The sequence below is a fragment of the Ambystoma mexicanum genome, chromosome 7q (assembly GCF_040938575.1).
Source record: "Ambystoma mexicanum isolate Mex_15411 chromosome 7q, UKY_AmexF1_1, whole genome shotgun sequence".
NCBI classification, from domain to species: Eukaryota; Metazoa; Chordata; class Amphibia; order Caudata; family Ambystomatidae; genus Ambystoma; species Ambystoma mexicanum.
Genome location: NC_090941.1, coordinates 941243912 through 942397344, shown reverse-complemented (window position 1 = coordinate 942397344; position 1153433 = coordinate 941243912). Strand labels below are relative to the sequence as shown.

At 46.0% G+C, this 1153433-nt stretch overlaps 1 protein-coding gene across 3 annotated transcripts; it reads right to left on the bottom strand.

Moving 5' to 3' along the window:
* Positions 1–250134: 250134 nt before the first annotated feature.
* Positions 250135–1053498, bottom strand: NARS2 (asparaginyl-tRNA synthetase 2, mitochondrial). Of its 3 annotated transcripts, XM_069639928.1 has the most exons (15): positions 1052968–1053492; positions 1027255–1027364; positions 1019110–1019230; positions 981278–981418; positions 810068–810148; positions 700316–700416; positions 684973–685105; positions 623442–623540; positions 576096–576133; positions 523041–523107; positions 462048–462185; positions 425819–425916; positions 356622–356648; positions 312797–312832; positions 250531–250656 (listed from the first exon to the last, which is right to left on the bottom strand). In XM_069639928.1, the coding sequence occupies exons 1-14, from the start codon at positions 1053121–1053123 to the stop codon at positions 312802–312804; spliced, it is 1341 nt and encodes a 446-aa protein (XP_069496029.1). In that variant the 5' UTR covers positions 1053124–1053492; the 3' UTR covers positions 250531–250656; positions 312797–312801. The 3 variants fall into 3 exon arrangements, with proteins under 3 accessions (XP_069496027.1, XP_069496028.1, XP_069496029.1); XM_069639926.1 differs by lacking the exon at positions 312797–312832 and having other exon boundaries at positions 250135–250656; positions 1052968–1053498; XM_069639927.1 differs by lacking the exon at positions 312797–312832 and having other exon boundaries at positions 250135–250656; positions 1052980–1053465.
* Positions 1053499–1153433: the final 99935 nt, after the last annotated feature.

Here is a 1153433-nt window from a genome sequence, read left to right as displayed (position 1 = left end):
TTTTGACCGCCCATCAAGGGGAAGTCGGGAGATTGGGATGTTCAGTTTTTTCTGTTTTGGTCCAAGTGGAAAAATTTGTCTGCTTCTCCCATCAGTGCTGGATCGACAGGTTTTCCTTGCCGGTTCCTGATGAGAGTATGGAGCGATACCCCGGGCCCCTTGGGTCTTTCTTTCTGGTCCCCGAGTGGTCCTCCTTGGTGCTTTAGGATCCATGGTTTCCAATTCTAGGATGACAAAACAGAGCATATTTGTAGACATTTCCCCACCACTGTTCATGTAGTGGGGCAGACACATATATTTGACATATAATGACAATCTTTTCTGTTTGGAATTATTACTAATTATAACAGATGGAATAGTTTTATAGTTGGAATTTCTAGGGATCTGGAATGCCCCCCTCTGGGTTTCCAGATGAGTCCTCTAGTTGCTGCAGAGTGTGCCTAGGATGCAACACTTCAGCTGGTTGATGTGGACCCACTTATCTTCCCCTTCTGCCAAACTGCCATTGGGGATACGGATTTTGTAGGCGACTGGTGAGATTTTGTCTACAATTTTAAAAGGGCCCCGCCAGCTAGGAAGAAATTTGCGCTGTTTGGCCTGGTTCCTTTGGAAATTGTACAAGTAGATCCGGTCTCCTACTTGGTATTCTTTTCTAGTAGTCTTAAGGTCATAGTGGGTCTTTATACTATCTGCAGATCTTTCTAGATTTTGCTGGGCATAGGCAAAAGCATGTTGAAGGTGGTTTCTCTGATTTTCAACATACTCATGAGTTGTGGAGGCATTGATCAAGGTCTGCTCTTGGGTTCTGTAGAGCAGATGCCGGGAAAGCACCATCCTTCATCCAGTCATCAGCTCAAATGGTAACATTTAAGTTGTAAAAGAAGGGGTAGATCTGATGGCCATCAGGACAAGAGGTAATCGGATGTCCCAACTTGGCCCAGAATCTGCCACAAACTTTTTTAATATGCTCACAATTGTCTTGTTGTATCTCTTCACTGCACCACTAGAGGCTAGCCGGTAGGCAATGTGTAGTTTCCCTTTGACCCCAAGTATCTCCCACATCTTTGTCATCACTTCGCTAGTGAAGTGGCTTCCTCGTTCTGACTCAATCCTTTGGGATAGTCCAAAACACGAGAAGATGTGGTTGATCATCAGGGCAGCTGCTGTTTCTGCCTTGCAGTTTGGGGCCGAGAGACATTCCACCCATTTAGTGAACAATCATGTCGCGGTCAACATGTACTTGCTCGCCCTAGAGGAGCGAATCACGGGCCCGATAAAATCGACTTGTAAATCTGACCAAGGCAGTGTCACCCCCCTCTCTTGGCGAGGCGCACGGTGTGTGAGGGATGTTGGCTGAAATTGTGCACGCACAAGACACCCCTTCAAGTATTGGTCGAGGTCCTGCCCCATGTGTGGCCAGTATGCAACCTCTCTTAAGATTTCCAGTGTCGTATGAAACCCCCTATGACTGGCTGTGGCCGCATCATGGGTGTGACTTAGCATCAGGCTTCGGAGTGAGGTAGGGACCACCCTCTGGTCATGGCCAGCTATGGATCTCCTTACCAACAAACGGTCTTGGATTCGGAACATTTTTAGACATTTCATCAACACTCTGAGGTCCTTTTCCCCTATGTAATCGGTATCCGTTAGGGGAAAGTTCTCTGGGTCCTCAATGTGTTGATAAAACTTACCAATTATTGGATCCCCTTTTTGAGCCGTAATCAAATCAGCATCTGGGTCTCCTTACTCCATTGTGCAGTGGAGAGTTCATTGTGAGCATTTGTCTGGGACCTAGTGATAGCAGTGACCTGGATTTACCCCAACAGGGACTCGATCTCAAGTAGATCCCCTTGGATGGCTCCGGTTTTGGCCAGCTGATCAGCTAGGTCATTCCCAGTTTTGTCTGGTCCCTCTACTTTAGAATGACCCTTGATCTTTTTCCAGTAGATGGTCATCCCATTCGAGGTGAAGAGATCATCAATATTTTGAATTCATTTTCCATGTTTCAATGGTTTATTATTAGCACATAGCATGCCTCTGGTTTTCCAGTTAACCAGGTGCTCCACGAACCCGTTCCGTACATAATCCGAATCTGTGATTATGACCAGTTCGTGGAGTTGGTGTTGAACAGCAGTGAGGATGGCTTGATGCACAGCCATCAACTCTGCCACTTGACTACTTCAGGGACCGATTTTGTACCCAGCGGAGGGTTCTGGGGCATCATTCACCCATGCATTCCCTACGCCGGCCACAAGTTCTTTTTCCCCGTTGTTGTCAACATGGTAGGAGCATCCATCCACATAGACAGTGGGCATTTCCTCACACTGGTCTTCTTCAAAGACTTTGTGTGGGGAGTTAAGGTATGCCTCCATGTTGTCCTTGATTTTAAGACTTTCGTCCTCGAGACAGTTTTCTCTGGCACCATAAAAGTCAGACAGACCTTACGAGAGGGGACTCTTCTTGTTTTGGCCATACCTGACCTCCACAGGAAATCCTTGCATTGACAGAATCCAGGAAGTAATTCGGGAATTACTCACATTTCCGGCCCGGATTCTGTCACTTTGGAGATATTGCAGAGGCTGGTGTGGAGTCTCCACTATAATGTGTTCCCCCTGGATAAACGGGCGGTAATTCTTCAATGCCCACACCATTGCCAGGAGTACCTTCTCACAATCGTTGAATTTTTCCTCCGCAGAGGATAAAGTTTTACTCGCATAGGAGATTACTTTATTGACCTTGTCATGCTTTTGATATAATACTGCAGTCAAGCATGTATTTGAGAACCCTGTCTCCAAGAAGACCTCCTTGTTTTTGACAGGGTAAGGTAGGCAGGACGCTTGTGAGAGGCTTCTTTTGAGTTGTTTTACTGCCTCAGCTTGTTCTGGACCCCACTCCCACTTGACCCCCCCTTCAAAAGATGGATCAGGGGTCTTGTGATCTCTGCGTAGTCCTCAGTGAACTTTCTGCTGTAATTAGTTAGTCCAAGGAGGCTCCTTAGTTCCTGCAGAGTTGTGGGGTCTTTTAATTTTGTGCTTCCACTTTCTTTTTCTGGGGACAGAGACCCTGAGGAGTAATCGCATGCTCCAAGAAATTGACATGGGTTCTACACCACTGTGCCTTTTGAAAGGAGAGTTTTGCTCCGGCAGCCTTCAACTGTGTCAGAACATAATGGATCACCGCTATGTGTTCCTCCACAGTTGAGCTTTTAACTGAAACATCATCTACATAGGCCAGGTTACCCCTTTCACCCAGGTCAGGCATGGCCTTGTGTAGAAAAATGTTAAATTCATTGCCGGAGTTGATGTATCTGAAGGGAGTCCGGGTCCATGTTTACTGCTACCCCCCGAAGTTGAAAGCCAGCTTGTATCAGTCCTCCCTACTGACAGGTACAGTCCAGTACCCATTGGTCAGGACAATGGCAGTGAATACCTTTGACCCCTGGATCTGGGCCAGCCCTTGGTCAATGTAGGGAAGAGGCCATCGGGACGTATGGACCCGTTTGTTGAGCTCCCTAAGGTCAGCACAGAGTCTCCACTGGCTGTTTGGCTTCAGAATCCCCAGCACCGGATTATTGAAGGTGCTGTGGACTGGACAAATTATCCCACGGGACTCAAAGTTCTTAATTATTTCAGTAAGGGACTCCATTGATGCGAGACGCAAGAGATATTGCCTCACAAACACTGCAGTCATGCCATGGTCCGTGGGAATTGTTGTTGTGTGGATGTAGGTGCGACCACAGTCATATGAGTCCACCACAAAGAGATCTTGAAAATCTAAGAAAACTTGTTTCAATTGTTGCTTTTGCTCCAGAGTCTCACAGGCATCAGCTAGGTTGACTCTCTCTTCAGCCATCTGCCTGAAGCCTAGAAAGACTTCCGGTTTTGCTATCTCAGCGGCCTCCTCCAGCTGGGTGGAGAAGTCCCTGGTCAAAGTGTTGATTTGGACTGGTGGCTTCAGATGGGGAAGGCAGCCCTCATGGACCTGGAAAATCACCTCATCCCTCCTGAAGTCACAGGTCACATCTTCGTTACCATAAGGGCAGGAAGTGTACACCAGGAAATTCCCCCCATGCCGGGTGAAGATCCTGTCGGGTGTTGCGTCATCGTCGCTATCACTGTCAAAACAGTCCTTGGGGATTGGTCCTAACAGTTCATTACCTAAATCTATGGAAAAATGTCGGTCATCAACCGCCATTCCAATAATGGTGCCTGCGGCTAGAGTCATACTCTTTAAGTCGCTGTTATCCACCTCTATTGGAATGGTGTCATGTTCTATGTTGACTAGTGGTGTTGGGTTTACCCCCAACCCTTGCTGTTGGAAATAAGCATTAAGTTGAATATAGGCGTCAGGGTTTTTTAGTTTCTGTCCTCTTTTGACTTTCACTTCCAGTGAGAATTGTCGGGTCCGTTCTGGGATGGTGACTTCCTCTCCAATCTGAATTTCAACTGCATAAGGCAGCAATTGAGCTCACCTAAATGATTTCTCTGGGTCATCAAAGCCCATGGGATTACCCGCTAATCGGGACCAAGCTTTGAAGTTTATTAGGTCCAAACTAATGGCAAAGCAATTGAGAATGTCACTGCCTAAGTAAAATGCAGCAGGGACATCTCGCACGACCCAACAATTATGGACTATGCTCTTGTTGCCTATGGTAATTCTGAGCATACACCTGCTAGGCAGGAGATGTTTGGAATTGGGTGTTTCTAGATCCATTTCCCATTTGTCTAACAGTTTAAGTATGGGAATGGCTGGATCTTTTGGGAGTTTGCGGAACATGGCTTTGCTGATGAAGCTCTTACCGTTGTTCACACACACTCGGGCGAGAACAGAGCACTTCCCTTCATTTAACTGAATAGGGATGAACAACTGCTCTCCAATTTTCTGAATATCAGCCAGGCTTTGAGCTGATTTTTCATCTTTCTGGACTATAGGAGTGGTATTTTCTGATTGTGAATTTGTAAAGAATTTCAGAGTGTTTCCTTCCAGTGCGGAATGCCACTTTAGACTGGGAAGGAAGGTTGATTTTCAGAAATAGAGAGGACCCCCCCCCCCATCACCAGTCTGTTGTCCTACTGCAATTACTGTCACGTCTGGGATTTGGTTGTTCTGGAAGTGAAATTCTGTTTGGTCAGGTTTTTGTCCAACCATGTGCCATTTAAACTAAAATGGTTGATGCTCTGTTTCAATTTTGTTGGTCGGCTAGTCTGGGTCCAGATGACCTTGTTTACACAATCTATGAGGGGAGACAACCTACGCAGGATGTCATTCCCTAGTAAACAACAGGGGCCCTCTGGAGTCACCACTATGACCGGGTGCTTCACCTTGTGTCGCCCAATTTTAATATCCAAATCCGCAGTCCTCTCGATGGGAATTTCCTTCCCATCGAAGTTCTGAAGTTGTCCAGGAAGAGGGGTGAGAGGAATTTTGTATTTCTCCCCCCTTCCTGAATTCAGTTGATCAAAGACCCTTTTCTGACAGAAGGGTAGCTTGGGATCCATTGTCCACCAGTGCCAAAACTGTACATTGCCCCTGTATTTGGACCGGGGCATAACATCTTCCCTCCTTTTCCTCAAGGGGGCAAAGATAATGTGCATTTTTGGACAACTGGTGGGTTAGTTTCTTGGATTTGGACACTAACAGGAAGGTGATTTGGGCAGGATTCTGTTTGGAGTCTTGGGAATCTGAAAGCAAAAGGTGACAGCTAGATATGGGGGAAGTTTTGGGTTCCCCTGGTTCTGATTCTGGGCCGCCCCCAAGCCCCTTTTTGGAAGCAGTCACCAGGATGGGTTTGAACCAGGGGATTTTCAGGTTGATGATTCTTGGGATTGATGATGGGCGGTGCTAGCTCAGTCCCCACATCTACCCAGTGTTGATTTGGATCCTTTGGGACCCATTTTTCTTTGGGAGGAGTTCCCCCATCTCTGAGGGAGAAGATCCTTTCCCCAGGATCCTCTGAGGATCCCTCTCCTTCAAACTGGAAGATTTGTACCTCCTCCTCAAAATGGGTCTTTTTGGGCTCTTTATTTCTCCTACGCCCCCTCTGCTCCTTGGGTGGCAGACTTTCGGGGGCAGGAGATTTTGGTTCCGGTTCCTGGCTTTCCAGGGGCTTTTTACAAGTAGGGAAGGAAGCTTCCTCCAAGGCTTTACACCCCCCTTCCCCTTATGCCTCCTCCCTGGGAACCAGTGTTTTGTCAAGGTTCTTCCCCATCATTGCTCTGGAGCACCAGGTCCTGGATTTGAGGAATTCTGCGCCGCCATGCTCATCTAAGGGTTCTGTTGAGACCTCAGCATGCAACCCAGATCCTGTGCCATGTTTTGGACCTGGCGCTCTAGTTGGGACACGCGCTCTGGCTGGTAAGTGGGGTCCTCATGTCTCCCTGGGTTGATCCCAGGAAGGGTAGCTATCCCTTCTCCCAAAATACCCCGGTTTTGGAAAGTTTGGGTACCCCTCCACTCTTGGCATCCCCTATTGGGATTGGGCTGCCTGGGCTCAGGAAATTGGGGAAAGAAGGATGGATTGTTTTGGGGGTTGAAATTTTGCGGGTACCATGGGAAGAAATTCTGTCCAGTATTTGGGGGATTACTGCCCTCCTGGGGGAAGTGAGGAGGGAAGTACCCTGGGTTAGCTGCTGTCAGGTTGGATCCCCCCCCTTGGGCCAGAGGAGTCCACACATAACCCAGGATGGGTATATTGCCCTTGTAGCATGGGCTGATGTAGTCAGGGGAGTTAGGGGTCCCATTTGTGGGACTACCTCCCTGGCTCCCTGTTTGTGATTGGCCCGTGCACCTTCTGGGTTTGGGGTTGTTTTGATTCTGTGTGGGCAGGTTTTTAGGCCCCCATCTCTACATCTAAAATGGGGGCAACCTTCACCTCTGCCACCTTAGCAGCAGCAGGGGTTTTGGCTGTTTTGGGGCTTTTGGGACTATTTTTGTTTTCCACCGGCTTTTGCACCTCATAAATGCGCATGGCTTGTTCAATGACCCAGTCTAGTGATCTTTTCTCGTGAAAGTCCCTCACTAGCTGGGTCATGATATATTTGGGGAGAGCATGGAAGAAAGTATTTACAAACTCTTTGCTGTCAGTGCGCACTCTTCTGGTGGTCTGCGCAAAGGCACATTTCAACTCTTGAACAAATTCTTGTGGGGCCTGATGTTCCCCACATTGCAAGTTATAGGCTGCCTTGCGAGCCTCCTGAGGATTCCTGTGCACAGAAAAGTGTTTCAAGATGACCGCCCTATGAGTGGACCATCCGGAATGATTCTGAACCACCAGCCCCGCAAAGAAGCTGGAGTACTCGGGAGAGAAGGTCCACTTTACATATTGAATACAGCTTTGGCTGTCCTTCAAATGGAAAGTTTCCATCATTTGTTCAAAGAGCTTAAGGTGCTCCCAAACCGAATATTTTGCATTCTTATGATAGGGCATGATGATGCTCCTAATGGCCTTTATTTGTTTTAGGGGATCCTTGAGCATGGCCTTCTTGACCTTGTTGGCTTTTTTGGTTCGGGTGACCCTGGTCCACTCATCCTCTGACTCAGAGGCACTGCTACCAGAGGTGCCTGTCTGGTCTTCTAGGCTCTCCTGGATTCTACGAGCTTGGGAATGGCTGGCAGAATATGGGGGCCTAGTTTCTTGAGTCCTGGGGTGCTCAGAGGAGTCTTCTGATTCCTCCTTGCTCCCAGGATTTGCTGAGTACCCTCCTCCCCCACCCACTGTCCTAGCTGGGCAGAGATTTTCAGGGTGCCCTTAGTGGGCTTACTCTCATGGAGTTCCCCACTAAATTTTACCATCTGGTCTCTGGGTAAATGGTATTTTTGAGGATCCGTTTCTCTGACCCTCCCCTCATTGGAGTCTCCCTGATCAGAGAATATGGCCCTAGCACTTGGGAACCCATACCCAGATGCCCGCCCATCCATTCCTGGGAGGTGCTGATCTATGCGCCCCAGATTACTCATTGGATTGAAGTCTGCCATCCCTGTGGCCCTTGGCTTATGTGTGCCAGTGGACATGGGGGCGGCAGAGTCCATGGGGTTGAAGAGATGAAGGCCTCTGGTACTGGGGTTCCTGAGGTTATGCTCAGGTGTTTCCCTTTCTCAGCGGACCTCATCTCTCTCAGCCCCTGCTCCCTGTTGCCATGCAAGAACTTGACCTTTTTGTTCTTCTATCAAAGCCTTGCTAGTCTCTATCAGTTGTTCTTGCATAGCTACCTGTCTGTGAAGCCCATCATTTTTCCCACAGAGAGCCTCATTGCCTCTCTGTGCTTCCTGTGTCATTTTGGAGTACTGGGCCAATTTTTGCTGCAGGAGGGTTACCTCCTGAGTCCCGTCCTTACTGTCCTGGTCACTCTTTGCCAGAGCATCTTCCATCCTCCTGGAGTGCTCTAAAAGTTTTGTGGAATCTTTTTTTGGAGCTCACCCAGTCCCTGGAGGGCCAGGTGATTTTCTTCCATCTTATCTTTTAAATAACTGACCTTCTGGCCTAAGGTATCCCTTTCCTGAATAAGAGTACCCTTCTGTGCAGCCAGGTCGTCCCTTTGTTTTTGGAGTGCACCAGATTTCCTGCGCTCCTCGTCGAATTCTGTCTGGGTCTCAAGGTCTTTGAGAATGAATGTATTATTTTCTTCTTTTTCTTGGTCTAGGCGGTTTTGCAGGGTGACTATCTGCTCCGCGCATGCTCTATTAAAATGTATTTGCTGTTCCAGCTTTTTCTGGCTCTGTAGTAGAGTGTCCAAACTTTCTTGGCACTCCTTCTGCAGGGCCAGCACTTTGGTATCCTGCTCTACCTTCTCCTGCTGCAGGATATCCATGTCTTCTTTTATTTTGATCAGATACTGCTTGGTTTCATTTTCGGATTCAAGGCTCTTTTGTATCCTTTGCTCTGCAGAGTCCAGATCAGTTTGGGCTTTTTCTAATGATTGTAGTTGCTTGTTCGCCAGATCTAGGTTTTCGGCATATTTGTCCTGTATTGCTCCAACGTGTAGGTACAGATATGCCGCTATTTTGGCAATCTTACTTTGCTCTTCTTTCACCTTAGGGGCCATATACAGTTCACTCAGTGCCATATGTAATGGAGCCTGATCTTGCCATATATTTAATCCTGTTGCAGTGGCCTGTTCCTTGATTTCCTGCAACCACACATTCTGATTCTGCTCTGTCCATTCACCCTGAAAAATAATTTGTGCAGTAGGTGTTTTTTTGCCATATTGATTTCTACCAAGGTCGCCATTCCGGAAATATTAATTTCCTTTCTGATTTACAGGAGTTTATTTTATTTTTGCAAAACAGACCAAATTCCTTAGAGCGTTGCTATTGAGGGGTACTTTTCACAGTGTAACACAGCGTGGTAGCCCCACAGGGTTTATGTACCCCGTCATTTAGCACGCTGTATTAGGCTGTCACAAGTGGTATGTCAAATTCAGAAATCCCAGCACGAGCCCCCAATCTTGTAAGTGATTTCAATCCGGCACTTCTCCTAAGTCAGTGCCTAGCATGGGATGCACAACTGAAACCCTTAATTATTTATTTGTGTCTAAAAGTTATTTTATTTCTGAATGATATACCACTTATATCACGCCCCTCTCTTGGAATCCCCCCCGGTCACACTGAACCAGGAAGCAGGCTGGTTTGCAAAGTTAAAATATTTATTTATGTATTTCACAATATATATTACACTATTTTTAATGGGTATACAATGATCACCAATGGGGTGATGCCACACTAAACAATCTCTTTAATCACAAGGAGTAATGATGAGCACCAACAAGGCAGAGAAAAATACTTTTGTGGGTTTGTTTAATCAAATGCGGTGTGATAACAATTTCCCCCTGCACACCCTTCAATCCCCCCAATATGCAATATGAAGAAATAGAATAGAAGGAGAGAGTACAGGTTTCAGGAATGCAGAATTCAACAAAATATATCAATTCCAATTTCCCCCCAGCAAACACAAGAGAGAAACAGGAGTGATTGGCAAACTGTCAAAAATGTTTTTAAAGTTGGCTTTGAATGAATGGGGTAAAACACTAAAATGGTTTAATTCACTGAAATTGTTGAAATTGTAATGGGAGCCGTTTTAACTGGTTTCAGACACACACTAGCAATGATTTAAGAGTAATAAGCAAGTTGAAAACTTAATTTTGATGTCGGGTGCAATGAAAAGGTATTTTACACGTTATAGATTTTGGCCAAATGAAAGATTTGTGGCAAACTTTTCCATGCGCGGTAGGCGCGATTGGGGAGAAAACTATAAGGAGTTGAGTTTTGGATTATTTGGAAAGCTTAGGATATTAGCAACAAGTAGACACTTAAATTTCGTTTCTAGCATAAAGTATGAAGAAGTTATGGACGTTTTTCGTAGAGGTCGTTTTTTTCAGAAAGAGGCAAAATTGTAAAACAAGGATGCGCTTTTAAAATACAAACAAGGTTTCTTTACACTAGGGATGGACTATGAAGAAACAAACTACACGGATGCTCAGCCACTTGATCAAGGCAACTGCCAGCTGAGACGCTTGCCTTCTTCAGATGCAACATATCAGCGCAAAGATGATTACAACAATATTATTACAGAAGGATTTCTAGCAATACAGTTCTGGATATAAGATAGATTTGATTTGTATAGGGATGACTATGGACAGTACATAGGCTAGGGACAATCCTATACTATGGATACTCACTAGCAATGTTTTGAATGGAACTGTCAGGCATCTGGTTCTGGTCAGGGATTCTTTCTGGGACAGACGGCTGGGCACACCGGACTGGTCTGGTTCAGCGATCAGCAAGGCGCTCTGGACACCGCACGGCAGGACTTGACAGCAAGGCGCTCTGGTCTACACTGCACAGCACGACTGGACTGGATCTGCAAGCAATGGCTCTCTGGTCTGCACAGCACGGCACAGCACCAGATTGGGATTTAATCTGGCCTTTTGGTTTTGAAGATAATTCTTTGGCAGGCAAGCAGTTACAGTACAGCCTGGCTGCTTCTTTGGTTTCCCCTTTAAGTTGAGGGATGGGTTCTGGAAGTTAGGCCCAGCTGAAAGTGGTTCAGCTATGCTCTGAGCCTTTCTGCTTGCAAAGTTTATGTAGTCTGGAACAAGGAGTATGAATGGATCTCCTTTTAAGTGCTTTGCCAAATTCGGGATGGTGGGTGGATCAGTGTTTTGTATTTTCAGGAACCAAGAAAAAGGGATTTAAGATCAATTTCTGGGTTTCTTTCATGAAAGCACTGCCTTTCATGCAGTTTCCATTTTTCCAGTTCTGGGACTGAGCTATGCAGGGGCATCCATGTTGCCCAAAGGCTATTGCAAGTCCCAGTTCTCAAGTTCTCTAGCTTCACATATGAGCCTGGTGCCAAAGGCACCAGGACTGACTCCAGGAGAGTCTTGGGCGGAATGATAAGGCCCTTGGGGCCATGATGGAATGCTGTGGTGTAGCCCAGATGGTTTGCCTGTTAGGGCCAGAGGCAGGGGTCATGACAGCACCTCCCCCCCCAAGACCCCTCTCAGGGTAGCTCTTCCGTCTGGCCCTGGCTTGGTGGGATGATCGTGATGGAAACGCTGTATCAAACGTGGTGCATGGATATAATCACAGGGTTCCCATGTCCTATCCTGCGGGACATATCCCTTCCAGTCTACTAAATAATATAGTTTGGCTCTGACATACTTTGAGTCCAAAATGTTCTTGACCTTGAATTCTGGTTCTCCATTGACCATTACTGGTTCGGGTGGTATAGTGACTTGAGTTCCAGGTTGGACAGGTTTCAAAAGAGACAAATGGAACACAGGATGAATGTGCATGTTGGAATGCAAGGCCAGTTTGACTGCTACTGGGTTAATAATAGATTCGATGGCGAAAGGACCTAAATATTGTGGGCAAAATGTCCGGGTTCCTTTTATAGGCACATGTTTTGATGTTAACCAGACTTTGTCTCCAACCTGGTAGTTGGGAGCCCGTTCACGGCGCTGGTCAGTGTATTTATTTTGGCGGTCTTTAGCCTGTTGTAAATGTTCAACTGCTTTTGTGAAGGCCTGAGTAATTAAGGTGTGCAAAGAATTCTTTTACCACAAAAGACCCAGATACCGGGCTATAGTCAAGCCCTAAGGAAAACTTTTTGGAACTTTCTTTTCTTTCTTTTTCCAAATTAGAAGTAATTACCAGGGAAAGATATAGGGAGTTCTTCCAAAAACACCTATACCAGGGTGTGCGAATAAGGGCGCTACATTTAAGTTTCCCTCTTGTACAACTCATTTCGAAGTTTACGTGTTGAAAACTCTAATTTTGTTTGTCATGTTGTTCAATGTTTTGTTTTTTCATTATGTACTATGAAGATTAATGGTTTATCTTTTATATGATATGTTTGTTACGGAACGGAACACAGATTTCAATGTGGATTTCTAACTGTCTCTATACAAATAACATTTTTATTATGATTAATACGAATTAAAGAATATATGTAATTACAAGATTGTTTTTTCTCTCCAACTAGCTAAATTCTGCTAAGAACTTCTATGAATAATTGAATTAGAGGATTGATGCAACTTAGAGGTCACCCGGAAAGTAATTATTGAGTGATCACTCCTAAATATATATATTTTTTCTGCCTAGTCTGTTTACATGCAGGGTAAGATACATCTATATTTATGTATGTGCAAAGTTTTAATGGCCGGCATTTCGAGAGTAGTGGGAACATCCAGTTCGGAGGTGCGTGGATGTCTGCCGTATATTGTGTAAAATGGAGTCTGTCCCGTACTGCTGTGAAAGGAATTATTATAGGCATATTCAGCTATCCACAGCAAGTCTTTCCAACTTCCTTCCACTTGATGTAGCATACAGGGCAGGTACTGTTCGAGTGTCTGGTTCGTCCTTTCAGTTTGGCCATCCATTTGGGGGTGGTGGCTAGTGGATAGTCGGATATCGATTTGTGCCATGGAACAGAAGTTGGATATGAATTGGGTACCTCCATCAGAGATTAGCACCGAAGGGAATCCGTGAAGTCGTACGATATGTTCAAGGAATACCTTGGCCAGGCTAGATGCATTCGGGAGACCTTTAAACTGCAGGAAGAGGGCCATTTTAGAGAATAAGTCCACGACCACTAGAATGGTATTGTATCCTTGACTGGGCGGTAGATCAGGGATAAAGGCAAGAGATAAAGTATGCCAGGGCACCACTGGAATTTCCAATGGTCTAAGGAGTCCAGCTGGTTTTTGTTTTGATGATTTATTTTGCGCACATACGCCGCAGGAGAGGATGAATTGAATGACGTCCTTACGCCACGTGGGCCACCAGTAGCTTCGTTTTACCTTGGCTAGAGTTTTAGCAATTCCAGCACGGCCTTCAATCAAAGAGTCATGATACCCACAGATGACCTGTTCCTGTAGTTACTTTTTGGGCAAGAATAAACAATCCCTGAAATATGGTAGTTGGTCCTTGATAGTATAGAGTTCTCTCCGTGTATTCCATTCTTGTGACAGCTCGGGATTCATCACACGTTGAATCTCTCGTTGTAGTTCGTCCTGAGTCATCGTGGTTGTGATGCCCAGGAGCTTGTCGCTTGGGATGATGGCCACTGGATCGGGGGTTGTATACACCTGTTCATCAATACCCATATGGGAAAGGGCATCGGCTTTTCCGTTTTTGACTACGGGTCAAAACGTGATCACATAATCATACTCCGCAAAGAAAAGGGCCCAACGTAGCTGTCGTGAGGATTGAGCCTTTGCTGTCTTTAGATATTGTAGATTTCAATGGTCAGTTATCACGGGGATAGTGTGCCTAGCCCCTAGAAGATAGTGTTGCCAGGCCTTAAAGGCTGATTTGATGGCTAGGAGCTCCTTGTCCGTGATAACGTAGTTGAGTTCAGGTGGTGAAAACTTGTGCAACCAGAAAGCTACAGGATGTAACTTGCCGGTTTTTCAGTCCCTTTGCGAGAAAACAGCACCCTTCGCCATGCTCGAGGCGTCTGTTTCCACCACATATGGAAGATCTGGGCGAGGATGTCGTAGGATCGGGGCGGAAGTGAACCTCACCTTGAGTTCTTGGAAGGCCTTTTCTGCCTCTTCCGTCCACTGGACCCTCTTGTTGCTCTTTCTCAATAGTGATGTGATCGGGTGCACATTTTGAGAAAATCCCGGAATGAACCGGCGGTAAAAGTTTGCAAAACACAACATGCTCTGGATTCCTTTGAACGAGCTTGGGGCTGGCTAGTTTAGAATGGCGTCGACCTTATGCACATCCATTCGGATTCCTTTTGGGGTGAGGACGAAGCTGAGGAACTGTACCTCGGTGACATGAAATGCATTTTTTTTGAGTTTGGCATAGTGGTGATGTTGACAGAGTTTCGTAAGAACGGAACGGACATGCTTGACGTGGTCCTGTTTTGAAGCCGAGTATACCAGAATATCGTCAATATAGACTAGGGCACAGACATCAATCAGTTCTCTTAAGACATCGTTCATGAAATACTGAAATGTAGCGGGGGCTTTGCAAAGTCCAAATGGCATTACCTGGTATTCGTATAGGCCATATTTGGTACGAAACGCGGTCTTCCATTCATCCCCCTTTTTTACCCGAACGAGATGGTACGCCCCTCTAAGATCCAATTTAGTGTAGATTTGGGCATCTTTGACTTGGTCTAACAATTCTGGAGTAAGTGGCAGGAGGTAGCGATTTTTAATGGTGATTTGGTTCAATGCGCGATAGTCGATGCAAGTCCTCAAATCTCCTTCCTTCTTCGGCATGAAGAATAGGGGAGATGCTGCTGGTGACTTCGAGGGGCGGATGAATCCATTAGCCAGGTATTGATCTAAGTAGGACTTCCAATGTTGGTTCTCGGGTTTTGTGAGCGCATATATCTGACCACAAGGGATTTGTGCACCAGGTACCATGTCGATCTGGCAATCATAAGGCCTGTGCGATGGCAAGGTATTAGCTTGTTCCTTCTGAAACACATCTTGAAAGTCCTGGTATTCACTTGATAAGGTACCGGTCACACCCAGAGTCATTGTTGCTGTTCCATGGGCAGATGGGCTCGTATTCGTTGGCTTTCTTCCTTTATGGTAACATGTGTGAGTACATCCTTTGGAAAAAAACAATTCTCTTGCATGCCAATCGATATGCAGATTGTGCGCGACCACCACGGCATCCCTAAAATCAACCGGAACTGAGGCGCCTTGATAAGGTCGAAAGCAATAGACACTCGGTGACCATCCTGACACAGAAGGGTTAAGACTGTTGTGCATTGGGATACTGGACCGGAAGCTATTTCCGTACCATCAACAGTGGTGACTGTTTTGGTGGTCGATTTAGGGCACAGAGGAAGCCCCATTTTTGCTGCAAGATCCTGGTCCATATAATTCCCAACTACTCCGCTGTCGATGTATGCTTCAATGGTATGCATCCTAGATGGTTGCTGGTGGTTGATTAGGATCATGGGCAACACAAAATGTGAGGTTTGTAGTTCACTTTCTTCGCTCGACAAATGAACCCCTACATTTTCCGGGCTTGGTAGTTTTCCTACTCTTCATTTGTGTTTTCCTTATCCGTGGCTCCTATCATTCTCCTCAGTGGTTTTACGGGACACTCCTTGAAGAAATGACCTGCTTTTCCACAGTATAGGTATAGTTGCTGCTCTCTTCTCTTGTCTCTTTCAGCTTTTGTTAAAGGGGGTCTTACCCGTCCTAGTTGCATTGGTTCCACTGAATTGTCTGCCACACGTGGCGCATTGTCCCTTGACCGTATGTACATGGGGCGAGTGTCCGGTCTACTCCGATCTGCCCTTCGGTCTTGCAACCTGTGATCTAGTTGAACCACAAGGTTAATAAACTCTGCACAGTCTTTTGGTGGATCAACCACTTGGGCAAGAACATCTTTTAGCTCCCGCCGTAGGCCCCGGTAGAATAGCGTAGTTCTCTTCTCCACAGGCCATACTGCTTCGACTACGAGCCTGTTGAAGTTTGCTATATATGTTAATAAGTCTTGGTTTCCTTGATGAAGGATGAAGAGACAACAGCTCATTGTCTAGTGCCTGTCCATAAGTACGACGAGCGAGGGGGCGTGGCTAACTAGCCATGGAATAGCACGTGCTTTGTGATGGGCTCCTGATGATCCGACTTCATTTTGCTAAAGTTACCTTTTGAAACTGTGGCGAGTGCCTGGAAATTAAAGGATCAAGCGTCGGAAGATGTACGCTATGAGAATCCTGAAGAAGGAGTACATCGTGCCTGTGGATTGCGAGATTTATAGACTTTATCCGGTGCGGCCGTGAGGTCACTTTGTTGCCAAGATGGCGGCGAACAAAGAGAAGGCCGGCGAATACGAGAAACGAAACTGACTCCCCAGGATTACATGGAGCGGCTGCGGACGACTGCCTGGAGAAAAAGCATTGTATTCCCCGAGGAGACCATGATATTGATTTGATACTCCCGGGCTGGAAGGCGGTAGCGGTTGGATAGTGTTGCAAGTTCACTGCAACAAGCTCTGCGAACGCGAAAGCTCGCAACAATAGATGAAAGCGGCCGGCTTCGCTGCTCAAGTGAAGCGGCATGCATGAACTGCCGGCGGGTAATATTAATAGCAACTCCTTGCTCTGCACTGACGAGACGGCGCTTCGGTAATTTATTGAGGAGACCGCTTCCGATTTATGACAACGAAATAGATCAGAAAGGTATGTGAACGTGACACTCAGCCGCATGCAGGATAAACCGTGCCAGCACATACACGACATTGGACAAGTGAAAGTGACAGTTATACTAAACAAGCCGTGAGTGCCCGCGGGCAGGGAACCCTTGACAACACTGATGGCAGTGGCTTTAACCGGTACGGGCTGGGCAGGCATCGGACGGCACCAAAGACATCAGGAACTGCGGGGCTCAGCAGTACGTGAGCCACCGCAGTCGGATACAAGCTGCATCTAAGGAGCGGGTCGGAGAGGCTCGAGAAAGGCGCCGCAAACCACGATAGCCGTAGTGCTGCTGCCAGGCGATTATACCTGCACCAGGCTCATATATATACATCAACAGGCGATCAAGCTGATAAACCCGCAGGGTGTGGGGCAATAGACTGTCACTGAAATCAGACGTGGATGCACCCGAAAAACTGCATGTAAACAGCCTGGGAGGTCTGGGATGCCAGGGGGGTGCAACATTAATGTAATCCTCAAAGTGGCACTATGTGACACTGAGAGTGAACTAAAAGGCAATAAATAAGAGTACTTGCAACAACCCTGAGGGGGCGCCCAACCTGGCTTATACTACATGCACCTAGGCAACCTGATTACAGGAGGAGGTATCAGCAGATACTTGGGCCAACAAGACCGATGGGTGGAGAGTAACACGCTGGAGGTCACAACCCACCTGAATGACAATTTCACGTGCCATAGCAAATGCGAGTTGGGAAGTAGAGATCCCAACGACTGAAGAACTGAAGGAGTCACAAAAACTGCACTGAGCCGGAGCCAGACAAAGGCGAAGGGTGGCACTATGTCGGTGAAAGGACCAAGAGCCAAGGCCAAACAACCCACAATGGAGGTCTTTGCGAAAGCGCAGAGGACCCCCACAACATCTGTGCAGGGCATGGTTGTGACCCCTGCGGAAGAAGCCCCAGAGAGAGATAAGCACCATATCCTGGAGGCTATAATGGAGCTGAGTACTAAATGGGGCTTGGCAATGGCGGACCTACGAACAGCCCTAGAGAACAAAATTGATGCAGTGGGAACAGAATTTACCCTGTTACGACAAGATGTCAGGGTGCTGGCAGAGAGAACCAGTGGTCTGGAAAGTGAGGTAAAGATTAACACAGATGTCAGCACGAACAATGCAAAGGAAGTTCACGTGCTAAAACAGCAGGTTGCTAACCTGGAAAATCGAGTGGAAGAAGCGGAGGGAAGGGCGAGAAGAAATAACATACGAGTGGTCAGCCTGCCGGAGGGGGAGGAGGGCCAGGACCCCACAAACTACGTGTAGAACATGATCCTCCAGGAGATTTGAGCAGATAAGCTTTTGCAGAGGTTCACGGTGGAGCGGGCGCATCGCGCCCTAATAAGGAAACCTCGACCTGGGGCCCCGCCGAGACTGATCATCGCGAGGATCTTGAACTATAGAGATAGAGAGAAGATCCTGGAATATTCTTGCAAGGGCGGAACGATAGAGAGAGCATCCACCAACATCACAGCATACCCGGACTACACAATGCTGGTGCAGAGGCAGAGATACAGCTACGTGGCTGTCAAAAGGAGGTTGAGGGCAGCAGGCATCAAGTACATGCTTCTGTACCCTGCACAATTGAAAGTGTTACATAAGAGCAGAGCACTTTTTTTTGATACTCCGGAGGATGTGGTGACATGGCTGGACCTGTAGGGTTGCCCGGAACAAGAAGCGGATCGTGACCAGCAGGAGCATGACGAATGAAGAACTTGTATCACGGACACTGAGGGGGTAAGTGGGAGGGTGAACCTAGTTATACTGGAAAGTGATACCGGCTGAACATTGAGTAACATTCGAGCCTTGTGCTCGGCATGGACTGGAATATAGTGGGTGAAAATGCAATCGGTAGCTGTATAGCATCAATAGAAAGCGTAATAATTTAGAAATAGGAGCAACAGGATGGAAGCAACCTACCCCGATATATTATTAGTTTAGCGGCCATTAGGGCGGCTTCACCCTACTGAGCCCTGAGCAGAAGCTTGCGCTAGACAGGGCTAGATGTGGGGGTGCCTGAGATCCAGGAATGGAGCTGGGCAACAGTTGGAGAGGGTGCTGTTGGGGGAGGGGAGGGAGGCGGGGAGTTGAGTGTGTACATAGTTATGGGGAGTTTAAGTTTTATCATGAGCCTACATGGAAGAGTCAGAGTGTTGTATTTGCATTGCATGAATAGGCGGGATCGGCTGGAAATCAGGGAGGAGAATATTATCGAGCTATGGGAGATCTTAAGATAATAACGTGGAATGTCAGGGGCCTTAACAGTTACTTGAAAATAAATAAGGTCATGCTGTATCTGAGAAGGCAAAAGATAGATATTGCACTATTACAGGAGACGCATTTGACGCGGGAGAAGATGGAGCTGGTGGGGAAAAAATGGAAGGGGACTGTGGTGGGTTCGCCATACTCCGCCTACGCTAGAGGAGTGCTAGTCTGGGTGGCGCCGCATGTCCCGTTCCAGCCAACACAGGAAGTGGTTGAGACAGATGGGAGGATGGTCATACTGAGAGGGCTGGTGGAAAACAAAGAGGTATGCATCGTAAATACGTATGCCCCCAACCAAAACACAGCGGCATACTTCAGAACTATGTGCACCAACCTTAGTATGTGTGTGGGGAGTGCAGTGATTTGGGGTGGGGACTTTAAGTGTGTGTTGAACCCTAGGGTGGACAGATCTGATGGCGGGATGGATAGGCCCACCCCAGTGGCAAAAGCGTTGCAGACACTGCTAGTAGATTTTGCCTTGACAGACGCGTGGAGAATGAAACATCCTAATGAGAAGCAATATTCGCACTACTCGGCCCCGCATCAGCTGCATACAAGGCTTGATTATGTCTTTCCCACAGCAGACGTAATGACAGAGATTACTCAAATCGAATACAAGGTGAGGGTCCTTTCGGATCACTCGCCTCTGATCCTTGGATGGCAATATTGCCCCCGAGGGCGCGGATCCCTACATGGCGTCTCCGAGCAGAGGCGCTCAAGGATCCAGTCTTTAGAGAGGATATAAGGGATGAGATTACTAACTATTTTGAGGTGAATACCGGTAGTGTTGATTCTGCGGGCACACTATGGGAAGCCTTTAAGGTGGTGATGCGGGGGGTTGCCATTGCTAAGTCAAAGGGGCTACAGGGCGGGGTGATGGCTGACCTACAGAGGGCAGAAGATGAGCTAGAAAGAGCATTAAAAAGTGGCAGTGTGGATACTGAGCTAGTACTCAAACTACAGCAGCAGTGTGCAGAACACTGGGAAAGGCTTTGTAACCTCAATTATAAAAAGTATATAGAGAGACAGCATGTGGGTGGGGATAAAACAGGCCGCCTTTTGGCTTGGCTATACAAAAACGAGACCCCTAGGCCCCCGATTAGGACAATAACCAGAGAAGATGGTGATGTAGTGACTACTCAAGAAGGAGTCAACAAGGAGTTTGCCGATTATTACAGGGTGCTATATGGAGACGAGGTGGGGGGTGGTCAAAAGAAGATAATCGAAACACTAGTTTGATGGCTGTCCTGGCAAACAGATTGCGGAAAGTAATTGGTAAATTAATACATCCTGACCAAACGGGCTATGTCCCGAATAGGAATATAACTCACAACCATAGGCGACTCCACCGGGTGGTCGAATGGGGTGGCAGGAATGAGGGTGAAATGGCGATTGTGTCTTTAGACGCAGTAAAAGCTTTCGACTCGGTTAAGTGGTCATGGCTATTGGCGGCCCTGGGAGGGTACGGTTTGGGGTCAGGTTACATCAGGTGGGCGAAGATGCTATACAGTGAGCCGCTAGCCAGAGTTTGAACAGGATCGGTGATATCTGAGGGATGGCAACTTAGTAGAGGCACCAGGCAAGGGTGCCCCTGGTCCCCGATGCTTTACATTCTAGCCCTGGAACCCCTGGCAATATACCTCAGGCAAAAACAAAGAGGTGATGGCTGGAAGGTTTAGACTTAATCTTCACCACTGGCAATGCTCTGGACAACCCTCCAGACCACCGTTCTTCGCCTGCCAAGCCATTACAGAAGGGAAAGACCATATGCAAATCAGGCTTGGCCCCACCCCAAAAGGGGCAGTCCAGCCCGAACTGCTAGGCCACATCCCTTCTGCACGAGACCACAAGCATCCCCAAACATGTTTCGCCCTTGTTGGGGCTCATCAGTGAGGAGTAGCTTGGGTCTCTAGGCCCAGCAGGCACGGGACCCACGTCTGGGCATACCCGTCCCACTCGGGGTGACATAGCAAAAACAAAGAGGTGATGGCTGGAAGGTTTAGACTTAATCTTCACCACTGGCAATGCTCTGGACAACCCTCCAGACCACCGTTCTTCGCCTGCCAAGCCATTACAGAAGGGAAAGACCATATGCAAATCAGGCTTGGCCCCACCCCAAAAGGGGCAGTCCAGCCCGAACTGCTAGGCCACATCCCTTCTGCACGAGACCACAAGCATCCCCAAACATGTTTCGCCCTTGTTGGGGCTCATCAGTGAGGAGTAGCTTGGGTCTCTAGGCCCAGCAGGCACGGGACCCACGTCTGGGCATACCCGTCCCACTCGGGGTGACATAGCAAAAACAAAGAGGTGATGGCTGGAAGGTTTAGACTTAATCTTCACCACTGGCAATGCTCTGGACAACCCTCCAGACCACCGTTCTTCGCCTGCCAAGCCATTACAGAAGGGAAAGACCATATGCAAATCAGGCTTGGCCCCACCCCAAAAGGGGCAGTCCAGCCCGAACTGCTAGGCCACATCCCTTCTGCACGAGACCACAAGCATCCCCAAACATGTTTCGCCCTTGTTGGGGCTCATCAGTGAGGAGTAGCTTGGGTCTCTAGGCCCAGCAGGCACGGGACCCACGTCTGGGCATACCCGTCCCACTCGGGGTGACATAGCAAAAACAAAGAGGTGATGGCTGGAAGGTTTAGACTTAATCTTCACCACTGGCAATGCTCTGGACAACCCTCCAGACCACCGTTCTTCGCCTGCCAAGCCATTACAGAAGGGAAAGACTTTGCCCAGAGCATTGCCAGTGGTTAAGATTAAGTCTAAACCTTCCAGCCATCACCTCTTTGTTTTTGCTATGTCACCCCGAGTGGGACGGGTATGCCCAGACGTGGGTCCCGTGCCTGCTGGGCCTAGAGATCCAAGCTACTCCTCACTGATGAGCCCCAACAAGGGCGAACCATGTTTGGGGATGCTTGTGGTCTCGTGCAGAGGGGATGTGGCCTAGCAGTTTGGGCTGGACTGCCCCTTTTGGGGTGGGGCCAAGCCTGATTTGCATATGGTCTTTCCCTTCTGTAATGGCTTGGCAGGCGAAGAACGGTGGTCTGGAGGGTTGCCCAGAGCATTGCCAGTGGTTAAGATTAAGTCTAAACCTTCCAGCCATCACCTCTTTGTTTTTGCTATGTCACCCCGAGTGGGACGGGTATGCCCAGACGTGGGTCCCGTGCCTGCTGGGCCTAGAGATCCAAGCTACTCCTCACTGATGAGCCCCAACAAGGGCGAAACATGTTTGGGGATGCTTGTGGTCTCGTGCAGAGGGGATGTGGCCTAGCAGTTTGGGCTGGACTGCCCCTTTTGGGGTGGGGCCAAGCCTGATTTGCATATGGTCTTTCCCTTCTGTAATGGCTTGGCAGGCGAAGAACGGTGGTCTGGAGGGTTGCCCAGAGCATTGCCAGTGGTTAAGATTAAGTCTAAACCTTCCAGCCATCACCTCTTTGTTTTTGCAATATACCTCAGGCAACAATATGATATGATAGGTATTGAGGTAGGGGGAGAACGACACCTGATATCCTTATATGCAGACGATTTGTTATTATACTTGCAATACCCGGAAGAAAATCTCCAATACATTCTTGAAGTGATGGAGAGGTATGCGCAGCTGTCAGGTATAGCGGTGAACCCTCAAAAATCCAGCATATTCCCGCTAGGTAGCTATAGGGGAACCCCTGTAGATAGGTTACCGGTACTACAAATACCATGGGCGATTGGCTCCTTTCGCTACCTTGGAATAGATGTGTACCACACGACGGAAGAGGAACATAGGCACAACACCGAAATAGCCATTGGGAAAATTAGGAACAGCATGAAGTTTTGGGAGAAGCTGCCCTTAGCAATGATGGGACGAGGGGCTATGCTTAAGATGGTGGCCCTACCTAGGCTCCTACCTTATTTTAGGAATATTCCACATATGATACCCAAGAAGTTTTTACTAAGTTGAACAGTATGTGTAGGGACTTCCTGTGGCATGGTACCCGGAATAGAGTGGCGTTATGGAAATTGCAGAACTTCTATGAAAAAGGAGGTATCAAACTGCCTAATTTTGAGGTTTATTATGTGGCGGGTAAACTACAATATGTGGCCAAGTGGCTCTCCGATGAAGTGACCCCTGAACTCAGGTTGTTTGGGCAGGACTGTACCCCGTTTTACTTAAGGGAAATGATTTGGTTGGCTGAGACTGAAATGAGGGAGCACCCTGGGATGATGATGCTTGGGTGGAAAATGTGGCATCGAGCATGCTGTTTGATGGAGGATCCATTCCCATGCTCCTCGCAGATACCGCTGGTTGCTTTGACAGGGGGGGATAAGCAGATGAGGGGGATTATCAGGACCTACTGGGAATCGGTGGGGTTGGTTACGCTAGGGGACATTTGGCAAGAGGGGACAATTAGGGATTTTAAAGAACTCAACGAAGAGGCGGGACTGCATACGGGCCAATATGTTACGTATCATAGGATGGTGCAGGAGATTCAGAAAATATGGCCTGAAACAGTATTGACAGAGAAACCAGATGCAGTTGTGGGGGCAATTTATGACATATCAGAAGGGGGGCATGAGATCTCTAGATTATATGAGATGGTGATGACTAAGGTTGGGAAGGAATTGACACATTTGAGACTGGATTGGGAAGCGGAGGTGGGAGCCCCGATGGAGGATGGGATGTGGGAACGTGCCCTGGGTTACCACAAGAAGGTGTTGAGAAACGCCAGACTAAAACAAATACAGCTGTATATAACGCATAGAGCATACATGACCCCTTTGAGGATATCTAAGTTCTGAAATACTGGAAGACAGGCGTGTCCTAAATGTGACCAAGAAAACGCTGACATGACACACATGTTTTGGTCATGCCCAATAATTGAGTGCTTCTGGGGAGAAGTAGTGCAGAAACTGGCAGAAAAAGGGGTTACGCTCGTCATAGATACGGCCTGGGCCTGCTTACTGGGTGGGTTCCCCAGATCACGGAAACTCAAGCATGCTGGGAAACTGAAGGATTTCGCATATGTGCTCGCAAAACAGAGGATTGCCATGGGATGGAAGAAATGCCACAAGCCACGGGTGGAGGTATGGTGGAAGGAATTGCAGAAATGGGCGGAGGCTGAAACAGTGGTATGGCAAGAAGCGAGCAGCGTGAGTGGTGAGGAAGAGGTAGGCACCTTGATGGCATGGATATTACTAATAGCAGAATTGTTCGGAGCAATATCGGATCCAACAGAATCCGAGGAAAGTGAGACCCTGCCGCATGTAGCAGATACTGAATGCGAATAACAAATAGGCTCGTGGAGGAGGGTGGGACTGGGGGAGCAGTGACTAACACTAAATGGTGTTTAATGGAATTGTTATAAATTACACTGCGTGTTTGGTTTGTATTGTTTGGTTTGCATAAAATTAATAAAATCATTTAAAAATTAAAAAAAGTACGACGAGCGAAAAACTTTTCCATATCCAGCTGAAAGCTCTCGAAGTCACGTAGTAGTGGATCATCCTGACTAACGAAAGGTACAGACCAGTCCGCAGCACTGCCACTCAGATAAAATAGTACGAAGGCAACCCGCGACTGATCATTAGGGAAGGCCCCAGGCCTGCAAAGAAAATGGCGGCGACATTGGTTCATAAATGTTGCATACTTCTTAGGATCTCCTGTGAAGCGCTCAGGTGGGGCTAAAGGAACTGCTCCTGGCAGGGTTATCTGTACCAGATTGGTTGGTGGCGCTGACATTGATGAGACGTTCCCAGGCAATGGGGCTTGTCCGGCCTGTGATTGGAGGAGTTGTCTACTCAAGTCGTCAGTGCGTTCCTGAGCTACTATTAATTCCCTCCACAGGGCGTTGGTCTCCTGTCTAGCTGAATGCACCTCAGCACGTAACTGTCCCAGCATCTGAGCTAACTGGTCGGTTTCTGACTTTCCATGATGCCCAGGAGGATTATAGTTTGTGACGCTTTACGTTCTGTAACACTCACCTGATATCCACGGAGATGCCACTCAGTCTGGTTGGACACTTCCGACCTTGAACCCCCTCCCTTGGACTCTTGTTCGGCCGACGACTGGGTCTGAAAACACAGGAATTTGGGTTTAGTTTTATTGTCTCTTCCGGCCCGAAGCCCACTTCCCTTATGGTCCCAACGATGCCCTTGATGCTCTCCTCACCTTGTTTTATTATATGGTGTGCTCTCCATCCTGCTGTTCTGTGCAGGGGCACGTTGTTGGATGGGCGCAGCTCAAACCTAGTTGCTTCACTGGTGCGGGCCCGCAGAGTCCAGACCTGCTGCAACTCCTATTTGTCCAGGTAAGACTGCTGGTTTGGCAGTTTGTTCTTTACTTTGCAATTGCCCCTATTAATGTCTCTCCTTCTTCCTTAGGTATGAATGGAGTTAAGGTGGCGCCGTGCTGCTTGGGGCTGTGCACGAGACGGTAAGTGAAAGCGCGATGCACAGCGCTATGTGCCTTATCTTGCTCTGACCTGTTTGCTCTCTCTTCCTTACAGGCCGCTGCAATGTCCCGGAATGGATGCTGCCGAGAAGATGAAGAGCGGTGAGTAAAGCATAGCACGTGCCGCCTTCTTGATCTCTTGTGTGCTAATCAGTGTTTTCTTCCCTCTTGTAGGTCGTTAAAATGGCCCGGAATGGACGTGGGCCAAGGACGAGTCAACCCCAGGTAAGCGTGCACTTATTTTGATGGTTTTTTTCTATATTGGAGAATAAACGCTTACTAATGCTGTTTTTCCGTTCTCTTTTCTTCTCAGGTGCGGCTTTCCAGATCGAAGGAGCGCTCGCCGAACTAGTGTACATTCAGTACCCAGGAGCGGAGGACAGAAGCAGGATTTGCTCGCAGGTAAACGTATTCTAACAATGTTCTTGTTCTTGCAGGTAACAGGTTCAGGAATGCAGATGAGGATCTGAGCAGAACGTGGTGAGCGTCACGCTGCGGCTAGCAGAGTAACGCGAAGTGTGTTACTCAGCTTGGGCGTGGCTTATATATCCTGCAGGTTTACCAGGTGCCCCTAGGTCTGACCACACCCAAAACACTAGACCACATAGCTCAGTTCTGGGACTGAGCTATGCGGGGGCATCCATGTTGCCCAAAGGCTATTACAAGTCCCATTTCTCAAGTTCTCTGGCTTCACATATGAGCCTGGCACCAAAGGCGCCAGGACTGACTCCAGGAGAGTCTTGGGCGGAATGCTAAGGCCCTTGGGGCCATGATGGAAGGTGTGGTGTAGCCCAGATGGCTTGACTGTTAGGGGCAGGGGTCATGACACTGGCTGCTTGTAAAGACTATTTTGAAGTTTGCACAACCTGTAGTGCCGAGAGGATAGCTCAGGGGCAACACATTTGTCATGAAGCAAGACAACGCATAGAAACACAGGTTTGAATCCTTGTCTCGCGCTTAGAAACTGGTCTCTGGTATTAAGCGCATTATAAAAGAACAATTATAAAAAGACAGTGGAAGACAGAGAAAACAGAGTCTCAAAGGCAAACACAGGTTGTTATTGTGGCAGACAGACAAGAGATGCAAAGAGGCTGCCCCTTTTTTAAGAGTGTTATTCAGAGGAAGAGTGCCTTGCCTACTTGACATTGTTAAAGTACTTTAAAGTGTATTTTGCTGGAGCCTGTTTAGAAGTTGTGAGACAGGCATGGTATCAAGAGATGGCACATACAAAAGATATAACAGTTTTGAAAACCTTTATTAAAATGTCAGGATGGATGTAATGCCTAACGTGCCCTACAGCTATGGTGGGAATAGCCCTACCTAAAAGGACTAAGGAAAGGTCTAAGTCTGTAAGTTCAACTTAAAAGTCTGTCTGTGTCAAAACATATGCTTGCCCTCACACCTAATACAGAAATGTAGTGTAGGTATATTCTAACTTAAATAGTGTTCATCATAAAGTCTGGAGCAGTCTCTATCCCCCTTCACAAGTTCAGGATGTAGTTTTAACCACAAAGTTCAAAGAGGTGCTTAGGGTTCCCTTCCCCAAGCTTAAAAGGGTAGTTCAGTCTGAAATGTTATTGGCCCAATCGATCGGGCATGTATTTTAGAGCATACAAAACCCAAAGTGGGAACCTCAACAATCACTGGCACCTTGAGGTAGAAGCATACAATGAAATACAGGGTGGTACCAGGAGAGCGGGACTAGCTAGGAGAAGGAGGGCAGAAAGCTAAACGAATCAAATCATTATTTCATTTTATTTTGATTTAAATACAAAAACATTACACATTTTAATCAATTTAGTTATAAAAGCATTCTATAAAACATGCATCCAAACATTCATTCATTCAGTCTAAATAAATCCCTAAAAAAAATGTTTTCCAATTGTTTTAAGATACAACAGAGAAATGTACGATTCATTATACAATCTCTTCACATATACATCTAACAATAGTTCATTCCAAATAAAGTATCGACTATTGGTGCCCATAAATGCGGATCTTCTTTAAAACATGGGCTTTCCAGTTGGTAAATAGTTTCGACTTGATCAGGATCGGATGAACATTAATAGATTCTAAAAGTAAAACAAATACACATATTAAAAATAATTAAAATAGCTTACTATCTCCCTTCACTCAGTAGTACTCGCAATTATATTAACAAAGAGATCAAACTAATCGATCTCTCGACCCATCAATTGTATCTGGTGTCCCATGGTTAAGGTCCAAATATTGGCTAAGTACCTCCAAGTAGGCAAATGTCTCATACACGTGCCTCAAAACTGTAGGCAACCTGTAGGCAATCCACGTGGGCCCTTTATTTATTTAAAGGTTAAAGATGCACAGAATCTAGAATTCATTTTATTCAGTGCCATATTTCAAACTTTATAATCATCCCTGTTCCAAAACTGTCGTGACTCAGTGAAAAATAGAAAAACAAAATAATAAAGAAAATTGTAAGCATACCTACAAACCCCATTGGGTTCGCATAGTAGCTTGAGTTCCAATGGCCTGGTAACTTGGGCTCCATTCACATCTAATGTTTATCAAAGTTGTTCACTCTTCGAAAAAATTGACTAATAGGAAAGCAAACGATAATTTTAGTGGTGAAAAAGCTTTACATGAAAAACAGCATAGGGTTAGTTAGAGGCTAACAAATACCTTTGTTTTGTAACCATGATCATAAACAGAGAAGAGTCTCTATTTAGTTGGGGACACCACCTCTACACACAACGGAACTGTTCATAGCGAGCGAAGAGGGAGCACTGGGCTCTTCATGAGTCGTCACGCATACACTGTGTGAACACAAGCAATAGAACAAGCTAACGTTATTACGCTATGCTTTCACTCAGAGGACGTACTAGCCCGCTTGCTCTAAACAAGGCTTACCTTTCAAACAGCGTGCATAAATCGATCTGGAACTCGATTGTGGTCGCGTCGGCGTTCAGATGGTGACGGCCAACGGATTCTGGAAAAAGGAGGCCGTCTTTTATTTCACTTACGAGAATAGTGAACACAAAGGACGGACCCTTAAACTACTCGCTTAGTTACTCAACGCTGGTCCAACAACTGTAGGATCAGCATGGTAAAAACAAACAGGGGACTAAACCACTAATAGCGGAAATGAAAGGAAGAAATAGAGAACGGGGACGTAACCCGCATTCGGTATCCCGTTATGCGAATACACCCAAAACGAAGGAAGTTTCATAAATTCAGCCATCATTTCCACTCTTCTTGCTGATTCAGTCCCTTGTTTAGACTATTAGAGTGGTATATCCACCATTGTTCCTTCTGGGACAGGCGTGCAGCCGTATTAGCTGCATCAGTGCCAAGCACTTTTTCAATCGCCCACCACTTAAGATCTTCTGGGCTATGTTTCAACTCCAAAAAATGCATGGTCAAAGGAGCATTCAACTGACTAGTCCTAATTTTTGACTTATGCTCACTTATGTGCAATTTAATCGCTCTAGATGTTTTACCAATATACGCTTTTTTACAAGGGCATATTATTGCATATATTACATTAAGGCTGAGGCAGGTGGTATGATGCCTCAGCTTCCAGTCCCTTTCGTGGATTTTAATGGTGGAAGTCGCCGTGGTACTTGCACAATTGGAGCAATTCCCACAGGGGTAATGTCCCACAATGGGGGCCATGCCCCAGGTCGCAGTTAAGGTCGGTTGATTGTCTTTCACATGGTTTCTGTCTGCCTTAGAGACCCAATTTTTAATGTTCCTGCCTCTTTTGAACGCATAAATAGGTTTATGTAGATCAACCATATTTAGCTGTAACATATGCCAATGATTAGATATAACCTTCTTAATCTTATTATGTGAAGTATTATAAGTCAGAGCACAGACCAATTGGTCATCCCACAGCTTTCTTTCTTTGGTTTCCTTTCTCAATAGGACTTCCCTATGCTGATACTGAGCTTGTTTTTTTGAGTGTTTCAGCAGTTTTCTGGGGTAACCTCTTTCAGTTAGTCTTTCTTCTATGGCCGATGCTTGCTTAATGAAATCTTCCATTTTGGTACAGTTTCTCTGGGCCCTTAGGAACTGTCCATATGGGATGTTGGATTTTAAGGATTGGGCATGAAAACTCTGGTGGTGCAATATCGTGTTCCTATCGGACTCTTTTCGATAGAGGTCCACTACCAAGGCGTTTCTGTCCACTTTGAATAACAAATCCAAAATGCAATTTCCTTATTGCAGGTCTGAATTGTAAATCGCAAATTGGGATTTAAATTGTTGATCCATAGGAAGAAAGCATTGTGATCCCCCTTGGAGCTGTCCCAAATAATGAGGATGGCGTCTATGTACCTCTTATATAGTTTGAGAGCAGGTTTGAAGGGATTAGAGTCTGCCATAATGTTAGTTTCTTCAAAATTCCACATATATAGGGTGGCGTAATTAGGAGCGAAAGAGGCCCCCATGGCCGTCCCCTTAATTTGCATATAATAAGTGTTCTTGAACCTGAAGACATTTTTTGTAAGTGCAATTTCTAATAACTCTACCAGAAAATCACTGGGAACAGAGATGGTATCTGACCTAGTTTGTAGAAATGTTTTCATAATGCCCAACGAGTCTGCCTGTGGAATGTTGGAATATAGCGACTCCACATCCAAAGTGATGAGCCGCTCCTGGTCCTTATTAAATGGAAAAGATTCAACTAACCTAATAACGTCTGAGGAATCCGAAAGATAAGTAGGAGTATTTTTAGCCAAGGGCTTCAGAAAGACGGGTAATGCCCTGGCTTGGGCCACTCCTTTGGTTAATCAACCCGATCCTGTACTACAGAATTATGATGATTTCAAGACTTTACTCCAACAGACCTTTTTGCGTACGGAAAGTACCTTCCTGGCCTCCGAAGATCTCTTGGACATCCGACAGGGCAACACAGACTTACTCTCCTATATTACCACCTTTAAGCAGATAGCTGCCGAAGCTGGCTGGCAGGAACAGGCTCAGTACGCCATTTTTCGTCGAGGACTGAGAGAGGATCTCAAGGACGAGTTGGCACAAATAGATCGCCCAACATCTTTTTGGATCTCATAACTGCCACTCTTCGGATTGATTTTCGACTGTCAGAACGGCGGTCTGAAAGAAAGAAGACCAAATTCTTCAGTCACACTCCCCCTGAGACTCAGTCACCTTCCTCTGTACCGTCTTCTCGACAAGGCAAAGAGGAACCAATGCAAATAGGAACAGCTCGAGCCCCACTCACCCCGGAGGAACGTAAGAGGAGACGAGATGGCAATATGTGTATGTACTGTGGAGCCTCTAATCACTTGCTGTGTGACTGTCCAGATGTCCCACCAAGACGTTCGGGAAACAAGCGCCCTCGGTAAGTGTTAGGACGCACTCCCAAGGGGCCATCTGAAGTCCTTATGCTACTCTATCGGTGTCTTCTTCTAGTACTCCAGAGGATTCCCGGCTTATGGTTCTTACTGTTACCTTAATGTTGGGCAAGACTGAGATTTTAACCCAGGCCTTGCTCGATTGTAGCACTGCCGGCAACTTCATCGACACCTTGTGGGCAGAACAGAAGGGTATCAACCGCCTGGCTAAACAAGAGGACCAGAAGGTAGAGGGTGTTGACAGAGAACCTTTGAGTTCCGGCCTGATCACACACACCACCGAAGAACTAAACCTACGCATTCAGCAGCATTCTGAAATGATCTCATTCGATATCATTCGAGCAGCTCATTTCCCTATCATACTGGGGATAGGGTGGCTCAGAAGACATAACCCTCACATAGACTGGACTAAGAACATACTGAGCTTTCAGTCTGCTTTCTGTAAGGCCGAATGCCTTCCAGAGCCAAGGTTCGAGACCGTCCAGACCACCAGTATCTACGACTCCAGACTCATCCACTGCCTTCCTCATCACCTCCAGGAATACGCTGAAGTAGTGACCGAGAAATCTCCTAGCGAACTACCTCCTCACAGACCTGAAGATTGCTGCTTAGACCTTGTCCCAGGAGCATTAGTCCCGTTTTGTAGGATGTTTCCTCTATCACTCAGAGAGAGACACTTCCTCCGGGAATACCTGGATAACAATTTGGCCAATGGACTCATAAGACCATCGAAATCTCCGGCAGGAGCTTCGCTGTTTTTCATCCCCAAGAAGGACTCGCAGGAATTAAGACCCTGTATCGATTACAGGGGTCTGAACAAGGTGACCATTAAAGACAGATACCCAATGCCACTCATTTCCGAAATCATTCAAGCCGTTCATGGCGCCACAGTTTTTACCAAGTTGGATCTCCGGAATGCATACCACCTTCTCCGGATTCAAAAGGGGGATGAATGGAAGACAGCGTTCAGGACTCCTTATGGGCTATACGAATACCAGGTGATGCCATTTGGATTAGTAAATGCCCCTTCAGTTTTCCAGCGCTTCATGGATAGAATATTTTCAGATTTACTGTGCCAGACCAACATTGTCTACCTCGACGATATCCTAGTGTACTCCAGGGCTACAGAAGAACATGAAGGCCATGTCAAAGAGGTTTCCCAGAGATTAAGAGACAACCGTCTCTCAGTCAAGCTAGACAAATGCGTGTTTTCTGCAGCCTCTATTCCGTATCTGGGATTCATATTGTCGAGTCAGGGTATTGCCATGGACCCTCGCAAGGTATCCGCCACCCTGGAATGGCCCTCCCCTACCTCTATCAAGGAGGTACAAAGGTTCCTAGGATTGGCAAACTTTTACTGAAAATTCATCTCCAATTTCTCCCACAGGATAATACTCATTACCTCCTTGCTCAAGAAATCTTCTAATCCGTTTTCCTGGTCCAACGAGGCTGAAGACAGCTTTCACCAACTCAAGGAAGCCTTTTGTACCGCTCCCATCCTTCAACAGCCAGATCAAGACCAACCCTTCATTGTTGAGACAGACGCCTCCTCCTCTGCCATAGGGGCGGTTCTGTTACAAGAACATCAAGGAGTAGAACACCCGATTGCCTATTTCTCTAAAACCCTCAATGCCAGCCAAAAGAACTATTCCGTCATTGAGCGTGAACTATTGGCCATGAAGTCGGCCTGTTTGGAGTGGCGACATCTACTACAGGGAGGTAAACATCCATTTTCCCTCAGAACCGATCATAAGAACTTACAAGTACTGCGACAATTTGAGTGTTACAACACACGTCAAGCTCGATGGGCCCACTTTTTTGCCCAGTTTGATTTTGATATTACCTACATTCCAGGGCGTCAGAATCTTGTCGCTGACTCTCTGTCCCGCCCAGGAGACTACATGTCAGGATCTGATTATGCTCATGATCTGATATTTCCTCTACCAAGACGGATAGGAGTACTAACCACGTTTCTGAGTCAAGTGAAAGAAGCCTCAGGAGGCAAATTTGAGTTAGAGAAACACCCTCACAACATCCAATGCGACATCAAGGAGGGTCTCTACCTTGTGGAAGGCAAGTTGTATTTGCCTACTTCCTACTTCCGGAAACTGGCTTTAAAGTGTGTCATGATTCCAAGATGGCTGGTCATAGGGGCACCACAGGCACTTTGGACTATCTTCAGAGACATTTCTACTGGCCGAATATGAAAAGAGATGCGAACCATTATGTACAATCCTGTATGACCTGTCTTCGTAGTAAGAGTACCCGTCTAAGACCAATAGGACTTTTGGAACCCAATGCCGTTCCTGATGGTCCTTGGAACTTCATTTCAACGGTCTTCATCGTAGACTTACCTCCATCCCATGGGTGCACATGCATCATGGTTGTGATCGATTATTTCACTAAGATGGCTCACTTCTCTCCTCTACCAGGTATCCCGACAGCAGCTGGCATGGCCGAAACGTTTATCAAGGATCTCTTCCATCTCCATGGGGTACCTAAGAAGATCATCTCTGATCGGGGTAGCCAGTATACTTCTCAATTCTGGAAGAAGTTATGCAACCGATTGGGAGTAGAGAGAGCCTTGACGTCCGGATTCCACCCTCAATCCAATGGACAAACAGAACGCCTCAATGGTACCTTGGAGCAATACCTGCGATGCTATGTGAACCTTCAACAGGATAATTGGGTCTCTCTACTACCCCTGGCCGAGTTCTCTTACAATAACTCTTTTCATTCTACTCTCGGTCTAACCCCTTTTTTCTGCAACTACGGTTATCACCCCCAGGCCCTACTGCCCGTCTCTAACATATCTACCAGCTTACCCACTGTAGATTCCACTATCGCCATATTGCGGGACGTTCACCTGCAGGCCAAACAAAACCTTAGTGAAGCCCAAAAGAAGTACAAAATTCAGGCCGACAAACATCGCAACCCGGTCTCTAGATGGGAGGTGGGTTCTCGTGTCATGTTATCCACGAGATACTTACCTCGATGGGCACACCCTTCCAAGCTTTCCCCTAGATATCTGGGTCCGTACGAAATTACACAAGTTATCAACCCGGTGGCCTTTAGATTAAAACTACCCAAAGGCCTGCACAGAGTCCACCCAGTGTTTCATGCTTCTCAACTGAAATGTTTTCATGAAGACACTTGGTCTCGTCAGCCCAAAAGAACCCTCTTGCCTGCAAATTCTACCCAGGAGGAATTTGAGGTTGCCCAAATCTGTGATTCCCGTTATCGTCGGGGTAGTTTGGAATACCTGGTACGTTGGAAGGTTTATCACTGGTCCAAAAATTCATGGGAACCAGCCTCTCACGTCCATGCCCCACTTTTAGTCCGCAGGTTCTATCATTTCCATCCTGGCAAACCTGGGGGAGGCCTTCCTAGGAGGGGGCATACTGTCACATCGCGGCAGAGATGGCAGGTATGGAATCGCTGGTGCGGAATCGCTGGCGAGACAGTCCGTCATTGATTTTCTTACTCAGCGATCCCTGCGCCGTCCTAGACATTGCGCGCGTACGTGGTCGGAGGTATAAATTCCACCGCTTCCGGGTTACGTGCGCGTTGCAACGTTCCGGGTTTCTTCCTGTGTTGCTGCCGCGCCTGTGGTTGTTCCCGCTAGCATTTTCTCTCGTCTATCTTGCCTTGCTAGGGTTACTCTACCTCTCCCTTGTTTCTAGTTAGCTTTTTCCCTTCTTTCCTCCCTGTTTGCTGCCTTCCTTTCCTTTCCTTTTTCCCCTCCTCCTTTCTTCTGTCCTTAGCTGCTCCAGTCCTTTTTTACCTTATTTTTTCCTCCTGGCCTGTTTTTCTTCCTTTGCCTTTGCTACTCCCTTGTACCTTGTTGGATCTGCTGGTTACTGACCCTGCCTGCTCACCGGACTGTCTTTGCTACTCCCTTGTACCTTGTTGGATCTGCTGGTTTACTGACCCTGCCTGCTCTCCGAACTGCCTTGGCTACTCCCTTGTACCTTGCTGGATCTACTGTCTACAGTCCCGTGTTTACCTACCAAACTGCCTTGGTGTTCCCCTGGTACCTCGCTGTGCTTCTGGTTCCAACCGGTGCCGGTTGGTTGGTCGACTCTTCCACCACCTACCATTCTCCAGCACTTCAGTCTGCTTCGCAATTCTACCAGAAGGAAGTCTTTAGGGGTTTTTTGTGCCTTTGGCTTTTTCCCCTGGGTGGCGCTCCCTGTGGGAACACCCCCGTTGCCCCTATCTTAGTGGCACGGTGGCATCCTATCGAGGGCATCCTTATCTTCATAAAAAAAGGAGAAGCCTTCAAGACACAAGGAAGGAAAACTTAAGAAGAAAGTGGAAGGTGAGGAGTTGGGGGAAGGGGTGAATCTGCTTTCTCATCTGAAGAAGAAGATATAACCGACGTTAGTGACATATGATGCCTCAGCTTCCAGTCCCTTTCGTGGATTTTAATGGTGGAAGTCGCCGTGGTACTTGCACAATTGGAGCAATTCCCACAGGGGTAATGTCCCACAATGGGGGCCATGCCCCAGGTCGCAGTTAAGGTCGGTTGATTGTCTAATCACATGGTTTCTGTCTGCCTTAGAGACCCAATTTATAATGTTCCTGTCTCTTTTGAACTCATAAATAGGTTTAGGTAGATCAACCATATTTAGCTGTAACAGATGCCAATTAATAGATATAACCTTTTAATCTTATTATGTGAAGTATTATAAATCAGAGCACAAACCAATTTGTCATCCCCCAGCTTTCTTTCTTTGGTTTCCTTTCTCAATAGGACTTCCCTATGCTGATGCAGAGCTCGTTTTTTTGAGTGTTTCAGCAGTTTTCTGGGGTAACCTCTTTCAGTTAGTCTTTCTTCTATGGCCAATGCTTGCTTAATGAAATCTTCCATTTTGGTACAGTTTCTCCGGGCCCTTAGGAACTGTCCATATGGGATGTTGGATTTTAAGGATTGGGCATGAAAACTCTGGTGGTGCAATATCGTGTTCCTATCGGACTCTTTTCGATAGAGGTCCACTACCAAGGCGTTTTTGTCCACCTTGATTAACAAATCCAAAAATGCAATTTCCTTATTGCTGGTCTGAATTGTATATAGCAAATTGGGATTTAAATTGTTGATCCATAGGAAGAAAGCGTTGTGATCCCCCTTGGAGCTGTCCCAAATAATGAGGATGTCGTCTATGTACCTCTTATATAGTTTGAGAGCAGGTTTGAAGGGATTAGAGTCTGTCATAATGTTAGTTTCTTCAAAATTCCACATATATAGGGTGGCGTAATTAGGAGCGAAAGAGGCCCCCAAGGCCGTCCCCTTAATTTGCATATAATAAGTGTTCTTGAACCTGAAGAAATGTTTTGTAAGTGCAATTTCTAATAACTCTACCAGAAAATCACTGGGAACAGAGATGGTAGCTGTCCTAGTTTGTAGAAATGTTTTCATAATGCCCAACGAGTCTGCCTGTGGAATGTTGGAATATAGCGACTCCACATCCAAAGTGATGAGCAGGTCCTGGTCCTTATTAAATGGAAAAGATTCAACTAACCTAATAACGTCTGAGGAATCCGAAAGATAAGTAGGAGTATTTTTAGCCAAGGGCTTCAGAAAGAAGTCCAGGTATTGGCCCACAGGTTCCAAAATGGAACCACTTAGAGACACTATAGGCCTGCCCAGAGGCATAGTTAAACTTTTGTGTATTTTGGGTAACATGTAGATTAGAGGAGTCCTGGTGTTACTAAGGACCAAGAAACTAAGTTCTTTTGAAGTGATAATTTCTTTTTCTAAAGCATGCTTCCCCCGTCTTTCAATTTCTTTCAAAATACTCTAAGTAGGGTCTCCTGCAATTTGACATACACTTCCCGATTATTAAGTTGTCTCATAACTTCAAGGTCATATTTGCAGGCATCCCACACTACCACTCCACCTCCCTTGTCCGCTTTTTTAATCACAATGGACTTGTCTGCTTGCAAGTTTTTTAGGCCTGCCCAGTCTTCTTTCGAAAAATTAAAGCAATTTTTGTCTTTGTTTTTGTTTTTACTGTCATAGATAGCATTAATGTCTCGGAGTACAGCCTTTTCAAATATAGCTGTTTCTTTTGATATCATGTTCAAAGAGGGAGTAAACTTAGACAGGGGTTTAAAAGGAGTATTGGACCTAGAGTGAACAGAGTCCTTCTCTATATTCCCAAAGAAATCCTTAAGTCTCATTTTACGGAAGAAATTTCTTAATTCTACTTCCGCCTCCATTTTGCTAGGATCCTTCATGGGTATGAATGAGAAACCCCTTTCAAGTATAGAAGTCTCCTTGGGTGTCAATACTTTTTCTGACAAATTGTAGATGGCAGAGGGGGTGCTTATCTTCTGTATGCCCTTCTCCTGGTCTCGAATACATTCCCTAATGGCGGTGGGCCTATTTGATGGGGCGGAAAAGGGAGTTCCTGTGGAGGGTAGGGTTGCATCTGTCCTGGAGGTGCAAACCCTTGAGGGTAAAAATATGGAGGATATGGAAAAACATATTTTGTCTCCCTCTTCTCCCTCCTCTTTGAGAACCTCTGTTTCTTTGCCTGTAGTTTTGTTGGTTACCTCTCTTATTTTTTTGATAACCATCACTGTCATCAGCTGTGCATTTCAGTTCTGAACTTCTTTTTTGTGAGTCGTAATATACAGTCACTGGTAATGTTTAAATAGTCACCAGTCACATTATCTAACTGTAATTTATCAAAAAAGGATGGAATATTGACAATCTCAGCTAGCTGCTCTTCCCTAAGCCCTGAGGACCGAAGGGCTGTGGATCTTACTGTTTGCTGTGGCGAGTGGAAGGAGAAGGAGAAGGAGGAGTAGAGGGTGTTGAGGTGCGTGTGCCTATACCTTTAACAGCAGCTGACCTGGTCACCTGACTTTGGTCACAATGTATATAAGGCCGCCTCTTTCACCCTTGTGGCGCTAAGCCCTGAGGACCGAAGGGCTGTGGATCTTACTGTTTGCTGTGGCGAGTGGAAGGAGAAGGAGAAGGAGGAGTAGAGGGTGTTGAGGTGCGTGTGCCTATACCTTTAACAGCAGCTGACCTGGTCACCTGACTTTGGTCACAAGGTATATAAGGCCGCCTCTTTCACCCTTGTGGCGCTAAGCCCTGAGGACTGAAGGGCTGTGGATCTTACTGTTTGCTGTTTGGCGAGCGGCGTACGGCGATATCGCACAGGTTAACTGCTACCCGGGAAATGGATCCATCAAATCTACATACGTCCAAGGTGCCACGAAGGACTAGAGCACAAGTAAGACAAACAGCGACGACTACCATGACCCAAGCAAACATCAGCAGAAGCAACAGAAAAGTGAGTGAATACTTTTCATGCGGGTCGCAATCTGGTAATACTGACTTAACTGATGGCAACGCTGCCACACAGTTGGAAGAGGTGTTTGAACCCGTGCAATGCTCGGACGAGGATGCACCCATTAAGCAGAACTCGCCATCGTCCCTAGCTCCTCCAGTGTTGGCTGAACTCAATTCACCCCCCCTATCCGCCCCATCTCTCCATGTACATCAGGCGGAGGAAGAGGGGTGCACAGTTATAACATCCGCGAACGAATCGAAGAGGGCAAAGAATAACCTTGATTTGTCGAGTCATACGAGCACATCTAACCTGGATGAGCCGACTAGCAGTGGTACCATGCCGCCAGCGTTGTGCGCGGCGGCTGCTGCCGGTGCGGCTGGAGGCGTCCCGGCTACAGAAGGGGCCGCAGCGGCCTGGTGGTCCAGTGCCGCGTCTGACTCCCCTGCCGCGGAGCTCGCTGATGACGCAGGTGGGCCGGCCGGGGGGGCGCGGCCTTCAGCGGCAGCCAAGGTCACGTATGGGGATGGTAATGTGGGCATCCCGGGGCTGGTGTTGCGCCTGGGAGATCTGGCTGCCGCGGTGACTGACGCAGCAGCGTCTGCGCGCCCCGAGTTCCATACGGGGCTGTCCAGTGGAACAGACAGTGCTAGGTCTGCCAGTAATAACGCTTTGAACGACAGCCCTTGTAAAGAGCCCAGTGAGAAGACCGTTTGGCATCAGAATTCGAGCCCGCCTACACCCCACGCTATAGAAGCTGCCCCGTTGAGCAATGACAAAAGAAACTCACTAGAGGTTGTCTCGGCCGTGTTACAGAATCTGATTAACTTAAATAAATCTAGATCGTGTAATCGGCCATCTGTATCTACCATAACAGCCGAAATATCTCCAAAAGCCCCTCAGAAAAGAACTTGTACGAATGTCACCGAATTAAATCGTGATATATGGGGATCGAGCAACTACAAAAGAAGCAAAGCATACACTGCAGAATCGCCTGAGAGCCTTTTTCAATCTCAAGATGGTAACGTTGTCGATTCCCAGAAAAGAATACCGATCCCACACACGAGCAGTCACTCTAATAACAAGAAATCCCAGTTCGCTGTAAGGGAAAGTTCAATTTGTGAAGAGACGTCTGATGATTTGGAAACGTCAGATTCCTCGATGGGAGACCGTCCCTTCCCAAAGATAATGAGGAAATGGGCCGGAGGGAGACGTTTTGCTCCTGAGACAGAGAGGAAGATAGCAGAAGATCGAACTGCTCCTTGTGTTCATGTTCCCTCTAGCGATCTCATGATGGCGCTTACTTCGGCAATGGCAATCTCGATGGCACCCTTTACTAAGTTATACGAATCCTTGAGTGACAATGTCAAGGACGTTACTACGTTACTAGCCTTATTGAATTAAAAACTGATCCATCTTGAATCAATGCAAGAGATAGAGAGACACAAACAAGAAGATGTATCGCATCAAATTTTGGCTGGCATCACAGCAGTAAAAGAGGCAAAAAAGAATGACATGATTGATAAAAAATTATTCGCTGAGGTTGCAAAGGAAGCCTTGTCCTTGTTTCATAGATCACATGTTATCAAAAAAAGCGAAGACCGGCTGGGCGACGAAAATCCAGAAGAGCCGGGAAGTAAAGCCCTGCCCCCTAATGTGGATACATTTGCAAGTTCCTCACCGTTGGCTAAGATGTCGCCTCTACGTTCAGAACCAATCCACCAATTGAAGCAAGTCCTCCAGGATGATAAGGCAGTTGATGCCGCATCAAGTGAGGTGATTAACATCTCACATGAATCACTGAAAGACAGATCATATACGCTGGAAATGGAGGCGCATAAACAAATGACTGTGAGTGAACCTCGGGATAAAAACGTTGGCCAAACAACTTCGCTTGATATTTCCTTTAACACAGCATTTCTGCAAACAAAAAATGCATTCAATCCAGCTTTAGGGGACGTGCAAATGCCCTCCGGCGCTTCTACAGTACAGAAAACTACAGAGCTGGCCCCCGAGCTGCAACTCGCAAAAGTGGCAACTCCAAAGCCTGTAGGCTTGTTTTCCATCTTCGGAAGCTTAGACAACGAAGTGCATTCGCCTGTACATGCTGGCAGAAAGTCTTGTAACGTACAATTGAAAAAGCAAAAAAACATGCCTGCCCGAAAAAAATCGCAACTAAAAGGAGCTCGCACTAAATCCAGCGATTAAAGCCGAGAAGGGCCGTCCAGTTGCAGGCCTGTTAACAATGATCAAAAGATCATCGGGCTACCGACTGCACAACTCAGTCAATTACACTGCATTCATTCAAGTCTACGAGATACGCAAAACTGCTGCTGCTGCCAATGCTTGTGACGCGATCTATATCATTAATGTATACTGGAACCATCAACGGACTGGTTCACTGCCATTCGTCGACCAAATTACTGCAATCCTTGATAAGTTGCTGGAATCAAGCAGTGGAAGCGCAGTGATAGTTTGTGGTGATCTAAATATCAATTTCTTCAAACCTCAGAATTCCTCTAAAAACCGTTTGGCAGAGATATGGAGAGAAGAGATGGAAGTGAGAGGGCTCGCGATGTTAAACGGTCACACGCAGGGTGACATTCCAGCTAAGTCCACATGGCAGCGCGATGGGCAAAGTTCCACTATCGATTACATGTTTGTATCTGATACGTTGCATAGAAAAATAAAAACTATGAAAATCCGCTCAATGCCCAACAGTGATCATGACATGCTAGAACTTAGATTCCTTGACACGAAAGGCCTGCAATGCAATAAGTGGAACTCCAAAGTATTGGTGGAATCCAATCGCCTTCGCTTAAAACTGAAAGAACAGGACGTGGTGAAGATAAGCCGCCAGTTTAAGGCAACGACGAAAGAGGTTGAATATACGCCAATTCTGTCTCAGTTCATAAGCAAGAATCTTGGTCTCAAAAACCAGTCATTTGCGAAAAAACATAGCTTTGACCTTATGATAATGCAACGGAAAAGATCCATGAGAGCAGAGATTCGAAAAAACAATCAGGGCCCCAAGTCTGAAAGAACTGCAAAAAACAAAGCGGTTAAACAAGCCTATAAAAACTGGCTTAAAAGTCATCGAGTCGTACTACAGCAAAACGACGCCGAAGCAATGATGAAGATGCTCAGGAATAAGAACAGTGGTGAGTTCTGGCGTACCATCAACTGCATGGAAACCTCACAAATGGCTCTGCAAGCGTGCCCAGTATTAGAAAAGGAGTGGGTCAAGTACTTTACAGACCTATACTCCAAAGACGTTGTTCCAATTGTGCCAATTTCCAACATAACCTCATGGAACCTACACTTTACCAAGGATGAAATCCGAGAGATAATTGTGAGAGCTAAAAACTCTCGTGCGCCCGGTCCTGACGGGTTATCTAATTGTATGATCAAACAATTTCCGGACCTATGGACTGACATATGTCATGATCTATTTACAAGAATCAACCAACAAAAGCAAGTCCCAACCTCTTGGAAGACTGGCATTATTGTGCCGATCTTCAAGAAGGGGAATAGAGCATCACCAAAAAACTATCGCCCGGTGGCCTTGCTTGATGTGTTGGGTAAGATTTTTGCATCTCTCTTGAAAGTGCAACTGACTAACTGGGCCAAAACAGCGAAAAAAATAGATGAACGACAAGCGGGCTTTGTGAAATTTGTTGGATGCTCGCTAAACCTGGCGATTCTAAATCTGCTTAAAATGGAAGCCCTAAGAACGAACACGAAAGTGTATCTTGCCTTCGTCGACTTCTCCACGGCCTTCGACATGATCGATCGTGAACTGTTGTGGGAAAAACTAGAGTTGTGGGGTTGCCCGGTTGGCCTACTAGCGGCAATTAAAGCTCTCCACACAAACACCTCAATTTCCATTCGGTTGGATCCTTCAGGAACGTTGTCCACCCAAATCAAGACACTGAAAGGAGTGAAGCAGGGTTGCCCACTAGCAGCTGCGATTTTCAGTCTATTCATCTCCGATATCGGTGAAGCGATTTAAACAGTGAGATCCTTTCCACCTAATCTCAATGGATCGAAGATAAACTGGCTGCTGTACGCAGATGATTTAGTAATCCTGGATTTAACACCTATCGGGCTCCAACGCAAACTTGATGCTGTACAGAACTACGTTTACCAGAATAATCTGAAGATCAATACATCTAAAACAGAAATATTGGTGCTCGAGAACTTGAAAACAAGTCACAATTCAAAAGGCTCAAAGTATGTATGGTCTCTAAATCAAGAGAAATTGCAGATATCAAAAACTGTAAAATACCTTGGCATGACACTTAATTCCAGTATCTGTGAGGAGCCTTTGGTGGCCGATTCAAAAAGGAAATGTGGCCAGTTGGCCTGTCAAGGTCTGGTAATTCACAAAAAATATGGGCAATTTTCAATGATACCATTACGCAACTTTTATGAACAAAACGTAGTACCAATTATGGTATATGGTGCAGAAAATGCCTTTGGTTGTCCATCAACACACTGGAGTTCACTAGAACATATGTTCTGGTCAAAGACCCTAAATCTACCACCTGGAATCGCAACTGCCTGTATACGGTATGAATTAGCATTAACCTCTTTGCATGCGAGAATATGCTGGAATCAACTTGCACTATTTCGAAAAACGTGTGTAGAAGCGGGAATATTTCAATTCCAGATATTTCACAAGGCGGCATCAGGAAGTCCAGATATCCTTTCTCAATGGATAAAACGATGTGAAGATCTTTTGGCGATCAACAACATCAGCTTGCAAATGCTCCATAGTAATCCTGCGGCCGCAAAAGTGCGACTATGGCGTGCTGACTGGATAAATACATGTCGTGAGCGATCGATGGCTAATGCGATGACAGACTCTCCGTCGGAAGCAAGAAGGTACAACATCTTGCAAAAATATTTGTCCCGCTTTCCAAACGCAAAGGCAAGAAGATTATTTTTACTGTTCCGTTTGAATGCATTAAGAACTAAAGAGCGAACCAGTTATTGGGCGTGTAATGCGGGTCAAACCTCTACTTGTCGCTTTTGTAATAAGGAGCTAGAGTCCTTAAAACACTTAGTCCTCTTCTGCTCAGCTCTAAGAGACGCTAGATCAATACATCTGGGTCAATGGGCGGATGCAAATCGTTCTGCGTGCGCAGAAGAGTGGTGGCGGAAAATGTGGAATGGACTGGACATGAAACTAATCTTGCCCTTGACTTCCTTTCTGGCTATTATCGTAGCGAAATTAAAAGAGAACGCAGGTCAATAAGGAGCCGGAGAAAAGGGTTGAGAATTCTTAAAAACCATTTTTAAGGGGTAATTTGGGTGAATATCTCTGGCCGAAGGTTTGGGGAGAATGAAATCGATCCAGTCGGGGGCATTGATAAATGATGACGGAGTCGGTAAAACTCTTGTTTGGTGTAGATGTTTGTGCAATATTTTAAAGGTTTGTTTTAAACCAATAAAATTAAAATAAAAAAAAAATAAAAAATTAAAAAAAAGAAATTGAGTCTGAGGCCGACATTCTGAAACAGGAATGAAACAAAGGCAAAAAAAGCCCAACTCAACACAATGTCAAGTGGGCTCAAAAAGAGTCGGCGGAGAGCCCTCTATTCAAAAAAGGGATATCTCAAACAGCCCTACTCCATAGAACATTAACTCCCACACAGCAGAGTGCTGCACTTAATATACAAAACCCAAAGTGGGAACCTCAACAATCACTGGCACCTTGAGGTAGAAGCATACAATGAAATACAGGGTGGTACCAGGAGAGCGGGACTAGCTAGGAGAAGGAGGGCAGAAAGCTAAACGAATCAAATCATTATTTCATTTTATTTTGATTAAATACAAAAACATTACACATTTTAATCAATTTTGTTATTAATGCATTCTATAAAACATGCATCCAAACATTCATTCATTCAGTCTAAATAAATCCCTAAAAAAATGTTTCCAATTGTTTTAAGATACAACAAAGAAATGTACAATTCATTACACAATCTCTTCACATATACATCTAACAATAGTTCATTCCAAATAAAGTATCGACTATTGGTGCCCATAAATGCGGATCTTCTTTAAAACACAAGCTTTCCAGTTGGTAAATAGTTTCGACTTGACAAAATATATAAGTCTTCATCAGGATCGGATGAACATTAATAGATTCTAAAAGTAAAACAAATACACATATTAAAAATAATTAAAATAGCTTACTATCTCCCTTCACTCAGAAGTACTCACAATTATATTAACAAAGAGATCAAACTAATCTATCTCTCTACCCATCAATTGTATCAGGTGTCCCATGGTTAAGGTCCAAATATTGGCTAAGTACCTCCCAGTAGGCAAATGTCTCATACATGTGCCTCAAAACTGTAGGCAACCTGTAGGCAATCCATGTGGGCCCTTTATTTATTTAAAGGTTAAAGATGCACAGAATCTAGAATTCATTTTATTCAGTGCCATATTTCAAACTTTATAATCATCCCTGTTCCAAAACTGTTGTGACTCAGTGAAAAATAGAAATACAAAATAATAAAGAAAATTGTAAGCATACCTACAAACCCCATTGGGTTCGCATAGTAGCTTGAGTTCCAATGGCCTGGTAACTTGGGCTCCATTCACATGTAATGTTTATCAAAGTTGTTCACTCTTCGAAAAAATGGACTAATAGGAAAGCAAACGATAATTTTAGTGGTGAAAAAGCTTTACATGAAAAACAGCATAGGGTTAGTTAGAGGCTAACAAATACCTTTGTTTGTAACCACTGATCATCAATAGAGAAGAGTCTCTATTTAGTTGGGCACACCGCCTCTACACACAACGGAACTGTTCGTACCGAGCGAGGAGGGAGCACTGGGCTCTTCATGTGTCGTCGCGCATACACTATGTGAACACAAGCAATAGAACAAGCTAACGTCAGTACGCTATGCTTTCACTCAGAGGACGTACTAGCCCGCTTGCTCTAAACAAGGCTTACCTTTCAAACAGCGTGCATAAATCGATCTGGAACTCGATCGTGGTCGCGTCGGCGTTCAGATGGTGGCGGCCAACGGATTCTGGAAAAAGGAGGCCGTCTTTTATTTCACTTACGAAAATAGTGAACACAAAGGACGGACCCTTAAACTACTCGCTTAGTTACTCAACGCTGGTCCAACAACTGTAGGATCAGCATGGTAAAAACAAACAGGAGACTAAACCACTAATAGCGGAAACGAAAGGAAGAAATAGAGAACGGGGACGAAACCCGCATTCTGTATCCCGTTATGCGAATACACCCAAAACGAAGGAAGTTTCATAAATTCAGTCATCATTTCCACTCTTCTTGCTGATTCAGTCCCTTGTTTAGACTATTAGGGCCTCATTACACGGAAGGCGGTGAGCCATGGCGCTATTAGCGCCATGGCTCATGCCGGTAAAATACCGGCACCGCCTTGGCGGAAAGGGGATTTACCGCCCCATTCCAAGGTTGGTGGGGCGGTAAATCCCCCTTCCGCCATTGCCCTTCCCCATTCCCATTTCTGCCCCATAGGGCTCTATGGAATGGGGAAGGCGCTAATTACGGCACCGCAATTTTGCGGTGCCGTAATTAGCTCAGAGGTCCCTTAGCGGGTTGGTTTTTAACGCCTGCAAAAAGCAGGCGTTAAAGCACCAACCCGCTAAGGGACCTCGTAGTAAGGCGGTACTGGTTAACGGCCACCGTTACCATTAACGATGGCCGTTAACCATTACCGCCTTCCGTGTAATGAGGCCCTTAGTGTGGTATATACACCATTGTTCCTTCTGGGACAGGCGTGCAGCCGTATTAGCTGCATCAGTGCCAAGCACTTTTTCAATCGCCCAGCACTTAAGATCTTCTGGGCTATGTTTCAACTCTAAAAAATGCATGGTCAAAGGAGCATTCAACTGACCAGTCCTAATTTTGGATTTATGCTCACTTATGTACACTGTACTCGCTCTAGATGTTTTACCAATATACGCTTTTTTACAAGGGTACATTATTGCATATATTACATTAAGGCTGAGGCAGGTGGTATGATGCCTCAGCTTCCAGTCCCTTTCGTGGATTTTAATGGTGGAAGTCGTCGTGGTACTTGCACAATTGGAGCAATTCCCACAGGGGTAATGTCCCACAATGGGGTCGCAGTTAAGGTCGGTTGATTGTCTTTCACATGGTTTCTGTCTGCCTTAGAGACCCAATTTTTAATGTTCCTGCCTCTTTTAAATGCATAAATAGGTTTAGGTAGATCAACTCATCTTGTATTTATCTTATCTGTTGATCCATCGCCCTAAGTTCAAGTGTCCTTAGGGCACTAAATCAGATTACCCGCCCCTAATGCTGACATCACTAGATGCTCATGCCTCATTTCACAACCCCAATGCACACAAGTGTAAACAAACCCTTTCTGATCACACAACGCTGGAGTTTCTTTTTCCTTTATGTCAGTGTATTTCATTTGGAGCCTCCCTGACCTGTTTCTGCTCTGTTCAGCTATCTGTCAAGTACGACACACTGAGATCCGGTACTAATACTATGTAAAATGAATTAAACCAGTAGTTATGCTATCCATTTGTTATCCATTTTAGTACTGAAGTACAGCGCAACTAACACCAAAAGGCAACAGGGCGCAAAGAGACTGAGCAAGCACTATAAAAAAAGAGGAATTTAGAAAAGTAAGGTTTTTAAGGCCCTTCTAAAATGCAGATGAGCGGCCGTAGAGCATTCCACAACATAGCAGCCCTGACAGAAAATTAACAGCTGCCAATTCTATCACATTGGAACCTTGGAACCGCAAGAAGGAATCGATCCTTAGAGCGTAACACACGGCTGGGGACATAAGGTCGAAACTTCAACTGCAGATATTCAGGGCCTACTGCGTAAAAAGCCCTGTGCACCAGACACAGAGATTTGAAATGCACACGTTTCACCACTGGCAGTCAATGCAAAGCATTGAGAACTGGAGAAATGTGCTCCCGATAAGAGGAACCGGTGGCAAGGCGAGCAGCTGAATTCTGTAAAATTTGAAGGCGACGTACCAGATAGTCAGGCTGTGCTAGATAAAGGGAAATACAATAGTCAATCCTACTAAGGACCAGGGCAGTAACCACCGGAGCCCGAAGATGCAAAGGGATAAACTGCAATACCTTTCTAATTATCTTTAGCTGGAAGTGACCAGCCTGACAAATTGAGCTGATCTAGGAAGACATAGAAAGAGAAGCAGACAGATTCTTAACACCAGAAACAGCAACAGGAAAGGAACCAAATGAAGAAGGCCACATAGACGACGTCCAAGGGGATGCCACCGCAGCAGAGCCAACAACCTTAACCTCAGACCTATCCCCATTCAATTTAAGCCAAATGTCGCTCATCCAGCACCCTGCACCCTGCAGGCAGTCTCTCAGCTGAGTGGCATCAGCCAGATGGAGAAGGTCCAGCCGGACTAACTAAGATCTGAGTATTATCAGCATACGAGTAGCATCTGACGCCATGGGAGCGGATAAGGGCGCCCAGAGGTTGAATACAAATATTGAATAGGGTAGGAGATAAGGCAGAATCCTGAGGGACTCCACACACCAGAGTGGAGACAGCAGAAAAAAAGTGCATCAGCAATAACAGCTGCGAGCGACCAGATAGAAAAGAATGAAATCATGAAAGAACAGAACCAGACAACCCAGTGGCCAAAAGAAGACTGATCAGGATGGAGTGATCAACAGTATCAAATGTGGCAGAGAGATCCAACAGGATCAATGCTGCCACTCCACCCTGTTCAGGAATTACCATTAGATCATCAAGCACCGAGACCAAAACAGTCTGCGCCTTGGTTTGAAGCCCGACTGAAAGGCATCAAACAAGGACGTGTCTTCACAGAACCCCCCAAGCTGCGGAGAGTCCAGGGATTCCAACAGCTTCACAATGACAGGCAGAAGTGATATAGGGCGAAAATATGCAGGAACCAACGGGTCAAGAAAAGGGTTTTTTTAGCAAAGGAATCACTGTGGAACATTTCAGAATAATTAACAGCACCCGTAACATTAGAAACAATCAGAGGAAGAATGGCTTTCACCATTATCAAGGGGACAGCATCAGTAGGTGAAGCTGACTTCATTCTCTCCACTGCTGAAGTAATATCATTGGCTGTAAAGGACAGGAAAGAGTCCCATAACCACCAGATGGAGGCACAAGCCCCGACAGAGAAGCAGAAGATAGACCAGGAGCCATCCCAGCAGGGATGCAAATGGAAGAGATATAGTGCCGAATATCAACTATTTTATGAACAAAGAAGTCAGCTAAAGAGTCACAAAGCTCTTGGGTCAAAGGAATAGAATCAGCAGGAGACTCCCTAGCAGACAAGGAGCGTACAACTCTAAAGAGCTCTTTAAACAGCTCTTTAGGCTGATTAATAGAGTTCTTAATTTGAGAAGTAAAGAACTTTTGTTTTGCCTGTTCAATGTCAAAATGGAGCTGGAGGTAATAGCACAAAAAACAGCCCAATCACCAGCAGAATAAGAATAGCGCCATTTTTGTTCCGCTTGTCTGCGTTGAAGCTAAGAGCTTTGAGATCATCACTAAATCAGGACTCAGAAGGCCGACCATGTACCCGAATGTTCACTGGGGGGACAGTGAGTCTGCAGCAGTAATAAATATCTCAGAGAGGGAGCACCAAGGTCCAGGCAAGGAATAGCCATACAGCACTCATTAATATGGGCTGCAAGAAGAGAATGATCAACCGCACGCCAGCTGCGCCTCCCCACTTTCTGATTACAGAAGGTCGAAGGGCAGTCAGTAAAATCGTACACAAATGGAATAACAAAGTGGTCAGACCAAATAATACTGTTGGAAGTGGAAACAACTACCGTGTCATACTTAGCGAACACCAAATCCAGGCGATTGCCAAGGATATGTGTCGGCTCAGCAATGAGTTGCACCAAAGATAAATCATCCATAGGCGAATTGAACCTGGCAGCCGCACTGTCAGAACGGTCATTGCATCTATAATTAAAATCGCCAGCGACAATCAAATTAGTGTATTGAAGCTGTACAGAAACTGTTGGGCAGGCTTTTCCAGTCATAGTACTGAACAAATAGCTAGACTTAGAGGCACCACGACATCCAACCAAACTGGGTTGTGGTCTAGATTTCTCTTATAGTAAGGGCTATTTTGTTATTAGTTTACATGCACTAAGTATGTGTCTTGATGAACGTTCTTGAACAGTCTTGAACGTAAAGAAAAGGCTAAGTGTAATCTTTTCAGCCTACACTGTAAATGTTGTATATCAATTTGTGTTTTTGTACTTCTCCTAGTTTTCTTGTTTTTTGTTAAAATTGACCTTCAGCATTTGGATTAATACAAAAAATGTGTGCCTAACAAAATGTTTAATAAACTTTGATGCATGGTGACAAATAATAAATGTCTCTATATAGCTGCATATGACTGTGACATTTCTTGTTTACAGGTTCCTGTCAGATAGACGTCAAACTCAGAGTACGCCCCAAGTTATCACACCCTTGAAAAAGTAGCAATTCAGTTCCAGATGTAAATGATTTTCCTGTTGGGACAATCTTTTTTGCGTTAAAATTTACAATGCTTCCCCAGTCCTGATCAGAGTAGGGGATGGGACTCAAGTACAAAGGTATTCCCATGTCCTACTATGGATCACGATATCATGAATCTATGCTCTGCAAAACTCTGAGTAAAGTTGTAAAATCCGATTCATAAGTCTCTGGAAGGTTGCGGGAGCACCATGGAGGCCAAAAGGTAAGACTTTGAAATGGAACAGACCTATCCGAGTGGCAAAAGCAGTCTTTTCCTTATCTGGTCCAAACAGTGGAACCTGCCAATAACATTTTGTAAGATCCAGGGTTGATAAGTATACAGCATTGTCCAATCTATCGATCAAATCGTCGATACGTGGCATTGGATAAGCAGCACCGGCCGAGATGGAATTAACTTTTCTGAAATCTGTACAAATCCTCCAACTTCTATCGGGTTTTCCCACCAACACAATGGGGTAGTACCAGGAGCTAGTTGAAGGTTTGATTATATTGGCTTTAGTCATCTGTTCCAGATCTTTTCTGATGATATTTATTTGGGATTCAGGTAACCTGTAGGGCCTTATATGTACTATCTTGCCTACAGGTATAGGGATGTGGTGATATATACCTTTCACTCTTCCCAGTTCTTAACAGAATACATCAGGAAATTGATTCACAAGATCAAACAGATCCTGTTTCTGATAGTTTATAAGATTAGAGGGACTTAATGCTACCTCTTCCACAGCTTCAGTCATCAAGCAGGATAATATGGTAGCATTAGACTCAGAGGGGTTCTCCTTCCACTCTTTTAAAAGATCTCTGTGTTAAACATGGGTCTTTTGTCAGCAGTCTGGCTGAGAAAGTGTATAATTACATGGCCCCATTTGCTCTACTACCTCATACGGAGCATGCCATTTGGAAAGTAGCATATTATCTGATGTGGGAGTACTAGCACCTTTTGCCCAATAGAGAATGATGTTAGTATCACTTTCTTATTATAGGAAGTATTTTGTTGTTCCTGACCCTTAACCATATGTGTCAGTACCAGTGATCGAACAGTCGCCATGTATTCTCTGATCTGGGTCGCTGTTTGGGAGAGTGGTATTGGGGCCTCTTCTCTTTCCTCCCATGTTTCCCTAAGAATGTCTAGGACATCCCTGAGTTCTCGCCCATATAGTAATTCAAAAGGGGAAAACCTGTGTATGCCTGGGGAGTTTTCTGATGGGAGATAATTCCAATTGAATCATTTGATCCCACTTCTTCCCACCTTGGTCTACCAGTTTCTATAGGATGGTTTCCAGTATCTTATTAAACCTCTCTACAAGACCATCCATTTGGAGATGATATACAGAGGTCCGTAGTGTGGTTATATGAAGTAACTCCTTATCTTCTCCCATAAATTTGCTCATAAAATTAGACCGTTGATCGGTTAATATTTCATTGGGGAATCCCCCCTTCCGGGAAAAGAATGGCAGCAGGTGTTTTAAGATTTGCTGCGTGGTGTTGGTTCGTAGAGAGAAAACTAACTTCGAGTGGCATAGTTACAATTACCAACACATACCTATTCCCTAGTTTGAAGTCTCAAGAGGTCCTATGATGTTGATCCCTATTCTTGAAAAAGGGATTTCAATAATGTGTAATAGAGTCAAGGGAGCTGGTGGTGATATGTGTGCACTGGTTCTTTGGCAGATATTGCATGCCTGGACAAAGTTCTTAATGTCTGCATGGATTCCTGGCCAATAGAATTTTGTGTTATGTGTGCCTCAGTTTTCGTCTGACCCAAATATCCCCCTGTTAGATGTGAGTGGGCTATTTCACGAATCATCTGTTTGTGGCTTCTTGGAACCATCAACTGGATTCTTGTTACACCTTCTGCTGTAGTATCAGCCCTATGTAGAAGACTGTATGTTAAGAAAAACAATGGTCCACCATTCTCTCGACCTTCCGATTCGGGTAAGACTTGCAAAAAGGCTTCAGTAAACAAAGGATTGAAGAGGCAAAGGCTATGTCAGGAATAATGTCAGGTCTTCCTCACTAGATTTCAGGTTACAGAAACACTAGGTTCTCCGTCTGCTTCTACAAAACTCAAAGCACCTCTCTCAGTTTCCCTCAGTATTAAAAATGTCAGGATGGATATAATGCCTAACGTGCCCTAGAGCTATGGTGGGAATAGCCCCACCTAAAGAAACTAAGGAAACGTCTAAGTCTGTAAGTTCAACTCAAAAGTCTGACTGTGTCAAAACCTATGCTTGCCCTCACACCTAATACAGAAATGCAGTAATACAGGATGCAGTTTTAACCACAAAGTTGGGTTCCCTTCCCCAGGCTTAAACACTGTTTCACCAAATCATCAAAGTTCCAGAGGAGCTCAGGGTTCCCCTCCACAAGCTTCAAGCAGGATTATCCAAAGCAACAATATTTCAAAAGAGCTCAGGGGTTCCCTTCCCCAAGCTTCAAGCAGGAATGATCAAAACACCAATATTCAAGTTACTTTCACTCAAACACTATTTCTCATTTTTAAAGCACTGATGTTCAGCTTCACCATATTTTAAAGTTGCTTTCACACTTCTTGTTGGTTCATCCTGGTCTAGGCGCAGTTAATATACTGCACGGCCCACCCATTACAAGTCACACAACCAATGGCCCTTTTCCAGCTTTTTAGCACTGTGGCGAATTACAGAGTTTCCCAGTTATTAGATTCAGGGCTTGCCTTTATTTATGCTCCTTTGGATCTCCTTTCTATAATGTGCTTGCTTGATTACATTTTTATTTTGCCCGATCTGCATTTTGCTCGCACTGCACTGGCTCCCCTCAGGTTACTCATTCATCACTTTCAGCGTGTTTCACTCTGGCACAATATTTCTGCAAGTTACACTTCAAGTACTTTATTTGCTTTGATTCGTTCCCTCAATTCACCTGGAGGCTTTTGCGAATGTGCCGACCGCACGCGACTACTCTGCTACAATGTAATCCTTTCACTTTCATACGCTCACCTGGTTTCCTTGAATTCTCTTGAAACTTACCAGCTGCAATGTACTTTTCCTCAGGTTCTTCAACCAGATGCTTTCTGGGATTTGATGCCAGGGTCTCACCGCCTGCCCCTCAGACATCCCTGGATGGTTACTGCCATTCAGGGGAACCAGCAGTTCTTGGCCACACTAAAAGGGGCTGGTATCTTCCCCAGTACCTTTCTCCCACCTTCTCCAGCTTCTTGGAGACACGGCTCCTTCGCCACGTAATGACAGCTTTCTAGCTCTGCTGTCCTTCATCGTCCCTTTCTCCTCCAGCTTCTCGTGGACTGCAATGATTCTCCTGGTGCTCTCTCCAACTCCCTCCAACTCTCTCCTTTTACTCACTGTGAAATCCACCTTTTATACACCTGTGTGTCTTTAACAGGCTTCAGATTTGAAGTCCTATGCTCATAGTTGAGGGAGGATAGCTCGCGAGCAATGCGTTTGTCTTGGAAACAAGACAACGCAGTGCAACACAGGTTTGAATCCCAATAATGTGCTTAACAAATCTCTGGTATTAAGCGTGTTATAAAAGAACAATTATAAAAGAACAATTATAATTTGCCTGACCTCAATTAGTCCAATAACAGGACATGCCTGACCTTCAATTCTAGAGCATTCAGGCTCCCTCTTCTTCGTCCCAGTACTATAGTGGTGTTACCTATGGGTAATGTTCATTACTCTTGGGGTTAGTTTCTTCTTCTCAGTACTTGGTCTGACTTCAAGGGGAAAAGTAGCGTCAGTGTAGCAATATCCTACAAAGGCTGAGGGAGGGTAAGGTAAATCAATGTCAGGAAATGGGCAATACCATGTCTCACCCTCTGGCACCCTTTCCCCAATCCCCAAGGACCTTCCACCCAGGTGATCTTCCCTCACGAGTGCACAGGTTCCAAAAGCAAAAGCCCTTCCCTGGCCACTGGAATAGAAGTTCTGGGGAGTAGATGTGAGAGTGCCTTCAGATTTCTCACAAAGCACACCTCACTGAAGCTGTGGCAGTAGTCCAAAGTACTGAAGCTGTGGTGGTATATCTGTCTGTCAGTGGATGCAACATTGTCGTAGTGGAGTACTGTGAGACAAAGGTGACTGTTCTTATATTGAGTCAAGTAGAAGTAAAGTTGTTGAAGTGTAAGCTGCAGCCCTGAGAAGTCATCCTGACAAATATACCATTGCGAAGCCTAAAACTGTAACCAGGAGAATATTAACTGTTGACCAAGGACTGTGTATCACTGGCAATCTTGGATATTGCATTTCTTTTTTAATTGTGGCAAGTCTTCTTGAAAAGGCGACAGAGCATCATGGCTGGGAGTACCATTGCTGCTATTTGGTGGAAGTGGAAAGTGGATATTTCACCAAGGAGAAGAGATTTGCTATCATTGGAACTTTGGTTAACAAACTTTTCCATCGACTTTGAAATACCAAGAACTGGTTTGAGACATTTCTTTCTTTGGTTGAACACTAACAGAACTGACCTTGAATCCTGGGGAAGGGAAATCGCTCAGGACATTAGAAAGTTATTCAGAGACGGTGAATGTTGTTCATGTTATGTTTTATTGCCAACTATTTTCTTTATGTTTTTCTTGCTTAGTGTGAGGGCCAGTTATCCTGTGTTGAAGTGTTTTCCCTTAGCTTTGGTTAGACAGGGAAATCCTCAGCAGAGTAGGGATAGTGAGGCCTGTTTGAGTACATGAAGAGAACTGCCCTCAGTGAGAACAGAGGACCGAGGTGCCATATTATTATTGTGCAACAGTGCACAGTGCAGTGCTGACTGAGTAAGGCCAACTGAATTGCCGCATAGCACGGATCACAGTGAGCTGTGCGCTCTGCAGAAAAGAGCCTTTGAGTATTCTGTGTGTGCCTGAAGATGTGGGAGCATAGTGGAGACCCTGCAGAGCAGCACTTACCACAACATTGGCTCACATTCCGTACTTCCAAGCAGGTGTGGTGTTGGTGACCAGTTGGGAGGACAAAGAATTGGCTGTGACAGTGGGGGCGCATAGCCTTCCTGGTAGGAAGGAAACTGACAACTGTGGCAATATCTGGCAACCAGTGGGCAACATGACAAAAGGAGCGGCGGAAAAGCATAGGCCAATGAATACCTTTATGAACACTCCTGTGCGGACCCCTAGGTCTGAAGACCCTGGGAATAATGGTGAACCAAGTCTGACAGATAAGACCTTTGCGTACTGACCCACTGATGATAGCCATGTAAAATGGCTTTGCATCCGTAAATGTAAAGCTGGATGACATACTGACAAATATTGGCTCTCTATGTTCCAAGCTAGACAAAGAAAGCGGCCACATCATGGAGGCCAAGATGAGGATTGGGGGAGTGGAAGACAATGTCGAGCAGCACAACCATGCAATCTCAGGGCTGAAGGCAGAGCTGGCTGCCATCCGGGGGAAATGTGATGATCTTGAGTCACGCTTCCATCAGAATAATATGTGAATTGTGCGGGTCCCTGAAAAAGCTGTGAAAGGGCCCATAGAACTGTTCGTTGAGGAGCTGTTGAAAAAACTGTTTGGTCTGGCACAGTTCTCTGCACAGTTCTTGGTGGAGCACGCCCATCATATTTTTGCCCCACTCCCGAAGCCGGGAACTCCCCCATGCACTATTATTGCTAAACTGTTGAATTATAGAGACAAGGATCACATCCTAAAATTGTCAAGGGATTATGGAACACCACACTATGATGCCAGTAATATCCACATTCATCCTGACTTTGCGGCTGGAGTCCAGGTGCAGTGACGATGCTATGACCCGGCTAAGTGCCTGCTCCCGACTCGGCAGGCCCCATATGCTCTTATGTTCCTTGACAAACTATGGATAGAGCATGGGGGAAGGGCGCATTTCTTCCAGAATCCAGCCAACGCCATCACTTACATAGAGACATCGATCCCACTGTCCCAGAGAGAGCGCCGGAGTAGTCTGAGTCCTAGTCAGACAATGGAGACCACGCCAGCTGGTGTGGGTTAGTGAAAAGGCAGTCACCTTCTTTGAACCTGGGACCATGGAGGAATTCTGCAAAGGAACAATGAGCTACTGGTAAGACTATGCTGGGGTGAATGTCCATCCTGCATTTGACGTTGATGTTCGCACTGCACCCATGGAGGTTTCCACTGATGTTATGGGGCTACATCATTGAGCTGGGGGAGATGGTGAGGGTGGGCGGGGAAGGTGGGAGAAGGTAGATGCAGAAGAGGACGTCCTGCATATTTATTAAGTTTATATTGGACCTCAAGGGAGTGTATGCTTTATTGAAGGGGCATGGGGGTGGGTGGATGGGAGGATGCGGCTGGGTGGGGTGGGGTGGGGTGGGCAGGGTATAGGATGTGGATGGGAGTTTGGAGTTATGCTATAAAAATTGGCAGATAAGGTGCTTCAGTAGAAATTGTGACTGGCGAGGGATTGCTTTATTTATGTGAATGGGTGATCCTCTTACTTTAATCACATGGAACTTCCGTGGCCTCAATAACCCTCCTAAGGCCGGGAAGATCTTGACGTATCTTGCGCGGCATCATCCCATGATTGTTATGCTGCAGGAGACACATGCATTGGGGTCCCTACATAAGGGATTCATGCCTAAATGTGGTCAGCAATGATTTTACACAGATTTCTCATCCCAGGCGAGAGGGGTGCTTACTCTTGTGCACCGAACATTGTGTCTACAGGTTGATAAGAGCTGCATTGATCCTGCGGGACGATATGTCACTGTGTGGGGGAGGATCTCTGGGGTTATGATACAGCTAGTAAATACCTATGGTCTGAAGTGGCTGACCCAGGCCTCTATGGTCAACTCTCGAATTGTTGTCAGTGTACACTGGGTCACTTAAGGAGGTTAGACGTGAAATGCAGGAGCTGGAAAAACAGCTGAGGCGGTTAGAAAATGAGTATGGGATGACCAATAACAGGGTGTTGCTGGGAGAGATTAAAGGTAATATACTGAAGTTCCAGGAACTGGCAGACTCGGAGATCCTATATATGACAAAACCTGCCATTGCCCGTAGATATGGGGAGGAGGAAAGGCCTGGTAGGTTTCTGGCAGAGGGTGGTGCGGGGTGAGACTAAGGCGCAGCCGATCACTGGGATATGGGGAAAAACAGGAGAGGTGCCGACATTAGAATACGGTATAAATGTGGAAGTTATGCACTTTTACAAGACCATATATGCCAATGCCGACAAGCGTACGGACAAGAACTAGACCGTGGAATCTGCGATGGCTGTAATGCATAATATTGCAAGTTTGTCAGAAAGCCAAGTCAGTCTCTGCATCTCTGGATGCGGAAAAAGCTTTTTATTCCATTTCTATTCAGGGTGCTGAGACAGTGTCAGTTCGGAGGGTATTTTATCGGCTGTGTACGACTACAAAATGCAGGCCCGGTTGCTAGGGCTCGCACCAATGGCACAACATAACAGGCCTTACCATTGGGCCAAGGAACACTGCAGGGTGTCCTTAATCCCCTCTCCTGTTTGCCCTTACGACTGAACCCCTTGCGCTGTTGGTGCAAATACGACACGGTCAGTGGGGTATACAGAGAACTGGGCCACCTGTAGAGGAGGCATGGTATCACAAGTATGATACTGACACAATGGGCACACTTTGTAAAACCTTTATTGAAATTGTTGCGGTTGGAGAAACTCCTACTTTGCCCTATATCTAAGATGGGAGTAGTCTGGACCATCAAATAATAAATAACGCAGTCCTAGATGCAGTCCTAGTGGAGTCAAATCAATATGGCCCATGCTAACAAAACCTAATTCCTGCACTATCTCTTGTACAAAAAGTGTAAAAGGAAAAATGTATGCAAAAGGAAAGATCAGTGTTCAAATGAATAAATGTGGTTGAACGAGGTCTCCTACCCATGTTAGACCTCACGGAGTGAGGCAGCCCATGTAGGCAGGATAACACACTTTGGCTCAGTTTCCAACACAATAAACCATTCAAAAACGTGGATCGAGACCCGCCTGGCCTTCCATGTTAAAGGCACTTTTCCTGACTTCCAAAATAATGTTTTCAACCAAAAGGATTGCAAAGGTCCCCCTCTGTCAGGCTGAGACCTCTCACGACCAAGTTCAACTCAAACTTGCATGGGGACTCCCTTTCCCAAGCTTATTATACTTTGGTCTCCCTCTGTCGGCTCGGACCACTTTCAGATGTTGAAGATTTTCAAATGTGCGTGGCTTTCTTTACAGACCACCGCAGGACAACTTTGACTCAGAGTTTACAGTTTAACTTTCACTCACCCCTTTTCTAGGAGTTAAACTTCTTTATTTCACTTTTTCTGTTCATTCGCTTTATCGTTACAAACAATGCACCTTTCACAGAGACATTCGAGTGGGCTGCTTCCTTTCGCCGGACAACTCCATTACTCAGTATTACTGATTTCACAGCCTTCTTTACTTCAAAGTTAATTCACGGGTCTGCCTTTCTTTGCGTCTCACCCACACACGTGCAGCCTCCACTTGTGATATAATGTTGCCACCTCAAACCTTCTTTAACTCACACCAGTCTCTCAGGTTGCTTGCCAACTCAACGGCAGTGTGTGTTTCTTTCTTGGTTTTACGATTTCCAATTCACGAGTCAAGGTTAGTACCACAGGCTTGGCCTTGCAAAATCAACTCTGCCTTTCACCCGGCAGGGTGACTGGCGTCCTTGAAACACAATGCAGCCTTCTGATGTGGGGTTTGCCCTTCTCCACATATCTTTCGCGGCCTGTCGGAGGCAACGGCCTCCAGTAGGGAACTCATGGGGTTTTTGACCGTTGCTCTCATCCCTTGGTCCGTCGCTCTGTTCCAGTCAGTTTGCCTTCGCCCCAGAAGGTCTGTTCGTACTCGTGTTCCGCATTGCTCAGAGTGTGTTTTTAGGTTCTGCCTTTTATCCGTGTGAGGAGAGCTAATTGGTATTAGGTGTTTGCACTTAAAGTCAAGTGCCTGACTTTGCCTGATACGATTAAGTGGACATGTCCAGTACGATGTATGAAAGTGAGTCTTGTTACTCTCTGTCACCATCTTCTTCGGCTGAGTGTTTGTCTAAAAATGGGGAGAGTTAGGATCCTAATAAATAGCATGGGGTAGGTGAACAAAAAAGGGGAGGATACCGCGTCTCACCATCGGCTGCCTCACCCCCACTCCCTGAAGACACCTCACCCAGGTGATCCTCCCGCACGGGTTCAAACCCAGGAACTGGATCCAAAAGTGAAGGCCATGTCCCAGCCACCTGGATGACAGGTCCCCGAGGACTAGTGGGCTAGACACCCTTTGATTTCTCACATACGCTTCTCCTATGCGAGGTGGATAAGTTTGTTGTTCTCCAAAGTCCTCTAGTCTGAGGACTCTGGAGAGGATTAGTTGAACCTTTATCCAGGGACTCTCGCATAGCCAAGGAGTTTCTCTTTGGCTGTGGTGGTAGGGGCTGGATGTGAACCTTAGTTCCCTGTGATGTTAAGGATTGTAATCGGGCATCACAAACCAGACCAGGACTCTTGCCACTAGCCTAGGATGCAGCACACAATTAAAACACTTTACTTTGTTTCCTAAGAATTCAGATTGAGCTGGCACCCAACCCGTCTCACACTCCCTTTTACAAATACCCCAGGCCACAATGGACCATGAACCAGGCCGGTGGGTGGTAATATAATATTTATTTATTTTAAAATTCAAATGAAATCACACAAGTTTAGTATTGGGCAGCGATCACCAGTGGGGTGAGAATAACACTGTAAAATGATAGAATACACTTAGTTTGACCTTCTAATATAACATATACAAAGCACAAATGAATGGGAGCAATATTACTTTTCGGGTAGATAGCACCCAGTTAAGATTTCCCCCTTCAAGGCTCCCTCAACCATGATTAACTGAATTCTTGGTAGATAAAAAGGAGTAGCAAGGAGTCAGGTATACTAGACAGCAAACAGAATTAAAATCCGACCTTCCCCCACGAAATGGGAGGCTAAATTTTAAAACCTTTTCAATTGCACAAAATAGCACTCAGAATTAGTAATATTTGTTTTACATGTGCGGTTGAATGAATAAGGTAGAAATGAGTATGGCTGTCAGAACACTTATAAACTACAAGGCAGTGTACAAGCAACGGGCATACGATTCAGAAAATCAACTTTGGTGGAACACAGTGCAGCAAATCACACGTGGAGAAATTACATTTGCTAATTTTCACAGGTTTAAATGTCAAAATAGCTTTAAAAACGGGTGAAACACAAAAAATCGAAATGCGGTTTTTATACTAAGTAACAGATACACATCAAAGGAATAATAAGAAAGTGAAAGGGTATCTCTAAATTATTGACAGGATGAGATTCTCAATGGAAAAGGAAATTCGGTTTTAAAAATAACAGCAGATGACAGAGAAAATCGGTTTGGAAAGGAAAGGACAAGTTTCACTTAAACTAGATTTTAGTGGCTAGAAAAGAGAAACACCACCCGTGAATAGAAAGGTTAAGCTGCAGTTTTAACCCCTTCACACGGTGTGCCTGTTTTAGGGAGGATTAATTTATTTAATCCAAATAGTACTAAGGACTTACACCAGGACAGAAATGAGTGGAAGAATAGCACTAACACTTGGCAATCAATGAACAGGATACACAGAGGTTTCTGATAGTTTTAAGGATTCCTGCTAAGGCAGTTATGGGATTTCTATGGGATTGGACCTAATACAATGTAACACAGCAAGGGATGTTGTTTGAGGTTGTTGGGGAAGGGAAATACTCACAACAAGCACTTGAATGGGGCATTTTGGACAGCGGACCGGGTTTCTGGACACCAAGGCAATATCTGGTCACTGGTCACAGTGGCGGACTCTCCTAGCAGAAAACAGCTGGGCAAGGGTCTGGTCACGGCACACCAGCACCTCAGCTGGATAAAGCAGGTAGCAGGGCAAGCAGGTAGTACTGGATAATCCCAATGAGGATTCAGCCACCTTTCCCCTTTCTCCCTGAGTTATTGGGATTTTTAGTGGGGGTTTTCTGGATCAATGGTCCTGCCTGGATAGGGTCAGCTATGCTCTGGCCTGGCAGTGGAATTTGTAGTCTTGTAGAGTGGATATGGAATATCTGGATACGAAGGTGCTGGAAATTTCAAAAGAGAGTGTCCTTGTCTCTGTGAGCCTCTACCTTTTATAAGGGGGGTGACATTACAGGATTTACTATGGGGGCAAACCTTTGTCTTGATATGCCTCTAACAAATGGATTGGTCAGGGTTTACTGTTACCACCTTAATGTCAGCAGTTGGACTTCAGGGACATGACATCCATTTTATGGGGTGTGCTTTCAAGGCCCATGTCCCTTCCACAGTTCTTTTAGCCAAAATCAGTTATGGCATACATTGCACATTTTTTTACAGTTATGGCACTTTTGAAAATCACATATGCAGATTCCAGATTTTACACTGAACTTGTCATTCCAAATCCCACATTTGTACAATATTGTTTCGCCATTCTAATAATCTTTTGCCATTTCTAGTGGGAACCGCTTCATCAAAAATTCTACAATTTTAGATATGTTTTAAATTTCAAAGTTATACCATGTATACTTTTCCCATGATTTACATTTTTCTGCCCTTTGCGTCACCCACATGCTAGGGAAAGCTACAATGTCTTGTTTTAATGCCACCAAAATTACATTTAAACTGTTAAAGTGTTGTATTACTGCGTTTTCCAGTTGCAGAAATAAAAGTCTTAAAGTTTATTGATTCAGAACAGTCTTTTGCCCCAAATGGGCCAGCATTATCTTCCAAATAAGGGCATACTTCCCAAACCCCACCTAAATGTCAGGCTTTAGCCAGCCTGAATCCAATGTTGCTCTGGAGTTGCCTTTGAAGCTCCCCAATTTGAGTTGAGGGGAGGTGCTGCTAAAATGTTACACCTATGTGTCCCAGAAATCCATTGTACCAGGCTGGAGCACTGCCACAGAGTCTGATGAGGGTTCAAGATCCACCACTGTTGCCTATTCATATACCCCGGGGGCTGGTCCACTTGAAGGGATGAAGATTCTGTTTCCAGGAAGCAAAGTCCTTTGAAGCCAGGCCAAGAAAAACCTGTTCTGTGGCTTCAGCAATTTTTTTTTCTTTCTTCAACCAGAAAGTAAAACTGTTGGAATTAAATATCCTACATATGTTTTAAAACAACAACCCCCACCCCCCCACCTTTATATGCAAGGACAGGGCCTTAATTCAACAATTTACTTTTAAACAGACATTTCCTTGATTGTAAAAAACACAATTTTACATGTGGTTAATTTTCCTTTGCTGTCACTTCACAATGCGGTTTTCTCTTTCATCTAGATTTTAAACATTATTTGTAGCCCTAGTGAATTTCTCATACACAGAAATCTGTTCAAGGCAAGGGTCCACTGAAACTGACATAAGCACAGAAAGATAAGGCTTCTTGTGAAGAGTTTAGCTGTGATATTTTGTTGCAAAAAGTCAAGTGTTTTTCCGTACGGCTTGGAGTGAAGTTCTTTGTTATTTCACAGATCTTGCCTGACACAGCCTGTGAGTAAGAAATGCCCCCTTTTGTTGGAGCACAACCTGAATTTGGATGGATATAGCTGGGTCTCACTGGAACAGAACTGTGTACTGTTAAAACGGCGGAAAAGAGCATCAGGGCGCAGTCATTTCAAATGCAAAATATTTCCTTTTTCAATGGGAAATTTTGAGCTAGCAGCACAGCAGCACTGCTTTTCAATTATTTTCTCTGGTGCACATAAGAAAAACACTGACAGCCTTTCTCGGGGTGTTCCATGTTCCATCTAGCCCCATATGTGCTTGGCAAAGACAGCTCAGCCATTATTTCGGTGACTGCGAAACGTAGTTTTGGTGCAATACAATGGTGCTCAGCAGAACCAGTGCAGCCATTCTGCTGGTACCGCCGAAAAATGCAGTTTGGTGATGTAGGGGAGTTTTGCTGGGCAGATAAAAGTACCCCACAGTGAGTAGCCCATGAACTGGGATCGAGGAGATTTGATACTAATAATGTCTCTATGAGGGTCTGTTTCCGACCATTTCCATAACGGGAAGGTCTGGGAATAGAAATCAGATTGCAACCAATGCTGTGGTGTAAATTCTCTGGGTGGAAAAGGAGGTTCCTGAAGAAGGGTGCAAAATTCTGGAAAGTCTCTCCCTATAACCACCTGTTCTGGAATTCATGGGATAATGGCTGATGATACTAGCCGGGATTCCCCTCTGATAGTAATGTACACTGGACCATTTCCATAACGGGAAGGTCTGGGAATAGAAATAAGATTGCCACCAATGCTGTAGTGTAAATTCTCTGGGTGGAAAAGGAGGTTCCTGAAGAAGGGTGCAAAATTCTGGAAAGTCTCTCCCTATAACCACCTCTTCTGGAAGTCAAGGGATAATGGCTGATGATACTAGCCGGGATTCCCCTCTGATAGTAATGTACACTGGTACTCGGGGATAGATCTCATTATCTCCGTCTACACAGGTGTCTCTAACCATGGTTGCATGTTCTAAATCTGCCTGAGTGACCAAATTGGCTCTTATGGTTGTCTGTTTAATACCAGAATCAACTAATGCTTTAACTACTCTCCCATTTACCAGAGCTCTCTCATATGTAAAATCAACTAAGGATCGGCATACACATATGCTAAAAGTATTTAGATCTTCCTTGTTCTTCCCACTTCTCTCTTCTTTGGCATCTTATTTCCATGGGCTCTTCCTTTTCATTTTTGGGACAATGTTGGGCTAAATTACCTGTTTCCCTACATGAGAAGCAGATGGGTGGTAATGGTTTCATCCCTCTGGGTTCTTCTCTCCTTAGTTCTTCCTTAAACCTAATGTTGTTTTTTTTTATTTCTACCTTCTCCTTCGGGGTCCACTCTCAGGTTTTAGAGAGTCACCCTCATTCTAATGTCAGGTTTTGAGAGCGGTAGGTTGGTTTTTGATCTTTTCAAGCCTCATTTTTATGTAAGGAATGGAAATGTTTTACTGCGTCTGAATGATTTTGGTCAGTCTCAATAGCCATGCTAAGGGTGGGCCGATTTAATTGCAATACGGTTTTCTGTAGAAAAGGAGGTAATGAGTTGATAAACTGTTCCAAGATGATCATTTCTACTAATGCCTCCAGAGTTATATTGCCGACCCACAGGAAAACAGTGGGCCTCATTACAAGTTTGGAGGTAGCCAGTCCTGTAATACAGACAGGCTACCACCAAACTTGCAGAAAAATCTGGCACCCGCGAATGGGCAATTACCGGGTCATGCTGAGTTTGGTGGACCCATAATTGCCCATTTGTGTGTGCCGCACTGCCTGCCAGGTCTGACCTGGTGGGCAGAGCGAGACCCACAAGCACAACTCGTAGTATGGTGATATGGTAGCAACGGCACCAGTAGCACTACCGGCGCCGTTGTTACTGTACCGCCATACTTATAATGAGGCCCAGTGTGTTTTTAATTTGTTATCCTACTTCCAGGTGGGTTGCACCAGGGTTTAATTTGATGGACCTTAGTTTTTGTCGGTTTGTAGCTCGCCCTTTTATCAGATGTCTCAAGTAGCATTTCTTTAAGTTTTCTCCCCCATCCCAGTTGTTCATCTAATCATTTGAAATTCAAAAAATTATTCCCCAGGTCTTCTCCTTGCTGATAGGGTTGTATATCCCTTGAGGTAATAGGGGTCTTGCTTGTAATTTGACAAATGTTCTAGAAGGCGAGCCTCAACCTGAATCTGATGGGCGGCCAATTGAGCTACGACTGCTTCAATATCAGCCATATTTTCAGGACGGGTAAGAGTTCTTCCCTCTGTGAGGTTTTTTGGATTTGGTGAAGAAAAGGGTCTCAACCTCTTCAGACAAGGTTTCGAAGTCATCTGACCCTTCCGAGCTTGATTTCGATGAAGGGGGTTTGGCACCAGAAACAAAATATTCGGAAAAGGTGGGTTTAAGGCACTAGGTTTAATAAATATATGGGAGGGTCTTATTTTTAAGACTATTCGGTCCCACTGTTGTATTTGATAATAGGCTATTGGTAGGGTGTCTAATAGCACTTGTGTTCTGGAAAACAAATCCTGTTGGCTAATTGGGATTTGAAGCTGGGAGAATAAGGTCTCCTTAATGGTGGATATTCGATCAGAATCAAGGACTTAAATTATCCTATTCTCCCCTTCTGGTGGGATGACAATTACTAGCATGGGATTTCAACTTTTATCAATTGAATCAGATACCACTCCTGTCACCATATGTAGGGGAGGCATTGTATCACAAGTATGACACTGACACAATAGGTACAATTTGTAAAACCTTTATTGAAGTTTCTGGGGTTGGAAAAAGTCCTACTTTGCCCTATAACTAAGATGGGAGTAGTCTCGACCATCAAATGATAAACAAAACAGTCCAAGTAGCGTCTGTCAGATGACATTGGCTTATGCTAACAAAACCTAATGCCTTCCCTATCTCTTGTACAAAAAGTGTATAAAGAAGAATTGTATGTAAAGGGAAAATCAGTGTTCAAAAGAATAAATGTAGCTGAATCAGCTCTCCTCTCCATGTTAGACCACATGGAGTAAGGCGGTCCCTGTAGGCAGGATGAAACACTCTGGCTCGTGTTTTCAATGCAATAAACAGTTCCAAAATGTGGACCGAGGCCCGCCTGGCCTTACAAGTGTGAGAAACCAGAAGGTGTCTCACCCACTAGTCCCCTGGAATTTGTCATTCAGGTGGCCAGGACACGCCCATCACTTTTGGATCCAGTTCCTTGGGGTGGACCAGTGCAGGAGGATCACCTGGGTAAAGGGTCTTCAAGGAGCGGAAGTAGGATGCCGGATGGCGAGACGCAGTATCCCCTTCCCTTTAACACCTTTACCCCATGCTGTCAGATAGGATGCATATCATCTCTACCCCGCCCCCTTTTCCCACACAAACACTTTGACACAGATAGCCCGCTCTGGGAGAAAACAGACTAAGAGATGAACAGTATACCAGTATAGCCAATACAATGGTCAGGCAATTACTGGCCATTGCTCACACCTGACTTCCATTAAGCTTCCCCACATGGATAAAAGGCGGAGCAGGAAAGCACACTCTAAGCGAGCAAAGCACACAGGGAAACAGCAGTTTCGAGACGGCAGTTGAACGAGAGAAGAAAGACGGCAAAACAGGAGGGAATCGCAAGGAGGGAAATTCCCTTGACCCTTCAGACAAGAAACCGTTACTTTCAATTGCCCTCGAGATTAGAAAGCGTAAGACCAGGAAATGAGGCTGAAGAATCCTGTATTGTGTGTCAGAGATACCCATGGCCCTCCCGTGTCACTAATCAAGGCGGGTAGAAGCAGCACCTGCCGTGGCACCATCCTTGGCTCCAAGAACAAAGCAGTGTCAGTACAATCGACACAGCCTGTGAGTTGAGGAGACCGATACAAGACCGGTCTGTACTGAAGCCAAGGTTGCAAGCAGCAACATTGTATGGCGAGTCCTGGAACAAACATTCTTAAAGCGCGTGTGATAAAAGACGCAAGTAAAGTTGAACTCCTGATGAGTGTTTAAACTTTGAAGAGACTTTGATATGATACCTTTGACAGAGTGGTCTTGTACCTTGTGGGTGCTCAATTGAAGGTCTCTGCAAGGGATCCAGCTGAGAAGTGGCACAAGTAAAAGTTAAAGGATTATATTAAGAAGAGAACAAAGAATTGTGAATCAAAGTGGTCCTGCGACAGGTCAAGCAAAATTCTGCGCAGTCGAAAGTCTTCGATTTTGACATAGTAGAGAACGTTTGGAAAATGAGATAAATTTGTTCCGAGTCCAGCGCAGGGAGACCAATTGAAGGCTTGTGTTAAAGTGGGTCTGATCACCAGAGAAGTTGTGCACATGAGAATCCTGAGGAGAAAGGAACTTTGAATTTTTGTTTGTTGCATCAGCCCCTTTGGAATAAGAGACTTTGAATGGCAAAGAGACTTTGGCACAGAAGGTCCTGATATTAAGATTTTGAACTGCATCCTCATGCTAAAAAAGCCAGAGTATGTGCTAAGCTCCAGTGTGCCGTCTTGTCCCATGCTGAAAATGTGGGCAAGGGAAGCTAACTGCTCAACTGTCCTGACATATCATTTCTTGAACACTTTTCTTTTGTATAGCATTGTTTCCCACACCATTTGTATTTACAAGTAAAGATTGGCAATAGGTTTATTAGTATAGGCCCTTTTATTTTGACAAGACTCTAGTAGGACTGCGTTATTATTATTTGATGGTCGTAGCTTGCTCCCATCTTTAGATTTAGGATTAGATAGGTGTTTTTCAAACCCAACTAACCATGCCTTCCTTACACACGTTAAAGTCTCTCTTTCAGACCTCCAAATAATGTTTCAACACAAAGTTCACATAGGATACCTCTGTTGGGCTCATATCCCTTCAAAACAAAGTTCATGTGAGTACCCCTCTGTCGGGCTCAGACCTCTTCAAACACAAAGTTCAACAAAACCTGTGTCCCCTCCCACACCAAGATGCATTGTGGAACCTAGGCCTCTCCCACTATGAAGAACTCAAATCTGGGAGTTTTGTCTTGTACCACTACACCTAGGTGTACTTCCCTGTGCCTAAACTGCACTGTGAAACCCGGGCCTCCCCAGCACTATATACGAAAGACAACTCTAGGTGTCCCCACCTCCATCTCATAACTTAAACCTGCCCGCCTGTGAGGGCAGATCCTCTCCCACTATCCAGGCACTCTTGTCCAGGTGTTTAATTTCTGCCTAGGTGCTCCCAGTCTAGATGTTTAATTGCTGCCGGCCACTCTGAGTGCCTTGAACCTTCCTCCCGATATCTAGGTGCCTATAAAAATTGGGCATTAATTACCACTTACCTTCCTCAAACCATTGAGGAAGCTGCTCCACTCGAGGACAGTTCCTAAAATCGGTTTTTAACCATTTTCAACTATTTTAAGTATTTGTTTAAAGTATAGTGCTATTGATTTATGTGATTTAATTATTGTTGTTCTGGCATAACAACTGTGCAGCAGTGTGTTTTAACGTGCTTGGATGGATGAAGGTATTGAATGACTGAAGGCTTCGAGTGACTGCATTTTCTTCCGGCAGTGCTGAGGGAATCCTTCAGGCTCAGACGACCCACCAGTCCTCTTTCTTTGCCCTGGGCTCTGCCTCCGCCTCCCGCCTCGTTTTCATCCCGCTCCAGGCACTTATGTGCTGGATCGGCCGCCCGCGCAGCGGGCGGGCGCAGCGGGCGCGCCGCCAGCGCGCCAAAGGCGCGCTTAAGGCAAGCCCGTCTGTGCCCGTCCGTGCGGGGACGTGCCGGAAGGGCTACTTAGATAGAAATTTTCTAATTTCTCTGGCCCACCCCAACACCAGGTGGCCTATTGGCTGGAACCGCAACACAGTCCCACCCACCCCCTCCCCTACCAGAAGTACTCATAGCAGTGAGCCCACGCTGGATACCCCTACTCTGTGCCTGCTTAACACAAGGTCCCTTCCTGCTCACTCGGGTGAAATCTGGGACCTGTTAACAAATAGGCAACCAGCTTTTTTATGCCTAACTGAAACCTGGCTGACACCGAGCTCGGCACCCACGGTAGTGCAAGCCCTCCCCCCCAACTACCGCATCACTCACTATGATCGCCCGCCCCCCAAGCGCGGTGGAGGCATTGCAGTTATTTTCAGAGACAAGTACATGGTTAGCCAGATACCTTGCCCGCATACACTTAATATGGAAGCCCTCCTTTGTCGATGTGAGTTATCGACATCATGTGCCACCCACCTCCTGCTTATTTACCGCCCCCCAGGCTCTATGGGAACTTTTGGGAAGGACTTAGCTGACCTTATTGCCGCCCTAAACCTGCAGTATACCAATCTTGTGGTATTAGGTGATTTTAATTTGCATTTTAATCCTCCGAGATCAGATGAATTAAACTTGTTTTTGGATAGCCTCTCTGATCTTCATTTCTGTCCACTGATCCAAGCACCCACCCATCTGCATGGAAATACTCTAGATATGGTATTTGCAAATGATGCTTTACTCGGCCCTGGCCTTATTGAGCCAGTGACTTGGTCTGATCATCATTTGATTTCATGCCCGTTTATTCTAGCCACCCCTGTCTGTAAAGCTCTCCCTCCCAAGACGTTACTCCGCTCTTGGCGATCAGCTGACCCTAAGGCACTTGGTGCCTGTATCGTTGCTGAGTGCGCCTCCTTGGGACCGGTATCTTTATCCACGCTCTCAACATCGCTGCTATTCGCCGCTAATGTTTTCGCCCCATCTAAACTTACCCAGAGTCGGAGATTACTCTCCCAGCCCTGGTTTACTGATCAGCTAAAAAGCGCCCGCCTGCTACTCAGAAAAGCCGAACGCAAATGGCGGGCTAGTTATGACCCTTTGCTTAAAGACTTGTACAAGCTCAGTCTTTCCACCTACCTAGCCAATGTCAAGCTGGCTAAAGCCACTTATTTCGCTCAACAAATTGAAAGTGCTCTATGTAAACCCAAAACACTATTCTCTATTGTTCAATCACTCTCCTCTTCTGAACCCCTCACCTCGATGGTTAAACCATCGCAAAAGCTATGCAATGACCTGGCATCGTTTTTTATTACGAAAATCGATGTGATACGATCTAACATTGCCAAATCTCTCGCTATGCAACCTTCCGGCACTACTAGCTTTGTGCCACTCACCCTCACTGACCCCCCTGCCAGCTGGTCCACCTTTCCTCTATTCACTGAGGCAGAGGTTCTAGCAGCGATTCTTAAAATTAAGTCCTCTTCTCCAGAGGATGCCATTCCAGCAAGTATGATGAAGTCTATTGCCCCAGACATTCTGTTTGACGTCACAGTGGCTATAAATAACTCATGCCAGTCTGGCCTGGTTCCGCCGGAACTCAAATCTGCTAGGGTTATTCCCCTGCTTAAGAAGCCGTCCCTTGACCCTACTATCCCCTCTAATTTTTGCCCCATATCCCTGCTCCCGTTCTTGTCTAAACTCTTGGAATCTCTGGTCACACCCCTTCTCTCCTCCTTTCTGGAATCCTCTAAGATCTTTAATCCTGCCCAGGCAGGTTTCAGGCCAGGAAGGGGAACGGAGAGCGTGCTTGTCTCAGTGCAAGATGACATGTCTAGACTTGCGGACGCAGGTGGAGTTGGAGCCTTGATTCTGTTGGATCTGTCCGCTGCATTTGATACAGTGGACCATCCTATTCTCCTCTCACGTCTAGCACAAATCGGGATCTCTGGATCAGTCCTGGCCTGGTTCACCTCTTTTCTTGCAGACCGCACTCAGACCCTTGCTATGCCCCCTTTCCTTTCTGTCCCTTGTGCCCTCACCTGCGGTGTTCCCCAGGGATCCTCTCTTTCCCCTATTCTATTCAATATTTACATATGGGCGCTGGTCTGCCTTATCCGCTCGTATGGACTTAACTGTTATTCCTACGCGGATGATACTCAAATCCTGATCCGTTTGGATCAGGATCACATCAAGGTCTCAGCTTCTCTTCATGACTGTTTGACATCAGTTGGTGTCTGGATGGACCAAAACTGGCTCAAGCTTACTGGCGATAAAACTGAGGTGATGTTGGTGGGTTGTCCTCCCTGCCCGTCACTATGGACCCCTGCTTTTTGGCCTACTTCACTGGGCCCTCTGCCTTGTCCAGTGGGCAAAGTAAAGAATTTAGGAGTCATTCTTTCTACCTCCCTGTCCATGACTAATCAGGTCTCTACGGTCTGTCAATCCGCCCATCACCAGATTAGGGTACTTAAGAAGGTCCTCCCTATGATCCCAGAGGCTATGCGTCCTCCTGTGGTAGCTGCATTAGTCCTCTCACGGTTGGACTATTGCAATTCCTTATACCTCGCTCAGCCGACGGGCCTTCTCCAACGCCTCCAACGTATACAGAACCTGGCAGCTAGACTGGCCACAGGTTCCCCCTATGGAGCTCATATCTCGCCAGTGCTTCGCCAACTCCACTGGCTCCCAGTGGCCCAGCGAGTTAAGTTCAAGTCACTGTGTATTGTCCATCGAGCTATCCAGGGCCTAGGTGCTGAGTTTCTTCAAACCAAATTTGTTCGGTATATCCCAGAACGCAACCTTCGTTCCCTGAACACCAATCTTTTGGTGGTCCCTAAGTATAACCGGGAAAGACTCGGTGGCAGAGCCTTTTCCATTGCTGCGGCAAGGCTGTGGAACACCCTCCCACTGCCACTCAAGTCTATCTCCAACCATTTGGCTTTTAGGAAAGCCCTCAAAACTACTCTATTCTAACTCTCTGACTATTACTGTTCCTCTTGTTTGATAGCTTCCTCACCAGCGCCATGATGCCCCCGGGCGACCGTGCGCTCTACAAGTTCAGGTAATAATAATAAACCCAGGTGTCCCCAACCTGATACTTGATCACCTCCTACCATCTGCGAAGCCAAAACCCTCTCCCAATAGCTTGATGTCCCAATCTTGTGAAGTGGGGGAATGGGACAATACCCTCCCCCCAATCTCATCCAGACCATGGCCTAGAGGACCACGACCCATACACCCCCCACGAGACGAGTTTGTCTACTTACCAGATGCCAAAATACCCTGGTTCAGAAACTTACACATAAGAGGAGTATGCCCACCAGCACGCCCGGCACCAGCCCGCCCGGCTCAAGCCGTCGCCTGCGACATGGATGAGCTCGACTAGTACAGCCACAAGTATCCACATCGTTAGAGATGCCATAACGACATAGCCAACTGCCAAGAACACACGTGCCACCATGCACACTGGTCACTCACACACCAACCTACACGAAGAACATACACAGTGCTATGACGTAGGTGACTGACACACCCACTGACGTGCATCGTTGTTAATTTTCACATAGGCCTTATTACAGCACCACAGAAACGCAAGACGCCTGAAGAGCGAGTGTATATGCTTGCTGACGCTTCTCCCACCGCCCACCCCTATGACGACACCATCATGTATATCTAATGCTGCTTGTGACACCCTGTCAACCCGCAACCTCCATACTATGGATTATGTACCGCCATCCATGAACTAGGCCCGAGTAGGCCGCAGGCAAGAGTCCCCAGGTAGGAGGCTAGCAATAAAAATCCTCCCAGAACAAGAGTACAAGTGCTGACCATGCAGAACAAGTCCCCGGCGAGAGCTCACAGCCAAGGCCACAATGTTGCAACCCACATGCCGCAAGCCCAGCACCAAGGTTATACCTGTAAAATGCCAAGCCCACAGAAACGAAATACAAATCTAATGCTCATAATTCTGCTCCAGCTACGGTCTCTCCACACGTGACTAAGCCAAACTGATAAAGTGCCAAGCTCACGAGACAGAAAGTCGCCAGGGTCCCACGTCTGGGACACAGGTTGCAACAACGAAGCGGCAAGATGGACACCTACAGCGATGGGAAAGACCCGCTCACAAGCCATGAGCAGACCTGTCCATTGCCTGCACAAACACATAGTTGCACATTGTTGCTAACGACCGGTACACCGCAAGCTGGGAACGATCATGGTCCCAGGCTTGGGGGCCCGCGGGAGAACCAATCGGAATCCAGGGGGGCTTATTACTGACACCATTACCCTTAACCAATCACCAAGGGTACCCCTGTAACAATTCTAAAGTAACAACTGCAAGGGACAACCCAAGTGTACCACCAGACCCCTCCTCATCCACTAATATTTCTTTCCATATGTTACCTATACTAACCCTACCACTCGGGGAACCAATCCAGAGTGGCGATAGGTTTTGTGCTAACTTTCCCAGGTGACGCGAGTAGCGTGTCATACTGCCGTAAAAAGGGCCTGCGAGCCCCACTAAGAGTGAGAGTCTCATCGGATGCGTACGATCCGAGACCCATCCCTGCCGTTGTTATAATAAACAGCAGAACCACCTTGCTTCTTGTGTGTGTCTCATACTCCTTTTGGGTACATAGGAGGAGTTGGGGCCTCCCCAGCCTGGAGGCCCGTGGACGGCTCTGCTGGCCCCGGGAGAATCACCCGACATGTTGGAGGCACTGCTGAGATCTGTTTGAGGTCTATCTCCTGGGAACTTCATTCCAAGGCCCTTGCAGCGATGTGACCTGGCAGCCCGGCCCCCTCTGCCGTTGCCCCCTTTTGAGGACTACAGGACCATAGCGGAACTGCGAGAAGACCAGACAGTGCAATCTGGATATTGGCCCTTGGGAGCCGATTGAGAAGTATCCCGCCCACGGTTGGCGAGTGTCCAGACGTGGTCCAGACGAGGGGAGGTGGCGAGCCGCTTGGAGGGGTGCATGCAGTCGAGCGGCCCCGCATCAAGGGAACTTGGTGAGTATGACACACCCAACAAGCAATGTGACATTGTGAGGGAGGGGGGAGGAATTGTAATACGGGCGGCAGGAGGTGTTTTTACAGTATGTTGCAAAGATTTGATTAATAAGTGTTGACAGACGAGTGAGCGGTAGCGGGACAGGCACGAGGGCCGTCTTCTACCGCGTCACAGAAGCAGGGTGGGTGGAGCCAGAAGGCACCACGTGCGGTTGCTCGAAGGCGCTGATTTGTCTAGATCATGAGCACCTGTAGGGAAGGGGTGTGGCTTTCCTATGAATTGGTGTTTTAGATCAATGAGTAGATGAGGATCCATACTAATTGAGTGTTGAAGCTCGTTAGGTAGATGACGTTTTCCCGTAGGAGGTAGCCAGATTGTTGCCAAGTGCAGAAGATAATTGGCGGTTAAGCTCCCCTGGCGAGGGGCGTATCGCACGCGAGGCGACACAGCGTGTGCAGTCCGATTATAAGAATTTTTGTTGAATACCTTGCTCCAGGTGAAGCGAGAGGACAGCTGTGGGGTTGAGGGGGACAGAGAGTAAAACATATTGCGTGCTCCACTAGTGTTATAAAGATTCTTACCGGTAGTAGGTTGAAGAAGTTGGTGACATCACCCGTAGGGCTTCCATAGGACACCGCGGCCACACCGTGTTGATAAAAGGGGTGGCCAGGTAATAAGTATCGGGGAGGGGACGGCGTAGAAGAGGTGGGGTGGCCGCGCACGGAGAACGCCGACACCCCTCGATACGGGGAGGGCAAAAAGGGGAAAGGTGGCCGTGCACAGAGAACACCGGTCACGTGAGCAAGGTGGTTGAAAAGGGGAGGGAGAGGTTTGAAAAGGGGAGAGGAAAGGTGGGGCGGCTGTACTAGCACGGCCGCAGGGGGCCATATGAGTGATATCAAAGAGGAAAAACAAATAGAGGAAAATAACTGTACATTTGCACTGCCTTACCTTTCAGCAGACGGTCGGAAGTCCCCAATTACAGGGCCAGGTAAAGAAGGTGGTTACTGAAGAAGTTGAAATATAACATAGCAATGTCTCACGGGTCAGGATCCGGAGGGTGGGGAAACACTTTAACTACCCCCCTACAACACATCTGTAAGACACTATCACCCCACGAGGAGAAACCTATCAAGTATAGTATAGATTGGACACAAGGAACAGACAACAAAATGACGACACCATGGCCGCCTAACGGCAGCTTTGACCCATACGTCCAACACTCGTTGTTGACGTACATACATAACACATACAAAGGGAAGAAATTAGCTCATCATGTAGAGATATTCAACTTGTGGAGGATGTTCCAGGGATCCAGGCCAGCAGCAACAGGGTTGTTTACTATGGAAGGGGCAACAGAGGAGAAGGGGAGCAAAGAAACAAAGGAGGGTAAGGAGGTGAAGGAAGAAGATGGGGACATGAGCACGGCGAGCAGCAATGCCCCACGTATGGAGGAGGGCCTGAAAGAGGAAGGAGGACCGGTTGCAGTACTAGAAGTAAGGATGGAGAAGGAAGGGACAGACGAGCCTCTAGCGAAGGTAGTAAAAACAGAGGAGGGAGGATTGTACCCAGTGACGGAATTAAGAGAAGCTGCTAGGCCACAATTAACAGCTGCTGAGGGGTACTCAAACCCCGCGTACAGCCCTCCACCCTACGCCCCTAAGGATAGCTACCAGAGGGGGGCGGTGGCAGCAACGGGCGTGCCAGAGTTCAACACAACACAGGCCGGTACGGGGGGGAGGAAGAAAAGTGGAGAACTAGTTGCAAGCATAGGACCAAATGAGTGGCTAGCAGCACAGGTACTCCTAAAACTCAGAGGGACACTAACAGAGGAAGAAGAGGATGCAGTGTGGAGAGCGAAAGAGGAGGGAATGGAAAACACACTGACACGGACTGAGGTGAGTAACACAGAGGAAGGATGGCTGTCACAGGTGGAGGAAGAGATGCTGGAGGAAAGGTTGGCTGAACTAAGAGAAGTACGAAGCAACCTGATTAGACAGTACGAGCAAGAAACACGGGGAGAAAGAAGGAAAGAAAGGAGTGTAGGGAGGAGCAGGAGAGCATGAGGGAGAGACTGGAGGAGAGAAAGAAAGAAGCGGAAAGAATGAAAGCAATAGCAGAGAGAGTGTCACGTATGGAGCAGCGGGAAATGAAAAGGAAGGAGGAGGAAAAGGAAAAAGAACTGGAAATGTGGAAAAAGAACATATTGTTTGAAAGCACACGGAAGTATGAAGAAGGTAAAGTAATAGAAAGCATATTGAAATAGGAGGGGCAAAATGGGGAAGACGGGAAGAAGACAAAAGGATACTGGCGAAGGTAAGTGCCGAAGTAATGGAAGAATAATGCAAAAAGAGAGAGGAAATAGGGGGTGAAATTCTGGGAAATGAGGGAAAAGAGAGGGGGGATAGGAGAACGGAAAATGAAGTGAGAACATAAACTCGCCAGGACTCAGAGGTGCCTACAACCTCGGGGGCAACCATTAAAGGAAGAGAACGCAAGGAGGCGAACTTGATAGATTTGAAGACAGTTACAGTGGGGGGAAAACTAACAGACTGGAGATTGTCTTTCCTTGATGAATTTTAGCGAGGAGGAAGGATGTTCGGGAAGGAATGGAGGAGATGACAACAGGGAAAGCTTAGACAAACTTTACATTACACGGGTAAATTGCGAATCACCCTGGGCATGCAGGAAAAGGGAGGAGAAAAAGCCGAGCGAAGAACAGGTAAGAGAAGTAGCAGGGAGAGCGCCACAACCAGTGACACCAACACCACGCCCTCAGATACCCACCCCTGCACACACTCCATATGTTGACAGACTTAGAGATCTCCCGGGGTGCAGACAGGAGGACAGGACGAGCACACCTGCGGTGAAACACGGCGGTAACATCAGACAGAGGAGGAGTGAAGGGGACAACAGAACAGATATCTGTAATGATATAATGATAGGATCACATGACACGGAGAAAGAGGACGAATACACTGACATAGCCCCTCGAGCATTAGGGGAAGTGAAGGGGGGGAACTTAATGCCACTTCTAGAAAGGGGAGGGGTCAGACCACAATACGTCCAATGGAAGCATGCCGATAAAGAAAACATAAAGTGCAGGCTCCCATCTCTAAGTGGTGGAGCTGGGAAATGGATATATGAGATGGAGAAACATACTGCAGGACAAAAACTAGCAGTAGGGGATGTGAAAGGGCTCCTAATATCAATACTAGGGGATGCTGCAGATGACATCTGGAAAAGGGCAGGCTTCCCAGGGGTCACAATAATAGACACGTCACATGACGAGGCGCCATTTGCCAACTGCAGGCACGCACTATGGCAGGCATTAAGGGTCCAGTACACAGACACGTCAGACATAGGGGCAATTACGTCACGCAAAATGCGTGAGAATGAAGATCCTGTCGATTACATCCAGAAGATTCAGGAGAAGTGGTGCTTGGAAACTAGGGACCGTGGGATAAAACATTAGCCATGTTCTACCACATACTGATACAAGGTCTCCCCGAACCAGTGCAGAGACAGCTGAAAAAAATTGTAAAGCCTTGGCCAGAAATACAACTAACTATAGTACATCACTGTAGGATGTGGCTGGAAAAGATGAAGCAAAAGGAGGAAGATAGGAAGGCAGAGGAGGCAAAATTGGTACAGAGAAAGCTATCCAAATATGCCAGGGAAGGAGCATTATTGACAGCGCCCGTGGTAGCAACACCTGCACAAGGCACGGCACAACAACATGTAGCACAACTTCAGCAGCCAGCACAAATGATAACACAGCAAATGCCCCCACCCCCACCATACACGGCAACCGCAGGGGGGGATATATGCCAATGGGAAATGGATATTATAACAGCTACAGAGGAAGGGGGGATGATGAGAGGGAGAGGGTATGGCCAGCATGCACAACAACAAGGGGAAGGGTTCCGGGGCTACTACTCAAACGGGCAACAAGGGTATCAGGATAACACGGGGAACTTTCCATGGCAGGCCAGAGAACCACTAACATGTTGGGTCTGTCGGATGGTGGGACACATGTCGCGCACATGTAGGATGAGACCCACCCCATCAGCTTGGGGGGAACAGGGGCAACAGGGTATATGGGGGAACAACAAGTATACCAGCAACAGCAAGGAACACAACAGTGCACCCCACAACAAGTGCCACTGCAACAACTGCAGCCGCAGATACAAGTGCAAACATCCTCGCCACAGCAGCAACAGATACAAACGTACGTACCACCACAGCAACAAGCGACACAGGTAGAAACATACGCACTACCACAACAAGTAATAGCAACACAACAACATCAAGTGCAACCAGTCCAGCAGCTCACGCAGATACAGGACAATGCAGTATCAACAACTGATGTACCCCTACAACAGACACAATTGGGGAGGGTGACAATATTGGGGCACAACACTTATACAGGAGGTGGCCAGTCACTGTACCCACAATAGGACAGCCCACAGATGTCCTTGTTGTGTCCCATCCTATCGGTAACACCTAATAGTGCGGAGGAACCACACATACAGGTAGCGATAGGTGACACAAAAAGTTCCTTTCTTGTTCACACCGGGGCCACTAGGTCCTGCATAAGGGAGGGTACATTTAAGATGTCAGGCGATGTAACGCTCACCTGATTCCCACGGAGGCGCTGGTCTTGGCAGGAAGGTTTATGTGACTCGAAAAGTGATGTGCAGGACTCGATTGGCTTCTGGGGTCGAACCTCTTCGCACTGTGTGTCGAACTCGTAGGGTGAGGTTTCTGCAGGTGAAAGAATATGGGGGTTAATGGTCTGGGTTGTTGAATGTCCCACTCTCTCTCTCTCTTCCTAGCTTCTCCGTAGAGCCCCCCAGGTCAACGTGCTCACCTTAGATAGGTGAATGCTGGACTCTCCATCTGCGTCTGGTGCAGGGTGCCGTTGCCAGTTCCTTCACTGGTGAAACATAGGCCTCTTGAACTCAGAGGATCGTTACCATGGTTAACTGCACGAGCGGTGTCCAGACACCTTTTTAGTCTTTATAGTCTTTAGGTGCGTGGCACGTTAATATTGAACTGGACTCAGTATAATGCTTTCCCCTTTTGTCTTGCAGGGCTCTTGGATGGAAGATGGAGTGAAGCGCCTAGAAATGCGTAAGTAAATGCAAGCGCTCTAACTGTCTTTTTCCCTTGCAGCTTAGTTCGTGCTGAAGAGACGCCGGAGTATTTGCAGGCGTTCTATTGCGACGAGCGCGATGGGCGTAAGTAAATACCTGTCTAATATTTCTTCTTTTGTCTTTCAGAAGTTGGGTTGCAGCGCCGGAGTCCGCGGAATGCCTGTAAGTAATAACAATGCTTTTGTCTTCACAGGCGGCGATGCAGCGTGAAGAAATCCGGAATTCGCGGAGTGCCGGTGAGTAATAACAATGCTTTTGTCTTCACAGGCGGAGGTGCAGCGTGAAGAAGTGGCCGCAGCCGATTGATCAGGTGAGTAAGCACTGCGAGTAAGGTTGCCTTGCTAACCTGCTGTTTCTTGTCTTTGCAGGTGCTGCTGTTGACTGGATACAGTACTGGTAAGTATAATTCTTGCAGGTTCAGGATCGAAAGAAGAAAGGCTGGAACAGACTCGGTGAGCGTTCTGCTGCAGATGCAGAATAACGCGAAGCACGCTTCATCTATCGGGTGTGGTTTAAATAGCCTTGGAGTGATGAGGCGTCTTCCTCCACGGCCCGCCTAGGTAAGAAAAGAGTTACAGTTCCAGAAGAGTTCCAGTGCTGTATCCAGGGAGTGGAGCTTGCCCCACCCAGGTAAGAAAGTAGTTCCTGTTCACAGAGGACTTCTAAGTGGCTGGTAAGTAAGCAGCATGGTCTGCTGCAGGTAAGTCCACCCAAGCACCTTCACACCTATTATGAGCCTGGCGCTTCCAGTGCCGGGACCGATGGTTTTGATGAGCCTGGTGCCACCGGCGCAAGGACAAGGTCCAAAAGGTCCCAGTGGGGACCTGCTGGTGCCTAGGATTAGGGTTAGGGGCCTGCTTCTAAGGACGTTGGGCTGGTCCTGGCTCCTTGGAAGCAGTGATCATGACTGCACCACCCCTCAAGGCCCCTCCTAAGCGTGTCTTCTCCGGGGGTTTTGGCTTGTCGGGGTGATTCAGATGGAATTTCTTGACCAGACGAGGTGCGTGGACATATTCTGAGGGTTCCCAAGACCTTTCCTGGGGGCCGTATCCTTTCCAATCACCCAGATAATATAACTTAGATTTGGAGATTTTGGAGTCTAGGATGTTCTTTACTTCGAATTCAAGTTCTCCATCTACCGAAACAGGTTCTGGGAGTTCAGTCAATCGGGTTTCTGGTTGTACTGGTTTTAATAAGGAGACATGGAATACTGGATGTATTTTCATATGCGCAGGTAACTCCAATTTGACAGCCACCGGATTAACTATGGTAGAGATGAGATAGGGTCCAAGGTATCTCGGGATGAAGGTGCGGGGTCCTTTTAGAGGCAGGTGCTTAGTGGATAACCAGACCTGATCTCCTACTGCGTAGTGAGGGGCCTCTTTACGGTGTCGATCTGCTCCTTTTTTGAACTGAGCTTTAGCTCTTTGCAGATGGGCAGTGGCTTCCTTAAAAGCACGGGTGATCTCCGAGTGCAAGTGATCCACAGCAGGTGTTTCGAATTCTTGGGGAGGATCCAGGTTAGAGGTTCTAGGATGGTGTCCGTATAATAGGAAGAAGGGAGTCTTCCCGGTTCCAGAATGAGTCGAATTGTTGTAAGCGTATTCAGCGATCCAAAGAATATCCTTCCAAGGGTTTTCAGTTTGTTGGAACATGCAACGTAGATATTGCTCTAGAGTCTGATTTGTCCTCTCGGTTTGTCCGTCAGTTTGGGGATGGTGACTGGTTGAAAGTCTTACATCTATTTGGGCTAGACGACAGCAACTTCGCCAAAAGTGGGAGATGAATTGACTTCCCCTATCGGAGACTAAAACCAAGGGAAAACCGTGTAACCGAACGACGTTTTCTAAGAATTCTCGGGCCAATACTGAAGCTGAAGGTAGGCCCTTCAGGGGAATGAAGTGAGCCATCTTGGAGAATAGATCCACGACTACTAAAATGGTATTATACCCTGAGCATGGAGGTAAGTCCGTGATGAAATCCATGGACAGGGTATGCCATGGACAGGGAGGAATGTCTAGAGGGTGTAATAGGCCGGCTGGTTTCTCCTTCTGACTTTTATTCTGGGCACACACACCGCAGGAGATTACAAAGTCTCTAATATCCTTCTTCCATGATGGCCACCAGAAATGTCTTTTGATCTTTTCCATGGTTTTGGTAATGCCAGGGTGACCCTCCATTAGAGAGTCGTGATAACAGGAGATTACTTGTTTTTGTATTTTCTCACAGGGCAAGTACAATCGTCCTCGGAAATATGGTAGGTCTTGATCCACTGAGAATTCTTTTCCCTTTAATTGCCAGTCCTGCAAATCGGCCGGAGTTAGGAGTGATTTGACTGTAGTCTTATGTCTTCAAAGGATTGAGCACTGACCAAGCCCAAAATCCTTTGTTCTGGGATTATGGGTATTGGGTCTGGATTGGTCAAATGTTCATCTACTCCCATCCGGGAGAGGGCATCTGCTTTTCCGTTTTTACTGCCTGGTCGATAAGTAATTATAAAGTCAAACTCAGCCAGAAACAGAGCCCAGCGAAGCTGTCTGGAAGACTGAGCTTTGGCCGTCTTCAGCTATTGTAAATTGCGATGATCAGTCATTACGGTGACTGTGTGTCTGGCTCCCAAAAGATAATGCCGCCAGGCTTTAAAGGCCGATCTGATAGCTAAAAGTTCCTTGTCAGTAATTGAATAGTTGATCTCGGGAGCTGAGAATTTGCGGGACCAAAAGGCTACAGGATGTAATTGGTGTGTGACCGGATCTCTTTGTGATACAACTGCCTCCATAGCAAGACTAGAAGCATCCGTTTCCACGATCTAGGGGAGTTCTGGGCGAGGATGTTTTAGAACAGGTGCAGAAATGAATTTAGCTTTTAAGTCCTGAAAAGCTTGTTCTGCTTCAGTAGACCACTCAAAACGTTTGTTCTTCTTTAACAGGGCGGTGATGGGCTGGACTATCCGAGAGAATTCAGGAATGAATCTGCGGTAAAAGTTAGCGAAGCCTAACATGCTTTGAACTCCTTTTACAGAGGTTGGTGATGGCCACTTGATGATTGCATCGACTTTCTTTGAATCCATATGGACTCCGTTAGGTGACAATATGAATCCCAGGAACTCAACCTCAGTTACGTTGAAAACGCATTTTTCAAGCTTAGCAAAAAGGTTATGTTGACGCAATCTCTCGAGAACCTTTTTAACGTGTCTCTGATGTTCCTCTTCAGATGATGAATAGACAAGGATGTCATCAATGTAGACAACAACACACACATCTATGAATTCTCTAAGGACATCGTTCATAAAATACTGGAAAGCGGCAGGAGCGTTACAAAGTCCAAAGGGCATCACTTGATATTCGAATAGCCCATACTTGGTGCGGAAGGCCGTCTTCCATTCATCGCCCTCTTTTATTCGTACCAAGTGGTAGGCTCCTCTGAGATCCAACTTTGTATATATGCATGCGTCTTTGACTTGGTCCAGGAGTTCAGGGATCAAAGGTAACGGGTATCTGTTTTTAACGGTGATTTGATTCAGGGAGCGGTAATCTATACAAGTCCTAAGGTCTCCCTCCTTTTTCGGAACGAAGAACAAAGCCGATGAAGCTGGAGATTTTGGAGGACGGATAAACCAGTTAGCTAGGTATTGGTCCAGATATTGTCTGAGGTGAAGATTCTCTGGCTCGGTGAGGGCATAAATCCTACTGCAAGGAGGAGTTGTTCCGGGTATCAGATCTATTTGACAGTCGTAAGACCTATGAGGAGGCAGGGTGTTAGCTTGATCCTTCCGAAAGACATCTTGGAATTCCTGGTACTCGGGAGGTAATTTGGGAACCTCAGAAGAGATTGCCGCCAGTGAAACATCAGGCCGAGGATAACAAGTGGTAAAACATTCTGGAAACTGAACCGTCTTTGCTTGCCAATCGATCTGAGGATTGTGCTTCTCTAACCAAGGGATTCCCAGAATGATCTGGAACTGAGGGGCCTTGATCACATCGAACACGATTTTCTCCCGGTGTCCATCTTGGCTCACTAGCGTCACTTCTTGGGTGGCATGCGTTACTGGTCCGGAGGCTATCTCCGTGCCATCCACTGTAGTAATGACGTCTTTTACTGCCTTAGGGACAAGGGGTAGATTCATCCTTGATACCATTTCACGGTCCACATAATTACCGATTGCTCCGCTGTCGATGTAAGCTTCAATTGCATGCAAACGATCCGGACGTTCAGGACTAATGAGGACCATGGGCACCACGAAATGCGAGGTCACGGGACAGATCTTAACGCTCGGCAAGAGGACCTCTACACTTGCCGGGCTAGGTCGTTTCCCTGCTCAGAACTTGTGGTACCGGTATCTGCGGCTCCTACAGCCTTCTTAGCTGGTTTCACTGGACAGTCTCGAAGAAAGTGCCCTGAGTTCCCGCAATAGAGGCATAATTGCAGCTGTCTTCTTCTTTCCTGCTCCTTTTGGGTTAAAGGACCTTTCATGCCCCCTATTTGCATGGGTTCCACAGTGTCAGCTCCCTTAGTAGAGGTCTGTGGTTTAGAAAACACTCGGGTATCAAATTTAGAACGATCAGCCTTCCTGTTCTGTAATCTGTGGTCCAATTGGACAACTAAGTCAATATAGTCTGAGCATTCTTGTGGTGGGTTCACAACTTGAGCTAACACATCCTTGAGCTCTCCACGCAGGCCTCTGTAGAAAAGCGTTATTCTCTTATCCTCGGGCCATTGAGTTTCCACTATAAGTCTGTTGAATGAGGCTATATAAGTCAAGAGGTCTTGATTACCCTGTCGTAATGAAAGAAGTTCATTGTCCAAAGCCTGCCCTTGTGCATGTCTTGCGAACAGTTTCTCCATGCTGGACTGGAAGGCCTGGAAATCATGTAAAACCGGATCATCCTGGGTGACTAAAGGGATCGACCAATCTGCGGCGCTGCCACTGAGATAAGAAAGCACGAAAGCCACCTTGGTCTGGTCTGTTGGGAATGCAGCTGGTTGACATAAGAAGTGTAGGCGGCACTGGTTGATGAACACTGCAAATTTCTTTGGGTCACCAGAAAAGCGTTCGGGCGGAGCCAAGGGCACATTACCGGGTAGATTGATTTGCACTGGATTTAAAGATGATGCAGAAGGATAACTTCCTCCTGGAGCGGGCAGAGGTGTCTGTCCTGCCTGCGTTTGTAGCAATTGCCTAGCGAGATCCTCTGTTCGCTCCTTGGAAATTATCAGTTCTCTTCTTAGAGAGTTTGTTTCCTGACGAGCTGCATGTTCCAGAAGAGTTCCAGTGCTGTATCCAGGGAGTGGAGCTTGCCCCACCCAGGTAAGAAAGTAGTTCCTGTTCACAGAGGACTTCTAAGTGGCTGGTAAGTAAGCAGCATGGTCTGCTGCAGGTAAGTCCACCCAAGCACCTTCACACCTATTATGAGCCCGGCGCTTTCAGTGCCGGGACCGATGGTTTTGATGAGCCTGGTGCCACCGGCGCCAGGACAAGGTCCAAAGGGTCCCAGTGGGGACCTGCTGGTGCCTAGGATTAGGGTTAGGGGCCTGCTTCCAAGGACGTTGGGCTGGTCCTGGCTCCTTGGAAGCAGTGATCATGACAGGCGAGGCCATGCACACTCAAGGATTCTCTGGGGCTGGAGGGTTGGTTACCTTTACTGATAACATCTCCTTATCTATAGGAGATAATGATATGTCTGTCCCGCTCCTGTACTCGAAGGAGTCGCCAGTAAACATACTTGGGAGGGACATAATGAGCAGGTTAAACATGACAATCTCCTTCACGGAGAATGGCATAATTTGCTCCACACCAGGAATAAACATGCTCACAGCATGATAAATACTGCAAGCTTACTGTGGCCAAACAGTAGCTCGGGCTGAGCCAGTAGATGGAGAGATGTTCCAATATGGAACAGACATGGCATTCGCATGGATGCCAGGGATTGAGGGCAAGATTTGGAGGAGGCCAGCAGCATATTTGTTCAGGCCAGAGACACCAGCAAATGAACCAGAGGGGAAGGTGATTTCAATGAGCATTGAGAGCATCATGGCAACTGCAGATTACATCGCAGTTCATGCCCAAGACAGGGAGGGGAGGGCATGGAGAGCAGTAATAGCACTGGTTGAGTTGTGCAGGCTGACAGAGGTATCAGATGAGGAGCTCTTCTCAGATGATAAAGAAGGAGGGGAGATGGTGTTTATGATGAGTGTTGACATCTGGTTAAGAGTGACATACAAGCAAGTGGCCCTAAAAATGGCAGTGGCACTAGAAGCACCTGCCCCTACCCCAGTACCATTTTATGAGGAAGACATGGCAAATGTTCCACCATCACTGTGGACCACCAGTCCATACGACGTGGGCTGCATAAAGAGCATTGGAGGAGTAAAAATAAAGTTGAAAAAGGGAGCAATATTACCTAGGGTGAAGCAGTACCCACTATCAAAAGAGGCAGATGACGGCATATACGAAACAATAACAGCCCTGATAAACAATGGCATATTGGTGCCATCAGAATCAACATGCAACACGGCTGTGTACCCGGTGCGCAAAGCGAAGGGAGGGTCTTGGCGTTTCATCCAGGACCTTAGGCCCTTGAACTACATTGTAGAGGCAGAGTACCCCATAGCCACAAACCCAGCCACAATACTGTGTGGAATATCAGCAGAGGCATCACAGTTTACCGTAATTGACCTCAAAAATGCATTTTTATCGATACCTCTTCACCCAGATTCACAAGACCTCACAAGCTTCACATAGAGGAACACAAAATGGAAGCACACAAGGTTGCCCCAAGGGTACTGTGAGTCACCCTCCATCTTCAACAGAGTAATACAGATGGATTTGGGAAACATTGAAATGGAGAGCACGGTGCTGCAATATGTTGATGACATAATAATTTGCAGCACCACTGAATAAACGTGCAGGGAAGACTCAGTAAAGATGCTGACAGTGTTGGCTGAGAAGGGGTACAAGGTGGACAAGGAAAAGTTACAGTACTATCAGGAACAGGTACTTTACATTGGCCAACTCATTTCCCAGCATGGAAGAAACATTGCCCCACAGAGAGCACAAGCAATAACTAACACACCACAACCACAAACAGTGCGGGAACTGCAGCAGTTCCTGGGCCTATGCAACTACTGCAGAGCATGGGTTTTTGATTACAGTTCATACATAGGACCCCTGCTCGAAGCACTAAGAGAAACACAAAAAGGGGACAAAAATTTGGGGTGGACAAGAGAAATGCAAGAGGCGTTTGATGAGTTGAAACACGCCATATCCACTGTGCCCGTGCTAGCCACTCCAAACTATGAGCACCAATTTTTCATTTTTTCACATTGTGACTCAGCAGTGATGAAGGCAGTACTGACTCAGAAAACAAGCATGGGCCGGAAGCCAATAGCTTTCTACAGCGGCCACTTGGACCCTGTAATGTTAGGTCACTTCCCTTGCAAACAGAGACTTGCAGCCGCAGCCTTTGCGGTGGAAAAATCATCATCAATAACAATGGGGTGCCCCATCACACTATTTGTGGAACATGCACTGTTCACAATTTTGAACTAGCCCAAGTCCACCCTGACCACACAGAGGGCATCAGGTTATGAGATCATCCTATCCAGACCGGAGTTGACAATCGTCAGGTGCAGTAACGTAAACCCAGCTAGGTTCATAGCTGAAGTAGTTGAGGAAGGTGATTATACCCATGATTGCACACAGGCTATTGAAATGTATTCCAGCACAAGGAAGGTTGAGGAGGATGCCCTAAAAGGGGGTGAGATAATGTCCATCAACTATTGATCAGAGTTATGGGATAAGGAGAACGGGAGCAGCAGTGGTTAGAATGATGGAGGATTTGATGTATGTCCCAGTGAAGTATGTCCAACTACCACAGCATTATTCAGCTCAGGCAGCAGAATTGGTAGTACTGATTTTGGCACTAAAAGAAAGCTTTGACAAGAGAGTGACTATATACTGTGACAGTGTATATGTAACATCAACGGTGCACTCAGGATTAATAAAATGGCAAAGAAGGGGGTTTAGAAGAGCTGATGGCACACCGGTGCAACATGCCCTTTTACTGGCTGAATTGATTGAAGTAATTAATGATCCTGAAGAAATAGCTTTGGTTAAGTGTCAGGCCCACACTAATGGAGATGACCCTATCTTGAAAGGTAATGAAACAGCAGATGCACATGCCAAGCATGCCGCATATTTTGGTGAAATTTGGATTCCCCCAGAATCCAAGAGAGGCAGAGGGAGGTCGATAGCAAGACAGATGTTGATGAAGGATGGGTACACCTATCTCCCTGCAACCCATATAATGAGTTGCATGCAGCTGCACCAATGGCAGAAAAGGAGCTATGGGTAAAAAGAGGGTGTCCAATGTCTCCCATAGATGCACTGTGGCGTCAACATAATACAGGAAAGGTGGTTATGCCACTGGCACTGTTGAACACAGCCCTGGCTCAGCTACATCATCCGGCACATACAGGAAAGGAAGTGATTGCAGCACAAATTAAAGAAGCATGGTTCTGTCCCGAGTTAAATTCCCATGTTGAAAACTTTATCAGCAATTGTCTAACGTGCCAACAGTTTACAGCCGGTCACACGCTGCAAGTGATAAAAGGTACTATAACCCGGCCGGAAGGACCATTCCCACACTTACATATTGACTACGTTGACATGATCAAAGTATGTTAAGGACAAGGATACATGATTGTAGTGGTGTGCCCATTTTCAAGGTGGATTGAGACTGGACCCTGCTCACATGCGGATGCTTTCAGAGCAGCTACATTTTTAGTGAGGGAGGTCTTCCCCAGGTGGGGTGTAAGCAAAGTGCTACGGTCAGATAATGGCCCGCACTTTGCAAACGAAATGTTTGAGCACATCACAGCTCTGCTGGGCATCAAGCACAAGTTTGCATGTGCATATCATCCACAGGCTAACAGTATCTGTGAATGCCGAAATGGCCTGCTAAAGGAGGAGATAGCCAAAATACAGCAGACAACTAAGAAAAGCTGGTTGTACTGCCTTCCCTTGGCCCTATTCGAGCTGAGGACTAGGCCAGGGTCAGATCACCACCTCACTCCCCACGAGGTGGTGACTGGACGTCAGATGCGCCTTCCAATAATGCCAACATCAAGAGCCCTCACAGATTATGAAAGTACTGCAGATGTCTTTGGTGATGAAATGTATCAATATGTGTCTTCCTTGATTACTAGTGTCGCCTTTATCTCCCAACAGCTCGAGCGCACGTGGGGCGGGTCGAAGATCACCCAACCAGAAGATACAAACGAACAACTAGAGCAGCAAAAAGAGTGGACTATTGCGGACGGAGACAACGTTCTCCTCTGCAATTTCAACAGGAAGTGGAACAGCCCCAGATTTACGGGGCCCCACTTGATAGAAGCAGTGGCTCCTAGAGCCGTTAAAATACAAGACAAACAAGTTTTCAATCACCTGCATGACGTCAAGCCCTACAAAGGTCAGACCCGCCCTAGCGTCAACGGCAGGGCCACCGTAAAAACAACAGCATCAGCAACGCCAGCGACAGACAAAGACACAGCAACTGCAAAAAAGGACAATTGTGACACTGCCCCTGACCCCTCCCTAGCCACAAACACCGCCATAGACTTTGAACAAACGCCCGTAGCTCACCCCATGGTCACGAGATCCCGAAACAAACAAACCTCCGCCCCGCTCAGCCCCATCCCTGCCATCACTGAATAACGGACATTGTATAAAAAACTTCAATGATACACACACATATAAACACTTGTATGTTCTCTTTTCTTTTTGTCTCGCACATGCAGGTACCGCATATTACTGTGTTGTTTAGAAGGTGAAGTAAGTAAGGTCGTGTTCTGTCCAGAAGTAAATGCTACCCACAGATGATAACACCCCTGAGGCCCTATCACACCAATTTGTATACCATATAAAGAGGCCAAAGTATCTGAAAAGGAGAAGGATACGCATGTACTACACCGCGTTTGTTTTAGCCATAGAACAATAATTTTCCCATCTCCACGAGCACTTGCCAGCTCTGAGGGATAGGTCACTGAGATAAGCGTGGGAACAACTTTTCGCCTGGGCATTAAATGACTATCTGATAGGCAGAGCTTGACTAAAAACACTAACCAAAATAACGCATACCTTCAGAATTTTCAGGCGGGCATCTTTATCATCGCAAGAATAAGCTGCAGGACTGCAGCAAAGGTAAGAGCAAAAATGCCAGTGAGATTAGCTACTGTAATAAAGATCATAGGTGTGTTGGTTGTCACTGGTCTATTGGCTGCCTCTGTCTGGCAGAAAAACTATGCTTTAAAGATTATGGCTGCACCCAAAACTAACTTACCTCCCCCCACAGCTGCAACAGGTATGATGTCAGGTGGTACAAGCAACCCTAGAGGTAAGGGACAAAGGGTTAAACGCAGCACATATGGAGACGAGAAGGGAATTGACACATATCTCACAGATTCAGCACACGTCTCGAACAACATGTGGTATCAGCACATGACCAAAATTGGTAAGCAGACAACTGAGGACAACTGCTCTGTGTGCTCCTTGATCCCGTACGCTATAAGCGCATCAAGAACATTTGTAGCTACCGAAGTGCCAGCAAAAACAGTGCAATGTCTGATATATTTGGCGCTATTCCAAACAAAAGGACGATTCCAAGGGACGGTGGTGACACTTCAATGGAAAACAAGGGACACATATCCATACGAAAACAATTGCCTCAAAACATATTTGAGCTACCATAAAAGAAGCCTACATGCTGAAGCTTTCAGATACATGACGGATGGCCCAGACAAAGGAGAAACGAAGAAAGTAACGCTAGAACACCTACCGTTTGATTGGTATGCAACTGAAGTTGCTGGTGAACAAGGGTGCTGGGAAAGACCGCTAATAACAATAACTGTGAAAATATATATGAACAATGAATGGGAAATAGGAGGGGTTGGGAGCAACATGATAACAAGAGAAAATATTACCACCATAAAAGAGCACAATGACAGATGCTGGACGACGTGGGGTAAATATGTACCGATGCTGATGTGGATGGAGAAGGACGAAGATCCAATAAGCATACTACCACTTACTGCACCCACACTGTGCTATCAACACTAAGGTGATGTGGATGTGGGATACAACACCAACTGTGGAAGCACGGCAGAGATACCTGAGGGGGTGCTGGCACAGCAGTTCTAATGGACCACTATTGGGCCTGCGGCGATAAGGCGTATCACACATTGCCTCCATCATGGAATGGAATATGAACTATGGTACACATCAATGTGCCATCCCTGGTTGTGCCTCAGAAACATGTCAACATAGCCAACTTCCCCAAGATGGACAAAGGGAACACGAGGAGGAAAAGATCTGTACAATCACAAGAAGGCAACAAGAATAACAACAATAACGTTTTGCCAAGAGTGAAAAGACAAGGGCAACCACTGACAGGAAACTACCTGTGGGGAAGATCAGAAACATCCTACCTGGCAGATCTTATCATCATAATAATCATTAGACAGGCATAATCCAGGAAGTCCTGCCTGTATGGACTTTCCTCTAATGCGTTTTGCTGTGCTGTTTGTTGCCTAGGAGACGGGGGCTCGTGAGCAGGAGCGAGGAGATGACAGATTCAGCTGGGCTTACTGAGGCGGTGTTACGCAACGCTGAAGAGAAGCTATTTTCCTAAGTTTTGGGCTGTTTAATTCATGACAAGAAGATACCTTAATCTATTAAGCAAAGCGATCGTTGTCGCCAAGTGAAGTCCGTGTTACAGTGCGCCGTTGCGCATATTAAGGTGAACATATCAGTTACGTGGGGACCGTTGTCCCGAAGATGTAATGAATGTGAGTACCCTACTGAAATTGCAAGAGAGATTTAAGAGAGGGAACGAGCGTCTTCATGCTGAATGACGGAATGATTGTGGGCTCACGTTTTAAGGCAGAGTCCTAACGAAAAGAAAAGAAGCCACAAACGTGTCGCCTCACGAACTTTGTGAAGTCAGGCACCGTTACGATCAGAGGCGACATTGTTTTATATGAAACTAGTGAACCTGATCACCGGCGGTGTTTAGCAGTTGGCATCGTTGCGCGTATCAGTGAAAACATATTTAAGCAGGCGCTGTGTAGTGGAGGAGTGAAAGGAAGTGTCCGGTGCCAATGCACTATATAAGGAAAAACCTTGCGCAATGAGAAGCGAGCATCGAACAGAGGGCTGCTGGGAATGAATGTGCCGCCACATTGACTTTTCTATCGCTACTGAAAAAAAAACATTTGTAAAGAAGAAAGGACAGTGAAAGGCTGGTCTGCAAAAGAGGTGAAGGAAAATAACAGACAAACCCAGAGTCTTATTACCTAGAAGAACTTTCTCACAAGGAAGTGTAGAGCTGGTCAAAGTGCATGCCACTTAAGAAACTGTACAAGAGGGAAAAGAACGAATAAGGAGAAACGTAAAGAAGGAAAAGAAGAAGAAACTGAAAGAAACAGAGGGCAAAAATAAAATAAATAAATACAAATAATGAAAGTCCTTACCTGAAAGTTTCTTCAGTGAACGCTCCCTGAACAGACCGGAGAAGACTACAAGAAGGCCATATCCTTTTTCCAAGTATTCTGAAAGAAAAGAGCATCTGTTAATAAAAGAAATGGGTTCTCGTTGAAACTCATACAAACTACTCATTTGCCTAAGTGTTTTATTTATGATACAATAAGTGAAGTGTCACAGTTGGTGTCAGAAGTGGGATTGTGAGAACGTCATGGAGGACCTTATCAAGACCCTAAGTGAGGGACAACAACTGCTACAGTAAGCCTTACAAATGCAGAGCCAACAGGCCCAAGCAGACAGACTGGCATTTCAGCAAGCGTTACAAATGCAGCAGGCCCAATTACTAGAAGTTACTAATACCAGGACCAACCCTCAAGTCCCTGCTTCAGTGTTGCAAAAATACTCGGCAGGTGAAGATCCCGCACATTTTTTTGTAAATTTCGAGAGGGTAGCTCGAAACGCTCAGTGGCCAGCCGAGAGATTGTGCCATTACATCACGCCATTGATGACCAGTGAAATGAAGTCAGCTTATCAAGCCGCAAACCCAGCGGGAGACACCATCTATGGAGATATGAAGAAAGTGGTGCTGGAGAGAATGGGACACGATGAGGAAACATACCGAATCAAGTTCATTCAGAGAAGTCAAATTGGTTGGAGAGGAAACTCCGAGACAATTATTCTACAGGGTAAAGGAGCTGGCAGATAAGTGGCTACAACCTAGTGTGTCTTCCCCAAATGAAATAACAGAAAAAGTGATCTTGGAGCAGTTCATCGAGGCGCTTCCCGGTCCCGTACAAAGATGGGTCAAGCAACATCATCGACTGTCACTACCGGAAGCAGTAGATGTAGCCTCAGCTTATCAGAAAGTGGGACAGGGCAGGATGATGTTGTATTCAGCAGGATATAAATCACATACACCTATGAATAAAGCTGTGCCTCAACCAAGATGGCTCCATTCAATGCTGAGAAAACCTGAAGGAGAAACCCTACAGTCCAGACTTAACAGTGAGGGCCCTATCAATTATCGTCCATCTACAACAACAGTTCGAGGACCACAATGTTTTGATTGCGGAGACTGGGGCCACCTTGCCAGATTTTGCCCAAAGAAACCGAAAACTGAACCAATGGATGTGGGGGTCTTCGAATCCATAAAGGAAAGTGAATTCTCTGAACAAGTGCCAGGAAGGCAGTCACAGTACCTATATACTTGCAAGGCTGAGGTAGATGGAAAACCTACCACTGCCCTAGTCGATTCAGGAAGCCTACAGACCGCGGTGACATCAGAGTTGGTAGGTGAAAGTTATCATTCCTCAGGGGAAATTCCTGTTCAGTATGTCCATGGGGATATAAAGACTTATCCATCAAAGAAAATATAGATTAAGTTGGGCGGGGAGACATTGGGTGTGAAAGCAGTGGTACCCAGTTTACCAATGCCCTAACTAATTGGTTCCGATATACCGGAATTTCCTAAATTAATCCATGAACTTGAGAAGAGCTGGTGGGAAATGGCCCCTTTCCATGAAGAAGAAATCTCTGCCCCGTCCTGTAAGAAATGAAAGAGAATCCTGAAAAAAGAATGGAAGACCAAGAATGCGTTCCCGGTAGCAGTTGACTGGAGGTTAGACGAAGATGGCGATAGTTTTAGGTCCGCTCAAGAGCTGGATCCGTTACTCCAATATGTCCGAGAGCGCGCTTTAGAAGATCCTACGGGACAAGGTCCACATTTCATAAAAGAGAATGGGTTATTATACCGAGTGAGTAAGTCTCGGAGTGGAGACGAATTGAAGCAACTCTTGGTTCCAAGAAAATATTATAAGACAGTCCTAGAAGTCGCCCACTTGCAAGTTGGGGAAGGACATCTCGGAACGGAGAAGACATCTAAAACATTTTTGGATAGATTCTGCTGGCCAGGAGAATACCAACAAGTGGTAAGGTTTTGTCAATCCTGCCAGGAGTGTGAAAAGAAGAATAGAGCCAATATAAAGAATGCCCCCGTTACAGCCTATGCCACTTGTCCTGGAGCCTTTTAGCCGAATAGGAATCAATATTGTCGGACCCATAGATCCCACAAGAAGAGGTCATAAATACATCCTAGTTGTTGTAGACTATGCCACTCGATACCCAGAAGCTTTTCCCTTAAAAGCCACAAATACTCAACAGATATGGGACGTACTAATTCCCTTTATTATGGACGAGTGGGAATTCCAACGGAAATCGTCACGGATCGTGGTTCAAACTTTATGTCCAATGTCTTGAAGCAAGTCTGTGATACCCTGAAAATTTAACATCTAAAGACAGCGGTCTACCACCCACAGACTGATGGGTTAGTGGAACGCTACAATCAAACTATCAAACAAATATTAAGGAAGACAACCTCGCCAGGAAACAGGGACTGGGACAGGGTGTTACCATGGATATTAATGACCCTAAGAAACACTCCTCAATCATCAACAGGTTTCTCGCCTTTCGAGTTACTGTTCGGAAGACCGGTAAGAACTCTATTAGATGTACTGAAAGAGAATTGGGAGGAGCAACCGGAATGAGGTGACTCTAACGGAATACGCTTCACAGTTACAGGAGCAAATCGAGAAACTACAGGCTATAGCTAGAGACAATATCCTTCAAGCTCAAATGAACCAAGAAAGATATTACAATCAAAAGGCCCAGTTACATACTTTCAAAACAGGAGATCAGGTACTAGTGTTACTGCCCACCTCAGACAATAAGATGTTGGCCACCTGGAAGGGACCTTTTGAAATTCAAGAAGTGCTGGGGCCTTTAACATATAGAGTAAAGCAACCGGGTAGTAGGCTGTCTTGTCAGGCCTCTCTTGTCAATTTACTTAAAAAGTGGATACCTCCAGTACAATCCATCGCTATGATCACTAATGAGGTGCCGCCAGAAGAACACTTTCCACAAATTAAGGAGAGAATAGGTTTAGAGAGTTTAAATATTAACAGTTGATGGCTGTGCAAAAATCTGAACTGTCTCACCTCTTACAAGATTTTGCCGAGATATTCTCTTCACTTCCAGGAAGAACTAAACTAACTTGCCATCGTATAGCTACTAAACCTGGGTCTATAGTAAGGCTCTGACCTTACCGAATACCTGAGTCAAAGATACAGGCCATCAACCAGGAGGTGCAAGAAATGTTGGATTTGGGAATCATCGAACCATCACATAGTGACTGCAGTTCACCGGTAGTCTTAGTTCCAAAGCCAGATGGCAGTGTGAGATTCTGCATGGACTTCCGGAAGTTGAATGAAATTTCTAAATTTGATGCTTACCCTATGCCATGTATAGAGGATCTGTTGAATAATCTAGGGAAGGCCAAGTTCCTGACCACTATTGACTTAACCAAGGGTTATTGGCAGATCCCATTGTTACTGGTGGATAAGGAAAAGACGGCATTTGCTACTCCTACCGGGCTGTATCAGTTTACGGTGTTGCCCTTTGGTTTACATCGGGCTCCTGCAACGTTTCAAAGGTTAATGAACTACCTTATAAAAGGTCATGAAAATTATGTCGGAGCATATCTTGATGACATCATTATTTACAGTCACACCAGGCAAGAACATCTAGTCCATCTAAGGAAGGTACTTGCAACTCTGAAAGGACCTGTATTACACATAAATCCCAAGAAGACCCATATAGCAACAGTTCACACAAAATATTTGGGATATTATGTGGGCCAGGGAATTATTAAACCCCAAGAGGAGAAAGTGAAGGCTATCAAGCAATTGAAGTTCCCGGAAACTCCAAAGCAAGTACTGGCCTTTCTAGGATGTGTAGGGTACTACAGGAGTTTTATCCCACATTTTTCTACTTTAGCCACTCCCCTAACAGATCTGCTGAAGAAGCCCACTTTACATAAGAAAGCTTGGCAAACGGTTGAAACACTAAAAGCCTTTAATGCTTTAAAAGAGGCCCTGACCAATAGGGCTGTTTTACACTGTCCAGACTTTAAGTCTCCATTTTTTCTTCAGACTGATGCCTCAGGAACAGGACTCGGAGCAGTGCTCCTCCAGAACGAGGGAGAAGGTGAAAGGCCAATACTATTCATAAGTCAAACATTTTTACCTCATGAATTAAGTTACCCGACCATCGAAAAGGAGTGTTTGGCCGTCAAGTGGGCCATTGATGCTCTTAGGTATTACCTACTTGGCCGAGAGTTTACGCTAATAACAGACCATGCTCCCTTAGTCTGGTTAGCCCGTAACAAAGACTCGAACCAGAGAGTGCTCAGGTGGTTTCTTTCCCTCCAGCCCTTCTCGTTTAAAACTGTTCATAGACCTGGGAAGCTGCTATCACAAGCTGATTATTTGTCCAGAGCAGAAACCCTTCCCGAGTGTAAGGGTTTAGTAGAGGGGGTATGATGTTGTGGATCCTACCTGGCAGATCTTATCATCATAATATCATCATCATATTATCGTTATCATCATAATAATCACCATCATGGCTGTCAGATGCGCTGAAACTAATAGTAGGATGTATAATATTAGCTGCAGCTGTGTTGATTGTAATAAAGTTCTGGAAAGCTAGGAAAGCATGCACAACGGACGAAATGATGGAGATGGTCGGCATGCATGCCTTACTGCCGGCTGATGATGGCAAGCACACCGACATGATAATACAGGAAAGAGAGCGGTTGCACAAACAGATTCTTGACAACCACATGGATCCACCATCTGTGAAGGTGGAGAACCCAAGAAACCCAAGGAGCTATATCAGAAGATGGGCATACTGCAAACCCGGCGGTGGCTGCATTTACATGTACTGGTCATTTGAAGATCATGTCAACCATTATGGGCACTTGGCTGGAATAACTAAAGTATGGAGAGTGAAAGGAGATAAGGAAAAGGATGAGTTTGTGGTTGACAAGTCGACCAGAGGGGGGACTGAAGTGGGAAAATGGGACAATACCCTCCCCCCAATCTCATCCAGACCATGGCCTAGAGGATCACGACCCAGACACCCCCCACGAGACAAGTTTGTCTACTTACCAGATGAAAAAATACCCTGGTTCAGAAACGTACACATAAGAGGAGTATGCCCACTAGCACGCCCGGCACCAGCCGCCCGGCTCAATCCAACGCCTGCGACATGGATGAACTCGACTAGAACAACAGCCTCAGGTATCCACATCGGTAGAGATGCCATAACGACATAGCCACCTGCCAAGAACACACGTGCCACCATGCACACTGCTCACTCACACACCAACCTACACGAAGAACATACACAGTGCTATGACGTAGGTGACTGACACACCCACTGACGTGCATCGTTGTTATTTTTCACATAGGCCTTTTTTACAGCACCGCAGAAACGCAAGACGCCTGAAGAGCTCGTGTATATGCTTGCTGATACTTCTCCCACCACCCACCCCTATGACAACACCATCATGTATATCTAATGCTGCTTGTGACACCCTGTCAACCCGTGACCTCCATACTATGTATTATGTACCGCCACCCATGAACTAGGCCCGAGTAGGCCGCAAGCAAGAGTTCCCAGGCAGGAGCCTAGCAATGAAAATCCTCCCAGAACAAGAGTACAAGTGCTGACCATGCAGAGCAAGTCCCCGGCGAGAGCTCACAGCCAAGGCCACAATGCTACAACCCGCATGACGCAAGCCCAGCGCCAAGGTTATACCTGTAAAATGCCAAGCCCACAGAAACGAAATACAAATCTAATGCTCATAATTCTGCTCCAGCTACAGTCTCTCCACACGTGACCAAGCCGAACTGACAAAGTGCCAAGCTCACGAGACAGAAAGTCGCCAGGGTCCCACATCTGGGACACAGGTTGCAACAACGAAGTGGCAAGATGGACACCTACAGCGATGGGAAAGACCCACTCACAAGCCATGAGCAGACCTGTCCATTGCCTGCACAAACACATAGTTGCACATTGTTGCTAATGACAGGTACACCGCGAGCTGGGAACGACGATGGTCCCAGGCTTGGGGGCTCATGCGAGAACCAATCAGAATCCAGGGGGGCTTATTACTGACGCCATTACCCTTAACCAATCACCAAGGGTCCCCCTGTAACAATTCTAAAGTAACAACTGCAAGGGACAACACAATTGTACCACCTGACCCATCCTCATCCACTAATATTTCTTTCCATATGTTACCTATACTAACCCTACCACTCGGGGAACCAATCCAGAGTGGCGATAGGTTTTGTGCTAACTTTCCCAGGTGACACGAGTAGCGCGTCATACTTTGAAAAAGGGCCTGCGAGCCCCACTAAGAGTGAGAGTCTCATCGGACGCATACGATCCGAGACCCATCCCTGCCATTGTTATAATAAACAGCAGAACCACCTTGCTTCTTGTGTGTGTCTCATACTCCTTTTGGGTACACGGGAGGAGTTGGGGCCTCCCCAGCCCAGAGGCCTGCGGACGGCTCTGCCGGCCCCGGGAGAATCACCCTGACACTTGATCACTAACTGCCTTCGCAGAACCGGACCTACCCGCTGCTGTACAAGGATCAGAAATCAAGCTGTTCAATCATCTTTGGCTCCTGCCAAAACCTACATCTCTTAGGACATCTGATACCCCACACCCAAGAATACAATCTCATTGTAAACCACCTGTATAATTCTAAGCTCTTCACCTCTTGCCTCTCAGTCGTCTGGGTATTATCTGTAGCTGCTACAATTGAACCCTAGGAACCTGACACCCAGGGCACCCAGCAAGCACCAGAGCCAGTAACTACTACCATAATCCCCTCCCCAGTTACCTGCACCCATAGCCCAAATCCCGACGCCCCACCCACCAACATACAATAACCTCATGGACAGCCCTCCCGTTGTAAGAGGAACACCCCACCCAACTGACTGAGCAAAGACACACCCGCGAAAAACATCCAGACGCAACAACTTAAGAGGATTAGAACCAACTGACAGAACAAAGTCCCACTGACCCAAGACCCAACTGACTGAATAAAGACACACCCTCGAACATCCAGATAGAAGAACTTAAGAGGATTAAAATGAACACTAGCCTGAAAAGAGGCACCACATTTGGAAAACTGCCCCTATAAACCTAACACCCAGACCAACTCCTCCCACCAAAGACCCCAAATGCCCCGACGCAGAATTGGACGCAGACGAAGAGAAAAGGAACACGGTACAAACAGTACAGATACACAAGCTCAACCACCCCCAGCAGAAGATGCCTTCAATACAGAACACGCCCACAAAATAATACTATCGACAGAACTAACATCACAAGAGAAAAATACTTATACCTTACACAGTACCTCGCACCAACCAAAGAACCTAGATACTTCAACGACACCAACATTTCTAGACGGATAAAAAAAAAACCTGAAAAACGGAACAAAAGAAGAGGAGATCCAAGAAGAGAATGGGATGAAGCCAATCCCCTTACTCCCTACATCACAAGAACAGAAGGGCACTATCGATACCCACATCAAATGACAATAGATGAGGAAACAAAAGAAGTCAGCAACCCAATTATCAATCTCACAGACTGATTCAACAATGAAGCCGCCCTCACAAAATCTCTACTGCTCAGAGGCAACATAAAAGCACCCCAACTAAACACCCACAAACCAAACTGGGAACAACAAATAAACAAAATGACACCAAAAAGATCCACTGCAATCTAATTAACGCAAGATCAATGACCAAAGATGCCACCAAAATCTGCGACCTCCTAAGTGACAGAGGCATTGACATCCTTTTCGTAACCGATACATGGATAGATGACAACTACAAGATCACCCTCAATAACTGCCTGCCCGATACCTTCAAGTGCATCCAAGTAAACAGGAAAACCAAAATAGGTGGTGGACTGGCAGTCATCCACAAGGAACACCTGGAAACTAAAGCGGAAGACCCATTAAACATCAACAAATACGAATTCCTAATCATAAGTCTATCAACAAATCCCAGAACAAACCTGAAATTCATAATGGTATTATACAGACCACCAACGTACGATGCGGCCTTCATAGGCAACTTCATAGAAGCAATCACCAACCTAGCTATCGAGTGTAACCACCTGATTATCCTCTGAGACTTCAACATATGGTTTGATGAAGAAACCACAACCTCACAGAAATCTCTTACCAGCCAACTAACAACAATGAATCTACACCACTTGGACAAAGGAGCAACCCACACGGCAGTACATAAACTGGACGCACTCTTTGCCAACAAAAGAACGAATTACCACGGTGCCACCGATTCAGATCCTCTGGCGCGACCACCGCAGCGAAGCATCCCCTTCTTAATCACACTACCCTCCCAAAAAACCAAGAAAAACTACTGATCATCATGAAAAGAAACTGTAGAACCATAAAAAACTCCAACTTAAAGGAATGACTGGAGATCACCAAACCAGAAACAACAACCATGGGCGAAGCTGACTTAGACATTAAAATAAAAATACTTCACAACTGGATCACCACAACAATCAACGAGATCGCAAAAGAAAAACATTTCAATCCATCCTGCAAAAGAGCAACATCAAAATGGTTCACACCACTACTAGGTGCCATGAAAAGGAAAAAACGAAAACTAGAACTAGAATGGAGGATCAATAAAGACTGCAGAAAAAAATTCAAACTTCAATAACATACCCGTTCGTACAAAAAGGAAATACAAAAAGTAAAAAGGAAATACTACAACAATAGAATCCTCAAAGCACCAAACAACCAAAAAGAACTATTTAAAACCATAAACGAAATAAAAAACCCACCTGGCTGCAACAACGCTCCATTACCATCGAAGAAATTATGCAGTGACCTTGCAGACCAGTTCAATAATAAAATCATGACCATCCAACAGACCATACAAAACAGACCATGCAACCACAACACTGACAATGCCCACCGTTGCCAGGAACACCAGAACAAACTCTGAAACTTCCCACGCATATCAATGGAGACTTTCATCAAACTGGTAAATCAAAGCTACAAATCAGGCTCCCCGTGAGACTCAAACCACAGCCTCAAACCACAGCACCACTCTCATACTTTTAGACCTCTCACAGCATTCAACACAGTTAAACACAACATCCTCATCATGAGACTGGAAGAATTTGGAATCACCGACAACGCCTTACTTTGGATCAGATCCTTCCTAACAAACAGAACAGAAACAATATGGATGAAACCTTACAAATCAAGTCCACGAGAATCGTCATGCAGAGTCCCACAAGGATCATCCACCTCACCACTACTATTCAACATCTACCTGTCACAGCTAATTAAAATCATCTAAAGACATGTCCTCACCTGTTACAACTACGCTGACGACACACACATAATCTACAAAATTCAAGACACACAAGAAGACAACTCAACACTAGAGAACTACCTTTGTGAAATGCGAGGTACATGTAAATGGTCAAGCAAGTATATTATACCCAAAGTGGGCTTAGTAAAAATGATAGGCCATATCCAGAATAGAATTCAAGAGTGTTGGTAACGGGGACCACACCGATAACATGACAGACATTGAATATACAGGCAGATCAGAATCATAAATCAGAAAAAAATGGGACTTCAGCAGGAAAAGCAAAATTCGAAGTGTAGGCAGAGTGGTGCAGGCTCGATACAGTGTTACAGCAGGTACAATTCATAAATGCATGCAGTTACTTGAAAAATATAAATATAGCGATATTGAGGCAACATATAGAAGTCAATTAACTAAAGACAACTATCAGATGAAGCTAAATACATATATAAAAAGCACAGTATCGAAATAACATTGCTAATACGGTAATGACGCATAAGATAAAGTGCAAGTGCGATCAGAGTTAGTTAAACTCCAGATATAAAGTGCAAGCACAGTGGTATAAATAGCAGTATGTCAGCAAATCTTGTAGTCATGACGGATGAAATAAAGTGCAAGTGCAATCAGACTTCTTGGAACTTCAAGTATCAAGTGCAAACACAGTAGCATGAATAGCAGCATATCAGCAGATCTTAGGCACATCATTCGATGAAAAGTTACAGGTACAATTCTAATTACTTAACTTCAAGTGTAGAGTAAACATATAATGACATAAATAGTGGCATATCCATAGGTTCATATACTGTCCGCACCATCCCAGAAAAAATGACTGGTTGGAATCAAGATGCTAGTAGCAAGATATTAAAGTGCTAGTGCAGTCATAATGTCAAAAAGAGGACATACCTAAGAAATCCTAAGCAATTAGATTGATGATAAAGTGCAAGTGCAGGTCATAATAGTTTGGTTATAAATTTAAAATGCATACAAAATGGCATGCATGATAACATGTTCATAATAGCATAACTAAAAGGACGATTTATAGAAAAGTAGATGCTGATAGGTATTAACAACATCATACAATTCATACAATGAAAACCACTCTATAAGAGAGAATCAACTAATGAAAGAAGAAATGCGGATAATAATTAACAGCACCATGCTAAAGTGCTAGTAAAATTGCGAACCCATTGCATGAAAAATAAAGAAGTGACCATAGCTCTACCCCCGCACTACACTAAAGAAGATATGCCCAAATCAAGCACCAATCTACAATAATGTGATGTAATGAGCAGAGAGTAGACAATAAAAGGACCAATCAAACAAGGTCAGAAAAATTCTGACCAAAAATCAATGGAGGTGTGTGTTCCCCATATAGTCTAGTCCAAAACAGCCAAGATTCAGAAAAATAGAAACAGAAATAAACGTTAAAAGCATAAGGCCAAACCAAGGACATTCCTCCTAAATACCGACATGTTGTATACAGAATTCTAGGAGGAGTATCATGACTACAACAATTTAGAGATTAAAGCAGCTAAGAGTATTTATGTTCCCAAAAATGGGTTTGAAACTATATTCCCTTGTTGTATAAGTCTGGGCTTTTTAGTTTATCTGGAATTTGGCAAGTTACATTACTTACTGATTTAGAAGTATCTTCTCCAAATCACTCAGCAATCCTTAAAAACATATCTATTTGGGGAGTTTCTCAAGCTTTGTACAATTTTCTCTAAAAGTAATGTGTTCCTTTGCCTAATAGTGGACATTCTGAATTTAAAATAAAGTTTATCATTGCAAGGAAACAATGCTGAAAATGTCTTGAACCATTAACTGGATCTAGAGCACAATTAAATCTCGACTAGGCCTTTGATGTTGTGAGGGTGTACTTTTGCTTTATTTAAAAAGTCAATTACTTCTTCCCATGCATACTCCGCCCACACCAGTGTTCTCTCGTTCTTCGCATATTTGCTAAAATGATTGTAAACCTGCATTCTAAAACTTGATCTTTAGCTTCTACTTTTAAATTAGTGTAGATGCTTGTCATTATTATATGGTTATGACATTGTGTATTAGTCGTGTTAGCATCCCCATAACATGATATTGATAATTGACTTTCATACAGTAAATGAAATGTATATTCATGATTAACTATAACTTGATCACATGCAACTTGTCCTATATTCAGAGGGAGTCTATCATGTAATCTTTCCCCATCTCCTGTGGAAAACAATTGGACAAAACCTCTTCTATTTATTTGTCTAATACAGTTTTGGTAATGTTTATAGATTTTTTCAACTAACTTCTGGTGGATTTAATGCAAATCTTGTACTTTTTGTTTGTTCACCGTTTACTTATACTAACAATGGGTTTTTAAAAGTTTGATTAACTCCTAAATATTGTACGTTTTTATGTATATTGAAAGGTAAAAATACACCTTTGCTGGGGGGCGTGACTAGGCAACACGCCACAGAGTCGTGTCTGCCATGAGCGCTGAGTTGGGGCATCTGTTCTATTGAAATTCCTGTGAACCTGAACCGGTTCTTCCTTGATACTGACACCAAAGGAGCCCCGAAACACGGGCTCGAATTGGGGGTGCAGCCTGGCCTAACGGAGCTGCGGGTGAAGGGTTCCAGGTGCTGAAACCCTTGCGGTGCGGTGGAAAGATGACGGCCCGGCCTGGGGGTGCTGTGATCCCGCATTGCAGAAGCTCGTCTGTGCGGACAAATGAGTTATGCAGGGGAATGCCTGTTTGCCCAAGCTGATCCGGGCCCAGTACTTTAAGAGGTTGGCCCGGAGTAAAGTTGAAATAACTCGGGGTGGGGGGGCGAGCCATCCTCACCTTTGCTTCCGGGCAGCATCCCACATGGATTCCGTTGTCTGCCCCTCTGGGCCCGCGCAATCAGCGCTCCTGATGTAAGCCAGCCCATACGGGCATGATTATGGGGCCACTCAACCTTTTCTCTGGAAGTGGATCACAAGTCCGAGAGGCTTCTCTGGACTAGGTGGGAGGTGGGCCCATCAGCGGCAGGCACACAGCGGCAGAGTGGCTGTGGGCCTTCTCACTACCTTTCTCTATCTCCCCCATCTCCCTCAGTGTCAACAGCACACCTCTTCCCTGCGCCGGTGCAGCCCTCACTGTGCGGTGGGATTCCTGGAGACTGCACCGTGCCCTGGTAAGGGACTTGACGGCTGGAGTGACCCCCCCCACCCTGCTTTAGGAACTCATCAGGCATTACCAGCAATGCCTAAAGCAGGATCGAAAGGGAAGTCATCGGACATCAACCCCTTCTCAACCCCTGCAAGACACTGGGAAATCGGAGATGCAGGCTGTGAGGGCGGAAGTCCATTCACCACACCGGAGCCGATCCTCTCTGATCCTGGTCTCTCCAGAAGGGACCTTGAGGACACGTTGAAAGCCTTCAAGCAGGACATCATGCAGGAGCTAAAGCATGTAACAAAAACCTCCAAGGATACCCTGGCCTGATCAACTGCGGACTCAAAATCTCACCTACTGGGCCTCGAATCTCGAGTAAACAACCTCAAAAATACAGCATAGGAACAGTTGCACGATCAAGCAGGACTGGCGAAGAGAGTGGATGGAATTGAAGAGCACCTTGAGGACATCTGGGCAAGACAAGATGGTTTAGAAAACAGGTCAAGGAGGAACAATATCCACCTATGAGGGGTGCCATGACATGTCCCAGATCAAGAATTGGCAACATATGTGAGTGCCCTTTTCAAGTCTTTGCTGGTTCTCCCAGACACAGAGGAGCTTGTCTTTGATAGGACCCACCGGGTCTACTCCTCACCCCAACAGAGACGCAACCTCCTACCGGAGGTCCTCTCCTGAGTACACTTCTACCCTCAAAAAGAGGCGATCATAGCTGCCGCCTGGAAATCTGAACCGGTGGTCTTCCAAGGGGCCTCTCTCACGTTATTTCAAGACCTCTCGCCCTACACCCTGGCTAGCCGCCGGCATCTGCAAAAGATCACTTCATGGGTACAGGTGAACAAAATCCGCTACCACTGGGGGTTCCCTTGCAAACTGGCCTTTGACTACCGCAATCGTCACTACATCATTGGCTCGGAGGACGCAGCCAAGGAACTGATGGAAGAGGCAAACAACACTAATACCTTAGAGGGTGGTGAGTCGGATGACCCACCCCTAGAGACAAGAGGAGGAAACCCAGAGGACGACATATGCCAGCCCCTCCATCAGTGCCACAGAGGGCCGAACTGGAATCTCCCTGGCTCCCAGCCTGATATTTTCTACATCTGGAACCTCTCACTGGCAGTAATTTAATTAGAAACCGGGAGGAGGGCCGTCCGAAATGGAACTACTAGGAACTCACCCAGTATGTGGGCTCTGTAGCCTTGGAAGGGGTGCCAACCGAAGAGTTCTTTTTTCTGTCAGCTATTTCACCATCACTGTAAGAGGAAGAAGCGGGACATGGCAAATGATCGGGTGTCCCGAATGGATAACGTCCGCTACTGTTAAGGACATGTCATTGTTGGAAAGGTTTTGCCAAGTTTTCAAATGCCTAACCCCATTTTACTTATATTCACATTTTGAGAATATTTATTTGCACCGTAACACTTTGCCTGGGGATATAAATTCATTGACAAGTGAGGCCGCCGGGCCTCCTCAGCTATGGGGACGAGCCACCCAATGCACTATAGGCTTACCTGAACAGAATCAAGATGCCGACTCCTGATGTTAATTGTCTCACCTTGAATGTACAGGGTCTAAATCCCCTGTTGAAGCGCAATGCACTTTTCCATAGAATGTCCACCATTAATGCCTCATTCTTGTTTCTCCAGGAGACCCACCTCTTACCCTCAGATGAATTTTGCCTCAACAACAAATTGTACCCCACTTTGTTTTGTGCCTCTTTCGGCTTGAAGAAACTTGGAGTCACCATACTGATAAGCAAAGGTACCCTGCTAAAATGCTGAAAATCTTGCGAGACGGGGAGGGAAGGTATGTCATGGTGGTGGCGCTATTATATGGGCGAAAAGTGACCCTGGCATCGATGCATGGCCCCTACGGCCAACAGGACCTCTTCTACACCACCTTTTCAAAGACATTGAGGGATTTTGCCGAAGGGGATATTATTTTGGGGGGATTTCAATGCAGTGGTTAACCCCTTCGTTGACAAATACCTGTCCCCAATGACCCACGACAAGAAAGACTTTATAGCCCTCACCACACTAGTACGCGAACTTTCATTAATCAAGGCCTTGCGCTTTTTTATCAAGAGGAATGCGAATACACCTTTTTCTCAGCACTACATAGCTGGATATGTTCTTCCTCTCCAACGCCCTAATCCCGCAGGTAGTTAATATTGAGATTCTCCCAAAAGCCTTATCAGACCACACCCCCTTAATGCTCATGATGGCCCGCCCCTCCTAGACCCCTGGACAAACCTTATGACGTTTGAACGATTCTCTGCTGGAGGATCCTCTTACACATCTCTGAAGCAATAAAGCATGATTTTTTGGAGAATGACATTGGTGGGGAGGGAATTGACACCGTATCGGTCGATGGGAAGGCGGTGATCCGGGTTTGCATCATTGCGGGGGAGAGCTAGGCAGCTGCCCCAGACCCTCTTGGAGGAGGAGCTTTGAGGAAAGGAGGTGGCGCACAGAGAGAAGGGATCCAGATGCTCGCTTCGCAACCTGCGAGTGGCGCAGAAGGCCCTGGAAGCACATCACATGGGGCAAGCAGCGTACTTCTTAATGCTTGCAAAACAACACTTTTACACTAAAGGGAATAAGGGCAATAAGCTCCTAGCAGCAACATTGAAATAGAGGGCCAGGGGCAATTATATTGAGGCTTTGGCGGATGGTGAGGGCATGCTCGAAGCTTCAGAAGAGGGTAAGCTTTGAGTTATGGAAAACTTATGATTTTATACATAATTTCCAACTCACCCAGACCCAGCGGGATCCCTTGGAGCAGCCTATTACCAACCAAGAGGCTTTGCTGGCAATCCACTCTCTCCCCCTGGGAAAAGCCCCAGGGCACGACGGCTTCACTAATACGTTTTACAAAACATTTAGTACGGAACTAGCCCTCCACTTGACTAAGTTGTTTAACTCCTTTTTCTCCTCTGGAACAGTGACACACACTATGGAGGAATCGGCCAGCACGCTACTCTTGAAAACCAGAGAAAACCCCAATAGAGTGCACATTTTACCGTCAAATAGCCCTGCTTAACTCTGATGCAAAAATCTTCAGCAAAAGCATGGCGCAGCGGCTTGGGGAAGTTCTCCCGTTACTAATCAATGGCGACCAGACCGCCTTCATACAAAATCAGTCGGCTCATGACAATATCCGCTGAGTGATCGACCTTGTAGCCCTGGCCCCTCAAATCCTGGGAAAACTATCATTGCTATCCCTTGATGCCCATAGAGCATTCGATAGTATGGCCTGGGACGACCTGGAACTGGTACTTCAGGGTACTGGCGTTGGCCCGCGCTTCACCATGTTAGTGCTGGCAAACTTTCAGAGTTAACTCCCAGTGGTGCCCCTTGATACCCCATGGTACGGGGACTAGACCAGGGACATCATTTAGGGGTCGCCAGGGGTCGCACTTGCGACCACTGAGGTCTCCCTTGCTACCCCTAAAAAAAGAATAGTAAAACCCCCTTTTTTATTTTTACAAATTGAATCTCCTCGGCTGTGGCCAATGCCATGTGGCTCTTTGTTTCTAGAGTGGCTGGCTTTCTTATTCAGGCTTCTTTATAATAAAAAAAAACAGGGGGTTCCTCACGTGTAACACTTTGAGCAGTGGCCCTAAATAAAAAAGAATAGCAATAACAAATCATTTGTCTTTCGGGAATTCTATACAATAATTTCTAGACTCATTAAAGGTTTATTTCAGGCACACTTCTTGGGGTGAGTCACTGATTTAGTCTGTTCTTAAACACTGCAAATTCACAATGCAGACAAAATCCCCCAAAAATCATTTACAGTAGAATAAGCATCCATTTCGGGCTATGTATTTTCCTTTTTGCAAGTTTCAGTTATAGCATGTTTTTTTCTGCCAATACATATGGTGATCCATTCACGTTAAAATTATATTGTAACCATATTTTTCATAGTGTACTTAGGAGCAATGCTATATGATGCCACTTCCTGTTTTGTCAAGTGGTAAAAGGTTGTGTTCCATTGCTTCCCGTGATGTCAGTTCGGGGGTGGGGTCAAATTACATCACTTCCTGTGATGTCATCAGAGGTCAAGGGTCATGTGATGTCACGTCTGCTACCCCTGGCATTTTTGTGAAATGACGTCCCTGGACTAGACAGGGATGCCCCCTCCCCTCTAGTATTCGCTCTAGCTATGGAACCCCTAGCCCAAAGAGTTCACCTTCACCCCGACATCCAGGTCTTTGCATATAGGGGGGATTGCCACAAGCTGGCATTATATGCAGACAATGTGCTATGCTTTCTAAGGGACTCTCTCACCTCACTCCCAGTTCTCATAGACCTGTTGGCCCACTTTACAGCAGTCTCAGGGTTTGCAATAAACTATGGCAAATCTATAGGTATGGGCCTGACAGAAACTCTGGCAGCCCTGGCAACCCTATGGGAAAGTTTCCCATTACGATGGTCTGAAACAGATATTTCCTACCTGGGGGTACATCTAACCCCCAGGTACTCCGGCTTGCTGAAGGCAAATATCCCAGAGCTATGGAAAGAAGACAAGGACCTGCTTCAAAGGTGGGAGTCACAGGAGATCTCGTGGCTAGGCCGTATTTACGCTGTGTAAATGACTCTCCTCCCAATATTGCTGTATATGTTTCAGGCATTACCTGTACTCATCTCAGAACGGGAACTACTCGCCTACAGAAGGCAGAGGGACAGTTCATCTGGCAGCGCAAAAAAAATGTATCCCTCGCAAGCTCCTCACAAGAGGGAAAAGGCTGGGGGGCCTAGGGTTGCCATCGATCCCACAATACTACCGGGCTGCTCAAGTGGCGCCATGCTGAGTTGGGCGGGGACAGGCGACCATCCAAAATGACATAGAACAATTTGGATCTCTTTTTCCACTGGGTCATCTACCGTTCCTCCCTATGGAGGCAATCTGTAAGCGGGACACCATGCTGGCTACCACCCCAGCTATGCTTCAGAGCTGGGATAAAGCCTGTTCTCAAAGAGAGTTCACATCGAGCCTGGGCCCGCTCTCACCCATTACCCAGCATTTACCCCGGGTCTACAAGCAAGAGCTTTACAGCTTTGGGGCTCTGGCAAGCCCCTAAGGTTGTGGGTTCTCTACAGGGACACGGGGCCCCTAACCTTTATGGAGTGTAAGGAGAAGTTCAACCTTCCCGAATCAGAGCGCTCCGCTACAGCCAATTTCGGCACTGGTTAACTAATGCCACAGCGAGGCAGGCTGGCTCCCATCCTCCAAAGAGCATAGAACTAAAAGTATTGGAAGGGCAAAAAACACATAGAATTTCGGCTTGCCCCTGGAGAGTGCCATGCCAGAGGAAAAGTTTTCCTACATGACTGCATGGGAGAGGGAATTGAGTTTGGAGATCTCAGGGGAGTCCTGGTTGAGGATGTGGACTAGAGCCCGCAAAAGATTGCGCTGTACCCTAGTGAAGGAAGGGGCGCTCAAGTTGTGCTTCCATTCGTACCTATCCCCGCAGCGCCTACACACAATGCACCCCACCTACCCCAACAGATTCTGGCATGGATGCGGGCAGCTGGGCACCTTGGCTCACAAGTGGTGGCACTGCCCGATAATACGGTCATTTTGGCTGGAGGTTCGCTCCAAAATTAAAGAGATTACTGGCACTCACCTCCCCATGGACCCAGGTGTCTTATTGCCAGGGGAGGCCCCCGAGGATGGCTCGTTGCCTATGTTGGGCGCTAGGGCTGAATTTATCTCCCAACTCTTGATGGCTGCCTGAATCTCCCGTGCACGCTTCTGGAAGGCACCTGTGGGCCCATACATCTCCTACTGGTGGGTGAAAGTGTGGGAACTACTGGGGATGGAGAAACTCACAGCGCTAGCGGCTGGACAGCTCTCTAAATTCTCACGTACATGAGGGCCTTTCTTGGAACATGTGGCTGACAAAGAGCAGATGTTTTTCCAGCCTATACTCTTGAAGCATCTGACCAAACCATGAACTAACAAAGTCTGAACTCATGGGCTGAACCCTTCAGTGGGACCAAGCTATGGCATCACGTTGAGTGCAAAGTGTTACCTCTTCCCTTCCTTTTTCCCCCTTCCTCTCTCCCTTCTTCTAGTCCTTTATTGTCATCTTCCATTCGATGTTCAAATGGCTGTGCTAAGCATAACAGCTATATAATTATAAAAACTGGAATTTCGGTGTCACGCTGTTTGTTGGTCTTCAGAATGTGATATCTCTGTATTGTGCCCATCGGAATTTCAATCAAAAATACATGTTAAAAAAATAAATACAGCTTTGCCTTTTAAAGCTTTTGTTAATTCATTGGGTGTTGCTTTTGCCAGACTTGATCTGTGCCCTTATAATTTTTTGGAAAGGATATAGTTGTGAGTGAGAATAATTACATCTACGTTTAGATCTTGTAAAATGTTCGCAATGGTTTGTGGTTTAATTGGTAGTTTTTTTCCGTCTAAATGTTTACAGTAATAAGTACACATTTTAAGTTTTTACTCTCAAAGTATTTGTTCATCAATAAATAAATACACAATAAGTCCAAGCCACATTATGTTGTTTACTTCACTGGTCTTTTCATCCAAATTCTTACAGTTCACAGGCTTTTTATAGTACATGTTTCTACAACACTCACATACAGGTAGAGCATGCTGATCAATTTCAAAGGCAAAGGTTTCTGTTTGGTATATTTACAATGCACATGCTACTTGTTTTTTTGTTCTTTCTTATGGCTAATCTTCATTTGTGTTTTGCAAAAAATCTACTAGAAATTATCGGTCTTGTGTATTATCACAAACCTTGAAATATTTTTCTATAGTTTGATTTTTCATTGTTTGTTTTAACTACAACAGTAATTCTTCACATTTTTGCATACTTTTTCCATACATAATGTCTGATGTGCACATTACATCCAAATGAGATCAAATGTACTATTACAGTGCCAAAGAGTATGTAAAGGGCGCCTGGCGAAGTCCTGATATGCCCAGGAGGGTACTTGTAGGTAAATTGATAGAAATCACGGTGAGAGATCCGAAAACAGCTGTCAAGTATTTGAAGCTATTTTATTTTGCCTTCAAAACGATTTTGCACAGATGAGTATTTTTAAACATTTACAAAACTTTCGATAAGCATGAAAGGTTAGGTGGACAGATATTTCTTTTTTTGCGAAATACAAGTGAGTATCGTCCTCTTTTCTTGCGGAGGAACAATTTTCACAGTGATGCACGAGTATACAATACAGGTAGGTGATGACAGAGGATGTCAACAGTGTGCGGCCCAGGACTGTGATAGGTCCGGGGGTACTAGAACAACAATAGTGAACACAACACTATTCTACAAACACATATACACAGAGGTTGTGCCACAGAAAAACGACACGACGGTGTTTCGGCCAAGCTGGCCTGGGATTAAGCCCGAGGTTGTGGTGGCCTTCCTCAGGATGGTCTCTTAATAAAGGTTCTGTCCGTAAAGGAAATCTGTGGGGGAAGGGAAGAGCTGTCAGGATCTCAGGTAGTTGAGGTTTTATTTACGTATTAATAAATAATGGCTGATTAGTGCCTAAATATACACTCGAAGTGTATTACCATTGAACAGTTTACCGTCTGCTGTGGTGCAGCGGGGACGCTGTGCTGGAGTCCTGTTATGGTTGCCGGACTCTTGGAGACATGAGAGGACTCGTGTGAATCAGGTCAATCAGGCTACTTATTAACGCGTATGGTCTATGGGAGCTGTAGAAACAAAGGTAAGTATACCATTATCTCCACGTGTGGGGGAGACCGTGTATTTCAAGCAAAACATAAGGCCCAAGTACATTCAGCATGGGATGTATTGGAGTGGTGAGTATTGGACCCGGAATGATGGACACCAATGGTGTGGGTGTCTTGTGAGAGTGGTGTTTGTCAACAAAGCCATCAGGTAAAGGCTATCATTTTGGTATCCTGTCGATGGCAGGAATCAAGTTTAAACGCCATGGTGAACTATGGGCTATAAACCGCAGTTTTACTGTGATTAAAATTGACACGAGCATGCGAGAGGAGATTGCAATATGATTTTGTGGTGGGTACAAAGTCCAAACCAATCCAAAAAAAATATTTATCAAATGTTTTGTGCTGTAGCAGTTTTTATGCCGTGACTTAACATTGCTAAAGGAGTGCTTGTGCTGGATCAGGGTGGAAGCTGGATGCAGCCATTGCCGTGTTTTTAGACATATAACGTTTTCCAATTTTTTACAAGAATGGTGCTGCCGTGCGCGTTTAAAAGATGTCTAAATGAGGACTAAAAGCCTCTACAGTGCACAAGTTAGACTCTAAAGGGACAGTGCATCAGGTGGGAAATGCTGGAGGTACCTAGGCTGTCTGTTCCGATTTGTCAAAATGAGGAAAAGAGCATCATTTAGCGATGTGACTTACCGAAGCTTGATGCGGAAGTGTATGCGCTCCTCGCGGTAATGGATGCTACCGAGGAGTGCAGATACCATAGGTTAAGAGCTCAGCCCAGCCGGGTTGGCCAGCCAATGGGGTGCCCAATGGAGAGTGGGGTAGGGCAAAGATAGGATTGAGTAACGGCCGTGGTTATTGGTGTTCAACCTTCGGCCAATAGTGAGGAGACATGACAAGCAACAGATATGACCCGTATGTGTGAGCTCTCGAGGGGGCACCAATGGCTCTTATCATGGATGACTTAAAATAAGTGCTGGACTATTATGGACTCGGTACAGCGGGAGTGTGGCAGGGAGTCAACTGCTGCAGATTACTGGACACTATGAAATGTTGATGGCTTGAGAAGAAATTGAGTAAATCAAACGTGAGAGACATGTTTGATGAAGGCTCGATATGCATAACTCTGTAATGTGGTCCTGGTAAAAATGTCAGACAGATTGTGTGGAGAGATCCACATATACACAAAACAGTATAATCTATATAGTTTATTATGTGGTTAATGTAAAACATCAGGATTTGGAGAAACATACAATGCTTTATATACACGGTTGTTAAATGGCATATATGTTGATGTTAAAAATTGCAAGAAAAAATGCAAACATACAGTGTCAGAGATAGGACAGCAGGATGTGAACCAGAGCTCGGAAAGGACCTGTACTGGACAAAAACCATTGGAATCTACGGGGGTCACTCAGTCCCAGAAGTGTTTCCACTCTACGGTGATATTAAGTCCAGTTCTTACTGTGTTCAGTCTGTGGACCCATTTCTGTTCTAGCCTAGTGAGCGCTAGATTGATATCACCTCCTCTTCTTTGTTGTTGTAGTTGTTGTAAGATGGTCCAGGTAAGTTGGAGTTATTAAAGGTGTGTGTTTCTGCACTGTTTTGACTCTGTCTCTCATTGGGACCTTTTTCCCTGTTTGCTGCTTTGGTAAACCTCATGAGGTAAGTACTGGGACGAGGAAGAGTGGACGTGGAGGTAATGCTCTGATTACTTACCGGTAATCTTCATTAGTCCTAGTCCTACTCTTCCTCGTCACAATACTGACGACCCTCCTCACCCTCCCTGCGGGGAAGGTCCCATGCTACGGCTTGGTAATATGAAACTAAGTGACGTGGGTGTGGGGGAGGAGTTATAGAAATAAAAAGAAATAAAAGAAGGTCCTGTGTCGGAGACAGGTGCCTCATGAGGTAAGTACTGTGACGAGGAAGAGTGGACGTGGAGGTAATGGATCTTTATTTCAAACGCAAGGAGGAATCTCCACACAAAACCGTGACCCGGGGAGCCGAGCGTAACACAGGTGTGCCATGGACTTGTTGTCGCGCCGTGGCTCTCGTGCTAATGCGCATGCGTCACAAGGGAACTTTTCCCGGAAGGGACGCTACGGGGATACAGAGAGACAGTCATGGGGAAGATATTACACCACCTCCTTTGCTTGGTTTAACAATGCTCTTCATATCTGAATTTGGCAGGTGCAAACTTTAGGGAGTGGTATATTGTCTCACGCTTCCTGAATTTTTGGGACTCCAATGAGTTCAGTTTGTTGATTTATCTTCCTGATACATCATACAATGATACAACACAATTCTGCTGAGGTTCCAGACCTCCCCTAATCCCTTGAAGTTGGAATTGTTGAATGTGTAAATTACTTTAGTGGGAACACTATATTTGAATAAGTTTTTGTGTTTCTGAGGACGTTTATTTTTGCTTCATCTCCAACCAGTAGCGGTGGCAGCTTTTGGTGCTGGGGTGTGCGAGCCTGGATAATAGGGCACCAGCGGAGGTTTAGGGGGTACACTGGGCACTAGAAGCAGAGTCGCAAGGCAGTGGTGGTCTGCTGCCCCATCCCCACCACTGACCGCAATGCTTCCAGAAGGGACATGTGTCGACTTGTTTGAATTTGATGCGGCATGTTGTTGTATGGCCTGCATGTTTCATGGCAGATTGTTGGTGTTGTGTTCATTCCAAACTGGCTTGAGTTTGGTGTGTGCTTTGCTTCATCAAATTAGTTGGAAGGGGGTCACTCCTGGGGTGGAGTTCACGGTCAGCCTATGGGTAGCCACCACTGCTTCCTGTCAATGGGTTTTGGATGCAATAGATTTCTGCATAGTGACTTGGCAAACCTGTTGGCCCGTTCTACCTGCTTGTTCCCATGGGGGTTGTATAGGATGTGTCCTTGGTGGCTGCTTGCTCCGGGGGCTCTATCAATAAACTTGATACACAATAAAGCCATCATTGCCTTACCTCATCTTTACTACAAATGGCGATGAGGATGAAGTGAGCCCCCGGGGGAAGGAATTCCTGTTAGTCTATTCGGCTGAGGTTGTTGCACAGGTCGACTGAGGCTGTCAACGGCAGTGCATAAGAGCTGGTGTGCCACACATCTGTCGTAGAAGCGGATAAAGTTGAGACACAAGCAGGAATCGGCAAGTACCCCACGAAGCTCAATTGGGGGAAAGCGCGTGAGTGTGGAGGGCCTTACAGCAGTGCACATCATACAAACAAAGCCGTTACGCACGCTGATAGATGTTACGCTCACCTGGTATCCACAGGGACGCCACCCAGCTGGGTTACTCGCTGGTATGCTTCTCAGCTTTGCCCTGATGGGGTCTGCGGGGAAGGTTCTGCCTGAAAATACAGGAGGACTGTGTTCAAAACTGACCGACTGGGGTAAGTATCCTCCCTCCACCCCCTTATGCTTTCAGTCCCTCTGGCGCCCTCTCCTCACCATGTGGTATAATTAGGCGTGCTCTCCGTCCTGCCTTCTTTGCAGGGGCGCGTTGTCTTTCATGGGCGAGTGCAGTCCAGTTACTTCACTGATGCCAGCCCGTTTGATATTGTTCAGGTAGGTCTTATTGCTGTTCTTTAGTTTTGTTGCTATCCTGCATGCATTTCTTTGTTTAAAATGTCTCTTTTTTCTCCCTTAGGTATGCAGAGCTTCAGCGCGGAGAACTGGCTTGGTTGAGCCCCGCTGGTAAATGATGGCGCATTAAGAGCGCTATGATGCGGTAAGTAAGCGCTATGCGCAGCGCTGCAAAGTCTTGCCTTTGCTAACCTGTGTTTTCCTTCCTTGTAGGTAGCAGTGTTCTTCAGCGCGAGTGGAATGTCCGGAGTGGTGCCAGCCGAGAAGCGACCAGCCAGGTAAGCCTTTTGAGCAGTTCGTAATTTGTAAATGTCTCTACAGCTTTCTTTAATGTTGCCACTATCTTCCTCTTTCAGGTCGTTCTGTCCGGGAGGCGTGCATATTCGAGGAAGCTGTTCTCAGTAGCTGCAAGTGTTTAAAGATGAAGACTGCAGGTAAGATGCTGCTGCTAATGATGTTCCTTTTGTCTCCTTGTAGGTTCTGCTTCTCCGGGGTTCGAGGGAATAGCTGACACGGTGAACGTCACGTTGCAATCTGCAAGGTAACACGAAGCATGTTCTGGAGTCAGGGTGTGGTTTATATAGCCCAGGTAAAGTAGTACCAGGGAAAGTAGTTCCAGGCCTGCACACCCAAAACACTAGACCGCATAGCTTGGTTCTTTGGAACCAAGCTATGTGGATGCCTCCATGTTGGCTGACAATACAATAAAGTAGTTCCCAAGCACATTGTTGTTCATGGTGTATGAGCCTGGCGCCATAGGCGCCGGGACTGGCCTCATGAGGGCTTTTGAAGAGGATGCCAGGCTCTAGAGGCACGAGTCCTGACTCCACCTGGCCAATGGGTTTGCCAGAGGGGGTTTTGGGCGAGGGTCGTGACAGCACTCCCCCCTAAGGCCCCTCCCATGGTGTTCCTTCTGTCTGGCCCAGGTTTGGTTGGGAAGTTCCGATGGAATTTCCTGATTAGACGTGGTGCGTGGATATTCTCACTGGGCTCCCAGGATCTATCTTGTGGTCCAAATCCTTTCCAATCGACGAGATAATATAGCTTGGTCCTAGAGTATTTAGAGTCCAAGATATCTTTGACTTCGAATTCTGGTTCTCCGTCAACAAGTATGGGCTTAGGTGGTGTCCCAATCCATGTACCGGTTGCATTGGTTTTAGGAGGGACACATGGAATACCGGGTGGATGTGTAGATTAGGTGGTAAATCCAGTTTCACGGCTGCTGGGTTGATAATTGCCTTAATGGTATAGGGTCCTAAGAATCTGGGATGAAAGGTCCGGGTTCCCTTGATGGGTACGAATTTAGCGGCTAACCAAACTTTGTCTCCTACTTGATAATCAAGGGCCTTTTTCCAGTGTTGGTCGGCGAATCTCTTTTGTTTTTCTTTGCCATGAATAAGGTGTTCCTTTGCCCTTTTGAAAGCCTGAGTAATGGTTGTGTGTAGAGTCTTTACCGCTGGCATTTCCAAGCTGGTTGGAAGGTCTAGTTCAGAGGTACGTGGATGTCTGCCATGAAGGGTATAGAAGGGCGTTTGTCCCGTGCTTGAATGCAAAGAATTGTTATATGCATATTCGGCTATCCATAGTAGGTCTTTCCAATTCCTTTGTTCGTGGTGCAGCATGCACCGTAAATATTGCTCGAGTGTCTGATTGGTTCTCTCGGTTTGGCCGTCCGTTTGGGGATGGTGACTGGTAGATAGCCGAACGTCGATCTGCGCCATTGCACAGCATTTTGTCCAGAAGTTTGAAACAAACTGGCTGCCTCAATCAGAGACCAGAACCGAAGGTAAGCCATGTAGCTTAACCACGCCCTCCAGGAACACTTTAGCTAAAGTGGCTGCGTCTGGGAGGCCTTTGAGAGGAATAAAATGGGCCATCTTCGAGAATAAGTCCACAACTACAAGGATGGTGTGGAACCCTTGGCTTGGAGGTAGATCAGTGATGAAGTCAAGGGAAAGAGTGTGCCATGGAACTGGAGGAATGTCCAATGGTTGTAGGAGACCAGATGGTTTTTGTTTCTGTGATTTATTTTGTGCGCAGACACCGCAGGACTGAATATATTGAATGATGTCCTCACGCCAGGTAGGCCACCAAAAGTTCTCTTTCACCTTAGCTGGGGCTTTGGCGATCCCAGGATGCCCTTCGATCAGTGAATCGTGATAGTTTGAAATAATATGCTGTTGTAATTCCTTCTTGGGTACATATAGGCGATCCCTAAAAAAGGGTAGGTGGTCCTTGATGGTATATTGTTCTCCTTGAGTTTGCCATGTGAGGGAGGCATCAGGATTCATTGTCCGTTGTCTTTTCGTAGCTCTGCTTGTGTTAAGGCTGTCGTGATACCCACGAGTTTGTCTTCAGGTATAATAGGTACTGGGTCTGGAGTTGTATATACTATTTCATCTATGCCCATGCGAAATAAGGCATCCGCCTTTCCGTTTCTGACTCCTGGTCGAAATGTGATTGCATAATCATATTCGGAGAAGAAAAGGGCCCACCGTAATTGGCGTGAGGAATGGGCCTTGGCTGTTTTGAGATATTGCAGGTTTCGGTGGTCTGTGATGACTGTAATGGTGTGTCTGGCCCCCAGAAGGTAGTGCCTGCAGGCTTTAAAGGCGGATTTGATAGCCAAGAGTTCCTTCCGTGTGTAACGCTCACCTTGTTGGTCCACGGGGGCATCTCTCGAATAGCTGGGATGCTCTCGGGAACCTTTCGCCTGTCCTGGAATCTGGATAATCGAGGGGCAACTCTAGAAGATAGGAGGGGAAGATGAGCTTCGGTTCTTTCCTTGTAACCCACCTCCCGAGTTCCCCTTGCAGTTCCCCAGAGAATGTCTCTCACCTTGTATTCTATAAAGGTGCGCTCTCCGTCCTGCAGCGCTGGGCAGGGGCGCATCGAAAGGTGGCACCGTTCCGCCGAGTTTCTTCACTGGCAAGGGCGGGAGTTCAGTGCGGCTGCAACTCCTTCTTTCAGGTAAGTCTTTCAGGCGAAAGCAATGTCTTTTAGATGCAATCAAAGTCTTTAGTTGAATTTGCAATAATGTCTTTCTCGCTTCTTGTTGCAGGTGCCGTGAGCTGCGGAAGAAGCCGAAGCCCAGTTCGTATACGTGAGAAGAACACCAAGCGGCGCTGGGAGCGTCCTTGCAAGAGGCTAACCTGTGGTTTTGTTTTGTTCTGTAGGTCGCGACAACCAGGAGAAGAATGTTCCCCGGGAATCCGACGGGATGAAAGATGTCTTGAAGACGTTGGCCTTCCGGGCGACCAGTGGAGCTAGTAAGGATGGCGATGATTCTTGTCTTGGATGACTTTGAAGCCGATGAATGCTGCTGAGCAGGTAAGGATGGCGATGGTTCTTGCCTTGGATGAGTCCGAAGCCGAGGGATGCAGCAGAGCAGGTAAGGGTGGTGATGGTTCTTGCCTTGGATGAGTTCGAAGCCTATGGATGCTGCAGAACAGGTAAGGATGGCAGGGCAGGATCTGATGAGCGCCACACTGCAAGGCAGAATAACGCGAAGCGCGTGCCCTTAGTCGGGCGTGGTTTAAATAGCAAGGCAGTATCCCAGGTGCCTTTGGGGCGGGCCCCACCCTGAAGGCTAGACCGCAGAATGCAGTTCTCCAGTATTCCGCATGGGTTCGGCCATGCTTGTCCTCTGTCCATAGAAACCCCGTCCCAGCAAGCGTCTCCTATGCCAACAGTGCCAGGACTGGCTCCAAGGCATCCGAGGGGACCCGAATAAGGTCCTTAAGGCCCCGTGAGCCCTTGGTGGGGATAAGGTTGTGACACCGTGATGGCATAATTAATCTCTGGAGGTGAGAACTTTTTCGACCAGAAGGCCACAGGATGTAGCTGGCCGGTTTCCGGGTCTCTCTGTGAAAGGACAGCTCCCATTGCGAGACTGGACGCATCAGTTTCAACGACATAAGGGAGGTCTGGACGAGGATGTTGCAGGATTGGAGCGGAGGTAAACCTTTGTTTAAGTTCCTGAAAGGCTTCTTCTGCTTCTTCGGTCCAAGCAAACTTTTTATTGTTTTTTCGTAATAGTACTGTGATTGGGTGCACAACCTGAGAGAAGTCTGGGATGAACCGGCGGTAGAAGTTCGCAAAGCCCAGCATGCTTTGTACCCCTTTCAGAGACGTTGGTGAAGGCCATTTCAGAATGGCATCTACCTTGTGCACGTCCATTCTGATGCCTCCTGGAGTAAGGATAAAACCACGAAATTCTACTTCGGTGACATGAAAAAGGTATTTTTCAAGCTTTGCAAACAAGCGATGTTGACGGAGCTCGGTGAGGACTGAACAAACGTGCCTGACATGATCTTGTTCCGAGGCTGAGTATACTAAGATGTCGTCTATGTACACTAAGGCGCACACATCAATTAACTCCCTTAAGACGTCATTCATGAAATATTGGAATGCCGCAGGAGCGTTGCATAACCCGAAGGGCATGACTTGATATTCAAACAAGCCGTACTTAGTACGGAAGGCGGTTTTCCATTCATCTTCTTTTCTGACTCGGACCAGGTGGTACGCTCCTTGAAGTTCCAATTTGGTATAAATCTGAGCATCTTTAACTTGGTCTAGCATCTCAGGGATAAGTGGCAAGGGGTAGCGGTTCTTCACAGTGATCTGGTTCAATGCACAGTAGTCAATTCAGGTTCTCAAGTCTCCTTCCTTTTTCGGTACGAAGAACAAAGGACTGGCTGCGCGGGAGTTCGAAGGACGGATAAATCCGTTTGCAAGGTACTGGTCTAAATAGGATTTGAAATGAAGGTTTTCTGGTCTGTGAGAGCGTAGATCCTGCCGCAAGGGATTTGTGCACCAGGAACAAGGTCGATCTGACAGTCATAGGGCCTGTGCGGCGGCAATGTATTGGCTTGGTCCTTCCAGAAAAAACATCCTGGAAATCATGGTATTCACTTGGCAAGGTATTAGTTGCTACCAGGGTTGATATTGTAGCTCCGGGAGTCATGGGGATACAGACGTCCGGTTTCTCCTCTTGGTAATAGCAGGCAGGGGAGCAGTCACCGGGGAAGGTTAATTTTCGTGCCCGCCAGTCTATCAAAGGATTGTGAGCAACCAACCATGGCATCCCTAGTATTAGCCTGAACTGAGGTGCCTTGATGAGATTGAATGAAATAGACTCCCGATGTCCGTCCTGACACAGCAAGGTTACCCTGGCTGTGCAATGGGTTACTGGTCTGGAAGCGATTTCTGTCCCATCCACAGTGGGTACCTTGTCCATAGTTGGCTTAGAACACAAAGGAAGCCCCATCTCTGCTGCCAGTTCTTGATCAATATAATTTCCAACTGCTCCGCTATCGATGTATGCTTCAACGGCATGCATTCTGGACGACTGTGGGTGGTTAATTAAGATCACTGGTATTGCAAAGTGCGAGGTCAGAAACTCTTTCTTCTCACTCGACAAACTGACCTCTACGTTTGTCGAGCTTGGTAGTTTCCCGATTCCTTAGCTTCATCCTTCTCCGTGGCCCCGACTGTTCTTCTTGGGGGTTTTACTGGACAGTCCTTCAGGAAATGTCCTGGTTTCCCACAATACAAACAAAGCTGTTGTTGTCTTCTTTTGTCCCGCTCTTGTTTTGTTAATGGAGGCCGTATTCCCCCAATCTGCATGGGTTCTACAGCATTTTCAGGTACAAGAGGGGTGTTTTCCCTTGGTCGAACATACACGGTCCGAGGGTCCATCTTAGACCGGTCTGCCTTTCGGTCCTGCAACCGGTGGTCTAGCTGCAGGACCAGATTTATGAATTCTGCACAGTTTCTGGTTGGATCAACCACCTGGGCTAAGACGTCCTTTAATTCGCCTCGTAAGCCTCGATGGGATAACGTGGTTCTTTTGTTTTCTCGCCACCTAGCTTCGGCAACCAGTCTGTTGAAGGTAGCAATGTACGTTAACAAGTCCTGATTCCCCTGTCGGAGGGACAGGAGTTCATTGTCTACTGCTTGTTCCTGGGTATGGCGATCAAAACGTTTTTCCATTTCTCTCTGGAACCCCCCAAAGTCATGTAATAGAGGATCGTCATGGGTTCCCAACGGCACTGACCAATCTGCTGCACTACCACTCAGGTATGATATGACAAAAGCTACCCGAGCTTGGTCGTTTGGAAATGCTCCAGGCCTACAAAGAAAATTAAGGCGGCACTGATTGATGAATGCCGCATACTTCCGTGGGTCGCCTGAGAACCTTTCTGGTGGTGCCAGGGGCACTGTCCAGGTAACGTGATCTGTACCGGAGTGGGTGGTATGGCAGGGTTTTGCATCGTTGGATTGCTTCCAGCAAGAGGCGTCTGTCCTGCCTTTGATTGCAAGTATTGCCTGCTAATCTCTTTAGTGCGTTCTTTGGTCACTATAGGTCTCTCTGGAGAGCATTAGTCTCTTGTCGGGCAGATTGAACCTCAGCACGAAGCTCTCCTAGTAATTGGGCTAATTGGTCCATTTCTGATGTCTCCATGGCGCCCAGGTGGATTTGTTATGGTAGTCTTCGTGTTCTGTTACGCTCACCTGGTATCCACAGGGACGCCACCCAGCTGGGTTACTCGCTGGTATGCTTCTCAGCTTTGCCCTGGTGTGGTCTGCGGGGAAGGTTCTGCCTGAAAATAAAGGAGGACTGTGTTCAAGTCTGACCGACTGGGGTAAGTATCCTCCCTCCACCCCCTTATGCTTTCAGTTCCTCTGGTGCCCTCTCCTCACCTTGTGGTAGAATTAGGTGTGCTCTCAATCCTGCCTTCTTTGCAGGGGCGCGTTGTCTTTCATGGGCGAGTGCGGTCCAGTTACTTCACTGACGCCGGCCCGTTTGATATTGTTCATGTAGGTCTTATTGCTGTTCTTTAGTTTTGTTGCTATCCTGCATGCCTTTCTTTGTTTAAAATGTCTCTTTTTTCTCCCTTAGGTATGCGGAGCTTCAGCGCGGCGAACTGGCTTGGTTGAGCCCCGCTGGTAAATGATGGCACATTAAGAGTGCTATGATGCGGTAAGTAAGCGCTATGCGCAGCGCTGCGAAGTCTTGCCTTTGCTAACCTGTGTTTTCCTTCCTTGTAGGTCGCGTGTTCTTCAGCGCGAGTGGAATGTCCGGAGTGGTGCCAGCCGAGAGGCGACCAGCCAGGTAAGCCTTTTGAGCAGCTCGTAATTTGTAAATGTCTCTACAGCTTTCTTTAATGTTGCCTCTATCGTCCCCTTTCAAGTCGTTCTGTCCGGGAGGCGTGCAGATTCGAGGAAGCTGTTCTCGGTAGCTGCGAGTGTTTAAAGATGAAGACTGCAGGTAAGATGCTGCTGCTAATGATGTTCCTTTTGTCTCATTGCAGGTTCTGCTTCTCCGAGGTTCGAGGGAATAGCTGACACGGTGAGCATCACGTTGCAAGCTGCAAAGTAACACGAAGCATGTTCTGCAGTCAGGGTGTGGTTTATATAGCCCAGGTAAAGTAGTACCAGGGAAAGTAGTTCCAGGCCTGCCACACCCAAAACACTAGACCGCATAGCTTGGTTCTTAGGAACCAAGCCATGTGGATGCCTCCATGTTGGCTGACAATACAATAAAGTAGTTCCCAAGCACATTGTTGTTCATGGTGTATGAGCCTGGCGCCATAGGGGTCAGGACTGGCCCCATGAGGGCTTTTGAAGAGGATGCCAGGCTCTAGAGGCCCGAGTCCTGACTCCACCTGGCCAATGGGTTTGCCAGAGGGGGTTTTGGGCGACGGTCGTGACAATAGATTAGAGGAAAGCACCCCTGTGCGTGCCCAAGCGTTGCGGCCATTTTAGATATTGTTTAGAGGTTACCGTGGCAACAACTGTACGGAGCTTGAAACTGTGAAGCTATACGTGGATATTCCTTTTCTGAATGGAAGCAAACACCTCTGCAATTGGAAACACACGGACAAAATAAGAGGTGCTGTACTCATTGGCTTTGCATAAATAATATAAACAGAATATACACAATATGAGCATCATTGAAGAAAGATTGATTTATTCCTAACAAATGAACCACCAGACTGTGAAATAGAGGAATTACACTGACATCATGGCTATGCAACATGTGACTGCTCCAATACAGTTTCTTCCTCAACCAGGGAACCCCATATGCCCATGGGAACAGTGGATAGACGGGTTCCAGGTGTACTTAAGGGCCATTGGAAGAGCAAAGTACAATGATGATCTAAGGTAGGCCACTCTATTAAATTGTATAGGAGCAGAGGCATTAAGAATATTTAGAGCTTTACCTGATCTGGATGGCACTGAAAGTGGTTCGGGAGATAAAAGCAGGAAATTTGAACATGCCCTAGGGAAGTTAGCCAAACACTTTGGAAATAAAGTAAATGTCGTTTTGGAGAGATATCGTTTTTTCTCAAGACGACAAATGAAGGAAGAATCAATAGACACATACATGTCAGCATTAAGGAGCCTTATGTCTATGTGTACGTTTACAGGTATCGCTGACAAGTATTTGAGAGACCAACTTGTACTGAATGTAGCTGACTCTCGCATTCAACAGCGGCTATGGAAAGCCAAAGACCCATCATTGGAACAGGCACTGGAGATTGCCACGACAATGGAGTTGGGGGAACTATGTATGAAAGAAAGACTTGAAAGAGATCATGTAAAGGAAATCAAATCCATCCATGAAGAAGAAAAAGAAGATGGTGATGGATCTTTAGTGGCATTGATAAGGAAAATGACCACCAACAATGTAAGAACTAATCCTAAAAAAGGGAAGGAGCGGAGTTACAAAGGACAGTTTCAGAATCGTTGTCCGAAATGTGGTTGGTACAAACATGTCAATATAGAAAAGGAATGTCCAGCAGCAGCAGTTGAATGTTACAAATGTAGCCAGATAGGGCATTTTGCCAAGGTGTGCAAAAATGTTTGTGGGCGAGGCAGATATGGACAAGAATTGATGAACAGACCACCACAGAATATGATCAAGATGGTTGAGGAAAGCAAGAGAAGCATGTTGTCCATTAACAGTGAGGATGCGCAACATGTTTAAATCCTTACAGTCACTGCCAAGGAAAGCAACAAAGGGCCCGGGTGTGCATGCAGATAAATGGAGTGTCCATACCTATTATGGTAGATACTGGTTCACCATACACTATGGTGGATATTAGTACATTTGTTGAGGAGTTGGCGGGCAAACTTGATGAACTTCAATGTACCAATGTAAGAGCAACGGGATACGGCAAAACACCAATAGACATTATTGGCCATACATGGGTAAAACTGTGTTTTAAGGAAAGAAAGACTTTCTGCAAGTTATATGTGGCAAAGAATGGGTCATCGGTGGTTGGATGGGGGGAACAAGCCACTCTATGGGTTAGAATTCATCCTGGTGAGGAGGTTCCGATTCTGAGTGTGTTGAAAGATAATAGAGACATTAAGGACGCTTTGGCCAAACAGTTTCCCAAAGTGTTAAACTAATCAATTGGACTTCTGAAGGGTTTTTAACACAAAATAATCCTCAAGAATGGAGTGAAACCAGTAACACACAAGGTGAGAGGTGTTCCCATTGGAACAAAAGAAGCCATACAAAAAGAATTGTCCAGGCTGTGTGAACAAGGAATAATATAACCTATAGAGAGCTCAGAGTGGTTATCTCCAATTGTTCTAGTGAAAAAACCTGATGGGGCTATAAGAATGTGTGTAGATTTTAGATATTTGAACAAATAATATCTGGGTGGACAGGCATCCTTTACCAAACATTGGGGAATTATTCACGACCATGGCCCCAGCTATTTCACCACATTAGAACTGTCTTCAGCATACCATCAAATAGAGTTGAAGAATCCAAACATTTAACATCATTTGTCACTCCTCTTGGTGCTTTTATGTTCAGGAGGATGCCTTTTGGCCTTGCCTCGGCTGCAGCAGCCTTCCAGAGACTTATGCTACACTTGTTTGGGGGTCTAAAGGGAGTCTATTGCTTCCAAGACGATATTTTAGTCCACAGAGCCAAGGTTTGCTCAGAAGTACTTTAAGACGAGATAGCTGCACCCTTGAGAGGGATGGGGGTGCAGATTCATTACTCCAACACCAATCAATAAGGACAACTCAATGGTTTGGCAAAGGGAGTCAGAGGAGATTGGGTAAACACTGTCAGGTGCACGTCTAAGCCCTTCCTTAAAAAATGATTACTGTAGACGTCACTAAAAGTACGACGTCCCATTGGTTCTACTAACTATAGGACCCTAGATTATTTGGTCCATTGTGATTGGGGTTGGCACCAACCCCATGCATACTTTTCCACTTCGCTTAGCAGCATGCAGAATGGTCGGCCAGGTGCGGGGTGCCCCTTAGTCACCCGCCCTTCCTCCGATTATGGTTACAATCAATCATCATTTTAGTAGCCATGTTTCAATTAGTTCACTGTGGTTGGCCTCGAGACTGCATCTTCTGTCTGGAAAAGTTCTGATATCTCCACCTGGTCAGGTGCCAAGCGTAGGTGTGGACACCCTTGCGTGTGAACCCTCGCTTCTTCTTGCTCGGCTGGTCACGTGATTCCTACACCGTAAATTTGTCTCTTTTCTCTCAATTTGTGTATTTGATTCTCATTTAGCCCGCCACCTGCCTTCGTCTTCTTATCTCGACCTTTCAGAGGCAGGATATTCTGTTCTCAGTTTCAATTAGATGTAACTACTGTTCACCTCTTTTATTAGTATGACCTTGGCTTTCCTACCACGAGTTGCCTCAGCCAAGTTTTGTTTCAGCCGTCTCTTCTCGTTTTGCTAAATATGAATATTTCTCATTTGACCTTTAGTAACCTCGGTTGATTCTGCTTCTTGAGCAAAGTAGAAATACACTTATAATACTGTGCTTCGTTTTGAGGTAGATTATGTATAATGGCGCATTCTGCACTATTCTTCTACTAAGCATAGCAAGCCGCACTGTGTTCTTAGCTTTCTTGCGGTTCCAAGCATATTTACAGGTGTAAACTGGTCGAATGTCTTCATCTTGTTTACATCTTTAAACTTCTTGGCATTTCGACATCGTCCTTTCACTTTAGGTTCACAATATCCATATTCATGGCGTTTTGTCTCTTTGCATCCTTCTCTGGTTGTCATTTCTTCTATCTGCAAGTCAGTCCGGGTCCTTGTGACGTCACCATTCGTCTTCCATTAAGACCTTTTTGGTTTCTTCCGGGACTGTACTTAGGTAAGAGTAGGCAGAGCCCTACTGCGGCTCTCTAGTGGTTTATTTTCTCATCATACGTCACATATTTTGGTGTGAACGTTCCTGGTACTTCAAAATGGGTGACTGGAGTGCAGGTTTTATTTGTGACCTCCTCTACACTCCCCCCCTCTGGGCGATTCATCGACCTCTTTCACTTCCGTCTTTGGATTCATCTTACTCGGTTCTTCTGTATTCATCTTCACTCCCATCACCTGGGTTCTCCGTCTTCCTCTTCTGGATCTATACATGATGGTTTGAAGAAGTGTCTCTTTGGAATCCATATCTTTATTACTCCTTTCAGGCTTCCTGCGTTCCTTACATGCTAGTCTTTATTCCATGTTTCTTGGGGTAGAGAAACTTTGTTCCCTCTGGTGCGTGAATGCTGGCCTTCACAAAGTCTCTTATTTCTTCATCAGTCAGGTCTTTAGGCTTCCATCCTGGCTTGACATCAATCATGATCTTCATCCCTATGGCTTTTTTCGCAGTCTTCTGGCATTGAGAGATTATTATCTTGATAACACAAAAGCTTAGTAATATCATCCCTAGCAGGGCTCCCAGGAACTTGAATGCATATGCCATCCATTGTGGGACCCATGAGAATAGTGATCCAAACCAGCTGTCATCATCCACTTCGTCAGTTTCATCAATCATCTGGTTCTGCAGTTTTGTCAGCATACCTATGACTTCTGTTAAAGTTCAATTTTCCTCATCGTGAGAAGGAATAAATGTGCAACATGATTCTCCGATTTTTGCACAAACTCCTCCATCCATAGCTGTGATCATGTCAAGCACATATCTTTTCTGGGGGGTCATCAGTCGGTTGGCTCTCAACTCTTCCTTAATCGCATTGAATTATTTTATTGTCGTGTTGATGGTCTGCAGTAACTCCCATCTGGTTATCTGCAACCATTTAGTATTTGCTCCAACGTGGATACTTGGCATGAAAATAGTTGCGAACATTGATGAGGTGAGGCTGAACAGCCTATGTTCATACGGAAAGGCTTCTTCTGATTTGGCAGAGAAGTAATTCTCTCTCTTCATCCGAGTTAGCAGTTCCACATATCTCCTTTTCCTCAGGTTAGCATCTGCTTTCGGGAAATTGTTAATGTTCAGGTCACATTTCGGGATCACCAATGCTGGAACGTGGATGTTCACTATTGTGCATATACCTCACCAGTGTTTCGGCAGTCTGATGTATGCTTTTGCTCCGTATGCCCAATAATGATCCATAATTACTGCAGTTCCATGCACCATTCCTGGAGCATCAAAAACTCATCCACAGTTCTGGTTCTCCCCCATTTTTCTTGTGCCATTATTCCTGAAGCAGAATTTTGGGTTTTCTAGTGGCACTATCTGCAAGGGTCCTCCTCTGTCTTCGACCCATGTCAGTAGTTTTGCAAGCTTTGGCCATAATGGCTTGCATCCATTCTGTGCGATGTCGATAGTGCCTTGGTAACGACCAGTGACCATCCAGGCTCTACATATTACTACCCCTTTCTCCCATCCGTCTGGTGAAAGCATCGTTCCCCAAATCTGCATGTGGCCTCTGTTCTTCCAACTTTGAGCCTCTTCTGGACATTTAGCTTCGGGTTCACTTCCCATCTGATTTCTGCTCCTTTAACTCCAGGCTTCTCGTACCAGATTACATGGTTCCTAGTATGAGCTCTGTTTCTTGTCTTAATGTCTTGAACATAATCATCTTCATCGGGATAGGCTGTTTCAGTTGCCCATATTAGGGAAGCATCACTGCCCATGAACTGGCCTCTAGTTTTGCACATGGCTACGTGTGAAGGACAGTGTGCTGTTTGGACATCAATTTCTACAGCTATGAAGATCTTGGACTTCCCTATGCTGTATGATAGGAGTGCACAAACAAAGCATTCCCCTTCGGAATTTCGTCTTCCAACTTCTTTCATGTGCTAGTACCAAATGTTGTTTCCCAAATGTGCTGTGCTGCCCAGATAATCATTTAATTTGTTGTCATCTCCGTGCATACTCCTCTTGATTCTTAAGGTTTTCATGTAGTTTGCTATTACTACATCTCTGAATGCATCTGTATGGCTCTTTCTTGCTGGAGAATTCTCAGGTATCCCGGTCCATGGTGCAGGCCTCCTCATTTGCGCCATTTGAGTGGAGGAAAGTCTAGCAATTCTTTCTATTTCCTCTTGCCTCTTCCTGGCTCTGGCTAATGACGGCCAGATGGATTCTGCTATCAGCTGTGCTCGTGAGATTTTCGTTGAGTTTGTCTTTGTCTCCATCAGTGTCGTCTCAGGGGTGTTCATTGCTGTCATTCCTGTTGATTTCTTCTCCATTTCCTCTTGTTTTTCCACTGTGTCTGCTTCCTTCATTTGGCTCTTCACTTTACTTGTAGTGATATTTCTCATAGTAGGTAGTCTTTTCTTTTCCCATGCTTTGGATTGTGGTCCTGCAGTCATTGATATTAGGCCTGTTGTGTGTGCATTCCGTGTGTGCATGCGTATGGTTGTCATTCATTCTTCGCCGACCCTATCTCTGGCTTTTCAATTCATCTGTTACCACAAGTGTGTGTGTGTGTTATTGCTGACCACATCCATCTCAAGTTCATTCATTCTACCATCAGATCTTCTAGGGACTGGAATGACTATGTAAGGTCTGGGTATTTTCGTGGGTTTCATGCATACATCATCAGGTGGGTGCACTGGAATTAGAATGCTTTGTGCACCAATGAAAAATGCATTTCTGTTCCTTAATGACAGTAAAACAATGATGAATATAATACACAAATACATTATGCCCCTGTATGTCAGGTGGCAGCATTTACTTCCAGAGAAATAGGGACGTCGTTCCTCCTGTGGGAGGACGAGGTTGCTGCTCTGGATCCCCATCTCGATCATTCGCCAAAATGTTAATTTTTACGATACTCCTTTAAACAATATTGTCTTTCGGAGTTTCAGGTGTTACACAATTGTCCCCCCTCTTGTGAATAATGAATTGTCTATTATGTCAGGATACAGTTCTTTTACTAAAATAGGGGAAGTGTCAAAATTAAGTGATAATTCAGCAAGTCTCTTTACTGTGCATGTTCAAAGTATGTCAGCTCCCGTCCGTGCCCCTGATCTGCTTCAGTTCCGAAGACATGTTGCCTTTGTTAATGGAAAATAAGAAAGGAAATCTCTGGCAATGCTCTCTCGATCTTTCCCTCGGCGGAGAGCTTTTAGAATCTCCTACGATAGTTCTGCTGATGGTTAGACAGTTCCACTTGCAGTACTATTCCATGCAAGAGCATGCCCATTTATGCAATATTGGCTGGGTCTCTGATGAATGTGTCGACTTCAACATTGATCGGTCTCCCCACTAGCTCTGGAAAATCAGTGACTAAACGAAAGAGAACGTTGTGGGCTAATCTACTGTCTTCTGGTGACAGGGACATCTGTCCCGTTTTGCTGATGTTCAGGACTGTATGCTTTCACTTCAATGTAAACAATGGGCCTCATTACGACCCTGCCGTCCGGAAAGAACGGTGGTGGTAAAGCCGCCTCGACTGTTCTTTCCGGACCGGCTAATTAAGAGTACTGCAGGCGGGAGGTGTCACTCCTGCCAGGTCTGACCTATGGGAGTCCTATGGGACTCCATGGGAATGGGGATTTACCGATTTCCGCCTCTGGAATTACCGGGTCACCGGGGTTGTAATGCCCCGGTGATTCCGACAATCATGGAAGCGGAATGGTAATACGAGTCTGGCAGTAACCAGCCGGAAATTCAGGCACGGTTACCGCCGGACTCGTAATGAGGCCCAATGTCTGCACTGTCCATTTGAGTGCAGTGCAACTAAGATCACAATGTTATTTAGGAGTGTGCTCAGACGTTCTGTATTCGCTGGGTCTCGGAGAAACGTGAGTGTTTCTGTCGTTCTTCCGACAAGATTTGGACAGTCTTCAATTATTCGAAAGAACAATGTATTGACAAGCTCATTTACTTCTTTCTCTGCTTGGGACATTTGGCTTCTCCTCGCTGTATTCAGGAAGTAGGAGACATTTTTTAGCAATTACAGTAAGCAATCTTCTTATTGTCTTTTCGTTTTCGGGATCTTGAAGAAAGTCAGTGACACTGGTGAGCCTCCCAACCAATGACGGGTATGATCTTAGCATTCGATTAAAATATGTTACCACATCTTTAGTGATGTCACTACTGTGGAACACCATAAGTGATTCTGAATATGGTCTCGTGGGGAATGAGTCTGGATACTGTATTTTCTTCCAATTTATGTGTCCTCAATCAAAATTTGGCATGTTATTTCCTCATCACAGTTTTAATGTGTCTTGATCCAAAGTTCAAGTTCAACAGACTATGTTGTGGATCATACGTGCAATTCTCTTCTTCACCCTGCAACTAGGATGCACAGAGTGTCCTTTGTTTATGTCCTTATCCCCTTTTTTGCTCAGAGGAAGTGTCCAATTTTAAGATACAAATTGCAAATAGTTCTTTGTCTTTGTCTGGCTGGTCATGCGTCCTTTTTCCTCATCGTGGATCTCGTCTGCACATGCTGTGGTTCTTCCCCGTCGCTCATAGTCTCCTCACATTGGGGTGCAGGCAGGGGGCCTTCTCCGATGTAGGGTTTGATATCGCCCAGAAAAATCCAAGCTCTCCTGCCTTGTAGTTTCACTGCGGAAGGAGTGCAGTCCTCCACTGGAAAACGGATGGTACACAAAGTCCTTGAGCTATGCCTGTAGTAGTATCTCCCTCTGTGTTCCGTGCTGTCCTGCACCCTTTTCGCCGTCGCTGCAGCTGGTCTGAAATTACATTAAGGCAAGATGTCATGCAATTCAGGTAATTTTGCATTGCAGACCCTAAGATTTCTCCTGTAGACTGGACATCACATCTAGCTATGTCTCGGGTGTCAGAGGAGTACGCATTCTTCTTCCTGTGGCTATCTCATGTGGTGTAAAATGATGGCCATCCCTTTCTTAGAGTAAGCTTCAACTTGGCTATCCTTTCCTTTAATAAGCCGTTGAGCTTCTCACAGATCCGGCCTTGTGGCTGATACGCCAACGACAACTTGTGCTTTATACCAAGCAGCAAGCTAATCTGTTCGAATGTCTCATTTACAAAGTATCTGATCTCATGACTTCACATACCCACCACCTGGGGAACACTTCTCTCACAAAATATGTGGCCACGTAGGTAGAGTCTGGGTGTGTACATGGACCTGCCTCTATCCATCTAGACAATGGACACACCACAACAATGAAGTATCTGTACCCGTTACATACTTGAATCATGTCGATGTAATCGACGTGCAAGTGCTGAAAAGACCCATTTAGCCTGGGGATGACTCCTCTCATTACTTTTAATGTGTGCCCAGCTGTGAATTGTTGGCAGAATATACAGTTCACTATAGAAAATGCAACATGCTCGGTTAAATTCGGTATGAACCAGTCTTCTGCAAGCGTTGCCGCAAGATTCTCTTTTGACATGTGTGCTGGATAACGTAGCTGCTCCAGCGCTAATTTTAACAGGGCTATAAGCATCACCGGTTTACCAGGGCTGTCTTGTCACCACAAACTGTCAGAGGGGTTAAAGAACACCCTCACCATTTCCATAGATTTTTCTCTTCCTGTCGTGCCTCTCCTTGGAGTTCCATCAACTGTGTTTGCCCTAGATTGTTATAGCTTTCAGGTTTAGTTTGTGCAACCGTCATTCTCTCATTGGTATGGGTGACTTCCACTTCCATGATCGTCTCATTCGTTTGGCTTCCGTGTCTGCTGCTTGGTTTAGGCGTGAGATAAAATCTGTCCCTTTCATGTGGGCGGCGCATTTCAAGACCGCTATGCCCACTGGGAGCTGTAGTGCTTTGATCAGCCTGTCCAATAAGGCTGCGTGTTGCACATGCGTGCCATCTGCTCGGAGGTAGCCCCTCCTTTTCCAGCGCGCTAAGCCTGAGTGCACTGTTGACATCACATAGACGGAGTCACTGTACACCGTTACTTCCTGGTCTGTGTGATTCTCAATGGCAAGTATCAACGCCAATAATTCTGCAGCCTGTGCTGAATAGTGAGATGGTATTCGTGCACTAAGGAGTACTTGAAATTCTCCATTTGCTGTGTTTCATTACGCCTGCATATCTTTGCCCATTATTTTGTCGATTCTTGAAGAACCGTCAAAAAAGACACTTTCTCCTTCTGCCAAAGCATTTTCTTTCACCCTGGGAATTTCATCATAGAATTCTTCATAATTCGCACAGTCATGTATTGGCTCTCCATCAGTGACTGGCTCTGCTATAAACATAGCTGGGTTCACTATCTCACATCGGACTACTTTAATCGATAGATTCAATATGATCACCTCATAGGCAGAAGCTCTCTGGGATGTCAATGTGCCCTTTGGTTTCTCTAGAATAGCAAATAGTGAGTGGTCGACGTACAAAGTCATTGAGCAAACCATCACAATGGTTGTAGCCTTCTCTATGGCGAACGCTGTGGCAGCTAAACTTTGTTTGCACGGGAAATGGCCTCTCATTACTGGGCCCAAGTTTCCACTATAGTATGCCTGGGGCTGTCAGGCAGAATCCTGTGCAGTGCCCTTAGGGACAACTACACACAATTAAGACTACAGGTGGTGATACAAGTTTTACATTTGGTACAAGCCTGTACTACTATGTCATAGTGGTAGCAGTGGCGGAGCAGCCAGGCTTATTTGAAGAGTATATAAGCAGTAGCAGAGATTACACAAAGGGACCACAATTACTGTGACTCAAGCAAACACTGACTCAAGGTTTCAGGTAGAAAAATATAAGTACATTTATTTTTAAACCATTCGTTATAAACACAACACTTCTATGAAACTTAAATAAAAACCACACGTTAAATATACTACAACTAACCAATTCACTTTGTACAGTAAGTCTCAAGGTAAGTACCCTGTGTTGGAATGAACCGGTGTTAGGCACAAAACACGTTACCGCGAATACGATTGCGATCACTTTTTGACAGTTCGGTTTACTAAACAAACGCACCTGAGATACCCAGAGGGAGTTGGAGCCACAAATCACAGGCAATATCTTAGTTAGGAGGGCAGAATCAAGAAACACTCAGAGACAGGAGTTCAAAAGTTAAAGGGCCGCAGCCAGGGTCGAAAGACGCCGGGGCCAGTTGCCAAAGATCACACGGTCAGACAGTTCACGATTCAACGCAGCCAAAAGTACTTCGATATTGTCAATGTTCGGAAGCAAAAGTTATAAGAAGGAGGAAAGACAAGGGCAAGCCTTGAAAATGAAGAAAAGGGATTCACCCAGTTTCCTCAACAGAACACAGTACCTTGTTCCAATGGTGCAGCTGGTGCCCTGGCAGTTGTTCCTGTTGGTTTCCCACAGACCCACGATTCCTGGAGCTTCGTCGAGAAGGAAGGACGTCTGAAGGGGGTCTGCACCACACAGGGATGAGGCCGGCAGCAGCGACACAGAATAAAAGGTGCGCTCCTTAAAAACAGGAGAGGCTCTTCAAGTGGCTATCCGGACCACTACAGCAGTGTGCAGCGATTTCGACCACGGAAGAGGATCCTCTGGCTGAAGAAGATGAGCTGGTTATCCCCACCAAGCTCAAGGGAAGAAGACTCCGGACTGGATCTTCTCTGAGTCGTTGAAGGGCAGATAGCTCAGGACTGCAGCAGGGCTTCACCGGGACGGGGTAGTTGCAGCAGCCTTCGTTCTCTCCGCTTCTCTTCGGTTCCTTGTAGTTCCAGTGGCGACTCTCTGACTTCTAGTCCAAGAGACCTGCCTTTTATGCGAACAACCCCCATTCACGCAGCCTGGCTGTCAATCAACCAGCAGGGGGGTTGTCCCGCCTGGACAACTACCCTGGCCAATCATGACAAAGTGCAACTTGGGTTTCCTAGGATACCCTGTGTAGGGGGTGACTACACCCCTCCCTCACATTCAGCCCACCTAGATACCCAGGCGCCTTGAGGAGGGCTCCTGAGCAGAAGCCCGCCAAAGACAGTGAACAAAGAAGGCGAACTTGGTTTGCCGCGCAAAGTAAAACACAAGAAGGACTTTAACAAAAAGAAATGGCGAATAAACCCAACCGGAGCAAAAAGAAAGACAATTTGGTCAAGCGGGTTTATGTTCGAGGCTAATATAATAGCCAAGAACAGTACCACGTTTATCTAATATAATCGTGGTAGAAAAGTTAGGGTAGATGCCACTGCCACCAGCCAACTCTAAATGTTAAAAGAGCGAAACAATGCTCTAGGAGGTACAGATAAAAAGGGATACGAGTTAACCCTTTCCAGTACTCCATGGAAGATGGGGTGTACTGGATCTGTGGTAGATTGACTAAGTAAAGTTAATGGTAACTTTACGCTTTTCTGTGGGACAGTAGTCGCCTCAGAAATGGAGTCGAGGGAAGTCTCAAAGACAACCCTGTGCCACGGCACTGACGGTGCTGTGTGACACACACAAAGAAGGGGGCTACTGAAGTGGTGTACTTTAGAGTCCACACTCACAAAAAAAGATGGAAACACATAGCAAAACACAGATAAGAGTGGGGAGAAAGCTCTCACTCTTACCAAGTGGAGAAAGATAAACTCCAGAAGTCCAGCAAAGCTGCTGGGGGACTCACTAGGTGAGGGAAATTAGCCATAATTGAGAATTCTCCCTAACACTCGCCCCCCCCCAGACTAAAGGACAGGAGGATTTAATCCACTCCTGGATGGACCTCATACCTCTAGTCGGTTACAAACATCCTAGAGAGACCATCAGCATTTTGGTGGTGACTTCCTGCTCTGTGCTCGATGGAAAAATCAAATCCTTGCAGGCAGATTGACCATCTGAGTAACTTTGTGTTTTCCCCTTCCATTTGCATCAGCCATCTCAAGGGTTGGTGGTCAGTCTGAATAGTGAAGGTAGATCCATACAAGTATGGTCTAAACCTCTTTAGTGCCCACACAATAGCAAAGCATTCTCTTTCTATTGTTGCCCACCTTGTCTCAGGATCCTTTAACTTCCTGCTGATGAAACAAATGGGGTGTTCCCTACCTTTCTCATCCAGTTGACTAAGGACTACACCTATACCTACATTAGAAGCATCAGTTTGTACAATGAAGGCATAGTGATAGTCAGGAGCTCTTAGGACTGGAGCTTGACAAAGGGCTTTCTTTAGGCCTTTAAAGGCTTGATTGCACTCCTCATTCCACCTGACCTTTTTAGGAAATTTGGGAGAGGAGATGACATTCAAGGGAGAAGCTATGGTCCCATAGTTCTCTATGAAGTTCCTATAATACCCAGTGAGACCTAGGGAGGCTCTCACTTGGGTTTGAGTAGTAGGGGTGGCCCAGTTTTGTACAGCGTGTACTTTTCTAGGCAGTGGCCTTATTTCACCTCCTCCTACCTCATGTCCAAGGTAGACCACTGAACTCTGACCAATTTGACATTTGCTTGCCTTTATGGTCAGATGGGCCTGTTCAAGAGCCTGCAATACATAACCTAGGTGTTCAACATGTTCTTTCCATGTAGGGCTGATCACTGCAATGTCATCCAAGTATGCCATGCAGAAGTCCTCCATCCCATTCAGAACTTGATTGACCATCCTCTGAAATGTAGCAGGTGCATTCTTTAATCCAAAAGGCATTACCTTGAATTGGTAGAGGCCAGCTGGGGTGGAGAATGCAATTTTCTCCTTGGCATGGTCTGGCAGGGCTATTTGCCAATAGCCTGACGTTAGGTCAAATGTGCTGAGGTACTTGGCTGCACCAAGTTTGTCCACCAGCTCATCTGTCCTAGGCAAAGGATGGGCATCAGTCGTGGTGACTGCATTTAGAGCTCTATAGTCCACGCAGAATCTCAACTCCTTGGATCCTGCCTTTGGTACAAGCACAACTGGGCTAGACCATGGGCTAGTAGAGGGTTCTATTACCCCGAGTTCAAGCATCTTGTTGACCTCATTCCTTATGTGGGATCTGACATTGTCTGACATTCCGTACCCCCTGCTTTTGACAGGCAAACAGTCACCAGTGTGTATGTCATGCTGGCCCCAAGGGGTCAAGACTGGTGAAAGTGAGAACAGGGAGGCAAACTAATTTACAGTAACTTTCACTCATCCTGCTGGTCATATGTGAGACTGGAAGATAGATTAACTCCTTCCACTTGCTCATCTAAAGGTAAGCCTCTGAGGAGGTCAGGTAGAGGTTCACTCTCCTCCTCCTCCCGAGCTGAAGCTAGGAGCAGAGCTCCTATGTCAGGTCTGGAGACATAAGCCTTCAAACGGTTGGTGTGAAAGACTCTGGGAGCCTCCTTAGGATTGCCTAAGTCCACCAGAGAGTTCACCTCTCCAAGTTTACCCACAACCTTGAAGGGTCCTATCCATTTGTCCTGCAAGGCCCTCTGCCTTGTGGGGACCATAACAAGAACAAGCTGGTCTTGAGTAAACTCAACCATGTTAGCCTTCTGGTCATGCCAATGTTTGACCAGAGCTTGACCAGCCTTCAAGTTATCACTTGCTTCTGCCATCAAGTGTGACATTCTCCTCCGGAGAACTATCACATAGTCAGTCACTCTGACTGGCTTGGGGGAAGGAGCACTCTCCAACCCCTCCTTAATCAGGGCCAATGGACCTCTGACTGGATGGCCATAAAGAAGTTCGAAGGGGCTAAATCCTACTCCCTCCTGAGGGACTTCCCTATATGCAAAGAGAAGGCATGGCAGTAGAAGGTCCCACTTTCTTCTAAGGGGTTCTTCTAAAGCACCTATCATGCTCTTCATAGTTCTGTTAAACCTCTCTACCATCCCGTTGGTTTGGGGTGGTAGGCAGTTGAGAACTTGTAGGTAACTCCACAGGTTTTCCACATGGTTTGCATGTAGTGGGACATACAATTTGATCCCCTGTCAGATATCACCTCCTTAGGAAAACCTACTCTGGTGAAAATACCAAGTAGGGCCCTGGCTACAGCCGGAGCCGTAACAGTCCTCATAGGTATAGCTTCAGGAAATCTAGTGGCATGGTCCACTACCACCAGGATAAACCTGTTGCCTGAAGTTGTGGGAGGGCCAAGAGGACCAACAATGTCAATCCCTACCCTCTCAAAAGGAATTCCCACCACTGGCAGAGGCACTAAGGGTGCCACATTATTGGTTCCACTCTTGCCAGAGGTTTGGCAAGTGTGTCAGCTTCTGAAGAACTTGTCTACTTCTGTACCCATCTTAGGCCAGTAGAAGTGCAGAGATAGCCTTTCTTTGGTCTTCTTAAAACTTAAGTGACCAGCCAAAGGTACCTCATGGGCTAACTGCAGAAACTGGAGTCGGTTCACTAGAGGTACTACAAGTCTTCTGTAGTCTCCAGGGGTTGACTCAGTTGGTACACTGTAGAAGAGGCCATCTTCCCAGTGCAACCTATACTTCCCAGGCTCAGTCCCATTGAGCTGACAAGCTGCCTGTTGGCGAAGACCTTCCAAGGTCTCTTTGTCCCTTACTGAAATCTTCTCTGTTGGGCCCACCTTCTGCCAGTAAAGATTGCAGCTCAGGATGGTCAACAGGGTCAAGATCTCCTACCAAGGTAAGATACTCTTCTAGATCTGATTCCTCAGTATCTAGTTTGACCATACAGGGTTGAACCTCACACTCAGCCTCAGCTGGTGTGGGAGTCACAGGTGTGACTTTGGACAGTCTCGGAGATGTCCTTCTGGGCACAGGAGTGCTTGCTGGTTTCTTGCTGGCAGACTTAGGTTTCCCTTTTGTCTTTTCCTCTCCTGCAATAGCAGTAAGAAGGTCTTGTGGACTTGGGGTGATAGCTTCCTCTATCATGTCCCCAGGAGAGCCTCTTAAGGTTCTCTCCCTTGCAGACCTTGTGAGCTCCTGCTTCCTTCTGCTGGGGGTCTGGGGGTGCTAGACACAACTCCAAGAGTTTTAAGGCCATTACCCAACAGGACCCTCCCAGTTACGTTATTTTGCACACTTACAGGTATTCTGACAGTCATGTCATTACACTGGATGAGAGCTGGTAACCGGGGAACCATTTGCATGGGGCCTCCAGCTAACTTGGTTAAGTGTTTGGGTGCCTTAGCAACATCCTCCACTTTGAAAAAACATTCATCAACCACAGTTATGCTGGCTCCAGTGTCTCTGATGGCAGGGGTCTCCTAACCATTCACAAGAACACTATCTTTATACTACTCTTTAGTATTATCTGGGATTGAGTTATAGACTTCTAAGTTCAAGTTGTTCCCAAAGACCCAAGGACACAAAAGAAACACTAGCTGAGACTCGCATGGGCTCATCAGCTAGTAGCTGAAAGTTTCCACTGGTCATAGGCACTTCATCCACCTGGGAGAAGCCTAAGGAGACAGTGTTGATCCCTGAAGGTTTACCCTTACACTTGGGATCTCCTTTCACATGGCCAGGCAAACCACAAACAAAGCATTTCCCAACTGCTCTCTGGAATGGGGGTTTGCTCTGCCCTCCATCTGGTGTGGAACCAGGTGGTACACTAGCCTGATTTGGTTTACCTTGTGGCTTACCCTGGTTATGTTTGGGGCCCTCTTCTGGAGTGGAATTATTGGAATTCTCTTTGTTGTCTTTCTTTGGCTGCTTCCCCTCATCTTTCTTCTGAGTAGCCCCAGAATCCTTGTGAGTAGCCCTGTTGGCAACCCACAAGTCAGCAGCCTTAGCTAGCTTCTTAGGATCTATCTCCTTTGAATCAGCCAAGTGCTGTCTAAGCCCAGGAGAGCAGACTTCAAAAATAGACTCCAACATTACAAGATTCCTCAAACCTTCATAAGTGTTCACTTTGTAACCCTTAACCCAACCATCTAAGTTTTTCAAACATTCACACACCCAGGTAGCCCAAGGGCTACCATCATGCTTTTTGAGGGTTCTAAACCTCTTAAGATACTGGGAAGGGGTCTTCCCAAACCTAGCTATTAATGCTAGTTTCACACATTCATAATCCTGTTTATCCTCCTCCCCCAACTCCATTACAGCATCACTTGCAACAGGGGGGAGCCTAGAGAAAAGCCAAGGGATCAATTGATTCCCTGAGATACCTTGAATCCCATGAGTGTACTCAACCATTGCTAACCAATTCAAAATATCAAGTTTAGTCTTGTACATACCAATCATTTCCTTTGGCATACGGGGTCTCTTAGGGCTTGAAGACCTAGAGGACTCTGCAAGAGAAGCATTTTCTAGAGACAGTTTCTTAATTTCTAGTTCATGGTTAAGCTCCATTTCTCTGAGCCTTAACTCTTGATGTTTCATGGCAGTTTGTGCATCAATACATTTCATTTCTAATTCAAGTCTCATTTTCTCAAGTGCAATAAATTCAGGAGTAAGTGTAGGACCTGTGGGGGTCCCTGCGGACAGAGGTTGTGCATTCTGAGCAGGCAAGGGAGTTGCAGGGTTTCCTAGCAAGGACTCATCTACTTCTTCACAATTAACACTCTGAGAATCAGAAACATGAAAATCCATATTTGCTGGAGTGGTAGGTCCTTCTGACCCACTCTCCAGACTTTTTCCCATTAACTTTGCAACCAGTTCAGATTTCTTTCCTTTACCAGAGATATTCTTATCCCTACACATGGTTCTCAGAACCTCAGCAGTATAGAGTAAAAGACTCTCTTCAGTGTAGTTTTCCATATTTGACATGATTTCTTAGTTAAATAGAATTAGTGGTGTTAGCCTTGTGGTTAGTTGAACCCAAGCAATAGTAGCACTCTAAGTGTAATCACTCTACTTCCAAATCCTCACCGCTGTACACCAGTGTTAGGCAGAATCCTGTGCAGTGCCCTTAGGGACCACTACACACAATTAAGACTAGAGGTGGTGATACAAGTTTTACCTTTGGTACAAGCCTGTACTACTATGTCATAATGATAGCAGTGGCAGAGCAGCCAGGCTTATCTCAACCGTATATTAGCAGTAGCAGAGATTACACAAAGGGACCGACCACAATTACTGTGACTCAGGCAAACACTGACTCAAGGTTTCAGGTAGAAAAATATAAGTACATTTATTTTTAAACCATTTGTTATAAACACAACACTTCTATGAAACTTCAATAAAAAACCCAGGTTAAATATACTAACCAATTCACTTTGTACAGTAAGTCTCAAGGCAAGTACCCTGTGTTGGAATGAACCGGTGTTAGGCACAAAACACGTTACCGCGAATACGATTGCGATCACTTTTCGACAGTTCGGTCTACTAAACAAACGCGTATCCGTGACATGAAATGCTACCGGGGCAAAAACACACTTAGCACCTGAGATACCCAGAGGGAGTTGGAGGCAAAAATCACAGGCAATATCTTGGTTAGGCAGGCAGAATCAAGAAACACTCAGAGACAGGTGTTCAAAAGTCAAAGGGCCGGAGCCAGGGTCGAAAGATGCCAGGGCCAGTTGCCGAAGATCACACGGTCAGACAGTTCACGATTCAACGCAGCCAAAAGTACTTCGATATTGTCAATGTTTGGAAGCAAAAGTTATAAGAAGGAGGTAAGACAAGGGCAAGCCTTGAAAATGAAGAAAAGGGATTCACCCAGTCTCCTCAACAGAACACAGTACCTTGTTCCAATGGAACAGCTGGTGCCCTGGAAGTTGTTCCTGTTGGTTTCCCGCAGACCCACGATTCCTGGAGCTTCGCCGAGAAGGAAGGACGTCTGAAGGGGTCTGCACCACACAGGGATGAAGCCGGCAGCAGCGACACGGAATAAAATGTGCGCTCCTTAAAAATAGGAGAGGCTCTTCAGGTGGCTATCCGGACAACTACAGCAGTGTGCACCGATTTCAACCACGGAAGAGGATCCTCTGGCTGAAGAAGATGAGCTGGTTATCCCCAAGCTCAAGGGAAGAAGACTCTGGACTGGATCTTCTCTGAGTCGTTGAAGGGGAGATAGCTCAGGACTGCAGCAGGGCTTCACCGGGATGGGGTAGTTGCAGCAGCCGTCGTTCTCTCCGCTTCTCTTCAGTTCCTTGTAGTTCCAGTGGCAACTCTCTGACTTATAGCCCAAGAGACCTGCCTTTTATGCGAAAAACTGGCATTCAAGCAGCCTTGCTGTCAATCACCCAGCAGGGGGGTTGTCCATCCCGGACAACTACCCTGGCCAAACATGACAAAGTGAGACTTGGGGTTTCCTAGGATACCCTGTGCAGGGGGTGACTACAACCCTCTGAAGTGGGAGAATGGAAAACCAGGCTCCCGTCCTTCACCTCTCGCGCTTGGCCTAGAGGGTCACGACCCAAACACCCGCCACGAGAAGAGTTTGCCCATTTACCAGACGACCAGATACCCTGGTACAGGAACATACGGATGTGTCCATCTGCTTGCCCAGCAGCCCGCACTGGCCATGCCGACACCTGCGGCGCGGATCAACTAGACTAAAATCTACACGTCGTTAGAGATGCCATGACGACCTAGACAACGGGAAGCACATCTGTACAAATATACACACTGGACATTCCCACACCAACCTACACGAAGAATATACTCAGTGCTATGACGTAGGCGACAGGCATATTCACGGACGTGCATCTTTATTATTTTTATATAGGCTTTCAGAATGCAGAAACGCAAGACGCGTCATGAACTTTTTACTAGCTTGCTCAAGCTTCTCTTTGAAACCAGTTACCACCATGAGAAATATAATAAAGACAATACTGATTATGGAATTATATGCTCCTATAACCTAAAGCACCTGTGCACCAAACGGACAACTTATGCACCGGGCCAAAGTAGGCCTCAAACAAGAGCTCCCGTGGACATCAACAAGACAAGAGTCAGTTGCTGATCCTGCAGAATGAGCTTGGCGAAGCAACCAGCCAAGGTCGCAATGTTGCAAACCCACATTCCAAGAGCAAATCATCAAAGGCACGATGTTGCAACCTCGCACTCCGCGCACCAACGTTAAAGTCACACCGACAAATTAAACCAGACGCACAGTAGAAAAACAATATTAATTGTGCAGAATTATGCCTCTTTCACGGTCCCTCCCCACGTGATCAAGCCGAACCTGACGAGATGCCAAACCCGGGAGAACAGAGGCGTCTGGATCCCTCGCTACGAGACACTGGCAGATACACTTGAAAGGCTCAATGGACATCTGCAACAGTGGGAACGGTATCCCGTCTAGCTATGAATAAGTCCTCACATTGTCTGCATGTACCCATAGTGAAACATTGTTGCAACTTACAGGTACACCGAGAGCTGGGAACGACGGTGGTCCCAGGCTGGGAAGCTCACGGGCGCACCAATCAGAACATGGGGCTCTTAACACTGACGCCAGCACATTTAGCCAATCCTCAGGAGCCTTCATGTAACAATTTTCATGTATCTAATTGTAGGGACAACCCAGATATACCACCTGACTACACCTTGTCCACTAATATCTTTCTCTATATGTGTGCTATACTAACCCTACCACTCGAACACCCAATTAAGAGTGGCGATAGGTTTTTTGTTAGCTTTCTGAAGTGACGCAAGTAGCGAGTCATAATACAGTAAAAAGGGCCTGCGAGCCCCACGATTGAGTGTGTGTCAGGACGAACGCGTGCGCTCCTTGACCCATCCCTGCCGTTTTGTCTAATAAACAGCAGAGTCACCTTGCTCCTTGTGTGCGTCTCATACTCTATCTCATCTTATCTGGGATACACACGGGAGGAGTTGGGGCCTCCCTGCCTGGAGGTCCGCGGACGGTCCAGCCGACCCCGGCAGAATTTCCCCCCCGACAAGTTGGAGGCACTGCTGAGATCTGTTTAAGATCGACTTTTTATTTTTACTTTTTCCAGGCACTCCCGTTGCGAGGAGGCCCGGCGGCGCGGCCCCCTCTGCCGTTGCCCCCTTCTGAGGACTACAGGACCATCGCGGAGCTGCGAGAAGACCGGACAGCGCAATCCGGATATTGGCCCTCGGGAGCCGGTTGAGAAGTATCCCGCCCGCGGTTGGCGAGTGTCCAGACGTGGTCCAGACGAGGGGAGGTGGCGAGCCGCTTGGAGGGGTGCACGCAGTCGAGCGGCCCTGCATCGAGAGAACTTGGTGAGCATGACACACACAACGAGCAATGCGAAATTGTGAGGGAGGGGGGAGGAATTAAATAAGGGAGGAGGGAGGTGTTGCACAGGTGCGCGGCGAAGGTTTGACAATATAGTGTTGGCAATGGAATGAAAGGGAGTGAAAAGAGTGCGAGAGCAGTCACGCGAAAGAGGGGGGCGGAGCACGAAACATCACGTGTGGCCGCTCGTAGACACTGATTGGCCTAAATCGCGACTAACGTGTAGGGGTGGGCGTGTGTGGTTTCCTACGATTTGGCATTTATTGATCAATGAGTAGATGAGGTTCCCTATTGTTCGAGCAAGAAACTCGATAGGTAGATGAGGTTTCCTATTGTTCGAGCAAGAAACTCGATAGGTAGATGAGGTTTCCTATTGGTCGAGCAAGAAACTCGATAGGTAGATGACGTTTCCCTGTAGGGGGTAGCTAGTTGCATAGTTGCCAAATACGGAAGGTAATTGGCTGGTTAAGCCCTCCTGTTGAGGGGCGTATCACACGCGAGGCGACGCAGCGTGTGCAGTCCGATTATATTATTGATGAGATTACCTTGTTCCAGGAGAGACAGGAAGACAGCTGTAGGGTTAGCGGGGGTAAATTGCAAGTGTATTTTGAAATTAATAATGAGAATGTACTAGTAGCGTAAAGACATCGGTGACGTCACCAGTAGGGATTTTATAGGATATCACGAGCACAAGGAACATTGAGTTTTGAAAGTGGTGGGGAAGAGAAAAATGATGAGGGAGCGGATACGAAAATAAACAATAAACGAGTGGATTGGAAGAGGAGAAGGGGAGAGGGGCGTGGCTGAGCACGGAGAACGCCGGCCACGGCAAATGTAAAAGGGGGAGGAGAACGAGGAATAAGGACGACTGTATAAGATCGTCGTAAGGGGTACGCAGTCACAGGGGGCTGCGTGCGCTTCGGCCGCAGGGGGCCGTAGGGGAAGGAATATACAATACAAAATTATACATATATATATTTGTGTTTTATTATTTTTTGTTTTTTTTTAATTATTATCATTGCATACTTTGTAAAGGATTGTCGTAAGTCCCCACACTTACGGGGCCAGGTAAACAATATAAGGTTGTAAATTGCAAACTGATAGCGAAGGGAGGAGTAACAAGTGGGGCACAACTATGTCATATGGGACAGGGTCGGGAGGGTGGGGGAACACCCTCACTACCCCACTACAACACATATGCACCACACTGCCACCCCATAGGGAGAAATTAATTAAGTACAGCATAGAGTGGACCCAGGGGACGGATAACAAAATGTTAACACCATGGCTGCCTAATGGTAGTTTCGATCCATATGCCCAACATTCATTGCTAAACCATCTGCACAATACATACAAGGGGAAGAAGTTGGCGAGCCATATGGAGGTGTTTAACTTATGGAAGATGTTCCAGGGATCCCGACCAGGACCAAATGGAATGTTTTCTATGGGAGAAACGCCGGAAGTAAAGGAGATTATGAAAGAGGGAACGGATGGGGAAAAGGGGTGTGAAAGGAAAAAGAATGCGGAGAATGAAGGAGAGGGAAGAGAAAAGATTGATAAATTAGAAGACATAAAAAAGGAACCGAGCAACGAGATACCCATAACACCGGGAGTGAAAACAGAGGGAGAAGGGTTGTACCCTTTAAGAGAACTAGGAGAAATAGAAGGACAGTTAAGGGCGGCTGAAGGATACTCGAACCCCGCATACAGCCCTCCACCATATGTGGCTCACAGGAAGATAGTGGGGGAGGGGAGGATTGGAGAAGAGCAGATTGTAGAGATAGGACATGATGAGTGGGTAGCTGCACAGATATTATTAAAATTACGGGGTTCACTAACGGGAGAAGAAAGGGAGGCAGTAAAGAGAACAGGCGAGGATAGTACAAGGGAGAGTGAGATGAAGGGGGAGGAGCTACTACGACAAAGAGAAGAGATTTTGGAGGAAAAATTGGCAAAGCTAAGGGATGAGCAGAATGAATTACTAACACAGCTTGAGAAGGGGGAAAAAGAGAGAGTGAGGAAAAGGAAAGAGGGTAAAAACGAATTGGACAAATTAAGGGAACGAAATGAGGAGCAAAGGATAGAAGATGGAAGGGTAAGAGCAGCAGCAGAAAGGGTGTCAAGAGTAGTGTTGAGAGAAAAAAAGAAGGAAGAAGAGGACAAGGAAAGGGAATTGGAAATATGGAGGAGGAGGGTAGTATCAGAGGCAGCTAAGAAATATGAAGAAGAGAAAGCAATAGAAAGAGAAAGGGTGAAATGGGAAAGAAAGAAAGAAGATGAAAGAATATTGGAACAGATGAGCAACGAAGTGATGGAGGAATTAAAAAGGAAAAGGGAGGAAAATAGTAGGGAAATGGAGGATAGGAGTGAAGGGGAAAGAGGAGGGAGAAATAAGGAGAGTGAAAAATGGGGGGATGTATATAGAAGTAGAGAAGTAGCAACAACATCAACACCAGGGGGAACAGTTGGTAACAAAGAAAGAGGAGAAATGGAGCTAATAGACTTAGAAACAGTAACAGTAAAAGGGAAAAAAACAGAGTGGGGGATACCATCTATGACCGATTTTTGCAGTGAGGAGGAAGAAGGAGTAGAGAGGGTAGGAAGAAAGAGTGAAAGGGAAAGCTTAGATAAGCTGTACCTCACTAGAACAAACATAGACTCGCCATGGATCCGTAAGAGAAGGGAGGAGCTGGAACAAAGTGAGGAGAGGGTGCAACAACTAGTGGAAAAACAAACCCATGAAGCCACACCATCGCCATCTCCATCACGCCCTCCCCCATCGCACCCTACATGCTCAACCACCACACGCACGCTGCGCACAATAAAGCTTGCGCCCTTCATGGACGAAGTGACTCCCTATGCATGCCGGCTTAGAGACCTTCCTAGCCGCAGGCAAGGCAGACAGATAAACATACCCATATTAAACACAGGAGATGACGAAACAAGGGGAAGGGACGGAGAGGTAGGTAAGAGGAGGGGTAGTAAGGAAGAATTTGAAGTGGTAAAGGAAACGGGGGAGGAGGAGGGGTGTGAGGACTCAATATTATGGAACATAAAGGGTGACACAAGACACAACTTAATGCCACTGTTGGAGAGAGGAGGGGTTAGACCGCAGTATGTACCATGGAAGCATACGGATAAAGAAAATATAAAATGTAGGCTCCCATCACTAAGTGGAGGTGCGGGTAAGTGGATATATGAAATGGAAAAACACACCGCAGGGCAGAAACTAGCAGTAGGAGATGTGAAAGGCCTGTTAATATCAATATTAGGGGATAGAGCGGACGACATCTGGAAGAGAGCGGGATTCCATGGGATAACAATAACGAACACATCGCATGATGGGGCGCCATTTGCAAACTGCAGACATGCGCTATGGCAGGCACTGAGAGTACAGTACCCAGACACATCAGACATAGGAGCAATTACTTCCCGTAAGATGCGTGAGAATGAGGATCCTGTTGATTATATACAGGATATTCAAGAGAAGTGGCGCATGGAAACTAGAGAACAATGGGATAAAACACCAGCCATATTTTATCATATACTAGTACAAGGGCTCCCAGAAGGAGTTCAGAAACAACTAAAGAAAGTAGTGGGAATGGAAGTAAAACCATGGCCTGAAATACAGCTGACAATAGTACATCACTGCAGGATATGGCAAGGAAAAATGAAACAAAAGGAAGAGGACAGGAAAACAGAAGAGGCCAAACTAGTACAGAAAAAACTAACTAAATACACAATGGAAGGGGCACTAATAACTGCGCCCACAACAATGGCCCAAAGCCCCACACAAGTAGTGGCTGCACAAGATCCAGCTCTAATAGCACCTCCACAAAGTATAATACAGCAAATGCCGCCACTACAATTACACGCACCAAACGTGGGAGGAGGGTACCCAATGCAAGGAGCAGGGTATTATGGTTATAACAGGGGGAGAGGAGGATTTATGAGAGGGAGAGGATACGGATATAATACCCAACAGCAGGTGGGGGGAGTTGGAAGTTCCTACCCCACAGGGCAACCGGTATACCAGGACAACACAGGGAGCTTCCCATGGCAAAACAGAGAACCACCCGTGTGTTGGAGTTGTGGACTACTAGGACACATGTCACGCACGTGTAGGGTCAGGCCAGGAACACCAGCATGGAATGAGCAGGCACAACCTAGGCCACCACAAGAACAGCAGGGCATACAACAACTGCAATTAACACAACAACAGCCACTGCAGCAACAGCAATTAACACAACAACAGCCACTGCAGCAACAGCAATTAACACAACAACAGCCACTGCAGCAACAGCAATTAACACAACAACAGCCACTGCCACAACAACAAGTAGTGATAACACAACAACTCCAAACTGAACAAACGCAATTGGGTAGGGTGACGGTATTGGGACACAACCCTTACACAGGAAATGGCCAATCATTGTACCCCCAATAGGACAGCCCACAGACGGCCTTGGTGTGTCCCATCCTGTCAGTAACACCTAATAGTGTGGAGGAGCCACGCATAGAGGTAACGATAGGTGACAAAAAGTTATCGTTCCTTGTTGACACCGGGGCAACCCGGTCTTGCATAAGGGAAGGTAAATTTAAGATGTCAGGCGAAGCCATGAACACCCAAGGATTTTCTGGGGCTAAAGGATTGGTTCATTTTACTGATAACGTTCCCTTATCTATCGGAGATTACGATCTGTCAGTTCCACTCTTGTATTATAGTGCCTCACCAGTAAATATACTGGGGAGGGACATAATGAATAGGTTAAATATGACAATCTCCTTTACAGAGGATGGTATAATTTGCTCTACTCGAGGGATTAACATGCTAGCAGCACGACAGATTATGCAAGCATACTGTGGGCAGACAGCAATTAGGGCGGAACCAGTAGATGGCGAGATATTCCAGTATGGAACAGATATGGCATTTGCATGGATGCCAGGGATAGAAGGGAAAATATGGAGGAGGCCAGCAGCTTATCTGTTCCGACCAGAAACACCTGTTAATGAACAAGAAGGAAAGGTGTTTGCAATAGACATTGAAAGCATTATTACAACAGCTGAGTATATTGCTGTGCACGCCCAAGACAAAGAAGGAAGAGCATGGAGGGCAGTGATAGCACTAGCAGAAGGATGTAGGTTGACCCAGGTGTCAGATGAGGAACTGTTTTCAGAAGAAAAAGAGGAGGGGGAAATGGTGTTCATGATGAGTGTAGAAATATGGTTACGAGTGGCTCACAAACAAATAGCGCAGAAAATTGCTATGGCACTTGAGGCACCTGCATGCACCCCAGTCCCTTTCTTTAAGGAGGATATGTCAAAGGTGCCCAAATCATTATGGACCATTAGCCCTTATGACGTAGGATGCATTAAAAGCATAGGGGGTGTACGGATAAAATTGAAAAAAGGTGCAATACTACCAAGAGTAAAACAGTACCCATTGTCAAAAGAGGCAGATGAGGGCATATATGAAACTATAACGGCCCTTATAAACAATGGCATATTGGTCCCCTCAGAATCACCATGTAACACTGCTGTGTACCCAGTGCGCAAGGCTAAAGGGGGGTCTTGGCGCTTCATACAGGACCTAAGGCCCTTGAACAACATAGTGGAAGCAGAATATCCAGTAACAGCAAACCCGGCCACAATATTGTGTGGCATTCCTGCAGAGGCATCACGATTTACAGTAATAGATCTTAAAAATGCATTTTTCTCAATACCATTACACCCCGACTCACAAGATTTAACAAGTTTCACTTACCGAAATACTAAATGGAAACATACCAGGTTACCACAAGGGTATTGTGAATCACTCTCAATTTTCAATAGAGTAATACAGATGGATTTGGGTAACGTTGAGGTGGAAAGCACAGTGTTACAATATGTGGATGACATAATAATTTGCAGTATAAACGAAAGTAAATGCAGAGAGGACTCGTTAAAAATGTTGACTATATTGGCTGAAAAGGGGTATAAGGTAGACATGGAAAAAATACAATACTGTCAGGAACAGGTACTCTACATTGGCCAACTGATATCCCAACATGGAAGAAAGATTGCACCACAAAGAGCACAGGCCATCTCAAGCACTCCCATGCCACAGACTGTGAGAGAACTGCAGCAATTTCTGGGGTTATGCAACTACTGTAGAGCATGGGTATTTGATTACAGCTCATACATAGGACCCCTGCTTGAGGGGTTGAAGGAAGCAAATAAAGGGGAGAAAAGGTTGGGGTGGACTATGGAAATGAGGGAGGCATTTGACGAATTGAAGGACGCGATATCAACAGCTCCAGTACTGGCATCCCCAGACTATGAGCGACGCTTTTTTATATTTTCACATTGCGACTCAGCAGTAATGAAAGCAGTATTGGCCCAAAAAACAAGCATGGGCTATAAACCAGTAGCATTTTATAGCGGTCACTTAGACCCCGTGATGTTAGGCCACTTCCCTTGCGAACAAGGCCTCGCTGCAGCTGCTTTTGCAGTAGAAAAGGCATCAGCAATAACCATGGGGTGTCCAACTACACTGTTTGTGGAACATGCATTATTTGCAATATTGAATAAACCCAAGTCCACACTAACGACACAAAGGGCATCAGGTTATGAGATCATTTTGTCTAGGGCTGAACTAGCGATTGTTAGATGTAGCACTGTTAACCCTGCAAGATTTCTAGCAGAAATAATTGAGGAGGGAGATTACGCCCACGACTGCACCCAACTAAATGAAATATATTCATGTACTAGAAAAGTTGAAGAGAATGCACTAGAGGGAGGTGAGCTTTTGTTTATTGATGGGTCATCAACTATTGATCAAGGAGATGGGATACGGAGAACTGGGGCAGCAGTGGTAAAAATGATGGAGGCTCCGGTGTGTGTGGCTATGAAATGTGTACAGTTACCACAGCATTACTCTGCTCAAGCCGCTGAACTAGTTGCACTAATATTGGCATTGAAAGAAAGTTTTAACAAACGTGTAACAATATATTCCGACAGTGCATATGTTACATCCACTGTCCACTCAGGGCTAACAAAATGGAGGAGAAGAGGGTTTAGGAGAGCTGACGGCACTCCCGTGCAACATGCCCTCTTGTTGGCTGAATTAATTGAAGTAATAAACGACCCCCAAGAGCTAGCCCTAGTAAAATGCACCGCACACACCAATGGTGAAGACCACGTCTCAAAAGGGAATGCAGCAGCAGACGCACATGCGAAATATGCTGCATACTTTGGTGAGATATGGGACCCCACAGACTCACAGAGAGGGAGAGGGAGGGGAATTGCTAGGGAGATGTTAATAAGAGAAGGGTATACCCATCTCCCAGCAACACAGATTATGGAATTACAAGCAGCAGCACCAATGGCCGAAAAGGAAATATGGGTAAAAAGAGGATGTACAATGTCACCAACCGACGCACTATGGCGCCAGAGTGGTACTGGGAAAGTTGTAATACCGTTGGCACTTTTAAATACCGCCCTGAGCCAATTACATCACCCAGCCCATACAGGCAAGGAAATAATTGCAGCACGAATTAGAGATGATTGGTTCTGTCCCGAGTTAAATTCTCATGTGTCAAATTTTATCAGCAATTGTCTCACATGCCAACAGTTTACGGCCGGTCATACCCTAAAAGTGATAAGAGGTACCATACCCCGGCCAGAAGGACCTTTTCGGCACCTCCACATTGACTATGTTGATATGATCAACATATGTCAAGGTAATAGATACATGATTGTAGTAGTATGCCCATTTTCTAGGTGGATTGAAGCAGGGCCCTGTTCACACCCAGATGCATTTAGAGCAGCCAAATTCATAGTAAGGGAGGTCTTCCCCAGGTGGGGAGTGTGCGAAGTATTAAGATCAGACAATGGCCCACATTTCGCAAACGAAATGTTCCAACATATCACAGCCCTGCTGAGCATAAAGCACAAATTTGCATGTGCATATCACCCACAGGCTAACGGTGTATGTGAACGCCTAAATGGCTTATTGAAGGAGGCAATTGCAAAGATACAACAAACAACAAAGAAAAGTTGGTTGTATTGCCTTCCGTTAGCCTTGTTCGAACTGAGGAACAGGCCAGGGTCCGACCACCACCTCACCCCACACGAGGTGGTTACTGGACGTCAAATGCGCCTTCCCCTAACGCCAACGTCAAGGGCATTCACTGACCACGAAAGTTCAGCGAGTATACTAGGTGATGAAATGTATCAATATGTGTCATCCTTGATTACTAGTGTTGTGTTTGTGTCTCAACAGCTCGAGCGCACGCGGGGCGGGTCCACCAGAGATAAAGAAGAAGGCGCCAGTACAGAATTAGAAAAAGAGAACTTGTGCAAACTAGCCAAAGGTGACCACGTGCTACTTCGCAATTTCAATAGAAAGTGGAACGACAAAAGGTTCACCGGCCCACATCTGGTAGAAGACGTATCAACAAGAGCAGTAAAACTAAAGGATAAGCGTGCTTGGAACCATCTACATGATGTAAAGATATACAAACTGCAGACCCGCCCCAGCGCCAACGACAGGTCCATTGGAACAACAGCAACAACATCCCTGACAGCGGAAGGAAGTTCTACCACAGACAACGACCCAATTGTTCCCTTACCTTCTCACTACCCAGACACCCCAGAGACAACAACTGACGAAGAAAGGGGTGATCACTACACTGCCCACCCCATGGTCACACGTTCAAAGAGTAAAAATAATTACGCCATCTCCCCCCCCGCCCATTGACTGCAAAAGGACAGTTGTAACTTAAACTGAAAGACATTGGCCGCACAAATACACATGTAAACACGTGAATGTTCTCTTTTTTCTCTCGCACATACAGGAACTGCGTATTATTGTATTATTAAGTAGAAAGCTAACTAACAAAGTCCACTGTCCAGGCGTAGATGGTACTCCCAGACGATAACTACCCAGAAGAATTGTCACACCAATTTGTATACGAAATAAAAAGGCCAACATACCTAAAAAGAAGAAGGGTACGTGTTTACTACACAGCCTTCCTCCTGGCCATAGAATATTACATGCCCCACCTCCGCCCATACTTGCCGGTCTTAAGAGACCAATCACTTAGAGTAGCGTGGGAGCAGCTCTTCGCCTGGGCACTTAATGACTATTTGATAGGGAGAGCTTAAACAAAACAAAACTAACATTTAAAAACGAGCATTTCTGAGAATTTTTAGGCGGGCAACTTTAACGTTGCAAGAATAAGCTGCCAGGACTGCAGCAAGGTAAGAGCAAAATGCCGGTGAGATTAGCAATTGTAGTAAAAATAATAGGGATTTTGATGATCACCGGATTTTTGGCTGCTTCTGTATGGCAGTATAGCTGTGCTATCAATTTTGTTGCTGCACCCAAACCTAATATACCCCCGTTCCTTGCTGCAACAGGTGTTACGTCAGGTGGTAGTAGTAACATTGCACCAGAGAAAAATAGAGTTAAACGCAGCACATACTCAGACAATAAAGGTATTGATAATTATGTACAAGATTCAGCACACGTCACAAACAACATATGGTACCAACACATGACCCGCATTGGTAAGCAGACAACTGAGGATAGCTGCTACGTCTGCTCATTAATACCATACGCCATGAGTGCTTCACGAACATTTGTTGCCACAGAAATAAATGAGAAGATAGCGCAGTGCATAATATACTTGGCACTGTTCCAGACGAAAGGAAGATTCCAAGGAACTGTAGTGCACATGACATGGAAAACACGAGACTCATACCCATATGAAAACAACTTCCTCAAGACCTACTTGAGTTATCACAAGACCAGTTTACATGCTGAAGCATTCAAATATATAACAAGTGGCCCTGCAAAAGGAGAAACACAGAAAGTAACACTGCAGTATCTACCATGTGATTGGTACGCCACTGAAGTTCCGGGTAAACAAGGATGCTGGGAGAGGCCGCTACTGACGATAACAGGAAAGGTGTATCTGGATAACAGCTGGGAGATAGGAGTGATTGGCAGCAACATGGTAACAAAAGAAACTATCTCAACCATTGAGACACACAATCACCGATGTTGGACGACGTGGATCAAGTATGTACCAATGCTCACGTGGGTAGAAGAAGATGAAGACCCAATAACGATACTACCGTTGACTGCGCCCAAGGTATGTTACCAGCATAAAGGAGAGGTGGACGTAGGATATAACACCAATTGCGCAAGTGTGACGGAGTTACCTGAGGGGGGAGCGGGAACAGCAGTAATAATGGACCATTATTGGGCCTGTGGAGAAAAGGCATACCATACACTGCCTCCCCTGTGGAATGGTGTGTGCACAATGGTACACGTTAATGTACCATCACTAGTGGTACCTAAGAAGCACGTCGATGTGGCAAAATTTCCTAGAATGAATGAAGGGGATAAGAGAAGAAAGAGATCTGCACCACTCCAGGAGGAGCAAGGGAACAGGACCAACAGCAATGACACTGTCCTAAATAGAAGAAAAAGACAAGGAGAGCCGCTGACAGGAAATTACCTGTGGGGAAGGTCGGAAACGGCACTAACATCAATACCGCCAGAACACAGACTATTCAGCAGAGCAGCAATGTTCTTCTCCTCAATAATACACCCGGGATTACAGGCTTACGCAAATGCAAAATGGCTCCAAATAACTAGATGGGAACTAATGATGACCATCAATTCTACAGTAAATGGGTTCAACGCAATAAAAGAGGAGCTGCGAGCTGTAAGGATGGTAGCACTACAGAACAGATATGTATTGGACCTTCTCACAGCAATGGAAGGAGGAGTTTGTGCAAAGATAGGACAATCATGCTGCACGTTCATACCTGCCAATGATGCTGACAATGGTACACTGACAGAAGCAGTTTCGCAATTAGCTCAGATGCACTCCAAAATGACGGATGAAAGCAATGGTGTGAACAAGGATGAGAGCTGGTTTTCACTATTATGGTCGTGGATGCCATCCTGGCTGTCAGATGGACTGAAAATAATAGTGGGCTGTACTATATTGGCTGGAGCTACCCTGATCATAATTAGATTTTGGAAGGCACGAAAGGCACGCACTACTGACGAGTTGCTGGAAATGGTGGGAATGCACCCCTTGATGCCAGCAGATGACGGCCAGCATACAGGTGTAATAATACAGAAAAGGGAGAAGCTGCGCACCCAAATAATTACCAACCATCTAGACCCACCATCAGTAAAGACCGAGAACCCAAGAAACCCCAGGAGCTACATAGGAAGATGGGTATACTGTACTCCTGGGGGTACCTGTGAATATATGTATTGGTCCTTTGAAGATCATGTAAACCACTATGGACATCTCGGAGGAATAACTAAGATATGGCGAGTAAGAGGAGATAACGAGAAGGATATGTTTGTGGTCGACAAGTCGACCAGAGGGGGGACTGAAGTGGGAGAATGGAAAACCAGGCTCCCGTCCTTCACCTCTCGCGCTTGGCCTAGAGGGTCACGACCCAAACACCCGCCACGAGAAGAGTTTGCCCATTTACCAGACGACCAGATACCCTGGTACAGGAACATACGGATGTGTCCATCTGCTTGCCCAGCAGCCCGCACTGGCCATGCCGACACCTGCGGCGCGGATCAACTAGACTAAAATCTACACGTCGTTAGAGATGCCATGACGACCTAGACAACGGGAAGCACATCTGTACAAATATACACACTGGACATTCCCACACCAACCTACACGAAGAATATACTCAGTGCTATGACGTAGGCGACAGGCATATTCACGGACGTGCATCTTTATTATTTTTATATAGGCTTTCAGAATGCAGAAACGCAAGACGCGTCATGAACTTTTTACTAGCTTGCTCACGCTTCTCTTTGAAACCAATTACCACCATGAGAAATATAATAAAGACAATACTGATTATGGAATTATATGCTCCTATAACCTAAAGCACCTGTGCACCAAACGGACAACTTATGCACCGGGCCAAAGTAGGCCTCAAACAAGAGCTCCCGTGGACATCAACAAGACAAGAGTCAGTTGCTGATCCTGCAGAATGAGCTTGGCGAAGCAACCAGCCAAGGTCGCAATGTTGCAAACCCACGTTCCAAGAGCAAATCATCAAAGGCACGATGTTGCAACCTCGCACTCCGCGCACCAACGTTAAAGTCACACCGACAAATTAAACCAGACGCACAGTAGAAAAACAATATTAATTGTGCAGAATTATGCCTCTTTCACGGTCCCTCCCCACGTGATCAAGCCGAACCTGACGAGATGCCAAACCCGGGAGAACAGAGGCGTCTGGATCCCTCGCTACGAGACACTGGCAGATACACTTGAAAGGCTCAATGGACATCTGCAACAGTGGGAACGGTATCCCGTCTAGCTATGAATAAGTCCTCACATTGTCTGCATGTACCCATAGTGAAACATTGTTGCAACTTACAGGTACACCGAGAGCTGGGAACGACGGTGGTCCCAGGCTGGGAAGCTCACGGGCGCACCAATCAGAACATGGGGCTCTTATCACTGACGCCAGCACATTTAGCCAATCCTCAGGAGCCTTCATGTAACAATTTTCATGTATCTAATTGTAGGGACAACCCAGATATACCACCTGACTACACCTTGTCCACTAATCTTTCTCTATATGTGTGCTATACTAACCCTACCACTCGAACACCCAATTAAGAGTGGCGATAGGTTTTTTGTTAACTTTCTGAAGTGACGCAAGTAGCGCGTCATAATACAGTAAAAAGGGCCTGCGAGCCCCACGATTGAGTGTGTGTCAGGACGAACGCGTGCGCTCCTTGACCCATCCCTGCCGTTTTGTCTAATAAACAGCAGAGTCACCTTGCTCCTTGTGTGCGTCTCATACTCTATCTCATCTTATCTGGGATACACACGGGAGGAGTTGGGCCTCCCTGCCTGGAGGTCCGCGGACGGTCCGGCCGACCCCGGCAGAATTTCCCCCCCGACACCTCCCTCACATTCAGCCCACCTAGACACACAGGCGCCTTGAGGAGGGCTTCTGAGCAGAAGCCCGTCAAAAGACAGTGAACAAAGAAGGCGAACCTGGTTTGCCGTGCAAAGTAAAAGAAGGACTTTAACAAAAAGAAATGGTGAATAAACCCAACCGGAGCACAAAGAAAGACGATTTGGTCAAGCGGGTTTATGTTCGAGGCTAATATAATAGCCAAGAACAGTACCACGTTTATCTAATATAATTGCGGTAGAAAAGTTAGGGTAGATACCACTGCCACCAGCCAAGTCTAAATGTTAAAAGAGCGAAACAATGCTCTAGGAAGTACAGATAAAAAGGGATACGAGTTAACCCTTTCCAGTACTCCATGAAAGATGGGGTGTACTGGATCTGTGGTAGATTGACAAAGTAAAGTTAATGGTAACTTTACCCTTTTCTGGGGGACAGTAGTCGCCTCAGAAATGGAGTCGAGGGAAGTCTCAAAGACAACCCTGTGCCACGGGACTGAAGGTGCTGTGTGACACACACAAAGAAGGGGGCTACCGAAGTGGTGTATTTCAGAGTCCACACTCACAAAAACAGTTGGAAACACATAGCAAAACACAGGTAAGAATGGGGGAAAAGCTCTCACTCTTACCAAGTGGAGAAAAATAAACTCCAGAAGTCCAGCAAAGCTGCTGGGGGACTCACTAGGTGAGGGAAATTAGCCATAATTCAGAATTCTCCCTAACAGGGGCTTGTACCCCAATGTGGTTCTCTGTGTGAACACTGCCGTCATAACGCTGCCATTCGTGTGTGAAAGCAGGTAAAATTCCTCTGCATAATTGGGAATCCCTAGAACTGGTGCTGTGCAAATAGCTTTTTTGAGTACAGCAAATCCTTCCTCCATGGTCTCAGACCATTCAATTTTTTCTTACGTCACTTGGGCCTTCTTTAGGGCCTGAAGTAAATGCTTAGTGTAAGAGCTATAGTTGAAGACCCAGGCCCGGACATAGTTGCACAGGCCTAAAAAGCTCTGCATCTGTTTTATCGTGTGTGGCTTAGCCGTGTTCAGTATGGCTTTAGCCGTTTCTGGGGTCACTCTTTTTCCCTCATGTGAGATCCGCTGGCCTATGTACAGCACTTCTTGTTGACAATATTGTAACATTTCCTTGTCAATCTTATATCCTTTCTCAGCCAGTATAGTCAATAGCTGAATAGAATCGTGCCTGCATTGCTCCTCTGTCGTGCTGCAGATTAAGATGTCATCCACATATTGCAGGACAACACTTTCCAGTGCTTAGGTCCATCTGTAGTAATCTGTTGAAAATAGAAGGAAACTCACAGTACCCCTGAGGAAGCCTCGTGCTTTTCAGACACATCTGTCTGAACGTGAATGACGTCAGATCTTGTGAGTCACGGTGCAACGGGATTGAGAAAAATGCATTTTTCAAATCAATCACCGTGAAATCTTTTGCCTCAACAGGTATATTACATAGAATTGTAGCCGGGTTCGGGACTAGAGGGAACTCGGCCTCAACAATATCAATATCATTTATTGGGCGTAAATCCTGAATTAGCCTCAAAGACCCTCCCTTTGATTTCTTGCTCGAATAAACCGAAGTATTGCACGAAGACTCTGACATCACTAGATGGAGCCTTGCTCCATCATAGCCGATATTGTCTTAAAAATCCCTTCATCTGCCTCTCTGGACATGGGATATTGTCGGGCTCTTGGTAGAATTGCTCCTAGTTTCAGTTTGATTTTCGCTTCTCCAACCCCTTTTAATAGCCCTACGTCATAGGGTCCTGTGGTCCACACTGAGACAGGCACCTGGGCCATGTAGTCATCAAAATATTCAGGACGGTTTTGTGCCATCATCATTCTCTGAGGCACTTCTCTTTTGATCATTCTCACCCAAATCCATCCTCTTCAAACAGATCGTCATCAGTGACGTCAGTCAATCTATATCCTTCTTCAATGGTGATTACTGCGCACCATTGTCAGCCTTCATCATCATAACCATCAATCAAGGCCATTCTCCCTCGTACTGCAGCTGTGTGTATCATCAAGTGAAATACTTGTCCCTTCTCCTCGTGCATCAGTATTCTTGGTCTAAATAGAAACTCATCTGGGGTTCTCATGATTCTGTCGGCAAGGCCTGGCAGCCCTGCCATTAGCACACATATTCCATACACAAATATTCCTGGCTCTAATGGTATAGTCCTCATGGCTGTGTTTCCTGCGTATGCTCGAATCATTTTGCAAACGTTTGAATAGTGCATTCCTGGAGTTGAACATACTATGCCCTCCTCCGTGAATGAGATTGACATATTTAACTTTGTCATTAAATCTCGACCCAAAATGTTTACTGGGGTCTGTCGTGAATATAATAAAGGCACATTCATTTCACATTCTCCTATAGAGGCTGGAAGTGTGTTTGTGATGGGAATACGACTTGTAGCTCCTGTGAAATTCTGAGTATTTATGGCCTCGCCACACAAGGAAAACTTGCTTTCAGGTATACACAAGCGTGTTGCACCGTGTCAACTAAGAAGGACTTTTCTTTATCCCCTATAACGACATCCATCCTAGGTTCCCGGTGATGGTCTGGTGTCCCTGATAGGATAGAACACATCAGGGTTCCAAGTGAGCTGTCCTAATCCATATATAGCTTGGGCCCACCGTGTGCTGATGGATTTCTCCCATTGGCAGTGTTATTTCCCATTCCAGGGTTCATGGTCTGCCCTGAGCTCATCGTTTGTGACAATTGCAGCAGTGACTGTTGGGACTGCCCTTGTGGAAAACTCACTATATTCTGAGGTTGCAAACCTTGTTGTGCTCCTGGCGCTTGTTGTTGCACCGTGTGATTTTGTGCAACACCCTGCTGTAAAAATGCAGGTGGATTCACTGTGCCTGCTCCTGTCCCTTGGCCATTCTGCACCATGCCTTGGTTTCTGCATGTGCGCATTAAATGCCCTGGCATCCCACACAACCAACATACTGGCGGTGGTCGGATCATTTGCCCATTTGACATAGCTTGCACATTTTGAAAACCTCCTTGATTATTTTGAAAACCTCCCTGATTGCTCTGTCATCCACTTCCTCTAAATCCTCTTCCCCTTGGGTAAAACCCTGTATTGCCAGGATTGTTCTGTTGTGGATTATTGACCTGCTGCATGCTCCATTCAGCTGTGCTAGTTATCATGGCTCCCTCAAGAGGATATTTTGACAATTTCTTCTGCACCAATTTTGCTTTCTCACCCTTTCGGGCAGCTTCCTTTTGCAATTCTTTTCTTGTAGTAGCCTGCAATAGTGTGCGATGGTCAGCTGTATTTCTGACAATGGCTTAGCCTCGATTCCTACCAATTTCTTGAGCTGTTTCTGTACCAGCTCTGGCAGCCCTTTTCACAATATATGGTAGAACACAGGTATAGATTTCCCCCAAGATTCATGAGTCTTGAGTACCCACGAGTCTTGAAAATTCTGTATGTAAATTAACTAATCTTCAGACTCCTTCATTTACGTGTCATTATAGCTCCCATAGCAGAAGTGTCTGGGTAAAGTACTTGTAGTGCCTTCCATACCGTGGCTCTGCAATTGTTAAATGGAGCTCCGTCATGCACGGTATTAATTGTGGTCACACCGGGGTAACCTGCCCTTGTCCACACATCGTCTGCTCTTTCACCAAGTATGGCGATTAGGAGACCCTTGATATCCCTTATAGCTAACGTGTTCCCTCCTGTCATTTTTTCTAACTCGTGTATCCATTTTCCAGCTCCCAATGTCAGCATTGGAAGCTTGTTTTTCAAATTTTCTTGATCCATGTGTGGCCGTGGAATATATTGTGGTCTCGCCCCCCGTTTCTCGAGTAATGGAAATTGGGATGAATTGCTCTCTCTCTCTTCTCTCATTGTTCTCCTATCTATTGCAGGGGTAATATTCCCGCATCGCCGCCTGCCTGGCAATGACCTAAGCCTGTTCACATAGGGCGGTGGTGACACCCCCCTCTGACCGTAAGATATTTATTTGTGTCGGTCTGACTGTGTGGCTGACTCTGATGCACTCGTTGCATACTCACTAGTGTCCGACCACATTATTCCTTTCTCCCTTGGGAGTCGTCTTTCGCTCCTTCTCTCTTCCTCCTTTTCCTCGCGCTCCTCCCTTTCTGAGTCGGACATTGTCTGTGCCCAACTCGTGCCACTTCTTGTGTTTTCTTTGTTCCTACTTATTTCTAGTCTATCCAGGGATAGTTCTCTATTCCCACTACTTCGGGAAACATCCTCAGTGTCGTACAGCTGGGTGCTCGCCAGGCGCTCGTCTTCTCCCTCCCCTTGGGGTATTTGTTCTAACCCCATTTCTTCATATATTCTATCAATCGTTTCTCCGATGCTTCTGGTGTCGAAGCCATCCTCGATATTCGCCCTAGACGTGCCTGGTATCGAATCGTACACAGGGAAGAATTCTTCTATATCTTCCCAATCTACTACTGGCTCAGGGTTTTTAACCTCTCTCCCCAGATATTCAAGATCGCGTGCTCTCTGTCTTCGCTTACGCTCTACATCGTCATTGATTTCCCTGCGCTTCCTCGCCTCTTCTCTGACCCTATCTTCTTCCTTTTTCTTTTCATTTCTACGTTCATCTGCCCTTCAGATTTCCTCATCCCTTCGTTTGTTTATTCTCTTCTCTCGTATTCTTTGCTCTTCCTCTGACCTTTGCTGCTTCTGTCTGTCTTGATCATTGGCTGCTATCATTGGCTGCTCTCTGTTTGCGATTGAGCTGTCTTTCTTGCTCTTCGCGATATAGCTGTTCTCGCCTTTGTCTATCTTTCTTTCTTATTTTTTCGTCTCTTACTTCTTTCTCTGTTCTCTGTACATCATCTAACCTCTCTCTTTGCTTCGCATCAGCAATGCCTTTGCCATCAAGTTTTAATAGAATTTGCCCTCCCATCCATTCGTTTTTTGTGAATGCTTTCTCATCAGTTCTATCTTTATTTTCTTTCCATCTTTTGCCTTCTCTCTCCTTATCGAGAGTTGCACTTGTCTGTGTCTGGTCCCTTCTTTCATCATCACATCTCTCCCTGTCCCTTGGGACTGTGGAGGTGATATCCTTATCCTTTTCTTTCTTTGATTTTCATCACTACTTTGCGTAGGTGACTCATATGCCGGGTTGCTATACCCTGTACCTGCTTTAAGTTCTCTGAGCGGGTATAACCCCTCGTCTTTATTTCTTCAATCTTCGTTTCAGCTGGGGCGGGTGGCGCGGTAGGCATCTCATCCCCCTCTGAACATACATAAGGTATCCAATCTATTGGCGGCTCCTCTTCCTTTTCCTCCTGTTCATATATTTTCCAAAGTTCTAGAACAGCTAGGCGTTTGTCTAACTTTTTGCCTGTGTATGTGGCGTGCAAGTATGCCGTCATGTGTTGCAAAACAGCTTTAGATAAGGATCCGCCCTGTGGCCATGGCATACACATTTTGTGGGCGGTCCCCTTAACCCACTCTGTACTGCATTCTTTCATCTTAGGTGCATGTTTCAGCAATTGTTTGCATAGGTGTGCCAATGGAGTTATGTCTTCCATGCTTAAATCTGTTCCCTTTCTCCTTATATAACACTTGTCAAAGCTTCACATGACTTAAACAGTTCCAACAATATGAGCAATCACCAAACACTGCAAGCTCCAATCCTGATTTTTTCACAACATTTTATATCTTCTAATTTACTCAAAAACATCAATTCGTATACTATATTATAGCAGCTATTCAATTGCGTAAAAAAGTTTAAGTCAATTTGTTAAAGAAAATGTTCAATTTATAACATCACAACAAACAACATGTAAGACAGACGTTTAACAGACTAGACGAACACCAGCTGGTCACATGTGTCTCTGCCTCTAAATTTTCCCCCGACATGGAGTTTAAACGTATCCCTTTTGCGGCGTCTTTAATCGCAGTGGTAGTCTATTTGTTCCCCTTTATTTGGGACTCTGGATACACGTTTCTTCTAGGCGCTATATTAGCGTAGGAATAAGGCGAATCCTCTCACTTCTCGGGTGTCCTCCCCGGTAACCTCTCTCTTCTCGGGTGTCCTCGCCGGTATCTTTCCTTTAGTTACTTCTCAGTTACTCTTGAGACATTATTCCCTTGCCCTTAGATATATGCATTCTTCTCTACTCCTAGCTATATTTTGTTTTCCCGCCTCCCTCCGTTACCTTTTCCCTTTACTTGTCCTAAGCATGCACTTTTGCCAAAACACTCAGTCTTTTTCACTCACCATTTGCATTTTTCCTCTCTGGACAATCAGCATCACCGCCTTCGTTACCGCCTTCTTCGGCTTTTCTCCTGCTCAGCTGCTGGTATGAATGGGAAGGGGTTACGTGGGGAAACAAATGTCCCTTCAGACCTTGTCCTGCAGGTTTTGTTTTCTTACACTACCAATGTCTACGGGGAGCTTCACGATCTACTCGGCTGAATGGCAAAGGACTCGTGATACTGCCAAAGACCTAGAGTTACTTTATGTCGACGGTCAATGGGTGTCTTATTCTAATCGATAATTGATAACCATAAATCTCTGCTACCAAGTGTACCATAGAGCCGAGGCTTGCTCAGAAGTACTTTAAGATGAGATAGCTGCACCCTTGAGTTGGATGGGGGTGCAGATTCTTTACTCCAACACCAATCAATAAGGACAAATCAATGGTTTGGCAAAGGGAGTCCATTTAATGACAAGTATAGAAAACAGGGAGTTATGGATATCAGCAGTGATGCGATCGTCCTTCTCGCTTCAACTCCAACAAACTTCATACAAGTTGTAACATTTATACCACAACATCGTCATCGTTGACGTGTAACACTCAATAGTTAACATACAATTCTATTGGTTAGGAAAAGGTAACTTTACTATAGGTACCATATCTGTATATGGTAACGGAGTGAGGGGATTGGGTAAACACTGTCAGGTGGGCATGTAAGCCCTTCTTTCAAAAATGACTACTGTAGACGTAACTAAAAGTATGACGTCCCATTGGTTCTACTAACTATAGGACCCTAGATTATTTTGTCCATTGTGATTGGGTTGGCACCAACCCCATGCATACTTGTCCCCTTCGCTTAGCAGCATACAGAATGGGCGGCGAGGTGCGGGGTGCCCCTTAGTTACCCGACCTTCCTCCGATTATGATTACAATCAATCATCTCTTTAGTAGCCATGTGTCAATTAGTTCACTGTGGTTGGCCTCGAGACTGCATCTTCTGTCTGGAAAAGTTCTGATATCTCCGCCTGGTTAGGTGCCAAGCGTAGGTGTGAACCCTTGCTTCTTCTTGCTCGTGCTGGTCACATGATTCCTAACCCATGAATTTGTCTCTTTTCTTTCAATTTGTGTATTTGATTCTCATTTAGCCCGCCACCTGCCATCGTCTTCTTATCTCGACCTTTCAGAGGCAGGATATTCTGTTCTCAGTTTCAATTAGATGTAGCTACTGTTTACCTCTTTTATTAGTATGACCTTGGCTTTCCTGGCACGAGTTGCCTCTGCCGAGTTTCGTTTCAGCTGTCTCTTCTCGTTTTGCTAAATGTGAATCTTTCTCATTTGGCCTTTAGTAACCTGGGTTGATTCTGCTTCTTGTGCAAAGTAGAAATACACTTATAATACTGTGCTTCGCTTTGAGGTAGATTATGTATAATAACGCTTGCCACACTATTCTTCTACTAAGCATAGCAAGCCGCGCTGTTTTCTTAGCTTTCTTGCGGTTCCAAGCATGTCTACAGGTGTAAACTGGTCGAATGTCTTCATCTTGCTTACAGCTTTAAACTTCTTTGCATTTCGACATCGTCCTTCACCTTAGGTTCACGATATCCTTATTTAAGGCATTTCGTCTCTTTGCATCATTCTCTGGTTGTCATTAGTTCTATATGCAAGTCAGTCTGGTTCCTTGTGACATCACCATTCGTCTTCCATTAAGACCTTTTGGGTTTCTTCCGGGACTGTACTTAGGTAATCTTCATTTCGTTTCATTTGTTGGTAGCGTTTTCTTAATGGATACCTTACTGTCCATGGTTTTCTTGGTATTGGTACTTCAATAGGTGCTGTTCTTCTGATAGGCACTGGGCAGAGCCCTACTGCGGCTCTCTGCTGGTTTATTTGCTCATCATACGTCACATATTTTGGTGTGAACGTTCCTGGTACTTCAAAATGGGCGACTGGAGTGTAGGTTTTATTTGGAACCTCCTCTACACTAGTTCCTAAAGTATTCAGTGACATAGGCACACGCCAACATTTCAAGTTTCATAAGAGGGTATTTCTTCTTGGCGTCAGCTAGTTCTCTGGGCGCGAACTACAGAACCACTATCCTTGTTCTGTTGCATAATTGTGGCTCCTATGTCGTATGAGCTGACATTGACATCGATGATGGTTCATTCATCAGATTGTAATAGCCGAGGGTCAGGGTATTATTAAAGTTGGTTTTCATTGTGTTGAACGTGGTCTGGCACAGGTCAGGGCTCTCACAGGAAACACCTTTCCTGAGCAGGGAGCAAAGAAGTTCGGTCTTGGAGGAGAATCTGTCTATGATTTTGGCACAATACCCAGTGAGGCCCATAAAAGAGCAGAGTTGTTCCTTGTGAGTGGCGAGGGTGCTTTCGAGATGCCATCGAGAACAGTAATTCTGGGCTCAATATCTACTGCCTAGATGGTATGTTCTAAATATTCAAGTATTTCGAATTTTCATTTTTCTTTTTGCAGCATGAATTTGCTGTCCTTAGATTTTTGCAGCACATGCTGTTGTCTAACAATATGATTTTTTGTTTTGGAAAAAGGTGACATTGGGTACGTTGCTTAGTAAACTCGTAGTGAGCCTATGAAATACTATGGCCACTGGTGGTAAACTGAAGGACATCCTGGTGTACTGATACACCTTCAGGCTGATGAACGCCATTTATTGCATTTGAGTGTGGGTGTAGATGCACCTGATATGTTCTTTTAAGGTCAAGTTGGGAAAGGTCTTCAGCTTCCTGGAGGCGCATCAGTAGTTGCTTAATGTTGGGAAGTGGGTATGATCCTGTGATCAACATATTGTTTAAACTACGGAGGTCTGCATATGGGTGAAGTTCTTGCACATCTTGTTTTCTGGTGTGTGCCCCAGTGCTCTAGCATTCTGTGGCTTCAATGGATTCAATGGTATTGTTGTCGAGTAGGTCATCAAACATAGTTTGAGGTCTTCTTTACCCATGAGCAGTACAGGGAGCCCTTCATGATTTACAGGGACAGAGTGTCTTTACATAAAGTGTTTTTGTGAACATACTGCTTGAGTTCACCTGTCATCTTGTGAAATATATTGGGGTGGCAAAGAAGCAAATCTGCACATGACTCTTGTTGTATGTTCAGGACTTCAGAGCAGGGATCAAGCTGAATTCCAAGTAGTCTTTTGTCATTCACAATGTTGGACAGTGTTGCGGACACATCTCCCCAAAAGGCTGCAAGATGTGGACAGTCCCACAACATATGGTAGTATCCCGCATGACTAATATTACAGCGCCGGCATGCCCCAGCATCTTCATTTGAGAGCATACATATCCTATTTGGAGTGTAATGGTACCGGTGTAAAACCTTAAGCTGTATTAGTCAAAAGCAGGAATTGAATGATACCTTCTGGGTCTGTGCGCACATATCGGCCCAGAGGTCATCAGTTATATCCAGTTGAAGATCCCTCACCCATTTAATACGTGTGTTATGATGTGCTACGCCCAAGCATGTTTGGATTACGTGGTATAGGGACGACACATGGCTTCGACTGTCGCCTGTTGTCAGTGCGAACCCCAGTAATGTGCAGTTCTAGGGCTAAATTGCGAAGCAACTCCGCCGTTTCTTACATGCTCTATGCAGGCCAGCATATTGCAACCATTGGGAGGACGTTCCCCTTGCCAGCCCTGGGATGTCAGAGGTTTGACTGAAGTTGCCTTCCGGGTATAGTGACCCCAGTGTGTGAAATGCTTGTTGTGTCCATGTCGCCCGCACACCAGGGTCAGCATGGGGCAGTTACGGGACATAATTCCATAAAGGAAAATCCTTGTGAAATGGGGCATGTACATCAATTACTCTCCAAATTCTGCACCAGGCCAGCGCTGTGATGCTAACAGGATCGAAACAGCAATCAGCAGCGGATACCTCAGGGAAAACCAGTGAGCGCAGGTCTCTGCCTCCAACTGAATGTCTCTCCAGCAGTACATGAGGGGGAGGTGAGCTATCACTAAACCACAGAGCTGCATACTGCACCTGTGCTGCCATCCAGTATAACTCGAAGTCGGGAGCAGCAAACCCATCCCTGTCAAATGGTTGTGTTAGTGTGCCCCACTTCAGTCGCACCGCCCCAGAGTGCCATATGAATTTGCTGAGCTCACTCTCCAGCTACTGAAAGAATGGTCGCCCAGAACATAGAGGTATGTTAAGGAAAAGATATAGTAGTTTACGAAGGACTGTTATCTTAAGAAGTGCAATCTCACCCGCTATTGTGATGGGGAGGTGGGCCCAGCCTGCAAGCTTAGTTCGCAATTAGGTCATATACGTGTTGTAGTTGTCGTCATGAAATGTGGGGCGGTGTCTGGCTAGCATCACGCCTTGATAGCATATCGTCGTCAGAGCCGATTGGAATACCTGTAGGTTCGTGGGAGGAGAAGTGTTATCTGTTAATGTAAAAAGTTTGGATTTACTACAGTTTACTCAGAGACCCGAAACCTCTCCAAATTTTAGACTATCTTCCATAGTGGGCCTTAAGTGTTCCTGTGGGTTCTGCATGCATATTAATACATCATCTGCGTAAAGGGAGATAATTTACGGTTCGGTTGTCAACCGGACGCCGCAGTGTTTGTGTTCGAGGCTTATTAAGTCTGCTAGGGGTTCAATTATAATGGCAAATATTAGGAGCGATAGGGGGCAGCCCTGGTGGGTGCCATATCCTATCATAAATGGTGCAGAGTAGCCCATTCGTATGAACCCTGGCTACTGGGTTAGCATAGAGGAGTTGTAGGACACTGAGAAACCCCAGACCGAAACCACACCACAACAATACAGTGTACATGAACCGCCAGCAGACCTAGTCGAATGCCTTTTGAATACCTAACGCAGCTGCTACCACGTGAGCTTTGGGGTCGATCTGCGTCAGTATATTAAAAAGGCGTCAAAGGTTGAGCACCGTGGATCTGCCGAGGATGAAACCCGATTGATCAGGATGGACAATATACAGCATGACTGGCATCAACCGGGTGGCCAATATCCTCTCAAATATTTTAACGTCAGTAATAATTAAGGATAGGGGGCGATATGAGCTGCAGGTTTACTCTGTTTCAACAGGACAGTAATGACTGCCTCTCGCATTTTGCCAGAAGTAATTGGGACTCGGGACTAGGAGGTATGGGGTGAGAGTCTCCTTGTAATGTTTATAAAATTCAGTGATTAGGCCATCCATACCCGGGGCCTTCCCAGCTTGGAGTTGTTCAATTGCCTGAGTAATATCGACTATGGAGATTGTGAGATCCAGAAGGGCCCTGGTTTCCTGTGATATTTGGCTAAGTGGTAATGTATCAAAAAACCCATCGATCTCTCCCTGCCTACATGTGTCCTTATTGGCATAGAGGTCTTGCTAGAACCTCGCAAACGCTCTGTTAGTAGCTGCAGGCGTGTGGGCTAGGTCACCCAATCCATCCCGCACGAGTGGGATACAGCCAGTACCTTCATCCTGTCGCACCATACGTGCAAGTAATCTACCAGGCCTATCTCCTTCCCTGTATTTCCTAGCAGCCTTGGGAGCATTGAAAAATATCACTTTGCGTTTGCATAGGTTCTGAAGATGTCTACATGCTCTTTAATCTGTACAAGTGTGGTTTTAGGGTGGTTGCCCGTCAGTTCCCGTTCCAACTTCCGCAATGTATCCTCCCATTGTGTTATATTGTGTAGAATTGTCTTGAGGACTCTATGGACATTGCGATTCCCCGAATGTACACCTCCAAGGCTTCCCAAAGTGTACTAGGCACGGGTACTGAGCCTATATTCTTTTAAAAAAACATGCATACATGATCATCCTTACTGCAACATCTTGCAGGTATAGTGATTTAAAGTGGCAGTTGCTTCAAGGTCTGGCGAGTGTAGGAAGGGTCAGGGAGATACTGATCGGAGAGTGGTGAGAGTAGGTGCGAGGGAGCATGGGGACATCTACGACCCCACCAAGTAGCGTATGAGAAATAACCCACATGTCAATATGAGAAAGGGAGTCGTGGACAGAGGAATAGAAAGTATATGCATGGTCGGAGGGTTGCAGTGCGCACCAAGCATCAACAAGTTCCAGAGAGTTCATACCCCCCTGAATAGTAGAGGCGGCTCGGGAAGGGGCTCTGTGAGTGCTTCTGGACCTATCTAGTTCTAAATCTAAGAAGGTATTGAAATCGCCCCTCATAAAATAGGGACCAGTGGATATCGAGCGAGTTCCTGTAAAATATCTGTATAAAATTGGGAATAATCCACATTGGCACCATATACATTCATCAATAGCATCTCCCTGCCTGCAAGGGTCCCATACACCAGTACATATCTGCCCAGTGGGACAGATCGATGTATCAATATCATAACCCCCCTAGACTGTGAGGAGTAGGATGTATAGAATAGATTCTTCCCCCAGTTTCTGCCAACCCATCACAAATTGGGGAGAGGGCATGTGTCTCCTGCAAGTACAGGATTTGGACTTTGTGTCTCTCTCGACGTACAGGTGTATTTTCTGTTGTTTAATTGGATTACCTGAGCCCCGGACGTTCCAACTCAGGCAGGTTATATCTCTCATCTGGATGCAAGAGGATTCACGTTGCCTGCTCGCATAGTATCAAAACCCGGTCCTCCCCTGACCGTTAGTTCGCCCCTCCCATTCATCTTTACATTGTGTATTGGCATCATGTACGCCAAGTGCAATTTTGTTAATTGTAACAACCCCAACCATCCATCGCCACCCACCACCCTCACCCTCCTAGGAACTTGGGGGATGCATTCCCACAAATACTGCCCCAACTTATCAATGCAACATTGCATGGGGGAAGCTGTTGCATGGACCCATCGGGTCGACTTAGGACTTAACTACAGACAGAAGGATAATTGTTCACATGCTATTCATAAAATTGACCCCAGTTGGGGTAATCAACACATTACCAGTTGAACACATAGACAATCAAAAAAGCATATACTTTCACCACCTCCAGGGACACCAACATGAAAGGAATAGGTATGTAGCTTTGCCACAAGGAGCAACCCATATAGTGTGTAATCCAAAAGGAGAGCTAGACACTCCCACAAGGGTCAGTCTGGGTATTGCCCCCAGTGTTCAGGGAGTCAGTAAGGCCTCTTCTAGGAATTTCATTGCCTCGTCAGGCAGTGTGAAATAGTAGGTCTTGTTGTTCTACTCAAGGCGCAGTTTCGCTGGGTACAGCATTGCATATTTCAGGTTGCCATCCGGGAGTCGCTTCTTGATCGCCAAGAAGGATTTCCTTTCCTGCTGGATGGCCACTGACACGTCGGGATGAATATGAATCCTGCCTAGCATCAAGTCTCCCTGCTCTCGAGCTGCGCGAAGGAGCGTGTCGCGATCACAGTAGTTACGTGGAGGCGCACCCAGTCTGGGCTTGGTTGCTCGAGATCTGTGGGTGCCGTGCCATGCAAATTGTGGTGATGTCAGGTTCCCCAGGAGTGGGAGTAGGGTAGACTCTATATGCCGCTGCAGTGGTACTTCTGTATTGGTCTCAGGGACCCCGATGATACGTATGTTGTTACGGCAGAAGCGTGACTCAAGATCATCATTCTTCTTCTCCACCTGCAGCACACGCCTGGACAGAGCAGCAAGTTGACCACTCATTGCAGACACGTGCCTCCATTAGCCGAAGGTCAGTTTTGTCCATACACGTCTTTATGGAGTCAATAGTGGTAGTCATGTCATCCAGTTTGGAGTGCACCTTGTGAACCCCTCTCGCATGCACACCATCATGCTCTGGGTTTCTGTTGGGTTCCGCTGGGAGCGCCGCGACATCCATGTATGCGGATGATTCACTGGCTATCAATGGTTTAGGGGCGGATTTGGTATATTGGTTTATGGAGGGTTGATTATTGGCACCTCCTTTGGTGATGTTGTATAAAAAGGGGTGACTTTAGGGCAGCAATCCCTGGGCCGGGAGCACTCCCCGGGTGGTGATTGACTCAGGCCGACTGTTGTCTACCTGTGCCATGAGTCCTGTCCGAGGGGTCCCATACTGCCCAGTGGCCGGTGGTTTGAAAGAGTCGTAGCAGCTGAGGGCAAGGCTTAATTATCAGTGCAAGGGTGGCCGGAGCGGGGGCAGGCAGCACCCCGGGCCCGGCAGCCAGCAATGGTGTGAGTCGCTGCGCCGCCAGCAGAGAAGTGGCCATCCAAGCTTCAGAAAAATAGTTGGGTTATGTGGTCATCGTGGTGCGCTTAAGTAAAAGAACAGTGACAGTCCAAAGGGCTTGGATACTCCGTGAGGAGCGCTTAGGCACTCCCAGAGTGCAAGGTAGCACAGTACTCATGTGGATGAGGCATTGGGCCAGTATTTTTTTGGAGGGGCCCACAAATTGTAATGGACAAAGGCTTCAGGGTGGCTCAGGTGAATCTTGGCTTGGAGCAAGGTGAAGGACCTCAATCCCGAGCTCTAACGGTATGACAGTGTGCCACCCAGTCACTGCCCCCAGAGTACAGGCGAGTATATAGCCAGCATAGTATGCAGCTCCTGACCAGCCAAGGCTAGTCCCAAAGAGTCAAGTGTGCACTGGGGCTGCACAATCAGCTTTACTGAGGCGAGAGTTGACCCAGTCAGAGGGCCGCAGTCTCCAATTTGGGGCTAAGCAATATCTCCGGAACCCCATTCCAGTGCTCCAGGTAATGGAAGGGCTGGGGGTTAATCCACAAGGTGGGGAAGACCAAGAGGTGAGAGATGCCCAGATAACGAGGAGGAGCAGGGAGTTAAGGAAATGTCTCCCGGTTGGCAAGCAGCCAGCATCGCACGGTCCACGTTGTGTAGCACCCACCTGTGTTGGACTCCAGAGGCCGCCTGTCCGGATCATGTGCGGTAGAGGTAAGCGATTATCTCACTGGCGTAGCAATGCTCCAGTGTCCCTCAATCTGCCTGCAATCACTGCAGCAGGGAAGTCCCAGTGGTTTCAAATGCTGGGCCACTGGAGACGCAAACCCGTACATGGAGGAGGAGCCACAGCGGGCAGCGTGATCCACGCCGCGGCCTGGCATACAAGACCATGCAGCAACCAGCAGGGAGCCCTTCAGTGGGCAATGCGGCTGACAGCGCTTCCCAGGGAAGGGAAAGAAAGTCAACAGTATTCTAAAGTATCGAGGCACGCCACACGTATGGAGGAATATGTTGCCCGATCCTCACAACCAGCAGGGGCGCAGACCTTGTGTAGTACGCACCAAACCTACTCTCGTCTGGGCACAGAGTCTCAGAGAGCCTCTCAAGGTATGAGGGTACGTTACAGTGGGTGGTGTTTCCCAAGGGGAGGGCAATCAGCAGTACCTCGGCGGGTCAGGGCACGCTGCACCTGTTATGTTGTTAGTGCCGGTCGATCCACACAGCTGGCCGAGGCGTGGCAATCCTGCAGCATGTGCCATCCCCCACTCGTGCTAGAACGCAGAGCCGTGGTTTTAAGCACCCTGGTCAGCGATCGGGAGCGGGAAAGGACCGGAGTGTCGGCAAAGGCGGCAGAAGCCCAGTATGTATTCCATGCTGCAGCAGGATGAATGAAAGCAGGAAAATATCTGTCCCAATCGACCACGGGCTCGGGAGCGCTAGTCTAGAGCCGCCATCTTGGCCGCGGTGCACAGCACCCCGTGACATTGGTTTCTAGCCCATCGAATTGCCTTTTGTGCTTAGGACCCAAGGAGCTAACTGCCAAAATGTCTTGCTATTATTGGTCTTAGTCACCTGAACCAAGTCTGCCCAGGCAGCCCTATCAGGTTCTTTTTTGCTTTTGTCGAAAACCTGCTTTTCAATTTGCTCTTGCTGCACCAATCACATTTTTTGTTGATCTCTGGCCTTTTTAGTAATGCGATCAGGGACTTTCTTGCCCTCTTGCATTCATCGTCAAACCAATTCGCCTGCCTTTGAATCACGACCTTGGCAACCACTTTCTGGTATTCTGTGGATGTTCTACTGCAGAAAAGGTTAAACTTGTCTTAAATACTAAGTGATGCAAACGGTGCATTTAGTTCCTCTAAAATAAAAAACGTATTACTAAATTATTTTTTTAAATCTTCTGTAAAAACTTATCTTTGTTTGTTTCTACTTGCCTCCTTACCGTACTTTTGGTGCTATTAGGGGCGTTCAAGCGAAGATGGGGCATAACACTATTGGCTCTCGCTGTGGTACAAACAAATTCTATGATCATAATACATCCTCAATTCTATAAAAATCAGAGCTCTTGTTCCAGAACCTGACCAGAAAACAACAGAAGTTGATTGTGGTGCTGCCCTGAGAGCCTCTGAAAGGCAGCCTCCGTGGTATTTAGTTCGACCATTGGCCAATCATTTTAGGTTCCATTCGTACAACCAAGATGTGATTCTGGGAACCAACTCGTGTTCATGGGTCCATCATGTCAGGCTCAGGCACACCTAACAACAGATCTTCTGTGTTGTCCAAGAGATCTGAAGTAGAATCATTCCTAAATTTTGCATTAAAGTCACCTGCTAGGAGCACGATAGATGCCCCAAGATTTAGATTACGAAGATTATCCTCAAATAATTGTTTTAGCTGGGTTAAACATTTCCCATCATGAGGTTTATGAGAACTGTTATAGAAATGTACGAAAATAAACTCAGTCTCAGCATTAACAATGACCTTCACTGCTTGTAAACAAAATATCGAATCATCAGGCTCCACTGAATGACATTCATATATGGATTTTCCAAAAATGGCCGTGCCCCAAAAAACTCTCCGGCTAGGCCTTTTTTGTGCTATAATTTGGAAAGATTGATAGCCATTGATAATTAAAGAACCTGATGCCATGTCTCTTGGAGAAAAATGAACTCAAATTGATGCTCTAAGTCTCTGATATCTTGCTGTTCCAATGTACTCCCCGCGCCTGCTATGTTCCATGACAGGAGCAACACCATGTTGCCATCTGGGCCTCGGGCTTTTGATGTTGGAACTGGCCCCCAAGTGGGCAAATCCTTTGAGTAAAGACCTGTATCCTGAATTCTCTCTTCAATCTCCAAAGCCGACTCTGCCTTTCCAATATTCAGATCTCTGCCTTATCAATATTCAGATCGGGCCTTAGACAGTCTAGCACATCCAAGGTGCATAAACAATCAAAGTGATTGGTAACAGCTATCTAACCTGGCAAAGTTAACCCCTCTTACCTTGGTCAGATGGAATTCGCGGGGTTTCAAACATTTGCTAAATAATGATGAGAGTGGCCTAGGCAAATTCCATATAATTCTGCTGCAAGAGACTTGGTTGCTAAATCCCATAGTCTGGTCAGGTTATCAAATACACTTGAATCCAGCTCGGAAGCCCGCAATAGGCAGACCCTCTGCGGGTCTACTGGTGGCGCTGAAAGACGAACCGGGATCATCATCACAGGTGTGGGCCATGCCAAATGCATACATGCTACTTGTAAGGGCGGTAATTAATGGTGACATCTATGCAATTTTGAATATATACTGGAATCCAGTAGCCATTACAACTGAGTGTTTCTTTAGGGATTTGAATACATTTTTTGACATAGTATCTGCGGATGATAAGATTTTGTACTTCATTTTAGCAGGTGACTTGAATATGAATTGCTTAGCAACAAATGGGGTACAAAAGAGTGAAAAGCTGTTACAATGGAACACAATGGTCACTCACAGGAACTTGCTAATGTTGAATGGAGCATTTAAAACAGACATCCCTCCTGCACCAACTTGGAAGAGAGGAAATTCTGTATCTACAATTGATTTCATCTATGTAAATTGTGCTTCATGGTCAGCAATGTGCTCCTTTTGTGTGTCTCCATCTGTAACAAGTGATCATAACATGTTGTGTGCCATTTGGCAAGTAATGGCAAATGCGAATGATATCAAACACAAGGTAATTGAAGGTGGTTGCTTTGTGGTAAATGGCGGCAAGAACCGACTCTGATGGTCGGAGAACGTCTTGTGGCATTTTAATCAAATTTTATATGACTCAAACACCTCAACTAACTGGCAAGCATCAGACATAGGTTTAACATATGCCAATACAATGCAATTATATAGCCATCAGAAGGCTGTGAATTCCAAAAGAGAAAGGCACATCCATGTTTTTGATAGCTCTATATTCATTAGGAAGAGAGCATAGCGTGCTGAAGTGAGAAGTTTGGCAAAGCTTCCTCTCACCATTAGATTGACTCTCATAAAAAAAGTCCGCCTGAACTACAATAACTGGGTCAAAGGACATCGAGCCAATCTATATAAAAAAGATGGTGCAATTATGTTGTCGACTTTGGCTGATAAAAATATCACAAAAATGTGGGCAATAATAAATCAAACTAATAACGCCTGCCAATTAGACCTTCCGACATCGACAGTTGAGGTACATCAGTGGTAGATTACTTCCAATCCCTATATGCTTCACCCGTAAACACGGTCTCAACATTAAATACACGAGAGGTGCTGAGGTTCTGGCTACATACTGACCAAAAGGAAATAAAACACCTAATTATGACATCAAGCAACTCGTGTGCAGCAGGGCCTGATGGGATTTCGAACTCTCTGATGAAAAAACACCCTGAAGTCTGGAGCTCAATTCTCTACAAGATATTCTCTGCAATAAACAACCATCAAAAATTACCAAAAACATGGATGGATGCAATTACAATTCCGATTTATAAAAAGGGTGACCGTCAATTACCAACAAGTTACCGACCAATTTCTTTATTGGATGCACCTGCGAAAATATTTTGTAGAATAATATTAAAGGAGCTCAATGAGTGGGTAGATCAAAATAGTCTAAGAGACCCATTCCAGTCAGGCTTTGTAAAGGGCATGGGCACAATACCGAATATCTTAGCACTCTCAATGATACAATCAGAGCAAGTTGATGGTGGACTCCCCTTATATTTGGGGTTTATTGACTTTAAATTCGCCTTCGACTACATTGATAGAGATATGCTTATAGCTAAGCTAAGGCAACATCAGTGCCCAATGTCCCTTATAAACTTAGTGATCTTACTACACTCCTCTACCTCTATGCGAGTTAAACTAAATATGGGCGGAAGATTATCACCAGCTATCCAAACATATAGAGGAGTGAAGCAGGGCTGTGCTCTTGCCTCATTCTTATTTAACTTCTTTAATTTTGATCTAGGCCCTGCACTAATGAACTGCGTAGTTGATGCGCCTCGTATAGGATCTCAAAAGGTTGCCTACTTACTATACGCAGATGATTTGCTATTACTATCCCGCACTCCCATAGGCCTACAAAACATGTTAAACCAATTAGGTTCATATGCAACATCAAATAACCTTGTGATCAACACAGCCAAATCCCACATTTTAGTGTGTAATAATAATTTTACAAAAAAAATATCATCTGGAGTGGTCCCTCCAAAATTGTGTACTAACTAAAGTTGCCAGATATAAGTATTTCGGAGTATATATTGAGCACAAGAAAACCCTAAGTACTATGACAGCTGAAATTAGGGTTAAACTTTGATTTGTTAAGCGGCTTCACTTCAACACTACAGCTAAGTCAATGCCTAGTCTGGGGTGCTGAGGGAAACCCTTATTGATATATTTTTAGGTCCAGTTCATGTACTCTGGATGACAACCCTTATATAACACCCCTCTCTTTGAATCCCCCTGTCCCCGCTGAGCGAAGAAGTAGGTCTGTTTTGCAAATTTAAAAGGTTTATTTGAGAAATATAAACAATATATATATATATATCACACTTCTATAAATAAATTGATAATGGATCTTACACTTGTGAATATGAGCAGTAATCAGCAAGAGGTAACTTATGAATAGGAACAGAAGAATAAGGTGGGAAAGAATGCTTTATATGGTTCAAGGAAACGCAATGATGAATGAAATGCAGTACAGAAAATAACTTGATATGGCTTCAACAAAAGACAATGTAATCACTTTTCCCCTGGTGGCAATTCACACCCCCCCCTATATGCAATGCAAGGAGATGGAAGTAACACACACAGTCTTCGGGAATACACGGAATTCAGTCCCCCCCCCCCCCCCAGCAAGCTTAGAGGAAACAGGCAGAAGTTTGAAACACAGGCCCAAAATGCTTTTAAATGTGATGGCAATGGATGGGAAAATGTGCTAACTGATTTTAATTCCCTCTAGAGATTTAGGGTGAGTGAGAGATGCTTGTTGGTATTAGTTCAGGCTCACTTTAGCAATGCTCTATGAGTTATTACCAGGTTGCAAACGGATTTTTAACAAAGGAAAGAATGGAGCTGCTATTTTGACAAGTGGAGAAATTGAGCCAAAATCGCAAATCGCGGTAAATTTCGCAAGTGCGTAAATCGCGATTGCGGGAAAAGTATAGGGAGTAGGAAGTCGGTTCTAGGTTCGTTGGAAAGCCTAGAATCACAGCTTTAAAATGTACATTTCGGTCCTAGCCCAAACGGTTCCAGAGATACGGACGATTTAATAAAGGTAGATTTTTGGATTTAAAGTAAAACTCAAAATGACAGGTGACAGCTTGCAGCTGCAGAATTGACAGGTGACAGTTGTGCAGCTTTAAAAATGCCCGATGACACGATTTCTAGGAGGCAGTTCTACTTAGGTTAAAATAGCTTGAATTAGATTATTTTAACTAAGAGATTGGTTCTGCACAGTTCTGCTAGGTACTCACAATATAAATTTGAACTAGGCCTCGTCACGGATCTGGTCAACACGTCCGGCGGCGGTTCTGTCTGCTCGGCGGGTCAATCAGGCACCGGTTCTGCTCACAGCGATCCGGATCTCTGGTTCTGCTCACAGCGGTCTGGGTCAGCTCTGCACTGCTGGTCTAGCCTCTCTGGATACAGCGGCCTCTGGTTCTGGATACTGCTCTGCTTTCCGGTCCGGATCAAGTGGATTCTGGATGTAACACTGCTTTCTGGGTACTGGCAAAAGTTCTTGGCAAAAGAATTCAGACAGCTCGCCCGGCTGTGGAATAGTTTGCAAATTATTTTAAGGATGCTGAGGCCTGCTGAGAAGAGTTCTCAGTTTGTGGGTTTAGGCCCTTGCTTTAAGTTCTGAAGTAAATTTCTGGTCTCTGAAGATTGATGGATGTGAAGTCTGGAGTCTCCCGGCAGAGCGTCCCGCAGAAAATGGAATTGAATGTCTCTACATGTCCCAGCAGTCTCTTTTTATGTGTTTTGGAAGTGGGTGTGTGCGTGGCATAACTGAGCCTGCCCTCTCTACTTGTCATTGGCCCAATTCTCCCCTCTCCCATGATTGGGGGAAGGAAATGGATTGTCATCATGATGAGGTCTGTTTTTGGGTCAGAGGATCCTCCCCTGGTCAATTTGCCCACAAATCTATATTTGATTCAAATACATATTTACCAGATACACAATTTGTTGAAATTACATGTACACATTATATATTTCTTATGGTCCATGCTTGTCCGCCTCTGATCTTCCTGGGGGCTTGCATTCAAAAATGACAACATTTTGCGCTTTTTGACTGGTTTACCAATATCGGACATTTACCAAAATGTACACACATGTGCGCAAGGAGTATGGACATTAATTAATGAAGTGTTAGATTTTTAACGTGCAGACATTTGGAGTAAGACCCTATTTTTCGCTAGCAACCCACCAGCATACACCACAGGGTCCTAACACCTCTTAAAACGTACACAGAAAAATCACAAGAATAATGATATTTCTTAAATAATTTTGACCAGTCCCCACTATGAGTTATCTATCTTTTTAACTTAGGCCCTGGTCAAAAAGGGGTGTGGCTTCCCACATCACATGGTGGAAGAACTGGTTTATCCACTTCCCCTAAGCTCAGCTGGCTCTCACAGGCACTTCTCCTCCCACTTCTCCCAAGAGGAAGCCACTTTACGGCCCCCCCAATATAACATTTGCCTGAGTCCATTGTTCAGTTTCCTGCAGTGCCCCTCCCCTAATCTAATCAGAGAGGTGTCAACTCCTTTTGGTGGGGAAGCAGGATGCAGCTAGGCCTGGGAAGAGTGGCTGAGCAGGTTTCTCCTGTCGGGGATAGTTGTCAGGCAGAATTCAGTTTCATTAAGCCAGGTTTCAGCTAAATGTCACTTTTTGTTCCCAGTTTTCTACATTCAAATCAAACTGACAATTTTTACCTATACATTAAATAATTACTCCCTTCAAGTCATTTCAGAATATAGTTTTACATTGTATCCACCTCTTAGCAAGTCTTTCCTTAGTCTGGTTTTGTTTCATTTGTTCAGTTTTACACAAAAGTCTGGTGGTTTTAAAACGCCGGCTTTCTGATAGTGGTGAGTACTGGTAATGCAACCATTATTGGGATTAAGAAAATTAATTCCCCACAGTTCTGGGTTGCTTTTGGCAATCAGCATTGGCATTCCCAATGGTTTCAGGCTACTGTGTGTGTAGCCCAATGGTGGTTTTAGGCAGTGCCCTCCTGTGCTCACAACATAGGCAAAAATGGGTGGCAGCCTATTCTTCATGTTTTCCCTGTGCACTCTCTGGGGAGTTCTGGCCATCATGATGTTTTCCATGCCAGTACTGCACAGTTTTATTGTAGAGCTTGGATGCATGGGTAAAAACATCCCACAGATTTCACAATCTAAAATCATGTTAAGAAGATATGGGAAGTTCACCGTGAAACATATTGTGCTCTTTTATAAGGCCAAAGTAATTCCAATTCTGCTATATGGTGTCGAGGCTTTGGTACCACAAAACCGCAAATTCTGGGATAGCTTAGAAGCTAGATTTTGTAAAAAAGTTCTATCACTCTCCCCAGGTACACCACTGGCCATGCTGCGATATGAACTGGGTCTGGTCTCCTTATATGCCCATGTATTATGGAAGCAGTGTGCGCTTCTACGGAAAATGCTGGAAATGCTGGATGGTTTAGGGAGGCCTACCTTTCTAAATGTACTAGCCCAAAATCTATTAACTGCAAAAGTTGGTATGTCAAGGAAGTGGAGAAGTCACACGCTCAATGCGGCTGCTGATGCCTCAGTATCGATTGAGCTTCTGTTGACTAATCCGGATCATGCCAAAAATAAAATTTATCAAGAAGACTGGATTTTCAACATGGAACTTTGCACAAAACTTAAAGACTTTAACCTCGAGGCTTTTGGCATCAAAAGGTATGGGGTAATAGCAGAGTATCTGCTGAAATTCCCGTCACATGCATGCCGACAGAAATATCTAAGATTCAGATTCAATCAATATGAGACAAATGAGATCCTGTCTAGAAGAAAGGTAATATCAAAGGATCAGAATTTCTGTCGTCACTGTAATGTTAATGGACAATGTGAAACATTACAACATCTCATCATTGAATGCCCCACATTACATGACATCAGAGTGAAATGCTTCGGGGGAAAGTTGTCGGTTCAGAGTGGCACCAGTTCTGTGCAAATATGGAATCGTCTGTTTTCTAATCCAAGAATGACTATACAACTTGCAATTGTGCAATTTCTTAATATAATTTTCCCTGGCTCGAATTCTGCATAAATTAATTCGAAGTGAATGGTGATTGTCAGTTCTAAGTAATTTCAAGGAGGGCTTTCACTTTCACTTTGTATCATTCTGTTTATTCTGTTTTATGTGGTTTTATTATGTTTACTTGTTTCATAATTGCCTATAATGGGGTGTAAATATTCGTTGTAAAGTATAAGATGTTTAAGTATGCTAAATGATAATGTGTATAAAAATGTGAAAAGTTGGTTTACCAGCTATAACAAATAAAAAAAATTTTTAAAAATTGGTAACAGGCACTTGTGGGCAGTGTGTCGAGGTTGCCATACAGATTGATTTTACCAGAGGTGCTTTTTCCCATTGTGGATTACAGACATCGGATGGGGTATGATTTCCTATTATATACATCTTACAGGTAGTGTCATGACACATCAGGGGCCCCATTAAGGACCCTGTGTCAAATAGACCTCCAGAGGGTACAAATATTTTAGGACTAATGTGGGCAATGAGGATTCTCACCCTAGCCCCCCTAAATTGGAATTCACGATATGACAGGCTATGTGATGATTGGCGAATGAGACAAATGGCCTCATTACAACCCAGGCGGTAAGTTCCCTACTTTACCACCATGGTGTAAACTCTGTTTACACCATGGTGGATGGCCGATTTACCGCCCCATTCCAAGGTGAGTGGGGCGGTAAATCCCCATTCCCCATTTACCCTTCCCCATTCCCATTTTTGCCCCATAGGGCATAATGGGAGTGGGGAAGGCGGGTTAGCGCCTTGCATTTTAACGCCTGCTAAAAGCAGGCGTTAAAATGGTAATCAGGCGTTAAGGGTTAACGGCGCCGATGGCGCCGTTAACCCTTAATGCCTGGGTTGTAATGAGGCCCAAACCCTATGATGAACTCCTTGGAGGACACAATATCCCAGGTTAGTTTATGGTGGTACAAAACGCTTTCTGCCCTGAAGATGGATTCGCATGAATCCGAAACGCGTCTTTGTAACACATGGAAATTTATGTTGCAACAACTTGAAACAGAATTTTTGAAATGAGTTGACACACAACATATTGTTGATCATTTGTTTGATCTATGCTGTATGTTTCATTTTTGTTGTTTGGATATTATTTCAAATTGAATACAGATTTTGATGTTATTTATGATTAGTCAAAAAAACGTATGATGCTCTCTTTTTACTCACAAACTCTCTACTCTTATTGTTGAGATGAATACGTTTTTTACACATGGATTTGCGTTTTCTATACTAATGTTTACTGAACAGAGATTAACTTGTTTTTGTGAACCATTTACTGCTGTGGTCGATAGTGTGAAGCACTTGTATAGGTATCTTCACGCATCTCTGTACCACCATAAACTAGCCTGGGATATTGTGTCCCCCAAGGAGTGCATTATAGGGTTACCGATTGGCAACAACCGGTTGTGTTTCATACTGTTTTATGGCAGGTGCAGCCAAGTCGGTGTTTATCCATTGAGCCACCTTATTTATTAGGAATATTGCTGGCTTGGCACGCTTGGTTTGGGGACTAGGCACATTGACTATTACCCCTTTCAAGGGCAATGCCGTCTGAGGTAGATTTAACACCATTTTGGAATCCACTGTCAAATCATTTGCAGATAGGCTAAGAGTCTCAGTGGTGGGTAATGGGTTACCTAAGGCACCTGAGGCACCTAAGAACGGAGGATATCACAGGTGATCCCGGATCAGCTCTTAGAAACCAAACTCAGGTACGGTATTAAGTGCGTTATAGAAACAATTAAATAAATAAGGCGCTCGAGGCTCTAGGGCAAGTGTGTATCTCAGCTCTGATGTTGGAAATTGCTGCCATCTTGGCCCCCCATGGGCCTTGCCAATGATGCCCTTGACACTCTCTTAAGGAGTTAACAGGAGGCACTTTACCAGGCTGTTCTGATGCAGAGCTAGTAATGGAGATAGTTGATATGTCCTTCCTTAGAGACCTAATAAAGTCATCCATTATTGACATGGAGTTAAAAACATTAGACTTGAAGGCGCCAATTAGACTCATCAACGAATGCACTTTGCCTTGCAGATCCACCATGTATGCCGTGATCTCTTTCATAAAGGAGCCCATACTAGTATGGAAGTTCGATTCCTGGAGGTCATTAAGGCTGGAATTAGAGCATGTGCCTGGGGGTATTAGCACCTACTGTGGATTCAAATAGAGCCTCTTTATGGCCCTCATGCTTGGCATTTGGATGATCAGTGATAAGACGGGCACAGAATCAGAGCTCACTGCCAGCTGATGACAGATCACAGGACAGCCTGACGAGACTGTCTTCGTATTCATCAATATTAAGGGAGAGGCAACATGTGAGGTCTGGGATTTCTGGACATCAATAGACACATTTCCTCACATTGCAGTTCTAGTTTCCAACAAGGCACGTTCCACTGACAACATTTGCTTATCCAATTTGCAACCTACTTGTTTTAGATAGGTATGAAGAGAGTTTTGGGCTTGGTTAACTTTTGACCTGTTGCCTTTTTTGGTTTCTTCACAGGTTTATCTTCCTGGTCCCATGGGCCTTTCGTTTAACCATATTTGTCCACAGGGTAATGCAAGATTTAAAAAATGTGAGAAGTATGTTCAAAGGTGTTCCAAGAAGGTACAGTTTCAGATATTATCCTCGCTTACGAGATGCAAACCAGAGCAACTATTCTTCCTTGCTCCACCCATTAGTGGGGGTATTACTCGAGCTATATTCTGTTACTAATTTTAACAGCATATTCCAGGTAAAGCCAAGGATCAGATACATTTGGGACAGTGGCTTGTTATAACGAAAACCACCCCCCCCAGCACCTTCCACAAATGTCATCCACGGCCCCCAGTATACGGCCCATGGCCTCGGCCTCAACCTTCACTCTTTCCCCCACTGCGCCTTTCACTCTTTGCGCCTTGTTTTGTTAATTATAAAAAGGGAATACAGCCATGGACTCTCTGGCCCGAGTGTCAAAAGCCCCGGACAATGAGCACAGCGATAATAAGTCGATAACACAATTGCTTTCCACTTACCCTGAACAGACTCACAGTTCTAGCCAGGGCCACCGAGGCTCACAGTCACAGTGCACATGCCAAGGCCATCCAGACACCATCTAGTGAGAATGACATAGTGAGATGAGAATCGCTACACAACGCCAATCAATGCTGATAGCATCCTGCGGTGTCCAACAGGTTGAGGGATGATTAAGCACCACCAGTTATTTTGATGTTATGATGAGCAAATGATGAGCAATGAGAAATTGTTAAAGAAATGATGCTGAAGAGAAAGGCTCCATCAAGGTGGCGAGCAGCAGGCCGGGCAACTTCAGGGCCACAGCCTGCCCACCAGCAGCGCTGCCGCGCTATGCTGCCGCAGTGTAATTTTAAGAACGCTCACAGCCCAGCCTCCTCGTCCTTCATGGGCAACAGCCCAGCCACTCCATCACTCCCCGAAACCTCAGACTGTTGCAGTTATATAACAAAACAGCATTTAGCTTGGTATCTAGTAATAAATTCGCCAAGGAAAATGTTGTTAGGGGCGACATTTGACTAGATTTGCAATCTCAAGAATATTAAGCACTTAGCCCATTAAAATTAGTTGGGGAAGGCTTTTTAGGGAGCAAGAAACAAGTATTGCCTCCTTGCTGACTTTTTCCCAGCAACCTTTTCACATGGAGACCTTAGATTTTAACCAAGGCCACAGTCTACAGTACTGGGTTTCACAAATTAGTTAGCCTTTCTCTCGGCCCCTGGTCCTTCATCCTCCCTTCTCTTCCTTGAAGCAGGCCTGCTTTCTGATCAGAGAAGAGTCAGTATCTCACAGTTTCTATGATATTTAGAGTTGCGTACTTCTTTGTTGGCTTTCACTGAATTTTCCTTTGTAAATGCCGGGCTAGTCAGGATGTTTTTTTCTCAAGGTTTGGTGTTTATTTTTTTTTAATTTATTTAGCTGAATTAAATCAACTTTTCAATATACATATCATTACATAAAAGAATAAGGAAACAGAACAGAGCAACGAAAAAAACCCAGCTCATTTGTTCTAAAAACAAAATCATCAAACAATTAACATCAAGTTTAAAAACAAGTAAGAAGTATAACAAAACAACTGTAGAACAACTAATTATGAGGAAGAAATGAATCTTACAGATCTAACTTCAGCAAGAACAAGAAATTCACCATATCTATTTGAATGGACACATTATTACTGCACAATAAAGTAGCCCTTCTTTGCGTGGTATCTTACATACCCAAATGGGCACAGTGATGTACACAATATTTTAAGCGTTCGCAAATCAATGATGGACACAGTGACAATAGATGTTCTAAGGTTTCGGTCATCGATCTGTTTGTGCAGAACCGACAATAATGCAATTCTTTTGATATCAATTTGCGCCTCACTAGAATCTCTGGGGTATGCCAGAGGTTAAAGCGCAATCAAAGTATTCCAGAGCGTATTTTGGGTGATGGAAATTTAAGAAGATATAGTTCTACAGACCCAACGCGTTTATGTTTAAACCTCTGGGAAGTAGCATCTTTATATCTTAGACATGCAGTTCTTGTATTGATCCAATCATTGCGATAAATCAAAACCTTGGCTTTTTCAGGATTGGTAATTAATACATAAATAGTGACCTCAGCATTTATCAAGATGGAATATATGCCTTTTGACCAACATTTAATCAACTTGTGATTAGTCATAAAGACATGATCTGACAAGTACTTTAGAATGTTATTGTCATGAGTAGACATTAAACATTTACGAAATAGTGCACAGGCTTTCCAATGATATTGCGCGTGTAAGGAAATGAATCCCATTTTATAGCGTTAACATGGCCCCGAAACACACTGGGGGAGATCTAACACTGCTTTCCAAAACTTAGCCTCCAGTTTGTCTAAGAGTTCAGTAGACCACAATGATTGTGTTTCTAAGCCATAGAGGATACACGGGACCACTTTTTGTTTCCAATATAATACATCTGGTTTAAGGGTACAATTGTCATAGCGATGTAATATGACTTTGGTTTGTGAAATTGCTGTATTCAATTTCTGGATCATAACCTCTTGGTGACCTTTAGGAATGGCAGCGCCTTCAACTATCATACCCAAGTAGGTATAGTTTGTAACTACCAATAATTTATTTTGATTAATTGTCCACACAAATTTGTTTGAACAGACTTGCTTGGCCGAGTAGATGACAATTTGGTTTTTTTGTGTGTTAATTTTTAACTCATTTCTTTCTATGTAGATATTAAATGCTTCGAGCAGGCTTTGTAGCTCACTCGGGCTTTTCGAGATGAGAACCAAATCATCGGCATACACAAGAGTCTTAATAGGAATGTTGTTTAATTTGGGAGAATCTGAAGGCACTGTTGCGAAAATCTGTCTGACATCATGCAAGAAATAGGTGAAAATTGCAGAGGCAAGCAGAGAGCCTTGCTTGGTCGTCCAAGATCCCGCCGAAGGACTCAGAAACAGCGCAGGCGCTGCTAACAATACTTTTCAAAGGAGGGGAGGCCACAGAACACACTCTCGCTGTAACAACTTTTTAGATGGGCTCAGCGTCAGCAGATGTGTGGGGCTATTCAGGGGAGCCGACTTATGAATTTCCGCGGGGGCCCAAATACAAGAAGTGACATCACTGGCAGTTATAGGACCGCAAATTTGCATGTAGTCGCCAACTTGGTACAACGGCGCGCGGAGGAGGGGTGTGGGGGTACACGCAGCGCAGCGCAGAACAGTGGAAACAGTGGCTAGCATGTACTGCATATACTAAAGTCAAGTAAGAAGGAGATTTAAGCCTTCGAGTTGCATTCCAGTAGGCCATCACTGCCCCTACGCCACCCCTCTATAATCATCCAGGTTGTAGTAGCCCTCAAAAGGCAGAGCAACACAAGTAGGATGGGAGAACAAAATGCTATCCCATCCTGTAAGTGTGTCAAACGTCAGAGCAAAGACTGTGCATGTACCTCCTACCTTGGAGCACAATCTCACTAATTTGGTGCAAATGGGAGCATGGGAATCACCTGCCTGTTTTGGGCTGCAGACCCCAGATCACATGCTCACTTCTTCAGTGTGAAAGGCTGGCCAAGGCTCTTTGGGCAAGCATTCAGGATGGCTCTCACACCTATAAACAGTGTGATATATTGAGTGGGCACCTCCCTCCTTGGAGCATAGTATCAACCGTTGCTGGTAATCTCGCAACTGAATGTACAGTTTCACTCTTGGTCATCTCAGTGACCCCATGTATATTATTGGAGTCAGTCTCCCATCTGGGAAGACAATTATATTTCTGTTAAAACACTCTGAATTGTCACTCCAGTTTTCTCGATCTATAGATCCATACCATATTCATTCAATGTGTGTGCAGGGGTGATAACTTGTGTCTGAGAGAGCTCATTCTTTCATTCAGGAGAGATAAAGGGGTAACAACCCCCTGTATGTGGGATCAGGCTCATTTTTCCCCATGGCCCCTCCAGAAGGAGTGAGCAGGTTTTAAGACCCAGCTGATTCTGCAATCAGACAGGCTCGAGTCTTCTATCCCTTGCCCCATCACGGCTCCCAACATCCTGAGCAGCAGGCTATGGACAGCAGGTAGCTCCGGACATGCCTGTTGCCAATTGAATGTAGACAGATCTACTATTTAGACACTGGGAGAGAGCCATGAATCCACATTGATGGTGAAGAAGCACTCAACATACAGAACACAATGGTATAGTGTTGCAGTCCTGCTGAGAAATGACAATTCTGAGCACGTGAGCAGTAGGCTGGATCAGTGCTGCCCCATAAAAGGTGTAGAAGCCTCTGTGAGAAGTGGCAGTACTGTCCCAACGGTGAGAAGTGTAGTATTTTCACATTAACTATGCTTAAGAACTTTGGGTTATTGAATAGTGCTGCTACATTCTGAGTAATTCCATCCCTTTAAATATATGAGCTCTTGTATAACAACGACAGTGTTGAGTTATACTGATGATGACAGACTTGCTCAATAGTTCTGGTTCTGTATCATTAAATGTATTTCAGATCTTAAGAGTATCTGAAGGATAGTTCAGGGGCAACATGCTCGGCTTGGAAGCAAGACGACACAGAGCAACACAGGTTCGTTCCCTTGGTCCGCGCAACAAAGGTTTGCTCCCTCGGTCCTCGCAACACAGGTTTGCTCCCTCGGTCCCCGTAACACAGGTTCGCTCCCTCAGTCCGCGCTTAGAAACCTCTGGGTAGTACACGCATTATAAATAACCAATTAAAATAAAAAGAAATACATCTGTTGAGAAGTGGTGGGGCCTTGTCAATAAGAGTGTAGCAGCTCAACTGAGAAGTGTTGATGTCCCATCAAAAGTATAGCAGCCCCACTAAAATGAACTAGCATTGCCTCAACAAAAGCATAGTATAACAATTATAGAAGCCCTGTTACAGCAGTACTATCCCATCAAGAGTATAGCGAGCTAACTGAGGAGTACCAGCATTGCCCCATTTCAAATATGGCAGCTCTACTAGAAAGTGCTGGCTCATACGCCTCCGCTCCCCGTCCATAGCATTCACCCTCACCACGTGCACACTCAGAGAGACATGCAAGAGGGGTGCACAGATGTACAAATACACCCAACCCAAAACGATTTTTAGAAATTGAGAGACAGACTTGTTTTGCATCTGTGCCTCCATTTCTAAAAATCGTTTTGGGTTGGGTGTACCTCTACATCTGTGCACCGGTCTTGCCAACAGGGGTGCACAGATATACAAATACACCAAACCCAAAATGATTTTTAGAAAATGAGGGACAGACTTGTTTTGCATCTGTGCAACCATTTCTAAAAATCGTTTTGGGCTGGGTATACTTCTACATCTGTGCACCACCGATGGTTGGAGTTTAATGCTTTGGAATGTGCAATAGGAAATATATTCTCCATTATTATGCATGCACCACCGGTGCACAGATGTAGAAGTATACCCAGCCCAAAACGATGTTTAGAAATTGTGGGACAGATGCAAAGCAAGAGTCTCTTGCTTTGCATCTGTCCCACAATTTCTAAACATCGTTTTCCCCCCGCTTTTACCCGGGCCGCCAGAGAGAGACACAGTATGGATGGAACAAAGGGCCATCCATACTGCATATCTTCTCTCCAGGGGCAGGCCCTGGTGCTATTTCAAAATGAATAATATTTGGAGGGCAGGGCCTCCTTCCATGCAACTCGGAAAAACCTACCTGCAAATGATAACAAAAATGCATTGATCTAGTGTTGTAAATACGTTTTTGGGTGAAGCAGTGTGAGTTGGTGCAGTTTTGTGTATCCCAGGAGCACATATCGTTTCACAAAGAGGACTTCTCGTTTGGGTGGGTAGGGGGCGACAGCTGGGTGGTGCATGCATAATAATGGAGAATATATTTCCTATTGCACATTCCAAAGCATTAAACTCCAACCATATTCGCTGCCTCACTCCAAAGGGCTAAAAGCAGGGTAACACACGTCTTTCATTATTGATCGCCTTTTGGAGAGGCGAGTCTTTGGCCACCAAATACATGATTAAAGTGGCACAATCTTTAGTTTCTAAAAATGGATGCCTTAGAGAAGATCTGCATACCATCAGCCTTACCTTGGGGATTTATTCTGTGGCAAAATCCTAGATAAAGCAATGGAGGGAGGCGGTGAGTGGCTGTAGATTACCACAGGGAAGGTTTATTGGCCTCTGCATGGCAGAATAAAGAAAAACAGCAACGGGGTGTAGACAGGAAAGATAATATTAAGCTCAGTCACCAAAGCCCCCCACACAAGGCCAGGGCTTCCATCTGAATTGCAAAAATGGAATGGCTGCATGTGATAGTGTATCCCCCTGTTCATCTTCTTCTTTCAGCAGCGTATCTAGGCAACTGCTGCTGTCCATATCAAGAGGGAGCAGGAAGGATACTGGGACCACAATAAGAAGTGTGAAAGCACACAACAGATCTTTATGATAAGGACTTCAGAAAATAAGCAATGGGCTGATTAATGTTTCCAGGGGGTTCCACATCTTAAAAGAAGGATACAGCAGCCTGTGTTCTATGAGGATCAATTCCCTAAACCTTTAGATATGGAACAGTATTATATTGAGCATTTCTCAAGTTGTGTTCCTTTCTTCCTCTCTGACAAATTCCACAAACTCCACTCACACCCTTCAAAGTCACAAATGCACACCAGTCACATAAACAAACACACAGCCCACACCAGGAGGCATATTCTATACACAGTACATTCACCACCAACTGACCCACTTCCCGAGAAACCAACTAAAACTAATCTAACACGGTTTATTAAATACACACCTATCATGCATAAACAAACTCCACACAAAAACTAAAATACACTCCAGTCTCTCGCTCACTGAACTTCCCATCCTCTACTCGGACATTAATTTAAACAGACATTACCCACGCATCCCTCTTCCTCGTTGGAGTCCATACATATGAAGTGTTCCCACCTCTCAGACAGGTTCCTTTTTGTTTCAAAAGGACACAGGAATATCACCCCTCCCCCGTGAGCTGGGCACCTCCCCCAGCTACCAGGCAGGATAAGAGAAGACCGTACCCTAAAATCGACCTGATTTTGCTCATGTTTCTGTTCTCCACTCCGACAGGTTGGGGAAGTATAGAGACACTTGTGCTCTCGGCCCTTAGGGCAGACCCTCGCTTTACCACAACAATGTGCAGTAAGATTCCTCCATTGCGGACGCAGCCCCTTTGCTTCAATATCCCGGGATCCCTCTTTCGGATCAGGAGGCACTTCCAAGTCGAGGGCACTGCACAACGCTTCTACAGGTTGTTATGTATGACCCTCCCATGTGTAGAGCCCCTTTAAGGGGATGTGTCCCTCCCACGTGTATTGCTCCTTTAAGATGGGCCATGACTGTGTCATGGCCCAAGCTAATAAAAGGAGCCCCTGCAGGCACGTGCAGCAGAACGGCTGCAGACTCCAACCATGGAACATCTGTGTCCGTCTCTCATTGTGGGCCTGCAGGCCTACACTGTGTGATCACTGTTATGGGTGACCCTCCCAATGTGCATTGCCCCTTTAAGGGGATGTGTCTCTCCCACGTGTATTTTCAACATAGATGGTAACACAATCAAGGTGGCTACGGAGGTAAAAACTCTAGGCTTTTACCTCGATTCCACCTTATCGCTTAAAAAACAAGTCAACACCCTGGCATCCTCCACAGCGTACACCTGCAAATTAATCAGGACCTGCAGACCTTAACTCTCTAAATCTAACTGCATCATGCTAGCCAATGCATTAGTAATGTCCAAATTGGACTACTGCAATGCCCTCTATGCAGGTGCCAACAAATCCGTCATAAATAAAATGCAAATTTTCCAAAATAACGCTCTTAGAGCAGCCCTTGACATACCAGTAGAGCACATATCTCTAACGTTAGGAAAGACCACCACTGGCTCAAAATCAGCGACAGAGTCCTGCTTAAGACACTATCGCTTACCCACAAAGGGCTTAACAACAGAGCACCCCCCTACATCTCAGCCAGACTGACCAGAAAATCATCCAGTCACCACACTAGGGCTACCAACCACTATCTGCTTGAAACTCCCAGATTCAGACGATCCAAAGCGGGAGGAGCAAGCTTCCCCGTCAGAGCTGCCCAGGCCTGGAACACATTGCCCATTGCACTGAGAGCTAACCTACCCTACTCTAACTTCAGATGCAAGGTAAAAAATTGGCTCTGGTCCAACGACAACTAATTCCCGTGGCACCCTATGGCCATGACACCCTTGTAACTCAGGATAAAATAATTCTGCCCTCTCACTTCTACCTGTATACTTTCCCATTACTGTAACATGCTACTTTTTTTCCCAACCGTTGTCATTGACATGTATGTACTGCATTACCGTATGTACCGCATTGACATGTTTTTATACCTTGTATGTAACCTAAGCTTAAGTAATCTTGTAACTGCTGCGCCCGGCTACCCCTGGGTTTTGTGCGCATTATCAAATAATAAACATAAACATAAACATAAACACATAAACATATTGCCCCTTTAAGAGGGGCCATGACTGTGTCATGGCCCAAGCTAATAAAAGGAGCTCCTGCAGGCACGTGAGACAGAGTGGCTGCAGACTCCCAAAGAGGAACGACTGAGTCCGTGTCTCATTATCAATGTAGGCCGCAGGCCTACACATGGAGGCACAGGCCTGCACGCCCTGATGCCGTGGGACCCGCATGCCAGGATGGCAGCCAATGTCCGCACGGTCAGAGGACTGGCAGGCTGTGACCCCACTTCATGGTGCTGATGCCCCATAGCACCAGGGGCCCTGCCGGATGTCCGGGGCAGGCCCCAACCCCCACACATAGTGGGACTGTGTTGTGCTAACAGAGATAGCACCCAGAGGTGCCTGCCGGATGACCATGCAGGCGACCCCCAACAATGGCGACGAAGACTACGAGTCCAGGTGCCCGCCCCTACTGCCAGTGAGTGGTGGGGGGGGGGAAGAAGAGCATCCGACCCCACTGCAGGTCCGGTTTGGCCTGCACCCCACTGCCGCGGCGTGAGCGATGTGGGCCCAGGCCACCCCGCGGGGAGGCGCGCACACACCCCCGCGACGTTCCACCCTAAGATCAAGGTTGGTGCGGCCCCGAGAGGGGAGGATCCAGCCTACATCCCGCCCCGCGGCATGATGCCGCACCGGAAAACTGCCGACGGAGCCCCGGCGGCATCTCACCGAGAGCCGACGGGTTGTGCTGCCTTGGCCCTGGGCAGAGTGAGACAAAGGGAAGACCTCTGGAAAGAAATTCGCAGGTGGGTCCTCCCTGGCCGCGGCCCTCTGGGAGGAGGGTGCTCGTGCGGCCAGGGAGGGAGCCATCCTGCCCCGGTGGCATCTGGCTTGCTGATGGGGAGGGAGCCAGCCCAACCGCTGCGGCGCCCGCCACCACGTAACAAAAAAAAAAAAAAAGAAAAACGGAAATGCCTGGCGGTTTCCGCCGCCGCGAGGAAGAGGGGACGTCCAAGCCCCGCCATGCTGCGGAGAGGGAGGGCCTGCAAGACACGGGCCCCGACAGTGCGATCTCCCGCGGGGGCGAAGAAGGGCCGACACGGCGGGCGGGTGAGCGGCGCTGGCAGCCCTCAACCAGGTCCCGGGATGCCGGGCAGCAGGATCGCCTGCTCTCGCCTCGGGCCAACGCCGGATGGGTCTCCGGCCTGCGGGCGGCGGTGCTGCCTCGTGTGGTGCGGCGGTGCTGCCTCGTGTGGTGCAGTCGCCGGACCCCCACAAGAATCCCGGGCCCGCCGGTCGCAATAAAAAAAAAATTAAATTTAAATTTAAAAAAAGGTGCTCCTGCCGGGAACATTGCTGCTGTGCTCCGAGTGGAAGCTGGGCTGCCATTTCACCTGCAGCCCCCCCTGGGTGAAACACCAAGTACTCCTCATCGGAGCAAGGAAAATGAGGAGGAGTTTGCCCCCACCCTCCACGCTGTGCTGGGTCACCCACAACCATTTCCACAACAAACAAAAAAAAAGGGAAAAAAAACGGGTGACTGCTGGAAAAGTGTTTGCCTCGCCTGACATGCTATCCAAGACACCAGTAAGGGTGAGAGGGGCAGGGGTGTCACATCCTGGGGCCAGCAGTATGGATACTGTTCCTGAATGTGAGAGCTGATCAACAGACATGGGGCTGCCCACACCACTCCCAGCGCCACACTACCAGCACTGCCCTATTACAAGTGACCCACTACCATGCGTGCGCACTCTTGCCTGGAGAAGAGAAGGTGCAGTGACATCACATCTTGCCCCATGTCAGAGCATCAATGACGGTGTGCAGGGCCCTCTACAAATCTTGTGCCTGGCGGTGAACTGTACGAGGGGCTCCGTTTGGGAGCAGAATCTGGGAGGTGGGTTCCCCGGCTCGCGGTGACACTGTCAGGTGACGTGACACCGCCGAAGCTCCCTGACACCACCCCGGGGCCGATAGCAGTGCAGGAGGCGAGCTCCGAGAACCAGGCTACAATCGGCACCGCAGGAAGCTCAAGAGGACCCAGGCCTGGAGGCGGTGACTCGCAGAAGCGCCCAGCGCCAGAGCCCTGGAAAACAAAAGGCCCTGTTAATGAGCCCAGCCTAGTGGAGCCAACAAAGAAGTGCTCCATGCCTCCATGCGAGAGGATCTGAACAATAAACATGTGGCTGCCCACTCCACTCTCAGCGCCTCATTACCAGCATCGCCCTGCCACGAGTGTCCCCCAGCCTCATCCAGTCAGGAGTGTTGCACTGCCACAGGTGCGTGCTCCTGCCTGAAGAAGAAATGACTCCAGTGCACCATAGGTGGCAACTGGATAGCCATGTTGTGCTCAACCGGGGACTTCCTCCCTCATGCTCATCAGAACCCGAGCAGGAACATTTCAGCATCCCACACCCTGTGCAGTGTACTCCGGGTCGTTTCACGGTCCTACGCCCTGGGCATTGTACACCGGGATAACAGTACCATCGAGTGAGAGGACAAACCAACAAGGAAGACTCTGTGCCCGCCCTGCAAGGGGCCTCGACATCTTGCCACCTAAGTCCCCACTGGACCATCTGAGGACCAAGGAGTGGAGGTTGGCCGTGACACTCCCATGAAGAAGTGGTGCCCTGGGCAGGTCGGGATGAGGCCATTCAGTCCAGAGGAATGTGAGCGATCACGTATGCCATGTCGACACTAGCGGCGGGGCAGTAGGAATCCGCCAGCACCACAGCGTTACTCCGAGCACAGGGCACTGTAACAACAAGAACAAAGGAAGGCCGACCCACAGTGAGGTGGTCATCTCCCGGCACAGTGCCAGCAGAACACAGCAGAACAGGAGCCACCCTGCCTGCCAGACTGGTGGGCCCAGATCACGAGTCACCAAGGACACCCTGCATGCTACGACATCAAAGGTTCGTGTGACTTACCAGCAAACCAGAAAGCCCTGGATCCCAACCCCAGGGGTCAGTGCATCAGGACAGAAGTGAGTCGCAGCTCAGCATGAGGGCTTGTGCGCCCGTGTGCGGTGCTGGTGGAAGAAGACACTTCGGACTGGGGAACATCGACGGAGAAGGGGCAGGTGATGACCGATCACCCCGTGCCCGATCAACAGCACCGTGACCCACCAACAGCCCGAGGAGAAGCGCGATGACTGGTGACCGGTGTCCCGCTGCTCGGCTCTGAACATCAAGGAACGAGGCCGATGTGGCCCCTGGCACCCACCAGGTGCGGCTTTGCCGGCCATGGACTGTACTATCACTGGACCTGGACCTGAGAAGTGACTCCTGAGCTGACGCCAGTAGTAGGCGAGATGATATCCTGCGGCCTTGCGATTGCTTAAAGAGGACTCTGTGATCCGGTGCATTGCCGCTGTGGACCTGTATATTAGTAACATGCTTAGAGTAGTCTCCGTAATGAACCATAAGGTGAAGCGGTGGCCCCGCAGATACGAGGCCTACCCCCTGTGGTATATATATCTCTCTTATTCCACCGGCGACGGCAGATACATCTCGCCTCATTCCTGAGCCCCACAGATGGCATTTATCTGGTCCTTACCAAATGGGGGTGTTCCGTTTCGAGTGGATTGCCCCTCGGTTGCAGCGTGGTGCGTGTCGTGGGAGGCTACGGCATGCCTTGTGCCCGTGTGCATTGGTTCCCGTGCTCAGTCCACGGGCGGGTAGAGATGTTGATGGGTGGCACGCGCAGAGAAGGGTTGCTGCGATGGAGGGCGTGGTGTGCATTTCTGGGTGTCGCCGTGTTCGGCGACACCCAGAAATTCGTGTATGATGTGACGTTGGAAGGTGTAAACAAACAAGACACGTGACGCATAATAGGAGTTCAAATGGGCATTTCGCGCTGACACTTTAAATAGTGTCACGTGATTGAACACAGAGTACAAGCGCTCCAATCATCATGCACCGATGACTTTCACTTCCTGTATGAAGGACTACGTAGGGTGGTTAGACATGCACATCCAGCCACGCCTACGCCCCGGATTGTAAGACGGCAACGCACGGAAAGAAGTTTGACTGCAGCAAGGTAAAAAACAGCCATTAGCCTTATGCGTTTTGGTTAAGGAGCTCCTGCAAGGTTTATACTTACCCGCATCTCTCCCCTTTCTCCTTTCTCATGTGCTCTTCTCTCCCTCTCTCTGCTAGTGTCTACACATGTTAGACCCTGCATTAGCAAGCATGCTGTAAGAAAAGTCGGAGACACCTGGGCTTCCCGTCTCTCTGTTCCTCGTTCTTGGATCTCGAAGGCTGAGATAACTTCACCTAAACACAAATAGAAATCTATTTTAGAAGGTAATTGTCACGCGGCCCGGATTGGAGAAGGGCAACATTTTGGTTCCCTTTTTCTCTCTCCATTTTCTTTTGAAATAGACCTATTGAGGTCTGCTTATGTTTTTGTGTTGTTTCCACTCCGTTACAGAAGAAAATAGTTGTGTCAAAAAATGTGCATTTCGGTGGAGGATACCCCATAAAGGAGATTCTCTATGCTTGGCGCATGTACTGCCTTTCGAGCTGCCCCCGTGTGAGATTAGCCTGTTGGGCCTTCCGGACCATCAGATTGATGGTAAGCATTTGTATCACAAAGTTAAATGTGGTATGCTAGTCAGGGTGCAGCAACAGAGGCATGTTTGTAAGAGCTGCCATCTAATGTGGTAGTGGGTGGTGGGGACTGGCTTTGGACTCGGACCCCGGTGTTGTACTAATGCCGCCTTGTGGTGTTGTTTTGTGAACACTGTTCATTTAGCCGAAACAATTTATTTCTTAAAAAAACTCGTAACTGGTAAATTATATACTGGTTAGTTTGGTAGGACATTTGGACCATGTTCTAATTGTCCTTCTTGTTTTCTCTTTTCCCGTAGGTAACTAATGGAATCAACAAAGGGTTGTGGCTGTGGATGTATATTCTAGAGGAAGACTAGAGTGGCACATTGTTTTTATGCCATTATTTGTATTTCTATATAGACACAGATAGGATTGAATTACGAGAAACTCATTTGAAGTGTGGGTTCTTGTGTTTTACTTAGTGCACAAATGACAGACATTGACGTGACAGTTCCCTGACAAATTTCCTTTCATTTTTGTTTATACCCCCTCTTTTTGTGTGTGTGGTTGAAGGAAAGAAACATGTTGGATGATTGTATGTTGAGAAGGGTGTGTATGAGATGTGTTGAATGAGAGAACGCTGTGTTTGTTTGAGAAAACCCTGTTTAATTTTGTGTAAATTTTTGCATATTTGCACTTGCACAAAGACACTTTAGGTGCATAATACCTCAAACTTTAAGGACAGTTATCCTGCCCTGTCCTTTACACCCTAGACTGACTGTTTTTTCTATGTTATTGCACTGATGTCCTTTTCTCCTTTTTATTGTTGTTTACACTGAAGAACAAGGAGGGTCAATTTGAAAATTAGCTAATTATACTGTTCCTCTTCCTTGAATTACTTAATGCTAATACAATCCCTTTAGATGTACTGCTGTGTTCTTCAGTGAGTGTATTATCTCTGTATAGATTTTTATGATTGACTCTTGTCTATATCAATAAAATTTGTATATTTTTCTAAAAACTGCCTATCGATTTAATGCAACAAGGGCAGATCTTTTTTTCTCTCAATCACTTTGTTGACCCAAGGTTACCAACGTGGAATTTAAACAAGATACCTGTCGGACTTTCATGTATAGTTTTAAAGGTTGTTGACCTTTTTTTGAAGGTGGTCTAGCACATGCTTTTCTTCCCTTCTTACCTCCTTTGTGTTATTGGTACATAGCGCCAGACGCAGAACATGGCGTTTTGTTGATGGTTGCAGGTTCGAACCCCAGGTTAATAAAGGGTTTTTGTAGACTGTGGGGAACTGCCTACATTGCACCGGCAGCTCACCCCGCGACTGTTTCCCCATGGAGCAGGTTTAGAAGTGCTTGGTGTGATGTTTGTTATCATTTTGAGTTATTTATGCATGTGGCCGTGTCATAGCTTAGCATTTGGTTGTTTCAGCAGGGTCTGAAGAAGTAGTTTGTCGTTCTGTAACCAGTGTGACGCAAGTATGTTCAGCCACGTTTGTCTGTTTGTTATGAAAAAGGAGGAGTGTTATGGGTGACCCTCCCAATGTGCATTGCCCCTTTAAGGGGATGTGTCCCTCCCACGTGTATTGCCCCTTTAAGAGGGGCCATGACTGTGTCATGGCCCAAGCTAATAAAAGGATCTCCTGCAGGCACATAAGACAGAGCGGCTGCAGACTCCCAAGGAGGAACGACTGAGTCTGTGTCTCATTATCGATGTAGGCAGCAGGCCTACACGTGGAGGCACGCCGTGATGCCGTGGGACCCGCATGCCAGGATGGCAGCCGATGTCCGCACGGTCAGAGGCCAGGCAGGCTGTGACCCCACTTCATGGTGCTGATGCCCCATAGCACCAGGGGCCCTGCCGGATGTCCAGGGCAGGCCCCAACCCCCACACATAGTGGGACTGTGTTGTGCTAACAGAGATAGCACCCAGGGGCGCCTGCTGGATGACCATGGCAGGCGACCCCCAACAATCACGGTCCTGCGGCCCTGGCCTGCAGGCCCCATGCTGTGTGACCACAGCCCTGCAGGTCATTGCTGGTCTGGGCCCCCCAGACCATGGTGCCCTGGGTCCAGCCCAGGCACCCACCATCCTGGATGCTCCAGGCATCCATGGTGCTCTGGCACCCAGGCTGTGCCCCACAGCCTCTCAGGGCTCTTCCCTGCACCATCTCCGTAAGACCCGGTGACCCCTGCAAACCAGCATGGTGCTGGGCCCCCCAGCACCAATGAGGCCGGCAGTGCGACAGCTGCCATCCCCACAACACAGGTGTCTTGAAGGGATGGAATAATACCAGTACTGTGCCCCCAGAACTGTGACGGCCAACAATGCCGCCTTTTTTCACCCCCTTTACACCACATATATGTGGGAGGGGGTATGGTATATAATACAAGTATGGAGGGGATAGCAGGGGTCTCCCCCCCATGTATATGTGGTATAAAAGGGGTAAAAAAAAGTCAGCATTTTCGGCAGTCGCAGTTCCAGGGGTCGCAGCAATGACATAGATTCTTGAGGGAATGCCAGGTAAGTGTCTCTGCTGATCGTTACGTGGGGTACACCCCCTTTTGGCGCGGCTGTTCCGCCGCGGGCCGGTTCGGCGCGGCCAGTTGGCCGCAGCGGCCAGTTCGCTGCGCCCATTTCGGCGCGGGAGCCTTTCTGGCGCCGCCGATTTGGCGCGAGGGACGTTTGGACGTGGCTGACATTGCAGCCACATCTAAACTCCCTCACGCCAAATTTAAAAGCATAAATATTTTCAAATGCAGCACGTTGACAGGAACTGTGCCTGACAACTTGTGGCATTTGAAAATAATTTGGGGTCAAGTGACTGGCGTGAAGTGTAGTATTTTTTATTGTGATTTTCCCAAATGCTTTATTACTATTTTTTTTTATTTGACTGTTCAATTATGCGAGTTAAATATGCAACTTTTGCTGCCTCAGGCACAAGGCCAGTTTGGTCTTGTGGTTAAGTTCCAAGCCTCACAATCTTGCGGGCCATGGTTCGTTCCCCCCTCCGACCTCCCCCGGCTCTCCTTTTCATCCCGGTGCGCCCCTCACTAGTGGCCGTGTGGCCGAGCCAGAAAGACAAATGAACAAGATTTTGATGAGCAGGGCTTTGCACACAGACTTTTCAACTTGGCAAGGCTGCTGGGTAACCGATGCCTGGTGCATGTGTATTTATGTTTCTATGTCTGTTGCCCTGCTAGGCATGTGTGAGGATCCAGTCTCATGAGATCAAGGTCAGCAAGATCTCGTGAGACTACGACTGTGAAACGCGAGTTTCAGAGTGGACCGGGAGACAGGGAGACGCTCCCCGGCGCTCCTACTGCAATAAAGCTTGCTGCCTGATCATGAAATATAGTGGGCACATCTTGCTCAATGGCATAAACCCTTTGCTGTCAACCCAACAGCAGTGGTTGCAGCCTAGACTATATTAACAAACGCTCACAGAGATAAAATCCCACAGCAGTGGAGTAACTGCATAGCCTCTGAGACTCCATACGTACTCACTGTTCTTGTGCATATAACACATGTGTCTTCCAGGTAAACAAAGCCTGCCACCACACCACCTTGTGTCCATTGCTCCTTTCAGGCCACCACAGCAGGCCTGGCTAACTGAATACTGCTGCCGAGCAATGTGAAGACGGCCGATGATTGTCTTGTGGAAAGGTCCGTGTTTTTTTTTTTTAAGTTTTTGTGCTTGGATGGATGCATGTATATATAGTGTGTGACTATGTGTGCTTGCGTGCAGGTTTTCTCATGTGTTTCCTTGTGGGCAGGAAGGCCGCAAACCCAGCATCAAAGTTATTTTTACAGTGCAGGGATGAGCAGTCCTCCATTTTCTATTATGTAGCAAATGTTGCCACGAGAGCTCGGGCCTGCACGTGCAGCCCTGATTTGTGCAGTCAGTGACATACTCCAGACCAGTCCAAGAGGGGATTCCAGCACTCCAGCATAGAGGTTCGGGTGCAGGCGATTCGGTGGGATTGAAGACGAAACAGAACATTCCTGTATTTAACAGGCAACAAAGGTAAGAGTAAGGGCATGGCTAGCCGTTTCATGGTGATGCATGGTTTATTGGATGTCTTGAAACCTAACCTGTTTATCTCCTGCTCCTGTCCATACCACTGAACACAAATACACAAAACATTACTTTAGACAGACCCCTAGCAGACCAGCACCAGCCCAACATGCTCCCAATTCCCTAGGACAGAGCCTGCCAGCCTCCCCAGAACCTGGGCAGCCCAGGTGCTACGACCCTTAGGGCAGACCCTCCCCTTACCACAACAATCTGCGGTAATATTCCCTGTGAAATTAGATGCAATGTGCCGATGGTGATTTTTCTGCATGGATTGCATGGAGCCTTTACATCATTGATATATGTACGTTTACACCTACAGTTAGACTGCATTTGGATTACATTCAATAAAGTCAGGCAAACAATTAGCAAACCATACCGTGATTTCAGTTGTGCCCTCGCATGGAGGGCAGCATGAGATACTGAGAGGGGGGGGGGAGAAAGACAGTAAAAGCACATTGGTATACTCTAGTTGAGAACTCCAGGGATAGACAGATGGATGGAGATATGTTGTAGGAGAGAAAACATGGAAATGTTGGCCAGCACAAGAAGGAAAGGAGACAGCAGATGATGGAGGAAAGAGTGCAGGAGATAGCAACATAGCAAATGGAGGGACATAAATAAGGGACGAAAGTGTAGTAGAGACAGGAGGTGAAAACTGGGAGGGACATGGAGAATAAAAGGATGAGAGAAAGTTACGGGGAGAAACTGAGAAAAAAAAGTATAAAGGAAGTGTAAAGGAGCGTCAGGGGCACTCTTAGCTGCGACTTGAATTACCAGCCAGAGGTTACTTGAGCCCCAACAAAATCCCTGCCGCAAGAAAGGAAGACTCAACCATAGGGCAAGATATACTGTCATTATTATCAAACAAAATGACAGGGATCTCACAAGAACAGCATGGCGTTTCCAAAGCTCTCGTCCTCCAAAGGTGCGTAACGCCGTTTTAAGCATACATGACGTCACAATAACAAGTTGCGTCCCCCAAATCCTATCAGGGAAGGGGATTGGTCAGTTTGGGCAATCTATATTATTAATACCTAGGGGTTAGTTTGGTTATTGGATCACCATATATGGTGGCTCCTTCTAGGACCACCTCTAAATGTAACAAATACAAAGTTGCAGGTTCACAGGGAAATGATTAGCTCCTGCAACATAAGGTTCTTAATGTGAAAGGTAGCTAAGGATTGGACAGAACATGTTTTCCTACCCTTGGGACCTAGGACAACCACCAGACTGAGTGGACCTTGTCAAGGCAATGGGAAAGAACACAAAGGTGCTGTGTGTTCCAATCATGTTGCTTCCTCTGATTGCCTAAGCCCTGAGAGGGTACATCCAGTTTTGAACCTGTGTAGTAATTGCATCTTCCCACCTCTGGTTCGATGGGAACAGCTTCCCGCCATCTACGTTGAGTGAATAAGTATTGCCCTGTTCTTCCAGGTCATGTTTGTAGGGACCATGAAATAGAGCTTTCCTGCTTGTAATTCTAAGGATTCTGAGCTGCATTCCTTGCAGGTGTCTTATCGCCGTGGTGAACTGGAAACTTTCCGTCTCTGCTCATTTTTGGCTATGGTCTGCACTGTGTCTGCTCTGGAAGCTTTGGCTGCCTGTCTTTGACTGAATCAGGCTGTCAGCCTTTCCATGTATTCAACGTCCGTCTTATTTTTCCCATTTACTTCAGTGCACCTATGGCTTCCTTCTTTGTTCTTATGGCTTTCTGTGTTAGTCGCAGTTGAGCATGTGCAAGCTGGATATATGTATTCTTTGGCATCTTGCTGTTTCCGCTTAGTAAAGGATATATATATATATATATATATATATATGTGTGTCAGTCCTCTATTTGAGTGAGTCATAAGCATTTTTTTATGTCTATCTGCAATACGCTAATGAGTGTTTGTGTAGCTTTGTGCATCGATGCCCATATTATACATGTCTATGTGCGCCTACGCCGTGATGTCAGTGACAACGTAATCAGTTTTCAGTTTTCGAGGTTGTAGTCAGTCAACTTGTTTGACTGATCACAACTCTACAGCCTCCATATTGTCAGTCAGGTATGGTTTGAATGGCTGTCTGAGTGAGTAACGTTTCTCACATCTGCGATACATCGACAATGGTGATGAAAGGCCCAAGAGTGATGTACATCTATCATTTCTCTGCCTTCAGACTGCAAGTCGGGGGGGGGTCACCAGGGCCACACTTGGACCTCCATATTCAACCCCCCCTCTGCTCGACAAGTCGACCACACTATCCTGACAACTCTCTCCTTTCACATACAGTTTCGGGAGCCATACCTTTGTTATTCCTCCAAGGTGTCCATGATACTTTTCATGGCCGTCCAAACTCCAGGTCAAATAACTGCAATCTCTACTAGGGTTACACCATACCCATTTTCCCCAATAGTCACATGTGTTAAAGGGACACTCAAACACTGTTCCTGCCGGGAACAGAGGTCACTGCATCAGCTATTATTCCAGTGCATTATGTGTCTTTGTTTCTTCGTCTTCTTCGGTCTCCAAGTCTAGTAATGCCTTTATCCCTATAGTCTTTTCATTAGTCTTCCTGCATTGTGATATTGCTACTCTGATGACACAGAAGGCGAATAATACTAGTATCTATGCTGCTAACAGTACTTTCCTTCTGTTGGCTATCCACAATGGTATCCAGGAGAAGATGTATCACAACCAGTCGTCATCCTTTACTATGGCGTTCGTCTCTGCCTCCATTTTAGTGCGCAGGTCTGATAGTCGGTCAGGGTCCCATTCTCTTCATCGTGGGTGGGTATGAATGTACAGCAAGAAGGTCCAATCTTGGCAGAAACACCTCCTTTCAATATTGTGAGAAGGTCCATAACGTATCGGTTCTGTGAGGCCATTAACCTGGTAGCTCTCAATTCCTCTTTGATGGCGTTGAACCCCTTAACAGTTGAATTTATCGTCTGTTTTAGAGTATACAGTCTTTATAATGAAACGTTTATGTAGACATGCACGTATAACGAAAGTTTTATAATGAAAAACCACAAAAATGTATGTGGGGTGAGGTGAAGGGTTAAATCTTGTGGGGAAATGGTTGGGGTGAGTTTTTAGGGGTGGTAAACGGGGTTGGGGGGTCCCCCCCCAAAAAAATGTGTTATGTTTTGTCATAAAATATTCGGTATATGTGCATTCTACATAAAGTGTGTTGTTATAAAGACATTGTGTGATCTGGATCCATTTGGCATTCATATTTGCTTGAATTGCCAGACCTATGGACCCGAAGAACATCTCAGTCCTGCTGAACAGCCTGTGTTCTGGTGGTACTGCGTCCAGTGCATCTTCAATTTTTGATGACGCTTAATTCCCCCTCTTCACTCTTGTCAGCTCTACAGATCTCTTCTTCCTTTGATGAGCATCCATATTAGGGAATCCATCTACTTGTACGTCTTTCGGGGGTACTACTAGTGCTGCTGTGTTTAGCTGTACGAGAGAACATATCCCTCCCCAATTAGGTGGCAATTGCATGTATTCCTTTGATCCGCAGGCCCAGTAGTGGCCCATTAGTACTGTGTTGCCAACATTCATGCCTGGTATCTTTGAGATTTGCTTGCATCGTTGATTCTCTCCAACCTTCACTGGACCATCGTTGTGGAAACACAATGACACACTCTCAAGTGTTAGAATTGGCATAGGACCAGCTTCATTTTCTACCAATGTGAACAACTTTGCACTTGCTTCCCATTCCTTGAGGCAGTTGTCTTTCTCCCTTTTGTACTATTTCTACTGAACTGTTAGGAGCATGTGTGCTTTGCTCCCAACCATTCCCTCTTTCCACCCTTCTGCTCTGTATATAGTCTAAATGGACGTGTTGGAAACGCGTAATTGGGTGGGGTATTGCTCCTCGCACTACGAGTAAAGTATGGCCTGCATTGAACTTTTTACAAACAGTGCAGTTTTCCATAAATGCAGGTATATGCTCTGCCATATTTGGACAGAACCACTCCTCCCCAATGTGTGCGGCAAGTACGTTACTGCCTAAATGAGTGGGATGATGCAATTGCATTAGTGCAATCTGCAACAATGCTACTGTGATCACTAGCTTGTGTAAGGAAGCCATGTTATCAATAGTAAGACAGACACAAGTGACCACAGTTCAAGGGTGTTTATTGAACCTTCACAAGGGTGACAAACACCTATCTGAACCTAAATCTACAGATGGGAGCTTGCTACAACCATCAAATAATAATAATGCAGTACTAGTGTCTTGTCAACATAAAAAGGACGTATACTAAAAAAAGAAAAACTATTGCTAATCCTTACTACTAATTTACAAATAATGTGGGGTGATGTTCATCAAAAGAAAGAAGTGTTCACAAAATGATAAGTCAGGATGTTTGGAATGTTTGCCTCCCTTCTCCGCGTTTACAGCACGGGACAAGGCGGTTCACTCGAGCAAAGCGCACACTCTGGCTTATGCGGCATGAGGATACAGTTCCGCTTTTACAGTTCAAGACTTTCTGTGCTCAAGGCTCTTTACTTCTAGCAAGTCTCTGGCCTCAGAGGGTCTAGTACACAAGAACAACAATGAAACATTCTTTTCCTTTTCCAGTATTCAATTTGGGTGTTCACCCTGGATCCCCCTCAGCCGGGTTCAGATCCCTTTTCAAAACAAGATTTTCCAAAACAAAAGCTCAATGTTGGATCCCCCTCAGTTGGGCTCAGATCCCTTTTTAAAACAAGAGTCCCCAAAACAAAAGTTCAACGTTGGATCCCCCTCAGTCAGCTCAGATCAATTTTCTTTTTTTGTTGCAAAATTAGTTTAAACATAAACTTTTTAGCAAAGATTCAGAAAGTGTATCCAATTTATCATAATCCGTAAAACAGTGTCTAAAGGTTCACAAGAATAGCCAGGGAGCAGCGTCCCTGTCACTATTAATCTAGACTAGCAGCCAGACAGTTCTTAGAGAATTTCACCAGTGCTATTATCAGGCTGGTTTGGGTTCTGTTCAGAAGGTACTGCCACCATACTTCCAGGGTCATAACTCTGTAATTTACCAGGTAGATCTCAAAATACAAGGCATAAAATAAGCAGTGTCGCATAGCAATTTGCTATGCAGTTCTGTTGATTTGATAATTAAACTGACACTTGTGTAGCACAGCTTGTTATTTCAATTTCCCTGTTCAATAAAAGCACATCTCACCCTGCATTTCTCTCTTGCCCTCAGGGGTCTCCCCAACCTTTTTTCTTTCCTGTTCACTGCACCCTCTTTTCCCTGTTCACTGCAAGTTCAAAAGGGCTAATGGCGAGAGACTGCAGCAGTAATAATCTCCTCCACTCTTAAAAGTACGAAAGGCCATAAAACAAGTTTCAGTACCACATATGATGGCTCTGAGTACCAATGGTGATAAATACCATGTTCATGGGTGTACAGCACTGTGCCTGGGTCTATCTGGTTTGGGGTGAGGTTATTAGCGGTCCTGCCCTCCCCCGAGAGAGGTATTTAACGCTATATTGAAAATCACAGGCAAGAGCCACCTTGTCCACCTGAAGTTGACAAGTACCCTGCCTGCCGCAACACCATCCTGCATACTTAGTCTCAGGCTATGACTTTCCTTTAACATTGTGAACTTTTTCATTCATGAATCATTTGAACTTCTCCTTACAGAGCAAATGATGGGCCAAACACGTGGGTCAAACAATATACACACACCACCCTGTGCAACACCGACTGGAGCAGCTGCACAGAGTCTTGCACTGAAATCCTGTTGTTTTCAGAGCCTTTTTATCATATCTATTTATTTTTATGTCTTGGGTACAAATAACTTCTGGTGACATTACAAAATATTAGTACAAAATAGCTAATCAAATATGTATGTTTGCTAATCAGGAAATGTTTAATTAGCAAACTCTGCTAATCAATTTTTGAAAACTAATTTATGCCTTGAAATACAGTGACTATTCCTGTGTTGGAGCTGTGCAGGTTGTATACAAATGGGCAAGAGTTTCACATTTGTCTTTTTTCCTGCAGAATCTGCAAGTTTTCTCAGGTTTTTCCATTTCGAACAAAGTTCTCAAGGAGGTTACTTTCCTGGTTTTGCAAAGATTAAAACGGATCTGCATAAACTGCGCTCTGATAGCTGAATCAGGAAATATTTTGAGGTAGGGTAAGATCTCAGCGTGTTTTATGAGTTCTTCAACTGCAATCTTGTGTAGCTTGTATTTACTAATGCCCTCTAAAGTGTTGATCCAATCAACTGCCCATAGCTTTTTCTTTACTATTGGGTTGTTTTGGAGTTCCCTTACCGACCTTTCCAGTGTTAGCAATAAACTTTGGCAGTTTTTTCCCCAGTTGGCTAATATGGCGTTCTCATTCCTTTCCACTTCATTTTTAATCCAGGTAAGCATTGCTGGAGCATCTTCCCGCATACATTTGCCAAATAAGCACAGTGGTTTCAATTGCGTTCATGGAAATCAGGCCCATTTCCTTCCTGAGGAGAGACATTGGGAAAGATCTTGGCATGTTGAGCACTTTTTTCCAAGAAAGACACTCAATAGTTGTCCAATGCTTGGACGGAGTTGCAAATAGGACGTCTGAGCCGTAGGTTAATGTTGGAAGCACTTTGGCCCTCTAAAACTCAATCAGCGGAAGCATTGAGAATTTGCAAAATGTCCTTTTCAAGATCATAGCTTGATTGGCTAGAGCTTTAGCTTTCTCTCGTAGGCTCTCACTTGCCTACGAATCCACTGTAATGTTCGATATCTGTATCTCCAGATACTTCAATGAGGCCACTGATTCAATTTGTTTGGTTCAGACACCAACTGAACTTCTTTTTTTAAAAACTTGGGCCTCTTTTGATGGTAATTATTTTTCTTTTGTTGATGTTGACTTTAAGATTATTCTTTGCAGCGTATTTTGCCAATCTGCCCAATTGCCTTTGCAAGCCAATTGCGGTGAAGTAATTGAAGTATTTCAATACAGCTCATGTATTTGTTCAAGTAGATCCGCTGGGCAGTTCCAATACTTGAGCTTTTTTCATAGATGTGCTCTGTTTATGCTGTCGAACGCTTTAGAAAAATTGACAAGAGCCAGGTGGATCTTCATCTTAGTTTGCAGAGTATTCATTTTTAATACAGCTAAGAGGAAGGCTGGGGGAGATGGGCCTAACCCTTTTGTAAAGCCAGCTTGGAAGTCATCTATATGGGCAGATCTAAAGGCCCATTCGTTAAGACTTTTGAGGAGAAGGGAAGCATATATTTTCCCTGTAATGTCCAGTAATGCTATCGGACGATAGTCACTCAGGTCACTTCTATTTCCTTGTTTACAAATTGGAATTACATGTGCTGTTTTCCATGATGTTGGAATTGATTTGGATGCTAGCACATTCTTCAGCAAAAGATCCAACAAGGTTGCCCACAGCTCAGGGTTCTCCTTCAATGTCATGTTCGACAGGCTGTCCGGGCCCGGGGATCGAGAGGGAATTAATGATTTTATTTTAATTAATAAATCCTCATAGTCGTATGCGAGTTTCCAGGTGGAATTAGTATTTTTTGGGAAGCTCCCGGAGGCTGAAGGGTCATTAAACAAGTTCCCAAAAAAGGACACCCATTTTGCCTTGGTCACCCCGTTTAGCTGCTGGAGTTGCTCGGGATTACCTAGAGATCTAATCATGGCCCAGATTTCTGCAGTTGATTTATTGCTTTTAACATCCTTTCCGCGTCCTGTTGGATTAGGAATGTTTGTGATTGTTAAACCATTGTCTGTAAATCCTTTTTACTTTATTGATCATGCTCTTTGCAACAGTCTCAGTACTTTTTTTAGGGATCACATGAGTTTCCTCATTTCCTGTTTTGTAAGTGCTACAGCTTGGTCAAATGTGTGACGATGGATTGTATGCTCTAATTTGGAGGACTTGCCTTTAGTTCTACATAAGGAGAGAATAGGGATGGAACGTTCAATAGATTTTATATTTAATCTTAATCTACTGCCATTGTTTGTGACTTCGAGGACCAAATATTGTTTCATATTGGGGGCGATCTGAGACTTGAGCCCAAATCAGTTTCAACAAATTGTGGTTGCTGTCATTTGTGTTCATCAATTCGAATGAGACGATGTCAATGACCAGGTTCTTCGAGACGAAGACATAGTCAGTTACTGATGAATGCAACCCTCTGTACCATGTGAGTTTTTGGATCATGTTCCTTTCAAAGTTGCCATTCAAATGTGCAGATCAAGGCTTTTTATTAGGGATTCATATACAAGGCCTTTTTGAATGCGCTTATCCCCTAGATGCCCAGTTCCAATTTCTGTAGATACGTTGTGCAGAGGGTATATTAAGTTAAAGTCTCCACATAATATGATAGATGACTTCCCCATTGCGTAGGCTTCATGAATTGCGTCCGCCAATGGGTCACATAGATCTATATTTCTTTTGATTGCTGGACTCCAGTAGATGTTAATCAGAGTCAGATAATGGGCTTCCGAAGTCAGTTACTTTGGACTTGTAAATCTACTACACAAAGTAGCCTGTTGGAGGCAAGGGTCTATAATTTTGGTAAGGATTATTTCTAAACTTGCTGCTGAGTTGATCATTGTCACTAGGCTGCCCATTGGGCATCCCACTTTCCCCAATGATGCAGGCGTACAAAGGATGGTAAAGCCATCTAAAGAAGGTGGGGATTTTAACCACATTTCTTGGAGGCAAATCAAATCTAATTCGCCCCACTCGAGAGTCCCTCCTTGCACCAGGTACTTTTCAAGTATGTTCAGATAATTCTTTCTCTGGTGACTCATGGTTCACCCAGGATCCCACTCAGCCAGGCTCAGATCCCTCTCTTTCACTTGATTAGTCTCCCTCAGCCGGGCATGGACCAATTGTGATGTACTTTACACTATCGAAGACTTCTGAATGTGCACAGGACTTCGCTTGACCCGTTGCATGACCACTTTGATCTCAATATTCCTTTTCTTAGACTCAGCATCAGTGGGATACCTAACAGAGACTGCCAGACTACTCTGTGTATGGTATCTTTTCCTGTTCTCCAAAGTTCAATTATAACTTTCCATTACTCCTTTTAGTTTTCACTCGTATCTGTGTCACTTTTTGAAAATGCCTCACACATTGTTATCTTTGTTCAATGTTGCTGCTTGCAACCTTGGTTCAAAACACAAGCTGGTTTGATCAGCATTCGTTCCTGGTCTTCGGTTTCTTATTTTCCAAGGCTCACGAAAGTAAGTATCATTAGAGGTCATGGGTATTTCTCTCCTTGCGACTCTCACTGGTCATGCTGTCCTGTCTCTTGTATTAAACTGCCATCTTGGAACTGCTGTTTCCTCATGTGGTTTGCCTCGTTCAGAGTGTGCATTCATGTTCCACCTTTTATTTGTGTGGGGAAGCGTCATGGAAGCCAGGTGTGTGTAATAATTCATAATTGCCTGACCTTGCCTATCCATGGGACATGTTAGGTATACGACTCTGGTGTTAGTCCGTTGTGAACTGTCTGTGAGAAAGAGGTTGTGTCAGAAAAGAGGAGTGGGGGTGAATTTCTAGGTAATGTAATTAGTAGGATGGGGAAAATGTGTTATTGGGAAGGGGTTCTGCGTCTCACCCTCCGGTGTCCCACTCCCCAAGGGCCCCTCATCCAGGTGATCCTCCCCCACTGGTCCACCCCCAGGAACTGGATCCAAAAGTGATGGCTGTGTCCTGGCCACCTGGATGACAGATCCCCAGGGACTAGCGGGTGAGACACCTTCTGGTTTCTCACACTTGCCTGTGCTCTCCTGTTGCTATAATGTGTCTGAAGGGGATATTAAACAACCCCTCTTCACCCATAGTTCCTTTTCCTCTACCAGTGCTTTTCATTGAAACTCCATTACATAGGAAGGAAGCCAAGTCCTGTGAGTCTTCATGGAGTGGTATAGAAAAGAAGGCATTCTTCAAATCTATTACCGTGAAATGGGTTGCTTCTGGCGGAACACCACATAAAATTGTCACTGGATTGGAAACTAATGGAAATTCTGCCTCAACAATTTGGTTCAAAGAAAGGATATAAATCTTGAATAAATTGTCATGATCCCCCTGTTGCCTTCTCCCTTGCGTACACAGCTGTGTTACACTGTGGCTCCAAAGTGACTAAAATGCTGTCTGCCTCTCTTGATAGGGGATATTGTCTTGCCCTCTGTAAAATAGCCCCTCGCTTCAGCTTCATTTTGACAGCTCCTATCCCCTTTAAAAGGCCAATGTCATATGGACTGCGAGTCCATAGGACACTGGGTACTCGCCTCATGTTTTCCGCGAGAAATGCTGGTGGTGCCTTTTGCAGTAAAACCATTCTCTGTGGTACCTCCCTTTAATGTATCCTCACCCAATGGGTAATGCTCATGAAAAACACTGTTGTGATTTGAGCAATCGTCTCAAGACAGCTGTTCATATGTCAAGTCCGTCGGCCTGTGCCATTCCCCCACTGCGATTACTGTCCTCTATGATCGTCGCATGCTGCCAGTACCACGCAATGCTACTCTCTCATCCTTTACCATAACCACTTCTAGTTTTATCGGTATCACTTGTCTTTCCTCTCATCTAGGGGAACCTCTGATCTGAACAAGAAATTGTTGGGTATATGTAATAATTTGCCTTGTATTCCTGGAAGTTATGCTACTACATATTGAAAAAGCACAAGGGAAAGTCTTGCCACCTATTGTCACCCATATATGTGGTTCTTCGTTCAGGTTGGGTGTAACGTAAAAGATTGAACACATCAGGTTTGTCTTTGGGCTGTCCTATTGTGGATATAATTACATTCCTATGCCTTTAAACAGATTGCCCTCACTACAGTCACCCCTCCCAGTTTTCCTATGAGAGTCTGCATTGTGGAGTCAGTATGTGATGTTTCTACAATGCTCTGCTGCGTCGGTGCTTGCTGTGCTGGTTGAGGTGGCTTCATGTGCCCCTGTGCTTGTGATGCATGTGTCATGGGTTGATATGGCTGTTTTGTGTATGCACCGGTTGTGGCGCGTATGCCTGCGCTTGCGTGTGATCCTAGGAATAATAGTCAGTTTGCTCTGTCTGATATGTTGGTTGATGCCGCATACCCCCTATTCTGTTGAATTCGGCCCCTGCTTCTGCACATTCGAGATATGTGGCCTATCCTTCCACATAGCCAGCATTGTATTGGACCCCCCATTGGTGTCTGCTGCCCCCCTTAAATCCATCATCACCCTGCTGCATCGGGTGTCTGTACCCTCCTCCCTGGAGCACTCCTCCCAGTTTCTTTGGCCAGTGGTTTGCATCGCCACTTCCTACGAAGCCTCGTCCTATTGCTTGTGGTCGATTTAGTATATTCTGAGTAACTACTCCCTCTCCACTCTTCAGCATCACCCCTTCTATTGTGTACTTTGATAACTTCTTCTGCACTAACTTGGCTTCTTCCTTGCATTCTCTTGCATTAACCGACAATAATGCACCATAGTTAGTTGGATTTCCCAACATGGCTTAGCCTCCATCCACACTAACCTCTTCAGCTGTTTCTGTACCAGTTCTGGCAACCCTTGACATAATATGTGAAAAAATAACCCCACTGTTTTGTCCCACAGCTCTCTCATCTTGAGACGCCAACGCTCTTCAATCTCCTGAATATATTGAAGTGGGTCTTCATCCACTTGCATTTTGCATGCCATAATCGTGCTTATGTCAGATGTGTCAGGTTACTGCACCCTTAGAGCTTGCCATACAGCTCCTCAGCAGTTATTGAATAGTGTGCCATCTTGCTCCTTGTTCTGTGCTGTCACTCAGGGGTAGCATGCTCTTTTCCAAACATCATCTGCTACCTCCCCGAGAATGGCCGAGAGTAGACTCTTCATGTTGCTCACTGCCAGTGTCCTCCCTGCTGTCAGTCTTTCTATCTTGTGAATCCATTTCCCAGCCCCTGTAGTCAACAAAGGTAGCTTGGGCCTCTAATTTTCCTTATCCATCTGTTGCCACGGTACATACTGGGGTCGTCCGCCACCCTTCTCTAGTAGCGCAAACTGTGTCAGTCTCATTCCTTTGTCATGTCTCCCTATGTCTTTAGTGGCTGTAAACACCCTTGTCAACTCTGCTCGTTTCCGTCCTGGCAGGGCTCTGAGCCTCTGCACATAAGGGTTAATTTCATCTGCACTGTGTGGTCTGTCCCTAGGAGGCTCCACTCATCCCTCGGGGTCTCCCTCTTCTCTTTCCATGTCTTCCCCTTCTCTTCACAATGTGTCTCTGTCAGAGCTTGTTTCCCTGGAGTGGCAGCGAGGGCTCTCCCCCTCGCCATCGTCGCTTTCCTATTGACCTTCATCTGACCCCATGGTCCCAATGCTATCATCACTGTCTTCTTCTCTTTCGTCCTTGTAACTAAGCCTAAGTAACATCAGTTCCTCCCATTGTTTCCCCTTCGCTTGATCTGAAAAACCATGTTCCCCCCCTCAACAAGGACCTTGTTGTACCCCTACTCGTCTTTGGGGCAACCAAACTGCTTCTGCTCCTGTAAAATTCCCCTATTCTTCTTCGTATACCTTCCCCGTCATCGTCATTCAGATGAGTCAAGTCTGTTTTAATGTCAATTGCTTTCTTAGAATGTCTCTCCCTACTTTTGTCTCTTTCCCGCTCAAGACTCCTCTTTCGCGCTCAAGTCTCCTATCTTCTTCTCTGCCATGGTGCTCTTTAACGAGTTGCTCGACTTCCAACCTTCTTTTCTCCTTCTTTATTTGCAATTGTCTCTCCTGCTCTTCCTCCTCACTGTCTACTCAAGCTCTCTCCGCTGCTTTTGCTCTCTCTCCCTTTCTTCTGCTTGCTCTCATTCTCTTCTCAAACAGTCGTATTCTTCGTTCTGTACTCTGCATTTCCTCCATCATCCCACCCATTCTTTAGATTCTTCCTCTGCATCTTTACGATTTGGTGCTTCCTCTCCCATATGTTCCATTTCGCTTGTGGTCTTCCCATCTAGTTTAAGCAATATTAATCCACCTACCCATTCATTTGTTGGGACTATTGCCTCATGATCCCCACTATGTCCTGTCCGTCCCTAATCTTTTCTCAGTTTTGCTTGCAAGACGCTGCGCTCCTTATGCTCGGCACTGTTAACCTGCACTTTTCTATTCACCTGATTTGCATCACCGAGTGTGCCATTGCTGCTGGAGGTGCAAAAATATAATTTGCTCTCCGCATCGCAAGCCTATTCTGCACTATACTTGCGTATTTTGTCTTGATATCGCGGGAGGGACTTGCACAAATGTTGAATGGGTGTTGTCCCTCATTTTAACACGTTACGTTGTAATCCTCAATACTTACTTGACCTCAAATCAGGATTCCGACACGTTCAATTTACCTTTCTCAATTTGCAATTTACATAATTAACATTACCTTTTAATCACATTTCTCCAAACCATAACAATGCAAAGAATCTTTTCAACAGCCTCTCCGGCTCACCACCATCAACAAGAACGTTCCTGTGCACTGCCCACACTGCGTTTTCCACCCGTTAGGCCCAAACTGCGACTTCACTCATGTACTCCTCGAGCTCAGCCCAATTGGCATAACACTTTTCATCAATTCAAGCACAGTTCAACAAATAAAATCCATGACCTTCTACACACCTAAAGTCCTATTCGACAACCTCACAGGAGACATCACCAACTGCCAGGAGGAAAAGTCCTTAATACTTCACTATATATGTTCACTTTCAACAACATAAACACAATAACAAACATGACATAACGCACTGCCATCTTCCTGTCTCACAGGGTATCTCAATAAATCATGTGGTCCTTCTTCTATGCCGCCGCATATAGGAATAGATCTCAAAGAGATAAATTCAGAAACCACCTTCCGTGATATAAGCAAGTGTCTCCTGCTATCACCTTTACACAGGTAACCTCACAGATGAATATTACAGTATGTGCAACTCAGAAAAAATAGTTAAGCTATTACCCCTATGTATTCTTTGATTGCAGGTAGACCCCAGAAAGTTGGTCTATGGCAGAAAACCTACAAGATTGCAATTGAGGGTACAAAATCAAATATGGAGAAATAGACGCTCTAAATAAGAATTCCAAAGATAATAAATGCAGTGATGGTTCCATGTTTTGTGTTTCCCGATGCAGGGTTGAAACAAACGATAAGAGAAAAAAGAAGAGAAAAAAACCTCCCAAAAGAAAAAGTAACAGAATCCTTGGTTGAAAGAACAATGATGTAAAAACTACAAAAGTGACCCCAACCACAGGGTTGGGCTACAGTCCTGAAGAAAGCGGTTAGACTTCAGCAATTCCCGCTAAAACCGGTTGACTAGTATTTCAGGGTGATGTCCTGAACCTCCAAGACATTCAGATGAATTGGCAGCTTGGGAGAAGGGAATCTTTTTAAGAAGCAGATTTGTTCTGCATGACAAGTTGTATTTGCTGTACACTAGAAGGAATAAAAAGAAAAAAGTAACTCCCAGAAGTGTCTTTTAGATATAGGAAAGTAGTGAGTTAGTCAAGAGATATTCTCTTCTCTATCCCCGTCTCTAGATAAGCGGCACTTCAGCGCCAACTAGGGAGAGCTATCACCACCCAGGGGCAGTTAGACTTTCCGATAGGGAGATTTAGTGAGCTGTAGACAACTATAGATGTAGAAGTAAAGAATAGACTTTCTAAGAACTTCTTGTGTTGTGTTAAAAACTGTGAGCATCAGGTAGAAGTTGCTGCTTTTAGGCCCTTGTCTATGACTTTGTGTTTTGATAGGGATCACACTAGAACAGCATGTCGTTTCCAGAGTTCTCATCCTCCAAACATGCATCATGCCGTTTTAACCATACATGACATCACAAGAACAAGTTGTGTCCCCCAAAACCTATCAGGGAAGGGGATTGGTCAGTTTAGGAAAACTATATATATAATACATTAAGGGTTAGTCTGGTTATTGCATCGCCATATCTGGTGGCTCCTTGTAGGACCAGCTCTAAATGTAAAAAACACAAAGTTACAGGTTGACAGGGAAATTATTGGCTCCTGCAACATAATTGCCTTAATGTGAAAGGTAGCTAAGGATTAGACAGAACGCGTCTTCCCAGCCTTGGGACCTTGGACAGCAACCAGGCTGAGTGGACCTTTTCAAGGCAATGGGAACAAACACAAAGGTGCTGTGTGTTCCCATCAGGTTGCCACCTCTGATCACCTAAGCCTTGAGAGAGTACATCCAGTTTTGAACCTGTGTGGCAATTGTATCTTTCCACCTCCGGTTCAATGGGAACAACTTCCCTCCATCTACCTCGAGTGAATAGGCATTGTCCCGTTCTTCCAAGTCACGTGTGTACGGACCACGAAATGGAGCTCTCCTGCTTGTAATTATGAGAATTTTGAGCTGCATTGCTTGCAGGTGTCTTATTGCCATGGTGAACTGTAAACCTTCCATCTCTACTCGTCCTTGGGTAGGATGTACACTGTGTCTGCTCTGGAAGCTCTGTCTGCTTGCCTTTAGTTGAATCAAGCTGTCAGCCTTTCCATGTATTTGAAGTCGGTCTCATCTTTCCCATTCACTTCAGTGCACCTACGGCTTCCATCTTTGTTCTTATGGCTTTCCGCCTTAGTGCCAGTTGAGCATGTGCAAGCATTTGTTTTATGTCTATCTGCAATAAACTAATGTGTTCGTGTATTTTCATACATGCATGCCTATATGCTTCATGTCTACGTGCACCTATGTCGTGATATCAGTGATGTCAGTGATGACATCACCAGTTTTCGAGGTTGTAGTCAGTCAACTTGTTCGATTGAGGACAACTCTATTTCCTTCATATCGTCAGTCGGGTATGGTGCAAATGGCTGTCTGAGCGGGTAACGTTTGTCACATCTGCGATACAGCGACAATGGTGATGAAGGGCCCAAGAGCGATGTACATTTATCATTTCTCTGCCTTCGGGCTGGGAGTTGGTGGGGGTCACGAGGGCCACACCTGGACCTCCGTCTTCAGGAGCATGAGGATAAGGAGAGAGGGGATGAAATGTGCATGAGCTCAAATAATGTTACACAGGATGCCTTTACAAACTTTTTCACACTTGCAACTCATGGCTGAATTGGGAAACTCCTAATTAATTCACGGAAAACATACATGATCTATTTAACAACTTGTTGCTTCTCTAGACCTTACCTCCTTGAGGATAAAGAAGAACAGAGCAGCGCAGCAGCTGGAGGCAAGTCAGGTGTATAAGTGCTTTATGTGTGCTCAGTCAGCGACTAGCTCACTTGAGAGAAAATAACTAAATGGACTGCTGGGTACCTCAAATAGGTTTTGGATTTTTACAAGTTTGGGATTTTAGGAAAGTCAATTTTCGGGATAAAATCGCCCTTCCCCCTCCATTCATTGATTTTGCCAAGCCCAAAATAATTTAATAAAACAGTAGAAACACTTGCAATGCATTGATACCCAACTCCTACACATCTGGGAAGGTGAGAAAGCACTGGCAATTACTGGCAGTCATGTGAGATGGCAGTGGGGGAAATCGTGTGGTGTGCTGCTTTTGTGCAGCCAACGCCCAACCTGTGTTTCAGTCCAGCACCGTAGCACACACATATGGGCAACAGTCACGTCACTTGCCTATTGCTTGGTTACAATGTTTAGTGCCTGGACTTGATGGAAATGTGAATCACAGCCCCAGGTAGCCTTCAAGCACAGTGGTCCGTCCATAGCTCCTACTCGCTGCACTCTTTAGAAGAATTTAGGCATTGTAGAGCTTTCAATACTTCAGTGAAGTTGACAGATAAAGACACTCAATTGTTCAGCAACTTCAAGTGGCACACGTTCATCCCAATGTCTACCTGGATGGCCTATTTTACTGGTGAATACAGTGCCTTACTGTGCAGGTTTCAAAACACTTTCTTCACGCAAGAGAAAGATGACCAGGGTGTGGGGGACGGAGGTAGGAGAGACTCGCCAATTCACCTTATTGTGTGCAGTTTCCAGTGAATTACCGTAATATTAAGCCCACATGCAGTTAGGTCTCCATCATTAATAGAAACCGCCCTAAGATAACTTAGTGGGCTGGTAGCATACTGCAGATCTCAACATGCAGCCATCATGTCACTGGTATGGATATGGTGAGAAAGAACTCTGCACTTCACTTTCAGTGGATGACAAAATGATTACTATTAGGTGCTATTGCATCCCCTATCTTCTCCTCATCAGGTCTGGTAACAGCAGAAATCTTTGCCTCTAGGGTTGACATTTTAAAGACAGTAGCTCCAATTAGGTTAGAGGTGTGGTCGGATAGAACTGAACTCCCTTGAGTTCAATACTGCCTCAGCCAGCTTGTGAATTTGCTAATTTTACATCAAACCCAAAATGAAGTAAAGTAGGAGGTCATTCATGAATGGCATAAACATTATTTGACACTTGAATAATCAGGTCTGAAATTCAATTTGAGAACGGGTGCAACTTTTCATATAAATAATACTCGTTCCTCTAAGGATAGTAGATAATGAAGCTGGACTGTGTGAGTACTTACTTACACTACTTCACCCGTTGTTCCTGTCTTTACCCCCACTGTTAAGAGAGGAGTGTGAGTTTCCCATTTCCATCGAAGTGTGAACCAACGAGTGTACCAAAGAAGGGTATGCGAATGCTGTCACTCTATTTCTTTCGCCCCACTTATTATTTGTCTTGTAGTTGCAACACTGAGAGCAAAGACATTTCAGGGATTTGGGGAATGGGGCACATGAAAGGGTGAACCACCCCTGAAAACCAAATAAATGGAGGAATTCAAGAATCTTAGACACCCCAACCAACTTGTCACACCCACAACCCATAGTTTGACACGCATCAATTAAAATATGCATGGGACCACCATTAAAGTCACCATACACCCGTAATCAATGCTGCAATCAAAATAAGAAAGAAGTGGCATTTCAAGAGTAAAAGCAGTTACCGATGTGGGTATGATGTGGGAAATGTTAACACCAATCCCACTGAGACAATTCCCTGAACGCCACATACAGTGCATTCTTTATAATACTGCACCCCCTCGTGATGCCCCCTACCACCCCCCCCCCCGTCACCAAAAGCTGCCAACGCCACCAGGCAGGGAGAAGGATCTCTTCATCACAATATGCATCCTTCTTCCCCAGCAGCCTCTCCTCTTCCGGCTGCCATCTCTTTGCATGTCTAGGTGATAAAAAGCCTAATTGTAGTCATGGTGGGGAGGCTATTGACAGAAGGCTGCATCCCCTCACTCCTCCTTCCCCTGCAGTAGTTGATATAGTGGGGTATCCAACTCGCGCTTCAGCTCTGGCAAACTTTATTTTGGGGGAGCCTGATGACCAGGAGGGCTGGGACACTATGGGAAAGTACCTTCAGCGGGATGGTATCGAAGAAGTGACAGCACACCGGCTTTCCAATTTGGACCTTATAGATGTCAAGAAAGCTACCCCTCTGCCTCCAGAAATTCTGGATGCCTACAGTTGGTATGTGCCCACAAAGGTGCAGGGTCTGCCCATCCTCCAGAGTGTCTGAAATATCCTCTACAGAGAGTAAAATGACCCAAAGAAGGCAGCTGTTCCCAGACATTGATCTAAAATGTACCCATTAAAGGGCTTTCAAGCTATATCACCTGATCGCCCTAAGATCGATTCTCGCCTACCTTGTGCAACCACCAAGACCTCTGTGTGATCTGAGGAGGCCTCACTTCCTAAACAAGTGAACAGAATGGTTCCTTGAAGAAGAAACATGTAGCATCAACCTTTGGGCTTCGCATATCTATATTTCGCACCATATCTGTCCCAGTCAATCTTTTCAAACACTCCTGACTACTATAGAGGCAGGGGGGAGGATGGCTTCCCTGGTTGAACCTTTGGAGAAAAAGCTTACATTTGTCTCTAACATTACTGTGGTGTTCTACATGCCATTGCCCTGGAGAAAGCCTCGATAGTAGCTGTAGAAAGACAGTTTTGGTTGAGAGGCTTCAAAGGAGAGGCCTATGAGAGGGCGATCCTGCTTCTTGGACAGAAATTGTTTGGGCAGCGGATGAGAGAACCTTTGAAGCAAGCCAAAGAGGATTAGGGCCTGGCTCTGCACATTAAGCAGAAGCCTGCTCCATCCAGGAGATCCTATAGGTACCAGCCCTCCCACCCAGCCTCTGTCACCCAGCAAGGAGGTTTCAGGGGCAGGGGAAGGGACAGTGGTTCCACCTCAGCAGCCAGGCCTCGCCAACCCACTCCCGTCACTCCTTCAATCCCTTTGGCCTGACTATGCTGAACCACCTCAAGTCTGTCTTCGCCCAGAGGTCCCATTGGGAAGGCATCTGCAGTTATTCTCACAAGTATAGGATCACCACATTTCAGATGCCTGAGTGTGAACAGAGGTACGAGACAGGCTATTTTTTGACTTCATCTTCTTTCCTTCATATTCTGGAACCTGGGTCACACTCTAGCTCAGAGACTTGACAATCACTCCTTTGCCACTGGCTCCTTCCTGCTACTCCTCAAGTACTCCCTTTGTGCCGCCTCTCCTCAAAAACCCCACTCCTACCTGTTGTGCTGCAGTGGCAAGCGAAGAACCCACTTGCACAACTCCAATCAGCGTAGACCAAGAAATCAGAGATTTCAGGAAGAGAGTGTAAATCCAAGAAATATCCAGCAAGATCTAAGTAGCAGGAGGAAACCTAACCCATGCGGCAGTCCAGTACACGTGAGCCAAGATCAAGAGGAGCCAGGAAAACCAGACAAGGGGACCAAACGTCAGACACAGAAGAGGGCAATAGCAAAATTCAGCATTTAGAAACAGAGATGCAGGGGTTGAGAGAACCAGGAAGCAAGTTCAAAGGGATCGAGCGGCGAGCAGAGATGGACTAAACAAAAACAGATCCAATAACTAGCCAGAAGGTCGAGTAACAATGGAATTTCGGATTGAAGAATCAAAAGCAACACAGAGCAACCTTTCCGGGTGAACGCAACAGTTAAGGAGCGTTGCCCGGCAGTCCTTTTATGCTTAAGTATAGTTGTTTCTGGGTAGCGCAGAGAGTGCAGAGATGTGAAGCATCACGTGAGGTTTGGGCGCTAGGGTTGATGGGAGTTGGAGTCCATCATGGAACCAATCATAAATGCTGAGGCATTCATTGTACCAGGCGCCACAGCAAACGCCAGTGCCTCCGGTTCTTGGTGTTCCAGGGGTGACAAGCCCTTGGGAGTAGGTGGTACGCAACAGTGGCACCCCCCACAAGGACCCCCGTCCCCAGGAGGAGTGCATATGGTTAATATGGAATGCACGCAGCAGCCGAGGGGCATGGATGTGGGTAGCTGGTTCCCAGGCCCTATCCTCCGGTCCATATCCTTTCCAATCGATCAAATAATAGCGGACGCCTTTCGTGACACAGGTGTCCAAAATTGCCTGTACCTCATATTCGCCCTCCCCACACATAGTAACAGGGGAAGGTTTAGCAGGAAGTCTGGTGCCAACTACGTAGGGTTTCAACAAGGAGACATTAAAAACTGGTTAGACAAGGCAATGTTATGTTATGTTATTTTGCATTTATATAGCGCCTTATATACCATTGGTATGGTCTGAAGGCGCTGGTAGGTTGAACTCCCTTGGGAACTGAAGTTCAGATCAGTAGAGAGAGTAGAGAGAGTCAACGGTGCGTGTGGGCACCGGGTATGTGTGCAGCTGGTGCGGTATTCGTGTAATAGCTGCTTCTTAGTGGTAGGTGTAGTGGTTGAGAGATCAGGAGTATGTGTTCGTTCTGGCAGGATTTATCCAAACCAAGTGTGGCTGCGTTAGGCCTGAGGAGAACGCCTGGCTGGGGGGGGGGGGGATGTAACCAGCAGTGTTTACTTAGAATGATGTGTAGTATGCGGCGGATGTTGGTATGAGAACAGTTATACCAAATGGTGTCATAGTATCTCTGTATTCTAGTTGAGTGGTGGTGTAGAGGGGAGAGTAAGCGTGGTGGTGTGATATGATGGGTTATATGCTCTTTCAAAACGTTCTTTGCATTCCAAACCATACAATATACGTCACGCAATTCTATGCACTCCAGTCCGTTCCATGCACTCCTATCCACTCCATGCATCCTAATATGCTCCAGACACTCTGGTTCGAAGGATGCAGTCATGCACTCCAGTCCGCCCCACGCACTCCAGTCTGCCCCGCGCGCTCCAGTCCGCTCCGCGTGCTCCAGTCCGCCCCATGCATGCACTCTTGTCTGTTCCACGCATGAACTCTTGTCTGCCCCACGCATGCATTCTTGTCTGCCACACGCGCTCCATTTCACTCGTTCCATCCGCTCTACGCATTCAGCTACTCTACGTACTCATCCGCTCTGCGCAACTCGTCCGCACTATCTGACATGTCCCTTCCACCCTAGGCACTCGTTCGCTCTAGGCAACCGTTTGGTCCGGTACTCGTCCTCTTTATGCCCTCACACACACAATGCTTTCACCTGTTTTGCTCACTCACCCGCTCTACGCACTCGTCCCCTCTACGCACTCGTCCCCTTTTCGCACAGGTCCCCTCTATGCAGTCGCCTCCTCTACGCACTCGGCCCTTCTACACGCTCGCCCCCTCTAGGCACTCACTCCCTCTACGCACTCAGCCCTTCTTCGCACTCAGCCCATCTACACACTCCGCCCATCTATGCACTCCGTCCATCTACGCACTGATCCCCTCTACGCACTCATCTCCTTCTATGCACCCCTTTTTTCATATGCACTCTTTCAATCATATGCACTTGTCTGCTCTATATACTTGTCGGCCCTACATACTAGTCTATTCTATGGAGTCCTCCACTCTATACGCTCAGCTCATCCATCCCGCTCCACTCATCCATCAGTTCCCCACACTCATCAATTCTACGCATTCATCTGCTATGCATGCATTCTGCACTCATCCGTTCTACATGCTTATCCGTTCTGCGCACTCACCCGGTCTATGTAACTCCTCCGCTCTAGGCATTTGTCCGCTTTAGCCCCTCATATGCACCATACCTCCATCTGCTCTATGCATTCACCCATCCTACACAATCACGTTCTCCCCGCACTCGCTCGCTCCCCGAACTCACCAGCTCTCCACGCGCATTCGCCCTCCACCCGCGTCCACCCTCCGCACTCATTCGCTCCCCACACTCATCTGCTCCCCGCACTCATCTGCTCCCCCCACTCATCCGCTCCCTGCACTCATCAGCTCAGGCACTCATCCGCTCCCGACACTCATCCGCCCCCGTGCTCATCCGCTCCCCGCGCTCATCCGGTCCCCACGCATTCAACAGCAATATGCACCCATCAGTCTTATAAAGTCATTCGCTAGTACGCAGTAATCCTGTTCTATCTATTTGTCTGCCTTCTACACTCATCTGCTCTATACCTTCATCCGTTCTGTATACTAATCCGCTCTTTACAGCCATCCGCTCTGTACACTCATCCTCTCCCCGCACTGGTCCGCTCCCCGCACTGGTCTGCTCCCCGCACTCATCAGCTCAGGCACTCATCCACTCCCGGCACTCATCTGCCCCCGTGCTCATCCGGTCCCCACGCATTCAACAGCAATATACACTCATCAGCCTTATAAAGTTATTTGCTAGTACGCAGTAATCCTGTTCTATCTAATCGTCTGCCCTCTACACTCATCTGCTCCATACCTTCATCCGTTCTGTACAGCCATCCGCTCTGTACACTCATCCGCTCTGTACACTCAGGCGCTCTGTACACTCAGGCGCTCTATACATTCATCCACTTTATGCATTCATCCGCTCTACGTACTCGTCCGCTCTACACACCCAAACCGCTCAAAGTGATCATCCATTCTATCCACTCATCCAATCTACATACTCATTCAATTTACATACTCATTTGAACTATGTAGTCATCTGTTCTTCCACTCGTGCATTCATCCACTCAGCGCATTCATCTGGTCCACACGCTTCATCCATTCTAACTATTTCATCCACATCATTCACTTCGTTCACTCCTCATGCTTTATGTCCATTTTAGGAGTTTAAGTCTCTTTACTGTTTCCGTATGATTTATTCTTATTAACCACTTCATTGCTTTGATCTTATTTTATTCGGTTAATTCTGATTGCCCTTCTAGTTTATATTAGCGGTTACTAGCTGTCAATTTCTTGCATCAGGTAGTTTGTTGGATTGGTGTCAATCAGCTGCTGTTAGTCTGTTTGGGTTAGTTTGGTATGGGTCGGTTTTAGGGGAAGAGCCAGGTTTTCAGCAGTTTGCGGAGAGACATTTAATCCTCAGTTAGGCGGATGTGGGGTGGGAGTGAGTTCCATAGCGTGGGGGCCAAGGCTGAGAATGATGAGCCGCCTAACCTGACTGAGTTTATCTTAGGTATGACTAGGAGGCCGGCTGAGCTTGATCTTAGGGTGCGTGGGGGATGATAGGGTTTTAGCTTGTCTTGAAGATATTGAGGTCCGGTTTTATGCATTGCTCGATGGGAGATGTATAAGGTTTTGAAAGTCACCCTTCGGGCTACAGGAAGCCAGTGCAGCGTCTTAAGGGCTGGGGAGATGTGGTCTCTTGGGCTGAGCGCAAGTAGCAATTTGGCTGCCGTGTTTTGTGCCCTTTGGAGTTTATTCAGTTGGTAGGCATGGATTCCGAGGTATAGGGGGTTTGCGTAGTCCAGTCTTGATATAACGATTGATTGGACCGCTGAGAGTCTGTTGGGAAAGGAGAGATATGGAAAGATGCGCCTAAGGGTTTTAAGGTGGTAGTGGCAGAACTTTGAGACGTTGTTGACTTGGCGCGAGAGCGTTAGGTCAGAGTCAAGGGTGCATCCAAGATTTTTCACTGAGTTGGAGGGGGTCGGTGAGTTGCCTATGGTATTGGACTAAAGGATTCGAACGTTGGTTGCATAGTGGTTGCAGCTGGTGGGCAGGTCGGTATGGGGGGAGTATTGCCTGGTGGATGTAAGAGGGCCAGTTTGGTGGTTAGAGTATTTGTTCTAGCGAGAGCTGTGGTGTAAAAGTGAAGGGAGAGTGAGTCACACAGTGATTGTGAGGGGGTCGGGGCGGTCGTGGTGCAAGCCGGTTTGGTGAATTCGGAGATGATTTTGTGGAGTTCTTTGCTTGGGTTTTTGCAGTTTAGGATTCAGGAGTTGTAGTGGGCTTTTTTTGCTTTCCGGATTCCCGCCTTGTACTTATAGAGGTGTCGGGCCAAGGTGGCCCTGCTTTCCTGGGTTTTGTCTTTCTGCCATTTGCGTTCTAGGTATTTATATAGTTGTTTAGTGGTCTTCAACTCAGGAGTGAATCATTTGGGGAAGATGCCACGGGAATCACCAGGCGGAAGGCCACTGGATTGACACGTTTATCAAACAAATATGGACCAACATACCGCAGGAGCAGCTTAAATTTTCCTCAAATATGTAGGTATCTGGTGGACAACCAGACATTATCCCCAGGCTGATAGGCGGGGGCCGGAGAACGATGTTTATCGGCATGTCACTTCGTATGCCATTGGGTGGTTTGCAGATGTTGTGCTACTGCTATGCGAATAGAGGTAAATCACCGGATCACAGCACTGGCGGCCGGGACAAGCACCAGGGAAGGATAGCACAGCGGCAGCGTGCGCGTCTTGGAAGCAAGACGACACAAAGCAACAACAGGTTCGATCCCCGGGTCCGCGCTTAGAAACCTCTGAGTGTTTAAGCGCGTTATAAATACATAACTAAGACAAAGAAAAACACACAATTACACAACTAATAACAATTCCTGTAACAGCTCCTCGATGCCTGCGGGCTGTGTGAGCGCTTTATAAATGTAAAATAAATAAAATAAAGGAAGGCAGAATATGAGGTAAGATTCGAGGATGTTGACCATACAAGGCATAAAAAGGAGAACACCCCACTGAGCAATGGTGAGAGTTGTTATACGCAATCTCTGCTGCCCCTAACACAGAGAGCCAGTCGGACTGATACTGAAAGCAGAAGCATCAGAGGTATTGTTCCAGAGTGGCATTTACTCTTTCTGTCTGGCCATTGGTTTGCGGATGGTACGACGAAGAGAAATGAGCATCAATACCCAAAGACCCGGTTAGGGCCAACCAGAAATGAGAGGTGAATTGCGATCCCTGGTCCGTGATGAGTATGGAGGGCAGACCAAAGAACCAACAATGTTTGCGAAAAAGAGCGTAGCAAAACCAGAAGCAGAAGGTATACCACAACAAGTGATGAAACATGCCATTTTGGTGAAAGCATCGACCACTACTAGAATAGTGGTCATACCTTGTACTTTGTGGCATCTCAACCACAAAGCCCGTAGAGACCAAGTACCAGGGTTTGTGCGAGATCGGCATAGTTTGCAGGAGACCCATCGGTTTGCCCGGACTTGTCTTGCTTGTGTACACACCGAACACTTCGAAACATAATCTGCACATTTTGTTTTTCATATGGGGCCACCAACACCATCTGTACAGTAGATCCAAGGTTTTCCATTGGGTCCGGGTATTGGGACATACAAGAGCCCTCCTACGTAAGGTAAACCAGTTATCAGTTGTGCTTTCAGTGACGTGACATCAGCGGGATGATCCCTGACCCAGTGTTGGATCCCATCCAGCAAAGGGGAAGAGGCTGTCCACACACCGAGCGCGGATCCTCTAGGCAGGAGTGGAGTGATGGGATGTGTACCGTCGAAATCTCCTATCCTAGATAATGCATCGGCTTTGCCATGAAGAGGACCTGGATGATGGGTAACAACAAAGTTAAACATGACAAAAAAACGATGCCAACAGATCTCGTGGTAATTTGTGCATTTTGCATGTGACAGAGCCTGCAGGTTACGGTGATCAGAGTAGACTGTTACCAGGTACCTGGCACCCAGAAGATGATGCCTCCATTCCTTGAATGCAGCTCTATTGGTCAAAAGTTCCCTCTCCATGATGGTGTAATTTCTTTCACATATAGACAAAGTTCTTGAAAAATAGGCCACCAGATGTAGACATTGCATGGTGAGTCACTTCTGCGAAAGAATAGCTCCAATCGCTACGGCTGAAGCATCGGCCTCAACAATGTACGACAGGGAAGGGTCTGGATGTTACAACACCGAAGCTGAGGTAAAAGTGTCTTTTAGGGACTGGAAAGCTGCCTGTGCCTCTGTATTCCAAACAAATGGGATGGAAGGGCTGGTAAGGTCGGTAAGTGGTGCCACAATAGCAGAGAACAAGGCTATTAACCATCTATAAAGGTTTTGCAAATTCGGAACCGGCCAGTCCAGCACTGCTCAGACCTTGGTGTCGCTCATGTGGACTCCTTGTGAGGACAATACTAAACCCAGGAATTCCACTGAAGAAGCATGAAAAACACACTTCTCCAACTTGGCATATAGGGCATTCTCCGACAATCTCTCCAAAACTGTACTAACATGTTGGACGTGCTAATCAAGGGATTCTGAGAAGATGAGGATATTGTCCATGTATACCAGGACAAAACAGTCGAGTATGTCCCAAAAGACATCATTGACGAAGTGTTGGAAAGTGGTGGGAACATTATATAGCCCAAAGGGCATGCCAATATATTCAAAAAGACCATACTTGGTCTTGAAGGCGGTCTTCACTTCATTGTCCTGCCTCATTCAGACCAAGTTGTAAGCCCCCCGAGATCGCGTTTGGTGAACACATTCGATGAAGTTAATCGATCGAGTAGTTCGGAGATTAGAGGTAAAGGGTACTGGTTTTTAGCAGTGATGGCATTCAGCGCTGTAAAATCCACACAGGGGCGCAACTCTCTGTCTTTCTTGGGCAAAAAAAGAGATGGGAGAGGCAGCTGGAGACCGGGAGGGCTGTATGTGACCTAAACGTAAGGACTTTTCCATGTATTTCTTGAGGAATTCTTCTTCCATATGTGTGAGGGAATAGATGCGAGCATGAGGAATCGAGGCCCTGGGTATTAGATTAATGTGACAATCATAATCCTGGTGTGGCGGAAACCGCTCTGAGTCAACCCCTTGTTGAAGACCTCTGAAAAGTCCTGATATTCCCGTGGTAAGTCAAGCACGAGATCTTGATTGGTAGCACTAACTGTGGAAATACTGCATCACAGTGCTAAACATGGAGAAGAGGTAATCTCACTCTTCGATGTCAGGCATCTTTCTTGACAATGTGGAGAGGAAAAGCACAGTTTGGTTCACCCAATCGATAACCAGGTAGTGTTGTTGTAGCCGGGGAAGGCCCAGGATGAGTCTGAACTGAGTGGCGGTTATCAGGTCGAACGTAAGCCATTCAAAATGCCCCTCTGGTGTTCTCATCAAGACAAGTTCTTTCTGCTTCGTTACTTGTCCGGAGATTAGTATACAAGCCATTCGCTGCACGCACCGTTTCTGAAACCTGTTTAGTGCAAATAGGCACCCCCTTTTTGCCAATTTGTAGTCCATATAGTTGCCTGTTGCTCCAGAATCAATCATTACAGGAAGAGTGAAGACAAAGGATTCGGGAACCGTAAAGGACATAGGCAGATATACATGCATAGACGATGGGACGTTCTCGGTGCCAGCGGACAACAGACTCATCCCAGTGGCCCTGTCTAGGAATGAGTCTTGGCGTTTCCCGAATGCTTAACAGGTCATTTGGGACAGACACAGATAAAATAGCCCGTTTGTCCACAGTAAAGGCAGAGATTATTGGCCATTCGCCTCTCCCTTTCCTACTTAGTTAAAGGTCTTTGCATAGCTCCGATTTACATTGGTTACATGTCCCCGAGTGACAGCAACAAAACCGTTTTGGTCTTGTCAGGTCGCATTTCGGGGGTCCAGCGTTCGCCTTGTCTTTGTATGAGGCGCGCGTCGACCTGAAAAACCAGATCCAAGATTTACGGAAAACCGGACGGAATGGACAGAACCACAGATAAGGCATCCTTCAAATGATCGGAGAGGCCCCTAAAGAAAACTGGGGCCTTATTCTGTTCAGGCAAGGTGGTCTCGGCTGCTAATTGCTTAAAACAGGCCAGGTAAGACAGAAGGATCTGCTTTCCTTGGGTTAAGGCCAGGAATTCTAGATCTGACGCTTGCGCTTTGTACCTAGCATCAAAGGCGAGATTCATTGCACCGAATAAGGCACCAAAATCATACAAAGCGGGGTCATTTATCGACAAAAGAGGGTTTGCCCAGGCAGCAGCAGTACCGCCTAGATGGGACAGCACAAAAGCAGCTTTAGTGGTGGAGTTAGGGAAGGCCAAAGGACGCCAGAGGAAATGCAACCTGCACTGATTGATGATGGTCCTACAGGTCTTAGGATCCACGTGAAGCGCTCTGGCGGGGCTAATGGAAACGGCCCCAGGAAAACGACAGGGGCAAGGCTCTGGTTCGGGGAAGGTGGAACTGGAGGGGGTGCCGCAGCCGCCCCATCTCCAAATTAATTATCTGAGGGTAACGGGTGTACTAGGCTCTGCATAACGCCCATGCGTTGATGAAGAGACGTATGGGCGACGGCCATATCTGTGCGAAGGGCTGAAAAGGCTTGTAGTACTACAGCCATGCGATACACCCCTGTATTCATCACAAACTGGGGCCTTTTTTATTATTTTGGGCTACTTAATCTGTCAGGAACGAGATCCACTTGGGTAACACCAGTCTCAATGGACGACTGGGGTCTCCTTTCACAGGGAGACTTTTCCCCCAAGAGCGCAGCCTCCAGAACATAGAAACCTGTCAGGCTAGGGCCTCAGGTGAACAGGCAGGACCAAACAGCAGAGCTAAAGGAGAAGCAAACAGATGTAACAGTTCAGTATCATTTTTAAGCCAACTTGGTACAACCCGCACCACCCTTAGAAAACCCCCCACTCCTACCTGTTGTGCTGCAGTGGCAAGCGAGGAACCTACTAACACAACTCCAGCCAGCGTAGACCAAGGATTCAGAGATTTCAGGAAACGCTTGTAAATCCAAGAAAGTCCTGGCAAGATCTTAGTAGGAGGAGGAAACCTAACCCGGGTGGCACTAGGGCGCAATCTAGGGGTACACACAGTCACAGTATTTCAGAAGGCAGGAAGTCCCAAAAGCAACAGTTCCCAGAGGCAAAGTCCACTAGAAAGTCCAAGTTCAGTTTCCACAGGGAAAAGGGATCCAGGAAAAAGGGGAGCCAGAGAGTCCTCAGAGGATGCAGCAGAGTATTCCAAGGGAAAAGAGTCCAAGTTCATCAGCCAGTAAGGACATAGAAGTGGGCCAGTCCAGTACACGTGAGCCAAGATCAAGGGGAGCCAGGAAATCCAGACAAGGGGACCAAACGTCAGACAAAGAGGGCAATAGCAAAACTTAGCGTTTAGAAAAGGAGATGCAGGGGTCGAGGGAACCAGGAAGTAAGTTTGAAGGGATTGAGCCCTCACAGCAGAGCAGAGAGGGACAACAGAATTCTGCATCAAAGAATCAAAAGCAACACGGAGCAGCCTTGCCGAGAGAACACAACGGTTAAGGAGCATTGCCCGGCAGTCCTTGTATGCTTAAGTATAGTTGTTTCCAGGTAGCGCGTAGAGTGCAGAGACGTGAAGCATCACGTGAGGTTCGGACGCTAGGGTTGATGGGAGTTGGAGTCCAGCGCGAATGCCGAGGCACTCGTTGTGCCAGGAGCCACTGCCTCTGGTTCTTGGTGTTCCAGGGGTGACAGTTCCTTGGGAGCAGGTGGTACGTGACACTCCTCTTCTTCCTCTCTCATTCCTGGCTGTCTGTATGCTATTCAGGCATGGTGCACTGCTAACAATCTCTGCCTTAATGCCAGTAAGATTGTGATCCTTCTCATTGGGACTCCAGCTCCCTCCTTCCCTCCTACTCTCTGGTTGCTCTCCAATGGCCCCCTACCCCTGGTGTCACCTTCAACCTCTCTCTTCACATCACGGACCTTACCAAGAAGGCCCACTTTTAGCTGCACCTCCTCAGAGGCATTCTCCCTTTCCCCACCTTCCCCCAGAAACTGAATGTCTCCACAGCTCTGGTCTTGTCCAGGCTGGACTACTGCAACAGCCTCTTCCTCAATCTGCCTAATTTCTCCGTTCGCCCCTTCAGCTAATCCAGAATAGGACTGCAAGACTTACCCTTGGCCTCAATCCCAGGGGTCCTGCTAGAGCCCTTTGGTCATCTGACACCAGCTCTCTGCAGATCAGATGCTTTTCCAACCAGAGAGTGGAGGGTGGGTCTCTCTCCTTCCTCCGCAGGTGCCTACCTCTGGAATGTCCTCTCAGACTTGAGCCGGATCTCCCTAAATTCTGGAAGCTTCTCAAGACCATTCTTTTCTCTTTCTCCTTCCGTCTCCCCCTCCCCTGCTAATGTCAACCTCTGCCTCTTCTTGACTGGCTGCCTGGTTCCTTCCGATTCTTACAGGGCACCAGGCCATCCTCAACCAGTCTACCCCTGCACTTGGTAACTCCTAACCCCCCAACCTGCACTTGCCCTTCCAGGCTCCCTCTCCCTGCACTAGCCTGGCTGTGCCTGCACCCCATTGAGCCCTTCCAGCCCACTTCCTCGCACTTAGCACGTTGACCTTCTTTCCCTTGCACTCTCTGCATTCCCCTGGCACTTGTCCAGCTGACCTCTCCTTAGCTCTTGCCTATCCCATTGGCCCTTTTTCTGCCCCGATCGGCATTTCCTCCCTCCCCTTTCCCCCATTTTTGTTTTTCTTCATCCCTGTCTCCCCATCCCCCTTTTATCTTGTTGCACCTTGAAACACCTTTTACTGTATAGGCGCATTATAAATTCCCAATAAAATAAATAAATATAGAGGTCAGCCCTCTCTTCGGGCACTGCAACACTGCAGAAGAAAAATGCCATCCAGCCTGTCCCCCTGGCAGACCCTCACAGGACATCCATCCAATCATCGATCTTCAGGGAGTTTTTCGGTCAAACAACATGGTGACCAAATGGTGCATCAACCATGAGGGGGATCACGGAGACCCTCCCTCTCTTTAATTGCAGCTCAGATCATGCTGTAAGCAGAACAACACTTCCTAACTCTGGAGGTGGTGTACTTGCTAGGGGGAAAAACAAGGTGGTTGATGCCCTCAGCAGAGATTTTCCGTCTCTGGGCTCCATGTCAGAAATTCAGTAGACCAGTGAGAGATCGGTTTGCCTCCCGGCAAGCTCTCCTTCTCCCGCTTTATTGTTCATGAGACAAGGACCCTCGGCATGGGGTTAGGATGCCCTGCCAGTTCATCCCTTGGGGCTACTGTTACACCTTTCCCCCATTCCCCTTCTCTCGAAATTACTTCTCAGAGTGAAAAGGGAGGGGGTAGCGGTTGTCCTGAAAGCTCTGGCTTGGCCTCGAAGGGCCGGGTTCCCTCTAATCCAGGAGGCATCTTAAGAACCGCCTTGTCTTTTCCTCTGGATTCCTTGCCCCCTCAGGCCTCCCTTTTCTCTCCTCCTATTCCTGAACTCCCTCCACCTAAGGATCTGGAGATTGAATTAGAGAGGCTCGTGAGAAGAGGTTTGTCTCACGATTTGGCTGTTGACAACCGGGGATGATGTCGCCCTTATAACTCTAAGTCCTATAATAAGCATTGACAGTCCTTCTCAGAGTGGTGTAGTGTTTGGAACCTCCTTCCTCTTTCCTGTCTGCCCTTGTTGGTCCGAGAGTTTCTGAAGGATGGGTTCAACTTTGTGTTGGTTCTTTCCTTTCTCAGAGTCCATCTGGCAGTGATTAGGGCATTTCCAGAACCTTGGGGGAGGGATAGAGGAGGCGGAACGGCTTTGCAGCACTTCTCCTGAAAATGATTTTTAGGTCTAGACCTCCAGTATGACCCCCATGACTTCCTGGGATCTCAACCTGGTCCTTTTCCACTTGACTCTGTATTCCTTCGAATCTTTGGGGGAGGCCTCTTTAAAATGCCTGACTTAAAACTGCTTTTCCTTTGGCTATTACCTCTGGCAGGCACCTTGCCGATGTGGGTGTGCTTTTCTGTGTGCCACCTTACCTTTGCTTCCTCCTAGAGGGGTTGGTTTTATGACCCTATCTGGATTTTCATCTAAAGGTCATTTTAACTGAACAAAAATGTGATCCTTCTTTCCCTTCATGTGGAGGATGCTTGGGACCAAGACCTCTCCCTCAATGACCTAGATGTGGGTCATACAGTCCGCAATATATGGGGGGTGGGATGTCATTCCCGGGTCCTTTTGAGCCAAAAATGAACCAGTCTGAGAGGTGGGAAAACCTCATAGGTGTGGCCTGGGACGACAAAGAAAAGAACTCTAAATAATTAAAGGCATGGTCTAGTAAAAAATGTTATTTAAAAAATATATAGGCAACATAAAAAAAAAAATACTAGCATTCTCTTTTTTTAAACTTCCTATGTAAAATTTTGAGCTATTCAAGCTCAAAATTCGCAAAAGCAAGCACATGGGCGCATCCATTTTGTGAAATGGATGCCCTCCTGTGCTGGCTTTTGCTTTTGAGGCACTAATGAAGGAAAAGCCAGCCAGCTGTAGTAAACAAAAGCTACCGCTGGGTGGCTTTCCCTTCATTAGTGCAGTACGCGGAGGACGGGGACCAGAGACCAGAGCAGGAAAGCTGCAGCTGAATCTCGGTAAGTGCTATTTCTTTAAAAAAAAAAAAAATAAGCACTAGCTCCGTTTTTTTTTCTAAGTTTTCTGGGCTGGAGGAGCCCGGGAAACTTAGAAATAAAACCGCAGCTTTAAAAATGTTGTATTTATGTTTGCGGTCGCTTTTGAAGCGACCACAAACATAAATACAACGTTATTGTGTTGGAAAACGCTGCGGTTTTTCTTTCCAAGTTTCTCAGGCTCCTCCGGCTCGGAGGAGCCTGAGAAACTCAGAAAGAAAAACCGCAGCGTTTTCCAACACAACTGCGTTTTGTGTTTCTGCCTGCTGTGGCTATCACTTTGGGTCTCCGGTGCTCCCACGGGAGCACCGGAGACCCAAAGTGAAAGCCACAGCAGGCAGAAACACAACGCGGTTGTGTTTACATGCCGCGTAGTGTTTCTGCCTACAGCTCATTTCCCATTTGGGGCTCTCAGGCTCCCCGTGGGGAGCCCGAGAGCCCCAAATGGGAAATGCTAAATGCTGCGTTGTTTCTGCCTAAATCTGCTTTCCCATTTGGGGCTCTCGGGCTCCCGGTGGGGAGCCCGAGAGCCCCAAATGGGAAAGCAGATTAAGGCAGAAACACAACGCGGTTGTGTTGGAAAACGCTGTGGTTTTTCTTTCCGAGTTTCTCAGGCTCCGAAGAGCCTGAGAAACTCGGAAAGAAAAACCGCAGCGTTTTCCAACACAATAACGTTGTATTTATGTTTGCGGTCGCTTCAAAAGCGACCGCAAACATAAATACAACGTTTTTAAAGTTGCTCCTCCAGCCCGGAAAACTTAGAAAAAAAAAACGCAGCTAGTGCTTATTTTTTAAAAATAAATAAATAGCACTTACCGAGATTCAGCTGCAGCTTTCCTGCTCTGGTCTCCGGTCCCCGTCATCCGCGTACAGCACTAATGAAGGGAAAGCCTACAGCTGATTTCCCATTTGGGGCTCTCCGGCTCCCCGTGTGCTAATTACTGTCAAATATTTTAAGAGTGCAAATATTTCATGCGGCAGCTGCTTTTGGGTGGCCAGATTTAGTGAAGAAATTCTGAAGGATAAATGTGACCTGTGGTAGGACCATTGTGAATCAGACCCAATACATTATCACAGGGCCAAGTGCTGGGGTGTTACATTGGATTTAAGATGTTGATGCTTACTTTGCAATATGTTGTGTATTGCTGCAAATGGAAAATTATATTTGAATGTTTCAAAGAGGTGATTGGCACTGTGTAAAAGCTGGCTTCTTTCAAGTTCCAATTATTGTTCCAATTGATGTTTTAGCTAGTGTCTAATGCTGTCTATTGGACTCATTGTGTATTTTCAAGTATGCATTACAATTTACATTATTGGTTTGATGTGAACATTGTGGTAAAAAGCTTATGCCCCTTCTGTGGCTATTTTCTGAGTGCAAGGGAAGCTCAGAGTGTTAGGACTCATCATGTACATGTAGAAGAGTGTGCTTGGTGCTAATGCGCACCACACTTTATCTGTTAACTGTGAGCTAGAAGTGAGATACTGCATGATAGCGATTTAAAATACAGTTTTAACTACTGCTGTGTCTCACACAATACTGATACGCCCCACGAGCACACTGGCCAAGAGAACTCTGTTTGACCCAGGACAGATCGACCGGCTATAGAGGTGGCCTTTGAGAACATTTGACTTTCCATTTCCATTTGAATTTCCATATAAATTGAGACTTTCTTTCACATGTGCCATAGTTGTGGATATCTTAGGGGGTCTATTATTATTGCTCACTTTCAATGTATTATAATAAGGCTTAGGGAGGGGAACTGGAGCTTTATGGGGATTTTCAGTAGAAAACTTTCCAGCATCCTGAAACACAGTGTTCCCAAACACAATCTCGCTATAACGGCCCACTGTTAATTTATTATCTTTATATTTCATTCTGTTAGCCTAATGCAGACGTCTCTCAAAGACGCTCATTAATCACAGACTCATTCTGCCCGGATTTGCCACCCGATGTTGCCATGCATGAAAGATGCAGGGTTTTGTGAACTCCCAATTTTGGCAGGCCATGCACGGTGGGACTTGAGTATTTGTCAAAGATCACACATTTTGATTAAGCAGCGTAGTTGGGATTCTTTCACATAAACTGATTGAAATGTTGATTTATTTGTTTAAACTGCATTTACAGTGTTTACCCATGATCCAGGTCAAACAAAACACAATATCCATTAATGTTTGAAAATAAAAATCATTTAAAAAATGTATTTGAATATCACAATGCAGTGATTGCCACTGTGTAAAAGATGTCCTATTCTGATTATATATTCTCTTTGTATTTTTTAGATACACCATGTATTCCAACAGTGGGAATGCGCAACCGGCAGACTCTGAAGAAACAGAATGTGGAGCCCAGCAACCATCAAATGCTGTATTTATTGCGTTTTCTGCATTTAATTTAACTTACCCCAGCTGTTTTGGTGCCCGAGGATGGGGGTCACATGTTTTCTCTGCCTCAGCAAAGGTCAATGGGATCAGGGGGACCGCAATGCGGTCGAGTTGTTCTTCAGATTAAGCAAGGGGCACTGTTGGGTGGTGGCCACCAGCAAGGGTGAATGGATCGGGCACCCCAAAGATGGACATTGGCTTTTCTGGTTCCTCAATGGGCCTCGGCAACCAATACCTTGGGAATGGACAGTTCTTTTACATGTCGCAGCTAAACGCAGGACTGAGTAACCGTGAAGGATCCCATTGTTTTGTCATCCCAAGGGACCATGCATCTGGGGGCACTGCCGCTATGAAGGTGCCAATCATGGAATGCTGTAGATACTGGTGTACGGGGCATGGAATAGGGCAGGCATATGCCAGATGATTCATTACAGTATTTAAAGGTATGTTGTGTGTCATACACAATGGATGGGGGTTTATACAGCCTTTACGGGGCATATTGTTGAAGAAAATATACAAAGCTGTAATATGTTTTTATTCACCGCTTCTAGGTAAGATAGAGAAGGCCATGCATTTTAATTGTAGGTTTCCATGTAGCGCTTAAATGCAGATTAAAGAAGCACAGTCACTGCAGCGTTTGCTTTAACAGCCCCAGAAGTCTGAAAGGCGACCCCACAGTGAGTTAAACCCCACCCAGAAGTTTGCCCATAGATATCTGTAGATGGTGCGTTAACCCATAAGTATCTAGCGTCATGGATACCAGACTACAACATCCGTTCCCGTGTGTACTGGGGCAGCACCTTCCAGTTGCGGCAATAGATACTTTGTCAGAAAACATCTAGAAAACACCCACACCATGATGAGCCACATCCCCAATAATACTGTCTGGTTATACAACTGCTGGCAACCTCTTTATTCACCCTTGCACCTTAATTTTGTAGAAGGTATGCCCGCCAGTCGCAACGACAATCGTTTACTGTAGCTGAGCATGGTGAATATGATCATCGTGAACGATTTGATAACAGAGGGTGGCCGGAGCGCCAAGCTAGTAAAAAACTGTACTCAATACTCCATCAGCGCCCTCTAAGCATTTGTTTTATTGGGTAGAACTTGTTCAACAATGGCAAGAGCAACAGATCTATAACGCTAAACGCTATTTATTTGGTGTTACTAGCTGATATACCCGGCATTGCCCGGGATTTTATTTTCATATAGGGACTATTTGTTAGAAATACCTTAAGGTAGCTTTATGCTTTTCGGAAAGGCTCCATAAGAAAGGTGAAAGGAAAAATTAACTATATTTTTCGATTATTTTTCATTAATAAATATTTTCTTATAAAGACTACACAACACTATTTATTGTTCTTCTTAAAAAGTGAATCTGAAACATATAACTGTACGTGAGAACAACATAGAGATTTCTGAGCAGCTTAATGGGTGACAGGATGGTGCCAACAACTATGGACCTAAAGTTCAATATTATTAAAGTACATGTTCATTGTAAGGCTTGTTTATAAACAACATTTTTTGTTTCCCTTCCCGGTGAACTCTGTTGCTTCAATTACGTTGGCCAGCAATTTTTTAACACATAGCCTTGTACCATTGCACAGCCTAGGTTGGTCGAGATAGCGAGGCAGCATGATGGGTGACACAACTTTCAGTCAAAGGTGATGTGGTGGCATTCCCGGGTGGTCGAGTGAGTTGAGTAATTGTGTTGGATAGTTTACAGCTTCGTCAGCATTCATTACTGTATCGATTGAGTTGTATTCAGTAACTGTGCCCGGAAGCATATCCTGAATCTGAGCCTAGCACCTGGACCTCGAGTTTTGTTCCTTATGTCGGGACCAGTCCTTCTACAACCACATTGATGTCTCGCCGATTTCAGGCAACCGTCTCATGAGTGAAGGTGCTGAAGTCCAGGGAAAGGGGTGGGGTGCCCCAATGTCATGAAGCCAGTAATGTCCGGAGGGTCTTAACAGGTGACTGTGCAAATTTGGTGGAGATTGGTGAAAAAGTGTGGAATTGTATAGGGAGCATACACAAACCCAGAGACTTTTGCTGAAATCCACGGAAAAGGGGTGAGGTGTCCAAATGTCATTAGCCAGTAATGTTTGGAAGGTCCTAACAGGTGGCTGTGCAAACTTCAGTGCAGATTGGTGAAACTGTGTGGAATTGTATAGGGAACATACACGAAGCCACAAACCCACAAATGCACACCCACATTTTCACTTTTGCTGAAATCCAAGGAAAGGGGTGGGGTGTCCAGATGTCATGTAGCCAGAAATGTCCAGAGGGTCCTATCAGGTGACTGTGTACATTTTGGTGAAGATTGGTGAAATGGTGTGGAATTGTATAGGGAACACACGCAAAGCCACAGACCCACGTCCACATTTGCAATTTTGCTAAAATCCAGGGAAGGGGCTGAGGGTTTCCAGATGTCATGTAGCCAGTAATGTAGCGTAACAGATGACTGTGCAAAATGTGGTGCATATTGGTGAAACAGTGTGGAATTGTATAGGGAACATACGCAAAGTCACAAACCCACACATTTTTACATTACTCACCGTAATCATATTTCTGATGCTTGTATCTGCTTAGATTCACATGCTGTGCATAGGCCGACATCTAGTGGAAGTTGCAGAGTATTACAGTTTGTTTTTCGAAACTCGAAAATGGGCGTCGACACAGGGCGTGCCAGTAATACTAGCCCTAGTGTGACATCCACTGTACCCATGATCCCTCACGCGTCTAGGACCCTCAGATTGTGTTTTTTCTTTGTGACATGAGGTAGCATGAGGAGTAGCGTGAGTACAGATAATCCACGCAGATAAATAGAAGATAAGACTACAAGCATCCATGTGCCTTCTCTCAGAGGGTAGGAAGGGTGGGTCGCATGTGAATCTAAGCAGACACAAGCATCAGAAATACGATTACGGTGAGTAATGTATCTCTTCTGAGGCTTGTGGAATCTGCTTAGATCACATGCTGTGCATAGATTAGCAAGCAGTGTTAGAATAAGGAGGTGGGATATGATGAGGCTCATGAGCAAATAAATGTCTTAGAACTGCTTGTCCCACTTGAGTATCTGTCTTGGAATGGGTGTCAATGCAGTAGTGCTGAGTAAAAATAGAGCTCCAAGTAGCTGCTTTGCAAATGGTGTCTAGGGGTACATTTGCAATGAAAGCCAGAGAGGCCCCGATGCCTCTTGTAGAGAGGGCTCTTGGCGTGAAAGGCAGAGTTTTCTCAGAAAGGGAGTAACACAGCTGGATACAGTTAACAATCCACTTAGAGATGGCACCTTTAGAGACGTAATCCCCCTCTCTGCCTGTAGCTACGGAGACAAACAGCTGGTCTGTTTTCCTTAGCGGTCTGGTCTTGTTTACATAGTAAAGGACCGCCCTACGCACATCTAGGGTGTGTAGTTTCACCTCAGCCGAGCTTTGTGGGTTTTGGAAGAAAGCCGGAAGCTCGATGGACTGGTTCACGTGGAATTTGGAAATAAACTTAGGTGAGAACCTAGGGTGTCTACGCAAAACCAGTTTATCCTTGTGGACTGTAAAGAAAGGATCCTGCACTGACAGAGCCTTAATTTCACTAACCATTCTTATGGATGTAATAGGTACTAAGAAGGCTGTCTTATAAGTCAGGTGTTTGAGACTGCTTTTATGCATGGGTTCAAATGGGGGGCCCATGAGTTTAGCTAGCACCACATTAAGGTCCCACCCTGGTGGTGGGTTTGAAATAGGAGGGTGAAGTCTCTTTACTCCTTCCATGAAGGCTTTAACCACTGGAACTTTCCACCACAACACCTTGTTATGGGAGGTGGTGTATGCTGACAGAGCTGCCATATGCACCTTTAATGAGTTAAAAACCAGTCCTGCATCCAGCAGGTGGAGCATGTATGTAACAATAGTTGAAGGAGTGCAATCAACTGGGTTGATTTGTCTATTCTAGAACCAGATAACAAATCTCTTCCACTTGCCAAAGTAGCAGTGCCTCGTGTTAGGCTTCCTAGATTCTTTTAGGATGTCCATACATCTTTGAGGTAAATTGAGATGTCCAAACAATATGACCTCAGGAGCCATGCTGCTAGGTTCATTGAGTTGGGTAGAGGATGTACGGTTTGACCTTGATGCTGGGACAGTAGGTTGTACCAGCCCGGGAGTTTGATGGGTTCGCACATCGCTAGTCTGCGTAAGAGTGGGAACCACGGTTGTCTCGCCCACATGGGAGCAACTAGGACGAGCGTCATCGATTCCCTGTTCATCTTGTTCACCACCTTCCTGATGAGAGGAGTTGGTGGAAAAGCGTATGCAAACATTCCTGACCAGTTCATCCACAGGGCATTCCCCTGGGAGCCTGGTTGTGGGAATCTGGACGCGAATCTTGGGCATTGTCTGTTTTCCCTTGTGGCGAATAGGTCTATGGTGGGGGAACCCCACTGAAAGAAGAGATTGTCTACGATTTCTCTGTGTAGACACCATTCGTGCTCCTCTGGGAGTGGACCTCTGCTTAGTGCATCTGCTAGAGAATCGAGATCCCCTGGAACATGTTGCGATGACAGGAAGATGTTCCGTTTGAGTGCCCACATCCAAATTCTCTGGGCAAGTTTGGACAGATTTGGCGAACGAGTCCCTCCCTGCTTGTTTATGTAAAACATGGCTGTAGTGCTGTCCGTCCGGATTTGCACTGACAGATTCAGCAGGTAGGGCTTGAACGCTTGAAGCGCTCTGAATACTGCTAGAAGCTCTAGCAGGTTGATGTGATTCTTGGCCACTGAGTGAGACCAGAGACCCTGAGCTGTGTGGTGGAGGAGGTGAGCTCCCCACCCTGTCAGGCATGCATCGGTTGGGACTACCGCCTGTATCTCGGGATCGTAAAAGGGTTTCCCCTTGGACAGATTTTCTCTTGTCCACGAGTGAAGGCTTTGTACCAGTGTTGGCGAAACAACCTCTAGATCGTCCCACTGACCACTTGCCTGAGACCACTGTTTCGCCAACCATTCCTGCATGGGACGCATGCGCAGGCGCGCGTGGGGGACCAGGTAAATACATGACGCCATCAAGCCTAGCAAACGCATTGCTTTGCGTACCGTTATCTGATGACCGGCCTGATATTGAGGAATTTGCAGTAGTATATTCCAAATTCTCTCCTCTGATGGAAAGGTCAACCCCTCTTGTGTGTCTAGGATAGCTCCTAGGAACTGTTTGGAGGTGCTTGGCACCAGACTTGACTTTTTCTCGTTTATTGAGAAACCCAATTCGAAGAGGAGGTTGATTGTTCTTTGAATGTTTGTTCTGCAAATCCCTGGGGTTTCCCCCGTGATGAGCCAGTCATCTAGGTAAGGGTACACCGGGATTGCCTCCCTGCGTAGGTGTGCTGCCGCCACCGCCAGTACCCTGGTGAATACCCTTGGAGCTGAAGCTATCCCGAAGGGCAGTACTTTGAACTGGTAGTGCCGACTGTCCACCTTGAACCGCAAGTACTTTCTGTGCGCTGGGAACATGGAAATATGTAAATAGGCATCTTTAATGTCCAATGTTGCCATGTAGTCCCCATCTTTTGGGAGGGGGATTACCTCTTGGAGAGTTGTCATGCGAAACTTTTGGGGCTTGACATATTTTTTTGCAGGCCGTAAGTCTAATACTGGGCGCATTGTTAAATCTGTCTTTGGTACAAGGAAGTAGGTTGAATAAATACCCTTGTTTACCTGGTGTCCCGGGACGAGTTGGATCGCGTCCTTTGATAGCAGATTGACGATTTCCTCGAGGAGGATTCTTTGGTGGTCCAAAGAATGTGTTCTTTGTCGTGGAGGGTGGTTTCGGGGACGCTCTAACAGTTCTATGCAGTATCCTGCGGACAATGTGGGCAGCACCCATCTGTCTGATGTGATCCCTTCCCAAGCTTGGGTGAAGTTGGAAACGCGTCCTCCTACTGGGGATGCGTGAGAAGGGACCCTGAGCGGAGCGTCACTGTTTTGGTGGAGGCGTGCCGCCGCCTCTACTGGGGCTGCCTCTACCTTTACCCCGTCCTCTCTTATTCCCCCTGCTATAACCTTGGGTAGACTGTTGGTTATTGTTCCACTGCGTACCCTGGCTTGACCCTCTTTGGGAATTTTGTCCACGTGTGTGCCGAAAATTGCCATTACCCCTTTGATTGGGAGGCTTAGTGGTTAGTTGACCTAGGGACTTGAGTGTTTCATACTCGTCCTTGGCATTTTTCAGCGCGTCCTCGACCGCCTTACCGAACAATAGATCTGGCTCCACCGGTTTGTCTAACAATGATGCTTGGGTTTCGGCCTTGAATCCAGACTGCCGTAACCAAGCATGTCTCTTGATAACAGTACCCTCTGCTAGCAATCTCCGGGCGTTATCTGCGGCATCAAAGGTTGCCTTTACAATGCAACCGGATACGGCTCTATCTTCCGCTGAGACTCATGCCAATTGGCTCTTTAGGAATTCTGGGGGGGAATCTATGAGTGCCGCGACTTCCTCCCATTGGTGGCAGTTATAACTCGCCAGCAGAGTGGTGGAGTTGGCGATTCTTGTTTGGTAGGCGGAAGTGGAGGCAACCTTTCTGCCGAACCCATACATTTTCTTGCTCTCCTTGTCGGGAGGATTGTTTGTAACGACTAGGGTGTTTGTAATGACTAGGGAGTCTGGTTTCAGATGCCCTCTTATATACAGTGGGTCTGATTGGGCTGCCCTGAAAAGCTTCTCAATCCTGGGGTTGACTGCCCTGGTGAGGTTGGGGTTTACCAGTGAAGGGTCTATTCTTCTTTGGATCGACCTAAGGATAGGGATGGCCTGCGCAACAGGTCTCCTTTCTCCCACCAACTCTTCGGCAAAATCTCTTTCCTCTTGTGCACCTTGGGTGTCAATGTGGATGTGGTTGGCTGCTCAAGATAGGACTTAATTTAGGAGGGCTGGTTGTCGACAGGGGAGTCGGTAACCGGTGGTTCCTTATCTACCGGGGAATCTACCCTGTATGTTTCTGGGTCATCCTCTTCCTCCTCTTGTTCCTCATCGTCCCCATAGTAGCCTGTCAGAGTCTGTTCTTCCAACATGCCCAAATCTGTATCCTCACAAAGGGAAGGATCTTCTTCTTGAGAATAAGGGTGAATGTGGAAGGGATCTGAAGACCGTGTTGTTTCGAACCAGGATTTTTTACTTGGGGGGATTGGATCTCTGGGACCTGAGGGTGCTGACCCATCGGGGCTATAAGTGAGAACATGTTCAGGGTTTTTGGAATAGAAATCTGCCAATGATGACATTCTTGACATGACTCTATCTATGTCCTCACTAGACCACTCTCTTGAACTGGGAATGACTCTGCCTGGGGGAGAGTTTCCCTGTCTCATCTATAATCGAGATGTGAGACCTGTCTGTTTGAGTGGAGTGGAATGTTTCTGCGGTGTGGAAGTAGGCTGAGACTGCTTCCTCTGTTGTTTTTCCCCCTCCCCGTGGCTGGAAGAGTGTTTACCCTGCTTCTTTGGGCCTTCTGAGCTTTTCGACGCCTGGCGTCGAGCTTCGGTAGAGGTGGTACTATCCTTTGACAGTGTAGGTTGGGATTCGGGAATAGGCGTTACTTGGGCTGTAGACACCGACTCCTGGAGTGCGGTCTGGGCATAGAGGTCGGCTTCGTCTTCCGACGTTCGAACCTCGGTTACCTTGGGGAGCGAGGCACTCTTGGCAATAGTGGATGATTGCCTGGAGTCAAGCGGCGATCTAGATCGAGAACGACGATTCGGACCGTTCCCTATGTGCCTCTTTCCGAGAGCTCGACGTGCGCGTCGGGTCTCGGTGGGACTTCATGTGTTTGGAAGTGCTGTGGGTTGCGCTTACGTCGCCGGGGGTCTTTCCCATAGCCGCCCTGCCGGACGACCTTCCGAGGTCGGGGACCTACGCCTGGCTGTCTTTCGACGCCGTGTTGCCCTCGTCGTCGGAAAGTACGGCGTCGCTGCCGTCGCTGAAGGCACCCTCTGCGGCCATGGCCTCTTGACACCTGGCGTGGTGGGCCCAACGCTTGGTGGAACGGTCTTTTAGTGTTTTAGGTTTGAACCTACTACACGCTCTGCAATTTGCCTCGGGGTGATCCCTTGGCAAGCAGAGATTGCACGTGGCGTGTCTGTCAACCCAAGGATACTTGCGGTTGCACTTTGGGCAAAATTGGAAAGGGGTACCCTCCATACGCACCTTGAGGCAGCGGGCTGGTAAGTGTAGGAATATATAAGAAAGTATGTAAGAGTGTAGAGTATGTCCACCCCCCACTCTCCCTACTTGTAGGGCCGAGGCCAGTGGCCTTCCTAGGCCCACTCCGTCGTGAAGCTCTCGACGGTCGCTTTCTTCTCCGGTTCGGCGTCGAGTGTCGAATTTCGGTGACTCGACGTTAGGGTGGAGAAAAAGGGGAAATATAACAATATTTTTCAAAGTATGGCTAATGCCAGGGAACTCCGCTGAATGCTTCCGACCAGTATGGCGGAAAAAAACAATCTGAGGGTCCTAGAAGCCTGAGGGATCATGGGTATAGTGGACATCACACTAGGGATAGTATTACTGGCACACCCTGTGTCGACGCCCATTTTCGAGTTTCGAAAAACAAACTGTAATACTCCGCAACTTCCACTAGATGTCGGCCTATGCGCAGCATGTGATCTAAGCAGATTCCACAAGCCTCAGAAATATATATATATATATATATATATATATATATATACATATATATATATATTTTAAACAACCCTGGGATAAACTAGCCTTGATAGCTCAACAGATGTATACGTCCAAAACGCATTTTTTCATGGAGGCTTTTGAAGACGTGACCAGTAAGCCCTACGGATATCTTGTGATTGGTTTAAAAACAACCATTCTAGATGATTATAGATTGTGCACTAATATACTCCTGTCAGGGCTACTCGCTGTTTATACTCTTAAAAACATATCTAAAAAACATCATTAATTGAAATACCTCATTAGTAGCCGGTCGTGCTTTCACCATGTTGACACACATACAGAGAAACATTGCGCTGCTCAAAATGCTTGTATACGCCATTGCTCAACAACGCAAAGCCATTCTTACCACATTCTCTGATGGCTGCTATTTTGGAGATTGCCCAGAACACTTTAAGAAAGTGTGCGTCATCAAGAAACTTGTCAAAGGGCGGATATCACTACATGCATAAAGTGGTCTCCTAGGCTGGCAGATTCATAGGATCTCTCATAGGCATAGCCCTAAGGCTAATCACCAGTTTGCTCGGGGTTCAGTGATGGAGCATGCCCATAAAATATATGGTGGACAAGTGGCAGGTAGAAGTCTGGCGATCCCCACAACCCCTGCGGATTGGGATATACGGAAGGTTGCCACCATGCAACTCGATTCAGAAATGGAGGATCTTTTAAACAGACCTGATTTAGCGGCGCATGACAAAGCAGCCTTATAGACGGATATTCAGCATAAATACTTAAACCACAGCGATGCAGAAAAAATACAAACCTTCTACATGCCGCCCGGATAATCTAGCGGTTTAAAGGTACTGGCGAGTGTAGACCTGGTTGTGGCAGACGTGGCGAATACCCTTAGCCAATGCTATAAACCTAACACAGAACTATTGCTACATAAAATGGAACTTGGAAAGGATGTGGCTGCATGGACCGATAGGGGGGAGTTTATCTACAGAGGGAGGGTTGTAAGGGGCTAGAAGCTGCACAATCTAGTATGGGGTGTACGAGACGACAGCCCACTCCTATAATAAATGCCCCCATTGACTGGAACACATTTGTGCAAGTGGTCGCTGCGTTAAATATGCAGAGATCCATTGTGTGTATTGTTGCCCAATGATCCCTTCTGGAGCGGCTCACAACTGGTGCCCCTGATAACCTGTGCCAACAACAAAGCCCTCTAGGTCCACCCAGAAAAATCATCCCTGTAAACAGATCGCATTTGCCCAGTCCTGAAGAGGGGTGGAATACCCAATAGTCCAAGGAGTCTTTACCAGCCATCCATTGTTTGAATGTATACATTTATTTTCTTTTTGTATTGAAATGTTTGCGGTATAACCTTTTTCCTTTCTGTATTAAATATGTATTTTTATTTCTTTATAAATAAAAAAAATGTCAATTCATAAAACTGACTGGTACTTTATAATGTCCTATGGATTATTGTGACGGCTCGAAGTCGGAGGAAGGGGCCGTGAGGAAGGAGGAGGTGGACTCCGAGGTGGAGACGTGGTGGGATGCCGACTGCGGCTTGCACGCTTCTCAGTTCGAACCAAAACCGGCTGTGGGTGACTGCACAGTTGGTTGCGAACAGAGGAGGGAGGAGACTGGAATCAAGAGCGCGGCTGTGGTCAGGATCCAGGCGAAGAAGGAGGGAGACGGACAGAGCCTGGCCTGTGCGCCGCGACAAGAGAGAGACCCGGGTTTCGTGATGTCGGCATGCAGCCCCTGTGAGGAATGTGACCACCGGCTCTGCACGCAGCAGAGAAAGGAAGGTCTGGGTGCTATCAAGACTGCACGCCGACACACAACCATGGCTCGGTAAAGGGCGGATAACCCATATGAATTGCCACAAGAAAGACATTTAAAAGTCAAGTATAACACTCCCCAAAACAAGGAACAACGAAGCCCCAATACATACCAGAATCCTTACCTCATGGCACGCGGGTGTAGTGCATCATGGCGAACGGCCTCAAGGAAGGAAGGGGGTGGGGACTGGTGGGGTTTATCAAGGCTTAGCTGGGTAAAGGACTCTGATTGGACCAGAAGTGTCCAGCCCCTATATAAACCAGCGAGAGATGTAGGACTAATGGTGAATTCTCCACTTCTTTGCAGAACCAACTGGAAAGCGAAGCAGCAGGAGCCTCTTACCGTTGGGTTTACGAGGACTAAGCCCAGATTTAGTCCATATTCCAGAAGGAAGCTTACAAGGACTGCCTCCCAGGCACTAAGAAGGAATACTTGGAAGCCTGACTGAAAAGATAATTTCTTTATTTATTTTTCTTTTACCTGCTATAACTTGAAGCTGTTCAAAAGTCAATAAAGACTAGCATTTTGGTTATATCAGCTGCCTTGTCGGAGTGATCACTTACAATTATGTACAGTAATAACACACAATGCTTGTTGATAAGTTATTTTATTGATACTGTGAGGGGTCAGAAATGTGAAGCGGATAACTCTGTGAAGGTTTTTCAAAAGATGCCATTTTATTAAAATCAAAAAGGATTTGATAAATGCCTCACTATCCCTACCCTGATGAGGATATCCCTGCCTAAAGTAAACTAAAGGAAACACTCTTAACAAAAGTCCCTCAAACTTGTACATACAACAACTAAATATTTCAACCAACAGTTCAAAAAGATATAGTTGCAATAAGTCTCTCAACTGAATTTAACCAACAGTCCAACATGTTCAACAATTCTTTGGTCTCTACATTTGAGGCAGAGTTCTATACACATTTTCTTCAAAGTATAAGGAAGTTTCCACAGTTCATCAAAACCAACAAAAAGATTTCAGTCAGGATGATTCTGTAATAGTTCACAAAATACTTGTATCAGTAACGTTGATTTGTTAGGATGTTTCCAAAATGATTCACAATGTGCTTTTGTGGACTTCTTCCACACTTTTAACCACACCACAGTACTTCAACAACTGGTGCCTGGTCCACTCACCTGTCAGGCCCATACTACAAGGTCCCTTTGTCCTGGTGTACTCCACTGCCAGGACTAGCAAAACTACTACTACTTCTACAAGTACACTTGTGGTTTGGTTTTAGCTTCATTAAACTCAATAAGTCTTATAATTGGCAACCATATTGGACTACTTCTTTGGGGGAAACATAAGACACATTGATGCTGTTTCTTCCACAATTTTGATTGCTACATGCAATGCAGGTTATGCTCCTCTCCTCCTGAACACCCTTGGTCAGAATGGCAGCCTTCCTGCCACTCTTGTTTCCCCCCTCTTGCATTAACCACATTTTCGCAATGGCATTTTCTGACTTCTGCTCCTCTTTGGCTTAGGCAATGTGAAATAATCGTGGTGACCAGGCAAGAGGGGTATAAGAGGCTTTATTGTGGAAACGGACCCCGTGGCTGCACCACCACCAACTGACACTCAATCTGAACATGGCCACAGAACACAGGCCAGTGTTCCATTACAACCCTTCTCCCCCATTAATGAATGACCACAACGATGAACAAATGCAACAAAAGAAAGTAAACTGAACAACAGTAGAACATTCTAGAATCACTGTGGATTATGAAACAATGGATTATGAAACATTTGTGGAACATACAGGAAAACTGTGAACACTGTAATGAGTAAAGTCCTACATGAAAACTGTGATGAAAACCTTCACCAACGCATTACTCATTGCCACCCTTCCAAACATAGTCTTTCATTCTAACCCCAACGGGCGACCCCCATCACCAATGTCCGATACACAAACAACACGCTCCTCATCTAAACCCGCACCATCCACACGACCACCAATCGGAGGTGCGGGCCTCTCACTGCACCCCAGTTCCAATTCACCAGCAGATTCACACAGACATGCTGCTCCACGGTAAACCTGCTCAAATGAGGTTCCAAAGAACAGCAACAGCCAAACAATGGAGGCATGGTGGTTCCACTCAACACCATAACTCTCTTCTTACTCCATCTTGTCCCATCGTCCAAAACAACATATCCCACCCCACCCCAACCTCACCACACTGTGGGTCGACATGAACGTACTCTTGCCCTTAGGCACAAACTGGAGGTTCTTTATGCATACGCAATCCCCAACCTCAATATCCAGAGCTTCCTAACACCCTGTCATGCTCCCACCTGCTCCTGAGAGGCACACACCCATTCCAGCACCTCTGACCTATTCACTTTAGTGAGAACACTCTCCCAGGGCAGCCATTCTCAATCTTAACCCTGCCTTCCTTCCCCTCATGAGCTCAAACAGGGATCGACTGGTAAACATTGAGGGTGTCCATCTATAAGCTATCAACGACTCTGAGACCACCTCTTGCCAGCACAGACAATTGGCGATAGCTAAATGAATGGCCCCCTTCACAAAACCATTCATCCTTTCAACCAAGCCGTTCGCAGATGGATAATACAAAGCTGTCCTATGATGCCTAATACCATTACACCTCAAAAATTCCTGCAAGTGAGGCAAAATAACTGCACACCATTGTCAGTGACCATACTCGCAGGCATGCCCTCCCTGTCAAACACCCTTCTCCATTGTCGCTGTCTCAAAAGCGGGAGCCCCTACGCACCGGGATGTGTAGTCCACCAACATGACCAAAAACCTCAAACCACCATCGAGACAATCCATGGGACCCGTGATGTCCAAAGCCTCCTTAGACCACACCTCATTGGGAACATCAACTGGGTAAACTGGCTGTGGGCGCAACACCATACTCTTATCACTCACATGCGACACACTCCTTTACCACCACCCACCTCTACCTCATTGTCCATACCTGGTCAACAATACGATTCATGCAACCTCCTTTTGGTCAGGGATCTGCCCAAATGCCTCATGTGCCAACTCAACTAGCCTTGCTTTTAAACTCACACGAGGCACCAGCCTATTGCCTCTCGTGACACCCCATGGACCCTCTGCCAGTTCACTTAAGACATGCATGTACACCCTCCCTTACTCCCTTGCGTTCACTGTCTCCCAACCACCACGAAGACCATTCTTAATCCACGCCAACTCTGAATCCTTAGACAATTCCCTCTCCTACTTGTTTTTGTCAAAAGTGGGAAGCACACAAGCAACCTGGACGCCTACATCACTCTCCCCTTGCTCCTCCGGCACTACCACTGGCAATCGTGACAAACCCTCTGCCACCACAGTCATGACACCAGGTATGTATTCTACCTTAAAATTTAATTCCTGCAAATCCACAATCCATCTCTCTATCCTGGTGACACCAAACTCACACCCTTTGTGGTAAACACATATGTGAGTGGCTTGTGGTCCATCCTGATGACATACGGAATTCCCCACAGACATGTCCTGAAACGTTTCAAAGCCCAGGAAGCAGCCAATGCTTCACTCTCGATAACAGCAGACCGCTTCTCAGCGGCCTAGACACAAACGCGTTCGGTCTGTATCTTCCTTCTTGTCATTGCTCCAAAACTGCCCGCAGTACGACCTCACTAGCATCAACCGTGACAATAGTTATGTTCTTTGGGTCAAACGAACTTAAAGATGGTGTCCTGTCAACATCCTCCTTCAACGGCACGAAAGAATGGAAAAGAAATAGAGTGGCAGAAATATAAGTATGAAACGTGTCAAAGTGATGTAAAGCAGAAAGATCATTCTTTTGCATACCAAGCTAATGTAAAGTGGAGTAAGTGGCAGTATAAGAGTTTGGCAAGCAAACCAGAAGACTATCATTGGGAATTTAAAGGCCAGTACAAGTACAAACAGTATAAAAGGGCAACATTGTTAGAAACAAACATAAACAACCATCACTAAAGCCAAGAGGGAACACTTAAGCGACAACTTGTTTGTAGGCCATATTGCCAGAGAAAGAGAGGGGCAATAGAGGGAACTGACCTGAACAAGAATTGTGTTGTAATGGAATGCTGACCTGAGTTCTTTCTGTGCACGTGCGCTCGTCTGGCTGCCTTCAGGTTCCTGTCTTCTTCTCCTCCAAGACGACAGGGAAAACTGCCTGACTTGGTTTATTTCCGTGGCCCGAGCTAAGCAAAACAGGAGTGTTCCGTGCTCCAAAGGGTCTCCGGTTCTCGCCTACCACCAGAGTCTAAGGCTTCATGCTTCCTGCCACGCTACCCCTGCAACCACAATCTTCAAGGGGGAAGGCTTGTACAATTAAGGCTTCCCGCTGCACGATCTCTGCACCTCAGGTCTCTGAAGGAAGAGATCCTCTCAAAGCCGGCATCCATACTCCAAGCCATTGCGGTTCCGGCATGTCTACGCTCCTTTAGCTACAACCTCTGTAATGTGGAGTATCTGCAACCACTTCACCTTCGACTGCTGCTCTTCTCTATGGCCTGCACCTTCAGCTGTGGATCATTAACCCTATTAACCAGCAACTAGCAACCTAGGGCATCTGCATCCCTTCTTCTTCGTCTCAGTGCTTTTAGCATTTTGGAACTTGATGTCCCTGGTATTCCAGTCATCATTTCCCACAATTGCAACCTTGCAATAAGCCATTAGAGGTATTGGGTCTCAGAGAAAGTTATTAAAAGGGTTTTTCCATTAGTCCTGACCTGCTCTCCCCATGTGATCCTCCCGCAGAACACCACCCATAGGTCAGGATCCGGAAGTGTCTGTCTTTCCCTGGAACAATGAGAGGGGTCCCAGGCCAGGTTTTCTGGCCAAATCATCTCGGATTCATCACAATACATGTATCACTAGATAGATAACCCACATTTACATGTTTGACACATTGTAAACATTTTGCAAGATTTATACAATTTAGGAAAGGTCTTGTTAATGAATCTGGTCACCATTTGATCGTTTTGCTTGCGATTGTTTGACTACATTGAAGCTGCAATGAGCAAAATTGAAACAACCTTGAAGGGTGAGATTCCATGATTTTCTGAAGCAGTTCATTCAATTTATCCAATTACAGGATTATTGAGCGATTCACCACAAATCTCAGACATTTAATTAATTCACCCTGATTTGAGTTGATTCATAAGTGCAACACATTTTTAATTTTCTTCATCAGCAGATGTATGATTGCCTGCATCAATTGTGTGTAATTGATTATTACTTGTATTGTCTATACATGGTTAGAACGTTCACTATTGGGAATGGTTACAATATATGAAATTTGTTTATGAGATGCATTTTGGATGTACTTTGTAAACCAATAAAATTTAAAATCCAAAAAAAGCATCCTATTTAAGCTGTCTATAAAGATTTATTTGGAAGGTACATTTCTGATGCTTGTAAATTGGATGAGGGAGCATTTCAGCTGGGGATTCAATTACATCAAAGGCATTAGGTGGTACCCTGTGGCAACTAAGGGAGGGGGCATCACTGATTATGATGCAATTACAGGATAATATATTAAACCTTACAATTGCACTTGAGATTTCTTTCTAATATCATACTTTTTAAATGTTTCAATCCTAAACCTATCAAACTAAACACACCATCATTCTTAAAAAAACCAATGTGAGTTTTTAAACCAATGCCGTCTAATTGCCATTCCACACAAAACAAACAGAATTGGGGGAAATGTCTCTCCGCCCACAGCCCATCTGTGTTTGCCCCTGCTCTCCTGCAATGCCATGCCAGTGTTCCAGTCACATACTACTCAGCTCTCAATCTCATCTTCAGCTCCGACACCCGTCAATGCTGAGGTGCAGCACTGAGAGTAGTATTGTGTAGCAAATTTCTGTTGGAACAGCAATATGTGTCAAAATGCTTTGAATGCAGTCAATATCAGTAGTCATTAAGCACATTGCTCCTCAGCCAACCAAATTCAAGCAAACACTTACCTAGGATTCCAAATGCTTAACTCAACAGTTAAAGAGCTAAAATAATACAATTAATCTGTTGCCTTTGACACTAACTACCAAAACATGGACTTACCATGAGACACATTTCAAAGTTATATATTTATTAACAGCTCTGGTCAAAGAAAGGTACATGATTTTGTTGGGGCTTTGTAGAGCTCAATTCAGCTTTACATTCAGCAGTTCCAGGGCCCATCGAGAGTTGCATTTGTTCTTCTGAAGTCCCAGTGCATTGTAATAATATTACTGTAGGTCTGCTATAGATACAAAATGGTAGCATCAAGCAGATGTCCTGTCAATCAAGGAGCCCTGGAAAATGGATGCAATTAACGATTCTTCTGGCGGTGTCCGTGCTTCGAAACTTTGTCAATTTCTATCAGTAATAGGGTTGTTGACATTGATCCACAAATCATGGCACCTCAAATTCAGGCATATCATCTACATAGCATAATCCACCAAACTATAAAGGACATGAATGTGAAAACCTAGGGAAAGGAATAACGTCTTTGATGTTGCCAACGCCTAGTATACACTGCAGGTATCGCTCAAAGCCCATTCCAAAGCCTCCATGGGGAACAGATCCAAACTGACGAAGTTCTAAATACCTGTTTTTGAAACAACAAAGAAGAAATAGTAAACTTGAAGTAATTTATGTATACAGAAAAATATGCATTTGAAAGGTTGCCGCTTACCAGCAAGTATCTTCATTATTTTCAACAATACTAAATGGGATGGAACATTAATAGGGAATTTGGGTTAATTCTAGAGTACAAATGAGCCACCGTGTCACGTGAAGTTTCTGTATATTACTTGCGGTCACATTCATTGATCTATTCATCCAGCACACCTTTCTCATGCATGCAAGGTAGAGACAAATGTGTACAACCCTTACCATTTTTTCTTTGTATAAGGCAGTTTAAGGAAACCACACAATTGTGATACAAATACAGTTTTCCACAATATTTATATTATAATAAATGACACTCTGCAATAGTCTCATATAACCTTGTAATCAATTTCCTTTTTGTAGTATAACAGTGAGATCACTACTCATCTGTAATAAGGACATGGCATCACTGCTATAAATGCAATAGATTGTTACTGTTGAGTATTGACATCACAATGTCTGCTGCTTGAGCCAGCACAGTGCAGAATTACAGCTGCCACTGGAGAAAATACTTTGTTGTGACTAGATTTTCAGCTCATTCTAAAATACATTTCTGTGACACTTTACAGTCATTAATCGACAGGTAGTATGCTTATTTTGTGGTATGCTTGAGTTTAACATAGGACAGCAAGAATATCATTTATTTTAAACCGGTCACAAAGCCGAGTGGGATCAATGGGAGACAGACACAGAAAGTTAACAAAACATACGTATTCTGGGTTGGTACAAAAAAGATGTATATACTGTATATTGAGATACATGCATTATATATTGAAATAGATATGCTGCATGCTGAGATGCATACATTATATACTAATATGTATAGTGTACTGAGATCAATACATTGTATATTAAAACATATACACTGCATACAGATACATTTATTTAGATGCATACACTGTATACTGAGCTACATATATGACATATTAATGTGTGAACAGTATGCTGAGATACATACAATATATACTGAGATGTATACACAGTATATTGAGATGCATCCATTTTATATTGTCATGCATATTGTGCAGACTGAAATTCATACTTTGCATACCAACCTATGTGCATGCTACATTCTAATAACTCCAACACACTAATTGTTAAAATGCATACCTGATATAATGAGACATTGCTAATACTATATGCTAAGAGACATATATGTTATATTGTAATGCATCTAAAACATAATAAAAAATATGTACTGTAAACTTAAACTTCTTTTACACGCCATGTCAAAAATATAAGATTATTATTAAAAATGCTTATGCTATTCACTGAAATGTATAAACCACAAGTTGAAATATATACATGATATATTGAGAATCTATGCACATTGTAGTGAAAAGCTTGCATATAGCATGGTGAAAGTAAGAACACATGACATCTTTTTCTTATACACACACTACTGAAAATGTCACATGGTTTACAATCCTGTACACTGGAAGGGGTGGCCTGTTCTTCTCTTGCTAGTTTCACTTTCCACAAGTGGTTGAGGGGAGTAGCTGGGCCTTCATAGATTGGAGACGTTTGCAAAGATATGCCCTTCCTCTGACTGCCAGTTCCTTGAAAGTGTGACTCTTAGCCAGCTAGCCTGGGCTGCTTTGTGCCGAGTGCCTGTGTATAATTTCGGTACAACGTCCTTTAATCGCCTGCATGTTCATCCCCAGGCATTTTTACGTGCACATTCCAAAGAATGTGCTCATCGAATTTTTTAGGGGGGGTGGGAAAGGGCAGATAAGGGATTGGGCGGGTAGGCAATATCCAAAAATAAGTGTGGGCAGAGGGCTTTGGGGGGGGGGGGGGGGAACCACCCCCCAAAAAAAAAAAACGAGCATTTTCAATGGAATGTGCACGTTGAAATGACAGGGGATGAAATTACAGGCGATTAAATGACACGGAACCTATAATTTCTATTGGTTTTGGGGACAGGAGAAATGATTGCCAGTACAGCAGTATATTACTGTAAATATTCAGCACTGGGCTCAGGGTTCAAACTTTGTTGGCCTGGGAGCTCGAAGTGCAGAGTATTTGTCATTATCACTGGTGTTTATCATCAGGCATTACCTTACAATGCACATATTTGAACCATAGAAATAATAGTGTTGCAGTCCCTTGCATTTATATATATATTTTTTTTTATTTAAATAAACATTGTCCTGGCAACAGTAAATGAAAGGAGACAAGGCAGACATTTGCCATAATGATGTTTTTGTATGCAACAATGTATTTTTTTCATTCACGCAAAGCTTAATTCCAAGATAAAACGAATGTAACATTCTAAATAAAAAACAAAATGTAATGTTACCAAGTATGAATAATTCTTATACACTTAACACCAGAAGCAACTGGTTGGGTCCTGCAGGATTTTAATTCAGCATATCCTGCACTCTTGGGGTGTTTTGAAACCATCACCTGGCAAAAGTACATTAAAACATGTTGCTATATATTACATTATATATGTGAGTCATTTGTATAAAAGACCTCTCCCTATTTCTGTCTAGAAATTCGTGAAACACACTGAATCATATTTATAGACCTGCACATATGATCCAAAAACAGACATTTCATACTTCCGCTGGAGAATATTGAACATAAATGAGTGACAATCAGAAGGTTCCCCTATGCTCCTGAGAATTTGAGAGTGAACTCAAATCTCTGAGGTTTAAGCCCTTACAGCTTCCATGAAGGCTTTGGTAGTTTGGAGCCAGGCTGTCAGGTGGCCCTGGCTTGTTGAAAATTAATAGACATGAAAGTGTTTATTTCAGTGCTTACAAAACAACCACCTAATAGCACAGGTTGGCCCCTAAAGCACAGCAGGTATAGCACCCTGCATGATCATTCCAGAGCACACATTTAATGTGATTCAGAAGGATGAAGTACTTAGTTGTCTCTGACTGGATTTGGACAAAGGTAGCTATCATATATGGATGTTTGTATTTGTATGTATTAAACAAGAAGGCACTAGTGAGTGCTTTGATCAGAAAAGCTATTCATAGGGACAGAAAGATGTTATCTTAATTTAGTTTCGGAAAGGCTTACAAAGTCTATTTTTGGGCCTAGAATCAGTGTGACCTGACAATACTTGCATTTGAAACGAAATCTTTGGTTTCCAATGCCTACGCAAGACTGAGCTTTAGGCTAATTGCATGGGTGTGCACCTGGTCTTTTTGGGTCTATGTTAATTTGTCGATGGTAATTTTGTTCGATTTTCTTTTGCCCAAAAATAGTTTTTATTTCTTTTTGGGGGTACCCCCAACCACCCCTTCCCCTATTGAACACTATTCCCTACCCCCATTCCTTTATTTACCCTTCCCCACTCCCCCGTATGTTTATCGAAAGAAAGAATTCAGCAAAAAACCCATTGAAAAAATTACTCTCAGTTAATGAACGTTGTACCCTCTTTTTTGATAAACGATGATTCATATTTTCACTTAAATCTGTCTTTTTCTTTGTCAGTTTTGACACATGCATTTATAAAATTGGGATGGGTGGCTGTGACTCCAATATAACCAACATAGGATACTTGCACTAACGGTGTGAGGAGTAGGTGTCTCAACTGATTCTAGCATCAAACTATGCTAATACACATATTCCCAAAGATTCCCTAACCTGTTTTTAGCAGGCTTCTTAACTTCACAGTCATCTAAGAGATCTAGCATCTAGTTCATGTCTTGGTTTTGCCTGAGGCACTTATCCCCTCCACGGGTCAAGTCCTAAAAAAAATAAGTGGGTGGACTCATTAGCATAGCCAACAGGAAGTGACATCACCGGAAGGGAGGTCTCCGGAAGTGACATAATTTGCACTGTGTGCTTGTTACAGGGTACTTCACAGATCTAGCCACAGTAGACTGCATTTTCTGTGGTGCATCCACACCAAGAGAAAACATCAGTTGACACAGACTCTGTTCTGTTTTATCAAACTCCTACTCCTCCCAACCACCAAACAAAGGCTTCATGCAGGAATTGGGACTATGGAATTTAATAAGAGTAAGCAGAAAAAATTCCCTTTTGCATTATGTGTTTTGTATTTTTATTGAATTTCTATTGCGCTTAATGCCCAAGCACTGTACAGAGTAAACAACGGTACAATTTACATGCTTGTTAATCTTTAGTTTAGGGACACATTAAACAAACATTGGCAATGCCAACAGTTTGGTCCTTTGTGTGGGAATGGGAACGGCACTTGGCAGGCACTGCCGTAGTGGTATTAAGTGGCCATTGATAGTAGCAGGTGCAAAATGGTGCGAGTACCTGGATATCTAATAGCAGTGCCTGGCAAATGTCTAATAAACAAACACAATCGAAAACTGTTGGCTTTGCCAATGCTTTGTTAGAAAAAGGACATCAGGCAAGCAAACGCAGAGTGCTTATAATTTTCGTGGTAAAGGCAGACCTGGTTAAGAAATGTTTACTTCACCAGTCGTGGGTTTACAGCTCCAATCAAGTAATTAACTCTCAGAAGACTGTTTTGAAAAAACACTGGCAGGCACTTTGAGGGTAAAATTTGATGGTAAAGCTTGATTAAAGCGAGCTCCAAGAGTTCCCAGGAGATGTATTTTGAGCGGGGAGGGGTAGGAATTGGGTGGGAGTGGCCATAGGGATTAGTATGGCCATGCACAGTAAATGGGTGGGCAAATAACAAAACAACACCTACAAGCTGTGTGTCTTTCCGCATATGTCATTTTTCCCTATCTGTCCTCTTATTCAATAGTTTCATCTTATAGGTGAAGCAGCTCAAACTAAAAAGGTTTTTATTTTTTAGGGAAATGGCTAGTGGAAGGCCTTCATGATTTTAGGACTATGATGGGGAAGAGAGAGACTAGGTGTAATGAAGATTACCAGTAAGTAATGAGGGCATTTCTCGGCCCGATCAGTACACACTTTAGCAGAATGTCTTGTTACCATCCTACACCCAGAGAATATAAAAAAAGACCAATAACAAGAGCAAGTGTGGAAGGGGGTGTTGTTCAGGCATGCAGAGCTGTGATGTTTCATATTGACAGTTAATAAAAGCAGTCAAATCTCTCATACCCATCCTCAAATCATCTCTTTTTTGAGTTAGCAGAGTCAAAGGGCCTCATTACACGGATGGCAGTAAGGATTTACCGGTACCGGTAAAATACCGGTACCGGTAAATCCTTACTGCCTTACTGCGAGGTCCCTTTGCTGGTTGGGGGATTTAACGCCTGCTTTTTGCAGGCGTTAAAAGCCAACCCGCAAAGGGACCCAGGGAGCTAATTACGGTACCGCAATTTGCGGCACCGTAATTAGAGCCGTCCCCATTCCCATTATGCCTTATGGGGCAAGAATGGGGAAGGGCAATGGTGGAAGGGGGAATTACCGCCCCGGCCGGTAATTCCCAGGCATGAACCATGGCACTAAAAGCGCCATGGTTCTCCGCCATCCGTGTAATGAGGCCAAAAGTCCCTTTCCAAGCACTGTAGACCACTGCAGGCTACCTCTATTTGCTCGGCTATAGATTTAGCCATGTAGATTTCTTTAAAACTCTGACTGGATTATTGTTCACTTATATTTGCTCTTTTGTATACTTGTTTCACAGAGATAGTAGACTCTTATCTTCCTTGACCGAATGTTGGACAATTATGCTGCTGGTTTCATGGGCTTCTCATGTTAAGGTGTGATGTGTGACCATGCATACCTCGCATATCACACAGGTGCTCCTGCAGAACTTTGGGCAATCGTCCAACCATGCACCGGCTGATGCATTGGTAATAAAGCTGACTTTCCACACGTTGGTGCCTCAGCCCCTCCAGGAGCTGTTAGGTCATTGATGGAGTGAAACCAGTGAATACAATTCGAATTTTACTTCACAGTCTGCACCTTGGTGCTTCTTTCTTTAGTTGCTCCTGGCTGAGGAAGAGGCATCTTTATAGACTTGCAAATCACCATATTTCCCCAATTAAATAATAAATAAACACAGCAGAGAACGTTTTTATTGTATTTTACCTTTCCTCTTGCCACCGTGCTTTTCAGCTTTAAATAGCTCATTGCAATTTCCACCTGTGTTAAAGTGACAGCATGATATATTTCAGTGATTGGATACATTGCTGTTCATTAAAAGTAATGTACAACCTTTCTCCCCCGCCTAATATATGTGACCATTCAATACCTGCGGAGATCCCGCCACAGATAATCAAAGAACTTCAAAACGCAGTATTTATATTCATATGGGCGAAAAAGAGACCCAGAATACAGAGACGCATACTGACCCGTCCCCCGCTCCTGGGAGGCCTAGGGACTTGGGCAGATACATCATGGCAGCCACCTGGCCCCCATACTACAGTGGGCTAACCCAGCCGACATCAAAGGATGGAGAGCCATACAACAAGCATCCACACAGATCCCGATAACAGCGCTCCTAGCACTGAATCTCAAGGTCCGCGAAACAGAAGGGAAACTACAAGGAGCTACTAAAACAGCCCTAAGTAACTGGGACAGAGCCATGCAAATGAAAAAGATCAAACGAGGGTTGGGCCCATTATCCCCAATAGCACATAACATCGATTTCACCCCAGGCCTGAAGAAGAATTTCTGGGTCGGTTGGAAAGGCGCAGACACTCTAAAATTGCAGCACATGTACCAAAACGGGGACCCAATCCCCTTCTTAGAATGCAAAAAGAAATTTGATATGGGGGAAAATGAAAGGTTCAGATACATGCAAGTACGACACTGAATCTCAAACCCATCAGTGAAAAGAGCGGGTATAAGAACCCTAACAGGATTGGAACTAACAATGCAAGAGGGGAAACCAGGGAGAGGGATATCTAGAATTTACAGACTGCTCGAAGGAGCACAACCAACGGACAACCTAAGATATAAAGAGAATTGGGAAAAAGATGTAGGAGAGCCTATGACGGATAGAGAGTGGGACCAGATATGGACAAGAGCTCACAGATCCTCCAAATGTACAGCAATTAAAGAAGCCACATCTAAATTATGCTACAGATGGTACATATCCCCCCACAGATTACACAAAATAAACTCAGAATATCCCCCAAATTGTTGGAGACCATGTGGAGGGAGAGGTGATCTGTTCCACATGTGGTGGACATGCCCCAAGGCGATTACTTATTGGAAGGAGATACTGGGACACATCAAAGACATTACTGGCAGAGAATTACCACTATCACCTAAAGTGATCCTGCTAGGAGCGGAGGCAGAGGGTATATATGCAGCATTGGGGCATATATCCACTCTAATAACACACTTATTATCAGCTGCACGAATGACATTGGCACAAAGGTGGAAAACGCTAGAGGGCCCAACGACACCATGGTGGTGGGTGAAAATATGGGTAGTAATGGCAATGGAGAAGGTAACTGCCATAAGAACAGAGACTTACCAGAGATACTTGTCCATATGGTCCCCCTTTAGAGACTTTGTCGGAGACAGGGAAGCCCACTTCTATAAACCACGGACCCTCAGAAATATATCGATCATCTAACAACCCAGAACAGAGAAAGAGTGAAAGAATCAGCACGACGTGAAAAGGAAACAAGGTGAAAAGTAAAGGGGGGGGGGGAGTTAACTGTTTAAGTGTTACACTCAAGAACCTATGTATGAAAGAAATGAACACTGCAGAGACTCTAGCCTACTGGGTCCCCCTTACGAAACTTTGTCGAAGAAAGAGAAGCCTATTTCCTCAAACCTCAGATTCTCAAAAACGTTTATACCTCCTGACAGCCAGGAACACAAAAGAACTGGGATCCTCATATGGGGTTATATTAGCGGAAAGGTCAGAAGAAAAGACTCTGGAACCTAGAGATAAAGGATCTGGGTGGGGGGTGAGGTAGAAACTTAAGAATGAATCGATAAAACTGGGAAATGTCTGTTGTATAGCAGCAGACAACGAAGTTATGACGCGGACTCATATTGGCAAAAGTTATACTCTTGTACATTTGTTGAAAGTAAAATGTCCTTACCTCTGCAAGGAAATACAATTGTTTTTAAACATTTTAAAAAAAGGGCAGTGGGGAGGGTGGTGGAATAGTAATTTATAGTTTAAAAATTGGAGGCAACTTACACAACAGGTGACATTAACCCTGAATGAAAATGTGGTTTTATGCATTGTGTTAACAACGTATAACGATTATATGCTGTTATTGATTATGCCTCTATTGAAAAATAAAAATGGTTAAAAAAAAAAAGTAATGTACAACCTGGTTAGGCAGCACGGTGGGTCCAGCATTCGCGACTTGTGTATGCACCAGAGGCTACCAAATAGCGTTGAGCACTTAACTAATCCAGAATGCAAATTAACACCATCATGGGAACGTTACCACCAGTGCCTCCTGTACTTTAACTCTTGACACTGGAATCCCCACCCATATCTGATGCATAGCATAACATGTATTGTTAATGCTTTTCAGTATCCCGGCAAGGCGAACTTTACATATAAATAGCCACCGCGACGGTCAATTATTGGCAGGTGGCTTTCTCTGTGCTCCAGTGGTCTCCGAGACCCAAAGAACACCATTTAACTGTCTAACGGTGTGTCTGAGAGGCAAGGCGTCTTTTTGGCAAATGACAGTACTTTGCCCTTTACGCTCTTCTATGGGTCTCTGTGGAAGAGCATGGAGATTTCCGGCACTTACAGTAACTCTGCCCTTTACGCTCTTCTATGGGTATCTGTGGAAGAGCATGGAGATTTCCGGCCCTTACAGTAACTCTGCCCTTTACGCTCTTCTATGGGTCTCTGTGGAAGAGCATGGAGATTTCTCGCCCTTACGGTAACTCTGCCCTTTACGCTCTTCTATGGGTCTCTGTGGAAGAGCATGGAGATTTCCGGACCTTCCGGTAACTCTGCCCTTTACGCTCTTCTATGGGTCTCTGTGGAAGAGCATGGAGATTCCCGGGCCTTCCAGTAACTCTGCCCTTTACGCTCTTCTATGGGTCTCTGTGGAAGATCATGGAGATTTCCGGTCCTTACAGTAACTCTGCCTTTTACGCTCTTCTATGGGTCTCTGTGGAAGAGCATGGAGATTTCCGGCCCTTACAGTAACTCTGCCCTTTACGCTCTTCTATGGGTCTCTGTGGAAGAGCATGGAGATTTCCGGACCTTCCGGTAACTCTGCTCACACCTTCATGTGATTGGCTACAAACAGACCGATAGTAGCCAATGACATTGAGGTATGGTCAGATAATCTTGATTGGCGTTGTTTGAAGTTGATTTTATATTTTTATTTAAATGTGGGTGGAGGCTCGGGGGAAAGGGGGACGGGGTGTCCAATGATGTCATCCTCTGGGTTTTTCTTAACAAATGTAGGCAGTATGCCGCAGGGTCCGGGCTTAAGGCGAGGAGGGGTGCAAGAAAAGGAGGGTGTGGAAAGATGACATGAGCACATCGCAGGGCCCACACTTTTAAAGGATGAAGCAGCAGGAAAAACATATTGCGTATTAAATTTGAAGTGCTTGTTCCTTGTCAGCTTGACTCCATTATAACAACTCAACATTCAAAAAGAACTGGCGGGGTCAGGAAGGGGAATAACCTGCCGTCTCACCTCAGAGATATATTCCTGACTCCGACTCGCAAGTCCACCGTACCGGTCCTGCCTTCTCCTGCCCCAGCAGCACCACTCAGGGTCCATTTACTTGCACGCCGCACGTCATGTGAGACACATGTAGCACTGAACGCGTGTGTGCTATTCGCACCCTGGCCCAGCCGGCTCAGTGGGCTAATCTTAAAGGTGTATACTACTGCTGCTTTATGCATACACAACACCACACTGGACATGAAGCAGCGCCGCAGTGCTGTGTATGCATGAGGGAAGCTATCTTTTGGGCCAGTCACCTTGCAGTCCAAAAGGACGGTGTCCACAGTCTGTGAAAAGTGGGTGGATACCATTCACCTGCGTGAACCCTCGACTTGAGCCCTGCTCCTCTCCCCCTTGCCTTTAGGCATGTACCAGGTTCAGATATTATTAATCTCTTTTCCTAGGCTGCTGTCCTGAATTGATGACAATATTGTTCACACACAGACACCTATAAGGAAGTATTTCTTCCTCCTTGCTTGTTTTTTTTAATTTTTTTAATCAAACTTTCCTATTGCAACCCAACAGGGAGTGGCGTACATTTGGGGGGCCCGCCACGTGCCATGCTGATGGAGCTCCCCAAGCTCCTCAGCAAAGCAGCACTCGCCAGACTCCGGCCCGCCACACATGCGCAATTCCCATGATGCTCATGCTGCTGCAGGGGAAAGCTGCACACTGCAGTATGTGGAAAATGTAAGTATGTCTTTAAGAAAATCTTAAATCTTTCACCAGCGTAGAAATAAGGGGGCGGTGCCTGTCCCCTTGCACCCAAAGGTAGCAGCCACCAGTGGCGGCTGCCACATTTTCTAATTGGATGGGTGTAAATATTTGCCACAAATATGCCAGAGCGACTGAGCACGCATAACGAATGTGCTTATGTGTGCGTGCGAGGCACTGGGGCCCAGGGGCAGGCGGGCCATTATTAGAATATGCCATGTATGCCCCTTGGGCCACCCAGCACCTTGCAGGCACACATATGCACATTCATTATGTGTGCTCAGTCGCTCTGGCATATTTGGGAATATTGGGGTTAGACTAGTGTGATCCTTGAATCACATTTAGTCACCTAGTCCTCACACCGTTAGTGCAAGTATCCTATGTTGTTTATATTGGAGTTACAGCCACCCATCCCATTTTAAATGGAAGTGTCAAAACAGACAAAGAAAAATACTGATTTAAGTGAAAACGGAAATCTTCTTGGAATAAAAACTAGCAGTGGTTCATCCATGCATAAGCCTGAGGCTCATAGGTATTGGAAACCAAAGAATTTGTTTCAGATGCAAGTATTGTCAGGTCACACTAAGTCAAGGCCCACAAAGAGACTTCTTTGCCCTTTCCAAAACAAAATTAAGATGCCATCTTTCTGTCCCTATGAACAGCTTTTCTGATCAAAGCACTCACTAATGCCTTCGTGTTTAATACAAATACAAACATACATATATGTATTTGTATGTATGTGTTTGGATATTTGTAACGTGCATTTTCCTTAGAAGGAGACCGGGCAAAATAAACTGCACCTGGGCGCAGGTAATGTAATGATGCAGGAAAAAGGGCCAGCGGGGACAAAGTCAGCTTTTATTAAGTAAACAAATGAGTTTCCCGTTTTTTTCTGAACTCCATCAGGGACTCATATGATAGCTAACATTTTTCAAATCCAGCCAGAAACAACTAAAAGCTTCTTCGTTCCGAACCACATTAAATATGTGTGTGCTTTACTGTAAGCTTCATTTGTTTGTGGAAAATAAGGGGGGCTAACCTGTGCTCTTAGGTGGTTATTTTGCAATTTTTCATGTCTATTAATTTCAACAAGCCAGGTCTCCCTGGCAGCCCGGCTCCAAACTACCAGGTCCGTTCATGGAAACGGTTAGAGCTTGCTTGAGGCTTACGCCTAGAGATTTGAGTCCGTTCTCAGGAGCATAGGTAAACCTTCTCATGTTCACTCATTTATGTGCAATATTCTCCAACAAAAGTATAAAATGTCTGTTTTTGGATCATATGTACAGATTTATAAATATGATCTAAAGTGTTTGAAGGATTTCGAAACAGAAATAGGGAGAAGTATATTATACAAATGACTCACATATTTTAAAATACAAAAGATTTGCAAGATGATGGTTTCAAACTGCCACATGAGTCAGGATATGCTGAATTTAAATCCTGTAGGATCCAACCAGCTGCTTCTGGTGTTAAATGCATAAGAAGTATTCAAACTTGGTCATATTTTATTTTTTATTTAAATGTTAAATGAGCTTTCTTTTGGAATGAAGCTATGCATATATGAAAAAAAGAAAATCTCTGCATCCAACAAACATTTATGGCAGATGTCTGCCTTGTCTCCTTTAATTTACAGTTACCCGGGTTAATTTTTATTTAAATAAATATATATATGTACAGGGAAGGGGCTGCAACAGTATAATTTCTATGGTTTACATATGTGCACTGTAAGGTAATGCCTGCTGCGAAACTACAGTGATAATGACAAATAAGCAAGCACTTAGAGTCCCAAGGTCAACAAAGCTTAAACCCTGTGCCCAGTGCTGAATATTTACACTACCATACTGCTGTGCTGGAAACCATTTCTCCTGTTCCCCACACCAACAGAAATTATACACAGACACTCATCAGAAAGCAGTCCAGGCTAGCTGGCTAAGAGCAACACTTTCAAGAAACTGGCAGCCAAGGGCAGGGAATCTCTTAACACATGTCTCCAGTCTCTGAAGGCCCAGGTACTCCCCTGAACAACTTGTGATAAGGTAAACTAGTAAGAGAAGAACAAGCCACCCCCTGCAGTGGACAGGGCTGTAAACCATGTCACATTTTCAGTAGTGTGTGTTTAAGAAAAAAGAGTTCATGTGTAAGCACTTTCACCATGACATATGTAAGCTTCTCACTACAGTGTATAAAGATTATCAATATATCATGTATATGTTTCAACATGTAGTATATACATTTCAATGAATAGCATACACATTTAAATAACCAATATATATGTTTTGACATGGAGTGTACAAGAAGTTTCAGTTTACAGTATATCTTTTATATTATGTTGTAGATGCATCACAAAATAACATGCATGTCTCTTAGCATATAGTATACACAATTTCTCATGATATGTATGCATTTCAGCAAGTTGCATATATGAGTTACTAGAATGTAGCATGCACACCTCACTATATAATATACATAGGTTGCTATGCAATGTATGCATTTTAATCTGCACTATATTAATTGCAATATAAAATGGACACATCTCAAAGTGCAGTGTATACATCTATGTATATTTTGTATATATCTCAGCATACAGTGTATACATTTCAATATGTTATATGTAGCTCAATATACAGTATAAGCATCTCAATGTACAATGAAGATATCTCAGTGTAGTGTTTCAATATACCATGCATACATCTCACTTTACTGTATATATATCTTACTATATAATGTATGCAATGCATCTCAGTATACAGTAAATATATTGCAATATATAATGTATTCATCTCAGAATACTGTATATACATTCCAGTATATAATGTATGTACCTCAGTGCAAAGTGCATATGCATACATACTTCAATATATCATATAGAAATTTCACTAAACAGTATATACCTCTCAGTATGCAATGAATGCAACTCAGTATGCAGTGTATCAATTTTAATATATAATTAAAGTATCTCAATATACAGCATATACTCCTCAGAGTATAGATTATAGAATGTATGTAGCTCAGTGTGTATATTTCAGTATCTAATGAATGCATCTCAATATATGATTTACACATCTCAGTATTGTGATGAATCCTGTCGAATCCTCACAGAATACCAGCCTAAAGTCTCCTCCCATGTGGCCTGGGGAAGGCAGCCGCTACCTGATCCTAACGCTGGGGGTGGTAGTAGCTGGGTAGAACACACAGAATGAGAAGGCCATCTAGGGAATGTGAGGACTCTGCAGTATTCATCATCTTCTGAGGGTTCCCTAATGCCTGAATATCTGATAGCATTTTGTCATAGTAAAGCTTCCTCTCCCAGCCTTACCCAAGATGCAAAGTATAAGGGTCCTTTTAGTAAACAGAAAAACAATATATATATATATATATATATATATATATATATATATATATATATATATATATATATATGGAACAGGGATAATGCGATAAATCTCAGACTTGCAAGAGGAGTACACATTGGGAGATGAATAGAAGATTTCCACAGGAGGCCCTCAATTTTGCTCCAGTCATAATTCCACAACAAGGGCTTTGCCTCAAGGCCATAGAGGAGGACCGGGACTGCTTTGCCTATATAAAACTTCTTGAGTGGAAGTATTGAGAACTTGCAGAATCTTCTATTCAGGTTTTTCATTTGTGCTATAATTTTTGAGGTCTTTCCAAGGATGGAAGGTATCACCTTGTTAAAAGTTGGATGAGCAAGGATTTCATATACCAGGTATATCAGTTCATCCACGCGTGGAATTACTTTACAGTCCAAGACCCAATTCCTTGAGGTCACCTTTTTTTCGGATGTTTAAAGATGTGGATCTTAGATTTTGATGGATTAATTATCAGACCGTTTAGTTTGGCATATTCATTAAGTTTGGACAAAAGTTGCTACAACCCTATCGCTGACCCATCCAGGAGCACTAGGTCATCAGCGTAAGCCAACCAATGGAGTTTTCTACCATTGATCCTAGGACAGATTAGCGATGCTGAGGCAAGAAAGTCTCCGATGTCTGATAGAAATAGGTTAAAGAATAGCGGTGCACCCAGACATCCTTGTCGTACTCCCTTGAGGACCTGGATTGTCTCTGATAGATTGCCGAGGTCATCCAACCTCACCCTGGTGGTAGTGTTCTTATGGAGCTCTATGAGCATGGCCAAAAGAGGGGCTGGAATCCCCCAGTTGTAGAGTTTCTGCCAGAGGAGGGATCTGTCCACGAGGTCCCTTATGGGTGGACAGATCGACCCATACCCCATACAACGGAGAGCCTTCTTTCTCATTTGATCTTTCACTCAGCAGGTTCAGGATGAGTCCATTAAGGCTGGTAGAAAGACCTTTCCTGAAACCTGTTTGTTGCGGGGGAAGAATCTATCTAGAGTCCACCCATAAGGTAAGTTCTTTCAGTAATATTCTCATGAAAATTTTGCTATCTATATCCAGAAGGGCGATCGGTCGATAACATGCTGGGCTTAGCCTATCGCCCCCCTTAAAAAATGGGATAATGAGTGCAGTCTTCCATGATGGTGGAAAAAAAAATGTCTTTAGAATTTCCTTATACAGATGAAAGAGTAACTTTGCCCATAGTTTTGGCTGTTTTTTTAGCACCTGTTAAGTGAGGCCCATTGGGACCTGCCGCTTTAGAGGCGGAAGAAGATATAATAAGGTCCTCAATTTCTTCTTCGGTAAATACTAGGGACCAGGAGATGTTGGGAAGAATAAAGTCTCTTGAGCCAGTTGCTTCGAAGTTTTTGGAAAGGTAGTCTACCCACTTGTGCACCGAGACTAGGTTGCAAAGAAAACTGTTTTGGCCGGTTTCAAGTTGATTTAATGCTGCCCAGAAGTTTTTGCAGTTATTTGCATTGAGGAGAAAAAGCATTCTTTCCCCGTCTTCTTGGAGTTTTTGATGTTTGTGATTCTTGGTCCAGTTCCAGTAGGCTTGTTTGACGTTTTTAATTTTTTGCGTAAAGCCGAGGGGGTCTTCTGCTGCATTCTGTTTTATAAGACGTAGTGTTTGTCGCAGAATTCTTTTCTTATTGTATGTTTCCTCATCAAAATAATGGAGATGCGTCTGTTTCCCTACGCTCTTTACTTCACTTGGTTGGCAAATAGACCAACGAATTTTCTAAATTTCTCTGGATGTGTTTTGCATTGCCTTTTGCCCCCTCTTTCAAAAGATTGTACATTTGGGCAATGTCCAGGCCTTGTTTGACTCCCTCTATTTGTGTTTCTTTTAATGTTGGAATCAGAATAGTGTTCATGATGTTATTTGTGGCAACCAATGCTGATTCATTCTTAGAAATCTCATGTGATATTTCCAAAAGCAGGCCTGCTTGATTTTGTACTTCTGTTTTTAGAAGCTCAAATATGGAGACCAGCGAATTTAGAACAAAGCTCAGGGCTGCCAATGTGCTTTCGCTAGCTGAGGATGACCCGTCTGGAGAGGAGGCTATTGGCCCTTCTTTTTGCTCTTGGTGAATAGGCAAGCTAGCCCTATTTTCTTGAATAGTGTCTGTGGTCATTGGCATAACTTGGATACTCTCTATGGTGGTGGTATTTCCCAGATTCGTATGATTATAGTCAGGTAGCTGCCAGGTGGTATCCATAATATCGTCATTAACACTCTTATTTCTTTTTCTAAGGAAATCATCATTGATTCTGCTCTGAATTATTCTTGTCGTCAGGGTGTACTCTAACCCTCGTTTCCAGGCCTTCTGAATATGGAGATTTGGAAATGCCACCTCAGGGGTTTGCTGGCTGTCTATGTGGCTGAGAGGTTGGCTGACAGTTGGAAGCAGCTGTACTGGGGCAGGGTCAGAGACATTGGAAACCTCCTGCCCAGCCTCGATCCCTGTCCCTAGGTATGAACCATCCTGGGTAGCCATCTCTTACTCAGAAGGAGAACTCCGTAATCTCATTATAAGCATAGGTTGTAAAATATTGTTACGATGGTGATCAAAAATAACTTGGATTTGTTTACCTTTTTGCCTTTTTGCTGCCTCCCCAGTGCGCCAAACAGTCGCTCAACAGTCCCTGGGCTTTACTCCTTACGGGCTTAACGCCGCAAGGGTGGTAGCCTTCCTCCTTTGAAGAGGCCCACAGTCACGTGATCGGGTCACGCGTCAATCTCACCCCGCCTCCTCCAGGAAGTGCGATGTTGCGTGGGCGAAGCCGGCAAGAGCCCAATGTAGCTTGCAATGCCGAGTACACAAAAAGCAGCCTCTGCACAATGGGGAAAGTTCGTTTTGCAGAACACGTGGCACACAGTGCGGGCGGCAGCCTTCCTCCTTTGAAGAGGCCCACAGTCACGTGATCGGGTCACGTGTCACTCTCGCCCCGCCTCCTCCAGGAAGCGCGATGTTGCGTGGGCGAAGCCGGCAAGAGCCCAATGTAGCTTGCAATGCCGAGTACACAAAAAGCAGCCTCTGCACAATGGGGAAAGTTCGTTTTGCAGAACACGTGGCACACAGTGCGGGGGGCAGCATTCCTCTTTTGAAGAGGCCCACAGTCACGTGATCGGGTCACGTGTCAATCTCGCCCCGCCTCCTCCAGGAAGCGCGATGTTGCGTGGGCGAAGCCGGCAAGAGCCCAATGTAGCTCGCGATGCCGGGTACACAAAAAGCAGCCTCTGCACAATGGGGAAAGTTCGTTTTGCAGAACACGTAGCACCTGCTGGGTACAAATACAAACTTTGACTACCGAACCATTAAATTAAAGCGAGCCAGAGAATATTGTAACCCATATTGTCAAAGCCAAGAGGGGACAATAACTAAAAGCAAATGTATTCTCCAACAAGGGAGACAGCGAGCAGGAGAATATTTTAACAAGTATTGCCAAAGCCAAGAGGGGGCAATAAATAAGCAAAGAAATAATCTTCCAAGAGGGAGATGGCGAATAAGAGAACACTATAACCGGTATTACCAAAGCCAAAAGGACACAATTAAAGAGCAAAAGGGATATCTGTTTATGACCTAGATTGCCAACAGTCAAGAGGTTTGATAAAAAGAAATCAGAAACTGCAAGACAAAGGCCCTCATTGTAGAAAGGATCAAGGGGGAGAGGAGCATAACATGCATTGCCTAAGGCAAACGGATACATATGAGACGTATTGTACTTTTGTACTGTATACCTGTAAAAGAAGTTATGACCCAATTGTGCTTTTGAAAGTTAAGAGATTGAATCAAGAAGTAGTTGCTGATTTTCTTTCCCCATTGAGGATTTAAATGTGGAAGGACTGGAACAAACCTCACCATAAAGTACAAATAGTAGTGGTAGGAGTTTTATCCTGGCAGACGAGTATACCAAGAAAGGGACAATTTGAGGTTAGTCTAGGCAGACGAGTGGACCAGGAAGAAGATGATTTAAAGTACTACAAAGTGGTATAAGGTTGTGGTGGAAAAGAAGTCACAATTTCAACAATGTGGTTTGATGAACTGTTATGTAAACCATCCTGACAAAACGATTGACCCTACTGGGGTGCTGAAGCAAGGGGCCGGGCCATAGCCTGGTCAGGCTCGCTTTGGTAGTTGACTTCTGGAAGAAGCTCCGCTTTGTTGCTCGTTTCCTATGTAAGGTTGTGCTCTACCTTTATACCCCGCCAGGGTGTTGCGGGTGCAGGCTGCCTGTTGATGATAAGAGGATTTGAAGTCACTTGAAGTCTGTGAGAACCTCACTTTACCGGAGCTAAAGGACTGGCTGCGCTGTTGCAGAGTGCCAAGGGAAAGTGCTGTCTCAGTGCCAGCCTTGATGGCCTGCAGGGTTTCGTCAACCTTTTCCCAAAAAGGTTAGTGCTGTCAAAAGGCATATGAACCACCTTTGATTGGACCTCAGGTTTGAAGTTGGTGGCTTTTAACCACCCTTGGCAGCACAGCACTGCTCCATTACCCAGTTGGCGAAACACAGTATCCGCTATGTCCATGCCAATAGAAATGGCGTGGTCTGATGCTGCCTCACCCTCGTGTAACAGCATAAACTCTACATCCCACTTGTCATCTTGGTGGTAGGTCTGCTGGCTCACTGCCACCTGGCACTAGATCGTCAAACTCACCTGTAGAGTGCGAGCCTGGAGAACTATTCGATGGGTCGGCATCCGGGAGAGCGACAGGTGCTAACAGTGGCACTGCCGCAGGAGGACTGGAGGGTGGCAGCAGAATTAAACCTTTCCTTGCTGGGAACCTATCAGGTGGTGCTGGAGAAGGCAACAGTTATGCAGGAAGCTGTTGTTGTAACCTCTGAAACTAATGTCTGCAGTGTGGAGAGTATGTCCATTGACATATTTCTGGAGCCAGACAGTGCAGGAACCTGTGTAGAAACGATGGGGCTGCTCCTTGGAACAGGGATCCCCGGAGGTGGTTTCTGAGGGCCTTTTGGTATGGGAAGGCATTGTTTTGGTGGGGCTGGCAGAGGCATATTCACCACAGAAGGCACATCCTCCTCTTTATTCTCCTCAGAGAACACCCCTTCTATTTCCATCGACATGTCTGAATCTGCACCTGGCTGTAATAATTGCTCTGGAGGAGTAATGGATGGACACAGGACTGCAGGCTGTACATATGGAGCTAGAGAAAACAGTGGCTGAGCACGAGTTGGTCTGGGGAGGTAGGCCAATGCAGACGGAATATCCCTGTCCACAGTGATTCCCTTTCGGAAAGTGGAGACCAATGGCCTATGAATAGGCGTTGTTGCCGATGTGCTTGGCAATGGTGTTGGCATGGTAACAGACTTAGTCTTTGACGGAGACAGTGACAAAGTGGTGGACATGCAGGAAGGAGTTGCCTTGGTCGTTGACAAGGGGGATTCGGTCATTGACTAGGTGGTGTAAGGCACTGTCAACTAGGATCTTGGCCGACTATGGGTCGTTGACGATGATGGCGTGGATGAAGGATTCTAGTCATCTGCGAGTGTTTGGACAATGAAACGGGTTAACGAGGTGACCATCGGTGTTGAAAAGGATGGCAACGATATCGTCAATGAGGGTGTAGCCCGAGCGTGTGGTCCGTGTCCCTTTTTTGCTTTCTTCCCCCAGGAAGATTCTTTGTGGGACCTCGACCGCTTTAAAGAGGGAGTGAGCTCTAGGGGTCTGCTGTGTCTAAGCATAACTACAGACTGAGGCTGAGTCAGAGGCCCTGGCACCCACCTCCAAACATGTCACATCACTAATATTTGGTGGTGGTCCTTGCGGGTCTTGGATGAAGAAGACTGTCAGATGGTAAAGCTGGCCAAGTCATGGCCCGGGTGAAGACAGTAAAGACACTGTTTGTGAAGGTCCTCAATATAAGTGCTCTTGAGGTTACATGTCGACCAGGCCTTGAACAGGCTCTTCCTTCTCGTGTCTGTCATCTCCACGGACTCCTGAAAGCCTCAGACAGAAGATTGAATCTCCAGAGGTAATGGGATTGTCCGAACTCACTGATGTGAAAAGGATTGAAGCAGAACCAAACCTGAAGATTTAGATTGAAAACACTTGCAAAAATAGACAAAAAAACATTGAATTTGTAGAAGAGAAAACTTGACGACTCCAAACACATAATGTGCAGTAAAACATCTAAAGAGGGCCCCCCCCAGGGAGGAGCTAAGGGAAAATGTCTAATTGGCTGTGGTCAGTATGACCCAAAATAACTAATACAGCACTAAAGTGACAAGCAGTTTCAAAGTTTAAAGGTAAACTGCTTTAATGTTACCAAGTATTCCCAGCCTGACAACAGGGAATCTTCAAGAGCATGTGAATCCATGAAAGATCCAATGCTGGAGAATTGGTATCTATATTGTGTATGGAGGGTGTTTTACTTGCATTGTAGCTAACTTGCTTCCAATGAAGAGGCATTAGAAATGGTCATCCTTGGATGACCCCATCGTTCTCTCCAACTTATCTGGCCTTCGGAATCATATTCGCCTTAAAGACCGGTTAACAGAAGTCTGTGGTCTTGGAATCATTTTCAACAAGCTCTCTGTGCAATCAAATTTATAATCCATTTAAATCCTGAAACTATCACCATAATCTGGCCCACAACACTGCACCTTAAATCATATCTTCCCATGGGGCCTCTCCCTCAGAGTCATCGGTTTCTTCAGAATTTGTTAAACTCTCTTTTTTCTGTTACTTAGTCCTTTATATTCAAACTTCAAGCTAGACATAACGAAGCACCCATACCAAGCTAAATCTTGAAATCCCAGTATCATATATCACAGATGTTGTCACAACTGTAATGAAGAGAACTGCCATGTCTCACAGAGTCTATGATCTAGAATTGAGACACATAAGTGTCAAACAAGTGTCTAAGTGTCAAACAAGTATCGTATCAGAGAAGCTAAGAAAGGGGTGACTTTAAGGGGTGAGATTCTGAAGAGGCTGTCATTGTGAGATGCAGTTTATTTTCAGAATCATTACGTGGAAGTCTAGTTGAGGAACTGCTGGAAGAGTAGGTGGAACCAGCTACCACTGGAGAGTTAGTTCATCCATGATACTCTTCAAGAAGAGGCTAACAACCTTCCTATTTAAATAAGACGGCTGGTGCATATACCTCCTGGAATCTGTAAACACTCTATATCGGTTGGATAGTTTTCATCTGCGCCCGAATGCAGTTAAGTCTGCCAGGTGCGCATAAGAAATATAAAATCAAATCAAATGAAGCTGATTAAGAGAACAGAGATATTTCATGGGAGACTGGGAAGACACTATGCCCTGACTAGGCACCTTCAGCAGGGCTTGCTCTGTTAATTAGGAAGAGGGTACTAAACATTCCTTTCAAGCAGAATATGGGGAATGACATTGGTCTGTGATTTAAGCAGGATGGGGACCAAAAGGTAACAACTTCATATTCAGCTGAAGGTTGGGCCCATACTTAAATGCATAGACCTAGATCAAGGACAATATCAGGAGTTTTGGGTTGTGAAGACAGAGTCAAATGAGGTTTACGGGCTCATAACTCCCGATAAGGACTGAAGGTGGAGTCTAAAAAGCTATTATGTTCCTGAGGCGAAGGGGGTAAAACATGAAAAAGAAAAAAGACAATCTTCTTCGCGTGGTTGCTGGGAACTATTTGGTTCCCAGCAAACACGTACAACGTGGCTGGGCAGCTTCTGCCAGGTGGGGCCCGACAAAGATGCAGCGCGCAAGCGGGCGGAGTCACATGCTTCGCCTGCCAACCTCAATAAGGTGAGGAGTGGGGGGGAGGATTTCTGGTGCCTGGGCCTTGTCTATCAGGTGAAGTGAGGAGTGGTGCTGGCGTCAGGGCTCTAAGCGCAGCGCCCTCGTGCTGTGAGGGAGCACTGCACAGAGAAACTTCCTAGATGATGCATGCTCACCGCAAGCCGCATCCAATAACATCTCAACTCCTGTTTCTCAAGTGGCACTATCCGCTCTGCACTGAAAACTGGAAAAATCTCAGCCCTCATCATAAAACCATCTCTCGACACCATGGCTTCCCTTCCCTAATATTACTGCACCATTACTATCCTGCCATACCTCCCCAAAAGCAAGGAACGCTGTATTACTACCCAAATGCAACAACACCAACACCACAAACAACCTACTCAACCCCTTTCAATCTGTCTTTTGACCTGGACACAGCACCAAGACCTCGACACTTCACATCCTCGATGACCTCCACAACATCACTGACAAAGGAAACACAGCACTACACATACTCATCGACATCTCTGCAGCCTTAACACTATCAACCACACCATTGTACTTGACATCCTAGCCACAGGATGGAAATCTCAGGCATGTCCTGAAATGGTTCACCTCCTTCCTTACCAACAGGACACACTTGTCTCCATGTACCCTTTTCGATCTGACCCTACCTCAATCAAGTACGGTGTTCGGCAAAGCTCCTCCCCATCTCCTCTTCTCTTCAACCTCTATCTTAAATCCCTTGGATAGACCCTTAAGCACAACGGCCATTTCCACCAATACGCAGGTGACATGCAAATATAGAAATCTCATCCCCATCACAAATCCACATCCTCAACAGCTGTCTCTCCACTATTACCACCTGTATGGTCACCCACTTCCTCAAGCTCAACGCTTCTAAAGCAGAATACCTCCTCAAATGACCTCCTAGACACCAACCCAAACCCACCCCTGATCAAAAAACTTGCCACTGACAACCCACATATATCCCACTCCACACCTGTCAAATCTCTTGGTTTCACCATTGACCCATCTTTTCTTCACACAGCACGCAGTCACTGTCACCAAAACATCCAACTTACAATTCTACCCCTTACGAAAGATCAGAAACATCCTTACTCCTCACGACTTCAGCAATGCAGTCTAAGCACGGGTTCTCTCCAAGCTGGACTATGGCAATACCCTCCTCACTGGACTCCCCAACACCACCCTTGCCCCCCCTGCAAGCCATACAAAACACAGCAGCCAGACTCATCTTCCACCTACCCAACCATTCACACATCACCTCAGCTCTCACCCAGTTTCACTGGCTCCCCATACACCAGAGAATTGCCTTTACAGGAATCTGCATTGTTTTTAAAGACTTCCCCACAAAACCCCATCTTACCTTCACGACAAACTCAAACCCACCACCCACACAAACACCAGACAAGCGAACTAGCATCTCCTACACATTCCACTCCGCTAACTAACATGTATACAAAAACACGCATTTGCCCAACAGGCACCCAGAGCCTGGAACAATACCTCTTCACATATGCACTGCACCCTCCATCCCCACTTCCAGAAAGAGGCTCAAAACATAATGTTATCCCCACACATATCCCTGCCCCTCCAACTCCAGAGTGCTACCATTTGTCTATCCTAATCTTCCTATACTAGCCTGAAAATATTTTGTAACTCCAGTTCCACTTGCCACCTTTTCAACCTTTGAACCTTGTAAGGCGCTCCGAGCCCCTCTGGGCACGGCCAGAGCTGAACAAAAATTCCAATAAAATAAATACGAGATTATAATGGAGATCACTGGAAAGGAAGTTGAGGGTAAGGTTCTAAAGATGTCTAAAGATGAGACATGTGCAGCTTATGCAGAACTCTTGTTCCAAGAAAATGTTTACAGAACTGTACTCGTCTCTCTGACTCCACCGTGATAAAATTCAAGATCTTTTGTCAAACCTGTAATGGCATAGAAGTTGAGGGTCTACTACATCTAATACCACATTTAGATCTATAGTACGCAAACATATCTAGGATAATCTGACACCACCCAATTCTAAACTGAAAAAAATCTTCAAGCAACGCCAGAGTTGTTTATGAGTCAAAGTCCAAGCCCTCATTTACTGGCACTTCTTTCCCCAACAAAGTTGGCCAGACGAAACCTATTACCACTTCTGTTGTCAGCAACCGCTTCTTTGCCCAACTGCACCCACTTCCATAGCATTGTTTTGCACCTTTCCTCTTCACCAGCTGCCTTCAGTCACCACCAGCTTTTAAGTGTTCACCGTACTCTGAAGCCACCAGCTGGTAATATGTGCAGGGAACAAAAAACCATTAAATTAGTAAGACGTACACTGACTGGTTGTCACTTTCTATACTGCCCAAAGGCATTCACCGTAGCAATAATTAACTATCTTACACTTGCTGCATACCTTCTCAAACCAATGCACTTCTCCTCACACCTCCACTATTTGCATCATACCCCCAAACCCTGCCAGCCTTTGTCACTGTGCTGCCATACTATACAAAGAAATAGTATGTGTGTCTTCTCACAAAGACATGCAGGGCCTAATTCATGGAAGTGTTTTATAATGGCGCAATCCCATAGGATAACGTTCCATGAATCAGGCCTGCAGTGATTTATTAAGATGATGCTTCTGTTCTCAGGCTTTGTTCACAAATGTTTAGGAATATGAGGCCCATGGTATGTCCCTATCAGCCAGGGAACAGAACTCCACCTCCACAGCACAAACATCTATGGAGATTAAGTGGTTTGGGTCTATTTGACCTAAAACATTTGACCTAATCACATTTGATCAAATTTTTTTGGTCTAAAATGCAGGGGGAGAGCCCCCGCAATCTCTCCACTCCCCCTCAACCTAACCTATACCCTTACCCGCCCCCATATATATATATTTAATTAAATGTGACCAAAGAAAGGTCAAAAGAATTTGATCAAATGTTTTAGGTAAAATGTTTTTAGGTCAATTATGCTAATACCGATTTAGCATGAGTGACAAGGTTTGTCTGGAATGGTGAAGGCATTACAGATTGAAGCAATGCAGCTACATTCTAAGAGTTGTGACACTATGCTATCCACATTATGCTATCCTAAAGAATAGTTAAACTATTACATATGTAACTTCACACAGGGGATATATTATTTAAAACATAAGTCAGTTGCAGATGAGTGTATTTGCCCGGCAGGCATGGCACAACCATAATGAAGGAGACATGTGTCATAACAAAGGTAAGCTTTGGGGAACAGACTGTTTGAATTTTTAAATTCTAGTGTGTTAATGTTGAGTCATTACAGAACTCTTCATTCATATATTTACAGGCAGTCTTTACTGACAATCAGCTAACAGACATCTCTACATACACCTATGTTTTTGAAGAACAAGTTATAAATACTCCGAACACTTGAAAAGGAATGATTAGGCATAGACTCCTTGGTCATTAATATATTTTATCTTTGGGTAATCCCTCTTCTCTCCCTCTTTTTCAGAATTGTAACAGTTACAAGAATGTATTTCTAGGTAACTAAATTCATTATAGAACATGTACATCTACAAACAGGACAGCAGGATTTAATTTAGGATCTATTCCAGACATATGGTGGATAAATAATTAATTACAACTATTTCATTAATTTGTAGGAAAATTAAATTGGCAATATTTCCCTGATGAAGAATACCATTGGATTCTAAACACATTGGATTAAGTTTGCAGTATCCATTTATATTGGTAAAAAATACACTTGAATACAGAGAAAAAAAAGACATCTATTGTTCTTAATTGTTATACACTGTAAAATATGGACATTCATAAAAAATGTCCCTTAAAATAATAGTCTGAATTCTCATTGATTGACATACAAATTTATTAAGAATATCTTAAGCTGTTTGTCTCTTGGTGAAATATTGAATTCATTCGTATACATTATTTTTTAATGCAATTTTATGGGAAGAACTTACCATCTCAATGTAGAGTGCGGGGAAACGACTCTTGGTTTTAGGAGTTGATTGTCAAAATTGTTTTGTAAGTTAGCAGGGTAGGCTAGAACCCTCTTTTTTCCAGCACTCAATTGATTTACAATATTAAATGTGATTTAAAAAAGTAAGAAATATTGAGTGCACCTTGCTACACTTGAATTTAGAGACAGCAACAGAACCAGTGAAGAACAGAATTTTCAAAGCCAAGAGAGGCAAGTGATACAAGCAATGGAGAATGGCTGACAGTGTCAAATGTTGCTGACAGATCCTGGAGTACCAACAGCAGGGAGTGTTTTGCATAGCAAGCCGATAAAAGAGTTTGTAACGGAAAGAGGAGCAGTTTCCGTTGGGTGCTGAGGAAGAAAGCCAGTTTGATGTAAAGGAAGAAGAGAGAGTTGAGACAGGTGAAGACCTGAGAATAAACAATTTGCTCCAGGAGCTTAAAAAGGCAAGGAAGGAGAGAAATAGGTAGGACATTGGAGGGACGAGAAGGATCCAAAGAAGGTTTCTTTGGTATACGAAGAATCATGGCATGGCTAAAGGATGATGGGAAGGTAGAGGATTGGAGAGAGGCATTGAAGAGAGAAGTAGGATAGGGGAGAAGGAAGTGGCAGGCCTTAGGAATTAGCAATGAAGGAAGAGGATCAGTTGGAGCAGAAGTGTTATGAACTTTTGAGAGAAAGATAGTAGTTTTCATCAGAAATAGAAAGGAAAGAGAGAGAGAAGGGTAAGCATATGGATAAGGAAAAGTAGAAAGGAAAAGAGAGGTAATAGGTGAACCCAGAAGAGCAACTTCAGTCAAAGAATAAGCCAAGTCAGAGGCAGAGAGGAGAATGAGTCAAGGAGTTCAGTGTAATATTGTTGTTTAGCATAGACTAATGCAGTGTCAAAGGTGGCATGAAGAAAGATGAGAAGGGAGAAGCTGGAGAACGTGACTTCCGCCAACAGCGCTCATCACGGCAGAGAGAGCGACATAATGAGCGGAATGACCGGGTCATCCAAGGTTGGGGAGGATTACGTGTTGGAATGAACAGAGAAGCCGGATAAAGAGAATCAAGTGTGTTAGAAATAGCAGAGATGAAAAGAGAAAAGGCGGTCACCAGATGAAGAAGCTTGTTCAGCTAAGGGAGAGATGAGGTGATGGCTGAGTTGAAAGCAAGAGTATTGAAATTATGTAGATCCAGACCAAAAAAGGTATGAGTGAAGGAAGGAGGAAGAGATGGAATTGTGGGAAAAAAAAGAAAACGATAGAAGAGCATGATCAGATGAATAAATAGGAAAAGCAGTGATGGCAAAGGTAGCGGGAAGAGAAAATTAGGTTCAAGCAGGAGCCAGAAATGTGAGAAAGTGCAGTAGGAATAGAAGAGAGGTAATGAGAGTTGAGAAGCGATATGAGGGAAACAGAGGAGTGGGTCGATGAAAGATAGAGATTAAAGTCACCAAGAAGCATCAGAGGGATATCAGAGAGGAGGAGAGAGGACCAAAGGGCATCAGGATCCTCACATAAAGCTTAGACTGAGCCCGGAGCGTGGAAAATCAAGAAAAAAGCTAGGGGATAAAGTTTAGCAAACGGAGAGTACAGATATTCAAATGTAGAAAAAAGAATACGATTAGGAGGGGATGGTATGAGAGGAGCGATAAAGAATGCCAATACCACTCTCATGACCCAAAGGGCGGGGAGTATGATAAAAGTAAATAGAGGAAGACGTCAGAGTAGCGGGGATAACAGTATTAAATTGATACAGAGAAAGTGTAGATTTAGACAAAGAAAAGTATCAAGAGTAGTGTGAGCCTTATTGCAGATTGGCCGCACATTCCAACGAGCAACCAGGTATTTGAAGCGATAAGAGTGAAGGAGCGAGAGTTAGAACAGGGAGGACAGAGTACTAGAGCAAGGTGAATAACAAGAGATGGAATTAGCCACATATGAGGGGCTAGCCCATGGATCCATTTCTAGACAAGAAGGAATTAAGACAGGAACAAAGTGCATGGATAGGTAACCCACCTTGAGGTTGTGCATAGACATGGGTGAGGGTCAGGAGAGATTGCACAGTGTTCCGGTAGCTAGATGAATAGGAAATACTGGAAAGTGGGCACCACCCTTGATTATAAGGTTAATTATTTATCTGTAGTTTAGAGTAGCTTATGTGGTCCTGTTGCCAAAAGTGGCCCCTCTTGCACAAAGGACCAAAGAACAAGATTAACAGGTTCCTTGATTTAGTGATCAAAGAGATTGGAAGGACCTCCTGTGATAATTCACAAAAAAGGTCTAAGTCTGTGGTTCTTTAGAAAGGTTCCTCTAATGGTAGATTCAAATCACAAGTAGAAATCTCACATAGGCCATTCATGTCCTGTAATTACTTTATTTTAGAGAGAAAGGCAATTGTAGTGGTCTGATAAATTTCAGACTTGAGTCCTTCTTCAGGGACCACAAACTACCTAACTTTGGACTTAATTAATCCAAAGTAATGCTGCGTGCAAGATATGTATGATAGTTCACACTAGCATGTTCAGTATAAACCCAGTAAGAAGGCCAATCTGTGTGAAACAAAGTGTCTAGTATGGGTTCTAGGAATTACTATGGATTAAGTCCATAACCGAATTATGTTTTTCTCTGGGGAATAACTTTCTACTGATGTAGAGTATGGGATGTTCCAGGCCATCATGATCTTGGGAGAGGACCGCTCCTATTCCTGTTAAAGAGGCATCCGTTTGCAGGATGAAATCTTTTGAGAAATCAGCTACTTTTAAAATGGGGCTCTGACAAAAGGGTTTCCTTCAATTTGGTATAACATTTCTGATCTTCCTTATCCCACTGATCTTTTGGGGTTCAGCATTTTTCAATTTGTCTGTGAGTCTTGTGGTTTTACTTGAGAAATTGGGGATAAACCCGCGATAGTAGCCGATCAGTCCTAAAAAGGCCTTAAGATCTTTCTTTGTTGTTGGTGTAGGGGTATCGAGGGCTGCCTTAACCTTTTTCTGTTGGGGCTGTACTGTGCCATTGCCCATGAAAAATCCTAAATATTTGACTGCAGATTGAGCCAGTTTACACTTTTTCGGATTAGCTGTTAAAGGCATGGTCTAGTAAAAAATGTTATTGTCCCTACGGGTCGGCCATGTTTTTTTAAGCCTAAGTGGCTCGATTTTAGAAAACTTTCCTATGGACCTTACCCGAGTTTTCGTCCATTGAACGCACGCGAAAACAAGCACCAGGGAGCCGCCATTTTCTGATAATCCTATCTTTTCCCCGATCGCCCTGGCTGACCTGCTTTTGCGGCACTAAATCAATTCCCCCGCCCCTGAGCCTGACATTATCAAAACATTCATATTCCCCGCCTCTCCCCGTGACGTTACTGTGCTGCGTAGGCAAACGCGCCCAGTCGTCTTCTGCGCGACTCCACACAGAACCCGGAAACCAACACAGATCAACTCACAACACAGCGCGCCACAATTCGTAATATGAAACTGTACTTTAAAATGAAACAGCAACACGGTACTTTTGGTAAAGTACATTTATTTGACATTAAATGTTTAGAGAATATTCAGCAATTGACATATGAACTCCGGAAGCCATTTATTTTCTTTTATCTGTATCCGCAATAACTGTTCCGTTTCATCTTGAGTCACGCGCTGTTCCTTTATGGTACACAGGGTGTTCATTTTCGTAAAAAGAATCACTTTGGAAGCACGGTGAACCGCAAGGCTGTTCCATCAACTAGGCACTAGTCCAGCCTAAAGGTTGATATGTTGCTTCTAGCCACTGGTACAGCGTAAGGGCATGTGGGCCCTTGGCGATCGTTCCATAATATGGTGATCGTGCTCCAGTTGTTGACACAAAGCTGCAGGTGTCTGCTGAAGAATCCATCCGCCGGTGTCTCAAACAGGTGGCAGAAAGGGATCAAATACCTGTTATGAAAACAAAAAAATGATAATTAGTCTCGCTAGCCGAACTTCATTAATATTACTCATTTTATTTATTACGGCCGATCAGAAACTATTTGCTTGCAAGGATAGTTCAATGGAGTATGTTCGTCTCTAAAATCAATGCGAAAAGTAACGAGATAAATCGAGGCCAACACACAATGATAAACGACAGTCTACATGCGTGAGGAATGATATGATATATGATATGGCATTTGTAACGCGCCTATACTCAAGTGTTTCTAGGCGTGACGAGGCAGGTGGGGAACAAGGGCAGACAGACAACGATCCTACTAGGCCAGGTGTCTTTCTGATCGCGCATGGGGAAGGGCTGTACATGGTTAGTTGAATACAAATTAAATAATAGGGCCAGCTGGTGGCAAGTGCAAGGTAAATGCCGGGAGAAGTGGCTGAAGGATACAGAGACAGTCCCGTAGTGCAGGGAAAAGTGGCTGGGCCAAGGACCGAGATCGGTGAGACCAGTGGACCTGCATGCCCATGTGCCCACTACGAACAGTTTTACTTGCTTTTCCTAGCTCTTCATTCATTCATTTATTCATGCATCCATTCATTAAATCTTCATTCCGGTATAAAAGCGTGTAAAGATTTAATTACATTATATTTGAAATTTCCATTGTGTCTCTTCGTAATGCAGTCTGTAAAACGGACCGTGCTCTTGACAATGATTTTTCGTATACTGACCTAAAACTGAAACTCGGTCTAGTTTCTGAATTTTCTGCCTTATCGTCTCTTACGTTATTGCGCACTCCCTTCAAATGTAGTTCTTTCGGCATGGTCCCTGTCTCAAGGTCAAAAAACAATAGACCCTTATACTTCCAGTGCGACTTGTGGGCCTCATCTGGGCGCTGTCCTTCACATTCTTTATTTGCAACATCACGTAGTATAGGCATCTGTGAGAACTTGAAGTTTAGAATCCGTCTATGTAGTGCGCCTCAATGTGCAAATGCAAACTGGCTTCTCTCCCAAATGCCACGGGCCGCTTGGCTGGCGCATTCTAAGTGCCCCAATTTTGTCCCCGTTGTCTGCGAGCTTTGCAGCCCAAATTGAGACATTTCATTTTTGGCGGAAGGTCAGGGAAAGTATAAAGTACCACAGGAGTTGAATTAAAAGTGAGATTTATTGTTTGTTTGTTTTATTATTTGCAATACGCAAGCCTCCACTCCGTTAACAGTGCGCAGCATTTACATATAAATGAGATGAGACATGAGAAAAATATATACATACACATAAATGAGGTGAATAGAGAGAATTCAAAGATGACACCCAGCTTGTTCGCCACCCATGATGGTGAAGGTAGGGGTTAGGGTTACAGGTACACTGTACAATAACATTTATTTACAAAAAGACAATCGTATTGCAATTATTTAAACCGGGATTTGTACTTCACAATCAGCTGTGCTTCGGGTGGGCATGGCACAGTCGCAATGTTCGGTGGCAATGGATCACTGCTCTGCACAGAAACGTCCAAAATTCCATATCTGTGCTTCTCTAACACAGCAACAATAAGGCCTTTCACAAAGTCGAACTGCATTTCATCATAGACTGGTTTGATCACCCATTGCTTACTTCGTTTTGAAAACACCTTAGTGTAGCGAGGCATCCTTACTTTACCCCTAGTCCTAGATTGTTCACGTCCGACATTGCTGTTATGGGCCAAGACCGCTAGTAGAGTGCGATGTTTCATGCCCCGAAAGCTAAAATGCAAGCGCTTTGGCCTGTACTTTAGGCACATATTGTGGAACACCTCCAAATCTCATGTGTGACAGAATTCTGTCAGTCCTCTCAAATCTCTTGATAGAGTTTTGTCGAAAACAATCTTCTCAATGGCTTTGTGTGTCGGTGAAGATGGAATTAACCACTTCTTCTTCCGTGCCTCCTCTGGGGACAAAGGGCCATGTTCACATTGGTGGAAATGTTCATTTGCTGTCCAGCAGTGAACCTTGGTACAGTGGTGCATCAGTGACCGCCATTTTTCAAGTAGTATTTCCACTGACCCCTCACAAGTTTTTGAGCTCCACCAAAGATGATTGGTGATAGAATGTGACCACTGCAAAATACTTTCAAAACCTTTTTTTTTCCCTGCAGCCGAGATTTTCTTATTGATTGATTTAGCAAGATGCCATACGTCAAATTGATGTTTAATATGTGGGAACTGCTCTCTCATTGTCTTGGCAATTGAAACGTGTCTATCCGTGGCTATGAGGTCGATGTGCATTCCCCTCGATTGTAGATATTCCACTGATTTTATAAAACCTAGTTTCTCCATGGCCACTGAGGATGTACATTGTGTTACCTGCACGACCACCGAACTCACAATTTTCTTACTATCCATGTCCTGAAAGTGGTAGGTGCAGTACTTGGCAGAAAATCCAGGGCTGTCGCACTGTCCATCGCCGGCTAGCCTGAATCGTTTGCCTTCGAATGTACTTGCTAGAGACAATTGTTCAATTTTCCAAGCATCACTAATGGCCGGAAACAGATAATCACGTTGGTATGTGTAGTACAGCGCTTTAGAAATGAAATGGAGTCCCACAAACTGAAAGAAAGCCTCTAACTTTCTAAAACTGGAGCCACTAAAAAGTGATGCAGCTGCACACAGTAGATTGCCTGCCTGCAGTTTCCCCAGCATCGGTTGTGCAGACCATGAGAACCTATGATTTAATCTACAGGCGGCATTTATTTTGACGTTACTGCCTTTTATTTGACGAGTCACATTAATCAATGGCTTCCCACATACTTTCCCTCTAATGGAATGCACACATTTCAGCATACTTATAATTTCCATCAAACAACTGTCGAATACAATGTATTTGCTCTCTTTCATTAGACTGTCATCCTGCGTCAACGTTGTTTCGGCCTTTGACGTTGTGGAGATTTCAACACATTGGTAAGTAATATCGCTGATATCAAGTTCTGATACGTCTATGGATGCTGCGGCTGGTTCATTCTCTGTCATTTCAACATCTATTACTTCGACATTGATGGGAGAACACAACAATGTCGACAGGTTTTTTGGTGGCAAATTTTTGGCGGGTGTAGATTGTGTAAATTGATCTGCAACTACTTCAGAGCTATCTTCAATACATTCAATAACATCTTCTTGTGGTGGTGCGGTCGCACTGTAGCTATGGTCCAATGCAACTTTGCTGTAGTCTCCAAATACAATTAATTCATGTTCTGGCCATTGGACATGAGCATCTCGAGCCTGAACACGCCTCGCCTCAATTAATAGTTCCTCCATAGTGTACACGGTCTGGCAAGCCACATCTCTCATTCGCTTCACTGTCTGTGTGTGTATAGTTCTGACACCCACAGGTAACTGGAGGAGAGATTGGAAAAGGGATGTTTAGTTTAAACACAAGATGGAGTGTAGTAGAATTGACTGGAAAAAAACATAAAATAGTCCCCAGCACAAACATGTTTTTAAAGTTATGAACTGTTTGTAACTAACCTTTTTTTGTTTTTATTTCTTTGCAACTTTTTTGACTGGACCTTCAACATCTGCACGCTGTAGCTCCAATTCGTTTCCGCATGTCCTCCCTTCCTCTTGCGCTGCAACGACTATATTTTCTGCATCCGCATAGACAGCACGGAATGAGGCTCCATCGTCTCCCTGAAACATAGTACTTTCATTACTATGTATCAAAATATTGTTAGCATAAAACACACGTGAGGACGAACACACAGGTACATCTCAATAGCCAAATACGATTTAAACATTGTGTGCAACAATCAAACGACAAGTATTCGACCAGTGATGATCTATTTCGATGGAACTGTCAGTATCCATACCTCTGGCTCTGCATGGACTGCCATGAATGGTTGTATTGGAGAGGAGGCATCCGCATCTCCCTGAAACACAGTACTTGCATTAGTATGCTTTTCAATATTGGAAACACAACACACACTTGGGGTCGACGGCACAGGTACATATAAAGAGATAACCGCAAATGATGCATTGTCCAAAAGAATCAAGGAAAATCCAAATATGATCACATTTCATCGACTTATTTCAACGATTCCTTTACATATGCATCATCTAAATGAGATGTTGTGATTGTGGTGGAAGCTCCGTCGTCTCCCTGAAACACAGTACTTGGATTAGTATGGTTTTCAATATTGGAAACATAACACACACTTGGGGTCGAACGCACAGGTACATATAAAGAGATAACCGCGAAAGATGCATTGTCCAAAAGAAAATCCAAATATGATCACATTTCATCGACTTATTTCAACGATTCCTTTACATCTGCATCATCTAAATGAGATGTTGTGATTGTGGTGGAAGCTTCGTCATCTCCCTGAAACACAGCACTTGCGTTAATAGGGAAGAAAGCATAGCAAATGGAATCACGTTATATGATCATGCATGATGGAGCTGTCATTATCCATACCTCATGCTGCTGAAGAATATCTATGGATGTTGCAAATGTAGTGCGCACTTCCGAAAGCTGTTGCGCCGATTCGTATACTTGAATGTCAGGCTCTGCATCAAGTGCAGGGGTTGACGCTCCATCAACTGCCTGAAACATAGTACTTGCATTAGTGAGGATTACAATTGTGAAAACATAACACACACCTGGGGTCGACAGCACAGGTACATATCAACGGCTAACCACGAATGAAACATTGTGTAGAACAATCAAACGACAAGAATTCCAGCTCTGATGATGACGCTCGATGGAGCTGTCAGTATCCATACCTCCTGATGTTGAAAAACATCTAGAAATGTTGTAGATGTGGCGGACGCTTCAGCATCTCCCTGAAAGACAGTACTTGCATTAGTATGGATAACACTAATTATAACTGAAAAAAAAAACACCAGTGGACGATAACTAAGGTGTATATCAATTGGAAAGCAGTAAACAAACATTCGGTAAAATAATTACACGATAGAATAAAACTATTACTTGACATGCATAAAACAAGTATGTAGCGGATTAGCCTAGTAAGATTACCTAATACGCGCTAGAAGTGGTTGATAACTGCGACCACGTCAAGGATGTAGAATGTTCTCGCTTCAGATTCAAGGGATAGTCAAGAAGTTGTAAAGGTCAATTAATGATTGATAATGAAATGCCAATATTAAAAATAGCCATGTAAGCCGACAGAATACTTGAAAAATGCTCAATACAGCACATTCCCTGTCCCCATATATATATATATACATTGCGTTTGTGGGTTATGAAATCTGAAATCGAAAAAGAATATATTGATAAATGTCATTATTCAAAAAACTATACACTCATATCAATATCGAAATTATTACAAGGGATAGAACACCTACAATATCTATTAATCCATTCGGCTACACACTACCGCAAGGCCGAAAGCTAAATCCGGACACTTGACTCACCGGTGGCGGAATGTGGACGAATAGAGTGGGAATAGCGTTTTCGCGCAATTTCCGTGTCGTTCGCCGTTTATTCTTCTTTGTTACCCAAGAAGTTGTGTACATGTCCAAGGAAAAGTGCCGGCTGCAGATGCGGTATCGATCACCCCTCTTGTCCTCTAAGACTTGTTGGACTCTACTTTCCAGCTCATCCAGTGGATATCCGCAATGTCTGACCCATTCTCTTATTCGATCAACAGTTTTCGGGAATACATGCGTTGTAGTTCCTTCAGATTTTGCATGGGTCTTCGAAGGGCAACCGCTAATCGAACAGGCAGGCATTGTTGATAAATCTGAAAAGTAAATATCGACATTATTATACAGTCTTCAAGAGTAAAGATTTGATACAAAAGTAAATGAATCATACAATGATCAATGCAAGGTTTGTTTTGGTCGCAGGAACTATACCAGTTCATTATGTGCTGCTTAGTATTTGCATAAGTTGCAGAAATGTATAATTGATGTGACTGAAATCTGAACATGTGACTCGTCCCTTGGATGTTCTGTCTTGCACGAGAAGGAAACATGCTAACATTATTGACTGGACCCCCCAGGGATGCAATTCAATCACAATAGTCACAGATGAAAATAAATAGATCTATTGATAGCATAGCAATGGAAACTCAAGTCAATACCAATGAGACCAATGAACATAGCACTATTGTGTACTCTACTCGAAAATAGATAGAAATTTAAAAATCTGCGAAATATGACCAGGATACATGGCCTTACCTTGACCAACAAACAGTTGGATTCAGCAAGCAGAGCAGTATGTTGCGGGAGAATAGGTGGATGGCCACAGGTAGCGCACTGATGGGTATGCTCGAAGCGGTCACAGAAGTTCACGGATAGCACGACGACAAGCAGATTACCATAGATCTCAGTGGTTCCCAGGTAGCACGTTCAAGTGTTGACTTGCAAAGCACAAAGATGTTCTCATGAGACATATCGAGTGGTTTTTAAAGTATTAGAAACTGGGGTGTGTTTGTGAATGAATGACGTATGTATGTCGTGGTATTAGGGGGGCGGCCTGCTTGAAGGGGAGGCCTGCCTGGAGACACGGGGTCTGAGGAGGCCATGTGACCGATGGCCCCTTGGCGTGGGACACCTTTTGAAGTGTACATGCAGTTTGGAACCTTTGCCTTTCGCGCCCCTGACAGCCCCCCATGCCAGCGCGCATCCACCGGCGTGAACCGCCTTTGATACAAGGGGGTGGGATGGATGGGCCTGGGGCGTGCAGATAAGGCACAGGAAGACTGCTGAATGGAGACACACTTATGTGGATTGCAGGGGGGCGGCCTGCCTCAGGGGAGGCCTGCCTGGAGACACGGGGTCTGAGGAGGCCATGTGACCGATGGCTCCTTGGCGTGGGACACCTTTTGAAGTGTACATGTAGTTTGGCACCTTGGCCGTTCGCGCCCGTCACAGCACCCCATGCCAGCGCGCATCCACCGGCGCGAACCGCCTTTGAAACAAGGGGGTGGGATGTATGGGCCTGGGGCGTGCAGATAAGGCACAGGAAGACTGCTGAATGGAGACACTTATGTGGATTGCAGGGGGGCGGCCTGCCTCAGGGGAGGCCTGCCTGGAGACATGGGGTCTGAGGAGACCATGTGAACAATGGCCCCTTGGCGTGGGACACCTTTTGAAGTGTACATGTAGTTTTGCACCTTGGCAGTTCGCGCCCGTCAAAGCCCCCCATGCCAGCGCGCATCAGTATATCTTTGCTTATCATTAACAAATGCCACATACCGGAGATTCTTGTGAGCACAGACCCACCGGTGTATTATAGTGTATTATAGTGGTCAAGACTGTATAATCCAATGGTAAATGTTAGTATAGATATATGTGTGACTTTTATAGAGACATAACCTACTGAAAGACTTTGAACAAGTGTGTTTTAGTGCATGCATTATCGAGCATATGTTATGTTAGCTTAGATAGATAGTGAGCACCCTGCTTCACAGCAACCAGACCTTCACCCATTCGGAGCACAGATGTCTGACGTCCATCCTTGAATGGAGACACACTTGATTCATTTAAAAAATCGAGACAACCGTTGTTAAAATATATGTGGTGTTTTATTTTGTATCTTATTTTCATGACACAAAAATACAAGACTTTAAAGATTATACAGGTCAGGTTGCAGCACAGCGAGAGACAATCCCCTGTACTGACCGCTGTCACTCGGGAACGTTTCTCTAATGGCACGAACGGCACAGTTGGGTATCACTCTTCGAACGCGGTGTCCAAGTCTCCCGTGAAGCCACCATGTAAAGGAACGATAGGCCACCAGCCTGTACCACCTGTGAAAAGGAATGAAACAAACTGTTTTTAAATTACCAAGATAAGTTTAATAAACGTTTGTTGTCAATGACAATTCTTGTAACTAATGGCATTTTACACGGACAAATGCTATCTAGACAATGCACACTATTCAACGACTTACATGCATTACAATGATATGTAGATGTAATTTTGGATATAGTAGAAGACCATGAAATAGGAGTGGCATGACAAGCAGAGTATACTTACTCGTTATTCGGATTACGAGGACGAACAGTTGCTCGAAGTTCGTGCATAAGCACCATCATTATTCTCAACACGGCCAGTGTGAGGCAGGCTGCCCTGAAGTCTGGCAGCTCGGTGATGCATGGCAGTCGTGGCTCGACTTCCGAAATGTAGGCCAGGCATCCCGAGTTCTCTCGGCAGCAGCAGTTCTCGTCCTCGGTTGGCATTAGCTCGCACCGATTGCATGTGCACCAGGTGGAGACGCCGTCCATTCGACTAGGCCCAGGCTCTTCATCTGTTGATTCGTCCTGCCAACTGCCGTCCGAATCCCCATCGTTTTCGCGTGCTTCCCTTTCCAGTAGTTCCTCCTCGGTATACTCGGGCTCGTACATGTAGGGCATTATTGTAGCCATTGTGTGTTAAATAAACTAAAATAATTTATAGCGGTGGTACTGGTATCTGTTCACACGGGCTACAAGCGGCGAAGGTAGCTGACCAGAGCACTGAAACGAGTCACAGAATACTCAAAGTAACACAGAGAGAGGAATGGAATCGAAAATCGGCTGCTGTGTGTTGTGAAACGGTCTGTTTATACTTATTGAGGAGAGAGGCGTCCTGCCATTTCCATGGTGACACGTCATTAGCTGAAGCGCAGCGAATGTTGACACGAGACGTGATTTGGCGTTGGGAAATGGGTGGTACGAGTCTGCTGATGACAGGCTCAGGGGAATTGATTTAATGCCACAAAAGCAGGTCAGCCAGGGCGATCGGGGAAAAGATAGGATTATCAGAAAATGGCGGCTCCCTGGTGCTGGTTTTCGCGTGCGTTCAATGGACGAAAACTCGGGTGAGGTCCATAGGAAAGTTTTCTAAAATCGAGCCACTTAGGCTTAAAAAAAACATGGCCGACCCGTAGGGACAATAACATTTTTTACTAGACCATGCCTTTAAATTGTGAACAGAACCAGTACAAACCATCATATTGTGAAAGTACTGGTAGGGGTTATTCGATTGCCCCTGGGTCTGTTTTTCAAGGGGTCACTGTCCAGTCCCCCCCTTGTCGAGATTCTGGCTGGTGGCAGTGGTTACCATGCGAAATATTCCACCAGAATATTTCCTATGGGATTTTCCCATTCATTTTAAACGCACCACTTTTTTGGTACAATGTTAAATATACTGCCAGGTTATTTATTTAATATATATTCCCCGGTTGGGTCTTTTTGCCAGGACTCAGTTTTAGAATGGCGTTTGTGTTTGCCTCTGTAACTCCAACCCAAGTCGAGCCCTTTGTTCCACTTTTGGCGGGCTTCTGCACAGAAGCCTCCAAAAGTGGTGCCACTCTGTCTGGGTCTACAGGATGTGTGGGAGGGGGGAATAGGCAACCTGGACTGAGTTGCCTTGGCAACTCAAGTCGCACTCTTGTGTGATTGGCCCAGTGGTGAGCCGCCCGGCTCACCACTTAGCATGTTTTATTGACAGCTGGGCTGATGAATGGGGGTCTTGCTGCATAAAAGCAGGGTTTTGGGGACTGGAACTTCAGAAGTCACCACAGGACCTAAAGAATCCGAAGAGGGGAGAAGCTGAGCCATCTACGACGACGACACCACCGGTGGAGCCCTGCTGTACGAAACTCACCACTTTCCCGATGACAGAGAAGATCTTCTTCCAGGAGAGTCTTCTTCCCTTTGAGCTGGTGGGACCAACCAGTTCGCCTTTTTCGCCTCCTGGATCGTCTCGTGGTCGAATCTTCCGTGCCAAGCTCCCCGGCTGCTGGATAGCCACGCTTCACCACTACCGCAAATAAAAGGGTAGTACCTTTTAACCGGGAAACTCCGCGGCTGGTTTCTTCCCTGGCAGTGCAACGATCCCCAGCTTTCCTCCACGTCGAGATCTTCTCTTCCCCTGGATGAAGCACCGATTTGCACCCGCTGCCAGGAACAACTGCCCCCGCTGGAGCTTTCTCACCATTTCAGGTACTGTGTCCCGCTTGGTCTCCCTTGCAACAGTCTGTCCAAGGTGTCCCTTAAATCCTTGACTCTCTATCCTGGGGTGATCTCGGACCTGTTAACATTACCTTTCTAACTTGATCCAACCTCTTTTTGACTTTCCTGAAAAGACTTTTAGTGCATTTCCACTGTGTGATCTTGGGCACATTCCGCCTTGCTCTCTCCAAGAGTGGGCCTGGCCTATGAACTTTTTGCTCTACAGTAGACCCTGCCTTTCTTGACTTGCTGTGGTTCTTTAAAAGTGTTGGTATTGTGTGTTTTTCCTATTTCTGCCTTATCTCTCCCTTTTTAAATAAATATTGGAGTGCCATCTATGGTTACACGCTCACCTCTGTTTTGCTAAATAAGTGGTGTATTAACCTAGACCTGTCAAACAAATAATTAGGGAGGTGTATATATTTCTAGTGACTGTGTTTGAACTTGCTTGACATATTAGTGCCAGTGTATTTTTACAAGTGTGTTTTTAAATAAATAATTATATACCAAAGTTCTGGTCAGTGTTTGCTTGTACTACTGTATTTTGAGCCCTATTGTGTATACTCTACATACTGCCTAACTCTTCTTGAGAGAAGTCTGACTGCTCAGCCACAGCTACTAGGTAAATCTGGGTGGTGCAGACTGCTACCAATTGGGTTTACTGCTAACACCTGTAGTCTTAAACTTTTTGCAGTGGTCCCTAAGGGAACTGCAAAGGTTTCTGCCCAACACCTGGCAAAGAGGTCTTCAGGGAGTGGATGTGATGCAACCGATGGTGAGACGCGGTATTCCCCCCTTTTCCATTATCATATCTCATCCTATCTTATAGGATTCTCTGATGTCCCAACTACCCCCAGCCCTTTTCTGCACAAACACTGGGCCGAGGAAGAGGGCGACAGAGTAAAGAGGCTAACCTTACATATCTCATTGGACATGTCCCGCTAATCGGGTCAGGCAAAGTCAGGTACTTAACTTTAATCACTAACATCTGATACCCAGTAGCTCTCCCCAAACGGATACAAGGTGCAACATAGAGGCAAACTATGAGCAAGGTGAAACACGAGAAAGAGCAGAACTTCCGGGGTGAAGGCGGACCTACTGGAGCAGAGCGACCGACAGAGGGACAAGAGCAAAGGGTAAAGAAACCCAGTATATCCCTGCAGGAAGTTGTTTCCTCAGAAGAACTGTGAAAGATACACAGAGAAGGCCAAATCCCAGACAAAATGACTGCATTGTTTTTCAAGGACGCTAGCAACCCTCCCGGGTGAACGACAGAGTTGGGGAGGCGAGGCCAAGCCTGCGGTATTAACCTTGACTCGTGAATTAAAGCAGAAAAGACAAGAAAGGAATGCAAACAGCCGGTGAGTTAGCGAAGGACATGAAAGGCCAGTGTGTGTAAAGGAAAGATTGAACAGTATATCTCACAATTGAAGGCTGCGCGTGTACGGATGAGACTGAAAGAAAGCTAACCAGTTATGAACTTTTGAGTGGCTGATAACTGTGAAGCCAGTGATACAGAATAGCAGAGTGGTCCGGCGAAAGGAAGTAGCCCACTTGAAAGTCTCTGTGAAATGTGAGATGTTTTGTTATAAAGCGGCAAAGGGAACAAACTCTGAAATGCATAATGGTCAAGATTAACCCTGGCAAAAGGGGAAGTGAAGAGGTGAATGCTTGAAGAGAAAGATTTCTTTGAACGTTTGTGCTGTTGGTGCTGAACTACAAAGAGACACTGGCGTAAATAACATAAGTGTGAGCTGAAGAGAAAATCAAAGTGGTCCTGCAGAGGTCTTTAGTAAAAGCCTCGCACACTCGAAGGTCTTCGGCATCAATAAAAGGTCTGAGCCCGACTGAGGGAGAACGGAAGTGTGTTAAGTTAGGGAAGGCAACCCCTAACAAATGTGAATCAAGCTTCGGAAAGGCAACCCCTACAAGTGCTGTGATCCGCGTTGAATTAGGTACTTGTTGTTTGAGAGGTCCAAGCCCGGCTGATGGAGACCTATGTGAACTATTAAAGCTTTGAGAGGTCCGGCCCGATGGAGGGAGACCTACAGGAACTTTTTGTTGAACTGTGAAAGAACTTTTGGAACGCTGGAATAAGTGACTTTAACATGGAAGGACAGGCTGGCCTCCAACCACGTTTTGAACTGCCTTTGTTTTTGAGAACCTGAGCCAGAGTGCGTCATCCTGTCTATGGGGACTGCCTTACTTCATGCTGTACAACATGGAGAGGAGAGCCATCTTGATCTTTTATGTTATAACACTGATTTTCCTTTGTATACATATTCCCCTTTACACACTTTTTGTATGAGAAATGGGGCAGGCATTAGGTTTTGTTAGTATAGACCATTTTGATTTGACAAAGACTGACTAGGACTATGTTTTCTTTATTATTTGAAGGTAAACACTACTCCCATCATAGTTATAGGGCAAAGCAGGAGTTTTTCCAAACCCCAAAAATTGAATAAAGGTTTTGAAATTGTATCTCTTGCACCAGTGTCCTACTTGTGATACCATGCCTCCCTTACAATACAGACTAGGCTGCTTTAATAGTTTACTCAAATCAGCAGTTGGGCTGTCTTCTTCAATCTACTTTGACCCTTCCCTCTGTTGTTTGATGTGTTAAGAAATAAAAGAAACAGTAATAGTCATATTTGTTAAATAATCATGCATTTCATCGCCTAAAGTCTTCGCTAAACTATGGACACCAGTTTCTGTTCTAGTAGGAGGAGCAAGGGATATTCTCATGCTATGTCCAGTCACCAACTCGTGAGGGGGTGCTCTGAACCAGGCTGGTTTCTTAATACGAACAAAGCAAGGAGTAAGCATTGTAACCACCCTATCTTTAAAGTAATTTTTATTTTAGCTATCCTTTCTTTGAGGAGTCAGTTTAAACATTCATAAATCCCATTTGCCTGTGGGTGATAGGCAGAAGATAACTTATTCTTTATACCTAACAAAAGAGTGATCTGCTCAAATAGTTCATTTACGCAATGCGGTCCAATGTCAGACCGCAGGACTTCGCGCACACACCTCATCTTGGAAACACCTCACGCATGAAAAACTTATGTGGCATTGGGGTGCATACATGGACCTGCCTCAATCCATCTGGAAAAGAGACATACTACTGCCAGCATGTACCTATAGGCATTGTGTACTTGCAACATATCCACATAATCTATATGTATGATATGATATGATAGGTTATTTATAAGGCACTTAATAACCAGAGGTTTCTAAGCACTGAGCCGGGTATCGAACCTGTGGTGCTCCGTGTTGTCTTGCTTCTAAGGAGCGCACGTTGCCCCTGATCCATCCTCCTGAGACAATGCTGTAGATGTTGAAAAGGACCATTAGGCCTTGGGATTGCTCCTCTCACTGTTCTTAAAGTGTGCCCTGCTGTGAATTACTGACACACAATGTAGTTCACAATAAACTGTGCCACGTGTTCTAATACATTTGGTGAGAACCGGTCTTCTACGATCGTGGCAGTAAGACTCTCTCTCTTGTTGTGTGCACTGGGTAGTGAAGCTGCTCCAGTGCCACCTTCAATAATGCTAGAGGCATAACCGGCTTTCCAGTGCTGTCCTGTCTCCATAAGGCCTCAGTGGGGGCTTAAGAACACCCCTTTTTTTCCAAAGATCCTGCTCTTCCTGTGGTGTTCTACTTTTTAACTCAATTAATTGTGCAATGGATAACATATTAAACCCTTCCTTCAACATCATGCATCTTCCTGACAATTGTTTAACACTCTGCACATCAAAATCAGAAATGTTTGGGAAATGTACATCAAAATCAGAAATGTTTGGGAAATACACTGCTCTTTTGGCTTCTACGCCTGTGGCTTAGTTACTGCGAGAATTCAAATCTGCCCTTTTAGAATGGACTTTGCACTTCACAAAGGCAATAGCCAATGGAAGGTTTCAAACTTTAATAAGCTTGTCCAATAGCAGAGCATGTTGCACAGGTGAGCCCATTGCGCAGAGGAAACCCCTCCTTTTCCAACGTGACAATCCTGCTTGTACAGTGGACGTCCTATAGGCGGAGTCAGAGTACACTGTCACTTCCTCATCCTCGTATCTCTGGAGTGCAGCAATAAGCCTCACTAACTCTGCAGCTTGTGCTGAACAATGCGAGGGCAGTCTCGCACTTGTCACTACCTCAAATTCGCCCTCATGGTTCAGTTTAACTGTTGCCATTCCAACATGGTTTTTGCCAGTCACCTCCCCCCCTGCGAGGGCATTTTCTCTAACATGGGGAATGTCATCATAAAATCCAGTATACATTGTACAATCATGCACATAGTCTTCTTTTCCTACAAATTCTGCTACAAATGTCGCTAGATTTACTACTCTGCATCTGACAATTTTAATAGCCGGATTAGAAATAATTACCTCATATCCTGATGCACTTTGTGTAGTTAATGTACTTTTAGGTTTCTCTAAAATAACAAATAATGTCATTGAGCACACCATCGTAATGCTTGCAGCCGTTTCAATCGCAAATGCGGCAGCAGCTAAAGCTTGTTTGCTAGGGTAATGTCCTTGTATTACTGGGTTTAAAATCCCACTGTAAAATGCTAATGGTTTGTGCCCATGTCCTAAAGTCATTTTCTGTGATAAAACTGCTGTCATCACTACCCCATTTCAATGTGAGAACAAATAAATCTCTTCATTGTAATCTGGAATTCCTAACGCAGGGCCTGTGCAAATTGCTCTTTTTAATTTTTCAAAACCCTGTAATTTCCTCAGTCCATATTATTTTCTTTTTCTTGTCCACCTGTGCTTTCTTGAGTCCCTTTAAAAGTGGTCGAATATATATACAACAATCAAAAACCAAGAACCTACAGTAGTTACATAGGCCTAGAAATTGTTGCATCTCTCTCACAGTTTCTGCTCTTTCGGGAGTCAATTTTCTCTGATCTTGAGAGATCAACCAATCAATCAGGACCTCTTCGTGACAATATTGTAGTTTCTCCTTGTCTACTTTACATCCTTTCTCTGCTACTATAGTCATTAGTTGAACTGGGTCTTGTCTGCATCTTTCTTCTGTCTCGCTACACACTAAGGAACAAGTTACTTACGTATAACTATTGTTCTCCAGCATGGGTCTGGCATGGATTCACATGTTCATGAATATTTCCCATCGTCAGGCTGGGAATCCTCGGTAAAAGAAAAAGTTTTGCCTTCACTTAGAAACTGTATTTCTCCTATAAACCAATCACCGTCCTCTGGTTCATGCTGCCCCCATCCAATGACAGTCCTCTCCCTAGGCCCCTCCTTTGGCAGCCATCTTCAGATTTGGTAAGCACGTAAAGTGGCAGTATGACCAGGAAGAGCCACAGAGGGAGGGTTCGAATTTGAATCCATGACAGACCCATGCTGGAGAACAATAGTTACAGGTAAGTAACTTGTTCCGGGTCTTACATAGATTCACATGCTCATGAATAACGAATACACAGCAGTACAACATTACACAACCACAGGAGGTGGCAAGGCTCAACAGAAGCAATTCACTGTTGCCTCTGGAAAAGTCTCACCTCAAACGAACAGATTGCGTACCACTGCTTGGCAGACTTCCCTGTCGACGCAGTTGAATTTCGTGAAGGTGTGCGTGGACCTCTACCGAGCAGCCTTGCAGATGTCCAGCAGGGGCACACCAACCAGGAACGCCGTCGTTGCAGCGATTGCTCTGGTGGAGTGGGCTCTCGGACGGCAGGGCAACGGTCGGTTTGCCATCCCATGACAGTGTACGATACAGCCGGAGCGCCACCTTCAGATGGTATCCTTGGACAAGGCCTTCAAATGGTTCACAGGACCAACGTTCACGAACAGCTGTGGAGTCTTTTGCAAACTCTTTGAGCGTGCCACTTGAGGGTACGAGAAACGTCCAGCGAGTGCAAGGTCCATTCAGCTGGTGACAAAGGTTTCAGGAAAAAAACAGCATCAAAGGTTTGTTGAGGTGGAATTCCGACGGGATATTCGGCATGAAAGAGGGGTGTGTCCACAGCACCACCCTCGATTAGTGGAAAGTCAGGTATGGCTGTTTGCAAGACAGGGCCTGCATCTCACCTACCCTCCTGGCGGAGGTGATGGCCACAAGGAAAGCCATTTTCCACGAGAGGAACATGAGAGGGTCCTTATGCAACGGCTCAAAGGGCCCCCCCATGAGCCTCATCAGAATCACATTGAGTTCCCACGCAGGGGCAGGAGCCTTCACCGGCGGGAAAGATAAAAAACGTCCTTTGAGGAACACCTTGACGAGTCGATGAAACCAAAGTGAAGACCTTCCTGGAGACCTGCGCCTTGGCTAAGGATAGTAAGTATGCAAGAATCTGCGGGGCTGTGACCCACAGAGGGGTAATCTTCTGTGATCGGCACCACATAGCGAAATGCTTCCACTTGTGCCCATAGCACTTCAAAGCCGACGACTGGCCTTGGTGAGGACCTCCCTGCAGTAAGCAACTCATATCCTCCAAACTCTAGGGCTGCAGGAGCCAAGCCCTGAGGTTGAGCGATCATGGGTCATGATGCAAGATTGTACCTCTTCTATGGTGAGAAGATCCTGGACTGCTGGCAGCTTGACCGGAGGCGACGCTGACAGGCTGAGAAGGTCCGGGTACCAAATCTGCCTCGGCCATGCCGGGGCGATGAGTCTCATCCTGCACTAACACTGTCTGAGTTAGTTGATGACTCGCAGCAAGAGAGGCAACGGAGGAAACGCGTACAGAAACATCCCTTCCCACATGAAGGAGAACGCGTCCCCCAGGCTCCTTGGTTGGTGGAATCTGCTGGAGAACTTCTGGCATTTGGAGTTTGCCGCTGTCGCAAATAGATCGATCTGGGGCCTGCCCCACTTGGTGAAGATGCGGTCCACCTGGTCCTGCTGAAGTTCACACTGGTGGCAGGAGTGCAATTCCCTGCTGAGGGAGTCCGCAATGGTGTTCTTGACTCCCACCAGGTGAAGGGGGATGAGGAACATTTCTTGTCCGACGGCCCAGCGCCACAAGTCCTCCGATTCGCTGGAGAGCGCTGGGGATCGAATGCCCCCATGTTTCCTGATGTAGAACTTCGTGGTTGTATTGTCCGTGAAGATCCTCACCACCTTGCCCTTCAGAGTCGGAAGGATGACTTGAGGGCCCAGAACACTTCCCGTAGCTGCAGGACATTGGTATGGAGATCCATTTCCTGCGGCAGCCACAGGCCTCTGGCATGCAAGCGCCTGGTGTGGGCTCCCCAGCCTTCCAGGGAGGCGTCCGTGGGTACCGTTTCCTGGAATGGAAGGTTCTGAAACCCTGTGCCCTGGGGGATGTTGGAGCGGACGCCCCACCACCTAAACGTCTGACGGAACTCGTCGTCCAGAATGATCTTGTCTGTGAAGTTTCCGGACACTTGTAACGAGCGAGCATCCATGAACTCCTGAAGAGGTTGCATCTGCAAACTGCTGTCATGGTCACCTGCCCTAGGACACAGACACCACAGCATTAGTTGATGGGGGCAATGGGTCACATAATCCATTGTCACCCCTTTGGGACGTATCAACCTAGGGGGCCCGGCTGGACTCAGTCCTGGCGCCTTTGGTGCCAGGCTCATGTAAGAATATAAAAGGGAATGCTTCATTACAGCACCAGAGCGCTTTATTGTACCAGACTTTCCATGTGCTTTTACTTCAGGAGCAGTTCCATGTGCAGGGTATTTGGGCGTGACTCCCAGGGCTGGGCTGCACCTGCAGAATTCTAGGAGTGGCAGGGTGTGGCAGGCAAGCCAGGACTAGTGGGCGTGGCCTCGGGAACTGAGCTATATAAGCTGCTCCATCCCCTAGGCCAGCGCTTCGCGTTAATTTGCACTCGCGTGCAACGTAACGCTCACCGTCGCCTGAGTTGACAGACTTCCCTCTTGGATTCAGCATCTGACCTGGGCGGGTACCGCTTGGAGACCGGCATCCATCCTGCCATCTGCAGATTCATTCTCTGGAACTCCGCAATCCTGATCTCAATACCACCGCACATCGCGCTCTTCGTTCACGAAGCCAATTCCTGTGGAAGAAACGAAAGACAAGGTTAGAACATTATTCAACATTCCATGTAAGGTCGCGCCTCAGTCAATCCTCGCGCACATCCCTAAGGACCACTTGCCTGCTGCCAGACCATCGTAGAGCTATCTTCGTTCCCAACGGATTCCACCCCGTGCTTCACAGCTGCAGCAGGCTATCGCCTATACGGGGGGAAAAAGCAAAATAGAGACATTGCTTACGGAGCAAACAACAATACTGGAACGAACAATACAAACACTACTATAGCAAGCTGAAAGCCGACAGGCGAGAAGAGACAAAGCCAGATAAACAGAACAACACTTACCTGAAGTGACGTGGACTAGTTGCAGCTGGACTGGGCTAGCACATGCGAGGGACCAGTGAAGGAACTCGGATCCCGACATTAAGTGCCAGAAGCAGCAGGAAGGAGAGCTCGCCATCAACAATCAGATGAGCCTCCCAGGAACAGTGCGTTCTCACGAAAACCACGGCTGGGGAGGAAGAGTTTGGAAAGGGGGGATAAGGGTTGCAGACTGACATACTCACGCCACCCTTATGTCCATGCAGCAGCAGCACCACCACCAATAGTCGCAGTCCACAGTATAATCGCAGAGGGAGAAGCTAGACAAGAGTGGTCTCAGTCAGGGAGGGCTGTGACTGTGCCCCAACGGCCCCGCAGAGTCCAGGTGAGCGTAACAACTGCAGAGCCGGATAATGTAGATGCAGAACAACATCATGCTGAGCAACGACTTGATGGTCTGCACCGTGGCTGCCTTCATCGACAACAGCCGCTGCACGATCCCCTGAATGGCCGCTGCCCTCTCCTCCGAGGGTGATGCCAGGCAGGACACTGTATTGAATCTGGCTCCCAGGAACAGCACGTTCTGTGATGGTGTCAAACAAGACTTAGGATAATTGATGGCGAATCCTAGATCCGTCAGCAGCTTGATGGCTGCCTCCGTGTGTCCGACGGCCAAATCTCGCGAGCCGGCCTGGATGAGACAGTCACTGGGATACAGGTATACGTGTATCCCCCGCAGACACATATGGGCCGCCACCGGTGCCAGGCACTTCGTGAACCCTCTGAGGGCCGATTTCAAGCAGAAGGGTAAGGCCTTCAACTGGTAGTGCTGTCCCTGCACCACAAAGCGCAGGTACTTTCAGCGTTTCCTGTGAATGGGGATATGGAAGTAGGCGTCCACCAGGTCCAGCAAAGTCAAGAAATTCACTCTTTCCAGTTGGCCAGACACATATTGCAACGTGACCATCCTGAATTTCTGATACGTGAGGTACTTGTTCAGACATCTTAGGTCTACAATGGGCCTCCAGCCCCCAAACTTCTTTCTGACCAAGAAGTATCTGGAATAGACTCTGGAGTCCTGGAGTTGTTGGGAACCAGCTCTATCACCCCTTTTCGTAGCATGGCCCGTACCTCCTCTAAGAGCTGAGGAATGTGCTGCTGCTGATGGGCCACCGAAGGGATCCGCGGACACCTGTGCTGAAACTCCAGGGTATGTCCTTGGGCGAGAGCCTCCAGCACCCATCTGTCAGTGGTGATCTTTTCCCACTCGCTGATGAACCTTGTTTGCCGGCTGGGGGCCGACGTCCTGGCTGGTTCAGGCTTGCTTCAGCGCCCTGCCCTGTGTTTGACGCTGACGCCCGCTGCAACGATATCGTTGTCATCGTGGTCGTATCCATCCATGTACTAGTGTCTGGGTTTGCTGGGGGTGAGGAGGCTTGACTTGGATGTTGAGGCTGAAATGGGGGCGTCGGATGACGCTTTCTCTTCTTCGCTGGCAGCCGATCAGAGGACTGGGGGACCATTGGAACAGGCCCTTATGGCATCCTCTTCTGGACGTCTGACACTAAGGTGTGGAGGGTCGATAGGATGTCCAGAGACCCATCCCTCGGCGGAGCTGTCGTGATCAGAACATTAGGCCCTGTGCCGTCGTCCACCTCCTCTACCACGTCCTTGTGGACCGTGCGTAAGGACTCCAGAACCTCGTCATCTGTGGATGAAATTTCCACAGCCTGGGACTGATCTGTGGCCTCCTTGCCCCCCACATCCACTTTTCCATGAATTTCATAGGTTTTTATCAATGCAACTTAACCACAGCGTCCCTTTAACAATGTTTTTTCACTGAATTTCATGGGTATTTACCAGTACTTGCTATTTTCCTACAATCTACTAATATCATACCCCAATAGAGCAACACGTCTGTCCAATTTACAATGTTTCACCTTAAAGCTCTGCCATTTCCCACCTTCTAGCATCATTTTTAACACTTATATAGACTTTTTGCAACTTTTTGCAACTTTTTCCACTGTTTTTGCATCTGTCGACGTCCACGAATGTCTGATGTCATCACAGAACTTCCGGACAGTGCTACGTGACCATGCACTTGAACACAGGCATATCTGCGAAGGCATCTGCACTTCGCGATCGGGTCCATGCTTTGAGGACTGTTTGGAACTGCATTTTCCGACTGATCTAGGAACTTTCAAGCTCAAAATGTACCCTTGCACAGCTTCTACACCTATACTTACTCATTATCCATTAACAATCTAGTACAAAGCACATACTTAGGAATATTAGCAAAACTGCTATTTCTGACATCAGCTATTGCCCTACAGAACAAGAAAAGCGCAGTACTTCCAAAGACAATGTAGAGGACCAAGAAGATGAGGTAGAGGAAGTGCCTACCTCTAGCACCCAGAGAGAATCATGGGTGTGGCAGTTCTTTATCAGTGTTGGGAATGTCCCAAAGGGTAAAGCTACCAAAGTGAAATGCGCTACCTGGACAGTACTCCTACGGTACAACCTCCATACGCTGCCACACCAAATCCAACCACCGCAATGCTCTCAAGAAGGTTGTTCCTTTCTCAGCAAGTAGTAGTCTGTCTTCCTCCACCTCATCTTCCTCAACCAATACCATAACCACACAGCCTACTTCTGTGGTACACAAAATCCCACCAGCTACCTTGCAAGCAATAAAAGAGGCTGTTGATCCATATCTTTGGAAGACAACAGTTGTCTGTATATACTGCAACACACCACTCTGCAGGGGGAAGCAATTTTGACATGCATTTGAAGCTGTAATCAAGGAGCATGAGAAACACTGCCCACTACCTTAGAAGTAACACACACCCACCATCTGCCCCTTTCCACCTACCCCTCCAAATTAGTGCTTGGTGCCTCTTCCCTGAGGGACGCCGTAGGAAGGAACATCCTTTTCCAAGATGGCCACCATGGAAAGAGAAGGCGGGGATCCGTACAGAGCCCCTCTTCCCTTTCCATGGCAGCCTGCAGAACCCTATGACTATATTACCGCGAGCACATTAATTTTCCCTTTCAAACCTATCCTACCTTCAAATAACTTTACCACATAGCTGGTCCCAGGTAGACATGGCCACTTAAATACCATTTTTCATCCCTCGCGGTCATGGCCAGTAGCCAGATTGTCTATGTCATGAATTTATACCATGACCCAGACAATCTGGCCACTGCCCATACCCACAGGCTATACCTCAGTCACAAAGGTAGATCACAATTTGTTGTACCTACATTATGACACTTTTGAAAAAATAAAACATGGGCAGATTTCAAGCAAACTCATGTAAGGAGCATTGGCAAGGACATTAAAGCATGTTTTGCAAATGAGCCCATGTTTTATTTTTTGACAAGTGTCAAAATGTATGTACATACAATAGTCATATAACTTAGCCCCCACTTGACAAAATCCATTCAGTCTTTACACAAACATTGAAGGTTGGGTATATAATCTTTCTCAAAACTTTTGTCCACATTCGTTAAATGGCAACAAAGTTATAAGCCGTCTAAAAATGTTGAGACCCACCTCTAATTTCGCCCCCTCTTGATAAAATCCCACCAAACTTTAGAAAAACATTTATATCTCGATCTAAAATCGTGTTTGCAAACCTTTGTGTAGATTCGTCAAATGGCAGCACATTTATAATACTTTACACAATTTTGGGACCTCCCCTCTAATTTTGCCCCCTCTCGACAGAATCCCACAAAACCTCGGAAAACCATTCGGAATTAGGTCTAGAATAAAATTCCAAAATTACATGCAGTTTCATTGAGTGGCGCCAAAGTTATAAGCCATCCACAAACTGCTTTTCACCAACCCTGTAATGCAGAAATGGGCACATATGTCCTAGGACATCTGAAGTGTCTGCGAACACCACAGGACAGCCCCAGGACATCTGGAGTGTTCGCAGACTTTCGGGGAATAAAACCATCTGTGTTAGGCTTCTTATGGCCATATCTCATCCCATCCTCATCCCCCCCACCTCCCCAAAGATTGTTTGTTAAGTTGGATAAGTACAATGTTGCGTTTTCTTTTCCTCCACCGCGGTGTCCGTGGACACCGGCAAAAGTCAGCGAATCCAACATGGCAGGAGTTTCAGGAAAACTGATGCATTTCACATTTTTCTGCATCCAATCAGCGTGCGCGCCCCATGTCCGCGGACTACATGTCGTTCGATTGGCCAATCAGATGACAGTCCGCGGACCAAACAGGGAAATGGGTCTGCAGAGCTAGATATCACTTATTGTTTTTACTTACGCTTAGCCCGTTTTAAAGAAAACTACTGGATGGATTTACACCAAATTTACGAAAGCACACGTTCGGGACCAAGCCGCCGCTGCTGTCGCAAATTTGGTGAAAATCCATCCAGCGGTTTGGGCTGTAGGCGTGAGCACATTTTTTTTCCCCATTATGTCTATGGAAAAAAAAAAAAATTGGGAACCCCCTATAACTATTCCCCCCCTTCACGAAACCTCACCAAACTTGGCAAATGAATTGAAAGCAGGCCATATACTTTGTATGCAAAGTTTGGTGTGGATTCGTAGAGGGGGAGCAAAGTTATAAGCCGCCCAAAAAGTGCTCTTCCTATGGGTTTAGCAATTTTAACCATAACTACTGGGCCGCTACCGCAGGCCCAGTAATATACATACACACACACTTATACTTTAGCCCTTCCCTTTATTTAGCACTTTCAATGCTATATACTTACATCAGTGTCAATCAACATAGATTCTTCCCCAATTGACCAGTTCGCCTTCAGTCCGTGGGGCACCTGCAGGGACTGGACAGGAATTTCTTCAAGGGGGCACCTGTCGACCAATTCTTTCCACACCTGTGTTTGTGCACACTCACAACAGAAAGCTCCACAAACTTCTGGCTAATGGTGGAAGGCGTCGATCGTCTGAAAGTTTAGAGCTGGGCCTAAGTCAACTGGACCTGAAACCATCCGCACCGCTACTAAATGTGCAATAGCACATTGAAACGTATTATGTGCCCGATGGAATTACCAATAATGATCTCAGACCCAAATAACTGGACAGACTCAAAGAATATGGTAAAGTACTACTTTATCATCAGCTCAATAAAGTAAGGCGATCTGGCAAACAACTATGTTGTGATCTGGATCTATGTCCAGCTTTGACAATCTATGTGCTTCAGGATTATTTGTATAACATATTCTTGTTTTAATCCTGCTTCATGAATTTCTCGTCTAGATTTCAATTTTAATAGGCGTTTCAGGATTGATTTTAAGATATCTCTCACATAACTTGTGGACTGTAAACATTTGTACACTACTCTTCTAGTTTTTCTTCTATTTAATGGAATATTTGATTGTTTATACACTTCACTTACCTGTGATGCCGGACTACGGTTTTACTAAGAAAGTGGTTGTCTAAGTACAAAAGAGATTTGTTTCTTTTTCTTCTTTTTATTGAGCTCACAACACTAAAATCTTAAAGGATTAAACACAAGAATAAATAAAAAATAAATAAAAAAGATATCTCTTGCTTTTGCACTTGTTCATAATATTTAGAACTCATATCATGCACAATCACCTTTCTGAACATTATTAGAGGACTTGACACAATGGATAGCCAAATTTGTTATGCATACTAAATAGAGATATGTCAATCTCGTCCAGTCAAACTATGAATTTAATGAAAAACAACATAGCAATTTAGCGGATAACCTGTTCTTATTAAATATGAGACCTAACAAAGCAATAGCACACTGCACTTTAAAAAACAACTACAATCTAATATCATAGGTCTAAATAGTTTACATAGCACAATGCACTTTAATGTATATGGCTCTGAACAATATAAATGTATTGCACTTTACTCTTAAATCACCAATAGTGGTCGACTTTTCAAGAATGTACACAAACATAAGACTCTGGCGCCCGCATAGGTTTACTGCCAGCATGTCAGCTATAGACATCAAAACATAGAAGCAAGCAAGGGTATCTAACTGCCTATAAATGGTCAATATGACCCATGTCTTGCACATTGCACTGCACTTTATTTATGAATATCTCACTTGGGTGGATTTTCAAATAATCAAATAGCTTATATCAGCACTATGCATTTAATTGCAATTCATTTATTAAGATGAATGCATATGTTTTTTGGCGTCCGCAAGGGTCGTTAATACTGCCTATCTTTTGTGCAACATATTTATTTTAGGCAATTTACATACTTTTTAATCAACTGTGCACTTTATATGCTTTTCTGCCATCAAAGTGAAGTACTTGGAAACTGTGAGACTAAAGTTTATGAGTGTATAAAGTGCCAAACAGCATGTGAAACTGTCTGCAAAATCTTTATGGCTGAGTATTATCTGTACAATACATTTCTTTACAAAATAGCGGAGACATGTGACAGTGGGATTATATGTAGCACACATTGATTAATCCTTTGTTTTTATAATGTTGACATTTTTTGCCCATTTCAAAATGGAGGCACTTGTAAACACTAGGAACCCCATCAAACACCATACTAGTGGTTCTATCTCAACAACAGAGATGACAGACTTGCAAAGTCACATGGTATCCATAAATGCACAGTCCTTTTTCTTATCTTTATACCAGACAAAGCCCGTGTAGGGTGAAACGCGTTGTTTTTGTGTGTTTTGCTGCTGCCGTCTTTGTCCACAATTATGAACCAATAAAGGACTATCTCTGTACAGCAATAATGGCTGGGATTTGGATTGGATTTTCTTTGCCACCATTTTAAACGCATTTGCTGGAGTGCCGCTATGCTTCAGACTGGATTTTCAGTCTACTATATGACGGAAAAGAGGAGAGGGGTGAACTCCAGTTCCCTGCACAGTTAACCTACTCAGCCACTGGTGTTCTCCTCCTACCGGTTTCTGTGCTCTTCACATCATCAGGGAGGCAGTCTTAGATTGCAGCTCATAGCAAGTGCAGATGTTAACAATCAATGATGATGCTGATGCAAGGACTTCTGGTAGCTGTAGTCATCATGTTTGCAAGGAACAAGCTCACACCCAACCCAATCTGGGTCACTTTGAATGGGCAGGTGACATAATCTATGCCCGCCTATGTTGAACTCAAGCAAGGGTGCAGTCATAAATCCACATCTGCTTCTTGCCCGCCTAGACTGGGATTTACTCGAACGCAGTGGCTAGGCTATGCTGACGACCTAGTGCTGTTTGACTGCACGCCTTGGACCTCCAACATCAGCTCAATTGCTTGGAACAGTACTCCAGGAGTAACAGTTTGAGTGAATTTACGTCTCTAAGACTAAAGCCATGGGGCCACATTACAAGTAGGCCGGTCTGGTAACAACGGTGCCGGTAAGCCTACCGGCACCGTTGTTACCAGACCAGCACACTACGGGTCTGCGGGCATGTGCCGTGCCGCCCGCCAGGGTCTGACCTGGTGGGCGGGACAGCACTCGCCCGCAGACTTACACGGAAGCACCGGCACTGTTGCACACGTGCCGGTGCTTCTGTGCTCCCCATTCCCAATTGAGTCCTATAGGACTCAATTGGGAAAGGGGATTTACATTTTCCAGCGCCTGACTTCACGGACCGCTGGTGCTGTAATGCTCTGGGGTTTCCATGAAGCCAGGCGCCGGAAAAATGCGCAAGTCCGGTGGCAGGCTGTCGGTGTACCGGCACGGCTACTGCCAGACTTGTAATGAGGCCCATGGTCTTTAGTCATCGTTTACGTAAAAAAAAAATGTGGAAACACATGGTGGCTTGGATTGAAGTCGTCAACAGCTGCGACTATTTGGGGGTGACCATTGAAAATAAATTATCGTGGCAATCTCAGGTGAACAAAATTGTGAGTAAAGAAGAACAAGTTACTCTCTTACCTGGTAACGTTCTTTCGATGGGATGGTCTGATGACGTATTCCATATCTATGACAGTAATCACCACAGCTGTGCTGCTTCGTAAAATCTTTTGGCGTCTGCGTCCTGCGTCGATGACGTCGATACGCCGCCTTCGAGGACCTCCTCCGACGGCCGACGTCACTGGATGTTATAAGTAGGACGCACGACGCCCGTAGCCTCAGTTGTAGTTTTTTCCCAGAACGTCTGGCACCAGTCTTCTGCCAAGCTGCAATCGCATAAGAAATTCTGTAGCGGGGAAGGCAGGGAGGGAGCGATATGGAATACGTCGTCAGACCATCCCATCGAAAAAACGTTACCAGGTAAGAGTAACTTGCCCTTCGAGGGGATTGGGTCCTCCGACATATTCCATATCTATGACAGACTCCCAAAGCAGTACCAACGTAAGGAGGTGGGAAAAAGAATTTAGAAGATAGAAATTTAGAATGCCCAATCAAATTGCGGAGTAAAGGACCGCCTTGCCAAAGGCCAGGTCCTGCCCACGGATACAATCAAGGGAGTAGTGACGTACAAAAGTATGGACCGAAGCCCAGGTGCCTGCATCACAGATGTTACAAATAGGAACACCCCTCTGCAGGGCAGTAGAGGCAGCCATACCCCTGGTAGAATGAGCCCGCAAGCCTATCGGAGGGTCCTTACCCGCCAAGCGGTAATATTCAGAAATTGCCCGGATAATCCATCAAGACAAAGTCTGCTTAGTAACAGCTAGTCCCAAACGCCTTCCAGCGTAACCAATAAAGAATTGATAGTCCACTCTGACCAGGGACATGCGTGAAATATAAAAGCTTAAAGCTCTCCTAGGATCCAGCCTATGGAGCCTCTCCTCTTCCTTACCAGGATGCGGAGGAGGATAAAACGCCGGAAGAATAACCTTCTGGGTTAAATGAAATACCGACACCACCTTCGGAGAAAGGAAGGACGAACTCTAAGGACAACTCTGTCCTTGTGAAACACAGTGAAGGGTGGCTTAACAGAAAGTGCCTGTAACTCACTCACTCAGTGAGCAGAAGTGACCGCAACTAAAAATACAGTTTTAACAGTTAACAGTATCAAAGGGCAGGAATGTAAAGGCTCAAACGGAGCACCCATTAGAAACTTGAGAACAAGGTTCAAATCCCAACCGGGCACCTGGAAAGGTGACGGAGGGAACATATTAGTGAGCCCTTTTAGAAACTGAGAAATTAAAGGAATTGTAAAATAAGAACACTCTTCAGATGAGCGCTTAAATATGGACAGCGCCGCCAGGTAACCTTTAACGGTACCCACTTGCAGGCCCTCGTGGACCAAAAAAAGCAGAAAAGACAGAACCACAGGAATGTCACATGAAAAAGGATCCACATTCTGAACCCTGCACCAGTCGCAGAACTTTCTCCAACGGCAACGGTACAGGGACTTTGTTGCCGGCCGTCTGGCTGAAAGCAACACCTGCATCACGTCTTCAGGGAGGTCCCAATCCTTATACCTCAACCTTTCAGAAGCCAAGCGTGAAGGTTCAGGGATCTGACCTCTGGATGGAGAACCTGACCCCCCTCCTGTGAGAGCAGATCGTCTCAGTAGGGAAGACGACGTGGAGGGCAGATGGACAAGTTGAAAAGGTCCGGGTACCACGTCCTTCTGGCCCATGCCGGAGCAATGAGAATCATCCAGGAACCGAACCTCCGTAACCTCCGCAGCACTTGCGGAATGACGGGGACCGGAGGAAACGCGTACAGCAGCGGGAATGACCACTCCACCACAAACACATCTCCTAAGGCTCCTCTTGGAGGAAATTCCCGTGAGCAGAACCTTTCGCACTTCCGGTTGACACTGGAGGTGAAGAGATCCACTTGAGGGGTCCCCCAAAGGGCGAAGATCTCCAGGAGAATCTCCTGAGCCAACTCCCACTCGTGAGAGATCGCGCTCTGCCTGCTCAGAGCGTCCGCCGTCTCGTTTTCTTCTCCGGCCAGATGAACTGCCGAGACCGAAATTTCCTGCTGGATTGGCCAGAACCAGAGCTGCATCGCCTCCCTGCACAGAGGAAGTGACTCTGCCCCCCCTTTTTGTTGAGGTAGAGTGCATGGCCACTGTGTTGTCCATCAGAATCAGGACATTCTTTCCTTGCACAGTCGGCAGAAAAGCCTTCAGGGCAAGCCTGACGGCCCTCAGCTCCAACAGATTGATATGGAGTCTGAACTCCGACGGAGACCAACGACCGTTGACTGTCAACTCGTTGGCATGAGCTCCCCATCCCGTGAGGGATGCGTCCGTCACGATCGTAACCTCTGGCCGGGGTAGCCAAAATGGAGGCCCCTTCATCTGATTGCCTTCGACGGCCCACCACAGCAAGTCCTGGGCGACCGAGGGCGGCACCTGAACAGGGTCCGACATCCTGCCGGAGGACTGAGACCACTGGAGCTTGAGTGCCCATTGCAAAGATCTCATCCGAACCTGGCCTCTGGCACCAGAAGAATGCAGGATGCCATGAGGCCGAGCAATCTCAAGAACTCGCACGCAGGGACACTCTGGGCATGTTGGAACTTTTGCACCATCTGCTGAATGTGATGAGCCCTCACCTGGGGAGGAAAACACTGCCCCAGGGACGTGTTGAGCACTGCTCCGATGTACTGGAGCCTCTGAGTTGGCGTCAAGTGGGACTTCTTTAAGTAGAGGGAGAAGCCAAGCTTGTGGAGGGAGTGGCAGGTGACGGACAGATGATCCAGGACTTGCTCGGGAGAGCGTGCCCTGATCAACCAATCGTCCAGGTAGGGGTAGACGTGAATCCCCCCTTTCCTGAGATGCACTGCCACCACTACCATGAGCTTGGTGAAGACCCTCGGGGCGGAGGTCAAACTGAACGGCTTGACCCGAAACTCAAAGTGCGAGTCGCCAACTGCGAACCTCAGGTACTTCTTGTGCTTTGGAAGGATCGGCACATGAAAATAAGCATCCTTGAGGTCGAGAGACACCAACCAGTAGTGAAGTTGAAGGGCCTGGAGGATTTGCACCAGTTCTATGATGCCTTTCTCCAGCAGGGATTGAATTTCCTGCGCAAGGAGCGGATCCGGACTCTTCAAAGAGAGGTTCCTTGGTGGATTGTCGTGAGCCCTCTGCCGGAAAGAAAGACAGTAGCCGTGGGCTATGATCTCCAGAACCCACACATCTGAAGTAATGGCACGCCATTCGACAAGATGCTGCGCCAGCCTTCCCCCAACCGGCGAACCATGGGACATGGCCTCATGACTGAGCTGAAGCGGCTGCGGCGTTGCCTGAGGGCAAAGAGGCAACAGCCCGAGCGGCCTTGGCACCTCGAATACCTTGTTTTCCACCTCTGGCACTCCTACGGTGGCCCCTTTGACTAGCAGATCCTTTTGCTTTACCAAAGGATAAGTAATAACAAAAGGACGAAAAGGCAGAGGTTGGCGAACTGCAGAGCCCAATGACTTTGCTGCAGCTTTTGAGGTCTGCAACCTCTCAAGGCTCTCGTCAGCCTTGCTGCCAAAAAGACGGACACCATCAAAGGGTATGTTGAGGAGCCAGGCTTGCACATCAGGAGCAAACCCGACTTCCAAAACCACGCAAACCTGCGTATTACGGTGCTCTCCGCCATGGACCGGCTGACGCAATCTGTCATGTCCAAATCCGACTGAACGGCCTCACACATGGCATCCTTGCCATCCTGGACCATAGCAAGAAAACCATCCCGTTCGTCCCCTTTGGGAATATGTTCAGCCGCTAAGGAAACACAGTTCCACAGAGTGTGTGTGAAACGTGACAAGGCACATACGGAGTTGGCAGTCTGAAGAGCCATAGCCCCTGAAGAAAACACTTTCTTCGCCCAACCATCAAAACGTTTGTCGTCCCTATCAGGAGGGATGGTAGGATACGACGCCTGCTTTGCTGGGCCGTAGCCGCCTGCACCACCAAACTCTCTGGAGTGGGGTGCTTGGTCAAGTAGCAGGGGTCGCTGCTGGGCGGTATTTTCGCGGCAAAGACTTGCCCACTGCCGGGAGACTCTCCGGAGCAGTCCAAGCCGCTGCCGCCACCCTCCTCTGTAGAGCCATATGGAACGGCAGTACGGGGTCAGTTGGTGGACCTTGGTCGAGGATATCCATGAGGTCATCCTGAAGAAAATCCCCTGGGGGATCAGACCACCCCATGTACTCAGTGACTTTTGACATGAGACGCCGGTTCGAGGATTCGGCATGGTGCCAGGCTCAGGCCTACAAAACTCCACCTCCGGAGAGGTGTCCAGACCACTGGCGTCGTGCAGTGACTGACGCATGTCCTCAATTTGACTATGTCCCGAGAGAATCTCACCTGGCACCGTATCAGGAACCATGCCATCATCAGAGCCCTCATCCACCTCCGAAATGTAATCAAGATGGTGGAAAGCGGGCACAGATTGGGGAACAAAGCCATGCTTGGCCTTGGCCAGAGCCTTTCTAGGGGGTTTCACCGTACCCTGGGGTACCCCCCGTCGAAACAGCCTCGAAAGGTGTCGAGTGAAATCGGCGTCGACGCTGTACGCAGCGCCGACAGCATCGACAGCGTCGACACAGGCCCCGAGGGCGGAGCTCCGAGCGTGTCCTTCGACAGCCTGGGCGCCGATGGCGTCGACGACTTCCTCGAAGGCAGAGCCTCGAGAGAGTCCCTCGACGACCTCGGCACCACAGGCGTCGATGTCTTCTTTGAAGACATCACAGGTGCACACGGACTCGAGCGCGTCGAGGACCAGGACCTGGAACGGGCATGACTAGAACGATCCCCCTTGTCCGAGTGGGACTTTTCCCGCGAATCGTGCCGACCACCCGAGCCCGAAGGCGTACGAGCAGTGTCTCTAGTACGGTCACGCCCGACCCCACTCGGAGGCGCGGACGGACTGGTGCCCTGCAATTCAAGAATCGCCAGCATTTTCTTACCGAAGGAAGCCCATTCCTCCGGAGTCGCATGCTTGGTGGGATAAGCGACCCGCCGACGGGCGGAGTCCTCGGACACCTTACCGACCGACAGTTTCTTCTTGCGCTCCCGCAAGGCTTTGGACGTAAGTGACTGGCAGTCGACACAATCATCCGTGTCGTGGGCCTTCCCGAGGCACCAGAGGCAGGCGTCGCGCGAGTCCGTCAGCGACATCTTAGACCCGCAGTCCCCGCATTTCTTGAAGCCCGGACACGGGGTGGAAGAAGAGGAAGACATCTTGAAAACTTCATACAAATGAACAGGTTCGAAGAACCAAAAGAACAGAAACTCCAAAGAGTCGAGGTGCGCTGAGATCTCCGAAGCGAACACGTATGCGGAAAAAACGGAACTGAGGCTACGGGCGTCGTGCGTCCTACTTATAACATCCAGTGACATCGGCCATCGGAGGAGGTCCTCGAGAGTGGCGTATCGACATCATTGACGCAGGACGCTGAAAGATTTTCCAAAGCAGCACAGCTGTGGTGATTACTGTCATGGATATGGAATACGTCGGAGGATCCAATCCCCTCGAATTGCAACATCTGGGTGCCATACACACTTTTACAAAGAAGCACAGTGGTTACTCCTTGGGCACTATTTTTCAGGCCTACAGAGCTAAAATCCCTCCTGTTCTTTTGTATGGTGCAAAGGTCTGGGGGCTAAAACACAGATCACCTAAAATAAAATGGAGGGGAAATGCCTCAAGCTTCCAGCACGCTACGACAACAGTCTTGCAGTAGAATGTATACCCTGCAAGCTAGATATTGTTATTCTTCTGGGACAATGGCAAGCACGTTGCGTGAGTCTTTACTGGAAACTGGAAAATAGTCATGAACCTTCACTGCTAAGCATCATCTCCCGTGCAAGCCTCATCATTAAGCGAGTCTGTGAGAGTATGTTATTAAGACAGTAGCAGTGGAATTGAAATTAGGTGTTTTACATATTTTAATGATGACCATAAACATTTCATACAGTTATAAAGGAGTGAGTAAATACTAAGCAAGGTGCCCATCCTTAATTATTCTGCTAATTGAAATACTTTTAATTTAGACTTGGGAGCTGCAGGGATCCAACACAGACTACTATTCACAGGTAGTCTTATCATTTTGAGTATAAAATACAATGGTTGGGTAACTCACACTTACTTTGCCCTTATAATGCATGAATGTCTAATGTAGACCCCTGTAACATGAGGTGAGGCTTTGCCATTCTGTATATCTATACTTACTTGGATCTTCTGATGCATGCATGTCTGATGTAGACCCTGACAATATGAGGTGAGACTTTGCCATTCTGTATATTCACACCTACTTTGCCCTGCTGACGTATGCATGTCTGATGTAGCCCCTGACAATATGAGATGAGACTTTGCCATTCTGTATACGTTTGCCCTCTGATGTATGCATGTCTGATGTAGCCCCTGACAATATGAGGTGAGACTATGCCATTCTGTATATTCACACCTACTTTGCCCTGCTGATATATGCATGTCTGATGTAGCCCCCGGCAACATGAGGTGAGGCTTTGACATTCTGTATACTTGCATCTTCTTTGCCCTTTTGATGTAAGCATGTCTGATGTAACCCCCTTTAACATGAGGTGAGACATACCAAGAGTATAAAACATCCAACCACCACTATGCTGTCATGCTATTGCATGTTCTTGTACCTATTAACTGTAACAGGAACTTACTGTAATTAGCACCTAGATGTCTCAGGGCTTTGTGCGCTGAAATAAATGCAAAAATAAATAAAAATTATGCTCAAAGTTTCTTACAGTTACAGAAGAGGCACATTTTGGCTTTAGAGAGTGAACAGCATGAGGTCGATCTTGCTACAAAATCACATAGTGGTGAATATCTATTGCACAGCTCCTGGCGACTTACTCCTTCTGCATATTGTTATATTAAGTTATGTTACTTGGCATTTATATAGCGCCTTATGTATCATTGGTATGATCTCAAAGCACTGGTAGGTTTAACGCCCTCGGGAACCGTAGTTTGAATCAGAGAGAGAGAGAGAGAGTCATAAGGTGCGTGGGTGCACCGGATGTGTGCAGCCGGTGTGGCAGTTGCATGATGGCTGCTTCTTAGCGGTAGGTGTGGTGGCGGGGAGGTCAGTTTTATGTGTTCATTTTGGAGGGTGGACACCCAGACTGATTTCTGGCTGCGTTAGGCCTGCGGAGATGCTTAAGCTAGCGGTGTGTGCTCAGCTAGCTGTGTTTATTTAGGATGATGAGGAGTGTGTGGCGGGTGTTAGTATGAGAACAGCTATACTGAATGTGTCATAGTATCGCTGTGTTCTAGTTGAGTGGTGGTGTATAGGCGAGAGTAAGCGTGGTAGTGTGATATGGTGGTTATCAGTAGAGCGGTTGAGATCGGGCACTCATCTATACCATCTATTCTATCCGTTTTATTAACTCTGACCGTTCATTTCGGTCAGAGAATTTATCTGTTCATCCATTACGTCTGTTACATCTATTTAATCTACTAGACTTTCTATCCATTCCATCCACTCGACCCTTCATCCACGTGATCTACTACATTCATTCCGTAGACCATTTTATCCTTTGTTTCATCAACCGTTTAAAGTGTTCTATCAGTTCCATCCTTCCTATTCATTCGATTCGCTCTGTGTGTTCTACCCACTCCATTTGTTCAATCCACTCCATCTGTTCCATCCACTTCATCTGTGCCGTACACTCCATAAGTTCCGTCTGCTCTATCTGTTCACCTGCTCTATCTGTTCCATCCACTCAATGTGTTCATCCACTCAATGTGTTCCATCCACCCCATCTGTTCCATCCACCCCATCTGTTCCATCCACTCCATCTGTTCCATCCCTTCCATCTGTTCCATCCACTCCATCTGTTCCATCCACTCCATCTGTTCCATCCACTCCATTTGTTTAATCAATTCCAGCTGTTCCATCCACTGCATCCGTTTCAGTCACTGCATCCGTTTGGTCCACTCAACCAGTTCCATCTATTCCATCCTTTTCATCTGTTCCATTCGTTAGATCTACTCATCCTTTCCATCTGTTCAATCGGCTTGTTCGTCTCTTCCGTTCCATCCACTTCATCCGTTCCATCCACTTCATCCGTTCAATCCACTTCATCCATTTCTTCCGCTCCCATCTGCTTCATCTGTTCCAACTTTCATTCATACCATCTATTCCTTTTGTTCCATCAATACCATCCGTTCCATTCATTCCAACCAGTATGTCCACTCTGTTCCATCTGTTTCATCTGCTCTATTCACTCCGTTGGTTCCATCTATTCCGGCCAGTGCATCCACTCCAGCTAGCACTCAGTTCTATCCACTTCAGCCAGAATGTCCACTCCGTTCAATCTGTTTCAACTGCTCCACCCGCTCCGTCTGCTCCATCCACTCCATCCGTTTGTTCTGACCAGTAGACTCTGTGCAACCAGCTCTCTGTTCCATCTGTTTCATTCACTCTATCCGTTCCATTCACTCAATCCGTTCCAACCGCTCTATCCGTTCGATCCACTCTATCTGTTCCATCTACTCCCCCAGCTCAATTCATTCACCCTTTCCATCCATTTCATTCCTTTATCCACTTTATCAATCCACTCCATGCTTTCCGTGCGTTCGATCTACTTTTCATTTCGTTCACCTCATCCGTTCTGAACATTTAATCCGTTCCTTACATTTCATCTGTTCAGGATACTTCTTCTATTCCCCCTTTTATTCCGTTCCATCCAATTCTTCTGTTCCATCCAATTCTTCCGTTCCATCTAATTCTTCTTCCGTTCCATCCAATTCTTCCGTTCTAACCACTTCTTCCGTTCCATTCAATTCTTCCGTTCCATCCGCTTCTCCCGTTCCATCCGCTTCTCCCGTTCCATCCGCTTCTCCCGTTCCATCCGCTTCTCCCGTTCCATCCGCTTCTCCCGTTCCATCCGCTTCTCCCATTCCATCCGCTTCTCCCATTCCATCCGCTTCTCCCATTCCATCCGCTTCTCCCGTTCCATCCGCTTCTCCCGTTCCATCCGCTTCTCCCGTTCCATCCGCTTCTCCCGTTCCATCCACTCCATCCGTTCCATCCACTCCATCCGTTCCATCCACTCCATCCGTTTCATCCACTTCATTTGTTCCATCCACTCCATCAGTTTCATCCACTCCATTTGTTCCATCCACTACTTCCGTTCCTTCCACTTCATCCGTTCCATCCACTTCATCTGTTCCATCCACTTCATCTGTTCCATCCACCTAATCTGTTTCAACCACTTCATCAGTTCCACTAATCGTGGGATGTCGTCCCTTCTCCCCTAGAGGGAGCCCCTTCTCATGTGGCCAGGGATCTGTGGCTCCAGTCCAAGAATCCCCCTGGCGGTGGTGCACATGGGGTGAATCACATGGGGAGGGACGCCCCTATGGGATTAGGGACGACAGTCAGGAGAGAATGCAGTATTTTCCATACCCACCAGACCTTAACCCCCCTGACACCCCTTATATCTGCTCCTCAATCCTCTATGTATGTCTGTCAGATAGAGAGGATGATTTCCTCAAACACTGAGATGAAGAAGAGTACTGTTTTCCCATGGTTTAATGAAGTCAGTACTGAGACGAAGAAGAGCTGCTGAATAATGAAGAACACTTGTGAGAACCGGAGTGCGTGGTCTAGTCTTTTTCATAATCTGATTGGCCGAGACCTATTTAAAAGAAAAGGGGGAAAACAGAGTGATGGACTTCCTCCCAGCATTCCAAGGAGAGCTCTGAACTTACTGTTTAATGACAGGAAAGCAGAGCAAATATTCCCCACTGGTTCGAGGGGCTGCAACGCCAGAGGAGCACCGTCCAACTACTTGAGTGAGCTGCTTGAACAATGCAAAGTCGTGAGAGTCGGAGAGAGACCCAAACGAGATCCGGGGAACCAAGAAGCAGCATTTGAGACTGGTGAGCCCACAGTGAAGGGATGGGACATCAGGGTGCTAGCTGGGATGTATGATATCCAATACCCCAGCGAGAAGAGGATCTGGGACCCACATATAATATGAAGGGAACGATTCCCTTTTGAAGGCAGTACCAAGTACAGATGGAAACAGGGTTTGCCTTAAACCAAGAGAAAGAAGAATATACTATTAAGAACTGTAGTTGATGGAACAGTAAACCTGGCAGGTTAGTGAATCAGGTGTATGTTGCACAAGCAAACAGAAAATAGAGAAGGGGAATCCGAGGGAGCACATTAAACTATAAGGTGCCTCATAAATCATCTTCCTAGTCACAGTACCTGGTATTGTTGAAAGACCAGGTGGGCTGTGAAGACTGGGAAACGTGGTCTTGTGTAAAACTAAGAAGAAACCAGGGGAAGTGACCATCCCCCTAGTGTTAGATATTGTATTCAGCCAAGAGAAGAGAGGCATTCGCTTGGTCAAGAGAAGGAAGCAGGGCAAGGGAGTTATTGCCCCTGATTGTTGTGTCACAAGAAACAGAGAATTATAAAGAGAAGGAACCGGGGCAAGGGACTCATTGCCCCTGGTTGCTATGAAGCTTGTGTTACAAAGAAATATCGAAGAACTTTATGGAACTTTGTTTTACATTTAAGAACTTTGGGGTTGGAACTTTTGTTGTTTGGAGCTCTCTTAAAAAAGGGGAACAGGACCCGAAGAAGGGAGACATTCTTACAGAACAACTTTTCCACTTCTTTGATTGGATGTACAACTTATTCTTCGGAGTCAAGAAGACCTTTTGTTCTTTGTAGTTTAGTCAACAGTGTAAGGGACGGAAATAGGCTTTGGATTTGTGACAGTGGATTATTTAATTTAGACAAAGACTTCCTGACAGTTATCTTAGTTTTCGTTGAGGCATGGAAATCCCTCGCAGATACAGGGAAAAGTAGGACATTATTTCCCTTTTTAAACTTTAATAAAGGTTTATATCTGTCAGGAATGGCACTCTGTCAAGAGTGGCACAGGGTACCCAGGTAGACTATGGGTGGCTGTGCCGAAGTAAGGTAGCAGATAAGCACACACAGCAGGGAGTTAAACAAGAAAGAAGAGTAGGAAACTGTAGCTGTGAGCCAAAAGGGGCAAAAGATACAAAGGTACAAACAAACTGGATTCCCTCTTGGGGTGTATGCTGAAATGGGAAAGAGTGTTCCACGAACCTTAGGAAACTCCAGCCTTCTGCACAGATTGCTATAACAGAGGCCCACACTGTATGCTCATGGCTGGAAACAACAGCAGTGGGTGTCTGTAACACTGAAAACGCGACAAGGGAAGGGGCAGAGGTTGCCTGCTGGAAACCAACATGCAAGCTCTGTACAAAGGGATTACATAAAACACATGAGAAGACAAGAACAGATATATCCAGCGAAAAGGAAGTCAATGAGCAATCTAGCAGAAGTAAATGAAGGAAAGGCAGTTAGACTGAAGTAGATAACCTAAGGTGGAGTACAGAGGACTCAAGGAAGAGAACAAGGGAGCAGCAGTCAGGAAAACAGAAGGGCTGCAAAGTAGGAAGCAGGTTTGCAGTCAAGAGTGGGACTAGGTGCAGGCAAACTGTAGTGGAGTGCAGAGGACTGTAGTAGGCTGCAAGGCAGGGAGTCCAGAAGAACAGGACAGAGAGAGATTAGTAGGAGGTGACAGACAGAGAGCCCAAAAGAATAGGGCCGCGAGGTAGGGAGCCCAGAGGAGCAGGGCTGTAGGCAGCTAAGTGTAAAACAGGCTGTACTGCAGAGGATTGTAGCAAGCCGCAAGGCAGGGAGTCCAGAGGACACGGGCTGTAGGCAGCGGAGGGAGCAGGCTGCAAGGAAGGAGCCCAAAGGACAAGGACTGTAGGCAGCCGGAGTGAGGCAGGCTGCAAGGCAAGGAGCCCAGAAGAGCAGGGCAGCAAGGAGTGAGCCCAGAGAAGCAGGGCCGCTGGCTGTAGAGGGCTGCAGAGGACTGTAGTAGGCTGCGAGGCAGGAAGCCCAGAGGACAAGGGCTGTAGGTAGAAGGCAGCGGAGCGTGATCGGCTGCAAGGCAGGGAGCCCGGAAAGGGCACTGGATCAAAACAGAATAATGCAGCAACAGGAACAGCATACAAAGTAGCGGCTCAAGGCGAACAGGAGCGGGGAGATCTCAAGATGCAAGACACTGTGCTCCTGCAGGCAGCTGCTTATATACAGCCTTGCCCTGTTCTGAGGCAGGCTAATTGACAGCACCTGGGGCAGCACACCTGATGACAATCTGCCTCCTCCCTCTCTGGTCCTGAGCAGGTGGAAGCAGCACTGGCCGCTAGGGCTTCTGGGGATTGTGGTCCCAATAACGATGAATGAGAATAGCCAGGAATTGAGGACTGTAGCCAGGTGCATTATGGTAAATGTAGTTAATTGAATAAAATAAGAAAGAACCAAAGTTGAGCAAATGGAAATAAAAGACCAAGGCGTGAAAAGGAGTTGTTCAAGGAGTATTAGGAGGATAAATGAGTACCAAGTAGTCCATGATGGTTGCCAATGCGTGTGCCAGCAGCGCAGGCATGCCAGTATGCCCCTCTCCAGGCCCCCTGAAGACTGACCAACAAGAAGAGCACGTCCAAGGCCTGTCACACCGCGAGAGAGTCTTATACCGAAAAGGCACATCACGAAGCACCAAAAACTGTTTAATGCTGCAAGGTGAGAGTCTTGAAGGGAGGAGATATTACCAATGTTTCGAACCTTTGAGGTGGAATTCAGAGAAGACAACTTCTTAGGGACCCAAAACCCAACAGTGCGTTCATGAACTGAGGAACTGTGGAGATGTGCTGCAGGCTCCATGGCATATATTGCTTTGAAAGAAGTGGTCTTCCTTAGGACTGGCAATGGTACAGTGCTGAAAGGTGGAACCAGAGATTCAGCTGAATTGGTTGCTCTAGGACGGTCGTCCAAATTGTCAGAAGCAGCAATGGCAACATGAAGATTTGCGACAGAGACTTTAGGAGTAACAAAAGTTGCAGGAACACCATGAGTTGCAGGAAGATCAGGAATGGCAGTAGGAAGTTCAGATGCTGTAACATCTGGAAGTATAGGTGTCACAGGAGCACCAGCCGACAGGGACGCAACTGAGACTGATGGCGTCGGGACTGGTAGTTTAGGTGCTGCAGAGGCACCAATCGGATCTACCGGAGCTGTTGTCTTAATAGGAGAACTTTTAACTGGTTTTGCAACAGGTACTGTCCTTGCAGGCAGAGAGGAAGGGGGTGCTTCGACTGCAGTGGGAGTGATCTGAGATGAGGCATCAGTAGCAGATTCAGGAGTACTAGCAGGGGGAGCAGCAGAGATTGGGCTTGCATATCTTGTAACAAGTAGCATGGTGGATGTAGGACCAGGAAAGTGTAAGCCTTCCGAAGGCTGGCCTGCAAAGTCTTGTGTGCCCAAGTTGATACATGGATCTGGGGTATTGACAGTAGGCAAAGTTGGATTCCAGACAGGTACTGGGTATGTTTCAGGATCTGACTCATGGTTAGGAGTGCCAATGTTCATAAAAGCAGAGTACATCTCAGATCTGATCACTTCAGTAGAGGCTGTAAGTGGGAGTAAAGGACTGACATCAAGGGCAAGAATGGAACAATCCTTTGACTCAGCGGAATGTCCAGTCAGATGATTACACTTGATCTTTGGTGTAATGGCCGTGTGAGCGATCTGGCCCACTGGAGGAGTCCATTCTTCACTAACTGAACGACAGCCTGTGTTACTGTGGCTAGTAAGTGAATGAGCGGTGTCAAGCTTTAACTGGTATGTATATGCCAAGTTCAGGTCTTCCAACTGCTCTGTATAAGTCTGTATCCTCTTCTGTGTTACCAGTACAGGCCTTAATCTGTTAAACTCTAAAGACAGAATGTCGGGTGTTGGACATAGTGTCAGATGGTCTGGTAGATTGTGTCCCTTAGCTAGATTCTTATAATATAGATAGACAAATTCATCATAGAGGTCTTCGGTTTGTCTTTTAAGGCTTAAGAGTTGTTCTTGTAACAGGTATGTTCCATTAGCCTGTTCCACAGCTTCAGAATCTGGTGTAGCAGAAAATTCGGGTGTTGCAATAGGCAGACTGACCTTAGAGTTATCATGGTTAGTAGTTACTGGGGAAGCATTAAGACAACCGAGGGTCAGTATTGGTCCTTTATACCCAGGACCAGCTGCTCTAACTTCAGGATACTGAATGTCTTGTCCTATTAAATGAGTGGTATCTGTAGTCTGGGGAGGTTGTGTAGCTTGCCAAACTGATCTTGAGGATGTCACTTTGGCAATAACGTACTCTGGTTGAGAGTTTGCCACAATGAGTGCAACATCTCTGGTTGAAGCAGTGTCAAAAGTAATGGCAGAAAGCGCATGAGTGTTATCCACTGGTTGGGCTAACAAAATCTGCAAGAATTTGTTGTCTTGCTGTAGTTCTTCTACAGATAGAGACTGTGGATCATAGTTGCAAATGTCATAGTAGCTATACATAGAAGGGTCAGAGAGCCAGTGAGTGTAGTACTGTGCTTGTAAACCTTTGTTTACTAGTGCGAGTCTGTCCTTTAAACTAGGGTTTTTGTTTGCTGTCCTTGGAAAAACTTTAGATTTTGTAGAGGTTTCTTGAACCGAAAAGAAGGCATCTTTGGTCTGTGTGTGCCTTTCCTGCCTATGGAACAAGAATCTTTTTGGTCTTGCATTCTGTCAGGAATGGCACTCTGTCAAGAGTGGCACAGGGTACCCAGGTAGACTTTGGGTGGCTGTGCCGAAGTAAGGTAGCAGATAAGCACACACAGCAGGGAGTTAAACAAGAAAGAAGAGTAGGAAACTGTAGCTGTGAGCCAAAAGGGGCAAAAGATACAAAGGTACAAACAAACTGGATTCCCTCTTGGGGTGTATGCTGAAATGGGAAAGAGTGTTCCACGAACCTTAGGGAACTCCAGCCTTCTGCACAGATTGCTATAACAGAGGCCCACGCTGTATGCTCATGGCTGGGAACAACAGCAGTGGGTGTCTGTAACACTGAAAACGCGACAAGGCAAGGGGCAGAGGTTGCCTGCCGGAAACCAACAGGCAAGCTCTGTACAAAGGGATTACATAAGACACATGAGAAGACAAGAACAGATATATCCAGCGAAAAGGAAGTCAATGAGCAATCTAGCAGAAGGAAATGAAGGAAAGGCAGTTAGACTGAAGTAGATAACCTAAGGTGGAGTACAGAGGACTCAAGGAAGAGAACAAGGGAGCAGCAGTCAGGAAAACAGAAGGGCTGCAAAGTAGGAAGCAGGTCTGCAGTCAAGAGTGGGACTAGGTGCAGGCAAACTGTAGTGGACTGCGGAGGACTGTAGTAGGCTGCAAGGCAGGGAGTCCAGAAGAACAGGACAGAGAGAGATTAGTAGGAGGCGACAGACAGAGAGCCCAAAAGAATAGGGCCGCGAGGTAGGGAGCCCAGAGGAGCAGGGCTGTAGGCAGCTAAGTGTAAAACAGGCTGTACTGCAGAGGAGTGTAGCAAGCCGCAAGGCAGGGAGTCCAGAGGACACGGGCTGTAGGCAGCGGAGGGAGCAGGCTGCAAGGAAGGAGCCCAGAGGACAAGGGCTGTAGGCAGCGAAGGGGTGCAGGCTGCAAGGTAGGGAGCCCAGAGGACAAGCGCTTGGAGACAGCAGAGGGTTGCAGGCTGTAGGGCAGGGAGCCCAGAGGACAAGGACTGTAGGCAGCCGGAGTGAGGCAGGCTGCAGGGCAGGAAGCCCAGAGGACAAGGGCTTGAAGACAGCAGAGGGTTGTAGGCTGTAGGGCAGGGAGCCCAGAGGACAAGGACTGTAGGCAGCCGGAGTGAGGCAGGCTGCAAGGCAAGGAGCCCAGAAGAGCAGGGCAGCAAGGAGTGAGCCCAGAGAAGCAGGGCCGCTGGCTGTAGAGGGCTGCAGAGGACTGTAGTAGGCTGCGAGGCAGGAAGTCCAGAGGACAAGGGCTGTAGGTAGAAGGCAGCGGAGCGTGATCGGCTGCAAGGCAAGGAGCCCGGAAAGGGCACTGGATCAAAACAGGATAATGCAGCAACAGGAACAGCATACAAAGTAGCGGGTCAAGGCGAACAGGAGCGGGGAGATCTCAAGATGCAAGACACTGTGCTCCTGCAGGCAGCTGCTTATATACAGCCCTGCCCTGTTCTGAGGCAGGCTAACTGACAGCACCTGGGGCAGCACACCTGATGACAATCTGCCTCCTCCCTCTCTGGTCCTGAGCAGGTGGAAGCAGCACTGGCCGCTAGGGCTTCTGGGGATTGTGGTCCCAATAACGATGAATGAGAATAGCCAGGAATTGAGGACTGTAGCCAGGTGCATTATGGTAAATGTAGTTAATTGAATAAAATAAGAAAGAACCAAAGTTGAGCAAATGGAAATAAAAGACCAAGGCGTGAAAAGGAGTTGTTCAAGGAGTATTAGGAGGATAAATGAGTACCAAGTAGTCCATGATGGTTGCCAATGCGTGTGCCAGCGGCACAGGCATGACAATATCAACCAACATGAGCTCACTGTGTCTGAGTCCTACTTCTGCACCCTTACAATATCTAACTGCATTCCCGAATAATATGATAGTCCATGAATATCTTAATTTTAAATTCTGCATGGTTAACAGTTTGCAAGCTTTGGGCTCCAGCATGAGCCTTGATAATAATGCTAAAAGCTGTTGCCTATGCGGGGGAGTGGTCCTGGAATCTAAGACACATCTGATGCTGCACTGTGAAAGCCTTGACATCTTGCGTAGGCGTACATTGAGGGTGATTGATCACTTAGCTATTTCTCCTGATTTCGAGTTTCTTTGGGTTACTTACTTTCAGGGAAATTATTGTGTGACAATGTATGACCTGACTGTGACGTGGCTCAGTATCAAACATATGCAGTATATATTGTATTATCAATATCTTGTTTTTTAATCTAGGTAAGTTTGAAACTTTTAATTTTCTGCTGAGAAATTTTATGTTTTTTCTTATTTTAAACTTCATGTGCTAACAGTGGGTTTACGTAATATTGTGTACATTTGTGTATAATTTCTTGATCTACATATTGGTTTTAGCTGTGTATAAAATGCCTTAATTGGGTGGATTATATTGAAATAAAAACAATGTAACAAATAACAAATAAAATACTGAAAGCATGTCCAAACAGGCATGTAATTCCACAGGCTACCTAGGGGCTACATATTGGCGTGAAACTGACCTAACACAAGCTTTTTTTGCCTAATCCTTGTGGTCGAACATCCTGAGTTTTTCAGTAGATGAACTTGGACAGAGATACCCTCTTGTTGAGTATTGCATTCTAGGTCTCATGCTTTGTTAGGGATGTATCTTAGTTAAATTGGGATGGCCAGCCTGATACAGGGACATCAACGAAAGTGTTGGTGAAGAATACAAATAGATCATAAACAAGCACCAACATATAGGTAAACAAGAACAGCTTAATGCAGTGCACTCATTTTATTCTCCACACATTTTGGACTACAATATCCATCTGCCTTAGCCAGCATGGTAAATAGTGAGGGATATTGGAAGCTGTAGTTCAAAACATCTAGGCAGCAGGAGGCTGCAGAGTTCTGGCCTAATGCATAGGCAAATATTGGATACTATCGCAGACCACAGTACAGACAAATAAAACTCCCCTGCAATGGACACGAGACATTTGTCGAAGCCAGCAGCACTTTGATTTATGCATGAGAGATGGATGTATACAAGCCATGGACAGAGCAAAGTGGCCGCAATAATAGCAGATAACGGGACAGCCGCAGCCATGTTAGGGGAGGTGGCGCAGAGAGAAGCTGATTGTTTAGCATACAAACGGGAACCCCCTGGGCTTTGTGTATATACATCAGGCTGTGTCCAGGGCTCAGCTGCACCCAGATTTTCAGTCAACGTCATCATTGATGGTGGGCTCTACAACCTGAGAACCACCAGAATGAGAGTCAGATGGGCACTAGGTGGTGGTTCAGGCTACATAACATACGATGGAAAGATATGCTAAAGGTGGTGGCATAGCTCTCAACTCACATGCTTTTGGCGGGTGTCAACCGCCTTGTAAACAGCTGATTCACCCGCCAAGCCTCTTGCAAGCCCATTCGTTTCAATGGGCCTCTCGCCCGCCAAAAATAAAATCGGGTGTTTTCACCCGCCTTTGCGACCCAAATGGTTGAGAGCTATGTGGTGGTTCATACCACAAAACTAAGCTGGGTAGAGTGATGCCCTGGCTCAGTTGCAGGCAGCCAACCCAACCCCCAGAGACCCGTGCACTGGGCTACTCTGCCACCACCCAGCAAGGAAAAGAAACACAGGTGAAGTTGCTGATTTTCTGCTCGCCCTAGGCCTCTCTGTGCTTTTGTTCTCCGAGTGGCCATGAGAATAAGCGAAAGAAACTACAACACAGTTTGTCCCGGACCACTGCCTATCTGAACAAGTGCGAAGAGACAGAGGCCGGCCTGTGGCACAGAGGCCCACAGTTCGGAGTTACCTGTTGCTCTCCACGCTAAGTGAGAGTGAAGAAAATACTGCCTGGCTGTGCGGGTGATTGCCTAGTGGGGATTATAAAACAGAAAAGTGCCTGGGACTCCAAGTAAGGCTTTCGCACACCGGCTGCACTGCCTTGGTTCCCCTTTGAAGTCAGGTCCTTTGCGGGCACTCAGATACTGAAGCTAGCATTAGGGAGGTGCATGCCAGAGCAGATGAGTCCCTCTCGTGGTGTTCCGACTGCCCTGCAGTTCCAGTGCGTGGTGTGTCCCCTACTAAATAGAGCCATGACTGCCTTCCTGGGCGGGCCTAGCAGAAGAGGCCCACTCCTGCATCTGTGTTGTACTTCCCCATATTGCTAAAAAGAAGAACGAGTCCTGCATCTGTGCCCATCCCATTGCGCCTTTCAAGGAGAACTAGAAAAAAAATTAAAACAAACTGCCTAGTCCAGTGACGTTCCTGTGGAGCGCATACCTGATCGCCCCCTCAGCCTCCTGGGGCTTTCCGTGCTCCTAACGTGGGAGCTGTGCACTTTGATTCGCTCCTCCAGTAGCTCCTTGAGTGGGAGTTTATAAGGGCTCAGCTTCCCCCTAATAACAACGCTCTCCCAGCCCAGGTACACCTGCAAGGGCAGGCGGGGCTCAGATACGAAGGGCTGGGGGAGTTGGGCCTACCTACTGTGGAATTTGTTGGACAAAAGGGTGAAGTAGGTGGCTGGGCAAGGAACAGTCGCTGCATGTAGCTCCTGCAAAGATATGCCACTGGAATTAAGAAGTCGGAAAGGGGGGAGCCGCGGTGGGCGGTAACCCACCATCGGCGTGGCAGTGTTTTGGCAACCAGTGACAAGACACAGACTCCGAATTAGCCATGGGAAAGCCGGAAGAATCTTTGCTCTTCTCGGACTAGAGCCTCTTGGGAGCCTAACCGGCAGGGGTGTCTGGTGGTAACAATGAGAGCCTCAACTTCCCCCGAACAAACAGCGCTCTCCCAGCCCAGGAAGACCTGCAGGGGCAGGCGGGTCTCAGGCACGAAGGGTTGGGGGAGTTGTGCCTAGTATGGACTGTGTTGGGAAAAGGGGGAAGCAAGTTTTTGGACACGGAGCAGTTGCCGCACATTTGGAGCTATTTTCACAGATGTTGGCTGTGTTTTATTATATGTGCGAAAATAAAATCTGCTGTCTTTTATGCCATAAAGGAAACATGTCTCATTCTGCACCTTACTGGTTGGGGAAACTAAGGGGCCAAGAGAAATGAACAAGAATAATGTATGTTGGCATAATAATGGACAAATGGCCGGGTTATCGGGCCTACAACCTTGCTGCCACCAAACGCTGGTCACAGTACCTCTTCATCATGCCCCTAACAAAGAGAGAAGAAATGCGAATGAGATAGCACCAGCGCACATAAAGTCTAAGCAGGGGCAATATGTCCCAGTCTATCCGGCCCCTCCCTCAGTGCCATATTATGTTATGTTACTAAGCTTTTGTACTGCCCCGAATCACTAATGTAGTAGTTTCGAAGCACCAATCCTTGTTTGCAGTGTATTGTGCCCACACCTGGGGAAGCGCGACCTCAGTCTTCTGGTAAGCAGAGAAAGAGTGAAGCAAAAGGAAGGGAAAGCGGGGAAGCAGGATGCAGATTCAGGGAGGGAGTCTGGCATGGGGGAAATGCCTTGTATTAGTGTGGATGAGTATTATTCCACTTCACATTGACCATCTTCTAGAGCGATGAGATGCAATAATGTACGCATTTGGATTTCAAGGCAGTTTTGGACCAATTATAGGTTAGAGATTGAGTAGTGTTGGTGTATGAGGGGCTAGAGAGTGTACTCAGGCAATCAAGACAGATATGCACACTTAAAATACTAGCAGTGTCTACTTATGATACTGGAGGGAAGTTCCAAAATAGTAATTCTGGCACTGCGAAGCAGACTCCATCAAGTGGCCTTTGGCAAAATTAGGAAGTGTGGGAAAGGTTCATTTTGTTTTTCCAAAAAATGCAGGCAGGTGGCATAGAGACAATTAATAACAGCGCCTCGATGCCAATGGGTTCTGCGCACCCTACAAATGTATTAATAAATAAATAAGAGATTATCCCTGAACCCTCCATGTCAAGTTAAGCGATTTGTGTGTGTGTGCCTTGTTGTTCTCAGTTGATTTATAGAGGGTCAAATGTCGGTGGGATTTGGAAAAAGTCATGCAGACTTTGGCTTGCATGCTGCTTATGATACAGTGATATGGATACAGAATAGTGAAACTTAAGGGAACCAACTCTGAGGGCATCAAATGATAACAATCTTCTGTGGGATACATCTACCGCCCAGCAGATCTCCCCTACACCACCGAACCACATCTCAGCAGTCACCGGCAGAATGGCTGCACTGGCGCTGTTGAGCATTATCGCCTTGCCTTAAAAAGAGCGTTTTCCATTCACCAAGATAATGGCTGCGCTGTCTGACCAGCCACACATGTGGTGAGATGAAACACCAAATACCCCGAGAATTGCTGCCAGTATTTTCTTCAGTGGCACCAGAGAAAAGTTCATTTTCACCAAAAAGAAAAGAATTCAAAGGCAGCGCTGCTTGGCTTCCAGTCCAAAACTTCACTGAAAAAGAAATTATGTTGCCTTTTAAAATGACTGCGCTTTGATGCTCGTTTTCATCTGTTCAACAGTACACAGTTCTGATCCAATGAGACCCAGCTATGTCCACTAATATTCAGGTTGTGCTCCAGCAAAAGGGGGCATTTCTCACTGAATGGCAGGCTGTGTCAGGAAAGATCGGTGAAATCACAAGGAACTTCATTCCAAGCCGTACGGAAAACAAATGCTTTACTTTGCAATAAAATATCATAGCTAAATTCTTTATAAAAAGCCATCTCCGTCTCCTAGCTCATGCCAGTTTCAAGGGATCTTTATTTGGAAAGGTGCCTGTGCATTAGAAACATGACTGGAAAGATTCAGGAAATGAATGTGAGAAGGCCGCATTATCAAGTGACAGCCAAGGAAAATTGAGCACGTGTCAAATGGTACGTTTACAAACAAGATAAATATCTGTTTAAAAGTGAACTGTTGAATTAAGGCCCTGTGTTTGCATAGAATATTGTGGGGGTTCTGTTTGAAAACACATAGAGGATGTTTTATTCCAACGGACTTGCTTCTCGACCAGAAAATAAATAAATAAATAAATGCATTTACTGTGAAACTAACAGGACAAGTTTTTCCAGGTCCGGGCTGAAAAGGACATTTGCTTCCTGGGAACAGGACCTGCCTCCCCACAATGGGACCAGCATCTGGAAACTATGAATGGGCCAAGGGGAAGACCTTGCACCCCATCAGACTCTGTGGCAGTGCTCCAGCCTGGCACAATAGATTCCTGGGACACATAGGTGTGACTTTTTAGCAGCATCTCCCCTCTACTCCAACTGGAGAGCTTCAAAGACAAACTCCATGGCAACACTCGGCTGAACTGACATTTGGCTGTGGCCTGGAAAGGAATGACCATATTTGGAAGACAAAAGCCAGCCCACCTGGCTCAAAAGACTATTTTATTAAATAAACTTTAAGACTTTTATTTCTGCAACCGGACCACGCAAGAATGCGAAAGTTTAACAGTTTAAATGTAATTTTTGTGTCAGTAAAACAAGACATAGTAGTTGTCGCTAGTATGTAGGGAAAGCAAATGGCAGGAAAATGTAAATTATGGGAAAAGTATACAAGGTGGAATGTTAAAAACGAATGCAAACATGCTCTGTGATAAAAGGTACACATATAAAAAATTGTAGAATTTTAGGTGAAATATTTCCCACGGAAAATCGCGAAGGATTATTAGGAGGGCTAAATGACACCGTACAAACCGGGGAGTTGGACTGCCATGCTCTGTATGAAATATGTCATTTGTCTATTTTTAAAACCAAATTTCCTTTCCCATTGAGAATCTCATCCTGTCATTAATTTAGAGTAACTTTTTCACCTGCATATTATCCCTGTGATGCGCATCTGTCATTCAGCATAAAAACCGCATTCCGATTCTGTCTATTTCACCCGTTTAACAAACCGTTTTGACATTTAAACCTGTGTACATTAGCAAATGCAATTTCTATGCGTGTGATTTGGCTGCATTGTGCTGTCACTTCAAAGTAGATTTTTTAACTGTATGCCTGTTGTTGGTACCTTGCCTTGTAGTTGCTAGTGTTCTTACATCACTGATACTGTTATAACTCATATTTACCTCATTCATTCAACCGCACATTTAAATTAAATATTTAGTAATTCCGAGTGCTATTTTATGCATTTGCAAAGGTTTTTAAATCCTTTTTCTGCCTCGCATTTCGTGGGGGAAGGTCAGATTTTTATTCTGTTTACTGCCTAGTATACCTGACTCCTTGCTGCTCCTTTCTATCCACTAAAAATTTGATTCATAGGGGTTTGAGGGAGCACTGCAGGGGAGAATCCTAACTAGGGTGCTATCTACCCGAACAGTAAAATTGCTCCCATTCATTGGTGCTTTGGATATGTTATAGTAGAAGATCAAACTAAGTGTATTTCATCAATTTACCTTGTAATTATCACCCCCATTGGTGATTGCTGCCCAATATTAGATTTGTGTGATTTTCTTTGAATTTAAAATAATTAATATTGTATTACCAACCACCGGCCTGGTCCATGGTCCATTGTGAGCCGGGGTATTTGTAAAAGGGGGTGTGAAACGGGTTGGGTGCCAGCTCAATCCAAATTCTAGGAAACTGAGTAAAAGTGTTTTAATTGTGCGCTACATCCTAGGCTAGTGGCAAGAGTCCTAGTCTGGTGTGTGAGGCCCGATTAGAATCCTTAACGGATTGGGGGCTCGTCCGGTATTGAGATTGTGTTTTCACCCGTGGCAGCTTAACACAGCAGGCTAACCTTCAAGGTAGTGATACTTTGTGGGGTAGAAAGCTGTGTTACGTTGTAGAAAGCACCTCCCCAGAACATAGACCATAAGTACCAGGCCTGTGTATAAAACTAAAGCAAAATGAACCCCAAACTAGACAAAAAGCAACATAACACAGTTACCCTTATATAAACACATTGATAAAGAACACTTTCCAAAATGACCAGAGTAGAAATCAACATGGCTAGGCAGCACCCTCTGCACAAGTTATTTGTCAGAGGAGAATGGGCACAGCAAGATGAGGCGGTCTGGCTAGAAGAAATGATGCAACAGGTAACCACCATGGACATGGATACGTGGCAGGACGTGGCCTATTAAATCAATCTTTGAGCGAGTTGTACATGACTCCGAAAATTAAAGAGGAACAGAAAAATGGTCAGAATCACAGCCTACAGGTATCTCCATATGGGAGTGATACAGGCAAAACATGAAGAAAACAGAACCCTTGCGCAAAACCAGTCCGGGCTCTTAAACCAAATCCAGACTGAATTAAAATTAGTGGAAGAAAAATTGCAAAAGAGCCAAGATTCTGAGGTTGGATTGGAAAATTATATTAAAGAGCTAAAAGAGGACTTGGCTCTACAACAACAGAATACATCTGACCAAGAGGCCCAATTAGATGGATTAAAGGTAGAGTGTCAGGAAAAGGTTGACTCTCTGCAAGAGAGTCAACAGAAGCTGAATCAACAAATAAATTATAACAGGGCCTGTTCAGAGCAGAGAATCACTTTACAAAAACAGGTTGACAAATGGGAAGAGGAGAGTAATGAATTAATGAGTAGAGCGCTTCACCTCCGGACAGACTTTGATCAAGAACACCAGAAATTAAATGCTATCAAGCATCAAAGGGATGACCTGGCTGAACAGAGGGGCGCCCTGAATCAGGAGAAAGATGCCCTATGTCAGGAAGTGAGCAACCTAAAAACAGATCTACAGGAAAGAGAGTTAGACCTCCAGAAACTAAATGAACTAAAAGTAGAATACGAAAAGTTATTGGAACACACCAGACGAGTAAAAGGTGCTCTGGAAGAGAACACCCAAACTAAAAATGTGCAAACTCAGGAGGTGAATCTCCTGCAACAGAAATTGTCTCAGTGTTCCCAAACCATATATGCAGCACAAAAAGACAATGAGGTCCTCTGTGAGGAGAACAATGGACTCCACAAGCAGGTGGCAGCCGAAGAGCGGGTCATAGAGGCCAGTCAAGCCTTGATAGCAGAGCAAAAGGCTCAGACCTTTGCCTACTATCAAGAGGTAGGGGCTGAGAAGGAGAAACGAGCGCTGGTAGAGAAAGATTGTGCTAGATTTAATCCAAACTGGAGCGACCCCGAACAAGTAGACAGGAACAGGGCAACCCCTGATCACAGTGTGATGCCCTCTGTACTAAGGGCCTTAAACCCATTTAACAAAGTAAACGCACAAGGCACTGCTGACTTCATGCCCGCCGGTTCACAAGAACTGGGTGTCATGGGGCAGCCAGACTTAAATAGGCCTAGCATGATTGAACAGGTCAGCCACCACCCATGAGAGATTGATGGAGGGGCGTCCCTGTATAGATACAAAAATAATATGATGTCTCTGACCAGGAAGCCTCCTATGAGGAGAAAGTCGTGGAATTAGACCTGTAGAAGCATTATCTCCAAAGGGACCATTTGGTTCGCTTTGCAGAAAAACAGCATGAGATGAGGCCCCAAAAAAGCATTCTGAAAACCTCCATCCAAACAGGGCAGTGGGGGGGACAACAATCCTGGAAGCAGAGAGGTGTCAGAAGACCACTCTACTGTGCGAAAGAGGAAGTCCAAGGTGAGTGACCCAGAGAGCCGTAGGTACAACAGGGGAGAAGAAACTAGGCCCCACCATTCTGCGTGCCCCTCACAAGCTCATAGAATCAGGGAGTGCCTAGAAGATCATGAGGGGACCTCAAACAGTAGCAGCTCTGAGTCTGAGTGTGAGTGGACTAAGGTGACGTGGCAACAAAAGGCAAATAAACTAAAGAGAGTTCTGGTGAAAGACTCCATTAGGCAGATCAAGGGTATTAGGAATTTCATAACACTGTACCAGAAAAACGCAAAATATTCTGTCTGGGAGCATCTGGAACTATATGAACAAATGATAGACACTTTTCACATTAAAGATAGCCATAACTGAATAGATTATGCTAAATGGATGTTCTCCCCGGAGTACTCCAGCTTCTTTGCCGGACTGGAAGACCAAAAATATTCAAGATGGTCCACCTACAAGGCGGCCATCTTGAAGCACTTTTCCACCCACAGAAACCCCCAGGAGGCTCGCAAAGCGGCCTACAATTTGCAATGCGGAGAAGATCAGGCCCCAAGAGAATTGGTGCATGAACTAAAACGCGCCTTTGCACAAACTACCAGAAGAGTGAGCACGGATAGTAGAGAGTTTACACTACCTATTTTCATGCGCTCCCAAAATACATAATGACCCAGTTGGTGAGGGATTTTCATGATAAAAGATCCCTGGACTGGGTAATAGAGCAGGCTACTCGGATCTATGAGGTCCAAAAACCTGCAGAAAATAAAAACCAGATACAAAACGTCAAACCAACCAACACCCATGCTGCTGCTAAGGTGGCGGAGGTGAAGGTTGTCCCCATTTTAGACCAAGAAATGGGGGGGGGCCTAAAAACCAACTGTCCCAAAATCAGCCAAATCAGAGGCAAAGAAGGTCATCTGATCAATCAGCAACAGGTGGCAGTTAGGGAGGTAACCCCACCAATTGGACCCTTAACTCTCCTGATTACATAAGTCCCAGATACAAGGGCAACCAACCTATCTTGGGGTATGTATGGACACCCCCAGCCCAAGGAGGGGATTCCAACCAGGTGAGTACTGCCCCAATCAACTTCCCTCCTAACTTCCCTCAGGAGGCAGTCATCCCCCAAATCCATGGTTAATTTTCCTTCCCCAGTACCTACCAAACCCCAACCTGCAGGACAACCTTTCTTTCCCTGGTTTTAGGAGTCCAGACCACCCAATCCGGGAGTGGGGAGGCCAAGGGTGGAGGGTTACCAAAATCCCCAATACCCAGTGTACTCTGGGAGAAGGGATAGTTACCCTTCCCGAGAACCACCTTGGTATGAACAAAGACCCCTGTACCAGCCGGAACGGGTGTCCCAACTGGAGCGCCAGGTCTAGAACCTCACGCAGGATCTGAGTCGCATGTTGAGGGCTCAGCAGAACCCTCAGATGAACATGGCGGCTCAGATCACCACAAACCAAGGGTCGGGCACCCCAAAACAAAGACAGGGAGAGAACCCCGACAACTCACCAGTTCCAGAGGAGGCGGCACGGGAGGAAAGGGGGTATAAAGCCCTAGAGGAAGCTTCCTTCCTCACCCGTGAAAAGCCCCTGAACACCCCAGAACCAGAAATAAAATCTCCTGCCCCCGAAAATCTGCAACCCAGGGAACAGAGGGTGGGTAGAAGAAATAGAGACATCAAAATACCCATTTTGTGGAGGAAGTTAGTGTCCTCCAGTTTGAAGGGGAAGGATCCTTAGAGGATTCTGGGAAAAAAATGTTCTCCTTCAGGGACGGGGGAATTCCTTCCAAAGAAAAATGGGTCCCAAGAGATCTGAATGAAGACTGGGTGGGTGTGGGGACTGATTCAGAGTCACCCATCCCTGAACCCCAGAATTGTCATCCTGAGGAAAAAATAGTAATGGAGGGATCCTGCCCACAAATTGGTTCTAGTGACTGCCACCAGATATGAGGGGGCAGCGCAGAGCTAAGGGAAACAGGGTATTCCAAAATCCCACCTATTTCAGGATGCCACATTTTTGTTACAGATTCCCAGACTCCAGCACCGAAAAATGTCCAAAACCCCACCGTGTCAGAGTCCAAAATAACGAAATTGATCACCCATTTTGCCCATTACCTTTGCCCGCCTGAGGAGAAGGAGGGGAGATTCTATGCCCCGTTCGAGTGCAAGGGCAATGTGCATTTTCAGCACTGGTGGATACTGGGTCCCAAGCCACTCTTCTGTCAAAAAGGGCCTTTGAGCAGCTAAATTCAGGAAGGGGGGAAGAGACACCAGATCCCTCTCACCCCTCTTCCTGGACAACTCCAGAACTTTGACGGGAATTAAATTCCTGTCAAGGAGACTGCGGATTTGGAAATAAAAAGTGGACGACATAAGGTGAAACACACGGTTATAGTAGTGACTCCAGCGAGAACCCCCTGTCTATTAGGGAATATTCTTCGCAGGTTGTCTTCCCTAATAGACGGTGTGAATAAGGTCCTCTGGACTCAGACTAACCGGCTAATAACATTAAAACAGTGTGTTAACCATGTTAGTTTAAATGGCTCATGCCACATGGTTGAACAAAAGTCTGATCATATTGACTTTCATTTCCAAAATAATCAAATACCTGACATTACAGTCATTGCTGTAGGACGACAAATTGGTGATGGGAACTCCTCTCCATTCCTGAAAATCAACCTTCCTTCCAGTTTCAAGTGCCATTCCACACTGAAAGGAAATACTTTGAAATTTTATACCAATTCACAATCTGAAAATCCAAACTCTAGAGTCAAAGGTGATGAAAAACCAGCTCAAAGTTTAGCTGTCATGCAGAAAATCAGGGAACAGCTGTTCCTCCCTATTCAGTTAAATGAGGGGAAGGAGTCTGTTCTCGCCAGAGTGTGCCTGAACAACAGAAAGAGCTTCATCAGCGAAGCTATGTTCAGAAATCTCCCAAAAGATCCAACCATTCCCACATTTAAATTGATCGTTTAGGTGGGAAATGGGCCTGGAAACTCCCAATTCCAAACATCTCCTGCTTAGCAGTTGTATGCTCAAAATGTGTATCGGTGAAAAAAGCATAGAACATAATTGTTGGGTCATGCGAGACATTCTCAATCGATTTGCAAATTAATTTGGACCTTATAAATTACAAGGCCTGGTCCCGACTAGTGGGCAATCCCATGGGCTTTGATGATTCCGAAAAAGCATTTCGGTCAGTCCAATTGCTGTCGTATGAGGTTGAAGTTCAAATTGGAGAGGAGGTCACCATCACAGGACAGACCCGACAATTCCCACTTGAATCAAAAATTAAGAGGACAGAAATTGCTAAATCCTGACAAATATGTAGATCTCAATGCCCGTCTCCAACAGCAGGGGTTGGGGTTAAACCCAACACCATTAGTTAATGCAGAACACAACACCCTTCCAATATTGATGGATAACAGCGACCCTAGGAGTATCACTCTGGGCGTGAGATACTCACGCCCAGATATTGGAATGGCAGTTGATGACCAACATTTTTCCATGGATCTAGGAAATGAACTGATAGGACCAATCCCCAATGACTGTTATGATAATGACAAGGAAGATGACATACCACCAGACAGGATCTTCACCTGGCAAGAGGGGAATTTCCGGGTGTACTCTTCCTGCCCTTATGGGAAAAAGAAGTTACCTGTGACATCAGGCAGGATGAGGTGATCTTCCAGGTCCACAATGACTGCCTCTCCTACCTGAAACCCTCTGTCCAGGTCAATACTCTAACCAGAGACCTCTCCACACAGCTGGAGAAGCAGCAGAGATAGCGAAACCCGAAGTCTTTCCAGGCTTCAGGCAAATGGTTGAAGAGTGGGTCAATGTCGCTGATGCCTGTGAGACTGAGGAGCAAAAGCAAAAGTTGAAACAGGTGTTCTTAGATTTTCAAGATCTCTTTGCTGTGGACTCGTATGACTGTGGTCGCATCGAGATTCATACTACTACCATTCCCACGGACTCTGGAATGACTCCTGTATTTGTGAAGCAATATTGCTTACCTCTCGCATTTATGGAGTCCCTGACGGAAATCATCAAAAACTTTGAGTCCATTAGGATAATTCGTATAGTCCACAGCACCTTTAATAATCCGGTGCTGAGGATTTTAAAACAAAATAGCCAATGGAGACTTTGCACAGACCTTAGGGAGCTAAATAAACAGGTCCACATGTCCCGATGGCCCATTCACAACACTGAGCAAGGGCTGGGCCAGATCCAGGGGTCCAAGGTATACACTGCTATTGACCTGACAAATACTGGACTGTGCCTGTCAGTAGAGGGGACCAAGACAAGCTGGCCTTTACTTTCGGGGGGTAGGAGTACACGTGGACCCGGACTCTCATTGGATACATAAACTCCGGCAACAAATTCAACATCTTCTTACATAAGGCCATGCCAACTTGGGTGAAAGGGGTAACCTGGCCTATGTGGATGATGCCCTGATAAAAAGCTCAACTGTGGAGGAACACATAGCGTAAATCCGTTATGTTCTGACCCAGTTGAGGGTTGCCCGGGCAAAACTGTCCTTCCAGAAGGCACATTGGTGCAGGACTCGTGTCAACATCTGGGGACATGAAATAACTCCTGAGGGTCTTGTCCCCAGGAGAAGAAAGTGGAAGCACTCCTAAAACTAAAAGACCCCACAACTCTGCGTGAGCTAAGAAGCCTCCTTGGACTGACTAATTACAGTTGGAAGTTCATTGAGGATTACGCAGCGGTCACAAGACCCCTGATCCATCTGTTGAAGGGGGGATCAAGTGGGAGTGGGGTCCAGAACAAGCTGAGGCAGTAAAGCAACTGAAAAGAAGTCTCTCATAATCGCCTTATCTAGCTTACCCTGTCAAAAACAAGGAGTTCTTCTTGGAGACAGGGTCCTTGACTACATGTCTGACAGCAGTATTATATCAAAAGCATGACAAGGTCAATAAAGTAATCTTCTATGCAAACAAGACTTTATCCTCTGTGGAGGAAAAATTCAACGATTGTGAGAAGGCACTCCTGGCAACGGTGTGGGCATTGAAAAATTACTGCCCGTTCATCGCGGGGGAGCACATCAAAGTGGAGACTCCACACCAGCCTTTGCAATACCTCCAAGGCGACAGAATCTGGCCCGGAAATGTGAGTAATTCCAGAATTACTTCCTGGATTCTGTCAATGCAAGGCTTTCCTGTGGAGGTCAGACATGGTCAAAACAAGAAGAGTTCCCTCGCGCAATGTCTGGCTGACTTGCATGATTGTGCCAGAGAAAACTGTCTCGAGGACGAAAGTCTCAAAACCCAGGACAACATGGGGGCGTACCTGAATTCCCAGCACAAAATCTATGAAGAAGACAAGTGCGAGGGAATGTCCACAGTGTATGTGGACGGGTGCTCCTACCATGTTGACAACAACGGGGAAAAGGAACTAGTGGCCCGCGTTGGCAATGCCTGGGTGAATGATGCCCTGGAGCCCTACGCTGGGTACAAAATTGGTCCCCGCAGTAGCCAGGTGGCAAAGTTGATGGCAGTTCACCAGGCCATCCTCACTGCTGTCCAACACCAACTCCACCAACTGGTCATAATCACTGATTCAGGTTATGTCCGGAACATGTTCATGTAGCACCTGGTTAATTGGAAAACCAGAGACATGCTGTGTGCTAATAACAAACTGTTTAAACGTGGAAAGCTAATACAAAATATTGATGATCTGGTCACCTCCAATGGGATGACCATCTATTGGAAGAAGATTAAGTGCCATTCCAGAATAGAGGGGCCAGACAAAACTGGGAATAACCTAGCTGATCAGCTGGCCAAAACCAGAGCCATCCAAGGGGATCTCCTTGAGATTGAGTCCCTGTTGGGGGAAATCCAGGTCACTGCTGTTACTAGGTCCCAGATAAATGCTCACAATGCACTCTCAACTGAGGAGGCCCCAGATGCTGATTTAATCACAGAACAAAGAGGGGATCCGATTATTGGGAAATTCTATCAACACATTGAGGACCCTGAGAACTTTCCTCTGACGGAAACCGATTACATTGGGAAAGAGGACCTCAGGTTGTTGATGAAGTGTCCCAAAATGTTACAAATCCAAGACGGTTTGTTGGTAAGGAGATCCATCTCTGGTTGTGACCAGTGGGTAGTACCTACCTCATTCCGAAGCCTGAGGCTAAGTCACGCCCATGACCCGGCCAAAGCCGGTCATCAGGGGTTTCATACTACTCTAGAAATCTTGCAGGAGGTTGCATACTGGCCCCACATGGGGCAGGACCTCGATCAATATTTGAAGGGGTGTCTTGTGTGTGCACAATTTCAGCCAGGTTCACTCACATACCGGGCTCCCCTCCAGAAGAGGGGGATGACACTGCCTTGGTCAGATTTAGAAGTAGATTTAATCAGGCCTCGCTCCTCTAGTGGGAACAAGTATATGTTAACAGTAACATGCTTGTTTACCAAATGGGTGGATTGTCTCCCGGCCCCAAATTGCAAGGCAAGAACAGCAGTTGCCCTGATGATCAACCACATCTTCTTGTGTTTTGGCCTACCCCAAAGGATTGAGTCAGACCGAGGAAGTCACTTCACCAGCAAAGTGATGACCAAGATGTGGGAGATACTTGGGGTAAAAAGGAAACTTCATATTGCATGCCGCCTGTCCTCTAGTGGGGGCGTTGAGAGGTACAATGAAACAATTGTGAGCATTCTAAAAATAAAACAAATGGTGCCAGATTCTGGGGCAAGTTGGGACATCCGATTACTGCTTGTCCTGATGGCCATCAGATCTACACCATCTTCTGCAACCAAAATGTCTCCATTTGAGATAATGACTGGACGAAGAGGGTGCTACCTCAGCATCTGCTCTATAGAAAACAAAAGCAGACACTGATAAACGCCTCCACAACTCATGAATATGTTGAGAATCTAAGAAAACACCTTCAGCATGCTTTTGCATACACTCAGCAGGATCTGGAAAAATCAGCAGAGGGGATGAAGACTCAATAGGACTTAAAAACAACCATAAAGGAATACCAAGTAGGAGACAGGGTCTACTTGTACAATTTTCAAAGGAACCAGACTAAGGAGCTAAAAGTTCTCCCTAGCTGGCGCGTTCCTTTTGAAATCGTAGATAAAATTTCACCTGTCGCCTACAGAATCTGCATCCCAAAGGAGAGTTGGCAGAAGAGAAATGGGTCGACATTAATCAGTTAAAAAGTTATAATCCCAGGCACACTTTACAGCTGCTTGAGGAGCCAAGGGAAAGTCAAATAGACGAGAGATCTGGAGAATGAGAACAAGCAAAAGAAGAACCAGAACGGAACAGGTAGGTCCATAGGTATATCTATCTAAAAGTGAGTACTTTTCTTCATCATCATTGTAAAAGTGCCTCACATAACCAAGGCGTAACAATAACTATCTTTGCCTTGTTAAGGAATTATTTGTTGAAATGGTTCAAGTACAGTAATAAATGTAATGTATGTGTGTCCCACTGATGTCAACCTTCCGGGAAGACAATCAATGGGAACATTTTGAGTATTGATTCCGGTCCTTCATAGACCAATGAGAACCTCTCCGGGGACCTGGAAAAGGGAAGGAAGGAAAGGGGGTGTCGCTCCACACTCCAACGAAAGACAAAGGGAGGATTGTGGCATACCGCTCCCTGATGGAAGGACTCCACCCGATGAACCCCACTTTGCCCTACTTTCCCTCAACAAGAAGTCTCGGGAAGGTCAGAGGGGATCTGTGGGATACATCTACTGCCCAGCAGAACTCCCCTACACCACCAAATCACATCTCAGCAGTGATCGGCAGAATGGCTGCGCTGGCGCTGTTGACCACTATCGCCTTGCCTTAAAAACAGCGTTTTGCAGTCACCAAGATAACGGCTGCGCTGTCTGACCAGCCACACATGGGGCGAGATGAAACACCAAATACCCCGAGAATTGCTGCCAGTATTTTCTTCAGTGGCACCAGAGAAAAGTTCATTTGCAACAAAAATAAAAGAATTCAAAGGCAGCGCTCCTAGCCCAAAACCTCACTAAAAAGGAAATGATGTTGGCTTTTAAAATGACTGCGCTCTGATGCTCATTTTCATCTGTTCAACAGTAAACAGTTCTCATCCAGTAAGACCCAGCTATGTCCACCAATATTCAGGTTGTGCTCCAGCAAAAGGGGGCATTTCTCAATGAATGACAGGCTGTGTCAGGCACGATCTGTGAAATCACAAAGAACTTAATTCCAAGCCATACAGAAACAAAACGCTTTACTTTGCAACAAAATATCATAGCTAAATTCTTAATAAAAAGCCCTCTCCCTCTCCTAGCCATGTCAGTTTCAAGGGATCTTTATTTGGACAGATGCCTGTGCATTATAAACATGACTGGGGCTTTGGAAAGATTCCAAAAATGAATGTTAGACGGCTGCATTGTCAAGTGACAGCCAATGAAAATTGATCACGTGTCAAATGGTGCTTTTACAAACAACAATAATATCTGTTTAAAAGTGAAATGTTGAATTAAGGCCCTGTCTTTGCATAGCATATTATGGGGGTTTTGTTTGAAAACACATGGAGGATGTTTTATTCCAACAGACTTGCTTCTGAAAAAACAAATAAATAAATAAATGCATTTACTGGGAAACCAGCAGGACAGGTTTTTCCAGGCCCTGGCTTCAAAGGACATTGGCTTCCTGGGAACAGGACCTGCCTCCTCCCAAGGTGACCAGCATCTGGATGAATGGGCTAAGGGGAAGACCTCGCACCCCATCAGACTCTGTGGCAGTGCTCCAGCCTGGCACAATAGATTTCTGGGAAACATAAGTGTGACTTTTTAGCAGCACCTCCCCTCCACTCCAACTGGAGAGCTTCAAAGACAAACTCCATGGCAACACTGGGCTGAACTGACATTTTGGCTGTGGCCTGGAAAGGAATGACCATATTTGGAAGACAAAAGCCAGCCCACCTGGCTCAAAAGACTATTTTATTAAATAAACATTAAGACTTTTATTTCTACAACCGGACCATGCAAGAATGTGAACGTTTAACAGTTTAAATGTAATTTTTGTGTCATTAAAACAAGACATCGGGTCTCATTACACGGTAGGCGGTAGGAATTTAACGTTACCAGTAATGGAATACCGGTAACGTTAAATCCCCATCCATATTATGACCTGGCTCACCGCTATTTGCGGCACCGCTAAGTACGGTGCCACGAATAGCAGCCAGTCCGCGGGCGCGCGACCCTCGAGTCCGTAATTTACGCCATGCCACTATTAGCACATCATCACAAGCCAGGCGGACGTGCCAATAGCGGCATGGAAAAGCACCCAAAACCCCTTACCGCCATGACGCTAATACCGCCATCGCGAACCACCCGTTAAGAGAACTGAGCAGTGTTCCCACCTGCCACAGGTGGACACAATCAGCACAGGTGGAGGCAATGGAGACTCAGACAGCACAAAAGGAGCACACCACACCCCTTCCCACACCAAGATGGTTCCAATACTACCAGCATTACATGGGCTGGAGGACATGATCGCAGCGCAGCAGCAGCAGGCAGCACAGAGGAGACGCAGGAGGAGGAGGAGGAGAGCAAGACAGGCACAGCAAGCACCACCACGGCACCTAATCATACCACAGAGGCACCCACCAATCACCAGGATCAGAGCCAATCCATTTAACCTAACCCCGGAGCAGATACACACCCTGTACCGTTTGGACCGGGATACCATAACCAGCATTGTAGACATGATACACAACGACATTGTGAGCCTCATAGACATCCAAACTGCCATCCTCCCTCTACTCAAGGTGGTGACTGTGCTCCACTTCCTGGCCACAGGCACTTACCAGCATACGGTGGGGCAGATGCATGGCATCTCACAACCAGTATTCTCACGCACGCTGACCCAGGTACTCGATGCCCTCCTGAAGCATGCACCTGAACACATATTCATGCCATGGGCTGCCCAGGAGCTTGCAAACACCAAAGTTGGCTTCTATGCACTGGGAGGCATCCCAAGTTGCATCTGGGAAATCGACTGTACCCATGTGGAATTGGTGGTCCCACATCACAATGAAGTAGTGTACCGAACCAGGAAGCAATTCCACTCCATCAATGTCCAAATGGTATGTGACGCCAACAAGATAATCACTCATTGCTGTGCCCGATTTCCTGGATCAACCCATGATGCCATGGTCCTGCGAAACTCAACTATCCCACGCTACATGGAGCGACAAGCCGGACAACGTTCGTGCCTACTTGGTGAGTAGCAGGGCAAGCACATGGCAGTATGATTGGGGGGGGGATACATACTTCGATTGGGTGTAGCTTGTTGTCCGTTGGAGAAATGCACATACAGATGTACGCCAACATCCATCTGGGTAGGCCCAAAACGTACCAGAGATGAATGGATATGCAAGTGTGAGCTACATAACATAGATGACAATCCAGGTCTAGAAAAATCAAACATCCATCCACATCCACATTGCACAACATTCCACACCTCAAAATACACAAATCTCATACATGCCACCAACATAGTCCTACAAAATGAGCGCAGCACAACAGCAATAATGCATTGTGGCCTTGAATGCATGCGAAGGGATCATCCCTAGCCATAGCATTACACCACGCACTTATAGCACAGCTCAAGTGATGCCTCTCAGCATGGCAACATTTATGTTGGAATGGCAGTACGCCAGCAGTGTGATACCCAATCTGCCTAGGACCAAGGAACCCCTAACACACGGCTTCAGCCAGGACATGTCAATTACTGTTGTAGGCATTGACGGGACATGTGTACTTGCAGGGTCGGCCTTACCTTTGCACATTCCAGTCGCACAGACAGTCTGCATGTATGCTGTTAATTGTGCACTTCAATCACAATGCAAATTAAAAAAGCCTGAAATGAACTGGCCGCACTTGAGCAGAACAGTAACAGGTCCCCATTTGTCCCCCCATACAGGTGATGCTGGCTATCCCCTGAAGAGGTGGCTACTCACTCCTTTACGGAACCCACAGAACATGCACGAGGAGGAATACAATCGTGCACATACCCGTGCACGCAACGTGATTGAGCAGACTTTTGGCATTTTGAAGACACGGTTTAGGTGCATGAGCAGGTCTGGTGGCGCTCTCCTGTATGGCCATGAGAAGGTGGCCAAGATCACCATGACATGTGTCATGCTGCACAATATGTGTATCAGACGGAATGTGCCACTGCCCCCTGACGTTGAAATGGAAGCACCTGATGAGGATTATGATGGTGATGAGGACGGAGATGAAGGGTATGCAGGACATGCAAGAGGGGATGGTCAAGAGGGACGTGCTGTGAGACAACATCTGATCACCCAAATATTCTGAGTAACGTGGTTTTTTACTGTCACATGGATATGGGTATGAATGCACTGGTGTATGTTTGGAAGCACGCAATGGACACTGTCGCCAATAAAGTACACAAACACAATGAAGATGTCCAAGCCTGTGTTTTGATCAGACACCAGTGTATTAAGCAACGGAAAGATGAAAAAGTGCATGTCCCCAAACATTCCACCACCCTTCCACCCACCCCCCACAACAGGCCCATAACACCCTTCCACCCACCCCCCACAACAGACCCATAACACCCTTCCGCCCACCCCCCACAACAGACCCATAACACCCTTTCCCCCACCCCCCACAACAGTTCCTCATGTGTCTGCCACTATGTTTGCGTCGGCCCATGCACCCAGAAGCTTCGCCATAAACTCCCTATTGGCCATTGTCTGCAGCAGCATTTGGAGGCTGGCTAGACATGCGCCTGGTGGTGCGTGTGGAGCGGCGGAGGGGGCTTGTCTGCGTTGAACCGGCGGATGACGAAGTGGCTGACTGTCCTGGTGGTGTGAAGTGGCGGTCCATTGTGTCTGCTATTCGAGTGAGGACCTCCCCAAGTCTGCCTATCTCCTCACAGAGCCTGTCTGTACAGGCCTCCATCCTCTCCCTGGAGTGCCTTGCCGTCTCCACAATCTCCTCCCTGAGATGGGCAGCCTCCTCCACATGCTGGCCAACCAGCACAGTTAGTTCCTGTTGACGCTGGCTGATGGTGGCCAGGTCGAGGGCAGTGCTGGGTGCTGGTGGAGTGGCTGCTGTGCCCTCATATGCATCCATGTCAGCAGGTGAAGCCACCATGGGGGACATTGAGCCTGGATTGTTGTCCTCGCCAGTGGCATCAGACCCAGGTGTCTGGAGTGGTGATGGCTCAGGGGTTCCAGGGGGGGTTGGGGTGTGCATCTCCATTGTGACATCTGTTGTGTCATCAACATCAGATAATGGGGCAGTGGCTGCTGCCTCTCCTGCGGAGCTTGGCGCAGCTGATGGTGGGCCCTCCGTGGCTGGGATTGGTGGTTGTGGGTTCACCTCCGGTGGTGGGGCTGTAGTTAGTGGTGTGGCTACTTCTATCCTGGCAGTGGCACTCCTCCGATGCTTGACACTCATCATGTGGAACCTTCCCCCCTTGCCCCTTGATGTCGTCCTGTGCCCTTGGTCTCTTACTTGCAGGGGGTGCCTGGGATGCATTTCCGGCATCCTCACCATCTGTATGTGAGCCTGTCAGGGACAAGAAGGGGGATGGCATTGGTTACGTTTCTATGTACTTTATGCAGAATACATCAATAATGCCGTTGTGGCCATTGGGACTTCATTGTTGGGGATGCAGGTGATGTGTCAGTTCAGTGCCTCATCCATGCATGGTTGTGTTTGGCACTTGTCTCTGGTGATGTGTGTGTGTGTTTGGGTCTGACACTGACATGGGCAAGGATGGATGCATGTGTGGATGTTTGTCCATCCATGAGATGATTCTGGGCTCACATTTGGGGGGACCAGTACATTCACATAGCACCCTGTCATGTGTACACTCACCTCCATCCGAAGTGGTTGTCACGCCATGCTCCATAGTGCCGACTCCCTCAATGCATTCCACTCCGATTAGGTTCGCACAGGTCTCCTCCCATTCCTTTAGTTTGATGGGTGAACTGGATCCACCTGCAGTGGCTATTCTGTGGTTTTCGGCAAGGATGCTCCTCACCCGCAGTCTGAGGTCGTCCCACCTTTTCCTGCACTCACGCACATTGCGGGTGGTGGTGCCCACTGCACTAACTTTCACCGCAACATCATCCCAGATTGCCTTTTTTTTTTATAAGTGTCTCCCGCCGAATGTCGTTGGCAAAGACAACGGCGGCATTGTCAGCCAGGGTCTGGGTCAGCATGATCAGCTCCTCTGAGGTGAATTTTTCTTTCCGCTGCCTGTCGGTGCTTTTTTTCAATGCCTTGGGCATGTTGAGGGTGTCCCTGATGATTTGCAACTGCAACCTACTCCAAACAGGCCCAGGGGGCAGAGGATGGCAATGGATTGTGTTTTTAAAGATGGCCACCGTGCTCTTTCCCGTTCCTGTGCGATGACGCTATTTCCGGTTCCGCAATTTAACAGCGTGAGGGCGGAGGTGCTATCTGCACTTTCGTCAAGGGCGGTAAGTGACTTTTTTGGGGTCTTTAGCGGCATGGCGGTAGGGTCATTACCGGCATGGCGCTATGCTCGTGTCTGCGTACTCGTAATGGTACACTATTAGCGCCCTCTTGCGAGGGCGGACACGTTAAGAGCGCCATGACGGTAATTGGAGATTTTTACCGCACAACGTGTAATGAGGCCCATAGTAGTTGTCCCTAGTATGTAGGGACCGCAAACAGCGGAAAAATGTACATTATGGGAAAAGTATACATGGTGGAACATTAAAAATTAATGTAAACATGCTCTGTGATAATAGGTACACATATATAAAATTGTAGAATTTTAGGTGAAATATTTCCCACTGAAAATCGCGAAAGAGTATTAGGTGGGCTAAATGACACCGTACAAATCCGGGAGTTGAGCTGCCATGCTCTGTGTGAAATATGTAATTTGTCTATGTAATTTGCAAAAGTGCCACAACTGTAAAAATGTGCAATTTATGTCATAACTGATTGTTGGCAAAAATAACTGTGGGAGGGCATGGGCTTTGTAAGCACACCCCATAAAACTGATGTCATGTCGCTGAAGTCCAACCGGTTGACAGGAAGGCGGTAACAGTAACTCCTGACCAATCCATTTGTTAGAGGCATGTCAAGTCAAAGGTCTGCCCCCATCGTAAATCCTGTGATGTTACCTGCCTTATAAAAGGTAGAGGCTCACAGAGACAGGGGACACTCTCTTCTGAATTTTCCAGCTCCTGCATATCCAGATATTCCATATTCATCCTGCAAGATTCCAGATTCCACTCCTAGGCCAGAGCATAGCTGACCCTATCCAGGCAGGAACATTGATCCAGAAAAACCCCACTAAAAAATCCCAATAACTTAGGGAGAAAGGGGAAAGGTGGCTGAACCCTTATTGGGATTATCCAGTGCTGCCGCTTGCCCTGCTACCCGATCCATCCAGCTGAGGTGCCGCTGTGCCGTGACCAGACCTCTGCCCAGCTGTTTTCTACTAGGACAATCCGCTGCTGTGACCAGATATTGCCTTGCTGTCCAGAAACTCGGTCCGCTGTTCAAAATACCCCATTCAAGTGCATGTTGTGAGTATTTCCCTTCCCCAAAAACCACAGACTGCATCCTTTGCTCTCTTATCTTGTATGAAGTCCAATCCCATAGAAATCCCATAACTGCCTTAGCAGAAATCCTTAAAACTGTCAGAATCCTCTGAGCATCCTGTCCTTTATCTCTAAGTGTTAGCGCCATTCTTCCATTCATTTCTGTCATTGTGTAGAGCCTTAGTACTGCTTTGATTAAATTAGTTAATTCTCCAGAAAAAGAGGCACACTGCGTGAAGGGTTACAACTGCAGCGTAACCTTTCTATTCACGGGTGGCGTTTCTCTTTTCTAGCCACTAAAATCTATTTTAAGTGAAACTTGCCCTTGCCCTTTCCTTTCCAAACCAATTTTCTCTGTCAACTGCTTTTATTTTTAAAATCGAATTTCCTTTCCCATTGAGAATCTCATCCTGTCATTAATTTAGAGTCACTCTTTCACTTGCATATTATCCCTGTGCATCTGTCATTCAGCATATAAACCGTATTCCGATTCTGTCTATTTCACCCGTTTTTCAAACCGTTTTGACATTTCAACCTGTGTAAAATAGCAAATGCAATTTCTATGCGTGTGATTTGGCTGCACTGTTTTGTCACTTCATTTTTGAACTGTATGCCCGTTGTTGGTACCTTGCCTTGTAGTTGCTAGTGTTCTTACATCCCTGATAATGTTATAACTCATATTTACCTCATTCATTCAACCGCACATTTAAATTAATTATTTAGTAATTCTGAGTGCTATTTTATGCAATTGCAAAGGTTGTAAAATCCGATTTTGCCTCCCATTTCGTGGGGGAACGTCAGATTTTAATTCTGTTTGCCACCTAGTGCACATGACTAGGGGTTTGAGGGAGCACTGCAGGGGAGAATCTTAACTCGGGTGCTATCTACCCGAACAGTAAAATTGCTCCCATTCATTTGTGCTTTGGATATGTTATAGTAGAAGGTCAAGCTAAGTGTATTTCATCAATTTACCTTGTAATTATCACCCCATTGGTGATTGCTGCCCAATATTAGATTTTTATGATTTTCTTTGAATTTAAAATAATTAATATTGTATTACCACCCACCGGCCTGGTTCATGGTCCATTGTGACCTGGGGTATTTGTAAAAGGGGACGTCGGGTTGGGTGAAAGCTCAATCCGAATACTAGGAAATTTAGTAAAAGTGTGTTAATTGTGCGCTACATCTTAGGCTAGTGGCAAGAGTCCTGGTCTGGTGTGTGACGCCCGATTAGAATCCTTAACAGTTCCTTATTTACAATAGTACCGGTTTCCTCACTTCCTAGAGGTGTAAGATGCTTTTCCAGGCCTAGGGGGCAAAGGAAATGTTTTTTTTCTGAACAATATAGTTCCTTGGTGTTGTGTTCATATATGTTTGGATCAGATATCATGTTAGTGTTCACACTAAACGGAAGGTCCGAATTCAGGAATGTTTTTATACTGTGCCAAATCACCACCAGAGAGCCTAAGCTTGTCCTTTTGTGCAAAATGTATAAGGACATAAGCATGGCTTTCGCTCAGCAACTGTCAGACTTTTAAGCCTTCCACTGTCACTGTCTACCCTTCTCAATTTTGGTTGCAGTTACCCTGTACTGTTAAAAGAGGGCAGCCTGGACACCCTAGATCCAACCGGGATGTGGAGTCTACTTACTAGCTTCATTTGCAGACCTACCTTGGTCATTATGGCCCTTTCCATGAACTGAGTGCAGCTCATGTGTGTCATTATTTATTTTGGTGTCTTTTGGAGACCTTCCTACCTGTCACCTTGCTTGCTTCAAATGGTGTGTTGGCAATGTACAGAGTAACATGAAAATATAACAGGACATAACACAACATAGCCAGCTTGTATAAATAAAACTGACATTATGTCCCAAAAACTAAACTAAAAGGGAATAAACAAATAGAACGAAAAAGAACAAAATTCCCTTAAAACCAAAAATGCAAATCTATTACAAGCTCTCAAGTGTGGCACAGAGTTAGGTATAGATGTAAAAAGGAGGAAGTGGAAGTTTAAACTGGTACATGGGCGGGTGGAGGGCTTTAGGGTGGAACACCTCCAAAAAGCAAAAGGAAGGTGTACTTCAAAAGGGCAATTTCAAATGAACATTTGTCGCAAAGATGGATTTGGAAATGAAGTGCATAGATCACAACAGAACAAACTTTGCACAAGTCCAAGCTTTTTAAATAGGACATGGCACAGCATAACAAAACATAGCGTGCCAAACCAAACCTAAGAATGCATAGCATTTTCAAAGCATGGCAGAGCACAATACAGGCAGCATAGGGTAGTGTAGAACAGCCACATAGCAAAAATATGACATAGCACAACATATTAGACAAATAAAAATGTAACCCAGTATAAAAGCACTGCAAAGGTAGCACACAAACACAAAAACACAAATATATGGTGAGCAGGGTTTTAGGATAGGAGAACAAAAGGGTAGGTTGAAAATAATGTGTGTGCATGTTTGTGTGCACCTGTGTGTGAATGACCTGGGGAGGAGGCAAAATGGGCAGTCCTCAGGGCAATAAGAGCGGCTTTGGTTAATGGTGGGCAGTGAGAAAGAAAAAAGAAAGGAGGATAGCATGGGCTTCTTAATAGTGACAGTAGAAGCATCGACCACGGACTTGAGGATAGCATGGGCTTCTTAATAGTGATAGTAGTAAAATCTACCACGACTCTTACTGGAAATCTGTCTCAGCCTCAGGTGTAAGTACTATTTGCCATAAAAGAAAGTAATACTCAGGGAGAAGTCAGCAAGCCCACCCCCTCCACCCAGCCCTGCAGATGTCGAGTGGGGGCACACCAGAGAGAAACACCGTCGTAGCTGCGATGGCTCTGATGGCGTGTGCTCTTGGACGTCCTGGCAAATGCTTGCTAGCCAGTCGATGACAGTGCATGAAGCGGCTGAAGAGCCACCTGGAGACGGAAGCCTTCGACAAGGCCTTTCCCTGATTAAGAGGTCCAAAGTTGACGAACAACTGAGAAGTCTTCCGAAAATCCTTTGTGTGCGCCACGTAGAATTCCAAGGCACGAGCAACGTCCACCGAATGCAAGGCCCTCTCTGCTGGCGCTGACGGATTCAGAAAGAAGACAGGCGACACCAAAGGTTTGTTGAGGTGGAATTCTGACAGCACCTTTGGCATAAAGGTGGGGTGTGTACGCAGTACCACCCTTGAAGCGTGGAAAGATAAGTAAGGCTGCTTGCAAGACAGGTCCTGAATCTCCCCGACCCGCCTGGCAGAGGTGATAGCCATGAGGAAAGCCGTCTTCCACGAGAGAAACTTGAGCGGGGCCTGATGCATCGGTTCAAAAGGCCCTCCCATGAGCTTAGTCAGCATAACATTGAGCTCCCAAGCCGGGGTAGGAGCCTTCATCGGCGGGAAAGTCCTGAAGAGCCCCTTAAGGAACTCCTTAACGAGCCTCTGAGACCACAGTGAAGGGCTGCCCGAGACCTGGTGTACATGGATTTGGCGGCGAGATGCACCTTGATAGAGGCATGAGCCAGTCCCGCTTTGGCCAAGGAAAGCCAAGTATGGCAGAAGTTGCGGAGCGGTGACCCGCATAGGGGTAATCTTCTGAGTCCGGAACCACACGGAGAAGTGTTTCCATTTATGTCTGTATCACTTCAACGTTGACAAGGCTCTGGCCCTGGTCAGGATGACCTTACATCCTGTGGGTAAGCATAACCTCAAAACTCAGGGGCTGCAGGAACCATGCCCTAGACTCTGAGTTCAGAGTCTTTGGATCGTGATGCCGAATCGCCCCGCCTTCTCTGGCGAGAAGGTTCAGGGACAGTGGTAGCCTGATGGACGGAGCCACTGACAGGTCTATTAAGTCCGGATACCAGATCTGTTTAGGCTACGCCGGGGCAACGAGTATCATTCTGCAGTGGAACTATCTAAGTGTGTTGATCACACATAGGAGGAGTGGAAAAGGGGAAAAAGCGTATAGGAACTGTCCCTCCCACGGGAACAAGAACACGTCCCCCAATCTCCTCGGTTGAGGGAACCTGCTCGCGAACCTCTGGCATTTGGAGTTCGCCACCGCCGCACGCAAAGAGATCGATCTGGGGTCATCCCCATTTGCCGAACAGCAGATCCACCTTGTCCTGGCGAAGCTCCCACTCATGGAAAGAACGCAATTCCCTGCTGAGCGAGTCCGCAATGGTGTTCTGGACTCCTGCCAGGTGAAACGGAATGAGGAACATGTCTTTACGAATGGCCCACTGCCACAAGTCCTGGGCCTCAATGGAGCGTGCCAGAGACCGGGTCCCATCTTGCTTCCAGATGTAGAACATGGTCAGGGTGTTGTCTGTGAAGATCCTCACCACCTTGTCTTTCAATGACGGCAGAAAAGACTTGAGGGCCCAGAATACGGCCCGAAGTTCCAGGACGTTGATGTGTTTGTCCTTTTCCTCCAGTTGCAAGAGGCCTCTGGTGTGCAACTGTCCAGTGTGGGTTCCCCATCCCTCTAGAGAGGCATTTGTGGTGACAGTCTCTTGGTAAGGAAGAACCTGAAACTGAGCTCCCTGGGCGAGATGCTGCCAAACACCCCACACCCGTATCACCCGACGGAACTGTTAGTTGAGAGAGATCTTGTCCATAAAGTTCCCCGATACTTGCATCCACCTCGCATCGATGAACTCCTGGAGAGGTCTCATGCGCAGTCTGCAGAGGCAAACAAGGTTTATGCAGGAGGACAACATGCCCCGAAGCGACGTAACGGATCGCACCGTTGCTACCTGGGCAGACGACAAGCGCTGCACTTTGCCTTGTATGGTTTTCACCCTCTCCTCTGAGGGAGACGCCAAGCACGTCACTGTGTTGAGCCATGCCTCCCTGGGACTTTCTCTTCCGCAGGGGAGAGTTTACCCTCTGAGGTTCTGGAGCTGCCGGCCCTGCCGGCAGCATCCTTAGTTGGATTTCGGTGACCACCATGTTCAGGGTGGATAAGATGTCCAGAGATACGTCCCTAGGTCTAGGGGTAAACTGAGCCAAAAGAGTCAGATCCGGGCTAATGAGTCTCTTCCTCTGCACCGGGGACAGAGGACCTCCCTCCAGTCCTCCCGCTCCGTGGTCGGAGGAGCATCCCTCATGAGGATTGTTGTCCTTGTCGGTATCAGAGTAGATCTTCTCCGGTCTGCTCTCAGTAGCCTGCCGGTCCACATACCGGGGAGGATCCACAGGTGGGACGGCATACCTCTCCCTCTCTGTGGATCCCCCACAGAGAGGCTGTTGGGCTGGAGCTGCCGCCTGGTCTCTCCCTGATGCTGGTTCCTTCGCCGCTGCTTCCGCAGCCGTATCTCGCCTCAGGGACAAGGACTGTTAAGGTGGATTTCTGAACTCTGACCTGGTGTGCAGAGCTTCAGAAGTCCAGCCTAGTTTCTTGGAATAGGGTAACCTTCTGGACAGGCTAGACCAATCAAGGTAGCATTTGGGGGTGGCCAAGATTAGGTCTCAGGAGGGATGAGGCTGATCGAAAGCCCACAATGAGCACACACATTAAATGACACCACAAATTACTCTCAGTCAGGTGTATATATCAAAAATACATATACATTTATCAAAAAACTTTTAAGTCAAACACAAAGTGAAACCACAGCAATATTAACAAAACCAACACAACACTATACTAGGAAACATATATACAGTAACTATTGGCCTAAAGGAATATTAACACAGGCAAATTCACAACCTGTAACAGAAGAGGGTCAGACAGAATATATACTTTAGGCAATTCTTCAAGAGTCTTAACCCTAACTAATAGGCAGTCCAAATCCCTACAAAGTGTGGATGCCTGGGCTAAAAAATAAGTTCAGCGAGGTAGCACTCGATTGTGTGTTAAAGTACACTTCAAGGGGCTGTAGTGTCGCAGGAAGGGGGGGAGGCGATGAAGAACAGAGTTCCACTATTCAAGGAGGGTCTCCACAAGAGGGCAGGGTGATTTCCAGGAATCGCGAATATGGTACCACAGGCTATCCTAACAAAGGAGAGTGGCCCTTGGGGGACACTTGTGCATAAAAGTCTATGGATGAGCCAGGGCCTACCGGTAAGTGATGCAAGTGCTCACTGACCCTCGACGCACTCCGGACCAAACTTTGCCAGTCAAGTCCAGTTTGCTTGCAGGTTCGAGTCCAGCAGTTGGGTCTCTCTCCGGCTTTCAGGGGCTGTGTTCCGGGACCTCAATCCATGGCGTCATAGTGGCGATTTCTCAGCTTCTGTTATTTTATGTTACTTGGCATTTATATAGCGCTCTATATATCATTGGTATGATCTCAAAGTGCTGGTAGGTTGAACGCCCTCGGGAACCGCAGTTCTGGGCAGTAGAGCGAGATAGTGTCATAGGATGCATGGGTGCACTAGTAATGTGTGCAGCTGATGTGATTTCTGGATGGTAGCTACATCCTATCATTAGAAGTGGTGCTGAAGATATCAGTTGGATGCGTGCAGTCTGGTGGGTGGACATCCAGACTAGGTTCTGGCTGCGTTAGGCCTGAAGGACGCTTATGTGAGCAACTAGGCCGGAATGTCATGGGATAGCTGCCTTTTATTAGGGTGATGAGGTGTTCATGGGGTAGTGTTCGTATGTGAACAGCTAGGCCGAATTTATCAGGGGTATAGCTGTGTTCTAGTTGTATGATGGTGTATAGTAGAGAGTAAGTGTAGTGATGTGATATGTTATGATGGTTCATCTTTAAAGCACCCGAGACCAGGCACATGAACAGATGGCAGGGAACACAGTGAAACACTGACACACAGTGACAGGGGGCTGGGCTTACAGCGACAGGAGTTTGGCATATGGATATATAGCAACAGCATGGGGAACGAGAAAGCAGGGTACACATTGACACACAGGCACAGTGGGCACACAATGTGACGAGAGGGTTGGGTAATACATTGGGATACATAGCGACATAGCTTCTGGTGAAGGGATCGGGCCAGTTCCACTGCAGCTCATGTTAGGGCACAGGGGGGCACAGCAGCAAGGCACCCACGAAGCTCGTCACCACATCAGGGGGGCAACACAGGTACCGCGTCTGCTTGGGTTCAGGCAGACTCTTCTAATTCCCGAACTAGGATTGCTAGGTGTACGCAACCCGGCGGGAGAGTGCCTTCTACCCTGATATTACGGTTCCCAAAGCCCCAAGTTGCAACTCGAGACGGCGGCAGTTCCAAGGCAAAGGTCCCGTACGAGCTGGTCAGTTCACAAGGCGGTCCAGGAACACTTCCGAAAAGGCTTGTTTGCAAGTTAAGCAGAAGGTGCTGAGAGCGGTTAGTCCCACTACTCCAAAGGGTCGAAGCGCCCTTGCAGGCCTTCTGTGATCGATAAGAAACGGGGGCTACGACGGGACAAAAATGGGGTCAGGGTGCCAAACCTAACAGTGGGTCACCCGCGGTTCTACGGATCTGCTTCTTCGGTTCAGGATAATTGGCTCCTTTACTAAGTTCTTTGTGAACTCAGAAGATCGACCTGGAATAGGTTTAGAGTGCCTTCTCTTATCTAGAATCTCCTTCGCGCCAAAACGCAGAGAAGCCAATAGGAGGATCTGCTCATATTCAACCATCACAGACATAGACCAATCACGTACCACAGTGGTCCAAGTCTTCCCACACATCAGACATCCTGGCACCCAGGATGTGTGTTGGAACTAGACAGCTCCAGCCCACATCCTGGCCGCACACACACAAGGCATGCAGAACCCAGCAAAAGCTTCGGTTTGTGTGGGGGTCTGCATAACCAAATAAGGAATTTCCCAGGTCTGCTCGACATGGGGAAGGCAAAGGGACAAAATGGCCAAAGGACAGAACAAAAGACCTTGTGGCATTGCCATTTTAGGCACTGGCCACTGTCCTGGGCCAAATGCGGTAAACGCGGTTTGGACCATAGAAATAATTCAAACACGCTTTAAAAGTAATTGCTACTACCAGCTCTGTCCTGGGCACACCAAAAATCCTTTGAGGGTGTCTATGCCTTAAAAATGAAAAAGAGACCCCAGCGCACTGTACTGTAAGGTACATTGTGCACTGATAAAATATAGCCAACAAATGGCAACAAAGTGAAAGTCTAAGGGAAACCAAGTCTCCCAGTACTGACAGTTTCAATGGCATGTCAGTTTCCCCATAACAAAATGATCAAAAGCCCAGGGACGTACAGCAGAAGGCTGGGCTCCACTGGCAAAAGTCAGGCTGGGATGGTCAGACAAAAGCAAAACGTTGGGGGGTTCACAACTGGAGGGAAATTTACCCATGAATGGAAATCTTTCCTAACAAGGACACCCGCTGGGTGGCCGCCACTTCCTTCCTTGTCCCACTCTCTTTCAGAGCCGCGGTGGACGTTGTTGAGTTAGATGATGAAGTGCTTGTGGCTGCCTTTGTCGATGTTGCTGTTGTCGACTCTGTTGACTTGGCTTTGTTTTAAGCCTTATCTGGCTTCGACGAGTCCTCCCATGACTTCTCCCTTGTTGGATTATCAGTGGACACACAGAGTTTGGACAGGGTTAGCGACTTTCTCTTTGAAGACACTCCTGTCGTCGGCATACCCACCGTGGAGGATGATGGTGAACGCCTCTTGCCTAACTCGGGACTCGCATCAGCGGCAAACCCAGCAGAGCTAGCGTCACAGAGCTTGGCCTTATCTTGGACCGAGCACGTGGGGCATTCTCAAAGGATCTCAAACTCCTCCCAGAGGGAAGGGAGAATGCTCCTCTGACTGGCCGGTCCTGGATGAGGCTTGACTCTGCCCTGAGGCTGTGTCGGAGGCCTTGCTCAACTTGAGCCATGCTGACATTCTGCTGTATCTATCTTGCTTGGTTTTCTTCTAAAAACCATGGCACACTAAGCATCCCTCCTCATCGTGGTCCGGATGCAGGCAGTATAAGCATTTATGGTGTCGGTCTTCTAAGAAGACGTTTTTTAACCCACAATTCGTGCAGAGTTCGAAGAGGCGGCAGCCTTCCTTCTACTTAGCCATGCTGAAAGGGCACGAAGTAGGCCCCAAGGCCGGGCCTTCTCGAAATTTCGATGATCGATGGTGGATGAAGATCTTCACCGGTAGTGGACCCCTGCTGTTGGTCTCTATCCTTCGGCGAAGACGATGAAGCAAAAGACGATGAAGCAAAAATCTGTCAAAAGCGAACTATTTTGCAGATTTTTTACAAAAAAACAGGAAATTAGCTCGGAGAGCAATTTGAGGACTCCCAACACGGAAGCGGGCAGTAATAATCTGAAGATGGCCTCCAGAGGTGGGGCTTAGGGAGAGGACTGCCACTGGATGGGAGCGGTATGCCCCACAGGACAGTGATTGGTTTAGAGGAGAAATATAGTTTTAAAGTGAAAGTTACCGAGTATTCCCAGCCTGACGACGGGGAATATTCATGAGCATGTGAATCCATGCCAGACCCCATGCTGGAGAAAGTCAATTTTTGGGAGGCTTCATCGCCCCGCCTGTCTTCACAATCATCAGTCTGCAGGTATCGGGAGCAGGTTTTCCAGAGAACACATATGCCTAGTTCTCATGTATTTTTCATTTTGGGGTAACATGATAAATTCTGTTTTGTCTTTTGGACAGTCTGTAGCTTTCATTGGCTTGATTAAACATTTTAGTAGACAGTTCTGTTCTATACAGAGGGAACTGTACATCCATTCAAGAATAAGGACCTTGTTTGAATTTTAGCTGCCAAGGAACTGTCTTAACAGGACTAGGGACAGAGAGACTGGCAACAATAATGTGTACATTTATTTGGCATTTAGAAAAAATAGAGGATCCTGGCTTTTTCTCCAAAATCCAATCCAGGTGGAGGCACATGTTTACAGGTACCTTTCGCAAAGGGCATCAGTATTGCACTATAGGTACAGCACCCTCAGGATCTTCTAGTCCTCTTGTCCTTTTTCGCATCACACAGTCTCCTCACGTGTAGCATTTTCACCTTTCTCTTACAGGTTACCATTACACCTCTCCTAAAGAGTAAACCTTAGTGGTCCATAACGCTAGGTGCCCACCTAGAATGCATTGTAGAAAACCGAGAGATGCACGCACATTTACCACTGGCTATCTACCTGGGAATCACTCGCTAACGAACTCCAAAATGAACAGGACAGATAGAGTACGACAGCTCTTGTTCAGTCACTGCTGGGGGTGGCATGAAGAAAGGAAGCATTCCAGATGGTTGACAGGGTAAGCTGCCCCGTCTGATCAGCATATGTTGGCAAACAGGCTGCATGCATGGGAAGCCTTCCATTTGTGACGAGATGAGCCAAGGAGATTTGCTGTTTGATGACCAAGTAAGAGTTGATAATGAATTATATGTTTACATCCAAATGGATGGCTCTTGATTAGCTCAACTTTTTTGTTATTTCAGTTATTTTGTAAGAGCTGCTCCATCGTCACCAGGATATATCTGTAACAGGGCAACATCTTACAACCACACTTTCCTCTATGCTACGTTACTATGTCTGTAATGTACAATCCCAAAACAAGAAAAAAAAGAGAAAGCATTGACAGTGTCATTAAATGTACCCTGTTACTCTATGGGGGTTAGACTTTGTATCTCAGACAGAAGTGTATCAATGACTGTGTTAATGACTACTTCATATGTCAATTTGAAATCAAACAAGTGAAATTGGCGAGGAAAAAAAAATACATGATCCGATTAATTAAAAAAAGCAACACCTTTGATGTATGATAAATGGATAAAATATCTTTGGTGAAGTAATGTTCAAGTGGACCCACAATGGACGAATTGATTAATAAATGGCAATACAAAAATAAAAAGTACTTTTAATTATCACATGTTCTCACCATTGATAGGCATCTTCTAGTCCTAATCTGTAAAGAAAAGAATATAAAATAAGTACTAAAAAGACCCTTGGAAAGAAAAGTTTGCCATAAAATTGAAATTTACTCTCAAAATTCATACTACTGACAAAAACCTAGATTTCATTTACTCAGGCAAATGATGATCTAAATTGCACAACAGTTTTTCCAACTCTGAGTATTAGCCTGTACGTATAAGAACATTCACAAATCATCCAAAGGCCAGATTTATGTTTGTCCGATGCAGTAATGCGCAGTAGAGACTGCCCGCTTCACCTGTTGTCACTGCTAGAGATACAACTAAATATACCACATAACGTACTGACACTGTGAGAATCTCGCTCCTCGCGCACTTTGGCCTGTGTACACAGGCTTACACACTAGTCCTTCTATATAAAGTTGGTATGGAAGATCAGATTAGATCCCTGAAGATTCTTGCAAGAATAAGGGATATACCGAACTGTAACGGTTTATTGAGATGCCACCCTTAACATAGGGAGTTCCTTCCCTCCCCAGTCTAGGTGTCACTCAATAAACGGTTTAATGTCTGTTCTTTATGGAGCCCTATTTTTGATGTATATCATACTCCTTGGATCCTTCCCCCTGAGCTATCAATAAGCCAAGAACCAGGCCGGTGTGTAGGAAATATATTTTTTATTTATTTGGATGATAGGTAATAGAAAATTGCACAAAAATGGTCACACACCACATTATCTGTGGCAGAACACAATAAGCCTCTCTCTACATAAATAACTCGCATACTTTGGTTGGGAACATTTAAAATCACAATATTTTACTTTATACAAATTTCAAAATAAATGATCATCAACACTGGTCCCTGAATAACATCACTTTCCATTTGCAATGCTATACAATTTCTATTTTCCTGCGTGATTAAAAGGCTAGCAGTAAATAACACAGGGTGATTTAGCAGTGGGGTTTTCTGACCCCCCCCTACTTTGGTCTGTGCCGGGGAAGTCGGACAGAAAATTTGGGATAATTTAAGAATTGGGGATTTCATACCCCTTCACTTGAAGGCCTGTGTTGGGGAAGCTGGATGGTAAACATTGTGATGATTAGAGAATTTGGGATTTCAGACACCCTTCCACTTAAAGGACTGTGTTGGGGAACCCGGTACTTTAGACAACCCTCTTCCTAAAAGAAATTGGGGGTAACAAAATAGGATTACCCACTTACATTACAGTCTATAGTTTTCAGCACACACTGGAAATGAGCTTTGTTAATTTTGAATTTTAACAAAAACCATCCAGCTGCATTTCAGGATCCTCTGGAAGGACAGGGCAGGGGTCTGGCCACTCCACTATCAAGGATGGTGGTCCCCAGCTCTCCACCATAGGGCACAGTCAGCTTTTAGACCTTCCCAGAATTAGACAGCTCCACCCAGATGTAATTTGAATTTTCCTTTGGTGATTCCTTGTTGCTGTCAGGTGGTACATTGCAGAAGCTCTCTCTCCTTCTCTCATAGTGCATTCACGTTATATACCAGTGATGACACCATCAAGATTTCAATTTTGGGCAGTTTCCTGCAAGAGTTCTCGCAACCAGGATTGGACAGTTACCCTCCTCTCTCCTCCTAGGTCCAGCCTCTCACTAGGGATTGGTGTAGGAGTCTCGAGCAGACATATGGCAACTTCCTTTTGAAATCCCCTTGTGTTCCCATGTCAACTTTTTGGCAAAAATGTGTTATGTGGCAAAAGCGTTGTGCTTTACTAGTTATTGCCATAATGTATATATTTTGTGATTCAGCTAATGGGGAATTAAATAAAACGACAGCCAGGTCTGCACCATGTTGCACGGCTGTTTGGTAATTTTCTGCCATTTTTACAAAAAGCATAATAGTTAGGAACATGTAATTTACTCCCCACATTCCTAATTTTACTGTCCATCCAATTGCCAAGTCTCATATTTGGAACATGTTCATAACAGACAGGAACATCTTTTAGCTGGTCATTAAAATACCCTAAATCACAGGTGGAGGAATTTTATAAACAATTGTGACAGTCCATTCAAACTATGGGGAATCTTCATATGTGCAAATATGAGCTTCCCAGCCTCTGTGCCATTTGTCACCATTGGCCAGCCTGTGACCAGGGTTTTCTTTCCTTTTTTTATCCCCTGTTTGAAGTTGGTAGCTGTTGGTCGTAAAAGCTGGGGCCTTTGCAACACAGAGATTCCCCTACCCACATTCCTGTCATGCACTGGCTAAAACATATGCCTGCTCAGAACTGCCCTCAGAGATAGCAGGTCTAGGGAAACTTGGTTTTCGGCACCCTTCGGGCCACATTTTATTGCAGGTGTAAACAGTAGGGATGCAAGCCAGGCTTTCAGTGGGAGAGTCCTTGGTGAATTTTGCCCAGAGATCCACCATTTTTCCCTGACTGAAAGGAACTCACATATTGCATTTTCTAACATCAGTCTTGATTCTTTGATATATGGTGTGTTTTACTGATCTGGGTTCACTTTTCTTTTGCGCTGAAAGTACACGGCTGCTTCTTTCAGTCATTAATAAAATACACTTTTAATTATCTGCTGTTTACTTGTCTGCTGAAAAGTGGGTCTGAATTGTCACAGTACACCGCCTTTTGATGGGTGGCAGTTTCAGTGAAAACGCTGCATTTATTTCTCAGTCAGTAATGTGATGTGCTTTTCCAATCTGCACATGGATTAGATTTCTGTTTTTAGCTTTCTCTGGATTTCCACTACACAAAGACACCCCCATAGTCTGCCTCGGGCCTGTAGGAACTTTTCTTGGAAACAAAGAAAAACAAAAAATGTCTTTATAGCTGCTTTGCTCCTCAGTTGCCCACCTTTCAATTATGTACAGGTGCTTAAAATGGAAGGAAACATTGACTCTAAACGAAATGTGGGGAGGAAATAAGAGGCCAAGCACAGAACCAAGACAGGGAAAGAACAAGTGCAGGGTGGCTGAGAGGAAATGGCGTGCTTCATGTACATCCTCTGACAAACTGGCCTGCCGCCTGCTCCAAAGGTAATACTGGCTCTCTGTCCTCACCAAGAAGAGAGCTCTCATCCAAGCTTGCATCTCTGCGGCATCTAACAACTTGGCTGAACTCTTTCAAATCTGCAAGGAACTCGCCAATCCTGCCGCAGTCTCTACCTCTCCTGTCCCTTCCCAGGCCCTCTGCAGGGCACTGGCTTCTCACTTCATCTCTAAAACTCAGGGCATTCTGTCCTCATTCTCCTCCTCTCCCCTCCCTCCCTCTACTGCCTGCTCTTCCTCTGGCCCTTCTGCAACCACCCGAGGACTGTGCCTCATATAGACCAATCGCCCTAATAAATGTTGATAATATTTTTGCCAAAATCCTAGCTAAATGACTGCTTCCATTGGTACCCAGATTGGTATTGGCAGATGAGACAGGCTTCATTCCCGGACTTGTTCGGCCTAAGCCGCTTCTTCAGAATAATAGAGGCCCTGGCCCAATTGACCCAGGCAGCCATGGTTCTTTTAGATGCAGAATAAGTTTCATCTCTGTCGAATGGCCGTACCTCTTCACAGTGCTTCGGAAATTAGGACTCTGGAGCATATTTCATCAATTTAATATCTCTCCTCGACAAGAACCCATCAGGTAACCAGGCCGCACCCTGCTTAGTTTCAAGTTGAGGAAAAGGCCAGCCTCCTCAGGCCATGGTGCCTTACAAGTGAGGCAAAGTTACAAGACCACTTAGAGCAACATGGCCTGAGGGGGCCGGCCCATTCCTCACTTTGAAGCTAAGCAGTGCTGTGCAAATATTCATGAGCGCCAACTTTTGATTTTCGCTATGGGTGCAGAAAGTACCTGGGCATGTGCTATTCTTTCAGCCGGTCATTTTTTTTCCAGTTTCCGTGCTGCTTAAATGTGGTTGGTTGGGGTTGTGCAATGCACCACAACAGTCACCAAGAGACTGGCCATAAAGCAAGGGGCTTGGAGCACGGGACTGGACATTTTGGCACGGCCAGTTAGGCGCACACTGTTATGGCGTGACCGTTTCGCCACAGGTCCTGTTTGAGCATGCCCAGTTAGACGCAGCCAGTTGGGCGAGGGACCTCTTGGCGCAATGATGTTTTGGGTGCGAGACGTTGCAATTGCCATGAACCTGCAGGCACTTTGCATTTTGTGATATGGATTAACCATGATAAACATTTATGTACTGCAACATTATAAAACAGGATGGGACATGTACTACACCGTTGATGCAGAATTGAACACGTATTAAACATGAAACACATTTATTTACTGCAACATTATAAAACAGAATGGAACATGTATTACATCGTCTATGGGCAACATTATAAAACTGAAAAAACAAAATAAAAACACATTTGTGCTGAACTATGCCATCTAGAACCCTGGCCTGCAGGAATTCAAGACGTAACACTTAACCATTATGATACAATGATATGATTGTTTGGATTCTCACAAGTTACATACTTCTCCTTTTACAATTGGACATATTAAACTGTAGGCTAAGTATGAAATGTATGCACCGTGAAGCACTAAGCCATTGTGGCATAGTGGTTGAATGCTGGTCCTTGAACTATGGCAGACCAGTTTCAAGACTTTTTAAAATTTAAAACAGTTTATTTTGGTAAACACTCTGTATTCTGAACTAAGTAGTCTTAACAGGCATGACTTTGATCCATGTGGCCTCCTTCATGGAAATGTTCACCCAATCAATGCATGATTTTAAGAAGGTCTTTTGAGCTGCACTACCAATGGGTTAATAATAGCTGTGAGTCTTCCATTGCACGTGAGCCAGCGCAAGCAAGACTTTCTTTGCATCTCAAGGGAGGGTTTTGCCACACAGTCCCATTATTCTTTTAATATACTGCGCTACTTTCAGACTTTGAAAACAGTGGGGGCAAGTATTTACCACTCCACGCCCAGCCCCTTATTCTCACTTTCCCCAGCTGAAAAAAAAAACATATTTTACTCCCCTCCCCTCCCCCCTCCTCTGATTCTGCACTACATACCTCCTCCTTCAACAAATTACAGATCCCCTACTGGCATTCAACCCAAAAAAATAGAGGTGCAGGAGAAATCATGAATATAGCCAAGTTACATGTTTTGTATATATTGGTATATGCACACGTCCCTTGTTATTTGGAAGATGATAATTCAGATTTCCTTTTCAATTTGCATTTTGGGACTTGTAGTACAGGACACTTGATGGACAAAACAAACCTACAAGTCACAAAATGCAAACTGGATGGGAATCTTCCGAATTACATGGACACGGACACGCACACGAAACTCACATTCGACATGTCACAATGTTCACACACACACACACAGTGCACACTTGTGTGTGCACACACTAACACTCTCCTTCACGGAGCAAATGTACACTAAGACTAATAAGACAATAAGACTAATTTGTTTGCAGATCCAGCTGAAGCAATAGCTTTTGTGGAGTCCTTGCCGAAAGGTTGAGGGGGTGGCGGCTAGGTAGTGGACTGCTTTCTGGAGGTGTAATGTCTGTGCAATTTCTGGTCACCAACCTATTTTGGACAGTGTAATTAAATGTTGGGGGCATGAGGGTGTGGACACTTGGTCCGGTGATGGTCACTGAGCACCCTTGTTCTTTCTTTTGGTTATGTAACGAGGTGGGTCAGTTGCTAACTATCCTGTTGTAAAATGGGCCTCCTCTTCTGGGAGGCTGTTTGCAGTGTTTTTACCAACAAAGCCACTGAGTCCGGCGTCCCCGGGTAGGCGCCCAGATGGGAGGTGTCGGGGTAGCAGGGCCAAGGGTATAGGGGGATGTCACTGCTGGCTAGGAATGGGCAGTGGGGGTGGAGGGCTCGGGGCAAGTTGCAGAGGTGGGTTGGTGTGGGATGTTTTCAAAATGGTTCACATTGTTCTGCGCCCCGCTGGGCGAGTTGGTTGTGGTTCACAAGCCATGGTATACCACAAATGGTCTACTGGTTGCGGCTCATACGGTGACCAGAGGGGCGGGCGTGAGCTGTGCACCCTCCTTACCTGGAATGTGAGGGGCCTTAACAATCATGAAAAAAATGCACAAGGTGCAGGCGTATGGGGCCAAAATCCTCATGATACAAGAGACCCACCCGGTGGGGGGGGGATGAACAAGGTGTCTGCTAAATCGTGGTTGGAATACCGTTCTTATGCTTTGGGGGTTCTAATAGTGATCCATAAGTCATTGGGGCTTAGGTCCGGAGTTCGGAATGTGATCCGGAGGGGCGGTGGGTGATTTGTTCTGGGCTCCTGTCATGGCGTAACGTCACTTTTGTCAATGTGTATGTCCAAAGATTGATGACTCTGGGTGTTACTAATCTCTCTGGCTGAAGTACATGGAGTATGTGGATACACAGCTTATTATTGCAGGTGATTTCAATACGATATTACATTCACAGTTGGACAGGTCGTTGTATAGGGCAGGGTTGCCGTCATTGTCTGCTAGGGCTATACATAGGGGGCGTGAAAACCTCGGCTTGATTGACCTGTGGAGGATAATGCACTCGGCTAAGCAGGATTTTTTCTTCTACTCCTCAGTCCTTGACATGCGATCACAAACAGATTATATCCTAGTGGGACAGGACTGGGTCCATAACACGAGCAGCTGCTCAATGCTCCTGAGAACGCTCTCTGACCGCTCCCCGATGCAGTGGCAGTTCTGGTGGTCAGACTTAGTGATTAGTAGACCACATTAGCATTTCAAGGGGCAGGCATTGTCGGATGTGGTGAACCGGGGCTAGGTGAACAAAATTATTTCTTCCTTTTTCGAGACAAATGAGAGGTCAGTGTCCTCGGTGGGCATTCGTTTGGAAACCTTTAAGGTCTTCTTGCGGGGGCCCTGTATTTTGCTAGAGAATGGTGTTCTTCACACAATTAGAAGACTGGCAAACTTAGAAGCTGAACTGAAAATCCTACAGTCGGGGGCACGGACAGTGGGACGCGGGATGGCTTGGCCATGTCACGGGAAATGCTGGATTTGTTTCGGGCTCAAGCCCAGGGGGAGGTAGGCTCTTGATGGCCCCAGAGCTAGCAGGTCATTATGGGGAGGACGGTAGGCCTGGGAGGTAGTTGGCCAGGCTGGTGTGAGTGGAAAGGGGTCAAATGGATATACATGTACTGAGGGCAAGAAACACAATGCTGGTCTCGGAAGCTAGGACGATTATGGAAGAATTCAAGGGGTTCTATGAGAATACGTGTGCCGTTTGGCTTCTGGTAGATCCAGAACTAATACAGGCTTTTGTGGTAGATGCTGGAATAGCTTGCTTAGAAGAAGGTGCTAAGGATGTATTGGGGTCCATTATGGTTGAAGAGATCTTGAAGGCAATTAGAGCGCTGCCGCTCTCTAAAGTTCCGGGCTTGGACGAGATCACGTCTGAGTTTTATAAAGAATTTGGGCCAACTGTGGCACGGTATCTTCTTCAGGTGTGGCAGGAGGCACTACAGGTCGGGGTGCCACCCTAGACGATGTGGGATGGTGTTATCACGCTGCTCTTGAATCCGGGCAAGGATCCATTGAGGTGTGCCCCCTCCTTAATTTATCCGGATACAAAAATATTGGCTAAAATCCTTGCTGACTTGCTGCTTCTGTACCTTTCGTCTATCGTGCACCTCGACCGGTCAGGGTTTATTCCCGGGCTCTGTACCACGTTTAACTTGAGGAGGTTGTTTGCTGTACTGGCGCACATAGATCCCGAGGTTCAGGCGATTGGGGCTTTACTGGACAATGAAAAGGCTTTCAACTCTGTACCGGGGTAGTACTTGCTTGCGTTATTGGGGAGGATCGGGCTTCCACCTCACTACATTAAGTGTGTTAAGGTCTTATATTTGGGAGTGACGGCGCAGATGAACAAGTTACTCTCTTAACTGGTAACGTTCTTTCGATGGGATGGTCCGACGACTTATTCCATAATAATGACATGTAATCACCACAGCTGTGCTACTTCGGAAAATCTTCGGCGTCTGCATCCTGCGTCGATGACGTCGATATGCTGTCCTCGAGGACCTCATCCGATGGCCGACGTCAATGGATGTTATAAGTAGGACGCACGACGCCCGTAGCCTCAGTTGTAGTTTTTTTCCCCGAACGTGTGGCACCAGTCTTCTGCCAATCTGACACAAAGCCTTGCGGAAACGTAAGCTGCAATCGCATAAGAAATTCTGTGGCAGGGAGGGAGCGATATGGAATACGTCATCGGACCATCCCATCGGGAGAACGTCACCAGGTAAGAGAGTAACTTGTTCTTCGAAGGGATTGGGTCCTCCATATCAATGACAGACTCCCAAAGCAGTACCAATGCAAGGAGGTGGGAAAATAATTTGGAAAACCGAAATTTAGAATGCCCAATCAAATTGCGGAGTAAAGGACCGCTTTACCAAAGGCCAGATCGTGCCCACGGATGGAATCGAGGGAGTAGTGACGTACAAAAATATGTACCGAAGCCCAGGTGGCTGCATCACAGATGTTACGAATAGGAACACCCATCTGTAGGGCAGTAGAGGCAGCCATACCCCTGGTAGAATGGGCCTGCAAGCCGACCAGTGGGTCCTTACCCGCCAAGCGGTAACACTCAGAGATAGCCAGAATAATCCAGCGAGACAAAGTCTGCTCCGTCACAGCTCGTCCCAAACGCTTTCCAGCGTAACCAATGAAGAGTTGATCGTCCACTCTGACCCGGGACATGCATGAAATATAAAAGATTAACGCTCTCCTAGGATCAAGCCTATGGAGCCTCTCCTCTTCCTTACCAGGATGTGGAGGAGGATAAAACGCCGGAAGAACAACCTAAATGAAATTCCGACACCACCTTCGGAAGAAAGGAAGGACGAACTCTAATGACAGCCGTGTCCTTATGAAACACAGTGAAGCGTGGCTTAACTGAAAGTGCCTGTAACTCACTCACTCTGCGAGCGGAAGTGACCGCAACCAAAAATACAGTTTTAAGAGTTAACAGTCTCAAAGGGCATGAATGCAAAGGCTCAAACTGAGCACCCATCAGAAACTTGAGAACAAGATTCAAATCCCAACCGGGCACCTGGAAAGGTGATGGAGGGAACACATTAGTGAGCCCTTTCAGAAACGGAGAAATTAAAGAAATTTTAAAATAGGAACACTCTTCAGACGAGCGCTTAAATATGGACAGCGCCGCCAGGTAACCTTTAACGGTACCCACTTGCAAGCCCCTGTGGGCCAAAGAAAGCAAAAAAGACAGAACCATGGGAATGTCACATTCTTAATCCTGCACCAGTCGCAGAACTTACGCCAACGGCAACGGTACAGGGACTTTGTTGCGGGCTGTCTGGCCGAGAGCAACACCTCCATCACGTCTTCAGGGAGGTCCCAATCCTTATACCTCAACCTTTCAGAAACCAAGCGTGAAGGTTGAGGGATCTGACCTCTGGATGGAGAACCTGACCCCCCTCCCGTGAGAGCAGATCGTCTCGGTAGGAAAGACGACGTGGAGGGCAGATGCACAAGTCGAGAAGGTCCGGGTACCACGTCCTGCCGGAGCAATGAGGATCATCCGGGAACTGAACCTCCGTAACCTCTGCAGTACTTGCGGGACGAAGGGGCCTGGAGGAAACGCATACAGCAGTGGGAATGACCTCTCCACCACAAACGTGTCTCCTAAGGCTCCTTTTGAGGAAATTTCAGTGAGCAGAACCTCTCGCACTTCCGGTTGACACTGGAGGCGAAGAGATCCACTTGAGGGGTCCCCCAAAGGGCGAAGATCTCCAGGAGAATCTCCTGAGCCAACTCCCACTCGTCAGAGGTCGCGTTCTGCCTGCTCAGAGTGTCCGCCGTCTCATTTTGTCTCCGGCCAGATGAACTGCCGAGATCGAAACTTCCTGCTGGATTGCCCAGAACCAGAGCTGCATCGCCTCCCTGCACAGAGGAAGTGACCCTGCCTCCCCCCTTTTTGTTGAGGTAATGCATGGCCACCGTGTTGTCCGTCAGGATCAGGAAATTCTTCCCTCGCACAGTCGGCAGAAAAGCCTTCAGGGCTAGCCTGACGGCCCTCAGCTCCAACAGATTGATATGGAGTCTGGACTCCGAAGGAGACCAACGACCGCTGACTGTCAACTCGTTGGCATGAGCTCCCCATCCCGTGAGGGATGCGTCCGTCACGATCATCACCTCGGGCCAGGGTAGCCAAAATGGAGCCCCCTTCATCAGATTGTCTTCGACGGCCTACCACAAAAGGTCCTGGGCGACCGAGGACTGCACCTGAACAGGATCCCACAACCTGCCGGAGGACTGAGACCACTGGAGCTTGAGTGCCCATTGCAAAGATCTCATCCGCGACCTGGCCTCTGGCACCAGAAGAATGCAGGATGCCATGAGGCTGAGCAATCTCAAGAACTCGAACGCTGGGAGACTCTTGGCAAGCTGAAACTTGTGCACTATCTGCTGAATGTGATGAGCCCTCACCTGGGGAGGAAAACACTGCCCCAGGAACGTGTCGAGCACAGCTCCGATGTAATGGAGCCTCTGAGTTGGTGTCAAATGGGACTTCTTTAGGTTGAGGGAGAAGACCAGATTGTGGAGGGAGTGGCAGGTGACTGACAGATGATCCAGGACTTGCTTGGGAGAGCGCGCCCTGATCAACCAATCGTCCAGGCAGGGGTAGACATGAATCCCCCCTTTCCTGAGGTGCGGTGCCACCACTACCATGAGCTTGGTGAAGACCCTCGGGCGGAGGTCAACCAAGCGGCAGGACCCGAAACTGAAAGTGCGAGTCCCCAACCGTGAACCTCAGGTACTTCTTGTGCTTTGGATGTATCGGCACATGAAAATAAGCATCCTTGAGGTCGAGAGACACCAACCAGTCCTGAAGTTGAAGGGCCTGGAGGACTTGAGAGAGAGTAACCATCTTGAACTTGTCCTTCCTGAGGATTTTGTTCAAACCGCGCAAGTCCATGATGGGTCTCAAACCCCCGTCTTTCTTGGAAATCAAAAAATAAGGGGAATACCATCCCTTGTTACTCTCCGCTACAGGCACCAGTTCCATGACGCCTTTCTCCAGCAGGGATTGAATTTCCTGCGCAAGGAGCGGATCCGGACTCTTCAAAGAGAGATTCCCCGGTGGATTGTCTTGAGGCCTCTGCCAGAAAGGAAGACAGTAGCCGTGGGTTATGATCTCCAGAACCCACACATCTGAAGTAATGGCGCGCCACTCTGCAAGATGCTGCGCCAGCCTTCCCCCAACCGAGGAACCATGGGACATGGCCTCATGACTGAGCTGAAGCGGCTGTGGCGTTGCCTGAGGGCAAAGAGGCAACAGCCCGAGCAGCCTTGCTACCTCGAGTACCTTGTTTTCCACCTCTGGCACTCCTACGGTGGCCCCTTTGACTGGCAGCTCCTCTCGCTTTACCAAAGGATGAGTAATAACGAAAGGAACCCCCCCTCCATTGCTGTCCCCTAGGACGAAAAGGCGGAGGTTGGCGAACTGCAGCGCCCAACGACTTTGCTGCAGCTTTGGAGGTCTGCAACCTCTCAAGGCTCTCGTCAGCCTTGCTGCCAAAAAGATGTTCCCCGTCAAAGGGCATGTTGAGGAGCCGGGCCTGCACATCAGGAGCAAACCCCGACTTCCGCAACCACGCAAACCTGCGTATCACAGTGCTTGCCGCCATGGACCAGCTGACGTAATCTGCCATGTCCAAACCCGACTGAACGGCCTGACACATGGCATCCTTGCCATCCTGAACCATGGCAAGGAAACCCTCCCGTTCGTCCCCTTCGGGAATATGTTCAGCCGCTAAGGAAACACAGTTCCATAGAGTGGGCGTGAAACGTGACAAGGCACATACAGAGTTGGCCGCCTGAAGCGCCATACCCCCTGAAGAAAAAACTTTCTTTGCCCAGCCGTCAAAACGCTTGTGGTCCCTATCAGGAGGGATGGTAGGATACGACGCCTGCTTTGCCGGGGCTGTAGCCGCCTGCACCATCAAACTCTCCGAAGTGGGGTGCTTGGTCAAGTAGCAGGGGTCGCTACTGGCTGGGCGGTATTTTCACGGCAAAGACTTGCCCACTGCCGGGAGACTCTCTGGAGCAGTCCAAGCCGCCGCCATCCTCCTCTCTAGAGCCATATGGAACGGCAGTACCGGGTCAGTTGGTGGACATTGGTCGAGGATATCTGTAAGGTCATCCTTTGGAAAATCCTCCGGGGGAGCAGACCATCCCAAGCGACCCTAGACATAAGGCACCCGTATGAGGAGTCGGCATGAGTGCCAGGCTCAGGCCTACAAAACTCCACCTCCGGAGAGGTGTCCAGCCCACTGGCATCGTGCAGGGACTGCCGCAGGTCCTCAATCTGGCTATGGCCCGAGAGAATCTCGTCTGGCACCGTATCAGGAACCATGCCATCATCAGAGCCCTCATCCACCTCTAAAATAAACTCAAGATGGCGGTAAGAAGGCACAGAATGTGGAACAAAGCCATGATTGACCTTGGCCAGAGCCTTTCTAGGGGGTTCCACCGAGCCCCGGGGTACCCCCGTCGAAACAGCCTCAAAAGGCGTCGAGTGAATCGGCGTCGACTCCGAACACGGCGCCGACATCATCGATGGCGTCAACACAGGCCTCGAGGCCGTAGCCCCTAGCGTGTCCCTCGACAGCCTGGGCGCCGATGGCGTTGACGACTTCTTCGGAGGCGGGGCCTCAAAAGAGTCCGTCGACGTCTTCCTCGAAGACACCACAGGTGCACACGGTCTCGAGCGCATCGTGGACCGGGACCTGGACCTGGTATGACGGGAACGATTCCCCTTGTCCGAGCGAGACCTCTCCCGCGAATCGTGCCGATCACCCGAGCTTGAAGGCGTGCGAGCTGTGTCTCTCGACCAATCACGACCGACCCCACTCGGAGGAACGGACGGACCAGTGCCCTGCGATTCGAGAATCGCTAAAATTTTCTTCCCGAAGGAAGCCCATTCCTCTGGCGTCACATGATTGGTGGGATAAGCGACCCGACGACGGGCGGAGTCCTTGGATGAGGACGGGGAAGGCAACTGATGTAGGCGCTTCCGGGAATGCCTCTAAGAGGCAGAGTGGCGGGACCGACTGTCACGATGCCTGCCCCCAGACATCCGGAACAGGTCCATCTGTCCAGGGAACAGGCACCCAAGAAGACACAGGAATTCCCAAAACTCCGCCTAGGGTCTATATGGGATCAGTCCTGGCGCCGTAGGCGCCATGCTCATATTGCCAAATTTAAACTATGCAGGTCATCCTGCAAAGAACTCATGTACAGGCCATCATGAGGCCATGAAGGGACTACTTCCTTTAGGAACTATTTTGCTGCTTGGGTGTGGTACTGGAACTTCTTACCTGGGAACTACCTTTTTGATGCTATTTAAACCACACCCGAAGAGCAGCACACGCTTCGTAACGCTCACCGTGTCTGCAGTCCAGCATCCAGTCTACAGCCACACCCGTCTTGTGTCCGGAGCCGATCCTAGAGAAAAGGAAAGAAGAAGAGAAGGTTAGAACAAGGAGATTTCCATTTGGTCATCATCTTTTCCTGGAGCAGCCGCACCGGTGGATAAAGGAAAAAGACATTAAAATAAACTGCGTCGCATTGCCAGCTGAAGCGCCGCGCCATACTCACCTGTCTTCAGAGCATCTCCACGACCCGGCGCAACACCCGTTGAATCGCCGCCCGAAACATCAGCATCTGAAAAGACAAGAACAAACAAAAGGTGAGCGGGGTTCCGCCAAAGACATTCTTTTGCTTACCGCAAGATACTTACTCGGAATTTTACTGCTCGAGGCAGCGCTGGTCACCATCCTACGTTAGACATTTTCGGCAAGGTGCCGCACCTGCAAAGAAGATAGAGAACTATTGGTTAATTACATTTGGAACAATATTACTTGCTAGTCAGTGCGTGGTACAAACTGACTCTTACCTAAGCGCTACCTTCATCCATGGAGGCGAACTTATTCCTTGGATCATGTTGCAAGGGAAAAGGTATGAAAGGAGCAAGAGTGAATTAACAGACATTTGAACTCTAAAAGAACTATACATTAGGTTTACACACTACTAACCTCAGAGTCATTGTTGTCTGGAACTCTACCAAATACCTTTGGATCAGTGAAGTAACTGAACTTCTACGCGCCCCTGCATTCCACGCAGGATGGAGAGTTCATCCTTCCAAACAATAAGGTGAGACTTTATGAAGGGGAATACTGGACGTTTTCAGGGAAAATAGTGTTAGTGTAACCTCTCTACCACGGGTGGCCAATCCCCTTTACTGCTTTTAGGAAAATATTCTTGCGGGCCAGGCAGACGAAACTGGGTGGGCAAGTGCAGTCGATCATCACTTCCCTACGAGTCACACTGGTGGAGACCACAGCAGTCCAGCTTCGTTCGACGCCCCTGTGGAATCCAGGTGAACATAACAGAACGCGAAGGGTCACTACAAATCTCCACCCGGGCGTTATGGAGACCTCAGAGACTGACCAATTAGCCCAACTACTGGGAGAACTAAGGGCTGAAGTGCATTCCGCCCGTCAAGAGACTAATGCACTCAGGAGAGAACTGATTGTGGCAAAAGAACGTACGGATGATCTCACCAGGCAATTACTTCAAGCGCAAGCTGGGCACACACCTTTACCTGGACTCGGGGGAGCTTCTGCCCAAGCTCAATCAAGTAATCCAGTGCAAGTAATTTTACCGGGGACAGTTCCCTTAGCACCGTCAGAACGCTTTGCGAGGGACCCAAAAAGGTTTGCCGTTTTTATGAACCAGTGCCGCCTGCATTTTTTATGTAGACCTGGAGCCTTTCCGAATGATCAAGCAAAGGTAGCCTTTGTATTATTGTATCTCAGCGGCAGTGCAGCCGATTGGTGTATTCCACTAGTCAACCAGGATGACCCTCTTCTTCGGGATTTTCAGGGTTTTCAACTAAGCATGGAAAGACTATTTGCCCGACATTCCCAAGGCCAAGCTTTGGATAACAAACTTTTGTCTTTGCGTTAGGGTAACCAGGATCTGCTGACCTACATCGCAACCTTCAATAGGTAGGTGGTAGAAACCGGATGGCCAGAGGTCAAGCGGATTACGCTATTTCATAGTGGGCTACGAGGTGAACTAAAAGACGTTTTGGCACAAGTAGTGAACCCACCTCAAGACTGTGCTGAATACATAGACCTGGTTGTCCAGTTGGATCACAGACTTCAGAATCGGAAGGCTGATCGGGCTAGATTCGAGAATCGAGTATTGGTAAGACCTAAGGATAACGTCACCCCCAAAGGAACTGATGTATCTGAACCCATGCAAATTGGGGGTGGAGGGGTAAAGGACCTTTGACTCAAAAAGAAAGGGACAAGAGGCGGCAGTTACAATTGTGTTTGTATTGTGGAACCTCGTGGCATTTTTTACGGGATTGCCCAGTGAAACCACCTAAGAAGGTGGTAGGAGTCGCCGACAAAATCAATATGGAATCAGAGCCAGGAGACGACCACGCCCGACAAGCGTAGAGGTCCGCTTGCCGAGCATGAAGGACACTCAGACCTCGCAACTTATTATACCAATGGTCCTTATAGATCGAAGGCAACCATCTCGTATGCACGCAGTGAGAGCATACATAGATAGCGGAGCCATAGGAAACTACATGGATCAAGGATTGGCTACAAGGATGAACCTGCCTCTTTGCAAAAAACCCACAACTGATGTAATCACCACCGTCGATGGGACCGAAATAGCTTCTGGTCCAGTAACTCATTCAACTATGGAGATGACACTGTTGGGTTAAGATGGGCATCGAGAGAGCATTGTGTTTGACTTAATCAAGGCCCCACAGTTCCAAATAATTCTGGGAATGCCATGGTTGGAAACTCATAATCCTTGTATTGACTGGCGAGAAAAGAGAGTGACCTTCTCGGATTGTGCACACACTTGTTATCCTGAAAGAACTTTGATCAAAAGACTGGCTAGGGTCACAAATCCGATAACTCAGTTACCCTAGGAATACCAGGAATTTCAGGATGTTTTCCAGAAAGACCAAGCAAACATGTTACCACCCCACAGATCTTATGATTGCCAGATCGACCTCCTACCCGGTGCTCAAATTCCATGCAGCAGAATCTACACCCTCACTGAAACCGAAAATCTTCATTTACGGCAATATTTGGATCAATACCTCTCTAATGGCTTCACTCGCCCGTCCAAGTCTCCGGCAGCATCGTCTTTATTCTTCGTCCCTAAAAAGGAAGGTGACCTTAGGACTTGTATTGACTATCGCGCATTACACCAAATAACGGTAAAAAACTGATACCCGTTGCCCCTGATCCCAGAACTACTGGACCAAGTAAAGGATGCTCGTATCTACAATAAGTTGGACCTCCGAGGGGCGTATCATCTGGTACGAGTGAAAAAAGGCGACGAATGGAAGACTGCCTTCCGTACCAAATACGGATTGTTTGAATACCAGGTGATGCCTTTCGGGCTTTGCAACGCACCGGCAGCCTTCCAGTATTTTATGAACGATGACCTTCGCAAACTCATTGACGTCTGTGTTGTTGTATACATAGACAACATCTTATTATACTCTTCGTCTGAATCAGACCATGTGAAGCACGTTCGTGCTGTACTAGAAAAACTACACCAGCATAAATTATATGCGAAATTGGAAAAGTGTGTTTTTCATACTTCGGAAGTTGAATTCCTTGGATTTATCCTGACCCCAAATGGAGTTTGAATGGATTCACGAAAGGTGGATGCAATCCTCAAGTGGCCCTCACCTACTTTGATTAAAGGGGTACAGAGTATGCTTGGATTTGCGAACTTTTACCGCAGATTCATTCCTGATTTTTCACATCTTGTACACCTCAACACAAATCTTTGGCGGAAAAATAAATGCTTCCAGTGGACAGAAGAACCTGAAAAGGCCTTCCAAGACCTAAAACATAAATTTACTTTAGCTCCTGTTTTAAAGCACCCACGTCCAGAACTTCCTTACGTGGTAGAAACTGATGCATCCAGCTTAGCGGTGGGAGCTGTCCTTTCCCAAAAGGATCCTGAGACTGGTCAACTTCACCCAGTGGCGTTCTGGTCACGGAAATTTTCAGCACCAGAGTTAAACTATGCAGTTACCGACAAGGAACTACTGGCCATCAAGTCGGCGTTCAAAGCCTGGCGGCATTATCTTCTCGGAGCTCGACACACCATCACTGTAATCACGGATCACAGGAACTTCCAATATTTAAAGACAGCCAAGGCTCAATCGTCACGCCAACTTAGATGGGCCTTATTCTTTGCGGAATATGATTTTGTGATTACTTACCGACCAGGCTGTCGAAATGGCAAAGTAGATGCCCTATCTCGTATTGGAATGGGAGAAGCATATTCAAATCCAGAACCAGTACCTATAATTTCGGAGAGAAGAATTCTTGGTATAACCACTCTACAGACTCTGGACGACATCCATAAAAAGATTCAACAGCTTTTCGACTCTGCAGCCTTACAAAGCTGGTTGAACAAAAGCAAAGATTATTCAGTCACCAATCACCTACCATACTATCAAGGACATCTTTACCTACCAAATAAAGAATTACAAGAACATGTTATCTCCAATTACCATGAGTCTTTGATAGAAGGGCATCCTGGGATTGCTAAAACCAAGGCCAAGATCAAAAGACAATTCTGGTGGCCTACTTGGCGGAAAGACATTAAGTCATTTGTACTGTCTTGCGGTATTTGCGCCCAAAATAAGACCCAGAAAAGGAAACCAGCAGACCTATTACAACCTTTGGACATTCCGCCTACGCCTTGGCATACCTTATCCCTTGACTTTATTACTGACCTTCACCCATGTAATGGGTATAACACCATCCTAGTTATAGTGGATCTTTTTTCTAAAATGGCTCATTTCATTCCATTAAAGGGTCTACCTTCAGCCTCGACCTTGGCCAAGGAATTTCTAGAAAATATCGTCCGAATACATGGATTCCCCTCCGTATTGGTTTCCGACCGGGGAAGTCGGTTCATTTCTTGAAGTAAAGAATATTTTGGACTCAAAAATAGTCAAATCGAGACTTTTTTATCTGGTTGACTGGAAAGGTTATAGTCCACAAGAAAGGTCATGGGAACCAAGTGACAATATTCATGCACCTCGATTGGTGAAAAGGTTCCACCAGAATTTCCTAGACAAACCGGGACCAGTGAGGAGAACAGCCTTAGGAGGGGCTTTGGGGGGTAGTGCTGTCACGATGCCTGCCCCCAGACATCCGGAACAGGTCCATCTGTCCAGGGAACAGGCACCCAAGAAGACACAGGAATTCCCAAAACCCCGCCTAGGGGCTATATGGGTTCAGTCCTGGCGCCGTAGGCGCCATGCTCATATTGCCAAATTTAAACTATGCAGGTCATCCTGCAAAGAACTCATGTACAGGCCATTATGAGGCCATGAAGGGACTACTTCCTTTAGGAACTATTTTGCTGCTTGGGTGTGGTACTGGAACTTCTTACCTGGGAACTACCTTTTTGATGCTATTTAAACCACACCCGAAGAGCAGCACACGCTTCGTAACGCTCACCGTGTCTGCAGTCCAGCATCCAGTCTACAGCCACACCCGTCTTGTGTCCGGAGCCGATCCTAGAGAAAAGGAAAGAAGAAGAGAAGGTTAGAACAAGGAGATTTCCATTTGGTCATCATCTTTTCCTGGAGCAGCCGCACCGGTGGATAAAGGAAAAAGACATTAAAATAAACTGCGTCGCATTGCCAGCTGAAGCGCCGCGCCATACTCACCTGTCTTCAGAGCATCTCCACGACCCGGCGCAACACCCGTTGAATCGCCGCCCGAAACATCAGCATCTGAAAAGACAAGAACAAACAAAAGGTGAGCGGGGTTCCGCCAAAGACATTCTTTTGCTTACCGCAAGATACTTACTCGGAATTTTACCGCTCGAGGCAGCGCTGGTCACCATCCTACGTTAGACATTTTCGGCAAGGTGCCGCACCTGCAAAGAAGATAGAGAACTATTGGTTAATTACATTTGGAACAATATTACTTGCTAGTCAGTGCTTGGTACAAACTGACTCTTACCTAAGTGCTACCTTCATACATCGATGCCAACTCACTCCTTGGATCACCCTGTAAGGGAAAAGGTATGAAAGGAGCAAGAGTGAATTAACAGACATTTGAACTCTAAAAGAACTATACATTCGGTTTACACACTACTTACCTCGGAGTCATTGTTGTCTGGAACTCTGCCAAATACCTTTGTATCAGTGAAGTAACTGAACTTCTACGCACCTCTGCACTCCACGCAGGATGGAGAGTTCATCCTTCCAAACAATAAGGTGAGACTTTATGAAGGGGAATACTGGAAGTTTTCAGGGAAAATAGTGTTAGTGTTACCTCTCTACCACAGGTGGCTAATCCTCTTTACTGCTTTTAGGAAAATACTCTTGCGGGCCAGGCAGACGAAACTGAGTGGGCAAGTGAAGTCGATCATCACTTCGCTACGAGTCACACTGGTGGAGACCGCAGCAGTCCAGCTTCGTTCGACGCCCCTGTGGAATCCAGGTGAGCGTAACACCGACTCCGGGACCGAGACCCACTGGACTTCCGACGACGATGCGGAGAGTCGCCCCTCGAATCGTCCGTCGAAAGCCCCGCAGACCTCGACTTCCGTGGCTTGGACACCTTACCTACCGACAACAACTTCTTGCACTCCCGCAAGGCTTTGGACGTGAGCGACTGGCAGTCGACACAGTCATCCATGTCATCGGCCTCCCCGAGGCAGGCGTCGTGCGAGTCCGTCACCGACATCTTGGACCCACAGTCCCTGCACTTCTTAAAGCCTGGACGCGGGGTGGAAGATGAGGTAGACATCTTCACGAAGAATATACTTCACAATACGAACAGGTTCGAAGAACCAAGAAAGAACAGAAACTCCAAAGAGTCGAGGCGCGCGGAGAACTCCGAAGCGAACACGTTCGCAGAAAAAATGGAACTGAGGCTACGGGCGTTGTGCGTCCTACTTATAACATCCAGTGACGTCGGCCGTCGGAGGAGGTCCTCGAGGGCGGCGCATCGACGCAGGACGCCGAAGATTTTCCGAAGCAGCACAGCTGTGGTGATTACATGTCATTGATACGGAATATGTCGGAGGACCCAATCCCCTCGAGTGGGCTTTTTGGTATGTGTTCTGAATCTTTTCCATTGCGGGGTGGGTCACGGCAGGTGTGTCCGTTGTCCCTGCTGCTGTTTGTAGTTGGTATGGAGCCACTGGCAGTTCGATTACGGTTGTTGCATAGGCATAGAGGGCTAGCGTTGGGTGGGGTCAGGGAATTGATTTCCCTGTATGCTGATGATGTGATCCTGTATGTGAAGGACCCTGAGAGGAATATGAAACACCTGTCGGAGGAGGATGAACCTTTTGGTAACATATCTGGCTTGCGGGTTAATTGGTCTAAATCTATACTGTTTCCGTTGAATGAGGCAACCAGGTTCCCCACTGGATTAGGGGGGTTCCGCTGGTAACAGCTACATGTTAATTATCTAGGGGTTGAGATTAGCAGGACGCAGTCGCAACCTTTAAGGGATAATCACGGGGCTTACCTGGAGGTTATGCGGAGGAAAATCAAGTGGTGGGCTGCCTATCTCCTTTATGGGGAAGGTGGCTATTATTATAATGTTGACCCTCCCTAAATTGTTCTATTATTATTATGTCTCAGCCGATACATATCGAATTTTCATAGTACAAAACGAAATTTGTTACAAAACCATCAATTCATTAAAACATCAGAAAACCCATTGTTTGCAGAGCTTTTCAAATTTCATTAGTAAGTAAGATGTCATGCCCAGCTGTATGTCTTTCCCAAAACTCATACATATACAACCCTTCTTCTCTGTGAACAAAACAGTTCAAAAGTTCAATTCTTAGATCCTGAGTTCCTTCACATGCATCATGATATATATTAGTGTCTTCACAATGGGGATACGGCAATAGGTGCATGAATTAACCTGTGGGGTTCCTTGGTTCCGAAAAAACCTTACTTCACCTGTGGGGAGCAGATTGAGGCGGAACCTTAGAAAGTTTATTCTCCCTCTTGGACTTGGAAATTGCCTCAGGTATTTGGCAAGGAAACTCCTCGGTTTGTCCAGAATGGACATCGGTCTTGCCACCTTTGACCTTCGTGCCTGTGTGATAGTGTTTATCCAGTCACTTCTCAGAAGGGCAACTTTAGGTTTCTCAAGATTATTCAATAGTTCATTTTCCGTGCATTTACAGATTTCCAACATTCTACATGAATCAGAGCCCAGGTTAGTAAGAAAGCTGTTGGGACACGTATTCAACATTTCATTAACATTTTCCAACAGAGACCCTGACTGGGATAACCAGATTCGACTAAACAGTGAGAGCACCTTCCAATCCACCTGCATCTTCATGGAAGAGAGACCCAGCTCATACCTCAGGCAATAAATTGGAAGGCTCATAGGTAGACCAAGCACTTTTTTCCATATCCGGCCCTCCAGCTGGGGCCAATTGAGGTTCCTAGTCATCAAATGTATTTGAACCCCATACAGCAGGGAAGGAATTACCTTTGATTTGCAGAATTTTATTAATGTAATTAAAGAAAATCGACACTAAGAGTGCATCAACTTCTTCATCTGACATTAGTTGTTCTGCCATGGCATCTAGTTCAAGCTCTAAAGCTTGTAGCGTGGGAAAGCCTGCAATTTGAAGCCTAGATATGTGACTACATTTACAATTGGCACTATCTGTTTATTCAGTGTGCACCTAAATTTCAGAGCATTCTTGTAGGGCCATTTTGGATTTGATTTTCTTGGTTTATGGACAAACCATTAATGTTAGCATACATGTTGAGGGCACTCAACATTCTCCGAAGGCCAACTGGTGCATAATCTAGCAGAACTAGATTATCTGCATATGCAACCTTATTCAATTTTTCTCCCCCCACTTTAGGACTATTGAGAGCAGATGTACTAAGCGCTTCACCCAAATCTGCCAGGTAGAGGTTGAACAGGAGGGAGGCTATGATACAACCCAGTCGAACACATCTCTCTGTGGCAATCTGATCAGTGAGATGCCCTTCCACATTTAACCGCACCGGTAGCTTGGAGTTCTCATGAAGCAATACTACAGTTGCAAGTAGCGACATGGGAATCCCCCAAGATTTAAGCGTGTTCCACAGGCGTTATTTATGGTATTGAATACTTGTGATAGGTCAACCCAAGCTCCATATAGAATGGATCCCCCTTGCTCCAGGATCTTTCACAGACTATGCTCATTAGCAATCCATTAACTGAAGTGGACAGTCCTTTTCAGAATCCTAACTGATGTTTTGACTGGATTCCACTGCTCTCTGCCTAAGATACCAACTCCCTCAAGACGAGTCCCACATAAATCTTGCTGTCCACATCTAAGAGGGGGATAATTCCCAGGAGCCGTCCGATCGCCCATCTTGTATATCGGGATAATGACCGTACCCTTCCATGAATCAGGAAAGCGTTTCAGTGTCAGTATTTCCCCTTACATTTGGTTTAATGTTGTGGACCACATTTTCACATTGGACTCCAGGAGCTGGTTAGTGAGACCATTTGGGCCAGCGGCTCAAGTAGATGAGGATCTCTTGATCAGATCTATTATTCCTTCTTTTGTGACATCCATATGCCAGGGGCAGTCTCTGTGGATTATGAATTATTCTTCTGGGGGTTTCTTGTAAAGGTTTCTGAAGAAGTGGCATCAGGCAAACTCTTAGACAGTATTATCCTGCATTAAGCCTTAAGGGTCATGCAGATTTTTAACTAATGCCCAGAAATGTCGTGAGTCACCAAGGCAAAGAGAACTCAGCATTAGCACCCCATCATTTTGGAGGCATAGCTGTGTTTGGGCCCTGGACCAGTTCCTATACTCATTCTTCAGTGACTTCATCTTGGCCGAGTGCTCCAGGTGGCTGAGGTTTTCAAATTTGAGGGCCCAAATGGATTTCCTTAAGGCCCTATTTCTTTTCCAGGTCTATTCATCAAATGCATGGTTACGCTTGTATTGCCTCTTTTTCCCACCTAATCTCGGAGGATCTAGCTCCCACAGGAAATCTGCAAAGTACCCTGGGGAACATCATTTCTGTATCTGTGACTGTGGTGCAGTGTCCCAGAGGTGTTTTGATTTTGGGTCGCACAACCCCCTCAGAAACGTTCTGATCCAATTTCCCCCCTCATTAACGGTTAGTTTACCGAAATACAGACTTTTTTCTCCCCAAATTAGAGTTTGAATTTGGCTACCAGCATGTTGTGGTCGCTGGCTGTCTGTTGCCGAATTTAGAAGCTTATACATTTTGAAAATAAAAAATCTGATAAAAACAGATCATCAATGATGGAACACTTCACACCTTGTTCCCAGGTTAAAATCGGACGCACATCACCTTCAATGTTCCCATTTGCCATTGTTAGGGCCCAGTCAGCCATGAAAGTATTCCAGCATTTACCTCGGCTGGTAATCTGACTCACTTTTTGCTTACCGCCTTGCATTTCCCCATAGATGCATTGTGAGTTAAAATCAGCTGCAATCAGAAGCGTGAAATCTTCATACATATTTTAAATGCTTAGCAACACTGACATTGGGGATTGCAGAAAGGATGTCTGGCCTGAAGCAGAGGGGTTCCAATATATGTTTATCACAGCCACCTTTCGAGGAGAGATACCTCCTCTAACCACAATACCAATAGTCAAAACACTGAGAAATTCATCGCTAATAAGAAAGGACTAAGATATGACTGAATTACGAACAGCAATCAGCAAACCACCCAAGGGTCGACCTCCCCTCTCCCTAGAGACCAATTGATCAATTATATAGAAACCATTCACACCCACATGTCTCATCAACCAGGTTTCCTGTAGGAGCATCAAATTAAAAACACCTACAACAGAACCGCAGAATCTCTAAAATGAATTGGAGTTCCACGTTTTTCAACACTCATTCCGTCTCGGGCTAGAGAGACTCATTGGCAAGCCCTAATTTCAGCAAAACCGGAGTGATTATTTCTGGTAAAAGAGGACAGATCTTTGATTTATTGGCACTGCTCTCCTCTTCCTTACCCCCTCCCCCTCTCCTCATGGGTGCATCTGTTGCTTTCTGCATGCTTGTCTTGTGCCCACTCACCCTCCCTCCTTTCTTCTGACTCTATCCCTCTTATTTTCCCACATTGCGGTTCAAGTGGGGACACTGTCACCGTAATCCCAACTCTCCTTCAGTCAGAAACTGCATCCATCAGTGCTCTAGCACCCACCCAGGATTTTAGGACGAATTCCACAATTTCGGAAATCTTTTAAAGATGGATAGTAAAGAACTACATTTTTTTAAGGCATTGTGGCCTCTTCTCTGTCCCTCTTTCCTCCGTTTATCTGAGTCTCTTGAGATCGCTCACACAAAGGTTGGTTCACTGGGATAGATGCATTAGTTTCTTTCTTGCTGATTTCAGACTGGCGTGCCTTTGGACCCCTGATGAAGATCGGAGCCAACTTTAGCGCTGAGGTTTTTTTCGTTGTGGCATTTTTGCTCATAGCATTATTCACTTAATCTAGTAATTTTAGAGATTGATTTTGATTGTCGAGCATAGTCTCATGGTGTTCTATTTGTGCATCTTGGTCTACCAAACTGCATGTTTGTTGTGCTACCTCTTCCATTGTTTCTTCGATTCTTGAGGGGTTTGATTATTTTAGGCCATTGTCTTTCCCCTCTGGTGGAGCAGGGAGATTCTACTGAAAAAGTGGGCATTTGTCACTCTTGTGATCTTTTTCTTCTTTTGTTGTTTGGAGTTTTGTGTGTTGGGTTCAAGGGGAGATGATAGAGCCACTATTTCTGGCAATTTGTTTTTAATGTTCGGGGCTCAATCGAGAGAGCCATTGCCCTTTTTCTTCTTTCTCCTTCGACTTGTTGCCTGACCCTGCTCAGATGTTAATGATACATGTGGGAGATCTTCCCTTTTCTCCTTGTTATTTAATTGAGGGATGGGTGTGGATTGACCTCCTGTAATTGTGCCCGGATCATTTCCTATCTGTGCTAGCCTCATAAACTCCTCCAAGACGGATTCTGACAGGGGCCTATCATCCAGGTCATAGTACATTACAGCTTGTATACCAAGGTCTAGGTCACTCTCTTTTGGAAGTAGTAGCTGGAATTTCTCTTCTATGGAGGTCATTTTCCCTTCTAAAAGTTCCATACGATGACTCGTTTTGAAAGTCTTGTTCATCTGCCCAATGCTAACTGTCCACTAAACTGCAGCATTTGCGGATAGGAAAGCAGTCATTGTTTTTTTCTTTTATCGTTGCAGCTGTTAGAGTGTACTCCAAGCCGAATGCAGATGCGTGATCTGGATCTTGCCTCGCATCATCTGCTTGATCAGGCACGTCTACAAACTTTTGACAGATCCATTCGCCTACTGTGATCTGCTCTTCGCTCTCCCATTTCCCTGTTGGAAAATGGACTTTTTTAACAGTCTCATTCTGTTTTGAAGGTTTGGCCAGCTTAATTAGAGTTTGATCCAAACTTCCCTCAAGAGAGGGATTTTCCATTTCGAGAGCTCTGAGGTCATCCTGAAGCAGCCACTGTGAAGATTATATGATTGAGATTCACAGCCACACCCTGTGAAGAGTAACAATATATTGCGCAAACCCAAGAGTTGTCTCAAAACATTGAACACCTGTGATCATTCGCAGTCTATTGGATGCGTATAGATATTTGTGTGGAGCTGAGAAATGCACAAAATACTCCTACTCACCAGGGGTTCAAAGGAAATTTTCCCACAGTCACTGCTGCTGAGTACCCCAATTTTTAAAAAGAGATTTTCGAGACCTATTAAGAAAATAGATTGTTTGTTTGTTTATTTTATTTCTATAGCGCTCCAGACCCGGGAGTAAAAGGGCACTTAGTACAAGTTACAAGGCACAGTACATGGTAAAAACAGTAATAGTAGGTCAACAGATATCTACAGAATATACAGACAGTGGAGGTAATAGCAACCAAATCAAGATAAAATGAGACCCAAGCAATATGTACAATTTATAGCTAAGTCTAACTTAACGGTTGACTTTTTGTCAGAAGCAACCCAATGGCAAGTTTCCTGAACGACTGGAAGGATTTGGAGGACTTAATATTCAGTGGCAGGTAGTTCCAGAGTTGGGAGGCGAGGACAGTGAAGCTCAAGCCTCCGGCTCTTTTAGAGGTAAATCTAGGTACTGTAAGACATAAGGTATTGGACAATCTCGTGGTTCTGATGGAAGATAACATGGTGAATATATCTGTAAGGTAGGGGGGCTAGATAGTTGAGAGCTTTGTAAGTGAGGCAGAGGGTTTTGAGATCAATTTTATGCTGGATAGTAAGCCATTTACATGTAGTTCTAGTGTCAGAGATGTGCTCACGCCTGGGAATGTTTAGCGCTGCCCGTAACGCATTATTTTGGAGGACTTGGAGTTTACTTATTATCGCTTGGTTGGCACCTAAGTAGAGGCTATTGCAGTAGTCTAACTTAGATTGTATAAGAGCTCTCGCTAGCGTGAGGCAACTGTTAGGGGAAAGAAATGGTCTACAGGCTCTAATTAGTTTACCTGTATAGGCGGTGGCTGAAGCAGTTGAGTTGACTTGTTTGATGAGGTTAATATTGGCATCGAGATAGAAGCCAAGTGTTTTCACATTTTTGGCGACCGGGATGGTATTGCCATCAATTATGATGTTGGAGTAGTTGGGAGTTTTTGTAAGTTGTTCGGAGAGCCAACAATGAGCAGTTCGGTCTTCTCGTCATTCAGGCAGAGGCCATGTGTGGCCATCCATGCCTGAATGAGAGAGAAGATTTAATTGATCCTAGCTACATCAGTATTGTAGTTGCCCGAGATGGTGAGGAGTATCTGGGTGTCATCCGCATAGTTTGTGTAGGTGACACCCAGATGGTCCAGTTTATCAAAGAGGGGCTTTGTAAAGATATTGTATAGGGTCGGTGAGACACAAGAGCCTTGTGGGACACCGCAGGTGACAGGGATGGGGTCTGCTGCAGCCACCGGAGAGAAGACTCTCATGGTTCTATTGGCCAGGAAGGACTGTATCCACGAGACAGCAGAGGAGGAAAAGTGGGCGGCAACTGAGATGTGGTTGCAGAGTATCTTATGGTCAACCAGGTCGAAGGCTGCTGAAAGGTCTAAGAGGAGTAGGATGGCAGCCTTACCCTTATCTTTGATTTCATCAATCTGACTTTTGAGATCAACAAGGGCAGTTTCTGTTCCATGTTGAGGTCGGAAGCCAGACTGACGCAATCCAAGTAATTGGTTGGACTCTAGGTAATGCTGAATTTGCAAGTAAGCGACTCTGTTAAGGATTTTTAACAGGAAGGGAACGGTAGTGATAGGCCTGTAATTAGGGATGGCTGGGTCCAGGGTCTGTTTTTTTAGTAGCGGGAGGACCCATGACTGTTTCAAATTATTGGGTACCGAATTGGTAGAGAATGACAAATTTATGAGCTTAGAGATGAAGGGGGCAAGGTCTCTTGCTGCATCTTTTATAATCTGTGCAGGGCAACTGTCCCCTTTGCAGTTTGACGGTTTAAGTGAAGTTATGATTTTTTGCACTTCTAGTGCAGTTACTTTTTTGAAGGTGAAGCCATAGTTAGTGTTAGAGGTGGTGGGTGGGCTAGGGATAGGGGGGCTAGAGATGAGGCTACTATTGGAAAGTTGTAGTCTTTTATTTTCAATTTTTGTTTGTAGGCCAGTGATTTTGTTCGCAAAGGCATCTTGGATGCTAGTGCACCAGAGTTGGTCTTTCACGGACAGGTCCGTAAGTGGAATGGGGTTTTCTAACTCCTTCAAGATGGTGAATAATTCTTTGGTATTGGAACTAGCATTGCTTATTCTTGTATTATAGGCCTCCTTTTTAGTGCGAGTTATTTCTCTTTTATATAGGGAGGATGCATTAGTGAGATTGATTTTATGTTCCTCTGATGCGTTCATTTTCCAAAGGGTTTCTATTTTGGACTTTTTATTTCTTAGAATTTTAAGTTCTGATGTGTACCATGAGTTAAGATGTGCTTTAGGTTTACCTTTACGTAGTTTTAGAGGGGCAACAAGATCGATAGCTTTGGTCATGGCGTTATTGTAGGTGTCTACTATCTACTAATAGGTTAAGGTCCGATGAGTTAGGGACCATATTTAGAGTGGGTAGAACCAGTGGGATGAGGGCTTCAGCGGTGATGTACCGCTTATTTCTTGTCAGACATGCTGGTGCTGGTGGGCACTGTCTATAGTGTGGGTTATTAGTGCTGATGTCAAATGAAAGTAGGAAATGGTCGGTCCATGTAAGTGGTTGTGGGTCCTTGCAGATAATGTTACAGTTGTGGGCAGCGAGCCAGTCTAAAGTTCTGCCTTTCTGATGTGTGGGTAGGGTATTAAGTTGAGTGTAGTTCTGTTCAAAAAGTGTATTAGCAAGGGAGGATGCTGGAATGTCGTGAGGATTGTTGTATCCCAGGTTAAAATCACCTAGGATAATGTTCTGTGATAAAGGTTTAGATTTGTCAGCTATGAGGGAGGTTATGCCTTCCTCAAAGGAACCTATGGGACCAGGAGGTCTGTATATTAGTTCTAGGGTGATAGTATTCTTAGGGGTGGTTTGAATTTTAATGGATAAGTGTTCACAGGAATTTAGAGGAAGGGAGGTCACAGATCTAATGTCAAGCGAGGATTTGAATATGAGTGGTACACCTCCTCCACGGGCATTAGGTGCTTCGGAAATTAGGACTCTGGAGCATATTTCATCAATTTAATATCTCTCCTCGACAAGAACCCATCAGGTAACCAGGCCGCACCCTGCTTAGTTTCAAGTTGAGGAAAAGGCCAGCCTCCTCAGGCCATGGTGCCTTACAAGTGAGGCAAAGTTACAAGACCACTTAGAGCAACATGGCCTGAGGGGGCCGGCCCATTCCTCACTTTGAAGCTAAGCAGTGCTGTGCAAATATTCATGAGCGCCAACTTTTGATTTTCGCTATGGGTGCAGAAAGTACCTGGGCATGTGCTATTCTTTCAGCCGGTCATTTTTTTTCCAGTTTCCGTGCTGCTTAAATGTGGTTGGTTGGGGTTGTGCAATGCACCACAACAGTCACCAAGAGACTGGCCATAAAGCAAGGGGCTTGGAGCACGGGACTGGACATTTTGGCACGGCCAGTTAGGCGCACACTGTTATGGCGTGACCGTTTCGCCACAGGTCCTGTTTGAGCATGCCCAGTTAGACGCAGCCAGTTGGGCGAGGGACCTCTTGGCGCAATGATGTTTTGGGTGCGAGACGTTGCAATTGCCATGAACCTGCAGGCACTTTGCATTTTGTGATATGGATTAACCATGATAAACATTTATGTACTGCAACATTATAAAACAGGATGGGACATGTACTACACCGTTGATGCAGAATTGAACACGTATTAAACATGAAACACATTTATTTACTGCAACATTATAAAACAGAATGGAACATGTATTACATCGTCTATGGGCAACATTATAAAACTGAAAAAACAAAATAAAAACACATTTGTGCTGAACTATGCCATCTAGAACCCTGGCCTGCAGGAATTCAAGACGTAACACTTAACCATTATGATACAATGATATGATTGTTTGGATTCTCACAAGTTACATACTTCTCCTTTTACAATTGGACATATTAAACTGTAGGCTAAGTATGAAATGTATGCACCGTGAAGCACTAAGCCATTGTGGCATAGTGGTTGAATGCTGGTCCTTGAACTATGGCAGACCAGTTTCAAGACTTTTTAAAATTTAAAACAGTTTATTTTGGTAAACACTCTGTATTCTGAACTAAGTAGTCTTAACAGGCATGACTTTGATCCATGTGGCCTCCTTCATGGAAATGTTCACCCAATCAATGCATGATTTTAAGAAGGTCTTTTGAGCTGCACTACCAATGGGTTAATAATAGCTGTGAGTCTTCCATTGCACGTGAGCCAGCGCAAGCAAGACTTTCTTTGCATCTCAAGGGAGGGTTTTGCCACACAGTCCCATTATTCTTTTAATATACTGCGCTACTTTCAGACTTTGAAAACAGTGGGGGCAAGTATTTACCACTCCACGCCCAGCCCCTTATTCTCACTTTCCCCAGCTGAAAAAAAAAACATATTTTACTCCCCTCCCCTCCCCCCTCCTCTGATTCTGCACTACATACCTCCTCCTTCAACAAATTACAGATCCCCTACTGGCATTCAACCCAAAAAAATAGAGGTGCAGGAGAAATCATGAATATAGCCAAGTTACATGTTTTGTATATATTGGTATATGCACACGTCCCTTGTTATTTGGAAGATGATAATTCAGATTTCCTTTTCAATTTGCATTTTGGGACTTGTAGTACAGGACACTTGATGGACAAAACAAACCTACAAGTCACAAAATGCAAACTGGATGGGAATCTTCCGAATTACATGGACACGGACACGCACACGAAACTCACATTCGACATGTCACAATGTTCACACACACACACACAGTGCACACTTGTGTGTGCACACACTAACACTCTCCTTCACGGAGCAAATGTACACTAAGACTAATAAGACAATAAGACTAATTTGTTTGCAGATCCAGCTGAAGCAATAGCTTTTGTGGAGTCCTTGCCGAAAGGTTGAGGGGGTGGCGGCTAGGTAGTGGACTGCTTTCTGGAGGTGTAATGTCTGTGCAATTTCTGGTCACCAACCTATTTTGGACAGTGTAATTAAATGTTGGGGGCATGAGGGTGTGGACACTTGGTCCGGTGATGGTCACTGAGCACCCTTGTTCTTTCTTTTGGTTATGTAACGAGGTGGGTCAGTTGCTAACTATCCTGTTGTAAAATGGGCCTCCTCTTCTGGGAGGCTGTTTGCAGTGTTTTTACCAACAAAGCCACTGAGTCCGGCGTCCCCGGGTAGGCGCCCAGATGGGAGGTGTCGGGGTAGCAGGGCCAAGGGTATAGGGGGATGTCACTGCTGGCTAGGGATGGGCAGTGGGGGTGGAGGGCTCGGGGCAAGTTGCAGAGGTGGGTTGGTGTGGGATGTTTTCAAAATGGTTCACATTGTTCTGCGCCCCGCTGGGCGAGTTGGTTGTGGTTCACAAGCCATGGTATACCACAAATGGTCTACTGGTTGCGGCTCATACGGTGACCAGAGGGGCGGGCGTGAGCTGTGCACCCTCCTTACCTGGAATGTGAGGGGCCTTAACAATCATGAAAAAAATGCACAAGGTGCAGGCGTATGGGGCCAAAATCCTCATGATACAAGAGACCCACCCGGTGGGGGGGGGATGAACAAGGTGTCTGCTAAATCGTGGTTGGAATACCGTTCTTATGCTTTGGGGGTTCTAATAGTGATCCATAAGTCATTGGGGCTTAGGTCCGGAGTTCGGAATGTGATCCGGAGGGGCGGTGGGTGATTTGTTCTGGGCTCCTGTCATGGCGTAACGTCACTTTTGTCAATGTGTATGTCCAAAGATTGATGACTCTGGGTGTTACTAATCTCTCTGGCTGAAGTACATGGAGTATGTGGATACACAGCTTATTATTGCAGGTGATTTCAATACGATATTACATTCACAGTTGGACAGGTCGTTGTATAGGGCAGGGTTGCCGTCATTGTCTGCTAGGGCTATACATAGGGGGCGTGAAAACCTCGGCTTGATTGACCTGTGGAGGATAATGCACTCGGCTAAGCAGGATTTTTTCTTCTACTCCTCAGTCCTTGACATGCGATCACAAACAGATTATATCCTAGTGGGACAGGACTGGGTCCATAACACGAGCAGCTGCTCAATGCTCCTGAGAACGCTCTCTGACCGCTCCCCGATGCAGTGGCAGTTCTGGTGGTCAGACTTAGTGATTAGTAGACCACATTAGCATTTCAAGGGGCAGGCATTGTCGGATGTGGTGAACCGGGGCTAGGTGAACAAAATTATTTCTTCCTTTTTCGAGACAAATGAGAGGTCAGTGTCCTCGGTGGGCATTCGTTTGGAAACCTTTAAGGTCTTCTTGCGGGGGCCCTGTATTTTGCTAGAGAATGGTGTTCTTCACACAATTAGAAGACTGGCAAACTTAGAAGCTGAACTGAAAATCCTACAGTCGGGGGCACGGACAGTGGGACGCGGGATGGCTTGGCCATGTCACGGGAAATGCTGGATTTGTTTCGGGCTCAAGCCCAGGGGGAGGTAGGCTCTTGATGGCCCCAGAGCTAGCAGGTCATTATGGGGAGGACGGTAGGCCTGGGAGGTAGTTGGCCAGGCTGGTGTGAGTGGAAAGGGGTCAAATGGATATACATGTACTGAGGGCAAGAAACACAATGCTGGTCTCGGAAGCTAGGACGATTATGGAAGAATTCAAGGGGTTCTATGAGAATACGTGTGCCGTTTGGCTTCTGGTAGATCCAGAACTAATACAGGCTTTTGTGGTAGATGCTGGAATAGCTTGCTTAGAAGAAGGTGCTAAGGATGTATTGGGGTCCATTATGGTTGAAGAGATCTTGAAGGCAATTAGAGCGCTGCCGCTCTCTAAAGTTCCGGGCTTGGACGAGATCACGTCTGAGTTTTATAAAGAATTTGGGCCAACTGTGGCACGGTATCTTCTTCAGGTGTGGCAGGAGGCACTACAGGTCGGGGTGCCACCCTAGACGATGTGGGATGGTGTTATCACGCTGCTCTTGAATCCGGGCAAGGATCCATTGAGGTGTGCCCCCTCCTTAATTTATCCGGATACAAAAATATTGGCTAAAATCCTTGCTGACTTGCTGCTTCTGTACCTTTCGTCTATCGTGCACCTCGACCGGTCAGGGTTTATTCCCGGGCTCTGTACCACGTTTAACTTGAGGAGGTTGTTTGCTATACTGGCGCACATAGATCCCGAGGTTCAGGCGATTGGGGCTTTACTGGACAATGAAAAGGCTTTCAACTCTGTACCGGGGTAGTACTTGCTTGCGTTATTGGGGAGGATCGGGCTTCCACCTCACTACATTAAGTGTGTTAAGGTCTTATATTTGGGAGTGACGGCGCAGATGAACAAGTTACTCTCTTAACTGGTAACGTTCTTTCGATGGGATGGTCCGACGACTTATTCCATAATAATGACATGTAATCACCACAGCTGTGCTACTTCGGAAAATCTTCGGCGTCTGCATCCTGCGTCGATGACGTCGATATGCTGTCCTCGAGGACCTCATCCGATGGCCGACGTCAATGGATGTTATAAGTAGGACGCACGACGCCCGTAGCCTCAGTTGTAGTTTTTTTCCCCGAACGTGTGGCACCAGTCTTCTGCCAATCTGACACAAAGCCTTGCGGAAACGTAAGCTGCAATCGCATAAGAAATTCTGTGGCAGGGAGGGAGCGATATGGAATACGTCATCGGACCATCCCATCGGGAGAACGTCACCAGGTAAGAGAGTAACTTGTTCTTCGAAGGGATTGGGTCCTCCATATCAATGACAGACTCCCAAAGCAGTACCAATGCAAGGAGGTGGGAAAATAATTTGGAAAACCGAAATTTAGAATGCCCAATCAAATTGCGGAGTAAAGGACCGCTTTACCAAAGGCCAGATCGTGCCCACGGATGGAATCGAGGGAGTAGTGACGTACAAAAATATGTACCGAAGCCCAGGTGGCTGCATCACAGATGTTACGAATAGGAACACCCATCTGTAGGGCAGTAGAGGCAGCCATACCCCTGGTAGAATGGGCCTGCAAGCCGACCAGTGGGTCCTTACCCGCCAAGCGGTAACACTCAGAGATAGCCAGAATAATCCAGCGAGACAAAGTCTGCTCCGTCACAGCTCGTCCCAAACGCTTTCCAGCGTAACCAATGAAGAGTTGATCGTCCACTCTGACCCGGGACATGCATGAAATATAAAAGATTAACGCTCTCCTAGGATCAAGCCTATGGAGCCTCTCCTCTTCCTTACCAGGATGTGGAGGAGGATAAAACGCCGGAAGAACAACCTAAATGAAATTCCGACACCACCTTCGGAAGAAAGGAAGGACGAACTCTAATGACAGCCGTGTCCTTATGAAACACAGTGAAGCGTGGCTTAACTGAAAGTGCCTGTAACTCACTCACTCTGCGAGCGGAAGTGACCGCAACCAAAAATACAGTTTTAAGAGTTAACAGTCTCAAAGGGCATGAATGCAAAGGCTCAAACTGAGCACCCATCAGAAACTTGAGAACAAGATTCAAATCCCAACCGGGCACCTGGAAAGGTGATGGAGGGAACACATTAGTGAGCCCTTTCAGAAACGGAGAAATTAAAGAAATTTTAAAATAGGAACACTCTTCAGACGAGCGCTTAAATATGGACAGCGCCGCCAGGTAACCTTTAACGGTACCCACTTGCAAGCCCCTGTGGGCCAAAGAAAGCAAAAAAGACAGAACCATGGGAATGTCACATTCTTAATCCTGCACCAGTCGCAGAACTTACGCCAACGGCAACGGTACAGGGACTTTGTTGCGGGCTGTCTGGCCGAGAGCAACACCTCCATCACGTCTTCAGGGAGGTCCCAATCCTTATACCTCAACCTTTCAGAAACCAAGCGTGAAGGTTGAGGGATCTGACCTCTGGATGGAGAACCTGACCCCCCTCCCGTGAGAGCAGATCGTCTCGGTAGGAAAGACGACGTGGAGGGCAGATGCACAAGTCGAGAAGGTCCGGGTACCACGTCCTGCCGGAGCAATGAGGATCATCCGGGAACTGAACCTCCGTAACCTCTGCAGTACTTGCGGGACGAAGGGGCCTGGAGGAAACGCATACAGCAGTGGGAATGACCTCTCCACCACAAACGTGTCTCCTAAGGCTCCTTTTGAGGAAATTTCAGTGAGCAGAACCTCTCGCACTTCCGGTTGACACTGGAGGCGAAGAGATCCACTTGAGGGGTCCCCCAAAGGGCGAAGATCTCCAGGAGAATCTCCTGAGCCAACTCCCACTCGTCAGAGGTCGCGTTCTGCCTGCTCAGAGTGTCCGCCGTCTCATTTTGTCTCCGGCCAGATGAACTGCCGAGATCGAAACTTCCTGCTGGATTGCCCAGAACCAGAGCTGCATCGCCTCCCTGCACAGAGGAAGTGACCCTGCCTCCCCCCTTTTTGTTGAGGTAATGCATGGCCACCGTGTTGTCCGTCAGGATCAGGAAATTCTTCCCTCGCACAGTCGGCAGAAAAGCCTTCAGGGCTAGCCTGACGGCCCTCAGCTCCAACAGATTGATATGGAGTCTGGACTCCGAAGGAGACCAACGACCGCTGACTGTCAACTCGTTGGCATGAGCTCCCCATCCCGTGAGGGATGCGTCCGTCACGATCATCACCTCGGGCCAGGGTAGCCAAAATGGAGCCCCCTTCATCAGATTGTCTTCGACGGCCTACCACAAAAGGTCCTGGGCGACCGAGGACTGCACCTGAACAGGATCCCACAACCTGCCGGAGGACTGAGACCACTGGAGCTTGAGTGCCCATTGCAAAGATCTCATCCGCGACCTGGCCTCTGGCACCAGAAGAATGCAGGATGCCATGAGGCTGAGCAATCTCAAGAACTCGAACGCTGGGAGACTCTTGGCAAGCTGAAACTTGTGCACTATCTGCTGAATGTGATGAGCCCTCACCTGGGGAGGAAAACACTGCCCCAGGAACGTGTCGAGCACAGCTCCGATGTAATGGAGCCTCTGAGTTGGTGTCAAATGGGACTTCTTTAGGTTGAGGGAGAAGACCAGATTGTGGAGGGAGTGGCAGGTGACTGACAGATGATCCAGGACTTGCTTGGGAGAGCGCGCCCTGATCAACCAATCGTCCAGGCAGGGGTAGACATGAATCCCCCCTTTCCTGAGGTGCGGTGCCACCACTACCATGAGCTTGGTGAAGACCCTCGGGCGGAGGTCAACCAAGCGGCAGGACCCGAAACTGAAAGTGCGAGTCCCCAACCGTGAACCTCAGGTACTTCTTGTGCTTTGGATGTATCGGCACATGAAAATAAGCATCCTTGAGGTCGAGAGACACCAACCAGTCCTGAAGTTGAAGGGCCTGGAGGACTTGAGAGAGAGTAACCATCTTGAACTTGTCCTTCCTGAGGATTTTGTTCAAACCGCGCAAGTCCATGATGGGTCTCAAACCCCCGTCTTTCTTGGAAATCAAAAAATAAGGGGAATACCATCCCTTGTTACTCTCCGCTACAGGCACCAGTTCCATGACGCCTTTCTCCAGCAGGGATTGAATTTCCTGCGCAAGGAGCGGATCCGGACTCTTCAAAGAGAGATTCCCCGGTGGATTGTCTTGAGGCCTCTGCCAGAAAGGAAGACAGTAGCCGTGGGTTATGATCTCCAGAACCCACACATCTGAAGTAATGGCGCGCCACTCTGCAAGATGCTGCGCCAGCCTTCCCCCAACCGAGGAACCATGGGACATGGCCTCATGACTGAGCTGAAGCGGCTGTGGCGTTGCCTGAGGGCAAAGAGGCAACAGCCCGAGCAGCCTTGCTACCTCGAGTACCTTGTTTTCCACCTCTGGCACTCCTACGGTGGCCCCTTTGACTGGCAGCTCCTCTCGCTTTACCAAAGGATGAGTAATAACGAAAGGAACCCCCCCTCCATTGCTGTCCCCTAGGACGAAAAGGCGGAGGTTGGCGAACTGCAGCGCCCAACGACTTTGCTGCAGCTTTGGAGGTCTGCAACCTCTCAAGGCTCTCGTCAGCCTTGCTGCCAAAAAGATGTTCCCCGTCAAAGGGCATGTTGAGGAGCCGGGCCTGCACATCAGGAGCAAACCCCGACTTCCGCAACCACGCAAACCTGCGTATCACAGTGCTTGCCGCCATGGACCAGCTGACGTAATCTGCCATGTCCAAACCCGACTGAACGGCCTGACACATGGCATCCTTGCCATCCTGAACCATGGCAAGGAAACCCTCCCGTTCGTCCCCTTCGGGAATATGTTCAGCCGCTAAGGAAACACAGTTCCATAGAGTGGGCGTGAAACGTGACAAGGCACATACAGAGTTGGCCGCCTGAAGCGCCATACCCCCTGAAGAAAAAACTTTCTTTGCCCAGCCGTCAAAACGCTTGTGGTCCCTATCAGGAGGGATGGTAGGATACGACGCCTGCTTTGCCGGGGCTGTAGCCGCCTGCACCATCAAACTCTCCGAAGTGGGGTGCTTGGTCAAGTAGCAGGGGTCGCTACTGGCTGGGCGGTATTTTCACGGCAAAGACTTGCCCACTGCCGGGAGACTCTCTGGAGCAGTCCAAGCCGCCGCCATCCTCCTCTCTAGAGCCATATGGAACGGCAGTACCGGGTCAGTTGGTGGACATTGGTCGAGGATATCTGTAAGGTCATCCTTTGGAAAATCCTCCGGGGGAGCAGACCATCCCAAGCGACCCTAGACATAAGGCACCCGTATGAGGAGTCGGCATGAGTGCCAGGCTCAGGCCTACAAAACTCCACCTCCGGAGAGGTGTCCAGCCCACTGGCATCGTGCAGGGACTGCCGCAGGTCCTCAATCTGGCTATGGCCCGAGAGAATCTCGTCTGGCACCGTATCAGGAACCATGCCATCATCAGAGCCCTCATCCACCTCTAAAATAAACTCAAGATGGCGGTAAGAAGGCACAGAATGTGGAACAAAGCCATGATTGACCTTGGCCAGAGCCTTTCTAGGGGGTTCCACCGAGCCCCGGGGTACCCCCGTCGAAACAGCCTCAAAAGGCGTCGAGTGAATCGGCGTCGACTCCGAACACGGCGCCGACATCATCGATGGCGTCAACACAGGCCTCGAGGCCGTAGCCCCTAGCGTGTCCCTCGACAGCCTGGGCGCCGATGGCGTTGACGACTTCTTCGGAGGCGGGGCCTCAAAAGAGTCCGTCGACGTCTTCCTCGAAGACACCACAGGTGCACACGGTCTCGAGCGCATCGTGGACCGGGACCTGGACCTGGTATGACGGGAACGATTCCCCTTGTCCGAGCGAGACCTCTCCCGCGAATCGTGCCGATCACCCGAGCTTGAAGGCGTGCGAGCTGTGTCTCTCGACCAATCACGACCGACCCCACTCGGAGGAACGGACGGACCAGTGCCCTGCGATTCGAGAATCGCTAAAATTTTCTTCCCGAAGGAAGCCCATTCCTCTGGCGTCACATGATTGGTGGGATAAGCGACCCGACGACGGGCGGAGTCCTTGGATGAGGACGGGGAAGGCAACTGATGTAGGCGCTTCCGGGAATGCCTCAAAGAGGCAGAGTGGCGGGACCGACTGTCACGATGCCTGCCCCCAGACATCCGGAACAGGTCCATCTGTCCAGGGAACAGGCACCCAAGAAGACACAGGAATTCCCAAAACTCCGCCTAGGGTCTATATGGGATCAGTCCTGGCGCCGTAGGCGCCATGCTCATATTGCCAAATTTAAACTATGCAGGTCATCCTGCAAAGAACTCATGTACAGGCCATCATGAGGCCATGAAGGGACTACTTCCTTTAGGAACTATTTTGCTGCTTGGGTGTGGTACTGGAACTTCTTACCTGGGAACTACCTTTTTGATGCTATTTAAACCACACCCGAAGAGCAGCACACGCTTCGTAACGCTCACCGTGTCTGCAGTCCAGCATCCAGTCTACAGCCACACCCGTCTTGTGTCCGGAGCCGATCCTAGAGAAAAGGAAAGAAGAAGAGAAGGTTAGAACAAGGAGATTTCCATTTGGTCATCATCTTTTCCTGGAGCAGCCGCACCGGTGGATAAAGGAAAAAGACATTAAAATAAACTGCGTCGCATTGCCAGCTGAAGCGCCGCGCCATACTCACCTGTCTTCAGAGCATCTCCACGACCCGGCGCAACACCCGTTGAATCGCCGCCCGAAACATCAGCATCTGAAAAGACAAGAACAAACAAAAGGTGAGCGGGGTTCCGCCAAAGACATTCTTTTGCTTACCGCAAGATACTTACTCGGAATTTTACTGCTCGAGGCAGCGCTGGTCACCATCCTACGTTAGACATTTTCGGCAAGGTGCCGCACCTGCAAAGAAGATAGAGAACTATTGGTTAATTACATTTGGAACAATATTACTTGCTAGTCAGTGCGTGGTACAAACTGACTCTTACCTAAGCGCTACCTTCATCCATGGAGGCGAACTTATTCCTTGGATCATGTTGCAAGGGAAAAGGTATGAAAGGAGCAAGAGTGAATTAACAGACATTTGAACTCTAAAAGAACTATACATTAGGTTTACACACTACTAACCTCAGAGTCATTGTTGTCTGGAACTCTACCAAATACCTTTGGATCAGTGAAGTAACTGAACTTCTACGCGCCCCTGCATTCCACGCAGGATGGAGAGTTCATCCTTCCAAACAATAAGGTGAGACTTTATGAAGGGGAATACTGGACGTTTTCAGGGAAAATAGTGTTAGTGTAACCTCTCTACCACGGGTGGCCAATCCCCTTTACTGCTTTTAGGAAAATATTCTTGCGGGCCAGGCAGACGAAACTGGGTGGGCAAGTGCAGTCGATCATCACTTCCCTACGAGTCACACTGGTGGAGACCACAGCAGTCCAGCTTCGTTCGACGCCCCTGTGGAATCCAGGTGAACATAACAGAACGCGAAGGGTCACTACAAATCTCCACCCGGGCGTTATGGAGACCTCAGAGACTGACCAATTAGCCCAACTACTGGGAGAACTAAGGGCTGAAGTGCATTCCGCCCGTCAAGAGACTAATGCACTCAGGAGAGAACTGATTGTGGCAAAAGAACGTACGGATGATCTCACCAGGCAATTACTTCAAGCGCAAGCTGGGCACACACCTTTACCTGGACTCGGGGGAGCTTCTGCCCAAGCTCAATCAAGTAATCCAGTGCAAGTAATTTTACCGGGGACAGTTCCCTTAGCACCGTCAGAACGCTTTGCGAGGGACCCAAAAAGGTTTGCCGTTTTTATGAACCAGTGCCGCCTGCATTTTTTATGTAGACCTGGAGCCTTTCCGAATGATCAAGCAAAGGTAGCCTTTGTATTATTGTATCTCAGCGGCAGTGCAGCCGATTGGTGTATTCCACTAGTCAACCAGGATGACCCTCTTCTTCGGGATTTTCAGGGTTTTCAACTAAGCATGGAAAGACTATTTGCCCGACATTCCCAAGGCCAAGCTTTGGATAACAAACTTTTGTCTTTGCGTTAGGGTAACCAGGATCTGCTGACCTACATCGCAACCTTCAATAGGTAGGTGGTAGAAACCGGATGGCCAGAGGTCAAGCGGATTACGCTATTTCATAGTGGGCTACGAGGTGAACTAAAAGACGTTTTGGCACAAGTAGTGAACCCACCTCAAGACTGTGCTGAATACATAGACCTGGTTGTCCAGTTGGATCACAGACTTCAGAATCGGAAGGCTGATCGGGCTAGATTCGAGAATCGAGTATTGGTAAGACCTAAGGATAACGTCACCCCCAAAGGAACTGATGTATCTGAACCCATGCAAATTGGGGGTGGAGGGGTAAAGGACCTTTGACTCAAAAAGAAAGGGACAAGAGGCGGCAGTTACAATTGTGTTTGTATTGTGGAACCTCGTGGCATTTTTTACGGGATTGCCCAGTGAAACCACCTAAGAAGGTGGTAGGAGTCGCCGACAAAATCAATATGGAATCAGAGCCAGGAGACGACCACGCCCGACAAGCGTAGAGGTCCGCTTGCCGAGCATGAAGGACACTCAGACCTCGCAACTTATTATACCAATGGTCCTTATAGATCGAAGGCAACCATCTCGTATGCACGCAGTGAGAGCATACATAGATAGCGGAGCCATAGGAAACTACATGGATCAAGGATTGGCTACAAGGATGAACCTGCCTCTTTGCAAAAAACCCACAACTGATGTAATCACCACCGTCGATGGGACCGAAATAGCTTCTGGTCCAGTAACTCATTCAACTATGGAGATGACACTGTTGGGTTAAGATGGGCATCGAGAGAGCATTGTGTTTGACTTAATCAAGGCCCCACAGTTCCAAATAATTCTGGGAATGCCATGGTTGGAAACTCATAATCCTTGTATTGACTGGCGAGAAAAGAGAGTGACCTTCTCGGATTGTGCACACACTTGTTATCCTGAAAGAACTTTGATCAAAAGACTGGCTAGGGTCACAAATCCGATAACTCAGTTACCCTAGGAATACCAGGAATTTCAGGATGTTTTCCAGAAAGACCAAGCAAACATGTTACCACCCCACAGATCTTATGATTGCCAGATCGACCTCCTACCCGGTGCTCAAATTCCATGCAGCAGAATCTACACCCTCACTGAAACCGAAAATCTTCATTTACGGCAATATTTGGATCAATACCTCTCTAATGGCTTCACTCGCCCGTCCAAGTCTCCGGCAGCATCGTCTTTATTCTTCGTCCCTAAAAAGGAAGGTGACCTTAGGACTTGTATTGACTATCGCGCATTACACCAAATAACGGTAAAAAACTGATACCCGTTGCCCCTGATCCCAGAACTACTGGACCAAGTAAAGGATGCTCGTATCTACAATAAGTTGGACCTCCGAGGGGCGTATCATCTGGTACGAGTGAAAAAAGGCGACGAATGGAAGACTGCCTTCCGTACCAAATACGGATTGTTTGAATACCAGGTGATGCCTTTCGGGCTTTGCAACGCACCGGCAGCCTTCCAGTATTTTATGAACGATGACCTTCGCAAACTCATTGACGTCTGTGTTGTTGTATACATAGACAACATCTTATTATACTCTTCGTCTGAATCAGACCATGTGAAGCACGTTCGTGCTGTACTAGAAAAACTACACCAGCATAAATTATATGCGAAATTGGAAAAGTGTGTTTTTCATACTTCGGAAGTTGAATTCCTTGGATTTATCCTGACCCCAAATGGAGTTTGAATGGATTCACGAAAGGTGGATGCAATCCTCAAGTGGCCCTCACCTACTTTGATTAAAGGGGTACAGAGTATGCTTGGATTTGCGAACTTTTACCGCAGATTCATTCCTGATTTTTCACATCTTGTACACCTCAACACAAATCTTTGGCGGAAAAATAAATGCTTCCAGTGGACAGAAGAACCTGAAAAGGCCTTCCAAGACCTAAAACATAAATTTACTTTAGCTCCTGTTTTAAAGCACCCACGTCCAGAACTTCCTTACGTGGTAGAAACTGATGCATCCAGCTTAGCGGTGGGAGCTGTCCTTTCCCAAAAGGATCCTGAGACTGGTCAACTTCACCCAGTGGCGTTCTGGTCACGGAAATTTTCAGCACCAGAGTTAAACTATGCAGTTACCGACAAGGAACTACTGGCCATCAAGTCGGCGTTCAAAGCCTGGCGGCATTATCTTCTCGGAGCTCGACACACCATCACTGTAATCACGGATCACAGGAACTTCCAATATTTAAAGACAGCCAAGGCTCAATCGTCACGCCAACTTAGATGGGCCTTATTCTTTGCGGAATATGATTTTGTGATTACTTACCGACCAGGCTGTCGAAATGGCAAAGTAGATGCCCTATCTCGTATTGGAATGGGAGAAGCATATTCAAATCCAGAACCAGTACCTATAATTTCGGAGAGAAGAATTCTTGGTATAACCACTCTACAGACTCTGGACGACATCCATAAAAAGATTCAACAGCTTTTCGACTCTGCAGCCTTACAAAGCTGGTTGAACAAAAGCAAAGATTATTCAGTCACCAATCACCTACCATACTATCAAGGACATCTTTACCTACCAAATAAAGAATTACAAGAACATGTTATCTCCAATTACCATGAGTCTTTGATAGAAGGGCATCCTGGGATTGCTAAAACCAAGGCCAAGATCAAAAGACAATTCTGGTGGCCTACTTGGCGGAAAGACATTAAGTCATTTGTACTGTCTTGCGGTATTTGCGCCCAAAATAAGACCCAGAAAAGGAAACCAGCAGACCTATTACAACCTTTGGACATTCCGCCTACGCCTTGGCATACCTTATCCCTTGACTTTATTACTGACCTTCACCCATGTAATGGGTATAACACCATCCTAGTTATAGTGGATCTTTTTTCTAAAATGGCTCATTTCATTCCATTAAAGGGTCTACCTTCAGCCTCGACCTTGGCCAAGGAATTTCTAGAAAATATCGTCCGAATACATGGATTCCCCTCCGTATTGGTTTCCGACCGGGGAAGTCGGTTCATTTCTTGAAGTAAAGAATATTTTGGACTCAAAAATAGTCAAATCGAGACTTTTTTATCTGGTTGACTGGAAAGGTTATAGTCCACAAGAAAGGTCATGGGAACCAAGTGACAATATTCATGCACCTCGATTGGTGAAAAGGTTCCACCAGAATTTCCTAGACAAACCGGGACCAGTGAGGAGAACAGCCTTAGGAGGGGCTTTGGGGGGTAGTGCTGTCACGATGCCTGCCCCCAGACATCCGGAACAGGTCCATCTGTCCAGGGAACAGGCACCCAAGAAGACACAGGAATTCCCAAAACCCCGCCTAGGGGCTATATGGGTTCAGTCCTGGCGCCGTAGGCGCCATGCTCATATTGCCAAATTTAAACTATGCAGGTCATCCTGCAAAGAACTCATGTACAGGCCATTATGAGGCCATGAAGGGACTACTTCCTTTAGGAACTATTTTGCTGCTTGGGTGTGGTACTGGAACTTCTTACCTGGGAACTACCTTTTTGATGCTATTTAAACCACACCCGAAGAGCAGCACACGCTTCGTAACGCTCACCGTGTCTGCAGTCCAGCATCCAGTCTACAGCCACACCCGTCTTGTGTCCGGAGCCGATCCTAGAGAAAAGGAAAGAAGAAGAGAAGGTTAGAACAAGGAGATTTCCATTTGGTCATCATCTTTTCCTGGAGCAGCCGCACCGGTGGATAAAGGAAAAAGACATTAAAATAAACTGCGTCGCATTGCCAGCTGAAGCGCCGCGCCATACTCACCTGTCTTCAGAGCATCTCCACGACCCGGCGCAACACCCGTTGAATCGCCGCCCGAAACATCAGCATCTGAAAAGACAAGAACAAACAAAAGGTGAGCGGGGTTCCGCCAAAGACATTCTTTTGCTTACCGCAAGATACTTACTCGGAATTTTACCGCTCGAGGCAGCGCTGGTCACCATCCTACGTTAGACATTTTCGGCAAGGTGCCGCACCTGCAAAGAAGATAGAGAACTATTGGTTAATTACATTTGGAACAATATTACTTGCTAGTCAGTGCTTGGTACAAACTGACTCTTACCTAAGTGCTACCTTCATACATCGATGCCAACTCACTCCTTGGATCACCCTGTAAGGGAAAAGGTATGAAAGGAGCAAGAGTGAATTAACAGACATTTGAACTCTAAAAGAACTATACATTCGGTTTACACACTACTTACCTCGGAGTCATTGTTGTCTGGAACTCTGCCAAATACCTTTGTATCAGTGAAGTAACTGAACTTCTACGCACCTCTGCACTCCACGCAGGATGGAGAGTTCATCCTTCCAAACAATAAGGTGAGACTTTATGAAGGGGAATACTGGAAGTTTTCAGGGAAAATAGTGTTAGTGTTACCTCTCTACCACAGGTGGCTAATCCTCTTTACTGCTTTTAGGAAAATACTCTTGCGGGCCAGGCAGACGAAACTGAGTGGGCAAGTGAAGTCGATCATCACTTCGCTACGAGTCACACTGGTGGAGACCGCAGCAGTCCAGCTTCGTTCGACGCCCCTGTGGAATCCAGGTGAGCGTAACACCGACTCCGGGACCGAGACCCACTGGACTTCCGACGACGATGCGGAGAGTCGCCCCTCGAATCGTCCGTCGAAAGCCCCGCAGACCTCGACTTCCGTGGCTTGGACACCTTACCTACCGACAACAACTTCTTGCACTCCCGCAAGGCTTTGGACGTGAGCGACTGGCAGTCGACACAGTCATCCATGTCATCGGCCTCCCCGAGGCAGGCGTCGTGCGAGTCCGTCACCGACATCTTGGACCCACAGTCCCTGCACTTCTTAAAGCCTGGACGCGGGGTGGAAGATGAGGTAGACATCTTCACGAAGAATATACTTCACAATACGAACAGGTTCGAAGAACCAAGAAAGAACAGAAACTCCAAAGAGTCGAGGCGCGCGGAGAACTCCGAAGCGAACACGTTCGCAGAAAAAATGGAACTGAGGCTACGGGCGTTGTGCGTCCTACTTATAACATCCAGTGACGTCGGCCGTCGGAGGAGGTCCTCGAGGGCGGCGCATCGACGCAGGACGCCGAAGATTTTCCGAAGCAGCACAGCTGTGGTGATTACATGTCATTGATACGGAATATGTCGGAGGACCCAATCCCCTCGAGTGGGCTTTTTGGTATGTGTTCTGAATCTTTTCCATTGCGGGGTGGGTCACGGCAGGTGTGTCCGTTGTCCCTGCTGCTGTTTGTAGTTGGTATGGAGCCACTGGCAGTTCGATTACGGTTGTTGCATAGGCATAGAGGGCTAGCGTTGGGTGGGGTCAGGGAATTGATTTCCCTGTATGCTGATGATGTGATCCTGTATGTGAAGGACCCTGAGAGGAATATGAAACACCTGTCGGAGGAGGATGAACCTTTTGGTAACATATCTGGCTTGCGGGTTAATTGGTCTAAATCTATACTGTTTCCGTTGAATGAGGCAACCAGGTTCCCCACTGGATTAGGGGGGTTCCGCTGGTAACAGCTACATGTTAATTATCTAGGGGTTGAGATTAGCAGGACGCAGTCGCAACCTTTAAGGGATAATCACGGGGCTTACCTGGAGGTTATGCGGAGGAAAATCAAGTGGTGGGCTGCCTATCTCCTTTATGGGGAAGGTGGCTATTATTATAATGTTGACCCTCCCTAAATTGTTCTATTATTATTATGTCTCAGCCGATACATATCGAATTTTCATAGTACAAAACGAAATTTGTTACAAAACCATCAATTCATTAAAACATCAGAAAACCCATTGTTTGCAGAGCTTTTCAAATTTCATTAGTAAGTAAGATGTCATGCCCAGCTGTATGTCTTTCCCAAAACTCATACATATACAACCCTTCTTCTCTGTGAACAAAACAGTTCAAAAGTTCAATTCTTAGATCCTGAGTTCCTTCACATGCATCATGATATATATTAGTGTCTTCACAATGGGGATACGGCAATAGGTGCATGAATTAACCTGTGGGGTTCCTTGGTTCCGAAAAAACCTTACTTCACCTGTGGGGAGCAGATTGAGGCGGAACCTTAGAAAGTTTATTCTCCCTCTTGGACTTGGAAATTGCCTCAGGTATTTGGCAAGGAAACTCCTCGGTTTGTCCAGAATGGACATCGGTCTTGCCACCTTTGACCTTCGTGCCTGTGTGATAGTGTTTATCCAGTCACTTCTCAGAAGGGCAACTTTAGGTTTCTCAAGATTATTCAATAGTTCATTTTCCGTGCATTTACAGATTTCCAACATTCTACATGAATCAGAGCCCAGGTTAGTAAGAAAGCTGTTGGGACACGTATTCAACATTTCATTAACATTTTCCAACAGAGACCCTGACTGGGATAACCAGATTCGACTAAACAGTGAGAGCACCTTCCAATCCACCTGCATCTTCATGGAAGAGAGACCCAGCTCATACCTCAGGCAATAAATTGGAAGGCTCATAGGTAGACCAAGCACTTTTTTCCATATCCGGCCCTCCAGCTGGGGCCAATTGAGGTTCCTAGTCATCAAATGTATTTGAACCCCATACAGCAGGGAAGGAATTACCTTTGATTTGCAGAATTTTATTAATGTAATTAAAGAAAATCGACACTAAGAGTGCATCAACTTCTTCATCTGACATTAGTTGTTCTGCCATGGCATCTAGTTCAAGCTCTAAAGCTTGTAGCGTGGGAAAGCCTGCAATTTGAAGCCTAGATATGTGACTACATTTACAATTGGCACTATCTGTTTATTCAGTGTGCACCTAAATTTCAGAGCATTCTTGTAGGGCCATTTTGGATTTGATTTTCTTGGTTTATGGACAAACCATTAATGTTAGCATACATGTTGAGGGCACTCAACATTCTCCGAAGGCCAACTGGTGCATAATCTAGCAGAACTAGATTATCTGCATATGCAACCTTATTCAATTTTTCTCCCCCCACTTTAGGACTATTGAGAGCAGATGTACTAAGCGCTTCACCCAAATCTGCCAGGTAGAGGTTGAACAGGAGGGAGGCTATGATACAACCCAGTCGAACACATCTCTCTGTGGCAATCTGATCAGTGAGATGCCCTTCCACATTTAACCGCACCGGTAGCTTGGAGTTCTCATGAAGCAATACTACAGTTGCAAGTAGCGACATGGGAATCCCCCAAGATTTAAGCGTGTTCCACAGGCGTTATTTATGGTATTGAATACTTGTGATAGGTCAACCCAAGCTCCATATAGAATGGATCCCCCTTGCTCCAGGATCTTTCACAGACTATGCTCATTAGCAATCCATTAACTGAAGTGGACAGTCCTTTTCAGAATCCTAACTGATGTTTTGACTGGATTCCACTGCTCTCTGCCTAAGATACCAACTCCCTCAAGACGAGTCCCACATAAATCTTGCTGTCCACATCTAAGAGGGGGATAATTCCCAGGAGCCGTCCGATCGCCCATCTTGTATATCGGGATAATGACCGTACCCTTCCATGAATCAGGAAAGCGTTTCAGTGTCAGTATTTCCCCTTACATTTGGTTTAATGTTGTGGACCACATTTTCACATTGGACTCCAGGAGCTGGTTAGTGAGACCATTTGGGCCAGCGGCTCAAGTAGATGAGGATCTCTTGATCAGATCTATTATTCCTTCTTTTGTGACATCCATATGCCAGGGGCAGTCTCTGTGGATTATGAATTATTCTTCTGGGGGTTTCTTGTAAAGGTTTCTGAAGAAGTGGCATCAGGCAAACTCTTAGACAGTATTATCCTGCATTAAGCCTTAAGGGTCATGCAGATTTTTAACTAATGCCCAGAAATGTCGTGAGTCACCAAGGCAAAGAGAACTCAGCATTAGCACCCCATCATTTTGGAGGCATAGCTGTGTTTGGGCCCTGGACCAGTTCCTATACTCATTCTTCAGTGACTTCATCTTGGCCGAGTGCTCCAGGTGGCTGAGGTTTTCAAATTTGAGGGCCCAAATGGATTTCCTTAAGGCCCTATTTCTTTTCCAGGTCTATTCATCAAATGCATGGTTACGCTTGTATTGCCTCTTTTTCCCACCTAATCTCGGAGGATCTAGCTCCCACAGGAAATCTGCAAAGTACCCTGGGGAACATCATTTCTGTATCTGTGACTGTGGTGCAGTGTCCCAGAGGTGTTTTGATTTTGGGTCGCACAACCCCCTCAGAAACGTTCTGATCCAATTTCCCCCATCATTAACGGTTAGTTTACCGAAATACAGACTTTTTTCTCCCCAAATTAGAGTTTGAATTTGGCTACCAGCATGTTGTGGTCGCTGGCTGTCTGTTGCCGAATTTAGAAGCTTATACATTTTGAAAATAAAAAATCTGATAAAAACAGATCATCAATGATGGAACACTTCACACCTTGTTCCCAGGTTAAAATCGGACGCACATCACCTTCAATGTTCCCATTTGCCATTGTTAGGGCCCAGTCAGCCATGAAAGTATTCCAGCATTTACCTCGGCTGGTAATCTGACTCACTTTTTGCTTACCGCCTTGCATTTCCCCATAGATGCATTGTGAGTTAAAATCAGCTGCAATCAGAAGCGTGAAATCTTCATACATATTTTAAATGCTTAGCAACACTGACATTGGGGATTGCAGAAAGGATGTCTGGCCTGAAGCAGAGGGGTTCCAATATATGTTTATCACAGCCACCTTTCGAGGAGAGATACCTCCTCTAACCACAATACCAATAGTCAAAACACTGAGAAATTCATCGCTAATAAGAAAGGACTAAGATATGACTGAATTACGAACAGCAATCAGCAAACCACCCAAGGGTCGACCTCCCCTCTCCCTAGAGACCAATTGATCAATTATATAGAAACCATTCACACCCACATGTCTCATCAACCAGGTTTCCTGTAGGAGCATCAAATTAAAAACACCTACAACAGAACCGCAGAATCTCTAAAATGAATTGGAGTTCCACGTTTTTCAACACTCATTCCGTCTCGGGCTAGAGAGACTCATTGGCAAGCCCTAATTTCAGCAAAACCGGAGTGATTATTTCTGGTAAAAGAGGACAGATCTTTGATTTATTGGCACTGCTCTCCTCTTCCTTACCCCCTCCCCCTCTCCTCATGGGTGCATCTGTTGCTTTCTGCATGCTTGTCTTGTGCCCACTCACCCTCCCTCCTTTCTTCTGACTCTATCCCTCTTATTTTCCCACATTGCGGTTCAAGTGGGGACACTGTCACCGTAATCCCAACTCTCCTTCAGTCAGAAACTGCATCCATCAGTGCTCTAGCACCCACCCAGGATTTTAGGACGAATTCCACAATTTCGGAAATCTTTTAAAGATGGATAGTAAAGAACTACATTTTTTTAAGGCATTGTGGCCTCTTCTCTGTCCCTCTTTCCTCCGTTTATCTGAGTCTCTTGAGATCGCTCACACAAAGGTTGGTTCACTGGGATAGATGCATTAGTTTCTTTCTTGCTGATTTCAGACTGGCGTGCCTTTGGACCCCTGATGAAGATCGGAGCCAACTTTAGCGCTGAGGTTTTTTTCGTTGTGGCATTTTTGCTCATAGCATTATTCACTTAATCTAGTAATTTTAGAGATTGATTTTGATTGTCGAGCATAGTCTCATGGTGTTCTATTTGTGCATCTTGGTCTACCAAACTGCATGTTTGTTGTGCTACCTCTTCCATTGTTTCTTCGATTCTTGAGGGGTTTGATTATTTTAGGCCATTGTCTTTCCCCTCTGGTGGAGCAGGGAGATTCTACTGAAAAAGTGGGCATTTGTCACTCTTGTGATCTTTTTCTTCTTTTGTTGTTTGGAGTTTTGTGTGTTGGGTTCAAGGGGAGATGATAGAGCCACTATTTCTGGCAATTTGTTTTTAATGTTCGGGGCTCAATCGAGAGAGCCATTGCCCTTTTTCTTCTTTCTCCTTCGACTTGTTGCCTGACCCTGCTCAGATGTTAATGATACATGTGGGAGATCTTCCCTTTTCTCCTTGTTATTTAATTGAGGGATGGGTGTGGATTGACCTCCTGTAATTGTGCCCGGATCATTTCCTATCTGTGCTAGCCTCATAAACTCCTCCAAGACGGATTCTGACAGGGGCCTATCATCCAGGTCATAGTACATTACAGCTTGTATACCAAGGTCTAGGTCACTCTCTTTTGGAAGTAGTAGCTGGAATTTCTCTTCTATGGAGGTCATTTTCCCTTCTAAAAGTTCCATACGATGACTCGTTTTGAAAGTCTTGTTCATCTGCCCAATGCTAACTGTCCACTAAACTGCAGCATTTGCGGATAGGAAAGCAGTCATTGTTTTTTTCTTTTATCGTTGCAGCTGTTAGAGTGTACTCCAAGCCGAATGCAGATGCGTGATCTGGATCTTGCCTCGCATCATCTGCTTGATCAGGCACGTCTACAAACTTTTGACAGATCCATTCGCCTACTGTGATCTGCTCTTCGCTCTCCCATTTCCCTGTTGGAAAATGGACTTTTTTAACAGTCTCATTCTGTTTTGAAGGTTTGGCCAGCTTAATTAGAGTTTGATCCAAACTTCCCTCAAGAGAGGGATTTTCCATTTCGAGAGCTCTGAGGTCATCCTGAAGCAGCCACTGTGAAGATTATATGATTGAGATTCACAGCCACACCCTGTGAAGAGTAACAATATATTGCGCAAACCCAAGAGTTGTCTCAAAACATTGAACACCTGTGATCATTCGCAGTCTATTGGATGCGTATAGATATTTGTGTGGAGCTGAGAAATGCACAAAATACTCCTACTCACCAGGGGTTCAAAGGAAATTTTCCCACAGTCACTGCTGCTGAGTACCCCAATTTTTAAAAAGAGATTTTCGAGACCTATTAAGAAAATAGATTGTTTGTTTGTTTATTTTATTTCTATAGCGCTCCAGACCCGGGAGTAAAAGGGCACTTAGTACAAGTTACAAGGCACAGTACATGGTAAAAACAGTAATAGTAGGTCAACAGATATCTACAGAATATACAGACAGTGGAGGTAATAGCAACCAAATCAAGATAAAATGAGACCCAAGCAATATGTACAATTTATAGCTAAGTCTAACTTAACGGTTGACTTTTTGTCAGAAGCAACCCAATGGCAAGTTTCCTGAACGACTGGAAGGATTTGGAGGACTTAATATTCAGTGGCAGGTAGTTCCAGAGTTGGGAGGCGAGGACAGTGAAGCTCAAGCCTCCGGCTCTTTTAGAGGTAAATCTAGGTACTGTAAGACATAAGGTATTGGACAATCTCGTGGTTCTGATGGAAGATAACATGGTGAATATATCTGTAAGGTAGGGGGGCTAGATAGTTGAGAGCTTTGTAAGTGAGGCAGAGGGTTTTGAGATCAATTTTATGCTGGATAGTAAGCCATTTACATGTAGTTCTAGTGTCAGAGATGTGCTCACGCCTGGGAATGTTTAGCGCTGCCCGTAACGCATTATTTTGGAGGACTTGGAGTTTACTTATTATCGCTTGGTTGGCACCTAAGTAGAGGCTATTGCAGTAGTCTAACTTAGATTGTATAAGAGCTCTCGCTAGCGTGAGGCAACTGTTAGGGGAAAGAAATGGTCTACAGGCTCTAATTAGTTTACCTGTATAGGCGGTGGCTGAAGCAGTTGAGTTGACTTGTTTGATGAGGTTAATATTGGCATCGAGATAGAAGCCAAGTGTTTTCACATTTTTGGCGACCGGGATGGTATTGCCATCAATTATGATGTTGGAGTAGTTGGGAGTTTTTGTAAGTTGTTCGGAGAGCCAACAATGAGCAGTTCGGTCTTCTCGTCATTCAGGCAGAGGCCATGTGTGGCCATCCATGCCTGAATGAGAGAGAAGATTTAATTGATCCTAGCTACATCAGTATTGTAGTTGCCCGAGATGGTGAGGAGTATCTGGGTGTCATCCGCATAGTTTGTGTAGGTGACACCCAGATGGTCCAGTTTATCAAAGAGGGGCTTTGTAAAGATATTGTATAGGGTCGGTGAGACACAAGAGCCTTGTGGGACACCGCAGGTGACAGGGATGGGGTCTGCTGCAGCCACCGGAGAGAAGACTCTCATGGTTCTATTGGCCAGGAAGGACTGTATCCACGAGACAGCAGAGGAGGAAAAGTGGGCGGCAACTGAGATGTGGTTGCAGAGTATCTTATGGTCAACCAGGTCGAAGGCTGCTGAAAGGTCTAAGAGGAGTAGGATGGCAGCCTTACCCTTATCTTTGATTTCATCAATCTGACTTTTGAGATCAACAAGGGCAGTTTCTGTTCCATGTTGAGGTCGGAAGCCAGACTGACGCAATCCAAGTAATTGGTTGGACTCTAGGTAATGCTGAATTTGCAAGTAAGCGACTCTGTTAAGGATTTTTAACAGGAAGGGAACGGTAGTGATAGGCCTGTAATTAGGGATGGCTGGGTCCAGGGTCTGTTTTTTTAGTAGCGGGAGGACCCATGACTGTTTCAAATTATTGGGTACCGAATTGGTAGAGAATGACAAATTTATGAGCTTAGAGATGAAGGGGGCAAGGTCTCTTGCTGCATCTTTTATAATCTGTGCAGGGCAACTGTCCCCTTTGCAGTTTGACGGTTTAAGTGAAGTTATGATTTTTTGCACTTCTAGTGCAGTTACTTTTTTGAAGGTGAAGCCATAGTTAGTGTTAGAGGTGGTGGGTGGGCTAGGGATAGGGGGGCTAGAGATGAGGCTACTATTGGAAAGTTGTAGTCTTTTATTTTCAATTTTTGTTTGTAGGCCAGTGATTTTGTTCGCAAAGGCATCTTGGATGCTAGTGCACCAGAGTTGGTCTTTCACGGACAGGTCCGTAAGTGGAATGGGGTTTTCTAACTCCTTCAAGATGGTGAATAATTCTTTGGTATTGGAACTAGCATTGCTTATTCTTGTATTATAGGCCTCCTTTTTAGTGCGAGTTATTTCTCTTTTATATAGGGAGGATGCATTAGTGAGATTGATTTTATGTTCCTCTGATGCGTTCATTTTCCAAAGGGTTTCTATTTTGGACTTTTTATTTCTTAGAATTTTAAGTTCTGATGTGTACCATGAGTTAAGATGTGCTTTAGGTTTACCTTTACGTAGTTTTAGAGGGGCAACAAGATCGATAGCTTTGGTCATGGCGTTATTGTAGGTGTCTACTATCTACTAATAGGTTAAGGTCCGATGAGTTAGGGACCATATTTAGAGTGGGTAGAACCAGTGGGATGAGGGCTTCAGCGGTGATGTACCGCTTATTTCTTGTCAGACATGCTGGTGCTGGTGGGCACTGTCTATAGTGTGGGTTATTAGTGCTGATGTCAAATGAAAGTAGGAAATGGTCGGTCCATGTAAGTGGTTGTGGGTCCTTGCAGATAATGTTACAGTTGTGGGCAGCGAGCCAGTCTAAAGTTCTGCCTTTCTGATGTGTGGGTAGGGTATTAAGTTGAGTGTAGTTCTGTTCAAAAAGTGTATTAGCAAGGGAGGATGCTGGAATGTCGTGAGGATTGTTGTATCCCAGGTTAAAATCACCTAGGATAATGTTCTGTGATAAAGGTTTAGATTTGTCAGCTATGAGGGAGGTTATGCCTTCCTCAAAGGAACCTATGGGACCAGGAGGTCTGTATATTAGTTCTAGGGTGATAGTATTCTTAGGGGTGGTTTGAATTTTAATGGATAAGTGTTCACAGGAATTTAGAGGAAGGGAGGTCACAGATCTAATGTCAAGCGAGGATTTGAATATGAGTGGTACACCTCCTCCACGGGCATTAGGTCTGTCGGCCCTGAGGATAGAGTAGTTGTCTGGAACCGCGAGGGTTAGGGAGGGACCTGCTGCGGCATGAAGCCAGGTTTCTGTGGTGGCGAGGAAATCCAGGTTTGCTGAACAGATGATGTCGGCAATTTCCGTGGGGTGAGCCACGATGGATCTAACATTAAGTAAGGCTCCTTTGAGTGGCATAGTATTTGCAATGATGTTTTTATTAGTGACTTTGGTTGCAGGATTATTAGTCATTTTGTTAAGTAGAGTGGGGAGTATACAGCCTAGTCTGTTGTTACGGGTCATGAGGTTAGGGTAGGCTGTAAGGCGATGAACTAGCATGTTACTTGAATTCTGGATATTGTCAGAATGGTCATCTGTGACAAGGTTAGGTGGAGGGTTACCTGAAGTAACGCTGATTTTAGTACTGTGGTCTGTAGATGCCCTGTAGGGGAAAGGAGGGCAGGAGGTCAGGAGGTCAGGAAGGGTGTGGGGCAGGGAACGGGGTGGTGTCTGGGACAGCCAAGTTTGGCAAGTCCATTGCTAAATGGGATAAAACTATTTCTGCTACATGGCGTACAATCGGGCATAATGCAGAAAGGGAACATGATGAGTACTAGCCAGGCTGCCATAATTTCGATATGAATTCGGGGCGGGATACTGGAGGGATGGTGGATGTTGTTGGCTACGCTAGTGCTTCTGCGCCCTGGGCAGACAGGCTAGTTAGAGGTAGAGCTAGATACGGAATTGAAGCCCACTTGCAAAGTGGCTTGTAAATGGCAGTACTAACAGGCAAGTTTAGGTAGCAGCTAACTAGCGACCATAGGGCAAGACATAATCAAATGTGGTCTGTTAGCGACCATGAGACACACAAAATATGGGCTCTACAGGTACACTAGCGCTTGCATCAAATATGGGCGGAGCAGGTAAGGAACAAAGCAGCGTAGATAGGGTGGTCTAGGTATTGCACTGTGCACATTAGCAGGCAGAGTAGCATGCGTTGGGTCACTAGAACACCTAAGTTACAAAATCACAATGGGGCATTAAAACACCTAAATTCGAAAATCACAATGAGGCATTAAAACACCTAAATTCGAAAATCACAATGAGGCATTAAAACACCTAAATTCGAAGATCACAAAGAGGCATTAAAACACCTAAATTTGAAAATCACAGTAGGGTGCAGTACGAAGTAGACAATCAGCATATGTGGAGTTAGCGGCTCAGGACAGTACTTGTTAAGTTGGCGCGATATGCAAGATCGTAAGGCATTGTATAAGGAAAATCAAGTCTATGATACCAGAAGATGCTGGAAGGGTAGCGTTAGGAGTTGGAAGGCAGAGGGGGGATCACTCTGTGTGCAGGGTGTACAATCTGCATACTAGGTGTACATTAAGGTAAAGGTCCGTTTAACATGCAGTACATAGAAAGCAAAGAGAACGTTTTACTAGCATTACATAAGATCAGGGAAACAAATTTACAGGCAATACATACGATTCTGAGAGCCCAAGCATTAACTCAGAAAGTGATTATGGAAAACAGCAGCTAGCGAAGTACAACTAAGTAGCGTACAAGAGTCACGGTAGTTAAAGGGGTCTGCCAGGCACAGTGCAAGCACTTACCCAGAAAGTGTGCGGATTAAATGTTGACTCTGGGGGCAGTGACTCGGGATTAGGGCAGCATTCGTGGCCCCTGGCTCCGACAGCTCACGGATAGGCTCGGGACAGGCACAAGCCTTGGTGCTGCTGCCTTCGTGCTGGATGACGCCGTCCGCCTGACGGCGCGTGATTGGCTGTAAAATGGGCAGCCTGGGCCAATCCGACCTCTGGAAGGAGGCTGGTAAGGGTGTAGGGCCAAGGCACACACTTAGGAGAAGATTATCTCAGCATCCGGGTCTTGAGAACTTGGCAGCGCTTTCTGGCCGTCAGTCTTCAACCTAACACTCCCGCCCTCTGCGCTACGCTCCGCGTACTTCTGGGGGTTTTGAAAGCGGGCTCATAGGATGCAGGTAGTTGCCACAGTAGAAAGACTCGGGACTCAGACTAGGTTCTCCAGTGTGCTCCAACCATCGAACACTCCCGCACTCTCCGCTATGCTCCATGTACTGCTGGGGGTTTCGAATAGTGGTCTCACGGGATGCAGGTAGTTGCCACCTTAGAAACACCCAGGGCTCAGACTAGGTTCTCCAGTGTGCTCCAAACATCGAACACTCCGGCACTTTCCACCATATAATCTGGTCCATATAATCCATATAGAATCTGTCTTGCAGTGTACATATTGTATTTATTCCTTAACATTCCAGTCTGGCCTAAGTCGCAATTCTTTAAGGACTTGTGGACACTGCTTCTTAAACTGGTGTGCCACCAATAGGCTGTATTTCCTCACCTGAATCTTCCTCGCTTGATATGGCAGGTGAGTCGTCAGGTCATGGGGTACTTCCCTTCTTGCGTGTAGATCATCAATCCTTGAAGAGATAAGGACAATCTCGACAGGAAGCCACTATGCCTGCTGAGCAAACAGCCAAGGTAATAGGCCTCCGTCCGAGATTACCAAAACAAAAGGGAAAAAAAGCCTGAAGGCCAAAAAAAACTTTATTCCTGCTCATGTCCAGAGTGAAGAGAAGAACAATATGCCTGGTCCTGGTTAGTATCTGGAAAGAGGGCTGCAAGTACTTCAGCAGGATGGACGGGGACACTATTTAACCTAGTGAAGATATGGCAGTCCAGAAAGTAATGTCTCAGTAAGTGGGGAGGAGGAATCAGTACCATAGCCAGCACTCGCATTCAGAATGAAGGAATGCAAATAGAATGAGGTTCCCAGAAGTGTGAGCAAAGTGAGAGGCAGGAAAGAGGAACGGGAACGCGGTAGCAAAACTAGAAAGCAGGAGGGGGAGAGCAGGAGAACTGTCAGCAAATGCAGAGAAGGAGGGATACAGGCAGACAGGAGGGAGCAATGGGAAGCAGAAGGCAGAAACAGGCAGAAAAAGGACAGAACGTAGAGCGCAAGGCTCTACAACAGCGTCTTACCCTGAAAGATTAGAGGCGGAGTTGCAAAGGAAGGGGAGAGCATTGGTTTTCGTAATGAAGAGAGACATTAAACCAGTGGGCATGTTCTGAGGAACGTGAGTGATTGATCAATGGCGTCTGCAGCTCCATCGGTCCCATAGCTCCCATGAGGGTCTACCAATAACATGGTGCGGGGCCCAAACTCCCCTAGGATTCGGTGGGAGGTACTGACTGGCTCTTGGGAACAGGGAGGCCTGCATGTGCCCGACACAGAGCTGTATAACCTGGCGGCTCAGGTCTCATTTGTGTCGCACTGGATGTCGGGTTCGCTGCCATGCCCTCATGTACATGTGGAAAGGCAATCGGTAAAGCCTTATTCCTTACAGGGCACATTAGTGTCTATGAAGGTTGTGGACAAATGCTTGTTCGATCCGGTTTCGTGCACTGTCCATGCGTGGCACCATCTGTGTTCAAAACTGCTAATGCAATGTCTGTACACTCCAGAGTTAGCAGTGTGGGATATTCAATGTACTGCTCCGACGTGTGAAGGGGTCATTAAAGGGGAGTGGTTGGGACGGGGTATCGACAACATGTTCGATTTTTATGTGGATGTGACTTTTGTGTCCTGGGAACTAGTGAAGGCCAAATTGGGGGGACAGTTAGGGCTCCCATTTCAATACTTTAGCCTGCATGAAACCTTTAAAGCATGGTTCCTGACGAAGCCACAGATATGTGCGTTTTTGAAATACCTGGTTAACTTGGCGAATGCTGGCAGAGTGGTTTCTACTTTCTATTGCATGGCGCTGACTCTGGCTCCTTGGGGGGTGCTAACATGCAGATCACAATGGGCTGGGGATTTGGGGTCGAACCAGGAGAATACTAAATGGCGCTATATGTTTATCTATACAAATCAGTGCACGATTCAAGATGATACAGTTTAAAATATTTAATCTCGCCTATCTGTCTCCACTGGTACAAAAGAAATTTGATAATGCTGTGGATGGGAAGTGCCATCGCTGTAAGAGGGATGATGCTGGATTTATCCATGTTTTATGGGATTTTCTGGAGTCAGATGGCGGAACAAACGGGAAGAATGGTGTACCATGTTGTGCCAGTGGAAATCGCTTGCTGTATGTTTGGATGGCTCCCTAGGATTCCCAAGGGGTGTGAGGAGGGAACTGTTATCAATTTGCATGATTCTAGCTGCTAGATATATTCTGAGGTTATGGTCTAGCCCTGTGGCACCGAAGGTAGATACCTGGCTGTGGCACCGAAGGTAGATACCTGGCTGTGGCACCTGCCATGGTGTTGTGATGTTGAACATGATTACTTTAACCTGCTGCCGGGGACCTCTCGACCAGGGGATGTATGGTGCCCTGTCCGATCCTTTTTGGGCCCCAGAGATGCTTCTCATACTGAATTTGAGGGGATGTAACAAGGGTATCCCGGACAGAGTGATCACAGGGAGCTGGGGGACTCAAACTGCTCCTGTTGCAGGAAAAGATTGTAGTATGTTATGTGCTTGCATGTGCAGAGGGTCGTTATGCTGTGCTCAGATCTGTTGAAACCAGCATGTGTTTTTAATTTTGCATTTTTAAAGTGCTCACACAGCCCGCGGGCATCGAGGCGCTGTTACAGGAATTTTTTTAGTTGCGTAATTGTTTTTTGTCTTAGTTGCGTATTTATAACACGCTTAAATACCCAGAGGTTTCTAAGCGCAGACCCGGGGATTGAACCTGTGTTGATTCGTGTCGTCTTGCTTCCAAGGCAAGCACGTTGCTGCTGAGGTATCCTCCCAGGACAAATCTCAGCGCACCTATGGGGGGAGGTGTCAGGAGGGAGAATGGGATCACAGAAGGTTTTGTGTCATCCAGGAAAATGGATTGTGGCCTGTTGATTAACGTGACTTGTGCCAACTTATGCCTGTTTTTGTATTCTGGGGTTGGGGTGTCAGATGCGATGTGAACCTGTTAATAGCTAAAGGTACCCAAAAAAATAAATTGGGCAATAGTTTTTTGGGACATCAAGAAAGGCTTTTTCAGAATTGGTGTGATGATACCCAGCTTAAATGACAGGGGCATGAGTAGGTGTCAGTTCCGTAGAGTGGATGAGTGTTGGCACCACTTTGAAGGTATAGGGCAGTCAGGGACCAAAGGGTGAGTGAGAGTTCCAGATGTGGTTTGTGAGACCGTGTAACTCAAGTACAAAGTTTAAAAAAAAAAGATTTTATTAATTTTATTCAAACCAAACAAGAATACAAACCAAACATGCAGTGCAATTTACAACAGTTCCAATAATCACCATTTAGTCTTTGGTCACTGCTCCCCCAATCCCACCCCCATTTATGAGCCTATTTGTTCTTCGCATTCCGTATCTGCTATATGTGGCAGGGTCTCACTTCCCTCGGATTCTGTTGGATCTGATATTGCTCCAAACAGTTCTGCTATTAATGATTTCCATGCCATCAGGGTAGCCACTTCTTCCTCCCCCTCATGCTGCTCGCCTCTTGCCATACAATCGTTTCAGCCTCCGCCCATTTCTGCAACTCCTTCCACCATACCTCCACCCTAGGCTTGTGACACGACTTCCATCCCATGGCAATCCTCTGTTTTGCGAGCACATATGCCAAATCATTTAGTTTCCCAACATGTTTAAGTTTCCGTGATCTGGGGAACCCTCCCAGCAAGTAGGCCCAGGCTGTGTCTATAACGAGCGTGACCCCCTTCTCTGCTAGTTTTTGTGCCACTTCACCCCAGAAACGCTCAGTTACTGGGCATGATCAAAACATGTGTGTCATATCAGCGTTTTCCTTTTCGCATTTGGGACACGCCTGTCGCCCAGCGTTTCCGAACTTAGATATCCTCAGAGGAGTCATGTATGCTCTATGCCTTATATACAGCTGTATTTGTTTTAGTCTAGCATTTCTGGACACCTTCTTGTGGTATCCCAGGGCACGTTCCCACATCCCATCCTCTATCGGGGCTTCTACCTCTGCTTCCCAATCCAGTCTTAATTGTGTCAATTCCTTCCCAACCTTAGTCATCACCAACTCATACAACCTAGAGATCTCATGCCCCCCCTCCGATATGTCATATATTTCCCCCATAATAGCGTCTGGTTCCTCCGCCAATACTGTCTCAGGCCACGTTTTCCGAATTTTCTGCACCATCCTATGATACGTAACATATTGGCCTGTATGTAATCCAGCCTCTCTTCCCCAAGTCCTTCAAAATCCCTAATGATCCCCTCTTGCCAAATGTCCCCGAACGTTACCAGCCCCACCGATTCCCAGTAGGTCCTGATAATCACCCTCAGCTGCTTATCTCCCCCTGCCAAATCAACCAGCGGTACCCGCGGGGAGCATGGGAATGGGTGCCCCATCATCCGGCATGCTCGACCCCACATTTTCCAGCCAAGCATCATCATCCCAGAGCGCTCCTTCATTTCTGACTCAGGCAACCAGATCATTTCCCTCAAGTAAAACGGGGTACAATCCTGCCCAAACAACCTAAGTTCAGGGGTCGCTTCATCGGAAAGCTACTTGGCCACATATTGTAGTTGACTCGCTACATAATAAACCTCAAAATTAGGCAGTTTGATGCCCCCCTTTTCATAGAAGTTCTGCAGCTTCCATAGCGCCAATCTGTTCCGGGTACCATGCCACAGGAAGTCCCTACACATACTGTTCAGTTTAGCAAAAAACTTCTAGGGTATCATATGTGGAATATTACTAAAATAATGTAGGAGCCTAGGTAGGACCACCATTTTAAGCATTGCCTCTCGTCCCATCATTGCTAGGGGCAACTTCACCCAAAACTTCATGCATTTCCCAATTTTCTCAATGGCTATCTCGGTGTTGTGCCTATGCTCCTCTTCTGCCGTGTGGTACACGTCTATTCCAAGGTAACGGAAAGAACTAACCACCCATGGTATTTGTAGCACCGGTAACCTTCCCACAGGGGTTCCCTTATAGCTACCTAGCGGGAATATGCTAGATTTTTGAGGATTCACTGCTATGCCAGACAGCCCCGCATACCTCTCCATCACTTCCAGGATATATTGGAGATTTTCTTCCGGGTATTTCAAATATAATAACAGATCGTCCGCGTATAAGGATATTAGGTGGCGTTCCACCCCTATCTCAATACCTATCGTATCATATTGTTGCCTGAGGTATATTGCCAGGGGCTCCAGGGCTAGAATGTAAAGCATCGGGGACCAGGGGCACCCCTGCCTGGTGCCTCTACTAAGTTGTCATCTCTCAGATATCACTGATCCTGTTCGAACTCTGGCTAGCGGCTCACTGTACAGCATCTTCGCCCACCTGATGTAACCGGGCCCCACTCCGTACCATCCCAGGGCTGCCAACAGCCATGGCCATTTAACCGAGTCAAAAGCTTTTACTGCGTCTAAACACACAATCTCCATTTCGCCTTCATTCCTACCACCCCATTCGACCACCCGCTGGAGTCGCCTGTGGTTGTGAGTTATATTTCTATTCGGGACATAGCCCGTTTGGTCTGGATGTATTAATTTGCTGATTACTCTTCGCAGTCTGTTCGCCAGGACAACCGTCAATATCTTGCTGTCCTGGTTCAGCATCGACAAAGGTCTATAGGAGCCACAGCTATGCCCTGGTTTGTTGGGTTTGGGTAGCAGTATTATAATCGCTTCTCGGAGCGACTCCGGCAACCGTCCCACCTCAAATGCTTCATTAAGCATTTCTAGCATCGGGGGGAGCACTTCCTCTCTATATATTTTATAAAATTCACTAGGGAACCCATCTGCTCCTGGGGTCTTACTGGTGGGCAACTGTCTCACCACTTCTTCTAACTCCTCCAAGGTAATTGGTGCATCAAGCTCCTCGTTTTCCTCTTCACTTATCTTGGGCAGTCCTATATCTTCTAGTGTTTCGGTTATCTCTTCTTGGCTGCCTCCCTCATTGTCCCCGTATAGCACCCTGTAATAATCCGCACACTCCTTGTAAACTCCTTCTTGGGTGTCTGCTACCTCCCCGTCTTCTCTGGTTATCGTTCTAATTGGGGGCCTAGGGGTTTCACTCTTGTATAGCCACGCTAAAAGCTGGCCCGTTTTATACCCTCCCGCATGCTGTCTCTCTATATACTTTTTATAGTTAAGGTTGCAGAGCCTTTCCCAGTGTTCCGCACATTGCTGTTGTAGTTTAAGGATTAGCTCTGTGTCCACACTTCCACTTTTTAATGCTCTTTCTAGCTCATCTTCTGCTCTTTGCAGGTCAGCCAGGACCCCGCCTTGCAGGCCCTTTGACTTAGCTATGGCAACCCCCCGCATCACTACCTTAAAGGCTTCCCACTGCGTACCCGCCGAGTCAACGCTACCAGTATTCACCTCGAAATAGTTAGTAATCTCATCTCTTATATCCTCTCTAAAGACTGGATCTTTGAGCGCCTCTGCTCAGCGGCGCCATGTCGGAATCTGCGCCCTCGGGGGGCAGTATTGCCACCCGAGGACCAGGGGCGAATGATCCGAGAGGACCCTCACCTTATATTCTATTTGAATAATCTCTGTCATTACATCTGGCGTGGCAAAGACATAATCAAGTCTTGTGTGCAGCTCCTGCGGGGCTGAGTAGTGCGAATATTGCTTCCCTTTAGGATGTTTTGTTCTCCACACATCTGCCAAACCAAAATCATCTAGCAGGGTCTGCAATGCTTTAGCCGCTGGGGTGGGCCTATCAATCCCGCCATCAGATCTGTCTACTTTGGGGTTCATCACACAATTAAAATCCCCGCCCCAAATCACAGCGCTACCCACACACATACTAAGGTTGGTTCACAGAGTTCTGAAGTATGCCGCCGTGTTTTGTTTGGGGGCATACGTATTTACAATGCATACCTCTTTATTCTCCACCAGCCCCCTCAATATGACCATCCTCCCATCCGTCTCAACCACTCCCTGTATTAGCTGGAACGGGACGTGCGGCGACACCCAGACAAGCACTCCACTAGCGTAGGCAGAGTATAAAAAACCCACCACAATCCCTTTCCATTTTTTCCCAACCAGCTCCATCTCCTCCCACGTCAGATGCGTCTCCTGCAGCAGTGCAATATCTATCTTTTGCCTTTTCAGATACAGATTGACCTTATTCCTCTTCAAATAGCTGTTAAGTCCCCTGACATTCCATGTTATTATCTTAAGATCGCCCATGGCTCGTTAATACTTTCCTCCCTTACCTCCAGCCGATCCCTCCCGCCCACGCAATACAGATACAACCCTCTGGCTCTTCCATGCAGACTCATGTTTGAACTTAAATGTAGACTCATACTCCAAGTTGAACTCCCTCTAACTATAAACACAACAAACCCCTCCACCTCCCAATACAAACTTCCCCTAACTACAAACACCCCAAACTTTCCTCCCTCTCTCCCTCCCGCCACCCTTCCCTTCCCCAACTTCAACCCCCCCAACAGTTGCCCAGCTCCATCCCTGGATCTCAGGCACCCCGGCATCTAGCACTTTCTGGCGATAGCCTGTACTCGAAGCTCAGCAGGGTGAGGTAGCCCTAATGACTATCCTACTACTTCTACTTCTATTTGGGGGTAGGGTGCCTGTATACTGCCGCTCCCGTTTGTCACAATTCAATAACATGCTATTATCTGCCTATGTAATCAAAGCTCTATATTCCAGTCCAATGCCACTCAATGGAACCAAGGATACCCAATCCTAGCCTCCGCCCCACCCATCTCTTCTCGTCTTTTTAAGTTCCTGTCGAGCCTCTGCTGGGATACCTCACGGCGTGGCATACCAGTCCACATGAATTGCCTCAGTCACTTATCTGTTTCTCCTCGGGCCCGTGCAGCATCCTGTTCTGGACATCCCTGTAGGTCCAGCCATGCGGCAGCCTCCTCTGGGGTGTCAAAGAAAAACATTCGACTCTTATGTAGCACTTTCAATCTCGCAGGGTACAGGAGCATGCATTTCATACCGGCCGCACGCAGCCGTCTTTTCACCGCCACATAGCTATATCTCTGCCTCTGGACCAGCATTGTATAATCTGGGTAAGCTGTGATGGTAGCCGAGGCTCTGTCTATCGTTCCCCCTTTCCTGAAGTACTCCAAGATCTTTTCACGGTCTTTATAATTCAGAATCTTGGCAATTATTGCGCGGGGGGGTGCTCCGGGCTTCGGTTTTCTTGTGAGGGCTCTGTGTGCACGCTCAACCGTGAATCCCTGCGAGAGTTTGTCAGCTCCTATTTCCTGCAAGATCATGTTCTCCACATAGTCTGTGGGGTCTTGGCCTTCTTCTCCTTCCGGCAGCCCGACCACTCGAATGTTGTTCCTTCTCGCTCTCCCTTCCGCCTCCTCCGTACGGTTCTCCAGGTTGGCCACTTGCTGTTTTAGTATGTGGACCTCCTTTGCGTTGTCTGTGCTGGTGGTCGTGTTGGTTTTAACAGCACTTTCCAGGCTACTTGTTCTATCTGCCAGCGCCCTGACATCTTGTCGTAGCAAGTTGACATCTATCCCCAGCGCGTCGATCTTAGCCTCCAAGGAGGTCCTTAAATCCGCCATTGCTATCCCCCAGGAGTCCTTTAGTTCTGTTATAGCCGCCAAGATCTGATGGTTTTCAGTTCCAGTTTGGCTACCCGCAGACCCACTTGCGCCCACCAGCGCCGATGCGGCTGGGGACTGCTGCGTCTTGTTGAACGCCTCCATCGTAGTTTGTTTGCTCTTGCCCTTGATCACTCTCCCAGTCATCCTGATGGACAAGAGCAAGTGTCCCTTATCGCTTCACACTTGGCAGAGCAAGCCCGTCACTCTATTTCACTGTGTTGTCTGCTGATTACTTCTGGTTCCGGATATGAGTTTAGGGTGCACTCCTGGAGTCCTGCGCGCTGAGATATCACCTCGAGTAGGTTATGTCCTCCCACGTTCCAATTAACTTGTCTGCCTCTCAGCACAGTTCCACTCTTCGTGCCCCCTAGCTTCCGCTCTTGGAGCACTGCCCTTATGTTTTAACCTCTTTTCGTGGCGGTGCCTGGGTGTTCTATCCACCCCCTCATACAGGTTATGGGTGCTCTCCCTGCCCTCTGTAGTGATATGGTGCCCAGGCCCCCTCACAGTGCAGGGACACAGCACCTAGCTATCATTTCGTGGAAGCTGTATGCCAGTTAAAGTGTCAAGTTTCTGCACACCAAGGGCGTTTGTTATTTCCTTTCCATGCGAGTAATCAGCTTATTATTTATGTCCAACTCGCTTTCTGCACATATTATCTGCCCTCTGTTCATGTGGGCAAAGCATCCTCTCCTAAACTGTACATGGAGGGGTGCAACAAAGTTACCTCCGCTTCTGCTCCAGCCCGGCTGTGTCTTGGCTGGGAGCAGTGCGATCACGTCAATTTCAGCAAAAATGAAGTCCCTCTTGTATTCGGTATCCTTGTTGTCAGCCGCTGCTCGCCTACAGCAGAGTCGCTTCCAGCGATCCTTGCCAGGCACTCCAAATCCTCACGGAGCCCTAGATGGCTCCCCCGCTGCTACAATTGTAGCCGCCTGGGAAACTTTGTTTCCAGTGGATGCCCGCTGCCGCCGCTCATAGCCCCTCCGCTCCGCGATCGCTGTGTGCAATGTGTTAATATTCTTCAAGGCTGCAGGCTCTACAATGCGAGCGTGTCTTCACTCGCAGCCGGCAGCGCTTTGCACAATCCCTGCCTCGAGCCCTCACCGGCCAACAGTCGGGTCATTAGGCTCGAGTCCTTTGTCCGCCGCCATCTTGTGCCACCGTCTTCCAGAGCGGCCGCGGCCGAATGATGTTACTTTTTGCAGCAATTAAGCTTCCTCCCAGCTTATAGTGTCCAAGTATTGCGGGGCATATGCTCGGATGCACTCGCCTCCATTCCTGGGCACCGTTAGTCATCTGAAGCATGCGTTTCAACGGATCGATCACGGATCCATAGGAGCAGCTCCGTGAGACACGTCCTACAGCATGGCTAGCTGGCCACGCCCCCCCCCCCCCAAGTACAAAGTTAAGGTTATGATAAAAGAGTTGTGGGGTAGCATGTCGTCATGGAGGGCGGGGAGGGGCAGAGAAGAGAAACGATAAGGCTGCAAGAGGAGCAGAATTGTAGACATGGTGAAAGAGATGACATGGTGAGTGGAAGAGGTTCTTCTCAGAGTGTCATGGAGCAAGAGCTGAAGATCTGGAGGAGGTGGGTGCTGGTAGCTCTGACAGAATTTACACACTGTTTATATGAGTTGGTGCATCATAAACCTATGCGCTTAAATATTTTGTATGCACGTTCTGCAGAAGGATTGTAGTGTGTCTGAGGCTGTTTGCCAGTTGAAGCTTAGCTTCATTGAAATGGTTCGGTCCACTACAACTGCCTCGTAGTTTATAAAGAAATCTTGAAGAAAGTGCGTAACCGAATTGGGAGTCAAAGAAGAGATTAGTGAAGGATTGAGGTGTTTGAATTTCCACACACATAAAAGGAGACAGGCTTCAGAATTGAGGACTTTTTCAAACAGGCCAAACAAGGATGAAGGAAGGCTCATCAAAATAGTGCTGCCTCCATGAAGCCGAGAACGCACCAATGCCTGAGCAGCACTGTGGAATTACGAAGGAGGAACAAAAAAATGATTTTACTATGAGATAACTGAAAAAAGCAAGATACACTGCGGCAAATGTGAGGTTTAAAATTTAGATTTGAATACAAAGTAATTTTCTGAGACTTGACAGAGGACCCCAGGTTATGGGTGATACTGAGAGAACAGAGTAACAATAGCAACTCCGGAACAAGAAATTCCCTCAAGCAGTGAACATCAGTAAATGTTGATAACCTTGGATAAAGTTGAGTGTCATCGGTACACTAGTGTACTGAGAAGCCCGACCAGCAATTGAAAAATTACACAAATTGTAGATAATAAAGAGCGCCAGGGACAGAATCAAACCTTGTGAACTCCACACCACATCAGGAGTCAGACCAGGAGGAACCAATCAGCACATTGAGTGCAATCTTTTAAAAAGAGGGTGAACCAATCTAGGGCAGGGTAACTCAGACACACGGAGGAGGATACAATGTCAATTAGAACCTATGAAGCTATCAGCACCCCGATATACTACTATGTACATAGAAGTACTCGTGAGACCAGGAAAGCCTGCCTACCAATGACCCTGGTGCCATTCCTGAAAGCTACCTGGAGGTGGTAAAGGACGGGATCCCAAGAGTGGGCCTCCCCCATTCTAGAGAGGACTGCACTAAGTAAGGGTGCCGCTCTGCCTCACTCACGCTCATAGAAAACATTTTGTTTGCCCCAGATCATGCACGAGGCATAGAAAACCACGTACAAGAGCAATGGGAGCTGCAAGGCAGGACCGAGGAGAGCTGAGCACCTTAGTGGGACACCAGTCACAAGAACTATTTATTAATTCTCTGCAGATGGATTCACAGCAACAACCAGAACCGATCAGAGCGAGAAGGTGGCTCACTGCAGAGTCCAGTCCTGATTAATTGCCCTGGACCTTGGTCGCAGAGATGAGAGATTGCAGTAGAGCAGAATGGAGACCATAGTCAAGCACAGAGTCGTGGTGTAGTAGTGGGACTTCCGACTGACATCAAAATGTGTCTCAGGTGTTTTGAGGCTTGGCAAGCTGTAAAAAGCATATGGGGGAGGCTAATGACTCAAGAAGGGACACAAACCAAAGAGAGAGGCTACGAGAAGCCTTCATCAAATGGGACCAATACAAAGCATGGTTAGCACATTCAAAGGGGGCAGAAAAAGCAGACCAAATGAGACACTTGCAAGGTACCAGCCAGTGTGAGCATGGACAAGCAGAAAAGAAAAAGAGCCGAGAAAGAAATGACAGCTCAGACAAAAAGAGGTGAGAGTGCTGAGAATCCTGAGACAGCCAGGAGAGTTGAGAGAGCTTAACACTCTAAAAGAATAGACAGCAGAGGTAACTGGAAAACCTGAGAGACCTGAAAGCTCTACTGAGAGGAAGCTAAGATTATAGAAAAAGGTGAAGCCCAACAGGAAGATCCAACTAACTATAACCTTGAGGGAGGGCCGGGCATTACAGCAGAGTGTGAGTTTGGGCATTATATCTCTGAGAGCGAGCTGGGCATTATATCTTGGACAGTGTGCTCAGGTGCTGTAACCCTGAGACTGTGTTTGGAGTGACAAGACGATGCTGGGCACTGTAAGCCTGAGATTCTGCTGAGTGTGACAAGAAGCAGCTGGACGCTATAACTCTGAGACTGTGGTTGAGAGTCAAGAAGAGAGCAGGGTATTATGAACGAGGAAACTGTGTTTGGATTGACAGGAAGAGGCTAGTCACTATTACCCTGAGATTTCTTTTAGGAGTGGCAATACACAAGCAGTGAGTTATAGACCCGAGCTTGTGTTTACAGCAGAGAACCAGAGGGAGATCAGTATCCCTATTAGGTAGGAAAACTCTGACACTCTACGGTGTATTGTTTTCTTCAACCTTTTACCTTGATTGTTCAATGAGAAAACCCCTATTTCCTTTTATAGAGAAACTAGTGTAAAAGCCAGTGCACACAGGGTAAAGTGCATAAACAAAGTAATTTTCAGAGTGTCAATATGTTTTGTGGTATACTCCTGACCTGACCCGTTGCGCCGGTGTGACAAGGCTGCTCATTCCCTCGGCGTTTGGAGTCACGCCATGGGTGCTATCTGCTCTGGTGACACAGATGCTCTCCCCCACCCGTCCCTCATGCTCCTCACTCTTCTTCTCCTGACCTGACTTGTTGCACCGGTGTGACAGGACTGCTCTGTCCCTCAGCGTTTGGAGTCACAGTCCCACTTTCACTTCAACGTCCATTGGAAACCTAGTAAAAATAGCAAAAAGCATGCAGAACAAGCATTCTGTGTATTCGGCAGTCTCCCAGGTTTACATTCACACAGTAGAATCACTACATATTTTCTCAGGCAACAGCTCCCTCTAGTGGTAAGAACAGGCGACGCGTGGCTTCGGACAAACCTAAATCTGGCCTTTTATTATATAGTATGATACCTCTTACCTGTAAGGTGTTTATCCAATTAGCAATCTTGACTTGAATAAAATCTGTTTAAACCATCTCCTGTGATGTCTGGTCTGTTGGTCGTATTAATGTGTGGGATCCTCACAATGAAATAAACTGATTCCTTTGCCCACTCTTCACAGCGAGCTTTCAACTAGTAGGACTGGCAATCATCTTTACGATATTGGTGGGGACAAGTGGGTTTGAAATTATCTAAAAGCAGCAGATCTAAACATAAGAAAGAAAATAAAAGCATCCTGACACCAATGTACCTGTCTAGGCGTGTGTGAAGCATTTCCAAACGGTCTTCTCTCAGGCTGCCACCACAAAGCTCTCCTATTCCCGGCACTAGAAGGTCCACAGCGGCCACCTTAAAAAACACAGAGACAGAAAGAGGATGATCGGTTATCTGCACACAATCCTACAGGTAGACACAGGCACGCACACATTCCTACAGGTAGACACAGACACGCACACATTCCTACAGGTAGACACAGACACGCAGTAATCTAAGTTGTTAATTCTGGGTCAGAAGTCAGAATTAAGCTAGTAACACACATGTTATGCTTCCCAATCAGAAATGCGTATACAATTGTTCATTCCTGTTTTGCTTAAACGGATTGTCGGGTAGCCAAACACTGTTCTGGGACAAGTAGTTAGATTGGGGTTTGAATTACTTCTAAAGAGAGATAAATAAAAAAACACAAAAAGGACGCAACCACCTCTTGCAATGGAATTAGCAATGATTGCATTTAATCTTCTTGGCACTATGATGGCATAAGGTAAAAGCAACAGAGAACATTGTAACAGGCACAGGCTGGCTGGCCGCGTAGGGAATGCCTGGAGGAAAATCACTGAGCAAAAGACATTTTAGAAATGTGTTCTTAGAACCGGTTCATTAATACAGGCATACAGTAAAAAGGCACTATTTTGGTCATTTCTTTGCACATGCATCGTGTCGGAAGAACACACTAACATTTTTGTCAGATGTCTGTAAACCACATGCTATTTTTTGCTGATGTACTTTGAAATATGCTTTTAAAATAAATGCTTTTACGTAGGTTGTTTCTGTATGTAACCAGAAACGTTGCACATTTACACGTGCACTATAGCTAAGCAGCAGAGACCCCGTAACACATTATAGCATTTCCGTGGTCAGTGGCATGCATTTACAAAAAGGTACCAACACGTAATCACTATTCCCATGCTTTTCTACACACGTCGAACATTTACATTTTAGAAGAGAATTCTCAGACAAGGGACACCCCTGTGTGTGCGGGGGACAGAGTAGGCAGGAAGGGAGCAATGTGCAACACATTTTTCAAGGGCTGCAGCCATGCTGGTTGACAACCAATTCAGTTGAAACAGGTTTCAGTTTTGCTGTAACTGCTATTGGGTGCTAAATTGGAGAAGTGTGCTTTAACTTCACAAAGAACAGTTACGGAATGCTGAAGATGGCTGCAAAAAGTAGTGGAACTGTACACAATTAAAAATAAAAGTAGTGGAGCGCTTGCCCCGACCGTTCCCACTCACTTCGACCACTGAAGGATACCTATTTTTAATTAGGGAATAATGTACATATTCACAAACAGGTAAATAGAGATCCTGTTCCAACGCCACTGCAATTACTACTTTTTTATTTTAAATGTTCTTTATTCAGTTTTGCATAGCGAGGTAAACATAAGCAAAACATTTCACATCCTGTCATAATCATAATCATCAACACCAGGAACACAACTAACCCTCCCCACAAGAAATACTACTTAGTCTGCAATTTTTGTTCTAAGAATAAACAAATACAAATACACCAACATTTCACATAGACAATAGCAATAAGCAAACAAAACAATGCAATAAAAAAGAAGAACTTTAAACTGGGAAGCAAAACTAAGAAGTTACTTTTCTTCCAGGTTCCACCAGAGTTCTCCAAACAGCAAATAACTCCAAATCAGAATCAAGAAATACTCCCCATATGTCATCAAAAAGAGTGAAAATAGAGTACATTTCCTGAAGCCACATATCCCTTGTTGGGAAGACTGCAGATTCCCAATTCCACAAAATGATTGTTTTGGCAACCATTGAAGACCTCAAGATTCAAGTCACCTGTTGGAATAACAGCTCCTCAGAATCTGTGTCCTCGGCCAAAATTAAAGTTCCAAAGTCAAAATCCCTGTCTACTCTAAGAATTGTGTTCATCACACTCGTCACTACACTGCAGAACGACTTTACTCTATAGCAATCCATTAACATATACTCCAAAGTTCCTACTACCCGGCCACATCCCCAGCAGGCATCCAGCAGGCTGAAACCTTGCTTGTACATCCGTTTAGGAGGCCAGAAAACCCTATTCAATAACTTCAACTGGCGAGCACTCTCCCCAAAGTTAATTGACTTCCAGGGATTATTCTTATGAAGAGCCTCCCATCTTGTTACTGCCATCCGGAAGGCGCACAGACCAGGATTTCAAGAGTTTGGTATTTCCAACTGAAGCACCACCTCAGGAGTCATCTCTGAGGCCATGTCATTTTGACCTCCCAAATGAATAATGGAATCCAGCAAGGCAGACTCCAAGAGGGCCACCACTGGCACTGCCGATTTAAGGGACCTCCTATACTCTCTGTATGTGCACTCTACTAGATTGTACTTAATCACCAAGTCACAGAAGGAGAGCCAGATTGTACTTAATCACCAAGTCACAGAAGGAGAGCCAAGAGCCCCCTTCAAAAAAAGGTCTCCAACTTTCCTCATTCCTCCTAAATACCAATTGGGCCAGAACAGTACTTTATTGTTGAGTCTTATCGAAGGATTCATCCGGATTGATGCCAAACCCATCTGATAAGGATCCACACTTAAAGATATCATCAAAACTATCCAGCAGGACCTTAGTAATTCAGTCAGAATAGACTTCTCACCCCTGCCTCAATTCATAATAGACAGTACATCAGAGGGTTGCAGTGGACCCGCTACACCGACCTTAGCAATCGACCAATCATCATAAGGCTCCCTCAAAAACGGAAATCAGGAACACTCAAACCCCCTCTTTCGCACAAAAGCTGAAGCTTCCAAAGTTTTAGCCTAGCCGGCTTGTGCTCCCATAGAGAAGACTGATTCATGCTGTCCGGTTTCCTCATCATAGATTTACATAGTAGACGGGGGATCATGCTCATGATGTAGGGGACAGCGACGTGGCCGTAATTTCCAACACACTTACTTTACCCCACTCAACGAAAGGTTGAGGGACTCCCAATGCAGCACGTCAACCAACAACTTCTCCATTGTCAATTTCAGATTAACGTCCACCATAAGTCTCAAATCACTAGTCAACCAGACACTGAGATACTTCATCCTTGACGGACACCTCTCGAAGCCAAGGCCTATTAGGACAGTACTATCACAAAATTGTGAACATGGCAGAGCCTACGATTTGAGCCAGTTTATTTTATAGTTTGAAAACATGAAAAACTCCTCAATATGATCTATCAACACTAGTACAGAAATGGGCACGTTCTGTAACACCAGAAGGAGATCATCTGCATATTACCACAGCTGTGGCATCAGTCCATAGAAATTGACTATCCACTCCTCTGATCTAATTGCAGCAGCTAGAGGTTCCAATGACAGGACAAAGAGCAATGGCAAGCGAGGACGGCCCAGGCAAGTCCCCCGGTGAAAGTCTAACCTAGACGAAAGAGTACCATTGGTCAACACTGCAGCTGTTGGAATCTCGTATAATATCCTCACCCAGTTCACGTACTCTGGACATAATTTCATCAACTCCAGCGTCCTAAACAGAAAAACCCAACGTAATCTATCAAAGGCCTTCTCTCCATTCAAATACAATGCCGCAGCCCCCACCCTCAACTTGCGGGACTCGGTCAACGTCAGTAATAGCTTTCTCATATTAGTTGCAGAAATTCTCCCCTTGATGAAGCCAGCCTGATTAGGATGCAGCAGGTTTGGCAAGACTCCTCCCAGTCTTCTTGCCAGAATTTATGAGATAATGTTACAATCTGAGTTTATTAAGCTGATCAGTTTGTAGCTTCCAGGATCTAGAGGAGGCTTCCCAGGCTTACTAAGGACCAATATTGTGGCATGTCTAAGTGAAGGAGGGAGCCTACACTGTCTTTGCAGAACACATAATGGACCTCAACAGATCAAAGACCCTCTCAGGCATTGCCCTACAAAATTCTGCTGGCAATCCATCTGGTCCCAGGCATGTCCCCAATTTCAAAGCATACACCGCCCTCCTAATCTCATCCAGAGTCAACTCCACCTCCAAAGTGCTCCTGTCAGTCTCCGATAAACTCTCCATGGACTGATTCCTCAGATATTCATCAAATGACCCAGAATCAGACAACAGAGTCTCCTGGTAAAGTCACTCATAAAAGTCTCTAAACTCACTTTTAATCTTAGCTGGGTCATCCGTAATCCGCCCTCCACTCTTTTAAATTGCACAAATTACCTTGCTCCCAGCAATCACTCTTTGACGGTGCGCTAGCAATCGACTAAACTTCTCACCTCCTTCGTAATAAAAGCACCTTGTCCTAAACAGGGACCACTCTGCAAACTCACTCGGGTGTCTATTCAGTTCATATTCAATTTAAAAAGCTTTTTCTTTTTCCCCTCATCCAGATGTCTCATCACCTCTTTCTCCAACTCTTGAGCAGAGGCACTCAGGGCAGCCAGATCAAGCTTTTTCTCCTTACGCTTAACCCCAGAAAGTCTCATCAAAACCCCTGCATCACACACTTAAAAGTCTCCCACACTGTGTCCACATCTACCTCCCCATTCATATTCAACTCAATGAACTCCTCGCCTCACATACCAAAACCTCCCTCAATGCCTCATCTTCCAATACAGATGCGTTCAATCGCCATGTGTGTGACCTCTTGGATGAATAATCCAAGGAAGAAGCCATTGTTACGGGCGTGATCAGAAATCACGATATTTCCAATTTCAATCCTTCTGAAATTCTGTCATACCAAACCAGAGGTCAAAATATTGTCTATCTTTGAATAGACACACGGTGCCCCTGAGAGAAAATTATATTCTCTACCTGAAGCATGTTCCAGTCTGCATATGTCCAATAGACTGAAGTCATTAATCAGCAGGTCCAGCGCCTCACCATATTTCTTTTTCCTGTGTCAGTACCTTCGGCTACTCCTATCTAGGAACGGACCCAGAACCACATTAAAATCTCCCCCCACCAAGATAATTTGCTCCCCTGCTTTTTGGAGATGACGCCCCACAACACCAACAAATGCACCACTATTCATGACCGGGGCATAAATACCGCACAACAAAACAACCAGATCCTGAATCCTCATGGGTCAATGACACAAGGCAACCTTCTCTGTAGTTATGGGAGGCCCAAACCACCACAGGAGAAAAAAAAATTTGGATCAAAATTATTACAACACTTGAACTCAAAAAGTGCAAAGAATGAAACACTTGTCCTACCCAACACCTACACATCTTCTCTGCTTCTGCCATGACAAGATGTGTCTCCTGTAGGAGAGCAAGGTCTGCCTTCAAATGGCACAAATGTAACGGCAAATTAGTTTTTTCCTGTTTTTTCTTAATTGGACCATTAATACCATTCACATTGCATGACACAACGTTCAAGATATCCCTGGCGGATGTGGAAGAAACCATCATGGCACCTACTCCCCACCCACTTGAAGGCACCCTAACATATCATACGGAACCTGTAGAAGGGAACCCACTCAACCAATTTGAAAGAAACCAAAAATAAAAAGAAACTAAAATAAAATAATAACAAAAACATGAAAACTCTACTGCATGCAGCCCAATGACTTCTTGGGGTGGTGCTCTCTGATAGACAGAGTCCAGAGAATGACATCATGATGCCAACTCTGGGGCGGTTACACCCATACCCAGTTTCATGAAGACATTCCTACATCTAACTATGTTAATTCATTATGTCTGGTGTACACCACTTCCCATAACGCATAGTGCAGCATCACGCCACAACAAACAGTGAAAGAAGTCAGATGCAGGTCCCCAGCCTTACACCGCGCCCGCATCCTTTGCGCTTTGTAGCAACTCCTCCACCCATATAATTAGAGAGGAAAGGCACTGCAGGAACGCACTACATGCAGCAGCACTCCTATAGATTTTTACTATGCCACTCAATTTATAGATGGAATTTTTACAGCGTGGGATACACAACTACTGTAATGCTGTAGATGTGTCATGTGTTATTCATCATATTCATTACTTTCTTAGCACCCCGTGCAGCAAACAGCCCATGCAATTTGACTTATTGCTAGTAGGCATCTCAAATACAATATTTAATGTAATTAACAGATGTTTATTCTCAAATACTGTTTTGTAAAGCAGAGTAAAACTGTAATTTAACAATGCACACACCCTTGATTAAGAAAGTATGCAGTGAAGGTGGGTGAGGAGAAGCCGTAAGTGCAACATGACCTGACCATTGTGAGAAACCTGAAGGTGTCTCACCCGCTAGTCCCCGGGGATCGGACATCCAGGTGTCCAGGACACGGCCATCGCTTTTGGATCCAGTTCCTGGGGTTGGATGAGTGTGGGAGGATCACCTGGATGAGGGGTATTCGGGTAGTGGAAGTGGGACACCGGAGGGTGAGACGCGCTATCCCCTTCCTAATAACACCTTTTCCCCATCCTACCAGGTAAACTCCTAGGAATTCAACCCCCGACCCCTTTTCTGACACAATCACTTGGTCACGAACAGTTCACCGTGAGCGGCAATGGACTAACACCAGAGCCGCATACCTGACATGTCCCAACACCATGGACAGGCAATGTCAGGCAATTACGGATTATTACACACACCTGACTTCCATCACACTTCCTCACACAGATAAAAGGCAGAGCATGAAAGCACACTCTGAGCGAGGCAAACCGCACGAGGAAACAGCAGTTCCAAGATGGCAGTTTAGTACAAGTAGAAAGACGGCGTCTAAAGACCGTTACTTTCATAAGCCTTGGAAAGTAAGAAACCGAAGACCAGGAACTAAGGCTGATCAAACTTGTACAGTGTATCGGAGGTAGTTGGGACTCTCCCACGTCGATAGCCAAGGCGGGGAGGAGCGATTGCCGCTGTGGTACTGTCCTTGGCTCTTACAACAAAGCAGTGTCAGAAAAGACAGCACAGCTGATGAGTCTGAGAGACAGATATCAAACCAGCTTGTGTTTTGAAACAAGGTTGCAAGTGACAACACTGTACAAAGAGAACAGTGTGTGAGACATTTGCAAAGAGCGACGCAGATATAATTTTAACTTTACAATTGAACTTTGGGAGGTCAAGAAAAGATACCATACACAGAGTGGTCCGCCACAAGGTGGCTGCTCATTCAAAAGTCTCTGTTAGGTATCCAACTGATGCTGAGTGTGAGTAAAAGAAACATTGAGATCGAAGGGGTCATGCAACAGTTCGAGCTAAACCCTGTACACATTTGAAAGTCTTTGATAGTTTAAAGTACATCGCAGTGTGCAGTGTGTTTCCGTGTATGGACCTGGGAGCTTGTATTCCGGAGCAGCAGTCTGTTTTCAGTGCCCATTGATCAACAGGAGAGGGGCTGGACTTAAAAACCTCCTCTTAGGCGGAGCGCACGGTGAGCGCAGTATGTTTTGCATGTTTCGACCTGGGAGCTTGTATTCTGGAGCAGGAGTCTGTTTTCAGTGCCCATTGATCAACAGGAGAGGAGTTGGACTTAAAAACCCCCTCACACGCAGAGCACGCATGGTGTGCGCAGTGTGTTTCCGTGTTTGGACCTGGGAGCTTGTATTCCGGAGCAGCAGTCTGTTTTCAGTGCCCATTGAACATAGGCGAGGGGTTGGACTTAAATAAAAACCTCTCACGCGGATCACACGGTGTGCACAGTGTGTTTCCGTGTTCCCGTGGAGACCGTGGCACATCTAATAACCTCCTTCAGGTATTTTGCTCGCACTCAAATTGACACTGTTTTTCTCCATTGGGGTGGCCGTATATTGTTTTGTTTGACTCACCCCTGTTTTGGCTGCACCCCGTTAACAAGGAACATTGATACGCTGATTGCCATAACACTGTAGTTCATTAGAGCGGGTGTTTGCTGCTGATATTGAGCAAGTGTTATAGTGTCAGTCAGTGGAAGTGTGACAGTAGTATACTGACATAGCCCACTGACTCTACCAGTTGTTATTATTTACTCATAACAACAGTGCTATCAGCTTGACCGCCCACGCTGGTAGTTAGTGGAAGCTGCTCCGTTTTGGCCCCTGGGCATGCCGGGAAAAGCAGTTAGCCGTCGTAAGACGGCCCGCTCCCGTGGCAAGAAACCTTATGGGTTGCACTCGGGAAAACAGACCGCAGCTTATTATACTCGACAGCACACCCAGAGTAAAGAGGATGCAATCGGGCTAGCGCCAAGGACCCGCAGATGCCACAAAAAGGCCCTTTGGATGCTTATTGTCCACTAAAGTCTCCAGCACGAGTGCTAGCCCCAGTTAACCCAGATCCTAGCACTCTTCTACCCGAGGCTGAAAATAGCTATCATCCGCTTGATTTAAAGAAAGACCCTCTCTTACAGCTGTGCTATGCGTTGCAAGATCACTCCACCCCCCTCCTGGGCGATGGGAGAAGCAAGCTGTAAGGACCATTTGGGAGGTCCAGTATGTGGGAATACAGACAATCGCAGTGAGAGCAGCCTGCCACCCCCTGCACAAACTGGAGACCGGGTGCCAGTAGCGGTGGAGTTAGCCGCAGCCCTGGCATGCCCGAGTCCCTGTCCCAGCTACAGGGGGCCCGCTACAGGTATTGCCACCTACTGCAACTCGTCTTTCTGCCAGCCCTAATCTACTTTATGACTCTGTTGCACCTTCATCTGGCCCACTGCAAGAAGATTTCAGCACGCATGATACCACGAAAATGGATCAGAGCCACGGAGTATTAAATTTCGCCGTAGGAATTTTGCTGAAACTATGCGGTGCAATACATGAATATTTAAAGTTACAAGGGGCCGCCATTGCTGTTATACATAGGATGTTGATTTCATCTAAAACCCCTGTAGCAATCCCCATAGTAAACCTACGGGGAGAAGTGTCACAAAAAGCCACTTATACTCCCTTGGAAGTGCCTCCTAGTGTTATACCCGTAAATAATGAAGCAGCCTGGGTCTCAGAAATGAATCCTTTGACTGTGGAGGACCCTGAGGTAATTCCTGCCACGGGTCGCCTCTCAAGGCGGCAGGCAAGACTTGCCAAAAGATTGCAGTTGAAGGCGCCCAATTAGCTTAAACATGGATTACCCCCATTGGAGGAAAATCCCTCGGGTAGCCACTCAGCCACTGAAGTCAACCCTATGTCCAGGCAGCAATAATGTTTCTAAGAAACAACGTAAAAGAGCTGCCTGCCGGAAAAGGAGATCTGCGCAGACGGTGGGCACTTTGACTAGTTGGATATTAGAACAGTTGACGGAAAAAGTTCAACGCTTGCCGGTAGAACCATCTAGGCCCACTTTGGGGCCACTTCCTGTGCCTCTTCGACAAGTCTAGCAAAAGTAAAACAGGGTTATAAGTGATCTCTCAATTTGAACCACCGGCTATCACAAATGAAGCCACCGTAAAATTGCCTCCTATTGGCAACATGGATCAGAAAAAACTGATTAGCTCACCAGTTGATGGCTCTAAACCCAGTCGACAGTTAAATCAATCTACACTTTTTGCCTTGTTCTATAAGATTCCATCCCTTTGGATACTGAATGCGGGTGACTTTGACTTCATTGAACCATTACGCCTCCCAGGGTTAAAATTCACTGTTTGCCTGAAACTGCGTCCCTCGTAAGGTTGCATCAGTCTTCCCTCGGCCATTTAGGCTACGTCTTGGACACTCCACTCCCAATGGATGCCTCTCCTGTTGGTTGCACTAAGTGTTACTGCCTTCAGGCTAATGTTGCACCACCCCAACCGCTCCCTCAGCTGTTGGTTAAATTCGGTGACGACCAAGGATGGGAATGGTTGAAGAAAATGATGGCTCAAAGAAAATTACTAGAGTGAAATTCGACCGTTGTAAGCCGGAATACGAGGGGCTTCCATCACTGTCTTAATGAGGGTGGCTCTCGGGAAGTGCTTGTAACAAGTGAAGTCTTTATATTGCAAGAAACGTGGGTCACATTTGACATTGAGTTTGATGGGTATGCTACTTTTCAGAACTTGGCCACTAGGGGTGAGCGCGGATGACCTGCGGGGCTTTGGGGGGGTGGGAGGGTTTGTTAATTGGTGTTAAATCTAGCTTTAACTCTAGATTAATCCACAAGGGTTACCCAGGTGGCAACATGTTGCCCGTTGAGATATCCCGCCGGGTGGCTGGGGGGAGAGCAGGCATATCTTGATAGTCAATGTATATGACCTCTCGAGCTCCTCGCTCACAGAGGCCATATGTGACCAATTGGTCTCTCTCCTCACTGCCTGGCACTCAGGGACAGAGGGCACTTCTGTCCTCCTCTGTGGAGACTGGAATGCGAGATGCGTAGACTTGAGGAGAGGTGGGGCATATGGTAATGTTTCTGATTAATATAGTAGGCCACCGGCGAAGTCCAATAACAAGGGGTGTTTGTGGTTGGACTTCCTGAAGGTTTGGAACTGTACGTTATTAAATGGGCATACAACAAGGGATCAAGCAGGCCAGATTACTTGGGCAGAAGGGTCTAAATTTGCCACTTTGGATAATATGGCTGTCACTGAATACCTGCTGGGTCAGTTACTACAATTGCAAATTTCTTTGAACGCCTACAGTGATCATGCCTCTCTCGCCCTGACCATGGGTCGGGGTGGGGGTGGTGAGGGGCTGAGCGTGTGCAGAGAGGTGATATCCAATCACTCAGCGAACAGAATCCGCTGGATGCAGTATAACATCGATAGGATGAACTCCCTTACCTTCCCCTGGGTTTTAGGATAGATCAGGCATTACGGGGTAATAATCCAGAGGAAACTGAAGGCTGTATACAGCACTTAACTCAAGCACTCTTTAGGGGCAAGCCTGTCTCCAGTATAAGATGGAAGACAGGGGGAAGTAATACCTTCGATATTAACATCTGAGATCATAAACGTTCTATGCGTCGGGCTTTAGCGCTCATAGATTGGCTGATACCAATCTTGTAGGATCCCTCAAGAACTCTGCCAATTTAAAAGCTATAAAACGGAAATTTCGCACAGGGCTCCGCCACTACCGCCAGTCACAGCAAAGAGGGTCTGGGCAGAAGTTTGTGGAGACCATGTGTAGTAAAGATAACAGAATAATTTGGCATATACTGTCACAAGCGGGGGAGAACAGATGCTGAGAATTTTGAATCCTATCTCTGGGGACCAATGGGTTAAACATATCCTGGACAAATTCTATATGGCAGTTCAGTGTGCCGCTTGCACATCTGTCTGGTCTTGGCCTCTGCCTTTGAGCCATAAAATTGTGAAGCAGGCCATTTTGAAACTTAAGGCATTTAATGCTATGGCCCCGAATGGCCTGGGTAACACAGTTTAAAAAAAAAGGACCCGAACAACTGGGCTCAGGTGCTATTAACCCTCTTCTCCCAAGTCTGCAGATCTTGCTCTGTCCCTCCTACATGGTTGCAGCCGGTGCTTATACCGGTGCATAAAAAGGGAAACTGGAATAATGTGTCCAACTACTGCCTGCTGTCCATGTTGGACGTCACAAGCAAGATCTTCATGACACTTGTACTCAGGCAATTGGGGTATTGGGTCACAGCTAACCAGGCCTTGAGTTTTGGCCAGGCTGGGTTTAGACCTGGTTTGAGCACAAATCATAACATTAGAGTGCATGACCAGTTAATTAACTCTACCCTTAGTAGAAAGGAGGCAACCTTATATATCGCCTATGTGAATTTCCATAGCGCCTTTCAACAAGTGTGCGCAAGACTCTCTAGGTTAAGCTCAGAGCGCTGAACTTCCCTAGCTGGATCAACATATTCTAATTTCCCTGCATAGTGACAACTCAACTAGTGTTAGGTTAAATAACGAGGGGGAAGCGTTGGATCCTATTTGTATCAACACTGGAGTTAAGCAAGGTTGTGTGGCAGTCCCCATGCTATATAATCTCTACATTGTCGACCTCCTCCCTCGCATGGCATCTAAATCAAATTGCCCACCTAGAATAGGAGATTCTCCGATTGTGGGCATGCTCTATGCTGATGACCTGATATTATTTGATCACACTATGTCAGGTATAAACAATATGCTAAATGAGCTGGCAGATTATGCTTCTCAGTTGGGCTTAACGATTAACTTGGAGAAATGGACCCAGCCGCTCTGGGATTGATACCACCTTGGGCACGGTAGATTATACACAGTCCTACCCTTAGTTAGGCTTGGAATTCGATGCTCAGCCTAATTATGATTTGATACATTTTCACAAAAAGAGACAAGCCAAATTACTTACTCTCCAAGCTTGTAAATTTGCCTGGGGATCTGCAGGCTATAGTATGGCCGGTATTTCAAAGTTATAACAGCAATGTTTTGTCCCGGCCATTCTCTATGGCTTAGAGGCACTGGTGATGCAGAACATGACTTGGCTAAACAAACTTGAGGGCCATTATTGACACACAGTATTGGGTTTGAACCCCTCATGCCATATGGAATATCTCTGTTTGGAACTAGGCTTAACCTCATTGAGGGGTAGGGCCTTGCGCACAGGGATCCTTCTATCTAAAAGCGTGCACCACCCCTACATGTAAATTACTTGCACTGGCTGGATGCAACTTTGACTCTGAGATGGTCCGTCGAGGGTTTAATTTCAAAAAGTTGAATGAAACCCTCTTCTCAGAGATCGACTGGCCTTTTGCTAAAAAGAGAGCTATCCCATATGTTCATTTAAAGAAATCTTTCGAACATAAACTGAACAGATGGGATTGGTGTGGGAACTATATCCATCTGTCCAAGTTAAAAGGGTCCGAGGCAGTGACCCATGTTGTACATAGATATCGGAAGACCCAACCTTATCTGCTGTTATGCCTGGCTCCTGAAGTAAGGCAATTTATTTTATGGTTGCGTATAAATCAACTCCCTGTACTAGAAGTCACGGGCCCCCATTTAGGGGTAGCACTTGAGCATAGGATCTGACGCATTTGGGCAGATTAGGATGCATGAAGTCAGCCAGACACATCCTTACCCAATGTGCCCAATTGGGTGCGTTGTATATGTGTATGCTTGGTAAACTGGTAGACAGGTATGAGGCTATTACTTGGGATTCTTTTTGGGACTATTGTCTCAATTCCGATACTATCTCAGTGCAGCTTGCACTATTTAGGGTATGGACATACGTCAAGACCTTCTTACCTGACTAAGATACTATGGCCCTTATATTTGAGGGCATTTTTGGCTCGTGGCATTATGGGAAGCCTTAGATCCTGTCAAATCACTAGGACTTCCCTACACCCTTTCCTGTATACATATTTGCATTTGCCTGAATTAACTATTGGTTGACTTGTCTGATGAGCTTGGAATTTGAACAGAAGCTATGCTACCCATTCACTTATTAGAGTCTCAAATACTAAGTACTTTGCGTAAGGTACCTCCCATATTAAATTGTATACTGTGGCACTTGCCTTATTGATTTATCGACTGATTTATCTATTTTATTGTTTTATAATGAATAGTGTACTGTCTTTTAGTATCCTGTATACTGTGTATTTATTTTATAGAATGTATATGGGTTTGACATTGCACGTTACTATTATGTTTTATTGTATCCTATTATGTGTAAAGTCCATATTTGGATTACATCACAATAAAATTATAATTATTAAAGTACATCACAATTGGTCCATGCCCGGCTGCCAGAGACTAATTGAGTGAAGGATCTAACTCGGTTGAGGGGGATCCGGGTGAACCGTGAGTCACCCGAGAAAGAATTATCTGAACTTAGTTTGAATGGGATCTGAGCCCAACAGGCCCTCTGAGTCAAAAGACTTGCAATTAGGAAAAAGGCTTGGACACAGAAGGTCTTGGACTGTGTAAATGGAACTGTATCCTCGTGCCGCAGAAGCCAGAGTGTGTGTTTTGCTCGAGTGAACTGGCTCGTCCTGTGCTGAAAACGTGGGGGAGGCCAACGGCCCAAACATCCCGACTTATCATTTTGTGAACACTTCTTTCTTTTTCATGAACATCACCCCACATTATTTGTAAATGAGTAGTAAGAATTGGCAATAGTGGACAGCATTATTATTATTTGATGGCCGTAGCTTGCACCCATCTGTAGATTTAGGTTTAAATAGGCGTTTATCTCACCATTGTGAAAGTTGAATAAACACCCTTGAACTGTGGTCACTTGTGTATGTCTTACTGTTGATACCATGACTTCCTTACACCATTTACAAAGTCTAAGAAACCCTGCACTGCACAGACTCCAGTAGCCATCATTCAACTGCACTTTACTTCTTTCGGTATCTCCCCATGCACACCGCGTTATGTCTCTGAACAAGGAAGTGACGTGAAGAACTTGAGGAAAGCAGCCTACGATGTAACGGAGACGTGAACCCCTGTCACGCCATCCATCAACACAGAACACAACATTGAACTACGGCAACATCGTAAGGGCCTTTGAACAAAAAGATCTGAATTTGTTAAACCAACATCTTTGCACGCCACCATCTTAGCGCTACTGAATAAAAATACTCACACGTTAAAAAGAACACTAAAACGAACAGAACTCATCCAGCCAGCAAAACCAACTGTTCCCATCAAATATATCATTAAACACATCCCTCATCTGCCAGGGAATATTTTAAACATACACACAGAGACAAACCCTGGAGGAACAGTCACCAACATATACATCAATCATCCTCTGCCCCCCAATACGGACCCCAGGTGGCACTGGAGTGGGTATATGACAAATGGGTAAGAGGACAGGGCAATCCCCTAAATCAGCCCAGGGAAGCCCCCAGATCCCTTATCCACTTTACAGCCTCCTCTGGGTGCACAGTTGATTTGGTGCCGTTAGGCGAAAACTGTTTCAGGATGGCTGGCTTAACCAAGGGAGTCTTCGCACTTTTATCTCTTGCCACCCTCTTTGCTTCAGCAAAGGCCTTCCACTTCTCCACCAAATCCTTTGGGAAGTCCGGAAATATGGCAAAGGGCTCCCTGTTATAACGAGCCTGACCCTTCTCCCTCGCAGACTTCAGAAATCTCTCCTTTGCACTTATTTTGGTGAACACCATCATTATTTGCCTGGACTTTGTAGTATTGGGCTTACCAACCCTGAATGAGTAGTCCACGTCCTCTGAGTGCAAAGCATCTTGACCATAAATCCCAGTCAGTACTTTTAACAAAACGTCTTCCAGTGATTGTTCTCCAGAAATACTCTCAGGAAGGCCCTCTAACTTGAGGTTCTGCATGCTGGCTTTTAAAGCTACATCCAGGTTTCTAGATTTCATGTCAGCCAGCTCCATTCTCATGTCATTATATGCCCTGTAACTGCCAGCGATTTCTGCTGTTAATCCTGACGATTCCTTTTCAACCTAGCAGACTCTACCTTTCAGAGTGCCAACTTTAAAGTTAAGGTTGGCCACATGGGACTTCACCTCTCCAACATCCTGGGCCACCCTCAGCAGCAGGGAATACATGTCCTTAGGACTAGGCACCTCGTCCATGTCTGCCTTTGATATCTTGGGAACAGGGTTCTCTGGGGTATCAATCCTTGTGGGTGTTCATGGAAGTCAAATAACCTTTGAGTATCAAAGGATAGGGTGAGACAGGAGCTCCAGGGTCAAGCTGCTGCCTGCTCAGCCAACATTCCGGAATCCGACTGACATGAATCCTAACTTCACACATGCCGATAAACAGACATGCAAGCATAAAGGTCTAAGAAAAAATCCAAGAATATTATTTATATAGAAACACTATATTCAATTGTTTGTTTGTTTATTTTATTTATATAGCGCTCCGGACCAGGGAGTAAATGGGCGATGGTACAGGTTACAAAGCACAATACATGGTAATTAACAGTGATACTTTTTAGCAAGGGTTATATACAGAATACAGGCAGTGGCAATGAAGACATCCATTAAAGACATAAATGATACATGTACAGTATATACAGATAGTAGCTCTATCTAAAATACTAATTGACTTTGTGCCAATAGCCACCCAATGTCAAGTTTCCTGAAGGACTGGAAGGAATTGGCCGACTTAATGTTTAGTGGTAGGGAGTTCCAACGTTGGGAGGCGAGGACAGTGAAGCTAGAGCCTACGGCTCTTTTAGAGATAAATCTGGGCACCGTGAGACATAGGGTGTTGGAGGATCTAGTAGTTCTGATGGACTGCTTGCAGGTGAATTTATTGGTAAGGTAGGGGGGGCTAAGTGGTTGAGGGCTTTGTATGTGAGGCAGAGAGTTTTTAGGTCAATTTTTTGTTGGATGGTAAGCCATTTGCATGTGATTCTAGTGTCAGAGATATGCTCTGGCCTCGGAATGTTCAATGCCGTAGCGCATTGTTTTGAATGACTTGGAGTTTACTAATTATAGCTTGGTTGGCACCTAGGTAGAGGCTGTTGCAGTAGTCTAACTTAGACTGCATGAGGGCTCTCGCTAGTGTAAGGCAACTATTAGTAGAGAGAAAAGGTCTGCAGGCCCGAATTAGTTTTCCTGTGTAGGCGGTGGAGGAGGCGGTTGAATTGACTTGCTTAGTGAGGTTGATATTGGCATCAAGATAGAAGAAAAGAGTTTTCACATTTCTGGCGACAGGGATGGTGTTGCCATCGATTATGATTTTGGAGTAGTTAGGGCTCAGTTTTTGTAGGTTGTTAGGTGAACCAACAATGAGCAGTTCGGTCTTCTCATCATTCAGGCAGAGGCCATGTGTGGCCATCTATGCCTGAATGACAGAGAAAATGTCATTGATCCTGGTGACATCAGTATTGTAATTGCCAGATATGGTAAGGAGTATCTGGGTGTCATCCGCATAGTTTGTATAGGTGACACCCAGACGATCCAATTTATCAAAGAGAGGCTTTGTAAAGATATTATATAGGGTGGGGCAAACGCATGAGCCTTGTGGGACACCACAAGTAATGGGGATGGGGTCTGCTGCTGCCACAGGGGAAAAGACCCTCATGGTTCTGTTGGCCAGGAAGGACTGTATCCACGTGACAGCAGAAGGGGAGAAATGGGCGGCAGAAGAGAGGTGGTTACAGAGTATTTTATGGTCGACCAAGACGAAGGCTGCTGAGAGGGCTAGGAGGAGTAGAATAGCAGCCTTGCCCTTGTCTTTAATGTCGTCAATCTGACTTTTGATATCAACAAGGGCAGTTTCTGTTCCATGCTGAGGTCGAAAGCCAGATTGACACAGTCCCAGTAATTGGTTGGACTCTAAATAATTCTGGATTTGCAAGTAAGCAACTCTATCCAGGATTTTTAGCAGGAAGGGAACGGTGGTGATAGGCCTATAATTAGTAGAAATGGCTGGGTCCAGGGTCTGTTTTTTTAGAAGAGGGAGGCCCCATGACTGTTTCAAATTGTTAGGTACTGAGTTAGTAGAGAATGAAATGTTTATAAGTTTAGAAATAAATGGGGAGAGGTCTCTTGCTGCATCTTTTATAATCTGTGCGGGACAGCTGTCCCCTTTACAGTTTGACGGTTTGAGAGAAGTTATTATAATTTTTTGCACTTCTAGTGCGGTTACCTTTTGGAAGGTGAAGCCACGGTTGGTATTGGACGTAGTGGGTGAACTGGGGGTGGGTAGGTTACTATTGGAGAGTTGTAATCTTTTGCTTTCAATTTTTGTTTGCAGGCCGGTGATTTTATTCGTGAGGGCATTTTGGATGCTAGTGCACCATAATTGGTCCTTCACGGACATGTCCATAGGTGGATTGGGGTTTTCTAGCTCCTTCAAGATAGTAAATAATTCTTTAGTACTGGAGCTAGCATTGTTTATTCTTACATTGTAAGCTTCCTTTTTGGTGCAAATGATTTCTTTTTTTATAGAGGGAGGATGCATTGGTGAGATTGATTTTGTGTTCCTCAGATGGATTCATTTTCCAAAGGGTTTCCATTTTAGTTTTCTTATTTCTTAGTATTTTAAGTTCTGATGTGTACCAAGAGTTAAGATGGGCTCTAGGTTTACCTTTACGTAATTTTAAGGGGGCAATGATGTCAATAGCTTTGGTCATGGCATCATTGTAAGTGTCTACAAGTAGGTTGAGGTCCGATGTGTCAGGGGTCGTGTTAAAGGTGGGTAGAACAAGTGGAATGAGGGTTTCTACGGTAATGTTACACTTATTTCTAGTCAGACATGCTGGTGCCGGGGGGCACTGTATGTGGTTCGGGTTGTTGGTGCTAATGTCAAATGAAAGTAGGAGATGGTCAGTCCACATAAGAGGTTGGGGGTCCTTACAGGTGATGTTACAGTTGTGGGCAGCGAGCCAGTCTAAGGTTCTACCCTTCTGATGCGTGGGTAAGGTGATAAGTTGAGTGTAGTTGTGTTCGCATAGGGCATTGGCAAGGGAAGATGCAGGGGTATCGTGAGGATCAAACACACGGTGTACCTACAATTAAACAGCAACGCCTTATTTAGCTATGTCAGTCAAGTGCACAAAAATGCTTTGGGCCTCATCACGAGTTGGGCGGTAGCCCTTAAATTCGTCATTAACGGTATTACCACCGCATTTAAGGACTGGCCCTATCACGAGTCTGGTATGTGTACCCCCAGCTCCGAGCTGGGGTTAAACATGCAGAGAAAATGCCCATTTTTGGTGAAATTACTGCTGGACCGGTGGGCGCTAACGCTAATAAAGTTGGGCGGTATTAGAGCCCAGATACCGCACAACTCGTGATGAGGCCCTTTGTGTGAACCAAGATCAACCACAGATGGACTAACCTTAATCAGTGGTAATGGAGTTGGCCGAACCGGGATAACAACCATATACCCCACAATGACATATGCTACTTATTTCACAACAAAATCTTCAGGAAGAACAGAGGCTCACTGTTAACACCCTTTCTTGACACCCTTTATTTCTAGCTTTGATGATTGCTAAGGTCTATAAAAAATGTCTAGAAGAGACTGAACTGAAAGAAATGTTTCATATCATGGTCATCCATCCTGGACAGGGGGAGTACGACGCACAAACATGCCAATGAAACAACCGACAGGGGACAATCAGCAGACATGGTAACCCCTTTATTTAATCTGACATACACTGTCCTGTCTAGTGATGAAATAATAATTCTACGTAAAGGCCCTAGCTGTGTGCCTATGACCAGAGCTGACAATTTAAAAAACGAAATTGAGATGAAGAGGTTTTGTTAAATCATCAAGCTAAAATAATTTTTCAGAGAACTACGTGAGGAGACAGAAAAAGTTTCACAGGCCTGAAACCACCTTCCACTTTTTACCCCCCAGCCTCCGCCATGCCACTAGAAATTCTGGCCTTTGAAAATAAGATCAGTGAGGTGCCCTACCGTACAAGAAAGTCAATTTCAGTAAAGGTGACAGGTTGGCTTTGAGGTCTTTGCAAAACAACACAAAACTTGTCATAAAACCTGGGCATAAGGGAGGGGGGATTGTTGTTTTTTGTTTTTTCTGTTGTGTTTATTAGTAAAAAAACAAACCTTACACACAATAAGTTAATCAATGCATATGAAATAAACATAAATACACATAAAAGACACATAAGATCATATGTAATCACATTATAATACTAAAACCAGAATGTTTACATCATGAGACAATAGAAACATTCATAAAATGTTCATGGCACATAATATAAAAACAAAATCTCTGAAATTCCATTGAGGTCTAAAAGGTCTAAACATCTTCAATTAGTTTGCACGCTTTCTTCCATACATTTCAGGAAGAGAGCCCAGTTAGGAAGGGTTAATCATTTATCCAGAGAGATATTTAGGTCATCTAACTGCACCATTGCATTCTCAAGAAGTTGGAGCAAGAAATTGTTTTTACATATCTGTGTATTTGCAACAGCTAGATAATAAAACAGGCTGTTGCAAATATCAATAGCTTGTAATTTGGTAATTTATATACTGCAACGTTGGGTGAGCCAACAGGACCTTAGTGATTGAAGCCCCAATTCACATCTAAGAGCCTCTGCAGGCACAGACTGTAGGACCCCAAAATTGAGCTCAGTATTTTCCCTTCCAGTCTGCCACTCCATCCCATCAGCTGTCCAGGAATTGCAGCCAGCCCATACAGAACCCCCGGAACAATACTTTTCCAATATAGGGCAAGTTGACCCTCTATATTATTACAACCTTTGAGGCGGATACATTTTTTAAAATGAACCCATTTGAAATGGGTAAAGAATTCCAGCATTGGGTAGCTGCAAATGGGAAACCCCAAATATATATAATGATCAACAACTTCCCGTTTATTCCCATTCATAGACCAGACAAAAACCGACCTATTAGGTCGAACACCAACTATCAGTATTTTGGTTTTGCAGGCATTAATGATTAAATTGTTTTGATGCGTCAATTGATAGCTGTAGCCCAATTGGTGTGCGATCCAGCAGGACAGTGTCATCTGCATAGCCAAGCCATGAAACCGCCTGTGTTCCAATCTGTGGAGGAATGTTTTGAACCGATTGTATAAATGGGCCCATATCGCTCACATAGAGATTGAATAACACAGGCGCTGGGCATAGCCCTCGCGTAACCAGTATATCTGTTGTGGTGTGCTCTTCCTGGTTGCGACCCACCACAACTGAATTATCTGTGTACAGCAAGATGATAAAATGCAATAACGAGCAATCAATGCCCCCATTGTCTCATTTTACACCAAAGCAAGGGGTGGGATATCACACTAACAAAAGCACGACTAAAATCTATAAAACACAGATATAGCCTGTCTGTTCACATGCTGCGCTTGCATATTGGATTGCAGAGATGTTATGCATGGTGTTACACCCCTTGCGAACGGCAGCAATAGCCCTGCATCAGATGCCCACTTCTCCAGTTTTTCCAGGAGGATATTCCCAAAGATTTTATGGCAGGGATCTAGCATTGCCAGAAGGCAATAATTAGTCGGGTTAGCACGATCCCCACTTTTATACACAGGGATCAAAATCAATGGCCTCCAACTATGAGGGATAAACCCTTCGTGCAATATTTTCTCAAAGAGTTTGTCAAGGATGAACACCCAGAATTCGGGATCTTTCTTAAGCGCTGCGTTTCGTAGAGTGTCCGTCCCGGTGCACGAGAATTATTAAAATAATTAATTATTAATAGAATATACTCTTGCAGAAACCCTTCCACAAATTCCAGAGAATATGAGTAATTAGAATCCATCTCATAATCCTGATCCACACTTTAGAAAATATCCCTGTGGTGCCATACGCTCTCATTAATGGGATTTAATTCAATACCCACACTATTAGTGAGAAAACATCTAGACATTGATCAGAATATTTTCTCATTATATTTTGTATCAGTTCCCAAAAGGTTAGCCAATTTGCAGAGTCTAAAGAGAATGTATAATGTTTCAACCAATTCTTATATCTGGTAGTAGCCAGTGTCTTGGGTTTTCTCTTTCTCGGCCCGTCATAACAAGGAAGTTTGTTATTGTTCCGAAGTTGTTTCTGTAGTCACTCCTTTGCTTGCTGAACAAGGGGGTCGTAGCAATGTGTATGGTTTATCTGTCCTTTGTGTTCCCTAGTTTGTGTTCCCAACACAGAATTCTGCCAGACCATTAAATGCTGTATGTTCCAATTATTAGCAGTGAGACAGTTAGCCATTAAGCCACCATTCTCATTAATGAAAGGGCAGATCTTGTCAAGATTCCTCGGGCCCCACACTATACGGTTCCCCTGGCAATTTAAACTGACCTGCTGTTATTATCTCTCACTTCATGTGGTCTTAGAACCTCAGTGTTGCATGGTCACTGATAGAAGTGAAAGCAACCTCAAAATTAGTGCAATCCTGCCTCATACACTTATCAGCGAATACAAAGTCCAAACACGAGTGACTATTACCGTTCGTCCACGTCCACAATCAAGCTCTACCATGTCATGTAGATTGCAATCAATTAGCCCCGGTGCATTTAAAAAGCCCGATATTATCATTCTTCCACAGGATAGCTTTCATACCAGGCTCCTAATATTTTATTGATTATACTTAATAGTTCTTTGACCTTAGCAGAGCCATGAGGGGAGTAAATATTGATGATCAACAGGCGAAGGTCAGTCGAATTTATAGTCATCATTGCCGCCAAGACATAGGGAGAGAACTTCTTCCAAAAAAGGGGATACTTTCATAAATGACCTGGCAGCAATGATAAATCCACCCCATGGGTGACCAACAAAACTTTAGCATGAGTCAACAGTTCCCTGTGCACAGCGGGTGTTGGTCTTGCCACCCGGTCTCAACTGTTTAGGCTTTGTACCCATATAGTAAGGCACCCTTCCCTTCAATTCCAGTTCTGTAGAACGTGGAGGAACACAGCAAATCGTTAATTTGAAACCCATAATCTCCGACTCTGGCGCCCCCATACAGAGCAATGATACAATTGCTGGGGAGATTAGGTTGATAAGCACCCAATTGGACGCATTGTCCCACTTTGGCAATTCGACTCCTCGAATATCCCCACTCTTAATCGCCCTCAACCACAGAATTTCCCCCCATAATAGCAATAGTCTTGATCTGTTTAAGAAAGGGCTGTTAGAAGTGGGTGCAATTTCTTCAAGTTTACCTACTGTCCCCAGCTCAGGCCATGCATGAGGGTTGATACGAGATGGTATGGCTTCTGCGTAGTATTCCTTCATATGTGGCAAATGAATCCTGTATTCGGAGTAGGGGCAGGAAGGTGGAAAACCCACACAGGAGAGCTCAGCTACACGGGAGGGACACGTGGGTCTTCGAGCTCTCCAGACCATACCACTTTCTTGTTAATGGATGTCTTTGGCAACAGACCCCTCAGAGACCAAAACCACTTATCCAACGGGCCTGTAAGTTCCACTTGCCTGCTAGTACCATCCGCTTCATCTTTAACAACGGTCGAGACTGAGCCGTTATCTACTGTGGCTATATGGACGATTTGTTTCGGCTTATCACGGCATCCCAGGGACTTAGGTAATTCTGCCTGAAGACAGTAATTTATTTACAAGTGGCCTCTTTCCATTTTTTTTCTACTGCAAAATCTAATTACAGAGGGCTTCAATGGCTTCCTCTTCAGTGCCCGCTGTAATTCGTAGTGAGTCATTTGGCATAACTAAAGGTCTAGGGGGTCGGAAATACTAATATAGTCAGCCTCAATTTCCTGATCAATATTAACCTTGTGGACGATATAATCGAGCAGTCCATATCTTGCACCAATTCAGACGTGGACGTACAGCACAATATTCTTTATCATGTTCATAGCTATTTAATATTATAACATCAACCACTTTTGCCAATATGGCTTTGATCTCTTGATGATCGGCTGCAAGCTTCAGGCATACACTATTGAGGGCATCAATTTTAGAAATTAGGAGAGTCGTAGTTAAAGATGTTAAAGCAACTGTTCTTTCATCTGCTTGCTGCATTACCGCCCTCACAATCGGATGTATTATTTTCAGCATGTACAGCCGTGTTCGTGACCAGTGCATCTAGGTCTGGGGAGGCTGATAGGTTTGAAGCTGTCAGGTTATTTCCCTGAAGAGACATGTGGCCCAAAGTGTTCTGCTGTAGGTTCTGACAAAGTTTCAGTAGTGAGCCATTGTTGTCAATACTGAAAGAATTACTTAGATCACATACGTCAGAACTAGAGGCAGAAACAGTCAAAGGCACCGTTTCCAATGCTATGTCGGTAGTCATGGCTACGAAAGAAGAATCAGCCCGCATCACCTCCTGTCCATTTCTACCACAATAGAGAACCTTGGCTGGGGTGCTCCGTGCTTCTACTTTACCATTTAGAGGGCAGGGGTACAGGTACCCCCCTCCAGTCTTTATTGTGATGACACAGTGTAGCATGTTCAGAGGATGGGCAAGAGTGCGTGATAATAGAGTCTCCATTGGGGGAGTATGAGGACCAAGGGGGAAGTATGGATAGGGTAACTAGGCTGTGGATCCCCAAGACGGTAAGTAAAAACTTAACAAGCAAGAAGGTGTCGAACGATGGATCGATCGAAGGGGGAAATGCTGTAAAGCTACAAATTCAGCGCTGCCAAGGGGGAGGCACCTATAATTTACATCACTGATGGGGGACGCAGCAGGGAAGGTAGGGGGCACTCCTAGGGGTGAGGACATCATTGACTGCTGCAATATGAAGCCTATGCGCAGGAGGCGAAGTCCACGGGTGGAAAGTGGGGCCTGTGGTGAGGTGCATGCAGGGGATAGGGATAAGGGGTAGGAGTAACTTCTAGGTCGTATAGTGCAGCGCAATGTGAATTATATAACAGCCATTTTCAGTACAGGCCTCGGGTAAGTAAAACCCTTTTCTTTTCACAGCTGCAGGCCCCACATATTGGGTGGACAGGGATTTCTCGAGCACTCAGCCTCAGGCAGTGTACTAGAGAAATGTTGCGAGCTGACTGTTTCCAGGAGAAACATAGCTGCAGCAAAATGGGACCAGTAGATACTTTCGAGGCCAGCGAACTAGGCACCTGGGGGCCCGCTGGGAATTTGTGGGGAATTAGAAATTAAATGCAGTCAAATAAAATTCAACCACGGTGGGGTACGTGGTTTCAAATCGCCCCTTGGCAGATGATCATGGGAAGAGGGCTGTGGGGCAAGCGACGAGAGTCTCTGTGTCCCTAGGGTGCAACAGTGTTTTGTGCCCTTGCTGATGTCCGCGGGGTACCTCACTGGTTGGATGCCGTGTGAATGTCTCCCCTTTTCCAAACTCAGGTTGTCTGGAGTGTTCGAAGGGGGCTAAACAATGGCAGATGAATAAAGTACCAGGGATCAGCAGAATCACAAAATGCTCTCAAACATATTTGTGGGGCGGTCTGTGTAGGTTTGTGAAGCCACAATGGGTGGTATTGGACAGTGGGGGTTGGGATGGTGTATTAAAGGTGCTAATTCAGCGCCAGATAGGTGTGCGCACCTACCACCTATGGGAGTAAGCAAAAGGGGATGGGACACCTACAAGGGGGGGGTGGGCAGAAGACATGGGTACACCAAGGAACTGTAGTCACACCATGGAAGAAAGCATTGCAGGGAAATGTTAAAGGCATTTGTATCGCGCACCGTCACCACCAGAGTGGTCCCCAGGCGCTCTGGCAGATCTGAAAAGGAGGGTGTGAAAAGAGAGGTGAGTGGGGGGTTAGTAGGGTGTAGTGGGATTAGGAAAGTGAGAGATGTGATGCCCTGTTGGTGGCTTCAGTTCGGTTTGCACCATTCGCGGAGCTTAGGTGCGGTTTCCAGGTCGGTGCGACTTCCCATGTGCTGTTGTGCCGGGTTATGTGTTGTTAGTCTGTTGTTGCAGTGTGGTGTGGTGAAGTGCATGCAGATTGCTGTGCAGAGATGTGGTTGTGTGAGTTTCTGTATGGGAAGTGTATGCGGAAGGTTGAGGCTTTAGAGTTGCGTTACAGGGATTGTCCTGTGTGTTTGGTATTGTAGTTTGTCCGCCTAGTTAGCAGGCATGTATACGAGTGGCAGTTTCGTCTGTGTTACTCTAGTGATAGGTCTACCTAGGTTATTACAGGCGTGCTCCCCGCCCTGGGTTGGCGATGTTTGGGTTAGGGGATTCTGGTCACTCTGTGCCCATCCCTAGGGAGTGTTCTTACCTACCTGAGTTTCCTCTGTGGACTAGCTGTATGTGGGCATGGGTTGTTGGGGTGTCCTCCCACCGCCCTCCGGTTAGGGGAGATTAAGTCAGGGTTCTGGGCTAATCCTTAGGATTCTTGTTTCCCGTTGGGTGCACATCGACAACTTAACATCCTAGAGCTTAGATTTACTGCCTACCCATTGTACATATTGTAAATAATATTACTGTCTGTCTCACCTTCGGCCCACCGCCTTAAATTGCAACATGTATGCCTGTACCTGTAATACCAATGTATGTATGTATTCGTAACCGCAACTATTGTAACTGTTGCCTACTTGCTAATGTAACTGTACTCTTATGTAACATGATCAAAAAAACGTACGCACCCGTATGCCCGTGGGCCTGGGTGCGCTTTATAAATAAACCAAATACAAAATACATAACAAAGCTTGTTGGATGGCAGACGGTTATTTTCTCCTTTATGAACTCTGCTCCCTGGCCATGGATTGTTCTGTGCGTTATGCACATTGTTTTGAAACTTATTCGCTTTGTTAGTGGTAGCCAGTGTAGTATTTTCAGGGTTGGGGAAATGTGTTCTCTTGGTGGTAGTTTGAGCAGGAGTCTGGCCACAGCATTTTGGATGCACTGAAGTTTCTTTAATAGTCATTCTGGCATTCCTAGGTACAGGTTATTGGCGTAGTCTATGCTGGAGATGATGAGTGTGATGATTGCGAGTGTTTCGTGGGTGAAAGAGAGGAATGGTAGGATCCTTTTTACAGCGTGTAGGAGGAAGAAAAATGTCTTGAATATAGCGTTTGCTTGTGGCTGAAGTGTTAGTTCGTTGTCCATCAAGACTCCCAAGTTTAGGGTAGGTTGAATGTTGTAGTTGCTTGTTCTGCTTTGTATGATCTGATGGATGGTGCTGATTTTGTTTTTGAAGTGGTCTGCAAGGTCGTTGCAAATTTCAATGAAGGTGTTTCATTTCGTTTATGATTTTAAACAGTTCTTTTTGGCTGATTTGCTCATTCTATTGTCGTCGTATTTCATTTTGGCCTTATGGATTTCCTTTTTCTAAGAGTGGATTTGTTGTTGGAATTGCAATTTCTTCACCATGTCTTTTTTTTCCTCCATTCTAGTTCAAGATTCCTGTTTTTTCTTTTCATAGCACAGAGTAGCGGGGTAAATACTTTTGCTGTTGCTCTTTTGCGCAATGGGGTGAAAGGTTTTCCTTGGAGAGCTTGTCTATTGTTCTGGTGATCCATTTGTGCAGTAGTTCTGTTTTTCTGTCATGGTCAGCTTCATCCAGAGTCATTGCCGGTGGTTTGTTCATTTCAAGGAGTTCTAGTAGGTTGCTATCTTTAATGTCCCTCCAGTTTCTTTTCACGATAGTTGGCAGTTTAGTGGGTTGCTTGGTTGTTGATGTGGCTAGCGTGATTACTAAGGGGATGATGAGGTGGTCGCTCCAGAGGATCTGTATTAGTGGTGCCATGGTGATGAGGTTTTTGTTGGCAAATATTGCATCTAGTGTGTTTCCCGCCACGTGAGTTGCTCCTTTGACTAGCTGATGTAGGCTCATTGTCTTTAGCTATTTGGCTAGTCATTTTTCTGGGTTCGGGGATTCTTCGTCAAACCAGATGTTGAAATCTCAAAGGATTATCAAGTGTTCCTGGTCTATGGCTAGGTTGGTGATGGCTTCAGTGAAGGCGTCCATGAAGGTTGCATTGTATGTGGGTGGTCTGTATACCAGGATGAATTTGAGGTTTGTTTTTGGGTTTGCTATTAGGCGAAGGATTAAGGATTTGCAGTTTTCGATGGTTAGTGGTTATTCAGTTTCAATTTTCAGGTGTTCCTTGTATGCTATCATCTGTGCGCCTCCTCTTTTGTTTTTCCTGTTTGCTTGAGTGCACTTGAAGTTGTCAGGGAGGCAGTTATGGAGTGTAATTTTGTAGTTGTCATCTAGCTATGTCTGGGTTATGAATAGGATGTTGCTACCTCCATGGCAAAAGCGGTTGTAAATCTCTGTGGCATGCTTGGACATTGATCTAGCGTTGATTACGTTGCAATGGATCTTTTTGACATGGTTAGGTTTGTTTTTTGATCCTTGTTTTGTCTTGCGGTTGTTTAGTTGAGTTCTTTTGTGTTGTTGTAGATTGGTTGGTGATCCGTGGAGCCTGCTTCGTCGTTAAGGCGGTCTGTTAGGTTCAAGGTTGGGTTGGTGAATTCTTCTGCTTCATCGTCTTCTATGTTTTGATGGGGTTGCTGGCAGTGCCCTTGTGTTCTTTTGATGTACGGAGCGAGGACTTTGGATTCGTACCTTTCTCTTCTGGGTTCTCTCTTCTTTTTTTGCTGGTTTCCAGTTGGTTGTCAGCGTGTTTGGACTCTGTGGGGTTAGAGTGTCGAGGTCTTGTCATAATTGTGAGGTATGGTGTAAGATATAGGGATTTGTCTCTTCTCACAGTGTTTGTTCTGTTGGATGTAGCATTTGTTGGGGTGCATTCTATATTTGCGGCAGTTTCTACTGGAGGAGGGTGTCAATTGAGAAAACACACCTAGATTTGAGACTCCTAAAAGTGAGAGAGAGGCCTAGGTTTCACCACACAATGGACACTTCAATGTGTGACTTTAAGTTGGGTGCACATTGGACTCAGAGTGTGTCCTGGGTGTCTGTGTTTAGGGGTGAGCTACTTATTGCAGGAGGTGGTGGTTTAGGATGGGGTGAGCGTTAATGTAGCATCAATATCATTTTCAATAATAAATGGATTGCCCAAAAATCTAGGGTCCTACGGGCTAAATATTCAACACAATACAAAATGGAACCCTTAGATGGAGGATGACAACATATTCATTTGTTGTTTTCATAGATAATAACAAATGATTCAATACTTTTACTTCAAAATGTTTAATATTTTTTACATATAAAGCAACACCCAACGGTGTAAAATTGTTTAAAACATAAAACACAATTTACAATTGTTTAAGATCCACAAAAACATTCAACCCTACATTCCATTCATTTCACTTTACCATACCAACATTCACACAGATACTCTGTAACCTCAAAATTCGGTCACACTTAAATAGTCTAGTACATCATTGTTCAGTTTAGATCCTCTAAATACAATCTTCAAATATGGATGACTGCCTGTCCCTAATCAGGCAGTAAGTCGACACGTGTTTCAGGTTGTATTTTCTAGACTTTAATCAGTCCACTATGTACGCCAACCATCTTCAGAACAAACAACAGGAACAACAATAATGTCCCTTTAGATCATATTAGGGTGGATCAGATTACTTCGAAAGCCACAGGTGCGCAATTTCCTTAGCAAAAGAGACCAAATCTGTATACTGTCCCCGGTTTATGGACCATGCCTTATTATTCTGACCATCTTCAACAAATTAAGTGATGACCAGTTAGCGCCTCCTTTAATTTTGGTAAACACTGGCCTCAGTAAGTTAGGAACCAATCCCAGAAAAAAATGTCTGCTCTCCTCTGATTGGCAAACGGTACAAAAGTAAAAGTATTGAATCATTTGTTATTATCTATAAATAAAACAAATTAATATGTTGTCATCCTCCATCTAAGGGTTCCATTTTGTATTGTGCAATCAATACCAGTAGTTCTCCCTACCTTGTCAGTTGACGCAGGTTGACGGCTGTTTGGTCCTCTTTTTCCATGTGTGGATGCGATCTGCTGCTGCTTATGTTGTTCAATGGTGGAATGATCTCTTGGCAAGCACCCTGGTGAGGCGAGGTGAGAGCAAGGGATCTTGTTGGATAGGAGATTGTGGTATAGGTGGGGCTTGTCACTGCAGGCACATAAGCTGCCAAGTAATAATTTACCTGTTGGTTGAGCCCAGTGTGGGGTGGGTTCCAGGCAGAGGGGGTAGGGGGTACAGTTGGCTCTCTGTTTAGATATGTGTGTCAGATTAGGGTTGGGTGGCAGGGATTGGCGATAGTGCTTATTGGTGGGAGGAAGCCTGCTTCCCGTGCTGACATCTGCAAACACTTCTCGGGTTGCTTGTGTGGTAATTGCCCTTTGATATGATATGATAGGTTATTTATAACTCGGTAAATACCCAGAGGTTTCTAAGCGCGGACCCAGGGATCGAACCTGTGTTGCTCCGTGCCGTCTTGCTTCCAAGGCGAGCACGTTGCCCCTGCGCTATCCTCCTGTGACTTGGGGCCCCTCGCCACAGGGGCTGCAGAAGGGCAGTGGGGGTGTCTTAAGCATGCAAGAGAGCCAATCGGAGCAGGAGGAAGGACCCTGGGGGTGGGGAAGACAAACAAGGAAAGTGGGCTGAAGGCCCAACAAAGCGGCGCTCGCAGGGGCAAATTTACTAACAAAAACTGCTTTTCTAAACAAATAATCATTGGTGGGAGCCAGATCACTTACCTCAGCCAAAGAGCTAAAGAGTGGCGAGGCAGGATCAGCGAAACGAAGGACTAGGTCCTTGTTTCCTGGATGACAATGGATTCAGCCATGCAGAGTAGGGGGATGGAACCGGGGGTGGGGAAGCCAAATGAGGAAAGCAGGCTGCAGGCCCAACAAAGCAGCGCTCGAAGGGGCAAACTGCTTTTCTAATCAAATAATCACTGGTGGGTGCCGGATCACTTACCTCAGCCACAGAGCTAGAGTGGCGAGGCAGGATAAGCGAAACAAAGGACTAGGTAATTGTTTCCTGGATGATGACGGATTCAGCCAATCGGAGCAGGGGGAGCGACGCCAGAGTGGGGAAGCCAAATGAGGAAAGCAGGCTGCAGGTCCAACAAAGCGGCGCTCGCAGGGGCAAATGTATGAACACAAACTGCTTTTCTAAACAAATAATCACTGGTGGGAGCCGGATCACTTACCTCAGCCACAGAGCCAAAGAAATGCGCGAGGTAGGGCCTTGTATGATATTCTCAGATAATGGAAAATGCCAGATAACACATTTAGCAGGGATTCCCCAAGGAAGGGCCTTGCCAGGGAAACCGGCTCTGAACACATGATCAACCCACCAAGGGCCTGGGTGGAGGAGGAGCTCAACCTGAGCGTCACAGGCAGACCGTAGCAGCTAAGACAACACTGGGTGATGTAATGACAGGGTGGCAAGCCAATCCTACGGGCACACTTGGGTAGAGGGGAAGTGAACCTGAGCCAGTGAACCGTTCACATGGCCACAAGTGCTTATCAGAAGGTGGCTGTGGGAAAGGGACGGACACTGAACGGAGTGGTGTTCCTGGGAGTAAAAATCAAATGGTAAGTCTCTGTGTCCCTGGGAGGTGGCCAGCCTTCAGAGTATCCATCACAGGGTTTGCGAAGGCTGTTACCCAGCAGGTACCATGTGAATGTCTCCCTTCCCACCAGATGCAGGGTGTCTCGTGTTTCGTTCTCAATGGTGCTGACCAATGGACAGCACAAATGTTTTTTTACTAATTGCAAACTGTCCCTGGGAGGGTTGAAAAGCGATGTGGTGCCACATAGGCAGGCGATGAGTTGGGATACTGTTGATCTGTTTGCTCCAATCACATTTCACTAACATATGTTTAGCACTAAGGATATGATGTAGCCCAGCCAATAAGATTCTTTATAAACAACGAAAATATGAACATGATTAATTACAATTGTTTCTAAGTGTCTTGACCATTGTATTTTGTAGTATAAAACGAATGTTCGCAGTATGCCCAGATGTCAGCGCTCATCAATCAGTTCCAGTCGACTTTTCTGTTTAATTTGTGCTCACCCAGCTATAATAAACAGTGTAGCTTCTTGCCCGGTGTGTGCTCATTTTTGATTACGACTTTTTTATATGGTGGGATTGGAAGACCCCTGATACAATGGCATGAACAAATTACAATCTTTCAGTATATGCCTTTATATAGTATAGGGGACTGACATAGTCCCACCTATCAGACTGTGTAGGGTGTTTTAAAAAATGTTTCAACTGAAAATGATGTAATTTGTGTATAAAACTGTTGTCCGCAGTGGGTGGCTTTAACAGTTCACTTCACTGTTTGAACCATGCTTTTCGAGCTGCGTTCTGGGCCTAAATAAATTGCATTACTTCCTGCTTTGTGTAAGCTTCTTTTTGGATTACTTAGGGTGTTCCAGTCGTTACTTGCCTTGGAAGAACCCTGACACAATTCTCCAATCTCACAAATCTCTCAAAATGTTGCTTTTTCAACAACACCTGACCCAGGACTAATCCCAATGGATTTACAGACTGATGCACAGACCGCAAGCCCAAACGCTGGCTACCCACACCCTGTACAGCGCTCCGCTGCTCTCCAGCAATGTCAATGCTTTAAATAATAAATAATAAAATAAATGTACCCTGTTAACCTCTTAAATGCCAAGGACAAGCTATCTGCGATTTGCGCAAGTCACACCTCTGTGCATTCCCACGGGTGACCTCTTTTCAAAAAATGCATGGGGTTCCCCGTTTTCTTTGGTGGCTGCGACACCCCAGGCCCAGATCTGTAGGTTGTACACAAGAGCAAAATTCCTCAAAATCTGCTCTGCTGAAAGACTTGGGGTTGCCAGTGGTTTAGCCTTTTCCCTTTGCGCCCGGGCAGGTGCACCCACACATGTGAGGTACCGTTTTTGTGGGGACAACTGTGGAAATGCGGGAAGGTAGGGCATGTGGTGTTGGCGGCGTGTTTCGGTGGGTGGGCAGAGTGAAATGTCCGAAAATTGAGATTTCTTTTGCCAAATTTCAGACTTTGCCGGGGGTTGTGGGTAATAAATTCTGGGGCGATCCGCGCAAGTTCACCTCTGTGGATTGCCACGGGTGACCTCTTTTTGGAAATGCATGAGGTTCCTCATTTTCCTTGGTGGCTGCGACCCCCAGGCCCAAATCTGTAGGTTGTACACAAGAGCAAAATTCCTCAAAATCTGCTCTGCCGAAAGACTTGGGGTTGACAGTGGTTTAGCCTTTACCCTCTGTGCCCAGGCAGGTGCACCCACACATGTAAGGTACCGTTTTCATCGGGACACCTGTGGGAACGCAGGAAAGTAGGATATTTGGTGTTGGCGGTGTGTTTCGGGGGGTGGGCAGAGTGAAAGGTCCGGAAATTCAGATTATTTTGCCAAATTTCGGACTTTGCCGGGGGTTGTGGGTAATAAATTCTGGGGCGATTCGCGCAAGTCGCACGTCTGTGGATTCCCATGGGTGACCTCTTTTTGGAAATGCATGAGGTTCCCCGTTTTCCTTGGTGGCTGCGACCCCCCCAGGCCCAAATCTGTAGGTTGCCCACAAGAGCAACATTTCTCAAAATCTGCTCTGCTGAAAGACTTGGGGTTACCAGTGGTTTAGCCTTTTACTCAGGACACCTGTGGAAACGAGGGAAGGTATGACATTTGTTGTGTTTGTGTGGTTTTCATAATGTTTCGACCCATTTGCTGCTGCCCTTTGTCACACAACCCTTTAATTTCCCAAATGTGACCTACATTTAGTCGCTGCTTTAGGTACTATACACTTTTGTAACCTGAACAAGTCACATACCCTTCAAAAGGTCTGCCTGTGCTCTTTCAAAATATGTATGCTTGCCCTCACCACATTTGTTTTGCTTATTTACACAAGCCAAGTACGTCTGTTTAGGCCATAAGCATAGAACTCCTGTGTACCATGGCTCAGTTTTTGGCATGTGGTATTGCTTTTTTTGTGAAACATTACGAAAAATGTGTGATTTCCTAACTGGAGGAGTAGGGACAACCATTCCACCACATATTTTTTTATCTGTACTTTTTCCAATTTTCCCCAAACTATGGACATTTGCCCTACATAGTTGTTTCCTGACCTGCGCAAATCACCCCTTCCTAAACTTGGAATTTTGTCTACTTTTCAGAAATGTATGCCTTACTGTCTTCCCATTCAGCTTTCCCACCCTCCTCTTCCATTCCGTCCATGGATGTCCTATTGGAAAAAAGGGCAAAATCCACTACCTTTCACAAAACGGATGGTAACCATATAGAAATATGTTCTTTTGGTTTCTGCTCAACCTGTTCTTGAGAGCCTGGAAAATGGTGAATTCAGCACAGCAAACCATTTGTTCCTAGCTCTTACAAGGAAAAAAACACAGGCCTCTTTGTACATCATTGTATTGTCATTTTCTGAAAAAACCCCAAATGTTTTCAATTTTTGGTTATTTTCTCTCACCCCCCCCCCCCCCCCCCGACAGCAAACTAGGATTCCTACATGTGGGAAAGAAAGTGGCCAAATTTGGCTACGATATCTTATGTAACAAAAAAGTTAAAACGGATTGAATGACGACATACCGAAATCACCAAAAAAGGCCTTGGCACTGAGGGGCAAAACCAATGGCATTTAAGGGGTTAACAGATCTGCACTAAGTTTGTGTGTTTAAAGGAACACGGACATAAAACATCAGGCAATGGTGTAGCCTTGTTCTCAATTTAGCAATCTGTAGTGCAACTTGTCAATTTAACACATACATAATTTTTTTTATTTCATTTTAATTTTGAGGAATTCCGTACACACACCAGATGGATTAAACCATATTCGGGCGCAGATGACAACCAAAAGGAAACTGAGCATGACAAAGACGGATATTTGACCATAATCGGATTTGGAATTATCCAAATAAGAAGGTTTTCAACCTCTTTCTAAACACATCCAAGGTCTTTCTTGTTCTAGTCTCCAGTGGAAGTTGGTTCCAGATTCTAGGTACAAACACTTCAAAACTTCAAATCTTCTATCTCCTCAGGAGACACAGTTAGACTGTGGGACACAGATTAAAGGTTTGCCTCCAGAACAGAGCTTTCTAGTTGGGCAGTAATGCTTGATATTATCTGCAAGATAATCCGGGGCAAGCCTGTTAAGGCACTTATAGACCAAGCAAGCTATCTTAAACTTGATTCTATTCTCCACCATAAACCAGTGGAGGGATCTCTGCATTGTGGAGACATGGTCCCATTTCTTAAGATGACCAACCACTCTAACTGCAGCATTCTGCTCCTTTTGCAGTCTAGCGATCTGTTTGGCTGGGATACCTGCAAGGAGGCTATTGCCTTATCTTGCATTGGAGTACTGAATATCATATTATATAGAGAAATGGTACATTGGATATGGTAACCTTCTGTTTAGGAACGATTTCAATTGGATGGTACATTACAGGTATGAAAACCAATGCACAATACAAGTTAGTAATTGTTAAAGTACAGGGTTCGATAACTGGCACAATTAAATACAGTTTTAATAATTTTGGTGCAACAGGGCTGTGCAGAATAAACGGCTCAGACTCCAACATGTGCCAACCTGTAACTGTGGGAGGTTTTTACATCATAGAAATGAACAAGCCAAACACCTTGTGTTTAGTTCAGCAGACTGGGTTAATTTGTATTTAATACATCACAAGACCATGCCACAGATGTGGCAATGTGTTAGAGTGGGTGTCTAGAAACTACACATTCCACGAACCTACATATGTTTAGTGCCAATTTATGAAGAGCTGGAGAACCTGAAGTAGCTGTACTGGTTACCCCTTCGAGCATGCATCATGTTCACTGGTGCCTGCATCACCTACAAAGCAATCACAACCACAATACCACTCTACATGGCAGAGAAGCTCACCATCTCTGGGGGCCACCACACCGCCAGAATCCGTAACATCGCCAGAATGGAAACAAAGAACTGCAAGAGGGAAACAACTAGGAAAAATACTTTTCCCATTACACACCCTATCTCTGTAACAAGTTACTAGCACAGAGATGCCTGTCCCCCTCCATCATACACTTCATGAAGGACCTACACTGATAGCTCGATTTAAAGTCAAATCCACTTGTCACCCATGACCCCCCCTTCCGTTTCTCCTCCTACCCAATCCAGCTTACTCTGCTAAGCCTGCACCCTACCTGCCCTAGTGCACGCCCCCTATGTAGAGCGCTTCCATTGCCTACCAGCTAAGTCTGAGCTTTACAAATCCCATAAATATATTCCCGACATGTGGCTAAGAGTATCTCAACCAGTTTTTGTGGGATTTTAGAAAATGTACACCCTGTAGTAATGTCTTTCTCTAACATATCCTATTCATGAAACTTGAAAACAGTATGACAATCATCCACTGGACAACACAAGCTTTAATACAAAGACAAAGAACGTTGAACGCCAAAGCCATGGACTCTGCTACTACTGCTACATATGAAGGGAATGTGGGACAGTACCTCCAGAGCTCTAAAATAAGTAATGAAATGGCAGGTTAGATGGATCAAGTTGCCATTCTCTGTAACCCCCTTCCCTCACATGAATACCTGAGATCAGGAATGCATCAGATTATATTGTGGTGAGGTAATTAACCAATGAATGGTCCTGTGGACAACCTCTTAAAACATGGGATTTGTTTTAAGCCCGGGTGTATTTTGCTTTGTTTTTTGTAGTTATTTATGCTTGCACTAACTGAACGCATACGAACACAGTCATCATGCAGCACAGAGGTTAACCTATGAGAGCAGGATCTAGTTAATCACAGTCATATGGCTGTCCTTTACATGGACACTGCCAACTGCTTCTGTCTTCAAATCCTTGGCCCAAAATTAACATGGATTTCTGACAAGGAAAAAAACAATATGGCAATATTCTGTACACAAAGCCTGAAAGGAGCACAGGTGTTCTATTGTCCCTGGCGTCACTGCTCTTGACCATTCCTTTGCTTTCTCAAGTGTTCGTGTAGAACCAGAAATTAATGTGTGTCTGTTCTAGAACGCTGATGCTGGGAAGACTTTGAGGGGAGCGCGAGATAAACCTCTCAATCAATTAGGCATGCTGCCAGCAGAGGCAGGGGATCAGCAAAGCACACATTTTGCTTGTTTACTTACAGTATGTTGAGGGCCATCTTCATTGTCTCGCATGTAGAAGGGCTTGAGATCAAAAGGGTAGTTGACAACAAAGACGGGAACGCCACCGCAGTGCTTCACCAGGTGCCTCTCATGCTCTGTCTGGAGGTCGCAGCCCCACTGTAAGAAAGATTAACCGCATTAGCAGAGTATGCGTCACAGACACAGCCACTAGTTTGATGTGGTGCACGTGTTTCTTTATCACTGATGCCTGTCAACATCATGAAGGGTGTCTAGGAAATCTGCGCTAAAGCACATACAATTGCATTATCATAATACCAGTGCAACACGTGCTGCTACAGTCAAAACGCCCAGGTCCAGCCCCTTTCTGGCCATAATGCTTAACGTTTTTAAACCGAGCATTAAACTAAGAACTTGCAGCACCGTCATTACTAAAGAAAGTCGCAACACCAACTGTACATAAGAAACCATAATCTGAAGTCATTCCCCAAATAATACAATTATCAGTAGAACAGTGAACATGTTATTCATTTCAATGCCACACACCATCCTTGGACAACTGCAAGAGAGGTCTTCAAACCTTATAGTCTATGGATTGAGCCTTACAAGTAGGGCTTGTCAAAATTTCTGCCCGTGAAATGAAAAGTGCAAAATTTGCACTGGATCAGCTTCTGCCCTTTCTGCGAAATCAGCATTATGGTTACGCCTCCACTGAAATTTCGACACCAATTGCGCTGTTTTACCAAACAGGTGATGTTTCGTTCCCATGTTGGTTTCATGTAGTGAGACGAGAAACCTTGTGCAGTTCTTTTTCCGAAACGTGGTTATTTCACACAGTGACATGAGAAACTTAGTGTGGTTCTTCCCGAATCATGTTATTTTAGCACAGTGCCACATAAAACTTTGCACATTTTTATGAGATTGGTGCTAGTTTTGTGTAGCGACACGAGAAACATTGTGTGGGTCTTTTTTCTATCCATGCTAGTGTCATGCAGCGACATGAGAAACTTTGTGTGGGTCTTTTTTTTCGATCCATACTAGTTTCGCGCAGTGAAACAAGAAACTTTGTGCAGGTGTTTTTTTGACCCATGATAGTTACAAGACACTTTGCTGTTTTTTTTCATCCCGATACATGTTTGTCTCGCACAGGGACACAATAAACTTCATGCAGTTATTTCCGAGCCATGTTAGCTCTGTGCAGCGACATGAGGAACTTCACACGTTTTTTTTCAATCCGTGTTAGTTTCGGGCAGCGACACAGGACACTTTGTGCGGGTTGTTTTTCGATCTGTGCTAGGTTTACGCAGTGACACAAGAAACTTTGAGCAGGTCTTTATTCTATCTGTGTTAGTTCCGCGCAGCGACAAGAGAAACTTTGCACATTCTTTTCCCTGGCTCGTGCTAGTTTAGCACAGCGACACAAGAAACTGTGTTCGGTTCTTTCTGAGCCATTTTAGCTTCGCGCAGCGACACAAGAAACTTCACAGGTTCTTTCCAATCCGTGCTAGTTTCACGCAAGGCACAAGAAACTTCACACAGGTGTTTTGATTCGTTCTTGGTTTACACAGTGCCACGAGTAAATGGTATGTCTTGTTTCGATACACGGGCACGGCGTAACGAGGAGCAGATAGATTTTGTTGCTGAATTTCGCCAACTCCACTTATACGCTAATCGACGAAGTGAGCGAATTCAGCGGGAGATGAACAACTTGGCCGTCAGCTCATGATAATATGTGTAGAGCAAATGATCATTATGGACTGCCTTAGCCAATGTGTAGTCTACCATTTTTTTTCTTTTGATGAATTGGAATCTGTTTTAATGATGTGTGAGAAATTGAAGTACTTCTCAATTTTAAATGGCAGATTTGGTTGTCTGAATATAAGGCAGGAGGTGGTATGGCGTCCAAGGTTTATAAAAATCTGGTCCAACGTTGTAACCGGCTGACTGATTGTTATCTAGGTGGTCGGAGATACTTGGCTCGGATATGTCTGAGAACAGCTGGAGATATATTTGTAAAAATGTGACCCTGACTTCCATTAATCTAGGAGAGCAAAGCCGACAAGTCAAAATTCTTAATATGGTGTTTTGAACTCCCCAAAGACTTTATGCGAGAGGAATGATTGATACGGAGGCTTGTTGGAGGTGTAAACATGCAATTGGCTCTTTTGAGCATATGATCTGGGATTGTTATGAATTGAGGACATTTTGGAGAGAAGTTGTTAAGAAGATTAATGAGGTTCTATTATTGCAAGAAGATTTTGACTACAATACTATCATCTTGGGTGAGGATGATAAGGTGGAAGAACTCACTTACCCGATGAAATGCTGGTTTTTCAGGGCTGCAAATTCGTCGAAGCAAATTATTTTGAGGAAATGGAAATGTGATGAGAGACCAACCTTTTCAGAGTGAGTGGAGGACTTGAGGCAGGTTTCCAGAATTGAGAGGATTGTTCTTCGCAGAAACAAAAAAATTAAATTGTTTGATCAAATGTGGGGAAGATTTTTAAATGAATAGTGACGATGGTTCGGATTGTTATTATTACATTATGTTGAGATTGGGGGTGGTAGTATTGGTGGGGAATGTTTATGATGAACTCTATAGTTATGATATTAGTAAACTTGATGTTCAGTTTGGTTTTAGGTAAACTTTAATAAACTTAATAATATATGTTAAATGTTAAAGGTATTTGTACCGCGCACCGTCACCAACGGAATTGGTCCCCAGGCGCTCTGGCGGATCTGTAATAGATAAGGTGGGATGGGTAAGTAAGGTGAAGAGGGAGTAGGATAGTGAGAGGAGTGGTGTTCTGTTGGCAGCTTCAGCTCGGTATACACCAGATACTGAACTTTGGTGCAGGTATTGGATCGGTGTCAGTCCGTGTGTGCAGTTGCTCCGGCTTATGTGTTGTTGCAGTGTTGTGAACTGCGTGCGGCTTGTGGTGCGAGAGATGGTTGTGTGAGTTTTTGAGTGAGATAAGTATGCAGAGTTTGAGGTTATATTGGTTAGTGGTTTACGGTTACCTGACCTTTAGCATGCTAACAACAGCTTTCTCCAAGTGTGGCACTTGTTGGCCTTCACAGTCTTATCTAGAAGCGGCACAGGCCAATGTTCAGGGATCTATCTACGTGTGGGCATGCTAACATTCACAATCTTATCTAGGAGCGGCGCAGGCTGGTTTTCACAATTCTATCTAGGTGTGGACATGCTAATATTTACAATTCTATCTAGGTGTGGACATGCTAATATTTACCAATCTGTCAAAGTGTGGACATGCTAATATTTACAATTCTATCTAAGTGTGGACATGCTAATATTTACCAATCTGTCTAAGTGTGGACATGCTAGTATTTACCAATCTGTCTAGATGCGACTCAGGCTAATGTTCACAATCTTATCTAGGAACGGCGCAGGCTGGTGTTCACAATTCTATCTAGGTGTGGAAATGCTAATATTTACAATTCCATCTAGATGCGACTCAGGCCAATGTTCACAATTCTAGCTAGGTGTGGACATGCTAATATTTACAATTCTATCTAGGTGCGACGCAGGCTAATGTTCACAATGCTATCCAAGTGCGGGCATGCTAATAAGGGAGGTAAGATAGAGTGGCAGGGGTTTTCTGGAGTAGAGTGATTGCTCTACTCCCCACCCATGCCACACTCACAGTTTTTGTTGGTGTCTGTTAGCTGCTGGCATCCTTGGCGTTCCCTGCGGACACCGGCAGACACATCTTGGAGCCGCCTTTGTAGGAGCCGCCCTTTGCCTTCGGGTCCTTAGCCGAAGGGCTGCACGGGCACAAATGTGCCCTGGGAGGAGCAGTGATGAGGACCGAGAGGACCAATGGGAGCAGGGGGCCAGGAATAAAGGAGAATCAGGGGGAGGGCGCGGGTCGGTAACCAATCATGGACGGTGGGAGGCGGGCAGAGGAAGAAGTTGGGAAGCGAGGGAGGGCTGGGGGACGAGGAGGGGCACCAAAGGGAATGGGGCGCACACAAATGCTGTTTCTCTGGTGCAGCAGAGGCCCAGAGGGGCTTAAAGCATAATGCTACTCACCACGGCAGCAGGCTTCGAAATGGAAGGGGCGCGAGCAGCGTGGGTCGGTAGGCCCGGCTGACTCCATCCAGGCGCCAATCAGGGCCGGTGTTGTGGGCCAAGATGGCCACACGGACGGTGGGAGGCGGGCAGAGGAAGAAGTTGGGAAGCGAGGGAGGGCTGGGGGACGGGGGCCGAGGAGGGGCATCAATGGGAATGGGGCGCACACAAATGCTGTTTCTCTGGTGCAGCAGAGGCCCAGAGGGACTTAAAGCATAATTCTACTCACCACGGCAGCAGGCTTCGGAATGGAAGGGGGGCGAGCAGCGTGGGTCGGTAGGCCCAGCTGACTCCATCCAGGTGCCAATCAGGGCCGGTGTTGTGGGCCAAGATGGCCAATCACGGACGGTGGGAGGCGGGCAGAGGAAGAAGTTGGGAAGCGAGGGAGGGCTGGGGAATGGGGGGCCGAGGAGGGGCACCAAGGGGAATGAGGCACACACAAATGCTGTTTCTCTGGTGCAGCAGAGGCCCTGAGGGGCTTAAAGCATAATGCTACTCACCACGGCATCAGGCTTCGAAATGGAAGGGGCGCGAGCAGCGTGGTTCGGTAGGCCCAGCTGACTCCATCCAGGCGCCAATCAGGGCTGGTGTTGTGGGCCAAGATGGCCAATCACGGACGGTGGGAGGCGGGCAGAGGAAGAAGTTGGGAAGCGAGGGAGGGCTGGGGAACGGGGGCCGAGGAGGGGCACCAAGGGGAATGAGGCACACACAAATGCTGTTTCTCTGGTGCAGCAGAGGCCCAGAGGGGCTTAAAGCATAATGCTACCCACCAAGGCAGCAGGCTTTGAAAGAAAGAAATTAGAAAGAAAAAAAAAAAGTTCAACCAATAAACATTAAAAAAAAAGAAAAAATAAGTTTACTTTACTTCTGGAAAAAGTAGAAGCTACTAAGGTGTAGGCTCTGTCGTATCTACCTGATGACGTCCATCAGAAAAACCTTTCCACTAGTGATGACCTAGTATGGGACCCTGCACTTTCTGCTTTGCATACTCAACCAATAAGTCAAGACAGTTTGTCAAAATATTAGTTCTCAATTAAATTGATGTCTTTCATAGCACTGGTGGCACTCTCTCTACTTCCCAGCTCATATTGCCCACCTAAGCAATAACATGACTGTCAGTCTGGCAGTCTTAAAGACTTCCCCTGTATTTGCAAACAAAGTGTGAAAGACATTAACTCAGATGAAGTATTTACCCTCAAACAGGGTTTACTCAAGATGATCAAGACTTTATCTGTAAGAAGGGGCATGTTCTGCGGGACACTGAACAAGTGGATCAAGACTTTACCCGTAAGCAGGATTGCATTCAATAAGACACTGACCCAGAGGATCAAGACTTTACCTGTAAGAAGGGTTGTATTATATAAGATATTGACCAATATGATCAATACTTTACCCGTAAGCAGGGGTGTATTCTATAAGACACTGACCAAGATAACCAATCTTCAACCTCAAGCAGTGGTGTATTTAATTAGACACTGAGATGACAACGGCTTTACCCTTAAGGGGTTTAAATCAGTAAGTCAGTGACCGAGACCGAGATGATGAATTCTTTACCAATAAGCAGGGTTTTGTATTCAATAAGACACTGACCAATATTATCAAATCTCTGCCCTTAAGCAAGGATGTACTAAAAAATACACTGACCCAGATGATGAATCTTCCACTTTAAGCAGTGATGTAGTCAATTAACACACTGACCCAGATGATTACGTCTTTAACCATATGTAGGGTTAAGGAGGGGTGTATTTAGTAAGGCAGTGACCAAGATGATGATGCCTTTAAGCTCAACCAGGGATGTATTAAAAAAACACTGACCAATATGACATCCATCTCCCTTAAGCAGGTGTTTATTCAATAAGACAGTGACCAAGGTGACAAAGTTTTTACACGTAAGCAGGGGTGCACAGGGGCTGACAGGCACAGCGAGACCGAGAGGACGAGCTGCGGGAGTCAGCGGTAAGTGTCTGTGTGTGTAGTATGTGTGCGTCTGTTTGTGTGTGTGAGTGTGACAAAACATGTGTGTATGTATGCAGAGGGGCCTTAGTCGGTGGCAGGGAGCAAAGGTTTTTTTTTGAGGGGGTAAAAACCCCTGTTTTCAGAGGGCTGCACGAAATCGACTGAAGTAAATCAGTCTTTTTGATATGCAACCTTCAGAAACGGGAAAATGACATAGAACCAACCCATTCCCAACAGCATGTGCCACCTCAGAAAAGCACAGAACTCAACACAACAGAAACAAACTTCTAGGTTCACAGCATACCAGAGAAACAGCAGGTAAACCATCAAAGACTGCTAACAAACCATGATGGACAAGGGGGAGGGGCTTAGAAAGGTTTTTAAAGCTTTTCAGCAGTGTAACTTAGCCCCTGTGGAAACGATAGGTACAGTCTCGCCACTCGAGTCAGGTCAGTCCTGGAATCAATGGAGGGAGGAGGGAGGTTAGAATCAGGAGTGTCACAGAATGTAAGTTGAAAGAATGAAAAGCAGAATATAGGTTGCAGGGGTGATGTCAGGAGGTGTGGAGGTAGACTGAGGGACTGCGCGGAAGATGGAGGGAGGAGGGGAGTGCTAAGGAGTTGGTGCCGGAAATGGAGCATAGTGCAGGTGAGGCATTTGTGAGTAAGAGGGGTACCAGATTGTGAGAGTGTGTTTGTGACAGTGAGGTGTTGGGGTGGTCAGGAAAGGACCCAATGATGAAGAGGGGTTCATGTTGTATGTGCCATATTTGTGACTAGGGACGCGGTAAAGTTAGCCCAAGCTTGCAATTCTGTATATGTATTGTAAGGAAGGCATGGTATCAAACAGACAGACACAAGTCATCACATTTCAGGGGAGTTTATTGAACTTCAATGCATATGTTGAACGCCTAGCTAAGCCTAAATCCAAGGATGGGAGCAATCTTCAACCATCAAATAATAATAACCCAGTCCTAGTCGAGTCTTTGTTAAAATAAAAGGGCCTGTACAATAAACCTGCTGCCAATCCTTACTTGTAAGTACAAATGGTGCGGGACAATAGTGTATTCAAAAGAAAAGCGTTCAAGAAATAATATGTCAGGATAGTTGAGCAGTTTTCAGCATGGGGTAAGGTGGCACGTTTGAGCTTCACACACACTCTGGCTTCTCTGCCACGAGGATACAGTTCAAAGCATAGGTAACAGGGCCTTCCGCCAAAGTCTTTTCCCACAATAACAGTGTTTTACTGTAGAGGGCATATTATAACAAACAAGCGCCTAAGTTCCTTTCTTATCAGGATTTTCACATTCACAAATTCTCGCTTCCATATTTCATCAAGGGTCTCCCTCCTTTGGGTTCCGACCCCTTTTTACCACAATATTCACAATTGGTCTTCATCGATCGGGTTCGGACCATGTATTTTCACTTTCCACATTTTTTTCTTTACATAAAGAAAATTGAAGACTTTGAAATTGTGCAATGGGTTTTGCTTAAACCGTTGCAGGATCACTTGGATTCACCTTACACAAAGTTCATACAAATCTCCCCACTTTCGTTTCTGCCACTTCTTGGCTGGATACCTTACAGAGACGTTTGATTGAGCACACCCGCAGTGCCGGACCACTCTGTTACTTTATATTGCACCTTTGCGGTTTCACATTAAAGTTCAAACATCCATCAGCAATTGAGCTTTACTCGCGTCTTTTATCACAGGCATTAATTATTTGATCTTGTGTAATTCATACAATGTTGCTGCTTGCAACCTTGACTTCAACACAGACCGGTCTTGCATCGGACTCTCCCACTCACCGGCGGTGTTGATTTCTCTGGCGCTGCTTTGATCCTGGAGCCAAGGAGGGTACCACGGTGGCTGCAGCTCCTCCCTGACTCGTTCAGTCATGCAGGAGGGTCCCAGGTATCTTTGACACACAATGCAGGACTCTTTAGTCTGGTTTCCTGGCCTTTTTTCTTTCCAATCTGAAGGTTTCTAGAAAGTAATGGTTTCTCAGTGGAAAGGTCAAGGGTATCTCCCTCCTTGCTGTCCCGTCTCGGTTTACCGCCTTTCGCCCCTCGTTCAGCTGCTGTCTGAAAATGCTATTCCTTCGTGTGCTTTACCTCACTCAGAGTGCACTCTCGTACTCCGCCTTTTATACGTGTGGGGAAGCTTAATGGGAGTCAGGTGTGAGTCATTAACCACAATTGCCTGACTCTGCCTGACCAGAGTATTGGGACATGTCCGTTATAATGCTCGGGTGTGAGTCTGTTTTCTCCCAGAGCGGGCTGTCCATGAGAATGTTATCGTGTAGGGAAAGGTCGGGGGGGGGGGGGGGTTAAAGTCCCTACGTATGTTACAGGGGGAGGGATACCGCGTGTCACCATCCGGTGTCCCACTCCCAACTTCCCAAAGACCCCTCACCCAAGTGATACTCCCGCACTGGTCGATCCCCATGAACTGTATCCAAAAGCGATGGCCATGTCCTGTCCACCTGGAAGAAAGATCCTCTGGGACTAATCCGTAAGACACCTTCTGGATTCTCACATTATCCAGTATAGTTAAGTGTGAATGAGATATGTTACCTTTTAGTGTTACTTTTTATTTAAGTGAATACATATCAGATTGTCACGCACATAGAAAGAAAAATGCCAAAACCACCAAATTAAATATAAAACTTGATCCAGACAGGGTCGGACTGGGGCATACAATTGTCTCTGGAACCAGTGAAAAAAGTGGACCACAGTTGCAAATGGCAATTCATTCCCTTTGTGCCAGACAGTTTGAATAGTACCCAAGGTATTTGTTTTGATACAATGTGACGAAAATTGTGCAATTTATATAATATGTATTCAGCAACAATGGTGAAAACTACTAGCCACATAGTGAAGAAACGCATCAAACTAGCCCACATTGGCCAAAGAACAGAGGCACTTTGACCAACAAAAACTGGCCCACACAAGCATTTTGGGTTTTTGGTTCGGCACTGCCCTATGGCCCTATAGGCCAGTCTGAGCCTAGATCCAGACATGGTGTGCTATGAAGTGCCTAGAAACTGGCCGACAAGGAGTTTCTATAATGCACATGCAAGGAAGGGGACTGGTTATAGAGAACCCACTGTGAAGACAATATGACAGTTGTTAAACATGCATGCTAACTGATATACATAGACAGGGCATTTATAAATCTACATGTAGTGGGCTTTTTTAATAAATATATTAAAACACAGCAGTCAGGGTTTGACTTTCAGAAACTGGTTTTGCAGAGTTTCAGAGGCCAGAGGAAGGGTCAATTATTAACTCCGACCTTCGCAGATGGTCAGCTCAGCTAACAAACTAGCCAGATGGCCTGGTAGTACTGTGAAAGCAGATTTTATGTCTTAAGTTCATGAGAGCTTGACAGAGGATTTCGGCTATTTGTTTTGACCAGCAATAAACAAGGGGTGAAGCACCGCTCGAGTTAGAGTGACCGACACCCAGGGGTTACGGTTGTAATCTCAGGATGTGCCGTGCGTGCTGATAATTTAAATTATGTCAAAACTGAATCTTGCGTAGACTACGTATACCTCCATGCCCAAGCACCAGTCAGGGAGATTAATAAAACTAACTGACCAGTTATTTGTATTTATTGTTTTATATAGCGCCCCTTAATCCAAGGCGCTTTACAGTTAACAACAAGAACACATTAAACATGGAACAGTAGAAGCAATAACAGTAACCATGAATCAAACCAGAAAATTGGCATGTAGAACAATTTACATAAGAAAAGGGGAATGGAGGGGGAGGGTGTGGAGAGGGGGGGGCCAGAGGGAGAGAAAGTAGCGAATAAAGTGAAGAGTAGGAGAATTTAGAAGAGAAGGGAAAAGATGAAGAGAACAAAAGGAAGGGTACTAGAGGGAGGGTGAGAGGGGGAAGGAAGTCAGGGAGGGGAATGAAGAAGGAGAGATTTCAATGAGGAGCAGAAGGAGGAATAGGTAAGGGAGGAGCAGATAGAAAAAGGTAGGGAGTTCCAATGTAAGGGGGCAAGGAGCTGAAAAGAGCGTAAACGAGAGGGGGTACAAAGGGGTGGGGGGACCAAGAGTAAGAAGAGATCAGCGGAACGAAGAGAGCGAGAGGGGGTGTAGAAGGAGAGATGAGAGGAGAGGTAAGGAGGAGCAAAGTCGTGAAGTGATCTAAAGACAAGACAAAGGAAGTGGAATTTAAGTTGGGAGAGGAAAGGAAGCCAACCTAAGTGAGAAAGGGAGTTGGAAATGGAGTCATGAGGGGAGAGAAGAAAGAGGGTGCGGATGGCGGAGTGGTAAAGGGATTTGAGGGGGGGGCGAGATGGGAAGCGGGGAGACCCAAGAAGAGAGAAGAACAATAGAAAAGGCGAGAAAAAATGAGGGAGGAAATTAAGAGTTTAGTAGCATGAAAGGTGAGAGGGGGATGGATTTTACGCATGTTAAAGAGATGTTAGCGACATGCCCGAGAGGTGAGGGAGATATGATGAGTAAAGGAGAGGGAAGATTCAAAGTAAATGCCAAGATAGCGAGCATGGTTAGAAATAGGAAGATTAGAAGGGGGAAATTGAATAGAAGGAGGGAGAGCGGGAAGAGGAAGTGTGTTAGAAGGAAAGAACAGATGTCCAAATAAGAGAAAGAGTGGGCACTACTTATTAATTGATAAGGTAGTCTGTACTTGGTAAGATATTTAGTCCTGTCGCCAGATTCCTCCCCGTTGCTTAGGGAGGTGGAAAATACTAATGTAATGTTGACTGGTTAATTATCACCAGTCTGCTGGAAGGACTCGTGTGGGTATCCCACTAAATTTCTTTTTAAAGAGTATTTAATTTCTTCAATAATTCTTGAGAAAGTATTGATAATTCCGATGTACAATAGATCCTAATACAAGAATCAAAACACTGGAAGGCCTTATACGTAAAGAAATAAATAGGAAATTACATGCGGTCACACTTACCAAGTACTACAGAGCACAAAGAATCCCGAGAGGCTTGAGGATTCCTCTGAGACCTACCCTATGTAAGGAGAGTCGTGAATTCGTAAATAAATGGGAACAAATTTTGAACAGATGCTCTTTAGATCTAATATTATTAACAGTGCAGGAGCTTTCTAAGGAACTTGACAAACTGGCATCAGAAATTCAAGAAATACAAACAGAATTGATTGAAGCATTAAGTGCTACAGATCTAGACAAGATTTTAGAAGATATTAACAACAATCTTGCTGAATATCGAACGGAACTAGAAACTAAGAAATTGCAAAAATATCATAGAGATACGTACGATTATTTGAATGATGAGGTTTATACTTGGATGAATACATTTAATCAGATATCAACTCCAAGTAATTCCACAAGTTCATCAGATCCAGACATAAGTGGACCAGAGTTGTCGAGCGCTGAGCGACAAGACGCAGGTGAAGGTACAAGTACGGGCGATAAACGCCCAACAGGAAGAGGCATTAACTCTAGAGGTACTTTTTTAGACAGAGGCCAAAGCGCAAGAGGACAAGGAGGGGACGCAGACAGAAATCAACAGCGCCCACATACACGATTGAACCCCAAGAAAACCTAGTAGTTAATCTGTCTAAATATCATTTGTCTAAAGAAGAAAACGCTCTACTACAGAAAGGACTTAATTTTGTCCCAATTTACCATTCTACTCTTTTTGAAAATAAAGTAGAACTCTTTAAATTTTCAAGAAAGCTTAAATTAAAAGCATTTTTGCAACAATCGAAGAAGACAATACAGAGCAGACAATACCAGAAATTGAGTACAAAGAGTTTAAACCTAAGAGTACTTTCATACCCCTATTAATTATCCCATAATCGATCTGTTCCAAAGAATGGTTACCACTGATTTGAAGAAGCTTCCATATAAACCACCACGACATGGTAACTTCAGCAAACAAGATCTGAGTACTATTCGCAGATTATTCTCAAACAAAAACATAACATTTAAACCTGCTGATAAAGGGGGAGCGATGGTAATCCAAGATACGGAAGATTATCATCAAGAATGCATGCAACAACTTATGGATAGGTCAGAATATCAACCTATAGATAAAGATCCCATTGATGAGATTCAACAGAATTTGGAATACATATTAGATCTAGCGGAGAGTAACAAATGGATTACAGAAAAGACTACACGTTTCTTAACCATTACGAGTCCAAGAACACCAGTGTTTTACACTATTCCGAAGATTCATAAAACATTGACAAAACCACCAGGTAGACCCATCGTATCAGCTACCAACAGTATTTTACAACCTCTAGGAACATACTTGGATTATTTTTTGCAACCAATAATACAAAATACCAATACTTACATCAAGAACACCACTTATTGTTTGAATATTCTTACCAACATATTCACGAACGATAATATCATCCTATTTACTGCAGATGTACGCAGTTTATATACCTCAATTCCACATAACCAAGGACAGGAAGGAGTGGAATGGCTCTTATTAAACACCAGAGGGGTAGAAGCACCAAAAGAATTTTTAATGATTCTTCTGGATTTCTTCTCACTAAATTCATACTTCAGATACCGTGATCAATATTATCTGCAGACAAGTGGCACCTCCATGGGAGCCACAATGGCGCCAAGTTATGCTAACAGCTTCATGTATAAATTCGAAACAGAACATATATTAAATCATGATACCTGGAAACAACATCTTCAATACTGGGGAAGATACATTGACGATGTATTCGGAATTTGGCAGGGAAGTGAAGAACAGTTCATACAATTTACAGGATTTCTTAACACCATTGACACACATATACAATTTACGACAACTCATAGTACAAAGGAAGTGAGTTTTTTGGACGTTACTGTGTCAAATCAAGATTCTAAGCTTGTCACCACTTTGTATCGTAAATCCAGCGATCGCAACAACTTACTACATCGTTTAAGTTTTCACCCTCAGAACACTCTTACCAGTCTCCCTTACAGTCAAATGTTAAGGGTTAAGAAGATAGTGCAATATGAAGTGGAATGTGGAAAACAAATTAAAGAGATGGCAATGAGATTCTCACAAAGAGGGTATTCAACACAAGAGATCAACAAATCCATTTCTAAAGTGGCCACAATGAACAGACAAGAGATCCTTGCAAAAACACCAGTAACTAAAGAAACTCCGCTTATCTATGTTACTAAATACTCTTTAGAAAGTAACAAAGTCAAGAAAATTGTTTTGAAACATTGGCATTTCTTATCAGAAAACAGGACATTGGGATATCTTTATACTACTCCACCAATGTTTGCTTATACCAGAAGTAAGAACATTAAGGATATGCTTATACATAGTGACGCACAAAGACAAAGAACAAAAAAGAAGGGAACTTATCCATGTTTAAGCTGTTCAAATTGCAACATGGTTCAGAAGGGGGATGTTGTGTTTCATCCAAAAACAGGTCGCAAAATCTACTTAAAAAAATGTGCAACATATGATACTATGAACGTCATATACAGCATTAAGTGCCCATGCGGCACATTTTACGTGGGACAGACTGCTCGCAAAGCGAAAATCAGATGGAATGAATATCGTTCAAACATTCGCACAGGCAACATTAAATCTCCAGTAGCGAGACATTTCAAAGAAGCCCAGCACCAGATAGTGCAATTGAAATTCCAAATTTTGGATGTGCTTGAAGTTTCCCAAGGACAGAGAGTGGACATTAACAGACTTTTAAACCAGAAAGAAACCTTCTGGATTGAAAAACTTAACTCCATGCAGCCGGATGGTCTCAATGAGGAATGTAATTTTGCATGTTTTCTCTAAAGTAAATTTAAAATTATTAAGTTGAAATTATACTTTGCATTCTAGAACGTACGTATGCTGTTAACTATTAAATATCCAACAATATGTGTAGAAGGCTGAATCATATGGCAATAGAGTTTGAATAAGTAAGCAATTCATTTGTATTACTAGCAGTTTATATTGAAGAACACTAAATGTACATTGTTGTGCTTTAATGACTTAGAAAATACATGTATCACTTTAAGTGGAGTAACAATAGTCTACACAATCACTAGACCATATCTTTAATTTGCGTTTATTTTCATATTGATCTGTCAAACATGTTAATTTTTAGGTGGTTTCCTTGGAGTTTAGCAATGAGAAGTTTTTATTTGAGGAGTTTAACACATGTGTAGACAATACATGAGCATAAGTACTTACAATGATCCAACAACGATTTTTGACCAATCCAAAATGGCCGCCGGCGCGCGATGACGGCGCCATTTTTTCAATATAAAAGCAAGCGGGACAACCAGCAACTCGTTTTCACGCGAGCAAGGTGCCCGGATGCCACTACTTTGGCTTACACAACAGGTAAGACTCCCCCTGTGGGGAGGTTGAACTCTAGCCGATAGAACAATTTGCACATAATATTTGTTAGAATTTGAACATACATTGGTTATTGTTTATATCACCAGGAAGTTAAAGAAGTGATATTAAGGACATGCAACAGCTAACACAAACAAGCATGCTTGAGTGAAGAGAAATTGGATAAATTACCAATAAGGAAGCACAGTAAATCAGGACAAAGATTTAAAGCAACGTTTTACACAGGTACCCTTTTTGTAATATGTATAGTAGAGCTGACTTTAAGCATAATTCAAAATATATGATTATTTCTTTTGTTAGTGTAAAGTTACACAAATACCTTAGTTAATTTTTATTTTTTATTTTTTTCTTTATTATTAACAGTTCCTGATGAAGGTCTATCATTGACCGAAATGCATTGAACAGTATAATGTTTGCCAAAGGCCTCAGAAAAATGTAAATGGTTGAATAAAAATATTTTTACCATAAATTCATCGGAATTATCAACACTTTCTCAAGAATTATTGAAGAAATTAAATACTCTTTAAAAAGAAATTTAGTGGGATACCCACACGAGTCCTTCCAGCAGACTGGTGATAATTAACCAGTCAACATTACATTAGAAGGAAAGAACAGAAAATCAGTCTTATCAGTGTTAAGAGAGAGATAGTGGGATGACATCCAGTTTTTAATGGCAGTAAGAGAGGAAGAGAGATTGAGATGTAGATCAGAGGTGAAGGAAGAAAAGGAGAGGAACAGCTGGGTGTCATCAGCATAGAAATGGTGGGAAATTCCGAATCAGGAGATCATAAGGGCAAGGAGTGAAGTGTAAAGAGAGGGAATAAAAAGGGTGCAAGAACAGAGTCTTGGGGAACACCGTAATCAAGAGGGAAGGTAGTAGAGGTTCTTCCGCACCAAGAAACGGCCACAGGCCACAGGTGGCTGGAACAAGACACTGGGTCCCCAGGAGCTGCAATGGAAGCAGGGAGTTAGTACAACACAACAATCGTTTATAGGCAGTACATCCAATTCTATAGAAAACCAGGGAAATACACCTACTAGGTGGTATGCTGGGGAAGTTGTGTAGTGGAGAATGGTAATGAGGATAGATGGCTAATTCCCCACTAGGGCGGTGTAAGGTGACCAGCAATGAAGGTCCAGCACTAGGAACACCTGGTAGTTGCTTTACGTGGAAACAGATAGCAGGTCAGATAACACTCTGAGTGGGAGTTTGCATGGAACAGAAGATGGAGGTTCCAAGGACAGTCTGGTAGAACAAACCGAGGTCAGTAACGTGCGAATCAAGGGCACCAAAACAAACGTTAATGCAGAAGTAGTCCGTATAGCCACGCCAAGGTCATAACAGTTGGAGATTTCTTGAGCAGAGACGAAACGTCGTAGCTGTGGAGAAACAAAGAGAGAGTCTGTGGAGTCAAGCCTTGGTCAAAATCCAGATTCGCTGAAGGAACAAAACAATCAGATAAAACGTTGTGAGCTTGGTACGAAATGCAGCTTAGAAGCACTGGCGTATGTTTCCGGCATTCTTTTATGGTGTTGCAGTGGCAACGCGATCACGTGACCTAGTCCTCCCCACATGACCGCGTAGCTGCGTCATACAAACCTCACACAGTCTCCAGGGTAACTGCCAGCCATGACGCGGCTGAAGCCGCCTTGTACACTGTGGTCGTAGCGCGGTGAGAGCCCCAGGTGGATTGCGAGGGGGGCATCGTGCAACTGGGAACCTATATTGCTGCCTGGAGGAACCGCCATGAGGAACACGAGTAAGTCGTGTAATAGTAGTATTATGATGTGTACGGGAGGGAACCTGACGTTTGGGATGCATGGAATGCGTGACAGATTAGAATGTTCCAATGTTGCCACTAAAGCCGGGGTGAATGAGATAGCTGTTGACAGTTCAAAGGGAACTTGTTTATTATGCTCTCTCTCATGTCGTTTGAAGTACTTGTGCCAACCATGTGCAATTATGTTTAAGGTTAAGAGATTTCAGGCCAGTTATGACGCGTAATGAATTATGTTTGTATATGAATGTGTAACCATGTGCTTATGTCATGACCTATCACGGACGAATCCCGAAGAGGGATGTGCTAAAAATACGATTTGAAGATGGTAGTTAAAATGGAAGAACTGGAGAAAGATGGGATTTCTTTGTATAGGTTTTTCCATTCACATGTGGGGGGGGGGTGGAAAGTAATAAAACATAGGAGACTATTTTAACTGTTGCAAAAATGTGTATAATGTGTCAATTCGTGTGTTTCAGTGAGACTTGGGTTAGTTTGACTCAAAAGGGTCATCTAGCTCCTCCACGGACGATTGAACAATAAACTTGCTTTACATACAAACGTGCACTTGCTTCTTAAGTGGTGGACCTGCTTGGTTATGGTGATTAGGTGCCCATCCATACATTTGGTGACTACAAAGGGACCCCAGGCTTTCAAAGACGTTGGGAGTCTCCTGTCCACACAACTCAGCTGCGGCACCTCACTGCGGGGACCAGTCTTCCGTGCATGGTGAAAAAGAGAGGTCTGTGTTCACCGGAGTGTCTGGCTGGTCCAGATCGGCTGGAGGAGTGCTGGGCTGTGGTGTGGAGACCGGAGCCGCAGGATGCTGCAGAGGCTGGTGTGGAACCCCCTGTACTGTGGGAGGCAGGGGAGTTGGAATCGAAGGAGCAGGCAGGGGCAGCAGGGGCATGTGGCGCCAGAGCCATGGGAGGAATGACTATGGGCACCGGTGGAGTGACCGGAGGGAGCAAGTCCCTGACTGCATCTCGCAGGATGGCCTCCTTCTAGGGGGTTTGCTTCAGCGCCAGGAACTTTCAAAGAACCTGTCTTCGGAAACTGAAGACGTTGCAGGAGATATTGACGGCGTGGCTGGGGGCTGCTGGAGCCAGAGCGCACTCTGCCTGGGTTGCAGGGGGAACTTGCCCTGCGCTGCTGATGGATAAACTGTAGGCCACGTACCTGGTTAACACCAGTCCCACCTTGAAACTCGTTCACCCGCCTGCTCTGTTCCTAGGAGTGGCATCGGACGAGCGGCCATTTTGTCGAGCTGCGTGCCGCGTGCCAAATTCGTGGTGCCTGGCTCCCTGGGCCCAGCCTCCTCCAAGACTCTTGATGGTGGAGCGAGAGGCCTACCCTGCACCTTAGGCATAGGCCTGGAAGGCGTATTGCCCTCAGCGGTGTCACCGGCGAATGCTGCGTGCAGGCACCCCCTCAGACATTGAGCCGGTACTAGGGCATAGCCCCTCGGGTGTACACCCGGTAAAACAACCTTGTGGTCCTTCAGCATGTGTCTGGAAAGATTTGAAGACCACTCGGCCGTGAGGTCAGTAGCTGGACTAGCCTCGGTGTGTGTGCTGGTGCCAGAACCCGAGAAGTTCCTCCCGCTCGGGCATTTCCTTGGGATGGAAATTAACGGCCCTCCTTTGGGACTCGATCTCTGTCTGACGAAGTTCTTCAAGTCCTCTGGAGGCGACCTTTCGAAGAGCTCCCTCATTGTGTGTGGCGTCAGTGCGTTGTGCGAGGTACAACCTTCCCAGTCGTGGTGGGGGCCAAGGCAGCGGAGACAAAGATTGTGGGGGTCGGATGTAGGAAAGAGCCCCTCGCAGACTGGACGCCTGCTGAAGCACGCTGAAGTCGACATGCGCCGAGGAGGAGCGTGAAGCCGGAGGACCAAGTACATGAATGACAAATAAAAGACAAAAAGATAGAAGAAGGGGAAGAGCGCATGGTATTACATGGCAGGGCCATACCCAGGAGCGCTGGTGAAAACAGCCCATTCCCGTCAACGTGGAAAAGGGGACTGGGGTGTGGAGCCAGTGGGCGGAGTCAGGGTAGCACATGCTCCAAGGGCCGCACCCCCACAAGCCTCTAAATGTAAAGGGGATGAAGTTTTTCCTGGTGAAAAAGGATCTGTCTCCCATCCCTAGGAAGGGACGCCCCATGCAGTATGGAGGAAAGGGGCCGGGACGTAAGAGTAAGGATAAATTAAGAAAAGTCTACTCACTAGCTTAAACATTCTCTCTATTGAATCAGTTACATTTACAACACTGAGGCCTTAGAGAAGTAATCTGAGCAGCCTATAGCTGAATGCTGAATTGGTAAATCAATCAGTGAAACACAAATAAAAAAATAAAGACGTAATAAAATCATCTACTTAAGACAGACAACTGAAGCATTATAAAATCTGTGACATCCAAATTTAAAAAAAATTCAAAAGACAGAAAAATATTGCAACGCCAGATAGTCCAAAATATCCATGTAGCACGAAAAGACCCAGTGTAAGTTTATGGGCCATTCCTATGGAAACAAAATATAGTAAAGTCCCACCGTTCAAAACTGTTACTGGATAGCAAGCAATCTGAGGAGGCGATTGCCTGGCCTTTGAAGGGTGACTTTTGCAGTGTTTTCAGGGTCTTCCATTCAAACTTATAGAATCTAATTCCTTTTCAACAGAATCTTTTTTCAAGTGATAGTGTTGGTCCTGGTCTGTGGTGGCGGTCCCAGCAAGGGTTCATATAAGGTATGTGTATGGCATTTGTCATCTCTGGGTGTTAGGATGATAGAAAATCTTGTCAGACGAGATGATGCAAAGATGATTGTATCGCGCCCAACTTTGGCCAGCTAGAGTTGGCTGCATGCTCATCCCCTGAGGGAAATAAAGACACAGACACCAGGGTGTAGATACAAATATTTTATTTATGCATATTTATATAGTGTTAAGTGTGGTTATTTACTGTGATGAATCTCAGGATGTCGTCACTATTTCCCTAGGGGAATCCCTTTCTCATGTGGCCAGGGTGGTGCAGCCACAGTCCAGAAGACCCGTTAGGGGTGGCAATATGAGGGAGGATCATATGGGAGAGAGTTCCTCTGTGGCCTGGGGGACAATATTCCAGAGAACATGGTATTCTCCTTACTCATCCGAGGTTCATACCCAGGGCCCAACTCCCCAATTGTTGGTATGATGAAAAGGACCACACTTGGATGACCAATAGGGAAGTTCCTAAGTACCCCTCTTTGACTCTGACTCAAAGTACTTGGACGAGGAAGAGCGTCAAAGCGATGAAGAATACGTGGAGGAACCAAGCTACGCGCTCTAGTTGTTGGACTAATCCTATTGGTGGCAGGACATACAAAACTACTGAGCATAGGAAATCAGAGTCTTCTTCCTCTCAACGCGGATCAAGGGACTAGGGAGCTGGCGAAAGGCTCTGTGAGACAGCGCCGCGTCGAGAACCACTTCGTAGAGGGTTCCACTGTGAGATGTGCAGGGGAGGCATGGTATCTCAAGTATGACACTGACACAATAGGTGCAATTTGCAAAACCTTTAATTAAGTTTCTGGGGTTGGAAAAACTCCTACTTTGCCCTATAACTGGGATGGTAGTAGTCTCAACAATCAAACGAAAAACTAAAACAGCCCTAGTAGAGTCTGTCAAATCGAAATGGCCTACACTAACAAAACCTAATCCCTGCCCTATCTATTGTACAAAAGGTGTATAAAGGAGAAATGTATGTATAGGAAAAAAATCAGTGTTCAAAAGAATAATGTCGCTGAACCAGCTCTCCTCCCCTTGTTAGACCACACAGAGTAAGGCGGTCCGTGCAGGGAGGACGACACACTCTGGCTCGGGTTTCCAACACAATAAACAGTTCCAAAACGTTGATGGAGGCCGCCTGGCCTTCCACGTTAAAGTCTCTCTCTTCAAAACTCCAAATAATATTTCAACAAAAAGTTCACATAAGCCCCCCTCTGTTGGGCTCAGACGTCTTCAAAACACAGTTCACGTGGGTCACTCCTCTGTCAAGCTCAGACCTCTTCAAAACAACGTTCAACAAAATTTGCATGGGGGCTCACTTCCCCAAGCTTATTATACTTCGGGTCTCCCTCAGCCGGGCTCAGACAGCTTTCGGATGTCGAAGACTTTTTGAATGTGCGTGGCTTTCTTTGCAGGCTTCCGCAGGACCACTTCGACTAAAAGTTCAAGGTTCAACTTTCACTCTCCCCTTCTCTAATTTTGCTTACTTACCTTTTGCGGTTCATTCGCTTTATCATTACAAACAATGCACCTTTTACAAAGATTTTCAAGTGGGCTACTTCCATCCGCTGGACCACTCCATTACTCAGCATCGCTGATTTCGCAGCTGTCCTTACTTCAAAGTTAATTCACAGGTCTGCCTTTCTTCACGTCTCATCCACACGCGTGCAGCCTTCCCTTGCGAAATAATGTTGCCACTTCAAACTTTCTTTAACACACACCGGTCGCTCAGGTCGCATGCCAACTCACCAGCAGTGAGCGTTTCTTTCTTAGTTTTCCAATTTCCGATTCACAAGTCAAAGTTAGTACCACAGGCTTGGCCTCGCCTCCCCAACTCTGCTGTTCACCTGGGATGGCCTCTGGTGTCCTTGAAACACAATGCAGCCTTCACTTGTGGAACCCTTGATATTTGCATTTGGTTGATCCCTGTTGGTAGCATTTATAGAACTTGGAAGATATTTAGTAAGACTATAAAGGTAATGTTTCTATTGCGTTTAGAGAATCCTTTTATCCTAGATCCCATGGTAGCTGGATTTTCTAGGACATTTAGTAGACTTGAGGGTAGCTTGTCCATATTGTCTGGAAGAGTCTACGAGGGTAGCTGGTTTTCTTCCCCACAGATGATCAGATGACACAGAGACATGAGCTTAAGGTATGGCACAGATATCCATCCACACACTTTAGAATGCAGCTACAAGCGAAGACAATTTTCGGTCACGTCTCCTGCACTAGCGCTCTGTCATGACCTCCTTCAGCACATGTCCACATGCCTGACTGCTTGGGTGGTTGTTTTTTTTTCTTCTTTTTTTTCTCTCTCTCTCTCTCTCTCTCTCTCCCACCCTCTCTCTCTAGGTAAAGACTAAAGTCTCAGGGCACAGTCCATCTACTTTCCTGACATCTCTTAAACTGCAGGTGGTGCAGCGCCCTTCCCAAGCCAACTGTTCTAGGAAATGGGTGTGTGTGTGCTGGGCGGCTCATCTCTGGCCTAGGGTAGGGATGGCGCACTTCCTTGCGTCGTACCAGGACTTGGGCTATGTGATGTTGCTAGAGTTCCTGCAGAACCCTGCAGTGGCATGCTTCTGCTTCTCCCCACACTAGTGGTTCTCTAATGACGTCATGGTGCTCGCAGAGGAGTCAGACTTCACACTAGGACACTGAGTTACAGGGGTTTAGGAGTCCAGATCTTAGAGTAGTCATCAAGGAGATATGCAGACATATGCAGACTTGAACTCTGCTGGTGCAGGAAGGAAAAAAACAGAACACAGGCCTTCTCTGTCTATGCCTCAAGACTCTGGAACCTCCTCCCCATCAACATCCGGATCACCCCCTTGCTTCTACAGTTCAGAAAGGAGCTCTAGACTCACCTCTTCAAGGAATGGCTCCTCCTTAACACCTAGGTCCATACACCATCACCTCCCCATACCTGAGACTGGGTGATCTGATCCCCACTGTTTCCTCCCCTGGTTACTTGTCGATACATTGCTGCCAATTGCCCTTCCTTCCCTGTTGTTAGATCCCCACGCCCTTCTTTCTCTGTTCCCTAACCATGTTCTTCCAACTATGATTGTAAAGCGCTCCATTGCTTCCCGTAGCTAGGTCTGCACTCAATAAATACACTAATAATAAAAGATCAGGCAGTTAACCATTTCTCTCTCAGTCTCTGACTCTTATGGGTATTCAGGGGTGAAGACATCTGGGTTGTTGGCTTGAGCAGTCCACTTTTCTCTCATAAGCGTTTATGTTGTGCACTTGTGTCTGATTTTTGCAGATGAGCTAGTGTAGGAGCTTAGGTCTTTGGTGTGCAGAAGCGGTACTGTATCACTTTGCTTCAAGGCCTGTCCAAACACCACAATAGGTTTCACAGGATTTATTTAAAACAGAAAAATTTATGAAATCTAATTGGGATGAGGGGAGACATGATCAGAATAAGAGAGGAACACAATGACTTAGGCAGACGGGGCTAACAGGTTTCAACATTGAAGTTTGGCTAATTTTGCCTACTCGCAAGACCGACAACAGATCGGGTGAATTGTTATTATAGGCACACTCTTAGTACCCTCAAGTTACGCCTCTTAGCCCTTTTACAGATTCTATTTGCACTAATGCAGCTACTCTGTATCAAGCCCTTTACCATTAGTTCGTCAACCTCGATATGGCCACGTCCAACCATACAAACTTCCCACACAATTAGGCCACTCTCAACGCCGGCCATCGTTTACACTTAGTAGCTTCTCTTGATCCTCACGCAACACTCGCAGTAACCTGCACTCCACAGCGCTCCACGCACCCAGGTGACAGGTGAGCTAATATTTTCAACACGCACCTCACAGAGACACAACAATTCCGGTTACTATTTTTTCTTACAATACTTACCTTTCGCTTTGAAGGTATTGGACAGCTCCAGTATGTCCATGCTGACGACATGAAGTTCCAGGTACTATTTAGCAGCACCGCTGCCTACTTTTTCACTTTTCACTATTCATTGTATATAGAAGAAGGATTCCCTGACTCTTTAACACTATGCCATTATTTGCATTTTTTCTAAACACAGATCTCAGTTCTCAGAAAACACCAGGTAAACAGATTTTTATCATGGGGGACTACGTATGCATTTTTGCAATGTACCTACCTTTCACCACCTGTCCTTATATGCCCTCACTGTACGTTTTTCTTTCTGTCCATTGCTTCCCGGAACCATTTGACATATTCGCTATTTCCATGATATGGACTTCACTATGTGTATTAACACTTGGTCACGGGTGTTTGTGGGATGAGTGAATTGAACTGTATATTGTATCTTAAGATATGTGGCACATAGCCCTGATGATGGAATCAAATCCAAAATGCATAGGCTCATTGTGCCACGTCATTGATCTGGAAATGCACACTGCTTTCTGATTAAAATCTGGAACTGTTTTACTAAAAAAAGATTGGAAGTTGAATTCTAATGCATTTTGTGAAAAAAAGAACAACAGAAAACCATTACAGAAAATGTATGTAGCTCTCTTGGGAGAGCACACATTGAGAGAACCACGAATTAGGAAGACTTCCTTGCTAACAAGTTTCAACAGCCACTGGTATGTATGCCACCTAAATCAGAGCTGTCCATTACAAGACACATACACTACAAGGTGTTTATTTTACCCTGGTCAATGAACATGTGCCAGTGTTGAAAGGTGTAATAAAGTGGGATCGTAGTCAGGTAAGTTTACAACGTAGTTCTTTATTGTCTCTTAGGTATGCTGGTAACATGGAAGAGACACTGGCAGCACCCCACCCGGCAGGCATATTCTCCAAACGTCAACTCCAGAGCACACCCACGTCATCCCTCACACCAACATTCCAATCCTAGAAACGCGTGTGCACTCCCCACTAAGATAACATTACACTAGTTACAACACTTCTCCCCCCGATAATTTCTTTGAGACATACATTTCAAAATGCACAAAGTGTGGCCACCATGCCATACACCCAACCTCTAACAGAGAAACACAAACACCCCTAGACTCATAATGACCCACAGGACAGAACGCTGCAATGAAGACTGCTTTTAGAGAAGAAACAAAAATAGCATCTTACCGCCCCTGCCGTTTATCCACATACCCAGGTGATACAACCTCCTGACTACTAACCATAGACAGATGCAAAAGAAAATGCACCTGCCCCAAAGCAGCCACCCATAACTACTAAACAACCACCCACAATGTAAAAAACCAACGAGGTTGAAAACCCGCAAAGCAAAACACCAATTCAAATCCAACTAATCCCCTTACCGACATCTACGGGACCTAGATACACCAAAAATGGAACTCAAAAACCACTGGACATGTCTTTACCAACACACACACCTTCCATCTCCAGTGTGGCCCCAGGCCACTGCCACCAAAACCACCACTCACTGTGGTACACTTCCACTCACTGTGACCCCAGGCCACTGCCACCAACACTAACTGTGGCCCCAAACTACTGCTGCAACACCACAACTCACTATGGCCCCAGGCCACTGCCACCCACACCTAAACTCACTGTAGCCCCAGGCCACTACCAGTGAAAACCTGGAACACCTTAATATGAACGCCAGAAACTGCGCACACAAGACACCAAAGGTGGGCCCATCTGGCTGCCCACTGTGTTCCAAATACAAAACACCACCCGGTCGCCACCATATTGGCTAAGAACTCACCCAGGTGGTACATACACAGGTCCTCCCAAACACACACAAGTGCGCATAATAAACATACTATCACATACCCGGCATTATTAAACACATATAATGCATTCACATGTAAGTGCATCAACCTTCAACTATAAAGCTCATATGGTGAACGAGAAAAAAAAAACCCTTTCCCCACCTGAGGAAAACACCATAGCATTGTGAAGGAAAAACAGTTTGGGAGACCATGGCCCCCGAATTCGTGTGCAGTCCAAATCCACAGTGAGGAAGCGAAACGCAACACAGGAACAGTTCCAAAAGTCCATAAATCTCAAATATCATGAGACCCTTCGCCTTCCCCTGCAAAGGAAAGCATGAAATAAACGCATTACGGGAACAGATCAAGAGACCCTCCCGCCCCCTTGCAAGGAAAACATTGCTGTTAACTAGCAACACAATTGCACACATGACGGAGCCACAACACATACATAAAGTCACTCACGCCATACAGGCCCAAACAAGAACAACTACAACAGAGGCCACAACACAACTACAACAGAGGCCACAACACAACTACTCTCATGCACTCATACAGGCCTCACAAACGACACAGTTCATTAATCGTAAATTAATGTGAGACGATTCATTCCCACATAAAAATCATGTAAGTCAGGATCGAATTCCTCCAAAATGGAAAGAAATGAAACACATCTGTCACAGTATTCTCCAACGTGACACTCCTCCGATCCACACGACACACAGGTAGGGTCACACTTCTTTTTGGGAAGCACACAGTACTTGCCACCACTGTCCACTTCTGAAGACCTCTTACGTGTGGCCTGATGGAACTCTACGACCTCCTGCACGACGTCACCATGCTGAGGATCTCCATGTCCACTCAGATGCCTTGGGTGACCTATATCGTTGTCCCTGCGGCACCCATCCGACAACATCATTGGAGCCGAAAGCTTCTTGCCGCACATGGAAACCCCAAAAGACGCTGGAGAACTAATGTCACAGGGCCCCTGTAATGAACACTCGTCGGCCACAAATTCCATCAGCTGCTTCGCCATGAAGATCGATGCAATGAAGACAATTCCAGAGGCACAGGACCCGGAACCTGGAACTCAAAACTCGACACCCAAACGGACCAGGATGTTCACAGCAGGCATCCGCTGTAAACGTAAACAACTCCTCACGGCCACACACCACAGCGCCACCCACTGGACACTTGAGGCCACAGCTCAGTAGTAAAATACTCAGTTGCTCGCCCTCTCCGCATAAGCATAAGAAGCATAAGAAACTGGCCAAGGACATTCAGAATTTTAAGATTGAGAATGTCTATCCCTACTTAGCAGCAGACTATAAAGATAGAAAAGAAAAAGAAAGAGCTGCTACCCAGACTGGACCTAGGAGAGGAGGTAGAAAATGGGTCTCATTTTCGGACACCTCCAGTTCTGGATCATCGGACGATCAATCACAAATACCAGGGAGACGACAACAAGGGGGTTACTCTCAACCACCACCTCCCCAGGTTCCTATTTTAGGGAGAAGGGGCCCCAGAGGCCGATACTGGGGCCCTCCGCCTCCAATGCCTATGCCCTACTACCCTAACAACTACCAACAATGGAGCCAACCACCCAGAGGGCGCCGCAACCAACGGAGACACTAGAAAACATCCCTATTTTCAACCTATCGGGGATTGTACTATCCCAAACTGAAATACAGGTCTTAACCAAGGGTCTCTCGTTTTTCCCCTCCTCCAGAACTAATTGGTTCCAGCTGGATCAGTTAATCTCGACCTTTTTTAGAACCATAAGACGCAAAGCATTTTTTCAGGATAAGGAACCAATGGAACAAGATGAAGACTCGGGATTGAGAGTCCCCTCCAACTTCAATCCAAGAGAAAACGAGATTGCGCCTTCCATCATGACCTTTGAAAAATGCGTCAGAAAAGAACTTTCTAAATTACAGGATACTAAAACAAAAACAAGACCCAACTTGTCCAAAGATTAACACAAAGCCCTCAAGAACCTCTCTTCCAACAACTAAATAGTCATTAAGATGGCTGATAAAGGTGGGGGCATAGTAGTACAAAATCTCATCCAATACAAAGACATGGTAAGAAATCTTCTAGACGTCACTACCAACTATAAAAAACTTTAAAAAGATCCAATGGAAATCAAGGTCAAAATCCAGGAAACAACTAAATTAGCTTTCGAGCGGGGGTGGATTTCAGACAAGGAGGAAACCTTCCTTAACACCTCGGAGGGCAGAAGCCCAGCATTTTATGCCCTACCTAAAATTCATAAAAATCAACAGGACCCCCCCAGGCAGACCCATTGTTTCCGGTTGTGGGTCAATTCTTGAACCTATCTGCAAGTTTGTGGATCACTTTCTTAAACCATTAAGTCAGGAAACCCCGACTTACCTGAAGGACACCATGGCAACGATTGCCACTTTTGAAAACCTGACCTTCCACCCAACAAGGGAACTTTTGGTCACCATGGATATCGCTAGCCTTTACACTAGCATCCCGCAAGACGCTGCCTTGGAATGCATACGTCATCATCTCACACACCATATGACATAAAATAGGGTCAAAGTTAACTTTATTGTGGAACTATTGGAATTGGCCCTGACTAACAACTTCTTTTCATTCGATGATGTTGGTCAAACTCAGCGGCAAGTCAACAAAAGGATTGGCGAACATCGGTCTAGGATCCGATGTCGAGTCCACACAGCACCATTAGTCTCGCACTATATGGAGTATCAACACAGTGCGGACGACATACACTGGTGGATTGTAGATACAGTACTCAACACCACCAATGCATCCAATGCGCTAAACCATAAGCAATCATGGTGGATTTTTAAACTTAAAGCCACCACTAAGGGTCTCAATGAGGCTATGCCAACCACATTCAGATGACTGGGTAGTCCCTACCCCTACACTCAAGAATCAGGGGGACCCAACACACCCCTGCCCGAACACAAATAGGACAGCCTACTTTGTTTTTGTGTAACACGCCCAGTGTGTCACCAACACCCGCCAGTAACTAAGACTGCAGTACTGCGCAGAGACACAGCATGTCCACCCTGTGCCAGTTCCTTCCCATCCTTTGCATAGTGGAGCACTATTTAGGAATGTGCTCGCCTTTGTACCACTCATGTAAATGTACACAGAATCATCCCATGCAAACTAATTAATGCTGTGCACAAGTAGTGTGAGTTTGCAATTTATCACATCCCAGGCCAACTTTGTCATGTTTGCATGTGTTATTGATCACTTGCCTTGGTACCACTCGTGAATATGTATACATACACCCAATCATCATAAGCAAACCAATTAATGCTGTGTACAAGAACTTTGAGTTTGCAATATATTACACTCTGAGTTAACTTTGTCATTTTCAGCATGTGTAACTGTTAAATTTGTGCACTATACAAGGCACACAGCTGCCATTGCAACACATTGCTTTATCATTTATGTTACACTAATCTACTAGCAGTGTAGGCTCTTACACCTGTGACCCACCGCAGTCCACACTTACACGTTCCTCTTGACTTACAACTCTAAGTGCAGCCCACACGACAGAGGCCCTTGATCCCTCTGTTTCCTCAACGCATGACCGCGCCTCGCACAAACCAAATGGTTGTCATGCCAACCCCCGGGCTGCGCTGAACACGCGTGCGCAGGGACACAGCCACTACATACCGGCGCCTGCGCCGTGCGCTCTTTAGATACAGCTTTGCACTTCGCGGTACCGACGCCGGCTCCCGTAGTCGGTTTTTGTATCCCAGAAAAGTGATCCACTTTTTCCAGGACACGCAGGTACGAGCACTCTGCCGGGCCAATTATGTGGCAGTCGGGGTTCATCGCCCCCGCCACGGGAGTCTTCCCTGGTTTTAGTTTTCCCCTTCCACTAATCTAGCATGGTCTCTTGTCCCCCCTAGCTTTCAGACCTTTAGCGTCATTTTTATGCTTAACCCTGTTTTCTTAGGGTCCCACAGCCACATCACATCACGGCCAAATCAGACCCTACAAACCTGGGAGCCCCATAAACATATGGGTCACTGCCTGATTGCCATCCACAAGCATCCTTCAAAGGGATTTTCCTAATCCTGCACAGCTAAGACTCCAAACGGCTACAAGACTGCTTTTACAGGTATTCTGACGCCATCTTTTTCTAGTCAGGCTCACCACTATATATTAGTGATCATTACCATCACTGGTTACACTCATCTGCCTGTATATATATGTTTTTTTATAATTCCCCCCATACCCCAGTGTATCCAGCACACCAACTATCTATCTGCAGGAACCTCCTCCAACTGTTTGAAGTGGTCTGCTACATACTACTCCCAGCTCCCTGTTAAAACACCCAGTAGAAGAAAGCACTATTCTCTGACTTGCATGCAATTGGAAAATGTCACCATTGTCCACTTACATGGTCCCAATTAGATTTTATTGCATGCCAGTATTACTAGCATCAGATTTAATCTTTTTCGCGAGCTCTACAACAATGTGAGCCCCTCTTTTTTCTCTCCTTTTCTTTTTCTTTGTTTCTCACATAGGGGAGACCAAGTCGAGACCCATGAAGAAGGCTTCCCGCCGAAACGTCACGGGACTACATCATTTTGAGGGCATTATTCCCCCAATCCCGTTACATAATTCAATCTGTTTCTAGACGTTGACCAACAACTAGGTCCCTTTTTCCTAGGCGTCAACAACAATATACTCAGTTTCAGAAGGAAATAATGCCCTTTCTCTGACACATGGTTTTGTCTCCACGCACTTCATTACAGTTGTTTGCCTTGTGTTTAAACATTATACCATGTTTCTTTGTATTCATTGCACATTTAGGCAAACCACCAATGATTGTGCATTTGTATGTTTTGTTTGTTCATTTTTCTTAAGAATGTGCTATTTTTTCTTTGATGCATTTGTTAAATAAGATGAATGTGCTTTGATCTATATGTACACTAAAAAAACTAAAATGTTTTATGTTAAACTGAATGCAGAAAATTCTCTCTGCACTTACTAACACTGGCTAAATAAAAAGCTATAGTGCACTCTTTAAGGGCTCAATTGCTCGTCTTTGTGAACACGTATGACAGTTAGCTTAATGAAATGGCCTTTGTCATACTAAGCATGCTGAACAACCTAGCCTTTACTAAAATGTATATGTAAAGAGACTAAACGTAAGTGGCAGGACTGTAAAGACCGGTGGGGGGGTCTGTACTTCCGCTCTCTATATGGTAGAGGAGAGGCACAGAGGACCCCAACCAAGATTCTCTACTACGGTAGCGATGGACGAGCAATCAAGGCCTAGCTTCTCAGGAGGTGATGCAGGCTGGTTCTTAAGTACAGTGTATCCCCAAGCCCCCACAAAGGAATGTCCACACACTGTATTACTGAAAACACAGTCTTTATATAATTAATATTCAAGGGTTATGTACACTTATCACAACAACGCACTTTGTGCTCAGGAAAATCAATAATGGTAAATATCTACAATTCTAAAGTGGTACCACTAATATTAGACCTCATTAAAGTGCATTCATAATACTGTAAAAATGGCACGCAGATCAATAAGAAGGAAACCAGCAATAGAGAGAGGAGAGATAACAGATGGTTGAAACAATAGGCAGAAGACTGGCCCTTGCTACTGGACACAGTTCTGTGTGGAGATCCCCCCACCTGGGCAACCTGTAAAATAAAGAGATATAACACAAGCCCAGTCCATATATTGTTCAATAGTCTTATTCTCTCCTACAATGTTTTTACCCCCCCAATGTACCTGGTGGAGTCGAGTTCTTCGAGGAGGCGTCGACAGATCCTTCTTGAATGACCCCCTTTAAAGCAGGAGTCACGGATCGTTGAGAGGCGTCGAGAAGCGTCGAGGAACTCGGTGTTCGGTGTCGGGGAATCGACGGCCCTTCTTGAATACCTTCCCTTTCAAGCGGGAGACACGGGGCGTCGAACGTCCGACAACAAACAGGGTAGAACGGCGTCGATGAGGCGGCAGGCTTCGATCCGAGCGGTGCTCGTCGGCGTCGTGCGAGGAAGAGGCGTGCGGGGCACCTCGGCGACACTAGTTCTGGACCGCAAAGATTGTGAATGACGGTGGCCCAGCAAGGGCGTCGAGTCGCTCGAGTCTTTGGAGTCGTGAGGTGGCGGGAAACCCACCGGCGGATTCTCCTCGGCGCGTTGGTCGTCCTCGACTTTCTCCGGCAGGACAAAAGCGGTCGACGATGCGGGCGAGGGAGTCCTTCGATCCAAATGTTCTTAGGCAAGGAGCGGACGGCTCCGGTCGTCGGCGGCACGGCGTCAAGTGGTTCCCACGGTTGGGCAACACAACTTCGACGGGCCTCCAGCGGTTACACAGACCTGCGAACCCTGGTCGACGGCAATGGACTTCGACAGCGTTGAGGTCCGGGTGCTTTACTTCGTTCTCCTCGGCAGTCCCCTTCTCCGGTCGGCAGCCTTTCGATGGTCTGGCGTCCAGGGAGCTTCGGCGAAGATTCAGCGGTGCTCGATGGTCCCTCGGAGCACGGGAAGAGGGCGCCTAGCCAGGTCCTCTCTCGGGTCAGTCCTCGACGAACACGGCAGCCTTCGGATCGGTCGAAGCAAATGCAGCAGCAAGTCTTCTTCTTCCAGCTGGGCGTCGAGGGTCAGCAGTTCCAGTTACTCTTGAGTGGAGACTCAGCTTCTGAACGCTTCTGAACAATTTTCAGTGGTGAGAGGTCCCCAGATATACTATTCTGTCTCTCATCCACACTGCTGGCACACACACAGCAGCCAATCACACAGAAGGGCATTCATGCAGTCAGTCAGCCAATCAGGCACACAGTGCATTCAGGCCACACTGCTCCCTTTCAGACACTCACAACAAGGAATGTGGATTGGGACAAGTACCCAGCCATTCAACACTACACACTGCATTCAGGCCAGTTTCGGGCAGGGCTGTCTCAGTCTTTGTCTCACATGCCAGAAACCAGACAACCACAACAAGGAGTGTATATTGGTCACCCACTCCATTCACCCAGGGCCCACCCACAGGAGGTACCCACAACATACAGTCACTGGGAAGGCTCCAGTCAGTCTAGCTGGGCCTTCACAACAATACCATATATGGAACTTCCACCCAACAGCCAGTCAGGGGGAAGGGACAGAGTCAGATCTTCCCAGGACTTTGGGAAAACAAGGTAAGAGGCAATAGAAAGCAAGAGGCCACAGGGGCCATCTTGTTTTCCCATCAGGAATCAACTGATTCCAATGGCAGGGCCTGGGTGTCCCAAAATGGAGGACACTCAGAGCACCTGGCAGGTTCAGCATGGAGCTGCCACCAGCCCATACCCTGCTCTGTGGGCCACCCACAGGTGCCCAAGAACATACACTAGGGGCACAGGGTTGTACCCCTACCCATGGGTGCCATAAGGGTATCCCATGGGTCTGTTCACCAAACCAAAAGAGAGAGCTGCACTGCCAGGAGTCCCTCATGGACTCCTGGGCAGAAAACATGACAGAACACACGGTAAAAACAGAAAAAGGACAAGGATTCAGAGGCCCTGTCCCTCAGATGCATTTCCAGCATCACAGTCGCCCCCCCAGACTGAGGTGGAGGGTGCCTAATCTCCCACGGGATAGACACCCTCATCCAGACGGTCAACATACCTTCTGGAAAGGCCATCTGCATTATCGTGACTCTTCCCTGGTCTGTGCTCTATGGTGAAGTCTAGCCCTTGTAGGCTAATCGACCACCTGAGCAATTTCGGATTCTCACCCTTCATCTGCATAAGCCACTTCAGGGGCTTATGATCTGTTTGGACCTTGAAGGTGGACCCCGTAAGGTAGGGCCTAAAACGCCTAAGGCTCCAAACTATACTAAAACATTCCTTTTCAACAGTAGCCCACCTAAGTTCTCTACCCTTGAGTTGTCTACTGATGAATATGATAGGATGTTCTCTCCCTTTGTCATCTAACTGGGACAAGACAGCTCCAATTCCGGTGTCGCAGGCATCCGTCTGGACGATAAAGGGTCGGCTGTAGTCAGGCGCACTCAACACAGGTGCCCTACACAGACTTTCTTTCAAGCCATCAAAGGCCCTCTGACAGTCTTCAGTCCAACTAACCTTCCTAGGCTGTTTGGGCGAAGTTAGAGCTGTCAGGGGTGCAGCTATGGTTCCATAGTCTGCCATGAAATTGCGATAGTACCCAGTGAGGCCCAAAAAGGCTCTCACCTGGGTTTGAGTAGTGGGAGTCTCCCAGTTCTGCACGTCCTGTACCTTACTGGAGAGAGGTTGGATTTGACCCCCTCCTACCTCATGACCAAGATAGGTAACTTTCCCCTGAGCTATCTGGCACTTGGTGGCCTTGATAGTGAGGTTAGCCCTTTTCAAGGCCTGCAAAACCTTATCCAGATGTGTCAAATGCTCTTCCCAGGTGGAACTGTAGACGGCAATGTCGTCTAAGTAAGCCACACAAAAGGCTTCCAGCCCACTGAGCGCATGGTTGACCAATCTCTGGAAGGTGGCAGGGGCATTCTTCAACCCAAAAGGCATGACCCTAAACTGGTAGAGTCCCTCAGGGGTGGAGAATGCCGTCTTTTCCTTGGCATGGTCCGTCAGAGCTACTTGCCAATAGCCTGAGGTGAGGTCAAAGGTGCTCACAAATTTGGCAGCACCTATGGTGCCCACGAGCTCATCAGCCCTGGGCAATGGGTGCACGTCAGTTTTGGTGACGGCATTGACTCCTCGGTAGTCCACACAGAACCTCCAATCCTTGGTACGCGCCTGGGAACTTGCCTTAGGGACAAGGACCACTGGACTGGACCAGGGACTGGTTGAGGGTTCAATAACACCCAGATCCAACATCTTGGCGACCTCAGCCTGGATGTGGTTCTTGACGGTATCTGACATACGGTAGCACCTGCTTTTGACAGGCACACTGTCACCAGTGTCAATTTCGTGCTTACACCACGGTGTAAGGCCCGGTGTCAGTGAAAACAGAGAGGCATACTGCTGGAGCAAAGCCCTGCAGGCCTTCTGCTGCTCTGTTGTCAAATCTGGAGAGAGACGTACTCCCTCCACTGAGCCATCCTGAGGGTTGCTATGCAGCAAATCAGGAAGGGGCTCACTCTCATCCTCTTCTTGCCCTGAAGCTAGCAAGAGACATGAGACCTCTGCTCGCCTGTGGAAAGGCTTGAGCCTGTTGACATGGAATACCTGAGGGGCTACCCCAGAGGCTCCCATGTCAACCAGATAATTGACTTCGCCCATCTTGGAGATGATCCTGAAGGGTCCAGTCCACTTGTCTGCCAAAGCTCTAGGCTTGGTAGGCTCCATCACAAGGATTTCCTGTCCCGGAGTCCAATCCACTTGCGAAGCTTTCAGGTCATGCCAGTACTTATTCAATTCCTGGCTGGCCTTGAGATTTGCTGTTGCCTGACCCATCATTTGTGTCATCCTCCGCCTGAGGCCTAACACATAGTCCCCCACTTGCTTGGCGGGACCTGGAGGGGTGGCTTCCAAGCCTTCTCGGATCAAGGCGAGGGGCCCCCTCACGGGATGTCCAAAGAGTAACTCAAAGGGGCTGAAACCAACACCCTCTTGAGGTACCTCTCTGTAAGCAAACAGCAGGCATGGCAGGAGGAGATCCCATTTCCTCCTTAGGGGTTCTTCCAAAGCCCCTAGCATGCCCTTGAGAGTTTTATTAAATCTCTCAACCAGACCATTGGTCTGGGGGTGGTAAGAGGTGGAGAACTTGTAGGTTACCCCGCACTCCTTCCACATGGTTTTCATGTAACTAGACATGAAGTTGGATCCTCTGTCAGAGACAACCTCCTTGGGGAATCCAACACGGGTGAAAATGCCCAGGAGAGCCCTGGCAACCACCTTGGCAGTAACAGTCCGAAGGGGTATTGCCTCAGGGTACCTGGTGGCATGATCTACCAAGACCAGGATGAACCGATGTCCACCTGAAGTGGGAGGGTCAAGGGGACCGACGATGTCGATGCCCACCCTCTCAAATGGTGTGCCAACCACTGGTAATGGCTGCAGTGGGGCAATGACCCTGCCTCCAGTCTTGCCAGACAACTGACAAGTGGGGCAGGTCCTGCAGTGGGACTCCACCTCTACTCTCATCCGTGGCCAGTAGAAATGGGCAGAGAGCCTCTGCTTAGTCTTCTTAGTCCCAAGATGACCAGCCAAGGGCACCTCATGCGCCAACTGCAGTAGGAAGGGCCTGTAAACCTGGGGTACCACCAACCTCTTGCGGGCACCAGGTTCAGGCTTAGTGGGCTCACTAACAAGGAGCTCACCCTCCCAATAAATCCGGAATGTCTTAGGCACTTCTCCTTGTGCCTGGGACAGGGCCTGTTTCCTCAGTCCCTCGAGAGAGTGGCACTCTCTCTGTCCCTTACAGAAGTCTGCCCGGGAGGGTCCCCCTTCAGCTAACAAGCATTGAAGGTTGGGATGATCCTCCGGGTTGAGAACCTCTCCCACAGGAGAGTCTTCTGTCTCTTCTCCCACAGGAGTTGAGTTTGGGTTTTCCACTGGACCCAGCCCGTCCGGAGCATGGATCCCAATGGGTGCTGTCGGAACAGCAGGAAGAGAAGGTGTTCCCTCCACAGAGGTGGCCTTCTTGGTCTTCCTTCTTCTTGCCTTAGGCCTCGCCTTTGGCTCGGGTACCGGACTCACAGCCAGACCCGGTGTCACCTGTGACCTAGTGACTGCAGCAGCAGTCATGGGAAGACCATCCGAGATCAACCCCAACTCTACTAGATCATTTCCTAACAGAATGTTAGCAGGGACATTGTCCTGAACCAGGACAGGAAGCTTTGCTGCCTTGTCTCCAATCATGAGTGTGACTAGGGCTACAGGCGATAATTTGGGAGGCCCACCAGCTAACCTGGTGGTTCTCAGAGGAGCACCTACATAGTCCTCTGGCTTGAGCAGGGTCCTGTCCACCACTGTCATGCTTGCCCCAGTGTCTCTCAAACCAGTAGAAGGCTGGCCATTCAAGAGGACACTTCTCAAAAACCTACGGGTGTTCTGCGGGATAGTCGCCAGTACTTCTGCGTACTGGTCCCAGGCCCCAAGGGACACTAAGGAAATCTCTACAGGAGCACCAAAAGTGATTCCTGTAGAGGAGGGGAGGACAGTGGCCTTCACTTCAGACATGGGGTAAGGGTAGCTCAGGCTGACAGCCTGTACTCCAAGTGCCTTACCTTTACACTTGGAGTCACCCCTTCTGTGGTCCAGAGCCCCACAATCCCAACAAGTGCTAGGAGTGCGAGGTACGGTACTGGAACCACTGGGAGCCTGCTTTGCAGCAGGTGGACCACTACTCTTATTCCCACCCACAGATGACTTATCCCCACTAGGTTTTTGGGTCTTAGGAGAGGAAGGTTTTGGTTTACCCGACTGCGATTGCTTTTGGGACTCCTCAGCTTTCTGAGAGGTCACCTTTTCTTTGTCCTTGTCCTTCCCACTGGAGTCCTTAGGGGACACCCGGTGGGAGACCCACTTGTCAGCCAACCTAGCCAGCTTAAAGGGGTCCAAAATGTTCTGGTCAGCAATATACTGACGCAGCTGTGGTGAACAGGCTTCAGAAAAATGCTCAAAAAACAACAGGTGGGATAATTCAGCAAAAGTTTTCACCTTGTACCCGTCAATCCACCCCATCATGTTCATGTGCGCAGCACTCACCCAGTCAACCCAAGACATGTTCTCTCGTTTCTTAAAATCCCTGAACCTTTTAAGGTATTGGGTAGGTGTCTTGCCAAACTTGGCAATTAAAGCAGACTTCATACACTCATACTGACCCCTTTCTTCCACACTCAGCTTCAGAATACAGTCATATCCAGTTTGAGGCACTCTGCTTAACAAACACTTAGCCCAATATCTTTTATCCACATCATGAATTGCACAAGCCATTTCAAACGCTTCAATCCATTGGAGGATATCTGAACCCTCCAAAAACACACCAACCAAATCTTTCATAAACTTGGTGGCTGGGGACCTGCCACTTTCAATTGGTTTAGCTGAAGTCTCCACTCGAGCTTTCTCTAACTGGATTCTCTGACATTCAGTGTCCTTTTCTTTGAGCGCAAGATCCCTATTCTTGAGTTCCACTTGCTGTGCCAGCTCCTCTTTCTTAAGCTCAGCTTCTATTTCCAACTTGCGATATTCAAAGGCTAACTTCATCCTTATTAACTCAAGTTCCATGGAATTGCTGGGGTTCGGAACAGAGGCAGCAGGAATGGCGGCATTCCCAGAAACAGATTCAGCGACAACCCCAGGGGCAGAGTCCTCACTGGTTGCATCCCCCCCTTCATCGAGAGTTTCACCATCAGTCTGGTAGTCCACCAGGGCAGCTATCAGCTCAGCCCTAGACTTATCCACAAAGTCTAACTCCCTGGCTTCACAAGCACTTTGGAGAGCCTCTAAGCTCATCCTAGTCAATTTACCATTCGCAATGGACTCCATTGCTTGTAATGCAGTTATTTGGAACACACCCAAACCTTAATCTAATAAAGTGCGGATATTTTGTAAGTGGCACGGTTATACACTGAGTCTTAAAACCATAAGCATCCCACCACTGCCACCAGCTTGTAAACACCGGTGGGGGGGTCTGTACTTCCGCTCTCTATATGGTAGAGGAGAGGCACAGAGGACCCCAGCCAAGATTCTCTATTACGGTAGCGATGGACGAGCAATCAAGGCCTAGCTTCTCAGGAGGTGATGCAGGCTGGTTCTTAAGTACAGTGTATCCCCAAGCCCCCACAAAGGAATGTCCACACACTGTATTACTGAAAACACAGTCTTTATATAATTAATATTCAAGGGTTATGTACACTTATCACAACAACGCACTTTGTGCTCAGGAAAATCAATAATGGTAAATATCTACAATTCTAAAGTGGTACCACTAATATTAGACCTCATTAAAGTGCATTCATAATACTGTAAAAATGGCACGCAGATCAATAAGAAGGAAACCAGCAATAGAGAGAGGAGAGATAACAGATGGTTGAAACAATAGGCAGAAGACTGGCCCTTGCTACTGGACACAGTTCTGTGTGGAGATCCCCCCACCTGGGCAACCTGTAAAATAAAGAGATATAACACAAGCCCAGTCCATATATTGTTCAATAGTCTTATTCTCTCCTACAATGTTTTTACCCCCCCAATGTACCTGGTGGAGTCGAGTTCTTCGAGGAGGCGTCGACAGATCCTTCTTGAATGACCCCCTTTAAAGCAGGAGTCACGGATCGTCGAGAGGCGTCGAGAAGCGTCGAGGAACTCGGTGTTCGGTGTCGGGGAATCGACGGCCCTTCTTGAATGCCTTCCCTTTCAAGCGGGAGACACGGGGCGTCGAACGTCCGACAACAAACAGGGTAGAACGGCGTCGATGAGGCGGCAGGCTTCGATCCGAGCGGTGCTCGTCGGCGTCGAGACGTCGGTGTCCTGCGAGGAAGAGGCGTGCGGGGCACCTCGGCGACACTAGTTCTGGACCGCAAAGATTGTGAATGACGGTGGCCCAGCAAGGGCGTCGAGTCGCTCGAGTCTTTGGAGTCGTGAGGTGGCGGGAAACCCACCGGCGGATTCTCCTCGGCGCGTTGGTCGTCCTCGACTTTCTCCGGCAGGACAAAAGCGGTCGACGATGCGGGCGAGGGAGTCCTTCGATCCAAATGTTCTTAGGCAAGGAGCGGACGGCTCCGGTCGTCGGCGGCACGGCGTCAAGTGGTTCCCACGGTTGGGCAACACAACTTCGACGGGCCTCCAGCGGTTACACAGACCTGCGAACCCTGGTCGACGGCAATGGACTTCAACAGCGTCGAGGTCCGGGTGCTTTACTTCGTTCTCCTCGGCAGTCCCCTTCTCCGGTCGGCAGCCTTTCGATGGTCTGGCGTCCAGGGAGCTTCGGCGAAGATTCAGCGGTGCTCGATGGTCCCTCGGAGCACGGGAAGAGGGCGCCTAGCCAGGTCCTCTCTCGGGTCAGTCCTCGACGAACACGGCAGCCTTCGGATCGGTCGAAGCAAATGCAGCAGCAAGTCTTCTTCTTCCAGCTGGGCGTCGAGGGTCAGCAGTTCCAGTTACTCTTGAGTGGAGACTCAGCTTCTGAACGCTTCTGAACAATTTTCAGTGGTGAGAGGTCCCCAGATATACTATTCTGTCTCTCATCCACACTGCTGGCGCACACACACAGCAGCCAATCACACAGAAGGGCATTCATGCAGTCAGTCAGCCAATCAGGCACACAGTGCATTCAGGCCACACTCCTCCCTTTCAGACACTCACAACAAGGAATGTGGATTGGGACAAGTACCCAGCCATTCAACACTACACACTGCATTCAGGCCAGTTTCGGGCAGGGCTGTCTCAGTCTTTGTCTCACATGCCAGAAACCAGACAACCACAACAAGGAGTGTATATTGGTCACCCACTCCATTCACCCAGGGCCCACCCACAGGAGGTACCCACAACATACAGTCACTGGGAAGGCTCCAGTCAGTCTAGCTGGGCCTTCACAACAATACCATATATGGAACTTCCACCCAACAGCCAGTCAGGGGGAAGGGACAGAGTCAGGGCTTCCCAGGACTTTGGGAAAACAAGGTAAGAGGCAATAGAAAGCAAGAGGCCACAGGGGCCATCTTGTTTTCCCATCAGGAATCAACTGATTCCAATGGCAGGGCCTGGGTGTCCCAAAATGGAGGACACTCAGAGCACCAGGCAGATTCAGCATGGAGCTGCCACCAGCCCATACCCTGCTCTGTGGGCCACCCACAGTTGCCCAAGAACATACACTAGGGGCACAGGGTTGTACCCCTACCCATGGGTGCCATAAGGGTATCCCATGGGTCTGTTCACCAAACCAAAAGAGAGAGCTGCACTGCCAGGAGTCCCTCATGGACTCCTGGGCAGAAAACATGACAGAACACACGGTAAAAACAGAAAAAGGACAAGGATTCAGAGGCCCTGTCCCTCAGATGCATTTCCAGCATCACAAGGACGCCATCCCTTTTGTTTCAAACGCCCTCTCCGCGACAGCACAGAGCATTGCGCTGAACTTCCAGTCTCTGTCACAGACAGCCAAACTGCTGCTAGTCCCACAGCAGAAAATAGGGCTCTGCACTCTCTGGCCTTCGACCCGCCGGCCATGCACCCTCCGGCTCCGGATCCAGGGGCACTGGACGCAACACCCCCACTACAGACACCGGAGTCCTCCAGCTACGCAGAAGGCCGCTCCAACTTCAGTCCACAGAACACCGCCAACGGCCATGGAACTCACCGGCCTCCTGCCGCAGGAGAGCTCTGTCGGAACGTAGGGCTCTGCACTCTCCGGCCCTCGACCCGCCGGCCTTGGACTCTCCGACTCCAGACCCGGGGGCACTGGACGCAACACCCCCGCTACAGACCACCGGAGTCCGCCAGCTGGCCGCTCCGGCCCAGACTGCCCACTCTAGTCCGACCACAGGACCTCAACACTGGAAGATGCCCCACACACTTGACATCCGCCGGAGCCCACAAAGTCACCCTCCGAGGAAATACGAACTACGCCAACAGTCCATCTCACTAGCCCAGCGCCCCGCCGGGTGGGATGTCAACATTGGATGGCAGTGTCACCTTCCTCTCCGCTGCTCCCTCCACAGCAGCCCAAATCCTCGTTGCCAGTGTAATAAAGTGGGATCGTAGTCAGGTAAGTTTACAACGTAGTTCTTTATTGTCTCTTAGGTATGCTGGTAACATGGAAGAGACACTGGCAGCACCCCACTCGTCATCCCTCACACCAACATTCCAATCCTAGAAACGCGTGTGCACTCCCCACCAAGATAACATTACACTAGTTACAACAGGCACCTGATAAGGTTATACTTATAGAGAGGTTAAGTGCCACACAGGACATATTTTACACCCTTGCTTCTTGGTCAGAGCCTGCAGCTAGAACATACAGTCACTAGCTGAACTATCATATACCAAAGTTTGCACATAACTCAAATGCCCCACAAACAGCACAGGTAACCCGATGAATTACTATTGAAATAAATTACAGGATAATTCTAAAGGAGCTCAGGAGGGAAATGGACATTCTTGGACACCCTCAAGATGGGTCTCATACAACCTCTTTTAAAAGAAAAACGATGTAGACCCAGACGATCTGGCCAACCAGCAGCCCATTACGAAATTCTCGTTTATTGCCAACATCGTGGAAGAAGTATTCGCTACACGACTACTCACCAGAATAGAACAACTACAACTTTCAAGAAAGACACATCACCACTGTGATTTTTAGGTGTCTTTTATCACAATGTAGATAATGTTAGCATGTAGGTCTTGATTTTCTTGATGATTTTTTAAAACCTTAGACCAGGCGTTGTACTTCTTGCAAAAACTGAAAAGAACTCCCTTAAGATCAGGAAGCTTCAAAGGGGAGCTTTGTACTCTTGTTCCATTCATATCTTAATGCTACTCAATTAATTCTCAATGAACAATACAGAATTTTCTTGGATGAATCAAACAGGCGTTAGAAAACCTGCCCACATCACTTAACCTACATTGCTTCTCCCATTAAGAGAGTTTCACGCACGCTCCTCTTGGCCCACACCCACTGTAAGTAGCAAGGCCTTCAAGAATATTGTTACTTCTGCAAATTACTTGTTTGTATCTCCCCCAGTTCCCTTCGGGCCACACTACAGTCAATTGCTGCCGCCAAGATGTCTGCCTACTACTGCAAGAATATGGCATGCTGGGATTAGTACCAGCCGCTTTAAGATGATTTAATGATTTAAAAACATTGTTTTCCATGTCTGAGGGTGAGTAATTTTATTGTGATCTTAACGTTACTTGTTTTAAGCTACTTGGTTGCCATATATTTGTGACTGATGGCTTATCTTTCTCACAAAGCTATTGAAAAAATGCATCAACAGCAGTCCAATGTTTTTCAAGGGTGGCAAGTAAGCAGCCTATCCCGAAGGGTGGCACCAGTACAATTGTGACTTCCAACACGCTCCTAAAAATGCCTTATTAAGAAGTGAAAGGCTGCAGTGTAGAAGTGGGCCTGACATTTATGAAAGCAAAATATTGGCAGGCCCCAGAGATACTTTGAGCCTGTAGTGGTGGATATGAAACACACAAGAAGAAAATGAAAAAGCAGAGAAATGGTGATGGAGAGCCAATTCCTTCAATTCTCCATCAAAACAGTTTGAAACAGAGAATTATTTATGAAGCTGCTCATTTCATAGGTACCTATGTAGCACAAGCCAGTTAAAATGAGATTTTTTTTCTCCACAAAAAGCCACTGACTAGAAGCAGGCTTCTCTGCTCTTTGAAGAACTCCAAATATCCAAGACTTGTCATAATACACGTTCATCAGTCTTAATGAATCCAGGCCAAATCCACAAACAGAGCCTTTACCTCAGTCAAGCCTGCTTGGCCCATTGATGGTTGATGGTTGTGATTAATATCTTAGTTTAAACAGGAAATTCTGAGCAGCATTCATCTAATCCACTCAAGAACATCCCTCTTGTCATCTAGACCTAGCCAATTCTAATCATTGCAGGTGTGGGGGGTAAGAGGTGAGGGGTCAACCCAGTCTAGCATTCACAGGCCACTGGATCCAATGAGTCTGGTTAATATGTAAAGAGTTGCTTAAACGATTCGGCTTTCGGGAGTTTTTGAAGAGCAGGTAGATTGGTTGTGCTCTCCAAGCTGATTGAAAGTGCTACAGACTCTGTGGCCTTATATGCTGAGGTATATGCTCCATATTTTGTTGTCAGAATTTGCAGTACACAAAATAAATAATATTTATGATGACATAGGGATTTTGCATTTTTTGGCAAAATAAAAGCTAGCCATTCATTTTCGATTGTGAGACCTGTGAGAACCTCACTTTGAGGTTGGCATTGTGTCATCCTCTGGAATAAATATCATCAACGAACATTAGCATAGATATCTGGTCTCAGCTAGGTTAAGTTCCTGTAATTTCCTTTGGATTTAATTTGCTTACAGTTTTCTTACTCACCCAACTTCATCAACAGATTTACTATTCCGAACATTCCACCTTTCTCACCTGCCTAACACGAGAACAGCACATTGCACACGAGAACAGCACATTGCGTGTGACATTCTATGTACATCCTGCACAGTGCAATCTACAGGCAAACAAGTGAATCACATCAAAGGTCCACGTAGGTGTGGTACATTTTTTAAACTAGTGTGCTCAAACCCTATGACTTAGTAACAAGTGTAAGGTATATGTATTTGTTCAACATGGAGAAGAACATACTTACATTGAAGATTAATTCTTCACGCATTTACTAAACAGTTTTTACCAACAGTCCTGGCTATTAGTGTCCTTTGTTGTATGGAAAAAGCTTATTTCTTTAATTAATATATTTCTGCCCAACATTATATTTCTTCCCAGTATGGCAAGCTATTCTTATGTCACGCTCTTTTTTCCACATCAGCCGTGTCTTAATAAACACATGGCCTTCGTTTCCATACAACAAAGGACACAAATATCCTGAAAAAACAAATAGATGGTAGATGAGAGAAACGTAGGATTAACATCCAGGACATTGATAGGCTTGGAGTATAAATTAGGCCGTGAAGAAGATCATTAGTGACCACAAGATACAAAAGTGACCACTAAGCGAAACAGGTGTTGGCATTAGGCTTCAACATAAATCGATGACATTAGGTTTCAACATAAATCGATACAAGTTAAATATTCTCTGGCAATAGTAAACTGATGGCTTTAGGTGTTGACATAATTTGATAAAGGTTGAGTTGAATATAGTCTGTCATAAAGCATAAATAACAATAAGGCACATATGAAATTGTCGATGCATTAGGAAATGTATTAGTTAGATAAGAATATATGAGAATCGAAGGTGATCTAACATGTAACATTGAAGTGTTGGATATTGTGTAATTATTATTGAATTGAATCTATGAGGATACATTTGATGTAACATACACATATGGGAATGATACAAATTAATAGAAATTACATTCATAGAAGTGGAAATTAAAAGAGCAGATAAAGATGCACTATACATGGGTCATAATCTAGTGACTTTTCATATTTGGTATCAACTGTTGAATGCTTTTTTTCAAGCGCAATCATGGGATTTTATCTAGCTTAAGAGTAATTATTTCTGTCTGATTTTAGCAGCACTTGTTTTCTGCACACCTGCATCACAAAGCCAACAAGAAGAATATAGCAACAATTGGCTAAAATGAATACGCTGTTCAAAGTGGTATATTCCACTAGACAAGGGCAATAAACATAGCTATTCTGTTAAATTGCAGATTTAATCTGATTGCGCATAATAGCAAACTGCATGACTGTGCCAAAGAATGACTTAAAGCATGGGCTATTTGTCTTTACATCTTTAAAGTAGTAGAGTGTTGTGAGAAACCTGAAGGTGTTTCCCCTAGCCAGTCCGCGAGGATCTGTCCTCCAGGTGGCCAGTACATGGCCATCGCTATTGGATCCAGTTCCTGGGGTGGACCAGTGAGGGAGGATCACCTGGATGGGGGGTCCTCGGGGAGTAGGTGATGGGCGAGACACGGTATGCCCCTTCTTTCAACACCTTTTCCCCATCCTACCATGTAGGATATTCAGAAACACTGCCCCCCCTTTTTTCGACACAAACACTTTCACACAGTACGAAAGACAACGGACTAACACCAGAGCTGTTTACAAACATGTCCCAGTATGAGGGTCAGGCAAAGTCAGGCAATTGATCAGAACCATGCACACCTGATGTCCCTTTACCTTCCCCACAGGGATTAAAGGTGGAGCATGAAAGCACAATACGAGCAAGGCAGACAGCACGACGAGACAGCTAACCCAGCACAGCAATTCAATAGGTGAAAGGTGGCGAGAACCGTAGGAGCGACAAGGAGAGAAGCAACCTTGCCCTTTCTGATCCAGACCCGCGGAACCGCCCTGGAAGAAACAGTAAAACCGCGGACAATAGCTGACGTGTGTAGCAGCAGATGTCAATGGTACATGGAGCATGCCCATGCTGATAAGCAGGAAAGAGAGAGAAGCCTGCTACCATGGTACCGTCCTTGACTCCAGATACCAGAGAAACCAAGCAGTTCATCACAGTCGGTGAGTCGAGGAAGCAAGAGCCGATAAGAAATGGAACAGTGTTGAATGAAGGCTGCAAAGTAGCGCACAAAGGGAAGTTCAAAGAACTGTTTATGTTGAGGGAAAACCAGCTGCACCACGTGAGTGCGCACTCAAAACCACTCTGATGAATCCCGTATTTTGGAACTACCGATACCAGAAGACCATAGGAGGGCCTTCACCAAGAGGTCAAAGTGGTCATACAAGGGTCATACAAAATCCCCTGTACAATCGAAAGTCTTTGACCAACTAAGTAGTGAGAACGAAGAAAGAACTGCCGCCATCTATCATCATGCCGCCAACAAGAGACATCTATCATCTGCAGCGCATTTCTCAGATGAAGCCAATGCTTGGATCCAGTCATTCCTCAATAATAGATCTATGAGGGTATTTGCATCTTCAGCCTCCGCAGAACCAACACAGGTCACATGCGGTGTTCCGCAAGGGTCTTGTGTTTCATCAACACTGTAAAATGTGTTTATAAGCCCCTGTTTGATGACCTTGACTATTTGGGTGTCACATATACCAATTAGGCTGATGACACTCAAATACTCATCCCTATCACAGCTGACTATGAGACAAACCGTAAAGCACTTAACAATATCTACCTCATAATACAAGCCTGGATGGCCAAGTATAGGCTCTGTCTTAATGACGATAAGACAGAGTTGGTCCTCCTTGTGTCACCTTCTAAACTGAACAAATTAGATGAACAATTTTCCTCTTTCAACATTGACAGAGACATTATCAAAATCTCTACAGATGTAAAAACCTTAGGCCTTTACATCAACTCGGCTTTAGCACTAACAAGACAAACTATTGCTATTGCATCCTCCTCTGCCTACAACTGCAAACTCATTACCGCCTGCAGACCATTCATAAGACCGGCCAATTGCATCACTATAGCCAGAGTCTTAGACCTCTCCAAACTATGCACTTTATCTAGGTACGAATCAGCAGAACCTAGATAAGATGCAAGTCATTCAAAATAATGCCATCAGGTCAGCTCTAAATATACCCAGATCTCAACATACCTCTGAAACTAGGAATAATTTGAATTGGCTCGCTGTTAAGCAAAGAATCGCACCCAAAACCTTGTCTATCACTCATAAATTTCTCACCAACTTGGTACCCCAATACTTGTTCAACAGTTTCACACGCAATTTACCAGCACGTCCAACCAGAACTGCTCAGACCCACTGCCTTAAGATTCCCCGATTCAATTTACAAAGAGCAGGAGGAATTGGCTTCCCTGTCCTATCAGCGAAAAGCTGGAACTCACTCCCCATAAAAATAAGATCATAACCCTCTAACCACAAATTCAGAAAAAATGTCATACTTTAGTTACATGATCAAGAACGTAGCCATTCCACATAACTTTACCACCTTGTACAGTTTCTCCGCTGATTTTGTAACCTTTATAAGCATTATATATTCATACCATACCTCAACTATAAACTTGCAATAGTGGTTCAAGCTCTCCTTTGGACTTCATACTTACCCACTACTATGCAAATGCTACATTTCTGTATTTACTTAATTCGCTATCATCCTGTCTACTCAATTGTATATATGTATATTTGTAACTTTGCAAATGTAATTATGCAACCTGTAAGTCAAGCGTCCAGATGCCGCTTCAGGGCTTGGAGCGCTTTACAAATAAATAAACTAAATTAACCTAACTCTGTGCCATTGGCTGGAGTGAACCAGACTGAGGGAGGCTGAGAATTATCCACTGAGTGTTGTTTAAAAAGACATTAAAACCTGTGAATACAACAAGACAAACTGTTTTTATGAGACGCCGTAGTGAACCCGACATAGGGAGGCGATCAGTCAAGAAGGGTCTGAGCCCGGCAGAGGGGGATCCTAGGGTGAAAAGTCGTCACCCAAAGACTAATGAATATAAAAGGAAAAAACATGCGAGTGAGAGCCATAGTGAACTCGACGGAGGGAGGCTGAGAATCGAGAGGGGTCTGCGCCCGGAACAGCGGGATTCAGGGGTGAGCCACTCTCACCCTAACTACCGGAGGAAAGGAACTTTAAGTCGTTGTGTAAAACATCAGGTCCTCGAGGGAATGATACATTTTGTGCAAGAGACTTAACCATCGATGATCCTGATAACTGCAAGTGGAACTGTCAGCTCGTGCTGGGGACGCTTGAGCATGTGCTGTACTCAGAAGTGCCACCTTGTCCCGTGCTCAAAACGCGGGGAAGGGAGACCCCTGGCTAGCACATCCTGACATATTATTTGTGAACATTTCTTTTCTTTATTATACACATTATACCACACTCTTTCTATATTAGTTCTAAGGACTGCCAATACTTTTTTTTAAGTGTAGGCCCTTTTTATTTTGATCAGACACCATAATGAATGCCGTATTTTTCATTTGATGGTCGAAGCTTGCTCCCATCTTATATTAGGTGTTTTTCCAACCTGCATACTGTTTAAATAAACACCCTTGAATCATATTCACGTGTGTCTGTCTTTACTGTTGCCACCACGAGTCCCTTACATATGGTGTCAGTAGTGGGATGTGACTCCGTTGAAACAAATTGGGGATCCTTACAATTTCAAAAATGTAGTAAGAGTGCCTCTAACCCTTCCATTCCCACCAAGGAATCAAAAGGGTTTGATATCTGTAGCAGTGTTTTATGTTTAATTTATTTATTTTGTTTATTTATAACGCGCCACAGCCCGCAGGCATCAGGGCGCGAAAATAAAACAGAGTACAAACAGGACAAGACAAGAGAGCAGGCTTCTTAGGTTGTGTTTCTGGTTTAACAAATTAAAGAGTAGCGTTTTGAGTTCCTTTTTGAACACTGAGAGGTTCGGTCCAAGTCTGAGCGTGACTGGAAGATTGTTCCACTTGGAAGAATCTTCCCAGTCCATTTGCTTTTTTGATACGGATGGTCTTCGCTAGGCCTTGGTTCATTGATCTCAGGGATCATCCAGGTTGATACAGTGCTCTTTGCTCCTTTAAGTATGTTGGGGCAGTGCCATAGATACAGTGATGGACTATTGAAACAGACTTATAAGTGATACAGTATTCTATGGCTAGCCAGTATATATATTTTCTGTCCTCTCTGACATGGTCACTTCTGTTTTTTGGGTTTGATGACCCTCACTGCATCATTTTGAAAGACTTGACATTGGGCTTTGCAGCTTTTATTAGCTCCCAGTAATAAAGCATTTCCATAGTCAAGCCTTGAAAGGACGATTGCTCTGGCTATAGTTGTACCATTTTTTCCCATTTAGTACCGGTATATGTGCCAAAGAAACCTTTGATAGTACCTGCAATTTTTCTTTAAGTAGGCTCCATGGGCATTTGCTCCTAGCGTAGGTACACTCCCAGAGTTTTTACTTTGTCGGAGACTGGGATGCTTGGGTTTTTTATGTTGAATTCAGCGTAATCCGGGCTGAGCTTGGCCTGGGCAGATCTGAAGATCCTAAGCTCTGTTTTACTGCTGTTTAAACAGGGCCAGTTTATTTTCATCCAGGCTTCGATTACATTGTAAATACTTGTGATAGAGCTGTCTTTATTATGACACCCGCTTAATTCTACTATTAATTGGGCATTGTCAGCAAAGTTGGTAAATAGTACACCCAAGTTGTCAAGGAGGGTGCACAGGCAGCAAAGATATAAGTTGAAAAGGTGGGGCGACAAGCTGGCCCCCTGTGGGACGCCACAGTTTATGTCTATGGGTTTAGAAAGTTTGTCACCCCAATGTATCTTGGAGTAGCGTTCTGCTAGAAAGGAAGAGATCCAATCTATGGCTTCCAGTGAGCAGTTTCCCGATGATGCCAAGGCTTCTTGGAGTTTGCAGTGTGGAGGTCATTCTGGTTTGGAGGTCGAGCAGCGCAGTCTGAACCCGGATTGTTGAGCGTGGAGCAGATTCTGTTTGTCCAGGTATGTTTGTAGCTGTTTGGTTGCTACTTTATCAAGGATTTTTTGTAGTAGGTTAGTGATTGGGAAGTAGGGAAGTTATTATCCCCCTGGGAAAAGAGGAATTATTCCTTCTGACTTGTTTTTTTTTTTTTAAATACATTTTTATTGCCATTTCTTTAAACATTAACATCGGACTCAACATAGTCCCATTTTAACCCCCTTCCCACCCACCACCCCCCTCACTGGTTATATTGTTCTCAGTTGACCCACTGCAAACCTATTTATCGTTGCTCCAGATCTATCCAGTGAACATGTCCAGTATGCAGATTTTGTGTGGGCACCATTGCAACATGTAGTCGCCTTGTAGGTATTCAATCATTTCTCCCCTGAGTTTGTTGCGAATCTCTGTCCTTCCCCTTGTATATTGTATGTTATTCTCTCCATTGCCACGTATGTCCAAATTCTATTTAGCCATTCTTGGTTAGTTGGGGGGGATTTTTGTTTCCAATTTTGAGCTATCGCTAACCATGCTGCTATGAGGAATCCCATAAATTTCCTCTTTTGGGTCTTTGTGAGCGATCTGTCCCAGTGATCCCACATACCGCACATCCATACTTCTTCTCCCAGATTAGCCGCTCCCTTGAAGATGTTTAACATTTGTGTCCTCACTTCTGCCCAGAATGGTTGGAGTGCTTTACAGTCCCACCATATGTGTCTCCAATTTCCTATTGTGTCGCATCCCCTCCAGCAATTTCCTTGCACTGTATTGAACATGTTATGGAATCTTCCCGGGGTATAATGCCATTGGATCATCATTTTCGTCCATGCTTCTCTTGTTTGAATCACCCGAGTCCATTTAGGTATTATTTGCCATATGTATGTCCATTGCTCCCTCGTGATACGTCTCCCTAGTGTTGTTTCCCATTTCTTCATGTAATGCCATGTTGTGTGTTCTGCCTGGGCATTTATGAATTTGCAGAGGGTGGAGACGAATTTCCTTTCTCACGTTTGGGTCATCATGTATGTCTCAAAAGGGGTCAAGGTCCTTGTCAGTGCTTGTGTTATTCTTGGCGTGGTGAGCCAATGGTGGAGCTGCTCATATTGGTATCTGTCCTTTTCCGTTAGGCCCAGTAGTTTCTGACATTCCGCGAATGTTCTGATCTGTTGGCCATCGTATATGTCTCCAATTTGTGTGCAGTCTGCATCTCGCCATTTCTGGAACGCTCCTCTTTCGGTGCCTGGGGGAAAGTCCGGATTGTCTAGAATTGGAATGAAGGGGGCGGGATCTATCGTGAGGATTTCTCTCTTGGTTGCTCTGTCCCATACGTCCATAATGGAGCCCACAATCTCGCTAATTTTAACATTTTGATGTCTGTGCTCTGGTTTTCTCCATAGAAAGTGGCGTAGGTTTGACCTTGCTACTGCTCTGTCCTGCGCCTCCCACAATTTTTCAGATTTATTGGTGATCCATTTGTTCAAGACCCAGAGTTGCGCTGCCTCGTAGTATTTCTTTAGGTGGGAGAGTGCCATGCCTCCGTCTGATTTATGTGCTGTGAGTGCCTGTTGTGACAGTCTTGGTGTTTTGTTTTGCCAGATGTATTTTGTTATGATTTTGGTAAGTGTCTTAAAGAATGAAGCCGGTATCCATATGGGGAGAGCTTGGAAGAAATATAACAGTCTGGGTAGTATTGTCATCTTGATAACTGTTATCCTGCCCCACCAGGAGATTGCTAACGGGTTCCATCTCTCTAGATCTTTCTTTACGTTGTCTATAAGTTTTGTGTAGTTCCCTGAGAAGAAGTTCTTAATCGAGGGTGTCAGGGTGACTCTTAGGTATCTCACCCTGTCCTCGGCTGTTTGTAGGTGGAGATCCTTCGTTTTCTTGTATATCTCTCGTTTGTTCCCAGCCAGGGCCATTACCGACGATTTCTGTTTATTTATTTTTAGCCCTGATATTTTACCGTAATCTTCGATCTGTTGAATGAGGAGGGGAAGTGTCTCTATTGGATCTGTTAGGGTCATCATCATATCGTCCACGTATGCCGCTGTTTTGTGTGCCTGCCCTCCCATTTCTATTCCCTTTATGTCGGGTGTAGCTCTGATCTTTGCCAGTAGTGGTTTGAGGAAGATTGTGTATAGCAGGGGTGAGAGAGGGCATCCCTGTTTGGTGCCCCTTCCAATTCTGATAGGGTCTGAGATTTCTCCATTGACTGATATCCTGGCTATTGGTGAATTGTAGTTGGCTCGCACCATGTTTATGTATGCGTTTCCCATGCCCATTTTATTTAGCGTCGCAAATAGCATTGACCATTCCACCCGGTCGAATGCCTTTTCCACATCCACCGATAATATTGCTGAAGGGATATTCGTGATCTCGGCTTTCTCTATAAGATGTGCTATTCTTCTGATATTGTCATGGGTTTTCCTATTTGGGATGAAGCCCGATTGCTCTTGATGAATCAGTTTCGGGAGTAGGGGTGAGAGCCTGTTAGCGAGTATTTTTGTATAGAGTTTTGCGTCGATGTTGATTGGAGCTATTGGGCGGTAGGAGCTTAAGTTTTCCGGATCTTTCCCTTTTTTGTGAAAGACTAGTATCTTTGCTTTGTTCATCGAAGGAGCAATATTAGACTTATCTTTAAAGGTGTTGTAAAGCTTTGTTAATATGGGTGTGAGCGTATCCGCGTATGTTTTATAGAAGGCTGCTATGTAGCCGTCCGGTCCTGGGGATTTATTTTTAGGTAAGTCTTTAATTGCTTTTGCTACCTCTTCTGCTGTGATCGGTTCGTCCAAAGTTGTTTTTTCGTCAGTCGTAATCGTTGGTAGTGATATCTCCTTTAGGAAGGCCTCCTGTTCCTCTTCCTTCGGGCTTTGTGATGTGTACAATTTCTGGTAGTAATCTCAGAATATCTCTTTGATGTCTATTGATTGAGTTGTCTTTTTCCCTTGTTTGTCTTTTAATGAGTGAACCATTTGGTTTTGCTGTTTGCCTTTTAATTTGTCTTGCTAGGAGTTTATCTGCCTTGTTTGATTTCATCGCATACCAGTGTTTTGCGTGTAGTAGTGCGTTTCCGCTCTTTTAGTCCTGAGTAAGTCTAGCTGGCTCTGAACGCGTCGGTATGCCCTCTTTGTTTTCCGGGATGTGTTCTTTGTCATTTCTTCCAGCTTTTTCTCCAATTCTGATTCCCATTTGTATGATATCTTGTCTTTTTGTGCTTTCAGGGCGATTATTTGTCCGCATATCACTGCTTTGAAGGCTTCCCAGATGGTGCATGGTGAGACTTCCGGGGTGTCATTCAGTTTGAAGTAGTCCTCTTTTTTTCTCTGATCGTTTCCTTTGCGACCGGGTCTTGTAAGATGTCTTTGGGGAACGTCTAGTGCCAGAGACCTGAGCGTTTGCAGATTCTTGGAAGAGTAATCCAAAGTGGAGTATGGTCTGACAGTGATATTTAGCCTTTTTCGATGTCCTGGATCTCTCCTAGTAGGGTTCCCGTGGCCCAGATGTAGTCGATCCTGGAGCTTGAGTTATGGACGTGCGAGTAATACGTGTACCCCTGGGTTGTACCTCTGAGTCTCCGCCATAAGTCCTCTAGTGCCAGTCTGTGCATCATCTGTTTTAGCTGTGATGAGGGTGTCCCTTGTTGGATATTTTTGGGGTTTGAGCGGTCTTCCATTGGGTTCCATGCTAGATTGAAGTCACCTGTCAGTATCACTTCTCCTTCTGCAAAGTTTTCTAGTTTGTTCAGCGTATCTTTGATAAAACCGTCCTGGCCCGTGTTTGGGGCATATAAGGTTGCTAAGGTTAAGTGGCGATTTTCTATCTGGGCCATCACAAAGAGGAACCTCCCTTTTTTATCGGTCATAGATGCTTCAGGACTCCTTTCTTTTTTCGTTGTCGTTGGATTGTAGAATTTGGTTGAAGCCTCTTATTCCTAATAGACCTTTCCTTTTTTTCTGTATATATGTCTCTTGGAGTGTTATTATATCGTACTTTTCTCTGTGTATCAAGTTTTCGTTTTTACTGGTGTGTTCAGCCCTCTGATATTATACGTTAGGATTTTCAGCCCCATTCTTCCTTTTGAGTGTGCCGTTTCGTATGGGTTTCGTCGTGTGGGTCGCTGTAGTGCAGTTTAGTTCCGGTGGTTAACTCTTTTCCCCCTTGAACGTCCCCTTCAACTTCCCCCCCTTCCTTGCCCCCCCCCCCCAACTTTTTCCCTGAGGAGGGCACTGGGCCCTATGGATGCTCGGGCGTGCTGCCTTTGCTCCATGCCCTCAAACAACTCAGGTTTTTCGTTTCGCAGGGAGTCCTAAACCCTGCTTGATTTGCAAATTCCACCAGATTCCCATGGCTCTGCCGCATCTACGTGTGGTCACCGCCCTATCAACTAATTCCTTCTTTTAGTGTCCCTTCCTCCAGATGTTATTACTTTTGTCGTGGTTTTCCGGGATGTATTCAGTTTTTCTCTGTCCTACGGGATTGGAGTCTCGTTCTACGTTTCTCTGTTTGCCATCCCTTCGGTTCTCTCCTTCGCCTATGAAGTTCATTTTCATATGGGGGTTCGGTTTCTTGTTCTTGGCAGCCCAGGATCCTGAGGTCTTCCTCGCATGTTGTGATGCGGAATTGTCGATCCTCCCACGTGAACAGGAGGCCAATGGGAAGGTCCATTTGTAGCGTATTTGTTTTTCCGTGAGAAATGTTGTTACTTGGAGCATTTCTCTTCTCTTTCTGAGCGTGGATTGTGCTAGGTCTTGGAAGAGTTGTATTTCTTTACCATTCATTCGTATGTGTTCCAGCGATCTGGCTTTCCTGAGGATTTGCTCCTTTTGTGTATACTGTGCCATTGCCACCAGAACATCCCTCGGGTTCTCCCGGCCGTCGGGGACCTAATCTGCCCGTGAGTATTTCCCTGTACACCTGTTACACCGCCTTGCAAAGATCTTTATCCTCCACCGTTTCCGGTACATTCTTAATTCTTATGTTTGATCTCCAGGATCTGTTTTCCAAATCTTCACATTGGGATTCTAATTCTATAGCTAGTCGTGCTAGCCGGTCTTGAGCATCTGCTTGCTGTAGGGTTTCCTCGTCTATGTTCTGGACCGTCCTTTCCAGATTATCTGTTCTCTCCTCTAGGTTTTGTATGTCCCTCTTCAATTCCTGGACTGCTTGTCTCATTTCCCCCTTCATGTTTTCGAACTGCGCCTGTGTGGAGGACATGAATTGGTCCTGAAATTCCTTAAACCAAGTTTGCATGTCTTCTTTCGAAGCCATTTCTGTGTCCTCTTCCTGATGTGCTACGTTTCCCCCTTTACTTTTCTGTTTGTTAGTCTGCTTGGACGCGGTTTTGTCCACCTCCCAAATTTGGATTAGGTCTTGGTCTTGTTTGGATCTGCTATTTTTCGCTGTAATCCGTGCCTGGTCCTGGGTTTTGACATGTGTGGGTTCCTTTGGGGTCTGAATTGTTAATATCTAGGTTTGCACTGTTTTGGGGATGAAAGTCTAGTGGGTGTTATGCAAACCGTCAGTCTCCGATGCCTCTCTGCGCTCTACCGAGTTTTACCTGTTGGAGTTGTGGATATCCCTTTTTTTTCACCCTGTGTGTTGGTGATCGCACAGGCTTGTTTCCTCTTATAGGGAGGCGGTGTTGTTCTGGAGAATCCTTATGTAAAGTCTGTCCAGGATCCCCCTGTGGGTTCTCTCCTTGGCGTTGCACGTCCCCCCTACCCTTGTCCGTCTATGCTCTACTGCGGTTCCTCTATTATCTTTGTGGCCCCCCTTGGCGGGAGTCTGTTCCTTTTATGGTCGTCCCGGGGGGAGTGTGGGTGTCCTTTTGGTGGGCCTTGGAGTGGGTGCCCCCCCGGTCCTTTTGAGTAGGAGGGATTCATAGTTGTGGGAGGATAGTCACTTGGTTGGCCTAGGGGCCTTCCTGCTCTTGGGCCCGGCCCGCGTCCGGTGATTGATGTAGGAGCAGGGTGGGGAGCCGGGGAGTGCGCGGCCTTCTCTCCTGTGTCCGTGCCTGCGTTCGTTGTGGATGTGTGCTTCCAATATTGGGGCGCCGTGCCACTGTCTATTGGGGCGGGCGGCTTTATCCCTGCCGCTTCTGGAGCTACTGTGGGGCTTCCCCCCGCCTCGTACCTGTAGGTTCCCGATTCCTGCGGCCCCTCCAGGCTCTGCCGTCTGCTTCAGGTCTGCTCGCGACGGCTGCCCTCTCCACCCCGCTCTGGTTGTCGCTGATGGATGTGGCTCCTACCGCTGGGCCGGGTGTGCTTGCCTCTCTCCCCCGAGGCATGTCCTCTGCTGGCTCCTCTGCGCTGGATGGCTCGTTCCTCCGGTCACGGGCTCTTCCGCGTCCGGGTATGTGCCGCTTGCTTGTCGCCTTCCACGAACCCACTCCTCCACTCCGGTCTGACTCGTGCCGGGAGTGTGCTCCGATGCCCCCGCCAGGCTCCGCTTCGTTCACCGCAGTCCCCCTCCCTCGTGGTCGCGTCTCCGCTGCAGGGTGCTGGCTGGATCATAGGGGTTTTCCTGCGCTCCGGGTCTCTTTCGGGGGATCCTCACTGCTGGGCCGTGCGGCGGCCGGGTCGCTGGGTCCACACTATCCCCTGCTGGCGGGGCCGAACGGGGGGGGCCGTCCTCTGGAGGTAAGTCCTTGCTTTTCCCGGTGCTCGCTTCCTGCCGTATGATGGAGTATGGGTGTTCTTCAGCGGGCACAGTGAGTGCTTTATTGAATGCTTTATTATTGCAGCCCGAGCTGGGGGACGGAACTACGCTCACACACGTCTACCCGGCTCGGCCGCCATCTTGGAATCCGTACGGACTTGGTTTTGATATCCCCTCTGGGGTGCTACATACGATTAGCCCCAAAATCTGGCTTAGTGTGGAAGTTCGGGAAAGATGTCTTAGCAGGCGTTACTGATCCCGACTTCCAGGGAGATGTGAAGGTTCTCTTACAGAAGCATGGCAAAATCCCTTTTGAGGTAAGTCAGGGAGATCAAATTGCCCAGGGAATTTTGGAAAGAGCTTGCTTTCATCGTGAACCAGATAACACAGAAGGAGGTAACTTAGGCTTTGGGGAAGCTGATAAGTCTCTTCACATCGATGAAAGGAAAGGAGAAAAACCCACCATCTACTCCGACCAATCCTTTGCCCAGCAAAACGATCCAGCCCCCGCTGAAGCTTAGGGTTACTTTACAGAAGAGAAACCTGCACAGAAGGTTTAGTAAAAACACAATTGGTAATATACAAAAGCCACCAAAAGGTCCTGCTAGAGATCACACATTGCCATCTCACCGGGGTATGAGGGGGCATTTAGGACAAGCTAAAACCCAGGCGCATATTAGTGTAAAGTTTTACTGGCCAGGTATCCACGCTGATATAAAAACTTTCAGACAGACATGCGAAATATGTCAACAGACCAGCCCACATACCCCATTACCTGCCCATCTCAACCCGCTGCCGATCAGAGAAGTCCCCTTTTTGAGAATTGGTATGAACGTAGTAGGACCCCTAGAGACATCTAAATTGGGCAATAAGTATGTCCTGGTGATCGTAGATTATGCGACCCGATATCCTGAGGCATTCCCAATGCGAAACAATACCACTCAGCCGATCCTGAAACATCTACTGAATTTCTCTAGGGTCGGCTTCTCCAAGGAAATACTAACAGACCAGAGTTAGAATTTTAAGATTAAGCTCATGGTCGGAGTGAAAGAGCTACTCCACATTACCACCTTACGAACTTCTGTGTACCATCCCCAAACCGATGGTCTGGTACAAAGATTCAATAAGACCTTAAAGCAAATTTTACGGAAACTGGTAGACAAGGACGGGAAAAGACTAGGAACGAATGATCCCATGGGCACTATTTGCAGTGAGGAAAACCCCCCAAGCTTCCACAGATTTCTCTCCCTTTGAGTTACTCTATGGAAGAGAGCCGGGAGATGTCTTGGACATGTTCTGGGAAACCTGGGAAGAATGAGAGGAGGCCCTCATTCCAATCTCACAAACCGCCACTAGAATGCGAAAACACATGTAGTTTGTACTCATATGGGAAAGGCTAAGAGCCAGCAAAAGGCTAGTTATGATAAATAGTAGATTTAAGATATTTTTCTATAGTACAGAAAGTACTGGTCCTCTTACCCATCTCAGAAAACAAGCTTGTCTCTAAGTGCTTTCTTTTGTGTTTGGGCGCACATTTAGCCTAATCCAGTCTCCTTAATTTGTAAATCCTGTATTATATCTTGTTGCCTATGCTGTATTTCTAGATCTCAGTCTGCGCCCAATTAGTTTTTTATTTTTATTTTTTGTTATTTCTATGTTTATTTATGTTGTAATTGTTTTTTAGTGTTTGTCTGTATGCGCCATCAGGCCCGAGGGTATATTGTGCACAGAATAAATACATGGAACCATTAAAAAGTGGCACGGCCTTATGAGATAATAGAACGAACAGTAACATGCACGTACGAAATAGATCAACAAGACGGAAAACAGAAAGTTCACTTTTATCACATAAACCTCTTGAAGGATAGGAAAGAGAACCTGTCAGCCACTCATGCCAAAGTACTAGCCGGCCTGGTTCCTGAAGACATAGATCACTTTGACTTAATTCCTTCCGCGTTATCTATCCAACAACGAGAAGATCTAAAAGATGTAGTGGTCTCATTTCCGGATGTATTCTCAGAAAAACGAGGAAGAGTAAAAGGCACATAACATTATATTCGAACAACGAAAGGTAAAGTGGTTGACTTAAAACACTATTGGCTGCCAGAAGTCTGTAAACAGATAGTGATCGAGGAAATCAACAAAAAGTTGAAAGCCATTATTATTGAGCCCTCCTCGAGTCCATGATCCTCTCCTATCGTTTTGGTCACTAAACCTGACCGTTCGTGGAGATTTTGCATAGACCTCTGTCAAGTTAATGCCATATCGGACTTCAATGCCTATCCCATGGCAAGCATTGATGACCTAATTGATAAACTCGGAGCAGCCACCTTTCTATCTACCCTAGATTTAACCAAGGGGTACTGGCAAGTTCCCTAATATGGGCCAGATAAGGAAGAAACTGCGTTCTCAACACCCCTAGTATTATTCCAGTTTAAAATCCTCCTTTTGGGCCTACGCAGTGCGCCAGCTACGTTCCAACGCCTCATGGATACATTCCTACAACCCTATTCTGATTTCTGTGGAGCTTACATCGACGATATCGTCATTTATAGTAAGACCTGGGAGGACCATTTCTTCCAGCTTTATACCATCATAAACGTCCTCAGAAACGCTAGCGTAACCGCTAATACAGATAAATGCAGTTTGGCCCAATCAGCTGTAAAATACCTTGGCTTCGTTGTAGGAAAGGGAATGTACAGCCCCAACATGAAAGGTAAAGGCTGTCTTGGATACACCAACTCCCAAGATCAAAAGAGACCTTATAGCTTTCCTCTGGTTAATAGGATACTACCGTAGGTTTAGCCCCTACTTCTCGGACAAAATGGCCTGGCTGGCAGATAAACTTAAAAATGCCGAACCCCAGAAACTTCATTGGAACAACAAGGTATGCTAGAACATCCTAATGCAGACTTTATGCCAGAACCCAATCCTGAAGGTACTCGACTTCTCAAAGGAGTTTGTGTTTGTTTTGTTTGTTTGTTTATTTTATTCATAATGCGAGACAGACCCATGGGTATCAGGGCGCAGAGGAAACATGAATATTTTCAGCTTAAGGTTACACATTTACATACAAAGCAAGGCAGGTATTTGCAGAAGGGTTAGCATCGGTCAGCTATTTGGGAGATATATACATACAATCAGAATGGTCAATCATTACATAATATACAATGTTACGGTTCATCAGCTACTAGGCATTGTAGTAACTGTATAATGCAGGATAAGGGCTGGTACAAGGGTGAAGACGGTAGGACAATAAGAAGTGTGCGTTAGTGGTTATTGACAGACAGACGCCTGTGTTACAGGGTTAGGCGCCGTCCTGCTCCAAATTTGCGACGGACTAGAACATCCCATACTACACACCAGTCGCAAGTTGTTCCCATGTGAAAAACATGACTCTGTGGTGAAACTAGAGGCCCTAGCCATCAAGTGGGCCATTATCCATCTTAGGTATTACCTATTGGGACGCAAGTTCACACTTGTTACAGACCACTCAAATCTAGTTTGGATTAGCCAATGCAACGAGTCCAACCCTCGAATCATGCGATGGTTTCTAGACCTACAACCCTATCGTTTCACAGTGGACCTCCAGAAGGGAAAAGACCAGGGAAACATGTAATTTTCTTTACCGGTTCCCCTGTGAAACAAATGTGGCTACATCGCATGGAGGAAGGGTATGTGAAAAACCTGAAGGTGTCTCCCTAGCTAGTCCCTGGTGATCTGTCATCCAGGTGGCCAGGACAAAAAGACATTAAGATCTGTGAATACAACAGGACCAAGTGGTGTTGTGAGACGCCACAGTGAACCCGACAGAAGGCGGCGATCTGTCAAGAAGTGTCTGAGCCCGGCAGAGGGGGATCCTAGGGTGAAAAGTCATCACTCAAACACTGGTGAATATAAAAGGAGGAAACGTGTGAGTGAGAGCCATAGCGAACCTGACTGAAGGAGGCTGAGAATTGAGAGTGGTCTGCGTCCGGAAGAGAAGGACCCAGGGGTGAGCCACCATCACCCTAACTACCGCAGGAAAGGAACTTTAAGTTGTTGTGTGAAACTTCAGGTCCTCGAGGGAAAGAGACTTTTTGTGCCAAGAGACTTAACCATTGAAGATCCTGATAACTGCAAGCAGAACTGTCAGATTGTGCTGGGAAAGCTTGAGCGTGTGCTGTGCTCAGAAGTGGCACCTTGTTTGTGATCAAAACATGGGGAAGGGAGACCCCTGGCTAGCACATCCCGACTTATTATTTGTGAACACTTCTTTTCTTTATTGTACACATTATCCCACACTCTTTCTATATTAGTTGTAAGGACTGGCAATAGTTTTTTTTAGCATAGGCACTTTTATTTTGACCAAAAGCCACAAGGATTGCCTTATTTTTCATTTGATGGTTGAAGGTTGCTCCCATTTTTCATTTAGGTTAGATTAGCCGTTTTTCCAACCTGCATACTGTTTAAATTAGCATCCTTGAATCATATTCCATTGTGTCTGTCTTTACTGTTGCCACCATGAGTCCTTACAGTGTACAGAAACCTCAAGTTGCCTCGTCATATATAAACTGTTCAGCTATTCCTGGCTATGAAGGTCACATCACTTTGCATGTTGGTACTTGCTGTTCTATATCTATAAAGGGAAAATAGGATCAAATGTACATTACAGTGATTCAACCAGTAGGGCTCCCAGAACAAAAACTGCAAGCTCTACACATTGTTGGAAAATAGGTGTGAATGATTAAGGAGTGACATTAAGTCAGAAAACTAGTCAGCTGTTTGCCAGCATTACTTGGTTTCATGGAATTCATCATGTCGTCCTCATTTGTATCTGCGCATAATACCACCGTTTGGCAGAAGAGGAAACAGGTTCTAATGCCACTCAAGTAAATATATCTCAGGGGCCCAAGTGCACGCCCATTTACTAAAAGGGGCAGGCATTGCATTGCTATGACATCATGTCCTCTCTGAAGTGCAGATTCTCTATTCAAATTAGTCCCCCATTTATGTTTTTAGCTCTTGTGCCCTGTGCTCAGTCTCCAAGCCCTGAATCTTAACAGTCCGTCTAGGGCAAGGTATCAACAATCATCATCGTATGTTTATTTGAACCAAGTCCAGAAAACAACATCACACATAATATACAATAATACAACAGCAAAAACACGCATCATTCCATGCAAATAGGAAATGTTGGTATCAAAATCGAAAAGGGGAAGAGATCCATGAAGCATTCCTTCTACAGTGCATGTAGCAGTATCTGGAATCGATTTGCAGGCAATTTTCCACAAAGACTACTGCCTGAACAGCAAAGTCCTTTTTTATGCATTGTGGCCTATAATTTACCACATCCACTGGATTCAAAGATGTTCATTCATCTTTTAATGTACCAATTAATCAGTACCAATTTCGGTTGGGTTGGTATTGTATGTAAATATGTGCTCTATAAAGCGCTTTGGATTATCATTATCACCACTAGAAAATAACGAATAGATACAAAAACAAAATTCTTTTTAGGAAACACCAATAGTGCATTTAGTCAAGTGCAGCACACTTGCATATAAAGCACTGGCTGATATACCCAGCATTGCCCGGGCTTTCATTCCCTCATAGGTACAGGTAAATCTGCAAAATTTGGTGCAGATTGGTGAAACGGTGTGGAATTGTATAGGGAAGATACGCTTTGCCACAAACCCACGCATTTTCACTTTATATATACAGATTGAATAGTATTTCGAAAGTGAAACCAACCTCGGGTTTAAAGGTGAATACATCGTCAGCCTTCTTTAACACTTCAATGGATTCAGTATATGAGATACTGCAAAAAAAATCCAAAAAGTTACAGGTTATTTGTACTTGAATACCATGGAATTTTTAAGAAAGAAAGGACATTTGTTTTTAGGCATTCAGTTAATATGCTCAATATTTAAAAACAGCACACGCTAAACGAAGCTGTTGCACAAAAAAGAATCTGCTTTTTCCCTGCACACAATCTTTAAACCAGGAACATGTAATGGGAAACTAATATTTTCTAGGGAGCATTTGATTTTAAAATGTAAAATATTCTAGCAAAATGCCAGCTTCGCCGTTCCATGGAGAGCAGCCATGATAAGACATCAGGAAATGGCGGAAGCAAATAGGTATTGATCTAGATCATGCCCTAAACCTGCGGTGTGAGGTTCCATTGTATGCAGGTTATTATCAAATCTTTCTAGATGGCAAAGCTAACATACATGTTTTAGGCGCTAAGAGCAGAATCAAATCAACCATTTTTACTGTTTTATTATCGTGCTGGCACTGTAAAGGTGTGGAAGGAGATCGACACACAGGTGGCATTGTGCTGGTTATAGACTTTTATTTGGGTTCAAATAAAAGCAGTAAACCCTAACTGTCCCTAACAATAAGAGGCGGTTTCCTGTCTCAACTAAATACTCGTCAGAATGTCAGTCTAAAACAAATAGTTCACCGTCGTGTGTCAAAACCTATTTCTGTCCCTTACATTCTTAAACTAAGGAAAAGAAAGGAACAAGTTACTTACCTGTAACTGTTGTTCTCCAGCATGGGTCTGTCATGGATTCACATGCTCATGAATATTCCCCGTCGTCAGGCTGGGAATCCTCGGTAAAGAAAAAACCAGTATCAGTTTCGTTTCTGATCTGTTTTTCGTAGTAGCAACCAATCACTGATCTCTGCGTCATACTGACCACAGCCAATGACTGCCCTCTACCTAAGCCCCACCTCTGGCAGCCATCTTCAGATTTGGTAGCACGTGAAGTGGCAGTATGACCAAGTGAAGAGCCGCAGAGGGGTAGGCGGGAGGGATCGCATGTGAATCCATGCCAGACCCATGCTGGAGAACAACAGTTACAGGTAAGTAACTTGTTCCTTCTCCAGCATGGGGTCTGGCATGGATTCACCTGCTCATGAATAAAGAATACATAGCAGTACACACATGCACAACCACGGGAGGTGGCAAAGGCTCAACATTAAGCATCACATCAAACTCAACATTAAGCAAATCTTACCTCCTCACCAGGCTCACCTTAGGCGAACAGGTTGCGCAGCACTGCTTGGCCGACCCTGGACTCCTCCCTGGAATCCCGATCGACGCAGTAGAATTTCGTGAAGGTGTGCGTCGACCTCCACGTAGCAGCCCTGCAGATGTCCAGCAAGGGCACACCAGATAGGAACGCCGTGGTAGCTGCGATCGCTCTGGTGGAATGGGCTCTCGGACGGCCAGGCAGGGGTCGGTTTGCCAACCGATGACAGTACATGATACAGCCGGAGAGCCATCTGGAAATGGAAGCCTTCGAGAGAGCCTTCCCCTGATTGACAGGTCCAAAGTTCACAAAGAGTTGTGACGTCTTCCGAAAACCCTTCGTGCGGTCCACGTAGAACTTCAGCGCTCTAGCCACATCCAGCGAGTGCAAAGTCCTCTCAGCCGGCGACGAAGGCGACGGGAAGAAAACAGACAACACCAAGGGTTCGTTGAGGTGGAAGTCCGACGGCACCTTGGGCATGAAGGAGGGGTGCATCCTGAGCACTACCCCCGTGTCGTGAAAAGTCAAGTACGGGGCCTTGCAGGAAAGGGCCTGGATCTCTCCCACCCGTCGTGTGGAGGTGATGGCCACAAGAAACGCTGTTTTCCACGACAAGAACTTCAACGGGGCCGAGTGCAGAGGCTCGAACGGAGGTCCCATGAGCTTGGTCAGCACCACGTTGAGCTCCCACGCCGGGGCCGGAGCCTTCACCAGCGGGAACGATCTGAACAGTCCCTTCATGAACTCTTTCACCAGACGATGAGACCACAAGGACGTCCGCCCCGTGGTTCTGGTGTATCGGGAGATCGCAGCAAGATGAATCTTGATGGACGCATGCGCCAGTCCAGCTTTGGCCAGCGTCAGTAGGTACGGCAGTACTTGGGGAGCCGTAATCCGCAGAGGGTCAATCTTCTGTGCGTGGCACCAGACAGAGAACCTCTTCCATTTGTGTCCGTAGCATTTAAGAGTTGACAACGCCCTGGCCTTTGCAAGAACCTCTCTGCAGTCGGCCGGTATGTCGTATCCTCCAAACTCTAACGCTGCAGGAGCCAGGCCTGCAAGTTCAGCGACTTCGGGTTGTGATGGAGGATGGCGCCTCCTTCCCTGGAGAGCAGATCCGCGTCCACTGGCAGCTTGATTGACGGGGACGCTGACAAATCCAGAAGGTCCGGGAACCATATCTGCCTCGGCCACGCAGGTGCGACGAGGATCATCCTGCACCGGGACCTCTTGAGCTGGTTGATGAGCCGGATCAGCAATGGCAATGGAGGGAACGCGTATAGGAACAGGCCCTCCCAGGGGAACGAGAAAGCATCGCCCATGCTCCTCGGCTGGGGAAACCTGCTGGCGAACCTCCGGCACTTGGAGTTTGTCGCCGTCGCGAACAGATCGATCTGGGGTGTGCCCCACCGTCGGAAGCGGCTGTCCACTAGATCCTGTCGTAGTTCCCACTCGTAGCACGAGCGCAGCTCCCTGCTGAGTGAGTCGGCGATGGTGTTGTTTATCCCTGCCAGATGAAACGGCACCAGAAACATCCTTTGGGCGACGGCCCAATGCCACAGATCCTGCGCCTCCCTGGACAGGGCTGGGGACCTGGTTCCGCCCTGCTTCCTGATGTAGAACATGGTGGTGGTGTTGTCGGTGAAGATCCTCACCACCTTGCCCTTGAGGGACGGAAGGAAGGACCTGAGGGCCCAAAACACTGCACGGAGCTCCAGGACGTTGATATGGAGGGCCTTCTCCGTCGGGAGCCAAAGGCCTCTCGCGTGCAGATTCTCGGTGTGCGCTCCCCACCCTTCCAGGGAGGCATCCGTGGTCACTGTCTCCTGGCGGCCGGGGGTCTGGAAGTCCATGCCCGCCGTCAGATGTGCGCGGGTGCCCCACCACCGGATCGCTCGTCGGAAACTCTCGTCGAGTGTGATCCTCTCCTCGAAGCTGCCCGTCATCTGGATCCAGCGCGCGTCCAGGAACTCCTGCACCGGGCGCATCCGGAGCCTGCACAGGGGGATGAGGTAAATGCAAAAAGACATCATTCCGAGGAGGGACTTGATGGACCTCACTCAGGCCGCGTCCGCAACCAGCATCCGCTGCACCTTGCCCAGAATGGCCCTCGCCCTTTCCTCCGACGGGGAGGCCAGAAGCGACACTGTGTCGAGCTTTGCTCCCAGAAACAGTGCGTCTTGCGTGGGCACCAGGTGGGACTTGGCATAGTTTACGGAGAATCCCAGGTCCGTGAGAAGTTGGACGGTCCTTGCCGTGTGCTCCACGGTGAGTTCCCTCGTCTTGGCTCGGATGAGCCAGTCGTCCAGGTAGGGGTAGACGTGGATCCCCTCTCGGCGCAGCTGCGCCGCCACCGGTGCGAGGCACTTGGTGAACACCCTGGGTGCCGACCTTGGTCCGAAGGGAAGGGCTCTGAACTGATAGTGACGCCCTTGGACCACGAACCCGAGAAACTTTCGGTGTCCCTTTAGGATGGGAATATGGAAGTAGGCATCCTCCAAATCCAACGACGACAGGAAATCGCCCTCCTCCAGCTGACCCAGGACGTGTTTGAGTGTGACCATCCGGAACTTCTGTGCCTTGATGAATTTGTTCAGTCGTCGTAGGTCCAGGATGGGACGCCATCCTCCCGTCTTCTTCTTCACGAGGAAGTATCTTGAGTAAACTCCGGAGCCCCGAAGCCTCTTTGGGACGAGCTCGATGGCGCCCTTCCTGAGCATCGCCTTTACCTCCAAGAGAAGTTGAGGGACGTGAAGTTCTTTCCTGGCCACAGGGGGGACGTGCGGGCACCTTCTTTGAAACTCGAGCGCGTGACCCTGGGCTAGGGCGTCCAGCACCCAACGGTCGGTGGAGATGGACTCCCACACGCTGACGAAGCTCGCCAGCCGGCCTCCCACCGGGGTGCTTCGGTGGGGGCCCGACCCCACGGCCGGTTCAGTCCTGCTTCGACGAGGCTTTGCCGCCTTGACCTCCTTGGCGACGACGGCGGGGTCCGCCTGACTTGCCTCGTCCCCTGTAAGCTTCCTGCGACGACGAACGGGCCGCTTGACGGTAGGTGGAAAATCCGCCACCGGAACCTTTGGAGGCACCCTTGCCTCCGCCGCTCCGAAAGGGCGGCCGCCGTTGCTGGAGAACCCCAAGAGCCTGGGCCGTCTCCGTGTCTGCTTTGATGGCTTGAAGGGAATCGTCCACTGTTTTCCCAAACAGGTTGTTTCCATCGAACGGCATGTCCAAGACTCTGGTCTGCACGTCTTGACGGAAGTCAGTAGCCTTGAGCCATCCACGCCGCCTAAGGCACACGCCGTTGCCCAACTGGCAAAATCCAGTGTCGGCGATGTCCTTCGCAATCGTAATGGCGTGGTCCGACGCCACCTCACCTTCCTGCCAGATCACTAGGGCATCCGCCCTCTTGTCATCCGGTAGGAAGTCCAGCTGGGGGGCCAGTTTGTACCACAGCTCCCTGTCGTAGCGGGCTACGATAGCCAAGGCGTTGGCCGCCTTAATCGTCGTCGCTGCAGACGAGATGACCCTGCGTCCCATCGTATCCAATTTCTTTCCCTCGCCGTCCGACGGGGAAGTCGACGTGGAGGCCGCACCCCCCCCCACTTTCTTCCTGGTGGCCACGGAGACGACGGAGTCCGGGGTCGGCTGTGCCCGGAGGCACAAGGGGGCCGCGTCCGGGACCCGGTACTTCTTCTCGTACCGATCCCTTCTAGCCGGCGTCGTGGATGGGTTCTTGAGGAGGGCGAGGCCCTCATCCCAAATATCGTCCAGTAGAGACACGGAGAGGACCGTCTTCCTCTTGGCCTCGCACCGTTGATAAAGGAACCTTCCTTCTTCTTCTCCTCCGGGCAGAGCTGGAAGAGCTCGGATGCCTTGGCGATCATGGAGTGAAACGATCCAATCTCGTCGGGCGGGGAAGCCCGGGTGGGAGGTGACGACGGCAGATCCTCGTCGTAAACCTCGTCGTCCGTACCCGTCGCGGCCGTGTCAGTCCCCGTATCATCCCCACGAGTCGTGGACGGGGAGGAGGGCTGAACAGGGCGCGATGGCTGAAAAGGAGGTGGAGGGTGAATCCTTCTTCTCTAGGGGGGGAGAGCTCCCAGAAGGGCCTGGCTCCGGGTCCCCCGTCGGGAGCGGTTCCTCCGCTGGTGGTAACGGCAGTCTCGTCCTTATCTCCGAGCATAAGGACTGTATAGCCAACAAAATGGCCGCCGAGTTGTCTTGCGGCGCTGGTTGAGGGGAGTCCGACGGGCGGTCAGGGGCCCCGTCGGCACCCTCGACGATATCGTCGTCTCCTACGTCGGGATCCCTCCCGACGGGCTGGTCTTCTTCCACGCCAATGCCGTGGCTTAAGACCTCGATCAGCTCTTCCTCAGAGGTTGAGGCCGAATCCACGACGACCTCCTGCCCCCCCTTTTTCTTCTCCGTCGGAGGTTTCACGGGGGTCCTGCCGATGGGCATAAAAGAGGACTCCCTCCGCGGTGGCAGGGAGACTCTGAGCCCCGAGGTCGCCACCACTGGTGTAGCCTCCACAGGCTGAGCCAGGGCCGCCGCGACTGTCTCGATAGAGGCCTTGGCAGGATGGATTAAGGCTTTCACCACCTTAGGTGCGCTCACCGCCTTCTCCTTGGGGGGGGCACTGCCTCGCTCTCCCTCCGATGGGGCCTTCGAGCTCGACCGGGGCCTCTCCAGGAGCTTCGCCGGGTGCTCGGCCTTTCTCTTACCCGAACCAGAGCGTTGGCTCGTGGTTGATGTTGCCGGGGAGGATGCGCCCTGCCTGGCGCCCGTAGAGCCCGACCGTTCGGCGCTCCCGGTGCCAGCGGACTCGCAGTGCTTGGCCTTGTGTTGGACCCCCGTCGCCGGGGCGTCCTCAAAGGTCTTAGAAGACCGCTCGGATTTCTTCCTCTTCTTCTCGCCTGACGGGCTCTTCCCTTCCAGCCAGTTGGCGAGACGTTGATGGCGGTCCTTCATGGTCCGCTCCGACATTTTGCCGCAAAACGCACAGTCCTTCTCCACGTGCGTCTTGTCCTCATGTAGGCAGTAAAGACAAAAGGAGTGTTCGTCCTCCTTAAAGACATTCTGAAGCTGGCATCCAGGGCAGACCCTGAACAGCTTTCCGGGCGTTGAGCTTCCCTTCTCCTGGGCCATGTCCGAGATGGGCCTGAGAAACTTCTGGAGTCCTCCAAAAGCGTAGCTCGACGAAATCTTCACCCTTGAGGGGCGTAGACAAATCCGACACGGGTCCCCGTTGATCGGATGAAGAATCGGTGGAGCTTGAGGCTCTTTTTGACCGAAAAAATTGAAGTTTTTGAGAAAAAACATGAAAAAATAGCACTAACGCTCGAGAGCAATAGCACGAGGATCCCAACACTTGAAAGTGCAGTAAAAATCTGAAGATGGCTGCCAGAGGCGGGGCTTAGGTAGAGAGCAGTCATTGGCTGTGGTTAGTATGACGCAGAGATCAGTGATTGGTTGCTACTACGAAAAACAGATCAGAAACGAAACTGATACTGGTTTTTTCTTTACCGAGGATTCCCAGCCTGACGACGGGGAATATTCATGAGCATGTGAATCCATGCCAGACCCCATGCTGGAGAACGAGGATCTACTTAATCCAGAAGAGACTTTCTTTATTTTGCCTACTATTGACGGAGGAATCCTCCAAGAGGACTGTTGTATTCACCTTGTGATGAGGTGTGTTTTTCAGATTATATAAACAAAATGTTCTAACAGTCTTCTTGGAGGATTCCTCCGTCAATAGTAGGCAAAATAAAGAAAGTCTCTTCAAAGTACTTATTCTATTCACAATACAAGGGAATAGCTCCCTCCCCCCTGGCTATTCACAGTTCCCAATGCCAAGGGGTATGGCCCTTCTCTTGGCCTACTTAGGTTTTCGCAATTCACAATGCCAAGGGGTGTAGCTCTTCCCTTGGTTTGCTTAGGCTTAAATAGTTCACAATACCAAGGGGTAGGGCTTCTTTCCTTGGCCTTCTAAGGCTTTCACAATTCACAATTGTATTTATTTATTGAACATTTATATGGCGTCTATGCAGCAGAAAGTGTTTCCAAGCGACAAAAGAAAAAAAAGGTGAGAGGGGCAAGAGAAAATACAACAATAAAGGTCCTACTAGGCCTTGTCACATTCAGATTGTGCAAGTGCAGTATAAAGGGGCAAGGGGGGGAAGAACAGGGTGAAGGGATGAGATGGGAAGAGGGAGAAGTGCTGGAGAGAGTGGGCCCAGGGCAGGGCAAGAGCTAAAGGGTGCCCAGAAGGGCAAGTGCCAGGGAGAAAACATGGGATAGGGTGAAGTGCAAGGATGGGTGAGGACCAGCCTCAGAAAGCTGGTCAGTGAAGGAAGCCCAAGGGCAAGTGCTGGTAGGAAGTGGTGCAGGGGGGAGATTGGTCAAAGGAAGGCCTGACCCCAGTAAGAATCATAAGGGAACACAGACAACCAGTTGCAGCGGCTGGAGGAGACTAGCAGGGGAGGGGGAAAGGGAAGGAGGAGGAGAAAAGTAAGGTCTTGAGAAGCTTCCAGAACTTAACGAGACCCAGCTCAAGACGGGGCAGGCAGGCCATTCCAAAGGGAGGCTCCTGCCGAAGAGAGAGATCTACCCCCACTCTCTGCTTGGAGAAATGTCTAATGTGCAGAGAGTTGGAGTTAGAGGACTGAAAGACTCTAGCAGGGAGGTATTTAGGGAAAAAGAGTTGGATGTAGCGAGGTCCCAGGCCCCAGAAAGCCTTGTGGATGATGTAAAGGGTCTTGAATGTGCAACTTGCAACCACCGTGAGCCAGTGGGGAGATTTTAAGGCTGGAGAGATGCAGTCCCTGGGCTTGAGGCCAAAGATACGTCTTGCAGTCCTATTCTGGATTAGGTCTAGAGGGCCAAGGGAGGAGAGAGGTAGATTAAGGAGAAGCTGTTACAGTAATCTAGTCTTGAGAGGACCAGACACATTGCCAAGGGGTATGGTTTCTTCCCTTGGCCTTCTTAGGCTTTCACAATTAACAATGCCAAGGGTATGGTTTCTTCTTTTGGCCTTCTTAGGCTTTCGCAATTCTCTGCTATTTTTAAGGTGGACCTGGTTCACTATCCTGCCAGGTACTATAGAGGTTTGTTTTATGGCTTCTTTATTTAGTATAGCACACCTGGTTCACTATCCTGCCGGCACTTTTATTGTTTGCATTCTGATTGTAATAACTTCTCTGTATTTGGGTTTCCCAGACCCTTGTTCCATCTGTAATTACTTTTTCATACTATGTCTTGCACTTAGGGTCCCAAGACACAGAAGATTACGATAAGATGGTCCTAACACTCCTGGACGACCGGACCAGTTACAGACGGCTAGGCAAAGATCCAACTGAAGACATACAGAAATTGATGACACCCATACTGGAGGAAGCCATAACTGAGGGATACGTAAGCGCAAAGGAATATGAATTCCTCAACCCCAAAGCGCCTAGAAGACTGTCATTCTATGCACTGCCAAAAGTACATAAAGAGAGAAGACCTGTACCTGACAGACCCATTGTGTCTGGTATTGGATCTATCCTAGCGCCACTCTCAGAATTTGTAGACTTCTTGCTAAGGCCCATGGTATGTAGGATGAGGTCGCACCTGAAGGACACCACTGCAGTACTGAACCTCCTGAAAGAACGTCCTTTTGATCCACAACAAAATATACTGGTGACTATGGATATTGAAGCACTTTATACTAAAATTCCAGAGATGGCAACTCTGAAGGCCGTTGAAAAGGTATTACGAACAGTAAGAACTCCAGTAAATCTTATAATGCAACTAGCAGAGATTGCCCTCATAAAGAACTATTTTCTGTATGGAGATACTTTCTATGAACAGATCTCAAGGTAGCGCAATGGGTGCAACATTTGCACCAAGCTTAGCGAATTTATACGTTGCGGAATTTGAAGAACAATTTATCATGACACTAATCCTTGGACAGTTACATCATCTTCTGGGCCAGATACATTGATGATATCCTGATGATATTCAAAGGCACGGAACAAGATCCGACGGCATTTATCTCCTGGCTGAACCAACAGAATCCATACCTGACATTTACATAAACACATAGCCGCACTTCTGTACACTTCTTGGACCTGAGACTAGAAATAAGGAACAATGTAGTTTCAACTTGCGTGTTCAGGAAACCAACAGACAGGAACTCCTTACTGACTTTTTCAAGTTTCCATCCAGCTAGCCTGAAGCAGAATTTGCCCTTTGGACAATTTCTCAGGTACTGCAGGAACTGTACTAGCAGGGCGGATTAGGATCAGCAAGCAGTCCAATTAACTAAAAAACTATGGAACCGAGGGTACCCTAAACAAATCATTAAACGAGCTAGAAAAAGAGCAAGAAACATCCCGAGGGACTCTACTCTGGAGCAACATGAAAATACCAGTGCAGATGACAGAATTACAGCAGTATTCACCTACTCCCCTATGGTTAATAAAATAAAAAGAGAAATACTCAAGCTTTGGCCGATTCTGAATGTAGGTGAAACCACTTTGAAAACACCACGCTTCATCATCAAAAGAGGTAGGAACCTCAAAGATGCCCTCATCCACACCTTTAGAGAACCAACTAGCTCAGTACCAGAGACTCTTTGGAATCAAACAAAACTGTTGGGACTGTTAGGCAGAAACCTGTGCAGTTCCCTTGGGGAACACTGCAAAAGATTTAAGACTACAGGTAGAGCAGTAAACCCCTTTGGTAGCAGTCTGTACCACCCAGATTTACCTGGTAGCTGTGGCTGAGCAGTCAGACTTCTCTCAAGAAGAGTTAGGCAGTATGTAAAGTATACACAATATGTACCAAAACACAATAGCACAAGCAAACACTGACCAGAGCTTGGTTTCAAAAGTATATAGTTATTTATTTAAAATACACATAAGTTAAAAACACTCTAGCAAAAATATAGTAAAAGCACTTCAACACAGTTATACTGAAAGTAAATTCAATCCTTTCTCCTATCTAGACAACTCTAGGTTAACACCACTTAATTAAAACAGAGGTGAGTGCTTAACGTTAGATGACACTCTAGTAGTTTCCAAGAAAGGGAGAGAAAAAGCAGAAATAGGTTAGACACACCACTCTAAGGTCCAGAACACTTGCAATAGGCTTAAAGAAGAATAAAGTCACAGGTGAGCAAAAGTCACTAGGCAGGGCCCACTCTTAGAGTAGCCGGAGCGAAAATGTGCCCAAGATCACACTGTTAGTTAGAGATTCAAAGTCTTGCAAAGAGTCAAAAAGAGTTTAGAGTGGCTCAGAAAGTTTAGCCAAAGTGTCCCAGGCACTCCCAGGTTCGAAAGCCGGGGACTAAATCTACCCCGTACAGTCGGTAGCAAGGGAAGCCAGGCGGAACACAGTACCTTAAGCGGAAAGGATCCTCCAGCGGGGGCAGTTGTTCCAGGCAGCGACAGCAAGGCTCGACGTCGGTCAGGGGAGAAGAATATCTCGCTGAAGAGCAGAAGAGAAAGGTCGTAGCACTGCCCGGGAAGAAACCAGCCGCGGAGTCCTCCGGTTAAAGGGTTGGTACCGACTTTCGCGGTATGGGGGTAAAGTGTGGTATTCCGGATGCCGGGGTGCTTGGCACAGGCAAGGCGGCCACGAGATACCTCAAAAGGACGGAAAGAAGGCGAAAACTGGTTGTCCCCACCAGTCAAGGGAAGGAGCCACTCCGTTAAGAGTTCTCCTCGGTCGTCGGGAAAAAGTGGTGAGACGGTTCAGCAGGGCTCCACCGGGTGGTGTCGTCGAAGCAGGTCGGCTCAGCTCTTCCCTCGTCGGATTCTTGGTCCTGTGGCGACTTCTGAAGTCCCAGTCCCCAAAGCCCTGCTTTTATGCAGCAAACCCCCATTCACCCAGCCTAGCTGTCACTCAAACATGCTAAGTGGTGAGCCGGGCGGCTCACCACTTGGGCCAATCAGGACGGAGTGCGACTTGAGTTACCAAGGTAACTCAGTCCAGGGTGCCTAAATCCCCCTCCACCCCTCCTAAGTACCCCAGACAGAGTGGCACCACTTTGGAGGGCTTCTGTGGAGAAGCCCGCCAAAAGTGGAACAAAGGGCTCCACTTTGGGTCAGAGTTACAGAGGCGAACACCAACGCCATTTTAGAATCAAGTTTTGGCAAAAAGTCCCAACCGGAGTTATAAAAATAAATATATAAACCGGCGGTATGTTTAAGGCTACCGTAAATAAATAATTAAATGTGTTAGCCTAAAACAATGGGAAATCCCATAGGGAAATATTCGCGGTCGAATATAAAAAGTAGTTTCCACTGCCACCAGCCAAAACTCGATCAGGGGGGACGGAGACGTGCCCCCTCGACTAACAGACCCTGGGGCAATCGAATTGCCCCAGCCAGTACGTCCACAATATGATGGTTTGTACTGGTTCTGTTCAGGATTCAAGACTAGCAAAGTCTTTGGTGACTTTACATGCCCTGGGAGACAGTAGTCAGTCCCAGGGTATGGAGTCTATGTTGGGGAGTCCCTAGGACACCCCTGGGTCACGGCACAGAGGGTGCTGTGTGACCCACATCACAAAAATACATGAGGCCCTATGGAGTAAAAGACCCCATAGCCCATTCAACACAAGGTTTAACCAAGAAAACACACTTCAACATGTCCAAGAGTGAGGGTAAAAGAGTCTCACTCTTGGCAGGAGAAAAAAATTAAACCCCAGAAATCCAGCAAAGCTGCTGGGGGACTCACTAGGTAGGGAAATTCAGCCTAACCAGAGAATTCTCCCTAACACTCGCCCCCCCCAGACTAAGGGACAGGAGGATTTAATCCACTCCTGGATGAACCTCATACCTCTAGTCGATGATATACATCCTAGAGAGTCCATCAGCATTTTGATGGTGACACCCTGACCTGTGCTCAATGGTGAAATCAAACCCTTGCAGGCAGATTGACCATCTCAATAGTTTTGGATTTTCCCCTTTCATTTGCATTAACCATCTCAAGGGTTGGTGGTCAGTCTGAATAACAAAAGTAGAACCATACAAGTATGGCCTAAACTTCTTCAGTGCCCACACAATAGCAAAGCATTCTCTTTCGATAGTTGCCCACCTTGTCTCAGGATCCTTCAGTTTCCTACTGATGAAGCAAATGGGGTGCTCCCTACCCTTCTCATCCAGTTGGCTTAGAACTGCACCTATACCTACATTGGAAGCATCAGTTTGTACAATGAAAGGTTGGTGGTAGTCAGGAGCTCTCAATACTGGAGCCTGGCAAAGAGCTCTCTTCAGTTTTTCAAAGGCCTGATTGCACTCCTCATTCCATTTTACCTTCTTAGGGAATTTGGGAGAGGAGATTACATTCAGTGGAGAAGCTATGGTCCCATAGTTCTCAATGAAATTCCTGTAATACCCAGTGAGGCCTAGAAAAGCTCTCACTTGGGTTTGAGTAGTTGGTGTTGTCCAATTTTGCACAGCTTCAATCTTGCTGGGCAAAGGCCTTATTTCTCCACCTCCTACCTCATGTCCAAGGTAGACCACTTTACTTTGACCAATCTGGCACTTACTGGCTTTGATTGTCAAATGGGCCTGTTTCAGAGCCTGCAACACATGTCCTAGGTGGTTCACATGTTCTTCCCAGGAGTGGCTGAAGACTGCAATGTCATCCAAGTATGCCATGCAGAAATCTTCCATCCCAGCCAGAACCTGGTTCACCATCCTTTGGAATGTGGCAGGTGCATTTTTTAGTCCAAAAGGCATGACCTTAAACTGGTACAAGCCAACTGGGGTCGAAAATGCAGTTTTCTCCTTGGCATGGTCTGTCAGGGCTATTTGCCAATAGCCTGACGTCAGGTCAAATGTGCTGAGGTACTTGGCTGCACCAAGTTTATCCACCAACTCATCTGTCCTGGGCAAAGGGTGGGCATCAGTCTTGGTGACTGCATTTAGAGCTCTATAGTCCACACAGAATCTCAAGTCTTTGGATCCTGCCTTTGGTACTAACACAACTGGGCTAGACCATGGACTAGTAGAGGGCTCTATTACCCCGAGATCAAGCATCTTCTTGACCTCTCCTTTGATGTGGGCTCTGATATGTTCCGACATTCTGTATCCTCTGCTTTTGACTGGCAGACAGTCACCAGTGAGTATCTCATGCTGGCCCCAAGGGGTCAAGCCTGGTGACAGTGAGAACAGGGAGGCAAACTGATTTAACATAGATTTGCACTCCTCTTGTTGCTCAGGTGTCAGGTCTGAAGAGAGATTGACTCCTTCAACTTTTTCATCTAAAGGTACACCTCTGAGGAGATCAGGGAGAGATTCACTCTCTTCCTCCTCTGCAGCTGAAGCTAGGAGCAAGGCTCCTACATCAGGTCTGGAGATGTAGGCTTTTAGTCGGTTGGTGTGGAAGACTCTAGGAGCTTCCCTGGGTCTGCCCAGATCCACCAGATAGTTGACCTCTCCAAGTTTTCCCACAACCTTGAAGGGTCCCATCCATTTGTCTTGCAAGGCCCTCTGCCTTGTTGGGAGCATAACTAGAACTAGCTGGTCTTGAGTAAACTCAACCATGTTAGCCTTCTGGTCGTGCCAATGTTTGACCAGGGCTTGACCAGCTTTCAAGTTGTCACTTGCTTCTGCCATCATGTGTGACATTCTCCTCCGGAGACCTATCACATAGTCAGTCACTCTGACTGGCTTGAGGGGAGGAGCACCTTCCAACCCCTCCTTAATCAGGGCCAATGGACCTCTGACTGGATGGCCATAGAGAAGCTCAAAGGGAGAATAACCTACTCCCTCCTGAGGGACTTCTCTATAAGCAAAGAGAAGGCATGGCAGTAGAAGGTCCCACTTTTTCTTAAGGGGTTCTTCTAAAGCACCTATCATGCTCTTCATGGTTCTGTTAAACCTTTCAACCAACCCGTTTGTCTGAGGGTGGTAGGCGGTTGAGAACTTGTAGGTAACTCCACAGGTTTTCCACATGGCCTTCATGTAGTGGGACATAAAGTTTGACCCCCTGTCAGAGATTACCTCCTTAGGAAACCCAACCCTGGTAAAAATACCAAGGAGGGCCTTAGCCACAGCCGGAGCTGTAACAGTCCTCATAGGAATGGCCTCAGGGTATCTAGTAGCATGGTCTACTACAACAAGGATAAACCTGTTGCCTGAGGAGGTTGGAGGATCAAGGGGACCAACAATGTCAATCCCTACCCTCTCAAATGGGACTCCCACAACTGGGAGAGGCACTAAAGGTGCCACATTCTTGGAACCAACCTTACCAGAAGTCTGGCAGGTATGGCAGCTCTTACAATATCTATCTACTTCAGCCCCCATCTTTGGCCAATAAAAGTAGAGTGAGAGCCTTTCCTTGGTCTTCTTGAAACTCAAGTGGCCAGCCAAAGGTATCTCATGGGCTAGTTGTAAGAACTGTTGTCTGTTTTCTTGTGGGACTACAAGGCGTTTGTAGTCTCCAGGTTCAGACTCAGTGGGTTCACTGTAGAAGAGGCCATCTTCCCAGTGCAACCTATACTTCCCAGGCTCTTGCCCATCAGCTTGAGAAGCTGCCTGGTGGCGGAGACCCTCCAGAGTTGGACATTCTCTTTGCCCCTTACGAAAAGCTGCCCTGCTAGGCCCACCTTCTGCCAGTAAAGACTGCAGCTCAGGATGGTCCTCAGGGTCCCAATCTCCAATAAGGTTGGGGCCTCCTTCTAGCTCTTCCTCAGAGTCTAGCTCAACCACACAGGGTTGTACCTCTCTCTCAGCCTCAGCTGGAGGGGGAGTTACAGGTGTAACTTTGGACAACCTAGGGGAAGTCCTTGTTGGAAGCACTGGAGTGCTTGCTGCTGGCTTTTTCCTAGGAGTCTTGGGTTGCCCCTTTGCTCCTGATCTGGTAGTTACTGCAGTAAGTTGCTCCAGTGGTAGAGGAGTGATTTCTGTCATCATCTCCTGAGATAACCCTCTCAGGGTTTTCTCCCTTGCAGGTTTTGTGAGTTCCTGAAACCTTTTGCTAGGAGGTCTGGGGGTATGAGATACAACTCCAAGAGCTTTGAGGTCATTACCCAACAGAACCCTACCTGGCACTTCACATTGTACACTGACAGGTATTTTTACAGCCATATCATTACATTGGATGAGAACTGGTAACTGGGGACACATCTGCACAGGCCCACCAGCTAACTTGGTGAGGCATTTGGGTGCCTTAGCAACATCCTCTGCCTTGAAAAATGATTCATCCACCACAGTTATGCTGGCTCCAGTGTCCCTAATGGCAGGAGTCTCCTGACCATTCACCTGGACACTGTCCTTATAATACTCTTTAGTATTATCTGGGATAGAGTTATAGACATCTAAATTCTGTTGCTCCCACAACCCCAGAGAGACTAAAGAAACACTAGCTGAGACTCCAGTGGGTTCATCAGCTAGTAATAGAAAGTTTCCACTTGCCATATGTACTTCCTCTTCTGGAGCGAAGGCTAAGGAGGCAAGCTGGACCCCTGAAGGTTTACCCTTACATCTGGGATCTCCTTTCACATGGTCAGTAGCCTTACAAACAAAGCATGAGCCAAAGGCTCGCTGGAATGGAGGCTTGTTCTGACCTCCTTCTGGTCTGGGACCAGAAGGTACACTAGCCTGATTTGGTTTCCCTTGTGGCTTACCCTTATAGTTTTGTTTGGGGCCCTCTTTGGAATTTGTAGTATTAGAATTCTCTTTGGAGTCCTTCTTAGACTGTTTTTCCCCATCCTTCTTCTGAGTTACCCCAGAATCCTTGTGAGTGGCCCTGTTGGCAACCCACGAGTCAGCAGCCTTAGCTAGCTTCCGGGAATCTAATTCCCTGGAATCAGCCAAGTGTTGTCTGAGCTCAGGAGAGCAGGCATCATAAATAGTCTCCAACATAAACAAATTCTTCATACCTTCATAAGTGTTCACCTTGTAACCCTTAATCCATCCCTCTAAGTTTTTCAAACATTCATTCACCCAGGTAGCCCAAGGGGTACCATCATGCTTTTTGAGGCTCCTAAACCTCTTAAGATACTGGGAAGGGGTCTTCCCAAACCTAGCTATCAAAGCTAGTTTCACACATTCATAGTCCTTCCTATCCTCCTCCCCCATCTCCATTACCACATCAGTTGCAACAGGGGGAAGCCTAGAGAACAACCAGGTGAGTAAGTCATTTCCTGTGATGTTCTGGAGCCCATGATTATATTCAAACAGAGACAACCAATCCAACACATCCAACTTAGGCTCATACATACCAACCAATTCTTTAGGCATCCGGGGTCTTTTAGGACTGGAACTTCTAGAGGAGCCAGAGAGAGAAACATTCTCAACAGATAATTTCTTCATTTCTAAGTCATACTTGAGCTCCATTTCCCTTAGCCTTAGTTCTTTGTCAGTTTGAGCATTAAGTTTCTTATACTCCAATTCTAGCTTCATTTTCTCCAGTTCAAAGTACTGAGGACTAAATGTGGGACCTGGTAAAGGTCCAGTAGGCACAGCAGGTAGAGCAGGCAGAGGCCTAGGGGGGACAGTTACAACAGCCTCACCCTCCTCTTCTGACTCTTCCTCAGAAACATCAACATTTTGCTCCATGTTAACTTCAATACTGTCATCTACAGTTGCTGGAGTGGTAGGCTCCTCTGAACCATCACCCAGACTTTGGTTAGCTAACAATCTTTCAATCAGCTCCATTTTCTTGCCCTTAGTCAGGAGATCCTTATGTTTACAGAGCACTCTTAAACAATCAGCAGTTTTGGCTGCAAGGGACTCTTGACTATAGCTTTCTATAACTGACATGTTAGAGGTTTTACTTTTTCAGTGCTAAGCTTTGTGGTTAGTTGCACTAAGGTATCTAAAGCACAATAAAATGTATACTCAATACAAATCCCACCGCTGTACACCAGTGTTAGGCAGAAACCTGTGCAGTTCCCTTGGGGAACACTGCAAAAGATTTAAGACTACAGGTAGAGCAGTAAACCCCTTTGGTAGCAGTCTGTACCACCCAGATTTACCTGGTAGCTGTGGCTGAGCAGTCAGACTTCTCTCAAGAAGAGTTAGGCAGTATGTAAAGTATACACAATATGTACCAAAACACAATAGCACAAGCAAACACTGACCAGAGCTTGGTTTCAAAAGTATATAGTTATTTATTTAAAATACACATAAGTTAAAAACACTCTAGCAAAAATATAGTAAAAGCACTTCAACACAGTTATACTGAAAGTAAATTCAATCCTTTCTCCTATCTAGACAACTCTAGGTTAACACCACTTAATTAAAACAGAGGTGAGTGCTTAACGTTAGATGACACTCTAGTAGTTTCCAAGAAAGGGAGAGAAAAAGCAGAAATAGGTTAGACACACCACTCTAAGGTCCAGAACACTTGCAATAGGCTTAAAGAAGAATAAAGTCACAGGTGAGCAAAAGTCACTAGGCAGGGCCCACTCTTAGAGTAGCCGGAGCGAAAATGTGCCCAAGATCACACTGTTAGTTAGAGATTCAAAGTCTTGCAAAGAGTCAAAAAGAGTTTAGAGTGGCTCAGAAAGTTTAGCCAAAGTGTCCCAGGCACTCCCAGGTTCGAAAGCCGGGGACTAAATCTACCCCGTACAGTCGGTAGCAAGGGAAGCCAGGCGGAACACAGTACCTTAAGCGGAAAGGATCCTCCAGCGGGGGCAGTTGTTCCAGGCAGCGACAGCAAGGCTCGACGTCGGTCAGGGGAGAAGAATATCTCGCTGAAGAGCAGAAGAGAAAGGTCGTAGCACTGCCCGGGAAGAAACCAGCCGCGGAGTCCTCCGGTTAAAGGGTTGGTACCGACTTTCGCGGTATGGGGGTAAAGTGTGGTATTCCGGATGCCGGGGTGCTTGGCACAGGCAAGGCGGCCACGAGATACCTCAAAAGGACGGAAAGAAGGCGAAAACTGGTTGTCCCCACCAGTCAAGGGAAGGAGCCACTCCGTTAAGAGTTCTCCTCGGTCGTCGGGAAAAAGTGGTGAGACGGTTCAGCAGGGCTCCACCGGGTGGTGTCGTCGAAGCAGGTCGGCTCAGCTCTTCCCTCGTCGGATTCTTGGTCCTGTGGCGACTTCTGAAGTCCCAGTCCCCAAAGCCCTGCTTTTATGCAGCAAACCCCCATTCACCCAGCCTAGCTGTCACTCAAACATGCTAAGTGGTGAGCCGGGCGGCTCACCACTTGGGCCAATCAGGACGGAGTGCGACTTGAGTTACCAAGGTAACTCAGTCCAGGGTGCCTAAATCCCCCTCCACCCCTCCTAAGTACCCCAGACAGAGTGGCACCACTTTGGAGGGCTTCTGTGGAGAAGCCCGCCAAAAGTGGAACAAAGGGCTCCACTTTGGGTCAGAGTTACAGAGGCGAACACCAACGCCATTTTAGAATCAAGTTTTGGCAAAAAGTCCCAACCGGAGTTATAAAAATAAATATATAAACCGGCGGTATGTTTAAGGCTACCGTAAATAAATAATTAAATGTGTTAGCCTAAAACAATGGGAAATCCCATAGGGAAATATTCGCGGTCGAATATAAAAAGTAGTTTCCACTGCCACCAGCCAAAACTCGATCAGGGGGGACGGAGACGTGCCCCCTCGACTAACAGACCCTGGGGCAATCGAATTGCCCCAGCCAGTACGTCCACAATATGATGGTTTGTACTGGTTCTGTTCAGGATTCAAGACTAGCAAAGTCTTTGGTGACTTTACATGCCCTGGGAGACAGTAGTCAGTCCCAGGGTATGGAGTCTATGTTGGGGAGTCCCTAGGACACCCCTGGGTCACGGCACAGAGGGTGCTGTGTGACCCACATCACAAAAATACATGAGGCCCTATGGAGTAAAAGACCCCATAGCCCATTCAACACAAGGTTTAACCAAGAAAACACACTTCAACATGTCCAAGAGTGAGGGTAAAAGAGTCTCACTCTTGGCAGGAGAAAAAAATTAAACCCCAGAAATCCAGCAAAGCTGCTGGGGGACTCACTAGGTAGGGAAATTCAGCCTAACCAGAGAATTCTCCCTAACAGGGACACGGTCCATGTGGATGTTGCAGCGCATGTGCCAATACTAAAAGGACTAAAACCATAGACATAGGGTGGAACTACCCCTGGACGCACCGAGACCTGACAAACTGCAACACGAAGAATGTGATCTATCTCATCACTTGCCCTTGTGATTTACGCTATGTAGGTATGACTACTCGTCCAATTCAAATTAGATTAGCAGAACATTGCTAATGTATTCGGACGAAGAAATTGTCTGCCCCATTGGTAGAACATTTTGTAAAAACGAACCATGGTCTGAATGACTTTAAGTGTACTTTCATTGATAAATTCATTATTCCTACAAGGGGTGGCAACCTGCACAACATCCTGTTCAGAAGAGAACAGTGGATATTTAGGTTGAAAACTGATGCCGAAGGTCTGAATGAACCGACACCCTGGCAGACTCTGCCCACTTTATGAGAAACCTAACTGTGCATGCTATGTGATGCATTTATACCTATTGTGATAACCCATTCATTCATATGTTATGAATGTTAAGATTGGTACACGCACATTATTGCCACATTGTAGGCTATGATGTTAGAACATACTTTTCAGACTATGTACTTACCTGCAGATGTATACTCAGTCATGCTTGGGTGTGGAGACCACTTAAGACTCCAGCCACAATTGTCTTCCCAAACACTGGGCTATATATTACCTGAACATTATAGTGCACCCGTACCCCAACAGGGTTTTGAACTATTATCCAGAATGGGCTAAAAATGTCTTACACTAGTGTTCGAGACTGGTACAACTATGTAGTAGTGGGTTATTAACTTGCTGTGTTTGTTTGTTGAGGCTTTACCCTGCCATCTGCACAGGGTAGCCTATAGGTATGCATATTTATGAAGTTTTATTATTATTCAGAACGTTGGTAACAGATATATTGTATATATACCTTTGTAAATACATAACCTACACTATTTGCAAAAAATGCTCACAACTGCAGCTTGCAAATTACTGATTACATCTTAGTACCTGTGCACTTTATATTTGTAATTGTAGCCATCCTCCTTTCTCTTTAATTTAATTTACTCTGCTTTGCAAAACACTTTATCACTCTACTTGATTGCCCGTATTATGTTGTGACTGAACTACACTAACCATCAATCCATGGGAATACGCATACCCGCACGTGACCTTTGTATCACGTAACACAGGGTACGTCCACTGAACACATTAGGCACTGGCGTTCCCACTAGGACCAGACGCTGCTCACGAGTCCACAGCCAAAAGTAAAATGGTAATGCTGTATTCTTTCAATGTTTTTTCTGTCGCGCATGAAATTGATCTCATACTATATACAGAGACATTCCCTTCTAAATAAACAAAGTGAATTGTACAGTACAGGAGCGAATTCTGCACCGCACTGCAGTTACATTGACACGAAAATGGGTGATCCTTTAGTAATGCCCATTAACAGACGAGCGGCACACACGGTTCAATGTCTGTAGCCTTCACCATCAGACATGGGGATTTTTATCCAGATGTAACAAATGTAGCTACTCATATGGATTTATCTTTACCCTGGTGGAGTTAGGTGTATATGTATGAAAAATAGGGATGGACTCCTGTTGGAACCACCACTATATAGTAATCACTAAAGCTAGGGCATGTTCTACATTAGAACATGAATCTCACGTTTCTCTGAATGTATGAACTATGTGTTGCCACACAACTATTTGTAGACTAAAGGTTCATCGATGGGCTCTTTCCTCCACTAAAGGTCAAAACATCAATTGGCTTATTTAAGGTTACCAACCACAAGAAGACTGAAGTCTCGCTTCTTGCATGAAGGACCACCAAACAGAATAAAGGGGAAACATTAATCATGAGGTATGAAATTGTACATGCATGGTCGTTTGGCACATTTCATATTTCGCACCCTTGAGCACGACCCTAATTAGAGCTTGCTTTGTCTCCCCCACCCCCTTTTTGTATTACAATCTAGGTGGGCACTCCTGAGAACAGTCAAATTATGCTGTGGTAGAACTCATGGAGACAGTAGATGATGTGATGCTGTCTTGCCTAGCCCTGAAAAAAGTGGTTCAACTTCCTAGTCCCACTGAAACCGGTCAGCTTACCTTTGGCCTGTGATTTGGCACAAAATGGATTGAGATTCCACAATTTTTGCCATACAACAGTTCTATCTTTCTACAAATTAAATAAGAAGAGGATTATGATATATGATGACCGTACGTTAGGAGCCCAGGATGGTGATAACTGCTCCACATACCAGTATTTAGGAGATTTGAATACACCATTGTGGTCCACTCATCTCTCTGATGCTTTTTTAATTGCTCAACAATATATACCTGTGGTCTATGGCAACGAAATACTGATACCAGCCAAGAATCTCAGGATTTATTTTACATTTTCCTGTCCTCCATAGGAACCGAATAAAGAATTAATGTTTCACTTGGAAGGCACGTTTTAAGATATTGTACAAGGGCAACACCGATCCAATCCATTTATTGAATCAAAAATTACTGAATGAACGAAATATATCCGAATCAGAATGCGTTACCATTGTGAATGAGGGACGATTCGGGTACATATTACCCCCCAGGTCCAATACGTGGATATTCTGCTTTTGCAATAACGCCACGTCTTACTTCAATTGTTTAATTTTTTGTTCTCGATGACCGGCAACCTTTTGATTGAGTGTTAATTTTACTCTCTTTTGAGCAGTCTTTCTGATTGTGTTCAGGCAAGCTTTCCTTTCAGCCAGTCTGTCCTCTACTATCTTGAGGTGGAAAATTAGATTTGCTGAGAGGGTCATGTGCATATACCTGCAGGGTTTAAAATTAGGATTCGATGAGTAGGAGCAAAAACCAGCTCATGCATCAACCAGTAAGCAGGAGCTACAGTTGGGGTAGCCAGGAAGAATACCCAGCGCGCCGTAAATCTAACCTTCACATGAAGTGCACACTTTACCTTTTTATCCATTATGATTGATTCATTATGCTTAAATGTGTAATAGATGTGTCCTAATTCTTCTTTATTAGCATTCTCAAATACTGAAAAGTTAATTCACCTATTTAATTTACCAATTACCTGAGTAGCCAAAAGTAGCTCCTGGTAACTGTGGGTTTCAAGCTAACCAGGCTCTTCTTGCCTAAAAGCAGGAGCTAAATAGCTCTGAGGTCCCCTCAATTTAGAACCCTGTGCCTCACGACTGTTCTAATGAGCTCTACTCTTTTTAAATATCTGCTCCTACTTTCTCCATTCTTTCCCTCATTTTGTCTTTTCATGACTCAAGATCCTGTATCACCAGCTGTCCATTCAGAAAATACCTAGATGGTGCATCATCTAGGGGAATTTTAATTAACAATGCCCTATCAAGACATTTTTAGACTGGATATTGGATCAAGCATCACAATCAATAAGTGATCGATAATCCATAGTCAATCTGCCTGCCTGAAATATATTTTTCAATTCCAAAATCTCAATACTACACAAAAATGCAACACAATTGTCAGTTTGCCTGTAATTGACTTATTCCCCAAATATATATTTACATTTCTAATAATTGATTGATTTACTGATAGAAAATCCCTGATTTAACAACCCCTACTAAACTCCCCCACCCCAGCATACCCCCAAGATGACGGGTGGCACCCACTGAGCAGCCCCACAGACCATACCCGGATGACATCACCAAAGTAATCATGAAAAAGTGACATGGCTGAACACACCCGCACAGACATTAGCCAGGTGCAAAACAATACACATGAATTGCTTGCTGACACTGAAAAACCAATTACCATGAACAGCCGTGAAAGAAAAATGGAAGAGACAGCTGCATTGAAATGAATTGGGAAAGCATAAAACTGAAACACAACAGAGATCTGGCAGAGCAGGCAGCATGTCTAGCCCTGCCAAGGACCCTGGGAGAGAGTTTGAGTCAGCAGAAAAGATACAGCACCTACAAGGACAGAAGACCGAAATCCCTCATAAATGCAGGCAGAGAAAATCACTTTTACGGTCCCCGAACATGTGACCTCGAGCTGGGGAACAAGGCCCATTCAGATAGATAAGGTTGTTACCATCAAAATGTAGACCGAAGATGGAGAAAACGTCCTTGCTCGTGGGACTGAGGAATTGGAAATGGCAACATTAATGGGAGACCGGCGGTGCTCTGAGATCACCTTCGTCACCCATCATTTTCTGCTCACATACTGGTAAATTTCCTAAATTGACAAGGCTTGCACTGACCTCCTGGGGTGGTGCCAGGCGGAGCTAGCAGATCTGGTCAGACCAATCATATAATTTGTCCCCTACATACTGTAATTATGCCTATCCTGTTCATCCAATCCAAATCTTGCTTAGAGCTGAGGAATGTAACTTTTGGTTGTGATGTCAGACCTGTTTAAAACCTCACTGCCTGCCTGTAATGAGCTGAGAGTGAATTTGGAGCTGTAGAATCTGTGTGCGTATCCCTGCTTGGATTAATAAAGCAGCAATTTGTCACATTTCTGGACTACTCCATATTTTGGCCATGAGGGGATTTCCCTGGAGCCAAACTCAGTTCTTCTAACTACACTTCAATCCCACCTCACAATCTAGGATAAGAAAGAGGCTGTTTTTTATCTGAATATCTTGTTTTACTTAAAATAATGACCCAAGTTACTAAAGGTGCTCCCCTAACTTTCAATGCTGGGAAGTCCTCAACATATCACATAAATACAGACAGCTTGCCTACAGAAAGAAAAACAGACCTGCCTGTTTTCTCGTTAATGTTTTCATTCATATTCGCACAAACATCCATACATAGAAAAACAAATATGAATGACTATTCAAGGTAATCAAGTAATATACTCTGCAACACAGACCACACATTGACATTTATTTTTATAAATGCTGATTAACATGATCTATATTATGGAATTATAAATGTTTAGCTCAAATCCACCTTCTGTTAAATCAAAAGGTGAAGCAATTCTCAGAATCAAGTTGGAAACAAACACTGTTTTCTCTGAAACCAAAGTCGCATTTTAGCATCGGAGTAAAATATTTATCCTAACCTATGATTCTTTTACACAAGGGAAAATTTAATTTTAATATGTTGGCCACTATATGTAAAAACTATTAGTTCCTACCTTGGGATGTTGGATACTATCCTGGTGTTGAATTGTTTGCATTTTTTTGTTTTATTTAAATGCTTGGGGTCAGGAATTCCGTTTCTTTTTGGAAGGCGAGGGCAGCAGCATCTAACTCCCTCCCTGCTTTCAATGAATCAGGCACAGCCTCTTAATACCTCCGTTATACATGTTCATTTTTAGAAAGATAATCTATATACTTTATTGACTATGGCAGACAGCATTCAAAGGAACTTTTAAGCCACATTTCATTTTGAGATGCCTAAAGATTAGAGTGATCCCAAACTGCAGTAGATGAGACCTAATACATTGGTGCTATATATAGTTTCAATTTTTTAATTCCAAATCACAAGGCATATACACCATATCTATTTACCCTACTAGATACATAGCTTGTAAACAGCGCTCCCCAAAATATCTATAATTGCTATCTGGTATTCAATTAATTCTTGGGATATATGTCTAAATACTCAGGGATCATTGCACTCCCACTTTTGTTTTAGCTTTGAAATGCCTAGGACAGGTAGGGACATAAACCGGCTTCAGGTATTACTGCCAGATAGCTTTTCCTTTCAGTCTGCCCACCTGCTACCAAAAACACACCCAGGTAATCTGGCTCTTAGTTGAGAAAGCCCTCTGCATTCAGTCTCATCTGAAAAAGGTGCTCTTAATCAATCACCTGCTGCCAGTAGGTGTCCCAATCAGCTTTTCTCCTGTCAGACAGACTCGCTTTTCTGCTTTCCCAAAACTCTCTTTCCATCCTATGCTTAAATACCCAGCAAACTGCAAGCATGCAGCATCATTTGACGTACCATTTTTGGATTAGACAGAGCTTGTGATAGGTTCCCGTCACTTAACCACACCTACTAGGGTGCTCCTCTTTGCTTTCAGTGGCCGATTGAATTCTCCGTTTATAAGGGAAGGTGTCAGATGTGAGCTAGTCCTCTCCTCGGGAATGAGGAATCAAAATGGGAGTAGAGTATTAATTGTTCTTATTATTCTTTGCCTTTAAATATGATACTACTAAGGACTATCTTTTCAGATTTGCAAGAATATTCATGTATAACAGAGGTATTAAAATGTGTGATTTTATGCATAATTCATATTTTTATATATTATTTGTATATGCATGCGATCTGTTGTTTAGCCACTGAATCCAAAGCTGCGTCTGTTTTTATTATTTGAACCAATGGTTCCAAAATGATAGCCCAACATGAATTTCCAATGCACAATTCAAATCTCTCTTTTATTGCACATTTTAAAGCTAACAATGTGTTATTCTATCCAAACTGATTTAAGTTTGTATGTGGCCTGAATCAATATCATTATAACATTTACTGTTACGGTCAAAGGAAAGTCTTAATAGGCACCTTTATTCAAACAGATGAGTGCGATTCTTGCATTTGTATTGCTCTTTAAGTTTAGGGATCGATGAACTGCCCTAGGCTTCCACCTCTAATGCATAGATGTGGCCGGGGCTCTCTAGCAGTCACCCTAATTATCAGTGGAGAACTCTTGGGCCCATCAAAGACTCCCCGCCACAAGACGGAAGACTCAGCCATGGGGCAAGTTACTGTCTTTTATTAGCAAACAAAATGACAGGGATCACACCGGAAAAACAAGTATCCTCTGGAGTTCTCAGCTTCTAAGCATGTGTCACCAGGTTTTATCCCGATGTGACGTCACACATCAAGGTTCCATCCCGGAAACCTATCAGACATTCACATTGGTCAGTTTGGGTGAGCTACATATAAGAGCTATAAGGGTAAGTTCTACCATTGGATAGCTGTATCTGTATGCTCCCCCTCAATCAATCAACTACTTATATAGCCCACTTTCCCCAAAGGCATCAGGGCGGTTAAGCAGACAGAGCCGAAAAACGTGAGAGGGAATCATAACCAGAGAACCAAATTTACCGGAAAATAAACGTTTTAAGTCCACGGTGTTCCTTCGATGAAGGGAAAAAGAGTTCCAATGTTTAGGCCCCGCCACGGAAAAAGCTTGGCCACCCCACCGCTCTTTCCTATATTTAGGTATATGTAGAAAAACTTCATTCGAGGATTTCAGGAGACGGGCTGGAGTATATCTAGGTAGTTTCTCCTGAATGGCCACACATTCTTTGCCATTCAGCGCCCAGTGCATAATGCACAGAGCATTACATTTGATCCCAGCTTCAATCAGCAGCCAATGAAGAGATTTTCAAACCCTTGTGACTCCTGCTCCAGCTGCGATATGTGTAACCAGGCACACTGCTGCATTTTGTAGCACTAGCAGGCGCTGAATGAGAAAGGATGGTTGTGCCAAGTATATAGCATTACAGTAATCAATACTTCCATTTACACATGCTGCCACTATCTGAGCATGGAATTTATCAGAAACAAAGAGAAGAACTTTCTTCAACTGTTCTGCATATTGTGTTGGCCTGGACCTCCATAGACAGAGATTCTGGTATCTTAATGCACCAAATTCCAAACTGTTTTGATTGATTTTGGCAGGGGGCCCAGCGATGACGGCCAGAAGTCGTCGGTTCATCCCGTGGCTGCCACTGCCAGGCCAGAGATCAGTATCTCTGTCTTCCCGCCATTCAGCTTGAGCCAGTTTGACTCTATCCAGACCCAAACAGATTCCAAACAATTTTTCAATCTACTGCTCAAGTCTGCCTGTGACCACCACTACTGGTGTTAATCTACAATGTTGTAGGGTCGCAGAGAGACCATTGGCCCTTGCAACAAATCACACCCCCACGTGAAAGGTGACTCTGGATTGCGCAGAATGTGTCCTCCGAGCCCTGGGACCCTGGATGGATACCAGACTCGGTGTACTTTTTCAAGGTGATGAGAATCAACATGGAGGTGCGATGTGTTCTCTGATGTTGCCATCTCTGATCACCTAGGCCTGCAACAGTGCATTTAGTTGGCAGTTTCCCCACTGGTTCGATGGGAACAGTCCTCTTCGTCTCCCTTGGTTGAATGGACATTGTCCTGTTCGGTCGGGTCACATGTGTTGAGACCACAAAATGTAGCTGTATTGCTTGTAATTATGAGGATTTTAGCCTGATTGTCTGCAGGTGGCTCATTGTCTTGGTAACTGGAACCTTCCCGTCTCCACTTCTGCTTGGCTGGGTGCCTTGTTTCAGCTTGCCTCTGGCGATCATGTCAGCCCTTCCATGTACCCGAAGAATGTCTCTCCTTCTTTGTACACTTCACAGGCATATAGCTTCCATATTGTTCCATACGGCTCCTTCATGTTAGTGGCCATCAAGCATGTGCAAGTTAGATATATGAACACTTTGCATCTTGTGGTTTCCGCTTTGGCAAAATATATGAATATATCGAACAATGGATGTGTGTTCGTCATCTACCTCCATGGGTCACACGCATGTGCTTCGTGCCTATATGCAATAAACTAGTGCATGTTCGTGTAACTTCATGAATGGATAAACATGTACTTCATGTATAAGTGCGGCTACATCGTAATTTCATTGATTTCTGGTTTTGCAGTTAGTCGACTTGCTCGATCAAGGTCATTTCCATATTGTCCAAATCATTGATTAGGTACGGTCTGAATGGCTGCCTGAGAGAGGGACGTTTCTCACACCTGCGATACATCGAGGATTGCGGTGATGGGCCTAAGTGTGGCACATCTGTCGTTTCTCTGCCTTCGAGTTAAGTTGTGTGGGGGAATGAGGATCATATTTGGCCCCACGTCTACACTAAGAATACACGTACTAATCGACTAGACACTGAAATCAGATTACAAATACAAACCCACTGATTGGTGCTATAGCACCAATACAAAGCTTGTATTTAGAGTATTTTGTGTAATTTGGGAACAAGACCTTTATCTTCAATTAAACACGTATTTGCAATTAGACTTTTTAATACCTCGATTAAAGAGATGGATAATGAATCTAGGTATTCTTGGTTTCAAAAGAGCAGGAGCTGAGGTTCACAGAATGCAAAAGTTTAATGTGATTTTGCTGGAAATGTATGATTTACATTGTTTTTATATATAATGACAATCTGACAACATGTGTGTTCTATCATAAACATACTAGACCGCAGGTGTGATTTGTAATCACTTTCAGTGTATCATACCCTTATAGGAAACACAAAGTCTGGTTGCAACAAACATCCAGAAGGTTGTTTGCATTAGCATATTTCATTTTCAGTAAACCCTACATAACCTGTTTTTTCTGCTTATTTGGTCTTGTTATGCATAGCATTAATTACATGATGTAAAGCCATTATGAGTTTGCATTATTTATATAATGCAAGTATTACATTCAATAAAATATCAAATAACACTGCACCCTTCCATGTGATAGTTGCATGTTCTTTTATTGGCTTGCTACTTAGTTTTATGCTTAAGGAGTTCACACACCCTTTCTTCCTAGAACCATGGATGTAATGGGGGCATCCATCACCTCCCTAGCTTAGTGTCTGGACTTGTCTTCCCTACTACTTCACTACTACCCCTCCTCCTTGCCACCACGCCACATGCTTATACCTTCTCCCATCGTGGGCATGGCCCCCTTGAGCTATGGGCCACACTCCTACAACCTTTCTTGGGCAAAACTTACCCTCTCTTACCTTACTGTATTCGCTAACTCTGACCTGGTCAGGCTCCGGTACTTTCCTCTGATGTTCTCCTCTAACCTCCTACTGATCCCCCACACAGATCTCCTGTTGTCGTGAAAATGCCACCTGTAAATGCCTCCCAACCTCCTCCAGATGACTCTCAACCTGCTCATGATGACTCCCAACTCCTTGCTTTGTCCAAAACTAACCTCTTCCAGATGACGTATCTCCTCCTCTATTCCTCAGCCTCCTCAACTCTTAAAGATCCACTCTCCACCAAACTTCCTTTGTTCTCTCGCCAGCCTCCTCCAAAGCTTTTCTTGAGTTCTAACCCCCTCTAAAATCCTTCCTTGCTCTCCAACTTCCAACAAACTCCTGCTGCCAGCTCCAAATCCAAATACCTACACAAGATCAGAAATCATTACTGTGACGCATCCCCTGTGGCTGGACTTCTTCTGAGGGTCTGCACCTGTGAACTGCAATGAGAATGGGGCTCTGATTGGCTGAGCCTAAAATATTTCAGCTTTAAAAGGATAAGTGGTTTGGGATTTTCCTTTCATGCCTTGAAGGTCCCTGGGCCTCTTCTGCTGTTCCCCTGGTGTTCCACTTATGGTTAATGAGAGGAAAAACATTTTTATAAGCTGCTGTTTTTCTGCAGGAGCTGCGAGCACTGGCTCTGAAGGAGAATGAGTGCAGAGGTGATGTTTGCAGGAAATGTTATGAGCGAGAAGTTCAAGAAAGAAAGCGTGATGTGCTCCGGCTGACTGAACAGACTTGCAGCACAAGTACCGTAAACAAATCTAGTGTGCTTCTGATGTTTGCGTAAGCTCATCCTGTGAGCGCCAGAGATACATGTAAAGTGCCTTTGAAGTATATGAGGTCTTTCGCGAGAATGCCAGAGACAAAATGTACAGTGTGGTTGATGCCCATGCAGGCTCGCTAACTGAGTGCAGGAGATCAACAACAAAGATAATCATTTTGTTTATTACACTGTTTCCTTCGTCAATGGCCTTCAAATGCCATAAATGGACAGTTTATCAAATGTGTTCTAGGAACACCTCTAGCACTTCTCTTTGGGAATGGGGAGAGGCTTATTTTATGGATTTCCTATTCTGGTTTCCCAGATAGATATGGAGCCTCTCTTCCTTAAATGGATTTTAACACTTATGAAAAATTGGTTCTATATTGAAATGCAGGAAACAAATGAGGGTCAAAACATGATGTATTTTGGTCGAATTTCGATTTTATTTATAAAAATAATTGTGCTTTTATAATTTTTTTAATGCGGGCAGAGGTCCCCTGACCCCTAACATCTGCCCACCTTTTTTTTAATTTATATTTTAACCCAAACCCCAATCTATTTGTTGTGTAAAAAGGTGCAAAGAAAATCAAAACATTCAACCAAAATAATTCGCTATTTTCATCCAGTTTTTGTATTAATTTTTGGGAAGGATTACCTGAAAAATTAGCATTCAAAGGGTCGGAGTCTTCATAGCTTTACTTGGCTTGTTTGTAGATCTTGTGGGAAGTGTGTAGTTGGGTGTAAGGTCTGGTTGTGGCTAATGGCAATCTGCAGAAGGATGGGGAGGAATGCTGCATGGGACTGTCCCCTTCTCAATGATGGGGGCTAAGTAAGGGTGACTAGGTGGGCCCATTATCCACTGGCTCAGGGAGATACCCGACCCCCATGCTGACCTCACTATTATATCATATATTATCATAGTGCAAACCAAGCTCAGGAACAATGGAGCAATGTAGAGGTCATAGAGCCAAACATTGGCGGCAAGAATTGAACAGGTCATCAAGTAAACATGAGTAATAATTATTGTGGTACAATATACAGATTGGGGTGTGCAAATGATGGCTGGAATCTAGTTTAAACCAAGGTGTTGTTGGAAAGGCCAGATCTTCAGTTCTTTGCTAAACTTAGGAAGACTTGGAACAGTCTGTATTGCCCCTTTAATCGAGTTCCTGAGGACTAGAGTGCAGCATAAGAAGGACTGCTTCCTAGTTTTCTACTTCCGAGCCAGTCCATTTTCCAGTTAGGTGATGCGAGATGAACATGTACCGCCCAATATTTTTAGTTTGGCCATCATGTAATCTGCCGTGTAGGTGGTGGTTGCTTTGTAGGTGAGGCATGACGTTTTGAACCTGAGTAGAGAGATCTGATACCAAGTATTCAAACCTTTTTCACACTATCTAAGGCGGGGACATCATCACAACCTCTACATCTCAGATACCATCCAGAAACCCTCACTCCAGCAAGGGAGAAATGAGTGCCATAAGTACTCAAGGAGATGGTCTAGTGCTAGTTATAGATGATATACAGGTTGCCTGAGGGAAGAAATCCCAAGGGATCCGGTCCCCCTAAAGACTCTGCATATATACAGTAGGATGCCTGCAAATGCTTTGACTTTCAACTTACTGCGATTCTTGGCTCCATGTGTAGGTCGAGGCTTGGTGAGCAGCACATGCTGGCTTTGGCATTTCACTGTAGAAAGCGCTAACCAGAGCAGAATGTGGAGCGTTGGCTGTAGCAGAACACACACAGAGCTACTGCTCTTCATGCTAACAAAGACGTCAACTTATTCACAAACAGGAAAGCAATGAAAACAGACCAGCGGGCCACCACGTCAGGTATGCCAGATAGGAAAGACCTTTTATTATTTCAGAGCATGAAGTTTGGAGCCATTCAAATTATTCACAACACCTGTCTTACCGGATCTGAAAAAACCATTAAGAAAAAACATTCACATACCACAAAGCTCATGGGAAAACAGATCCACACATCAGAGCTCACATTGAAAACAGTATTTTAAGACAAATAAGTCAGCTGGTTAGCATAGAGAGCATGAGATGTGGCCAAGAGAGCCACAAGCTAGATCAAGCTAGTTGGAAGGGTCTAGGCTCGAAAACCTTCTGAGAACCTGGTCACAAAAGCTGGCAAGAGTCAGGTACTGCTAAAGAAGCCAAAGAACGCTCAGCAGGGACGCAAATCAAGCTTCGAGTGGGAGCTGCAGGTCCACCAGCACACTTAAAAACCTTGAATCTTATTACAAATCTTGGTAGGGTGGATACAACCCTACCCGAAGTCCTCAGATAGAGAGGAGAATCTGTATCTGCAAACAGCTACGAACCCCTAGCGCAAGAGGGGTACAATACAGGGCTTATCCTGGCAGCAGATTCCAGGCCACACCCCTACCTCCGGGAGACCACATTAAGAGGCTTGACTGGCCAGAACAAAGGCAGGGACAAGACAAATACCAAAGGCAAACAAAGTCAAAGACAACAGCCAAGACTATGATAAAGACCAAAGGCAAAGATACATGATCATGATACATAGAACAGGGACTCTAGAGTTGGTCATTCACTGAGTTTCCCTTATACCTTTCCATTCTCACAGCTACCTTAGAGCTTGCTTATTTTAATTCTCTACCCAAATAGGCGTTCCTCCAACCCGACATCCAGACCCTTGAAAAGAAATGTGTGCAAACGTTTTCCCTTGTCCTGTGTATTCTTTGACATCCACCCGTGACAAGTGGAAGGAGAAAAGATAAGGAAAATAGATCAAATGTAATTGGTTATTTATTGCAATTTTAACCGTAATTGGTTATTTATAACGTGCTTAATACCCAGCGGTTTCTAAGCGCGGACCCGTGTTTCGAACCTGTATTGCTCTGCGTCGTCTTACTTACAAGACGAAACCGTTGCCCCTGGGCTGTCATCCCGAGACGGTATAAAAAATAGTAACATGTTTCACAAAGGTGTTATTTTTTTTGTGTTGGAAGGAGGAAGGAGAATTAAAAAACAAATTCAGATATTCCAAGATGGTTGCCACACTGCGAGAGCACACTCTCACGCTCACCGTCAAGGCCATCTAAAGTAGGCCTACGGGCTGTCAAAATAACAAATTCGGCCACGCAGTGCTTCTAAGGAAAAGGGTGAGGGCTCGACGTAAAGAGCGCAGTAAGAGACCATTCGACCCGCAATAATGCACTGGAGGGGGCCCAGAGGTACGAGGCTCCAGCGAAGGGAGTGAGGTCTTGTAGGCGACTGACCACTGCGTGGTGCCTTCCCCAGCGGATGCAGCGACACGGCCAAGTGAGGAGGGCACAGTGCAGGAGCGGGGACTTCTGGGGTGGTGGTGAGCCGCGGTCAGCCGGGCGACACCCCGCCGCCAGTGAAGGTGAAGACACCGAGGAGAAATGCAACTGGAGAGGCCGGCAGAGGACCGCCTACAGACAGTCACAGGAAACGCAGACCCGACCTGGGCCCCGGAGGTGACACTAGGCACGTAGGAGAGAGAAGCTGACTCACCCACCCCCACGGCGCAGCTGGGGAAGCCCAGGGATCCGGGAAATCAGACTGTTAGCGCAGGGCGGACCCTGTGGGAGCCCTGCCAAACGATGCGCATCAGCAGTGGAGCGGCCCAAGAACAAGGAGGAGGGCGACCCTTGCAAGAACATTGGACCCAGTAAGGTAGACAACCCCACGCACACCATCACATATACCACCCCTCCCCAGAATACTTGAATAAGGGGAATCCACAGGGGCCACTGGCACGCAGAAGGTACCAGCCCCAGCCACAGAGAAAACATATATTTAGGAACCCTGGTGAGTCACCCCCAAGCCCCGTCCAGGCAGTAGCAGTAGAGCGGCCTGGGGAGGCGGGGTAACAAAGGGCTACTGAAGCTCCAGGAAAGTACGGCGGAAGCTAAAGAGGTGATCCAAGAGGATTGAGGCAAATACTATTATTACCCCTGAAGAGCCGGGGAGAGGTAACGAGAGGGGGATCACGCATCATTGAAGGGGCCAATGAACATTGGCCCCAGAGCGCAAGGTCAGAGCTCCCCCCCATCCCGCCAAGTGACGAGAGCTGGGCCGGACTCTAAGGGCGAGGGCAGCCGCCTCTAGAAGAACACAACCAGATGCTGAGACAGGTTGCCACCACACAGGAAGGAGAGGGCAGGGGAAAGGAGACCTCAAAATGCCACGTGCCAAAGGGAAGAACCCCCTGGCCAAAAATAAATTGTCAGTCGGCCCGCAGGGAGGACAATTGGAACGCTGCTGGAGCCATCTCCAGGAGAAGGGACTCCCTACGGACCCGGAGCCTCCGCCAAAGGGGACAAATAAGGAAGAAGGTACCCACATTATGGCCCGGAATAAAGACAACCTCATGGAATGCCTTAAGGCCTGGAGGAAAGGATGGCGAGTTCCTTTCAGGACCACCTCACGAAAATGTAAGAGGATCTACGATGCTCCCTTCAGGAAGTACGACATGAGATCAACGACCTGGGCACCAGAGTGGATGTAACTGAACAAGGACTCTCAAACCTTTCCAAAGAGGTCTGACTGCATAGCAAACTTTTGAATCAGGTGGCCAAGGCTACGCACAAACTGGAATTACAAGCAGAGGACCTGGAGAACTGCTCCCATAGGTCGAACATCTGAGTAAAGGGCCGGGGCGAATCCACCCCGGATGGGGACCTGAGGAGCATGATGCAGCAATGCCTCGGGAGCCTACTGACTGACACACGTCTCGAAGATATAAAGATTGACAGCATGCACATAGTGAGCCCCAAAAGTGCGGGCCCAGGGCTGAGACCACGAGATGTCCTGGTCGCACTTGCATCATACACAGAGAAGGAAAGCATACTGCGAGCCGCAAGGTATCGCGCAGATATTACGGTAAATGGATCGGCAATTCAACTATTCCAGGATTTAGCATTATCTACATTGCAGAAAAGGAGAGCAATGATGCCTTTTAAAAAAGTGCTCAATGCAAAACAAATTCCTTATAAATGGATATTGCCATTTGTGCTTCGCTTCTCATGTGAGGGCAGACAGCAGCAGGTTCTAACGTGTGAAGAGGGCCTGGCAATTATGCATATGGAAGAGTGGGAAGACCACCCAACACAAAGCTCCGGCACAGCTTCTTCAAAAAGCACCAACCCCCGGGAATGGTCGAGAAACCGAGGACGAAGAGGCAGCAGAGAAAGAAGAATAAAGGGCTCTCAGGGTGAGTCGGGGGGGAACGGGACACAAAAAGAACCTAAAATACAGAACAGGATCCCTTGGCTGATGGAGGCACAAACTATTTCAACAGCAATGCAAGGACGAACTCAGAACAAACCATCTGTGGTCACTGGAGCAGGTGGTGGGGGGCCACCAAGGGCCAAGACGGAGGAATGGTAGGTGAAGACTATCATGGAATCATCTAAGGGGTGTAATTCGCCCTGAAGGAGGGTACCCCATGGTTTTATCAGGTCCGATACTCCAGGCTAGTAACTGGGGAGGTTCTTGGGATCACAGGTCCTGATCGGGGTAGGAAGCGGGGGGAGGTTACAGATGAACGGGGGAAGATATGGGGAGCAGTTTTAGGGAAGGGGGTAGGAGTTCACCAGAGGGTGGGGGAAGAGTGGAGAGGAGGAGGGGAGGCAATCACACATCAGCAAGACAAGAGGAAACATTACAGTAGCTGAGACACAGAGATCGACCACAGGGAAAACACATTGAGGGAACAACGTCTCTCACACTACTATCTTACAACGTTAGGGGCTTAAACTCCTCTGTCAAGCGTAACAAAGTAGAAAGGCAAGTGACACACAATTCGGCAGACATCATAATGCTTCAAACTCATGTAAAGAGGGTAGAGAAATCAATTCCTCATTTCTATCACTTCTCTCAACTATATCAGGCGAATGCGCATGGGAAAACGGCTGGGGTATTGATAGGTCTCAGAGACTCGCTACAGGCAAAGGTACTGCAGATTATCTAGGACCCCCAGGGAGGTTTGTTTTTTAAGAGTAGACCAAAGGACATTGGGGGTCATTACGAGCTGGGCGGTAAGGGTTAACGGTCACCGGTACCGAGACCAGTGCCGTTAAACCCTTACCGCCCTATTCCGAGTTCCCTTTGCAGGTCCTGACTCAATGCCTGCTTTTAGCAGGCATTAAGGACGGGACCCGCAAAGGGACCTTGGAGCTAATAACGGTACCGCAATTTGCGGTACCGTTATTAGACCTTCCCCATTCCCATTGAGCCCTATAGGGGCTCAATGGGAATGGGGAAGGGGCCTGGTGGATGGGGAATTACCGCCCCCACCAACCTTGGAATGGGGCGGTAATTGCTCCATTCACCAGGCCGGAATCGGAACAAGTTTGGAGGCAGTCATGCCGCAAATAGCGGCCTGGTTACCTCCAAACTCGGAATGAGGGCTATTGACCCTGTGTACGGTATATTCCACAAATGTAGGCCAAGAACGCTTCATCCGGGAGACCCGGCTGAAACTAGAAAATTCTGCATAAGGGGAGATCATCCTTGCAGGCGACTTTAACATAGCACTGGACCCCGATATAGATAGACGTGAAGGTACAGGCCAGGGAGTTTGCCCCACATCCAAAACTCTGAGGGAAGACTTTGGTAATCTAACTCTCTAGGACACTTGTCGACATAAGAAGGGCAAGGAAAAGGGGTTCACCTGCTTTTCCCACGTATACCAAACCATGTCCAGAATTGACTATGTGTGGATGACACTGATCATTCTGGGGGAGGTAGAAGATATTCAAGTGGGGGCTGATAGCTCTCTCCTATCACGCCCTGATTACTGTGACAGTGAGGAAATGGGAGCCGCACAGAGGATTGTGGGCCTGGACATTTCCCCGGGAGCTACTGGCAGGCAGATGGAGCGACAGCAGAAGTAATGGGGGGATAGAATACAGGAATACTTCCATCACAAAGACAATCAGGAGGCCTCGCAGGAGGGGATATGGGAAGCATTCAAGATAGTAATGAGAGGGGAAGTCATCGTGCTTTGGGCCCGAAAGAAAAGAATTGCGAGGGAAGAGGAACTAGAGGCACAGCTAAAAGAGGTGATGATAAAAATTGGCTAAGAAAAAGAATACATTATCCATGAAGAAACTGAAATAGATCAGAAGCCAGTTAGAGCTGTTATGGACACGCAACGCAGAAAAGGCTCTACTGCACATAGGACAACGATACAATATTAGCGCAAATAAGGCAGGCAGGCTTCTAGCGAGGTAAGTGCCAATCGCACAATTGCGGGCATACAGTAACCAGATGGGACGATAGCAACAGACTCAGACAATAGTGGGCTCCTTCAAAAAGTTTCATGGGAAACTGTATTCGTCTGATAACCCAAACCACTCTGCAGTGTTGGATTACTTTAATAACCTTCAGCTGCTCAAACGTGTACCCACTGTTAGGGCCCGCCTAGAAAAAGACATCACCAGGGAAGAAGTAGAGGCGGTCATAAAGAGTGTCTCGAAACAAAGCCCCGGGACCCGATTGATTCCGGCGGCCTTTTACCAAACATATTGTCAGAAACTGAACTCTAGGCTAGCGAGACTCTTTAACTTGATAGGGCAGGTGGGAATGGTGACCCTTACAATGACAGAGGCAAAAGTAGGGGTATTCGGGAAACCCAAGAAAGACCTGACAGCATGCAGCTCCTATCGCCCTATAGCCCTCTTGAATCTGGATGTGAAGATCTATACAGGGTCCTGGCGGCCAGATTGTCACTAGGTACAGATCAGTCGGGCTGCATAAAGGGAACACAAATGTGGGACAACACTAGACTGCTGACCCATTTGATAGAAAATGTGGTGATGGGACAGGAGCAGGTTCTACTAATATCCCTTGACGCAGAGAAGGCCTTCGACCGGTTGGAGTGCCCGTTTTTGTTTGAGGCGATGGTGCAAATGGGTATGGGTCTGAAGTTCCTACGAAAGGTGAGGGAAAATGACACTGACCCTTTGATGCAGCTTTCAATTAATTCCTGTATCAGACAAGGTGCCCCTTATCACCACTTCTTTATGCAATTTACTTGGATAAGAAGAACCACTCCTAGCTTCAATCAGGCTCAACCCAGCCATACATGGCATAAGGTTTGGGGAGGGCGGGAGGGGACACAAGTCGCGGTTTTCGCTGACAACATGCTGATGGCCTTGACATACCAGGATAACTCGATCCCCACCCTAGTACATGAGCTGGAGACAGTGGAGAAGGTATCTGGGCTAAAGATCAACCAGACCAAGTTGGAACTCCTATGGTTAATACCTCCAAATGCCCCAGCAAAGGACCAATCACTGACAGTGCCATTTAAAGTAACGAAGGGCACCATTACATACTTGGCGGTGAATCTGACGCCATCACTTTCAGGCCTATATGGAGCTAATTACCCAACACTGCTATCAAAAGTTAAGGCGGATCTCAACAAATGGACCCCTATGCAGATCTCGTGGCTGGGAAGGATATCGACGATAAAGATGATTGTACTTCCTAGACTATTGTACCACTTCCAAGCAATACCTATTGCGGTACCAAGGACGTTCTTCAAGTCAATCAACACAATTATGTTGCAATTTATATGCCAAAACAAGCAACCAAGGCTGGCTCTGGACACCATGATGGCCCCTAAACAACAAGGAGTTATCGGCCTGCCAAACGTCACAAATAATTATGAGGCAGCCCAATTACAGGTACTGCGGAAATGGTTTCGGATGATAGGGCTAGGCCATCGGCCAGAATGGACCGAGCAGTGGCAACCGTATCTCTAGACGGTCTGCTATGGTTGTAAAAGCAAGACAGACTCGCAACGTTGTGCTTAGCCAGGTACTCTCGGTAACCTGCAATATATGTGACTGATTACTTAAACAGGGGCATTTGTCGACACGCCCATCTCCATTCACACCACTCGTTCAATCTTTGAGAACCCACAATTTTCCACCGGGGAGGATGCAGGGAGCCTTCCAGTGCTGGCGGGCAATAGGCTGCAAGATGGTGGGACATATGGTGCGGGGGGGAAGAGTCCTGACATTTGAGGAGTGCAAATCACACTTTGCCCTGATGGGAAAAAGACAGGTTGGAATATTATCAACTGAGGCACTGGCTCAAACAACCTGAACTCAAAGCAGAAAACTATAGAGCACTCACACAATTCGAGAAATTCATAACGATTCACTCAGGGGACAAACATCTAGTCTCACAACTTTATTCCATCCTGATGGGGGAGGGGGAGGAGGAGGATCGTACATGGCCGTACATGCACAGATGGGAGAAGACAATGGGGGAAGAAATATGAAGGTCACACTGGGAGAATCTCGGGGGCAATATAACCAAACTCACCAGATCGTTTGAGGTCAAGGTTCAATGGCACTACACACTGGAAAGGCTACACGACTTATACCCGGGCACGGCTCTAGATTGCTGGAGAGCCTGCTCCGGGGAGGGTGAGTGGAGGCATGTATTGTGGGATTGTCCAGTACTGGGTCCCTTTTGTCCCTTTTGAGGTGAGCACCCAGGTGCAACAGATGATAAGTAACCCTCTGCTATACTCGCCCAAAGAATGAATGTGTGGCATAATGGACCCCAAATTCCAAATCCCTACGAAGCCACAACGCAAAGCTTTCACAATATTGGTGATAGCAGCCTGGTTGGTAATAGCCAGGAAATAGAAGCAGAAAACACCTCCAAAGAACCTAGACGGGCTACATAAGGTCTGGAATATAATTGCCATAGATTGGGTAACATAAGGAATTCAGGGGGAAATCATAACCAATACCCTTTATAGAAGCTAGAGTTGTTCTCGGTCTAGCACCATCCAATTGTCTGGAATACTGCTGTATGTTCTCGTTCATCATGTCTCAGACTACAAAAGAGACCTTTTCTCGTGAGCTATTGGTTTGTGAATTTTAGAACTCGCATCTGAATCCTTGGTTTTCCCTAAACTGAAATATTTCCATCTTCTCAATATTTAAATAACTCGGGAAGGAATACTGTATTGGCAGGCATGTGGTCAGAGGAGCTTCACACTCAGTTGGATAGCGCAGACATCTACACATATTTCTCACTAATCAACAATGTCTCGTACAACATGGGAAATTCAGTTTAAAATTATACAGCGCTACTATTATATCCAGGTCAGAATGTTTGCGATGAAGTTAGCTATGTCCACGGACTGCTGGAGAGGGTGTGGAGAACGAGGGACAGTAGGACATCTGTTTTGGACCTGCCTTGCAGTTCAAAGGTTCGGGGGGCAGCGATGGAAAGACTGAATAATGTCTTTGGGCGCCCAGACTTAGGCCAAACTTATATGCTGTTCGGAGTGGGTGCAGAGGATTGGCACGGCAACGTTAATCCTGTTAGATTATTGTATGTCATATTATTCCCTGCTCCTAAAGCCATCCTTCTCAGATGTAAATCCCTTGTGGTGGGACTGGATATGAGCATGTGTGTGAAAAATTGGTATCTAGACTGTGTGCACATCAAAGAGAAGCATACGCTAATCGCCATGGGTCTGACAGAGTATCGCGCTTATGGGAACTGTTTGAAGATTATGTCTAATCTCTTTCCCTTTTTCAAATAGGAGTGAACAACCTAATGATGTATACAATGATTGGGAATATCTGGGCTGCCCTCATGTATATGGATGTGATTGGCTAGCTCTATCCGGTCTCATCATACTTGTCACCTTGGCCATGTGAATTGGGTTTATTGAATTATTGGTAGCCTGTATAGATGATTAGATGCAGAGCTCTAAAAGTTGAAGAGTGGACGCTCTACCTGCTGACTGCTCTTAACTATTTATTTTATCCCAGCAGATACTTTTCTTCATTTCTTTTTGCGGGTTTGGGGGAAGGGGAAAGGGAAGCGGGGGATGTTTCTTGTCTTTTTGGGAAGGGCTGGATGGAAGGGTGGAGGGCATGGTTTAAGGACGACTGGATTGCCTTGTTGTTGATCTGGTTTTCAGAAATGGCCTCTCCGGCCCGTGTGGGTGTATTATTATCTACAGTATTGTTGTCTTCTTCTACACTTTTTTTCCTTAATTAAAAAAAAAGATTTTTAAAAAAAAGGGCTTTCCTAAAGAGGCAGTCAGATTTTAAGGAACTTCACAAAACCAATACAAAACAAAACAAAACAAAATAAAATTAATGTAATGTGAGAAAATGCTCTCAGTGGCTGTGGCACAAGCCCTCCTGCTCTTTCCTAGTGCAGATGAGCCATGATCCGCCCTCTAACAGCCAAGCACAACCTAAAGATAACTAAGTAGTGAGCCGGGCACTTTATCTGGGCAATGAACCTCCCCAGAGAGTAGGGAATCTGACTGGTCAGCCGAGCTCTCGCGCTCTCTTTGGTTGCTGGTGGGTCTGCAAGACTGCTGAATCATGGAGAACTCTATGTTTGGTTTATCACCTGAGATCTGCCAAGGAAGACAGAAATGTTTCTCGTCTTCTGGAGCGCTGACACGCCCTGTATTATCATGCATTTATTCTCTAAAATGAAGCTTTGTCTTTTCCTGACAATTTATAAGCAGCCATTTTCCATGATATAATTCTGATATGTGAACAGTAGGCGAGTGGGAAGATTGGACAATGAATCAGGAAGGAATGCGAGGCGTGCAAGCTAACCATGTACAAATGAAACTCTTATTGAAGGCTCGGGATTCTAATGTGTCATGTGTTTACGCAAGGAGCAGAATAGAGTGGAGTTCATAACACAATGATGGCTGGCAATAACACATGATTCATCATTCTATCTGTGGAGATGGTGATACTGCAGGTTACATAAACATGTGGGTGGGGGGCACTTCAATGAGAAGTCCAGTCAGGAGAATAATGAGCAACCTACATCTGCAGATGCATATGGCTGAAGCCCGGAGAACATTAGCCCACACATTGCTCAGACACACTCTCTCTCTAGACTAGTATTCCCAAGACAAAACACATGAATGCAAGGATTCTTGGGAGGGCAACATCTTTCAGCACATTCTCTTTCCACTTAGTTGGCAAGCAGCGTTGAGTTATAGCTGACCACTAAAACTGTACTATTGAGCCAGTCAGACAGTTCAGTGAATGAAGCCATCACAGATGAGTTTGGTTCTGCAGGTCACAGGCGCGAAAACAGGCAGTGCCTTTTATCTCGCATAGATCGCTAAATTGAATAACATTAAATTACATACTATTAGATGTGTTAGGTACTATCTTATTGTCAAAGCAAGCACTTAACAATGGCAAAGGTCAGGCTTTGATAATAAATATTGTACAATTATTTTCTAAAGCCCCCAAAGGAAAAAACATGCCTACCCTCTAATTTTGCAAAGCTAGAACTCTTGTCTTTGCTAATGCTTACTATTGGAGATTTCCCCTTGAAGAGAATTCCCAATTATTATACGTCATGATGTCTGCTGCTCTGCTACGCTTCCTGCTTGATCTGCAGCCTTATTTGTGTTATACTTTCTCGGATCAACACCTATAATGCATGCAACATAAATCCGCCATGTCCCATTTGCATAGGTTTGAATCTTGGTTATTTGCAAAGTGTGCAACATACCTCCAGAAACTGCCCAACAATACATCCCAACCAGAAATCAGCACATTTCTAAGTTGCAAACCATTTGCCAACAGAGGTTCAAACATCAACAAATCGGTGGTAAATTGTTCGGCGTATGGCGCCTGTGACAAAGTCATTCATAGGCTTTAGGCTAGGGAATGGGGTGACTCTGGGGGCCACAGACTGCCACACGCTTCGTAATGCAGGCTCTGAGGGAGGTAGATGGGAAACTGCCAGAGCTCAGCACCCCGTTCCTAGCCTTGTGTGCACGACCAGTCAGTCTAATAATTAAAGTGTTGTTATGACAATAACCATCAGGGTAGTAGTGAAAATGCAGAGAGTTGGGAAGAAGACAGATGCTCTGGGGGCACCCAAGATAAATTGAAAGACAATTGGTTTGCAGAGAGGCAGAGGTTTTTGAGAGCTGCTTGCGGGGCAGACCACAGACCTTGCCTGGCCCTGTGACTGACCGGCAGGATAGCATTGACATTTGCACCGCCATATAGTCGAGTGGATTGCACAAATAGAATGCATGCGAAAAAGAAGGTAAAACAGGTTTTACCTTGACACAAGATTCAGTTTTCCTGGGAGGTTCTCCTCACCAAACAAATCCAAGCCTTCAGGCATCTGTTCATAGATGTTGCCTAATTTTGCTGCAGCCGCCTATGCATACTAAGACACCAACGCCATTCCTGCTGCCTGCCTGCCAATTCCATCTTGGCCATGACTCACTCTATCCATCAGGGTTCACGCTCCCCCACTCAGTGAACCGGGTGATAGGATCGGGGCATGTCAGACTGCACAGTCCTCACTGAGACCACAAGCACCAGCTTTCCCCTTAGGCTTGCTGCTGCCAACCAATCAGGCCTGCAGGGGCTCCTGGAAATATAGGGGCGGGTCAAGCAAGTCATGTTCTCAAAGTAAAGGGTCACGATTGTTATCTGTCGGGTCCCGATTGTTATCTGTTGGAGTCCTGGTGCATCTTACATTGCCAATATGTTTGAAATCCTGCTGGCTTACACTGTTCACCGGCATGGCCCCAATTAGTCAGGTCTTGCCACTATCTCGTCAACAACGTGCCAGCAATTTGCCACAGCAAGGTGGTGCAAAGAATTTACCAGAGGGGGATACACTATCAAGCTCACCTGCACAGCGACTCCTTGCACAACCAACTCAGTGTCCTAATTAATTGCATATATGCAGTCAACAATGCTTTTTGCCTCCACTATACGATTGTGGATCATGACCTATAATTAATAGCGTTTACTACCAAAGCAAAGGGGAAGGCGAACTGCCAGTATTTTCAAAAACGTCTTTTTAGTAACTTGAATCTCTATTTCAGGAGCCACATATCCCGACGACTTGATCATCCTCGAGAAGTGCCCTGTTCCAGGCAGCTCTCATCTCCACACGTAAAACGAACTACTCTCAAAATGCTTCCTGACGCTCATTGCACCCAAAAACATTTCTCGTTAAGATACATTGGGCCTCATTACGAGTTTGCCAGTATCCCCGCCAGGATACAGGCAAACAGAATTTACATTACCGGCACTTGGTCCTCCAGAATAACCGTGCAGGTAAGGGCGGTAAATCCCCATCCCATTAAGTCCTGCAGGACTCCATGGGGGGATTTTCCGGTATTACCGGCACTGGTATTACTCTGCCAGTAATACCAGAGGTTTTTTACTGGTAGGGAGCTGGATTTACCTCCAGCTCTACCAGCAAACTTGTAGTTGGCCTGTCCGGTAAAAGTGCTGGTAAGCATTAGTACCGGCACTTTTGCCGTATAGCGGCCAACTTATAATGAGCCCCATTGTCTCTATGCCGGCCGTTTTATTCACCTGAGTTTGCTAAATTATTCTGTAATGACTAAGGGCCTCATTACACGGAAGGCGGTAATGGTTAACGGCCACCGTTAATGGTAATGGTGACCGTTAACCATTACTGCCTTACTACGAGGTCCCTTAGCGGGTTGGTGCTTTAACGCCTGCTTTTTGCAGGCGTTAAAAACCAACCCGCTAAGGGACCTCGGAGCTAATTACGGCACCGCAAAATTGCGTGCCGTCATTAGCGCCTTCCCCATTCCCATAGAGCCCTATGGGGCAGAAATGGGAATGGGGAAGGGCAATGGCGGAAGGGGGATTTACCGCCCCACCAACCTTGGAATGGGGCGGTAAATCCCCTTTCCGCCAAGGCGGTGCCGGTATTTTACCAGCATGAGCCATGGCGCTAATAGCGCCATGGCTCACCGCCTTCCGTGTAATGAGGCCCTAAGCCTCATTGTTCATTAGCACCCTGGCAGGGGGCACTGGCCAATCAGAATGCTCGGAACGCAGGCTTTATTGTCTGGTACCAGCCTGCGTTCCGAGCACCTGAGGTGCTGCTAGCCAGCGCTTCCTTCCCTTTTTACCCCTTTTTACCCCTCCCACTGCCTCCTAGCACCCGCGTAGGAAACTCCATGGGTGCCAAAAGTGTGTATTTTGTTTAAAAAAGAAACCTACCATTGTGGCACCGGCACTGCTTTGCAGAGTCCGTTTTCAATGTTGATGACGTCACAGTCATCAACATTGAAACCGGTTTTAGGAACCGCTGCGCTGGGCTGGGCTGGGCCGCACAGCAAAGGTAAGTTGCTTTTTTTTTTTTTAAACAAGACACACCATTAGCACCTGTGAAGGCAACTAAATGGGTGCTAATGGTGATATGCGCCTTGACGGCGGGCCGACCCTGTCGGTAACGCCACTGACCCCCTCGTTAAGGCAACCTTTCTTCGTTCAGGCCCTTAATTTGGGCAGCAGGCTGTTACTGACATGGTTGACAGGGTCGGCCACTGCCTCAGGGCATATCGCCCCATTAGAACCAAAGGAAAACATGCTAGCCAATCAGGAGTGCCTTCACTCCCGAAGGCTGAGACCATCTTCCTCATTTCTCCAACTGTCAAGACTTGCCACAGTGCCCCACCATCTTTCCCAACTCTAGTCCTCACTGTCCGCTGCCATCTCCTCTCTTGTTACCCAAAAAGCTCCTTGACCGAGCCTCACCCAACAGGTCCCTGTTACCTGGACAAGCTTCTGCTTTCGCCAGCACGGCTTCTGCCTCCATGGAAATGAAAGAGGGGCTTTGCTTGGAGCCCTGGCTTCCATTTCTTTGAGTACCATCCTCACTACAATCAGCAGGAAATGTATTTTTTTTGTGAGAATTAAACTTTATTGACATTTCAATCATAACAATACAAACATTTGAATGAGCCTGGTCGCATGACCTCACCATGCTCACTTGAGCTCCCCACTCTAAGCTTAGACAGGCGATGCAATCCCCGAGCTCGAGTTCATAACTGCCCCCCAGCCAATGTTCAAAATTCCCACAAACTCCCCAGTGTCCTTTCTGACACCCCATCCCCTCTGACTCCTCTAGTGCCCCGATCCCCCCACCCCCATGTAGCTCCTTGCACCTTCTTTGGTAGGCTGCCCACACCCAAGGTAGTCCTCCTCCCTGCAAATAATCTCATGCCGCCTCAGCCAAATATACCATCGTTCCACCATCGGGTTATGCTTCACCCGGGTTTGCCACATTCATGTCACTCCCGGGGATGGATGGCCAAGGATTCCACGGCCAGATGTCATCAAACCCAGCAGTCTTTCCCCTCCCAGTACTTCACAACCCCCCACCTCTCAAAGCTCGACCAAAGGTACCCATAGGCCCTCAATATTGGTTCCGGACTCGATGTCATACATGGCTCACACCTTGGCTATCCGATCTTTTTCAACTGGCATCCTCAGACTCTTCCACACCTGAACAAGGAGCATCTAGCTGCTACCAACATTACCTTAACCGTGTGTCCGACCCCTCCTTCATCAGCCTCCAGAGAAGAGAAGCAGTCACGGGTAAAGTTCCCTGTTGATTCGATCAACCCCCTTTGACAGGGTTGGCCACTGCCTCAGGGCATATCGTCCCATTAGCACCAAAGGAAAACATGCTAGCCAATCAAGAGTGCCGGAACACAGGTTGAATATCCTTGTAGAATCCCTCCTTCACTCCCAAAGTCCCCCTTCGCCCCCCCTTCGTCCCACCACATTTCCAACAACCCAGATCGTATCCCTTGCACATCGTTGCCAACACCACCGGTGGGTAATGGCCACCTGTGCAAGACTTTTAGGGCCTGATGCAGATATTGCAAGGAGGCCGTCAAACTCGCAACCTTCCTGCACATTGATGCCCATATCGTCCATCTCTCTCTCTAGATCATGGCCCCACCTAATCCTGGCTGGGCGTAGGTCCCTAGCTTCCGCTAGCAATATCCCCTTACATAGTTTTGAGCAGGAGTCTCTCGAAGTCCATCAAACCCCTCTGAAAATTCTCCCCCATCAACCTTCCAATAGAATTCACTTCAGCTGCAGGTAATGCAAATTTGACAGTGTGCCCATCTGCAGGCCTTCTGCTAACCTCTCTATTGTGATGAAGGCTCCGTCTTTTCACATTTGGCCCATACTGCTCAGCCCCGCCTCATAACATAATTGAAAAGCCAATGGTTCTGCAATCCCGCCCCGCAATGGCGGTGGCCAAATGCAACTCAGGGGGAATGGCCATGTGGACAACCATCTATTTTTAACTCCCTCCCGTTAGAACTTCCAGGATGGGATGATCTAACACCCTCCTCAGAATACGGGAACAGGGAACACATAGCCACTCCCCTAGGGGAACGGCCAACAAGACCTTGTTATCCAGCGGTACCCATTGCATCTCCGATGCTGGGTCTAGATTCTCCACCAGCACCAGAAGCTGGGCCGCTTTGTAGTAGGTCAGCACCGGAAGCTAGGCCAACAAGACCTTGTTATCCAGCGGTACCCATTGCTTCTCCGACGCTGGGTCTAGATGCTCACCAGCACCGGAAGCTGGGCCGCTTTGTAGTAGGTCGGGAGGTCTGGGAAACCCACCCCACCCTCCTCCTTTGGGAGGATCAACGTCTTATATGCGATTCAGTGTTTGGCCCTTGACCACAAAAGGTTCAACAGGATTGCCTTGACCTCCTCAAAAAAGACTTGGGGAGCATCTGAAACAGGAACAGCAATTTGGGTAATACTACAATTTTTATGCAATTTAGGCACCCCATCCACGTAAGCCCCAGCCTACCCCACCGCTCCACATCCTTGCGCACTGTTAACCATAACGGTGAGTAGTTCACTGCGTAGCAATACCCTGCTCACTTATACACCTGTGTTCCCAGGTACCGAAAGTGTTCACCCGGCACCTGGAACGGGAGCTCCCTTACGTAATTTCTCTATATTCCAGACAACCCTCCAAACAACATGGCTACTGACTTATCGAAGTTAACTTTAGAGCCTTATAGTTTCCCCTAGTGCGCTAAGCCCTCCATAAAGTGCGGCAACGAAGACAACAGATCTGTAATGTACAGCAGGACATCATCTGCAAAGAAGCTCATTTTATGCGTACGCCCATCTCAACCGTCACTCCATTGATCCCCTCTGTTTTCCACACCCCCTGGCCCATGGTTCCATCACCAATGCGTAGAGCAAAGGTTCCTCAATGTAGCTGGAACGCCTGCGCCATGCTCCCGTTCACCACCACCCTGGCTGTGGTTTTAAGTGCATAGCCGTGATCCACTGCCGCCATCTCCCCCCAGGCCTATTGCCGTTAGGACTTCCCCCATGAAGGCCAAGTTACCCTGTCAAACGCTTTCTCAGCGTCTAAGGCCAGCAATAGGGCACCCTCCCTTGCCACCTAAGGTGCATTGAGAATATGTAGCGCGTTCCGCATACGGACTGCTCCCTGCCTATGCAATATAAATCCGGCCTGGTCAGCATATATCTACCCCGGTAGATATGACTCCAGGTGGGACACTAGCACCCTGGTGAAGATCTTTGCGTCCATATTGAGTAACGAGATGGGCCAATATGAGGCGCAGCTGGCTGGGTCCTTACCCGGTTTCGGGATAACCGTGATCAGAGTGTGGAGAAACGTTGGTGGGATGGACCCCACCCCTATTATGGAGTTAAACAGTTTAGCCAGAGACCCTGCTAGACGGTGCTGATACGGTTTATAAAAATCTGCAGTGAATCCATCCTCCCCCGGGCCTTCCCTGCCTTTAGCTTGCGAATCCCCAGCAACACCTCCTCCCGCATCACCTCCCTATCCAGTGTTTCCCTGTCCTCTGGTGCCAGGCTAGGTAACACCACATGCTCCAAGTAACCACGACTCTCCTCTTGCCCTACTGTCCCCGACTCGGTATAGAGCCCTGGGTAAAACTCTGCAAATTGGATTGGGACCTCTTCCCCTTTTTCCACCATGACCTTGTGTGAGAAACCTGAAGATGTCTCCCTAGCTAGTCTCCAGGGATCTGTCATCCAGGTGGCCTGGATACGGCCATCACTATTGGATCCAGTTCCTGGGGGTGGACAAGTGAGGGAGGATCACCTGGATGGGGGGTCGTTGGGAATTGGGACACCAACAGGTGAGACGTGGTATCCCCCTTCTTTCAATGCATTTTCCCCATCCTACCACGTAGGATATTCCAAAACACTGCCCCGCCCCTTTTCTGACACAAACACTTTCGCACAACACGAAAGACAATGGACTAACAGCAGAGCCATTTATCTGATGTGTCCCAATACAAGGGTCTGGCAAAGTCAGGCAATTGAGCAGAATTACACACACCTGACGGCCCTTCCCCCTTCCCCACAGGGATGAAAGATGGAGCACTAGAGCACAGAACGAGCAAGGCAGACCGCACGACGTGAGAGCTAACTCAGCATGGCAGTTCAAGAGGAGGCGAAAGACGGCGAATACGGAGAGGGTGACGGAAACATAAGTTCACAAATAATAGCCAGAGTGTGTTGCAGCATATTTCTACGGTACATGAGACGACCCTCCTTCGGTGATAACCAAGCCGGGGAGAGATGCAGGTCTCTGTAGTACCAACCTTGACTCGAAGGAGAAGAAAGCCAAGCAGTTCATCACAGCTGGTGAGTCGAGGGAAAAGTCGATAAGAAACCGAACTGTGTTGAACGAAAAATAGCCAACAGTTAAATTTTACTTTGAAAAGCTAACGAGGGGGTAAACCAGCAACAGAGGAGGCTGGGAGCACGTGGGTGCTGAGGCAGGATTATTCTGGGGGATTACCCGATGGTAGAAATATACCGTAACCAGAAGTCCTTGGGAGGAGGCGAAAAGAAGTCAAAGTGTTCATACAGGGGTCTTGTAAAATCCTCTGTACCTTCGAAAATCTTTGACCAAAAGATGAGTGCGAAGTTAAGGGAAATTAGTCCCGTTTGGTGAAATGAACATGTATTTTGCAAAGGATTAGCAAGAGTGAACATGGCAGAGGGACGCTAATGAGAAGGGGCGAAGTCTAAAGTCCTGTGATGAATTGTCTATAACCATCAGCGAGAGTGAACCCGGCAGAGGGAAGCCGACAACCAAAGGTCAGTGAGAGTGAAAACAGCAGAGGGACTTTTTATTGAAAAGAGACTTAACCATCGAAGAACCTGATAGCTGATATGGAACTGTAAGCTCGTGCTGGGAAGGCTCGAGCGTATGCTGTGCCAGCTGGAAGAGAACTGTGGGCTTGTGCTGGGAAAGCTTGAGCCTGATTTACATATGGCTGGACCCCTTTTGCAATGGCACAAACGGGCTGAGAAACAGTGTGTGGAAGGTCTCCCAGAGCACTGCAAGTGGCTCAGATGAATTCAAAACCTTCCACCCATCACTTTGTTGGTTATAGTTTGTCTCCCTATGTGAGAGAAGGTATGTCCAGACGTGTGTCCTTTGCTTGCAGCGGCACAGGGAACCAGGCTGCACCTCACTGATTATGCCCAATAAGGCAGACACATGTCTGGGGTTGCTTGTGCTTCCATGCAAAGGGGAACTGGATTACAGTTCGGGCTGGGCTGCTCCTATTGCTGGCAGTACCTGATCGATTTGCATATGACTGGACCAGTTTAGCAATGGCACATCTGGGGTAAGAAACAGTGGTGTTGAAGGTTGCCCAGAGCAGTGCTAGTGATTCAGATTAATTCAAAACCTTCCAACCATCACTGTTTTGGTTATACTGATTCCCCACTGGAGCACCACTGCCAGAAATCGGCTTCTATGGCGTACCAAGCATACCCCTGTACTGGTGATCTGTGAAGTGTGGTTTTGGAGAAGCTGATACACCCATGGATCAGGCAGTCTGTCTGGACCTTCTACATGTTTGCCAGTGCTGTTGACCTGGTCCTCAAAAAGCTGGCCAGCTTGAAAAGGAATATCCATGATGGTAGCCTGTACATCAGAAGCTAAACCTGACAGGCACATCCAACTATGACGTTAAAACTTGCCAAGGTGGACATCTCCCGAACAATCCAGTCTGCTGTGTCTGTCCAGGCCAGAATGGATTATGTCTATATAGGCTTCAAATCCATCTTCAAGGCCTCCCTTCTTTCTACAGGCAAGTGATCGATGCACTTCTCCACAACCTGCCTCAAGGGAAACTGATAACAACCCAGGGTTGTAGCCACTATAACAGAATGTAAGGCCAACAACCATAAGTAAACACTGTACTTGGTATAGCATTAATCCTATTTGAATCCTTGACTGTTGGCAAAGTATCAAATGGATATGGTGTGCTTCCTGATGTTTGCAGCATGGACCACCAAGGAATCAGCTGCTGGCTGGTCAAAATAAGTAGAGGAGGTTAACTGCTCATTGGCCTGTATTTCCTCAGAATGTTCCTGTTGAGAGCCAGGACAGACATTAGCTTTATCCAAATGTCCATAAATGAACAGAAATGGCTGGTCCTATTTGGGGCCTTTATACCACATAAGTCAACATATCTTTTTCGCTCTGATCTGCAGAATCCAATTCATGGATGTCCAAAGGATTTGACCACCCTTCTCATAAGGCCCATACAGTTGACACATTCTGCATTAAAGCCCATCTATGCCCTTTCACTTAGGAAACCTTGTGAGGTATCTGAACCGCTGGCCTCTTGGCCCTCCCTTAGAACCACATCAAAGATTCTGAATACTCAAAATCATGTCGGGCACGGGAGAAGTGTTCACACGAGTCTCCAAAGCCAAAATCATCCCCCCATAAAGCAAGGCATCCACCTTTCTATGCAATCCCATTCCCATTGTAGCGCCTTCCACATCGAAGCCCACCAGCCTCTAGTTTACCTCTGGTGTTCGGCGCAGAGCCATACTTTCTCTCAACTATATGGAGTCAGTGGAAGTATCATGCCAAAAAGAACCACTCACATCTTCAAATCCCTTCAAAGAGAATGGCTGAAAAGACCAGTGCTGCAGAGCACTGAGAAACAGGCTCTCTGGCCGCTTGCTGCCCAACCAACATGTTGGACAGGGGCACTGCTAATTGTTGACGTATGTCAGCAAACATAGCTAACATCTTACGCTTGAAGGACACCACGTCCCCAATGCTGCTGGTAGCCAGGGCTCTTGTAGTTCAATAACGACTGTTTACCACCGACCTGATAAGGAGATCCCTTGCAGAGCCATCAGTCATTTATTTATTTTTATCTGGTTATTTCAAGTGTCTAAGTTTTAATTATCATGAAGTACTTCCAGGATGAGATATCTCCTCACGTCCTTTTTCTGGGACAGATGGAATCACTCTGGCTAGAGGCCCTCCCTCATGAGTGCTCCGGGTGTACCCCCTCTGGTTCTGAAGAGCCCCTCCACAGGCAAACTCTTCTCCTTAGCTCTCTCCTAGCATATCAACAGCTAGTATTCATGAGACCACCTAGCCTTTGATCTCATACACTGGCACACCTCACACTCCTTGCAAGATTTCATGCCCCCAGTCTCCACATGCAGCCGCCACGAACATCTGTGATTCCATGTTCCCCTGACACTTGTTGTAAGCCTTAAAACCCAAAGGTTTCTTACTCATTTTGATAAAGTATTGAAAGTATCCATTTACAATTGTAAAAGAAAACAGAATTTGAACTTGCTGGACTTTTGGAGCCAGCGGCTCATAGTGTTCTGAAGCCCTGTGGCATCAGAAAAGGTACTGTTAGCCAGCTTCATTTATACTATGGGACACATAATTTACCGTAGAGGTTGCGATGCGTGTCCTTGCAGCACTGAGGCATGATGGAGCCACTTGGTGTTGTGCATGCGAAATTCAAATAAAAAATGGCCCCGGTCCCAGGCTGGATATTTCAAAGATAAGGAATCTACAGAGAAGATAGTGGGCCTCATTACAAGTATGCCAGTCTGCCAGAAACATGCAGGTAACGTTTCCGGACCGGCATAGTCCGAGTTTGATGGTGGGGTGGCCGGAACTACCCCGGGCTCACAGCTACAGGTAATAGCAGCACCCCACCCTCAAAAACTGACAGTATTACCAGCACTGGCATAGGACTCCATGGAATGGGGAGTAACTGCCCTTACTGGTAATTGGAATCTGCTAGTATGTCCGCCAGACCGAGTGTCAGTAACAGTATTACCGGGATACCGCTAAATGTATAATGAGGCCCAGGTTCTTTTAGTTACATGTGCTTCAAAAATGGATGTCTATTCTGCAAAGACTACTGCATGGTGACAACTATCAACATTGAAATGGTAGAAGGACTCTCATGCTTGCTGAATGTTTCGTTTAATTTGAAGGTTTTAGGTTTTAGATCCTGAGGTTAAATGGAAATATCAATTTAATATGATAACATGCACGGCTAGAGCAAGAAATAAACATTATCGGTACTTACATGACAAACTTATTCTTCAGCATGTGTTCTAACCTGTCCTTTAAAAAACAAAACAAAGATTAAGCATTACTACAAATAAGCAGGAAACAATAAATCACGGGTTTCAGAAAAACTTCAAGTAGCCTCTCAGTGGTGTGTTTATTGGAGAAAATTTGCCATACTCCTGTAAGAAGAAGTTGCTTTATTTCAGTACGGTCAACTCTATCTACAACACAACAATGGCATACGGTATTCATTTTTGGCAAGATCCCAATGATTTCAAGGACTCCACCTTACCGACATCTAAAACACAATGCTTAATCCTTAACTCGGAACATTGATATATTTTTTTTTTCCAAGGTAATCACTCAAGACGGTGCAGAGAAGACGTGCCCATGTGCACATATGTACACATGTATTGAGGCCACATACATAGAAACGAAGCTAGTAAAAAGCAGCAAGGATCACTATATCCTTACCATGCTCTTCTGCTTTCTCCCGTCCTTCGATCCCATGCTATTAAATGCTGCTACTGCTTGTTTCATCCCCATGTATTGTTCCTTTGTCTTTTACAACATTTTTCCCTAGAACACATTCTTCTCCTTGACATCTAGCATATGCCACATCAATATGCCACTTTCTTGACATGGTGTACTTGCCATGCAAGTGGCCAAAATAAGGAGATAAAGGTAGAAATTGGCAACACTTTTCCATTTAAAGGCAGGAAAGTTAAGAACAGGAATAAGCACCTTACCACAGGGGAAGAGGCAGGTCTGGGTGCCAGAAGGGGTGAACGGAATGCTATAGGGCACTGTTTATGCCTTTGTGGGTGGATGCTACGGATTGCGTCGGGATCTGAAAAGAAGCCCCCCCCAAGACCACTCCAAAGCTGTTTCACTATCCAACCAGTTTGGGCTGTCTCCGGATCTGATAGACTTCAATGCTTGCCTAAGCGGGGGCGGTCTTTGCCCAGCAGAAAGAAGCAATGACAGTTTGTTGAGTAGGTTGGGGTCTGTAGACGACACTTCATTTAGTCATGGTCCTCATCCCTAGTACCAGCCTATCCTTTCTTTAGAGAGAGTCCACAATTGGCAAGACTCTTGTGGTTTTCTTTTTCTGAATTCCTGACTAGTTTTCAGAGATGAGCAGTGTGCACAGGCCTTCTCTAGGATTGTTTTTAACATTATTAACAGATGATAAATATACACAGAGTGGAGGGTTTCCACGAGAGATGCGCATATTTTCTGGCGTCTTCTTCGTCTGTAACTTTCGGAGCAGAAACGTGAATCATAGCATTAAGAGGGGTGTTCCCTCAGCGGCTACTTGTATTAAAGTAATAAAACGTGTTTGTTAAGGTCCTTAGTTCATCGGAAATTCCCACAGTAGGCCCATGAAACATATGAATATTGGGAGGATGAGACCTTTCTTGGGACGTGGAGATGCAGATGTTACAGCAAGCCTTGCATCTGGTCACGGGTTCACCTGAATTAATCTTCGCTTACTCACAGAGCATAAAGTGCAGAATTTTAAAAATGTTAATGTTGCATTCAATGTGATAACAACAGTCTGGTAAAATATGCTCTACAAATAATAATTGGAAAGGGATCAATATGTGCCTCAATTACGAGGAAAAGGTAACATTTGCAACAGTAGCCCCGTGGTGATGACTGACAAAGGGCCCCAGGTAGGCGGGATGTGGAACCTAGGGTGGGAGGAGTTGAAGGCTGGCACAAGTGCAACAATTATGAACTTTAGGAACAAAATGTACTTGTTTTTTAAAACTGTTAAGGGAACTTTTTCAATGATATCACTTGGTGACCTCTGCAACCTCTTTGTTGCAAATTTGCACTGTCGCATTGGTGTGTCAAAGAAAACTGGGACTTTGAGTTCCCCTACTTCGTTTGTCAAAATAGAAAGGAAGTGCTTTGATCACACCTTATTACTGCGCCAAAAAAAATGATGCTGATTCCAAAAGTACTTAATGGTTAGGTAAATGGTAAGTTTAATTGGTGGCCCTTTATGATAACACGTGTTTCGGCAAAGTGCCTTTCTCAAATCAGGGCATATCTTTATGTAGAAACCATATTTGGACAGAGCAATTGTTTGAAAGAAAATGAAAATATAAAGTGCACATTCAATTGGACGTAAAATAGAGAGTGTCATATTCAAAGAATGTACCAACATATAATCAAGAAGTAAAGGAACACAAGAAATAAAAATGTCATAATTAGAAAACCGAAAAATAATAGCAGTATATAGTTATGTCCATTTGGAATTAGACAGTGTGTATAATAATGAGACAGAGATTTAGGATGGGGGATAAGGGAAGGATGATTAGGTAAAAAATTGAAAAACAAAGGTTGCACATGAAAACGTTAGTGTCAATGCTTAATGTCAATGTTGTTGTTATACAGGTTGCAAAGAAAAGAAAAACATGTTTTCTTACCCAGTGGTGTCACTCTTAGGCGTTGGGGTAGTTTTAAATTGTTGAATATTACTGGGATAAATCCCACTGGAAGGGTAGTAAAAGGGAGCAAGGGGCAGGAGGAGGAAATAGGGTGATAAGTCATCTCCGTACTATACTTATATCTCATTGTAATATTTACATCTTTGTGTTCCAAATTCAAAATGTATGTATGTATATATGGCAAGGTATATCAGGCATCACTGGCAATCATAATGTCTCTGGTTCATGTGGCCATGATCGAAGCTAGCCCATTTTGGTCAGTATAAAGCTTAATCAAAGTAATGAGAGAAACGGTGTGCGCCCGTGCATATTTTATTTTTCAAACCCTTATGGGAAAAGGTCTGAAAAGAGTTGCGGTAATTGCATAAGTCATCTCCGTACTGGACGTACATTGGCAAAGCATGGGACTCGGGACTCAAACACAGCTTCCCATTAACTTCGAATACAGAGGTACCCAAAATATGGCCGACAACTTTAGATATTCGCCATAGAAACAGACATAGGACTATGGTTCCCATGACAATGACAAACACTTTAACAAACAGGGAACCTACGGCCATTTCACATCGTGGCCACCTCACCAGGTTTTTTCGAACAAAGTCTCGGGAGGATAGCTCAGGGGCAACGTGCTGTGCTCGCCTTGGAAGCAAGACGACACGTAGCAACACGGGCTCGATCCCCGGGTCCGCGCTTGAAACCTCTGGGTATTAAGCACGTTATAAATAACCAATCATATCGATCATAAAGTGATTTGGCCAGGATCACTGAATGTGTTCAAGTGGGAAATCTGTTCTATGCTTTCACTCCCTCATCCCTTACAAAATCACATGATCTCCTCTTACCCCTACCAAAATCACTCTCCTGCACCCCTACCAAAATCATCTGCTGTCCCTCTTCTTTTCCCATAAGTCCCCCACTCCTTTAATATTCCATGCATTAGTCGCTCGATTTTCCATAGTGCCCACCACCCCTCTCACATTCCATTCTTCATCTTCCACCAGTCCCGCCACCCCTCCTACCTTCAATCCACTTCTCTCTTCGCCTTGTACCTACTCATGTCTCCGTAAGAAAAGCTGCCTTTTATACAGTGTCAATGATGAAAACTGTACACCGGAGACTACTGAACAAGAGCCTAGAAGGTGATTCCCAATGAATCATGACCTTAGAAGGAAACGTATGGACCATTTAGCAAGTCTATATGCAATCACTGAGCTATAAAAACAGTACAGGTACGGAGCAAATGAGAAAGAAGTAAAGTAGTGTGGAAAAATGAATCCACCTATTTTAACTTCCCATTCACTCGCCTTGTTACCTTGCACATTGAGATTCAATTATTTGCCAATGATCACACAATTTTATTAAGCGGTTAAGCTAGAATTTGATCCTAGTCTGAAATGTATTTTCTTGACCACACATCTTTCGGGTACAAGTTGGTACAAATGTGTGTTAATGTTTGCTATTAAGGACAAATAGACCAAATATAATACTCCATTTTATCCAGGTGAGTTTAAAAGTACACAAGTCACATGATAAACCAACTGGACAATATAAAAAAATAATTGTAGAAATGTTGATCAAAAAGAGTATTGAAGCCATTTTCATTTGAATCCTAAATTGAACAGAGACCCCACTTCCAATTGCACTTTTGTTCAAAAAATACCCACCATGAAATTGTAATTGTTTCCACCACATAGTGGAAAAGTAAATAAAATGCGGCAAAATAGTCTTTACTCCCCACTTTTCCACTTCTACTTGTTGGGAAAATTGAAAATACCACTTGCAATTAAAGAGGACCATGGATTACAATGGAATCTGCCTGCCTTTACCAGGTGTACAGGTCAGGTGGATTACATGGGAATCCATTGGTTGTCCTCAAGCATGAAAATACATGCTGACAGAAAACCAAGCAGGTTTGGCAGACCTACCTGGAAAAGGGATCTATGTTGGAACATTGAATTTGTTAGCTCGACAGTAAAATCGTAGACATTTTGGTAAATTCTTAACCTCAAGCTGCGGAAGATACCACCCACACTCTGATCACCACCCTCACCCACCCCTTCTATATACCAGACTGCTCCCCACCATTTACCCATTTGCTGTAAAAAATGCGGTAAAAAGATTAGACCAATTTACTTTTGACCAAAGAGGTGAGTACCTGGAAAAGAAAGCAGATATGTTTAAATCTTCCAAAAAGTGGAAGTAAACACTTTTACTGCTAGTTCTTTCCCTCTCAGAGACCTGGAAAAGGACATCCTTTTATTATTGTAGCTTTATTTTCGCCATCCTTAATGAAAGTCCACAAGTTCCAGCATAAATAGTACTGAGAACCTACAAACACTGAAATGCATGACAAAGTCATTGTTTAATATATCTTGCAGCTTGTTCGGTATTCATAAATAATACAATTCAAAGGAAAAATGTGGCACAGCCTGGGGTGGACTGGAAAGCAAAAGAGGCCCGAGAAATAATGTTCAAAGTGACACCATATTACATATTTTTCTTTAGAAATCCCAACCCTTTTCCTATGAGAACATTTGGAAATAAAATAGGTTAGTACACAAAATAGGTTCTGGGTGTAGAGGCCTACCTGGAACTCTTCAGAGTTCCCTATAGGCCAGCCACCCCTAGGCACAAGCAATGGTCATTGCTCTACCACTGATCACTTTCCATTGTAAATGGGGTGATGAGGTGTTAAAATATAATTAAGGTCTCACTTTGGGGCCATGTGGAGACGTGGCTGTGTATTTGAGGTGAGAGAGGTAGAGCAGCACTGTCCTGCCCTCCTACTCTCAGCATTTGCTCCTTGTCCACCTCTGATTTGCAGGCAGTTCAGGACCACTCTGACAAACCTTCCTTGAGTGAGGGAGGGAGGGAGTGAATAAGTGGGAGAGGGGGTGAGAGAAAGCGGCAGAGAGCGAGAAAGAGATTGTACATGCGTGTTGGTTTTGTTACGAAGATTATTTTGGAAAATTTCTAGAGATCATAGTGCCTCAGTATTTAAGGCTGTAGTAAGGATTTAATTTAATGACCTTTCATGTGAGGATGGCTGCTGTTCAGAAGTTGTAAAAAAAATAACATTATTAAGAATGCCTAACATCAACAACATTTTGAATTATCCACACATGCCCAACATACTCTTCTTTCATTCAGGAGTTATCTGTTCTCTTTGCCGTTTGGGCTTTGTAGTGCTGGGTTTATAATGGGACAACCACAACCTCAATTTCCAGAAAGCAAAGAAAAAAACAGGATTGCACAAGCACCTCCCAAATGGAAAGGAGCACAACGATAATAAACAATTGCCCATGCTCCTCTTAACACACGTAGGCTTCGGTTGGGCTTTGACCACCTCCCCGCCCCTAGATACCTTAGCACCTTTTGTCTTCAGTATCTCTGGAAACGTTCAGAATGCCATAGCTGCTAAGATTCCCAGTTCCATGCAGAATCTTTGAACAAGTCCTCTTTTTGTTTTCGCACTGCCTGCTGGGATTTGTAGGCCCACCCTTGAAATGTGAACATTGAAACGGCAAGTTCCAACATGCAATGGAAAGCAAAAACCAGGACTGGCTCAAGGTGTCAGGCACATAACTGGTAAACTTGGCAGAGAGGGCTGGGGGTAAGGGGTTTGCATCAGACAGGGACCCCCAGACCTCTGGCCCGAGGTGTTAAGAGTTTAGCCTTTGGTAGAAATCAGGGGCCCCTCTAGGTGCCCGAGGGCAGGGGCAGCACACTGGCCAGTCGGGGCACGTTAGAGCATTTCCCTCCAGAGGGGGCCGCACCCACCGCCAGGGTGCACAGGGACCTCTGCCATGGCTGGGTGGGTAGTGAGCACGCAGGCTCGGTTCTTGTGGGGTCCAGACCTCGAACGCCCCAGCTGGGCCCAGGGAGCCCTGTCCAGCTGGGTCTCACCCCAAGTGCTTTCCCAACCGCTTGGGTGTCCAGCTGCTGTGGTTGCTGGAACTCCCATTCTGCTCTGGCCCTCTGGTCTGATTGGTTAAGGCCCTGTGCTCTGTGACACCAACCCAGGGGGCCTAGACTGCCCATGGGACTCCTGCCGGACCCTAGATGCCGGCTGGGCCTCAGCTACTGGCCTCGCCCTGCGATTAGGCCCGTTGGGCACTACTTTCACTGGAGTCCTCTGGCCACCTCGAGGGGTTGGTTCACAGCCTTCCTGGGGCCCTGCTCCGGGTGCGGAGAAGGCATCCGCCACCTGCTCCACACAGCAGCCTCACAGGAAGACGCTTACCATCGACTAGCCCGGCCAGAGACAAATGTAGGAGTCAGCCGGGCCAGCCAGGCCAGCCACAGCTCGCCCTGACCAGATGCCTGGGCGGACACAAGCTTGTGCCTGCCTTAAGGCCACCATCCAGAATCTAAGCCGCCAGCTTTGCTCCCTGGGGCTGGGGCTTAAACCGCCATCCGCGACTAATGCCCTGCCTCTCTTCAACCACTCCCACGAGCTGCCAAGGCAATCCGGTCTGCTAAGCTGACCAGAAAGGGAGAGAAGAGCTCTCCTCAACACCGCCCTTTCGCCCTGTCGGTGCATCCAGGGTGGTTGGGAGGTTCCTGTGCACTCCATGGCACAGCAGGAAGGACAGAAACCCTTTTGAGCCACTGCAGCGCTTTTTTGAAAAATGCTTGGCTCAGAGGATGACTCTCAATAGATTGCAGCAAGGTAGCTACTATGCTACTTACAAAACCTCGACCCAGATTCAGGTTGTCTACGAATGAATTAGCACCAGGTACCCCACGAACATGCAGTGCAGCACTACGGGTGAGGTGGGCTCCTTCTGTCCACACTCGAGTCCTGAGGTGAGTGGCTCTATGCACCGGCCAGAGGCCGGCTACCCTAGGCCAACCGAGGCTCCACAGCATTGTGGTATCATTATGGTTTAGGGTGGATTCTGACTTCGAGGAGTTCAGCCATAATCCACAGATCGTACCTTCGCCCTATAGGCTTCTCAGCTAAATACATACACCAAATGTCTAAACCTGCGGCTCCTCTCGTATTGAGTAGGATTACTAGTGAAACAACATATCATCAGTAGGGTACAATTAACCTGTCTCACTACAGTCTAAACCCAGATCACGTTTCCCTGTTATTGGGTGAACAATAGAACGATTGGTGAATTCTGCTTTGCAATGATAGGAAGAGCTGACATTGAAGGATGAAAAAGCAACATCGCTATGAAGACTTGGCTGCCCTAAGCGAGTTATCCTTGTGGTAACTTTTCGGACACCTCCCACTTGAAACCCAAAATAGTCAGAAGGTTTGTGAGGCGCCGCTTTCACAGTCTGTGTTTATATGGAAAATCAAGATCAAGGAAGCTTTTGCCCTCCTGCTCCGTGGGAGGTGTCCTCCCCAAGCTGGAGGACAAAATCCACCCCATTTATAATCACACTCTGGCGAATGGCGTTACCTGCCATGCACCCTTTAATACTGTCTGAAACATGTCTACCAGCTATGTAACCAAGCCTTCTGACATTCACGCCTTTCCCTGCTCTGTATCTAACCATGCTGTTGAGAATATGTCTGCCTGCCATTTAACAAATCCTTCTGACATGAATGACATTGCCTGCTCTGCACCTAACAACGTTGTTGAAAATGGTTCCATGTCATTTAATCGCGGGATGTTTTGTCGCAGGGTTTTTTACTGTGATTTTTTTTCTCGAAAAACCCATTGCATTTTTTGGGAGGGGGGATTCCCCTCCAACCCCCCCACCCCCATTTTCTACGCGATAAAAAATCCAGCGAAAAAACATCCTGTGACGAAAGGACGTCATACCGTTGAAAATATGTCTGCCAGCCATGGAACTATTTATCCTGCTGTCAATGCCACTGATTACACCGCACCTAACAACGTTGAGGAAAATATGACTGCCAGACATGTACCTAATCACTATGTTGCCAATGCCTGCACCGCTTTTAACAATACTGTTCCCTATGGCAATGCTTGCCCCAGACCCAACAATACTGACAACACTGTCTCTAACCACTTCCACAGTAAGGATCAATATGGATTTAGAAACAACAGCCCTGTCACCCCTTTGGCGAGCCTAACTGGCCTGTCACCCCTATGGCGAGCCTAGTGATTGACTCTCCTTGCACCAATAGGAATAGGACCTGGCCTGCTCCCAATGATACAAATCCTAGTACCTCAGTCCCCTACTGTGCTACACCTAGCCGGGACATTAAACCGAACTGTCTGAAAATCCAACTCCCTGATGCTACTACTCACGAGTGCACTAAGCCAGCAGAACCACGCTGAACTTCACCTTGGTTAAGGCCCGCTCCTTACCAGCCCATGCGCTTGACATCCATGACCTACTCATAACAAACAAACTTGACGCACCTGCAATCACTGAAACATGGCTCCATGCAGCCTCTGGTCCCGCCATCTCTCTGGCAATCCCTGCAGGATTCTACATCCAGAGAAATGACAAACCTAACGCGAGGGGTGGAGGAGTAGCCATTATGGCTAAAGACCACGGATGCATACGGCCATTCAACACTACCATTAAGAACTGTGACATGTTATTGGTGAAGCTAAACCACCTCTCCTACAACTAGCATCACTGTCTACACTATCTAATGTCTTGCTGGCCCACATTAACCTTCGAAGGCGACCTTATCCATATGATAAGCGATGACAAAAAAACTTTGTCAAGAGTTGTCCTCCTTGGCGACCTGAACTTGGTTTTGAATGACCCCACTAACCTGCAAGCCTCCTCCTTGGCCAACTCTCTGAATGCCCTGGGGTTCAGCCACTATGTCGGTACTCCCACACATTCTGAAGGCGGCACACTGGACTGTATCGCAGACCTCAATTCCCCGGTATCCATTAGGTCCAACGCCCCTTGCTCTTGGTCTGACCATCACATTATCACCTTTGCCATCCCACTCTGCCCCCACACCAAACCAGCCATCACACCACTACCACCAACCTGGGATTGCAGCACTCGTAAAGTCGCCATGGAAGGCATCCTACCACAGCACGATGCCCTCAATCAGAAGCACCCTTGCTCACGAGATCCTAAAACCCTAGCAGACCTCTACATCAAAACCCTAACAACCGCAGTTGATACTATCGCCCCTCTTGCGCCTAAACAAGTCAAACTGGCAGGGCACATCAACTCCTGGTTCACTCATGACCTCATGGAACTCCGAGCCAAAAAACGAATTGCAGAAACATCCTGGAAAAAAAATCACTCAGAAGCTTTAAAACTAGCTTTTATGTATGCATCTAAATGGTATAAAAAAGCCATAATTCACGCCAAAGCTACCACCTTTAATGCTAGAATTGCCAACGCCAAATCTGATACTAGGGAATTATTCACCATTCTTAAAGAACTAGAAACCCGTAATGCCTAACCTGCCACTCTTCTGAAAGATGAAGTATGGTGTATCAATATTCAAAACGCTATGCTAATAAAAATTGACACCCTACACAAAGGAATTCTCACCAAACGCTCCTCCTTGAAGCCCTCGCAACAGGCCACTGCCAAGATCAGCCCTCCAATGATTAATAACCTCAGCACCCAACCGTTCCACTTTTGGAAAATCTTTGAACTAGAAACATTATACATCGTAAAGAGTCTCAAACCGTCAAGATGTAAAGGTGACATCTGCCCAGCCACACTTATCAAAGACTGCGCCGAAACTCTTACCCCTTTCATCACAACCTGTATTATTGTCTACTTCGAGGCAGGCACAGTTCCATCCAGCCTTAAGGAGGATTGGATTCTACCCTTACTAAAAAAAAAAAAAAACACTCTTGACCCTTTCCTCCCTAACAACTACCGGCCAATCACTACAGCCCCCTTCTTACTAAAGATCCTGGACAGAGCAGTCTATGTCCAGATTCAGCACCACCTGGAAACCAACCACATCCTAGGAGTTTGACAGTCAGGTTTCCGTCCATGCCATGGCACAGAGTCAGCACTCCTTGACCATAAAAACCAGATTGAAGCTACCAGGGACGTAGGGAAACCTGCCCTGCTTCTCCTCCTAGACCTGTCTGCAGCCTTTGACCTAGTCGACCACAAAATCCTTTACCACCACCTGACCACCTCAGTCTCTTTCTCCCCTGAAGCCACAACCTGGATTGCTTCCTTCTGTAAGGAATTCATGGTGGCAACAGTAAAAAAAGACACAAGTGATCACAGTTCAAGGGTGTTTATTAAACTCGATATGCAGGGTGAAAAAACACCTAATCTAAACCTAAATCTAAGATGGGAGGAAGCCACGACCATCAAATAATAATAAGGCAGTCCTAGTAGCGTCTTGTCAAAATAAAAGGGCCTATACTATAAAAAAAACAACTGTCAATCCTTACAAGTAAATACAAAAAGAGTGTGGCATAAGATTCACAAGACAGAAAGAAGTGTTCACAAATGATAAGTCAGGATATGGTAGCCGGGGGTCTCCCTTCCCCGCGTTTTGAGCACAGGACAAAGCGGGACTCCGGAGCACAGCACATGCTCGAGCTTTCACAGCACAAGACTACAGTTCGGTTCTCAGGTATCAGGACCATTCGGTGGTTAAGTCTCTTTTCTACACAAAGTCTCTTGCCTCCGAGGACCGGATGTGTTCAAAATAATAAACAGAAAGTTCCTTTCCGTATGTATGTTGGGTGATGACTTTTCACCCCCCGAGACCGTCTTCCGGGCTCAGATCCACCAAAAAGTGTCTAGTGATATCAGGACCTTCGGTGGTTCAATATCCTGCTTCCAAGGACCTTGTATGTTCAAAATAACAAACAAATGTTCCTTTCTGATTGTACTTGGGGTGATAATTGTTCACCTTTGGGTCCCCCTCTTCCGGCCCCGGGCCCTCTCCAATCTCAGCCTCCATGCGTCAGATTCACTATAGCTTGTGTTCAAACAACTTGGTTTGTTACCTTCACGTGCCGGTGGGTGTTGGCTTTTCACCCCTGGATCCCCCTCTTCCGGGCTCAGACCCCTCTCGAGTAGCAGCCTCCCTCTGTCGGGTTCACGAAGGCTCTCATTCACACGCTTTGTCCTTTTGCATTCACAAATCTTTGGTTGATGGCTTTTCACCCTGTGTTGAGTTCATTCTTGTCAACTCTTGCCAATCACACAGTTCTTCCTCTTGTCTCACTATGCAGGATTCATCTCCCTTAGCTTTCCAATGACGTGCAGGTCAAAGAATTTCGACTGTACAGTGGGTTTTGTTAGACCCCTGTATGACCACTTTGACCTTTTCCTTGCAGCAATCCTAGGGCTTTCTGGTATCGGTAGTTACAACAAACGTGGGATCAACCAGGGTCTCTTGAATGAGCACTCGCGTAGTGCCAGACCCCTGTGCAGCTGGCTTTCCCTTAATGTTAACAGTTCTTTGAACTTCCCTTAATTTGCTGGTTGCGACTCGTTCAACACAGTTCAGTTTCTTATCAGTTCTCCCCTCGACTCATCGGCTGCGATGAACCGCTTGGCTTTTCTTGTCTCTGAAATCGACAGTACTATGGTAGTAAGTGTCTCACCCTGTCCTGATTATCAGTGTAGGAAGGCTTTGTGTACTGTTGACATCTGCAACACATGCTGGCTATTGTTCGCGGTCTTACGATTCCTTTCACTGAGGCTTTGTGGGTCTGGGTTGGAAAGGGCAATGTTGCTTCTCTCCTTGTCGCCCCTTTAGTTCTAGCTGCCTTTATCCTCCTCTTGAATTGCCGTACTGTGATTGCTGTGTCATCATGTAGTTTGTCTTGCTCGTAGTGTGCTCTCGTGCTCCACCTTTTATCCCTGTGGGGAAAGGAAAGGGCCGTCAGGTGTGTATGATTCTGGTCAATTGCCTGACTTTGCTTGACCCTTGTATTGGGACATATCAGGTAAACGGCTTTGGTGTTAGTCCGTTGTCTTTCGTGGTGTGCAAAAGGTGTTTGTGTCGGAAAAGGGGGGGGTACAGTTTCAGAGTATCCTATGTAGTATGATGGGGAAGATGTGTTGGAAGAAGGGGGATACTGCGTCTCACCCGTCCATGTCCCACTTCCACTCACCGAGGACCCCCCCATCCAGGTGATCCTCCCTCACTGGTCCACCCACAGGAACTGGATCCAATAGCAATGGCCCTGTCCTGGCCACCTGGATGACAGACCCCTGGCGACTAGTAAGTGAGACATCATCAGGTTTCTCACACTTCTTAGAAGGTAGAGTTATGAGAGTCTTTGCGGATAACGCAAGCGCGCCACCAACCCCCATCAATTGTGGAGTCCCATAAGGATCCTGCGTCTCGCTCTACAACATATTTACCAAACCTTTCTCTGACCTCCTTGACTTCGCCGGCATAGCCTACACCAACTATGCTGGTGCCACGCAAATTCTTCTGCCCCTTTCAGCTAATTACCACAATGACACTGTCACCTTGAGCACTGCCTACAGAACTATCCAAGCCTGGATGGCAACACATGGCCTCTGTCTGAACGACGACAAGACTGAGCTACTTCTTGTCAGACCTTCAACAGTGCTAAAAAAAAAAACTTGATCCCAGATACTCTGCCTTCAACATCGACGGTACCCAGATTCCTATCTCCCCTGCAGTGAAAACATTGGGGGTATACCTCGATGCCTCACTGTCATTAACTCGTCAAGTGCATGCTATTTCCTCGTCAGCAGCCTTCACCACCAAATTGATAAATGCTGCAAGACCGTTCCTATCCACAGATAGCTGCCTTACGATTGCATGGGCGGTGGTAGGTGCCAGATTAGACTACTGCAATGTACTCTTTGCTGGCAAATCTGGTCATAACAAACCGAAGGTTCAGACAATCCAAAATAATGCCATTCGAGCGGCACTAAACATTCTCAAAACGGAACACATCTTGGCCACCCTCTGAGCCGCACACTGGCTCCCAATCCAAGAGAGGATTATGTACAAGACCCTACCGATCACCCAAAAATGCATCTCCAAATCTGCTCTGCCTTACATGTCCCAAATGATTTCTAAAACCCTCTCCTGCAGGCCCAGCAGAACACCATAAACCAATCGTCTGGTCCAGCCTAAATTTAAACGTGCCAAAGCGGGACGATTCAGCTTCCTATCCTTTTCAGCCAAACAAAGGAAATCACTACACCAAGTGCTGAGAGCAGAAGAATCTTACTGGGTATTTCGCAGGACTCTCAAAATATGGCTGTTCACCTAATCATAAGATCCTATACCTGCCTATCTCACTGTGCCTCACCCTTAATTGCTATTGTCTACTGCCCTATCTGACTTCCTAATACTGTACGCTACTGAATCGCATGTATGTAATTGCTCATCTCTGATCGTAAACTATCTATTGTCAAATGTAACTTGTACATGCAACACTCGCACCCTTGTTTTTTTGCGTTTTATGAATTAAAAAAATAAAATAAAAAGGCTTGCCTTAGGACACTGGTGTTATAGTTTGACAGGTATACCACCGGAGTAAAACTCCCTTCCTGCCACTGTGCCTAGTCATGCCCGGGGGCACTTGGAGCCAGAAGCGAGAGCCCCACAGGGGTCGCCCCCGCCTCACCCGATAAGTGAAAAACTATAAGGAGTAGTGGTATTTCACCGGCGGCCCCCACTTTGTGCCCCAGACCGATCGACCCAGCACTTAAGAGCCAAACCGTATCCCGAAGTTACGAATCTAACTTGCCAAATTCACTTACCTACATTGTTCCAACATGCCAGAGGCTGTTCACCTTGGGGACAAGCTGTGGATATGGGTACATCCCAGAACGAGATTTACAACATGTCTGCTAGATTTCTACAGACCAGCAAGAGCTCACCGGATGCCGCCAGAACCGCAAGGCTTTCCAAGGCTCTGGCCCCTCTCTCGGGGCAAACACATTCCAGAGTGCCCTGACCTTCACTAAGAAAAGAACTCTCCTTGGAGCTCCCGCCAGCATCTTCCGGATCGTTTGCGTTACCGCAATGGATGCTGCAAAGGCGCCCATCTCTGCCACTCCAGGTTCGGTGATCTGAATCCAACTCTCTTTCCCTTCCGAATGGCTCTCAGCCATCTCTTAAAACCAACTGACCCATATTGAACTGCTGTTTACATGGAATCCTTTGTCAGTTCTTGTTTGAATATTTGCTACAACCACCAAGATCTGCACCCGCAGTGGCTACACCCACGCCCTCACCCAGGGCTTCCGTGCACACCTCCTACTCGTGGCTTAGCCCCCACAGCTCTTAGTGCCAGCAGCAGGCGGGTATGGACCCAACAATCCATCTGCATCCATTTGTTACCCATGCCTTAGCAGATTCCGACTTCCATGGCCACTGTCTTGCTGTCTATATCAACTAACACCTTTTCGGGGTTCTGATTAGCATTGGACACCTAAACCTGGCATTCAGTTCATTCTGCAATGCCAGTTACGCTCACCAAAATTGGCCCACTGGGCACTCGTATTCAGTGCCCGGCTCCAAGTCACCAAGCCAGGCTTCTTACCCATTTAAAGTCTGAGAATAGGCTGAGATTGTTTTGGCCCCAAGACCCCCAATCATTCGCTTTACCAGATACAACGGGGGTTTCCGAGCAGCAGCTATCCTGATGGAAATTTCAGTGGGATCCAGCTACTAGATGGTTTGATTTGTCTTTCACCCCTATACTCGATTTGCACATCAGGACCGCTACAAGCCTCCACCAGAGATTCCTCTGGCTTCCGCTTGCTCGCTTCAAAGTTATTTTCAACTTTGGCTGTAGGTCTCGCGCTTGTATTTAGCCCCAGATAGAGTTCATCTCCCGCTTTGGGCTGTAACCCAAATCTGAAAATGCGCAATCCCGGTGCAATGGGGGCCGCTACCAGCCTAAAACCGTCTGTGGCTTGAGCCTCGATCAGAAGGACTGTGGTCCCCTGAGCAATGCCAGGGAGTCAGTCTTCTGTGCACCACATTTCCATTGCCCGCCGCCGGATGGGTATAAACCACTGGGCTCTTCCCTCTTCACTTGCCGGTACAGAGGGAATCCTGGTTAGTTTGTTAACCTCCGCTAAGGAATAGGCTTAAATTGAGCAGGTCACCATGTCTGATCTCAGGTCGTAGGCGGGGAGCCAAAACTTGAGCAGTTGCCCTTGGGCCAATGGCTGTTGGGGGTTTCCCCAGCACTGTGACTCTGGTGCGGCCGAGTGTGCACTGCCCCGATCTGCGCCAAATCCTGCCGGGGGTGAGGTTGCCCACCAGGCACGAGGCATGCACTCCAGGGCCATCACATGCAGGAAGGCGTGGGACAACACAGCCAGCCACATGTGGCAAGGCCAGCTGTCCCTGGGGGTATGTTTGTCAGTTTTAGGCTGCCACCACCAGTGCACGCTGTGTGCCTTGCCCTCCTGACCCCACGAGGGGGGAACTGCAGAGGCCAGAATGCGGCCGCAACAAGCCTCTGTGCAAGGTCCAGCGATCCTGCGACGGAGCTGATCAGGGTCTGGCCATAGGGGGATGAAGGAAACAGGGTCCCTGTGCCGGCCCAAGCCATGCCCTGCGAAGGGGCCATGGGCGACTGACGTTCAAGCAACCGTCAGACAGGTGTAGCCCTAGAAGAAACCTCGGGCTGCAAGGTGCATTTGAGGTGTCGATGATCAATGTGTCCTGAAAGTCGCACTAATTCTCGCAGCTAGCTGGGTTCTAGATCGAAGCAAGAGCTGAGTGATCTACCGCCAAGAGTCACATGCAACTTTTTTTTCCAGACGTTGGCCAGATCTTCCGGTGCTGGAGAGGCTAGAGGTATGCAGCGTTGCCTGTCCCGCCCATGCGACGAGACTGCCCGGCACCCCGTCTAACTTCTCCACTTGTGAGGCGTCGAAGACCATTAGGGTTTTAAACAATCGGGTTCCAGTTGTTCAGACCCAGTACGGTCGCTCGCTGTCTTCTGTGGTAGCGCCACATGGCTTCCCACGGCTCTGTAGACGGCGCACCTGGAGATCACTCATCCCCAGATCATGACCCCCCCACTCTCCTTTGGGGGATGGAGAGGAAGGCCATAGGTGGCAACAGAAGATGGAGGGTCAGTGGGACCGCAGTCCAGCTGCACTAGGCCGAGCTCTAGGTACTTTGACACGAGGGTTGGTTGCCTGTTGTGCCGGCAAACCTGGCCATCGCGAACCCTGGTGGTGGGCAGCCTAACCTCAATGCCCGCCCATCGAGGAGGCGCAGCTGCGCCATGGGTCAGAGCTCGACTGGCGTGCCGGGCCCTGTCCACCTGGGGAGGTGTCCTTAGCAAAAAGCCAGGTTTCCCTCGGCTCCCAGCTGCCCCCACTTGGGACTTCTTTTCTGACCATGGCACCCACCCAACATCGCCCCACTGGCAGGCCGAAGATGGAGCGCCCAGCTTGCATGGCGGCCAGCAAAGAGATGGGGTCACCTCTCAGGGCTCCCTTTCTCCGGTGTGGGTGGGGATCTCCCAGCAGGTTAACCCAGCCCTGACAGACTTCCCAGTCTGTCTGCTGGGTTACACCCCCCATCTGGTTGAAAGGATCCTGCTCCCCAGCACCTGGTCACCCATGCACCCCGGTCGCGGAACACTCCCTTGGCCGGACGAAAGCACGAGGGGCGACCCGGGCTGTGGGTGTGTGTGTCTGGGACTTAACCGTGGCTAGGCTTGCAGCTCTTCCTCCAGCTGATCCGCTGTTAACGAGCCTTCCACATGATCACCTACGAAAACCTAGTTATGACTTTTACTTGCTCTAGTCTAGATAGCGGGGCCAATCCAAGGACCTCACTAAACCATCCAATCGGTAGTAGCAATGGGTGGTGTATACAAAGGGCAGGAACTTAACGTGAGTTTATAACACGCACTTACTGGGAATTCCTCGTTCATGGGAGATAATTGCACTCCACTATCCCTACCACAAACAGGGTTCAGCGGGTTACCCGCACCAGTTGGTGAAGGTGTTACGCTCACCTGACTCCCACAGAGGCGTCGATCTGGACTGGATTGCTGCGGTCTCCACCAATGTGACGCGTAGGGCCGAGATGACGGACTGGACTGGCCCACCTAGCTTCGTTTGCTTGGCCCATAGGAATATTCTTCTGCAAATGGAGAAAGGGAATTAACCACCCGTGGAGTTGAGCGTAAATCCCCCCACCCCGCTGTTCTCCCCACTGATCACCTTGGATGTCCCCTCTTATAGTCTCACCTGATGATTTGAAAAGATGAGCTCTCCATCCTGCATTGAGCGCAGGGGTGCGTAGATAACCAGTTGCTTCACTGGCTCGAAGGAATTGGTGGGTTCCAGGACAATATTGACTCTGTTATTCCCGGCAAGATGCCGTAAGTATGTAGTTTGTAGGAGTTCAAATGCCTGACTTTCACTCTTGTCCGATTCCTTGAAGGTTGCAGCTTGACCCTACTGAAGAGTTCCTCGTGGCAACCGGTAATGTTCTGGTAAGGATTTGTATTATCCAACACAGTTCGATAAAATAATGTCCATATGAAACCTGTTGCTTTCTCCCTTATTCAGGCGCTGAGAGAAAGTATGAAGTCTCGGGGAATAATGGCTCCGGCGGTAAAATCAGGTAAGTCTTTTGTGGTGAGGAGGGTTCCCCTTGTTAGTCCCTTGTTTCACCTTGCTGTCCTTTTGTTTCCCCTTAGGGGCCAGGGTTGGGCTAGGATGCAGTGGAAGCTGCGCCGACCAGTGAAGAATAGTACCCCCGGTGGTATAATCAGGTAAGTCTATGGGAGGTATTCCTCTGTGTATTCCCTTGGCTCACCTTGCTGTTCTTGTCTTCTCCTTAGGTGCGGGAGTGCGGCGGGAACATGCAGGAGGATGCAGTGAAATGTGAAGATGCTGCGAAGGCCGGTGAGTTCAGCGCGGTGCTGCAGCAGGCGAGGCGACGCGCATAAAATAACTTCTTTCTTCCAGCTCGAAGGCGCGATGGATCAGGAATTCAGGTAAGGATCAAAGGTATTGCTCTTGTTATAACCTTTTCTCCTTCTTTCTCCCTTTTTCTAGGAGCTCCAAACTCGAGGCGGGCGTGGCAGAAGACTGGATGCAGACTTGCAGGCACGGTGAGTGTTACGCTGCTGGATGCAGAATAACGCGAAGCGTGTGCTGCTCTTCGGGCGTGGTTTAAATAGTCCCCAAAGTAGACCCAGGTAAGTATTCCTCCCCAGCCCCACCCGAGTAAAAAAATAGTCCCTAGGTAAAATAGTCCCTTCCAAGCCTCGTTTGGCTTGGAGCTCTTGCATCAGGTAGGTTTGCAGCATGGTCTGCATCAGGTAAGTTTTAATCTATGAGCCTGGCGCCTATGGCGCCAGGACTGACTCTCCATATGAGCCTGGCGCCATAGGCGCCAGGACTGCACCCAAATAGTCCCTAGCGGGGGTTGTTGGGCTTGCTTGGGGTAACTTGATGCCTGCTTCCGGGGTTGCTGGACTTGGTCTGGGTCCCCGGGAGTAGGCATCATGACAGAAGGGCTGACACGCTGATCTGTTCAGTGTAGCATGCGTGCAGCCCAGACATCTAAGGGCATCACAAACCTGTTATTGCTCAATCTTGCATGGCTGCACGCCACTTGTCCCTCTAAGAATTTGAACGCTGACAGCTGGGGTGTCACGTTACTTGTTAGCATGGAGGAGTCTTGCTCGTTATCGGATTTAACTAGACAAATCGCTCCACCAACTAAGAACGGCTATGCACCACCACCCACAGAATCGTTAATGAGCTATCAATCCTTTCAGTGTTCGGACCGGGTGAGATTTCCTGTGTTGAATCAAATTAAGCTGCGGGCTCCACTCCTGGTGGTTCTCTTCTGTCAATTCCTTTACGTTTCAGCTTTGTAACCATTCTCCCCCCCAAAACCCAAGGACTTTGGTCATAAGAATAACTAAGATTGCTAGTCAGCATTGTTTATGGATGGTACTATGAAGGCATCTGATCGTTGTCAAACCTCTGACTTTGGTTCTTCATTAATAAAAATATTCTTCGCTTTGGCTTGTCTTGTGCCAGTCCAAGAATGTCATTTCTAGCGGCACAATACGAATGCCTGTCTCTCTTAATCATGGCCCTACATCCGAAAACCAACAAAATAGAAACAATCCTATTCCTAGCTGAAGTATTCAGGTGACCGGCCAGCTTTGAACACTCTAATTTTTTCAAAGTAAACGCTTCAGACCCAGAGGACGCTCAGTCAAGAGGATCCAGGGGGCGCTGAGAGGCAGGGGATGGGACAGACGTTAGCTGGGATTGCGGCAGGCCATAGGCTCGTTCCCAAAATCCAACTACAAACGTTTTAACTGCAGCAACTTTGATATAAGCTATTGGAGCTGGAATACTATGACTGCTGGCACCAGACTTGCCCTCCAATGGATCCTTGTAAAAGGATTTAAAGTGTCCTCATTCCAAGTACAGGGCCTCGAACGAGTCTTGTATTGTTATTTTTAGTCACTACCTCATCAAGTCGGGAGTGGGTAATTTGTGCGTCTGCTGCCTTCCTTGGATGTGGTAGCAATTTTTCAGGCTCCCTCTCCCGAATGGAACCCTGATTCCCTGTTACCCGTGGTCACCATGGTAGGCACAGAAAGTACCATCGAAAGTTGATACGGCAGACATCCAAATGTTTTGTTGCCGTCACTGAACGTGCAGTTGGCCTGAGGTTATCTAGAGTCACTAAAGGGGCTGGCCGAGCCCGGATTGGTCTTGGTCTTGGTCTGATTAACGGACGCATCCTGGAAGGTCAGCTCTCATCATCATGTATTAACTCTAGAATTACCAAAGTAATCCAAGTATCAGATGGCGCGATCAAAGGAACCATAACTGAATTAATGAACCAGTTGCAGTGTACCGGCTTTGTGTATATAAATGTGTATGGCTTAATCTTTGAGACAAGCATATGCTACGGCCAGGATCAACCTGGTAGCTGCACCTGCTGGAAAATGGCAACTGGGGAGCAGCGTATCCGTATCAACCTTCACACCCTTGGTGGTCTGCGGGACCCAAGCAACAGAATGTCCCAACACTTGGGGGGTGGGTGGACAGGTCAACTAGACGGGCACAGGCGGTCTAGCCTGCTCCACCACAGCAGGCAGGGCGGTTGTGAGGCTCGAGTCTGTGCCCAAAGACAACTTGAAGCAGGAGGGGTTTTGCCATGCGTCACCACTGGCGTGGTGACAGGGGGGTCGACGCCCTACATAACGGTTGTTCCGAACTGCTGGATAAACGTGCATGGTGGATAAGGGGCATCGGCATGGCTTACAGAGCCAGCATCGCCGGTCAGGGCTTGCTCCACCCGAACCCGTTCACTCTGTTCTGACCACTAGGCACCTACCGGGTAGCTCAGCCTTCGCTCTGCTCGGATGGCAGAGCCACCCACGCAAGGGGCCTTTCCAGAGAGGCATGCCCTCGGATCTACACTGTCCCAAGGCAGGTATTATCTAATTACTTGAAACAATGCCTGAGGCCAACCGAGCAGTCCAATCCGAGATGGAGCAAGTGCACCAAATCAAACCCATGAAGTGAGAGGAGGAAGCCGGGCAGGCCGCCCTGCCGTCTGCGTGCAAGTCAGGTGAGGTTACGTTCTCGGCCAAGATCCCTCCCTGCTTCTGGGAAAGGTAGGCCTCTCAGAAGAGCGCCAAAAGGCTTTTTTCATATGGGCCGGCAGGGCGCCCCAGCAAGCTAAGCTCTGTTAGGACATCTCATGGGGGATGGCCCTTTTTATGGCTTAGGGGGATGTAGTGGTTTTGCCATGGAGCCCTGGTGTGCAGCAAGAACCAAACAGAGCACAGCGGGGACACTAACACATTGTCTACAGTAATCTGGGGGAAGGTGACAAAGCTTTCTTGTAATCTGTGTTACCCTGGGTGACAGAGGGGGAGGTCTGGGCCAAAGAGTCCAGCCTCTGCTTATAGACCCAACTATAGAAAATCTCAAATTGGCTCCCATTTGGACTTCCAGAACCACCAACTACCAGATGGATGGGCTTGGAGAGCGGGCATCTGGTAGTGCCGTGCATGTTAATGGGCCCAGGCAGGAAGGGCCCCTCGTGACTCCACCCCAGCAGGCAACAAATAGAAGGTTGGCCCCGGAAAGGTAGGGCTTGGGGAAGAGCTTTAAAGGCTTCAAGCAGGGCTGGGTGCCCCAGGACTGCTGCTGGAAAGGGGGACGGTCAACCCACATGTGAGGCAGGTGAATAAGGGAGGGGACATGAACCCTGGACGTCCTGGAGCTCTGGCTGGGGTGCGTTCAAGTTTTTTCCTCGAGGGAGGGGCGGGGTGTGTTAGGACCTCCGCTAGGCAGGGCCATACGTAGCTGACACGTTTCGTAGTTCCATGTGGAATCGTTGAGCCAGACCTGGGTTTTTCCACTGCTTGCTGGGACTTGAACGCCCACCCTTGCAATGGGAAAACCGAAAGTACAAGTTCCAGCGTGCAGATGGAAGCAAAAACCAGGGCTGGCTCGAGGTGCCATGCATGGAACTGGGAAACTTGGAAGGGAGGAAATGCACTAGTGCATTTATCAGATGTGCTTTTAAATCTTGGGTTGATCATTCACACATTGCGCTCTGTGTTGAAATTATGGAATTAGGACTTATTACTCGAAAATGCACTTGCCTGGGGCACGTCGGTAATCAATGTCATTCAGGAGCAGAAGTGTTTTTTCCTCCTGATTTCAGTTTCCCAGTTTAGCATGACCTACACGCCTGACTGTTAGATTATGTTTGCAAGCTATGTTCGTGGCATATCAGCTCCCATAGTTCCAGTGTACAATATGTTGAAAATATGCCACATGCACTAAACAGTCCCCACTGCATACATCTCAAGAGCAGATATAATGAATGGGCAAAGGAAATAAAGCAGGACTGCATTTATGGATAGGGACATCAATGAGATTGGGCCAATGGCAGAGCCAGCCAGTGGCTTGGGAAGGCTCACGCTGTTGAAGGCTACAGTCGGCAATCTGCCATCAGCCAATGGGCTACAGCTGGAGCTTATCAAACCTCTCACCTCTGAGAGTAGAGTGTTAAAACATCATTAATAGGCATCAACAACAAATGCTCACTAGCAGAGGAGAGTAGGCTGCCCTGCCCATATCAACATACCCCCATAATCAAGCCAAAGACGTAACTGCTCTGCTCAGTTAGTTGATGGCTCGCACTGACCTACTGATGCTCATCATCTCGTTTTAAAACAAAATATCCTCAAAAGAGGAGAGGAGACAGGTGGACGATGGATCTAATTGCGAAAGGACTGAGTAGTAGATATTCAGTCTCCTGGACTCAGGGGGGAAGGGTTAGACAGTTCAACAGGTTAATGCACCTACTGCAGCTATTTATATGTAACTTGCAGGAAAACATTGTTTAGTTTTGGCTGTTAGGTGGTGCTAAGCCAAAACTATTTGTCATGACCCTTAACCCTGGCCCTCACTGGCAAGTCAGCCTTCCAGTAAGGGCCAGGTCAAAGGCCTTAAAAGCTTATCCAAGACTCTATTGGAGTCAGTCCTGACCTTTGGCGCCAGGCTCATAACAATCATGAAGACCAACATTAGAAAGTGACTTTTTACTTGGGACTATTTAACTTGGGGGGGGGGGGGGGGGTTCAGCCAACATGGAGGCACACACATAGCTCAGTTACAAGGAACTGAGCTATGCGTTCTAGTCTTTTGGGTGTGGCAGGCCTGGGACTACCTTCCCTGGACTACTTTGGGTGTGGCAGGCCTGGGACTATTTTACCTGTACTGCTTGTGGGATGTTTTTACCCATGCATCCAAGCCCTACAATAAAACTGTGCAGTACTGGCATGGAAAACATCATGATGGCCAGAACTCCCCAGAGAGTGCACAGGGAAAACATGAAGAATAGGCTGCCACCCATTTTTGCCTATGTTGTGAGCACAGGAGGGCACTGCCTAAAACCACCATTGGGCTACACACACAGTAGCCTGAAACCATTGGGAATGGCAATGCTGATTGCCAAAAGCAACTCAGAACTGTGGGGAATTCATTTTCTTAATCCCAAAAATGGTTGCATTACCAGTACTCACCACTATCAGAATGCCGGCGTTTTAAAACCACCAGACTTGTGTGTAAAACTGAACAAATGAAACAAAACCAGACCAAGGAAAGACTTGCTAAGAGGTGGAAGAATGTAAAACCATATTCTGAAATGACTTGAAGGAAGTAATTATTTAATGTATAGGTACAAATTGTCAGTTTGATTTGAATGTAGAAAACTGGGAACAAAAACTGACATTTAGCTGAAACCTGGTTTAGTGAAACTGGATTCTGCCTGACAACTACCCCCGACAGGAGAAACCTGTTCAGCCACTCTTCCCAGGCCTAGCTGCATCCTGTTGCCCCTTGCCAAAAGGAGTTGTCACCTCTCTGATTAGATTAGGGGTGGAGCACCTGGGAACTGGAAGGAACAGAACAATGCAACTCCCTTGACTCAGGCAAATGTTATATTGGGGGCATCGTAAAGTGGCTTCCTCTTAGGGGAAACTGGGAGGGGCAGTGCCTCTGCTAGCAGCTGAGCTTGGGGGAAGTGGATAAACCAGTTATTCCACCCTGTGATGTGGGAAGCCACACCCCTTTTTGACCAGGACATAATTTTAAAAAGATAGATAACTCATAGTGCGGACTTGTCAGAATTATATAAGTAATATCATTATTTTTGTGATTTTTCTGTGAACATTTTAAGAGGCGTTAGGACCCTGTGGTGTATTCTGGGGGGTTGCTAGCGGAAAATAGGGTCTCACTCCAAATGTCTGCAAGTTAAAAATCTGACACTTCATCAATTAATGTCCATACTCCTTGCGCACATGTGTGCAATTTTGGGTAAATGTCCGATATTGCAAAACCAGTTAAAAAGCGCAAAATGTTGTCATTTTTGAAGGCAAGCCCCCAGGAAGATCAGAGGCGGACAAGCATGGACCATAAGGAATATATAATGTGCACATGTAATTTCAACAAATTGTATATCTGGGAAAGATGTATTTGAATCAAATATAGATTTGTGGGCAAACTGACCAGGGGAGGATCCTCTGACCCATAAACAGACCTCATCATGATGACAATCCATTTCCTTCCCCCAATCATGGGAGAGGGGAGAATTGGGCCAATGACAAGTAGAGAGGGGCAGGCTTAGCTGGGCCCAGGCACACACCCATTTTCAAAACACATAAAAAGAGACTGCTGGGACAGGTAGAGACTTTCAATTCCATTTGCTGCGGAGCATGCTGACCGACGACTTCACATCCAGAGATCCAACACTTAGACTTCCAAGCTAAACAGAGACTACAGAACTTTGAACCAAAAAGGCCCACTGCAAGCAAAACTATTTGTCAGCAGGCCTCAAAATCATTTGCAAACTATTCCACAGCGAGCTGTCTGAATTCTTTTGCCAAGAACTCTTGCCAGTACCCAGAAAGCAGTGTTACATCCAGAATCCACTTGATCCGGACCGGAAAGCAGAGCAGTATCCAGAACCAGAGGCCGCTGAATCCAGAGAGGCTAGACCAGCAGAGCAGAGCTGACCCAGACCACTGTGAGCAGAACCAATGACCCAGATCGCTGTGAAGTGCCGAGACCAGAACCGGAGTCCAGTCCAAAACCTGACCAGATCGGTGGCAAGGCCCATTCCTGCACAAAATATATTGTGAGTACCTAGCAGAACCGTGCAGAACCAATCTCTTAGTTAAAATAATCTAATCCAAACTATTTTAACCTAAGTAGAACTGCCTCCTAGAAATCGTGTCATCTGTCATTTTTAAAGCTGCACAACTGTCACCTGTCAATTCTGCAGCTGCAAGCTGTCACCTGTCATTTTGAGTTTTACTTTAAATCCGAAAAAACCACCTTTATTTAATCGTCCGTATCTCTGGAACCGTTTGGGCTAGGAACGAAATGTACATTTTAAAGCTGTGATTCTAGGCTTTCCAACGAACCTAGAACCGACTTCCTACTCCCTATACTTTTCCCGCAATCGCGATTTACGCACTTGCGAAATTTAGCGCGATTTGGGCTCAATTTCTCCACTTGTCAAAATAGCAGCTCCATTCTTTCTTTTGTTAAAATCCGTTTGCAACTTGGTAATAACTCAGAGAATTGCTAAAGTGAGCCTGAACTAATACCAACACGCATCTCCCACTCATCCTGAATCTCTAGAGGGAATTAAAATCAGTTGGCACATTTTCCCATCCATTGCCATCACATTTAAAAGCATTTTGGGCCTGTGTTTCAAACTCCTACCTGTTTCCTTTAAGCTTGCTGGGGGGGAGAACTGAATTTCGTATTGTATTTGATTGCATTCCTGAGAACTGTGTGCTTTCCATCTCCTTCCATTTCTTATATTGCATAGGGGAGGGGGGTGAATTGCCAGAGAAAAAGTGATTATCTTATCTTTTGCTAAAATCATATCAAGTATTTCTGTACTGCATTTTATTCCTCATTGCTTTTCCCTTGCAATCATAAAAGTATTTTTGCTACTTTATCCATCCTATACTAACTCCTCATTGATTGTAAAGAAGTGTGCTAGTGCCAGATTACCCATTGTTGATCAACATCATATGTCTAAGTGTACTGCCAGATATTAATTTATTATAAAGTGTGATATATATATATATTGTTTAAATTCTCAAATAAACCTTTTAATTTGAAAAACAAACCTACTTCTTGGCTAGGTGGGGTCAGGGGGATTCTAAGAGGGGGTGTTATACAAGGGTGGTCATCCAGAGTACTGAACTAGACATAAAAATACATTAATAAGGGTTTTCCTCAGCATCCCAGACTAGGCATTGACTTGGCTGCAGTGTTGATTGAATATCGCTTACAAAAGTGGGGGCTCGGAGCCGGGATATTCTGGGTTAGATTTACCATTTGTGCAGATTAATACAGTGTGCCAACTGACCAGATGCCCATATCCGGTTAGATCACCACGCTGTTTTACACTGTGAAAGCACCCCTCAAAGGAATGCTCTAAGGAAACGGTCTGTTTTGCAAAATAAAATACAAACTTCTGTAAGTCAGGAAGGAACTCAAATTCCAGAATGACGACCTTGGTAGATATGAAAATAGCTAGAGAGCACTTCTTACATAAGCTATTTGTGAGAGGTGAGTGGACTCATCAGGACCAAACGGTGTGGCTGCAGGCAATCGCGCAACAGGTCACTGAAACACGGTCAGATATATGGAGAGATCAGGGTCCATTACATGTGGCCCTGAGTGAATTATACATGGCTCCTAAAGTTAAAGAGGAACACGACAAGATGGTTAGGATAGCGGCATATTTGTATCTATATATGGGAGCCATGCAGGACAAATGTGCTGAAGGCCAAGATCTGGCAAGTGGGCAACAGCTGGCGTTAGAAAAGGCCCAATCTGACCTGGTCTCTTCTGAGCAGAGGCTACAGAGGAGCCAGGAGTCAGAAAATGATGGTAGGCAGTATATCATTAAAATAAAAGAGGACATGGATAGACTGCAACAGGAGAAGGCTGACCAGGATACCAGATTTCTGGCCTTGCAGGAGTACCAAGAAGGTTTGGACTCCCTTCTGCAGAGCCAGAAAAAGCTGGAGCAACAACTGGACTTCAACAGGGCATGCACAGAGCAGGTAGCCACCCTGCAAATTCGATTAGACAGAGAGAAAGAGGAAAGCAATAAATTGATTTTGAAAGACCTGGATACCAAGGCAGAGTTTGATCAGGAGTGCCAGAAAGCTGGTGCCTTCCAAAGGCATAGGGACGACCTGGCGGCACAGATGCAGGCTCTTAGTCAGGAAAGGGATACCTTAGGCCAGGAAGTCTGCCACTTAAAAAGGAAAATGGAAGAAAATCACCTGGCCCTCCAGGGACTGGGTGACCTCCAAAAAGAACACCAGAACTTATTAGAGCACACCAGGAGGGTGGAGGATGCTCTGGCAAGAAAGGAGCAGCCCAATAGGGACACAGCTCAGGAGGTAACCCTCCTGCAGCAGAGACTGGCCCAGTACTCCAGGACCAATCAGGAGGCACAGAGAGAAAATGAGGCTCTCTGTCAGCACAATGATAGGCTCCAGCAACTGGTAGCGATGCAGGATAGACTGATAGAGTCTAGTAAGGCCTTAACTGAGGAACTGAAAGCGCAGGCTCTTGCATTGCAACAGGAAGCAGGGGCGGATAGAGATGAGGTTCGCTGGGAAAGAGAAACTCCTGAGCATAACCTCAGGAGCCCTAGTACCAGAGGCCTTCATCTCTCCCAGTCCCTGGACTTTGCCACCCCCATGCCCCCTCGCGCACATGAGCCCAGGGCCACAGGGATGGCAGATTACTATCCAGCTAGAAGTATGGGGCTCATAGGCCAGTACCTCCCAGGAATGGATGGGCGGGTATCCGGGTATGGGCACCCAAGCACAGTGCAATTTAGTGGGGAACCCCAGGAGAGTAGGCCCAGTAAGGGCATCCTGAAAACCTCTGCCCAGTTAGGTCAGTTGGGGGGATACCCAGCAAATCCTGGTAGCAAGGAGGGATCTGAAGACTCCTCTGAGTGTCACAGGACACCAGGTCCCCACATTCTGCCAGCCATTCCCAGGCTTGCAGAATCCGGGGAAACCTGGAAGATCAGACGGGCACCTCTGGGAGCAGTGCTTCTGAGTCAGAGGATGAATGGACCAGGGTTACCCGAACCAAAAAGGCCAATAAGGCAAAAAGGGCCTTGCTTAAGGACCCATTGAAACAAATAAAGGCAATCAGGAGTGTCATCACTCCTTATCATAAGAACGCCAAGTATTCCGTTTGGGAACACTTGGAGCTCTATGAGCAAATGATGGAGACTTTCCATTTGAAGGACAGCAGTAGCTGCATCCAGTATGTCAAATGGACATTCTCCCCGGAATACTCCAGTTTCTTTGCAGGGCTGGAGGACCAAAATCATTTAAGATGGTCCACCTATAAGGCAGCCATCTTGAAACATTTTTCTGTTCACAGAAATCCTCAAGAGGCTCGCAAGGCAGCCTACAATTTGCAATGTGGGGAGGATCAGGCCCCACAAGAGTTTGTGCAAGAATTAAAACGTGCTTTTGCGCAGACCACCAGAAGGGTGCGCACGGATAGCAGAGAATTTATCAATACGTTTTTCCATGCCTTACCCAAATACATAATGACCCAGCTCGTGAGAGATTTTCATGAGAAAAGATCTTTAGACTGGGTCATTGAACAGGCTTCCCGGATCTATGAGGTGCAGAAGCCCATCTAAAATAAAAATAATGTGCCGAAAAACCCCAAAACCAACAGCACCCCTGCTGCTGCCAAGGTGGCAGAGGTAAAGGTTGCCCCCGTTTTAGATTTGGAGATGGGGGGGGCCTAAAAACCTGCCTGCACCAAATAATTCACAGCCCAGAAGGCCCTCGGGCCAGTCACAGACAGGGAGTCGAGGAGGTAGTCCCACAAATGGGGTCCCCCGCCCCCCTGACTATGTAAGTCCCCCGCTACAAGGGAAACCGACCAATCCTGGGTTATATGTGGACTCCTCCAGCCCCAGGGGGGGGGGATCCAGCCAAGCACCTGACCCGGGGAACTTCCCTCCTAACTTCCCCCAGGAGGGCAGAAATTCTCCAAATCCTGGGCAGAACTTTTTCCCCAGGTATCCGCCCAATTTCCAGCCCCAAAATTATCCATCCTTCTTTCCCCAATTCCCTGAGCCCAGACAACCTAATCCGGGAGAGGGGAGGCCAAGGGTGGAGGGGTACCAAAATCTTCCCAACCAGGGGTACTACCAGAGAAGGGATAGCTACCCTTCCCGGGATCAGCCCAGGGGAGAAAATAAAGCCCTGTATCAGCCTGAGCGGGTTTCACAACTTGAGCACCAGGTCCAAAATATGGCACGGGAACTGGGTCACATACTGAGGGCTCAACAGAACCCTCAGATGAGCATGCCACCGCAGAATGCCCCAAACTCTGGACCTGGTGCTCCAGAACAATGACGGGGGCAGCACCCCGATAACCCACCGGTTCCCAGGGAGGAGGCACAAGGGGAAGGCGGGTGTAAAGCCTTGGAGGAAGCTTCCTTCCCAACTTGTAAACAGCCCCTGGAAAACCAGGAACCGGAAACAAAATCTCCTGCCCCTGAAAGTCTGCCACCCAAGGAGCAGAGAGGAGGTAGGAGAAACAAAGGACCCAAACAGACCTACTTTGTGGAGGAGGTGCAGGTCTTCCAATTTGAGGGAGGGGGATCCTCAGAAGATCCTGGGAAAATGATCTCCTCCTTCAGAGATGGGGGAACTCCTCCCAAGGAAAAATGGGTCCCAAGGGATTCCAATCCAGACTGGGGAGATGTGGAGACTGAGCTACCGCCGCCCATCATCTCATCCCAGAACCGACAATACCAAAATCCCCTGGTTCAAACCCATCCTGGTGACTGCCTCCAAAAAGGGGGGGCAGCCCAGAACCGGAACCAGGGGAACCCACAATGGCTCTGATCTCCAGTTGCCAACTTTTTCTTTCAGATTCCCAAGGCTCTCCACAGAATTCTGCCCAAATCTCTTCGCTAGCAATGTCCAAAACCAGAAAGTTAGCCCACCAGTTGTCCAAAAATGTGCATTATCTGTGCCCCCTTGAGGAGAAGGAGGGAAGATACTATGCCCCTGTACAAGTACAGGGGCAGGGTACAATGTTGGCACTGGTGGACACTGGATCCCAAGATACCCTTCTGTCCAAAAGGGCCTTTGATGAACTAAATGCAGGAAGGGGGGAGAATTACCGTATTCCTCTCCCCTCTCTTCCTGGACAACTGCAGAACTTTGACGGGAAGGAAATTCCCGTTGAGGGGACTGCAGACTTGGACATTAAAATTGGGCGACACAAGGTGAAGCACCCGGTCATAGTAGTGACTCCAGAGGGTACCCCTTGTTTACTAGGGAATGACCTCCTGAGAAGGTTGTCACCCCTAATAGATTGTGTAAACAAGGTCCTCTGGTCCCAGACTAGCCGACCAATAAAATTAAAACAGAGTGTCAACCATGTTAGTTTAAACGGCACCTGCCACATGGTTGAACAAAAATCTGACCAAGTAGAATTTCACTTCCAGAACAACCAAACTCCAGACGTGACAGTAATAGCAGTAGGACAACAGACTGGTGATGGGGGGTCCTCTCTATTTCTGAAAATCAACCTTCCTTCCAGTTTAAGGTGGTATTCCACACTGGAAGGAAACACTCTGAAATTCTTCACCAATCCACAATCAGAAACTCCCACTCCTATAGTCCAGAAAGATGTGAAATCAGCTCAGAGCCTGGCTGATATTCAGCAAATTGGAGAGCAGTTGTTCATCCCTGTTCAGTTAAATGATGGGAAGGACTCTGTTCTCGCTCGAGTGTGTGTGAACAACGGTAAGAGCTTCATCAGCGAAGCCATGTTCCGCCAACTCCCAAAAGATCCAGCCATTCCCACATTCAAACTGATAGATAAATGGGAAATGGACCTGGAAGCACCTAATTCCAAACATCTCCTGCCAAGCAGGTGTATGCTCAAAATCTCCATTGGCAACAAGAGCATAGTCCATAATTGTTGGGTCGTGCGAGACGTCACTGCCGCCTTTTACTTAGGCAGTGACATTCTCAATCGCTTTGCCATTAGTTTGGACCTAATAAACTTCAAAGCTTGGTCCCGATTAGCAGATAATCCCATGGGCTTTGATGATCCAGAAAAAGCATCTAGGTCAGCTCAATTGCTACCTTATGCAGTTGAAATTCAGATCAAAGAGGAAGTCACCATCCCAGAAAGGACCCGACAATTCTCCCTGGAAGTGAAAGTTAAAAGAGGACAAAAATTGAAGAACCCTGATGCTTATATCCATCTAAATGCTTCTCTCCAACAGCAAGGGTTAGGGGTAAACCCAACACCATTAGTCAACATAGAACATGACACCATTCCAATAGAGGTGGATAACAGCGACTTAAAGAGTATTACTCTAGCCGCAGGCACCATTATTGGAATGGCGATTGATGACCGACATTTCTCCATTGATTTAGGAAATGAACTGTTAGGACCAATCCCCAAGGACTGTTTTGACAGTGACAGTGAGGACAATACAACACCAGACAGGATTTTCACCCGGCATGGGGGAACTTCCTGGTGTACACTTCTTGCCCTTATGGTAAGGAAGATGTGACTTGTGACTTCAGGAGGGTTGAGGTGATTTTCCAGGTCCATGAGGGCTGCCTTTCCCACCTGAAGCCTCCAGTCCAAATCAGCACTCTGACCAGGGACTTCCCCACACAGCTGGAGGAGGCCGCTGAGATAGCCAAACCAGAAGTCTTTCCAGGCTTCAGGCAGATGGTGGAAGAGAGGGTCAACCTAACTGATGCTTGCTTGACTCTGGAACACAAGCAAAGGTTGAAACAAGTTTTCTTGGATTTCCAAGATTTCTTTGCGGTAGACTCATATGACTGTGGTCACACCGACATCCACACCACAACAATTCCCACGGACCCTGGAATGACTCCAGTGTTTGTGAAGCAATATCGCTTGCCTCTCGCATCCATGGAGTCCCTTACTGAAATAATTAAGAACCTTGAGTCCCGGGGAATAATTTGTCCAGTACACAGCACCTTCAATAATCCGGTGCTGGGAATATTGAAGCCAAACGGCCAGTGGAGAATCTGCACCGACCTTAGGGAGCTCAACAAACGGGTCCATACTTCCCGATGGCCTCTGCCCTACATTGACCAAGGGCTGGCCCAGATTCAGGGGTCACAGGTATTCACAGCAATAGACCTGACCAATGGATACTGGACCGTGCCTGTCAGTAGGGAGGACCAGTACAAACTGGCTTTTACCTTTGGGGGCCAGCAGTACACATGGACCCGGACTCCCTTCGGATACCTCAACTCCAGCAATGAATTCAACATTTTCCTACATAAGGCCATGCCCGAGCTGGGTGCGAGGGGTAACCTGGCTTATGTTGATGATGTCCTCATCAAAAGTTCATCTGTGGAGGAACACATAGCGGAGATCCGTCATGTTCTGACACAGTTGAGGGCCGCCGGAGCAAAACTTTCCTTTCAGAAAGCACAGTGGTGTAGAACCCGTGTTGATTTCTTGGGGCATGAGATTACTCCTCAGGGTCTCTGTCTCCAGGAAAAGAAAGTGGAAGCACTTCAGAAACTGAAAGACCCCACAACTCTGCGGGAACTAAGGAGCCTCCTTGGACTGACTAATTACAGCAGAAAGTTCATTGAAGGCTACGCAGAGATCACTAGACCCCTGATTCATCTCTTGAAGGGGGGGGTCAAGTGGGAATAGGGACCAGAACAAACCGAGGCAGTAAAACAACTCAAAAGAAGCCTCTCACAAGCGCCTTGCCTAGCTTACCCTGTCAGAAACAAGGAGTTCTTCCTGGAGACGGGGTTCTCTAATACGTGCTTGACGGCAGTATTATACCAAAAGCATGACAAGGTCAATAAAGTAATCTCATATGCGAGAAAAACTTTATCCTCTGTGGAGGAAAAATTCAACAATTGTGAGAAGGCACTCCTGGCAACGGTGTGGGCATTGAAGAATTACCACCCGTTTATCCAGGGGTAACACATCATAGTGGAGACTCCACACCAGCCTCTGCAATATCTCCGAAGTGACAGATTCCGGGCTGGAAATGTGAGTAATTCCCAAATTACTTCCTGGATTCTGTCAATGCAAGGCTTTCCTGTGGAGGTCAGATATGGCCAAAACAAGAAGAGTCCCCTCGCGCAAGGTCTGGCTGACTTGCATGATTGTGCCAGAGACAACTGTCTCGAGGGCGAAAGTCTAAAAATCAAGGACAACATGGAGGCATACCTTAATTCCCCACACAAAGTCTTTGAAGAAGACAAGTGTGAGGGAATGCCCACTGTCTATGTGGATGGATGCTCTTACCATGTTGACAACAATGGGGAGAAAGAACTGGTGGCTGGCGTAGGGAATGCATGGGTGAAGGAGTTCCCAGAACCCTCCGCTGGATACAAAATTGGTCCCCGAAGTAGTCAGGTGGCAGAGTTGATGGCTGTGCATCAGGCCATCCCCACTGCTGTCCAACATCAACTCCACGAACTGGTCATAATCACCGATTCGGATTATGTACGGAACGGGTTCGTGGAGCACCTGGTTAATTGGAAAACCAGAGGCATGTTATGTGCTAATAACAAACCCCTGAAACATGGGAAGTTAATCCAAAACATTGATGATCTGGTCACCTCGAATGGGATGACCATCTACTGGAAAAAGATCAAGGGTCATTCCAAAGTAGAGGAACCAGACAAAACTGGAAATGACTTAGCTGATCAGCTGGCCAAAACTAGGGCCATCCAAGGGGATCTAATAGAAATAGAGTCCCTATTGGGGGAAATCCAGGTCACTGCTATCACTAGGTCCCAGACAAATGCTCGCAATGATCTTTCAACTGCACAATGGAGCAAGGAGACCCCTGATGCTGATTTGATTACAGCTCAGAAGGGGGATCCAATTATTGGTAAGTTTTACCAACACCTTGAGGACCCTGAGAACTTTCCCCTGACGGATACAGATTACATTGGGAAAGAGGACATTAGAGTGTTGATGAAATGTCCAAAAATGTTCCGAATCCAAGACGGTTTGTTGGTAAGGAAATCCCAAGATGGCCACGATCAGTGGGTGCTTCCTACCTCATTCCGAAGCCTGATTTAAGTCACGCCCATGATGCGGCCACCGCCGGTCATAGGGGGTTTCACACAACACTGGAAATCTTAAGAGAGGTTGCATACTGGCCACACATGGGGCAGGACCTCGACCAATACTTGAAGGGGTGTCTTGTGTGTGCACAATTTCACACACCGGGCGCCTCTCCAAAAGAGGGGAATGACACTCCCATGGGCAGATTTACAAATCGACTTTGTAGGCCCTGTGATTCGCTCGTCTAGAGGAAACAAGTACATGTTGACCGTTACATGCTTGTTTACAAAGTGGGTGGAATGTCTCCCAGCCCTAAACTGCAAGGCAGAAACAGCAGCTGCCCTGATGATTAACCACATCTTTTCCCGTTTTGGTCTACCTCAAAGGATTGAGTCAGACAGAGGTAGCCACTTCACCAGTGAAGTAATGAGAAAGATGTGGGAGAAACTGGGGGTCAAAAGAAAGCTACATATTGCTTACAGGCCAGCTTCTTCTGGAGCAGTGGAGAGATATAACCAAACCATTTTGAGCATCTTAAAAAAGTTTGTGGCAGATTCTGGGCCAAGTTGGGATATCCGATTACCTCTGGTATTAATGGCCATCAGATCTACCCCTGCATCTGCAACTAAAATGTCACCATTTGAGTTGATGACGGGGCGCAAGATGGTGCTTCCCCAGCATTTGCTCTAAAGGACCCAAGAGCAGACACTGATAAATGCCTCCACAACTCATAAGTATGTGGAGAATTTAAGGAAACACCTTCAACATGCTTTTGCCTATGCTCAGCGGAATCTAGAAAGATCAGCTGATAGCATGAAAACCCACTGCGACCTGAGGACCACCAGAAAGGAATATAAGGTGGGTGATCGGGTCTATCTATACAATTTCCAAAGGAACCAGGCCAAACAGCGAAAATTCTTGCCTACATGGAAGGGACCGTTTGAAATTATAGACAAGATCTCCCCTGTTGCCTATAAGATCTGCATCCCCAAAGGCAGTCTGGCGGAAGGGGAAGACAAGTGGGTCCATATTAACCAGCTAAAGTGTTGCCATCCCAGGCACACTTTGCAGCAACTGGAGGAGTTCTCTGCAATAACAGAGGGGACCGCTCCAGATTAATTCAGTTCCAACCCTAAAATATCCCACATATAGTCTCTAAAATATTATACTCTTGTAAGCCACTGTCTTTGAATGATAACTTGTATCTCAAAAGTAAAATGTTAGGTATGTTAAAGTATAAAATGTATATGTTCGCCACACCATTAATAGTGGTGGAAAAATGTCTAGGAATGTGTATTGCCGCTTTGCTTTATCATCCTTCGAGAGATGAAACCATGGAGACTGACCAAGGAGGACGACCGGGGACCGGGAGCAGAGACCCGAGGGGTCCGGGGTACCGCCCAATATTCCCATCAGGACCGGCGAGGAGAACCGATCGATCCAATTGGATGGGGGAAAAGATGCTGAACTGTGCCATCTACCGGAAGAAGATGAGGAGAACATCCCAGATCTTGCGAGTTCCATCTGAGAAAGGACAGAATGGCCATCGCAAGAGGGGGAGCTTGTGGGATGTTTTTACCCATGCATCCAAGCCCTACAATAAAACTGTGCAGTACTGGCATGGAAAACATCATGATGGCCAGAACTCCCCAGAGAGTGCACAGGGAAAACATGAAGAATAGGCTGCCACCCATTTTTGCCTATGTTGTGAGCACAGGAGGGCACTGCCTAAAACCACCATTGGGCTACACAGACAGTAGCCTGAAACCATTGGGAATGGCAATGCTGATTGCCAAAAGCAACTCAGAACTGTGGGGAATTCATTTTCTTAATCCCAAAAATGGTTGCATTACCAGTACTCACCACTATCAGAAAGCCGGTGTTTTAAAACCACCAGACTTTTGTGTAAAACTGAACAAATGAAACAAAACCAGACCAAGGAAAGACTTGCTAAGAGGTGGAAGAATGTAAAACCATATTCTGAAATGACTTGAAGGAAGTAATTATTTAATGTATAGGTACAAATTGTCAGTTTGATTTGAATGTAGAAAACTGGGAACAAAAACTGACATTTAGCTGAAACCTGGCTTAGTGAAACTGGATTCTGCCTGACAACTACCCCCGACAGGAGAAACCTGTTCAGCCACTCTTCCCAGGCCTAGCTGCATCCTGCTGCCCCTTGACAAAAGGAGTTGTCACCTCTCTGATTAGATTAGGGGTGGAGCACCTGGGAACTGGAAGGAACAGAGCAATGCAACTCCCTTGACTCAGGCAAATGTTATATTGGGGGCGTCGTAAAGTGGCTTCCTCTTAGGGGAAACTGGGAGGGGCAGTGCCTCTGCTAGCAGCTGAGCTTGGGGGAAGTGGATAAACCAGTTATTCCACCCTGTGATGTGGGAAGCCACACCCCTTTTTGACCAGGAGATAATTTTAAAAAGATAGATAACTCATAGTGCGGACTTGTCAGAATTATATAAGTAATATCATTATTTTTGTGATTTTTCTGTGAACATTTTAAGAGGTGTTAGGACCCTGTGGTGTATTCTGGGGGGTTGCTAGCGGAAAATAGGGTCTCACTCCAAATGTCTGCATGTTAAAAATCTGACACTTCATCAATTAATGTCCATACTCCTTGCGCACATGTGTGTAATTTTGGGTAAATGTCCGATATTGCAAAACCAGTTAAAAAGCGCAAAATGTTGTCATTTTTGAATGCAAGCCCCCAGGAAGATCAGAGGCGGACAAGCATGGACCATAAGGAATATATAATGTGCACATGTAATTTCAACAAATTGTATATCTGGGAAAGATGTATCTGAATCAAATATAGATTTGTGGGCAAACTGACCAGGGGAGGATCCTCTGACCCATAAACAGACCTCATCATGATGACAATCCATTTCCTTCCCCCAATCATGGGAGAGGGGAGAATTGGGCCAATGACAAGTAGAGAGGGGCAGGCTTAGCTGGCCCCAGGCACACACCCATTTTCAAAACACATAAAAAGAGACTGCTGGGACAGGTAGAGAGATTCAATTCCATTTGCTGCGGAGCATGCTGACCGACGACTTCACATCCAGAGATCCAACACTTAGACTTCCAAGCTAAACAGAGACTACAGAACTTTGAACCAAGAAGGCCCACTGCAAGCAAAAGTATTTGTCAGCAGGCCTCAAAATCATTTGCAAACTATTCCACAGCGAGCTGTCTGAATTCTTTTGCCAAGAACTCTTGCCAGTACCCAGAAAGCAGTGTTACATCCAGAATCCACTTGATCCGGACTGGAAAGCAGAGCAGTATCCAGAACCAGAGGCCGCTGAATCCAGAGAGGCTAGACCTGCAGAGCAGAGCCGACCCAGACGGCTGTGAGCAGAACCAATGACCCAGATCACTGTGAAGTGCCGAGACCAGAACCGGAGTCCAGTCCAAAACCTGACCAGATCCGTGGCGAGGCCCATTCCTGCACAAAATATATTGTGAGTACCTAGCAGAACCGTGCAGAACCAATCTCTTAGTTAAAATAATCTAATCCAAACTATTTTAACCTAAGTAGAACTGCCTCCTAGAAATCGTGTCATCTGTCATTTTTAAAGCTGCAAGCTGTCACCTGTCATTTTGAGTTTTACTTTAAATCCGAAAAACTACCTTTATTTAATCGTCCGTATCTCTGGAACCGTTTGGGCTAGGAACGGAATTCAACTTACATCTGAAAGCTTAGAATCTAGGCTTTCCAACAGGCCTAGAACCGACTTGCTACTCCTTATACTTTTGCCGCAATCACGATTCACGCACTCACGAATTTACCGCGATTTGCGATTTTGGCTCAATTTCTCCACTTGTCAAAATAGCAGCTCCATTCTTTCTTTTGTTAAAATCCGTTTGCAACTTGGTAATAACTCATAGAGCATTGCTAAAGTCAGCCTGAACTAATACCAACATGCATCTCCCACTCACCCTGAATCTCTAGAGGGAATTAAAATCAGTTGGCACATGTTCCCATCCATTGCCATCACATTTAAAAGCATTTTGGGCCTGTGTTTCAAACTCTTACCTGTTTCCTCTAAGCTTGCTGGGGGGGAACTGAATTTCGTATTGTATTTGATTGCATTCCTGAGAACTGTGTGCTCCTCTTTCCATCTCCTTCCATTTCTTACATTACATTGCATAGGGGAGGTGGGGTGAATTGCCAGAGAAAAAGTGATTATCTTATCTTTTGCTAAAATCATATCAAGTATTTCTGTACTGCATTTTATTCCTCATTGCTTTTCCCTTGAAATCATAAAAGTATTTTTGCTACTTTATCCATCCTATACTAACTCCTTATTGATTGTAAAGAAGTGTGCTAGTGCCAGATTACCCATTGTTGATCAACATCATATACCTAAGTGTACTGTCAGATATTAATTTATTATAAAGTGTGATATATATATATATTGTTTAAATTCTCAAATAAACCTTTTAATTTGCAAAACAAACCTACTTCTTGGCTCAGTGGCGTCAGGGGGATTCTAAGAGGGGGATGTTATACAAGGGTGGTCATCCAGAGTACTGAACGAGACATTGAAATACATTAATAAGGGTTTTCCTCAGCGTCCCAGACTAGGCATTGACTTGGCTGCAGTGTTGATTGAATATCGCTTACAACTTTACCTGAGACTATTTAAACCACACCCAAACAGCAGAACACGCTTCGTGTTATTCTGCTGGGAGCAGCGTAATGCTCACTGTGTTCAGTTCTTGATGCCAGCTTACCTGAAAACCAAGGACCTGTAGAGAGAGAACGAACACTACAAAACTTACCTGGAATAGTATCCTGTCTTCAATCCATCGCCGACTTCAGTTCCACTCACCTGAACCGAACTCCATCATTCGGCACCGCATGCATCCTGGAATACCATAACCTGGAAAGAGGAGGAAGAAAGACAGCATAAATAAGCGTTTACTCACGTTTCCTCCTAAACGAAGAAAGCCACACAATTCTTACCTGGGTAGTCATCTCCTTGTCAGTATCCTTGCTGGAACATCACGGCGCTCGGAGAGGAACATCGAGATCTGCAAGGAGAGAAAAGACACAGGTTAGCAATATAAAAGGCGAAACAGCACCGCGCATTACTCACCGGAGAGCATCGCGCACACCGCGCTTTCGCCTACCGGCCCATGCTTATCTTCAAACTGCATGACAACATCAAAATACCTTTCCATACCTAAAAGGAAAGAAGCAACTAAGAGGAACTTAAGAACTGCATATAAAGTCTGTAAAGCAGCAAACCTACGGAGTCGCAGCAGGCCTGGATTCCCACAGGGGGCTTCCACCAGTGAAGTAACTTGGTCGCTGCTCGCCCCCCACATCTACGCGCCCCTGCCACGAGGAGCAGGACAGAGAATCCACCTTTTACAATATTAAGGTGAGGAGAAGGCCCAAGGGGGAGGAAGGAGTTGAGGCCAAGGGAGGTGGGAAAACATAAAGACAATCTGGTATTGAATCCTCCTATATCGCAGACCCATCTTTAACCAGAGGCCTTACCAAGGGACCGGGAGAGGGTTCGAGAGTGCAAATCATCCAACCAGGGCTGGGTGGCGTCCCCATGGATACCAGGTGAGCGTAACACTATTGGATTACAATATAGCTGGGGAGAAATGGCATATGAGGAGCGATACAAAGCTTGTACATGTTGTTTGGTTATTTACCCACCCATTAACTGCCCATAGCCATGTGAATACCTATGTCCATTCGCACCCACTTCCTGCCCCTCCCCACCCAATCGACATCCTCCTTGGGTCTCTTTGAGCTAGATATATCAAGCCTAAGTTATGATCAAACTGTTAGTTCAAAGTGCCTGCCAAGTTTTTTAAAGCAGTTTTCTGAAAGTTAATGGCTTAATTGGAGCTGTATGAAGGATGAACACTTTCCTAAAAAGCATATATTTGTTTTATTTTTATTTGGTTAGTTGTCAAAAACAACTTTTCAAATCTTTAACATTTCAACATAAAAAAGTCAATAAAACAAGAATTACATTTACATGATCAAAACATCAGTATACCATGCATACATTATCTCAACAAATCATCACATGGGGAAAAGTTAACACAGGTAAACACCATAACTAAACCGAAAAATGACTCATATATAAAAAGCATCAACAGTAATCATTAAAATAATTCAAATAGATACAGAGTTCTAAAATATAGATCTCATTTATGGTAACTCAATTCCTTTATTACCCACAAAAGGGATATCTCTCTGCTATATTACCCACTCTCAATTCCCTGCTCACAGATCATCTCTTTTGCAGTTTTGTGATATGATGTGGAATCAAAATTTGAGACAGTTGCTTCAAGAAGTGCACAGTCGCAACCTTTACGGCCAGTCTTGGACTTGTAAAAATGAGTCTCCAAATTACACTCTCATCCAAGTCAGAGTACAATATGAATACATTTTGAAATAGTTTCATACGAAGAAAACGTAAACCTGGGCATGCCACTATCAGATGTTGAAGAGATTAGTTTTGTTGTTTATTTAAACAATAGCGCACACATTTTGATTTGGCATAATTAAATTTCTCCTCTGTAGAACTTCTCGGGTGTGCCATAAATTAAATTGAAACCTCATCTATTGCCGTTGTATATGGGTCGAGGGGCATTTAATTAGATATTCAGCCATCACTCTGTGTCTTTTCGTCCCAAATACTGAGGCATCAAAATCCCTATATGTTTGACAAGCTGCTAAATTCCTTATCCAATCACATTCAAAGATTTTTTTTTTGCTAGTTCTGGATTGGACACCAACATCTCAATGCTTACAGCAGCATCAGCCATGGCATTAAATAATAATGAACACCACTTGCTAGGGAATACATTTGACATTGGGAGCAAATACTGTGCTACTGTACTTAGTACATTAGGTGCATTAAGGCCCAACAGACACTTCCGCAACAAAGTGCACATTTTCCACAAAGCCTGCGAATGCAGAGATAACGAGCCCAACTCAAACCGTATCATATGAAGCGGGGTACAGTTAGGTAGTTGTGACACTTGCCTCCAGAATTTAGCCTTTATTTTGTCCCAGGATTCTCGATTTCGTGGACTGCCGGCCTCAACTCCATATGTATTGGTACTACCTTCATTTGATAAAAAGATAGTATGTGCTTAAATTAAAATTTGCTGAATCTAGCGGCAAGACTCTTGGTCTGAGAGGTGAGAGCTTGTAGTTTGCATTGCAGTTCCCAGTTCTCTACTTTCGGCGTGGTGGAATTCGTGAAGATGAATCCTAGATATTTATATTGTTCCACCACTCCAAGTGCCTTGCCTCGAAGTGTCCAAGCGTAACTCTTTTTCCTGTGCTTCAGAGTGTTGTTGCACACAAGAATTTGTGATTTAGTTGGATTTATTGTCAAGTGATTGACTACAGTGTACTATTCCAGCTTGTCTAACATTTGTTGTAGACCATGTGGCGTTTGGGACAGCAGAACCAAATCATCTGCGTAAAGCAGATATCTGATTTTATTATTTCCCAATTTTGGAGGGTCACAGCAGATTGTGGGATGCATTGACCCACTAGGCTCTGCTCTGCGACATCACTTGGTGCTGGTGGCACCAGAACCAACAAAATGGCCGCAAAAAGCCCTATGCGCGCTAAATCTCTGAGAATTGCGCAGTGAAACCAGAAAGTTGGCTGCCAATCTACTTTGCCTGCATCAGTGGTGGAACAGGAGACCACACTGATAAAACCTGTCATTGGGCTGCTCACAGTGTGAAAATGGAAACTACATGAAAGGCAGTGCTTCATTGCAAGGAAACCCAAAAGTGCTCTGAAATCCGTTTTTCCTTGGTTGCTGAAATTACCAAAATAATGATTGCAAGCATCAGAAAATATCCAACATCCTTGCTGGGTGTTACCCGTCACTTTGTTTAAAGAATTCACATAAGCACACAATGTCCGAAAAAGCAGATTCCCTCACAAGAATATCCACATTAAAAGTGTCCTGGTCTGTAAAACCTGTCAGAAATGGGTGCAGTACCGCTGGCTGCCTGTATGAAAGCTGTCGGTTAATTACACTGGAAGCTTAACTTGTGCAGTTAAAATCACATGGTTGAAATTAAGAGACTTACTATCGAAAGCAATATAGGTTGCAACCATATAATTTCTATGTTTAAAAAGACTGGAATTGGAGATATGTTTGCCTATTTTGAAAATGTAAGTTTATTTTCATCAAAGAAAAATTTAAACAAAGTGGATTTTTAAAGTCAACCTCTGATGCCAGTCACAGAACTTCAAAGCAAATTCCACAGCATGCCCCAAACAAAAGGCACCTTCCTCCTGCTCTCTGCCGCAGGAACTCCCAGTCAGGTGTTAATGAAGAGGGCAGGAGATTTTGGCCTGTTGCTCTGGGGAGAGACAAAAGACTCCCTTGATTGAAAAGATATGCAGATGCAACTGTCAACAGAAACTCCTGCCAAACCACAGAGGGGGGATTGCTCTTGACCCACCAAAACTTTGGGGGCGGGACAGACAGTTATGTGTATTCTTAAAGCACAAGAAAGTATATTTTTGAAAAGGACTGACAGAGGACTGTGCAAAATTGTAAAAATTTGTAAAATGATAGCATTGATAATATGAAAATTCTGGTCAAGTTTTAAAACTACTCAGAACTCTGTGTTATGTTCAGGGACATGACTACAGAATTTGTGGTTTTGTAGCAATTGTGGTGATGCCAGAAACATGAAACTTCACATGATTATGCCCAGATATCATGCATACATGTGTAGAAATGTGGATAAATCTGACATTGGGTACCAGACCAAAAGTGTGAAAAATTGCCAAATCTAGACCAAAGCTCTCAACGAAATGGGGCTCGGATGAATACTTGCTCTACCAAATCTGTGATGTCAATATGCTGTTGCTAGCAAGTTTGTAAAATTGTAAATATGCTTTGTATGAAAAATATGTTTTCTGTGCAGAAACAAAGGGGAGGTTCTCCCTGGATCATAAAATACATCGTCATGCTGACACCAGGTTTTCTTCTCAAATCAGGGGAGAGGAAATACCCTAACCAATAGAATATCAGGGGGTGTGCCTAGTAAAAGTCAGCATACCCACCCTTTTAGAAAATGAGTGCAGAACCAGAGCGCCTTGAGTCCGGTCCGGTGTGCTAGCAGAATTCCAGTCCAGAAAGTATCCCTAGCATAGAGTGGTAGTGAGTATCCATAGCATAGGATTGTCCCTAGCCAATATGTTATCCATAAGTAATCCTATCCAAACCCATTCTATTATATCCAGAACTGCATTGTAGAAAATCGTTTGTCTTACCTGAACTCTTTCTCTCATCCCTATAGTCCTTTGGTAATAGTAGTGTTAAAATCATCTTTGCGCTAATATATTTGCTGAAGAAAGGCAAGCGTCTCGGAGGGCAAAAACCATCCAGCGACGTTGCTGGGCTGGTGGCTGTGTTGTCGTGTAGTTTGTGGCTTCATAGTCTCCCTAGTGTAAGAAACCTTGTTTGTAATTTAAAAAGCGTAACCTTGTTTTACAAATTTGGACTCTTTCTGAAAAAAAAACACCTCTACAAAAACCTTCATAACTTCTACACCGTGTATGCTAGAAACAAATTTTAAGTGTCAAATTGAGGCTCAGCTTTCCAACGAACCTAAAACCACATCCCAACTCCTTAGTTACTGTGCGCGGAAAAGTTTGCCGCAAAGTTATCGTTTGGCCCAGATCTATCACGTGTGAAACAGCTGTACATTGCATCTGACCTCAGGATTAAGTTTTCAATTTGCTGGTTACTTAATAATCATTGCTAGTGTTTAACTAAGCAGCTCCGAATAGTATTGAAACCATTTTAGTGAATTAAATCCATTTTTAGTGTTTTCCCATCCATTCAAAGCCACATTCAAAACCATTTTGACAAGTTGTAATCATTCCTGTTTTCTCTGTGTTTGCTGAGGGGAAATTGGGATTGATACTGTATTTGTTGAGTGTGTATCCCTGAAACCTGTTTTCTTTCCTTCCATCTCTTCATACTGCATATTGGAGGGGATTGAGTAGTGTGCAGGGGGAAAGAGTGATCACATTGCATTTTTGAATGAACCCACACAAAGTATTATTCTATGCTGCATTATTTTTCCTATCAATACTCCGTGTGATTAAAGAGATTTATTGCAACATCACCCCATTGGTGATCATTGTATAAACCATTAAATAGTGTGATTTCTATATATTGTGAAAATACCTAAAATAAATATTTTTAACTTTGCAAAACAGCCTGCTTCCTGGTTCAGTGTGACCACGGGGGTGAGGGGGAATTAAAAATGAGAGGGGCGTGATATAAGGGTACATCATTCAGAAATAAAAGAATTTATAGACATAAATAAATAATTAAGGGTTTCAATTGTGCATCCCACTGTGAGGCGCCGGGTTAAAAACACTTACAGGATGTTAGTGAAAATCTCTCCCATATCAAATATAAAGAAGTTAAATAAACTTAAGGCCAATGGGCACCCCTGTTTCAATCCTCTCGGTCACGATGGAAGCAGAGAGGATGCCCTCAAAGGTTAAGCGCATATGCATTGTTGTCTCTGAATGCAGTGGCATCAAAAGAGTTAGTAGAGACTTTGGACAATTATGCCTTTTGAGTTTATTGAACGCTGCCCGAAAATCAATGAACGCTAAATAAAGCGGCTGTCCTCGGGCAGCGAATTGCATTTTAATCCAATTCATTTAAACATAATATATTTGGTATTGTCCTTAAACCAGATACAAAGCCGGATTGAAAACTATCTATTAGTTGTTCTTGAAAAGTCCATAAATTGAATTTTTTTAAAAGCAATCTACCAAAGATTTTCCCTGGTACATCAAAAAGGGAGATCGGTCGGTAGCTACTAGGAGCTTGCCAATCACCCTTCTTGAATATTGGTACCGTAATGGAGTGTGTCCATGTTTTTGGCAGAACGTGTGCTACATTGATTGCTGAAAATATAGTATGTAATATAGATGCCCACAGCTCAGGATGCAACTTTGAGGTATAGTTTGAAAGGCCATCTGGTCCAGCGGCTTTGGAATTGGATGCTGTTTTGATTAATGATAATATGTCTTCATAATCAAAATCAAGATGAAAATGGCCATCCAAATCAACAATGTCAAAACTTTTAGAGCCCAGGGGAACTGAGTATAAATCAGAAAAGTGCTGTTTCCAAGATTGTTCCGTAACCGCATTCGATTGTAACATGATTTGCGTGGACCTAGTAGTATAATTGATAATATTCCACATTTTGGCAGTGTTCTTTGTTTCCAAGGTACTCAACATAACAGCGCCATCATTTTGATAGAGTTGTGCACCATGACTTTTGACCCAGTTTACATACTTCAGTTTGATTTTTCTTACAAGTAAGACCCTGATATCAGGAGGATGCCTAGAAGCTTGCCTTAATTCAGCACGATGCAGAGTTTTCCTTAATTTCATCACCTGATCAAAACTATGCCGATGTTTGGACTTAGTTCGCGTATTTGATCTAGGGTTCTGAAACAGATGCATTGTATTAAAGTACTGAATACCCATATTACTCGCAACATTAGAGTTTTGGTTAACAGAATTTACCAGATATTGATTAAACCGTTGTAAAGCATCCTGCGACCATCAGAGTCTGTTGAGCCCACGATTCACCAAAATACACCCCTCTCGATGTACACTATCATCCACTTTTTTTAGGTCTTTATGTCACCATTTCATTGCTAAGATATTGTGATCACTCTGACTAGCGTCAAGGATCACAAAACTCTTGACCGCAGACAACAAGGTGTCACTCACATAAATATAATCAATGGTTGATGCCATTTGACCATTATGCCAGGTTGCCCTTGGGGGAATATCTTCTTTAAACATACCGTTGAACATATGTAAATTCCGAGATTTAATAAACATGTTCGATCTGTATGCTCTTCCCCCGATGGGTAAATTATTTTTGCTCAGGGCACTAATATTCAAATCTCCAGCTAGTATTAGATGTGCGACAGTATTGTCTAGTGCAACCAAATCAAGTAATGTTGTTAAATCCTCAAAAAACACATTATATGCTATATCGACCGAATTCCAATATATATAATGTACAGCATACCCAGTTTCCTCAGCCGTTACCTTTACCAGAAGCATGTGATTATTTGGACAGGCCCATAGTTCAGATGACATTCCCTTTCAAATTTTTATAGCAGGTAATAAACCAGAAGATGATCTGCCAGAAGATGGCCTATAAGCAGGATTGAGATGAACATCAAAACCATTCCAGACCGGAGGATCCATGCGCCAGGTCTCTTGCAGTAAAATTAGGTCATACGCTCCAATCTGATTTGGATCATTGTTGAGGAGGTGAGTAAATCCTCTGGTGTTCCAACTCAACAAGGAAATCAGGTCCTGCATATGCACATGATCTATGTAATATAAAAAGCATATTCTGTCAAAGTGAAAATGTGGTGGACTGGGATCAAAGCCTCGACTTTTACATGTGCTTGATTTACAGCTTTACAACAGCCCTAGCAATCATCAGGAATGCGGGGCAAGCACCGCAAGGTGGTTCGCCTTCCAAAAGCAATGGTTAAACGCGTCAAAAATATGGCACCTGTGAAGTGCCATTAAACTCTACTGTACACCTTTTCCCTTTATAAAAATAGCATACCCTAGGCTGCAGCACCCCTTTTCTAGTTTACTGAAAGCTTAAGAAAACCTTTTTAAATTAGAAAAACAGCAGTCTTGTAAGAAATACTTGCAGTGCCACTGGTACACATGTTATTATGAAAAGGAGAGATGTGAGCAGCTTTTGCTGCCTGAAAGCACGACATCTCCCCTCCAATGTTTCCACCCACCTCAAAATAGAGGTGCTGGGAAGAGGAGGGGACTATGTCTGCTGTCTTCACTACTTATATTATCTAACAAGCTCACAATCGGGCCCTCATAGTTAGATTACCGATTTTTGTACCACTGATAGGGAAACAGAAGAAATGTGAACCAGAGATTCCTAATGGTCATTGCAGATACTAAATTTGACCTGTTTTGTTAACAGTATGTTGCCATTATAGAAATAACCACTCTACAGAGCTGCATAAAAGCAAACACATGTCTGTGCGCAACACAATGTGTCAGTGAACAGAAAGAAACTGCAGGAAAAGCTGGCATGGCCTACACACTGAGAAGTGAGTGGAATAGTGGAATGATGGATTCCTGGCATGGTTCAATATGGGAGGCTCTTAGTACAGGACAGTAGTTTGGATGATTCCAAGTTTTTGTTTGTTTTAGTAGAAATAATTAAAGCCAATAAAGCTGCAATAAAGAAGAGAACAGTACCTTCTGGCCTGGAGACACATATTTATGAAAAAGTTCCACATCTTCAGGACATTTAGACAGGATAGCAGCTGTTGTCGCCTTGAAGAGGTCCTCCATTACCTTGAGTAGAGGAGAAAACAAACTGTTGAGAAGCCATTTTTGCATGTCAAAGAAAACCATTTAAGAATAAGCCTCAGGTCACTGAATCATCATGTTAAATACATAACATCCAGTATATGTAGGCTGTACTATACTATCAACATACGATCATTAAAGGTAACTTTTCATTAGGGCTCAAAATCACATGGGTTGAGATACATCTGTTATGGTGAAGGGGGAGAAGGGAAGGGGGGTATAGCCATGCTTTTTTATGACCAATTGTCCAAACCGTTATAAAAGTGCTTGACTCGGTTTATTACAGGGTTATTTACGACAGACAGACAAATTCCTAACCTACTGCCTAAAATGTGCAAATATTTGTGCCTGAAGAAAACTGTGACACCATAATAAGTTAATATTTTAATTGCACAAGATTTGGCAGAGTTTGCTGGGCAAACCACTCTTGGTGGGCGAAGAAGCGTTGCATAACCATGCATCAGCAGGGAAACAGGAAATGAGGTCAGGGAGAAAAGAATGTACTACTGGTTTGGACAAGTCAAGTTGTGCAACAGGAAGGAGTGCGCCCAAGAAGAGTAAATGATGCATAGCATGCACAAATTCTGTCATCGAGGGGCAAAAGTCTGTGTGGTCATGGAGAAGGTTCAGACTCTGCATGCAATGAGGAATGAATGAATGAGCTATCCGTCTATATGACTATTCTATTGGTCAACCCCAACTTCAGCAACTTAACAATATTTGTGAGGTGACGGAAGTATGATACATTACGGCGTGAACGAAAACTCTACCTCAGGCACTCAAGTGTCTGATTACACAACTTTCACATCACTTCTTTACAAGGGACGGCAGTGAAACTTATACAAGCAGATATAACGCTTCAACCTTCGGGCAGTTTCTAATCAGACACTTCCCTATACTAGAATCTACAAACTGCAGTTACGCTGAGCTGAAAACAAATATGTGCATGTATATTTTTAATACCACTCAATTGTCTTTTGAAAGGTATAATGAGAAGTAGTGTCATTAAAATAAAGAAATGGATGCATGCCACAAAGAATGACAAAAGCATTTAAAACATGAAAAAAAAGATACATATATTATTGGAGCCAATTATAAAAAATTTACCGAAAAATATTCTGTCATGTTGAAAATTATGCACAAGCAGTGCCTCCCATTCTTTCCAGCTAGCAGCTAGAAAGCTGTTTGTTAATCAGCAGCAACCTTGCAGCAGAATTAGCCTGCGCCATATCTAGACAGGACTGTGAATGTTAGCATGTGCCACACTTAGAATTGACAACATTAGCCTGCGCCGTATCTAGACAGGATTGTGAATGTCAGCATGTGCACACATAGAGGGAATTCTTAAGCTTAGCACGCACCACATCTAGATGGAATTGTGAATGTTAGCATGTGCCACACTTAGAATTGACAACATTAGCCTGCGCCATATCTAGACAGGATTGTGAATGTCAGCATGTGCACACATAGAGGGAATTCTTAAGCTTAGCATGCGCCACATCTAGAAGGAATTGTGAATGTCAGCATGTGCCACACTTAGATAGATTTATGATTGTTAGAACTTGCCCAATTAACCAATCCACTAACAATTTCACCCCTCTGCATATACCTCTCAAACTCTAACCAAACACAACCACAAACCTATCACACAACAATCCACACAAACTTCACTACACTGCAACAACAAAACAAACCACAAATAGACTCACACAACAGCACACGACGACTACCGACCAGTTCCGCCAACAGCACTTCACTGCTCTCTTGCACTTCTCCAGCTTACTCCCACTAACTCACCCCCCCTCCCTTTTTTCAGAGCCGCCAGAGCGCCAGGGGACCACTCCAGTGGTGCACGGTACAAATATCCTTTAACATTAACTTTATTTATTGATGTGTTATAGCTTAACATAAGCTTTTCACATTTCATAAATCAATAAAAATTACAAAAAGTAAGTACTATTACAACTTGATTAAGCATATAAAAGCATTAAAATGAGAATTGAAAAAGAACAAAAGAGAGAAATAAAAAGGAAGATTTTGGATATACTAAGAATGAAGAAAATTCAAATCTACATAATATATAAACAATACACAGGCATTAATCTTTGTTTACCTATGTTCAATTACTTTCCATGGCAATTTCACATTCTAAAAGTTCTAAAAGACGGATTGCTAGTGTAGATACTTATCAATTCATAGATAATGCTTTATCGCTCAGATACTCATTCTCACACATGAGTTTTTTTTGGGTTTTTTTTTCACCAGAGTACTCAAGCACACATATATTATACCTAGCAGGCTCTCTACAATCAACCATATGTCATACATTGCAATATGAAGTTTCATGCCGATTGCGTTAGCCGCCCTTAGCCAGAAGTCATTGCTACTTATATGATCCACACTATGGACAAAACCACCATAACATGTTGAGTAGGTTTTTAGCATGGCAGGACACCTGGTTAGGACATGTTTACCCGATTCAGTCTCAGATTTATTCATACAGAGCCGGCAGAAGCGTTCTGATATAGGAAGATTGTTCATAATCCCAGTGGTTGCCAATACCGGCTGGTCAATCCTCATTAAAAGGATTAATCGTATCAGATGAGGTGAAGGGCACACAGACAAGTATGGCAGGGATTTCTTAAAGGTATATCTCATGTATGGGACAAATTTATAGCGTTTCAGATCTTCCAGATGTGCAAAATTATCAATCCAGTCACATAGTTTGGACTTCTTAGCCAGTGCCCGCAGTGAACTGGCTGTGTCCCCATACAACCTATTGGTCCGGACAATCTTGTCCGGATAGCTATCCATGTGTTTTTTCATAAGTGGAAATGTGGAAGACTTGTTAATTTCGCTGTGCAAAGCAGTAAGCAAGGGGTTACCTGCATTCAACGTCATTTTTAAATACAATTCCGCCCTCTTTCTGATTACCTGAGAGTTCCACGAGATGAGACCCAGTTCCAGTCTAAGAATGGACATGGGTATACATGTCGGGAGACCAAGTATCTTCCTCCAATATTTCCCTTCCAGTATCTGCAGCCACCCACGGTCTATTAGCTGTAAGGCTTCTAGGCCATAGGTGATCATGGGTGCTAATACCTGCAGATATAGTTGGCGTGCAGCCCAGATAGTTTACCCGCAGTGTGAGGCAGAAAAGCGATATATCAAGGCAGTAATTTGGGCCGCTCGAGTGATCCGAGCTTGTTTACACATATTATATTGTCCCTTGGGTTCTATCTCTATGCCCAGGTATCTATAGTAGGGTGTGTATTGGATTGCTGACTCGTAAATTTTGATACTCACTCATGCTACCTTCTTGCTGGTAAAAGCCACCATCTGGGTTTTACCCAGGTTGATTGAGAGGCCGTTTCTTTGAGCATACTTCCATAGGGCCTCTGCTGAACTACGAATTCCACTGATTATATGGTCCATGATGACTATGTCGTCAGCATATGCTAGGACCGAACAGTGGGCAGTACCTATCTTAGGGGGACACTTGTGTTCGGCTGTTAGTGCTTTCGGTATGTCGTGGACGAACAGGTTATATAATAGTGGTGCTGTAACACAGCCTTGTTTTACGCCACGGGTTAGCCAAATCTTACTAGTCATGTTCCCCGTGGAATCTAGCTTCAGAGAGACCGAGGTGTTATGATTGCAGATCCACCAGGTTCGTGCGGCTTTCCCCCTGGTCTCCACTGCTGTCTGGTTCAGATGACCCCAGATGTACGTCCAGATTGGGGAGGCAGATAATCTGTTGTATATTTCTCGTTGTAAATCTAAGGCGGGCTGTTGATAGCTAGCAGTCTGATTGCCGGCATTGCTTCCTAATAAGGGGGTCATGGATCTCTGCATAGATGAGCAGAGTTCCAGTAAAGAGTTATTGTCAATTGCACTTTCCCCCAATCCATCATTGCTGTTGTTCATACTATGGCTGCCAATCACTCTCTCCTCTGGCGGCGGTATGGTTGGTGTGCTTGAGGTGCAAGGGAGCGGAAAAAAGTCAGTAATTGCACCTTTTTCCACAGGTGCTGCTTTGGTTCCCTTACCTCTGTTAGTGTTAGCTATCGGGGCCCGGCCCCTCTGATTGCGAAGATTATATCTTGTTGCAGAGCACTTCTTAACTGTAAGCATTATAAATCTTGCGGCACCACTCAATATGGTGATCTCTCGGGGTCAGGTTTAGAGTGTCCGCTAATGGAGGCACTAAATTGCTAAAAGGTCTTACAAGCAGTTGAAGGTTGTGTGTCCCAGGGCCAAAGTGAGACCAAGCAGTAGTAGTAGTTGGGGTCTATTCACTTTTGCCGTAGTGTTGCTTTTACAGTTTAACAATTAAATTGCTTGTCACTACTGCAAGTGCGCCTTGCGCCTTACACCGGGATCAAGGGCGGTGCCCACAGTCTCTGAGGTGTGGCAGTCAATCCCTTGTCGCTGTTGCAAGTTGCGCCTAACACCGGGATCAACGGCAATGCCCACAGTCTCGCAGGTGAGGCAGTCAAGCAGCACAAATGGATTTCACAAGCGCTGCATGGCAAAGTAAGAGCGAATATATAAGAGTTAGGCGGGCTTGTCAGGGCAAGGATCTTTCGTGTGGTCACAACCCTGTCCAACCCAATAGATTATGTACTGCACTCCAACCCCCTGTCCACCCGCAATAATGCGTTTCGAGCAGGCCACTACCGCTCCTTCCAGTGAGTGAAGGCACTATGCCTTCTTCACCCGTGGTGCTAAACTTAGGGTAGCCGGGGGGCGGTGCGAGGGGGGTAGTCAGTGGAACACAGTTCAACACAGCCCAGTACCACTTGAGAGGCTGAGTGCCTGAATGTCCCGAAGAGGAGGAATCCCAAAGCACGGAGCGTGAAGCTCAGCGCTGCCCGTGCTACCAGGAAAATGCCGCTCCTCACCTTCTCACCATCAGCCCCGCTGAGCAAACGCAGCCCCTCACTTATCGTCAGCTCAGCTAGGCGAACGCCGCACTTCTCCTCGTCTCCTCACCGGCTGCACGTAGCGTTCCGATTCCACCACCAACACTGTTAGAGGAAGGAACCTAGAGACGGGATACGTAATCGTCAAGCCGCACCAACGCTCAGTAGTACTGTTCGAGCAGTGGCCGCTTCTGACAATCTGAGGCAGTAGAGTATTCCTTTGGGGCAGCCCAAGATCTCAAGTTTAGACCACAAAAGTTCTCTCTGCACTAGATCAAAGGCCGCCTTGAAGTCAATAAATAATGCATATAGTGGTGGATGGTAGATTGCCATTTTATCTGGCCTTATTTCGAAGTCTGTCCATTACCACCAAGTTATGCACTGTGGAGTATCTACCCCTGAAGCCACATTGAAATCAATCTAAAATCTTCTCTCTGTCCACCCATGCTTGTAGTTCGTGCAATAAACATGTGGCAAATAATTTGCTCGTGCAGTCCAACATGGACAGTAGACGATAATTAGATGGATCTGCCCGATCTCCCTTTTTATAAATAGGGACCAGAATTGCTGTCTGCCATGATTCCGGAATACGCCCATCATTAAGAATCTTATCAAACAATATTTTCAGGACTTCTGCCCAGTACTCCGGATTGCTTTTTAATATAACATTTGCCAGGCCATTAGGCCTGGGTGCTCTCGATTTTAGTTTTTTTATCCTGGCAGTTAGCGACTCAACTGTCACCTTGAAAGGGGGAGAGGGTTGACTGAAGTTTCCTATCTCCTGGGTCTGTCCAGGGGCAAGGTTATTACGGCTTCTCAAGAATTCTTCCCACTGGCCTGCACCGACAGGGTTGGTGAGGGAGCTACTAGTATCACCCCTTGCCTTACCCAGCAGCCCCCATATAGACCGGGAGTTCCCTGTGCATAATATTTGGACCATCTTTTGCCATTTGAGTAATTTGGATGCATAGCGCTTCCGCCTAAGCCATGATCTAAATGCATTCTTGTACTTCCTAGTATCTTAACATTAACATTAAGATAAGGCACACAGTGAATGGCTATCCTAAGGGGGATATGCTTTCACTGGTCTATTCCAGTCTGCATTCAGGACCTTGGACTGCTGAAGAAGTAGCTATCTCCAGCAGCTACAGGGAGAAGTGGGGGTGATGCACACTATGGAGTGGCGAGACTCGCCATAACACCCCCCAATTGCACTGTCAGAGGAAGGATGAGCTGTGCCTGAGTGGCGAGAGTGAGAAAGCAGTAAACTTAGAATTGGGAAGATTTGAAATCGCTGCACACAGAAATGCTTCACAATACATACATCCAGTTATTTTAGAGACTTAATGAGACTTAATGTGGATAGCACTGATAGCGACACCATGTAAGGTACAGGATACCCAACAAAGCTGGTTGAAAGCACACACAATTAGCTGTCTTATCCCTTTTTCCGCTGTTTCTGTGTCCCCTGTCTTCAACATGTCTCTCCAATGAAATCATTGATTGATATGTTATTTATAATGTGCCTATGCACAAGTGTTCCAAGGCGCAATCAGGCAAGGCAGGACAAGACAAACGATCTTACTAGTATCACTTAGATCGTGCAAGTGCGAAAGACAGAAGCGTAGGGGAGAGGATACGGGAAGAAGGGCACCCAGAGCAGCAAGGCACTGAGCAAGGAAGGCTGGGACTCCAACTGAATCACATCACGGTAGCGCAAGGGAGGCCAGATGGCAGTGCAGGAAGGCCAGCAGGCAAGTGCAGGGGGACTGGACAGGGGCGGGACCTGGTGTCCTGTAAGACTCTGAGAAACACCAAGCAGCTAGTCAGCAAAACGGTGCATGAGCAAGGGAAGGTTAGCTGGGGACAGGAAGAGAGAAAGAAGAGAAGAGAAAATGAGGGTCTTGAGGAGATTCCGGAACTTAAGGAGATCCGGCTCAAGGCCGAGAGGGACAGGGAGGTCTACCCCCCAATCTCTGCTTGGTGAAGCGACTCACCCACAAAGAATTAGAAGTAGACGAGCGGAGGGCTCTTGTAGGAAAGTACTTAGGATGAGAGAGTTGGAGATAGCGAGGGCCCTGGCCCCAGAAAGCCTTGTGGACAATGCAGAGGGTCTTGAACTTGATCCTTGCAGCCACCGGGCGCCAGTGGAGGGATTTCAGGGCCGGAGAGATGCCATCGCTGAGCTTGAGTCCAAGAATTTATGATATGATATGGCATTTATAATGCGTCTATACACAAGTGTTTCAAGGCACGACGAGGCAAGGGAGGGGAACATAGGGAAAACAGACAACGATCTTACTAGGCCAGGTGACATTGAGATTGCGCAAGTGCACGGGAGGTGGGGAAGGAGAAAAGGGGGAGGGGAGGGAGAGGGGAAGTGCAATTCATAGGGCATACAGTAAATAAGTAGAAACAATAAATAGGAACAATAAATAAGAAGTGCAGCGAGCTGGTGGCAGGTGCAAGGGTATGTGCAGACATCAGGTGTCAAGTGCTTGTAGGGGGCTGTAGGGATACAGAAACAGCCCCAGAGTGCAAGGGTTGCCAGGGGGGCAGTGCAGGTGTGCAACTGGCAGGAAGGGGACCTGGACCCAAGAACAGATGGTAGCCAGGAGACCATTGCAGCTTCAGTCAGGAGTTCAACAGGGGAGAGGAGGAGAGAAAGCAGAAGCAAAGAGGAAGGTTTTGAGGTGCTTCCCGGAACCGGAGATGGTTCTCCTCAATTTCCAGAGAGGCAGGGAGGCTGTTCCAGAGGGAGGCCCCAGCCGAAGTAAGAGATCTACCACCAACTCGTTGCTTGGAGAAGCGACTGACCCTGAGGAGTTGGAGGCGGATGAGCGAAGAGCTCGAGAAGGACCATATTTAGGAAGAGAGAGTTGAAGGTATTGCGGCCCCAGGCCCCAGAAAGCTTTGTGGACAATGCATAGGGTTTTGAAGTTTTGAACTTAATCCTTGCAGCCACTAGGAGCCAGTGCAGAGAGTTCAGTCCTGGAGAGATACGATGCCTGGGGTTTAGGTCAAGGACAAGTCTTGCAGTCCTGTTCTGGATGAGTTGCAGAGGGCGGAGAGCAGAAGCAGGCAGATTTAGAAAGAGTTGCAGTAGTCAAGCCTAGAGAATCAGAGCTCTGGAGACAGTGAGCTTCTGGGAGAAGGAGAGGAAAGGAAGAATACCTCTGAGGAGGTGCAGCTGGTAGTGTGACTTCTTAGAGACGTCAGAGATGTGAGGAGAGAAGGAGAGTGTGGAGTCGAAAATGACCCCGAGATTTTTAGCCTCACAGGTGGGAGCAGGAAGAGGGGCAAGAGAGGCCAGCCAGAGAGAAACAGAAAAGGAGGGAGCGGGTGTGCCGATGAGGAGAATCTCAGTCTTACTGGCATTAAGGCAGAGATCATTGGGGGAACACCACTCCTGGATAGCAGACAGGCTGTCGGAGATGAGAGAAGGAGAAGAGGTGGCTGAAGGTAGCCTGAAAATGAGCTGAGTGTCATCCGCATAGCACTGAAAGTTGGGGCAGAGAGCTGCAATGTGATGGGCAAGTAGTGCCAGGTATTGGTTGAACAACCAGGGAGAGAGGTTAGACCCCTGGGGGACACCACAGGTAGAGAAAGAGATAGAGGGGAGGAAGGACCCAAGTTGGACCTGGGAGAGTCGATCAGAGAGGAAAGAAGTCAGCCAAGCCAGGGCCTAATCGGTGATGCCCAGGTTATCACAGAGACAGTTGAGCAGGATGGCATGGTTGACCGTGTCAAAGGCAGAAGATAGATCAAGTAAGATGCACAGGGGGTGCTTGATGCAAGGTTGGAGAGCAGGTCTTCACGGATGTTCAGGAGAGCAGTTTCTGTACTTCTGGCAGCTCTGAAATCAGACTGATAGTCATGGGGGCAACCAACAGATTCAGTGTGAAGATTAAGCTGGGAGACGGCCAGCTTTTATAGGAGTTTTCCCAGGAAAGAAGTGGTGGAGACTGGGCGATAGTTAGCTGGGCAGGAAGGGTCGTCAGAGGGTTTCTTAAGGAGAGGGTGCACAAGGGAGTGCTTCAGGGAGGAAGGGAAGAGTCCAGTGGCAAAGGAGTGGTTGCAGAAGTCATCTAGAGCAGGAGCCAGGGTGTCAATGTGGTCCTTGATGCTTTTGGAGGAACAGGGGTGAACCTGTTTTGACAAGACTTTCATGTATTGGACTTGTCTAGAAACCTCATCTGGGGAGAACAGGGGAAAGGCAGAGAAGGAGGCAGGAGAGGGGCTGAGGAAAGGCCAGAGGAAGAGCAGGGAGTGGAGGGAGGAGGGGGAGAGGAAGAGAGAGAGGACAGGATGTCCTGACTTTTAGAGATGAAATGAGGAGCCAGAGCCGTGCAGAGGGCCTGGGAGAAGACAGGAGAGGTAGAGACTGCAGCAGGGTTGGCCAGCTCCTTGCAGATTTTAAAGAGTTCGGCCGAGTTGTCAGATGCCGCAGAGAGGCGGGCTTGGATGTGAGCTCTCTTCTTGGTGCGGACAGAGAGCCAGTACTGACTTTGGAGCAGGCGGCAGGCCAGTTTGTCAGAGGATGTATCAGAAGCACGCCATTTCCTCTCAGCCACGTTGCATTTGCGTTTGAGGGTGACGAGGTCCGAGTTGTACTTGGCTTTGGGCTTCAAGCGGATCCTCATGAAAGTGGCAAGAACATCAAGAGTATCAGATATAGCAGAGTGGAGCATGGAAAGGGCAGTGTCAGGGTGTGAGTCAGCCAAAGGGGGAGGGGGAGGTGAGAAAGTGGCAGCAAAAGCCTCAACTGACACACCCTTCATGGGTCGGATAACCGAGAAGGTGGGTGGCAGTGCTGGAGGTGGCTTGGCCTGAGGGGTAGAGAGGGTGAGCTGGGAGGAAAGGAGAAAGTGATCACTCCAGGAGAGAGGAGTGGTGAGGAGGATAGAAAGGGGAAGATCTAAAGAGATCGGAACATCCATAGTGTGCCCTGCACAGTGAGTCGGGCCAGAGGGGAGAATGGAGAGTGAGAGTCGCAGAGGTCGCGAGAGAGTCTAGATGAAGGACAGGAAGCATCCAGGTGGATGTTAAAGACTCCAAGAAGGAGGAGTTGAGAGGTCGAGACAAGGAGGGAAGAGGAGAGGTCCGCCCACTCAGAGAGGAAGGAGGAGATCTGACTAGGTGGCCAATAGATGGTAGCCACAGTAGTGGAATGACTAGGAGAGAGAGAGAGAGCCTGCAGACGAGTCATTCGAAAGAGGAGTAGGCCTGCGTAGGAATGACAGAGGCAGGAATCCACCCGGGGAAGATCAGGGCTACACCACCTCCAGAACGGTTGTACCTGGGCGTGGAGAGGATCCTGTAGCCGTCAGGGAGGAGAGTGTCAAAGCTTGTGACAGAGCTGGCCGTGAACCATATCTCAGTGAGACCGAGGACATCGAGGTCGAGTTCTTCCAGGAAGCGGCAGATGTCAGAGGAGTATTTGGCAGCTGAGCGAGAGTGGCAATGTGGAGAAGGTTGCCGTTCTAGAAAGACTTCCGGGGAGGGGTACAAATCAGAGGTACGCCCTGTAGAGGTGTAGAAGAAGCCGAAGGGGGGGCAGAAGAGGAAGGAGGAGAGGGCAAGGTAGCCAAGGAGGAGACAGCAGGGGGAGGCAAGGAAGCTGTGGAGGCAAGAGAGGGGATAGCAAGAGAAGGAAGGAAGTTGATGAGGCACAGGAAGTGTCTATCAAACAAGCGAAGATTGGAGTCCTTGGAGCAAGATGGTACCATTAAGATAAACATTTATCATGAACTTAGAGGAGTCGAAGGAGGCCAGGAGGTCTTCCCAACGGGTGCCACTATTAATGGGAGAATAAGAAAGAGGAAAATGCAGAGAGACCATATGAGGAGTCTATAGGTCTGGCGAGGGGACGACAAAAAGGATGTCGGTGAGGGTTTGCCTAGAGGAGGCACTGGTATAGGTGTCCGTGGCCTGGGTTGGAGACCAGGATGTCCTTTTTAAACTTCTTCCTACCAGATTTAGTGAAGAGAGCAGGTTAGTCGATAGAGAAGCAGTTGTAAAAGATAGGAGAGACAGAGAGCACCGTAGTGTAGGTGTGGAGAGGAGAGAAGAGGAAGGGGTAGAAGCAGGGGGTAGGGGCAGGGAGGACACAGGGAGGGGTGCAAGCAGACTAGACAGAGGGACTAGACAATAGTGGACAATTGGGCAAGACTACAGGCTCTCAGACAGTGGCAGAAAGTTTGCTAGAGGAATGCTTTTCTAAAAAGTCAGAACCGCAGAATGGCACTAAACACACCTAAGTCTGAGAGTCCTGTAAAAGGCAGAAAGGCCTAGGTTTCATAATGCAATTGTAAATACTTCCACAATGCAATTTTAAATATTTCCACAATGCAATTTTAAAAAACTGGAGAAAAACACACCTAAGTCTGAGAGTTCTGGAAAAGGGAGAAAGGCGTAGGTTTCACAATGCAATTTTAAATACTTCCACAATGCAATTTTAAAAGCTGGAGAAAAACACACCCAGGTTTGAGAGAATGTGGCAGGGTTGGCAAGGTATAGAGTAGGCTCTATTTGTAACCCGGGCAACTCCTTCCTTGTTTAGTCGCTGCTGGTTGACGGCTGGCACACTGGCTTTCCCTGCTGACACCTGCAGACACGATAAGGAGATGCCTCTGTAGGAGCCGCCCTTTGCCTAGTGGCCTTAGCCGCAGGGGCTGCAGGGCAGAGGGCTGCCCTGGGAGGAGAAAGTAAGAAGGGGGAGTGGCCAATCAACAGTGAGGTGGGCGGGATAGAGGGAGGGGGTTCGAAGGGAGAGAGAGAGCGCTCGAAGCGCATTGCCTACACAAAGAAAAAAAACAAAATGCACAAAGAAATTTGCCAGGGTGCAGGTAGGCACACAAGAGTTCAGGTCAGCCTTACCTCCTGCAAGGTGGAAATGAGGAGGCTGCGTTTGTCGAGGGGACTATGTCCCTGCCTGCAGAAGGCTGGACCATGCTGGCCAATTAACGGGAGGTGGTCAGGATGGAGGCAGGAGGGAGCGGGGATTCAGGAAGTGGGAGAGGGGGTGGGAAGGGACCTAAAAGAGCGCTCAAAGCGCATTGCCTACACAAAGAAAATAAAAAAATGCACAAAGAAATATGCTGCGGTGCAGGTAGGCACACGAGAGTTCAGGTCACCCTTACCTCCTCCAAGGTGGAAAATCATGGATAAATCTTGTGGTCCTGTTCTGGATGAGTTGTAAAGGGTGAAGAGTAGAATTAGGCAGATTGAGAAAGGGGCTGTTGCAGATGTTCAGCCTAGAGACAACCAGAGCTCTGGAGACAGTGAGCTACTGGGGGTAGGTGAGAAAAAGAAGAATACCATTAAAGAAGTGCAGCTGGAAATGGCCCTTTCTGGCAAGATCTGTGATGAGAGGAGAGAAGGAGAGTGTGGAGTCGAAGATGACCCTAAGGTTTTATGCCTTACAAGAGGGTGAGGGCAGAGGGCCCAGGAAGGCCGGCAAGACTGAGAGGGGAAAAGCGGGAGCATTGGTCCCATTGAGAAGGATTCCAGTCTTACTGGTAATTAATGCAGAGATCATTAGAGGTGCACCATTCCTGAATAGCGGATATACAATCAGGGATGAGCGAGGAGGACGAGGATGTTGAGGATAGCTTGAAAGACAGCTGCGTGTCATCTGCATAACACTGAAAGTTAGAGGAAAAGGTAGGAATCAGGAGGGCCAAAGGGACAATCAAATGCCAGGGGGAGAGTATAGAGCCTTGGGGAACAACACATGTGGAGAGGGAGGTGGTGGAGAGGAAGCAAGGCGTACATTAGTTTGCAAAAACTGATCAGCAGAGTTTGCTAATTCAAATGTGTCTTGATTAGGAAACACACTCATTTGTTTAGCAATGTTGTACTAATATTTTAATGTCACCAGAATTTATTTGGATCCAAAACATAAATGAGCATCAATACAGCATTTGTGTATAGGTCTGAAGTAAGATATTAATGAGACAAATCAGTCCTTGCAAATTCTTTAAAATTCCACTAAACCTGCAGGTTAAGTAATTTAGTTCACTTACTCGACCTAAAAGAAATACACTCGACCCATAGCAACGTGTGACAAAAAACAGTGAATGAGCTTTCTGCAAAATGGTGCATGTCACCACAAACCCACTTTGTTTGGCACACTGCTGCCACCCAGAAGCCAGCTATGCACAGTGAAACCTATTTGACATTTACTGTAAAAAGAAAAGTAAATGTTACCTTCAAACAGCCCCTACAAATGGTACTTGCCCTTCATAAAATCTACTGGATGATTCAAGTGGGTGAGTGGACTTTGCAAGCTCTGGCTGAGTGTTTGTAAAAGGTTAGCTGCATGAATGTACACAAATAAATAAATAGACATTATAAAAAAGGCTCTGAAAACAGTTTAGCCAGCTCTCTCCCACAAGTGCTAATATATAATGCAATCATAATCATAGAGCAAAGTGAGCTGTGGAGGCTAACTACAGTGTGTGGTATTGCAGAAGATGTGTCGATGTACAGTCTGGATGGAACTATTGATCATTCTTTTACTTAAACATGTAGTCAGCCTTTTGTATTCATTATGTAAGAGAAAAGAAAGTAAGAGACTAAGCAGAATAGATGGCTTAGCAGGAAGAGAACGTGTCCCACTAGGTGGAATACTGTGGTTTGCTGCCATCTCACTGTCAAGGTGACTGGTATAAAACCGCTCATGCGTTGAGCACCAGTTACACAGATAAATGCAACCAGCATGTCACAGAACTAGATTCACCATTAAAAGCAGTTGGCTGTGTGATCATGTACATTTTCAAAAGTGTTCACTCATCAATGTGATGCATTTCCCCACCAAAGAAAATAATCTAGTTGACAATGAGATTTAGATACACTAACCTAAACTTTACTGTAAGGCATGGAGACAATGCAGTGTTTTACAGAAGCAATACCGTAGTTATGCATTATGCAACAACTTTAAATTGTAAGGAATGGAATTGCATGACTGTTTTTAATAAAGTTACACATACTGGTCTTTGCCAAAGAGAATATATCTATGCCAAAGAGGATATAGTTAGCTTAATAAAAGTATCATCCAGATTACTTCTGGTTTTCAATTATTTGAAAAAGAAACAAATCTTGCCTAGCACTCCCACATAGGCGTTTGGCACTTAAGAGTGAAGGAGATTATTATTGCACTCTCTCCCTATAAGCCCTTTTAAACTTGAAGTGAACAGAGAAGAGGGTGTTGAGATCCAGAGAGAAATTCAGGGTAAGTGGTGCTTCTATTGAACAGGGTAACTTAAATAGCTAACTTTTCTAAAAAATAAAGTGTAAATTTAATTAGCAAACCTACAGAATTGCATAGCGAATTGCTATGCGACACTGTTTATTTTAAGTCTTGAGGAAGGATCCAAGTTGAAACTGGGAAGGTCGGGCCATGAGGAAAGAGGACAGCCACGCCAGAGCCTGATCCGTGAAGCCCAGGGTATCGCAGAGACAAGTTGTGATTCACTGTGCCAAAAGCAAAGGATAGGTCGAGCAGGATGAGGACAGAGGAAGAGCTAGAGTCAATGTTAGAGGGCAGATCTTCATTGGTGTTCAGGAGACCAGTTTCCGTGCCTCTGGCTGCTCTGAAACCAGACTGATGGTCATGGAAACAACCAACAGCTTTGGTGGGGAGGGTTAGCTGGGAGATAGCCAACTTCTCCAGGAGTTTACCCAGGAAAGGAGTGATAGAGATTGGGTGATAGTTAGCCAGGATGCAGGGTCGGCAGAAGGCTTTTTAAGTAGGGGGTGCACAAGAGAGTGCTTGAGAGAAGAGGGGAAAACTCCAGTGGTGAAAGAGTGATTGCAGAAATCGGCCAAGGCTGGAGCGAGAGAACCAATGTTGTCCTTAATGGTTTTGGAGGATCACGGGATCACCTGTTTGGATGAGACTTTCATTGACCGTACTTGTCTGGAAATATCATTAGGTGTGACAGGAGAGAGGGAGGAGAGAAGGACAGGCGGCCAAGGACGGCCTGAGAGAGGTAAAGGGCGAGAGAGGAGAAGAGGCAGAGAGTGCAGACAAGATGTCCTGGGATTTAGTGGTGAAATGAGAGGCCAGGGCAGTGCAGAGGACCTGGGTAGGTGTAGAAAAGGAAGATACTGCAATAGGATTGGCCAATTCCTTGCAGATTTTGAATAGTTTGGCCATGTTGTTAGAGGCCGCAGAGATGCAGCCTTGAATATGGACCCTCTTTTTAGAGAAGACAGAGAGTGTGTATTGCCTTTGGAGTAGGCGGCAGGCCAGTTTGTCAGAGGGTGCACCCGAAGTTCCCCATTTCCGTTCAGCTTCTCTGCACTTGCATTTCAGAGCAGCATGATTGGAGTCGTACCAAGTGTTGAACTTTTTGGCAGGCTTCATGCAGGTCCTCATAACAGGGGAAAGGATGTCCAGAGTGTTAGAGATAGAAAGGTGAAGGTTGGAAAGGGCTGTGTCAGGATTGGGATTCGGCCGCAGAAGTAGGTGCTGCAGAGAAAGTGGAGGCAAAGGCAGCCACTGACACTTGCTTCATAGGTCGAATGCCCGTAAAGGAAGGTGCCAGTGCTGGGTGGGTCTTTGCCAAGTCGACAGGAAGCTTCAAGTGAGAATAAAGAAGAGTGGGGTCAGACCAGTAGAGAAGAGTACTAAGAGGATTTGAGAGGGGGAGGTCTGAAGAGATGAGAGCATCTAAGGCATGCCCAGAAGAGTGAGTCAGACCAGAGGGTAGAATGAAAACGGACAGAGTGTTGCGTAGGTTGCGGAAGAGCCCAGAGGAGTCTGGAGAGTCCAGGTGGATGTTGAGATCCCCAAGGAGGAGAAGCTGGGAGCTAAAGGAAAGGAGAGAAGACGTGAGGCCAGCCCATTCAGAGAAAAAGAGGATAACCTGTCTAGGCGGCCTGTAGCAGAAGGTGACCAAGAGAGACAGAGAGCCTGCAGACCAGGCACTCAGAGGAGGAGCAGGTTTGAGTGGGGATGGTGGAGGCAGGAATCCACTCAGGAATGATTAGGGCCACTCTGCCTCCGGGCCTGTTGAGTTTGGGCTCAGAGAGGATCTTGTAGCCCCCAGGGAGGAGTATGTCAAAACTTGTGACAGAGCTGGCCTTAAACCATGTCTTGGTAAGAGTGAGTACATATATGTCAAGGAGTTCAAGGAGGTGGCAAATGTCAGAGGAGTCTTTGACAGCAGAGCGAGAGTTTAGAGTAGCAATGTGGAGCAGGTTACCAAGACTTCTATGGAGGGGTACAGAGAAGAGCGGTACCCATCGGAAAAGGCAGAGGAGCTGGAGAGGTAGAGGGAGAATGAGGCAGAGGGCCCAGAGAGGTGCCGGGATGGTAGAGTAAGGAGGAGGAGGCAGGGCCAGAGAGGTGTAGATGGCAGAGGAACCAGAAGGGTAGAGGAAGGAGGTGGAGGAGGAGCCAGAGAGGTGCTAGATGGCAAAGGAGCCACAATGGTAGAGAAAGGAGGTGGAGGAGGAGCCAGAGAAGTGGTAGCGGGGATAGCAGGAGAAGGAAGGAAGTTCATGAGGCGAGGGAGGCACCTATCAAATAGTAGGAGGTTGGGCTGAGACCTCTGGATCATGATGGTACGATTTGGATAGTCATTAATGATGACTCTAGAGGACTGGAAGGAGGCAAAGAGGACCTCCCATCGGGTGCCACCATTAATGGGCAAAGAGGAAGAAGGAGAGGGAAGAGCTACCATATGAAGGGTCCATAGGTCGGGTGAAGGAACGACAAAGAGGATGTCAGTGAGAGTCTCTCTGGAGGAAGCACTGAGATATGTGTCAGCTATGGGAAGGCCTAAGTTGGAGACCAGGTTGTCTTTCTTAAGCTTCTTCCTACCAGTCTTAATGAGAAGAGTAGGATAGGAGATGGAAAAACAGTTAGAGAAAATGGGGGAAATAGAGAGGACCATAGTGGGTGTGATAGAGGGAGGAGAGGCCAGGCTAGAGAGGGAGAAGCAAAAGGTACACTCTACAGGGCTACGTCTCGCAAGTTACACATGAAGGGGATAAAGAGGGATTGGGGGGTGGAGACAAAAAGGGAAAGCCAACAGGCTACAACAGAGAATAAGGAAACAAGGCAGCAGCAGGCAGTGAGAAACAGCGGTGGGAGCCGGCTCAGAACACCCTTGGGAAGAAGAAAGGCCTGGAGGGCAACAGTGGTGAAAAACAGAGAAGAGGGTAACCTAGAGAAGAGGAGAAAGCCGAGTGGACAAAGCATACCATGTGAAGCACACCCAGGAACACTTGCCTAGAGGAGAGAAAATGCAGGAGTATGCAAAAGAAAAGAGATAGAGGCCAATACAATCCCCTAGAGGGAAAAAATGGGGGCAATGCAGAGACAGTGAAGGGGGCAAAATCGTTCACCTAGAGGGAAAACGCAGAGAAATGCAAGAAAACAGTTCAGTGCAGAGATGCAGAAAACAGAGTACGGCCCCCGGCAGAGGGGCAGCCTAATGGATGCGAGGAGACAGTTTGGGGTAAGAATCGCATTGAAAAGAAATGTGCGCAAAGTAGGTGAGTTTTGTAGGAAGCCCCGCTGCTGCACCTTTCTTACCTTGTGGTGGCTGAGGGTCAACGGCTGCACTGCATGCTCGCACTCTTTGTTCCGACCCCTTCATTGCCAAACACCTGCGTCGCTCAACACTGCAGCCTTGTCCAGCGAGGGCAATGCAGCAGAGGGTCCGATCCTCTCCTATTCTGGGCTGATGTTTGGACAATTTTGTCTTGTGGTCACTAAAGAACTGATGCTCTAGAAAGCATTTGTAAAAACTGGCTTAAGAGTCTGGAAGTTTGATTTCTAAATGCACTGTAAATAATCTAGGACAAACAGGTGCAGTGTAAAATGTTTTAATGGGAGTTTTGTCTCACTGACAGAGCACTCCGTGATCTAAGCATATTCTGACGACCCCTAGGCTTCAATTCAGCCCATGGTAAGGGAATAGAAAGCAAACCATAGAAAATGGCAAAAGATTGTAGAGAGGTAGAACTGTGAAGATGTTGGTTAAGACTGCAAAGCCTGACTTTTGAGTTTGTTCTTGAATTTTTTATGTGACGAAGAGCCTACCATTATTTCCCTGTAAAAGACCTCCTTTCAGTGCAAAGAAGCCACGTAGAACAACTAATGCAGCGGGGACCTGGAGTATATTTAAGTGAAGGTAAGCAAAGCCCTTGTCATTTTGCCTGAATGGAAAATCAATCAATGCAGAATGATAATGTTGGTGCCTGAGCAGAAGCACAAAGAAATGTAGACAAAGTACACACGGCCGGAATGGCTTTAACACCCCACCCTCTACAGATCCTGGATGTAGATCACCTGGCTTCCATGCAGCAGAGAGAGTCAGCAGCTGGTTCGCCACAGTGGGGAGCTTTGGGAACAAAAAGAAAGGAAAAGCGTGGAGAAGTATTTGCGAACTACCTGGATTGAGGAAAAGAGGCAGCGTACGGGTGAGAACAACAGGAGAATAGTTACCCGGGAGATGTCCAAATACATGTGGGCATTCTAAATCCAAGATAGCCACACAGCTCCTGAATCCCTGCCTGAGCACAAGGAACAGCAGGCTGAAGAAGGAAGACCAGCCCAATAATTCAAATGTGACTCAGGCCTCATTGGCCTCAAATTCAACAGAGGGAGAGGCATGGAGGAAGTCAGTCCACACTGGGCTCCTGGAGGAAGGAGATCTGCTGGCGGAGATCAAGTTGCTCATCAAGCATCATAGTGTAGTGCAAAAGTTGCTATAACATAGCTTGGCAGATTATAACTAAGAAGTGAATTACAATGTGAATTTAGTACTTTTGCTGCTGCATCAGCAACTGCCACAGCAGAAGTTTGGGGAATTGTAGGAATTGTATTTTTGCTGTCTCTTGACAAATGCGAAGGAAGACGAATAGTGAATTGTAGGATTTGGGACTGCTTTTGCTGCCTCACTAGCAACTATGAATGAAGAATGGAAGTGTAGTGTGGGAATTGGAGTTTTCTGCCTTATTAGCAACTGTCACAGAAGAAGTGAATTGTGTTGCGGGAAACAGTAGGGTTTGTAATGGGTGGCAGAGGAATCGTTGAAGGGATATTCCCAAAGCAGGGCCAAGAAAACCCAGGAAGAATCAAGTGAAGAGGTGGAAGTAGCACCTTAGTGTTGGCATGCATGGTATTACTGGGTGAGGGGAAAGGACGCGAGTTGTGAGGGACTAGGCAGGCAAGGATGCGCAGGTGCGAACGTAGCCAAGGATGGAGAGTACGAGGAACCCACGCGATCAAGGATTGCCAGGGATCACGCGGGCTAAGAATGGAGTATGGCATGGATTCACATGCTCAAGAATAACGAATACGTAGCAGTACAACATTACACAACCACGGGAGGTGGCAAGACTCAACAGAAGCATTTGCACTTACCCCTGGAACAGACTCACCTCAAGCAAAGAGGTTGCGTAGCGCTGCTTGACTGACTCTGGAATCCTCCCTGGAATCCCTGTCGACCCAGTAGAATTTCGTGAAGGTGTGAGTGGACCTCCACGTAGCAGCTCTGCTGCACGTGTTGTGCCCTGCTCTGCCTCGAGCAGGGCACAACAGACAGGAACGCCGTTGTTGCAGCGATCGGTCTGGTGGAGTGGGCTCTTGGACAGCCGGGCAGGAGTCGGCTAGCCAACCAATGACAGTGCGTGATGCCATGGGAGAGCCATCTTGAAATGGAAGTCTTGGACAAGGCCTTCCCATGGTTCACAGGAACAAAGTTCACCAACAGCTGTGAAGTCTTCAGAAAACACTTTGTGCGTGTGACGTAGAACTTCAGGGCACAAGCAACGTCCAGCGAATGCCAGGTCCTTTCCGCCAGCAACAAAGGTTTCAGAAAAAAAACAGGCAACACCAAAGGCTTGTTGAGGTGGAATTCCGACTGAACCTTCGGCATGAAGGAGGGGTGCGTACGTAGCACCACCCTGGATTCGTGGAAAGTTAGGTATGGTTGTTTGCAGGATAGGGCATGGATCTCACCTACCCTTTTGGCAGAGGTGATGGCCACTAGGAAAGCCGCCTTCCACGAGAGGAACTCGAGCGAAGCCTGATGCAGAGGCTCAAAGGGGCCACCCATGAATCTTGTCAGAATTACTTTGAGTTCCCACCCCAGGGCTGAAGCCTTCACTGGTAGGAAAGATCTGAATAGTCCTTTGAGAAACTCCTTGACGAGTTGATGGGACACAAGCAAAGACCGTCCTGGTGACCTGGTGTAGCGGGAGATAGCCGCCAGATGCACCTTGATGGAGGCGTTCGCCATTCAGGCCTTGGACAAGGATAGCAAGTACGGCAGGATCTGCGGGGGCTGCGACCCTCAAAGTGGTAATCTTCTGTGACCGGCACCACATAGCGAAACGCCTCAACTTGTGATTGTGGCACTTCAAGGTCAATGACGCCCTGGCCGTTGCGAGTACCTCCCTGCAGTCCGCTGGCAACTCATATCTCCAAACTCTAGGGCTGCAGGAGCGAAGCCCTCAGGTTCAGCGATCCTGGGTTGTTATGTCGGATTGCGCCTCCTTCTCTGGTGAGAAAATCCGGAACAACTGGCAGCTTGACCAGAGGCAACGCTGACAGGCTCAGAAGGTCCAGGTACCAAATCTGCCCCGGCCACACTGGGGCGATGAGTATCATCTTGCATTGGCACTGTCTGAGTGTGTTGATGACTCAAAGCAGGAGAGGCAATGGGGTTAACGTGTACCAAAACAGGCCTTCCCACAGGAAGGAGAACGCGTCCCCCCAGTCTCCTCGATTGGTGGAATCTGCTGGCAAACTTCTAGCATTTTGGAGTTTGCTGCCGTTGCGAACAGATCAGATCGATCTGGGGCCTGCCCCACTTGACGAAGATGCGGTCCACCTGTTCCTGCCAAAGTTCCCACTCATAGCAAGAGAGCAACTCCCTGCTGAGGGAGTCTGCAATGGTATTCTTGACTCCTGCTAGGTGAACAGGAACGAGGAACATCTCTTGTCCGACGACCCAGTGCCACAAGTCCTGCGCTTCCTTGGAGAGTGCCGAGGATCAAGTGCTCCCCTGTTCCCTGATGTAGAACATTGTGATGGTGTTGTCTGTGAAGATAACTTTAGGGCCCAGAACACTGCCTGTACCTTCAAGGATGTTGATATGGAGCTCCTTCTCCTGCGGCAGCCACAGGCTTCTGGCGTGCAGATGTCCAGTGTGGGCTCTGCAGCCTGTTTCCTGTGAATGGGGACGTGGAAATAGACACCCTCCAGGTCCCGTGACTTCAAGAAGTCTCCATCCTCCAGTTGGCTGAGCATGTGCTGCAATGTGACCATCCTGAACTTTTGGGACTTTTAAGTACTTGTTGAGACGTCGTAGGTCTAGAATGGGCCTCCAGTCCCCTGTCTTCTTTCTGACCAGAAAGTATCTGGAATAGACTCCGGAGGACCGGAGTCGTTGGGGAATTAGTTCTATCGCCCTTTTCCGCAGAATGGCCCATACCTCTTCCATGAGCTGTGGGGTGTGCTGCTCCTGACGGGACACCGGAGGGATTCGTGGACCCCTGTGTTGAAAATCCAGGGTGGGTCCTTGGGCAAGAGTGTCCAGCACCCATCTGTCGGTGGTGATCATCTTCCACTCGCTGTTGAACCTCGCCAGCCGGCCGCCCACCGGGTGCACATGTGGAGTCACAACGTCCCGGCCAATTCAGGGCTGTTTCGGGGCCGGCATCCTGCCCTGCATATGACAGCAATGCTGTCCTCTGCTACAGTAGGCCTGGGAACGGCCTCTGTAGGTTTGATAGTGGACACCGCAGTTTAAATCACCTTCCTTCCCATGGCGTCCAACTTCTTCCCCTTGTTGTCCGGAGGAACCGAAGACAACGAGGATGGGTTAGCCGACCGGTTCTCGCGGCTGCCGAAACCACCGAATCTGGCGATGGTTGCGACCTCAGGCACTTGGGTGCGGAGTCCGTCACCCGATATTTCTCCTCCAGCCTATCCCATTTGGCTGGAGCCGTGCAAGGGTTCTTCGTGAGGGCCAAGCCCTCTTCCCACACATCATACAGAAGGGGCACCGCCATGATTGTCTTCCTCCTGGACTCGCGTCTCTGGTACAAGAAACCCTCCTTCCTGGTTTCTTCGGCACTAGTTGAAAAAGCTTGGAGGCTCTGGCGATCATGGAGTGGAACGATCCCACCTCATCCGGTGTTGACACCCTAGATGGCGTATCCAAGTGGAGACTCGCCACCAACTGCGACGATATCCTTGTTGTGGCTGTATCCGTACCCATGTCTGGGTCTGCTAGGGGAGAAGTGGGTTGGCGCAGATGCAGAGGCTGAAATGGGGGCGTCAGATGGCGCTTTCTCTTCTTTGTTGGAGGCTGAACAGGAGCCTGGGGGACTACTGGAACTGGGCCGGGTGGCATCCTCTTCTGGATCTCCGACACCAAGGTGTGACGGGTCCAGAAACACATCCCTCGGCTGAGCTGGCAGAATCCAAAAACTAGGCCCTGCGTCACCGTCTCTGTCGTCGCCCTCGTGGACCTCGTGCAAGGACTACTGGTCGAAGTCGTCTGTGGAACGAGACCTCCATGACTTAAGCCATAGCCTGGGAGGGCTGTTTCAGGGCCTCCACACTCCTTCCTCTTTTTTTCTCCCCTGTGGAGCTTGAACCGGGGCCTGAGCCGGTTTTCCCCTTCTGACGAGCCAGCAGACTTTGCCAAAGTCACTGCGGTGGTGTCGTGCCTAGGGGGGAACGATACCTTCTGTGCTGTGTGGGCTACCTTCACAGGGTCAGCTTCCTTAGCCGTTGTGAGAGCAGCCACCACCAACTCTATCGTCGACAAAGTCTTAGCCAGCGCCAATTGTGACTGCTTGGGCAGTTCGGCCTTCTTCTTCTCCTCTGTCTGCGGCTTCTCAGACTTCTCCCGCAGTTTTGCTGGGACAGTTGATTTACTCTTTGAGGAGGAGCTTGACTGCCGGCTGGCAATGTAGGCGGAGGATGATGTCGGTCAGGCCCTATCCACCTCAGACCGGCTGTTCTTGGCCTTGTCTTGGGCCCCCACATATGAGGTGCCCTCAAAGGACTCAGAAGACGGCTCCTTGGACTGGCCTGTCCTGGGTGAGGCATCACCCTGCTCGGGGAATGGGGCAGAGGCCTTATTGTTAAACCATGCTGCCAGTCTACTGTCACTGTCCCTCATCATCTTCTTGGAGAACCCGAGGCATATCTCGCACTCCACCTCCTTATGGTCTGGGTGTAGGCATTAGAAGCATTGTAGGTGTTTGTCTTCCACAAACACATTCCATAGCCTGCACTTGGTGTGGGGCTTGAAGGGGGACCTTCCCTCCTCCTCCTCCGTCATGGTCAGAGGGTGCAAAGTAGGCCAATGGCATTCTGGAATCTTTGACGATCTTTGCCCTTGAATGGCGCTGAAATTCACAGACAACGGATCCTCGCTGTCGGCAGATGGAGAAAAGAGCACACAGGCTCTTTCGGAACAAAAATAGAACCTTTTTCCGTCGAAAACACCAAAAAACGTAGAAGTAGCTCACAGAGCAAACTCGAGGACTCCCAACACTGAAGCATGCAGTAAAAATGTGAAGATTGCTGCCAGAGGAGGGGCTTAGGGAGAGGACTGTCATTGGATGGTGCAGTATAACCCAGAGGACAGTGATTGGTTTAAAGGAAAAATACAGTTTGTAAGGGAAACAGTTTTTTCTTTTTTGGAGGATTCCCAACCTGACGACGGGGAATATTCATGAGCATGTGAATCCATGCCGGACCCCATGCTGGAGAATTGAGAGTTCCTGGATCCATGAAGAATTAAATCTCTTGCCTGGAAATAAAGGTGTAGAACATGTTGAGTGTCTGACTGTAGGGTACAGAGCTCTGTTGGTCCTCAGCTAAGTGTATGCTATAGAAGGTTACGTACACATGAAGGATATACACTAGATTTGCTTTTTTCTTAGGTTTAAAGCCAAAGATCATTCTTTCTCATATCAAACTACAATAAATGGGAGGGTTACATTTTATGTTCCATGCAGAGGCTTGGCACCCTAATGGCAGCACGCCCCAGGAACACTTTGTAGGAATTCCCATTTCTGGACACAATATAAAATGTTCCCATCACCTTTACGAAAGCCACATTTTCCATGTAGGAATACAGTAAAACAATATGGTGGTCTAATGGGTAAAAAAGAGTTAGGACACATGGGCTAGTTGTCATAAATGAAGATGACGCATGTGCGTTCAACAGAAAACTATTCTAAATGGTAGAATTGATTAAGAAGCCTTAATAAAATTGACCCGCGCTATGCTTCCATTAACATCGATGGAAACTTGATCAAAGTGACCAAAGAGGTCAAAACTCTTGGGGTATACCTGGACTCTACCCTCTCCTTAAAAAACCAAGTGAACCCAACAGCTGCATCCACATTGACAGCATACACAAACAAGCTTATCAATGTAACTTGAACAAACTCCAAGTGTTGCAGAACAACGCCCTCAGAGTGGCACTAAGCATTCCGCGGCATGCCCACATTTCGAGTTTTTGACAGGATGCCCAATGGCTCCCAGTACGGGACAGAATCTCCTTGAGATCACTCGTCACCATCCACAAATGCCTTTCTAACACTGCCCCCAAATACCTGGCCTACAAAGTCAACCTACGGCTATCAAACAGACCTACCAGGTCAATGTGCACGCATTGCCTTACCATTCCTAAATTCAACCTAAAAAAAGCGGGCGGCTCCAGTTTCCCTACAGTAGTGGCCAAACAATGGAATGCTATGCCTCTAGCCTTAAGAATGGAACCATCGTTCTGGACGTTCAAAGCAAAAACAAAGTCCTGGCTTGCCAGCAAGAATTGCGCACATGTCTGACCATTTTCACCTGATTTGTTCTGTATCTCAACTGCACTTTATCTCTATCTATTCCTTTTCTGCGACCACCTTTGTAACCTGGTCACTTGCAGTTATCACTTTTTCCATGCCTACACAATATGTAACTAATTGTAACCTGCTGTTTTTGTCTAAGTCTCTGGCGCCCAGTTACCTCAGGGTTCGGCGCGGTATAAATAAAGAAACTAAACTAAACTACATTCAAAGGAGCAAACTTGGCCGCTCTAACAGGAAAATAAAGATGAGCAGGTAAAATAAAGAGCATGGAACAAATTGCATCATGGGTAGGCTGTTTTTATATCCTTATCTAAAGATTGGGTACTAATGGAAGCATTACTGGTAATGTACCAATAAATGAGATGGAAAGGGAGCCGGAGGGTAAGAGAATTATGGCATCATCCACCAAAGGGAACGACAGCTAGTAAAAGATTTGAATATTTTCAACACAAATACATTTGAATGATATGACTGAAGTAAGTTTATCATAGAACAAGAGTTTAAGCAAAACTAAGATCACACACCTTCTGTCTGTTTGTTGAGATACCACATTGACAGATGTGTAATCAATGTTAACCATAATGAATGGATTACTAACTCTAAAGCGGAAAAAGGAATCATAACGTGGTGCAAATACAATGGAGTGTATTGGATGGTGGTTAAGCAATCATCAGGATTAAAATTAAATGGTTAAAACAACTATCATTCAAAATCGTATCGCAACCCTGAGTTGAAGTGGCGTGTAGAGAAGTGTAATTTCAAGTGGGAGTTCTACAGATTGAAACGTCCGAATTGAAATATATTGAGTTGTGTTAGGCAGAAACCTGTGCAGTTCCCTCTGGGACCACTGCAAAATATTTAAGACTACAGGTGCTTGGCAGTAAACCCACTTGGTTGCAGTCTGTACCACACAGATTCACTTGGTAGCTATGGCTGAGCAGTCAGACTTCCCTCAAGAAGAGTTAGGCAGTATACAGAGTATTCACAATAGGTCAAGAGAACACAATAGAACAAGTAAAAACTGACCAGGGCTTGGTGTAAAAGAGATATAATTATTTATTTAAAACCACATCTAGAAAAACACACAGGCACTAATAGTAAGCAATTCAAAAACACGGTCACTAAAAGATATACACTCCCATAAAAGAATATCAGACAAGTCTTAAGTAAAGCCCCACTTATTTTCAGACAGCGGTGAGCGCTTAACGTAGATGGCACTCTAATAGTTCGTTTTTAAAAGGGAGAGAAAAGCAGAGAATAAATTGAAACAGATCCCAACACTTTTACAAGAACATAACAAGGGAGGAAGGCAAAGTGACTGTGAAGTTAGAGTTCAATAGGCCGGATCCACTTTCAGGGGATCAAACGAAATGCGTCCAAGGTCACACGGTCGCAGTGCACAAAAGTCTTGTAATGGTTCAAAAAGGAGTTGGACCAAAGAAAGGGACCAGTTAGAGGGTCAAGGCAGCCAGCCCAGTCCAGAAGGTTAAGGGGTTATTATTACCTTGTAGCAATCTTTAGAAAGGGAGGCCTGGCGGACACGGTACCTTAAAGTGGTGAGAAGACTCCAGCGGGGGCAGTTGTTCCTGGCAGCGGATGCAAGTCGGTGCTTCGTCCAGGGGAAGAGAGGATCTCATCGGGGAGGAAGACAGGAGTCAGTTGCACTGCCAGGGAAGAAACCAGCCGCTGAGTTTCTCAGGTACAAGGAGCGGTCCGTTGATTCGGGGTTCAGTGGTGAGTGGCTATCCGGCCGCCGGGGTGCTTGGCACGGGCAGTTCGACCACAAACCGGTCTGGGGTGCGAAGAAGGAAGGTAAAACTGGTTGTGCCCACCAGTCAGGGGAAGAAGCCTCTCCAGCCGGGAGATCTTCTCTGTCGTCGGGAAGTGGTGAGTCGGTTCCGCAGGGCTCCACCGGTGGTGTCGTCGTGGTAGGTCGGCTCAGCTTCTCCCTCGTCAAATTCTCAGGTCCTGTGGCGACTTCTGAAGTTCCAGTCCCCAAAGCCCTGCTTTTATGCAGCATACCCCCATTCACTCAGCCTAGCTGTCAATCAAACATGCTAAGTGGTGAGCCGGCCGGCTCACCACTTGGGCCAATCACACAAGAGTGCGACTTGAGTTACCAAGGTAACTCAGTCCAGGGTGCCTAAACCCCCTCCCACACTCCCTCCCACACCCCCTGTGGTACCCAGACAGAGTGGCACCACTTTTGGAGGCTTCTTTGGAGAAGCCCGCCAAAAAGTGGAACAAAGGGCTCGACTTGGGTTGGAGTCACAGAAGAGAACACAAACGCCATTTTAGAATCGAGTCCTGGCAAAAAATACCAACCGGCGAATTAATATTAAATAAATAAACCGGCGGTATGTTCGAGGCTATGAGAATTAAATAATTAAAGTTGGTAGCCTCGAACAATGGGAAAATCCCATAGGAAAATATTTGCGGTCGAATATAAAAAGTAGTTTCCACTGCCACCAGCCAGAACTCGATCAGGGGGGACGGAGACATGCCCCCTCGACTAACAGACCCCAGGGCAATCGAATTGCCCCGACCAGTACGTCCACAATATGATGGTTTGTACTGGTTTCTGTTAATAATTTGGGACTAGTAAAGCCAATGGTGACTTCACATGCCCTGGGAGACAGTAGTCAGTCCCAGGGTATGGAGTCTATGGTGGGGGGTCACTATGACACCCCTGTGCTACTGCACGGAGGGTGCTGTGTAACACACATAATAAAAAAAACACATGAGACCCTATGGAGTAAAGGACCCCATAGCCCAAAAAACACATTAACAGTCAAAGGAACACCATAAATCATGTCCAAGAGTGGGAGAAAAAGAGTCTCACTCTTGGCAGGAGGAAAAAAACAACCTCCAGAAATCTAGCAAAGCTGCTGGGGGACTCACTAGGTTAGAAAATTCAGCCTAAAGAGAGAATTCTCCCTAACAAGTTGTTACAATTTATTTTCAAATGATTAGATATGGCAAGACACTTGATTTTTTCACAAATTCAGAAACCGACATATTACTGAGGGTTCTTGTATAAATGGAGTAAAGGCAAAAGGCACGACTGGAATCACAACCTACTATCATGCCTGTTAGACCATGTTTCAACCAAAAGAACAATATGCTAAAACGTGATACAATTATTCATCAAAACCGAAAATTGTCTAAAGTCACAAGGCAGTTGTGATATTTTATGTGCCACAAAAATGTTGTGCTGAACTGTTTGGGTTCAGTGCAACAGTTGGAACATAATACATCATTGCATACATTGTGAAAATACAAAATATAGTGGCAAACGTATATAATCTGTATAAACTGTGAAGTGAGAGTGTATTAATTCTTTATTTGGAACCTTTTCCATAAAAACTCACATATGTCCTTAACTCTTACAACAATAAATCAATTACAGTTAATAAATACAGTAATCTGTTACCAGATTGTAGTCTAAAACAGATCAATATACTTAATAAAAACCAGAGGAAATTCATCTAAAAATCCAATATAATAAATAGTGACAGTGATTCACCAATATACCTTAAAGTGTTTAGGGCATAATGCAACAGATTAAATGACGAAAAGAGGGGAATAACTATATCCTGCAAAAAGCTATATTGATTTAAGAAGGTCAGTCGACTAATGATTGTTAACAGTAAAAACGGTACACCTTCAAGTGCATAGTGCCCCAAACACACTAGAAGAATGGAGCCCATATTTCCTACAGCACACAAATCTCTAATATTCTAAAAAACAATCCAGCTATCAGTTGCCTGATTATGACGCATCTGGTTCTGCTGGGATTCTAAAACTGCCAAGAATATCTCCCTTGGGCGAGGCAGGTCCAAACATATGCCAAAGGCCTTTGTCAAGATGAAATCAAGTGTGTAGTCCATAACGCAATACACCATCCTACACTTTGTAAACCAGAACTGCTTTAACCCAGCTACAAAATATGTTTTCCTTTTTTCATCGTACATGGGGAGGAATAGCACAATTTTATTTGATTTATTTCTATTGTGCGATACAAAAAGCTTGGAGGCACAGGGCCTTTTGAAACATGTTAAACGCTCACTCAAACAAATAAATGGAGTCAGATAAAGACCATGGAAATCCGAGCATGTGATGTAGGTCAGCAGAACAGCCTGGGTTTCAATTTCCGTTTAAAGACAGATAGTGACGCACATGTTTGCAGATCAGGTGCAAGGACATTGTACAGTACCGGGGCTGCATGTGGAAAAGACCCACAAGCAAGACAAGACAATTTAGCACGTGGGGTAACCAGCAGGCAAGTGTTAGACCGGAGAGCTCTACGGGCTGGAAGCAATGAGAGATGTTAAGCCAAATACTCAGGACCATGCCCATATATGCAACAATGGGAAATGCAATGGACCCGAAACAGAATGCGCTTGCTCTCAGGAGCCAATGTAGGGCTCTGCGAGCAGCGGACATATGGTCTGTTCTAAGTAGACCTTCAACTATGCGCACCACATTCTTCTAGATAATCTGGAGCTGAGATAAATCACCCACTGGTGATGACTAGCAGGAGACTGGCACAATAGTGAAGTCTTCATCCTATGATGGCACGTGCCACCATAGAACAGTTGTCGACATTCAAGAACAGCCGTTCACGTAAAGTTTATGCCATAGATGGCCTCAAGAACGCACCCATTCTCGAAGACAGTTCAAGAGTTCTCTCATCTGGCAGTTCCTTCCCTAGCCCAGGCGTCCCTCAAACCCAGGATCATCACTAGACATCAGTAACTCCCTACTGTCTAAGATTTTACCTGGCAGTCCAGTCCTTCTAGCCTCCTTCCACTCCTCATTTTCATTCCCTATCTCGCTCCTTGCTTCTGTTCCTCTTATCGCCTCTCTACTTCTACTCCCCTCTGCTTTGTACTACTACTAACCTCCCTCTGCACTACTAATCTGCTCTCCAATCCAGACTACTACTCTTCCCTCCCCACACTATTACTATTACACTACACTTCACCCACAGTCCCCCTTTCACTTTCCCAGTCACTGTTTCATTCACCCCCTACTCTGCTAGTCTCACTCTCACCGCTTGCACGCGCACTCACACTCAAGCACACTTTCTGCCACCAATCAATACCTCAACTTCCTCCCCCTTCCCGCTTCACTGGCTAACTCCCTCAGCAGTTCTCCAGGTCAACCGCTGCCTTTCTTCTCAGCAGGGGTGGGATTACAGGCAAGCAAAGACATATAATGGGGTTTAAGCCCCAACCTGTTTTCGTACGCAGGTCTGCTGGCATTTGGAAATGATGGCCTGCTCTCAACATAAGCAATGTCCCAATTCGTATTGCATCAAGCGTTTAGGTTGCAGACCGCTTCGTAGCCCCATTCAAGGCAAACTGAATGTCTGTGTCACATAGAGTGCTGCAATTTCCACTTTGCTGTGCTGGCCTTTCTACGTCCCTGTTGAAAGTAAAATGCATGTCTGTGTCAAAACTATGGAAGAGAAACATGCTCAAAAAGATTCCAAGTGGTGGTCCAGATCTATGTGATCACTGCGTCGCCGAAAATACTGACATAGAAAATGCTGTCTACAAAAACGGCAAGGAGCAGTGATCACATAGATCACCTATTCCCATCATTTCCAAGCCTTGCATTGATTTATTTATGGTTGTTTCGGAGGGCGCACCTTCACCCCAGAGGTTTTCTTGGGTGGAGGCACATATTACACTGGTAGAATTTCATAGCATTATAATATCTCTAAGTTGTGGATGATGAGAGTATGGGATCTTGGACACTGGTGATTAGATGTTGAGGCTGCTGCACTAAGAATGTATGGACTGTTGGTGCTTGCATCAACTAGGCGAGCATAATAAGAGATGACCTTGTCGATGATCCTTCTTGTCCGGCTAACTATCGCCGAATTTCCATTACATTTTTGGGCAAACTCCTGGAAAAGCTGGCCATCTCTCAGGTTAACCTTCATTCCAATTCTAATATTCCGTCTGTCCTCATCCTACTCGATCTCTCTTCTGCCTTCGACACGGTCAACCATACCATCCTGCTCAACCGTCTATGTGATAACCTGGGTATCACTGATCAGGTTCTGGCCTGGCTCACCTATTTCCTCTCTGATAAACCCTCCCAGGTCCAACTTGGGTCCTTCCTATCATCTATCTTCCTCTCTACCTGTGGTGTTCCCCAGAGGTCTAACCGTTTGCCCCGGCTTTTCAACCAATACCTGGCAACTCTCGCCCACTGAATTGCCATATTCTGTGCAAATTTCTAGTGCTACGCTGACAACACTCAACTTATTTTCAACTGCCCTCGGCCACCTCCTCTCCCTCTCTCATCTCTGATTGCCTAATTACCATTCAAGATTGGTGTGCCGCTAATGATCTTTGTCTGAATGCCAGCAAGACGGAGATCCTCCTCATCGGCACACCTTCACCATCCTTTCCCCTCATTCTCTGGCCAGCCTCCTTTGGCTCTCCTCCTACCCCCATCTGCGGCGCTAAGAACCTCAGGGTGAGTTATGACTCCACCCTTTCCTTCTCCACCCACATCTCTGATGTCTCTAAAAAGTCAAACTTCCTACTGCACCTCCTCAGAGGTACTCTGTCTTTCCTCTCCTTCCCCCAGAAGGTCATGGTCTCCCAAGCTCTGGTTCTCTCTAGGTTGGACTATTGTAACAGCCTCTTTCTAAATCTACCTGCCTCTACTCTCCGCCCTCTGCAACTAATCCACAACAGGACTGTGAGACTTGTCCTTGGCCTCAAGCCCTGGGATCGTATCCCTCCAATGGCTCCCAGTGGATGCAAGAATTACATTCAAAACCCTCTGCATTGTCCACCAGGCTTTCTGGGGCCTTGGTCCAAAATATCTTCAGCTATCCCTCCGCAAATACCTCCCCTCTCAAGCTCTTCGCTCCTCTTCCTCTAATTCCCTCAGGGTTAGTCGTTTTTCAAAGAAATGAGCTGGCGGTAGATTTCGGTTTTCTTTGGGGCCTCCCAATGGAACAGCCTCCGTGCCACTCTAAAACTTGAGGAGAACCATCTCCAGTTCCGGAAGCACCTCAAGACCTTCCTCTTTGCTTTTGCCTTCGCTCATCCTCTCCCCTGCTGATCTGTTCTCTCTTGGCACTGTGCATCTGGCCACCCTCTGTCCTCCGGGCCCAGTAACCTGCTCACCCTGCCACCCTCCTGCACTGCCTCCGGGCCACCCCTTGCACTGGGGTCTGTATCTGTACCCATACAGCCCCCCTTTTCTTCCTACACTTATCAGACCTACCCTGTCTGCTGCCTTAAACCCAGCACTTGCCACTTGCTGGCTGCCCTATTACTGTTCATTGCCTTAATTACTTATTTATTTATTTATTATTATTTATCTGTTTCTCCTTTGCTCTGCACTTCCACTTCTCCCCCCTTCCATGCACTTTTCCCCTCCCCCTCTCCCATGCAATTGCGCGTTCTCAATGTCACTGGGCCTAGTAAGATCGTTGTTTTGTTCTCTCCTGTTCCCCTCCCTTGCCTTGTCGCGCTCTGAAACACTTGTGTACAAGCGCAATAGAAATACAATATCAATGATCTGCAATCATTCCCACAAACCATAGACTTATTCCTAGTCTATTGGCAGATATTCATGCACCTACAGTTTGCGTTAAGATTTTAGCAGTAGAGAATAGCAGTCTTTGAAAATATGACTTAATAAAAGGAAGGATCGCTATTCTTTTAGCAGATCTCCCTTCACTCAATTTCTTCTGCAATTTTACTATTACCAACAATATTTGTAAAGATGTCTGTCCCTCAGCAGAATAACTAGAAACCACTTTTACTTTCTACACCTTAGCATGCTCTACGACAGGCATTTCTTACTCCCAGATGTAGGTCAATGTTTAAATGGTTATTTTTCTCAAATAGCCATGCATCGAATTGGATGAAATCGTTCAGCAAAATATCGGCATTTCTGATAGCTTAAGCATTGTATTGACACTAACTATTACATGAAATCAATAACACACATTGCAAGTGATATTTTATTCATACAGTGTTTTCAGGAAGGGACTACTATTCCCACAATCCCCACCACACCGGGATGAGGAAGAGGAGCGGAGTAATGCAGAGGACAGGAATCCACAAGCACAGGCAGTGCTACAGTGGAAGCGAGCGCACACACACGCCTGGGACATTTAAATCACAGAAGTGAGAAACGCTGAGGCAGGGTCGGATCGACCCGTCGGCCAATCTGAAATCATTCTGAGGCCCTGGGGGCCGGTTCTTTAAGCCCACATCTGGGCCGGACTCCAGCGCAGGCGTAGGCTTCATCTCAGGAACCGGCCCCCAGGGCCTCGCTGGACGCAAGTTGCAAAGGATCTGTAACTTACAAATCCTTAGCAGTTTGCAACCCCGCCAGCCCGCCGCAGATGCAAGAAAGGTAACACTGAAGTGTTACCTTTCTTTGATGAATGCGGCGGGCTGGCACGGCCCGCAACACCCTGGCGCCAGGCACCAGCAGCACAGTCAGTGTTTTAAATCACTGGGAGGGAGCGGCAGGGCTGGGCTCCAAGTGATATGTTACAGGGCGGCTGCATGCCTTCAGCTCCCCCTCCACGGCGGATCCTTATCGCGCTGAGGACGGCTCCCCTGTGAGGTTTGTCCCCAAATAAAATTTCTCTAACTACGACCTGCTGAGGAATGTGGACTTCAATCAAGGGGGATGACCTCATTGTCTTCCTGCACATCCAGAAGATGGGGGGGGGGTGGGGCACAACATTCGGGCGCCACCTTGTGCGCAACATCCAGCTGGAGCAGCCATGCGAGTGGTGGGCCGGCCAGAAGAAGTGCACCTGCCACCGACCCGGCAAGAAGGAAACCTAGCTCTTCTCGTGCTTCTCCACAGGATGGAGCTGTGGACTGCACGCAGACTGGTCTGGACCAAGCTCACCAACTGTATCCCTGCCATGGTGGATAACAAAAAGGAGGTGAAGTTGAGACCCGCCAGGTGAGTGTCAGGCACCCCTGCACGCCTCTTGGAGGAAGGAGGCCTGCAGGTGCGCACGTCCAGTCCGGCCTCTGATGGTAAAGCAGCACCGCTGTGTGCACAGAGCAGAGGAATGCCCGGCTGCCACCAAAGACAAGCTTTCCACATCTAGCAGCACAATGCTATGGCCGTTACTGCACAGCGTGTGCTAGAATGGCATCTCTGGCAGCACAGTGTGTGCTAGAATGACATCCCTGGCAGCAAAGTCTTAGAATCAATAATTTCATGCCAGAAATAACTCTGCTAACAACACTGGGCAATCTCCTTCCAACTCACAACATAGTGAAGAAGACCCACCCTGCCAGAAAGATTCCCTCGGACACATTTCCCAGCAGTAGTTCTGTAACAACATAAAGCAAAGTCCAATTACTGCAGTTTATGGGCAGGCATTCCCCCTGCCCCACCCGCCGCCCCCACCAAACGCCAGACCATGCCCTACCACTGATGGTTGGGCAGAATCCCACCTCTGCAGCACGGGATCCTACTGCACGGCATGGGAAGGGATCACACATCTCACTAAACAGGACCATGCTTTCACGATTTCAGGCATGTGTACAACTCTACTAGCACAAGGCCATGCCTTGCCTCTGACACTGGCGCAGACAGCACACATGTTACAGGGCACTGTCATGATCGCGAGCTGGAGCACAACGGGGCTGATATTATGCATTAACACACATGACACTGCGCATTGACGAGCATGAGTCCAGCACATACATTGCACACTGTGAAACATGAGCTGCATTGCCAACAGCCCGCTGCCATCCGTCCCAGCCAATTGTAGAGCACACATTCCATAACCACGTGCTTATGCTGGCACACTATTGTGCTCTTCACAGCCCGGGACCCCGTTCACGTCTCTAACAGCATAGGGGAATACCACAGCGGTATACACTCATTACCAATCCACAGCAAGTGTAGGCTGCAATAGAATGGTCTCCCTGTATAATGATGCGCTCCTCCATAGGCATACTGACATGCCATTCCAGTGGACGCTGTGCTCTTAGCCTGGCTACGGTACACACGTCAGACCGGCCCAATACTATGTCAGTGCACACTCTGAATGTATAAAGTTTGTGAGAGTTCAAATGCCTGACTTTCACTCTTGTCCGATTCCTTGCAGGTTGCAGCTTGACCCTAATGAAGACAAAATAATGTCAATATGTAACCTGTTGCTTTCTCCCTTATTCAGGCGCTGAGAGAAAGTATGAAGTCTCTGGGAATAATACCTCTGGCGGTAAAATCAGGTAAGTCAATTGTGGTGAGGAGGGTTCCCCTTGTTAGTCCCTTTGTTTCACCTTGCTGTCCTTTTGTTTCCCCTTAGGGGCCGGGGTTCGGTGAAGATGCAGTGGAAGCTGCGCCGACCCGTGAAGAGGAATAGTACCCCCAGTGGTAAAATCAGGTAAGTCTATGGGGGGGTAACTAATATTCCTCTGTTTGTTTGTTTGTTTAATTTATTTGTAAAGCGCTCCGGACCCAGGGGTATATGGGCGCACAAGAATATGGTTACTGTGTATTCCCTTGGCTCACCTTGCTGTTCTTGTCTTCTTCTTAGGTGCCGGAGTGCGGCGGGAACATGCAGGAGGATGCGGTGGAATGTGAAGATGCTGCGAAGGCCGGTGAGTTCAGCGAGGCGCTGCAGCAGGTGAGGCGACGCGCATAAATAGCTTCTTTCTTCCAGCTCGAAGGCGCGATGGATCGGGAATTCAGGTAAGGATCAAAGGTATTGCTCTTGTTGTAACCTTTTCTCCCTTTTTCTAGGAGCTCTAAATTCGAGGCAGGCGTGGCAGAAGACTGGATGCAGACTTGCAGACACGGTGAGCGTTACGCTGCTGGATGCAGAATAACGCGAAGCGTGTGCTGCTCTTCGGGCGTGGTTTAAATAGCCTCCAAAGTAGTCCCAGGTAAGTATTCCTCCCCAGCACCGCCCGAGTAAAAAAATAGTCCCTAGGTAAAATAGTCCCTTCCAAGCTTTGTTTGGCTTGGAGCTCTTGCAGCATGGTCTGCATCAAGTAGGTTTGCAGCATGGTCTGCATCAGGTAAGTTTTAATCTATGAGCCTGGCGCCTTAGGCGCCAGGACTGGACCCAAATAGCCCCTAGCAGGGGTTGTTGGGCGTGCTTGGGTCAACTTGATGCCTGCTTCCGGGGTTGCTGGACTTGGTCTGGGTCCCCGGGGGTAGGCATCATGACACCGATCCCCATAATCAACCCAGTCCAACCAAGCAAAGACTGGTGTACCACCATCCAAGATGCCTTGGCATCAAAAATCAAGCTACTACAAAACAAAATCATCTCCAAAAGAAACCTCCTGTCTGATAAACACTCCACGGCTAACCAAATCACCACGAATATAGAAAATACCCCCCTCCTCCCCTTCAACTTCACACCAGTCTCCCAGGATATAGTACTTAATACAATATCCGAACTTAAAGCTTCCAACTGCAAAGGAGATAACTTTCCAGCACACCTAATTAAACTCTGCGCCCCCATCCTCACACCTATAATCACTAACTTTGTGAACGCCTCTTTTTGCACCAATCAGGTCCCAGTCAGCATTAAAGCAGCATGGGTCACTCTTTTACTAAAAAAACCCACTCTAGATCCATTAGTGCCCACGAACTACCGGCCCATAACGACTGTCCCATTCTTACTTAAAATCATTGACAAAATAGCCTATAACCAAATACAAACCCACCTCGAACAAAATAACCTGCTAGGAGCCAGACAATCAGGCTTTAGACCCAACCACAGCCCCGAGACAGCCCTCCTGGATCTGAAAATCCAACTGGACTCTATTAGAGATTCAGGCAAATTAGCCACCGTACTGCTACTGGACCTATCAGCAGCATTCGACTTGGTAAACCATGACAAACTATGTGACACTCTAAAAAAGATCTTAATTGCTCCAGCAACGCTACACAATGGATCAAATCCGTTCTAACGAACCGTACATCCAGAGTTGCCATCGGAAATTTTGCAGCAGACCCCATAATAGTACCCATAGGAGTCCCCCAGGGATCTTGCATCTCCCCCACCCTCTACAATGCACATACTAAACTCCTATTCTCGGACCTAGAGGATATGGGTGTCATCTACACCAACTTTGCAGATGACACCCAGATCCTCATTCCCATTACAGGCGACTACACCCAAGACACCTTCACCATCAACAAAGTATACTCTATAATCCAAAATTGGATGGCCCTCAACAGCCTCGGCCTTAACGATGAGAAAACGGAAGTCCTCATTGTGGGCTCCCAAAAAAGAATAAGCACCCTCCACCCGGACTACTCTAACATTAACATTGACGGTACACTAATCCCAGTACTCAAACAAGTCAAAACGCTTGGTGTCTACATAGATGCCAAACTCACTATGCACAAACAAATAGCAGCCCTCTCCTCATCCACAGCCTATACAGCAAAACTTATTGCACTCAGCCGCCAATTTCTTACCCCCTCAAATTGTATCACCCTGGCCAGAGCTCTGATTTTAACAAAACCGGATTATTCTAACATCCTCTTCCTAGGAACCTCCAAAACCAATTTAAACAAAATCCAATTATTACAGAACAAAGCCCTTGGAGCGGCACTAGGTATAAAGAAATCCGAACACATATCCAGCATTAGAAGAGAAAACCACTGGCTGCCAATTGAAGCAAGAATCATCTTCAAAACCCTTAGTATCGTCTATAAATGTATCACCAACAAAGTGCCTTGCTATCTCAACAACTCCATTAAGAAAAAAATCTCCTGTAGGACACTGAGATCCAACAAACCACCCCTCTTAGAAGTTCCTCGATACAAATACAGCAGAGCAGGAGGAAGTAGCTTCAAAGTCCTAGCCCCATCGCACTGGAACGCACTACCCCTTAGCATCAAAAACGAGGACTCCCTACTAAGATTCAAAAAAGCACTGAAAACTTATTCAACAAATACTAACCGCTTGAGTCCTACTCTCCCATATACAGCTAGGGGTCACCTTAGAACTGCAAGTAGTGCTGAAACAAATTGCGAGTGGCTACCTGACTAAGTGTAACTTGTTGTAAGTAATTTGACTATATGTATTAACCATGCCATCCTGCTGAACCGTGTCCGTGATAACCTGGGTACCACAGATCAGGTCCAGGCTTGGCTGACCTCTTTCCTCTCTGATCGACCCTCCCAGGTCCAACTCGGGTCCTTCCTCTCCTCTATCTCTACCTGAGGTGTTCCCCAGGGCTCTAACCTCTCTCCCTGGCTGTTCAACCAATACCTTGCACTTCTTGCCCATTGCATTGCCGCTCTCTGCCCGAACTTTCAGTGCTATTTGGATGAAACTCAGCTCATTTTCAGGCTCCCTTCCGCCACTTCCTCTCCTTCTCTCATCTCTGACTGTCTGTCTGCTATCCAGGAGTGGTGTGCCGCCAATGATCTCTGCCTTAATGCCAGTAAGACTGAGATTCTCCTCATCGACACACCTGCTCCCTCCTTTCCTATCGCTTTATGGCTGGCCTCCCTTGGCCCTTTTCCTTCTCCAACCTGTGAGGCTAAAAACCTCTCTGCCATCTTCGACTCCGCGCTCTCCTTCTCTCCTCACATCTCTGACATCTCTAAGAAGTCTCACTACCAGCTGCACCTCCTCAGAGGTATTCTTCCTTTCCTCTCCTTTCCCCAGAAGCTCACTGTCTCCAGAGCTCTGATTCTCTCTAGGCTCGACTACTGTAACAGCCTCTTTCTAAATCTGCCTGCTTCTACTCACCGCCCTCTGCAACTCATTCAGGACAGGACTGCAAGACTTGTCCTTGGCCTCAAGCCCATGGATCGTATCTCTCCAGGACTGAAATCTCTTCACTGGCTCCCAGTGGCTGTGAGGATTAAGTTCAAAACCCTCTGCATTGTCCACAAGGCCTTCTGGGGCCTAGGGCCTCAATACCTTAAACTCTCTCTTCCCAAATATCTTCCTTCACGAGCTATTTGCTCATCCGCCTCCAACTTCCTCAGGGTCAGTCGCTTCTCCAAGCAACGAGTTGGTGGTAGATCGCCTTCTTAGGCTGGGGCCTCCCTCTGCAACAGCATCTCTGCCTCCCTGAAATTTGAGGAGAACCATCTCTGGTTCCGGAAGCACCCCAAGACCTTCCTCTTTGCTTTTGCTTTCTCTCCTCCTCTCCCCTGCTGAACTCCTGACTGAAACTGCACTGGTCACCTGGCTACCCTCTTATCTCGGGCCCAGGTCCCCTCCCCCACCAGTTGCACACATTCACTGGCTCCCTGGCAAACCTTGCACTTGGGGACTGTTTCTGTATCCCTACAGTCCTCACCAGCTCCCGACACTTGATGTCTGCACTCACCATGCACTTGCCACAAGCTGGCTGTACATTTACGTATTGTTTTTATTTATTCTATTTGTTTTCACTGTTGATCCTATGACTGCACTGCCCCCTCTCCCTTTCCCCCCTCACTTCTCGCTTTCCTCCCCTCCCCCACATGCGCAATCTCAAGGTCACCTGGCCTAGTAAGATTGCGGTCTCTGTCTTTCCTCTGTTCCCCCTCCCTTGCTTCGTCACCCCTTGAAACACTTGTGTATAGGCGTGTTATAGATGCCATATCATAACCACAACATCACCACAGACTTTTGTACATGTCATATCAACATGCTTCCGATTGTGCAGATGTATTCCCGCCCCAAATCCAACGACGTATTCCATATCTATGACATGTAATCACCGCAGAACAGCTGCGTCGGAGGACCCAATCCCCTCGAAATGCTCTATGTGTGACATACAGCTAAATTAGCTGTAACTTCACGTTTCTGGACACTTTTTTGTGTTAGGCTAATGCTCTATCCCATTCTGCATCAGTTAATTGTTCCTGCAAATCTGCTTCCCAACTGTGTCTAGTCTGCGCAAGCTTATTTCCTCCCCATGTCATCAACCCTTCATATATACGTGACACTGCATGTCCCCCCCGATATATCATAAAATGTTTCTATCCTTTCATCTTCCTGTAGTTCTTCTCCTATCCTTGTCTATTTTTGTCTTAGCTTGGCTATGAGTGAGGCATGTACAATATAGTGTCCCCCACGTATGCCTGTTTCTACTGAGAGTACAACGAAATCCATCAGTTTATCTTCCTTTAATAAATCTCCTGCCGTCACTTCTCCGATTGGCTCCCAATACTTCCCGAAGCTAAGCTGCTCCTCATCCACTTTTATTGTTACCAATGGGATCAGTGGGGAATAAGGCGATTTCAGCCCCAGGAAACGACAAGCCCTTAGATACATCGCCTTGCCCAGCTTCAACAGTAACAGGGGTTTCGGGACTCGTGGTATATCATTCCATATTTCCTTTCTTAAGTAGAATGGGGTGCACACTGATTGCAACATCCGGGTATCTTGAATCTGCTGGTCCGACAGCCACTCAGTGACGAACTGCAGCTGGCTTGCCAAAAGTATGCCTCAAAGTTGGGCACTGTTATCCCTCCTTGTTCATATGGCCTCTGCAATTTCGCCAGTGCCATCCGGCATCTTGTATTATGCCATAGGAATCTAAGGCATATTGTGTCGAGCTTCTTAAAGAAACTTGTGGGTATGTTGTATAGGACATTAGTAAAACAGTGCAGAAGCCTCGGGAGCACCACCATTTTCAGCAACGCTGATCTCCCCATCACCAAAAGCGGCAATCTAGCCCAGAAAGTCATCGACTTCTCGATTTTATCTAACACTTTCAACATATTCTGTGCATGTTCTATCTTTGTGTCATGGTAGATATCTACCCCAAGGTACATGAATGACTTAGTCTCCCACTTAATAGGTAGTACAGGCAATGTGCTCAGGGACTTCCCTGCGTACCCTGCAAGGGGAATAAGCACGATTTGTGTGTGTTAATCGAAATATCCGATAGGTCTGCATAATGGTCCAGCATGTCTAGGACATACTGCAAATTGGTTTCTGGATGCTGTAAATATAGCAACATATCAACTGCATATAAAGAAATCAAATTATTCACACCCGTCAACGTTATGCCAGCCTCTTGGTATTCCTTCCTGAGAAACACTGCCAAAGGCTCCAGTGCTAATATAAATAACATAGGGGACCATGCACAACCCTGCCTAGTGCCTTTCTCTAGAAACCATTGGTCCAAGATTTGGGAGCCTGTCTTGGCCCTTGCCATTGAGCTGCTGTATAGCAGCTGCACCCAAGGACCGCTAGTAGCCGAGGGATCGGATATAACTATGCCCTAGCCCTGTATGCCTTGGGTATCTACTGAATATAGGAGTGGTTCTGAATTCCGATTCTTATACATTTCCACAACATGCCCACCATGCGGGCCCTTAGAACCTGCCACTTCAGCTGGTCAAATATAATTTTTCCCACCCCCTTACCCCTCATTCATCCTTACCTCGTACCCAATCCCTCCCCATTAGGCTTGTGCACGCCTGGGTCCTTTGCCGCTGTTACAGGCCTTGCACTACCTCGTGCCTCCTGCGAGTACGCAGAGATGATCTCTCCATCCCCTCCCTCTACAACACAGTTTGACCTGGGAGCCTTCTTGCTTCCCAGGTCATCTATATCACTGAGTAAGTGCTTAACTTCAGTGATCAATGAGTTCACTTCCTTTAATGGTTCAAACATTTTGTAGGCCTTCTTAGGGCTCTCTTTCGGAAAAACAGACTGTGGTGCTTTCGTTTTAGACATAGTATCAGTGGCAATATGCAGCTTCAAATGGTAATACGTTTTGCAAAGTAATACACCACCAGATAGCGCCCAAACCAACCAATACAGAGCAAGGCACGCCTGACAGCTCCAGAGGCTGCCTGAGTCTGACTACCCCACCAACCCCCCATTGCTCCCATATGGTTCTTATGAATGCAATGGCACCACTACAGCAGTACATCAATAACAAGATGCTAGCTGTCAGGAGATCCCTGGGGTAAATTTAAGCACAGGTCAAGATCTTCACAGTACCTAATCTGTAATTAACTCCACATCTTCCCTGACTTCTAACAACCCATGTCCTTCAACAGCCTACGGCGTCAAACAGCCATGCAACCATTACCACGCAGGCTTCACCGGCAAGGGTTTCCGGGCTGGGATTTAAACCCACGGGGCAAGGGGGCCGTGGCTTTGCAAGAATGATGTCCTGATTGGTGGTGATGGTGCCAGGAAACAGCATGTGGCGTCAAACAGCCATGCACCCTTTGCTGCACGTGCTTTGCCGGCAAGGCTCCCCAGGCTGGGATTTAAACCCCATGGGGGCTTTGCATGTTTGGATACGTTCTTTAGGATATGTGACCAAGTGTTATTGAATACCTCTCAATTTTAGTTATGAGAGGCTCTGGAGACAGGGAATGGCAGCACGCTGTATGATTTGGTTTCAAGAGAAGTTATATAGGGGATTCCTCAGAGTCCCTACTTCAGTTCCAGTCCTCCTTGTTTCATGCCATTCAAAGCAGATACTGTTCAGAAACCACAACATTGATAGCTGACCGGATAGCAAAAATGAGCCAGTTTCAGAGAGACCAGATGTTCTGAGGAGCTTCAAGGCCAGCGGTTCCCTTCTGCCTGTCTTCAAAACAGTAGACAGATCATTTAAGTCCTTGGCGCTGCATCACCAGGTTTAATTAGTCTAAATTGCCCAAAGGGAAATCATGACCGACTACAGCCCACAAGCACTAACGGTAAGAGGAAAACACCTAAGAAGGAACAAGTAGAATGTGTGAATAACCAATCTAGTGCAGGCGGAACAAAACAGGGAATAAACAATCCGAACCATTATTGAATGATTAAAGTAATGAAAGGTGCTATATAAAAGAGATCAGAACAGATTGAGGAGAGGAGGAATAGAAGAACATGAGCAGTAACAAGAAAGGAGAGACAGTGGCATCCAAGACTGCCATTAGGAGATCCCAGACCAGACCATTTTGACATTCATGTAAGTGGTTACAAGATTTGTCCCAGAAATAAATCAAAAAGAAGTTCCACTAAGGGCCACCTTAACAGAGGATGATAATATCTGGCTAGTGCAACTCTGAAAGAATAGAAGCAAGGGATGGGCAACCTTGGCAACAAGAGAAAATGTCTGAATACTGTGAAAGTATAAATTGACCCTTGGCTGGACAGTTTTTATATCACAACCTGACAAAAACTCTAGGTAAGGTCGAAAAAATACGAGTAGCTCTCTAAGCTTGACTATCGTAATAGGCTCGTCCTTAATCTACCTCTTGACCCCTCCAGCTAATCCAGAATAGGGCAGCAAGACTTACCCTTGGCCTCAAGCCCAGGGACCGCATCTCTACTGCCCTACAAAGTCTTCACTGGCTCCCGATCGCAGCACGGATTGAAATCAAATCCCTCTGCATCATCCACAAGGGTCTGGGGCCAGGGACCACTCTATCTGCAACTCCTTCTGACCAAAAACTCCCCCTCTAGACTCCTGCGCTCCTCTGGCACTAACTGCTAGCGTGTGAAGCTGTTTGCTAAACAGAGAGCAGGTGGTCGAATGCTTTCCTCTGTTGGCTCCCTTCTTTGGAACAGCCTCCCCTTCCCTGTTTGTCTTGAGCAGGACCTCCTCAAGTTCTGGAAAAGCCTCAAGACCTTGCTCTTTACCTCTTCCTTTCTTCCCTCTCTCCCCTGCTAATCGGACTGTAGTTTGACTGGTGTGTAGGGCCCTTATGCATCCTCAAGGCCCTGACCGCCTACATCTTATCATCCCAGCTGCTGTCTATCCTCTGCACTTGCCTCGGCTCACCCTCCGCCTCAGGAGGTTGCACTTACCTTTTTTCACCGCACTTCAGCTGCTGCTCTCCATGAGCACCACATCACCTATCCCATACCCCTCCACCATCTGCGCTTGCACGTTCTGAACACTCATAAGGAATAATAGGTTTTTCTTCCCCTCCCCATTGTCTCTTATTTTGTTGTATTTAATTAGTTAACATTGTTGTAATTACATTGTCTATCATCCCCTGCCCCTTCCCTGTTTCCCTGTGGGCTCTTTGAAACAGTATTTGCTTCCTGTATAAGCACCTAACAAGTGAACAATAAATACATCGAAAGGTATTTATCACAGTTCAGAATAACAACCTGAAGCTGGAGGGTGAGAATATGTAGGCCGAGAGCAGCTCAACCAGGGTGTGAGACATACTTACCATTAGGAGTGCAAAACAGACAGGGTAATATGTCGCTAGAACTGAGATCGTAAGATCTCAGGATGGTAGAATGCCTAGTAGAGCAGGGCACTAAAACCCTGTGACTGAAATTGTTAGGAAGCTAACAGGGCACTTTGGAATTAAGACTGCTAGGGATCTAAAGAATTCTGAGGAGGAGCAGTATTCACATAGTTAAGCCCATGAGACACAATGTTTTGAACCACTCTGACACCTTTTTTAAATTAATCATTTTTATTTCTAGTTTGAGTCCCTTTGGTGTTATCCACACACTGATAAAGTCAGTACAACATTTAAACCTTTACTTCAGGGTCATGTGTCTGCTGTAGATCCTGCACCATCAATGGGATTGCTTTAGAGGCAATTATCATATTGCCCACCAGGGCACTCTGGGCCCTATCTCCCCAGCCCAGCTAGGCATGTCCCTCAGAGAAACCAGGCTCAATTGTCAGAGAAACCAGTGTGACAAATCGAGGGATTCAGTCACTTTCCCCAAGAGGAGAGCCCCTTACTGTGAGGCTAGGGAGGTGTGCCTGCTACGCGACATTCCCCCTAGGGTGGCAGTAAGTGGGACCTCACGGGGACCCTCTTGGGGATAAGGACTCCCTTTACAATAATAAAATACCTTTGTATTATCTGCAAACACCCAATACAGTTCTATCAAGTGACAGACACCCAGGCTCCTCATACATATGCTATTGGAATGTAACTACTGAAGACAGAAATCAGTATGATACTGTGAAGAGTAAGAATGCAGGAGAAATGAAGAATGACTGACGGTCAACCACTGAGACGAAGAAACCATACAGAGTTATAAAGAACACAAGTCCAACACAAAGGAAGGACTATTGTGAGAGGCTGGGGAAGCCCCAGCGTTGCGTGATACAAATGGGAGGATTCAGAGAACCAGGAAGAGAAACCCAGGAAATTCAAACCGGCTGCCTGAGGGAAGCCGGTGACTCGGGGAGAACGCTGATTTGCACGGCGGCAAACCCAAATGAGTCCAGCAGTGCCCGAGGAGCACTACGGAGCGAGCAACCGACAGTAGGAGTGTCCAGAGGCAGGTAGTGCCTTTGATGTGCCATGGATAAAGCACGTTGACTGCAGACTACGAAAGGTCTACGGGACTGAATCCTCTACCACCTTCAGAGACCGAAGCATGTCTCCAGAGAAATTGGAAGAAAGTGGAAAAGCCATCCTGAAGAACAGAGAAACTGAAGCAAGGCAGAATGCCGATCCGGATACGCAGCCCCATTAAATTCCAGGTAAAGGGTAGAGCGAGAGACCCGGTTAAATGGGTGTAAGTAATATCTACGAATGTTGTGAAACCGAACATAAAGAGTGGAATAATCATACTTGTTCCAGTGAGTGGGAACTTTACAAGAAGAGTGAAAATCACAGCAAGAGCAATCATACTTGTCCCAGTGAGTGAAAAACCTATAAACAGAGCGGGACTAATCATATTCGTCCCAGTGACTGGCAAACTTGTTAGAAGACAGAGAATCACAGCAAGACTAATCCTACTCATCCCAGTGAGTGGCAAACTTGTAATAAGAATGGGAATTACAGCAGGGCTAATCATAATTGTACCTGTGAAGGGCAAACTTGTAAGAAGAGTGAGAATCGGAGAAAGACTGATAAGAGGAGTGATGGTTTAATGGGATAGGGAGGTTTAATCGAAGGAAATTTGGTTGAAGCCAAATCCATTGAATTGTTTGGGACGAATGTGGCCGCAAATATATGTGGGGGGTTGGTAAGGCTAGTAATTAAGGTGGGGGAGAGGCAGGGGCGGCTGTGAGGTGTCTCTCCCTGCATATATTTGCAGCAAAATGGTTTAAAAGAAAATCATAATTGGATTTGGATTTGACCAAATCTCCTCAATGAAATGACATAGAACCAGGTTTAACAAGGACTCAACCTGTATGGTTTAGTTAGGAGAAGAATATAGAAAGGAGAGAGCATTATTTGGAGGAGCTCCTTTCAAGAACTCGAAGAATTGCTACAAGAAGTGGCAAGTGACTACCTGAAGCTTTCCTATTAAGGAGAACTGTGAACACTGTGAGAGCTGTGTTGAAAAAGCAACCCAGGAGAAGGGAGCCATTCTCCTGGTCTTTTCTGTTATTTAACATAAGTGGTAGGGTCAGACTCGGTGAGTTTTGAGATGGAGGACAGACTTTTAGTTAGAGACTTCACTACTGACGACGAGCACCCTAGTTTAATTGTGCTAAGTAGGGAAATCCTTAGGTTAAGAAAATGTTTGCGTTTTCTTTACTATATCGTAATAAATCTTGTTGAACATGACATCCATTGGGTCTTGCTCCTCCTTCTGGCGAACTACACCAAGCTCACACATCAATTTAGGGTGATGACTAAAAGAGTCAGCTTTATTGTTGTCTTCCAAGACAAGAACACAGCATTCTATGTTTATCAGGTTCGGACCGCTCCCTCACTCTCCAGACCCCTTAACTTTATAGGTCACTTGTTACCTGAACGATTTGAAACTTAAGAACTTTCTGGAAACCCTCACTAGGCCTTCTGGCAAAAACATTGCGCCTCGTGTAAACACAATAAATACATCGCTCCATTCACACTTCGTTCTCTTTGATATCAAGTTCGTGTTACCGTGTCACATGACAAGTCCTCGTCACATGCTTCCCATCAATGGGGCTTATGCACCTGTCTCATTGTGTCGTCAACCATGCTCACAGAGCAATTCTTTATCCATAGCAGGCATAAACAGTTGATGCAGTCAAATGGGTCTAAAAAGAACTTGGCATCAATACTTGAAAGACAGCACTTTTCAGTCCTAGCTTCTATGCATGCTCGAGAGTCCCTCAGGGAATAACAATTGCCCAAGCCAATCTATTAAACTACGTTATTATGCGTTGAAGTCAGCTGGAAAGGACATTCAGTGGCAAGAAAAGGAGACCATAATAGGGTACACATGTATAGGAAGATAATTTACAATCCACAATAATTAGGTAAGAAGAGTAATAGAATATTTAAAACAATACAAAAATAAGAGGATGGTCCATATGGGAACGATAACATGAGTGGATCAACACTTACAATTCTGGCCCTCCTCATTTTTGTGGAATAAAAAGCCTTGTGCCACAATCTAAGCCGCTTTTTACTGTCAGTATGCAGCCCATAAATCATCCCCCTACACACAGCGGTAAATGCAACCCTTGCTCGCAGCCGTTGCATGCTCTTATAAAATGTACAGCATTTTATGCAATTACCCATCCTTCGGAGAACAAAGAACCTGTGAACCCCAGTCCACAGAATATAACCAAACATACCAAGGTACTTTCTGAAATTGCTTCATGCAACACTGTGCCAGGTTGTGCCAAATACTTCTATAAAATAACTCAAGGCAAAAGGTTGATTAGCGTTGTATGCACGCGCACACACCACCTACACACGCCCACCCTCCATCACAAGGAGAACAACACACTGCACGCCAGTTTGACCAGTGGCACCTCTACCCCACCCTAGAGAGGAGAAATGCGAAGCTAGGCGAATGCTCTGCCACCATGAGACCCACACTGTTCACCATTGTCCCTCGGTCGGACATATACCCTAGCTGCCCACCATCCTTACACCCTGACTACGAGTCACCCTTGGACCACAACCATTCTACCAAGCCCACACCCACTCTGCCCATACACCACTGCCCAGTAACCATCGCCCCTCATGGCAGCCAAGAAACCATCCCCCACCTAAAGCATGTAGGTCGCCGCTCCACGGGGTCCTAATCAACGCGAGATCTATCCCTGCCCATGCTCTGGACAAATACAATCTCATCAGGTCCCACAATGTTGACTTCCTGCCAATCACTGAAACTTGACTAACTGTGGCTTCAGGCCCTGCCCTAGCTCTGCCACCTGGATGCACCATACATTGGAACAACACCAGAGGAGGTGGGGTTGCTTTCATCTTAAAAGTGCTGTTTGTGTGAACATGTGTGGGTGTCTTTGTCACAAGTCTTCCCCATAGCAGCGTGCCATTATTGCCTTTTGGAGCTGGGACTGACGCGCAAGAGTCGGAAGTTTCCCTTGAAACGTCTTCAGCCTCAAAATCAGAGCCGTCGCTGCCTTGACCTTCCATGTCCGACTCAAAGATGCCAGTAGGGATATCAGATTCGTCCACCATCGTATGGGCTTCCCACCATTTGGTGCGTCAATCTTTTAGGGTTTTGGGGCTAAATAATTTGTACAACGTACAAGGCCCCACTGGGTGGTCTTGGTGAAGGCATTGGTTGCACACCCAATGGGTGTCTTTCCACTGGTATTTTCTGTTACAGGTAGGACAGAATTTAAAAGGAGTTCTCACCATGGTCAATTTTAATTGTAAAAGCAGCTAGACAAGGGCAGTAGATATGGGTAGTGGAGGTATGCATTCTCTGATAAATGTCTGATAAAGGTAATCGGTTCCCCTACTCTCCCTACTGAAAGACCAAAGTCTGGTGTAGCGTAGCCTGTCGCCAAATCGGAGGACTTGTCAGGTTCGGCAGCTGTTCAAGTTGTTAATCGAAATGTGCATCGAACTGCGAACGTAGAGAATTGAATGTTAAGTTAATAACTCTAAAAAATGTATCAGCGCTACAGACTCCGCATAACACATCTGACCACAATGGTGTAAAAAAATTATCACTGGGACTTCACTGCTTGAGGGATCATGGGTACAGATGACTTAACAACAGGGATAACATTACAAACACGCCCATTTGACATCCCTTTTCGAACTTCGAAAACAACAATACTCCACGCCTACTACTAGATGTCGGCCTATGCAAAGCATGTGATTCTAAGCAGATCCACAAGCCTCCGAAATATAGATACATCTTAAATCGTGAATAGCTCGAAATTGGACATCTCAAATTTTCCAAATATTCTGCAGTGCATTTATTCAGAATAAGATTTGGGTGCTGTGGTGAATCGGGATCCAGTCACTTCTCCCCAGGGGGGATGTGAAGGCATTGTGAAGCAATACAAACAAAACAGACTTAAAGTTCAAAATAAAATACTTTAATAAATCAAATGTCAGGATGGTAGAATGCCTAGTTTGCCCTCTGCTAAGGTCGGATGTCGCTACCTGAATGAAACCAAGGAAAGTCTGAGCCAAAGAGTTCAACTTAAAAGTCTGTCTGTGTCCAAAACCTATACTTGCCCTCACAACTAAATCTAAACAATGTGTAGGGATGTCAATAATAAAATAAATAGTGTTTAACACAAAGTTCTGAGCTTCTTCCAACTGTCTTTCTGCTCCCCTTCCCCAAGTGTAAAAATGTTTCAAAACATTCTCAAAGTCACCTTTCTCAAGGCCAAGGCAATACAGTTCAAAACAATCCTGGGGGTTCCCCTCCCCAAGTTCCAAGCAACACCATTAAAAAACAAAAGGTCTTGAGGCTCTGTTATCAAAACCACACGTGTAGTTCCTCAATCGGGGTTCCCTTCCCCAAGGCGTTAACCTCACCACCACAATGTCCTTGGTTTTCAGAATTCAGGGCTCAGTGGTCTAGGAGCAGTTATCAGACCATGCGGCCCACCCATCACCGGTCGCACAACCAGAATCCCTGGGCTTTTCAGCCCACACATGTTCTTTGTACTTGCTCCTATGCACCAAGTCCCCTTTACTTAGTTCCTCTTCATCGGCCTGTTGGCTTTATGTTTTGATTTACACTCCTCTGACTTCTCTTTGTCAGCCTTGTGGCTCTGCCATCCCGTGCCACACACCTGTTGCCAGTCTTTGGCATTGCCGCACCGCATTCACTCTTAAAGGTCCTAAGTGTCCCTCGGTCAGATGGGAAAGCACAATCTCTAGTATGATCTTCCGATGGATTTTGGGGATTACTAACTGGGTTTTACTTAGGCCTTCTGTAGATGTTACTTTTCTATATAGCAATCCTTGAGAAGAAAAAGGGACTTCCCTTTTCTACACCTTCTCCTTTGGGGATTGCTTGTAAGAAAGCCTCAGTGAGGGCTGGGCGAAGGCCAGGTCGGGATAGATGGCAAGCTCTTCTCACTTTTTTCTCTTCAGTGGTAGAAGGTTCATCAACTTCCCCAAAGAATAAGGTACCTCTCTCTGTTTCTTCTGGTTCACTTTCTTTAAAATGAGGAAAAGGAGCCTTTTCAAGAATCCATTGGGTGATTTTGTCACCACGATGTACTTCAAATGGGATTTCACCATGGTTCTGTAAGTGAACCTTTACGTCTTCTCGGAAGTCAGGATCGATGATGCCTGCTAGAACACAAATACCGAACTTCCAAGCCAGGCCAGATTTTGGGGTCACCCTTATATAACACCCAGGAGGGGGTATCAATACTAAGTCTGTGGGAATCATTCCTCTTTTCCCAGGAGGGATAGTAGCTTCTCTACTGCTACAGATATCAATGCCGATTGATTCTTTCGTGGCAATAGAGGGGTTGGAGGCTCTATGACTAAGCTTCTGGAATTGTAGTGCTCCCCAATTTGTTTCAATTGAGTCACACCCCACTGCGGACACCACATGTAAGGAAGGCATGGTATCAACAGTAAGACAGACAAGTGACCACAGTTCAAGGGTGTTTATTGAGATTCGGCAAAAATGACTGAATCCAAATGACCTAATCAGCCAAATGTCTGAAAGAAGGTACCACCAAATGTTCGACCTTCGTTCAGACTTTTAGTTGGGTAGGTCATCCGGATTCGGTCTAGGGCTGCGGCAGTGTCCCCCCCAACCCCTGCTTACTATTACTGTCAGTGGCGGTTGTGGGGGTGTCCCCCGCAGCTGTCCCGCTGTCCCAAAAAAAAAAAAGGCTGCGGGGGTATTCCCTGCAACACCCCGCTCACCATACTATCCAGTATAGTGAGCGAGTTGTTGCAGGGGACACCCCTGCAGCTGCTCAATAAAAAAAGAACAAAAATAAAAAAAGAAAAGGACAATGCGGCGCCAGTTCCTGATCACAAAAGCGAAAGGGAACAGGCGTTGCAGGGACACGGCGAGACAGAAGGCAAGGTAAGTAAGGGGGTGGTGGTGTGGGTGGGGGTGCGGGGAGAGGGTTTGGGCATATTGGGAATGTTCAGGGGAGAAATGACCGAGGATTTCTCCCTCGAACAATTCTACCTTGGGAAAATCACCCCGATTTGTTTATTGAACTTAACATGGGTGTGAAAAACGCCTATTTAAACCTAAATCTATAGATGGGAGCTAACTACGACCATCAAATAATAATAATAAGGCAGTTCTAGTGGAGTCTCGTCAATATAAAAGGGCCTATACTAAAAAACACTATTGCCAATCCTTAGAGCTAAACACACTTCGTGAGGGGTAGTGTTCATGAAAAAGAAAGAAGTGTTCACACAATGATATGTCAGGATGTTCAGGCTGTTGGTCTCCCTTCCCCATGTTTTCAGCACAGGACAAGGCGGTACACTCGAGCAAAGCACACACTCTGGCTTCTTCGGCACGAGGACACAGTTCCATTACCAGCATCATGACCTTCTGTGATGCAAGTCTCTTTGCTTTCTAAAAGTCTCTTGCCTCAGAGGGCCTGATGTACAAGAGCAAAATAAACATAAAAGTTTCCTTCCTCTTTCGAGTGTTCAATTTGGGTGTCTCACCCTGGATCCCTCTCAGCTGGACTCAGATCCATTTTTATATCACAGTCAGTATCATGGATCCTCCTCTTCCAGGCTCAGATCCCCCTTTTATGATGTTCAGAGAATACTCTTTCTCGGGTGACTCACATTTCACCCCGCATCTCCCTCAGCCGGGCTCAGATCCTTTCTCTGTCACAATTAGTGTTCTTCAGCTGGGCTTGGACCAATTATAGCACACATTGAACTATCGAAGACTTTTGAATGTGCACAGGATTTAGCTTGACCCATTGTAGAACCCCTTCGATCTCAAAATTCCCCTTTCAAAAGTTGCCAATTAGTTGGATACCTGACAGAGACCTTTGAGTGAGAGCCCACGTTCTGTCTATGGTATCTCATTTGGCCTCCTCAAAGTTCAATCACTCCTCTGGTTTTCATACAATGTTACCGCTTGCAACCTTGGTTCTAACACAAGCTGATTTTGTATTAGACTCTCCACACAATGCAGGTTTGTTCCTCTTTATTTATTTATTTTAATTTTTGTAGAGCGCCAACATGCCCGTAGGCCTCAGAGCGCACATTAGATACAACAAGACAAACAACGAGAAATGAGGAGAAAGTCAGGGTTCAGAAGAGGTCAGGCAGTCAAAAGTAAAATCCTAGATTAGTTTGGGTTAAGTTAAAAAGATGGGTTTTAATGGCCTTCTTAAACGTGGACAGATTAGCAGCTAGACGAATAGAAGCAGGAAGAGGATTCCACAGTAGGGGAGCCTGAACATCAAAGCAGATCCCCCTGAGGCAGGCCAGTTTGAATCTGGGCTGAATGAGAGTAGGTGCCGTAGAGGAACAAAGGTTCCTTGTGTTAAGATGTAGCTTGACACGATCAGAAAGATAAACCGGACATGTTTTAGAATGGTATTTGAAGGTCAGAGTCAAGATCTTGTGTGCAATCCTCTGCTTGACCGGCACCAAGTGTAATGCTCTCCAGGCGACAGAGATATGTGCACACTGAGAGAGTCCCAGAGTTGCACGAATAGCATTGTTCTGGGTCACCTGCAGGGCCCGAATCCTGAGAGCTGTGGTAACCGCCAACAGGCTGGTGCAGTAATCAAGTCTTGAATTAACAAGTGCAGTGGTGAGCAAGGCACAGTTCTCAGCAGTAAGGAAAGGACAAATGTAGATCACATGTTTAGTGCCCGGTGTTAGGTTTCTTACTTTTCAAGGTTCACAAAAGTAATGGTCTGAAAAGGTCAAGGGCACTTACCTCCTTGCAACCATCTCTGGTCTCACCGTCTTCTCCTTGTATTAAACTGCCATCTTGGAACCGCTGTTTCCTTGTGTGGTTTGCCTCGTTTAGAGTTTGCTTTCATGCTCCGTCTTTTATCGTGTTGGGAAGTCAGGAGTGTATAATGATCAGTAATTGCCTGACGTTGCCTGACCACTGTATTGGGACATGTCAGGTACACGGCTCTGGTGTTAGTCCGTTTTCGCTCACGGTGAGCTATCCGTGAGAAAGTGTTCATGTCGGGAAAGAGGGCGGGGTGAGTTCCTAGGTATCCTACCTGGTAGTATGGGGAAAAGGTGTTACAGGGAAGGGGATACCGCGTCTCACCTTCCGTTGTCCCACTTCCACTCCCCGAAGACCCCTCATCCAGGTGATCCTCCTGCACTGGTCCACCCTCAGGAACTGAATCCAAAAGCGATGGCCGTGTCCTGTCCACCCGGATGATGGATCCCAGGGGACTAGCGGGTGAGACACCTTCAGGTTTCTCACACTTCCTAGTATTTTGAGAATTCTGGGACATGGAGTTCATTGTTGCAAATTGATTCTGACAACTTGAATAAGTATTTTTAAAGGTTTCCCAAAAGGTAATCCAAGGGTGGAAAACTGGTCTATAGGTTTGGGCAAAGGGGTTTCCCTATTCTCTAGAGGGGAATGAGTAGATGTATAACAGTATGCCATAAGGGTATTAAATATGGGAAGGTTATCTTCAAGGGATAATGCAGAATACTATGTCTCACCTGATGAAGCCATGACATCTCCCCGGATGTTGTCTCTTTCCATGTGATCCTCCCCCAATTATAATAATATAATATAATTATAATATATAGCCGCAGCCAGGGTCAGGATCAGGGAGCGGCTGCTGTCCCCTGGCCACATGGGAGGAGGTTGCTGCTGGGAAATCAGTGATGACTCCACTGGGCTCATCACAGCAGATTCCAAAACCTTTTGGGGCATTGAGGTCAGAAATACTGAAGGCCTTGATAAAGGGTTTACACATATCCCTGAGGTACATATGGCTGAGGAGACAACACTATAGGTATCTATGTAGTATCAAGAGTCTGGATAGATGCAAAAGGAATGGTCTCTTTGTGACTAGAAAGGGTATAGATAGACCTAAAAAAGGGAACAAACGTGTGCCATCGTCATATCGTGCTGTGACACTACTAGATGGGATATCCAAGATGTTTGCAGGGGTAATTTTAAATCGTCTGGAAGACTGGGTATCAGAAAATTGCATCCTTTGGAACACACAACTAACTTTTATATCAGGACCAAGCACTGTACATCAATGCCTATATTTTTATCTAATTCTGGACACGCATGTTCATGTTCTGGACTCCCCTGCCCACTGATGTTCTGCATTTGACCACATAGACAGGCGAGAACTCTGGAAGATACTCCACAACTTGGGTGCCCCCAGACCCTTGATAAGGATGTTGGAGTGATTACATGAAAATTCCAGAGTGTGTATACAGTATGGGCTGGATGGTGAACTGACCAAGAGCATAGTGGTAAATAAAGGTGTCCGTTAAGGTTGTGTGTTTGCACCCCTTCTTTTTTATCCATAGGTCAATGCACTTGCCCCTCAATTGCACTCATGCATTGCCAATGTACCAAGGTGTGGTGCTAGGAGAATTCCTGCTCTCCGCTATGCGGATGATGCTCTTCTCTTGAGTAAGACACCCAGCTCATTACAGGTCTTAATCTCAGAATATGCTGATTTTATGAGTGACAGATGTCTGAGGGTCAATAATTCTAAATGTGTTACGATGTATGTTTCCTGCAGACCCAAAATGTATCCCCCAATGTATTTTCAAAGACAGCGTTTAGAACACTTCATTTCTTTCAACCACTTGGGGATTAGATTTAACAACAGGCTGAAATGGGATGAAGTATTTTTAAATTGGCTAAGACTCTGGGATATTGTTCAGTGAATCACATGATAAAGTTATATGAGGGATATATGAAAAAAATCCCAACAGGAATTTATGGGTGTGAGATCTGGGGGGTTTCAAGGTCAGAGTGTCTTAAAACAATGGAAATGCATTCCTAAAAATATTATTAATGGTCCCTTCTTCAATGCCAGTCTATTTGATGCACATAGAGACTTGTATGGCACATCTTTCAGACACTATATTTGTAAGACCATTTTATTCTGGGCATCATTATGGGCCGATAATTTCCTGACAAAATATTTGATTTTGAATTTGATTGCCACGCAGGGTTATAACAAGGTAGGCTGGCTGGCACATATTAAATCACAACTATATACATTATTGTGGCTGTCTTATTTAGAGGCCCCACAAAGCATAGGAAACTTCCCCAAGACTTTGATAAAAAGCAGAGCTATGGAATACCTGGTATTGGTAAGGGAGGATGAAGCAATGTTAGGGACATACATGGCTCTAGATCCTGTGGATGGGCCGCAGAATATTTGATGAAGGTGATCATCCCCTTACATTGAGCTTTTATTGCTAAGGCCAGATTAAATATCTTGCTAGCTGGGGAAGTGCAGTAAAAATGGTCTAGGGGCATGGAGGAGAATTGAAATTGCATGTGCAGGGCTTTTGAAACACTCAGTCATTTTGTTCTATTTTGTCTACTATTCTGTGACCTCAGAGCAAAGTTTGTATTGAGTATTGTAAGGGTGTCAAGAAGGAAGCTGATACAAAGGTGGCATGGTTTTGATTATAAACTTTTTTTTCTCAAAACCTATCTGTCCCTAGCTCTGAGAGGGGTTTCCCTGCCTCAAACTAAAACTAAAAGAATTGTCAGAATGTCCGTCAAATCAAAGTTCCACCGTCCTGTGTCAAATCCTACTCTAACCCTCACACTATAACTAAAGGATAAACTAATAGAAAGTTCCTTCTTCGGGAGAATGGCTGCCGTCCAAAAATGGTTCTCTTACAACAGAAATGCCAGGGTGAATGGCTTACGGGTTTCTCACAGTCTTTATGCAATTTCAGATCCAGTAGAATGGCTCCCTTCTCCTGTTATAGATTTACCGAGTTTTCAATAAAACCAGGGGGAATGACTCCCTTCCCTGGCGTCAACAACACAAGTCCTGGATCTGCACCAGGAGAAGCACTCCCTTCTCCTGGTGGTGTTGCTTGGTTCAGTACACAATATGGCCAGGGGGGATGACTCCCTTCCCCCGGCGTCTTTATCAGAGCTCTTCGTTCGGTACCAGGATAATGACTTCCTTCTCTTGGTATTGCCTGGCACAGTTCTTTCTCACTGTTGGGGTTCCAGACCCTTATCTGGTGACCAGTGGTTTCTCGCTACCACTGTGCCTAGGATGATTTCTTCTGATGCTAGCCTTCTCACTCTTGGGGTCCCAGACCCTTCTCTCGTTATGCCCATTAATGTCCTTGCTAATACTGGGTCAGGGAAAAGCCACCTTCATATCTTTGTCAACCCCTGGGTCCCCTCCAGTTCTTGTATTCCTCCCCTTACCCTTACAGAGCTCTGGTACATGCCCGGGACTTCCTGGGACCGGGGCACATGTCTCTGGCTCTGTGTGCTTCTCCCCTCTGCACTCTTGGCTTTGGGGTGTCTTCCTGGCTTTGGGATTCTGTCTGCCTCCACTCGGCAGGCGGAGAACTTCTTCAGCGCCCTCTTGCTGCTCTCTGCTTTTCCGCAGCTGTCGGTCGGCGTTTGAATCTCCTGTGGTTGAGAATTCAGACGCCGGCTGTTTTCCCCAACAGGACTGGATACCGCTGTACCGGCCACCACTGTGCTTCTCATTACGGCTTTGTTCGGCTTCGCGGCCAGGATTGACACATCTAATCGTCCTTTGTTCCTTTTTATACATTGTATCTAGTTCCTTCCATGCGGACTACAGAAGTCCTTCTTCTTTGTTAATTACTTGATCCTCATGCCTCCTTGAGGCCACCTCGTACCAGTGTTATCACAGTGCATAATCTTTATGTCTCCTGTGCTCTTCCTCGTCCTGGTACTTTTGGCTTTGCATCCTATGTTACAACAATACATAGGTTTGCTTTCAATCTAGTGGCTTTGGACACTAGGGAAGGCTAGGGAATGTCGGGGAGTACCAACAATCAATGGGCTTTACCCCAAGTGATCATCCTTATCCCCAGAGGGGAATACCTCCCCATGAGTTCCTCCCGCATTAAACCAGCCCTAAGGGGACTATTGAGTAGCAGCCGCATCTCCCTAACCTCATGGAAAAGGGCTCCCTCTGGGGTGAAGTGATGGCACCTTGTGAATCATCACAGTATCCCCAACGAAAGCGTAATTAGGTCACAAAGCTTGGCACTGATGTTTCTATTAAGCTCAATTCAGTCAGTGGTTATGTTCGCTTTCGCCAGTTTCTAATTAGTGGCTAGTGGATGTGAAGCAAACTGTGGGTGAGTAGGGTTGGGATATTTTAGTTTTGGCAAAAGATATATATATGTAAATGTTATGTGAAGTATGCCATTAGTCAGACTAGTCTGGACTTTTTATCATTGTGCTTTGTTACTCCTTTTATGGATTTTATGATGTATGCTATTTATGCTGATTGTAATGGTTTTATGGATATGAAAGAAATCCGAAATGAACTTGTTTTGATTGATTGAGACCAAAGTCAATCTTGACTTTCATGTGTTTGTATATGTATACTAGGGTACAAGTACAACATGAACATCTACCTGCATTTACATGGACAATTTGTATAGATGTACATTCATTCTGCACATGCAAGATATATAGATAAAACGTACAACTTGAATATGTGTATATAATGTAGGTGCTTATATTTATTTATACGAGGAGTATAAGACATTTTAATTTCATATGACACACCAGCAGACACTCTTGTGACTTACATCACACACTGTATGCCAGACTGTCAGACGACGTCTGTTGTCTCAATGGCACTCACCGGCTTTGCATAGTGGTGTTTGCCATGGTGCCTGCAGCATTGTGGCAGTGGCAGGAACTGCGTTTCCCAGAGAGCTGCATGGAACTTGACATATCATCACGTCCGTCGGTAGAGTCAGTTCTGGTTCGTGGCAAATTCGGGCTTCTCAATGGTTATTCCATTAGACATTTCCCAGCTATTTATAGTTGTTCCCTCACTGTGTATATGGTTTCTGACCCTTGGCCTATTCCTGGAATCCCTCTTCCGTACGTTCCTGGTCTGTTTGGAACCTATGCTGGACCCTCCTTTGTTTCTGGCTTTATTTGGATCCTGTCTTGGAACTGCTGCATGGAACATAGAATGTTCAACCTCCATCTGATCCTTGTTTGAATGGTTTTGCAGGAGGCTTATCAACCTACTTCTCAGTGCCTGTTCAGGTGTCCTATTGTGTTTTCTTATTTTTGTTTATTTGTTTTTCTCCCTCTCTCTGGAGTACTTCCTGGTTGCTCTCCTTACCTCCTCATCTCGTGCCTACTCTGATTTTCGACTGAAGTGGTGAGGAAAGACGATTTCGTGGTCCTCTGGTCAACTGTAAAGAATTCCATTCTTCTATTGGATTTCCCTGATTTGTTCTGGATTCTCATTGTGGTGAGGTCCACTTGTACTTTGGAACTTGTTGCTCGGGTTTCCGTTCGTGTCAAATCGGCGGGCTGTTTCCTGCTCTATAGAATTTCTCTCCTTTCCACAGAAGTCATTGGTAGGAGAATCTCTTTGCGCAATCTGGGGGAATCCAGGTCAGGTGTTGAACTCAAGGGAGGCCTTAAATTGTGGTTCTTTTGTTGTTTCCTGATCTGTGTACTTGTATGCTTATCCAATCTATAGTGTGCTTGTACCAGTAGTTTTGCAGTCTTTTCCAAACTTCCTGGATCCTGACTTCACTTTTGGCCTGATAACCCAGAGAGAGCAGTGTATAACCAAGTTGTCTCTTCTCCGGTATATCAGGAGAAAGGTCTCGACACCTACGGGAGGGCTTCAGTCCAAGAACTGCTGTCTGCAGTTTCGCTAATCTGACACGGACACTCTTACACCACACTCCATTAATAACGGTGCCAGTGTTTCCGTGCTCCCCATTCCCATTGAGTCCTATGTGACTCAATGGGAATACCATTTTTCTGGTGCCGGACTTCCCGGTCCGGTGGGGTTAGAATCCCCCAATGTTACCGGCAAGCCTCTGGTGGCAGCCTGCTGGTTTTAACGGCAAGACTACGGCCAGAGTTGTAAAGAGGCCCTTTGTCGAAAAGTTCAACTTAATAGTCTGACTTTCTCCAAAATCTACCTTTGCCCTCACAACTAAAGTTAAACAATGTGTAGGAATGTTAATAATATAAGAAATGGTGATCAAACAAAAGTTCCGAGCTTCCTCCAGCTCCTACCTTCTTTCTAAGCTCCCATTACCCAGGTTCAATAATGTTCCACAAAAATAATCACCACCAACTCTTGGGGTTCCCTTCCCCAAGTTCAAGGCAACACAGTTCCTCAGAAAAGGGCCTTGAGGATTCCGTTCTCAAGACAACATTAAAGTTCATCAAATCTCAGGACTCCCTTCACCAAGATTTCAACTTGCCACCCTCCGCTTGCCGTCTGTCTGTCAATGTTCAAAACAAGTCCACAATTAACTTAGCTTCCCTTCTGGATAAACATAACATTTCATTCAGCTTACTCTTCCTTGGTTTCCTTTAAAAGGGTCTTTTGGTTCCACAATTGAAGGTTCCCTGGTTTAGGTGTAGTTGTTAGACCACACAGTCCACCAATTACAGGTTGCACAACCAGGAACATTAGGTTCTTTGACCATTCAGGTTCCTCGGCTTTTGCTCCTGTGTGGATGTTTCCACTCACTTGGCTTCTCCTTGTCAGCCTCTTCGCCTTGTCACACTGTGTCACACAACTTCGGCCAATCCTTGGCCTTGCCACACTTACAAGAGTTAACTTAGTAGTTGTTTCATTCCTTTACCACCTTGCGGTCATGCTCTCTCACAATCTTCCACTCTTACTTTCTTGCCGCTTACTTGGCTTTCACAAAACAATGTTTGCAGTTCATATGCATTGGTCACTTGTTGTAGCTTCATTCATAAAAGTTTCATTCAGCGAGATATTCAATATTCGTTATTGATTGTTTTGCTGTTTAAGTTTAACCCAACCTGTGGCCTCGGGTTAATTTCATAATTCTCATGGGCATTCACTAGTTTGGCGCTTGCTGTGCTTCCCCCACAGCCACCAGAAGTGCCCTGGTATGAGTGACTTTCTCCCTTCACTCAACGGTCTGTTGCATTCCCTCCGGGCAGCTCCACTGCTTGCTTTCAGCTCCGCTCGCTGACTTTCCTTCACTTTGGGGAAGATCACTGACATACGCACGCTTTGGCGGGGTGGAGCAGTGTGTAGCTACGGAGCCAGCGCCAACCTAGGAGGAAGAGACACCAAACAACCTGGGAGGAAGAGAACACCAAACAAGGATGCCGGTGTCGCACACAATAAAGCAAGCACTGTACAGACGTGATCCATGGGACGGTCCCGAGTGGTGGCATGACCACTAGAAGATCGTGGTGGGTGGGGGACCGAAAAAGTTGGAGGAACAAATCCTCCTGTTGGCCAGGTTGCACTGAGAGCTAATGTAATGAGGAGGGTGAGTCTGGAAGAGAAGAGAGAAACCATAGGTGGAGAATAGCCAAAGCAAATGCGTCCCAAAGCCGCACCTTGTGAATTAACCACGCCAACCAAAGGTACCCTGGTGATTCTGGCAATGGGGAGGCAATGGGGGACTGTATGAACTTTACCAAAGGAACTGCAATATTGAGGGTGAAACCCAAAGAAAGCAGGAAACCATATAGTCGGAGAGACAAAGAGAGTTGGCTAATGTAACTTGTAATGAATACTGGCATTCTTTTCTGAGTTTAGCCCAAGCACCAGTTATAAGACTCAAAGACATTTGAAGCAAAAACCTGAGCAAAGACCCCAGAAAGGGGGACATTTAGTAAAGGAAAAGGGTATAAGATAACCCAACAGAGAGGAGGAGACACCCTCAGATGTAAAGGTTTAAGTTGCTTAGAAGAAAGGGAAAACACTATTGCCATACAGTGTGCATTAGAGAGATTAGAGGGTCTCTCAGATTCCCAAAGACCAAAGGTTTAAACACATATCAAGAGCTACAGAAGTTCATCAGTGAAGGTTATTGCACCCAGATGAATACGTAATACAGACTGTATACAACATTTTTGAACTGTTGTACCTTGTAAACCCTGCGAGAAAGACCAGAGGACCGGCTAAGGGGAAGCTACCTTATGTAGTTGTTAGTTCTAAGTTGTAGGGCCAGATAGGATTAGATTGCTGGACAGAGGATGGTTTGTTTTGGACTTGTGACGACTGACGAGCACATTTAGTTAGTTTGCTTAGGAAGGGAAACCCTGCATAGCAATAGGGCAAGATAGACGTTTTTATTATTTTTATAAAGAATATGCAAACGTCCAACTTGTGTCTGACTCCTCCTTCTGGCTTGCCACACTCTGTTTTGAGGCAACACACAAGTAAAATGCATACACTAAAGGAAAGGCCTGGACACATGAGGAGCTGCTGCACAAATAGATAACGTTCACAGCTGCAGGCAATCAAAGAAAAGGAATTACTGTTTCTATTTGGAGGGCAATAAGAAGAAAGAAACACACATCTGAATAAACTGAAATTCTACTACAAGAGTGGTACCTGAAGTATGTCCTGGAGACTCTCTGTAAATGACATCTCCGCTTCCACCATGTAAAACTCTGCAAGGTGCCTGCGACTTTGAGAGTTCTCTGCTCGGAATGTTGGGCCAAAGGTAAAAACCTTTGTAAAGGCTCTGAAAAACAAACGAGAAATGTTTACAAAAACACAAACAATTGATAAAAATACAAATATCTTACATTCAGTAACTTTCTTTCTGATGGGTTCATTGTTCATCAATCAGATTGTTCAACATTTTAAATAGTTATAGGTGTTGCTTGGAAACAGTCACCAGGGTCATAGACGTGATGCCATTGCCTGCTCCATCATGGCTTCATGGGCACCACTGGCACATGCCACAGCCACAGGGTATACAGTGATAATTATGAATTGATAATAAAAAATTACTTTAATAAGTATATATGGGAGTGGGGTAAGAGATTAAAAAGTGGGGTTTGGGGTGGGGTAATAACGCTAGGGAAACAGGGAGCTTGAGACTCAACGTTCACTCTTGCTGTTTATTCGCCTTTCAGCTTCAACAATGTACCTTTCACAGAGACTTTTGAATGGGCTACTTCCTTTCACCAGACCACTCCGTTACTTAGTATCGTTGATCTCAAAGCTGTATTTCACTTTAAAGTTTGTTTACGGGTCTGCCATTCTTCGTGTATCAGCCACACGCGTGCAGCCTTCACTTGTTATATGACGTTGCGACTGAATTCACTTTAGCACGCACCAATCTCTCAGGTCACTTGACAACTCACCGGCTGTGTGCGCTTCTTTATTGTTTTACTGTTTCTGATTTTCGAGTCAAGGTTAGTACCACAGGCTTGGCCTGGCCTCCCCAACTCTGGTGTCCACCCGGGAGGGTCGCTGGCATCCTTAAAACACAATGCAATATTCACTTGTGGGATCTGGCCTTTTCCACGTGTCTCTCGGGTCTGCTAGAGGCAACAAACTCCTTATCTGTTGCTCTGCTTCAGTAGGTGGGCCTTCGTTTTGGAAATTCTGCTCGTTTTCGTGTTCCACCTTGCTCAGATTTTGTCTTTATGTGTTGCCTTGTATTCATGTGAGGAGAGCTAACTGGTATCAGATGTATGCACTTAGTGTAAAGTGCCTGACTTTGCCTGATCCAATTAACGGGACATGTCCAGTACGATGTGAGAGAGTTAGTCTGGTTACTCTTAGTCACCCTCTTTTCCTTCAGCCCAGTGTTTGTGTAAAAAGGGGTGGGGGGAGTTGGGACTTCGGTAAATGCTAATAAATAGGATGGAGTAGATGAACAAAAGAGGGGTGAATACCGCGTTTCACCATTGGCTATCTCATGCCCACTCCCCGAAGATCCCTCACCCAGGTGATCCTCCCGCACTGGTCCACACCCAGGGTCTGGATCCAAAGGTGATGGCCATGCCCTGGCCACCTGAGAGAGAGATTCCCGAGGACTAGCGGGTGAGACACCCTCTGGTTTCTCACAGTGGCAATCTCAATATTTCAATCAACTGAGGAATAGGAGCGAGGATGAGGAAGAATGCATGGAAGGAAGATTGCAGGCATCAGAAAGAACATAAGCAAAGGTAATTCATTTCTGTTTCTAATTGTAGACCCTTTTTATTTTTCTTTAACAACTCCCTTGGGACATGAGGAGCTTGCATAGCCCTCATCTGATGTAGGCCAGGAAATGCAAGCATACAAGAAATGTGTATTCAGTTAAGTTTACAAATGGATCCAAGTGTGACAAGATCAATCAAATCATCTGGTCTAAAATCTTAACTCAGAGTTCTTACCCTCAGCCCCTGCTGTCTTTCACTAGTGTGACTATGTGGGCAGAACTGGCAAAAACCACTAGCTATGCCTATACGTCATTCATCCACAAGTGCATGCAGCTGTTTTTAGGGCGCTTGAAATAATGGGGGCCATTAAGTGTGCTCTTTTTTCCAATTCAGACACATGCCCCTTTGCCGAGAATACCTCTGAAAATCTGAACACAAACTTCATCTGTGGTGTACATAGTTATAGGCGTGGTGACAGTGATTCACTTCCGTATAAATCAACGCTGAACTACTTACATGTGGCCACTATGAGGGTACATCAGTTAAACATTTGAGGGATGAGAAGCAGATGTGCCCTACAAGTATGCCAGATTTCTCCTGGCATCAAGTAAGCAATGATTAAATAGAAATAGTTTTACAGAGCTGCTTAATGGAAAATGTATTAAGGGGGATGCTGTGTAACCCTCACCCTCTGTGAATGCAATTAAATGGAGGAATAACTGGGGTCGGTATAACCCTTATCCTCCTTGTACTCCATACTTTCTCTGGGCAAACAAATATTTAGAAAACCTCACTCACTACAGAGTCGCAACATGTTTGGAAGAGTCATTATCCCAGTCATTCTGTCCATTCTTCAATCCCAGCTCTCTGGGGCCAATTGCACATGGGCAATACCCTCCTAAACTGGGGGCAGGGAGCCACAGGAGGTGGCTCCCTCCTGTGGCTCCCTGTTACAAAACAGTACACTCTTGGTCCTATGTTATATTAATTGCCCCTTAGCAGAAACCAACAGCTATTTCCTCCCTCCAAGACCCTTTTCTTCTGACAGTGACACAGTTGTGCGTCTCAATCAACTGACAGATTCTGAAGTTTCAGTCCTGTAATTGGTCATGTTGCTCAGTATTGGTCTTTCTCGGATACACATTCCTTTGACAACACCCTCCTTCCTAAGGGGATGGCCACTCATTGCAATGCAGGACGCCTGTCAAATGGAATTTCAGTAAGGGCACAATCCATGTACAGGAGTTAAGGAAATTTAACCTTGCAACCCAGCCCACAGCTCCCAAATGAAAATCTGTGCTCTCTATTTAAAAATTGTGGCTGGCTCCAAGATTCCTCATCTTTTGAAAAGAGATCCAAAAATGTACCATAACACAGGTGGTCGACAGATTAGAAGTAACCAATATCGAGCATGGGAAATGGCTAAAAAATGCACTGTCCGAAAGGTGCATTCTCCCAGAACAAGTAGTTCAGGCAGTAATATTCAGCAAATACATCCTGAGACGAGCAAGTGGCAGCAAGGGAACAAACTTTTTAAAGGTGGAAACAGACACTTTTTGCCTAGTCAGATAGCTCTGATGAATATAAGGTGTCCTTGTTCTCGGCTCACAGCAAGTCTTTATGCACAGGAAAATAGAGCTTGAGATCGTTTGTTTGCAAATCAGCATACCCACAAACAGCAGGTTGTCAATCCGACATTACCTGGATTAGTGCACAAAAGATATAAGTGGTAAGGTGATGAAAGCACCCTCATCATCAAGGGAGGAGGTTAATGAAAGATCACCTGAAGACAAACCTTAAAGATCACTTTTGGAATTATCAATGACTCATCCAGGTATAGAAAAAACTCCAAAATGACCAGAGTGGGTCACAACAGGTCGATAATCTTAGAATGCAATGTGAGCCACAATGCCATGTTCATCACAACGTTCAATAGGTTCCAGTCCAGGAACCACAGCCTTTTTATAACTAGGCATGAAATTTCAAACTGGCTAGACATAGAAAAAGAAGAATCTGACTACCATCCCTGCGCCCTATTGAGAGAGAAGCTCACCCCACCGTGGGCGCCACCATAGAGGACACACTGAAAATTCCAGCAGGGTTGAATAGTATGCGTTTGTCATCCAGTCTGGAATCAAAAGGTTCATGACCACCCTACATGATCTCAACTGTCACAGGATGAGAGGAGACAGAAAAACAGGTTTGAATGCATACATAGAACGTCACTGATTTTCCAATCCACAATTCGAGCTACCTGAAAGATCCCTGGGAGGAAAATTCTCATGTCAAAAAGATACTCTCCACTGCAACTCATACGAAGTCAACTCCAGCCTACTCTGAGCATCCGCAAGTATCATCTCTTTTCCCACCAGATGAGCTACTGGGCAGGAGACCTGCTCAAGACCTTGCTGCACAGGGGGAAACTACCCACAATGCCACACTTGTTGAGAGAATGCATCATGGTGGTATTGTAGAAGTAGATGGAGGAGATGGCAGCAAATATGAATTTGAGGGCCTTTTCCTTGAGGAGACAGATGTTAAGGTTTCTCTTATTATCCCATTGGCTGTAGACAAAGGCCAGACAGATGAGGACTACAAATTAATGAATGGTGCCTGTTACATGGGTTAGTTGTGGCTAAATGGGACTACAGAGCTGCCCTTGAAATAGATTGAATGGAGCGGCATCTGAAGCAGATCTTGGTGCACTCTCACAGGCATAGTAATCAAGTTGTCTAAATATCTCCAACTAGGGTCTGGATATGAAGCTTGCATCTGGCATTGAAAGAACGCATGGGATCATACAACCTATGAGGCTGAAGGGCTTTGAAGACAACAGATGAGATTCCCGCTGGAACAGAGATTCTGAAAGACAGATGTCTAAGCCTCTTTCAACAGTTGAGAAGGTCTTGCCTCCCTGAGCATCCTGGACTGCTCCAAAGAACTGGATGCTCTTTAATGGACACAGATTGGATTTTTAAGGTATAAAGCAATGGCAATGAGCTCCAACAAATTGGCCTTGATGAACCATCCATCCAGCTATAGAAATACATAAACATGCTCCCACCTAAGTTGGGCAGCCATCCCCGCCAAGAACTTTATAAAGACCAATGGGGTCGGTGTTGGGCTGAAAGTCAGTCGACCAAGGATACCAACCATTTTTTAAAAATGTATGATTTGGTTTAATAATAAAACATTACACAAATACAAACATGTTATTACATAAGATTAAAAGTAGAATAAAATCAAAACAAAGTATGAATAATTTCATCCTAAGAGAAAAACAAAAAACACAAATATTTCACAGAAAAAAATAATCAAACATTGCCTATTATTAAAAAGGAATATAAGAATCAAAGTTTAAAAGTTCAACAAGTTGCAGAAAAATTCTATCATGTGCTAATAACATTGAAATATTCTGACCTCCCACCAATTCTGCCCACAAAGTTTCTCCTACATGATCAAAGGAGTAATGGATTAAATTTGCAAAATGTATTTGTTACCTGTTTTTGGGAAGTAGTTAACAAGAAGCTTGATTGTTTATAGAGTAGTTTCTGCTCTGCATCGCCTACATATTCAGTCCTCCATGCTTAGTCCCTTCCTAGGGATGCCTTCAAGGGTTGGTATATGATTTAGTTAAAATCTAATATAAGTAGCTCTAACATAATTACAAGGAAAAAGGTAAATATATTTTTATGGACAAGCTTGCTTTCTTACAAATCTGGATTGTACTGAGTAGAGCTTTGTTGGTGCTTTCAATTAAAGATGCTTGTATATCAACTTTTAAGTCTATCGCTATAGCTAGGCCCCATAAGGTCGTCCTCTTGGTTTTTTGTAGCCTCCCTAGTAAAGGTTCTGTAACCTTCGATATGAAGGGAAGTGATTAATATGGTTTCCTGTAACATTATTATTTAATTTCTTACAAAACAAGAATTTTGTTTAGAAGTGCTTGAAATTTTAGCATAGCCAGCGGTATTCCATGAAAAAAGTATATAGTGGTGGTGCTAAAGATAAGATATTATGCCCTTAGAATTTCTGTTTTTATTTAGTGCCATATAAGCATGGGTGTATTTCTAATGGCACCTTGAGTGGCTTCTCTGAGCAGAGTTGTGGTAAGAAAGTGAGGAACATCCAGAGTAGTGGAGAATAAGGAGGAGTAGATAAGAAGTAGGGAGGAGAAGAAAGAGCAGGAGATGGCGGTAGAGTTTTGAAAGCTGGGAAGGAACCAGAGAGAAGATGACAAATACAAGATGGAGATGGTTGGGAGAAACCTCCGGCAAGGAGAGCTAGAAAGATACACAAAGGATAGTGGCGAAAACGAGAAAGAGGAGGAATTCTCCAGGCCTAACAAAAGGAAACTGGGGAGGGGAAAAGGGATAGGCATGTAGTGCAGCACCAACACATTGCCAGAGAAGCTGAAGCGGAGTAAAGAGGCGGGGAGAGAGGAAGTAGGGAAGGTTTGCTTCAGTACAGGATTGTCCCGACTCCTCTAGGATACGGAAGAGGATAGGGTGTTGGAAAGAAGAGCCAGGTCCCTGTTGCAAAACCTAACACAATCGCCAGACTAGTAACAGTGGCCGGCCTCCTAGTGGAGGCTCTGGGGACTGACTTGGCCCTCGCTCATGCTGGTGCCTGTGCCTAATATGCAGTCTGACCCGTGGGTGCACCAAGAGGGTTTTCCAGGAGTCCAACAAACCTGAACGAGAAGCAGAATACCTTAGCTGAAGGAAGCAGGAACCAAAAAAGAAGAGTCAGGATACTAAATGTTCCCAGAACTGTAGTTGACTGAGATTTGACAGTTACTCTCGGGAAGAGACAGAGATATATGATGTTTTCTCGCATGCCGATTTCGCCACAGCCCATTTTCCCAGGCCCGCTTTGGCTCTGAGGGAAAACAGATCACTCCGTTCCCCCTTCTGTCCCTCCTCCAATGCAGGGGGACATCCCTGCAATCCCCATTCTTCACCAAGCCTCTCCCCCTCCTGTTGCGCTGTGTTCTGTGGGAGACACCCCCTGTTCTCCTTGCCCACTCCCTATGTCTGTCCGATTCCCCCTAGCCCTCTTCCCATATCCTTAAACTCTTCCCCCCCACACTTACCCCTACTCCCACACCTACCACCAGTCCACCTCCTTACATGTGACCACGATGCATCACTTCCTGGTCCCTTCATTTCCATATTGCACTAAGCGCATTTGTGCTCATCCCTGAAAGGCCACCATTCAGCGAAGGCGGGTTGTCTGGAATATTTTCACGATGAAATTCCTTACCAAGAGATTTTCGGATGAACCTGTGTTGGCCCTCAGGGAAACAAACACTTGACTATTGAGTTCTAGTAATGTTTGTACTAGTGGAGGGAACACCACAGTGAGACTTGGAGGGCATCAGCCAGTAGAAGCCATCGTGAGTTGGATCAAATGAGAACCCGCTGAATCTGAGAAACCAAATCCATAGGTAAGGACGGCCAAAATAGGGTTCAACTTTGTCTCCAATTGAATGTTTTTAAACTTTGATGATTTAGAATAACTCCTCGGGTGTAGCTATAAGAATGTTCCCATGAATAAAAGGTTTTTTGACTTTGAAAATAGTTTTCTAATATTCACATCAAGGTTCGAAATTGATGGGCGCTAAGAGCTGTATAGCTCCTGCTTGTAGCCTAGGCCATCTGATGTAAATAAACACACTTATGTGAATTTAACTCTATGTGGGACAATCTATAAATATAGAAATAACACCTGGGCCGATTTGGTTGGTAGCAGCCCGGGGCCCACATTATAGTCTTAACAATGGGCCCGGCGCCATTACCACCCGATCTGGCACCTGCTGGATCGGATATTGCTGCTATTAGCACCCCGGGTTCTGAATCCGGAAACCCAGAGTGCTGAGAGCAATGCATTTTGTTTGAATTAACTGGATGCCAAGATATGGAGCCCTTCTTCCATTTCCATAGTGGCCAGGGAGGCTGGAGCTGCGGCGGTTGTGACGAAAGAAATCAGGTAAGTGGGGTAAGGCAGCCGGGGGGAAGGAAAAGAGGACTCGAGGGAGGGTGGGGGGGGGTTAGAGCCTTAAGGCTACTCGTGACATGGGCTTGGATCGTGGGATTCAGCCTGTGATCCGAGCAACCAGATTGGTTGGCTCCCCTGCCCCGGGTGCTAATAAACATTAGGACACACGTTAGCTTCCGATCTTCTCTAACTGGTTTTAGAAGAATGAAGGTCAGGAATAAACTGTGGATAATTCATATACTTAGAGCCAACTATTCTCATGGAAGCAAATACATAAGCAAAATGTTTCAAGCTTGCAATAAGTAAGCAACATTTGTCAAGCTTCCATGAAGAGTTGTAGAAAATACAGCACATGGAGTCATAGCTAGGTATTTCCGTATTCAGGAGGACTTCATTGAACATACTATTTTCTAAAGGAGTGTGAAGAGTGGGGCATTAGAAATAGAGCTATTTTCAAGAACAAACTAGTGAAAAGCATGGTTGGACCATGTTAAAGGCTGGGTGATCCAAAGAGAAAGCATGGTGCTTCTTGAAATTACAAGGTGAAATCAATGGCCTTTGATGTTAGAAGCTAAAGTAGTGATCAACTTAAGGTCATTAATGAAGATAAATTGGAGAACTATAACTGAACTTTAAGGGGGACATCTACTGCGTAGTTGAAATTCAAAATTAGTAGGCGTCAGACTCCAACGCCCCAGAACGAAAGGAGATCGAAAATGCAGAGACAATTCAGAGCCTGGTAGACCTGGGGCCAAACAGTGGTAGGGCCCAAACCTACAGACCACAAGCAGAGGAGAAACAAGCGCAGAGACTAGTTATCAGGTAACCTAATCCCAGACTTGGTTGGACTGGCAACTCCACCAAAGAAGCTAAAGAAAAGAGTAGGTGCCAGCAAGGAGGAGAGGTCTGGTACTTCCTCACCCTTTTTGGGGTAGGAATTAAGGTGATTTCAGCAGCCGTAATTCCTAGAGAACAGTGAGCGACTTTGTTACAAACTCTGCTCGAACCTTCCATCTTGACTAAGAACATTTGTTGAACTTTTGCCCAGTGTGATGACCCTGACGAAGGCTGGCAGTGAGCTTTACAAGAATCCTCTACTCAAGTTCAGGTTCCCTTGCTACACTTTAATGAATGAAACGTACCACACACACCTTGTTTCCATCGTTATCACTTCCTGGCTGTACAAATTAGTGCAAACCTTAAAGGTATGATACATTCCTCATTTATTAAGGACTTTGTTGCAGAGGCACTGAAAAGGTCAATAGTAAAACACTGGTTAATTAGGGGACTCTGAAACCCATTTGTCAAAGTAACTTAAGACCTATTTCCATAATTCCCTTCTCTGCCAAGGTTCTAGAGGCCATTCCTACTACCCAACTCAAGGAATTAATTTACAGTGCATTGTTGCAGGATGTGTGCAGTTAACATTCAAATATCAATTTACGTTCTCTGTGCCACCTGCCGAGGCTTCACACACAGAAGCGAAACTGTTCAACGAATGTCTTGTAGTGTTCACATATGTGAAAATTGCCACACATTAAGGGCCTGATTCATGGAAGTGTTTTATAATGGCGCAATCCCATAGGAAAATGTTCCATGAATCAGGCCCTAAATGAGTAGTGGGCCCAGTTTGCATTACTTGCTCAAAAGGGTTTCAGACTTGAATTACTATCACAGACATTTTAAAAATACTATGGTCACCCTTATGTTCCCAAACTGCTCTTTGTTTGTATGCAAACCGTCGGGACCGATCAAGTGCACTTGATGAAGTGCAGTTCCTTGAGGAGATGGGTGCTGCTCAACCTGAGCTGGGCGTCCGCCTCACCGACGTCACTTAGAGCCCCCATCCCCAACGCACAAAGGTGGGCTGGAATATTCCCTAGCCGTGGTCTTCAAACTGTGGGGCGTGCCCCACTCCCTCCCCCCACGGGATGTCCAGGTGGCGGCGTGAAGCTCTTTGAAAATGGATTACACTAATGCGTTTAATAAAAAATAGCTTGTGAGGAATGGGGGAGGAATATTTTTACTCAAGGGGGAGGGGGCGGGAGTAGAGTAATCTCGTCAATTTCCAGCACTGCCACTGACTGTTTTCTAGGGTGCGTTACCACCTCAGAGCGAATTGCTTTGCATGGCAAATTGTGCACTAGAAAATCAAAGCAATACTAGATCAATAGCAGCTTCGAGCACCAGACCTGAGAGCAGAGACATTGCAGCTTTATCAGCAAACAAACTAATCAACAAAGTGCTTCCCCACAAAGGAAATTATTTGAGTTCTTTAATTTTCCTTGATCTGTCAGTCGCAATTCTATAAAATTATTACTATTTAAAAACCGCAACCCAATCCCCAAACACAAAGCCATTCTGTATAAGTTTTAATGAAAACGTACTCGCCAGTTTCTGTTCATATGCTGCGTGATAGAATTACAAGCAGACCTAATCGCAAAAAAACCATTAGCCTTTTATCACAACTTAGTATACACATCATGGCGGCTTGGATATACAGCTAAGGTCATGACAAGGTTGGCTGACTTTCTTGAAAGAGCATAGACGCCAAATAAAAAACTATTTTGAGAATTCTTTTAAAGTGGAAATATTTCTGTTGTCCCGGTGTTAATATATTGCTAAAGCCCACTCTCTCAGCATGTCTCTTATTACACAAGCCAATAAGCATTGGTTGTTTAGGTGCACGCGTTGCGTGTGAACTGTATGGATGGGTATATTAGGGAAGATGTGTGGCTTGAGATTCTTTTTTCTTTTGCCTCGGTGTGTGGTTGCAGGAATAGGACCCGGTACATTCCCATTCCCATTCCAGACCCCATAGGGCTCAATTGGAATGGGGAGGATGCTAATAACGGGCCCGTTGTTAGCATCCTGGTCTGCTCGTGGGACCCGCTAAGGACGCCTGGTAAAACCAGGCATCTTAAGCGGGTTCCCGCGAGCAGACCTCGTAATCGGGCGGTAAGGGGTTGACGGCTCTGGCACCTTTACCGGTGCCGTTAACACCTTACCGCCCTCCTCGTAATGAGGCCCACTGTCTGTGTTAACAACTACTTACAAGCAAACATTTTGCAGAACCTAGGCGGGAGATGTTGGCACCAATTTTACCATTGGGTTGCATTGGAGTTAGAATTATTTTAAGAGGGAGATAGTAAAAAATAGTTACAAGAAAATCAGCATTTTCCGCCTAAACCAGGAGGATCGGCATGTATGGAACTATCATACACCCATCTGTCAGTTTCCCTGTTGTTCAAATGGACTTTGGTTAGGCCTATTATCTGCCTTCTCTTTTGAGCAATTACGTCATGGGTATAAAGGTGTGTTTATTAGCTGTGAGGGTATTGACAGTCCCAGCATGACAGAAGGGGTAAATTGTGAAGATGTGTGGTAGTCTAAGTTGCTTGGTGGCTTCATTACAGTAGGTTCCTATTGTTGTTTGGCTTTCACCCTCTTTAATCCACAATTAAAGTGGATTACATCCCAGGGGAGAGGTCTGGCACTTCTGCATTGGTCAATTTCCGAGTCACACGAGCCAGTAAGGCTAGGAAATTCTATGTGGCCCGGAAATTGGCCATGCATCATTCCCCGGAGGTCTCTGCGCTGGTAGCAGGGCTCTCGATGCAGTGCTCCCACTTATCATGGGAATCTCACGCTGAGAACCCTGCCACCAGCGCCGCTTCCCACCTCACCCGGGCCTCACCTGACAGATGAGTGCCAGGAATGCTGAATTCCTCAGCTCTCCACCCTCTCCTTACCTTATTGAGGTGGGTGGCGGTGCAGAATTGCCGATGATCAGAGTGCATCCGGTAGCGTAGGGTCTGGTTGCCGGCAAAGATCTGAGGCAAGCAGGAGGCAACCGGCGAGGTGAGGAAGCAAGAAGAGACACATCAAAGGGGAGGAGTGCCCTTGATGTACAGCTGGCGCGGTGCAAGAGTAAGAGGGTCCTTGTGGGCTCATAGCCTTGGTAGACACAGGATGCACAGATTGGCAGTGAGATTTGTTCGCATATGACCCCCTCCCAACCCCGAGGCTGGTGAACACTAAGACACACATTGGCAGCAGCTGGCGGTGCGGTAAGGGGAGACAGTTGTGAAAACTTGGCCTGCAGAACAAAGCTACAGTGAAGCTGCTCCATTGCCTCACGGTGGAGGGGAGCTCAGATACGTCATAGTGCACAGGAGGGTGGCTAGCAGTGCTGAAAGAGACCGAAGTACAGCTGGGAAGTGCTTGAGCAGAGGGGCATTGCTGCAGTGGAAGGGTCTCTGCTGGGCAAGTCATAGGTTGGTGCATTGAGTGGAGCACATCAGACAACCGAGGTCCGTGGTAACGAGACATGCCAGAATCAAAAAAGACCCCGGCAAAACCAAAGCAAACTAAGAAACAGGAGGCGAGAACAGATCCATCAGGCAAGGTAGTGCACTCTGCGGACAGATCAGATCTGGAACAGAAGGGTGCTGATGCCAAAATACTTGAGGCAATTGCAGCTCTTAGGGCACCAATGGAATCACGAATAGATGAGGTCAAATGCGATGTGGGCCTCCTGAGACAGGATGTGCAGACCCTGGCTGCATATATTGTGCTAGAGAGTATCGGAACATTTAATCCAACTACACTGATGACACTCAAGTGGTGGCTGAACTTAGTGGGAGTTACAGCGATGACTGCGCAAAGTTAGGAGACATATATAGCATCATCGAGGCATGGATGCTTTCGAACTGGATGTGCCTAAAAGCAAAGAAGACTGAGCTTATGATCTTTGGCTCTACACATGCAAGGCATAAACTCAGTCCCCAGTACAAGTCTTTTAACATCAAGGATTCGGCTATCCCAGTTAGAGAAGTGAAAACTCTAGGCATGATCTGGAAGCGTCACTAGGTGCTGAGGCTCAGGTAATGCACCTACAAAAGAATTGCTAATACTACAATCGCCTACTTTGGTCCATTAGACCGCTTTTAAGCGAAGAAAACACAGCAACCATTGCAAGAGCCATTATTTTATCACGGCTGGACCACGGAAATGCTTTGATGCTTGGCACAAGTAAAAGCTTGGCACACAGGTGCTTATTTGGACAGGCTCCGGGTTATCTTAAAGAAAGGATCACCTTATACACAGATCCCTGAGATCAGAATTAAAGAACCAGATAAAAAGCACCCCGTTCAAATGCTCACAGGGCATGGCAGAGCTTTCCCAGTCAGACTAGCCCTGACATGGAACAAACTCCCTGCCAAGCTAAGACGAGAAAGGAACTACCACAGCTTCAGAAAAAAGCTGAAGACCCACTTATTTAAATGAACTCACAATCCAGTCCAAACCTGAAAAAAATTGAAGATTCGGAAAGATTTCCCTAAGAGGTTTTGCCTTGTTAGTCTTGTATCCCCTGTTGCGCCCTGATGCCTGAGAGCTTCGGCGCGGTGAAAACCAATAAATAAATACATAAATAAACAAATAAAAATAAATAAATAAAGGGTGGGAGAGAAGGAAGTGGAAGAGGTGACGTCCACCACAAAATACTTAAAAGCAAAGGTTCAGGATCTCACGACAAAAGTAGGCATGCTGGAGGATCGAGCTGAAGATGCAGAGGAAAGAGTGCAGAGAAGTAATATTAGAATCTTGTGGTTACCTAAGGGGGAGGAGGGCAGAGACCAACCGCATATGTGGAGAACATGTTGCTCCAAGAGTTTGGCCCTGGGATGTTGACCCAGGGATTTACAGTGGAGAGGACTCACAGATCTTTGGAGAAGCAGCCCCCTCGGGGGGCAGCACATAGGCCGGTAATAGCTAAAATATTGAACTTTAAGGAAAGGGAAAAGATCCAGGCCATATCCAGGGAGGGGGGTGAGATCCGGCAGCATCGGCCACATTGGCGATTTACACAGATTATACCTTACAAGTTCAGAGGACAAGGGATCAGTTTGTACCAACGAAAGACAGATTGACTGGGGATCAAAAACATGTTGCTATATCCATCGAAATTGAAGATCCTATATAACGGCAAGGCCCTGTTCTTTGATACCCCGGAGGAAGTGAACCACTCAATGGACTCCAATAAAATGGCACCAATGGTGGACAAAATGAGCAGGAATTGACGGTAGTCTATTGTGGAAGGCACCCGAGAGAAGTGCTGAAGGACATATATGCACCTGGACTCTTCTGCAAGAGCAGGGAGAGTGTTTGAGACTGGGAGCTGCACTGGGAGTACGAATCACAGGATTGTATTCTGCTATTCTTATAGTCAGGTTGTATCGTGCTTGGCGAGGTACCTCCGTTTTATTTTTTTATTGAACCTTTAGATACTGCGGCGGTACATAGCTCCCAAGTCCTACAGGAGGTGGCGGGACAAATGACAGTCAGGCCTGAATGATCTAGGTGCTGTTTGGTCAATAGTTATGTTTTGGTTTGGTGTGTTTAGGTTACAAAACGGCTTATCAAGGCATGAGGTGGGAACAGAGATTACTACAGAGGCGAGGGGTCAAGGAAGGAAATGGGGGTTAATATGTGAGTTGCATTGGGAATAAGTGGGATTTCAATGGGGTGTGGATAAGGGAGGGGGAGAGGGTACGGATGAAGATTAAATAGCAGAGCTGTTAAGAGTGTCCTCTAGGAATGTCAGGGTATTGAATAACTATGTTAAGCATGTTAGGGTGACCTCATACTGGTGCAGGAAAGGGGTGGGGATTGCGATGTTACAAGAAACTTACCTAACCATTCAGAAACAGGCTAACATGTTTGGGAAGTGGGGCAGGGAGGGATTTGGGTGCTAGCCTGGCACGAATGAGCTGATATGAGGATTCATATGAATTGAATGTTTGAAAATAAAACAAACGAATCAAAATTTTGAACCAAATGTAAATATTTTACATTAGCACCCCGGGCGGGGGAGCCAGCCAATCAGGTGGCTAGGAACGCGGGCTTGAACCACCGGTACAAGCCCACGTTCCAACCAGCCTAACGGCTGGCTCTCCCTGCTGCCATCTTCCCCCAAACCCCTGTTTTTTTTTACCCCCTGCCCTCCCACTTACCTTATTTGGTCTGTGGCAGCCCTTGCCGCTGCAGCTTCCTCTCAGCTTCCCACTGCCGCCATGGAAAGGGAAGAGGGTCTCCGTAAGGAGCCCCGCCTTTCCTTTCCATGGCGGCCATGTTGGTAAAGGATTTTCCTTCCTTCAACGGGACATGCGCAGCGTCCCGTTATAGGAAGGAAAATCCTTTTTTTTCGCATTCCAGGTTGCCACTCTGGTAACACGGGGTGCTAATGGCGTTATGTATCCGTTACACAGGCAACTTCACAGGCAACACTGGGGGGTAACGGCCATGGGCCCACATGGTGCGAGAGCTGCTTGGCATGCATGGCAAGCGAAGATCACAATTAAAAGTAAAAGCTGTGTGCCATGCCAGGTAGCGTTTACTCACTTTGCACCTACACCTACAACACCCATACATCGAATTGTGTGTTTATTTTAAGGTATGTGGTTGATTAAGAAATAATTGACTGAACCGGCCAGGCCTCAAGCAGGGAAATAACTAAACTGACAGACTGGAGGCGGAGGTGTGGCACCACCAGACTTTGATCTTGAATGAAATAACACAGTCTTAGGTAGGCCAAAATGTTATTCTGAATGGGCGAATAGGCCCTGTCTCACATATTTCACTGACCTAGACCCTCAACCTGCTATCCTGGGGCAGTGTGTGTGTTGTCATGCACATTAGTGATTAGATGGATTGGAGAGAACCAATTATAGGATCTACAATTGCTGGCACACTAAAATCAAACACAAATATGACTATCTCGCAGATGTCCTTACCCAGTCATCACTTCCAGATGCAGCTGTCCAGACACAGTTAGAAATGCAGGAACATTGAAAAAATGTGGATTTTCTCCAGATATGCCCACCTTGCTTGTTGGCTGGTGGAAAAAGAATGAAGAAACAATGAACTACAACAGGGACGAGGGGATTAAAAAGAGACACACAGAAGTTAAGGCAAAAATAAAAGAGTGTTTAGACTAGAGAGAGATGACTTTGTGAATGTAGTTGCACAGAGGTGGATTAACTTTGGCTTATAGGTTGAGCACAAGTGCCACAAATAGTCATGGCTCATAAGTAGCTTCTGAGCACTACTAATAGCTTTGACTCATTATTGGCGCATGCGTTCCATAACTAGTTTCTTTTCATGGGTGGTGCTTCAGGCAACAACTCCTTTTGGGCCATAGGTTGTGCTTTGTTGCTACAATAGGGTTTAGCTCACTGATGTCCCTTTAGAGCCCAAATTAGTTTGGACTCCGGTCACTTTACTTCCATGACTGTCTTTGGATCCTGGGTGGTATTTTTTCACAATAAGTTTCAGTTCATAGACGTCAGTTTTGTGACATACCTAGTCTTGGTTCACAAGTGGCGCTTTGGTGCTGCAGTACATTTAGGCTCATAAGTGGCACTCTAGCACCATAATTACTTTGGGCATATATGTTGCTTTAGCGGAATAATTAATTGTGTCCCATAGAAGGCACCTCAACGCCACAATTAGTTTTGGTTCAAAGGTGCCACATGAACCCCACAATTAGTTTAAGCTCATAGGTAGTGCTCCAGTACCATTATTTATTTTTTAAACACTTTATTTTTGGAATTTAACACACTATACAACTACACACCCACATTAGGGTGGAAAGTAACTTTGCGCCGTCGTCTTAGAACATCCCTTCAACCCCGTCACCTCCTCCCCGCACGCGCCCAGCCTCTGCAGAAGCTCGTCCCTCCACTCCCGACTCGTGGCCTGGGGGAGAGATTGTCCAGGAATAGATTCCTTTAGGGTGTGTCTCCTGACTCTGAGGTGTCACCTGAGGGAGGTTCCGCCTCACTTATCAGGAATGATGTCAGCGGGCCCCAAATGTCAGGAGGTCGAGCGTGTAGAGGTAGGAGTTTTATAAAGTCCGTCTCTACATCCTGGTAGTAGAGTAAGTCTTTGCGCCAGGCTGCGTAAGCCGGAGGGGGACCCCCGGCCCCACGCCATGGCCACTCTTCTTCGGGCAAGTGTCAGCAGGACCCCCGTCAGCCTCCTGGATGGGACGGAAAGCAGCCTCGTCATGCCGAGCAACGCGGCTGTATGTCTCGGGTGTATGGCTTCACCGACAATCGCCGTCGTCGTGTCTAGCACTTGGTTCCAGAAAGGGGCTATTTCAGGGCACTCCCAGGCCAGATGGACAAAGTTCGCGGATAAGGAACCGCATCTCTTGCACCCTGCATGCGCGTCCGGGTGATGTTTGTTGGTCTTTTCGGGCGTGTGGTAGGTTTGATGGAGGAAGTTGAAGTGGATGAGTTTGAGGCGTGAATTGAGTGCGATTTTCTGATTCTGCTTCAGGACGTAGCCCCAATCCTCATCTGAAATGGCTGTGTTTAGTGCCCTTTCCCATCTGGATTTTGCTCGGGTGACGGCTGGGGTCGCGCTAGGGATTAGTGCTTTGTATATTTGTGACACCAGCCTGCCGTCGCCTTGGGCTTGAATAACATCATGCAGCAATTGCCAGGTAGGTGGTTGGTTCGGGAAGCCTGGCAGGAGGGACTGAAATGTATAGCGAGTCCGGAAATAGAGGAAAACGTCCAGTGCGGTGTTGCCCCCTTTCGTTTTTGCTTGGGCTGGTGTCAGAAAGCCTTCCTCCGTGAAGAGGTCTCCTAGAGTATGAATATGAAGCTTCTCGACCCACTGGTGAAAGGCCTTCTCCGAGGTTAGGGGGATTCCGGGTATAAACTTGACTGGTAAAAGAGGGGAGTATCGTGTTTGCACCCCGAGACTTTGGGCTAGGGTTGACCAGACTTTGTACGTCGTGAGCATTGCGTTCATCGTGTGGTTGGGAACGTGAATCTGGCCAAAGATTACTGCAGTCAGAAGATTAGGCGTTGCCAGGGCTCGCTCCACTTGTACATGAGGGCGGATTGTGTGAGTCGCATACCAGTGGCTGAGGTATTGTGCCTGGGCAGCCCAAAAGTATTTCTCCAAGTCTGGGAGGGCCAGTCCCCCGTTGGGCACTGGAAGAATCAATGTTGAGTATGCCACTCTGGCTGGTTTTCCTGCCCAGAGAAGTTCAAGAACCAAGCTTTTCAGCTTCTTCAGAAAGGTTTTCGGTAATAACACAGGGATATTGTTAAAAAGATACAGCAGTTTCGGGAGGACCACCATCTTGACCAGTGAGGCCCTGCCCCAGAGCGTTAGTGGAAGCGTCTTCCAGCGTGCAACCTTGTCCTGGAGGGCCTTGACCACTTCCTCATAGTTATTGCAAAACACCTCATGCTTGTCCAGGGACAGCTGTATCCCCAGGTACCGGACACTTGCGGTATTCCACATCAGATTGAATTCGTCTGTAAACTGTTTTGTGGCCCTGGTCAGTGGGAAGAGGACGGATTTGGAATGATTAATTTTTAGCCCAGAGGCTGCTCCGAATTTAATGACTTCCCTCATGACTGGGTTCAGGTTGACCTCAGGGTCACGAACGAATAGGGCCACATCGTCGGCATATAAGGAGATGATGAGACTGTGTGGGCCGATGATAAGCCCCCTCTGTTGTCTGAGTTCCCGAAGGTTAGAAGCGAGCGGCTCCATCACCAGGGCGAAGATTAACGCTGACAGAGGGCAGCCTTGTCGTGTACCTCTTTGCAGGTCTATTGACGCTGATTTTGCGGAGCCTACAATGATGTTTGCTCGTGGCTTGGTGTACAGGAGAGAGACGAGCTTGATGAAACGGGCTCCCAGACCCATCCTGGTGAGGACCATAAACATAAACGGCCACTCCACTGAATCGAACGCTTTCTCTGCGTCTAGAAGTACTGCAGCTGCCTGACTAGAGGGGTCTAGTGCCTCAATGATGCCGAACATTCTCCGGATGCCGAAGGTCGTGTTGCGGCCTGGGATGAAGCCGGCTTGGTCTGCTAGCACAAGGGCAGGCATCAGGGGCATCAATCTATTGGCTAGGACCTTGGCAAGTATTTTGTTGTCGAGGTTAAGTAACGAGATTGGGCGGTATGATGCGCAATCTTCTGGCGGTTTGCCTGGTTTGTGGAGCAGGATGACATTGGCTTCACAGGCGGAGTGGGGGAGAGTCCCGACTTCCAGTGCCTCTTCGTACACTGCCGCCAGGAGGGGAGCCAGGGTGTCCGCAAATGCTTTATAGAATTCTCCCGTTAGGCCATCTGGGCCGGGTGCCTTGGAAGCGGGTAGGGCCTTAATAACTGCTTTAATCTCTTCCTGCGAGATCATTTCATTCAGAGGTTCCCGTAGGTGTTGTTAGACCCAGTAGAGCTTGGTGTCTTCTAGATATTCCAACGGGGTGTTTGAATCGTTTGGGAGTTTCGTACTGTAGAGGTCTTGGTAGAATAGCCTGAATTCTTCTGCAATCCTGTCGTCGGTGTGGATCACCTCGCCTTGTTTGGTTCGGATCCTTTCGATTTGGGATTGTTTGTTGTCGGCTCTGATTAGCTTCGCCAGAAGTGCGCCTGGTTTTTGACCCTCGCCATATTGGCGGACTTGACTGGGGCGGCTTAAAAATTTGACCTCTCGCTCTGCAGTGGCATTGAATTTTTGCAGTTCTATTTTCAAAGCTGCCGCTGTCTGTGGGTCGGACGAGTTCGTGTTCTGGATCTCGAGAGATTTTAGTTTACTTTCGATAGTCGCAAGCTCGCTCCTGATGAGCTTGAGGATGCCGTTTTCTTTGGCGTGGCAGACTCCCCTGATGAAGCATTTTAAAGACTCCCAGATTGTGCCTGGTGAGGGGACAGAGCCAAGGTTGGCTTCAAGAAACACGTCCATCTCTTCTCTTAATTCGGCGGCAAAGGCTTCGTCGTGTAAAGAGCCCGTTTTGAATCGCCAGCGCTGCAGGGGCGGCGTGGGGTTGGACGGCTTGAGGTTGAGAAACAGCGGTGAGTGGTCTGAGAGCGTTCTTGGATGAATGCAACATCGGCCACGAGTCCAGGGGCCGTATGCTGAGGTGAGTAGATAGTCGATCCTGGAGCTCGTGTTGTGGACCGCGGAGTGGAAGGTAAAGTCCCTCAGCTCTCCGTTAGAAATTCTCCAGACATCATGAAGATTAAATGCTTTGCAGATTTCCTTGATTTGGAGGCTGGCCTTCGAGGGTGGCAGCGGAGTGGCTCTTGATCTGTCTCTCATGGGGTCTAAAACAGTGTTCATGTCTCCGCCCCAGATTATTGTTGCGTGGTCGTGGGTAGAGAGCTGTGTCATCACCCATCCAAAATTGTCAGGCCCGTCCACATTTGGCGCATAAGAGTTAATGAAGGTCATTTTTTGACCTGCGATGATGCCGCATACCAGTACGGCTCTTCCTTCAGCGTCTTTCGTCGAGTGGAGTAGACGAAACCCGAGCCTCCTGTGTATGAGTATAGCGACTCCTCTCGAGTATGTAGAATAGGATGAGAAATATCTGTGGCAACCCCAGCTCTTGGCCCACTGATGATCTGTCCCTGGGCTAAGGTGCGTTTCCTGGATCAGGGCCACATCCACCTCATGACGTCTGAGGTACTGCAGGATTTTTCTGGATTTTGCTGGGATATTGCCGCCTCTTATATTCCACGTTAGGACGTTGAATGGGATGAGTAGAGTGTTATATCAGACCACGTTGTCCTTCCGATCTGTTGGGCTGATTTGGCAATGAGTGGTCTAGTGCCAGGTTTAGGGCTCCGGGGTGGAGGGCCCAGTTGTGGCGGCGAGATTAACACTGAGCAAGGAGCAAGCGGGGAGCGGGACTGTCGGGAGCCGGCGGCGCTGAACATTACCAATGCCCTCTGAGGGCACGAACTCCGGGCAAACCCCAACTGGCCCGAAACTTTCCTCTCCGAAGGGTGGGCAACCCCCAACTGGCCCACCGAGAGGCCCTTCATTGTCCAACTGTTAACCCAAACGGCCCATGGCATCTCCATGCCGAAGAATGAACCTCCACCTCCGTGGAACAAACTCAACTAAAACTAAACTTAACGGTGGCTGAGCTAGGGGCGCGCGGGGCCCTCCAGGTGTCCCTGCCCCGTCTTCAGCTCAGCTTGAAAGTTCCGGCTTGCTTCGTGCAGTGGACTAGTTATTGGGTCGCCACCCAGCCTTACACTTTATGGAGGATTCCTGGGATTCCTTTCTCTCTGCGGTCTGGGGCGGGCTTGGTTTTGGTCCGGACATCCCAAACGGTCCAGGAATAGGTTTGCCTCCTCCGGGGTTTGGAAGAACTGGATCTTCCCTTCGTGCTGGATTCTGAGGTGCGCAGGGTATAGCATTGAGTACATCATTTGACTGTTTCGGAGTCTTTGCTTGACACTGGCGAACGTTTTCCGTTGTACCTGCACTGATGGGGAGAAGTCGGGGAAAAAATGAATAATGCCCCCCTCGTGGCGCAGCTCGCCTTTTTCTCTGGCAAGCCGGAGTATGGAGTCCCGATCTCTGTAATTCAACAGCCTTGCTATTATTGATCTGGGTGTCGAGCCCGGAGCTGGTCTAGACATGGGAACACGGTGAGCCCTCTCTACGATAAAGAGATGTGATAGAGCCTCTCGTCCGAACAGGTTTATGCAGAGGGACCCGACGAATACCTCCATTTTCTCCTGCGTTTGCTGTTCTCTCACTCCCACTATCCGAAGGTTGTTCCTTCTTGATCGACCTTCCAAGTCTTCACACTTAGCAATTGTTGTTTTGAGTTGCGATTCTAGTAGGGAGACTTTGTTGGTTAGAGTCGTTGAGCTGTCGTCGAGATTTGAGACTCTCTGCTCTATGTCGTTCAAGCGTTCAGTTTGCGAGTCCATCCGATGTTGTAGTAGGTCGACCTTAGATGCAAGACCATCCATTTTATTGCTCAAATTGCCGATTCCAGCTTTCAGGTCGAGGAGGAATTCTTTGATTTCGGAGGGGTTACCACTAGGATCTTCTTGTTGCGGGTCGACTGACATTGAGGCAAGGTCATCCTGGGGGAGTGGTGCTCTGGGTGTTGAGCCGCTTTCAAAGTTTAACTTCCTCTGGTACTTGTCGGCCTTCCCCATCGTGACCACGGATGTGGGAATGACTGGTGACGGTAGCGGGAGTGGGGATGGCAGTTGTCGGCAACTTCTGTCCAGACTCTACCAGGGGCGCCAGCGGGACCCTTCCCGGGGCTGGCCTGGTCGCAGGCTGAAGTGGCTGGTGATCTTGTGGGTAGCGCAGGTTGAAGCGTCACCAACCGGTGTTCACGGGCAGTGGGGAAGGGCTCCGAGAGCTTCTGTGGGGAGGGCTCTGCAATTCGGGGTTTATGACACTCTTGCTGCGGGGTGGCGTAAAGTGATCGGGCAGCGATGTTCTGGGCACAGCCGGAGCAGGGTCTTGATGGGCTGCTTCCTTGCTCTATGGAGGTCCCGGCTGTCTGAGGGGAGGGGGCAGCCGCGTGTTGGTCCGGCGCTCTACGGGGAGTGATGAAGTCTTCCCCCCGACTCCTTACCTCCACACCCGCTCAGCCTCTTCTTTGTCCCGGTCGCGTTCCACACTGGGCGCACTCGGGCCTTGGGGAGAGGGGGGGGGTCGTGGTTCCTGGTTCTGTGTTGACGCCTGGGCAACGATGGTCTCTGCGAACTCAGCAGGGGCTGTACGGGCACCGGAGGTGGGGGAAGGTGCCGGCCTCCGTCTGCTGCTGCGGCCCTCGCCCCACGGCCCTCGGCCCCGGAGCCGGGCGCCGGAGCGGGCGCGGCAGAGGTGGGCGGTGACGCCGTGAAGGAGCCGCTGTTCCTGTCTCGACTCCCCTGAGGCCGACGCCGGGCGCTGGGGTAGCTTGTGGCCGCGTTTGTTGCACGGCTGCCGGGGGCTGGTGGGGAAGGAGGCTGGAGGGGGGAGGGGGGGGCACCTGTGTCCACGTCGACACTCAGTCTTCTGGCGGGTGCCCGCCCGGAGTTGTCGTCTGCCCTCCTGGCGCCCTTGTCCCGGCTCGGCTTCTGGTGGGGGGGGGTTACCGCTGGCGAGGAGGCGGGGTATTGGCTGGTCGGTGCCCCGCCAGCCAGCTACGCGAGGCTCGGGGACAGAGCCGCGCGAGCCGTGCTCCGACTTGGCGGCACCGATTCGGCTCCAGATTTTCGCAGACTGGTCGCTGGGGAGACCGGGAGAACAAGGATCTGTGGGCCGCTGCACTGATCTGCCGGGACTTGTAGGATTCTGCAGGATTAATACGGGGCGAAGCGGGAGCTTTAGACCTGGTCGGCCATCTTGGATGGCCCTCTAGCGCCCTCTCCAGTACCATTATTAGTTTTAGCTCATATGCTAGCTCATATAAAGCATGACACTGTCGCTGTTAGCTATGGTTCACTGTTTTAGCTGTACCTCCAAGAGTAGTTTTAGCTCATACATGTAATTTTAGCACCACAATACGTTTTGTTCATAGGTGGCATTTTAACGCCACATTAATTTGTGATTCATAGGTCACCTTTGGATGACTATAGGTTTTGGATAACTGAGGGCACTTAAAACACAACAGTTATCCACAGCTCATACACGGCGCAATTCATTTCAGATGAAAGGATGCAATTTACTGTTACAATTAGTTTTAGTTCATGAGTTGTTCTTAAGAGCCAAACCAGTTTTGGCTCTAAGATAGCACTTTAGCACTACTAATGATAATGTCTCTTAATGCCACAATTAGTTTCTCCGAAGCAGCGTAACAATTAGGGATTTTAGGAGCAGAGTTGAGATGGGGTCACTAGGAACAGCTCAGCATGCTACGAGCTCAGGTCGCAATATCTGGGAGTCACTCACGCAAATTACATTGGACATCAGGATCAAATCACACAAGGCCACTAACTGCTTTGGCCATCAGGAGGCAAATGTTAGAAAATCTTAGCCACATGACATTGGGATACAGGCACAAAGTCGAAGTGCATTAAATTATGCTAGACGTCAAGGAACAAATAAAATAGGCACTAATCAGGATCACCTGGATGGGGGGGGGGGGTACTTGGGGAGTGGAAGTGGGTCACCGACAGGTGAGACCGGTTTCCCCCTTCTTCCAACACATTTAACCCATCCTACCCCGTAGGATACGCAAAAATACTACCCCCTTTTCCGACACGAACACTTTTGCATATCACGAAAGACAACGGACTAACACCAGAATTGTTTACCTGACCGGTCCCAACACAAGGGTCAGGCAAAGTCAGGCAATTGACCAGAATCACACACACCTGACAACCCTTTCCCTTCTCCACAGGGATAAAAGGTGGAGCATGAGAGCACACTATGAGCAAGGCAGACTGCACAACGAGACATCTATCCCGGTACGGCAATTCAACAGGAGGAGAAAGGTGGTGAGAACCAAAAGGGCAACAAGGAGAGAAGAAACCTTGCCCTTTTCGACACAGACCCCCAGAGCCTCCGAGAAAGGAATCGTAAGACCACGAACAATATCAAAGGTGTATTGCAGCAGATATCAACGGTACACAGAGCCCTCCTACTCTGATAATCAGAACAGTGAGCAACACCTGCTACCTTTGTACAATCCTTGACTACAGAGAAAAGGCAAGCCCAGCAGTTCATCACAGCCAGTAAGCCGAGGGGAGAGCCGATAAGAAACCGAACTGTGTTGAACGAAAGTAACAAATAACAAATGTAGAAACAAATCAAAGAACTGTTAATTCTTAAGGGGAAAACCACCGTCAGAGGGGACCAGGTTACATTGCCCCATTGAGGAAACTACCAACACCAGAAAGCCTTAGGAAAGCCGCAAGAAGAGATCAAAGTGGTCATACAGGGGTCTAGCAAAATCCTCTGTACAGTCGAAAGTCTTTGACCGACAAGAGAAGCTGGCAAACATGAACCTGACGGAGGGATGCTGGTAGAACGGGGCGAAGCATGATGCCCAAGGAACACTGTGATTAAAACGCCATAGTGAACCCGACGAAGGGAGGTGACCTTTGAAAGTGAAAGGAGGCTCAAGTCCGGCAGAGGGAAGCCTTCTTGGAGAGAAATTTTGTGAGCTAAAGCCATATTGAACCCGATGGAGGGAGGCTGCTATTTGAAAGGGATCTGAGCCCGGAACATCGGATACAGGGGTGAGAAACCATCAACCACAGTACATGCAGAAAGGAACTTCTGTTTTATCATTTTGAATCCATCAGATCCTCGGAGGCAAGAGACTTTTTGTACAAAAGAGACTTAACCACCAAAGATCCTGATACTTGAGAGTGGATCTGTAATCTCGTGCTGGGAAAGCTCGAGAGTGTGCTGTGCTCGGGAGTCCCACCTTGTCCTGTGCTCAAAATGTGGGGAAGGGAGACCCCTGCTACCACATCCTGACATATCCTTTGTAAACACCTCTTTCTTTCTTATGAACACTATCCCTCACTCTTTTCATATTTAGTTGTAAGGATTGGCAATATTTTTTTTTAGTATCAGCCCTTTTATTTGACACATGCTACTAGGACGGCCTTATTTTGATTTGATGGTTGTAGCTTGCTCCCATCTTAGATTTAGACGAAGTTGATCATGGTACCAGTTCTGCCTCAACCACAAGGGGGCTATCGGAAACAGGGTTTGAAATCGACAAGAGCTGGGAGAGATTAAGCTTGTGGCTATACCCTAGGAGAGCCTGGATGGCTTGACACCAACAGCTACCAGGAGCTACATTTGGCTCCCCATGTCAAATGATACTATATAAAAGTACCTATATGACATTAACTCTGTGTGTTTGGGAATATGTATAAATGAGCAATAGGACAGACCATTTAAAGCATAACTGGTGATATATAATTGACACAGTTACAGTTTTCATCTTATATCGCATAGAGGAGTTACATTTGTGGGATGCTATATTAAGCTCATGGTTCCCCAGAGTTAGCTCCTGCTTACTGTTTGATGCCAAACACACAGCAGCTGCTTCCAGCTCCTGCTAGTCAAATCCTTATTCGATCCCTGCAGAACGATTCTGAACTCAATATTCCTCACGTATTTGATCAGCATGCGTTCATGGAACAGAAAATGGGCCTCAATGTGAGTTGCCGCTGAACCTATAACACTGTTCTGCCGCCTGATATCCTGGTGCCATCGGGGCATTAAAAGTCCTGGCGGCCCAGGATGTCAGGCGGCAGATAGTGTAAGTCCCATTCCTGTGGGGAATGGGGACATGGAAGCACTGACACCGTTGCTAATGGTGCTGGGGCTTCCGTAAAAACCATGCCTACAGGGCTGGTGCACCCGGCAGGTCAGACCTGCCGAGAGCAAAGTCCCCTGATGGAATACTTGTAGTCTGGCGGTCCGTTACGCTGCTACCAGCACCCTTATTTCCAGACTGACAGGCTTGTAATGAGGCCCAATGCCTCCCTTTCCAAGCCTCATTGGGGTAAACGGATGGCAAAGCAGAGACACTTTGTCTTTGTGTTGGCTGCTGTTACAAAGTGGCCCATCATGGACATTCCCCATATCTGAAAGATTTGGTGAAGCACTTTGTTCTTCAGTTCCCATTTGTGGGATAGTGACATGTCATAGTGCCATGCTCCTGCTAAGCGAATATGCCAAGGCAGAAGCATTTTTGGGTGACTGCCACACCCAGAAGGTGTTCCGTCCGTATGCATATGCTGTGGTGAATCGCCCATTTCCATAATTGCTTGTGCTTCTGTGGATACCAGCCGAGACTGTGTACCCTTTGCTTGTTCATGTAGAACATAGAGATGGTGTTGTTAGTTTCAACCTTCACAGAGCACCCATTTATAATTGTCAAAAATCCTCAGGTGCAAGACGCATTGACCTGAGCGTCCAAACATTTATTTGCAGATAATTCTCATCTTCAGACAACAGGCCCTTCATTGACAGTTCACCTAGATGCAATCCAATTCATCTGAGGGAGGCTATTGCTCTTATGGTGGCGGATGCTTCCAGATCCTGAAATGGGAGGCCCACAGATAGTTTGGGTCAGGCATTGCCATCATCGCAGGGCGTTCCTGGAGGTGTCTACCCTTTGATATGACCGGTTCCAGTGCCCCGCAGTTCGCTGCCACTGTTCTTGAAACCTCTGGTGGAATGGCCACATCCGCAGCCTGTACTACGGGACCAGCAATATGCAGGAGCATATGACACCCAGGACAGAGAGAAATGTCCTCACAGAGTCCCTGGTTTTGAGTTGATGATCTTTTGCAAGAAACGCATGCCTGCCTTCATGAGATGGCAGCACCCTTCGGATAGTGGAGTCTATGTTGGCACCCAGGAAGATGACTTTCAGAGTAGCTTGAGTGGTGACTTTTCATGGTTGCCGGCCAAGCTGAGGTCTTCAAGAGTTAGTATGGTGAGACAAGAGTGTCTTGTGGCCTGCCAGAGTGAAGGGGCCTTAACTAGCCAATCGTCTTGTATGGATGGATCCTGATTTTTTGCCGTCTCAACCATCTGGCCATGGGAACAAGACAATTTAAATACGATGGAGGACTAATGCAAGGGCAGTAAATTCGAAATACTCGTTGTTGGTACTTTCTGTGTGACGGCCAAATAGGGTGTGGGATAGGCATCCAGTATATCAAGGGTGGTGGAGAAATCCTCCTAAACAGGTTACTGCCTTTTGTAGCAAAGTCATCTGAAGTGACTGTTTCTTGATGTGCTTGTTTACTTACTGTAGGTGTAGTACTGGTTTCCTGACAAGGAAATATCGAGTCAGACCCCTCGCTCTTTTGACCATGTGGCACCCTCTAGATGACCCGCTTGAGCACCATTTGCTGCACCTCTTCTTGTAAGGGATACCACCACTGTTTCAATCTCAAAGGGAGCTTGTGGGGCGAGGTGAACGTGAATTTCAAGGTGTGTCAGAGCTGGATGACTTGTGGTACCCATTTGTCAGTGGTTATTGTTCGTCACCGGTGAAGTGGTGGTGTAACTTCGCCCCAATGGAAGTATAAAGCATCGGGAGGTTGGCACATGGAAAGTCAGGCATTCCTTGGAGCCTGGGACCTTCCTCGCCCCCCGCCCCTCCTTTTCTTGCCACCTTCAGTGCTGTATGAACTGAAGGAGGATGTCGAGGGTTGATGACTGGTATAGGAAGACCATGCATACTGTCTTTGTGCTGGGTAACCGCTCTTGCGGTGTATGGCGCACTGAATGGAGCAAGTAGGCCTTGAAGCCACGAGCCACCTTTATTCCTTTGGATCTGTAATTAAGGGCTTTGCAGAACAACTCACTAGCAAACAAGGCCCTATCATGGCTTCCAGGTACCTCCCGTCTTTGTCTGGGCAGATCGAGAGCTGGCGTGGTCGAGCAGAGTCTCGCCAAAACTGTCGTGGATGTCGCTTCAAACAGAGCGTGATGGAGTTAGACACTCTACTTTTTACCGGTCAGGCTGCAAAAGGGGGTGCTGATAAAGACATCTTTAGAATGTGGGCACTAGGCATCAGTTTCCCAAATGTGGCTTAAACTTGGAATAGTAGTGATGTCTTGCGCTGCCTGAACCGCAGGTCAAATAGTGTTCTGCTTTCCCCATCATCTAGTGGCTAGTGTCATCATGTGAGAGCTGCTGAGGCCGTGCTGCAGATGGCAGGCACCAAAAAAAGGGCACAGGATGCCACACAAATCGTACTTGCGCGTATGACATAGGTGAAAACAAATATTGGCAAAGTCAACAGTTTTGGGCATTGATCCATATTTTCCAGGCACTGCCAGAATGTTACTTCCTGGACACAAGATGGCAATAGCTGGTAAATGGTGCTAAAACCTAGGCAGCGCCTGCCAATAGTCTATGTAAGAGCCAAAACGGTTGTCTTTGCCAATGCACGTTTTTAACAGTACTTCAGTGCAAGGAACAGATGCAAATGTACAAATAATGCTCATAAGTCAAGTGCAGACATGTTTATAGTTGTTCTGTAGCAAGTGTGTGCTGAGGGAAGCCTCGCGTGTCCTCCGTGCTAGTCTGCATGCCTTGGTCTGTGGTATGTAAGCTGGCTGTTGGTGTACTCCCTGTTGTTTGATCTGTTTTGTATCTGTTAGGAGGGATATTAAATTGCCCTGTGAGAGTGGCACACTTGGTTAAAGCAGTTTTAGGAACTCAGGAGCTGGAATGTAGCTGCAGTTTAGCCATTTCCTTTTAGAAGTCTGTGCAGAAAGCACATAGCTAGACTCAAAGAGATACTAGGTGGTTGTGTTATGGGCGGGTGGAAAGCCAGGCAATGGGTAGGAATAGCCCTAGCAATGCTATGACTAGTCAATGGGTGGGTCTCTCCTTGACCTTCACTTCCCATTTCAGTGCCACCTAATAGCCAAAAGATCTTAAATTAGTTTGTGTTATTCTTTCTTCTCAATGTAGAGAATGCAGGTGCACAGAAAGAACGCAGCAGACATATGGTTCATACTGAATGTGCTGCTTCCTAAGTGCTTAGCAATCTTTTATGTAACACCATCCAACCTTTCATTCATTGTCGCACTTGCAGTATAAGAAATATATAACACACTGTGTGTGGGTTGAAATGAGCCCTCGATGTCATGAGTAAAAGGCCAGAGTCAGTTATGAGGGCTCCCCAAAATGAAAGGCCTGCCCCGAACTAATGTGGAAATGAGGTCCTGCACTTTCGAAACCAAACAGAGTGAATTTGGACCCCAAAACCCAGAGAGGCATAAAACTGTAAATTGCCTGGCACAAGGGAAAGACATTTGACAAGAGTGGACAAATTATGGGAAAGCTGAAGTAACATCCTCAGAAATTACAGTCCACAGAACCCTAAATGGGATGTCAGCATTGAGACCTACAGCTGCAGTGAAGCAGATTGCATTCTGGCAGGAACATTAAAGAAAATGTGTAAATCATTTTTCCCATTAAACTAAAGACATGCTCATGAAAATGTGTGCAATATTTGTAAAATATGAACTTGTGTTCTGTCCATCATGAGCCGATCACAGAGGAAAAAACCATGTACCGAATCTACAAGAGGATGTTGAATTGCAGCAGAATGAAAGCTTTTTCACGGCTGAAACTTCACAAAGTGACATTTCAATTGTGCCTTTAAAATGAAACTCTGAGCATCCAGATGTACAACTTAAGTCTCTAAAAATATAATTATGTTGCCCTTATGTAACCACTGTGTGCAGGGAACTATTTTGCAAGGGTTTTACATGTTAGAATGGTGTGCATTTCCAAGAGTTTATTTGAAAGTTAAATTCTTTAAGTGGGGGCAGGCCTAATCTTGGTTTCATTTCTCTCTGCTTGTGTCTTCAAATGTGAAAGTAGATTCCAATCCCCATCTTACCATGGGGATTTAGGCCATCTCACTGCAGACCTGAGGCCATTCTGTTAAAAATATAAACTAAATGCTGGTAGAGATCACGTTTGCGTTGTGGGGAGATAAGAACACGTTCTGCTTTCCAGTTTATGACCCTGGGCCTCACAAACAGCATAACAACTTGCATTAGCCGGCAATTAGCACTTGACGCTATTAGGTAATCTAAACACAGGACCCCCCCCTCTTGACGTCACAGCCAGAAACAGACACATGCCAAGGGTGGGGGCCAGGGTTAATCAAAGTGGACTGCTTCTGGTCAACTAAAAACGATTTTGGTGGGGCCTACACAACCCAAGATAGAGGAAAACATCATGGGGCACTCCTGGTGTGGTTGAGGGATATGAAAAGTTGAAAAAACATGCAAAATATGATTCATATTCTGCCCACCGAGCACCGTATTTTTCAGAGATATTGTTTTGGAGTAAATGAGGGGAAACAAGCTCTGCCATGGAATAACCTACACACTTCTAGTTAGGGTAATTTGATTTGCAGTAAAATATAGAGTGCTCAAATGCTTTCATATGTGTTGAAATATGAAGATTAAGAGCACTTGTCACACAGTGAGATTTCTATGTCCCCAAGCCAGACCGAGCTCTCTGTCGAGATTAAGATGACGAAGGGATCTCCTCCCCTGGTTTCCCAGAACACTCCTATATTTTCTGGACCCATCAGCCCACAGATTGGAGTGGACTTTTGAACAGTGCCCAATCCATTCTGCGGAAACTCTGACACATTAGTGTTGTCACTTTCCCAATAACTAGGTAACTCCACCTCAAATCAGGACTCTTCCTACTAAATCCTAGGTGAGCAACTGGCAGAATCTGGAACATCCCAGCACAGAGAGGCCTAAATCTTGCAGGAGCTGTAATAGCTGAGTTGGGACCCCTTGGAGGACAAAGGGAATCCTTGACTGACCCCCTTGACGGTACCAGCAGTGGTGCTCTGATGCTCCCTGATGTCCAATCAAGCCCTCTCCGGTAATTATCAATATCCCAAGCTATAGATTGCATAATCCCTATTCTATTTAGCATTGCATTTAAATTGAAAACTCCCCTATTGAAAAACCCCAATTGCCAGTGCATTTTAGTCATTTTCCTATTGAAAAATCTGTTAATCGCCAGTGCATTTTGAAATTTTCCTAGTGAAGAATCCTTGGTATGTCTGTGCATTGTATTAATTTTCCCATTGAAGAATCCTTTGTTTGCCTCTGCATTTCATTCATTCTCCCATTGAAGAATCCCCATTTGTATGGTAGATCCTCAGTATATTTTTCTCAGTAAATCAATTTATGTCCCCATTTATTTCACAGGATTTGTATATTTGGAATTCAAAACCAACTATCTCTTCCCAGTGCATTGTGAATTGTTATAGTCATAAAAGTGTTGCCCAAAAGACTTAGTCCCCTTGTGAGCCAGAAATCAAATTTGTCCCTGTGTGTAAATGGTGCTTTGCTAAACGAATTTCCATCTGCAACTGTATGCTCCCCTTGCTCTGTCATTCTACCCCAAAACTGATTTTCCTTTTGTGAGCTACCCCATTGCACAGAGCTTGCCTGTCATTTTAAGCATCAGTGAAAACAAAGTCCCATTTGCATTTTTCTTTTCCATTGCCCATGTGTTGAATCTCCTAAAAACCGATGTTCTTACTCTGTTTCTATTTCCCCTTGTGTTCCGACTAGTATTCTCTAAAGCCCTGCCTGTCCTCTACGCGTAAGCAGTACGAATTCCTTTTGGTTCTGTCCCATAGTAGTTGTGCTAAATAATTGAAAACCCATTCTTTTTCATTGTGCGAAAACGAGTTGTCCCATTCTTTGCTTGCTCCCCATATTGTTTCTATGGGCACCACCCAAAAACCGATTTGACCCCTGTATTCCTATTCCCTGCCACTGCCCTCCATTCAAACGAATCAAGTCCAATTGATGTTTGGGGGTTGAGTGTCGCAGGGAGAGTGCTTAACCTTTGTGGTATCATTTTGAGTTTAATTGTTTTTGCCCTGTTTTTTCATAAAAAAAGGAAGTAGTTTCACAGTCTATCTTAACCTGGTTGTTTTCTAATGACACTGCATTTTGTGTTGCCACATCCTTGGTGGATGTTGTAATTTGTTTATTTTAATTTGACATTAAATAATAAATTAATAAAATATGTATTGATAACACACCGGCCTGGTCCAGTACAAAAGAACCGACCAATGGAGGAGTGAAGGAGCGGAAAGTCAGACAATGGAAGAGCCGCTGCAAAGCCAGCTGGGAGCTGTGCTTCAAATCCTTGGAGAGACCAGATTCGGAGAGTTGAGAGAAGGGGATACGAGTTGTTGAGGAATAAACAACAGACACTGAGTATACAAAGAGAGAGATCTGAGAAGCTTGCCAAGAGCTCCAAGAACTGATCTGGATATTTTAGCCCAGGTGTGCCACCCGTGACTGGTGTCATTAAAATGCTAAGCAAGAGGGTAGACATTCTTGCTGGCAGCAGCGTGTTAGAGGCATTGATCATGGCACAGGAGGGCGACTCCCGGCTGCAGGGTGAGACCGAAAAGCTTCCTGGTAGGAGATTGACAACAAGGCAGCTGGGTGTTCTAAAACTGTGAGTGAACCAGGAAGAATGCTAGGCGGTATATTCCTGAGACTGAATACTGGTGAGGGAATACCAAATTAGAACAATATTCCAACCGTTAGGCCTGGGCACTACGAATTACCTTCATCTGACACTTGAATGATACAAGTCTTTATTACTTGTATTTTGTATAGGGCTTACTAAGTACAGCATGACTAAGTTAAGAAAGGTGTTGAATCTTTGTCACATAAGCCGAATCAAACATTTTTCAGGTTGCCTGGATGCACTCTACATCACCCCTTGTGCTTGCATCTACGAAGTGGTGCCTGCACACAGCATTTTGGGGTAGCCCACGTATGATGTCCAGAGGAACAAGGCGAAAGTCAATTGGCTTTAATTATTTCTACTAAAAGCAAACAAAAACTTGCAATCATCCAAACTACTGTCATGTAATAAGAGCCTCCCATATCGAACAGTGCCAGGCATCAATGATTCCACTCACTTCTCAGCGTGTAGGCCAGGCCAGCTTTTCCAGCAGTTTGCTATTTTTGTTCACTGACAAGTCCACTTAGAACCAACCCCTCTGAAAATACATTTTAAAAACTCTTATAGCTGCATGCTGTGAAAGCAGGATTACAGATGGTGTTGACACCATCTTCTAGAGCAGAGTGGCAGCTCAGTTGACAGAGAATAGAAAGACAAGTGCAAGCTGGCACTGAAAGATACGAGGTGGCTCAAACAACATGTGGAGAGGTTACACCTGTTATTTTGCAATTCACATCATCTCTTGTTTACCAGGACTTAGATAAAAGGGGCTCCTTTGCAGGCTCTTCAATGGTCTCCTGGCATTTAGCAGAGCACTCCATCGTACATCTTTCTATTGCCTCACTGCTATATCAGAAAAGGACATGTACTTGGAGATGAAATCCTCTGATTCACAAAAACTTGGAACAAAGACCAGAATATTGGAACTCAGTAAGGGAAAACCATAGACCATTGTTGCCTGTGCTATGGCCGAATTTGCCAAACCAAGAAAGGTCACCTCTGTGGAACATAAAACGCTGTGCAACATGTTGAAAGTCTTGCAGCAATCTACCAATGTGTGTCTATACATCATACAATCACAGAGAAAAACTGGAAGTTGTAAAACATAATATACTAAATAACAATTTGGCAAAAAGGGTCGCCTGGCCTAAGAATGCCACTCAGAAATCCCTGCTTCTCATGGACTGAAGGAGCCTCCTCAGATCAACATGGCGTTTGTAGGAACTGAACACACGTAAATGTTATTGCCTAGTATAGGGCAATGTGTGGACTAATGCCAAACAATGGTATTAATTAAAATAGCATTGTGGGAACACCTATTGAAATGGAAACAGGCTACCAAGTAAATAAGGTCTGCCTTGTTGAATATCAGCCAACAACTGAATACTAAGTAGACACTGCTTTTAAAATGTGCATATTGCGAACCAATACTCTGCAACTGAGTATATAGTCTTCATTCGATATCTGTGAATAACTGAACAATACATAGGTTTTTTTAACAAAGAATCGTGACAACTGGGTGCGCATATCTATGCAATCCGCAACAACAAGTAGAAAGGACACAAAAGAAGCGCAGCAACTCTTTCCTGAGCATGACTGAACAAATGCAAATAACCTAAACACAGTATGAGATTGAAGATCTGCTACTTCTCTATTTCCTCATACTATAGCCTCATACTCTATTTCTTCATACTTTGCAGCCAGATGCCTCAGAGTTAGGTGCTCTTTACAAATGTCAAAATAAAAACATACAAATAAATATATAGCCAAGCAAAGCATAACAAGGTAAAACATGAGAAAGCATGGCCACCTCCACACACGCCATCCAGAAATCTGCTCATCCGTCCCCAACACGCCTTAAACCCCTCTCTCATGGCACGCACAGACACAATCCAAAAAGGACCCCATCCAGTGAACAAATGATGACTGCACATCACTTACCACTGTCTAATAGTCAATAGATGCCACATGGCAGACATTCCATAGGCCACTTAGGCATATGTAAAAAAGAGGGGGTGAGGCGCGCACTCCAATTCCTGGCCAATATACTACCTGAAAAAAGAAAAAATATATAACTGGGTTAAATCCCAAAAGTGTCCAATTCACTGGGTTAGATCCCAATTGTTGCCCAAATGTTCACAGGGTTGGATCACTTCTGCTGCATTTGTGCTGCTGTTCTCCTCCTCCTAGAGCTTTCGTGTCCCAACACTCTTCAGGGAGGCTGTGTTGCCTTGCTTTTCAGGTGAATCCAATTAAATTGCTAATGCAGTCTCTAAGGAGTATGGGAGCTGTAGTGAAAAAATGTTGTTCAGTTCAGGTGACCAAAGAAAGACTCCCCTCCAGGAGCACACATCTTACCCGTAGCAGGTTGAGTGGGGAAAACCAGAACTATGGTTCTCCACTGTAGGGCAAAATATCCCCGGTGCTGCAGCCTCTCAATGCAGGTACACAAAGCAATTTGAATGGGCTTAGTGTTACTTTAGCTTGAGGGCCACACGTAACACATAATTGATTACAACCGTAGCAAATGGTTTGCCTTCCTTTCAATAGATCCACAGTCAAGTTTAGTTGCAGTCAACTCAGTCGTTTGCAGGTCTTCAGGCAATGAAAGAGGCCAGTATAGACATTCATGAAACCAGGCATTTGTGAAGATGAGGTAAAAGACTGTGGCTGTTTTACACGCTGCACAAACCAACAATGCTGTGTTTACAGTTGCAGAGACAACTCCCTCAAACTGCCCTCTGACCATCCCGATACTACTCCCAGAAACACTCACAGGGTTAATGTATCTACAACCATACCTCCCCCCAAGACATAAATCCCTAGTACCCTATTACTATCTGGGTCACTAATCAATGCCAGATCCATGGTGGCCCACGCTACCGAGATCGCCAACACAATAACCAATGAGAATCTTGACTTACTGGCCATAACCGAAACATGGCTCCACGAGGCTGCAGGACCTGCCCTCATGATAGCTGTACCAGATGGACACCAGATACTCAGAGCAGACAGACCCAACGCCAGAGGCGGTGGACTAGCCATTATCCACAAAACCAATCTAACTCTCAGGCTTGCCAATGCTCCACCCAACCAATCCCGTGAGACCCTCACTGCCAAACTCCCCCTCTCTAACAACTAGACTTTAACCATACACGAGGTCTACAGACCTCCTGGGCCACGAGGCTCTTTCGAAGATGACCTAAACTGCATCCTAGCCAATAATACTAAAGACCACTCGCAAATTTTGCTCATTGGCGACCTTAATCTCGGATTCACCGAGAATGACGACAAACATGCCCAATCAGTTTCTGCTAATCTAAAAGAACTACAGTCTGACACAAAAAGTCACCTCTCCAACTCACATCAAAGGAAGGACACTAGATTGGGTTGCCGACCTAAACTGCAACATTACTATCACAAACACCACACCGCAATCGTGGACCGACCACTTCCTAATCACCTTCTCTGCCTCTCTGGACCTTATCTGCCCCAATACTATAGTCATGGCACCCTCCCTCCCTACTAGGAGCAAAAAGGACATTACAGCAGAAAAGCTACTACCACATCTCCTCCCTGACCTCAATAACTCACCTAACAGTACAGATCCCACCCTACTCGTTGACACCTTCAACTGTACCATGACCAGGGCACTAGACATTATTGCATACATACATGTGCTGAAACCTAACCTTGATCGCTTTCAGACCTTATTGTAATTGTGTTGTGCCTTATGGTCGCTTACAGACCTTATTGCAATTGTGTGGTGCCTTATGGTCGCTTACAGACCTTATTGCAATTGTGTGGTGCCTTATGGTCGCTTACAGACCTTTATTGTGATTGTGTTGTCCCTTATGGTCGCTTACAGACCTTATTGCAATTGTGTGGTGCCTTATGGTCGCTTACAGACCTTATTGTGATTGTGTTGTGCCTTATGGTCGCTTACAGACCTTATTGTGATTGTGTTGTGCCTTATGGTCGCTTACAGACCTTATTGCAATTGTGTTGTGCCTTATGGTCGCTTACAGACCTTATTGCAATTGTGTTGTGCCTTATAGTCGCTTTCTGACCCTATTGTAATTATGCCTTATGGTACATTGTGCCTCACTATTGTCAACAATGCATTGCACCCCGACCACTTACCCACAATGCCCATTACCAGACACCATCTCATATAAGCCGGGTTTTCTGCCACGGACACATTCTGCCCTTCATTTACTTCATTACCACCCTGCACACCATCTTGTCCTTAACCACCGCGCAACCTGGTCCCACTATGGCTATTCAACATAATCTGGCGACCACCACTTCTACCACCCTACTGCGCTCACCCTTATCCTACAATACGACAGCTCCAAACCCATATCTCAATGATCCAGCCCTGTGGCTACGACACTTCGCCTCCAAACCCATCCCTATCCAACCGTGCCATACACCCATCAGAAATGCGAGGCTTAGCTCTTGCCTACACTACTCCTCAAGAACACATTCTACACCACGGCACTGCATCACATCATCCCTGTCTGATACCAATAAGCCTACACCCACAGCAGACGAACCCTCATCGCCAGGCCTATCTAGCTGTTTAACCCCAAGGCTACATAGCAAACCATGCGTCACCTCAGTTCGTAACCTAAGACTAGCAACCAGATGTCACCACTGGTCCTATCACGTGAACACAGACAATAGGGACAATCCGGTCAATTCCATCAAGAATAATACCTCTACCCTAGCAGCCCCTTCAACGGCAGAGGCCCCCCCAGCCAACACCCCTAATACCCAAGCTAAACTCAAAGGTGCGCTCAAAGGTGCGCTCATCAACGCCCGCTCTGTCCCCGCTCACGCGCTAGACATCGCAGACTTCATTGTGACCAAAAACCTTGATTTTCTGGCTATCACAGAAACCTGGTTACACGCGGCTTCAGGTCCTGCCTTGACCCTTGCCATCCCCGACAACTACTCCATCATTAGGTGCGACAGGGACACTTACCAAACAAAGGGGGGAGGATTAGCATTCATATTCAAGAACTCTCTTAATCTGAGAGCTGTGAACACCCACCAGTTGCCCTCCGCCGAACTACTCTCAATTAAACTCCCAATCTCACCCAACCATACCGCTTCAGTGCACCTCATCTACCGGCCACCTGGTCCCATTTCCACATTCGTAGAGGACATCTCTGCCATTTTAGCAGCTAGCATCAAGCCTAAGTCCCAAATCATCATACTTGGTGACCTCAATTTGGGCTACCTGGATCCAAACGATTCCATAGTCTGCGACCTAGCAAGTGTCCTCTCTGACTTTGGCCTCACCCAACAGGTCAATGAACCCACTCATATCAAGGGACGCACACTAGACTGGGTTTCAGACTTGAATTGTGCATTAAACATAATCTCAGTGTCACCATGTGCATGGTCCGACCATCATAAAATAACATTCTCTATCAACTCCTCCTGCCAACCCATAGACAAGCATTGCACCGCACCACCTACCCTCACTCGCAACAAGAAGGACATCACTACTGAGAGATTACTCCCACTCATCCTCCCTTTATTGAACTCGGTCTCCTCCACCTGCACCGACCCCACTGACCTTGTGGACACTTACAACCGAGCGATGTTAAAAGCACTTGATTCCATTGCCCCTATCAAACAACGCAAAGAAAAACCGCGCAACCACCTTAACTCATGGTTCACCCCACACCTTCGAGAACTGCGCAAGGATAAACGTAAAGCGGAGTCTCTCTGGAGATATTCCCCCTCACCAGTAAACAAAATTAACCTCCTATCCATCACCCACTCGTACAAGGTAGCCATACTAGCGGCTAAAAAAGAACTGTACAACAACAGGATCATACAAGCACAATCCAACACTAAAGAACTCTTTAAAATTCTCAAGGAATTAGAGTCCCCAGTTGCTCCTCTCGACAAGTGTACCCCCAACGTTGAATGGTGCGCTAACATACAAAAAGCACTACTAAACAAAATCACTACACTCCAAGCTAAAATCAATGCCAAAAAAACCCACCTCCTTGATTCAACAGGTAATCCCCAATCCTACAATATCCCACCGCCTAAACACTCTTTCCAACCTTTCAGCTTCTCACCCCTCACCATTAAGGAAGTGGAAAATATCATTATGAAGTTAAAACCATCCAATTGCCAAGGTGACGCCTGCCCAGCTCCTATCGTAAAGGAAGCAGCACACAACCTTGCCCCTTTCATCACCGCCTTCATCAACTCCTCCTTCAAATCTGGCATAGTACCTAACAACCTCAAGGATGCTTGGGTAATCCCCTTGATCAAAAAACCAAACCTAGACCCTAGCAATCCCTCTAACTATAGGCCCATCACCACGGTACCCTACCTCCTCAAAATCTTGGACCGCGCTGCGTATCTACAAATTCAAGATTACCTCGATACCAACAACCTACTAGGCCTCAGACAATCGGGCTTCCGCCCGAGACACGGCACTGAGACAGCTCTGATAGATCTAAAAACCCAAATTGAGGACATGAAAGATAAGGGTAAACAAGCGCTCCTACTCCTACTGGATCTCTCTGCGGCCTTCGACTTGGTTGATCACCAAATCCTTTGCCAGCACCTCAAAATTGCCGCCCACTTCTCTGATGCAGCCACCTCCTGGATCAGCTCATTCCTTGCAAACAGGTCCATGAGGGTCTTCTCACCACTCGCCGCCGCGGACCCAGCTCATGTCCCCTGTGGAGTCCCTCAAGGCTCAAGCGTTTCACCCACGCTCTATAACGGATTTACGAAACCACTCTTCGATATTCTTGACTATCTGGGTGTCACCTACACAAATTATGCAGACGACACCCAGATACTCATCCCTATCACTGGGGATTATGTAACGGACACCAAAGCGCTTAATGCCGTCTGCACTGCCATCCAAGCGTGGATGGCCCACCACGGGCTTTGCTTAAACGACGAGAAAACTGAGCTACTCATCCTAGGATCTCAGCCCAAACTCTCAAAACTCGACCGTAAATATGAGGCCTTCAACATTGATGGCAACATTATCAAGGTTACTAATGTCACCAAAACCCTCGGTATTTACCTAGGTTCCACCCTATCACTCAACAGACAAACCAACTCAGTAGTCTCAGCATCCGCGTACACGTGTAAACTGATCACAGCTTGCCGTCCCTTCTTAACAACGAACAACTGCCTTATTCTCGCCAGAACCCTCATCTTATCACAAATTGACTACTGCAACGCCCTTTACCTTGGTACGAGCCAAAGAAACATTGATAAACTACAGGTAACACAGAATAACGCTATCAGGGCGGCCCTAAACATACCCAGGCGTGCCAACATCTCTTCCACCAGACGCAACATACATTGGCTCCCCATTGCACGGCGTATCGCCCTCAAAACACTTGTTCTTAGTCACAAAGCACAGAATAACGCTGCACCGGCATACCTATCAGCGCGCTTCAGCCAACACACAGCCTCCAGACCGTTAAGATCTGCACAAGCGCACACACTTATCATCCCCAGTTTCAAGCATGAAACTGCCAGAGGCTCGAGCTTCCCAGTCCTTGCGGCGAAACTCTGGAATTCCCTACCCAATGAACTTAGGAATGTCCCTTCCCTCCAATCCTTCAAAGGGAAAACAAAACACTGGCTCCATGAGCAAGACGCTATGGCGGCCAATCCTATGTAACACTGGCTGCATGCTGCACCTTCCGGCTACCTTGTATATAATGCATCTGCATACTATCCTTGTAAATGTTGTACATAATTTATATATTTATATATGTTTATGTATACATAAGTGTAACCTCCAACTACCTGTTGTAACACTTTCTTGTAACCACCTTTCTAAACATGCGCCCTGATGCCCGTGGGCAGGCTGCGCAATACAAATAAATAAAATACAAATACAAACAGAAATACAAAATATTGCATCGATCAAAATCTGCAAAAGCAAACAGAAAGCCCACCTCAATGCATGGTTCACACCCCAATTGAAGGAATTAAGGGCACAAAATCGAAAGCTACAATCCACATCGAACCACTCGCCCACTGAAGAATATAAGCTCAGACTAACCAACCTCTCTAAACTATACAAAAAAGAAATAATTAGCACAAAAAAGAACACATTCAACAATAGAATATCAAAGGCTAAATCAGACACCAAGGAACTTTTCGCCATCTTTCGCGAAATGGAATCCCCTATACCTCAGGTGGATAACATTCCCAAGGACAAGCTATGGTGTACTGACATTCAAAATGCCTTAACAAATAAAATTACATCCCTCCAGATCAAAATTGCTAAAAAGAAAGACTCACTGCTCCTCCCAGCAGAGACATTACCCCAACAACAACCATCTCCCCTCATACAGGACTGCACCATCCTACCTTTTAGCTTCAGGAAAGTCTCTATTATTGAAACAGAAAAAATCATACTCTCGCTCAAACCCTCCAACTGCAAAGGAGATAGCTGCCCATCCCAGATCATAAAGGACGCAGCTAGAGATCTAGCCCCCGTTCATGACTAACCTAGTGCCTAACAACCTCAAACACTCCTGGGTACTCCTGCTACTCAAAAAACAAACTCTGGACCCATCCATCCTGACTAATTACAGACTGATCACTATGGTCCCCTTTCTACTTAAAATCCTAGACAGGGTAGCATACCTACAAATACAGGACCATCTAGAAGCCAACAAATTACTAGGAACAAGTCAGTCTGGATTCTGCCCCCTCCACGGCACAGAAACAGACTTGATCGACCTTAAGACTCAAATTGACGAGCTAAAGAACAAAGGGAACTCAGCTATGCTACTCCTCCTAGACCTATTGGCGGCTTTTGACCTAGTGGACCACACAGTCTTATGTAACCACCTCAGGTCAGCCGGCCATTTCTCAAGTGATGCCATATCTTGGGTTCAATCCTTCTTAGCGAACCGCACCATGAGAGTCTTCTCCTCTCTCGCAGCCGCAGACCCCATTCAAGTCCCCTGCGGGGTACCTCAGGGATCTTGCGTTTCCCCCTCTACGTATAACAACTTTACTAAGCCCCTGTTCGACAAGTCGGACAGATTGGGTGTCACCTACACCACCTACGCCGATGACACCCAGATCCTCATCCCCCTTTCGGGCAACTTCCTGGAGGACTCAGCCTTAGTAAAAAATATATAGCACCTCATTCAGGCATGGATGGCATCCCATGGCCTCTGCCTGAATAACGACAAAACTGAGCTCTTAATCCTAGGCTCCGAGACGGCCATCAAAAAACTTGACCCCAACTATGCCACCTTCAATATTGACAACAATGACATTAAAGTGGTAAATGCAGTTAAAACCCTTGGCTTCTATTTTGACTCAGCGCTCTCCCTCAAGAAGCAAGTCAACTCACTAGCATCTTCCTCAGCATACACCTGCAAACTGATCCGAGCTTGCAGACCATTCCTCTCTGAAACTAGCCGCATCACCCTAGCCAACGCACTAATACTATCTAGACTGGACTATTGCAACGCACTCTATGCAGGGTCCAATAAGCACATCATAGACAAACTGCAAAGAATCCAAATAAATGCCCTAAGAGCAGCTCTAAATATCCCCAACAGAGATCACATCTCTGCCTTCAGAAGAAATGTTCACTGGCTCAAGATAAAGGACAGGGTCCTCCTCAAAACACTATCCCTTACCTCCAAATGCCTTAACATAGAGCCTCCGTACCTTACAGAGAGAATAAACAGGAGAACCTCGAACCGGCCCATGAGATCAGCCAACGCCTTCACTCTAGAGGTTCCTAGATACAAACTAAACACAGCTGGTGGCTCCAGCTTCCCAGTTACGGCTGCCCAATCATGGAACAAACTCCCACTTGAGCTTAGAACCGACCAACCCTACCCCGCATTTAGGCGAAAGGTTCTAGCTTGGTTATGGACCAATGATGTCTAATTTGAGCTACTGATGAATCTCCCCCCATCCAGACAGCTCCTTCCAGGCCACCACTCCAAATGTATATATCCCACTGTACCACCTGTGGGAACCTTGCAAATTGAATCTGTAAAATGTTGACCCACTGTAACACTGTATAGATATCTATGCCAGTATTTAACTATGTATGTATATTACTTCTGGTAACTAAGCTGATAAGTATCCTTGTAATGCTTGCGCCCAACTACCTTCGGGTCTCGGCTGCGCCATATCAAATAAAAAAAACAAACAAACGAACAAACAACGCACTGTGCATGTAATGGTTCAAAAAATCCAGCCACACCTACCTCTGAGTAAAGAAACTAACAAGTGGGTGTACGAGCCATTTCACTCTCCAACTGAAACAATGACCAGAGGCGTGAGGGACAGCCCGCCGGCGGTCCCCCGTCGGGCAACCCATGGGAATGAGCTCTGCATCCATGACGGCTAGGCCTACTATGGACATAGATACAATAGTCGTGCTAATCCTTGCGTAGAAAAACATGGCCTTCGACAAAAACAAGTGAACAATTCTGTAACCGCTCCTCGACACACTGGTTGCCTTAGCAAATCAGAAAGGAGAGCAGACCAGCATGAAGGGCAGAGTGGAAGAGAAGCAGCAGTATCAGGAATGCACGGCCAATAACAGACTCAAGAGAAGGGAACGTGACTGCAACAGCAAAACATTCCTCACTTTTGACTATCCAGTCCCATCTCCAGCCCACAAGGCGGAATGCATTTGCCTCTCCTGAGCAAGAAGAAACCCTCAGTGGCGACTGTGACGCTTTGTGTCTCTCAATGGTCGCAGGTGTCATACCTTCGACACAACTCAACATAGGGAATGAGGCTGCTTTGAGATTCAGTCCATGAAGTGTGATTTTTCCAGAGGGCTCACAGCACGTACGGAAAGTGTGATCTCACGCATTATTCAAATTCTATGTTCTAAATGGCTTATTGAATGATACAATAAGAAAGATGTCCTTGTTGATAAACCTGGTATATTAAGACTGCCTTCAAATGCCACTATTGCCGGTGCACTCTTATTTTGTAAATATCTAGATGAGGGCAGAGATGGGAGGGGAATGGATTGAGAGGCCAATGACAAAGAGAAAATGTGAATCCAGGATTTGTGTTCGAAAAGGTCCAAGCTATCCTTTGTTTATGTATTTACATGGAATCTTAAAACACGTTAAATGCATGCCGAGTCGTTTCTCAGCCACTACTCATTATTGCTGCCGATGTAAACAACTTTGTTTCGGTTTCGCCATAGATAATGAAAGCCTGCCTTTACATATCCACACATCTGTGCCCTTGTGTAGGCGCTCAGTGTGTGTAATGTGGACTGGTTTGCACCCTCCAAGGCATGCTACACCTCAATAGAATGGAAGATGTGCTTAATAGCGGGCTCACGTTCATCCACATCTATCAGCTGGCAGGTTTCTGTTATGCGAATGCCAGGACTCAGTAGAGGAACCATACTGTTCCTGCAGGCTGCCAGGACGCACGGCACAGTCAGCCCAGGCCGGGTATGCTGCTTGGAAAATCTGTCATGAAGTCTTTCATAGTGTCTATCCTCCAAATTACAGTCATTAGTTTCCTTCTGTTTCACTGACAGTCACGCTTCTCTCTGCACGCCCCACTAACAGAAGCAAAAACAAATCAATGATCATTCCCATCAAAGTTATTTTCTGTTCAATCGATTCATTGTTATGGGACATTTTTGAGAAGTATAGATTTAAAAACCATGCTTGAAACTGTCTTTTAAACTCTTTCACAGACACAACACTCAAAAAGGCTGCTTGATCATAATAAGGATTCCTTAAAGCCACTCGCATTCCTACATACTTTAACAGACAAATACATTTTGAAAAATGGTCAGCTATGTAGAATACTCAAACAATGGCTATACCACAATCTATTAAATACAGAAAAAACAGGTTTGATGACGCTGAGGCAGCCTTTCGCCCAGGCTGCGGCACCAAATCGGAGATGACCTTAAGAATCATGCAAATATATAAATGGCGTGGCTACCCTCATCCACCCAAGCCTCACCATGTCCTTCTGCACAGCAGCTCAGGTTATCAACTAAATTATCAAGACTGAGCTCCGAGGTCGAATACAGGGCTTGATTGCCTTGGTCCTCTCAGTGCAAAGCATCTGTATCACTGCACTCCTCACCTAAATACCTTACAGGTTCCCCAGGGGTCTACAGCCTATCCTCTGTTCCACCTTTTGCTCACCTGCTACAACTAGGTAGATGTTCAAACATCCACAAACTCCACAAATCTGAGTTAAATGCCAGCAATCTCAGTTGCCGTCTCCATTGAATTTCAGATGACCCATCTAAAACGATACGCTTACAAGATGGAAATTATTACCTCTGGCGACTGATGCCAGGCGCTGCTACTTCGCATACAGAAGGTCAAAGGGTCAATGTTCTACTTCGTAGACTTGCACGTATCTTCTTGCTCAATACTATGCTATGGACCTTTACACTTAGATACAATGGAATGTCAACTACACAAACTCGAGGTTGTCAAGAAATCTGTGGCCAGACCACTCGTTCTCAACTCTTGTGATCATATTGCTGTCTTTCCCTAAAAGGTTTTCATTGGAAACAGCTTTCCCTCCAGATCCCCTTCAGTGCCCTTCGCCTCAAACACCAAGCAGGTCAGGGCATCAGCCCCGTGTTCCTACAATCCAAACGGAGAAGTTACCTTTAGAGACACATAACAGCTGTTAGCAGTAACACAAAATTGCTTGCATTGGGATACAAGAAAGTGGTGTGCCCTCGGAGTATGTGACACTCAATACAATGTATGCAGAATATCTATTGACCATATCAGGGGTGAAGGTTTTTTCACTTTACGAGGCTGACTCAATATACAGATAAAGTCTTTAGAGCAAGTGATGCACAGCTAGTGGAAGAAACCCAAAATTAAAGAGTGAGGTTAGGGCAGTTTTTCTCATCAGAGGGCACAGCAGTTACACCATAGAAGAGAAGAATTCTGGTTAAAGGCTCAGTGGAACAGAGAGATTGCCTCAGGCAGATGTGGAGAAGGATTCAAGGGCTGGAGGAACCAAGAGTATAGGTTAATTCACTCGGGACTGTAACTTGGACCCCAGGCCTTTACTGGCCAGTGAAGCCCGTAGATCACAGGATTATTGCTATTAGTACCCCAAGGCAAACCGTCAAGGTGCTAATAGCAATAGAAAAGAAAAAGAAACCCACCAACTGCGCTGCTTTGTTTGCTGCAGTGCCCGGGGAGAGCTAGGTTTGCCATGGAAATGGAAGGCGGGGTTCTGCTCGCAGCCCCTCTTCCATTTCCATGGCTTCAACAGGGATCCTTAAGAGGTAAGGAGATTTGGATGAGGGTGATGGATTGAGGAGGGTGTGGAGGGGCTGGATTTGGGGGAGGCAGGTAGGGGAGGAGGGAAAACAGCAGTGATGGATGCTGCGACCACTCGGGTAGCTCCGAACCCGGGCTTACATCGGTAGTAAGCTCCTGAAAATACAGGCTAGGCAATGGCATAATGGTTGCAAAATTTAAAAGGCAGTAGATGGAGTTAAGAAGCCAAAATAAAGGGTTTCTGGAGATATACCAGGGTATCAGTATGGAAAAGGGAACACCATGATTTAAGCAGGGGAGAGTGCCCCTACATCAGCAAGTAGAGCATCCTCAACCTAATGGTATTCAAGTCAGGGGGAGGCTTGAAATGGGAGGTTGATTCAAGAATGGGTCCAGTAGGTAAGCCATTTTAGTTTAGATCTGGTCCACCCTTGAAACACCGTTTCTGTTATGAAAATGTTGAATACAAAGGCTGTGAAATGAAGTGAAATCTTAAAAATGACACTGTTCTAGATCAATTCAGCTGATCTGTTTGGGGCGAGGGAAAGGATATGAGCTACTAACCCAGTATTACATTTCAGGGAACTGAAACCACTTTTACTAATGAGTGGGGAACAAGCACCTCTGGCATGTAGTACCAGCCTAAAGAGGTAGGCACCAGGATAAAGGAACATGATAAAAAAACGAAATAAATAAAACAAACTCATGCTTTCGCGCGTAGTCAATTGCATAGAAACACAAACAGCCATGAAGGGCTGTACACAAACAACTTTTACTGTGCAGTAGAATGCTCATGTTAAATACACCCCCCGCCCCACACACACACACACACACACACACTCAGAACTGTGAAGTAATGAATTGTTACTAGGGCTGTGCAGCTAAACTCCTACACCTAGTTAAGCCATGGTGTAGTTTGACTCCAATATCTCTCTCTCTCTCTCTCTCTCTCTCTCTCTCTCTCTCTCTCGCTCTGTGCTCAAGTCACATCCCATATCGTGCCACCCAGCGTTGGCCCATGTGGACATGACCCTTGATCTTTTGAGCTCAGTTCCTCCCTCTTCTCTGGTGCGCTTCATTTACCTGTGTCGACAGTCAACTCTTGACTCAGCTGTGCAACACCAGCCGCAGGCTGGTCTGAGATTATGTATACAATACCACATCTTAACAGCTTCCGGAGACCGTTTGAGCTCATCTTAAGCCTCTCACACAACCACTCACATTTAGTTGGTAGGCTAATAGAGAAAGCAGAAATTCAATAAGCACCACCAAACAACTGACTCACCCTTGCCACCCTATTTCCTCACCAACTCTACTTGCTGGATCCAGGCCTCAAAAGAGCCCACATATCCATTCAGAAACAAGCATTTTCACATCTTCCCAACCTTTCTAAATTCCCCTCCATCTAAGCTACCTGCTCCTGCTCTTCCTTCCTTTCTTCTCTGCCTTTCCATCTTCACAGAATGTGGTCTGGTTACCCCAAGGTGGGGAATAATACACTTCCCATACAATCAAGCCACAGAGTTGGGACACTGTACATTTTTTAAAATGCTGGGGGAAACTCTAAATAACATGCTCATTTAAAGTTAGTATACATGGAGTGAATCCAGTTCTTTTGCATGGGTGAAAGAAAAGAAAGAGTATACGAGCAGTTAGACTAGTGGACACTGGATTGTGAGTTTATGTTATCATTGAGTGCTATATCTGTATATAAGTGTATCTGTATATCACATCACACTTGAACACGGTGCATCCGTGTAGTATATTGCCTAGTATTTCGGTGCTGGACTGCCCCTGGGCCGGACAAAGACTGATATGTGGGGATATTTCTTCTCTGTGAAAAGAACAGTGAGCTAAAGACTTGGTTGAGACTCTCCCAGGGGCTATCTCCACCCAAGAACAAGTCAATGGGCTGTGATTGTGCTGGTAGAGAGTTTCCCAGACCCCCCCCCTGTTTTGCATACCAAGTAACTTTGCGTCTCACCCTAAGTTACCAGGGGACTCCAGATGTGGACGCCTTGCTCACTGCTCTTAGAGAGACACAGCTTCACCTCACTGATGATGCCCAACTAGGCTGAAACATGCGTATGGGGTTGATGTGGTACTCTTGTTCAGAGGAGAATTGCCTAGCATTTTGGTGCTGGACTGCCCCTGGGAAGGACAAAGACTGATATGTGGGGATATTTCTTCTCTATGAAAAGAGCAGTGAGCTAAATACTTGGTTGAGACTCTCCCAGGGGCCATCCACCCAAGAACAAGTCAATGGATGGGCTGTGTTCATCCTGGTAGAGAGTTTCCCAGACCCCTCCCTGTTTTGTATATTGTTATTGTTCCAATGCTGGCGTCTTATTTTTTTTTTAAACATTGAGTAGTTTGGACCTCCCAAATTATATCACCTTTGTAGTATAACTGTATAAGACTATAATAATACATTTTACGAGTGGTCGAAGTAAATTGATCTTCAATTTTTTAGTCTCTATTAAAAAAAAACAATTGTTAAATACATTTTTAATTTTCAACATTGCTACACTTTGTATATCAAATTTAAAACCACTATTTTATAGGCTTACATTTCCACAAAGGTCCGAAATGATCAATTACCAAACATATGAAACAGCTACTGCACAAAAGTATCAACAAAAACTGCATTTGCCAATGTATAATATTTAGAACAGTTTACAGGGAATAATGGGGCGGAATAGGGAAACCACAGGATAAACCCCCCACCGTATTTTCAATGGCACTGTGCAGAGGATTAGCTTGAAGAAGCTGTTTTGGCAGTCACAGCTTTTTAGTTTCAGCTATTAGGAAGCAATGTAAGCATTAGCAATAATCCACAATTATTGGTATGGGAAAAGAAGAAATAGGGGAGGTGGGACATGAGGTGGGATTTCTTTTAAGCCATGGCCATATTAGGTCATATGTACATTCTGTTTCATTCCCGCCTGCTTCAAACACAGACTATTCCCCATAATCCCAACCCGAGGGGGGTAGGCAGTGTCTCCTTTAAATTATTGTCTGTTTCCGCCTTCCCTGACTGCTTGCCATCGTGTAATAACACAATTTATATTCAGTGGGACAGAAGCATTCGTTATAAATGAAGTTTAGGCGGCATCAGATCTCAAACCAACTATAGGAGGATGGTGAACTGAATCAGATGCTAATGAAAATCTGTTACAGGTGTTCGATTATTCGAACCCCGACCTTTTGAACATCGAACCACTAAGTCCAGACATTGCATGCCGTTCCCTCTGTAATAACAGCTTCTTCTAGCTTATCTACGTCCTGTCGGCCGTTTTTACCTTTTCAGTGAATCTCTTAGCTCTGGAGAAACAGTAAAGATTCTTGTAAAAATTGCTAATTGTAATTACAAACAAGTAAATAAAAATAAAAAAAAATAAAAAATGAAGTTTTTAATGAAAACAGCAACAGCTTTTTCTGTAATCTCCATTTCTTTGATTTATGGATAATACTGTAGTGGTTTTGGAAACTGAGAAATGAATTCCCATAGGCATGGACGTCAATTAGGAGCAGCTAGAGGTGCCAGCTGCAACTACTGGAAATCTTGGTACACCTGTCACTGCATATGCGACCCCTGGCCTGCTGCCCATTGCACCTAGGGGTCAACAAGTGATGTATTCATTGCCGAGTTAAAAAAACACTGTTCACTTGAAACAAATCAATTCTTTGGCAATCTAGTCCCATTCACCTTTTATTCTCACAATGGACTGTTTTTGAAGTGGGACTCGGGAGCCATCACACGGAATTCCTGAAAGAGTACATTATTTGTCCATCTGCGTACGGTAACGAATAAACATTTTGCACAATATTACCTGCCAGAATTATTATGGTGTAGGGAGAGACATTTTCGGTCTTTACAAAGCACTTATCTCCATAAACGTTTGTACATCTAGGAAATTCCATTTTTTTTAGCAGTATGCAAATAAGGAGGGAAATAGTTTGGTGGATTAAGTAAACGGCCTGAGTAACTGTGCACACCCTGCATCCCATCACAATAAATCCTGTTTTGCTTTTTTAACCCAGCAGGTTTTGATGAAGATTTCTTCGATATTTTCAGATTGATTTAGAATGTGGTTTCACATATGCACTTCGGCTAATGAAAGAACGCAGTGCCGAAACCCTAGTATGTCATTGTACAACTTAAGATGGGATGTAGATGAAATGGTCTAGTGGGAACACTGGGGACAGTAAAACAGGTCACCTGGGCACAAATCCCAGCTTCTCCTCTGACGTACATGTCGGATCCTCGGCAAGTCACTTTACCTCATATAGCCTACATTACAGTTCCTTAACTTCTCTAATTGAGATGCCTTATGGGGTTATTCTGTTCAGTTTGCAAATAACAAACAAGAGGACTCATTTACTAGTTATAAAATGACAATATTCTTTGCGCGTTGTGGGCGCACTTGACACATGACCATAGCAATGTGAGGTTGCAGCTTGCACGTGATGACTATAAATGGCATACAATCTAACTGTGCATAAGATGGCACTACTTGGGTACACTTAGGACATTGTAGCAGTGGCAATGTATGTGAGGCCGCATACTGCACCTGTGAGTCTTTAACAGATATACGTTGGCAGTAACTGACCATGAAAGGCTGTACTGGCATTAGAAAGTGGTGCACTGATGATTCGGCTCGGTGTGCCCCTGCTATAGGATGACTGCACTGATTACATATCGAAGCAGCATTGCAGTTAATATCTGGTTGAAAACTAAAATAGCACGTGTCCTCTTTGGTACTACCTGTTATTTCCGGAATAGCATACTTTTGTAGTTCTCCAAGAACATTTCTTACATCACTTCCAATGATGCCATTGGGTCAAAGGCCATGTGATGCCACTCCCTGTGATTTCCTCGGGTACGTGATGTCATTTATGCGACCCTTGGCATTTTGGGGAATTGACGTGCCTGCCTGCAGGTATATAAATATGAATACATTTATCTAAAATAAGTGATCTAGTGAACCCTGAAAATAATGTAGTTCTTTTAGCAGGGACTAACTGTTTCAGGCAATGGACAGTAGCAGCCTTCTATGGAGGTTGGTTATATCTATGATGGGATTTAAAGTGGGGACGAAATCAAAGAGGCTCTGGCCCAGATCGCCTTGCCTAGACTGGACAGGGAGCTGCTGGAAATGCCATCCTGTACGAAATCCAAACTGTCATAATGACCTTACCGACTGGTAAAACCCCTGGGCCAGATGGACTGCAGGGGTAATTCTACAAAACGTATGCAGGAACACAAGCGCCGTAACTCCTAGAGATGCTTTAAAAGGCATATGAGGTGGGAGTGTTGCCCCGAATCTTGAGAGAGTCAATCATAGTGCCTATCCTCAAACCTGGCAAACCCCCAGTAGGCTCTTACAGGACCCTCATCATGGTCAATCGGGCAAATAGGCTTAAGAGGTTATAGGTCAAAGGCTCGAATTTTTTTTTTTTGGGGAGGTCCCCCCCAACCCCTGTTTTTGGGGTAAAAAAAAACCTTTTTAAAGCTACACTAGAGCAAAAAATAAAAAAGATTTTTTTAAAAAAATGTGATACTTTGGTTTTCGGTCGAATGCACTCGACCCATTGCATTCAACCCTTTTGCTTTCGAGCCTTTAACTGGACACCGGCTTAAAAGAGTGATTGGGGGGAATGGCTGCACGAGACACTGAGACAGTTTGGTATTGGGGCAGATTTCTTGAGGTGGGTTCAGTTGGTGTACACCAAACCCACGTCTAGAGTGAGAACGGGGAAGCAGATCCCTGAAGCATGGGAAATGCAAAAAGGGACCAAACAGGGCTGTCCACTGTCCCCGATGCTGTTTATCCTGGCTCTCGAACCCCTGGCAGTGTTCCTCTGGTCAGAATATGCCAACGTTGGTATCCAGATTGATTGGGTCAAGCATTTGGTCTTGATGTACACAGACGATATTCTACTTTATATTATTCCCACTGAGGTCAATTTGCTGTACATTCTTGAAATAATTGATTGCTTTGCGGAGCTTTCCAGCATCAACATTATCCGCAAAAAGTCCTGCTTGTTCCCCCTAGCAGGTTTTACAGGCCGGAACCAGCACTGCCTACCTGATTTGGGCCTGAGATGGCAAACAGTAATTTCTGGGCGTCAACGTGATATCAGGCATCAGCATGAGGCATGACTTTGCCTCCTTGCACGTATATAACACACAGAGGGTACTAGACAACATTATAAAATCCATGTCGTTCTGGAATAAGTTGCCCCTTGCAATGGTGGCCATGGCTGCCTTATTGAAAATGGTGGTGCTGCCTCGCCTTTTATGCCATTTTATCAACATACCTTACAATATACCTTCTTTGGCACATTAGACCCAGTTGATAGAGTGTTCCTATGGGGGAGAAAAGGAGCAGGATAGCATTAGGTACACTACACAGGGACTATAGCAGATGTGGGATCAGACTGCCTAATTATGAGCTGTATTACTTAGAAGGGCAGCTACAGTTTGCCATGAGTTGGCTGGCAGATGACGCCTCACTAGATACAATGCTTCTGCAAATGCAGATAGGACAATATGATTTGAAGGTGTTGCTCTGGGTGCCAGAGGCTAGATTCCCACACCAGCCCCAGCTTCTCATGCTTCGCAGGGACTTGTGGCATAGGGCCTGGAAACTCCTGAGAACCTCAGACCCCTACTCCCTGACTATCCCGCTGGTGGGATTGTTGGAGAAAAAAGCCTGCCTCTGTAAGAAAGATAAGGAGGTACTGGAGGACAACGGGATAGCCACATTAGGGGACGTATTACATTAAGGCAAATTGATGGACTTTGTGACGCTGACACAGGGCTTTGGCAAACACAGTGGCCAATTTCTGCTTCACCTGGGCATGGTCAGAGAAAAAGAAATGAGATGGCCAGCAGTTTGAGGGGGTATTGAGGGTGTCCTGGTACTTGAGAATATGTATGAAAGAGACATGTTGAAGGGGGCATTTAGAGTCTAAGCTACACAAACTGTTATTGAACAAACTTAGTGAATCAGACCTAGCGGTACGCTTGATGTGGGAAGATGACCTGGGTAGGGCATTTACAGACGCTGAATGGACAAGAGTTTTGTTATACACCAAGAAGGTCTCCAGGAACTCTAGATTCAAATTAACACAATTAGACGTCACGCAGTGGGCATACATGAACCCCGCAAAGGATATCGTTGTTCTGTGGCCCAAAAGACCGGAATTGTTCTATAAATTGCCCACAACGTAGCAGATATAATGCATATGTGTTGGTCCTGTCTGGTGGTTAGGAAATTCTGGAAGGTGGTCGTAGATGAAGTACATAGGGGAGGAATACAGATGCACACACAGCAGCCAGAAGCTTGCTGGCTAGGGCCGTTTCTGTGGGGGGAAGACGTAATCTGTGTATTAGCTAAACATTGAATTGCTATGGCCTGGAAGTCGGCTGAGGCACTCAGGATTGAAGCATAGTGGCCAGACCTAGAGCGCTGGGTGATGGCAGACACCACAATGTGATACAGAGTGGTGTACTGAGGTATGAGAGAAGAAAGCACAGATGTGGACGCTTGGATAGCACTTACGCAAGCAATGTTTGCCCCCTCCAATGCCGTACTCCGGTGAACATGTGTGCCTGGGATGCTGGATAGGCCCATGAACTGATAGAGCCGCAGCTCAAGATCTAAAACTCTGCTGTAACTGTAAACATGCAAGCATGCATGTCACAGACTCTCATGCATGTCACAGATTTCTATGCATGTCACAGACTCTCTTTGGTTGTGTTTTATGTACACAAAGGACATTTGGATTGTTGATGGATGTTTCATATAACAGATGCTCTGTAACTAACGTGGAAACATGTTGTTTGTTATTGTATGTTAATAAAAATTGTTTACAAAAAAATCTATGATGGGATTTCCTATTTGCGTTGCGTGTGTGTCTTTTGTTCATTTTGGATTTCTATAGGACACGGCAAAGGAAGCATTTTGTTTCCAATTATTTTTCTATTTTAGCTTTTATTATCATACAAACATGTTTTTGTTTCATGCACAACTTCCATACTCTCCAATATAAATCATTTAAAATAACATTATATACAGTTAACTCCTACTAGAAACATTTCTAAATACTTTAGAATTCTCCTTCACAATTGCAATAATGCACAAATGAATGACATTGTTTGCCCTTCCCGGCATCTGATTCAAAGAGAACCTAAATCTCTCACAGTATTTGTTTTCCAAATGTCCTCAGAAACAATGCCCTTTCATCATAAAGGAGCGACGTTATTTTGGAAGAGTCCACACACTCTTTCTTAAAGAAGAATGCCCCTACTCATAATACATTTAGCAGGCGCCATGCCATGTACAATATCCCTGTGTCCCGGTTGAAATCGTTTGATGTACAATTGGGGCTCTATCTTCTTGGGATAGTTTTTAAGTATTCACAAGCCAAACCTATGGTGCACAAGTTTAAAAGGTTAGTTTGTATGTCCCATTCCTTTACCTTATTTCTTAGTTCATACATTCAACAAATATATCCAAGCCCACCAAATTCAATTTGGGTTAAAATGACTCACAAGCCCTGGCATACTTCACACTGTCTTTACCTCCCACCATCACCATCTCATTCAACTTTCCCATCAGGTAGGAGTTGGGTGAATTCCTAATTTTAATGTAAAAGACAGCAAGTTGCATTCTGGATAAAGCTGCCACAGAGAAGACGCCCAGCTCACCTCTTACATACTGAATCAGAGTACTAGTTGCTAGCCCAAGGATCTTGCATCATAAATGTCCTCCAGATTGTTAAACCACTGAGCCTGAGAGGTGGCCCATATCTGTGTTCCATTTAACATGGCAGAGCTTACATTGTGTTTGTGCACCATAATAAATGGCAAGAAGGAATATCCTCTGTGTTTTTTTTTTTGCCAAAGCCACTCCTTATTGCCATTAAATTGACCACTATATTGGTCATAGTGTTTTTAAATCTCCAAATTAAGCGATTTTCAAAAAGAAGCCCAGCTGTGCAGAATTCTCATACAGTTTTTTAGGACCTGTAATCCCAAGGTCCAAGTGTGCTCAACCTTGTTCTCTATCCTATTTGAAGAACAAAACACAACGCTATGCTCTTATTAATCTGTAATGCATTTGTTTTTGAGAACTGCATCATTGCAACCAGTGGGTGCTGCAAGCCTATCGTAACATCCAATAAAACAAAGTTGTCAGGGTAGGCCAACCACAAAATATGAATATTTTCTGATTTGGGTGAAAACATCTAACCTGGTCAAGGATTTCTTCAATGTCAGCAATGCATAAATTAAGCTAAACAGCATGTAGAACACAGCCATGTTTTAGGACTCTCATGGTCTGAATGATCTACAGATGTATCTATCCAGATCCTGACCAGTTTATTACTGTATAGGAGCATATTCCATTTAAGCAACCCCGAGTCAATAACTCTTTTGCTTAGCTTCATCCATAAACGATTATAATCCCTACAATCAAAGGCCACCGTACATTCCAAAAATGACGCACATACAGGGGCACATCATTTCCCAGTGCTTGCATTCTCGAGAATTAAACAATTATGTATGGTAGACATCCCAGCCCGAAAACAAGTTTGATATATCAAAAGTATACAATTTTCTTCTGTCTATTTTGCCGAATGTGCCAGCAAAAACCTTCCTTAAAGAGTTCAAAAGGGCTCTCAACTTATAGTTCCTGTGATCTTCTTTAATACCCTTTTTAGTTCGGGCTAATAGGTGTCGCGTGCGACACCTCTAAGCTGAAAGTACAAATAGGGAGGAATGGCATATGAGGAGGGACACCAGCCTGTAGGTGTTTGGCACCAATTGACTGCCCATGGCCATTAAAATCCCTACAGCCATTCCGACCCAGTTCTTGCCCCTCCCGCCTAAAACACCTCCTCATGGTACCTCTTTGAGCTCACTTTAATCAAACCTTACTCGAAATGCCTTTGAGTGTTTTTTTCAAAGCATTCTTCTGAGGCTTAATAATTTAATTGGCACTGTAACCCCACTATTGGTTTAATAAAAATGTCTTACCATGTCTGGCTTCAGCCACTTGATTTATAAGCAATACGCCTGTCCTTCACTGAAAGTCCTGTTAAAAACAAGCGTTGTCAAAGTCAACAGTTTGTGTAGAAGGATTAGGCATTTGCCAGGCACTGCTATCGGATGCCCAGGTACTCTTACCATTGTGTACCTGCAACCATCAATGGCTAGTTATTACCACTACGGCCTGTTTGGCAAGTGCCTTTCCCATGTCTACAAAAAGGGCCAAACTTTTGGCATTGCCAATGCTTGTTATGTATTGGTATTAAATTGTACTTGATCTATGTACACAGTATTCCACTTTTTAGGGCTATCATGTTGAGCAAAGCCTGAAAAAAAAGGGAGCTGCATTCCTTGCCTTTCACCTTACAACAACATTACTAACAAAATCTGGTCCCAATGATCCAACGCTTAAGGATTGAATATGTTTTGGTTCTATCATATCTTCATGAGACAGTATTATGCAATTGCATAGAATTTTCCACAGATAACATCTTTACCTCGCTTGTGACATTACAATATAAACTATCTAAGACAGGCTTCTATATGCCGAGGCTTCTGTGCAGGATTATGCCTTTTCTTCCGGAGGACTTGCACCCTCAGGTGGTGGCCTTGTTAATTTCTAGCCGCATTGATTACTGCAATACCCTCTACCTGTTACAGACCAAGGGCCTGATTCAGCGGCTTCAGAATCTGCAGAATATGGCGGCCAGAGTGGTGACGGGATCGCCATGTGGTGCCCATATTAGTCCAGTGATTCGGGTGCTATATTGGCTAGCGGTGGCGAAGAGAACCAAGTTTAAAGCCCTATGCCTAGCACATCGGGCGTACAATGGGCTGGATGCTGAATTTCTCCAGGACAAATTTAGGCCATATTTCCCGACCAGGTCCTTACGATTAGAAGTGCCAAATATGGTTATTATCCTGAAATTCCGCAGAGCTCGACTGAGTGGCCGGGATTTTTCGGTTGCTGCAGGTACCCTGTGGAAAGGGGTACCCACAGGCATGCAGAATCTGACAAACCACCTCCAGTTCTGACGTACGCTAAAACATTTCTCTTCTAGACTGGTGGCTGACTGCCCTCGTGTAGTGTCCTAGCGCCAATGTGCCTCTGTGGTGGATGTGCGCTTTATAAATAATTGAAACATAACATCTATGGTTTCCCCCCAAATACGGGCACCTATGGGATTCAACTGAATTCTTCTCGACTCCATTTGACCATTATTAATTAGTTTCAAGAATGTTTATGAATCATGAGTTTCCACTGTACGTATAATTTCTAGGCAATTTCCTTTTATTATTATGACAAAATGACTACTGCCCTGCAGTAGTACAGGGATGAGTAGTGATTTCTAAACTTCTACTCAGCCCCACACTACTACTACTAGAACAGGAATGATCTCAATCATAAAGGTGAAGCCGGCAAAACATCAATGGTATACCTCTTACACCTTGTTAAGGAAAAGATTATACTTTGCAAGAGGCTGTGCGGCAGCATGAAAGCATCCCAAAATAATAGTATGATAAGTCCTAAATAAAATAAATGTTTAATAAAAAAACTCTTTACAAATAAGGTGTTAATTAAACTAAAAGGACGGGCAACCTACTGAAAACACTGACAATTCACCATGTAATGCAATATTAGGGAAATACCTTCTGGGTATTGAAGAACAGGGTTCTGCAGGCAAAGAATCTTGCAGAAAAGTCGAACTAGTAGAAGAATAGGTCTTGAAGGCCTAAAGCAGGGCATTCAATGTCACTGGGGTCCATAGAGAAAGACCAAGGGGGTGGGACCACCTATATATACCCTCTATATCAGTGAAGCAAAATGGGTTAATAGAGACCCCCAGCCTGATACCACTACTAGTAAAATTCAAAGTTGTGATAGGTCAAGAATGATCACAACTGCATAGATTTGAAAAACTGTCAATCCACTCTAAATTCGGAACTTTGGTTTCGGTCCGTTTCAGGGAGTTACTGAGAATAGAACCACAGTTTGTCAAGTCCCAGAAACACCTAGAGTTAGATTGATAGGCTGCCTCCCATAGACTTTCACAAGCTTGAGTGTGTAGTTTGGCTTTGTATGCAGAAATAACTTTCTTATAGTCTGACTGGGTACTGGCAATCTTGCACTTGTCTGGAGTCATTTTGTTTAGGGCATTTAGCTGTGCTTTCTTAGCATTTCTAGAGTTGTCGTCAAACCAGCTCTAATTGAGCTTCTTTTTAGGCTTTCTACCAGTTTGAAAAAAGGTTGAGGATATGGAGTTTATTTGCTATCAATTTCAAATAGCTTATTTATAAGCTATACGTTAGTACTAATCATACAGCCTTGTTAGTGGGGTCTCATGTAATTTCTCTGGGGGAAAAAAAAGAGGGATGCAATTATAATAGAAATGGTATCAGGTGGAAAGAAGTAGACGGGCAATTCACTTTTAAAGAAATGGCATAAAGGTCATTATGGAGCGCAGATAGAACTCTGAAGTTGTGCAGTTAAAAATATGTTAGATGAGTGTGCAAGTCATTTTAAAGACATCCCATGACTGTTGGCTCTAGCAGGCTGTTTCAAATTGCAGCTGCTGGTTTGGTAGTAGATTGGACACTGCAAGGTACACATACTTTCAGCATGGAGAATATTTTTAAGTTGGCCTATTTGACAGAGCCAAACACCATCATTTTGCATAGCAAAAATAAACAAAATGCCCAGGATTGCACAGCCAACTGTTGAAGATGGCATTCTGTCACACATACATTGTTTATATAAACACAACCAATCCTTATATTGCTGTGTTAAGTCTTGCATCTGAGCCAGTTGTTAACGTATCCCAAGTTCTTCTAATTGTTTCTTTTCTTCGTTGCAATCATAGGGTCAAATTCTTTCTCCAATATCCAATTTCTTACTGTGTGAGATAATGCCACACCCCTGTTTAGTTGAAACATGGCTACCATTTTCTCCAGAAAAGTTCAATACTTTTCTTGATCCAAAACCACTCTCCCTATATTTGTGGCATTCATGTTCAGGGTAATATGATTATTCACAGATCTAACATTTCGAGCTGACCAAATAATGCAATTTTCCCTCACATGTACATCATCGGGTGTTTGAGTATCTTGCAATGAAATCTTCCACAACAATAGCTGTACAACTATATTCCAACAACATGACCTTAGTAGAGTTTGCATAACCTAGGGCGTAGGGGGCATTTTTATTAACTACCACTACTTTAGAAATACCAAGGAGATACGAATTTCCACAATGCTCACTGGAAATTACACCTCCAACATCCCCTTTTCTTATTTTGAAACAGTTCCTGGCCCCAATAAGAGTGTCCCCTTTACCACAAGAGTTCAGGCCTTTATAAGCTTGTTTAATTATTACTGAAACGTCATCAAGGATGGTAGACAACCAAATCACACTTAAAGCAATGCAATAATGACATGGCCCAATAGGAAATGAATGGACTCCCATGAAAGTAATACGATGATAGTTATACCTTTACTATATAGGCTGCACTATAGCTAGCTATAAGACTTCTGACTTTTTTCATTTCACTATACAAATATTAGGATTCCTTAGTTTATTTTTAGGAGAACATCATGTACTAAGATTAAGATGCGTAGATATGGTATTCTCCTGCTCTACCCCCTTCTTCCCAGGCTTTACAGTTGCTACCATCCATTGTAAGGTGTAGGTCGCACCCATCTCTGAACAAAATACCCCACAGTCATCTATATAGATCAATTTAATAGAGGACAGTTGTTATTGAACTTTGTCCTCAATATCGGACAAGCTTTCCTCGTAAACCTCATTTAAGTTAATCTTTTTCCTTACTTTCATGTTCATATCCGCCCACATCTTTCTCAAATTCTGTGAGATAGGATCCATGGTCTTTTCAGCATGTTGGCCTTGCTTATGTCGTCGATTTGTGGGGTTTCATTCCTTTCTAACAGATTTTGGCAAATTAAAAGGTCCCCTCCTATGTTGCCATCAATGTAACTGTGCCCTTTTTTTGCCTTGTTTTATTTTATCTTTCTTTCCCTTGACCTCAACTTTTTAGATGCCATTATTTCTTCTATCAAAAAACGAGCACTCCAACAACAATTTAGTCCCCTTATTCACTAAAACCGGATTATCATTTAGGTCCATTTCAACCAGATCCTTCTTTCCCTATTAAACGTAACGTAACAAAGGATTATAGACTTTTTACTAAGTTGACCAGCAACTATGGAGTTACAAATGTTATTGGATTCCAAAGTCACTGAATGCTGGGAAACTTCCCTCATTATTTGTTCATATAACATGTCCAAAGATTCTAGTACCAGATGTACAGATCTGAGTGATGATGAGTTGATGGTTCCTGATTAGTCGGTAAAATCGAATACTGAATATCAGTTTGAAAAGAAAATTTGACAATTAGCCTGACCTCTGAGCAGTGACGAGATAGGGGAGAGTTGATGTATGGTTTTCTAAAAGCAGGATTCAGAATCTCCAGATTAGAGATCCAACGAAAATGATGTATCGAACTTGATGTGTACGTTCTCTCCCTTTCCCCTTTTCACTAGCATAACGTGCCTCATCACAAGATGTGCCTTATAAAAGAGAGGAAAACCTTGATCAATGGAAGCATTCTATCTTCTGCATTACTGAGGGAGATAAAATATAATTTTCATTAATCATACACTGTCTCATCCCATGGAAAAAAGCTGTGTTTTTTGGTTTTACGTTAAAATGACGAAGCCGACAACAAAGCAGCTTTGTACACAGACGCTGAAAGCTTCGTATTCCGAAAATGTCTAGCACATTCAAATGACCATTGTCCCTCACTTTCCAAGTAATGGAAGTGAGGGACATGCCCAAAGCCACTGAACCTATAATGCCGAACTAGGGGAGCCTGGGACACCTCTGCAACCCTCAATCGCCTTGTTCAGCATTATGGGATTTGAAGCGCATTAGGTGGGGTTTTTTTCTGGCATTTTTGGGGAATACTGTGTTTTTCACTGAATTGCTGGATTTTCCTTGGAAATAAGTTCAGACTTGCTCCTTAGTGCTTTGGATCAATGATTATGTGAAAGATTTCACACATACAAGGCCTCTGTTAGATCATGAAAGACTTTAATAACAGGGCAGGGAAAGCTCAGGCAGGAAAGCTTATCACCCTCTCATGCCGGTAGTGCCCAAACGGCTACACAAGCATGGTTGTGCAGCACTGATGCACCTTGGCTCTGGGATTTATACTTCCTCTTCCAAAGGGCCAATAATCCCCCATAAAATCCACAGCCATAAATTCTGCACCATCACTGCTGCACACCATTTGCATTTCTTGATGCTCCGCTGCCAGCCTGCAGTGACCTGCTGCCTGCTCACTAAGCCTTTCCCCTGTCCTGACATTGAAGTAATCATGACTGACATGTCCTTTTCAGCGAGGCTGTTCATCTGCTTTAACTCTCTGCCCTTCAGCTCCATACTTCACAGACTTTTCCTGAAGAATACAACCCTGCTCTAGATGTTCAAGTCATGTTGAATAAGTGTTGTTCTCTACCAGGCTCTCTGCCACTGGAGCTTTTCTGTGGGAATATCCTCTAAAGGAATGATTAAATAAATACATTAGTTATTTGGTGATGAATTACAACTAAATGAATTTTGAAAAAATATTTCACAGTTGGCACAGAAAATACAGTTTGTCAGGCAGCTCATGATTTATTTTTGTGGGACGTATGGCTGCCCCTTTAGTCTTTCCCTCAGCTGACAATTAACCTAATCCATAGCACAGGTGTCCGTAGCCCCGTCTAAGATGTTCATGTCCACTATAGATGGCTTCCCTAAAATGCTGGCTGTCTTACCTCCCTCCAAGATGTCCTATTGATCCCTATGCTAACCACAGGTTCCGGTTCTACTGGGCAGTTGGAAACCGTCTTGCACTTGATCTGTTTTGCTCAGAATAGATCAGTTACGCTCAATCACCTCTACTCCACTACTCTTACTACTCCTTCCTCTAGTTACTCCTCCCTCCAATTCTTCATCCCTCCGATATTTCACAGCCTACTCCTCGCCTCAACCTTATGGTGTAAAAGCTCCTCGCACTCCCCCTCATCTGCCCAGTCCTACTGCTCTCCTCGCCACACTATTACGATCCTTTGCTCACTACTACACCCGCCACCCATTACTACAGCCCCCTGGCCCACTACTACATTCCTCCCTTTTTACTACACAAACACTCACTTTTGACCCAGTATTTTTCACTTCACATTCATTCCTTACACTATCTTGTTCTATTGACTTGCACACACACACCCACGCACCCTCCCAAACCACTATAACTCCTAAACCTACCTCATTTGTTCCAACAATCTCTTTCACAAGCTGCTTTTCAATCCTTTTGTCTGCTAATTTTTTGGTCATCCTAAAACTCCACCTTTGATCTCACCGCGTAAATCCACACTCTGTACTTCCTGTTACTTCTTTATATATTACCCCTCTCCTATGGACTGATTCTCGCTCCCTTTCCAATCTGGGCTGCTCTCCCCACCCTGGGATGTGTCTGGGCAAGGGGAAGCTTTGAAAAGAGTCTTAAGCCCCGCCCACTTGTTCCACGGTCGTTTGCCATTTAATGGGCGGCATACCAAATTCAATGCAATAGTTTGCATTTTGGGAACCCGTCTCCCGGACGCTGTCAGTACATTTCTGCAAATGTTGCTGGTGGCTTAGTGGATCAGTTTGAATGCGAGGATTCAAGCCGGAGTGTTCCGGTGGGACTGCGCCCTCTCTGCGACTGCTGTGTATGCTTGCAGCTTTCTCCTTCAGCTCTTTCTCTCCTTCCCATTCTCCTGCCAAGTCTGCACTGGCTGTTCTTGCTGTAGAAGTCACTCTGTAGCACTGGAGGGTTACTAATGAGGGTGATGGCTGTCTTGGTATTTCTTAGGCTCTTTTGGTTTGGGGAGGCTGATAATCCACCATCACATTAGATTTGCAAGAATAAGAGAAACAGCATCTTCGTCAAGAGGCATTATAGGAGACAACGGTCTGCATGCAAGCATCCGGGCACAAGGGGGCTGGGAGGCGGGCAGGAATTTGATCCCTCTCGGCTGCTACCATCCACCTCAGGTGTCGGACTGTCTCTGGCTAGCATGGTAGGCCACACACCACACTTAGATGGGTTCTCGTCTCCTCGTGACAAGGCTCGGTTACTACCATTTTCACAAATACCAATCCCATGTCAACGTACAAGGTGTTGAGATTATGAGCAATTTTAATGCCTCTATATAGGTAAAATGTGCTGCAATATAACCCATGAGGAAAGGTGTTTTTTTTCCTTTCAGTTTACATCCACCAAAATTTAATTATGCAGCAGCCTTGAATTTAGAACCTTACCATGATTCTCCATTGTCAAATAAAAGGGAAAGGTCATTCATTCATGCCTATTCTCAGCCACCACCAATTATTTACAAAAAGAAAAGAAAACAAGCATTGGCAATGCCAACGGTTTGGGCTTTTGTGTAGGCATGGGAAAGGCACTTACCAGGCCCTTCCGTAGTGGTATTAACTGCCATTGATGGTAGCAGGTATAAAATAGTGCGAGTACATGGCCATCTAATAGCAGTAGATGGCAAATGTCTAATACTTACACATAGGCCATAACTGTTGGCTATGCTGCTGCTTGTTTTTAACAGTGAACACCACTAGCTGATTTACAGCTCCAATTGAGACATTAACTCTGAGATGACTATTTTGAAAAAACACTGGCAGGAACTTGAGGCTTGATTAAAGCGAGCTCAATGAGGTCCCATGAAGAGGTGTTTTGGGAGGCGAGTGGCAGGCACTGGGTGGGAATGGCCGAAGGGATTAGCATGGCCATGAGCAGTCACTGGGTGGGCAAATAACCAAAACACACCTATAATCGGTCCCCCAGTAGTAGCTCCTGCTTTGTCAGCGTCTGATATTCGAGAGCCGTTTGCAACCCCTGCTGATCATATCTTAATTCTGAACTGTGAGCACGTAAGAAAACATTTTATGTGATCACTGCAGTTTATTAGCAGAGTATTTTTTTCGCACGCAGCATTGTCTTTGTGTGTGACAGCTTCGAGCTGTGGCATGCAATTTCATGATACAATATAGGGAATGAATCAATACTTCACATTATAACAGGAGTCTGGAAACTGCGGCTCACCGGATGTATTGGACTACCACTAGCATGATCCCTCACCATTCATTATTCTGCATAGGACCAAACCATCTGGAGGGCAATAGCTTGTACTTATTTGATGCTGTTCTCATTGTAAGGAATGCCCCTAAAAGAGAACATATTTCGAGCTACAGGAAAGATCTTCACTGGCTCCCAATTTCAGCCAGAATTACGTTTAAACTGAACACATTGGTAAACAAGTGTGTCTTTGGTCTGGCCCCTCGCTATCTGAAAAGGTGCGTAAAGCTGCAACAAGACTCCTGTTCAACTAGGTCAGCCGGGACCTTCAGACTGATTTGCCCCCAAGCTAAACAAACTAGAGGCGGTGGTTGCTCATTCCCTGTGCACACCGCTAGGGCATGGAATTTGCTTCCAGCTAATCTCCACACAGAGCAGAGTTTCTCTGTGTTTCCTAAAAGACTGAAGACTCTGCTCTTTGCTTGAGATGCCTCCATCCTCTTCCGATGACGCCCTTTTCTGGTTTTTGTCCCGTGATGTCTTGTTGTTATTTGAGTCTATCTTCGCGCTTTGATGCATGTGGGCTTAAGCGCTATATACATTTGTAAAAGTAAAGTAAATGGTGCTATGTGTGACCCAGATGAAACAGCTGCAGATGTTGCAGCGTTGTATTCCCAGACCGAGGCTCACATGACAAAGTACAGATGTTGCAGAAGAGTGAACTTAAAAGCACCAAGCAGACTACAAGGCACCCACCCAGCGCTCGCACCATTCCCTCTAGTCTAGGCTGAGTTTAACAAAGAACAGGATTGAGAAGCAGCCAACGCTGCCAGATACTGTAGACAGGCAGAGCGCTCGCGCTGTCAGCGGTAAACTCATCCACTGTACCCCGAGGGGCAGCCCAGAAAGCCTTTGTGCATGGAGCCGTTAAAGGAAACGGGGGGGGGGGGAGTACGCAGATGAAAGCAACCAATGGTAAAAATAAGACCTTAAAAAGAGAGGGCGATTACATTCATGCTCCAAGAAAACGTGCTCTACATGATAGGTAGTCAATGGAATGGCTCTGTTGTATCTCTTTACAAACGTTTTTGAGGAATTAGTCACAGACAGCCTGTGACCCTTACAACTGTCTAGCAGTTTAACTTTAGAAGAAAGTGGTGTTCTAAAAGACCTCCACCCTGGGAGCCTGGCGTGCCATGCAGAAACTTACAGGATGGTGATCGGCGGGGAGATGGCGTCCAGGGTCTCCAGCATGATGTGTATGGAGCGTAGTGTGGTGCAGAAGCACAGGCAGCGGCTAGGGCAGGAGGCGGCCAGTGGCGGGTGGGCCAGCAGCACTGCTGCAGCTACAGCTGCCAGAAGATTGGCCTCCCAGTCATGTCGAGTGGAGCAGCAGGAGCTGTGAGAAACCTGATGGTGTCTCACCCGCTAGTCCACAGAGGTCTGTCAGGACTCAGGTCAGTCTATCACAAATTCAGCAGAAAGAAACCATTTTTGTAAATTATTTATTAGAATATCAAATCAGTTATTAAAACACAAATTATTTGTTTATTTTCAGATATCTAAATTGACTCTGTACCTGATGAAGGGCTATGCCCGAAACGCGTCATACAACTATATTGTATCCAACTGTTATGAAATAACGCTAGGATTCGTTCAGATAGAATGATATAAATGTATCTTTGGGTTCTTGTTTTGAAAATTGCTCAAAACAACAACTGACTGTATCTAATGTCTTACCATCAAAGCATGAACAAATATGTTTTCATTTGAATTCAATTAAGCTATTAGGTTATTACATGTATACATTTCTGATTGAATTATCATACATGTGGAAAACTTTTTTTTATGAAATATTGTTTTGTTGTATCATTTTAAATAGATTATCTATACAAAGATGTAATTGCTGACTATAGTGTGCCCTGTTGTTGTCCCCGATTCTTCTTGGAGGACCTTTCACCCTGCAACTTTAACACAAGTCTTGTAACCGAGACTCACACAGCAGCACCTGAGTACATTAGGAAATTGCATTTACCATATTTGAATGTTATAAGTCTAATACTTAGCGAGTGCACCTCTACAACCATTTTTTGTTTCCTTACATATGGTGTCAGAGTGGGATATGATTCGACCGATAAAAAATGAAACCCATGCTGATAATTGTCATACCACCAGAATGGCAGAATAGAATAGTTGAACTCTCTGACTTTAACCACGTATCTACACTAAAAGAGGCGTTGTTCTCCCAACTTCAGATCCCAACTGGTGAACAGGATTTATACTTTAATACAACAGTGGGATTGCATACTACTGAAAGTTCAACCCATCTTTAAATTCATCAGAACTAGCACTCTGTACCCCCAGCCCCCAAACCCACCGCTACCCCCTCCAACCTTTTTTTTTTTTTGTTGGCCCCAATTGTCATCCATCACGGGACCTTCAGGGGTAGAGATTAATTTACCAGAATCCCTTTCATCGCCAGACTCAGAGGAATCAGAAGACTTTGAGACCTTATCCGAGGGAGTTCAGAGTTGCTTCTTTTTCGATTCGGATCCCTCTACTGAGGGAACCCTTACACCCACGGAAGGAATGGCCCACCTAAACAATGTGATCGCCCAATTAGCGGCCCATCAGATGCAGGCCGAGGCTGGAAGCCAAGAAAACTGGACCAAACTAGTTGAAGTACAAGCAGACCCCTACTACCACAAGGGGTACTTCAAACATATCTTGAAGGTGAAGATTTTATAACAATAAAATAAAGGTGTACACTTATCACAATGCTGCATGCGAGCTCTATACAATCGCTTTACTTTTCATGTAACCCACATTTTAACTCTGAACAGCTCCCTCCGACCACCCTCCCCCAACGTAGCCATACTGTAGTAACCTGTTACAGCATTAAACCATGCTGCACATATCTCACATTGACCTCTGTTCCCACTACAAGTGTTTATTTTATGTCTTATCCCGTTCTGAATAGGGTTAGTGTTAGCTCTGACCATTGAAGCATGTCTTCACCAGGTTCTTGTGTTTGCCCACTGATCGTCTGTTTCCACACCTTCGTCTCCGCTATTGTCCATTTTTGCAGGTCCTTCCACCATCTTACTACTGACAGGCCTTTGTCCGATTTCCTTTCCATTGCTATGCAGCGTTTTGCCAGTACGTATGCTAGGTCTTTCAGTTTCCCTAGCGTTTTTCCATTCTTTCTCCTCAGGAATAGCCCCAGTATGCATGCCTCCGGTGATTGGACATTTAGTTCAATATGCCCTCTGGATAGTTTTTGTGCGATGTCCCTCCAGGACTTTGCTATGACAGGACATTCCCAAAACATATGTATAATTCCTGCATTTTCCTCTTTACATTTGGCACAGCTTTACTTGCTTGCTCCTTTGAATCCAGCTATTGTATCAGGAGTTAGGTACACTCTCTGTGTTATATACATGTGTAATAATTCAAATCTAGCATTTCTGGAGACCTTCTTGTGATAGTTTGATACCTTTTGCCATTCATTGTCCGCAAAGGTTATGCCTAGTTCTGTTTCCCAACTTGTCTTGGTTCGCAGTTCACTCTTTCAGTGTTTTCTAGAAGCACACCATACAACCTTGATATAGCATGTCCAACCTCTGAGATAATTATCATTGTTTCTACTTCACCACATTCCATCGTGCCTCCTCCTATTGTTGGCCATCTCGTCTTAATCATGTTCACAGTGGACTGGTGTAGGAGATATTGACCCTTATGTACATCTATTATAGACTGTAATTCGTCAAAGCTTAACAAAGAACCTTCCATCCACAAATCTATTGTTATAATCCATTGTGCCTCCCAGTTCGTTCTCAAGTTGGTCCTTAGATCCTTATCATCTGTCATCACTGCTGCTGGGGGTATTTTAGATAATAACGGGTCTTTAATCTTAAGTTTTTTTACAGGTTCTGTGCCATATCTGTAGGCTCAATTTTACCAAGTGTGGGTATTCTTGTGGTTCTGTTGGGGACACCCATAATACTTCTTTTAAGTGTAGGTGTTGCATTGCTGGTTGTAGGAGTGTTGTGTCCATTGTAGGTTCATCCGCTAGCCAGCTAACTATGTGCTGCATCTGACCTGCTAGGTAATAGAGTTCGAAATTCGGGATTCTCAGCCCTCCTTTTTCGTAGAGCTTTTGGAGGGTGCTCAGCGCGACTCTGTGTCTACAGCCTTGCCATAGGAAACTTCTGCAGTTCTAGTTTGGTAAAGAATATTTGTAGTGGGTATTCCCAAAGCAATGCAGGATTCTAGGCAGCGCAATCATTTTCAGTAGTGCTGCTCTCCCCATAACGGACAATGGTAACTTCCCCCAAAATGTTATCGAGTTTACCAGTCCCTCCAGCGCTTTTACAGTGTTGAATGTGTGCTCCTGCTTGGGGGTGTGATATATATCTAGGCCTAGGTTTCTAAAGGGGTCTGTCTTCCACGGGAGTGCCAGTCTTTGTAGAGTCTCCCTGTCCACTGTAGCTAGTTTTGTTAGCGGGAATAGACAGAATTTGTTCTTGTTGATTGTAATTCTCGACAGCAAGCTAACGTTATCAAGTACTTCTAATATGTGTTGGAGATTATCCTTTTTGTACGTACAGGAGAGAGTCATCCGCATACATGGATACCACATGCCACCTACCATCTATCTTGATCCCTGCATCCTTATATTCATGCCTCAGGAAAGCTGCTATTGGTTCCATTGCTATAATGTAGAGCATCAGGGATAGTGGGCAGCCCTGTGTCTGGTACCTTTCTGCAGTTCCCATCTTTCAGGGTAGATGCCACCCGTTTTGACCTTTGCCATTTGTTTTGTGTAAACCAGTTTAATCCACTGCATATACTTCAGCCCAAGTCTAATTTTACCATTGCCGCATATTGCCAATCCAAGTGGACTGAATCAAGTGCTTTCATTGCGTCTAATGAAGCGACTGCACAGTACTCATCCCAATCATTTGTGCTGGTGATGACATGATTTAATCTATGTAGATTCCCAGAAACGTTTCTACCTGGTACATAACCCGTTTGATCAGGGTGTATTAGTTCTGTTTTTACTCTCCTGATCCTGTTCGCCAGTAGTGCTGTGAGGATTTTATTATCCTGATTCAATAGATACAATGGCCTGTAGGAACCACACTCTATTGTTTCCTTGTTGGGTTTAGGGATGGGCATTATCACAGCTTCTGCCATGCTTCCTGTGAGCGTGCCTGTTTCAAATGCCTCCATGTATACTCTTTGCAGGACCGGTGCAAGACTGTTGCGTATTCCGTATAGAATCCGCCCAGCAGCCCGTCCATGCCTGGCGTTTTCCCTGAGGGCAACGTTCTGATTATGGCCAGCACCTCTTCAGACTTTAAAGGTTCTTCTAACATCTGAGCTTTCTCTGACTCAGATTGCAGTAAAGTTATAAGGTTTAGTGCTTCCTGTATTGCGCCACTGCACTCCTCTTTAGCATCTTCATACAGTTCCCTACAATATTCATGGAATGTATTGTTCACCTCCCTTTGTGTATTGTATACCGTACCCTCTTTACTCTGGACGGAGTGCATCAGCTTTTTTTTAAAAAATCATTCTTGCATAGCCATGCCAACAGTTTGCCTGGTTTATCTCCTACTGCATGTGTTTCCTCCAAATGCTTTGCGTGACTAAATTTGCCCAACCTGTCCCATTGTTTAATGCACTCCTGTCTTAATCTGATTCCCTCTCCCCAATTCTGCTCTCCTTTGCTGTTCCTTTTCTCTACCTCTGCTAGTTCTTTATACCCAGTGTGAACTCCCCACCCTCCCCCCTACCCAACTGACCTTTCCATAACTTAAACTGCCCAGCTACGCTGTGCATGCTCGGACGAGCCTGCTTCCGCTCCCTTCCCTCCTAGTCATCCGACCAGGCGTTTGGTGCCAAACGGGTGGGTACTTATGACGTACCCTAGCAAATATGTGTGGGGGAAGTTAGGGCATCTCTGCTTCCAGTGACACCTTACCCTTGAAGTCTGTGTCCACTCAGCATGCCTTCCTGCTCAGTAGTCTTTGTTCAGATACGGCTATTGCTGCTTCCATTTACGGGACAATTCCCAATCTGGCTTCAAATGACACCTTATAATGTGGCTCATTAGACTTTCAAGCGTATTTGGTTATCTGCGCCCCCGGTTCCTGCAAACAGACTTACCACAGGGCTTGCTCCTACCTAATCACCCGTTGTGTCATTCACTGCTTGATGCCGGTGCTTTCATGGTATCTGACCATGTCTTGTGCTTCCTCCTTGTCGAAAAACCAGTACACATCCATTATGCAGTATCTTCAGCCTGACTGGATAGATTAGCATGTATTGCAGCCCAGCTTTTCTCAGTTTTTCCTTTGTTGCAATAAAGTGGGCTCTTTGTTTCTGGACTTGAAAGGTATAGTCCGGGTATATTGCCAGTTTAGCTCAGGCTCTTTGTATGATTCCGTCTATCCTCGAGAATGTCAAAATCTTCTTGCTGTGCTTATAGTTTAGAATTTTAGCGATGATAGGCCTGGAGGTGCTCCCGGTGGTGGTTTCCTGATTAAAGACCGATGTACGCGCTTCACCGTGAATCCTTGAGTTAGATTCCCTGGCACCAGTTCTTGTAACAGTACATTTTCGACATAGTGGGCTCCATACCTTCGGGCAGTCCAAGGATCCTAATTTTGTTCTGTCATTTTCTGCTTTTTGCTTCCTTTGTCGGACTGTCATGTGCAGCCCACTCTGCAGTCTTTGGGGCTGCCAACACCTGGTGTCCCCTGTGCAGTGGGGTGTTATGTGCTGAAGAATAAGCTTGGCTCAGGTTGGCTTGCCTATATGCTGGATCTTTATTCTCCAATGTTTCCTAATCAGCACCTGTGTCTCTGTGCTGTCTTTGCAACTTTATCCAAGTTATGGGTCCGCTCAGCTCCTGTGCCGTCTTTCACTCCTGGGTGCGTGCTTTCTTGCTGTTTGCATTGGGTTGTCCCCTTTTATGCTGTAAGCGTGTATATGCGCTAGTTCCCGGGTTTCGCCTTTCAGCTCCTCGCTTATAAGGCATATGGAACAAGTTACTTACCTGTAACTGTTGTTCTCCAGCATGGGTCTGGCATGGATTCACATGCTCATGAATATTCCCCGTCGTCAGGCCGGGAATCCTCGGTGTAGAAAAAATCAGTATCAGTTTCGTTTCTGATCTGTCTTTCTCAGTAGTAACCAATCACTGGTCTCTGCATCATACTGCCCCCAGCCAATGACTTCCCTCTCCCTAAGCCCCACCGCTGGCAGCCATCCTCAGATTTGGTAGCACGTGAAGTGGCAGTATGACCAGGTGAAGAGCCGCAGAGGGGTAGGCTGGAGGGTTCGCATGTGAATCCATGCCAGACCCATGCTGGAGAACAACAGTTACAGGTAAGTAACTTGTTCCTTCTCCAGCATGGGGTCTGGCATGGATTCACATGCTCATGAATATAAGAATACATAGCAGTATACACATGCACAACCACGGGAGGTGGAAAAAGGCTCAATATCAAGCAATACAACAACTCAACATTAAGCAACTCTTACCTCCTCACCAGGCTCACCTTAGGCGAACAGGTTGCGCAGCACTGCCTGGCCGACTCCTCCCTGGAATCCCGGTCGACGCAGTAGAATCTCGTGAAGGTGTGCGTCGACCTCCACGTAGCAGCCCTGCAGATGTCGAGCAGGGGCACACCAGACAGGAACGCCGTAGTAGCAGCGATCTCTCTGGTCGAATGGGCTCTCGGACGGCCGGGCAGCGGTCGGTTTGCCAACCGGTGACAGTGCATGATGCAGCCGGAGAGCCATCTGGAAATGGAAGTCTTCGAGAGAGCCTTCCCTTGATTCACAGGTCCAAAGTTCACAAACAGCTGTGATGTCTTCCGGAAACTCTTCGTGCGGTCCACGTAGAACTTCAGCGCTCTAGCTACATCTAGCGAGTGCAGAGGCCTCTCAGCTGGCGACGAAGGCGACGGGAAGAAAACTGGCAACACCAAGGGCTCGTTGAGGTGGAAGTCCGACGGCACCTTGGGCATGAAGGAGGGGTGCGTCCTCAGCACCACCCTCGTGTCGTGAAAAGTCAAGTATGGAGGCTTGCAAGTCAGGGCCTGGATCTCTCCCACTCGTCGTGCAGAGGTGATGGCCACGAGGAATGCTGTCTTCCACAACAGAAACTTCAACGGCACTGAATGCATAGGCTCGAATGGGGCCCACATGAGCCTAGTTAGTACCACGTTGAGCTCCCACGCCGGGGCAGGGGCCTTCTCCGGCGGGAATGATCGGAACAGTCCTTTCATAAATTCCTTCACCAGACGATGAGACCACAAGTACTCCCGTCCTGTAGTTCTGGTGTAACGTGAGACGGCAGCCAGATGTACCTTGATGGAAGCGTGAGAAAGGCCAGCCTTGGCCAAAGACAGTAGGTACGGCAATACTTGAGGGGCCGTAATCCGCAGAGGGTTAATCTTCTGTGCCCGGCACCAGACAGAGAACCTCTTCCATTTGTGTCGGTAGCACTTGAGAGTTGAGGATGCCCTGGCCTTTGCAAGAACATCTCTGCAGTCGGCCCGGGATGTCGTATCCTGCAAACTCTAGTGCTGCAGGAGCCAGGCCTGCAAGTTCAGCGGCTCTGGTTCGTGATGAAGAATGGCGCCTCCTTCTCTGGATCTGGAGAGAAGATCCGCGTCCGTCGGCAGCTTGACTGGTGTGGACGCTGACAAGTCCAGAAGGTCCGGGAACCAGATCTGCCTCGGCCACGCCGGTGCGACGAGGATCATCCTGCACCGGGACCTCTTGAGCTGGTTGACGAGCCAGAGTAGCAACGGCAACGGCGGGAATGCTTAAAGGAACAGGCCGTCCCAGGGGAACGAGAAAGCATCGCCCATGCTCCTCGGTTGGGGAAACCTGCTGGCGAACCTCCGGCACTTGGAGTTCGCCGCCTTCGCGAAGAGATCGATCTGGGGTTCGCCCCATCGTCGGAAGAGTAGGTCCACTTGATCCTGGCGCAGTTCCCACTCGTGGCACGAGCGCAGCTCCCTGCTGAGTGAGTCGGCAATGGTGTTTTTTATCCCTGCCAGATGAAAGGGTACCAGAAACATCCCTTGGGCGATGGTCCAATGCCACAGATCCTGGGCTTCCTTGGACAGGGCAGGGGATCTGGTTCCGCCCTGCTTCCGAATGTAAAAAATTGTGGTGGTGTTGTCGGTGAAGATCCTCACCACCTTACCCTTGAGGGATGGAAGGAAGGACCTGAGGGCCCAGAACACTGCGCAGAGCTCCAAGATGTTGATGTGGAGAGTCTTTTTCTCCGAGCACCAAAGGCCTCTCGCGTGGAGGCCCCCGGTGTGCGCTCCCCAACCTTCCAGGGAGGCATCCGTCGTCACCGTCACCTGGTGGGCCGGGGCTAGGAAGCCTGTTCCCGCTGTCAGATGAGCGCGGACACCCCACCATCGTATCGCCTGACGGAACGTTTCGTCGAGCGAGATCCTGTCCTCGAAGCTGCCCGTCGTCTGGATCCAGTGGGCGTCGAGGAATTCTTGCAAGGGCCGCATCCAAAGTCTGCAATGGGGCACCAGATAAATGCAGGACGACATCATTCCGAGGAGGGACTTGATAGACCTCACTCTGGCCACGTCCGTGACCAGTAGACGTTGCACCTTTCCTAGGATGGTCCTTATCCTTTCCTCCGACGGTGAGGCCCGCCGCGCCACTGTGTCGAGCTGTGCTCCCAGAAACAGGGCGACTTGCGACGGGACCAGGTGGGATTTTGGGAAGTTGATGGAGAACCCCAGGTCCGTGAGCAGCTGGACGGACTTCGCAGTGTGTTCCACGGCGAGCTCCTTTGTCCTTGCCCGTATGAGCCAGTCGTCCAGGTAGGGGTAGACGTGGATCCCCTGCGCCGCCACCGGTGCTAGGAACTTGAACTGGTAGTGCCGCCCTTTGACCACGAACCTGAGGAACTTTCGGTGCCTCTTTAGAATAGGGATGTGGAAGTAAGCATCCTCCAAGTCCAACGACGACAGGAAATCGCCCTCCTCCAGCTGTCCCACCACGTGCTGGAGGGTGACCATCCGGAACTTCCATGCCTTGATGTATTTGTTTAGTCGTCGCAGGTCCAGGATGGGACGCCATCCTCCTGTCTTCATCCTCACGAGGAAGTATCTTGAGTAAACTCCGGAGCCCCGAAGCCTCTTCGGAACGAGCTCAATGGCACCTTTCCTGAGCATCGCCCGTACTTCCAACAGCAGTTGAGGGACGTGATTTTCCTTCCTGGCCACGGGAGGAATGCGGGGGCACCTCTTCTGGAACTCGAGGGTGTGCCCCAGGGCCAGGGCGTCCAGCACCCAACGGTCGGTGGAGATTGACTCCCCCACACCGACGAACTTAGTCAGCCGGCCTCCCACCGGGGTGCTTCGGCGGTGGCCCGACCCGACGGACGGTTCAATCTTGCTTGGAGGCCGCAACGAAGACCTTGCCGCTTGACGGTAAGTAGAGGAGCTGCTGCCGGCTCCCTTGGAGGCACCCTGTCTGCCTCCGGAGCTCCGAAAGGACGGCCGTCGCTGTTGGAGCACCCCCAGTGCACGGGCCGTCTCCGTGTCCGTCTTGATCGCCTGAAGGGATTCATCAACCGCCTTGCCAAAAAGGTTGTTCCCATCGAAGGGCATGTCCAAAACCTTGGTCTGAACGTCCTGGCGGAAATCTGTCGCCCTGAGCCATCCTCGTCGTCTCGGGCAAACGCTGTTGCCCAACTGACGGAAACCGGTGTCGGCGATGTCCGTAGCCACCGTAATGGCGTGGTCCGAGGCAATTTCACCTTCCTGCAAGATTTCCAGGGCCTCAGCCCTCTTGGCATCCGGAAGGAAGTCCAACAGAGGGGCGATCTTGAACCACAACTCCCTGTCGTAGCGGGCTACGATGGCCAGGGCGTTGGCCACCTTGATGGTATTTGCTGCAGATGAGATGACCCGTCGTCCCATCGCATCCAGTTTCCTACCCTCGCCGTCCGTAGGGGAGGTTGAAGTCGAGGCCGATGCCCCCCCCCCGCTTTCTTCTTGGCCGCCAGCGAAACGACCGAGTCCGGGGTAGGTTGTGCCCTAAGGCACAAGGGGGCAGCGTCGGGGACCCAGTACTTCTTCTCGTACCGGTCCCTCTTCGCAGGAGCCGTGGCAGGGTTCTTGAGGAGGGCGAGCCCCTCATCCCAGATGTCATCAGGAAGCGGTACGGCGAGGACCGTCTTCCTTTTAGCCTGGCGCCACTGGTAAAGGAACCCCTCCTTCTTCTTTTCCTCGGGGCAGAGCTGGATGCCCTGGAGATCATTGCATGGAAGGATCCAATCTCGTCGGGTGGGGACGCCCGGGCAGGGGGCGACGGGGGACACGTCCCGTCGTCGCCTCCGTCGTCATCCGTACCCGTCGTAGTCGTGTCCATGCCTGTATCATCCCCGTGGGTAGTGGACCGGGGGAAAGGCAGAGCAGGCCGCAGAGGCGGGAGAGGAGGCCTAGGATGCGTCGTCCTCCTCTTAGGCGGTGGGCTCCCCGAAGGTCCTGGCTCCGGATCCTCCGTCGGGTCTGGCTCAGGCTCCTCCGTCGGGGGAAGGGGCAACCTAGTCCTAATCTCCGAGCATAAGGACTGGATGGCTGACAAAATGGCCGCCGAGGTGTCCTGCTGTCCTGGAAACGACGGGCGCGAGGGCTCTTGAGGAGCCTCGTCTGCATCACCATCGCCCTCGTCGTTGCCCTCGTCGGGATCCCTCCCGGTGGGCTGGGTTTCCTCCACGACTTGGATGAGCTCCTCTTCAGAGTTCATGTCCGTATCCACGACGGCCACCACCCGCTCCCCCCCCCCTTTTGCAACAAGGACTTCATGGGGGTCTTTTCGATGGGCCTGAAAGACGACTCCCTCCGCGGTGGCAGGGAGACTCTGGTACCTGAGGGCGCCTCCACTGGTGTAGCCTCCACAGGCTGAGCCAGGGCCGCGGCGACATCCTCAATCGAGGTCCTAGCAGGGTGAATCACGGCCAACGTCACCTTCTGTACGCCCGGGGCCTTCACCTTCGGGGGCGGGTCCGAGCCTCGCTCCCCCTCTGCCGGAGTCTTCGAGATTGACCGGGGCCTCTCCAGAAGCTTCGCCGGGTTCTCGGACTTCCTCTTACCCGAGCCAGAGCGTTGTCGATGGCGCCGGGGAGGGTGCGCCCTGCCTGGCAGCCAAGGAGCCCGACCGTTCGGCGCTCCCGGTGCCCGCGGACTCGCAGTGCTTAGCCTTTTGTTGGGCCCCCATCGCCGGAGCACCCTCACAGGACTTAGAAGACCGCTCGGACTTCTTCTTCTTCTTCTTCTCGCCTGGCGGGCTCTTACCTTCCAGCCAGTTGGCGAGACGGAGGTGGCGATCCTTCATAGTCCGCTCCGACATGTTTCCACAAAACGCGCAGTCCTTTTCCTTGTGCGTCTTGTCCTCATGGAGACAGTAGAGGCATAACGAATGCTAGTCCTCCTTGAAAACGTTCTGAAGCTGGCATCCAGGGCAGGTCCTGAATAGCTTCCCGGGTTGTCGAGCTCATTTTCTCCTGGGCCATGTCCGGGGTAGGCCTCGGAACTTCTGGAATCCTCCAAAAGCGTAACTCGATGAAATCTTCACCCTTGAGGGGCGTAGAAAACTCCAAAACGGATCCCCGTTGATCGGAAGTAGAAACGGTGGAGCTTGAGGCTCTTTTAACCGAAAAAATGAGAAAATCTCCTGAAAAAAGTGCGAAAACGCAGCAAAAGCTCGAGAGCTAAGCAGAAGGACTCCCAACACTTGAACGTGCGGTAACAATCTGAGGATGGCTGCCAGGGGTGGGGCTTAGGGAGAGGGCAGTCATTGGCTGGGGGCAGTATGACCCAGCGACCAGTGATTGGTTACTACTGACAAAGACAGACCAGAAACGAAACTGATACTGATTTTTTATATACCGAGGATTCCCGGCCTGACGACGGGGAATATTCATGAGCATGTGAATCCATGCCAGATCCCATGCTGGAGAAGTGTACGCACTTTCACTTGCGGGACACCTTGTCGACCTGCAGTCCACCTGCCTTGACACACAGCACTCTCTGGGTCTCATTGTCAGGCTGAGAGGTCCTGTGTCCGCGGAAGCTGCTGAACCCCCGACAATCCCCCTGAAATGTAATTCCCAGAAATAGATATTAATTCAGCTCTGTAAACTACACCCACAACACCAGGCTGACTGCGTCAAGGCTAACCAAAGCTGAACCTGGTTCTTCTCTTTAAATTTCTTAAAGAAGCTTGTAAAGAAGCTGAAAATCTCTCTTACTTGAGTCTCTTGAAATTCACAGCAACTTCTTATTTTGGGCAAACCTGGAAAGTTTTGCTCTTTGCCTTTTTCCAAAGTTAACTAATTGTCCAGTTAAATTGTCTTTAATATTTTCTGTTTTTTTTCTTTCAAACTTTTCTTTAGTTTCCAAAACCTTTTTACAGTTCAATAGAGTTTGAGAATTCTTGAAGAAACACGTGCAAAAACACACGCGCAGATGATCTCAATGCTGAAGATTCACACGTTGAAAACTTCCCGCGCTGAAGAACACACGCACTGTAAGAAAAGTCCACGTGCAGAAAACACACGCGCTAGTATTCACACGCGCTGTTGAACTCCCGCGCCTATTCACATGCGCCTTATAACCCTCGCGCCAAAGAGTTCACACGCGGACTGAATCTCGCGTAAGAAAGCACACACGCTGGTAATCACACGCGCAATTGAGTTGTCGCGCAGAAGCACACGCGCTTGAAAACACACGCGCAATAGAGTTCTCATGCGGCGAACAGATTCTCGCGCTAGGAAGCACACGCGCTGGAACTCACACGCGCAGGTGAATTCTCTCGCCAGGAAGCACACACGCTGAAACTCACACGCGCAATTGAATTCTCACGCCGAAACAATGCGCTTGAAAACACACACGCTATTTTCACTTGCGAGGAATCAAAGACGTTAAATAATTTTCGCATGCGCAAAGGTTCAACGGTTAGTTTCAGATTACACGTAGTACGTGTTTAACAAATAGCGTTCACCCATGAACCTCACGCTTAATTTCAAGAGCACAAGAGCACTCAAACAGTTCAAAATATAAATTCAAAGAAAACATTTTATGAGTTCTCACTTAAATGTCTTTAAGATAAACAGAGCGGCAGTCTAACAATCTCTAAACAAAGTCACTTATCTCCAGAACCATTTCCTAAAGATCTTCAGAGTTTCCTGTCTTCAAATCGCATTCCTGACAGCTGAGAACTTCTCCTAAAACCCCCAAGAAAGTAGCCGCTCAACTGCTAGCGCCTGAAGGATAAAATCCACCAGGCCCAAGTCTTAAGCAGGAGCAGACACTACACACGTCCTCTCAGCTGGGGCTTAGATGATGAAAGGCAAAGAGTGACAGTTTAGAATGTTCATTGTTGTTCTGCAGTGTTTTCTAACCAATCAGAGCTGTCACTGTGAAACTCCATTTTGCCTTGGGTCAGAACCAGGATTCTGAATCAGGAAGTTAAGGCCAAACCAACTACAATAGAAAACTTCCCACCCACACACGGCTAATCTAAAAAAGGATAATAAAAGAGAAATAAAGGGAAAGAAACTTGAATGAGGGAAAATTGCCTGAATAGGGGAAGGAAACCTGACAGTCATATGCTGGCGTACCTGTTTGTGGCCTCCAGGGATCTCTGGCCCGCTACTCTGAATACCGCCTCCTCGCTTCTCCAGTCACTGGGCTGCTGTCTACTGAGCACATGGGATCTCAAGGGTTTCACCTGCAGTTGCTGGGCTCATGTGGGTGACTTTCGCTGTTGTGTGGGTACCCGTGCTCTGATACACTCTTCCACCCTCCCACGCAGACCTCTGCTTTACTCCGCACACCCCTCAGAAGCCTTTCACGTATTATTACGCACCAACGGTCGCCATCTTGGCTGCCTCTGCATTTCACCGCGTGGGAGATATTCGTTGTTTCGCATACTTGAGGCGACAAACGTTCGTCTGCAGGACGCATTTGCGGTCTCTTACTAATCGACACGTTTTTCTTGTCCAAAATGATTTTATTTTCTTGCCGTTTCATCAGATTGTTGCAGGATCACGCAGGAGCTTTGGTGAGGCATGTCTTCACTTCATGGCAGTCAGCCATGACCCCCATCTTGAAGGTGAACATTTTGGAAATGTTGTCTTGAACTTCGAACGCCTGGCGGACCAACTAGGATGGGAAGAGAACCTCAAGAGATACTATTTGGGCTCTTTGTTGAAAGGTGAATTGCAATCCTCCAATCAACTACTTAATTTGCACAGGGCGCCACCTTTTATCCATCAAAGAGGGGCTGCTAAAAAGAGTGGGACAACCCTGACATTTTTATCGGCAGAAGCTGAGAGCCATTAAATTAAACCCAGGAGAAACCCCCTTAGAAATGGGCGAACGGGTCAAGAACACGGTGGCCCTATGGATCAACGACAAATCCTTAAAAGGACTGATAGAGATATTAACCCTAGAACAATTCACAAATTCCTTACCCGCTTTTTTGCAGAAAGCTGTGCTGCAGTTAAATCGACCTACCTTAGCCACGGCCATTGAGCCTGCACAAAACCACTCAGATGCGGCTGAACAATTCCACTCAGCCCATCGGTGGGAGGATAGGAAGGATCACAAGCCTATCCACTGAACTGAAACTCAGGGAATAGATAAACCAGGGGGGTCATATAGAATTAAGGAAGGGATACCCTGAGAGAAAGTAGAAGTCAGAAAAACAGATCCTAAAACCAAAGATGAAGGGAAAAGAGAAGAAATGGAAGGAAGCAGACAATCTCCCCCATCTGTTTTTCATGTAGAGAAACTGGACATGTACCTAGACACTGTCCTAAAAATCTAAGGGATGAACCTATGGAAATAGGATGTTTTAAGGGCAAAGAATGGGAAGAATCTGAAGAAGAGTTGGAGACCTTTAATATCTGTTTATGGCAGTCTTCAAATGATTTTACAGAGGTAGAATTGTCCTCAAAATGTTCAGTTTTCCAAACCCTGCGCTACGAGTAGCGGAGATCTGTGCCTGTCGCGAGCCATTGGGCAGTAGCCTCACCCAGAGGCTTTTCACGGATGCACAGGGCAAGGTCTCAGCGAGTCAGGCCAGAGGTTATCTGACGTTTGGGGCCCGAACACCAGGACCTATGTTTTTTTTCCATTCAGTATTAGCCAATTCGCCAACATCCAGCTACCTATTTTATCCAGGCAGTCACCGAGTTTTTCGGGGGGTTCTGTTTGGGGGCAGTCCAGCCAGAACACTAACTGTGTGTCGTCGGCATAAGTATGAAAAAGGACTCCAGATTCAGACTACAACTGTGTATCACTCCTCAGATGTCATCTCTGTTGGAAAAGCATTGCGGACCCTCATTCAAAGCCCATATGTGAAGCTCTTATGTTAAAGGGATGGTCTAGTAAAAATGTTTATTTCAAAAATAGATAGGCCACATAAAAAAAAATACTAGCATCCTCCGTTTTAAAACTTCCTATGTAAAATTTTGAGCTATTCAAGCTCAAAATTCGAAAAAGCAAGCACAGGGGCGCAGCCATTTTGTGAAATGGAGGCCCTCCTGTGCTGGCTTTTGCGTTTGCGGCACTAATGAAGGAAAAGCCAGCCAGCTGTAGTAAACAAAGTCTACCACTGGGTGGCTTTCCCTTCATTAGTACCGGGACTCGGAGGACGCGGACCGGAGACCAGAGCAGGAAAGCTGCAGCTGAATCTCGGTAAGTGCCATTTGTTTTTTTTACAAAAAATAAGCACTAGCTGCGGTTTTTTTTCTACGTTTTCCGGGCTGGAGGAGCCCGGAAAACTTAGAAATAAAACCACAGCTTTAAAAACGTTGTATTTATGTTTGCGGTCGCTTTTGAAAACCGCAGCGTTTTCCAACACAACCGCGTTGTGTCTGCCTGAATCTGCTTTACCATTTGGGGCTCTCGGGCTCCCGGGAGCCCGAGAGCCCCAATTTATTTTGAAATAAAAATTGTTACTAGACCATCCCTTTAATGACAATAGCTTTGGCTTTACAGGTAGCGCTTTGAGCGCCTAATAGCCCAAACTATAAACACATGTCTGTGCTGTTAGGTCATTGAGTTTGCACACTACTGCTGCAAGCTGGGTTCGTGGGAGAGGTCCATCCTCGTTCCGAGTTCAACAAATTGAGTTACATTACAATGTCATATTTTACAGCGATACGAAAAATGCAGTGACCATAGTGAAAAGCAAGCCATGACTAAAACAGAAAAAAAAATTCAGAATGCATTTAAGCATTCTTTTTGGCAATATGCGAGATGAAAAACAAAGATAAAATATAATGACCAGGGCTGCACATATCGTTACAATATGGACCTGCATGGGCCACTGAGCACCCACAAGTCATCTGCCTGCCTCAAACCGTGCTGCAGAGTGAAGTCTTTTATTTATTTATTGTTTATTTGTGAAGCGCTTATACACAAGAGAAGTACTTCAAAGCGCTTCAAGGCGGGAAGGGAGCAAGGGAATACAGTAGTCATTCTTAGGCCTTGACGTTTTCGAATGATCTAACAAAAAGGTAACTAGCGTACTAGGCTGGCGGCATTTCTCCTATTGTAACCATTTTTTATATAAATAATGTGCACAAGTACCCGAATTGAAAAAAAACTCTGCTCAAAAGCCTGCCTCAGTTGTCCTTTCTGTTAATGTAACGCTGTATGCACAGTGTATAAAGGCAATGCACTGACGTTCCCTTACAAAAGAGCGGTCATGAAATCCTGCCGTACTTTTCAACTGGCTCTAATAATGCTGGCATGATACCAAGACAACTCAGCTGATGAGCTGTCATACACATACTCGTGTTTGTGTTTAAAGTATGCTCAGAATTTCAATAATAGGCTGAGGAGAGGAGCAGTGAGGAGAGATCGTAATCGCATCATATTTTATAATCTTTACATATGTTTCAAATGTTACCCTGACTTTAGAGTTGCCACACCTGAAGGTTCGGTAGAAGGCCCGCCGTTTCGACCAGTTAATGTGTCAATCACGCTCTAGAAATATTTCTGCTTCAAACTAAAAGCCCCCTTGTGAAGTCCATCCGACTGGACCATTTTACGAAAAGAGTTATAGGTCACTTTTTTGCACAAAATTCTAGTGGGGAATAACTAATGATTTCTCTGCAAAAGATCATACTTATTCGAGGGCACCATAAATGATTGCATTAGCTTTGCACATCCTGACATATTTTAGAACCATAGACTGCTGGGCAAATGAGGCAGGAGGGAAGAAAATGTGAACAGCGATGGTCTTATCGTGAAAACGAACAGAAAGCTAATATGCCAGGTGAACACATCTGTTGAAAGTTAGATCAAAACGTACGTGGGATTTCATGTGCATGGTGTGTCTGCTGAGCCAAACGTGGCCCACTCTAGCCACAATTCATGCTAGGCCCTGAATTAGGAGCTGCATGTAGCAGCCGCCAGTTTAGCACAGCCTGCTGACACACCAGCAACCAGCACACTACTGCTCCTGTATGGCGGTACACACTGCACTACGTGACATGACAAAAGCTAGGGTCTATGGAGGAGAAAGAGCAATGCCCGAGTACCCATTGTGTGGCGAGGCTACTAATTTACAGTAATGCGAAGTGGAGGATCTGTGAAGGTGTCCCGCATTGGCTCTCCAGGCTCATCCTTTATTATGGCTGCACATGAACCAGGTGATTGTCGCCACCTGCAGTGGGCTCGAAAAGACTAGAAGTAATGTGCCAAAAGTCAGCACCGAAAAGCAATTCCCTGCACCACAGAAAATGACGCAATAGCAGTAACGCACGCTGCACCAGACTAAGACACACACCACAGACAGAGCCAGGGTCACCACCACATAGAGAACTGCAGGAAAAACGTCCATTAAACCTTTGCAAAATCGTTGCCAATGTGACCCTGGCAGCTACATGTTTGGGGCGAAAAGGGGAACTTCCAGTGCTAGATTTTAAAGCTATGTACCGATTTTCAGAGAGGTTACGGGTAGAAGGGGAAGAGGTTATCACAGGCATTATGGAGAATCCCTTTTGTTTATAAAGACCTAGGCACTGTTAAATCCCGAGCAGAACACTGAACGTTCTCTGTCTCTGGGTATTACCCCAATCACCGTTATTATTTCTCGTGCTGTTGTCTGGTTGCTAGCAGTTAGCAGATTCCACTGCCTGCTCTGTTCTCTGCTGAACGCCTTTCTTTTATTTGGAAATACACTCACACTGCACATGCATCCGTATGATGCACACATCCACACAATACGAATATGCGCATGCACTGTGCTTGAGCCAACACCCACAAACTGCGCACACATGCTCATACCCCAATCCTCATACTGTCCATGCACAAACATTCTGTCCATATGCCTACACATTGCTAATATCGCTGATCTCTGCACATCTATCAACACACTGCATATACTTCCGCAAACTGCACATACACCTACTCACAAGTACAAAGGTATCAACATAATTAACAGAGAAACAGTAGATCGTGAAGAGGGAGAGCCACCAGATAATTATTGAAATTATTATTTTTTGCTTCAAACTATAAATGCACATACACATTGTATGATTACTTCATCAAGTGTATAAAAGTCTTTATACAGAGGTACTTGTCTAAACCTAGGCACGGATTTCTAACCACTGGCCGCAGCCGACAAATTGTGTCACATGTTTTCAATCAGTCGCTGCCCATTCACAACAGTAAAAAGTGGTGTCAGGGAAAGGTTGAGAAAGGCTATCCTTATACATCTGAGGGCAAAGTCTTAAAAAGTATAAAATTACTGATGCAGCACAAAAACCGTATCATGAGAAATTGAACATTGAAAAATGTAAACTCTGATTATCCTAGCCAAATAATGCTGGCTAGTCACTTTGGGTTATGCACATATACACACAGGTGATTTGGGTGTTATATTAATAGATGATTTCATTTTATTACGTTGTTCCTTGAAGCAGTGAGTGCCTGTTTTGAAGAAAGTTCATATGAACAGAGTATGAGGGAATACTCCCGCATATTGGTATAACTGAGCAGCCAGCTGTTTGTAGGAGTCATAAGCTGACCAGGTGAAGGCAATCTCTGGCAAAAGGGTGAGCATCTAGACATTGGAATCCATTCAAATAGTGTAGGTATGTGATCATTGGATGAGAATATCGGGCAAAGGTGTGAGTCACAGGACATATGGTAGCAATCCCTCGTCATGGGGTGCATAACTGGACATGTCATGCCAATCTCTAGTATCGATATGAGTACCACGGCATTTGATGGCAATAAATAATGATATGTGTACCCCAGAATTTGATGAGAAAACATTGCAGTGCTGTAAGTGCCTATGAAACTGAGCATGTAATGCGAGTATCAAACAATTGCCTGTAAATCTGGATATTTAATGGCAATGCTACACATACATGAAGATGTGATGCTGAGAACTACTAAAAGTATGAAGTATGAAGACGTGTTTTCCGTAGCTCATGCATGATCCTACATTGATCCAGAGAAACATACATTTAATTGTGGTGTCACGACGAAAACAAGCATTGCAGCATCAGAAACAGCATGGGACAGCTTGCGATGCGGATCATGGTCCAGAACATGAGGAAAGAAGAGCTCTACCCAACTGCAATCGGACGGCAACGAGAAAGTGACAGTAAAATGGCGGCTGGTGCCGTAGAGTAGAGGAACGGGAGCAGCTGAAAAGGAGTCTCTGGTAACAAGAGGGACCCGTGTGCTGATCGGCGAGCAACCTTGCTACCTGCAGCTGCCGTAGCGCCGACACCCTCAGTGGGGTCGCACGGTGGCAGCCCTTGTTGCTCCCAATGCCCCCCCAGCTCTCATTCCACATTCCGACTCTCACTCCTGCCCAGCTACCCTCCTCCCAAAGCATCTCAACCCCCATCAACCCCAATGATAGGCAGAGACCAGTAGTATGAGTGGGAGAAAAATTGCTGCAGCAAACTTTATTACACAAAGTCAGGAGTTAGCTTACAGGTGTTCCGTTTACACTCAGGATTCTGCGCTGAGAGCAAGCAACTTTCCCCCCCGCCTCTCCGGGTCCTTGGGGGACCCGACGCGGGCGCCCAGTCCCTTCCTCAGCAGTCCCTCTCTACCCTTTGGCCATTTCTTTATTTTTGCAATTTTTCTTTTTCATTTTCTTTCCCCAACGCTATTTAAGTGCAATCTTATTCCGTGCTTTACTTTCTTTCCATTCTCCATTTCCGCTTAGGCCTCTTCTAAAGGATGCGTTCCGGTCTCCTTTTCCCCCATTTGCTCCCTTTCCCCTGGATTCCCTCTTCCCGTTTCCCAGGGTTGGCTTGTTACTCATTGTTAATTATCTTTCCCCAAACAGGTCTTCCTCCAGCCCATCCTGCCAGGGAGCCCCTCTCCCCCCTTCCGCCAAGACCCCTATCTGCCCTAGCTCTCCCCGCTTTAGTTGTCCCATACCCTCCGGCCCCCGTCGCGCCCTCCTGTTCTCTAGAGCCCCATCCATCAAGCGCTACCTATCCCCCAGAGCCCAGCCTCCTTCTTATCCCCATCCTCTTCTCCTGCCTTTCGCTAAAGAAGGGTCCTCCCCAACTATCCCCCCTGCTCCTCCTGGCCCCTACCCCCCGCACTCCAAAGCTCCGCTTCCCCCAAGTTTCTTTTGATCTCCTTAAGCTGCCAATCACAAAGGGCCCCCTTCTCTAGAACCCCCCCTTTTCCTCCCCCAATCTCCCAGGGGCCCCCCTTCCCCTCAGTTACCAACGTACTTGCCGGATCCCCGTTTACAGTGCAAACTTTCAATTCCCCCCCCCCCCCTGCTGACTTCATTTTTGCTTTCCAATTTTCAGTTTCAAACGATGCACTTCCCATTTCCCCCACCCACTTTGGAGTTGGAAAGGTCTTCCAAGCCCCCTAACCCTCCCCAGTAACGTGGGCCTCCCCTGAGTCTAATACTCCTGGGCGCCGGTCTTAATAAACTGATGGCTGTGCAGTTCCCCTTGTGGTATCCGCCAGTACTTTCTAACGGGAACACCAGGTAACATCCGCTGGGCTTGTCTGCCAGAGACCAGTCGCTGTGACCGGTGTCACTGCCACGACTCACAGCGGGCCACCGGCCGCAGTGAGTTCCCCCTCATGCACCTGGTCGCCTTTAGCGCAGGAATCCCCAGTTTTACTCCCAACCCGTACCTTTCACCCCATTCATTCTGTCCGCAAAAGGCACGCAGGCCCTCCGGGTATAACCGGTGGCGTGATGAATTGTGCCGCGGCCTTCCCTGCTGGTGCTCTTCCTGTTTGCTGCTTGCTCCGGGCTCCATTGCAGGAGGGCCAACTGACCTGGCAGCGGTGTGCCGAATGAGGTCTTCCCTTGACCGTTCCGTTCCATATCCTTACCGGAGGTAAAGCCCCCCCACCAAGATTGGGGGGGGAGCGTTTCAGGCCACTAAAGGCTTTCCTTCGTTTGACAAAGCCCAAATAGACACCCACCCTTGCCCCCCCCAGCTGGCCTCCCCCGGTAGTTCATCTACAGCCCATCCCCTGCAGGGCATCCTTTAAGTTGTACACCACCACCCTTACCCCCACTTCTGATAAGTGCACCTTGTCCTCCCCAAAGCAACCCAGAGTTTTCAAACTGATCAAGGCATGCTTGACCCATCCAAAGCCCCTGCTGATTAGGAATTTCCCCAGTTTTACATTCAGTTTTCGCCATGATTCCTCAATGCCTCCCTGGGAATGTGCCCCCCTCCAAGTCTGCCTGGGTATGATCTCTGACCACGCCAATGTCGTGCCCCGGAAACTGTTCCCAATTTGGGTGAGCCCGGCCCTCATCCCGGCCAATAATCCCCTTCTCTCCCTGGCCACCAGGTCGTTTCCCCCCAAGTGGATCACCATTATGTCCGGGCGGCCGTAGCGCCATCTGCAATCATCCAGCACCCCCCACAAATCGTCCCATCTCATCCCTCCTTTGGATACCCAGTACATTTGAGTCCGCACGACACCCATAAGCATATCATTGTATTCCTTCTCCACACCCCTTGCTGCCCGCGCCAAGAATGAGTGGCCGATGACCCACACCGACTTGCGATCTGTGGAGAGATAATGTTGCAGGTTGGTGAGTTGTCGCGTCCTTGCGCCGCCCCAGGCTTCCCTAGCCCCCCTCCCCTTCCCCCCTCGGTGCTGCCAATCCTACAAACCTTCAGGCCTTATGTAGAGTTTGTACTTGCCCGATTGCCACCTCCCAATCCTCTTTATGCTCACCTCCCCCAGTCCTTCCTGGAATGCTGTTGTAGCCGCCCCTATTCGGAAAGAGTGAGGCGTGTAGTGCCCGTTGATGCCTCTAATGCCCGCAAGAGCCGAAGCCATTACCTTCCTGAATTGGAATTGCGTGAGGGGGGAGCCCTCCTCGTGTATGAACAAGTAACCCGGGCCCCCTTTTCTGGCCCCCAAGAATGCACCCATGGTCATGACAGGGCAGTGTTCCTCTACCCCCAAACACCCCAGCACCAGGTTTCTTCCAGCGCCCCGCTGGTCAGTGTTTGAGCTCCTTATCTTCACCCTCAGTTCTCCCTCCGAGATGCTTATATCACTCCTCCGCAATGCCTTGAATTCCCGATCGTGCTTTGAGCGGGCGATCAGTTCACTGGGGCGTAGGGCTCCAAAGAAGGCTAAAGTGAAGCAAGCTCTGAAGAGAGTACACTCATACTGGGAGTAGCATATTAGGTTGACACGAGTGAGCATTTGTTTCAACAGTTCGAAATGGATAGGACGTCTATCATCCCTGATAGGCGGTTCCTCCCTGTCCCAGCCTCTCAATGCCGCCCTGACTAGGAAGCCCTTGGTTGGGTCGCTGCCACCCGCTAGCTGGCTATGGAAGGCGATAGAGCATAAATGCCCTGCGAGCCAAGATTTGGACTTGTGGTTCTTCCTGGCCCATAGTATGATTTGTTGAACCTTGACTTCCCCGAGGTTGTTGTCCCAGTCCCCCGTGATCTTCAAAAAGGTCTCAAAACCCCTGTTGTATCTCTCCCTTGACCCCCCCGAAAGTGCCCTGGCTGCTAATGCCCTCATACCCATTTCCAGGTCACTAGGCTCCACCACTCGCTGTTGAACGGTACCATGTCCTTGTTCGCCCCTGGATGTGCTTTCCGGAATCGACCCATCTGCGAACGAGAAAGTGCATCCGCAGCAATGTTAAGGACACCAGGGATGTGGCGCACCCCCAACTCTGTGTTAATCCTCAGCCCTATGCTCACCAGATGGCGCAGCAGGTATTTATTTATACCCACCACCACAGCCAGGTTGTCCGACCATACGGTTAAGCACTTGTTGGCTAATTCACCCGGCCAGAGATGCAGGGCCACTATAATAGGAAATAGTTCCAGTACATTGATGTTTCTGCACCAACCTTTCTTGCCCCAAGCGCTCGGCCAATCCGCCCTACACCATTGAGCCCCCAGTATCACCCCAAACCCGTGTCTGCCACTCGCGTCCGTGAAGCTGGAGCTCGTTGCATGAAACCCAGGGGGTCCTCAACAAGCGCACCCCATTAAAGTCTGTCAGGAAACCCTTCCACATGCGCAGATCGTCCTTTATCCCCGCGCCCAAGCGTATCCTGTGCCAACCTTTGGAGCCCCGCCCTGCCGCCGCTGTTAACCGCCTAGCGAACACCCGCCCCGACGGGATAACCCTTCCTGCAAAATTCAACCTACCAATCAGAGACTGGATATCCTTCAAAGAGACCCTGTGGCAGCTCAACACTGTATCTATGTGGGCAATGCATTCAGCTACCTTCTCCTGAGGCAGCCTGCATAGACCCTCCATAGTGTCGATCTCTATGCCCAGGTAGGTCAGGCGGGTGCAGGGGCCTTACGTCTTCCCTGCGGCCAACGGAACCCCTAGTTCTGTGGCTAAACCGATGAATCTGTTTAATAAGGAGCTGCAAATGTCTGTGCCCCGCTCCCCAATGAACAAGAAATCGTCCAAATAATGGGTTTTGACCCCCCTGCTCTCCAACACGTGTACTGCCCATTCCAGGAATGTGCAGAATGTTTCGAAGTAGGCACAGGATATGCTGCATCCCATCGGCATGCATTTGTCCACATAAATACCACCTTCAAACTGGAACCCCAACAGGTGAAAACTATCTGGGTGGACCGGGAGCAATCTAAATGCCGCCTCAATGTCCACTTTGGCCAGCAGTGCGCCTCTCCCCAACCTCCTAGCCCCTTCTACTGCTTGGTCAAAGGACGCATATGACACCGCGCATACCTTTTCGTCCAGCCAATCATTAACTGAGTTGCCCTTGGGGTGCGATAAGTTGTGTATTAGGCGATATTTACCTTGCTCTTTCTTAGGCACCACACCCATGGGTGACACTATGAGGTTGTTCAGGGGGGGGGGAGCACGTACGGGCCTGCCACCCTACCCAAACCTAGCTCTTTCATTATCTTGTCCCGAACTACCTCGGGGTGAGCCTTAGCTGACTTTGAGTTTTCTGCTGAGCGTGGCATCAGGGACCCTTCATACGGAATTGCAAAACCCCAAGTGAAACCCTTTAATAAGATGTTCCTCTCCAGTATTGCGGGGTAGCGGGCTAACCAGGGCAGGAGTTTTGGTAGTACAATGGGTGATGGCCCCTTTTGGGCGAGGTCCCCCCCCATTCTGGGCAATCTATGCCGTTGCCCCCCCTAAGAGGCGCCTGCCACCCAATGACGGGTTCCTCCCCTGACCTCCTCCCCTTGCTGTGTGGCCGCCAACCCCTGTCATGCCCCTCCATTGACGGTTATTACCATTGTGCCGGGGCCCCCATGTGCCGGTGCTTGGGTACGCGTTGTGCTCCCGCAAGTCAGACGAAACACGAGCTGTGCTACCTTAAAGAGAGATACATTTTATTAGTGTACACACAATGGCATGAACAGGTGAATCACATGCAGTCTCGTGGCTGCTCAAGTAGTTACATGTTGGGTACCCCTCCATCTTTGTGCGGCCAGGTATTAGGGCCAGGTCCCAGTGACCTGCAAAATTTGGCAGCGTGAGCCAAGCTGCCGCAAGTGGAACACTCGTGCCTGAAACGGCAATTGGGCAACCAATTGCAGTGCCCTTCATTAAAGTTTCTGCACGGGTGGGAGGGGCGTGCCGGCCCCTGCGTGCCCGCACCCCCTCTTCCTCCTCTGAAATTCCCTGGCTGTGAGCTTTGCATCCCCTCCCCCCACCATTCCCTGCGGGGGGCTCCGCCTGTGGAAACTTGGTGTGGCTGGCAACGCCTGCTGGGCTGTGCGCGTGACATCCAAAGCTTGCCCTGCAATGCTGGGACCCCTTGTGATAAGGCTGTCTGCTGAAACCGGCCTCGGATCCAACCAATCCTCCACCAGTTTGTGTTCCCATTTTAGCTTGGGGTCAATCTCCGTTCTCTTCCTAAACCTCTGGCCCCTCAAAAGCTATGCTGTACCTCCCCACTTCCTGTGCTCCTCAATTACGCACTGGCTATAAATGTATAGCGCTGGCCCTTGCTCGGGCTTGGATTGTAATATGATTTGCGCCAAGATTCTGAAACACGCCACCCAATTTTGCAAATTCTCCTCGGGCCTCACCCTCTTCCTCGCTTTCACCACCTCTGCTCCCACTAGCCTGCAGGGTGTCGTAACCTTTGGTTTCGTGTTCTAATAGTGAAAAGTTGTCTATGAACCTTCCTTTCGCAATCTCCTTTTGCACACAGTCAGGAATGTGCCAACATAGATAATTATTCTCCGTGATTGCCGGAAGCCCTTCAGCTGCCCTACCTGGAGGGACGGTGAGGTCTACCGGGTGCTCGCACTTCGCTGGTCCCCCTGACCTGTTCCCTTCGCTCTGTGCAGCCCCGGCGCCAACGTTTTTGGCTGTGGTTTTCTCCCCGGCTGCGGCCTGTTCCCCCTTCCTCCCTGGTTGTCTCCTTCCCCTGTGCCAGGGCATTTCCCCCGCACAACACATCCATTATAATGTCCATTTTTGCTCCCCAGTCCAAATCACCCTCAAAGGTGCGTCCCTTTGCCAGCGGAGCCCCAAACCACCTGCTCGGCCCAGCATCCTCCTGAGCCTCGCAAATAGGGGCAGGGAGCCCAGATCAGTTGAGGCGATCACCCGCCGGTGATGTTGACGCCTCCCTGTCTCTTCCTTCCGCCACTAAGGCAGTCAGTGCGGCCAAGTCCTCCTCCAGTTCCTTCTTGGTCTTTCTACCCCTGGGGCACCTGCTCATTTTCGCTTGTCTCTTGCGTGAGCTTATTGACTCCCCCAGTCCAGATGAAGACTGAGAGTCGGAGCTGTTATTAGGGGACGGGGAGATGCTTGCTTGCGTGGTAATCATGTCGCCGGACGGCTGGGGTCCCCCATCTTGATCATCGCTGCTTCCCACCCTACAGATTTTGCAAGCACTGAGAATGTGGCCCAAGCCTCGCCGTTCATGGTCTGTCCCTGTGCTGGCGAAAGGGCTGTCTCCACCTCGACTGTCTCTTCGTCTAGTTGCATGTCTGCGATTATCTCCATATCAGGGCCTTGCGAGTGGAACATGCCGACCTGTAGGAAATATAAAGTTGTCACATGGAGACGGAAGAACGAGAAATTACTGCACACCCTACCCCGCTTTCCCTTGGCTGCTTCCGTTGCCTGCCGTGAACGCTTTGTGGCCCCATTACCTTTGATTTCATGACAGACCCTTTTGACTGCGATTGGCCTGGTTCAGGAACCCTCCTCCGCCCTGTGTTTCCTGAGGGGTGGAAGAAATTGCAATGAGCTATGGGAAAGCCAACCGTTACATTGCCCCTTTGAAAGGCCTGCCCTGTTGGTGAGCTGACCCTTCACTACCCGCTCGCCCGCAGTTCATACCCTGACTGCCCAAAACTGAGCGGCCCCGCCCCTCTACCTTGTGTAACCCCCCCGTCAAGCCACCTTTCCTACCCCGTTTGCCCATGCCCCAATAAATCTCCCCCAAATGTATATCTCCCGGTCCCATCCAGGAATTTGATTTTAAACTGCACAACATGGTGTGCTACTTTGCTCTATAACTGCACCAAAATCCTGCAATCTCTCAAACAGCCACCTGGGACGTGTTTCACCACTGCACCAACGGATGTGCTGTATTCCTTAACTGCAGCTAACAATGTACCCCACACCCCAGAGCTGCCCCGAATCATGCGCCCTTTTGCGCCAAAACTGCACCGCTGCAGGCGCCCCCCCCACGCCCTCGGACACGAAGCGCCAACTCGTGTGTGTGGGCCCAGCATGGCAGCACCCCTCCCAGCTGCCGAGCAGAACGCGAGCAAACGCCCAGCACCGAGGGGGGGGCATGGACCGCCCCGCCCGAGATCTCCCCATGTAACGGCATCGGGAGTGCGGAACCCCCCGCCGACCCAAGGCGATACTACTTGCCAGGGGTGCTGGCGCAGCACCAGAAACGCGGACCCCGACGTGTTCAAGCCCCGTGCACTTCCTCATTCTGGCCAGAATTGCGCTCCACTCCAACCTGAACACCTCCAAAGGGCGTCCCGCAGCACTCACTGCAAAACCCATGCCTCGCTTGCACCCAATCAAACCACAGTCAGATACCACCCCAGCCACTGGGTCACGGCCACAGCAACGCAGACAGTGGACCAGAGCTGCCAGAATCACATCGTGGGACCACGCCTGTCCACGCATGCCCACCTTGAATCCCACTCCAAAAGGCCCACCCGTAAATGAATGGTGCTCGCCCCAAACAAAAGATGGATGCACCCCGCAACACTCCTTGCCCCAACACCCCTTCGCCCCGCCCCAACTCCTTGTCCCTCCATTCCCCCGACCATGCTGCGGAGCGCACCATTCCCGACTCTCCCAACAACAACACGGTCCGCCGCATCTTGGCACGCAGCGACCAACGCGCCGCACCCGCCGCAGCCGCACGTGCCCCAGCAGACAGCACACTCACCATGTCGCCACCCCAACCAAGCCCTCCCAAGCCGCGCACCCCGAGCACTGGACATGCAAAGTCCCAAGGCTGCAACCCCCATGCCCCAGCGCGCGTGCCATTGCGCCCCAACCCCCCAGCTGCAATGCCCACAAGCAATCCACAGAATGAACACAACGCCTTCCCTGGACACACCGCAGGACGCAACCACTCCCTTTACCCCCAAACCTTGCGCCCTTTGGCAATCTTCGCCCTGTAACACCCCATAGCGACACAAAGTCAATGCACCGCACCCCCCCCTTGCACAACACACACAAAAACCGCGGCCCAAACCACCCGCAGGACACAATTCCCCCCCTCTACCCACCCTGTGTCATGCCGCCAGCCTCCACTCTCCATTCCCTGTGTGGCCCCTCTGCCGCACCGATCACTCTAGTCAATGCCCCCTGTTTCGCAGACAGCCGCCATTGCCCATGCGGCGACCCAGACCCTCTGTTGCCCCTTAGTTGCCCATAACCCGGGATCATCGTGTTCCCACCCGCCCAAAAAAGCCCTGCTGCCCCTAGCAATGCTCCATACTCCAGGCCCTCCTCCCCACAATACAGCCATTTGCCGAATTCCCACAAGTGGCGACCGCGCACGGCATGCCCAGCAACCACAAGTGACCCACCGCGTGTCCTGCCTGATAAATACGAGCCCCCCAAAGCAATCCCGGCAACATCGGGCATTTCGGACATGCAAAACGAGGCCACCTCAAAAAGATGCCAACAACCCTGGGCATTCCCCAAACATCTTGTTACACCCACCAGCCCTGCACCGTCCCGGGGTTGCACGTCTTAACGCCCTCACATTACGCAAACCAAGTCAGCCATGCCTGCTACTGCAGCATTCCCCCCCCCCCCACAATGCCACCAACTCCAAAGCCTTACCCAAATTGCACATTCAAAAGCACTAGGCCCGTAACGTCCCCAGTTTGCTGCACATTCTTTCTTAACGGGTGGCTAACACGCTTTCCCAATACCATGACGCATTCAAGCAACTCCCTTTCTTAAACCATATACTATGCATACATTTCTATACATTGCCCACTACCCCTTCGCTTTGCCAGAACTCCTTGACCCCCCCCTCCTTTAGCCCTGCTGCGGAGCGCACCAACTTGACTCCACGCAGCAACAACACGGTATACCGACTTTCGGCATGAAACGACCCACGCACCGCACCCCACCGGCCACATGTGCGCGCGTAAACAAATGGCATACCCCAAACGATGACCCCCAACCAAGCCTTGCCAAGCATCGCATTCTGAACGCTGAACATGCCACATCCCGATGTAGCAACCTCCATGCCACAGCGTGGTCCCAAACTTCCAAAAGCCCAAAACAATGTCATTCCTGAATCCAAAAGCGAAACTCTTGTGTACTTAAATACAACTTCATTTTCCCAGAATGCCAAAATGCCTTCCCCACGCCCAAGGTAGTCGAGCAGTCCCTTTCCATCCCATTACAAGTACATTGATTACCCCCTTGCCCCCCTTTACCCCCGGTCCACGGCCCCAATGCGAGCGAGGGTTCGCGCCCATTACCCTTCGCCCCCGCCACGAACCCCCTCTGTGTCTGCGAAAGCACGCCAAATTGACCCTCTTGAAAAGCCCCCCGAGCGGGTTGCGCTCCGCTTGCTGACCTGACAATCCTAACCTCCCATTGCATTGCCCTTGCCCCGGTCAGACACAAAGCAGTGGACCCCGGTGCCCATACCGTCCCGCCATTAGCCTTGACGCCCCATGGTGCCCCTTACATGGTGCTGATTACATATAAACACTTACCCAACCCACGAAGGGGTAACACATTATCCCTCCCTCCTGAGGGCCATATGCACATGTTAGTCACCCAGCCAAAAGACCCACCCCTTTGCCCTGGAGCGCGCCAAATGTTTTCCCCTGCCCGCACTTGAGCTAAACTTACACAACGGCAACCCTTCTTGTGCCCTCACTATCCTCCGTTTCCACCTCTGTCGTTTACTTTCCCATCAATTACAACGCCCCTCCCACGACCCACTAAGCAATTGACTTCATGTAACCCGCATAACTGCACGTATCGGTTGATCCCCAACATAGCAAAACCAACGAAGCCACCAGCCACAAAACATTTCCCCACTTAACCATTAAATTAACGTCAAACAGGAAAGCGTCTAAACTGCAAAACACCCCACCCGCCAAATTATTTACCTCCTCACTTCCTCCTGGAACTGGACACTCCTTCCTGGAACCCACTGGAACCACCAGAACGACTCGACCAAGACCGCTTCCTTCCTCGTCTAGGCACGAAAACAGCTGCAACGTTGGCGTGGAGCCGACAAGGATTTGGGTGCTATATTAATAGATGCTTTCATTTTATTACGTTGTTCCTTGAAGCAGTGAGTGCCTGTTTTGAAGAAAGTTCATATGAACAGAGTATGAGGGAATACTACCGCATATTGGTATAACTGAGCAGCCAGCTGTTTGTAGGAGTCATAAACTGACCAGGTGAAGGCAATCTCTGGCAAAAGGGTGAGCATCTAGACATTGGAATCCATTCAAATAGTGTAGGTATGTGATCATTGGATGAGAATATCGGGCAAAGGTGTGAGTCACAGGACATTTGGTAGCAATCCCTCGTCATGGGGTGCATAACTGGACATGTCATGCCAATCTCTAGTATCGATATGAGTACCACGGCATTTGATGGCAATAAATAGCAATGATATGTGTACCCCAGAATTTGATGAGAAAACATTGCAGTGCTGTAAGTGCCTATGAACCTGAGCATGTAATGCGAGTATCAAACAATTGCCTGTAAATCTGGATATTTAATGGCAATGCTACACATACATGAAGATGTGATGCTGAGAACTACTAAAAGTTTGAAGTATGAAGACGTGTTTTCCGTAGCTCATGCATGATCCTACATTGATCCAGAGAAACATACATTTAATTGTGGTGTCACAAGATGAAAACGAGCATTGCAGCATCAGAAACAGCATGGGAGAACTTGCGATGCGGATCATGGTTCAGAACGTGAGGAAAGAAGAGCTCTACCCAGCTGCAATCGGACGGCAACGAGAAAGTGACAGTAAAATGGCGGCTGGTGCCGTAGAGTAGAGGAACGGGAGCAGCTGAAAAGGAGCCTCTTGTAACAAGAGGGACCTGTGTGCTGATCGGAGAGCAACCTTGCTACCGGAAGCCGCCGTTGGCTTGGGTGGTACGGCTGCTGCAACAGAGCGTTGGGCGGAACCCTCGCTGCGTGGACATGTGCAGGAAGCTGCAGCGTAGAGGACCGCAGCAGGGAGTGGTGGCACTGTGGGAACCATGAGGCTTCAGATCCGACGAGTAAACTACTGGTAGGTGAGGCGAGAGCGAGCACAACCGGTGTGGGGATAACGCAGAGCAAGCTGACATTCAGTAGAAGACAGACATTAATCGTGCATATAAACTCATGCGCAAGGCCACAACTTGCTCCCAATTAAGCAAATCAAGCATATTTCACAGCGGCAGCACACAGTGACAGCCCCCAGAAAGACTTTTGGAAATTGTGATAAGTGTGAAGTTGGGATACAAGACTTTCGAAGCAATTCAAAGTACAACGCTGTACTGGCACGGTACTTGGGGTGCCTGGGGAATAAAAAAGAGGCACAAGTAGTGAAGAGCCGCCGGCGGGGCCATAAGAAAAACAAAGCCTCTGGACTGCGAACATAGCAAATCGCCACAAATCATAAACTGGCCGACTAGGAGCCTCAGGCCCTGAATGCCAAGACTCCAGGCTGGAAGGCACAGAAGATTCTGGTACGTGCGGATAAGTGTGCCTGAGAGCAGAAATAGCAAAGATAAGACCCAGGAATGAGTCCATAATTCAATAAGGACAGATGCACGGCTCTTCCCAGCACAGGCAAAATAAACCAGAAGTGCATAAACAAAACACACTGAGCTGGTGGCATACAAGCTAAAGCCGTTTCAACGGCTAGATACAAGAACACTGTGGGGCACGACAGGCAGTAACGCAGTGCAAAGCAAGTTTCTGAAGTGAACTGAGGCTCTTCACCCCAGATGGCGACCAAAAGCAATAAAGGGAAAATTAAGCAGACCACCATGGAGACGTATACTAAAGGACAAGATGGCCTGAAGGGTGAATCAACGGCTGAGTCTGCAGAAGTCACGGCAACCGCACGGGGCAGTGGGGAGCAACACATACTGGCTGCTATAGCAGCATTAAAGACAGTGTTGGAAGACGCTGTAATGGTGGATAGGGTATTGTTGAGGCAAGATGTGCGCTCAGTAGCAGAACGAACGGGCCAAATCGAAGAACAAGTGAAGGATAATACCAAGGTTGTGACACAAGCAACCGTAGACGTTAGAGTATTGTAGCAGAAGTTTAAATTACTGGATGATAGAGCGGACGATTCAGAAGGCTGAGCCCGCAGGCATAACCTCAGGGTCCTGGGCTTGCCGGAAGGTATGGAGGGAGCAGACCCCACAAACTACATTGAAAATGTGCTCTTGCAAGATATTGGCCCAGGAAATCTCACACAAGGTTTCACAGTAGAGTGTGCACATCGATCCCTGACTAGCAAGCCACCGTTGTGGGCTCCGCCGAGACCCATCATTGCTAAAATACTGAATTACAAGGACAGGGAGAAGATATTGGCTTTCTCGATAACCGGTTGAACAATACAAAGAGCATTGGCTAAACTGGCAATTTACCCGGATTACTCCTTTCAAGTACAGAAACACTGGGCCCAATTTGTCCCCACGAAGGAGAGATTGAGAAAGGCGGGACTGAAATACATGCTAATCTAACTGGCTAGATTGAAGATATTACATAACGGCCAGGCGTTGTTCTTTAATAGCCCAGAGGAAGCGCAGGACTGGATGGACAGTATGCGGCTGTCAGTGTCATGAACATGGGTCTTGCCCCTAGATTAGCCTCTAAGAATTTGTGGACCACGGCTTATCATGCTTGGTCTGTAACAAGGAAAAAACCATGTCTAGGCTATATGGCAGAAGACGCTTCCTCATTAGCTAAGATGGCGGCCTAGTGGTCCTATGGGAAGTGATAGTGATGGTCTAGTGCTTCACACTCGCTGCACATATAAGCACCTCCCAGCTCCTGCTCCGCGCTTCGCGTCGTCTGCTTCGCAGTGTACGCTTACCGCGGTGCCAGTTCCAGTCACAGTTTTCCTCAGCCCATTCTTGAAGTATCCTTCACCGTAGTTTCCATTGCTCCCTCTGAAGTTAGCCTTGTAACTTCCCAGTCATTACCATAGTGTTCGTTTTTCAGTCAGCATTATCGGCAGTTGCCTTCACGTCTGCCGCAGCACTGTTGCCGTGCTCATTCCGGTCAGCGGAATATTTTCGTTGAATCTCCGTCAGCTGTTTGAAGTTCGTTGTCTTGTCAACCTACATTTATCGCAAGTATTGGCTGTTAATGTTTATTGTGCGCACTTGTTTTAGCGATCACTAGATTGGCAGCGTGCATTTTCCAGTCAGTTGAATTACCTTGTTTTCGTGTCAGCTGTAAGAAGCTGTTCCCCTGTCAGTCAGCCTTTTACACACACTGTAGGGAACTGCAGCCCTGTGACAAAGTTTTGAGTTATCATATATTGGGTGCTACAATTTTTCCAGTCAGCGGAACTAACTAGGGTCATATTAGTTAGCTGTTGGAAGTTGTCTCCCTCTAGTTAGCATACCGCACATTCCGCACAAAGCTAGTGTTCCATGTAAAAAAGGCAAGCTCATTGTTGAGAGTGTAAAGGTGTAGTTCACCTTGATTCTTAATGTCCAGAGGGGAATCACAATACATTTTCTCAGCAGTTGACATTGTCTGGTCACTTGTTCACACACACATATAGGCGTTCCTCATTTTTGGTTTAGGAAGGTTAGGAGTTCCTTGTCTTGCACGTTCTATTGTTAATGGAACGGCTCCAATTGTGCTATTCTTGTCAGGGATAGTTTCTATCTCCTTACCTTTTACCCCTAATAGCTCTATCACGCGCCTAGTGGTCCTTATTCCCTTCAGAAAATTACATTTCATCTCCATTCTTCAGAACAAGCGCCCCTGCGTAGAAGCAGGATGGAGAGCTCACCAACAAATAATAAAGGGTAAAGACCCTAGAGAGTTAGAGAAGTAATTCCTGAATTGTGCATTTGACAAGCATATTGAGGATTGCTGAATGTTTTTTCTTAGATAACCTGACTACATAGATTTACAACGCACACTAAGAATAGTACAACCTGATTTTCCAGAGAAGTGCTCCGGCAGAGTTTATGAGGTAAGCGTTACAGTCGGCCCTGGAGATGAACTGATATGCACATAGGACGCAGAAGCAACCTGAGCACTCTCTGAAATATTGTCTAAAGGGGGCGAGTTGGAAGTTAGGGTTGCGACCCCGATAACAATGACACAAACTCAGATTTCGGGGGGCTTAGTTTCAGGGGTTGCTGTCTACAGCAGAGGGCAAGACCGAACACGTGACCCATGGTTGCTTTTCAGAACAGTGGTATATTGAGCAGGAGTATAGGACACAGTCTTCAGAGGCGGGGTGGTACTAGTCTTTGTAACACCCTGACTTCCCCCTTACCTTCTGTTTACGGTACTACTTACCAGGTACCCACCCGTTGGGCACCAAATGCCTGGTCATTAGGCCAAGAGGGGAGGGAGCGGAAACGGGCACGTCTAAGCATGCGTTCCACAGCTGGGTGGTTATTGTTGGGGAAGGGACACGCACACCATGGCTGACAGTATTAGGGTGATGACCTGGTACATCCAAGGTCTTAACAACTATGTGAAAAGGCTCAGAATAATGACATATTTGCGTAGGAACAAGATAGGTATTTCCATATTACAAGAGACCCATGTCACTAAGACACAGCAAGACACGCTGACGCAGAGATAGGTGGCCTGGTAATAGGATCCACATACTCGGCATATGTTAGAGGGGTTCATATTTGGGTAGCTCCATCAGTCCCACGGAAAATCCTTCGAACGAAGACAGATTACGAAGGCAGAATGGTATTAGTTTATGGCACCCTGGAAAACAGGGAGCTATCTATTGTAAACACTTATGCTTCGAACCAAACCATGATGCCACGTCCTTCTTTAAGTCTTTAAACGCAAGACTAGGTCCTTACAGAAACAGGACATTGTTATGGGGAGGAGATTTTAATTGTACACTGAACCCTACAGTAGATAGATCTGATGACATGTTGAGGAGACCAGCCCTGCTGGCAAAAGAATACCCTTCTCCAATCCTTTGACTTAGTAGACATCTGGAGGACACTCCACTCAAATGCGTGGGAATATTCCCACCACTCTACTCTGCACAAGGTCTATAGATAATTTTTTCACTGGGGTAGAATCGAGGGAATCCAAAGAGGCAGAATATAAAGCTTGGGACTTGTCTGATCATGCCCTATTGGGTTTGAAGTGGATTATAGCTGTGCCTAGACCGTCAATACCTACCTGGAAACTTAGTAGCAAGGCCCTATTAGACACAGTGTTCAAGGAAGCACACAAAATAATTCTTCACGCTAAATAAGGGGAGTGTGAAATCTGCAGGCACCCTATGGGAAACATTCAAAATAGTGAGTAGGGGTGAGATGATTACCAAATTAGGAGGCATACAAAGAGTAATTACCTTAGAGTTAAATAGAACGGAAGAAGACCTGGCAGAGGTTGAGAAAAGAAATAGCGCCGGAGAGGATAACTTACAGAAAGAAGTAGAGCTGAGACAAAATGGCCTTTTGCAATGGGATAGATGGCGCAAATTTAATTATACGAAACACGGCGAGAAATTGCATGCGGAAGGGGACAAACCAAGCAGACTCTTCGCATGGCTATATAAGAGTAACAGTAGGAAAATGCCAATATACTCGGTACAGAACAAGGAGGGCTTACGATGTAATACACAGGTATAAGTGAACGCAGCATTCTACGAATATTATAGTGCACTATACGTGGATGCCAGCGCTCCGCGGCACTCAGAGCTGCAAGAGGCGTTAGACCTTATTAAATTGGCAAAATTAGGCACAGAGGCAGTTAAGTTGTTAGACAAACCTATAACAGTAGAGGAGGTTCTGGCCACAATTAAAACATTGCCCTCAGGAAAAACACTGGGCATGGACGGACTGCTGGGCGAAGTCTATAAGGAATTCCCAGAGAGCCTTGAACCGGCTATGCTGGAAGCATATGATGAAGAATCGCTTTCGGGTAGCTTACGAGAAGCAGTGATAATACCCCTCCGTAAGCCCCATAAAAAAGGAACAGACTGCGGCTCCTCTAGGCCCTTGCCTCTACTGAATCAGGATGGTAAAATGCTTACAGCATTACTGGTGAACAGGCTTAGGAGAGTAAAAACAGAGCTGATAAATCATGATCAGACGGAATATGTACTCGGTAGGAACATCATCTGGAATTTGAGAAGGCTACATCATGTAAATGACAGCACTAAGGGATTGGGACCATCACTGTGCGGTAGCCTTGCTTGACGCGGTGAAGGAATTTGATTCCATCCATTGGGGCAGGCTCTATGCAACATTGGGGAAGTTTGGCTTAGGTCTGAAGTACATTAAATGGGTAAACTAATATATACAGGGTGAGAACAGGCGGCATCTTCTCTGACAAAGGGAACTACAGAAGGGTACTAGACAGGGTTGCCAGCGGTCCCAGATGCCCTATATACTAGCTATGGATCCGATGGCTGCATTCCCAAGAAGCGAATACCAAGAAGCAGGAATCAAAATAGATGGTATATGTCATGTAGTGCCCATGTATGCTGATGCCATGCATTTATACATACAGTACCTGAGGTTAATCTATAACATATCTTAGAAGTGCTGGATAACTTTAGAGTGCTGTGTGAGAAACCTGAAGGTGTCTCCCTAGCTAGTCCCCGGGGATCTGTCATCCAGGTGGCCAGGACACGGCCGTCGCTATTGGATCCAGTTTGCGGGGGTGGACTAGTGAGGGAGGATCGCCTGCATGGGGGTCTTTGGGGAGTGGGAGTGTGAGATGTGATATCCCCCTTCTTTCAACACCTTTTACCCATCCTGCCACGTAGGATATTCCAAGACACTGCTCCTTTTCCGACATGAACACTTTCGCACAACACGAAAGACAACAGACTAACACCAGAGCCGTTTACCTGACATGTCCCAATACAAGGGTCAGGCAAAGACAGGCAATTGATCCTTCCTGGCGCTCGCCCAAGTGCAGGCGCTCACGAGTTTGTCCTCAGTGCGGCACCGTACGCAAGGCACCGACGGACTGAAGGGATTCGTTCCCTGGAGTGTAGTCTGCCCAACTGCAGCTCCCAGCAGCTTGAAGACCGTCTATGAAAACTTTGACACACTGGGACACCCGCAAACCTGAGCCAGGCAACTATACTTCGGGTCCCAGGACTAGATGGTCCTGTCCTATCCACAACACGTGATTACACCAAACGCTTGAACAAGGCGTACCGGCATGGTCTCTGATTCTCAGCCCTGATGAAGGCGGATTGAACCTCAAACCTTTACCGCCGAAACGTGACAAATACAGGAATCAGCAACACACCTGTTTCAAACCAAGTTGAAACCAACTTTTGCTACCAACCAACTTGGGATCACGTTGGCTAACGACCAGATATCTAACATGAAAAGACCCTTGAACATTTGTAATTTCTCCCGCCTAGAAATATTAGACTTGAAATATTCTATACTTACCTGAATGTATATATTTTCAATTGCCTTAATGTTTTGTACATAGGGATTGCTCTAAAACTGTATTCCCAAACTTGTCTATTGTCTTTGGATAACGATCGAATAATTATCCAGAATAGTTATATGTTACTGTGTTTTTTTCTCTGCATTTACTTTGTCTTGATATGTACTTTAGAAAACAGTAAAACACCTTTAATGTATCGTTTGTATCTTCAATTTTGTGTTTTAGAGATTGTATTAATTTATACCCACACGCAGATTTATTCTGTGATTGCCAAAGATTAGGCAACACATTTTCTGCCTTCATAATTTAAATTAACATTTTTTTCAAATATCTAGTGGTTACTAGAACACAGTAAAGGTACACATCTTGATTCAAAGACAGGCAATTGACCAGAAACACAGACGGCTGACGGCCCTTTCCCTTCCCCACAAGGATAAAAGGTGGAGCATGAGAGAACAGGAGGAGCAAGGCAGGTTGCACGAGGTAAGAGCTAACTGAAGACGGCAGTTCAAGAGGAGGAGAAAGACAGTGCATACCAAGAGGGTGAAAAGGAGAGAAGTGACCTTGCCCTTTCCGACTAATGCATGTGAAACCTCCACAGATGGAATCATAAGACCGCAGACAATGGCCAGCGTGTGTTGCAACAGATGTCAATGGTACACGAGAACCCCCTCCACTGATTACCAAGCCGGGGAGAGACGCTTGTCTCTGTGGTACCAACCTTGACTCCAAGGAGAAAGAAAGCCAATCGGTTCATCACAACCGGTGAGTCGAGGGGAGAGTTGAGACGAAACCGAACTGTGTTGAGCGAAAAGCAGCAAACAGCTAATTTGAACTGTGAGAGGCTTAAAGGGATGTCCACATTAAGATTTGTGAATGCAAGAAGTATTGTAAGACCAGGGGAAGTGGATTGCCCCCTTGGCATTTGGATCCGAGCCCGACCGAGGGAGATACAGTGGTGAAAAGTTATCACCCAAAGTCTATTTGGAAAGGAACTCTTTGTTTGTTTTGTTCTTGAACACTTCAGGCCTTCGAAGGGAAGAGACCTTTTATTGAAAGAGACTTAACCATCGAAGAACTTGATAGCTGGTACGGAACTGTCAGCTCGTGCTGGGAAAGCTTGAGCGTGTTCTGTGCTCAGGAAATCCACCTTGTCCGTGATCCAAATGTGGGGAAGGGAGACCTCTGGCAATCACATCCTGACTTATTATTTGTGACCACTTCTTTCTTTATTACCCTATGCCACACTCTTTCTGTAATTAGTTGAAAGGATTTGGCAATATTTATTTTTAGTATAGACCTTTTACTTTGATAACACGCCACAAGGACTGCCTTATTTTTCGTTTGATGTTCGATGCTTGCTCCCATCTTAGATTTTGGTTAGGCGTTTTTCCACCCTGCATTTACAGTTTAATAAACACCCTTGAACTGTGATCATGTGTGTCTGTCTTTACTGTTGCCACCATAATTTCCTTATAGCTGTCGAGAATCATGATTAGCAAAGAGAAATCCTGTCTATTTGCACTGGCCAAGCTCGCTGATAGCAGGGATAGCGTACTATATAAAGATATCTTCCGGTATCTGGCGTTAGACATTTATCATACACCCTTGCAGGAGCACACGCATAATACACTAAAGGTATTGGAAGGCATAGTAAATTCAATGAAATTCTGGGGTAGGCTACCATTGACTGTAATGGGGAGAGCAGCTCTCTCAAAAGTGGTGACTGCTGCATTGCTTTGTCAGATTAGACAAGGAGTGTAGGAGTTTTCTGCAGCAAAATGGCAGGCACAGAATGGCACTGAGTATGCTCCAGAGGTCCTATGATAGAGGAGGGCTGTGAATAGCAAATTTTGAATTGTATTACCTTGCATGTCAGCTCCAGTACGTGGTAGGCTGGCTAGCGGATGATCCAACAATAGACACGGCTCTGCTGCAGCCAGCAATGAAACACTTATACTTAAAAGACCTATTATGGGTACCTCCCAGAGCCGAAGGAATACCCACATTTGGTGAAACTGGGCATGCAAATGTGGCAAAGAGTCTGTAAGAAACTGAAGATAAAAGAGCCGGTATCATCACACATACCCCTGGCTGCAGTGATGACAGATGGCAGAGGTCTGAGAGCTAGTTTGCAACTCCACTGGGAAACATGTGGGATTGCCACCATTGGGGATCTAATGTTGAATGATACCTTAATGAGCTTTCAAGAGTTGCAAGAGACCTCAGGGATACATGTCAGACAATATCTTCTGCACCAAACTATTATGAATACTGTACAGAGAAGGTGGCCGACAGATGGAGGGGGCATGATCAGATATGAGGCTGTAGAAATGATAATAAATATATCGGAGTGAGGGCATGCTATAGCGAGACTATATGAAGTGCTGCTAGACAATCACTCAGGTCGGAACTGCAAATTCGGCTAAAATGGGAGTTAGATTTTGGCAAATCGTTTACAGTCAATGAATGGCTTAGGGAGCTACATTATCATAAGTGTGTCCAGAAATGCGAGATTGCAGCTTTTGCAACTGTAGGTAACACATAGAACTTACCTAACACCGCAAATAATAGCCGATTTAAAGGCGCAGATGGACAGGTGTGTCCCATATGTAAGACTGCAAATGCTGGAATACTTAACATGTTTTGGGGTTGCCCAACTATAAGGAAGTTCTGGGAGGACGTTGCCCGGAAAATGTTGGAAGGCGAGGTACAACTAAATGCCCAATCCCTGGGCTGCCTGCATGTTGGGCTTCTACCTGCAGGGTAAGCCTGGGAAGTCTGTAGGCAAATTGAAAGACCTGACCTATGTATTGGCCAAGTGCTGCATAGCCATGAACTGGAAATCAGGGGCAGGCCCCCTATTTGAGATGTGGTGGGGGATATACAAATATTGACAGTATCAGAGCCGATGGTATGGAAACAGGCAGTCAACATGCATCAGCAGGATCCAGGGGATAATATATCACGGTGGATAGAACTCATGCAAACCTCATTTAAACCAGGGAACGCTGGAGAAGGGTGCCGCGGTATTGCAGGAGAGATGCATGGTGCATGACAGGGTGGAGTATATGGATATAGAGTTACTGGAGGCAGGGACTAGATACGATATTAAGGCCAGTTGGGGTATGGGAAGGGAAGTGTTTGACGAAGGCATGTTATACGGATGTAGTTGGTAAATGTATTTTTTGACAAAGGCGTGAATTATAAAGCACCATTGTGTTATTTTTGGTGTTTAATTGACTGTATGGCTGATGTTATTGAAAATAAAAATACATTAAAAACAAAACAAAACAAAAAAGTATGACTAAATGCCTGACAAATAGTTTTATAGTGCCTCTACAAAAGTCCAAACTATGAACTTTGCCAATGTTTGTTTTGGGACTTATGCATTGACATTTTGGGGTTGCTTGTGACTACAAGTGTATACAGAGGAGGACATGGATAAGAGGGGAGCGGGGTGACTTAGATAGATGGGAACAAAATAGAAATTCATGAGGGTTGGAGCACACGAGATACATTTTGGGTCTGGAGAATGGACACAGTGAGATGTGACGAGACCAAGCAACATGAGAAAGTGGAGGAAAACAAGAAATTAAGAGAATAATACAAAATTGGGGGAGGAGTAGAACTATGGGAGTGGACGGTGAGCGAGTATTAATGGCCATTAATAAAACAAACTGTAGAAAAACGGGTGTTTTGAAACGTTATGGGAAAATATGCCACCATTAGAATGCCGGGCGCAAATATGTTGGCACAGGCATACCTGTTTACAACTGTATACATGGAAGTAACAGACAGAGGCAGAGCTGGGGGGTAGTGGGTGCGGTAAGTTAAGTTCAGGGCTGCATTCCCCTGAGAAAAAAAGGGGAATGCAGCCAGTGGCGTTGCGAGGAATTGCCATTTGGCCATGTTTTTTTTTTTTTAACTTTGTTTATTTTAAATCAAGGCATGATGACAATTACATAACAACTTGCGCATTCATTTAGGCATGTTAACCCCCAGACATTTTCATGCTCTCTTCCCCTCCTCCCCTCCAGCCCCCAGGTCCGGATTCCCACTTCTAAAGCCATCAGCCTCACGTCCCAGCGTCTATGTGAAACCTTTGGGGTTTTCTTGGTCCCTCAGGGTCCAGCGTGCGTTAATGGGTTTATAGGCCAGGGCCGGGAATCGCTGGTCGTATTCCAGTACTGGGGCCCAGATGTTTTGCAATCTGCGGAGGGCACCTGCGTTTGCCGCCATTACCTTTTCCGCAATCAGAATGTCCCAGAGCTTCGTCCACCACTGGGCCATGAGGGGGCCTTCTGGGGACTTCCAGGTGCGGGCCAGCGTCGTTTTCCCGGCTAGTAGGCATTGGGTTAGCAGTTTTGCTCTGTTCCCGGCACGTGGGTAGATCCTGGGGATTGGCACTCCCAACAGGACGGGCTCCGGATCTAGCAGGATTGCAGACCCGGTGATTTGTGTGATGGTCCCCAATCATGCCTTCCAGAACTGCTGGACCTTTGGACAGGTCCACCACATGTGGAAAAAGGAGCCTGGGTGGCCGCACCCTCTCCAGCAGAGGTGGTCCACTTGGGGGTTCATGTGATGAAGCCTGAGAGGCGGGTAATACCACCGTAGCATGATTTTGTAGGCACTTTCCCTGTTGGTGATGCAGGTGGATGAGGCGTGCGTCCGGGTCCAGATGTCTACCCAGGTCTGGTCTTCTATCGGGTGACCCAAGTCTGCTTCCCATTGGGCCATGCAGCGTGTTCTCGTGCTCAGGAAGTCCCCCAAAAACCGCCTGTATAGGGTGGACACCCTCCCATGGGCCGGAAGGCCCTTGAGTGTTAGTTCCAGGGCGGTGGTAGGCCGCGTTGCCGCCTGCCGAGTTTGGGGGTGTGCACACCAGTGACGCAGTTCGATATAAGTGTATCTGTCCCTTTCCCGCAGTTGGAACTTTTCTTTACATTGCTCAAATGTGAGGGGTGCCTCACCCATGTACAGCTGGTCTATGGTTTCAAGGCCGCCGTTTATCCAGTTTTGGAAATTGCGGGGGTTCGCTCCGGGTGAAAAAGCCGGGTTATGGAAGATTGGGGATTGTGGGCTCAGTCCTCTTGGAACCCCCTTCCGTAGCCCAATCCCAGGATTTTAGAGTGTGTCTGGTTGCCAGGAGGAGGTCTCCCCAGTGCGTTCTGAGGGGGGGGCGGGATGTGTGGCAAGAATCGTAGGGGTAGAGGCATTCGTGACTGCTCCAGCTCCACCCATCTGGGGCGGTTCATAATTGTTTGCCACGCGTGGACCTGTGCTAATTGGGCTGCCACCCTGTAGGCCTGTAGGTCCGGGACTCCCAGTCCTCTCAATTTGGAGCCCCCCAGTAGCGTCTTTAGGGGTATTCTCGCCTTCTTACCTCTCCAGATGAATTTCAGCATCTTCCTCTGTAGGTCTCGGAGGGCTGGAGTGGGGATCGCCACTGGGAGGGAGGCGCAGGCGTAAAGGAACCTCGGGAGGAGGTTCATCTTGCACGCTGTTATGCGTCCCAGCAACGAGATCTCTTGGGTCGCCCAGCGTTTCAGGTCACCTTCCAGTTCTCCGAGAAGCCAGGGAAAGTTCGCTTTGTAGGTGTCTTTCGGGTCCGCTGGGATATAGAGCCCTAGGTAGGGGATCGCCCTCTTTTCCCACGTGATTGGGCACATCTTAGCCAGTGGTTCGCGCTCTCCTGGGGTGAGGCCGATTAGGGCCGTTGACTTAGTTTACTGAAAAGCCGGATACCTCTCTATAGCTGGCTATTTCTTTTAGCGCGTGTCGCATGGATGAGCTGGCTTCTGAGAGCGTGAGTAAAACGTCATCGGCATAGAGGGCGATTTTATGTTGCGAGGGGCCGACCTGTGGGCCTTTGATCTGGTTGTTTTGCCTAATTCTTTGGGCGAAGGGCTCCATGGTCAGAGCGAAGAGCAGTGGCGACAGCGGTCAGCCCTGTCTAGGCCTGCAGGTGAGGGGGATCGGGGCCGAGTTATGTCCGTTAATTCTCAGGAGTGTCTTCGGGTGTGTATAGTTAGCCAGGACCATTGTTTGGAATGTTGACCCAAAGCCAAAGGCCCCCAAGTTGTATTTCATAAATGTCCAGTCCACCCTGTCGAATGCCTTGGTCGCGTCTAGGGCCATCAGGACCAGTTTCTGGGAGTTCCGGGTAGTGCGGTCCACCAGGTTTAGGGTTTTCCGGGTTATCTCCTGCCGCCCGGTGTAGGATGAAACCTGCCTGGTCTGGCTGGATGATCTCTGGTAAGACGCAACTCAGGCGGTTCGCCAGAATTTTAGAATATAGGTTTGCGTCAATGTTCAATAGTGCAATCGGCCTGTATGAGGCCAGGTCCCTCGGGTCTTTCCCAGGTTTGGGGAGGAGGATAGTGGTCTATTCCTGTATCGAGGGGGTTACAGATCCTGTTTCCCTGAAGGAATTGAAGAGTGTTACAAGGGGTGGAACCAGCTGGGGTTTAAATAATTTATAGAACCTGGCTGAGAATCCGTCTGGGCCCGGGGCTCGTGTTTTGAGTGATTTAATGGAATCCGCTATCTCTTCCTCCGTGATGGGCGCCTCCAGCTCTTCTCTTGTTGTGTTGGGAAGTCGAGGAAGCGCAGCTTAATGCAGGTATTCCATTTGTTGCGGTTGGTTCCGTGGGGTGGCCAACATGACCTTGGTGAGGTGGTCCACCGCTAGTTGTTTTTTGGGTTCCGAGTATTGGACAACCCCCTCGGGGTCACGCAGGCCTGCGATCGTATTGGTTCGTCTTAGTTTGGCCAGCTTGGCCACCAGGATTTCATTTGCCTTATTGTTCTTCGCGTAGTATGATTGTTTGGCCTTGGCCATGAGTAGGGCGGTTTGTTCCGCATAGTGGGCTTCCAATTTCTTTCTGGCAATACGCATGGCTCTCTGTGTCCTAGGGGACCAGCCTTTTTTCTTGTGGGCTTCCTCTGCGGCCCCCAGCTCTTCCTCCAAGGCTATCCGGGTCTGTCGCCTGTTCTTATGGTAGGCCGCTCCTTGGGCGATCAGGGTGCCTCTGATTACTGCTTTCATAGCATCCCAGTTGTTCGCCACCGAGGTGTCGGAGGCTGGGTTTTCTTCAAAGAAGTTCTACATGGGCTGTCAGGTTTAGGGTCCTGTGCCCGGATCTCCAAGATCACTGGGGCATGGTCCGATTGGGCTCTCGTGCCTATGGACACCTCCTTGACGAAAGCCAGTGTTTGGGGAGAGGTTAGGAGGAGGTCGATCCTCGAGAAGGTCTGGTGGACGCCTGAATAAAAGGAGAAGTCTTTTTCGGTGGGGTGGAGTACCCGCCATGCGTCCACTACCTCTAAAGATCGGAACAACTGGAGGAGGCTCAGCGCCTGGGTGAAGTCGCTCGGAGTCGGGGGATGCGATTTGTCTCCTGTGGGGTCTGGAACGCCCTTGAGTCATCTCCGATTATCGTTTGGTCTTCTATAAAGCGTGAGAGGGAGGAACCAAGAGAGTCGTAAAAATGTGATTGTCCAATGTTGGGGGCGTATATTGAGATGAAAGTATATAGGTCTCCCAGCAGAAGGCACTTGACCGCTACAAATTGGCCTTCTGAACATGCTTTCGTTTCCAATATCTGCGGGTTTAGGTCCTTTCTAAAGAGGATCGCGGTGCCCTCTTTTTTAGTTCCCCCTGAGGCGAAGAATTGGAGGGGATACCCTCGGGAGCGGAGCCGGCCAATATCCGTCTGTAGCAGGTGTGTCTCTTGAAGCATGGCCACTGCCGCCTCTTCATCCTGAAGTTTTAGCAGAGTTGCTTTTCGTTTAGCAGGAGAGTTCAGCCCATTGACGTTTAGGGAGAGGAGCCTTAGGGTTTGGTAGTCTGCCAACAGGTCATTCTCTGCCAGTAGGGTTGGGGGGGGGTTGAGCGGGGGTGGGTTAGCTGCCATTACTGTTGAGATAGTAGAGTATCACCTTGCACTTGGGGTTTTAACACGCGCCCCCAACAGGGGGGCATAACTTTAACCAGCGGGTGGGCCGACATTGTGTGTGTGGACGCACCCTTGGCCAACTGGGCCAGTGAACGAATCAAGGTGTAGAGTACCATGGGTTTCCAAGGATTCAAAGTTGGAACTTTCCTCGGAGTGGGCATGAACCATGGGTATGGCCCGCCGCCACCGTCGAAGAGAACTGTGTATTTGGAATGAGCTGGTGATTCCATAGTGGGTGAGGACCATCAAGCCGAGGCTGATGCTGCCCAGAGCTATGAGGCGCGTTCCGTCTCATGCTATTTCCTCCTGTGGTTTCGCTTATCTTCGACCATGAAGTTCGCCTGGGTTTCGGGGAGGGGGTGGTTCAGGGTCCCCAGACCCCTCTAGATTCGGTGAGGAGGTCTCCCCGGGTGAGGTTGGATGCATGATTTTGGTTGCGTCTTCCAAGTGGCTGATTCGTCTAACAGTGCCTTTGTATGAGAACTGTAGCGCCGTTGGGAATAACCATCTGTACCGCACCCGTTGATCTTGGAGAAAGAGTGCTAGGGGGCGGAGTGCCCTTCATTTCTGTAGGGTGAGTAATGAGAGATCCTGATATATCTGAAGTGGGGTGCCCTGAAACGAGAGGCTAATCGCTCAGATGGCTTCTTTAGTCGTAGAGAAGTGGACCCTGGTGATCACATCTGGGGGAGGGTCTACTCCCCGGCGTGGGCGCAGTCTGTGGGTTCGGTCTAGCAGCAGTTGGGATTTGTCCAGATCTGGGAGCAGGGCCTGGAAGAAGTCCCCTATATATTCCGGTAGCTTATTGTCAGGGACCGAGGATTGCACGCCTCGGATTCTGAGATTATTGCGACGCGCCCTGTTCTCGAGGTCCTCTTGTTTAAACTCTAGGATCTCATATTTTCCTTGTAGGGTGTTGATAGATCGCTGGATTTCCCCCAGGGTGGCTGAGTGGTCCTGTGAACGCTCCTCAATCTCACCTAGTCTCTGCTCCACCTCCGTTACCCGTTGGTCTGTCTGTTCTACTTTGGTGGTTAGCTCTGACAGGGAGGAGCGGAATTCAGATTTAATGTCCGCCATGAAGGCCACCAGGTCCCCCTTGGTGGCGAGGGCCTCTCTTTCTTCTAGATGTTTCTGCAGGGTAAGTTTGGGAGGGTCTTGCGTTTTGCCTTTGTCTGCTGTGGTGAACATAGTGGTTATGTCCGCGCCTCTGCTGGCCTTCGTTTGTTTAGACATGGTGGCTGTATGAGGGGGCTGCGTCCGAGAAGGTCGCGGTATCCCCTAGGGGGCACTAAGATTGTAGAGGAGGCCTAGTGGGGGAACTGACTGAGTGAGCACCCCAGTGGCTCAAGTCCGGCAGGTTCCTGCGTGTTGTTAGGCTGGTCAGTTGTGTATTTCCGGTGTTGGCTATCGTGGGGCTTTTTGCGTGGAGGTACGCTGGGGGTCAGTCGCGTTAGTCTGAGCTGAATCAGCTCGCTGAGTGGATCTATGGGCCGGTGTGCCCCAGGAAGCACGTGGGGAGTGGGAGTCCGTCGTAGGTTGGGCCCTAGCTGGAGGAGACTACCATATGCTGTGTGTTGTGTTGGCCTGGGTGAGCGTGGATTCGGCCCGCCTCCGGCAGTCTTCGGTGATGGGTCCTGTGAAGATGCTGGTGGTCTGCGGCAATGGGGCTGCCGTGGGGCCCCCGTGTATTTCTCCGAGGCAGTCTCCGCCTCTTGAAGCTCTTGGGGCTAGGGCCCGTTGGTGTGGGCGGGGGGGGACCTGGTGCCTCCTGGTGCCTCGCACCCCCGATGCTGCTTCCCCAGGGGGTGGGGGGGGAGTGTTGGGCCGCCCCGCGGCTGGAGTGTCCGCTGGCCGGAGGCAAGGCGCCGCCGCGCCTGTGCTTTCATGGGGGCGGGATATCGCTACCGCTCTCCCTCGCCCGGGCTTTGGCGGAGTCCGGTTGCCGGCGCCACCTTCCCCGGATCAATGCGTGGAAGAGAGGGGGAGGCAGGGAGCAGTCCGCCTCAGGTCATCCGTCCCCGTCGGAGTTCCGAGAATGGGAGGGCCCCTGGCAGGAGTTCCTCCGCAGTCACCGCCGCGGCTGTCGTGCGGCCCGAGTGAAAATCAGAGCTGGAAACTCGCCCCAGGCAGTCCTCTACCGCTGGGTCTGCTGCTGCTTGTGCGCTGGCGAGTGTCAGTGTGCCCCTCCTCACCCACTTCTCAGCTTTTCGCTTACTCCTCACATCGATGTCCGCCTCACTCTCCCGGGTTCCTGGGCGCCCGCCATCTTGCTTTTTGCGGAGGGCGCCAGGTGCTGGATTTGGTGGCCGAATTTGGGCATAACGCTCACACGTTAAACAGTCATCCTCGACCCAGATGTGCCTCAGAGGTTCCGATCACCTTGGGCAGCATCATTGATCGTGTAACTTCATGGGACCTGCATGATATTCGTGGCGGCGGCGGGTCTCCCACAAGCGGCTTCAAAGGAGCTACCGCATCGATGGCGCTCCAAGCCACGCCCCCCTTGCCCATGTTTTTTTATTTGTGTTCATGAATAAAATGATATGGGTAATTCCATCTCTTAAAAGGAAATCTGATCAGTTTCCCCTTTCATAAGCTCCATGCCAAGAGCATAGTGTGTACCCTGTGCCATGTTGCATCAGTATCCCGATCTGCAGCGCCTCCTCTACTAGTGTCACAGAGCAGGTTCTGAGGTCGCAGGTACCCATTTGACAGCTGCAGTGACAGCAAAGTCTTTGCAGTACAGGGGTGCATTTAAGACATGCACCCCTGTACCAAAATCCTATAAATTATGCATTTACTGTCCTTGTGGCAGATCCATCTTTAAATAGAAGCCATTCTTGACATATAGCATTGTGGTTGGTAGTTCTCATAGTTATTAAAGCCACAGCAATTTGATATCTGGCCTGCCAGCCCTTTTAGCCCAGGGTTATGTGTATTCTCCCCAGACAGGCTGTCCTCGTTACTGCAGTCAATTTCGCAAATGGGCAGCTGGTTACCCCTAACTCACTAACACACCTGTTAACCGTGATACTCTTTCGTAGCTGTCTAACTTACAGCATAATATTGTCCACACAACCCTTTCTTTTTTGAAAAACTAAAAAGTTGTATTCATATTATGATCATCAAATTTCATACACCAAATAGCAATTCATACATACAACAGTGATTACAACATATCAACAAACATTTTTGTGTCTTGGGGTTAGTACATGACGTGGATTGAACACATCTAACACATCTGTTCCATAATATAAATTGCGTCTCTTATTTCCGTTCTGACATTTTCAATTCAAGTTCAAAACGTGTAGGAGAAAAAAGAGAAAAGGCCCACTAGTTGACAAAGGACCCTAAACAAGAACTAAAAGACAGCTTGTGGTTCCAGTTGTCTGTTTCGTCTACACATGTTTCAGCCCATGGATCTGAATACGGATGTTCAAAAGCCTTTCTGATAGGTATTAACAGAGCTTTCTTCAGGAAAAGACAATGCTTCTATCTGTACTGGCATCAATAGAGCCCACTTTTCTCAGGATTGACACTCTGTTTAAAAGATACGAGACAATGTAAAAAGGTATTTAGAAAAGGGTTTCTAAATAAATATTTCTCTGGAACTATTGAGGTTTCCCTCTAGAGTACTCACTACTGGCTTAATCGTTAACGCGGTGGAAGTGGGCTGACTGGATACATTATTGCCTTTTTCTTTGTTTACATTTGAATTCGCGTAAACAAACAGATATATATCCTTCATTACTCATAAGTGCTTTAAATTATATGGTTGAGGCAGCTGTGTTATGATTTTGTTTCTATTTAATGACCTCAATGATGGTGGCATGTCTTTTATCCGTTTATAGCCCTAACTTCTGTTTCGAAATTGCTAGCTCATGTGTATTTTACTTGCGCCTTGCTTGTGTTCACCTGTGAATCAAGTAGAAATCCACTTGTTTACTGTGAGGTTCCCTTCATTTTTATATTTTAAATCTATAAAGCGCTTGGGAAATTATTCTCTCTTGTCTCTGTTGGTGCACTGTGCAGGTTATAAATTCACTTCTGTTTTATGGGCTGCACAGAGTGATAGATGTTGTCTGTAAGGAAACGTGCTTGCGCCCGTACCATGCTGTTCTGAGTTTGTACAACCGCTTGCTAGCTATTTAGCAGTATACGCTCCCAATCTTTTCAAATGAAGGTTGCAACATCGCCACACGAGCGCACGCAACTACGGGACTCTCAGAATTCTGTGGATTGGTTTGATCACGCCGGTTATTCTTTTTGTTATTGTATAGCCTAGTCTGTGCAACTTATGTTAAAGACAAGGCTAGGCTATGTCCACAAGAGAGTGCCATCTTGAGTGAGGAGCCAAGTATTTATAGCAATCACTTTCGCTTGATCCCTCCATCAGTTACTGAAAACGTTAGTCATTAACTATGGGAAACGATGTTTGCAGTGTTATTATTTTATATTATATTATGACCCATAGTAATTAATACCAATTTTGTCAAAGGTAGTGTAAATTTCCCATTAATGATGTGTCGCTAGTCACTGGTATTACTCATGGTATACCTGATTGTGATAGGATCCAGAATGATCAAAAACATTTTAAAAAATTTGATCGTCAATGTTTCTCTTGCAGAATCCTACGATAAATAGGTGTTTCTATATTATTAGCACAATAGCCTGATTGTGTGCTCATGCTATATAATCCTGTATCAAGGGCATGAATTAGCCCCACTCAGTTACTGCCCCATGCTAATTGGACAAGCTATTTCAAGGTTGGTGCATTTCTGAAGGGACAGTTCTAAGACAAAACCGTGCCTATGATAGGTCCTGTGTTGGAAGCAGACAGGTTTAACGCATGAATAGGCCCCACTCGATGCTAGTGTGGAGGCTGTTTTTCACAGAATCTATCTTGAATATCAATTTTTGCTCAATGTTCTGGAAAATGAGGTCTGTACCTCCTCCTCTTATTGCTACTTCGATTGTTTGTATTACCGCCCAAAACATTTCTGATGCTACTGGTAGCAAAATGGTAGCGTTGGGGATTGCCCCTTTGTGAGGGGGGAGAGAGAAAAGAGAGAGAGAAAAGAGAGAGAGAGAGAGAGAGAGAGAGAAAAGAGAGAGAGAGAGAGAGAGAGAGAAAAGAGAGAGAGAGAAAAGAGAGAAAAGAGAGAGAGAGAGAGAGAGAGAGAGAGAGAGAGAGAGAGAGAGAGAGAGAGAGAGAGAGAGAGAGAGACCAAAGGAAGCTGTCCTGGTAACAGGAAACAAAAGGGACACACCCATTCCCAAAAGGCTTTGCCTCACACCAGGGTGCTGCACACTAAAGGGAACTTTGATCCTATTGAGTGGGGAAGAGGGCAAGGTTTTTCTAGAAAGAAGGAGCTATTTACAGCTGGTCGAAGCTTCTGTCTCTATCTTTCTTTCCTATCCCCGTCACTTCCTTGCACATAGCACTTTGGGTGTCATGTCAGAAGGCAAAGTCCACTTGTTCCAAGAACATGGATTGGACCCCTTAAAGCAGGCTAGCTTTATTCCAATTACCTGGGGTGTTTGGCCTTTAAAAGAAGGAGTCTCCCACTCCTTTTTTAATTCACTTTTGGAGAAACACTTGAAAAATAATTCATTGGACCTCTGTTGGGAGACTTGATCTTTCCGAAGTCCTCCGCCAAGGAGGTGGAGACCGAGTGTCCAAAGCAGAGGGAAGCTCTGTCACCTAATTGTCACCAGGGACCAGTGGGCTAAACTGCTGCTGGGACAACACCTGCCTCTCTGCCAGCCACAACAGTATCCAAGACCGCACCGTGTTGAAGGACCCCTGCTGATGTGGCCCAGCCTCCCCATGTTTGGAAGCCCAAGAACAAGGACCAATCTTCTCCTTGAATCCCTGGATTGGGATTCAAGGAGAAGATTCACAGCACCCTGAAAGCCAAGACAGCTAGGATCCCTGTTTTCCTCACAACAAACCGGTCGAACTGCTTTTGAACCCAGTTCACCGCAGCTTAAACTATGGGAGCAGCCGCTTCTGCCTTTGGCACTCAACCAAACTCCACGAACAAGGGTGCTTGCATCTCAAACCAGGTTGCTGCTGCATCATGCCTCGCAGAGCCCGTCACCTGCTCGGCTCAAATTAACTGCTTATCACCGGACCGCTGGATTGTCACTAGCTGACTCGAACTAGCAGTTACACAAATTACTTGACCCGGCTGCTGCTTCATCGAACCGCACACGGGAGCATCAGGATCACTACTTCAAAATGTTGCCGACCCTCAATATGAACCATGAGAGCATCATTCAGCGACTCTAACAAGAGGTTACAACACAACTTGAACCGGCCTGACCCTGAACCAATCCCAGTGAACATTCCAACCTACATCACTCGAACGCTGCCTTCCAAACCGCTCTGAGCCCTGTAAGGGTGCAGATATTAGAGTCTAACCAGTGGTGGAATGGTGATTGGAAAATACATTTATTCAAGCAAAAATAAAGTGGAAATCTATCTCTCTCTTGCCTGTCTCTACTAAGGAATTAAGGAATCGGCCAAAATGTCCAAGTAAATAAAAAGAGTCCACCGTCTTGTCAAAATGCCTACCTCTGTCCCTCACACTTGTAACTAATAAGAAAAGGGTAGTGGATGTTCTTGGTCCAGAAGAATGACTCCCTTCTTCTGGACAATGAGCCACAGTTCCAATCGTAGGGGGACATTTGACTGTGAGAATGGCTCCCTTCTCCAGGTCTCATTTTCTTTCCTAAGAAAACAAAGTTCCAGCTTGTGGCGCTGTAAGGTTTCAGTTCCAATTCAAAAGTAAAAGTTCCAACTCAAACATCATTCATTATTAACCATAGTTTTGTTTCACTATTGGGTTCCTGGAGAATGCCTCCCTTCTCTAAGTATCTGGTTCTCAATGTCTCCATAGTGCCAGGGGAATGAATCCCTTCCCCGGTTCTTCTTCCGTTTGGCCTCACTGTTCACAATATTCAGTATGTGGAGTCCTGGAGAGTGCGCCCCTTCTCCAGGCATTCTATTCTCAATGTTCTCACAGTACCAGGGGAATGACTCCCTTCCCCGGGCTTCCTTCTGATTGGCTTGACAATATACAATCTTCAGGAAAACCACCAGGAGGTATTGCGTCCTTCTCCTAAGGATTCTTGGTTTCACAGTTCACAATGGCTGGGCAGAATGACTCCCTTCACCCAGGCCCTTCTTTCAAAAATAGCATACAGTTAACACTTCCAGTGGGAATGCCTCCATTCACCTGGCTTATCTGCCCCTTTCACAATTCACAGTTAAATATTCCAGGCGGAATGCCTCTCTTCCCCTGGTTTGCTTTGCACTTCAAAGGTTCAACATTCCCATGAGCTCTCAGTCTTATGGGTGCAGGTCCCAGACATGTGTATTCTTCCTGCCTTTGTGCAGTAACCCTGGTTCACAATCTTGCCAGGTACTGTGACTAAGAAGATGACTTGGGTTGATCTTCATAAAAGGGTGGGGGCTCCAGACCCGTGGGATTCTCCTCTCTTGGTGCTGCAGACCTGATTCACTATCCTGCCAGGTACTGTGACAATGAAGATGACTTGGGTTAATCTTAATAAAAGGCTGCCGGTTCCTGACCTGTGTTCGGATGCTTGTCAGCCCTTGAGGAGACCCACCAACCGTCCCAGAAACATAGGTACCATAGTGGGGGGGTTTGCCGGTGTTCTTCGGTTGGTCGCAGGCTCTATTCTGTGTCCTTTTGCCCTCTCACTGCCCCTCCTGCTTTCTGGTGTGTTCTGGTGGCTCTGCAGCATTTGGTTCCTCGCAGGCAGCACGTCTCCTGTTGACCATAAATTCCAGCTGCTTCTTGTGTCTCTCGAGGCCTGCTTCTCCACGGCTTTGGTCGGTCTCTCCATGGCAGACTGCATAGGGACAGCTCCGTCTGCAGGGCAGCGTCCCTAGCAGTGACTTCTCCTGTTCTCTGCTCTGGGCTGCTTCCTGTCTCCCCCACTGTTTCTCTCTCCTTCCTGATTTCCCTAATCAGTTTTGAATGGGCTCTGCCCAGTCAGGTTTTGGGAAAGACTAGACTGTTCGTTCACATTCTCATGAGTGCTCTCTATGCTTACGTACTTCCTCCTTGTCCCAGTACTGATCTTGATGCCCTTCGGTGAGTCAGTTGGTCTCTCCCACGTCTCTGTACTTAAGGGATATATGTCCCTTGAGGAGTGCACACTCTTCCTTGTCCCAGTACTTCCTATACTGGTGGGATGACAAAGACATATATGAACACTAGGGAAAGTGTTTGAGGAAGGGGTGTAGGAATGTGTTTGGTGTTAGGTGGGCTATGTGGATACCATGTTCTTTCCAGGTTGTCACTAATCCAATAGGGGGGCTTCCCTCCCCATTAGATCCACCCACTGAGTACCACCCCCAGGGGGACTATCGGGTAGTGGCTTAAACCTTCTCCAGCATGGGGCCTGGCATGGATTCACATGCTCATAAATAACAAATACACAGCAGTACACATTACACAACCACAGGAGGTAGCAAGGCTCAACAGAAGCAATTAATACTTACCCCTGGAACAGGTCGCGTAACACTGCCTGGCCGACTCTGGACTCCTCCCTGGAATCCCTGTTGATGCAGTAAAATTTCGTGAAGGTATGCGTGGACCTCCATGTTGCAACCCTGCAGATGTCGAGCAGGGGCACACCAGAAAGCAACGCCGTCGTCGCAGCAATGGCTCTGGTGGAGTGGGCTCTCGGACGGCCCAGCAGTGGCTGGTTCGCCAGCCGATGACAGTGCATGATACAGCCGGAGAGCCATCGTGAGATGGAAGCCTTGGACAAGGCCTTCCCATGGTTCACAGGTCCAAAGTTCACAAACAATTGAGAAGTCTTCCGAAAACTCTTTGTGCGCGTCACGTAGAGCTTCAAGGCACGAGCAACGTCCAGCAATTGCAAGGCCCTCTCTGCCAGTGACGAAGGGTTCGGGAAGAAAACAGGCAAAACCAAAGGCTTGTTGAGGTGGAAATCCGACAGAACCTTCGGCACGAAAGTGGGGTGCATACGCAGTACCACCCTTGACTCATGGAAAGTCAGATACGGCTGCTTGCAGGATAGGGCCGGGATCTCACCCACACGTCTGGCTGAGGTGATGGCACAAGGAATGCCATCTTACATGAGAGAAACTTGAGTGGGGCTTGATGCATAGGTTCAAAAGGTGCCCCCATGAATCTTGTCAGGACCACGCTGAGTTCCCATGCTGGGGCAGGCACCTTCACCAGAGGGAAAGAGCGAAAAAGCCCCTTGAGGAACTCTTTGACAAGTCTGTGGGACCACAGCGAGGATCTTCCCGGGGATTTGGTGTAGCGTGAGATGGCAGCCAGGTGTACCTTGATGGATGGGTGAGCCAGCCCAGTTTTTGCCAGGGACAGCAAGTATGGAAGACTCTGTGGAGCCATGACCCTCAGAGGGGTAATCGTTTGCGACTGGCACCATGTAGCAAAACACTTCCACTTATGGCCATAGCACTTTAGAGACAACGCCCTGGCTTTGGCGATGACCTCCCTGCAGTCCGCTGGCAATGCATAACCTCCAAACCCTAAGGCTGCAGGAGCCATGTGTTCAGGTTCAGGGATCCTGGGTCGTGATGAAGGATTGCGCCTCCCTCCCTGCTGAGCAGATCCGGAAGTACCGGCAACTTGACTGGAGGTGACACTGACAGGCTGATTAGGTCCGGAACCAAATTTGCCTTGGCCACACCGGGGCGATGAGTATCCTTCTTGCATAGACACTGTCTGAGTGTGTTGATCACCCGTAGCAGGAGAGGAAACGGGGGAAAGGCATACAGAAACAGACCTTCCCACAGGAAGGAAACCGCATGCCCCATGCTCCTCGGTTGGTGTAACCTGCTGGCATACTTCTGGTATTTTTAGTTAGCCGCCGTGGCAAAAAGATCGATCAGGTCTGCCCCATTTGATGCACAAACGGTCCACCTGATCTTGACAAAGTTCCCACTCGTGGCAGGAGCGCAGCTCCCTGCTCCTACTGAGGGAGTCAGCAATGGTGTTCTTGACGACTGCCAGGTGGAACGGGACAAGGAAGGATGAGGATCATCCCCTGTCTGAAGGCCCAATGCCGCAAGCCCTGAGCGTCCTTGGAGAGTGCTGAGGATCGAGCGCTCCTTGTTTCCTGATGTAGAACATGGTGGTGGTGTTATCTGTGAAGATCCTCACCACCTTGCCTCTCAGAGACGGTAGCAAAGACTTGAGGGCCCCGAACACTGCCCGTAACTCCAGGATGTTGATGTGCAGATCCTTCTCCTCCAGAAGCCACAGACCTCTGGTGTGTAGACGTCCGGTCTGAGCTCCCCAACCTTCCATAGGGGCGTCCGTGGGGACCGTCTCATGGGATGGAGGGGTTTGAAATCCCATCCCCTGGGAGATGTGGGAGCGTAACCCCCACCCTCTATCGTCTGCCGGAACTCGTCGTTGAGAGGGATCTTGTCCGCAGAATTCCCTGACACTTGCATCCAACGTGCATCCAAGAATTCCTGTAGGGGTCGCATCTGCAACCTGCAGAGACGGATGAGGTAGATGCAGAACGACATCATGGCAAGCAAAGACATGATGGCCCGAACCGTGGCCGTCTTCGCCGATGACAGCCGCTGTACCTTCCCTTGAATGGCTGCTAACCTCTCCTCCGAGGGGGGACGCCAGACAAGCCACTGTGTTGAGTCTTGCGCCGAGGAACAGCACGTCTGCGATGACGTTAAGCAGGATGTTGGATAGTTCACGGAGAACTAGAGCTCTGTCAGTAGCCAGACGGTCTCCTTCGTGTGCTTGTTGTCCAATTTGCGGGCTTGTATCAACCTATCATCCAGGTACAGGTATATGTGTATGCCCTGCAGACACAGGTGGGCCACCACCAGGGACAGGCATTTTGTGAACACACTTGGGGCTGACATGAGGCCGAAAGTTAAGGCCTTGAACTGGTAGTGTTGGCCTTGTACCACGAACGTAGGAACTTCCGGTGTTTCCTCTGGATGGGGACATGGATACGCATCCTCTAGGTCCAACAACGTCAAGAAATCCCCTTCCTCCAGTTGGCCGAGCACATGTTGCAACGTGACCATCCTGAATTTTTGGGGTTTCAAGTACTTGTTTGGACGGCGCAGGTCCAGGATGGGTCTCCAACCCCCTGTCATCTTTCTGACCAGACACTATCTGGAATAGACTCCAGAGCCCTGGAGCTGTTGGGGAACTATCTCTATCGTCCCTTTTCCGTAACATGTCTCTCACTTCTTCCATGAGCTGAGGCATGTGCTGCTCCTGACGGGGTTCCAGTGGAATACAAGGGCACCTGTGTTGGAACTCCAAGTTGTGTCCATGGGCAAGAGCATCCAGCACCCATCTGTCGGTGGTGATCTTCTTCCACTCTCTGATGAACCTCGTCAGCTGGCCTCCCACTGGGGTGCACAAGTGGGGGCACAACGTCTTGGACTGTTAAGACTTGATTGGGCGCCCTGCTCTGTGGGCATCGCTGACCTCTGCTACCGTAGGCCTAGGATCGATCCCTGTAGGCTTCCTGCATGGAGGATCGGGAAGGTTGCCTGCATGATGCGGAGTTTCCCTTGGATGATCTGCTCGATTTTCCCCTGTAGGAGTGGAAAGACGATGAGCAATGCTGCTGTAGAGTGCCAAGGGAACGTGCCATCTCTGTGTCCGTCTTTATGGCTTGAAGGAACGTTTCCTTTTGGCGGCCGACACTACCGAGTCCAGCGATGGTTGTGACCTCAGGCACTTGGGTGCGGGGTCCGGCGCCCTGTATTTCTTTTCCAACCTGTCTTGTTTGGTCGGAGCCGTGCATGGGATTTTCATGAGGGCTAGGCCTTCTTCCCATATGTCGTCCAAGAAGGGTACCCCCATGATTGTCTTCCTCTTGGAATCCTGTTGTTGATATAGGAAGCCCTCCTTCTTGGTTTTCTCGGACACCAGCTGGAACAGATCGGAAGCCCTGGAAATCATTGAGTGGAATGATCCAACCTCGTCTGGCGGAGAGCCTCTATGAGGGGCCTCCAGGTGCAGTGATTCATCATCTGCCAGGACAAAGTCCTCATCTTCATCGGTTTCTGTGGCCTTCTCCGTATCAGTGTCTGTGTGTGTATCCGGATCCGCTGGTGGAGTCGGGTCCCGACGCGGTGGAGGAAGTTGATGTGGCGGCCGTTGATGAGGTTTCCTCTTTTCTATGCGGAGGCTGGTCAGGGGTCTGCAGTAAGACAGGTGGCGTGCTGGAGGCAATCTCTGCTGGATCTCCGCCAATAGGGTGTAGAGAGTTGACAGGATGTCCATGGATATGTCCCTCTGTTGTGGAGGGAATGATGGCGTGCTAGGCCCTGCGTGGACTGTATGGACAGACACTTGGTTGTCGTTGTCCGTGGATTAGATGTTCACTGGCTGAATGTAAACATGGGAGGGCTGCTTTGGGGTCTCTTCGCCCCCTCCCCTTTTTTTCCTCCTGAGAGCCGTGTACTGGGACCTGAGCCAGTGCCCCCCTCCCCCCATGAGTGCCTGCAGCTTTCGCCGCTGCCTCGGCAGTCGTGTTGCACCTGGGAGGCAGGGACACTCTCTGCGCTGTAGGGACCACCCTCGTCGGGTCGGTACCACCGGCCATAGCGGTCGCCCAAGAGGATGTCGACAAAGTGCTTGTGCCTAATGAGCCTGATGTCAGGCCTTCTTCTCTTCCTATGCCCTATTTTTCTCTGATTTGTCCCATAACGTGGCCGGGGTTGAGGACTTCCTCTTTGAGGAGGAACCAGATGGCAGGCTGGCTGATGAGGTGGACGGCAATGGCAATCTACCCAACCTGGGACCTGTATCAGCGGTGAACCCGGCAGAATCGGTCTTGTGGCTTTTGGCCTTTTCTTGGACCTGCACGAATGGGGCATCCTCAAAGGACTTCAACCTCCTCCAGAAAGGAGACCGCTGCTCGGACCGACCTGTCCTGGGCGAGGCATGACCCTGCTCGGAGCACGGATCAGGGACCTTGCTCGACTTGAGCCATGCCACCAGCCTGTTATCTTTGTTTTCTTCGAGAAGCCCAGGTATATCTTGCACCCATCCTCGTTGTGGTCCGGTTGCAGGTTTACAGACACTTCTGATGTTTATCTTCCACAAATATGTTCCTTGGCCTGCATTGGGTGCAGGGCCTGAAAAGTGTCCTTCCCTTCTTTTTCTACTCCGGCATGGCCGGATAGAGAGAAGTAGCCCCAAGACAGCCTTCCAGAAACTTCGACGAATAACTGCCCTTGAGGGGACGCGCAACTTCATCGACAACTGGTCCCTGTTGCCGGCCGATGAAGATAGGAGCACACAGGCTACGATGGAACAAAAATAGAACTTTTCTGTGAAAAAACGTGGAAAAAAGTACAAAATAGCTCGACAAGCAACTTGAGGACTCCCAACACCAAGCGTGCAGTACAAATCTGAAGATGGCTGCCAGAGGCGGGGCTTAGGGAGTGGACTGTTATTGGATGGGGCAGTATGACCCAGAGGACAGCGATTGGTTTGGGGGAGAAATACAGTTTTAAAGTGAAAGTGGAACTGTTTTTTCTTTTACAGAGGATTCACAGCCTGACAACAGGGAATATTCAGGGGCATGTGAATCCATGCCAGACCCCTTGCTGGAGAAACTGCAATTACTGTGACCTGCAACACACCCTTCCCCTCTATCACCCATCTAACAAAACAAACTGTTGGTTAATTACCAAATAAGCAAAACAGAAGGTGATGGCTGGAAGATTTCAAATCATTCATAACCACTGGCACGGCTCTAGGCAGCTTTCCAGACCATCATTTGTCTGGTTGGACTTGTGTTGCTCAGTTGCTGTTTCCAGTCTGTGGCCAGGCACTTGATGTCTGCGCGTCAAGGTTTACACCTCGTCAAGATGCTTTGTCTGTTTACAGTTTAGCCTGGGTGATGTACAACAGTCCAGGTTGCTGTATTGGACATCTGCTTACATTCACAGTCATTTGGTAACATGGGCCTATACACACTGATATTAACGCTGCATATGGTGATCCATTCTTGTATGGAATGTATATTATATTACAGTGATATCATTACCATATTTTTCTTAGTGTACTGAGGAACAATGCCATGTGATGCCCGTTCCTGTTTTGTCAAGGGGTGAAAGATTGTGTGCCATCTCTACCCGGGATGTAACTTGGGGGCTGGGTCAAATGACACCACTTCCTGTGATGTCATCAGAGGTCAAGGGTTGTGTGGTGTCACTTCCACTACCCCTGGCATTTTGGTGAAAGGATGTCTCTGCCCGTGTCCTGACATCAAGGTTCCCTTTTCAGGAAAAAATCCTATTTTATATAAGCTCTATGCTATTGGTAGAAATGTGGGTAACAAACATACTCGAACAAGAAACATGGGCTTAAATACGTAGGATGATACTTTTGCAGAATCATTAAACTTGTATTAAATTTATAAAAATAAGATGAAAGCAGCAACCACTTAAATTCACCTAAGCTTTTCTAGCACATAAAATATGCGATTGCTTTTGCTAGATCATACAGTAGTCAATACTTTGACCGTCAATGAGAATGCTTTTGAATACATAACCTACCTCTACTTGAAAAAGCTCTCCGGCACCTTCACAATCATTGGATGTAATTATAGGTGTATGAATATGCACAAAATCATTATTCTAAGAGAAAGGAGAGAAATACAACAATGAGATTTGCATGGACACACACATCTTGGCATACACCCCACAAACAAATGCAGAAATAGTTCCTTGCTATGTTTTATGGACAGCTGAAATCTCCAACACGAGTCTGTCATTTCCTGTATAAGAACCAGCACATTATGATGACGTATTGTTTCGTTGCAAAAGTAAAATAATAAAATATTCTTTAAAAAATAAATAAAAGCACAGCGAACCTGCACACTCGCCTGCACGCCTTACACTGGCTCCAACTTTGTGTTTCTTCTCTCAGTACAACTATTCCCTATAATTTGTTTTAATCCATTTACACATTTTAACTTCATTACTTCTTCTGGGAGCTGGTTTAATGAATGTACAAACACTCTTGTTACCATCCACTCCCACGAGTCATTTTATGACATTATTATCCAGGAATATGTTGCCATTGGTACACTCTATAGTATCTCTCTATCCTCACTCTCCCCCAATGTAGTTCAGTAAGAATCTTCTTCTACCATTCGTGGTTGGCACATTTCTTGAAGATAGGCTGTGTTCCCCAACCTATCTTTGTCATTTTGGAGAAATAGAGTTGGACTCAAAATTTCAAATGATGCCATGTCAGTGATGTGCACAGTGGAAATACAACCTGTCTTTTCCCCTTATTTTTTCAGTGTTCGTCGGCTAAAATGAAGATGTTTTCCAACGTAAAGCCATTTGGGGGAGTTGGATATTTGGGGTAGGAAGTTCTAAGGTGGATTCAGCTGTAGTGTCAGGACAGGCAGATTGCATTGAAGCTTACATCTCATCACCAGCCTAACGGATGATGAGATGATCCCAAATGATGGGGTCAGCAAGATTTGTGTGAAGAACAGATCATCAGGACAGTACTACCGTTTCTTACATATTTACATGACTTACAAACCAACATATTTATTGTATATTAATTTACAGTTTTAAGATTGAAGATGAAACAGTCAATAATCAATTATCGTATGGGTGATGCATGGATTGCTTACAAAACACATTGGTCCTGATGAAGGCTCTGCCATCTGTGGAGCAACTAGAAAATATGCTCTGTAGAGGCCAAAACACTGCATGTCAACGTTAAACATTAAAAATATTTTAAGCAATTTAAATCATTAGATGTTTCCTTGAATTATAATATTAGGTTCTTAATTTGAACTATAATGCATGAATGAACTCAAGATTGTCAGTATCCTGTGATGTTTATTTAGATAAACTCCTTTGTAATTGAGTATTTACTTTTATACATAATGGTGTTGAGGATATATTTTAGAAAGTTGTAAAATTAAAAGAAATTGCATGTACAAATGAAGCAAGGTTTATGTGCTCTCCTAATAATATTTTGGCGAGTCATCTTGAGAAACTTCAAAAATAACTTACAAAGTAAATGGACAACATGTTAAAGTTTCACAGATGTGAGTTAATGTGATATTAACTAATTATATTTTTCCAGTCCTTGGTATATGTTATTTGGTTCCATGTGATGTTACCGAATAAATGTTACCGAAACATTGTTTTGGTATTTCTTTGATTTTTTTTTTTGGGGGGGTCACCTGCCAAGGTAGTTTACAGTAGTTGTTTGTTGTTCCATCCAATAACTGTGGTTTGCAAGACAGCAATAGAGGTGGTTAGAGACCTGTTCTTCTCTTTGCTTTGTAGATTTTGGAGGCATTAAGGTGAAGAAATTGTAAAATGAATGCAGTGACACGCTGAAACATGGCCCCTAAAGTGTTGTTGATCCACGATATACGGAATATCATGGGTGTGAAGGTATGAAACCTAATTGGTATGACATTTTATGTGACATCAGTGGATGTGGAGTGTTGATTTTAAGTGGTAATGTGAGGTATACTTTTTGGGGTTGTCTTTGTGCAGTGTATTCATGCGATACCCATTTAAAGGGGTTGTGAAGAAATTACAGAAGTCCGACTGAGAAGGATTTTTTGAAAATGTTATTCGCCATTGATTGGAGCATTGATTTGTGACCTTAACAGGTATTCTCTAGCAGAAATATTGTGCTATTGTGTGTTGTTTGACGCACATTTGGGTGTTTTACTAATGAAGGCATACCTTGTTTATTGATAAATGGACTAATTCCTAGGTAAAAAATGTTTATGGTGAGTGTATATTTTATGTTTTTTAATAGTGTTCAAAAGGAATCAGCCCCTCAGGATACAAGAGTTCAGACACGGAATACAAGTTGATAACAGGATATCCCCTGATGAATGTCTGCCGAAAAGGGTCTTTTAACAGAAACATGTTGGGTTTGATATAAATACAACAAACACCATTTCGATTTTTTTTATGTTTGGCGCTGTTGTGTGTCAGGTAAATTGTACTATGGTGTTTTTGTAATGTGCATTTGTGGTTAGAAGGTGTTTTTATTTGACCTGGACACTGGGTTCTAATCTAAAAAAGAAAAAAATATTTTTTATGAAATTGTATAAAATGTTCTACGATATACTAAATTAATAAAAAATATAAAGTGTATATACTGAATACAAGGTGTGAGTATATATATTTAATTTGAAAAAAAGTGAATTGTCACAATTCTTAAAGCGAGAGTTTGATAATCAGTTTTCCTTGAATAATAATACTGTATATTGCCCTTTCTCTAGATAGTAGAATCCGTAGGTTTTGCAATAGGCCATGTTTAAGGGACCCGCTGGCGGTCACCTGTATTTGGTAAGCCCCCTGTTTTCCCAATTTTTTTATCCCCTCCCCATTCTCCTCTCTACCCGTTTTACCCCACTAACCATCTATTTTTAAAAAAATACCTAAAAAAATGACGGTAAAAATTGTTTCGGTATTACCGTTTTCAGTAAAGAAGATTCAGTAAAATCACTACATACCATGTTATTTGTGTCTTGATTTTAAACATTTTCCAACTATCATTGCTCATTTTGAACAATTGATTCACTTTGGGTAGTGCTTTAAGGAAGAGCATTAGTACTATGGGTTGCCTATTGGAGCCTCACCATTTGATCAAAGGACTGTCCATTGTTTCACCTGTTTCTCTGGTTGAGAGATATTTGTTCCACCCTTTTGTTTGCAGGGAGCTCTCTGTTACTCCTTCACACTGCGACTGTCTCTTCTAGGAGAGTAACTGGGGTAGCTTTGGTAATTGCTATTATACTAAGTATTTGGTCTACACTCACCCTGGGTACTATTTGGTTTGGGGGAGTATTTGGCATACCAGGCGGAGAACAATTCTTTTGGCTCTGAACATATTTTGCTGTGTGATAGGATTCTTCAAAGAGGAGTAGTTCTTTGGACCCAGTCTCTGTCTCTAGGTCTAACAGTGGAACAATCTTCACCTAAGCTACCTTAATGGCAGCTAGTGAAGATGTTTGTTATTTCTTGTAGCTCTAAGATTCTGAACTTTATTGATTCTTCTGGCCTGCATAATAATCCTCCCTTATAACCTAGTATCATCAAAATCATGCAATAACTGAGTGACCACATATTCCAGAAGTGTGTGGAAAGAGTGTGGTTTTACAGTCATGATTATTGGTAACAAGAGCGATCTGGGCAAATGCATGCTTGAGATCCTGAGAAAAATCTGGAGGTGACTGATCCGACACCCTGGACCACCACTAAATGATCTTGGAAAGATTGGATTCAGTGTCCAGGACAGCTCTACACTGTTTCTCTTCTTTTCTAACAAACAGTAATTTCTGCATTACTATAGAAAATGCGCCTACTCTCAAATCTCCACATTTCTGGTATCATAGGGTTCACTTTTATCCCCACTTCTTTTTAACATATACGTGCAACCTCTGCACTCTCTTCTGAATAGCACTGAAGTCTGAATGAAAAAAAAACAACAACAATTATCGCCTCCCCTTTTAACTGACTGACTCACATGTTAAAATATGACTTTAATGGTTCTGGCAAGTTATTCTCGAGAGAAAACAGAGCTTGCATATGTACACAACAGTATACCTTATGCCAGGCACAAGAACCATTAGTATTCCTCATGAAATAAATGGCCAGTGTAGAGGGTGCCTCAGGTACATTTGTGAAATATCCCTCTTGTATTCTACCCGTTTGCCTTTGATTCTGCAATCAGTCCGTTTCCTTGCATTTCTTAGATTAGCTTGGCATAAATATCCATTTCAATAATCATGTGTTACTTACATTCAACTAGTTGCTCCCTAGATTAGGTAAGACTGCCTAACTAGATTCAAATGATTTGTTTCTAGAGGCCATTCATTCAATTTCGTTTTGCAACTCCTTCTGTAGGGATTCTTTATCTCTTTGGCAAGCAATTATTTCATTCACTGCCTACAGAATTTTAGATTGACAGCTATTCACTTCTTTATGAATAACTTCTGTAATGTCTTAGAACAGAGGTCTTCAAACTGTGGGGCGCGCCCCCCGCAGCGGGGCGTGGCCACATCCCAGGAAGGGGGGGGGGGGGGTGAGAGCCCAGCATGAAATGTGCAAAAAAAACATTTTTTTTTTTTTTAGATTGGAGGAAATGGACACGAGCAGCTCACATGGTCAGATTGGACCATAAAACGGCCTTAGGCACCAATGAAAAAGTGCCCACCCGTTGCAAATGGAAACTCAGTCCTTTAGTCACTGACTGTTTGAATAGTACCCAAGGGGGTGTTTTTTTTTCAAATGTAATCAAATTGTGATATTTAAAGAGTGCATAGTGAAGTAACTCCTCACACTGGCCGACATTGGCCAAAAAAGTAGGCCATTTTGATTGGCCTAAACTAGCATTTTGCATTTTTGGTACGGTCATCGCCCTATAGGCCAGTCCAAGCCTGGCGGCTCATCCATAATGGGTGAGGGGCGTCCACCCACTGGCCCCCTCACCCATTATGGAGGAGACAAGGAGCCAACCCAGTGAAACACTGAGCACTCCCTCAGCTGCTTTTTCCAGCTGAGGGAGTGCTCCTGGGCTGGCTGAACTGTCAAAGAGAAACACTGTTTGCCTTTGACAGTTCAGTTCCCCAGCCGCACATGATCACTGAGCCATGCAACGCTGGGGGCGTTTTGCTTCGCCAGCCTTGCAAAGCTCATTGGAAATGTTGGCTGGGGCACTGCATGTATGTATGTGCGAGAGGGCGCTCCTGCACCTCCCCGCACATCCGGGCAGAGCAAGCTGGAGCGGGGCATTTTAGCAACCGCGCGCAAGCAGCTGCAGAAGGTACGTTTATGGTGATTTATTTTTTATTTAAATATGTGTATGGATGTGTGTATGATTGTGTTATGGGACTGTGGTGGGAGCAGGATGGGCGGGAGCACTGGGATAGTGGTGGGAGCAGGGTGGGGAGAGGCCAGGGTCTCTACTGGGAGTAGGGTGCAGTGATGGCGCGCAAAAGTTCATCTGGAACATTTGGGGGGGGGCGGCCTGCCCACATTCTGCTCAGAGGGGGCCAAGGCCAAAAAAATTTGAAGACCACTGTCTTAGAAGGCTTTTTCCAATTATTCTGTTAACTACACATTTTCGTATATCCTTTTTACTGCTTCTTGTTTGGACACTAGTTTTATATCCTTGTATCAACTGTAAAGTAAGATGATGTACTTTTAATTAATATTTTAGAACGCATTTAATACCAGAGACCGGTCTCTTAGCACGGAACCGGGATTCAAACCTGTGTTACTGTGACTTGTCTTGCTTCCAAGACTAACGGGTTGCCCCTGAGCTTTCCTCCCTGGCCAAAGTGAGGCTTTCATGGCTATTGAGATTTTTTTGAGGATTGACAATATTTAAATCTTGCTTTAGCTCAACAGACTCAACCTGTGTACCTATTTCTTTAACTATAAGCTTTAGGTCTAACCTTCACTATCTTTCAGTTGAATTGTGAGGGTCTCAAGATAATTTAGCAAGGGGTAGTGTAAGTAGAACACTTATTTAGTTTACCCTATGCCTGTAAACACTGATTATGTGTATGGTTGAGACTCAAACATTCCTTGTTTATACATTCTTTTGCTTCGTTGTATGCTTTCCGTTCATCTTGAAAATTTCTCAGGATCTTGTGGCTGCATTGTAGCCTGGATGATCCAGAGCAACCTGCACTTGTTTTATTTCTTCTGTTCTCTGTTTACTGGATTGTTGAAGATCTAGTCGACCAACATTTTGTGAGTAAATTACTTAAATCCATTAATTTCAGTCTCCCTTTCTACTAGTTTACGTTCTACCAATGTCAGATCAAAAAGAGGTATGCCGAAAGGTTTACCAGCATAACTCTTACGTTTTTGGTACTAATTACAAAGTCCTTGTAATGACCATTCCAATGGTCCCTGTTCTTCCCAAATACTAGTCCTACCTGCTCCAATTTATCCTTCATTTTGTTTTTAAATGATTCCAAATCCTGAGTTAGCCACTGTCCATGAAATAGGGCGTGAACCTGTGTTACTTACAACTGCTTGAGGCATGTTTAGTCTGGATATTGGACTATGAGCCACAATTGATAACTGATGATCATAATCAAATATCAGTCTACTTTAATTATATATCTTACTTTACAATCTGCCAATAAGTTTGCTCAAAACTATTAAAGTCTTGCAAATTCAGAAAAATCCCACTAGACCTGCAAGGTGAGTTCCTTAGTTTACATATTTAACCTAATAGAAATGCACTTGCTCCATGGTGACAATAAATGTATCAGTGCTTTCTGTAAAATGGTGCATCTCATCACAAGCACACTTCATATTTGGTGCAATGCGGCCAACCAAAAGCCAGTCATGCACAGTGAAACTTATTTGCCATTTACTGCAAACGTAAATGCTAAATAAATGTTTCAAACATCCCTATACTTGCCAGCAAGGTTAAGTACCATGCAAATGGTACTCATTCTTCATAAAACCTCCTTGCCAACGTGGGTGGACCAGTAGATTTTATGACCCCTGCAATTATGCACATATGCACATACAAAAAGCACCAAACCAAATACGACAGGAAATATAAGCATTACCGATTCAATTATTTCAATCTATGTTGTATGTGAAAATATTTCCCAGAACCATCTGGTTTTGTACAACAATGCATCCTCACACTGGGGCGATAATGCAAATAAAGAGTCAGTCAGAGACAGTTTGATTTAAGTGGATTTTATTACATTTCTGTATTTCAAGGTTTGGGTGGAAAAACACATAAAGGGACTGGGGAATACCCTCGAAACAATAAAGGGAAAATATATAAAACAGTGTCAAATATGGGACAACCCAAAGTGGGGGTTATCCAGATGCTCCCAGCACCACAAGAAATGGATTTCACCCAACAATAAAAAATGTCCCAAATCATACTCATAGAAGTCTCTGTCCTTCTAGGTATGCCTTATTTTAACAATCAGAGATAATGGCCAAAACAAAAGTCGAAACCTACTTTTATCATGTCTACTTGGTAACCCTACTTTTACATTAGACATGTTCTCCATTCTTGGCCAATAAAAGATGTTCATAAACCAGATCGAACAATGTCTTGCCTAGTCTATAAACATGCACAACAAAATGATGCTGTGGGTAGTCCCGGTCATGAAGTACTCTCAACTCAGACTTTTCTATCTTCTTCTTGACTCCTTTGACTGGAAGGACATCTTCTGCCCACTCTCTTGGTTCTTTTCTCATGACCACTCCCCACATCTATATACGGAGAAAAAAGGAGGGGGTAGGGGTACTATATGAGTAAATGATGAATTCCTTACTTTCCTAAGAGTCCTTTTGTTACATCCACCTCTCAAGGTGATTCTGTTTTTCGTTCTAATCTGAAGATACAATATTATTTCAGCTGCAAGAAGGTCTCTAGGCCAACGGAGACCTGTGTCAAATACTGCAAAATACCAAAAAGGCCCGTTGTTACCAACAGGGGAAGCTTCCTGCACTCCTTAAGGGGCTGTGCCGTGTAAATAATTACAATAATTACACTTTTATGATTCAGCACAAAATTACAATGAAATCCAAGCTTATGAAGCCAATTGGCAAATTCAAATCATTCAAATAAGTAAAACAAAGTAATCGACAATGTATACTTCAACTACATTCAAGTAAACATGTGTTTAATCAACACAGGGCATGTGAGGTCGTCCCGTTTGTTATTTTTTCACAAAAGTAAGGAGCTGTACAATACAACAATCTACAAATGTCTTCAACCAAAATAATATTTTTCAAAAAAACCAACAGTGATGTGTTGACATTTCACATATGTGTGAGTCCCTATCTAACTCATAGGTGTCCCACAATGGTAATGCTTGTTGTTCCAATATGCATCCAACTTGTTTTCACAAAACATGACAGTACGTATCCATAAAGCTCAACCAATCGATAAATAAACAGTGTCCAAATAGGTTGATGTCCAACCACAATGGCCAACGCGTTTTGAACTTTTAGTTCATCCTCAGGGCATTTTAGATTAAATGTTCCGTATAAGTGTTCATCCTGTAAGTATAACATGTATAAATCCTAATTAGTCATAATTAGTGCTAGTGATTCTTTCTATACCATAAGTTAAATCCAAAAATTCTAAAATTCAATAAAATATGGGCTACTAACCCTATACCTTCTGTCAACAATGTCATGTTATGCATGTATCTATGGAAAAATAACAACGGTAACTTGGTCAGTAACGTTTGATTGTATTTAAAGTAAGTGAATCATAAACTAAGGGCCTGCCTTTCTATGCCTAGGAGGCCAGGTGAACTGCTATAGTGATTGTAAAAGTGTACTCACCCGCCCCGCAGTGTTAGAGTTCTATGCGGGCCGTTAATCTATGTGAAAACTATGTGAAAGAAGAAGACAAGGTCCCCCAGTCTCACAGGTCGCTCTAGAAGGTAAAAGAGTAAAAATATCTAAAAAAGCAAATATTCTATTATGAGCATAGCACATAACTAACGCACAATAGAATCCAACAAGTCTTCCATTTATTTGTAATAGAAGTACTGGGATGAAGAAAATGGATAGGGGTGTGTAAATTGTTGCCCGAGAACTGTGCGGAGCGGTCTAGTCTCCTGCTGAAAACTGATTGGCACAAACAAATTTAAAATTGACGAGAGAAACCAGGTGAGGTAGATCCCCTCTCCTGAGAGGAATTGCCAGTGACACTGTAGCATTGGCTGCAAGACGAAAGAGCCGAACGCTGGGCACTGTAAGAATGGCATGCTATCAAATAGTGAATACAGACCTAAGTGAAACAGTGTTTATTGAACTTCAACGGTTTGGTTGAACTCCTATCTAAACTAAATCTAAGGATGGGAGAAAGCTAGGACCATCAAATAATAATAACTTAGTCCTAGTTGAGTCTGTGTCAAAACATAAGGGTCTATACTAATACACCTATTGTCAATCCTTACTTCTAAATACAAAAGGGTGTCAGACCATAATGTATGCAACAAAGAAGTGTTCAAGAAATAATATCTCAGGACGGTTGAGCAGTTTGCTTCCCTTCCCCACGTTTTCAGCATGAGACAAGGTGGCAAGTTTGAGTTTCGCACACACTGTTGGCTTCTCTGACAGTGAACACAGTGCAAAGCATAGACATTGAGGCCTTCTGCCAAAGTCCCTATTACAAAACCAGTCTCTTACTGCAGAGGGCCTGTCGTAACAGTTCCATTTCTATTTGGATCTTCACAAAGTTCCATTTCTATTTGGATCTTGACAATCACAAGTTCTCGCTTCCAGTATTTATCATGGGTTTCCCTCCTTCAAGCTTGGACCCCTTCTTACCACAATATTTACACTTGGTCTCCCTCATTCGTGCTCGGATATTCTTGATTTAAAAATCAAAGTCTTTTCAAATTCGATTCACTTCATACAATATTCTCATCAATCTTTTGGGCTTGCATTTCTGTTGGTGGGATACCTTACAGAGACCTTCGATTGAGCACACTCACGGTGCCAGACCACTATGTTAATGGTATGTATCTTCCCTTCTCAAGTTCAAACATTCATCTACAGTTTTAGCTTTACTCTCGTCTTTCATCACACCCGTTTAACAATGTTCATTCCAGCTCTCGTTATACAATGTTGCTGCTAGCAATCTTGTCTTCAACACAGACCGGTCTCCCCAACTGACCGTCTGTGTTGATCGCTCTATTGCTTCTTTGTACGTGGAGCCAAGCACAGTAGCAGGGTGGCTGCCACTCCTCCCCACCTTGGTTGGTTACGCGGGAGGGCCTTCGGTATCTCTGACACACAATGCAGGACTCTTTAGTGTGGTTTCCAGGCCTTATGCTTTCTGCTTCAAAGATTTCTGGAAAGTAACTGTTTCTTGCCGAAAAGATCAAGGTTATATCCCTCCTTGCAAACCCTTCTTGGTTTCCCGTCTTTCCCCCCTCGTTCAGCTGCTGACTCGAAACTGCTGATCCTTTGTGTGTTTTGCCTCGCTCAGGGTGTGCTCTCATGCTGTGTCTTTTATCGACACAATAGTAGCGGGACATGTCAGGTACACTGCTCGGGATTGAGTCCGTTTTCTCCCAGAGCGGGCTGTCCATGTGGAATTGTTTGAGGAGGGAAAGGGGGTTAAGGTTCCCACATATCCCACCTGGTAGGATGGAGTAAAGGTGTTACAGGGGGAGGGATACCGCGTCTCACCATCCAATGTCCCAATCTCTGAAGACCCCTCACCCAGGTGATCCCCCCGCACTGGCCCACCCCCAGGAACTGGATCCTAAAGCGATGGCCGTGTCCTGGCCATCTGGATGACAGATCTCCGGGCACTAGCGGGTGAGAAACCTTCTGGTTTCTCACAGTGCGGAGAAGGGAGAAAGACTGAGCGCAGTCCAGGACTACGTGCTATTTCTCTGCCAATTTTCCTCATGCACCTAGGTGCCTATCTCTTATAGAGTGACTTTGCTGTCGCTGCGTTCTCCTGGGAAACTCCCACCATGCAACATTTCAACCCACTGTTTCTGCTGAATACTAAAAAAATACATACTGCTTGTCACACAGGGCCTGCAGCTCTTTTTGTACGAGCTGTCTGCAAGAAATTTTTTGTTAACGTGTGCCTACAAACAAAATGGCTTCTCTACTGTTCACATATTGCTAGAAAAGCCCTCCATAACATTCCTCCATCCGGTGCCCGCTTTATACAACTACCCCAGACTGTGCCCAAAGCACCAACCCTGAGAGTAAAAGAGACCAAATCTTACGCTTGGCAGGAGAGTGAACCAAGCTGTCACGATTCAGAACTGCGACTGGGATCTACACCCATATGAAAGAAAGAGAACAAGAGGGTCTGGGACCCTGAGAACAAGAGAAAGAGAATCCTACACTTGGTAGGAGAGTAAACCAAGCTGTCACGATTTAGAACTGCAAGTCTGGGACCCGCATTCATATGAGAGCCAGAAGATACACAAGGGTCTGGGACTCAGAGAGCCAAGGAGGTAAAAGAGAGAAGATCTATATGCTTGGCAGGATAGTAAACCAAGCTTGCACACTACTGCATGGAGAGTCTGGGACACGCACAGTTATGAGAGCCAAATGCTAAGGTGAACTTCATCTGTGAAAATACAGGGTCTGGGACCGAGCAAGATAAAGAGTTTTGTGGTACATTATTGTGAAAACTTTAAAAGGGCCAGGGAAAGGAAGACAATCCCTTGGCTAACAGAGTTCTGGACTCTGAGGAAGTCTAAAAAGAAGCCAGATACAGGGAAATACTTCACCTGCAATTTGGAATTTTTGTTTGTGCTGTTAAGTGGGAGAAGTCGGAATCCAGGGGAAAGGAGCCATTCCCTGGATATTACAAAATTGCTTCTTTTGGAGAGAAGCTTTTGATTAGCTGCATTAATTCTGTCCCCCTGCTTTTAGTATTTGTGCATTTATTTTATTGCCAAGTCGATCATACTTTCTTTTAAATTGATATTTTTAATTGTGCTGAACACTGTTTGTATCTCTGTGATTCACCTATATTTGAATTTGCCCCAAAACCATTTTTTGGGAATTTTATTGTGACTGCTCTTTATCTGGTGCGCTGTAACTACGTGCTATTGTATCCTGTTTTCCTGTGTCAGACGCTTTTCGCGCCTGGCGAGACTCTTCTGTGCCGCATTTGTAAAAGCTGTGCGTGCATAGATCTATACGTCCCAGCAAGATAGTAGTTTTGGACTGCATTCAGGGAGGTATCAGGCGTGTTTGCGCCGGCTCACCAGGATCTAGCAAGTCTGCTAGCATAGATAACCTGTCTTTCCCGCACTCGAGTCACATTTTGGTTAGCTGCATTAATTCTTTCATCCTTCGTTTTATTTGTGCATTTATTTTATTGCAGAGTTGATTGCATTATCTTTTAAATTGATATTTTTAATTGTGCTGAACCCAGTTTGTGATTCACCTATATTTGAATTTGCATGTTATTAGATAAGAATGTACTAGATGGAACAAGTTACTTACCTGTCACTGTTGTTCTCCAGCATGGGTCTGGCATGGATTCACATGCTCATGAATATTTCCCGTCGTCAGGCTGGGAATCCTCGGTAAAAGAAAAAATCAGTATCAGTTTCGTTTCTGATCTGTCTTTCTTAGTAGAAACCAATCACTGGTCTCTGGGTCATACTACCCCCAGCCAATGACTGCCCCCTCCCTAAACCCGTCCGCTGGCAGCCATCTTCAGATTTGGTAGCACGTAAAGTGCCAGTATGACCAGGTGAAGAGCCGCAGAGGGGTAGGAGGGAGGGTTTGCATGTGAATCCATGCCAGACCCATGCTGGAGAATAACAGTTACAGGTAAGTTACTTGTTCCTTCTCCAGCATGGGGTCTGGCATGGATTCACATGCTCATGAATATAAGAATACATAGCAGTACACACATGCACAACCATGGGAGGTGGCAAAGGCTCAACATTAAGCATTACATAGACTCAACATTAAGCAACTCTTACCTCCTCACAAGGCCCACCTTCAGGCAAACAGGTTGCGCAGCACTGCTTGGCCGACCCCCGACTCCTCCCTGGAGTGCCGATCGATGCAGTAGAATCTCGTGAAGGTGTGCGTCGGCATACACGTAGCAGCCCTGCAGATGTCCAGCAGGGGCACACCAGATAAGAACGCTGTAGTAGCAGCGATCGCTCTGGTCGAATGGGCTCTTGGATGGCCGGCCAAACGGTCGGTTTGCCAACCGGTAACAGTGCATGATGTAGCCGGAGAGCCATCTGGAAATGGAAGCCTTTGAGAGGGCCTTCCCTTGGTTCACAGGTCCAAAGTTCACAAACAGCTGTGATGTCTTCCGAAAACTCTTTGTGCGGTCCACGTCAAACTTCAGCGCTCTAGCTACATCCAGCGAATGCAAAGCCCTCTCGGCTGGCGACGAAGGCAACGGGAAGAAAACTGGCAACACCAAGGGCACGTTGAGGTGGAAGTCCGACGGCACCTAGGGCATGAAGGAGGGGTGCATCCTCAGCACCACCCTCGTCTCGTGGAAAGTCAAGTATGGAGGCTTGCAGGATAGGGCCTGGATCTCTCCCACTCGTTGTGCAGAGGTGATGGCCACAAGGAGCGCTGTTTTCCACAACAGAAATTTCAACAGTGCCGAATGCAGAGGCTCGAATGGCGGCCCCATGAGCCTGTTCAGCACCACGTTGAGTTCCCACGCCGGGGCCGGAGCCTTTACCGGCGGGAACGATCGGAACAGTCCCTTCATAAATTCCTTCACCAGGCGATGAGACCACAGGGATGACCGTCCCGTAGTTCTGGTGTATCGGGAAATAGCTGCCAGATGTATCTTGATGGAGGCATGAGCTAGTCCAGCCTTGGCCAGCGACAGCCGGTACGGAAGTACTTGAGGGGCCGTGATCCGTAGCGGGTTAATCTTCTGTGCACGGCACCAGACAGGGAACCTCTTCCACTTATGTCCATAGCACTTGAGAGTTGAGGACGCCCTGGCCCTTGCAAGCACCTCCTCCTATCGTACCCTCCAAACTCTAGTGCTGCAGGAGCCAGGCCTGCAGGTTCAGCGACTCCGGGTTGTGATGAAGGATACGCCTCCTTCTCTGGAGAGAAGATCTGCGTCTGTCGACAGATTGACTGGTGGGGACGCTGACAAGTCCAGAAGGTCCAGGAACCAGATCTGTCTCGGCCACGCTGGTGCGATGAGGATCATCCTGCTCTGGGACCTCTTGAGTTGGTTGACAAGTCGCAGTAGCAACAGCAACGGAGGGAACGCATACTGGAACAGGCCTTCCCAGGAGAACGAGAAAGCATCGCCCATGCTCCTCGGCTGGGGAAACCTGCTGGCGAACCTCTGGCACTTGGAGTTCGTCGCCGTTGCAAACAGGTCGATCTGGGGTTTGCCCCATCGTTGGAAAAGTCGATCCACTTGATCCTGACGCAGCTCCCACTCGTGGCACAAGCGCAGCTCCCTGCTGAGTGAGTCGGCGATGACGTTCTTTATTCCTGCTAGATGAAAGGGCACCAGAAACATCCCCTGGGCGACGTCCCAGTGCCACAGATCCTGGGCCTCCTTGGACAGGGCTGGGGATCTGGTGCCTCCCTGCTTCCGGATGTAGAACATTGTGATGGTGTTGTCGGTGAAGATCCTCACCACCTTGCCCTTGAGGGACGGGAGAAACGACCCGAGGACCCAGAACACTGCTCGGAGTTCCAGGATGTTGATCTGGAGTGACCTCTCCTCCGGGAACCAAAGGCCTCTCGTGTCCAGATCTCCGGTGTGCGATCCCCACCCCTCCAGGGAAGTGTCCGTCGTCACAGTCTCCTGATGCACCGGGGTCTGAAAGTCCTTGCCCTCCATGAGATGCGCGCGGGTGCCCCACCATCGAATCGCTCGGCAGAAAGCCTTGCTGAGCGGGATCCTGTCCTTGAAGCTGCCCGTCGCTTGTATCCAACTGGCGTCAAGAACTCTTGTAGAGGGCGCATCCATAGCCTGCACAGGTGCAGTAGGTAGATGCATGAGGACATCATTCGGAGCAGGGACTTGATGGATCTCACCCTGACCATGTCTGTGGCCAGCAGGCGTGGTACCTTGCCAAAGATGGCCTTCGGCCTCTCCTCCGATGGCGAGGCCAATCGCGCCACTGTATCGAGCTTGGCTCCCAGAAACAGTGCGACTTGCAACGGGACCAGGTGGGATTTCGAGTAGTTGATGGAGAATCCCAGATCCGTGAGTAGTTGGACAGTCTCCTCTGTGTGTTCGACGGCGAGTTCTCTTGTCCTTGCACGGATGAGCTAATCATCCAGGTAGGGGTAGACGTGGATCCCCTGCAGGCGCAGCCACGCCGCCACTGGTGAAAGGCACTTGGTAAACACCCTGGGTGCCGACTTCAGCCCGAATGGCAAGGCCTTGAATTGGTAGTGCCGCCCTTGGACTACGAATCTGAGAAACTTTCGGTGTTCTTTTAGAATGGGGATGTGGAAGTAAGCATCCTCCAAGTCCAGCGACGATAGGAAGTCGCCTTCCTCCAGCTGTCCCAGCACAGCACCCAACGGTCGGTGGAGATGGACTCCCACACGCTGACGAACTTCGCCAGCCGGCCTCCCACTGGGTTGCTCAGGTGGGGGCCCGACGCTACGGCTGGTTCGGTCCTGCTTGGAGGTGGCCTTGCCGCCTTGGCCTCCTTGGCGACGACGACGAGATCCTCCTGACTTGCCGCGTCCTCTGTAGGCCTCCTGCGACTAGGAGCTGGCCGCCTGGCGGTACGTCGAGGAGCCGCCGCCGGATCCCTTGGAGGCACCCTGTCTGCCTCTGGCGTTCCGAAAGGGCGGCCGTCGTTGCTGCAAAACTCCCAAGGCCCGAGCCGTCTCTGTGTCGGTCTTGATGGCCTGAAGTGACTCATCCACTGTTTTTCCAAACAGGTTGTTCCCGTCGAAGGGCATGTCCAAAACTCTGGTTTGCACGTCCTGGCGGAAATCAGTTGCCTTGAGCCATCCCCGCCGTCGAAAGCAAACACTGTTGCCCAACTGGCGGAATCCAGTGTCAGCGATGTCCATGGAAACAGTTATGGCGTGGTCTGATGCCACCTCACCTTCCTGCAGGATCTCCAGGGCCTCGGACCTCTTGTCGTCTGGCAAGAAGGCAAGCAGGGGAGCAATCTTGTACCACAGCTCCCTGTCGTGGCAGGCCACAATCGCTAGGGCATTGGCCGCCTTAATTGTCGTCGCCGCAGATGAGATGACTCGTCGTCCCATGGCGTCCAGCTTCTTTCCCTCGCTGTCAGGTGGGGAGGTCCAAGTTGAGGATGACGCCCCTGCCGCCTTCTTCTTGGCCGCCGCCGTGACGACCGAATCCAGGGTCGGCTGTGCCCGAAGGCACAAAGGGGCGAAATCGGGGACCCGGTACTTCTTCTCGTACCGATCCCTCTTGGCAGGCGTCCTGGACGGGTTCTTCCAGAGAGCAAGCCCCTCCTCCCAGATATCATCAATCAATGGTACCACGAGGATGGTCTTCCCCTTGGCCTCGCGCTGTTGATAGAGGAAACCTTCCTTCTTCTGTTCCTCAGGGCAGAGCTGAAAAAACTTGGATGCCCTGACAATCATGGCGTGGAAGGAGCCAATTTCGTCGGGCAGGGAGGCCCGAGGGAGTGGTGATGGAAGGCCCAACCCGTTGTAATCCATCCCCGTCGTGGCCGTATCCGTTCCCGTGTCATCGCTAGGATCAGGGGAAGGAGATGAAGGCTGAGCGGGCCGCAAGGGCTGGAAAGGCGTGGGGGATGAACTCTCCTCCGCTTGTTTGGAGGGCTTCCCTACGGGCCCGGTTCTGCTGGGTCGTCCGTTGGGGTTAGGGGCAATCTCGTCCTTATCTCCGTGCATAAGGTTTGGATTGCCATCAAAATGGCCACCGAGTTGTCCTGAGGCTCGGGTACTGGCTGCGATGGGCATGATGGTTGCTCCTCCTCCACGAAAGCCTCATCAGCGCCACTGTCGCTCTCTTCGTCCGCCTCCTCGGGTTCCCACCGTGGGACCAGACCTCCTCGAACCTCTTGTTGAGGCCCTTCACGACTTCAACCAGCTCCTCCTCAGAAGCTGTATCCGTGTCTGTGACGGCCAACCCCCCCCCTCTTTTTCCACTGGGGTCTTCACGAGGGTCTTATTGATGAGCTGAAAAGAGGATTACCTCAATGGCGGCAGGGAAACTCTGGGCCCTGAGGTCGCCTCCACTGGGTTAGCCTCTACAGGTTTCTCCAGGGCCGCCGCGACTCCCTCGAAAGAGGCCTTCACCGGGTGAATCAAGGCCTTCACCTCCTTGGCCGTGCTTGAGGCCTTCACCTTGGGGGAGGGGTCACCGCCTCGCTCCCCCTCGGCTGATCCCTTCGAGATCGACCGGGGCCTCTCCAGAAGTGTAGCCGGGTTCTCAGATTTTCTCTTCACCGAGCCAGAGCGTTGGCTCGTGGTTGATGGCGTCGGTGAAAGTGTGCCCTGCTTGGCAGCGGAGGAGCCTGACCCTTTGGCACTCCCGGTACCCGCAGACTCGCAGTGCTTTGCCTTCTGTTGGGCCCCCGTCGCCGGGGCGCCCTCACAGGACTTAGAAGACCGCTCGGACTTCTTCTTCTCACCTGCTGGACCCTTCTCCAGCCAGCTGGGGAGGCGGGTCCAACGATCCCTCATAGCCCGTTCCGACAGGTTCTTGCAAAATGCACAGTCCTTTTCCACATGCGTCTTGTCTTTGTGAAGGCAGTAGAGACATCTCGAATGCTTATCCTCCTAGAAAACATTCTGTAATCTGCATCCAGGGCAGTTCCTGAACAACTTGGATCCGGGTGTCGAGCTTCCCTTGTCCTGGGCCATGTCCACGAGGTAGGCCTCAGATCTCCTGGAATCCTCCAAGAAGTGTAACTCGACGAAAACTTCACCCTTGAGGGGCGTAGAAAATTCCAAAACGGGTCCCCGTTGATCAGAAGTAGAAACAGTGTAGCTTGAGGCTCGATTGACCAAAGAAATGAGATTAAACTCCTTGAAAAAAACGCAAAACGCAGTAAAAGCTCGAGAGCTATAGCACGAGGACTCCCAACACTTGAATGGGCGGTAAAAATCTGAGGATGGCTGCCAGGGGAGGGGCTTAGGGAGAGGGCAGTCATTGGCTGGGGGCAGTATGACCCAGAGACCAGTGATTGGTTACTACTAAGAAAGACAGATGAGAAACGAAACTGATACTGATTTTTTCTTTTACCGAGGATTCCCAGCCTGATGACGGGGAATATTCATGAGCATGTGAATCCATGCCAGACCCCATGCTGGAGAAGTTAGAGACTACATAGTTGAACAGCAAGTCGATGTTATGGGGATCACTGAAACCTGGCTGCTGGAATCTAGCAGACCCAACATTGATCAAGCTACACCGCCTGGTTATACCTTCTTTGGGCAAAATAGAGAGGGTAGTAGGGGAGAGGGTTAGCCATTTGGGCCCGTACACACCTGACTCTTTTTCAGGTACCCATCACGTGTAAGGGATGCAAAGTCCTTTTACTCAAAGCCATCCAGACACCTAATAACTGCCTTAATATTATATTTATCTACTGCTCCCTCATGAAACCCCCTCATTTTTGGAGGATCTAGCTGGCATTTTGTCATTGTTACATAAACCCAATACCTCAACTGTGGTGTTGGGTGATTTTAATAGGTGGCTTGGAAACCCGTTGGACACAGAAGCTACCCAGCTTGTTTGAGTTTAATAAGTTCACTATTGATAGCAGTAGTGATCCCACACACAAGCTGGGTAATGGGCTGGACTGGGTAACCAGCAACAATGTGTGCTTGAGCCACCCGACCGTTCAACCTTGTATTTGGTCTGATCATCTTTTCGTGGATTTCCACTTTGTACTGCCCACCCCTATGGTCCAGAAAAATAACCCCCTCTGCACTGTATCCAGCAGAAATTATAACAAAGTTGTTAAGGAGACCTGGAATCCAGTTTGGTAAATTGTATGGAATCCACGTCTGATCAGGACTCCCCGATAACCTGGGATTTGGCCAAATTATTAGATCACATAGCACTGATGAGATCTAAGACTGTTAGGGAAAGGTTGAATGATCAGAAGTGTTTCTCTGAAGCATGGCTGGATCGAAAAACGGAAAAGAGGAAAGCAGAACAAGTCTGGTTGAATGATCAGTCTCTTGTTAACAGGGAACATTTTATCAAATGGAGATTTTGCATGCTAAAAAAACCTATCCTAAAAATCAAATCGTTCAGGCGGAAAATGACTCCAAGAAGCTTTTTCAGATCCTTGATAAATTAGTTTTTAGTTTCAACCACACCTTGACAGAGACCCTGACTAATATTATGAAAAAAATAAGACCTATACTTGTGTGGGGGGAAACCCTCCCGTCGAATATCATTCTAGCCAATAAGAAATTATTTCTCCCCTTCCTTGTACACCTTATTAATTCCAATTTTAGGGAAACCTCACTGTTAAAGAAACCAGGGCTGGATAAAAAGCCTATTCTAATTTCAGACCCATCTCTAATGCCCCATTTCTGCTAAAGGTTCTGGATAAAGTGGCCAACTCCCAATTTCAGGATTTCCTGAAAGTATCTGTAGAATTACATCGACGACAGTCAGGCTTCAGAGTTCTATGGCACAGAGAGTGCATTACTGAATATGCAATCGGAAAATGCTCCAGATTATGGATAATGGCAAAGCAGGGCTGCTGATGTTGTTAGATCTGTGAGCAGCCTTTGACCTTGTCGACCATGATAAATTGCTAGGTGGTCTGACAAGGGCTAGCATTTATTCCACTGAGGCAGTCGCTTGGATTAAATCTTTTTTCACTGTACAAATGTCTAGGATCATCTGAGGTAATGCCGGCTCGATGGATGAGTCACTTAGATGTGGCGTGCCACAAGGCGCCTGCCTAGCCCCCTCCTTCTTTAATGCCTTCTGCTGCCCACTCTGTGACCGTTTAGAAGGGCTAGGTGTGCATTTAACTAATTATGCTGATGATACTCAGCAAATTTTTTAACTGACCGGCAATTACACAGAGTGTGCTGAGAGGATAAATAAGGTTTAAACCATAATACAGGACTGGATGGTCAATAATGGGATGTGCCTGAACGCCGCCAAAACTGAGCTCTTGTCGTTTGGCTCGTCCCCAGCTAGACCAAAATTGGACAGTCAGTATGCAGGTTTCATTATTAAAAAGCAGTCGGTAAAGATAAGACATGGGGTGTTACGTTTGAATTATCTTTGAGCCTAGATGCGCATATCGTAAATGGCTTCTGAGAATAGTAAAGCCCTATGTTTCAGAAGCTAACTGTGCCACACTGGTATGTGCACTGATAATGCCAAGGATTTATTGTAATGCACTGATGATTGGGGTCAGGAAAATGCCTTAAAGCGTCTGCAGGTACTTCAGAATGCCGCCGTACGGATCGTCAAAAACGTAACCAGGCATTAACCCATCTCCGTCCACAAAAAGAGTCTGCATTGGCTCCCGGTGGAAGCACGCATCTATTTTAAGGTGATGACACTAGTCCATAAAGGCCTTTATGATCAGGCTCCTGGGTACCTGAAAGCTTGTGTTAAGATTCACTGCTCAGGAAGAACCACCAGATCAAGTAATGGGACCTGCCTGTCAGCTCCCAGGAGCAAAAGAGCGAGAGGTATGGGCAGGTCCTTTACTGTCCAGGCCACCAAGCGGAGGAATAAACTCCCAAAAGCTTTGCGCGTGGAAGACAATTTTCTAAGCATCAGGAAAAAGCTGAAAACCATCCTCTTTGAGTAATGAAAGATGGAAGATTACTCTTTTCCCAATACCTCTGCCTTTCTCCATCCTGTTTCACCTCTATTTATCTCTTCTGCGCCCTGATGCCTGCAGGCTCCGGCACACTGCAAATGCACAAATAAATAAACATTTGCTTATTTCTTAAACCCACCAGAGAAATTTTGAACTTTTTGTTGGCAAATAACTTTTACACTATTTCCTAAATTTGAGATAATATCCTTGCGCATTAGATTCAGGTTTAGAGTGTTAGGGTCAAGTGCTTAGCTTTAGGGACAGAAAGGGCTTTACCAACCCTCTTTTTATGTTGAATAAATGTTTATGACGCAAAACATGTCACCTCTGTGTCCGAGCTTTACTTCTGCACCGTTACAGTTGAAACTTGGATGAATTAGATTAGCAGACCGGCCTTTTGAAGCTTACACTGAAAGAAGTTCTCAGTTACCAAAGAGACCAGGAAAATCCCAAGTCTCACATAGGTAAAAAATAAATTGTGGAGTTTGGGGGCAGGGCATTGTTTTGAGGACCCAACCATACTATAGAAGAACAGCTGGGTGGTTGTAACGGAGAAACAGGATGAAGTAAGGCAGACTTTAGAACTTCACAAGCCCTCTGATATTGCCCATCTAAGAATTGCAAGTCTCACATCTATACAACCTTATGTGACCTTATGCACAACAAAACAGAGCATGTGCTACATTAAAACATTTATATTTAATCTACTGCACCTTAATGACAAAATTGGCAGATGGGGCGATTACAGCAACTCCCAGTGTTGGTGCTCAGTTTAGCCAAATGAATTTGAGACACAAATGCACTTGACAATCCTTTGTCCTGAATATGGCCAGAATAAGAAGGGAGACTCTGATCCCACTTCGGAGGGAAATAGATTTTAGGCAAGTTAAAATTGCATATATCGTATTGTATGAGATTTATCAAGACCAACTTTCACCAAAAGCCATCTTGGCGCTCCTTGCAGGACCGAGAACAGTTTTAAAAAGGAACAAGTTACTTACCTGTAACTGTTGTTCTCCAGCATGGGTCTGGGATGGATTCACATGCTCATGAATATTCCCCGTCGTCAGGCTGGGAATCCTCGGTAAAGAAAAAAAAAACAGTATCAGTTTCGTTTCTGATCTGTCTTTCGTAGTAATAACCAATCACTGGTCTCTGCGTCATACTGACCACAGCCAATGACTGCCCTCTACCTAAGCACCGCCTCTGGCAGCCATCTTCAGATTTGGAAGCACGTGAAGTGGCAGTATGACCAAGTGAAGAGCCGCAGAGGGGTAGGCGGGAGGGTTCGCATGTGAATCCATGCCAGACCCATGCTGGAGAACAACAGTTACAGGTAAGTAACTTGTTCCTTCTCCAGCATGGGGTCTGGCATGGATTCACATGCTCATGAATAAAGAATACATAGCAGTACACACATGCACAACCACGGGAGGTGGCAAAGGCTCAACATTAAGCATTACATCAAACTCAACATTAAGCATCTTACCTCCTCACCAGGCTCACCTCAGGCGAACAGGTTGCGCAGCACTGCTTGGCCGACCCTGGACTCCTCCCTGGAATCCTGATCGACGCAGTAGAATTTCGTGAAGGTGTGCGTCGACCTCCAAGTAGCAGCCCTGCATATGTCCAGCAGGGGCACACCAGAAAGGAATGCCGTGGTAGCTGCGATCGCTCTGGTGGAATGGGCTCTCGGACGGCCAGGCAGCGGTCGGTTTGCCAACCGATGGCAGTACATGATACAGCCGGAGAGCCATCTGGAAATGGAAGCCTTCGAGAGAGCCTTCCCCTGATTGACAGGTCCAAAATTCACAAAGAGTTGTGACGTCTTCCGAAAACACTTCGTGCGGTCCACGTAGAACTTCAGCGCTCTAGCCACATCCAGCGAGTGCAAAGTCCTCTCAGCCGGCGACGAAGGCGACGGGAAGAACACAGGCAACACCAAGGGTTCGTTGAGATGGAAGTCCGACGGTACCTTGGGCATGAAGGAGGGGTGCGTCCTGAGCACTACCCTCGTGTCGTGAAAAGTCAAGTACGGGGCCTTGCAGGAAAGGGCCTGGATCTCTCCCACCCGTCGTGCGGAGGTGATGGCCACAAGAAACGCTGTTTTCCACGACAGAAACTTCAACGGGGCCGAGTGCTGAGGCTCGAACGGAGGTCCCATGAGCTTGGTCAGCACCACGTTGAGCTCCCACGCCGGGGCCGGCGCCTTCACCGGCGGGAACGATCTGAACAGTCCCTTCATGAACTCTTTCACCAGACGATGAGACCACAAGGACGTCCGGCCCGTGGTTCTGGTGTATCGGGAGATCGCAGCAAGATGAATCTTGATGGACGCGTGTGCCAGTCCAGCTTTGGCCAGCGTCAGCAGGTACGGCAGTACTTGGGGAGCCGTAATCCGTAGAGGGTTAATCTTCTGTGCGTGGCACCAGACAGAGAACCTCTTCCATTTGTGTCCGTAGCATTTAAGAGTCGAGGACGCCCTGGCCTTTGCAAGAACCTCTCTGCAGTCGGCCGGTATGTCGTATCCTCCAAACTCTAGCGCCGCAGGAGCCAGGCCTGCAAGTTCAGCGATTTCGGGTCGTGGTGGAGGATGGCGCCTCCTTCCCTGGAGAGTAGATCCGCGTCCACCGGCAGCTTGATTGGCGGGGACGCTGACAAGTCCAGAAGGTCCGGGAACCATATCTGCCTCGGCCACGCAGGTGCGACGAGGATCATCCTGCACCGCGACCTCTTGAGCTGGTTGACGAGCCGGATTAGCAGTGGCAAAGGAGGGAACGCGTAGAGGAACAGGCCCTCCCAGGGGAACGAGAAGGCATCGCCCATGCTCCTCGCCTGGGGAAACCTGCTGGCGAACCTCCGGCACTTGGAGTTCGTCGCCGTCGCGAACAGGTCGATCTGGGGCGTGCCCCACCGTCGGAAGAGGCGATCCACTAGATCCTGCCGTAGTTCCCAATCGTGGCACGAGCGCAGCTCCCTGCTGAGTGAGTCGGCGATGGTGTTTTTTATCCCTGCCAGATGAAACGGCACCAGAAACATCCTTTGGGCGACGGCCCAATGCCACAGGTCCTGCGCCTCCTTGGACAGCGCTGGGGACCTGGTTCCGCCCTGTTTCCTGATGTAAAACATGGTGGTGGTGTTGTCGGTGAAGATCCTCACCCCCTTGCCCTTGAGGGACGGAAGGAAGGACCTGAGGGCCCAGAACACTGCACGGAGCTCCAGGACGTTGATATGGAGGAACTTCTCCGTCGGGAGCCAAAGGCCTCTCGCGTGCAGATTTTCGGTGTGCGCTCCCCACCCTTCCAGGGAGGCATCCGTTGTCACTGTCTCCTGGTGGTCTGGGGTCTGGAAGTCCATGCCCGCCGTCAGATGCGCGTGGGTACCCCACCACCGGACCGCTCGGCGGAAACTCTCGTCGAGTGTGATCCTCTCCTCGAAGCCGCCCGTCGTTTGGATCCAGCGCGCGTCCAGGAACTCCTGCAACGGGCGCATCCGGAGCCTGCACATGGGAATGAGGTAGATGCAAGAGGACATCATTCCGAGGAGGGACTTGATGGACCTCACCTTGGCCGCGTCGGAAACCAACATCCGCTGTACCTTGCCCAGGATGGACCTGGTCCTTTCCTCCGACGGGGAGGCCAGAAGCGACACTGTGTCGAGCTTCGCTCCCAGAAACAGTGCGTTTTGCGCGGGTACCAGGTGGGACTTGGCGTAGTTCACGGAGAATCCCAGGTCCGTGAGAAGTTGGACGGTCCTTGCCGTGTGCTCCACGGCGAGCTCCCTCGTCTTGGCTCGGATGAGCCAGTCGTCCAGGTAGGGGTAGACGTGGATCCCCTCGCGGCGCAGCTGCGCCGCCACCGGTGCAAGGCACTTGGTAAATACCCTGGGTGCCGACCGTAGTCCGAAGGGGAGGGCTTTGAACTGGTAGTGACGCCCTTGGACCACAAACCTGAGGAATTTTCGGTGCCCCTTTAGGATGGGAATATGGAAGTAGGCATCCTCCAAATCCAACGACGACAGGAAGTCTCCTTCCTCCAGCTGACCCAGGATGTGCTGGAGGGTGACCATCCGGAACTTCTGCGCCTTGATGAACTTGTTCAGACGTCGCAGGTCTAGGATGGGGCGCCATCCTCCCGTCTTCTTCTTCACGAGGAAGTATCTCGAGTAAACTCCGGAGCCCCGAAGCCTCTTTGGGACGAGTTCGATGGCGCCCTTCCTGAGCAACGCCTTTACCTCCAGGAGAAGCTGAGGGACGTGAAGCTCTTTCCTGGCCATGGGGGGGACGCGCGGGCACCTTCTTTGAAACTCGAGCGCGTGGCCCCGGGATAAGGCGTCCAGCACCCAACGGTCGGTGGAGATGGACTCCCACACGCTGACGAAGCTCGCCAGCCGGCCTCCCACCGGGGTGCTTCGGTGTGGGCCCGAACCCACGGCCGGTTCAATCCTGTTTCGACGAGGCTTTGCCGCCTTGACCTCCTTGGCGACGACGGCCGGGTCCGCCAGACTTGCCTCGTCCTCTGTAGGCCTCCTGAGACGACGAGCGGGCCGCTTGACGGTAGGGGCAAAAGGAGTGTTCGTCCTCCTTAAAGACGTTCTGCAGCTGGCATCCAGGGCAGATCCTGAACAGCTTTCCGGGCGTCGAGCTTCCCTTCTCCTGGGCCATGTCCGGGCCTGAGAAACTTCTGGAGTCCTCCAAAAGCGTAGCTCGACGTAATCTTCACCCTTGAGGGGCGCAGACGAATCCGACACGGGTCCCCGTTGATCGGATGGAGAGTCGGTGGAGCTTGAGGCTCTTTTGACCGAAAAAAACGAAGTTTTTTGAGAAAAAACGTGAAAAAATAGCACTAACGCTCGAGAGCAATAGCACGAGGATCCCAACACATGAACGTGCGGTAAAAATCTGAAGATGGCTGCCAGAGGCGGTGCTTAGGTAGAGGGCAGTCATTGGCTGTGGTCAGTATGACGCAGAGACCAGTGATAGGTTATTACTACGAAAGACAGATCAGAAACGAAACTGATACTGTTTTTTTTTTCTTTACCGAGGATTCCCAGCCTGACGACGGGGAATATTCATGAGCATGTGAATACATGCCAGACCCCATGCTGGAGAAAGAAGGGTTTCAGGGCTTTGCGGAAGGCTGGGTGGGCAGCTGCGACTGTAAGGGAGAGCGGGAGGGATTTCCAAAGAATGAACACAACGACTGAGAAAGAATGGCCACCAATTCAACTACATTTGACCGAGCGGACAGTTAGAAGAGCACGGCCCGGGACATATGGTTGGAATTTAGCCACAAGATATTCAGCTCCTAGACCGTAAAAGGGCCCGATGCAGCACGCAGAGAGTTTTAAAATGAATGCGTTTGGCCACAGGGATCCAGTGGGGCTTTCGAAGAACAGGAGAAATATGAGAGCAGTGGGGGGTGGAAGTAGCCAGAAAAGCAGCAGAGTTCTGAAAAACTTGAAGACGTTGAAGAATATAAGCAGGTTGGGCAAGGAATAGAGAGTTACAATAGTCGATCGAAGAAGTGACAAGAGCAGAGACTACAGGGGCGCAAAGATGTTCAGGAATATAGGGAAGAACCTGGCAAAGACGTTTGAGCTGAAAGTAGCCCTGCTGACAAACTTACACACTTACTGTTAGCCTGGGATAGGAAATTTAATTATACACTAAACACATTTCTTAACATGGCCCATTAAATCAGTACACTGAAAAATACAGTATTTACTACTGCAGGACGATTCTGGGAGACTGTAGGGAATAAGATTATCAATCTAGAGGATGGGACTGTTGGGGTGCAAGGGCAATGTCCCAAACATGAAGGGAAGTACAAGCTGCAGAAATCCTATTAACATAAAGATTAGGTCATTTCTAATGTTAGTGCTTCTGTCCTTTATCACAGAATTTCAGACAATTTTTTAATTGGATCCAGTTTTGCCACATACTGGAGAACACCGGGCCATGGAGTATGTGGTGGAATGATGGGCTTCAGAAGACATTGTAGCTGGGTTCCATTTGCAAGAGGGCCCCCTCCACATTAGCTAGAGGTCTGCCATTTTGAACAAGGCGAACGTCAGAGCGGTACATTTCTGCCATTTGGGGCACTAGGCCGCAGATCTGAGCCTCTGCCTTTCTATTTATTTAAACCTTATTTCTGCATCTCCTGGTAAGAGTGCAGTGTATCAAGGGCTTTTGGAGAAGGGTGAGGTGCAGTTCAAAAATTAGCTATTGTTGCAGGGTCTAGCTGTTCTCAGGAGCTTTGAGTGAAATGTTGAATAACGGTTTGTGTTTTCGACGATGGACAAGTTCAATAGTTGTGAAGGACATATTTTGGTTTGAACAAGGACTTAGGTGGAGACATTGCCAAAGCGCCAAACCAGATTGTGGTTATACTTCCCCATTGGATGATGTTGGGACGATAGGGTCAGCACTAGAAGGGCCTGGTAGTACGAATACATCTAAGAAATTAGTTTACAAAGGGTGAGGCCTCAGTTATGTTTTTTATGGAGCCACCTGATTCCCAAGAGATAGCCAGGAGAATGTGTGCTAGGGATAGCAACATGTTTCAAAACGCGAGTTGCAAAAAGTGTTGCAGAAGAAGCTGCTATAAGGCCTGGGAAGGTTTATTGTCTTTCCATTGAAAGGGTTTCCATCGAAACCCTTTCCAATGAAAATTTTGCATCACATTGTTTTGAGGGGGGTTTCCCCCCCAACTCCCTGTTCTTTACCCTTAGAACCCCACCCCAACGAAAAATAACCCTTTACCCCATCCATATATGCATTCAATGCAAAATAATTTGATGCAATTTTTTTGCTGGAAAGGGTTTCGATGGAAACCCTTGCGATGGAAAGATCAGCTACCACTGGGAACTGTCTGGATTGCCAAATGGACTGGTCTCATGGTAGTGGATAGTACTGTGTCTAATTTGCTATTCACTAACAATTTCACCCCTCTGCATACAGCTCTCAAACTCTAACCAAACACAACCACAAGCTAAAACACAACAATCCACACAAACTTCACTACACTGCAACAAAACAAACCACACATAGACTCCCACAACAGCACACGATGACTACTGACTGCAAAACACCCCAAGCCCAGCCAACACAGTTACCGGGTTGAGGCCGCCAACAGCACATCACTGCTCTCTTGCACTTTTCCAGCTTATTCGCACTAACTCACCCCCCCTTCCCTTTTTTTTCAGAGCCGCCAGAGCGCCAGGGGACCACTCCGGTGGTGATAGTGCACGGTACAAATATCCTTTAACATTAACATCAGCTTCATTTTTCACACTAACTACATGATTGGGTCGTTTCGGGGGAACTGCACTTCAAAAGTTACATGAATTTGTTTTGACCAATGATGGTATGCCTTTTTCTTAAATGTTACATGTAGATCTTCAGCCAATCAGAATGGAGCATTATCTGCTGACTGCACAATTAGGTCATTTCTAGGGGGCTTTATTTAGGATGGTCATGGGTGATATGCTAACCAATAGAGAATGGTAGTGTAGGTTGTTTTTTGGTTTTTATATACGTGGGAGCCAATAGGGAATGTGGGATCAACACTTCTAATTAATTCAAATGTTGTGTTTTTTGTCTTTAAATACTGTAACTGAAGGTGGGTGGATCGAGAGCATTTTCAGTTCTAAGGAGCTGACTGAACTCCCCCCCTCCCCCGGATGCAATTTTGATGTATTAAAATGTTTTTTCTTGCAAATCTTGACCTCCATTATTGCTTCCTTGGATTGATTTTTCAGCTCAGCTTTTGGCTGCTGAGGTTCCTCTGGCCGCATGGCCCAGGCCGCGGAGCCCTGCCTCCTGAGAGCAGTTTCTGTGCACATAAATAGAGAGGTGAGCAGACGCTGTGTTACCTCAAATGTCTGTCTGATCCCTGGTGTGGGATTGCCAGACTGGGCTGTGCAGGCAGTTTGCGTTGGATGAGGCCTCGGAGGACACAAAGAACGTGAGCGCACTTTCTGCACGAAACACAGTGCTGTTGATAACTTATGTTATTGCTTTTATATTGTTATTGTGATAGAAGGGAACGCTTCTTGAAGACAAGGCAAAACAACGTTGTGTGCTACTGCATGAGTTTTCATTAGCATTGAGGTCAAGCGCCCCCGCTGCAGGGAAAGATGACATCACATAGAATGGTACAAGTGAAGAAATAACTTGGGGAATTTCCTTTTAAACGAGGAAAGACAGTGCTGTAGACAAAGAGGCTATCCTTCAGCTCTAGAAGGGGAGTTTGAGGAGGGTTGAGTCCCCTCACCTCGAGCAAAGGAGGCAGAGCAAGGATCTACATCATTGTGTACATATACATGTTTCTTTTTGCAGGTGTCAGCAGCCGGCATGTATATAGAGGTAGTGACCTTTGGGCATTCTTAGCACAGTGTGTTTATAAAGGTGTTTGTGGGTAGGGAGGTTTTGCTAGTGTATGTCAGTGACAGTGTTTTATGGTCAGGTGTTTTAATATGTGTGTGAGTAATTGTTTGTTTGGAGTGTTGTGAGTTTGTTGAAATAAGGTGCTGCAAGTCCGGTGTCTGGAGTTTTTCTCTTGTTGTTTAGGGTGAGGTTGGAACCTCACGTTATTATGGGTACACCATTGGAGCACATGTGCAAAACACTTCTGCGATATAAAGAGAAAATCTTGAAGTACTACCAAGAGTGGGTTCAGAGAACGGTGGGCAAATTGTTTAAACCTTGGTCCGAGGAAGGAACACATGATAAAAATGTATTGGAACATATGTATACACATTTGTTGTCAACTCATAGGGGGAAAAGTTGAAAAATAGGAAGAGTATGCTTGAAGAGTGACAGTAATGCTGTCAAGAATCTTAGGGTAAAGGCAAGTGAGGAATACCCCAATCCAAGTGAAGGTCTAAAAGGTCTGCAAGGTAGGAATGATTGCCACGACAGTATAGGCAACTCAGTATACACTCAAGAGGAATCGGAGAACGATGACGAGTGGGAAACAGACAGTCAGTTTGGGTAAACTGCTCCAGTTAAGGGTAAAAAGCAAGCATCCCAGAATCAAAAAAATGGAAACGCATTTCTGGTTGGTATAGAAGGGACCAGGGAGAGCCCATAATGTGAACTGGCCCCACATGGATCAGAATAACTTAATGTAGACCACACCCTCCCTCACAGCGGGAGCAGGCAAGTGGAGATATGCCCTTGAAAAACACACAACAGGGTTCACGTTAGCTGTAGGGGACATGAAGAGCTTGTTCTTGCTGTGTTATGGGAACATGTGGTGGAGGAAGGTGGGATATAAAGGAGCAAAATTGAGCAGTACCACCCACAATGGCGCACCCTTAAATAACTGTAGAACATATGTGTGGAAATCTTTGAGGAATAGATACCCGGACACAGAAATCTTTGAGGAATAGATACCCAGACACACCTGACAAACTATATCATAGCCCTCACAATGAAGGCAGATGAGGACCCCACACACTACATTCAACAGATACAGGCGATGTGGCGGTTAGGGACTGGAGATACATAGGACAAGAATGTAGCTGTCTTTTATCACAAGGGTCTTCCTGCAGACCAATTTGAATAAGGTGGTAGCATCGAAACAAAGGCATGGCCGAAATGTAGGCACACATAGTACACTATTGTAGAAGCCGACAACAAAAGGAGAAGGAGAGGATAGAGCAAATTCAGACGGCAGAAGAAAAACTAGCACAGAAAAAAATCAGCATGGAAGAAGCAGTGATTGCTAACACCACAGAAGGGCAGCAGGGACACAGCTCCCTGCAGGATGGGCCAAAAGGCCAGGAACTGGCAGAGGGGAGATGGGAGGTTTCCAGAGGGGAAGGGGAAGCTACCAAAGAGGAAGAGGAGGTGGATGGGGAGGAGGGAGACCTAGGTTTGGAGGACAGTGTTGGCCGTGTGGGAAGACAGGACATTTTGTACGCGACTATAGAAGTAGGCCACCCATACCCTACAACCCTAACATCTCAGTGCACTGGCTCATTTACCACCCACTGTCCCAGATGCAGCCCCGTTTTCCCAGCTTCCCTAAGCCCCAACTAGCCATAGCCGGTCCAATATCTGGCACCAGATCTCCTTCAGATGTAGATGCAACAGTCACCAGATCAGCCATGGGATAAAAACCATCTGCCACAGGGCACAGTAACTCATTACACAGGGGCAAGGGTGATAGGGTCAATCCTTTCCCACTCCCAGGCAAAAATGTTTACCCCCAATAGGCCAACCCACAGAGGGATGTGGTGTGCCCAGTCCTATCAGTAACATCTGACCCAGAAGAGGAACCCTAAGTGGGACTAAAGAGATCAGACATTTTCTTTTATGGTCCACACAGGAGATACCAATTCCTGCATTAGGGAGAGGAAGTTTCCTTTGTCTGGTGAAATAATGGAAACACAGGGATTCTCTGGGCTGTTGTATCGGTTCCTTTCACTGAAGATTTACCCATTACCATAGGCACCCAAGAACTGGCAGTACCTTTGTTGTATTCACAAAACACCCCAGTTAACCACATGGGCAGGGATCTCATGAGCAAGTTGAACATGACCATTTCATTTACTGAGGAAGGCATCGTTTGTTCTACACCACGCAAATACCATGCTAGAGCTACTGTGGTAATACAAGCACATTGTGGCCACAGTGCCCTGTGGGGTGTGTCACTCCACCCAGATTTGTTGTTCTATGGGGTAACAGTTCTGTTAGGTTAGGTACCCGGGACTGAGAATAAAAGACTATGCATACCTGCAGAATTTCTATTCAGACCAGCCGTCCCCCTGGAGGTAGCACTATTCACCATCACCACATTAGATTCAGAAGCAGTGATCACCAAAGCAGACAAAGTAATACTGTCTGGCACAGACAAGAATGACATTGAATGGGGTACAGTCCTGTGTATTGACCCAGTACAGCATTTGCAGGAGGTGTCAGACAAGCAATTGTTCAAAGACACTGATGACACCAGTGACATGGTGTTAAAAATCTGTATACTCTGTGAGATAATTATGGCACAGAGAGAAATACCCAATTCCGTGGTCCTTGAACTGCAATCTGAGGAAAGAGTTAGTGAACGTGCCCAGAGAGGTATGGACCAGTAGCACTTACGATGCAGGTCTGTTAAAAGGGATCGTGGCAGTTCACATCAAACTAGACGGCTCCGGCAGTACCCCATGACCAAAGAGGCAGACAAAGTGATTTATTCCACCATTGTAGCATAATGTCAGCAGGGTGTAATAGTGCCATCAAAGTCCCCATGCAACACTGCTGTGTACCCAGTGAAAAAAGCAAAAGGGTAGTCGTGGAGAATAGTTCAGGATCCACACTTGTTGAACAAAATGTTATAATTATTAAATTATAATTGTTCTTTTATAACACGCTTAATACTGGAGACCTGTTTCTAAGTGCGAGCCCCGGATTTGAACCTGAGTTGATATGCGTGGTCTTACTTCCAAGACACATGCACTGCCCCTGAGCTATCCTCACCAACCCCACCACCATCCTTTTGCAATATTCTCACCGCAGCAACCTATTTCACAGTAATAGACCTCAAGAACACATTCTTCTCCATCCCATTGCACCCTAACTCCGAGTATATCACAGCATTTACCTACAGAGGGCAGAGATTTCAACACAGACGTTTACCACAGGAGCATTGCGAGTCCCCATGCATTTTCATAATAGGGTCTTGCAAATGGACTTAGGAAACCTACAGGTACAGAGCACAGTAATTCAGTATGTGGAAGACATCTTAGTGTGCAGCACAACAGAAGAGCAGTGTAGAAATTACTCAGTTATACTTCTGACTTTATTGGCAGAGAAGGGGTACAAGGTTGACAAAGAGAAATTGCAATACTGCCAGCAAGAAGTTGTATACCTAGGGCAGATAATATCAGCAGAAGGGAGGAGAGTAACACTACAAAGGGCAGAAGCAGTAAACCCCACCCCATAGACAACCACAATCAAGCCGATGAAACAATTCCTAGGATTATGTAACTATCGTCAAGTCTGAATATTTGATCACTCCACCTACACCAAACCTCTAGTGCAGGGATTAAAAGAATGACAGAATGTTAAGAGATCCATTATCCGGACAGATGAAATGACTAAATAGTTCCAAGATCTCAAAAATGCAATCAGTAATGCACAGGTTTTAGCAACGCCTGATTACCATAAACAATTCTTCCTATTCTCACACTTTAATGATCAAGTGATGTTGGTTGTCCTCACTCAGCAGACATCAATGGGACACAAGCCTTTGGCTTATTACAGTTGTCTTTTAGATACAGTCATGCAGGAACATTTGCCATGCGTACAGGCTTATAGTAGCAGCTGTTTTCGCAATACAAACATAATCCACAATAACAATAGGATGCCCTGTCACATTATACGTGGAAAGTCCACTCTCACCACACAAAGAGCACGAGGAAACAAGGTCATTTTGTCCAACCCTTCCATTCACATAGTGAGATGTCACACAGTCAATCAAGCAACATTCATTACAAAGTTAGTGCAGCCAGATGATGTAATGCATGATTGCGCTACATATGAAGACACTTCCGATTATACCACTCATGTCAGGGAAGACACACTTGAGGAAGGGGAAGTGCTCTTCATTGACGAATCTTCAACGATTGATCGGAGCACTGGAGTAAGACACACAGGGACAGCCGTAGTTAGGCTTGAAGAAGGTGAATACAAAGTAATGTCTAAGGTACGACTGCCCTCACACTACTGAGCTCAAGCAGCAGAGCTCATTGCACTAATAACACATTAGAAATATCGAAAGGGTGCTTTGCTACCATTTACTCAGATTCAGCTTATGTCACATTGACAGTACATTCAGGCCCCTCCAGATGGCAGAGGCTAGGGTTCAAACAATCAGATGGCAATCCCGTGCAACATGCTGCCTTACTTTCTAGAGGGACTGAGCCATTGACACTCCCCACAGCAGTTGCGTAAGTAAAGTGGTAGCACACACCAAGAATGCAGACCCAATTTCTTATAGTAACGATGCAGCCGATTTAGCAGCATATCTGGAAAAGCCAAATCCCACAGTTCTCCCTGAGGCAATTATACAGCAGGTCCTAACGACTGCTCACAAAGCAACCACACTAACTCAGATTATCGAATTTCAGGCACAGGCTCCCCTAAAAGAGAAGGAATTGTTGATCAAAAAAGGGTGTTCCTTACACCCGATGGAAATGATTTGGAGACAGAACATTTCAGGAAAAGCAGTCATGCCCCAGGAACTACTTGCAGTTGTCTTTTGCAGTTGCACTACCCTACGCATGTACCCAAACAGTATATTGCAGCTGACATACAGGAAGAATGGTTTGTTCCCAAATTCCAAGAACATCTCGATAACTTCTTCCCTAATTGCACCACATGCAACTTATAAACTACAGGTCACAGCCTAAGGACACTGATAGCGACATTACCCCTCCCCTCAGGGCCTTTTCGGCAGTTCCACTTCGACTACGTAGATATGGTCATACAGTAAATTTTGTTATATAATAGTTGTGGTGTGCCCATTCTCTTGATGGCTTGAAGCTGGTCCGTGTGTCCACAAAGATGCCAAATCGGCAGTTAAATTCCTAGTACATGAGGTTTTTTCCCCGTCGGGGGACTATGCAATGTCCTCAGATCTGACAATGGGGAACACTTCTCGAACAAGCTCATCAAAGAAATGCCCTCTTTATTGGGCATAAAACACAAACTGGGCTCAGTCTATCACCCGCAATCCAACAGGACTGTGGCGCACCTAAAAGGCCTATTAGAACAACGACGTGCTAAGATTTGTAACACATTGAAAAAGAGCTGACTTTATTGTTTGCCATTAGCATTGTTTGCTCTTCGTAATCAGCCTAGGTCAGATCACCATCTTACTCCTCACAAAGTAGTAACAGGCAGGAGGCTGCATACTCCACTCACACCGCACGCACAGCCTCTGATGCACATAATTCTGGCCAAATTCTAGGTGATGAATTTCAGGAATATCTTAGGGAGTCAACCAAATCTGTCAAGATATATCTCCTGTCAGATCGGGCCCCATCTAAGAGAGATAGCTGCACCAGGGTCTGACACACCAACAGCACAACAGGATTCTGCTCTTCTACAGATGCAACAGCTCTCCCCGGTGTGAGACAGGCAGGGTATCAAGAGACGACACAGACAAGTGAAACACATTTTGAAAACCTTTATTCTCAATGGTCCGGATGGTATAATGCCTAACTTGCCATCTAGTTGCCCTCTAATGTCCAACTCTAAGATGTGAATGTTCCCTAAAGGAAAGGAAACTAAGGGAAGTCTAAGTCTGTCAGCCCAAAACAAAATAGTGTTGAAACCTATGCTTGCACTCACTTCTATAGGAAAACAGGGTGTATAGGATTTGGTCAGAACAATCGAGCTCTACTGTAGCCCTGTTGCCCAACCTCATGACACTCAGGAAATGTTCAAAGTAAAGTTAACGTGACAATGGAGGTCCTCTGCAGCACCCATCCCCAAGTTCAAGTCACTCAGGTTTAGAAAGTTTCACTGGTTCTCCGTATTTACTTGGTAAGTCAAATTTGTCTCTACAAAAGTTCACATTCACAGTACCTTTTCCTTGTCAGGATGCACCTCTGTAATCATGACTAAGTTCCTTGTAGTTTGTAACTTTAACAGTTCATGTAGCTCCTTCTGTTCAGCTGGGACTTCGCTGGTTGTGGCTCAGTTGCCAGACCTTACGGTCCACCCATTGCAGGTCGCGCAACCAGGTGCCTTAGATTTTACTTGTGTCCTCTTTTCCTTGTGGTGAAGTCTCTGCGGCCCTCCTCGATCCGTCTCCCACCTGGGGGCCACCCCAATGCTTGCTAAAACCCTTTCTTTCTTCCTTGTGGTGGGGTCTCTCCAGCCCACCTGGATCAGCCTCCTTTACTTTCAGGAATTTTGCTCCCACTTCGGTTTTCACAAAGCTCCTCCTTTTTGTGTCTCTATTTTGCTCCGACTTCTGGGCTGTGCACAGCTCCCCTTTATTCACAGGAGCTTCTTATTCAGCTACAGAATATTTTGATAATGTGTACTCCTGCACGCAACCAATACTTTGTATCAGCAGAATCCTTTTTGTCAATTTCACCCGACACGTCTTCTACCATACACGGTCGAACAATGAGATTGTATCTTGTTCAAACATACCAGGCTTTTACATTGCTTGCCTCTCCAATTAGGTTTCCTTCCTTTTACTGACAGTGTCCTTGTAGTCTGAGGTCAGGGTCTTCCCAGCTGCCCCTCAGACACTCCTGGCTCTCTGCCTCGGCCCAGGGGAATGAGCACTTGACATAAGGGATCAGTACGGCTCCGGCTCCCTTTTCTAGAGCTTTTCTCGCAACTAGAGTGGCAGGCTTCTCGCCATACAGTTATAGGTCGCTCCTTCATGTAAACCCTCAGCGTCCAGGATTTCCCCAGCTGGTCCTGCGCAGCCACGGCTACACAGCTCTCCTCCCAACTCGTTCCAAACACAGAGTGCTTGGTTGCTTCTTATACTGTCCTGAGTACCTCACAGGCTGCAGGTTCGCATGGTTAATGTTGATTGCCTGACCCTGCCTGGCCTTATTAGTGGGACATAGAAAGTGAAGAGGTTGATGTGCCTTGATCTGCATCTTCTTCTCAGTACAATAATGGTGTTTCTCATAGGAAGTCTGTACACCCCTGTGAGGTTTATACACAATGATGGTAAATAAACACAGCTAAACGGAGATTGTATTTTAACTTGTTCGCAATGTAACTTTTATTACCAACATATAACTCTTCTAATTTTTTTTATAGTCTCTTTCAGAAATCAAATAAAAGGATACAGGTGGTCTCTCGATGCGTCTTCTCTCCTAGCATATGCTCAGTTTCACTTCTCTTCTAGGTGGTTTTACCGTCTCTGTTGATCACTCTTTCTCTTACCAGGAATAGAGGTGACTGCCTTTTATCAGATTTTTTTAACAATAGAGTCTTTATTCTTTCAAGAGCTCCTTATTGGATTTAACTGACCAAGCCTCTTTGTATTCATTAAAGTCTTTAGGGGAATATAGTTCAGATCTCCATATTTACTTATTTCTGTAACTTCATTGTCGGAGATTACACAAGAGGTAAATGATTACCTTTCTTCTTCTTATTCCATTTTATTTTCACTTCTCATCATGTATCTTTGGTTCCTCTGGTGTCCACTCTTCCCCTTTTTTCTCAGTTATATAGTGACTGTATTAGTCTTTCCGAGTTAACAACTCCCGTTAATTTCGACTCATTCCCATTTTAAAATACGCTCCTTTTCTCTCTCTTACCGGCTTCAGATGTTTTCTTCTGAATGGCTCCACTCGACCTCGACTGATCGAAACTCCTCCCCACTGCGCTCTCTGTATTGTATCAGCTGCTCTTCTTCGCGGCTCTCGATGACCGCGTTTCCTTCCTTCGGCGTTTTCGAGATGGATCAACTGTTCGTATTGACGGGCTCCGCTGAACGAAACTTCTATCCCCGGAAGGCTCACCAGGTGATCAGCTGTTCGTCTTGACGGCCTCCCTTGAACGAAGCCTCTCTCTCCGGAGGGCTCACCGTGTGATCAGCTGCTCGTCTTTCGCGGCTTTCGATGACCGCGCCTCCTTCCTTCGGCGGATCAGCTGTTCCGTCTCCTGCGGCCTCTCCCCCTCTTCGGCTTCTCTCACTCTTACAACGAACAATCTAAATAGCGATTTTTAACGATCGCCTATAATTATAATTCCTTTAACTTCTGGTTAACTTGGTGCAACGGCACAACTTCGCTTTTTTTTCTCTTCCTCTAACTCAGTAAACCCAGTTCAAACCGTCGCTCTTCAAGTCCTCCTCCTCTGTCTCCTGGCAACCAAAAAAAAACAACAAAAACAAAGAAGGGACAACTGTAATCAGAAAACTTCATCTCCATCAACTCTTCTCTGTGATTGGTCTAAGGAGCTGTCAATTACTCCCTTCCATCAGATCTCCTCCATTAACCCTTCATATGGTCTTTCTGCCTAGTATTAACAGAGCCTGAGCCAGCTGGTGTCTTTGTTATAGAATCTGCTCCATTTTTATCACATACCCTCCCCTCTAGTCCCTTACGCTTGGTAAGGGAATTGTTCCGGGACAAGAAATCGGCCTGGGCCATTAATTTTCCTGGACGATGAACTGTCTTGAACGTAAAAGGTTGTAGTGATAAAAACCATCTCAGTACTCGGGGATTAGTATCTTTGTTACGTGCCAACCAAACCAGAGGGGCATGATCAGTCACCAGTGTAAACTCTCTTCCTAACAAGTAATAGCGTAATGTCTCTATGGCCCATTTCACTGCAAGACATTCCTTTTCAATTGTAGCATAGTGTTGTTCATGCGGTAAGAGCTTCCTGCTTATGAAAAGTATGGGTCTTTCTGATTCATCTTGCCCCTGAAACAATACCGCTCCAAGCCCTGTTCCAGAGGCATCTGTGTGTAGGAAGAACGGAGCTGAGAAATCCGGACATTTTAAAACGGCTTTTTCAGATAAAGCATTCTTTAGGTTATTAAATGCATTCCTTGTCTCTGTTGTATACCAGTCCTTCTTCTTACTGGACGTGTTTTTCAACAGATCTGTTAGAGGTGTGGCTATTGTTGAAAAATGCGGGATGAACCTTCTATAGTACCCAATAAAACCAAGAAAGGCTCGCACTTGTCGGAGATTTGTAGGAAATTGTAAGTCTTTTATGGCTTTCAGCTTGTCTTCTTGGGGTTTAATCATCCCCTGTCCTACAAAGTATCCTAAATATCTAGTATAGAAATTAGCCATGAACGTTTTCTTTGGGTTTATGTGTAGACCGGATTCTTGTAATAGACTAAGTACATTTCCCAAATGGGTTAAATGATCGTCCCAATTTTGACTGAAGACAATAATATCGTCAAGGTATGCTCCTACATATTCTTCCTGTCCTCTGAGAATTGAATTCATGAGCCTTTGAAATGTTGCTGGTGCCCCATGCAACCCAAAAGGTAAGACTGTAAATTGGAATAATCCCGCTGGAGTGGCAAAAGCAGTTTTTTCTTTATCGTCGGGGAGTAATGGTATTTGCCAATAGCCTTTTGTTAAATCTATAGTTGTTAAAAATTTAGCTTTTCCTAGCTTGTCTAGTAAATCTTCTATTCGCGGCATAGGGTAGGCGTCGAACTTGGAAATTTCATTCAATTTCCTAAAATCCATGCAAAAACGAACTGTTCCGTCAGGCTTCGGCACCATTACTACAGGCGATGACCATTCACTATGAGAGGGTTCTATTACTCCCATCTCTAACATTTCTTTGATCTCCTTGTTGATAGATTGGAGTTTTGTCTCTGGAATTCTATAGGGTCTAATTCTTACCACTTCTCCTGGCTGAGTTACGATACGATGACACACCATGTTCGTTCTCCCCGGTAAGGAAGAAAAAATATTTGCAAATCTCCTTACCAACTCGAGGAGTTCTTTCTTCTGTAACTCAGATAGATCTTGATTTATGTTTAACTCTTCCAGTCCTAGATCTTCTTTTAACCTTGGAAAAGGTTCGAAAGATGTCTCCTTGGTATTAATCACTGCCACCGTCGTTATAGGTTCCACCCATTTCTTTAGTAGATTCACATGATATGTCTGTGTTGGGAATCTTCGGTCATTTTGTCTCACCTTATATGTTAGTGGACCTAGGACCTCTTCAATCTCATATGGACCTCTCCATGCTGCCAGCATCTTGTTCTCAGACGTCGGGAGTAAGACTAACACTTTATCTCCCTTGTCAAATGTTCTCAATTGAGTGTTCCGATTATAGTAATATTCCTGTTTGGTTTGTGCTTGTAACAGATTTTCTCTGGCAATGTTCTGTAACTTTTCTATCCTCTCTTTAAGTTGGTAGGCATATTCAGTAAGGGAGATCTCTTGACTCGGCTCCTCTTCCCAGTTTTCCTTCAAAACATCGAGTAGCGTTCTCACTGATCTTCCAAACAGAAGTTCAAAGGGTGAAAATCCTGTCGATGACTGTGGGGTATTCCTTAAGGTAAGGAGTATCCAGGGTAACAACCTGTCCCAATTCTTTCCTCCTGGCTCTCCTGTTTTACGCAGCATTTGTTTTATGGTTTGATTGTACCTCTCTACAAGGCCATCAGTTTGAGGATGATAGACCGCGGTTTTTAAATGCTTCATTTGTAGAATCTTACACACTTGTTCCATCACCGATGACATAAAGTTGGATCCTCTGTCCGTAACAAACTCCTTCGGTATTCCCACTCGGCTGATAAAGGGTATCAAGGCATCACATATATTTTGGGCACTAGTAGACCTAAGAGGAAAGGCCTCCGGATACCTGGTAGCATAGTCGACAATTACTAAGATATATTTATGACCTCTGGATGAGGGCTCCAAGGGGCCAATAATATCTAATCCAATCCGATGAAAAGGTTCCAGGACGACTGGCATTGGCTGTAAAGGTGCTTTTCTCACATTGGCTTTATTTTTCTTCTGGCATTCTGGACAGGCTTGGCAGAAACGCGCCACCTGAGCATATAGCCCCGGCCAATAAAACCTGGCAAGGATTTTCTTGGTGGTCTTCTCTGTTCCCAAATGACCTTCACCAATTTGTAGATGTGCCACTTCCAACACCGTTTGATAATATTTCTTGGGTACTAGCAACTGTTTCAGAATTTTTCCACTGACATCCTTGCTAGTTCGATAGTATAATCCTTTTTCTTTAACAAAAGAGGGATCATTTCCCGATACCCCTAAGTTAACTGCAGCCCTAGCATTTCCTAATAATGGATCTATTTCTTGTGCCATTCTGAAGGTATCTCCCGCTTCATCAATTTTCCAGTCAATTGCAATGGGACAAACATTTTTCTCGGCCCAAACTTTCTTTAACTTTCTTAACTCAGATTTCGCTTTCCTTTCTTTATTTGAAGGCTGTGTAATTGTCTCGTGGGCGAAAGGTGCATTTCTTAACCAACTTTCTTCTATCGACTTTATGATCCGTGAAAAATTGGGAACATCTGAACCAATAAGCAGAGGCTCTGGCAATACTGGCATTAGGGCTGCCCTCACCTCCATCTGTTCCCCGGCTACCTTTAAACTAATCTCTTTGGTTGGGTAAGGTTTGACATCTCCATGGACACAACGTATGGGGATTAGTGTATTCGGGTCCCCAGTATTCCCCACAAGTTCTGTACTTACTACTGTTTGCAAACTGCCGGTATCCACCATGGCTCTTGTAGGTTTCCCATCAACTTCTGCTTCGCAAATATACGAATACGATGGTTTTGGTATTGCTGTTCCTTCTTGATATTCTCCTTCTCGGAGAGCCTCCATGTTTCCCACGTCCATAGGTTCAGCTTTAGCTCTTTTGGGACACATTCTTGCTAGGTGTCCCCACTCACCACATTCAAAACATTGTATGCCCTTTGGTACCATACTAGCGGGCCTGATGCCTACAGGGCTCTCACTCGTTGGTCTCCCTCTAGGAGCCTCCCACTCTGGCTTACGTAACATCGAGTTCGGCCATCTTGTAACAGTGGTTGTTTTGAGAGAATGGTTATTCCAACTGGGTGTGGAGGTTGGTTTGTTGTTTACCGCATATGACATGGTCCTGCCTTGTCCAGCCTTTTGATAGGCGGAAGCGATGTTAACAGCTTCCACCAGGCTGGGTCGGTGATGTTGGCGCACCCAACGTTGCATTGGTAAAGGTAAGGCTTCAACAAACTGTTCCATAACAATTTTCTCTGACATCTCATGAGCGGTACTGGAGTTAGACTGCAACCATTTCTCTCCTAACTCTTTAACTCTATAAAACAGCTGCCTCGGGGTCTCTTCGGCGTGTAGCTTGACTTCTCTAAATTTTATCCTATACGCTTCTTCATCATGTCCCAAGCGTTCCAGTACTACTCGTTTCATATCCGCATACGGTGTTTCGCCAGTTGGATTGGCTGCTTGGTAAGCACTCTGCATCTCACCTGTCATGAGGGGTGCTATGTAGTGACACCAGCTATCGTTTGGCCATTGAGCGTTCCTAGCCACTCTCTCGAAGTTCACAAAGAAGTGAGCTGGGTCCTCTCCCATTGCGTATTTTTGTAAGACTGATGCTGGAACCTGGGAATGTCGTCGTACAGTAGTCACCTCCATTAATTGAGCTTGTTGTAGTTGTATGGCCTGTTGAAATGCTTGTCTATCTGCTTGAGCTTGTTGGTTCTGTAACTGTAACGCCTGTTGAAGCAATTGTTGCCCCTCACTTAGCGTTTTAATGAGTTCCTCCATGGTGTTCGTCTTTTAAATCCCACTTCTGACACCAAATTGTGAGGTTTATACACAATGATGGTAAATAAACACAGCTAAACGGAGATTGTATTTTAACTTGTTCGCAATGTAACTTTTATTACCAACATATAACTCTTCTAATTTTTTTTATAGTCTCTTTCAGAAATCAAATAAAAGGATACAGGTGGTCTCTCGATGCGTCTTCTCTCCTAGCATATGCTCAGTTTCACTTCTCTTCTAGGTGGTTTTACCGTCTCTGTTGATCACTCTTTCTCTTACCAGGAATAGAGGTGACTGCCTTTTATCGGATTTTTTTAACAATAGAGTCTTTATTCTTTCAAGAGCTCCTTATTGGATTTAACTGACCAAGCCTCTTTGTATTCATTAAAGTCTTTAGGGGAATATAGTTCAGATCTCCATATTTACTTATTTCTGTAACTTCATTGTCGGAGATTACACAAGAGGTAAATGATTACCTTTCTTCTTCTTATTCTATTTTATTTTCACTTCTCATCATGTATCTTTGGTTCCTCTGGTGTCCACTCTTCCCCTTTTTTCTCAGTTATATAGTGACTGTATTAGTCTTTCCGAGTTAACAACTCCCGTTAATTTCGACTCATTCCCATTTTAAAATACGCTCCTTTTCTCTCTCTTACCGGCTTCAGATGTTTTCTTCTGAATGGCTCCACTCGACCTCGACTGATCGAAACTCCTCCCCACTGCGCTCTCTGTATTGTATCAGCTGCTCTTCTTCGCGGCTCTCGATGACCGCGTTTCCTTCCTTCGGCGTTTTCGAGATGGATCAACTGTTCGTATTGACGGGCTCCGCTGAACGAAACTTCTATCCCCGGAAGGCTCACCAGGTGATCAGCTGTTCGTCTTGACGGCCTCCCTTGAACGAAGCCTCTCTCTCCGGAGGGCTCACCGTGTGATCAGCTGCTCGTCTTTCGCGGCTTTCGATGACCGCGCCTCCTTCCTTCGGCGGATCAGCTGTTCCGTCTCCTGCGGCCTCTCCCCCTCTTCGGCTTCTCTCACTCTTACAACGAACAATCTAAATAGCGATTTTTAACGATCGCCTATAATTTTAATTCCTTTAACTTCTGGTTAACTTGGTGCAACGGCACAACTTCGCTTTTTTTTCTCTTCCTCTAACTCAGTAAACCCAGTTCAAACCGTCGCTCTTCAAGTCCTCCTCCTCTGTCTCCTGGCAACCAAAAAAAAACAACAAAAACAAAGAAGGGACAACTGTAATCAGAAAACTTCATCTCCATCAACTCTTCTCTGTGATTGGTCTAAGGAGCTGTCAATTACTCCCTTCCATCAGATCTCCTCCATTAACCCTTCATATGGTCTTTCTGCCTAGTATTAACAGAGCCTGAGCCAGCTGGTGTCTTTGTTATAGAATCTGCTCCATTTTTATCACATAACCCCTCAACTTCCTCTTCTTTGTCACAGTACTAAAGCAATGCTTGGGTGAAGGAAGATTGCATGTCTTAATATATTCTCTAAAGGCTAAGGAACAGTTGGATAGGGTACTGTCAGAAAAAGGCGGATATCGAGTCTCACTTCTAGAGGTGTCCCTATGACAGAAAGATGACATTACTGTTAAATTTCCTTCCCATTCTCAAGGTTATTGTTTGAGGGAAAGTCCTGGGGTAGTGTAGGACCCGTGTGGCAATATTGTATGGCAGCAGAGGGAGATAGGATGGATCGGAATTAGGAAAGAGGGGATACCATGTCTCTTACCCTCAAGCATCACACCACCAATCTTCAAGATTATGCTGTGTATCGTTTTTCTTTTCTTCTCCCTCTCTCTCCCTTTCCTTAGGGTTGAATTTATATGGTTGTTTTCCAGGGGTGGGTCCAATAACGTCACCAATATTGCATATAAGCCAGTGAATAGTAGTGTAACCATAACCAGAGTTAGGAGGGATGTTTTAAACCAATGAGTTTATTTAGGCAGTGGTAAAGATGTGCATCACCCAGAGACTGACGATATGTGGTACAACTACATGCGGGTGGTGGGAAGAGGGAAGTCGAGCGATTCTTGTTATGTGTGTTCTTTAATCCTCCATGCAATGGGCACACCCTGACTTTTTATATCACTGAGTTGCCACCAGAAGTAGTTCAATGTTTAGAACACCTTGCCTTATGTAGGGTCCCAAGGTTTATTTAGTGACACTGGGTGCAAGCACAATGGGTAGAAGCTGACACCACAGCACACACAGAAAACGACATAAAGATAAAGAAGATGGCAGAGATGGAGGGTTCAAAGAATCTTACATTGAGCTATCAAACAGTGGGGCAGAGGAAAGGCGAAGATGTCTTTATGGTACCACCCCTGAGCAGGAGTCCTGATGAAGTAGGACAGGAACAAGACCTCAATTGTAGATGGAAGGTGCTGTCTATTATAGGGATGAATGGGTCGAAGGGCTAATGGTGTGCAAAGCAGGAGGGATGGTTGCACTACCAAAGAGTGCAGTGTCACCAATCAATGAGACTTGTTTAGTTATTTGGAAGAAATTTGTTAAAAAATGGACATGGTTTGACCAGCACGAGAAGCCTATCAAAGTACTGAAACTCACACGATTATCCTTGTGTTTCAGAGGCAATGGCAGCATGCAAGTAGGGACTAACACACAATGTAACGTGACCATCGATCTACCAGACATTAGTGGGGTGACAACAGCCCTCATGGACGTATATTGGATGTGTGGAGGTCTGGCATACACTCAATTGCCGCCACTCTGGAAGGGTGTGTGTTCCTTAGCAACCATGCAGTCTCCCATTCTCGTTGTTCCAGATGTCAGTCTCGCTGCAATCAACGAGCACCCCGTGTCCAAACCAGTGCAACACATGCATCAGCGGGCCTGGTGCTCTTCGGGCTTGCAAAGTCATTGACACAGTAACTATTTCTCCCAGGACTCCAGTGAGAGACTGAATGCCATTCATGAGGTGCTTAGGTTGTTTCCTCTCTTCTCACTCTCGGTCTACAGGCAGCAGCAAATGTAAAATGGCACCAAGTAACCGATGGGAACTACTTCAACTGGCAAATGAAACAAAACACGGCTAAAAGCGTGAGAAAAGAACTGAGAGCAATCAGGTTCACCAACCTCCAGAACAGATAAGTACGGGACTTCACAAGGCTAGATTATTTTTTCACTACGCCTGAAGTGTCCGCAGAGTTGGTACAAACAGAATATAAAGCAAGGGTTCTCTCGGACCACTCGCCCCTGCTTCTCACTTGGCGATATAGCCCTCTGAGAGCGAGGATTCCAACATGGCGCCTGCGAGCGGATTCATTGAAGGACCCCCTCTTCAGGGAAGACATGAGGGAGGAGATTGTGAATTTTTTTGAGGAGAATACAGGTAGCGTGGACTCCGCGGGTTCACTGTGGGAGGCCTTCAAAGTTGTGATGAGGGGGGTAGCTATCGCAAAATCCAAGGGGCTACAAGGTGGCATTTTGGCTGATTTACGGGAGACGGAAGAGAGGCTAGAGGAGGCGTTAAGAGGAGAAGACAACACTAAAGAGAAACTAGAGCTGATATTTATGCTGCAGCAGAAATGTGCAGAGCAATGGGACAGATTGTGTAACTTGAATTATAGGAAATATGTAGAGAGGCAGCACGCAGGGGGGGATAAACCAGGTCGACTCTTGGCGTGGTTATATAAGAGTGAAAATCCCAGAGTTACGATTAGGACCATCAAAAGAGAGGACGGAAGTGTAGCGGATACCCAGGAGGAAGTCAACCAAGAATTTGTAGACTATTACAAGGCATTATATGCAGACCATGGGGGTAACGGCCGAGACACGATAATGGAAACATTGGAGGATATTGGGTTGCCTAAGATAAGCGAGGAAGAGAGAGAAGAGCTAGACGCACCGATCACCCTGGAAGAGCTGGGGGAGGTAGTGAGACGGTTACCCACTAGCAAGACGCCAGGGAGGATGGACTCCCGAGTGAATTTTATAAAGTGTATGCGGATGAGATTCTCCCCCTGCTGTTGGAAATGTTGAAGGAAGCATTTGAGGCAGGTAGTCTGCCAGAGTCATTGAGAGAAGCGACCACAATACCGCTACCCAAACCCAATAAGCCGGGGCACAGCTGTAGCTTGCACCGCCCCGTGTCGATGCTTAACCAAGACAGCAAAATATTGATGGCTGTGTTGGCAGATAGGTTGAAAAGGGTAATTGGTAGATTAATACACCCTGACCAGACGGGATATGTCCCAAACAGGAACATCTCGAATAATCACAGGCGGCTCCAGCGAATTATTGAAGATAGTAACAAACACACCGGGGAAATGGCGATAGTGTCCTTAGATGCAATAAAGGCCTTTGATTCGGTTAAGTGGCCATGGTTGATGGCGGCCCTAGAAGGGTATGGGCTGGGGCCGGGATATGTACGATGGGCGCAGATCTTGTATCGGGAACCGCTGGCCAGGGTTAAGACAGGGTCGGAAAGGTGGCAGCTCGGCCGGGGTACCAGACAGGGTTGTCCGTTGTCCCCTATGCTCTATATACTGGCCCTGGAGCCTCTAGCGATTTACCTAAGAAAACAGTATGATGCAATAGGCATTGAGGTGAAAGGGGAAAAGGGGAAAAACATTTAATTTCTTTATACTGCTGTACTTGAGGTACCCGGAAGAAAATCTTCAATCTATTTTGGAGGTAATGGATAGATATGCGGGTCCTTCTGGAATAGCGGTGAACCCCCAGAAGTCAAGCATGTTCCCGCTGGGCAGGTATACGGGAATTCCGGTGGAGAGGTTACCTGTACTACCGGTACCATGGGCGGTTGATACGTTCCGATACTTAGGGATAGACATTTTGCCACACCGTGGAAGAAGAGCATAGGCATAACACTGAGGTGGCTCTGGAAAAGATTGGAAATTGCATGCGGTTTTGGGAGAGGTTGCCCTTAGCTATGATGTGGAGGGGAGCGATGCTCAAGATGGTGGTCCTGCCTAGGCTCCCGCACTATTTTGCGAACATCCCATATCTGATCCCCAAGAAGTTCTTCAACAAGCTCAATGGTATGTGTAGGGATTTTTTGTGGCATGGCACACGGAGCAGAGTGGCATTATGGAAGTTACAGAACTTCCATGAGAGAGCGGGGATAAAATTGCCCAACTACGAGGTGTATTATGTGGCAAGCCAACTGCAGTATGTTGCTAAATGGCTTTCTGATGACCAAACCTCTGAAACCAGGTTGTTTGGTAAAGATTGCACACCCTTTTACTTGAAAGAAATGATGTGGGTACCCAGAGCAGAACTGAAAGGGCGTCCCAGGATGATGCTGCTGGGGTGGAAGATGTGGCGCAGAGCGTGCACGATGTTGGAAAATAAAACTCCATGCTCTCCGCAGATACCCTTTTACTTGAAAGAAATGATGTGGGTACCCAGAGCAGAACTGAAAGGGCATCCCAGGATGATGCTGCTGGGGTGGAAGATGTGGCCCAGAGCGTGCACGATGTTGGAAAATACAACTCCATGCTCTCCGCAGATAACGTTGGTTGCATTGACGGGGGCGGATGTACAGTTAAGGAAGATAATCAGGAACCACTGGGAGCCGGTGGGGCTTGTAGCCATGGGAGATATTTGGCAGGAGGGTTCAATTGTTGCCTTTGAGGAGTTGCAGGATGTTTCTGGGTTGCATTCGGGTCAGTTCATACTATAGAATGGTGAAAAGAGCTAAAGAAATGTGGCCTGAAACCGTGCTGGAGGGAGAGCCAGACGTCATATTAGACACGATCTACGACATAGCGGAAGGGGGGCACAAGATATCTAGATTATATGAGATGCTGATGCAAAGAGTGGGGAAAGAGGTCACCCAACTGAGACTGGATTGGGAAACGGAAGTGGGGGCCCCAATGGAAGACGGGATGTGGGAACGTGTACAAGGATATCATAAGAAGGTATCTAGAAATGCTAGGTTGAAACAGATACAACTGTATGTCACGCACAGGGCATATATGACACCCCAAAGAATATCGAAGTTCGCGAATGTGGGTCGGCAGGCATGCCCCAAGTGTGACGAGGAGAATGCGGGCATGGTACACATGTTCTGGGCGTGCCCGGTCATCGCACGCTTCTGGAGCGAGGTGGAACGTAAATTGGCAGAGAAGGAGGTCAAGATTGTAATAGACACGGTGTGGGCCTGTTTGTTAGGTGTGTTCCCAAGACCTAAGAAGCTAGCACATGTGAGCAAACTGAAAGACTTAGCATACGTGCTGGCAAAAAGGAGAATAGCCATGGGATGGAAGACATGTCATAAACTACGGGTGGAGGTGTGGTGGAAGGACTTGCAAAAAATGGGTGGAGGCGGAAACTATGGTATGGCAGGAGGCAAGCAGTGTTGGGGGAACGGAGTCCCTGATGGCCTGGAAATTACTAATAGCGGAACTGTTTGGGTCAATTCCGGACCCACGTGAATCCACGGAGTAGGAGTGTCCGCCACAGGATGCAGATATGGACTGTGAAGAAGGTTAGGCTCGGTCTGAGGGGTGTGGAGGGGGGCGCAGGGTATTAATGTGAAATGTCCTGATGACACATGCTCTGCCTGTTTGGTTTGTATTGTTTTGTTGGATTTAATAAAAAACTTTTTTTTAAAAAAGTACGGGACTTACTAATCGCCATTGAGGGTGGCGTCTGGGCAAAGATAGGCAGTTCCTGTTGCACTTACATACCTTCCAATGACACAGATAATGGCTCCTTAATACAAGCCATTCACTCACTACACACTTTGCACACTGTAATGGAGAAGGAATGGGGGCAAAGAACAAGATTGGTTTACGTCTATGTGTTCACGGGTACCATCATGGATGGGTAACATACTCAAAGTTCTGTTTCCTATTGTTGTTCTGTTGCCTATTGTTCTTTGCACCTGCTAGCTGGTTATGGTTTGCTGCAAAATGGTGGTGGCCAAGGGAACGCCTATGATGTCACTTACACTTAAAACAAGTGAGGCCACTCCCCTTTTGAGACATGTACACACACAGTCAGTCTAATGGAATGTTGAGAGGGAGCATCGCATGGATAGAATAGAGCAACCAACTGGTCCACCAGGAACACTTTTAATCCTCCTGCAACCCAGAGATCTATTGAGAAGACTAAGTTGACTGCACATGGTATGAGGTTGTTTTTTAATAAGCACCCCCATAGGACTATGCAGAGCAAGAAGGCAACCTGCCTAATGTCAGTAAGGTATGGGTACTAAAGACTGATTTTGACAAGCTCAAATGAGCGAGGAAGTTAGTTAATACATTTACTAAAGGGGGGAATGTTGGGATGCAGGTACAACCCCCTAAATGTGAACGGAAGTACAATCTTGCAGAAATCCTATTAGCATAAAGATTTGGTCATTTTTAGTGTTAGTACTTCTGTCCTTTATCGCAGTATTTCAGGCGTTTTTCAAATTGGATTCAGTTTTGCCACACACTGCAGAACACTGGGCCATGGAGTATGTGGTGGAATGATGGTCTTCAAAATATATTGCTACTGGTTCCCATTAGCATAAGGTGCCCTTCCCACATTAGCAAGAGCCCTGCTATTTTGTACCAGGCCTATCACAGCTGTCTGCCATGCAGGGCACTAGGCTGCAGATCTGAGCCTCTGTTTTTCCATTTAACCAAACATTATTCCTGCTTCTTCTGGTAAGAGTTCAGTGTGCCAAGGGCCTTGGAGGAAGGGTGAGGTGTAGTACGCATATTAGTTATTGTTGCAAAGTATAGCTGTTCTCAGGAGCTTTGAGTGAAATATAGAATAACGGCTTGTGTTCTCGACAATGTATAAGTACAATAGTTGTGAAGGACACATTTTGGTGTGAACAAGGCCTTAGGTGGAGACATTGCCAAAACCATCAAACCAGACCTTGGTTATACTGCTCGTAGGGGATGTTGGGACGACTGGGTCGGCAATAGAAAGGCCTGGTAGTACGTATAAATGTGAGAAATTAGTTTCAAAAGAGTGAGGCCAAAGTTACGTTTTTATGGAGCCACCTGGTTCCCAAGAGATGGCCAGGAGTATAAGTCCTAGGGATATGATATTACAGGTTATTTATAACACGCTTAATACCCACAGGTTTCTAAGCGCAGACCCGGGGATGGAACCTGTGTTGCTCTGTGTCGTCTTGCTTCCAAGGCGAGCACGTTGCCTCTGAGCTATCCTCCCGAGGATAGCAACATGTTTCAAAATGGGAGTTGCAAAAAGTGTTACAGAGGAAGCTTTTACAAGGCCTGGGAACTGTCTGGATTGTCAAATTGACTCAGCTCATGGTAGAGGATACTACTGTGTCTAATATGCTGACTTCACTGTTCACACTGACTACATAAATGTGTCATTTCGGGGAGAGTGCACATAAAAAGTTACATGATTTTGTAAAATGTTACATGTCCAACTTCGGCCAATCAGGATGGTGCTTTTTCTTCTGACTGCACAATTAGGTCATTTGTAGGAGGCTGTATTTAGGATAGTCACGGGTTGTATACTAACTAACAGAGCATGGTAGTATAGGTTGTGTTTAGGTTTTTATATAGGTAGGAGCCAATAGGGAATGTGGGATCAACATGTATTAGATATTTGTAATGTATTCAAATTTTGTTTTTGTCTTTAAATACTGTGACTCAATGTGGGTGGTCGAGAGCGTTTTCATTTCTAAGGAGCTGACTTGACCTCCCAGCCGTAATTTTCATGTATTAAAACTGTTTTTCTAGCAAATCGTGCACTCCACTATTGCTTGTTTGGATTGATTTTTACGGTCGGTTTTTGGGTCTGCTGTACAGGACTTCCTTCACTTCAATGTTATCCCCTCAAGTTTAGTTTAGTTTATTTGCCTAGATAGCACACCTAACCCGAAGGTATCAAGTGACATTATGCACCTTATCTTAATAAAATATATGCAACTGTAATATTATACATGTACATATATTTTTTCATTAACATTATGATTGTACCACCTACATTTCTAACTGAATCTATGTGGAGTTTGTACTGATTTTAGGGACCTTAATATATGAACATATATTTTAACACTTTATATCTTTAAAAATATGTTGCATTTAGGTACTGTTATGGATTCAAGTAATCCAAAATAAAGTGAATTGGACTGAGAGGGAGGAAAAGGTTGAGAACTATTAATCCGGAGGAAAAGCATGCCAGGGCAATCAGACTACCCCGCTAGGTGACCTAAGAAGTTCTGGGCGAGACAGCGAGAGAAGACCATGGTCGTTCGGCCTCCATAGGATAGAGACAGAGCAGACAGTAATGCTACCCTCTGTGATATTAGGGTCTATTGGAATAAGGAGGCGGGAGCCCCTTTAAAGGTTAAAGGAAAAGGAGTACATTGTAATAAAAAACAGAAACAAAGGTTGGATTTGCCTTGTGACTCATTGAGACTTTTAATTCAAATGTTTCACATTTAGTTATTCAGCTAGCCCCAGCCCGAGTTGGTCCATAAAAAGCAAGCTCTTTCAAGGAACAAACCCTGGTTTTCCTCAGAATTACGATTGGAGGAAAAAGCAAGCTTGGAGGAAAGATTGTGAGCAGAAACCAAATTTCTATTTCTTGCCGAAAAGGAAATATTATTCAGACAACATTTTTGATAGTCCAAATATAGCACAGGATCCATTAGAATTAAAAACACTTGCAACCCTGGGAGATCTACATGCGAATGTGCCAGTGGCATTAGATGATTTGGATAGTAAACCACATGTCGACTCCTTTCAGTCTGTAACAGATATATCTCTACTTATAATTATGATACTTTGTCCCTACATGTATCTTGCCAGCTAGAATTATTAAGGAGGCCTGAGGAGCAGTAATTTTAGAACTTTGTAAGGTCATAACCTGCTCCTTAGAGTAAAGTTTATTTCCAGATCGTCTTAACGCAACAACAAACTTTCTGGACCATTTCCCAGCTGCCCTATCCACATAAATTGACGGGAGGCAGTGACGTCATCACAAATGCACATTTTCCTGGAGGACTGTTGCTGGTTGGTTGATTCCCATGCTGCTGGCCTCTGAACGCAGCACATCCAACAGATGGTAGATGGCTGTGGTGTTGGGGCACTCATTCTACTGGATCTTTTCAGCGCTTCTGGCACCATCTACCATCTCATCCTTTTGTGATGCCCTCATAGGCTATTTGCCCCTTAGCACTTGCCTAGTCCCATGGGCCTTTTTCTTCCCCTCTTCCTCCCCCCTGCACTTGTATGCCTCCTCTCTGTCGCTCACTTCCCTCCCACCTTATTAGCATTATCCCTTCTCTTGATAGGCATGCTCCTCACTCCCCTCCCCCCTGTACTTCTTGTTATTGCACAAGGCCAAGTAGGACGGTTATCGTCGTTTCCTTCCCTAAGCCCCGCCCCCCACACTTTTTGCATTGTGGTGCCCTAAAACACTGTTAGTTGTATAGGCGCTTTATAAATAACCAATAAATAAATACATACATACATAAAGCATGGGCCTGGCTAAAATGGTCTCTGACAGTTATAGTAGAATCGGTAAATTTGACACATCATAACAAATGACTATTACGTTTAGTTTAATAACTACATGAAGCCTGTGGCTGATTTGATTTGTGCTTTTGGCATGAAATTTTACACGTATGTGGTGGCCCTCAGGTGGTCCTTCGTCTGCAGCATACAAATGAGAACAGTGTGAGGAAGGCATGGTATCGAGCAGTGGACACAGACACAATGGATACACGTTTTGAAAACCTTTATTTATACTTTTGATTGGGATGGTAGAATTCCTAACTGGCCCTAGAATGGGAGTAGTCTCAACCATTGAACAATACCCCCCCCCCCCAAGTACTTCTGGTCAAAATAAAAAGGCCTATACTTATAAAACCCAACCTTGCCCTCCTTCTTAGAATTACAAATGTGTTAAGGGAATACAAAATCCTAGCTAAACTTCTGGTAGTTCAATCACTTCCTTAGGTTTGGCCTGCTTTTCCATCAACACTCAGTTCATATATTTTCAATTTCTCACAGTTCTGTGCAGGCTTCCCTCTGCCGGGATGGAGCCTGTCTTGTTTCACTTTATCACTTAATCTCTTACAGTTCTGCACAGATTTCCCTCTGCCAGGCTAGAGCCTACTGTGGGGGTTCCCGTCCCCACGTGTTATCTCATATATCTCTTCACTGTTGAAGACTTTCGAGACAGCAAGGAATTTTCATAGACCTCTGCATGACCACTTTGACACTCTCCCTCAACAATACTTCAATTCACAATTTCTTACAGCACCAATGCCTCTTGGTACTTGTAGTTCATATTCTCTTTCACTCACCTTCTTGGGCTTTTTTCAAAATTCTTATATTTTACCTTTGCCTTCTTGGCATATTTCACAGTTCACAAATATCACTTTTCTCTTAATCACCTTTCTTTCCTTATCGCGGTTTCCTTTGATCTCTGCTTGTAATATCTTTCACATTTCATAACATTTCACAGAGACTTTTGAATGTGCGACTTCATCTCGCAGGACCACTCTGCTACTTTGTATACTTATCTTTCCACAATTTTTCTATTCAGTCATGTTTTATCGGCACACACGCAACCTTCAACTTTCACTTTACAGTCACTTTCCCTTTAACATCAACCAGAATTTTGTTTCCCTCGATAACTCACAAAATATGTTAATCAGATTTCTTTTATCTCTTTTCTGCAGTGCAGGGGCATTACCAATGCCTCTTCTGCTCCTCCCCAACTCTGCCATTCACCCAGGAAGGGCGCAGGTCGCTTTCTGGTAACTTAAAGGTTTCTTTCCTCCGCTCGCTCGGTTTTGCTCTTCGCGTCCTCCCAAAAGCATGGAACTCTTGCTTGGCTTTCTCTAAATCTTCATGATTGTCAATCAGCCATTGGCCTTCCACCTTCCACAGCCTGGTTCGCATCAGCCTCGGAAGAGCTGTTCCTTCTCGTACCCAGCCTCACTCAAAGTGTGCCTGTGCGCGCCACCTTTTATCTTCAGAGGGAGTGTTAATACGTGGCAGGTGTACATTGTTAGAGCTATGTGCCTGACTCTGCCTGGTCTGATTACAGGGAAAGGGCCAATGCAAATCAGGGGAGGTAATCCTTCTAACCTCATTCGTCATCTTCCTTGGTACAGTACTTTTGTCAAGGTAAAGTGGGGAGGAATTATGGGAGTCGTAGTTTCCCATAAAGTAAGCAGGGATAGGGGTTACATGGGTTGTGGAAAAAGGGGGATACCATGTCTCACCATTGGGTGCTTCTCCCCCACTCCGGCGAGGATCCTCCATCGCTTGTCCACACCCAGGGTCAGGATCCAAAAGCGATGGCCTTTCCCTGGCCACCTGAGTATGGGATTCCTGGGGACTAAGTTGTGATACACCCTTTGGTTTTTCACAACAGCAGCATGCTTTAAGCAATTCACAAAACAGGGAAGGGAATTGATGGATTCAAACGACCTGCAGTAAATGCACACAACAAGGAAATTGTACTGTGCAATATTCCTGCAGCTGGGGTGCAACGTACATTTCTGCCATGCAGCAATTTCAGGCATCCACTCTTATAGGTATGGGCTGATATCTATTGGCTTTCATGTCTTGGACCATGGCCATTTCCTGTGCCTACAGCTAGGAACCTAGAGGTTTGGTTTGATTATTCTACCTCATCAGACACTCATATCAGCATGTTTTCTAGGACCAGTTTCTCCCAACGTAGAGACTTAATGAGATTTCTAGATTATTTTACTTGTTCACAACAAGTCTAAACCTGGGACCACAAACAATCTGATTGCATAGGCTTCAAATAACTCCAAATTCAGCAGTGAGACTCCTGCTTTATCCTGGTTGTCAAGCCCACCTATCATCAGGACTTTGGGCACTTCATTGGCTGCCCGTAGCTAAGTATATAGACTTTAAATCACTATGTTTGGTAACACATTTTACTATAATCTCGGGCTTGCCTAGTTCAATATAAACCATAAAGGATGTCGAGATTGCCATGAGATGGCTTGCTTATTACCCCCAGTCATCATGAGGGTGCACCGGCGAGTGCTGTTCCACTGCTGTTCCTACATCCCGCTGTATCCTGCTGTCTACGCTGTGACTTCTACCGCATTGAACCTCAACGCGTGAATGTGCAGAACAAGCTTATTTGCACTGGACTTGTAGAAGAGGTGCGCCTCACCTTGCACATGGTGTTGATTCTCTGATCATTCATCAAGCCTCTGACAGAATAATGAAACTTTCTTTTCCTTTCTACAGATGGCTGAGCCATGCCCACTTTACCAGCCTTCCTCATAAAAACAGGAGCGCGCGCATTATGTGTGCGCATCCTGAGAGTGCACTGGTGACTGCTTTTCCGCTGTTCAGAGGTGCTCAGTGCCAGGTTTAGCTGTATTGTTATTTTGTTATTTTTGATTCTTGATTTTCGCTTTGTTCTTCATTTCTGCATTTTATCTTTTTTTTCTATCTCTGTTACTAAATTAGGACGATGGCACTATACACGCTAACCACTTCCATGCCATTGCAAGCAGCTACCATCTTTGATCATCCTAAAACCCCCACTCCTTTACCATCTGTGCCACAGAAAGACTTTATAGATTCTCCAGCACTGGCACCGATCACCCCTTTGTCGATCTCTATCCCAGACTAACACAGCGCCTTTCAGGTAAGACTGCTGTTATTATCCGAAGGGAATCATCAACCATCAGACACAAAACTACTGGCTTGTTAAACACAAGCAACAAGAGGGTCTGATCAAGAGAGAAACATAACTTGCAATTCAATTGAACCAAATCTTCTATTAGAACAGACTGAGGCATCATCCACACAAATGATCACTCACAGATAACTCTTATATACTCCCAAGATGTGCCAACAGCAATACAAGATGGTGAAAGTATAATGCCCTTGTTTTTGGCCCCTGTGCTAAAATCGCCTGTGGAAAATCTTAGACTTCATCTATGTTCACAACCTTTAAGGTACCTTCTGAATACTGTTGTTGAAACTCAAATGGGAGATAGCATACCTAACCCCCCTTGAATTGATCAATCTTGCATCCTGATTCAGAAAATTCATCCTTCTCGTCAAATTCATCTGCTGCGTATTTTGCTAAACCCTCCCAGAGACCCTCATTTGGATTAAGCCAACCATCAAATCTTATTCATGAAACTACACTAGTTGCTATCAACACAAGTATGTATAGTCTCATAAAATTTTATGAATATATGGAGAAAAAGAATTGAGCATAATAATGCTCCCCTGAATAATTTAGTAGCAAAAGTAGACTGGCTAGCTTTTGAAACTACCCCTTGTACTAAGTCCCCACTCAAATACCACTGTGCCTTTACTAATTCAATCAAAGGAAAGGATAGTTCCTATGATGGAGATTGAGCGGGGTTCTCAGGCAATCGAACTTGATGACAGAATACAAGTTCCATCGTAGAGCCCTGTAGACAATCCAAGACCTAACTTGTTGTTTTGCATCACCACGGAAACCATGGCTTCTGTTGTTTATCAACAACCTACAGGAGAAGGTCTGGACTCAGCCCCTCTGTTTGACTTATTTTAACTGGACCCACGCAAGAATAAAAACCAAGAAACGTGCCAATTTGAACCAACCTAAACAATTGAAAAAGGCAAAAAACCAACCTGCCCAAAAGAATGCAAGCAATAATAAATCAAGGAAATTCATTGATGGACTAACAACCCCACCCAGAACTGTGGGACAAAAACCGCAAACAGGTACTCCCCCTTTAGAACCTACCAACAATTTGCATACCAGTCGAGAATTGCCCAGTTGTGAACCTTCACAATCTGCATCAATAATTATAGTTCAAGAACTCCCACACACCAGTAGGGCTAGCCCTAATGGCGATACCATTCATTCTCAATCACCCTACATAGATCTACCAAATGACGATCACATGGATCTCTCTACCTATTCCATCTCATCACTTCCACAACTAGACACAATTCATGAGAGTCTACACTATCCTCAGCAGTTGTTTAGACGAGAAGTAATGACTACTAACACAGAAGAAGATTTCCCAAACTTCCAGACCCTAGAACAAAGGAGATTGCGACAACCCATGCAGAGTGAGTCGATTCTGACTCAACCAAAACAACAACACATTCACCATCGTGACTGCTTGCACCCAATTAACATGACTCATACACCTGACACTAGGGAGGAGCGACCTACGAACCATGACGCTATGTAGAAGAACAAAATTGACTGTTTTTAAAACCTTTCCCAATTTAAAACACATACAATCAGAAGACATCAAATCTAAATGTTTTAGTAACAGTTCAAAGTTAGATACAGTGGAACTATACTTACCTTCGCAAATTGTAAAAGAATTATTATGGCAGATGAGAGATAATCTGCTACATTATGGTTTTGACTTGCAAAGACAGAGGGCCACTTCCAGCACTAACCACTGGATTGTGGTGGTTGGCAAGTGCCACATCTGGACGGAATTGTGAACATTAGCCTGCGTCACAACCACACTGCTGGATTCTCAAATCTAGGTGTAGCCTCCATCCCGGTCTACTATATGCGGAAACCCTTTCACTGCAGAACCTAGCCCTCTTCCCCGCTATACAGGACACTCAATCCAGGTATAGCGCTCATCGATCTCTACTGTTTGGTGTGATGTATCATGAAACCTAGGCCTCTTCCCTGCTCTGCAGAATCCTCGAATCCAGGTGTAGCCGCCATCTCTGTCTACCTTATGCGGAAACCCACTTACTGTGGAATGGTTGCCTTTGTCCACGGTACAGGACTTCCAACTCTAGGTACAGCCTCAATCTTTGTCCATTGTATGGTAATACGTAGTGTATTGGGATACCTGGGCCTCTGTCCCACCATACAGGATTCTTAACTCTAGGCATTTAGCCAAAATGCAAAGGTCAGCTGCGAGACACATAATCCACTAACCAAAAAAGCTCAAAAATTCTGCAGACCTAACTCATACAAAAACCTACACAACCACCTCTCGCACAGCAGGCCACATGCACTTCACCACACCGCAACAACAAACAACACTTAAGCCACACCAACAGCACACGAGGCCTGACATTGATCCGCTACTCACACCAAAGCTCAGCGCACGGTGTATGCCGAACTGAAGTTGCCAACAGGACACCACTTCTCTCACTATCCTACTCCCTCTTCACCTTACTAACACACCCCGCCTTCTTGTTTACAGATCCGCATGAGCGCCTGGGGACCAACTCTGTTGGTGACAGTCCGCTATACAAATATCTTTAACATTAACTAAAACAAAAGTTAGCTCAATTTCCAGAAATCCTTCCAACAAATCATCTTCCCATAAAGACAGGAATCTGGTTATTAGTTAACAAAAAACAAATCGAATATCGCTCAATAAGGAGGATCAAATGCCCCAAGTTAAATATCACCCACTCTCTATTAACTGCACTAGCGTAAAAAGCCAAGTACCTCTGCAAGTCCATTTTAAAGATGAGCCCCCCCCCCCACTCTGCTCAGCAAAAATGGACATGGCTTACAAAAGCCATTAATGACACACATCGAATCTCAAACTATTAATGCCACCTAGCCTCATCTACAAAGACTCTTTCCATGGCTATATGGAACACAAGAGGCTTCAAACACTTATTGACATCAAACACTAATCTCTTAGCTACGTATGATATCATGTCTCTAAAGGAGACATGGATCACGTCACAACCTATAATGCCAAATTACGAAATAGCATGGATTCTGCCTTTAAAACAAACTACAGGTCGCCCAGTTCCGGGTTTAACAGCTGTTAAACTCGAACTAGACATCCAGCCCGAGCACTGGCCTTCTCCTTTCCCTGGAATTCAATTAACCAAATTGACAACAACCAATATGCATCTCCCATTAGCCCGCAAGCAGCAATTATAAACATTTATTGAAACCCTGTAGCCATCAATGATGACAAATTTCTTAAATTCATTGAACAAATGTTAGATCTAATCGCCCTTGATGGCCAAACTTATATAACAATTGTAGTTGCCGACCTTAATATTAGATGCATACCTCTTGATGCGAAACCCCTTAATTTGCGAGCAAACAAATGGATTTCATTAATGATTGCACAAGATCTTGCACTTCTAAATGGCACGGTAACTGAAGACATCCCATGGCTCCAACCTGGTGAAGAGGTTCATCTCATGCCATTTTGGACTATGTTTTCATCTCCTCGCATCTAGTGATCACAATATTTTAGAGATCAAATGGACTTTTCCTACCCATAATTCTCGAAAACATTTCAAGGCACTGATTAAACTCAACGAAGGAAGAAACAGAATAAACTGGTCCACTTCCAAACTAGATTTACTTACGTTCCAACTGAACAATTATTTTAATCACTCGCCTTCTTTTGGGAATGTTGAGTACACAGATACTCTTCATTAGCGAAATCCCTAGTTGTAACAATCATCTGGCATTTAAACACAAACATGTCCATGATCCCATCATTTAGGTATTGAAAGGCCACGTTCGCAAAAGTACCCTACTTTCGATAAAAAGCAAGAAGGATCTCGTATTTGTACACATTACAGAAATGCAACTAAACAAATTAAATTCAATAAAAGCCAGAAAGATGGCAAAAGAATGTTAGCTGCCATCAGCAACAAGTCAACTGCACAACTTTGGAACCTTCTAAAAGAAGACCCCAGCAGCGTTTCTGCGCCCCTGCTGTTAAACACAGTAAACGAACAAGCATGGAGCACATATTTTGTTTCTCCATTTGCCAAAGTCCAACCACAGGGTGCCACATCACACATTTCTAAATTAGATCACATGAACCTAGTTTTTGACCATCTAGATGAACAAGTTACTCTCTTGCCTGGTAACGTTCTTTCGATGGGATGGTCCGACGACGTATTCCATATCTATGACAGGTAATGTCCACAGCTGTGCTGCTTTGGAAAATTTTCGGCGTCTGCGTCCTGCGTCGATGACTTCGATGCGCCGTCCCCGAGGACCTCCTCCGACGGCCGACGTCACCCGATGTGATAAGTAGGACGCACGACGCCCGTAGCCTCAGTTGTAGTTATTTCCCCCAGAACGTGTGACACCAGTTTTCTGCCAGTCAGACACACAAGACCTTGCGGAACGCAAGCTGCAATCGCATAAGAAATTCTGCCGCGGGGAAGGTAGGGAGGGAGAAATATGGAATACGTCGTCGGACCATCCCATCGAAAGAACGTTACCAGGTAAGAAAGTAACTTGTTCTTCGAGGGGATTGGGTCCTCTGACGTATTCCATATCAATGACAGACTCCCAAAGCAGTACCAAGCAAGGAGGTGGGAAAAGAATTTAGAACACAAATTTAGCATGCCCAATCAAATTGCGGAATAAGGGACTGCCTTGCCAAAGGCCAGATCCTGCCCTCGGATGGAATCGAGGGAGTAGTGACGTACAAAAGTATGTACCGAAGCCCAGGTGGCTGCATCAAAGATGTGACGAATAGGAACACCTCTCTGCAGGGCAGTAGACGCAGCCACTCCCCTGGTAGAATGGACCCGCAGGCCAGCCGGAGAGTCCTTCCCCGCCAAGCGGCAACACTCGGAGATAGCTAAAATAATCAGAGAAAGTCTGTTTCGTCACAGCTTGTCCCAAACGCTTCCCAGCGTAACCAATGAAAAGTTGATCGTCCACTCTGACCCGGGACATGCGCGAAATATAAAAGCTCAACGCTCTCCTAGGATCAAGCCTATCGAGCCTCTCCTCTTCCTTACCAGGATGTACAGGAGGATAGAACGCCGGAAGAACAACCTTCTGGCTCAAATGAAATTCCGAAACCACCTTCGGAAGAAAGGAAGGACGAACTCTAAGGACAACCCTGTCCTTATGAAACACAGGGAAGGGTGGCTTAACTGAAAGTGCCTGTAACTCACTCACTCTGCGAGCGGAAGTAACCGCAACCAAAAACACAGTTTTCAGAGTTAACAGTCTCAAAGGGCAAGAATGCAAAGGCTCAAACGGAGCACCCATAAGAAACTTAAGAACAAGGTTCAAATCCCAACCGGGCACCAGAAAAGGTGACGGAGGGAACACATTAGTGAGCCCTTTCAAAAACTGAGAAATTAAAGGAATCTTCAAATAGGAACATTCTTCAGGCGAGCGCTTAAATATGAACAGTGCCGCCAGGTAACCTTTAATGGTCCCCACTTGCAAGCCCCTGTGGGCCAAGGAAAGCAAAAAAGACAGACCCATGGTAATGTCACACTCAAAAGGATCCACATTCTTAACTCTGCACCAGTCGCAGAACTTTCTCCAACGGCAACGGTACAGAGACTTTGTTGCCGGCCGCCTGGCCGAGAGCAACCGTGAGCGACTGGCAGTCGACACAGTCGTCCTTATCGTGGGCCTCCCCGAGGCACCAGAGGCAGGCGTCGTGCGAATCCGTGACTGACATCTTGGACCCACAGTCCCCGCATTTCTTGAAGCCTGGACGCGGGGTTGAAGACGAGGTAGACATCGTCACGAACAGGTTTCACAAAAACCGAACAGGTTCAAAGAACTTAGAAGAATACAACAAACTCCAAAGAGTCGAGGCGTACCGAGATTCACGAAGCGAACACGTCGCGGAAAAAACGGAACTGAGGCTACGGGCGTCGTGCATCCTACTTATCACATCGGGTGACGTCGGCCGTCGGTGGAGGTCCTCAGGGACGGCGCATCGACGTCATCGACGCAGGAGCCGAAAATTTTCCGAAGCAGCACAGCTGTGGACATTACCTGTCATAGATTTGGAATACGTCGGAGGACCCAATCCCCTCGAAATCTTTCTACTTATTAACAAACTTAGCACTTTGAGAGCCCCTGGTCCTGGTGGACTGTCAAATTCAATACTCAAAGCAAATGGGCTATTATCCTTGAAATCATCTTCAGAAACATCTTGAAGACGGGAGTCATCCCGAAATCTTGGAAAGAATCCATTAGAATTCCCATATTTAAGAAAAGCAACCAGAATGATCCAGCAAATTATCGACCTATTGCACTCTTGGACATCCCAAGGAAGATCTTTGCCAGACTTATCCTGAAAGACCTCAATGAATGGATGTAGACTGGCTAATTTGTTTGATTGTCATCAATAGAGCTTTGTTAAAGGAATAGGGGCATCAGCCATCAAAAAACAAGCTATCACTACCAAACAACCGATATTCTTGGCCTTCATAGATTTTAAACAAGCTTTCGATTCAGTATCCCGAGATCTATTATGGACTAAATTACTCAATGCGGGTTGTCCCCCTCATATCTTAAATCTAATACACCAATTTTATCCTTTACACATCAATAAAAATTAAACTAACACAAGCGGGATTATTAACAAAAGACATTGCAACCTATTCTGGTCTATAGCAAGGTTGTATTTTAGACTCTACACTTTTTAACTTTTATATGAAGGTTATTAACATTTTCTTAAACAAGACTTGTTCATTCCCCCCAAAATTGATAACGGAGAAGTATCATGGCTTTTATATGCCGATGACGTGTTTTAATTGATCAAACTCCCATAGCACTACAAAGAAAACTCAATGATCTAGATGACTATGTGTGGCTCAACGGATTGAGCATAAACGTCCAGAAATCCAATACCATGATATTGCACCCCACTACTAATAAAACCGAACGTAAATTCCGTAGGACACTTACTAATTCTAGTCTTTGCAAAGAAAGGAACAAGTTACTTACCTGTAACTGTTGTTCTCCAGCATGGGTCTGGCATGGATTCACATGCTCATGAATATAAGAATACATAGCAGTATACACATGCACAACCACGAGAGGTGGCAAGGCTCGACATTAAGCATTGCATAAACTCAACATTAAGTAACTCTTACCTCCTCACCAGGCCCGCCTTCAGGTGAACAGGTTGCGCAGCGCTGCTTGGCCGATTCAGGACTCCTCCCTGGAATCCCGGTCGATGCAGTAGAGTTTCGTGAAGGTGTGCGTCGACCTCCACGTAGCAGCCCTGCAGATGTCCAGCAGAGGCACACCAGACAAGTACGCTGTAGTAGCAGCAATCGCTCTGGTCGAATGGGCTTTCGGACGGCCGAGCAACGGTCGGTTTGCCAACAGATGACAGTGCATGATGCAGCCGGAGAGCCATCTGGAAATGGAAGCCTTTGAGAGGGCCTTCCCTTGATTCACAGTTCCAAAGTTCACAAAAAGCTGTGATGTCTTCCGAAAACTCTTCGTGCGGTCCACTTAGAACTTCAGCGCTCTAGCTACATCCAGCGAGTGCAAAGTCCTCTCGATCGGCGACGAAGGGGACGGGAAGAAAACTGACAACACCTAGGGCTCGTTGAGGTGGAAGTCCGATGGCACCTTGGCCATGAAGGAGGGGTGCATCCTCAGCACCACCCTCGTCTCATAGAAAGTCAAGTATGGAGGCTTGCAGGAAAGGTCCTGGATCTCTCCCACTCGTCGTGCGGAGGTGATGGCCACAAGGAACAGTGTTTTCCACGACAGAAATCTCAATGGTGCCGAATGCAGAGGCTCAAATGACGGCCCCATGAGCCTGGTCAGCACCACGTTGAGCTCCCACGCCGGGGCCGGAGCCTTCACCGACGGGAATGATCAGAACAGTCCCTTCATAAATTCCTTCACCAGGCGATGAGACCACAGAGATGACCGTCCCGTAGTTCTGGTGTAACGGGAAATCGCTGCAAGAAGGATCTTGATAGAAGTGTGAGCTAGGCCCGTCTTGGCCAGCGACAGCAGGTACGGCAGCACTTGAGGGGTCGTAATTCGCAGAGGGTTAATCTTCTGTGCACGGCACCAGACAGAGAACCTCCTCCATTTGTGTCCATAGCACTTGAGAGTTGAGGACGCCCTGGCCTTTGCAAGCACCTCCTTGCAGTCCGCCGGGATATCGTACCCTCCAAACTCTAGTGCCGCAGGAGCCAGGCCTGCAAGTTCAGCGACCCCGGGTCGTGATGGAGGCTTGCGCCTCCTTCTCTGGAGAGATGATCTGAGTCCGTCGATAGTTTGACTGGGGGGACGCTGACAAGTCCAGAAGGTCCGGGAACCAGATCTGTCTCGGCCACGCCGGTGCGACGTGGATCATCCTGCGGTGGGACCTCTTGAATTGGTTGACGAGTCGCAGGAGCAACGGCAACGGAGGGAACGCATACAGGAACAGGCCGTTCCAGGGGAACGAGAAAGCATCGCCCATGCTCCTCGGCTGGGGAAACCTGCTGGCGAACCTCAGGCACTTGGAGTTCGCCACCGTCGCGAACAGGTCGATCTGGGGTTTGCCCCATCGTCGAAAAAGCTCATCCACTTGGTCCTGACGCAGTTCCCACTCGTGGCATGAGCGCAGCTCCCTGCTCAGCGAGTCGGCGATGGTGTTCTTTATCCCTGCCTGCTAGGTGGAAGGGCACCAGAAACATCCCCTGGACAACGGCCCAATGCCACAGATCCTGGGCCTCCTTGGATAGGGCCGGGGACCTGGTTCCTCCCTGCTTCCGGATGTAGAACATTGTGGTGGTGTTGTCGGTGAAGATCCTTACCACCTTGCCCTTGAGGGACGGGAGAAACGACCTGAGAGCCCAGAACACTGCTCGGAGCTCCAGGATGTTGATGTGGAGTCACCTCTCCTCTGGGAGCCAAAGGCCTCTCGCGTGAAGATCTCCGGTGTGCGCTCCCCAACCCTCCAGGGAGGCATCCGTTGTCACCGTCTCCTGGTGTGCTGGGGTCTGAAAGTCTGTGCCCGCCGCGAGATGCGCACGGGTGCCCCACCACCGAATAGCTTGGCGGAAGACCTCATTGCGCGGGATCTTGTCTTCGAAGCTGACCGCCGCTTGCATCCAACAGACGTCGAGGGACTCCTGTAGAGGACGCATCCGCAGCCTCCATAGGCACACCAGGTAGATGCAAGAGGACATCATGCCGAGAAGTGACTTGATGGACCTCACCCTGGCCACGTCCGTGGCCAGCAGGCATTGCAACTTGCCCAGGATGGCCTTCTTCCTTTCCTCCGACGGGGAAGCCATTCGTGCCACTGTATCGAGCTTGGCTCTCAGAAACAGTGAGACCTGCGACGGAACCAGGTGGGATTTTGGGAAGGTGATGGAGAATCCCAGGTCCGTGAGCAGTTAGACGCTCTTCGCTGTTTGCTCGATGGCGAGCTCCCTTGTCCTTGCTCGGATGAGCCAATCGTCCAGGTAGGGGTAAACATGGATCCCTTGCAGGCATAGCCGCGCCACCACTGGCGCTAGGCACTTGGTAAATACCCTAGCCGCTGACTTCAATCCGAAAGGCAGGGCCTTGAATTGGTAGTGCCGTCCTTGGACTACAAATCTGAGAAACATTTGGTGTCCTTTTAGAATGGGGATGTGGAAGTAAGCATCCTCCACGTCCAGTGACGATAGGAAGTCGCTGCCTCCAGCTGTCCCAGCACGTGCTGGAGGGTGACCATCCGGAACTTCTGTGCCTTGATGTATTTGTTTAACCGACGCAGGTCCAGGATGGGTCGCCTATCTTGAGTATACTCCGGAGGCCCGGAGCCTCTTCGGGACAAGCTTGATGGCCCCTTTCTTAAGCATCACCCTTACCTTTAACAGCAGTTGTGGGATGTGATTTTCCTTCATGGCCACGTGTCACGCTCACCTGATTCCCACGGAGGGGCAGGTCTGGCTTCGAGTGCTGATGCTTCTTCAATGGTGAAGCGCAGGACTCTGAAGATGGACAGGAAGGGCCCCTCTACTCTGGCTTTTCTGGCTCGCAGGAATATTCCACTGTGCGTGAAAAGGGAGTATTACCTACTGACGGAATAATGCTCAAGCCTCCCACTCCCTTCCAACCCTCCACGATACCCTTCCACGATTCCCCGTGAAGTCTCACCTTAGGGTCTGGAAGGATGAGTTCTCCATCCTGCTTCTGATGCAGGGGCGCGTTGAAACCCAGTTACTTCACTGGATTGAGGTTTGATGGGAGTTCAAAATAAGCTTGACTATTCAGGTGAGGCGCTGTAAGAGTTCTGTTGCAAGTTCAAAAGTTCAAGCTTAATAATAATGTTCATTGTCTTATTGCAGCAAGCGCTAATGCTTATGTCGTTTTCTCCTTAGGGGCCGGGGTTCGGAATGCCGGAGATATGGCGCCGACCCGAAGTGAAACGTGCAGTTCCAGTAAATGACAGGTAAGTTTTGGATGAGCATTCAGGTAATGTCTTTGCATTCGCTCATTCAATGTCTTTGTCTTTTTTCCCCATAGGGGCCGGGGTCCGGAATGCCAGGAAGCGGCAGGACCCGAAAGGAAATGGGAATGACCCAACAGGTAAGGATAGAAGGAAACTGAGCTTTTCCTATTTCCCTTCCTTCTCTCACCTTGTTTTCTGTCTTTTCTCTCTAGACTCTGGGAAGTGGGTGCGGATCCGGATGATCGCTGCTGAAGATGGAGGCGCCCAGGAAAGGTGAGTGAAATGCAGCGCTGCAGCGATCGAAGCGAAATGCTTTTAAAATGATGTCTTCCCTTTCAGGATCGTCGGTGTGATGTCTCCGTGATGCAGCTTTAGCAGGTAAGGTCTTCTTTCTCGCCAATTCTCTCTTATCTCCCTTTGCAGGCGACCCAGGATGCTGACAGGCGTGGCTGAAGTCCAGATGCAGGAGCTGACACGGTGAGCGTCCAGCTGCGAGGAGCAGAACAACGCGAAGCGTGAGTTGCTGATCGGGCGTGGTTTAAATAGCTTTGGAAGAAGTTCCAGGTATGTATCCTTCCACCGATCAGGTATGTATCCTTCCCCGACCACACCCAGGTGGAAAGTAGTCCCACAGGTAAAGTAGTTCCATTCAGGCCTCAAGAGGGCCTGGATGTAGCAGCATGGTCTGCCTCAGGTAAGTGCACATTAAAACACTTGAACACATGTCTAGCTTTATGAGCCTGGCGCCTAAGGCGCCAGGACAGGGGTCCAACATGAGCCTGGCGCCTAAGGCGCCAGGACTGTGTCCAAAGGGCCCCAGCTTGGGCCCGCTGGTACTTCCCTGGGGGGAATGATGCCTGCCTCTGGGGTTGCTGGGTTGGACCTGGCTCCTTGGAGGTAGGCATCATGACAGTACCCCCCCTTAAGGCCCCTCCCAAGGTTGTTCCCTCCGGGGGTTTTGGCTTGTTCGGAAATCTCCGGTGGAACCTTTGTATTAATCGAGGTGCGTGAACATGGTTACTAGGCTCCCACAATCTCTCCTGAGGTCCATATCCCTTCTAGTCAACAAGATAGAAGAGTTTCGACCTTAACACCTTGGAGTCTAAAATGTCTTTAACTTCGAATTCCAATTCCCCTTCAATTTGAACTGGGTCTGGAGGCTTGGACAGTCGGGTTCCTGGTTGTACTGGCTTCAAAAGTGATGCATGAAAAACTGGATGAATACGCATGTTGGACGGTAAATCCAGTTTAAAGGCCACGGGATTGATTATAGCCTTGATGGGATAAGGTCCTATGAATCTGGGATTGAAGGTTCACGGGCCCTTGAGGGGTAAATGTTTCGTTTCTAGCCATACCTGGTCTCCTACTTGGTAAGGAGGAGTTTTACTTCGGTGCAAATCAGCGTTTTCTTTATACTTTTTCTTGGCTTGCTGTAAATGAGTTGCAGCTTCTTTGAAGGCTCGGGTTATTGTGGAATGCAGATGATTTACTGCGGGCATTTCCAGGGTCAGAGGTGGATCTAGGTCAGAGGTCCGAGGATGGTAACCATACAAAGTATAAAAAGGAGTTTGTCCGGTTCCAGAATGCACTGAATTGTAATATACATATTCTGCGATCCAAAGGATGTTTTTCCAATTTAACTCGGTTTGGTGTAACATGCACCGAAGATATTGCTCGAGAGTCTGATTGGTTCTCTCGGTTTGTCCGTCAGTCTGGGGGTGGTGGCTGGTGGATAACCGCACATCTATTTGTGCTAGTTGGCAACACTTCTTCCAAAAATGGGAGATAAATTGACTTCCACGATCCGAGACTAATATGTAAGGGAAACCATGTATGCGAACTATATTCTCCAGAAATTCCTTGGCCAAGGTGGAAGGTGAAGGCAAACCTTTTAAAGGGATGAAGTGGGCCATTTTGGAGAATAAATCCACAATTACAAGGATAGTGTTGTAACCAGCACAAGGAGGCAGATCAGTTATAAAGTCCATTGACAAGGTGTGCCATGGTGCCGGTGGAATATCCAAGGGTTGAAGTAGGCCGGCTGGCCCATTCTTTTGACCCTTGTTTTGGGCGCAAATTCCGCAAGACAAAACAAAAGACTTTATGTCTTTTCTCCAAGAAGGCCACCAGAAGTGGCGTTTGATTTTTTCCTCCGTTTTAGCGATACCAGGGTGTCCTTCCATTAATGATTCATGATGATGGGCAATAACAAGTTCTTGCAATTCTTTACCTGGCAGAAACAACCGCTCCTGGAAGTAGGGTAAATCATCCTTAACGGTGTAATGAGGACCCTTTTGACTCCATTCCAGTAAGGCTGAAGAGTCCAGAAGTTGTTTTACTTGCGTTTGGATGTCCTCAATAGTTTGCAATGAAGTTAGGCCTAAGATTCTTTGTTCAGGTATGATTGGCACAGGTTCTAAACTCGAATTGGGTTCTTCCATGCCAATCCGGGATAAGGCGTCCGCTTTACCATTCTTGCAGCCAGGGCGATAGGTAATTACAAAATCAAATTCCGCAAAGAATAGAGCCCATCGGAGTTGTCGTGAAGATTGAGCTTTAGCCGTCTTTAAATACTGTAAATTTCTGTGGTCCGTAATTACGGTGATGGTGTGTCTTGCCCCGAGAAGGTAGTGACGCCAAGCCTTGAAAGCAGATTTAATAGCCAGTAACTCTTTGTCGGTAATTGCGTAGTTGATTTCAGGAGGAGAACATTTCCTGGACCAAAAGGCCACAGGGTGTAGTTGGTTAGTTTCTGGGTCTCTTTGCGACAGGACAGCTCCCATGGCCGAACTGGATGCGTCGGTTTCCACAATGTAAGGGAGATCTGGGTGTGGGTGCTTCAATACAGGTGCAGAGGTGAATTTGGTTTTCAGGTCCTGAAAGGCTTGTTCGGCCTCAAGAGTCCATTCAAAGTGTTTGTTTTTCTTTAGGAGAGCTGTGATGGGTTGGACTGTTCGGGAAAATTCCGGGATGAATCTTCGATAGAAATTGGCGAAGCCGAGCATGCTCTGAACTCCCTTCACCAAGCTAGGAGATGGCCATTTGAGGATGGCATCCACCTTTCGCGAGTCCATTTGGACTCCTTGAGGTGTCAGGATGAATCCGAGAAACTCAACTTCTGTGGTATGAAAAACACATTTTTCGAGCTTTGCAAATAGTCTGTGCTGGCGCAATTTCTCAAGAACTGCCCTAACATGTTTTTTGTGATCGGATTCTGAAGAAGAGTACACCAGGATGTCGTCAATATAAACAATGACACAGACATCGATAAGTTCCCGAAGAACATCATTCATAAAGTACTGAAAGGCGGCAGGTGCATTGCACAACCCGAAGGGCATCACCTGATATTCGAAGAGCCCAAATTTGGTGCAGAATGCAGTCTTCCATTCGTCGCCTTCTTTTATACGCACCAGGTGATAAGCTCCTCAGAGATCTAACTTGGTGTACACACAAGCGTCTTTCACCTGGTCGATAAGCTCAGGGATCAGGGGCAGAGGATAACGATTCTTAATCGTTATTTGATTTAGGGCACGATAGTCTATACATGTTCTAAGGTCGCCCTCTTTTTTCGGCACGAAGAACAGAGCTGAGGAGACAGGAGACTTGGACGGGCGAATAAAACCATTGGCTAGGTACTGATCTAAATACTGACGCAAATGCAGGTTCTCAGGTTCCGTAAGAGCATAAATCCTACTACAAGGTAGTTGAGCATTGGGTACCAGATCGATTTGGCAATCATAAGACCGATGGGGAGGTAACGTGTTAGCCTGTTCCTTCTGAAAAACGTCTTGGAATTCTTGGTATTCTGACGGTAGCTGTACAGGGGTGGAAGTTGCTGAGGCTAGACCCATAGCTGGATTTCTTGGATAACAAGTTGGTTCACAATCAGGAAAACTTATCTTCTTTGCTCGCCAGTCAATTCTGGGATTATGTGTTTCTAACCAAGGAATTCCAAGAATTACTTGAAATTGTGGGGCCTTGATCACATCAAACACGATTGCTTCCCGATGTCCATCCTGACCCACCAGTGTCACTTCAATAGTGGAATGCGTTACAGGCCCTGAGGCTATTTCGGTTCCATCTACTGTAGTAATGACATCTTGGGTTACTTTCGGGCGGAGAGGGAGCTTAATCCTGGAAGCCAATTCACGGTCTATGTAATTTCCAATAGCTCCACTGTCGATGTACGCTTTTATAGCAGGCAACTGCTGAGGCTGTTTTGGGTCCACGAGCACCATTGGCATGACAAAATGCGAGGTCAAAGAGTTTGTTTTCAAGCTCGGCAAGCGGACCCCTACGCTTGTCGGGCTAAGTCGTTTCCCGAATCAGGTGTCAATAAATCGTTATCAGTGGCTCCAACCACCTTCTTAGGTGGTTTAACTGGACAATTTCGAAGAAAGTGACCGGAAGTCCCTCAATACAGACAAAGTTGCATTTGCCGCCTTCTCTCTCGTTCCTTCTGCGTTAATGGTCCTTTAACACCGCCGATTTGCATAGGTTCGGATACTTCGGTACTCTTGGAGTTAGTGTGGGTTTTGATCGGTACTCGGGTTTCGTACTTGAACCGATCTGCTTTTCTATTTTGAAGTCTGTGATCAAGTTGAACCACCAAGTCTATGTAGTCTGCGCAGACCTGGGGTAGATTTACTATCTGAGCTAGAACATCCTTAAGCTCTCCGCGCAGGCCTCGATGAAACAATGTGATCCTTTTGTTTTCTGACCATCCAGTTTCCACAACCAGCCTATTAAAGGTGGCAACGTAGGACAGGAGATCCTGATTACCTTGCCGTAAGGATAGCAGTTCGTTATCAAGGGCCTGTCCTTGAGAGTGTCGAGCAAACAATCTTTCCATGCTGGTGTCATGATCTCTGCTTCCAAAAGGTCAGGGTTTTCCCAACTCCCTTGGAAGCAGATCCATAACCCAGGTTCCGAGTGCCAACCAGTCCCAATTGGGACCTTTTGGACCCAGTCCTGGCGCCAGTGGCACCAGGCTCATAAATATGCCCAGTCCCAGCGCTGGAAGCGCCGGGCTCATAATGCTTGGGTGGACTTACCTGCAGCAGACCATGCTGCTTACTTGCCTGCCAGTTGAGCCTCTGATACTCTTCTGTTTGGAACTACTTTTCCTGTTGGGTGGGGCTGGAGCCACTCCCTAGATTCAGAACACTGGAACTCTTCTGGAAAGCAGGAACTCTTTTCTTACCAGGAACTCTTTTCTTACCTAGGCGTGGCTGTGGAAGGAAACACCTAAGCACTACAGGAGGCTATTTAAACCACACCCGGTGGATGAATCTTGCTTTGCGTTATTCTGCACCCTCTGCAGCAGAACGCTCATCGTGTCTTCTGCATCGGTCCTGGGCCTAAGGGAAAAGGCTTACCATCCTGAATCCAGTCTTCAGCAACACCTATAAAGACAAGAAAGAACAGGTTAGCATTCCGGCATCTGAAAGGCAAAGGCTTACCTACTCTTGGTGCGCTCCGGAGGTCTTCACACTGCATTCCGGCATCTGAAAGACAAAAGCTTACCAACTCTTCGCACGCTCCGGAGGCCTTCGGCGCTGCATCCCGCATCTGAAAGACAAAACAAGGTGCGTTTAAAGACATTGGGGAACTTTAATACTCACGTGCCATTACTCCTTTCCACATCTAACCCAGTGGGTATTCCGGCACCCTGCAGCCGCTCCGAACTCGTACCTGCAAAATAAAAAGACAGTTAGAGCGCATCGTGAGGCAGGCAACAAGCGCTTACTTACGTGCTTCCAGGCGCTTCTATTCATCACACGGGCTCCATTTTCAACTCACTTCAGCCCGTCATACGCCATCGCCGGAACCCTGCAAAACAAGAGACATCATTACTAAAGACTTTAAAGACATTTGAATGACTCGAAACTTACCGTTCGTGCAGTAAACGACGGACAGCAGTCCTCTGAAGTCAAGAGGCCTGCGCTACCTATCCAGTGAAGAAACTGGTTACAGCACCCTGCCCCGAGGCAGATGGAGAGCTCGGCATTCACTTACCTAAGGTGAGAGCGTTAAGCTTTGGGGGTCTACAGGAGAGGAGAAGAGGAAAGAGATTGGGACACCCCAATAACCCCAGTTCATTAACCCCATATTTTCTATCTGCAGACATCTTACTCTACACATCAGGCATACAGTGCACAGAGGTCCAGCCCAAAGAGCCAACCGGGTGCTACACATCACCTTTGAAGATACGGTAGTCGCCCAGTCAAGACCGGCGCCTCTGCGAGAATCAGGTGAGCGTTACAGAATGCAAAGCCTACCGCAAAACTCTCGCCCAGGCGCTATGGAAACCTCGCATACTGACCCCCTAGCCCGGTTACTTGGGGAACTAAGGGCAGAAGTGCATGCAGCTCGTCAGGAAATGAATGCTCTAAGAAGGGAACTAATTATTTCCAAGGAGAGAACAGACAATCTTGCTAGACAAGTGCTACAGTCACAAGCCGGACAGACCCCGTTACCCGCATCAGGGGCAAATCTTCCTTCAACATCCTCTATGAATCCAGTGCAGATCAACCTACCTGGGAATGTACCTCTGGCTCCGCCCGAACGATTTTCTGGTGACCCAAAGAGGTTTGCAGTATTTATCAATCAGTGCCGGTTGCACTTCTTATGCCGGCCAGCAGCCTTTCCAACTGATCAAGCTAAAGTAGCTTTTGTACTTTCGTACCTTAGTGGCAATGCGGCAGACTGGTCGATCCCTCTAGTTCATCAAGATGATCCGGTTCTCCATGATTTTCAAGCCTTTCAGCTTAGTATGGAAAAACTGTTCGCAAGACATTCACAGGGGCAGGCCTTGGACAATGAGCTTCTTTCGTTGCGACAGGGTAATCAAGACCTTTTGGCTTATATTGCATTTTTCAATAGACTAGTAGTGGAAACTCAATGGCCTGAGGACAAAAGGATTACGCTGTTTTATAGAGGTCTACGTGGAGAGCTCAAAGACGTTTTAGCCCAAGTAGTGAATCCCCCACAAGACTGTTCGGATTATATAGACTTGGTCGTTCAAATAGATCACAGGCTGCAGAACAGGAAGGCCGATCGTTCCAAGTTTGATGCTCGAGTATTTTCCAAACCGCCAACTCCTTCCAAAGGAGTAGACTCCGGGGAACCCATGCAAATAGGGGGTCTGAAAGGTCCTCTAACACAAAGGGAGCGGGAAAGGAGGAAACAGTTGCAATTATGCCTATATTGCGGAAACTCAGGGCACTTTCTTCAAGACTGTCCGGTGAAACCTGCCAAGAAGGCAGTAGGAGCTGCAGTTACCAAAGTTACAAACTCTGAGCATGGAAACGACCTCGCCCGACAAGAATAGAGGTCCTCTTGCCGAGCGTGAAAACCAGTTCCGTGACCTCGCATTTCGTGATACCTATGGTCCTCATTAGCCCTGATAATCCGGATCGATTACATGCAATTGAAGCTTACGTCGACAGCGGTGCCATCGGCAATTATGTGGATCATGAAATGGTTTCGAGGATGAATCTAACTCTTTGTCCCAAGGCTGTAAAGGACGTCATTACTACGGTGGATGGTACGGAGATAGCCTCCGGGCCCGTAACGCATACCACTCAAGAGGTGACGCTAGTAAGTCAAGATGGACACCATGAGAAGATCGTGTTCGATGTGATCAAGGCCCCTCAGTTTCAGATTATTCTAGGAATACCTTGGTTAGAGAAACACAATCCTCTGATCGATTGGCGAGCAAGAACGGTCCAGTTTCCAGAATGTGTCTCTACTTGTCACCCTCCACCTGGTGTTGCACTGGCCGCAATTTCTTCAGAGACTCCCCAGTTACCTCCCGAATACCTAGAATACCAAGATGTTTTCCGGAAGGATCAGGCTAACTCTCTACCTCCTCATAGGTCTTATGACTGCCAGATAGACCTGATACCTGGATCTACTTCTCCTTGTAGTAGAATTTATGCCCTCACCGAGCCTGAGAACCTTCACCTTCGACAATACCTGGATCAATACCTGGCAAATGGGTTTATTCGTCCTTCCAAGTCCCCTGCTTCTTCAGCTTTGTTCTTCGTTCCAAAAAAGGAAGGAGACCTTAGAACTTGTATCGATTATCGCTCCCTGAACCAGATCACCGTTAAGAATAGATATCCGTTACCTTTGATCCCTGAACTCCTGGACCAAGTCAGAAAAGCATGCATATATACAAAGCTGGATCTTAGAGGAGCTTACCACTTGGTACGAGTAAAAGAGGGCGATGAATGGAAGACGGCCTTCCGCACCAAGTATGGGCTATTTGAATATCAGGTCATGCCCTTCGGACTTTGCAATGCCCCGGCCGCCTTTCAATATTTTATGAACGATGTCCTCAGAGAGCTCATAGATGTGTGTGTTGTTGTTTACATTGACGACATCCTCGTTTATTCTTCATCGGAATCTGAACATCGGAAACACGTGAAAATGGTCCTCGAAAGATTGCGTCAACACAAACTTTTCGCTAAGTTGGAAAAATGTGTTTTCAACGTGACTGAAGTTGAATTCTTGGGATTCATATTATCACCTGGCGGAGTGCGTATGGATTCAAAGAAGGTCGATGCAGTTCTCAAATGGCCATCACCATCCTCCGTAAAAGGTGTGCAAAGCATGTTAGGCTTCGCTAACTTTTACCGCAGGTTTATCCCCGAATTCTCTCGAATAGTCCAGCCCATCACTGCCTTGTTAAAGAAAAACAAACGTTTTGAATGGTCTACCGAGGCGGAACAAGCTTTCCAGGATTTGAAGACTAAATTTATCTCTGCACCAATCTTAAAACACCCTCGCCCCGAACTCCCCTACATCGTGGAAACTGATGCTTCAAGCCTTGCCATGGGGGCAGTTCTATCACAAAAGGACCCGGTAACCAATCAGTTGCATCCCGTGGCATTTTAATCCAGCAAATTCTCGCCTCCTGAAATCAATTACACGATTACTGACAAGGAACTTCTGGCTATCAAGTCTGCCTTTAAGGCTTGGCGGCATTATCTGCTGGGGGCCCGACACACCGTTACTGTGATTACAGATCACCGAAACCTGCAATATTTGAAAACCGCAAAAGACCAATCCTCTAGACAACTCCGTTGGGCATTATTCTTTGCCGAGTTTGACTTCATAATTACCTATCGACCTGGTACAAAGAACGGTAAAGCTGATGCCCTTTCTCGGATGGGAGTGGAAGAACACTTGACCAACCCTAAACCTGTACCAATCATTCCTGAACAAAGAATTCTGGGTGTAATCGCCACAGAATCCATAGAGGAAGTTAAGGATAAAGCCAGGCAACTTGTAACTCCAGCAGACATACAGAATTGGCATCTGCAGGGAAAGGACTTTGCAGTAAAGGACAACTTATTGTATTTCCAAGAACGATTATACCTACCCAGCACAGATTTACAGAAAAAAGTAATCTCTTGTTATCACGACTCTTTAATGGAAGGTCATCCCGGTATGGCCAAGACCTTAGAAAAGATCAAGCGCTACTTCTGGTGGCCGTCTTGGAAAAAAGATATCAGAGACTTTATAATGTCCTGTGGAGTATGCGCCCAAAACAAGAGTCAAAAGGAAAGACCAGCAGGCCTCTTACGCCCTATTGACATCCCACCTCGCCCGTGGCATACGCTTTCTATGGACTTCATCACCGATCTACCTCCATGCTCCGGATACAATACGATTCTAGTAATCGTGGACTTATTCTCCAAGATGGCGCATTTCATTCCGCTCAAAGGCTTGCCAACAGCAGCAACTCTGGCCCGAGAATTTCTCTAAAACATCGTCCGACTGCACGGTTTTCCTTCGGTTCTAATTTCGGATCGAGGTAGTCAATTTATTTCTCATTTTTGGCGAAGTTGCTGTCGGTCGGCTCAAATTGATGTGAGACTATCGACCAGTCACCACCCTCAGACCGACGGACAAACCGAGAGGACCAATCAAACTCTGGAACAGTATTTACGCTGCATGCTGCAACAAACTGAAAAAACTTGGAAAGACATCCTTTGGATAGCCGAATATGCCTACAATAACTCTGTCCATTCGGGAACTGGGAAAACCCCGTTTTTTCTTTTGTACGGCAGTCACCCTCGAACCTCGGAGTTGGATCCCCTCCAAGATCTTGAAACACCAGCAGTAGACTACCTGCATTCCACAATTACCCAAGCCTTTAAGGAAGTTGTTTCTCACCTTCAAAGGGCTAAAGAACAATACAAGAAAGGAGCAGATCAACATCGGAAGGAAGCCCCTCAATATCAAGTAGGGGATGAAGTCTGGTTATCCACCAAATATCTACCTCTAAAAGGGCCACGCACCTTCAACCCAAGATACCTTGGTCCCTATTCCATCACTACCATAGTAAACCCAGTAGCGGTCAAGTTGGACTTGCCCCCGCACATGAAGATACATCCGGTCTTCCACGTCTCTCTAATAAAACCCGTGCAACCTCAAACCCGACTAACTAAATCTCCAAAACCTATCCTAGTTGATGGAGAACTCGAGTTTGAAGTCAAAAGCATTCTGGACTCCAAGATCTCCAAATCTAAACTATTCTACCTAATTGACTGGAAAGGCTACGGCCCCCAAGAGAGATCCTGGGAACCTGCTGAATATGTCCACGCTCCTCGCCTAATCAAAAGATTTCACCGAACATTTCCTGACAAGCCAAAACCCCCGGAGAAGCCCGGTTTGGGAGGGGCCTTGAGAGGGGGTACTGTCATGATCTCTGCTTCCAAAAGGTCAGGGTTTTCCCAACTCCCTTGGAAGCAGATCCATAACCCAGGTTCCGAGTGCCAACCAGTCCCAATTGGGACCTTTTGGACCCAGTCCTGGCGCCAGTGGCACCAGGCTCATAAATATGCCCAGTCCCAGCGCTGGAAGCGCCGGGCTCATAATGCTTGGGTGGACTTACCTGCAGCAGACCATGCTGCTTACTTGCCTGCCTGTTGAGCCTCTGATCCTCTTCTGTTTGGAACTACTTTTCCTGTTGGGTGGGGCTGGAGCCACTCCCTAGATTCAGAACACTGGAACTCTTCTGGAAAGCAGGAACTCTTTTCTTACCAGGAACTCTTTTCTTACCTAGGCGTGGCTGTGGAAGGAGACACCTAAGCACTACAGGAGGCTATTTAAACCACACCCGGTGGATGAATCTTGCTTTGCGTTATTCTGCACCCTCTGCAGCAGAACGCTCATCGTGTCTTCTGCATCCGGTCCTGGGCCTAAGGGAAAAGGCTTACCATCCTGAATCCAGTCTTCAGCAACACCTATAAAGACAAGAAAGAACAGGTTAGCATTCCGGCATCTGAAAGGCAAAGGCTTACCTACTCTTCGTGCGCTCCGGAGGTCTTCACACTGCATTCCGGCATCTGAAAGACAAAAGCTTACCAACTCTTCGCACGCTCCGGAGGCCTTCGGCGCTGCATCCCGCATCTGAAAGACAAAACAAGGTGCGTTTAAAGACATTGGGGAACTTTAATACTCACGTGCCATTACTCCTTTCCACATCTAACCCAGTGGGTATTCCGGCACCCTGCAGCCGCTCCGAACTCGTACCTGCAAAATAAAAAGACAGTTAGAGCGCATCGTGAGGCAGGCAACAAGCGCTTACTTACGTGCTTCCAGGCGCTTCTATTCATCACACGGGCTCCATTTTCAACTCACTTCAGCCCGTCATCCGCCATCGCCGGAACCCTGCAAAACAAGAGACATCATTACTAAAGACTTTAAAGACATTTGAATGACTCGAAACTTACCGTTCGTGCAGTAAACGACGGACAGCAGTCCTCTGAAGTCAAGAGGCCTGCGCTACCTATCCAGTGAAGAAACTGGTTGCAGCACCCTGCCCCGAGGCAGATGGAGAGCTCGGCATTCACTTACCTAAGGTGAGAGCGTTAACCTTTGGGGGTCTACAGGAGAGGAGAAGAGGAAAGAGATTGGGACACCCCAATAACCCCAGTTCATTAACTCCATATTTTCTATCTGCAGACATCTTACTCTACACATCAGGCATACAGTGCACAGAGGTCCAGCCCAAAGAGCCAACCGGGTGCTACACTTCACCTTTGAAGATACGGTAGTCGTCCAGTCAAGACCGGCGCCTCTGCGAGAATCAGGTGAGCGTTACAGCTGGCCTGGAAGCCCTGAAAATCCTGGAGAATGGGATCATCCTGATTTACCAATGGAATAGACCAATCGGCAGCACTGCCACTGAGGTAAGATAGTATAAAGGCTACCTTGGTCTGGTCGTTAGGGAAGGCCCCGGGTCTGCATAGAAAGTGTAAACGACATTGGTTCATAAAGACGGCATATTTCTTGGGATCCCCCGCAAAACGTTCAGGCGGGGCCAAAGGCATGTGTCCAGGTAGATTGATTTGTACCGGGTTATTCAAACCCATTGATGTGGAAGTACCTCCGGAATTAGGTAAAGGAGTGTGCCCTGCCTGGGCCTGCAATAACCTTTTGGCCAGGTCATCTGTTCTTTCCTTGGATAGGATCAGTTCTCTTTTGAGAGCGTTAGTCTCCTGGCGGGCTGAGTGCACTTCTGCCCATAATTCCCCCAAAAGCTGGGCCAGCTGATCTGTCTCGGAAGTCTCCATAGCGCCCGGGTGGGAAATTGTGGGTAGGCTTCGCATTCTGTCACGCTCACCTGATTCCCAGAGAGGCGCAGGTCTGGCTTCGAGTGCTGATGCTTCTTCAATGGTGAAGCGCAGGACTCTGAAGATGGACAGGAAGGGCCCCTCTACTCTGGCTTTTCTGGCTCGCAGGAATATTCCCCTGTGCGTGAAAAGGGAGTATTACCTACTGACGGAATAATGCTCAAGCCTCCCACTCCCTTCCAACCCTCCACAATACCCTTCCACGATTCCCCGTGAAGTCTCACCTTAGGGTCTGGAAGGATGAGTTCTCCATCCTGCTTCTGATGCAGGGTCGCGTTGAAACCCAGTTACTTCACTGGATTGAGGTTTGATGGGAGTTCAAAATAAGCTTTACTATTCAGGTGAGGCGCTGTAAGAGTTCTGTTGCAAGTTCAAAAGTTCAAGCTTCATAATAATGTTCATTGTCTTATTGCAGTAAGCGCAAATGCTTATGTCTTTTTCCCCTTAGTGGCCGGGGTTCGGAATGCCGGAGATATGGCGCCGACCCGAAGTGCAACGTGCAGTTCCAGTAAATGACAGGTAAGTTCTGGATGAGCGTTCAGGTAATGTCTTTGCATTCGCTCATTCAATGTCTTTGTCTTTTTTCCCCATAGGGGCTGGGGTCCGGAATGCCAGGAAGCGGCAGGACCCGAAATGAAATGGGAATGACCCAACAGGTAAGTCTTAGAAGGAAACTGAGCTTTTCCTATTTCCCTTCCTTCTCTCACCTTGTTTTCTTGTCTTTTCTCTCTAGGCTCTGGGAAGTGGGTGCGGATCCGGATGATTGCTGCTGAAGATGGAGGCGCCCAGGAAAGGTGAGTGAAATGCAGCGCTGCAGCGATCGAAGCGAAATGCTTTTAAAATGATGTCTTCCCTTTCAGGATCGTCTGTGTGATGTCTCTGTGATGCAGCTTTAGCAGGTAAGGTCTTCTTTCTCCCCAATTCTCTCTTATCTCCCTTTGCAGGCGACCCAGGATGCTGACAGGCGTGGCTGAAGTCCAGATACAGGAGCTGACACGGTAAGCGTCCAGCTGCGAGGAGCAGAACAACGCGAAGCGTGAGTTGCTGATCGGGCGTGGTTTAAATAGCTTTGGAAGAAGTTCCAGGTATGTATCCTTCCACCGATCAGGTATGTATCCTTCCCCGACCACACCCAGGTGGAAAGTAGTCCCACAGGTAAAGTAGTTCCATTCAGGCCTCAAGAGGGCCTGGATGTAGCAGCATGGTCTACCTCAGGTAAGTGCACATTAAAACACTTGAACACATGTCTAGCTTTATGAGCCTGGCGCCTAAGGCGCCAGGACAGGGGTCCAACATGAGCCTGGAGCCTAAGGCGCCAGGACTGTGTCCAAAGGGCCCCAGCTTGGGCCCGCTGGCACTTCCCTGGGGGGAATGATGCCTGCCTCTGGGGTTGCTGGGTTGGACCTGGCTCCTTGGAGGTAGGCATCATAACACCACGGGAGGAATTCAGGGGCACTTCTTTAGAAATTCGAAAGTGTGCCCGCGGGCCAGGGCATCCAGCACCCAACGGTCGGTGGAGATGGACTCCCACACGTTGACGAACTTCGCCAGCCGGCCTCCCACCGGGGTGCTCAGGTGGGGGCCCGACGCCACGGCCAGTTCAGTCCTGCTTGGAGGCGGCCTTGCCACCCTGGCCTCCTTGGCGACGGTGACCTCCTGATTTGCCGTGCCCTCTGTAGGCCTATTGTGACAAGGAGCGGGCTGCCTGGCGTTACGTCGAGGAGCCACCGCCAAATCCTTTGGAGGCACCTTGCTTGCCTTCGGAGTTCCGAAAGGGCGGCCGTCGTTACTGCAAAACTCCCAAGGCCCGAGCTGTCTCCGTGTCGGTCTTGATGGCCTGAAGTGACTCATCTACTGTCTTTCCAAACAGGTTGTTCCCATCGAAGGGCATGTCCAGAACTCTGGTTTGCACGTCCTGGCGGAAATCTGTTGCCTTGTGCCATCCCCGCTGTCGAAGGCAAACACCGTTGCCCAACTGGCGGAACCCGGTGTCCGCGATGTCCGTGGCCACCGTTATGGCGTGGTCTGACGCCACCTGACCTTCCTGTAGGATCCCCAGGGCGTCCGCCCTCTTGTCGTCCGGTAGGAAGTCCAGCAGGGGGGCGATCTTGTACCACAACTCCCTGTCGTAGCGGGCCACAATCGCTAGGGCTTTGGCCGCCTTAATTGTCATCGCCGCTGACTAGATGACTCGTCGTCCCATGGCGTCCAGTCTCTTTCCCTCGCCATCAGGTGGGGAGGTTGAAGTTGAGGCCGTCGTCCCCGCCTCTTTATTTCTGGCCGCCGCCGAGACGACCGAATCCGGGATCGGTTGCGCCCTAAGGCACAAAGGGCCGTAATCGGGAACCATCCCTCTTGGCAGGCGTTGTGGACGGGTTGTTCAGGAGAGCAAGTCCCTTGTCCCACATGTCGTCAAGCAACGGCACCGCGAGGACAGTCTTCCTCTTGGCCTCGCGCCGTTGATGGAGGAAGCCTTCCTTCTTCTGTTCTTCGGGGCAGAGCTGGAAGAGCTTGGATGTCCTCGAAATCATGGCATGGAAGGAGCCAATTTTGTTGGGCGGGCAAGCCCGAGGGCGTGGTGGTGGAAGGCCCATCCCCTCGTCACCACCGTCGTCATCCGTCCCCGTCGTGGCCGTATCTGTTCCCGTGTCATCCCTAGGATCAGGGGAGGGAGATGAAGGCTGAGCGGGCCTTGAGGGCTGGAAAGGCGGGGGGGATGAATTCTCCTCGGCTTGTTTGGAGGGCTTCCCGACGGGACCGGCTCTGCTGGGTCGTCCGTTGGGGGGTAGAGGCAATCTCGTCCTTATCTCTGTGCATAAGGTTTGGATTGCCATCAAAATGGCCGCCGAGTTGTCCGGAAATGGCTGCGACGGCGCGATGGTTGCTCCTCCTCCTTGGGAACCTCATCAGCGGCACCATTGCTTTCTTCGTCCGCCTCCCCGTGGGACCGGACCTCCTCAAGCCTCTTGTTGAGGCCTTGCATGACTTCAGCCAGCTCCTCCTCAGAGGCTGTCTCTGTGTCCGTGATGGCCACCGCCCCCCCCTCTTTTTCCACCGGGGTTTTCACGGGGGTCTTATCGATGGGCTGAAAAGAGGATTCCCTCCGTGGTGGCAGGGAAACTCTGGGCCCGCGAGGTCGTCTCCACTGGGGTAACCTCCACAGACTTCGCCAGGGCCGTCACGACTCCCTCGATAGAGGCTATAGCCGGGTGAATCAGGGCCTTCACAACTTTTGGCGTGCTCGAGGCCTTCACCTTGGAGGGAGGGACACCGCCTCGCTCCCCCTCGGCTGTCTCTGTCGGGGCTCCAGAAGCTTACCCGGGATCTCCGACTTTCTCTTCCCCGAGCCAGGGCGTTGGCTCGTAGTTGATGGCGTCGGTTAAAGTGCACCCTGCCTGGCAGCCGAGGAGCCCGACCGTTCGGTGCTCCTGGTGCCCGTGGACTTGCGGTGCTTAGCCTTCTGTTGGGCCCCCGTCGCCAGAGCGCCCTCAAAGGACTTAGAAGACCGCTCAGACTTCTTCTTCTTCTCACCTACCGCTGGGCTCATTCCTTCCAGCCAGTTGGTGAGGCGGATCCGTCGATTCTTCATGGTCCTTTCTGACATTTTCTTGCAAAACGCACATTCCTTCTCCACGTGCATTTTGTCTTTGTGAAGGCAGTAGAGACATCTAGAATCCTCGTCCTCCTTGAACACATTCTGTAATCCGCATCCAAGGCAGTTCCTGAACAGCTTGCGTCCGGACGTCTAGCTTTCCTGGGCCATGTCCATGGGGTAGGCCTCAAGGTCTTCTGGAATCTTCCAAAAAGCGTACTCGACGAAAACTTTGCTCTTGAGGGGCGTAGAAAATTCCAAAACGGGTCCCCGTTGATCGGAAGTAGAAACGGTGGAGCTTGAGGCTCGATTGACTGGAAAAAATGAGATTAAACTCTTTGAAAAATCGCAAAACGCTATAGCTCTCAACACTTGAACGTGCAGTAAAAATCTGAGGATGGCTTCCAGGGGTGGAGCTTAGGGAGAGGGCAGTCATTGGCTGGCGGCTGTATGACCCAGAGACCAGTGTTTGGTTACTGCTAACAAAGACAGATCAGAAATAAAACATTTTCTTTACCGAGGATTCCCAGCCTGACGACGGGGAATAGTCATGAGCATGTGAATCCATGCCAGACCCCTGCTGGAGAAATGAGTACAGATATCTTGGACAAGACATCAACAGTAATACTTCTGATTTTCCATACAAAAATGAGTTCAAAGCAAAAATGTGAACATTAGCAGTTCAAGGCAAATGAATGCAAATACAATTTGGAGCGTTTTCTTACATTCCAGCTATTAACATTTACAAGCAAAAGGTTGTCCCAGTGATTACCTATGGAGCACATGCAATGCAAACGGAGAACCTCCCAAATTGGGATCGACTAGAAGGAATCTATTGGAAAAAAATCCTGTCTTTGCCTAAAAGTATCCCAATTGCAGTTTTGCGACATGAGCTAGGTTTGGTTTTCTTATTTGCAATAGTAGCCTGGCAAGCATTAGCCTTATTTAGAAAATGTCTTATTACTCAGATCAACCTCGTGACCTTAATTTCATTGCTAGCCGCTGCTTAAATTGTCGGCTGTGTAGTCCATTGATCACATGGGAAACTCACTGCAGAGAAATGTTTTAAAAAGCGGACATTAGTCAACAATTGCTGCTATAACAACCGGATAAAGCTAAAATTAAACTGTGGCGCTGGAACTGGTGTGTGACATGGGAAAAGTGCAATACTTATTCAATTTTCAAAACAGTTGAATTTCAATTGAAATCCCTTCATAGAGTGCTAACTTATTTATTGCAATTCCCAGAATCTAAACGTGCAGCACCCTTATTGAAAATTCATCTGAACCTGTGGCCCACAAAAATTCAAATGGCAGTTCACCCCAAACTCTAGGAGCTGCTATGAACTGCAGGTTTTGCAATGCTATTGACCAACCAGAAACATTAAAACATCTATTTGTTGAATGTCTACAATTATTGGCATTGAGAAAATATTTCTTTTTACAAACATTTTGGTCAGTTCATAACGCGAACTAAAGATCAGATGTGGTCAAAACTATTTTATGCAATCCAGATATCGCTAAATATTGCTATTGTGAATGATCTTTTTGCTCTAATGATCCATTCTGACCCATTGATTACATATATGTAAGTATGTTAAGATTGTTACTTTCTAGCATGCCATAGATTGTGCTTACTTCCCGTGTCCAATTACGTTGCACGTCTGCGCTTTCAATGAGGAATTGTCTCCTGAGATAATATATATACTGGTAGATAATGTCTAAGAACTTGTGGCTGATTTTAATAGTACCTTTCTATCTCATTTTTAAACTGTTTTAAACACATGATTAAGATTGTATATGCTCCTAATATTTTATCATGATAAAGTTATTTTGTTATTTGGAATTTCAAGCGACATTGTTGTCAAATATCTTATGTGGCTGCTCTATATTTGTCAAAGTATTCAATGTAACTGTTCTATATTTGAAGTTGTAATTCACAACTAAAACAAAGTATTTAAAAAAAAAAAGTTTATTTACCCCGAAGTTTAAGTGTCCAAAGTAGGGAGGACGATGCTCTTCAGTCCAAGCGACAACGCTGAGGAATGCTTTACCATTATCCATCTGCTTCTTTGAAAATCATTTGGAATTCAGACCCAAACTGAAAACCTTCCTGCTCCCTTAATAGATTCATCTTTTTGGAGGAGAAGAATTCTGGAAACATTTGCACCAAGATGCCTTTTTAAGGTGACCGTAGCACTTTAGAAATTCTTTTTCCTACCTACCACTTTGGGAATATTATTGTTTGAGGTTTAAAAAGATCCAGGCACGGTAACGAGAATTGAAATAGCTTCTTTTGACTAGAGAGCCTCTTGTATGCTTTCCTGTATTGCATCACCAGACACCCACATGCTGTAACTGGTCGGGCAAAAGATAAATTACAGATCAATTTCCCACTTTCTTTCATATCGAGGACCTAAACTAATGGGGATAAAGGGATGCAGCAAATATGTGAAATATGTCAAAGGAGGGATGGTGTGCCCTGCCTTGCAAGTAGTGATGAGGGATGTCTGTGACATGTGCTTTAATGACATTCAGAATGTTTGTACTTTGTGCCTCTGGATAAAAGGTGGTAGATCAACCAGTGGCTGTTATCTTGTGTTACTTGATCTGCGCAACTTGAAGAAGGGAATACAATTCATAAACCTAAACACGGGACTCTAGCGTGCTTATTACAACTTACTATAAAAAATTGAATGCTACATTTTAAAAGAACGTTTAGGAAGAAGAAGGGCACCCACCATCCCTCAAAGCGGGCTTAACTGCCACCACCACACAGAAGCAGCAAGAAAAAGCTGCGCCCAGAAAAGTACCTTGGGAACTAGAGAACGGCTCTGGGGCATTCAGTCAGTGAGGAATGCTGCAGGGACTTGAGGGTATGCTTGACTGTTTCCAAGGGTCCATTAGACTGACCTCCACGTTTTACTGACCTACCAGAGACAAGGTAACTCTGGTGAGGGCAGACTGCCTTTGATGATCTTGTTTTTAGCACTACATACTTCAGTGCTCCTAAGAGGTAACCAGGAGCACACTCCAGAATCAAGGGTGACGACTGATGAAGAGAGTCCACTGGCTGCCCTCCAACAAGGGTCTGAGTCCACCCTCTCCAATATCAGAGGAACATATGTCCAAAACAGAGTGTCCCTGGGTCGGCTCTCCTCAGAATCAGAGGAAGCATTATTTTAATCAAGATGCCTGCGAGTCCACTCAACCCCAGCTCCCTGACGGTCTATGACCACGGTCCCCATGACCACCAGTAAGTGCTTAGTTTAGCCGCTACAACTACTAATTATTTGCTTGGCCTTTGATGAAACATGGAACCTACGTGGAGGGGAAGGGAGGACTTCCAGGCATGGCAAAATGCAGCAATGCCCTGCCTCGCTTGGGCTTCTCAGCCTGCAAATGCTGTGCCACAACTGATGCCCTACAGTAACATTTAGAATCCATTGTAATGTAACAGCGTCGAGGCCACAGAGACATTGTGACAAAAGAGCTCTTCATTCGCTACCATGCAACCAGCCTCCCATGACATATGCTGTGGCCAGTAAAGGCAGACATGGGCATGAAAAAGGGACTATGTTACAGTCTGGCTCTTTGAGGGTTTCGTGAAAAGAAACTGCAAATAGGTTTTCTGTGGGTGCACCACAAAATATTTGGTATCGACTTAACCGTTACATGACTTGTGACGGTGAGTGACTGATTATGAGTTCCAGATGCCTTAGTCCACTTGTGTTGCTTAACAGGCTGTCACAACCAGCAAAACGAGTTAGCCAGTAAGACTAACCACACAGTATTCGCTAAGATTGGAACACTTTTTCTACCAGCTACGTACCAACCTCAGTTCGCCCAATTTCCAGTATACAACTCTGGTGTGTAATTTAGAATATGTTCATAGTTTCCCCTTCCTGTTAGAATTAGAGTTTATACGGGAATGACACCACTCAGATCCGCTTATCTGCAAACTCTAGTGGTCATGAACATGGTTTCTCCATGTATCGTGTGTGACTAGTGCATTTTTTTATTTCCACATTCAATGACCACTTGCTTGTTTAGTTCTCCGAAATGTTAGTGGAACTTTCAGTGTATAATCTTCAGAGAGATTAGTTCAGTTATCTATGCATTTGCCAGGCGGCAAGTTGGAATCATAGTTTTCGCATGGTTCTTCGCATTAAGAGTGACACTAAACTTTTTCCCGAGGGTCATCATTGTAAATGGAATCTAAAACTGTTAAACAGCAACACTTCATTTTGTTATCCAATAGGGTCTGCAAGCTTACTGAGAGCGTATACTATGCAGATTTGGCAAAGAACAAGTCAATGTCAGTCCAATTTAAACATGCTCTAACATAGCATCATTATTCTGATTGATTGTTCTGGTGTTGGACTGCCCATGTGGGCGGGACAAAAACTGATTTGCAAATGGATATTTCCCATCTGTGAAAGGTACAGTGAGCAAAAAACGTGTGCTGCAAACTCTCAGAGAGGGAAAAAACCACAGAACAGGTTATCATGCCATGTTCTTTTTGGAGAGGGGCGCCTGCTACCTTTTTTGAAAAATGAGGGTGTCAAAGCCAACTGAAAGTTACTGGTCCTAAAAGGGACAGGTACATCAGTGGTTGGAGTGAGCGGGAGCGGTCAGGAGCGGTGCTCCTCTACTTTTTTAAATTACCTTTTACAGCTCCTATACTTTTATTTTAAAAAGAAACCTTTCTGGAATGGTTTCGTTTTAAAAAAAAAAATGTAGGAAGAAGTTGAAACTTGCACTTTCAGTGCACTTCACAGGACGTTCCCTTAAACAGAAGGCACATGAGTTTGGGGGGTTGTATTGTACATGGGAGGGGACCTGGTGGTAGAGTTTGTGGGGAGCGGGTGCAGGCCAGCAGGGAACATAGTTCCACTACTTCTTTTCGTACACTTCCACCACTGTGTGCATTGCTGCCAGCATTACTGCCGAGCGTCTGAAAGTTATGGCGTCTATCACATGCCCTTTCTGCAGAAAGAACAGAGAAAGGTTTGTCACAACCTTTCAAGTGCCGTCATGTAACACGTATGGAGAGCAATAGGGCATGTTGTGGAATCTAGCCTTCGCTGGGGTTTACATTACTTTTGGTTCCATCGCCTGCATTTTGGAAGTTGTGGGCATTTCAATCACACACACCTAGTAGGTGCTGGGGTTCAGTCAGTCAATGAGTTGGAATTACTCGGGGTGCCGCTTTACAATCCTTGCGACACATTGAGGCTTATTTGCCTGCATCTCGCGGTGGAGGGAACGTTATTCTCATTTTGCTTGGGCTACTGTGGCTGAGACTTAGTTAATCCCGATGACCATATGAAAGGCAGTCGCTGTGCTTTGCTTGGTCTTCAAGGGTTTCTTGCAGGTGTTTGGCCAGGTAGCACTGTGTGGTTATAGATGGGTGCAGACAGAGACGCTGTGAAATCACCCGCAGGACAGAATTCTCCTGCTGCAAGAGTTCGCCCCTTCCCTGCTTGCTTCCCTGTGTTTCCAGTTGCTAACTTTTGTGTCTCCAGGCGTTTGAATTCCTTTGCGTTTGTAAAGAAAGGCAATGTCGGCTGGTCGTCGGTAGGGTTGGATTGGGCCATAAAATTGTATCGGGCACCAATGAAAAAGTGGCCCACAGTTGCAAATGGCTATTCATTCCTGTTTTGAATAGTCACCATAGGGGAGTTTTTTGATAAAGTGTGATGCAAATTGTGCATTTTAAAGAATATGTATTCAGCAGGACGGGTCAAAACTACTAGCCGTTGAGTAAATTAACTCCTCAAACTGGCCCACATTGATAAAAAAAAGTGTCCCACTTTGATCCAAAAAACGGGCCCACGTCAGCATTTTGTGTTTATGGTTCGGTCATGGTCCTATTGTCCTATAGGCCAGTCGGAACGTGGTGGTGGGGTTCAGGTCTGCAGGTCTGTCAAGTGAGATGCTGTGTTCTGTGCTGCAGATCAGCGAGCTGGTGGTCTAATCTGCGTTGACACCGTGGGGCTCCTGGCAGCATCACTTTGCCATGTGACAGGCATGCGAGGCTCCCACTAGGAAGCCATTGCAATCCATCAGAAGTGAAGAAGCACCACAGCCCACATTACATAACCGTCGCTTTCACTGACACAGCTCAAGTGTTCATCAGTGCTTAATTTGAAAGAAAATAAGTGGCAAAGCCTAAATATTTTCTTTCATGAGGGGAGGGGCAGTTCCCCATCTACTGTTGACACCGCCCACTGTTGCTCCATACAGTGTCACCTGGCTGCTCCATACAGTGTCAACATATATGGGGTTACATCTCCATCTCCCACTGGTCCACTGAGGGTGAAATCAACATCTTTAAAACACATCATCGTTAACATTTTGCTCTAATCCTATCAGTGTCAAGTTCAGCATGTTAATCATCTAACCACAGGAAAAAAGAGGAAACATCCTGTCATCTTATGGTAAATTGTTGTGACGAATGTAGACACAATCATTATTGAACTGAAGAGATGCCTGTCACTGCAGCAAGATCGTCTTACTTAGGTTGCAACTCATGACGGGCTCTCCTCTTCGATATGGGTCTTTTCAATGACTTTGCCCATGTGTTGGGGCTGTTGGCTGGTGACTATCCTGTTGTTGTCAACCAACCCTGCTGGTCATTACACTAGAGAATTTGCAGTAATGTCATGCAGGCTGAGTAGAGCAGTGTGTGGATATGGCCAGCATCAGTACCCAGGATTGCCACCTGACATCAAATTGTTGCACATGAAAAGGGCTAAAAAGTCCTGCCTTGCCAACCTGGGTCATCAGGTTTGTGAATAACAATGGGCCACCCCACTGGCTGACAGTTAAGGGCTAAGCTTGAGATTTTGGATGCTTTCAGGGGTACTGACTAGCTCTCCCTCCTGTCTTTATGGGACAGCTTGGCTTCCGTTGCCAGCGCACTAGGTTCATCTTGGTCAGGAATATTAGGGGACAGTGCAGATATTTATCTGCTTAAAACTCAGAAGGATGCAACAGAACTCCTGGGAAAGACTCGAACAGGAGAGCACAGCAATTTACAAAAGTATAACAAATGAGGCTTTGTCTACTGAGAGGACAATACCATACATGCCAACATGCTGAAGCCCCTGCAAGGGAGATTTCCTCAGAGAAATCGGGAGACATACATGTTCCCATAGTAACACATTGGGTGCTAGAATTATTTTAGGCAGAAGAACGTGAAGAATAGCAATATTTTTAAAAAGCAGGACTCTCCAGCCTAAAACGAGAAGGTTGGTATGCATAGTAGAGAGGCAGATGAATGCATCATCCATGACGTTGGCCCCTTCACTGAGGGAACCATATCCATCTATTCTAGGAGGGGGCAGGAAGAGACAAACTTTGTAATCCAGATGTGGGAAGAAGGCTATCAATTTACATATAGACATGAAGCAAATGAGCATTTACCATGAAACTACATAAACGTTAGGCTAAAGATGGAATTTAGACATGAAGAATACATACACATTTCATATTTTCAAAACATATATGATACGGCTAAATGTAGACGATGAAAAGCAACAAGACATGCATATGCTTGCTTGAAACATAGAACGCAACGGAGGGTGGGAAGACATCTTGTGCAAAACTACATCACATGGGTAGAGAAGCCTGAAGCTACAGAAGAGGCAATGGGTAAATAAGTTAAAACTACAGGGCCACGCTGAACGAACAGAGCCGAGCAGCCCCAGGGTCCAAGGCTCCTGTGAAAATAAGGGAGGATTGAACTGCCTGGAGAAAAGTCGAGATAACAAGCTTCTGAACGCCAGACATTGTTCACTTTAAGATTAATCGGAGAGCAGCCAACCTTCCTAATAAGTAAATAAACAGTGTTCAGTAGACAACAGACGGATCTCCCAAATCTCTAACGGTCAGAAAGGGTAATGACACTTAGGGTTATATGAGCATCCGTTGTGTCTGTGTCTACTGTCGATACCATGCCTTCCTCACATATGGTGTCAGTAAGGAGATGCGGCTCACCTGGAACAATTTGGCGAACCCACATATACGATAAGAGACCAATCTTACTACCCAATACCTAACCAAGAGTGTTTATATGAGAGCAGAGGAATTACAGCTCCCTCAGGAGAAATTTCAACACCCTTCACCTTGAAGAAAGGTACAATACCCCATCCCCTTTTTCCATCAGTGGGGTGACCTCCATAAAAGAATTACGGACTCCTTTAAAAGCCCTTCATGCCAGAGAACAGGAATCCAATTTTTTTTCCTTGACCAAACAAGCCATCCTTCCCTTAGGAAAAATGTGGAAAGTAATATGTATCATCTTTTCTTCCCTTATGCATGTCAAATCCCTAGATGAGATACATTAATCATCTCCGTAGAGGTTAAGACACAGGTACCAATCCACTCTGTCATGTACCTTATGCCTCTAGGTGAAACAAAACAGAAGGGATTAAGGGTGTTACCCCTTTTGGGCAATGGAAAAGAATTAAAAGTGTCTCTCTTAAATCTGTGATATAATCCGATACAGGTTAAGCGGGGTGAACCGGTGGGACTCTTGGTTTATGAGACCCATTGTGAAAGCTTTTTCCAACTAGGCCTGCGGAAGGGACATGGGAGAACTGCAGAGAAACCACCAGGTCGAGGAAAGACCCAAGAAAAGTCTTCATGTGACTCTCGACTAGAGGCAAAGAAAACCACTGTCTCTAGTTTCCATCTAACATAGTCAAGACAAATAGGGGAAATCTCTGATAAGTTTACCACACAAGGTATCCTTCTCCCTAGGGATACTGAAATTAATAACCACTCTGAAATACCAGTCATTTTGCCACCCTTCCTGAGGAGTGCTGTTTTTGTTACATCAGAAGCAGATATCCTCCATGAGTCTTCTCCATCCTCAGAAAAAGGAGAGACGTTTGTTCTGCTGAAAGTAGGGGATCAGGAATCTCCAGTGGTGAGGGTCTCCCAGGTTATATACCAAAGACAGAGACCCATGAGTGGAGAACACTTCTGTCCCATTTGGTTAAAACCCTACATCTCCTCCACCGAGAGATCTATGCCCAGCCTCAGATTTGAGATGAAGCAAGAGGATAGTAAGGAACTTCCAACCATGGTGCAGCACCGAACCTTGGAAATTTTCACTGAATCCATCAATATAATTTCAGAGGTAGTAGATCGCAGAAGAAGAGAAAAATACTGGAATATAATCCTCCCCTGGGGTACCCTTCAAAGACTTGTTAGAATTAGAGTAATCTAGTGGTTCTGAAATCGAGGAACATGGATGGAGCCATAGCGGGAATGAGAGTCTCTCTTCTCTTTTGATAAGTAGAGGTTGAGAGACACTGCTATTACTGCAGAGAAATGGACCATCAAGATGAACCGTGTCCTCTAGATCTCCTCAATGGCTTAAGAAGGAACAAGTTACTTACCTGTAACTGTTGTTCTCCAGCATGGGTCTGGCATGGATTCACATGCTCATGAATATTCCCCGTCGTCAGGCCGGGAATCCTCGGTATAGAAAAAATCAGTATCAGTTTAGTTTCTGATCTGTCTTTCTCAGTAGTAACCAATCACTGGTCTCTGGGTCATACTGCCCCCAGTCAATGACTGCCCTCTCCCTAAGCCCCGCCCCTGGCAGCCATCCTCAGATTTGGTAGAACGTGAAGTGGTAGTATGACCAAGTGAAGAGCCGCAGAGGGGTAGGCGGGAGGGTTTGCATGTGAATCCATGCCAGACCCATGCTGGAGAACAAGAGTTACAGGTAAGTAACTTGTTCCTTCTCCAGCAAGGGGTCTGGCATGGATTCACATGCTCATGAATATAAGAATACATAGCAGTATACACATGCACAACCACGGGAGGTGGCAAAAGGCTCAATATCAAGCAATACAACAACTCAACATTAAGCAACTCTTACCTCCTCATCAGGCTCACCTTAGGCGAACAGGTTTCGCAGCACTGCCTGGACGGCTCTGGACTCCTCCCTGGAATCCCGGTCGACGCAGTAGAATCTCGTGAAGGTGTGCGTCGACCTCCTCGTAGCAGCCCTGCAGATGTCGAGCAGGGGCACACCAGACAGGACCGCCGTAGTAGCAGCAATCGCTCTGGTCGAATGGGCCCTCAGAGGGCCTGGCAACGGTCGGTTTGCCAACCGGTGACAGTGCATGATGCAGCCGTAGAGCCCTTGATTCACAGGTCCAAAGTTCACAAACAGCTGTGATGTCTTCCGAAAACTCTTTGTGCGGTCCACGTAGACCTTCAGCGCTCTAGCTACATCCAGTGAGTGCAGAGTCCTCTCAGCCGGCGACGAAGGCGACGGGAAGAAAACTGGCAACACCAAGGGCTCGTTGAGGTGGAAGTCCGACGGCACCTTGGGCATGAAGGAGGGGTGCGTCCTCAGCACCACCCACGTGTCGTGAAAAGTCAAGTATGGAGGCTTGCAAGACAGGGCCTGAATCTCTCCCACTCGTCATGCAGAGGTGATGGCCACGAGGAATGCTGTCTTCCACGACAGAAACTTCAACGGCACTGAATGCATAGGCTCGAATGGGGCCCCCATGAGCCTAGTCAGCACCACGTTGAGCTCCCACGCCACGGCAGGGGCCTTCACCGGCGGGAATGATCGGGACAGTCCTTTCATAAATTCCTTCACCAGTCGATGAGACCCCAAGGACGCCCGTCCTGTAGTTCTGGTGTAACGTGAGACGGCAGCCAGGTGTACCTTGATGGAAGCGTGAGAGAGGCCAGCCTTGGCCAAGGACAATAGGTACGGCAATACTTGAGGGGCTGTAATCCGCAGAGGGTTAATCTTCTGTGCACGGCACCAGACAGAGAACCTCTTCCATTTGTGTCCGTAGCACTTGAGAGTTGAGGATGCCCTGGCCTTCGCGAGAACCTCTCTGCAGTCGGCCGGGGTGTCGTATCCTCCAAACTCTTGTGCTGCAGGAGCCAGGCCTGCAAGTTCAGCGACTCTGGTTCGTGATGAAGAATGGCGCCTCCTTCTCTGGAGAGAAGATCCGCGTCCGTCGGCAGCTTGACTGGTGTGGACGCTGACAAGTCCAGAAGGTCCGGGAACCAGATCTGCCTCGGCCACGCCAGTGCGACGAGGATCATCCTGCACCGGGACCTCTTGAGCTGGTTGACGAGCCGGAGTAGCAACGGCAACGGCAGGAATGCATAAAGGAACAGGCCGTCCCAGGGGAACGAGAAAGCATCACCCATGCTCCTCGGTTGGGGAAACCTGCTGGCGAACCTCCGGCACTTGGAGTTCGCCAATGTCGCGAAGAGATCGATCTGGGGTTCGCCCCATCGTCGGAAGAGTCGGTCCGCTTGCTCCTGGCGCAGTTCCCACTAGTGGCACGAGCGCAGCTCTCTGCTGAGTGAGTCGGCGATGTGTTTTTTATCCCTGCCAGATGAAAAGGTACCAGAAACATCCCTTGGGCGACGGCCCAATGCCACAGATCCTGGGCTTCCTTGGATAGGGCAGGGGATCTGGTTCCGCCCTGCTTCCGAATGTAAAACATTGCGGTGGTGTGGTCGGTGAAGATCCTCACCACCTTGCCCTTGAGGGACGGAAGGAAGGACCTGAGGGCCCAGAACACTGCACGGAGCTCCAAGATGTTGATGTGGAGAGTCTTCTCCTCCGGGAGCCAAAGGCCTCTCGCGTGGAGACCCCCTGTGTGCGCTCCCCAACCTTCCAGGGAGGCATCCGTCGTCACCGTGACCTGGTGGGCCGGGGCTAGGAAACCTGTTCCCGCCGTCAGATGAGAGCGGACACCCCACCATCGTATCGCCTGACGGAACGCTTCGCCGAGCCGGATCCTGTCCTCGAAGCTGCCCGACGTCTGGATCCTGTCGGCGTCGAGGAATTCTTGCAAGGGCCGCATCCGAAGTCTGCAGTGGCGCACCAGATAAATGCAGGAGGACATCATTCCGAGGAGGTACTTGATAGACCTCACTCTGGCCACGTCCGTGGCCAGCAGAAATTGCACCTTTCCTAGGATGGTCCTCATCCTTTCCTCCGACGGTGAGGCCCGCCGCGCCACTGTGTCGAGCTGTGCTCCCAGAAACAGGGCGACTTGCGACGGGACCAGGTGGGATTTTGGAAAGTTGATGGAGAAACCCAGGTCTGTGAGCAGCTGGACGGTCTTCGCAGTGTGTTCCACGGCGAGCTCCCTTGTCCTTGCCCGTATGAGCCAGTCGTCCAGGTAGGGGTAAACGTGGATCCCCTGCAGTCGCAGCCGCACCGCCACCGGTGCTAGGCACTTGGTGAACACCCTGGGCACCGATTTTAATCCGAACGGGAGGGCCTTGAACTGGTAGTGCCGCCTTTTGACCACGAACCTGAGGAACTTTCGGTGTCTCTTTAGAATAGGGATGTGGAAGTATGCATCCTCCAAGTCCAACGACGACAGGAAATCGCCCTCCTCCAGCTGTCCCAGCACGTGCTGGAGGGTGACCATCAGGAACTTCTGTGCCTTGATGTATTTGTTCAGTCGCCGCAGGTTCAGGATGGGATGCCATCCTCCTGTCTTCTTCTTTACGAGGAAGTATCTTGAGTAAACTCCAGAGCCCCGAAGCCTCTTTGGGTCGAGCTCGATGGCACCTTTCCTGAGCATCGCCCTTACTTCCAACAGCAGTTGAGGGACGTGATTTTCCTTCCTGGCCACGGGAGGAATGCGGGGGCACCTCTTCTGGAACTCGAGGGCGTGCTCCAGGGCCAGGGCGTCCAGCACCCAACGGTCGGTGGAGATGGACTCCCACACGCCGACGAACTTCGTCAGCTGGCCTTCCACCGGGGTGCTTCGGCGGGGGCCCGACCCGACGGTCGGTTCAATCTTGCTTGGAGGCCGCTTTGCCTCCTTGACCACCTTGGCGACGACGGCGGGATCCACCTGACTTGCCGCGTCCCCTGTAGGCCTCCTGCGACGAAGATCTTGTCGCTTGGCGGTATGTACAGGAGCTGCTGCCGGCTTCCTTGGCACCCTGTCTGCCTCCGGAGCTCCGAAAGGACGGCCGTCGCTGTTGGAGCACACCCAGTGCACGGGCCGTCTCCGTCTTGATCGCCTGAAGGGACTCATCAACCGCCTTGCCAAAAAGGTTGTTCCCATCGAAGGGCATGTCCAAAACCTTGGTCTGTACGTCCTGGCGGAAATCCGTCGCCTTGAGCCATCCTCGTCGTCTCAGGCAAACGCCGTTGCCCAACTGACGGAAACCGGTGTCGGCGATGTCGTAGCCACCGTAATGGTGTGATCCGAGGCAATCTCACCTTCCTGTAAGATTTCCAGGGCCTCAGCCCTCTTGGCGTCCGGAAGGAAGTCCAACAGAGGGGCGATCTTGAACCACAACTCCCTGTTGTAGCGGGCTACGATGGCCAGGGCGTTGGCCGCCTTGATGGTCGTCGCTGCAGATGAGATGACCCGTCGTCCCATCGCATCCAGCTTCCTACCCTCGCCGTCCGGCGGGGATGTTGAAGTCGAGGCCGATGCCCCCCCGCTTTCTTCTTGGCCGCCGCCGAAACGACTGAATCCGGGGTAGGTTGCGCCCTAAGGCACAAGGGGGCAGCGTCGGGGACCTGTTACTTCTTCTCGTACCGGTCCCTCTTCGCAGGAGCCGTGGCAGGATTCTTGAGGAGGCCGAGCCCCTCATCCCAGATGTCATCAAGAAGCGGTACGGCGAGGACCGTCTTCCTTTTAGCCTTGCGCCGTTGATAAAGGAACCCTTCCTTCTTCTTTTCTTCGGGGCAGAGCTGGAAGAACTCGGATGCCCTGGAAATCATTGCATGGAAGGATCCAATCTCGTTGGGCGGGGATGCCCGGGCAGGGGGCGACGGGGGACACGTTCCGTCGTCATCCGTACCCGTCGTAGTCGTGTCCATGCCTGTATCATCCCCGTGGGTAGTGGGCCGGGGGAAGGCAGAGAAGGCTGCAGAGGCGGGAGAGGAGGCCTAGGATGCGTCCTCCTCCTCTTAAGTGGTGGGCTCTCCGAAGGTCCTGGCTCCGGTTCCCCCGTCGGGTCTGGCTGAGGTACCTCCGTCGGGGCAAGGGGCAACCTAGTCCTTATCACCGAGCATAAGGACTGGATGGCTGACAAAATGGCTGCTGAGGTGTCCTGCGGCGCCGGAAATGACGGGAGCGAGGGCTCTTGAGGAGCCTCGTCTGCGACACTGTCGCCCTCGTCGTCGCCCTCGTCGGGGTCCCTCCCGATGGGCTGGGCCTCCTCCACGACATGGATGAGCTCCTCTTCAGAGGTCGTGTCTGTATCCACGAGGGCCACCAGCCCCTCCCCCATCCTTTCCAACGAGGACTTCGTGTGGGTCTTCTCGATGGGCCTGAAAGACGACTCCCTCAGCGGTGGCAGGGAGACTCTGGTACCTGAGGGCGCCTCCACTGGTGTAGCCTCCACAGGCTGAGCCAGGGTCGTGGCGACATCCTCAATCGAGGTCTTAGTAGGGTGAATTAAGGCCAACGTCACCTTCTGTACGCCTGGGGCCTTCACCTTGGGGGGAGGGTCCAAGCCTCGCTCCCCCTCTGCCGGAACCTTCGAGATTGACCGGGGCCTCTCCAAAAGCTTCGCCGGGTTCTCGGACTTCCTCTTACCCGAGCCAGAGCGTTGGCTCGTGGTTGATGGCGCCGGGGAGGATGCGCCCTGCCTGGAAGCCAAGGAGCCCGACCGTTCGGCGCTCCCGGTACCCGCAGACTCGCGGTGCTTAGCCTTTTGTTGGGCCCCTGTCGCCGGGGCACCCTCACAGGACTTAGAAGACCGCTCGGACTTCTTTTTCTTCTTCTCGCCTGGCGGCGTCTTACCTTCCAGCCAGGTGGCGAGACGGAGGTGGTGATCCTTCATGGTCCGATCCGACATGTTCCCACAAAACGCGCAGTCCTTTTCCTTGTGCGTCTTGTCCTCATGGAGACAGTGGAGGCATAACGAATGCTCGTCCTCCTTGAAAACGTTCTGAAGCTGGCATCCAGTGCAGGTCCTGAACAGCTTCCTGGGCGTCAAGCTCCCTTTCTCCTGGGCCATGTAGGCCTTGGAACTTCTGGAATCCTCCAAATGCGTAACTCGACGAAATCTTCACCCTTGAGGGGCGTAGAAACATCGAAAACGGATCCCCGTTGATCGGATGTAGAAACGGTGGAGCTTGAGGCTCTATTTAACCGAAAAAATGAGAAAATCTCCTGAAAAAAGCACGAAAACGCAGCAAAAGCTCGAGAGCTACAGCACGAGGACTCCCAACACTGGAACGTGCGGTAAAAATCTGAGGATGGCTGCCAGGGGCGGGGCTTAGGGAGAGGGCAGTCATTGGCTGGGGGCAGTATGACCCAGAGACCAGTGATTGGTTACTACTGAGAAAGACAGATCAGAAACGAAACTGATACTGATTTTTTCTATACCGAGAATTCCCGGCCTGACGACGGGGAATATTCATGAGCATGTGAATCCATGCCAGGCCTCATGCTGGAGAATAGAAGCTCAGCAAATAGGCATAAAATCCTTGAGCTGGAAGAAATAGAAGAGAAACCTTCCTTTGGGGAAGAAGAGAACCCAGGGAGTGGAAAATGTAAACATAGGGGTCAGATCCAAGAGTTTGACCCATCAGATTGGGGGAGGAGGTGGGGAAAGCACTCTTCAATCCTGAGCTTAAACCTTGTTTTTCCTGTAGAAAGATTGGCCATGCGGCACGACACTGCCCCCTTAATAAAACAGATCTCATCACCGCCTTGTCAGAAAACCCCACTCAGAACAGATTAAGTAGAACAGAATTATCGTATGCTAGTAATCTTTCTACCCCATCCAGTGAAAATGCGGTTGCGGAGAAGGGTAAACCTCATCATTTGAAAGACCCCTTTGATAAATGGACAATCCAACAAAAGGGAGAATATTCAATGGTTCTTGGACTCACAAAACTGCTGATTCCCAGTCGAACACAGCAACATCAATTTCCCTCTGTGGTTCACTTGTGAAGCAGTTTCATCCACATTGCATAGGGGAAGGGTATGTGAAAAACCTAAGGGTTTTTCCCTACCTTCTCTCTGGGGATTCTCTGTTCAGGGGGCCAGGGGACGGCCGTCACTGTTGGATCAAGAACTTGGGGGGACAAGAGAGGGAGTATTAGCTCGGTAGAGGGTCCTCAGGGAGGCACGGTGTAACGCTCACCTGATTCCCGCAGAGGCGCCGGTCTTGACTGGGTGAATGCCGTATCTTCAAAGGTGATGTGTAAAACACGGTTGGCTCTTTGGGCTGGACCTCTGTGCACTGTATGTCTGACTCGAAGAGTAAGATGTCTGCAGATAGAAAATATGGGATTAATGAACTGGGGTTATTGGGTGGCTCTCTCCTCTTCCCTTTCTCTTCTCCTGTAGAACCCCAAAGGTTAACGCCCTCACCTTAGGTAATGGAACGCCGAGCTCTCCATCTGCCTCGGGGCAGGGTGCTGTAACCAGTTTCTTCACTGGATAAGGGTGCAGGCCTCTTGACCTCAGAGGACTGCTGTCCGTCGTTAACTGCACGAACGGTAAGTTCTGTGCACTTCTAATGTCTTAAAAGTCTTTTGTAATGATATCTCTTGTTTTGCAGGGTTCCGGCGATGGCGGATGGCGGGCTGATGAGAGTTAAGGATCGAACCCGCGTGAGGAATAGAAGCGCCTGGAAGCACGTAAGTAAGCGCTTGTAGCCTGCTTCACGATGCGCACTAACTGTCCCTTTTATCTTGCAGGTACAAGTTCGGAGCTTTAGAGAAGCTGAAGGGTGCTGGAATACCCACTGGATTCGGCGTGGGAAGGAGTAATGGCATGTGAGTAATAAAGTTGCCCAATGTCTTTAAACGCACCTTCTTTTGTCTTTCAGATGCGGGATGCAGCGCCGAAGGCCTCCGGAGCGTGCGAAGAGCTGGTAAGCTTTTGTCTTTCAGATGCCGGAATGCAGTGCGAAGACCTCCGGAGCATGCGAAGAGTAGGTAAGCCTTTGTCTTTCAGATGCCGGAATGCAGCGCGAGGCGTTGGTGACAGCCGATGGACCAGGTAAGAGATGCGCTGCCACTGAAGACCGTAGTGCTAACCTGTTCTTTCTTTGTCTTTACAGGTGCTGCTGAAGACTGGATTCCAGGATGGTAAGCCTTTGTTCCCTTAGGCCCAGGATCAGAAGCAGAAGACACGATGAGCGTTCTGCTGCAGAGAATGCAGAATAACGCAAAGCAAGATTCATCCATCGGGTGTGGTTTAAATAGCCTCCTGTAGTGCTTAGGTGTCTCCTTCCACAGCCTCGCCTAGGTGAGAAAAGAGTTCCTGCTTTCCAGAAGAGTTCCAGTGTTCTGAACCTAGGGAGTGGCTCCTGCCCCACCCAACAGGAAAAGTAGTCCCAAACAGAAGAGGATCAGGGGCTCAACTGGCAGGCAAGTAAGCAGCATGGTCTGCTGCAGGTAAGTCCACCCAAGCATTATGAGCCCGGCGCTTCCAGCGCTGGGACTGGGCATCTTTATGAGCCTGGTGCCACTGGCGCCAGGACTGGGTCCAAAAGGTCCCAATTGGGACTGGCTGGCACTCGGAACCGGGGTTATGGGTTTGCTTCCAAGGGAGTCGGGCAAATCCTGATCTTTTGGAAGCAGAGATCATGACAGCACCCCCCCTCAGGGCCCTTCCCAAACCGGGCTTCTCCGGGGGTTTGGGCTTGTTAGGAAATGTTCGATGAAATCTTTTGATTAGACGAGGGGCGTGGACATATTCTGCAGGTTCCCAGGATCTTTCTTGGGGACCGTAGCCTTTCCAGTCAATCAGGTAAAATAGTTTAGATTTGGAGATCTTGGAATCCAGGATGCTTTTGACTTCAAACTCGAGTTCTCCATCAGCTAGAATAGGTTTTGGAGATTTAGTTAGTCGGGTTTGAGGTTGCACAGGTTTTAATAGAGAGACGTGGAAGACCGGATGTATCTTCATGTGAAGGGGCAAGTCCAACTTGACCGCTACTGGATTCACTATGGTAGTGATGGAATAGGGACCAAGGTATCTTGGGTTGAATGTGCGTGGTCCTTTTAGAGGTAGATATTTGGTGGATAACCAGACTTGATCTCCTACTTGATATTGGGGGGCTTCCTTCCGATGTTGGTCTGCTCCTTTCTTGTATTGTTCTTTAGCCCTTTGAAGGTGAGAAACGGCTTCCTTAAAGGCTTGGGTGATTGTAGAATGCAGGTGGTCTACTGCTGGTGTTCCAAGATCTTGGAGTGGATCCAACTCCGAGGTTCGAGGGTGACTACCGTATAAAAGAAAAAACGGGGTCTTCCCAGTTCCCGAGTGGACAGAGTTATTGTAGGCATATTCGGCTATGCAAAGGATATCTTTCCAAGTTTTTTCAGTTTGTTGTAGCATGCAGCGCAAATACTGTTCCAGAGTTTGATTGGTCCTCTCGGTTTGTCTGTCGGTTTGAGGGTGGTGGCTGGTCGAAAGTCTCACATCAATTTGAGCCGACCGACAGCAACTTCGCCAAAAATGAGAAATAAATTGACTACCTCGATCCGAAATGAGAACTGAAGGAAAACCGTGCAGTCGGACGATTTTTTCGAGAAATTCTCGGGCCAAAGTTGCTGCTGTTGGTAAGCCTTTGAGTGGAATGAAATGCGCCATCTTGGAGAATAGGTCCACGATTACTAGGATCGTATTGTATCCGGAGCATGGAGGTAGATCGGTGATGAAGTCCATAGAAAGCGTATGCCAAGGGCGAGGTGGGATGTCAATAGGGCGTAAGAGGCCGGCTGGTTTTTCCTTTTGACTCTTGTTTTGGGCGCATACTCCACAGGACATTATAAAGTCTCTGATATCTTTTTTCCAAGACGGCCACCAGAAGTAGCGCTTGATCTTTTCCGAGGTCTTGGTCATACCGGGATGTCCTTCCATTAAAGAATCGTGATAACAAGAGATTACCTTTTTCTGTAAATCTGTGCTGGGCAGGTATAACCGTTCTTGGAAATATAATAGGTTGTCCTTCACCGTAAAGTCCTTTCCCTGCAGATGCCAATTCTGTATGTCTGCTGGAGTTACCAGTAGCCTGGCTTTATTCTTAACTTCCTCTATGGATTGTGTGGCGATTACACCTAGAATTCTTTGTTCGGGAATGATAGGTACAGGTTTAGGATTAATCAAATGTTCTTCCACTCCCATCCGAGAAAGGGCATCAGCTTTACCGTTTTTTGTACCAGGTCGATAGGTAATTATGAAGTCAAACTCGGCAAAGAATAGTGCCCAACGGAGTTGCCTAGAGGATTGAGCTTTTGCGGTTTTCAAATATTGCAGGTTTCGGTGATCTGTAATCACAGTAATGGTGTGTCGGGCCCCCAGAAGATAATGCCGCCAAGCCTTAAAGGCGGACTTGAAAGCTAGAAGTTCCTTATCAGTAATAGTGTAATTGATTTCAGGAGGTGAGAATTTGCGGGACCAAAATGCCACGGGATGCAACTGATTGGTTACTGGGTCCTTTTGTGATAGAACTGCCCCCATGGCAAGGCTCGAAGCATCAGTTTCAACGATATAGGGGAGTTCTGGGAGAGGATGTTTTAAGATCGGTGCAGAGATAAATCTAGTCTTCAAATTCTGGAAAGCTTGTTCCGCCTCGGTAGACCATTCAAAACGTTTGTTTTTTTTAACAAGGCGGTGATGGGCTGGACTATTCGAGAGAATTCGGGGATAAACCTGCGGTAAAAGTTAGCGAAGCCTAACATGCTTTGAACACCTTTTACGGAGGATGGCGATGGCCATTTGAGAATTGCATCGACCTTCTTTGAATCCATACGCACTCCGCTAGGTGATAATATGAATCCCAAGAATTCAACTTCAGTCACGTTGAAAACACATTTTTCCAACTTAGCGAAAAGTTTGTGTTGACGCAATCTCTCGAGGACCATTTTCACGTGTTTCCGATGTTCAGTTTCCGATGAAGAATAAACGAAGATGTCGTCAATGTAAACAACAACAAACACATCTATGAGCTCTCTGAGGACATCGTTCATAAAATATTGAAAGGCGGCCGGGGCAATGCAAAGTCCGAAGGGCATGACCTGATATTCAAATAGCCCATACTTGGTGCGGAAGGCCGTCTTCCATTCATCGCCCTCTTTTACTCGTACCAAGTGGTAGGCTCCTCTAAGATCCAGCTTTGTATATATGCATGCTTTTCTGACTTGGTCCAGGAGTTAAGGGATCAAAGGTAACGGATATCTATTCTTAACGGTGATCTGGTTCAGGGCGCGATAATCTATACAAGTTCTAAGGTCCCCTTCTTTTTTTGGAACGAAGAACAAAGCTGAGGAAGCAGGGGACTTGGAAGGACGAATAAACCCATTCGCTAGGTATTGATCCAGGTATTGTCGGAGGTGAAGATTCTCAGGCTCAGTGAGGGCATAAATTCTACTACAAGGAGGAGTAGATCCAGGTATCAGGTCTATCTGGCAGTCATAAGACCTATGAGGAGGTAGAGAGTTAGCCTGATCCTTCCGGAAAACATCTTGGAATTCTAGGTATTCAGGAGGTAACTGGGGAGCCTCCGAGGAAATTGCTGCCAGTGCAACACCAGGTCGAGGGTGACAAGTAGAGACACATTCTGGAAACTGAACCGTTCTTGCTCGCCAATCGATCTGAGGATTGTGCTTCTCTAACCAAGGAATTCCTAGAATAATCTGGAACTGAGGGGCCTTGATCACATCGAACACGATCTTCTCATGGTGTCCATCTTGACTTACTAGCGTCACTTCTTGGGTGGTATGCATTACTGGTCCGGAGGCTATCTCCGTACCATCCACCGTAGTAATGACGTCCTTTACAGCCTTTGGACAAAGAGTCAGATTCATCCTCAAAACCATTTCATGATCCACATAATTGCCGATGGCACCGCTGTCGACGTAAGCTTCAATCGCATGTAATCGATCCGGATGTTCAGGGCTAATGAGGACCATAGGTATCACGAAATGCGAGGTCACGGAACTGGTTTTAACGCTCGGCAAGAGGACCTCTATTCTTGTCGGGCGAGGTCGTTTCCCTGCTCAGAGTTTGTGACCCTGGTAACTGCAGCTCCTACTGCCTTCTTGGCTGGTTTCACCGGACAGTCTCGAAGAAAGTGCCCCGAGTTTCCGCAATAGAGGCATAATTGCAGCTGTTTTCTCCTTTCCCGCTCCTTTTGTGTTAGTGGTCCTTTCAGGCCCCCTATTTGCCTGGGTTCCCCGGAGTCTACTCCTTTGGTAGGAGTTGGTGGTTTGGAAAATACTCGAGCATCAAACTTGGAACGATCGGCCTTCCTGTTCTGCAGTCTGTGATCTATTTGAACGACTAAGTCAATATAGTCCGAACAGTCTTGCGGGGGATTCACTACTTGGGCTAACACATCTTTGAGCTCTCCACTTAGACCTCTATAAAACAGCGTAATCCTTTTGTCCTCAGGCCATCGAGTTTCCACTATCAGTCTGTTGAAAGACGCAATATAAGCCAAAAGGTCTTGATTACCCTGTCGCAATGAAAGGAGCTCATTGTCCAAGGCCCGCCCCTGTGAATGTCTTGCAAACAGTTTTTCCATACTGAGCTGAAAAGCTTGAAAATCATGGAGAACCGGATCATCTTGATTAACTAGAGGGATCGACCAGTCTGCCGCATTGCCACTAAGGTACGAAAGCACAAAAGCTACCTTAGCTTGATCAGTTGGAAAGGCTGCTGGCCGGCATAAGAAGTGCGACCGGCACTGATTAATAAATACTGCAAACCTCTTTGGGTCACCAGAAAATCGTTCGGGCGGAGCCAGAGGTACATTCCCAGGTAGGTTGATCTGCACTGGGTTCGTAGAGGATGTTGAAGGAAGATTTGCCCCTGATGCGGGTAACGGGAGTTTGTCCGGCTTGTGACTGTAGAAATTGTCTAGCGAGATCGTCTGTTCGCTCCTTGGAAATAATCAGTTCCCTTCTTAGAGCATTTGTTTCCTGACGGGCTGCATGCACTTCTGCTCTTAGTTCCCCAAGTAACTGGGCTAGCTGGTCGGTATCCGAGGTTTCCATAGCGCCTGGGTGGGAGCTTTGCAGTAGTCTTTGCGTTCTGTAACGCTCACCTGATTCCCGCAGAGGCGCCGGTCTTGACTGGGTGAATGCCGTATCTTCAAAGGTGATGTGTAACACACGGTTGGCTCTTTGGGCTGGACCTCTGTGCACTGTATGTCTGACTCGAAGAGTAAGATGTCTGCAGATAGAAAATATGGGATTAATGAACTGGGGTTATTGGGTGCCTCTCTCCTCTTCCCTTTCTCTTCTCCTGTAGAACCCCAAAGGTTAACGCCCTCACCTTAGGTAAGTGAACGCCGAGCTCTCCATCTGCCTCGGGGCAGGGTGCCGTAACCAGTTTCTTCACTGGATAAGGGTGCAGGCCTCTTGACCTCAGAGGACTGCTGTCCGTCGTTAACTGCACGAACGGTAAGTTCTGGGCACTTCAAATGTCTTAAAAGTCTTTTGTAATGATATCTCTTGTTTTGCAGGGTTCCGGCGATGGCGGGCTGATGAGAGTTGAGGATCGAACCCGCGTGAGGAATAGAAGCGCCTGGAAGCACGTAAGTAAGCGCTTGTAGCCTGCTTCACGATGCGCAGTAACTGTCCCTTTTATCTTGCAGGTACAAGTTCCGAGCTTTAGAGAAGCTGAAGGGTGCTGGAATACCCACTGGATTCGGCGTGGGAAGGAGTAATGGCACGTGAGTAATAAAGTTGCCCAATGTCTTTAAACGCACCTTCTTTTGTCTTTCAGATGCGGGATGCAGCGCCGAAGGCCTCCGGAGCGTGCGAAGAGCTGGTAAGCTTTTGTCTTTCAGATGCCGGAATGCAGTGCGAAGACCTCCGGAGCATGCGAAGAGTAGGTAAGCCTTTGTCTTTCAGATGCCGGAATGCAGCGCGAGGCGTTGGTGACAGCCGATGGACCAGGTAAGAGATGCGCTGCCACTGAAGACCGTAGTGCTAACCTGTTCTTTCTTTGTCTTTACAGGTGCTGCTGAAGACTGGATTCCAGGATGGTAAGCCTTTGTTCCCTTAGGCCCAGGATCAGAAGCAGAAGACACGATGAGCGTTCTGCTGCAGAGAATGCAGAATAACGCAAAGCAAGATTCATCCATCGGGTGTAGTTTAAATAGCCTCCTGTAGTGCTTAGGTGTCTCCTTCCATAGCCTCGCCTAGGTGAGAAAAGAGTTCCTGCTTTCCAGAAGAGTTCCAGTGTTCTGAACCTAGGGAGTGGCTCCTGCCCCACCCAACAGGAAAAGTAGTCCCAAACAGAAGAGGATCAGGGGCTCAACTGGCAGGTAAGTAAGCAGCATGGTCTGCTGCAGGTAAGTCCACCCAAGCATTATGAGCCCGGCGCTTCCAGCGCTGGGACTGGGCATCTTTATGAGCCTGGTGGCACTGGCGCCAGGACAGGGTCCAAAAGGTCCCAATTGGGAGTGGGTGGCACTCGGAACCGGGGTTATGGGTTTGCTTCCAAGGGAGTCGGGCAAATCCTGATCTTTTGGAAGCAGAGATCATGACAGCACCCCCCCTCAGGGCCCTTCCCAAACCGGGCTTCTCCGGGGGTTTGGGCTTGTTAGGAAATGTTCGATGAAATCTTTTGATTAGACGAGGGGCGTGGACATATTCTGCAGGTTCCCAGGATCTTTCTTGGGGACCGTAGCCTTTCCAGTCAATCAGGTAAAATAGTTTAGATTTGGAGATCTTGGAATCCAGGATGCTTTTGACTTCAAACTCGAGTTCTCCATCAGCTAGAATAGGTTTTGGAGATTTAGTTAGTCGGGTTTGAGGTTGCACAGGTTTTAATAGAGAGACGTGGAAGACCGGATGTATCTTCATGTGAAGGGGCAAGTCCAACTTGACCGCTACTGGATTCACTATGGTAGTGATGGAATAGGGACCAAGGTATCTTGGGTTGAATGTGCGTGGTCCTTTTAGAGGTAGATATTTGGTGGATAACCAGACTTGATCTCCTACTTGATATTGGGGGGCTTCCTTCCGATGTTGGTCTGCTCCTTTCTTGTATTGTTCTTTAGCCCTTTGAAGGTGAGAAACGGCTTCCTTAAAGGCTTGGGTGATTGTAGAATGCAGGTGGTCTACTGCTGGTGTTCCAAGATCTTGGAGTGGATCCAACTCCGAGGTTCGAGGGTGACTACCGTATAAAAGAAAAAACGGGGTCTTCCCAGTTCCCGAGTGGACAGAGTTATTGTAGGCATATTCGGCTATGCAAAGGATATCTTTCCAAGTTTTTTCAGTTTGTTGTAGCATGCAGCGCAAATACTGTTCCAGAGTTTGATTGGTCCTCTCGGTTTGTCTGTCGGTTTGAGGGTGGTGGCTGGTCGAAAGTCTCACATCAATTTGAGCCGACCGACAGCAACTTCGCCAAAAATGAGAAATAAATTGACTACCTCGATCCGAAATGAGAACTGAAGGAAAACCGTGCAGTCGGACGATTTTTTCGAGAAATTCTCGGGCCAAAGTTGCTGCTGTTGGTAAGCCTTTGAGTGGAATGAAATGCGCCATCTTGGAGAATAGGTCCACGATTACTAGGATCGTATTGTATCCGGAGCATGGAGGTAGATCGGTGATGAAGTCCATAGAAAGCGTATGCCAAGGGCGAGGTGGGATGTCAATAGGGCGTAAGAGGCCGGCTGGTTTTTCCTTTTGACTCTTGTTTTGGGCGCATACTCCACAGGACATTATAAAGTCTCTGATATCTTTTTTCCAAGACGGCCACCAGAAGTAGCGCTTGATCTTTTCCGAGGTCTTGGTCATACCGGGATGTCCTTCCATTAAAGAATCGTGATAACAAGAGATTACCTTTTTCTGTAAATCTGTGCTGGGCAGGTATAACCGTTCTTGGAAATATAATAGGTTGTCCTTCACCGTAAAGTCCTTTCCCTGCAGATGCCAATTCTGTATGTCTGCTGGAGTTACCAGTAGCCTGGCTTTATCCTTAACTTCCTCTATGGATTGTGTGGCGATTACACCTAGAATTCTTTGTTCGGGAATGATAGGTACAGGTTTAGGATTAATCAAATGTTCTTCCACTCCCATCCGAGAAAGGGCATCAGCTTTACCGTTTTTTGTACCAGGTCGATAGGTAATTATGAAGTCAAACTCGGCAAAGAATAGTGCCCAACGGAGTTGCCTAGAGGATTGAGCTTTTGCGGTTTTCAAATATTGCAGGTTTCGGTGATCTGTAATCACAGTAATGGTGTGTCGGGCCCCCAGAAGATAATGCCGCCAAGCCTTAAAGGCGGACTTGAAAGCTAGAAGTTCCTTATCAGTAATAGTGTAATTGATTTCAGGAGGTGAGAATTTGCGGGACCAAAATGCCACGGGATGCAACTGATTGGTTACTGGGTCCTTTTGTGATAGAACTGCCCCCATGGCAAGGCTCGAAGCATCAGTTTCAACGATATAGGGGAGTTCTGGGAGAGGATGTTTTAAGATCGGTGCAGAGATAAATCTAGTCTTCAAATTCTGGAAAGCTTGTTCCGCCTCGGTAGACCATTCAAAACGTTTGTTTTTTTTAACAAGGCGGTGATGGGCTGGACTATTCGAGAGAATTCGGGGATAAACCTGCGGTAAAAGTTAGCGAAGCCTAACTTGCTTTGAACACCTTTTACGGAGGATGGCGATGGCCATTTGAGAATTGCATCGACCTTCTTTGAATCCATACGCACTCCGCTAGGTGATAATATGAATCCCAAGAATTCAACTTCAGTCACGTTGAAAACACATTTTTCCAACTTAGCGAAAAGTTTGTGTTGACGCAATCTCTCGAGGACCATTTTCACGTGTTTCCGATGTTCAGTTTCCGATGAAGAATAAACGAAGATGTCGTCAATGTAAACAACAACAAACACATCTATGAGCTCTCTGAGGACATCGTTCATAAAATATTGAAAGGCGGCCGGGGCAATGCAAAGTCCGAAGGGCATGACCTGATATTCAAATAGCCCATACTTGGTGCGGAAGGCCGTCTTCCATTCATCGCCCTCTTTTACTCGTACCAAGTGGTAGGCTCCTCTAAGATCCAGCTTTGTATATATGCATGCTTTTCTGACTTGGTCCAGGAGTTAAGGGATCAAAGGTAACGGATATCTATTCTTAACGGTGATCTGGTTCAGGGCGCGATAATCTATACAAGTTCTAAGGTCCCCTTCTTTTTTTGGAACGAAGAACAAAGCTGAGGAAGCAGGGGACTTGGAAGGACGAATAAACCCATTCGCTAGGTATTGATCCAGGTATTGTCGGAGGTGAAGATTCTCAGGCTCGGTGAGGGCATAAATTCTACTACAAGGAGGAGTAGATCCAGGTATCAGGTCTATCTGGCAGTCATAAGACCTATGAGGAGGTAGAGAGTTAGCCTGATCCTTCCGGAAAACATCTTGGAATTCTAGGTATTCAGGAGGTAACTGGGGAGCCTCCGAGGAAATTGCTGCCAGTGCAACACCAGGTCGAGGGTGACAAGTAGAGACACATTCTGGAAACTGAACCGTTCTTGCTCGCCAATCGATCTGAGGATTGTGCTTCTCTAACCAAGGAATTCCTAGACTAATCTGGAACTGAGGGGCCTTGATCACATCGAACACGATCTTCTCATGGTGTCCATCTTGACTTACTAGCGTCACTTCTTGGGTGGTATGCATTACTGGTCCGGAGGCTATCTCCGTACCATCCACCGTAGTAATGACGTCCTTTACAGCCTTTGGACAAAGAGTCAGATTCATCCTCAAAACCATTTCATGATCCACATAATTGCCGATGGCACCGCTGTCGACGTAAGCTTCAATCGCATGTAATCGATCCGGATGTTCAGGGCTAATGAGGACCATAGGTATCACGAAATGCGAGGTCACGGAACTGGTTTTAACGCTCGGCAAGAGGACCTCTATTCTTGTCGGGCGAGGTCGTTTCCCTGCTCAGAGTTTGTGACCCTGGTAACTGCAGCTCCTACTGCCTTCTTGGCTGGTTTCACCGGACAGTCTCGAAGAAAGTGCCCCGAGTTTCCGCAATAGAGGCATAATTGCAGCTGTTTTCTCCTTTCCCGCTCCTTTTGTGTTAGTGGTCCTTTCAGGCCCCCTATTTGCCTGGGTTCCCCGGAGTCTACTCCTTTGGTAGGAGTTGGTGGTTTGGAAAATACTCGAGCATCAAACTTGGAACGATCGGCCTTCCTGTTCTGCAGTCTGTGATCTATTTGAACGACTAAGTCAATATAGTCCGAACAGTCTTGCGGGGGATTCACTACTTGGGCTAACACATCTTTGAGCTCTCCACTTAGACCTCTATAAAACAGCGTAATCCTTTTGTCCTCAGGCCATCGAGTTTCCACTATCAGTCTGTTGAAAGACGCAATATAAGCCAAAAGGTCTTGATTACCCTGTCGCAATGAAAGGAGCTCATTGTCCAAGGCCCGCCCCTGTGAATGTCTTGCAAACAGTTTTTCCATACTGAGCTGAAAAGCTTGAAAATCATGGAGAACCGGATCATCTTGATTAACTAGAGGGATCGACCAGTCTGCCGCATTGCCACTAAGGTACGAAAGCACAAAAGCTACCTTAGCTTGATCAGTTGGAAAGGCTGCTGGCCGGCATAAGAAGTGCAACCGGCACTGATTAATAAATACTGCAAACCTCTTTGGGTCACCAGAAAATCGTTCGGGCGGAGCCAGAGGTACATTCCCAGGTAGGTTGATCTGCACTGGGTTCGTAGAGGATGTTGAAGGAAGATTTGCCCCTGATGCGGGTAACGGGAGTTTGTCCGGCTTGTGACTGTAGAAATTGTCTAGCGAGATCGTCTGTTCGCTCCTTGGAAATAATCAGTTCCCTTCTTAGAGCATTTGTTTCCTGACGGGCTGCATGCACTTCTGCTCTTAGTTCCCCAAGTAACTGGGCTAGCTGGTCGGTATCCGAGGTTTCCATAGCGCCTGGGTGGGAGCTTTGCAGTAGTCTTTGCGTTCTGTAACGCTCACCTGATTCCCGCAGAGGCGCCGGTCTTGACTGGGTGAATGCCGTATCTTCAAAGGTGATGTGTAACACACGGTTGGCTCTTTGGGCTGGACCTCTGTGCACTGTATGTCTGACTCGAAGAGTAAGATGTCTGCAGATAGAAAATATGGGATTAATGAACTGGGGTTATTGGGTGCCTCTCTCCTCTTCCCTTTCTCTTCTCCTGTAGAACCCCAAAGGTTAACGCCCTCACCTTAGGTAAGTGAACGCCGAGCTCTCCATCTGCCTCGGGGCAGGGTGCCGTAACCAGTTTCTTCACTGGATAAGGGTGCAGGCCTCTTGACCTCAGAGGACTGCTGTCCGTCGTTAACTGCACGAACGGTAAGTTCTGGGCACTTCAAATGTCTTAAAAGTCTTTTGTAATGATATCTCTTGTTTTGCAGGGTTCCGGCGATGGCGGGCTGATGAGAGTTGAGGATCGAACCCGCGTGAGGAATAGAAGCGCCTGGAAGCACGTAAGTAAGCGCTTGTAGCCTGCTTCACGATGCGCAGTAACTGTCCCTTTTATCTTGCAGGTACAAGTTCCGAGCTTTAGAGAAGCTGAAGGGTGCTGGAATACCCACTGGATTCGGCGTGGGAAGGAGTAATGGCACGTGAGTAATAAAGTTGCCCAATGTCTTTAAACGCACCTTCTTTTGTCTTTCAGATGCGGGATGCAGCGCCGAAGGCCTCCGGAGCGTGCGAAGAGCTGGTAAGCTTTTGTCTTTCAGATGCCGGAATGCAGTGCGAAGACCTCCGGAGCATGCGAAGAGTAGGTAAGCCTTTGTCTTTCAGATGCCGGAATGCAGCGCGAGGCGTTGGTGACAGCCGATGGACCAGGTAAGAGATGCGCTGCCACTGAAGACCGTAGTGCTAACCTGTTCTTTCTTTGTCTTTACAGGTGCTGCTGAAGACTGGATTCCAGGATGGTAAGCCTTTGTTCCCTTAGGCCCAGGATCAGAAGCAGAAGACACGATGAGCGTTCTGCTGCAGAGAATGCAGAATAACGCAAAGCAAGATTCATCCATCGGGTGTAGTTTAAATAGCCTCCTGTAGTGCTTAGGTGTCTCCTTCCATAGCCTCGCCTAGGTGAGAAAAGAGTTCCTGCTTTCCAGAAGAGTTCCAGTGTTCTGAACCTAGGGAGTGGCTCCTGCCCCACCCAACAGGAAAAGTAGTCCCAAACAGAAGAGGATCAGGGGCTCAACTGGCAGGTAAGTAAGCAGCATGGTCTGCTGCAGGTAAGTCCACCCAAGCATTATGAGCCCGGCGCTTCCAGCGCTGGGACTGGGCATCTTTATGAGCCTGGTGGCACTGGCGCCAGGACAGGGTCCAAAAGGTCCCAATTGGGAGTGGGTGGCACTCGGAACCGGGGTTATGGGTCTGCTTCCAAGGGAGTCGGGCAAGTCCTGATCTTTTGGAAGCAGAGATCATGACACACGGTATCCCCCTTATTCCCATACCCCTGTGCCTGACATTTCCCCTGCCTTCATGGGCTACTATGAGTCCTACTATGAGTCCTATCCCATTACCCCCTCCCTATTTGCAACATTTTTTATTTTTACATTTTTTATTTTTTTTAAAATATGTTATGAACTGCAAAGGAACAACAATATCATTGTGTTTCATAAATTGAACTTGTAACTTCCCCCTCATCCCGCCCACCCCACCCCCCCAAGACCACTATCTGTACATCAGTTCTGCTCACACCAAACAGCCGGCATTAGCTGCCAACATCGTTAGAAATATCCTCTTTCTCCCTGGGGCTTAATAACGGTACCGTGTGCGCCACCCATTGGTGTAAGTCCTCACTGGTGTCCAGTTTCTGTTCCCGCAGCGCATTCTCCCACACCCCAGTTTCTGCTGTCACCCATTTTGCGAAGGTCCTCCCACCACAGTGCAATGCTTGGACCCCTAGCACTCTTCCACCCTAGAGCAACGTGTCTCTTCGCCCGGATGTACATCAAGTCTTTAAGTTTGTTACAGGGTTTGTTCTTTTTGCCTCTTTTGTAACTGCCCAGAATGCATGCCGCAGGTGTTTGCACTTCCAGCTCAATGTCTGCTCCAGCCACTTTTGCAGCAATCTGTGCCCAAAATGTTTGTATCACCTGGCATCCCCATAACATGTTCGTCATTCCCGCACAGGGTTCGCGGCACTTAGGACATTCAATGATTCTCGCCCCTTTCAATTTGGAGATCACATCTGGCGTAAGGTACGCTCTATTAAGAACGTAGAATTGTATGAGTTGCAGTCGGGCATTCTTGGAGTCCTTTTTGTGGTAGGGAGCGATGTATTCCCCTTCTTTTTCCTCGAATTCCAAGCCCATTTCGTGTACCCACTTTACTTTGCTCTTGAGGCCTATATTGGTTGTGCAGTTCAGTAATGTTTCATAAAGCCTTGAGGTTTCATGTCCCCCCTCGGCTGCAGTCAGCATGTTTTCGATGGTCTCATACCTTGTTTCTAGGCTCTCCTTGTCCGGCCACCGGTCTATGAGCCTACGCACCACAGCTCCATGGAGCAGGAACTGTCCTGATGGCAGCCCCAAGGTTGCCTGTAGTTCGTCGAATGTTAAGATCCCTGGGTCATCCACCAAGTCCCCTTGGGTGGCCACTCCGCAGGGTTTCCACCCACGCCGTACCTCATTCTGACCCCATTGCCTGCCCGCCATGATGGCTGCTATAGGGATCTGCGGGGAGTATCGGTCTTCCATCTTCGCAACCTTGCATGCCCGTTTCCAGATTAGTCTTCCCAGCTTCACCAGGTAGGGGCTGTTCCGGGTCACATCCGCTGGGACCCAGAGTAAGTCTCTAAGTAGCATCTGGGAGACAGCTGGTTGTAGGAGTCGGGTATCTAGCGTGGTCTCATCGGCCATCCATTGTATGACATGTTTTAATTGGGCTGCCAAGTAGTACAGTTCAAAGTTGGGTATTTTTAGTCCTCCCCTGTCGTATGGCCGTTGTAGCACTTCCAGCGTGACTCTGTGTCTGCCTCCTTGCCAAAGAAATTTCCTGCAGAGTTTGTTTAGGTCTGCAAAAAAACGTGTGGGAATGTTGAAGGGGACATTGGTGAAGTGATGCAGAAATCGGGGGAGCACCACCATTTTCAAGAGTCCAGCTATACCCGCTACAGAAAGCTGGAATTTTCCCCAAAAGGTTCTAGGTTTTCCTTAGCTCTGACTATGTTCAAAGTATGTTCCATATTGGGGTCCCGGTGAATAGTGATCCCCAAATATTTGAAAGATGTGGTCATCCATTGGAAGGTCATTGGAAGGAGTCTGTCGGGGGGCGTCCCTGCTTAGGGTGGCCAGGGGGTAGAGGCATGATTTTTCATTGTTAATTTGGATCCCTGTGTATCTGTGAAACCCTTCTAGCGTCACTAGGATATACGGTAGTTTGTGTTCTAGGTTGTTAAGGTACAGGAGATTGTCGTCGGCGTACATTGACACCAGGTGTGTCACCCCATCGATCACTATGCCCCCATCGCCGTACTCCTGGCGCAGGTATGCCGCTACTGGTTCGACTGCCAATATGTACAGCATGGCGGAGAGTGGACAGCCCTGCCGTGTGCCCCTGTGGAGGTGCCATTTGTAGGAGAATGTGTTGTTTGTGCGTACTCTGGCCGTGTGGTCTGTGTATATGAGTTTTGTCCATTTTAGGAAGGCCGGGCCTATCCCCATTTTCGTCATGGTTGCATATAGCCATTCCCACCTGACGTCAAAAGCCTTAGGCATCTAGAGACGCCACTGCGCATTTCTCGGGTCTGTTATTGGTGTTGTAAATAACATGACGTAACCTACGTAGGTTCTCCGTAATGGATCGCCCAGGCACATAACCCATTTGGGGAGACCAATCAGAAGGGGGACCACTATTTGCAACATGTACCGAGATAAAGAGGAGGCGTCCGAGAACAGGGAAAAGGGAATTAAACACAGTACCCCATTTTCTACAGAAACATGTTTATCCTCCCTTTCCTGACAGTAATTTACCCCACAATCCCTAGGGAAGACTACGAATCCCAAAACACCCCCTCACCATTTCCAACAAACACTGGGAAGAAGAAGAGGCGACTGAGAGCAGTAAGGATTGCATCTCAGAAACACATTAAGAAACATAGGGAAGACTATTGCCAACCACCACTAAGATGTCCCTCTAAAAAGGCTAGGCAGGGCCAGGCAATCAATCACAACCATGCACACCTGACTTCACTTGACTGCCCAGCAAGGTATAAAAGGTGCGATTTTACACAGCGAGCTGAGCGAGCTGAGCGAGCTGGGAATGCTGACTGGACCAGGAGAGCAACGGAGCAGGGAGCTGCAGAGGAAGGTGCCTGGGGAGTCCTGAGCAGAGCGGAGTGGCAAATTGCTGGCCCGGTGTCCAAGAGGGGCTGCAGCGTGGCTAGGGAGTTGTGTCTCCAGAGAGCCAGAGAAGGGCAGACTACAGCCTACTGGCCATGTCCCGCCAAGTGCTTGTATCCCTGGGTGTATTGATGTTGCCCAGGTGTCAGAGGGGTCAATGGAAGAGACCCCGACCCAAGGCTGTGTGAAGAGGAACCCAAACAAGGCTAACACGGCAACCGTTGAGTTTCACAAATGCAAATGGAAACCTGGTATGCGTGTGAAATGAAAGCCGGTTTTGATGTAAGAGAAAAGGAAACATTACAGCAAGCTAAAATCTCCCAAGATCTTTGAATGTAAAGGAAAAAGAGGCTGCCCGAGGGGAGCTAGCGAAGTGGGAGCAAAATATTGAAATTAATTATATAAACGCCAGAAAGACAGACAGACAAGAGGCCAAGTATAATTAAGACCTAACTGTATTGTAAAATAAGGAAAAGAGAACAAAGTTTAAAGAAAGTGAAAGGCATAATGGTACTGGTGGTGAAAAGACAAATTAAGAAAACATTTAAGAAATACCTATGAACTGGGAAACGAGCAATGATAAGAAATGGAGTAACTAACAGAGTGGTCCTGTGTCAATCAACACATTATCGAACGTCTCTGCAAAATAAAAGTGAAGATCTCTGACGTGAAGGGGAGCTGTGTGAAGATCGAAGTGTGATCAAAATACAGAGCCTAAATGTGAAAAACTATGCTGAAGATGGAAAAGAAAGTTATATTGGGAAATCGAGAGAAAGAGGTAAAATAGAACTTCCATGGTGCTAAAGGTACATTTACAAGAAAGTAAGTCAGAGTGGCAGGGGCATGTTTACTAGAAAGCAAGCAAGAGTCCAAGAGGCACGATCAAGAGAAAGCCCTAGGGTCGGAGTGGTCACGCATAGGGGCAAAAGAATACTATGCGGTCACGAAAGTCTCGGACAAGAATTATTGAAAGCTAAAAAGGGTCTGACCTCAGGTGAGGGAAGCCTGAGAGATCCTCTCTATCGCATTGTTGAAACAGACTTAGATTACGTTGAAAGAATAAGAACTATGTTATGGTAACAGCTAGTGACTCAGACAAGGGTAGCCTGAGAGACCTGTTATGAAAATCTGATTGAAAGTCCTGCATTGTAAACTAAAGAACAAGACTGTTAATTGTTGAAACTGAAGAGCAAGAAGGTTGGGGAAGGGAACCCCACAAGTATTGTAAAAGCAAACATGATGAACCCATTGAGAAAGTGAACTTTGTGAAACTTGTTTTGGAACTGAACTTTATGAATCCTGCGAAGGAGAACCTTTTTGAGGAAGTCAATGAAAGTAAACTTTGGAAAGCTTTTGGTGAACTGTTTAAATCTATGGAACTTTGATGATCCCAAGAGATCCAAACTTGGGGAAGGGACTTGTCAACCAGCTCCACTTCTTAAGTCATTCTGACATTAATTTGAATACACTCTTTTTGTTTTACCTACACGTTCCTACACTATTTGTTGTAAAGCGTGAGGGCAAGCATAGGTTTATGACATCGACTATTATTTTGATTTGACGGACTGACTTGGACTATTTGTTTTTCTTTGATGGTCGAAGCTGCAGAGGAAGACAGAGTGTCCACGATGCTCGAGCGTGCTGTCTTGTCCCGTGCTGAAAGCGTGGAGAAGGGAGGCCAACTGCTCAACTTCCTGACATATTCTTCCTTGAACACTTTTCCTTTTTTGCATACACTACTGCCCCACACCATTTTGTATTTAGAAGTGATGGTTGGCAATAGGTTTATTAGGATATACCCTTTTATTTTGACAGACTCGACTAGGATTGTGTTATTATTGTTTGATAGTTGTAGCTTGCTCCCATCCACAAACCCTTTAAAATTCATTAAACACCCTTGAACTGTGTCTCATTTGTGTCAGTCTTCATTGATGATACCAACCATTTCGTTACAGTAGTCCATGCCATTTACTTACAATTCGCTTCTTGTCCAGCTTTGTTGGGTTTGCTGAAAGAAATGGTTGAGATATGCTTGTACCAGAACATTTAGTTTAGAGAACGACATGTGCAGGGGATTTGTATTACTGCAGCTGATACCCCTTCTCATTTTCAGTGGGACAGACTCTACAAAGTTTACCCCCAAACGCAGAGGACAGGAAGACCCTTCAGGGCCGAGTGGTGGAAGATGGTGTTGTGGACCAGACACTCTGGTAATGGGGGAAGCGTTTCTTCACAACCGTAGTAAAGTCAAGGTACTAACAGAACTACAGTATGTTCAGAAGGGTGGTAGTCGAAAGGGGCTAGAATACAGGGAGTTCTAAAAGTTGGACATCAATCCACCTGGCTGCATTGGCATTTTACGCCAAGCAGAGCGAGGGCATAACACTACAAAAGGTTTTCTAGTGCAGGTGCCACTAGATTTTGAAATAATGCATAGCTTCCCAGAAGTATTGCCGTAGGTGTGCTCCAATGGCTTTGAGGTGGCATTATTTCAGGCCGCATTTGCCATTGCATCCTTGGGGGCAGTACTCATCAGTGAGTTGGTGGCAAGCAGTAAGCAGGATAAAACTGGGAGGGCACTCACGTTGGGCAACATCTCCTTTAATTAGGATGGGTTGGTGATTAAGGTTAGAAGGTTCAAAATTGATCTAAAAGGACGCAGTTCGTACATCACACTGAATAGGTCAAGTGGCGCAAGGAGCTGACCCACCAAGCTGCATTCTCATTAACTGGTTGACAGAACGGCTGGGGGGGCGTGTACTTGCTGCTGCATGAGGATGGAGTTCTCTTTTGTTCTTTTCTTTGCAAGAAAGTGTAAATAAAGATGTTGGTTACAATGATTATGAGTGTATATTTTAATTATTTGGGATTATCTCCAGCAGGTGCAAAGGGGTGGGACATCTGACATTGGCTAATGCCGCATGCAGAAAAGATTGCACTACAGTAGCTCCTAGAGGGGTGACTACATTGGTTTACAGAAAACAAAACTAGTTTGACTCAGTGTCTCAGGGAATGCGATGGGCCGCCCTGCTGCTCACAGTTAAGAAACACCTGAGGTTGGGCGTGGCTCCAAATGTCTTAGTGATCAACCTGGGGGTGGGGGGTAATGAAATAACGTTACTGGGAAGGGGTTTACTCCTGCATCAGCTGCAGGACACCATAAGGGACTTTGCACAGTTGTTGGTAGAAATGGAAATAGTATGGTCTGAAATATTCCCCACGGGGGAATAGTCAGGTCGGGCAAAGAAGTGGAAAAGCATAGGTTAAAGATAAAGAGTACAATGGAAAAGTTCATGCAGAGGAAAGGGCTAGGTTTCATCAGACATAGGATGCTTGGGGAGAAAGACCCGACCAATTTCGCTCCTGATGGGGTGCACCTGTCAGCAAAGGGATAGGATGTATTCCGCTTAGGACATTCTCGGGGCACTCCCGAGAGCAGCATGTGCATAAATGTGGTTGGTATTATTTGAGATATCTGCAAACTTAAGGTGTGGGGGCTCAGAAGGGTTATGGGGGGGCCACCTCCAAAGCATGGCTAAGTTACTGGACGATCCTAGCGGAGTAAGAATCACACACGGATGGTAGCTGCAAGTATTACCTGCTGGCTGCAAGAGCCAGGGCGGGCGCGATGTGCACTTTACCCTTAAGGACAGTTGGACTCCTCAACAACTGCAGAGTGACCTGGGCCTCGCTCCATACAGCTGTATGGGAGTTAACAGTCTGTTCCTGGTAGAAAGGCCACCAGAGGCATGTTCCTAACCCAAAGGACTAAACCGGAAGTGGCATGTTCACATGGAAGCAATTTATAACCAAAGTTATGGGTTCACTCGTTGGAAAGCTCAGGCATGGCAGAAGGCCACCCATGAGTTATGCTTAGGACCCGGTTCACTAGGGGCCGTGCATTGCTGGGATCATCCGTAAGTTGACTAAATAAAGTGGCCTGTTTTTATTCCAAAATTAATAACTGTGTGTAAATGATTTAAGGTACTCTACTTGGCCTTCGTAGGTAGGGGTAAGTCTCGCTATGCTGTATTGATTAGCTAGGACAAAGGGCAGCATGGGTTACATCTACAATGCACATCTACATAGATTTCCAATATGGTCTATACTTTTTGCAGCCAAGCTTTTCACTGTCTCGTCACAGTCACCTCTTTAATTCAAGCCTCTGTCAACTCCCATTAACATAGCTCTTTTCCTCTCTAAGCAGCCTCCTTTTGGTGCCCTTAGGCTGTGAGTCCTTACATAGGATATGCCCTGACACACTGCATATGATACAAAAAAATAGGGGAGCCCTCAAGGTGTTCAGTGTGGGTAAAGGGCAAATAATGTAAGGTAAACGAAAAAGGAACACCCACACTACAAAGTAGACATAAGAATTAATGTCCTGGTTTATACTTGTTGTTCCAAAGTAATGTCTATTATGCTCATAAAGAGTCAAAAGTAGAAAGATACCTAAAATACAATTTGGAAAGTGTTGACCATGTTTAATACTTGAAAAAAATAAAATATACACAATGTATCGAAACATTAAGAGCACAATTGTAATAAATTCAATAAGATTCTTTAAATAAATTATTCAAAAGGAAAAACAGTGAGTTAAACAAAGTCAGAAGGATAAATTGTTACAAAAAGACACATAAGGAGAAATTTGTGTTTCAAAACACAAAACATATAATTGCAGAAATATAATAATCAATCATAAAAAGGTGTCTGTCTATTTTCAGAGATTTTGTGTGTGTGTCATGATCAGTACATGATCATGTTTTGTAGAACTCTGGCAGTTCTACAAAACATGATCATGTACTGATCATGACACACACACAAAATCCCTGAAATAGACAGTCATAAAAAAAACTGCATGAATAGATAATACAAAGTCTATTTCAGATGAACAAAACCTTTTTATGATTGATTATTATCTTTCATGTAATTATATGTTTTGTCTGTAGCCTTTTGTTTGTGTACATTCTATTCCTCAATAGTCTCTGAAATCTGACTGTTGGAAGTGATTTTTCAATTTTTTTCCCATTATTTTGTGTTTTGAAACAAAAATGTCTCTATGTGTCTTTTTGTAACAATGTATCCTTCTGACTTTGTTTAACTCACTGTTTTTCCTTTTGAATAATTTATTTAAAGAATCATATTGAATTTATTACAATTGTGCTCTTAATGTTTCGATACATTGTGTATATTTTATTTTTTTATCAAGTATTAAACATGGTCAACACTTTCCAAATTGTATTTTGGGTATCTTTCTACTTTTGACTCTTTATGAGCATAATAGACATTACTTTGGAAAAACAAGTATAAACCAGGACATTAATTCTTATGTCTACTTTGTAGTGTGGGTGTTCCTTTTTCGTTTACCTGACACACTGCATATTCATCTACTCAGAAAACATTCATGTAACATAACATAACAAAGATAGGGTGCAGATGTTACATTTATGTGTAGCTCTTTCAGGGATGTCCGTCCAGCAATGCCCCATCCTGTGATACAACCTCCTGTGGCATCAACGAGTTTGAAGTTGGCACCCAAGCTGGCCAGCCTTTAACCCCAAAAACAAGTGCAAGTTGTTTCCCTGCGTGCAACCTGCTGGAATTGATGGCACTAGGGCGTTGACAAGGGGCTTTTGGGGGAATCTCCAGTCACATGGGAAACAGAAGGGGTGATCAAGAGAACAGAAAGAAAAAGGCACGTGCATGGGTTTATGTTGTTGAACGTGGGGTTATATATGCATTCAAATCAGCATGTGCTACAGCGTGGTCACTGGGTGTTTTTGCTCTAACTCTTCAAATATGAAAGAATTACTTGTTTTTGAGCAATTATAGGCCTATACATCCAAACGCATTCCACACTTGTGTCCTGCTGCTAACCCCCGCCACTGCAAGGTTGTAGGGTAAGTGAACACGATTAAAGAACCTGCCTTGGTGCTGTACCAGTTTAAATTGCTGTGAACCGCCAGTGTTTTATGACATGTGCACTAGGGGAAAACTGTGCTGTTCGCAATTCATTTTCTGGAGCAACGCATAGCTGCACTGGCAGCATGTTTCAATCAGGTGTAAATGCCAATGCAAATTGTTTGTGACACAAATGCAAGCAAACCTTACAACACATACAATCCTAAAAATCATTAAAACTCTTTCTGCGCTGCTAGCAAAACTATTAGATTGGGTAATAATTGCCTATAAAATATTGTGTGTTAATCAATTTAGACACGCTTTTATTAAATAATCATTCTCTAAACTCGGCTTTTAACGTAATTTTGTTGTTTCATGCTGGCATCCGCTTTACTAAAGTCAGCACAAAAGTCTACCCCTCCACACTGTTGCTGTCAGATAACCCCACCACTCGGATCCACGCCGAAAAAAGCAAGACAGAAGCTGGAATGCACAGGAAACAGTGTCACCGCGCTTGCTCTCTTAGGTCTAAACACAGCAGTTAGCAGGTGAATGATGGGCGGCTCCAAATACTGCCTTATCCCAACGGAGTGAAAGCAGTTAGGAAGGTAAACTGAGCACTTAGAAGCCACGCCTACAAAGTGTTTGCAAAGAACACAGGATTTTTATTTGCCAACATGCACTACTGTAGGAGATGTAGGAAAATGGAATTCTAGTTTTGAGTTAAAGGTGGAAGACCTCCTCCGACTTTGAAGGCTCCGGACCCAGGGGCTCTAGACACGACTATAGTGTCAGAATGCTCTTTATGAAGCACACAGCGTCCCTAGCAGAAGCTTGCAGCCCGAGTTTGCCACTCCACCTGGCAGCTGTCTGTCGACCATCCCTGGGTCAGTCCGGGGCTATATCCTTGGCCTCCCATCTCTGATCTATCAACCCTGCTCTCAGGGTCTGATTAGCTTCAGCTTGAAGCCTAGAAAAGCCTGGTTAGCTGGACACCAACACCCACCAGAAGCTACTTCTGACTCCAGGGCTAACTTGTGGCATACAAACATACCAACCTGACATTAACTGTGTGTGTTTGGCAATGTGAATAAAGGAGCATTGTGACATATCGAGAAGCCATTTAAAGCACGATCGGTCATGTAGACTGGACAAAAAGTTATAATGTCCACATCCTGTGAAAACTAGACTTGCAGTAAGTACTGGCACCTCATTCCCTAGGGTAAGCTGTTATGATGTAGAATCCTTCGTTGTATTTAATTCTAGTGTTGCCCTAGTTTCCTCTTCGTGTATGGTTCTGGAATCTACATTCCAGAACCATACATGAAGCTGCCTGGCTGTTGAAGGTTGGCCTCTCGGGGACTTCCTTCCAATAAACTCACTAAGATAAACTTATAGATGTTGTGAGTTACTTTATTAGATTTATCGATGAGGATTCATGCTGGAGGAAGTCCCCAGATACAGTAGCAGTGTCAGAGCCCGCCGTGACGAGCAACGCTAATAGTGTAAAAAGGAACGGACCTGTGTGCAAGATTTATGAAGTTGTGTGAGCGCGGCACAGAGAAGAAAGCAAAAAGGTTGGTGAAACAAGAAAAATCACCTTATTGTGCAAGTGTGGGTGATCGCGTCATTTAAGAGGTGCGCGAGAGAGAGAGGCCAACGGATGCTGACTGGAAAAGAGCACCCGAAGCGTGATGACTTGTGACGATCGCCTGAAGTGAAAGTGCTACAAGTATTAAAGTAAAGCACCCTCCGACGTTGTCTGCGTGCTGCCATTTTAGGATCCGAGGTTGCTATGGATACCCTGTAACGTATCGAGGAACTGGGTAAACGCGATACGTGACTGCGGCTGAAAGGAAATTGATGTGAATGTGTGCGCGTTGGGAGAAAAGTAGTGCGGACACACGTTGAACTAATTTAAAGTGACAGTGAACAGTGTACCATTTTCGCAAATGTGCATGCAAAGCAACAGAAGCAAATACATATAGTACAAACATTGTTATGGAGGGGTAGTGCAACGTGTCAATCACTACAAAATACAGATGTTTGTTAACGTAACAAAGGAAAGGAGAAATAAAAGTTAATTCCGTTACACAAACCTCAAGTTGATAAAGCAATGGTTGGACATGCATGGTGTAAAAAAAAAAAAATGAATTGAAGGCATGAGATAACCAAGTGGTGTTATATAGAAAATATATTCTGGCAAAATGCAGAACTTTGTGTCCCCAATAACATTTTTAGCACAGCCTGGACAGCCAATATGTTTGTGGGAGCAATGGCAAGACAATTTCCAAGTTTATTTGAGAGCAATTGGAGGAGCTAAATTTAATGATGACTTAAAGGAAGCCACCCCATTAAACCGTGTGGGTGCAGAGGCATTAGGATTTTTAGAACATTGCCTGACCTTGAGGTTACAGATGAAGGATCTGGGGATTCTGCAAGTGGAATTAGAAAGTATGAACTGCAGTGGCAAAATTGAGTAAACACTGGAAATAAAACTAACATAGTTTTAGAACGAAACAGGTTCTTTTCCACGAGACAGAATAAAGGTGAAAGTATTGATGTTTATATAGCGGCATTCAGAGGCTTACTGTTGACATGTGACTTTACAGGTGTGGCAGACGAGTATTTGAGGGATCAACTTGTTTTACATGTAGCTGATACTCAGATACAACAACGGTTGTGGCAAGCCAAGAACCCGACACTTGAACAGGCAGTAGAAATTGCTAGATCGATAGAACTGGGTGAAAGATGCATGAAAGAAGTTCAAAACAAACTGGATTGTCCAGAAATAAAATCAGTTCAGAGTATCGATGATGGGCAATGTAGTAAAGATGAAGAAGCATTAGTTGCCTTTGTAAAGAGAATAGTTAAATCGGATTTTGGAATGAGTTCCAAGCAAGATAAAGAAGGCACATTCAAACCACAAGGCAGATGCTACAAATGTGGTTGGTACAGGCACATAAATATGGAAAAGGGTGTCCAGCGCTATCAGCTGAATGTTATAAATGTGGACAAGTTAGTCATTTTGGCAAGGTCTGTCGCAACGGCAGAGGAAGAGGCAGATTTAATTTGCGTTATATGAATAATGCCCAGAGAAATGTGGGTCGCTATGGAAGAGGAGCCATGACAAGCATAAAGCTGTAGTGGAAATGGTGGTCCCAGTAGTTTACTAGTAATTTCAAATGGTTTTGAAGAAAAGGTACAGATACTAGCTTTCACACCAACTGAAGGTGGTGTTGGTCCGTGGGTGCCTATGGCTATAAATAGTATAACATTACAAGTTATGGTCGATACAGGTTCCTCATATACAATGGTAGATGTGGAGACCTATCTCAAGGTATTAAAAAAAAACATGGAGGATTTGCATATAGCCAATGGGTATGGCAAGACACCTATACATATTATAGGTTACACGTGGGTACATTTAGACTTTCAAGGAAGAAAAACCTACTGCAGAATATATGTGGCTGAAATTGGGTTTTCTATAGTTGGTTGGTGGGAACAAGCATCATTAAGGATCAGGATACATCCTGGTGAAAGTGTACCCATTTTATGCATTTCTTAGAATAGTTGTAACACGTCTGAAAATGTAGCCAAGAGCTTTCCCAAAGTGTTCAATGACAACATTGGTGTTCTAAAAGGTTTTAAACATTGCATTGTAGTCAAGAGGGGAGCAAAACCAGTAGTACATAAGGTAAGGAATATACCGACTGGTACAAGAGAAGCATTAGAAAAAGAACTGGAAAAACTATGCAAACAAGACATTATTGAACCAATTGAGAGCTCTGAATCGTTATCCCCAATTGTAATTGTAAAAAAACCAGATGGGTCAATTAGAATGTGTGATGATTTCAGAGACCTTAACAGTAACATCTGGGTAGATCGCCATCCCCTACCAAACATTGGGGAAATGCTTACCACTATGAAACCGGCGAGGTTTTTCACAACGTTAGCTCTATCTTCTGCATATCACCAGGTTGTACTAGATGAAGAATCCAGACATCTTACTTCATTCATAACACCATTGGGAGAATTTAGGTACAAAAGAATGCCATTTGGGCTATCGCAGAAGCTGCTGTTTTTCAGAGATTAATGTACTGTTTAATGGCCTTCAGGGAGTACATTATTTTCAGGACGATATATTTGTATCTGCCATGTCTGAAGATGAACACGACGCAAAGTTGTTAGGTGTGTTGCAAGTTATCCAATAGAAAGGTTTGCCACTCAAGATTGATAAATGTAAAATAAAGAGATAACCTACTTGGGTCATTGTATCAATGCTGAAGGCATAAAACCTAAGGAGATATTAGTGGACACCATTCTTAAAATTCCTGATCCAGTCAACAAAGACTAGCTCTGGGTTTTTTGGGTTAGACGGTGTATTATTCTAAGTTTGTAGAGCATTATTCAGACAAAACCAAACAAATGAGAGATCTAATGTGCAAAAGTACAACGTTTTATTGGTCTGAGGAACGAAAGAAGGAATGCAGTATGATTAAAACATTAATTAATAAAGTGCCAGCTCTCAAAATGTTTGATTGTCGTGCTAAAACCATGATATCAGTGGATGCCAGCAACATAGGGTTGGGAGGTGTCTTAGAACAGGTGCAAGACGGACAGGTGGTTCCGATTGGTTTTGCCTCCAGAACCTTAAGAGGTGCTGAAAATAACTATTCTACCATTGAGAAGGAGGCCTTAGGGGTCAAATGGATTTTAGAACACTTTAAAGGCCTCATTTGGGGCTTCCCATTGACCTTAAAACAGATCACAAGCCACTTATACATGTGTTGCATTCTAAGAACCCGCATTTGACATCCCCACGGATAAGAAGGTGGACTTTGATCATTATACAGTATAACGTTAACATAAAGTACACACCAGGAAGGACAAATGTAGTGGCTGATTGTTTTTCTCGATTACTGTGTGACATTGGTGGTAATGATCACATTATCAAGGATGAATTAACAGAAGATCAAAAAATGGACTGTATTATTGCACATATACATCCCAGTTTTCAAAGGAAGAATGGAATGAAGCCAGGAAACAAGATACGGAACAAGAACTTTTAAGAGATGCCATTGGAAATGGATGGAGGGATGTAGATAAAAATATCAGGTCCTGGGAGAAGATAAAAGATGAATTGACATGTGACAGTGCGTGTATTTACAGGGGAGATCGTATAGTTCCTCCAGTGTTGATAAGATATAGAATCATGGAAATTGCCCATGAAGGTCATGTGGGGAGAAATTCGACTAAGAGAAGAGTAAGGGAAGCCTACTGGTGGCCTAACATGTGAAGTGAACTAGAAACCTTGGTCAAAGAAAGCACTGCCTGTGCAGTGCGCGATAAAGGAAAAGTGACACGAATGACTCCACTACAACCAGTAGAAGTACCCAATTCAGTGTGGACAAAGTTAGCAATTGATATAGCTGGTCCATATGAAATACTTGGACCACAAAAAGTTAACTTCATTGTATTGATGGACTATACATCCAAATGGGTGGAATGTGGAATTATTGAAGAGTCTGTGTCAGCTATGAAAGTCAAAGTTTCATGAAGAAATACTAATATTCAGTAGAGAAGGTGAACCACAAGAATTAATATCTGATAATGGAGTCCAATTTATGCCACAGGAAGTTAAAAGTTTTTTGAAGGAGCGAGCTATTAAACACAACAGGACAGCACTATACCATCCCACGGGTAATGGTTTGGTAGAAAGAATGAACCGTTTTATAAAGGGAATCATTCAGTTGGCTGTAGTTAATAATTTACCATGGAAAGAGACACGTAAAGAAGCTCTCAATACATATAAAGTCACTCCACACTCCATAACCGAGGAGGAACCATTCACTCTGATGAGAGGTAGAATTGCCACAAATAGATTTAGACCTGCTTGGATGACATTAAAAAGAAGTAAAGAAATACATTTGGAGGAAATTGTGAACAAAGTGAGGAGGAGACAGGATGAATATAAAAAGTATTATGATAAACAGAAGCATGTGATGGAAAGCAGAATTGAGAAGGGTGACTGGGTTAGAGTTAAAGAACCTAAGAGAGCAATGAAAGGAGAATCTAAATATAAAGAACCCCAGAGAGTTATGGATTGTTCTAAGGAATCAGTACTTTTGGAAGATGGCAAGAAGTGGTCTTGTAATGATATTATTTTAGCAAAGGAAGAAGAAATATGTAGGAATGAACTAAGTCAGGATCCAAACAGAGTGTTGTTTAAAGACAATTATACATCTTCAAGAGTCACCAGTGGACACAGTACACCTACAAGTAGTGGAGATGCACTGGGAAAACAACAAGTCAAGAATTACTAGGAGATATGAGTGGGGACAATTATATATCTTCAAGATCCAGGAGAAGTGTGCAGAACTATAAAAAAAGACTATATATATATATTATTAAGCACTTGCAAGGAACCAGTGCATTTAAAGGAGGTTTCATCAACTGCTTTACCAAGAGCACTGAAAAGTTTTGTGTATCCTTTTTCAAGTTGATTACTATTAGTTATTAATGTTATTATAAATCTCAAATATGTTGTCTGGTAATGCATGAAAAATTTCAAGATATTTCGTACACTATAAATGTTTTAATTACTGTTGTTTAAATGAACATAGGGGAGGAGATGTTATGATGTAGAATCTTTCGTTGTATTTAATTCTATTGTTGCCCTAGTTTCCTCTTCCTGTATGGTTCTGGAATCTATATTCCAGAACCATTCATGAAGCTGCCTGGCTGTTGAAAGTTGGCCTCTTGGGGACTTCTTTCCAATAAACTCACTAAGATAAACTTATAGATGTTGTGAGTTACTTTATTACATAAGCGCAGTCCAGTGGTTGATGGACTGCTACCCAGGGGCTAATTTCAGTTCATGCTCATAAAAGCCTTATTTCGATCACCGCATACTCATGACTCGGTCTATAATGACTCCAGCTGTTACACTTGCACAGCATTTGATCAATTCAGGGTAGTCACTGGCATCAGCATTTCACTGTTTCTTTGTTAGATGCTTTTCTTTTATTCTCAGTGTGCTAAGACTACCACCAAGTGGTCAAACGTTGAACAGCGTGTGTGAATGAGAGGAGTCAAAACACAAGTAATCCACAAATGCTCGAATAGATTCCGAACCTCCTAAACTATAATTAGTCATACATTCATCAAAGCTTTGATTCTATAAAAATGTTATGATGCATGTTCATCAACTAGATGATTAATTATAAAATGCAATAATCATATAAATACCTCATTGCGATATCCTTAATACTTGCCTTGGTAAATCAATGCTTAATATAGTCTTATAAATCCAGAGCGGAGTCATTATTGCGATATAATGACCCGCCTACATGTTTTGGGGAAGGGTCATTATAACAAAGCAAAAATAACCCCTCTTGAGGCCCATAATGCTACTAGCACATACAGGTAATAGCAATGTGGGTTTTAGAGTTCTGGTGGTAAAGTAGACAACATTTAATAGTGAGTAAAATAAATACTAAAACCGCGTTAAAAAAGTAAACATGCTTTTATTTTGCAATATTTTAAGGTTATTTTCATAAGTTCAGCATTTTAATTGCTAACTAGATTGTACTGGAAAGTTTTTTGAATGAGCATGCCTTCGGTGTAAAATAAAAGTAAGCAGTTTCTCTATAGGAAAGTGAAAGCATTTTCACATTTTGGAGCTTTCTCTTTGGTGCGGTAAATTAGGTGTTGCAGTGAAATAAAACATTCTTGCAGAGAGGGAGTGGCTTGTTAAATGAAATCTTAGCTTTAAGTTGCATTTGCACCCGGGGAAGGGCACTCAGCCAATCAGGTGGCTGGAAAAGCAGGCGAGAATACACGATCCCTGCCTGCTGTCCCAGCCACTTCCCTGGGTGGCACTTTTTTTCATTTTATTTTTTTCATTGCGGAAGGCAACAGGGAGCCTCTCCCCATTGCCTCCCAACACCTTCCATTTACCCACGGGACTGGAGCATTGCGCTCCGGTACCAGAACTCCTCCCTTCTCGTCGCCGCCGCCATCGCCATCTTTTTCGTTTATTTCATTTTATATTTGGAGATTGGCCGCACTAGCAGCGCAGCTCTCCCGATGAAAATGTTTGACTGCCATTCGCACCCCTGACTAATGGCTTTCATGCCCTGCCAGGAGGGCGGACCTGGCCTTTAACGGCCCACAGCCCGAGCTCGGGCCTCCCTTAGCTTGGGCTGACGGGCCATTAAATTGGCAGTGCAATAAAAATCATATTGTTTCCTGGTCAGCCTTCGAGGTCAAAATATTTGGAATGCAGTCAATCCCCGTAGCTAGTGACTACACTCTAAACATTCTCATTAGCTGAGGGGATGCCAATAATGACTTCTTGTGCTAATGATCAATAATAGGTTGAGAAAACGGTATTATAAATGATGCTGTGTGATTGCCACACTGATCATCCTTATTAGCAGAACGAAGACTATTAAAGTGTTATACGATCACCAGTGTCAAACAAAAGGACATAATGCTATATTTACATTAGGAGAATGTCAGTCTTCGACTGCAAGTTTTGGGTTTGTTATTTAAGACTAGTTGTTTATAAAAGGAATTAAAAATACATGTTCGAGTGGAATAATAGTAATAGATGGGATGCATTAATCTTAAACCCATATTTTATGTCATGAATACTATGTGCATTTTTCTATTATTTTAAGAATGTGCACACTTGTATTTGTAACAAGTGTGAAAAGCTTGTTATGGTTAGCTGTAACACACTTTTAACAACAAAAAAATAAGATACCTCATTATGACGAGGGCTATATGTTGGGATTGCAAATTAGGCAACAAAGCCAGTCACTATTTTTATGATAAAGGGCAAGAGTTGATGGATAAGAGAGCTCGGGTCAGGGGAAATTAAGGTGGGGAGTGCAGATCAGAGGAATAAAGCAAGGGAGGGTGGAAAGGGAACAGTTCCTAGTTATGCACCCCTTGACGAAAGTAATACACACCGATTTTGAATGTAGATTGCAATGTGTCCCAGTTTTTTGAGTTTTGTGATTTCACTTAACTGCCTGGGCATTTCGCATGTTATCATCACCTCCCTATCGCTGATGCTAGATTACCCCACTCTTGTGTTATTAACCTGTTCATGCGATATTACCAAAGGTGGTGAAAATAACTATTCTGAGTACCTGGCAACAGTTGAAACTAGGACACTATGGTACGTTAGGCATTCTTGCGTAGATCTAAAACCACGTGTGAACCGTCTCTGGGTTGTGAATCAACATATCGACACACATCCTAGTTTGTAAATAAAATGGAAAATGTGGAAAAGTTCTATAATGTTGGTACTAGGACTGAAACAGATCTTCCACCACTGTGTTGTGTCTTAATCGTCTGGATTTATGGTACTGTAGCAGCTGATCTACGAATGCGAGAAGGAACTTTAGGTTTCATAGTATAGATGGTGAATGATGGTCCTTAATCATACTGGAAGAGGCCAAACTAGAGCAGAAGTAACACACAAAAAGTAAAAACTAGAAAACAAGCATTCCTTACTCTAGGTGCCCAACCGTGGAACGTCGACCCTCCTGGAAAGATACCGCCCCAACCCACAGAGCCCAGTGTCCATCCTGATAAGCACCCTCCCAAAGACCACCCCCTGCATCGCTCCCCCTTTCTGCCCACCACTCCCCCTTTAAGCACGGTTACCCTGCCACCCCAAATGGTATGCCACAAATCCATGGTGTGTTGTAAGGACTGCAACCTGAGTAGCCATCTAATCTATGCCTGAAACCCCAAATGATGTACAGCAATCCATGCTTCATGAAGCTAGGGTTGAGCTCAATAAATACACTAAATCAAAATAATGCAACACACGACATACCCTACTCCAAACCTTGAATCCCACTCTACATACAACTGGTAGCCAAAGGAATGAGGAGAAGGGCTTGGGTGAGGGTGGCTGGTCGAGTAATATGCACAAGTAAACATGCTGCAGTCAGTTGGGATACAAATCCAACGTCCCAAACGTGAGAGAAAGTACAAGTTAAGGAAATCTCTCTAACGCAAGACATGACCCACACAGAAGACCAGCCACCTTGTTATTATGCACGACATATAGGCCTTACATGAAGCTGACAAAGGGATAGATGAATTTCTGAGAACAGTCAATGAGGAAATACGGATTAGAAGCCTGAAGCATCTAACATATTGAGAGTGCAAAAGCTTGCAGAGTAATGTAGAAGGCGATTAGTCTGCAGTAGTGCATTAGAAATAGGATAGACTTATTAGTAAAAGAAAGACACATGACACTTCCTATAGTTGAAAAGTAGTTCATAGAAGTACAACAGACAGCCATCAAGAAAATAGTAGGGAACATACAGAAATTCATATTAGCAAGCAAGCATGTAGCAGCTGGAGTGTGTGACATTCTGAAATAAAATGCATTTCGAAAAGAAGCCTTTAACAGTAAACTAGGCCGCAGAGAAACATTCACATTTCCAGTGGTAAGATACACCTCATTCCCGTTTGTCTTAGAAACTGCAAGAGACATGTCACAACACTGGAGGGGAAATGCGAAAAGCTGCACAGCGATTGGCTAGAAGCAGAGGGTGCAGCAGGCAGGGGGTATCTTCTACACCTTTTCACCCGAGTCTTTTGACTCCATGTTTCATTTAGTGCGGGAACAAAAGTCACCCTCTTGTGAGGAGAGCATAGCACGCAGGAGAGTCCCCGACGCTTGAATGTTACTATAAACGAGCCGTAATTCTCTGTATTCACTCCTTATTCTAGTGTTGCTTTGCCTTGTTTACCATTGCTCTTCTTGCATGTCATCCTTGCTCCATTCCATTCTCTCAGCAACAACACGCCCATATCCTTTCAAGCCACTCGCCTACAACCCTAAGAACTTTGGCATATTTTGTGCGCCTTGAATTCTTATTTCTGGTGACTTCTCAGACTTCGTCTTGTGCAAAGCTTTCACATTCTTTTTGCGGGTACAATGCCTGTTCCTGTGTACTTTCCCACTCACATGCTCATTGCACACTCTAGTGTCGGACCTTATGTCTGTCCAGCTCCTGTCCTGAGTCACAGTCCCTCTCGTCATGCAATCTTCTCCTTCGCCTCCCTTTTCTACTGTCCTCAACATCTAAACTCAAAAGCACATGTGCCTTTCTTCCTGCCCATTTTGGATCGTTATCTTAGACTTACCGTTCTCCCAATATGTCCTCTGCTGGCTTCTTGGCGCCAAGTAAGAACAATGTCAATTCTTAAGTTTTGTCTCAAACATTGTTTCCTCTTCACACCAATACACACATTGATTACTGTTGCGCATTCATATCCGGCCCCTAACCACTTGAAATGACAGATTTAATCCAGTTAATATCTACATGAAAGGATTTTAGAAATACTCAACAGCATCCAGCTATTCTCCCACCAGCCCTCCCACTCCCCAACAGGCAACATCTTCCCTACCAACACTGCCCGTCTGCCACAGATTTCACCCAATGTTTCGTATGGTTAGTGATCCAAAATAGTCAAGCTCTGCCCAATAGGAGCACACATAGTCCTCGCCTCATACATAAGAACACTTTTATCAAACAGAGTCCCTCCACACAGGATTCCTAGGGAGATCTAACGCCAGCACTATGGCACGATGAACTGCATCCCATCTAAAACCCTGAAAGGATCACCTCCTTTAATCATGTGGCCACATGTGCAAGGATCCTCTGAGTACAGAAAGTTGGACCCATGGCAACTGCATCTTACCCAGAGGCTGACAGCGGCATTTGAGAGAGACTCCGATGGGGGTTTATCTCTAGAGCCACCTTTAAGGTACACCAACTGCTGCTTCTGGCCCAAACCCGTGGGACTAGCAGCTTATATAATTACTCTCACTATAGGGGTCAAAGTCAGTGCAAAAGTGAGTGCAGACAGGTGAAACTATGGGCCTTTTTCATGGAACGTTTTCCTATGGGATTGCACCATTATAATACACTTCCATGAATCAGGGCTTAAGTGTCTTGGCCTCCCAACCAAGGGATGCACTTGTCCGATGTCTGGTCTCCCTTCTGAATTGGACCTCGAAAAAACATTTGCTGACATGGACACAAGGTACATCCAACACTGAGAATCAGGTCGTCGTCGTTTGTTTGGTGGAGCAGTTGGCATGGTACTACAATACAATTCTGCCCTCTAATGAAGATATTGATTAGTGGGCCTGGAAAAGATATTTTCTGAACTTGGACCTAATGCTTCACTTCGCAATAACTAGAACTAGTCTCACTCAGATATCTGGTGCAGGAACAGTGGACCACGTGTATCCATCCCACCCCCGGCCTAAGGCAACAGATGTGCCTTGCTCAAGGTCTGTCCTATCATCTCTTCCTTCACAGGACGGTTCATCCCTTTGTGCATTTCTGTATTGTTTACAGTCTTGCATTTCCTCCACCACAAGTTTCTACTGGCTATGCGGTGCGTGTGACACACTTAGCTTGCATCTGCCCTAGGCACCAACTGGAGACAATTATGAGAGGCCTTTAACTTAATATCGCTGCATAAAAGGGGAAGAAGGAAAACGAAGATGGGAAATAAAAGAACATTCCATAGACATCTCTATGTTATACTTATATGATACTTGGCATAGTCTCTTTTGCAAGTTGTTACAACATGCAATGGAGAAATGTCCTGCTGCACATTCGGATCTGCATTAATCATATGGATTGCTTAAACGCTGCACACGGACCCAGACATGTAATCACATTATTGCAGTTCAGGAAAAACAGGATAAGCATTCCACTACCTTCTACTTTCTGTGTTAGCTCACCACTAGACCTGAAAGATGGCGTCTTGCAATCGCTTAGTTTTTAAAGCTCTTAGCTTATAACTACAACTCGCAATCGCGCTTCCAGGCTTGCCCACCACAAGAACATATGTCACACATGCTCCTTACAATCTCTCACCTTCTTCCTTCTTAGTCGCACACTGCCCCCTAGTGGTGCTCAGAATGAATATCCGGCAGACGCTTACGTTTTAGTTCTATCTAATTTTGATCTCTGTTCAAAGTTAGATAGCTCTCTCTCAAATATTGTATAAGAAATAGGACATGTTTTAAAGACCTTTCTTACTAATTGCTAATTGCCAGCTGGTGTTGCCAAGAAGTAATGTTATACAGGCACTAGCGTTTTGGCGGTTTCAGTTTATTCTGCTACTATTCCTTTTCACTTCCTGCATACTTTTACAATGTGTTTGCTGCAACTCAATTACATGATGGATGATTTTCCCAATTCCTCCCTTCTTTCAAGACCCACCTCTGATATACCTTCATACAGCACATTATCATTATGATTAGGTATTTATTGAGTGTGGACCAAGCTTCGGGTAGGAACAGAGCACCTTACAATCATAGGGGGAACACAGCGAGGTAAGCAGAGAAAAAAGGTGGGGGGGCCAACAACAGGGGAGGGCGAGGGTGTGCAACAGGCAGCAAGGGATCTACAAGCAACCAGGGGAGGAATCACTGGGGAGCAAATCACTGAGTCTCAGGTAGGGTGGGGAGTGCAGGGTGTGTGGACCTAGGTTTAAGGGAGGAGCTCTTTCCTGAACTGTAGAAGTGATGGGGCAAGTCTGATATTGACGCAGAGGAGGTTCCAGCCCGTGCTATAATTTTAAGCATATGAGCAGGTTTAATACCAGTTGTTTAGCTTTGCCTGCTTCAGTTTTAGTCGGTTCATACACTCTAATTTCGTCCTTCATTTACACACATTTAGCTCTATTGATCTACAATAGAAATGAATCACGTGCTTAAATATTTACACCATCATTGATTGATTAGATTCTCCCCATCTACCAACATTTCACTCATTTTTATTCTAGTGTTATACTGCATTATGCCTAATGCTTAAACTTATGTTCCCCTTGGCCAACGGAAAAAATGCACTCTACTCGTTTTCCTAGCTATAGAATGTTTTACATTACTATAATTTACTATAATAACATCTGTGGAAATCACAGCATTATCAGATCCCATTTTGTCGCATATGTTATAACGACCTGCCCAACCTAACCTCTAACTTGCATGGCCAGACTCTGCTTAACAACAAATTAAATCTTTGATCTGCCTTTCAAATACAAGAGAAATGTACATGTTGTGCTATTTTAGAGCATGAACTACACATAGGTAAAATATGTGAGTTCCAATTGCTTATAGGAACAATGCAATTCATTTTCAATCCAAAGTCTACTTTCATCTTTCACCTAAAAGTATCAAACCCTATATATTTTTTTTGTTTTTATTGTTGCATTTACAGTTTACAAAAAAACATAAACAAAATACATTTAACAAAATATAAAAACAATTGGTCAAGTTTCATATTATAAAAATCAGAAGGAAGGAAAAAGAAAAAAAAAACATAATTACAGCACAGAAACTTCAATTTACAAAATGATTCCCTTCCAAAGCAACATTTTTCTTATTCAACTCAGAAATAAGAAATATAAGAAAACGATTCAAAGATAAAATCAAGGAAATAGCAGAGCCCCACATACAACGGCACCAAAACAAGTTCCTAGATTTCTCTGAACAATCAATTGAGTAGTCCTTACAAAACTTAAGTCGTTCTGCACCAATAAATGTACATTCAACTACCAAGTGTTTCAGAGTCTCGCAAGTGTTACTTGTCCCACAGAACCTACATTCCTTGTCCATTACACTTGGCACCTCCTGCATATACATGTTATTCCAGCTTTTAATTTTCTCAAGAACAGGTAGTTGGCTTAACCTAAAATGCATGAAATTCATGCGTATAATCGGACAGGGAAACTTTTGAATATATAGCGGAAGACATTCCTTAGTATGTATAAACATAGAATACTTGACAAATCCTGTATATGAGTCAATGCAGTCAGCCGTCTCGGCCCAGTCGGACCTGAACAAGATCTTTTTGACGTGCCCCGGTCTAAGGATCAGGTCCTCTTCAGACAAACAGATATGGACCAATACAGAGCCCATCCGTTCGTTAAACTCCCTTAAAGATGGTACTGATCCTGCTAGCATGACAACCTTAAGATTCTCATAGAGGGAGTTTTTTGGCAGATCAATTATTCTTCCAAATAGAGACAACTGTCTCCACACAAACCTAGCCTTTAAAGACATCAGACACAACTCGTACCTAATGATGGCGTTTGGAATAGCCATAGAAAGACCAAGTACGTTCTTGCATAATACTCCCTGAATAGTATTCAAAAGATCACGCATGTTCTCAGAGCAAAGGTCAAGTCCGTAGAGGATAATAGCCTCAAATTTGGCCAAATAATATCGTATCAGGAGAATAAGCGAAAATGTACACACTTTCTACTTTAAAAATTTCATGTGTGCAGTTAGCTTCTTAGCTTTATCATACAGAATAGATTTCCTGTTTTCAATGCTGACCCTGTTAGCCAAATAACATACCAAGTAAACTACGGTCTTGACCTGCTCCAACGTGTCTGTTCCTATAGTCCACGCATATAGGATATCTTTTTTCCTTTTGGTTAGAACCCGGAGTTTAGATTTGGAGGCATTAGGGAACAGGTTATTTTCCACTGCATATTTATAGAAAATCTGCTTCTTAACCCTAAGGCGTCGCAGAGTTCTATCGAACAGAATGAAGTCGTCCGCATAGGCCATCCACTCCAGCCTCACACTCCCCAATCTCGCCTGTGCAATGGAGGGGCCCTGCCACAGTCCATCAGCATCGCACGTATAGAGATTGAAGAGTGTAGGAGCCAGAGTGCATCCTTGTTTAACCCCTGTAAAGGTGGGTATCTCAGAGGAGAGAACACCATCTTCAGATAAACGTACGCAGATGGTTGTTTTAGAGTGCAATAAGGCAATCAACTGGACCATCTTACGGGGAATGCCCAGAGTAATCATTTTGCACCAGAGCCTGGATCTAACCAGCCCAATCGAAGGCATTAGACATGTCCAATGATGCCAAATACACGTCCCCAACATGCGAGTGATGGACATAATGTCTAAAATGGGTTAGAATAGCCGCATTTAAAGAAGTACCAAGCTCAACACGAAACCCCACCTGAAACCTACTCAGAAGGTTATGTTCCCTAATAACAGAATTGAGATCCCTTAATAACAGTATAGAAAAAACCTAGCTTGCTGCATCTGTTAGAGCTATAGGTATGTAATTGGACAAATCCAATTTATCGCCCCTTTTAAAAATGGGTGCAATCATGGATTTAGACCAAGAAACAGGCACTGTGTGGGACAAAAAAATATGGTCGAACATAGGTTTTAACAGCTCGACCCAAATTCCAGGGTCCTCTTTAAGAACAAAGGGGGGAATCCCATCAGGGCCAGGCGCCCTAGATGGTTTCAGTTGGGCAATGGCCCAAGCGATATCCTCCCTATTCCAATTACAGATACACTTCTCAGGTAAACCCAAATCAAAATGATGCAATGTTCCAAACGCCTCCGGCAAGGTATATTTCTTGGTGTAGGATACCCAAGAAGCAGAATCTATAGGGCAGTATGTGCTCCCATTAACATTCCCCAATAGTCTGTTAACTGTAGACCAAAAATGGCTGTATTTACCCTTACACAAAAGCTCCAACATATTTTGATGGCAGAAAGAATAAGCGTCCATCTTGAGAGATTTAACATAATACTTGTGCCTCAAAATAATAGAACGTTTGAGTTTCCCATAATGACAGGGTTTAAGACCACCCTTCCTCAAAGCAGCAAGCTCTTTTCTTTTACGGGCCTTAGAAGATAAGATTCTGTCATCTTTTATAGCACATTTCTTATGGGGATTCACAGAGCCAGTAGAGTCCCTAATTTTACGAATACAGACCAAAATAATATTATATAAAGGAGGTACCATCACCAACTTCAATATCACTGCCATAGAGAACACCACCAGACCTTTTGAGCAGCACAGAAAGGAGTTGATTGAATTTAAATACAATTTTCTTATTCCAATTAACTCCCGTGCCCCTGTTATTACATTCCAGACCTGCCAAATCCAGCCTAATACAAGGGACAGACATGGGAATAGTCAAGGTAAAGGAAATGGGTAAATGGTCACCCAAAACAAGGTTAAGATGACTAAGGTAACCACACTGTTTCCTAATGTCATCTGAGACACAGAAGTAATCAATAGGAGAGGTCGATGCGCCTTTGTGCCAAGTATGTTTAATGGAAATAGAAGAGGGCCAGTGATCCAATAAAGACAAGTCCCACTCTTTAAGAAGATCATCCCACCCAATGCCTCGGCTAAGGTTCACGTGCTGAAGGCATTGGGTGAAGGAAGAGCCCCCAGTGAGTTCCACCGGGCACCTTCTGCACAGAAGGAATTAAAATCCCCTCCCAAGATGACTTGAAAACCACAACCCCTCTGAATCCAGTCAAGCAAAATCTCTCCCATCCCCTCCTCAACAGTTTCAAAGTTAACTCGAATAGGGTTCCAGTAGAGATTAAGTATCAATATTGGAGAGAAGTCAGCACCCAAGTTTAACTCAATAGCCAAGAGCCATTTGAGGCAGCACCGAATTTCCCATGAAAACTGCAGATTATAATCTATAGCAATGGTTAGACCTCCTCTCGGATGCCCTTCATTCCCCCTAACCGCAGGACAGGAAGACAGTATTATACCCCAGTAAAGAAGGATCAACCATCAACATAGTCTCCTGTACTAAATATAGTCTTGGAATACTAGTACAGGTCGAATTGTGAAATAATTTATACAGATTAGAGCAACCACAAGTATTTCAAGATATTACATCAATGGTTATCCTGTCATGCATGGTCATACCTAGCCCTAGACTCTGCAAAGATCTAAGCGCAGGTTGTATCCATGACCAGACCTGGCCATTACCCAAGAGATTAGAAATAAGAGATATAGCATTTCCAGAGTCACCAATAGGCACAGGGGAAATCCCCACACCTGTTTCAGGGGTAGACACCACTGGTTGTACAAAGGAAAGAAATAATTTTAGTTTCCAAAGAATCATGCAATTCCACCAGGTCATAACCCATGGATTTTACATTGCACTGTTGATCCCAAACCATGGAGGCAACCATACCTGAATGGAAAAAGCTAACCATTCTGCCATTAGCGACTCTAGGGAGAGATATGGCATCTAAGTCATCAGTAGTTATTGATCTGAGAAGCGGAATTACCTTTAAAAAAGCCAGTAACATGACCCTATTACGGCCATTCCCCTTTATGCCATTCTCATTAGGTATCCACCCTATGATTTTACTGCTTGGACATGGTGCAACCCCTGCATCCCCCAGACTGGACCCCGCTCCTTCTTGTGAGCCCAACCCTGGCCCAGAAGACACTGGTGCTGCTCCATCCAAACCGTGTGCAGGAGCCACTCCACCAGCTCGTTGTATCAGAACTGAGGAAGCAGTGCCACCCACCAGCGAACTTCAGAGCCCACCCACACATTGGGCACCAGCAAACCTCTCATAGGTTGTTCTACTTGTAGGTCTTCCTGAGTGAACCCAGAAAGACATGTAATTGCCACCCGGTTGGCAATATTGGTAGGCGCAATAGGTTGTAAATGACCAGTAGACTAGCGTGTATTGTACTAATCACTTTGCCAAATGCTGTCATTTTTGTCTGTTTAGTTTGCACTCTTTCCATCACATTTTCACCTGAACCCCATTATTAGATCCCTTAGAGGTGCCTGGAGTCTCCAATGATGATCATCGCCTTTAGTAGTATCCTGGAGCTGTCCGGGACAGTTCCCCAATGCTTCAACCACTATATTTATTTCAACCTATATATATTTTATTTACAAAAGTGTAGCCCCTCTAATGAGAGCGTACATGGGTCAAATTACCTGTACTATGTAATGTACCCCACTTAGAAGCGTCTACACTACGTTTTCGCTCACATTAGCTGAGGAATAATATGCATTGCATTTCAGTTTGGTCCAGCTCACAAAAGCAGCCAGCACCGAAATGCTAGGCAATTCTCCTCTGAACAAGAGTACCAACAACCCGAGGCAGATGTTTCGGCCTTGTTGGGCCTCACCAGTGAGGTGGAGCTGAGCCTTTGTAAGGCAGTGAGCAAGAGCGTCACGTCTGAATTACCCTTGATAACCTATGGTAAAACGTACGTTTTACAAAACTGATCAAGTGTTTGAGCACCTCTACTGAGAATGAACATGGGGTGGAGAGGGGAGAGAGGTAGTGGAGAGGGGAGAGTAGTAGTGGAGAAGGGAGAGTAGTAGTGGTAGAGAGATGGGGAGTAGAGAGAGAAAATCCGAGTGAGAGAGAGGACAAGAGATAAAGGGGAACAGAGATAGAGAAGGATAGAGGGAAGAATGAAAGAAAGAGCAGAAGGAAGTAAAAGGAGCCATAGGATATGCAGCAATAGTTGTTATTCCCAAAAAGAGCGTGCCCCCCACAACATGTTTGTCCTAAAAGTGATTATCTATTATAAATGGCAAACTCAAAGTGCAAACAAAAATATGAGCTACTACATTACTAAAAAGATTGCCTCATTTGATCCATCCCGACCAACGTGGGTTCCTTCCAAAGATAATTACCAGAATGAAAACTCGTAGGCCACATATTGCCATCCTAGTGTTTGACTTTCAAAAAGCATTGATTTAATTCAATGGCATTTTTAATGGACTGCGCTGGAAAAAGCGTTTTGACTTCCTTCAAATTATTATACAACAAGCCAAAGGTCCCAATTTGCGTGAATGCAACGTTCTTCCATTAATTCTCTTGAGAGGGGAACGAAGCACGGCTTCCACTTGACTTTTATCGTCTCGGTAGGATAGCTCAGCGGCAACATGCTCGCCTTGGAAGCAAGAAGACACGGAGCAACACAGGTTCGATCAAGGCACGTCTGAGTTTGTCAAAAGGGGGGATGGTCTTGGATTGTAGCAAGGCATATAACCTGGAGACCCTTCCCTTAACTGACATTGTATTCATGATTTCAGAAAGTATAGGATCATCCGGGGGGATTGCGGGAAAGTCTACGTACCTTTGCTTAAGAGAGCGGTGGAGTCCTATATATTGGAGCCAATGAGAGGGTTGCAAGGCATATAACCTGGAGACCCTTCCCTTAACTGACATTGTATTCATGATTTCAGAAAGTATAGGATCATCCGGGGGGATTGCGGGAAAGTCTAAGTACCTTTGCTTAAGAGAGCGGTGGAGTCCTATATATTGGAGCCAATGAGAGGGTTTCCCATGAAGGGATATAGGTAGATCTGGCCATTCGAGTAAGTTACCCTGGTCAAAGACATCTTGGACAGTCTCAAAGCCTGTACCGGCCCATAGATGCCCTGCAACAGGGGTTACACGTAGGCAGCTTCCGGGAGGAAGTTCCAAAGGGGAAGGTTGCTGTAAAAGGAATGTGAGACATTGGCTAGTTTCCACAGCTTAATTAAAGACAGTGACGTGGAGCCCACCGGTTCGAGAGGTTCAAACCGGACTCGTTGGGAGGGGACCAGGTACCGGGTTCCCTGAATAGGGAAATACCGGGGCATTCCAACCCTTGGAGGGCCCAGTATTTCCCCATTCAAAGAACCCGGACCCAGTACATCCCCATTCCCATTTTTGCCCCCATAGGGCTCAATGGGAATGGGGAGGATGCTAACAACAGGCATCCCGGTCTGCCCGCTTTTACCAGGCGTCCTTAGTGGGTCCCACGAGCACACCTTGTAATGAGGCGGTAGGGGGTTAACGGGGCTGGCAGCTCTACCGGCCCCGTTAACCCCCTACCGCCAGGGTCGTAATGAGGCCCAGTGTCTAATAAGGAATGTGATTTCAACCCCCATGATCGAGCCCCATTGTTACCTGTACCCCAATCGAGGGAGATTGTTATCCGGGAGTGGTCAGAGAATGTTTTGGGGAGAATTGCCATATGTGTGATGGTTCTGATAAGTATATCCGATACAAGCCATCTGTCGATCCGTGAAAATCAATCATGTACTGAGGAATAGAAGGAGTACACTCGGGAATCCGGATGTATCAGCCTCCATGCGTCTGACACCATCAATTGGGCCTGGACTTCTAGAATGTTTTTGGCTGCCCTGGAGAGTCCGCGTGGCTTGGAGCCTGATCTATCAAGGTTCACGTCTAAGATAGTGTTGAAGTCCCCACCCCAGGGATAGGGACAAGGGGGAACCCAGAGAGCAGGGATGCCAGATGGGTGTAAAACCCGGGGTCGTCCACATTGGGGCCATATATGTTAAGGAGTACAACCTCACTGTTTAGTAGGGTACCAAATAGCAGGGCATACCGATTTAGGAGGGGCCACTTGAACCGCCTTATGCTGGAACTTAAGACTCTTGTGTATCAGGATCATGACTCTGCGGTTCTGGGTGGAATAGTCAGTGTAATATTGCTGGGGGCCCCATGTTTTAGCGAAGCTCTCACAACCAGCAGAGCGTGCATGGGTTTCCTGTAAAAAGAGCACTTTCACTCTGTACCATTCAGCATATAACTGTAATTTGCGCATTTTAGCATGATTACCCAGTCCTCTGACATTCCAACTCATGCAGACAAGGTTGTCGCCAGCCATCATGAGAGCCACTGAATTTTAATAAAACAGAGTATTGAGTTAGAAGTAGGGACACAGGCTCAGCAGAAATGTGAATGGGTCCATGGTCTATATGTGGGAAACTGAGCATGTATGAGTACTCTGATTCCCGGTCTCATGTCAAGCAATTTTCAACATAACACACTTCCCTTCGCTTCCCCGTTCCCACCCCTCTCCCAATCCGAGAGATGAAAACCTGTATAACTTCAAGCAAAACCAAAAACAGTGGCAGCATCGCCTGGAGGGCTGTGCATTGGCCGCGAGTGGCGTGGCTTCCGAATTAGGAAATGGACTAGGCCATTTTGTGGTGCATAGTATGCAAGCAATGTATAACAGGTAGAGAAAGCAACTTAGCGAAACTAAGCCAAAAATACAAAGCAGTTGATCCGGAATAGACTGTAGACTATAGGGTCTACTATAAACAAGCTTCGGTTTCACACTCGGTATTGTTATGCAGTCTTCAATGAGCAAAGTAGCATGTTCCTAGCTGCGGAGGCGTGCGTGTTCATCACGGGAAATGTTCGTCAATACATTTAGAGGCTTCCTCACGGATGGTAAAGAAGTATACTTTAGTTGAGTGCTCAATCCAGAGTTTAGCCGGATAAAGCATTGAGTATTTTACCCCTAGGTCTCGCAGCCTCTTCTTGGTGGCCAGGAAGGTATTACGCTCCTGCTGTATGGATACAGAAAAGTCGGGATACAGGTGGATTCTGGAGGAACCGACGAAGAGTTCCCCCTTGGCCCTAGCCGCATGGAGAATTGAGTCTCTATCGCAGTAATTTAGAACTTGTGCGATGATGGGCCTCAGTTTTGTCGTAAAGGCACGGTGTTAGGGAGGATTCTCCGTATAGGCTAATTTCCCAAACGTAGCGAGTCCCCCAGCAGCTTTGCTGGATTTTTGGGGTTTCTTTTATTCTCCTGATAAGAGTGAGACTCTTTTTCTCCCACTATTAGGCATGATTTGGGAATGCCCTTTGACTTTGTAATGTGTTTTATGGGCTATGGGGTCTTTTACTCCATAGGGCTTCATGTGTTTTTGGGATGTGTGTTACACAGCACCCTCAGTGCATATAACACAGGGGTGTCATAGTGACCCCCAAACATAGACTCCATACCCTTGGACTGACTACTGTCTCCCAGGGCATGTAAAGTCACCATTGACTTTACTAGTCTTAAATTGTGAACAGAACCAGTACAAACCATCATATTGTGGAAGTACTGGTAGGGGTAATTGGATTGCCCCTGGGTCTGTTTTTTTGGGGGGGCACTGCGCAGCCCCCCCTTGTCGAGTTTCTGGCTGGTGGCAGTGGTTACCACGAGAAATATTCCGTCGGAATATTTCCTATGGGATTTTCCCATTCATTTTAAACGTACCACTTTTTTGGCGCAATGTTAAAGATACCGCCGGGTTATTTATTTAATATTTATTCCCCGGTTGGGTCTTTTTGCCAGGACTGGGTTTTAAAATTGCGTTTGTGTTCGCCTCTGTAACTCCAACCCAAGTTGAGCCCTTTGTTCCACTTTTGGCGGGCTTCTGCACAGAAGCCTCCAAAAGTGGTGCCACTCTGTCTGGGTGTACAGGATGTGTAGGAGGGGGGGAATAGGCACCCTGGACTGAGTTGCCTCGGCAACTCAAGTCGCACTCTTGTGTGATTGGCCCAGTGGTGAGCCGCCTTAGCATGTTTGAGTGACAGCTAAGACTGGTGAATGGGGGTTTTCTGCATAAAAGCAGGGCTTTGGGGACTGGAACTTCAGAAGTCGCCACAGGACCTAAGGAATCCGAAGAGGGAGAAGTTGAGCCGACCTGCAACGACGACACCACCGGTGGAGCCCTGCTGAACCGCCTCACCACTTCCCGATGACAGAGCAGATCTTCATCCTGGAGAGTCTTCTTCCTTTGAACTGGTGGGGTTAACAGTTCGCCCTCTTTTTGCCTTCCTGGATCGTCTTGTGGTCGAATCGCCCGTGCCAAGCACCCTGGCGGCCGGATAGCCACGCTTCACCACTAACGCGAATAAAAGGGTAGTACCTTTTAACCGAGAAACCCAGCGGCTGGTTTCTTCCCAGGCAGTGCAACGACCTCCAGCTTTCCTCCACGTCGAGACCTTCTCTTCCCCTGGACGAAGCACCGACTTGCACCCGCTGCCAGAACAACTGCCCCCGCTGGAGCTTTCTCACCATTTCAGATACTGTGTCCTGCCTGGTCTCCCTTGCAACAGACTGTTCAAGGTGTCCCGTAAATCCTTGACTCTCTATCCTGGGTTGACCTGGGACCTGTTACCAAACTTTTCTGAACTGATCCAACTCCCTTTGAACTATCTGCAAAGACTTTTAAAGTGTACTTCAACTGTGTTTGATCTTGGGCACATTCTGCCTTGCTCTCTCCAAGAGTGGGCCTTGCCTATGAACGTTCTTGCTCTACAGTAGACTCTGCCTTTCTTGACTTGCTGTGGTTCTTTTAAAAATGTTGGTATTGTGTGCTTTCCTAATTCTGCCTTTTCCCTCCCTTTTTAAATAATTATTGGAGTGCCATCTTGGTTAAGCGCTCACCCCTGTATTGATAATAAGTGGTGTTCTTTTCCTAAGACTTGTCGAATAATTAATCAGGGAGGTTTACATACTTCTAGTGACTGTGTCTGAACTTGCTTGACATATTAGTGCCAGTGTATTTTTACAAGTGTTTTTTTTAAATAAATAATTATATACTTTTATAACCAAGCTCTGGTCAGTGTTTGCTTGTGCTACTGTATTTTTGTACCTAATGTGTATACTCTATATACTTCCTAACTCTTCTTGAGAGAAGTCTGACTGCTCAGCCACAGCTAACAGGTAAATTTGGGTGGTACAGACTGCTACCAATTGAGTTTACTGCCAACACCTCTAGTCTTAAACTTTTTGCAGTGGTCCCTAAGGGAACTGCACAGCTTTCTGCCTAACCCTGGTGTGCAGCGGTGGGATTTGTATTGAGTATACATTTTATTGTGCTTATAGATACCTTATTGCAACTAACCACAAAGCTTAGCACTAAAAAGTTTATTTTCTAACCTGTCGACTATGGAAAGTTATAGTCAAGAGTCTCTTGCTACAAAAACTGCTGATTGTTTAAGAGTTCTCTGTAAGCATAGGAATCTCCTGACTTAAGGCAAGAAAATGGAGCTAATAGAAAGATTGTTAGCAAACCAAAGTCTGGGTGATGGTTCAGAATAACCCACTCTCCCAGAGAATGTAGATAACAGTAATGATATTGATCAAAGTATTGATAATCCTGAGGAAGAGTCAGAAGAAGAGGGTGAGGCTGCTGTGGCTGTCCCGCCTAGGCCTCTGTCTGCTCTACCAGCTGTACCTACTGGACATTTACCAGGTCCCACACTTAGTCCTCGATATCTGGAACTAGAAAAAATGAAGTGTGAATTAGAATTCAGGAAACTAACTGCCCAATCTGAACTAAGGCTCAAAGAAATGGAGCTCAAGCATGAGCCTGTCATGATGCCTACCCCCGGGGCCCCAGACCAAGTCCAGCAACCCCGGAAGCAGGCATCAAGTTATCCCAAGCAAGCCCAACAACCCCTGCTAGGGGCTATGTGGGTGCAGTCCTGGCGTCTATGGCGCCAGGCTCATATGGAGAGTCAGTCCTGGCGCCATAGGCGCCAGGCTCAGAGATTAAAACTTACCTGATGCAGACCATGCTGCAAACTTACCTGATGCAGACCATGCTGCAAGAGCTCCAAGCCAAAAGAGGCTTGGAAGGGACTACTTTACCTAGGGACTATTTTTTCACTCGGGTGGGGCTGGGGAGGAATACTTAACTGGGACTACTTTGGGGGCTATTTAAACCACGCCCGAAGAGCAGCACACGCTTTGCGTTATTCTGCATCCAGCAGCGTAACGCTCACCGTGCCTGCAAGTCAGCATCCAGTCTTCTGCCACACCCGCCTCGAGTCTGGAGCTCCTATAAAAAGGGAGAAAGAAGGAGAAAAGGTGGGGCGTGGCCTGGCAGCCATGAGCTAGGACGGGTCTCTAGCTGGCTTGTGAATAATTCTTCCATGATCCTGCGGGATAAGCACACCTAATCTGAAGCACGAGGCACAATATTGCAGGTTTTGGATGTGGGACCGCATGCAGCACATGAAGGACGTCTCCTGGTAGGAAACCGAGCTGTAATGAAGTAGCTACAGTGAAAACTGTAACGAAAGCGGACTGCGGAGACCTCCGAGAAAATGGCCGCCGGCACTGAATGCATCACGAAAGGAGAGGCTTTGTGAAGAGGCGAGCCTGTGGGGCGTTTGAACAAGAAAAGAAAATGTCTGCGATACAACGGCGAACAACACGCATTGGGGGCTAGAATGGAATTGAACCCCTGAGGCTCCGAGGGAGAGCAGCTGCAAAGCGACGCCGACGGTGGATTAGTGCCCCCGTAAAGCAGAAAGAGAAAAGGCACAGCGCATCCTGCACCCGGCACTATATTAGAAATTAGGGGCACACCGGCAGCGAGCACAAGTGCCCCCACTCACCTCAATGACCCACAGTGGCACACGGAGAACGGCTAGAGCACAGGGGACAGCGCCGAATGTATGGAAGTGGGGAGCAGGCAGCTGATGAGAGCTGCATTACGAGACCACGTTCATTCCAGCTGCAGACGGAGGTGCTGTGCAACGGTTGCAAACGGACTGGCGTGCGGCCAAGATCCGAAAACCAAACATCGGAGGAGAACAGATGATCATGGCATAAGCGGATACATTGTATCAGTGGGGAACGGCTCTGTCGGCAGCTGAATGCTCTAAGCGAGGAGTACATGTAAACTGGAATAGGAAGGTAGATGGTACAGGGCACGCAGGAGAGCTATTCAGTGATCGGATAAAGTTAGAGGCACAGTGTACAGGGACCAGCACTGCAGGCTACGTGGGGGGAAGGGCCCCACCCAGAGATCAACACAGACAACACTGGAAAGTGGGCAGAAGCAAGGTACGGAGTGGCCCTGTAAGACAGCAGCGGTCTGAACTCTTCCCTGCTGTAGAGGAGCCACTGTGGGTGCAACAAGTAGGGGCACCCGCGGCGGAGCAGCCAGACAGGGGGCACCGGTGCTGGGTAGTGCTGCAGGGCTCTGGGGGACCAAAGAGGCGCACGCCGGATCTGAGCACCGCAACCGGACCCTGCATACACGCCTGAGGCCCCCAAGACGGGTGGCGCGGCAGGCACATCTAATACACGCCTGCTAATACATATAAAGGCGGCCCGCCCGGAGGAGGCTGGTCGCGAAGCTAAAGGAGGGCCGCACACGTGGGTGAGAGTGCAGCAACTGAGGCACGGCAAAGCAACTTGATGAGAGGGTGATGCCGTAATTGAGAAGGTGTCGCTCACCCCAAGGTGAGGTTGACGTGGGAGTGCAGGCTGATACGTGGGAGAGTGCAGTCCGTTGCGGATAATAAGGGCCAGCTTGAAATAGCCTGAGGAAACCCTCTTGGGTGTGAATAACTGTACGCACTGGATAACGGTAACCCGGACGCTTTGCACAGAACCCTGATGATATTCTGCATGGCAGTGGAGCACCTCCGAGCGCAATCATGTGTGAGCTAAATAATACGAAGGTGCTGCCCAGCACGTGTGTCCTGGTACCGCCCAAATAACAGGGAAGGAGGGTGTGAATGGACTTGTTGATCACTGTTGATTGAGTAGGGCACGCCACGAAGGAGGCTGGCAGAGTTTTTGAGGGTCTGAGGCCCCCATGCTTGGGTAAGACCCTGGATATTGGAACGGACTGCGCGCCCCCACCCCCTACTTGTGGAGCATAAGAGGTGGGCGGACCCACAACATACGGCGGCTGCGTCATGTCTAATAAGCCTCTAAGACAAAAAGTGAAGCAACCTACGCTGGACGAATTTGCCAGAACACCGCTGGGCCCGGAAAGTGTCAGGAGCAAAGACAAGCCCCCCGCAGGTGGCATGGCCGCCGTGGGTACGAATCAGGAGGTCCTGGCTGCGATTGCAGACTTGAAAGCAGACTTGAAAGCGGCCTGGGAGGCCAAGCTCGAAATGGTTGTGCCTGAATTGAAAACAGTGTTGGACCTTAAGGTCGGTGAAGTGCAATAGGAGGTGAATCTACTCCGACAGGATGTAAGGTCCCTGTCGGAGCGCACAGAGAGCCTGGAGAAGGAAGGGAGTTTGAATACAGCGGACTGCGCCTCACACAAGTCGGATCTGCATGCCCTGGTGCAAAGAGTGGGCAACCTGGAGAGTAGGGCGGAGGAAGCGGAAGGACGCGCCCGAAGGAACAACATCCGCATTGTGGGTATACCGGAGGGAACAGAGGGCCACAACCCCACGGAGTTTGTCGAAAACATGTTGCTACAGGGGATAACCGGAGGAGCTCTGTCTCAAGGATTTGCTGTGGAACGAGCACATAGGGCTCTGACGAGGAGGCCGCCGCCAGGAAATCCGCCTAGGCCAGTTATCGCCAAGATCCTTAACTATCGGGACCGGGAGAGGATTCTGGAACACTTTCGCAAAGGTGAAACAATCAAGCGAGGGGAGGCAAACATAACAGCCTACCCGGGCTATACCCTGATGGTGCAGCGGAGCAGAATTAACTTCGGGGTTGTTAAGAGGAGACTGAGGGAAGCGGGCCAGAAATACATGCTACTTTACCCGGCGAAATTGAAGGTTTTTCATAAAAACAGAACTTTGTTTTTTGACACTCCGGAGGATACAATGGGATGGCTCGATACGCAGGGTTGCCCCCAGGAGCCCGACATCCAGACGGAAGAAGGAGGCGGACGAGATAAGTAAAGTGTAATGGGAGCACTGGAAGATGATGCGGCTTGAGACTATGGGACTTGACTATAGTCATTGATGTGGCCTGTTAGTAGAGGGGACCAGAGTAGAATAGATAACGTATTGTGTGCACAGTGACTGTTTCTTTATTAAGGAGCCTTGCCGGGCTAGTCCTCACACCCCAATTTAGTATTAATAGTTAAGTGGCCATTAGGGCGACTTCACCCTACTGAGCTCTGAGCGTACCAAACAGGGCTAGATGTGGGGATGCCTGAGATCCAGGGATGGAGCTGGGCAACAGTTGGGGCGGGAGTTGTTGCGGAAGGGATGGGTGGGGTGAGGGGAGGGAGGTGGGGAATTTGATGTGTACATAGTTTTGGGGAGTTTGAGTTTAAACACGAGCCTACAGGGAATAGCCCTAGAATTGTATCTGTATTGCGCAGGCGGATGGGATTGGCTGAGAGGGAGGGAGATGGGTACGGATGAGCCATGGGGGATCTTAGAATAGTGACGTGGAATGTCAGGGGACTCAATAGTTATCTAAAAAGGAATAAGGTCATGCTGTATTTGAAAAGACAAAAGATAGATATTGCATTGTTACAAGAGACGCATCTGACACGGGACAAATTGGAGCTGGTGAGGAGAAAATGGAAAGGTACTGTAGTGGGGTCTTCGTATTCGGCCTATGCTAGGGGAGTGCTGGTCTAGGTGGCGCTGCACGTCCCGTTCCAGATTACACAAGAAATAGTGGAAACTGATGGGCGTTTGGTCATAGTGAGAGGGTTGGTAGAGAATAAAGAGGTGTGCATTGTAAACACGTATGCCCCCAATCAAAACACAGCAGAGTACTTCCGGACTATGTGCACCAACCTGAGCTTGTGATTTGGGGAGGGGATTTTAATTGTGTGCTAAACCCCGCAGTAGACAGATCAGATGACAAGATGGTCAGGCCTGCCCCAGCAGCTAGGGCATTGCAGACGTTGCTAGACGACTTCGAATTGGTAGATGTGTGGAGAACAAAGCATCCTAACGAGAGGCAATATTCACATTACTCGGCCCCACAGCAGCTGCACACCAGACTTGATTATGTTTTTGCCACGCCGGATATAATGATAGAGATCGTTCACATAGAATATAAAGCAAGGGTCCCGTTTCTGGGGTGGCAATACTGCCGCCTTAGGGCACGGATTCCGACATGGCGCCTCCGTGCGGAGGCGCTTAAAGATCCGGTTTTTCGAGAGGATATAAGAGATGAGATCATTAACTATTTTGACGTGAACACAGGCAGTGTTGACTCGGCGGGGATACTGTGGGAGGCCTTCAAGGTGGTGATGCGGGGTGTGGCCATCGCTAAATCGAAAGGCCTGCAGGACGGGGTCCTGGCTGATTTACAAAGGGTGGAAGAGGAATTAGAAAGAGAACTAAAAAGTGAAAGCATAGAAACCGAGCTGGTGCTTAAACTACAGCAGCAGTGTACGGAACACTGGGAAAGGCTCTGCAACCTTAATTACAAGAAGTACGTTGAGAGAGAACATGCAGGTGGAGATAAAACGGGCCGTCTTTTGGCGTGGCTATACAAGAGTGAAACCCCTAGGCCCCCGATTAGGATAATAACCAGAGAAGATGGAGAGGTGGCAGATACCCAAGAGGGAGTCAATAGGGAATTTGCGGATTATTATAGAGAACTATATGAGGACAGAGGAGGAGGCAGCCGGGATGAGATGTTGGAAACTCTGCAAGATATAGGATTGCCCAAGATAAGTGCAGAAGAAAGAGAAGAACTAGACGCACCGATTACTTTGGAGGAGTTGGAGGAGGTTGTTAGGCAGCTACCTACTAGTAAGACCCCGGGAGCAGATGGATTACCTAGTGAATTTTACAAAGCATATGGGGCGGAAGTGCTCCCCCCAATGTTGGAAATGCTCAATGAGGCGTTTGAAGTGGGACGGTTGCCGGAGTCGCTCAGAGAAGCGGTCATAATACCGCTCCCGAAACCTAATAAACCTGGACATAGCTGCGGATCGTATAGGCCGTTGTCGATGCTGAACCAGGACAGCAAGATATTAACGGCTGTCCTGGCGAATAGACTGCGGAAAGTAATTAGCAAATTAATACACCCGGACCAAACGGGCTATGTCCCGGACAGGAATATCACTCACAACCACAGGCGACTCCATCGGGTGATTGAATGGGGTTGTGACAATGAAGGAGAAATGGCAATCGTGTCTTTAGACGCAGTAAAAGCTTGATGGCCGTGGCTGCTGGCGGCTTTGGGAGAGTATGGTATGGGGCCGGGGTACATCAGGTGGGCGGAGATGCTGTATAGTGCGCCGCTAGCCAGGGTGCGAACAGGAACAGTGATATCTGAGAGATGGCAATTTAGCAGAGGCACTAGACAGGGGTGCCCCTGGTCCCCGATGTTGTACATTCTGGCTCTGGAGCCCCAGGCACTATACCTGAGGCAGCAATACGACGTGATAGGTATTGAGGTTGGAGGGGAACAGCACCTGATATCCCTATATGCGGATGATTTGTTATTATACTTGAGATACCCGGAAAAAAATCTTCAGTATATTCTGGAGGTGATGGGAAGGTATGCAAGGTTGTCCGGCATAGCGGTGAATGCCCAAAAATCTAGCATTTTCCCGCTGGGCAGTTACAAGGGAATCTCTGTAGAAAGGTTGCCGGTGTTGCAGGTGCCATGGACTGTGGACTCCTTCCGCTACCTTGGAATAGATGTGTACCATACGGCGGAAGAGGAAAATAGGCGTAATACCGAGATGGCCGTGGGGAAAATCCGCAAATGTATGAGGTTTTGGGAGAAGTTGCCCTTAGCGATGATGGGGCGGGGAGCGATGCTTAAGATGGTGGTTCTACCTAGGCTCCTACACTATTTTAGTAATATTCCACATATGATTCCCAAGAGGTTTTTTGTTCAACTGAATGGTATGTGTAGAGACTTCCTGTGGCATGGTACCCGGAATAGGGTAGCGCTCTGGAAGTTGCATAACTTTCACGAGAAAAGGGGTGTTAAACTACCTAACTTTGAGGTCTATTATATAGCAAGTCAATTACAGTTTGTGGCCAAATGGCTCTCTGATGAAGCAACCCCTGAATTTAGATTGTTTGGGCAGGACTGTACCCCGTTTTACCTGAGGGAAATTATCTGGTTGCCTGAGTCAGAAATGAAGGAGCGCCTGGGGATGATGAGGCTGGGGTGGAAAATGTGGCGTCGAGTATGCATAATGATGGGGGACCCGCTCCCGTGTTCCCGGCAGGTACCTCTGGTTGCTTTGGCGGGAGGCGATAAGCAACTGAGGGTGATTATCAGAACCTACTGGGAGTCGGTTGGGCTAGTAACGTTGGGAGATATATGGCAGGAGGGGACCATCAGGGAGTTTGAAGGACTTGGGGAGGAGGCAGGATTACATGGGGGCCAGTATGTTACGTATCACAGGTTGGTGCGGAAGATTCGGATAACGTGGCCAGAGACAGTGCTGGCAGAGGAACCGGACGCCATTATGGGATGATATATGACAAAGCTGAAGGGGGGCATGAGATCTCTAGATTGTATGGGATGGTAATGGCTAAGATTGGAAAGGAATTGACACATTTGAGATTGGATTGGGAAACGGAGGTGGGAGCCCAGATGGAGGATGGGATGTGGGAGCGGGCCCTGGGATACCATAAGAAGGTATCTAGGAATGCCAGATTGCAGCAAATACAGCTGTACGTAACGCAAAGAGCGTATATGACCCCGCTGAGGATATCTAAATTCAGGAATGCTGGGAGACAGGCGTGCCCTAAGTGCGATGAGGAGAATGCTGTTATGACACACATGTGTTTTGGTCATGCCCAATGATCGAGTGTTTTTGGAGAGAAGTCGCACAAAAGCTGGCAGAGAAAGGGGTCACGCTCGCCGTAGACACGGCCTGGGCCTGCCTGTTGGGAGGGTTTCCTAGGCCACGAAAACTGAAGCATGTTGGGAAACTGAAAGACTTGGCGTACATGCTTGCAAAGCGAAGGATAGCTATGGGATGGAAGAAGTGTCATAAGCCGCGGGTGGAGGTGTGGTGGAAGGGATTACAGAAATGGGCGGAGGCTGAAACGGTGGTATGGCAGAAGGCAAGTAGCATGTCTTGGGAGGAAGAAGTGGGTACCCTGATGGCATGGAAAGCATTGATTTCTGGACTATTTGGGACAATATTAGATCCAGAGGAATCGGAGGAAAATGACACCCTGCCGTTTGTAGCAGATACTGAGTGTGAAGGACAAACAGGCTCGTGAAGGGGGGTGGGATCAAGGGGGCAGTGAACAAAGGCTAATTGATGTTAATGTAATGATGGCGGATTGCATTGCGTGTTCGGTTTGTATTGTTGGTTGTATTGAAAAACTAATAAAATTCTTTAAAAAAAAAATTAAAAAAAAAAGAAAGGAGAAAAGGTTAGAACAAGAGCAATATCTTTGATCCTTACCTGAATTCCCGATCCATTGCGCCTTCGAGCTGGAGGAAAGAAGTTATTTTATGCACGTTGCCTCGCCTGCTGCAGCGCCGCGCTGAACTCACCGGCCTTCGCAGCATCTTCACATTCCACCACATCCTCCTGCATGTTCCTGCCGCACTCCGGCACCTAAGGGGAAGACAAGAACAGCAAGGTGAGCCAAGGGAATACACAGAGGCAATATTAGTTACCCCCCATAGACTTACCTGATTTTACCACCGGGGGTACTATTCCTCTTCACGGGTCGGCGCAGCTTTCACTGCATCTTCGCCGAACCCCGGCCCTAAGAAGAAACAAAAGGACAGCAAGGTGAAACAAAGGGACAAACAAGGGGAAACCTCCTCACCACAATAGACTTACCTGATTTTACCGCCGGAGGTATTATTCCCTGAGACTTCATACTTTCTCTCAGCGCCTGAATAAGGGAGAAAGCAACAGGTTACATATTGACATTATTTTATCGAACTGTGTTGGATAATACAAATCCTTACCTGAACATTACCGGTTGCCACAAGGAACTCTTCGCTAGGGTCAAGCTGCAACCTGCAAGGAATCGGACAAGAGTGAAAGTCAGACATTTGAACTCTTACGAACAGCATACTTACGGCGTCTTGCCGGGAATCTCAGAGTCAATATTGTTCTGGAACTCACCAATTCCTTCGAGCCAGTGAAGCAACTGGTTATCTACGCGCCCCTGCGCTCAATGCAGGATGGAGAGCTCATCTTTCCAAACCATCAGGTGAGAATATAAGAGGGGACATCAAAGCTGATCAGTCGGGAGAACAGCGGGAGTGGGGGGGGGGGGTTAACGCTCAACTCCACGGGTGGTTAATTCCCTTTCTCCATTTGCAGAAGAATATTCCTACGGGCCAAGCAAACAAAGTTAGGTGGGCCAGTCCAGTCCGTCATCTCGGCACTACGCGTCACATTGGTGGAGACCGCAGCTATCCAGTTCAGATCGACGCCCCTGTGGGAGCCAGGTGAGCGTAACAGAGCTAGAGATGAAGAAATTGTCTGTTGAAAATACTTCTCTCTCTGGATTCTCTAGGAGTTCCAGTCCCAAAAGACCCTGGATGCCTAAAGAGATTGTGGGTATGTATGAGCCTAAGTTGGATGTGTTGGATTGGTTGGCTATGTTTGAGTATAATCATGGGCTCTAGGACATCTCAGGGAATGAGTTACTTCCCTGGTTGTTTTCTAGGCTCCCCCCTGTTGCATCTGATGTGGTAATGGAGTTGGGGGAGGTGGATAAGAAGGATTATGAATGTGTGAAGCTAGCTTTGATAGCTAGATTTGGGAAGACCCCTTCCCAGTACCTTAAGAGGTTTAGGACCCTCAAAAAGCATGATGGTACCCCTCGGGCTACCTGGGTGAGTGAAAGTTTGAAGAACTTAGAGGGATGGATTAAGGGTTACAAGGTGAACACTTATGAGGGAATGAAGAATCTTGTGATGTTGGAGTCAATTTATGATGCCTGCTCTCCTGAGCTCAGACAGCACTTGGCTGATTCAAAGGAATTAGATTCCAGAAAACTAGCTAATGCTGCTGACTTGTGGTTTGCCAACAGGGCTACTCACAAGGACTCTGGGGCAACTCAGAAAAAGGATGAGGGGAAACAAAGAGGGCCCCAAACAAAACAATAAATGGTTCTACTTTTGTCATTCAGACTGACCACCAACCCTTGAGATGGTTGATGCAAATGAAGGGGGAAAACCCAAAACTATTGAGATGGTCAATCTGCCTTCAAGGGGTTGATTTCACCATTGAGCACAGGTCAGGGTGTCACCACCAAAATGCTGATGGTCTCTCTAGGATGTATGTCATCGACTAGAGGTATGAGATTCATCCAGGAGTGGATTAAATCCTCCTGTCCCTTAGTCTGGGGGGGGAGGGGAGTGTTAGGGAGAATCCTCTGTATAGTCTAATTTACCAAACCTAGTGAGTCCCCCAGCAGCTTTGCTGGATTTTAGGGGTTTATTTTTTTCTCCTGCTAAGAGTGAGACTCTTTTTCTCCCACTCTTAGGCATGATTTGGGAAATGCCATTTGACTTTGTAATGTGTTTTATGGGCTATGGGGTCTTTTACTCCATAGGGCTTCATGTGTTTTTGGGATGTGTGTTACACAGCACCCTCAGTGCAGTAACACAGGGGTGTCATAGTGACCCCCGAACATAGACTCCATACCCTGGGACTGACTACTGTCTCCCAGTGCATGTAAAGTCACCATTGACTATACTAGTCTTAAATTGTGAACAGAACCAGTACAAACCATCATATTGTGGAAGTACTGGTAGGGGTAATTAGATTGCCCCTGGGTCTGTTTTTCGAGGGGGAACTGTGCAGTCCCCCCCTTGTCGAGTTTCTGGCTGGTGGCAGTGGTTACCATGCGAAATATTCCATCGGAATATTTCCTATGGGATTTTCCCATTCATTTTAAACGCACCACTTTTTTGGTGCAATGTTAAAGATACTGCTGGGTTATTTATTTAATATTTATTCCCCGGTTGGGTCTTTTTGCTAGGACTGGGTTTTAAAATGGCGTTTGTGTTCACCTCTGTAACTCCAACCCAAGTCGAGCCCTTTGTTCCACTTTTGGCGGGCTTCTGCACAGAAGCCTCCAAAAGTGGTGCCACTCTGTCTGGGTCTACAGGATGTGTGGGAGGGGGAATAGGCACCCTGGACTGAGTTGCCTCGGCAACTCAAGTCGCACTCTTGTGTGATTGGCCCAGTGGTGAGCCGCACGGCTCACCACTTAGCATGTTTGAGTGACAGCTAGGACGGGTGAATGGGGGTTTTCTGCATAAAAGCAGGGCTTTGGGGACTGGAACTTCAGAAGTCGCCACAGGACCTAAAGAATCCGAAGAGGGAGAAGTTGAGCCGTACTGCAACAACGACACCACCGGTGGAGCCCTGCTGAACCGCCTCACCACTTCCCGACGACAGACAAGATCTTCATCCTGGAGAGTCTTCTTCCTTTGAACTGGTAGGGTTAACCAGTTCGCCCTCTTTTCGCCTTCCTGGTTCGTCTCGTGGTCGAATCGCCCATGCCAAGCACCCCGGCGGCCGGATAGCCACGCTTCACCACTACCGCGAATAAAAGGGTAGTACCTTTTAACCGAGAAACTCTGCGGCTGGTTTCTTCCCTGGCAGTGCAACGACCTCCAGCTTTCCTCCACGTCGAGACCTTCTCTTCCCCTGGACGAAGCACAGATTTGCACCCGCAGCCAGGAACAACTGCCCCCGCTGGTGCTTTCTCACCATTTCAGGTACTGTGTCCCGCCTTTTCTCCCTTGCAACAGACTGTTCAAGGTGTCCCGTAAATCCTTGACTCTCTATCCTGGGGTGACCTGGAACCTGTTAACTAACTTTTCTGAATGGATCCAACTCCTTTTGAACTATCTGCAAAGACTTTTAAAGTGTACTTCAACTGTGTGATCTTGGGCACATTCCGCCTTGCTCTCTCCAAGAGTGGGCCTGGCATATGACCTTTCTTGCTCTACAGTAGACTCTGCCTTTATTGACTTTCTGTGGTTCTTTTAAAAGTGTTGGTATTGTGTGCTTTCCTAATTCTGCCTTTTCCCTCCCTTTTTAAATAATTATTGGAGTGCCATCTTGGTTAAGCGCTCACCCCTGTATTGATAATAAGTGGTGTTCTTTTCCTAAGACTTGTCGAATAATTAATCAGGGAGGTGTATATATGTCTAGTGACTGTGTTTGAACTTGCTTGACATATTAGTGCCAGTGTATTTTTACAAGTGTGTTTTTAAATAAATAAATATATACTTTTATACCCAAGCTCTGGTCAGTGTTTGCTTGTGCTACTGTATTTTTGTACCTAATGTGTATACTCTAAATACTGCCTAACTCTTCTTGAAAGAAGTCTGACTGCTCAGCCACAGCTACCAGGTAAATCTGGGTGGTACAGACTGCTACCAATTGGGTTTACTGCCAACACCTGTAGTCTTAAACGTTTTGCAGTGGTCCCTAAGGGAACTGCACAGGTTTCCGCCTAACACACGGTGAGCTCTCTCTATTGCAAATTGTGGGGAGAGTTTCAGGGAATCCAGTAGCATGAGCTGGGTACGTTCGATGTAGTCTTCCATGGGGGCGTCAATCTTATCCTCCGGGACCCCGATAATGCAGAGGTTTTTGCATCTGGAGCACCATTGAAGACCATCATTCTTCTTGTTAATGTCTAGAACCTGTCTGGAAAGCGTGATGACCTCAGCTCGAAGGGCGGCTATGTCGTCCTCAGCCACTCCATCCCTCGTCTCCACCTCCGCAACCCGGCTATCAGTTTTTTCCATATGGGCTTTGATCGATGATATGGTCCCGTTCATGTCATCTAGTTTGGAGTGTATAGCACTGAATCCCTCAGGCATACAATCCATCATCTTCTGAGATTCAGTGGACTCGGGGGCGACGACATGGTAGGCTCAGGTTCAGGTGCAAGCTCACCAGGTTTTGGTGCCGCTTTCGCGAACATGTTGATAGAGCTCTGCTTTTTGTTAGCTACTATTGTCATGGCCCCAGCAGTTTTCACAGGTGGTAAACTGTACAGCGCCCAGGGGGCGTCAGAGATTGTTCTGGGCCAGGAAGCTCAACTACAGTGTGTGGGCCAGGAAGCTCAACTACAGTGTGTATCACTGAGCTGTAGGGTTATCCAACTCAGACTGCAGTGGAGTAATAGGATTCAGAACAGTGTGTGTCACAGGTGTTTTGGAGAGAGTAGACAGTTCAGGCTGCGGTGTGATGGGGCATGCGGAAAGCAGATCCGCGGGGAATCCCAGAGAACACGCACAGGTGGCCTGCAAGTAGTCGTACTAAAGAGGAGGTATAGCGGGGATGGCCAGTAGTGACACTCAAGTCTAGTGTGTCGAGCCCAGGCCAGGTTCAGGTGGGTTATGGTCTCCCTTGCACAATGGGGAAGGGACTGTAGGTCTGGCCCCAGTTATCGGCCCGTTAGGGTGGTAAGCAGGTGTCCCACCAGGGACAAGAGGGGGAGGCCACTTGTGGGGTGCTGTGTTTCAAGGGGTGGTTGTAGTTGAGGCTGGACTAGTTATGTGGAGCTTTGCTCACTGTTGCCCCCCTTGGTTGCAATCCTCCCAGTCCACTGAGGAAGGAGGTTGCGAAGCAACAAGGGCGGGTACGGGATCAGGCCGATTCGGGAAGATCCGTTCGTTGCCTGATACCAAAACGTGAAGAAGTCCCCCTACACTCCCCTGTGGCGTGGTCAACACTGGTTCTTGTACCCCCATGTACTTCACGAAGGCACGCTGGACCTAGAGGTGAGATAGCAGTAGAGAACTGGACCCGCGTAGTGCTCCAGTAGACGCAAGAGATCAGGGCAAGAAGTTGGAGTTCTTTGGAGAACTCTGGAAGGAGGCCTTAATGGAGGAGAGCTGTATCTTCAGCAGTGGCAATAAAAGCCGGATGACCAGTCGGGCTGGTCCAGGCTGCATCCGGATGAATTGTGTCTTCCCACGTATAGCGAAGTGCCAGCTGAAGTGCCACTATAGAAATAAGATAGTATCGCTAACTTAAAGAGATATTATTTACCAACCTTCCTCATACCACTTGAAATATTTACGCAAATCATGTGCAAGTTAAATTTTAAGGCTAAAGAGCTTAGTTCAGTTATTGCTAGTAATGAATTACGTTACAATACAAATGTTTAACCATGTGCTGATGTCATGACCTACCACGGACGAATCCTAAGAAGGGGTGGGTTCTTCGTATGATCTGAAGATGACAAGTTAAAACTAGCCAATGAAAACGTAGGAATTGGGAAAAGATGGGGTTTCTTTGATGAGGTTTTTGTCCAATCATATTGAGGTGTTGATTGTAATAAAGTATCTGGGACTGTTGCAAAAATGTATATAAGATGTGAACTGATGTGGTTTGTTGAGACTTGGGTTAGTACAAAGCGTGCACTCTTTCCTCAGTGTGTGGATCCGGTTTGGGCTGAGATAATTAGGGGTCTTCCCCCACACCTTTGAGGTCCAAGGATTCCAAATAATTTGACAATCTAAGATTCAGACTTTGACTTAAACCAAAGGATACTTTGAAGGTGAACTGTATTTTGATCTTGCATGGGGATGGTGATATGAGCCGATTTGTGTCCATGGTTACATTGCCTGCAAGATGAAGGGATTTGTAAGGCAGTTGATACAACGATTTCTTCCAGAAAAAGAGGGAGCTATCGCACAATTTCACATTAAGTTGCAAAATTGTTATTTTGCAATTTATTTGCAACTTAATGCTGGGTTTCCAGCATGCAGGTCTGAATAAGCAACGAGCAGTGAGCCCTTGGCATTTGGGACTGGAAAATATCCAGACAGTGCAAGAATCTCCTAGGAATAGATTACATAGTTTGTGTTAACCCTGTGTAATGCTGGTGGCTTAATACGTGGTTCATAGTGATAATACCGAATAAAAAAATCTCGAAAACAAAAATCTCGAAAACAAAAGGCCGAAAAAAAAAATATCGAATTTGTTTTTCAATGCGTTTTTTTTCAAAATGGGGGGGTTCCCCCCTAACCCCCCTTTTTTTCATTTTTTTATTTTACCCCTTTTTTTTTTACTTACCTGACCCCAAAAACATATATAAATAAATAAATAATTCGATATTTTTTTTTTTCGAGATTTTTGTTTCGTGCTTTTTGTCATTCGAGATTTTGTTTTCGAGATTTTGACTGACCACCACGTGGAATACTAGATGTGTACTGGTTGAGGAAAAAAGATGAAAATATTCAAAGCCATTTTCACCTTGAAAGAGAATGCAGTAAAAAAAGATGAGGAGTGCCCCAAGCAGATATTCCTATCAGGAAAGGAGAGAACATTAGGACAATATAGTCTCTCATTTGCTGCTTCATTCTTAGTAACAAGGGAGGACAGTGTATATACCATAAGAAGACATTTGATACTGTGAAATCTGTATAGTTTAGCAAGTGGACAAAACATTAAATGTGCATTTTATTTTAATATTCACAATGAAATACATTTTGTACAAACACAATATTTACGGTGTATAGCACAATATAAGCAAATGGGAAATGGGTAAGCACATTAGGTTTAGTGAGTCGGTGCTCCCTAACTCTCCACCGCTCAATAAATCAACCCGGTTTTACCCTGACAATTTAACACAAGAAGAACAAAAATGTTTCAGTTCAAATAGTTTCTAAGTTGTTCCTATGCTCTCAGTGCAGACAAATACACAGTTGGTTCAATTTGAGCTCTCAAGAGTGATACAATTTATTTAACCTTGCATACACTTCACTTGAGGTTGTGGTACAATCCAGCTAAATCACCTTTATGGATAGTTCCGGGACTTTTTTTTTATTGTCCCTACGGTTCGGCCATGTGTTTTTAAGCATAACTCGGTAGATCGTAGAAAACTTTCCTATGGACCTTACCCGACTTTTCGTCCATTAACGCACTCGAAATCAGCCGCCATTTTCTGATAATCCTATCATTTCCCCCCATCGACCTGGCTCACCTGCTTTTGCGGCACTAAATCAAATCCCCCGCCCCTGAAACAGACTTTATCAAAACATTCATATTCCCCGCCTCTATCCGTGACGTGACTGTGCTGCGTAGGCAAACGCGCCCAGGCGTCTTCTACGCGACTCCACACAGAACCCGGAAATCAACACAGATAAGCTCACAACACAGCGCGCCACAATTGGGAATATGAAACTGTACTTTTAAATCAAACCGCAAGATTGTAAATTTGGTAAAGTACATTTATTTGACATCAAATGTTTTGAGAATATTCAGCGATTTTCATTTTTATTTGCTCACGTTCCAAAAAGTTCGTTTTGAGGCACGCGATGTTCCTTTGCTGTACACAGGGTCTTAGATCATCTCACAATACAGCGCCACAATTCGGAATATGAAACTGTGGTTTAAAAGCAAACGGCAAGATTGTACATTTGGCAAAGTACATTTATTGGACATCAAATGTTTAGAGAATATTCAGCGATTTGCATTTTTCTTTGCTCTCGATCCAAAATAGTTCGTCTTGAGGCAAGCGATGTTCGTGTGCAGTACACAGGGTGTTGGTTTACGATAAAATAAGCTCTTCGGTCGCACTGATAATCGCATGGCTGTTCCAACAACGAGGCACTAGGCCACCACAACGGTCTGTATGTTGCATCTAGCCGTTAGTACCGCGTAAGGGCATACTTGTACTTGGCGATCGTCCCATAAAATGGTCAGGGTGGTAACGTTGTTCACGCGGAGAAGCAGCTGGCGGTTGAAAAAGCCATTCGCCGGTGTCTGGTACTCGTGACACATACAATAATGAAGGATGTACCTGTTTTAAAAACATAAAAAATGAAATTAGTCTCACCATCAGATCTTTATTAAAATTATTCATTTTATATATTAGGTCGGGAAATTATTTCATAGCTAGGACAGTGCAACTGGGTATTATACGTCATTTGCAGTAACCCACCCCCTCTCCTCCGCCTTTTTCAGAGCCGCCTGAGCGCTAGTGGACCACTTCGTCACTGATATGATATAATATGGCATTTGCAACGCGCCTATACACAAGTGTTTCAAGGCGTGGCGAGGCAGGGAGGGGGGGGGAACAAGGAGAAGACAGACAACGATCCTACTAGGCCAGGTGTCATTCAGATCGCGCAAGTGCAGGGGTAGGGGGAAGGTAAAAGTGCAAGGGGAAGGGGAGGGGGGAAGTGGAGTACAAGGTAAGTAGCATAAAATAATAAATACATAGGGCCAGCTGGTGGCGAGTGCAAGGTAAGTGCAGAACAAGTGCTGGGAAGGGGGGGCTGTAGGATACTGAGACAGTCCCCCAGTGCAGGGGTTGACAGGGAGGCAGTGCAGGTGGAGAGTGGAAGGGCCCAGGACCGAGGTCGCAGACAGTGGACCAGTTGTAGCAGGGGAGAGGGAGAGAGAAAGCAGAAGCAAAGAGGAAGGTTTTGAGGTGCTTCCGTAAAAGGAGATGGTTCTCCTCAAGATAGTGCGCGGTACAAAACAATATGCCACATAGAACGAACAAGTACAACTTAACCCGTCTTTAAAGCTACTGTATAGTAATAAAATTGCGGTATAAACTCATCTAAAGAGTTACTTACATTATATTTGCATTTTCCATTGTGTCTGTGCGTAGGGCAGCCCCGAAATACCACTCCTTTTATGCCGACGTTATTTCTTCTAATGAACGAACATTAAATGGCTATCGTTTCTGAAATTTTATTCATTATCGTTTCTTACGTTATTGCACCACAACCCCAAAAAGAAGTCTTTCGGGATGGTCCCGGCCTGTCAAGGTCAAATAACAATAGAACCTTATACTGAGTCGTGGGCCATTCCGGCACCCGAGCAAAAAATCAAAACAGCTGACCTTCACTTTGAACGAGCACACATTCCTAGTTAGCTACATTCAGTGTAAGGCCATCTCACAGGACTTGAAATTTACACTCCATCTTTGCATTTTGTCTGCGTGCTTTGCAGCCCCAGAGAACCATAAATACGGAGACATTCTACATTTTTTGAAAAATGATTTATATTACTGTTTGGTTTCATTTAATGCGCAAATGAACAAGGTTGGATAGACACATTGCATGTACACTGAGCAATCACTTTTATTTACACAATACATAGCTACACATATTCAATGGGCCTGCGACATGAGGAGACTCGAGAGCAAAGTCACAGGTGACACCCGGGTGGTTCGCACTACTGCACGGTGAAGGGAGGGGCAAGGGTGGAGAGACACATTGCATGTACACTGAGCAATCACTTTTATTTACACATTACATAGATACACATATTCAATGGGCCTTTAACATGAGGAGACTCGAGAGAACAGACAATCAAATTACAATCATTTAAACCGTGATGTGTATTTCTCAATGAGCTCTGCTTTAGGTGGACATGGAACAGAGGCAATGTTGGGTGGCAATGCAGTTGTCCCCTGCACAGGTTCGTTCACAACTCCATGTATGTGCCTATCTAGGACATCAACAATAAGTCTTTCAATAAACTCATATTGCATATCCTCAAACACTGGTTTGATCACCCATTGTTTACTTCTTTTAGTGAAGGCCTTATTGTAGCGAAGCGTCCCTAAAGTTCCGGTCGTCCTACTTTGTTGACGGCCAACATTATGGTTATGTGCCAAGACCGCTAGAAGAGTCCGATTTATCATGCCCTCCATGCCAAAATGCAATCGTTTTGGCCTGTACTTTAGGCACATATTGTGGAACACCTCCAAATCTCCTGTGTGGCAGAATTCCGTGAGTCCCCTCAAATCTCTTGTTATAGTTTTATCAAATACAATCTTTTCAATGGCTTTGTGAGTGGGTGATGAAGGAATCAACCACTTCTTCTTCCGTGCCTCCTCTGTGGACAAATGGACATGTTCACAATTGTGGAAATGTTGGTTTGTGGTCCAGCGGTGAACGTTGCTACAGTGTAGCATTACTGACCGCCATTTTTCCAGTAGAATTTCCAACGACCCTCCACATGTTTTTGAGCTCCACCAAAGATGGTTGCTGATTGACTTGGACCACTGTGAAATACCTTGCATATCTTTTTTTTTACCTGCAGCCAACATTTTTTTATTGATTGTTTTTGCAAGATGCCAAACGTCAAATTGGTGATTTATATTTTTGTACTCTTCTCTCATTGTCTTGGCAATTGAAACGTGTCTGTCCGTGGCTATCAGGTCGATCACCATTCCCCGCGATTGTAGCTCTTACAATGATGCTACAAAGCCAACTTTCTCCATGGCCACTGAGGATGTGCTTTGTGACACCTGCACGACCACCGAACTCACAATTTTCTTACTTTCCATGTCCTGAAAGTGGTAGGTGCAGTACTTGGCTGAAAATCCTGGGCTGTTGCACTGTCCATCACTGGCTAGCCTGAACCGTTTGCCCGCGAATGTACTATCAATAGACATTTTTTCCATTCTCCAAGCTTCGCTAATGGCTGGAAATAGATAATCGGTTTGGTATTTGTAGAACTGAGTTTTCGCAATGAAATGGATTCCCACAAACTGAAAGAAAGACTCTAACTTTTTAAAACTTGAACCACTAAAAAGTGCAGCCGCTGCACAAAGTAGATTGCCTGCTGGCAGTTGCCCCAGCATGGGTTGTGCAGACCATGAGAAAGGATGATATTTTGTACAGGTGGCATGTATTTTAAGGTTAGTGCCTCGAATTGCACGAGTCACATTAATCAATGGCTCCCCACATACTTCCCCACCAACCGAATGCCCACATTTCATCCGAATAATAATATCAATCAAACAACTATCGAATACAATGAATTTGGCCTCTTTCCTTATACTGTCACTCTGCATCCCAGCTGGTTCGGCCTGTAACGTTGAGGACATGTCACTCACATGAAAGGTAGAATCTCTGATATCGTCTTCCGCTATGTTCAGTGATATTGATGGTGTTTCATTGTCGTCCACTTCATTCTCTTCCATTGCAACATCTGTTCCTTCTCCGGCGATGGGTGAATAAAACAATTTCTTCAACTTTCTCGCGGTCTTAGTTTTTGCGGGTGTGGATTCTGTGAATTGATCTCCGACTGCATCCGAACTACCAGGAGGACATTCACTATCGATGGCTGGATGTGGTATAGCTCCGTTGTCAATCACTTCATATTCTTCCTATTGGCACGATGCATCTCCAGTCTCAAGTCCCTGCCAAAAGGTTTGACAAGCAACATCTCTCGTTCGCTTCACTGTCTGTGTAGATCTAGTTCGTACACCCACTCGCAACTAGAGGACAGATTGGAAAAGGGATGTTCAGTTTAAACACAACTTACAGTATTGAACTATTAACAGTGAAAAACAACATAATATAGTGACCAGGACACTAACCTTCTTTTGCTTTCTTTTCTTTGAAACTTTCTTGCCTCGAACTTCAACATCGGGACGCTGTTGCTCCGACTCGTGTGTGCATGTCTCCACTTCCTCTTGCGCTGCAACGACTATATTTTCATGATAAGCACATCCATCACGCACTGACGCTCCATCGACTCCCTGAAACATAGAACTTTCATTAGTATGTATAATAATATTGAAAACACAAAATGTACTTGGGGACCAATACCCACGTACATCTCAATAGCAAAACACGAATGAACGCTTTGTGTAGAACATTCAAACGACAATTATTCACGCATTGTTGATCTAGTTAGATGGAACTGTCAAGATCCATACCTCGGGCTCCTCATAGACTTCCATTGATGATATTATTGAAGATGATGCTTCAGTAACTCCCTGAAACACAGTAATTGCATTAGTATGGTTTTCTATTTTGTTAAAAAGAACATACACTTTGTGCAGGCGTCAACGGCTCATCTAAATAGACCTGCACAAATGATCAGTTGTCTAAAATAAATAATGGATATCTAAATATGATTCGATTTGCTCGATCGTTGGAAGTGTCACCACCCAGAAATCTGCATCAACTACTAGGGGTGATGTTCTTGTAGAAGAAGCTCCGTCATCTCCCTGAAACATAGTACTTGCGTTAATAAAGAAGGAAGTATAGCGGATGTAATCACGTCATATGATCTCGCTTGATCGAACTGTCAGTATCCATACCTCGAAATGCATAAGAACATCAAGGGACGATGTAACTGCGGTGCACACTTCTGCAAGCTGTTGCGCCGACCCGTAACTGCATGCTCCCCCTTCTTCTTGGACTAATGCTCCATCGACTCCCTGAAACATAGGACTTTCATAAGTAATGAACACAATATTGAAAAAAGAAGACACATAGGAGGGCGACGACAGAAGGACATATCAATGGCTAAAAATGAAAGAAACATTGTGTGTAACAATCACGCTACAAGAATGCAAGATCTGATGATCTCCATCGATGGAACTGTCCGGAAACGTACCTCGAGCATCTGAGTGACATCAACGGTTGTCATCAATGCGTTGGACTCCTCAGCATCTCCCTGAAAGACAGTACTTGCATTATTTTGGATAACAATAATTATAACTGAAAACAAAGACTAGAGGACGAGTACAAGGGTGTACCATTAGGTAAAATAATTACACGATAAATTAAAACTATTGATTTACATGCCTAAAACAAGTCAGTGGCAGAATAGCCAAGTAAGATTACCCGATAGGCGCTTGAAGTGGCTGATGACTGCAATAACGACACGGATGGAGAATCTTCCGCCTTCATATTGAGTGGATACATAAATGGGGAAATTATTGTTAGCTAATGCTACACACTACCGCAAGGCCGAAAGATAAATACGTAAACTTGACTCACCAGTGGAGGGATGTGGACGAATAGAGTGGGAATAGCGGTTGAGAGCAATTTTCGCCTCGCTCGCGGTGTGTTCTTCTTTATTAGCAATGATGTGGAGTACATGTCTGAGCTAAAGTGCCTGCTGCAGATGCGGTATCGATCACCCCTCTTGTCCGCAAAGACTTCTAGGACTCTACTTTCAAGCTCAGACGGTGGATATCCGCAATATCGGACCCATTCTCTTATCTGATCTATTGTCTTAGGGAAAACATGCATTATAGTACCTTCAGATTTATTATGGGTCTTCGAAGGGCAACCGCCAATGGAACAGGCAGGCATTGTGGAAAGTTCTGAAAAGTAAAGATCAACAATTCTCTATGAATACCAATGTGTTAAAAAATTAAATGACACATAAAAGGTTCAATGCAAGGTTCGTTTTGGTTCTTGGAACTATACACGTTATTCACATGCAGATAAGTATTTGAATAACTTTAAAAAAATAGAAAAATAATTTGACTAAACTCAGAACATGTGACTAGTTCCTTGCATGTACTGTCTTGAACGAAAAGAAATTGGACGCAAAATGATTATGGTACATGGCCTTACCTTGACGAACAAACAGTTAGATGCAGGGATCAGAGTAGTTTCTTGTCGTAGAACAGGGAGCAGTTCACAGGTTGCAAACTGACGAGTTTCCTCGAAGTGGTCACGGAAGTTCACAGAGACGAAGAGCAGATAACCAGCACCTTCACGGGTTGACTAGCAAAGCGCAAAGAAGTTCTCATTAGAAATATGAAGTGGGTTATAAAGAATTCGAAACAGGGGTGTGTTTGTGAATGAATGACGTGTATATCTCGTGGCATTATGCGGTTTGCAGGGGGCCGTCCATCGTGAGGGGGGATGCTTGGCAGGAGACACGGGGTCTGGAGGTAGACATGGGAACAACAACCCATGCTCTATAGACCACTTTGAAGTGTACATGGTCTTTGGCACCTCTTGGCCTTTATCGCTCCCTGACAGCTCCACTTGGCAGCACAAGTACCCCGGTGCGAACTGCCTTTGATAGGGCGGGGGGTGGATTGGGGCGGTGGTGGTGCAGACAAGACACAGGAAGACTCGTGAATGGAGACACACTTATGTGGATTGCAGGGGGCCGTCCAGCGTGAGGGGGGATGCTTGGCAGGAGACACGGGGTCTGGAGGTAGACATGGGAACAACAACCCATGCTCTATAGACCACCTTGAAGTGTACATGGTCTTTGGCACCTCTTGGCCTTTATCGCTCCCTGACAGCTCCACTTGGCAGCACAAGTACCCCGGTGCGAACTGCCTTTGATAGGGCGGGGGGTGGATTGGGGCGGTGGTCGTGCAGACAAGACACAGGAAGACTCGTGAATGGAGACACACTTATGTGGATTGCAGGGGGCCGTCCAGCGTGAGGGGGGATGCTTGGCAGGAGACACGGGGTCTGGAGGTAGACATGGGAACAACAACCCATGCTCTATAGACCACTTTGAAGTGTACATGGTCTTTGGCACCTCTTGGCCTTTATCGCTCCCTGACAGCTCCACTTGGCAGCACAAGTACCCCGGTGCGAACTGCCTTTGATAGGGCGGGGGGGTGGATTAGGGCGGTGGTCGTGCAGACAAGACTCGTTTGCCGCAGGGCCTCACCAAGGAGAGGCCATCTAACTGCATGTAAGAGGCAGGCTGCAGGATCTAGTACATGGAATGCAGGGGGGTGAGTTTATAAATACCTCACCCTCCCAGGAGAATATATGGGTGCAGTTCACCCTGGAGACCCTGGATGCCTAGGCAGTTAGTCAGCAGCAGGCTGGCCTGTGGTGGCAAGGCGGCACGGGCCAGAGGGGGTCATCTCTGTACCCGGTGCCCAAAAGGATGATTTATTATGATCAACCATATTGATTATTTACCTATAACCATGTTTTGTATCAATAAAATCCAACGGCCTTTTATTGCCAACGCTTGAACAAAGTGGTGTGGTAAGTATTTTTGGGGGAGGAGGCAAGGCCGGGAGGCTTGATGCCAACCCGCAAAATAACATATGTATGTCTGCTGCATATGGGTTCAACGGTTATGTGGATTGAAGGTGGGCGGCCAGCGTGAGGGAGGATGCTGGCCGGAGACATGTGGTGTGACAAGACAAGGCACAGGAAGACTATTCAATGGAGACACACTAGATTCATTTAAAAAATCAAAACAACCATTGTTAAAATATATGTTGGGTTTTATTTTAGATCTTAATTTCAATTGAACATAAATAATAAACATTACACATTGTAAAGTTCCGGTTGCAGCACATCCAGGGAAAATCCGCGGTATTGTCCACTGTCGCTGGGGAAATGTTGTCTAATGGCAAGTACCGCACAGGCAGGTATTACTCTCCGAACGCGGTGTCCGAGCCTCCCGTGAAGCCACCAAGTGAAACAACGATAGGCCACCAGCCTGTACCACCCGTGAAAATGAAAGATGCAAACTGTATTAAAATGACAAAACTTTCTTATCACTGTCGATTCAGGTAAAAAATGTCATTCTGCTTTGAAAAAAATTCTATCTAGAAAATGCACAATATGGAACCAATTTACATGCGTTCGAATGATATGTAGATGTCATTTTATATGTGGGAGACGACCATGAAATAGTAGTGGCATCACTGACATCACAACCAGAGTATACTTACTCGTTACTCGGATTACGCGGACGAACAGTGCCGCGAAGTTCGTGCATAAGCACCATCATCATCCTCAACACGGTCCGTGAGAGGCAGGCTTCCCTGAACTCTGGCAGCTCGGTGATGCATTGCGGACTTGGCTCGCCTTCCGAAATGTAGGGCAAGCACCCGGAATTTTCACAGCAGCAGCAGTTCTCCTCCTCAGTTGGCATTAGCTCGCACCTATTGCACGTGCACCAGGTGGAGACGCCGTCCATGCGACATGGTCCAGGCTCTTCATCCGTTGACTGGTCCTCCCAACTGCCGTCCGAATCCCCATCGTTTTCGCGTGCTTGCCTTTCCAGTAGTTCTTCCTCGGTGTACTCGGGCTCGTACATATACGGCATTATTGTAGCCATTGTGTGGTAAAGAAAGTAAAATAATTTACAGAGATGGTACAGGTGTTCACAAGGCCTAGAAGCGGCGAATGTAGCTGACCAGAGCAAAGAAACGAGTCACAGAATACTCAAAGTAACACAGAGAGAGTAATGGAATCGAAAATCTGCTGCTGTGTGTTGTGAAACGGTGTGTTTATACTTATTGAGGAAAGAGGCGTCCTGCCATTTCCATGGCGACACTTCATTAGCTGAGGCGCAGCGATTGTTGACACGAAACGTGCTTTGGCGTTGGGAAATGGGCGGTATGCGTCTGCTTATGTCAGGCTCAGGGGCGGGGGATTTGATTTAGTGCCGCAAAAGCAGGTGAGCCAGGTCGATGGGGGGAAATGATAGGATTATCAGAAAATGGCGGCTGATTTCGAGTGCGTTAATGGACGAAAAGTCGGGTAAGGTCCATAGGAAAGTTTTCTACGATCTACCGAGTTATGCTTAAAAACACATGGCCGAACCGTAGGGACAATAAAAAAAAGTCCCGGAACTATCCTTTAAGGTTCACACATTCTGGAACACAGCACATTTATTGATTAGTCCAAATCTGCAGGACTGTCTGTCTACACTGCTTGGAGTGGATTGTTACGCCCTAGAACGTCTATAGTGAAGTTTCTGCGACTACGAATAGGATACAGGATAGAAGGTTAGACTTGTGGAAATGCTGGTCAGAACAAAACATATTTACTCTTTCCTTAGCAAAGTCCTGACCCAGTTTCCCATCACTAAATTGTAGAGTGCGATCACTCGATCATTTTTAGCAAAAAAACCATATGCCAATACAAACACTAAAGTTAAAAGAGGAAAATGGTGGGGGTAGAATCTTAGCATGTGAAGGACTCCAGATCCTCTGCAGTTATCCATGTGGCACTATATCCATTTGAAGGCCCATGCTTTTTTTTTAAACGTGTTATCCCCGAGTACTTAGTCCTCAGTTATTCCAAAAATATATGTATGATATATTCATCAAAGAACTAGCTGCTCATTATTTCCCAATGAAATTTAGCATGCCTTGCCATCTGATGACTCTAGCCATCACCCAAAAGAGGGAGCTGCGGACGGTGGTGTGTGGCGTTGACTGCTTTTACAGATCTCTTGTGTACTCTATTGACCCTTTCAGCCTGTCTTTGAACAAATGTTTCAGATATAGGGATGCATGCTCATAAGTTAAGAGTTAAAAATGCTCTTTGACATGGGTATAGGTACTGAACAATCTATAAAAGTATCAAATGCTAGAACAAGCAGCACCCACACTGAATTCAATTCGGTTTTAGGGAGGAAAGGCGATCTTTCAAGCAGAATGCAATCTAGCTCCACACATTGGGAAACTATCCACACAGCACCCTGTGATTTTCAATTACTGACCGCCACATAAAGCCAAACAAATGAAAAAACAAAAAATTAGCTAGTGAACAGTACCTTAAAAAAAGATTGGATGGCAGCAGTAGCTTCACTACGGATCCTCAAGAGCGAACTAAAGGTGTTGGTTCGACAACGGAAATGAGGGAATTGTCGGATGTAATCCAGAGAATGTCTCTCTTTTTGTTTGAAAGGAAAAGCCTGCGTTAAGGGAAATAATAAAGTAATAATTTGTTAAGATTTTCTCTGCACATGATATCACCTATAAATAAAGTCAGCTATATTCAGATTCAGATAAACACCTCCCTTCCAACCAATAGGCATGTGAGCATGTCAAACTCAATTTAACACTTCTGCATGTCAATTGCTTACAAAAAGGAAAATTAATGTTCAACGTACATGTTGGCTAGATTCTCTTCAGTGGTGTTTCGATTGCATTAATAAGTAAAAATGTGCATTTGTCATTTTCAATGGGCAACTTAAAAGCATGGAAATGGGTAGCAGTTAATAACCCTTTTGCCATTTGTCTTGAACAGTTGAGCACTAGTAACAGAACTCTGCTTGGTGAAATTACTTCAATTACCTTTTTTTCTAGGTATGTACACAGGGAGATATCCTTTTGGCTCCCAGAATATTTCTTCTGTGTTTTATCATTACACAGAGAAGGGGGCATGGGAATCTCACAGTATACACGCCATAAGACCTATTCTATGAAATCTAGTATTCCAAAGCACCTACACTTCTGAAAAATGTATTAATTTCTCAGGATGTATAGTCAAAGTATGTATAGTCAATTGATATCCCCCACCAACTCAGTCCTTTCACTAATAAAAAGGATTGAGATGTAATTTATTCCCATTTAGAGTATCGCTCCTCTCTTAATATTTAATTACATACACATTTATTTTGGCTGCTTCAAACAGTTGGGCACCCTCTTAAGGACTGGTTCAGTTTTCCCCCTCTAGGAACAGGTGGGCATCAGTCAGATAGATGGGGTCTGTTTGCTGTCTTTTCCACTGAAGAAGGCCTAGGACTTCAACTCCAGGCAGGCCTCACTTACAGTGCTCTGCTATTATACCGAAATGGGTCAAAAGGAAAGCAATCTCTTCCATTCTCTTTTCTTCCCACCACTCAGTCAGTGAGTGAGCAAGTGACTCTGTCCCCATAATCTATGGTTTGAACCTATATAGATCAGAAACCACTCCCTTTAGAAGTGTGTATCATTTTTCTACTCTAATTGATCAGAGTATGTGATTGGACAGTGTTCTAAGAGTGGCATTGCACTAAACTATCGCCCCATACTCATTGGGCACATTATTGAAGAGGGCAGTCTAATGGGAGCGACCTCTAAACCCAGTGTCACTCCCATCTGATGTTATCTTGGAGATCTCTACAATAAACAATTGTAACATTCTAAAACATCGTACCAACCCCAGGAACTACAGGCCAATAGCCCTCTTAGATTCCATTGGGAAGATTTTTTCATCGATTTTGTTAAGAGACCTAAAAAAGTGGGCTCTTAAGGCTGGGATTTTGGATAAACGTCAGACGGCCATAATGACGGGGGTGGACACCTCCTTGAACCTGTTCCTATTAAATTTGTTATAACAACACACCTTAGTATCAAAAGGGAACATGTATCTAGGTTTCATAGACCTTGAACAGGCTTTTGATACTGTTAGCAGAGATCGCCTGTGGGCAAAATTTAAAAAAATAGCATTGCCCGGAAGATCTTTTGCAAGCAATTCAAGAGCTCTACACTAACACAACAATTCAAATAATTGTATCAAAGGGAGGTGACACAACGGAGAAGATCTCAACGTCCGAAGGTATCAAGCAGGGATGTGCTTTATCCCCCTTCTTATTTGGTCTATATATGGCGGACATGCAAACATCTTAAAAAAGACATAAGAGCATCCCCACCGAAGTTGGAAGGAGCAGAGCTACTTTGGGTCCTATATGCGGACGATATAGTTTTCATCGATCAAACGGCAATAGGGCTACAGAGAAGAATTGTGGAATTCAAGAAATATCTTGATGAAAATAAAAAGAAAATTAACATAGACAAATCAATGATCCTTATAATGCAATCGGCCTTAGGCACCCGGAAAAAGATCCCTTTTACCTGGACAATTGAAAATCAGGCCTTAAAAGTAGTGGACAACACAATCTCTGGGAGTCAAGATCAACAAAAATAGTAACAAACATGCTCAATACAACTTCATTAAGGAAAGATTAATTAAACTAACAAATCAGGGGAGAGTCCTGCATCAGAGATACGGAGTATACTCCATGATCCCAATTTTTACCTTCTTTAAACAAAAGGTAATACCTATCTTGACACATGGAGCTGAGACTCTCTTAAATCTACCTTGGGAATCACGGGGGAAACTAGAGGCCTATTTCTGGTGGAAAATTCTCAGACTCCCCAATTGTCTGAAAATAGCAACAATAAGACATGAGTTGAGACCTCAATCTATGACCTTGATAGTCCTCTCGAAATGAAGCTCCCTCTATCGCAAATGTCTATTGGATAGCTCTCCAATTCCATTTGAGATCTTGGTAACTCCATCGAATATCAAGGGAGACAAATTTCTTAGAGCATGAAAGCAAAAATGTTCTGATCTACTTTTGCATAATAACATCAAAATAGAAATGCTTAAAGCGAATCCATATAAGGCAAAGAAATGTTTAAGGGAAAGGGACTGGTTTGAAACAGACACACTAAAGGCCGAAAAGAGATACTGGCATAACTTCATCTGGGAAAGAAAATCATTGAACTATCTACCTCCGTATATGAAAAGATTTCCTTCATCCCACTATCGTGATCTTCTGATGTGTTGCCGACTCAATCTACTACCATCGAGGGAAGTGCAGTTTTTAAGAAAGCAGATTAGTGAACAAGATGCCATATGCCGCTTCTGCAAAAACTTGGAAATAATAGAGTCAACCAGGCATTTGGCACTCTACTGCCCGAAACTTCAAAGACTGAGAAGCATGTATTTGAACAACTCATCTGTACCACTCGACTCTAACACAGAGGAGGAGTAGTGGGAACAATTAATGACGGTCGATAAAATTGGCCAGACATTGGATGTCCTTAAATTGGTGGAACGGATCTTTATAGCAATAAGGGTAGGCAGTGAACCTCATAATCTGGGCCTTGAAACTGAGGAAGAAGCAGGAACTTGAGTCAACTTGATAGAGACTTTCTTTGATAGGAATAATCTTTGTTCGGTTTGTTAAAGGTTGGCATTTTGATTTGTTTAACCAATAAAACTATTAAAACAAATAATTTAAAAAAACATCATATTCCTCACATGTGATCATGTTACTAATCAGTTCATTGGATTGCTCTCACTCAGGCGAAAACAAAAGGTGATTGTCTGATTTCAACACGACGTATAATGTATGCGTGACAACAATGTGTCTTTTTCTATCTGATGCATTTATTTTAAAAAAAGTTGATCTCAGAATAATAGGCTCTCTTGCATGGACGGTAGGATATTTGAATCACAGGTGCGCACCGTTTCTGCACGGAAATATCCACATTCGCCTAATTTTTACATTCAGCTGATAGAGCTTCCCCTCTCCCCTTCTCCTCTTTTAACACAGTACGTGCAAGGGTGTGGGACACATCAAGAGAGACATTCCCAGACACCCCAGATTTGCAGTCAGTAATGCAATGCACGATGAATGATGGAGAAGACGCTATGGATTACATTTTTCAGGTCCAGGAGATGTGGAGAGCGGAAACGGGCACGCCCTGGTATCAGTCAACCTCATTATTTTACTTTATAATAAAGAGAGGGCTCCCTAAAGAGGTACAAAAGGCACTTGACAAAATTGCAGGTATTGAAGCGAAAGGGTGGCCCGAAATACAGAGCATAATAGTTCACCACTGTAAACGAATAAAGGAGAGGGAAAAGGAGATAGCGCAAAAGAGATTGGCAGGCGAGGCAAAGTTAGTACAAACAAAACTGGTGAAGGTCACTGCAGCAGTAGCCGCGCTCTCACACAGCAGGGAGGGAGAAGAGGAGGAGGAGGGGCTGGTAGCAATACAGGGGAGGATGGCAACAAATTGGGCAGGAGTGGAACGAGCAGGAGCAGAACGGAGGTCCGCAGTGGCAAGATTGGGCCCCTCGAGGGGGACGAGGTGGGTACAGGGGTCGCAGAGGGGGTGGACAAGGGTACGGGGGAAACGGAGGAAATGGATGGCAAGGTCCCAGAGGTGCGCAGGGAAGCTGTTGGAACTGCGAGAGGTGGGGGCACTTTTGCAGAGAGTGCAGGAGTAGATCGAACAATGGATTTCAAGAGATGGAACACTATGGTAACCCTCACCCGGGAAGCCCATACAATGGGACGACAACAGAGGGAACAAGAACAGGGATACGCAGAGCAAAGGCAAGCGCACCATAACAGAACACATAATCACCCACAAAACAACGATAATATGCACTACACCCCAGGCAACCCTTTCGCAACGAATGCCAATGGAGCACCATCCCCGGCCCCCTATAGTGGTGTGTCAGTAGTTTCAGGAAGCGTCTTCAGCCAAGGGGGGGACAATGAGACAACCAGCATAGGACAGCCCACAGAGAACACTTGCGTGTCCTGTTCTATCAACCACCTACGATGCAGCGGAGGAACCATTGGTAGGGGAGCAGATAGGAGACAAGCAGTTCATATTTATGGTAGATTCGGGAGCCGAGAAATCATGCATCCGTGAGGGCCGGTTTCCGTTATCTAACCGGAAGTTAAAGACGCAGGGGGTTCTCTGGGGCTGTAATTGAAGTTCCTTACACAGAAGATTTGGATGTGACAGTGGGGGGTAAAACGGTAAAGACACCCTTACTGTATTATGAACAATCGCCAATAAACCTGCTTGGAAGGGACCTTCTTAGCAAGCTTAACATGACAATATCATTTACAGAAAGAGGGATAGTGTGCTCAACCCCAGGAATATGCCCATTACGCGTAATGCTGGTGGTACATGCCCGGGCAACAGCACCAGAAATACGTGGCATGCCAGTGGACGAAAGAATGTTCATCGAAGGTTTAAAAACACTGGCCCAAGTAGTTCCCGAGCTAAAAAAGTTAGAGTGGAGGATACCAGCAGAATGTATCTTCCGCCCAATAGTACGCCCAGACATAGCACCAGGTTCAGTGGTATCCTTAGACCTGCATGCTGTACAGGTATCAGCAAAAAGGATTGCAGTATTTGGGATGGACATAGACGGGTGTGAATGGCGCACTGTACTGTGCATCAATGCTGATATTGCCCTACGAGACTTATCTGATGAGGATCTCTTTTCTGATGCGGAGAGTGATGGCAAGATAATAATGGAAATAGCAATGCCCTGTGACATTTTGATTCAGACAAGACAAGTACCCGTCCAGTTGATGGCAGTGGTGGGAATGCCACCGTCCTTTTTTGATGATGACATGCGACTGGTGCCAAACAATTTGTGGACAACAGGCCCCCATGATGTAGGATTGTTACATGGAGTGACACCAGTGGTAATAAAACTCAAACCAGGGGCAATTGTGCCCCGAGTGAAGCAATACCCATTGTCCTGCGAAGCTGAGGAAGGGATAAAAGAGACAATAAATGCATTGCTAGCACAGGGGATAATAGTGCCCTCAAACTCCCCATGTAACACCTGTATCTATCCGATCAAAAAAGCAAAGGGAGGGGCTTGGAGGATGATCCAAGATTTACGCCCCCTAAATGACGTCATACAAAAAGAATTTCCTTTGGTCCCGAACTCTGCATCCATACTGTGCAGCATCCCAAAAACGGCATCACATTTCACAGTGGTTGATTTGAAAAATGCATTCTTCTCCATCCCCTTGGCGGAAGAAAGCAGATACTTGACAGCATTCACACTAGGGGGGAAGAGATACGAGCATTGCAGGCTACCTCAAGGGTACTGTGAAAGTCCAAGCATATTCAACCGCATACTACACGAAGACCTGGGTAATTTATCAGTTGAAAGCACGATCATTCAGTACGTAGACGATTTGCTCATCTGCGCACAGAGTGAAGAGACGTGCAGGAGAGACTCAGTCACCCTCTTGACGCTGCTGGCGAATAAAGGGTACAAGGTGGACAAGGGGAAGCTACAATACTGCCAGTCAGAAGTGCTGTACCTGGGACAGCTGATATCAAAAGACGGGAAAAGAATAATACCTGACAGAGTAGAAGCAATAAGGTCAGTGAGAGAACCAACCACAGTGAAGGAGATGCACAAATTCTTGGGAATGTGCAACTATTGCAGAGCATGGATACTAGATTATGCAGCCTACACCAGACCATTACTGCAGGCACTCAAAGAGGCCCAGCAAGAGAACAGGAAAATAGAGTGGTCAAAAGAAATGAGTGACTTGTTTGGGTCGCTAAAAGAGCTGATCTCGAGTGCTCCAGTACTCGCCAATCCTGATTATGAGCGCAAATTTTACCTGTTCTCACATTGCAAGGGACTCTTACGACGGCTGTACTGACACAAAAGACTTCCCTGGGACACAAACCACTGGCCTACTATAGCGGCACATTGGATGCAGTGATGCAAGGTCACTTCGCGTGCGAGCAATCTCTCGCTGCCGCCGCATTCGCCATTGAGAAAAGTGCCACGATAGTAATGGGGTGCCCTGTCACGTTGTTTGTGGAACACTCATTATTTGCAATACTTGAAAGATCAAAAAGCACACTGACCACACAGCGAGCAACTGCCTATGAGATAATATTGTCCAGCGCCAATATTCACGTAGTGAGGTGCAGGACAGTAAACCCAGCAACATTCATCACAGAACCATGCACACTAGAGGACATGCAAGAACACAATTGTGCAACATACACAGGGGAAACGGGGGTGGGCACGGTGGTGTGTGAAAATGCCCTGAGCGAGGGAGAGGTATACTTTGTGGATGGGTCAGCATCAATTGACATGGACACAGGAGAGAAACATGTGGGACTAGCAGTAGTGAGGCTAGAAGAAGGCGAGTATGAAGTATTAGTACAATATCGCCTTCCGTCCATTTCTCAGCCCAAGCAGCAGAACTTATTGCCCTAATAGAAGCATTACATGCACCTAAAGGATGTGCAGTAACGATATACACAGATTCAGCCTACATGATGACCACCATACACGGAGGTCTAGCACGGTGGGGGAGGAGAGAGTTTCGAAGGGCGGATGGGACCCCAGTGCAACATGCTGAACTGTTCAAGGAATTGATTGAGGCCCTGAAAGTTCCAACAGTGGTAGCAATAGTGAAGTGCCAAGCACATACGTCCAACACCGACGTTGTGTCTTTGGGGAACGCGGCAGCAGACGCTGCTGCCAAGGAGGCTTCGTATTTTGAAAGACATGGAACAGGCGAGTACCTATTGCAGCGCCAGACGAACGAAGAGCTTCCAGAAGGATACAATGCCATGCCCATATCACAAATACTAGAGCTACAGGAAGGTGCCAGTTGTGACGAAAAAATGGTGTGGGAAAAAAGGGGGTGCAGCCAATCGGCAACAGACTTATTGTGGCGCCAAAATAACTCAAGAAAAGTAGTAATGCCCATCAAACTGTTAGAGATAGAATTCCAGCAATTACATTTTCAAGCGCATAACACTAAACAACACATTGCAGCAGAGATACAGGAAGATTGGTTTGTGCCATGTCTCCAGGAACACATATCTAGATTGACAATGAAGTGCACGACGTGCCAAATATATAACTCTGGGATGACCCTACGGACATTCAGGGGGACAATTCCAAAACTAACAGGGCCCTTCAGAGAACTGCACATTGATTATGCAGACATGGGGGAGAGGTGTAATGGGGCACGCTACATGATAGTGGTTGTATGTCCATTTTCCAGGTGGGTGGAAGCGGGTCCATGTGCGCGACCTGGTGCTAAGAGCGCTGCAAAGTTCCTAGTAAGGGAAGTGTTCCCGCGCTGGGGAATTTGCGACGTAATTCGCTCAGACAACGGCACTCATTTTGTGAACGAGCTCTTCAAAGAAGTGACTGTGTTATTGGGGATAAAGCATAAACTCTGCTCGATTTATCATCCTCAAAGTAACGGCATTGTCGAAAAGATGAACGGCCTGTTAAAAGGGAGATTGTCCTGTTGAAGAAAAACTGGATCTACTGCTTACCCCTTGCACTGTTTGAGCTCAGGAACCAGCCAGGCAAGGATCACCATCTGTCCCCACACGAAATAGTGACAGGGAGACGGATGCACACAGCACATTCCTCACTGCGCCAACACTCAGATGCACAAAGAAGCGCCACAATATTAGGAGATGAATTCACAGAGTACCTGAAGAAGCTAAATAGGGCAGCCCGTGCAATCTCAAGGCAGCTCTCACCACCATTCACAAGGGAAGAAGGGAACACAACGGTGTCCTTCGCGGAACTTGAAACACAAGTACAATTAATGCCAGGAGAGTTCATTTATGTCCGGAGCTTTGTGCGCCGATGGAATGCCCCAAGGTTCCATGGGCCGTACGAAGTAGTATTTTGTACACCTACAGCTGTAAAGGTAAAAGGGCTCAGGTATTGGATACATTTGACAGGCACAGACAACAGCAAACCAAAATAATGTAAATGATGAGTGAACATGAACAGATGATTGGAGCAGTGTAACTGATATATAAAACTGTTAACGAAAGAATTCTATTACAGGTTATTGATCGAGATAAATGAAACAAAAAAAACAAGAAAATTGTGTTTAAGTGAAAATAACGGTGTAAAATATATGTATTGTCTGCTCCCTTCTCTGTGCAAACCCCCCCCCCAACCATCTCCCTTTTATGACCGCCTGGTACATACAGCGCCTTCAAAAATGTTTACATGCACGTACTTAATGCACTTTTATATCTCAAACAGGAACTACCATACAGGCAGCGTACAACGAATAGATTGATTAGATATAGGAGATGTTTTAGCTGAGAGGTGTAGCTATTCGTATGAGTGTGGGTTATCTGTATGCATTACATTATTTTTTACAATACTGTTTGGCCTGATTATTTATTGGTTTATAGCGTTCATCTCTATCGAGATGAACGAGGGGGGAGGGAATAACGGGATTAATGTAACAAATCAAACTACAACTGCAAATACTAAAGAAGGTGATTTTTTGGTGTGGGACGGATCTAAACTTGTATGGGGATATTACACAACACCGCCCAATGTTGCTACCTCGCCAAATGAAAGAATGCAGGAAAAAATGCGAAACAGCACAACTTCCCCGCCAAAAGCATCCGATTACAATGCCCACAATTTAAATGATCGCAACCCTTCTGGTATATCATGGCTGTACAACACCCCCACCAGCGTGCCCACCCCCACAACTGAAAACACACTGCTTGATAGCATAAAGAAAGAGAATGAAGAGATTACAGTGAGATACACAGCATTATACAATGAATGGGGAGAGGGGGGGCGAAGGGAAGAAAGGGGGGTCAAGAGTGTCCCTCGCCCATGAAGCCGGGAGACATCTCAGAAATAATAGGAGGAAAAGGGAGGCGGGAAGGAGAAAATACGAGTATTACGGGTTGGGACTCGACAAGATGGAAAACCCACGACACCCCCACCAGACAAATAAATGGTATGCAGACATGAGTGCAACTGCAAAACAAACAACAAATGAGAGTTGCTATGTCTGCTCCCTCATTCCCCATGCTTCAGGTACACCAAAAGTATTGCTGCCAAAAGAGTTGCCTATTGTGGATGCCCAATGTCTCCTTCATCTCACGTTGTGCAGAATTAAGAACACCTTCCAGGCCCACGAGGTAACGTTTAAAATGCTGCAGAATTAGAAGACCTGCTACCCGAAAGCGGAAGGAGTGATATGTTTGGAAGAACCATTCTTTATAATACAAGGGCAGAAAATAAGTGGAAAAATGAAGAAATAATGTGCAAAGCTGAAGCGCTGCGAGTTGTGGCACCAGAGAAACTGCTGTGGATAGAGAAAACATGCACACCAGTATGGAAGGAGCACATCTCAAAATTGACCTGGGTGACGGCCATTGACAAGCCCTTCAAGCTACAGAAAGAAATAAACTATGAACTGTGTTTCAAGGGAGACGGGAAAGCTATCATGGGGGTAAACAAAAATTGCAACAAGACCCTCACCATCCCGGATATGAGAAAAGGAACAGCGGCCCTCATGGACACTTATTGGGTATGTGGCAACCAGGCATACCTGCACCTCCCACAATCCTGGAGTGTCAGCTGCTCGTTGGCCACCCTACATTCTGCACTAATGGTGATACCGGAAAGCCACATTGATGGGAGCAAGAAAATGCGAGAGACCCCTCAGCAGAATGAGGCCCAACCAACTGCAGAATCACAAGTATATGTCCTGTCTTCCGGTAATAAGGGGGAGAGGCTGTCACGAAACAGACGATCGTCGAACTACATATCAAAAGCATCCTCAGAGCTACTGGCACAGATCCCGGACAGATATCGATTATTCAGCTCTGCAGAGACTTTCTTCGCCTCACTCATCCCCAGCATCCAGGCACGAGCAAATGCAAAATGGCTCCAAATTACACGCTGGGAGCTGATCCAGCTGGCGATTGACACTGAAGAAGGATTTAACGTAATAAAAGTGGAACTGCAAGCACTGCGGCTAATGACCATGCAAAATAGGTATGTCTTAGACCTGTTAACAGCGATGGACGGAGGTGTTTGCCGAAAAATTGGAAGTGCCTGCTGCACTTTCGTACCTTCCGAAGATGCAGATAATGGTTCCTTATCCCACGTGATCGAAGCCGTACATAACCTAGGAGAAAGAATGAAAATGGAAGGTGGAGCAGAAGCAAGCACATGGTTCGACAACATCTTCTCCTGGGTCCCATCATGGCTGGGAATGACTGTTACATTTTTGATGCCGGCAGTAGTGTTCCTCCTTTTTATTTTTTGTATGTGCCAGGTGGGTCTTCGATGTTGTGCTAACGCAGTACCAAATGGTGCAATGATTATGGTGACAATGGGCAAAGCTTGCGGTACGATACAACATATGCAGGAAGAAGAGGTACAAACAGGAGCAAAAAACACACCAAGATTCCAGATGGTGCCCATATACCACAGCGGGGATGTAGTAGATAGGCTTTGGCACACTACAATTAAAGAGCCCCGTGAACTTGAATGGTATGAGGAGGTGTGGGTGGATTTGGAAGAGGATGGAGGTTGTATATATATGACCTGCACCCCGGACGAATATGCTAGAAGGGGAGAAAGCCTGCGAGGGGTGTGTAGGGCATGGATGGCCATAAAAGGCACCCCTGCATGGGACGAGGCTGTAGCTGAAGAAGAAGAACGCAAGAGGTTGAGGGAGTTACAGTATTCGTTACTTAAGTAACGAAAGGGGGGAAATGTATTGGAGGATAGGTCCAAGGGACCCACCCCTCCCCTGCAGCCCCCCGTCCCTTGTGGAGTCCATGGCTCGTCAGGGGTCCCCCCTGCCACCAGGGCCCAGGTGGCGGGTGAACCACTGGCTGAAAACATTGACCAAACATGCTGTATTAAGCTAGGCCCTGGAAACCATTTTGTGAAATCAAAATGGCATGAGCCCTGTGCGCCGCAGCGCGGCCCCCACCCTTGGAGAGTCTCACTTGTCCCCGCGGCCGCAGCTCCCTGGCAGATCCGCTGAGAGCCCGTACCCACGAACAGACGGACATGAGCTAGTGCTAGATGCAAACACTGTAACATTCACCTTCCGCAGTGTATCACTGTCCTCAGTATGACCCTGCCAGCAGGGCCGGGGTGGAAAAGAACTGTAAAATGGTCCCCCGACAAAAGTAGAGACCCCAAATACTAATATGCAAACTGCCTGTGATGAAACTCTTCTCTCCAGGACCTTTTTGATTAAAACATGTAACCTCCAGGAAGATGGCAGAATGTGTGTTTATATGGCATTCTGGTTGAAGCACCCACATCCCCGTAGCTATGCGCAAATGGTAAAAGGCTCCTGGGGTTTTCATGTTATATGTTTTGCCGAGAAGAATGCACCCCAAGGTCCTATGCCATAACTGAACTAATGCTGCTAGAGTGCAAAGGAAGACAAATTCAACCACATTGGGAGCTCATGTAAGTTGTGCATGTTATCAATTGCAAAATGGGTATAGGTAACGCATTTGAAATGGCCATGTAAAGGCACTAACAATGTAGAAAACATACGCTTTGAAAAGACTCAATGAGTATTGTACATTATTATATGAATGTTTATGCCTCACATAATCTGCAACGCACGAGGAAAATACCATTGTGGGCATATCCAAGGCTATTCCCCCTTCCTCCCCATTGAAGCCTGCCAGACGGAAAGCAGAGGCCTGTACTGCTCTGCTTCACCTCCCCCAATTCGGCTGGAGCCGCTTCAAACATTCACGTTCCGCCGCGGCTCCGAGGGCCGCGGCCTGCCACCTGAATTATTTACAACCCAGCAGTAAACCCCGGCCATAAACGCAGGCCAGAAAGTGCCCTTTCTTAGGCTCCATGACCCACCAGCTCACCCCAGGTTAATGGCCCCTGTAAAATTAGGACACCCAATATTATAGCAACACTGTAGGAACACATTCATAATGACTTCTAACGAGACATGATAACTTGGACAGCTCGCCCCTTGCCCTGAGACCCAACCTCGAGACCTACGATACCCGGTCAACAGGATGATGGTAACCATGTATTGATGTATTACCAAAGGACCCCACTCTAGGTGCATTCCTCTCGTGTTGCATTAACCTGTAGAATAATTAACCTGTAGAATAACCTATTGGAAGATTTACCGGGGAAGATAATATTGCAATATTGAATGAATGCGGTGTGCTTGGCCTTAGGGCAGAAAGCCAAGAAAGACGTTCATCAATGACACTGGTCACGCCTGGCACAGCAACACCGCCCGGATGAGCCCAGCTGACCTGCCCGGCCCGGCCCACGTGGGTAACCAGTGACGTCCACCAACCACGGCAAACCACATCACAGCTGCACCTATAGTTAGTCGTCGCCACCCAATCCCCACAAACATGTGCCCCCTAAGGTGTGTAGGCTCTTATGACGCATTTTGTAAATATATACACCTGTCTTTGCTATTGTCAGACAGAGCGCTCTCGGAGTTTGCAGAGTCCTTTGCATGCCCTATTCTGACTTATATAAACTCCCATTAAACTCACCCGCACTTTGTCTTAGCCTTATTCCCATCTTGGGAGAGTCCATAATTGTCTCTCATTGTGGGGAGGATCGTGCTATCTGGGGACGCTCGCCTTCACTATGAACATAAAGAAAAGCCTCTGTGTCATTTCCTTCAAAGGTTATCAGCAAACTATGATTCCAAATGCAATTTTCAAAAGGCTGTTTTTTTTTCTTATTTAACAAAATATTAAATGGCATCTCCAGCTCTTCTGCCTGGTAACAGAACATCTGGTTATCATATAATGTTAATTCCTTTGCATCTGAGAGCTGAGCCATTTATGACTCCCGTGAATGCTGGTTGTCATGCTAGGTTAGGTGAGGAAGGCATAGTATCGAGTAGTAGACACAGGCACAATGGATACAAGTTTCAAAAACCTTTATTTACGAATTTGCTTGGGATGGTAGAATTCCTAAGTGGCCCTAACTCTAAAATGAGAATAATCGCCACCATTAAACAATAACAAATACGTCCAAGTCAGTCTGGTAAAAATAAAAAGACCTATACTAAGAAAACCTAACCTTGCCCTCCTTCTCAAGATAACAAATGTGTTTAAGGAATACAGAAAGGAAAAACGTGTGTCAAAAAGAAATGTCATAATGGCTTCAGCACCTCCTCCCTTCCCAGGTTCAACCCCCACTCGGTCTAGAAAGTTTCCTAATAAACAAATGATAGGTGGATGGCACAGTTCTATCAGTCTTGCACGCTTTGGCTTACTTGTACAGTTCAACAGTTAAATCTGAGGCTTTCAACTTCTGGTAGTTCAATCACTTTCTTAGGCTTCACCCGCCTTGCCATCAATACTCCGTTCATATGCTCTCAATTTCTTACAGTTCTGCACAGGCTTCCCTCTGCCGGGCTCAAGCCTGTCTTGTTCTTTGTGGGAGTTCCCTTCCCCATGTTTTATCTAAGATATCTTTCACTGTCGAAGACTTTTGAAACTGCAAGAAATGTACATATACCTCTGCATGACTACTTCGACCCCCTCTTTCAATATTCCTTCAATTCACAATCCATACTCATCTCGTGACACCAATACTTCTTGGTACTTATAATTCTCGCTCTCTTTAGTCTGCTCTCTTGGCCTGTTCAAATGTTTGTGTGCAACACCAATACCTCTTGGTATTTTTTTCCCCCAATGCCTCTTGGCACTTGTAGTTCTTTTTCTATTTTGTCTTTTCCAAAGTTCATATTAAACACCAATACTTCTTGGTACTTGTAGTTCTAATATTCTACTTTTACCTTTTCGCCATATTTCACAATTCACATCTCCTCTTGCAGCGCCAATGCCTCTTGGTAGTTGTAGTAGTTCTTCTCTTTCACTTGCCTTCTTGGCCTTTTAGTTCTTATATTTTACTTTTGCCCTTGTGGCATATTTCACAATTCCCATATTTCATTTTCCTCTCATTCAACTTTCTTTCCTTTGATCTTCGCTTAGAATATCTTTAAAAGGTTCATAGTATTTCACAGAGACTTTCGAATGTGCGATTTCTCCTCGTAGGACCACTCTGCTACTTTGTATCCTTTTTCTATTAACAATTGTAATCTTCATTTGCGTTTTATCGGCACACACGCAACCTTGAACTTTCAAATCAGTCATTTTCCCTTTAACATCAACCAGACTTTTGTTGCCCTCGATATCTCATAGGATGTGTTAAATTAATGGCTTTCATCTTTTCCTCGCAGCTCAAGGCCGTTACCAACGCCTCCTCTGCTCCTCCCCAACTCTACCGTTTACCCAGGAGGGTCGCAGGCCGTTTTAAGGCACCTTGAAGGTTTCTCTCCTCCACTCGCTCGGCTCTGCTCTGCTTTTCGAACACTCACGGCTTCTCAAAAGCTTGGATATCTTGCCTGGCATTCTCTCGATCCTCTCAATTGTCGATTAGCCCATTGGCCTTCCAACTCCCACAGCCTAGTTCGCATCAGTCTCAGAAGAGTTGTTGCTTCTCGTACCCAGCCTTGTTCAAAGTGTCAGGTGTACATTATTAGAGCTACGTGCCTGACTCTGCCTGGCCTCCTTACATGGATAGGGCCAAGGAAAATCAGGGGAGGTAATCCTTCTGACCCCATTCCTCATCTTCCTTGGTGCAGTACTTTTGTCAAGACAAAGTGGGGAGGAATTATGGAAGTTGTAGTTTCCCATACAATAAACAGGGATAGGAATTAGATGGGTTGCGGATAAAGGGGAATACCATGTCTCACTGTTGGGAGGCTCTCCCCCACACAAGTGATCCTCCCTCGCTTGTCCACCCCCGGGGTCGGGATCCAAAAGCGATGGCCTTCCACTGACCACCTGAGTATGGGATCCCCGTGGACTAGGTTGTGAAACACCCTCTGGTTTTTCACAGTTATTTGAAATTTGGCTGGAAAGGCCCATTTATGACTCAGTAACTACAGCCACTTTCTATTACTTAAGTCAGATCCCAAGTCTCCGAAGGTACACATTTCTATCCCCCATGGATGAGATAGCTGGTGGGAAGGTCTGATTATTTAGAGAGCAGGCCACAGCCCACAATCAACTCTGTGTAATTATAAGGCATTTTTAGAAGGCTAAATGACAAATTGGGTTGTTAATGAGTACCATTTGTTGTGCTATGTAAGGCCTGTTTCAAGAACGAAAGGTCTAGGCGGAGTCATAAACTTTTATAGTTGAGCTTCATAGTCTGTGGTCACCCTTTTCCCATGGGAATGCAAGCCACATGCCTTCCTCTTGTTGTAGTTTGTGGGGAGGAAAGTCATTTGGGTGTCGAGGCTATGTTGGTTTTATTCACAAATGCAGCCTTTAAAAGTCATTCTACTCCCCTTGCTTTTACTTTTCCTCAAAGCAGGGCAACATTATAATATTTTATTTGCAATCAACGTTCTTGTCGAAATGTTACATTTTTGAATATGTGCAGGTTTTATAATGCTGTGTCCTAATTCTGTAGGAACATAAATGGAAGAATGCAGGCCAATATTTGATTTTAATTTCCTATGAAATGCTGTGCTTTTCATCCAGATTGGACTGTTCTTCAGTTTAACAAAAGGTCGCTGGATATTTTAAATGAAGAGATTTCTTTTTGTGCCTTGTTATATATTTTGGAGATATACTCATGTATGTTGTAGATGGGCGGCTAACATCGCAAAGGTTCACACACGTGTCCTTTTCAAATGCTGTGCACAGGCTGTAGCTCTCATTTGTTTTTAAAGATGACTGCCATGTAACAGGCTTCAGGAGTGGAATGTGGTCCTTGAGCAGCTAGCCAATGGAAAGCTAAAGGACCTGGGTCAGTGGTACAACCAGTTGTAGTATTTAGACAAAGTATTTTGCCTACCATCCATTAACGTACATTCCCAAAGCACACCCCAATCCAGTGGTGATCACCAGAGCTTTGTTGATGTTTAACACGTAGCTGGGTTGTGATAAGGGGTTCTAAGAAGGTAAGAGTCGAGCGAATGAGATACCTGCCGACCACAGTTAATCAGGATGACAAAGGAGCAGGCTAGGAGCATGCGCCTAGGATGCCACGACTTGAGGAGGTAGCTAAGAAGCAATACAGACCATCTACACAGAGTACCCCAGCATGAACCATTACAGCACTGCTGCTCGTGAATCTGGAGCAGTATTCATCCTCTGTTCTACCAACCACACCACAAAGCTGTTAATTCCAACAGGGATGGGTTTGAGGATCAGGCAATGTTCTCTATCCTAGGCACGATGTCAAAGGAAACAAGCTGATTGGGTCCTCAGCATCACCATCAGTAATGTACGTAGGTGCACTCTTCCGGTTCTTTTATTGAGGTAGTGGGAGTTCCATAGGTAGATGGTGGGGCATGATTGTAAAACAGTTCAGATGTAATGAATTTCCAAGTACCACCTTGTTCTGCTGCCGCCATATTTGCAATACATTTGTCGTTTCCAATCTTGTTTATTTTCCAGTATAGCGATTTGAATCACATTTGCTAGGATATTTGAGTTTGTTTGGTATAGGTTTTGTGAGGAAGAAGTGGATTCCACTTATTTTATTAGCCAGTGTGTCTCTTTTGAGCAGTTTGTGAGAGGTAAGAGAAGCAAAGCTGGTTGGATCAAACTTGACAGCACACTGGTTTTGATGAAACACCCTTGCAGCGCGGAATCTTTGCGGTTTATATCTGCAGCCTTTAACAGTTTCCTTTCTCTGCCTGGTCCATGCAGAAAAGTATTCATTCTTCTTACAATGTGCCCAAAAGTCAATTTACTTGTGTAGGTTGGATGCATTTCAAATCTATGCATGGATTACCAAATATCTAGCAGATCAAATCTTGCTAATGAGCACCATAATTAGAAAATGTCCATTCTACAAAGCTATTAGTCACGTTGGTTGAGGGTCGGATGCACCGTCAATCACATAGGTCTTGATCAACCCACAATAGTATACACCAAAAACAGTTTTCTTGAAATTGCTTACTGAAAAATAGCAACAGTAAGACAGTGTCACTTCAAAAGATGGCATTACTTAATGGCTACTGGCAAGGAAGTAATGGGGTTTAAGTAGCCCCACCCTAATCTTCTAGATGCACAGTTACTAATCAGTTCTCATAATATTTTTCTTCTTGTGTGAATGGTAATTGAGGGGAGATTTAGGTGTCTACCTGCAAGCTCTATAAACTTTTAGCAGTTTCCTAATAATCGATTTTTTATGTTCACAATTTTATTTTTGCCTCTTCCTCAAAAGTGCTATTTTTCAACAAACTATTTCGAAGAACATATTATTAGTGACATTTCCATAACATGTTCAGAGGGTAGAAAAAGCTCAGTGCACAGTAGAAAATGGGAGCTAGTAGGCTTTGTAAAGACAAAGGACTAGACAACAGCAACCACTTTCTGATACCATCTGGTAGTACTTTTACAAATATCTGGGCCCAGCCTTCACATTTCTAGGGAATAGTTTAGCAATCACAATAACATCACAGGGAAGTTAAATCAAACTCATACATATTGAGCTGCAGGCACAGGCAGCATGAATCACTCAGACAACAGTCTACAAGTCAAGAACGGTCATCAATGTAGAAATACGATTTCATACAGGAAAACATTCCCATAAATGGAATGGCCCATATCAGTACATTTTGAAAGTGTAAGAGGATGAATGATTTATCCCATTGCTCCAAACACATTTAAAAGTCAATTCCCTTTGTTGACAGCATGTTTTTGTTTCAATGTTTTATGCAGTGCACGTTACACTTAGCCATTGTCAGAAAAGTAAAGAACATTTTAAAACATGCTCAAGACTTGAACCCTTCTTTATTTCTTTCATTTGCCTCATAACGTTCGGCCATAGAACAAAATGAGGAACAATCCAAACAGAAAATGTGTCGGCCTTGCAGATTGACACCAGAAGCAACCCTGTATTTATAAAAACACTTCTATGCAGTGATATGGTTTACATAAATAATGGCCTTGTCTGAACAGTAAAAATAAAAGACAAAAAGAAAACATAAGCAGTATAAAATATTGAAAACACAAAGCTGAGCCGATACAACACACAAAGGTAGGCATAATTTGGCAGCAGAAATGCAATATTTCCATGCTGTTTTTAGGCTAGAAATATGTGGGGAGCAAATAGGCAAGGTAAAAGGCTCTAAAAGGACAACAATGGGTAGTAACGGGCAACATCAAAATTGGAGGAATTGAAAAAAAGCAAGATATCAATATCACAAATTGTATTTATTGATTTTTGTATTAGTGTATATGGTTTACAATTAAACCTTTATATTCCAGTTAATAAGTGAGACAAATTCAACAAATTAAAATCCATCCAAACATTATACAGAAACCCCCACACGTTATAAAAAATTACAAATCCATTAAATCCTTCTTCCAAATATGAATATTTACATCATCGTACGAATTAAAATAAATACAAATGTTCACCCAATAATTCATCGAATTGTGGCTATTATCATGGCTGTCTGATTACTATTAAGAAGACAATTCCATAATCTATTTCAATTCACTTCCGGTGCCTCATTAATACATTTCCTTAATAGTCTTAGTTAAATCTCCTAAATTCTTTCACATTCCATAATGAGATGGTTGAAGGTCTCATTCTGCAGATTTCTTACATAAACGACATCTTCCAAGCTCGATTTGGTATACCCCTTTGTCGTCTGATAACTCCAATTGAACAAAGAAAGTCTAACCAAAAACTAATATACATAGTTCTATATTTCTTATCAGGAAACTTCTTGATGTATTTAGGAACTGTATTATGTCTTCTTAAAATATTCCTATTTTCTTTACATAACGTGTAGTTAATCAAGGCTTTGTTTTGTTTTGTCCAATCATATATGCTACATTTCAGTTTAACTTTTCCTGGATAATTAGCTAACATTTCTCTACTATCACTATTTTCGGAAGCCCTTATTACTAGAACATGGTTTTTGATTTTCCTAGTCCTTTTCTAATCCTTCAAAGGCTTTTCTCTCAAAGATTAACTGCATGTTGAACATTGTTATACCTTTTGCATACCAAAGTTCTTTCAGAACCATATTGTCACCACCTGCATTCATCACCTCTTTTCTTTGTGCCCAACATTGCTTCAATGTTATATCTACTTTTCTGCTGAAACAATCACAGACTCCCTCAATTATTTTCAATGTGTTCTCGGTGTCCAGTATTATTGTTGTTACTGCACACACCCTTCATCTTGCACTCTGTTGAAACTTGTGATTTTTCTGCTTGTGTTTCTCTGCCTTTTTTTACAGTATGCTTGCATCTTCCCTCTTGTGAAGGGATCCAATCTTAGAATCGGAACACCAGTCCGAGGCATAATACAGAGCTCCCTGTTAGTCTGAAATACCAAAATGATGTTCAGAGGTCTAGTGCATGCATCAAAGGTGAAAAATCCTGAGGCTGTGTTTGAAAACTGTGTCATCTACTCGCGCAGTGACAGATGGGAAAAAGGCAAACTATCTTAATTGCAAACATGAAGTGGTTTAAGTTAACCATTAACTTACAATACACAGAGTTCGAAATCCCTGATTGGTGCAAGCTACAATCCAGATGGATGGCATCCAGGGAGCTATGCAGAGCCCACTTGAAAGCAACCTGTACTGGCTGGGCGTCCCTCCTGCCAGGGACCTGAGAAAGTCTTTGTACAGGGACTACACGTTAATGCGCAGATTGTCTGTCGGATCTGTGGCAAACAGTCAATAATCCTGTTATAGGAAAAAAGGATCTGCTGCACAGTGATGAATCTGAAGGATTAGTCAGGGATGCACGGACTAGAATAGGTGATGCAATATGTTATGCAACACTGATGAAGTTGGAATAGAGGTCTTGGTCCCTTTCCACTGCTGGAACCTCATTTATTACTCCCAGATCTAGGAGGGCCTGTATCTACATTATCAGCACTGTGACCACTGCTGATCAGCAGGCAGGAAGATGGAGGTGTTGTGAGTGGAAGGAGAGGAAATGGTAAGTGTGGCGAGTCAGAAGGAGGACATGAACTCTCGGATGACATTTTAACGATGGTTTATTAAAGTAAGAATAGTAAGGTCTAACTGTACCTATCACTATGGGTGTTTCCTACCTATCTTACTAACTAATGTGCTTCTCAGACTGTCGTGGAAGTCCAAATAAAGACATCTGCTGTCCAAAACTACCCTATCTGATCCTACCACTATATGAACTAATCAAGGCTTGGAGAATGACTCCCTTCTCCTTAGGACTTCTAGTATCAGTCTACAAATGAGTAGGTCTTTAAATATCCTCGTTACTTATTTGATCGGGCTCTGTGATTCTTCCAACGGGCCTGTGTGCTTTCCTTTAGGAATCTCCTTGTTCTATCTTACAACTTCCAGCCTCTTGAATTTAGGTCGCAATACATTCTTAACTTTGTGGCTTGGGGCTATAATCTCCCTTGGTATATTACAGTTCAGTTTGCTTTGGTCTCTCCTACATTATATTGGTTGCACTGCTGGTGCCTTTTCCCAAGGTATTATATCACTGGCTTTTCTCTCTCTTCATTCAACTTTTCAATATTTTGTGCTTTTGGGTAATCACACTTTGAATTTACTTTAAACTCTTTTCAAGGATATAGCAATCAAGGGTTCATCTCACTTTATTCAGCTTTGCAATAGCTTCCTCTTTCATGCTCTCCCTCTTTAGATTGTCTTGTTTTAAGATGAACTTTGTTTCATAATTAATACTTAGATGATTTGGCTCTACAGGTTTATAGTGATAATTTCGAAAACAATAATGTCGCAAGTCATTATTTCGAGAAAGAAAATGTCGAAAAAAAATGTCGATTTTTTTTCAATACTTTTTTTTTCGAAATGGGGGGGTTCCCCCCCCAAAACCTCCTTTTTTTTTACCCATTTGTTTTTACTCCTGAGCCCCAAAATAAATATATAATCTAAAAAAACTGAATTCGAAATTTTTTTTTTCGGCATTTTTTTTTTCGACATTTTTGTCATTCAACAATATTTTTTTTAAATTATGACTGACCACCGGCTCTACAACATAATGATTCCCTCTTCGAGGCCACACATGACTACCGTACTCCCAGTTTCATCGTGCTTCAAGGGACAATGTTGCCCGGGGTCGGCTTTCTAGGAATCCTTCTTGCTTGGACTCATGCGCCGGTGTCTTTCGTTGGCATTTGTTTTCTCCCGGTATCTCGCCTCCTCTCAGTGCTCTGGTATTTGAATGGGGGACCGGAAACCTCTTGGTTTCTCCCTCACTATGGTCTCTGCATAGTTGGCGGGACCAGCATTCCATCACAGATACTTTCCCGTGGTCCTGCCACCTTCTATCCTCGGGCACCTACCCTGCTGGATTCTCGCGTAGCTGATACGCTGCAGCTGTGGCGTTCTGCTCTGTGCAACACAGTCAGTTTAAAACTTGCAGGATCTGTAATTCCTGTTTCCTGCAGGTGTTCTGTAGCTCAGGGTCTTCCTGGGCCAACGTATGCTTTCTCAGTCTCTCTCTCCTGGTTCATTGAGGTTACGTTAATAAATCTCATCTCAGTAAATTGGTTATTTTCATTTAATAGAACATAGTCCTTTTCATAAGATAATGGCATCTCTGAAGAGTTTCTTCATCACAGTCTTGATATAAAGAGGTTTCTGGTATTTGAGAGCATTTCATTTAGGCCATGACATGTACAGTTTTATGGAGTTCCTCACAGAAACAAGAGTCCTTGTCCCCTAATGGGGGAGTCTCTCCCAGTGAGGTCTGACTCGCCCTCTACCCCTTGGGAGGGTGTTGCAGAGCAGGCTCACCTCCCTAGCCTCACAGGAAGGGCTCCCCCTTGAGGAGAAGAGACAAATTCCCTCAATTAGTCACAGAAGTCTATATTCCAAAGCACAAATCAGCTAGACCTTACGATCAGTCATGATGAAGGCCTGAGGTACAGATGTACCCCTCCCTCAATTAAGACATAGATTTTCACACATCTCATGATGGGGAAGTCAATCCTCTTTTTTTGTGCTGGAGTCCAGCCTATAATCGCAGGATCAGTTCTCGAACCCATGCTGCTCAGTGTTGTCTAGCTTCCAAGCCAAACCTGTTACCCCTGATCTATCCTCCTGGCCTATCCTTCACTGGAGCTGACTTTTCAACAACCTTTTTCCCCACAAAGGGAGAGCTCCATGCAGTTCCTTCACCAAACACACAGTAACTGACAAAATCCAAGATGACAGTCAGAGAGGAGCTGATTGGGGAACAGGGAAAGTGATCCTTAATACAAGGTCTCACATATAAATCTGGGGATTTTAATGACATGATATATTGGGATAGAGTCAGAGTCGGCCACATAAGAGAAGGTGCCATGGCAGCATCACTGGGTGGGCTTGATGGGACTGGTAGACGTGTGGAGAGAGGTGTGCCCAGAGGACAGTACCTTTGTATTTCTTCTGGATCTCATGGCTCATTCTCAAGACTGGACTACACACCTAGGGAAGACATACATACAGTCAACAGTACAATATACCTCCCTAGAGGTCCGTCAGACCACTCTCTGATGGTAACATATTGGGGAAGGGAAACACGAGGCCACAGGGAATGTGGAGCCTGAATCCCTTTTTTCTACTCAGAGGATGTCGATAGCACTCTGGATGGATTTATAAGCAATTTACCCATCAGGCAATGGACGGTGGCTCAGAGGGCCAACTTAGAAGCAGACCTGATGTTAGCAGAGGTGGAGCAAAACGTTAGCAACTTCATTGTGGTGAGACTACAGGACTACATGTATTTCATGATGGAGGTTACAGGTGGAAGATATGAAGCAACACCTTCTAAACATGTTTAGGAGTTGCAGGGTAGAGAACATACTCTCCCAAGAACTGAGGGTGTGCACAATAGTGGTGATTCACAAGAAGGGTAAAGCTAGGAATTGCTGTGAATCATAAAGACCCATCTGCCTGTTAAACGCTGAGCTTTAAATCCTGGCTAGAATTCGCGTCAGCAGATTACTGCCAATTCACGCCCACTTGGTGCACCCAGACCAGAATATTTTTGCATATTGCAGATCCACAAGATGGAACCTACGCAGACTATTTGTGGGTATGGCACGGGCCGTGTGCCTACCAGATCAACACTTGGGCCCAATATCCCTGGTTGCATACAAGGTCTTTGACACCATTGAATTGGCATATCTGAGCCCCCCCCCTTAAGAAAATAGCTTTTGGGGATCGGTTTATAGATATGATATGATAAATGATATGATAGTTTATTTAAATAGCGCCTATACACAATGTGTTTCAAAGCGCTTCAAGGCAAGGGAGGGAATAAGGGAAAATACGACGACATTCTTACAGGCTATGAACAGTAAGGATGTGAAATTAACTATCGTACTCGGCCTGATGACATTTCAGATAGTGCAAGTGCTAAGAAATAGATAACGAAGGGAGCGGGAGAGTGGGAAGGAAATGGAAACAGACAGGCGACTACCGTACAAGGCCTGACAACATTTCTGGTAGAGTGGGAGGAAAACAAAAGGTGAGGGAGAGGGGTGCAGAAAGGGAGGAGAGGAACAAAACAAGCGACTATCATACTAGTCGTGACATTGTTTCAGATAGTGCTGGAAGGATGGGGTGAGGGGAAAAGTAAGGGGATGGGGAGCGACAGACGAGGTTGCTATCATACTAGGTCCAGAGACAATTCTGATAGAGTAAGTGCATAGAAGAAAGTAAGGGGAGGAGATAGGAAAAGGGAGAGGGTAGGGGAGGACAGAACAGAGAATAAGCAGTCAAAAAGAGTGGAGAAGCAAGAGGGGAGAGCGAATACAATTGCAGACGTCACTAGTAACACATAATGTTGCAAGTCTGGATACAAGATGAAGATGGGAACAGCATGATTCAGGGCCACCATGAGTACAAGATGCAAAGGACGTCCAGCATGGGAGTTGAGAAAGGGTGACGCACCATGAATCAATAAAGTCCATAAAAGTAAAATCCAGCATTGGCCACAAGACGGTGATGGTGAAACCAGAATGTATCAGGACAGACTCCTGTGTGCAGGAAGGGGGGGGCACAAGGGAATAACAGAGGGGGGACCAGAGAGGGTGGGGATGGCCTGTGGGGACAGAGAGTGTAAACACATGTTGGTGCATGCTTACCTGCTGTTTTAGCAGGGAGTCGGATCCTGGATCCTCCTGGTCCGAACAGGCCCAAACAGGAATTGCCCTTTTCTTTGACTGCCCTTCACTTTGGACGCCCGGGCGAGACACGCCCTTGATCTAAGAGTTAAAAGAAGGAAGGCAGAGGCATGGCTAAGAAGGTGGGTGGTGCTTAGCCCAGGTGACCTAGATCCACTTACACCTGCTCCCCAGCTGCAAACGAAAAGAGGCTGGAGGGCTCCTTGAGTAGGGAAAAGAGCGGCAAGCAGGAAGGCACCAGGTGGGCGAGGCTTGCTAAGTGGTGAAAAGGAGCGGCAACCAGGAAGGCACCAGGTGGGCGGGGCTTAGACCAGGTGAAATAGATCCACTTACACCTGCTCCCCAGCTGCAAAGGAAAAGAGGCTGGAGGGCTCCTCAAGTAGGGAAAAGAGCGGCGAGAAGGAAGGCACCAGGTGGGCGGGGCTTTCTAAGTGGTGAAAAGGAGCGGCAACCAGGAAGGCACCAGGTGGGCGTGGCTTAGGCCAGGTGACCTAGATCCACTTACACCTGCTCCCCAGCGGCTAAAGGTATGATACCAGCCTCTGATCGCTAGCATAAGGGTCAACAGTCTCTCCTCAAGGGCATTTCCCTTGCGAAGGGGGAAGAGACAGGGCTGCCCCTTTTCTCCTTTGCCCTAATAATGTCGTTGGCGAAATGGGTTAGGCATGATCCATCTCTTACAGGCTTTGCCTAGGCAGGGCGGCCATGGGATAGAATTTCCCTATTCATGAACAATGTCCTGCTACTCTTGACTGATCCTGCAATATTGGTACCAAAGGCAATGGACATAGTGAACACATTTGGTACACACAGTGTGAGCTTAGAGAAATTGGCGTGCTTTGCAGCCCCGAGTGGGGAGGGAGATGAAACACAATGGGGAGGGTTGTGTTTTTTTAATGGAACTGTTTAAGTACTTGGGTATTCAGGTCGCTAGGTCCAGAAAGAAGTTCTTCAAGCTAAGCTGTAACACTCTGGTGTTTTTGTTGAACATCAATAGGTGGTCTAACTTACTGCTATTGTTAATGAGGAAGGTATCTTTATTTAACGTTTTAGCTTTTCATGAGTTCCTCCACTTCTTACAATGTACACCATTTGATATTCCTGTTTGTGAATTCGATATGGAAAAGAGAAGGATCTGCAAATATGAGAATATCCCTAGATACGTTGCCCAACTCGGTCTGGAAATCTACTCAATTTAAGTAGATATTTCTAAGTGACCCAGTTAGTGGCCACCAAAGATTGGCTATTTCTTGATGAAAACAACCAAGAAATTAGAATAGAGAGAAGAGCCTGGGCTCATTAGGGTCGAACCAGATCCTATACAGGAAGAGAGGATCTGAAGCAGTGCCTCCGGCATTCAAATTGGTGGTCAATGCTTGGACCAACTCAGAGGGAATGGGAGAGGGACTTAGGCCCTCTATATCAGCTCAAGCTTATTCAGCCAAGGTTTAGATTGGTGACGGCGGGTGGATTGAGCTTTGATGTGCGTGGCCCGATTGCGTGGAATTCCCTCCCGTTGACCCTTCAGTCTATTGCTTCTACCTTGGACTTCAAAAAGGGTCTAAAAACTACGCTTTTCAATCAATCCTCGGATTAGTCTGTGTGTGCCACTCCAGCTGACCCTCCCCTGACCAGATGAGCCTCCTTCTACTGTGCTAAATGACTTTGTCTCGTTTCCTTGTTTTGTGTGTGCCCCCAGAGGCATGGAGTAAGCTGGTGCCGTAGCATGTGCTGGATGTACTATGGCAGGCTTGAGATTATACATCACTATTATTGATATATCATAGTTTGTGGTGTGTCCTAAGAGCAACCACATCTGACATATCATAATGTGTAAATCTTGAACTTTTGGCAAATTATGGATTAGAAGGCAAGGTGTCATTTGAAGAAACATTATCTATTATGGTGCAGGCATAACATAGACAGAGCTCTGCAACAAAGGTATTGCAGATTAAGCATATCTGTAATATCCATCAATATTGAACTCAGCACGTTTACGATCAGACTCCATTATGTATTTTTCAGAGGTTATTGAAGACCGCACGGTTCACCTGAACAGATATTACAACTAGAAATTCTATTAACCACATCGATACAGACTTGACGGCATATGTACGACAGTTCTGGTTCTTAGCGCACACTAATATCAGAACACAATTAAAATTTCTCCAGCATCCACATCGAAAAACGCCATGAACAGGGCCCAATTGCATGATTATATTTCAATAACGATGAGATTTAGACGAGATTCAGCAAAACCAAAATGGTGCACATAATACATAAATTTACTAACCGCGTTGCCCTCCAAGTCCGTTTTCTATGTTTACAACTTGAAACGGAAAGCGCCAATATGCCACGCTCCATGTAAACAAATTGGTGACAGTGGCATGCCGAAAATCAGGGACAACAGTCTATGACTCTAGAATCATGGTTGGCTCTAGGTATGGAAACTGCCTGTGCTAGGCTCTGTTATTTTCCAAGTCTACTAGTGGGGTTCATATGTTGCAAGATCACAGGAGCTGTCGGGGTTTAGCCAGCACCCCAATTGTTGAGTAGAAGAAGGGAGTTTTCTCCAGGTTATCTTGCTTCAGTGGTTCAAAAAATAGTTCTAACACAGTAGTTATTGCGATACAAGTTTTGCTTTTATTTGTGCTAGTGCTGAGATGTTTATAACATTCAGTTGGTATGCATGGAGTACAATTACGGGCAATTGTATGCCTAACGTTAACAAGGTAAGGGCTCACAAGGAGAGAGATTCTGAATGAACATACTGTTGAATTGCCATGGCAATTATCAAAGGGCACATTGGTTTTTATACTGCTTCTTATAGGCGCAGTCAATTTATGTGTAGTATCATGCGCACATTCTAATAAGCATGCATCATTTAACATCAGCTTCAGTCAATACAAGGACACGTCTCACCAAGGAAATATTCTAATCAAGCAAGGTCTTTGGGACTATCTTTAACAAACACAAATGTCCATTACCAGAGAGTGTCTTAGTGATCCATTAGGCCTTCTTCTAACTTCATCACAGGACCCTAATTGGGTAGGCCAACTGTGAAAAATAGAGAACATTAGCACGTAATATAGTAAGTTTAGATATTTTTTAAATCAGTACTCCACTGTAATTACAATGCTGCCCACTGATGAGTTGCCTTGTCTGAGGTTTCGTCATACATGAGAACACACTAACCAAATGTGTTTTCTTTTTTCTTGTCTTTTCTGGGGGTTTTTTAAATTTATGTTGGTGCTTTAAGTTGATCATTATGATATTATTTGATTGTTAATTATTTTATTATGTGACTGGGTTTGTTTTACTCTTGCTTGGTTTTGTCGGATTATGATTTGATTTTTTATGTAATACAGTCTCTGAATAATTTGTAAAGAAACATTTTGCAATCACTTTTGACTAAAAACACAAAGTTACAATGTTTAATGTGATTGAATTTGAGAGCCCTGAGGAAAAGCCCTTTGGCTCGAAACCAGTGCTGGCTCAAGCACGATTACAATTAATTTTTAAGATTTATATAAAAATTGAATGCCGAACAAAGATTTCTTGTGTTGATATATTATTATATCACAAACCAAGTTTTGTCTTGGTCTAGTGGGTAGTGCGCATGAGGTACCTAGGACTTGTTCTTTAGTGTTTTTTGTTTGTTGAATTAGGACGCAAGTAATTTTTATGTAAAGTAGAGAGCAAAGTCAGATGCAGACAGTGAGGAAGAGGGTGCAGGGTCAAGCGAGGGAGGGGAAATAATGCAGTTTAGGATCTGGAAGAGACGAGCATGAGACACCAAGGAGATAAAAAGAGTTTCAATATTGTTGTTTAGCAGAGAGAAGCGAGGAGTCATAAGTGAAATGAAAAGTCTAAAGAAGAGTCAGGTTAGCTGCAGTTCCGGACTTGAGCCAACGCTGCTCTGCCCGACACAGAAAGCGGCGGATGGCACAGTGAATCGAAGACATCCGAGGTTGAGAGGCCCCACGAGATGGAGTAAATGCAATAGAGGGATAAAGGAGGTTGAGGGAATCCATCAGGCTATTAGAAAGAATTGAGGAGGCAGAATCAACAGAGATGAAGAGGTAGAAAGGGAAGGAGGAATGGAGATAATAGCAGAGAAAAAGACAGATGTCAAAAGGTCGAAGATCATGATGAAAAAAGTAGAGGAGGATTGAGGGGACGCAGGGGCAGGAGGAAGTAGAAAGAAAGACGAGTGATCAGAGCAAGAGAGGAAAAGCTCTAACTGACGTAGCGATTCAAATAGTAAAGAAAACAAGGTCCAAAGAGGAACTTGAAATTTGAGACGGTAGAGTAGAGATTTCAGACAGCGAGTCAGTAAGAGTCAAGAATAGAAAGGACTGGTAGAGTAGCATGGGTATTCGATGATGTAACTCAAAATCTTACGTAGGATAAACTGAACCCCCTGTGCACTGCACAAGATTGGGAGGGTGTGTGTGATGAATCTGGCAAAGTCATCAATGCTTGCCGCTACCTGACCCTGGTCCTGCAGTATGAGAGAGGACCACATGGGGGGAGGCGACCCTCAGAGCGATGACACAACCTCATTAGGTAAAATCACATATCCCCGTTCCCTACTAGGGATGTTCCCGCTTTGCCCTATGCCATAATGACGTATTGTAACCCTCTCCCTCAAACCCTTGCCAAGACTACCTAAAATATCCCCCAACATCACACTAGAAACACCATGACAATAACTGAGACGAGGAAGAAGCAGGGAACAGTAATGATTACTCCCAATGAGATTGAATATCAGCTTCCTCAACGTCTCACTAGAAACACTATGACAACTACTAAGAAGAGGAGGAGGAAGGGAGTAATAGGGAATACCAGAAACAGCCAGCCAACGCAGCAGTCTAGTGTTTGGAAGCTGCTACGTGGTGCCAGGAAGTTTAAAGCTGACACTGTTGAAGCCGAATAGAGAGAAGCAGGTGTGTTATCAGGACGCGATGCAGACGCTGTTCCTGAGCAACTGCCAAACAGCAGACCGAAGAGGAAGGAAAAGAAAGCAGAAAGAGGAAGGCAATCAGCTGGAGAAGAAAGGGAGCCGTCGGCAGGAGTGAGGCTGAAGATTAGAGGTGAGCCGCTGGACGAAAGTAGGTCCACTTCCAACCAGTCAAGTCGTGAGGCCCGACCTGCATCGAAGATCCAGGTAGCAGTAGACAAGCAGGGCCAAGAGGCCGGCACAGGGTCGAGGACCTCTGGGAAACACTCTTCGATCAGGACAACGTGCGGTACCTGGCCCTGTATGTTGCAGGAAGAAAAACTCCCGCCTGAAGGATCGAGTACTCTCTTGGAGCAGATGGAGAGCCCACGGTAAAGCAGACTTCACAAGCAGGAAAACAGCAATGACGCTGCTGGCTGCAGGAAACAACAAAGTGCTAACAGACACTCACCGGACAGAACTGGGCCCCGTGGGACTTATCAGGTAAGTGTGCCCAACTTAGGGTGCTGGAGGTCTGGGAGTACACGAAGGTCGGTAATAAGTAGAGTATAGGAGGGGCTCGGGACCCGGGAAAACCCACAAACATAATAAAACCTCATTAGACAGTGCAAGCAGGGTTGTCCAACAATAATAAAAAAGATCATGAGTCTGAGACCTGCACACAATTCTTTTGAATACATGAAAGGAAAGTCCTGGCAGAAGACTATAACAGGCAGTTTAAGTTACAGTAAGAAGAGAATCTTATGGAGATGTTGCTATAGGTCCTGGCAGGAGAGTATGCCAGGCAAAGTCAAGTGTTTAAGAAAGACTGCAAGCTAAGTGTTTTGAAAGAACTGTATGGAAGTCCTGGCAGGAGAGTATTCCAGGCAAAGTTAAATGTTGAAGGAAAGTGAATCTCAAGGAAGACCCATGCCCTTGAGATTGTGAATGGTCATAAAAGTGGAAGGAAACCTGGTAGGGAAGTATACTAAGTGACCTGCGAGTATGGAACCAGCACCCAAAATTACAATACAGTGGAAAAAGAAACCCAAGAATGGCATATGCCCTTGGGATATTGGAGCTGGCTTGAATATGAGAAGAAAGTTGGGGAAGCCAGCCATTCCCTAGAATTGTGAACACACCCAGAAGAGGGAGTTGCCCTTGTGGGTTATACGGAACTGGGTTATTCTTTGTTTGTACTTTTGAATATTGGTGAGTCTGGGGAAGGGAGACATTCCCTGGAACTGTGAACACTGTTGGTCTGGACATTTTAGGTTAGATCTATACTTTTATATTGGATTTGAACTTTGAGCACTTTGAGAAATGGAGATAATACCCTTTGCACCTTAGAGTTAGTTTAGAGTATGAGGGCTAGAATAGGCCGTATTTTACTTTGGACATCTTGAAAAAGGACAGACACCTTCGTTTTTGGTTGAGGTAGGGAAATACCATCTACATTAGGGATAGTGAGGCCTTTTCCAACACTTTTTGATATGAAAACAAGTTTATAACTAGAAACCATGAGACTTCTGTGTCTGCGTCTCATTTCTAACTCCTCACAGGGGAGCGACGGAGACCCCAATGCCCCAAGTGTAAGATGGAAGCAGGAATTCCTTTATTCATCAATTGTGGGAAGAGGGTTTGTGAGTCATAAATAGTGATGGGAGGGTAACTGTAGGCGGAACCCAGGCTATGTCTCTTGGGGTTCTGAGGAGAGTCATCCCTGAACGGGCATTAGAGTGTGCTTCTGGGAGGTTTCATTGGTACTGGCTAAAATGGGTATTATCCACTTACCCACTTTTGTCGAATGACAGTGTCACCAAATTTGTTTGCTGCATTTTCTAACACTTTCTTTGTTGCAAAAGTATATACGATAGGTTTGGGTAGGGTATATAGAAGGGGCATCAGCGTGAAAGGAGGTGGGGGAAGGGGTCTCTCCCATTCTTTGAAGTAAAAAAACTGATAGAATCTGCAAAAGCAATTCTGCAAAATCTCAGTTCGCAAAGAAGAAAATCAGTACACCTTCATAGTTCCCTAAAAGGGACATTGCAAGGTTATGGGGCTCCGAGGCTACTCCATCGGTAAGCAACTGGGAAGTGGGCATGGAAGGATGGAGATGGAAAAGCCGATATATAAACATAGTTGGAGTCCAGAGAAACAAGGGAAGATGTGGGGAAAGTGGCAATGAAATTAAGGGCAACTTTTACCTCAGTGGTATTGCAATCACTGGGGGGACTGAACCGGGGAGGGCTCGATGGGTTGGTGAGGAACACTGAATCTCTGAACATTCTAGTGCTGCAGAGGAGGTTAGTGGGTGGGATTGGCTGTGGTTTTGCCGAAATGCTGTTGTATTTCACTTTTCTTGTTGGTACTGTTATATAAGCATAACATGACTAAAATCAACTATAAAGACATTGTTTTTCTTTTTTTCTAGTGGTTTCTGCAAAGCTGTTATTTCCAGCTGGTATAGCCAGAGAGCCAACCAACACCTACAGTGATCTGATCCACTATTGCCAAAAATGCATTCCTTTTTCATTCTAGTGGGTCAGCTATTTTCAGCCAGGGTACAAACTGTCTATATGTGTGGATGTTATCCTTCTACAGACCCACACCTGGAGGACACCGTTCATGCAGATTCACAAAGGAAAGTTGGCTTCTATGCACAGGAAACAGCTCACACACTGCACCACGACAAGTGTGTTTGGAGGAGGATTCACAGAAAGAAGGGCTACTACTAAAGAGCAGGTCAGGTTGAGAAGAATGAAAACATTTGAATGCAGTTACATTTCTTGTTGTGCTACTTGCTGGAGGTGAGTTGAGGCCCTACAGATGATGCTATTCTTCGAAGGTAGGTCCTGTGAAACAGCGATATTCAAATATATAGCTGCCCTGTTTTGCCCTCCTCTCTCCCTTGCACTCCCCCCCTCCCTTTCCCTTTGCACTTCTCATTGTACCACTTGCACAATCTGAATGACACAAGGCCTAGTAAGATCATTTGTCTTGTCCTCCCTATGTCTTCCCTCCCTTGTCCTGCCTAGAAACACTTGTGTACAAGTGCACTTTTTGGGCGGCTTATAGCTCCGCTCCCCCTGGACGAATCCACACCAAACTTTGCAAAAAAAAGTATATGGGCCACTGTGAATTTTTTTGCAAAGTTTGGTGATTTCCGGTCCAGGGGGGAAAAGTTATAGGGGGGGGTCCCAAAACGTCTTTTTTTTCCATAGACTGAATGGGGGAAAAACTTTGCGCACGCCTACAGCCCAAACTGCTGGACGAATTTTCACCACATATGCGCCAGGAGCAGGAGCTTGGTCCGAAAAGCGTGCTTTTGTACATTTGGTGGCAATCCAACCAGTACTTTTCTTTAAAACGACCAGAAAGTGTGTCTAAAAAAATTAGTGATATCTATGTCCGCTCCACGGACACACTTCCCTGTTCGCTCCACGGACAAGGTACCGATTGGCTAATCCGTAGCGTCATGTCCGCGGACAAGTGGCGCCTTCACTGATTGGATGTTGAACGGCGTGAAGTGCATCAGATTCTTTTGCTGCGCCCGCCATCTTCCATTCGTGTTTTGGTGTACGCGGACATCGCAATAACACATATAAAACAACACACCATTGCACTTGTTAACCTTATGAAACACTGTTTTGGAAGGTGAGGGTTAATCAGACTGGGATGGGATGTGGCAGCAGGAAGTCAAAAAGTGGGGTTTATTGTCACGAAAGTCATACAGTAAATTGTAAGTTGCTGCTCAATATAGTGTCCACTAAGTACAGGCGCAGATTTACTGCGTCTGTGTTACAATGTATTTAAGATAATATTGCAGTCAGACTGGCGTCCGAGAGTTTGAAATCTGAGGCAGCCACCTGCACTGTTTGATGCAAATAGCGGGTCTGCAAGTGTATGGGAGTACCAGTTCTCATGCATGCATTCAGATATGTTGTTGCAATGTCAGAATGTATTTTCATTCTGAGTGAAGGTCACTTGGTTTGCTTTTTTGGTTGCGAGCTCAGTAGGCCCACACATCCAACTGAACCCATAAGGGTCAATTGTTTTTTTGCCTTGAGCCAGAGGGAAAATTCAGTATGAATCCAGGGAGTGAAAGTTTGGAAAAAATACCATTTGATAAGGTTATGTATTCAAAACGTTTGTAAGACTCATGTAATATCAGTTCAAGAAGATTCTTTGGTGCAAGTGCATTGCTGTCTGGGTTTAACGAAGACAAAGGAGACAGTAAATATCGTTCTACGTTTATTTTTGACGACTCTACACCGGAACAAGTTTTAATCTTTTATTACCACAATAATAATTTGGCATTGCAACTGAGGTACTATCTTTCTGTGTAGTTGTCATTTTTTTTCTTTTACTTATGGAGAGTGCAGAATCTCGCCGTTTGTAGGCTATCACTAGGTTCCCCCATGTTCAATGCTATTATTTCTTTAAAATGTCATGTATGACCACATCGATTTGTGTATCAGTTTCAACATTATTTTTGTCTTTTTTTAAATTGTTTGATGAAGGTTGGGTATTGATACGCATTTTATGTTACGTTTTCTGAACAGCTACATTCTGCCGTACTGTGATTGCCATGGATTCTAATTTCCACGTGATGGTTTCTTTGCACGCCAGATGCACGTACTCGTGACCGGCAGGCTGCCTAACCGTTACGGTTTTGTGGGACGACCGGCCCGGACCCATTTGTCCATATGCTGGAGTGGCCATTGGGAGTAACATAACATGTTTCAAGGTGGTGTAGGCCGAAGTTCATGCCGACGTCTTGGAAATCACTGTGCGACCGAAGTGGTTGCTTTATCGAAAGCAAATACTTTGCGTATGCAAAAAGAACCACGTGTGCATCACGATTAACATTTTCGAAGACGACCCAAGAAACAAAGTTACTATTTGATTGAAAGTGGGAATAGTCGGATGGTCTCGAACAGTTTATTGTGAAATAAAAGTACTTTACAAAATCTAAAATGTTAATTTTTTTTTTACAAAGCAGTTTATTATTTCAAAATGTAACGTCCTACATTGTATGTCGCTGTGTGTTAATTATCAGGTTCTGCATCACGGCACATAGTTTTGTTTTTTACAGGCTGCAATGGAAAGCGAAGAGGGACCATGTATGGAACAACCGCCTTCCTTTTCTATGGTGGCCATCTTGGAAAAGGATTTTGTTTTGTAATCCGGGACGCCTGTAACAACAAATCCTATTTTTTAGTAGCAGACGTTACTGCTTTGCAAATCTAGATTGTTAATGGCAAATCTTATTGAGTCTATGTCCTTTACTGAAAAAAATAAAGTAGATGGAGTGTATGCAATTTCTTTTAAAAATGTTTACACTATGAAAGGTGGTTCGTAAAGGAACATTTACTTTGTTTACGGATGGCTTTTTTTTTTGCAAGGACAGCTAAGAAGGAAATTTGGGAACGGAAATGAGGAAAGAGGCACCAAACAGTAATATGGAGGGGTAGGTGGACGGGGGAAAATGTTGTGCGTTTGTTATTTGTAAGGTAGGGGCAGTGTTTCTCATGCTCCTTCATTACAGTAGTGGTGCTGTTTCTTGGGGAGGAGGGATGGCCTTAGCTCATGTCGTTTTCAGATAACTAGTACTTTTCCTAAAAGTATATAATGTGTACTACATTGCTAATGGCTGACTACGAATAGGTGTTGGGGCTGTGCAAGGGAAATGTTGAAGGTGGAAGTTCCTACATCAATAAAAAATGTATTTCCACACTGTCCACGAGGCATACATCTTATTGTTAAGTGTGTACAGATTCTCGGACACGTCACCGTGCTGTACGCCAGCATATGGTCATGTGGCATTCTCCGCAAGATGTGCAATTAAGTCAGATGTAACTTTACATTATGGTTACGTGCCACTAATACAAAGCGATGACCTTAGCAAAAAAACTTTGTTAAAGGGACGTTATTGTTAAGTTGCCCTACTAAAAACCTATGAAATTCACTAAAAAAACGTTGCTAACGGGACGTTATGGTTCGAAGTAAAACCAAAAAAAACCTGAAATTCGCCAGGTATGGTAAGCTAAGCAACCATAACTCGCGCAACCACTGTGCACTGCTAAGACTAACACCCAGGACATCAAAGATGACATCACAAATGTCATTGATGACATCACTGATGACATCACATGTGCATTTAGTTTTCATGGACAGCCTCCACAAGGGATTGTCATTATAATATTGGCAGAAAAGTGTATGCCAAATAGTTCAATAAGCAACGCATTGCTATAAATACCATTGCATTACTGAGTTCTTTCAGTATATGAACGAACTCATGAAGAAACGTAGGCATTGTCTGCTGCATGCGCCATAGAGGTGCAATAATTGAAATCTTCCCATGTTGAATAGTAAAATGATAAATGCATCCATTACATATTTTTGCATACTGTGCAACATAGGTTCCTACGAATGCTTCCCTTACTGCACAATTGTACTATTACACACAAAACATAAAGACACCACAATGCATACAAATAGAAGCATATACAGGGAACGTAAAGTAAGCAAAAAAAAAACTGCAGTACTACCAGAAAGTGTTCATAACCAAACTATTTAACTTCATGCATAGAAAAGATTCTTGCGTTTCAAGATTCCTTCTTCTCCTATGTATATGTGTCATATGATGTAACTGTACCCTAAGGATGTATTGTAAGAAGATATGAGAAGGGTAAGGTCTACAAATATAGTACTTTTCATTTTTTTAATTCCTGACTGACAGTGAAGAAAGCCACCTGGCTTAGATATGTCAGTGAAGGAAAAAAGAGGGAGCTACACATGTGATGTCAACAGTGATGTCATCAATAACATTTGTGATGTCATCTTTGATGTCCTGGGTGTTAGTCTTAGCAGTGCACGGTGGTGGCGCGAGTTATGGTTGGTTAGCTTACCATAACTGGCAAATTTCAGGGGTTTTTCGCTTTTACTTCGAACCATAAGGTCCCATTAACAAAGGTTTTTAGTGAATTTCAAAGGTTTTTAGTAGTGCAACTTAACCATAACGTCCCTTTAATAAAGTTTTTTTTACTGAATACATATATATATATATATATATATCCTAAGCAGCCTATACTGAGCGTGAAATCCTTGGGTTAGCTGTGTTGATGAAAGGCGAGTTATTCTATGAAGTTTGCCCTGGGTAATTAAAATGCCACTGGAGCACATTGTGCTATTTTACTGGCAGTGGCAAAGTCAGTTAGGTAGCCACTCAATCCCCACAGGAACCGCTACAGAACACAAGGACAGATTTGGGGAACCTTTTAATAGAAGGACAAGAACTAGGATGCTCCCTATGTTAGGTCCAGGTGCACCAAGAGTGCGACTTCATTTTAACTCAACATCATACATTTACGTGATGATGAGAAAATGTGTCCCTCAATTATAACAAGCTATACAACAAGCTCAGAGAGCACAGAGCAACAGCCATGTGATCCTCCTGCCAAAAGTCCCTGCAATATTCATCTTCCACTACTCGCATCCTCTTTTCCAAGGCCCTAGGGATGTATGGATGCCTTTTTGAGTACATGTTCTTCGAAAGCCACTCACTCCGAACTCTCATTCTGGGTGAGATATATAAAAGTGTTAGTCAATGTTCCACTAGGCTTCATCATGGAATTATTGGCCATTTCCCAAATCTGACGTTCCATGCCAAAGGTGAGAGCATCTAATAAAGCTGCAGTGCAATTTGCAAAAGATAGAAACTGCTGAAATTGTCAATGTATTTATTTATGTTTACATTTATAAAGCTCACCAAGCCCAGAAGCATCAATAATGCTGTTAGAACATTCTGCATTGGCCATGTACAATGATTTTATAAATGTTCCTTATGCCAGACAACTCTGGGGCTTTTAAAATACTACTGTTAAATTACAACTGTTTCCAGCGCTTCCCCACCCACAGTGCGTGAATGTAATTGAGTAAATTACCGAGAGCCATACATGGTAGGATGAGGGGCCCTGCTGTAACTCTTATTAGAATTCTGGTTTAGCCTTCTTGCGAATAAGGACGTGCAGAAAATGTGAATTCTATGCTGGGACAAGCACGTGTTCCCTTTGGAAATATTAAGACGCATGTTGAAGTCACACACAAATATAAATAGGAAAAATAAAAACACCTACCAGACTGTCACAAGGACCGATGATCCGTATATCTTCAGCCGCCAGCTCTATGCTTTGTTTTTTGTGAAGGCTCTTCACCAGTTTCCCTCTCACTTCCACTGAGCTTCCAAAGCTCAAATCTCTAAAAATAAAGAAATAAAAAAAGGTTTCCCAAATCTACCCCAGAATTGCTGTTATTTTCGTCCAGGTACGAGCACTCCATTCATAACAACTAAGGCCATCAGCCATTAAATGAGTATCTTGTGACCATAGTTTTCCAAGCTCCCCCCCACCCCCCCAACAACGATACTTCATTAAAAAAAATCAATTGTTGGCTGTGCCATTTTTAAATATTAATTTTATCGAATATAAAGTCTATAGCTGACCATCATGCTCTTGTCAAAAAAACAGCATTACAGCACAGATAGTTCGGAGCTATGAGTGAGGACTAAGGAAACAGGAACAGTATGGATCTTCAGATATATTATGCTAAACAAGTCCCATATTTAGTACAATCACTTATTTGATGCGTGCCATATGCAAGGTATCCATTTTTTTATCCAATAGGGACTGCAGGCTGCAATCTATGGGTGTAGATCATATAGTCTTTAAAGAAGTCTTTCGATCATGTTCTGTGTAGAGTGAAATGTAATCTTGGTATCTCGTGATCAAGTATTTCAATCTTTGTTTTTGGTTAGGGTGGAGGAGAAGGGGGATATAAACTGCATGTTTTCAATTAATTAACCAGATCTGCGCCATCACAAATAATTGTTTTGCGATTTTCCCTCCTTGAAAATTGATTTATTTCGACAACAAGGAATCCAACCATTTACATACTATATTGCATGATAAACTTTGCGGGATTTACAAAGCCATTTGAATGAATGAAAAGACGGATCTCCAAACAGAATACATATTTATGGTATGCTTGAAAACTTGCCTCACTTCAACCGCTGCTGTGCACATTTTGGCATATGCTGGTTCCCTCATGACCATCCCTTTGCATTGAAAACCATATGACCCTTGAAAATAGGCATACCTTTTGTGAAAGATCATGTGTAACAGGATCATCAGAGGGTGCACATGGGCACTAGTGACTAAGCCACCATCATTTTGAAATTCTCAGGTGCAAGTTGCGTCTTTACTGATTGAAGATGTACTGTGATGAGGTAACATGAGGGAGGCTAGAAAATAGGTGGGGGGGGGTGGGGTCGAGGAGAGGCGTGACCCTAGGTCAGGGCACCAATAGTTGATCTGTAATGTTGGCCCAGAGGCAGTAAATTGGGGACCCAACAGATCTGTTACCATCCTGAGAACGTTTTTGTTGCCCAGGAAACGTGAAAGACACTGGAAACAGAAGCTGGAAGAGTGTGGAATGAGTAGTTCAAAAAATTTAACTAGAGACAGGAAAACGCTGGTCTCACAGCTACGCTGGCGGAGTATCCATGGATTACATGCTCCTTTAATATACAGCTTCAGGGAATATCGTCCTACTGCAGAGTATATGGCTTTCTCACTGCAGGAGTGTTCCGCATTTGGAGGGAAGACAAGTACAGTGAATACCCATTTGCATGCACCTGTGCCACTACAGTTAATGTGCACAGCCTTATCGGAGTGCTCCTCATTGGGTGTGCAGTGCCTTCTGGAGGGCTGTCGTTCAGACATTTCCTATAGCCACTCAAAGCCCAGAGACCACTGAAATTCACAAGGCGCATGCTACCCATAAGATGTCTTATCTGTCCGAGGAAACGAAGGTCATGACCACCGCTCGCGGATACTGCCACATCTCTCAGGGATAAAAGGTGGAGCCAGAGAGCACAGTACGAGCACGACAGACAACACAACGAGACGGCTAAGCAGGCGTGGCAGTTCAATAGAAGGAGAAAGGCGGCAGGAATCGATAAGGTGGCGAGGAGAGAAGTGATCTTGTCATTTTCATCCCAGACCCGCAGAACCTTTGAAGAAGAAAGCTTAAGACTACGAACATTAGCACAAGTGTATTGCAGCAGATGTCAACGGTACACAAGGCAAGCCTATGGCGATAAGCAGGAGCGAGGGAAGCTCCCGCGTCCGTGGTACTGGCCTTGACTCCAATGAAGAGGAAAGCCAAGTGGTTCAACACAGCTGGTGAGTCGAGGGGAAAACCAATAAGAACCGGGCTGTGTTGATTGAAAATTGCAAAGTGGCAAGGGGAGACAAGCTGCAGAGGGAAATCGGCACCATGTGGGTGCTAACTCGAGAAACTCTGATCGATACCCATCTGAGAAACTACAGATACCAGAAGGCCATAGGAGGGCCACCGAAATAGGTCAAAGTGGTAATTCTGAGGGTCAATCCCTGTACAATCGAAAGACTTTGATCTAAAAACTGTGTGAAAGCAAGGGAGGTGAATCCCGCAAGCAAATGTGAATATGAGGTTAGCAGGAGTAAACCCGACTGAGGGATGCTGATGAGAAGGGGGAAAGTCTAAAGTCCCAAGAAACAGTGTGTTGACAAGAGTGAACCCAGCGGAGGGAGGTCCATTGGAACTGTTTAAAAGACATTAGGATTTGTGAAAGAGGGATCTATGCCCGATCGAGGGAGATCCAGGGGTGAAGCTATCATCTGAACTTCGTTGAGAAAAGAACTAGTATATAAATTGTGACTAACAATACGTGAGGCGTCAGTGCCCGGAAGAGGGGGACCAAGGGGTGAAGCCATCACCTTACGTGAATAGTGGCTGAGAATTGAGAAGGGTCAGCGCCAAGAAGAGGGGGATTCAGGGGTGAACCAGTATCACTGTAGCAAACTCATTTGGCTAAAGGAACTTTTGATTTGTTATTGGAATACGTCAGGTCCTGAAAAGGCAAGAGACTTTCAAGTGAAACAAGACTTGACCATCGACGGCTCTGATAGCTGAAAGCTCGAAAGTTAAAAGCTGAACTGTTATCTTGTGAGGGGAAGGCTCGAGAGTGTGCTGTGCTCCACGATCCCACCTGCCCTGTGCTCAAAACATGGGGAAGGGAGGCCCAGGCTACCGCATCCTGACATATTATTTGAGAACACTACTTTCTTTTCTTGAAAACTTTCCCACACTGTTTTTTGTATTAGCTGTGAGGTTTGGCAATAGGTTCCTTAGCATAGGCCCTTTTATTTTGACAAAACGCCACTAGGACTGCCTTATTTTCATTTGATGGTCGATGATTGCTCCCATTTTAAATGTAGGTTTAGTTTAGGCGTTTTTCCACTCTGCACACATTGTTCAATAAACACCCTTGAACTGTGATCACTTGTGTCTGTCTTTACTGTTCCCACCATGAGTTCCTCACATTTGTGATGTTTTCCCCCGAGGCCTATGTTTCCTTATGGAAGACCTGAAGTAACCGGATTCCATACCTTAGAAAGAATTCAGTCACAAAACCCAATTGTCGCATTGTGGAACTGGACAGACACCCATCCGATTCCTCCAGGATGGAAGAAAGAAAGCATGGAGAGGAGGAGGAGGAGAAGGTGAGAAAAGGAAAGGAAGAAATGTGATGGGGAGAGAGTGGAGATTAGGAAGCGTTTAAACATGTAAATAGTGGGAGGAACAGGGAGGTGAATGAGAAACATCAGAAGATTGCCAAACGGAAGGGGGAGGAAAGCTACCATCAGAAAGGGAAAAAAGGAGCAGACAAGGAACGAGCCGAAAGAGGGAACTAATGGGTGACGTATCGAAGTGGGGGAGAAAGGAGAGGAGTGATAAAGGAATACAGAGACAGAGAGAAAGGGTATGAGGTGAGACACTAAGGGAAAATAAAAAGGTGAGGAAAATCAGAAAGGGATAAGAACTAGCAGGAAGAGGGCAAGACTAAGAGGAAAGGGAGCCTAAACAACTAGAGAAGGGAGAGAGCCCTCCAGCGAGAAAAGAGAAGGAGGCAGCCAGGGGGAGGGGAACAGGGAATTAACATCTCTGGGAGCTCTGCTAGTAGACTATTTGCAAGCTGCTGAAGAATACTGCAAGGCCCAAAGGTAAACCCAAGACCTGAGCCTAGAGCCAGTGGCACCCAGAACAGTCTCTGTTGGAAAGGCTATGCTGTGAAGCCAAAGTCGGGGGAGAAAGAGAGAAGTACCTTGGGGTCCCCTCTGTATGTTGTGTCTGAAGGCAGACCCTCACACAACCTAAGGGTGACAAGTGGGGGTACTGGTAGCTGAATCCCTGAGGAAAGATATGCTTGGTAACACTTTGAATATCCCAAGACAGTGAATGGCTGATTGAATAGTCAGAGAGACAGCCCTTGGCCGAGAAGAAAGAGGAGGACTAAGGGCCATGAACCTAAAAGCGGTAGGAGCCGGGGGTGGGGCGGGGGGGTGCCAGGCTGTTTGCTGCACCATAAGCAAAGAAATCCAAGATGGTTTCCAGTCATACGTTGATCCATCGACTGTAACAGCACTAATAAACGCTGCAAAAACCCACCGCTTATCTTTCAAATTTTGTCCTACAGAAGCAAACTGCTTTTGGGGAAAACAGCTCTACTTTGCAGTATAACTCGTGTAGGTATGAAAGTATGCTAGTGTTTTATATAGCGCAAACCAAGCCAAAAAGCAACAGCGTGCGGTGGATGGAGTGGAACACAGGAGGGAGGGGAGAGGATTCTCTAATCACATTATGGTCCTCATTTGTCAGTCAAGTGTTCCTTGAAGAGCAGGATCTTCAGATATTTACTGAATGGTAGGAGATCAGCCTGTTGTTATCAGGAAAGCTTTTCCAGAGTGTGGGAGCATATCAGGAGAATTCTTGTTTATGGCCTTCATCATATTCCACTTCTCAGTCAGGGGATATCTTGGTTCCTGGTGTTGCACTGATCAATTGAGATGGTGATGTTTTCAGCTAAGTATGATGCTGTCTTGTACATTAGAGTTTTGTAGGTGAGGCAGTTTGTCGTGAAGGTGATGGGAGCTTGGAGTGTAATGGGAGCTTGGAGGGGTAACCACTGTAGTTCCTTGAAAGTGAGGGAAATGCATTTTTGAGCATCTTTGATCCCGCGACGAGGCATGCTGGCAGCTTTCAGAAGGGGCAGAGTAGTGGTTGGAAAACCTGTCCCGAAAGCATTGCCACCATCTAGGGGGGAGAGCACCAGGTCATGAAGGACAGATCTGAAATAGGAGGTTGGGATGAAGGGTTTGATTCGACACAGGTGCAAGAGTTGGTACCATGCTGTTTGTGATGTGTGATTTGACGGAAATGTTACAATCAATGGTGAAGACAAGGGACTTTGAACTAGACGCGAGTTAGGGGAGAAGCTATAGAGAGTCATCTGTGTCAGCCAGTTTTGAACTTCGATGCATTTTCTGGCACACCTGAGGAGGATGAAATCTGCTTTGGTAGGGATGAGTTTCAGGTAGGCACATGACAACCAGTCTAGAACGGTGGAGAGGCAGTTTTTTAATTGGTGAATGTGTCAGGGAAGTAGACCCTCAGATATAACTTAGTGCCATCGCCTTACTGGTGGATTTTGATGTACAATTTGGCCAAGGGTGCCCCCAGTGGCTCCATCTAGAGGTTGAATAGGACAGGAGAGAGGATAGAGCCTTGTGGGACCACACGGGTCACTGGGCCTTGCTGGGATCTGCAAGTGCCCATCTGGAAGTACTGGTATCTGCTGGTGAATTATGCGACAAAACATTGATGGACCTTGGCAATGAATCCCATTCGGGTCGACAGGGTGTTGAGTAGTGCTTTGTGGTTGACTGTGTCAAACATGGCAGAGAGGCTGAGCTGGACCAGGAGATGGATGGTGGAGACCAAGAGATGGGGCGGTAGTGTGCTAAATCATATAGGTCAAGTGTGGGCTTCCTTGGCAGGGGTAGGATATAGCTAGATTTCAATGCATCAGGCAAGATGCACTTCATGAGCAAGGTATTGGTAGTGCAGAGGAGAGGTGTTAGAGACATTCCTATGATGTTCATCAGGATGCATCCTGAGATGATGTCCTCTTAAGAGGGGCCCTTGAGTGAGGCTAAGAGCTTTGTGACTTCTTTCAGTGTTAGGGTCTTGAATTCCGACCATCATGGGACATGGCATTGTTGTACTAAAGGGGTGTCTATGGTGGATATGGTGTTGTCAATTTGGCGATGGATGCTGTTGATATTGCCTGTGAAGAACATGCTGAGTGCTTTACAAATCACCATAGATTCAGGTACTGGAGTTGCTGGTAGGTGGCTGATGCAGTGTTTGATGGCCCTGAAGAGGGCTCTGCTCTTGTTGGAGGCTTCTGCTATGGATGTAGTGTAGTGATGTGCTTTGCCTGAGGTGATGACGATCCTGCATGGCGAATTGTGGCTTTTCAAGGTGGTGAGATCTTCTTGTAGTGTTTTTCTCTAGATGTTTTGTTTAAAGATGGCACATTTAATATTGGTGTGTTCCTGTACATAGCAGGGTGCGAATGGCTTGATGTTGTTGGTTCATAGTTTCAATGGTTCATGGGTGATGGCGGAGTCAGTGTACAGTTCAGCTGGTTGAGAAGGAAGTTGACATTGGATGAAGGAGTGTGGAAGCCATGTTGGTGAGGTTTTCTTCTAGGTTTCGAATGAGTGTTGAGGTGTTTTTGATGGTTTTAGTTGTCCTCAATGACAGGGCTTTGACTGCTGGAGCTAGATTGATAGATCTCTGTGGGTGCTCGTCTTTCCAGTGCTGGAGGTCTAGCGTAGGTCGTTCCCACACTGCACTTGAAGCGCATAAAAAAAAAGATGACAGCAAGAGGCATTCTACTTTGTGTTGGGAGATGGGTTGGGCGAGGAGTGAGCAGCGGCGGGAGAAAACATTTACATTTTCTTGGGATGGGGTGATGGGAGAGTTAGAGGTGGAGTGAAGAGGGTGGTGGAAACCCCAACCCTTCATGGGTGCCAAGGGCAGTAGGCGAAAGGGGAAGCACCCTTTGAAGAGTTGGGTGAGGATGGGACCGGGCAAAGGAAGGATCGTCGATACTTTTCTGCACAGGAAAGACCTATGCAGTAAATATAGACTAAGGAAAGACATTGAAACGGCTGCGTGGTCAGTCCACTGGAGTTGTATATGTGGCAGGAAGTTGATGTCTGTTGATGAGATGAATACCAGGTCAAGAGTAATGCCTTTGGTGTGGGTCGGATCAATGAGGAGCTGTGTAATGTGGAGGGTTTCTATAAGGTTGAGAGCTTCTTCTGTGTTCTTGGTTGCTTGCGTTCCTGGCAGCCTGAAGTCTCCTTGGAAGATGTTTTTGGAATGGTTGAAGGCTGATGCCCTGATGAGGCCAGTGATTTCGCTCAGGTAGTATGTGTTACTCAGTAGTGGGTGGCACATCAATGGGTTGCACTCAAGGATTTCCAAAAGCCTTTTGGGGGATTATCAGTTTTGGATGAATTGATTCCCCAACCCTTGAGACTTACCATTGGTGTTGGCTTTGCATGGGCTACTGTTTGAAGCATATTGGGATTCCCTGATCAATTTGATGTACTACAAAGCTTTGCTTGTGGTCGCTATTACTTATCTGATGGGACAATGTGATGCTCGTGCATTGGTATGCTCACCAGATTTGATACTTCCAGAGGCATGGGTATTGTGGACAGTTCCTAGTTACCTACGTAACATTCACTCATTTCATCTAGTCCAGTGTGGTTTTGTAATCCTCCTCCACCCTAAAGAATTGATCTTTATTTGTTGGATCTGAGACGAGCATTGGTGTGTTATTTGGAGAAGTCAGGGGAAGGTGGTAAATGTAATTGTCTGTGGCATTTACAGTGGAAAAGGAAAGTAAAGCCTTTGGTTGCTTCAATGAGCAGATGGATTAGACTACTTGTTCTAATGCATACAATCTAGCTTCTGTAGCACTGCCTGCGATTATCCAACAATGTTTGACCAGAAGTGTGTCAGCCCATGGTGGATATGCACAGGGTCCAACTACACACATATATGTCACATTGTCAGGTGCAGGTTGATGTCACAAGGGAGGCACAGGAGGATGCCCATGTTGCATTCAGCACTGAAGCGCTAATTGCTAAGTAATATATGAATGCTGATATTTGGTAATCGTCAATTAGTGAGATATGGGAAGAGGGAGTTGTTCATGGATTAACTCCTGACCTAGATTACTTGTGTATAATTGTCTTATTTCTCCCATGCAATATTTGAAGCAGCATACATTTAATATTACACTGAAAAACAATTGTAACCTGTTTTCCAAAGTTGGATCAGCAACAATCTGGAGGCTTTGTAGAGATGTGCCATCATTAATGTGCAGAAATAAAACTTCCTTCTGAGCACGGACAGAGCGAATCCAGCCCTAGCGGGAAGAAAATAATGGTTTGCATGAAAATATTCAATCTAAAAAACAATTAATAAAATCATACTTCAGACGTTCTTACTTGTATAGTAAAAGATTTAGAGACAATTGTGAGCCAAACCTCACTAACGAAGCAAAACAAGATAGAAAGGCCTCTGGGTTGCTCCCAGCATTCAGTGTTGGACTTTCCTTGTTAGGGTGGTCAGATTGATCTGCAAATGCATACTTTTCCTTCGGTAAAGCAAAATGAGATATAATTTGATTGCAAAGCTTCATGAGTGGGCACCATCCAATAGAACAAGTTATTAGGCAGGGTGTGTTCCCACTAGATGAGCTCCCACATTTTTGGTACATTTAAAGTATAATGGGTATTGTATAATTGGCAAAAAGGTCTGTTTGCACCGTGTGCAATGTAATTGGGTGTTACATAGTGTGACTTTAGACCTTTTGGAAGCCTCTTGGTGCTCGGGTTAGCAGGTTAATCTGTTGATCTGATTTGCCTCACTGTCCTCCGGTTGTATAATGATCTTGGTCCACACCCTCTGACCAACTATATGTCTGTTTTTTGTACATTGTCTTGTTCATTTATGTGCGCCCTGAGGCCTATGGGCATGTGGCGCAGTATACATAATGCATAACAATAACAATAGGGGTGGGAAGGATGATGCTGAAATAATACCAAGAATAAAAGGATGACCACACGCCCTGCCAGTGGTCATCCTTTATTCTTGGTCAATTTTTATAAATAGTCCACACATTACTAACTAAGGGTGCCCAGGTGCATTGAGAGATTTGATTGAAGCGCATGGCAGTGATAATGGGAACTGGGGTTCATTGTTAATCATGGCCGGTGATTTTAATGCGAAACTAGGCCTAGGGGAACTGTCTGTAAATGTAGACCCTGGAGAAGAATTCGCTTATGGGGTAGCCCCTGCACAAATGGAGGATGACAGAATGTGTGCATGGGGATTGCAGTTTTGTGAGTGGTTTCAAGAGTGGGGGGTCCGGTCTTTGAATGGCCGTGTAGGCATAGATCGGCCTGGGAGGCCAACCTTTGTGGGCACACAGGGATCCTCCACGATTGACTATTTTTGTCTTCACGTAAGAGATTGGCACTTAATTAAGGAGTTTGAGGTCCTTAAGAACCTATGCAGTGACCATCACGCATTGCGGCTGGTCCTGGGAATTGACTCACTGATGGTTCCAACTGTTCATTTTTTACATTTGGACCATTGCAGTCTTAACCCTCTGTGCAAACGGAGAATAAAATAGGCTACGCTGGACCCTGTGGACACACAGTCTTCCATTTGTAAAGCAAAAGATAGTACCCAGCGGGACATAATTGCCGCTTGGGCACAATATAAACGCGCCCTTGCCAAAAGGAAGTCCTACGTAGATGAGCAAGCCTAGGAGGAACTACTTCAGGCTGTACAGTCACGAGATTCCAAAAAGGTTTGCGAATTTGTGGCTAATGGGCCCCCCCCACAAAAGACTGAAAACATGCAAAGAGAATACTGTAAGTGCCCAGGCTTGGTCTGACCATTTTAGCACCTTATACAAAGCTCCTCCATCTCCTAGCTATGATGGTCCATGTGGCTCTCCCTTGCGTTTTACAATTAAACAGGTAGAGTTGGCTATAAGCAAGCAACTCCCCAGTCGTGCTCCCGGACCGGATGCCATTCCCGCTGACATTTTTTTGCAATGCGATGGACCTGTGGGCCCCATTATTAACCAAGTCCTTTAATGCATATTTAAAACTGGGCACCTATCCGGCGACATGGGGACAGGTTATAATTTTTCCCATTTTCAAGAAGGGCGATCCTGGCAGCCCTCTTTCCTATCGTCCGATCTCCCTCTTGGACACCTCATGAAAAAATGTTGGTAGGGCAGTCTTGGCACGGCTTGAACAATTGATCTCTGACTCGGGGGTACTTAAGCGACCCAATACGGTTTCCGCCAAGGCCTGGGAACTAGGGACCAGGCCCTGAATCTATACTTGGTGGGTGCTTCATCAATATATGTTGGGGGTGAGCCACTATATTTGGCTTTCATGGACCTGACCACTGCATTTGACAAAGTGGTTAGGGCGATGCTCTGGACCGTACTCAGGTCCATGGGCGGCCCGGAGGATCTGGTCAAGGTGCTCCAAATAATCCATGAAAATATATCAGTCTGCGTGAGATTTGGTGACCAGGGACAGTGTACAGCTTTTTTATTTTTAGACCTTTTTGGGTGTTCGCCAGGGTTGTGTTGTGGCACCGGTACTTATACCAGGCTCTTATTAATTCTAATGCTGACTATATTAGGATAGGATAGGCTATGCTGATGACATGGTTATCATAGCGCGTACCCCCATAGCCTTACAACGCCTGATGGATGTTTACACTAAATTTATGGCCACTCACAAACTCTCGGTGAACTCCAAAAAATCAGCCGTTATGGCTTGCAGGAGCACAGGCGCCAGACACCTCAAGATGCAGAGGATACTGAGCGGTGGAGAACCCATTCCCAGGGTCCCTAGTTTTGTATACTTGGGAATCTGCTTTACTGAGAACTGGAGAGGGTTTGGTCATGTGGACAAACAATGTACGAGGATGAGACAGGCATTGGGTGGTTTGTCCCGTTTCCAAACAGACTGTTTAGGGCATCCACTCAAGCTAATTCTTGAAGTCTACAGGGCACAAACCAAAACAGCCACTAACTATGGGGCTGCACTGTGGGGCATTGAAAAGATTCCAAGTATCGAAAAAGTTGAGAACATTGTTCTAAAAAAACTACTCAGGCTACCGCAGTCAGCGCCAAACTATGGCACCCATTTGGAACTTGGGTGTCCTCACATTGGTGATGAATGGCTATTGGCCCCTCTTGCACATTGGCTGGCGTTATGGTCAAACCAGAAAGGCTTTCTCTCACATAAAATCATAATAGCACTGGTGAGAAGTCCTGCTGCAAAAAAAATACAGTGGCTTATTTACATTTCAGTTAAACTGTGCTAGCCTCATCTGTCCTCCAGCCTTTTTGACTCTGTGTGTTGTGAGGGCCCACAAGCAATTGTTTAAATCCATTCTTGAGTCAAATAGAGAGTCCTCTGCATTAGGCATTTGTGCAAATAGAAGGCATGTTGTCCTAACCATTGCAGACACTATTCAGCCGTATTTGTTACATAGTAATAAACCTTATGACCGTTAAGCACTTACAACAGCGCCATTTGACTGTCTATGGCTGGGGGCCTGAACTAAAAACTGGCCTCACAATGTTCAATCTCAGGCTTGTCCTTGCTGTCAGTGCCCTGTGGAGGACCTTTTGCATTTTGTGCTGTTTTGCCCAACATACATGGACTTAAGAAGGAAAACACTCTTGCCATTACTGAGGTCCGCTGGAATGTCTCAAGCCAGGCCGGCCCTCTGCTATCTACTTTCAGCTGCCATGCTGCCCGTAGCTTGGGGCTCGGTGGACTATTTGAGAAAGGCCTGGCATCGGAGAACTAAAATCATCTCTTAAAATTTGACTGAACATTGATAATCTAACGATTACTCAGGCATCCCCTCCAAGAATATTATTCAGCATACACACACACACACACTTTTAAAAACTTGTCATTTTATCTAATGTGTTTTTATCCTTATGTCATGTATTTTGTATTGTATTTTATCTTGAATTGTTGTTTATGGAAAATTGGTTTCCGAATAAACGTATTGATGATGAGTGTGGTGACCACGAGTTGATGTGTCTGTTGGTTGAAGTGCTGGTGTGCGACTCAGAGGGAGCATCCTGGGTAACTCAGCACTGCTGCTGGGCTCTTGGTATGGCAATGTACCAGTAAAACCATCATAGCATAATTTGATTGAGTCCTGTATTACCCTAATTCAAAATGACATGACACTAAGCTCCTTTTCAAACATCACTTTCTTTACCAGAGCTATTCAACATTCTAACTATAACCAGAACACACTGGCAAACACAACCTTCTTTTTTAGGGAGAATCTACAAGTCAAATAAGTGAACAAGCTGACACATATGCCAAAACCTCAGCAACGGCTTTAAAGCCGAACAATACCAGCTAGCCCTGTCTGATGCTAGGCATCTTAGCCCACTACAACAAGGACCCCAACATACCAAAAGTTGATTTTGATTAAAATGTGAAAGATGCATGTGTTTATATGTTCGTACTCAAACCCAAGCTGCATTCAACAGTAACATATTTGCTCTGGTAGGCCCTGAACCCACAACAATGTCAGTTTTATTTTTTATTTTTAAAATATATGAAACAAAGTTTAAAGGAACTACAATCAAGAAGTGCTAAATCTTCTATGACACAAAAGGAACTCGTAATGGAACGGATACCAAAGAATTGCTAACATAGTCTCCGTCAGTAAATCATGGACCATTATATCCCTGCTCAGATATGTAAAAAGTATTCAGATTCCTTTGCCCATGTAAATGTGGTATGCAATGCAGAGACAATACTGTCAGGGTGGTCAACGAGTGTCCCCTTTATTACAAGGGATTTGTGTTGCGCACACCATATTGATGACGGGGGGATGCCAGCAAACTGGGAAAGTGTTGCAAATCCATATGAATCGAATGGAGTCAATTATATGTTACTTCTTGTGTTACAATTATTTAGAATGTATACATAGTAGATCTTCATACATGTAGAAAGATACAATATAAAAACTGCAAATGCAACATGGGGTGCTTTTCTCCACGATTAGTTGTTACATATGCATTCTAAGTAGCAGAGACATTCTTGACGGAAAAGAGAATTAGTTACCTAGTAATAAAGTCGTACGATAGGACGTTTTGACAGAGTTTTTCACCCTTGTCACCAAATGGGTTATCCAAAGGTTGGTTTGTATTACTTAACTAGTCCTCTAGCTTACAGATCCACAGCATCACAATTGTGAGTATAATTCTAATGTGTACTGGGGCACAATGCCTACAGATGCATTGTTGATTAGTTGTGGGTACTTTAACATTTTAGAAATTAAGAGATTAGGGTGCTGCTTATCTATTCAATTATTTTATTGCTAATATTAGGAACTACATATACATATACATACATGCTAACCAAGGGAGTGAGAGCATTATTGTGTTTCTATTTCTACAAAAGACACTATATTGCAGTTGCAAACACTTGCTGGGTTAGTGATAAAATTGTGCAGACAAGATATTGCCAGCATCTAGTGTTTATCATACATACAAGGGTAATGATCATTTGCACATAAATTCACCCACAAGGTACACCCACTGCAATAGTAAGTGCTGCATTATTTCCTGCCACAAGACCTGCCACATCCCCAGATGGCATTTAGACCCCCCCACCCTTCTCAACAGGAAGGCAGTAGCATACAACCCGCATGCCATTTCAAACTATGTACAAAATGTGTATGTGCCCTAAAACCAGTAATTAAAGTACTAATCACACAATAATTGAACAAACATTCATGAAGCAAAGCAATAGCCTTTTAATCTTAATGGGCCCTGTCAGAGGTTTGGCGGTATCCTAGTGGTAAATCTGCTGTAATACCGCCCAAATACCGCCCAACACAATTACGGTTACCGCAACTTGGTCCGTGGTATTAGCGCCGTATGCAAAGTTTAGTGGTTGGTGTAAGCTCCCATTTTTATTGAGTCCATAGGACTCAATGGGGCATTTTCAGAGCAATTACCGCAACAGTAATTGGGCTGCGGTAATTGCGACGCAAATGGGTGGAAAGTCGGCGCATCCACCTTCAGCTAATAGCTGGAGGTGAATTCTCTGAGTTTCCCCCAAACTCAGGATTGCGCGGTGCAGTTCTGCAGCGATAATAGTGCTACCACCGCATTTTTACTGCATCGCCCAACCCCTGATGAGGCCCAACCCCTGATGAGGAGATGTGCAGAGCATACCGAAATCATGGCCACAAGTTTCACCCTCTGGACTTCATTAAGGCAAAATATAACAATTGGCTGTGCAACGTTCAGAAAAGCATTTCACTCTTTGTGGCGAACTTAGTCCATTAGTTCCTTATGGACTGCAATAAATCTTAAGCCTATACGTTTCCTACATAGAAGTACAAATCTTATCAGCCGAGGTTAAATTAAACATAACAATTGCATGCACACAACTGCAGTGAGGAAGTAGTAGCAACAACAGAAATTAATCTGGTCAAAGACAGATTTAAACAAAAAAGCTACAAAACAAAAAACATAAATGAAGCCAGTATCAAAGCAAGAACTAAAACAAGGGAGGAATTTGTGCAAAAATGTTCAACAGTGAAAGAGATAATAGCTTGAGTGACAAGGTTAAGTTTATTACAGGTTGCAAAAGTGCAAGCCAGGTACTATACAAAATATTAAGAAAACATTCGGCTCTGCTAACAACTTATTTGACTTTATTTATTGGGTATTTATAATGCACCTAGACAGCAAAAGGTGTTTCCAGGTGCAACAAGACATTCCAGGGTTAAAAAAAAAACAAAAACAGTCCTACTAGCCCTCGTGTCATTCGGATCATGCAAGTGCAGTAACAAAAAGTGCTGGAGAGACGGGAGGGGGGGAACTGCCGGTCAGGGCAGAAAAAGGGCCCATGGGTTAGGCGAGTGCTAAGGGTTAGGCCAGGTGGACAAGTGCCAAGGGACGGGGCTGGAAGGGCTTAAAGGGGGGCATGCTCAGCCAGGCTAGTGCAGGGGGAGAAGCAAGTGCATGTTAGGGGGGCTGGTCAGGGGAGACCAAGTGCAGGAGTAGACTGGTCGAGGAGGGCCTGGTGATCTGTAAGAATCAGAAGGAACCAGGCAGCCAGTAAAAAAGAGGCAGAGGGGGACATTAGCAGGTGGGGATGGAACGAGGAAGAGAAACGGGGGGTCTTGAGAAGCTTCTGTAACTTAAGGAGATCCGGCTCAAGTCTGAGAAGGGTTTGGAGGCCATTCCAGAGGGAGGTACCTGGCGAGGAGAGGGATCTATCTCCCACTCTCTTCTTGCAAAAGCGTCTGATCTGCAGAGTTGGAGCTAGAAGACCGAAGGTCTCTAGCAGGGAGGTATTTAAGGAGAGAGAGTTGGATGGAGCAGGGTCCCAGGACCCCGGGAAAGCCTTCTGGATGATGCAGAGGCTTCAACTTCATCCTTGCAGCAACCGGGAGCCAGTGGAGGGATTTTAGAGCTGGAGCGATGTAGTCCCTGGGTTTGAGGTCAAGGATATGTCTTGCAGTCCGATTGAGGAAGAGGCTGTTGCAGTAGTCTAGACTGGACAGGACCAGAGCTCTGGAGACATTGAGTTTCTTGGGGAAAGTGAGGAAAGGGAGAATGCCTCTGAAGAGGTGCAGCTGAAAGTGGGCCTCCTTGGCAAAGTCTGTGATGTGAGGAGAGAGCGAAGTTGAAGAGACACCAGGGTTTTTTGCCTTACATGAGGCTTAAGGGAGGGGGCCCATGGAGGGCGGCCAGAGTGTAAGAGGGAAGGATGGAGCTGGAGTTTCAATGAGAAGGATCTCAGTCTTACTGGCATTAAGGCAGAGATCATTAACAGTGCACCATGTCTGACTAGCAGACATACAGTCAGGAATGAGAGTGGAAGAAGGGCAGGTAGTGGAGGGAAGTTTGAAGGAGAGCTGCGCATCATCCGTATAATACTGGAAGTTAGGAGTGAAGGCTTAGATCAAATGGACTAGAGGTGCAAGGTAGATGTTGAAGAGCTACGGTGAGAGGATAGAGCCCTGGGGGACACCACAGGTGGAGAGTCCGATGGAGGAGAGAAAAGGGCCCAGTTGAACCTAGGAAGGTCGGTTAGAGGGGAAGGAGGTCAACCAGTCCAGAGCCTGGTCTGTGTTACCAAGGGTATCATGGAGCTGATTTATAAGGGTGGATCAAAGTCAGAGAAAAGATCAAGAAGGATGAAAATGGAAGGCGAGTTGGAATCAGGATTAGCGAGCAAGTCTTCACGGGTGTTCAAGAATGCGGTTTCGGTGCCTCTGCCTTCTTTGAATCGAAACTGCTGGTTGTGGAGGCAACCAACAGATTCAGTGTGGTGGATAAACTGGGAGATGGTCAACTTCTCCCAGAGTTTGCCCAGGAAGGGGGCAATGGAGATAGGGCGGTATTTAACCGGACAGGAGGGGCCGGTAGAAGGCTTTTTGAGGAGAGGGTGCACAAGGGAGTGCTGGAGGAGTAGTGGGAAGGAGCCAGTGGCAAAGGAGTGATAGCAGAAATCAGCCAAGGCTGGAGCAAGAGAGGCAATGTTGTCCTTGATAGTTCTGGAGGAGCAGGGGAGCACATGTTTGGATGAGACTTTCATAGAGCAGACTTGTCTAGAGACCTCATCGTGTTATATAGGAGAGAAAGAGGAGAGTAGGAAACAATGGGGAAGGAGGGAAAGGGAGGCATGAGAGCGGGTGGGGGAGAAGAGAGGAGTGTAGAGGATGTCCTGAGTTTGAGTATCAACTAGGTAAAAATTAGATTTTTAATAAAGAAAGAAATTGTTTTTTTAACTCAACACACGAGGATCACAAACTAAATACTGAGGAATATGGGTGAGCAGATATACTTTTATTCCTATAACGACATCAGTCAATGGTTTTAAACCAATTCAACACAAAAATCTTACTAACCTAACCTTTTGTATTTTTTGTTTTTGTATGTTAATTCTGTCTTTTGTCATTTGCTTCTGTTACTATTATCTTATTTTCTGTACACGAAAGTATTATGTTCACTTTAACCTCGGCTGATACGTTTGGTACTATTGTGTAGTTAAACTGTACACTTAAGATCTATTAAAGTCCATAAGGAAATAATGGACTCAATTCTTGACAAAAAGTTAAATGTTTTTCTGAACTTTGCACTCTCAATTTTTACTTTCATAACATCAATCAACCATGGACTAATTCCAACAGATGCAAAGAACGCAACTCACAGAACTGCACTACTGTCCCAAACCTTGTACAGTGCTCTGCTGCTCTCGAGCTAGGTCTGCGGTTTAAACAATAAAATAAAAAGAAGTACTGTGACGAAGGAGCAGGACTCTGACTAAGAACTGCAAAAAAGGTGAAGGACTGTAGCAAGAAAGGGCAGGACTATAATGTAGAAGTTTGAATGAGAAAGACTGTGGCGAAGAACGCCTACAAAGGGGAAGGATGGACGTTTATGACGGAAGACTGACGCAGGACCATAATAAAGGTGAATTACTACTTCTCAACACATCTCTCCTCTATATCATTGGTTCGGTTACATGATGGTGCTTATATGTGCTGAAAATAAGACAATAGGATGCATACACTAAGCTTGAATGTATGTACAGAGAGGAATTACAATCTAATTTTACACCAATTCAAAAGCCCATATGCAGGGAAATAATTTGGCAATGTTGGCTTTTTCAACTTTCAGCCAAAACTAAAAACTGCTTTGGAAGGCCTGCAGAAAACTGTGTGAACAAGATAAAACCAAAAAGCAAAGCTGCTGGAATAGTGGAAAAAGAGAAATGGTGCCCTCAAGGCAGTGGGAAGAACCACGAATGAACAAGGCAACAGTGCAACACCAGAAAGAAAAGCTTCTGAAAGGAAGAGAAAAGAAGCCATGAGAATGAAGATGCCAAAACTGAACGTTTACACCATCCTTTTCAACAGAAACTGTCAAAGCCAAAACGAGGCTTACCCTGACCCCACCCCCCAATAGAACAACACACAGAATCAAGACAAAAGGGTTTGAGAGTTAGGTACAACCTGCTAGAGGAAAAACTAAAATAAAGATCCTGATGTCCATTTTAGTTCTTTTATCACCAGTAATATACAAACTTAAAGAATCCAGTAACCAAAATCGAGAAGGTGAAAGACTGAGTATCACAATTCAGGAAGAATACAACCCTGAGCCTAAGAACCCCCAGCACTCAGCCTGAGGGTGCAGTTGCTGTGACTCCAGTCGCTTTTTCAAGAAAGGGGCTGAGTGGGATATTGATCAGTGAAGCCACTCCATCCATCACCAACCTCCTTTGAATCTATCCATTTTGAATACAGTGGTGGTGTTCCTTGCATTAAAATGTTCCGTTAGTTCTTCTCTATCAGCCTTGAAGTGCTCTCAAATTTTTTTTCATGACTTCCAGCACCTACTCAAATATTTTCCCCTCTGAAGTACCAGCCTGTCAGAATACTTTAATAGATTGCCTCTTGTTGAACGCGTCGTGAAATAAAGAATTCTTTCTACCAATGTGATTCTCAGGGGTATGAAAGGACAGACTGAGAAACCAATTGGTCGAAAGATGTTATGACCTCGCTGGAGCCGCGACAGCTGCACGAAGACGAGGGATCCGGACAACTCCTGATGACTGCAGAAGAAATACCACTAATTACCAACTAGTATAGAAACCTCTAGTGATACCTCACATAATACAGAACACTAACCTGCAGAAGAACGTAACATTAACCACAGAAGTTTCGTACAATTTGATCCTCAGTAATGATGGGTTCTGTAGACCACAAAAAAGGTATTTTAGCATAGCAGATAACAATAGGTACAGAGAAAAAGAAAATGGCAAAGGCAGGGAAGGGTTCTTACCAGTTTGTCCGGGAAATGATAGACCCCCAGGTGAATTCTTGTCCTTGTTGCCTCTTGTAGCCGGAGTCCAGTTGGGTGATAAGTGGCTCCAATGCACCATGCACCTACCCTGACGGCACGAGGATGCCTAAGGTGCCAAGGCAGTCTCTAGTCCAGCACCTAAACCCTGTGCCTGCCGGCATCAGGACGCCTAAGGTGCCTAGGCAGTCTCTAGTCCAGCACCCAAACCTGTGCCCGCCGGCACGAGGACGCCTAAGACCCTAGTTGAGCCAGACAGAGGGTAGTAGATGAGGAGCAGAAAAACAGTATTGAAGAGGAATAGGACAACAGTAGAGTAGAACCCTAGGAATGATGGAGAAACAGGCAGAAGTATCAGGTAGTGAGCGGTCTTGAACCCACCCAAGTCCAGAATCAAGAATAAACTCACAAAATCACAGAGCAAGGCAATCCAAGAACGATCCGAGGTCGAAAATATCCAAGAAAACAACAATACAAGGGCTATCCAGGCGCAAAATCCAAGAGAAGCAATCCGAGATCAAGGTACCGGTAAATCCAAGAGAAAAAACTAACGCTGCTGTCAAAACACGATCAGAAGCGCTGAGTGGAGGGCGAGGAGGAGTTAAATACCGGACTTCCGGCAATACCCCGATTTACCATTGAGGCGCTCTGTCTACCCATTTCCAACTTAATTAAGGAGGCCTCCCATAAAAGTAAACCTAGCACTTGCTGTCTCCTTTAAGCACCACTATCCCAACTCACAATTTCACTCTCTCCTGCTCTCGCCCTAAACCCTTTATGTTCCATGCCATCCAGAAGGTGTGAACAAATATGCATCTTCATTAAGATCATTGGCATAAAACCTAGTCACCTTCTCGCCTTGGTTCCTACAAAGAATGCATCCACCCTCTCTCCTCGGCCCTCACCTTTCTGAAGTCGTCCTCCACCAACCTCACCTCTTCTCTCTGCTGTCAGCCGAGCAAGCAATCTAAGACCCTCCCATACATGCCCAACCCTTATACATTCTCCATCCCTTCCCCTCTCTTCCCGAGGCCTTAGCTTGTTACATTTCTAATCAAATCTCAAAATATGTGACACAATCACTACCCTCCTCACATTCCTTTATTCCCTCTGATCCTTCCCCACTCACGCTATCCTTTCTCTTTAATTTTCCCCCACCACTCGGTCTGAACTGACACGCACCTGTCCTCTGGTTTGCAAACCCCTCATGAATGGTTATACAGTGTTTATACCGAATATTTGATATTGAATGACATTTATATCAAAACCTTTATCTTGAAAACCTGTATATCGAATGTATTTAGGGTAAAGGGTTAAATATTTTTGGAAAATGTTAGGGATGGGTTTTTAGGGGTGGGAAACAGGGGTTTGGGGGTTACCCCCCTCCAAAAAAAATGCATTCGATATAAAAGTGTTCAAGATAAAAGTTTATATATATGGGCATTCGTTATATATTTATTTGGTATAAAGACATGTAACATCATGAACTGCCCTTTGTAGACTCCTCCACACAGCAGACAATCAATAAAATGTCACTGCTTAAATGCCCTTAGTTCCCTCCTCTTACAAAACATTCAGCAGACTCCAACAACCCTGCTAACTGCCAGGCCTACTACTTCCTCTCTGGCCGCATCAACCCCATGGAGGGAGGCGGAGCGGCTGCTCTTTATTTCTCTTAACAGAGTCTCGTTTTACATGGTACCAGGGGTCTGAGTCTTTAAGATCTTTGTCGCCAATGTTGGGATATAAACCATGGACACATGGATGTGTTTAAATCACGTTTATTTCAGTAATACAGCAATGCACCCCCAGTACAGCTTCTCCCTTGGCAACTCTCCACCAACTGCTATGCCTGGAAACATTCTATATGATACATTCTATATGGAGTGTTGCCTACAGCACACTCCTTACATAGCAGAGTACATTATAACATTAACCCAAAAATCTTTTTTTCTAAATGTATCACGCCACACCCCTCCAAATATACTGTGAAACAGTTCAATCCCAGCCTTGATAAAGTGTGATTTAGGCCTGAGCCCATGCATTTACAGGTAGCCGCTTCATCCACTGGGGAATTGACACAGCCAGCGAGGGAGTAGCAGGCTTGAGTCCAAGCACCTACAGGTAGCTGCTCCGAAGTACCGCTCACCTGGCTCACAAGTAAGGCTGCACTCCCGGTGAGGTGCACGTGCCGTGGCCCTCCCCAGTGACTTGATCTCACGCATCCACAGATCTGCCTGTGCTTGCTGCTCGGGACAGAGGAAGATTGTGCATGTGCAAAGGACTATGGTGGAAACGCTAGGGCTCATATCTTCTCAACCACGTGAAGGTGTCCGCACTACACTGCTCATTGCGCCTCCCGCTGATGACACGTGTGTATATAGCCATATTAACCCTTAACTACCCAAGATTTTAAAAAGACAAGAATGAGGTAGGAACCAAGGAGAAGGGTGGTGAAAAGCAAGGAGGAGAAACCAAGGAGAAGGGTGAATAGCAAAAAACAAAAAGGAAAAGGACAAATTCCCTCCCCACCAAACCCTGCAGCAAACATAGGAAATGGCAAGGCCAGGTGTACCTGGTCCTTCCGGTGTGCTAGCAATTCACAGAGGAGTGTGAGGGTGAATGAAAGGGAGATATCAATGATGGCAGGCTCTGGTTTGAAGATTTCGCTCATGTCTAGTACAGTGTTTCAGCAAGATATGGAAGGTGATATTCGGAATTTGTTAGAACCAGATGTCAACCCCACGGGGTACAACCAGGATAAGATCAACCTTCTCGGATACTTTGTAGCTAAGTTTGTGTTCAAAGGAAGGTGTGCACAAGGAAAACTGTATGTGACCAAGAAAGGGATGACTCTCTCGGGATGGTGTGATCAAAAAAGAATCACAATAAGGTTGGATCCCAATACCGACAACCAGGTTGTACATGTGGGATCCACAGTGAGCGAGAAATTCAGAAATGTGTTCAGGAAAGGAGGGGGGAAAGTGAGTGGTATGTGACATCAAACTGTGTTACAGAAAGATAGTGTTCCTGTTTCAGCCAAATTGCGGCCTGTACCCTTAGCCTTAAGGGGAGGTGTAAAAAGGGAATTAAATCATTTGTTGCGAATGGGCCTCATTTAAAGGGCTGCTGGAGTTGAATGGACATCCCCTTAAGTTGTTGTAAAGAATTATCGGGTGAATTGCGGTTGTGTGTGGACCTACGTGAATTGAATAGGTGTGTGATTGCCTTCCATTACCCAGTATGGCAGAAATGTTGGCTGTGGTTCATCAGGGGTGAGTATTTTCTAAATTGTACATGGCTTCAACCTATCAGGTTGAACTCGAGGAAGGATGTAAAAAGTTTACAGCATTCATAACGCACGAGGGAGTATTCCAGTTTCGAAGGATGCCTTTTGGTCTTGTTTCCGCATCTTCTGTATTTCAAAAAGTAATGCACAGGCTCTTCAAAGGGATGAGAGGTAGGTTTTGCTTCCAGGATGGCTTGTTGGTGTGCAATGAATCGGAAAGTGAACAGGACAGGATTTTGGATGAAGTTCTTAGAATTTTAGAATCTAGAGGAATAACACTGAGGGAGAAGTGTACGCTTAATGTGAACAAGGTTGAGTATCTTGGTCATGAGGTGTCAGTGTATGGCGTGAAACCGAATAGTATGTCAAATCAAAAGGGGAATTGTCCTAATTTTTGGGTATGATAGAATTCTATCTGAAATTTATGAAGAAGTATGCTGACGAAGTTGGTGAAATTAGAAGGTTACTAAAGAAAGGTGTTGATTTAATTTTGAATGGTAAATGTAAGGATGAGTTCAACACAATAAAAGGAGGAAATTGATTTTGCCCGACCTTTGGGAAGTTTTGATACACATAGAATGAGTGTGGCTAGGTGGGTTACGAGATTACAAAGCCACAGATTTGAAATGCAAGTTATACCAGGGAAAGAGAATATCGTGGCCGATTGTTTGTCAAGGTTGGGCAGGTGTAATGAAGACGTCAAGGAGCATAATACATCAGAAATGGTTTTTGTAAACCACAAAGGAATTGTGAGCAAGGAGGAGTGGGTGGAAGCAATTAACAAGGATCTGGCCCTTATGCGTGTCAAGGTGTATATGGAATCTTATGGCCTAAGAAAGTGGAATTACAACAAGGTGAAAAGGCGTACTGGGAGGTGCACGAAGAATTGAGTGTGGTGGATGATATCATATTCCGGTGGGAACGTGCTGTCGTTCCTGAGGCAATTTGGGATAAAATTGTTGATTTGGTTAATAGCAAGCATGTTGGAGTGACAAGAACAGACATTTTGAGGAGCGAGTACTGGTGGCCAGGGTTCAATAGAGATGTTGAAAGAAAAATGGCGGATTGCATTCAGTGTATAAAAGTGGGCAAAAGGTGTGGAAGCCAAAGGTCAACCCATTGAAGAGTTTGGTATTCCTTCCAAAGTGTGTGATGAGGTAGCTATGGATATCTAAGGTCCCGTAGAGATAGGTTATGGACGTGGAAAGTATATCCTGTTACTAGCGGATTTGTTATGGCTATGGTCCGAGTTCAAGAGAGTACGGGAGATTTGTGGTGAGAGTATTGTTGAATTCATTCAGGACATTTTTGCGAGAGAAGGCCTCCCAGGAAGTATATTAACGGATAATGGTACACAGTTAACGGGTGGATGTTTTGTGGAATACATGAAGAAGTGTGGTGTGAAACATAAGCAGTCAGCTTTATACCATCCAGAAGGGAATGGTATGGTGGAAAGGATGAATAGATGTGTTGTGGACGCCATTCGCATTGCTGGAGCATGTGGAATGGACAAGAAGGTGGCCATCCAGGAGAGAATATATATGTCACCCCATTCCACAACGGATGTGAGCCCTTTTGAACTTATGAGGGGCTGCAAGGCCAATACCAAGGTCAGTCCACCTTGGCTGGGACGAAACAGAGAGTCGGATTGTGTGGTGGACGGATTGAGGATGAGTTTAAAGGAAAAAAGAGAGGTGGGTGATGAGAGAGAATATGAGTCGGGGAAAGAAAGAATTGGGAGTGGAGTGCGGCGACTGGGTGAGGATAAAGAAAGGATTAAGAGCAAGGGAGATCTGCTATACTCAATTTATTTCTGTGTGGTAGCCATACTTAAGGGTGTGGTGCGGGTGAGTGGTGGTCAGGTGTGGAACAAGAATAGGATTGCGGTGGTGAAGAGAGGGTGTGTTGGGTAGACGAAGGGAGGTGTGTTATGATGTACTCTGCTATGTAAGGAGTGTGATGGAGGCAACACGCCATATCCAATGTATTGAATGAGATTAACCAATCAAACTGCGCCAAACATAGGAATTTTTATGCACATTTGTACATATTTTAATTTGAAACACAATCAGCCTGACACGTGTTTCAAGACTTGGCTCTTCTTCTGAGGCTGAGACACATATATGTATCCATTTGATAACATAAATCAAAATCATATGTAGCCATTAATAATGTAAAAACACCCAGGCATCAAGAAAAGGGGGTAACAAAGAAAAGTGGTTCAACACAGACAGCAACATATACATAAATCCATAGTTGCCGAATGACCAGTAAACAAACATTCATTGATGTGCAAAACATAATATTAACGTCACCAAATAATAGTACAGTTATCGTAAAAAAAAAAAACAAGTAATCAAAATTATAACACAAAACACAAATGGGGAGAAGAGAAAATAAAAATGGAAAACCCAGTTAGTCATGTATAGATGCGCCATATCATCATCACCAAAATTTAGAGTATAATTACCAATTGCACTTCTCTGAATTGTTCCAATTGCTGGAAAAATAAATGCAAAAAGAATTGGTCCTCTTCTTAAATTAAGCTCCTACCTTGCTCGTGACCTGCCTGTGACCCCGGGACCCACATGTTTTTTGGGCATTTCTCTGCCACTCGTGGCCAGTTCAACCCACTGTGTAGCCCCCTTCCTCTCGGGCGCCCTCCTACGTCACCTTACATGCTGCACCACCTTATATGCTGCACGTGTTTTTTTCTATTCAAGGGGCTCCTCTGAACCGGACTTTGGCAATAACTGACCCCTTTTTTGTTGGGTCCGCTTGACCCCTTTTTCGATTTTTTGTGTTCTACAGGGCTTTACCTGCCCTTTTTGATGCCATTCCGTTTGCCTGGTCTGCTGGTTTCCACAAACACCAGCGCAGCCCATTTACGGCTTTACGGCTTCTCCTTTTTCCTATTCGCGCTGAGGCAGGCGCCTCACCTCCCGCGCCATTGGCTCCCGTGCACTGTGACACGCTCCACTCAGGAGAGCAGTGCACGGCTTGGCGCCAGACACACCCCCTTCAAGGCCATTTGAAGGCCTGTTGCCATGACAACCTTCACGCGAGTATGCTAGTTGGCTTCACTTAGCCCCAGCTGCTCGCCGCGCAAAGGCTTTCCCGATGCACTCTCCTGCATGACAAAGCGTTTTGTGCTCTTGCCGTACGCTCCAGCCCTTCTCTAAATTCCGACTCAGCGTGCACCACTCAGTGACAGCACAGGTAAGCGGACCTGACACTGACCTGGTACTGCTGAGGGTGATCTACCGTGTGTACTGTGGATGATTTTTTGATCCCCACACATACACAATAGAATGTACATGACGCCGCCTTCCCATTCCTTGTTAAAAATGTCTTTATACAGGCGCTGCAGTCTACTGTGCTGTTACTTGGTGGTTTTTCCACCCTTACCAATGTTCTATAATCGTCCCCTGTGTAATGGCTCGGTTTTGGGCGGTTTCTATGCTCTTCTTTCACAGCAACCCCTGTGCTGCAACACTCGGTCCGTGCGACATCAGTCCATTCTGGACTGTCCTGTGTCCATCACAGCTTTTCTACCCAAGACTGATCTACATCATGCTCACAGGTAACCCTCTCCTGTTACCGTCTGCACCTTTTAGCTTCACCAGTGTGTTCTACACGTGTCACTTTTAAGTTTCACAGGCAGCTAATTTTCCCTCAATCTGCCATTCCTGTATATGGAGCTTAGAATTGTGTCTGCCATCTCTCTACCCTTTAAACTTGTCTCTCCAGCATACGGTCATTTCTGTGCACTCCAAATCCTGGCAATCTCTGACGCATGGTGTATGTGCACAAACATATATTAACACACTGTTTATTGATGCCTGTATGCAAGTTTTGCACAACTGCCAACCCCATGCCTTCAGTTTTGAGATCTGCTCTCTCTTGTGCTTGCCTTTACAGTTGCTGGACTTTCAGCTTAGCAAGCAGAAGTACCTGCCCTGGTTCATTTCCCTCGGCTGTTTTTACAAGTAGCGTAAGAGTCCTGACACACTGGGATAGTAGCCCTGCGGATTTCCCCTGCCCTATATATATATATATATATATATATATATATATATATATATATATATATAAAAAGGTGAGTGATCCGTGTCTGCTTGTCAACAGTATTACCAATCTTGACATCCCATTGAATATATCCTACAGAGTACCAGTTGTACCAATTATGTTCTATTTTTCTCTGCCCCCTTTAGGGATAAATTATCATACCACATTAATTCTGCCCTGAGGAAGGCTCCAACTACTGATGCCTATTTAGGCTCGCTGAAACGTGTTTTCCATGTGTTTTGTTCCCCTCCCTTCTGGAAGTACTTTGGGAACAACTCTTCGATTTCTCATACACGTTGGCAGTTAATTATATGGCAAGACAACCATATGACCCAAGTTGATTGAATGACTTTGCTCTGTCCAAACCAGGGTAATTTTATATACACCCTGGTTATATCTAGTCCACAGGTACAATCGTTCTCCTGTTGGGCCCCCCCTTTTTTTCATTAATTTGGTTTTCTGAAAAATATCTAATCTCATGTTCTGATGAATTTACCGCTTTTGGCGAACTGATGTACACATGACGAATGTTATGTTTTATGTCATTTTCTCATCTTTTGTTAAGTCTTTTAAACTTGTGTAAAAAGCATTCTGAAATTCTAAAAATGTGTTTTGTATAATACATTTATTGCATGTACTCCTAGGACTTTTTCTTTGTTTTTTTGCTCTTGTGACTTTCTTTCGAAAGCATACACCTTGTATTAATATGGAGATTTGACTTAAATAATTGACAGAATTTAGGACGGTCACTAGCGTGGGTACCTCTTTTGGTTCCTTGTTTTGAATGTGTATATTGCCTCTGCCCATGCACGCACACTGGGGCATACCTATTGTTTGTATACCTAACTTGCTATTCGACAATTCCAGTATGAACAAAATTCCCATTAAACATCAATCACTAATTTACCAGGTATTTGGTTCTTGCGCAATTGATTTTACTGCCTGTCAAACAATATGATGGATAGTATTAGATCTAACACTACATGTTCAGATTAAGGTGTAAATACCCAAGCCCGAATATAGGTACCTTATTTTCATCATGCTGTTGCAATGTAATTTGATAATTTCTATAAATGTTTCACATCATCACGGTAATACTAATGTGACCATCTTCCAAAAGTCCAAACGCCAATATAGTAATCCATATTGTAATTGACCCCAACGGCAGACCAAGAAAACAGGACAAGAAAACAAAACCGCTAATTAGTGAAAAGTCCAATTCTGCTTCAATTATTGGTCAAGGAACTCCATCAGGGGCTGTAACACAAGTAACTACCTCCTTGCTTACCAGCCTTTCGGTGTTCTGTTGTTTTTCAGGGAGAGCCGGCTGGCGCTTCCGATACGTGCATATATTGTCACTACACTGTTCAACTAAACACCATTCTGTTTACTAGCTATGACCGCCATCTTGGGTGAGTGATACTCCCCATTTCATACATATACAATGTGTAATTACATTGCTGCGGATAACTTAAAAAACAACAACGGGTTAACCTGACCCATTATTAAGTGCAAACATCTTAAACATAGTAGCCTACTTGATATATTCTTAGCACATAGTACGTAATCACCATAGCCCCCATGTGCATTTCTATGTAAGGCTCGTAAACTGTGACTGAAATCATTCCTCGGGTGCCGAACTACTCCAATTAGTAACTGTGATCGTAATCAGGTGCTGAACTACTCCAATTAGTGGAACATGATCTGTTACGTGTGGGTAGGATGCGGCACTGACCACGCAGACGATCATAGCATACTTACTGGGTCATATTAAAAAGATATGGGTGTACCCTATTCCACCACAATGTTAGCCATGACATCATTTGTACTGTCCATATGCAGTGTTGAAACATACTGGATATTGCTCCCTAATGTTAGAAATGCATACATTAACATCGGTTATGTTATTGCACAACAGTATGAGAATGACAAATTTTATTGCAGTGCGAATCAGTATGACAGTTTACTATTTAGCTGATCTATATATGCCTCAATCAATAAAGAAAGTGTTACTCAATGTAGTCATCATTCCTGAATGTTGTTTTTAAACCACCATGCCTCTTGATATTATATCACATTCTTATCATCAGAACCATGTTTAAAATACAAAACTAATTCCAAGACAGTTATTCTACTGTTCTCACTTTCTTAGAGAAATACATGAAATTCATGGCCTGTATTGAGGCCCCTAGAAACCGTTCGATATTTACAAATTAGTCGAGCCTCAAGTTGTTTAAGCTTGAGTTCAAGGTCCCCTTCCCCTTTGTGGGAGGTGTCCAACCCGATAGGGAGTGATACATGGTTACTTCATGGCCGACCGAATGGGTTCCACAAATGTGGGGGTTCTAACATGTGCAGACATGCTCATGAAACAGCTTCACTTGATTTTGGATCATTGGGGAAACATGCCATTAATTCTTTCATTAATTGCAATACCAAATTTGTGGTGTACTGTATTATTTGTGTGTGTGGTCTGCGTTATATTAGCAGCACTATCAGGCCCTTGAAAATACGAATTAGAGGACACCTATCATCAATTTCAAAACAAGAGACCAAATATCCCTTAGCAACGCCAGGGGAACCACCAGTAGCATGGGAGTTTTCGAAAGATCTATTCAGATTTTATTTTGTAGCATCTGGGTTCGAGAGATTTTCTGATGAGAGAACATTTTCATCTCTCATGTGTTGTGTGGGGGCAGAAGCAGTAAGAGTAATGAAATAACTCCTGGATGGTCAAAGGAAGGATGAGGAGGATGGTGCAGGTAGGAATGGTGATGGTTTACATGGAAAAGCAAAGAGGAAATTGGAGGCACACTATGGGAAACAGGTAAATATTGTTTTGGAAAGGTACAAGTTCTTTTCGAGAAAGCAAGGGATTGGTGAGTCTGTGGATGCGTGTGTGGCTGATTTGAGAGGCTGCTGGCTTTGTGTGAATTCACAGGGATGGAGGATGAATACATCCGTGATCAAGTAATGATTCAAACATCTAATCCTAAACTACAAGAATGGTTGTGGCAGGGAAAACACCCACCATTACAAGATGCATTACCATTAGATAGGGGTATGGAGCTTACAAGTAGATATTTGAGGGAAGTAGATGCAAAAAATTCCAAGGAGAATGTGAATATGGTAAAGGATAGTGGGGGAATGAAGGAGTGCGTTAGTGAAGAGGAGAAAATATGTACAGTTAAAATGTACAACAGACCAGGGGGCAATCAGAATGTCCAGCAGAATATCCGTAAGGCATATTGCCCTAAATGTGGATTTTAGAAACATGCTTTGAACCGTAAAGAATGCACGGCGATGAGAGGAAAATATGATGTAATGTTGCTTTTGGGGACAGACATATTCATGCCAGGGTGTATGTTGCTGAAAAAGGGGATTGCTTATTGGGAAGGAAGCATCAAGGAAAAGTTGGGATTGGAATTACACCCCGATAAAGAAATTCAAGTAAGAATGATTGGTCAGGACAAATCAGAAAAATGTGTGTAAGAGGTGGGTAGGAAGTTTATGTTACGCTCACCTGGTCTCTGTGGGGACGTTGGGGCACGGTTGGAGCCCTCCCTGGACTTGGCTCCCTTGGATCAGGCTTCTTCCCCTGCTCCTGTAGTGTGGGCTGAGCTGGTTGCTGGCACTGCCCCTGAGAGAATACGAGAGGCCGTGAGAATACTCTGGTCGGACTGTGATTTCCCTCGAACCCTTCTTCTCAGAATGAGGTGAGCATGCGTTTACCCATATAGTCTCACCTGTTTATTTATGAGGCTGAGCGCTCCATCCTGCTTCTCATCTGCAGGGGCGCCTTTAATGGACCTAGTTCCTTCACTGCTCCATGTGCGTGGTAGCCCAGACCGGCTGTGGCTGATCCACTTCTAAGGTAAGCATTTCTCAACAATGATTATTGTCCGTATCCTTTTGCAATGTCTTTTTCCGCGATTATTGTCCGTAACCCTGGTAAAGTCTTTCCTTCTCCCCAATAGGTGGTGAAGGGCCCAGCAGAGTCGCAGTATTGGAAGCGAGTCCAAATGGGGGCCAGAGGAGTTTACGATGTCTCAAGTAGAAGGTAAGTTTGGTTCTAAGGTCAAGCGCGAGAAATGTGCTGCGCACGACCTTAGCGTAAAGTCTTTATGTTTTTTCGTACCTTGTTTGTCCTTTTCTCCTGCAGGGATGGCCTGACGACGTCTGACGAGGGGCAGCTATCCGAAGGCCTGCCGGGGGTTGCTGAATGGATGAATTCGCGCGGATGCTGGACGAGATGAGCTCCTGCATAGCTTAGACTCCCAGAACAGGTGAGGATGCGCTCTGACTGCTGGAATCAGGTAAGATGCGCTGCCGGCGATGAGATTGCGGGAGTCAGGTAAGAGGTGCTTAGGCGATGGTATTGCTGGAATCAGGTAAGATGCACTCAGGCGGTGGTATTGCTGGAATCAGGTAAGATGCACGCTGGAGATGATGTTGCTGGAATCAGGTAAGCTGCGCTTCAAGCGAGGGTATTGCTGAAATCAGGTAAGAGCGCTACAGGCAGCGGTGAGCGTTACGCTGCTATAAGCAGACCAACGCGAAGCGCTTGCATGCGGGCGGGGCAGGCTTAAATAGCCTGGCCCAGTCACGCCCCCTTGGCTCCGCCTTGTGGCCCCACCTTGCCACTCCCAGAGGATGCTGCACGTGCAGCCCAATTTTTTCCTATGACCACGTCCGACCTGGATGCACGTGGGGGCCCTGCAAAAGAGGAAATAACACATGCACCAGAAATAAAGTGTGCATAGCCCACTTCCTCATGAGCCTGGTGCCAAAGACGCCAGGACTGGGTCCATCTGGACCCTTTATATGGTGCAACTAGTGGTCCTTGCCCAGCGGCCATGACAGTTTAACAATGTGTTCTGCAAAGGTATTGGGAAATTGGGTGGGTATTGCCACAAAATTCAGTTAGTGGAGGGTGAAAGGCCATGTGTACATAAAGTGAGGAAACTGCCATTTGGAATTAGGGCACAAGTCAGAACAGATTTGCAGGCTTTGTGCGAACAGGGGGTCATTGAACCCATTGAATGTAGCGAATGGTTGTCACCTATTGTGGTTACCCAGCAAACGGATGGAAGGATTAGGCTTTGCGTTGATTTAAGAGACCTAAATCGCAGAATATTGGTCAACAGACACCCTTTACATAGAGACAACAACATGCTGGCCACAATGGAGGAGGCTGAGTGGTTTTCCACTTAGACTTCAGCCTACCACCCGGTGGATTTACACCACCCATGATTGATGCCATTTTGGAGATGAGTGAACCAAAGAACAAGGAGGATCTAAAATTATTCCTAAGATTAATCAAATTCTATGCCAGGTTTGTAGAGAATATTTTGGCTAAGAGTGTTATATCGAGGGATTTGTTGAAAATAAGAGTGGAGTTCATATGGGGAGAGAAAGAAGAGAGTGTTTTTAAGAAAGTGAAGAAGGTAGAGAATGCGCCCACATTACATAGGTTTGATCCTTTGGCAGGGACCATTATTACAGTGGACGCTTGTGCACGCAGCCTTGGTGCGGTGCTGAAACAGAACAGACAAGGGGTAGAAGTACCTGTTGCATCTGCATCATGGGCTCTTACTGCTACTGAGTCTAGGTATTCCACTATTGAGGGCGAAGGTTTGGTTTGCTAATGGGCTTCAAATTATTTCAAGACATACATGTGGGGTATTCCATATGTTATCAAAAGTGATCACAAGCCTTTGGCCCATTTATTTACCACAATGGGTTCGTGTTTAGCCACACCAAGAATTGCCACATGGTTATCTGCTGGTAAAGGGTGTCAACTTTGTGGTTAGATGTTTTCAGGAAGTTGCAATCCTGTTGTTGATTGCTTATCAAGGTCTCCTAGGATGAGTTCCGTGGAGGTAGATGTAGAAGGTGATGAGTGGATTGCACAGATGGTCAACATTGTGCATGGTGCATTTTCAAAAGAGGCCATATAGGAAAAAACGTAACTAAATGGAGAATGAGGGCAATGTTTTGGTGGCCCTCCATGGATGATATAGTGAATGAAGAGGTGGGTGGTAGCCTTTCTTGTGGAGCGTGTGATAAATCGCTTAGGACCCAGAAGATGTAGATTGGTAGTGTAGACATTCCAGAGCAGGCTTGGGAGAAAGTGGCCATAGATTGTATGGGACCCATGAGTATGATGGGCCAAGAAAATAGATTTACCTCTGTTATGGTTGATTATGCTTCAAGGTGGTTTTAGGTGGAGTTTGTCGAAAGCATTTCTACCAAATGTGTTATTGACTTAATGGAAACATTCTTTGTAAGAGAAAGATACCCCAAGACTGTAATTTCTGACAATGGGGTGCAATTAGTATCACAAGAAATGCAGGAGTACTTGGAAGGAAACGGCATTGAAAATCACTGTACCGCCTTGTATAATACTAGGGCAAAAAGTCTAGTTGAACGAACCAATGGCATTATTAAGGAAACTGTTCAATTAGCATTTGCTAATGGCTTGGATTGGAGAAGCATACAAGAGATGATGAGGGCATTTAGAGATACTCCACATGTACTGACTAGTGTTACACCATTTGAGAAAATGAGGGGTAGGAAAATGCGCACAGAATGATATCCCCATTGGATGGTTGTGAATAATGTGATGATGAGCAAAGATACGTAGAAGGGAATGGTGTATAGGTTGGTGACACGGTACGGGTTAAAAGAACATTCAGCGTACCAAAAGGATGTTCCCGTTATTGTGAGCCCAATGAAGTGGTCAGAGTGGGGAAGAGACATGCTGTCACGAATGATGGGAGAGGTGGAGCAAAGACTGTGTAGCCATTATACAGCAGTCTCAAATGAAAGAGCATGTTTCTGTGCAAAGGTACAATGATGTAGCAAGAGTGGAAGATGTTTGGTACAGAGGTGATAATGATAAAGGAAAGAAGATTGGGATGGATGAACAAACGTCACATTGCGGCATGGGTCCTGATAGGATTGGGGATGGTTCAAAGCAAGGGACAAAAGAAAAAAGAATGACATGAATCAGTTGTTGAGGGGGACGTCGTAGGAAAAGGTCCTGAGGCACCACTAGTCGCGTGAGAATAAGGCCAATGAAATTTCATGACTATGTGACATGATTAATTTCAATTTCATCCAATTACTTACATTGTCATCCTATGTGTAACTTCCACGTTATCTTCTTCTCACCATGTTATATGTTTGTTCCTGTTCACATGTTATGTATAAACATATGTAATATCTGCTGCGCACGCGATTGCATTCCAACGTTCTACTTCAGAATGCCATTGCGTGCGCACTGTTGTTAATTTTGACAGTTGGCCCCAACTGTCATATTGGACCTGGCTCGCTGCTGCAAAGATCTGCATGGGGTCTTGTTATCAAATACACGTATATCTTTATACCATATTTATGTATCGGCCTGTTCCTGTGTCATGCGTCACAGCTCCAGTCAATACTAGCTTCAACGTTGCATGAGAATTGTAAGGCCAAATCTCAAGAAAAGCAAAACTGCATATCCCAGAATGCAAAGTGAAAATCCAGCAGAGGCTCACGGTGTCACAAACGTGCGACCACTTGGCAAGTAAGCAAATGCAGACAACCTGCCTTCATAAAATGTATAATACTCCATCATATGCAATATTTTTTATATACATTGTTACTATAAGTGATTTGGAACATACTCACTGCAGGGAGTGGCTTTGGAAAGAATATATAACCCACCTGCACAATTACCTCCTGCTGCCGTTCTCCCGAACCTGCCTCTGTGGCTAGAGCCTGGCGGACATTCAGTTTCAGTGCCGCACTCATGTGCCTCCTAGAATTTGGAAGATGACAGCCCCTGAGAGTTCGAAGCAGCCCTCGGAAGGCCAGCATCATGTCAAAGACAGTGCAAAACGCCAGGCATCCACTTATAAACTAGCAGATACTGTGGCCTGATCGCTCTATTAAACTATGCCCGAACTATATATAGCGCCAACAATGAAACTACACTATGCCCGAACTATATATAGCGCCAACATTGCAATACGTGCAGAACGCATTTTACTGCACTAGAACTGCATACTGGCTGATTAAACCTGCCCATACTGCAGCTATACTTTATTCCGCCACATTGTACTCGCTATAGTACTACTACTTCCAAGAATGAGGGTATTCTCTAGGATGCCTGGAAACTGTGCCCTCAATGCAAGGACACATGTGTCAACTCATATGATGCTCACTGACTACATCAATAGTGTGCGTTCCCAGTGTACCACTTCCTACTAGAGGAAAGGCCATACGAACGTGTCCTCGTCACGTGGCTCTGACATCACGTTCCGTACCGTTTACTTGAGCCTTACCCAGTGAACTTCCTACAGGTGACTGATGTGGAAGTTGAAGCATGGGGGCGCCTTTATCGTTACTCTCGGAGCAAGGGGCGTTCGCGGTTTTCTTCGAACCTGCAGGCAGATTTGCGGTAGAGTAGGGCTATATCCACTTGTCTTGATGGCAGTGCAGTTTAGTTATATAGTTTGCTGAAACCCATTGATCGGTGTAGGAAATGAGAACAAAATGAGTGTGGCCTGGGTTCCCATGAGGGGGAGAGATTACGAATGTGATGGGGCGCCTGATGAGGCGCCGCAGGGCTTTTAGTAGTTTAATAGCTGACAGGTAATAGGCTTCTAAAAAATAACAGCAATGACTTGAAAGGTGTAAAAATACCATAATAAACCAACCTAATAATTCAATTGCGGAAAATAATTATGTTTCGTGCATTATTTATCACAACCTGCCCTGAAAGGAAGCCTTCATTTAAAATCATACAGATGAATGTCAGCTTGAAAAATGCCATTAGCGTCTAGAAAGAAATACTGCAACTAAAAGGAACTGTTTTTAATCATAATGTCACATAGTTTGCACCTTAAATACATTTCTAATCGACCACCATTTTCACCTTATACGAAACAACAGCCACCCCTAGTTATTCACTCCTACTGTGTCTGTAGCCTGCCGAAGTACTGCACTGTGGGCCTCATTACGAGTACAGTGGTCAAATTGGAGGCAAATTATGAGTTTTGGCGTTGAGTGGAAGACTCTTAAGTGCCCTGAAACTGCCATCTTTTTGGCAATTGATTTGTCACTATATAAAACTGTGAGTTAAAATGATAAAAGAATACTGACCGTGGACAGTAAACTTTTTAAGCACATGGTCTCCCAATTTTATAGGCAGATTACGGCCGGTAGCATCCTTATTCCTATGAGAGTAGCCAACATGGTTGGAATCCTCATATATGGCATAGAGAGTCGTATTTGTAAATGAAAAGAATTCTCATATGAAACAAGTGTTGAAAAAGGGTGTGTGTCTTTGTCATCTGTCCATTTTACTAAACTACCTCTCTAATGGTGAGTGTGCACGCTACAAATACACCTGTTATGTGTGTGCATGTGCACCGAATACAGGGAGAAAAGTCATTTCAAACAACATCCTGTTGAACTCCTCCTTGGCATGCCCGCCACACAACAGTTTATGGAAGAAGCTTTAGAAATGATAACAGAGGGGACGCAGGCAGTTGTTACCAACACCAAAACAAGCGGTTTAGCCAATGCTTCTTTACTTTCTATATTGCACTGGTTTATGTGCCTCACTCAATTGTTTATTTACTCAGTTTTTACACGTACGTGTACGGACGCACAGAGAGCAACAGTAATTTGCTTAGGACTAGACAATTTTGGTAGTACTATGAGGAAACCCAGTGGTCCTGATTCCATATTATACACCTTTGCATTCATCAGTTTGACCCTCATCCAAATCCCACACATATATGAATTGTCATATGCAAACCTACCAAGGCTTTCACCCAAATATTTATTGTGCAATGAGTAGAAATGATTGGCATAACTTTATTTTAACCTTGAGACGGAATGCAACATACGTTTATTCGATTTGTGTTGTCTTTTGGAGACCCATCTGCCAGAGAATCCCCCAGGCCGACCATTCATGCTAGCCTATCATTTGGCTGACTTTACTGTGAAAGAATCAGGGCTAATAACACAACCTGACAAAATATAAGGATATACAAACATGTTGGACAAAACGGGCATGGTTCAATTTTAGATGAGAAATGACCACAACAGGGAAAGCATATCTTCAACGATTAAGGAAGTAAAATAGCTCAATTAAATCATTAAACATGCCTCTGTTATTTTAAAAAGTAGAATGTCAAAAGCAAAAACATGCTGTGAGTTAAGATTTGAGAAGATGGCAAACTCAATCTAACAATACATGCTTCCATATTTCAATAAAGATGATGAAACTATTAATTTTAAAAGAAAAAGAGATCACTCGCGTAAAAGCATGCTTCCAGGTTAGAGGGCTGCAGACGGCTCTTGAACTGTGTCCCTGCCAGCCTTATGCGCATAAGGTGCGAAATGCCTTACAGGATGGTCTGGGCTATGGGCCGGCAAGGATAAAAAAAATCAAGAAATTAATTTGAGGTAGCACAGAGAAAGTGCAGCAGCTCCAATTACCCTGTCAGGTTCGGCACCCAACCACCAAAACAAAAGAAATATGAACTGCTCACTTCACCCTGACGCGAGGCCCCTTTCAAAGCATGAGGCTTGGGGCAACTGATGCTCCAGCCCCCTTCATGGCAGCCCTGCTTGGTGGACATGCTGCATACAAATCTCCATAGCTTATGAGAAGGGGGTATGCTTGGGTGAGGCTATGAACAGAGGGTCTGCTTTGAGCTTTGTTAGGGAGTTGTTCGAATGTAGTTAATAAAGGAAGGTCAGGGGCTTTGCATGGGGTGATTCTTGACAGCAACAGAACACATTTAATTGAAGAGAGTAACAGAAAAGGAACAGTAGAGCAGGCCTAGATATTTATTTATAGGGCTCGCCCAGTGCTAGCAGGTGGCCTGAGTGGCCACGCTCAGCTACAGGATTTTCTTATCTGTGTGGTGGGCAAGGGGTGCTGTGTGTGGGGGGAAATTTCTTTGTATCCCCAAGGGAGTTAAATAATGTAGGCTTCCAAACATGCACCACAATGCACATGATGGATTCGGTTTGCACACAGACACTATTGACAATTACTCAAACAGTGTGAGTTTATGGAGGTCAGTACTTGTTATCCTATGCATTTTTTTTAATAAAGCGCAATATTAACCTGAAAGCATCTTGACGCTATGGAAGGAGATGTGGTGGTGCTTATTAAGGAATTTGGATAATAAGCCACGTTTCCATATCTATACGAAAGAGTAAATGATTCTCAATGAACCTGAGGGGATTTGGCAATTAATTCTAAAGGTGAGATACCAAGTACGAGAAAGATCAGTCTCCTAGACGCTGTCATTTAAAATGAAGCACAGTTGGTAGCTGATGATATGAGGAATGAAGTTTTCTGGAGCAATACTTACAAAATGTATGCTCAAAAATTGTTGGTCCTGATGTAGACTTCTTTAGCTTTAAATTGACAGCAAGGATGCTAAATACACTTTCCACTTTCATCAAAAAAATTGTACCTTATTACACGATTGCAAGAAAGCCAATGAACTGGCTCTATGTAAGGGTAACACTTAATTTGCGAAGCGTTGCACATTATTTCCGGAACATGTGAAGTCGGTTTTAAATAAATTATAGGAAAGAAGACCAATTATAATCGCCCCATGAGAATAACACATGGAACATATGTCATAGAAATTGATTTTTAAGTTATATTGTTCTTAAATTCTAGCCTAGCACTGGTTTGTTGACTGCTTACACTTTGTTTTCAAACTATGTAAGCAAGTTCTGTACTGTAAAACATCCTCAGTCACACTCCCTCTGCAGGCAATGCATTAGTCTCAATTTATAGTAGTTCATAACAGAGTTTCTATGTGCCAGAAATGTGAAAATTAAGCTGTATAGCATGTACTTCCAAGTTATTTTATGGCAGAATATTTTCCACAAGTGTAATACAATGTTTAAAGGCAAGCCAGACAAATTTGATCTACAATTAGTTTTGTCTACGGGTCTGATTTTACGTATGCATGTATGTTGGATATCTTTTACTCTCTTGCAAAGAGAAAATTAATTGTTTCTCTCTTGAAATTTCATTTACTCTCTAATTTGAAAAATCAGGAGTAAAATACTCCCACCTCAAAATCTTATCTGGAGCACTGGGTGGAGGGTAAAATTAAGAATATGAGAAATAAATAGCATCTTCCTCACTAATATGCTTTTTCTAAAAACAGCGAAAAATTGCCAAATTGCCGTGCAACATGGTGTGGACCTGTCTATTGTTTGATTAAATTCCGCCTGATTAGCTGATTCGGAAAATACATGTTTTATGGCATTTACTAGTAAATCATAAAGTGTTGACACATAACTAGTTTTTGCAAGTAATTTGACATGCGGAAAAATGGGGATTTCAAATGGAAACCGCCATAGGTCTGCTCCAGACTCCTAAGCCAATACTTAGAGAGGGGATGGATTTCAGAGGAAAAAGAAGGGTAACTGTCCAATCCTATTTGCGAGAACTCTTGCAGGGTACTCCCCAAGATTGTAAACTTAATGGTGTCATTGCTGATATATTACGTGGATGCACTATGAGGAAGGGAGAGAGCTGCTGAAACTTACCATTTGACAGCCGCAAGGAATCACCAAAGGAGATTGCATCTGGGTGGAGCTGTCTATTGCTAGTGAGGCCTATAAAAGCTCCCTGAACACTATGGTGAAGAGCTGGGGACCATCCTTGAGAGTGGAGTGACCAGACCCCGGCCCTGACCTTCCAGAGGGTCCCGATGTGCTACTAAATCACCCTGTGTTTATTTTTAAAGCGAAAGTGGTTGATATAATAATTGCCATATGCATTTGCACACATTTATGAAACTAAATTGATAGACTTATAAGCAAGCAGGAAAATCGAAATTGCACAGCATTGCATACGTAATAGTTTTTTTGTTTTTTGATCAGTTTAATAATTTCTTGAAGTGACATTTGTAGAATGTAACGAATTGTGATTAGTGTTCTTTCCCAACCCATTGGTGTGATTTATTTGTGTAATAAGAAGTTAATTGTGATCTGATTTTGATTTAGATTTTTGGGATTCGTAACGCGCACTGAACAGAATGAATTGTATAATGTTGCAGGTGACAGTCATTTTATTTATTTATTTATTTACATTTATAAAGCACAAGCGGCCCTTACAGCATGCTTGACTTACATAGGTAGTATGAATAGAGTTGAATACAGTAGAATATACAGTATTGAATACAGTATCAAAGACAAGAATCAACTGACGGCACAGAAAGAAGCGTGTATTATGCTTTTGCAATGGTTACAGTGCAATCGCATGACTATGCAGGCTGGTTGTATAAATTTAACAGAACAGTAGGGTTTTTAGGGTTTTGCGGAAGGTGGTGTATGATTTTTCATTCCTTAGTGTGGTTGGCAGGGCATTCCAATTTTTAGGTGCGAGGTGTTGGAAACTGGACCCTGCCGTTTTGGTTCTTTTGAAAGTGGGTACATAGATCTGATTGGAGAGGTGGGATCTGGTAGGTCTGTTGGAGGAATTGAGGGTGATTCTTTCAGAAAGGTAGGCTGGGACATCTGATGAGAGGCACCTATGTTAATGTTAAAGGACATTTGTACCGTGCACTATCACCACCAAAGTGGTCCCCTGGTGCTCTGGCAGCTCTGAAAAGGGAAGGAGCTGGAAAAGTGCAAGAGAGCAGTGATGTGCTGTTGGCGGCCCCAGCCCGGTGGGTCCGTTGGCTGGGCCTGGGGTGTTTTGCGGCCGGTAGTCGTTGTTTACTGTTGTGCGAGTCTATGTGTGTTTTTGTTTTGTTGTTGCCATGTAGTGAAGTTTGTGCGGCTTGCTTTGCTGTAGGTTTGTGGTTGTGTTTGGTTTGGAGTTTGAGAGATGTATGTAGAGGGGGAAATTGTTAGTGCAGTTGATTAGTTGGCATCTCTATCCCGACTTGAGTCGGTGGGTTTCTGTATTCTCCCCAGATGGGTTTCGGTAGCACCCCTATGCATCTGTCATGATCTGAGTCCATCCAGCCTTCAAGGTCCCTTCTACATCCAGTCCCCTCCTCCTCCCGCCTGCCTCGCAGCACTACCTATGTTCCCTTCCCACTCATACAGTCATTGCACCTGCCTACGCCTACGTATCCTGACAATTCCAACCACTGTGGTACCCGGTGGGAACTAAGGGACGAGTGCGTTTGTTGGGTGGGATTAGGTAGGGTTTGTTGATTCTGTCTCCGTGGGTGTCACCTGTGTTACACTCTGTGTTACGCCTATGTGTGATGGCCATAGATTTAAAGAGTATACCTTCCTTTACTAGTAGCCAATGGGCTTCTTTCCTAGCTTGGGAGATATGTTCCCTTTTGGGGATGGTCAACGCGGCCCGGTGTGTGTTATTTTGCGTAACTTTGAGTTTTTTTAGATTTTTTGCAGAGGTGCCTAAGAATAGTGCATTGCAGTAATCCAATATGGTGCTTACTGTGGCTCTTGCGATGGATAGGCAGTTTTTAGTGCAGAGAAAGGGCTTGACTGCGTTGATCACCTTGGTGGTGAGTGCAGCAGAGGAGACTATGGCGTTGACTTGGCGGGACATGGTAGTGAGGCATCTAGGTAGACACCTAAGGCTTTGACAGTTGTAGAGACTGTGATGGTGGAGTTGTCAATTTTGAAGGTTTTATATTGCTGTGGGAGTTTATTGAGAGCTTCGCTGGTACCTACAAGGAGGATCTCTGTTTTGTCCGCGTTTAGGCAGAGGCCATTGGCAGCCATGAAGGTCTGGATGGCTGTGTAGATTTTGGTTAGGGCTGCTGCATCTTCTTCATAGGTCCCAGTTAGTGGGGTACCTGCATGTCGTCAGCGTAGTTGGTGTACGCTATGTTGCGACAGTCGAGATCATTGAAGAGAGGGAGGGTGAATATATTGTAGAGTGTGGGGGCGGTGCATGAGCCCCGAGGGACGCCGCAGTGGATAGTAGTGGGGGAAGCAGATGTTGTGTCTGAGAAGACTTTCATGAGTCTTCTGTTTAGAAAGGAGGCCACCCAGACGATGGCTTCTGGGGAGAAGTGCGCTTCATTTTTTAGGTGCATGCCTAGGATATCATGGTTGACAAGGTCAAAGGCAGTGGACAGATCCAGAAGGAGGAGGAGTGCCGGTTTGCCTTTGTCCATGATGTCCCCGAGTTGTATTTTTAGATCGAGTAGGGCTGACTCAGTCCTGTGTCCCGGTCGGAAGACTGACTGTCTTTTGCCTAAGATGTGGTTAGCTTCTAGATATTCCTGAATTTGTGTGTAGGCAGCTTTGTCCAGGATCTTGAGCATGAATGGCACGGTGGTAATGGGCCTATAGTTATTAGCAATTTCTGGCTCCAGAGTAGGTTTTGTTTAGAAGGGGGCGCACCCAGGCTTCTTTTAGACTGTCTGGAACTGTGTTGGAGTTGAAGGAGGCGTTAATGAAGGACTTGAGAAATGGGGCGAGTGTTTCTGTGCAGTCTTTAATTAATCTAGCTGGGCAGGGATCTCCTTTGCAGTTGGAGGGTTCAATCCTGTTAATTATCTCAATAACTTCGCGTTCAGTTACTTTCTTGAATTTGAACAGAGTTATAGGGGTTTTGGAGGTCAAGGGCACTGCGCTGGAGGTGATCATGTGGTCTGTGCTAGTGGTTAGTTTAATGTGCTGTGACAGGTTCTTGTGATGCTCCTTGATTTTTTCTTGTACGAGTTCGATTTTGTTTAATAGGGCAGATTGTATTGTGTTGCACCAGGTTTGGTCTTTGACAATATCTTGAGATTTGGTAGCTGGTGTGGTAAGTTCTTTGAAAATGGCAAAGAGTTCTTTGGATTCAGAGGTAGCATTAGTAATTCAATCATTATAGGACGCTGATTTGGCTGTAATTAATTATAGCTTTTTTGTATAGAGGTAATTTTTTTGTAGGAGGATAGCGTGGCTGGGGAGGGTAACTTTTGCCAGATGTTCAGTGCTTTTTGTTTCTGAGAGTGGAGCTCTTTTAATTCAGTGGGGAACCAGTGTTGGAATGTTTCACTATTTTGGCTTTTTTGTTCTGTAGAGGTGCAATGATATCTATTGCAGAGTTTATGGTTCGTTTGTAGATATCTGCTAGCAATGATGGGTCAGAGGACTCGAGATCTGTCGTGAGGGTGCTGAGGTGTGGTATCATCTTATCTTTGGTAAGGTTCTTTGCACTTCTTGCCATGGCTACGAGATAGAGTTAGGCTTTTTGGCCTTAGTGGTAGCGACAGGGATGAGGAAATGAATGAGGTGATGGTCTGACCAGGGGGTGGGGGTGATGAAGCTGATGTCGACCTCACAGTTGTGGTCGGCTATCCAGTCGAGGATGCGCCCTTTGTTATGTGTGGGTGAGATTATTTTTTGGTCAAAGCCTAGTTCCTGTAGGGCTAGTGTGAGCGATTTGGCTAGTTTGTCCTTTTTGTCTTTGAATCCAAGGTTGAGATCACCTTGAAGGATGCTTTTAGACGTGATTTTTAGGTTTTCTGCTAGGAGGTGTGAGAAGTTCTCCTGAAACTCCAATAGTGGGCCAGGTGGGCGGTAGACCAGGTTGATGGTAATGGCGGAGTTGGGGGAGAGGGTGATTTTTATTGCAAGGGAATCTGTTGTCACCCAGGTTACATGGGATTTGTCTGTCTTCTAGGTAATCTTTCATGATGAGTGCTACACCACCTCCTACGGTGGTGAGTCCATCTTGCCTGATGATGGAGTAGCCCTGTGCGATGGCAAGGGTGAGAGCAGGCCCTGCGGCACTATGAAGCCAGGTCTCGGTAATAGCTAGGATATCAAGGTCCAGGTTGATTAAGAGTTTGTGGATTTCAGTGGTATGTGCAGGGATGGATCTAGCTAGGGGGGTTTGGGTTATAGTTGGGGTGGTGTTAGGTGGTTCAGGTATGGCAGGGGTAGGGTGTGTCATAACTGGTGTGGGTTGAGGCTGGCTTGGATGTGTTTGTAGGCGGGTCGATTACCTTGGATGAGTTGGGTAGGGCCTGGTTTACAGTGCTGGGGTATCTTGAACGGAGACCCAGGAGTTGGTTTCTGATGTTGGTGGGTCTTGGGCGTGAGGTTGTAGTGGGTGTTGGACAGGTTGCTCTGATGTTACATTTAGTGAAAAATGAGGGTAGGAAATAAGTGGGGGGAATGTCGGAAGGGAAGGTGTGGAGGGCAGCTGGCATATTGGTTGATTGGGGGTGTTGCATAGTGGGAGTTTGCAAGTAGGTGTATTTAGGCAGTGGGTCAAGTCAGGTTCAGTGGGGGTTGTGTAGGAGGGTGGATGTGTGGGTGAGATGGGGTGTGGACAGAGGGGACAGGGATTCCGACCTGAGGGTAGGTGGGTGGGAAGACTATAAAAGTTTGCTCAGGGAGTTGGTATATAGGTAGGTGTAGGGAGGTGGAGTTATAAAGGCGTGGTTATACAGGGGAGTCACAGATGGACAGTGTAGCACGCGTGAGATAACAGCAGATGTAGGATTAGACAGGGCTAGTGAATACATTACATTAACATTACAGTACATTAACAGATGCAGGATGGCAGAATTGCAAGTAGCATTGTGCACAGATGAGTGGCCTAGGGAGCATGAAGGTTAATGCAGTGGGCTGATAAATCAGGGTGAAACATACAAGAGTAATGAGGTGACAATGGGAAGTACTGCGCATACAGTAGTAGGCTATGTGGGGCGCCACGCTTCGAGAAGGATAGACATTACTATGGGTAGGGCAGGCCACAATAGGGCACAGTGGGGCAGTTGGGACAGTAAGCGCATGGATCACATGAGAGTGTGGGCAATAAAATGTACTTACAGGATGCGTGATCCTTTCCTGGCAGCATGCGGTCCGGCGGCACGGGCGACACGGACAGGCACAGACAGGCCTGGCCCTTATAGCACGGCCCTTACAGCGAAGGTCCGTTGCCGGCTTGCGTCATGATAGATAGAGGATATAGCAGAATTCATATCAAGCCATATAATAATGAGGGATATCTATCTAAACAGGAAGGTATTTAGTTACCGGTATCACTAAAGTGTAGCTGCCTCATGGAGTGATACGGCTGAAGTAGCTCTCTCAAATATAAAGGGCGATACCATTTACGCACTTGAAAACAATGCAATCTGTCTTAAACCTAATGCTGTTAAGGAATCCAATCGGGCATCACACACCGGACCAGGTCTCTTGCCCTTAGCCTAGGAGGTAGCGCTCAATTAGAATACTTTTTCTTTATTTTCTACGAATTCAAATTGAGCTGGCACCCAACCCATCTCACATCCCCTTTTACGAATATCCCGGGTCACAGTGGACCATGAACCAGGCCGGTGGGTGGTAATAAAATATTTATTTATTTTAAAGTCAAAGAAAATCACAGTTTGAATATTGGGCAGCAATCACCAATGGGGTGATAGTTACTATGTAAACTAATTAAATACGCCTGGTTGACCTTCTAAAAGAACATATCCGAAGCTCAAATGAATAGGAGCACTTTTTTCTATTCGGGTAGATAGCACCCGAGTTAAGATTTCCCCCTGCAATGCTCCCTCAAACCCCAATTAATCGAATTTTGAGTCGATAGAAAGGAGCAGCAAGGAGTCACGGATATTAGGCAGCAAACAGAATCAAAAGATCGTCGTGACTGCGTATCTGGCTCAATCTGCCTCGTTTCGGGACCCTCGCCTCGATGCTCTCTGGCCACTGCGCGTCGATCAGGGACCGGCTGAGTGCAGATCTGTAAAGGAGTCTCTCATCACTTTTACAGGGGTGCCCCGAACGCCTGGCTCGGCGGCTTCGTCCTCGATTCATTTTCGCCTTTTTCAAATTTTACATACACGATGGAGCAAAAGGAGGAGGGTCCCTATTCGGGCACCATTTTTTGCTTTCCCTCACAAAATAAGAGGATTTTAAAACCCTTTGAAATTGCATAAAATGACACTCAGAATTGGTAAATAATTTTAAAAGTGCCGTTCAATAAATGAGGTAAATATGATTTATCACAGTATCAGGCGTATGTTTCTTTGTTTATTTATTTATAACGCGCACCAGACCCGAGGGTATTAGGGTGCAGAAAGCAAAGAGGATTGTTCAGCTTAGGTTACAATGCTGTGCATTACATTACAATACTTGCATTACAATACATTAATAGACTGTACTAAAAAAATGATCATACAAATGAACATGTGGAGGCAGCAAGCATCAGATAATTATATACAGAAATAGGGTCAGTAGAGAGAACAGGGAGCAGTGAGGAGTTAGATGTCGTGTTCCTTAATCCAATGGATTAGGTTGGATCTGAAGCGAAGGGAGGGCATGTCTTCCCTTAAAGTGGGTGGGAGTGAGTTCCAGTTTTGGGCAGCTTTGACTGGGAAACTGCTACCACCCGTCTTCATGCGTTTGAATCCAGGCACTCGCAGGAGGTTGGCAGTGGCTGTTCTGGAGGGGCGATTGGTGGATTGTCTCACGAATCTAGAGGTGAGGTATTGTAGGGCGGCCAGGTGTAGGCATTTATGTGTCAGGGAAGCTGATTTAAGAAAGATTTTATCTTTGGTGGAAAACCTGTTGTTAGATCTTCTGAGGTCAGATATGTGGGCTTTCTTGGGAATCTTATGAGCTGCTCTCAGTGCATTATTTTGCAAGATCTGGATCTTATTAGTGATATATTTGTTACTCCCTACATATAGGGCATTGCAATAATCCAGTTTGGATAATACCAATGCTCTTGCTAGAGTGATACAGTTGTTAGGTGTAAGGAATGGCTTGGCTGCTCTAATTATCTTACAAGTGTAGGCTGTCGCCGAGGCCATGGAGTTTACTTGTTTTTTGAAGGTGAGAGTGGAATCTAGATAGAAGCCAAGGGTTTTAACTTCCTTGGCTACTGTAATGTTGTTGTTGTCTATAATGAAGTTGGAATAGAGTTGGCCTAATTTGTTGAGATTTTCTGTGGTGTCAACGAGGAGGAGTTCCGTTTTGTCATCATTCAGGCATAGACCATGGGAGGCCATCCATGCCTGGATGATGAGGTACACTCTGTTTACGAAGGCCAAATCCTTGTTGTAATCTCCCGTCAGCGGGATGAGGATCTGTTTATCATCCGCATAGTTAGTGTAGGTGATACCCAGGCCATCTACATCATCAAAAAGGGGCTTTGTGAAAATGTTGTACAAAGTGGGCGAGACGCAGGAGCCCTGGGGCACACCACAGGTAATAGGTATAGGGTCCGCAGCTGCTGAGGGTGCGAAGACCCGCATGGTTCTATTATCTAGGAAAGATTGAATCCATCCTATGGCCTCTTGTGAGAAGTGGGTGGCAGAGTCCAGGTGGTGGCAGAGAATCTTGTGATCAACCAAGTCAAACGCCGCTGAGTGATCGAGCAACAGTAGTAATGCTGTATTGCCGTTGTCTCTCAGGGTGTCTATTTGTGCTTTAAGATCGATCAGCGCAGTTTCTGTTCCGTGTTGAGGTCTGAAACCTGATTGCCGTGCTCCAAGAAGGTGGTTACATTCCAAATATTGTTGGATTTGGAGGTACGCTACCTTATCTAGGATTTTAAGCAGGAACGGTACTGTGGTAATGGGGCGGTAGTTCGTGGGAATGGATGGGTCAAGAGTGTAACGCTCACCTGGCTCCCACAGAGGCGCTGGTCTGGTCTGGGTTGCTGTGGCCTCTTCAAGCGTGATGCGAGGAATTCGGACCACCGATTGAACAGGACCCCCAAATCTTGCTTGTCTGGCCCGTAGGAATATCCTTCTGCAGATGAGAAAGGGGATTAACTGTCTGCTGAATAGTGTGCTTGCTCCCCACTTTCCCCCTTCGTTCTTCTCTGACTTCCTCCAAAACCCCCGGTTTAAGCTCACCTTATGGTTTGGAAGGATGAACTCTCCATCCTGCTTCTGGTGCAGGGGCGCGCGTTCGTCCAGTTACTTCACTGGTTTTCAGATTGGCGCTGGCAAATCCACTTGACTTTCTGAGCGATACGCCGTAAGTATGAAGATGCAAAAGTTCAAGTGTGAGCCTCCTTTTATGTTGTTTTTTCCTAACCTGTGATCTGTCCTTTATTTCAGGTGCAGAAAGAAGGCGATGCGTTGAGGGGTTAAATTGCCGGTGGTAAAATCAGGTGAGTTAGTGCTGAGGGCGACCCCTCTAAATGTCTTTATAATTCCCCAGTAATGTCTTTTGTCCTTTCCCCATAGGGGCTAGGGTGCGGTACCTGCCAAAGATGCGGCGCCGACCCGAGATGTGGAATGGTTCACCAAGAAAAGCCGGTAAGTAATATGGCTGAAAATTCGGCTTTCCTCTTGTGTTCCCTTGCTCACCTTTTGTCTCTTCTTCTCTCCCCTAGGTGCAGGGATGTGGCGACCGGTGCTGAGAGCCGCGATGGAGCCGGGCGGCGTCTCAGGAACAGGTGAGTGAAGCGCGGCGCCGCAGCGAGCAACGCAGTGCTTTTAAATGGAAGTCTTCCTTCAGGAATGCTGGCGTGAAGATTCCGGATGCAGGTAAGAAGGTTGAATAAGTTATTGGTTTTCACCTTTCTCTTCTCTTCTTTCCTTACAGGTGTTCCAGGTTCGAGGCGGGCGTGGTTGGAGTCCAGGGGCAGGAGCTGACACGGTGAGCGTTCAGCTGCTGGGATGCAGAACAACGTGAAGCACGTGTGGCTGTCCGGGCGTGGCTTAAATAGCATTGGAAGAAGTGAGGTGAGTATTCTTCCACAGCCCCACCCAAGTAACAAAATAGTTCCTTCAGAAAAATAGTCCCTCCTAAGCCTCATTTGGCTTGGTTCTTCATGCAGCATGGTCTGCATCAGGTGAGTATGCAGCATGGTCTGCTTCAGGTAAGTGCACCAAACACTTCCCCTTATGAGCCTGGCGCCTATGGCACCAGGACTGATGTCCAACATGAGCCTGGCGCCAACGGCGCCAGGACAGAGTCCAAAGAGCCCCTATAAAGGGCCACTGGGCTTTTACCCAGGGGTGTGATGCCTGCGCCTGGCGCCAACGGCGCCAGGACAGAGTCCAAAGAGCACCTATAAAGGGCCACTGGGCTTTTACCCGGGGGCGTGATGCCTGCTCCCGGGGGTGCTGGGCCAGGCCTGGTGCTCCGGGGGTAGGCGTCATGACAAAGAGTTTGTTTTTTTAGGAGTGGGAGGACCCACGACTGTTTAAAATTGTTAGGGATGGTGCCATTGGAGAATTAAGCATTTATAAGCTTAGTTATGAATGGGGAGCGGTCCCGTGCGGCATCCTTTATGATTTGTGCTGGGCAAGGGTCACCATGGCAGTTGGACGGTTTGAGAGTGAGGATAACCTTTTCAACTTCTAAAATGGATACTTTCTTAAAGTTGAAGAGGGGAGTCCGCCGTTCAGAGGGGGTGGGAGGAAGGGTGTTCAAGGGCAAAGGGGCAGTGTTGTTGTTAGGGTTGGAGGCGAGGAGGAGGGATTCTTTGTTGTTGATTTTTGCCTGTAGGGTCGTTATTTTATTAGCTAGTGCGCTCTGGATGCTGGTGCACCAGTTTTGATCCTTGAGGCAGGTGTCAGGGGCTTGGGTAGGAGTTTCTATTTCTTTGGGAATAGTGAGCAATTCTTTAGTGTTGGAGTTGGCTTGGGAGATACGCAGATTGTATGATTCTTGTTTAGCAAGGATTATTTCTTTTTTGTATAGGGATGCTAATTTTGTGAGGTTATTTTTGTTAGTATCTGACAGGTCACGTCTCCATGTTTGTTCGCAGATACGTTTCTCTAATCTGATAGTTTTTAGGTGGGGGGAGAACCATGTGTTGACATGTTTTTTCTGTTTGCTCTTTCTGATTTTTAAAGGTGCTATGGTGTCAAGAACAGATAGCATTATAATATCACTAGCAACTACAAGGCAAGGTATCACCAAAGGGCATACAGTTCAAAAAGCAACTTGAAAGTAAATGCACAGTGCAGCCAAAATCACACAGTGAAAAGTTGAATTTTTATCTTTTGCAGTTTCAAATGTCAAAATGTTGTTTTTTTTTAACGGGTGAAATAGACAGAATCGGAATTACGGTTTTTAGGCTGGTGGTAGATGCACATCACAGGGATAATATCGAAGTGAAAGAGTGACTCTAGCTGAAGAATTGGATGAGATTTTCAATATGGAAGGAGATTCAGTCTTGGGAAAATAAAGCAGTCAAAAGAGAAAATCGGTTTGTAAAGAAAGGACAAGTTTTACTTAGAATAGATTATCAAGACTAGATTGTTAAAGAAAGACGTGGTACGCTCCAAGGTTGATTTGCAACTTAACCTCTTCACCCCACATTCAGCTCTATGTGGGAATTACTTAAATTATTCAAAATATGACTAAGGATCTATGCAAGACAAAAATGAATGGAAGAATTGCGCTAACACTAGAAAATCAAGGACAGGATGCACAGAGAATTCAGACTATCTTAACCAAGTTATCAGGGTATGGATGGGATTACTTAGAGGGTGGAACCAAGACAAGGTATCAAGATAGGGTAAGCTATGTGTTGTTAGGGGATGGGGAAATACATGTCACTTTTCCTCAGCTTAAATACCATTCTAACGGCTGCGTTCTGTACTTTCTGGAGTCGCTGAAGTTGTTTAGCGGGGCCACAAAAGAAGGAGACGTGTGTAGTTTAGTGTGATTCCTATTGCCCATAATTCAAATAAATAGATATATTTCCTATACACTGCAGGGTTTGAAATTGAGGGGAGCTGGGAGCTATTTAGCTCCTGCTTCTAGCATAGTAGAAAACTCCCGTTTGTAGCTAACCTAAGCTCAACCTTGGCGACATCAATTGTGATAGTAAAGGTAAATGAGTTATTTCTGCTTCATAAAAGTTGCAAAGTTGTCAGCATGAGTTTTCCCATAAAATTGTGTGGCTACTACACAAGATAAATGCTTAAATGGTTTGTATATGAGAAAAGTCACTCAAATGCGCCAGCTCCTTAAATCTTCAAATGAATGGATACTTATGCAGTGAGTCAAAATTGGTGAACCAAATCAAATTTATTGGCAAAGTGTTATCTTCACACTAGTATATTTGTGGTTTTAACTCTTGTTTTCAGAAATAGATTGAATTCATTGTATCTTTCACAAAGGTACAGGTCAAGAATTAAATGTTGTTGTTCTCTCAATTACAAGAGTCTCAACACGTGTTTCCCCATTGCTAGTTGCAATGGTTCATCAGGAGAAAAGTAAATGGTATTTGGCCTGTGGAAGGAAAATAGAAAGAAAGAAGAAAAAGAAAAAAGGAAACAGGTTTAAAATTAGTGTTCCCCTTATCTGCTATTTTATAATAAAATAACAAAGTGCTATTTTATTTGTTTGTTAAAGTTATTTTGAATGATGGTGACTCACCCATTAGGTAAAACTGTTTGCTTATAATTTTCTTAAAATAACATCTTGAGTCAAAACTGTATATGCTGATCCCTTCTGTTAAATCAGACTTCAATATTTGGTCTTTTACATAAGGCTGTAGGGAAGAGAAAAGGACGGGAAAAAAAGAAAGAAAAAAGTATTCAAAAAGGTTTTCCTTTAGAGCTTTGGCTTTATAGCTTGGTTCCGCTAAAGTTAAAAAGGCTGTAAGTAACTCAAGCATAGTAGTGCCTGGTTAGCTTGAATGCAACAGCTACCAGGAGCTACTTTTGGCTTCTAGGGCCAACTGGTGCCTTCCAAACATGTAAACGTGACAATGAACTTTGAATATTTGAGAATGTTAATAAAGAAGAATTAGAACACATCTAATATGCATTTAAACACAATGGTTCATTCAAAATGGGCAAAAAGTTAGAGGAGCATCTCTGGTAGCTCCTGGTTCCTCTGCGGTAGCTCTTGCCTACAGGATGATGCCTGACACACAGGAGCTGGTTTTAGCCCTTGATCACAGAATCTCCATTTCCAGCCCTGACACCGGCCTTGCTCTTGACTCATTGGTAGCCCAGAGGGAGGGATCCAAGGGGCATGATATATGGCTGAGATAGGGCTGAATAAAAGAATTAACATTAACCATTTGTTGTGTGACACTTAGCCTGGGGAGGGAAAGAACTCTCTGTGTTGAGGGTGGCCTCTCAATAAACAGTTACATTAAGAATGTTTACGTAGAGCCAAGGTAATCTGTTTTGACTACAAAGTATTCCACACATTACTCATTAGCCAAAATCAATTTTTACTGGCTTAGTTGGTAGCTAAGAGCAAGGTACACTGAGCCACCCGTCAAACCATCACAGACTAAAACATGAAAACAAACAGCCTGATACACTTGAAAGGCAAGCTGATTATAGGTGTGATTGTCAGCCGGAGAATGGGGATAGACGGTTCAGTCTACATTTCAAAAGACAAGATTGTATATACATGTTTTATTATATGATTGTATTTGTTAAACTGTTGCAAACCTCTGCATCCACTAATACTCCTGGCTGTAGAGTACATAACTGCCCTGTTCGGGGGTGAAGTTAAGTCTCTGGCAAATAAAGTCTCCACTTTCGCTCCAACCATGCTTGCGAGGGTTGAATATGCAAGTCTTCAGGCTTGCTTTCTCCTTGCTAACTCACCTATCAAATGTATATAATTCTTCTTAAAACATCATGGCTGAAACAAAGTACCAAGGTGAAGAAAATCAACAGGAATTCAGTTATTTTTGTTATTTGTTTTGTCTAGGTGTGTATGGCTGTGAAAGCCTGGCTGAATGTCTTTTCTTCCTTGCATGCCATAGTTGTATTGTAGTAGTTGGGTCAAAGTCTCTAAGGGATGGTCCTAACATAACTATTTTCATCAAAGTGTCTATGGTTTCACATTTAAGGGAGCATCTGAATTTTGTTTTAATCCTGTTTTGTGTGCTAAGTGCTCGTTCGAAATTCTATACTGGCTACACACAGACATAAAGCAATTTTGCATACTTTTGCATTGTTTGGCATCAAATCACCATGTAGACTAGCAACACATCTACAGATTTCTGTTATACTGCAACCCTTATAGCTCCCCTTAATCATACCATTCAACAGAGTTCATTCTTTTTGCCATCTAATAAAGAAGCAATCTAATTTTCCTCAACATGCAGGCCTTCGCTGTCGTACTGAATTTTTACTTGTTTTGCTTGTCCATAAAATGTGCCTATGCCATTGAGTGCTTCTCTGATTTCTGACTCACTATTGTCTAAAACTGCTGGTTCTAACACGTTACCCAAATGAGCGAAAATTGCATTATCCTCCTTTTGATACTCTTCACAATGTTTTCTTTTAGATTTGTCACATACTGTTCTTTTAACAAGTTAAACTCCACATCAGAAAGAGAGCTATAAGAGTGTATTACACCTTTTATTGAGATACAATTGCCCTCTGTGTCAGGCAACCCCAAAGACACTCTCAAGTTGCCTAGATTATCACCATCCTCTTTGAGTAAGGATTCAAGATTTATAAAAGTAGCATCTACCAATGGCTGAATTTCAGTAAAGAGTAAAGTCTGTTTCTGCAATTCCCAGCTAATAATTCCCACAACATTATGTACATCTAATATAAATGCAGTAATAATTGCTGACTTGTAGTTGCTAAAGTATTTGTGCAGTGAAGATGCAGTAGCGTTCCCATCAGCAGCAAGCTCCGATAGAGAAACTACAACCTAAGGGTAGCTTCTGTGGACTGCTTCAACCGCTACTCTCATACTAAGCCACCTAACAGAGTGTGCCTCTTTCATTTTTTTAAACGGGATTGTCCATTTCTTCTTGCACCTTCTCAAGTTATGTTGTTCTTATTGCAGAAGTATGAAATAGAGCAGATAAAGAATGAAAACGTGATGCACATTTTTCAAGCAATGGGATTTTCTTCATAGAGTCTGTGCGTAAAACAGTGGGCCTCATTATAAATTTGCCGGTCTGGTAACTACGGTACCGGTAAACTTGCTGGTACCGTAGTTACTGGACCAGGAAACTACGAGTTCTGCTCGCGGATGCCTTCCCGTCCGCCAAGTCTGACCTGTCTGGGGTAGTGGCACCGGTGAGCAGAGCATGTCGCATGCACCAGCACCATTATAAATGGTGTTGGTGCATCCGACCTCCCCATTCCCATTGAGCCCTACAGGGCTCAAATCAGAATGGCAGAATTTAATTCCGGCGCCCGCAAATGGGCAATTAACTGGGTCCGGCAGGGCCGTAATGACCCGGTAATTGCCCATTTGCGGGCGCAGAAAATGTTTGCAGGTTTGGCGGCAGCCTGCCGGTTTTACCGGCAAGGCTATTGCCAAACTTGTAATGAGGCCCAATGTGTTTGTGTGAGGAAGGGTGAGTATTTGGGCCGGAGTTGCACACCGACACTTGTCTTTGAACCCAAAATAACCGCAGAGCCATCAGTTCCAAGAGATACAAGCTTTCCCGTATCAAGATCCAATACTCTTAATTTTGTCTGTCAGCCGTGCTACAATTGTGCCTGCGTTGCTGTGGTCAATGTGTAAATTACACAAGAATTTAGTAATTGGTGCTCCTCTACTGTCAAGATAACGGACACATATAGCCAGTTTCTTTTGAACACCAAGAGTCTGACTTTCATCTATCATAACACCGAACACAGGTGAATGCTTTAGTTGCTTGAATAGTTGTTATTCCATCACAGATGCAATGCTACTTCATACGTCCTTCATTGAATTCCAGCTTACATGTGTGTAATCTTTACTGTGTACAGTAGTAACTCCATTCTTAGCTTGAAGTTCAAGTAAACTATTTACTTTTTCGGATGGCAATTCCTCTTTTGCTGCATAAAATACTGTACTGAACAATCTATTGTCATTCTCTTCTATACCAATGCTGACATCTTCCTCACTGCCATTACTACCTAAACATTCTGACCCAATGTTGGCCATCACAAGTTATGCAATTTTCCGTTCAGCAGTTTGATGATCTTTAGAATCATAGTGGCGTTATGTGGTAGATATTTGAACATTGAGGGATCCTTCCTGTCCCTACACATTACCAATTGTTGCCTTAACACAAACTTTACATAGAGGTCTCACATTTCCTTGTCGATCTATTTTAGTTTCTAACCATGGATGCCCAACTTGCCATTCAGCAAAAGTTTTTTCTTTTTTATTGAAACAGTTTTATTGGTTTATAACAACAATGTAATTTACAGACTCATATATGCGTTCAACTGACATTGTACAACCGATTGTGTCTGTTTGTTCCCTTCCCTCCCCTCCCAACTCCCCCAACCCGCTTCCTTGCCTATTCCACTTCTGTTACAACCCATCACATTGCATCTGACTGTGCTAAATATATACATTAGGCACTATTCCGTCTATTGCGACAGGGCATTTTACCATTCGAGTTTCGCTATGCGCCAAAGCCATCAGTTCCTGCAACATATGCCTCCAGGAGTCTATATTTTGTTCCCCCTGGCCTCGTCGTGCCACCTCCTGCCACACTGAGGTTTCTGCTGACGACTATTTTTGGAGATCACTCCACCAAAGGCCTACCTCCGGACCCTTTTGCGCTTTCTAGCCCATCGCTATCCTACGTTTTGCCAGGATATGTGTTAGGTCTTTCAATTTACTAACATGTGTTGCTTACTTTGGTCATGCAAAAATGCCCAGCATGCACGCTGTGGGAGATAGTGTGTCTAATGTTATTCCTGCCTTAGCTAGGGCCTGAGCTATGTCTTCCCAGTACTGTCAGATCTTCGTGCAAGCCCAGAACATGTGTGGCAGGGCCACATTAACCAGTCCGCATTATGGGCAGATTTGCTCCGTCACCTTGCTAATTTTGCAATTTTTCTAGGGGTTAAATACGCCCTCTGGGTTACATACAGCTGAATCAACTGAAGTTTCGCATTTCTGGACACCTTTTTATGATAAGCTATCGCTCTACCCCAGACCTCATCTAAATTATTCCTTCAGGCCATCTTCCCAGCTACACCGGGCCACCGCAAGCATGTCCCCCGCCGTGACATCAATAACTCACATATTCTTGACACCACATGTCCTCCTTCTGAAATATCATAAAGTGTTTCTATTATTTTGTCCTCCTGCAGTTCTTTATCTATTTCCGGCCATTTCTGCTTTAGCCTATTGAGGAGCAAGGCATATATTATGTGCTGCCCTTTACGTAGGTGAGTACGCTGAAGTGCATCGGTCTCCCTCCTTGTAATAAATCTCCCACCGTCGCTACCCCCATGGGTTCACAATACTTCCTTACATTCAGTCTAAATTGTGGGTCTTCAGCTTTTAGTGTCACTACTGGAATCTGTGGGGAGTAGGGTGACTCCTTCTCTAGAAAGCGACAAGCCCTACGCCATATCGACCTGCCCAGTGTCAGCAACAGCTGGGATTTCAAGCCATGGGGCGTCTCTGTCCATATCACCTCCTTCAAAAAGAATGGGGTGCATGCTGGCTGTAGCAACAGGGTGTCTTGTGTCTATCCGTCTGGCAGCTAGTTTGTGACAAATTGGAGTTGGCTTGCTACAAAATATGCTTCAAAATTGGGTACTTTTATACCCCCCCTGGACGTACAGGCCCTGCAATTCCGTTAGTGCCAGCTTGTATCTTGAATTGTGCCACAAAAAGCTCTGACATATGGTGTCAAGTTTCTTAAAAAAGCCTTTAGGTATGTCATATGGGACGTTTGTGAAAAAGTGAAGGAGCCTTGGAAGCACAACCATCTTTCACAGAGCAGCCCTGCCAATCAACAAGAGTGGCAATCTGGCCCAGAAGGTCATGGATTTCTCAATTGTATCTACCACTTTTAGTGTGTTCTGGATGTGTTCTGTCTTGGGGGTCAAAGAACATTTCTACTCCCAGGTATCCAAATGTGTTCAACTCCTACTTAATAGGCAGCTCTGGTAGTGTGTTCAGGGGCCTCCCTCTATACCAAGCCAAGAGGGAACAAGCACAATTTCTGTGCGCTGATTGTGATGCCTGAAAGGTCTGCGTAGTGCTCAAACACGTCCAATATAAACTGTAGGTTAGTTTTCGGGGGCTGTAAATCAGCGTATAGGGAGATCAAGTTCCTACTGCCATGCGTATCTATGCCCACATCCTGATATTCCTGCCAGAGATACACCGCCAAGGGTCCTAAGGCCAATATGAATAACATAGGGGACCATGAGCAGCCCTGCCTTGTGCCCTTACTGAGCAGCCACTGATCCAAAATCTGGGTGCCTGTTTTAACTCTCGCCACTGGACTGCTATATAACAGCTGTACCCATTTAATATATGTAGGCCCCATGCCGAAACTCTTCAGCACCGCGAGCAACCATGGCCATCTAACCGAGTCGAATGCATTGACTGCGTCTAGCAAGACCACAGCTTAATAATGCATACTGTCCCGATTATGATCGATGATGTGGTATACCCTCCTCAGGTTACATGTAATATTCCTGTCCGGGACGTATCCCGACTGGTCCGGATGTATTAGCTTGGATATTACAGGCTTAAGCCTCTTGGCTAATAGGGCTGTGAGTATTTTCCCATCCTTGTTAAGTAACGAGAGAGGTCTATAAGATCCACAATCAGTGTCTGGCTTATTTGACTTCAGCAGCAGTACAGTACAATAATCAACTCCCTCTGCGACATTGGTTAAGTACCTGTGTCTAGCGCTTCGTTCAGCATTGCCAACAGCAGGGGCATAACATCTGCCATGAATTCCTTATAAAATTTGCTGGGCAATCGGTCTGCTCCCGGAGCTTTTCTAGTAGGCAACCGGCTTATGGAGGTTTCTAGTTTGTCTATGGTTATAGGAGCCTCCAACCTGCCAGCTGCCTCTGCATCTAGTTTCAGGAGGTCGATCTGTGCTAGGGCCTCGTCCATCGCAGACAACTGTGTTACTGATGTCTCTGCATATAACTCCTTGTAATAATCGTGGAAACATATGTTCAGGCCTTCTTGTGTCGTACAAACCCACCCATTCTCCCACACGATCACCCGTATCATATCCTGCTTGAATTCGCGTTTTTATAGTCAGGCTAGCAAGCATCCAGGCTTTTCCCCTTCTGCGTGTTGTCTTTCTACGTATTTCTTATAGCCCAGCTTGCCCAATCTATCCCAGTGTTCCAGGCATTCCTTTTTCAGACGGATTACATCTTGGGCCCATTCCCTGGACATGTCCCGCGAGCAGTCTATGGCTTCTACTTCAGTTTCCACCTTGTGTAAATCTCTTTCTATCATGGTATGCATTCCATTTGCTTTAACTATTGCCGTACCCCTAATCACTACCTTAAAGGCTTCCTATAATGTACTGGTTGACTTTATTTCAAATATAACACAGAGTGTAGTCTTTCACGCCCTCACTCAGATGTTCCCGGGAACACCATATCTTTCAGGGATTCGCCTCTGAGCTACCAGGTCGGGATACTTGCCCTAGGAGGAGTGACCATATGACCATCAGGGGTGCGTTGGATGATAGCACGCATGCTTTGTATTCCGCCATTCTGAATTCACCCAGAGTTTCTTCCCCTGTGAAAACATAGTTTAGTCTGGTGTATATGTCTTTGGGGGCTGTGTAATGCGAATAACTGCAGGCTTGCTGGTGCAAAGCCCTCCATATGTCGGACAATGTGAATGCTCGCAGCAATGTATTCAGGGCTTTGGCTGAAGGGGCCGGGTGTGTGAATTTGTTGTCTGATCTGTCAAGTTCCGGGTTTAGCATGTAATTAAAGTCCCCCCCATACTAATGTGCCATCTCTATATGAGCCTATTTGGGGGCATAGCGATCGGAAGTAGGCAGCTGTGTCGTGGTTTGGTGCATAAGTGTTGATAATACAGAGGTTTCTCTGTTCCACAAATCCCTACACTACAATCATCCTACCATCTTTATCCTTAAAACCCTTGAGGACCCTAACTGGTACAGATGGTGCCACCCGTATCAAAACTCCTCTAGCATATGCTGAATACAGCGATCCGAGGGTAGTGCCACTCCCTTTTGCAGCCAAGGCGGCTAGTTTCTTACTTGTGAGATGCATTTCCTGAAGGAGTGCTATGTCCATTTTCTGGCGATGCAGATATGTCATAATTCGAAGGGATTGTGTCCTCCGACGTATTCCTTATCTATGATATTTGTATCTCCAGCTTGCTGGCCTCGGAAAAAAATGTTTCCCAGTAGAGGGCGCTGTGCGTCGACGTCCGTCGAGTAGGTGTTCCTCGACAGCCACCGCATCGACGCCGACGTCATCATGTCTATAAATGGCCACGCGCAGCGTCCATTGCTCAGTTCCGTTTTTCCACGCTTCGTGTGCCTCGGAATACCGTTGCTCAGTTCGTCAGTCGAAATATATTCATATTTCCTCGAGAAAACCGACTCGTACTCAATGGCTTTCTCCTCCGACCCGACGACTCCTCGGTCCGGTTTCAAATCCTTTCGAGTTCTACGGGGATTCTTCCAGTTTTCTCGATGCCTTTGACGGCGCCTTCGAGGATTTTTACATCGGTGTCGACGACATCGACCTTTTCAAGGCCAGTGATGATGGCTCCTTCTGCTTTAGAAATGAGTTTTGTCCCCTTTCACTCAGAACACCCCCCTTTAACCTCAATTTATGAGGAAAGGGAAGACTCGGATCAAGAAAGGCCTTTTCACCTGCAGAGGACCACATCACCTGAACCAGAGACTTCTGACCCTGAGGTAAGAAGGTTGAAAGACCTTCAGGATGTATTAAAGGAAGCAAGTGGTTTAGACACTTCCCCTGAAGTGGAATTTGTCAAATTAGACCCAGGGGAACATGCTGAAACCCCTTATAGAACCCTAATGTCAAGAATCATAGAATTCATGGGTTGGTCTGCACCTTCACCTGTTTTTCAACAGGATGACCTCACTGACATTTTGGATAAAGGTCCACAGGAGGATCCTGTGGTTCCATTTCACTCTGCCTTACAGAGAAAGATTTTAACTAACTGGGAAACTCCTGAAGTTATCCCTGCGGTTAACAAGAAGTTGTCAGCGAAATATAGGGTATCTGCTTCTGACCCTGAATACCTATCTAAACACCCTACTCCAGAGAGTCTGGTGGTCCAGGCTGCAACTTCATCAGGCAGTACATCTGCATACCCCACTGCTCCACAGGATAGGGATGATAAAAAATATGATGCCATAGCTAAGAAAGTCTTCTCGGCCTGTAGCATGGCTTTAAAATCTATTAATGCGACTTGTACGCTCGCTAGGTTCAGCCACACTCTTTGGGAGTGTGCTTCATCAGCGGCTGACTGCCTCCAGGAAGGAGAAGAAAGGGACGCATTTTTAAATATCATCAGAGATGGTAAAGATGCAATGTGTGAGTCCCTTCAAACTGGCATTGATTCTGCTGACAGTATCAGCAGGGCCATGGCGGCAAGTACCACAATCCGCAGGCATGCGTGGTTGAGAAAGTCCGGCTTTGCTTCTGACGTACAGGTCAGACTTTTAAATATGCCCTTTGATGGCTCTTCCCTGTTTGGTAAAAAGGCGGATGACAGTTTGGAAAAACTGCAAACATCTAAAGCAGCAGCCAAGTCACTAGGAGCTGCAATCCGCCAAACTAATTTTCGTCCCTCAGGATCCTCTTGGTGAGGAAGGTCCTTTCGCTATTATTCCTCATATGGAAGAGGCAGAGGACGGCCGGCTCAAAGAGGCCAAGGAAAATTTACCCGTGGTGGACGGGGTAGAGGAAAGAAAGCCGCACCAGCAGGAGCAGGAGCCGCTTTACCTTCAGCAACTGCATCAGCCGCTCCCAAACCACTCTGAGGTCTCCCATCACAAGACACCTGTAGGGGGCAGGTTAACTCACCATCTGATGGAATGGCAGGCTATTACGTCAGATGCTTGGGCATTGGAGACAGTTGCCCAAGGTTACTGCCTGCCTTTTCTACGCATCCCTCAGAGCCATCCACCGGGGAACAGCTCTCTGAAAGTGCCGGATCCGCTCCCCTTGCAGGAAATTGTAGACCTGCTAGAGAAAGGTGCCATAGAACGGGTACCTGTAGCGGACAGGAACAAGGGCTGGTACTCCCCCTACTTTCTCATACCAAAGAAAGACGGAGGACTGAGACCCATCCTGGACTTACGATAATTGAACAAGTTCCTCGGGACGGACAAGTTCAAGATGGTAACTCTCTCTCAGATCCTTCAGGCCCTCCAGCTTCAGGACTGGTTGGTATCTCTGGACCTTCAGGATGCTTATTTCCATGTGCCAATCCATCCCAAGCACAGGAAGTACCTGAGGTTCGCAATTGGCAACTCTCATTATCAATTTCGAGTTCTGCCATTTGGACTGACCTCCGCCCCGAGGGTCTTCACCAAGCTAATGTCGGTTGTGGCTGCAAGTCTAAGGAGGGAAGGGATTCACATCTACCCCTACCTGGACGATTGGTTGATCAGAGCAGTTTCTTCGGAACAAGCTCGGATCCAACTAGATTATGTCTGCCACTTCCTTCACAAGCTGGGCTTCTCCCTCAATTTAAAGAAGTCACAGATGATACCATCACAGAGACTCCAGTTCATTGGAGCAGTCCTGCACACGTCCCTGGGAAAAGCCTCGCCACCAGAGGTGAGGGCTCAAGATATTCTGCAGATGGTCACCAGGTTTCAAAATGCCCAACGTCTCCCAGCCTATGACTTTTTGAGGTTGCTAAGCCTCATGACATCCTGCATATCCCTTGTGCTAGAGGCTCGCCTGAGAATGAGATCCCTTCAGTGGGCACTGAGGACTCAGTGGGCACAATTCTCAGGGAGGATGACAGATCTCCTCCGGATTCCGGACAAGGTAGCCCACGACCTTCAATGGTGGGCCTATCCAGAGAACATCTTGAAAGGAGAACTGTTTTGGCAACCATGGCTGGAGATAACAGTAGTCACAGACGCCTCACTCACGGGGTGGGGAGCCCATGCCAACGACTTGACCATCAGCGGTCGTTGGTCTCCATCGGAGTCCAGACTACACATCAACCTGTTGGAGCTGAGAGCCATCAGACTGGCACTGAAGGCTTTTCTGCCGTCTGTACGGGGGTGAAACGTCCTGATAATGACGGACAATACAGTGGCCATGCACTACCTCAACAAAAGAGGAGGCGTAGGGTCACTGCCACTGTGCAGAGAGGCGATGCAGCTCTGGTTTTGGGCAATTCAGGAAGGAATCTCTCTATCAGCAATTCACCTAGCCGGAGAGAAGAACTTGACAGCGGATGCTCTGAGCAGGCAGAACACAGTCTCCCACGAGTGGGAGATAGCTCAGGAAGTCCTTCAAGAGATCTTCGCCCTTTGGGGAACCCCTCAAGTGGATCTGTTCGGGGAACCCCTCAAGTGGATCTGTTCGCCACCAGTATCAACAGGAAGTGCGACAGATTTTGCTCAAGGGAATTTTCCCCGAGAGGAGCTCTAGGAGACGCGTTCGTAGTGGACTGGGAGTTCCCACTTCTGTACGCGTTTCCTCCGGTCCCTGTCATTCCTCAAATGATCAGGAGGTTGAGAAGGTTTCGGAAGACCATGATCCTAATTGCCCCGGATTGGGCCAGGAGAACGTGGTACCTGGACCTTCTGGACATGTCCATCCATCCTCCAATTCGTCTACCGTACAGAGAGGATCTTCTCTCGCAGAAGGGAGGTCAGGTTCTCCATCCAGCCATCAAGACTCTCAACCTTCACGCTTGGTATCTGAAAGGTTGAGGTACAAGGATTGGGACCTTCCAGATGACGTCATGGAGGTGTTGCTTTCGGCCAGAAGGCCAGCAACTAAAACTCTATACCGCTGCCGTTGGAATACATTTTGCAGCTGGTGCAGAGAAAAGAATATCAAACCCTTTTCATGTGGTACACCTGCGGTGTTATCCTTCTTACTTTATTTGGCAAATTCAGGCCTTCAAGTTGACACTATTAAGGGCTATCTCGCAGCGCTATCGATCTTTAAGCGCACTGCAGAGGAGCCTTCATATTTCAAAATTCCATTGGTAATACAATACCTGAACGGTCTAACTAATGTTTACCCTCCAAGACCATTCCAAGTTCCCTTATGGGACTTAAATCTAGTTTTAAACTTCCTAAAGGGTGCTCCATTTGAACCACTCCACTCTTGTTCATTGAAGTTTCTCACCCTCAAAACTGTTTTATTGGTAGCATTAACATCTGCTAGAAGGGTTAGCGAGATACAAGCCCTATCTTGTAAACCTCCCCATACAGTTTTTCACAAGGACAAAGTCGTTCTACAGGTGAAGCCTAACTTCCTCCCAAAGGTAGTTTCTGAATTTCACATTACTCAGAAGATGACTTTACCTTCATTCTATCCTACTCCCCATCCGGGGAAAGAGGAAGAGAGACTACACAGGCTGGACCCTAAGCGAGCCTTGAGTTTTTATATCAGTAGACTTGCTAAAATTAGACAAGCAGACCAACTCTTTGTAGGTTACGCAGGTCATAAGTTGGGATTACCAATAACCAAACAAACCATCTCCAGATGGATTATTTTAGCCATTCTGGAATGCTACAAACTGGCAGGGAAAGAGCCCCCTCAAAATCTAAGGGCTCATTCGACCAGGGGTATCGCAGCCTCCTCAGCTCTTCAAAGAGGGGTACCAATTCGAGACATATGTGCGGCTGCCACATGGTCGTCCGCACATACCTTTACCAAATTTTATAGTCTGGATTCCTCCTCTAGTCAAGAGACTAGATTTGGCAAAGCTGTGTTACACTCTGTTCATTCTTAAAGAGTAATATGGCATCTCTTACTCCCGCCTCCAATCACATACCACTGCTATGGGAGTCTATCATAGATAAGGAATACGTCGGAGGACACAATCCCATCGAAGAACAAGTTACTCCTTTCCTGGTAACGTTCTTTCGATGGGATGTTCCTCCGACGTATTCCTTATCGCCCCTCCCATCCATCCCCGCGGTAATATTTCCCTTGTGGTTGCAGCTTACGCTCCTTCAAGGGTAGTAACCATTCATGCAATAACTACCTTACTCTACAAAACGGAACTGAGCAACAGACGCTGCGCGTGGCCATTTATAGGCATGATGACGTTGGCGTTGATACGGTGGCTGTCGAGGAACACCTACTCGACGGACGTCGACGCACAGCGCCCTCTACTGGGAAAAACATTTTTCCGAGGCCAGCAAGCTGGAGATACAAATATCATAGATAAGGAATACGTCGGGGGAACATCCCATCGAAAGAACGTTACCAGGTAAGGAGTAACTTGTTCTTCTATTTCGTTTGATGTAACTGTTTAGTCCGCTGACATTTCAGAAGGCTATCCTAAATTCCCCCATTGTACATTAGAACAACTACACGACTCACCAGATTGATGCACATATTGTACAAAACATGTGTGGATCTATAGGCTAACTACCCCAACTCCCATACCTCCCACTCTTTAACAATTGCCCAGCTTGGTACCTTGTGCTCAGGCATCCCCACTTCTCACTCCCGCCCCACTGCCTTGTTCTGGTGCCTGGAGTGCAGCAGGTGGATACGTAATGACTAGTATCCAAAAACAAAACAAACTTAGGTGTAGGACGCTTCCTCGCAGCGTGCTCCCAACTACAGAGTCTACACTGCTAGCTCCTGCAATCCGCCAAGATGTTGGTGCACAGGTGTTGCCATAGAGGTTGCGTACCACTGTAGATGGTCAGGCATGAACTGCCATATCTCTTCAGCTCACCCGAAGTTCCATTAGCATGTGTCCATCTCGCCACCCGCCTAGTTATCCACTTCAGGTGGCAGGTTTTCCATGTCCATTCACCTATGTGCATCATCAGGGGTATCAAAGAAGATGGCTCGACCTTTGTTTGCGACTTTCAACCTTGCCAGGTATAGCAGCATGTACTTGAGGTTTGCCACCTGCAGTCTTCTCTTGACCGATGTGAAGTTCAGCCGTTCTTTTTGCAAGGTGTAGTCTGGATATGCAGTGATGTTGGCCGATGCTCGCTGTATCATGCCGCCCTTCGGGAAATGCTCAAGGATCTTTTCTCTGTCTTTATAATTTAGTATTCGGGCTATTATGGGCTGTGGCGGGGATCCAGGCAGTGGTTTACTCATCAGAGACCTGTGTGCCCTTTCTACTGCAAAACCTTGAGTGAGGAGTCTGGGCCAATTTCCTGCAACAGCATGTTCTCCACGAAGTTGATAGGGTTCGTTCCCTCTTCACCCTCAGGGAGTCCGATGATTCTAACATTGCTGCATCTGCCCCGCCCCTCTGCATCTTCGACTCTCCCCTCAAGGTTCGGCAAACATTGTTGTAATATCGTTACATACTTTGAGGTGTCCTTTAGGCTGACTTCCTTTTCAAGAGAACCGGGGCGATCTGCGAGTGGCCGAACATCTTGTCTCAGGAGGTTCACGTCCAGAATGATGGCATCCATTTTGGATTCTAATGCAAACTTCAAGGCGGCTATTGCTGCTAGAACCTGTTGGTCCCCCTTCATTTGGTCCTGCTCTACTTGTGATGACGGGGTCGCTGGCGTGGTGCCTTCAGTTGAGTGTGTAGGCTTAGTGAACATGTCCAATGTGGGCTGTTTAGATTTGTTTTTGTGCGCTTTGGACACCATGCTTAGGTCTCCAGGTGATAGTTTGTTCTCACTCCATTTGTTCCTCACTTGCAACATCTTTATGCTGCTGGTCACTAGCCTATGCTGAATGGGGGCTGATTCTTATTTCCCAGGCTTCAGTATTGGCAATATGGCGCCCACAATGTGCCCAGTAGGTGGACGACCTTAACAGACCCCGCCATGACGGCCAGTGTCGATGTGCCACATTGGGGTCTGCCACATGCGCTGTTGTATGTTGTACAAGTTGTGCTGTTTGATGTATTCTCCTCTAGGTGGGTTGGCGTTTATCAATATATTCACATGTGGCTGTGTGACCTCCTTAGCTTATCTGCTGTTCCAACCTTCCACTTCGGGGAACTCCTATGCTTATTGGGGGCTAGCAGCCAGCCTATTGACCCCCTTTAGTGTAGCAATCAAGAGCTTCTTGTGAAGGTTGTCTTCCCCCATATTATGTGAAAGTTACACCTATGTGTGACCCCACACCTTAATCGAGGCCTTATGTGTGTGCTGGCTGGCCACTTGCACTGCCGTGGTGGCTGACCGCTGTCAGCAGCCGACCATTTACTCATGGAGTATATTGTTTCGGTCCGGAGTTAATACATATCCGGACTCCCCTCTTGCCTCCAGGCTGGAAGTTAATGGAGTTAATTTCTAACAAACAGTACTTTTTACACACATATTTTCCCAGAAGATTTACACAGAATTGACAAAAACAACAACAGCATACAATTATAACAGACAATATTTTCACCCTTTCACAGAACCTTATTTATTTTCTTCCTCTTTCAATGAGCACTAAGTAAATTTCTCCCTGTGAGTGTGTATATATATATATATATGTGAAAAACACGTATAACCCTGCACACAAAGGGCATACTAGAAAAACCCAAGCACTCAAGACCTTGCTGAGTTTGCAAAAATAGCTTTATTTTAATTTAAAAAAGTGCATCACACACCAAAAGGTAAAAACCATAGTTTACCAATCTGGGTAGACAAGATAGCTAACAAACTCAATCATCTGGGTGGAAAACGCCACGCGTTCCGCTTGAGTATCGAGCTTCTTCAGACAAGTTGAATCCACGTTTGTAACTACCTCCGTACATTTTAAACAGTTGGATTGAATGGCTGGCTCCGGCCAAATAATTCAAGATTCCCCAGCAACTGGCCAATTTGAATGTGTAGATCCTGTTACTGCAGCCAACATTTTAGACCAGTGTTCAATTCACCCACTACACTTCAAAGACACCATTGAAGATGAAATAGAAACATCAAATGTGTCAAACCAAAAAATCCCCAATGAACATATGGGGAAAAGTGTAGAAGCATATTCTTTTCCTCTACTCGTTTTTACAGGAAAATGAGGAAGATATGATGAAAGATCCACACAAATTAGTGCATCAGAATATCACTCTTTACAAATGTATTCTGAAGACCCCAGATTCAGACAAAATGTAGAATACATTTTCCACCTTGTGTTGGAAGGTTAACTAGCAACTCTATTTCATGGAGTTGGACACACATTAAAAACAGGCTCTCATTTTTTAAACATGTCCGCTACCCAACTGCTTCAAAAGAAAAAAAACAAAGATTAAGTTTTGCAATCAAGTATCACAAATCACTTGGCAAACATGCGTGGTACAAAAGAATACTAGTTCTGACGTCATGTTGATGTACCTAGGCCCACTAAGAATGCTAAGGAACCTAGACCGACCCACTTGGTTTGTTACTTTCATGGGATGACTTGCACAACTTCTTACACACTGCAAATAAAAATAAAGATGAAATAAATATAAAAACACCAGGAGAACTCTGTTCTCTTGACCATGTCAATGTATAAAGGTACTTTCACCATCGCTTGATCGCCATGCAGAACTTTATCTGCAATAAAACTACCCCTCCACTCAGAGAAGTGCAACACTTCTTTTGGAAAAAATAATATCAATCTAGAGAAGCACCACACAGCTTTGGTGGATAAAAGATGGTCCCAAATTTGTCCATGCCGGTGATGCCACTGTGTTACAGTTTATTGAAAAATACCTGCGACATCCCTTCAGAAACCACACATAGTGACCAATGTACACAAATCGTTTACTTCAAAAAACATAAGTGTGGCAAATACTGCCAACATAGATATAAAACAAAGAGAAATTATACCAAATGTTGCTTTGGCTTCCCTAGACCAGTTTGCAAAAACGGACAAGTAAATAGCTTGATGTCTTCTGTTAGACACAGTGTAAAAGGCAAATCCCCTAAAAACAAATACAACTTCCTCACGGACAAACTAACAGCGATGGTTAACGACGACCCGGAAACCTTCAGAATAAACTGGGAAGGGGTGAAGCAGTCTTGGGGATGGGAGGTACATTGAGATCTAATCACCACTGAAGTAACGGAGACTGAGACGGGGAGGAAGTGTTATGGTCCCGGACAAAGGGGGCAGGAACTTAAACGTCATACTTAAAGGGAGGGGAGCCTCACTCCAGCCCATCCTCAACAATCGGATGTGTCTGCGGAGATGAACCATTGAGCAAAGAAACCCAAGCTCCAGGAAGGAGAACAACAAATGCAAACTATCTTCCAGTCTAAAAAACAAGATAAGAATCTGCTAAGGCCCGGAGCTGTTATTTAGTGACAATTGCTTGAGGGAGAGTGGGGGTTTGAGGGGGGAACAGTTGATGTTTGAGGGTTCAGCTATGAAGCTGCACCAGTTGTTATTGTCATAATTCTTAGAAAATGCTAATAAAATTGAAGTATAAATAAAACACATACAACATTAAAAGGAACAAAGTATCCAAATACATCAATGTTTGCCTGCCACTGCTGTGGAATGGAAACATAGACATACAATACATTGCAGACAATTCCACTGCAGTTGCAAGATATGTCATAGCCACCAAAGCTGAGAAAACAGATCTAAAAGACATATCATCTGACAAAACACTGTCACAAAAATTGTACAGCTTTGTTATAAAAAATGCTCTCCAATCGAGAATGCGGGTGCTACGAAGCTGCAGATCGTTTAACAGGTACAGCATTATATGGCAAATCTGAACACATTGTCTGGCTAAAACTTGCTCCAGCTTCATCCTGAAAAAGAGTACTAAAATCCTACCAATAGATAGAAATCACAGCCACACATCATCACAACAGCCAGGGCATTTGAAAAAACTATGTATTTGACACATACTACCCAAACAGAAGTACTGCTTTGGAAAATATGTGCCTGTACGACATAGGCCAAAACTACTCCTACAAAAACAATGTCACATCAAATGGGACAACTGGCAATTATTCAGTCTCAATTTGTAAAGGAGGCCTAGTGAAACTTAACAAACCCAGCCAAATTAATCATATGAAGCTATCATTTAAATCTCTGCAACATAGAGACCTTTATTACATGGCACTACTGCAACTTTTTAAACCTTGGAGAAAAGAAGAATTATTAGCTAACTATGACTCATTTGAAGCTGCATTCAAAGCAGTGTAACAAATGTCAATTTCAAACAATACAAAGAAATGTTGGACAATTAACGCCAACAAGAGGAAGACATTGTAGCTCAATTAGATAAAGACACTCCTGACGGCAGTGAACCTTCCCTTACAGGAAGCCAAGAACCACGTGGAGAACCACTCATTCTATATGAAGAAGAAATAGCCATAACTGAGGTAGACAATACCATGTATCAATCTAAACAATCTTGTCAGTGCCGAAATCACAACTAAATGATGAACAACTCACCATTATAAATGAAAGTCACTGAAGAATTGAACATGGTTTTAAACATGAAATTAAAACTTCGAGCTGGAAAAATTATATACCTCTGCTCCTGTATGTAAATTGTGAAGCTGGTTTTGGTAAAACGTTCTTAAATAAAAATAATCCGCACATTTTTACAAAACTTAACAAACGACAACCTTTAGGCTGTTGTAACAGCCCCCGCAGGTTTAGCTGTCCGCAACATAGGAAGTGTAACTTTACACTGACTACTGCTCCTCCCAGTAGAACACCAAAACAAATTAGAAATCCTACAAATTATCAGCAGAAGCTGCTACTGATGTAGGCAGAATTCTGAAACAAATTAAAGTGCTCCTGATAGATGAAGTAAGCATGGTTTGCAACCTCGTGTTGGCTTAAATTCACCTCAGACTGTAAGAAGTCCTAAAAACCGACTACGAAGAACTGTTTGGAGGAAAACACGTTATTGTTTTGGAAGACCTTGATGAGGAAGGCTACCCATTCCCCCTTAAACTGAATGCAGTGGAGAGAGAACCCCGTCCCCTTAAACCGAGCGTAGAAAACTTGGTGGAGTGATTAATGCCTTCAAATGTGCAGAAAACAAGAATTATAGTGCTTTGTAGCAAAAAGCACCTTGAAATCCAAGTTATGGTTATAAGGTCAGAATGTTTTTTAAATAATGAAAGGCTTGTTAAGTAGTACATAATAAGTATATGTACTAAAAAAAACTAGACCTGAAACGGATTAGGTGTCAAGATATGAGCAGAAATAGGGTAATCCACCATTTTGTGAGGTCAGGCAGGGCAGAGTCAGGCGATTCCTAAAATGGTGGATTGCTGTGAGTTATGATGACACCAGTGGAGAGGTTTTTTATAAGAGTTGAAGTAAAGGTCAAAGGAGGGGGCTCGAAGTGACTAAAACCAGTTTAGACTAAACTCGAGTGCCAGATGAGTCAGTTGAGTGGCAAGGGAGGTCAGCCAATCACAAGCAGAAATAGGAACAGCTCATTGATCAGATCAGGCCATATGTGTTAACGAATCAGAGATAGGAGGGGGTTGTCTTTATGACTAAACCATTAGCTCATCTCCCTAGAACTGTATATAAAGGGGGCTGAAGTCAGTGTTAAAGAGCAGAGTTCCAGTGATGTCCAAGATGTATGGAGGGTACCAGCCTGCTGGAGAAATAAAGCCTGATGTCTTCCTGAACCAAGCCTGAGTGTCCTGTTTGTTCCAGTGTCTCTTCCTGACCCTAGGAGATGCCAAGGCACAGCAGAGGGGGCTCTTTGAGACCTCCATGGACTTAATTCTAGGGGAGGGCGGGGGTGTTTGCCCCCCCCAACTTTCATGGCACACCATTTTGTCCCCATTCATTTGGCTGTGGCACCTTTTCTTCAGATGTAATGTCCCCCCCAACATTTTCAGCAAAGTTACTCCACTGGAGACCTCAAAAACATTTGGCAAGCCAGCCAGGAGCTGAGCTAATGTCTCCAGGACTGACGGACCAAGTAAAGTTGAGGTAAGCCCATACTGTCCTGCCTGGATGTGGGGTAAGAATGGATTAGGAAGACAGATGAGGGGAGGGCAGACTGCAGCTGCCCTAGCCAGTTGAAGAGAAGGGACATGCAAGCATGACAGTGTGGCAGAAGGCCTTGGCAGTAGGCTAGTGAAGAAAAATATTTATTTTTGGAAAATTTCCAAGAAAAAATGTCAGAGTCCAGTTTTCGAAAAAATCCAAGAAATTCTAAAATGGGTGAAAATTCGGGAGACTTCAAAAAATATAAATTCTTTATTTAAAAATCCATGTTCGGGATAAGCAAAATAGAAAAACATATTTTTTCTATTTTATCAAGTTGAGAGACAACTCTTAGAAAAATTATTTTTGAGGTGATATTTCAACAGCTTTCAGAAACAAGTTTATTCGCTCACGGGGAATCCCTCTAAGAAAAATGTTTTGAGATTATTTTTTTTAGTGATCTTTTCAGACACAAGATGTACCAATTGTAGGGAACCTCCCTAACGATTTTTGTTTTTAAAGAGTAATGTTTTTTTATTTCTTTTTATTTTCCTTTATTGGTTTTACAAAAACAGAAGACAAAAGAAGGGTAAACAGTAATCAAAGAAAGTTACTCATCTTCCAGAGGTACATGTCAGAGAGACAATGCAAAGCAACAGACGCTGTTAGAATGGCTTAGTTTCGTGACAGTACCATTCGCCTGGATATGTCTCTTACACTGTTCACCCCAACCCGCTCCCACCCCTCTCCCCCACTTGGAGTAATGTACATCGTGAGTATAGTCATTTAACATAAACATTGGGAGCACATATTTGGCATAGTGCAACATCTGCCATCACCGTGGTCACTGAGAATGAGTCTCCAATCCTTTGCAGTGCTCTTTGGAGTTTGGCATCGTTAAGTTAGGCTTCTGGGGGTTCCTCTGACTGGGAGTCTGTGATAGGTGTAATGTGTTTATTCCTAAAGTCCGTCCATAGGGTTTCACATTTAGCTGATTTATTGTGCAGGGAGGCTGTAATCGTTTCCATCACGTAAATGATCGTGGCCAGCTTAATCCATTCGGTTTTCCCTGGGATTAGAGGAGGCTTCCATTTGATCGCTATCAGGGCTCTCGCCGCCAACAGCAGCTGGGGGGCCAGACCTCTCACCTGGAGCCAGTCTTCATCATCTCTCTCAAGGCCGAACAACACGAGGAATGGGTCGAGCTGCCTTTGGATTCCATCGATCTCCTTAATCCATCCCAGGACCTCGGTCCAATACACTGTGATATGCGGGCAGCGCCACCACATGTGCCAGTAATCAGCAGTTGATCCACAATTCCTCCAGCATCTCGGGCTCAGCGACTGGAACATTTTAGAGAGTTTGAGTGGATCATAATGCCACCTATGTAGGAGCTTTATGGCATGGAGCTTGTATTGATTGGACAAGGAGGTTTTGGGTGCAGCTCTGCACATTAAGTCCCATTGGTCGGGGAGTATCTCTTCACCAAAGTCTTTTCCCCACCTGGCTCTGCGGGAGTCTGTAGATCCACCCCCCGCTGCTATTAGCGTCTGATACATCACAGATATAAGACCTTTCATTTCCGTTCTGGAGTCCAATAGTTTCTCGAAGGCAGTAAGGTCTCTTTTCAGTTTCTCTCTCCACTCAGGTTTCGTTAGCACCCTCTTCAATTGGAGAAAGTGGAATGTCGATAAGTTACCTATCCCCAATGCTGTGGTTAGGTCCGGTAGCGTTATGAACGAGTCCTTTCTTTGGATTTGCCCTACCCTCTCCAGGCCCGCCTCATACCATGACTGAAACCGTTCTAGATTCGGAATGTGGTCGTTTATGCCAGGAGACCACAAGTGACTGAGCGGGGATGGCGAGGTTGTGACTTCTCGCATCTCTTTCCCAGTGCGCCATATGCTCCATATGGTAGTCAGTATGGGATGGTGTTTGATTCTCCTCTGGACCCTCTGGTAAGGTGACCATAGCCATTCTGCTACAGTGGCAGGGGACATGTAATGATTGTCCATCTGCACCCATTGCAAGTGTTTGTGGTCTCTAAGGTGTGGGATCAAGACACGTAACTGGACGGCTTTGTAGTAAGTAGTTAGATCGGGAAGGCCTACTCCTCCTTTGTCTTTGGGGAGTATGAGTGTGTCATATGCGATCCTTGGTCTCTTCCCCTGCCAAATGAATCGCATCATGATCTTACGGGCCTCTGTGAAGAATTTTTTGGGCATCTCAATTGGGAGCATCTGGAAAGGGTAAAGGAAGCGGGGGAGGCACACCATCTTGACGGCGTTGATACGCCCCAGCCAGGAAATCGTCAATCTACTCCACTTCTCAAGGTCTGTCTCGAATCGTCGAAGGAGGAGGGGGAAGTTGGCCTCATATAGGTCGCTTAAGGATCTAGTAATCTGAATGCCCAGGTATTGCAGTTTTGTATGCTCCAGATTAAGCCTGAGTGATAGGAACTTGGCATTGTTCTCATCCGGGGTGCCTTGGAGGGGGAAGAGTGTGGACTTTGATTTGTTTACTTTAAAGCCGGAGTATTGGCCATATTCTTCTATTAGTTTTAGGGCGTGGGGAATAGAGTTATTGGGTTTGGTCACGTGTAGAAGGATATCATCTGCATACAACGCTGCCTTATATTCCGTTTCTCCCAAGCGTATACCCTCTATTAGGGGATCTTCTCTAAGTTTTTGGGCCAGGGGTTCAAGGGAAAGTGCAAACAAGATCGCGGAGAGGGGGCATCCCTGTCTAGTCCCTCGCTGTAGCGCAAACCACCTGGAATACTCCCCGTTCACGAATATCAATGCTTCGGGGGAGGCATATATTGCACGTATCCCGTCGCGGAATTTGGGGCCTATCCCTACTTTCTGGAGGAATGCTGCCAGGAAATCCCACTCCACCCTATCAAAGGCCTTTTCAGCGTCAATGGATAAGAGGACCGGGTCCTCTGGTAGATTGTGTGCTGCGTGAATGAGGTGTAGAGTTTTACGCATGGTGTCGGCACCTTGTCTTCCGAGAATAAACCCGACCTGGTCGGGGTGGATCAATTTAGGCATTAAGGTTTCCAGCCTTGCGGCCAATACTCGGGCGTAGATCTTGGCGTCGAGATTGAGGAGGGAAATGGGGCGGTATGAACCACATAACTTGGGGTACCTGCCTTCCTTAGGGATGACTGTTATAAGGACTTTCTTGAAAGATTCCGGGGCGGCCCCAGTGTCCACTATCTCATTAAAGAGTTCCGTGAGGAAGGGAGAGAGTTGGTCGCTAAAGGTTTTGTAAAAGCCTGCCGTGAAACCGTCCTCCCCCGGGGATTTCCCTAGTGTTAATCATTTGTTTGCATCTCGTACCTCATGTTGGAGTATCGGCGTATCGAGGAGCTCGGCCTCCGCGAGTGTTACTGTAGGCATGTTGATTGAGGACAGATAGGAGGATATGTCAGATTGGGCAGAGGTCAGCTCAGAGGTATAAAGGTTTTGGTAGAAGTTGGCGAAGCACTTGGTGTATTGAGCGGGGGGGTCGGTCGGGGGAGTAGTGGGCTCTGTTATCTCTCTCACCTTACGTTCCTCCCTCCGTTCTCTTAGCCTGGCAGCTAGTAGTGCGCCGGCCTTGTCCCCTTTCTCGTAGTATGTTTGCTTGAGGAATTGCAGTTTTCTCACCACCTGGCCATGTTCTAACAGTCGTAGTTCTTCTCTTTTACAGTGGGCTGTGTCTAGTTTGGTGGGATCTACCCCTGCATTATCTCTTATTTCCGCCTCCAGTTGGTGTATTTCATTACGCAGTTTATTTTCTATGATCTTACGTTCCCTCTTTTAAGAGGAGCCCTCGCGTATCAGTACCCCCCTCCAGGTGGCCTTCCCAGCTTCCCAAATCACTTGTTTGGAGACCCCTCCATTGTTGTTTACCTTAAAATATTCTTCGATCTCGGTCTCCATTTCGTTTTTAAACACTGCATCAGTCCAAAGGGACTCATTGCAGCGCCAAGATCCCCCAGCGACTGGTAGGTTGGTCCAATTGACGTCCGCTAAAACCATATCATGATCAGACCATGTTATTGGGACGATTCCAGAGTAGCTTGTGGATTCTGAAAGGTCAGGAGAAAGGAATATGTAATCTATCCGTGTGAATGTGCCATGGGGATGCGAATAAAAGGTGAAGCCACTTTCGTCCGGATGTAGAGTCCTCCACACGTCACGTAGGTCGTATAGATCCATCATGGAGGCAAATTCAGTACGGTTCCCTTTGTGTTGGGTCCTCGGGCCCGGCGTGCCTGGTCTCCAGTCCACGGCGGGGTCTATCCATTGGTTAAAGTCACCACCTAGGATGAGGTGACCCGCGGTTTCCAATACAATTTTGGGGATCGTCTTTCTAAGGAATGCGGCCTGTCCGCTGTTGGGTGAGTATATTGTAGCAATTGTGACCTGGACTCGTGCAATTCTCCCCACTATTAGAAGGGCTCGACCACTCACATCCGACCAAGTCTTTTCCAATTCAAACCCCACTCCCTTCTTGATGAGGATTCCGACCCCTGCCTTCCTGAGTGGGCCGGAGCCCCAGTATTCCATACCCCCGCGCCTTCCCAGGATTCTTCGCTCTTCCCCCCTCGCAAATTTCGTCTCTTGGATGAGAAGAATGTCTATGTTAGATCTGCGGAATTCTCTGTGGACCAGTGATCTCTTAGTAGGAGAGTTCAGTCCCTTCACATTGACAGTCCCAACTCTCAGGAGACCCTTGCCCTTAGACTTCTCAAGTGATGCCATCAATGATTTGGATTCGAGGATCGCTCATCTGTTGCGGCCAGATAGGTTTGCCGATTCTCAGTGTCATCTGAACGGTGACATTCCGGAGTGCGCCCGGTGATGTGTATACATTTCCCAAGTGTCTATGACCTCTCACTCCTCTCCCCCTGTTCCGCCATATCTGGTGGAGCTCCATTGAGCCTGGGCAGCTGTTGACGGCGTCCGGCACGGGCCGGATGACATTGTGCGGTCCTTTGGCGGACCATCAGTGGGGACCGTTGCTTCACGGTCCCGGTCGAATATACCATCACAACTTAAGGGTGAGCCCCCTTCTCAATCCCCCCCAAAACATTGTAAAATTTCAACATTTCAACAGTAATGGCAACAAACATATAAAAGTTTAACGTTACGTGCATTCCCGGGGCCTCTCGCAAGAGTTCACATTGTCGCTTAGTCCAGAGGAGTGCCCTGCCAGCGGTGGCACCCCAACGACAGGTATTGCCTTTTCGGAGCTCTGCGGGGGCCGGTGTCTCGTTTTCCACCGGTGATTGCATTTTGGCCGGGTCGTACACATTTCTACTCCCTTACTCCTTGTCAGGCATGTTGTTGGGGCGTCTATATTTCCTCGATCCCTTCACCCGCTTGCGCCTGGGGCCCTGGAGCTCCCACTGTGGTCCCGGCTGCTCATTGTCGCCTCCTTCATTGCCCTTCGAGCCCGTGCCAAGGAAGCCAGCGATGCAGTCTTTGATTTCGTCTTCAGAGCGTAGCACTATTTTTCTGCTCCCATGCTCAAAAGTGAGCGAGAAAGGGTAACCCCACCTGCACCGTGTGCCTTGGTCCTTGAGCCATTTCGTCAGGGGGCTGCAAAGGCGTCTGAGTGCCAATGTTAGTGACGATAAGTCCTGAAAGATCGTGATTTGGGCGCCCCACATTGTGAGTGGGCCTCCGGAGCTGGCCTTCTCCAGAATCCTGGTTTTGTTTTGATAGCGGTGGAATTTTGCTAGGACGGAACGCGGGCCGCCGGGCGGTCCACCAGCTCTATGTATGCGTTCGGTCTTGGGCTCATCAATTTCCTCATCGGCGGTGAGTATTTTTATGATATCATATATGATATCTCTGAGGTCCTTTTCAGTTTCACCTTCGCGCTCTGGGATACCGAAAAAGCGGAGGTTGTTCCTCCTCTCCCTATTCTCTAAATGGTCCATCTTGAGCCGCGCCTCAACCTCTCTTTTTTTCAATGTTACAAATCCGTACATCCATCTGAGTTTCAAGGGTGTCAATCGAAGTTTGATTATTCTCCACACATTCCAACCGTTCCTCAAATCTGTCCATCCTCTGGGTAATTTTATCAATTTTACCGCCTAGATTGGCCCCCATGTTTTTTATCTCATTTAGTAAAGTGGTAATGTCTCCTTTGGTGGCGGCAGCACTCTCCTCCGATGTGTCCGTGGACATATTTACTGCAGGCCTGCGCGGTGGGGGGGGGGTCGTAGGCAAATCTGGCTACTTTGTGAAGTGGGTCCATACAGTGCGACCCGGATAGGAGGAGGCACATGCCCCTGAGTAGGGGGCCCTACCCTCTATGAAGACGTGCAGGACTGCAGGTTCAAGGCTGTCTTCTAATTTTGGTATCTCGTGTAAGTTGACGTGAAGCCATCGAAAGTTGAGGTGCGCGTTCCGTGGGGGGCAATGGCGGCTATTTGCTATCTAGGGGGTCGGGTGCTTCACCTTGGGTCCCACGCCACCCTGTATCCCCACGTGGCCACAATTAGGGTCGGGGCCTCATAGGGCGATGCACGCCTATGCCAGGCGCTCTTAGATGGGAGGGTCCGGTTCAGTCCTTCGGCACTACTAGGCACCTTGGTCTCAGCTGGCTGTGTAGGCCGCGCTCGGCTCGGGGGGCAGCCTACCTCCCTGGCGGGTCCTTCTGTTGTTCCATGGGTCAGGAGTGGGGGTCCGTGCTGGGGAGTCAGCGGGGGCACTCCAACACTAAGGGCTGCAGTCTGGGGAAGACACGCCGATGGGCACTCCAGAAGTTGAGTGTTCTCTCCTAGGCAAGGCCGCCTTCCAGCGCTGCCGCGTCGGGTCGGCTTAGTTTCGTTTTCCAGCTTCCGACGAGGTGAAAACTTCAGATGGGGTTTTCCTGGGCTTCCCAGCCCCGATTTGGGTCAGGTTTCTTCCTGCTCCGTGGGGAAGTGTTCCGACGCCTTATTCACGGGTTTGTCGCCGTGGGGGGAGGTCGTGACGTGGGGGCTCAAGTCACTTCGCGGACCATCGCGACGGAGCTCACACGGGGTAGGCGATCATCCGTGCGCCCCCTGGTGGCCAAGGAGTAATGTTTTTTAAAGTGTAATATAAGCAGTTTAGAAAGAGTAACAGAGAATAAGAATTAACTCAATACATTGAGCGTTAAGGAGTTATTGAGAAACTTGACTTGAGTGTTGCCGAGCAAGTAAGAGATATCGTGAGTGTGGCCGCGATAAGAGACTGCGACTTATTCCTAGGTTTTAAAGAACACTAGCAGAAGTTTGAACCCATAACCCCATAGTGTGATACGAGGAGACAGTCCCATTTAAAAATCGTTCCAAAGGGGTTAACTTTCGTTCCAATCAGAGCAATTTTTAGTAAGGCAAGAACAGGTCATAAGAAGAAGACTGTTAGAGGTAAATATATGTGGCCGGCCGAGTGTGTTTGGTGTTTGTTTTGTTTATGTGGTTTCTGTCTGTTTTGTTTAGGTGTCATGCTTTATGTCAAAATGTGTGCACTGTACATTATTGTTTATGGCTTGAGAATGAAAAAAATCATTTTTTAAGTGATTTAAAAATATTGGCCTTTAGCCATGAATTAAAAGCGATCAAATATAAAAAATTCTGAGATAAATAGATGCTATAGTAAACAGTTGTTTTCATGTTAAAAAAGACACACCTTAGTGAGCCAAATAGAAAGAACTGCTTCCCTTTAAGCCTTTATAAAAAATTGAAGCCCAGCAACTCCGGGGTTAATTTCTTGATTTGCTAACACTAGACAAAGTGATTTATGACATGCACCCCATATGATAGAAAACCGCGTTCAGTTGATGAAAATACAGTAGCTAAAAGATAAATGCTGGAAGTGGTGTTTTAAAAAGAAAACGAAAAAAAACAAATGAAATGATGATGAAAGCATGCATGTGCACTGTGAAAAAGCGCTGTCATAGGGATAGCCAAGCTAACAGATGATTACATTCTTTATATTTATGAGGTCACACCCTTTAGGAATCTGATAGGCTTTGAATGAAATAGAATCGCATTTTGAATTACAGGAGTTGAGCAGAGAAAGATTTAAAATTATGAAGTGCGTAGCTCGGCAAAAATCCCAAGAGATCTGACTGCTAAGGCAGGAATGCTATTTAACGACCTACGCAGTGAAAATGAGATAAAACAGAGGCGCGCAGCACTGCAGTAGAAAGGAATGTTTCAAGACGAAGCTAGCCTTTTAAAATGGACTGAGATGTTGACAAGATTGATGCCTTTTTTTTTTAAATGAGAAAACTTGTATCGATGGAACACTAGGTTAGAAATATGTGTGCTGTGTTTCAAGGATGGTAGGCTATCTGGTGTTTTGTATTAAAAGTGATCAAGGAAAAAGGCATGTCATTTTTGGTTTTGAGGAAAATGTGTTGTGGACATGAAGTCAGAAAAAAGGTGCCCAGGAGCACACAATTTGAGAAAGGTGTAGCTGAGATTTAAACTGTGTTTTTATGTGTAGAAAACAGTTAAAAAGCTGGCCAATGTGCTAATAGGTGGTACTAGGACCAAACACAGTAAAATAAGTTATGGGATGTGACAGTAATATAGGAGAAAAAATAACATTATTTGACTAGCATTTTTGAGATAGACATGACAAATTTGGAAAAATATTAATATACAGGTTAAAAAGAAATATGCAGGAATACTGAGATTCTGGTAGTGTGCAAGCAGGAATTATGTTCTATTATGCCCAGAGGCAAAAGCTGAGGCAAAACACAAAGGAGGATGCCGTATTACCACACAATGGAGCGGCCTTGAGAGAAAAAAAAAATAAGTTTACCAAATTAAACCTGGCTCATGTTGAGAGAAGAATTAGGAATGCAGCATTCGCCATCACAGGCAGAAAATGATTAATTGAACATAACAGCTTGCGAAGGCCATAGCTGAGAAAAGCGAAGTAATGGGAAGAGTTACAAATCGTGTACAAGTGAATGAACCACTGATAGGTTTTTGAGTCAAAGCGTGCACCAATGCATATTGAAAATGTGAAAGGGGTTTGTTCTGACTAAAATAAAAAGGCCATGCAGAGCAACCTGACAGTATGACTTTGAAGGGTATTATTGAGGATGGTCAGATTTAAATGCATTTTTGTATTTTGGGCATCAGAATCACTAGCACAGCCAGAACTATTTAAAAGACAACCTCATGATAAGTGCAAGGAAATTGCGATCCCATTGGAAGCAAAATTGAGATCATTCCCAGGTAGAAGGCAGAGCCATTGCCCTGGCTATGGATGGACAGATAATGAGAAATGAGAATGAGTTGGGGCTATATAGTTTCTCTTGCCAGAGAAAGGACGAACAATATCACAGTATGTACCTTGATCCCAAATGAGTAAGGGTATTTCAAGGTGCAAACTCCTGAGTTTTTGACTTCTAGCGCTGAGAAGTGGATGCACGTACGAGAAAATGTGTCAGAACTAAGCACATTAACACTGAAGACAGCAATGGTCTTCTAGCTGTGGGGACAAAAAAACTGATGAAAGTAGGTCAAAGGCAACATATTTAAGCATTAGCGCTCATAATGGAGCACTGTGCAAACAATTAAAGTGCAGTAGTCTTGAAAGCATTTATGGTGCTGCGTCCAGACACGCCAGATAGGGGAGCTATCGAAATGCCAGAAGCTGTCAGAGTTTATGCTGACATAACCTAAGGAATTAGAGGGCCTGGAAATAATGCTATGATTAGAGATGCAGTTGACCATTGTGCATTAAGCGCAGGCTTCTGCAAGAAAAGAATTGCACGAAAAATAATGCAAAAGACATTGTTGAATTACACCATGGGAAGAATAATGGGAGTAGTAGAGGCACATCGAATTTACAGTGAGCAGTATCATAAGATGGGGGAGGCTTCTAGGATGGAGGAATCCAAAATAGTTAGGAACATTTTCAGAGTAACCCAGGGGAGTTCTAAAATATGCAGAAAGACAATCAAAATATGCAGGATGGACAGGTTAGGAGCACTCGTCTTGTGCATTTCATGTAAGTTATGTTAGAACATTTTTGCATGTATGTGTGGAAGCCAGAGATTCATGCAGAATGAACAATCTTTAAGAAAAGGGAAAGCATGCCCCCTAGTGTACAGCTGGCAAATCAAGGAAGGGCTTTGATGAATGAGAGAAGGAGTACAGAGTAGACTCCAGTTCAAAAATACTCAAACTATATTGGGGAAATATTCTTGTTGCCATATGCAAATGGAATTGATATAATGAATGTGCACATGCAGAGACTCATATTAGGGTGAGCCTCGTGCCCACTACAGGAGATCCTTGGACCCAGTAATAAAGGGTTACTCCCCTTGTAATTACAGATGACAGCCTCTGAATATGCCATTATGAGGGCTGACAGCAGGTTTAGGATTTGGTTATTTTGTTTATTTTACATTTTTAAAGCGCTCGCACAGCCCTGGGGCATCGAGGCGCTGAATGATTTTGTGACATAATGTATTGAACATATAGGGGTTTTTCTGGTTATGGAAATCAGGATGATATCTCCAAAGGGCTACTGCCTATGAGGGGATTGTGTTAAAACTGGCGATCAAACAGTCAGACATAAAAAAGAGAACTCTGCCAGGGGTGCAGCGAAAAGCACTGGCAGAAACTGAGCAAGCCATGGTTGTTGGCATTTTGAGAACTACTTTTATGATGATAAACCCTCGAGGATAAGGGAAGAGATAGTGGCATCATGTCCAGAACATGTGAAGATGTCCGGGTAGAGGAAGACATGCTGGGGAATTTTATCCTGCTGTCTCGGTGGGATAAGAGGGAGTGAATTTACAGATTGCATCTAGTGATGAGCAGGGAGGAACCAGTGCTGAGGTGCAGATTGTGCGATGTTCCTGACCTTGTCCATCAATATTTATAGTATTTATATTGCATAAACCTTAACCAGCGATAGATGAATCGCTGCACTGAATTGCAATAAACAAATCTATAAACGGCTTAACAAAATAAATCAATGTTTAAAATTTAAAAACTAATGTGTAAAAAACAAAAGAAGCTAAAAATAACAGAATATTATTCTATGGCTATCTAAGAGCAACAGAAAGTGCTAGATATTTTCAACATGGCAAAAACTGAGATTAAAATAACTAAAATGAAGTAGTGTAATATATTTCAAGCTGTCAGGGTGGTACAGGGAAGCCTATTGCAACCTTTAACGTAGGTGATTCTAATTCTCTGAAGACACTGAGGCAGGTTACTCCCTCCCCCCAACAATATACAAGGATGCAGTGAGTGGCATGTCCCCATTCTGGAACATGATTTGTTTTCAGCTCCCATAAAAACAGATGTTGCACTAAGCTTCCTTCTAAACCAAGCCATAGCCTTGTTCTGTAATTCCTCCCATGGCTCACGCTCACTCTGTTTAATTAGTTCAATTGGGGATGATAATAGTACTCCTATTTTTGATGCTACTGGCTAAGCAAACATACTTTACGTTGGGGTGGGTGGGGCGTCAACATTAAATACAGTGGATGTTCCCTTGTTATGATTTGGACAGAGCAATAAGTGATGAGGTGTGGCTTCCTTTTGTGGATCTTATGGATTTATTGAGGTAACAGAAGAATGTATACCAGAGGTCACTAGAACTGCAACACATTGTTTCAAGATGGGCAAGGACTGTACCAATATAGGTTGGGCCACTTGCAGTGTAGCTTGGTGGCATAGCTGGTGAAGGCATACCCTCCGTCTGTGCCTCGTTGAGCGTATCTTTGAATTTTTAAAGCTCAATTTTCTGTTCTTTCATCAGCATGTCTAGTTCTGAATATGATGGGATCGAAATGGATGTGGACAGATTTAGCTCCATTGAAACTCTCCCCTTGACCATAAACAATAGGGTTGTGCCTAAGTCCCAGAGCCTTGGTGCTCTTCTTACCATAACTTCCCTTCTTCCTTTAATCCAGCAAGGTTTACATTATTTTTTCATTTCTCAGGATTATTGTGGAAAAGAATTCTGGTGCACCCACAGGCGAGTCACCCATGAATGCTTCCACCCTGGCATCCACTGTTCATCTCTTTTGTGCCTGCCACACCCCCAATGTCATTTTGGGTTCCCTCTGCAGTAATTCCCTGCACATCGTGCTTGAGCATATGTACCACAATGGCATCCAACACTGCTATGTCATTAATCTCCCCTGGCTGATGGGCATCTGGCAATACAGTTTGTGCTTGCATGATGACACATTATTTAGGTCCGGTATGCCTGCTGAAACAGTGGCCTACCCACAGGGCGACCACCACCGAGCTGCCGTGTTGCTGGTGGTGGTGCTGGCAGTGCAAACAGGGCCCTGCTGGTGGATGATTCCAAGGAGCAGTGGCCTATTATGCAGGAAAAGCAGAGCTGCTTGGGAATTCTGAGAGGGCAGGATGACAGAGGGCTGCTTGTGTTCGTGTGTCCAATGCAGAAGTGACCTCTCTGGCAACCACACTGCTGGAGTGAGTTATGCTGGGAGACATGTCACTGGATGATTGCCTGCATTCAGGAATAGTCAGGCCATGCATCCCTTCCATGTGGTTGTGCATTTTGGTGGTCCTCATTGGGGGGCAACTCTCATTTAATGTACCCAGCTACATGTGTGCTGCAATGCTTGCATATGACCGTATCTACCAGCATCCTCTCTAGCTTCCCCTCCAGCAAACTAAAGTGCTCCCAGACCCAAATGAGTCTGGCCCTGTCTGTGCCCAGGATGTCCCCTGTCTCTCCTGACAGTTGAAAAGGCATGCCTGTGCCCACCTTGCTCCCTCCGCAACCCAGGTGCAGATACCTGAGACTCCTCCTCCTTAGAAGACATCTGCTGAGGGATCACCCGGTCTCCACATCTTGCGCAACCTTTGCATTGTTGTCAGCCATGCCACCTCCACCATCACATCACTAAAGCACAAGTTGTGGTCTTGCCCTCCACATTGCTGTTTATAGGAGCCATACAACACCCACAAAGAGAAAGTGGTTTGGTCCTTCTATAGGGCTCCCAAACCGCCAACAGAACACCAAACTGTGCTACGTGATTCAGTGACTCTTATGCGCCAGCTGAAAAGAACTCCATTCACATAAACCCACATTAATGGCTGTTGTGGGGTGCCACAGGATCTTGTTGGAACTCTGAATATCGAGGTGCGTATTTGGTTTGAGCCACGAGAAAGGCTGGACAGAAGTTTAACTAGACTTACTAGCTAGGAATGGACCACACTCGAACGAACGACCAGCCTATCACTTTGGGAGACTTAAGGGTCAGGAAAAAACCTGACAAAGAGACTATTATGCTAGGGCTATATGATTTCAGCGAAGACACAGAAGATCACGTACCTGACCCCTTACAGTGTTCGCAGCAGCTGTAGCTAGCAGTAATCCCCCTGAGAGTCTCTATGCGATCCGGCCCATAAGGGCTTGATCACAGAGAGATACCCAGGAAAACCCTCTTGGGGGAGAAAACCCTGGGAAGAGCTGCTGGGAAGCGCTGATCAGATGTCCCTTTGTACCGGTGATGGTATTACAGCCAGTGCGAATCTGTCCAGCAGGTTATGGTTTGTTGTTGGTTTCCCTTCTAAGCAGTACTAAAAAAGTAGACGGAAACTATTAGTTCGGAATTGGAGATACCAGGAAAGTAGGAAGTAACCTGCTTGTCCCCATATGTCTTACCCCAATGAGAATGGAAGTAAACCCTTCCTTCGACTGCCACTGTTGACAGATGCTGAATGGTTGATAATACTGATTGGCGTTGCTGTAATAAGGAAATGAATGTATATGAATTGAATTTGATTAACAAGAAAGTACCCAGGATTTCGAGGGAGGACAAAGGCTGACCTGCCAAAATGAGTGCGTGTTCCGATCCGAAGTGTAGGATCTTTGTATAGATTCCGCGTGGTCACCAAGAAGAGATTGTGCAATCCGATCCGAAGTAGAGGATTTTGGGAGAGGTAGTTCCAATAGCCAGGACTGGAGTCTATTGAAATGTAACAACAACAACAAAAAAAACAGAAGTGAAACGAAAAATAACTGGATAGCGTGACACTGTGATGCAAGAGTGGGTGATTGTAGATCTTTGCACCTACCAAGTGGGAAAGTAGAGAAATGAGGATCAAGGCGAGAGCTGCAATGCCTTGTGTGTGTTCCAACACAGAATGCGATGCCACGAAGAACAGGAAGTCCGAGAGACGGCAAGTCTGAGCGAAGAAGGAAAGAAAGTTAGCTTGACCAAAGACAAAAGAGGAAGGTTAGAGTCTCTAGGTAATGAGATTGCCTTAGGCGAACCTACGGAGCGTGTTGCAACTCCTATGAGAGTAGCTACTCAATGAGTCTCTCCTCCTGAGGATGTATATACCAGCAGTGAACCGAGAAGGGGGCGTGTCCTCCGGAAGTCATTCTGTTACACAGCCTGAAGGAGCTAGACTGTCACTCTGGAAATGCTGAACCTCCATGTTGGTAGGGTATAACAACAGCAAATTGTCTACCCCCTGGGACACAGCTGGGGTAATCATCACAGTATGCCCCCTCTTAGAGGGAGTCCCTCCTGATTTACCCAGATGAACTTGGTGAAATTTCTGCACCAGACGGGGTGCATGAACTGCAGTAGCAGATTCCCAAGATGGATTTGCTGGGAAGTACCCCTTCCAGTCCACCAAGTACTGTAGTTTTCCACGATGGTATCGTGAGTCACAAATATCTGCCACTTCGAATTCTGAACCTAAATTGGTAAGGATCGGAGGAGGACTTGCTGTGGCTTTAGGATGAAATCTACTTCTTTTGTCAGGTTTAAGTTGGGAAGTATGAAAAACCAGAGGAATCTGAGCCCATGAGTTAGGGAGACGTAGTCGAAAGGCTGCAGATCCGATTAATGCTAGGACCCTGAAGGGCCCAAAAAACCTTGGAGATAGCTTGGATGGTACTAGATGTCTGGGGAGAAAGCGGGAAGATAACCACACCGAATCTCCAATCCTTATGACTGGAGCAGGTGTTCGGTGTCTGTCTGCAAATTTCTTGACTCGATCTTGAGACTCCTGGAGAGCTGTTCTGGCTGCCGTTTGACACTGATGGAGTTGTTTCATCGGATGATCTATATCTGGGAATTGAGATGCTGAGGGTATAGGAACAGAAAAGGAGGACAGATGAAACCCATAAGTGCAGTAAAAGGGACTCATTTTGATGGTGGAGTGGTATGAATTATTATAGGCATACTCTGCTATTGGCAACAGATCCTTCCAGTCATCTTGAGCAGCTGCGTCATAATTCCTAAGATATCCTTCAAGAGTCTGGTTCAATCTTTCTGTCTGTCCATTAGACTGAGGATGATACCCAGAACTGAGAGCTCGAGAGATACCAAGGACCTGACACACCTTGAAAGAACAAAGAAATATTGAGGCTGAGTACCACAAAGTAAATACACCAATCGTAGGCTGAAAAGATTCACAGATCTTTTATTACTGTACAGTTTACAAAGCGAAACAGATAGCTATCTGGCTCCCAACACCTATCAGTGTGTACCAGCCGACAAAGAGAGGTGAGAGAGTGCTGGACATCTAAACGTTGCTGCCTTTTATACAATTCGTGTAATATTGTCCAGACTCTCTTTATGTTAATAATTTGTGGTCTAGAGTTTGTGCCTAGTTCACATACAGATTATACAATATTATGCAAAGTATTACATAGGTTTGCATTTACATGAAGACATTATAGCGATGTATCTTCTCGGATCCCGCGGTAAGCCTTGTAGTAAGTTCCTTTACAATACAGTTCGGCCAGTGCATATGCTCGAGGTTTGTTCTTCATTGTTCTTAGCAAGCCACGCCCACCTGGTGCCTTCCTGCTTTCCGCTCTGTTTGCCTACTTAAGGAGCCCTCCAGCTTCTTTTCCTTTGCAGATGGGGAGCAGGTGCAAGTGGATCTAGGTCACCTGGCCTAAGCCCCGCCCACCTCGTGCCTTCCAGCTTGCCGCTCTTTTCCACCACTTAGCAAGCCCCGCCCACCTGGTGCCTTCCTGCCTGCTGCTCTTTTTCACCACTTAGCAAGCCCCGCCCACCTGGTGCCTTCCTGCTTCCTGCTCTTTTTCACCATTTAGCAAGCCCCGCCCACCTGGTGCCTTCCTGCCTTCCTGCCTTCTGCTCTTTTTCACCACTTAGCAAGCCCCGCCCACCTGGTGCCTTCCTGCTTGCCTCTCTTTTTCACCACTTAGCAAGCCCCGCCCACCTGGTACCTTCCTGCTTCCCGCTCTTTTTCACCTCTTATCAAGCCCCGCCCACCTGGTGCCTTCCTGCTTCCCGCTCTTTTTCACCACTTAGCAAGCCACGCCCACCTGGTGCCTTCCTGCTTGCCGCTCTGTTTCCCTACTTAAGGAGCCCTCCAGCTTCTTTTCCTTTGCAGATGGGGAGCAGGTGCAAGTGGATCTAGGTCATCTGGCCTAAGCCCCGCCCACCTGGTGCCTTCCTGCCTGCCACTCTTTTTCACCACTTAGCAAGCCCCGCCCACCTTGTGCCTTCCTGCTTCCCACTCTTTTTCACCACTTAGCAAGCCACGCCCACCTGGTGCCTTCCTGCTTGCCGCTCTGTTTCCCTACTTAAGGAGCCCTCCAGCTTCTTTTCCTTTGCAGATGGGGAGCAGGTGCAAGTGGATCTAGGTCACCTGGACTAAGCCCCGCCCACCTGGTACCTTCCTGCCTGCTGCTCTTTTTCACCACTTAGCAAGCCCCGCCCACCTGGTGCCTTCCTTCACCATCACTGTCTTGTGGCCAATGCTGGATTTGAATTTTATGGACTTCATTCATTCACGGTGCGTCACTCTTTCTCAACTCTTATGCTGGACTTCCTTTGCATCTTGTACTCATGGTGGCCTTGAATCATGCTGTTCCCATCTTCATCTTGTATCCTGGCTTGCAACATTATGTGTTACTACTGACTTCTGCAATTGTATTCGCTCTCCACTCTTGCTTTTCCAGTCTTTTTGACTGCTTACTCTCTTTTCTCTCCTCCTTTCCCTTCTCCCTTTTCCTATCTCCTCCCCTTACTTTCTTCTATGCACTTACTCTATCAGAATTGTCCCTGGACCTAATATGATAGCAACCTCGTCTGTTTCCTCCACCCTCCCATTACTGTTTTTTTCCTCCCCACCACCTCTCCAGCACTATCTGAAATATCGTCGGGCCTAGTATGATAGTCGCTTGTTTTGTTCCTCCCCTCCCTTTCTGCACCCCTCTCCCTCACCTTTCGTTTTTCTCCGGCTCTACCAGAAATATTGTCAGGCCTAGTACGGTAGTCGGCTGTCTGTTTCCATTTCCTTCCCACTCTCCCCATCCCTTCCTTATCTATGTCTTAGCTCTTGCACTATCTGAAATGTCGTCAGGCCGAGTACGATAGTTAATTTCACATCCTTACAGTTCATGGCCTGTAAGAATGTTGTTGTATTTTCCCTTGTTCCCTCCCTTGCCTTGAAGCGCTTTGAAACACATTGTGTATGGGCGCTATATAAATAAACGATCATATCATATCATATCATTGTCCCAATGTTTATACAAGGATGAGACTTGTGAGTGTAGACAACACTTAAACAACAGTTCATATGAAGCACAACGTCTCATTGCTCAGTCTAAACAGTTGGATCTCGGACAGCCTAAACATTAACAGAACTCAAAGGTCGGAAGGCTTGGTTGCAAGTTATAAACATAGTCCACCATTTAAGAACGACCAACACACGAGTAGAAATCAAAATGATGGATGAATCTTAAAAGGGCGGCGAAGTTAACCCAAAAATCGTGACTTTGCAGCACGGTTTTCCGTGTAGCGCGAGTAGGCTTAGGCCAATATAAATACTAAGGAGGCACTATATAATTACCATTTAACAACCTGTCTCCAATAGCGGGGAGTATACTCTGAATCCCTGTCCGAGATGATAGTTTCAGGTAGCCCATGTAAAGCGAACATTCTCCTGATGAATACTGTTGCCATCTGCTCCGCAGAAGAAAGGTTGGCGAATGGTATGAAATGAGCCATTTTGGAGAATGAATCAATAGTGACCATAATGGTTGAACAACCCCCAGAGGGTAGTAACTCAACCACAAAGTCAGTGGAAATAATCTGCTAGGGACGTGAGGGTAACAGCATCTTTACCAGTACTCCTAAGAGGGATTGACGAGGGATCTTGGTCTGGAGGCACATAGGGCATGAACCTACATATTCCTTGATGTCCTTCTTCCATGAGGGCCACCAGAAATAATGTGATAACAATTCCTGAGTATTGGCAGTACCGCGAAGACCCGAGACCTTGGAGTCATGACACATCTTCAGGACCTCTCTTTGTAATTGTTCATTGGGAATGAATACTTGTGTACCATGAAAATAACATCCCTCCTCTTCGACCAAAGAGTGTTAGTCTAGCTTGTCCAGTTGTCCTTTGGTTAACAACTCTGATTGTTTTCTTACTCAGGTAAGGAGATGATTTACTACCTGATACTGAATCACCTGGACTTGAGGAAAAGTAGGTTCCGACCGGAATTGATCCTTAGGGATCGACTCTGTTCTTGAAAGGGCATCAGCTCTGAGATTGCATCTCCCAGGAATGAAGTAGAAGGTGATTTGGAATGGAGAGAAAAAATGTGCCCAACGGGCTTGACGGCTGTGGCAGGTTTGAGCGTACTGAAGCGCCCAAGATTATGATGGTCCGTTCTGACTTCCACCGGATGTTTGGTTCCTAGTAATAAATGTCTCCATTCTTCAAAAGCTCGTTTTATAGCTAAGTGTTCCTTTTCCAGCACTGTGTAATTCAACTCTGCGGGTGCAAGGGTTTTAGGTATGCAACTGGACGCTCCAGTCCTTGGTCATCCTTCTTTAATAAGACTGCCTCTAGAGCATAGTGAGAGGCATCAGTCTCGACAATTAATCCGCAATTCTGATCCGGCGTCAAGAGGACTGGAGCAGAGGTGAAAAGTCTCTTTAACTCATAGAACACCTGTTGGGTATTTGAAGACCATATAAATGGAACCCCCTTCTTCAGTAGAGGGGTCATTGGATAAATTAGACTTGAAAATTGAAGAATAAATCGTTGATAAAAGTTAGCAAAACTGGCAAATCGTTGAATTTCCTTCACAGAGGTGGGTGCTGGCCAGTTCTGCACAGCGGAGACCTTTTCTGGGTCCATTGCTATTCCCTTATCGGACAATACATATCCCAGATAGAAAAATAGGGATTGATGAAAAACGCATTTGTCAACCTTACAATACAATTAATTGCTACTAAGTCGGTGAAGCACTTCTCTGACATGTTTCTTATGTTCTTGAATAGCCCCTGAAAAGACAAGAATGTCATCTAAATATATGATGACACAGTGAAGCAGAATATCTGCAAATAAATGATCCATGAATCTTCGGAAAACTGCTGGGGCATTGGATAGACCAAAGGGCATCACTCTGTACTGATAATCTCCAAAGGGAGTGCGAAACGCTGTTTTCCATTCATCTCCCATTCTAATGCGAATAAGATGGTATGCACCACGGAGATCGAGTTTGGTATAGATTTTAGCCTCTTTTACAGTTTCCAATATGTCCGGTATTAGTGGCATAGGATATTTATCAGGGACCGTTATTTTATTGAGTCCCCGAAAATTGATACACGGACGTAACTCCGAAGTATTATTCTTGGGAATAAAGAACAAGGAAGCTGTTGCTGGTGAGGTTGATTCCGTAATAAGGCCATTCTTTAGATTAGCTTGCAGGTACTTGTGAAGTACTTCTTTCTCTGTGGCTGATAAGATATACATCCTACCGAAAGGTAGGGGCTGGTCCGGGATCAAATCTATTTTACAATCATCCCTTCTATGGGGAGGCAATTCAGTGTATTCCGAGGAAGAGAAAACTGATTGGAACTCCTAGTAGGCTTCCGGGATGCCAGCCACCTGATTGAGAGAGGTGACTTTCGACGGTCTCCAAGAAGTAGTCGAGGATTCCAGAGGGCCTGGAGGGTGACCCATAAGACAATGTTTCAGACAGAATTCTGACCCCAAAAAGAATGACCCTGCGGTCCAATTTATGAAAGGGTTATGTTGCTTCAGAAAGGGCAACTCCAGGATCACGGGATGATGGGCTGCCCGTATGTCTAACGTGAGGACCTCTGAATGGGTAGAGGTGGACATTTCCAAGGGACATGTCTGGTCCTTAATACATCCTGAAACTAAAGGACTGCCGTCCACACTCTCTACTGGAACGACTATGTTTTTGGATGCCCGAGGGATGCCATGATTGGTAGCCCATCGGTCTTCAATGAAGTTCCCAGCTGCTCCGCTGTCCAGTAAAGCAGGTACATCTCGCAACACTAATCCCTCAAAGGTGAATGACACCTTCAACATGAACATACCAGTATCTATTGGTTCTGTGTTTGAAAGCGCCTGAACAGGATTTGACTTGGAGGATGAGGAACAGTTGACTTGAAAAGGCTCTCGAACCGTGGTTCCTCTTACGGTCTGGCGTTGGCTTTTCCCAGTCATCTAGGCGGCGCGATGGGGCATTCCTGCACTGTATGAGTATTAGCTCCACAGTACATACACAACCCCAATGTCCGCCTACGAGTGCGCTCTTCTGGAGACAGAGGGCCTCTAGCGGCTGCTCCCAACTGCTTCGGCTCATCCACGATACCGTACAGCTGGAAGGGTGAGATTCTGTAGATTGCCGATGGGACCGTCCCTTCCTCCGTTCCCCTTGTCATTCTTTCATACAATAATCGATTTGTAAGACAAGAGCTATGGATTCTGTCAATGTTTGTGGACAAGGTACTCTGGACAACTCATCCTTAAGGTCCTCTGACAGCCCTCTGCAGAAGATGTCGGTTAATGCCTCATCTGCCCAATGGGTCTCTGCTGCCATCTGATTGAATTTGGTAATATATGTAAGGATGTCGTGGCATCCTTGTTTGAAATCCAGCAGGTGTTCATGGGTCCCTACTGAAAGCTCCTGACGCCCAAACACGCCCCGAATGCTGTTGCAAAATACAGTATGAGAATCTAAGATCTGATTGTTGGAAGTAACTAAAGGGATTGCCCAGGCTAAGGCAGGCCCCGTCATTTGAGAAATCATGTACCCCACACATTCCCTGTCAGTGTGGAAATATACCCCCTTAAAAGCGAACTTCACTGCGCTGGAGTCTATGAACTCTTTCACCTTATTAGGGTTTCCATCGAACTGGCCCCCTGGAAGGGGACCAGGCGGAACTTCTGAGCAGTGCAGGGTTTGGCTTGCCTGCTGCAGCTGTTGCTGCTGTTGTCTTAAAGAGGCGTTTTCCTGTTGTTGCTGTTTCCTTAAAGAGGCATTCTCCTGTTTTAAATGTTGCACCTCAGCTGTCAGAGACTGTACTGTTACTATTAATTGCTGAATCTGCTGATCCATGATGATGATCTTCTGTGAACCCAACGCCAATAGGGCATGAAATGCCCTATTACTTAATCCTTTTTTCGGGCGTAGCTATCTGTTATGCTAGGGCTATATGATTTCAGCGAAGGCACAAAAGATCACCTACCTGACCCCTTACGGTGGTCGCAGCAGCTGTAGCTAGTAGTAATCCCCTGAGAGTCGCTATACGATCTGGCCTATAAGGGCTTCATCACAGAGAGATACCCAGGGAAACCCTCTTGGGGGAGAAAACCCTGGGAAGAGCTGCTGGGGAGCGCTAATCAGAAGTCCCTTCGTACTGGTGATGGTATTACAGCCAGTGCGAATCCGTCCACCAGGTTATGGTTTGTTGTTGGTTTCCCTTCTAAGCAGTACTAGAAAAGTAGGAGGAAACTACTATTCGTTTGGAATTGGAGATACTAGGAAAGTAGGAAGTAACCTGCCTATCCCCATATGTCTTACCCCAATGAGAATGGAAGTAAACCCTTCCTTTGACTGCCGTTGTTGACATATGCTGAATGGTTGATAATACTGATCGGCGTTGCTGTAATAAGGAAATGAAGGTATATGAATCGAATTTGATTAACAAGAAAGTACCCAGGATTTTGGGGGGAGGACGAGGGCTGACCTGCCAAAATGAGTTTGTGTGTTCCGATCCGAAGTGTAGGATCTTGGTATAGATTCCGCATGGTCGCCAAGAAGAGATTGTGCAATCCGATCCAAAGTAGAGGATTTAGGGAGAGGTAGTTCTAATGGCCGGGACTGGAGTCTGTTGTAATGTAAAAAAAAAAAAAAAAAAAACAGAAGTGAAACGAAAAATAACTGGATAGCGTGAGGCTGTGATGCAAGAGTGGGTGATTGTAGATCTTTGCACCTACCGAGTGGGAAAGTAGAGAAATGCAGATCAAGGCGAGAGCCGCAACGCCTTTTGGGCGTTCCAACACAGAACGCGATCTCACGAAGAACAGGAGGAAAGCTAGCTTGACCAAAGACAAAAGAGGAAGGTTAGAGTCTCTAGGTAATGAGATTGCCTGAGGCGAACTTACGGAGCATGTTGCAACTTTTATGAGAGTAGCTATGCAATGAGTCTCTCCTCCTGAGCATGTATATACTGGCAGTGAACCGAGAAGGGGGCATGTACTCCGGAAGTCATTCTGTTACACAGCCTGAAGGAGCTAGACTGTCACTCTGGAAATGCTGAAACTCCATCTTGGTAGGGTATAACAACAGCAAATTGTCTACCCTCTGGGACACAGCTGGGGTAATCATCACAGCGACATCGAAGATAAACCCCGTCCGAGTTTAAGGTGTGTATAAATGCACCACGTGTGTGGACACATGCACAGGAATGCCTCTCCATCAATGCACTCGAGAATGCAGCTACGGCTATGTCAAATTCGGTCTATCTGCTCACATAGGCTACTGTACTCAAACCCTTGTTGTGCCTCAACACCTCTGCCATTAGTATACAGCAACAACCTACGACAAATTAGGTCTAGCTGGGCACACATCGAGCCTCCTGCACAAGCATTCTGTCTTGACCACAGGCAGCATCCAGCCGCGTACCTACCCTTTTGGGTTGCTTACTGGAGTCTAGCCAGCCCTCGTAAGTCCTAATCCCAGAAGAAAGCACTGACACATCTTAAAGTCCACTCTTAGAACGTTTTCCCATACCTGGGCTTCGGACCCAGAGGGTATTCCAACCTCTAAGCGCATTGAAGCCATAGAAATGGGGAAATGGCGCTATATTAATGACTACAATACAATATAATTCACATACACACAACCCTTCAATAAGCTCATGCACACCATAACAGGAGTTGGGCTGTTCCCCAAGGCACTACTAGCGCCACCATACACAAGCTTGTTTGACCGCATGCACCAATCTGCTTGTTGTCAGTGGTGCACAGAAGCAGCTGGATAGCTTTACTATACATAAATCCCTTCCACAATGACAGCTTACAAAACACTTGTGCTTGCAATTCTGTCTCTAAGTTCCTCTGCCGGGATGCCTGGGATCCTTATTTCTATCTGTATCGGTGCCCCTCTCCACATAGAGATGTGGGAACATTTTCCTCACCTCAGGGGGTAAAAAATGTCCAGTACTGTAGACTTTTGTCTTTCACAAGGCAAGCGAGACAGGAACATTTGAGAGGAATTATATGTAAGACAAACCATTCACAGAGCTTTGGAGTGGGCAGGCCAGGTTTTGGCTTTGCTTATAAAGTTTTGGGAAGTGGAATCCCCTCACTAGCAAGGACTGGCACCAGCGGTGTTGCTAGGTTTGTAAAAGATCCGGGCTACGCTAATGTCAGGACTTGGGGCTAGCTAGCCTTTTGACTGGAGCCCCTGAGCTTCTATCCCGGGTTACAACCAAAAGATCAGGGGCTCTAGCCCCCTCAGCTAGGGTCGGACTGGGGCATAAAATTGTGTCGGGCACTAATGAAAAAGTGCCCCACAGTTGGCAATTCATTCCTTTTCTGACAGACTGACTAGTGCTCAAGGGGAAGGTTTCCAATAAAATGTGATGCAAATTGTGAATTTGAAAGAATATGTATTCAGCAACACTGGTCAAAACTACTAAGCGTATGATGGAGAAGCTCTTAAAAATGGCCCTCATTGGTCAAAAAAGTTGGCCACTTTGACCCAAAAAACTGGCCCACACTAGCATTTTGCGTTTTTGGTTCGGACATTGCCCTATTGCCCTATAGGCTAGCATGAGCCTGCCCTCAGTCCCCACCTAATGATGCCTCTGACTGGCAGTGAGGGTGGGGAAAGAGCACACTGCTGTCTGAGATGTTATCTATTGTTTAAATAGTTCATCTTTATTGGATTTTCAGAAACATGGGGAGCGGCCTAGGGTCATGCTATATTCACATGTTACTAGTAAAAGATTTGATTACACAACAGCAAACAATTGAAAATAAGCCAGAGTCTGAAATTCAAGACACGCACATTGATTCTTTACCTTAACAGTGGCACAGCAATATTAAAGCACCTAGAAACTCACATGAACGCAGAGCTCCGGGCACTCCCAGTCTACCCACATCAAGACAAGAGCAGAGCAATGTTCCTCTTTCCTTCTCATCCCGAGTGGTGTGTGGGGCAAGTTCTCATAGTATGATGCAGCATGAATGCAGGGTCAGTAGGTAGATGGCTGAAATCAAGGACCGAGTGTGATGTGTGGTTTCGGACGGCAGGGGTGCTTCTTTACCCAGTAATTTCTCACATGGGATCTATGTGATTATTGCAGAGGCCGAAAATGTACACCACATACATATGCGCAGGGACACCCCCGCAGCCCTCTCCATATTCATATTATATTCTATACTCCGCACATATATATGTGGTGTAAGGGGGGGCCGCAAAAAAAAAAAGTTGGCATTTTCGCCCATCGTAATTCTCAGGTCGACATTTTGGTACGATTCCCTCACATGGCCTTTGTTGGACTACTCTTAGTGTAATGCTAGAAAATTCCACTTTCACGTTTCTTTTTGTTCTCCCCGTTCTCAGGATTACTCTTTAGGCGGCCACTAAGCCTTTCATTAGCAACTACATTTGATGTTTCCATAGGTTAGAGAAGGTAATCGCCTCCGGGCAGAGTTGAATCTTTGATGCGGTCATGAAAAGTCCGTCCTCTGTGTCCATGCACCAGCCTTCCTGGCATAAGTAGTTTAAAAACATGTGAAATAGGCTCACCCTCGGGCCGCCACTCCTCAAGCGGAGGCAATTCGATATTGTTAATATTGAACACTTGTAACTTGAACATACCAAGGAGGCAATGCAGCACTGCACATGTCAATGAGCCGAACATGGGGGATGAGTTTCGGAATACTGTGAACCTTTTCTTTAAAACTTTTCTTTTCCAAGTGCTAGACTTCAGTGGACCAACCTTTTAAGTAAGAACTAATTTTTAAACACTGGGCATATTTTTTTTAATACAGTTTGGATGCTGGGTAGATAGTTTCTTATTCAATACATTGTTTTACACTAGGCAGCGCCCTCTCAAGGTGTGCTCAGAAGGTGCACAGGCAGCTAGCAAGCAGTTCCAATCAGCGAGCCGTTCTGGCCTGGGGGTTTAAGCAGGGCTGACAAGGGTTGAACCTTCTCTGGCCTTGATCCATATCCCTTTGGCGAGTTCCAGCGGGGTTCCCCAGTGGAGAAAGAGCAGATGTAGCACCAGTGTTGTACGATATTCTGCATCCCCATGACAGAATAATGGAGTGGCGTTCAGCAATCTTCTGAGCCACGATCACCCAGTAGCCCGCCCTCAGAGCTACCAAGTGGGCGTGGCTTCAGGGCCCTCACTCTGTCATGGGAAGCCGAATATCATACCATATTGTATAACATATGGCTTCCCATGTTAGAGTGGTTCATCTCTCACCAGCTGTCTGTCCTTATAAGCCTGTTGGCCCTGCTGACGTGGCAGCGCAACCAGGAAAGTATTGCCTGGTATACATGCAGTGACGTGAGAGGTTGAAGGGGAACCGCATGGAACAGAAGTATCGACCCATGGGCACCAATTCAATACACTTTGTTAGTTGTGTTGGAGAGCGGCAGGGGCTGTATAGCTGTGACCCCAATTACCAGCATAGAGACACTCAGCCCATCAAAAACTCCCCGTCTCCAGGAACGGAAGACTCAGCCATGAGGCAAAATTTACTGTATTTATTATCTAACAAAACGACAGGGATCACACTACAAAAACATGAATTCTCTAGGGTTCTCGTCTTCCGAGCGTGTGTCACCCCGTTTTATTCAGGTGACACATCACAAAACCAAGCTCCGTCCCCGAAACCTATCAGGCATTTTCATTGGTCAATTTAGGTGAGCTACATACACTTTCTATAAGGGTTAGTTCTCCTACTGGGTAGCCATATCTGGTGGCTCCTCCTGGGACCACCTCTACATGTTTCAATCCACAATGTTGCAATGAGACCACTGGCTCCTGCAACATATTATATCTTCACGTGAAAGGTGACTCTGGATTGGGCAGAGTGGGTCCTCCCAGCCCTGGGACCCTCGACGGTTACCAGGCTGAGTGTACCTTCTCAAGGCAATGAGAATGAACATGGAGGGGCTGTGTGTTCCCTAATGTTGCCATCTCTGATCACCTAAGCCTGGCAGAGTGCATTCAGTTGGCAGTTTGTGAGTAACACTTGTATCTTTCCACCTAGGTTTCGGTGGGAACAGCTTCTCTCTGTCCACAATGATTGAATGGGCACTGTCGTGCTCTGCAGGGTCAAATGTTTTTAGGCCACGAAATGGGGCTATCTTGCCTGCAATTATAAGGATTTTAGTCTGAATGTCTCGCAGGTGGATAATCTTCTTGGTAACTAGGAACTTTCCCTCTCCACTTGTCCTTGGCTGGGTGCATCGTTTCTGCTTGCCTCTGGCTGCAGCGATCATGCAAGCCCTTCTATGTATTCAAAGCCTGTCTCCCCTTCCTCATTCGTTTCAGTGGGTGTGTGGCTTCCATATTTGTCCTTATGGCTTTTCCAATTTAGTGGCAGTCAAGCACATGCAAGCTCGGTATACGTAGACTTTGGCGTCTTGCAGTTCAGCTTTGGCGAAGAATTTGACCATACATAGAGATATGTATGTGTGTGTGTCATCTACCTACCTGAGTCATAAGCATGTGTTTCGTGTCTATGAAAAGGACCAATAAAGCAAAAACGTAACACACCTAAATGAACATGTTGGCTTAATAATTAAAGTAGCCTGAAGTATGACTACAATAGTAGACCTTCATCTTCATAACATACTTTCACACCCTAAACCATACAAGTTTTTGTTTCAATTAAATATGTATGGTGCTGGCAATGATCACTGCTGTCAATCAATGCCCTCTTGTTAACCAACCAGTGGCTGCTGACCAGTCCCCCCTTGTGCTCCTCCTAATTATGCAAATGTGCCTGAACCGAACAGTCTGTGCTGCGCTTTGTATCTACTCTTGCCTTTTATTAAATAAGGGGCACTCGGCCCATTTGGGCAAGGCACAGCACAGATTGCTATTGCACCATGCACTAACTACCTTTTTAAATACCAACCCTGGGCAACTGTGACCATGGGTATGCCTGTAAACGTGATGCACTGATATGTAGTTTGCACAGAGCCCTACAGTCCCGCCAGCTGGGTATTCCCTGGAGCCAGCACAGGGTTTTAAGTGGACCAGAGCTAACCAGAGTGGAGCACTTGCAGTCTCCAAAAAGGGCTCCCAGGCCAGGGCTCTGCCGGGACTCACTCAGACTAGCACCAGATATGCCGACGCCCTCAGGCAGCCCATTCATCTGTGGGAGTACCACTCACCTAGAGGGATTCGAATGTACTCAATGATCACACTAGCATTGCTATACGCAGATGACATGCTGATCTATGCGAAACATCCAGGGTGTAATTTAGAGCATATACAGTTCTTGATATTAACAAATATGGTTGTTCCTCTGGGTTAAATATCAATAGGTATAAAACTGAATTACCGACCCAGAATGAGAGCACTGTGGCAGTAGGATAACATCTCGGTTTTAAATGGCAAGTGAGCACCATCTGGTATCTAGGTGTTTATGTCTCAATTGATTGGGCCAACCTATGTAGTCTAATTATATGGCAACTTTGGGGAGGTTGGTGCTCCAAGTACCGGAATTGATAAGGCTCTCCCTGCCCCATATGACATGTATATTATTGATCAAAATGGTAGTGGTCGCAAGGTTACTTTACATTTTTGAAGGTGCCCCATCCCAGTCCTTTAAGCCTATTTCAATCGATCAAAATCTATCATGACATCATTCATATATGCGAAAATGACACCTAGAATGGCTTATGAAATACTGATGCGGTCATAAGACTGGTTGTCAGTTGGTACCAGACTTGGAGCTCTATTACTTACAGTGGTGATTTTGCCCCGGTGGTATTATTGTTACCACCGGGATGACCTGCGGAATTACCACATGGTGGGAATGCACACCTCTCCCCATGGTGGTAACAGTAATTCTGTCTGGCGATATCACTGCAGAAAAATGGACAATGAGTGGTAATACCACAAAACAGTGGTATTACCATTACCAGTGGCACATCCGGCATTATTACCACCACCGGTATCACCATTGACGATATTACAGCTGGTGGAAATAATGTCACCGCCAGAACAGAAAGTATGTTGATGGCCATCTTTAAGAACTCAATCCACTCTGAATCTCGCATTTGCTGCTCCCATTCAGTCACCATACTTGGGGAAGCAACATGTCACAAGACAAGCAAAAGTGATAAAGACATATGTCTTCTTAGAGAAAGGAAAACATTTATACTCTTTCACATGCTATGTAAAAGGTCATTATTTTTCATTAGAGACCATCCGTCCTCTATTGATTAATGTACAAGTGCACCACGGAGCGGAAACATGGACATATTTATTGTTCAATTCATAACAAAATAAACTTTAGAAAATACTTGAATCACATAGTCCAATTTTAAAAATGCATAAAGCATGACATAACAAATACAACACACGCAGTATAAAGTGCTTGACGTGCTCCAAAGTGCTCTGGTTTGTAAACATGACTCAGTTTCGCAAAAGTGCAAATGCATACAAAGTGGCTCAAAAATACTACAATTTGTAAACATACGACTCTTTGTCATAGTATACAAAATGCAAATGCATGAAAAGCGGCATACATAATGGCTATGATGAGGGTACAATCAACCGGATGGCACCACTCATCTTGCCACCGTGGCCAACTAGTGTTCATTTGTCACAATACTTATTTAACTCAGGCTAAGCCCAGTATTATAAATAGGGCAAAAACCATCCAAAAGATTTCTTTCTCAAAGGAGAGAGTAACATTTTCTATACTCTCTGGGTCACAATGGTTATATATATAAGGTAGAGAAAAGGACACAGTTATTTGAACTCACAATCGAAATGACTCAAACTTTCTCAAACTAATAAAACCGGACAAAATGACACTAGTAGTACAATCACATTGAAATGTATTACAAAATTGATTAAAAAGCATTTGTAACACTACATAAAACCCACTACACTGTGGTCAGTGTGTAATATGTGCGTATACAACAAAAACCAGTGAAGTGGATATTGGTTTGCATGAGACATGGGCGATTAAAGATCAAACCAATTGCAAAAGCGAAAATGTGATGTATATAATTGGTTGTCCTTGCGGTCTGCGCTAAATAGGTAAAACTAATAGGAAGTGCTAAACTAGACTTATGGAGCATCGCAGCTGCATCAAATGTAATATCATACAGGCGCCATTGGTTAAACATTACCAAGAAAAAGGGCACACTCATGAGAATATCTGGTGGGTCACACGGAAGAAGATCAAAGGTACGAACAAAGAAGATACTGATCAAAGATTGCTTACTTTTGAACAAAAAACTATTATTAGAACCAATAGCCATGTATTAGAGCTCATTAAAGGGCTGGAATGGCACCATAATTAGATATATTGTCTGAATATGTTGTGATACTTGTAGGATGTACACTAATGATGACACCATACGTTGACACTATGGTTTGAAATTGGCATGCAATAGGAGGTATCAGAATAAAAAGATCCTTCCTGTATGTCATAAGAGAGCGATTGTGTAAACAAATGTAATAAATCATGTAAATTGTGCTCTGCATTACATGGCTGTTTCAAAGTTATCTGGAATACACTATTGTACAAAAACTGCATATGCTTGTTAACTTCCCTACCTTTCTGATTAAATCGGGTAATTAAAATTGTATTGTTACCAGGAGTAGACTGACCTAGTGTGTGTGTTTTTGAACACTATTTTTATTATTGCTTGTCACGTCCCACATTGCGCTTCCTACGCACTGTGGCTGATGCCCCTTCCCAACAGGACATTGCCCCAGCTTGAAAATACTTGCCATCAGTTGCATACTAGAATTGTGGTAAAGCTCCATTCTGTTTCCTGTCTGCTTTTAGATAGGCGGCACTTCAGCGCAACCTAGCATTAGAGGGATTTTAGGTAGTTGGAGATAGAACCTCATCCTATCCTTCTGTCGTCTTTGTATGCAATCTGAAAGTTGGGGCACCCCCTGTTGTATTCCGTATTGGTTCTCTTACGAGGCCCACTCTGGAAAAGCTTGATTATTGTTGCAATTATCAATGTAACTTGGGGTATTGTTCTTTTATTGTGTTATAAAACTTCCCTCCTACCCCTTCTTTTCTGAGGGTATTTGGGTGATGATTTTACCAGCTCATAGGTTCGAGATTGTAGTGCATACTATTACCATTATTGTTTCCCTAGTGGGTGAGATTGTTACTGTTTGTTTGGATGTTCGAAGATGGCGCCTATGTTTGGGGTTATTTCCAGAAACTAACAATAGTATCCATGTTGCTACAGTTTTAGTTGCAAATTATTTGAAGAAAATTATTCATATATTGAGTGTATCCTTACCGACATCACTTCGAAAGCGATTTTGGCTGTATCATGTTCCGAAAGCAATCAAGATAAATCTTATACTATAAAATCAAAATTTATTTTCTTAAATGTTGTGATTCAAAGCACAATTTTTGAAAGAACTTGCAATTGTTAACCAAATTTAAAATTGAACAATAGGACAATAAATCATACACAATCATTTACAGGCAAAAAGTAAGTAAATAAATAAAGAAACAATATAGGCACCTCTCAAGGTGTAATAATGAAACAAAATGGATTGTCGAGGCACCTACTCAAGGTGCTATCTTGTAGTCAGCCAATACTTCCAGTTACTAAAATGGCTGATTGGTTTTAGACAGGTCTGCCTACGTGTGAGTGTCAGTTGCAAAATTGTTTTAAAAAGATAATAAACAAGTTTAAGTAGACATCTAAGACACGTTTTGGCAATAGAGCCACCTGCTGGGCAGTGAAATCGAAAAACTGGAGTAGGTCCGTCACTAGGCCCACATTGGCCTCCCTCAGGGCGAAAAACAACTGGACCCTTTGGGGAAGCAGACAGAAAAAATAAAATTTAATTCAAGAAGAGAAAGGATGGTTTTCCTTTAGTTAGTTATTTCAAGATCGCTTTCAGAGTATGCTAAGCCATATTAGCAATTGCCAATTGTTTAGACTGTAGCTTGATTAGAGTACCCAAATGTAATGCTTACCCAGATTTACGGGGCAGAACATGTGGGAACACAAGCCGAGGTTAACTTCAACATCACATCACCAGCATGAAGGGGTGAGGCAGGAAAACGTCCCCTGTAGACAGAAAGTAATTAAGCCTTCTGTCATTGTGCAGTTGTTAAATAGAGTCATGTAGCGACACAAGACTAATTTTGTAGAAACATTTAAAGTTTAGGTGCAATATTTTTAGATTATGTCTAAAGATGAAAGAACAAAATAAAAATAAATATCAAATAATATAAAAGAACTACAGTGATGACTCAATAAATGAGTACATGAATAGGTAGATGATAAACCATGACCACAAAACCTTGTATTGGTGTAGCAGAACACACAGTCCAAAAAAGGGTAATGCTAATGGAGAGTTGTGAATCAATCAGAAGTAAAGCGAAGGCAGCGCAAATCAGAAAAATGGTTTCGCAGGTAACTGTACCCTGTGATGTGGGCGATAAAAAATTTGAAGCTGTAATTCCCTCTTCTGAGTCGTCATTCCCAAACATTGAGCAAATTTGAATTGTGGATGTATCAGTGACATCTGACAAATCATGGTCTATAATACGGTTGAAGATTATAAGGGGTTACCTGTTAATCCCTCTGGTTCATCAGGTAAAGTCTACATGAAATATAAAGGGGTTCGAACCAGAGTGAATAGGATGACAAGGAAATCTATTGTTTTCTTCTAAAAACATTTTATTTATGTAATACAAAAAAATCTATACGTATTTAAAACAATTCATCATGTTTAAACAATTTCTAATAATCAATAACATTATTTATCAACTTCTGACCCAAAACAAACCTCATCCATACACTTCTCTCTCAGTCATTTATTCATCCCTAGTGTCTATAATGGCAACAAAAGCTCTTTTCCACAGTACTTTGCGGTATTATAACTCATATAACACTATCACAATGATTTTGTCAAAGTTTCCAAACCCCAATGTCAATACAGGTGTTTTTTCTGTTCGTATTATTTTAGAACAGTTCTATGATCGTTGACATATATTTCGGTCTTTGTGGGGTTTATACACTCGCCCCCTTGTTCTCGACCTTCTTCAGGACATTTTTACAAAGAACTCGTTAACTCTTTGCCTCAGATAGACTGATATGGGTTCCTCCACCTAGATAAAAACATATAGACACTATTTTTAAAAACTACCTATACTTCTTGTTATCCAAATAATTTCTTGACACTATAGTTGTTATCACAACACTATGACTTAGTTGTTTCCACCTTCACTCACCTCCACATATAATATAGGAGATGCTTGAAAGGGTAAACTGGAGTAGATCCGTCACTAGGCCCACATTGGCGAGCTCTTCACCTTTGGCCTATAACATAATACAACACAGTGTATCAGTGCGTGGTAAAACCACAACATTTCCTTTTGTTATCATGCTACTTTCCAGTATCCACACGCTCTTAATGGACACTATTCATCAGTACCTGGAGCGCAGTCCGCATTGTGATAATGGCTCCCTTCTGCTTCTTATTTTTACTTCGAACAGGTATGTCTCCCTCTTTGCTTTATTGCTTCCTGGGAATACAAATCTGTATCAGTCACTTCTGTCCCTTCTTTTTTACATTCTCACTGGGCCGTTATTTATCTAAGTAACTCAGAAATCCTTGGCATCCGGAGAGTACTATAATAGGCGGTCAAGTTGTTCATGCGATGGTGTAGGGCATATTTTCCAGTCCCCAAATATCGGCTCTCGCCTAGTGAAGATAAAAAAATATTTGTATCCCCGTAGCCATATTTAGTTCAGATAATTTTGCTCATAATGTGCACACAATTCTCACCGAGCCACACTCCAGCCTGATTATTCGATGTATACCATCCTCACTTATCACGTACTAGCTCTCTTAGGAGCTTGGTCTATTCAGTGTACTCGTGGCGCCCTAGTGCCGCGTCACCAAGAAACCCTTTCATACACGTTTCAGGTTCTCAGTTGTTCTCCCTAGTATGGAAATCCTGCGGGTTTGTTTCTAACTCTGTGGCGTTTCGCTTACCTGGCTCTTTCGTTTGTTCTACCGGCACAGCATTTTTTATTTTTCGGATTCTGAAGATAGATTAGGCACAGTGTCGGAGGATAGTAATGTATCCCTGTCCGTGAACCATGCTCTTATCTTTGCCTTATTGACAAGCTTTTTAGGGTACCATCTCTCAATCAGTCGTGCACCCAAACTGTCAGATTGATCATAGAAATCGCATAAGTTGGTGCAGTTTCTCCTGATGCGAAGAAACTGCCCATATGGCAAATTGTCGCGAAGATGACATGGATGGTTGTTAGAGTAGTGCAGCAAGGTATTTTGAGCACTAGTCTTATGGTACAGAGAGCATTTGAGTTTACCTGATTCATGTTTGATTATGAGGTCTAAAAAAGCAATCTCTTATGTACTGAATTCCATTGTAAACTGGATATTCATATCAATGTTGTTTAACTAAGTAAGGAATAGCTCCAAGTCTGACTCTGATCCGTCCCAAATAAAGATGATATTGTCTATATACCGCTTCCAATTTGTCATACAGTTCCGGTAGGGGTTTCTGTTGGAAAGGGTGTTCTGTGATTCAAAGTTGGACATGACAAGGATCGTTAAGCTGGGAGCAAACGCTGCCCCCATCACGGTTCCTTTGGTCTGTAGATAAAATTAACCATTAAATTCAAAGAAATTATTACACAGTGCCAGAGTCATGAGTTCAAGAACTAAATTGTGTGGAACTCGTTCCTGTGAGTCAAATTCCGTGAGTAGATCTTGCATGCAGTTGATCGCCTGGTCTTGGGGTATACTACTATATAAGGACTTGATATCCATTGTTACTAGTCTTTGAATGGTTTGATTAAATATGTGATTCCCCAAAAATCTTAATTGTGTGGGTTGTGTTCCTAAGGTACGTTTCTGTGCGTGTACTTAGAGGTTTCAAAAACATGTAGATAACTTTGCACAGGGGCTCGAGTATGGATCCGCATTTTTGTGTATCTTGGGGAGTGCGTACATTGTCAGATGCGTCCTTGACTTGTGGTAAGGAACTTGGATTCTTTGTCTGTGATCCATTCACGGTCATGGGTGTACTATACTACGCTTTCTATCTCAAGTCTGATTTCGTTTGTTGGATCCTTCCTGAGTCTTTTGTAACTTTCTTGGTCTTGTAATAGTTCATTCATCATTATTGCTGTTCCGGTCAACTAGGTAGTCCGTCATCCATGGTTACTTCCTTATTGGACTCCTAGGTGTTAGCGAGATAAACGCTTTGCACTCGGAGGAACCTCCAAGTAACAGTTCAGTCTTTTGGACCTCACTAGCAAGTACGATGTGTGTGAGATGTTGGTACTCAGGTGTTTGTACACTATGGGGATTTTCTTTTCACGCCACCACAGGGTGCAGAATTTGTTTGACTTGGCACACACATGGCTTTTAATGATACTTGCATGTCTCTTCAATCAGAACATTTGGTGTTAAGCATGGCAGTAAGCTGGAGTGTTATGGTGTCCAGACACAGTTCTTTGTGACACTAGGTATGGAGTGGCTCTCTGCATGCTTTCAAGCACTTATGTGGCTATCTCTAACATTAAAACGTATGGAAGAGCTCTGCCCTTACTAGGGAATTGTCCTTTTATGTACAGGAACATTTTGGACGCTGCCCTTTTTGATAAGCCTCTGAAAGCTTCCTGGTTGTGCTGCTGATTTATAAGGTATGTGATTGTGCCATTTAGGGGCTATACCGTAATATGTTAGTTGTTCACAGGTAAACTACTGAAAAGCGTGATCTTTTCATGGCTGTGTGGGGGTGTTGCTTTTGTGTTTCAGTGTCTGGCGTTTGGGCCAATGCCGGCCAGTTAATTTACCAATATCTGTTTTATTAATTAGGACTTTGATTGCATTTACGCTGTTTTGGAGGATACCATGTGCATTGAGTAGGTATCCTTTATTTAAAATGGGTGTTTGTGTGTAGCAAGCACTTATCATATTCTATTCCATTTGTGGGATCCATTCTGTATTTGTTGTTGTATCAGTTTATTTGTGGTGGTTTTAAACTGGTGACTTTCTCTGTTCTCTTTTATTGGTTTTAGTTCCTAAACATTTACATGGAATGATCGCTATGCTGTGGAGACCATCTTGACCCACCCCTCAATACCTAGCTATTTCTGGTTGGATAGACCCTGATGAATGTTCCAGTAACTGCTTGTGTAGGGACTGAAACATCTTGGGCTGACTATGTAACCACATAAAGTGCACCATTACACATTTGTTTGGGTTTCCAAGTGTGGGCCTATTGTACTTTGAAATTGTATATGTTTTCTATGTATTGTTACATATATGTGATGTTTGTACTCGGTTTTATGTAGCTTTCTAATCAATTTTGTAATACATTTAAATTTCTTATGTGTGATTGTAGAACTAGATTAATTTTGTCAGGTTATAATAGTTTAAGAAAGTTTGAGTCACCTCGATTGTGAGTCCAAATAACTTTGTTTCCTCATCTCTTCCTTATATATATATATTTATATATAACTCAGGCTAAACCAACAGGCAACATCAACCAACAAAATACAAAAAGCTCCTACAGGTCAGCTCCACTAGTTTTGATGAACAGAGGCAGTAAGTGAGTCTTCCTCAGGGCTAGAGAAACTCCAACTCTCATTCTGTGAGTGGACGTAGACAAATGTATTTTCCTCTTGATCTGCTTATGCAAAAGTCCAGCTTCTGAAAATAAGGAATGGAATAAGGAAAGGGAACATCCACCCAAATCTTCTATAACTTTTGTCACTGTGACAGGCCATGTAGCTTTCTCCTAGTTATATTGGCCTTTCCATTCTGCTAGCTGCATATCCAAAAAAGTTTAAATCTGCATCCTAGCGTATTGTGTGAAAACTACCAAGATATCATGGCCTGAGCACACTCATGGTAATTTGCACCCCTTCTCTATCTGGAGTTAATTCGCAGCAAGGCAAGTGATCTTCCTATTTTATATTCAATCTGGTCCCAAACGATATGCCTGCACCTTATTGTCTGTCCCTGGGCGTCCCCATACATTTTCATAGCAGGGATGCAAGATGTATTGTCCTGAACTCGCCCATGGTCATTTGCACCCCCTGCCTCCCTGGGCGTAATTCATACTAGCACAAGTGATAATCCTGTTTTAGATTTACTCTGGTCCCAACTGGTGTATATGTACCATCTAGCCTATCCCTATACTCTCCCGTACCTTTTGATTGTGGGGGGTGCAAGACATCAAGGCCTGAACACACCAATGGTAATTCGCATCCCCTGCCTCCCTGGGGTTAATTCACACTAACACAAGTGGTAATCCTGTTTTATATTTACTCAGGTCCCAAACAATGTCTATGCACCATCTAGCCCCTCCCTTGACACCCCCATACCTTTTCAATGCAGGGAAGCAAGATGTCATGGCCTGAACGCACCTATGGCAATCTGCATCCCCTTCCTCCCTGGAGTTAACTCACACTAACACACATGGTCATCCTGTTTTATATTTACTCTGGTCCCAACCAATGTATAGGTACCATCTAGCCCCTCCCTGGACACCCACATACCTTTTGATTGTGGGAGTGCAAGATATCATGGCCTGACCATTCCTATGGTAATTCGCATCCCCTGTTTCTCTGGGGCAATTGTGGTCATATATATATTTACTCTGGTCGCAACCAATGAATAGGCACCATCTAGCCCCTCCCTTAACACCTTCATACCTTTTGATTGTGGCGGTGCAAGATATCATGGCCTGAACACAACTAGGGTAATTCACAACCCCTGCCTGCCTGGAGTTAACTCACACTAACACAAGTGGTCATCCTATTTTCTATTTACTCTGGTACCATCTAGCCCCTTCCTGGACACCCCCATACCTTTTGATTGTGGGGGTGCAAGATATCATGGCCTGAACACACCTATGGTAAGTCACATACCCAGCCTCCCTGGGGTTAACTCCCACTAACACAAGTGGTCATCCTGTTTTATATTTACTTTGGTCCCAACCAATGTATTGGTACCATCTAGCCATTGGAGAAGAACACACCTTTGCACACCTAAATGTATCTAGACTTTTGTGCGAGTTATTTTTTATGTGTTCCTGTAACGTTATCTAAAGTCAAGGTGTGGGGGAGAAAAATAGCAACCCGGGCATATGGGTTGAAGAAATATGAGAACAGAGTAAGTTCCCTATTAGGGAACTCCCGTCCCCTGCACACTATCTGGGGCTTATGGAGCCAAAGTATTCAAAGAGTATCTAATATAGGTATTTGGTATAGTTTTTGGTTAAACTTAAACCAAGCGTTAATTGAAGCAAGTGTTTTTTTGCCTAACACAGTTAAAACATAGAGACAGTTATAGAATAGATATTCACTTAAGTACAAAAGACAACTTGTGACTTGATCTTTAGTTCAGGATTTATTGGTCCAAACAGGATTGCCCAACGCGTTTCGAGAGTTATTCTCTTCTTCAGGGGCTATATGCAATTCAAAACTTTAAATCTATTAAAAAAAGTTAAACAATGTTCTAGATTAGTTGAATAATTGATATTAATAATTTACATTCAATTGCAATATTCCTTTTTACAAGAAGATATTCATTAGATGATAGAAAACCTCGTTATTTACATTTCCAGTATAAGCATTGATTATCATGTAACAGTGATCCCACTGTCGCATATGTTCACAATTTTGGCAATTATACCATACAAAACCAAAAGAGGTATCCATAATTCTTGTGGAAAAAACTTAGTTCATTGAAACCAATTGGTTTTTTAGCTAATCTTAAAGTAACAGAAAGATAAAAGCACTAGTTAATCGCCATTTTCAGAAAGAAGGACATAGAGTAATTCCTAATTACATATTTTATTATTTCAGCACGAGATCTCAAGGTGGTAAGGAATAGTGGTTGGCTTACCCTGTTTTTATGTTTTAAACATTAGAATAAGAAGGATGATCCATGATTATGGGTCTGTAAAATATTTCACATCGACAGTTTCAACAGGAGTCAATACGGTGTTTAAGCCTGTGTAAAATAAAGTAATGGACCAGTCTAAGTATATTGGTATATTGATATGATTAAAGACACGAACAATCTAAACTGAGATGTTCACTAATGGGGATACATAATAGACTTACTTAATGTAGTTCAATCTCTAGAGATGTGGGAAATATGGTCCTGCTCGAGATCTGTAGGCATACTGCTACGTTACCGTAGTATCCACGTATTCTCCATTAGGAGGAGACAAATGCTGGTGTTTTTTTCTTTAATCTGGGGAATCGAAGAAACCCAGTTTAGGATCTAAAAGATTCTCTTAAGGAAAGAAGTTCTGGCTGAGGGCCGTTGTCGGCATACTTACAGGTTTCTGACTGTATGACTCGACTGGAAACAAGTACCGTCCGGCTCCGTACGCTGGGAAATACAGAGTGTGAGACTAGGTTACAAGATGGCCGTATTTGTGGATAATGTAAACATGACGTCATCACGCGGCGTGCGTGCATGACGTCACGAATGTAAACAAGGAGACGGGTGCATGACGTTGAGAAAGGATTCAATAGAAACAACATACTAGATTAATATCTTAGTGCCGTGGTGTAACTTGTAGATGCGATCGGATACGACCCTATGGTGTATATCAAAATAAGGGGTCTATAGTAGATGAACATTAAAAACAAAGGTAAAAAATAGAGATACAAAAATGAAGGTAAAAAATGGCGGACATGGTCTGCTGAGATACAACTCTTAGATGAAGAGGACCAACTCTTAGATGTGAAGTAGTTAGTTATAGTAACCTTGTCTTGAGGAGAGGAGAGCTACATAGCGATGCAAAAAACTCGAACAGAATTTATTGGGAAATGTGGGAGCAACATGTAGAGTACATATGTAAATTGAACAGATATTAAAGCTTTCATCAGATATTTTAAAATACGATATTTAAAGATGTGGTCCACTTGGAGTATCATGGTAAAAGTACCAACACTACCCCAAGGACTATACTGTGATATTTTTGAAGAGAAGAAGTGGTATGGTCCTCTTAGCGAGTAATGGTAGCAGGTCAGGTAAAAAACAAAGTGTAAAATTGACACATATTTGTAATTATACTGCTGCCTCATTCAGAGTTAACAATCTCTTTGTTTGGACATGAAAAAGCGTCTGGTTAAATCTTTGTTGTAAGTAGAACCGGTGCAATTCTTATACATTTCTTTTAATGCTTTTATACATTTCTAGGTAGCGTCTTGTAATTATTCAGCTGCCTCATTCAGAGTTCACAGTCTCTTCGTTTTGGCATAAAAGAACGTCAGGTTTCATCTTAGTTGTAACTGAAACTGGTACAATTCTTATAGATTTCTTTTGATGCTTTTATACGTGTCTAGGCAGCGTCTTGTAGTAGGAAATTCAACATGATGTTAAGAGGAAGATTATGCAAAAGGAGGTTTTATAGATAGGGTCCTAAATAGTATTCCTCATTAAGCCCGTGGGGTGATAAAGCATCAAGTTTATGTATCCAGAATAATTCCCTTTGGGATAGTCTTTTGGTTAGGTCTCCACCTCTTGGAAGGGGGTGGATTAATTCAAGGATTGCCCATCTAAGTTGGGTAATGTTATGTCCATTCTCTTTGAAGTGTCTGTATACCGGTGTCCTGATGTTGGATTTATGTTCCGTCCAGCGTTCCTTTGCCTTTCGGGTTGTTTTGCCCACGTAATATTTCCCACAGGGGCATCGGAGTGTGTAAATCAAGTTTTTGCTGTCACAGGTCGCGAAATCATTCAGAATTATTTTTTTACCACTGCTGGGGTGTCTTATGTGGTCACCTTTTATGATGTTAGCACAATGCTGACAATTCAAGCATGGATATGTACCGGTTTTTTGTTTCCTCAGTGTCCTTTGGCCGAATTTTTTGGGTCTTTCTGCTCTGATGAGAGAGTCCCTGAGGTTTTTTCCTCTCTTATAAGCCAGCATTGGTGGTTCGGGGAACAATCAGTTCAAATTCGCGTCTGATTTAATGAAGTCCCAATTTTTGGTAATAATCCTTTTTATCTGGAAGCTCTGACTAGAGAATTTCAGAGTATGAATTAATCTTGTCGTTGTTTTTTTGGGTTGTTCCTCTAGAAGTTTAGTTCGAGATATCGGTGCTGTTCTTTGGATTGCTTTGTCTAGTATTTCATCTGGGAATCCTCTGTTTTTGAATCTTTGTTTCATATCTTCATATTCATTCTGGAGATTGCTTGTGTCAGACGTGATCCTTTTTAATCTGAGTAACTGGCTATAAGGAAGGTTATCCATCTAGCCATTCCCTGGTCACTCGCATAACATTTGATTGTGGGGGTGCACGATATCATGGCCTGAACACAACTATGGTAATACACATCCCCTGTTTTTCTAGTGGTAATTCACATTAACACAAGTGGTCATCCTGTTTTCTATTTACTCTGGTCCCAACCAATGTATAGGTACCATCTATCCCCTCCTTGGGCAATATCATACCTTTTGATTGTGGGGGTGCAAAATATCATGGCCTGTAGGCACCTATGGTAATTCACATCCCCAGGCCTCCCTCGGGTTAACTCACACTTACACGAGTGGTCATCCTGTTTTATATTTATTGTGGTCCCAACCAATGTATTGGCACCATCTAGCCCCGCCCTGGACACTAGCATACCTTTTGATTGTGGGGGTTCAATATATCAATGCCTGAATGCACCTATGGTAATTTGCATCCCCTGTTTTGCTAATGGTCATTTACAGTAACACAAGTGATCATCTGTTTTTAATTTACTCTGGTTCCAACCAATGTATAGGCACCGTCTAGCCCCTTCCTGGACACACCCAGACCTTTTGATTGTGGGGGTGCAAGATATTATTGCCTGAACACACATTTGGTAATTCACATCCCCTGCCTCCCTGGTGTTACCACGCACTAACACAAGTGGTCATTCTGTTTTAAATTTACTCTGGTCCCAACCGATGTATAGGCGCCATCTACCCCTTCCCTGGACACCCCATACCTTCTGATTGTGGGTGTGCAAGATATCATGGCCTGAATGCACCTATGGTAATTCACATCCCCAACCTCCCTGGGGTTAACTCACACTAACACATGTGGTCATCCTATTTTATATTTACTCTGGTCCCAACCAATGTATAGGCACCACCTAGCCCTTCCCTGTAAACTGTCATACCTTTTGATTGTGGGACTGCAAGATATCATGGCCTGACCATTCCTATGGTAATTCATATCCCCTGTTTCTCTGCAGTAATTGTGGTCATCCTGTTTTATATTTACTCTGGTCCCAACCAATGTATAGGCACCACCTAGCCCCTACCTGGACAGCCCAGACCTTTCTAAAGCAGGGATGCAAGATATCATGGCCTGAACACACCTATGGTAATTTGCATCCTCTTTCTCCCAGGGGTTAACTCACCGTAACACAAGTGGCCATCCTGTTTTCTATTTACTCTGGTACCATCTAACCCCTTCCCGGACACCCCCATACCTTTTGATTGTGGGGGTGCAAGATAGCATGGCCTGAACACACATATGGTAAGTCACATACCCAGCCTCCCTGGGGTTAACTCCCACTAAAACAAGTGGTCATCCTGTTTTATAGTTACTTTTGTCCCAACCAATGTATTGGTACCATCTAGCCCCTCCCTGGACACTGGCATACCATTTGATTGTGGGGATGCACGATATCATGGCCTGAACACACCTATGGTAATACGCATCCCCTGTTTTTCTAGTGGTAATTCACATTAACACGAGTGGTCATCCTGTTTTATATTACTGTGGTCCCAACCAATCTATTGGCACCATCTAGCCCCGCTCTGGACACTGGCATACCTTTTGATTGTGGGGGTTCAAGATATCAATGCCTGAATGCACCTATGGTAATTCGCATCCCCTGTTTTGCTAGTGGTAGTTTACAATAACACAAGTGGTCATCTGTTTTTAATTTACTCTGGTTCCAACCAATGTATAGGCACCATATTGCCCCTTCCTGGACACACCCAGACCTGTTGATTGTTGGGGTGCAAGATATCATTGCCTGAACACACATTTGGTAATTCACATCCCCTGCCTCCCTGGTGTTACCGCATACTAACACAAGTGGTCATTCTGTTTTATATTTTCTCTGGTCCCAACCGATGTATAGGCGCCATCTACCCCTTCCCTGGACACCCCCATACCTTTTGATTGTGTGGGTGCAAGATAGCATGGCTTGAATGCACCTATGTTAATTCACAACCCCAACCTCCCTGGGGTTAACTCACACTACACTAACACAAGTGGTCATCCTATTTTATATTTACTCTGATTCCAACCAACGTATTGGCACCATCCAATTCCAACCAATGTATAGACCCCATCTAGCCCCTCCCTGGACGCCCCATACCTTTTTAATGCAGGGATGCAAGATATCATGTCCTGAACACACCTATTGTAATTCACATCTCCAGCCTCCCTGGGGTTAACTCACACTAACACTAGTGGTCATCCTGTTTTATATTTACTCTGATCCCAACTAATGTATTGGCACCATCTAGCCCCTCCCTGGACACCCACATACCTTTTGATTGTGGGGGTGCAAGATATCATGGCCTGAACGCACCTATGGTAATTCGCATCCCCTGTTTTTCTAGTGGTAATTCACATTAACACAAGTGATCATCCTGTTTTCTATTTACTCCAGTCCCAACCAATGTATATACACCATCTAGCCCCTCCCTGGACATCCCCATACCTTTTGATTGTGGGGATGCCAGATATCATGGCCTGAACACACCTATAGTAATTTACATCTTCTTCCTCCCTGGGGTTAACTCACACTAACACAAGTGGTCACACTAACACAAGTGGTCACACTAACACAAGTGGTCACACTAACACAAGTGGTCATCCTATTTTATATCTACTCTGTTCCCAACCAATGTATATTCACCATCTAGCCTCTCACTGGACCCCCCAGCCCCATAACTTTTTAATGCAGGGATGCAAGGTCATGTCCTGGACACACCTATGGTAATTCGCATCTTCTTCCCCCTTGGGGTAAACTCACACTAACAAGAGTAGTCATCCTATTTTATATTTACTCTGGTTCCAACCAATATATAGGCGATGTTTGGTTCCAGCCAATGTATAGGCTCCATCTAGCCCCTTCCAGGACACCTCCATACCTTTTGATTGTGGGAGTGCAAGATATCCTGGCCTGAACACACATTTGGTAATACGCATCCCCTGCCTCCATGGAGTTTACGTACACTAACACAAGTGGTCATCCTGTTTCTTATTTACTCTGGTCCCAGCTGATATATAGGTCGCCATCAAACCCCTTCCCTGGACACCCCCATACCTTTTGATTGTTGGTGTGCCAGATATCATGGCCTGAACGCACCTATGGTAATTCACACCCCCAGCCTCCCTGGGGTTAACTCACACTAACACAAGTGGTCATGATGTTGTATATTTACTCTGGTCCCACCCAATGTATGTGCACAGTTTAGCCCCTCCCTGTACACCCCAGACCTTTTTAATGCAGGGATGCAAGATATCATTGCCTGAACGTACCTTTGGTAATTCACATCCCCAGCCTCCCTGGGGTTAATTTACACTGACACAAGTGGTCATCCTGTTTTATGTTTACTATGGTCCCAACCAATGTAGATGCACCATCTAGCCTCTACTGGGACACCCCCATACCTTTTCATTGTGAGGGTGCAAGATGTCATGGCCTGAACACACCTATGGTAATTCACACCCCCAACCTCCCGGGGGTTAACTCGCACTACGCTAACACATGTGGTCATCCTGTTTTGTATCTGCTCTGGTCCCAACCAATCCATAGTCCCCATCTAGCCCCTCCCTGGACCCCCCATACCTTTTTAATGCAGGGATGCATGATATCATGTCCTGAACACACCTATTGTAATTCGCATCTTCTTCCTCCCTGGGGTTAACTCACACTAACAAGTGTGGTCATCATAGTTTATATTTACTCTGGTTCCAACCAATGTATAGGCACTATCTGGTTCCAACCAATGTATAGGCTCCATCTAGCCCCTTCCTGGACATCCCCATACCTTTTGATTGTGAGAGTGCAAGATGTCATGGCCTGAACACACCTATGTTACTTTACATCACCTGCCTCTCTCGGGTAATTTGCAGTAACAAAAGTGCAAATCCGGTAATATATGTATTCTGCCCCCGACTGATGTATATTCACCATCAAAACCTTTTGATCAGTGAGGTGCACGAATGTTGGAATAGTGCTGAAGTATCTGTGTATGACTTGGATAGGCGTGCACTCTGTGTGGGAGTGGTACCCAGTGGCAAGGGTGCTGCGATTGTGAGTGAATATGAGATTGAATGCTAATGTAGTAGTATGCTGGAGGTAGAAGAGGGATAGGAGAAGAGTGTAGATGTCTAAGGAGAGAAAAAGTTGAAGTGAGTGGTGGGTGGTGGTGAGAGGGAGTAAGTGGTAGAGAGGGGAAGGTAGAGGCAGGAGTTGTAGAGGGGGCATATAAAAGGGTGGAGACTGGCATAGGTAAAGGAGGGGAGTGTGAGAGATAAAAGGGCATGGAGTGTGAGAAGATCGGAGGTACAGAGGAGGCAAGAGGTGGGAGGAGATAGGAAAAAGAGAGATCGGAGGAGAGAATGGAGGGTGTCGGTAGTCAGAGAATGTGCCACAGTATGGTGGTAAGAGGTGAGAGAGTAGAAGACAAAAGAAGATAAAGAGGTATACAATCATGGAATAGAGTGAAAGAGAGTGAGAGAATATAGCTACCCAGTTCTATTTGTGCACAATACATTTCCGCACCATTTAGTCCTTTCCTGCATCCCCTTCTCTTGTTCATTGCTAGGCTGCAAGTGATCATTGCCCCATACACATCTATGATAATCTGCTTTTCCTGATACAAAAGAGTTACCCACAGTGAGACAGGCATGGTATCAAGAGGGATACAGAATCAAGTAGGTGCGTTCCAAAACCTTTATTGACTGACGTACTTGGGTTGGTGTAATGCATGGCTGGCCCTAACTCTAAAGGTATACTTTCCTCAACTGATGTTTCTAATGGCTGTCTTTGTCTAAGAGTCCAAAGTAAAAGTCTGCCTGTGTCTAAACCTGTGCTTGCCCTCACTCTATACATAAATATGATAGGAAGTCTTTTAAAAAACAAGACAAATAGTTGAACAACAAAAATTGAAACCAGGATTGGTTTCAGGTGGTCTTTTCACAAGGTGCTGTTGGGTCAATGTCACAGAAATAATTCCAATCCACAAAGCTGTTTGTAAGACCTTCTCCACGGGTCCCTTCTTATTATTCCAACTACCTTCAATATCTTTAAGTAATTTGGGGTTCCCGTTCAAGTTACAGAACACCATTAAAAATAACGACTCAGGTCCTTTTGGAAGCTTTCTGCGGTTCCCTTCCCTGGGCTTCAATCCTCTTTAGCAGTTCAACAAAACTTAACAAGTCTCTAACTTGGTTGGGCCTCTTAGGGTTCCCTTCCCCAAGGTCAGGCCCCTTTCAACTATGAAACATAAATATCAGGATGTACGTTCATTTCTTAAATAAGCCTCTCAGGGTCTTCTTTCTTCCCCAAGCTGTAGGCCTCTTTCAGCGTTGAAACACAACATATGATGTATTACAGTTCTGTCTTGAATTCATAAACCATTCTGGCATGGGGGAGAATCAGAGGCTTTCGAAAACGCCAGGTTTTTTGCTTTTCCTAGGCGTGACCTCACAGGCCCTCTTGCCCTTCTCATTGCTCTCACGTTCTTCTGTTACCTCTTAATTTCCATCAGATTCTCTCTGCATCCCTTTTCTTCTGTTTTGCTTTCCGTGCACACGTGTACCCTCTTTAACGTGCCCCTGGCACTTTGCTGATCTGTGTTTTCCTTTCATGCACACTTGCACGCTCAACTAGTCTGCTGTCTTTTCCGTGACTCCTTGCATCCTCTTTTGATTGCGTGCACACTTGAACCTTCCTTTGCGTGCCTCAATCACTCTTCTTTACCTTTCTCGTGCCACTCTCTTACTACTGTTTCTTTTCCACTTTCTATCATCTTCTGCTTCTATCAGGTTTTTATTTGGTTTAGCATGATCTGCTCTGCTTTCTTACTGCTTTTCTTTTGCGTTCTCTCTCATTGCTGCTCCTTTTTACTTTACTTTCACTTTTAACTGTCACACTTTTCTTTCTTTCCGATTCTATGCCGCTTTTCCTGTTTGTGCCTTTCTCCGCTCCGCTCTCATTTAATCGCACGATCCTGAGTTTCTATTACATTCTTTCATGAAACTCACCAGGCAGTGTCGCGTAGAGAAGCAACTCCTTCGGGCAATGCAGGATTGAGGTTAGGGTCACACCACCTACCCGTCAGGCACCGTTGGGGTCGGCACTGGCCCCAAAGGAACAAGCACTCTGCTGGTCTTCGCCTGCGGAATACAGGTAGCACTTCTCCGGCTCCCTGGTGACACGGCTCTCTTTGCCACGCTGCAGCCCACACACACCGGTCAAGCGTCTCTGTGCGCCATCTTCCTCCTGCCTGCAGCGCCTGCTTCTCTCCACTTCTGGGCTTCCCTGGACCGGACAGCATCCCCAGCTCACACAAGTTTCTGTGACTGACCACACCTTCTATAGTTGAACACACAGTCAAGTGTAATCTGGTGTGAATTGTTACCTACCCATGCCTGACTTTATTAGAGGGACAGTTATTTTCTCTAGAGTCGGTTTCCCTTACTTTCCCCATGTTCTTCCTATCGGTAATACTCATTGATCTTAGAGGCCTCCTCGTCTCAGTATTTCTTGGAAATGGGGAGGGGGAGATGAGGTGAGAGTGTAAACACCCCACAAAGGCGGATAGAGAGTAGGGTAAGGTGTTTTTAGGATTGGAAAAATACCATGGGGGTCATTCCGAGTTGGGCGGTAAGGGGTTACCGCCCTATTCCGAGGTTCCGTAACAGGACCCACTCAGAACGTCTGGTCAGACCAAACGTCCTTAGCGGGTCCTGTTAGGGGACCAGGGAGCAAATAACGGGCCCGCTGTTTGCGGGCCCGTTATTAGCGCCTTCCCAATTCCCATTGAGCCCTATGGGGGTTCGAATGGGAATGGTTTTCAGAATGGGGACTTTCCGGGTCCTCCAAGGTTGGAATGACCCAGAAAGTTCCCATTCTGTCTACCCGGACCCGGACCCGGGTTTGGAGGCAGCCATGGTGCTAATAGCACCATGGCTGCCTCCAAACTCGGAATGACCCCCCATGTCTCGCTCTCAGGCATTCTTCTCCCAATCCCCTGTGACCCTCCACTCAGGTGATCCTCCCTTCCTTGTCCACCCCCAGTGTCGGGATCCAAAAGCGATGGACCTTCCCTGGCCACCTGAATAGAAGATCCTGAGGGAGTGGGTGCGAGAATACCGTCAGGTTTCTCACACCACATATTCAGCAGGTTTGTCTCTTCTATTTATCTAATTGGTCTGATATCCCTGCATATCTAATATGCTGCACCAACTATACATTCCATTAAATGTTCACATATACATCTATTGAAATCATAGACCCAGTATAGCCCCTACCGTACACAATCCCATTTGGGATTACTTATATTCTTATCCAGAAAACACCACCCCCTTTTGATTCCTCCTTGACCAGCACCTCTTTTTCATTTGAAATATTCCTCATTAAAGGCTCTTCATTCATGCTCAATATAATTTTTTTTATAAGATAACATAACAGTGAGCCTCTCCATTTCAAAGATGTCTTTACCCAGACACCATGGTAGCTAGTTTTATATTTATTGGAATCTCAAGATATGGTTCTGTAAATGTAGCACTCCCATAAATTATCCCCACACTTTTTTGTTGTGATGGTTCAAGATATAGCCCCATACACACCCACCATAATTTGCGTCACCTGTCCTGTATGGGTAACTTATAGATGGACACCAGGTAAACCTGGTGTATATTCATTTGTGTCCCAAGGAATTGTTGTGTACCATGTAGAGATTATTGGATGATGGCTTTTCAATTGTAGGTCTTTTATTGTTTTCATCAATCACATTGAAATGAAACTTTGCTTAGATTAACGTTTTTAATACAAGGATTTTAAATAACACAGATTGGTAACAATGTACTGCCTTTATGAAAAGAAATAACTTGAAAACAGAAATGTTTTTAAATGCTGCAATTTTAGTTCAAAAGGAGGCACCAGTTCTAATGGAAATGGCACCTTTGGGGCTAATGCTGAAAGAGACTAGTGGTGGCAGCAGCAGGGCTTCAGTCATTTTATACTATGTTGTGGAAACAAGGCCTGTACAGTAGTAGTTGTTGAGGTATTGGCTGTGGCAACCTGAAGAGTGTATTGTTCAAATGTGGCTGCTTTTTTAATGAGGCCATGAATCTAAGAAACCTTTGAAACATTAAGTCTTCTTGAGGATGCTGACCACTAAGGGATGAACTCGCGCAGCCTGAACTTCTGGCAGCTTTTGAAATTTCCTAGCACAGTCCTTGCCATCACAAGGTCTGTAGAACTACAGGAGAAAGTCCACCCAGTGTTCTAGACCTTTGAGGAACCTAATCCTTGGGATTGACAGCATGGTTTAGATACTGTGAAGGGCACCTCTGGCTGTGCGTTTTGTTTAGTCCAGGAGCAGGTTACATTGGCAAAGTCAACAATCCTAGGACCTATTGGCAACTCATATTCACCCTCGCCTGTGTGCATGGAGTGATGTTCCAGAGAGCTACACAAGTCCCTCTCAACAGTGACCTGAAGGCAACAGATAGCTCCATAGGTTTGCCTGCAAAAATTAAAATGTTTACATTTAACATTTTAAGTTTTTACATAGATTATGAGAGAAAGAAAATACTGAATTTGTTTTAGTCTGTACTTTGGAAACCATCACTGTTAACTGAAAAAAAGCCATTACACTTTGAATGCACAGGCATTGTCAAATTAATGTAACCACTTTAAGACATAAAACATATTTTGGGAGTCTATTTTAATGTCCTCTATGAAGGCTGTGATGCTCACATGAGATGTAATCATATGCTTGACTACTTCCTTTGACATCTATTGCACATAAATTGTGCAGTGTCCACATCTACGGGTTTTTGTTTTTCATCCACACAGTTCCAGTGGAACCATAGTTTGCATGCATCACAAGCAACCTGAAGCAAGTTAAATCATATTAACAGAACATTTTTTATTACATAAGTGTAATTACATTTTGTATCCAAATTCAACTTCCCATTTTTCTTAGAAGCAGGCACTTGTTTCACACACTATCACAATCCTAAATTTTGAATATACATCTCCTTGAATGCTTGCATGATCATTTCACTGCCTTATATGCTTGGGGGCGGACTGTGCTGGATATTGGGAACGAGAGGGGCCGGAAAATGTCTACTTTCCCCCCAACAAGAATGGGGTTGACCTGATTAAAGCCGAAGATGTAGAAAAGGCTTTGTCTAAAGCAAAAAAGGGAAAGGCCCCTGGGCCGGATTGCATTCCTATTGATCTTTTTAAAAGCGAGCCTACGTTATGGTTACCTTTCTTGACAAAATCTTTTAATGGTGTCTTTTTTGGTAACCTGACACCGAGCAGCTGGAGGGAGGCAACCATCGTTCCAGTATATAAGAAAGGTGATCAGGACCTCCCTTGTAACTATAGGTCTATTTCTTTGATCGATTCACTGGCAAAACTTTATTCCAGGGTGATTTTGCACTGTTTGGAAGATTGGGTGGTCTGGGAAGACATTCTTTCTCATGTGCAGGTGGGGTTCAGAGCAGGAGTCTCCATGTTAGATCAGGCGATGAGGCTAGATCTCCTATGCCGGAAATCTGTGCTCTTTAACTCACAATGCCTGTATTTCGCTTTTGTTGACCTAGAATGGGCCTTTGCCACAGGACCATGGGACTCTTTGAGGTCCGTTCTGGTAGAGATGGGCATTCCCTCGTCTCTGGGCAATGGCATAACATTTTTATACTCCGGCAACTTGGTATGAATACAGTGGGGGCTGTTCGGTGAGCTTTCTCACCCAGTACCTATTGGCATCGGAGTTAGGCAGGGCTGCGTTGCAGCCCCATTGTTATTTCTATTATATATTAATAGCTTGGTGCCCGCATGTTTAGAAGCTGCTAGGGATGCTCCAAGTTTGGGAAACATAAAATGGAGCCTATTGTTGTTCGCAGATAATGTAGTTTTACTGTCACAAACCCTAGTGGGTCTGCAGAACCATCAAAACATAAAAATGAATGGGGACACCAGGTACATCAAACTCCGGTCATGCGTGGTTAATTATGAAATATATAAAGGCAGAAAGGAGGACCGGAGTCATAGTGCATTAGAGTAGGGAATGCAGGGCAACAAGGCTCTCCACTGTTTACAATGTTTACATCTGAACAGCAACTAGATCATAAACAAGTATTTGGACACAAAAGGATTCAATTCATATCCACTTCATCAGTATTAGTACAAATGTATTATACTAAAGGAATCCATCAAGGGAATACTAAAAATTCAATATAAAGATGAAATATGACAAATAGTATTGATACAAAAATGTAATATAAAAATGTCTATTACAAACGTCAAATACTCAATTAAAGCAATACAAACAAATTATTAAACATAAAATCATTACACACACACACGACTCTCGACTAAATACACATTCACAAAAAATGAACTAAACAAACCTCAACAAATGTGTAACATAAAAAATCAATCAAACATAAATACCCATAAAGAAATTCACCTATTGCCACAAACAAAGGAAACAAAATTAATTAAAAGTTTGAAAAAAATGAAAAACAGTTAAATGTAATGACTCCCTAACTAGAAACATCTAGTCGGTGTACATTATTAGGTCATACTAAATTAGACCCATGAGGACCCAAAATGTTTCTTGCTGTTAAACCGCAATCTTCTATTATATGGACATTCTTCAGGGGTTTAGTAGCGTATAAATCTTGTGGGTATAGTACTTCTTAACAATTGTTCAGTGACGGAGTCATGTACCTTGAATTTCACCTACACATAAAGGTGCACAATATTACTGAACTAATCTAATTCATAGTTCAAGCTGCTCAACATGGCACAATAAATGAGACATGGGCAAGTATAGCCAAATTAGACCAGATGAAAAAACTCACACTTACCCTATTGGCAATGAATAGATCAATCAGGGCGGAATTGTAGGAATATACATTTCCTCACAAAGCTGGGAATGTGTTATAAAAGCCAGAATACAAATAGGGGGGATAGATAGGAGCACAACAAGACAACACGAAAGACAAAACAAGGAGAAAAAGTTATTCAAAACATTCTCCAGAGCAATTTCATTTCACAAGTGCCAAAAACTAAACTGAACACGTTCTGTGGTCATCTCTTATGAACACACACTCACACTCAAGTCATCAGAGGAAAGTCTTTGTTGAAAGCTGCAAATATGATAGAGATCAAAGGACGGCTTCCCAAGCGAAGACTAGTTATGTCACCAACGTTCACAAGTATGCGTCTCTAACAGATCAATCCTGCAGATGGAGAAAGATCAGATGTCTGTCAGTCAGTCGGACTGTTCTCTTTAGATAACTATCATCTATCCAACACAGCATTCCTGGTATCGTATTATAGGAAATGCTTACTTGGAGATTAGTATCCTGGTATAAAAAAGACACGCTGTCACAGTTGTTCCCACTTCCCTTAGTACAATAATTGATCCTTTCTCTACGATTTGACTCGAGTGTAGTTTCATCAGCGCTGTAAGTATAAGCACAGAGTGTGGTCTCTCACTAACATATACAAGACCCATTGCGTGCTTTTAGTAATGTATCACCAAACATCAACTCTCGAATTTCAACCGTGTTCAACATCCACTCGAACTAGTAGAATATCCAGAGGCTGCACCAGGGGTTAGGTGGATAAACCACAATTTTCAATCCACGCCACCGGTGTGATTCGAGATTGACACCATACAATGTAATTACAGGACCAGTGTTATTTAAAGTGAGCAGCCTGGACCATTAAATTATACACGTCAAAGTCACTCCACCCGCACAATCCTGGAATAGCAGTGATCACGTTGTAATGATTTGCAGTGATTCGGCGTCAATGCCGACCGTCTTGGACACTTACCAATGTTATTCTTGTAGGTATTCACATTGCACGCGTCTCATATTCTTGTCAGTATTTTCTTTAGAGAACGGACTATCAATCTCTCTTATATAGTAGTCCCTCTTCTCTTGCAATATACTGGGCCGATCAGGTGAAATATGCGGAGGCCATCTTTAAATGTGTACATAACTCGGCACCATATTCCCGTCCTTGCCATATAACCATGTATGGTAATCGGAATATGGTATCTGTGTCCACAAGAGTGGTACAAACTCACTCTTCCACCTTCTTCTTCATCCAACGATCCAGTTATTATTGATCGTGTTTTCTGATCCAATTACCGCCTGTGGAATCATCATAATTGCAGTATTTCAACCCTGCAAGGGTTACAAACTCGAAAAAAAGCTGCTAGCCTGGTATCTTAATTCAGGTATGATGAAATGGTCACCATATTTATCCATTTACCTCAGCTGCCCTAAATAAGCCAGTCAAGCTGCTCATTAAGGCTTACGATGTGGCTTTTAGTTAAAACTATCAGCCTCATCTCTTCCATCATTAGTGTTTTATTATCTGTATTCATGTTGTTGGTGGTGCAAACTTTTTTTTAATACTGACTAGGTAAGTTCCTCATATCTATGGTCATTAGAGACAAAATGTCCAACCATAGGGGCTGTCATTACTTTATTTCTTTTGCAGCTCTTACGCTTGCTAATCTTGTTTTTAATCTTGCATTCCCTTTTCCCAATATATAGCTTTTGGCAAGGACACCAAATGGCATAAACTACCCCACTGGTGTTGCAATTTGTAAACAGTTTTTGCTGCCATGGTCTTGTAAGACCAATATCTACACTGGTACTTCTACGGGTCTGGGGACAGCATTTACACATGCCACATGGGGCATGTTGTTCCGTGATCGTACCTTGGGTGAAAGCATTTGAGATTTCATTAGTGGTCAATAGTTCCTTTAGGTTTTTTCCTCTCTTGAAGGCACATCTGGGTACCGGAACCGAATATGTACTCATAGAAAGGATGTGCCAGTTCCTTTTAATAATCTTGTTGATTTTATTCGATAGGGGGTTATAGGTGCTGACAAAGACTAGACTGTCAGCTTCCTCTGTAGGTGTTTTTCTCTTGTATTCCAACAGGGCTCCACAATGGTTATTTGAAGCCCATTTTAATGATTTCTTTGATTTCTTTACAACTTTTCTTGGTTACCCTCTACGAATTAGATTCTTACTCAAAGTCTCGGATTGTTCCAAAAACACATTCTTACTAGTACTGTTCCGTTTTAGCCTAAGGAACTGTCCGAAGGGCTAGTGGTCTCTTAAGGTTTTTTGATGAAAACTGTCATACATAAGCAAACAATTTTGATCAGTGGGTTTGTGAAAAGGTTTTACCTCCAAGTCCAGAAAGTCAAACTGGGTTTATCAGTGACTCATGGTGAATTTTAGAAAAGGATTGATCTCATTCAACCAATTAAAGAAGGACACAAGATATTTTTAATCTCTGTGCCAAATCATCAGCACATCATCGATGTATCTCTTCCATCGAGTCTGGTGATGTAAAATCGGATTAATGTTATTGAAAATTCTACTCTGTTCAACACAGTCCACATACAGGTTGGCTAGTGTAGGTGCCACCGCTGATCCCATGGCAGTGCCATGGATCTGTTGATAAAACCTGTTGTTGAACATAAAGTAGTTCTCTGTCAACAACATCATCGTACACCAGAGTATAAAGGAGTTAGGTGTCAAACCTGTCTTCCTTTTAACGAGTAGCAATTACTCGATCATCTCTGGAGTGGCCAGCTGGGGGATCTTCGTGTATAATGAAACTATATCAAGGGTCACTAGTATAACATAATCATTGTTGAGCGGAAAATTCTCTTTTAGATTAATGATGCTAGTAGAGTCTTGTATATATGATCCCATGTCTTTCACATACCCTTTGGAGAAAGAAAATCAGCAAATTCTGCCAGTGGTTCCAATAATGAATTAGTACCAGAGACTATGGGTCTCCCGGGTGGATTAACAAGAGTTTTATGCACCTTGGGCAGTATATAAAACTTTGGAATACTAGGATCGAGTTTCATCAAATATTCTGCTTCTTTTTTAGTTGTCCAATTCCGTTCCCTAGCTTTTTCTATTTTGTTTACTATAAGGGATTTGAGTCGCATATTTGGATCGTCTTCTAACAGCTGGTAAAAAGTGATCTCGGCTAGTTTTCTGCCACATTCTGTAATATAGTCTAAGCGATCCAATAGAACAATGGCACCACCTTTGTCTGCACTCCTTATAATTATAGATTTATTGTTCTTGAGTGTGGTGATTGCTTGTCGTTGCAACCTGGAACAATTCTGGAAGACTCTCTCTTTATTTGTCTTCTCTAAAAGATCAAGTTCAGAGAGAACTCGCAGTTCAAACACAATTGATTCCAGACTATGACTGGCTACCGGGGGGCAGAAGTTCGAAGGATTATGGAGGCCACTATTGTAGATTCCATCTCGAAAGGATTATGTTTGTTTGTTTGTTTGTTTGTTTATTTAATATGGCGCGCAAAACACAGAGGTAACAGGGCGCAACAGAGAACATGAAGGTAAGATTACATAAAAGCTTAGTTGCAGGTTAAGGCACAGGTGAGTATAAAGCATAGCATTACATTTCATAAAAACTGGTGAGAGGACATATTTACATAAATATATACAGTTAATTACATTACAGTGGGTCAATTAAGGAATGTACATTTATACATTCAGGTTGGCATGGTTCAGTCAAGGGAATCATTGGATCGTAGCCAGGAGAGAGTGTTTCGCAAAATATTGTTAAAGGTGGATCTTTCGGAACAGTTTTTGAATTTCAAGATGGGAGTTAAAACTGTCATAAGTAGAGGTGGGAACAAACCACACCCTTTTTCTAATACAGCCATTTCTTCTTTGGTGGGTATATATAAGGATAGATTAATCAGTAGCTGTCTTGCTTCGTGTCTGTCTGAGTTTGTAATCCCACGTCATCATGTCCCTGTCTAAAAAAATGGAAGTAGAAGGCCCCCTACTCCTTTGGGTGGAACAGAATGTTTGTTGTCTCCGTCTGTTATTGCCATTGCCTCTCCCTCGTCCGGTACCACGTGATTGTTTCCTTGAATTAGGATCACTCATAGAACCATCGTCATCTGAACTGGGCGAACTGTACAAAGTATTTATAAAGTGTACATTTTTTGTATTGTTTTGTGGGGCTCCATCGTATATTTGATCAGGTACATAATCATCTTGGGTGTACCCGAAACCCTTTTCATGCTTATAATCAGTTAGGTCTTTCTTGAGTATCCTGATTCTGTCCCTCACCGTTAGCTCCTTGAAATCATTCATTTCTTTTATGATCTCATCAACTCTCTTTTTAAAGGCCTCAAGTGGAACCAGTTTCTTAATTTCTTCCTCTAACTTGGCTAATTCAATGCCCTGTTTTTCTGTCATCTCCTTGGTGGTGTCGATAATTAGAACAAGCCAATCCCTGCCACATTTGTTGGCTATATAACTCTAACGTATTACAAACTCTTTGTTAACTAAAAATAGGTGGGGCTCATTCCGTACCACTAGGCTCTGGGGTCTTCAGAACCAGCTGGATGTTTTCAATAAATTGTGTGTCGCGAAAGGCCTCCGCATTAACTTTCCGAAAACTAAAATCATGCGGTACGCTTGCGCTTGGAAAAGGGCCCAAGTACGGGGAAACATTTAGTTAAACGACCAACTGTTGGATTCTGTGGATTCCTACACGTACTGGGGGTTGATTTTTTTCTAACAGATTGAAATGGTATAATCAGGTAGAAAAGAACTCACTCTGTCGCATTTGTAACAGGCCTAGATGGCGAGGTTCTTACTCTACCCGTTAAGCTCTACCAGGCTCAGACAATCCCGGGGTAATTTATCGGGCCTAGTTGTGGGGTGCAAATGATTGTACCTCTATTCAGATAGATGAAAATAGATTTCTGAAATATTTGCTTGGTTTACTCTTGAGTGCCCTGTCAACACCAGTGGCATGTGAATTTGGTTTTATAGAGATCTGTCATGCCATTATGATACAGTCAGTGTTATATTGCCTGTGGATCTGGAATAATAAAGTTTTATCCCTGTTTAGGGAAGGTTTGGAGGAGCTGATATCATTACCAGGCGGCAGGAAGCTGTCTTGCTTTAGGCATGCAAGAATTATGCTTTTTAACAATCGGTTAGAGGATGTATGGGGTGACCCCACAAGCTTAGGCTGGTTATAAAGTGGTGGTAAAGAATAAATGTAGAGTGCGCGTGGAGTAGGATGATTGAAATTGCCTGTCAGAGGAAAAAGGCTAGGGCTTATCTACAGCTCAAGGATGTCTGGGGGCCAGAGGCATATTTGGACCTTCAAATGTCTGTGAAATTAAAAATCTGGTTTGCAAAATTCCGATTGGGCACACTGCTATTGGCTTACTTGCCCGCCAACTGGAAGAATGGGTCTCGTTCCACAATCTTATGTCCTTTTTGTGGCAGAGGGCGTGAAGACGAGGCGCATCTCTTCTTTTTCTGTCGGGCACATTGCAGGGTAAGGGTCCTTTGGCTCATCCCGATATGGAGTCAGTTAGACTCGCCCACAATGTTGTCTGCCCTTCCAGTTTTAAAAGGTGGCACCTGGCCTGTATCTGTGTTAGCGGTTTCATCCTTTTTCAAATCTGTTTTTAATAGGAAAATGTTACTGTTAAGTTACGTTGTTATCCTGTCTATGTGCTTGGGGAGGCTGTTGGCTAAGGACCTTGTTGTTCACTGTTTTAAGATGTATGAAGTTTATGATTACAGTTGGTTTATTGTAACTTTTTCTCTATTAAGGCCCTTTCCCTCTTTTTCATAGCCCCCTTTCTGATCAAGATGCTGTCACAAATCTTGTCCCAGACCTCCACTGACAAGTCAACCTGCCAAGTAAGGCCAGGATTTGAGGTTCCATTAGGACCTCAAAGGCCTTACATCCTCTTCCAAGACTCTCTTGGAGGCTCATATGCAGTATGAAGAACATCTTTGAATGGGGACTACTTTTTTTTGGGCCTGCAGTCAACATGGAGGCACTCACGTAGCCCAGTTCCCAAGAACTGAGCTATGCGGTATAGTGTTTTGGGTGTGGTGGCCTGGGACTACTTTACCTGGACTAATTTACTCGGAGGCTATTTGAACCACACCCAAGCAACAGAATACGCTTTGCTTTATTCTGCAGCTTGCAACGTAACGCTCACCGTGTCCAGTGTCCTGGATTCAGCAATCCTTAGAGCCACGAGAGGAGAAAAAGAACATCATTAATAGAATCTTACCGGCGAACTCCATCCTGTCATCCGCCCGAAATTCATTCCTGAATCTGCTTATTTGTGGACAACTTATCCAGTGAACTACATCTTCAAGGCACCACGTGCTTACCGGAACGAAGCAACCTGAAAAGGAGAGAGAGAGAGAGAACATTAGTAAACGCAAACCCATGGCTTTCCATAAGCATCGGACATCACGAGAACCTCACCTGGCTAGTCGCTTTTTGGGCGCCATCATCCCGGAGCATCACACCCGCTGGAAAAGGACACTGCGACCTGAAAAGGAAGAGGAAAACACAGGTTAGCTTATACAAGGGAAAGCATCACCGCGCATAGCTCATTACTTACCAGATTGCAGCACGCACCTCGCGCCATCCATTACCGGTAGGTGCTCATTCCAACCAGCACGAAACGCCGAATCTCCCCCACACCTAGTCAGTTAGACTCGGAGAAAGAGAAAGCCATTTGGTCAAGGGTATGCATTTCTTTCGCATTGCTAGGGTGAGGGAGGACAGGTCTTGAAAGATCATCACATTGGCCGTGTCATATATATATTACGCCTTTCGTGGTTTTCCAAATCATCAATTTTCAAACAATATTCTTCTTCTCTTGTCTCAATGTCCATGATTCTCAGGTCTATTTGGGCTTCAAGTGTGTGTAGTGAGGTTTGGTTAGTTTCCAATCCTTCCAGCCTCTCTTCAAGTTTACCTATTCTGTTTGTGATCCTGTCGTTTTTACCTCCGATGTCTGCTCGCATGCTCTTCATTTCAGAAAGAAGGGCCGCTACGTCGCTTTTCATTGCGGCGGCTTCCGTACTCGATGTCGCCATGCTTGGTGCCGGTTTGAGATCCGTTTTTGGGCGAAGTGGAGAGTATTGGTATTTAGCGAGTTTCTGACGCGTGCACATGCGCTTAATGTTCCGTGCAGTACAGACGTGGGGCTGAGATGGTTCTTCTCCTCAAGTTTTGTTTGTAAATGGTTGTCCGGGCAGGTCTCCTGCAGTGGCGATCCGTCCATGGGGTGCGGTTATTCTCTTTTTGCTCCTAGTGGTTCTCTTCTTACATTCTTGGTCGGTTGGTATGTTAGCCCAAGGGAGGCACACACCTCTCTGTTTTCTGAGAGGGCCCAGGCCCTTGGTACATACAGTTCTGTTGTGGAGCTTGGGTTGTTCTTATTGGGGTTGAGGGTCCATGGCGGCCTTGGGGGACACGCACTGCTGCCCCTGTAGCGCAGGGCAGATGGACCGCGGTCTTGGGGCCGGAGCGCAGTTCTCTTCAGGTTGTGATTGTAAGTCCGGAAGGAGAAACGGTGGATCCGGAGGAGGTTTATGTGCGCCCCAGGGGGGCAGCTCCTGTTGAGAGGGACAGGTAGGGTCCTGTCTCAGGGTCAAGGGTTCTGGGGTGCTGCCGGACTTCTGGATCGGGCCCTGAGTGTTTCGGTGTAAGCAGAGCTCTATTCCGGGTCCATGGTTCAATCCTCCCTGGTTGACCAGACAGGGGAGTCCTTGAGTATGGTTCAAGCAGGAAGGAAAAAGGGGGGGATGCACTACCTCGGAGCATGCCTATCGTGTCTCCTGGGGAGGCAGCATAGAGGTGTGAAGTAAATGCGTAGTCACGGGGGTGGCATGGGGTTACTGCGTGAGCCTCTTGCATGTTCCAGTTGGGTCCTTTTGATTCTTGTGGTATCACGTTCTATAAGGATATCGGTACTTCCTGCTTTGTGGCGTTGTCACAGTACACTTCCGCAGCTTCAATTTATTCGGTCCGATGACCTCAGATTGATTCCAGGATCATCAGGGGTCATGGGCGTGTGCACGTCCAGTGTGGTTTGTGGGCCCGGGGGCCAGGAAAGTGTGTTGTTCGGCGGGTGGTGTCTATTCCTTTTCTCTCAGATGAAGAGGTAATGGAGCCCGGAGCACACAGGGGCGGATCGCCAAAGCCCACCCCCGTCCAGGTCCAAGAGTAGGTTTATGGTGTGCCACAGTTGTAATGCTGCATTCCGTGTAGGGTTGCAAGCAATGGAGCGGTGCAGCGAGCTTGCGGGCAGAGAAAGCTGCAGGAGTGTTGCTCAGCTAGAAACTATTACTGGCTATCCTTCTCTACGGGGGTGCAGGGCAGCGGGTGTCAGTACATACGCTGGGTTGACATCACAGGCAAGGTGCCAGGCATATGGAGTTCACTTCTGGTTCTAGCAGCTTGGGTCCCTTGCCAGCTTTTGCACTTGCCCGGCCCTTGTGTGCGTATGTGTTGCTTAAAGGTCGTACCGTAGGCAGTGGGGAGTGGCTCACTTCCAGGTACTGTTCAGGACCCCCAGAGGCGTGTACCTCCTTCTGCAGTAGCCCCCTACCTTTGTGTTCCGCTGGTGCGCCACGCGATGTGTTAGCCTGTATGGGACCTCCCAATCCAAATGGATGCCAGTGACTGGGGAGATAAGAGGGCCTGGTGGTAAGTATCGACAGCGGTCATGGGAAGGGTGATTGGGTGCGACTCCACCAGGACGTCTGTGGGACAAGTACTTCGGGGGGGGCATCTCGGCTCCAACAGAGGACCAGCAGTTCGGGGGCGCCAGCACCGCCCAGGGTGTCGGCGCGTGCATTCAGGAACTCTGGGGCTCTTGTGGGTCACAGTCCTGCGGCTGAGAGTCTCCAAGCTTCTGACTCGCTTCGGCTCCCCGCCGCTTCAGCCACTAGGACCTCTGGGTGGGCCGCGTAACGCGGGAGCGACGGTGCCAAAGCAGGAGGTATTACGGCGGTGTCTGGTCGGCCGGGGTCACCGGCAGCTTCCCACTGCTGGCTATGGTCGGGGGGCAGAGTCGGATGTCCCGGCCCAATGCAGGACTGTTCTGTGTCGAGGCCTCTGAGTCAGGCCGGGACTCCACAAGTTTGGCCATGTGTCGGAGGCGGTTTTGCTTTTGTTGCTCCTGCGGTGTCAATGCAGCCGGAATCACTCAACGTTTCCTCATGAAAACAGGTCCGATTTTCTCCGGATGTTTTCTGGCTGGAGGGGGGGGGTCACCTTCATGCTTCTCATGTTCGTTTTTCAGCCCTGGGGGGGTCGTGAAGTGGAGGCTCAGGGCCACTGCACGGACCTCAGCGTCGGAGTTTACGCGGAGCGTGAGCTCGTCTGTGCGCCCCCTGGTGGCCAGTCAACCCACTACAGTTTTAACAAATCGAAAGACAGCACATATTTATTTAAAAAAGTTATTCCTCAATCTCAGATTCCTATAGTTCTCTAAATGTCCCTACAGAATGACTCTCTATACCTGGGTCAGTGTGCCTGGCCCTGGTAGTGCGCTGTTGTATCGCCTATCAAGGTTAGTTGATAGAAGGGAAGCTTGCCTTATCCTCTCTCACTACTTTCCTCATATACTAAAACTAGGAGCACACTGTGGAAGTCAATTACTCATGTTTTTATTCTTATTGCTTCCAATAGGTGTGACTTATCAGTTTGCTAAAAAAGCATGTGAGCATCAGGACCTTCAACTCTTTTCATAAAAGAATATCCATCTGTGTCCATGCTATTGGTCTAAAATATGAAGATGTAGTTCTGCCCAGCACACTATTATTCTTGTGAGTCAAGGAGGTCAGGTAATCAGCCCAAACTAAGATACGTCAACCGGTTTCAGCGGAATTGGACCCACTCTCCGCTTTCTTCAGGACTTGTGGCCATACGTGTGGTAGACACATATGCAAAATTAAAAAAGACAGTTTTCAAATTCTTTGTCTTGCGCTCCACCCATCTTGTCTTGGGAGGGCATCTCACTTAAGTTGTGGGATGTTTCGGTTTTCCTTTTCAAACCATAAAAGGGGGAATACAGAAGGGGGTGGACTAGCAGTCCATGTCATTACTAGAGAAACTCGTGCAAATACTAGAACCCATGTAATGGGGCTTACCTCTCAAAAAAGTCACTTATATGGTATAGTGTTGTAGTCCCTATATCTTCATTGGTACAGCAACAACACTCTCTTATCTTCTACCTGTTGGTAAAGGGTTCCTAATTAATGTCTCATTGTCTCATGCTTTCCTAAGCACAAATTAACTTGTACACTTATTATCAGCATACTCGATGTGTAGATGCTACTCACCCCTATGTTTGAATGTTTATTGTTAATGGGGTGTTCCAGTTCTGAAGGATAGGTAGCCAACTTTATTTTCTATGTGGGAACCAGATTTCACTTCAATAGATGGATTTTTGTCATTTATCGTTCTGCCATTACGAACACCTATTGGATGTACTTGGACATGAAGTTGCCGACCCTTTCAGACACAACTTCTTTAGGGAACCCAACCCTAGTGGAAATACCAAGTAAAGCTTTTGCAACTGACTTGGCAGTTACAGTTTTTAATGGGATGGCCTCTGGATACCTGGTTGCATGGTTGACCAGCACCAGGATAAACAGATTGCCTGAGGATGTATGAGGGTCAAGGGGACCAACAATGTCAATCCCTACCCTCTGAAATGGTACCCCCACAACTGGGAGTGGTACCAATGGAGCTTGGATTGTTGTGCCACTTTTTCCAGATAACCGGCATGTGGCACAACTCCTGCAGTGACTTTCTACCTGGACCCCCATCTAGGGCCAGTAGAAGTGCATGGCTAACCTTTGCTTGGTTCTCTTGATGCCAAGGTGACCATCAAGGTTGACTTTATGTGCCAGGTGCAAGAGGAAGGGTCTTACATGAAGGGGAACCACCAACCTCCTATGGTCTCCTTCTGTGGATTCTGTGGGCTAACTCTAGAGGAGCCCACCTTCCCAATAAATCCTATGCTTCCCAGGAGGTTCACCCTCAAGCTGGGAGCAGGCCTGTCTCCTTAGGCCTTCCAAAGATGGGCACTCATGTTGGCTCTTACTAAACTCAACCCTATCAAGACGACCACCTTTAACCAATGAACTTTGGAGTTCAGGACTGTCGTGTGGATTAAGAATTTCAGGAAACACCACTTCCTCGTCAGGTTCAGGTATTGCACCAACTACGTCCACCTCAGTGGTAGGTGAGCTGCGGGGGGGTGTTTTCTTTCCCTCTCTTGTCTTTCTTGACTCCTTTAGCCTTGGTTTCCCCTTTGGCTTGGGCTTTGCCTTGGTCTTGGCTAAAGCAGCCCTTATTTGTGACCTTGTGCATGGTCTCTCTGGTGTGTGGTATCCACAAGACCTGAGTCTCTGAGATCATTCCGCAGCAGGACCTTACCTGGGACCTGCCTCTCTATGCTCACTTGATTCCTGACCATAGTTTAATTTATAGTGAGATTTACAGGCATTACTGGGTACTTGAGATGGGGGCCATCATCTAACTTTGTGGACATCAAAGGAGCTCTGGCAAGTTCTTCTGGGTTTACCAATGTGCAATCCACTACAGTTCTGCTTGACCCCTATCCCTAAGGGCAGGAGTATCTACTCCATTGATTAGCATATTGTCCTTAAAGTAGTGCTTGGTATTGTCTGGATGCTAGCAGAAGCTTTTGAGACTTTGGGCACCCAGGAACCCAGGGAAACTAGGACTACCTCTGACTCTATCCCACTGGGGAAAGAGTCTGAGGAGAAGGATGCCCCTATGATCTCTTCTTCCTCAGAGGAGGGTAAAGCCAGACTCACAGAGTGGATCCCCAATGTTTTGACCTTTCATCTGATCTGGGGTCACCCATCACATGGTAATTTGCTCCACAAGCCACACAAGATCCACTGGGTCCTTGGACATAGGGAGGCTTACTATAACCAGAGTTCTGTCTGGGAGTATAACTCCCACTACCCTGAACATTCTCTTGGGACTTAACCTTGTTTTTCTTTATCTGGCTCTTTTGGGGGGAAGTTTTATGAGATCACCCTCCTTATTGTTGTACATATTCCCCCTCCTCCTGCTTACCAGGGGTAGTCTTGTCCTTATGGGACACTCTGTGTGACACACACACATCTGCTGCACTAGCCAGCTTCTTGGGATCTATCTCCTTTGAATCAGCCAAGTGCTGCTTAAGCTCAGGGGAACAAGATGCAAAAATATGGTCAAGCATGATAAACATATCATACTCTCAAAGATGGTGACCTTATAGCCTTCAACCCAGCCAGTCAAGTATTTCAAGGAATCAGTAACATAGGACACCCAAGTGTTATCTTCTTTCTTTTTGTACTCTCTAAATCTCTTGAAGTATTGAGCAGGAGTCTTCCCAAACATTAAGATGAGAGTTTGCTTACATTTTACCAAATCTACTCTATTAGCCGTATGCATTTCCATAATGGCACTACAGCCAGAATGGGGTAGTCGACTGAGCAGCCATGCAATCTTGTCAGCATCCACAACCTCTTGGACCTCACATGCATACTCCAATGCAGTCAGCCAGTCTATAATGTCATTTTTCTCATCATACATACTGAGAAGATCTTTAGGAAATTTTGGATGAGAGGAGGACCCAGACCCATGTCCAGATCCCTTGGAGGAGCCAGTTGTAGCCTGAATTTTGGCCAGCTCCAACATGGTGATCCCTATCCTTCTGTTTTCTGCGTGCTCAACCTTCAGCTTTGCCATGTGGAACTCGAGCTCCTTCTGCTTAAACAGCAGTTCT

Excerpts from the sequence above, each read along its gene's own strand:
- NARS2 (XM_069639926.1), bottom strand. The coding sequence starts at position 1,053,123 with ATGATGCTGGCCTTCCGAGGGCTGCTTCGAACTCTCAGGGGCTGTCAT. Across the intron at positions 576,134-623,441 it reads ATGTGTCTCCAGGCCAGAAG|GACAGGTTAGAACACATGCT; the intron begins GTACTGTTCTCT and ends TGTTTTTTAAAG. Across the intron at positions 462,186-523,040 it reads TATTCACCTTTAAACCCGAG|TGGGGCTGCGACCTCCAGAC; the intron begins GTTGGTTTCACT and ends TCTTTCTTACAG.